The sequence below is a fragment of the Xiphophorus maculatus genome, chromosome 24 (genome assembly GCF_002775205.1).
Source record: "Xiphophorus maculatus strain JP 163 A chromosome 24, X_maculatus-5.0-male, whole genome shotgun sequence".
NCBI classification, from domain to species: Eukaryota; Metazoa; Chordata; class Actinopteri; order Cyprinodontiformes; family Poeciliidae; genus Xiphophorus; species Xiphophorus maculatus.
In genome coordinates this window covers 2,058,406-3,208,007 of record NC_036466.1, presented here as the reverse complement: position 1 = coordinate 3,208,007, position 1,149,602 = coordinate 2,058,406, and the positions used below count along the sequence as shown (strand labels likewise).

The 1,149,602-nt window shown below is 39.9% G+C and overlaps 42 protein-coding genes, 5 long non-coding RNA genes and 4 other non-coding genes across 135 annotated transcripts; 32 read left to right on the top strand and 19 right to left on the bottom strand.

The window, feature by feature from the left end:
- Positions 1–33,157: 33,157 nt before the first annotated feature.
- LOC111607683 lies at positions 33,158–45,521 on the bottom strand. The gene is made up of 3 exons (XR_002752419.1): positions 45,298–45,521; positions 36,629–36,688; positions 33,158–33,430 (listed from the first exon to the last, which is right to left on the bottom strand). It is a non-coding gene; the product is annotated as an uncharacterized LOC111607683 (long non-coding RNA).
- LOC111607684 lies at positions 36,695–41,925 on the top strand. Its single transcript, XR_002752420.1, has 2 exons — positions 36,695–40,830; positions 41,498–41,925. It is a non-coding gene; the product is annotated as an uncharacterized LOC111607684 (long non-coding RNA).
- Positions 45,522–47,927: 2,406 nt separating the features above from the next.
- On the top strand, positions 47,928–51,304 carry LOC102234244 (POU domain, class 3, transcription factor 3-B). Its single transcript, XM_005817083.3, has 2 exons — positions 47,928–49,862; positions 50,207–51,304. Exons 1-2 carry the CDS (start codon positions 48,645–48,647, stop codon positions 50,297–50,299), a joined length of 1,311 nt encoding a protein of 436 aa, XP_005817140.2. The 5' UTR covers positions 47,928–48,644; the 3' UTR covers positions 50,300–51,304.
- Positions 51,305–68,364: 17,060 nt separating this feature from the next.
- mrps9 (mitochondrial ribosomal protein S9) lies at positions 68,365–75,612 on the top strand. The gene is made up of 11 exons (XM_005802575.3): positions 68,365–68,479; positions 68,777–68,944; positions 71,545–71,607; positions 72,406–72,436; positions 72,521–72,600; positions 73,477–73,562; positions 73,639–73,714; positions 73,781–73,949; positions 74,709–74,817; positions 75,172–75,341; positions 75,415–75,612. Exons 1-11 carry the CDS (start codon positions 68,381–68,383, stop codon positions 75,504–75,506), a joined length of 1,143 nt encoding a protein of 380 aa, XP_005802632.1. The 5' UTR covers positions 68,365–68,380; the 3' UTR covers positions 75,507–75,612.
- A 736-nt stretch (positions 75,613–76,348) lies between these two features.
- On the top strand, positions 76,349–86,297 carry LOC102223811 (SLAIN motif-containing protein 1-like). Of its 2 annotated transcripts, XM_023329975.1 has the most exons (9): positions 76,349–77,350; positions 78,769–78,905; positions 80,647–80,763; positions 81,257–81,379; positions 82,083–82,226; positions 82,880–83,251; positions 83,768–83,926; positions 84,003–84,273; positions 85,386–86,297. In XM_023329975.1, the coding sequence occupies exons 1-9, from the start codon at positions 76,998–77,000 to the stop codon at positions 85,459–85,461; spliced, it is 1,752 nt and encodes a 583-aa protein (XP_023185743.1). In that variant the 5' UTR covers positions 76,349–76,997; the 3' UTR covers positions 85,462–86,297. The 2 variants fall into 2 exon arrangements, with proteins under 2 accessions (XP_023185743.1, XP_023185744.1); XM_023329976.1 differs by lacking the exon at positions 80,647–80,763.
- A 1,349-nt stretch (positions 86,298–87,646) lies between these two features.
- Positions 87,647–94,925, top strand: fam171b (family with sequence similarity 171 member B). The gene is made up of 8 exons (XM_005802576.2): positions 87,647–88,028; positions 88,392–88,625; positions 89,209–89,301; positions 89,384–89,530; positions 89,603–89,773; positions 89,852–89,968; positions 90,239–90,362; positions 90,460–94,925. Exons 1-8 carry the CDS (start codon positions 87,653–87,655, stop codon positions 91,757–91,759), a joined length of 2,562 nt encoding a protein of 853 aa, XP_005802633.2. The 5' UTR covers positions 87,647–87,652; the 3' UTR covers positions 91,760–94,925.
- zswim2 (zinc finger SWIM-type containing 2) lies at positions 92,077–99,590 on the bottom strand. Its single transcript, XM_014470067.2, is given in 11 exon segments — positions 92,077–95,408; positions 95,754–95,913; positions 95,983–96,050; positions 96,123–96,207; positions 97,102–97,353; positions 97,448–97,658; positions 97,743–97,783; positions 98,364–98,440; positions 98,522–98,678; positions 99,449–99,539; positions 99,542–99,590. Coding segments are annotated over 11 exon segments (1,596 nt in total). The 3' UTR covers positions 92,077–95,003.
- Positions 97,321–99,079, top strand: LOC111607579. The gene is made up of 2 exons (XR_002752353.1): positions 97,321–97,404; positions 97,535–99,079. It is a non-coding gene; the product is annotated as an uncharacterized LOC111607579 (long non-coding RNA).
- An 8,678-nt stretch (positions 99,591–108,268) lies between the features above and the next one.
- LOC102232199 (calcitonin gene-related peptide type 1 receptor) lies at positions 108,269–119,096 on the top strand. Of its 4 annotated transcripts, none has more exons than XM_023329312.1 (13): positions 108,292–108,524; positions 110,917–110,985; positions 112,251–112,395; positions 112,524–112,640; positions 113,272–113,381; positions 113,463–113,557; positions 113,639–113,753; positions 113,847–114,000; positions 114,080–114,140; positions 114,221–114,287; positions 114,911–115,129; positions 115,235–115,276; positions 117,795–119,096. In XM_023329312.1, exons 2-13 carry the CDS (start codon positions 110,932–110,934, stop codon positions 117,999–118,001), a joined length of 1,386 nt encoding a protein of 461 aa, XP_023185080.1. In that variant the 5' UTR covers positions 108,292–108,524; positions 110,917–110,931; the 3' UTR covers positions 118,002–119,096. The 4 variants fall into 4 exon arrangements, with proteins under 4 accessions (XP_023185078.1, XP_023185079.1, XP_023185080.1 ...); XM_023329313.1 differs by having other exon boundaries at positions 108,294–108,524; positions 110,917–110,982; XM_023329310.1 differs by having other exon boundaries at positions 108,269–108,524; positions 113,639–114,000.
- Positions 110,939–117,769, bottom strand: LOC111607580. Its single transcript, XR_002752354.1, has 4 exons — positions 117,056–117,769; positions 116,778–116,826; positions 115,690–116,326; positions 110,939–111,025 (listed from the first exon to the last, which is right to left on the bottom strand). It is a non-coding gene; the product is annotated as an uncharacterized LOC111607580 (long non-coding RNA).
- A 7,825-nt stretch (positions 119,097–126,921) lies between the features above and the next one.
- On the bottom strand, positions 126,922–151,792 carry LOC102232449 (collagen alpha-2(V) chain). 4 transcript variants are annotated; one of them, XM_023329943.1, is made up of 58 exons: positions 151,493–151,792; positions 145,068–145,280; positions 143,882–144,097; positions 142,402–142,611; positions 141,432–141,650; positions 140,800–141,024; positions 140,686–140,702; positions 140,566–140,598; positions 140,448–140,480; positions 139,707–139,760; positions 139,038–139,130; positions 138,878–138,949; positions 138,752–138,796; positions 138,598–138,651; positions 138,462–138,515; positions 138,327–138,380; positions 138,181–138,234; positions 138,051–138,104; positions 137,640–137,684; positions 137,454–137,507; positions 137,329–137,373; positions 137,097–137,150; positions 136,785–136,883; positions 136,650–136,694; positions 136,456–136,554; positions 136,329–136,382; positions 135,581–135,688; positions 135,452–135,505; positions 135,268–135,366; positions 134,572–134,625; positions 134,357–134,455; positions 134,235–134,288; positions 134,077–134,130; positions 133,947–134,000; positions 133,637–133,690; positions 133,506–133,550; positions 133,316–133,414; positions 132,842–132,949; positions 132,688–132,741; positions 132,554–132,607; positions 132,301–132,354; positions 132,162–132,215; positions 131,936–132,043; positions 131,796–131,849; positions 131,636–131,689; positions 131,396–131,557; positions 131,214–131,321; positions 130,995–131,102; positions 130,201–130,254; positions 130,004–130,111; positions 129,866–129,919; positions 129,650–129,757; positions 128,967–129,020; positions 128,784–128,891; positions 128,326–128,671; positions 128,034–128,224; positions 127,714–127,956; positions 126,922–127,624 (listed from the first exon to the last, which is right to left on the bottom strand). In XM_023329943.1, exons 1-58 carry the CDS (start codon positions 151,584–151,586, stop codon positions 127,478–127,480), a joined length of 5,394 nt encoding a protein of 1,797 aa, XP_023185711.1. In that variant the 5' UTR covers positions 151,587–151,792; the 3' UTR covers positions 126,922–127,477. The 4 variants fall into 4 exon arrangements, with proteins under 4 accessions (XP_023185711.1, XP_023185712.1, XP_023185713.1 ...); XM_023329944.1 differs by lacking the exon at positions 143,882–144,097; XM_023329945.1 differs by lacking the exons at positions 143,882–144,097; positions 145,068–145,280.
- Positions 151,793–155,155: 3,363 nt separating this feature from the next.
- On the top strand, positions 155,156–158,556 carry pjvk (pejvakin). 3 transcript variants are annotated; one of them, XM_005802544.1, is made up of 6 exons: positions 155,156–155,366; positions 156,365–156,560; positions 156,868–157,009; positions 157,105–157,222; positions 158,034–158,104; positions 158,218–158,556. In XM_005802544.1, the coding sequence occupies exons 1-6, from the start codon at positions 155,156–155,158 to the stop codon at positions 158,554–158,556; spliced, it is 1,077 nt and encodes a 358-aa protein (XP_005802601.1). The 3 variants fall into 3 exon arrangements, with proteins under 3 accessions (XP_005802601.1, XP_014325563.1, XP_023184917.1); XM_014470077.1 differs by having other exon boundaries at positions 158,034–158,177; positions 158,255–158,556; XM_023329149.1 differs by lacking the exon at positions 158,034–158,104 and having other exon boundaries at positions 158,255–158,556.
- Positions 158,557–160,072: 1,516 nt separating this feature from the next.
- LOC102224572 (periodic tryptophan protein 2 homolog) lies at positions 160,073–167,227 on the top strand. Its single transcript, XM_005802546.3, has 20 exons — positions 160,073–160,228; positions 160,528–160,640; positions 161,011–161,105; positions 161,892–161,991; positions 162,075–162,218; positions 162,294–162,429; positions 162,510–162,745; positions 163,100–163,243; positions 163,326–163,396; positions 163,471–163,607; positions 163,698–163,846; positions 163,929–164,076; positions 164,157–164,307; positions 165,184–165,364; positions 165,453–165,600; positions 165,678–165,786; positions 166,252–166,536; positions 166,622–166,772; positions 166,854–166,928; positions 167,007–167,227. Exons 1-20 carry the CDS (start codon positions 160,211–160,213, stop codon positions 167,158–167,160), a joined length of 2,745 nt encoding a protein of 914 aa, XP_005802603.1. The 5' UTR covers positions 160,073–160,210; the 3' UTR covers positions 167,161–167,227.
- Positions 167,228–167,798: 571 nt separating this feature from the next.
- On the top strand, positions 167,799–172,643 carry eed (embryonic ectoderm development). The gene is made up of 12 exons (XM_005802545.2): positions 167,799–167,949; positions 168,732–168,884; positions 168,978–169,070; positions 169,831–169,896; positions 170,082–170,207; positions 170,308–170,389; positions 170,883–170,974; positions 171,263–171,396; positions 171,473–171,578; positions 171,662–171,820; positions 171,920–171,993; positions 172,120–172,643. Exons 1-12 carry the CDS (start codon positions 167,830–167,832, stop codon positions 172,244–172,246), a joined length of 1,332 nt encoding a protein of 443 aa, XP_005802602.1. The 5' UTR covers positions 167,799–167,829; the 3' UTR covers positions 172,247–172,643.
- A 590-nt stretch (positions 172,644–173,233) lies between these two features.
- Positions 173,234–189,102, top strand: LOC102232715 (copper-transporting ATPase 2-like). The gene is made up of 20 exons (XM_005802580.3): positions 173,234–173,445; positions 179,941–180,706; positions 181,893–182,105; positions 182,177–182,502; positions 182,589–182,662; positions 183,085–183,268; positions 183,375–183,608; positions 184,493–184,584; positions 184,662–184,789; positions 184,860–185,014; positions 185,106–185,240; positions 185,320–185,514; positions 185,922–186,104; positions 186,184–186,364; positions 187,432–187,572; positions 187,642–187,784; positions 187,893–188,096; positions 188,171–188,288; positions 188,371–188,473; positions 188,735–189,102. Exons 1-20 carry the CDS (start codon positions 173,308–173,310, stop codon positions 188,868–188,870), a joined length of 3,849 nt encoding a protein of 1,282 aa, XP_005802637.2. The 5' UTR covers positions 173,234–173,307; the 3' UTR covers positions 188,871–189,102.
- An 8,190-nt stretch (positions 189,103–197,292) lies between these two features.
- On the bottom strand, positions 197,293–198,333 carry LOC102232978 (leucine-rich repeat-containing protein 3-like). The gene has a single exon (XM_014470075.2). The coding sequence runs from the start codon at positions 198,314–198,316 to the stop codon at positions 197,528–197,530; it is 789 nt and encodes a 262-aa protein (XP_014325561.1). The 5' UTR covers positions 198,317–198,333; the 3' UTR covers positions 197,293–197,527.
- Positions 198,334–208,035: 9,702 nt separating this feature from the next.
- LOC102224832 (poly(rC)-binding protein 3-like) lies at positions 208,036–227,074 on the bottom strand. 8 transcript variants are annotated; one of them, XM_023329869.1, is made up of 13 exons: positions 227,023–227,074; positions 218,145–218,298; positions 218,028–218,051; positions 217,909–217,941; positions 217,705–217,821; positions 216,858–216,989; positions 216,499–216,627; positions 214,882–215,025; positions 212,911–212,952; positions 211,529–211,607; positions 210,964–211,022; positions 209,567–209,736; positions 208,036–209,473 (listed from the first exon to the last, which is right to left on the bottom strand). In XM_023329869.1, the coding sequence occupies exons 2-13, from the start codon at positions 218,217–218,219 to the stop codon at positions 209,419–209,421; spliced, it is 1,059 nt and encodes a 352-aa protein (XP_023185637.1). In that variant the 5' UTR covers positions 218,220–218,298; positions 227,023–227,074; the 3' UTR covers positions 208,036–209,418. The 8 variants fall into 8 exon arrangements, with proteins under 8 accessions (XP_023185637.1, XP_023185638.1, XP_014325556.1 ...); XM_023329870.1 differs by having other exon boundaries at positions 211,529–211,604; XM_014470070.2 differs by having other exon boundaries at positions 218,145–218,295; positions 227,023–227,072.
- Positions 227,075–240,300: 13,226 nt separating this feature from the next.
- On the top strand, positions 240,301–264,611 carry LOC102225098 (fibronectin type III domain-containing protein 5-like). Of its 3 annotated transcripts, none has more exons than XM_023329219.1 (7): positions 240,301–240,974; positions 253,932–254,047; positions 259,112–259,213; positions 261,670–261,772; positions 262,860–262,949; positions 263,021–263,187; positions 264,201–264,611. In XM_023329219.1, the coding sequence occupies exons 1-7, from the start codon at positions 240,887–240,889 to the stop codon at positions 264,327–264,329; spliced, it is 795 nt and encodes a 264-aa protein (XP_023184987.1). In that variant the 5' UTR covers positions 240,301–240,886; the 3' UTR covers positions 264,330–264,611. The 3 variants fall into 3 exon arrangements, with proteins under 3 accessions (XP_023184987.1, XP_005802605.1, XP_023184988.1); XM_005802548.2 differs by having other exon boundaries at positions 240,303–240,974; positions 264,136–264,294; XM_023329220.1 differs by lacking the exon at positions 240,301–240,974 and adding an exon at positions 250,279–250,509.
- Positions 264,612–269,932: 5,321 nt separating this feature from the next.
- gpd2 (glycerol-3-phosphate dehydrogenase 2) lies at positions 269,933–288,022 on the bottom strand. Of its 2 annotated transcripts, XM_014470073.2 has the most exons (18): positions 287,915–288,022; positions 284,188–284,294; positions 282,902–282,910; positions 280,167–280,338; positions 279,961–280,085; positions 279,777–279,874; positions 279,542–279,705; positions 277,819–277,983; positions 277,589–277,733; positions 276,956–277,149; positions 276,746–276,880; positions 276,491–276,666; positions 274,510–274,641; positions 274,274–274,432; positions 274,070–274,182; positions 273,908–273,986; positions 273,726–273,824; positions 269,933–272,125 (listed from the first exon to the last, which is right to left on the bottom strand). In XM_014470073.2, exons 2-18 carry the CDS (start codon positions 284,287–284,289, stop codon positions 272,000–272,002), a joined length of 2,193 nt encoding a protein of 730 aa, XP_014325559.1. In that variant the 5' UTR covers positions 284,290–284,294; positions 287,915–288,022; the 3' UTR covers positions 269,933–271,999. The 2 variants fall into 2 exon arrangements, with proteins under 2 accessions (XP_014325559.1, XP_005802607.1); XM_005802550.3 differs by lacking the exon at positions 282,902–282,910.
- Positions 288,023–289,137: 1,115 nt separating this feature from the next.
- On the top strand, positions 289,138–294,535 carry LOC102233241 (nuclear receptor subfamily 4 group A member 2-like). Its single transcript, XM_005802582.3, has 7 exons — positions 289,138–289,398; positions 289,553–290,323; positions 291,105–291,234; positions 291,481–291,638; positions 291,731–291,930; positions 292,096–292,274; positions 293,867–294,535. The coding sequence occupies exons 2-7, from the start codon at positions 289,559–289,561 to the stop codon at positions 294,130–294,132; spliced, it is 1,698 nt and encodes a 565-aa protein (XP_005802639.1). The 5' UTR covers positions 289,138–289,398; positions 289,553–289,558; the 3' UTR covers positions 294,133–294,535.
- An 8,009-nt stretch (positions 294,536–302,544) lies between these two features.
- On the top strand, positions 302,545–308,290 carry LOC102226394 (tubulin alpha chain-like). Its single transcript, XM_005802554.3, has 4 exons — positions 302,545–302,660; positions 305,108–305,330; positions 306,275–306,423; positions 307,123–308,290. The coding sequence occupies exons 1-4, from the start codon at positions 302,658–302,660 to the stop codon at positions 308,095–308,097; spliced, it is 1,350 nt and encodes a 449-aa protein (XP_005802611.1). The 5' UTR covers positions 302,545–302,657; the 3' UTR covers positions 308,098–308,290.
- An 805-nt stretch (positions 308,291–309,095) lies between these two features.
- LOC111607659 lies at positions 309,096–329,472 on the top strand. The gene is made up of 4 exons (XR_002752406.1): positions 309,096–309,253; positions 309,820–309,909; positions 314,219–314,330; positions 329,384–329,472. It is a non-coding gene; the product is annotated as an uncharacterized LOC111607659 (long non-coding RNA).
- On the bottom strand, positions 312,605–378,110 carry LOC102225980 (inactive dipeptidyl peptidase 10). Of its 2 annotated transcripts, none has more exons than XM_005802552.2 (27): positions 377,672–378,110; positions 355,345–355,459; positions 355,149–355,244; positions 347,164–347,258; positions 345,106–345,180; positions 340,914–340,966; positions 340,751–340,832; positions 339,130–339,250; positions 337,910–338,064; positions 337,269–337,366; positions 337,062–337,185; positions 335,939–335,977; positions 330,873–330,980; positions 329,823–329,914; positions 329,610–329,657; positions 329,405–329,523; positions 329,071–329,118; positions 328,249–328,347; positions 328,000–328,069; positions 326,583–326,711; positions 326,411–326,476; positions 325,926–325,980; positions 325,136–325,232; positions 324,835–324,893; positions 314,245–314,317; positions 314,007–314,080; positions 312,605–313,534 (listed from the first exon to the last, which is right to left on the bottom strand). In XM_005802552.2, exons 1-27 carry the CDS (start codon positions 377,729–377,731, stop codon positions 313,406–313,408), a joined length of 2,379 nt encoding a protein of 792 aa, XP_005802609.1. In that variant the 5' UTR covers positions 377,732–378,110; the 3' UTR covers positions 312,605–313,405. The 2 variants fall into 2 exon arrangements, with proteins under 2 accessions (XP_005802609.1, XP_005802610.1); XM_005802553.3 differs by lacking the exon at positions 377,672–378,110 and adding an exon at positions 362,365–362,534.
- LOC111607658 lies at positions 316,244–319,663 on the bottom strand. Its single transcript, XM_023329829.1, has 2 exons — positions 317,061–319,663; positions 316,244–316,516 (listed from the first exon to the last, which is right to left on the bottom strand). Exon 1 carries the CDS (start codon positions 319,638–319,640, stop codon positions 317,325–317,327), a length of 2,316 nt encoding a protein of 771 aa, XP_023185597.1. The 5' UTR covers positions 319,641–319,663; the 3' UTR covers positions 316,244–316,516; positions 317,061–317,324.
- An 8,017-nt stretch (positions 378,111–386,127) lies between the features above and the next one.
- On the top strand, positions 386,128–416,023 carry LOC102226654 (type I inositol 3,4-bisphosphate 4-phosphatase-like). Of its 12 annotated transcripts, none has more exons than XM_023329512.1 (27): positions 386,128–386,274; positions 393,180–393,275; positions 396,575–396,812; positions 396,943–396,987; positions 397,077–397,195; positions 398,606–398,722; positions 398,806–398,885; positions 399,028–399,139; positions 399,911–400,001; positions 400,273–400,420; positions 401,522–401,652; positions 401,735–401,839; positions 401,920–402,028; positions 402,277–402,294; positions 403,655–403,838; positions 403,921–404,136; positions 404,250–404,391; positions 404,553–404,714; positions 405,575–405,607; positions 405,860–406,032; positions 406,132–406,255; positions 406,337–406,404; positions 406,808–407,007; positions 407,094–407,191; positions 407,287–407,399; positions 407,479–407,633; positions 409,415–414,968. In XM_023329512.1, exons 3-27 carry the CDS (start codon positions 396,707–396,709, stop codon positions 409,593–409,595), a joined length of 3,030 nt encoding a protein of 1,009 aa, XP_023185280.1. In that variant the 5' UTR covers positions 386,128–386,274; positions 393,180–393,275; positions 396,575–396,706; the 3' UTR covers positions 409,596–414,968. The 12 variants fall into 12 exon arrangements, with proteins under 12 accessions (XP_023185280.1, XP_023185279.1, XP_023185282.1 ...); XM_023329511.1 differs by having other exon boundaries at positions 403,652–403,838; XM_023329517.1 differs by lacking the exon at positions 409,415–414,968 and adding an exon at positions 414,977–416,023 and having other exon boundaries at positions 386,129–386,274; positions 403,652–403,838.
- A 1,332-nt stretch (positions 416,024–417,355) lies between these two features.
- Positions 417,356–433,941, top strand: als2 (ALS2, alsin Rho guanine nucleotide exchange factor). 4 transcript variants are annotated; one of them, XM_023329558.1, is made up of 35 exons: positions 417,356–417,500; positions 417,856–417,925; positions 418,197–418,342; positions 419,134–420,071; positions 420,522–420,819; positions 421,885–422,059; positions 422,720–422,816; positions 422,935–423,012; positions 423,098–423,325; positions 423,857–424,028; positions 424,107–424,296; positions 424,375–424,440; positions 424,534–424,696; positions 425,313–425,444; positions 425,522–425,650; positions 425,758–425,781; positions 427,686–427,756; positions 428,293–428,359; positions 428,445–428,635; positions 428,714–428,779; positions 428,870–428,968; positions 429,155–429,319; positions 429,405–429,516; positions 429,600–429,677; positions 429,768–429,901; positions 429,983–430,147; positions 430,232–430,349; positions 430,962–431,119; positions 431,209–431,325; positions 431,429–431,605; positions 431,697–431,754; positions 431,837–431,898; positions 431,979–432,128; positions 432,444–432,540; positions 432,626–433,941. In XM_023329558.1, exons 2-35 carry the CDS (start codon positions 417,906–417,908, stop codon positions 432,662–432,664), a joined length of 4,980 nt encoding a protein of 1,659 aa, XP_023185326.1. In that variant the 5' UTR covers positions 417,356–417,500; positions 417,856–417,905; the 3' UTR covers positions 432,665–433,941. The 4 variants fall into 4 exon arrangements, with proteins under 4 accessions (XP_023185326.1, XP_023185324.1, XP_023185327.1 ...); XM_023329556.1 differs by having other exon boundaries at positions 420,522–420,864; XM_023329559.1 differs by lacking the exon at positions 425,758–425,781.
- Positions 433,942–434,317: 376 nt separating this feature from the next.
- Positions 434,318–446,024, top strand: mpp4 (membrane palmitoylated protein 4). Of its 4 annotated transcripts, XM_023329214.1 has the most exons (23): positions 435,190–435,237; positions 435,324–435,368; positions 436,456–436,541; positions 436,619–436,740; positions 436,828–436,905; positions 436,981–437,064; positions 438,064–438,195; positions 440,240–440,321; positions 440,739–440,824; positions 440,963–441,037; positions 441,118–441,314; positions 442,117–442,175; positions 442,275–442,292; positions 442,375–442,416; positions 442,514–442,534; positions 442,663–442,677; positions 442,848–442,889; positions 443,805–443,978; positions 444,094–444,174; positions 444,269–444,362; positions 444,445–444,553; positions 444,643–444,777; positions 445,466–446,024. In XM_023329214.1, the coding sequence occupies exons 3-23, from the start codon at positions 436,484–436,486 to the stop codon at positions 445,655–445,657; spliced, it is 1,896 nt and encodes a 631-aa protein (XP_023184982.1). In that variant the 5' UTR covers positions 435,190–435,237; positions 435,324–435,368; positions 436,456–436,483; the 3' UTR covers positions 445,658–446,024. The 4 variants fall into 4 exon arrangements, with proteins under 4 accessions (XP_014325557.1, XP_023184983.1, XP_023184981.1 ...); XM_014470071.2 differs by lacking the exons at positions 435,190–435,237; positions 435,324–435,368 and adding an exon at positions 434,318–434,672; XM_023329213.1 differs by having other exon boundaries at positions 435,189–435,368.
- A 527-nt stretch (positions 446,025–446,551) lies between these two features.
- On the top strand, positions 446,552–465,444 carry LOC102226914 (transmembrane protein 237B-like). The gene is made up of 14 exons (XM_023329801.1): positions 446,552–446,727; positions 448,211–448,246; positions 461,493–461,524; positions 461,612–461,625; positions 461,704–461,772; positions 461,854–461,982; positions 462,059–462,152; positions 462,252–462,409; positions 463,587–463,719; positions 463,806–463,997; positions 464,818–464,891; positions 464,980–465,067; positions 465,154–465,275; positions 465,357–465,444. The coding sequence occupies exons 1-14, from the start codon at positions 446,707–446,709 to the stop codon at positions 465,419–465,421; spliced, it is 1,227 nt and encodes a 408-aa protein (XP_023185569.1). The 5' UTR covers positions 446,552–446,706; the 3' UTR covers positions 465,422–465,444.
- Positions 465,445–466,099: 655 nt separating this feature from the next.
- Positions 466,100–471,536, top strand: LOC102227170 (cytochrome P450 20A1). Its single transcript, XM_005802557.3, has 13 exons — positions 466,100–466,293; positions 466,754–466,803; positions 467,088–467,254; positions 467,332–467,477; positions 467,557–467,724; positions 467,799–467,877; positions 468,552–468,664; positions 468,762–468,816; positions 468,917–469,037; positions 469,135–469,246; positions 469,326–469,390; positions 470,521–470,610; positions 470,691–471,536. The coding sequence occupies exons 1-13, from the start codon at positions 466,222–466,224 to the stop codon at positions 470,842–470,844; spliced, it is 1,392 nt and encodes a 463-aa protein (XP_005802614.1). The 5' UTR covers positions 466,100–466,221; the 3' UTR covers positions 470,845–471,536.
- Positions 471,537–471,900: 364 nt separating this feature from the next.
- Positions 471,901–487,857, top strand: abi2 (abl interactor 2). Of its 16 annotated transcripts, none has more exons than XM_023329524.1 (12): positions 471,901–472,068; positions 475,040–475,207; positions 475,301–475,477; positions 476,747–476,764; positions 477,550–477,653; positions 480,518–480,664; positions 482,204–482,328; positions 482,497–482,703; positions 484,036–484,206; positions 484,911–484,997; positions 485,435–485,620; positions 485,968–487,857. In XM_023329524.1, exons 1-12 carry the CDS (start codon positions 471,952–471,954, stop codon positions 486,141–486,143), a joined length of 1,683 nt encoding a protein of 560 aa, XP_023185292.1. In that variant the 5' UTR covers positions 471,901–471,951; the 3' UTR covers positions 486,144–487,857. The 16 variants fall into 16 exon arrangements, with proteins under 16 accessions (XP_023185292.1, XP_023185293.1, XP_023185291.1 ...); XM_023329525.1 differs by having other exon boundaries at positions 482,201–482,328; positions 484,914–484,997; XM_023329523.1 differs by having other exon boundaries at positions 482,201–482,328.
- Positions 487,858–491,936: 4,079 nt separating this feature from the next.
- On the bottom strand, positions 491,937–740,574 carry dmd (dystrophin). 12 transcript variants are annotated; one of them, XM_023329881.1, is made up of 84 exons: positions 740,339–740,574; positions 656,599–656,660; positions 635,835–635,927; positions 635,028–635,108; positions 633,506–633,598; positions 627,123–627,224; positions 624,276–624,346; positions 623,356–623,474; positions 621,251–621,447; positions 615,003–615,131; positions 612,993–613,088; positions 612,055–612,153; positions 611,780–611,961; positions 608,258–608,408; positions 604,998–605,117; positions 602,955–603,056; positions 599,940–600,047; positions 599,664–599,843; positions 598,161–598,330; positions 594,963–595,086; positions 593,849–593,927; positions 592,704–592,816; positions 592,078–592,206; positions 589,164–589,356; positions 588,356–588,501; positions 577,549–577,649; positions 577,195–577,306; positions 576,986–577,099; positions 576,742–576,897; positions 576,489–576,659; positions 564,906–565,088; positions 564,036–564,170; positions 558,592–558,741; positions 555,862–556,023; positions 554,091–554,201; positions 553,040–553,213; positions 552,810–552,965; positions 552,519–552,689; positions 552,266–552,445; positions 552,038–552,160; positions 551,193–551,363; positions 550,963–551,085; positions 550,753–550,887; positions 549,336–549,488; positions 547,933–548,103; positions 541,710–541,832; positions 539,221–539,393; positions 538,897–539,032; positions 538,519–538,694; positions 538,278–538,425; positions 537,727–537,855; positions 536,720–536,869; positions 536,532–536,630; positions 536,116–536,215; positions 535,238–535,407; positions 534,982–535,099; positions 533,311–533,522; positions 533,041–533,195; positions 531,942–532,131; positions 528,702–528,874; positions 528,424–528,580; positions 527,867–527,978; positions 526,087–526,355; positions 525,822–525,968; positions 522,466–522,528; positions 520,640–520,703; positions 518,796–518,856; positions 511,144–511,205; positions 510,977–511,051; positions 509,240–509,441; positions 509,073–509,158; positions 507,301–507,458; positions 506,129–506,295; positions 505,095–505,206; positions 504,151–504,287; positions 502,903–502,941; positions 501,961–502,026; positions 500,582–500,647; positions 497,231–497,389; positions 496,729–496,972; positions 496,000–496,114; positions 495,816–495,905; positions 495,495–495,518; positions 493,348–493,435 (listed from the first exon to the last, which is right to left on the bottom strand). In XM_023329881.1, exons 1-83 carry the CDS (start codon positions 740,418–740,420, stop codon positions 495,496–495,498), a joined length of 10,899 nt encoding a protein of 3,632 aa, XP_023185649.1. In that variant the 5' UTR covers positions 740,421–740,574; the 3' UTR covers positions 493,348–493,435; position 495,495. The 12 variants fall into 12 exon arrangements, with proteins under 12 accessions (XP_023185647.1, XP_023185645.1, XP_023185652.1 ...); XM_023329879.1 differs by lacking the exon at positions 495,495–495,518 and having other exon boundaries at positions 491,937–493,435; positions 497,231–497,326; XM_023329877.1 differs by lacking the exon at positions 495,495–495,518 and having other exon boundaries at positions 491,937–493,435; positions 740,339–740,573.
- Positions 740,575–751,542: 10,968 nt separating this feature from the next.
- Positions 751,543–782,038, bottom strand: LOC102228547 (transmembrane protein 47-like). 3 transcript variants are annotated; one of them, XM_023329804.1, is made up of 5 exons: positions 780,658–782,038; positions 773,692–773,828; positions 773,333–773,570; positions 773,073–773,248; positions 768,254–768,497 (listed from the first exon to the last, which is right to left on the bottom strand). In XM_023329804.1, exons 2-5 carry the CDS (start codon positions 773,768–773,770, stop codon positions 768,469–768,471), a joined length of 522 nt encoding a protein of 173 aa, XP_023185572.1. In that variant the 5' UTR covers positions 773,771–773,828; positions 780,658–782,038; the 3' UTR covers positions 768,254–768,468. The 3 variants fall into 3 exon arrangements, with proteins under 3 accessions (XP_005802621.1, XP_023185572.1, XP_023185571.1); XM_023329803.1 differs by lacking the exon at positions 768,254–768,497 and adding an exon at positions 772,279–772,564; XM_005802564.3 differs by lacking the exons at positions 773,333–773,570; positions 773,692–773,828; positions 780,658–782,038 and adding exons at positions 751,543–751,891; positions 759,945–760,085 and having other exon boundaries at positions 768,030–768,497; positions 773,073–773,143.
- A 98-nt stretch (positions 782,039–782,136) lies between these two features.
- On the bottom strand, positions 782,137–818,834 carry cfap47 (cilia and flagella associated protein 47). The gene is made up of 67 exons (XM_023329186.1): positions 818,593–818,834; positions 817,464–817,621; positions 817,251–817,366; positions 816,994–817,138; positions 816,694–816,775; positions 816,350–816,490; positions 816,070–816,239; positions 815,635–815,729; positions 815,087–815,316; positions 814,808–815,000; positions 814,468–814,669; positions 814,127–814,270; positions 813,814–813,991; positions 813,631–813,727; positions 813,321–813,537; positions 812,260–812,507; positions 812,035–812,165; positions 811,684–811,806; positions 811,375–811,506; positions 811,213–811,290; positions 810,894–811,041; positions 810,664–810,743; positions 810,060–810,246; positions 809,775–809,851; positions 809,422–809,611; positions 808,972–809,194; positions 808,341–808,458; positions 808,067–808,167; positions 807,869–807,969; positions 807,601–807,723; positions 806,233–806,458; positions 806,079–806,150; positions 805,840–805,977; positions 805,109–805,190; positions 804,910–805,005; positions 804,648–804,834; positions 804,092–804,189; positions 803,856–803,972; positions 803,092–803,226; positions 802,819–802,931; positions 801,899–802,049; positions 801,669–801,757; positions 801,422–801,508; positions 801,166–801,218; positions 800,538–800,674; positions 800,289–800,382; positions 799,982–800,202; positions 799,733–799,868; positions 798,657–798,784; positions 798,512–798,577; positions 798,088–798,231; positions 797,309–797,482; positions 797,039–797,150; positions 796,138–796,191; positions 795,925–796,022; positions 794,502–794,677; positions 794,121–794,228; positions 791,425–791,536; positions 791,028–791,132; positions 790,670–790,826; positions 790,482–790,562; positions 790,220–790,343; positions 788,049–788,233; positions 787,413–787,578; positions 785,005–785,166; positions 784,102–784,270; positions 782,137–782,990 (listed from the first exon to the last, which is right to left on the bottom strand). Exons 1-67 carry the CDS (start codon positions 818,734–818,736, stop codon positions 782,799–782,801), a joined length of 9,117 nt encoding a protein of 3,038 aa, XP_023184954.1. The 5' UTR covers positions 818,737–818,834; the 3' UTR covers positions 782,137–782,798.
- Positions 797,722–797,792, top strand: trnag-gcc. Its single transcript has one exon. It is a non-coding gene; the product is annotated as a tRNA-Gly (tRNA).
- Positions 815,791–815,862, top strand: trnad-guc. The gene has a single exon. It is a non-coding gene; the product is annotated as a tRNA-Asp (tRNA).
- A 930-nt stretch (positions 818,835–819,764) lies between the features above and the next one.
- Positions 819,765–823,862, bottom strand: nufip1 (NUFIP1, FMR1 interacting protein 1). Of its 2 annotated transcripts, none has more exons than XM_023329250.1 (10): positions 823,529–823,862; positions 823,293–823,414; positions 822,725–822,829; positions 822,585–822,647; positions 822,436–822,512; positions 822,262–822,354; positions 821,769–821,932; positions 821,539–821,661; positions 821,218–821,465; positions 819,765–820,292 (listed from the first exon to the last, which is right to left on the bottom strand). In XM_023329250.1, the coding sequence occupies exons 1-10, from the start codon at positions 823,749–823,751 to the stop codon at positions 819,867–819,869; spliced, it is 1,644 nt and encodes a 547-aa protein (XP_023185018.1). In that variant the 5' UTR covers positions 823,752–823,862; the 3' UTR covers positions 819,765–819,866. The 2 variants fall into 2 exon arrangements, with proteins under 2 accessions (XP_023185018.1, XP_014330770.1); XM_014475284.2 differs by having other exon boundaries at positions 819,768–820,292; positions 823,293–823,378.
- Positions 823,863–858,351: 34,489 nt separating this feature from the next.
- Positions 858,352–864,579, top strand: nop58 (NOP58 ribonucleoprotein). Its single transcript, XM_005808058.3, has 15 exons — positions 858,352–858,502; positions 859,345–859,421; positions 859,530–859,582; positions 859,916–860,040; positions 860,122–860,258; positions 860,485–860,549; positions 861,459–861,593; positions 861,705–861,850; positions 862,044–862,170; positions 862,772–862,935; positions 863,414–863,548; positions 863,634–863,695; positions 863,784–863,932; positions 864,020–864,147; positions 864,232–864,579. Exons 1-15 carry the CDS (start codon positions 858,458–858,460, stop codon positions 864,289–864,291), a joined length of 1,608 nt encoding a protein of 535 aa, XP_005808115.1. The 5' UTR covers positions 858,352–858,457; the 3' UTR covers positions 864,292–864,579.
- On the top strand, positions 861,889–861,969 carry LOC111607698. The gene has a single exon (XR_002752431.1). It is a non-coding gene; the product is annotated as a small nucleolar RNA SNORD11B (small nucleolar RNA).
- LOC111607697 lies at positions 862,603–862,685 on the top strand. Its single transcript, XR_002752430.1, has one exon. It is a non-coding gene; the product is annotated as a small nucleolar RNA SNORD11B (small nucleolar RNA).
- A 1,099-nt stretch (positions 864,580–865,678) lies between the features above and the next one.
- wdr12 (WD repeat domain 12) lies at positions 865,679–870,777 on the top strand. Its single transcript, XM_005808057.3, has 12 exons — positions 865,679–865,861; positions 866,141–866,235; positions 866,637–866,731; positions 866,817–866,923; positions 867,022–867,137; positions 867,220–867,374; positions 867,452–867,583; positions 867,662–867,802; positions 869,075–869,180; positions 869,279–869,411; positions 870,285–870,357; positions 870,457–870,777. Exons 1-12 carry the CDS (start codon positions 865,821–865,823, stop codon positions 870,532–870,534), a joined length of 1,272 nt encoding a protein of 423 aa, XP_005808114.1. The 5' UTR covers positions 865,679–865,820; the 3' UTR covers positions 870,535–870,777.
- A 781-nt stretch (positions 870,778–871,558) lies between these two features.
- On the top strand, positions 871,559–878,963 carry ica1l (islet cell autoantigen 1 like). Of its 4 annotated transcripts, none has more exons than XM_023329433.1 (15): positions 871,559–871,664; positions 872,586–872,618; positions 872,705–872,879; positions 874,813–874,885; positions 874,983–875,106; positions 875,204–875,402; positions 875,485–875,610; positions 875,695–875,793; positions 875,883–875,965; positions 876,388–876,437; positions 876,607–876,651; positions 876,796–876,975; positions 877,168–877,452; positions 878,312–878,407; positions 878,491–878,963. In XM_023329433.1, the coding sequence occupies exons 2-15, from the start codon at positions 872,611–872,613 to the stop codon at positions 878,601–878,603; spliced, it is 1,656 nt and encodes a 551-aa protein (XP_023185201.1). In that variant the 5' UTR covers positions 871,559–871,664; positions 872,586–872,610; the 3' UTR covers positions 878,604–878,963. The 4 variants fall into 4 exon arrangements, with proteins under 4 accessions (XP_023185201.1, XP_023185200.1, XP_005808116.1 ...); XM_023329432.1 differs by having other exon boundaries at positions 878,488–878,963; XM_005808059.2 differs by lacking the exon at positions 876,796–876,975 and having other exon boundaries at positions 878,488–878,963.
- A 2,248-nt stretch (positions 878,964–881,211) lies between these two features.
- fam117b (family with sequence similarity 117 member B) lies at positions 881,212–887,264 on the bottom strand (the record flags this gene model as incomplete). Its single annotated transcript, XM_005808060.2, has 7 exons — positions 881,212–884,431; positions 884,519–884,639; positions 884,733–884,940; positions 885,028–885,171; positions 885,665–885,775; positions 885,878–885,961; positions 887,049–887,264. Coding segments are annotated over 7 exons (1,110 nt in total), but the record flags the coding sequence as incomplete, so codon positions are not given.
- A 7,007-nt stretch (positions 887,265–894,271) lies between these two features.
- bmpr2 (bone morphogenetic protein receptor type 2) lies at positions 894,272–928,123 on the bottom strand. The gene is made up of 13 exons (XM_005808061.2): positions 927,143–928,123; positions 910,941–911,126; positions 910,406–910,585; positions 908,205–908,312; positions 907,875–907,966; positions 904,754–904,984; positions 903,245–903,359; positions 900,807–900,967; positions 898,222–898,369; positions 897,966–898,102; positions 897,645–897,817; positions 896,282–897,558; positions 894,272–896,028 (listed from the first exon to the last, which is right to left on the bottom strand). The coding sequence occupies exons 1-13, from the start codon at positions 927,198–927,200 to the stop codon at positions 895,775–895,777; spliced, it is 3,120 nt and encodes a 1,039-aa protein (XP_005808118.1). The 5' UTR covers positions 927,201–928,123; the 3' UTR covers positions 894,272–895,774.
- Positions 911,083–979,826, top strand: LOC102233002 (dedicator of cytokinesis protein 9-like). 11 transcript variants are annotated; one of them, XM_023329502.1, is made up of 54 exons: positions 911,083–911,145; positions 930,040–930,186; positions 947,287–947,403; positions 951,356–951,445; positions 952,624–952,706; positions 954,308–954,377; positions 954,505–954,600; positions 955,266–955,400; positions 955,476–955,650; positions 955,954–956,009; positions 956,727–956,801; positions 956,874–957,014; positions 957,505–957,822; positions 957,898–957,980; positions 958,647–958,769; positions 958,881–958,960; positions 959,059–959,246; positions 959,821–959,886; positions 960,164–960,256; positions 960,369–960,480; positions 960,581–960,702; positions 962,122–962,208; positions 962,334–962,423; positions 962,547–962,662; positions 962,805–962,874; positions 962,965–963,090; positions 963,827–963,898; positions 963,993–964,139; positions 964,242–964,325; positions 964,410–964,521; positions 964,611–964,789; positions 965,489–965,596; positions 965,697–965,808; positions 965,897–966,027; positions 967,345–967,459; positions 968,497–968,563; positions 968,719–968,766; positions 969,209–969,345; positions 969,703–969,818; positions 969,905–970,042; positions 970,121–970,303; positions 970,958–971,071; positions 971,466–971,681; positions 972,237–972,294; positions 973,779–973,885; positions 974,048–974,170; positions 974,747–974,860; positions 974,952–974,957; positions 975,260–975,406; positions 976,095–976,305; positions 976,703–976,893; positions 976,968–977,068; positions 977,779–977,917; positions 978,923–979,826. In XM_023329502.1, the coding sequence occupies exons 2-54, from the start codon at positions 930,073–930,075 to the stop codon at positions 979,034–979,036; spliced, it is 6,216 nt and encodes a 2,071-aa protein (XP_023185270.1). In that variant the 5' UTR covers positions 911,083–911,145; positions 930,040–930,072; the 3' UTR covers positions 979,037–979,826. The 11 variants fall into 11 exon arrangements, with proteins under 11 accessions (XP_023185270.1, XP_023185277.1, XP_023185276.1 ...); XM_023329504.1 differs by lacking the exons at positions 911,083–911,145; positions 930,040–930,186 and adding exons at positions 939,203–939,826; positions 978,132–978,139 and having other exon boundaries at positions 978,923–979,011; XM_023329509.1 differs by lacking the exon at positions 911,083–911,145 and having other exon boundaries at positions 929,922–930,186; positions 969,278–969,345.
- A 657-nt stretch (positions 979,827–980,483) lies between these two features.
- Positions 980,484–989,666, top strand: LOC102233264 (solute carrier family 15 member 1-like). The gene is made up of 23 exons (XM_005808063.3): positions 980,484–980,674; positions 980,868–980,899; positions 980,986–981,070; positions 981,896–982,037; positions 982,819–982,938; positions 983,021–983,120; positions 984,119–984,209; positions 984,307–984,390; positions 984,487–984,569; positions 984,664–984,750; positions 984,840–984,929; positions 985,282–985,326; positions 985,415–985,447; positions 985,544–985,632; positions 985,726–985,807; positions 985,879–985,995; positions 986,097–986,237; positions 986,351–986,397; positions 987,110–987,217; positions 987,299–987,413; positions 987,495–987,632; positions 987,724–987,831; positions 988,867–989,666. The coding sequence occupies exons 1-23, from the start codon at positions 980,668–980,670 to the stop codon at positions 989,104–989,106; spliced, it is 2,184 nt and encodes a 727-aa protein (XP_005808120.2). The 5' UTR covers positions 980,484–980,667; the 3' UTR covers positions 989,107–989,666.
- A 3,490-nt stretch (positions 989,667–993,156) lies between these two features.
- stk24 (serine/threonine kinase 24) lies at positions 993,157–1,003,781 on the bottom strand. Its single transcript, XM_005808064.3, has 11 exons — positions 1,003,002–1,003,781; positions 1,001,080–1,001,310; positions 1,000,483–1,000,539; positions 998,598–998,706; positions 998,244–998,401; positions 997,549–997,734; positions 997,280–997,428; positions 997,042–997,165; positions 996,892–996,960; positions 995,438–995,574; positions 993,157–995,359 (listed from the first exon to the last, which is right to left on the bottom strand). Exons 1-11 carry the CDS (start codon positions 1,003,041–1,003,043, stop codon positions 995,323–995,325), a joined length of 1,299 nt encoding a protein of 432 aa, XP_005808121.1. The 5' UTR covers positions 1,003,044–1,003,781; the 3' UTR covers positions 993,157–995,322.
- A 5,641-nt stretch (positions 1,003,782–1,009,422) lies between these two features.
- On the top strand, positions 1,009,423–1,053,359 carry LOC102233779 (sodium-driven chloride bicarbonate exchanger-like). 3 transcript variants are annotated; one of them, XM_005808065.3, is made up of 27 exons: positions 1,009,424–1,010,277; positions 1,012,667–1,012,696; positions 1,024,659–1,024,740; positions 1,030,069–1,030,212; positions 1,030,495–1,030,633; positions 1,030,729–1,030,889; positions 1,031,854–1,032,042; positions 1,034,507–1,034,595; positions 1,034,885–1,035,042; positions 1,035,135–1,035,222; positions 1,037,652–1,037,798; positions 1,038,315–1,038,415; positions 1,040,174–1,040,348; positions 1,041,004–1,041,137; positions 1,041,268–1,041,513; positions 1,041,781–1,041,886; positions 1,042,045–1,042,206; positions 1,044,595–1,044,708; positions 1,045,194–1,045,355; positions 1,045,431–1,045,682; positions 1,046,644–1,046,712; positions 1,046,793–1,046,966; positions 1,047,038–1,047,160; positions 1,047,242–1,047,306; positions 1,047,432–1,047,545; positions 1,047,810–1,047,847; positions 1,048,689–1,053,359. In XM_005808065.3, exons 1-26 carry the CDS (start codon positions 1,010,230–1,010,232, stop codon positions 1,047,820–1,047,822), a joined length of 3,285 nt encoding a protein of 1,094 aa, XP_005808122.1. In that variant the 5' UTR covers positions 1,009,424–1,010,229; the 3' UTR covers positions 1,047,823–1,047,847; positions 1,048,689–1,053,359. The 3 variants fall into 3 exon arrangements, with proteins under 3 accessions (XP_023185350.1, XP_005808122.1, XP_023185349.1); XM_023329581.1 differs by lacking the exons at positions 1,009,424–1,010,277; positions 1,012,667–1,012,696 and adding an exon at positions 1,015,575–1,016,223; XM_023329582.1 differs by lacking the exons at positions 1,045,431–1,045,682; positions 1,046,644–1,046,712; positions 1,046,793–1,046,966; ... (3 more) ...; positions 1,047,810–1,047,847; positions 1,048,689–1,053,359 and having other exon boundaries at positions 1,009,423–1,010,277; positions 1,044,668–1,044,708; positions 1,045,194–1,045,316.
- Positions 1,053,360–1,054,241: 882 nt separating this feature from the next.
- On the bottom strand, positions 1,054,242–1,057,482 carry LOC102234035 (glucagon-1-like). Its single transcript, XM_005808066.3, has 6 exons — positions 1,057,356–1,057,482; positions 1,057,167–1,057,273; positions 1,055,439–1,055,594; positions 1,055,231–1,055,344; positions 1,054,689–1,054,832; positions 1,054,242–1,054,586 (listed from the first exon to the last, which is right to left on the bottom strand). The coding sequence occupies exons 1-6, from the start codon at positions 1,057,461–1,057,463 to the stop codon at positions 1,054,562–1,054,564; spliced, it is 654 nt and encodes a 217-aa protein (XP_005808123.2). The 5' UTR covers positions 1,057,464–1,057,482; the 3' UTR covers positions 1,054,242–1,054,561.
- A 1,155-nt stretch (positions 1,057,483–1,058,637) lies between these two features.
- On the bottom strand, positions 1,058,638–1,071,275 carry LOC102236779 (dipeptidyl peptidase 4-like). Its single transcript, XM_023329826.1, has 26 exons — positions 1,071,088–1,071,275; positions 1,070,919–1,071,006; positions 1,069,555–1,069,650; positions 1,068,824–1,068,918; positions 1,068,641–1,068,715; positions 1,068,505–1,068,557; positions 1,068,278–1,068,350; positions 1,067,220–1,067,340; positions 1,066,684–1,066,838; positions 1,066,508–1,066,605; positions 1,066,285–1,066,414; positions 1,063,836–1,063,871; positions 1,063,478–1,063,576; positions 1,063,304–1,063,374; positions 1,062,272–1,062,325; positions 1,062,071–1,062,183; positions 1,061,921–1,061,968; positions 1,061,745–1,061,843; positions 1,060,870–1,060,939; positions 1,060,585–1,060,779; positions 1,060,402–1,060,456; positions 1,060,115–1,060,214; positions 1,059,968–1,060,026; positions 1,059,821–1,059,893; positions 1,059,184–1,059,257; positions 1,058,638–1,059,092 (listed from the first exon to the last, which is right to left on the bottom strand). The coding sequence occupies exons 1-26, from the start codon at positions 1,071,088–1,071,090 to the stop codon at positions 1,059,000–1,059,002; spliced, it is 2,226 nt and encodes a 741-aa protein (XP_023185594.1). The 5' UTR covers positions 1,071,091–1,071,275; the 3' UTR covers positions 1,058,638–1,058,999.
- A 5,080-nt stretch (positions 1,071,276–1,076,355) lies between these two features.
- LOC102234293 (grancalcin-like) lies at positions 1,076,356–1,083,466 on the top strand. The gene is made up of 8 exons (XM_005808067.3): positions 1,076,356–1,076,479; positions 1,078,081–1,078,308; positions 1,078,692–1,078,761; positions 1,081,047–1,081,090; positions 1,081,174–1,081,321; positions 1,081,575–1,081,688; positions 1,081,805–1,081,863; positions 1,082,901–1,083,466. The coding sequence occupies exons 1-8, from the start codon at positions 1,076,456–1,076,458 to the stop codon at positions 1,082,925–1,082,927; spliced, it is 714 nt and encodes a 237-aa protein (XP_005808124.3). The 5' UTR covers positions 1,076,356–1,076,455; the 3' UTR covers positions 1,082,928–1,083,466.
- A 76-nt stretch (positions 1,083,467–1,083,542) lies between these two features.
- On the bottom strand, positions 1,083,543–1,148,758 carry LOC102234543 (potassium voltage-gated channel subfamily H member 7-like). 4 transcript variants are annotated; one of them, XM_023329413.1, is made up of 18 exons: positions 1,148,170–1,148,750; positions 1,145,553–1,145,783; positions 1,124,372–1,124,527; positions 1,117,990–1,118,469; positions 1,115,945–1,115,965; positions 1,114,243–1,114,266; positions 1,112,505–1,112,719; positions 1,106,011–1,106,436; positions 1,100,380–1,100,611; positions 1,100,132–1,100,299; positions 1,099,824–1,100,023; positions 1,095,840–1,096,092; positions 1,093,650–1,093,855; positions 1,092,727–1,092,805; positions 1,090,320–1,090,601; positions 1,088,611–1,088,767; positions 1,086,097–1,086,274; positions 1,083,543–1,085,929 (listed from the first exon to the last, which is right to left on the bottom strand). In XM_023329413.1, the coding sequence occupies exons 1-18, from the start codon at positions 1,148,243–1,148,245 to the stop codon at positions 1,085,690–1,085,692; spliced, it is 3,624 nt and encodes a 1,207-aa protein (XP_023185181.1). In that variant the 5' UTR covers positions 1,148,246–1,148,750; the 3' UTR covers positions 1,083,543–1,085,689. The 4 variants fall into 4 exon arrangements, with proteins under 4 accessions (XP_023185181.1, XP_023185182.1, XP_014327628.1 ...); XM_023329414.1 differs by having other exon boundaries at positions 1,095,840–1,096,083; positions 1,148,170–1,148,749; XM_014472142.2 differs by lacking the exon at positions 1,114,243–1,114,266 and having other exon boundaries at positions 1,148,170–1,148,749.
- Positions 1,148,759–1,149,602: the final 844 nt, after the last annotated feature.

Genomic DNA, 1,149,602 nt, shown 5'->3' with positions numbered 1-1,149,602 from the left:
GCTGTACGGTCCACATCTCTGGCGGAATACTTAGCCCAGGGATTATGGGGCCTCCTGCATTTGCATAACTCCATTAAGACATCTTAGGCTCCTTTTCTGTCTCTATCTGGCGCACTCACGCAGAGACACCTGTGTAGGGAGAAGCCATAAAGATGCTCCCCCCGTGAAAAGGCGAATTACATTTTCCTTTTCACATTTGTGGAAGACGTAATCCACGGCGGAGCGCCGAAAGCATGGCGTTGAGGCAAAGTGGTGAAGAAATGAACATCCACTGTGGAGCTTCCAGGTTCACGTCCGACTGAAGTTCAAGATGAACTGGAGAATGTCGGACTTTGTTTTTATTTCAAGTCGTGGCTGTTTTTAACCCTGTTCGGTCGTCTTCATTTAGATCAATCTGAGTGCTTGTGGTCCAGGAGACATGCTTGCATCTTAAACTGTGTAGAGCTAGCGTTTTAACGGCGTATGATGGGTGAACAGTATTTCAGTGCAGCTGCTAGATGAACTCTCTGGTTCTAGAATGGATGAGCTATAATTAGCTTGACAGCATCAACGCCTCCCTGGGTCAGCCTCGTTTTCTTCCTCTAAGACAATAAGATCAGTCGTCCTGGGCTCTCCGGCTATAGATAGGCCGACTGTGTGTGGTGCTAAGGAGAGCGATGACCCAGAGGTCGCTTCCCTTTTCTAGTGTCTTTATACCACCGGCCCCCGCAGTGTCCCCCTCCTCCCTGCCACTCTCTCTTCCCCTTTCCCTCTTTCTCTTCTTCAGTGGCGTGAATCATGAAAGCGAACCCTGTGAAGTCGATGGGCCTTTTTCCTCTGTGGCGCCGTTTTCTTTTTCTCTCTCTCTCTCGCAGAGAGAAACGGAGAGATGAGGTATTGATTTGAGAGCCTCTGGGAGGAGAACAATAGGTCCCTCACTGAAGCCACTCTGTAGCACAAACACCTTCCCTGAAGCCTCTCAGCGCCAGAGCAGGACCTGGGAGGAAGAGAAAAAGCAGTTCTGCTCTCTGTTGCTCCGTCTTCCTCCACTTGCAGCTGCTTGTTGATAGCCTGCAGCGGTGGGATGAAGAAGAGGAGGCCAGACCTTAGCGCTTGTCGGGTCCCTGCAGATCAGCTAGCTGGATAGGCCAGAACCCAAAACCCTGGGCCAAACGCACAGGAGAACCTCTGAGTACCAACACCCGGGAGGTCAGGGGTTCAAATCTGCCTGAAGGTTTTGAACCCCACTCTGAACTTTCTGGGCATGTAAAGCCAACCTGCTCCACCCTGCCCTCTCCCCTCTCCGCCACCCACCTACCCACCCACCCACATGCAGCTTGAAGACGGTCCCAGGTCGATGGCTTGCCAGCGCATTGGATAACAGCTTCCAGATTGGACTGATTGATGACCGCAGAAGGTCTACAATGATGTCATTGCCAAAACTGCATGAGATCATTAACAGAAGACAGCAGAAAACGCCTCATCCATCTTGTTAGTTTATGAGCCTGTTGTCCGGGGAAGGCACCGGACATAAAGAGACAAAATAATTATGAGCTGTCTCAGTCCAGAAGGGGAAACGGCAATTCATTTTCTTCTTTTGGTGTTTATAATCACTCTAAGCATAAAATTGTTCAAAAACTAAACAATACAAAGGCTATTATTCATCTGCATCATTAATTCTGAGAATAAAAAACATTTTTCATGGTTGTGTACAATTCACGTAAATGATGTGTTATGCAGTAATCTTCATGATAAACAAACCGATGCTACCTCAAGAGACCTCGGCTCCTCTAATCCTCTCCGCCGGGCTGAGGTCACGGCGGCCATCTTTACCATCTCTCCTACACACACCCGGGCCAGCCCAGACACGGAGCGGGGCCACCGGGCCCGGCCCCGACTCGCGCTGATCATTTCATTATGCGGCGCGGCCAAAAGATGCGAGAGGCCGCCGAGCGAGTTGCCCTCGAATATTTAAACATATCGATTTGCTTTTGAAGAGATCCTGATGAATCCAAAGATCAGGGTTGAATTTTATGTTTTATTGACTGAATATTTATTTCCAGAAAAGTTTAGCTTCATCATAGCACTGATAAACAGCTACACATATTAAGGAAGGATTCGGAACCTCCAGACTGTCTTCAACAAAGTTCCTGGTCTTTACCTCTGGTTGTGTTGTTTGCTTGAAGGTGATGGATGACCTGCAGCAATTCATATCACAGAGGCTCCTTTGTATGTTGTCGACAATGCGCTGGACAGGAAATGAGAAAGGTTCTTCACCGACGGCAAGCTGCAAACAAAAATATGACATCCAACTTTTCAGTGCTTTCTCTCGCTTTGACGCGTTGGTCATTCCTGTAGGACAGAAGATGGATGTTTCATAAGAAGACATGAAGCTGTGACCACTGAGGCATTCAGCCATTGATGCTGCAATGAGTCTTAACACTTTGCCTTTGTCCGACTTTTTATATTTAATAATTTGGTAAAGCAGTTTGACTTTACTGCAAGACGAAACCGTTCCATATTGGTAAAGCCATACTGTGGTTAGGGTTAGCTATCAAGCACCTCTTTGAACTTGACAGCAAAGGAAACGTGTAAGAAAATGGAAAAATTATACAAGTAGATGATGGAAGGAGAGGTTTCATCCCTAAAAAAACAAAGTTCTCCATCTAGTCATCCTTTGTATTGAGCTTCTTCAAGATGGACGACAGAGGAATCAGGTCCTGACTGTAAACCCCAACATGTCTGGAAGCTGTACAGTTGTTAAGGATTTTGTTTCTGGACGGATGTTTGTGTGCATATAAATGAAGATGAATGCAAATTTTCCATTTTGTTGATTGACTGCCTTTTGTTATTTTTAGTTTCTTCTGTCCTTTTTAAGTGTGTCAGAATGAAATTTTAAGACAATGTTCCGTGCAAACTGACAATAAAGTAATTATTTGTTCCTGTTTCTCCCCAGAGACTCTCTCTCCCTCTGGGAGATTCCAAGGGTGTTGAGAAGCCAGACCTTCTAAAAAAACCTCCAACAGGATCCAGATCAGATACCCAAACCACCTTCATGTGCTTCTGCTGAGGTAGACAGGCAGTAACTCTACTCTAACCACCAGAAAGCTTTGAAAACTACTGACCAAGATGACTTTGAGAGATTACAAGAAAACCCAGGAGCAAAATGCAAAGAAATGACGGGATTACTCGAGGTTTTGGCATGACCAAATAATATTTGTTGGTTTAATTCTAATTCCTTTCCATGCTCTAACAGGAAACCAAGAGGCTATTGAAGGGACCCTGTGGGTGATTTTCCACTCTGTGAAGAATTAATATACCCACTAGAACCCAACCTCACTTTGCTTTCTCTCCTTCTCTGTCACCGGCCTTTCTTTCTCTTCATTGCCACTCGCTTGAGGCTACATCCCAGCGCAAGGCACGAGGGGAATTCTAAACGTTCAGGATGAGTTGTTTGTCTTACTTTGGGGAGTCAGCGGCAGCTGGAGACAAGAAGAAAGGGTGTCTGAAAACGGAAAGCTTCTCTCCTGCCTCCCGTCATGCAAAGCCCAGAGTGGGTGGTAGAGTTGCGGGGGTGGGGGATTCGGTGGGGCAACGGTGAGGCAGAGACGGGGCTGTTGGGCTATTAATTTCCACTATGCAGCATCATGCAGCTGGTGGCTCCAAAGCGTGGTTTGGCGGTAATGAAAATGGTCCAAGTGGAGGATTAATGGCTCGTAAAGACGGAGCGTTTAGACGAGACGACCGCCTCAATCCGGACAGCGGTGACTAATCGCAATGGATGCACGCATTAGCACACGTGTAGCCACCGAGCTACACCTTCCCGTGTTATGTCACCCCTCGCTTTCTGCGGCTCGGTGTCTCATCTTGGTGTGAATTGTGTCTAGGTCAGAGGTCAAGGCGTGCTGAGAATCATCTTGATTTATACCCCCTGAGCTCAGCTATGGCCATGCAGCATGTTGGGGCCAAATGGGGTGAGGTTCCCCCTAGCTTTGCCCCCCCACCCTCTTTTTTCTCTCCCACTAACAGGCCCACCGCATCATCAAGCCGGACAAATGGGCTTTCCGCCGGCCAGCCATTTTTCCTTCTCTGAGGCTGAAGGTACATCATATATCTCTAAAACCGCCCAATAAGGCGGTGGGGAACAGGTTTTTAAAAGAAATCAATTCAGATGCTTTACAGCGGGCGCGTGTGTGTTTGGGGTTGACGTTGTGGCAGACGTGGCTTCAGCTGTCATGGCTTCAGCGCCGGGGGAGTAAATGGCAACACAGGCCATAAAACACACGATTTCCACCAAGACAGGCAGCCAGCCCTGTTTAAACCATTAGCCTGACATGTAGACACACACTATAAAGATCTGATGGGGGTCCAGAGCTGCAGTTTGACACACTGACGCTGATATGGAGGTTTTTATCACATCAGCTGAGGTGTCAATTACTAACAGGTCTCCTCCTTTTGTGGCAACCAACATTAACACGAAACATTAAGAAGAACATTTTGGTTATTCTGCCCATAAATGTGTAAAGAGAGGTGAATCTCTGACTAACTCTTTTAGAAGATTTGTGTTTTTATTTAGAAATATGTGTAAATTATGTAAATTGTGCACAAAAGCTATTTTAATCTTTAATTTTGTAGTAAAATGTCTGTCACTAGCTTCTAAATGTTTGGCGCACCCAAAGGGGGCTTGAGGGGTAGAATGCCCACCTCTACCTCCTTTAGCTTTGGGAATGAGGCACAGCATAAAACATGGACTTTATACTCAAAAGACTCATAGGCAGGCATTACAATGCTTGATGGCATTATGCACCATCATCACCAACATACCTTGTTGTTTGGAGTCTTTGCTTATGTTACGTCTTTATATGGATTTGTTATTTTCATTATTTTCCTTTGTCCAAGTTTATTCCCTCTGTTCAGTTATTCCTATTTTGATTTTATTAGCCTTACTCAGCTTAGTCTGCTCTTAACTTAGACTATGTCTATTATTGATTAATGTCTTGTGTTTAGTTAGTTATTTCAGTTAGATTCATTTTCCTAGTCTTCCTGTTTGTCCTCTCTCGCCCCCTTGTGTCATTCTCTCTCTCTCTCCCTCAGTCTGCCTCTCTGGTCTCCTCTCTCAGCTGCAGCCTGTTACCAATCAGCCACCGTTTCTCCATCTACAAATCAGACTCTAGTATTTCAGCTCCTTGTCGTCGGTCAGTCACTGCCAGATTCCACTGTTTGTCAACCTCTTGCTCTCCTGTGATCTGGCCGCTGTATTTTTAGTTATTGGTTTTTTGTAACCATTGTTATGTTGAACTTGCCATCATCTGACTGTAGTCATTAGATTTATTGGATAATTAATTTTTGCATAGGGCCTGCATGGTTTGGATGGTCTATTTGTTCCCGTCATTCTTTGTCTGACAGTGAAATTTGTTTGATCTGAGTCTGAAGAGGTTGAATCGTAGATTTGCACATTGTAGTTTAGTTTTCTTGATTTGGTAGGACAAGCAGCATGTCCGAACGCCAAAGTATTAAAAAGTTGAGAGGTGAACATTTTCAAAGTAGCGAGAGTGACCTATAATGGAAAATACAATTCAGCAGCTCTTGTGGGTTTCGGTGACGTGTTGTTTGCATTCGGGGCAAGGAGCCACAGAGAAGCACATCAGAATGTGAGTCTTGGCCTGAGAATGGACTGTGGTCTGTCGTCTGAAACTAGAGACCTTATTCAGTCCTCCAAGCTAAACATGGACTAACACGACATTTTGTTGAAGAGACCAGTCCAACAAAAAGCAAAGCAAAAATGTTTCCGCAGGGTAACTGGACAGGAAGGAAGGGAAGACATTTAAAATGACCAGGATTAGACCAGTAAGGTCACAAGCCCTTGTCCAGTTAAATGCAAATCTGAAAGGACTGAGTGTAAGAGCCAAGATGGTTCCTGGCGCCTCAGCCTTTTTGGATCACAGTGTGAGGCTGGGTCAGTATAGACCTAAGAAAATCCTAATACTTAAAAAAAGAACCAAAATGACAGGATATACTCCTGATGTCTTGTGAATACTGTCAAGCTGCTTAGTAGCTGCTGGACAAAGTAATATAATATAGTAATTGGTTTGCAAGTGGATAATTTAAATATAGAAGTGTAAAACAAAAAGTTTGCTTTGTTTTGGTGAGCATGCAGCCATGTTGGATTTGGAGTTGGTGACTGGTGGAAAGACTGGTTACGTTTCTTCTTCTGTTAATTGTTAATAATTATAAAACTAAGTGTCATGGCTGAGGTGTGTGTCTTAACTCACAAACATACAAAGTGTGAATTTTGGAGACTTAAACACAAATTGCAGATGGCCCACATTTGCTCAGATTTGCTCTTAAAACACAAATTATACTTTGGCTACAAAAACAAAGACTGACACGTACAATTCGCTAATCTCCCATTAAAACGAGTCCTGATCAAATGCTCTTGCGTGAAATGATTGGTCCAGTTCAAGCTGTCGTTGCGGGATCCAATGATGGCGCGGAAATCTATTCTCCAAAGGATCCACACCTCCACCTCAGGCTCTCGTCGTCTGCTCTGTGACTACATCCATCGCCTGCTGGCGTCGGCGCGCCCGCTGCTTTCTTTTGCCGCCAGTCCCATCAGGCGCACGCGCGAGCGTCTGTGTGCCGTCGGCGTGGAGGATGAGAGCACGTGTGTCTGATTTATCATGCCCCCCCACTACCTGCTCCTCCCGTGAACCGGACCGGCTGCCGGCGTGACCGCCCATGCACAGATGTGTCTGAGGACTGGGCTGAGGTGCGAGTTCTCCTGTCAGCTCCCTGACGGCATGACATGAAAATCTATTTGTTTTCATGTTTTAAAGGAGACCGTTTGTGGTGGCGGTGGTGGGATCATAAACCCTATCCAGAGCTCATCTTTTGCAGTAAATTGGAAGGCCCCTGACGGCTCCTGCAGCCGCTTCTTCCCTTTGTCGACTTGGCCTTGCACCTGGCCCATCTGCTGAAGCCTGTCATCCATTTTACCCATCTCTTCTTCAGAGGAGCCCACCCTGCAGGAGGGAGTGTGTGTGGAGGGGGGGTGAGGGTCAAGGTGTTCAGGCTGCACTCTTAAACTCCTCGGCTTCACTTTGAGGCTTGTCCTGCTGGTTTAAAGGTGAAAGCGAGCAGAAGCGGGGAGGCGGGGATGTTTCTGAGCTAATATGGGGGAGAACAAGGCGGTGGGTGTGAGGCTGAGTCAGCACCGGAGTATGGATTCCCATCCCTTCAAAGCTTCCTTTGCCTTCACCAGAGTCGGAGCCCGTCTTGGACAAATGAACTTCCCGGTTCGCAAATCTAATTCCTCCTCTTTTTCAGGGGAAAACCCATCGAGGGGCATTAGATTTGTCTCCAGCAGCCGTGGCTCTAAAGGAATCACCCTGTTTTATAAATAAATGATAAAATTGTGTCTTGCTGCCGTGTCGCGGAAAGCAATCCTCCCTCTGCGTTTCCTGGGAAACCGCTGAAATTCCCACGCACATTTTATTCGTGCAGAAACAACAACCACAGGTGTGTGAACGCGGGGAGCGGCTGAGCCCAGACCCGTTGACTTGTCACCCCCCCCCACGCCTCCCTGCAGCTCCTATAGCCTGAGATGGATAAGGCCTCGCTGGCTGATAACGCAGCCCGAGTGGAGCTGGCTAATTACTGCAGCAGTGGGTAGGGCTATTCATTTCCAGTGTAAAACAACCCAGATAACGCAGCTCTTTTTCTTTTTCTCTTTTCGCTGTTGTACAGTATCACAGGGGCCGGTGATTGAATTAACCAGCGTTCCCCTGGTGACTGAGAGGCGGTAATTACTGCGTAATTTAAGATTACATTATTAACCGTCTGACTTTATTAGAATGTAACTTCACCTCTGCAGTTAGTTACATCCTTATCGCTGAAAAAGAGAAAGATGATTAAGGGGGAAAGAGGAAATTGCCGCAATTGTCCGTGTGTAACTGGGAGTGTGTCGGGCTTATTAGCGGCGGGACGGAGCCACAGGAGGATTTCACGCCTGTGTTGTGACAAGGAAACGCAGAGCGGCTCCTGGCCTGTTTTCTCTGCCGGGGCTTATTTAATGTCAGGAAAGAGGAGAAATATCTCTGGGCCACTTACCTTAACTTGTGTTTATATCAGGCTGTCGACATGAAAAGGCCAGTGAGTTCACAGAGCACACCGTCTCCACTTGGAAGGCTTTAATCTCGAACCACTAAACACTCTGCTCTCTGATTTCAGTCAGCCCTAGAGTCTGGACTTTGGCTAGGCCGTTGCAAATCTCAGTCCTTCTCTTCTTTAGCCGTTGGGACAATGTCTACGGTCGTCGTCCTGGTAACGATCCGTTTTGGGTCAAACCTCTGACTCTAGGTAAGGTAAGGTCATTTTATTTATGTAGCACATTTGTAGCAACAAGTCGGTTCAAAGTGCCAATAGAAAGACAAAAAGGTAAAAGTATGAAACTAAATATTGGTTCCCCATGTTAATAAGAACAAGTAGACCAAAATTTATTAAGATTCTCTGGATGTTAAGTTTGCTTGATTCTATTAGTAAGCATACAGTATAAAGCTAAATGTTGGTTCTCCATGTTTGATTCTTGTTCTGGGTTGCAGGCGTTTCTCCAGGTCTCGCTCCGATATTAAAAGGATAAAGCTAAATGTTGGTCTAAAGTAATAAGAACTCCACGTTCTTCTTCATGGCTACAATTAGTAAGTATAAAATTAAATGTTGGTTCCATTTGTTCTGGGTTGCTGAGTAGATGGTGCTTTCTAAGTAGAATCATTTTACAACCCAGCGCTGGCCAACCGTCCCACAGCATGATGTTGCCACCACCGGTTGGTCCGTTAGCTCAATCCAAATCCCTGCAGTCACCTTCCATCTGCTCCCGTCAAGGTCGAGCCAGATTGGAAAGCGTGGGCCAAATTCAACATGGCGACCAGAGTTTTTCCTTTGCGTCTGTGCTGAACGTTTATCCGACCAAACATCCAGCGGGGCGGCGAAGAAATGCAGAATGTGAGGTGAGGATTCGGTTTTAGCAGCTCATTCTCATTCTCATGGTGTGGGCTGACCTCCGTGGTCCTGTCAAAAATAATAAACCACTCTAATTATCTCAGAAAGTCAGGCTTATTACAGGCGGCAGTGGAGTTTTAGCCCTTCCTTCATGCTAACGGTTTGTCCCCCGGGAGTGACTGGTAGTTACTGGACTAAACTCTAATCCTGTCTTCATCTGCTCCAAGGTAAACAAGCTGCTGCTGATTCTGATATATCATCTAATTGGAGGCTTGTGTTAGGTGTATATACATTATGAAACTACGTAAACATGCTACTTTTCCCATTGAAACTCAAGGAATGTGTGTTTTTGCATCCCACATCTTTTAAAGGCAAAATTAATGCAGAAAAAAGTATAAAATCCAATGTTTCCTAGGTTTGGGAAAATGAAACCTTATTTAAAAAATATATATGTGCTGACACTGTCTTTTTTGTTACGTCGTAATTATTTTTGTACCATTTTTCTCCTTCCCTTGAAAAATTGCCTGATAATTTATGAAGTGTGGGGGGGAAAAAAAGTACATTTTGTTGAGGTTGTAGACGGCAAAGTAAAATCAGGATTAACTGTATCAAAGAAACTCTTACAGCATAAAAAAGTTTGACTGAGCTGAGCTGCCGAACCTCAATAGTAGACGTGTTTTAATGAAAAATCGAAACCAAGTATGTAAAAACAGAGAATCAAGCAGATTTTAAACACATGCAAGAATTATGCCCTCATTGTTGTGTTCACCGGTCAAAGGACCAGAGAAGGTGCAGGAATCATACATTTAAACGAGAAATTTGCAACTGGCATGCATAAAAAATCCGATTTTAAAGTTAAAAGAGCAGAATGGAAAGTGATGTTTTGGCCCTGATCTTTAAGATATACGCTCTGACTCACAGTTTCGCAAGAATTAGCCAGTTTCAAGGTAAAAGGTTAAGAATCAAAGGAAATTCGACGTCTTGACTCTCTGTCAGAGTTGTCAAACGGCTGCTGGTGAGAGCTGCGTTCCCACATTCGCCGATCAGCTTTTATTTGCAAATGTTGCCTTTGAGGGGAGGGAGAGCATCTCAAATTCTGACCTGGAAATACATTAAGCCGCTCCCAAACGTACGGAGAACGTCTCCGCTTGCCCTCACACGCTACAGGAACGGAGCTGCTCGGCGGCGCACACACAGAGCGGCGCAGCCAGAGAGAAAACGCAGCGTTGTGTAAAAAGAAACAAAAGTTGACCCGAAGCTGAAGCAAGATTAACCCCCCGATCGCTGGATTCACGCACAAATCCTCTCAGGGTGCAAAATCACGGGCCAGGCCGCGGATAATGATTACACATCCCTTCATTAGCATCATATCACTTCTATGGATTAGACTGAACAATAGCAGCCGTTGTTGGAGCGCCTACCAAAGCATCTGGCACATGAGGGGCTGAAGACGATCCTCGCTGGTGGGGCACAAGTCACCGAGGTGTCAGACGAAGGCAGGACGCAACCGCAGAGAGAGGCAGTCGGTCCAGTGACGAAAGGCTCTTTGCTTTGACAGAAAATGGCAAATATAAGGCGCAACGTTTCAGACATCCGTTCTCCAGCCGAGGAGGAAGTCGAGCATCAGAACAGAAATGGAGGGCAGCAGCTGAAGAGGTCAAGTTGTGTCGATAGCCCCCATTGCAGTTCTGCCTGTGTAAATCGAAGAAGAAATCACTACAGAGGTGAAAGAGAGGCAAAGAAAACGCACCATGTTCGCTGGGGAAGAGGGAAAGGAGTTCGGTAAAGATTGGGATGATGATGAGGCAAAAAGAGGAGAAGAGAACACACCAACAACACACACCTGATTACTTCAGTCCCCGACTGCTGCTTCTCTCTTCCAGGAGGAAAGAGTCTCTGTGGAAACTGGAACCTTCACTATGAAGCATATTAATCATGTTTCTGCCTCTAATCAGTTCAGAAATACTTTATTCATCCAGGGAAATGAAGTAACACTCGACAAGCGGCATATTTCCGACTGATTTCACCCCACATTTTACTCAGGATAGGCCTGTGGTCTGTCACCATTGATGCTAGTACTCTTGACATTTAAGACAAAAACACATAACAAAAGACCTTAAAGAAAGAACTAACCTATTATTGAGCGAACAAGTAAACGTGTCTTTGCAGTTATGAAAAGACACTGGAAATAACTGTCGTCTGGCAAGGAGAGAAGGAAACTTTGGTTCCAGTTTGCTCCAAAATTTGGCAAAGCAGTAACGACATTGTGTGGAGAAAAAAAAGTGAATTGTTAATTAAACGGCTGCTGGAACAAGTCTCTGCACTAATGAGGTTAAACAGCAACAGGTCAGCATGACTGACTGACGAGGAAGAAAAGTTTCAAGAAATCTGAGAATCTGCTAATCAACAGTTACAAAACCAGAGAATGTGGCAAATTTCTCTGCACAACTTTAGGATAATTACGGCAGAATTAGCCGCTGCTGATTATCCCGGATGCTAAATGGTGGTGGTAGAGTGTTGTTCGCAAAGCGCTCCGGTGTTGAGTCGTGTGATTTTTGACGTTCTCCTACATGTGGAGTGAGAACCGGGATCAGAGTTAGTTTAGAGCCAGAATCATCTTTTAACCTGGAGCTTTTTGTAAAGATGTCGGCCCTAAGCCAAGAAACGCCAACAGTGATTTGTAAACATTACCTCATCCCTGTCATGCAGCGGGGACCTCGGCCCCCTCCTGCTGGGCCCCATGTCTGTGGGAACTGAAGCCCACTCCACTGGCAGGAACAAAGGGCAGCCCTCGGCCCCTGCCCCAGCCACTGCTGCCCCAGCCCACCTCACAACAAAAGGGGCCATGGGGCCTTCATTCCCAGGCAACGATATAAATGGTGGCCCCCCGACTCCAGAGGATGGAGCGGGGTCTGAAACCGAACGGGGTTTGAAGGGAAGAAAAATGGCAAAGGAGTCATGAAAGAGCTTCCCTCCATCGCCCCCCCAACTCCAAGAGGTCCTTTTGTTGGACAGGGCTGAGGGGACATGGGGGTGTGGGGGCTGAGGGGACCGCAGCCAGAGGAGACAAAGGACAGGTCGGAGGGAGTCACAGGGGTCAAAACTGCCACACACCCCTTTCACACATCCACTGAGTCCCTATCAAACCGATACCCCATCGTCACCCCGCCGGGCCGACCAGGATGCCTTCCCTCTCAGCCCCACACATCTGGTGCAAGAGTGAGTCCCAGAAATATTTCGGCTGACGGAGAAAAAACCTGCATGAAGGAATCCACATGTGGAAGGTGTTGCTAGAATGTGGTTCTGACAGAATGAAGCTGAAAGTCTATTTAGCACCTAAACGTCTCTCAGTAACTCTACCTCAGTGTGGTAACTCATCTGGCGTTAATAATACTTTGATACTGACTCAAAATCTACAGTTTGGGTTATTTGTGTCCTCAACTGCTTGAAAGAACTTTTAATTTTGTAACGGATCAATTTTAAGCCAGTAGGCGTTTTGTTGTAGAAAACATTCCACTGAGTTAGTTTTTCGCCAGATGAAGCATGACACTCAGCTTTAGTTCAGACTTTTATCTCAGCAGAATGTTTCCTACAAGTCTTGGGGCATTTTTGAGACAGGATTCAGGCTTGTTTTTATTTTGTTCAGTTGGCTCCTTGGAGTAATCTTGGTAGGACGGCCACTTCATGGGATGGTCTTCTGCGGTTCTTTATTTTCTGGATTTGTGGGTAATGACTCTGACTGATAGACGTCACTAGCTATGTTCAAACATTTAAGATATTGCCAAAATGAAAATAATTTTAAAAAGCATATTATGCATGGTGTGGGGTGAATCAACCAGGCGATGCAGGGCCCCGTCATGACTTTAATAAAAAGGAAGTAGAAGTTACTAACTAGCATCTCAGAAGAATGGAGAAAGGTTTTCAGGAATGTGTTGCTGTAAGGCAAGTTGAAATAGTTCGTCATGTAGACTAGTATTAGCAATGTCACATGCTGTCTTCAGACATAGAGAAAGAAATGCATTCCTAAAAGCAGAAACAGCTGATCAGTCATGCAAGGCAAGTGTTTGCTGAAACTTTTGAATGTGCAAAAGAAATGACATTGTCGGTGACATTGTACCGGCCACTGATATGTCAACAATTATCTCAGTAATGTCTTTGAAATGACAGAAGGTGCGTCAAATTTGCTTGATTTTCTCTATAGTCAAGAGGATTTGGTCAACTGGCCCACACAGGGACCAGAAATTAGTCTGTCTCTCAACATCCTCGCGGTTGTTTGAGGCAGTAAAGAGGTCAGGCAGACAATTGGGGTACAACTCAGTCCTGCGTCAGTGCTGGGGGTCAGTCACCAGTCATTTCAGCCTCCTCGCAGATGGGAGCCGTTTCTCCGATGCTCGCCGTTCTCCTTCTGAAGCCCAACCAACCAATTAGACTAAGATGGCTTCCAACTCTGCAGTCGGTGTATTTACACCACACAGATTTTGTCCTCAAATTAAAGACAACGCGTTCCTGAGGATTCGAGCAAAATTAAATTTAATGTTGTGCCTCGTGCTTAAACTACACATTCTATCAAGGCAAACGGCAATAAAGACAATTTCAAAGCCATTTGTGGCTTGTTTCAGCGCACTCGCTCCCAGGCAGGGGTTTACCGAGGACCAGACCCCCCGCCAGCCAGCACCCCCAACCCGCATTAACTACTTCTTCTCCATCCTCTGTGCAACATTGTGGCCACAGATTGTGTGGAATGCAATTAGAGAGCCTAAATTAAGTAGTAATGGAGAACCTGGTCTCCCTACCAGTGTTGCCATCGCAACACCGCCTCTAGTAGTTTTGCTACTTTATCTGCAAAATGCACCATTGAGCCATAAACCGCCTCTGTCTGCAAGGTGGTGGGGGTGGGGGTGGGAGGGGGGTAGTGCAGGGAGGTGGAGGATGGGGGGTAACAGCTGCGTGCTCTGAGGTTTCCTTCTTGCATCTTGTGATTTTTGCCGGCCGTCAAATATTTACCGCCTAATACAGCGTGATGCGCTCCTGCGAGAGGATGAGGGGCCAGATTTCAAAGACCCCCTCGAAGGGTGACGTACGTTCAGCGAGCTTTGATGGCGCCGCTCCCCTCGGGTCGCCGCGGCGGCTCGGCTTTGTAAACAGCCTGTAGTCGCGGGGGCCTCGTTGACTAACGCGACGAGCTCCGAGGAGGATTTTCATCAGGATATTTTTGTGTTTTCCTGCCAAAAAAAACAAAAAACAAAAAAAACAGGATTAAAACTGTAATGAAGCAAAAGGTGCAATCACACCTGCAGACAAGAAAAAAAAAAGTTTCCTCTCCCGTATTCTGCTGGTTGAGTCTGGTTGGTTCACACGTCTTGATTTGCAAGTGAGCACAGACTTGTTAAAAATCACATCAAGTAGTTGACACCGAGTTAGAAAATTAGATCTCACAAGGTAAAAAAAAAAGAAAAAAGTTTTGCTGCAAAAAATAAGTTACTTCAACAATTCAAATGTTTACTGAATTTATACTTGAAAGTACTAAAATACAATCTTCCAATAACAGCGATGCGGCAACAACGGAGGACAGAAACCAACTTCTTTGATGTTTCTGAAGAAGTTCAAACTGGTTTGACTGTTTTGGTGGAAAGACATCAGCCAAGACCTGAGAGAGGCAATTATTACCATCCATCAATCTGGGAAGGGATCAGGATCAGGAGGCAACTTCCAAACTACTTTGGAAGTTGCATTCTCGGTACATTACCGATACATTATCGGTATGAATCAAGCAGTTATGAGTTAACTCACGACCAAGGTCTACAGGCATCAGCAATGACTCTTTCAAGAACTTTGAATTAATATGAGTTACAACAACATTCAGTTTCCCTTTGGGATCAATAAAGTATTTTTGATTTGAATTGAATCAGCAATGACCTTCATGGACCCTTGATTCTGATGTAAAATGGGAGCGTGAAGTCTAGAAGGAAAAAATACACATTTACCAAACTAGGGTCCGTTCAGCTGCACACACAGGGTTTCAAAGAGGAAGTAGAGGATGAACAATTCAATGAGACAATAGATTCACCCTGATTTTTTTTTTTTTGCCTGATTATGATATAAAATAACTGAGTAAGGGTCAGAAGGTGAGGAATATATAAATACCCCAACCTGCTTCTAAAGGACGTTAAAAGGGGCAATGCCAGGGTGGGAAGATATGACCTCACTGATGTCAGATCCTGGGTTGTTTTGTGTTCATGGTTTTATGGCAAGTTTTGTTAATATTAATTAAATCTTCAGATCAACTCATCACCTCAACACACACCATAACTATGTTATAAAATGTGAGTGAAAAGATGTAAAGATGAGGAAGATTCAGAAGACATTTGCTGTCTTCAAGTCCTCTGTACATCAATGTGTTCTAGAGCTAAAAGTAAAATACGTTCCACCACAAAGCATGGTGGTGGAGGAGTGATGACCTGGGTTTGTTCGGTAGCTCTAGGATGAGGTACCTTGGCGGTCTGACAGAACCTAAGGAGAAGCAAATGAACTGTGACCTTCCAGAAGGCACCATGACGACCAGAATGGGTTATCGACCAGAATCTGTTCCACGTTCTTCTGACTGGAATCTGAACTCCAGGGAGTCTTCTGAGGTCAGTTCCATGCAAATCTGCTTACTTGGTCCATGATGTGATTCTGGAAATGTATGAATGATGCCGTTCCTCTTTCAGTATGTCTGAGAAATGCCCTGCGGACAACGACTCTGGAGAGTCTGGATCAGATCAGGATTTCATCCTGCAGGCTAACAGGTGTGGATCGTTTCGCTCTAATCCAGTGTTTCCCAAAGTGTGGGGCGCGCCCCCTAGGGGGTCGCAGTGCTATTGCAGTGGGGGGGGGGGGGGGGGGGGTAGCGGTATGGGTGAATGGAAGAAGAAAAAAAACTTGCACTGTGTGTTTCACTGTAAAGATGGTTTGTAGTGTGTTTTGTTGCAACTTGAAGTGTGAAATAAACTTCAGTGGAGTTTGAAAACAACATATGTGTTTAGGTTTATGTCTGGTTGAAACATGTGTGTGCCCAGTTGATTCCTTTTCCTCTTTTGGGGGGGATTTTATTGTAATCCATAGGGGGGGGCAGAAAATCTTTGGGAACCAGTGCTCTAATCCAACTTTGTTGCACATGGGAGTGAGGAGAGGTGGTCCTGCACATGTCGGAGCCGCGTTTCCACGCAGCAGCCGTGAGCAAAGGTGCCACTAATTTACACGAACAACAAACACGCCAAAGGCAAAGTGAGGAGGCCCGACACGCGAGATTGGAGCAAACCTCATGACTTTAGCAGTTCTAAAGGACATCCTGAATGGGGACGCCGTGGCAGGGTGCACCACATGTTGAAGGCCACCAGCAGACGAAGCTGGTTCTATTCCGGTGGTCATTAGTAGCCATGGTTGGACATGTAGGTGAAGGGAGGCCATGGAGAATCAGACTACAGCAAAACTTTCCTGGTAAAACACGAAACCTGTCTAATAAACAAAGAGATAAAAAAAGCATGGGAAGCTATGGAATCTGATTATTTTCAAGGGTTTGGATAAATAATTACAGAAAGCACAGAATGTGGAAAATTATCAGTACTTCCAGACTTCCTTCCCCATGTCCAAATACTTCATCAGCCATTCTCTATAAACCCCAAAAGTGCTAACATGAAAGCCGATGCAGTTCTCCTGTTTCCCTGCATATCGACATGATGCAGTCCGGTCCGTAGGAACCCATTTCTCTCCTCCGCTACCAGACCCATTGGGCCCCGGGACGGCTTGCTGCTGCTTTGCGTCACGGACTCATCACACCTTCCGCCGGCGCCGACGAGTGTGAAGGAACAGACTGCTGTCCACAGCGAGGAAGCATGGAGTCAAGGTGATATGTCTAACGCTTCATCACCGCTGTTGTGACATCTCTTTGATGTTTGAGGCGTATAAATATCCGCCGGCTCCTATTCCGAGGCTCCGTTCGTCTGCTGGGCGAGGAGAAGCGGGAGGACGATGTAGAGGAGGAAGTGGGAGGAGCCGAGCCGGCAGGCTGCTCTGCTACGGGAAGCTCTGGACGGCGGCCAGGAATCCCGGCCAAGGTGTGTCGCTTGCTGTGGTCTACTGGTAGAGCCTGCTGGAGAGAACATCACACCGTCTCCACGCCAACTGCCTGGACTGCAGTGACCAGAAGTGTTGCTTTCAGACTCACAGCTGTGTTTAGTTCTACTAGTTCTGACTCAGGCAAGCTCCACACCAACCCACACTTTCCCTTTGCTTATTTCTACTAAAACAAAATTTCCACTCTAATGAATTTTGGCCACAAAAAGGTCAAAGGTTTAGCAGATGAAGATAACTTCTAAAGCCAAAACATGCACCAATATACAGAAGGTAAAGCGTCTTACTCCTCACCTTTTCCTCTCAGCAGTAAAAAGTTAATAAAAATCAGTGGAGAGTTTTCATTTTTGTCAGATTTGGGCGACGTTGAGAGTTTTTGACTCGTGCCTCGGTGCCAAACGGGCCTCGATCAAATTTAAAACGATCAAATGCGGGAAAAGGAGCGAGATGGAGGAAGTGGAATGAGAACAGGAAGAGGAAAATAAAATAAAGTTTATGAAGTTGGGAAATGTAATTGGAGGCTGCTGGGGGAAGCAGCAGACTGCCGTACCTGCTGCACACACTCATACACACACACCCCCAACCCCACGCCTACACACACTCTCTCTCTACCTGGGGAGTGTGAATATGGTGTTCTCTTTGGCCAGAGGCTGGTAAATAATGGATGTGTTGGTGGAAGAGCAGGCAGTTTGAAATGTAAATGTGACGGATGGAGAGCACGCGTACGTACGTGCGTGGATGGATCATGGCTCTGGAAGTGCATGTGTATGTGTGTGTGTGTGTGTGTGGGGGTGTGTGTGTGCGCTGTCACTCCGGGCCGGGGCTGGCTATGTGTCTCGAATGGTGATGGCTCGTCCTCGCTGTGGAGAGGAAAACAGGAGGAAGCGGGCCAGAGGTGTGCCAGCACTACGGTGTGAAGAGGAGGCAAAACAGAGGAAGAGGCTAAACTTCCGGCAGGAACGTTTCAGTCCGCTCGGAACAACGGAAACTTAATTGTTCAAATAAACTTGGAAAATGCTCTTACATGACTAAATAAAAGAGAAAATGCATGAATTATATTTTTGCATTAGTCTCCATCATTTTGAGACTAATAAATGTTTTCTATGTAATTCCTTGGTTTTGTTCATTTCTATTTTGTCATTTATCAGGAATCAGGAATTTTGTCGACATTTTGTTTAAGTTTACTTATCTGAGTTGATAAGTTCACCGCTCCCTAAGACTTTACTTTCTCTTTTAATCAGGTTCGAACATTTTAAGAAGCTTTGAATTTCTTTATTTTTAACTTATGAGTAGTCCAAACTGAGACAATATATATATATTTTTAGAGAAAATGTTGAATTATTCCTTATTAATGTAAACAGAGAGAAGGGAGGGATGGAGCGCTCAGATGGAAAAAGCCTGAGGAAAAGATCCCACTACCCTCTTTATAGCTTTATGGGTCACACACTCATCTACCAAAACACCTTTAATGCTTTTTATCTCTCTCACACACACACTTTGCACTAACTCAGTTGTCCTTGATTTGTGTGATCCTATGGTGATTTTTTTTTTTTTCTGTTTCTCCCAAGAAACGTTCTCGTTCCTGCTTCCTGAAACGAGAGGAAATGAATACTGGGACTCTGGGCCTGGGGGTCACGACCCCCGCGGTCCCTCAGTAAGGTTCCCTGGGATTGGTACTCGCCTCCGGACTCGAGGACATCGGGGGGGGGGGGGGGAGGGGGGGATCTCCCTCATTGGGAGTGGGAGCATGTGATGTCTGCGAGAGAGTGGGGAGGAAAAAAAGAGCAAAAAGCAGTAAAAGTGATGAGACGAAGCGAGTGTGAAGAGAAGGCAGGGTGCGTCGAGACGGGGGAGCGAAAGAGTGTGCGACATTGACAGAAAGACGGAGTGAAAGGAACTGGTGGTGGGAGACAAAAAAAAGAGCAAGAGTGTGTGTGAGGGACAGCTCGTCCTTCAGGCTCACCTCACCCCCCCCCACCGCTCCCCAGGGGGTCTGTCTTCTTGGCGGCAGTTTTACTGACGGCCATGAAATGGCGAGGATTTACAGTTGAAGGCTGCGACGGCGCCACCGTTTCCTCGAACTTTTGCTACATTGTAGCAAACAATAGCAGTGACATTAGAGAGGTAAATACTGCTGCCCCATCCAGCTTGTGATTAGTGGCGTAGAGATTTTGGTGGTCTGAAGGCAGACTGACACCAGCTACAACTTTCATGGACGTCAGATGACGTGAAAAAGAAAAAAAAAGTCACAAGTTGTAGCTAGCCCATTTTGCGGCTCTCTGCTAGCTCAATTCTGGGGTGAAACGGTTTCAATAGACACAAGAAATGTACAACCGGAATTCATTTTTCAAAGATTTATTGTCAATTTAATGACAGATCTATGTTTATTGAGTTATTATTGACTAGTGATGTGCGTTGAGGGAAGTCAGGCGAGTAAACGATGAAAGAAAATCAGTTTTTCCGCTTGAATCTTCTATTAATTGTTTTTCTTATTTCTTAACTTCAAGAAATAAGAGATAAGCTATTTTTATGGTCAAAATTGCTGGATTTACGCATTGCTATAAATCCACTGCTGGTGAGGCAGTGCAGTACCGTGCCTCGATGATAGGGGCAGTGCTGAGCCCCATAGACACAACGAGCAACAGGTGCGCTTTTTCTACTCATTGAAAAGACTGAGAGCAGTCGGGAGAGGAGGAGGATATAGGCGGAGCAGAACTGCTACTGTTTTTGGCGTCCAGATTTCTGAAAATTAAAGAAAAATGAAAAACTACAATTTTTATTTTTTTCTACAACAGAATGACAGATATTTGTGGAGAAGGACAGGTGCATGGACGTCATAAAATAAAGGTAAGATAAGACACAGTTTTAATCAGAAAAGAGAAAAAAATGTATCTTAAATATTCTTTTATCTTCCTTGCTATTATATTTAGTTATGGTCGAAATGAAAATATAGCTTCTACATAGGATTTTGGATTTGTACATGACTCTGGTGAAGTCCATCATGAGCCTCACCGGCACTGCGAGTCAATAAAAGTGAGAAAAGAGTCCCAACTCTTTATCATTTACGTGAGGGAATTTTGAGCAATATTGATGTCAATGTCAAATTTCGGAGCTCTTAAAGTCAAACATCAGTGTGAACGTAGCACTTCCATTATGGTGCAACATGGTGCTGTTATTGTGAAAGTCCTATATTCTACTTCCGGTGACCAGTTAACATTAGCTTTGTGGTCTATCATGGAGGAAATGTTGTCATTTTGATCTTTTATTGATGTAATGATGATTTAAAATGATTTATTAAGGATAAATTGTAGCAGAAAAATGAAACCTTGAAATCTGACATTTACCCTGATTAAGAAGCCATTAGAACCCATCAAAAAGTTATGATTATTTCTTTACGTGTTGGTATGCAATCAAAGTGATCAATTTGACACGAGACAAACTAGTGTAAAAAAAAAAAAAAAAGGTAAAAAATATGTACTTCCTGTTTTGACTGTAAGAGCACAACCTAGTGGTGATTTCACGCAGCTTAGTCGTAAACTGGAAAGATGGCGACAAGGTTTCATCCTCTAAAAGAGGTGGAAGGACGCGTCAGTAGACATTTCAAAATAAGAGCATATTTGCAAAGAAGAATATATACATATTTTATTTCATTTTTTTTAGATCCTGTTGTTTCTGTGGTCGGTCAGCCCCAAAATGAAAGCCGAATGATAAATCTGATTCGCTGCACATCTCCACTTCGGATGTGAAATGCTCTGATAATTCCTCAACGTTCCGCTGGTAATAAGTGAGAAACGCGTCTGCCCGGCTTCTGCGAGTTTCTGTCGCGGCGGCGGCAGCGTCTCCAGCCGTGAAAGGTCCACTACACGCCACTTCAGCTCCTCCGACTGAGACGAGTGTGACAAACAGCTCAACAGGCTTTGGCACGCCAGCTGTCCAGAGGGGACACACACACCCACACACACACACACACAGGGGCAGAAAATTCGCACAGTGGTCCATTGACATGCGCGTCTCGGCATCCACACACACTCGCCACAAAACACACTTTGCTGCCAAGTGCAGTGTGGTAATCTTTACTAATGTCATGGGTCCTGAGGGCAGAGCATGTGAACGCTGCCAGGGGCCACACAGCATCACAGTCCGCAGCGCTTTGGAGAAGGAAAACCGACTCTTGTTTACTACTGATCGGGACCGTTCACATGACGGACCAAACGCAGTCCAGCCTGCAGACCCACCAAGGTCTGATCTCAGCAGCACCGGTCCGGCTTTCTGCTGGCCGGTCAGCCGCAGCCCAAACGCAACGCAGGTGACGGATTCCTGAACTGGGAATCCGTCTCCACGTCATCCAGATGTCGCCCAGATATTTGCGAGGTCACCCAGTGACAGAGTTGGGCAGTGACGAGTTACATTTACTCAGTTACGTTTACTTGAGTAACTTTTTGAGGGGGAAAAAAAGTAGCTTTAGACTCTTTACGTTTTACTTGAGTAATTTATTATGACATGTTGCTAAATCTCTGGATTCTCTTGATTGGAAAACAAACATGTTTTAACCAAATACTCACCAGACACACTCACACATACCGGCAGTTTTTGTTAAAATTTCACAAGTTTTTTTTCATTGATTTGGAAAAATTCTCTTTCGCTTCATTTTGTCATTTTTTTCCTACTTGTATGAATTATTGTCATTTTGGTCCTTAAAATGCCCAAAATTTCCATTTAACTTTACATTTTGATTCGTCTGATGACATCATTTTTAAACATTAAATGATTGATAATTTCATCAGCTACTTATTTTGTTACTGTTGCTTAATTTCTCGGATGGCCACTTTTTACTTTTCGTTGAGTAAAAACGTGTTGAGCAGTGCCACGCTCACTTTCGTGTGGTTCTCGGGTTCTTCGCCCGTCTCTGCTCAGTGCCACCAGACCGGGTTAGCTTCAGCTGCTCCTGACCTTCCTGCTCCTCTTCCTCATTCTGCTCTCCTTCCTCTGGAGGAGGAAGAGGCGGAGGAAGAGGGGAGCTGTCAGGAAGGAGTAAACGTGTGCAGCTTAGGGAGGCGTGGATATGATGAGGCTTCGGTGTTGTCGAGATGGATTAGCTGGATGACTTTGAGGGGTTTGTTCTCTTGTCTTTGAGCGCGCAGCCAGACTCGCCCTCCCCTCTTCTTCCTCCCCTCCAGATCTTCACGTCTCCCTCTCACTTTCTGTCCCCATCTTTGTTTGTTCGGATAGATTTTTTTATTTTCTCCCCCCCACCCCCTCGGTTTCTGCCTCGAAGCGTCGCGCAGGAACGTTAAAACGAACCAAATTGCTGCTGCAACAGAAGACGCCCGATTCTCTTCTCATCTGCCAGATTGACGGTTTCATTGAAAGTCCAGTTATTGTTTGCATCTCTGACAAAAAAAATAACATCTGTACTTGACATTTTCCTCCACAGCAGCTAAATTTAATTGAAACCGTTGGACATGGACAGAATACATTTTGAATGTTATTTTCTGTGGACATTATCTCTTTTGTTCCATATTAAAATCTGTTTTGTGGAGCCTGGCCAATATTAATGGATATTAGGCATAATAAAATGAATGAAGATGTTAAATACATGTGGTATCAGCAATTAATCTTCTGAAGGCAAAAAAACAATGTTTTAGATCCAGCATGTGGATTTGGGGTCAATAAAATATAATATAATATAAATATATATTGCCATTGGCAAGAATTTTGCTAGGGTAATAAAATTATGATATAATAAAGGTAAAACATAGACAACGGTGCTGTTGAAGCAAATTTACAATAAGAACAAACCCAAATACATAGTTATTAGAGATAACATCCCAGTTATTATTTATCAACATATTAAGACTTTAATGTATTAAGTTCAGTCCTAAGCTAATTAAGATTTGCTTTAGTGTAAATTACAACCAATTGGTCTGTGCTCACACAACCTGTTGACAATGCAAAGCAGACATGAAGATAGAACATGATTTCAAAAAAGTAAAGTTTCGTTACATCATTTCCTGAATTAAAGATCAATGACCCTTTGGAAAATAGATTTTTAACCAACCAATCAGCTCAGTGATGGATAAGGTTAGCTTCTGGTAACTTACCAGAAGCTAACCTATATCAAAGGTAGCTAGAGTTGGACTAGCATATTTGGGCCCCATATGAGTTTTGCCCATGGATGGGTGGTGAGCCGTCTCAGGAGAGGCTAAGCTACTGAAACCGCCCCAACACAACATCGACTCATCCAGGAGATCCAAAGGAACCCAAATCCAAATCTAAAACTCTGGGGTGCTGGCGTGACGCTGGGGTTAAAAACAACCCACGCAAGGAGGCCTTACTCCTCGGCACGGAAGTCACAGGTTCGATTCCCGGCCTGATCTTCCCCCATGTCTTATGACCTACTTTCCTGTCTAATCACTCTCAAATACAAGCTGCTTGAGCCAGTAAAAAATTTTAAAAATCTAAAACAGGTGGGGCCAAAGGTCATGATCCAACAGAAGTTAAAAGAGGTCGGACAAAAATGGCCACCATGGGGGAAAACATCTTGATGATCATTAAGAATGTTGGGGAACACTCAGAGGACTCAAAATGGAAGTATATATACATATACACACATGTATTTCTATATATGTGTGTGTTCCTGTTGGCCCTGGCTGTCTGACGGTGTGTGATTGATGTGTCGAGGCGGCGTTAACACTTCTCATGCTGCTCCTACATGGAAGGAGGAGGCGGAGGCGTAATGTACATGAACGATTGATCACCTTGCCTCCGCCGCCTGATGACTTCTCCAAAGACGCTTCCCTGGGAATCGATAACCACCGCTCTCCGTTTCCCCCCCTTCTCTCTCTCTCTGAACATCACCAGGACAGACAGAGAGCTCATTTATGAAGGAAAGGCACATTTGCATATGGAAAAATAATTAAAACAAACAAAGTGAACCCACCCACCCACCACCCCACCACCCCCCGCAGAGACGAGGAGAGGTGGGGGAGGAGGTGAGTAATGTGGGGATAGAAAGAGGTTTAATTGCTCCACACTGAGGTTGTGCCATTTATCTTCAGCTGCCGTTCCATTCGTCAGCGCGCCGCAGATGAGAGTTTATGTAGGTGTTCTCAGGATATCTGTTTCAAGGTAAGCACAGCGTCAGACTTTTAGAGGGCAGTCGGCGTAGAGCGATGACTCAGAGTTAACCTCATCCTTCCCTTTGGCTCCCTTTGTGACTCCAGTTTAGCAGCCTATAAAGAGCCATTGCATTAAAGGGTTTTCAGAGAGACGTTCTGCTCTGTAGCAGTCTGTCTCTTTCAATCGTTATGCTAGGAGCTTCCGCTGCTTAGTTCCTCCCTTTATAATTTGTGCGCGTGAGAACAAAGTGTGTGATTTGTTCGTACTCGCGCCCATCTTTGTCTCATTTGAGCGTGCGCGGCGGTTCTGAGCGGTCTCCCCCCGCCGGCTCCGCGGGGTACGAGTCGTCCGTGCACCGAGGCCTGTCCACTACGTTAGCACCGCAGCAGCTAAAACTCCATTTTCAGCACGCCGTTTGAAGCCAGAGGATGAAAGAGTCACTCTCCTCTCCCCTCGCTCTTCTTCTGCTCTGATGGACAACTCCATAACCAGCCACTTCTTAATTAAAAGAACAGTTCTTTCTTTCCAGATGAAAGGCTGTTGACCTGATGGTGCTTTGGGTAGATAAGGACTAAGGACAATGAGGGTGTCACTGAAGTCATTTGGAGTTTTTAAAGGAGAGCGTCTGTCTCTACTGTAGACAGATGTTTTAGCCAAGAAGGTATCGTAGACAGAGGATACATCTTCACGGTGTTTAGCACTTTAATAGGTTGGTCAAAAATCTTTCTTTAATGATTTCCTTTTTATTCTATGAGCTTTGGTAAAAGACAGCTGGACTTCTTCACTTGAGAAGAAACCCCTAGAGCCTCTTTGTACCAATGCCACTGCCCCCAAATTTGGGTCCTCTACAGGTGAAGCGGTTAGATGGTTCCCATCTTTTGCCAAAGGCCTCTTCGGTTCTGATCAAGTGTTGGATGCAGAAGGTCTAAAGTTGGAGTCGGAACAATCACCAAACGGCCTTTTCCACCAGCATCTAATCGCCTTATCTCGACTCGGCTTTATTCGGTTAAAGGATTTGCCTTTAGTCATGGGTACGTGGTCTCAGACCCTTTTTTAGAACCTACTTTGCTGATACTCCAAGCATGCAGAGTTTGGGCTGAAAACAGCACAAGTCAGAAGACTGTTGGTCACTGATTGGCTAGGGGGCAGAGTCACTGGTTGCGTCATTTCCTGACAGTAGCCCCTCCATTTCCTAAACATTCAACAGCGACTGAGCACGTTGGAGTTTTTAATGACATTATTATCCTCCAGGACTGCGTCGTGTTTGTCAAAATCAAAGAGGTCTCACAATTTCTATAAATAATTGCTTTCACCTGAAGCATGAACTATGATCTTCATAGGATTTTACCTTTACCTGTTATCTTGTGGTTATCCTTCAAACCACAGAAATAATACTTTCTACATCGTGGCATTACAGGAGAGAGGAGAGCACTGAGAGATGTTAGAAGTGCTTAATCGTTGCTAGCATAAGGATTGGCTCGTCTAGGTGGATAGCTAGCAGTAGCATGCTGGTTCTGTAAACTCCATCCTCAGCAGAGATCCTAAACAACACACGATGTGTTTACTGAAAACATTTTGTCGCTGTTTTTCATCTGTACAACTCCTCTAGCATCTTGTCTTTGTAACTCCATAATTGCATTTGCCCCAGAAATACCTCCACAGCCTTTCCGCAGCACTACCTCTAATGTTGCTAGTGATGTTTCAGCGCTGCCTCTGTTGGCCTTTCCCAATAATATCAAACTCAAAGAGACAAATTATTAGAGTTACTAAAGTATGACAGCTTGCCATGTTGCTCCGGGTAGGAAAGATCAGCTCTTAGTTTGCCTTTTATGCTAAAGAACGAGGATTTCTGAAGCATTTTCAAAACCGTTTTCCGTGCTAATTGAGCGAGAGCAGCTGAAACTGGAGGGAGAAATATACAACAACAAAAACACGCCTCAGTCTGAGGAACAACTAAGAGGGGAAAAAAAAGAGCATGGGATTTTGTTACGCATCAGGTATAAATATATGCCGTCAAATTAAATGAAGCTGCTCTACAGCATCTATGCTATAGATGCAGCCCTTAGTTTCTCAGCTCGACAACAAAATAGCTGATTTAACCGGCGCTGGTGTTAAAGCTGCTCACCGAGAGTGAGCTTGCATGTTTTGCTCCCCTCCTCTTTCCAGATATTTGTAGTCTGCATTAGCATTCAGCCAAAGCAGCCTAGTTCACCCTCTGTAAGGAACTCGACATCATCCCAAGCTGGCTGTAGCTGCGGGCGAAAACAACAAGGCTTTAAAAACAGGCTGTCGAAGAAGAAACGCTCCCAGTCTATCAGAGCTCATTCTAATCGTGCGTTTCCTGTTTTTTATTTATTTATTTATTTATTTTTTTGCTGTTGCTCAGTGCGAGTGTGTGCGTCGAAGTCCCCGACGAGCTCTGCTGGGTGCTGGGAGTGTCTTCCCTTTTAAAGGATATCAGGCAACCGGGGATCCTCAGAAGCCGGCGTTGCCAGTTAATGCACCTCTGACGAGAGCGGCTGCACTTAAGACGATCGTAGCGCGAGCGGGTGTGCGGGTGCGCACGTTGGTGTGTAAAAGTCGAGGAAGAAAGAGCAGATGGGGAGGAGAGAGAGAGAGGAAGTTAGGACGTATAGGTAGAAGGAGCCTGCTAAGTCGAAGCTTTATTCCCGTCTGTAGCCAAAGCCTTTTTCTGTTGCTCTTTCACAGATTGAAAAGCTTTATTTTGAAGATGTTTTGAATCTTTCCAGCACACTGCTGTGGATATCACTTGTGGGTTAGAAATATTTGCAGTTTACATATTAATCTTTAAATGTGTTGCTTTTGACAAAAACTGGATAAAAACCCAAATGGTCACCTTCAGATGAAAGGACACTTCATAAGATAGGAGAAGCAGCTGACCACTAAGACCTACCCTTGGCCACAAAACTGCTAGAAAACAAGACTGAATTAACATGAACCAACTGGACTTCTGCTGTTGGATTTCTACTTGGACAAGTTTTATGATCAGATGAGACAAATACTGACCTCCTTGGTCACAGTAGTATGATCTGAAACAGACATTCAAACTGGGCTTAGGATGGCTAAAGCAGGTTAACATTGGGTTTCTGGAAAGTCTTGACCTCAACCTTGTTGAACTTTTGTGAGCTCCTCTTCAAAGGAACGTCCATGCTAGCAACCCAAGCAAGTCCCACGAACTTTACCAACTCTAATAAGGAGGACATTCAAAGACCCAAACAGAAATCGAACCAGACGCTTGTTGATGCGTTCAAGCCAGATGCAACTTACTGCAGTTTGTGTCCTTGATCTGGACTGAAGACGTGGCCATCTTAAAGCTGCTGGAAAACCTCAAAGTCTTATCTAAATCCTGTTTTGTTTTTAGAACCACATTAGGTGGATTGGTAGATATCAGGATACAAGGTCTTCTAATACTCCCAAAGAGGCGTTCATTAAAAATCTGAACAACAAATATGCCGGATTCCTCGAAGCCTCTGTCTATTGGAATGAATGTCCGTTCTCGCTGAACGAGACGTTGGGATTCCGAGATGTTGCACAAATGCGTCACCGTGTGCATTACAACCACAATGCATTTCATTTGGTGTTGTGTGCGAGCTCTAAAATGACGTGCTTGGAGCCAACAACACATTTGAATCCAAACAGAGATGTTCTCCTAGCAGGTTTCTGAACCTAACCAATCAGTTTGAACACCTAAATCATAAGGGAAGTTTAGGTTTTACTTGAAACTGATTACTAAAAGAGCTGAAATGTTGCTTAAAATCAAAATGTGGATGAAAATGGATGAGTAACGAAGGTGTACCTCCAGGATTCGTCTAAAAATAAGAACAACAGTTGTTGTTTTACAGCAGTTCTAATCATGTCTGATGCCACGATGCTGGTCCGAAACCACAGATGATTTTATACCAGGGTTAAAGTGATGTTGTTTTTTTGTTGTTTTTTTTAAAATAAGTGTCTGTTTTGATGTTCAAGAATAAACCTAAGATGAAAGATTTATTTACTGCATAGAAAACAATCAACATTTCAACATATTTTTACTTAACTAAGAGTAAAAATGTATTTGGTAAAAAGTACGGAGCAACTGATCAAATTATCAGTCTTTTAATATTTTAAAATCACAACATCGTACAGATCGAAGTATAAAATTAAGTAGAAATGTTGTTATTTTAAGGACCAAAATGACAATAATTGATATAAGTAACAACAAATAAAATCTGTCAATAAAAAAAAACTTCTCACATTTTAAGCAAAACTGCAGGTGTGTGTCTGTGTTTGGTGAATTTTTGGTTAAAACATGTTTGTTTTTCATTCAGAGGGTAGAAAATTCAGAAATTTAACTCAAGTAAAAGTAAAAAGTCTTTTATTTTTTCAAAAAGTTACTCAAGTAAAAGTAATTGAGTAAATGTAACTGGTTACTACCCTATTCTGCCCCGATCTTTCACAGCAGTCCTTTCCACTGATTTCAGGTTAAATATGGAACTATTTTTTTGTCATTATTTGGTAAAAAATAATACGTTCTAAAGTTCCAGCAGCTTTTGCGGGGAGTGGCAGCCGGGCCCGTCGCTGCGGGTTTTACTCTGACCTCTGCGTGCACTGAGCTAGCAGCCGACGTGCTGCTGCTGCTGCTGCTGCTGCTGGATGTGAGAGACTCAGCAGGAGAGGAAGAATTCCTCCTCGTCCTCTCCTCTCCGTCACCCCAGCCCCCCCCCAGCTCCAGTCCTGCTCTCCGCTGGAGTCGGCGGTCCATCTCGTGCTGCAGATTGCCTGTGACAGCCGCACTATTTCAAGTCGGCGGGTTGAGCTAAATTGGAGTGAGCAATACCACCTGTGCCTGCTGGAGGGCCGCTCTGGTTGGAGTTGTTGCTCGGGCGAGAGGAACCTTGAAGAGAGAGAGAGAGAGTGAGGGGGGAGGCAGAAAGCTGCTACCTGCATCAAAGCCTTGGTTTCACATGCAATCTTGCCAGCTGGCTCCCCTGTGAGGAGGAGGGATCTCTCTCTCTCTCTCTCTCTCTCTTGGTTTCTGTTTCTGCAGGTGCACATCTTCTTCTCCTTATCCCCAGTTTTAACTTTTCTTCGTCCTCCTCCTCCTCTCTCTTCGTTTGCTCCTCGTGGGTTTTCTGTCCGAGTCAGATGGGAACTGACAGAACTGCGAGCGAAAGCTTAGAATCAGACCCCTGAAAGCCGCCACGCACCCCACGTCGAGTCCGGGTCTCCTCAGTTTACACCTGAATTCACCCCCTAATTCCCCCCCCCCCCCCAAAAAAAAAAAAAAAACAGCCTTTAACTTTACCTGCTACAACACAGCTCAGGTTCTCACAGAAAAGTATGTACTCCCTTACAGAAATCATCTGTTTTATCCATTGGCGATCGGCTAATTAGCATCGCCTCCTTGTTCACCAATGTGCCAAAATGACCATTTGTAAAAAAGAATTTAGTAACATTTTATTTGAAGGCGTGTGTGCATAAGACTGACATGACACCGTCATAAATATGACAAAAGTCAGTCATGAACATGAAGAAGTCTATGAATGTTTATGACTGTTGTGAATTCAGTAAATAATGACACTTTAATGCAAAGTTGCTGTAAAAGTTTAGTTAGTTTAGTAGTGACATCTTATCTTATTTACCAAATAATGCACAGTTCAAGTAAAACCCACGTCTCTGTTCACCTTGGTGTGACCTGTGCTCCAGTTCTGACCAGCATTGTCACTCTGACAATGCTGGACACATTTCGATGAGGTACCAACAGTGACTTAGGCGTTCTGGTGTGTGTAAATAAATCCCATTAGGACCTGGAGTTTCAACCTTATTTTTTATTCCTGCCAAATGTTTCATGGCACCAACATTTATACATATGTTTGAAATCCTAAGCCTACTAAACAGATTAAAACTGAAGGGTCGATGATTCATCGCAGTGCAAAGTTGACATGATGAGTAAAGTCAGAGATTAAATATCCTGAAAAAGTTTTTATTTTCATATTCATTTGGTATATTTCTTTTGTCAGCCTTCCGAAGCGCTGGAGGCTCTGACCGAAGCTGAACCCAATCTTTGTGCTAAAACGGGGCAGATTAGGTAAATGATCAAATGGAAAATAAAAGCTAGGCAAAGTTAACGTTTTTTAAAAATAATATTAGGCAGTTTGTTGAACGCAAACTCTTTGAAATTAACATTAGCATTAGCATCAGGTCTAAAACCTGCAGATTCCACAGTGAAAATCAACTCTAATCTAAGCCCCATGACTCAGGATGCGCTAAATGCGCTATCTTTAATCCAATCTGAATCGCTTCATTTACTATTTTTATTTATTTATTTATTTATTTATTTATTTATTTATTTATTTATTTCTTAGAAGGAAAACTTGCAGTCAAAAATGTTTTGGTCCTGATATTCTAAAATCTAATGTTGAGCGTTCATCGTGACTCGTCAGAAGTGAGCAGTCCGAATGTTACCAACACGTTTCTTTGCTCCTTCAAGTCGTCCAGACAGGCTGATGGGAGCGAACAGGGAGGAGGGGAGGGCTGCTGTCTCCTTCCCCCTTCTTGCCCCCCCCCCCACCTCACCCCCTCCCAGGCAGGATACAGTAGGCATCATTTAGTGGGGGGTGAGGGGAGTGAACAGTGCGGGGTTATCCACGAGGTCGCCACGCTCGCCGCACGGCCGAGCTCATTTCCACCGACAGAGAGAGGCAGCCGCTGAAACGGCTCATTCACTTTCTGATCACACACACACACACACCCCTCTCTCTCTCTCTCTCTCTCCTTCACACACACATGCTGCAGCCTGGCTTCATTGTGCTGCTATTTTCCTCATCCTTCACTTTCCCCTCTGTGCTGAAATATTTCCTTCCCGGCCCCGACGGTTCATTTTGTGTCGTCGCCGCTCTCCACTCCTCCTCACACCTTTTGTTTTTCTAACTATCACTGCATCGGCACGCTCCGATTATATGCAGATTGACTTGCGCAGACAACCCCCCCCCCTCCCCGCGCTCACTCTACTCTAATCCGAGTGTCTGTGTTTCACAGTCTTGCTAATACCTCTCTCTAGCTAATCTGATAAGCACAGCTAATGATATTTCGCTGAATGCCTTCAGATGACAGCAGTCATGAAGCAGCAGCTCGTTCTGCAAAGCTAGCAGCATTTCCGCGGCGGCCTTCTGGCGTCCAACCAGTCCGCTGCGAGCGGCGGCTGCTGCTAGCTTACACGTTTAGTTTTGCTTTCAAGGAAATATAGCGTCAATAAGTTCTGCTCTGATGTCAACGGTTCTGCTAAAGTTGCTGCAGACAAGGTTCGCCATCCAAATGTTTCGGCTTTGTTGACTCATACCTCATAAATCTGGTCATATTACATTCATGTTGGAGTTATTGGGCCAGAGCACAGAGCTGTGGAACATCAACAACCGACAACCAGAAACACAAACTGAAGCTGTCTGATTAGATAAAAGCAGCTGGATTTTCTGGATGTAAAAACTGATTCATTGATATTTTTATAATGAATCAAAATGTATTTACATAGAACATTTAGGAACAACTGCAGAACACAAAAACAGGAAGTTCATTGCTGTTGGTTTCCTGTCCTGACATTGTGCTGCCAGTTCTGGATGAAAACTGAGTCTGGTTCAACAGATGCTCTTTCAAATTCTCGTATTTAATCTGTATTTCTTTGCTCGGTTGTTTCCAAGGCAACAAATTGCTGCCCGTGGATCGATAGCGCCACATGCCGCGGCTCCCTTCTCGCCCCGGCCAGGCAGAAAGGGGCCGCAGCGGGCCGGCGCGGTCAATGACCGGGTCCCGCTCCGCTGACGGTGGTTCATTAAAGAGCGTGGTGTTAACGGTGTCGGGACCGATCCTCCGGGGCGGCCTCGCTCTCCTAACGAGCAGCCCGATCGATGGCTGTCTGGCGGATCAGGCTGACGCGTGGAGGAAGCTTCACCTTAACTAGCGGCCACTTCCTGCTCTGCTCTGCTCTGCTTCCACACACATCACTGATCACAGTCCAGCTTGGAAAAGAAAGTACACCCTGCTGTAGTTTAACAGTTCATCAAGAGGGGAAAGCAATCGCATCGAGTATACAAAAATTTTTATCGATATTTGCTATATTTTTATAAAAATGGAGAAAGTTTGTGTGTGGAAAAAGCAAGTACACCCCATGGATGCCCCATTCTTAAGTCGTCACGGGGAGGATTTTAGTTCACTCTTCTTCAACATGTTGAGCCCTCTTCTCGACGACTTTCCACCTCTGCTGCTCTCCCTCTTCCTCTTTGTGCACACCCAGAGGTCATTGCTGATGTCTTTCCTACCTGGGGTTGTTCTAACAGGAACTTGCTTCAGCAGCAAACAGCTATTTCCCTGTGACATCCAATGAAAGCAGAAAGTGTGCACCGAGTTGTTGTTTTTTTCCCACACACCTTTTTTTTCCCGTCATTTTGGGTTGTTTTTTTTTTTTTTACTTTTTGTTGATAGAAACTTGACTGTGCCGCTGTTTTTTTATTTTTTAAGTTTGTGCTGCTGTGACAAATTCACCCCAATCGGTGCCGTCGGAACTGCTGCTTTTCTTCCCTCGTTCCTCTTTCGGTGGGGGCGGTGGCGGGGTGCAGATATTTTTAAATCCGCGGCTCTGTGGGGTTTCTCTCTCTGTGTTCCTGCCGCCGCCGCGCTGCTCCTGTCAACTCGCTGGCACTCGTGTGTTTTGCAAACACACCCAAAAACATATTTACAGGAAGTGCCTGACAGTAAGGGAGAAGCTGGATCGCGGCTCTGCTGTCTTAAGGGGCCCGATGTTTGGCTGCTGGTGCACTGTCTGTCCGTCTGTCCTCAAAGAGACGCTTGTCCCAGCCTCAAGGGTCATTGAGGACACAGAGGAGGAGAAGAAGAAGAGACCCAAGTGAGGTGCTTCAGGGTGCGCTCGTTTTTAACACAAACAGACACAGAGCCCGGCTTCTGCTGACTTGTTTTTTATTGCACACTTGCGAAAAACACAATACAGATTTTTCACGGCGAAGACGACGTACAGAGGCGTCATGCTCACCGTCTTGAGAAAATCAACATTTCGCAGATGATCCGCGCTTTAAAGGAGCCGAATTTGCTCCAGATTTAGAGATTTGTGCTCGGCGCTGGAGTGTGACTGCAGCTAATGCGTCGAATTAAACCCCGGAGTTCGCTTCCGAGGTCGTCCCTTTTGTTCGCTCCTGCGCGCAGGCCCCTGTCAGATCTGCAGAGACAGAGCACAAAAAAAAACACAAAAAAACAATCAAAAAGGCAAAGAGAGAATACTACTTATCAGTGCGACAGATTCCAAAAAGCCACTAAAACATGATTCCTATCTCGTCATTGTTGAGCGACGTAAACCTTGAACGCCGCTTTGTGTCGGATTAAACGCGAGGAACGGCGTGCGCGATGAGTTTCCGGTTACGTAAAGCGATAAGACGCACCTCGGCTCTGCCGGAGCGAGACGCTTCCAGTGGAAGAGACGTGACAATGTGACATCACGCCGATGGGGGGGAAATAAGCGGGAGTAGAGATACGTGAGCAAAAATCTACAGCTTCCATCCCTGAGCTCGGCTGACAAAACTGTCTTTAGGTGGCGCGGATTATGGATTAATCTATAATAACTGGGGAAGGAGCAGAGAAAAGGAAGAGAAGGAGCCCCTCCGAGTCCACTGCCTCATCAGCTAATGTTCCCGCTAATATTCCCAAATTATATCATTTAGACCTGTATCAGCGCTGCAGAATTAATCATCATTTCCCTGACACTACCCACCCCTCCCCCCCGTTTCATTAGATCTACTGTTTCTGCCGCTCTCATTTCTACAAAGTTGGAATTCTCTTGGTCCAACCATTCTGCTTCTCCTAATAATCTGTTTATCCACCTTATTCTCATTCCTTTTCTTCTGAGCTGTCTTCATAACAGCTGCAGGAAGTCTTCCTGAAGCGTCAGGGCTTTACAGACAGACGCCCTCTTCCTCATCGTCATCAATTGACTCCCCCCGTCATAATTACATGCCCTTTCACGTCGCCTTATTACCATCCAGTTTGTGTTTCTAACCTAAAGAAAATGATGAACACGAAGGAGTCTCCCTGCTTAACGTGGATGTGTCGATCTGAAAGGAAAACGAGAAAGCCAAAGTTTGTGACCTGATGGAATGTGCAATTTTGAGACGGTTGCGGCAACAAAAAAGACAGGAAGCGGAGCTTAAGAATATCACATTTTCTTTGGAAGAGACCAAACTCGATGGCTTGTTAAATGAGAATGCCTTCTCTAAAACCTTTGTATACAGTACAGACCAAAAGTTTGGACACACCTTTCTAATTCAATGGGTTTTCTTTATTTTCATGACTATTTATAAGGCAAGAAATCCCACTTATTAACCTGACAGGGCAGGTTGACCTATGAAGTGAAAACCATTTCAGGTGACGACCTCTTGAAGCTCATCAAGAAAGTGCAGAGTGTGAGCAAAGCAGTAATCACAGCAAAAGGTTGCTACTTTGAAGAAACTAGAATATAAGGGCTATTTTCAGTTGTTTTACACTTTTTTGTTTAGTGCATATTTCCACATGTGTTATTCATAGTTTTGATGCCTTCAGTGTGAATCTACAATGTCAATAGTCATGAAAATAAAGGAAACTCATTGAATTAAAAGGTGTGTCCAAACTTTTGGTCTGTACTGTATATCAAATATGAAGTTAGATTTTTTTTTTTTTTTAAACTAATCAAATAAATATCAGAAATTAAATAAAACGCATTGATATCACCACAGAACGACTTTATACCTACGTCTTATTAAAATCTAGAAATGCCTAATTTTCAGTCTTTTGAGAGATTCCAACTGTAATTATGGTATGGTAATATGTAATGCACCTGTATCTTCAGAGTACAACTAGACATACAGACCAAAACTAACTCGATAGCCTAGATTGCCTAAAATCAACCGTTTTTCACTGCAACCTAAGTCTAGCATGTTGGAAAGTTAGCATGCTAACGCTAACATATCGAGAGCTTCAGACATTTATAAGTGGATAACTGGATTTGTTAAAAAAAAATAAAACAATTTGCTTTTTGGGCATAATGACGGTTATTCAAACATCTAGTAATTGGAGAAGTAGCTGTTTTAACATTGGTGCTATTCTCAAAGGAGTGATAAAACCAGGCACATCAATGAGCTTAGGAAATTAGCATTCTCGTGCTAATATTAACATATTCAAGCTAACGTTTAAAGAATCCATGAGTTATTGTGATTTTTGAAATAAAAGCTTAAAAGTAAAAACCTCTGGCCGTACAGAACACAGCGTGACGACGGTTCATTGTCGGCCTCGCCTGTTTGGGAAGTCATTGTGCTAATGCTCGTATTGACATGCTAAAGCTAACATCCACTGTTGGTTACAGGAGGAAGTTGAATTATTGTGATTGCCGGTTTCTCAGATTGTCTCAGAGTATTGAAGAGAGCTCAATCTGATTTATCTATAACTCTAAAAATACTGTCTGATATGAGATATTTCATTTATTTATGGGTGATATGTCCCTTTTTTTTAAAAAAAATCTGAGCAGCGTTCACTCCATGCCGGTATGAGTGAGTACAAAACAATGAAAAAAGTTAATTAGATTTGATGGAGGTTACACGTTTTTAACCAAGAACAATCCAAATTTGAGATCTGATGTATTATAACCCATTTGGCTGCAGACTGAACCGCCGTCTTCGTTACTCAGGTGAAGTCATTTGCCTGGCAGTGCTGCTGTGAAATGATCGGCCTCCGCTGCGAGCAGCCGGCCGGCCGCGGGGCGCACACAGGTGAGACCAACCGAGGTGGCGACGCAGAACGTGACATAATGAAGCGCGGCTATGAAATTCCATCTGCGTGGCCCTACGGTTTACAGCCTGCCTCTCGGGCCTCTACCTGCTCAGATTTACTGGCTGTTCCTGCCTCCTGGATCCAGCCTCGGTTTGTTTACGATGAAGGTTGGCAGTAAAGCTGGATCACTGGCCTGCGTGGGCCACTTTGTATCTTTGAGCAGATCAAGAAAAGGGTTCAACTGGAATAGATGATGCCGGCCTCTCAGTGTGTTTTAATATCCTGCTGCTGACAGTGCCACCCCCCCTCCAGGGTCCTACCCTGTCTGTGAGCTCTGGATGGGTGGATGGATGGAGGTGGAGTGGTATCGGTGAGGAGGTGCACCCCTACCCTCCACCCATTCTCGCTCTGCCGCTTCAACAATAGCATTTGCATATTTTTATACTCCGTCTTTCCTCTTGCCTCTCTCTCAAAGAAAAACAGCCCGGAGCGTGAATACTCCAGCAGAAGCAGGAGGCGTGCGTAGGGAAAAACGGAAGCTGGGGAGACGCCGTGTCCGCTTTGCTTGGGGAAGGAGACAAACGTACACACATTCAGACTAATGTACACACTGGGCCCTTACCCCCACAGGTTCTACACCGGGGACGAGGAGGAACCAAAGTTTGGTGCTTGTGAGGGTCTCCTGAAAGAGGAACAAAGGGAAGGGTCCAAATTACAATCAGGCCATTGCCATTGTTGCCACATTTTACATGTGCCTGGTCTAGACCACTTTGCTAATATTCACTACCCTTTGCGATACGTTTCATGCTTCATCCGAAAACAACCGAATTCACAATAAAATATAGCGCTGTATTAGCAGTAGTCATTTTTGTATAGTTTTTTCACAGTTGGACCTAAAAAGTCCTGCCGCATAATTCACCAAAATAATTTTGCTTTTGAGTGTAATTAGTCAGTTTTTCCATGTATGCATATTGTTTTTGTTCTACGTATGTTGCTACAAGAGAGAATTTAAAAGCAACTGCTTGATATTCAATAACATAACCTTGTGAAGCCCCAACAGTCTATCAGCTAAATATCTGAAACCAACTTACTGACAATGACAACAACTTTTTTATCTCCTAAGTGTCCAATTAAATGTCTCCATTTAAGAAATACTATGTTTCAATTTTTACCTACTGCAGGACCTTGGTTTTTGCATTTTAATTTTATACACCACAGATGCTAATCTTCTAATCATATCATCAGCATACAAATTCTCTAACCATTCTCTAACCACAGCATTGGCTGGCTAATTTTTCAACCATTGGTTTAGCATGCTAGTTTACCCAGATGTTGGCATGCTAACTATCTAAACAGTTATAGCATGGCAATTTTTCAACAATGCGATTAGTGTCCTAATCTCTCAACCGTAGCATCCGATGCTTTTTGTAAACAACATTTAGCATTTAGCCTGCATTTTGAGACATTTTTGCTGAACATTTGTGACTTCAAGTATCTGCCGTCCTAATCGGAGACGCAACTGCTGATAAAAAAAAAAGTGTCTGGAGATTTTCAAGAAAGACTGCTGCATCTTGAGTCGATCAGTCAGTCAGTCAACACATAGAATGTGAATTTAAAGCGTAGTTAATTGTATTCAACTAGAAAACACACATTTAATCCCCAGTTTGTCTCAGGTGTGGCACGAGCTCCTGTTGCCGCATTTTTGATGAACACCTCAGAGACGAGTGAGAACCAGCGAATGAAAAGAGCAGCATTACGTAATTGCATCATTCAGAGATGCTGACAATGCAACCAGACATGTTTGTCATTGCTAGGAGGGGGAGAGGGGATGGATTTGTTTGTGGACTAATCCAGAAAGGCTTCAGACAAACAGCCGTGCAAAGTGTGGAGGAAGGCATTTCAAAGCAGCCATAACCGCAGAGAATGCTCCGCTAAGCTCACACCTCCGCCATGAAGGTTACACTCTGAGGATAACTAGATGCACAGCAGAGCTGCATGTAATTTCATTTTACATGACACCCCGCGTTATATAAAGTTCAGGCAGACAAAAGGAGGCGTCCCTGCGGAGGACCTTGACTCGGCTCTTCGGGCTGCAGTTTGAGGCGTTACGAAAGCAGCATGTGTCACCAGATGTAGTGATGAAGAGTTGCCTTTTCGTCCCAAACCGACGGCGCCGAACTTGTTACAGCCGACAACCACCTTTCCACGCGGCACGAACGACGTGAGGAGGATCTATGTCGGGATGGAAAACCTGGGTCCTGAGGGATTCTCAGACATCTTCAGAGCACATGTTCGCTGAAAGTGCAGAGGGATATTTGACTTGACAGAGCATGCTGAGGCAATTCTCCAACAACAAAGTTCTATTGTGCTCAACTCTGAGCTCCATTGTTTAATTCCCTTCTAACTGACGCTCGTCTGTAGAAACTAAAAGTCCCTTTAGATAAAAAACAGGCTAAAAGATCTAGAAAAACTCTAGCATTGCCAACCAGCTCAGCACTGCAGGGCCGCAATTAGCGGTCCGAGCTAACAGCGGTTAGTGAGTGACCTCCCCTGGGTCGATGTGAAGCCCGTCTGCTGTCCCTATTGTAGGATGATGCCAATTTTTGATAGATCAAATTCCTACATTTCAATCAAATTAAAGAGGAGATTCATTTCAGAGCCTTTCTGTGAAAGAAACTTTCAAACTTTGGGGAAAGATTTTAGAAATTCAGGAAAACTTGAGTTGCCTCTCCTAACAACCTTGAAGGCGAAAGATAAATATCCACGAGGCACCCTAGAAAGAAGCCCGTTTTATTTCTGGAGATTAATTGCATGCACATGAACGTGTCGAAAATGTGATTCATTTCTGGCACAGAGAGTTATATCTGAAGCTGTGTTTGATAAATTTAGTCAATAATTGATTTTGTTTGCCAGATTGATTTTGCGTTCAGGGGAGGCAGGTGAGTAATCCTGCTAAGTAAAAATAAAGCTATGAGAAGTAAAATAGATGCTAAGAACAATGAAAGAAAATCACTTTGTCCACTTGGATTTTCTATAACTTGTTTTTCTTAATGTCAACATTTTATGGTCAAAATCTTGGAATTTGCGCATTGCCTGTTGAAATACATGCAAGAAGAGCCGAGGTGAGGCAGTGCAGTACCACGCCTCACTGATAGGAGGCAGTGCTGATCCCCTTAGAGACAATGAGCAACAGGTGCTCTTCTTCTACGCATTGAAAAGATTGTCCAGGGAAAATTCGGTCGGAGCAGAACCGCTCAAATACACAACAACTAATAGAAAACTTTTCTGTTTTGTTTTTATGAATTAAGTGAAAAAACTGTCAATTCTGTTCCTAAATGCAAAATGATGCCTACATTTATTTTTGTGTACATGTAAATATGAGATTAAATAATTATGCAACAATGTCAGTAGTTTTTAAAAACTTACTTGTGACATTAATTTTCTATTTTGTTGCCTAAAATCTAGCAATAAGGTTATTTCGACCCAATCTAACATTGTTAACCTAAACGATCACTTATTTCTAAGCAAAGCTGCTAAATTAAAAGATTATTTTTTTGTTAAATGTAAATATTTGTTATTTTTATGAGCCCCAAGCAAATTGTACATGAATATAGACAATGTAATTTTGGCCGAACCTAACCGTGTTTCAATTTTTGCCACGTCAAAATATGCTATTAATCATAAACATGATCACTATTTTCCTAAACTTGGAGTTTTCCTTATGCTATTTATGATTTCTTCCATAAATCTTGATGAAATATGTTGTCAATATCTGGCCATGTCAACATTGTGATTATTTCTAGACGCCTTTATGGACGGAAGCTGCAGATTTCTGTCCCAGTTGATGCTGATTTAGCCTGACCGTTTAAAGTGGAACAGAAGTCTGTCGTTTTCCAGCCTGTAGACGTTTGCTCATTTTTACTCATCCTGGGCGACCTTAAACCCAAACAGACCCATGTTGCATTGTGGGAAAGTGAAACTTGCCGCCCGAACACGACTCCAGCTCCACGTCTATCTGTGGAAATGAGAGAAGGATGCTGCGTGTAATCAGCTGTTTACAGCCGCCGCAGCAGCTCCGGCCTAATGGCTCCAACATGGCCGACACGGGCTCAGTTACGTCACCTAAATGAATGCCCTCTGTTCCAGATCACCCAGCTGCATGTTTCCAGTTTACCCAGTCTGGGTGTGAGAGGATGAAGAAGAGGAGGAGGAAGAGGAGGTGGAGGTAGCGGGGGCATCCAGAGGAAGACGCATGTAAACCCATTTCCAAACAAACGGGCCAGTGTTCAATGGCTGAATGAATCAACACGAGCGACCGCACAACAGGACATGGTGGCCATTTAACACTGGTGAGCCCATGGTGATTATACTGTACACATGCAGACAGAGTCAGAAATGAAACCAAACATGTGTGAGTTGAGGCTCACACATGTTTACACTCCAGAAAGTTGTCTATTTTTATCTAAAGGCCTTTATTCAGTCAGGTTCTTACTGAACTGACCTGCAGCCATATTGTGGGAGTAGATTTAGTGATGTGAAGGGGAGGGTTAGCCAAAATTAGATGCAAAATAATACAAATGTGTAATAAATAATGATGAATGTAAGAATGTGGATCGGATCTGTTGACTGACTTATAAACAACAAATATGCCTGAATATCCATTAAAACACAGTGGACATCATCTCAGCGTTGCCATAGAAGCTTACATCTACCATCTTCCTTATCTCCACTTTTTAGGTGTTCAGCCAATCTGCACCAAGGAAAATAAACGGCACTCTGTGATTGGCTACCAGCCAATAGAAAGTCAGCTATCATCGAGTCCAGGTATTTCAGCCCCGCAGGCCACATTTTCTTTGACCATATTTGATATGTTGCACAAAATAAATGTATATCTGAAAAATAATGCTAACTTTCCACGAATAATCTGAAGTCAAGTTCCTCAGAAAATCCACCAATAGCGTCCGTTTGAATCACGCAGCTTTAAACACTGTCGTTCGTGTCCTGTAGCTCTAGCTAAAGTTGCAGCGGCGTTGAATTTTAATTTTGAAAATGAGTGTGCCACTTCGTTTTTTTTCCTCACACTTAAACTCCAGCTTTTACTTTGAAAAGGCTTTTATTACGGCTCAGATTACACAGACAGGAACCATAAAGACACGCAGATGACATTTCCTCCCGTCTCCCTCATGAATATCAAAGCCAGGCCAGAAAAACAAGGCAGGGCATTAGAGCCCTATTATTGTATTTGCATTCCCCATAACACGCGGCGTGTTGGTTGCTGTATTTATTGCCTCATCAGCTCGGCGTGGCTGCTAGCAGCGGCTGATTTATTAGCCCAACGTCACATGGAGTGAGTTGGCGAACGGAGTGGAGGAAGGTTTTCCTGCTGGTGGACTTTCCTGACGATTGGCTTCTCTCCTGGCCCGGAGCCAGATCAGGACTTCTATCTGCACAGATCTACGTCCGGCTTGAGGTTTCCGTTTTTGTTTTGCAGAGTCTCTTGGAAGTGCAGCCGAGGTCCTCCGCTCATCTCTTTTTTTCCAATCTTTCTGGGATTTGGAGTGATTTGCGCCGCGCTTCCCCGAGGGAAATAAATACTTTGATTAATGTAATCCTGGGGAGGCTGATGTCCCTCCCCTCCCCCACCTGTACCTGAGGGACTGCTCAGCAAAACAAAAACAAGAAGAAGAAGAAGAAACGAGCAGAGAGCGACAACTGGACGAGTGCAGATTGGATTTGTTTGGTTTCTTAATTAGTGTGCCTTTAATGCGCAGCATCAGTCTTGATTAGCATGTAGCGCTATCCAACAGGACACTGTAAAAGTGTGGCTCACGCTCATGTGACTCCTGGAAGTGGCAGCATTATGCTGGGTGGGACTGCTGGGGTTACAGGTGCAAAGTTCTTCCCAGTGCTCGGATAATTCCTTGAAAACAAGAATTTGACGTGCAAGTTTAAATTTACTACATAGTTCCTATAGTGTTGAACCAGATGGCAAAAATAGTGGCAGCATGATCCTGTGGGATATGTGTAGCTTGAAGGAGAAGGGGGGGACGGGGGGGGGGGGGGGGGGGGGGTCTTGAAAAATGACTCATAAAAATAGTAACTGAAAGCAAAACTTAAATTTATTGCACTTTTCATGCAAGAAAGACCAAGTGGCAGCATCATGCTGTGGGACCGCTGCTAGTCAGACCAGCTCCTCTGGAATATGAATGATCGGCTCCATCACCAGAACCTAAAGAACCTTATTTACCATATTTTTTTTCATGGTTTTTTGTTGTTGTTTTGTTTTGTTTTTTTCATTTTCCTCCTAACTAGTTTGGAACAAATCCAAACTTTATATTTGTGTATATCAGTATATTTATGCCACTCACTTCTAATTATTTATTCAATTTTTAAAAAAAAGGTCATTTATATACATTATTAAGTCATAACTAGTGTCAATTTAAGGCACATTTTTGTCTCTGTCTATTTATTAAAAAATGTTTTCTATCATTTAAAAAGCCTCAGACTTGCGCACATATTTTGTAATATTTCATGTTAGAAATAAATATGTATTTTTACATATTATTATTCACAAATATTATTTTCAGCGACTTTGCTCAACACGGTTCCTTTTGTCAAATATTGGGCCCCTGCCTCTTGAAAGTCTTCTGTTGCGGCTCTGCTGGGGGCACAAAACATGAGCACCACCTCCGCCTGCTTCAACTTTACTGTAAAAAGTCAGAACTGATATCCACCCAGAATTACACTAATGAGCGCAAACAGGGGGCGCAAATATCGACAATCTGCGCAATAATTCTGATGAGAGAGTCCAGTTAAACTCCTAACATCTCTTCACCTGCACATCTCCAGCATCTCCGCGCTTCAGCTTCACAGAGCGGTTACTGTGTGTGTGTGTGTGTGTGTGTGTGTGTGTGTGTGTGTGTGTGTGTGTGTGTGTGTGTGTGTGTGTGTGTGTGTGTGTGTGTGTGTGTGTGTGTGTGTGTGTGTGTGACTCCATGAAGCATATTAATAATAAAAAAAAAGCCTGTCTGAATGAGGGGAAAATCCCCATTCATGTCTGACACCGAAGGCCTGCTTGAAGCCCATTTAATTAACGGTATATATTACCGTCTAAGTGCTGCGAAGTTCGGCTCTAAATCAGCGTTTGGGCCTGACACGCTCAACGTATGTCGGATTACAGCGAGCCGGACCGAGCGTGAGGGGGGCGTTGGGGGGCCTGCAAATAAATTATGTAGCCCACAGGCAACTTTAAGTGTGCCATAATTAAAAAGCGGCGGGAATTGCATCAGTTTAATGCGAATATGCGGCGGGCGAGCCACAGAAGTGTCTGAAATTTACGGCCGAAAATCATCTTTTATGGAGAAGAGAGAGACAATAGATTAATGCGAGCTAATTGATTTCCCCCCTTAATTCGCTGGAGCTGCTGTGCAACAAGCCTACATTAAAAAAAAATAATAATTTTTTTTTTTTTTTTTTTTTTTTAAATCCTCATTTTATTAATTAGTGGCGCCTTGTAGGAGATGTATCTCTCTCTCTCCTCCCGCAGGAGCAACCCGCAAACTCCCGCGATACTTCGGGAATTCCTACTGCTATCGGTTGCGAGCGCCCCCCCCCCCCCCTCGCCCTCCTCTCCCCCAACAAAAAAAAGTCACGTCTCAGCCATATGTTTGCGCCAAACATCCGTGATGCACATGGAGGCCGGACCTGAGGAGCCTGAGTGGCGGCTCTGGTGCGCAGGCGCAGGTGGTGGGTGGGGTGGGGTGGGGGGTCAAAGCCATCATATGACAAATTCTCTCCCTGTCTGAGGATAAAATGTAAATAATCTGATGTCTGAATTAGAATTTGGCTCGTCATATTTGTTAGCTCTGTTGTGCGTCATCAGCTGAAGTTTGCGCCACTCAGTAGTTTTAATTGAGCACAACGAGGGTTTATTAAAAACATGAGTCCATTTAAACGGGATAGAAATGGACTCATTTCAATTTGTTCCGATTTTATTATTTCAGTATTGAAAATGATAAACAAGGCGGGTAATCTGACACAAAATGGACTTTTTTTTTTTTTTTTTTTTTTTTTTTTTTGCGCCAACCTGCAGGACAAAACGGGGTGACGTTCGCATCGTGACTGAGCGCGACACCTGGCGGATTTGATGACCAAATCATACACACACTCCTACAAAAAAAAAAAATATAAAAATGATTAAAAATAAACCAGACTGTCAGGAAGTAAATAATAGTAATAAAAAAATAATAAAAAAAAAGAAGGAGCGACTCAACAGAGAGCAGCAGCAGGGGCGTGCACAGGAATAAGCGGGGCCGCGCGTTCAGAAAGAAAACTACGATTAGTTATTTCACATGTTTGGGTCACTTTTAGACGGAAAGTGGTTTTCTTCCTTTAGTTTGTACAAAAAGTTCTCCGAGAACCCCCCCCCCCCCCCCGTTTTTCTCTCTCACACACACACAAACGCAGAGTCGTTTTTCATCTCGACTCCAGTGCACAAACATACAGCTTAATGCGGCCAGTGTTCCCGTCTTTTATTGGCCTCACCATGGCGACGGGGCGCGGGGCTCAGCAATGCGGCTCCCCGTCTCCCTCGGAGGCTTGGAGGAGGAGGAAGAGGAAGAGGAGGAACTCCGGGGGGAGGCGGGGGGGGGGGGACGGAACATTCAAAGTCCGGCAACTCTGACGGGAAACAGTTCTAGTTTTCATATATATATATATATATATATATATATATATATATATATATATATTTTTTTTTTTTTTTTTTTTTTTTTTTTTTTTTTTAGCGGATAACTGCTTCGTTTTCTCTGCCCGCATGCATGTTGAAGATTAAAAACAAGAAGAAAACAACTTTAAGCAAACTTTAAGGTCGATTCGCCTTAACCGAGGATCCAGCCGATGGGTCCTCTCCTCTCTCCTCTCTGGTTCTCGCCTCTTAAAATCTGATTGATTGCACTTTTCTCCGGCGGACGTTCGCTACGAAACCGGCGCAGCTCCTCCATCTGCTCCCCACTTCTATGATTTAGCGATAAAAAGGAAGAGGGGGCGGGGGGTAACTGCCAGGCTGTTATTATTATTCTTATTATTATTAATAATAATAATAAAAATAATAAAATCGGCTTTAGAAAAACTACTCATTAGCAGAACTTCCTCCAGATTGGCGCAGAAGAACGGGGTGAAACGTCGCGTAAAAAAAAAAAAAAGAGAGACGCGTATAAGGCGGACGCGTAGAAAGTGCGCTAAATCCGCCGAGGTGATGATGACGACGATGATGGTGGCGGTGGTTCTTACCTTCAGAGTGAAAGACGTGGCGTGGGTTTGCTCCCACGGAGCGTGGAAGCGGTTATATCTCCCTTCCCGGCGACTCGCTGCTCCCTCAGATTTTCTTTCCTCCGCCTCGACTGAGCAGGAGCGCCGCTCTGCTCCCGCTATTATTTTCACTAAAATATATGAAAATTTATGCAAATGAAAATCAGCACTAACTGTTCGTCTCTTGTTATACTTGGGGATGATTTTTTTTTTCCTTCCTCCCCCCCACCCCCTCTCTCTTTCTCTCCCCTCTCCTCACTCTTTCCCCGCTTTGCATACAGAATAAATGAACTTCCCCAGCAGGAAACTTGGGGACCGTTTTATATATATACACATATATATATATAATAAGCAAATAAATAATAAATAAACACAGGATATATCAGAGAGGAGTTTGCGGCTGGTTTCTGGGGGAATATTTCCTAGAATGGCTTTTGACTCGCCTTTTATGGATGTTGTACATCCTTTTTCTTTTTTTCTCTCTTTTTTTTTTTGCAGGGATTTCTGGGAAATTTATTCAGGAATCCTCACTGTATATTAATGCATAGAGGAGGGGCCCCATGGCTCCATGGGCCCCAAACGTTCCTGGTGCAGAGAGGACATTAGCGTTTCCTGATGGAAGGAAAGTCCAGAGCTGCACTGTTTTTATTCTACTGGAGATAAATAATAATATGAGTAATAATAATAATTACTGTGAATTTAAAAAATGTCACTTTTTATCTTAGTTCCTGAAACTGTAGTTAGAATGAAATGGAAAAAAAATAAACACATTTTTTTTTAAAAAAAAAAAGAGGGAAAAGTTTAACTCTAAAGTTAGAAATCAGGACTTGAGTGTGTTTTCACAGAGACAGAAATAAAATCAGAAATGATGTTTGTTTTCGAGGTTTTTTTCCATTTCAGACAGAAATCTGTTGTTTAAATAGAGACTGTCAGACTGTCTTTAAAACAACATGAGAGTATTTAGTTCCTTCTAAGCAGCTATAGTTCTGAATTTAAGCGGTCGAAAAGACATGGAGTTGGGCTTTAATCTGATGTAGTGGAGGTCACGGAGGGACCCATAGGGTCATCGTTTCAGGCCCAGACAGGGGAAGAGCTTCACTGCCAGCTGAACAGATTCAATTGTGGTTAAGAAGTAGAGACGTTTTAAAAAAAGAAAGAAAGAAAGAAAGAAAAAAGTCTAAAAGTTACCAGAGTAAAAGGAATCCTCACTACTTATTGGTTCATAGAAAGAGGGGACCCATGCGTTACAGCTTCAGTGGCCCTCGGTAACTCTACTTTAAATAATTTGACTCTTTCTCTGTTGTCAACTTTACATAAAAACTGTGTCAGTCCGAGGGGCCCCATGGGGTTGGGAGAGGCTCGAGCGCGAATCCAGACGCTTCAGGATGAACTTGGCAGCAACGGGAGCGAATGTGATTAGAAAGGACAAAGAAAAGTTGGCGACGAATCCATCTGATGGATGAGGACGTGCTGGCTGACGTCTACATCCGCAGATTCCCCCATAAACTTCTGGTCTACGCAATAATATTAATAAGTAATGAAATCATTCACTGCTGAGGACAGATTCATGAAACAAATGTAGCAAAAAAAAAAAAAAATATATATATATATATATTTCAATTTAAATAATGTGGTGGAAAAATGAAGGATGAGGAGATATTGGAAATATATATATAAAGATGGAGTGCTGGGGGTGGCGCAGGGGTTCAGCACAACACGGATACGGAGGTTGCAGGTTCGATTCCCGGCCTGGTGACCTTTACCGCGTGTCTTCCCTCTTTACCTCCTTTCCTGACCTTTCACTTTCAAATAAAGGCCACTGTAACCCCCCGAGAAAAAAACAACAACAACAACAAAAGGGGGAATATTGCCTTCCAACTAAATTGATGAAAAGTCGAAGAAAGATTTTAGGATGAATTCAGCTAAAAACGAAAAGAGACACAGAAACAGAAACGCTGTCTGCGTCAGAACGGCGTCTGGTGGCTGAAAGTGAATGGCGACAATAATAATAATAATAATAATAATAATAATAATAATAATAATAATAATAATAATTCATTTTCATTGTAAAGTCCTTTTTGGATTCTAATAAAGATCAAAAACAACAGCAACCACCGAGTGCGTGTCAGCGTCCAGGTGAAAGCCGGTTAGCTCGACAGCTAAACTTGAACTGTTTTTAAGACTATAAACCGGATGTCCACCATTTAAACATGTTCAGGGGTTTAAAGCTGATTTCCGGAGCAGAGAGAGAAAATAACAAATGAGTGTGGGTTTTTTTTAAAATGTTAAATAACCTTAAAAAAAATAAAATAAAACACACAAACGTCCTCGTCCCTGTTTGTCTCGGCACTGTTTACTACCGAGTTGTGCTCCCCGTTTTGTTTGGACCCGCAATTAAAAAGCAGCCAATCGGAACAGCCGGAAGGAGGTTCTCCGCGCGCCCCGGAGACCTGCCAATCACGCCCCGGGTAACCAATCAATGGGCACGCACGGGGTAAACACGGCGTCCTGAGGGCTGAGAGGGAGGAGGGCGAGGGGGGGGGGGCGCTGTGGAGGGGGGGGGGGGGGGGGGGGGGGGGGGGGTGAGAGGGGAGGAGGCCTGTCAGAGAGAGAAAGAGAGAGAGAGAGATAGAAAGAGGAGGAGAGAGAGGCAGCGAATGAGAGGAGAGGCTCGCAGGCAGCGCCGCGCCACTGTTCCGACTGGATTGTACTTGAACGGGAGTTCGCGGTTTGGCAGGTTTATCCACATCAAAACAGAACAAAGAGACGGTGCTATAAAAGAAGAGAGGGAGAGAGCAGCGGAGGGAAGAAAAGCAACTTGAATTACAAAAGAAGTGAGGACGCTCTCCGCTTTTTCCGCATCCAAGGCTGGACGTAAAAAACTGGCGAATTTCTGGAAGGAGGCTTTTTGTTTTTGTTTGTTTGTTTGTTTGTTTTTCTTTCTTCCTTCCTGAAAGTTTGTTTGGGACGCTTCCGATTTGAATTTTGATGTCCGCGATCTCGGTGCGAAACTTTCCCCCGCGGACTGCACATGGTTTCAAAGGGCTTTCAGAGGAGCTGGGATATCTTTCCACGTCGTCCACGCTGAACACTCTCCGCTAGAATGTTGTAAATACGCGCGGGTTTTGCTCCAGCCGCTCCTCTGCGTCTATCAGCGCATCCAAAGAAGAAGAAGAAGAAGAAGAGACTGCACGGACTTTTAAAAAGACTGAATAATTCATGAGATACAATTTGCCTGCTGGAAAGAAGTGACTGTAAAAAAAAAAAAGAAAGAAAGAAAAAAAAAGGGAGGGGAGTTGTCCACAAATATATTCATAAGGGTTGACGGGATGGCCACCGCGGCTTCCAATCCTTATCTGCCCAGCAATAGCATCTTATCGTCCGGCTCCATCGTGCACTCTGACTCCGGGGGCGGCGGCATGCAGCCCGGCAGCGCCGCGGTCACCTCCGGGTCCGGAGGTTACAGGGGAGACCCCACGGTCAAGATGGTGCAAAGTGACTTTATGCAAGGCGCCATGGCAGCGAGCAACGGGGGGCACATGCTGAGCCATGCCCACCAGTGGGTGACGTCCCTGCCGCACGCCGCGGCGGCCGCAGCCGCAGCCGCGGTGGCCGCGGCCGAGGCCGGCTCGCCCTGGTCGTCCAGCCCGGTCGGGATGACCGGCAGCCCGCAGCAGCAGGACGTTAAGAGCTCCGCCAGAGACGATCTGCACACGGGCACCGCGCTGCACCACAGGCCGCCTCACTTAGCTCCGCACCACACGCACGCCGGGGCGTGGGGCAGCACCACGGCGGCGCACATCAACTCCATCTCCGGCGGGCAGCAGCAGCAGCAGCAGCAGTCGCTCATCTACTCGCAGCCGGGGGGCTTCACTGTGAACGGCATGCTGAGCCCCGGCAGCCAGAGCCTGGTGCACCCCGGCCTGGTGCGGGGGGACACCCCGGACCTGGAGCACGGCAGCCACCACCACCACCACCACCACCAGCACCCGCACCACCAGCACCACACCGCCGTCAACAGCCACGACCCGCACTCGGATGACGACACGCCGACGTCGGACGACCTGGAGCAGTTCGCCAAGCAGTTCAAGCAGCGGCGGATCAAGCTGGGCTTCACGCAGGCGGACGTGGGCCTGGCGCTGGGCACGCTGTACGGGAACGTGTTCTCGCAGACCACCATCTGCAGGTTCGAGGCGCTGCAGCTCAGCTTCAAGAACATGTGCAAGCTGAAGCCGCTGCTGAACAAGTGGCTGGAGGAGGCCGACTCGTCCACGGGGAGCCCCACCAGCATCGACAAGATCGCGGCGCAGGGCCGCAAGCGCAAGAAGCGCACCTCCATCGAGGTGAGCGTCAAGGGGGCCCTGGAGAGCCACTTCCTCAAGTGCCCCAAGCCGTCGGCGCAGGAGATCAGCTCGCTGGCGGACAACCTGCAGCTGGAGAAGGAGGTGGTCAGAGTGTGGTTCTGCAATAGGAGGCAGAAGGAAAAGCGGATGACGCCGCCAGGAGTGGCGCAGACGCCGGAGGATGTGTACTCTCAGGTCGGCAATGTGAGTGCAGAAACACCGCCCCCCTCCATGGACTGCAAACGAATGTTCAGTGAAACGTAGAGTATTTTTTTTTTTTTTAGATGAAATTAAACTGCTTAAACAGACAGACTATCGCCATGATAGCACAAAACCTTTTTTTCTTTTTGATACTGTGATTGTGAGAATGAGACTGCAGAAAAATGTGTTTTATCTATTTTTCACCAGAAAACAAAACAAACAAAAAAAAAAAACCGTTTCCCCCTCTTCTTTTTTCCTCCTTCCCAAACACACAAAAACAAAAACGCACCTTCTTCCAGGCCCTAAATGTCTTAACCTAAAAGGTTCCTTCTGCTTTTTTCTTTCAGGGGCATTTTTTAGTAGATTACTTAAAAGATGAAGCGAGCGACCAGAGGGTGACAACCACAAGTTCATTCCACCAGGTAATTTTGGCGCATTGAGAAGAGGAACTTCTCCTTAATAATTTTTCATCATTTTTTTTTTTCCTCTCTCCCTCCTGAAAAGTAAACACACCCCCTCCCAACCTGCACTCCCCTTCTTCTTTATCATGTTTATTGCAAAACAAAACAAAAGCGAGAGAGAGAGAGAGAGAGAGACATTTTGTATATTTGAAAAGAAAACCGGGACTGAATCATTCTCCAGAGAGGATCCACGACGCTTCCAGCTTCCTGATTATTTTTTTCTGGATTTTTCTTTTTTTTTTCTGCCAATTTTTCTATCCTATATTCCTCCTCCTCCTCCTCTTCCTCCCATCCCCTCACTCCATCACTTCTTCGTCACCTTTTAAAGAGGAGAGCAGAAGCAGGAACTGTCTGTGATCTCAAAGATCACCTCCTTTCCTTCCCCCCCCCCCTTGTCGTTATTTAACGGAGACACTTGAGTGGATTTTTTTTTTCTTCCTCTCCCACCGAGGAGAAAACGGGACATTTGAGCTGCACTTATTTCAGATTTAACAACAGAAACAAAAACAAAACAAACACACACACACACACACACACACACAAAAAAAAAAAAAATCTGTTGCCAAGTGTGACTGAGTGTGGATTATTGCTGCCCTTTGTAAGCAGGATTCTTTGGTAGGTTTTAATAAACGACAAAAAAAAAATATATAAAAAAACACACACACAATGTAAAGCTGGCAATATAGTTCATCAGATCAGATTTTTATTTTTGTTTTTAATATTTTATCCCAAACGGTAATTTATTCCTCTGTTTTTATGCTTTATTTCTGGATCATATTTTCCTCTAAAAGGAGCACAAATCACCACGAGCAGACCGTTTGTTCTATCTAGGTAATAAGGGTATATTTTGATGTGAATTTCTTCTTCTCCTTTTTTTTTTTTTTTTCTTTGCTCTTATTTTTTTATTTCGACTGTATATTTAATTTGCAGTAGTGGTTCCGTACGAGCTGACTGAGACAATAAATTTGTTAGAATGAAACGCAACAATCCTGTGCTGCTTTATTATTATTATTATTATTATGATTATTATTATGATTATTATTATGATTATTGTGGTGGTGAATTTGAAGTGTTTCGGTTGGCTATGGACAATATTTCAAAATGTGCAAAGAATCCCGTTTTGACGCTACGAACGAGCCAAATTAATGCGCGTGCTCGTTCATTATTTTTATTATTATTATTATTATTTTTGCTAGCTTTTGTTTTGTTTTGTATTTTTACGCAAACGTCGCGCGACTCGGTGCGTAAAACGTTCTGCTGTTTGGAGGCTGTGGGTCGTGTTGGGTCAGGATCAGAGGCCGCAGAGGTCAGAGCGCGTGCTGATTGGTTCTACGCTTCAGTTTCCAACTGCACCCCCCCCCCCCCCCCCCCCTCTCTACCTTAACCCCCCTAGATTAATTTCTTATCTCTTTTTGCATCTTGGGGTCGCCTATTCAGCGAAACTCCCCCAAACGTGTCCCCTCGCTGCAGGATTTGAATTTAGCGGATGCCCCCCTCCCTCACTGTCCCCCCCACCCCCCACCTCCTCCACGATAGTCGCTTAGCAACTGAATTCAATGATAACGACGGAGCTAGCATCATTTTGTCTTTGTCTGTATTGGAGAAAGTGGTGCTGGGGAAGTTTAGTTCGGTCATGTTTACTTCTAGTGTGTTTCGGTGTAAAAGAGGAGCAGCTTAGGAAGTCACGGTGTGTGTGTGTGTGTGTGTGTGTGTGTGTGTGTGTGTTTGTGTGTGTGTGTGTGGGGTAAATATACGGCAGGTGCGCAGTGACCTATCCCGTCATTTACTGCCATGCTTCACTCTGATACCTGCTTTCTTGTATGCGGGGCAGCAAGCACGCATGTGCGGGAAGGTCCCAGACAAATGCGCGAGGACGTTGCAGCAACGCTTCCAAACCTCCTGATTGGGTTTGATTTCATGCAGCTTTCAACTCGTTTTCACGGATGAACCGAGTAGAACCAAGACGTTTGTTTACAAAAAAAATTCACACACACACACACACACACACACACACACACATATATATATATATATATATATATATATATATATATATATATATATATATATATATATATATATATATATATATATATATCAGATTTTGAAATATTCAGATTTTGCTTTTATTCACTTTTTGTTTCGAAAATGTCACAACTTTACAATCAGGCGCTGCTTTATTTCAAAATTAGGTCTTATTATTATTATTATTATTATTATTCTGTATTTCGTGTTTTCTTAAAAACAATTCGCATTTTTAGCATCATCAGGATTATTATTATTATTATTATTATTATTTATTCATGATTTTACTGGCTCGTTCAAAACAAGAGTCACAATAAGTGTGTTTTCATTAGGCCACACACGCCTCAGCTCAGCGCTCCGTGTTTACACGCCGTTGCTCATATTTATGTAGTTTGAATAAAAGTGGTTGTTTCGGTCTAGCTTTCGAAAGAGAAAACAAAACAAAACAAACAAAAAAAAAAACATGTCGATATGCGTCATGTTTGCTCCACGTGGCATGAGGGTTGAATATTTATCAGTCCGCAGGGAACCTTTTCTGCCGCACGACCAGACGGATTCAGGCTGGTGACGCTACAGCCACAAGAAAAAAAAGGAAGAAAAAATACATTATAATGAAAAGTGAGGGGATGAATAGAAAGAAATCCGCCGCGTCGTATTTTTCTATTCTTATTTATCTGTACAGCTTTATTTTTTACTTACATTTAAAAATGTGTAATGATATCCAGCTTTCACTGTGTACATTTAATTATTAGATTTAATATATTTAAATTATTTCATTTGACTAAATGTGTATTTTTATTATTATTAAATAAATTAAAATGTTTATTTGCATTTTTTTATTATTTTTTTTTGCCCATTATTTATGCAATGAAAGGCTTATTATTGTTGTGTTATTGATAACTTTATGTTTTACGTCAGGCTAATTCTGGGTCAGCCCAAGAGCAGCAGATCCTACCGGGCCTCGTGCAGCTCGTCAGCTCTCTTTTGTGACAGGAAGAGGAAGATGAAGGAGCGACAGGGAGAAAAGGGGGGGAAATATGACGCGACTCTGGGGGTTTCCTCCATAAATCGTGAAGGTCATGGTTTTGTGAGCAGCGCAGGTAAAAAAAAAATAATTAAAAATTAAAAAAAAAGAGGAGGAGGAGGGAGTGTGAATTGAGACAGGCGACGAAAACCTGCCTTTTACTGCCTTTATTTATTAGATGCGGTTTTATTTTATGAGTCGGAGGGATTTTATTGGTTTTGATTAACAAGTCGAGATTATCTGTTGTGGGTGGAAAGTGCCGCTCCTTAACAAAAAGTGGGTAAAATTTGTAAGTGGCAGATTCAAATGTATATAAATATATCCGTGAAATACTTTAACATTATCCCAGTAATGTGTTTAATGAATCTACTGTCATTTTTCTAGGTAATTTTATATGCTACTGAAAATTTTCTAAAAAAAAAAAAAAAAAAAATTTCCTCAAATGCGTACATTCGTCGGCCAAGTTTTCGCTCGGTGAGATTTGACGTTATTGTAAATTACAGAATTTAATTCCAAGTGAAATTTTTTGCAATACAACTTCGAAAATAAATAAATATTTTTTTTTAAAAAAGTTTCGCAGCAACGCTTTTCGGCACAGAGAGCGACAGAACAACACAGAGAAACAAAAACGCTTCACGGTCAGCAGCATTTTAAGTCTTTATTTTTTATTATTATTATTATTATTATTGTTTTTAAACACAGGCAAGATAAATTGTTAAATAATTTGCAGATTAATTTATGTGGGAAATCTGCTCAAACTTTCCGGTTTAATTCCGTCCCTGATGAGCTGCAGTCGCACTAAAACGTTTTCCAGAATTAAACACATTTTTTTCCCTCATAAAATAAATTCACACGACCAGAATTCGTTTTTAAAGAGCTAAATACATTTTTGGAGTTTTGTCTAAAAATAATAAAACTACGCTATATATATATATATATATATATATTAACAATTTATGGAAAGATAAATATTCCACTATAAACCATTTCTTATAATCCAAACAGTATCCTAAATAATAATAATAATAATTTTAAAAAATCCTCTGCAGTTTTTTCTTGCTGCTGCTTTCTTGGCCTTACAGCGCCACCCGGTGGACAGATGAAGTCACAATTCATCCCGCTTCAGTCCTAAAAGCTGCCTGACAAACCCGGAGGAGTTTGTGGAAGTTTAATTTTTATTTTTTGTTTTTTCATCACGTAAAGACAAAACAGGTGAGTCAACACGTTTTATTTCTGCAGGTAATTCATAGTTATGGGGTTCAGATTGTTTAACAGAACCTTTAAAAAAAAAAAAAAAGCTTGTAAAGTGTAACTTTTTATTTCTGCTTAACCTAAACTATAACTGAAAAATATTTGGTGCTTTTAATAGTAGAAACTCTGTATTTGTAACAGTTTTATTTTAGATTTATTATCATACTTTGACTTGTTCAGGCGCTGAAACGCAGATTTATTTCTAACGTCTGCAGCATCACATAATCATTTTTGACAGTATTTCTATATTTATTTCCACATTAAGACATTAAATTACTGCTATTTTTTAACAGTAAAACTATTTTACTGATTAACATTTATTTCACTGTAAAATAGGAGCTTCTGGACACCATTGCTTTTATAACAATGACCTTATTTACAGTCAGAAGGTCTGACACTGAGTTTCTGCTGAATCAAATTGGCTTCCATTTCATCAGCTTCTGAACACACAAAGGTGCGAATACTTTTGTCTCCCTACATGTTTAATTTGGATTTCAGGTGATGACGTGAAAGGGGGAACACAAAGATCTGAGTATGGTAAAGTGAAAAGCAGATGACGTTTGTAAAACGTTGCAGGATTCCTTCGGCCCAGTCGCGACTTTCCGCTTCGTTTCCGCAACTAGAACTTAAACAATATTCACATTTTTTATCTGTGAAACATCAGTGTTCAAGTCTTGCCACTCATGTGGATGTAGGTCTGGGCTTTGACTTGGCCATCCTGACACGGGATTCTAAACCTGGAAAGCCGTAACAGGTTTTCCTGTGATTGGCTTAATGCGTCTTCCCAGGTTTCTCGTTCCTGCTGGGGTAGAAAAAAAAAAAGACAATCTTCGTGTGATGCTGCCATCATCATGCTTACCTATACTGGTGTGAATTTTGGTTCACTTTCTTTCAACAGAAAGGACTAAATTGGACTAACTGTTAATGAGCAGAGAGTTGGGTGGACAAAACATTTAGAAAACCAGGCGTTTGGAAGTTGGTGCTGCTTCGTGTCGATCGGTCACATGATGTGACAAAAGAGGCAAAAGTTGAAGTTTGAAACACAAAATTCAAGTTCAAAAATACTTTATTGATCCCAAAGGGAAATGGAAAGTTGTAATTCAGATTCTTGATTTATTGAAGACGGCGATGGCTGTTGGCAGGAAAGGTCTCTTGTAGCAGTCTGTATTACAGCGAATTTGAATGAAGCCTCTGACTGAAGACGCTCTGTTTTCTCAAGACGGTCTCACAACGAGAATGGTCAGGTTTTATATTTTGAGTGAAAAATGTGCAGACTGTGCGGTCATTTGGTTGACTTGCCCAAACCTGGAAGGAGCTATAGATCGGCGAAGTTGACCTCCGGGTCAGAGCCAACGTTCCCAAAGACCCAGAATGCTCCGAGGGATGAGTCACTGAACCTGGAGAGGAGCAGAAAGTTCTGAGCAGAACCCGCTCTGTGAATATTTGATATGCTCTCCGTAGATGGATCAATGGGGACGGGTGGGGGGGGAAGCGTGGGGGTCCGACGGTGACATCTTCTCCTCGGCCGGACGCCAGCCGTCCCAGCAGGCAGCAGTTGCCAAGGTGACAGCATGTCAGCTGGGCCCGGAGCGCCAGCAGGGGGAAGGAGGGGATTTCGATGCATCACCGGCTCTGATGGGTTTGTCAATAGCGCTTAGATCTGAGGGGGCCGAGGCCCACCGTGACACACAGCGAGAAACACACATCCACTGCTGCAATCTGCATCTGATCCACTGTATTGACCGGCGTCCGCTTCCTGCAGCACGGCGGCTACACGCTACAAGCTAACCCTCAACCTTACACACTGCATCACAGCACACACATTTACTCTTCCTAACTGAAGCCCTTTCTAGACGCAAATGTGAAACATTACAACTCCTGACAGTAAAACATGGCACATTAAACCTCCCTTTAGTTTTCCATCTGTTTTTGATGGAAGATTTAAAAACTGGTTTCTGCCAGAAAGAAGTGATGAGAACACTTGAGATAATAAAAAAACAACAAAAAAGAACGATGCGTCGATCCAGCTGCGGCTGCTCATGGAGATGATGGAAATGTTTGACCGCGTCTGAAGAAACTAAAGCAACTCTGAGATGAATCTGGAGAGAATAATCTTCATATTCATGAGGCGCCACTTTCCTCTGATGAGACGGATTTAAAAAAACAAAAAAAAACGGTGACGGTCATTTCAGTTTTACGTTTTACCAGCCCACTGACGAGCTTCGCTCTCTGGTTTCGTGGAAGACGTTTTGTTCACTTTTTAACCTGGAGCATAATTCAAAAGAACCTGGTGAAACATCTGTAGATGTAGTCTCAGATTGTGTAGTTTTGGGTCCCATGTGACTTAATGGGATTCCAATAGGCTTTAGGTTTAAGTAACATTTAATCACTTTATAACCTCTGGATGTTTCTATTGGGAACCATTTCCTACTTGTTTGGCCCCATATGTACACAATGGGTGTAAATGTGGGCCCCATATACATTCTCCTAACTGGGCCAAGGCTCAGTTGAATTGATTGAGCCAATTCTAATCCAACTGGTCCCCCAAATGTCTCAAACTGGTGCCGTTTAAACATGGAGAAATGAACGGACCGTAGTTTTTACAAGTCAGAAAACGAAGGGCAGTTGCTAGTTGTGACGCTAATTTCTGTTAGCGACACAAGCTGATACCGCATACCTCTCAACATCAAGTAATCTTGGTTCAATGGAACACATACCACATAATAATAATAATTAATAGTTCATACTGACATCATTCTTTACTGTTTCTAGATGTGTCCTTCGTTTGGGATAATTCCTGAGGCCGCTGGCTGACCTCTGACCTTCCCAGGCTGGATTCTGATTTAAGAGTTTTGGTTTGTATTTATTACTGGAAACTTAGAAAAATTGAGGGCATTGAAAAATGTGCCTTTTAAGGGCCAAGATGTGAAATGTATGGAATAGGACTCTCCAAAATAACTCAAAAATGATCCAGTGTTGGTCTCACCTGGGTTTTTAGTTAAACAGGTAAAATATTATTAGCAGAGTCTGATAATGATCAAAGACAGTTGAGATTCTTTCGCCTTCACTTGTATTCAACAGGAATAGAATCGGCTCATCGTTCTGGTTAAAAATACAGTAAAAATCCACTTTTAACAAATAATTTTAATTTTTGCAGTAACTGCTCTGTAAAAAAATACAAAACAGAAAACAACTAAAAATCCACACTGATGTGTTTAAAGAGCAAAGCCAGGTTGTTTTTGTAGCTCTGAGCTGTTCGGGAATAAAAACCGGCGAGTTCAGCAAACAGGGAAAGAAGACGGAGAAAGCACGGCCGGGCCATCTCACTCTGTGTCTGATTAACCCAGAAGCAGCGGCCCGGCGTGGGCCCAGTCGGGCTCACAGGAGCTGGCGGGGTAACCATTGCTAGGCTGCGGGTTTAATACGTGACTGATGAACGGCTGCAGGGCTGCTGGGTTACACATTGGTTAGAGGAAAAGTCCTGAGTTTGTTTTGGATCAAGTGGGCGGCTGATCTTATCAGGAGTTCTGGTGGGTCCGACCTGGAGGGATTCACCGCTCTCCAGGCTAGTCTTAGCCAGAGTTGGGATGTAACTCGATTACATTTACTTGAGTGACTTTTTTGGGGGGAAAAATGAGTATTTTTACTTTGCTGTACTTTTTACTTGAGTCATTTTATTATGAAGTGTTGCTGGTCTTACTGGAGTAAAATTTCTGGATTCTCTTCCCACTGAGTTCAAAACAAACATGTCTTAACCAAAAGTTCACCAGACACACCGACAGTGTTTGTTAAAGCTTTCTAAGCTTTTTTTATTATTATTGAAAGAAACTGATTTTGAAAACTTTTCTTTTGACTGATTTTGTTTTATTTTGTTCCTTATATGAATTATTGACATTTTAGTCCTTAGAATACCAAAAGTTCCACTTAACTTTATATTTAAGTCTGTCTGGAGATGTAATTTTTACATATTAAATGATTGATAATTTGATCAGTTTCTTGGTACTTGAGTAGACTTTTTACCAAATACTTATTTTTACTCTTAATTGAGTAATTTCTTTAATGTGACCTTTACTTGATAAAAATTTGTTGAAGATGGGTTCTCTACCAATCTTTGGTCACCGCATGATGCTTTACTCCAGAAAGTCTCTTTAGGGACTGACTCCTTCATGTGCTTAAATATTGATTAATTCATTATAATCTAGGTTGGCCAATAAATACATTTTATGCTTTTATATATATATAAAAAAGTAAAATAAAACAGAACTTACTATTTTTTATCTTCACATAATAAATGAATGAAACAATGCTCAATGTAGGGCAACGACGACAGATTTTCAGTTAAATATTTCAGTGTGTGGAGCCAGAAATGAGATGATTTTTAGCAGACACCTCATATCAGATGTGTAATTATCCCAGAGTTTTTTCTCACTTTAAAGTCGAAAACACTAATCGCTTTCAATACGGACGTGAAACTAGAAAGCAAGATGGGAAGGTAGAAAGGAGGAGACTCCTTTAGTTTTTATCCAGCCTTACTGTGTTTTCTGTACCACACAGTCCCACTGAATGACCTCTGACATCCCCACAGCATGACACTGCCACCATCACCTTCCTCGGCATTTCGGGGGTTGTCACGGCGAACTTGGATCGGACTTCCTGTTTTTGATGCTGGCGACCGGAGCGGAAAACGGCGTCATCAGCTGAACTCGGAGGCAGGCTCTCGCTCTCTGACACGGCTCCAGCCGCTTCCCGCTTTAAGAGCTTTGCTTTGCGAAATAAAAGTAATTAATTGGTGTTATACACGAAGGACATAATTATCATTTCCAGCAACTGGCACATATTTAATTACCAGTAATTGTTCCCTGAGCTTTGCTGGGAGACAGTCCTGATATATTATCCCCTAATCCTGCACTTGATCCTCAGTCAGTTAGGGAGATATATGTGCGTGTGTGTGTGTGTGTCAAAGAGCAGCCGTGTAAACAGCACACATCGCTCTGCTGGCCCTCCTCGGGGTGCAGAGCCCTCTCCCCCCCCCAAAACTCCCATCTCTTCCTGAGGTGTTAATGCCTGCCAGATTTGGAGGAAAGTAATTTGAGATCATTTCGCAACAAAAAAAAGGGCCGCAGATACTGATTAACGCGGCCGCTAGTCTCAGTCCCACTTTAAAAAAAAAAGAGCTAAATTTACTCCCTAGTGCTTTAACAGAGGGGGGGGGGGTGCGCTTGAACATGAGAACAGGGTTTAATAAGTAAACAGGAGAAGCAGAGAACAGTGCTTGTGATCAGGGCTTATTTGGCCAGCCTAACCCCGGTACGCGCTACTAGCTGATTAGCCCTGCCGATTGTAGCTTGTAATTGCAGTGGCCTGACCCCCTCTAGGCAAATATTAGATTTTAGTGGTTTAACCTTTCCAGTCGTCAGAGCAGACTAAATTGCCCGGCCAGATGTTAAAGAGCCCAGCGGTAGTCCCGCAGCCCTTCTTGATCAGCAGATTGGAGCTTTTTCTTTTTCTAATATTGTCTCCGTTTCCTCTGGCCTTTTTCAAGATGATTTTGCGCAGCAGTTTCCCGTCCACCGATCCTTATCCCCTCCTTCTGATGATACGGCTTATTTCAGATCGGCCCAGCCACGCTCGTTATGAGGGGGAATGTTGGGGAGGGGGCGCGGGGGGGACACATGATCAATGAGGAGATCAATGGCAGATATTAACATGGCAATCAGCCCTTCGCTTCAATCGCTCCAGCAATTTGTCAGCTGGTGAAGTGCCTCGCGTCCACTGGTCCCTTCAGCCTCGTTGTATGCACAGTCAAGTAGTCGAGTAAAAACTTCAACAGAACTTATTTATGCCTAGATTAGACGTTTTATTTCTCTTCATAAACAACCGGATCAAAGTTAGAAACAGTCCACAACAGCAGCCAGGAGACTCAACACTGGAGAAGTCCTGTTGCATCAACTTTTATAGCCTTTAAAATCTTTTGCTTTCATCCGTAACCCAAAGGTGGCATTGCTTCTCCTCTGCAGATTAGCTTACAGGAAGTGACATCATTCATCGGTTAGGAAGGGGTTTACTACTGCGTGGGTCTGCACCCGTACATCCATGTCGCACGTCATCTTCAGGTAAACAGTACATTGAGAAGATGTAGAAAAGAAAAATCTCACTTTCCACCAGAAGCACCGGTGTCAGTTTCTAGGTAACCTTATCTTCAGCTTCAGTGGAACCTTGAAGGTCTTTGTGGATGTTTATGCCAACCCCTCCATGTGGACCAGTGAAGACAGAGGATACCAGCCCAGGTGCCTGAATTCAACACCACCAGACCAGGCACTGGGCTGAAAGCCTGACTTCAGCGTGTTCAATCTGCTGTTTCCCAGGAGGCTGATGGGGTTTTAGAGACATTACAACATGCTATAAACAGTAACCCGGTCCTGGGATCAGTGGTGAGGTATTCACAGTGTTCTGCTGGGTCTGGATACTATCATCACTAACTCGCTTCACTATATTGTTTCTTTTTAAAAACCTCCTACTGTCTGGGAATACATTTTTAAGTGGTCAGCTAACAACTAGCCAGTTGAGTCAGGAAGTAGATTATGGCGTTATTATTGGATTTCAGTTTGAGGATGTAGTCCGGGGTGTGAACACTGAAGCCACCATGTTCTCGCTGCTTTTTAAGGTTTTCCCTCTTTGCCACACAGCCATCCTTATGAAACTCTCTGTGACGGATCAAATTTCTCCCCAAAGGCTTCAGATCCAGCATAGAAAAAAAAAATATATAAAAAAATCTCTCCAGCGTGTAAATGTTCCTCCACCGCAGAGAGCCACCCCACTGGGCCCAGTTCGGGTTCGGCCTCCTCAAACCAGTAGGTGTCCGTGCCGTTAAAATCCGAGGCCGCCTCAGACACCGGCGGACGAGCGAGGAAAAACTACAAGCGAGCCGAATTCTGCGGCTTTCTGCGAATCCCTTTAATTTACGATCTTATTTGTGGGGCCGACCTCAGGCCGTGGTTACAGCAGTCTTCCAGCCCAGTTCCCATGGGTGGTTCGTGCTTCACACATAGAGAACTTAATGGGAAACGCGCTGCGACAAAACAGGCCAAGGAGGTGAATACTTTCGGAAGTTTGCGCCTGGCCTTCCTCCCCCCTCATGTAGTCTGGACGGTCTTCCTCCGCGACGCGCCGGCAGCTGCGTCTCCAGGCTCACCCTCTAATAATAATAGTTTCCTTCCTCTCAGCCTCTCACCTGAAAAAAAAAAAAGAGTTGCACGAAGTAAAAAAAAGAGAATAGTCATCTTTTTATCCCAGAGGTAGACTGAAAAGCCTCCAGTCTGAGCAGAAACTCAATCCTGCCTCCTGCCTCTGTCTGAGGGGACAGAAAGGAAGACGGGAGGAGTGGGGGGGACAGGCAAAGTGCTTCCATGTGAGACGTGTTCGGAGACGTCTGGGAAAGACAGGAATCAACACCAACATCTGACTTTCTTATGCCAGTCTCTACAGTCCAGCACTTTGCTTTGGATGGCCATGAAACTGGACAACAAGCCTTTTCCTGACCCACTTTTGTGTTTTATGCTATCTGACGAAGAGTCAAAAAGCAAGGAAACTACAGCAAATGTGGAAGTTTTAGTCATTCGGCATATGAAAAACATTGATCTGAACTCATGGCCAACACTCGCCTACTGTTTTTCTTCGTCTTTATTCGCCTCGTTGCGACTGTAACAAGGCCTCTCAAATGTTAGAGATTCTCAATGAACTTTTGGTGCCTGTGGCTCCGTGAGACGTCTTTAGAGGAGGAGGACGCTAATACCTGCAGACGTCTCTGGTCACCGCCCAATCTGTTGCACGCTCCGCTCATTTCACGCCATGCCAGGAGCGCTTTGTAATTATCCTGATATTGATGAAGGCTGATTCCAGCAGGTAATCGCTGGCAGCTCAGCTGTTTTTACGCTCCTCAGCAAAACGTCTCTATTCATTACCACTGGCAAATTAATTTCCACTCAATGGCCATACTTGTTGGTAATCAACGTGTGGGGGTGTGTGTGTGTGTGAATAAAAAGGGGATGAAGTTATTCTTGACAGAAAGCGAAGCGTGGCGTTTTAGCAGATGCCTCACACTGAGCAGATGTTGATTGAGTCAACAGACTGCTGCTGCAGGTCGGAGGATCGGAGAGGCCGCAGTGGCCCCTGCTATTCACAGGGGTCAGGGGTCACAGCGAAACTCTGTGAGTACTCGAGACCCTCGTTAAAGAAGGACTTTGTTCGTTTCATCATCAAATTTATTAGTGTAGAACAGTAGCAAGCCAGGTCAACGCAATTTCACACCATAAAAACATAAAGCAACAAATAAATTGCATTACATTACAGCGGCAAAATGAAGAGAAGTAATGAAAACTTGTCCGTGTTCAGGTCTGGTTCTGGATGCAGCGCAGACCAGAACCAGAAAACCTGAGAGTTCTGAAAGGTTGACCAGGGAGCCAGTGGAAGGACTTTAGATTCAAATTCAAAAATACTTTATCAGTCCCAGAGGGAAATTAAATAATGAGAAGGAATTGTTATCTAAACATTGTTGCGATGTGCTCCGTCTTCCTGGTTTTAGTGAGAACAAAAGCGTTCTGGATCTAAATAGTTCAAACACCAAATACATCATAATAAGCTTTGAAGCTGCAGCATGTAACTTTTATTAAGAGATTTTTTATGTTTTTTTTACATATTTGATGAAACTGCCACCATGTTGTAGTGGCGGCATGGTGGCACCACAACACACTCATACTGTCAAACTCACACCATGTGACAGTATGTATGAGACCTGGCCTTCCTCCCCCCTCATCTCCCAGTGCTAACTAGAAACAACCAATCAGAGCCAGGAGGCGGGTCTCAACACTGCCAAGTACAAGCTTGTATGGTGCTGCTCATCCTCGCTTCCACTGACCCACTTACTCTCTGCTACCACTTCAGCTTTTCCCCAATCAGCAGAACTTGGTGTGAATGCTAGGCTAGTTAGCATGGCCACAGATGACAGCGGATAAACTGTTTTCCTGTAACGGTAATTTGTTTCTAGAGAAACTTGACGTTGACTGACAGCGCAAGACCCTCCGCCTGGCTCTGATTGGCTGTTTTTGGTCAGAGTGGCGCTTTTCTTCAGATAGCAATTAGTAGCTCAGGGAGGAGGTGGAGAAAAATGGATTATCTGTCTAATAACAAACTGTCACGACATGGTGACAGCTTTAACAAATATGTAAAAAAAAAGAAATCATATTGCTAAATAAATACAATGGAAACTGGCTAGCCCTACCTCAGAAGCTAACGCGTTCCCAGCTCATTCAGTCAATCAGCTACAAGGAAAAACAAATGGTGCTTCTGGATTGGCTGCTTTACAAACACCAGCCAATAGCGTGTCAAGTTTGTCAGCTGCCCAAGCTTTCTTTGGAATATTTTAGAAGTGAGCTACAAAAGATTATCAAATAATTTAACATTTTTCCACAGAAAAAAAAAATCACAAGTAAAGACACTTTATGAAATCTATTAAATAGTGGTGGTGGCGTCATGCTGTGGGGGTGATGTGCACATGTTGAGGTGGGAGGAGGGGGGTGATTTATGGAAGAGATAAAAATGGATTTACAAAAAAAAAAGGGTGGAAAAGGCTAAGAAAGCTAAAATCCTAGCACCACCACTGTTTGTCGATAATTATTTTTTTTTTATTATGGAAAATGAATCAAACTAGGGTGAAAAGCAGTGACTTTTGACTTCTACTTGTATCTCTATACCTCCACGAGGTAGAAAACCTCTGAACTATCCTACACGCCACGTACTGATCAGTGAGCACCAAAGGATCAACGATGTTCATCATAGAAAGGATGAAGGTAAGCAGGTTAAATGTCTGATTTATGGTTCAAATGACCACTTTAAGTTAAATCCAGTTTTGTTGTGTTGTAGGGTATTGTAGCTCTCCCCCAGCACGGCTCTGAGTGTAAATAAATATGTTTAAAAGACTAAATGAGCTTGAGGAAAGTGGCCCTTTGAGTCCCCATGTTTGTGGAGCAGCCATAATGGATTCTTTAGAGCCGTGAACGGTTTATAGGCATGACAGCCATGTTTCGGCACGATGGGCTTATCCCTACGCATGGCGCTAAGGATATTAGGGAATCAGCGTAAAGCAGCATGGAAATGATGACTGGAGCAAAGCCTCGACTCGCTGGTATTAGGAGCTTTCAATTCTCCAGCACTCGGGGAGGAGAGACGGAGGGGAAGGGAGCAGACCTGGCAAAGCTCCACGCCGTGATATCCTCCATTATTTCTCGCTCCATCGCCGTTTCAGACGTACAAATAAGAGGATGCCTCTCAATCTGGGGATCAGGCATATTGAGGGGAGGTCAATGTCACCTATTGTTGTGCTTCTCTAGTCCTGGAATCTCTGCTGTCCATATGGAAATCTGCTGAGACGGCTGGATGGGAGCCATCGCTGTAACGCTTCAGTCACACAAGAATGAAAACACACACACAGGGTTCATACCTGTTTACCGCTTCCCGTTAACAGTGCGCTGTTGACGTATTTACAAAGTCAAACAGATAAATGCTGCGGCTGCCGGGTTTACCTGTGTCCACGAAACATCTCCACCCAATTCACCCACGGAGCCTCTCCTGTCAGGGAAGGGCCACAACAGAAGAATGATTAATGTTCCACCTCTCACCCCCCACTGTGAATTAGAGACCACGGGTCGAAACTATTTTTCTTGGCGAGCAGGCTCGCGCTTGTGGCGAAAAAACGGGGCAAACACAGTTTATCATCGGCCCGACGACAGCCCTCCTCGGGGCAAATTAACCACGCGGCCGTATCGACTGGCACGGGCCGGGAGTCGGTGCCCCTTCACTTTGATTAATCTCCCTGTGTTCCCGTTCCAACTCTATCAAAGTAATCTAAGTGAAGACACACAACATTGATCTGTAAGCACAGCATACTACTGTACTCAAAACACACACACAACATTAGAAGAGGAGTCATCCCCTAAAAATGCTGCTGTTTCTGCTGAGAAAAACTGGTGTCCAAATCTCAGGAACAAGACAGAGGCTACGTGAAGGATGGAAGAGCTTTAACATTTTGGTTTTGTGAAATAAGTTTCTACTTGGACGTCTGGCCAGGCAGCAGTCACTCTGATCATAATTGACAGAATTAGAGAAAAATTCTCACGAGGTAGTCTATAACACTTTACATGCTAGTTATTCAACGTAGCAGCTTCCGCAGCTAGCAGCTAATCAAGCTAACAACTGATTAAGCTGTAACTGCCTAAACATAGTTTAGCTAATTGCCTATCAAGCTGACAATTTAAAGGTAAATGCCAGTCAAGACAATAGCTACTTAGCAGCATATAAAGTGAACAATCTGCTAAGCATCAACTTTTAAAAGTTAAAAGCCATTAGCTTTTATCCTAATAGGCATGACAGCCATGTTTCAGCACGATGGGCTTATCCCCGTACATGGTGCGAGGGATCAGCATGGCACATTGGCGTCACCAAAGATGGTGGCTTTTAGGATAGAAGCCATTAGCTTTTAACCAAAAAGCTAATGACAGTAATAGTAGCCAGTAGACTTAAGAACAGCTTAAGCTAACTGCTACCTAAATTAACAATATTTCTAACACGCATGTCAGCAACTACTTAAACTAATTACTTAATGTGTAGTCTGTCACTGATGCTATTAGCTATTAACAGCTAATCAAGTTATAAGCTGCATCTTAAGTGCATAAAAGAATGTTATTGTAAGTCCTCCCCCCTAGTAGCTGTTTGACTCTACATCCCTTTATTCACTTGCAGCGTTCATTCTTCCTGGAGGTGGATGTATGTAGCAACAGTCGACGATTTCTTGCAGTGTGCGGTCGTATTCAGCTGAACTCTTTTTATTGATAATGTCATTTGATTGTGGTTAGACAAACTTTTTATGTGACTTTAAGCAAAGCAAGGGAACAACAAAAACTTGACGGAACAAGTTTACACTAATTTCAGCCCGTAAAGTTTGGGTGATGTGGCAGTTTGTTTCCCTCTAAGGAATCTGCACAGAATGTGTTAATCCATCTCTTCATTTAATGGAACCGCATATGCAAAACAAATTATTGTTAGCTGTGCCAATGTGTCTGGCAGACCCCGCCTGAGTCTTTTCTTTGTGTCATTTCTGATCAGTCATACTGATCACTTCCTTTTAAATCCTTTTGTGATGACACTTACAATCCATTCCCTTTTGGGGGGTTTTGAGTCCGTGGCTTTACTTTGAAGACAGATGGTGTTCACCAGTGGACAGTAATGTTTTTAGCGTCCATATGCTCCAGTCACGGTTTTCTTTTCCTGCAACTTTCTCCCACTAAAGTTGTACATTTAACAGGTGGTTGCAAACAAGGATACATTAATTTGAAGGGTTTCTTTTTTTATTTATTTACAGCCTTAATGAGGAACACAAAGAAGGTTTTTAGAGTTCTTTGTTTCTTACCATTCAGCTGAGCCATGTGGTCCGCATGGTTTTCATTCTGAGATGTGATGTGGAGTGTTGCCTTTCAGATTTAAGAAGTGGCAGCTGTCTTTGGAAACAACTGCACTGACTTTGACTCAACAAATCCCATTTTTATTCGTCTTGTTTTTGTCACTGCAGGCCCTGGCCCTCAGTCATGTGGTTTGGATTGTGAAGTTCATTTTTTTGGGTGGGTGTGTTTGTGCATGAAAGTTTTGTCACGACACCCGTCCTTTACTTTAAAGTTGCAGAAACCAACAAAGTAGTTGCATGTGTTGGGCCGCTCACATCAGAAACAGCTCAAACTTAAACAAATTGGTGTCCCTGTTTTGCAGATCCGAGCCATCTCAGCCAGATTTAGCTCTGGACTAAAAACCCAGAACCAAGCCCGTTTGCAAACGTTTTTCTGGTGAAGTCATTATGTTGTAGAGTTGGAAGAATGCTTGGGCTCGCTGTGATGTTGAAAATAAAATCCACGACCATCATCATGAGGGACCTAAAGGGTTTGAATCAAAACTGACTGGTATTCATTAAGAATTAGAATTAGAATGTGAACTTTCTTGTTCCAATTAGGAGACTTACATGCATGATGCTGCCACCACTTGGTTCTGCTGTTCTTACTCATCTAGTAAAATGCCGTGTTACTTTTCTGGTATTGTGGCCCAAGTGTTTAGGACAGCTGAACTTTACTCCAGGTTCATTGAATTTTCTGAGTATTGGCTGTTATAAACTAGACTGAATGCTGCAATCGGAAGGTGCTTCATCCAAATATGAGCTTAATAAAAACTAGGTTTTTATTAATTTAACATTCACTCCCCATATGTTCTCCAGTTATGTCGCATCAAATGGCATAAAGGTTTTGAAACAATTGATCATGATTTAAACATTTTTTGGTATCAAGATGTCCTTTCTGACCTAAGTAATATTACTTTAAATTATAAAACTCATCAGTGTCATAAATACTATTTTTCTAGGAAAAAAAATAGTAAATATTTAAAATATATTTGTATGTATGATTTTATTTGTGGACTATATTTATTTATTCATCTACTTGTCCTGGAGCTTTGTGTCTTTAAATGTAATTTTATTCGTTTTATTTTAGAATTAAACCGAAATAAATGAATATTTTTGTACAATAATATTTAGTTTTATTTAAATTAATCAAATAAAGCCATACGAAATAAGTTAATACAACAATATTTAGTTGTATTTAAATGTTAAGAAAATCAGACGCAGTGGTGACGTACACCAACAAACGTTGACGCGTTTGTCGTCACCAAAGATGGCGGCGAACTGTGCTCGTGTTGTCGGTTCGTTATTGGGGAAAAGTGGACATTTCGCCTCGTCTACGAGGCCAGTGACTCCGCGGTTCTGCCGACAGGTAAACCAGCACCAACAGTCCGTTAATTTGTTCTCCTTGCATTAAAAGTTATGTATTTAAATGATAAAAACATGGACGTCCTTGTGTTAGCATGCTGTTGTCATCCGAGACTAGCTTCACGAATCGCTGAAATTACAAACATGTTGACATCACAGGTTATCTAAGCAAAGTGTGGCGACGAGCTGAGGTTTGTTTGGCGTCTGAACCTGTCGGGTCCAGTTCGGCTGTGGCAACAGATGTTTTAGCCATGCCAGGCTAATGCTAATGAATGACAGTAGCGCTGCTGTTTCTCCGCAGATATGCGGGACTCCTGCCCTCCGCAGGAAGAACCTGGGGGCCGCAGGGCCGGAGAAGTTCACCCCAGAGTTCATCCAGAAGCAGGTGGAGGAGTTTGAGATCGGGAAGCGGCACCTGGCCAACATGATGGGAGAGGATCCCGAGAACTTCACTCAGGAGGACATAGACGTGAGTTTGGTCACTATGGAAACAGCCACACCTTTGGGGTTAAGAAGCACATGAACATCTGTATGGCTGTGTGAAGCAGGCCAATAGATGTCACTGGAAATGAATGGGAGAAAGAATAGGTCAGATTGTTGATTATTATTGTCTTCAAGGTCAGAAGTCTACATACAGAATGTTTGGTGTGTTAGGGATGGCCCGATTTATTGGCCAGCCGATTTGCTGATTTTTTTAATTTGGGAGATGGGTGATTGGTCGATAATTACATGTGAAGCCGATCTTTATTCCTTTATCTTATCTACCTCAGCAAAAGTCTAAAAATCAACCACCGTTTTGCCATGAGAGAGGTTTGACTGTTAGCCTCGCCCACCAGGTCATGTCTGCATGTTTGCAGTTAACAGTAGTCACCCCACAGTTGCCAACTCAGCGACTTTCTTGCTATATTTAATGACATTTCAGGCAAAAATAAATAAAATTGGTATCTGCTAAAATCGGAATCGCCAGGTCAGGCTTTATAGATTTTAGTAACCACCGGAAAACTGCAGTCAGTGCAGCCCTAATTACAGTCTCTTTGAAGAACAATGAATAGCCCAGATGATGTCATGGCTTTGGAGACCTCTGATAGGAAAACTGTAGGATCACCAGATTCTTTATTTCTTATGTCATTACTGAGGCTTTTAGCAAACAGAAATAATTCTGGTGGTTCTGACTTCAAACAGAAGTTTGGTTCAGACGGGGAGGAAAACCCTGTTTTTTATTTGGTGTATGTAAACTTCTGGTTCCAACTATTTATAATTAGAATTATACAATATATTTGTAAATGAACCCTGGCAACACTTCCTGCCAGGGTACTTTTTTTTTTTTGCTCAACGCTGTGGGAGGTCAGAGGTCATGATGGGCCCAGAAAACTATCCTGGTTCCTTTAGAACCTGATCATATGGATTTCATATGTTTATCATTTATACATGAATCACTGACTTCCTGGTTCATGTCTAGTGTTTTTATTTTTTTTTTCTGAAAAGATCGATTTCTGATCTTAACGGATTAGAAATCTTTCAACACGTTGATCCCAGATGAGCAGTCGGTTGGACTTTGTGTTTCTCCTCTTCTTCCCAGCCACAGCGGTGTTTCACGTTTAGCCGTCGTCCCTGGCAGCAGGCGGGCGTGGGCGACCCCCATCTGATGCCCGTACCCTGCTCCGCCCCCCCCCACGTGTTTGTTTGGCAAAATTTCCACACATTTATCCTAATTTTCCGCGTGTCCGTGGCTCCGTCCCTCGCCAGTAACCAATAGAGCTGTCTGTGGAAGTGTGAAAAGCGAAGCGACAGCCGGCGCTCCGGACCCGGAGTCGGGAGGCCTCAGGCGTGACGGAGAGGAAGAGCCGGGGAATTCATGGAGATGTTCCCAGACCGGAGGGACGGCTCCTCGGATCTCCGGTCAGGACGTCTGGTCCCTGAAGGCATCATCGTCACCTGGTGGATGTCTTCCTGAGAACCTGATGTTGATGTGAAGCTAGTAAATGAAACATCCTCATTGGTGGAGTTGTTTCATGTAAAGCTCTGTTGGCAGAACAATGATTGGGGGAAACCAGAAGCTGAGACGTCATTCTTAAATGCTCAGAAGCTGCTTTTTTTTGTTGCAACATTTGGGTGGTGTTTGATCGGCAACACAGAATTAAATGCATCTAAGTGTGTTAACAGGGTGGAACTGGGAGGCTTGACGGGTTCTTCACAGCCTCTCTAGTTGTTTTTCTTGTCGTTTTCCATGTGAGGCAGTGAACGCCCCATGGTTTAGTGACAGTCATTCTAACTGCTCCTCTTCAGTTTGTGGCTTCTTTTTCAGACTCGCATCACAACTAGTCTTTAGTAGAAATCAGAGTTTAGTGATTTTTTTTAAAAAAACATCTACATCATCAGAGCTGTTTGATGCAGTTTAAAAGACGTTTTGTTTTATTTAAAACTCCACCAAGACTTTTTTTTTCCTTCCTTCATTTAAAATGCAGCATTTCTCCCAGGTCCCGCAGCTAGAAATGAATGTATCTCTGCTTTTAGTTTTGATGGCCTCCTGAGCCTCCTTTGTCCTTCTGGAGCTGTCTTTCTGTCATCTGTAACCTCCGTGTTCCCCATGTGGCTGAGTTTTGCTCCCATCCGACAGCTTCCCCTCTGGCACTCCGTCGCTGCTCCTCCTGGGTCTCTCCCGCATTTTGTCAGATCTCTAGGGAGGCGCAGGTGTGTCCTCATCTGTTCCCCGCCGTTTTTCACAGTTTCTCCCCATCCCCTTCTAGCTGCTCTCCGTCGTCGTGACAACCTTAAAGGACCTGCTGCTTCACTAATCGAGCTGACAGGACCTGGGCGGTGGCGCTGGCTAACAGCAGGCGTGCGGTGAACTCACGGTGAACCCGTCGGACGTTCACCCTGTCCGCCGAGAGCCTTTTCTCCTTCGGCTTCACGCTAACGGATCCGACTCGCCTCTCTGTGAACCCGCCAGCAGCTCGCGCCTCTTCTTCTGTCACGCTCAGCGACCCGTGTTCTCTGGACGTGCCGGCCGTCAGCGCCCTCACCGTTTATTTATTCATCTTTGTTCTTTGCTCTCGTCCTCCCCCACAGAGGAGCATCGCCTACCTCTTCCCCTCTGGCCTGTTTGAGAAGAGAGCTCGGCCCCTCATGAAGGTGAGGTTTCACTTTTATCCAGCTTTTATCAGCTCAACACAAACTGCAGCGTTTCTCCCTCAAACCTCAACATGCAGTCGATGTTTGCACTTATTTCTCTTTACATTGCTCTCCTAACCTGGTTAATCCAGCCTCTTTAGGCCTTGATTGTTGTTGTATTGAGAACTCAAACAAATAAAACTTTCATCACCAAGAATATGGTTCGTAGTGTCTCTAATCCCCTTCCTGGAAAATAAACAGCTTTTTGACATTTAACAACAATATTCTGTTTATTTTCATTGAGTTTTGTTCCACCTCATGATATTTATGTATATTTTACTCTGAATTAATAATAACTAGCAAGGAAAAACAAGAAAACAAAACAGCATTAAAAGAAATCCAGTCTTAACAAGGACCGCCTCTTTTTGGGGGTGGGGCTTGTGGTGGTGGGCATGAAGAGGATGGATCTATTATAAGTGAAATCTTTGGAAGAATTAGACCTAGATCTAGAAATATTGAAAATTGCAACAATGACATTTAAGATAATGAACCCATTTTATCGTCACTGCTCTGTTTTTATCGTCACAATTTATCCAATAAGCTTTTATATCTGGGTAGTAACTACGTACATTTACTTTAGCAACATTTTGGGAAAAAAAATACTACTCAAGGAGTAGCTTTATTACTTTTAACTTCACTGGATGAAGAACGAACATATTTTCAGACGGCTATAAAAATCATAACGTGGTCGAAAGAAATTTGTCTTCTGGATGAATTCAGACTGCTTCATGTTTTGCTGGGTTTTTTTTCCATCTGCAGCATCCCGTTGAGATCTTTCCAAAGCAGAGAGGTTGGTGACGCTTCCACACACTGATCTGTTAGTATCTTGACATCATCAGACTGTCAGCTGATCTTTGTTTCCCTCCCTGTGAAGCGGTGCAGTGGGGACCAGATGGACGGCCTTTCCACTTCCTGTTCTACACCGGCAAACAGTACTACTATTCCCTCATGCATGTAAGTGCAGCGTGTGATTCAGGCTCATTCCCATCATGTGTCCATTTTTATTTCATGTCAAAGCCACCAAAAAAATAAACAAACGGATAATGTCAACTAAGCTTTTTAAAGTCTGTAGAACCATTGATGTAGAGACCAGTTTAAAAGACTGAACCAATCTGAGCAAGGTTGCTAGCATGAGTATTTTGGTAATACTAGAGTGTAGGCCGTCCTTAAAACGGCTAATCTGTTTGCTTTTATGATGTGATACACTTAATAGTACTGAAGTGACACATTGGAAGGTAATGTGGTACAACGAAAACAAGTATTTTTCATATTTTTACCATCTAAATCTCACTAAGAATCAGTGTCTGATATTAAAAAGAAATCTGTCTTAGCCAAACACAGGAGGTCACATAACAGGTTTATTATGCTTTTGCTAGGATATAACATAAAGTTCACTTATTAGTTAAGGCTTACCTGCAAGCTAATTTTAGCTAACATGCTAATGTTATTGTATACAGTATATATTAGCTTTAATTAGTGTTTTATTAGCTAATCTCACCATGTTAGATGACACACGTTTATATAAGCAATTACCAATACCATTTTTAGAATACTATATTTTTGTAAATTAGTAAATGCTAGCTTATTAGTTAAATTTATAATTAAAAAAATAACATTACTGCAGTAGCTGTTAGCTGATTTTTTGCTAAGTTGCTATTTCTAGTATATTACATAACTAATGCTAGGCAATGTTACTAATATGCTAACGTTATGTTGGTATAAATTACTATTTAATCATTGTAGGAAGCATAAATCTGTGCTAGTCAACCCAGGTCGGGTCGTGTTAAGGCCCAGCAGAATGTGAGAGTTAATCGTTGCTCTGCCTTCCAGGATCTGTACGGCAGAGTTCTGAAGGTGGAGAAGCACCAGGACCAGCTGAGAGCCAAAGGACTGTTCCCGACTGAGCCCAAGCAGATGTTGGTTTTGAAACCTGTCCTCTCTTAGATTAGAGCCGTCTCTGTCGAAAACCAACCCACTTCCTGTCTCCTGCAGCGCTCTGGGAACCAGCAGGTGGCTGACCAAGGAGGAGCTGGAGGCGCGGCTGGTGGAGCCCATCTCCAGTCAGGACGTAAGACCAGCCACAGTGATCTGACCTCAGCTTGACCCCGACTGATCCGATGTTTGTCCTCCTCAGTACGAGTACTTCATCCAGCTGATGGAGCGCCTGCTGGCCATGCCCTGCTGCAGCCTGGAGCAGCAGTTCGTTATGAGCCACCGCCAGCAGCTGGAGGCCCAGTCCATGCATCAGGTGGTGCCGCCGCTGCAGAAGGACGACGCCGGGGTGGACTTCAGCACCGCAGAGGGTATTAAGACTAGCAACGGTTGACAAATACTAACCCCAACATTTCACTCGTTACATTCATTTTCATCATTTACTGTAGAATGTTTCCAACTTTTATGAGCCTCTTGTGGTGGCAGCATGTTTAGCAGCTCAGCTGGTTCTTATTGGTTCTTTTCTACACGTCATCAATTCCTGGTTGAATTCTCGCTGTTTTTAGACACTCTATAGACAGTTCGGGATGCTGAGCAGCTGGAAGGGTTACTGTTGTCTTGTTATTTAATTTAGGACACTTATGATTCATAACCATGGCAACAAGGTATTTTCCAACTGGGAACAGCTGATTAGCATCTCAGAAGCTTATTTAATACCCAAAATCCTGGGAGTTGAAAATGAGGTTTCATGGATACAGCGGTAGAAGGAAAGAGTTCAAACCATCTCTTCCATCCTTCACGACGGAGATCATACCCCAACGTCTCTCTGCTTGGCTTTCGTCCGAGACAGAGAGCTAAAAAGGAGCAAAGGAGGTGGATCAGCAGAGCTTATGATGTCATCAGAACATGTTACTGTAGAATATCATCTTTGTTGCCTGGACACTGAGCTGTTGGCATGTCAGGATGTGCCCAGTGCTAGTGGAGGTCTTTCCTGTCCGCAGCATCACCATCATCGGCAACTCGTGATACGTGGACAATCTGAGTTATGACATTTGATTTCCCTCTTGGGTGAATCAAACTGCGAGGAGCTGTAGAGGAGGAGAGTTAAACTGAGCCGTGTTTCCTTCCAGGCAGGAGGAAGACATCCAGGGGATCTGTGGTGGTTCGTGACTGCGGCGCAGGACGCCTCACCGTCAACGGTCAAGACTACCTGCACTACTTCCCTGTGCTGCAGGACAGGTGGGCCTCCTCTCACTGTTTCCCTTTAAATGGAGAGCGGGACATTTTTTTTGTCCTCCACAGCCTGAAGGAATGGAAGGCAGCCTTCCTTTATCTGCTGCTAGTCACTTAATTACACAGCTGACTGAGTGTGTGAGAGCGTGTGCTGCTAGCCGTTGTCACGCCGGCTGTAATTGGAGCGCGGGGGTGACAACCGACTCTGTCAGCATCTGGGTCCATTCAGGCTGAGACGCCACCCAGAACCGGGTCGTGCTGAGTCAGAACCTGCTCTGATCGGAGCGGGACCAGGCAGTAAATGAGCTCAGCTAACTGTCCCCCCCCCCTCCTCCACTGCTCCTATCTGCCCCGGCTCAGGGAGCAGCTGATGTTCCCGCTGCAGTTCTGCGGCCTGCTGGGCCGTTTCGACCTGGACTGCTCCGTGAGCGGCGGTGGCAGATCCAGCCAGGCGGGGGCGCTGCGGCTCGCCATCTCCCGGGCGCTGCTCAGCTTCCTGCCGCAGAGCGAAGGAGAGGCCATGAGGCAAGGTGAGCACTGCATGCAGCATTAGCTGCTGAAGACCAAATTCTCTCGCTTCAGCTTGTTGTTGTCTCCCTGCAGCTGGTCTGCTGACCCCTGACCCCCGGGTTAGAGAGAGGAAGAAGCCCGGACAGGAGGGAGCGCGGCGCAAGTTCACCTGGAAGAAACGCTGAGAATCCTCCGTCCCAGCTGCTGCAGTGACATTATCTGTCCACTAGATGGAGACAGGCTGTAAAATATGAACATTTTTCCTGTTATGATGAAATAAATTAAAGATTTTCTTATAAAAACAAAGCGTGCATGTCATCTACTGTTGTTAAATGTATCTTTTTTCTTCTGACTTATTAACTTTACGCTTGTTACATGGCAAACTGAATAATGTATTTAAATGTTCAACAATTATATATATTTAAATAATTTGAAGATTTTCTCAAAAACCCAATTCAGCCATTTGGTAGAACTTGATAAGCCTACATTACCCATGGTGCAACACTGACTGGAAATGAGTTTTTCCAAGAAAAAAGAAAAAAGGTTGTTTCATTGATTTATAAACGGCCAATTCAGTTTAAGCAATTCATTATTTATATTGATTTAAATGACCATAGCTGACGAGTCAAAAGTGTTTTTGTTTCAGAGGGACATGAGCTCTGCTGGGAGGACAGGACAACTGGTGTCCTCCACTGGTCTGGACAAAGGAGACCAGAATGGAACCGCACGGTGGTGGCGGCGGCATCATTCTGCATTCTTGGAAGAAAACGCCTGAGACTGGAGTGGAGGTTCCCCCCTTCCAGCAGGACAACTGCCCCAGAACATCCAACCAGAGATCTGACGGAGCGGGGAATTGTCACCTACATGGCCTAGTCAAAGTTCAGACTTAAATCCAATTGAGAATCTGTCCTGAAACCTGAAAACTAGACCTCACAGGAGCAAAGAACTGGTTTAAAAAAAAACCCAAAAACAACTAGTGTCTCACTAGATGTGGAACACTGCTGGAAACTTACGAAGCTTTGACTCAAAGCATGCCGCACTTTCCAGATTTTCATTTGAGCCAGGTGTCATTTTAGTTTCATTTTGCCGTTACGGACCAAGCTGTGTTCTCAATAAAACCGATGGATATTTAGGGTAGGACTGAGTGAGGCGCGGTATCACCACATCGACACTAGATGGCGCTGGATATCCAGAAATGTCGCAGCGGGGCGCCGGCTAATTATAGCACACGATCCTGATTTAACAATTAGGTCATCAATTAAAGAAGTTATTTACTAGTAAATCCGTTAAGCAGGAGACTATCTGATGGTGAGGAAGTTAAACGAGATAGTTTAGTAGAAGGTTTGGTAGAACTAGTTTGTTTTCAGTTCTTAGAAGCGTTTTTAAACGAATCGGTCTGGTTTTAGCCCTGAGTTCGGACTGACAGGTGCAGCATCCACCTGTAATCCGCTTCTTTGTTCAGGGAGGTGGAGGCTGGGGGGTGTGGGTGTGTTGGCTGGAGAGGTGGAGTCTCTAAGTCTCCAGACAGGCGCACTAGACAGATTAGTCTCCTCCAGCCGCTAACCAGGACTCAAATCAGCTGCGGAGCGCAGACGGAGCTCCACGCCGGTTCCTGAGCCGGTCTTCTGGGGTAGAGGGGGCGGGTGGTGGTCTGGAAGAACCTGGATTCGGGTCCGATGGAGGCTGCCGTGCTGGGCCCCGCCGTCATGACGGACGTGGACTGCGGCAGCCTGAACGCCGAGCTGGAGGTGAAGAAGCTGCAGCAGCTGGTGCGGAAGCTGGAGCGGCAGAACAAGCAGCTGCGGAGCCGGGCCGGAGGCTGCCTGTCCGGGGGCTTCCAGCACTTCCAAGGCCCGCTGCTCCAGCAGTCCCTAAGCTCGCTTTCTCCTCCGGAAGAACCGCTAGATCATTTCCACCAGTACGCAGGGGAGGAGGAGGAGGAGGATGCGTCGGAACCGTCGGTTCTGGATGAGTTGGAGCTTCTGGACCTGGAGTCTCTGAGCTGCTCGGAGGAGTCGGATGAAACCTGGTCAGTGTCGCCTCTTTGTTCACTAATATGACCATTTGTTGCTCTTCAGCCCTTCAGCAGCAGAGGCTGCTCCTCTTCCTCCTCGCTGCTCTACAGCTTTCAGGCATTTTCCCAGATTCACATCCTGGAAGTTGAGTTCTAGCAGAACCAGCAGAACCAGTAGGCTGCATCAGTGTCTCTCTAGGCCCATTCAGGCTCCATGATGATTACATGTTGTTTCCATGGTTCCTCCAACCGTGGGGGCAGTTGAACCTACGTTTCATTTTAGCTCCATTAAAGGCTTTCTGGGCATAAATGATTTGTCTAAGGTCACCCACAGGTGATGACTTTGAGTAGGCCACCTTGTTTTCAGCTTCCTCAGGAAAACTTTGTATCATGTTCAGGTTCTGTTGTCATAATTCAGAACTCTTCACACCGGGTTCAGCCGCTAACATTGAACTAAAAACTGATTAATAATCATGATTTGTTGCTGCTTAAGAACTTGTCGCCTACTTCATGATTGTTTTATGATTACCGCTTACTGCTAATGAAACCTGAAATTCTCACAAAATTTCTGATACGACCAACATGCACACAGAGCTGTCCGGAGGGGAAGCCAAATCATACATGGAAAATTGAGTAGAAGGACAAACTGTGACGGGGAGCTACCAGTAGTCTTGTCCATTAGTAGGAATGTGGAAAATCTGCATCGTGCTTATTGTGTTTGCAACCAACCTCATATTCACAGACAAATATTTTAGTTCAAATTATGAAATGACTGAACATTACCAAGAACTTTGGGGAGTTTAGTCTGGAAAACTGTGGCTGTTTCTAACGAATTCTGTTTCGGGATCCTGAGACGATCAAAGCTGTGGAATGAACTCTGCCTTATGATTCGCAGGTTTCAGTTTAAGCAGCAGTTCCCCTCTGAAGCTGTGACAACATTGGGTCGATTTGGGCCTCAGGAAATACTCAAAATGAGGAAGAAGCAGATAGAGCAGCAGCTTCTTTATTTATTTTTAAACTTTGGTCTAAAGACCTGGAGGAAACGATCAATGAAAGTTAGTTTTCTACGATGGTGGGCTTTCTTGGGCTCTTGAACTCCTTTAAGATTTCCAGTAAACAGGAAATCCATTCCCGATGCTTCTCCTGCATGGATGTTTTTAGTCTTTGATTCAAATAAAATGATTAAATGAAACCAAACGGTTGTTTTCATTAGAATTACACCAACAGGAACAAAAACCAAGTTCCGTAACATAAGGGGAGCGTCCTTGTGGATCCATCAGAGAACGTGTCCCCAACTCGAAACGTAGTCCAAGAAAGAGCTTACCGATCGGTCAAGTCCCAGTTTTATCCATGTGACGGACAAACCAAGTTGTAATTGATGTGTAATTGATGTCTAAAGACTCGCTGCACGTCGTCTTCTTCTCTGTTTCCAGGTTGTACGTAGCATCGAAAGCAGGAGAGAGTTCAGCCGAGTCTCTCAGTCCGCTGCAGTGGTGCCGGCAGAACCTGGACAGCCCCAAGTCGGACGTGGAGGTCGCCAGAAGGTCGTTGTCTCTGCGACTGGAACAAGGTACAAACTGGACCTTTATCCTTAAACCTCTGGGTTTAAGAGGCCAAACTTAGCAATAGACGTGATTCTTCTGTGTTGGCTTAGTTCCCCGGTTTGCTAAGACTCAAAACTCTTTGGTTCTCTCTGGTTTGTCTTTCTTCACGTCAGGAAAGTTCTGGGAATGTTCCAGGAAAACCAGGGACTTTTAGAAGGCTTTAACTAGAGATGCAGATGAGTTGGAAGTTCTAATCTGCGTCCAACATCCCGTAGGTCGTTGTAGGGTCTGGCTGTTTCAGAGCTGCTTGAATTTATGCCACCAACGTCGTGGCTGACCACTTTGAAGCAGATCAGTTTTCTGTTGACAAACAAGTAACAACCCATTGGGTTTGTAACTTGCATCAATATGAATGCGATTTATTTTCTGTGGGGTCCCTCATGGTTCAAGCCTCTCATCTCTGCTACTTGTATCTTCTGCTCCAAGGCAACGCCGATGGAAACCGCGAAAAGCTTTCCATTTCAAACAGAGAATCCTCCATTTTACGAAAACAAAGACACTGATTTAAAAAGAAGCAGGCGGGTTCCTCTGTGCAGCTATTCTTGCACTGCCTTGTAATAGAGAGCTTTATGTTCTTTTTCTGTTGTTGAAGTGAAGCACAGAAACGGGAATTACTCTCTGACAAAGAGTGAAGTCTGTAAACTTATGAAATTTATCAAAATACCCCTTTGCAATAAACAACAGTTGCATCATAATGCATATTTCCGATCTATAGGAAGCAGGTTTGTTTTTCTGTGAGGACTTTAAGCTCCAACTTCCATCTGACGAGCCGGAGGTCCGATCACCACAGAGAGCAGAGTGCCGTTAATCTGTCCACGCGTTGAACGGATCAGACCTCGGGTCACCTGACGCCGCGTCTGCTTACGTAACCCTCCGCCGACAGTCGGAGAAGGAAACGGGTTGGAGGAAGTCAAGCGGGAATCGTAAGGAACCGTCGATCTTGTACTAGTACAAGGTAGTACCAGGTTTCTGCTGGTTTGGCTCGTAAACGGGCTGAAAAGACTCGGCGACGACACGTTCTCGGTTTGATCGTTTCAAATGCAAAGAGTTCACTAATGACAGATTCCTGAGAAATATGGACAAACCCAGCACACACCATGATGGTGTGTGCTGGGTTTTTGATGACTACTGACTATTTTACCAAAAAAAAAAGCCCAGTGTCAGTCTCCTCTGACCAAAGAAGGAACACCCTTCCTCTTTCCATTGTAGTGATGTTTTTTTTTTTAAATTTTTATGAATGTTTGCATGCTGGTTCTCAGCAGCGCCTCATGGAGGACACGGTCCGACTGTCGGTCAGACTGCAGGTCGCTCCGCCTGGCCCTGTGAAGTTGCAGCAGCTGCACGCTTCGTTGCATCAGAAACCCTCCCGCTAGCTCTGCCTCTAATCTCTCTCCCCCGCTCGCCGTTTCTACGGAAACGGTCGACGACGGGAGAGGAGTCTCTCTTAAAGGCTTTGCGTTCACGTATAGACATCGTCCCTGCGCGAGTGCGGGTTTCTCCAGAGGCAGCCGGCTCCGCTGAAAGCAGCTTTGTCCGTCCTCTGATGGGCGCTGGGCTGCTCAATAGAGCCGAGGGTGACAGATGCTGCTGGTGAGGTAACGGCAGCATGGTGGGGTGGGGTTGGGGGGGGGGACACAACAAGAGCCTGTTGTACTATGTTGAACAATGCAATCCACATCTTGATGTTTGTTTACCTTCCTCCCTCAGTCTCCAGGTGGCGTAGCTCCCTGTCGTCCCCTGGAACCCCACCAACCCGAGCCGCAGCGGCGTCCCCCCCCCCAGCCAAACCCTGCTCCACCCCACCGCCACCGACTGAAAGACACGGTAGCCAAACTGCTAGCTGCACTTCCTCTGGGATTTTATGTGATGGAACAACAGTTTGCCTTGTAAAACCTAGAAATCCCTTTAATAGAATCTGCCTGACAAAAGGAAGTTGGCCACTACACACCGACACCAGGTCTGAAGGTTGTGACATCCATCGGAAAGGTTACGAGAAGCTTCTAGAACGAGTGTCAAACTCCAAGACCCACCATAGCTTCTTGTGTGGCTCTCAAGAATCCAGACGCTAAATTAAATCAGTCGGTCCCCCAAGATTTTAAAATCAATCAGCAGATTCCCACATTTTTTCCATAAACCGTCAACAACATTGGGTTTACCTGCCCAACGTTGGCAAAGTACAGGTGGCAACATACTGCTTCTTCTACCAAAATACTTTGGTTCGTCACATAGAATTAATGTCGGTTACAGTCTGAGGTTGACATCCTTTGCAGTAGCAGCGTAATAAGCTCCTCTGTCATGTTTTTTTCCGTCCCTGCAGCCTCTCCTCTCCTCTCCTCCCCGCTGCACCCCGTCCTCCATCGCACCCTGAGCCCCTTGGGGAGGGAGCTGTCCCCTGTAGCTGAACGGACGCCCACCTTCCTCCCTCACCCTCCCAAACAAAGTAAGACTCCCCCTGACGGAACCGAAATGTGCAGGAAACCGGATCACACTCGGCTTTTTGCACCTTGCCAGACATAGAATGTTTGTTTATATGTGATTTATATGAACGCTGCCGGAGAGGAAGGAGAGGCGCATTAGTTATGGTGAAAGCCGGTGCTGGTGTCAGCAGAGTGGGTCCCACGGGGCGTCAGGAACCAGCAGCTGCCGGCGCTCCCTAGAGGCAGTTTTCCACCACTGCAACCAGCAGACCTGACCAGATCAGTTCGGTTCAGTCTGGTCGGTCATGGCCTCCATATTGGGTCTACAGCCGTATGGATGATTGCAGCCCTGGGCGGATATTAACAAACCAGCAGCCATTGGACCAGAATGAATTCTGCAGTCATGTGTTGTCAATGCTGGTCTCAATAATAATAGTACATCAAACCATCTAGAACCTCTAGAGTTCTGCCCTCTAGAATATTCCATCTTCTAGGTTTTAACAGACTTTGCCATCCTACCTCTCTTCAGGAGAATCGGGGGGGTTTCTCGTCAGGTCTTTGTCCTCTTCAGGGGTTTTTCTCTCTCAAAGCTGTTTCTAAATGCAACTGTTTGAGAATTAAGGGTAAACCAAACTGTGCCGCGGCGCAGAGTTGGAGTCTAAGCTTCATTTTTTCGTCTCGCAAAGTCACAGTCATTACGGGTCGACCTGTTGTGTTTGTGTGAAGGCCGCAGCCTTCGGCGCTCCACCCTGAGCCCCGAGTCGTCGGTGGACAGCGACCTGGGGACGTCGGAGGACGACTCCATCAGCCTCGGATACAAACTGCAAGATCTCACAGACGTCCAGGTCATGGCCCGGCTGCAAGAGGAAAGTAAGTACGAAAACAGTCAGGTGTTGGTTCAATCCAACAAACCTGTGACCCCCATCAGGTGACGGGTCGGGCTCGTTTAATTTTTTTGTTGTTAAATGAGGCTGTAGTGTACGGAGCACATATAACTTATAATACATGCCTTTAATAATGGCTGATCATGTTTGCACATTTTGAATTGTCGAAGGTGAATATCCAAGTTTATTTCTGGTAAATAAACACATTTAGAAATGTCAGGTTTCTGGAAGAAATGTGTCAACAACTTGACACATTAAGTGGGCCCACACTGAGGGCTCAGACTTCCTGTCCAACATCAGCGTCTGACCTCAGAAATGAACTCTGGAAAGACAATGTTCTGATATGAAGTCAACCCAGAAAGTCAAGTGACCCAAATCTTTCCCTAAACGTCAACAGTGTTTTGTTTTGGAGCCTTTAGCTTCACTTTGAAGAGAAAGTAGAAATGTTTGCTCATTTGTCCTGGTTCTGTCCTCCCCTCCTCTCCCGATCTAATAACATAACATCCAGATCTCAGAGCCCATCGCTACTTCAGCTTTATTAACCCCAGGAGGTGATAACTTTGTGTTTTCCGATTTCTTTTTAGTTGTTTTTTTCCAGCCGTTTTCTTTGCGTGCTGCCCCTCATGTCGCCCCCTGCAGGTCTACGGCAGGACTACGCCAGCACGTCGTCGTCCGCCCTGGCCGGCCGCCGCAGCCAGAGCTTCACCTTCCAGCTCAGCCAGCTCAGCGCCGGCCCCGGCCTGGAGGAGGAAGACGAGGAGGACGACGAAGACTACGCCCTCCTGCCGCCGCCGCAGCCGCGCCTCACCCGCCTCTCGCACTCCCACACCTTCTGCAGCGTCCGCGACTGGCGAAGAAGCACCAGCTCCCTGTGCACCCCTCCTTCCACCCCCTCCACGCCGCTGCGCCCTTCCGCTGGCTCCGCCTACCTGGCGTCGCCGCCGGCGCTGCCACCACTGGGGCCGGGAGACCCGTATGGCATCGAGGCGCCGGGCTTCAACCCAGGATCAGGTGACCTCACTACTCCTACCCATCATCCTTCAGTCCTTTGATTTTGTCCCTCCAATCTTCCTTGATTTTTCCTTTTCTTCTTTAATTTCCTCTTTTCTGTCTTCCAGCCTCTTCCTTTATTCAGTCAGTCTTTCCTTCCTCCCCTGTCTAACCCAGAATCAGTAAATTCATGCAGAACTTCAGTTTTTTCCCTCATCTGTAGTAAAAGCAGGCCCTCTGTTTGGTATCTGATCCGTTTCCTGTTCCGTTCTGCCTCCTCGCCGTTCGGCTCAATAAAAGTCGTCTAAGCCTCTTGCGCGGCGGCCCTCTAAGCCCTCGGCGCCGTGTGTCTCTGAAGGTTTGGTGGGATTAGCGTTGGGTGCCTCGTCTCCTCGGAGACACAGAAGATCAACAGATCCATGTTTTCTGTTTTCTGTCCCTCAACCATTTTGTGCTTCAGGCCACTTAGTAGTTTATTTATAGATGAAATCTGCTGCAGGTCACCTTTTAAAGGTTATTTCTGTTTGTCTTTATCAGATAAGCTGCGGAGGAGCATGCCTAACCTGGTCAGAGCTCCCAGCATGCCCAGTGTGCCCATTCCCACCTCTTCCAGTGCTGCTGCTGCTTCTTCTTCTTTGCTTCGTAACAGCCAGAGTTTTGATTCCTCCAGCGGCTTGGCTCGCCTCCAGTCCTCCAGTAAGACTCCAGCGCCGCCGATTCTCTGTCGTTCTGTGACAAACGGGTCAGTGTTCCGTTTCCTCCTCCGCCTCAGTCCCCTCTCCAGGCCAGCTTCAGAACCGGGTCCAGAGCCTCGGGAGCTTCTCCTCGCTGTCACGGCAACCACTGAAAGCCACCGCCTACGTCAGCCCGACGGTCAAGGGCCCGACGTCCGCCAGCCTCACGTCTCTGAACGGCAGCGGCATCCCTCTGCTCAGCAAACCAGCAGGCGGAGGCTCCGCCCGCGGCGGTCTGCCACGCCCCGCCTCCATCCTGGGCCCCACAAGCTCCAGCCCCCGCGGCAAGGTGGCTTTATCATCACGAAGGTAATGGAACCAGAACGTTGGTGTAGCTAAAAACATGGGCAAATGCACAGATATGACAGGCAATTTGAGCAGATAATGATAGAAAGTGAATATTATCATAATAATCATAATCACTGATTATTGCCGTCTCAAACGTACTCGACCTCCTGAATAGAATTTTTGCACAGACGAAAGCAGAGCAATGCTTCAAGAGACGCAGCTGAGAGCCAATTCCCCAGCCTACAGTTAAAGGGGCCACATTTTCATTGTAACTGAACCGAAACGCAATAAGCTGCCAAGCACAGGCAATTAGATGTTAAGGTTGTCAATGTCGAGCTGGCATAACTCGCCTACTTCCCACTTTTTCAATATTTTTAAAAAAATTAAAACTTGTTCCTCACCTGTAAAATGTGAATTCCTTGGACTTCACATTTTGTACCTGTGATAGATGTGACAATTAATAGCAAAACATTGCGTCCCTTTTTCAGACTCTTTGTCATTTTGTCGACCAGCGATTCTCCGGACTCAGTGCAAAGCAATATGGCGCCAGTGTGGCGTCCAATAATGTACATCGATGAAACGGCTCACTGCTGTTTTTAAAATCCTGCTTTTTTCCCTTTTGTTAGCAGCTAGTTGTGCTATTATGTTAGCTTGTTCAACAGGGACAGTTGAAGATTCAGTTTTAGGCTCCAAGGTTGCAGTTTTGTTTTTTTCTTTAAAGGGATGGTGCTATAGCTAAAACGTATTTTTTAAGCTTCTGAAATGATACATCTTTTATGCTTCTTTGTAGCTCCCTTTTTCAGCTAGCTTTGCTGTAGTGCTAATGTTAAAACATCTCTAGTAGTTGCTAGTAGTAGCATAAATGCTAGTAGTTACTTTTCTAACTTTTGGAAACGGCTAGCTGTGCTCCAGCGCTTATGCTAGCTTGTACAGAACCATTAATGACACACGGATATTCAGTTTTATGTGATTTTAATTTATTTTTTTTTAAATTGCAGTCCTCCTCTAATATAGTGCAGGTTATTTTTATTATTTGTTTGCACTGTAGAGTTCATAGGAATGATAAGTTTCCCTGCTTGTCGAGAATCTTCACGCCCAGCTGGTTTAATATGATGGATATTTTTCCTCTTCAGTTTACTGACGCCTCCAAAGAGCTTGTCCACCTTCAGTGCCCTTCGCGACAGCGCCTGGAGAGACGGCTGCTACTGACGGCTGAGCACCCCGCAGGCCGGGGGCCGCGCCGTGGGCAGTGAGGCTTCGGACCTGAGGTTCTGCGTCGGAACAGTCGGATTCTGTCTTCAATCATATGCAGGATTTCTTCGGAGGACTCGGGTAACCTTTCTGGATCTGTGTGCGACGTACGCCGGTGAGTTTGGTGGTTTGGTGCCAAAAGCGAGCCGTTCTCCGCTGTGCAATAAGCCGCCGGCCGCTGGGTAACGCTGACGCTAACCAGCAAAGAGGGCTGCCAGTTTTTACTATATGAACCTCTCATACTGTTTTTATTAAAATATTTATTTTCAATAAAACCGATTTGACTAATCTGGTGTAGTTGCCAGTAATGCTGCTAAAGTGTAATAAATCCCTGTAGGTTTGGGCACATTTGGTCTAATTTTTAGAGTATTATGTATTGGTGTAACACCTAACTGACTGCATATATCTGTTTGACTGATTGCAATTTTTAAAGTGTAAATCGCCCAAAATGAAAATATGGGGAATGTCTCACTGTGGTGTCACCAGACTTTATGCATATTCCCACTGATCTTGTTGCACTTTGCCAGAAATCTCACAAATGTATTTGTTTACTAATGTTTGCACTCTGAGACTCAATCTGGTGGATTTAGATAAAAAAACCACACTGATCAAGATGTTTTTTTGTTCAAGATCTAACAATTGTACACTTTTTTTTTAATGTAGCACTTCCAGTTTGTGTAACTTGGTCCTTAATCGACGTTTAAAGGGCACATCTTTCACAATTTACACTGTTTTTTGTTACTGTGAACCTCAAGCATTTTACTAAAACTTAATAAACTCAATATATTTGGCAACAGTTCCGAATGTCTTTTTTAAAAAAATCGCAAAATATGAAATTGCCAGTGGATTTGACAAATGAGAACTCGTGATCAAGGTGTTGAAATGGTGTCAGATGCCACCTAGTGGTGGCTTTCTTACATCACTTCCATCCTGATCAGCTTTATGATGGAATAATCGGACAGGGTTTTGTTCCATCACTTTGAAATATTTTGTACATATAATGCTTACTGTTTCCCTTTAATAATCTTAAGATGCTTTTAAAGAAAATAAATTCATGTAGCTGATTTGGACATTGAAGAATTTTCTAACTCCCTCAGTTGAAGCACTTATTAGGACTTGTGCAAATAACCTTTATTTATTTATTATTATTATTTTGTATTTATATGACCGGGTCCAGATCACAGCGAGTTGCATCAAACACTCTCGTGGGCGGAACACTGCCCCCGTGTGGACAGGAAGTCAAAATGCTCCTCATGAAGCTGTTGCAGAATGTTTATGAGATGAAAACTTGTAATATGGTGTTGGATATTTTTTTTAAATTTTAGTTTAGAATTACAACTAAAAGTTCAAACAGGTTTATTTTTATTTATTTATTTTTGTCTTCAGCTATATTTGGTAAACAAAGGGTGAAGAATCCGGGTCGATTCTGTTGCATAAACCCCTTCAGAATAAGAGTCAAAGATTCATTTAGCATTTCTAAATCATACCAAAGCTAATAATGAATCAGCGGACAGAACAATTATTAGCCATTTACTTTATTGCAGTAATATTTCATTTTAAAGAGGAAACTTAACTATAAGAGGGAAAAACACATCAATGATGAGGTAAGAGCTTCTATCTTATCAAAGATCTTGTTTAGTCAAAGACGCCTCACTATAAATGTTTTTTTCACATAACTCTCCGCATGGAGATCCACCAAGTCTTACCACAGTATTTTCTGGTGATAATTGACACAAGTTAAAATCTGTCAGCCTTATGAAAAACATGCAGCTTATAGAATATAAAGTAGGCTGCTTCTGTTGCGTATGTTAGTCCTACGTGATTATTTCCAGTGAATGATGTTTTGAAACATAACTGGGGAGTCAAATACGAGACTGAACAAAAAAACAAATCACACAAAAAAAAACCCCGGAAAAAACAAAATAAAAGGAGACAAACGATAAGAACAATAATGATTAAATCAACTGTGGAGAAAAATCAAAACAGAAAAAGAATGAGGGAAGGAAAAAAAAAGTAATATAGTTTTGGAAAATAAAATGTAATGTCATTGTTGCAGGTCTCCAAGTTCTAGAAAAATGACACATTGTATACGAAACATTTTGTACATGTAGGTTAGCTTTATTTCAGTCGGTTAGTGAGGCATCTGTTCATGTCAGACGATCTTCGAACACACGCCCAGCCTCAGCATCAGCGCATCTTTTTTTTTTTTGGTTTTGTTTTTTCACGCGCCTCTCCCCTCCACCCTCGGCCCCGCGTGACGCGCACAAACACAGCCGGACCTCCCGATCCTCGCGCTCTCCGCTCGCGCCTGCCTCGTTATGCCTTTGATCCCCGCCGGCCTGCCGCCATGTCCGCTGCCGATCGCTCCCTGCCGCCGCTGCTGATCCTCTTGCTGCCGTCTTCGCTGCTGATCTGCCTGGATGGACCGCTGAGAGCGGCGGCGGAGGGCGGAGGCCTGTCCTCGCCCTCATCTCCGCTCGGGGACAATGGCGTCCCAGCCGCCGTGGGAGACACCTCAGCTACAGGTAAACATGAGCAGATGATGCCAGGGCAAACCCAGAGAAGCAGTGTTTTTTGTCGCGAGACAGAATGTCCACGAATAACGCTCCACAGCAGTTCCCTCATTATTAACCCAGAGCTGCTGACCTGGAGCCTCGGTGTAAACGAGGCCCCGGTGGAATCGAGGTGAAGCTCCTGGATCTTGTGTGTATCGGTGTAATTTTCCATTGTCTCAGTGAACGATGGAACACAGAGTACAGCTTTTAGACAACTCTGTGACTGAATGTTTTTACCGTCAGATCTTGCCATACTCTCACCTCATCACTTTTTCATGGACCTTGCATCTCATCACCCATGCAGCTCTGATCTCCTCCTTGCTTTCTCCCCAGAAGCCCAGTTTTCCCTGAAGGTTCTGGTGAGAGACCTGGTGACCCGCCGGCCCCTGGCCGGGGCCTCCGTGGACGTCTACCTGAACCACACCTCGAAGAGTTCAGCCCGGACGGGGGAGGACGGGGAGGTCCTGCTCCGGGTGCCCTACAATCCGGGTGTTTGTTTGACTCTGCTGGGCAGTAAGGAGGGGTATGTACCCACCCCCCTGCCCTGGAGCACCACCAAGAGACCAAGTGAGTTTCTCACAGAGACGGTACATTTAGGAGCACCTTCCATGTTATTTACAGTAAAGTCAGCAGAACCCTCAGCCTCCCTCACATCTGCATTATTCATGAGCATTACTGAGGCGCCCATGACAACACATAAGATGCGCTCTGCTTATTTTATTGACTCCATCGATGTGTCACCGGACCATCTTTGTTCTGCTCAGAAACAGGGAGGCTGGGGGCTCCTGATGGGACAAAGGGCCCCTCTCTATTGTTCATCTATGGGTTTGGCAACGACACAGCAGGAAGGTGGCGGCCTAGATGGAGGATGGAGCAGGTGTTTTATGGTTCTTGTTTTTCAGAGACACCTCCCCTTTGTGCTTGTGATCCAAACTGGGGAGTCCTAGGAAGACGCATGAGAATGAGGACGCCATCTAGTGTCTAATGTACACAATTACATTTTTGTTTGTCATTTTTTTCCAGGCCTATCCAGCTAATGTAGTGTTTTTGTTCCTATTACACCAAATGTGCTGCGAGGTACATACGCCTTAAATGTAAATTTTTCTCTTAAACGTGTTGTTGATCATAAGCATTTTTGGTTTTATTACAGTTTTCTCCGCTGTGACGCTGCTGCTGCTCCCTCACAGTCAGGGAAACATCTGGCTGTTTGAAGACTCAGTACTCATCACCAGGAACTTACCTGGTAGGTTCACCTTCATCTCAGTGAGAAAATGTACATAAAAACACATATTCAAAAATATTTTTTACTCATCACCTTTTCACAGACAGCTCATCGCAACCTAAGGCCAAGTTCCCCAAGAACCTCCTCACCGTCTCTGACAAAAGCAACATCTCTTCACTGATGGCGTACCTGACTGTGCCACAGCACAGCACAAAGGACTGCACCCCAGGGATCATCAGCAGTAAATCCGGTTAGTATTTAATTTTACTCTCTAAGTCTCGTCCGAACCTGGAGATTTGAAATTCTCGAGAAATCTCTCCAGTGCTCAGAAGCGTCGAGCTGAAGGCAGTAGCGGCCGTCAGCATTCAGTTGCACTCCGGCAACGAGGAGCTTGAGGTCCGAGGACCCATCCAAATCAGCCTGCCGCTGGAACACAACACTCACTTGAGATCCTCAAACACAGTACCCGCCTGGGCCTTCAACCTGAAAACAGGTAGGAGTAAAACTCTTTGAGAATATCAGAATGCACGAGTGACATAAACTTGACTACGTGAACCGACGCTCTGTGAAGGTGCCTGGGAGAATCATGGTCTGGGAATAGTTAAAGCAGTTGGTGACGAACTGGTTTGGACATACACCGCATCCCATCTGGGCTACTGGATCGCTGCCCCCCACCCTTCGGCAAAAGGTACCTGAGCTGTGATCTCTACGTCACATAAAAACATGTTTTACACTCCTTCACCACTGTTTAATATTTTAGCCATTTTCTAGATAATGTCGCCATTACTGATTTCTTGTCTCGTTAGACAGAAAGAGGTTTTGAATCTTTGCTCAGTTCCATTGATTGCTCATGAATCTGAATTTAAAAAATGTGATTAAATAAGGCGGTAAACACCTTTTCACACCTCTGTAAACACAGTATCTGATACCAGGACAAACTTGTCATTTTACTTGGTAGATTATTTGGGATACATAAGTTCTATGGATTTCATCTCTTACCACACCTATCTTTTGGTGGGAATAATGGGAGGAACTCTTGCCATAGTGATTGGATTCCTGTCCTTGCTTCTCTGTCATTGCGGGTACGTAAGAAAAACACTCAGTTCTAATAGATATAAATAAAGGTTGCTCAGTGTCCAGATAACCAACCCGATTGAGTTTTGCCGTTTCCACATCCAGCAGTTCCCGTCGAGAAGCCACGAGGAGGAGAAGGGCCCGCTTTTCCAAACTCACTGTAGTAAAAAAAGACCAGACGACCTCCACCCACACGGAGGAGGGTTTGCTTCTCCGATCTGGCGACAACAGCCTTACCTCTTGCAGCGTTCGGTGCGAACCTTCATCTACACCCAGACACAAAGCCAACTACAACATCTACGTGGAGGATCCAGGGAGTCTGACCGCAGCTCCTCCTTACGACAATATCGCTTCAGATCGGATGAAGGGGACTCGGCCTCCGCCGCACTACATCAACAACCAGGACGTGGCTCGGATATGTGAGAAAGCAGAGCAAAATCGGGCCAATGTGAACTCTGACGACTTCTTTCGAGACAAACCGGTTCACATCTACAACCAGCCGGTGGCGATTATTCAAGCTCCAGAGTTGTTTGGCACTCAGGAGCAGCAGCTACCAGGCTGCAAGGCTGCCACTTTCCCCAGGAACGGAGCCGAGTACGACCCTCATTCTGAGCCTGCGAGCAAAGACGATTACACCCAGACACTACCCAAAGTCCACTCTCAAGGTGGGAGCAGTCCACGGCGGGGAAATCCGGATGAGCCTCATTCTCTGGAGACACCCCCACCAGGACAAGGTCCTACTGCCGGTGTCTGGGGGCGCTACAGTAACCTCCTGGAGTCCTCCGTATCTGTGCCAGGGACTCTCAACGAAGCGGCCGGTATGGAGGCCTTCAGCAGCGGCCACAGCGGCGAGCTCCAGGGGATTTCTGAGCGCACCTTACTGGAACTGACTCGTGGCAAGTTGTCATCGGCTCACCCCAGGGCTTGGTTCGTGTCTCTGGATGGAAAACCAGTCGCCCAGGTTCGCCATTCCATCATCGAGCTCCAGAGTCGCCACCGGCCACCGAGCAGCAACGACACCAGCCTGGACTCCGGCGTGGACATGAACGAGCCCCTGCAGAACACCCGCGACAGGCCGTCGACGAGGGGCTCCTCGCTGCCGCATCACGGCAGAGGCGGCCGTTACGGCGAGGAGCAAGACCTGAGCAGCAGCGAGAGCGGCACCACGGCCACTTGTACGCCAGAGGACCCTTCCCTAAGGAACATTCTCGACGGGAGCAGCGGAGCTATTCCCAATATTCCCGAAGAGCGGGATGGGATGGATACATCCAGCGCTCAAGAGGACAGCGAGTCGAAAGGTACGCCGCCACCTCGACGACTTCGGAAGGCGAGAGAAAGAGGGAAGGCAGAGAAGAGAAGCACCAAGCACGTCCGGGAGGGAAGACCTTTGACCAAAAGAAGTTAGAGATCGTGATTGGAAACACGTCCTCAAATTTGTGTTTACTTGGGCATCGTTGTCGTCGAGTCCCGCGATTGTACAACTTTGCCAAAGAAAGCATAAGCTGACTGAAGAAGCGCGGCACATCTACGATGTTTCACATGGAATCCTGACGCAGGTGTCGTTTAACCCTCTTGTTATGTTGCGGGTCAAATTGACGCATTTTAAAGGTTAAAAATCTAAAGAAAACTGGTAAAAGTCGTTGTTTTTTTTACCTGTTTGGAACTTCTTCTGCTTGACTTAATAAGCATAAAGAGCATACAAAATGAAGATGAGTTATTTTATGTAGTTTTAACCCCCCACACAGACTGACACAGAGCAGTCAAATGTAGGTTCCCAAAGGGTCCAAAGTGATGCTATTTGTTTGTATGCTACTCTGAAACAAATTTCATCTGATACACAGACACAAATATTGCACACCCTTTCCTTTTTCTCTTCACCTCACTAGCAAACTGTGAGAAAGCAGGAGCTGAGAAGCCTTTTCTGTTGTCATGAGCAAATTTGATCCATGTTGAGCGGACACAGAGGAGTGGGCAAACATACGAATATTCTCTTTAAGGGAAACCTTAAACATGATGCACACGATGTAGTCGTTTTCACATTTTCAGAATCCTTAAAAAGGGGGTGAGGGGCTAACATACCCCTCACCCCTCAACATGTGCTCATGAACAATTTGCACAAAAGTGTTGAAATGAGCACTTGAAAGGACCAGGAAGAAAGAAAGACCCTTTACTACTATGCTACCAAAGGAGGAGTAGACAACTTGGACAAGATTACTAGGTCATACTTACATACAGGAAGTGAAAAAGGAAGAAAAAAAACATTTTCATGTATAACCATTGATTTTTCTTTGTAGGTTTTCCTAGTGGATATTAGAAAAACAAAGAAGTAAATATTGTTATCTATCTATCATCAAATTTTGATTGAAATTGTTAGCAATAATCAGATGTAAAATTGTTTTGGGGAAAACATTTGAACATAACGGGAGGGTTAAAAGGTTTCTGCACCTCATTCTCTCATTTCTTGAAATCTGAAGATCACCAGCGAGATTCTTGAAAGCGTAACCATTCCCAGTGTTTGCATTACAGACGGTGCCTTTCTTACTGCCCGTAGTCACAAAATGTAATTTGTTTCCTTGTATTTATTGAAAATCTGAATCTGCAGGATGGACAGTTGCACCTATCCTCACCACAAATGCCTGCTTTAAATTCAACAAGCTTTCCTAATTCTCGGTACTCTCACTCGGTTGTTGAACACACTGCCTCAAGAGGACTGCAACACTGACCCGGAGAAAGACTAATATACACAAGCACAGAGCTGCCACATTACGTTCACACGTGATATACGATATTTTAGGTCTACAGTTGCTTTTCTTTGCATGAAAATGAATGTTTCCTCTAGCGAGTGAACACAAGAGTATAGCTTTTAGACAACTCGGTGACTGAATGTTTTTACCGTCAGATCTTGCCATACAGGGCATACTGTAATTCCAACTCTGGGATTTTTACTCAACAGTTGGAGAGGCGCGAAAGAGCCAATATTAGTTTATTTCCAAGTTTAGAAATGTATTCAGGGGATCTACCTTAACGGGTCTATATGCTTTAACGTAAAACAGGTTTCACTTTCATCGCCCACCGATCCAGTCAGGATACTTTTAGGCCAGGATCTCGATACGTTTTTCACAACTTTGCGCACGATTGGAATGATTGGCCATCAAACGGAGGGTTGAAGTCGACTAAATGTTTTGATGCTTTTCAAGGGAGTTAGTCACACACCTTTGTTTGCGAGTTGTTGAAAGCGAAAGCCGACGTCTTTCCCGTCCGCGCAAATTCATGCAAACGCACATCTTTGCGGTAGTTGTTGCGATAAACTGGGGGAGTCGTAGGTTTGCTGAAAAGACCCAGTCTGATCTGACTTGTTAGCCAGGTGGTCAAAAACAGCAAAGGGAAAAGGCGTCAAGCCTCTACTTGGGGAAAACTGCTGGCTCTGATGTTGGTACCAGAGTTTGAAAAAAAAAACAAGGTGTCAGACGTGTAATTTATGGACTGGTAGCCACCGCTATTACGCCTTTGGTCAAAAATACTGAACAAAACTAAAGTTCCAGGAATCGCTGCAATAAGACTATACGCTTGTTCATCCTGTCATTTTCATGTACACTTATAGGGCAGGCCAAAAGTCTGGAAGTACAAAACAACATATTGATATACTTTGCGATAAGATAGCATAAAGAGACTTTTTAATTAGAATGTGCTTTGCTATATTTATCAGGTGTTTGGATCGAGCTGTGGTTTTCTCGAAAATAATTTTGGAAGAAAAGCATTAAACAGAGTTGTTTCCAAACTTTTGGCGTGTCTGTATACTCAGATAAGTACATAGAGGACCAATAGCATCAATTTAAGATGGAATCCTTAAAAGAATTAAGATTCCAAACATGTAGCTACCGTAACACTGTCATCAGTCCTGGGAACAACTGGCCTCGGTCCATAAAGTGACGAAGCCTTTATGGACTTCGTCCATATGTTTTGAAATCGAACAGAATAATTCTCACCACAAACGAATATTTCTTGCAATTCAACTTCACCTTTATAGTCTTCCATTATAGCTTACTTTTAATCACGATCGATGCTCGATTCCGTGTATTCAAGTGTTGGCTTTTATACGTAGATACCATTTTCCGTGAGCAGTAGTTTAACGACGTCATCTTGTTTATTTTGGGTTTTTTTTGGTTTCTATTTGAAAGAAGGCGGAACGATCCACTCACGTTGTGTCGCCGTGACTTATTTTAAGGTCGTCTCAGTGGACGGAGCCTTCTAAGACACGTAGCTCAATCACGAATATCATCAGCTCGAAAACGCAATGTCTCCTTGCTTTTTCGGCGAGACGAGAAGGAGTTTTCAACACTTTGTGCAAATATTGTCATCGAGTACAACAAACCTGTCGTCGCTCTGGTTTTTGTAGCGATCCAGATGAATGTAATCTGTACTAAATATGCCGTACAGATCCATCCATCGTCACGCCCTTTGGTTTCTTCCGAACGGGCCACCGCTTGTGTTTTTACCTTTGTAGTGCTTAGTGTTGTTGTAGTTGTTGCATCTTTTGAGAACTTGCTTAATAAACTTACTTCATACCAAAATACTCTAAATGATTTTGACTGATTTAATAATTAGATTAGAACGCATCGAGTGAAAAATGCAGACATCCTCGTCTGCTATTATTGTTTGTTTATGGAAAATCCGGTCATTCTCAGCTCCAAGCCGTCTCCCGTCGCGTCTCTAACGGTCTCCTCGTCCGCATCTTTCGGATGCACTTTGGCTTTCCTGGCGGCCATGCCGCCTCGGGTCTTTTTGCGGGTATTCGGCGCTAGACAACTAAAAGACGAGGCGTCCATCGGCACCTCCGAGTTAGGAGCTCCACACGCAGGAGAGGGTTTGGTATTTTGAGCGAGCAGCGCTATCCCAGGGACAAACAGGTCTTTCAGGCGGTCTTCCTGCTGCGGGACGGAGGCGACCTCGGGAGAGCTCTTCCCGTCCGTCGGTCTCTGACAGTAGATGACATATCCGTCTAGGGGACAGGAGCGTGACCTCAGGAGGATCTGGTCCACACAGTCCACGTGAAACTGAGGGAACAGACGACAAAAGAGTATTAGAACATCTTAAACTTCTTCACGTTTTGACATATTACGACCCAAACGTCAGTTCAAGTCACTGGGATTCTCTGTTTGTATCGTGATTTGCCACAAAGATCATTCTTATGACGATGATAAATATTTCTACAAGTTTAGTTTGTAGAGTTGAAGCGTCTGAAATGGATATTAAAACATTACACCTTTACTGTAGTTTGTTTCTCATCTGACTTGTGCTCAACCATAGACGGTGGAGTCTAGAAAGGGACGCCAGGGAAAACATATCCCAGTTTTAAAGTTTGAAAACACCGGCAGGGTCAGCAGGAAGAGCGCGCGTACCTTGTGTTGACAGGGAAGAGTTCGGAGCCGCTGACCCAGACCGAATCCCCGCAGGCAGATCCGACACTGCATCCCCTCATCCAGCAGCCGAGAGCCGCGCCTCACCACGGCCGCGGGGACACGCTCCAACACCACGTAAGCAGGAGGCTCCGCCGGAGCACTGAGGAGAAGACGGCAACACTTGGCAACCTCGTGAGCACTGCGGGAACTAAATCCTTCCTGAACGCACCTTCCATCCTGTGGCTCTGGATCCAAGGAGGAGCCCTCAGACGCAGGAGTCCACTCTTCTTTTCTGGTCTGTTTCAAGCGGAAAAGGTGGTTTCGTTCAGAAGCCGTTTAGGTCGCAGCAGTGCGACTGGCTGAGGTTACCTTTCTCGTAGCTAGAGGATGCTGCGAGTGGCTGCCTTGCGTTGCGCAGGTCTCACAGAGATACAGAGAGCTGCAGAGGCAGCATCTGCAAAAGACACAATGAACTTTTTTGATCTGCTTTCTGTCATAAGATAAATGCTATTTTCTTTCAGAGCATCAAAGCGAGAAAACCGGTCCGGTTTCCTTTTACTTTAAATTCCCTCAGTGGAATCAGAATTGATGCCGGTGCCAGTTCAGGATGGAGAAATTGAGAAGAACCAACCAGGACTCTGAACTCTAAACGAGGCTCACCAGAAGAGTCTGGCCTCTTCTCCTCCTGCTCTGGAGCTTGTTTTGGTGAGTAAAAGTTTGAGGCGGGGATCAGAAGACCAGGTACGTTTGGGGTTCCCTCTACATATTTCTGGTTTACCAGGTAGGTAGGTCGGTGAGACTTTCTGTTAACTACGGATAGCAGAGTTTTTTTTCTTTGTGCTTTGAGGTCAGGGCCTGTTTAGTTTCTCTGATTTGCTTCAACCCAACTCTCTCCCTTTCTCTCCGACAGTTGGACTTTACTGGCAAAGCAATCTTCTTTCCCTGAGACTGTTGTTTTATTGTGGTTGTCGTGTTTCACAGACGTTCACACTACTAACACACAACCTGACTACATTTCCTGACGACGGTGAGCTCAGATCGGTCGCGACAGTAAAACACGTTCAGTCGGCACTAACATGGTTTGACTGCCGGTTGGTTTGACTGAGAAGGCTCCATATTGTAACCCGATGCTGCGGCTAAGATGGAGTTTCCTCAGACGTGTGGTTCTTTGGTACCGGTGAGTCTGTGTTACCCTTAGCCTCTGGTTCCAGTCGGCTTTTGTACCGTAACAAACACCAACATAGCAGCTAGGTGGTGTTTTCTTCCCCATCCTGTGCTGAGTAAATTGGATGAGTCTCTTCTAGGGTGGGCAGCCTGGCTGCAGGAGCGTCGCTCCGGTCCAACCCACCTGTAGCAGGTCCCAGTGACTGGGCCCACTCTGCAGCTGCAGCAGACCACTCCCAGGTGTCTCTCTGCTCGCTCCCTCTCAGCAGCCGTGAAGAGCCGGGCCGCGTTCTTTGCCTGCTCCTGGAGCAGCTGCAGGGAGCTGAAGCACTCCCTGCACAGGGGGCACCGCAGCATCTCCCGGCCGTCCGACAGGCCCTGGTGGTCAGCCCACACCTTCATGCAGGAGATGTGGACGCTGTTACCGCAGCCGTACCTTACGGGGACAGACGGGGGGGCGTCAGTACGTCGCATCCCAGAAACCGAGGTAAACGTTCCGGTTGTCAGAAACCGCTGCGATCCAAACCCACCTGCAGTAACACACGGGCTGTTTTTTCTGCAGCAGCCCCTCCAGACAGATGGGACACACGTCCCGGTTCTGAATCTCTTTCCGGCAGATGATTCCGGTCTCTTGTCCTGGAAGGCTCTCGTGGGGGGTCTCAGCAGCAGAGGCTGTAGCCTGGTGTGAACCCTGGAGAACCTCCAGCAGCTGGCGCTCCGACAGCCCCGCCTGAAAGGCATCTGAAGCGGAAAAACACGTCAACGGCCACCGGATGTCGACCCGTCATCAAAACTAAAAAAGGTATTTAAATCAGCAAATCTTACACTGGTGCTCTCTGGGTAGCCGGAATTTCCTCAGTAAAAGCCTGGAATCACACACATCTTTAAATCAATGTAAGGGTTAAAAATATTTGTATCTTTTTGTAAGCAAGTATAATTTAGTTTTTAAGTAATTGCAGACCGCCAACTTCTGCTAACTAGTAGGTTTGCCTGAAAATATCTCTTTACCTGGTGTGAACCAACAGAATATGAATAATTTCAGCGATTTCAGGAAAAGAAGAAAAATCAAAATATTGGTAGGACTTTACTTGGAAGTCCTACCAAAATAAAGTCCATGTTTTACGACAAGGATGTGTCGTAAAAATGACACATCAGGAACACGAAGGGAATCTTTATGAATGTTTATGATTGTTTTCATGAAGTTGCATTACATTACATTAAAAGTGTTAGTTTTTACCAAACGGCATTTCATGACAACAGTCATAAACGTTCAGGAAGACTCCATCATGTTCCTTACCGGTCTTTTGTTATGTTTACGACAGTCTTAAGCACAACCCTTCAAAGTAAAGTGTTACCAAAATATGAAATGCTAGTTTGAAAGTCGCTGGCTCAAAACCTGGAAAACATTTGAATGAAATTGCGGCGCAAACAGTGTGACGGTGATACCAGCAGATGTGTTTGCACGGCTGCTGCTCCCTGGCGAACGTCGGACAGGTGCACGTATGCCGCTCGCCCAAGCACACCTGGACAACAAGAGGACACGATGGATCCTATGTGTCCCCGAAGTCTCTTGAGAGGACCCCGACTGTCCCGAGGCGACCGACCTTAAAGGTGGCCGTCTCTCCGTCCTCCCTGAGCAGGAAGGCGGTCGGGCCGAAGGACCGCAGAAGGAACACGGTGGAGCCGAGGGCTTGGTCCTGATGGGAGCTCACCGTGTCGCTGGGAACGTTCCTCCAGCCGGTTCGCCTGGACATCCTGACGCTGATGGATGTACACCAGAACATTATGGGAAACGGTTAGAACCAAACTGTTTACAAGGAGCGATAATGTGTTGCAACAGTTATGTAGTTATGTATAGGATGGACTATAGAGACCAGTGTCACTCTTTATCATAGATGGACTAAAGAACCTATCTGTTTGGTTCTTTTGTTCAGATTTCTCTGATCTTTATGAAATGCAAGAATTACATATATGTCAACCTGTAAAACTACCATCCCTCCCCCCCAAAAAAGAAAAGATGAATACTTTTGAATTACAAATGTATTAATTTTATTGTAGGGACATATCTCAATCACTTCACCTGTTAATGCTGTAATATTTTGTTTTATTAACTATTCCTGCAGATGATTGATATTTTTCTTGTACCTTTCATTAAATAAAACTTTGATCTCTATTTGGTTTTTAATTTGGTTATGAAAACTCTAAAACAGCGCCCCTCATGGTGGCAGCGCCTTACAGCAGCTCTGCCGGCTCTGATTCTTTTCTTTTCTTTCCCTAGACTTTAGTTCATTTTCTATCTGAATCGTTTCTTTTTGGACCATTCCTCACTCTGAAAGCTACAAACTAAGAGCATGAATCATTCCAGCGGATAAGCGTCCAGAATCAGACAGTTGTGACGCATCGAAATGCCCGAAGCGACGTTGTTAATTTACACCTCGGTTCAAGACAACAGATACAGCGAACCGTTTGGATATGAACCGCTTAAATGAATACAGAAAGAAAGTACTTCAATTTAAAGTAGATAACCTAACCTGTTTGGGCACGAACGTCTTAGAAAGTAAGCTGAAATGTCCTGTTTTGCGCCACAACGATGAGACGACAGAACTTTACAGTCGAACCGACTGTAGGCATGGTAACGGTAGATTTGTGCGTTTGACCGGCAGAGGGCGACATTGTCCAGAAATGGAAGACGCCCTTCCAGTTTGATCCATTTCCTGCTGCTTGGAGATAAAACAGCAGTAAAAAAAAAAAACAACACAAACTTTCTCGTTATTTGAATATTTGAAAGAAAATTAAAAATATAAAAACAAAGCAGCTCATAAAGGGAACTGAATTGATATTCTTTGCATTGCCTTGCATGTTATTTATTTGTTCAATGATTGACTGAGGAAACGGCAATCTAGAAGAGCAAAGCTGCAATCCGGTTTGTGTGAATCGACTTATTTTATTTGGGCTCTCATCATAATTGAAACAAACCAAGCAAACAGAACAACAAAAGGTAAAGATGGATGGAGATGGAGACAGCGAGCCTGTGGCAGGGGCAGAACTGGGCAAAGGTTTATTTTTCTCTCCAGTGCAAACAACCTGATGGTAACAGAACAAACAACTTTTAATTTGGGTGTTTCCTGATTGTTGAAATTGAAAAAAGAACAGATTCTCAAAGATGAATCACATTCCTATTCTACTTCACATCTAAACACAGGAACTGAAAGACAAATCAAATGACTTCTAAAGTCTCTGTAAGCTAAAACTTATCATCCACTTTTTGATTGAAATAGAAAGGATTAATTGTCCCAATGGAAATGACTGAATCACATGAATTTATTGAGAGGTTTCAAAGTATTTCTAAATAAAGTACCAAGAAATTCTTTGCTTTTCACTGCTTTACAACTTTTCTTGCAAGTGAACTTCCTGATGTGTTTCACAAAAACATCTACCAAATGTGATTGGATTTCCATCCACTCAATAGTGCATTAGGAAAAATGACTCATTTCTCCCTGCAGACATATAATACTATCATACTAATACTATCATCTTCCACTAAATCCAACCACATGACTGCAGAGGCCGATGAATTCCAGACGGGTCGTCGGCACGTCCAGCTTTGGGACGGACTGGGTCGGACGCAAAACAGCGCTTGGCCTGCTGGCTTTTAACAAAGCTGTATTGTTGTAAAGGTGCCCAAAGTAAATATGACCACCAGCCTGAAGTGTTCATACGAAACAACATGGATCCCTGCTCACATCGATTGTGTCGTACTTTTACACCGATATCCAAATGTTGAACCTTTAAGCTATTATGGCACAGATACGTCTGGTTTGCAACTGCTTCAGGTTCTTAGTAGAGATGAAAATTATGTTCATTAATTTGCACTGTTACATTTGTCTTAATCGGTGAGCAGAAATGAACCTTTACTGCCTGAATTGATTTGAAAGTCCATTTATATCCATTAATTAGCACAAGCTAGTGCACCAAAAAGCAGTGTTGTATAGTAACGAAGTAAAAATACTTCACTACTTTACTTAAGTATATTTTGGAGTACTTCATACTTTCCTCGAGTATGAAAATTTTTGATGACTTTCACTTTTACTTCACTATATTTCCGAACTTAATTGCGTACTTTTACTCCGATACATTTTCAATGTGTGGTTTAGTTACTCGTTACAAAAAAGCGAGAGAGAAAAACGCAAGTGTTTTGATCCCACCTACTGATTGAGTGATGCATAAGAGTTTGAGTTTTGTAAGATATTCGGTGACATAACACTTAATAAACGTAAACATGCGGCAAGTAGTTTTTTTGTTTTTTTTTAACCTTTGTCGAACAGCAGAGGGCGCTGCTGCATTCATATTTACTCAATGGGTGTAATTCATATTCCTTTATCTAATCAGGTAAACCCCGTTGAGATCTAGATCTCATTTTCAAGAGGGACCTGAGCAAAAAATGTGCAATACATAGCAACCTGGTTACAAGATAAAAACAATTAATACATATGCGCAAGTATAAAACAATAAAAACAATGACACTGTTTCATAGAATCTTGTTGCCTATCTTTAATTTTTTTTTAATGTCTCTTCTCTACCGGAAAACAAGCCATTTAAAGGTGGGATGTTCTCACAATCTGTGAAAAATAAAAATAAATAAAAACCAGAAAATCCTGGGAGTTTGTCTTTGAATGTGAAGATTCGACATGAAGATGACAGAAAAAGAGCTACAGAAAATAAAACAATTGGAATCTGTATTGCTTTAAATGAACCCTTAGCTTTTTCTTTACCTTGAATATGTTTATCTGTATTTGTTTTTTCTTGAGGCAGAACAAATGAGGCATAACTCTGTCGTTATACAGTGTGTCTGCGAATAAAGTTTAAAAAACAACATCCGCCCCCCTCTCCCTCCCCTTCACCCAACAGACTTCTTGTGGCTTTGACTGAAGCTGTGATGTCACTCATCCTGTCTGTGACATCACAGCCGCCTGTCTTTGTATTCCCAGGTTCCACAGAGAAATTCATTTGCGGTCTTCAATCTCAAACAAAACTGAACGATGGCGCGACGAAATGAATTGATGGAGAAGGTGGAAAGTTTGGAGAAGAGCTGCTTGAAGCTTACAAAAGAGAACAAGAAGCTTCAGAAAACTGTCGAAGATCTGAGGCTGAAGATTGAGAGACTGAATGCCAGGAAAAAAGATACCTGGCAGGTAGAGAATGAAAGGCTGATCAACAAAAATGATTATTTTAAAAAACAATTCAGCACTTTGAATAGTGAATTGGACGAGGCTAAAGCGACAATTGAACAACTAAAATCAGAAAGCAAAGCCTTGTCAACCCATAATAGGAAGATACAATGGGGAACAATGGTCGATAAAAAAAACTTTAACAATTCAATGAAAGAGAAATCGCAACAGTTGTACTGGATTGGCAAGGTGAACGAAGAGCTCAATCAAGAAATTGCTGGACTTAAATTGAAGATGGACAAACTTAAAGCCAGGGAAGAAAATCTAAAGGCTGACAAAGAAAAGAAGGACAAAACAGAGACTCAGACCCCGGATGAAGAAACTAAAGAAGAGAAATCAAATATATTTCAGATAATTGGGAGAACATTCATCAAAATGTATCAATCAGGGACTTTGAGGTATTGGGTGCCACCCTGGATATTTTAATTTCGAAAAAACATTAAATAACGACCACAAAAGCAGGGCTAGACTCAGATGAAGCTTGAGAGCAGAGGCAGAAATCTGCGGCTTCCAGAGGGAGGAACGGACATCAGAAGACCGTGACCACCGCAGGCTTCTAGGAGTCTCACAGATCCTTTCCAGGACTGTGTCTCCGACCCGCCTGCTGGAAACTATCCGTCGGACAGTCGAACCTCGGATCCAGGAAGAGCAGTGTGGTTTTCGTCCTGGTCGTGGAACACTGGACCAGCTCTACACCCTGCAGGGTCCTGGAGGGTGCACGGGAGTTCGCCCAACTAGTCTACATGTGTTTTGTGGACTTGGAGAAGGCGTTCGACCGTGTCCCTCGGGGAGCCCTGTGGGGGGTTCTCCGGGAGTATGGGGTACCGGGCCCTTTGATACGGGCTGTCAGGTCCCTGTATGACCGGTGTCAGAGTCTGGTCCGCATTGCCGGCAGTAAGTCGGGCTCGTTTCCGGTGAGAGTTGGACTCCGCCAGGGCTGAGCTTTGTCACCGATTCTGTTCATCACTTTCATGGACAGAATTTCTAGGCGCAGCCAAGGTGTTGAGGGGATCCGATTTGGTGGCCTTAGGATCTCATCTCTGCTTTTTGCGGACGATGTGGTCCTTTTGGCTTCATCAGGCCGTGATCTGCAGCTCTCGCTGGAGCGGTTCGCAGCCGAGTGTGAAGCGGCCGGGATGAGGATCAGTGCCTCCAAATCCGAGGCCATTTTTTTGAGCCGGAAAAGGGTAGAGTACCTTCTCCGGGTCAGGGGGTTTGTCCTGCCCCAAGTGGAGGAGTTCAAGTATCTCGGGATCTTGTTCACGAATGGGGGAAGAAGGGAGCGGGAGATCGACAGGCGGATTGGCGCAGCGTCTGCTGTCAAGCGGGCGCTGTACCGGTCCGTCGTGGTGAAGAGAGAGCTGAGCCAAAAAGCGAAGCTCTCGATTTACCGGTCGATCTACGTTCCCACCCTCATCTATGGTCATGAGCTTTGGGTCGTGACCGAAAGAACGAGATCGCGGATACAAGCGGCCGAAATGGGTTTTCTCCGTAGGGTGGCTGGGCTCTCCCTTAGAGACAGGGTGAGAAGCTCAGTCATCCGGGAGGGACTCAGAGTAGAGCCGCTGCTCCTTCACATCCAGAGGAGCCAGTTGAGGTGGCTCGGGCATCTGGTCAGGATGCCTCCTGGACGCCTCCCTGGTGAGGTGCTCCCGGCACGTCCCACCGGGAGGAGGCCTCGGGGAAGACCCAGGACACGCTGGAGGGACTATGTCTCTCGGCTGGCCTGGAAACGCCTCGGGATTCCCCCGGAAGAGCTAGAAGAAGTGGCTGGGGAGAGGGAAGTCTGGGCCTCCCTTCTGAAGCTGCTGCCCCCGCGACCCGACCCTGGATAAGCGGAAGAAGATAGATGGATGGATAAATTGCTCCTTCGAAGCCGGAGTCCGATACGCCTGCGGTTTCCAACGGGAGAGACGGACATCAGAAGACCGTGGCCACGGCAGGCCCCTAGGAGTCTCACATCTTTTCCAGGACTGTGTCTCCGACCCGCCTGCTGGAAACCAGCTGCTGACGGGACGTCCGTGAAGGGGGGACAAGTGAGTAGCGTTTAAATTAAAAAGTGAGCGAACGATTGAGGGTCTTTGGGGTGTAAAACCCCAATGAATCCTAGGCACTGATAGGTAACAGAAGGACGGCGGAGTCCGCGTAAACTGAAAAACCCGTAATACCAAGTGTGTGTGTGAGTGTGAGAGTACTTGGAGGAATTTAAATACCACTAGGTATTTGTCCTCATACCAAACGGCAGGAGTGCAAACGGTGAACCTCTGGTGGATGCATGTAGGCAAGAATTTCCCACCTGAAAAGGTTGAAGAGGGAATTACCACAACAGGGGATTGATCACCATCCTGCTAAGACTTTATCCAGTCTTTTAGAGTCCACCCTATGTGTTTTTAAGACTGGAACGAAATTGACTAATTTGCTCAAAATGGGAAAAGGGAATAGCAAATTAACACCGAAAAATAAACTCCAGTGTAAGGACTGGAAGTTTATGGAAAGACAAAACCCTAACTCAATAAAGAATTTAAATAAATTGATAGAAAAATATTACTTTCAGGGCCAATTAAACACTCAAAAAAACTGACTGAGTTATAGGATGAAGTATGACAGAAAACAAAAATCAAATCAAAAAAATATGAGTAGTGAAGGAATGGGCGAGTTAGAAAAGTGGATGGAGGAGCTAGAAAGAGAGAAGAAGGCAATCAGAAAAGTTAGGATAAAACAGGAGAGCAAGAAGAGTGAAGCAGATCAGGCAGCAGAGCAGGGAGGAGCTCAGGTAGGAGTTATAAGAAAAAAGCAACGTCAAATTTATTTATATAGCACTTTAAAAACAGGCATAAAACTGCACCAAAGTGCTGCACAAGAATGACAATAACACAAATGAATAAAAACAGAGTATCAAAGCACTAGTTCAATTAAATGCCAAGGAATAAAAATGAGTTTTAAGAAGCGATTTAAAATGATCCAGGCTGTGGGCAGATCTAATTTGGAAAAGTAGATTGTTCCATAGAAGAGGAGCAACAACAGAAAAAGCCCCATCTCCTTTCCTCTTAAGCAACCAAATACAGAAAGAAAATAACAAGAAGATTTTGAAGGTACAGAGTATAGATAAATAAATAAATGATTTAGTAAACAAAATGAAAAAAAATGAATTATCTAAAAGCTGGAAAGAAAAGTAGGTGAGAGGAAGTTCATGCAAGGAGGGAGTGAGGATTGTTTTGTGGTCTGTCTGACAGTAGAGAAGTCATGATCATCGCATAAGGCAAGATTTTGATGTAGTTTTAGTTTTCTAAATTCAGAGAACAGTTTTCTCTTTAGAGTGGCTTGTTTAAGTAAGCAAATGATTTATGAGGAATGAAATAATATGGGAAGTTTTAAACGTTTCACAACTGCAAAGAAAATAATAATTTGGTGTTGTGATGCCTTGAGTGGACATCCAGAGAGGTTGACCAGCAAGTGTTAAGGTGCCAACCTGGACATTATCCAGCTGAATACCTCAATTTAGGCTTTGATGAGAGGGGGGGGGGGGGGGGGGGGGGGGTATCTTTACTTTTCCTACACACACTCGCACACATAATGCAACGTGATTGGATTTGGGGAGAAGGGCGTGATTAATTTGCCATACAGAGGAACCTGGAATGGAGTAGTGGAACGGAGTGGCAATGTAATCACAATGCACTGTAAGCTATGTAATGTGTTTTGAGGCAGTTGACCAAAATCCCGGACGATTTTTAGGTCTGAAAAGTAGGACATGTCCGGGAAAAAGAGGACGTCTGGTCACCCTACCACCGAGGTAACGTCTTATGAAATGGTTATAATCCTCCTGTTTCAGTAACTATAGCTTGGTCACTAGGCACTACTGTATTGTGAAATCTTGACCATAAATGAACTTTGTTTGGCATTGTTTCAGTTCCACACGTGGTGTATTTAGCTGAGGCCTAATGTTGACTGTAGCAGGCTACCTAGACTCCTCTGTTCAAGGGGGACAGAAGCCATAGCGATAGCAATTTAGACTAAATTTAACGAATACAGGAAAGGCATGCAAGTTCAAAACCAGGTTTACAGAGATGCCAATAAGCTGCATTTCCCTCCCAATTCTTTTTTTCTTTTGCATAATGACCAGTTGTGTGCACCACCTACTGACTGTAGCATTGACTGATTCACTGATTTGTGAAGTAGAGTAATCGTAACAGCTCTTTTTCTTCATGTTGGCCGCATTTTCTGGACTATTTATTTTTCTCATTTTCAGCACTGACCTTACTTGAAGGGAAAACTTGAGGCTTACAAAAACTTTGTATTTTCTGTCCTGGAGGGTTTACTAAGAAGCTGGTTCAGTTGTAAAGCAGGTTAAGTTAACCTTGTGCTATAGGTAAAGCACCTAATTTTCTTAACTAAATGATGCCTGCAGGTTTAATTTTGCCTGCACTTGGTTGGGTACATTATTTTAAGTGTATTTGACAAGTTTACCAAAATATAAAAAATGTCATTCAAACTGCATTTGCCTTGTTTTACTTTTTACTTGTACTTTTCATTACATTACTTGAGTACATCCATTTTTACAGTAATTTCCATACTTAAGTACAAGAAGTTTCAGATACTTTAAGACTTTAACTCAAGTAACATTTCAGTCAGTGACTTGGACTTTTACCAAAGTCATATTTTGGAGAGGTACTTATACTTTTACTTGACTCTGAGATTTCAGTACTTTATACAACACTGCCAAAAAGAGACATTTTCTCTGAAAAGCTAATTTTAAAATCAACTGTAACGGCTGTTACAGTGGTTCTAATTCTCGGTATCTGTAAAATATGCTTTAAGGGGATATAAAAGCCACTCAAGCTGCTTAAATTCTGAAGGAACAGATTTTTACGTTTTGACCAACCTGCTGATGCATTTAACAAATACATTAGATTTTTTAATCCTGTTTATACAGTTGAACATTAAGTTCATCCGAGGAACTGAGATCTTTTCGATGGCCAGAGCGACAAACAGCGTGATGGTGAGCTTAATGGCCGCGTAGAGCGACGCGGTGAAAAACGCGCTGCTGGCAGTGATGGCGTTCCCCAGCAGAGCGTAGGCGGCGAGCGTCGCCAAAACCGTCACCTCGCTACTGGCGAAGGAGGAAACCGTGTCGAGTCCTCGCAGGTAGGAGGAGCTCTTCAAAAGCTGCCACGTTTCTTTCCTGGAAATATTGGACACAACGCCAGGAGTGAAGGCTCAAAAACTCAGCTGGTAGATATTACGAGTTAAAGCTAAATGGACTGAATCAATAACAGTCTGACAGGCTTTCATGAAAGCCTGTAGTGATTCTACAGGCTTCGGGTTTCAGCACATCAGGATCAATTTCTGCACATTTCCAAATAAAATCGCTGCTTTAAAGCACTGATCCAAGCAGAGATTTGGTCTCCTTCCCTGCAGCGTTCAAGAAAACCGAGCCTCCCGTCTAAAACAGATCAGATCAGGTCAGTAGAGAGAGCACTTTTAATGATATAAAACTTACTGACTCAGGACTTTATTATGAGGGAATGTTTTGGTCACCAAACATCTACAAGAGATTTTTTTCCCCCTCATTTGCTCAGGAGAAAGACTAATTCTAGTTCCCTGAAAAAAAGGTCTAATCTGATAAGTTATCACTTCAATAAGTTTTAATATCCTAATGAATGTAAAAGAACAAAATATATTTCTTTTCAAGTTTTCTCAAACCATCAAACCTGGTTGAGATTCCTGATCATAAAAGGAAACTCAATTCTCAGGAGTAAAATCAACACATCAACTCATTAACATGAAAGAGTGAAATACCAGCTCCACTTGAGTCCACTGAATTAAATGGAACCATTAACTAAACTTTTTTAAAACTACATATTTAGGATCATATTACATTGCTTCAAGCTTCAATCTGCTACAAACATTTTCTCTATTTCAGTTCAATTAGAAAGCGTTGTAGTGTAGGTCATTCCTGCTTTTCCTATTTCGTCCAATCTGAAGAAAATACAAAGTATAAAAATAAACACTTGAGGAAAATAGCTTTATTTCCAAACTGCTGTCTTTATTTCCTGGGCCGTTTGTTTTGGGGTGAGAAATTACAACGTGTTGATTTGGAACATACAAACCTACAAACCATACTACCCACCAAACCTGAACTGGAGGAGGTGGAGAGAATGAATGTTCTGCCTCCTAGGACGGCCCTCTGATGTCACACGCGGCTTCGGTAGGTTGTGAGGGGCTCGGCTCGGTTCAGTGAACCTCTGCTGCGCCGCGCACACGCTGGACCGCCGAGGCCGAGTAAAAAAACAATAATAATAATTACATTAAAAGGTATTTCTCTCCAAATTAAGGATTACTCTTTGCTCTGGCAAGACTTTCTCCTTTCTCTTCTGCCAAGGTAAGACGATCCTTTAAACAAACAGCTAGTTCATTCTGTTTTCTAAGCTGAACTGATACATGTGAAAAGGAGGGAGATGAAAGTTTTATTGTTCCAGCTGTTTTCTGGTAACCCGTGCTTCTTCTTTTTTTTTTTTTTTTTTTGTCACACTTAACAAGCAAAACGTGAGTTATTGTTGAAGAGACCGGCTTCGACATTTCGCCGAGGGTCATTTTGTGTCTACAACAAAACTATTTCCGTGACATAAAGTAGAGTATGCAACAAGCAAAGTGGATTTGGAGGATGACTTTATGAGTTTCATGGAGTTGGATCTTCATATTCATTCATGAGGAATCAAGTGTTTCACATTGTTTTCCTGTTCAACAACTTGCATAGATTCCTGTTTGGTTAGGGCTTATCTATAACAACATCGTTGTAATGTCATTTGTTGTCCTTTCTTGTGGTTTTACATGTTATGAAAAATGTAGCGCTTTATGTTATGGAAACACGGTTGAAGTTCTAGAAAAAACGAGATTTTTCAGAAGGTGGGATGCTTAATAATTAGTCAGGTGATGAAATGAATCCATAGCTTGCATCTTGACACAAAATTCAATGTCTGAGGTCAAAACAGGGAAAATCCCATTTCATATACAGATGGATTCCACCTGCATGGACACACATTTCACCCTTTTTAAGTTGGATATCCTGATTTATTCCTCTCCATAATTTTTTGTCCCACGTTAAATTTTGGGGGGAAAAAATTAAACACAAAAACAAAACTGTTCTTTTCTCCCATTTTTTGGGGGGTGTGGGGGAGTTCATTCAATTTGCACCATTATGCCTCCTTTAACAACATAGAACATTATAAAACATGCTCATTTCTTTGAATATACAAACTTAATCTCAGATATTTCATCAGTTCTGAGCTCGTTAAGGAAAGCACCACTTAGTGCATAATTAGCTGCTGCTGGCTCACTCCGTGTTTACATCGACTCCTCTCTAATCTTTGTGTCTGCAGATTTGGGACAAACAATAGGAACAGAACCTTCCTTCTGTCCAAGTATTTCAGTAAACGCTTTGTCGGTCGTTCTCGGACGAATCCTCCCGAAACTGATCTGCGCAAACTTACATCGTTCTTTGGCGATATCGCGGGGACGATGGAAGCAAAGAGAAAATGAAGCCACGCGGCTCCGCTCTCTGTGACCGGATGCCTGTGCAGAGACAAGTTCACGTTTTTGAATGAAGTGAGCAGAGCTCCGCTTGGGTTGCCAGGTTTAGGGGCTTGACTTTTCTTGGGGTTGCTAGGTAAAATAAATTGCCACGACAATTTAGTTTACTTTTTGAAGAGGGTGATTTTGCAGAGACCAGCAGAACGGCTGGCTGTTTAAAAATGATTCTACAAACAGGAGATACTCTTATCTCCATGCAAATGATTAATTTTGCATAATAGTGGGCCTCTAACTAACTAACTAAGCTCAGAAAAGTCAACCAATCCACAAAATATTCTTTTTAGCCCAAAAAACTACTCATCAACTATATCTAATTCCCAGAAACATTTTCCACAGTATTCTACAAACAATACTAATACATTATTTCACACAACTGTGAGTAAAACCTAACTTGTGCATCCCAGTTCTCCACCAGGATTTCATGGAAAAATACCGTAGCCATGGCCTTAAAGAAGGAATAGTTACATCAGCGGTGCATCCTTCTTTAATTACGCCTCACCCGGTGTTTAACACATGTAGACGAGTTTCCCTCACGCTACAGCGTGAAACCCTGCCGATATGAAATAATAAAACTATTTAATGAACCTGCGTGGCTGTCTGACGTCTGCTTTATGACGGCTTCCCAGACGGTTTTCTGTTTACGACGTCCGCCGTAGTCGACGGTGCTCCCCTTACGTTTTACACGCTCGGTGTTTTGACTAAACTTGCTCAGCAGGCATAACGCTCCGCGCGGGAAGGAAGTGGAGGGGAACGGAGGAAGCAAAGGTTAAATCCGTGACCCCGACATCCAGAACAAAACAAAACAGTCCACAGCTCCTTTTACATATTTAAAGTAAACGCGGCTCCGCTTGCTATGTTTACGTGATTCCTGATGAAGATACATTTGATCTGTTGTGATTTCCAGCAGCTGGACAATACAGACGTAGAAAATATACAACACCGTTATTCGTGTTGGCACAAATGGAGCTTGTGCTCCATTTGGATCGAGCCAGCAGCTGCTCAGGAAGAACTTTTATTTGCAAACTCCAGGGACAAACTATTTGCTAAAGTGTGGACATTTTTATCTGTTCCTCTAGATCCACTAAAAATAACCCCAAAAGAAGCTAGGTGGTGGGGAAACCTAATTTTATAATAGCTGTATCGGTTTGGAGTGGTAAATCACTTTTCTTTTTCTCTTTCCTCAGAGGATCGGAGCGCAGATGGATCTGAGCCGCATCGTGTTGCTGCTGGCGCTCCTCTCCTTCGACGAGGTAGTCGCATTTTATCGTTTCCCAAGAAACGTCGAAAAGTGATCTGGTGAAAAAAAAAAAAAAAAAATTCTTGTATAATACTAATTCTACAACAATAAGAGAAAAATGAATCAGATTTTTGATTCTTTTTCTAAATAGTATGCATTATTTATCTAAAATCTTTTCATCTAAACAACTAAACGCTTCAATTACTTTAGTCAGATCCTGTTGAAACGGAAAATGTCCTGCAACCCGCATTTCTTCAAATGCAAAGACAACTGTTAAATGTTTCATGAGACCTTCGTGCTAAAACGGTGTCTTAGGTCAGAGGCTTCTGCATATTTGCTGTAATACAGACTGCTACGATAACATTTCCTGCCTGCCATCGCCATCTACATCAACTCTGAGAAAATGTTTTATTAATATTATGCAAGCTTAGAGGACAAACGCTGCGACAATCATGTCTGAACATCTCAAGTTTTTTGTAAGAGGTACAGACTAGCTTCACGTCTCTACCTCGTATCACTAGTGTTTTAGATTCTTCTGAAATTTGCTTTGAATGTGAAAAACGGTAAATGCAAGAATCTTCACTTCACGTTTTTCTATTTCGTTACAGCGGTACGGGGGACTCCTGTGGGTTAGGGACCACGGCCGCGTGCTGAATATGACGATACTTGATTTAGCAGAAAGGATCAAGATCTGCATCGATAACAGAAACTTTACTTGTTTTGGCCACAACATTTTTGTACCCAAAATTAGGTCGTTAAGATTCCTAAACATAATCGATTATATCTATAAAAAGTCATTAAACAACTCAAGTAACATCAATTTAGGGCACTGGTTCCCAAAGATGTTCTGGCCCCCCCTATGGATTACAATAAACCCCCCCCAAAAAAAATTTTCTACTGCTCTACATGGTTCAACCAGACAGAAACCTAAACACATATTTTGTTTTCTAACTCCACTGAAGTTTATTTCACACTTCAGGTTGCAACAAAACACACTACAAACCATCTTTACAGTGAAACACTTTTGTGTAACTTTTTTTTTTTTTTACCTTTTCTTTCATCCATAGAGCTTCTTACTGGGGTCGGGGGTCGCACCTCACACTTTGGGAACCACTGATCTAGGGATGCACAAGTTCGGCCTCTATTCTGAATGCATTTTATTTACATTTTGTTTTTAGGAGTCATAGGTTTTCTGAACTGCCGAGTTCAAAGTGAAAAGATTAGGTTGTGTGGCGTTATCCAGACATTTTGTTGTAACGTATCCGTTTCCTTTAATCGTAGCTGCCGGTTGAGGCGACGACCGACGACGACAGAGGCAACGGGACTCACGTGAGCCTCCAGTGGCTGCGCCAGCGGATCGCCGTGTCCCAGTTCCGGTGCTTCCAAAGGATTACGAGAGGATCTGATCGCAAAATTAACAGTAATGGTGAGGGATGGAAACGCTGCGCTTGAGAAGGCGTCGTGTTTAAAAAGCCTCTTCATTAAGGGACGACTTTCTAAAGGAACGCACTCGTACATTATTGTGAAAAATGTTCCTTTTTTTTTTTTAATCAGGCACAGCAATAAATCACTGCAATGCTACATGGGATGGATGGCTGTGCTGGGGAGACACTGAACCTGGAGCGACAGAGCAAAACTGTCCAGACTACTTTGATGATTTTGACACACGAGGTGAATTTCTCTGGTCCTGTAGGAAACGCACATTTTCAGATTGAGAGAAAGTTATGAAAAATTAAGAATAATGCGAGACTAATCGATTAGTGAACGGCTTCAACACTGTTAATTTCTTCTTCTGCATGTGCGTGCTGCCTGCCTTGTTTTTGTGTTGTAAAATGTCAAAAGTTGCCAGGAAATTCAATCGTACGAAATTTAGCAGTATGACATGTACAGTACTTGCCAATAACGACAAACACAACTATGCTCAAGAGTCTCAAAATAAAAATCCTAACTACTACTTTGTTACATCCTAATTAAGTATTCTACTATTGGCTTGGACTTATGCCAATAGTAGAAGCTACACATGATCCAGTATTTATACAGGAAACATTTCTTGAAGTTCCTGTATTTACAAAAAAGACTCCAAAAAATACAAAACAATTATACAATCTAAACCCTATTCATCTTCCAATCTTTCAATTACACATAATTATCGATTGGTATTTTACATTGTCCTGCAAACTTTTTACATTTCTTAACTCGTAAACAAGACGGGCCGCTGGATGAGAGGGGTCAACCTTTCTTGGGTAAAACTTGTCGTACGCCGTCAACGAGTGAAAAAGTTGTGTAATATTTTTATGCGCAGCAATAGCAGTAAAAGTCTGCACAGAGACCGGCGAGTGGGCGCGACATCCGGATAGCAACAGAACGTGGACGGACTACACCAGCTGCAAACCCGACAAAACAAACTGGACGGTAGGAAACGCACACGCAAGCACTCGCGCGCAGACAGTGAGCTGAGTATGGCTACGTTAATGTGACCCCACGTTCTTTCAGCTTACGGCAATGATCCACTTCTACTTGATCTTGATCGGTCATGGACTGTCGCTCGTATCGCTCCTCGTTTCCTTAGGAATCTTCTTCTATTTCAAGTAAGTTGCCTTAAATCGGGAGTAAACTCATTATTCGCTCATGATAAAATGTCCCTAAATTCTCCTTTCTGGTTTCCTCAGAACTTTGAGCTGCGAGAGGATAACTCTTCACAAAAATCTTTTCCTTTCCTTTGTCTTAAACTCAGTGATTACTCTGACATGGTTCTGCATAAATAAGGATTCGCTGAGCAGCCAGGTCAGACGGATTTCTGCCTTGCAATCAAACGAAAACGTGGTTGTTCATCGAGCGCGCGGCGGTAATGGAGTTTCTGGGTCTCTTTCTGAACAGGGCAGCTGCAAGATTCTCGCGTTCATTCACATGTACATCATGAGCTGCAACTACTTCTGGATGCTGTGCGAGGGCATTTATCTACACACTCTGATTGTCGTGGCGGTGTTCGCCGAGAAGCAGCATCTCATGTGGTATTATCTTCTCGGATGGGGTTAGTAAAGGAGAGCTTTGCTTAAAAACAAAAACAAAGAAATAAAACTGCATGGTGCTAAAGTTCAAACGTTCCACAGGTTTCCCCCTTGTGCCGGCTGTTATATATTCAATAGCACGCACCTGCTACTACGACGACAAGTGAGTTTTCAAGATTTGCGCCGACGCATAAAGTATTAGATGTCGAGTGTTTTGTTAACGTCTGTACCGTGTGTTTGCAGATGCTGGGTCAGTTCGGCTACGTCCCTGCTGTACATTATCCACGCTCCCATCTGCGCGGCGTTAGTGGTGAGAGTTTTTATTGGATAAGCCAAAAGAAGAGGTTTTGTTTTTTCTTTTCCCTTAAAGCTGATTTTTTTTTCTTTTAGCATTTTCCTTCTGATGTGTAAAAAGCTTTAAAGATGCGATATGTAACGTTTATAAAGCATATGTTTTTTGAGATATTTCTTAAACGTGTCACTATGTCATGATGTAGCAAAACAAGCTACTCAAAGAGCTCTGCCTGTATTCATACAGCTACTGTAATAACTGTGGTAATGCAAAGAGCTCCAGTAACTTATTTCAACATATATCTGTACAAACAAGAGTGGGCACTTGCATTATTATGCCTTTTTAAAAAAATTTTTTTTTATAAATCCCTCAAAACCACTATATTGGGATCAATCGCCCAGGCCCTTGTAGGTTCAAAAAAATGTTTTAACCATTACTAATAAGCACCTTAATTTAAAAAGTGCATTTTGTGTTTACTGGACTAATATTTAACTTAGATGTGACAAACATAACACAAGCAGGAAATCATAAAACACACCACTCTACTATTGTGATAGTCTAACATGGCAGGTATTTGAAGCTGAACTACGTCTCTATATTGATGTATTTCTAATGTCGTCTCTGAATTTCCTTATTGACAGGTGAATTTCTTCTTCCTTCTCAACATCATTCGGGTCATCATCACCAAACTGCGCGTCACGCATCAGGCTGAATCCAGCCTGTACATGAGGGCGGTGAGGGCCACCCTCATCCTCATCCCCCTGCTGGGCATCCAGTACGTCCTGCTGGCGTACCAACCCCACAGCCACTGGATCTCGGAGATTTACTTATACATCATGAACATCCTCATGCATTACCAGGTCGGCGCCGACAGAACACGCTAGATTGTTTTACGTTTTGTTTCATAAAGTATGACTTGATGTCATCTAGTATTATTTTAATCTCGTCTTTCTATTGACATTTAGGGTCTCTTGGTTTCTACGATATTCTGCTTCTTCAACGGGGAGGTGAGTAGTGACCTTAACTCCAAAACATACTCTCTATTTTATATTTTTGGGTTTTTTTCAGTTTAGGCGCTACAATTAATTCAGTTCTAATTAAACCCAACCAAATCCACTCTGTAACACTTAAAATCTTAAAGAGCCTACTTTTATTAGGCAGCTTTAAAGTCCGGCTGAAATAAGGAGTTTCGTAATCATTTCTGACGCTTTTGCCTACACTCCCAATTATTTGTATTGTATTCATTTCTCTAACTGCTAGTCTGTTTTTCTTCATTTGAACTTTGTTGGGGACATTTTCTATTACAAGTCACTGTCAATTGAAAGTGTCTTTGTGACTGCATGCTAGCTCTCTCACACACAAACACACACACACACAGCCCTAGCTCCGACATACCTTGTACATTTCAGCTGCCTCTTACCTTCTGCCTCAGTAGCTGATCTGGCCTCGTGTCTCTCTCCTTAGTCCTTCTCCCGCAATGAATCCTCCTCCATATCTAATTCTTCTCATTTCTCCCGTCGTCCACCTGCTAGCAATCGGAAACGCATCGGTAGGTGTGGCACATTTTGCAGGCTTTTTAGTACTTGTTTTCTTCCTTGCGCTTTTGTGGTTTATCCATTTCCACTCGCTTCTCCTCAACTCTGGTCAGCTCAGCTGGCAAAAATTCTATGACAGGAAGAGACGGGCTGTGAGATCTTTTTGGATTAGTCCGATGTTAGAAGCAAACAATGGCCAGTCCAGGAAAATTTTTAATGGCATGCTTTTTTTTTTGGTTAAATCATGACCACCCCTGACCAGACGTCCATTAGAGGTGCAGCAGTGGCTTTGCGTGAGACTTTTCCATTCCAATAAATGGAAATGTTTGCGTGGGGTTGAGATCATTCGGGTTTTTTTCTGGGAATGGCAAGATCATTTGCTGATGTCAAAATCGTGGCGCAGGGAAGCATCGCCGTTTGAGGATTCTCGTCGCTTTGGTTGGTGGGGAGTGGACTCTGTCAAGCTGAGGATTCTGGATCACACACACACCCGTGACACCACTGACTAAAAGTTGGACAAGACTGAGAAAACAAAATGAAAATAAAATTACAAACCACAAACCTAAATATTTACTCATATTTATTTATTGACATTAAATAAACCCCCCAAAGGGTGCATCTTTTGGGTGCACCCTGTTAACCCCCGTTGTAAACCAAGACAGAAAAACAGACATTCAACTTAGTATTTCTATTAATCCATAAATTAGCTTTCGGTATATTTGACAACGACTTACTCATATTTGCCATAAAACCTTTGCAGCAATTTCACTGTATTATCAATCCAATTTTTGTACCTTGCACAATTATTTTTACCAAAAACAACATGATAAACATTAAATTTGACCCAACACTCAATTAAAGTATGCATTTGAACAATTGAAATTATTCAGACAAATGCTAACAGACAAATTCAACAACAATGTGCTAAACAAAATTAAAACCTAAGCAAAAGACATACAATATGCTCACCGACCTCAATGCGACACGATGGGGACAACGGTACGGTGGCTCTCAGTCAAAACCTGTGGGGTATTAGATAACATAACAAGGCATCTTGTTAGGCTTTAACCACAGTCATGTGACATTTAACAGTGGATAATGTAAACATATACTATATTTTAGAAATGACCTTCACTTGAAAGCAGAACGACATAAACTTTCAGGGAACCAATAGCAATTGAGAGCTAGCGAGGCTAGCTAGCTCCAACAGTGATCTTTAAAGTCGGCAAAAAACTCAACCTTCAAACTCACTTGAACCAATTGCAGCTCGGAAGTCGGCTGATAAACAGCAAAACTGTCGACACGACGATTTGTTACAAGTTTATGTCCAGTACCTTTTCCGTCTTAAACTGCAAAAATTCTCACGCTAAACAGTTTAGCCGCTTCTTCTTCTTCTTCTTCTTCTTGAGTTTCATTGGTGATTGGAAAAAGACGGTAGGTTTGCACTACCGCCACCAAGCGGTAAGGATTGTGGATAGCATGACAAAAGAAAAAGAGAAAAACAAAAACTTGCAGTGTTTTAAAAAAACCCAAAAACAAATATCATCTGCTTTCTGAATAATAACAGTACTATCAGCAAATGCCCAACGCCATTAACTTAGTAGATTTGTCCACAATCACTAATTCCAAAACCAAAATCGTTTCAATTTTGTTTAGTTTACTCTATTGCTGGTTTGAGTGAATTATACTAATAAATATAGGTAGCCAGTACAATCTGAAGAAGTAATAATTCGGCAGATAAAAGCAGAAATGATGACTTCTGTAAAAAGGATGTGATGGAAGAGGGATCTCTGCTTTGAAACAGAAAATATATTTTTACTGGTTAGAAATGTGGTGAACATAATGTGCCATACAGTAAAACCTTTTCCATGAAAACTTGCTTTGCCGTTTTTTTTTTTTAAAAACATGTGTCACAATTTAAGTTTGCTTGTTTTGTGCCGAGTCAAACGAGAGGAACTGTAAACGGCGTGCGCTCTTTCCCCCCCTCCAGGTCCAGACTGTCCTCAGGAGACAGTGGAATCTTCTGCGGATGCAGTCTGCCGGCACGTTTGCCAACCCCGAGTTCTTCCGTTCGGCGTACTACGTGGCGTCGTCGCTCACCGAAGTCCATCGCTGCTACAGCATCGAGAGCCACACCGAGCACATGAACGGCAAGAGCTACTCTGACATATTCAGATCGGAAGGCCCTTACGTGTAAGAAACGAGGTTCGACTGAATCTTTTATGAACGGACATGCAAAAAAACAACAACAACAAAACAAAAAAAAGGTTAAGAGAGCAGTTTGGATTCTCTTCTTTACATATTTCACCAGACTTGACTTTGCAGTACCAACTCTTAGTGTTGCAAACATTGAGGCAAAACAGGACCAAGGAACAGTGATTGTTTTCACTCTACTGTGTCCTATTTATGTGGGAGATTAGTGCAAAGTTGAGGTAAATGTCAAAACAAAGAAAATGGCAACCGAGTGGATTTTCTCATGTCAATCTATGTGGCATTTCTATATGAATAATTGGACAAAGCTAAACTTAAGATGTTGCTGATTTTTTTTTTTTTTAAATGTTTCACTCCATCGGGCACTGTTTGCATTTCATGCATTTGATTTGGTTTAATTTTATTTTCATTCATGTATGCAATTCTAAATGCTGGAGAAACGACAGAAGCACACTGTATTGCAGTGTGTTTGAACAACGCCTGATTGAAACTGTTTCGAGGAAACTCTTTGAGGCACAATCTGTCACATAAACTGTTTTTCTGCTTTCAACCCGGGATGCTCGTAGTCTGTATTTTGGAGTGGCCTCGGCAGTCAAAACTGGGAACGCTAAAGCTTATTGGTTTTGGTTCCGACTCCAAATCTCTCGAGAGTTTGCCGATTGTTCTACTGTGAGACGAATGACTACTGTTAGCAACGCAGTGAATTTCTCTTCATATATTACAAGAGAGTTTTGTATGGTTAAAATTCTCCAACGAAGCTTAGACCCTAAAACAGCGGTAACTGATAATTCACTGAATGTGCGCATAGTCGAAAATAAGCCCAGCTATAACAGGTGACGTAATGTTAGAATGTCCTTTATTCATGTTTTGACTCTTTCTCAATGTCTTCCTGTGAAAATACCTTCTTTTTTTTGTCACAAAACACTAAAATTGTTATATTTCCGTATTTAATCAAGCTCACCTTGTTTAGTCAGGTCATGTTGTTAAAGCAACCGTTTTTATCTAATAGTATTTAAACTACCAAGAGATTTTGTTCCTACTGAAGTAATAATACTGTAAATAAAGACTTGTTGATTTAAAACCATGTTGACTTTCTTTTTGCAGCTCCCCCAGCCCCTCTTTCTCTTACCCCCATTTTCTTTCCTAAAGAACAAAAAAAGAACAAATCACTTTGTTGCCTTTCCCACATATCTAATTGAGGGAGGAATTTCCTCGTCTGACCTCAGAAAATATTTCTCGCTCTAATGAATATTGTTTCCAGACAAAGCAGGGCGGGTTACCGTCTGTTCCGTGTCCAGAAGGCATGCGAGTGCAAACGGGTACAATTAGGAAGTCCCGCAGGAAAAGTCCTCCATCTATACTTTTGTGCCATCGTTTGTCGAGTTCGATCCGTAGAGAGGCTGGTACAACTCTGGATCTTTCTCTTCCGAGACACGGCCTGATCGAAAGCACATGTGCAGCTGTAAGGCTTTCTATATACATGCCTTTCAATTCCAGATAGGACTCTGGTTTCTGTGATTGTTGGAAACAACAACTATGAAACCGTCATGCTCTTTTTTTGTTGTTGTTGTTTTGTTTTGTTTCCCCTTGCAGCTGCACGACAGATGGTTTGGTATCCCGTAAAATTGAACGGCAAATATTCCCCGTTTTATTGGGGGAGGAAGCAGAAAAGTGGAGATTCAAAAATTGGAAAGATCCGGGCTGTACTTCGCATTTTGCTGTTTATCAATCACAACCCTGTCTGATGATGGAAATCGGAGCTGTGGATGCATTGCAGGCTTCCTGTTTCTAAGAATACCATCACCATTGAACTCTTGATCCATCCATTCTTGTGTACTGGTAGCAGACACTTCCTCAGGTCCGTGGCTAAAGCTTGTTTACTGCCTTCACTTCCCTCACTTCCACCGGGGCCTGAATGGTTTCACTGGAGCTCTCGCTCCCCCGGCGGCTTTCCAGAAGCCCGGTTGGTAGAAATTCGGCGAATTTCTCAAGGACGTTTCCACAGGACGCGAGAGAATAAAGCCAGAGAAGAGAACTGCAGACGGAGCAAAAACGACGCCAAAATAAGCTCCGTTTGTAGCAGCTGCGCTACAGCTGATGGATTCATCTCAAACAATTGAGTTAGATTTTAAGTAAACTTCAGTTGTTATAAAAATGCTGCACATCTCAAATATGACTTCAAAGAAATTTGACTTTGTCATTTCACGCCTTGAAATTGGGCCTCTGTTTCTTTAAAAACTTGTGCTCTTTCTGAAGCTCCGCCTTCAGGAAGTCATCACAACTTGGCTCCTCTATAAACCTTTTCAGAAAGCTTTCTTTTTACCAGCGTCACACAGAGAAGTAGCTCCGATACTGAGCTCAGCAGATGTTCCATGTGTTTGCTAATTGCTGCTGGCTAGTCTGAAGGAGCTGAGTGGGGGAATCGCACAGGTGGAGTGTTCAAATGCAGCTCGAAGACGGCACTGCGTCGTGCAAATGCCCAGACCACAGGAATGAAACATGAATGAAAGACTCGAGGAAGCGCTCCAGGTAAAAACATGATGTAAAGCTCGAAAAGGTCGATTCAAAAGATTTGGTGTGTGAATATTTCAGCATGGAGCATCTTGACTTGGCAAAATCTGTCCACTCTGTCAGATTGCAAAGATGTTCACAGCTTTCTTCAAAGATTTGGGCTTCAATTTGGCTAAAACTGTAACCTTCTTCTGGTGGAGATCTTCTTTTATTGACTTTCTCCAAAGCCCCTTTCCCAGCTGAATAAAGACAGTAAGCAAACCAAAAACTCCCCAAGTCTGTCTCATTAAAAGTCATTTAGGTATGAAATAACTTGTGGGTTTTCCCATTAGGGTGTAAGACAGTCATCCAGCTACATTTGCAAGTTGATTTCAGCTTTATTATTAAATATCCTCCTGCCTCTAATTTGCCCCACAAAACACTTGAGTATTTATATAATATACTCAAAACTCTGACCGGCTCTATAAATTTCATATAAAACAAATGCCAAAAATCATAATTTGTTTGCTCTACACTTCTTTTCTGCTGATGTCAATTTCAATTCCAAGGTGAACCTCAGACAAAACGTCATCCCCATCTGTACAGTTGGACTTTTCCGTTCTAAAGAAGGAAACTCCCACTTTCCGACTGGCCATCGTTGGAAAAACGAACGTCAGATACGCAAGATGCGATGGACCTTATCTTCCTTTGGTGGCTGAGATGGTATGCTAGGAATGCATGTTCTTCGACGGAAGCTACGTAATGTAACTTTTGTATTGCAAATGTCAGACTTGTGGAAAAACAGACAATTTAAGGATTTTCATTTTCAGGGAAGATGTGACACAAGTCGGAGACAACTGTTTTCAGTAATTCCAGTTCATTAGAACCTTTCTGGTAAATACAATATTTTACATATTTTATCCACACATCTGCCTCACAGCACACTCGGGGCTTCTTGTGTATGGGGATCTCTCACTCTTGAGAACAATGGAATGAGCTTGAGGGTGTGGAGGAGGCAGCAACTGTTCGGGCTTAGCAATGTGGCCTGGCCGCATGGATGGTGTGACCAGGCCAGGGTGGGTCTGAGGGAAAGTCTGCTGCTCACTACACAGTCCACAAAGAAGTCATAATTTATGTGAGTGGCTGGTGATGTCAACGCTTGGTTGTCGACTGTGGCGGTTTCCGAAAGAGCGTCGTGATCCAACGTGGGAATATGTCACACGGAGGCGTCACATCCAAAGGGGTAGAAGGAAGGACTTTTAGATAAAACAATCACATACATGTTCAAATATGTTTACAGAAATGATGCAGACTTTCTAAGGACCATGCTTTCCTTTGAACATCTATTGCATTTTCACTCAGTTTTGGGCCAGGCTCTTAGCATTTTCAGAGGAGCCGAGCAAAAAACTATTACCGACTTGGATTTTTGACACTTTGACAGCCTATTAGAAAGACAATTTGTTAACATTTCTGTGGCAGAGTACAAAAGTTCCATCCATCCATCTTTCTTATGCTTATTCGGGGGCAGGTCGCAGGGTGATAGCCAAACTAGGGAGGTCCAGACTTCTTTCTCCCCAGCTACTTGGGTCAGCTCCTCTGGGGGAATCCCAAGGCATTCCCAGGCCAGCCAAAAAACATAGTCCCTCCAATGTGTTCTGGGTTTTCCTCTGGTTTTCCTGGTGGGAGCTGCCACCAGGAGGGAGGCGTCCAGGAAGCATAGTAACTAGATATCCGAGCCAACTCAGCTGACTCCTCTCAACATGGAGAGTCGAGAGTCCTCTGAGTCCCTTTCAGATGACCGAAAGGACTCAGGGAAAGTCCAGACGTTGGAAAGTGGAAAAGCTGGAGAAATTAGCTTTTCTCCGTAGACTTTCTGGTCCAGACACCCTACGGAGAAAACTAATTTCGGTTGCTTGTAGTCGCAATCTCGTTTCTTTGGTCATGACCCAAAGACCGTGACCATAGAGAATAGAATAGAATAGAATAGAATTCAACTTTATTGTCATTGCACTGTCACAAGTACAAGCAACGAGATGTAGTTTGCATCTATAGATGTACAAGACTATGTATGTATGGACTATAAGGGGTTATAGCAAGAGATATAGATATTGTGTATAAATATAAATATGGGAGCTATATGCACAGATTATACAGAATATACAAGAATGTTAGGGAATGGATTATATATAAATAATGGCAGATAAAATTTACAGGTTGTATGTGTGTGTGAAGAAAACAGTCCGTGATGTGTGTGTGTGTGAGGATAGTCCATGTGTTATTGTTGTATGAGAGGATAGGGGAGTACAGTCCTTATAGTTGATGTTTTATGTCAGGAGGCGTTCAAAAGCGTGACAGCTGGTAGGAATATAAATCAAGAGCTTCGCCTTTTGACCCAGCTCTCTTCTCACCACGACAGACCGGTACAGCGCCCAGCTTCACTGTAAATGAAGCTGCACCAATCTGCTTATCAATCTCCCGCTCCATTTTTTCTCATTCGTGAACAAGATCCAGAGATAAGTAAAACATTATCTCTAGCCCGACCCAGAGAGTCTTTACCGACTTAAGACCAAGGTCTTAGATTTGGAGGTACTGATCCTCTTCCTGCCTCTTACTCCCCAGAGGGTTCCCCAAGGAATCCACGACGGACACAATTGAACGCCTTCTTCGAGTCCAGAAAGGACATGTAGACTGGTTGAGCGAACTACCATGTAGTCTCCAGGACTCTGCTGAGGATATAGAGCTGGTCCACTGTTCCACAGCCAGGACGAAAACCACCCTGCTTTTCTTGAATCCAAGGTTTGACTATCCAACGGACTTTCAAACCCCTGGATTAACGTTACTGAGGACGCTTAAGAGTGTCCCACCCCAGTCTGCCGGTCCAGGGAAACTGCCCCTGATGTCCACACAACATTGCAGAGTTGTTGTCAGCCATCACTATCCTGAGCCATAAGGAACTCCGGGCAAAACACGAGTGCAAAAGTTACTAAAGAATAATGAGCAACCTTCAAAAATTTAAATTTTAGCACCAACGGCGTGATTCTCACAGATTAACTTGCCTTATATTTACTGATCATCTGATTTCTTAGGTCTTTCTCATCAGATATTTTCTGTTTTTACTATGTAGACATATTGAGAAATCTCCACTGTTTAATGCTTGACTGAATTAAAGAGGACATTTATCTGAACTGACTACAGAACACTACTTATCTGAGTGTTACTTCAACCTTTTCACCCTCAACTCAACCTGTACTTTAAGGTGCTGTTGCTGACAACAAAACCGGTATATACCACTCATCAAAACCATTACAAGTTTTGATGAGTGGCTTATCAACTAGTGCAGACTAGTTGCTTTACAAGCTGTTTTATTAAAGCTTATTTGTCTCAAAAAGCAGAGGGATGTCCGCCTCGCCCCTCTCTTGTTTGACATGTTTTCAGGAGGATTATTCCAAGAGTATGACGTTTGACAGACTCTTGGAATAATCCTCCTAAAACATCTTAAACAATGAGCTCTTGTTCCAATCTTAAAGAGCCCAGTTCCTTCTGAACAGGGTGGTGGGCCCGAGTCCACTTGTATGAAGCTTGCCGTTGCTCTCGTCTTCTGCACGGTCCTGCCAACAGGAACTCCCTCGCTCCTCTCCGAGTTTCCTGCAATTGTTCTCCCCGCTGCCACTCGGCTCAGACTCCTCCCAGGATCTGGGAGAAGGTGGGATGTGAAGCGGCCCATTTCCCCTTTGATCAGCTTCTGCTTTAGCAGACGCAGGAGGAGTATGTGTGAAAGGGAGAGGGGCAAAATGGTGTACATGTGTTGAAAGGCTGGGAAATTGTTTTTCTTACATCATCTCAATTGAAAAAAAAAGGAAGACACCCTATATCGACCTCATAAGAGAAAATCGTTCCTGTGAACTGAGCAGAAAGAATACACCCTTACCTTTAGCTTGGTTATTTTTATGTAGCTGCCAGAGTTCAGTTCTAGTTTGCCAGAAACAAAGAAAAGCAATGTAACAAGGTCTGGTGCTACAGAGGCTTGGCATCAACATGGGATTCAGGTTTAAGTTTTGCCCTTCTTCTTAGGTGCATCAGCGCCCCCCCACCCCGTCTCATCCTCACAATGCATCCCCACCAACCTGCGACACTAAACTTACACCCTGGCATTTAATTGAACAAGAATTACAATGTAGGTCGTGGATGCCTTTAGGTTTGCAGAGAAGCCCTTGCAGGCCATGACGGCGCTCCGTCAGGACCGTCAGTGTATAGAATATATAGAAAAGAGAGTAATTTAATACAATTTGGTAAAAGACTGCAATTCAACTAAATGTGGAAAAGGTGAAACACCGAATAAATTCCTGGAAGCACCGTCTTTTTGAGGCTGCAGTGATTCTCATTTTTAAGTCATTTCAATGTGTTGCAATGAACAGTTTGGAGGATTTTTCTAGAGGTAGAAACACCTCAAAATAGCTCAGTCAGGGGACACCTCAATGACCTTTGAGGAGAAGAAGAAGACGATCGAGACGAGCTGTTGCACTGTCCGATCCCATCGTCTGGGCAAGCTCAAAGCAGGAGACAAATATAAACAGGAAAACTTGCAGGAATGAGCCGAGTTATGGATAAGAAATCTTAACACGCTTTATCCCATTATTGGAAGAGGAAACAACCTCTGATCACTGAATCTGATCCTCGGCGCTGCTTCTCATGCCAGCGACAGCAACGTAGAGTTTGATGTTTTCTCGTGGTAGCTCTTTGTGTTCTTAAAGTGTTTTCAGAGGGGCAGCTGTGAGGGGAGGTTGCTGGGGGCAGAGGAAGGAAAAGGTGTAGCTGGGAAATCTCATCGAGGCTCCTCGGGGAACGAGAGACACCCCAGTCAGGATCTGGGCGTTGCTGCTAAATCATATCACCGTCTCCTGGAGGGAGGCCCGTTCTCCTCTCAGAAACCAACACTTTTGAATAAATGCATCCAAGACGCAGGCCTTGAATGTAACGCTCGTCACTTTTTTTGCTGTGTCAAGCTGCAAGTTAACGCCACTTCTTTCCTTTCCAGGAGTCCCAGAAGCAAGTTAAAGACCAGCACCCCCACGTGCTTATTTTTGGTAATAACAATAACAACATGTGTTGTTATATGTGTTGTCATAAAGCTGTGTTAGCTTAACTTGGCTAAAATGTGTTTACCTGCATGGAGTTCAGAGACACACGTGGATGACATCTGATGTGCATCTGAATTTGCTAATAGGAATGATCCCTTGTTTTGTTTTTGTTACTAAAAAACCATCAGTGTTTAATTTTCCAACTTGCTAGCATGCTACCCATTACATTTAGCTTGCTAGGTGTCAACCATTTTAAAAGGCTGACAAGAAGCAGGTAGGTTGGCATGTCTACTGTGTTGTGGAAGGCAAAATCACCAAGGAAAACAAGACATTTTCTGGATAAAATAATCATATTTACTTTTAGCCAGTTTTTATTTAAAAAGCGTGCATTTCATTCTGAAAAACTGTGCTCCCTGAAACGCAAGTTAGCGTTGGTAAAGTAGCATAAAACAGAAAAGCATAGTGCCAAAAAAAAACATACTTTAAAGTAAACATTCCTCTGAAGATACGCCGAACCAATTAGCTAAGTCGATTTTTGGTATAAAAAATTAAGTTAATTTTTTCATTCTCAACCACGGTCATTTTGGGGATTTATATGAAGCCCTGCTATCTTTTTTTCAGATATTATTAACAATTCATCGACTTATTAGAATAAAATTAGAGGGTGATTAAGGAAAATTTGAGAGCATGTGCAAAATAGAGCAGGAGTGGATCCAAAACACACCAGTAGATCTACTACTGTGGCTGTGGGTTCACAATTGAAAGTCCTAGGCCTAGTCAAAGTCCAGATTTTGATCCCATTGTGTGATGACTTGTTCCTTCAAGCGTCTCAAAGTTCAAAGTGTGAAGTATATCAAACTACGTAGTCCAAAAGGTGCAACTCTAGCAAGTATTAGGGTTGTTTCTCAGGTTTCCCATTATATGTGGAAGCAGGAAACAGACCCACAGAATAACAGAACCGCCAATGTACAATGCATGTTTCCCCGACATGCCTCCCAAACGAGTGTGTCCTTCACACTGCAGATGTAAAACTCTCGAAACCAGCTGCATCCAGCTGGACATTTTTACCTGCTTAATGTTCCACGAACGAAAATAGAAACGGCAGCTAAAAATGGCCGCCTCGACAGATGTGCGCCAAGCTGCGGTGTGCGTGGAGCAGCGAGGGTGTCACATTTTTCAGTCAGCGCACGAGGGGAGTAAGGGTTGACCCAGAAACATGTGCGGCCTGAACTCTGACTCTTTTTCTTCCTGGAAGAACGCCTCTTTTCTGACTTTTTTTCTTTTCTTTTTGGTTTTCTTGCACACCCATCTGACACAGGGCAAGAAGACAGTGACCCATACCACCAGACTAGATGTTTATTTGTTATTTATTTGTTGCAGTTCAATAAAGTCATCATGTATCTTCAGAAATTGACTGCGTTCAACTGAGCTAATCGCCTTTTTCACCTTGAATATCAAGTGAAATCACTAATTTAAAAAAATTACTTTGTCTCCCTCTAGTGTTGAAAGACTTGCATTTTGTTCACAGAAAAGTAATACTATTTTGCCATTTACAATCATGTGTTGCATTTACAGCTTTTTCAAATGACTGTTTTGCACAGAAATTAATAATTTAATTATTTATTCCATAAAAATTAAGAGCTACGGCTATCCTACATCGACTCTTCCTTTCTCCGAGCGTCTAGAAAAACTGTAGGCTTTTATTTTTAAAGCCCACTCTGCTAGTTTACAATCCATCTACACGTCTTTGCGGTACAGGTTCCTTCCCACATACTGAAAACTGGAATAAATAGCACAAGTGTCCTTCCGTCACCAATAAGGAAAGGCAGCGATGAAACAGGTAGCTTCTATACCCTCTTTCTAAAGGAAACCGACGGCGTCCGTCTTTGTGATTTTATGAGAAGCACACCGGCCCGATGTCCAGACCGAACTCCTGATCAGCCTTTCCGACATCCATTGGGGCCAAGTCCACGATGGGGAGCCTGGTGGTTGTCTGAGTTCTGTACTCAATCACTGTCTTGCCCCACTCTCCGTTTGGTTTCTGAGGAAGAAGCGGGAAAGTGAGTGGACGTGTCTCTCTCTCTCTACGTTCAGTTTTATTCACATCTAGAGGAATTCTCTGTGGCTTACCGAGCAGCCGTCCTCGACGACGGCGTATCTGAGCCGGCTGTTGCCCTGCGCCCTCATTTCTTGTCCGTTGGCGCCTCTGAGGACGAGAGCTTTCTTAAAGTTGCCGGCCTGCTCGTCCTTAAAGGCCACGCTGTTCCTGCAGTGATACGTGACGTTCTGGTGCGACTCCTTTGACAAAAGCTGCAGCAGCTTCATCTGGACTGCCACGGCGTTGGGCTGCTCCTCCTTGCTGCCGTAGAAGAACTGAAACGAGATGACAAACGTCACGGATTTTGAAGAGCTGAGAGATTTCCTCCGCAAAGCTTTTCATGTGTTCTTACTTTGGCTCCACTGTTCATATCAGCTCCAAACCAGGTGGGTTTGCTGGGGCTGGGGGTGGATTTGGTCCACCAGGCTTTGCGGGGAATGCTGGCCGGATTGGCAGGAATGCAGGTTTCACCAGTTTCCATGTTGCACAAGACTCTGATGGCGTCTTTTGTGCTTCCTTGATTCGGATCCAACCAGTATTCACCTGCAACGAATAAAATGAGACGAATCAGGACATGTGATGTGGTTTAAAAATGACTTTATGACTAAAAAAAACAACAAAAAAACAAGCAGCGTGACTCTGACCGCTCCTTTTCTGAGGATAGCACTGCCTGATGTCCTGGCAGGTCTTGGCAGGGTTTGTCTTGCTGCCGTCTGGACTGCGCAGGTTCTGCAAGTGTCCGTTGAGGGTCTTCAGCGTGGCTCGGACACCCGTTTCGGCACCCAAGATGTTATTGTTGGGCTTAGCTTCGTCCTTGTTGAACTCTGGCGGAGGTGGAGGATCAGCGGTGTCGTCGTACTCGCCGAGCTCTACTGCTTCCTGAACTTCGCCGTGAGCGTCGTAATCGACGGCATAGAGGTCCTCTGCAGCTGCTGTGGGAGGACCCGGGGGCCCCGGAGGACCAGCTGGCCCAGGTTCTCCAGGTGGACCCTGAAGAAAAACAAGATAGGTGTTTTCATGAGGCTGAACCTGAATAAAACAAGTTGGATCCAGATGAGAAAACAGCCTGAAGTTGTACTTTAGATGAAACACATTGAGTCACCTGAGCTCCGAGGTCTCCGATGGTTCCTCTGCCGCCTGGAGCCCCCATTGGTCCCGGCTGGCCAATATTTCCTTCCTTTCCTGGAGGACCCACCACTCCAGGAGGCCCCTAAATAGTTTCAAGACATGCTGAGGTTTTATGCCAAGTTGTCCCTGTAACATGGTCATGTCTAATTTTGTTTACCCTTTGTCCAGCTGGTCCAAAAATTCCTCGAGCTCCTGCATCTCCTGTGGCTCCCTGAGTTAGAGAAGAACCCATTTGGATTACACTCGCTGTTCAGTAAAGTTAAATTCTTTTCACAAATCGGCTACGGACAAGTTGGGAACCAGTTTGATATTATGAGACACTATTGTGAGTTTTGGGAGTATGTTTTTGGTGCCTTACTGACACCTAGTGGACGTTTTTCCCCCTTCATTTTCAAGGAATTTCAATGACCATTGTGTTTTGTTTTGTTTCGTTTTGTTTGTCATTAAGAAAAGCGTACCAACAATTCTGTCCATGTGCATCATCTTTTGCTGGTCATTTTCACCCAATTTATGCTTGATACTGGTTGACTTCCTGTCCACCTTTGGACTAGAAAGTAACGAGTCCTGATTCTGCATCCAAAGGTTTGACCTAATCTAAGTAGGGATTCTGTGTGTTTAAGCATCAAGCTGACTGGATTTCCCACCTGAACACTAAATTAATATCCTCAAATGGTTTCACTGCCAGTGGTGTAGGTGCTGCCTCCACTCCCTTTGTTAGCCTTATTTTTCATACCTCCTGAACTCTGATTCAACAAAATGTTAACCTTCTTGTACATTTTAAACAGTACGTTAAACTTATAAAACACAGTATCATTCTGTAGCTTTGAAAACTGTTCTCACAGTTATTCCAGGGAGGCCCTGGAGCCCGGTAAAGCCTCTGTGGCCCTTCTGACCCCTCTCGCCGGGTTCTCCGGCTCCTCCTTTCTCCCCCTGTGGTCCTTGAGGGCCCTTTGAGCCAACAGACAACAACATTTCATCACGTCAGAAAAAAAGACACAGGAGTTTTAAACAGCTGAAGTTTTTTCTTAAGCATTTAATGTGAAAAACCTGTCTTACCACTTTTCCCCGTACACCAGGCTGTCCCTGTGGTCCTGGGGGCCCTCTAGCACCCTAAACTCGCCAAGAGACAATAAAAGGCAGTGAATCGATAGTTTTAATACGCAACACTGGATCTAAGCTAGTTGTAAAGCTCACAGTTTCTCCTCTTTGTCCAGGACCGCCAATCGTTCCCACTGGTCCCTCGTTTCCTGGAGACCCCAGCACGCCGGGCAGGCCTTCTGGACCCGGGTTCCCCCTATCGCCCTAAAGACGCACAAACAAAACACGACTTTATACTTACGTTCGTATAACCAACGAAGACACGCGAGCAGAAATAATGTCTTTATTCTCACCCTTTCTCCTACTAGGCCGTCTTTACCGGGGGCCCCCTCGGCTCCAGCAATGCCCTGAATAACGACACGAAGAAACAAAAATATAGCGCATGTCAGCAGAAAACGGGAGAACTGGACCGGGAATCGGTCAGATTAAACTGCGAGTCATTTGCACAAAAAAAAAAAAGCGTCATTAAGAGGCAGAAAAGCTACACAAAAAAAAAAGAAAATGTTTTAACTCGCAATAAGATTTATTACGTCTGAAGTTTTAATGTTTCTACAAATTCAGTCTGAATGTTGACAGAAGTTGCTGCAATCTGAGGTGGAAAAAACCCACAAAAACCATTGTTACAGAATTTAGGCGAAACAAAATTCAAGATGTTTGAAAAAGGCAATAAATGCAACGCAATCAAAAATAACTATCGCATGCAATCAAATCAGTTTTCTGGGTGTCACGTTGCATGATCAATTTTGCTGGAAGCCACAGAAATGAAAGTAAAATGAAAAAATAGCCAAAAGTGTAATCTCTGTTTATTTTACATCATATATTTACTGTACCGCATTTGACTTATTGAGTGGAATGTTTTGGGGCAATGCAGACAAAACTAATTTATAGCCACTGGACGCAAAAATCAATCAGAACGCTACATTAAGTCATATGTGGAAACAAACGGAATCCATTACTTTTTAAATCAGATTGTGTAAAAGTCCATGTCAGTTCTTGTTTTTTTGTTTTTTTTACTTTTCATCTGCTTGAAATAAATAAATAAATAACTTCTAGAAAAAACTCTAGAGAAAAGAAAGACTGGACAAACCTCAGGACCGGGATCACCTCTTGGCCCCGTGGCTCCGGGTAAACCGACCCCGCCTGGAGGACCGTTGGTCCCCTGAGCACCGGTAGCTCCTGGTTTTCCAGGTGGACCCTGACAGACGAGTTACTCCAGTTAACAGTCAGAATCACAGAAATAACCACCTTGTTGTGGTGGCTGCTGGAGAAGGACGGACGTGAAGAAAAGTTCAGCAGGAGTACATACCGCAGGACCAGGCAGTCCGACCGAACCTCTCTCCCCTCGGACTCCGGGCAGACCCACCGCTCCTCTCTGTCCTGTCGTCCCAGCCGGTCCCGGAGGTCCGTCGGGGCCCTGGAGGAGAGGTGTGACGGTATCTGGTTGTCAGAAATGTGAGTCTGATAAGAAAGTGCTTCATTTCATCTTACCAGAGGACCGTCTTCTCCTGGTCCTCCCTTCTCTCCGGGGCTTCCTGCTGGTCCCGGCGGTCCGTTCTCTCCCTGACGTCCCGGAGCGCCGTTTTCTCCTCCGACCCCAGGAGGGCCCTTCTTTCCAGGAGCGCCTACGGGGCCGTCGGCTCCAGTCGCACCCTGAAACGCAAATTAGTTTTGGTTTTTGCAGTGATTATTGTAGAGTAAAAAACCCCAATATCAGGGTATCTAACTCACAAGTGAACCTGGAGGTCCAACTTTTCCAGGCAGTCCAGGAAAACCGGGAGACCCCTGTGTGAAGAAGTCGTTCCGATTACGATGTGCTTTTAGCATCTTAGCTGCAGAGTTAGACAAGCTAAAAGTTCTCAATAACTGGATCGTTGGGTGAAAAACTCACAGCTTGACCTTGTGTTCCCCGGCCTCCTTTCAGCCCCGCGACACCAACAGGCCCCTTAACAGATGAAATTCAAAGAGGATGTTTATCAAATTACTTAAGACAACTTCAGACATTAAAAATTTAAATTGGGAATTTTGTACCTGTTCACCTGGCTTCCCAGCCATGCCTTGAGGTCCAGAAGCTCCTGCTTCTCCTTTAGGTCCTGGTTCTCCTGTTTCACCTTTGACTCCTGGCTGGCCATCTTGACCCTAAAAAAGAGAAGCAAACCACAAAAATTTGATTCTACTCTTTAAAAAAAAAAAAGAAGTGCGTCACATTTTCTTTTTTTATTCATTGGCGTGCGCCAGCATTTAACAGGATTCTTACAGACGGTCCAGGAAAACCAACTGCCCCAGTTGGACCGGGCTCTCCGCTGGAACCCTGTTGTTCAGTGAAGCAAATATTAAATCGCAACCTTATCAAAACTGAAAACGAATGGCTAAGGTGTTGAAGAGTTTCCACTGACGGGGATTCCTCTGGTGCCACGGCGTCCCGTCGGTCCCGGTGGACCGGTTTCACCCTGAGGAAACAAAATGCAGCTTCTTAGATCATATCATTACACCAGGTCATCTTGCACCAAAGGAGAGAAAATGTTGTTTTTGCCCATTTAAAAAGTTAAATTATAGTTGGTTTATGTAGTTGTTTTTTTTTTTTTTGCAGTTGCACCTCAATAATTTCATGTAAAAATAACATTTAAAAAAATAGTGTTGTCAGCTTACCTTTTCTCCATTTGGCCCACCTGAACCAGCAATTCCAACTGGACCAGCAAGCCCCTTTAAACAATTTGGATACAATTAAAGACGCATAACATATTTCTAATTAGATACCATTTAGCCACGGACTTTGGACCTACCCTTGCACCATCAGCTCCTGCCTTTCCTTCAGGTCCCTTCTCGCCAACAGAGCCCTGTCAGTGCAAATCAACGTAAAAGTCGTTTGTCATTTCCAGATTTTCCGACAGGTCAGTTGCTTCTTCGCAGACGATGCAGTCTTATTCTTTAACTTACAGGATCTCCTTTTGGTCCGGATGGTCCTGAAATACCTCTCTCCCCTGGCATCCCTTGAAGTCCTGGACCACCTGGCTCTCCAGCAGCCCCCTTTGGACCTGTGCTACCCTGAAGTATATAACACGCACCAATCAGGCATAACATTGTGAGTAAGGCTGCACAATAACGCTTCCACCAACGTCATGATACACAATATTGAGATAGTACAGATCTACTTGGAGCAGTTTCACATCGGGCATTGGTCTCCGTCTCTTTAAGAAGGTCCTATTGTTCCAGGCTCTCCACCTTTAGCACATCATTACAACAACGATGCTTTCTTGCCACAAAAACAAACTTACTGAACGGTTTGTTGCAAGAAGTTCTACCAGGCAGGTCAGTCATTGTGCTTTGACTGATCAGTGTATGTCTGGGATTTTCACTGAAAGCAAAGAGGAATGTTTTTGGGTTCAGTAAAAGTTTGAATCACAACGATACCTTGGGACCGTCTGATCCCGGTGCTCCTGGACCGCCTTTTGGTCCCTGAAGCCCATTGGGACCAGTTTCTCCTCTTTCTCCGGGCGCTCCTCTTTCGCCCTACGTGGACGTGCGACAGGTCAGATAACAGAATATTCATGGATGCGACAGAATAACCGATTGAAGCAATTGGTAGAATCGGTGGACTCACTCTTGGACCCGTCTCTCCGACAGAGCCGGCTTCACCTGCAAGACCCTGTAGAAGAAAACAATACAAGAGTAAACACAATGGTTTTGGTCTTAGTTTAGATTAGCGTTAATGCTAGTGGTAGTTCCTTTTACCTCATCACCTGGCTTTCCTGCCTCTCCAGGTGGACCTGAGGGTCCAGGCAAACCCTAGGAAACATTGATCCCACTTTTATTTATCATTAAAAACAAGAACAGACAAGACGGAAAATTGCAAAAGTGAATAGACCAGAAGTGATGCAGGACACTTTTGGTCAAAATCTTAATGCCTGGAATTAAACTACGGTGCTAGCATAAGAAATTTACTTTGGATCATCACAGAGTAATAAAGTTAAACACCACAATACAAAGGACTAAGGACTAAGTTCTGTTTTTGCACTAAAAGCAATGCTTTTATGTCATTTACCTGGAAACCGGTCTGTCCTTGAGGTCCTTGCTCTCCTCTCGTTCCTGCAGGGCCCTAAAGAATGAAAATAAGATTGGCTAAATCAAGAGAATCCTTAGTTTCAATCTAGAAAAAGGAGATGGAAGCTTACAGCTGGACCAGGTGGACCAGCAGCGCCGGTCTCTCCATCTTTTCCATTTGCTCCCTGGAACACAAAAGAGCACACTCTTCACTGAAGGATCCTTACATCTGTGAAGATGATGAAGCATAAAGTATGGCTTTTTGGCTACTTCAGTACTAGATACATACCCTTTGACCCGCAGCGCCAGGACTTCCAGCTTCTCCAGCTTTTCCAGCATCGCCCTACAAACAAGTCAAATGTTTATCACCAGCTTTATGTGATGCCTACTTCTAAAGCCCATCTCACTCACTGCGAAGCCCTTTGGCCCCGGCAGACCCATGGTTCCGGCACCTCCTCGGGTTCCAACAGAACCAGCCGGGCCAGGTTTGCCGTCCTCTCCGGCCAAACCCTAAAATCACGAGGGAAAACATAAAAACTTCGCATTGGGAGAACAATAAAGGCACAGTGGCGTCGCAACACTGTGACGTAGAGAGATCTTGAGGAGAGTTGGGAAATTGTGCTTACCATTGGACCCTGCCTTCCCTCTGCTCCTTGAGCACCAATCGGCCCCGAGAGACCCTGGGAAAACAAGGCGAATAAAATGTTGTGTAAAAACACAAGCTTTAGCGTATGTCTTGGGATTTTATGTGACGGAGCAACACAAACTGATGCGAAATTGGAAAAAATGCGTCATTTGTATGTAGCCCCCTTTCTTCTTATACGTCTCAGTAAAATCCAATTCTGCCTACTGCAACTGTTCCACGGCAAACATGAAAAGGAGGGTGTGTAATGTAATCAAATTTGGCTTTAAAGTGTACTAAAGCATAAACAAAAACCAGATTATGTAATAATCGGCGCAAAGTATAATAAAATCCTCGAATGCAGGTTGAGGATGTTTGTAGAAGGAAACCCAAACGTTTTGACCCCAGTCATACCGGTTAAAAGACAATAATTACTCAACCTTTTAAATTTAAAGTAAGTTTAAAAAAAAAGTTTTCTGGTATTTAACAAATAGAAATTATTTTAGTCACTCAAACTTAACTTCGTATCTTGAAACTATGTGTTTTTTTTAAATTCTGTGTACGTAAACTTCTGGTTTCACCTATAGATGGTTCAATTTGCATCAAACACTTTGGTGTTTACATATTTTCCTTTGAAATTTGAATCAGAAGACAGAAGAAATGTTGGAAAATTTATCAGAGGTGTATGGAGTTGCCTTACCCGGGCTCCCGTTAATCCTGGCTCTCCATTGCGTCCTGGGTCTCCCAGAGTACCTTTGATGCCGGGCGATCCCGGCAGTCCTCTCTCACCCTGGGCTCCCTGTTTGAGCAAGAATCAAATTTTTAAAAGCCGAGCCATCCGCTATGATAAATGCAATTATTAACAAAACAAACGTATTTCATACCTTTTGTCCTGGTAAACCATCTGCACCGGGAAAACCTCGGTTTCCTGGTGGCCCCTAAAACAGAAAGTGCCGAGAGTTGCACTGTACGTCCTGTAAAGTTTTCATGGCTGATATCGTTAGCTGGCTCACCATCTCCCCCTGTGGTCCTGGAGACCCGATGGTTCCCGCATCCCCTCGGGGGCCACGCTTTCCATCCTCACCCAATGGACCGATTGGCCCTGGAACACCGTGGTCACCCTGCCACCGACGGGTTAGTCAATACATCAGTAAGTACAGAAGGAACGTTTTAAGACCCTTCATTGACCCTTTTTGTCAAATTGCTTTGACGAAAAGTTGCTGTCATTTTATGATTCAGACAGCCGTGACATTGCGCCAGTTCAACATTGATCTGACAATTGAGGAAAATTGACATTTTCACCAACATTTGCTAATAGAGATGTGCTGAAAGAATAGCAAAAATATTGGCGCATTCTACAGATTTTTCATCGAACCACCTAAGATTTTTATGTACAACATTAGAAATGCATTAATAGACGCAAATAAACAAATACATCAATTCATTTCTTAGTAAGAAATTAAACATTTTATTGCCAAAGAACGCATTACTTTAGTGAATTTGACCCGGGTGAAGCTAAAACTGCCACTTGACGAGTTTTGGCTTCAGCATATTTTCAGATGAATGTGTTTTTTAAATTTTTTATCTTAAACGCAAAATATACATATTTTTCAAAGTTTTGGTTTTACTATTGTTCTGAATATGTTGTTTTTTTCAGCAAATGGCCATTTTGGAGTCTGTATACAGCAGTTATTTACTAAATTAGTTGTAGGGTCCAGTCACTCATGTGTCTAAGAGTTAAGGTGTTCGTTTCTTGCTTACCCTTTCTCCTTTATGCCCAGCTTCTCCTTTAAGTCCTGCTAGTCCAGCATCACCCTGTTAAAGCAAAGACCAAAATATTTGAAAGTTCGGGATCTGGCCTAAGTTAGAAATTCAATAAAGTTCGTACCAGTTGGCCTTTTGGTCCTGGTGCTCCTGTGGTGCCCTGAGGGCCAGGAGGACCAGCGGGGCCGACCAAACCAGGCGCCCCCTGTAAACCTGCTACACCCTGTAGAGAAGAAAGCAAAACATGCTCAATAAAAAAGGCATCAAAGGTTTGCTAAAAAGGTGGAACATCTGCTTTGCGTCGTTTCAAAGACTCACAGAGGAACCGCGGGCACCTGGGGCCCCATCTGGTCCTGCAGCACCCTGTATTAAACACCAAAATGAGTCTTTCAATAGTAAACAAAAAAACAAACAGCACTCAATCTTACTAATCAGTATCAGATTTGGACTTGCCTGCTGTCCAATTGGTCCAGGTGGTCCAACACGTCCACCGTCCCCCCTGGGTCCCTGCTGCCCTCGACTCCCTCTGACTCCTGTGGGTCCCGCTTCACCCTAACTCCCAGACAACAATCGGGTCATGAATATTTTAGGAAATTGTAAAGGATTCCTTCCTGATTTGCTGCCCTGCCTGGCCTCGAAAAGTGATTGACTGTGGACACTTTTGAAAAATGAAGCTAAAAACACAGTAGAGGCATTGTGTCTTAACTTATACTGTTGGAGTTTGGTCTTAAAATGGGATCGATGTAAAAGTGTGAACAGTCTCACCTTCATTCCTGGACCTCCTGGGAATCCCGGCATACCGGGAATTCCAATCGGACCCTGTAGTTGGATTAGATTATTTTAACTTCGGATTCTGTGCCCTGGCCTGGCAAATTGATGCTAATCAGACAACAAAATCAATGAGAATATTTTTGTCTCCACTGGACCAATAGTATACAAGCTCACAGTCAGAACAATTACTATTTACATACTATCATACTATCAATCTCGTTCTTACCAAAGGACCGGGTTTGCCAGGATGGCCATTTGAACCGCGTTTACCCTGACAGAAAAAATAGACCGTTAGCTTTCGCTCTTTGACATTTCAATACTTTTACCTCAAGTGATTGGTTTGCTTCATACCAAAGGACCAGTGGGTCCAATTCTGCCTCTTTCTCCTTGCAAACCAGGAGGACCCTGAAACAAAAGACGGATTTACTGGGACACTACTTTACACCCTCCGTTTCTTCTCTCCATCTTAATGAAAGTAAGACACAGGAACACTGGCATTATTGGTGCAGATTGAATTTGAACGCATTTATTGCTTACCGTGGGTCCTGCAGGGCCCATTTGACCAGCAGTACCAGATCCACCCTACGGTGAACAAAGATGTAGGTGTAAAATGTCTAGTTTGTAGAACTGATTATAAAATTTGTCCATAACTTTTTTACTTCTGGTTAATTCGTGAAACGTTGCAGGTGAACTTGTGCTTCTCTCTAACAATCAGTGGGTGGATAAACCTTAATAAACCTTAGGCACTAACCCAACCTTTTTCCAACCCCAGCTTGGTGGTCTTTTGCCTTTATTGTCTAAGGAATACCTCAGAATTCCCTCATGTGAGATGTAGTTGTTGATTTATAGGGGAGGGAAGTCTGTGGTCTTAAATAAACAATAGTTGATGTATGGATGGATTAATTTTTAGTTCTTTTTGGATCGTTCTGGATCAGGATAGTGTCATACCTTGGCTCCAACTGCCCCAGACTCGCCTTTTGGTCCTGCAAGACCAGCGTGTCCCTGTTGGGATTAAAGTTCTGCTTAGTTTTGTAACCGTTTCAAATCAACGGCAAACAAAAGGGAGAATTTTCTTTACTTTGTGGCCTTTTCGTCCTTGAAGACCTGGAAGTCCTGGGAATCCTCTTGCACCCTGAATTCAAAACAAACCATAACTCGTCAAAATCCTCCGCAAACTGTAAAATGCCACGGATGCACTTATGTCATTATAGGTAATTCTATTACTGGTGATCCTGGAAATCCTGGTTCTCCGGTTGCGCCGGCAGGCCCAGCCTCTCCCTGCCCATAAAAAAAAAAAGTGAAGCTTGGATGTTTTTAATCACGCGACTAAAAACGAGGATGTATGTATTTCTGACTCACGTCAGGTCCTGGTTTCCCTGGAGGTCCGTCAGGTCCTCGATGACCTGGCTCACCCTGTGGAATATTCACATTCAACATGCTGTTACATCCTACCATGGCCGCCACCATGTTTTATACGATAAAGAAGTCGTCCCACCATTGGTCCTGTGTCTCCGTGTTCTCCGGGAATTCCCTGACCGCCGGTTGCGCCCTAACGTAAGACATCAAAAGTTAAAAACATCTGAAATTTGCAGAAGTTTGCTAAGAACAAAATTCGTTCTCATAATTTTGGGTAAGAGCATAAAACCTACTGGAGGCCCAGTTGGACCAGGAAGTCCTCGTGGTCCTGCTTCACCCTGCAACAGGGTAGTTTTATTCTCAGGTAATTAATTCACACATCTGACTTTACAGTTTGTTTGCAGACCTGAAACACTCACCCTCGATGCGGACACCATTGGAGCAAAACCTGACTTCTCACTAAAACCGGCCATCTGCGACACCAAGTTTCCCTTGAAGGAGAAACGAGTCAATAATTACCTCTAGAAAGAGTTTTTGTTTATGTTTTAAGCATTTTTCGGAAGATATGAGAGTTCTCACCCCGGGAGGAGAGGAATCCCCAGGGGGTCCAGGTTCTCCTGGATTTCCAGGGACACCAGGCTCACCGTCAAACCCCGGGGGTCCAGTGAATCCCTGCAAGTTTTGTTATTACATAGAGAGTAAATGTCATACTGAAGTTCAATTTTATCTCATTACATCACGGTTGTGAGTATTTACTTAACTGTCATTTCTTTTTGTTTGGTTTTGTTTTACGCTATTAGCATTAGCATTTTGCTAATGTAAAGAAATATCTGGTGCCTTTAATTAGCAATGCTTTATTAATCACTGTGTCAGAAAATTTTATTCAAATGTTTTAATACTTTTCATTCGTTTAACTAATTTACATATACGGTAGATGTAGGACATTAGCACTGCGCATGCCGCGGGCTACTTTTATACGTTTTCAAGGTCATAGAGTTTGACGAACGCTTCAGATTAAAAATAATTCTGCTTCCAGTCAGAAAATATTTTGATAATGTCACAACACTAGATAAATGATTATATTTGACAGAAATAATGTGGTGACTTTATCATAAATACAGTTCAGGAGTAAAGAGTCTAGGTGTGGAGAAGACTGTAACACATAAAACGGAATAGAAATAATTGTGGTAAACTTTGGGTTTAAATTGTACATGGCTTCTCAAAAGAGAAACATTTTTCGAAACTCACCCGTCTGCCTTTGAAGCCTCTTGGTCCTGTTCTTCCCTGCGGTCCTGGGGGGCCCTAAACAATGAGACTGGTTTAACTTACACTTTTTTTTTCTCCACTTTATGGGGGTGAAAAAAAAAACACAAAATGAGGATATAAGAGACAAGTCATCTATTCCAAATTAGTAGAGCAATATTTTGTCTGGCTATTGCAATAGAAAAATCACATCTTTTTTCAGAAAGTTTTCATCTTATATCACTTCTAACTTTGTTTTCTTTTGTCCACCCTCTGTTTCTGGGTTCGAGAGTCTAAACGCCGAGCAGAAAACACCCAGACAAGGATTTGAATGCAGGAGTTTCATGTTATCATTTTAATTACTGTGATAAAAATTTGAATGGTATTCTGCTTTATTGAGATGCACATGTTTGTAGCTTTAAGTTCATTTTATTGGCTGGAGTGCTTATGAAAAGGTCACATCTAATCATCATCTTAGCATCTGCTTCTGTCGTGTTCGTAAGAGTAGCCCCATAACTCACCTTAACATTAGAGGGCGCCAAAGCTGCCACGGCAACCAATATAAGTACTTGAAGGTTAAATATATCAAATATTTACTATTTTTTTCTTAGATTCTGTGTTAATTATTATTAAAAGAATAAAGAAATATTGCTGAGTACTGGAGAGGGAAAAAAAACAAACAAGTATGAACATTTCTGAAGACCTTTTTCTGAATTGGGAAACCTTTGGCAAAAGCAAGTTACCCACCATTGGTCCCTGGTGTCCGGGGTTTCCCACAACCTGAAGAACAGGCAGATAATTATCTCTTGATGGGAAGCTTCAAAAATGATGCGCATAACATTTGTTATGAAAATTTCATACTTACATACGGTATGTCACCTGGTTCCCCTTTCTGTCCCTGCGAAGGATGCAAAATGGCTTGTTAGGTGTGCTGTGATTTTTTTCGTCTCATAAATAAAAGTGTGTGAATAAAGCAGTAATTTACCTGGAAGCCCATAATTTCTTGAATTAAAAAAAAAGAAAGAAAAAGGAATTATCACACAGTTGATTACTACTGAGGCAATTTAATTGAGTCAGCTAATTGGAAAAGTGACCCCACCGATCCTCCTGCCGGCGCTGGCGAAGCTGTCGCACACGGGGCAGCATTCCCCCTCGGGCGTGGTGACCTTCTCGCAGTTCGCCAGCGGCTCGCACTGAATCTCGTCGCAGATGGAGACGCCGTTGTCGCAGACGCAGACGCGACAGGGTGCGGGTTTCCAGATGTCGTTGTGATGGTAGAGCTCCCCGTCGACTTTGCAGCTTTCTGATTTCTTCTCATCAGCGGCTGCAGCGCAGAGAAGAAACAAAGAAAAAGGGAAATGAAAACTGTCACTGCAATATTACCCACGGTCGATTCTTTAGTACATAGCAGTTTGAGAACGAGGGAATTCTTTTCCTGAACTTACAAGTTCTTTTACAGAGACGAAGTTGCACTTTCTGAAATTGACTGCACATTTCCAAGAGCTTTTTAGGAAGATCTGAGCACTGATGTTTCGTCAGTCACCCAAAGTCAAATCCAGCTCCGTGCCACAGATCAGAGCAGCAATTTTAAGAAAACCAGCATTTTCTTCAACGTCACAACTGTTATCTAGACTGGAGCATCATCAATCACAATTGATCACCATCCTCTTCACAAGCCACCGTCTACTTGGTACAATCACTTTTGTGTTTGGTCAAATTCTGTCAAATTACCTGTTGTTGGGTCGGTGTTGGGTGAAAACGTTGAAGCCACACTTAGGCACACAGGACAGCATTCACCACTGGGGATCACTGTGTTCTGGCAATCGTCGAGGTTCTCACACACCACATCTTCACACACGACGGTTCCCATATCGCACACGCACAGCCGACATGGCTCTGGGTTCCACATGTCTGTATTGGCGTAGATCTTCCCATTTTCTGTGCAGGTGTCTTAATTAAAACACATAAAAATGCCCCCCAAAAATTGGTTATTGATCCAATTGTTTTAGCTACACTTGGTACCACCTACTTGAAAACACAATTTAAACTAACACAAGCAGATTTTTTTCTGACGTTTTGGCAGCTACTGAGTTGGATTGGTTTTCCGATTTAAATGTCGCTCACATCAAATACATGGTCAGCAAAAATAGCCACCAAGAAAATGCAAGAGTGCAGTGAGTTTGAATTTCAAATTCAGATTGCTTGCTGCCAAAAAATCTGCAAATAAACACAGAAAAACCATGCGTATTTTGCTGCTTTATTCAAAATCTGTTTGTGCTAAAGACTCGCAAATGCAAATAAATAAATAAATCATGAGTTGTACAGAATGACATTATAACAGAGAGGCAAAAATTTCCCTGAGGAATACACCTTATTCAGTAAGTAAGTTACTTGCTCAACCCGATGTGTGGACGTTGTTACAGCACACACATGTTGAGAAGTGAGCTTATCTCGTCGAAAGTTTATGTATTCCATCTGCAACCTGAAAAGAAGCACTGTCGGAGGGAAATTCAGACCGCAGCGCAAAGATTCGGAAAACAACAGTCCACAGTGGTGTGCACAAGGCGACGCCTGAAGAGTTGATCTTCAGGCCACGACGGAGACCTAAAAGCACCACCAGCTGCGAAATACACAAACACTGCATCGCAGAAGTCGGCGTCAACAACCAGAAACAAATCTGCGGGTCACGCTTGCAGTTTACCGGTTTCTGCGTGGGGCCGCTGCTGTTTCGCAGCCGAGCACACAGGGCAGCACTCGCCCTCGGGGGTTTCTGTGGTCTGGCAATCCCCTACATCCTCACAAACCACGTCCTCACACAACACCGTCCCTTTATCACATAAACACACCCGACAGGGCTCTGGGCTCCATATCTGATCGTTGGGGTAGGTATTGCCGTCCACCGAGCAGGAATCTTTGTGAGGAAGAACAGCAACGGGCATCAGTATGGAAAGCTGTTCTCGGATGATAAAGACATAGCTTCATGCATTGCAGATTCAAGAGAAGCCCAGTTTCTTGGTTAGGTTTTGAAAGCTATACAATTTGGGCAGGTGACATTGCCTGGAAAACAAATGTGGGGTTAGCTAGTTCAGGAAATGTATGATTTGGAAAGTTCACGCTATATGGAAAACAATAAAAAAACAATTAGTGGACAAAATGGAAAGCATAAAAATTCTTCATGTTTAGGCAAATGTAGCTTAGATTAATTGAAAAAAAAATTATTCGTAGGTTCAAGGGAACAGCTTACTTTAGGCAGACAACATAAGGGTTAGCTAAATACAAAAAAAAAATGTAAACACAGAGTTTATGCTACTTAGAAAACATCTTTGATTAGGTTTATGAAAAATACTGGCTGAAGCAATTCACATTAACTGGAAAACAATAGCCAAATGATGAGTACTTAGAAAAACATGCTTGGTGTTACTTTACTAAGCTTGCTCACCAAAGTGACAAAAAGAAATCTTGGTTATATGTTGGTATACGTATTAGCCTGTCTAGCTGATACTATCTGGAAAACAAAACTCAAGTTAGCACAAAAAATTAGCTAAATTTGGGTAAATGTATAACATAGCCATCTTATGCTAGCTAAAAAAAAAAGTTGGATTTCTGTCAGTACCAAAAGTTTCATGCTAGCTTAAAAAGAAAAACACAAATTTGGGTGACTACTAAAAAACCCAAAAGTCTGTGGAAATAAAACTCAAGTTAGCAAGAAACATTTGACAGATTTTGGATAAATGTATAACTTAGCCATGTCATGCTAGCTAAAAAAAATGTTGGATTTGTGTCACTACCAAAAATCTGATGCTAAAAAAAAACACAAAAAAATATGTTGGATTTGGGTGACTACTAAAAAAAACTCAACAGTCTGTGAAAGTTTAGGTATGTTAAACCAAACCAAATGTTCAATCCTAAGCAAAAACTTGGTTTGTTAACCCTATGGGAGGTTACGTTCTAAAAAATGTCAGCAAGGATTTTATAGGACAATGTTGAAATGAGTGATACAATTTACAAAACTGTTTTATATGCAATTTTGTCTCCAGGAAATAAATGCGAAATTTAACACTCCTATTTCGGCTTTTGGTCACACACACACAAAAAAAGCCATTTTGACACATATTTACATAGATAGAATTATCCATCTTTTAATCGGATCACCCAAACATCAGTTCATTAATATTGATTACCAGTTTTATCGTCCAAGAAAGGAGCGTTTGGTTTGTTGGCTGAGCACACGGGGCAACACTCGCCCTCGGGGACCTCGGTTGTCTCGCAGTCCCTTAGCTCTTCACACACCAATTCCTCACACACCACAACTCCCGAGTCGCACACGCAGACTCGACACGGCTCTGGGGCCCATATTTGATTGTCGTAGTAGGTGGTGCCATTTTCTGTGCAGGTCTCTTTATGGGAGAAAACACCAACCGAATGAGCACTGCGGACGATGCCCTTTCAGTGCGCACAATGCATCATTGAAGGGATTTTTGGGAATGCCTTGAGAATATTCAGTTTTAACATTCCATACTTTTGTCTATGACTTCCTCAACTTTTGTAACAGTTTAGACATTTGATTCCTAATGTTTTTGCCATTAAGCTAATTATTCAACAACATAAAAAGTATTGTGTATGCTTCAAAAAGTCCTGAACAACTTGTAGCCGAATTCTGCTTGTAGGGAAATTCAATTTCCTTTTTGGCACTTGACCTAATTGAATGCATCAGATGGAGTTATTTGGACACTTCTCAAGCCAAAACATGAATAATTCAAAAGTCATCAGCACTTTTTCAATTGATAAAGAAGATTTTAAGCCACTCTGGTAACAAGTTTTATGAATGCATATGGAGGATTTATCTGAAGCAGTCAGCTTAAATGACACCCATAACTCAACAAATCCCACTGGTATTAATCATTGGCTCAGTCTTAGCTTATTAGTGACATATTCAATCTGCAGATTAATTTTAAAACACTTTCAAAACAATTACACTTAAAAGAAAATTGATTTTTTTTTACGTTTATACTATGAATTAAAATGTTAAACATGGAATGTTGTAAATAAATGCTAAAGCCACACGCTAACCCTCAAAAAACAAGCAAGACTCAATTTGCTTTTTTAACAACATGATTGCTTCTCTATGATTCTTAAAACGCATTGCTTTCTGACTGACTCTTACAATCTGATTGCATTTTTGAATACAGCGTTAGAAACAAATTTGGCTAGAACAAAATGAATGACTTTTTTTTTTTTTTTTTTGACCGTATTCATACCGCCAAACTGGAGAGGAAGACCTCGTAATGATGCATGGTGGTAACCGAAAGGGACGTGAATGTGCCTGATGATTCCCAGTAGTGAAGGGTCAGAGTCGGGTCAGTTTACCTGCTTCAGAGTTTGCTGTGTGTGTCGGTGGCGAGGTGGAGCACGTGGGGCAACACTCGCCTTTCGGAAACACCACCGACTGGCAGCCTCTGAGCTCCTCACACACCTCGTCCTCACACACTACAAGGCCGCTGTCGCACACACAGGTTCGGCACAGCGCCGGCCTCCATATCTCATTGTCGGAGTAGACCGTTCCGTTTTCCTTACAGCCGTCTGAGTCAAGCACAGCAGCAGCCGACATGTTAACATGTTCCTCTGCGGAGGTCTGATCCAGTCATGACGATGATGATGAGGACGACATGTTGGAAACTATAAACGTTACAGTACAACCAGCTGGTGGTTCAATTTAATGAATTCAAGCAAACAACTGCAAGTATGAAGTTTAGGTAATAGTTTTTTTTTCATAGTTTTGGGTTGATATTTTGAGCACACGGGGCAACACTCTGTGTGCACCGAAATGAAAGAAGAAAAGGGGCTGCAGTTTTTCCGTTTGCCCACTAGGTTGCATCAACCGTCTTTTAGGAACAACTGCAGGACTGAACTGTATATAAAAGTATAACTGGAAATCTGATTCATGTTGCTTAAAATAATGGGGAAAATAGAAAAACGTGACATAGTTTCAATTTTTCACATTATAACTCATAGCAGATTCACTTTTAAGATCTAAACCAAAAACTGGTTTTCAGTTTTGGGATATTCTGCCGTATTGGTAAATTTGAAAGAAATTCATCTATAACGTTTTCATTTTTTCACGAAAGATACCTGTACCCCTTGAAATATTTGACAGTTTGTCACATTACAACTACAAACATTAATGGTTTTTTTTTAAGTGATAAACTAAAACAAACTAATGCATGATTGTGAAATGGAGGGAAAAATGATGCACGGTTTTCAGATGTTTCACCAAATTAAATTTTAAAAGCGTGATGAGCAATTGTAGGACAATCTCTCCCACTGTTGGGTCATTTCTCCACGTTTTCTCCGCCCTTCGTTTTGAATGGTGATGGTGAAAAAGAGATGCATAATCCTGCCACTAGTCTTCAAATTGATATCTTCAAATCATTTTCTGATTAGATTGGGCATGGAACCCCAAAATATAAGTTTAAAGGGTATATATGCATTTTGAAACAACTTGCTTACTGGAATTTTAAAAGAAGACGTGAGCAGAACACAAATTAAAATGTCGTAATTTCGACATATGTGAGGCAAGTTGCTGCTTACCTGCAGAGGCCTTTAATCTAACCTGACTAGACTGCGGTTCAGCCAACAGCTTTCGGCTGGAAAGTCGTCTATAAATCTGTCTGTAGGCCACTGTGCAATTATCCCTTCAAAAGCGATCTCTGCCAACATTCGACATTTAACATGAAACATATATGCTTAGTAATTAGCATGGATTTCACCGTTAGAGTCCTCACTTCCAGCCAGTCACAGAAGGAACACAGACTTTCTTAGCTTTCTGCCGCTCGGTTCATTTCTATATTTACAACAAGACATATGCCAACACCTAGCATAGTTATGAATTACATTTCTATTATTAAGCCAAATGTGTCTTAATATCTTCGTTCTAACACTACTTACATATGCTGAGTGATTTATAGTCGTCTCACATGTCAAAAATGCAGTTTTATTACGTTTTGCTAGCAATAAAACTGGTATGCTAACGGTTAACCCGGCCGTTTGAAGGACATCGTCTGGACCCCAAACATGGCGCAACTCAGACTTTTGCTGCAGGCACTTTAAGGGTGAGGTCTGACTGACAAATGAAAATACATAACGCTGCTCCTTTAATGGGGCCACAAACAATCAGCAACTTTGAATCAAAAGCAGATTTGGCCATATAAAAACTTTAGCTACATTCTGCAGCAAGGGTTTTCAATAAACATACGGAGCATGTGCTGTTTATGTTTCAGACCATAGATTAACATTTTTTCTAAGTTCAAATAGAAAACACGCCACTCCCAAAAAGTTAGGAAACTGTTTGATTTTTGTTTTAATGAACATGGGAATCTCTTTTTTTATTATTATTTTTGTTGGATTTACGACGGTTTACATGTCCATTTGTAGCAACTCCAGCTTACAATAGAAATATCACATCAACATTATTTATATTTATATTGATGTGTGTGGGTGATTTCAGTATGTTTTTGTTATATGATATAGTTTCAGTTAGTTATAGTTTTTCCCAATTAACTACCGTTTTTATTTAGTTCTCCTAATGAAAGTGTTTTCTCAATTTCAGTTTTAGTTATTTCCTTCGTTTTAGTTGGTATTTAATATTAAATAAGCTTAAACATTTTAAAGGATTTTGTCAGGGTTGGATAACTGAGACCCGCTTTCACGATGGGCAGGAATAAAATGCCGAGCTAGGGTTATACATGAAACATGATTTATATAAAGTTGGACATCACAAAATATTTGGTTCACATGACGAATGGTGAATTCTTCAATTTAACATTTAGACTTTAAGAGGAACACACTAGGTTTCTAAGCTAAAAATCTGGAGTGTATTTCAACATTTTTTTAATCATAAGTGCACATAAACTATTCTTTGTCCTGGATAACTAACCGCCTATTACCCATAATTGGCGGTTACAGGTAATTACATACATAAAAACAGCAGGATCAAAAAAATAACAATAAAAGCAGCCCACACTGCCCACGGAAGTACTTTACTTCATAAAATTGGAACAATATTTAGGTTAGATGTGGAAAACTTTAAGACTCTTCGTGTCTTAGTATTTGTTAATTTTATTTTGTATCTTTCTCAAACACCTGGCTGGTGTAGCGAGGGAAGAAAAAAGGAGAAAAAACTATACATAGGAATGTTGCACATAAAAAAAACAAGGGTTAAATCTCGCCACCTGCTGACGCTGTGGGCTTTATGAGTGCATTTAAATCCATTCATTTTTGTGACGTCGCTAAGCACTAATTATGTGGTGAGGCCTCTCCCCGAGAAAGACGACGGCATTCAGCAGCTGTAGTTATTTCAGGGGAAACCACTGAGCCTGTATTATATGTTGGGTTTGGGTTAAAACTTGTGGTTTGACTTTATTTGGGACAGCAATGAGATACCACACCCGAAGGAAACTCCTGTGTTGAAACCTGCTTCAGACCAAAGGAAAGAGTCACAGGTTGATGTGGAGTGTATTTTTGCAGGAGAGATTATATTTATAACAGTTATGCAGCCTTTTAGGTTTTTAACCTTTGTATTTCAAAAACTTTCCAACAACACAAGTAAGCCGTTTTTCATCTCCACATAATTATAGCTTCAGCTACAGCATAAGCTTGTACTATGCCCATAGTTTATATGTCTTTTTACACATCAGTACAACTGCCCGCCCCTTATGCTCAAACTTAGGTCACAAACATCAAACCACCGTGCAAAGGACTTAAAGAGGTACTTTGATATTTACAGATTAGATCAAGTCAAGTGCAACCTAGTGGGCAAAGATATTCCCTTTTTCTTTGCCATAATGGAGTAAACATTTATGGGGGAAAAAATATATATTTTTGACATTTTCTTCTGAAAGCTACAAAACAAAGCCGTATGTAAACTCACCGCTGTAGGTAACACTGTACTGATACTTAGCAAACATATTTTCCTAAAGTATCACTCTTATCGCCGTTTTATATTCATTTAATAAATTCAAAGATCATCCTCTCATACACTGTCCTAACTATCCCCGCCAACCTCCCACCAAAGATTTCTTTCATCTTTTTTCTGTTCCCCGATGCTTAAATCCCTTCAAAACTTTTCTTAATTGCTAACATATTTTACTGTAAATTTACCAATTTATATTTATATATATATAGTATGAAAAAAATCTAGATTTTGATAACTTTTTTGACATTGTGCAAGAAATTTAGGAAAGGCAAGGACGTTTATTTGTTTGGTGCATTTTTAGCAACAGGGCAAATCCAAGTGCTTTAGATGATTAGAAGGAAAATAAAAGAGCAAACAAGCAAAACCGTTACACAGCAGAGGCAAAGTGAGCGAAGACGAGTTCACAGGTAGCAGCACTGTGGTTCTTCCACGGTCTGTATTCATATGGATGTTGTTGAACACTTTGACAAGGGCACTTTCAGTACTGTGGTGTGCACAATGTTGGGGAGGTGTTTTTTTGTGGCCCCCTAAATTATTTACACAAGCATTTCCTGGAGTTAATTTGGTACATTAGATATTGACAGGGTTTGTTTTTTGTGGGGTTTGTTTTAATCTCTTCATGATGTTTTTATGAAATGTTATTAACTATGTTTTTCAGAGTTACTGCCAGAGGAACCTGTAACCCTTTCTATAACTAGCTTAGCCTCGAACCTAAACTCAAAGCACTAGAGCGGAGGAAGCACTGTTAGCTTCCTCTGCTAACTCCAAAACATCACACCCTCTTTAAGCAACTGGTTTAGATTTAATGTCAGGCTATATAAGAACCATATTAGTTTACAGCTGAACTCTAACAATGTAGGTGTAACGTGGACACCAAAAAGGTAACGCTAATGTTAGCTAAATACCATTTCTAAACATTCTGCTCTCTGTTTGGCTAAAGATTAACATACGTAACTTTATGTAAAATTGACTTCTTTTTCCTCTTTTTTTATACAGGATGTTATAATGTTATTCCCTCAACTAAAACATACCTGGAGTATTGCTTGATTATTTCATTCTTGTTTGAGAAATTCTTTAATCTCTTGGGTGGAGCCAGCGCGGCCTTTGAGACGCAGTGCCTCCTGGGAGTTGCAGTTCTTGACCTCCCCCCCACCGTACCCCCAATCAGCTCCTTCAGACTTCCCAGCAGCAATTAGCAAGCACCAGGTGAAACTGCTGAGCTCACCGTAGGAGCTACTTCTCAGTGCAACGCTGGTAAAAATGTTGTTAAAGGGTTAAAAGAGGAGCCGTGTTGTGAGGACTTCCTGGAGGCGGAGTTTCAGAAAGAGCGGGAGATTTTAAGGAGACAGAGGACCAATTTCAAGGTATTAGATTATCAAGTCAAATTTCTATTGATTATATATATATAATTTTTTACAACAAATAAAGTTGACATAGTTGATTGTGTTATAAAATGACACTATGTGACTGGAAAATATAATATTGCCCCGAATGAGATATGTTAATATAAATTAATCAGTGAAATTCAAATGTGTTTTTTATGTGGCGATTCTTCTATGCTGAGTATGTAAGCAAAGCTAAGTATGTGGCACGTCACTACGGCCCTTAATTGAAATGCAACATGAAAAATGCACCTATTTTATGATCTGAAGAATTATTAAACCTATATTTGTTCGGAAGTAGGAAACATTTCTCTTAAAACCCTGGAGAGAAAGTGTTAAAAGTATAAACCTTACTTAGAAATCCAAACCAAGTCAGTTTGCATTTTTATGCCAGAGCAGTAAATGGTTACAAAACTGTCATTTTATATATATCGAAATTTCTTTTGTCACGGTATTCGTTCAGTGACATTAAATGCTACTAAAAGCTAAAGCAGTACCACACAAGATTCTAACCTACAAAACATCTGGTGCACATGGTCAGAAATGTTTTTGGGTTTTTTTTTCTCTTCTTCTTCGTTTTTACTTTTCCCTCGCAGCATGAACGCTTCACTGGGGGTGAAGCCGAATGGAAGCGGGAGAAGCATATTTCATATCCAGCATCTTCTCACATTGGGTGTGTCCTCGTCTGACTCTGGCCCAGAATCTGACCAAAATTAGTGGCCTGCATTTGTCCATCCCATCCTGGAAGCCACATCATTATAACTGTGGCCTCTCCAACCCTGTCATTCAGCCTCGACTCTGCACTGAAATAGACTGGCCAGCCCCGCTCCACTCTTTAGAGTTAGCTGGAGCATTGAGAGGGAAATTGCTGCTTTTATATATATATATATATATATATATATATATATATATATATATATATATATTTGGGGTGAAGTATATTAAATATAAAGTTATCTGAAGTTTGAACGATTATGTAACGTTCATAAAAAACATTTAATTTTTATCGCTTCAGCGTCAAATCATAAGAAAAATTTACTTTCTTCTTTGAACAGGTGTTCTTCCACGATACAACAAATATCATTAATTGGCTTTTAATAGTGCCATGAAGTCAAACAAAAAAAAAAAAAAACCTTTTTAATTAAAAATAAGCCACTCTGTTGGCAACTTATCTGGAGGAATAAATCCTTTTCAGACTACATTGCATTGCGTAAGAAGAAGTGGAAATCAAACATTTTCAGCAACAAAAAAAGCTCATGTTGTTGGAAACAAATTACACAAAATATCCACAAAGTAATCACGGGTAGAAAAAACATCATCTGAGTGAACATAAACATGACATTTTTGCATATAAATATGCAGAACACAACAAAAGTCCAACAAAAGAAGTTACATTTTCCATTCCTGAAATATTAGCGGTTTAGGCAGCCGTCACTCACCAGTCTTTGTTTCTTCTTGGCAGGCCACAGCAATCACCTGAGCTAAGGTGAGGGCCAAGCATACGGTAATCCTGGAGCAAACTGAGGTGCCCATGTCTGCATATCAGACATGCAGAGTCCTCAAAAACAGTTGCTGCAAAGCAGATCAGAGAGTCCAGGGAAGCCCAGCCCCGAGCTATAACATCCAGGCTGGAACGAAAGAAAGAAAAAACAAAAAAAACAAAATTCAAATGTCCCAGAGCGCAACTGGCTCCTGGATGTGCGATTACAGCTCACTGCAACAAGCTCCTGCTTCTGCTCCCCCCCTCACCCAGACCTCCTCGCCACTCTCTCTCAACCTTCGACCCTCCCACTCGTCTGCTTTCTCATCATTTCTACTTTTAGTCGAAGGCCACCCTCCTCTTCAGGCTCGCGAATGGCATGAAAGGTGGCACTGATTAAAGGCTGCATGAAATCGGCTCTAATTGAGAGGAGGAGGGGCGACGGGTGGCTTTGGAAAGGAGAATACCTCTAATCTGCATTCAAGGACCTTTAAAGGATATTGCTGCTTTTATGTGCAGAAGCCACCTTATGATTTGGCAATACATCATTCTAATAGAAATGTCCAAAACGGACCCAAATGCTCGCAGGTGTTGGACTTTGTGCTTGTTTCAGCTATTTTGGCTTCACTGCGTGACTGTAGGTTTTAGTTGCTTGCAGTGTCACTGGTTCAAATGGAGACAAACATTTAAAGGACATTACCAGATAACTGGGCTCATTAATATGTCAGTACTGTTCAATCACATCAGGTAGGTCTGTGATTAAAGTCTATATATGCCATTTTCTGCAGGTTTGGAGCTAGTTTATGTCCTTTACAGGAGTTATAAACTCTTTTTCTGTGGGTACTCTAGTTTCTGCGTTGGGAAGTACCTTTGGAAAAAACAGATTTTTGGGATATTCTTTTTTACCCTTATCGTTCTCCCAGATTGAGTACATTAGACGGTCCACAGTATTTCTGGTTTCTCTGCTTTACTTTCCCTCTTTTGATTGTCATGATAATGTAGACTGGACCTCAAATACTGTGGGAACACCTTCCTGGATTCCTGTGGTTTTCTTTCCTATTCAAGTACCTTCAATAAGGCCTCCTGTTATTACTTCCTGTTTTCCTTCTGGTCTTTCTCCTCCTCTAGAGTAATTTTTGACTTCTCTATCAACTTCGTTCCACCCTACGCCACGTTCCTTCCTTCCAGTTTCATTTTTTGTTCTAAAGTACCAAGATAAAGCCAATAAGTCCCTTCTTTCCAGTATCAAAACATGTCAAGAATACCTGAGAAACGCCCACAATCTCTCTGGGTTCTCCAGGTTCACTGCCTTTCTCACCACTCTACGTTTCTGTGTGGCATACTCTGATATCTTCCTTATTTCTTCCCTGCGTTCAGAGAAGTCTGAGTTCTCTCACAATTCCCCTGGATACTTTGGTTTCTGCCTTCCTTCCGGTTTCCGCTCATATCTGTAGTACCTGGAGAAACTGGACTCTATCCCCACGTACTCTGATTTATCGTCCATCTTCCTACTAAATACTGGTCCTGCCTAAGAAACCCTACAAGAGTACTGGGAGAAAGTCCAGAATTTCTCCAGACTCTATAGTTTCCTCCCGACCTACCACCCCGTTTCCTGTCTAGAACACCTGCAGAAACCCAATACTTACACCGAGTACTCTGGTTTCCCGACATATTTCACAAACACAAGGAACGGTTTTCTGATGAGTTGCAAAAGAGGCTATAGCTTTATTATTACCATGGAAACTTCTAATAAAAACCATAAAACAGAAGGCATCCGGTTCCTTTTTTTGATCCCATACAAAAGTTGCCGTTTTGTGTTTGGCGCCTAAATAGTTGACACTGCTGTTGTAATATGCCTATGAACTTGTAGGGATTCATCTTACTGACCTACATCTGTACACTCCATCTTGAGTGGTTTACAGTGTGTTTGCAGCATCCATCTGATGGGTTTTCCAGGTCAAAGCTCTGCCAAGTCTGTACATCAACCAGGCTGTCAGAGATGTTCCAGAGAAACGAAGCAAACCCAGGAGACGTCAACATCACGATTCCTTCGACTAACGATATTGTACTCTTTCTGGGGGGAGTTTGAGCTTCAAAAGAGTGGGGAGACTGCTTCAAGTGTAACATTTGTCTTAATAGTGGAGGTAAAAGTAGCTTGTTTCCTCTACAGAACAAGACAGGAAGTCTTTCAAGCGCTCCGAAGACAGGTTGATTTCTCATTACTGAAGAGGGGGAACCACCGCGGGACCGGAAAACAACATAAGACAAAAGCTCAACCCTTTGCACATCCGTGATGTTTAGATTTGAACTAAACGCAGCATGGAAACTTTCAAATCTGAGGTCATGAGGGCAAACCTCGATACAACCCGTCTCCCTGATATCCCAGCTACTTCACAGCTTCATCCAATAACTGTACAAGCATCTTCGATGTGTCATTTCCCATTTGCTGAAGTCAAAATTCATCAAATTCTTCAAGCCTGGCATGCTGTGGTGGCGCAGGGGATTAGCACGCCCCATGTTTGGAGGCCTTAGTCCTCGACGCGGATGTCGCGGGTTCGACTCCCGGTCCCGACGACCTTTACCGCATGTCTTCCTCACCCTCCTTCCTGTCTGCCTACTGTAGAAAAAATACAAGCCACTAGCGCCGCAAAAACTCTTCAGAGAAAAAAATTAAAAAAAAAAAATTTTCTTCAAGCCTAAGCTAAGTTTAGCACAACAAAGCAATAGATAGTGATGATTCAAACTGTAATTAGTTTTTATTTCTTAAAATATACTTTTTAACGACTTGCAAGATGTATTTTAACCAAAAGGAGAACATTTTGTATACATGGCAAGCTAATTCTGGCCTCAGTTCCTGTGGTAGGACAACGTGAAGACTTTAAACATACAGGGAGTTATTTCTGGACATGAGACTACATGGCAGCATAACCTCAAGAGCAAAGACTGGCCACTAACTGAGAGTTTCAAACAGTGAACTTCAGCTAAGCAACGGTGCCAACTACCCAGAACAAAAAAACCCCCCAAAAAAACACAGGATTTTAAGGAATCTTAAGAAAAGTTTGCATGGAGGAAAAGCGTGACGTTTGATGGAAGCGTTTTTCTAGTCTGGATAAGAGTGGAAAAAGAAAGTAAAGTATGGAAATACAATGAATGTAACCTTTCTTCCAAATATCCTGTTTAGTCCCCTCTTATTTATTTTAGTCAGATTATGTTTATTAGTAAACCCTTCTGCTTATTGTTCCACTGGAATATTTCAAACACTCAAGTTGTGTTTGTGTCAAAGTCGATAGTTTGAGTTACATTTGATGCTGTATTCTGTTAAACCTTTACTAGAGAAATATGGTGCCTGTCTTAAATGGAAGCCTGTCTTAAAAAAATATAAAATAAATCAAATAAAACTAATCTGTTTTCTGTAGCTGCAGAGCAAAAGGGATCCATCAGGGTGATACGTACCTCCTCCCATATTATCTTACACATCACATGCATTAATTATAATTTCACGAGTCTGAAAGAACACACCCGGATTAGCCACCCGTAGTCAGAGAGTGTTGTGGACCAGCTGATAGAACGTACCAGTGCCATCGTTTTTTGTTTGTGTCTGAATGCTTTTGGGATATTTAAAATGTTTGCTGCGGCCACTAAAAACTTTGTGAAGCAGGTCGGGGACACAGGGAGGCTGATCCCCGTTCCGAGCCTAAGCGAGGCCGACCGCTACCAGCCCCTCAGCCTGGTCACCAGGAAGAGGAAGAGGCATTTCTGGAAGAAGAACAAGTACGCCTCGACGCCGTTCTCGCTGAAAGACATCCTTGTTGGGGAAAAAGAGATCACAGCAGGTGAAGTGCACCGTTTGGTCCAGTGTTGGGTTATTTTAAGGGTTGCCGTGTGTTTAAAACACACATAATTAATATTGGTCAAATTTCTGTTTTCAAGTTCCTTTAAGTCAGAAAAAAAATCGAATCTTAATCAACCGGGAAACTATTAAAGTTAAATATTTTCCAAATGTACATTAGTTTGTGCCTTCTCTTTATGGGGACTTTCAATCTGTTAACTTATGTATTGTGTTTTGTAAAACATATGGACATTTCTAAAACATATTGAAAACATATGAAGGCATGTTTGAAATGAAAACTGAAGACAAAAAAATTTTTTTTCTGCAAACGACCACCTAAAAGCCAGCTTAATAGTCATTAGAGTGCATTTAACAAAGAGACCTTAAAGGGGCATTATTGTGTAAAATTTTATATTTTGAGCTTTACATCATGTCATAAGGGTATTCCCTCATCATAAACATACTTGGAGTGTTGCCTTGATTATTTCATGCTGAGAAATCCTTTAATTTTCCATGGCAACCATTCAAGCTGCGCAAAACACCTGATTAGCTCCTTCAAACTAGCCAGCAGCAATTAGCAACTGCAGTGGAACTGCGTGTCTGTTGAGCTCAATATACGAGTTACTCAGAGCAACGCTGCTAAAAAATATTATTAAAGGGTTAATAAGGCCTGAAGGTGAAGTTTCAGAAAGAGTTAGAGGTTTTAAAGAGACAGAGACCCAATCTCATGGAGTTAAATATGAAAGTCAATTTTCTTTTAAGCCATATTTTATATGCGCAGCATTTTTATTACAACTGAAGGCAACTTAGTTACTTGATTGTGCTGTAACATGGCACCATGTGGATGGAGAGAAAGCCTATAACCACATTTGTCAAATCTGGTTTATATGTTGGCTTTATTATTACAATATGCATTAATACACAAGATTGTTTGACATAACTCTGTAACTATAAATTCACAATTTGGTGCAATCCCAGTATGTTGTTTTTTGTTGTTTTCAGGAGTATCGTCTTATCAACTCTTAAACTACGAGGACAAATCTGACGTAGCTCTCAGCGGTCGCCTAGGTAACCACATAATTAACGACGTGGGGTTCAACGTCAGCGGGTCAGACTCGGTGGCCGTCAAAGCCTCTTTCGGCATTGTGACCAAACACGAACTGGAGGTCCCCACTTTACTCCGCGAACTCAACTCTAGGTACCTTAGAGAAAAACAAAAATATATTTCAAAACCTCTTTTCTCTTTATAATTTCTTCCTTATCTGCTTAAAGGAGATTTCATTTTCTGAATATGAAATTTTGGTTTGATGTTTTTTTTTCCTGATATTCATAGAAACTTCATGTCTGACCTTGTATCTCCTTTTGGTGACTGGAATTTGAGAAGAGGGTTTCCCTGTAAACATGAATTAATTATGCTATTTTACACTGGCTCTCACAAAGGGGGTTACATTTAGGAGTAGAACACTTGCCAGAAAAGTAGGTCTCACATGTTCCTTTCTTTCCAGGAAGGTTGACCTGGATCACTGCCTGGTTCGTCAGTCGAGGGAGAGTGGACGGACTGCTCTATGTGTGGTTGTAGAGAGCATCCGGACAACGCGTCAATGCTCTCTAACCGTCCACGCTGGCATGAGAGGGACTACCATGAGGGTAATCATTTTTAATATATGAAATTTCATTGAAACACTATATATTTCAATATTTTTTTTTAAGCAGAGATAACTCTGCGTTCTATTCTTCTGCAGTTCCAGATTGACGACGGCAGAAACCCCAAAGGTCGAGATAAAGCCATTGTCATTCCGGCTCACACCACCATTGCCTTCAGTATCTGTGAGCTGTTCGTCCGTCTGGACGGTCGGCTTGGTAGGAGTACACCTTGTGTCATGTCTCCTCTCGAAACAAAAAAAATGCACCACATTAACACAACTTGTGAAATTTACCATTCATTTGAATTCTACTTTCAACATGAAAGACCAATTGATCAATTAATTTATGATTAAAACTTGAAGGTGCTTGGGATTGGCAACTTCATGTTCTGCATGTTTTGTCTTGAATTAAAGGCATTTGATCAGGATTTTATTCAAAATATGAGTGGGGCTTCAACAGTGAAATAAAAATATTTAAGTATTTCTCACATTAACGATTAGAGTCCTTCATTTTCCCAACTGATATGTGTTTGTGGACCTCATAATGAATTTATTCAAGACAGATAGTTATTAACTGGGTCTGTTGTCTGTGGACAATCCCACTCAGGATCCATTTTCAATGGTCAGTTCCAATCAGGGCTTGTTCTTCAGCCCATTTTGCCATTGAATATGTAAAATCTGTTTGAATAAGAATTTTGTAAATTCTTTTGAAGGATATTAAGAGGCACAACACATATAAAATGCACCTATTTTACCAAATTTGTTGCATCAAACATCTTGGTGTTCGATGAGGCACCACCCTATTGGATAATTCCATCTTGGGACAATTTCAATTAAATATTCTACCCTTAAAGGGCTCATGAGCAAGTTTGAATATTGTGTAATATCCATAAGAAACAGTATGTATATGTACTAAATTATCTCCAAACTGGAAATGAGAGTTTGCTCTGGAAGTGCATTAGTGCAAGTCTTGAAAACTGTAGTGACAGTTAAATTAAAAAGTTAATTATTATCGCCTTCCTTTCCAGATATTTGTGTTGCTCCAGAGTCTCAGGGGGGCTTTGAGAAGGAACAAATCAGGGAGCAATTGGGCGGCTTCATTGGGCATTTCTCAATGGGACGCCTACGCCGCTTCCTGTCTGGAATTATCTATGGGAACCCCTTCCGAGCAGGTATGATTACATGGTTTATCCACATGAATTTTTGCAACACTTTCAATTTTTGTCTCACAATCAACTCCTGTTCGAAGACGACAGGACATTCGAAGAGCTCACCCAGTCCGACACCTACGTGGATGACATGGTGACTGACTACTACGAGAAAGCTGCCAGCATGACGGACGTATCTACGGCCTACCTGAGGGAAAGCGCTCACACACGAGTCAATCTTTTGAAACACAACATCCCAAAGGGACCATGCGCACTGTGCGGTATGGGAAGTCAACGGCGGGAAACGGTCTACGGGTGTCTGGAATGCTCCACTGGGGGCCAGAAGTATGTCCGACTGCATGTGGTGCCCTGTTTCGATCTTTGGCACAAAACCCTAAGGTGAAAAGGGAAAACTATTGAACTGTGACCAACATCTTTGACACATGTTGCCATTGCCTCAGAAGAAACCAACTATCCCCTTGTGACTTGGCCGATGTATCATTTTCAGTTTATCTTTGGCAATATCCCATTTCCACACGTGTGGCGCCCGTGTATTGTGGCTGCCACCAGATTAAATATTCAGCAAGTGGTGGTGTAAAGGCTAGCAAGGAAACAATGAGAGACCGATTGGGTTCAGTTCCAACTGTGACGTTGGTTTTAGGTTTTTGTTCTCTGTCTCACCAAGCTATAACTTTATTTCCATAAGCATATTCTTGTGAAATAATTGCAATGAATCTTTGATATGCTCAAGTATATTTTAAACTTAACCCTTTCATGCATAAATTATGATCCTTTGTGTCAGAATTTTTTTTCCATTTTTAAAATTTTTTTTCTTAAGGCATAAAAAAGGTAGGAAAATTTTTTTGGAAAAAAAAAAAAAAAAAAAAAAAAAAAAAATATATATATATATATATATATATATATATATATATATTTTATGTGATCAATTGTAATTTTGTCCAAATACAAAGTTGTTATTTGAAAAATACATCAGTAGTATTGTTCCTTAGGGTTATCTGATGTCACAATATTTTTTTTACTTGCAAGAGTCGTCTACAGTAGAAGGAGGGACCAGGTCTGTTCTCATGCTTTTTTGTCTGTCGGCCATATTGTATTTAACAAAAATAATTTCTTGCATTTGCAGCTGATGGCCAGTAGTTGATGGTATATTTTATGATGCATTAGTGTCCACTTCAGTGGTCTGTGTGCATTTATAACATAAAAATCCACAGGAAGCACAAGAAAATGGCTTTTAGATAGCTGTCCACTGTAGTGACCACTATGCATGAAAGGGTTAAGGTTTGGATGTTAATTCTGATAGGACCCACATCAAACTGTAAATCTGTTTTCTCTCCAAAAACATTGTTTTGCTGCTGTGAATTTTATGAATGTGAACTTGTGAAATTTACGCACTCACCTCTTGTGACGCTATAAGAGAACAAGGTGACACTTGTTGGGAGCCTTGCGTTTTCTGTTGCTATATGTAATGGTGTTTGGTTTTTGTCCTGTTGGAAGGTAAAGGTTTGCCTTGGTTTCAAGTCTTTGCAGCTCCTAAAATCTTCCCATCAACTCCGACCAGCTTTACTGTCCCAGCTGAAGAAGAGCATCCCGATGCGGCCGCCGTTGTATTTCTAACGATTCTCTTTCATTAAATATTTGTTTTTGTATTGAGATGAAATTACACACTGGTTGACTGTTTTGATAATTTAGCTGACTTCTGAAGGGGGTTACTCTTATTTAGTCTCTATCAGAGCAAACGGATGTGAATACAAAAACCTGCCACCCTTTTTACAAATTTTTAAAATATAAAAATACATTAAAAACCATGTGTTATTTTCTGTTTAGTGTATTTTGTCGCCGTTCCTCTCTGTCGACAGTGGAGGGCGCTGTTGGATTTTAGCTCCGTCCGAACCGGATGTGTCGTGTGTCAACAAAGAGGACCCACGTGTAGAGGAAGGAGAAGCATGTGTCGTGATATGTTAATAATAAAATTAAAGGGGGTGAATAATACATTTAAGTGAAGATAAATGCATGAGAGTTGAGGATTATTCATTAAGATGAAGTTCGCCTACAGGGTAAGTCCCTCGCGCTGGTCTGTGACGTAGTTTGAGATTTTTAAAGAACGTGGCAACAAAACCGCATTAAAACAAAGTCACATTTAAGACAATTTGTTCAAAATTTGTGCGTTTAATGTATGTTGGGTAGACTATATATATATATAATATTGTTTGGTCGATTTTATGAATAAAAACAAACTAAAACTTGTCTTGTTTTGAGAAAAGACTATATCTAGATACGTTGACAGGTTATGTTTTTCTACTGAAGTTGTACCAGACCGCTCGTCTCTGCACACTCACACGTCTCCTCTCTGTAGTTTTCCAACTTGCTTGGAGCAGTCTATCGTCAGGGGAATTTAAGTTTCTCCAAAGACGGGAACGCTGTGATCAGTCCCGTTGGAAACAGAGTCTCAGTCTTCGACCTGAAAAAGTAAGTCTCGGAGGAATAATCCAGCAGAGATGGGCGCAACAATTCACATTTCATACAATGTGTGTGTTGTAGTCTCCATATTTACCATCTGACCTCTGTGTGTTTTAAAATCCACTGTGAACGTTCATATTTATACTGGTCAAAACACACTGATGTTAATGCCGATTCCTTGAAAATGGCACTGAACTGACTGAAAATTTGACATTTGAATTGGGAAAACTGGAACTTTGGCTTTAAAACTATTAAGAAAGCTGTTATTATTAGCTCACAATTTTGACAATATATGCTATTCATTTGGAACCAAAAAACCTGATGTATTTCTGTAAGATATTAATATGTATATGTCTTTTTAAAATGTTTTGTTTTTCAGTAATACATCCGAGACGTTACCTATTTCAACAACCAAAAATATAACATGTGTGGGTGTGTCTCCTGATGGCAGTTTGGCCGTAGTGGTCGATGAAGGTAAAGACTTTCATTTGTCTTGATTTGTGTGATCGTTTTAGTAACAGATGTAACCAGTGGAAACATTCCTGGTTTTTGGAGTTGGTGGAAAGTCATTTTTAAATGTTTTCACTTTGTGATATGTATCCAGTTGCAATTGGGGAAAGAAACAAGCAAAAAGTAACGACGTAAGAAAATGTGATCAGAATGTACTCCAGCTACAGAGGTAGCTCTGGATAACCTGAGCCAGTCTATTTATAGTAGGATTATCAATTGAAGTCACGCTGCATCCACACCTATTGCACCGCGTATGTCACCAGCAGAAAGAAAGCAAGAATTTGTAATTAATGATTTTGTAGTTATTATTAAACTATTATTAAACAATAAAATTCCTTTTTTTTTTTAAATAAAAATTTACAGTTTTAGGTTAACCGTATTCTGGCGCCCTTGCTCACCAAGCACCCCATCTCTCTGGGGCATTTATTTCCTCATCATTTATGTACTCACCTACATGTAACAACTTTGGTTAATTGAGATGTATCTCATTCACAAATATTAGCTAGCATAACTTTTCTCTTCACGCTGTGATGAGAGAAGTTATGCTAGCTGACAGCATGCTAGCTGATGTTAAAACGGGAGATCGTCCCATTCTACTGGTATAGCCTTTAGGAACCAGCAGCTCCTTTGCATCTTTTTAGCTAAACGTCGAAAGAGTTGGGGGAAAAAGATGGGCCGTACACCTTGCATTTTAACAACAATGGGTTCGCTTTCTGGATCTGCTGTAAGTTTTTGTTTGACGCCAAACAGACGGTGCTGCGCTGCTGGTCAGTCTCATCACACGAGCTGTCCTTCATCACTTCCACTTCCACAAGCCTGTCAGCAGCATCCGCTTCTCACCAGACGGCAGGTTAGGATCTTTTCACATCTAATCAGATGATTCTTTCCTAACCTTCACAGTATTTTAAAAGTTAATCTGCTCTGGCTTCTCAGAAAGTTTGTCGTGACAAAGGAGAACGTGGCGCTGCTCTACCACGCCCCTGGGAAGCAGCGAGAGTTTAACGCCTTTGTTTTGGACAAGAGCTACTACGGCCCGTATGACGAAACCACGTGCATCGACTGGACCGACGACTCCAAGTGAGTGCGAGAGTGTGGGAGAGAGAGAAAGATAACTTTGTGAACAGAAGTCATGGTTGGGACGTTTTCCTTCAGGTGCTTCGTGGTGGGAAGCAAAGACATGTCCACATGGGTGTTCGGAGCGGAGCGCTGGGCTAACCTCATCTACTACTCCCTGGGTGGACACAAGGACATCATCGTGGGTTGTTTCTTTGAGAAGGACAGCTTGGATGTACGTTTCCTTCCTTTTTAAAAAAAAAGTTTGCCAACACAGATTTCTGGTAACACGTCCGCGATTTGTGTTTTGCTCAGCTTTACACGGTGAGCCAGGATGGGGCGCTGTGCGTCTGGGAGAGCGACACTCAGCTGGACGGCCTCGTTCTGAAAAAAAGCTCCGCCAACCCCGGGCCACAGAGACAAGAGGGGGACGAGGAGGAAGAGGACGAGGACAGGGTGGAGGGAGAGGAAGCAGAAGTGATTCGGGGGAAAACTGAACCCCCGAAAGACAAGAAAGAGGTCAAAAATGTTCGATACAAACACAGGAGCAAGTAAGTCCTCTTTTTTGTCAAATAGATATTTGGTTTCTGTTGTTGAAGACAGACCATGTTACACCATTAGAATGTAGAGATGCACCAATCTGATATTAATATCTATCGATACCAATACTGTTTGTCTGTATCGGTATCGGACGATGCTAAACCTCAGATATTGGTATCAGTATCGGAAGTGAAAAAAGTGTATCGGTTCAGCCCCATCATTATGATTTACATTACATTTTATCCCATTAAAATGTGTGAACCGTGTATACTAAAACAGAAGGTATATCTAAATAGACCTGACGTAACAACTCCTTCAACTCCTTTTTCTTCAGAAACTGACCACTTTGCTTTTTGCATTTTCAGACACTTCTTCAACAAGGAGGGAGAGTTCAACAACCTGACCGCCGCTGCCTACCATAAACCCACCCACATCCTGGTGACGGGGTTTGCATCTGGGATATTTCACCTGCACGAACTCCCGGAGTTTAACCTGATACACTCGCTAAGGTGGTTACTGTGATTGTATGGCACCTTAATAGGAATAGGAAACACTTTGAGATTTTCTTGCTGATTTCTGTCCCTCTTGCAGCATTTCAGACCAAAGAATCGCCTCGGTGGCTGTAAACAGCTCCGGAGACTGGATTGCTTTCGGATGTTCTCGTCAGTTAAACTTCCTGTTTCTATGTAAGTAGTTTTTATGGCTGCGAAGGTGTAAAACATAACCATGGTTTCAGGGATGGGTCAGCTGCTGGTGTGGGAGTGGCAGAGCGAATCCTACGTCTTCAAGCAGCAGGGTCACTTCAACAACATGGCCTCGCTGGCTTACTCTCCAGACGGGCAGTACATCGTGACAGGAGGGGATGATGGGAAAGTGAGTCCGGAGGAAGTCTAGAGTGCAAATTTGTCCGCTAAAAATCTCAGTCAAACTTGCTAATTGGACGTTCATGGGTTACTTCTTCAGGTTAAAGTGTGGAACACCAACAGCGGGCTCTGCTTCGTCACCTTCACCGAGCACACCAGCAGCGTCACCAACGTCACCTTCACCTCCAGCGGCTTCGTCATCGTCAGCGCTTCTCTGGACGGCACCGTCCGGGCGTACGACCTGCACAGGTGGGCTCCTCGCTCCGGGGCTCCGCTTAGGGGAAGCAAACGAGAAAAAGGACTCGAGGACGGCGGGCTTTGTGTTTTACAGGTACCGAAACTTCAGGACGTTCACGTCTCCTCGGCCCGCGCAGTTCTCATCGCTGGCCGTAGATGTCAGCGGAGAGCTGGTGAGCGCAGGAGCTCAGGATTCCTTCGAGATCTTTCTCTGGTCCATGCAGACGGGCAGACTGCTGGAGGTAGGGACAAGTCTGTGCAGCTTCTCTTGTAGTGTTTCCAGACTGGTTAAAGGTGAGATTCCCTGTCTTTGGATGACCAGGTCCTCGGAGGACACGAGGGTCCAGTTAGCTCCCTGTGTTTTAGTCCTGTTCAGTCCATCCTGGCCAGCGCGTCCTGGGACCGAACCATCCGCCTGTGGGACATGTTGGACAGCTGGCAGGTCAAAGAAACACTCCTCCTCACATCCGACGGTACGTTCCCAGAAAATGGAGAAATCTGGGAAGGGCACCCGGTTGAAAACAATGAAAAAAATGTATTGGAGATAAATTAGAATGATAGAACATTTATAGCCTTATTACAGAAGTAGAAAGTAGAAGGTTTTAAATAAAACATAGAGAATCATCAAATGTTGAGGGAAAAATGACGGAATATCATGTTACAGACAAAATGCGTGTTATTCTTCTCATATGTTTTCCAAAAATGGAAAATATACTGGAATTACTCCCAACAGATTTAAGGGGTTTATTTTATAATCAATCACATTTCTATGTTACGTTCTAGAATTGCCGAACATCGAGGAAAAATTAGAAAATCACGCAATGTCAAGGAATTTGTGGGATAAGTCTGTGTTTAATTAAAAAATATAATATCCTGTTTTGAAATTGGTTTTGCAGTTTGAAAACGGAAATGATGTAATCACCCCCTGTTTTAGGAGAAATTGTAGAATTATGTAGCATTAAGGAAACCAAAGGAATCATTTTATTTGGCCAAATTACCATACATGCAGAAATTATGTTTGTGTAGAAGGAAATCTTGAGGGAAGAACATTTGAATATGTTTTAGATGGAATCTTCAGCTATTCAAAAACTGCTATGAGAGAAAAAAAGATGCAACTTTCAAGCTAAATAATTCTGCGATCACCTAAAGTTGAGGGGAAAAAAATGGAATCAGGCGATTCTACAGATTGTAACCACATAAAATAGGGGTAAAGATGAAGTAGTCAGGTTTTTTTTTCTTTTCCTCTAAATTGTTTTTACTTTTCTGTCTTAAACCACATGCTGATGTGAATTGTTGATTTTCCTTAGGTTATGTAACCTGGCTGTGTTTTTGTGGCCTTTTCTCGTCAGGTCTGTGTGTGACGTATCGCCCTGACGGTCAGGAATTGGCCGTGGCCACTCTGAATGGAGAAATCTCTTTCTGGAACCCCCAAACCGCCGCGCAGACCGGATCCATAACCGGGCGCCACGATCTGGAGACGGGCCGCAAGGAGACGGATAAAATCACAGCCAAGCAGTCTGCCAAAGGAAAGTGAGTTAAAATGTCAAATAAAACTAGCTGCATGTCTGTTTATGTAGGGTTTGTTTGGGTTTTTTAACTCTGGTTGCTTGTGGTTCAGGTCTTTCACGGCGCTGTGTTACTCTGCCGACGGGGAATCTATTCTGGCAGGAGGCCACTCAAAGTTTGTCTGCATCTACAACGTCAAGGAGCAGATGCTCTTGAAGAAGTTTGAGATCTCCTGCAACCTGTCCTTTGATGCCATGGAGGTAAAACGAAGCATTCATTCACAGCTGCACAGAGCGGAGGCCTTATGCATGATTGCGACTGTTCGCTTCACCTCCAGGAGTTCCTGGACAGACGGAAGATGACGGAGTTCGGCAGCCTGGCTCTGGTGGACGAAGGTGCCGGAGACGGAGACGGGGTTGATATTAGCCTGCCTGGAGTCCGGAGAGGTACCGGTCCAGTCCAAACATTCAGGATTTTTATATCTGTACACCCAGATGTTGTCTAGACTGTCTGCTGAAAATGAATCTTTTTCAACCAGTATGCATTTCATCCATCCTCCCTCCCTGAAAACCTGAACCCTGTAACAAACTACCTGAAAACCTGAGCTTTTGAACAACTCCTCCCTGAAAATCTGAATTCTGCATTAAACTCTGTGAAAACTTGAGGTTTGGAACAAATTCTGTGAGACCCAGAGCTCTGGAACAAATTCCATGAATACATGAACTCTGGAACGAACTGTCTGCTCCTATAAGTCAGGACTGAAAACATTTCTGCGGCTGCAACATAAAGGTGTATCAGGTCATTTTATCACACCTATGTGTTTTTAAATGACCCATTTTGATATCTTTCCGTTTCTGTTTACCCTGATTTTAACTTTTGAATAAGTGGGTGAATTTTGTGTGCTCTGAAAGGCGACATGAGTTCCCGTCACTTCAAGCCGGAGATTCGAGTCAGCTCTCTGCGGTTTTCTCCAACCGGGCGCAGCTGGGCGGCCACCACCACCGAGGGCCTCCTGGTCTACTCCCTGGACGGATCCCTGGTCTTTGACCCGTACGACCTCGACCTGGATGTGACGCCGGCCAGCATTCGCAAGCAGCTCCGACTCCAGGATTGGGCGTCGGCCATCGTCCTGGCGTTCAGGCTCAACGAAACCGCGCTCAAGCAGGAAGTGCTGGAAGCGGTGCCGCACGAGCAGAGTAGGTGTGAAGCTGACGTTTGTCGGGTTCGCAGCCTGGAGATGTTTTTGAATCGTATACCTCCATGGTTACGTTTGTGTTCCAGTCCCGGTGGTTTGTGGATCTCTACCCGACGTTTACGTGGAGAAGCTGCTGGGCTTTGTGGCTACCTGCTTGGAGAAGTCGAGCCACCTGCAGTTCTACATGACCTGGGCCCAGAACCTGCTCATGCTGCACGGCCAGAAACTTAAGAACAGGTAACAACAGATTCCCCGACTCATTCCACTCATTCTCACACTTTCCACCGGTGATAACGCTGGGATTTCAACGGTTTTCAGGTCTGCATCCATCCTCCCAACACTGCAGTCACTGCAGAAGAGCATCCAGAGACACTCTGACAGTCTGTCCAAGCTGTAAGTCTCCGGATTTTTCTCGTATTTCCGTTCCTACTGAAATCAAATCGAATTGTTCAAAGTATTTTCTCCTCACAGGTGTGACTTCAACATGTACAACATCCGCTACGCTGCAGCGCTCTCAAAGCAGAAGGGCATAAAGAGGCCTATGAAGGAAGAAGAGGAGCCTGATGAAATGACGTCTGAGGAGATGAGCGAGGCTTCTTTAGAGGAGTCAGACATGATGCTGTAGTAATATTGACATTTCATGTTAAAAGATGATTTTTCTAACAAATAAATAAATAAAATGAAAGAAATTGTCTGATCGTCTCTGTGGCTTTTGATCTTTTTTTAATCCAATTGGATAAATTTTTTACCCAGGTTCTGATATTATTTATTCACAAAACGTATTTACTACTATGAAGGAGAATTATTGCCAAGCTAAGGAAATAAAAATGATAAAATTACAAGAATAAAGTAGCAAAATTATGAGAATAAAGTCGTTTGAAAATAAAGTAGAAATGATACAAGAATAAAATCGTAGCATTAAGAAACTAGCCATTTATTCTCATAATATGACTTTATTCTCATAACTATTCTCGTATTATTACGACTTTATTCTCGTAATATTACAACAGTAATACACTTTATTCTCCTAAAATGTTTCTCTTCTCATTACAACCTTATTCTCTTAATATGACTTTACTCTTATTGTATTTTTTTCCTTATTGTGGCCTTAATGCTCCGTCGTAAACAACAGAATTCAAGCTGACTGTTTTTTTAATTTCTTAAACAATGTACGAGTCGGTGAAAAATTAAGCAAACCACGGGACAGTGTTTCCCACTCCTTGCCGACTGGTGGCGGCAGAGCCACCGACACTAAAACAGGTAGGAAACGAAGAAGAAGAAGCTCGAAGCTGTAATGAGAGAAAACAAGAGCATGACTGAGTCCCCATCTCAAGCGGGAAAAGAAATGCCGGCGAAAAAACAGAAACTGAGCAGTGATGAGAACAGTAACCCTGACATGTCAGGAGACGAGAACGTAAGCGCTGAAATCATATATGTTCGTCTATATGAATGTACTCGGTTATAAAGGTTGTTTTTGGCGGGTTGGCTCCGTACGAACAGGCGACCGGAAAGCTAAAGATGTTAGCTTGGAGCATCTTTGTCCACTTGCAGCTGAACTGGTCGTGTTTTCCGCAACACAGGCAGCTGAGCGTGCAGAGTCAGCTTTGTTAGAACATTAATAGGGTTCCCACACAGTCGGTAACAGTATAGGGTTTGATTTTAGTGTTTACACGGACTGGATGCGTAGAGGGGAAAAAATGTAGCAGCTCCTTTCTGCATGCTGTTACTCAGTCATGATAGAGTAATTCGCTCTTCAAGTTGGTTCATTTACAAAGTCTGCTCGGTGGTGCTTTGGTGTGTATTTCGTCTCTTTTGTGGTATTTTTTCCTTATTTCTTTTTTCTGTTTGCTCTCTTTTATCCTTCCTTATTTGCTTCCATCCTTCTTTGATTTCTTTTCCTTCCCCCTGTTTCATCCCTCTTACAGCTGCCCTCTCCATCTCTTTTAATTTCATTTTTCCAATCCTTCATCTTCCCAACTTATTCCTGTTTGCTTCCATTTGTTCCTCCTTCTGTTTTTTCCAGGTTTTATGTAAAAAAAAAAAGAAAAAAAAAGACTTCAATAGAAGTATCTGGCACACATTCATGGTAAACTTATGTATTTAATGGTGTACAAAAGAAAACAACTAAGAAATTTGATAACATGGATCTGGAGAAGCATATAAAATTAAACAGATATTGTCTCCCCCCCCACCCAGGACGACGCGGTCAGCGTTGAAAGCGGGACCAACACGGAGCGTCCAGACACTCCCACTAACACAGCCAACGCTCCGGGCAGGAAGAGCTGGGGGAAGGGCAAGTGGAAGTCCAAGAAGTGTAGATATTCTTTCAAATGCGTCAACAGTCTGCGGGTGAGAAGCTCCACCGCATCTTAAGCTTGTTCGTAGTTTGTGTCGAACACGGCAGCGGGGGCGTCACGTTGGTCCGTTTGCTTTTTCCCTCAGGAGGACCACGGCCAGCCGCTGTTTGGAGTCCAGTTTAACTGGCACAGTAAGGAGGGAGACCCTCTGGTGTTCGCCACAGTTGGCAGTAACAGGGTACGTCTTCACTTAGCAAGGAAAACAAACCACTTTCCTCTGTTTTGTTGTGGGAATGTTACGTCATCATCCATCCTCTCATCATGTATCCATCATCTAGTCGTGCTTCCATCCATCATTCTGTCGTCATTAATTCATCCGTTCGTCCTAGTGACGGTCAGATGAAGCTTCGTGACGCACTGAAGCTTTAAATCCAGTTGCTCTACTGCGACACCAAGTGGACAATACATGTAAAACAGGCAGAAAGGATTAGGATGTGATGTGTGAAGCTTTAAATTGAATAAAAGAATGCTGTTTGGGATAAATGACAAACATACATTCTGAATACAGTCATAATATTGCCTTAATCTGTCTTTATGGATCAAAAGGAAACGTGGGAACTAATAGGACAGATGGCTGTAATGTGAATGGTGTTACTTTGTTACCATGATTGTTACAAAGTAAACCAAAAGATGTGTTCCACTATATGTAAATATCTGTTTTCAACTGTATCTGTGAATCCATCCATCACTGCACACATGTATGCATCGATCCAAATGTGCTCCCACTGATTCAAATTGGAGTCTTGATTTTTTGTCAGAAATATTCATAAATTCCTATTGAACATCTGTATGAGTGCTTTTAAAAAAATGAGCTAAATGTCTCTGTCCAAACTTTAATCACATTCTTTTATGACAAAAACCTAAGATTTGCCTCCCTAAATCTCCTTTATGAGTTTATTTGCCCCTACTTGAACTATTTCTATCTTTTCCTCCACCAGGTCACTCTGTATGAATGTCACTCTCAGGGGGAAATCAGACTTCTGCAGTCCTATGTTGATGCGGATGTATCCTTCGGACCAATGAATACTGACTTAAACATTTGTACGTTTGTTTCTAAACCTGTGGCGACCTTTCTGCTTATTGGTGCCCCCAAAACAGTTTAATCAGCCCTGATCACATGCTGGAGAGCTGAAGAGAGCAGGTAGAAATGTCTTTGCTTTTCTTTGACGGGGAAAAAAAAAAAAAAAAGGCAGACGAGAACTTCTACACGTGCGCCTGGACCTACGACACAAACACGAGTCACCCCCTGTTGGCCGTGGCTGGGTCTCGCGGCATCATCCGGGTAATCAACCACATATCGATGCAGTGCATCAAGGTACGGTCTTCTTCTACGTCCTGTAATCCTGCTGAAATTGAGGAAGGGTGAAGCTTTATCACGTTGAGGTGAACTTTGTCACGTTTCTGTCCGTATCCAGCATTACGTAGGTCATGGGAACGCCATCAATGAGCTCAAGTTTCATCCAAGAGATCCAAATCTCCTCCTGTCTGTCAGTAAAGGTAAGCTGAGCCATTTGAGCTCCGGCTTGCTTCCAGAAAACTTTAAAAACGACCCAGATGAGTCGGAAGCATTCATATGTTCTTTGATGGCTTTTCATAAATGACATTTGCAGGTTAACACCAAGGGACAGCTGAGTTTTTATAAGCATGTGACTGTCAGGCGCTCCTGTAAATCTCATAAAGCAGCTGAGCTGACAGTAATTCATACAAACAGCAGTAAAGTTTAATTTTTAATCATCGTTGTAGTTTAGTTTTAAGGTAGAAAATGGAAGCAGTATGCTCCTACACGATGGCTCTTCGTTAACAATGTTAGTGTTTTGGAGCATTTTGTGGTTATGAAGTGAAGCTTCGTGTTTTGCAAACTTGGTTCCCCATTTTGAGGAAACTACCTATCATGATTATTGCTCTGATCTATGTAGAAATTGAAAAAAATAGCAAAAAATATTTTGTACCTTTTTAAGTAGATAGATAATGTTGTCGTCTTTTTCAATAGATCACGCCCTCCGTCTGTGGAACATACAGACGGACACATTAGTTGCCATATTTGGAGGCGTGGAGGGCCACCGAGACGAAGTCCTGAGTGCTGTAAGTAAAGCAGCAATCACTAGAATGTTATTGTTACATCTAAAAAAAAAAAGAAAATACATACTGTATGTTGTATGATGAAAAAACATGCTAAAACTAGCATGTTAGATATGCTAGTCCCACATAAACTTAGCATATTTTATGTAAGCTCGCTCACAAATGAATGATGGCATTTGTAAGCTATCTAACAAATGTCAGCTTAGGATTTGTAAGCTAGCGTTACAAATGCTAGCATTACAAATGCCATCATTCACACAATAATTCAAATAAATCTGCGTCCTCTGGTAGGATTTTGACCTGCTGGGTGAAAAGATCATGTCATGTGGGATGGATCACTCACTGAAGCTCTGGAGAATCAACTCGGAGCGGATGCAAAAAGCCATCCGTGGCTCATATGAGTACAACCCCACAAAGACGAACCGGTAAAGCGTCAGCTTGATCAATTGTCGTTTCAAAATGTTAACCTATGAGATTTGTTGACACAGATCTTCTCTTCAGCCCTTTTGTGTCACAGAAAATTCACTTTCCAGACTTTTCAACACGAGACATCCACAGAAACTACGTGGACTGTGTGAGGTGGCTTGGAGATTTGATTCTTTCTAAGGCAGGAGAGGTTTTATACAGAGGATAAAGGTTTTGGTTTTTATTAAAGGCCATAGGTGGTTGAGAATATTTTTCTCTCTGCAGTCTTGTGAAAACGCCATTGTGTGTTGGAAGCCGGGAAAGATGGAGGACGACATCGACCATATTAAGCCAAACGAATCCAACGTCACAATTCTGGGACGTTTCGATTACAGCCAGTGTGACATTTGGTACATGCGCTTCTCTATGGACTTTTGGCAGAAGGTCTCAACCCTTATTCTTAAGTTACCGTGTCATGTTTAGCAGAGTTTGAGGGTGATGGAGGAGAAAAGTAATGATGGCTGTTGTGACTGTGATCTCCAGATGCTTGCTTTGGGAAACCAGGTGGGAAAACTTTATGTTTGGGACCTGGAAGTGGAAGATCCACACAAAGCAAAGTAAGTGAGAGAGAATTTGAATTCTGATTGTAACCCCGTTACGTTCTAAACTTTAGTAATTGGTATAAATCAGAGGATTTTTATGACGTTTTAAGAGAAAGTTGATTGGCCTCGTTTCCACTTCAGGTGCACCACACTGACGCTTCCCAAATGCACCTCGGCTATCCGGCAAACCAGCTTCAGCCGCGACAGCAGCATCCTGATCGCCGTGTGCGACGACGCCTCCATCTGGCGCTGGGACCGTCAGCGCTGAGCCGTCATGGCAACACACAAAAACCCATCTGATGTTTCACAGAAACACTGCAAAAAACCCCCAAACAAAATATGTTCATTCCCAACAGGATGTTTTATTTTAATCAGTCAAGATTTGGGCTTATACAATTAAAAGAAAAAAGTTAATTTAATTTCCTTAGTGTGCCTTTATGTCATTGTTTGCATCCTCTTTTAGTGAAATAAAACACCAGCGTTTCAGGAGGATCTGCACCGACTATTCCACATAAACTCACTAAAGCAGTGTCTCTGTGCTGCCATGTATCTATTTTAATGTGATTTAAAGCTGGTCGTCTTCAAACAAAGTTTTTTTTTTGTTTTTAAATGTTTTGTCTTTGAAATCTCACTTGATTTCAGTCAGTAAAATGGTTTTAAATATCTGAAGTGTCAAGTTTTTTTGGAGGCTGGGGGATGATTTGTTATTAAGTTTAGAATATTAAAAGAAATACCAACACAAAGGTTCACAAAATGTTCAAATGGTTTACTTTTTAAAAATAATTTGAATTTGTTTTTTCATTAATATATTAAGTAAGGTAAAATTGGATAATATATGTAATTTACTTTGTCTTTGAGTATTTTTATTTTTTATTTTTGCATAACTTTGGATATATTTAAAGTTTTCAGAAAGTTTATATTTTTCTGCAGTCATCCTCTATATTTGAGTTTGTGGAGCTTGTTTGCTAACGAGTAGCAACAGTTGACCACACTCAACCAATTTTTCCTTTATTATTTATAGAACATATTTTGTAAACCATGTCGCCTTAATCAGTTAATTGTTTTAACTTTTCTAATCTATGGAAACGCACAATAATGTACAGAAATGACGCTTTAGTTGAGTCTTATTTGGATGCTTCTACTAGTTTCTACGTAAATAAATAAATACGCAGAATATTACGAGAAAAATGACGTACCAAAAGCGCGTGCTCCTCACCTCGTACCTCCGTAAAGCTCTCGCGCCCTCTCTCTCTCTCTCTCTCTGGACTTTTGCCCTCTTTACTTTCTCTGGAGAAAATTAGCCGAACACCAGCTCAGCCCAGCTCCGACATGTTTTCCCCTACGGGGTTGAAAAAGCAGTCCGGGTTCGGTTCCGGGGAGCAGATTTGTATGGTTGAATGTGGCTGTAAGCCGGTGTGCTCCTGTGGCTCTACCTGCGACCCGACACGGTGTGCGGCGGAACTGAAGGTAGGCCTGAGGAACATTTGCACTAATTACTCTCGGAGAACTATTGGAGCAGGTCAGGGGTTTAGATATAAAGTTTTCTTCGGAAGTTTTAACTCGTGAAAGTTATACAACTACTATTAGTTTGTTTTATTTCTAAACAGATAGAACTTGGTGTATTTATCTCTGGAAAAGTGATTTAATTATAAACACCAAAATGTACCTCGTATTACGCCATAAATAATGGATTTCAACAAGAATACAGGTAATAGTCCAGACACCCTACATCCTAATAGCTTGTTTGAAATAACTTCATTGATATGTTTCTTGTAGCTATCACTGTTTGAGGAGTTTCCTGCATGTAGAACCTGTTTCAAGTCATCCTATATAACATCTTAGTCAGTCTTTGACAAGTCCAGGACTTTCTATTTCTTTATTCTCAGTGAATCCTTGGTCGATCCACTGGTATGTTTCAGTCGATTCTACGACACAACTACCTCTGGCATGAGGTTCTTTCGTTTTCTAAAAATGCTGGATTTGGTTTGTGCCACACGTTTCCTCTGTTCTGGGGTTCAAATTGTTCCCCTTATCTGGCCAAAGGACATGATCTTTGGCCAGATACCTGTCAAAAGTTTACATGCAACTTCCTATTGAATTGGATGAGAACGTTTGTCCAAACGTTTGACTGCTAGTGTACATTCTCTGTGATGATAAATCACTGTTTGGAAAGTCTGTCGCACACAACGCTTTGATTTCTGTCCACGGTAAAATCCCAGATGTGACAACGAAGAAAGATTTCAGTTCAACAGCCTCTAGGTTACAGGTTTCTCTGCTGGAATACACTCAAACATTCAACCACTGGCTAACAGACCTTATCTGTTGGGTCCAATGGGTCACTCGGACATCACAAGACATAACATAAATCCTCAAAAGTTCACTAGTTCTAGTTGGAGAGTAAAATAAGGTCATCCCTTTTCCCGTACAACTTCTCTCTGGAACCTGATCTGGTCACTTCTAGGAAAACAAACTTAAATACATGAAACAAAAATCATTCCAGTTGAAGCTTATCTTCTTTCTGAAGTTATTATTCATGAAAATATTATTTGTCTAAATAAGACTTTCTCATCTGGGGTTGTGTAAAACCACATTGTTCATTAAAACAAAACAAACAGATTAGCAACACTTGCCACCAAATATTTCTGTTCCCTTCAGAAGCTGGACCATAATAATTGCAGCTCTAATTTACTGTATGCAATGCATTCCTACCTACCCTGTTTAAAGTACAATACAATACGCAAATGTTAGGTCACATGCTTTAAAAATGTCATGTGTGACACACTTTCATGTCTGGCAGATGTAGCTCAAACTTTTTCATGGTGCTTAAATTACAATTTCAATGCTGTTGTCCAACAGAAACTTGATGGTATAAAAACCATTTCATTGTCTTGCCAAAATCTTGTCATGATCCTCTGGTGTTTGTGTTCAGATGGCTCCTTTCTTTTTGCGCCTTAGATGTTGCCGTTGTAGTTTATTCCACCATCGGTCCAATTACGCAAATTGGAATTTGGTAAAACTGCGACGGAAACATTTGTTACTACTGGCGGAAAAGACAAAGAAGACGACAGTAAGTAGTAGAAGGATGATGGCGCGGCGAATGTTTTTCGACATTCGCGGAATATCGGCAACATTTTGCAGACATTTCTTTTCTCTTTTTATTTTCATTTGTGTACTTATGATTGTTTTCTATTAGACAACTGTTCCCTTCTTTCAGGTTTATCTCTTTATGTAGTCTAGTGATCCTCCCTCCACTAGTTGTCTTCCACACGTTCACACCTGCCAACTTGCTCGTCAGCTGTTTTCATCCTTTGATTCCCTTCTGTCTGCTCTCTCTTCCAGCTGTCTAGTTTTTGTCTAGTTATTTCTCAGATCATCCTCAGTACATACTCTTGCCTCCCCATCACGTTGGTTTTCTCCCCAGTTTTTGCTCTGGGTCCCAAGTCGTCATCTTTGCAAATCTTTTCATTAAACGCCCTACTCTGCAAATTACCTCTGCATTAGAGCCCTCATTAAGCCACTAGTAGTGACAAATCTTATTTGATGCCGTTCATTTTTTGCTCTGGTGAGCTCAGTTACTTCAAAAACAAACATAAAGCTACAATTAAGTTTGTCGTGCATTGGAGATGTTTACACTGACTTCTGTGGAGCCTATAGAAATATAAAAGGTTCTCAGATCATTTGTCTCCTCTGTTGTAATTTATTGTTGTACTTTGAACAGCAAACACGGCATTGTTTGCTTTATTTCACCTTTACTGAATCACATAATTGGTTCCCATCCATGTAGTATTTCTCCTTTTCTTTTCTCTTTTACAGAGCATAATAAATATAGAGACAAAGTTTTGTATCAGATTCGCATAAATTATGTAATGCTGATATTGTTAAATTCCTAAATTGTGATTGTGAGCTATTTTTTTGCATGTTATTTAGAAATGTTGCCAATTTTGGACAGCCTGCACCAAACTCTTCATGGTAATTCAATGGAGTTGGCGTCTCACTAAGTATAATAAATATTGTTGATCAGCTCATTGTGTTGACGTACAGAAAGAAAGAATAAAAAAAATGTTTTGGTTTATGTCGGAAACAGTGACTAAAATCAATTATAAATATTGCAAATGTGCTATTAACTACAGTATTAAATATGATTTTAGTTATACTGTGGTGTAGGTTTGTTAGTGTGCCTGACTGAATGTGAATTTTATTTAGTGGATTTGACAAATTAGTTTTTGTTCTTTTTAATTTCACATATTACATGCTCACATATTGAAATGAAGACATGAATAAAAATATGACTCCATCTTTAAGCAAATTTGGAAATACTCACTTAAGTGTATGCTTGTTGATTTTTGAGGCTGTACAGAAAGTAAAAGTGGTTGAGAAGCACTGCTTTAAATCACTGGTCCAGTTTCCCTGCCTTATCTGTTTGTGTTGCACACAACATGATCGATATTATGTTTGTGCAGCCATAAGCCATCGGTGGTGTTTTCCTGGGGTGAAGGCTACAAATTCATTTATCTGCCTCTATGTCTGAAAAGGGAATTTATTGTCGCTTTGGATAACTGCTTTGGCTTAAAGGCAGTTTATGCCAAGTTTTTAGCTGAGTTTTTATTTATTGAACTGTAGTTGTCAGTAAATTGGTGTTGACTGGATTGCATCATTGTTTTATCCATATTCCACAGTGAGGATACATTTGAGTTATAATCAGCATGGACTTGGCTCTATACTTTAAACAATTGCTGTGAAAATCTTGTTCAGAGATTGCATTGTGCTTAATAAAATGACGTGGTATACACTAAAAACCTTTGACCAGTGGTGATCCGGGAGCTTTTAATAAGGGTTGACTTTTCCCTTCGCAGTAATAAGGTGCCTTTAAGCGGAGTCACGCCATCAGGCTTATGAATCGTGCTGCTCACGAGGTTATTATCCACCCCCAAACTGCCTCTGCGGGGCTGGAGATGACAACCTCCAATTGTGCTGATAGCTGTATAATAAAGACATGTTCTGGACCTGATTTGATTTTTACATTTCAGGCCCAGATTGTACTTCAAAATAGAAATATAAAGTGTTCTGTGGAAACAGAGAAACCATCGGGTTACAGCATAAAGATCTCTAAATTACAAGTGCAAGCCAGAATTTCCACATTTTTATTTTGAAAAGAATTAGTATTGCCATTCTTTCCAGTTCCATATTGTGCAGTACTTTGTATTGGTCCTCCATGTAAAATCTTAGCAAAATATATTGAAGTACATAAAATGAAGACCTCTGAGCAGGGTACCTATCTCTGCATTTTGTTGCTAATTTAGATGCAAACCAACAAGGATCCTGTTGAGAAGAGGTTGGTGTGAGAAGTGTTGTAGTCAAGACCACCTAGCCCGAGACCAAGACGAGACAAGACCAAGACTTTTAGGGTCCGAGACCAAGTCAAGACCAAGACTGAGGGAAGTCGAGACCGAGTCAAGACCAAGACCAGCGCCCCATGCTACATGACACAATAAAATGTGAAATATGATCAAAATTGCTAATCAAATTGATCTGAAAGACTCACATTCCCATAAAAACACCTAGATATTAAATACTTAGAGCTGAAATCAATTTAACCAATATTAAAAGCAGAACAAACTCGTTGTTCTGCTTATCTAAAAAGATAACGCCCTGGGCATTTTGCCCATATCATTCATGCCAGGAATCACCGCTGTCTGCACCATTAAACATAGCAATTGAGGCAATGCCCTGACGGTAAACAATTCTCAACTATGAACACTGACAAAAGAGCAATAAGCAAGAAGTAACCAAGCACAAGGCGCTGCATGAAGCCAGGCAGCACAATGCTGTAGTGTCTGCCATCATGGCAGACATTACAGCTGCCACTGTGAACGAAAACATTCAAAGAGCAATGGGCTTTCGTTCTTGTGTTTTATTTATTTGCTATGTATAAAAGGCGCTGACATTTCTGTATTTTATTTTGTAATGTTGGTTTAGAGAGTATCCTAGGAAGTGACGTAAGTCGGAGTTTAGTGCTGTGCCCTGCTCATGGGAGCAATTTAATATACTTCCGGGTCAGTTTGCTGCGTTCTCAGCATGTGAGACCGCATTCGTGTTGTAGTCTTGAGAAGTGATGCTCCGAGTGTTAAGTTGATGACGGAAAGTAAGTTACCGCATTTAGCGTGCTGTTTATTTACGCTAGATTCAGTTTGTTATATGTTTAAATATATATGTTTAAACTACGGGAGAACAGGTATGCGATGTTGTGGGGCGTTCTGAGCGCTGGGAACTCTGTTGAGCCTGCTCAGCATTCATAGGTTTACCTTAGATCTTATTATTTGTAATTGCATTTCGGCCAGCAACTGTTATTGCTTTCAATTGAGTTATTGCGGCAGATATAGTAATTAAAGGCATGCGCTGCCAGCTGCCGCCGTTGTGTAGGGATTTTATCTGGCCACATGATGGCGCCAAAGTGCCTCTTATGTTAAATCGAGCCAAAGGGCTGTCTGTGCTCGTGTCTTTTCCACCGAAGTTGCGCCTAATGATGTAACCTTTACGTGAATTGAGTTATTTGTGTATGTTGTGGATTTACATGCAAATGTGGATGGTTGAGTTTATTTCTTATTAGATATTTTGTTTGAGTTTGTATTAGTGGAACCTCTATTCCTGTAATACATTAGCCTAATGGCAATTTATTTGTTATTACAGACTACTGGCAACACTGAGCATCACGACGAATAAACCAGTTCGCATCCAAGTCAAGTTTGATCTCATGTCCTCCTTCCTGTATCCTGACCGATACACCATCCTGTTTGCTGCAAATAACCTAAGAACCTAACCTAATTAACATGCTAATTAAATAAATATCAATGTATATAATTAAATAAAATAATGATAGCTCCTACAGTGTACGCAGAGCATTACAAGAACAAAGAACGGCTCTCAGTGTGGCTCCAGTCCTTTCTTCTTAGTAAAGAGAAGTTCAGAAGACTCGGATCGTTCGTGAATGTCACATCACTATATTGCAGACTTTTGAACACAGTGTTGTCCCATACAGGCGACACGCTAGTCAACACCTCCGCAAAATAATTCAGCGCAGTGAGTGACTTTTTTTTTCATCACAAATGCTTATACAGCTAGCTTTGCTAGCATTACCTTTCTTTGAGCTTGTTTTCTAAGTGACAAAAAAAGTTAGACGTCTGTGAAAGCGAAGCTCTGCTGAATTAGCTGTCGCCATCGGATTTCTTATGATTTATACAGCGCATAAATCTACTGCTGATGATTAGACAGACATCAAAGAAAACCACTGCGCATGTCTTGGAGCGCCGCGCGCGAGTGAAAGGTGGGAAAGGGGAGTAACAGAAACACGTAATTGGTACGTCACGTTATTGCTTGGATTTTAATCGGCGCGTTTTGCATCCAGTGAAAACAAACATGTTAACAAATAAACTGCTGTAAGTTTAGTGATATTTCCACAGTTGCGGTCTTGACTGGTCTTGAAATAAAATCCCGAGTCCTCAGCGCCCGAGACCAAATGCGGTAGAGTCCGAGACGAGACCGAGACCATAAAAAAAATGGTGTCGAGATAAAGACCCGTCTCGAGTACTAAAACACGGTGTGAGAGCCTGGGAAGCAGACATTTCAGTGACGGCCCCAGTTGCAACGTCATATAGTTGAAGGATTCAGGAAACAAAAGAACAAAAGTAAACCCAGACAGCTGGGCTACTTTCTGGAGATGGACCAGAAATAAAACAACAAAAAAAAACTTTATGTCTAGCTTCTTGCCTTTTTGTTCTTCTTGTTCCCATAGAGCTGTGAAATCTCAGAAACACTGGAAGCTTAAAACAGCAATGAACGTGTCTGTATTTTACACGTTTGATTCAAAGATTATCTTGAGTTTCCTTTCTTTTTCTTGCTTCTACTTGTGTCAAATGTTTAGTGATAAATAAGTGAGGATTAATGCATTTGCTCTCACCCTTTCAGAAGAATGGCCCTGACGTCAACCCAACAGCCTTTGACAACTTGGCTTACGAGTACGGAAGCCAGAGTGAACTCGACACATCGGCCAAACCGATCTCCAGAATCAGTTTCAAACTTCTGGGTCTCGCCGCTGAACAACAAGCTGTGGAAACCACTCTCGGCCATCTTAACGGAGTCTTTGCCATCATCTGGTCTGTATCAGATAGTTTACTCCAGGTGGACTACAATACCTCCATCACCACAACCAAAGAGATCGCACGGCAACTGCAGACCTTGGGATGTAGAGTTGAAGCGGCCATACGGATTAAAGTGGGCGGGATGCGATGCCAGTCCTGCGTCCAGGCCATCGAGGGACAGTTTGGAGGGCTGCCAGGGGTCTCACACATCCAGGTGTCTCTTCAGGATAGAACAGCTCTAATCGTATATCAACCTGTCCTTGTTACACAGCAGGAACTAAGAGATCAAATCAAAGATATGGGATTTGATGCCACTTTGTTACCTGAGGATTCATCCGACGGCGATCTAAGCTACTGGCAGAGTGACTTAATCGATGCACCCATTCAGACTGTAACTGTCTGGATTGGTGGGATGACGTGCAGATCATGTGTGCAGTCCATAGAGGGCAGGATCTGTCAGATGATCGGAGTGAAATCCATAATGGTGTCGTTAAAGGAAGGGAAGGCAACAATACGCTTGGACCCCAGTCTGACTGATCCAGAGCATATTAGGGCAGCTGTAGAGGAAATGGGCTTTGACGCTTCACTTGAAGGTAAGACGTTTTATCTTTCATTGACAGAATTTCACCACCACAATGTAAGTTCATAGGTCTTAGTCAAAGTCACAAGGCAGAATCTAATGGTTGAGCTTTCGAGGGATGTTGTGTTGGTTCTGTTTCAGTAGAAATGCCTTTCCAATCAATTATCAATTGTCCTGAGGAACAACGGATTAACCTAATGGTGTTAGGGATAAACTCCAGATTTTGAGGTGATGGAAAGGGATCATACCTAAGGAGGAGGACGATTTGAAAGAGAGAGATCCCTCATCATGATCATCTCTTTACGATGATTGTGTGTGATATTTGTTTTCTGTTTCTGTGATGTCCTCAAGTTTGGTTTGGGCTCTGTTTGGTAAATTTAAAAATATCAGTAAAAGAAAAATCCAAAACACTGAGGCCTTCTTTCAATTTAGATTTGGTAAGAACTAGAAATACATTGTAGGTTTGATATTTGCCAGTCAACTGAAGTATATAATTTGGAGTAAAACAACCTGAATGTGTCATGAATCACCGTTACCTCCCCACTGTCTACTTCATGTTATGATTTGCTTAGTCGGTATGTGCATAAAATTTGTTCTTATTTGTAATCAGACAACCTTCAACTTGGTAAATGGAAAACAGATTAAATTTGGTCTATAAGCTCAAGCCTTCTTTGTTCAGAGCAGATGATGGTGATTGAATGTACCTCCTGCTTGTGCATCACAGATTGTCTTTTAAATGCTGCCACCAAAATAATTTCTTCAAGCGTAATCTCTGCCACCGTGGGACACAAAACCTGCCAAGAATATGTGATATAATCTTTAAAAAAAGATCTTATATAGGTTGTTAATTTGATAAAAGTATTAGGTTTGCAGGGTGAACAGTTTAATAAATACCACGTCTAAATAAAAATGTGTCACCTTCCAGAATTAACCATCCAGTTACTTGCAGAAATACTATGAAAGGCTTAAATTTCATCAGGCTTGAGAACACTTTCTTTGATAGTTCAATCCCTACTATTCAATTAGGAAGCCTCATAATTTGCTTATGTTGTGCTGCTCAGATTCTTGGTTGTCTTTTTTTTTTCACTACTTTGTGCTGTCAGAGTTGAGTTTCCCAGTTCAAATTTTCAGGTATTACTGGTTTGAACATATTTTGTATAGACTTCACACTTCCTGAGACGGCTTCATTTTTCTTTCAGAGCCTCTTCAGAATCAGGAAAAACAAGACCTTGCAAACCTGCGCTCAACCAGCAGGCTGGGAATGAGCAACGGTGCTGAATCTCAGGTGACCCCTTCGACCTGCCACATCAGCTCCCCTGAAACGAAAGCAGAGAAATGCTTCCTTCGTGTGACGGGAATGACCTGCGCCTCCTGCGTGGCTAACATTGAGAAACACATCCTCAAACACAAGGGTAAGTTGGAGCAATCCTGCTTCTAAAACGGCGTTTCCATCATTAGTGATATACTTCACTTTATGTTGCAGGAATCATTGCAATCCTGGTGTCTCTGATGGCCGGAAAGGCGGAGGTGAAGTATGATCCAAATCTCATTGATCCATCCGGAGTGACTCAGCTCATAGAAGATTTAGGCTTTGGTGCTAAGCTATTGGAAGACAATGCAGCGGCACACGGGAAGCTGGATCTGCAGATAACGGGAATGACGTGCGCGTCGTGCGTGCACAAAATCGAGTCCAAACTCATCACGACCAAAGGCATCCACTCAGCCTCAGTGGCGCTGGCCACCCAAAGAGCTCACGTCAAGTTTGACCCAGAAATCCTCGGAGCTCGTGATATTGTCAGGATAATTCAGGTGTTCATAATCTAAGGTCTTGTTTTGTGTTTTTGATTGGTTTGAAATGTAACGTATTGACTGGAACTTCTTGTTTGCAATCACAGAGCCTTGGATTTGAGGCCAGTCTGGAGAAAGCTGGGTTCAAAAACAACCTCGACCACTCAGAGGAAATCCGACAGTGAGTATTCTGACTAAAAACTTGTTGAAAAAAAATTGTTAGTTCAAATGGGTAATTATTTTGAAAATTATCTTGAGATTTCCTGAATCTCAAGATAGTTTATTCAGAACCAGAATTTATGATAAAATGTCATATTAAAGAGTGAAAACCCTATTTCAATTCAATTTAATAAATATGTTATTGATCCCAGAGGGAAATTAAATGTCGTAACTGACATTTAATTCAAGATTTTATTTTATTTTTTTAAAGCACCTGTGAGGTTTGTGTTGAAAGTTCGGCCATTCGTCCCTGGTTTAGGCCTTGTAGGAATTTTTAAATCCAATTCTCTAACCCTTCATTCACTGAAAATGTACACTTTTACATCAAAAAACTGAAATACGCATTATAAAGTAGTTTTATATTTTTCTGCTGTTTTCCCCTAGATGGAAGAACTCCTTCCTGCTCAGCCTGGTCTTTGGCCTGCCAGTCATGGGCCTCATGATCTACATGATGATAATGGACATCCAACACAAACAGCACGGAGGCTCCATGCCTGAGGAACAGAATGTGCTGCCGGGTCTTTCCCTCCTCAACCTGGCCTTTTTCCTGCTCTGTACACCCGTGCAGGTACAAGGAAAACAACAGCTCTGCATTTAAGGTTTCTCTTTACATATTTGGCAGCCGATTTTTCCCTTTTAAATCTGCTACGAGGTTCTGGGGTTTCTTTTCTCAGATTTTCGGAGGACGATACTTCTACGTCCAGGCATATCGCTCACTAAAACACCGCACGGCCAACATGGACGTGCTGATCGTGTTGGCCACCTCCATCGCCTACATCTACTCTTGTGTGGTCCTCGTTGTGGCCATAGCAGAGCAAGCCGCCCAGAGTCCCGCCACCTTTTTCGACACTCCGCCCATGCTCTTTGTGTTTATTGCTCTCGGACGATGGCTGGAGCACATTGCAAAGGTTAGAGATAAAAATATATTTTGGGTTTTGCTATCACTGTTGTGTTATGAGCTCAAGATGCTAGAAAACATTCTGAGCATTTTCCCTACTGTTTTTTTTTTCTCTTTACACTTAAACTATGTATGAATGCAATTACTAATGTGATTGTCTTTTCATAGAACGTGCTGTTTTTTCTTTAGAAGATAGTCATTCACAAAACAAATGTGGCCTTTTTTTGTGTCTATTTCTTGATTGTCTTTCCCATAAAAAGTGCCTCATTGTTTCTGTGTTTACCTGTGTGTCTTCCTAGACACACCAGTGGACAAAGCCATTGCTGCCATTAACTTTTTATGTTCTGTTTGGGGTATTTTTTCTAAACTACCCTGTCCCAGTACTGCTACGCTAATTCCTTCTGCTTGCCTTTCCTCTTTGGTCATTCATACCGAGTTTGGTTCTGCTGGGACTACATCACGTACATCAATTGGACACTGCTTTGTCTTGTTCATATTTGCTACCCCTAGTCTTTTTTGGACTTTAAAACAACATTTTGTTGTTCAGTCTCTGGTTGATTGTAAAACACAATTCATATCAACCTAGTTTGTTTTTGCCACCTATTTATATTCCAAATGATTACAAATTTAACTCATTGACTGAGGACGCCCATCCCTCCTCTATTTATAGACTGTTAATGTTAATCTGTGGCATTGTAGTGAAGCTATCAAAAATGTTTGGGAAATATGTATACAGATACAGAATAGACGATGTTCACCAAAAATTACAAATCTGAAATTGAGGAACGCAGACTTTGGTCTGGTGCCCCAATGGGTCAAATCAATTTATATGCCTTAATTTAGTTTAACAGTGAAGCCTTCCTCATTGAGCGGATGTTCATTCTACGTTTTCAGAGCAAAACCTCAGAAGCTTTGGCCAAACTAATGTCACTCCAGGCCACCGACGCCACAGTGGTCACGTTAGGACCCGATCGCCGTGTTGTCAGGTAAGGCCCTCGATATGAAACTCTGCACAGCAATAACCCAGCTGCATAACCTGCAATGATGCATTTGTACTTTGCAGCGAGGAGCAGATAGAGGTGGAGCTGGTCCAGCGGGGCGACATCGTCAAAGTCGTCCCTGGAGGAAAGTTTCCCATTGATGGGAAAGTGATTGAGGGAAGTTCTATGGCGGACGAGTCCTTAATTACAGGTACAGGGAGAACAGTTGTGTGTGCAGGTGTTGTTGCTTCGTTAACACATCGTCATTTCCTCTTTACCAGGTGAGCCGATGCCTGTCAGTAAGAAGGTGGGCAGCTTGGTGATTGCGGGCTCCATTAACGCTCACGGTGCTCTCCTGGTGGAAGCCACGCATGTCGGCGCTGAAACCACTCTGTCTCAGATAGTTAAACTCGTTGAAGAGGCACAAACATCAAAGGTATTACGGTACATTTGAGTTTACCGTGCGACGAAAACTTTTTATACACTTGCTGCTTTTTGCGGGTGTTGTCAATTGTTTTTCTGTGCAGGCCCCGATTCAACAGTTTGCGGACAAAATCAGCGGCTACTTTGTGCCCTTCATTATTTTCGCGTCCCTGCTAACGCTGGTGGCTTGGATTTCTGTGGGTTTTGTCAACTTTGACGTAGTGAAGGAGCACTTTCCGGTATGTGGGATTTTGGATAGTTTCACTTGCCAATACACAAGCAGATTCCACAAATCTCTGTCTTTCGACCTCTGTGCAGGGCTACAACCAGAACATCTCCAAAGCGGAAGTTATCGTCCGCTTCGCCTTCCAGGCGTCCATCACGGTTTTGTCCATCGCCTGCCCCTGCTCTCTGGGGTTGGCAACCCCGACAGCTGTAATGGTGGGAACAGGAGTCGGGGCTCAAAACGGAATCCTCATCAAAGGAGGGGCGCCACTGGAGATGGCGCACAAGGTAATGAACTAACACACGGAAATCTGTGGTGCCAGGATTTGAAGGAAAATAAAAAGTTAGAAAAATCTGTAGCAGGTGGTATCAAAGCCATGGTTTATGCATGGCGTTATATTGAATTTTGTCAGAATCTGGACTGTTTTGGGTTGTTAGGGGTTTTGATTTACTGATTCTGGTTGTTATTATTATTCTGTGTTCCTTAGTCTCTCAATTACATTAGTTAACTTCTTTATCACTAGATCATTTCTCTCATAGATATTCACAAATAAAACTACTGTTTCCCCCCATCTCATCGTCACTGCTTCATTTATGTTTCATTTCAGGAACACATTTTTTGTCTACTTTTTAAATGCTTTTTCTGCTTAAAAAGTATAGTATCCTTGAGTTTTCTCCTCCCTGATTGACTACAGATCGATGTAGTGATGTTCGATAAGACCGGTACGATAACAAATGGCGTACCAAAGGTGACTCGCGTGCTGGTGTTATGGGAAATGGCCCGCATGCCCCTGAGAAAAATCCTGGCGCTGGTCGGCACAGCAGAGGTCTGCAGCGAGCATCCGCTGGGCGCTGCAGTTGCGAAATACTGCAAAGATGTAAGAGGTTTTGCACATGCGCGCCACCCGGCAGCCTGCGTTGCTTCGCGTCCGAATAAAACGTGCGTGCACTCAACAGGAGCTGGGCTCGGTCGCTCTGGGACACTGCCAGGACTTCCAGGCGGTTCCCGGCTGCGGGATCAGCTGCCGAGTGTCCAACGTGGAACATCTGCTGCAGCGGAGCGACGAGGTTTTTTTCCTGCCGGGAGTAACCACAGAAGAAAGTCGGCTTTTGTCTGCCGACGAGCCCACCCCCACAGGTCAGTCCACCTCATTCTGAGGCACAGAATAAGTTCAGTTCCACCTCATTTTTGCACCAAATTTCCACTTATCCTTTATTAAATTACAGAATCAAACTAAAACGTTTTTGTTAGTTCCATACCAGCCACTTTTTGAAACATAAATAGAGATTGAATCAAATATTGTCAGAAAATTTGAACCTTCTTTAAAATAACTAAGATTTGAACTGATTTGTCATTTTTCCCTTCATTCAAATGTTTTAGTAGATGTACCAAACTGTGGTTTTCCTGTTCCATTACACTTGTAGTAGTCAGGAAGGTTATGATCAACTTTAAACCAATTAATTGGCTTTGTGTTGAAATGCCATGTCCGTTTTTCTTCAAGCATGATGGAAATGTCTTTACATTGGATCTGCTGAGGCCTGCTTGGTCTAGACTGATTATCTTCTGCTTTATGAAGGGTTTGTTGTAAATGCTCTTAAATTATGGACTTGTGATTAATTGTCAATTAATTATCAAGGAGAAAATGACAAATATTTGCCATTTCTTTCAAATGTGACCCATGTCCAACTTTTTCAAGGCAGTCTTCAGGGTCAAATTCCAATCTTTTTTACCCTCCCCCCCAAAAAATCTGACCTGTGCCACGTCCATATGTAGAACTAAATCGGACACGCATCCGATTGTTTTCAAAGCGAAGTTTGAGTGGTCATGTCACATTTCATCCGACTTTTTATGTCATTAATGCATCATAATTCTGCACCAGAAGAAGCCAGATGAGGTAAATCCAGACATAAACAATGGCTGAAAATTCTAATTATGAACTTTAGCAGCCTATATAAACTTCAGTACAACTCTGACATTTTTTTTATTTTTATCTCTTGCGAGTAATCCTTCTGTGTGTAGAATGATGGACTTCAAATTTGCCTTATAACCCTTCCCAAATTCATAAACAGCGAAAACTGCTTCTCAAATGTCACCGCTGTTGTCTTTCCACCTTGGTGTTTCATTGGCACACATCTGAATATCTTCATATTATCTTAATTTTGTTTTTAAAATATGCAAATACATTTCCTTCGGTGTGCTTCTAGCTGAGGGGGCATCGTACTCTGTCCTGATCGGGAACAGAGAGTGGATGAGGAGAAATGGCCACCACATCAAAGCGGACGTTGACGCCGCCATGTCAAGCCACGAAACCAAAGGACAGACCGCCATATTGGTGGCTATAGATGGTGAGGTACAGACTAAGGGGCTTCGTCACGTCTTTTTCACCACACTGACTTTGTCTGTGCTTTCCGCAGGCATTCTGTGCGCCATGTTAGCCATCGCAGACACTGTGAAAGCAGAATCAGCATTAGCGGTGCACACCCTGAGCAGCATTGGCATCGAGGTGGCCATGATAACCGGCGATAACAGGCGAACGGCCAAAGCCATAGCAGCACAGGTGAAGCTCTTGTACAGACACCAGCGAACAACTAAACTGTGTACCAGGGTTGTAATAGATTTGGGTTTTTGATTACAGTTAAGTTTTTTTTTTTACACACGACTGCAGGTGGGGATCAGGAAAGTGTTTGCAGAGGTGCTGCCATCGCATAAGGTGGCCAAAGTTCAGGAGCTGCAGAACCGAGGGCGTCGAGTGGCCATGGTGGGGGACGGCGTCAACGACTCGCCCGCCTTGGCCTGCGCTGATGTCGGCATCGCCATCGGCACCGGCACAGACGTAGCCATCGAAGCGGCCGACATTGTCCTGATCAGGGTGGGTGGCCGGCGGTGTGGATTCACATTGGTGGGTTGGAGGGGTCTCAACCTGAGGGTTTGTCCACCCTGCAGAACGACCTGCTGGACGTGGTGGCCAGCATCGAGCTCTCCAAGAAGACAGTGCGTAGGATCAGGATAAACTTTGTTTTCGCTCTGATCTACAACCTGCTCGGGATTCCAGTGGCCGCAGGTGAGGGCTGAAACTGTCTGTCAGAATTCGTGTTCTGGATTAAGTAGAAGTGCAGCGAACTTATCCGACGGTGTGTGTGTAGGTGTGTTTATGCCCGTTGGCCTTGTCCTGCAGCCTTGGATGGGATCGGCTGCCATGGCCGCCTCTTCTCTGTCAGTGGTCCTGTCCTCTCTGCTCCTGAGGATGTGAGTCATAACTACTTGTTTTTATAGTTTTTGTCCTAATTTTGCTACCTTTCCTAGCAAAATTATAATCTAGGTAATTTAGAGGTATTGGAGGAAAGAGGGCTGAAGTGCCAGATTCGCAAAACATTTTAAAATCTACATCATTTTCCTTCAAATCAAAAAATGATGCGCTGCTTTGTGCATCATTTTGTTTACTCTCATTTAAAATAAATATTGTTTTCTCTTCAGTATATTGTGCAATAACAGCCAGTATTTTTGCAGGTATAGAAAGACATCGTTTGAGCTGTACGAGTCCCGTGCCAGAGGCCATATGGGCAGCCTTCGATCATCTCAGATTATCACACATCTGGGGCTGGACGGGCAGCGCCGCAGCCCGGCGCTCCCCAAGACTTTTTGAGCACAGCCGGGCCAATCATGTTGCCCAGGAGCGTCAGAGCTACTCTCTACTGGATCACCGGACGGCAGATAATTCTAACATTTAAAACAAAAATTAATTAAATAAGGGAAATAAGTTCTTAGTTCTTATGTTTACAAGTATACCAATGTACTTCGTTTTGATATTTGACTGTATTTATGTATATACTTTTTTCCTGCTCGTAAAATCAAAATTAAATATTATTCCAAGTGATTTTTCTTGGATTTTTGTTTTTTAAGTAAATAGCAGCCATGTGATTGAACACAGATAACACTAATTTTTGAAAACCACAACTTAACGAGTTACAAAAGGAGAAAAACTTATTTCTTTATCCGATTTTGTACAGACAAAGCACCATGGGTCAGCCTTTACAGAAACGTCCTTTTAATGTTTTTTTTGGCCTTTTAGACAAGTGAAGAAGAAGAGCAGTGGAGAATGCCAAGGATTTTTTTTCCTCCTCCCACTTTTATTTAAAGACCTGCCAGGAATAATTAAAGGAGCGCATTAATCAAAATGTCTGGCTCGTGGATTCTATAGTTATCCTAGAAGAATGAGCTTATTCACTGTGAGTAGACTGCAGGCTTATTAATATGACTCTTGTCTTGTACTCGGACCTCATAATGGGCTTCTTTTTTCACAGCAGCTTGACATGTGTTAGCAGGAAGAGCAGAGGAACACTTCAAGCACAGTCATTAATAACGTTCCTGATTACACATGGTATGGCAAGCCCAAAGAGCAATAATTAGCTCAGCAGAAGTTTGGAGTCTAGAAAAATACTTCATATTAATCTAATTAGATCTTCTGTTTTGCACCTTTTATTGGGTAATAAACAATAGCGTTTACATAATATCTCAAAGCTGCTACATAAAAAAAATTAAGTCATATTTTTTGTACGATTTGACGTCCTTAGGAGACAAATTTGTGACTAATCAAATTCTAGTTTTATCCAGTAGATGGCGCTGAGCTATGGAGAAATCTGTCTTCAAAAGTGTATTTTATAGAATTATATTGTATACACTTAGTGAATGAAAGCTGCTGTAAATCTCACCTTTTTTTTACACTTGCACATAAAGAATGTCGCTGGCAAAATCTTGTTTTAATGACACTTTATTGACACTCAAACATATAAGTCCTTCTGTATCAGGCTTTCATAGATGGGCAGATGACAAAGATGTGAAAACATGTGAGTTGGAATACAACACGGTGACAAAAGCCTTTTTTAAAAGCTTTATTTAGATTGTATGATTATCCACAGGATGAGAAACAAAATTCGCATTTTTATTTACAGGGGCTCAAAAAGAACTGGTATGGACCAAACACATGGCCCTGGGGAGCTCCAAGTTGGTAAAATGATCTCTACACAATTTCAGGTTTGTCTGCAACGAAGGCCAAATCCCCCAAAATTGGCTATACAAAAAATAAAAAATCTCTACAGATATACCCAATTCATTTGAAATTTAAAATTGACATTATTGTGATTATCTACAAAATAGACCAGCAAATATTGCAGTAAGCATATAGAGGTAGAACAATTTCACACAGATTTTGAGTTAATGGCGCACATGAGAAAACATTTAATATTAAAATTATTTAAAATATTGAATATGACTTAAAATCTTAATAGAGGATAGTGTGCCTCGTGTAATAGCATGAATTATCACTTTTTTGTATCAGTTGGTCACAAGGCAAGGCATTTATTTACAGGAGTGTTTGGTTGGAAATTGACGGTCCCTTTGCGAACCTCCGAGCGCTTCAGGAGGGAGCGCTAGAGAAGAGCTGGCCGGAATTAGCGTTCATAAATCGGATCGATTTTGAGCTAAACACCCCTTACTCCGCGGAGCGCGAAAATCCAATATCCAACTTGAAAACAACTTCGATGCGGTCGGTAACACAATGAAAACGCTGGACTAAAGTTTGCTTTGGACTGTGGCCTCAAAAGATGGCGCCGAGCGACTGCGCGAGATCTAAACGTCACACGCAGTTACGTCAGTTCCAAAGCTCTATTGCGAGGAAACGCAAACGCTACCATGACCCCTAGAGGGCTCCGTAGGAGAGAACCCAGACTATGCGGGGGTCATAACTTTTTTTAGAACGGCGATAGACCCGAGTCATATCAGTCTCCTCTCTTTAGGGACATAAACATGAATTCCATGGCCACACTAGAGCAACATAGAGCTGGCAACTTTTTCACACAAAAATAACTCGCCATTAGTAACGTCGAATGAGGACGACGAAACGAGTAAGTCAAACTTTCACTTGACTTGTTCAGTCAAGTCAAATTTTCACTTGACTTGACTTATTCAGTCAAGTCAATGAATTGTGTGGTGCTGTGGCATATTACATAACGTTGCATAATTTAAATAGTTATGACGCGATGCCCCATAACTGTCTTCTAGTCGGAAGAAAGCTACGTCACCAAGCAGCCACGAGCTCGCGACTCCAGAGTGGAAGTGGAAGGTAAGACTAGTCATTGAGTCAATATTATTAGGATTAATATAATGGAGCGCGTGGTATAGAACTGCTTTTTATGAAAAGTGGCCTGATGCAGCTCATTGCAAATGAACTGTGTCAAATTCAAGGCCCCGCGGGCCAAATCTGGCCCACCATTGCACTCTAGTGGGCCTCATAAACGGAGCCCTTAAGTGACTGTAAGAAAGTTCAACACTTTTTATTAATTTTTTTTTAGTTGATATTTAATATTTTAACCCTCTATGGCATGGCGTTGCCCTCAGGCAACAAACCACATAGCTGTACCTCACATTGCTCCTTTATTTTATTTTTTGGGGGGCATGATTTTTGACATATTTTTGTCCAAAAATAGTTCTTTTATGAATATAGTTTTTGTTTGATTTGTATTTCATTTCTCATAATCAGTGTAGACAATCTTGGTGTTCTAGACCAATGTTACCCTGAGGCAACAAACCCAAATCTGGTTCCAGGAGGTGTCAGAGTCCGATTTTATGATTGACATGTAATTAGGGACCACCAAGCTCCCAAAGAATGCAGGAAAATATTTCTTCCCCACAAAAATAAAAAGTCATGCCATAGAGGGTTAATAGTTACTCTTATTTCATGTTCATATCAGAAAGCTCAGAACAAAAATATACCTTCTGGTATTGTTGAAAAGGATGTATTGTGAAGAATATTGTTCATGTTGAAATGTCTACATTGTGAAGCAACTCTTGCCTTTGCTGAATTGGAAATATTTTAGAAAAAAATACACTAAATTTCAACACTTTGCAGAACAGTGAGCGGATCATTGTAGACTTAACCTGCATGATTATAATTGTAACGTAATGGAACTATTTTATGCGTAAGGTTACGTTGGAGTAGAACGGGAAGTGACACTTGAGAGATTTTAGAGCCGACAACACGCTGTCCTGCACCCTGAATGTGTTGGTCTTCTGTTCAACATTAAAGACGTTTAAACGCAAAAGCGGTGACATCCTTGACTCCGCGTGACACTACAATAATCACATGATTTTAATAACAATAGGTTGCTATCTAAAGTGGGCGAGCACGTTGCAAAAGTAGAGGTTGGAGTTGAAGGAAATCTCTGTATAAACATTTTGCTGCAGATGTCTCATTCCTGAAACAGTGATCCATGAAAAGACAGCTCAGTGCCTCAGACGTGACCTCTGAAGGTGAAATTTGACTCTGACTGTGTGTAAATTGCAAAAGCTAGATGATTTAAATAAACTTGGGCTTCTTCTCTGGTGACCTTGGTGTGTGTTCTGCCGTGTCAGAGCAGCAATTTGTGTCAGCCATTTGAAATATGACATTGTTTTGTAATAAATCAATTAAAGGCAATTTTAAGAGACATGTGATAAGGTGCTTATGATCATACACCACTTTAATGTAATTACACAAAATATTCTTGGTTGACAAAATGTATCGCAACAGAGTTCTCATTGTACCTTCACTCTGAAGAGGGGTTCATTGACTGCATGTGTTACAATATAGTTAGATACAACTACAATACTTGATTCCACTCTGGTTTCAGTGAAGAGTTCTGCTATGAGCTATTTCTAGATAGATTCACCTTGAAGATGATGACGAGAGAAACTGAAACTACGAAGCATAAACCTCCATCACCTGGCATTTCCTATTTAGCTGAAGGTCACTGTACGCACATGGAGACAAAGGGCGACTGGAGGAGCTTTAGGTATTCTGCAAACATTCTCAAACGGCCGAGAGAGAGTAAAGAAATTCTGCTCTTGCTTGGCAGAACGTGGCGAAGTGTACATAAAGCACACTGGCTACATAGAAAAATGTTGTGGTTCACATTATTACACCAGACAAAGCAGCCTTTCTTGGCATCTGGATATAGTGAAACTCTTCCTTTACATTAATAAGTATAGTTAGTAAAACTACAACTCTGGTCGTCAGAGTATTGTGAACTGGAGATGCACCGATCCGATATTAATGTCTGCGTCGGATCTACTATTGAATAAAATTCTAGGTCGAGTATCAGCGACAGGGCGGCCGATCCGTAGAGATGTGGTTCTAGAAGTAAAAAGAATAACTGTTATTATCTCAGTAGCTTCCAACATTTAGTTTCAATTACAAGTCGACCATTTTAACATTGCGAAGCGTGTTGCAATGGAAACTAATGACGAGCAGCTCCGCTTTCACGGCCAATTATTCACTTGATTATGATGTCGACTGCAGTCTTCGGGACTTTTAAGTAATGCAGGCTTTAATTATTATCGTGGGACAGCTCAAAGGTTTACTCTAAAAACCACTAGGTCGGATTTGTATTGATATTATACAACATGTGAGCCTCTGGCAGGCATATATAACATTCAGGCGACCAGGGAGATGGCATAAATGGATAAATCATGTAATTACAGAATTGTATAAATGAGATACTAAGTCTACCATCCTTGTAATGCCCTTCTCATTAGATTTATGGACTTACACTACTGGTGGAAGAGAGCTATTTTAAGACTATGGGACAGATACTAATATTCATCCACATCTGTACTACTGAAGACGTATGACTTCCATATTTGGAAATCTCCAGTGAAATCTGGAGGAATAAATATCTGGAAGAATCTGTTGTGGCTGCAGATAAGGATCAAGATAGAAGGTAAAAATGTACAGCTATGAAGCATTCATCAAATAAAAATGTTGAATATTTGTGACTTGAAAAGAATGCCTAGAAATGCTCTTTTCTGATTTCATAATTGCGTCATCCGGAGGCAAAAAGCAATTTTGAGTTTGATGAGTTTCATTAAGTTACTATATCAAGATAATATCTCATTCTGAATTTGTTCTTGTAACAATTTCCTGATCTCATTACGTGGAAATAACAAGATCTTTGAGTGTTTTGTTAGAATATATGCTTATTTTACTATCTTGAGGTAAGAAAACCCCTGAGCGTGATTTATTTTGAAAACAGCTTAATTATCCTAAAATAACATAATCGCAAGCTTATGTCCTGGTAACAGTAGCTGCAGTTTCATTGGCCATGTAATTGGACAATTGGACATTTCGAAAATCAATTCGCTCTTGTATGTGATAAAGAGTTTTGGTTTTTAGATGAGGTAGTTTTTGTTCGTATCGAAATTGGTTTATTTCACAGAATTGCAATGGAAATTTTTTTTCCCCGCATCGCACAAGTCCTGTGATCAACAACCGCATGTTGCCACTGACGCAAACCAAGTTGGAGACAACATGAAGTAGTTAGTGGATGTTTTTTAGTGACTTAGCGTGTGAACAAACTCATTTATTTACTGGAACCGCCACAACTGCAAAATTATGTTTTCCAGACATTATGGACAAAGTTTTGCGAACATTTGTTAAAACCATAATTTCAAACTCGCACGATTATTCCATTTGATTCCAATTTCCTTTTTTAAAACTCAATAATCAACAGAAACCATTAGACACTTGAACAGAATGGTTCTGTTTGGATATCCACTTGGTCCACATATAGTCTAGCAAGAGATGGACTGTAAATAGTTGGTCTCCGTGACAACTGTCTGGTAACTTTACCACTGCATTTGTGGTGCAAACACCTCCTGGCCTGCTCAACTTGTGCCAACTCGTTTTAGTATTTATACACCCATAACTATTTTGCCTCATCACAGCATTCCTTCTGAGCTCCAACGCTCTTTTTATTAATGAGGAAAAATTTGCATTTTTCTCGACTTTTAAGTAAAGGAATTAAAATCCATTGTTGGAACTAATGCCATCTTTGAAAGCACTTGGAGAAATGTATTCCTTGAGATATGCAACACACACATTTCCTGTCCCAGTTTGTGAAAGAGCCCTTGCTAATTAGATTGGAACACACACTCCTTTGCTAACCCGTCCAGGGTTTTTGTTGCTGCCCCTGAAACAGATGAGCCTTCGTCCATCCAGATCTCACCTGACGTTGACACAAAGTCTCAACTCCTGCATTTGCGACTTCACGGCTCGACCGGGCTCCGTGTCGGCTTTGTGGCGAATAAGGTCTCGCCCTACATTCTTCAACAAATGCAGCTGAATGTATTACTGTGGTGGGCTCGACACGCTGCTGACCTGTTACTCACTTTGCCACCTGTTAGAAGAGAAGTCACAAAAATGCTGCTGTCATTTTATCGCAGAAGACCTTTTTATGCAATTTTTTGATAACACAGGGTGCAGGTCTGACTGATTTGTGCTGTGTGAGAGTCTTTATGAATTTGTCACGTTCATTTGAAATTGAGGCTGAAACAATTCATCTGATAAATCGTGATTAATCATTTATTGTAGTAGTTAACAAATTTAGTAATCTATTAATAGTAAACTAGAGTATAGACTCTACAAAGGAAATTTTCTGCATAAATAATACACTATCAGTAATTGAGCCATTTTGCAAGGTAAAAAACACCCTCTTCTATAAATATGTTCTACCTAGAAATCCTCAAGTAGTTTTAGCTTCAACCTGGTTGAAATTCTGGAAAACAAAAACATTTTTTTTTTTTTACATTTGTGAAAACTCCTACTATGTTGTGACAGTGTAATATGAGACAGATAATCTGTGAAAAGATTGATCTCCTTCACCTCCTTCCAGTACTACTACTACCACCGCTCCCGACCAAAAACAACCAATCAGAGCCAGGGGGAGGGTCTTAGCACTGTCAATCAACCTTGTGTATGTGCTGCTAAATGTGCTAATGGTGGAGAAACAACTTATTGTCAAGCCAAGTCTTTGCATGGAACCCAACTATTATATCAACTCTATAGAGAAGAGCGAGTAAATATTCTTTCAGAATTATTAGTAAAGCTTGTTGATGGGCTCAAAAGGCATAAGCTTATGGTGCCAGCTGGTAACAGATATTAACAGGAGGTATATGGACATATTTGTACAATTGTATCCATAATTTTGACCCTGTGTGAATTAGCAAAAGACCACAAATTTAAACTTGTGAACCAGATTATTATCTCCAACCAAAGAAACAACGACCAAGTTTTAGTAAGAGTATTTTATCTTTTTTATTTCCAAAAGTGACTAAAGTTTCTCCCGTCTAAAGCGAAACATTAGGCATTCGACTATAAAGTGTAACTTCAACTTCAATTGACATGTCATTCAGTTTGCAAACTCTTATACTTAATATACTCTTAGCATTTATGCGTGGGTGAACACAGAATACAGTGAGTTCATTCCCATGTTTGCCAAACAGCTAATTCTGTATTTTTCCTGCCTTTGTATTTAAAGTTCAGGATGATAACTGCACTTATGTCTTTTTTTATTCCTTCCCAGATTTCTTCTATAGGATGTTTTAATATCAATGATACCCGAGCAGCTTCAAAAAGCAGTTTTGAAATAATGTCTTCATTTAATAAAAAAAAAGCTCTCCAAACCAACTATTTTAAAAGACCAGCTGCGCTCTACTTCAAATACTTGTTTTTGCTACATTTTGTTGGCAACTATTTTGACCAATTTGTCTTTTAATTCAGCTACATTGGAGATCTTATGGACAATAACTTTCACTGCAGCTCACTGACCCTTTCTAGGCTGATAGATGTGAATGACTTTGTTTCTAATTTGTTCTCATATTTCTCTATTTTGGGGTCATTTGTTGCTTTATGTGGACTTTTAGCCTACTTCATGAACACTACTTTTTGTTTTTATTCATATTGTCTCTTTCTAATATTCAAACTTGAAATGCGCAACAAATAAACAAGAAAGGTAAAAATGAGCTTTTTCACAGCCCTGTACATAATAGAGATGCACCGATACCAAATTAATACTTGTATCGGCTCTGATATTAAAATAAATTCTAGATTGGGTATCAGTGACCATGTACCCGATCAATAAAGGCAGATCAATTCAGTCTAATTCTTGTCTTTGCGACTACAGGCTTTATTATTTATTTTATATTATAGTTAGAATTCCAAATTGCACTTTCTGAACTGTTTGAAAGACAGCAGCTCATTTTTACACATTTGATCAAGGTAGCCAACCTTTTTGTCAGTTTTCGTTTCTTTATTCATCGGCTGTTTGCTGCTAATTGCACTCACAGGACAAATTAAAGTAATTTTGTTTTTACATGTTTGACCAACCTTGTGAAGCTATTAGTGTAGTGGATTGGTGCATCCCAAGTACATAATTCTACAGAAATACATTTTTATGTGCGCTCCCTATGATTTACTCCATTTCTCCGACTCTAAAACACACTGCTGGCCGTGTCGTAGTCCTTGCTGATGTGGGACGTACTGGGCAAGGACTTTAGGTACTCGATGTGCCTCCTGGCATCCTCCTGGTTGTGTTTGATATAATAGACAATGTAAGCCGTTACCATGAAGAACCAGCAGAACATTGCTACGAACATGGCCACATCCGTTGTTTTGTGGTGGAAATTGCAAAAGTTGATGCCTGAGTCCAAAACCTGGATCACTGGCTGTCCCACGTACTCCTCCTGCACGGATGTGTGGCAGCTGACCTCGTTGACCGTCTCCGGATCCAGCCTCAGTTCCCTTAAAACCTCCTGGAGGGAGCACTCGCAGTGCCAGGGGTTGTTGGAGAGGCGGATCCGGGCGTGCAGCTTGGCGAAGGTTCCCCTTGGGAGACCGCTGAGCTGGTTGTTCGAAAGATCCAAGGTCCGCAGACTGTCCAAAACTCCCAGGAAGGAGTCGTCGTCCACGCTTTCGAGCAAGTTGTGCGATAAATCCAGCTCCCTGAGGCGCTGCAGGTCTGCGAAGGCCTCCTTCGGGATGTGCCTGATCCGGTTTGACGACAGCAAGAGAACAACAGTGTCCCTCGGCAGGTTGGCCGGGATGTTCTCCAGATTGCGCGAGGTGCATTGTACCACCATGCCAGTCCTGTCTGAGCAGTGGCAGATCTTCGGGCAACCCTTCGCTGCAACAAAAGAAAGTAGCAGCAAAGTTCCTGCAAAGAAATAAGAACGTCGGCTAGGATGTTGTATGGAGCTTCTGCGCCTATGAGAAACCCCCATTAGCTGTAGAGTCAAAGATCCAAAAAGTCCTTTCAAGATTCACCTGGACATTCCTTCTTTGCATACTCTTTAAATGAGAAGTAAAGGAGCAACGATTGCCCCAGGGAAGAGAGAGGGAATCGTTTTGACAAGTTGATCCATGGTTGTGACTTCAGTCTCCACCAACTGGAAGAAACCTGAAAATGAAAGAGACACAAAGGGTAACAATGAATGTGTAATTAATTTTCCATGTCGAGCAAAAAAATTCTAACCATATTGTTTTTCTCCAATGGGTGGGAGAAGACAGTAAAGTTCAGCATTATCATAATAATACCATGCTGTTTGGAAATTATATCCCATTAAATAAGGCGTGGGCTCATCAATATGCAGCTGATGAACTTTGAAAACAGTGATTTGAGTTGGAGTACAAAGCTGTGGGTAATCTGTGAGATTAACCGGAACGTTTGTGGCCAACGAAGGTCAGGGAGCAAAAAAGAATCACTACAAGACACACGCCTCGTTTGTGTGTGTAGAGAACGGATTTGACGGAGATGATGGATGTCAAACGAAATGATTTCACGGCAGGAATGACAAGAATATAAATGAGGTAAATGACCGGTAACCAGGCAAAACATCCAGGGCTTCACGAAAGTATTGACATCCCTTCAGCCAGTTGCTGTTTGCGGAATGGTTTATATGGGCAATTGCCCAGGGCGGCAATAGAAAGGGAGGAGGGTGAAAATATTTGTGTTGCTCCTTAAACAGATTTTCTGTAGCTTTTACGTGTGTAGACAAATGGAATGTTGTGCCCCCTGCTGGCCACTGAGAATATGGAGACATTTTAAAGATTGTCCTGAATCTTTTCCTGAGTCTTCCATGCATGTTTGAGAAATCCTTTAATCTCCCTTGCAACTGTTCAGCTGTACAAAACACTTAGTTGGACTTAGCTCCGGCTTCAAGGACAAAGTTTCCACGCTACAGAGCACCTTCCCTTCGCAACTCAGCTGCTCAGCTCCTTCAGACTAGCCAGCAACAATTAGCAAACACCTGGTGGAACTGAACACCTGTTAAGTTTATTACATGAGCTACATCTCAGTGAAACGCTGGTAAAACGCTAAACGGTTTATAAAGGAGCCATGTTGTGATGACTTCCAGAAGGTGGAGTTTCAGAAAAAGCAGGAGTTTCTTAAAGAGACAGAGCCCCAATTTCAAGATGTTAAATTACAAATAAAATTTATTTTAAGTCATATTTGATATATATGCAGCACTATGTGGCTGGAAAATGCATAATACTTCCCCCTTAATACTCAATTAGAAAGAAAATTCTACATATTTTAACTTTTTTTTCCACAAATGAAACTTTTAAGCCCGGAATGCTTTTTTTTATTTGCCACATTTACTCTGATCCCCATGAATAAAATCAAGTGCAACAAACTGTTACTAACAGTTTGTTTGTTAACGAGTATTCTAACTCGTTAACAGATTTATGAGGTAATGTGGAGGAACGTGCTCTGGTCACCGTGGAGACATCATCATCACAGTGAAACATGCTTGTGGCAGCGTCATAACCTGAAGATGCTTTTCTTCAGCAGAAACAAGTAAGCTGGGAAGAGTTGATAGAATGATGGATAAACACTGTAAAACAAAACAAAATGAATAAAGGCTACAAAAGTCCAGAGCAGCCAGCAGGATGACAACCATAAACATTCATGGAGAATTGAATAAAACCAAAATACTTGAAAGGATGTGAGTACTTTTGCAAACCTCTTCTAAATGCGTCAGAGATCATTTAGTAAAATGTGTTTTTATGTGTAAAAGTTGAAAAATGAAGCAACACAAAAAGGCTTTTTATGAAATTTTACCTTTTCAGAATCAAAGAAGGCTTGGTCTTTACTTTTGTAGTAAAAATATGAACATAATTATTTGTTCAAGAGTAAAATTAGTTTTTAAACAAGACACTATTGCGAAACATAACAAAAATGCTGCTAAAGTAGATTAAAACGACTAATGTAAATGAGGCTGGCTGCGTTAAATCCAGAATATAAATGTGCTTAAAATGTAGCTGCTGTAAAGTGATCAGGAGCCTACCTGGCAGCTCTGGATCGGCGTGCGTTCCCCAGTGGACGGGCAGCCTCCTCTCTGAGCTTGGCGCCGATCGCTGTCCTCCACAGGAGCTGCAGCCTCTCCGGGAGGCAGCATCCAGCTGTTTGACCTCCTGTCGGGCGGCAGCTTTGCAGCAGCGGTGCGTCTCTGGGAGGGTGTATAATAGAAGCGTGTGTGTGTAGGTGTGCGGGAGGCGGGTGGATGTGTGTGTTGGCGCGCAGATGGGTCTCAACTCTGCCTTCCTGCAGGTTGAAACCCTGCAACTGTGAGTCTTTTGACTTTGACAGGAAAACATTTCTGACAACATCCTCATATCAGAATGAACATTTAAGCTGCAGTATCAAACTTTTATAATTTAATTTTTTTATACATATTTATTTAAACTATTACTATGGCTTGACAGTACAATATGAGACAGATAATCTGTGAAAAGATTGATCTCCTCCACCTCCCAGAGCTGTCAGTAGAAAAGAACCACTCTTGACCAGAAACAACCAATCAGAGCCAGGGGGAGGGGCTTAGCGCTGTCAATCATGCTTTACTCAACTTTAAAAATCTCAGACAGATTCAGATTATCTTTATTGTCATTAAACTTTGCATCAGAGATGCACTGAAGAAGAAATTGGCTCTGCGTAATAGCTCACAAACAGTACGTGTGATCTATTCCGTGCGTGCAAAGCAATCAAAACAGTTTGACGCTCCAAACTCTGAAAATATGTGTAGAGAGGGAAAGCGATTAGTTGATGGCAGCATTATCTCATCTTAAATCCCACGACCAAACAGAATGCTAGACCAGGTGCCGCTTCTTTGGAGAGAAAAATAACAGAAAAAACAAAAAGCTAACAGTTGATATAACAAGTTATGCAAATTGGAGAGTAGAAGAAGAAAGTCAGAAAAAGTGGTCAGTTTTTCCTCAAGGAGCTTAACTACAGAGATAACTAACCTAGTCTATTAGCCACTACCACTATGTAAAATTCTTACAATATCCTCAATAAATTTACCCGTTAGTTTATCTAAATTACAACTTAAGAATTTATAAAGAAAGAAGGGATCGACAGACTTGAAAATATGTCACGTCTTTTCAGCTACACTATCGGACTCAAAGTCAGCGCCTGCTTGATCTGCTGAAAGACACCTAAACCTTTATCCTGGGGCTTCTTTGCCTGTTTTGCTGCGCTTGCACTTTTGACTCAATGCCACCTTTCCTCTCCATTTGTAAGTTTATCTCATGCACGCTGACGGATTATGTAGTGCAAAAATAACAGAACAATAAGCACTTTGCGAGATTGAACGACAGAACGCGTCTCGGAGCGAAGCGGCTTTCCGTACTCACCCCATTAGAGTAAATCTATAGCTGACCTGTTCTCCTCATGCATCTGTCTTCGACTGATTGTTCTTCCTCTGTCACTCTCCACGAACTTCAATTACAGCCGTTGACGTTTATGAATACTACGCTACCAACCACCTTTGAAGGGATTCCTCCATATTGAAAACAGCCAGTGCTTCTCGAAGCATTAGCATGATTAAGCCTTGTCAGTTTTCTGAAAGATATTGAAGAATGAGACTGGAACTTGTTGGCGTTCCAGTAGCTGTTTCTTTTTGCCACTGGTTGCCCTGGTTTGATCATGGATCGGTTTAACTCCTCCTGTCAGACTCCTGGCTTACTTCCAGCATCTCATCTCAAATAAATTCATACGCCACCACCACCCTGCCAGATCACAAAAATATGGAGCTGAGCCAGTCCAATCCAGTGTTTTTCAGCAGAGTAATCTCTGTAATACCAGGTAATGTATGAGATGTGTTTGCGGTGTGAGCAATGAATCATGACAGATCGCATCATTTCCCCTGGACAAAGAGGCTGTCTTCCTTCTATCCTCTCTATTGACTTTCTGCAGTCACTTTGTGAAAGCAGCTCCCCTCCAACCAATGTTGACCTCTTAAGGGGTCTATTAAAGCACAGCCACTGCAGAGCTCGACTGACATTGGGTTTTTGCTCACTCTGCTTTGGCCCGAGAGGGAGGACACCAAACGTTTCATCGTTGTGACCCCCCCACATTCCCCTAACATCCAAAAGGACTTAATGACTGAAGAAGCCACTGGATATACTGCACCATAAAGTAGAATTTGTAACCATTGAATTTTTTTAACCAAAAGTTTTGCTATTGTGTCCTATGAAAACACTAATTTTTAGGAATTTTTCGACTAAACGATGATAACCAGTAATATCCCTGGAAATAAAAAGTACTACTCAGCGAAAATGTAAGGCTGTGGCATAAATACTCTAAAAAAGACCAAAAACAGCCCACTCTTTAAAACAAGATATACAATTTTGAAATTATTTAGCCAACATTTGCAAAAATATTTAATCGGAAACCATATCTCAGACGAACATCTGTTTAAATAAGGTGCATTACTTATTGTTGTAAAAACCCCCAAAACAAAACAACAAAGTCAGTGGGAGGCAGCATTACACTAAGCCAGCCTATAGCCTGGCAGAAATTATTAGTAGAAGAAGAAGCAGCTTCTGTCAATCTAAGCATGAATGTATTTGGCAATCGCATAATTAATTATCTAGAAGGCGCACATCAGAAAAGTAGCGCGGCTCGACGTGTGGTCATGTGAGACTAAAATGAAAAGTTTTCATTTTACATTCGTGTGCGTAAGCGAAACACCTGAAGAAAAAAAAACGGAGTCAACCTCATAGTGAAAAGTGGTGGTGGCAGAATGATGCTGTGGGGATGTTTGGAGAGAATGGAAACGTAGTGGGTGGTGCTCTCTACAGAAGGGTGAGACATAAAGCTTTTTATCCGACACAAAAACAACTCTTATTTGGGATTTTAAGAAAAGATACCATCCGTATGGTTAAAAAATGGTAGTGGCAGCATTATACTGCGGGGATGTTTGTGAGTCTGCAAACAAGGAGGAACGTGTGTTGTGAATTGATGCTATTGAGCAATTATTGCTTTATCAGGCATGCAGTTACCTAAAATAGAAGTAGCTTGTTATCGTTATCACAATACCACCACTAAATATCACGATACGGTGGACCCTCGCCCGTTTGCGGATTCATCGTTTCAGATTCGTCTTTGGGACGTAACTCCGAATTATTAGAAGGAAATTTGCATATTTACATTTTCTTTCTAGAGCACATTTAAAATATTTCAAAGACAACGCAGCTTAGGAAGCTGGAATACCTACATACCTTCTGCAGTAGTGCTAAGGCTGTTTCCACTGTGGGCATTATTGCATATTAATGTACAGTTTTTAGAGTGGGTCTTGATAATTTGCGAGTTTCAGCTATTCATGAGCTGTTGTGGTCCCTAATTGCGTGATTACTGGGAGTCCTCTGCGTAATAAACCAACATTAACATTAATACTGAATGTTCCAAAGTTTATAGAGTGCCGATACTTTTATAAAACAGTAAATTTCTCGCTCTGTCTGCTTTAAAACCTTCAAAACAACTTTTATATCTTTGCTTTCTTTATTGCTTTGACATCATCTGCCAGACGAAGGAGGTTGTCACTAAGTAGCTTCTGGCACTGATGAGTGAAAGCGTGGAGCCGCTCTAACTCCTACTCAGAGCCAACGCCAGGCCAACTTTCAAGGCAAACGTAGCAAACCGTTTGCCTTTGGATGGCTGGAAGAAACACAGGTGATTCATACTACTGTTGTTGAGAATCGGTCAGTAAGGATACACCATAGTGTCTGAGCTGAGTTCAAATAATGAATAGTTACTTTGTGAATTGAGGTTCTTGACATTTCTGCCAAAAGGAGAGAATACAACATCACCGTTATCTCCTGCATTTACCAGATAACTTAGATTTTCACTTAAATGTGCTTTATACCTGTAGTTGTATGTTGGTTTAAAATTCTAAAAAGACAAAGAGACAGAATAAAAGGCAATGTACTTCAACATACATGTGCGTCATCATTTATGACTTTATTTTCTGCTAAACAGCCCACACCACTTGTCATTCTGAATAAACCGTCATTTTGTTTTTGTGGAACAAAATACCCTTTCTGTGTCTTGATGAGAGAAATGTACTTTCAGGTCATTTGGAAAGGATTTTATTTCCTTATGCGTTTTAAAAAATATCTTCTTTTCTAAATGTTTGTCTTGTTTGTGCTAGTTCATATAAACATCTAAGTATTTTTGTGTTTTTCCGTAATAGTGTTTTGTATTTTCAGTGGCTGGGTTAGCACAATAAACCTTAGCTACAACTCATTTATTTGTGTGAGATAAATGTAATTTCTATGTAGTTTTTTTTTCATAATTTTACTTTAGCTGATGCTCCTTCTCCTCAACAAAGGCTTACTGTTTTCTCAGTGTGAGCCATTGTGAAGAACATTTTCTTCTCTCCAAAAACCTTTCTTGAGCACGCCAGATTCTTTTCCCCTCTCCTCTCCCGCAGCGTTTTCAGTCTCCTTCACACCATTTGCTCCCCTCTTGACATCAGTTTGCAGGGAAAATGAGAAACACTGGCCTCAATTTGCGACACATTACTACCTGTGCACCGGCAGGTTAAATTCCCAAACCTTTGACCCGAATGTCTAATAAAGAAAAAGTTGGTTTTGTCTTTTCTCCGAGGAGAAAGTGTGGGCAAAATCATTAAGGGACCAAACGGCAGAAAGGACTTTCTGCAACTCATTTAAATAAAATGAAATTTTAAAACAATCAACTGGATTATTCTGTACAGGGTATGGTCAGTATTCTTTGAATATTATTGCGCTTTTTGAATAGACATTAAGAGAAAATGATTAGACAGAACTTTTGTTCTTCCAATGTTTCCGTATAATTTTAATCCAAAGAAATGCACATAAAAAATGTCTCTCTTATGATTCCTAATTAATTTGGATACATTGTGAGACATTAGTACATTTTAGCATTGTTACAAATAATTGTTACAATGTACTAACATAAGTGAAATTATGCTAATTAACAAAGATTTCAGTATAATAATAATCCGACTACAGGTGAGATTTTTCTCCCTTGAGGCCAAATTATGTTTATTTGATTCAAGTTGAAGTTGATTCAAATAAGCAATAACAACTCAGTTGTTGTTGTATGTGCTGTTAGCATAGAATAGTTTTGTGATGAATTTTTACTTGTTGAGATACAAAGATTTGTACTAACATTTTAGCTTATTAGCTTGCTGTTAGCTTAATTAGCATTTCCAGTGAATCCCCGTTGCCCCCAGAGAAAATCAAGTCTCAGAAGGAAAAAATTGAAACTTTATTTGATTTTTAGTCTTACTAACACTTTAAAATTAAAACCTATGTAATTACTCACAACTAATATAGATCTGCACATAGCAAATAAATCAATTGAAAATAGTTACAAAGTTCCATCACCACCCCGCCCCTCCAGCTCCAAACTGCAATACACATGAACAAAACTAACAAAAAGAATCTGATGAATCTTTTTCTTCCAGCCGTTACTGCCACTCTAAACGTTGATAAAATAAAAGCATTTTCAACAGGCTACACAGCTCTTCTGTATCTACCAAGCAAATAAAGAAATAACCGATTAAATAATTGCACATTGCACCCTATTATTGCATTAGTTGCAGTTTGTTTCAAAGTTGTGGCATACTCAGGCATATACACAAATGTAAATACAATTTTCAAACACTGAGTAACACATGAATACTGATGTTATTGAACTCGCACTGCCATTACTTAGCCTTACAACTTAATAGCTATGCTTTGCAATCAGTTCCAAAATATACAACAAAAACCATTTGTTTAATGCACAGTCAGCTGTGATAGAAACAGCTAATCAGTACTGATTGTTAAAGCGAACATTTCGATCGTACACATGCACTGAAAACCGTTGTAAAAAAAGCCACATCAACCTCCAGGGTATTCTCTGTTTACGCGTAACGCAGAGAGAATTCTCTATCTGGTATTAGCAAACTGTCCTAAAAACATAATTTCTTTCTTTTTTATTTTGATTAGACAAACATTCCCACTTAAATACAAGAAATTACGAGAAAAATTAAAAGAAACACAAATCCATTCAAGGCTACCACGACTACTTGATTATACATTAAAAAATGAAGAGTTATTGCAGAATATTCATTGACTGTGTATCTTTTAGTAGATTTAAACAGCATTTGGTCCATGTACATAGTCTCATTTTGTTATCAAAGCACTGAAGATTGAGAGGAAAAGTGAGTTTGGAAAATAATGTTTCAAGCTGGACATTACTTTTAGCTGTCTGTCAACTTAGTATAACTACTGCCAATGATGACAAGTAAGCCAGCTAACCAAGAGTGGCGTATTGCTGTCAAGCATTTATGTTATTTTCAAAAGGTATCATTATTCAATCTGATGCTTTAGTATTCACTAGAATATTAAACTTGTAAAACACAAACGCCACACTTGGGCTTAAATGTAGACCTTTCTGGGTTTTAATCAAGCTAACATAGCTTAGCCAAAGCCAGTGCTAAGTATTATGCTAGCTGGCCATTAGAGGAAAATTTTTCAAGGAGTGAAATTACTTTAGAAACATTAATGCTTAATATGATGGTAAAAGAAAACTTTTAAAACATACATTTTACAAGTTACAAGTTTTACAATTTAGACTTTCCTGGCTTTAGCTTAGTCACAGCTAGAGCAAACTATTAAGCTAGCCAGCCAACAGAGACATTTTTCTACCAAGTGTTGATGTTATTTTGGAAAGCTATGAATATAATTTTTTTACACACAATTCACAAATATAACTATCAGAACTTTTAATGAATTTTAATTTAGAGTTTTTCTAAATGAAAGTGCAACAAACTTTGAGCTAACTACTAATTTTAACTTCTATGGTAGCCAATAAGCACTAATATTGTTTAAGAATGTGGATGACTTTTAATATGCTGTTTAATTAGTTAAAAATATTCGCAAAAATGTAACAACTTATAAAAATTCAAAAATGCCCTATGCTAGATTTATTCCACTCCTACTATCTCTAACAGCCATTCACAATCCTAAAGGAAATTATTCATATTCAAGGTGATGCTTGATTAGTTTAAAATAAAAAGTGTTCACAGAAATTCAATATCTTATAAAACATTGAATTACAGTTTCTTGCTTTCCGACTTGGTGTTGGGTAGCCTAACATTAGTTATCCTAAAAAAATTTTTGTTGTAGATTAATAAATTTCAGGTCATTTAGATAGTCATTTTCTATTTCTGGTGTAATACTAATTTAGCTGAGAGCTAGCAGTAGTTGATGTAGCAGTAACAGTGTTCCCAAAAAGTCAGATTTTTCCTTTTGTAATAAATTTAGGACTAGAAATAAAAGAATATTGACGGGTGTAGGAATAAATCTACCGCAAATGCAAAGCGTTTGTGAAAGATTAGAGTTAATGTGCTTCAACAACAACATTCAAGAATTGTTCAATGCTGAACTGAACTTAGCAGAAGCTCTAAAAGAAGATCACGCAAGTTGTTTAGCATCTGTAGAGCATCCTGAACAAGTAGCATATTCAATGGATAGTTGAATTACTTAAGTTGACCAAATATCATCCACACCTCCTTCTCATATTAGGTACAATACAGCAAAAACAAACTTAGCTTAGCAAACAAAAAAATATGTGCATCACAACACTACAGATAAATACATCCTGGCTTAATGAAAAACCAGCAAAGCAGAAATTGTCATCCAACTTGTCCTTTACAAAAACAATTAAGTTGCTGACGTGGTTGTGACAATGAAAAGACATTCAAAACTAAAGCGTCAAATCAACTGCGTGACGATGACAAAACATAACAAGATGAACAATCATGAAAAAGAGACTGAGTGGTCACGTCCGCCCAGGCCCTGCGGGTTCCCCCCAATGAACCCCTGAACATTCCTTGGCCCCAAAAGTACCATGTGTCCACCCATTTAAGCCTCTTCGAAGTTGGCCGAAAAACCCTAAACGTTTGGACAGCACCTGACTTTGAAGTCCAACTAATCCTCCCACACCAGAGGCAGTCCAGAGTAAAGTGTTGAGTAGTCTATTGCATGAGCGCCGCGTAGTCGACTAATGTGACAAGTCACAATAGTCCTTGTACAAACAAAAAAAACATAATAAGTTAGTAAACAATCATTACAATTTTTCGTCAGTGTCTTACGTCACTGATTTTCACTAATTCTCATCCATGCATCTACAGTATATAGCTACGATTAATCGGAGGCGATGTTGGAAAGTCTTTCTGTCTGGGCGGGGAGTAGGACTGGACGTGAACGGTCAAAAATGCTGCAAAGGTTTATGGAAAAGAAATAGGGTCACAAAGATATGACAGCAACATCTCATGAAGCACAAACACGGAGCAGGTTTTCTTTTTCTACTCAAATACGCAACGACACAATACTGAACACATGCAGTATAATTAATATTGTAAATAGAGGAAATTAACATGAGAAGGGAGGCTGGAGGAGTGATACCATTGGCTTCAAAGGGTCATGTGATGCAGCAAAGAGTCTTGGGCAGAGATTCGACAAGGAACAATCCCATTTTTTATTATTTTTTTTTTACTTTTGAAACTATGTAATTAAACTTGAGTCATTTGGCTACATCCCACCACACACTCTGCCGATAGCATCACTGAGCAGCTGTTTAGTAATATACAGATACCTACGTTCTACAAAAATCTTCAGTCGTTTGCTAATACTTTTTAAATGTTGTTCTATGACGCAGCAATGAAAGATATTTATAAAAGCAATAGACGAAAAGAGAACCAAGAAAAATGAAGACAGATTGTTCTAATAAACATTCAACATGCTTTAACAGTTCTCTAAAAAAAACTAATCAACAGTTTCTTGTATGTCTTTTTTTTTTTTTTTTTTTTTTTTAAATCTTTGATTTAATTTGGCTTTCTGAAATATAAGCGGCCACCAAAACCTCTCTGATCTAGGGTAAACCAGAGCAGTGAGGCGGTCAGGGATTTCGGAGAGCCAGAGCCAGAGTCCGAGGGGCTTCATCAGGGTTGTCTGCGGTAGTCGGTCAATGGAAAGGGCCAAACGGAGGAGCCAGTCAGGGATCTCAGGATGTGGTCATGGATGATGGGTCATTCCACATGGCAGCCACGTCTCTGAACCTACAGGTTGATACATGTTAGATTTTTGTTGTTTTTGTCCCCCTTCAGAAATAAAACAATAAAGTAGAATCTTCTAATACTGAGCTCTCTGACCTTGCATTAATGAGATACTGAGCCAGGCTGATGTTGGCGGGGGTCCCTGTGATGGTGATCTGGCGCTCCGATGACCCTTCCATGGCATTAGCAATTTTGATTTGCGCCCCAGACATCTGACGGATCTCGTTGATTTTGGTTCCCTGGCGTCCGATTATGCAGCCTATTAGCTGGGAAGAAAATGGGGCAGGAATTAGGATGGCTAGAGCTTTGTAAGCCCTAACACCTTCTACATGAGTACAACAATTGGCTTCTGTAACAATACTATCTTTTAAAACAGAAGTGTCCAAACATTTTGTCATTGGGACAAAATTTTCTGTATGAAAGTGCTCAAGAAACAAACAAATAATATATATATATATATATATATATATATATATATATATATATATATATAATTTTTTTTTTACAAAAAATACTTTTTTAAGCACCTAATATCTTAAAGTTGACAGATTTTGTTTTCTCTGAAATGCGTAATATTAAAATGTTTTTTTTTTTCTTGCATGTTTGCCTTACAAAAAGGCTTCTAATGTTCAAATTCCTGCCGTCGTATAAAACCACTCCCGGGCCACACTTTGGACACCTGTATTTTCAAACCCCCAATTGACGAAACAATCAGAAACCCTCATTTTATATCTCTTATAATTGGGAAAAAATTACGCTAGCTGCATTTTATACACTGTATATACATTGTATTATAAATGTTTCTGCAAAATGTTTGTGATATTCTGCTAATGTTGAAAAAAAAAACACAATTTCGTAATGGCAGTGTTTCCATTACATAAGAAGTGCAATTAAAATCACATGGTTGTTCATGTGATAAGTCATGAAAACGTATGACGGCAATGGATGAAAACATGAGATATATTCATGTTTCAGCCATGGCACTATCCCTCATCCTTAGGCATCAGAAGAGGCGTCGGTGTGTTAATAAGGTGTTGGAGTGACAACTTTCTTACTATTGGAAGCGGCTACGTGTATTCTGGGTGTTTTGGGGAAATTGTAGTGTCCAATTTTACAGAACAGCTATGAATTCACCGGTTGTGAATGAGAAACTCAACCTTTGATGAAATGTGTGATGCTGTTACACCTCTGGTGGAGCTAGCTGTGCATTGATCAAGGAGACTAGTGTCTACAATTAAGGATATTTCTGCTGTATGCAAACCGGCATGATGTGACAAATTTGTCTCTATTGCAGTTTTGCTAAATACACCAATTTCGATACGAATGGAAAACCACTTCATGATATCGCGAAAATGATTCATCGGAAAACGAGTCATCTGGCATGTTTCTTCTAAGTGAATTTATTTTCATAACTCCGATTTTATGGTCAATGGAAACACAGCTATTGAAATGGACTGATGCAAATTTGCACACTAACATAAATCTATACTCACATCATTGGGAATGGTGAGTTCATGAGTACTGGCCTGGTTACTGGCATCCAGACCTGCTGCTGAACACAGGAAGCAGACAAAGAAACGGAGGAAAGCAAAAGGACAGAAAACAGTTTGGCATGTTGAGGGAACAAGTCGTGAACTCTCTTTACAGACTACTAGCAGTAACTGAATCACACAAGCGTGGCTCAGGCCTAAGCAAAGCCCACATACGTCATTGCCTGAGGACCTTGAGTACAGTTAACTCAAAACAAGAATCTATTTTAGTTTGTATTATTCCAAAAGAATTACTAAGGGAAAACCAGACATCAAAAGAAACCTCAACATCAACAAGAGCAGACCACCAGCAGGCCATGTCAATTGCAGTGCACCACAAAGACCAATAGGAAAAAAACGACAAGAAGAACAAGAATGAAGAATAAAGAGATAGGACAGATCCAGCCAAAGAAGAGAGAGTGAGTGAGAGAGAGAAAAAAAAAGGAGGAAGAGAAAGTGTTTTTCCCTACAGGTAAAAACGAGAGAAGGATTTTCGGTAAAGAGGGTCATTGTGTAGGTGGGTACGTACCGGGGAAGGCAGGGGTGGTCTGTCCGAGGGGGGTAAAGGGGGTTTGCTGCATAGCCAACTGGTGGAGCTTGCTCAACTGCTGAGGGGGGGAGGAGGAGGACAGCAGAGCTATGAGGTCATCATTAAAAACCCACTCCGGCTCGCACACAAACACACACAGACAGACATAGAGAGTTATATAGAGGTCTGCTGGAAATGGCACAAAAGTAAAGAAAGGAGCTGAGGAGAAGTAGAGAGGCAAAGAACAAAAATCAAAAGAGAAGGAGAGCAAAAAAAAATTGGAGAGAAGGAGCATTGGACTTGGCCTGATTGGAGTATCCTCGGTTGTGTGAATTGGTAGGACATTTAGTTGTTTTCTCCAGAATAGTACCACACAAGTTACCAACCTGTTGCAGGAGCTCTGTTGTATTCCTAGCAATGTATTCTTTTTAAAGCTTTTCTTATTTGTTTTCAATTTGGAAACATTTTTCATTCTGTGTTTGGGTGCTGTGCAGCTTCAAATACGTTTCCTTTTTGATGCACAGCATCCAAAACAAAGGGGTAGGATCAAGGTTTCAATAACTCAAACAAAGGGAGATAAAATTATATATATGTGTCAAGGGTGCATACACATCCTGTGCAAGACCTGCTTTAGGCAAAGCGTAGTGTTTCTCTGCTATTTGTGTCAGCCCATTGTTGAAGGTTACAGCAGTGTTTCTCACTTCCGATGTGTTCAAGACAGCATAATTTAGATTTTATGGAAAATGAGGTTAATGGAAGTGTGGATAAAATAACGGCGTATTAGAGCCATTGTAGGTAGATGTAGAAAGGAGTACATTTCTACCAAAAAAATCAGACATTTTTAGATTAATCTTAGAAACGTTTTATTTGAAAAGAAATTTTGAATTTTTTGAGTTTGAAAAGTCCAAAATGTATTGAAAAAACAAACAAAAATATAATAGCTCTTTGAACATATTTATATGCTGAAAGATGTAACTATATTTAGTTTCACTTTGGAATATTTATAATATTATAGGTGGCATGTATGTAGTTATTGTTTAGAAACAGGTTGTTTTTTTGTATAATCCTTGATAGAAGTGTCTACATTTTTCTAAATAAACAGAAATAGATGTATATACATATAATCAGGACTGCTTTTGATTTTGATGCTGATTACTTAACATTCTCATAACCACGGGTAAATTATCAAAGTTTCCCTTCAGGCCAAGCCTCATGAGATTTGAAGCAAAAGAGAAGGCAGGTAGCCAAGGAGCTATAAAGTCAGAAGAGAGGAAATGCACATCCATAAGAAAAGTATTAATATTATTAATTAATATTAATAAGGTGGATAGAAAGATTGACGGAGAGTGCAGTGTTGGCTGCCTCGTGTGGTTAGCACTCACATCTGGATGAGGGATGGCGTACTGTCCTTGAATGGTGTAAGCCTGTGAACACGAAGAAAAGAGCCGGTCGTTATCACTTTACTTTGACTGACCAGACACAAAAACACATTGAATTGCAAAGAGTACAAATGAACCGAAAAGCTGAAATCGATTTATATTGGTAGCCGTATGACCTAAAGTCATGCACTCTAGACTCAAATCAGTCCTGCTTCTATACATCAGTCAGATCCAGTTGAACTCAAATCAATAAGGAACGACTCAGACAGGAGGGTGGTGACTGGGAGAGTGTGGAGAAAACCAGAGAAGGAACCCTGACAGGAGCGGGGTGATTGGTCCTGTTGGTTGTGTTGCGCTTTTAAGGCCGCAGAGGTCAGAAGTGAGCTAAATTAGATTTTAAAATGTAAAGGACTCAACCGCACATACGGAAAAACTGATTTTAGAGAAAAAACGGTTCAATCTTGACCTGAAAATTGATTATTTATGTCATCAATAAATCATCAATTATTGATGATTTATCAATAGGCTTATTTACGTGATTTCTTGACTGAGATCTGACAGTTACTTGGCCAGAATGTGACTTGTGAAAGTAAACTTATCTCTCCAAGAAGTGATTTCTTTATTTTTTAGAGAATCAAATAAGAGTTGAGAAAATTAAAGTTACAGACTTCGAAGATGTAATAACTATTTGGCTTTTCTTTGACTGGTTATTTACATGAGGAACATTGGACATTCTAAGTCAGGGTTACTGAAACCTACATTCAGTCGGGTATTATATTGAATACAGTTTTAAGTCAAACTGTCCAGTTAGCCTCGTCTTTATTGTTCCTCATCAGATTCAAAGATAATTTTTATTTAACTTTTTTGGATGTATTTATGTATGTATTTGCTTTGTGAATCTAGTGCAGAAATAAACAGTATGAAAAATGCAGTGTTCCCCCAGTGTATTATAAGCCTGGTGGGCTTCCAGGCACTACTTGCCCCCCTATCAGGCTAAGTATTATTTGCTTAGTTATTTTAAATGTTTTTTTTTTTGTTTGTTGTTTTTTTTACATACACCAGTAACTGATAGCACAGACGGGTTAAGCTAGGAGTACAGGTTGGCACACTGTACTCGGTACTAATTGCCGAGTACAGTGCGGAGAGAATACTGCACCAACATACAAGTCAAATATCAAAGCCTTATGGCAAGCTGCTAATACCAATAATAAGATGTATATTAATGCCTCATTCTAAACCTTAAATAGTAGGATTCACAGTTTCTTCGGTGCTAATGCGTTGAGACTCATATACCGTATATATCATATACTGTATACATACATATATACCGTACGATTGCGTAAACAAACATGGTGGTACAAATAACATACAAATACATATTTTATCATCATCTTATTAGTGATTGGCCACTAGATTTTAGGGTATTTTGCCCTATCTGTACACTGCAAGGGCAGACACAACCCAAAAATACCTGATCTTTTGAAAATCGTTGAAGATCCTGTCCTGGTCACACCATGTTTAACAGTAAAGTTTGGTATGACATGCAACTCATTCTACTAGTCCAATGTTATGTTTTCTTTTCTGTTGATGCTTTATTTTCAAAGTTTCTTGTCAAATCTTAACATTTATTAGTACAAACGCACAGTGGGGCAACTGGTAGCACGCCTACCATCGGGTTTGGTTCTCTGAGGGAAATCCTGAAAACGGTTGCAAAAAATATGTTTCATAAATCCATTAATCATCCCCACTAACCAAACCCAATCCGAACCCACTGTCTTCTTTTTAATCGGGAAGAAATAAGAAGCGTTGTCATTTGCTGGCGATATTTATCTCAGTTCTGATTCAAGCGGCTCAGGCTGGTGGGTGACAGTAAACAGCGGTGGTGGTTTCATGCTAGTCGGGGGCGGGGGGCTCAGGGAAACAGGGGAGTGAGGGTCTGGAGGAAGAGTGAGTAAAACCTGGTGCGACACTAACAGGCAGTGGCTGGTGCTGCAGTAAGAGGCTGAGGTTGGCTGTGGACGCCCCCAGTGGGTCTGCTCTTACCTGGCCACCTGAAAAAATGACAGGGGTGGAGGCAGGCTTTGGGCGGTAGGGGATGGTGGCACCTTTCGGTGGGGACTGAGGAGAGCAAAGGAGGAGAGAGTGGGGGGACGGGAGGTAGGAAGGGAGGAGATGTGGAGAAAGTGTTAGAGCAGAAGAGAAGAGAGACAGAAGTTGCATAAAGTGAGACCAGAAGGGGACGGTGCCGTTGGGGGAAGACAACCTGTGACACACAAAAGTGCTCTTCACTGTGTGTTCATGCTGACATAAAATGTCCAAACTGTGGATCAGTGCACAACTAGACCTGGATTTACCTGGAAAAACCACTTTCAACTGGATAATGACGACTCAACATACTTGCACTTTAAATATATTTCTCGGTCCGTATTCTGGAGACTTACAGTCATGTCACAAAAGTCCTAGCATCCATGGCTGGTGCCATCATGAAGGCCCAATGGAGAACTGGCTGTGCAGATAGTTAAAATTAATGTTGCAAGAAGAAGATCCGACATAGAACTCTGACATGTGAGAACAGTGATGAAGAATAAATAGGACTGGGTAGAATGTTCTGTTTTGGTTCAGAGTGCCTCAATGCATACTGAGAAGGAAAAATACGAAGGTGCTCTCTTGTCAAATCCGTCACCTGAGAAAGTTGCTATATAACATAAGAATATCAACATTTGGAATACAGTCTACATCAGTAATTTAAGTTGACCAAAAAGGGACATTAGAGATGCATTAATCTGATATCCATATCTGTATCGGTTGTGATTTAGAAGAAAATTCTAGACCAGTGACAACTTGCCCGATCCGTAAGGGCAGATCTATTCAGTCTAATTCTACGCTTTGTGCTCTGAGCAACGTCATGCTTTAATATTGATTTTAAGTTATATTTAGAAGTCCTAATTACACTTTATTAACCATGTGGAAGAAGGTTTGTTGCTCTTTACATGTTGGAAAAGGTAGTCAAATTATTGTTATTGTCAGTTTTTTTATTATTTATTTGACATTGGTTGTTGTGACTGAACAACAGTCACAAAGTTGTTTTTACATACTTGTGGCAATATTGGTGTATTTAAGTGTGCTGTACTGGTGCACAATTACCAAATGAATTTGTAATTCAGTACATTTATGTCTTGAAAAAGAAACATTTTAAGTCAGCACTGTTTATCTGTATCTGGTCGGAATCGGCCGATACTAAACCTCAGATATCGATATCGGTATCGAAAGTGAAAAAAGTTGAATCGGTGCAACTCTTTTAGAAATACAGAGATTTATTTTAATGCACTAATTTAATTTAGATATAGAAACTAATTTATTTTATACATAGAAATGTTACAGTAACATTTCATTACCGGTCTGGAGGAGAACAGCCTTCATCCCTATTTGCTCTGGCCACTCTCATTGGCCAGTAGGGAGTTCTACAGACATTGAACTTTTTGATGCTACAGATTTCTAGCTGAAAAGCCAATGTCATGCTTTTTCCATGTTGGGTTTTGTGAGTGAAGACTTTAAGTGTGTGTGTCCCTCCCTTTCCCTTCCCCACTATACCTCCAGCATCACTACACATATCTGTTTGACACACTGGATGATGGCTTCCGGCGCCCCGGAGATGGTCACCGCTCTCTCTGTGGAGTTGGGCAGCATGTCGCCTGCCACCTGGACCTGAGCTCCCGTCGACTGGTGCAAACATAAAACCAGAACGTGACCTTTTAGTCGTCTTTAAATATATTCACAGGGAGAGAGTTATGGCAGAAGAGGTTTCACAATCACGCTTTTGGGATTATGCAGAGGAAAGAGGTTAAAAGGGAATTATTTGATTTCCATTAATCCTGGATTTGGAGAACATATATGGAAATCTTTTCATTATTGCATATGGATATGATGTAGGTAACAAAAGTTCTGCTTGCCTCTCTCATTTCTTTGATTTTGGAACCGCCTTTGCCGATCAGGGAGCCGCACTGGCTGGCAGGAACGACGAGCCTCAGGGTTACTGGAGGCTTACTGGTGGCCGGACTGTTACTCATGGAGTTGATTATGTCCTGAACAGGAAGCGAGGACACGCCATGTTTTATTAAAACGTTCTTCTCTTTTTCACATATAATGCATATTTAGCAATATAAGACATAAACTTTAAACTTTTGCAACTTTTACAAATTGAAATCACAGGTGCATTTGATTGTGCATTCATGTAGTTTATGGAAACGCAGCTGGTGCCCATTTGGAAGGCCAACATATGCAGAAGTTTTAACTTCCTGGCATAAATATTCCCAAATGATGTAATTACTTGATAATCCCATCTACTGCTACCCAAATCTGACTAATTAACTGGTTCAAAGTAACAGTTCAGTTCAGAAATCTCCTCTTGTTTGTCTTTGTCTGCAGAAACTATTTCCTGCAAAGATTAAGCGATCTGTTGGCAGGTCGGTCCATCTGCAGCGTAAACAGTCTTGGATGGCGATTGAACAGCCAAATGAAAACACGGTACTGGCCCACTTTCAGAGGGTGCTGCAAGGTGAGATCAGCACATTTCTGTCCTACATAAGGCAACCAAGCCTGCTTTGCATTCTGGGTGGCAATAAGCCAGCAAAGGCGCTCAAACAAAGATCGAGCTTTTTTTTTTTTGATAGCTTTACATGCATATTTACAGTAACATAAAGCATAATCGGTGCATCCTATTGCAAATCAGACTTTGTGTCGCTGGTCAATAATTATGGCCATAACAGATCTAATTACGAATCCAACTGAAAGCTTTACCTCCTCAAACTTGTAGGCAATCATGGCGAATGCCTTGAAAATGGCGTCTGTCGGCCCGGTGATGGTCACTATCCGCTCTGGACAGTTCCCTTCTGAGATGTTGATGCGGGCGCCACTCTGTACAAAAAAGGAAAGCTGAAAATGTGCAGTGCCATCTTAATAATATACCAATAGACTGATGGACGCAATGAGAAAAAGTCTTACGTCTTCGCGCATTTTCTTCACGGTCTCTCCTTTCTGAGAAGCAGATTAAACAGCAGTTAGATGTTTGCAGTGAGACAACATCCCACTTGGAAAGATCTAGTTGTGCTTGTGATAAATACCTTTCCTATGATGCTTCCCACCTCCTGCAGGAGAAGAAGGACAAGCAGGTTTAATCCCAACTAGCTGCTAAAGGTCTACCTTGAAGACAGAGAATTTGCAGGAATGGCCGTTCGTACCTTTCCGTGCATCAGCAGCCTGATGGTGAGGGTCACGTTTAGGCCACCTTCTGACTGAACCTTGATGGGCTCCATGTCGGGGAAGTTGGAAGTGAAAGGAAGGGGTGTGGTCTCGTGAGAGAGGAGGTGGTGGAGTCGGTTGACCGGTCAGCTGCTGGGCGGGGAAAAAGGAAAGAGAGATCTAAGGTGGTTGAAGACTGTGTCATTTTGCCAAACACTGGAATGAAAATTTGTACCAACTGGGGAGCTTTTCTTCGGATTACCAGGAGCACCAGTATAGATTTGTCAAATAATAACAGACAAAGGTAAATACGGAAAGCAGCTTTCAATTGATGATCTCCCTTTTTAAGGAAAAGAAGCTATTCAAACCAACCCACTGTGGCAGGCAGAGTAGTTGTCCCCTAAACCCAATAACTGGTTGTGCCATTCTTGGTGGCGAAAACTGACATATTTGGTAATAAATCTTTTACGTCACTGTGGACCTAAAATATCCAACACGACCTGAGCCCATTCATATTGTGTTCGAGCCCAATCCAAACCGAATAATTAACTCTAATTAGGGATCCGAGCCCATCATTTTAAACTGCTACCAATTTAACCATGCCACAGTTCTAAGAGGGGGTCCAGTGGCTTCAGGAACTGCTGGTCTGACGGCTCTTCCCCATCAATTTACCCGTTGTCTGACTGTGACATCTTTTTTCTCTTACTGAACTTCATTCTAAGACTGCGAGAGGTCCAGACCTCCGACTGCTAACTCTGCTGGGTTAGTAGTGTCGCCCAAGGCTATAATTTTGATCTGACCTGGTCTGAATTTCAGGTCGGGCTTCGGCTATAGATCTAAACATCTCTGTGGAGGGATGTTGGGCCACTCTTCTTTGGAATATTATTTTGATCCAGCATCCTGAAAACCGTGTCAATCGGATTTAAATCCAGAATTTGACTGGGCTACTCCAAAACTTGTATTTAGTTTTTTGAGCCATTCGGAGATGGACTGGCCAGTGTGCTTTGGCTCCTAGTCCCGATGCTCGAACTTACGCTCTTGAACTGATGACCAGACATTCTGCTTGAGGATTTTTTCTCTGGACAGCAGATGAGGTGTGATCAATTAGGTCAACACCAATCTTAGCAAAGGCAGTGAGGCCTGCCTGGCTATGGATATTGTTAGGAGTTCTTTTGTGATCTCCTGGATGTTGTCAATGTGCGATTGGAGTTATTTTGGTTGAACACAATCCTATGTTTTCTATGTTTGTGGATAATGGATTTCTAAAGCTTCACAAATGGCTTTGTAATACTTCCCCTCCCGATGTAAATGACTTTGCTTCCTCATCCGTTGTTTAATTTCTTTATATCAGGGCATGATGTAAAGAAGTCAAACCCTCCATGTCGTCAGGTTTTTTTGGTTATAAGGTGGGTGTGGCTAGTGACGCTGAAACAACAAAAAAAATGTTTAAGAATGGGGGCTACCCCTTTTCCAGCTTAGTTGTGATACATTCATTTTGCTTTTACTCAAATAATCTTTTTCTGATTTTGACATTTGATTGATGACCAAAAAGCAAAACCCTTTTTTTTTTGTTTTACTGCACTAGTTTAATTTGTGTTTTGGCGCAATCAAATGTAAGACAACATCATCAACTCAAGGTGTGAGGCTTGAATTTTACACTTGCTACTGTTACATTACTTTTTTCCCCCCTTGCCTAGGAATGTGTGCTGCTGTTTGTTATAAGACTTATTCAAGATGATTACAAACAATATAGTATAACAATGAAAATCATATTTTTATCAAATCTGGATTATCTCTAATTTTGTCTGACATCTGATGTCATAACTCAAGACTTTAGGATTCACAATTATCAGAGCAAACACAAGAGGGCGCCTCAGCCCACAACCTGACTCTAAAAAGAATGGATGTGAATGTTCACATGAGGTCTGCTGCGGAGTTTTTAATCTGCAGACGGATTCTCTGACAGAATTCCCAAACACCACAGCACGGCTCGGCTTTTGTTTAATCAGGATGACGTTCCTCCAAACATTAGGAGAGAGAGTCATGGGTAAGCCAATGGCTTCAAATCCAGAAGTTTTTATTTTTGGTTTTTTTACTAAAGAAAAAAACAAGCAAACAAAAAATAAAATGATGATTTGTGTTAAAACACGAATTTGCCATCTGCTGCTTTATTAGATCCTTGGTTTCAGAGCGAGCGGAAAAGCTCCTGCAGCGGCTGACCTTGACCGAACAGACAAAGTCGCTGTCAATCCCAGGCTCTGTTGCCATGTGGAAACTGAAATAAATCCATTTCTCCCTCGTGTGTGGCTAAGACCTCTTCCATGACGACGCGTGAAGCTGGGAGCTGATAAAAACACACTCGCGTCATAAAAAATATTTACGTTTTTATCATTCAGACACAGCAGGATTAACTGTTCATTTCAGTGTCGTCCAGAAGAAACGGAGTGAAAAGAGTGAGCCTCTTTATGCCTTTTTTAGAACGTTGTAATCTCTCAGAGGAACTTATTTTTATATATTTTTGAATAATGACAAACGTTTATTACTTCTATGTTTATTTCCTATCTTTGACAGTTCTGCACTTTTCTATGGAGTGTGATGAGTGCCAAAGTCCAATAAATAAATAACTTGAGAAATAATTATGTAAATCTGTAATTAATTGTTTTATATGTCATAAATCACAGAAATCATTTATTAAATATAGAATTGTATGTATGTGCCGCCATAAAACATATAGATTTTATTTTAAAAACATATTGATTTTATTTTAAGAACTAGATATAATCATTTCATGATTTGAATAAAAGATTGTATGTTCCTGTGCTGAAGCACATCATGAATTAATTTAAACTGTCAACTTCACCCATGGGGTGGACGGGATTAGGGCAGCTGCTATAGAGACATTGACGCCTGATTGGCTGTTTCAAACGGGAAGTCTTCCAAGTTTCCTATCAATATCTTCCCTGGAAAGCGCAGGAATAGCTTTGATAACATAATTAAATAGGTGTGTTTTATTTACCACAAAATCTGGGTGAGCAACTCCAGCCTCCAGATCTCTTAATTTTTTGTGAAATATCTCTAACAAGTTCACGAGAGAGCGCTAGCTGTGTTAGCTAGCGGGCGGGGCTAATGTTGATGCTGTCTGAAGTCTATGACAGCTTCCTCCAGGCTGAACGACGATAATTACGGGACAAACTCCTGTCATCATCGCCCCCAAACTTAATTAAAAAAATGTCTGACTTATTTAAATCATTATTTTATAAGTTGTTTATTTTAATTTGGCATTCATTGCTCTTTACTTTTTGACCATTGTCACATATTTGTAGACACCTTTTCTACTTTGAAAATTTCATGTGTTTTCACTCTATTCCTTCCATCTCCATTTTAAGATGAATTTAAATAGATGTATTTTCTCATTGTATATTTTGTTGGTACCAGTTACCTATCAAGCACCTTTAATGTTTTAAGTTAGACGTCTTTTCTATGTCTTTCCGTCTTTTTCTTTTCAGACCCACTGTGACATAATTAGGTGTCTTCGTGTTTATTTGTCTTCACCGTGTGTAAAATATATTTTCCCATTTGAAATACTGCAGACAAACAAGTAGACACTTTTTCTTCATTGGTTTTTATGTTTCGGCTAAATTAAGACTTCACTTGTTCTTATAAAGATGTTTATTCTGAACTATACAAATATTGCTTTTCTTTGTACTTTTCTGTGGCCTTTACACATCAGTCATCTAAAAAAGTCTGATTAATTTATCAGCCATAAATACACACTTTGGACATCTCTGTGTGCATTTATTGACAACATTTGGATGTCACTGGACGTCATCATGTAGATTTCTTTCTGCCACAAAATGTCATCACTGTTTACGTCGACACACACCTACAGATGAACTTATTGTCCATCTGTCTAATACATATTTTCACTTTTTATGTTTCATTCACTTTATGTCGTCAGCGGCACATTTTCCTGTAGATTTTCCACAACGGAAAAATACTGTTTCACCTTTTACTTTTCGGGCCACTATCACAAGATTTCTTCAGTCGGTCGTCTTTTCAACCACATTTAGGGATTGTAAAGAAAAAATAAATAAAACATATTTATTTTAAACCACAATTAGACTTTATGGACATCATTTCATTTTAATTATAAAGAAAATGACTATTTACACATCACCAGATGTCTTTTGACTATATTTGCACACCAATAGAAAGTGTTTGAAAAACTAAAACAAAAAGATGCGACTGAAATTCATAAACGAACAGGCGGACTTCCTATCATTTTCAAACATATATTACACAAAGGAAAAATAAAAATCTCTTGTCCGATAAATGAAAGAAGGAACAGAATTTGTTTTAGATTCAGTGCAGACAAAGTTTAACGTATATAACACGGTAAAATTAGTTTTTCATACGGGCTTCTATCTTACTAGCATCAACAACGTGAAAAGTGTGAAAATATTTCAGATGTTAAACTTCAACAGATCCAAACAAGCCTCTGATTTTGGTTTTCATATTAGCCTAATATGATCTCACCAGCATCAGTTCAGATTCCTCCATAACACACAGTGCTTATAGATTCCCTGTAATCCCTAACATGTATCGAAATGAATATATACTCTATATATATATATATATATATATATTTTTTTTTTTTTTTTTTTTGCAGCGCTCATCTGACTGTAAATGTATCCCAATCTGCGCCGGATGCCAGTTTTAGAGGTTCGGGAGATGAGCGGCAGGAATTCGGCCGCCAGCTGTCCCCTCCCAATCTCCCAGAGGAGACCAGATTATGTAAAAAGCCTTAATCCGGGTTTAAGACCCGAGCCAGCGGTGCAGGTCCTCTCCAGGGGCAGGCGGGAGGGATGGAGGGAGGAATAAAAAAGAAAAAAAAAGATTTATGCTGGGATTAAATCAGTGGTTTCATCTTGGAGGCAAGATGGCGCTTAAGGTGGAAATGTATTTCTAAAACCCTGACAGAGGAAAATGAAAAAAGTAAAAAAAATATCCAATTAAGACTCAAACTCAGCTGTTAATCTAGGTCAACCAAAAAAAAAAGTCGTGTCTCAGAGATGGTAGGAGCTGCATTTCCATAGTTTCATTCTGCTCATGCATCCTAAAAGAATGAGGTCAAGGGCCTGTGAATCACCGGCGCCAAAAACCTTGCAGCATTTTACCTCTTTTTTTTTTGGTCTTTTTTTTTATACTGCGTGGAGAAAAAAAAACAACAAAAAAATCATGAAACTAGATTTGACCGGGCTTCGCTGGGAAGTCGTTAAAAGTGAAAACGCAGACAGGGCCGTGGCGGGGAATTTTTCCTGACATCTGACAGGGAAAGTGGGTCATGCTCGGCGCTGCAGCGCTGCTAGCCTCCTCCTCCTCTTCCTCCTCTTCGATGGCGGCTATTGAATTAATCACGCTTTACGCTCGGCTGGGCAACGCGGCGCACAAAATGGCTCCCTCCTCCTCCGTCCTCCTCCGCCTCGGCCGCAGAAAAGACTCGAGCGTCGCTCTTGAAGAGCCCGAATCACTAAACTCCGCCGTCCCTTGACCTCTTTCCTCTTTAGTTGCTGCCAGCTGAGTGGAGTTGCTCAATGTATACAGAAATGTCAGCGTGTGAATGATGGAAAGTGGCTGCAAATGGTGGCGAGAACAAGGAAGGAGGATGTTTGTAGATCTCAAATGGACGAGAAACTTTACGCTGAACTTTTAAAGAAGAGTCTAGAAAGTGTGTGAATAGCGAAAGTGGCTCATGTTTTTCAAGTCGTTCTTTTGTTCAAATGCAATCACAATATATTTAAGATCTTGATTTCATATGGAACTCAGATTCTAGGCTCTTTTTGCAGTTTCTGTATGCAAATCAAAGATATTATCTCTAAAGTAATACCTGTTATTAGGCCTGTCACGATAAATTGTCCCAGAACTTAATGCGATAAACGATAATATTGTTGTTTTGAGACCATTTTTAAGTAATATTATAGTAATAATTCAAGAACACATTCTCAAGAATCCATAACCTTTAAATTCTAATGAACATTTAAACAGTGGAACTGGAAGAGATTTGAAATATCCAAAATAAATAAAGAAAACAACAGAAACAACAAATGAAATGAATTGTGAAATCTCTGTCAATGAAATTATCTTTAAAAAAAAGAAATAGTTGAGACCAAACAGACTGAAGACTTTTATCAATCAGTTTCTGGTAAAAAGAGACAAAATCGAGAAAAGCAATAAATCAAGCCAATGAAAATTATTGACTTTCTTTTAATTTATCATGTGATTAACTCATTTATTATTTAACATGACAGGAATACCTCTTACTGTTTAAAATGAGGATTAATGCATTCAGGAGATGCTGTTTTTCCGCATAAAGTCAGTCTTGGTGTTCTATTTCTACATATACAATGAAATCAAAGCAAATTCAAAATTTTGTTGGTTACTGCACATCTGTTCACTCGATTTGGAGGAAATATCAAACTATCATCCGGTAAATGGAGATACTGAGGTCAGTTAATAAGGCTGCAGGCTGGGAGAGAAACAGATGTAAAATCTAGTAAGGAACATTGATAAAATTGTTCACTCCAGATAAAAGCATCTTTCATATGGTTAGTCCTGAATAATATATTGCAAGTTTTGTTAACCCCAAACAATAGGCTTAAAACGTTTTCATCATTGAGGCAAGAGAAATCCTGAAATCTCAAGTTTTCAGGCTTTCGTACCTTAAAAATTTGCCTATTGGAGGTGTAAGGCATAATTTTTGTTGGTCTTTCAATCATGTGTGAGCCACAAGGTTGCATCGTTTTTCTAGAGACGCACCGATCTGATATTAATATGGGTATCGGTCCCGATGTCCTAGATATTCCCGAAATTCTAGACCGGGTATCGGTAACAATATGTCCGATCCATAAGGGTAGATCTATTCAGTCTAATTGTATGATTTGTGCTCTGAACGAAGTCGTGTCTTATTATTGGTTTTACATTATATTTAGAATTGCTAGCTTCACTTTCTGAACCATTTGACAAATTTGTTTCAGTTTTGACCAAGATAGTCAAACTATTGATTTTGTCAATTTTTAGTTTCTTTATCAATTATTTTACATTATACGTTGTACTGCCAATTGCACTGACTGAACAAATTAAAATTGTCTTTACATGTTTGTTGCTTGTTAATGCTATTGGTGTATTAAAGTGTACTGTACTGGTAAGGAGTTATTAGGTACATTTGTTATTCAGTACATTTATTTCTACTATTTAAAAATATACATTTTAAGTCAATTCATTTCTGTTTTTCTGTATCGGATCAGTATCGTTGGGCACTAAACCTCAGATATCTGGATGGGTATTGGAAGTGAGAAAAAGTGGATTGGTGCATCCCTACTTTATTCCTCCGAAAGAAATGCTTGAAATGGTAACAGATTTACATCCGCCGAATTAACACAAGCAAAGTTAGATGTCTGTGTCCATCATCATTTAACCGATTCTGGGATGTGTTTGTGCTCCAATTAGGGGTGAACAAAAGGGAAATTAGCGAGAATGTAGGGCAACAGAGGGGGACCGCAGAGGGTGACCTCTTTGAGCCATATGCTCTGTATCACAGGACAGTCTCACTTTGGAGAGGGGGGGTAATGTGAGAAAAACCTCTCAGAGTTCAAAGTTGGGAGCAGGAAGGAGATGAATAATTATTCTGCTGTCAGAGAAAGGAACTGATCAAGTAGATATGAGGAGTTGAGTTTGTCTTTGGTTTCCTGGTATATGAGCAGCTCTTGTCTCGTCTGGCTTTTGTTTTATGCGGCGCGGAGGGGGGGTCGGAGGCAGGGGGTCGTCCGCCCAGTCGGCCTTCCTATGCGCCGCTATGACAATCCTCTCAAGAGCTGTCAGTCCGCATCAGCAGACCAGCATCCTGACATCTCAACCTAAATCACAATCAAAGCTGCAACTACCTCAAACTGGAGGACGCACCCGACAACCAACACGGCCGCCGACCACAGAGAGGCTGCAGCGCTAGCTCACGCGCTTCTAACGTGCAGAGGAAAAGCCGATGGAACGAAGGCACACCATGTTGCGCCCCGAAGAGCAGCACTGAGTCGGCCATTTTAGATTTGCCACAGTTTGTAATGTGAGATCACTGGTTGTCATAAAGTCATGGCTTCCATACGCCAAGCTTCCCCCGAGCGCTGATGCGGAACGAGACAAGAATGTCCCCATTTCCTTTTCCTGCTACCCTTTCTCACATTTTAGCTTTGTCGCCTCACAGACGTTATATTTGATTTCAACAAGATAACACATGACATTTATCTTTTCGTATGACTACCCAACAATAAGACGAGCCGTGGCGCTAGCGTCCGCATGGAGGTAATCAGAATAACGACCTCGTCTATTTTGTGTCAGCGAATCCTTTCTACATCTAATGCAGCTAATTGCCAAACAATGAAATCGCTCGTGCTTTAAGCAAAAGACAATCAGTTAAACAATGACAACCGCAAGATGTCTGAAAGCAAAATCGATTGACTGCAAACCATCTTGGTTTTTCTTTAGGAAAAACCAAAATGATTCCCACCCAGCATGAATTCATCATGTTGGAGTTTGCCAATGAAAGCATTTAAAATCAATGGGTTTGAAAAAGAAGTCAGTGGGTAAGTTAGTAAGTCAATTAATTATTGATGGCTTCCCCACATCCTCACCAAGAATCTAGAAATTCAAGTTTTCCAGAGTTCAAAGCCTCTGCAACTCCGACAACCAAAGCAAGAACTTCAAACATTTCTCTCTAAATACTTTTAACAAGTATTGCATTTAAATGTTGGCTTTCCAACTAAAGCGTTGTTCTAAAACAACAACAAAAAAGAGGCCGTAATCAGGAGCATGAAAAAGAGAGTTTACCTTTTCGCGGTGCAGGATACAGTAGCTGACGACCACTATCGCCGTTGAAGGATTAAAAATCGCAAAGGGAAGATGATTTCTCCACCCCCGCCACCCCCACGCACCTCTCTCTTCCTTTGATTGGAAAAAACACTGCCACCCTATTGGCCCGTCCAGCCGGGGGGGGATGGAGGGGGAGGTCACGTGAGCGACCCAATCGACACGTGACGCTTCTCGAATTTATATGACGAAACCGACTTGCATACTCGTCGAGCGAGGTTCTTGTTGCGACCGTTTCCAGAGACCGTTTTGCAAACAGGCTGCATGTTGAAAGAGGGGTACTTTGGGTGACCATCACCCGCCGCCCTCTATGTCCACTGCCCCTCACCCTTGAATTTTCCCTCAGATGCATAAAAAAAGGGGGGGGGACATGCCCAATGAGGCACATGGGCATTACTGGGGCACGTCTGGGGACGATGGGGCAGTCTGAATCAGAACTTTAGCCTCCAGGGGCATTTGGAATCTAGAAAACCATCGTCCTTGTTATTGGTAATGACAAGTGACACACACACACGCCCACACCCCCACACACACAAAAGAAAACCAGCTCAGAGAAGCCCCGGCCACAACTTTCTGGCGCAAATGAGCGCCTTAAAACCTGCGCGCTCACTCCCATCTCCTGCTTTTTAATCTGCTTCCCTCTGAGAGCGTGTATGTCCAGAATTACAGAGCTTTGGAGGCCACCCGTCCAGATTTTTTTTTTTTCCAATCCAGCACAAATCCAGCCCTCATGTCAGATGGACAGTTGTGCAGAGCTTAATCTGCCATCATTGGGGTTGGACGGCAGCAACAGAAAAGCGCTAGGAAGGGTAAGAATGTCTGGATTAGGGACAGTGCAGACAATAGAGAACAACTCGCTGTTGATTGTTTGCAGTCAGCGCAGATGCTCAGGACTGTATCTGCTTTTAATTGGCGCACCTATATAACACTGAATGGTAATCGTGTCTTTACCTAACCACCCAACTGTAAAATGGCCCATGGGAGAGAATACAAATAGAGCATTAAATGTGTTCCACATTGAGTCAAAAGAGGCAAAGAAAGAATGAGTGGCTCGCCACACCAGACAAAAGCTGCTACATTAAAACTTCTGGAAAACTGGTCAGAGTGGAAACAAGAAATGCTTCTAATAACTTCCTTTAATCTTTATGCTCACTCTCCACAGTTCTTTGACATACAATATGCAGTTGTTTGTTTCAGAAGACCCTGGACCACCTGACTAGGTCACTCCAAAGTCTTTATTTTGTTTTCCTTCAGCCATTCGGAGGTGGACTTGCTGGTGTGTTTTGGATCATTGTAGGTCTTAGATTTTTGCATGCCTTACTCGAAAACATAAAAGATTTTTAAGACATTTCGTTGGATCTTACAACTATTTCCTGACAACCAACAAAAATAAAAGTTGAGATTTTGAAGCTCCAGATTTACAGAACTTGAACTAAAAATAAATCTTAAGTTTTGTTATAGTGTTTTTCTCATGTCAGTAGGCTAGCTCAAGACTAAACTGAGACTAGACTTTTTTCTAATTAGCGAGAGGCAAGCTAATAATTTGACTAGTAGTTGTGAATTATAGTTAAACAAACCAAATGTTTTTCTTGAATGAAAACGTGTTTTGTTTTCTATGCTCCTAATGCCAGCAGTTTTGCAATTTCAAATTTGTAGTAGCAGGGCTAGCTGCATGACACTAGGTTTGACGAGTTGTCCTCAATGATCTCTGTAAGCGTTTTTTGGTCCAATTAATCAACTGTAGCTCCAGTTCAATGTTCAAAGTGTTCACAAGTTAATACGAACAGGAAATCCTGATCAGGACACTCAGGGACTCTAGGAGAAAGGTGACAGCTAATGAGTCCATGGGGAGTTTCTGTAGTTTCTGTCTCTCTAATGAGTTGACTTACTTCCTCCACCCAGATCCATGTGTGGCCTCCAGCAAGGTGATGAACCCAGGCTGGTGCCGGACAAGCCCCCACCCCTTCTGTGTTGCTACCTCCCGACATTTTACACACAATTCCTATCAGGGTACCACACTCCTAATGAAAGCAGAAGGGCATGAAGGAGAGATGGTCAATTCCTGATTGTTGAGTTAGCTCTAAAAAGGAAGAGTTTAATTAAAGTAGTCCCCTTACAGGGTGATTCTGGTAGAGTTGGAAGGCAGTGGTTTGCGCTCATTTGAGTTTAAAAGGGTAGAAAATACAGTATGTACAACCTTACTCTTTAGTAAAATCTTAAATGGAAAGGACACAAAAAGAAATCTAGATACTTTTTTAGATTTAATTCACGCCTGCCTTTAAATGTCAAAACTGGATAGTAGAAAACAAATGAGACGAATGGAAAGTAAATAAAATGTAGCAACAGGCATTTGTGCAAAAGAGTGTGATGTAAGATGAGAGACTAACAGGTCATATTGGATTTACTCTAATACTACCACCGCCTGTAATCAATGTTAGATTTCCATCAGTGAAAACCCACATGTGGTCATTGACTCTTAGAGGGCAATGAAAACAGTCTGTCAAAAAAATAAAACCTGCTGCAGCTCTGTTTAGCTGTGTTTTTCCATAAATTTCTTCTGTATATATTACAAAAAATATTCACAAATTCAGAAAGGCAAACACAAATTTCCATCCTTCTTTCTCCTTTCTTCATTGCTGCCTTTTCAGTTTTCTTAACATGTTAAACTTCCCCTTGCTGATGTTGCCTGCCATTGCAGTCAGCAGATAGAGAAAATGTCAGAGATTAAACACTTATCTTCAGCATGTTGCCTTTCCATCAGCTTTGCAGCTAAAATTGCAAAGTGAGTATGCGCATTTCTTTCGCCCGCAGTTCTTTTTTTTACTAATTTGACTCCATATCAATCAAAGAACAATAAAGACAGAGTGACAACATTATGGAGAAGAGACTGGAAAGAAAACTAAGAAAGAAAACGTGCTTTCATTATTAAAATCTAATATCTAATTTGAAAAAAAAAAATACATGAGACACTTTTTTAGCTGTAAATCAATATAAAAAGAATCGTCAAATATTAGCTGATCAAAGGCATCACATTTAAATACGGCAGCAAGTTCTGATGGTCATTAGAGATGAATGATCTCATATAATAATTATTTGCGAGAAGTCCAACAAGGGCTCTTTGTTTCTTTTCCTGTATAGCGTAACAGAATATTCATGGGGGAAAAAATAAGACGTTACAATATCAAGCAAGGTAAAAATTGTGATTTTAAAAGTATCATTGTAAATCAGTTAACCAGAATAAAATTTAAAAGGATCTGAGAATAGCTCCCTGAGGTGCACCACAACATAATTTTACTCTTTTTTTTTTTTGTCAACAGCAGCCACTCACTCCAGAGTAGAACATTATTTAATATCATTGCTGTGTTCGGGTGCAGCAGATAAAAACTCGCCACATTTAATGCAAAAGTCTAAAACACCAACAGTGGTCTAATAATTGAATGCAAATAATATCTTTAATTTTGGATGAAAGTGTTGGACCGGCTTTTTCCAAATTTTCAGGCCCAATTAAATAAGAAAACAACAGGAAAGAGTTTAAATTATTTGGTGAACATGGAAAAGAATAAAATAATAATAAAACGTGGAGTTACATTTTCCAGACCATGTAAAATCTCAAGTTTCTTCCGAAAACTACCCTTCTCTTTCTTCCAATATCAAACCAGCTGCACTTACTGTTAGGGGTTTATTGCTTGAAGCTCTAACCAGGGCACTTTTGTGTTTTGGGAACAATAAAACCTCTGACAAGTGTGCTTCTTGCATGCACTAAAAGCCTTTGCCCATAACTCTTAAAAACTGCTCTATACAAAAAAAACTCCATATCCCTAATGGAAAATATTGCCCCAGTCGCTCTGCTCATGTGATCAATGCAGCCAGTAATGGGAACATGGTGCCTCCTGGCAAAAACCAATGATGAATAGGCTTTGAGTGGGCGAGGAGCTAAAAAAACATGGCTGGCTCCTCTGGATTCAAATTCTGTCCTTTGTTTGAATACAAAAGTAAAACATGCAATAAAGAACAAGGTTTATCTATTAAAAGTTTTACTACTTGTACTTCAAGGACAACTTATTGTACAGTGAGAAGAGAAGAGATTGTAATTTTACCAAACACTTGAAACACCAGTTTGAGTTGACAGTAGGTTTCCACCTGTGAAGACAAAATTAACGTAGAAAACATAGCTATCCAGATCCATACTCCGTTCCAGTAGATGGCAGCAACACATATCATAACGTTGCTTGCCAACCGTGACAAAAAAGAAGAGCAACAACAAGAAAATAGATCCTTCAGTTGTGCCCTCTGTCTGGTGCTCAAACAACCTGCGGCAGCAAATACACCAACATCAACTTCTGGTTGTTGATCAAGTGACTCGTGGGATGCGATAAAAGTGTTGCCATTGCAGTTTTATGAAATAAACCAGTTACCAAAAAAACCACCTAGTGCCGAGCTAGTGGGAATAAGTGGTGAGAATACAGTCCCCTGCGGTGCTCCGAAGCCACTTGCCACTTTGTCTGACCCATAGTCCTTGACTCTCTCACACTGTCTTGTGTGTGACAGGTAATCATTTTGAAAATTGTCCCTATCCAACACAGTATGAAGAAGTTCTTTACCCTTTGAGAAACTGGGTACTCAGTTCTTATTTGGGTTTCCAAATAAGAACGATTGGACAGAAAGGAGAGAAACTTTAAAGTCAGCAGCGTGATAAGAATTGAGTGAAAGTCTTCAGAGAGTGGAAGCTAAATCCGGATGAGTTAACGTGACACAGCCGGCCTGCTGTTTCGTACTGCTTATCAGTGTTTGTTACAAATCGTTTCCTGAGGGCTGATTGAAAAGAATCTTCTCTTGAACTGATAAACCTGACCTACATTCCCTTGTCTCATCTTGTTCTGCTTTAATAAGATCATATTTATTTATTATAGAGTAAAAAAAAGAGTAAGTATGTCTAAAAAGACATCAGCAATGGCTGTGACTTTCTGAGTTCCTCTAACCAAGGATTACCTCCTGGTAATACGAGAATAACTCGTGTTCTCGTATTGAGAATACGAGTGTTCTCAATACGAGAACACTCGTATTGAGTCCCAACAAATACCGTGTGACAGGAATCTATTTTAATCACCGCGTCTCATCAACACAATCGCACAAAAGATTTAGAGCTTGGACCGTCCGATGAAATGTGACGTGTTAAGATGTGGGGCACATACAGCTGTGAAATAAGATGAAGATGATGAACCGTCCGCTGAACAACAATGGGCATGGTAACTGCGGGGAAGACTGTCCTAGAATACACATCTAGATTGTTGATTTACATTGCAGAATGACTATGGATATTAGTTGACTGATGAATTTATGAATGAATGAGGGTTATGGATGAGTGGTTTAATGGTTAAAAGAGGATTTCAGAGGAGGAGCGAACCATTTTCTTAGCTTGTTCAACGACAGCCGTGATAAGAATTGGACCTGACCATCCCAGAGGCTTTGAGATGAGACCCACACACACACACACACACACACACAAATACATGCAGATTTGGAGGAACAACACTGATCCTCAGGACATTTTTTGATGCCAGCAAAGTTAGAGGGCCCCAAACACACAAAACGAAGCTCGAGGGCTTTAGTCGACTGAGACAAAGTGAATTTATGAAACATCAGAAGGCTGTAATTTCATCTTGTAGACATTAAATCCATAAATAAATAAATCCACAGAGTGGTTTATGAGTCTTAAATATTAATATTATGTTCCATTTTGAATGACAACTACAAATAACATTATTCAAAATAGTCCGTCCAATCATAATGGGCATGGAGATTCTTTTAATTTTGTACTTTTGAGAATTGAGTGGCAACTCCCAAAACTGTGTTCAAAAGTTTGAATTTATCATGATGTTCTTTAAGACATTCTGACAAGTTTTTCAAGAATTGGTAGAATTAATACGTTTTAATTTGGTGGGTTTTCTGGTGCAGACTGAACATTTTAATGGAGCGCACAAACATTTTAATAGGGCCGAGATTGCTTAGGTTGTTTCAAAACCAGGTTCCCTTGTAAAGATTTAATTGGCCAGCTTGTAGGATATAGCCCTAGATAAAGCACTATATAAGTAAAGGCTATTTACCATAACCTGGATGTATGAAAATAGATAGATGGTTTTACCTATAATCCTTCTGCTTCTTCCTACATAGATGTGTTGCAGCATTACATCACGTGCGCAAGATCCCTGGTAGCCAACGATGACTACCATTGGTTGTAGCTGCGACATTGTCATTTAACTGATAAAACTTAAATGTTTTCTTGATAAATAAAAGAGAAAGGGACACAGTGTCTTTGCTACTAAATGTCAACACCGTGACAACTAGAAAACAAGGCCAGGAAAAGGTTTTGCTTAAGAAAATAGCGAGGGAGAGAGAAGTGTGCCAGTTATGCTAGCTTGACTGTGGCAATCTAAACCTGTAGATGTGCTGCGAAATTCGTGTGTGTTTCGGTTCAGATAAAAAGAAAAAGAGGCAACCCACACACCAACAAAATAAACATCAAGCCTGAAAACACAATACTGTAATTGAATGTTTTTGTGTTTTTTGGTGTTGAATCCCGATACGTTAGTGAAGCTGTTGTGAGTCAGATGCGATGCCAACCGTTCTGTGTGCCAGGCGGGCGACGTAGAGAGAATCTCAGTGGGTTTGAGCCGTTCTTTGTTTTTTCTGCATTATTTTCCTTTACTGTGGGTCAATACAGTAAATTAATGACACCTACATCTCCAGGTTTCATTTTAACTGAATTGTTCTACTGCGGCACCGCGCTAAAAGAACCCTCTCTTTGCCTTCCAGCGTTGTAGGAGTCCGCGAAATTTCCGTATGTAGACTATAACAAGCAACATGTCTACATGTCTGTTTGCCCATCAAGGACATCCATCCCAGCATGAACAAAATTGTTTTCTGCTGCAAACCCTGCAGAGAGAAATTTCCTATCAACTCGACAGACACCATAAGTGCTGATCCCTGTCCTCATTTGGCGCCATCCAAACTGAAGGCGTATCCGTTGAAACTCTGCTGAGAAATATTACAGGGCTAAATGTTCACATCCACGTCGAGTTCTTTTGTATTTTCCTTTATCTAAACGCCGCCACTGATCCACTGAAACTGCTCTGGCTGCCTCCTAGCTGAAGCTGCCAGTACGACAAAACCAGTTGCTTTGACAAAGGACACAAGTTCCCCTGGGTGTTGGTGAAAACGAAGCCTTGATGCCCTCAATATACTCCCAAGTGTCAGTGTTTGCATGTGTGCGAGTGTCTGCATGCTTGTTTTATGTTTTTTGCCAAAGGAAGGTGAAAGGGAATACCCCCCATGTGGGCCATAAATAGAACACAGATGCCTGATGATGCTCACAAGTACAAAGCATGATTTGAGGATTTCAATCAAATTGGGTAGAACCTACCCATGAAGGAAAATCCATGATTTAACTGTTAAACTCGGCTTAAAACTAAAATGTGGGTTCAGAGAGATCTCAAATGACATTGTTTACTGGTTTTTTCTAACAACTGGATGTTATTTACTTCAAGTTGTTTGGGAGGCATGCCAGAAATCTTTTTTTTTATTTTTGTGAGATCATCACAAAGTAAACATACAGAGATTACTAAACTGTACTGGATTAAGTGCTTTGGTCAGATGGGAACTTTTGACAAAGACTTTCAGGTGTGTTTGGAGTGGATCTGCCGCACCAGAACCGGAACTTACTTTTTTTTTTTTTATCTTTCCTATTATTTTGGTTTCGGAGGTGCTGACAGAAAGCGTTCAAATATTTTAACTTCTTTTATGTTTCAGAGATGAGACTTCGTAGACAAATACTCTATTTATCTTAGAGTAATTCAATCCAGATTCCACACATAGGATTTTGAAAATGCATAAAAAGCATTTAAATTAATTTTCTATCAGACTGATGAGTTTGAATCATAAGCTGCATTTCCATCGACCATATAATTGTGCAATTTAACATTTTGAAAATGAATTTGCTTAATGGAAACAATAAAGGAACAAAAATATTTACTGCACCTAATGTTGGACAATCTGGTGTAGAGTGAAACTACAACTCGTCATCTTACACTTAGATCAGTGAGGAGTAGCTAAGAAACATTTTAGAGTGACAGGACGTCAGCATCAAAACAAGAAAATGGGTATTGAAGCAAATCACAACACAGTGACCTCGTATAACCGAAACAAAATCCTCTACAAGCGCGGCACGAGTCTCTGATTATAACGAGAAATAAAACTAAAAAAATAAGACGGCATCTGTTGTTTTTCCACCTAGCAGAGTCTGACCCCGACAGTATTTTCAGAGACTTTTGCATCTGCCGCCGCTTCTTGGACGGGTGAGTCCTGCAGGATGGACGTGGGGCGCGTCACTCAGACTGACGTTCCTCGTGGCTGCGGCGCCATATGCGGAGCTGCCCACTTTACTCCACGCATGGCTGGCTCCCATCATTAGCAGAGAGGTAAATAAAAGCAAATTAGGATTAAAAATTAAAAAAAGGAGTTTGCCCTTAAGTGGAGATCCACGTGGTCCATCATGAATTTGCAGTAGGGTTGATTTTTTTCTTTTGTATTAAAACTTGTAAAATAAATTGTCAACCCCCAACAGGGGAGTGTTTTTATATTTATGTTTTTGAGCTTTTATGAGCAAAAATTTGCATACGCAGCTCATTGAAGGGAGCTATGAAGACTCCGAACCCTGCAGCTTGTATTTGTGCTTAATTTCCATGACTCAGCGCTACAGGGAAAATGAAGTTTGTTGAATAATCATAGTTTTGGGGGCGCATTTAAGACACTATGACAATAGCACACATAATAGTGTCTGACAGCTTTGAAATAAGTGAACTACATTTGAGTTTTTGACAACAAAAATTATAATAATTATGTTTCTTAGAGGATACTTCAGTTTTTCTCTGTGGGTTACAATGGGATTTAGTGAGAACTAAACGCGGCCATGTTCTGCTCCGGTTTATAAGGAATTTCAGCTTCACTTTTCAGGGCCTTCTCTGGTAGAAATGCCTGGTTGACTCGCCTTCTTCTTATCTGCTGGCTCCCCCTGCTGGTCAAAACACACCAAGAAAAATCCAAGTGATTCAACCCGGAAATCTGTTTAGAAATACCAACCAGTTACATAAAGCAGCATAAAGTGTTTAGTTAAACATCTTAGAATTTCATTTTGGGCTCGACTGGAAAGCAGCAGTGGCTCAATTTGATATGATGAGAACAATAATCTGTTTTAAATAAATATGGCATGTAGCTGAAGGCAATCCTTTTACTCAGCCTGAAGCAGACAATGAGGTAAAAGTTTTTATTTGCCAGAACATCTGAAGATCTGGAGAACATTTCTAAGTTTATCTGTATAGCACATGTCAGCGACAAGGACAGTTCAAAGTGCTTTACGTCATAATATTATATAATCATCAGTTATGAAACGGCAATAAACATTACATTTTGTCAAACGTCATTATGAAAATTAGCAAGCAAATACACATCAAACATGTTGACCAGTAGTTGTGTTTCCATTAAAAATGTGTGCAAAACTTTGATATTCTGCTAATGACAAAAAAATCAAACACAATTTCGCAATTGTGCAATTTCCACTAAATAAGAAGTGCAATTAAAATCACACATGAATAAGTTTGTTCACGCCATAAGTCGTCAATAAACATGCCACGCCGCTGTCCTTCAACTACTTCCTGTCGTCCTCTTTGTCGTTCTGCCAGTAGTAAAATCCAGTCGTCGATCACATGACTCGTGTGATGTGAAATGTGTTTTTATTGCAGCTTTGCAAAATACACTAATTTTGATACGGCCAAAAAAAACAAAACAACAGCAACAAAAAAAAAGAAAAACAACACCTCATCCTAGAGCAAAACGTTTTACAAAAAGCTGAAGTTTTTTCAGAATTGGTATGTTTCCATTAAGCAAATTTATTTTCGGAATTCCAATTTGGGCAATTACATGGTCGATGGAAACATTGCTGTAGTTTAATTCCCTACTAATAAAAGACAACGCTAAGCAGGTGTGTTTTAGGTCTTGATTTAGAGGAGCTCAGTGTTTCAGCTGTTTTGCAGTTTTCTGGTTGCAGATTGGTGGTGCATAGAAAATCTTCTTTTTGTGTGACGGATAACCATTCAGCTCCTTCAGACTAGCCAGCAGCAATTAGTAAACATCTGATCGTACTGCTAAGCTCATATGTGTTACGTCTCAGGGAAATGCTGGTAAAACCTTTGCTAAAGTGTAAGTAGAAGAGAGATGTGATGACTTCCTGAAGGCGGAGTTTCAGAAAGCGGAAGCCTCTTAAAGAGACAGAAGCCCACTTTTATGATGGTAAATTACAATGTCAAACTTCTTTGTAAGTCATATTTGATGTGCAGCATTTTTGTAACAATTGTAGGTAACATAGTTACTTGATTGTGCTGTATAATGACACTATGTGGCTGGAAAACACAATACTTCCCTTTTAAGGTTTAGCTTTGGAAATAAATGTAATAAGGCAGTTTTTGCTGTATTTTAAAAAATATATAAATTAGGGTAACACCCATTCATGTATCTGTTCATTCTCCTTTGTCCATCCATCGTCCCTTTCCGATTTCTCACACTTAGAATTCTTGCCATTAGGAAGCATCTGGAAAACTTCCAGAGTTGAAGGGTTTTCCATCTTTCTGTAGACAGTCGGCTTTTTCAAGACGACGACGGGGCGTTTGAGGCTCTTCACGACGCACCCGGAGCAGATGGGCCGTTTTAAACCCTCCTCATCCTCTCTGCTTTCACCTTCCCTAAGAGGAGCCGCCACAGGGAGGCGCCGCCAGCAGATGTCTGAGCACATCCCAGCCGGCGTCCGTTTAACAAAATAAAACATTGCCTCTGCGCTCTGTGGGACTCGACAGATTTTCCTCACACGAAAACCTTTTCGTATGACAATGTATTTTAATTCAAGAATCCTCCCACGTGGATTCTCTGCAGTTTGTAAAAAAAAGAAATAAAAAATATTAATAGTAACAAAAAAAATCCATTTTAATATGCTGATGGTAGCGATCCAAAGCCCCAGATTCAACTATTTGAATTAATCAACTTTGCTTCGAAACATACCTCAACAACAAAAGGCAGCCTACATTTTAGGTAGATTAAGACATTTCTTGTCAATATAAAATTATCTTGAAATAAACAAGCCCTTTTTCTGATACTTACTTTATTATCTCTGTGTAATTAACTTTTGCAATAATCTTAACAAACCTCATCGTACTTTAGATGTTTTTGATCTCCGACTTCATCGTGTTGAGGTTGAGGCGCTTCTTGCTGGGGAAACTGTTACGTTCGCTCATTGCAAGAGATGAGGCATGTGCTGCCGAGGTTATGGTTTACTGCTAAAAGCCTCTGCATACCAAAACGTGTTTTACAGATGTAATGGTTTAGTTCCCAATATCTCGATAATGAGGCACAGTTTTTAGCTGATGTAATGTTTAGTTGTGGGGAGCGGGGTTTGTGGCGGGAAAACAAAGCAACTTGTTTATGACAGTTTGGTTCTGTCATGAGGTTTTAATCATTTTTACCATTTAGAAGCAAATGAAATTTAAACTAATAGCTTCTCTCAGTGTACACATGGCATTATACAGTAGATCTTAATTCTTACCAATCTTGCGGTATCTTTTACATCTTTCCCTTCCGAAGGATCTACTGTGCACCGTTTCCGTTTCAGTTCTGCGCTCTCCTTCGATCTCGATTCAAGGTGTCATGTGAAAGTCTCCCATGTCTAGTGCTTAAGAAAAAAGATCAGAAGAAATCAAACGCCTCAACCAGAGATGGAGGCATGCGGAGAGAGGAGCTTATGAAACATGTGTTCTACTTGAAGCCAAACAAAAATGTTGGATAAATGCCATGTAATATGGTGTTAAGGGCTTTGCGGGAGGAAGCAGGGGATGTCTTTCTTTTCAAAGTAGATTATAAAAGTCAAGGTCAAGATGATAGCTTTTTCACAGCTGCGCAGCTGCCAGATCAGAATGTAACTTAATGATGATAACATTGTCTAGAATTGCGCTGCTCATGGAGGCAGGTAGCTCTACTTTCATTCAGATTTTTCTTCTTTTTGGAAACTTTCATTCCTTTGTTTCTGGCACAAAAGAACAAAAAGAAAAACAGCCTTTTTGTTGCTGTTTTGGGCAAACGCTCCTTCTAGTTTTGGATGCTGTGCAGTTGATTTGATTTTTTTCGTCCTTTTTTTTTTAATACTTTCTCATCAAAATTTGTTATGTGTAACCACAGCAACAAGACGGTTTACAACAGGGGATTGACACCTGCAAAAGCTGAAACAATACCACTACCGAAGCCCCAAATGCCAGAGGAGTTGAAAAGGCGACATGATGGATACAGAGCAGGAGAAAAGGAGGAACTAAAAACTATCTCCTCCATCAATCATAACGGACAACATGAGATCGTTAGCTAACAAGTTGGACGAACTTCAAGCCTCGTCACGGACTCAGCAAGACCGTAGGGAATGCAATAAACTCTCAGCAGTAAGTTTCTGCCTACAGTTCGGCTGTGTTATTTCGGCAGCTGCTTACGTTCCACTCTCAGCGGTTGCTGTGATGTCATCAGCTCAGTTGTTGCTAAGCTACAGGCACGACGCCTCAATGCATATGCGGTAATCTCCAAGCAGATTTTTCTCTGCTTGGAGTATAAACATCTTGTTCAGAGACAACCTGTGAGAAAGCTGAAGAAGCCCTGCGGGGTTGTTGTGAGGCCACTGATTGGATTGCTCTGTGGCAGCCACATGGAGCGGACATCGTTTTGTTGAATAACAGTTTATCACATCTTGACAAAGAGAACCTTTTACATTTTCCTTGTTTGTAAAAAGTTTTGTATGATCTTAACATAAAAACAGATTAAATGGGCAGTATTATGTATATTTACATCATGTTATGCCTGTCTGCTCTCCTGCCAGTTTTTCCTACCACTCAACTTTCTGTTGAACTGCTTGAATACAACACTCTGGATAAATGCATAGTGAAATAAGTTGGGGGTTTTTTGTTGTTTTTTTTTTTGTAACTTTTTGAGCTGAATTATGTAAGCGTCTACTATATCCCACACTCTAAAAGATGTCATGTAGCATGGAATCATAAATCATCGATGTTCAGAAATATTGAAGAAGCCATCAGACCTGCTAAAGGTTTGAAGGCATTTTCATATTCACCTGATTACATAATCAACAGCTGGCTGTTTGAGAGGGTGAGAGGGGGCTCGGGGTGACACCGACTGGTCCATCCTCTTTCTCGCTCCTCCTCATCCTCTTCATCCTCCATGCTGGTGTTTGGTGACAGGATTTCAGCGCAGACCTGCTGTGTGCTTTTTGGTGGGGGGGCTGAATGGAGGAGTTAATGGAGCTCCTGCAGGCATTTTCTCCTCTTCAGGGATCCCCACTGTAGATACAGACAGGCCAGCCTCAATTTGCTGTAATTTCTCCCAGCGAAAGCCGACGTTTCTTCGCTGCCCGAGCGGCGAGCTTGACCTGAGGCGGCGAAAAGGCGCATTTTTATCCCCGGTGGACACAGGCGTAGCGGAGGTGAGCGGGACTACCTGTTTGCTTCCCCCGCGGGGTTGCGCGAGCGTGTGTCGCCCCGACTGATATTCGCTGAACGGCGCCGCCGGTGCTACATACCTACTGACCTACTTTGTGTTAGTTGGGAGTGAAAGCGTTGAGGCGGCTGCGTTTTTAAAGAGATGAAAGGTGTTGTGGACACAGCGGTGACCCCGCGGGGAGAGCTCCAGTGAAACAGTCAGAAGTCAAAAGGGAGGCGGCGGCGCGGAGGCAGCAGGGATGGCCGCGTCTCATCACCTGGACCCCGGGCTGCTGCTGCTGCTGCTGCTGCTGGCCTGCTGGCGAACACCGGCGATGGTCGGTGGAAGTAAGTCAGTTCGTCTTTCTGAAATTGTGAATAATGCATCGTGCTAAATATAGTTCGCGCTATAGCAGCTGGTTTTAATTCCCAATTCAGTTGAATTTGTTATTTTAACCGAAAAAAGGCTCAGTCGAATATCATAAAGTTCATTTCTTTTACTAATTTCATTCAAAATGTCGAACTCGTACTACACGCATCGAGCATTTCAAATGTTTGTTTACATTACCGTTTTGCTAAAATAAATAAATAATTTTATGAGATTATAGCTATCACCTTTGAAAAACGATTCAAGTCAAGGTCTATTAATGGAAAGTTAAGTGGAAGAGGGAAAGGCATGATAGAGAGAGTTTCCTTTCAGCTGACAGTAGGGTTTTACAACATTAGGAAAACATAATGTGATTTTTGGCTGTGATTCTTAACCCACATTCTCATCACAATGAACTCAGTGCTCTCTTCTGTAGGTCTGATCTTGGTTGCTAAGATCCATATTAGATTAAAGCAAAACAAACCATCCAAGTGGCCAAATATTTCACATAAAAGCTTAACTTTGATATATGGTACCTACTGATGTTGCAGACATAATATTGACATCATTTCATCTTGATATATATATATTTTTAAAAAGTTTTGCTCAAAATTTCTAAAAGACTAAGTAAAACATAATTCTAATACTTGTACTAAATTGCAACTTCATATTTAAGCAAGTTCTGTTTATTAACATTGTTTGATTATAAATGTGGTCACATCGGTAGTAATTGCATGTGCTGAAGTACAAAAGTGATTTTTAATGTAATTCTGATTTTCTTTTTTTTGTTAAGCACCTGTTGTAAGTGTAGAAATACGTGCATTCAGATTTGCGCATCTTCATTTGATCATGTTTCATACGTTGTGCACATGTAAATGCTACGTTTGCTTTGTGTGACATTGACAGCGTTTCCTGTTATGGCAAATTGCACTGAGCGCGTTTAAAAGTATTTTGCTGAAGTACATAAAGTTATTCTCGCAGCTTGATCTTGCTTTCAGTACTACCAGTATTCTGTTATAGTAGGACTGTGAGCACTTCCACAGTCCTACAAGATTGAAATAGCTAAAGCAAAATTAATGCTGAGGCTCTGGTAGTTGGTATATCATTCAGTATAACAGAGCAGAAATTGACACATGTAAGCTTTTATTTTCTATATTTTCTAATACCAAACATCTTGACAAGCTACATTAAATGTGCAAAGATAGTCATAGACTGTTAAGGTCATAAATTGGCATGTACAATATTTCATGTTTTGTGTTATGCCTGAAAATGTGATACACAAAGCATCAAAAGATAAGTACTGCACCATTGAATCGTCAATTTAATTTTTATGTTCTGTCTGCTCACTTTTATATGCAGCTTTAAATTCAAAGCATTACTGAGTCACTCATATTTGTAAGTGAGTATTACACTTGTTCATGTGGCATGACTGCACATGCTGTGACAAACTGGACTTCACAAGCAGGACCAGGAAGTTCTGATGCTGTGAAGTGTTGTACTTGTCCTTCTGTGTGAGACCGGTCCTTTTCATAGCTGTTGCAATAAAAAGGAAGAGTGTACAGCGCTGATATCAACAGAGAAACAGGAATATTTCAGACATTAAAGCATAATAACAATACATGAATGAAGTATCTCAAATAATTTATTTTGACTCAGTGATTCCTTACCGCTAATAGAGCAGATCTGTGCCGTATTGGATGACTTGTTGTTTTCCTCTGGATATTAACCAGACACACTTGTCGACTCTTGATGCCAAGTAGCAAAGTTTTCTCACCTTCACTTCTGATTCTTTGGGTGTAATGAAAACGTCTCTTTACTGTTTTTTGTTTTTAGTTACATGAAATACAAAGTTTTACATTTCCTAAACATTTGTTCTAAATTTCATTGTTCTGGCCAATCAAAAAGGGGGTTTTCATTGGATGTTGTCTGTGGTTGCAGGAATCAAAAATCAAGATGTCATCTGCGTAAAGGCAGACAGTGATGTACCTTTACACGTGTACGGCGGTTGTTGTTGATTTGTTCTCTATCAAAAAATTCTACTAGATCTTTTTGAAATCAATTTTTGCCTTTGATTAGTTCAACTGGAACGAAAGTTTGAATGTTTGTTACGATAGATGAAGTGATGAAACGCAGAAAATTGTTTAAAATATTTGGATGCAGCTTTTTTTTGTAAAAAAGTAAAAAAGACAACAAACCAAAAGAAGTCCAGAAACTGCTGGTCATGACCACATCAAAATTTTACAGGACAGTACTTCTGTTCATTTTATGGTGCTTCATAAACTTGGCAAATGGTTATAAACTGGTATTAAAGACATAAAATCAACAAACGCAAACTTTTATCTGCTCTCCTCACTAAATCTTCCTCTCATAGATCTTCCCAAACATCAACGTTCTGCAATGAACTCTAATATAAGACTTTAACTTGATTTAAACAGTAGATACCCATGTGTGTAATGAAATCAGAAGCACTTACAGGTACAGTTAGTAAAGCTCCGCCGGGGAACGCTGCATCCGTCTGGCGTTAGCGTGCATTTCATTCCGACACTTGCCACCTACATGCAGATTTTTAACGACCAGTCCAACCCCCACATGGCAACAGCTCTCCCCTACTGTAGCAACCCACCCTCAGCCAACACAAAGCACAAACCACGGAGCCACATGGATGAATGGTTTCTCTTGTGTTTTGACTGAATTTATTAGGTTGTGACGAGCAAGTCCGTTGGTTTTCAGACGATTGTTACTCGTTTTCTGTACAAAATGTTTTTCTTAACCCACACCCAGGATTACATTTTTTAGGATGACACGTTTTACAAAACACCGGGGTTGAATTAATAAAAGTGCCAATGTTATTAAATATTGTTTGACTTTTTTAAGTAGAAGGCTTTTTTTTTTTTCAAAGTCCAGACTCTACAGGAATGAAATGTAAATCATTGACGATCAGATTGCTGCTTCCTGGATGTTCACATTTGCCTCTAAGTACAAAATGGTCACTAGAAGTCAAATGTGAATTCAAAACCTCAATCAGGAGGCAACTGTATTTGCAAAATGAGAAAAATGTGACTTCAAAATGACTATCCTTTGAGGAAAATGTGAGTGCAAATGCAAGAGAAAAGTGATACGTTTCTTTCAGTCGCAACTTTATGATCCAAATGTATCACAATTTTGGGTCATTTTCATATTTTCACTTGTAGTTGTGATGTTTTCAGAACTGAAAATCTACTTAGGCGGTGTGTTGCATAAGTTTTTCTTTGTTTTTTTCAATGTTATGTTTTCTAGAAGTTTTGAAATTGAGAAAGACTTGATTAGAAGGAGGAAAAAGGAAGTCGTGATCATTTTAAATATTCTGGTTCAAGAATACGGCTGTAGGAGAAAACCAGCAGAATTCTATTAAAAATGTCCTCATAGATTTTTAAAAAGATTATTTAATTTTTTTTAAAGATGGGTGTACAGTGAACCCTTGTTTTTCGCGGGGGTTATGTACCAAAAAGAACCCGCGATAGGCGAAATCCGTGAAGTAGTTCCCTTTATTTTTTTTACAATTATTATACAATGAAATACTCCATAATACATCGAAACCAAAGAACAAAACCTTTTTACAGGCCCAAGCATTTGTTTAACAAATAAAAGTACTGTATACTTGTCCTGACAGTATTATGTGAGGCAGAATTCTTCTATGGGGAGCAGCGCGCACTTGGACATGATTGACAGCGCTCTGATTGGTCGTTCTAGTAACACTGGGAGACGTTCAATGTGCTCTTTTATTTATTTATTTATTTATTTTCATATTATACCGTCATGACATAGTGACAGTTGCAATAAATATGTCGTTCTTTTCTTTATAAAACCCACATACTGCAGCTTTAATGCAAGTGGAGTCTCTGTTTACACCTTATATTTCAACCAGACAAAGTGATCTGGGGAAAAGTGTGAAGGCCACAGCAAACAGCCCATCAGGTGGTCCAGACTGGCCTCTTCCACACTCCTTGATTAATGAGCTGCAGCAGCAGTGGGCTTTAATCACCCGCGGCCGGCTTCCTTCTTGTTGGTCATTGTTAATCAGACTTTGGGACGACGATGCCAAATCAGTGCTCTTCGTCTTGGCAGAACAAGGCGAAGCCAATCGTGCTCATGAGGCTCCACGTCGATTTGTGCAGTAAAGTGCTCTTTTCATTTTCCCCACACGCGGGCAGATCATAAACGCCTCAACCTTGCTGCGGCTTATTGTCCCGCCACCACTTTTGGTGCAAATGGAAAGAGGGAGAAATAAAAAAAAAAGTGTTCCACCACCGGTGTTATTTCCCTGTTCGATAAATCCCAAACATCTGCTCGGACGCAGCGGCACACAGCTGAATTGAGGTTATTTTTAGAAATATGAAAAGTGTGTATATAAAGCTGTGGAAGGGCTTGGAGCATTGCCGCAGGCTGTGGCCTACTGGGGACATTTTTTTTTTGAAAATCACAATCAGAATTCTAAAAACTCAACTGTTATCAATATACTAAAACACCAATATTTAAATAAACTCCAAGGTATTACCTTATAGTTGTGGCTCAATAACGCATATCTGAATTTACAAAAAGCTGGATAATCTGTTTTCTAGGCCACACAAGAGTCTTTAAAATGACGAGAAAGCTGTTGTGCAGATGTCATTAGGAAGGAGAATGGAAGACATCACAAATATGCACCGGCTGGGGAAGCAGGAGGGTTGTATTGATGCGCAGCAGGGTGAAGACGGTTTTTGTTTCTCTGTCTCACTGTGGAGCTCTGAATCTCTCTTCTGCACACTGTTGCTGTCGCCATCTTTATTCCTCTGTAACACCCAGAAGCATGAGCATCCTCCTCCCCTCCTGCGTGTTTTTGTTAATTGTGCTAGCAACACTGCTTCGCCTCTTCTAGGACATGCACCTGACTGCAAGGTCAAATTGATTTTGCAGCTCATTTACGTTGAAAGCAATGCATTCTCAGAGTTAATGTCACGTGCTGGAGAAGGCCATTGAGCATAAAATGAGTGCAAATTTTAGTTGATGTGCATAAGTGGGTCTGTATGTGAGGGAGGAAGGAGACTTCAAAATAATGACGAAAATATAAAGTGATCCGGTAGAAAATGTGCCATTGATTGAACACAAAATTTTTATTTTTTTTAATGACTTCTCATGTGAACAAACGTATCCATGTGTGATTTTAATTCTTAATCAAGTTTCGCGTAGATTCGTAATGGAAATGCAGCTGGAGGTGGCATCAGGGGCACATTGGCCACATGTAGACTGGGCCCAACTAAAATGAAAGACAGAGAGACACAAACCGCCAAAAGGGACTACCAGTAACTCGAAGCAGGCAATTGTGGCCACAAGACCACTCAGAGGCATTTATCTACATCAAATGGCACGTTTGAAAGCCAATTGACCAACACACGCAAATGTGAAAACGACCCCCAATAGGGAGGTTTGAAAGCAAAACAATTGCAACAGGCAAATGTGAAAACTAACAGAACAACAAAGAACCAAATGTTAAAGTAAAATTACCATCAGACAATACCAAATGACCACACAAAGGCAAATTTAAAAACAAAATAGCAAAAAAAAGATACATCTGCTAAAAAATTTTTATAAAATGCAAATTTACAGAAATTAACAACACCAAGACAAAAAAGTGACCATCAGACAGTCACCGAAAACGTACTGTGACTCAACAGACGGCAGACACTTGGACGGAGTTTGTATCTTGCGAGAGCTGGAATGTTTTCATAATAAACTCAGTATGAGCGTGTTTAATCAGTATTCATAGTTTGTCAGGACGTTGTACAGCATGGACACTCAGACTCCAACACGTGCGCAGACATCCATCCATCTTTACAAAGTGGTGGGAAGCCATTATCCAGATTAAGCTGTCCAAGTCTATTAGCTAACTGTTACATCAGCGTGATCTACAGTCCACCGTCCGACTCCACTTGTACATCACAGATTACTCTACACTGAGAGGAGAGGTAAACATCCGCTATCACCAGGATTATTTTGGGTTTGATTACTTTAGTCTTGTTGAGGGCAACAGAAAATCTCAAACTGGATTTTGCTTGGAAACACAGATGCTAAACTTACGGTAGGGCGTGTGGGTAAGATGTACAGCTGACCTGTGTGACGTTTTACAGAACGCTGGTTTCATGTATCTCGATCCCGCATGCTCCTCGCTCTCGCAGGTAACAAACACGGTGCCATTTGGCAGGGTTGCCAGATCTGACAAACGCAATATAAAGCCCATCCAACTATTAAAAAACACACAGATATGCAATATTTTTGGTTGTCCTTTATATTGAGAGTGCAAAAGGACTTGTCTCTTGGAACACATCAGACCTGTTTGTTTTAATTTATATATATATATATATATATATATTTTTTTTTTTTTGTGGCACCATATCGTTTTAAAGCAGCAGTGTTATACAAAAACATACAGTAAGCACAAGCTTGAGCCATTTGTCTGGAATGGAAAGAACAGAAACCATAGCATAATAAAATATACATACATGTGGATCATCTGCATCTGCTATTATAAGTTTGCATTTCAATAATTCCTTGACATATTTAATAAATGAAAATGTAGTACAACTTTTTTTGGTAAATTTAAAGGGGCAGTATTATGTAATATTGAGCTTTAGATCATGTTATAATGCAATTCCCTCAGTATTGCTTTGATTCTTTCATGCATGTTTGAAAAATCTTTTAATCTCCATGACAGCCGCTCAGCTGTGCAAAACGCCTAGTTGGACGTAGCTCCGCCTTCAAGGATGAAGCTCCTCCTCGGAGCTGCAGTTTCCAAGCTTCCAGCTCACAGATCAACTCTCCCCCGCGATTCCCCCATTCATCTCCTTCAGACTAGCCAGTAGCAATTAGTAATCACTTGATTATACTGCGCATCTTCTGAGCTCATTATAGGAGCTACTTCTCAGTGCAACGCTGGTAAAAACATTGTTAAAGGGTTAATGGAGGAGCCATGTTGTGAGGACTTCCTGGAGGCGGAGTTTTAGAAAACTTCTTCAGGAGTTTCAGAGATATCAGCCCAATTTTAATTACAAAGTCAAATATCTTTTAAGTCATATTTTATATATATGTAGCATTTTAATAAGGCAGCAGTTACTTGATTGTGCTATAAAATTATATTATGTGCATAGGCCTGTCACGACAACAAATTTTGCTGAGCGATTAATTGTCTCAAAAATTATTGCGATAAACGATAATATTGTTTGAAGACCTTTTTACACTGATTTAATGAAAATAAAGTAATAATCCATGTGATTTCCTGCCAAAGATAGATACACTTTATTTTCAAAAGAACACGTAACACTGGAACTGATAAACAAAATAAACAAAACAAAAAACAAAAATGAAATGGATTCTCAGTCTCCATTAACAAAAAATGTACTAGAATAAAAACTAAACACCATAAAGCCAAAGTGGAAATAAATACTGCATTCAACCTAAAGAGTAAAGATTATGAAGTCTGTATATTATGTTGCCCTTCAGTAATATTTAGATTTAAATAGAGAAAATGGGCACATCGACTACATGATGCAATAGTTCACACTACATGATTTTTTGGCCCTATTTTTCCCCTTACAACAATCTTAGAACGTTGGTCGTACTAAGATTGTTGCTTGAAATTTCGTAACCGATCATCCTGTAGTGTGTGGTGTGTTATGGTTGATCGTCGTTGCCGCTCTGATCTAAATCAGTGGTTTTCCCCGACTGAGAGCTTAACGCAGCCTGTTGAATGTGACAGGTAGCCAATCAGAAAGCGTGGATTTCCCTCCGTGCTTTCTGAGGGGAAATTGCGGAGGGGAATCTCAAACAGCTGACACGGCGCAACCCGAAGTCCAGCGGACATCGGAGATGATATGTGGAAACAACATTAATGTTTATTCAACATTTTGTGCAAAGAATATAGAAATGACAAGAGGAGGAGTTGGAGCGAAATTGCTACCGCAGTTGATAAACCTGGTAACTTTTCAGCTGTTCTTCGTTAACGTGACGTAAATATGTTATAATGATTTTCATTCAGTCAGGACTTTACGCTGACACTAGCCACATGCATTGCAGGTAGATTGTAGTAAAGCATTGATTAATGCCTGGTTTTAAAATTAGTTAACTGAACTTGTAGCCATTATTTTGTGCCCATTGTTGGACACCACACGGCAGGAACGAACCTGATCGAACCGTTATATCTAGGATTTCTGTCGGCTAATGTGTGGTCTGTCAGGTTTTGAAAATGAGCCGACAATCAGCCGACAGCTCTAAGATCGTGTAGTGCGCGCTGGGCTTTACACTGAGGAAATGAGGAAGGGAGGATCAGTGGAGAGCACCGGAGTTGAGCCTTTTTTCATTCAGTGTCATCAACAGAAAGAGAAAAAGGCCGGAAGAGACGATAATGCTGATAATTAAAATGACGTCGATAGTTTTAAGTTATACGATTAATTGATATATTGTTTATCGCGACAGGCCTATACTGTATGTGCATGGAAAATACATACTACTCCTTGTTTAATAAATCACTTAATTCTTTCTATTTTGGCCCTCCATATTTTCTGCTCTTTCAGATCATTTAAAAAATGAATTTATTAAAATTCATTAATAAATTAAATTAAAGTTCAGATGGACAGATGGATCGATAGTTTTGACAGATGCATAAATGGATGGATGATGACTCTAGGGCAACGGGACATGGCGTCGTCTTATTGTTCAAATTCCCATCTTTTCCATCCTGAGTAGAGCAAGAGCTCAGCACTTGTCACGTAAAAAACTTCTTATAGTCAGGAAGTCAGACATCCTGAATGGGCTGCTAGCATTAGCATGGTGTTTACCCACCATTACTGTTGTGTTGTGATCCTAAGGACAAGATGCTGTGAATTGCACATCAACACCTTCCAATTAGAGCCTCCAAGCATATCATTCGCAGAGCAGCAGTGTTGATTTAATGGAGTTTCAAATTCCTCCTGCTCCGAGCAACTTTCAGCTGTACTCATCATGCACTGGAATTTAGTTCAAACTGGTAAGAGCTGAAAACAAACGGAGGTCAAAAGAGGACTGCTTCTTGTCTTTCGACATTGGCTTTGTGTCTTTAACATTCCTAAATCTCCAGGGGGAGATTTTTGTAGGAAAATGGAGGACATGCGGAGATTGACAAAAACAAACATGTGTACACATAATGCAAAGAGGCGCGACGAGAAGGCATTCCTCCTACACGCTCAGAGCCGCGTTTCATGCTCCCTGCCAACGACAGACGAGATCCCCCTGAAGTCTCGCTTCGCTACGGTTGCTGCAGCCCACCGCCTTTCATCAGGCAGCGGCGAATAGGCTTCTGCAATTACATTGCACACACACAAGGAGAGGAGAGGCTTAGACGGAGTCAGTAAGACGGAGGAAAAAACAGATGGAGAACAAAGGGAAGTGGACGGAAGATGATGGGATGGGAAACAAATGATGGGCAGAAAAAGGGGGAAAAAAGCTATTATTCACAGCCGATATCAAGAGGTAGTGATTTTCAATCTTTTTTGGTTTTGATGAGCAAAGTGCGATGATAGACAAAAGGACCTCCGTGGAAAAAAAAAAGGGAGAGGAATGTGACGGATAATTTCTAGCAGCTCAGATGGCCGTCAGAGCACACTTTGTTCCTGCGTGTCCTTCTCTACGCTTAGTCTGAATTACGTATTTAAAACCATTCATTTTTAATTTTCTTTTAAAGGACACATTTAGTCATCTGCTGCTTTTCAGTGCTCCACGCTAAATCGTGCTAACATGACAATGGAGACCTCAACTAGGGTCGATGGTAGGCAGAGTGAGAAACACAGAAAAACTGGGAATAGTTTGGGAGTTTCTGTGTGGCCAAAATCATATCTTCTGGTTCAGATTCCTACAGAAGTATGACTATATATCAAATATAACTTAAAAAATTTGACTTCCTAATTTAACGCTTTGAAATTGGGTCTCTGTCTCTTTAAAAACTCCTGCTCTTCCTGAAACGCCGCCTTCAGGAAGTCATCACAACATGGCTCCTCTGTTGAACCGCTAACGTTTTTATTTGCGTTGCACTGAGAAGTAGCTCATATAATATGCAGCTCCAAATGGTGTTTGCTAATTGCTGCCGGCTAGTCTGAAGGAGCCGAGGCGTTTTACACAGCTAAACAGTTGCCATGGGAGACTACAGGATTTCTCCGACATGACTGAAAGAATCACAAACACACTCCAGGTGTGTTTGTGATGAGGAGGTCAGATTATAATATGCATTATAATATTTGACCTATATAATATATTTTTAGCTTCACATAATGTCAAGCTAAAACAAAAAAGTGTTTTTTTTTTTGTATAAGATCAGAGAAATTTGAAGAACAGATTGTGAAGGAACAAGTTTCCATCTCGCCATATGTTTTTGTCATAAATATAAATCAGCTTTGAAGTTCGCTTCATTAATATTTAAGCAAACGTTAGTTTTTTGAGCGCAATTTAAAAAAAAAACTTCAGTAGACGCAGCAAGTGTGTTTGCCTCCTTTTGCATCACCACTTGTTCCCATCTCTTTGCATCGTCGTGTTATGTAATCACTCCCAGCTCCAAAACATTTACAGATGGGCTCAAGAAAAGCTGCTAAGACGTTAAGTTTCATTTTCCAGATGATAAGCCAGAGAGGCATTGTCTTACAGTGAGAAAATGTCACAATTTCTACCTCCACTGTATCAAAAAATAGACGTTGGCCTCAAAATGGCCGCCCACGTTCTTCTCCCACCTTCCCGGCCTGCTTTCATTCAGTTGATCTGTGCATCCGGGACGCAACAACTTGGTAATCCTTTCCTGTCAGCCGCCAGCCGGCGCTCTGGGAGTATCTGAAGGAACTAGACGCCCCCGGAGGTTAGGGCTTACTTCTGTAGAACCTTGTGCCTTTTACTTTAATGAGTCTGGAGCTGGTTTTTGCAGAGAGCAGATGATGGCAGAGTTCTTAGCCTGTCATGTTTGGGTTTTGGAGCTTTGAAATTAGCTGGAACTGATCTGTGAGACTATTTGGTGAGTTTGTGTGGGTGGTAGAACTTGTGTCTTAGCCAGGCTGGAAATGAGTCATACTCATCTGTTCCCGGAGCAAAAAAAATGAAAAGGAAAAAAAAAACATAATTCTGATGCAATAAGGGGTGACCATCCCATTTCCTTAAGCACTTAAGAGTAATGATCCAATTTGGGCATATTGGATGGTCATGTAAAAGGACTGAGGAAGGAAATGGGTCTTGTGAACGTCACAGTGTGTAAAACGGAATCGTGGAATTTATTTTTTTGTTTTTCATGTGATGAGCATTTGGTGTTTAACTCTAATGCAGTTTTAAAAAGAGAGATTGTCTTCTAATATTTTAGTAAAACCAATGTTCTGTTGAACCACAGCAGTTTGTTTCATTTGAGATAACTGATAAATGTGCACCAAAATTATCTATTGATTTATTTAATTTATTTATTTTTTCATTCACACCACAATTACTTACCCTTTCGAGTTAATAAATATAGTTAAAATGGAATTCGGAAAAACAAAAACTGGAATTTTGGAAAAAATAAAATGGAATTTCATAGAACCCTAGGTAATGGATGGATAAACAGATGAATTGTTGAATAAATTTTGAGGTAAATGGATGGAAAGAAAATCCAAGAGCAGCATTCTCCACTAATTAACCTCAATGCAAATTTCCTGACTCTAATTGGGCTTTTTGCTGTTGATGCCCTAATTGGCTGCAGTGCAGACCCTTTGACTGCCTCTTTCTTCTGCTTCACACACAAACACTACAGGGACACACACTTCTATCAGGCGTACACTAATTGCCTTCTGCAGCTGGAGGAGCTGATGAGAAATATGCAATTCTGTTCCCCGTCGCTCTGTCAAAAAGAAACTGAAGTGGATAAACTGGAGCGATCGATACGTATTGACCCACTGTAAAAACCAAGTGATTGATGCTGTGATGAGTTTTTATAGCAGTGAGAAGGTCACTGAAGAAGAGCCAGCCCTTCCTGTCACAACGGCGGGCTTTCCTTTTGTGTCTACTTTTGTTTTCGGATTTGCTTTCATTTTTGCTCTTTGTGTTTCTGTCGGATCTTGTTTAAATGCTGTGTTTAAGTGCTATATTTTCATACAATATAGCACTTAAGAAAAACTGAATAGGCAGAAATTGGTCAAAGACGGGTCTGAGTTCGGAAGTTGGCAACAAAGTCATAGGTGCGTCAAATAATTGAGGGTTTTCAGAAAATGTATGTGGAATCAGCCATGGGAACTGAGATCATGATTTGTGTCGTTACTTTGCAGATTTTTCAGCGTTAAAGACTTTTAGAAGCAGCTGCAGTTGGAGTGCATTTTTCCATTCTTTATTCATGGCTGTGCTCTTAGGCAAAATGGTGAGGAAGCGCTCACATAGCTTCACCCTTTTTTGTATTTGATTTTATTTTTATTGCTTTTATTGCATTTTCAGAAGAGTCCCTGAGAGAGACTAAATGTTTAGCTACTGATTCCTGAAAATCAAGTGGGGCTTCAATTTGTTAAACTAAATAATCATAATTATATTAGTTACATGAGACAAACATTATTTCACAACACTTTTGAAGTCATTTTAATGCAAACTGTACACTTTAATTAAGGAGTAACTGTTGCTTAGAAAATAAGGTAAGGCATATCATCGGTTTGAAAATAGTCTAGATCAATAATCATGCTTAAATAATAACTGATTCATTCATTTTAGCTTTTGTCTTTCTCAGTGCTTTTTTTTTTGCTGCTTGCTTTTGAAAGTCAATCTTTTGCCTCATCTATCATCTTTAGGACTTTTTACCGTGAGTGTTCTATCAATGAATCCCATCAATAAAAAGTTGCCTCGGCGTCCCTGTTCCTGGTCGTCCTGACAGCTCGTGTGTGTGCGTGTGTCGGCGTGTGTGTTCACAGCTGTGCCAGCGGCGCCCGTGAACGTCTCGGTGACCCAGCTGAGGGCGCACTCAGCCATGGTGACCTGGAACGTCCCTCAGGGTGACACGGTCATCGGCTACTCCATCTCTCAGCAGGTACGTTCGGCCGCCTGTGTCCTCAGCCGTTCGCTTTGCATGATGGGAAAACCTGGAGCGCTGCCACACCTGCAGGGAGGGTGCAGGGGGGCGCTAACACAGCCTCCCCATAAATGAAGTAAAGATTTCTTTGTGATCTTCTCTAACCCACGAGGGACGGATAATTCTCCACTTTGTCTGCAGGACCTTTAAAACTCTGCGTCATTTTATTAGCCCTGCAGTCAACCAGCAATCTGCTCAGAAACACTTTGAGGGGATTCGCTCATAAACATTTAAATCATCTAAAGGTTTGTTGAAGTCAGCGCTGGCTGTGGAGCCACGCTGCTTACTGTAAGAAATAATGAAAAACACATTTCTTGATTAAGACCTGCACAAGCATCCAGTTATGGAGAAAAACTTAAATGTAACTGTAGATAGGGGTAAAATAAAAAAATAATTATTTCCACCAAAAGAATCTGAGAAAATGTTCAACTTTTAATACTCATAAATTTCTTCTTTTTTTTTCTAGAAAATCTCCGAAATTTTCTAGAAAATAGAAATGTTTGACTTTTCAAGCTCAGAAAGTTACTCTGTTTTTTTGTTTTTTTTTATATCGATCACAATTTCTAAGTTCTTCCTGAAAATGTGCTCCTGTTTTATATCTACAATGGCCGTAGTTGACAGTTGTAGAATTCTGAGAAAATGTTCCTTTTTTTTCTCAGTGGCCCTAATTCTCTTCCGTAGGAAACAGATATTTATTTATTCCTCTATCGTTTCAACACTTTGTGGAAGTGATTGCACTGATTACAATGATTCTCTGCTTCAATTTAAGCCCCCATAAAGTTGACAAAACACAATTTCGCATTTGCGGTGTTTCCATTAAACAGGAAACGAATTTGAAGTCACACTTGAAGAAGTTAGATCAAGCGATAACTCGTTAAAAACCCACGCCGCTCCATCATCGTCTTATCAATGACTGTCTTATTCTTCTTGGTTTGCGCCACCTACTGATTACTTTGACTTGATTGAGAACGTTGCATTTGTTTGAACTTAAGTATCATGTTTTCACCTAGAAGAAAAAGTGCCTAAAATATCTTTAAACAAGCTTTTTAAAGCCGACTTGTAAACTTTGCCCCACTTTAATAACTTTGGATGAGTTATTAAACACAATCCTGCCTGTTGCATCTTAAAAGACTTTTTCCACTGGAAACTGGAGATAAACAAGCAGGCCCACATCATGACAGGACCTCTGCTGTGCTTTAACGCAGGTTGGCAGTGTGTTTCATATTGCTGCGCTCTCCCGCCAATCAGAGCTACAATTAGGCTAAATGAATTGAGCTGCAGTGCAGTTTTTCTGCGGATCAATTCTCCTGTCACAGCACCCCGTTCTCAGGGTCTCGCCTCTCCCGCTAACTCATCTCGGCTCATTTTCATCTGTTTTCTTCTTCTTCTTCTTCTTTCCACCACCTACGGTCTTTTGGCAAACGGGGAATCGAACATTAGCTGACTTCTGATTTCGAGCCGTCTCCATTAGCGCTAATGATTTTGGCTCAGACTTGTCCTTACAGGAGGAACATCTACGGCGACTGCGGTGCCAGATCTTGTTGTTGATTTTTCTTCTTCTTCTTGTTCTGTTTTTAAGCTTCCAGGTGGTGTTTGGAAAAATACATTAAATGAGGATGTAAACCGTCTCTTGCCACAACCTCAGAAGGCTGTTATGTAAAAGCCTTACTCAAATATTAATGGAGGAGGGCGATGGGAGCAGGTAGATGCAGCAGCTCTTTTCTTCTGCCATTAGTCATCAGGATCAGGAGGGGGCTCTACAAAGGAGCAACGCTGTAGTTATATAAAATGCCAATCATCAACCACTCTTTATTCTGTGAAAAATAACAAAAAAACAACCGTCCCTTTAAAAACCGTTTGTTTCCCGGTTTAATTAGCGGCTGCTTCATGAGATTACTTCCCTCTCCGCTGCGTGTGAAGGAGAAGCAGGACGAGGGAACAATCTCTGATGAACAGTTGCTGCTCCGCTCGTCTGAAGCAGCTGGAAATCCCACGGCGCCCCGGCTGCCGAGGTTCACACAGCCCCGCGCTCCGACAGGAAGTAACCCAGTTTCATAACCGTGTTTCTGAGACTCACCAGCGAATCTCGTTTTGACATCCCGCGAACCGTCAAAAGGCCGACGCTCGTCAAATAAGCCGGGCCTGCAGGATTGTAAAGACTCAGCCTCGATCGTCTTGCCAAACTTCAGATTTACTGAACATCCAACTTCTTCTCTACCAGTCGCACTATAAATAAGTCTGCTTTAGGTTTATTTTTTACCACTTTGGCTCCGGTAGATGAGTTATCAGCCGCAGGTGGGAGGTTGCCGTATTCAGAGGATGGAGGTCTTGTTAAAACATTTCCTGAAAGCTTCAAAAGCTAAAAGCTCCTCAGGGACACAACATTAGTCGGGGCGTCGAGTGTTTGATGTGGATTTTCTTCACTACATTTTTGGAACAAAATGACATTGGATTTCAGATTTTTTTAATTTTGCTTTTGTTCAGATTAATCAAAATAAATGTGCTTATCATTGACTAGATATTTCACAAATAAGCACTCAATATTTTGAACGGGCTTCTTTCTGAATAAATTCCTGCCTGTAATTCTGCTCAGGTGATCATTTTTGTGCAATAATAGGTTTGGTTTAGCTATAAATAACGAATTCATTTCTTAAGGCAGTTATTACCTAAATTAATCATTTAGATAAGGCACGAAGTCGGGCCACCACCTAGAAAAATAATAACAAAATAATGAGGCCTGTTATGATCAGGCTATTAAATAACCCATAAACTGATATATCCTTCCTAAAGTAGTGGCCTAAGGCTTTTTTTATTTACCTAAAATATGGTGATTTTTATTTATTTATGTATTTCTTTTTTGGGCTATTATTTCAGAAAGGTGGCCATATGTAATGTGAGAGTCCAGCATAAATATGTTTGCTTAAAGAACAAGGTTTGTATTAAAGAGTTTTGGAATTGAGGCTAAATTAGTTGTGAACTAATAAAAATGAATTTGGCTTGTGTCTAAGTAACCAGATCACAATGCAAATTTTATTTTTTGGGGGGGAAAGGAATGTTTTATTAATTTGCTGAACTCAAGTTCATGAACCTTTTGGACGATGGATTCTTAGTCTATTGATGCGTCACCTCAGTGAGACGCATAGTAATTTTGAAAACTAAGATGGCGGCTCAAACTGACACTAAGGAGCTAGTTTTGCTGTTTCAAAGTATCACTTTTGACTCCAAAGAGTTGTAAATAACAATATTATTTGAGTGCCAGAGGTCCAATATGGTAGACCGCACAAGCAAGGAAAACCTGTGCTGAAGCTTTAGCTTAGTTAGCCTAGTTAGCATTTAGCTTTGCCACAAAAAGGGACATTTTAGCCCATTTTTAGGACTATTTTATATAGCCTAGTGTCAAGAAAGGGAACAAAAATGCCCATAAGGCAGACAAGCTCATATTACTGGACTGTCAGTGATTTAGCCACTCATTAGAATGACGTTTGAACAGCCTGAATCAGTGCTAGCTTCAGCTGCAGCGTGCTCTAAGGCCTGCTCCGTTTGGGACAGTTTTAAGCATCAACAATGCAAAAAAGCTTTGTGAAATACACAATAAAACATTGAAATTGTTTATCCCTAAGCTTTGGTTAGGATTAGCAGAGCTTAGGATTCATCTCTGCCCAGTGACAACCTCTTACTTTGCTCCTCCCTGAGACTAGCTAAGCGGCTAGTCTGGAGCGAGACCAGAGTGGACTTCTACTGTTGTAAACCAACTCAAGTCTCAAAATATATCAGCGCGGTTTATGCGAATGGCATTTTATGGACCATAAAATATTTGCACAGAAGCCAGTCCTGTTTGTGTTCTGTGGTTTGAAAGCCGAACCTCGACTCGCCCAATCTTATTTCCTGTCATTTTGAGCGGATAACTGTATAGACCAAGAAAATATCACACTGGACCTTAAGCAGCTCGGATAAACTGAGTCAAGCTACAGTGTATTTAATGTGAGTCACCCCAAACTCTAGAATTCTCTCAGTAGTTTGTCCTTCCACTAAACTTTCCATTAATACAGCTTCTTCAGTAATGATCTTTTGGAGTCAATCAGGAGTCTTCCTTGTGATCTGCTCTTATGCAGTAACCGTCTGAATTATGAGATTTTGTTACGTGAGCTGACTGAAAACTCTAGAACTTGTTTATAATATCCTAATTTATGGAGACTCACCTCTGCATTCTATTCTACCATATTTCCGTATCTTCCTGAAATCGAGCCTGTTATGGCCTCTCTGCGCTTTGCGGATTAGATTTCCTGCAGCTCTTTTCGAAAGTCATTCTTTTCCGTCTCCAGAGTCGGCCCCTGTTGGAGAATCGCTGATTGGCGAACCTTTTTAAGTCCTAATACGCATCGCGAAGCGTCTCATCTGGGAGATGATAAAAACCTCCTTCGCTGATGTGTCGCCTGCAACGCTGCCAGAGGAGCAGCAGACGGCCTGATTCAGACATCTGGAGAGCCCGGAGCTCGCCGTCAGCCGTTTTATTTATTGACTTTCCCTCAGCTTTTAGTTCTCTGCAGACACATTTATTAAACGGAAGGCTGAACTTTCTGCTGGCCTGATATTAAGAAACCTTTAATCCAGAGGAGAGGAAGAAGTTTATGAAGTTCAGCGGTGTGCTTACCTAGCAGTTGGATTAAATCTCTGATGAGCAAACACTTCCGCTTCACTCTCGGTGAGCTGGAAATAGGTTTCATTTGCCTCGTTTCTTCAGTTTTTCTTGTAATCTGTTCACTATATTCATAGTTTTCGACTCCAAACACTTTGTATTTTGTATCAATACATAATGAACTGCGTCTGAACCACTGGCAAAGAGTAACGCTGCCAACACCATGCTTGAATCGACCAGAAAAAGTAAGGAAATTGTCTTCCTGAGAGTTAGCTGAGCTGTCCATGCCTCGTTAGAGACCCTGAGCATCATGTACGACAGGACTGCTGGCATGTTAGAAGGTGAAGTAACAATAAAGTAAGTTTTTGTTGTTTTTTTATCTGCAGAGGCAAGACGGCCTGATGCAGCGCTCAATCCGAGAGGTGAATACGTCCAGCCGCTGGTGTGTCCTCTGGGACCTGGACGAAGACACACACTACAGCGTCCAGGTATACCATCTCTAGAACTGTACTGAAGTTTGCAACAAAGAGTGGATCGAATTTAAATCCACCGTCACTGTTTGAATCCGTTAAACAATACGTCTTTTTCAGCCTGAGTAAAGCTGAAAGAGTCAGAGCTACTCTCAGCAACCATCACAGCCTGAACAGGATGTGCAATTTGGAGTGGTTCGTGCTTCTCCTCTGCTGGGAAATGTCGGCCTGATTGTGGCATGATATTTTTAGAAATTGTGGACTGTGCGCTGAAACCAATGAGCGGATTTGTGAAAATATGCCTTCACAAGGCTTCCATCTTCATAAATATGTTGCCACGGCTGTTATTTCAAATCCGTACAGGTATATTTTCAATTTAAAGGGGAGGAATTATGTAAAATATACTTTTTTGAGCTTTACATCATGTTTTGTTATTCCCTCATCAAAAACAAACCTGGAGTGTTGCTTTGATTCTTTCATGCATGATTGAGAAATCATTTCATCTCCCATGGCAACCATTAATTTTTTGCAAATTCAATCATGGAAGTCCAAAGGTCACTTAATAGTGAGAGTCACAGTATTCCCTTTTATTCAAACTGAACAATATCCTCTTATTATCTAACCTCAGTGTATCCAAGCACCAAATCATCGACTCAGATGGTACACTTCAATACAGTTGTATAAATTGCAGCTGGTTGCCATGGAGATTTTTAAAAAAAATTGAAATAAATCACTTATTTTATCTTAAATCTTTTGGTGTTTTGTAACTCCAGAACTGATTCTCTGACATTTACTTCTTCATGTTTTTCTGTCAAACTGGAATTTGTCATGAATTCCAGAAAACAAATATTTTTACTATTGATATAATATTCCATGTTGCAGTCAAATTGTTTAAAACTTTAGGACTTGAGTTTTGCATGCCTCTACCTTGTTTGGATCCAACTGGAAGATTTTAAATTAATTGCGAATTACAAAGCAATTACTTCTTTTCAAGGTTAATAATGTGGTTTTTTGTTGTTTTTAAAGCACATTTTTATCTGTTAAGAGCAGATTAAACTGAATTAGAAATATGGAAAATGTCCATCAAGATTTATGTGTTGTAAGACGTTATTCAGTATTTGATCAACTTTTAAAGTCGCTCTATTCCGTCGTTTAAATGGAAAACAGAAGCTCGTTTCAAGCGTTTTTAAGCTAAACGCTCCTGATCAGAAGATTATCTCTGAGGAGTTTTCACTGCAGAACATCTTAATGGGAGCACGCTTTAAAAACCATGAATATGAGACTTTAATAGCCAATGAAGGGCTTTTAATTTTCCTAACTGACTCTAATTAACAGGGATTGTTGAATTAACTGTCTGTAGTGACTCTTCATTAGCTTTTTAGAGCTGAAAGTTTAAATCGAGCTCAGAGCGTTTCCATTGCAGCTCCGTCGTTGCTGGTTTTTAGCAGATCGGCGCAGTGACTCAGGCTGACCTTCAGCAGCGGGTTGAATGCTGTCGGCAGGTAGATGTCCTGCAGGGGGTCAAAGAGCAAACACCTCGACACGTCTGGAGGGTTAAGAAAGGTGAAATTCCTAAGGGAGTTGGGTGTTTTATCCAGAATGAGGGAGCAGGAAGGTTCGGGTTCAGTCCACATGACTCCATTGAAGCATGTAGGAGAACTCTTACATGTGACGTTCTGTGCCTGAATGAATCATTTCTGCCCTAAAACTCCTCTGAAAGTTTTGGGAAATGACAACAGCACCCCCAAAAGTCTTTTGGCAGTATTATGTAAAATCTAATTCTATCTAATCAAAAACATACCTGTAGCTTTGCCTTGATTCTTTCATGCATGATTGAGAAATCTTTGAATCTTCCATGGCAACCATTCAGTTGTTCAAAACATCTGGCTGGACCTAGCTCCGCCTTTGAGCTCGAAGCTCCTCCCTCAGAGATGCCGTTTCTAATGTTCCACCTCGCAGTCCGCCTCCTTCAGACTATCCCGCAGCTATTAGCAAACGCCTGGTAGAACTGTGCTCATTATACAAGCTACTTCTCAGTGAAACGTTGGTAAAAACGCTTTCATAGAGGAGCCATGTTGCGATGACTTCCTGAGTTTCAAAAAGAGACGTGACTTAAAGAGACAGAGGCCCAAATTCAAGACGTTAAATTAAAAGTCCAGTTTCTTTACAATAATATTTGATATATACAGCATTTTTCTAACAACTGAAGGTAACATGATTGTGCTACAAATTGGCACTGTGCGGTTGGAAACACAATACTGCCCCTTTAATGGATTATTTGGCCCAAAGTAAAGTCTAGCTCCATCATCGCACTCTCCCTCTTCCTCTGACTTCATGTCTATGTCCTCCAGCAGTTGGAGGTCCTGGATCACAACCAAAGCCCGTCCTGAGCCAGCTTCTTACATAACGCTCTCCTCTGGTCCCGTTTGGCTGTCTGTCTGCTGAAAGGTTGTCTCTTCTCCAACCCCCCGTAGGTGCAGTCCGTCGGCCTGCATGGAGACAGCCAACCCAGCCGGCCCGTCCACTTCAGGACCCTGGAGAAAACCGACCACTATCCGGCCGGAGTCCTGGACCACCGTAAGTCCAGTTTATTTTGTACAGTTCATTTCATTAACAAGGCAGTTTGAGTGATCGGATATGAAACAAACAGTAAACATTGCCTTTAGTCAAATGCTGCCATCAACAAATCAATCACAAATACTGATCAGTATTTCAGTTACGGCCAATCAAAGGCTTTTTAGGATTGATGCTGATAAAGATAAACACATAGATCAGTTTCTCTAGATCAGGGGTGTCAAACTCCAGTCCTCAAGGGCCGCTGTCCTGCAACAAAATCTGGCCCTTCGTAGCTTTTTATGTGGCCCTTCAGACTCCGAATTACATCAATAAGTAAATAAATTTTATTTATTTATTTTTTTTTACTGCTAATTTTTCTCAAAATTGGCCAAAAACATTGGGTCTAAGTGACTGCTGCGTCAGCCTCACTTGATGTCAAGTTGTAGACTGTGACCGATATGGCAATTAATAAAAAGTCACGTTTAACATCCTATATTAGTGCATATATTATAAACAAACATTTTTTACAAAAAATTCTAAAGTAGTGCCACAAAATGTGTGATTTTGATTGCAAAAAAAAAAAATCCCCCACAAAATCCTGGATGGATTGAAAAGATGTTTGAATAAAATATTATTTAATTCTAAGAAACACTTACTGAACGCTGAAACAACCAGCTATTTATTGATATTTTAACAGTTTAATGGATTTGATCAATATGTTGTGGCCCAACCGGTCCTTTAAAAATGTTCAGATTTTTGATTTGGCTCAAAATGAAAATGAGTTCAACAGCTCTGCTGTAGATCTTTGACATTAGTCGTTTAATCCAGAAAACCTTCGTCAGGTGATGGAAGGCTGATTTTGTGACTGTCTCTATGTGGCTCTGAAGGTTCAGGTCCATCACTACATGCAGATTTTGGGCCTGATCTCCAGTTTCCAGCTGTTATACCTGACTGTAGATCATTCCTCTTTGAGTCCAAATATAAAAACTTCAGTTTTGTTTCTGTAAAGTTGGAGAGTTATGGCTCAGCCATAAACCTGGCAGTCAGGAACAATGTTCTGTTGGACAGTCATCACCAGTGTGTAAAGTGTGACTCCCCGACTCCACAGACGAACCAGCCATGGAGGGTCTGGGGATGACCCCTCACCTGCAGACCGGAGAGCTGCTCATCATCACCACCGTGCTGCTGCTGTGGGCCGGTGAGTCTGCGGGGATCTCTCTCGACCTTTCGGGTGAGAGCTCGCCCGCTTTAACCTGCGCTCTCTTCCAGCCGTCATCGCCCTCTTCTGCCGGCAGTATGACATCATCAAGGACAACGACTCCAACGGTACCAAGGAGAAGGCCAAGAGGCCGCTGGTGCAGGCCAGCTCCTCCTACTACAACGCCTCGGCGGGAAGCTCGCCCATCTACCACAATGGAGCTGTCCGCAACAGCAGGGTGAGGCACTCACTCTTCTTCTGGGTTTTTTTATATCTATATCTATATAAGTATATAGATATAGATATATCTATATAGATATATATAATGCATGACCACTGCTGTCTGTAGCTGCAGCAGAGATCCCAGAGTAAACCTGGGTTCCACATCTTGACTCTAAACTGCAGCTCCCCCTACTGGACATGTCACACCCGTCTGAAAACAGCAGAGTTAATGGGAAAAAAAAAAGCCAATTTGAATTTTTATGCATTTGAAACTATCTGCTAAAACCTGCTCACTTATTAAAGGTATTTTAAGCATTTTAGGCCTGTTGCAATAAATCATATAACTTAAAACAAGCTTGATCATTTCCATTTGCATTTGTTTTTTATGTGTCTCTCTTTCTTCCAAAACTTTAATAACCAAAGTTTTCAGTTTGGTGGTGCTTTGGTCTCATCTAGGGCAACTTTCCTTAGAGACTTCATCATTCATTTTATTTTTATTTATTGTTTTGTTTATTTATTTTTGGATATTTAAAATCTCCTCCACTTCTAGTGCTAAATGCTTGTTAGAGGTTAAAGTTTATTGATCTTTGAGAACGAGCATTATATTACCACTATATGACTTGAAAATCGTCTCAAAACAGCAATATTATCGTTTATCACAATAACTTCTGAGACAATTCATCGTCCGATGTGTTATTGTGACAGGCTTTTCCCAGGATAAATGAAGATTTATGCTATTGTTTTACTGCAGAGGAATAATAAAGTGGATAACTTTCACAAGGTTGCTATATCAAAACAAAACATCGCCATCTTTGATTTAAGGTGGTTCAGACATCTGAAAAAAGCAAAACAACCAGCTGGTGTCACGTGTCTCCAGTCTATAATTTGTTGCTTGGCAGCATATTTTTTCTGTTTATGGTCTTGTTGTGTTTTTTTCTTGTTGTTGTTTTGTTTTTTTATGCAGCTGCACCGAGCCTCGTCTTCCATCAGCATCATCAGAGTCTGATGTCGGACGCCTTTTCTTCTCAGGAGGAGCCTCAGCGCGGCCGCTGTGAAGGGTTTCTGGAACCTGCTGCCGCAGCCGCGACTCCAAGCTGTTGTAAAATAACGAGCGGGTTTGAGAGCGGGTCGGTGCTGCCCTCTGGTGGCAGATTGTGACCATTCCCCCTCCCATCTTTCCAGCTCGTTCGCCTCAGATTCCTCCAGTTCACCAGGACTGGCGCTGCCGTCGCTTCATCATTTAAAACAAGGACAATCTTTATCGATCATTTGAGTTCTTGTTTCATCATCAGTGATTAAACGTTCAGCTTTCATCATGGTTTAAATATGTACAGATGTCAAAAAAGGTGTGGGTGATTAACTTTAAGTGTAATCTTTGCAGTGGTGGTGAATTTACACTGTAAATATTTCAGGAATTGATCATTAAACTAAGTTCAGGTTTGTTTGTTTTTGCATTAGGTAACTTTTCTTTCCCACTTAAGTTTTTCTGCATTTATTTGACTAAAAGTGTCTGGTTCACTGTACAAAGTGTAAATATGGGAAAATAGGTACTAAATATGTCGAATTTTTACGAGGTAAAATTACAAATCACTCTTTTTGACGTCCAAACTGTACCAGGATTTATTCTATAAGATGAACAAACTGAATTACTACATGTTGGACTTTCATGTGCTGTAAGCCGGACAGTTAAAATGACCAAAAATAAACAATTGAAATATATCACTTTGGGTGAAATAGATACACATAATATGCAAATTCCAGATTTTTTTAGATGACTTAATAGTATAAAAAAATGTATATATGAATGATTTTCTCCACTCATTCTGTGTTTATGAATTTACAATTACATATTAGTTACTGAAGATGGGGAAAAAAGGAGTAAATTTCCACCAAAAACTCTGAAATTTTAACAATGATCTCAGAAATTTTCTAGAAAAAACTCAGATTTTTCAGCTTCAAAAGTTTAAAATTTTTGACTTTTGAAACAACGTTTTTTTTTCTAGATTAAGATTAATCTCAAATTTTCTGGATTCTTCCTAGCAAATGTTTGACTTTTCAAGCCCAGAAATGTTCTTGTTATTTTTTTTTTTATAGAAAATTGCTGAATATTTTGGGTGGAATTGTTTTTTTTATATATCTACTATTACCCTAATACATCGTCGTATAATATATTCACTGAAAAATTAGTAAAAAAAAAAACAAACCTGAACATATTTTGACTTGTGAATCTGTAGGTGTTGCGTTCAGCCAGCAGAGGGCGACTGAGCGCCAAATACCGGGTTTGTTCAACACCATGTTTTTTGAACTGAATCTGTGGAGGAAGCTTTAAAAATATCACGATTTTTTTTTTTTTTGGTCTAATTCTGGATTGTTATGATTTTGTATCATTATAAGCTAAAAGTATAAAACTTTTACATGTTTCAGGTAAAGTGCTGCGGGTGTCCTGAAGCTGAGCTGTGGAATTATTTGTGGTTCATTGAAATGCGAGGAAATGTCACCGTTCACCCTGTTTGCATCGTAGAGGTCAGAGTGCACAGGAAGAAGCTTCACCTGGAGCGATCCCCGACCTTCTGAGGGAGTTTTTTTATTTTTGCTGCCAAACAAAAAATGGAGGAGTGGAGGAATCCTCTGCGAGGTGTGAGGTAAAGATCAGAGGGAAATATCACGGCCTGCTCCAGGCTCAGAGGTGGTTTAAGGACAAGTTCTGGGTAGAAAGTACAGAGGAAAAGAAGAAGAAGGGAAGTACTTTTGACTGAGGATAAATCCTCTTCTGTCATCCTTGTGCTTTTCTTCTTGCAGGTACTGAAGACCGGCTGGGAGTTAATGAGGTTTTAATCTGCTGTCTGTTGCAGAACCCTTCACGCTGACATTTAAAGTCGTCATTAAGCTCTGACTTTACTGATTCTGTGTTCCAGGCACCATAATTCACACCATTCTGGTTCCTACAAAGTCATTCAAATTTGGAATTTGATTTGTAGTCAGGAAACAATTAGGATAGCTCATTAAATATTCTATTCTTGATTAAGAACTCGTTTATCACAGGAAGTTAGGACACCGTACCGTCTAGTAGCTGCTTCCTGTAGTCACAGGACTTTCTGTTCTCCATTTGTTCACCAGACCTTGGTAACTTGCTGTGTGTTTTGGGTCGTTATGTTTCAGGATCCAACCATGTCCTGCTGCAGCAGAGTATGCCTAAAACCACAACACAGACCCCTCCATACTTTTCCTATAATGTTACACTCTCTGTTCTCTGTTTTGGTGTCCAAATAATTGAATTTTCAACTCACCCCAACATCCACAACATGCAAATGTTCTGCAAATTTTAGGTGTACTGGTATTTGTCGGCAAATATAGCTTTGTAAAATTCAACATATTCCTTACAAAGTCAGCCTAGAAACCCTATTTGCAAGCTTCTAAACCCACTTTCAGGGAAGCCCTCTTACATTATTGACCATTCAGTATTTTTAGACCTCAAAACTTTAAAACATCCTTTAAATGTTTCCACTGCAAGGAAATGGACAGAGTGCTTTAAAATCTATTTTTAATGTGTTTTACCATTTTATAGTAAGTTATATTCAGTTGTCAAATATGACTTAAAAGAAGTTTGACTTCATAATTTGACGTCTTGAAATTGGGTCTCTGTCTCTTTAAGAAACTTCTGCTCTTTCTGAAACTCCGCCTTCAGGAAGTCATCACAACATCGCTCCTCTTTATTTATTTTTTTTCTTTACCCCTCCAGGGGGTCTTTTGTGGGCTCTAGTGTCCCTTATACTAAAGTAGGCTGACAGGAAGGGGGAAGGAGAGGAGGGACATATCGTCGGGTTCGGGAGTCGAACCCGCAACGGCCGCGTCGAGGACTCAAGGCCTCCAAACACGGGTCGCGTTTGACGCGCAAGAGTTACCAGTAAAATCCGGTTTAGGATTTTCAAAATAAAACATCCGGAAGTAGTTCATTATTTCTTGCGCGGCCCGGTGGTTGGGGACCACTGCACACATCACTCCTCTTTTAACCCTATAACACCTTTTTTTTTTTTTACCAGCGTTGCAACGAGGTGACGAGTTCAGCAGATGGTAGCTCCACCAGGTGTTTGCTAATTGCTGTCTCAAAATGGCGCTAAGTTCACGGAGGCTTCTCGCGCAGCCGAATGGTTGCCACGGGTGATTAAAGGATTTCTTAAAAATGCATGAAAGAGTCAAGACAACACTCCAGGTATGTTTTTGATTAGGAAATAACATTAAAACATTGATGTAAAGCTGAAAAAGGTTAAAAAAAAATTTTTTTCATAATACACATCTTTAAATTTGGTGTCATAGTACTTTTGTGCAGCGCTGTACCTGCCGTACATTGGCTACTGTAATGCTGCGTTTTTCTGGCTAAATCAACCTAAACTTTCCAAAGACAGACGTACTTTTCCTGCGTATTCTGTATCACGTCTCGCCAAACCAGCGACATTTTTGCGGAATGATAAACCAGAGTGTTCCACTGCGAGGTTGATTGACAGGTGTCCACAGAACTCCACCTAAAAGAGCTTCCTGTGTGGCCGCCGACGGGCACAAAGGCCGTGAATGACCCAGGTAAATGTCAGGACACCTCGCAGGATGCCATTTTGTTCCACCGCGACGAGGTTCCAGAGTGTGCCAGAAAGGGCAGAACCATGAGTCCCACCTAGAAAACTGACATTTCTTTTTAGTTTTAGTCCAAGAAAAATACCTTTGACAATAAGACTGCTATCAGAGGTAATTCAAATTCTTAAAGACATCAATCCGATTTAGTGACTTTTTTAATCAGGCGAACAACAAACTAACACCAAACACTGAGAAAACCCGCGAGACCGGTCCGCTCTCAGATCAATATTTGAACGTTTCTTTGCTTGGTAACGAGGTCGGTAAGAGCCGTCAGTTAATTATCATCTTATTTACCATAATTATTGGCTGAATGATGGAGAGCTGTCTGTCTGTCTGTCTGTCTGTCTGTCTGTCTGTCTGGTCCCGACACTCGTATTCACACTTCTAATTAAAGCCTGGCATTATTTACGGACAACTTGTTTGTGAAAACCATCAGAATGGTTATTAACTCCCACTTCTGCCTTCCTAATTACAGATAGGCTCTCGAGCTCGTGGTCCTCGGAGAACATTGGTTTGAAAAAGTCGTGAGATTAAACTGAACCCTGGAAAAAAAACAACCCAGCAAGCAGAAAATGCACCCCATATAGCTTTAAGCATGAAAATGTGCCTTTTTTCCCCTCAGTTTAGCCAGGGTTACTCTAGTGTAACCAACTGGCATGATAAATTATCTAACAACAAAAATATATATTTTTATTTGCAAAAAAAAAAAAAAAAATTAAAGGCATGTCATGCATTCCCTCCTCATAATGCTGCCACCACCATGCCTTCACTCTGTGGATTATGCATTCATGGTAAAATGTGTCACAGTTTGCCATTTATATTTTCCCAACAAAATAAAGGAGATGTGAGTGAACAATCTTTCTGGCCTCCTCTCCTCCCTGCATTGTTTTATTGGTGAGCTAGCAGAAGCCCCGCTGTAGCCATGGGGGGGGGAATCCTCCAGGGGAAACCGAGGCCCGTTAGCGGGTTGTATGGCAGGCAGATTTGCCCCGTTATTCACGCTCGCTAATTGCTTCCCGGCGCTCCCGGCCTTTTCCCAGGAAGACGTCTCCACCGCAGATCGTAGCACGAGCGGTGGACGTAAAGCTGTCACTCAAGCCTCAGTGTGACCTTTTCCCGGAGAAAAGGATGTTTTTCAGCCAGCCAACGAAACGAAGGCTAATGTGTGAGTGTGCTGCTATGCCGGTGAGGACCGGGTCTAGAAAAGGCTGTTTTGGCTTGGGGCAACTTGACGCCATATTGAGCTAATAAAATAACCAAAGATTGGGATTTATTGCTGATGCTAAGGACGTTTTCTAATAATATATTTAAACTAGTGCTGTCAATTGATTGAGACAGTAGTGTCCACTTCAAATTATATATTTTTACACTGTTATAATATTTTCCTATGGAGTTCAATGTTTAAATCATTTAAAACAAGAGTGTTGTTATATCCAGTATCTGTTTGTTTTTTTTCTTGTCCTTCTCCTCAGGCTGATTCCTTTTTGTCAACGTCATGACACCAGCCTTCACCGATGTTCACAAAAACGGCACAAAGCAGCACCAGCAGCCGGACGCCGTTAAGGCAGGTGTTTTATTTGTTTCACCTATGTTGCCCTTTTTTCAAAAAGAAGTGCCTTCAGAGCCTTTTTTTTTTAACGTATTTTTCAAAGTTTGACCGAACACACATTGGTAACTAATATGTGTTCTGCAAAATGTCTTTGTTTGTCGCCCACAGTGAGGTTTGTACAAAGAATTTCAATCAATTTCAATAAAAAAAAGGTAAGACAAAACAAAAAATGTGGTTTGAAAAGTCAAAAGGATTTGATCTGCGGTGGAAAATTCACGTTTTTATAACCACAATGTTCCGGCTTGTAAAAAATGTCCCATGTTGACATAAATATACATATTGCGTCATTTATAAAGTTAAGTGCAAATCTAAAGCAAACAAAATCATCTTTAATTTAATTTTCTCAATTAGATATCATGGTTTTCTAAGGTGTTGAAGATATATGATGAACTCCTATGTGCACAATTTTATGTTGTATCCAAATATGAAAGAGCTTTTTCTTCTTGAATTGAGACACTTTTTAAAATTATCCTTTTAATCCTTAAAATATCCTTAAAATTAGCAGGTAAATATCTGAGACAGACAATTCAAAGTACAATACGATTTATAAATGTCATTTATGTAACAAATGTTTAAATACAAACAATTTATAGACTTTGTGCGCTTTGAGAGACAATAAAATCATAGTGAAGGCACATGGCATACATTCATCACAGCATGAAACATTTACACCTGAAAAATGTTGAATAGACAACAAAGCATCAGCCAGCATGTAGAAATATTGTTCTCCAACAGAAACATGAAAAGAAAATTGGGTGGGGAGATAAATCTCCACGTTTATTCTTCAATGTTAAATGTTGGTATGGAGGTCCAAACATGCCACAATTCACTAAAAATATAAATAATTAAACATTACTTGGTCAATTCATAAACAATTGTTACAAATCATTCATTTAAAAAATAAACAGTTCCTTAATGAATTGATAACATTTTCAAATGAGGTGCTGCAACACATTCTGAAATTACACTTGTGGATGGGACTAACAGTATTATTATTTTAAAAAAAAAATTAAATGTAATAATTTTACAGGATTTTAACCCTTCTTCAAATACCAATGTCATAAATTCAGTATTTTTTTTAAAGCACTTTCTGTTTTTCTAATTAAATCTCGACACCTTTGATACCCCATAGAACAGAATTTCGTATGTTAAGAATAATTGTTTGCTTTAAGAAACAACCTTCACCAAGTATATTTTATGTATATACCCAAGCATAGTGAGTAAAAGAATAATCGGTAAAAAAAAAAAGATCAAATCAAAAAGCTGAAAGCTTGTAAACATCAGTGACTACAGCTTGTAGACAGTGTGATCATCTGAAAACAAAATGAAAATAAAATGAGGGCAGCAGGAGTGCTTGAGGAACCTTTAAAAAAAGGTGCATTGTGCTGCTGATGTGGCTGAATGAGAGAATTATTACTAAGCAATATTTGTCTAAAGAGATCATTTATACAATAAAACATAATTCCCACACCGATGGCAGCATTATGCTTTAGGGAGTGTCTTTTTTTTTTTTTTTCCCCCTCAAATATCCGATCCAGAATAATAGCAGAGGCTCGCTGAAGGCTACTGCATGTCAGCCTACAGTTTTGTTTGTACATATTTGCATCTAATCGTCTCATTTTTTTTAAAAGTTGAAAGCTGAATTCAGTATTACATCAATACAGAATTGATTTTCTTCCTTTTTAGATGCAAATGACGATTATGGTTCTTATCGATTTGGAAAAAAACAAATTAATCACTCATTGGTCACAAGTCATGCCTCGAATCTCTACTGACCAATCAGAAGTAAGCTCCTGAAGCATTGGTAGGAAGTATTGGGGTATAGTGTTGGGAAGACTGCGAAACTTTAAATGCGTGTCTTTGCATGTATTAAAAGCATCGCTGAGTATTACCAACTGCTCAGTTCAATGTCTGCAACAACTTCTTTCATTTGAAAACAATTCAAGCAGAAGAATTTGATCATTTTTGGTAAAAAATGAAGATACTGCACACATTAAAAATATACTGAAATCTGTTATAGTGTCGGAACAATAAGACCGGGCTGTTTTAATACATTTAAAGAACATATAAAGTACTGATGAGCATCTATAGGGTCCAACCTTAACATGAAATAGATTTTCATTTCTAACTAGCTGCAGTGTGACAAGGCTCCACAAACAGAGTCAATGCAAGGATTCCTTCCTGTTTATTCTAAGAGGACACACATTTCATTTACTTTCATATTTCAATTAAGTGAAGCCTTTCAGTGTAAATAATTTGCACGTGTGAACTTTGACTTTTGAAATCCTTTCTTTTCTTGGTAGCGAACATTCAGCTTGCTGCACAAAATAAAGCACATCTTTAATCCACAATCAGTGTTGATTCTGTGAAATATGGAGTGATTCTAGAGACACTAAATGTCAAAAAGGTTTTGTATTAAATGGGAAACATTTTTCGTGCGATCACAGGCACAGGATTTATCTCCCGGACTTCAATCATTAGATCAAATTTCCCCCTAAAAATGCAGCGCCTGATTTGGTCAAGCTCATCCCGCTGCGAGCCTGATTGCGTTATTGTGATTCAAATGGAACCATTTGCATATACCCTCTCAGGCTCAGAGTCCTCCACCACTGCGGTCCACCGTCACCGCCTTTCTCGTGTCCAGCGTGGCCTCGGCCGACTTCAAGAGGATGGCCAGGCGGCTGTCGGACACTTGTCCCTTCTTCACGGCGCTCATCAGCTGCGGAGGGAAGAGCAGAAAGCCGGTTCAGACGGGGTAACCTGGCAACCTGAGGTCAGAGGGCGCTCTGCTAAAAGAACAATTACTGCGTTTCGGTCAACTTAAGCTAGACTATACATCTTCTGGGGTTATTGTTCTATCGCTACGTTTAACAATCAGATGTAATAATTTTTTTTTCTTTTTTACAATAAAAAACTTAACCTAAGTTGATCAGAGGGACTTTAATTAGTAATTTATCGCTGTGCTTTGAAAACAAATTGGCTTCATATAAACATGGCAATTTCAGAAAAAAAAAAAAAAAAATCTAGTTTTTCCATAAAAACTTTTGCTGCTATCAAAATGGGCTTATTTTACAAAGCTGAAATGGAAAGTCTTTTTTTCGCATCATAAGAGTCACATGATCGACAACCGGATGTTACCGCCGACAGGAAGTAGCTGGAGGAAAATATCTCACAAACAAACGTACTTAATTGCGTCTTTTTTTTCTCTTTTTTTTTTTCTATTGAAGCACTACAATTGTGAAATTGTGTTTTTTCGACATTAGCTGAATACATTAGATCCGTTTCTTCACAGCGAAAAGACATGAGAAGCTGCCATTCAAATCAGCCAGATGTGCAGTGCCTCTAAACAACTTCTGTTCAGATGGTGTTTCAGAAAAATCTAATTATGTCCTACCACTATGAACGTAGACAACTGGGATTTATTGGACTTTCAGGGGAATATCTTCTTCAGTCAGATGGGACAGACATTCAGCTTTATAGCAATAAAAACTCCAGGGCCATTTGGCGTGAAACAAAGAATAAATATGTGGGGGGAAAAAAACTTTACCCACCTGTTAGCCACAAGTGTCTGTGATGCATTTTGCCAGCCTCTCTCATGAACTCTCACAGACACAGGAAACATGTCAAATCAAAACCACCTCATCCCTACTTTTAAAGTACATCAGTGGCTCTATGATGCTGTGGGCCTGTTTCTCTGCCCACGACAAAATGCAGTATCAGGAGATTTTTAAAAGATAAATGAATAAATTGTCGACAGTCACAAAGTTTAAAATGAGTTGTCATTGGGACTCTTGGTAGAATCACGATCCCAATTATTTGGAAATCAAAATTTGCCAACACGGGGAAACGTAAAACTAGAAGCACGGTGGAGGATCGGTGATGCTGAGGGACTGTTTCTCTGAGATCTTAAGTACAGTTTTCTATTAGTAATTGCACGTTGGGTTATGAACTCATTTTGACATTTTCATAAAGGTTGGGTGAACACTAAACTGAACACTGATCCAAAACATACGAGACCCTTAGTGCATAGTGATAAATAAATCAAAGGTTGGATTGTTCTAAATCGTTCAGTGTGAGATTATGCTGCTGTAACAGAAGATATTTTTACTTTGAGGCTTCGTACAAATCTTTAATCACAGAAGCCACTATTGAAAAAAATTAGGAGAACAGCTTAATTAAAACAATTTCTAATCTATTAATTATCTTGGGTTTATTTTAATTTGCCTCCTCCACCTGCAGGCGTCTGAGCTGTAGCCCAGTTTAACGGTTTGGATCTTGTTTCTAAAAGGTCGACAACCAGAATCTGAGTGTTGCGCTACCTTCAGGAACTCGTTGAATTCAACTTGTCCGTTCTTATTCAGGTCCACCTCGTTGAGGATTTCGTGGAGCGCGTTCTCGTCAATGTAGACGTTGATGCTCTACAGACGAGAGAAAAACGGGGGATCAATGGCACCTCATGAGGAAGAGAGGACAAAAAAAAAAAGACTGAGGGGAAACTCACTTGTAATACTCGCTGGACATCGACTGTGGTGATGAAGCCTTTGGACTCTTTGTCAAACTTGTGGAAGCGGTTCTTGTACCTGTGGCACAGCTCATGATTTATGAAAGCACATGACAACAATCAGGCTTTAGAAAATGAAAGAAAAGGGACGATAGCGGTTACCTCATCACGTCCTGGTAGTCCAGATGGATCTCCGATGACGTTGTGAGCCGCTCCGATCGAGACCTGTAGCCCATCTCGTGGTACAGAAACATTTTCGCTGCTTCAAGTTCCTCCTGGATTTCACGTCAGAGACAGAACTTCGTTCAATCTAAATGAAATCAATTAATCAAAACGGACATCACCTCTCCATCGAATGTCCCATACCGTCCTCTTCTCCTGACTCCAGTTAAGCTCTTTGCCCATGATTTGGACAATCCTCGGGAGAGCTTCGTCTGCGGCCTGCACGTTCAGGAAGCTGAGCCGTGTCCGTCGCGCCATGACGTCGATGGCGGTGCAGGCGTACTCCTTGATGGCGTACAGGACCTGGGAAAGGACGACAAGGTCTCAGACACTTCCAGGACGTGGAACCAGAAGGATCCCAGTCTGAGAAACGGTTTTACCTCTGCTTCGATGTAGGGGAATTCAGACACCAGACGTTTCCCAACGATCGGCCACCTTTGGCCTGTAACCTGAGCCATTTTGGCAACATCAAACGCTTTGCCACCATATGCTGTGGCCAAATGTTGAGCAACCTGCAGCAAAAAATTAGAATTACTCACAGAAATGAATCATTTATGACACCCTGATACGTATTTCATTAAGTAGCTCCAGAATTTAATGTAGAATCCATATAAAATGTTTTTATAATTAATATACTATTTGGTCTCCCTTACAAGATCCCCTACATGTTATTAACTGCCGGCACATCAAAATTGTGCGTTTCTTCAGAGTTCCTGAAAAGCCTGTAAGTTACAAACTCAAGAAGTTTGCAAGTGCTGAAAGTTTGTTTTTAAATTATTGGTCATCTCAAACATAATGTCTATTACACTGGTTGCTTTTGCTCTTTCTCCCGCTATATAAGAGTTCCTCTGGGCTCCATGGTAAGACCCCTGCTCTTCACCTTCTACATAAACAATCCTTTTGATAATTGAACAAATAACATCCCTTTTTATGTTGATTTTTACGGTTATGCAGAAGGAGTTGTCTTTTTTGACGTTTTTGAAGATGCTAACACTACGTTGTCGTTCTTGTATGCATATTATACGTATATGCAGTTTACATATAGTTCTACTGGAAAGCTTCCAGTTCCAAAACTTTAAAATTTTTCTTAAAGTACTTGGAAGTTTTCTTTAAAAACACACAAAATAGACCTTAATAACAAAATGAAACTGTAACGAGCTTAATCCGGTTTATTGGCAGCATCAGGAGGTTTTTTTGTAAGACGATCAATTGGAAGTTTGGATTTTGGCTGAAGCGGCATGTTTCGATGAGTGGATGCTTTCTGGCAGCACTCTAATTCAGTCAAAGTTCATCTTTTATAAATTCATCAGACGGGATCCTCCTGCTACTAATGGCAACGCCAAACTAATGCGTTTTACAGTTTCCCATATTCAGCTGATCAATTTCACATCTTTGCAAATTAACAATAAATGACGGCGCCGCTTGATCAGTGAGGTGTCATATATTTAGAGAACACAGGGGCCTATTTGCTACTGAGATGGCTGCCTTGTCGATCATGTGAAAGGTCAAACCCTGTCCAGATATCTGGTGACCTTTAGGAATATTCCTGAGAACACAGCAGCTGCTACTGGAGCTTCTAATGAGGGGGAAGTTTACTGCAGGCTCTTTTTCTTCATGAAACTATGGTCTGATGCTTTTAATCAAAACAACTGGCTAATTATTGCAGATCCAATCAATGTATCCTTATATGAAGGTATTGATGAATTGGGCATCTTTCATTGCATTTCTGCATGACGTAGATTTTTTTTTTTGTGTCGAACAAATGTCAAAAGACGCTTTAATGTCAGCTCCAGGACTGCTGCCGGAGAAATGTCTTCAGTCTCACTGAGACTCTTGGCATGATTGTTTGTAGGTGGGCTTGTTTTCTAATGAGCGTGTTTAGGAGGATTTTACCCCTGGAAGACAATCGGAGCAATCTCAGTTTGGAGAAACGGCGAGAAATTCTCATGGAGGAATCCAGCTAAATGTTATTCTGATGGATCATAGAAAACAACTCAAATTCAATATCGTGTGTTTCCAGGCACATCGTGCCATTTTATAGCACAGTCAAGTAACTGCTACCTTCAGTTATGCAAACACTTTATATATCAAACATGACTTGAAAGAAATTTGACTTTGTAATTTAACGGCTTGAAATTGGGCCTTTGTCTCTTTAAGAAGCTTGTGCTCCTTCTGAAACTCTGCCTTCAACTTCGTAATGTTTCTCCAATAACCCTTTAACATTTTTAAGAGCGTTGTACTGAGTAGTTCTTATGATAGGCACAGTTCCACCAGGTGCTAATTGCTTTTTTTCTCTGAATTCTGACATTAAAGTCAACTCTTCGAAGGTTTGCCAAATCATTAAATGAAATGGAGATGTACCTCCTCCTCCAGGCCGTAGTCCTGTACCAGTCGGATGAAGAGGGTTGGTGTCCAGTCCTTCGCCCCCTCCAGCATCAGTCCCACCGTCCTGCAGGGTCTAGCTGGGAGGTGGAGGAATTTTACTGCTGCATCTATCGTCTCCTGGGCCATAGCGCGGTAGGTTGTCCACTTCCCCCCTGTACACACAGAATGCTGCATCAGAGCAACTCATTATGTCTTGAAGAGTTTTGAAGCTGCGTGGTGGGCCGAGCTGACCTGCGATGGTGATCAGTCCAGTGTCACTGATGCTGACGATGTGGTTCCTGCAGATGGACTGGGTGTCTTTGGAGTTGGGATCGGTCACCAGTGGGCGGATGCCGCTCCAGGCTGCTAGCACATCTCCTCTCCGCACTGAAAACAAAGCGCAGCCGTGTATATTCAGTGGACAACCAAGGAGGCATCAGAAACATGAGCCGAGTCCGGTACCTTCCACATCTGGGCTGAGGTAGTTGCGCACCTCCCTCAGGATGAAGTTGATGTCATCCTCCCCCGGTATGGGGTGGGCTGTCACGTCGGTGGGGGTGTCGGTGGTCCCAGCTATGGTCATCTTCTCCCAGGGCAGGAAGAAGATGACGCGGCCGTCGCTCGTAGCCGGATCCAAAAGGCCCATGTTGTCGGGGCTGAATGGAAGAGGGTGTGAATATTTTTAAAGCTAGAGTTGGTGAAAGACAGGACAATGTAGCATAAAGGATGAGGGAAGGAGGAAGAAACGAATATGAGGGGGCAGAGTGAGGTGAGCGCCAAAGATGAAGAAGAAAATTAGGTGGTTGGCATTTGTGTTCAAAGGGCTCGCGCTCCCTCGGGTTTTACTCAATAAGCTGAGCTGAACTTTAAAGCCTCCCACTTCAACAAAACCACTCTATTGCCGAGCTGCTTCTCAACCTGAGAAGATTGTCCTACACCTGTAAGTGAAGGTCAGATTATAGTTTAGCTAGTGCACTATTTGCAGAAGGGGAATGGGAAAACACAGAGGAACAAACAATGAACAAGTTAATGAATATGAAACAGCATCAAAACCTTCGTTTTTACACCAGGCGTTGAGTTGCATTTCCATGGTACCTGTAGTATCCCGGCATGACGATGTGGACACCTGCACTTGGCTGGCAGATCTTGGTGGTCTCTTGCTTGTCCATCTGCCTCAGAGAGTCGGTGAAGGGTCCGGTGGCGTTGATCACACATTTGGCCCTCACGTCAAACTCCTTCCCTGGAAAGCAAAGCAATCATCTCCAAACACCTCAGTGAAAACCCTAATGAGGAATCAGTTCTACGACTGACTTCGGAGCCCTCACCTGTGAGGACGTCTCTGCAGTGGGCGCCGCACAACTTCTCCCTGCCAGTCTGCTGGTTTTTGGTCTTCAGAAGGTGAACCACCTCAGTGTAGTTGGCGACGGCCGCACCGTGGCGGGCGGCTGTCAGCGCGATGCCCAGGTTCATCCGGGCGTCATTGTGTTGACCTGATGAGGACAGAGAGCAAAATGATGATGTTGTGGTACCTAACAGAATGTGGCCAAGTGTCAAAATCTCAAGACCCTAATGGAAGACAGATGCTTTATTGGCAAGAGTCTGATTGTACAAAGGGCAGAACTGAGGTCCAGGAAGTGAAGACCCACAAGCAGGAAGATCTTTCCTCTTGGTTCTTCTTAGTGGTGAGGTTTCACACTGATGACAAACAGTCTTTGACAATTAAGTTTTGTTTTACTCTTTGTTGGAGAACGAGACATGCAATAAGACATTAGATACATTGTGAATGTGTTTACCTCAGAAAGATTTGTAAGAATAATAACCGAAGCGCCAAAAGAAATAAACTATTGGATTGCGAGGGTCTTCAGACCAGGTGTACCTTCAGCGGATTTGACACACTGAAGGTACTTTAGTGGCATATTAAAGGCAAATGTAGACACACACCAAAGGTAATTCAGTGAGAGGATTACATGTTTGCTGTCCAGTTCTGCGAGAGCAAAACGAAGCTCTGTTGTCGGCTGCGGCAGGAGGGAGAGAGAGCTTGTCGTTCTGCCAGACCACCACGACGCTTCTCTTCAGCGCCGGAAGAGAAGGTCAGGTTTCTAAATGTCACGGGCGTGATTGTTCCAGACGGAATAATTGGAGAAAAGACGCTCCGATCCTCCACCATCCTGCGCTGCCCCCTCCCCTTTCCTCAGAGCATTTGATGGAGGAGGGGAAGGATATGGAAATCAAACATAACCTCAATGAGGAATCAGTACTTCTGTCTCTGTTCTCTTCTAAAAGGTAAAATAAAAAGATTATAACAGAACAAATGATACTCAGCGCAGTCTGCATGACCAACAGATGGTGTGACTTTGTTTTCAGTGCAGGGGTCTTCTCATGCTGCGATAGATGCACAACATGTGCTTTGGTCCTCTTTGTCCCCAAAAAAAAAGGAACATGCAACCCTTGTTGCCTCCCACCAACCTGTCAACATTTTTTTCAGAGCTGGTGGAGATGGAAAAGCCTCAGGAAGTTTTCGTCTTTAACCTCCTTTATGGCTTTATTCAGAAAATCTATGTTCATTTTAAAATCTCTTGACAAATTTACCATTTGAAAAGAAAAAAAGAATGATGTCTTATTTAATTTTGTTCCCATATATAACATAAATACCTCCCCGGGATTTATGTTATAATGATAAAAAAATACTCCACTTTATTTCAACAAAGGTCTAAGTCTTCACACATTCCATAAAGGCTAAATTCAAGAAACAATAAAGGTTTGACAGAAAAAAAAATTCAGAGTATGTTGTCTAGCAAGGAATAATTTTGTTCAGTTTTAAGCCGTTGCAGTATTTCAGGTCATCAATAAGAGCTGATGGTAGTTCAGAAAAATAAAGATTTATCTTATCTTATCTTATCTTAAAGGGCATGGATAGAGGGAGGCATTGTTGATATAAACAATAAGATATGTAAACTATCAAACCCATATTAACCCTGTTAAGTCAGACTCAGCTGCTTTTTTATGTATACATTAAACTACAAAGGTGATAAAAGAGCCTTTACTCACCATCGTAATAGACGATGGCTCCTACCAGCTTGTCCTTATTCAGCATGGGGAAATACTCCAGAGCTTTGGACTTACTCAGGAGATAGCTGCTCTTCAGGCAGTGGATCCCAGCCACCACGTCGTACATCTTTATTCCTGCCCAATAATAAGGCAACTGCCACCATCTGTAAATAAAATCCCATTCTAGTAAAGACAACAGACATAAACAAGCAGTTGGTCGGATTTGGACTCTTACTTGTACACCGGAAGCATGATGGGTAATGGCGCTGAAAGATGAGGGGCAATCTCTAGCAGGTTGGCTCGCTCATGCAGCGCCTCTTTCACCATCATGTACTGAGATGTCCGTACATAACAAGCAAAGTGAGACGATGCATAAAAAAGGAGCAACAAAACCAAGAGCAAGCAAGATGTGAATGAACCTGTTCGTAGTCTAGCTTCATGATGGCCTTCTGTAGGTAACGCACTCCACCGTGGATGAGCTTTGTACTCCGGCTGCTCGTCCCCGAAGAGAAGTCGCTTCGCTCTACGAGGGCAGTTTTGAGGTCTATAAGGTAAAGAAAGACTTCATCAAAGTCGTGTTTGATAGGCCAGGCAGGAGAGGTCTAAAAGCAAAGAGGAATGTTACTCCGGGTGACGGCGTCTAAGGCACATCCGGCTCCTGTGGCCCCTCCTCCGACAATCAGAACGTCGAACTCCGGAGTGTCTTGCAACGCTGCGAGTTGGGCCTCCCTGGAGGGAAGCTCGTTTGCAAAAGGGACCTTCAGTTCTGCTTCAGCTGTCACGCGCACCAACTGAGCCTGGATGGGACACACAAGTCCAACCCGCTTGTAAGTGCAACTATGTTGATGCCTTTTATCTTTAATAGTGGTCTCTATTTTAAAGATGGTGCAGAAGAAGAGAGAGCAACACTTTGCTTGAGATGCTCTGAAACATCATAAGCACATTGCAGGTACATTATTGTGGCATTATAATCAGCCCTTGAGCTGACGTGATGTAATGCATAATGACTTGCAATCATTTTCATACATTATGAATTTGTTTTGGTTGTGCAGTGAGACTACTCGGTTTCTGAGCGCCACAAATTTGAATTATTAGTGAGTGGCAAAAGTTTGTGAACCTTTGAGTTTAGTTGTAACCTCTGCTGAATAGGTCCAGGAACTTTGGATCACTGCTAAAAATCTCTTTAGGGAAATCTTCCACTGGATGTTGGTGACTTGGTGAGTACTTTCCTGTTATCTTTGACCTTCCAGATCTCTTTTCAATTGAAGTGGTTGATTTCCAAAACATAAATTTAAGATCATCTTCAGGGCTTCTGCCATGATGCATCTTTCCATTTTCCAAGTAAACCAAGAAGTTGCAAAACAGGCCGTACCATGGTCTCACCACCACTATTAACTACAGAATGGTTCCGATCCTTTTGCTTTAATACGCTCCAGTGATGCAGAACACATCCAGTAGTGAAGAATTCATTGTACTAAATAAGAGAAACAGGCCCATGCCATGATACCACCACCATCTTTTACAGGCTGAATCAAGCTACATTGCTTGGAAATATAGCTTTATTCAGTCTTCTCGGTTATACATCACACTTTTGAGAATTTTGAACTAAAGTCTGTAGCTTTTATTCTGACCATAAAACACTGGACCCTATTTTATTCTGGTAGAAGTTCAAAGACTTTCGTTGTTAGCTTGTAGTTTTTTAGATCACTGGTTTAAGACGTTTTGTGGGATGTGTTGGGGGAAATCTGGTGCCAAGGTAGATGCCTAACACTACCAGGCCTGACTTGGTATAATACAAATTTAGGTTTTGTTTATAAGGCAAGCTGGACTCCTCAAGGGGGGACGTTTGTTCATGAACAAGATCTGTAACCACCTAATTCAGGTGCCTCAGGGCCTCAAATATTCTTTATTTAAAGCCTGTGGTTCTATTTATGGTGCAGTGGTTTGCAGCCAACTGTGAATCAACTAGTAAGATTTCTCTAAATCTGAGGTCATGGATCTCAACAGGCAGAAAGGTGGATTGTTACCTCTAAGTCTTCTTGTATTGCTCACAAGTCACAGGTGTATGGTGTGGTAGATGGAATGTCTGACCTACAGTAAAGAGAGCAATATACTGCTCTGTTGTGCAGAAGGAGCTAAGCTAAAAAAAACCCCTCCTTTAATTGGCAAAGACATGGACATTAGTTCATAAGAGTAGTGTAACTTCTCCTTCCTGTAGTAAGGATTCAGTTGAGGTGAACATAAGCAGGATGATTACTGGCTGCCGTCCTTCGAAGCTTTTTTAGCAAGTCCCACTTAGATGGTTTGGTAGACTTTTGATGGCGGAATGGATGGATTTGATGCATTTATGGATGGGTGGAAGGATTGATGGACTTTACCATTCAATGTATTTTTATAGTGCCGATTAACAACAAAGGTCGTCTCAAGGTACTTTACAAATCTGATGGATGGATGAACTAATGATGGATGGTTGGATGATTCTGGAGGTTCACATACTTTTATCAATGAGATAGTTTATTTAGACAAACATATTACTCTTTAACATAAATGTTTATGGTTATACTTGGCTAAATAAAGGGACTCAACCCACATCAGGTAAAAAAATAAAATGAGTAAATTCTGATGAATTTCTAGATGGAAGGAGAAAACAAAAATCATGCAGACCTCAAAGGCTTCAGTGAACATGTGTTTCTAAGAGGCTATGATTGGTTCAAAGCCCCATTTTCTGTGCTTATAATGTTTTCCATTAGATTTGGTGAGCAAGTGAAGTGTTGCTGCAGAAAAGCCCACCGCATTCAGGATTAGATTAGTGACAAAGAAAAGTTAGGAAAGTGAGGAGGGGTTACTATGTGGCTGCTCCACCATGCTGCTCGCTTTCACACATTCCAGACTAAACACCGCTGTTTGATTAGCCAGATACTTAATTTAAAGAAATAATCACAGCTACAGTAGAAGAATTTCATATCTAATTAAATATGTATTCACCTTTCTGTTTAGCAGCTCAGGCTAAATGATTGCATCAAGCTGCTTTGAAGCCAGCGCGCCATTTGACTTGCAAATAACGACGGGCGTTTGTAATTTAGGTCTCGCCTATGATATAATCATTGTCTCTTTTCGCTGAAGCTCGGTCACAGAATGAAGCGCCGGCACCGATAATCAGGTTAAGTCGGAGGACGGCGCGTCGAAGCTAATAGCCAATCGGACCGTTTTGAAAACTTCCGTGAGCCACATGCCCCGACTGAAGAAGACGAGACGGACATTCAGCTCATCAGCAGTGCAATTGCAGGAATTAGAAGGCATGCATGATTACAAACTATTTATAAGATGGTCGGATTTCATCAGGGTGGACTTCTTGCTTACCAATCCATGCTTGGGTGGAGAGGATGGCGATGGCAAGGAGAGGATATTATCCCACCAGGACACAAAACAGAAGTTCAGGTTAGGTTTGAGGCGACCAATAAGGTCTGGAATCTAAAGTTATGTCTCACATCTAAACTAAGCAGCTGGAGCTCTTTGTGTGGAGTTATTTATATCCCTACGAAGACGTTGTTGTCTTCAAGGATCGCCAGGGCTTCTGAACCTAAACTGTCTTCCAAAAGTATTCATACCACTTGACCTTTTTGCACATTTTGTCAAATTATAACCGCAAACCTCCAATGTATTGTCAATGGAGATTAGAAATCTTCTAATCAATGATTTTAGATGCTTGTCAGCCTGAACACACTGTCTCTAGTTTGATATGGCAGCGTCGTGAACGACACATTTTATGATACGTTTTAAATTTATTTGTGATTTGCATTCAGTTGAATGAACTGAAATCTGTGCACCCTTAAAAATATGTTTTTGCTTTAACAGCTGCCACAATTTATTATTTAGATTTAGGTCTAAACTTTGACTTGACCATTCTAACTTGTGAATTTGTGTTGATCTAAACCATTCTATTGTAGTTTTGGGAATAAGTTTAGGGTCACTGTCCAGCTGGAAAGTAAACCAACCTGTTTTTCTGACCCTGTGGTAGAAAATCATCCTCACAGTATGGTGCTGTAGAGACGACAGAGTCTTGTCTGTGTTCCTCCCGCTTTCCTATTTACTTTATGCAAAGCATAGCATGTCCGGTTTAGTGAAAAAAAGAAAACAAGAGTAAAAAATATTTATTTTGAGTATTTAAAATGACTAAAGTTCAATTGAAATGTGCTGGAGTTTGTGGTTGGATTTGTGACAAAATGTGGAAAAGTTGAAGGGATACAAATACTAAGGTAGCTTAGCTTGTTGCTACCAAAACGCGTGTGCACTGTTTACTTTGCGCTCTTCTGTTGGCACGGTTATTTCCTCTGATTTTCACTGGCCAATCAAAAACAAGAAAGCGAGGAGAATTTGGGGTTAGACAGATTCACACTGAGGTTTAATCAGGACCAGGAAGCTCAACAAATTCATCTACATCTGGAAAAGAAGCTGAATGGAGCAGGAGGAGGTCGAGACTCCCGCGGGTCGGATGACCTGGTGATAAATTCTTACAGCAACAAACCTAGAATCAAGTCAACACATTCCATAATCCAGACCGGACTTGCCCTGCTGGCAGAAAGGCATCTTTATAGAAGAAGAACATTCCTCTCTGATGGGAAGAGCCAATCAGAACAGAGGCTCACCTGCGTCCTCCTGTACTCTGTCAGCTGCGACAGGCCGAAGACCGTCGTGACCGCCACGCCTCCCACCGCCGCCGCCTGTTTCAAGGCTCTTCTGAACGCCATGAGCCCTGCAGTGGAAGAAACGGAAACCAAATCAGATTTATCAGCTTTGTGTTCATCAGATCTGACTCCACTTCGGAAGTAAAAGCAAGAAAGACCATGCCAAACATTCATCATTTTAGTAGTCCAGTCCAGAAACACCACCAGAACCTTAGATGACTGTTTTCGAATATATTTAAGATAAAAGCAGCACCTTTATAGCACCCGGGCCAGGAACAGTCTGGAAAAAGAATCAATCTATACATCCATTAATCTGTCCATCCATCCATCTCTCTATTCCAGGGGTCTGCAACCTTTATAATCCAAAGAATCATTTTTGTCATAAGTACAATTAAAACTTTAGAGCCACAAGTGTAACACAAAAGACAATTCATATGTTTCTTAAACATATGAGAATATGAAATTTGCTGTCATTTTTAAAGAACCACTACTTTATGTTTATAGTTTCCAATCTAATGTCAAGAAAAACCCATCATGTACTTTCAATCTCATTCTGTTGGAGAAATGCATTGTGATGCCATTAAAAACTGAAAAACTACTAAAACCTGCATTTATTCTTATATTTATATTTAAGAACATGAGTTTGTTGTTTATCATCTCTGACCAAAGTCAATAGAAGCCATTGTGGGAAGTCTATTCCTTTTTCTCCATCAATCCATCCACCTCTTCCTTCATCAGTTTGTCCATCCTTCATCCATCGGAACATAATTTAATTAAAAGTACAACCAGTGCACAAATTTGACCTCCCCCCAACCTCCAACCACCAAAATCAGCAAAAACAAAAGTTAAAATAAATAGATCTTCCCTGAAACTGGACACAGAAACCAGTGAGTCGCTTTCCATATTTTCATACGTGAACCTTAACAAGCAGAGGATGGAGCTGCTGGACCTCAACTCCCAGCAGGGGGGTTGGTGTGAAATAATTTCCATAGCTGCTGTAATGCAGTTAGGATGCAGGTTCCCAGGGAACGCCACACAGAGAGGCAGATTCTGATGCATTTTAATAAACACAGCCGCAGATGGCTCAAAATGTCAGGGAGCAGTCTGGAGAAACGTGTGACGTGGTACAAGCAAAAAGAATTACTGTGCCACTTCTCAGCATGTAATGAGGTCATTTTGTGCTTCTTGTGCAAGTGAATTAGAAAGTGATTTAGTTTTTTGTTGGGGTTTTTTTTCAGCCCCATAAACTGATTAGTAAGCACAAAACAAAGTTTTCATGCACCTTTTTTTTAAAAACGGGTAGGCTTTATGAAACTTTTCTTCAACGAGTTTGTACTCATGACGACTGTAACCTACAGAAACGAGACCTTTAAAACCTCAACATATCTGAAAGTGAAATTATCTCCGTACAAAAGAAGGACTCTGGGTAACATCTTAGCCTGATTAATTCCAACTAGGCAACTAATGATCAATTTAGTTATTGATTCATCAATTTTTGGATGATTAATCGATTAACCGCATAAAACATTGGCACATTCTCGAGATTTTTCAGCTAAGCTCTTTTTTATAAAGTGCTAGACATACACTAAAAGATACAAAGATACATTTTTAAATAAAAAAAGAAACATTTTATAGCCTAAAATGCAATAAGATAGATGTTTTTTTGTTGTTGTCTTTTGCTGCAGGTGCATCCTTTGCTGCAGATGACCAAGCGTTCACTAACATCAACAGGTGAAAAACTCAGTCCTTTCACATCCCAGTGACACATCAGTGCAGTGCCGGGCTGATCTATTGAGCTACTGTTTGTAGACTAAGATTTTTTGTCCAGCTTAACTGCAAAATGTATTTCTTTCTTTCTTTCTTTTTTTTTGCTTTATTTAATGCTTTGACTATATTGTTCTCTAGGCAAACAGCCTTTTCTTGGCTCTGCATAGTCCAGTTAACAGTTAATCTATTACTAAATTAGTAGACGATTAATTCAATTCAATTCATCACGATTCATCGTTTCAGCCCTAATTCAAATGGTTCAGTTTTCCTAAATATAGTTTCCTCACCCCCCCCCCACCCACCCACATTCTCTGTACTTTCTGATTCTAATACATAAAACTGAAAATTTATTGTGGCAGATGTTTCTAAAGATGGATGGACAGATAGATGGATACGCCATACTTATTCAGACTTTCCTTAAAATATTAAAATGAAGTGCATTCTCATTTTGATCCAGCCAATGTCAGAAACCCTCAAGCTCATAAGAAACTCAACTTCTTAACTTTCTTCTTCTGCAGCTATGTCCAGACATCCCATTCAAACCCATTTGAAGCAGAATGCAGACCAACAACTTTGTTAAACCCTTTTGTTTTCATTCAAAGGTCAATTTAGTTGATCAAATAAACGGTCAACCTGGATCCAGCTAAGTAAACAGATAAGTGGCTCCCAATAGAAAAAAATTAATATATTCCCGCTGATAAGGAGTTAACAAACCCTGAAAACAACCAATTATTGCAAGTCCATCCTCTGTTAAAACTACCACTGTTTATAGGAACATATTAAAACCTAATCGAATGTGAAATGTCTAAAGAAAAATAAAGAACTAAAACTAAACTAAGAGTATTGTATTCTGGGCTTTGATTTAGTCAGATTCAGGTGTAGAAGCAACGGCAGAAGATTCATTTGAAGATTTGTGCTGCATTTCAACTCAAAATGGCCACTAGAATATATGTTTTTATAGTTTTAAAAAACTTTACAACATAACCCTAAATACCACATATAAGCAGCTGTAGACTACAATTAATAACCCTCAAACTGAAAGGAATCGGTTAAAAAAGGAGGCCGTTAAGCAAAACAGTGGATATTTTTCAACTATACAGCTTGTGATAAGTGTCACTGTCATCCATCCTCATATTTAAAGAAACTATAGAATGGTATAAGAACAATTAATATTTTTAAAAGCACGTAAGAAATCTTATTAGCTGTTTGCCATCTTCTTGAATGCAGCAAAGAAGTTCAGATGGGATGAAGGCTGGAATTAAAACTGCACACCACCTGAAACGCACCATCCCACAAAAATGGTGAAACATGGTGGTGGTGTAGGGATCTAGAGACAGAACATTTGTTTGTGAGTGTGGTGACCAAAAGTGGGTATGAATAGTTTTAAAGGCAATGCATTTGCAGTAATTATTAGTCACCAGAGGAGGGGTTTCCTGGATTAAGCAGTGAGCTCATGGCGAACTCCGTTTAGTTTTAACCACTTTTAGAGAGAAACATGAGTTTATTACGTCTGTTTAAGAGCTTAAGGTGTGTTAATGACTTTAACTGACTTATAACAGCTGCAGGTAACATTCGGCGTCGTACTACACTGTTATATCAGTGTCATGGCCACACATCAGGAAGTTGTTAAACTGTAACTTGCTTCTATGGCTTACACTATTACCCCATCATGGTTTCATTTAAAGGAGAACCAGCAAGAACTCTCAACAAAAGACTTTATATGCATGGTTTTAACAGAACAAGCTGTATATCAGGGCATAAAAGACTGAATAACCGTTGAAGTCACACAGCTCTAGAAACAAGAAGAAAGAGGTGTTGCTCTCATTTTGGCTCCATTCCAGACAAGACGGGTTTAAACGTATATTAAGTCCGACTATAAAACTTCGGAGGGGGAAAAACCCAACAGACAGGCTCCACTTACAGGAATTCTAGTGTTCCGGCTGAAAATGACGCTCGGTGTGCTTCTGGACGGCTGCTAATCAAACTGTCGCCGTTACTGTCAAGACGAGTACAACCCAGGAAGCTACCTGCGTTACTGCAGAGACGTTTCGCCCCAGCCAATCAGAGCGCAGCACTTCCAGGATCTCCTCCAATGAGATATGAGGAGAGGAGGGGCCCAGACGGTGACGTATAGCGAGGGAAAGAATGCGTAGCTCTGATCTCCCTCTTGGATAATGAGGAAGAGATGAGAGGAGACGCCAGCTGTCGCTTTCTCTGACGGCAGGAGGCACGCAGGGAAAAGGAAAAGCTCTCGTGCTGGGATTGTTTTAGACTGTGGGAACTTGTATATGTCAACAAATCTCTCAAATCCCTTGGAAAAGCAGATTATAAACAAAATCTAACTAAAGGCAAAGTTGAAGCTCAGGAGATTTAAAAATTCACTATAACCAAACGCAACCCTAGAGAAGAGATGAACAAAAAGCATAATAGGTGTTATCTAATTTAACCAATGTAGTTATTACTAATATTATTAGCGTACTGTAATGTTGCTGGCTGGATACCTGTATAGGTATCCAGCCAGCAATATATATATATATATATATATATATATATATATATATATATATGACTTTACAATGATTTACACAAACATTTCCCATAAAATAAAAAATACATCTGTCTTTAACAAAATATAATAATTTATCAGCATCTAATAAAAATCATAATGTAATATTTTAGTATTTTTGCGCCGTGAATACATCTAACTTGACAATTGTGGCCGAAAAGGTTTGGACACCGCTGGTTTAGATCAAACCATGTACATGTGTTAATGGCCTAGTCAAAGTACAGACCGACTCATTCTAATTGAGGACCTGTGGATAGACATGAAAATTGTCCACAGGTGCACTCTGACTGATGTGTAACATTGAAAACACGAATATCAAAGTTGCCCAGAACGCATCACGAAATCTATTATTTTACTGACACAATGTAAAATTGTTTATTTTCAGTCCAAGATGCAAACTCGGCTTGATTGCTACTTAGCTGTTGCTTCAGAATCTGTCACATGAACTCTACCCATCCTCCTCCATCACAGAGACGCTCACTGTGCGCACACAGACCACCCAACCACTCCGCCTCTGTCTCTGGACTTGTGCGTAAAGAGGGTTTGGCACAAGACGCCGCGGCGCGTAAACAAAAGCACATCCTCAGCGCGGCTGCTGCCCAGTCTGCCCAGATGAAGTGAGCGGTCATTCCCACTGGTCTGAACAGACAGCGGACTTCACTCGGATTGGATTCTTTTTTGTGATTCGGAAGCCTCGCGTGGACGAGAGCAAATTCGACCCTCTAATAGCCAATTTGGCCGAAACGTTTTCATTTAAAGGTTGCAAACAGACTTTTGTTCTTCCTTCAAGCTGGAGAACCAAGAGAGAAATTAAATCTTTTGGAAAACCGGACTTAAAGGTAAATTCTCGCTTAATGTCTTCCATTTTTAAGTTGCTTAGTCGTTTCAAGCATTTTGGAATCAGCCAGAATATAGTAAAATTAGCAGATGATGAAATAGTTCACATACCTTGTCAGGTTTACGCGCGGTAAAGTTGAACGTGTGTGTTTTCAGGGGGCCATGCCGTGCGTCCAGACCCAGTGCAGCTCCTCGCCACAAGGCGCCAGCCCCGCGTCTCAGGGCGCCGGCGCGGAGTGCAGCTGCGACTTCCTCACGCCGGAGTTTGTCAAGTTTAGCATGGACCTGACGAACAGCGAGCTCTCGGCTGCCTCATCCGGACCCGGTTTCGGCAACTCCGCGGACGGCTACGGCGCCGGCTACGACGCGAAGCCGCCGTGCGTCTTCCAGATGCCCGCGGTCCAGGCGGAGCTGCCGTGCGTCAAAGTGGAGGATGCGCACGGATGTCCGCGCTATCAGACTCCCCTGCAGGCATCCCCCCCCTCGGATGACTTGCTCTCCTCCCAGAGCTCCGTGTATTACTACCGTGCCCCCTCACCGCACGGCTTCCACCCGCCGCATGGACACATCTGGGAGGATTCCGGCTCTCTGTACAAAAACGCGCTTTCCAGGTTTTCCCTGTTTTCTCTGAAGCACACGCCGCACGGTACCCAGCGCTACCCCACCTGCCAGATGAAATTTGACGTCTCCATGAACTTGGACGCGGGCGGTTGCGGGTCGCACCACCAACAAGGGAAAGCCCTCGGAATGGGCTTCCCTCGCCCTCTCCAGTTCTCCCACAGCCACCACTTTGTGGAATACCAGAGCTCTGTCGGAGCCGCGCGAGGAGCGATGAGCTCGGAGGGGCTGTGCGCGGTGTGCGGGGACAACGCAGCCTGTCAGCATTATGGAGTCCGCACCTGCGAGGGCTGCAAGGGCTTCTTCAAGGTCTATGGACTTCTAATCTTGAATTATTATTATTATTATTGTTTTATCAAATTGTAGTTTTATTCAAGCAAAGTAGAAAAATCCCCAGAAATGGTGATGCTGTTGATTTGAAATAATTGAAGAGAAAAAAAAAGAAGAAAAATACCCAGAGGACTTCTTAATTTCCATTTGAGATTGGATATTATATTCCAGATGCTCCTGACAGGTGATGCATTCTGTATGAAAGTGGGCCAACGTGCCATGAATTGCAAAGTGAATTTGCACCCCCCCTTCATCTGCCAGAATGAAGGGCCCAGGCCGCCCTGGGATTTTGAGAATCCCAGGGCGATTCTCAAAATTATGAATGACCACGACCTGGTGTTTACCCAGACTGCCCCTGTCTGCCTGTTGAATCTATTTTCCATCGCCTCAGACGCCCCAAAGGAGCAAAAAGGTCCTGCCGACGAGTTCCAAAGGGCAGCTTAGACCTTTTGCATGTTCACGTTCATGCTCGTGCGCTTTGGGTTCAGAAATGAAAAGTTCTGTTTCCAAAAAAATGCACCACATTCTGTCGGTAGAGGTGTTCACAGCACCACATTGTCACCTTCCTAAAATAATGGCGTTGTTGTTGCCAAAAGTGATTTTAGCAACAGCAACAAAAAAATCTCCACCATTTTTTTTAGGAAGGTGTCGATTTCCTAGTGTAGGATTAGGGTTGGGGTTTGGTAGACTTGTGTCTTGAGAGTATGAAAGAACTTTCTGTCTCATGTTATCTATTTGATTCCTTTTTTTATCGGTGCAGCGAACGGTGCAAAAAAATGCCAAATATGTGTGCCTGGCTGCAAAAAGCTGTCCTGTGGACAAGCGACGGCGGAACCGATGCCAGTATTGTCGCTTCCAGAAGTGCCTGGCGGTGGGAATGGTCAAAGAAGGTATTACCACGACAACACAGTTCCTACTCCAGTCCTCAAATGACACATTTCAGAGGTATCCTCGTCTAAATGACCTCTATTGAGTTCAGTGAGATCTGGTTACTAGTCGTTTCTAAGATTCGGTTCTGTTGGACTGGGGATTCATCTAAAAGTTGCAAGACAGTGAATCTTTGTGACAGGAATTGGAGACCGCTGTAAGAATCTGCAACTTAAAAATGTTATAAATGCCTTTTTTTTGTTCTACAGTGGTGAGGACAGATGGCCTTAAAGGCAGAAGAGGTCGTCTGCCGTCCAAGCCTAGAGCTTTGCCAGACTCGTTTTTACATGGCAGCACCCTTCTGAGTGCGGTGGTTAGGGCACATATAGAGTCAAATCCTCCAGCGTCTCGCCTGGACTACTCCAAAGTAAGTCGCTCCACACCAACCAGCCTTAATGTCACGCCTTGTCAATTAAACACATAATAAAGTCACAGTTGTTGTTCCTTCTGACCCACAAGTTCAAGGAGAGTCCAGGGGACCTGCTGGGTGACGATGCTCAACACGTCCGACAGTTCTACGACCTCTTGATGAGATCGATGGAGGTCATTCGGAGTTGGGCGCAGAGGATCCCAGGTTTTGCCACCCTACCTAAACACGACCAAGACCTCCTCTTCTACTCAACCTTCCTGGAGCTGTTTGTCTTGCGGCTGTCGTACAGGTAACAAATACACCTTTTTCAAACCCTAAGCTGGTTTCCATGTTGCCTTCGATTTGAGTCTTTGTCCCTGATTTGAAGTGTTTGCCCAACAACTGGAAGGACGGGCCAATTGTGCAACAGCCTGGTACGGTTTGCATTCACAAACCCGATTTCTTGTCATTTCAGATCCAACCCAGAGGAGGGGAAGCTGATCTTCTGTGATGGGTCGGTGTGGCATCGGCTACAGTGCCTGCGAGGCTTCGGGGAGTGGATTGACGGGATTGTTGAGTTCTCCGCCAACCTGCAGAGGATGAACCTGGACGTTTCCACCTTCTCCTGCATCTGCACCCTAGCTTTACTCACCGGTGGGCAAACAGTTTGTGCACATTCAGTTGTTTCAGTCTGTCTGTCAATTTGTTTTAGTGATTTGATCCTTTTTAAAGTACGTTTTGTTTGAAATGTTCAGGCACAAGATGGCACCTGTGAGTTAATTTCACCCCAAGTATGAAGATGAGTGATTAATAGCCAAAAAATAAGATTTGCAGCAGCATGATTAGCTGAGAAGTCGACAGCAAGTTATCATCTTATCTTACAGATATATTGATTCAACATGTAATATAGAGGTACAAACATGTATGGGATTATACCTTTAGGCAAGGGTAGATAAACAATTCAGGAAAGTGGTTGGTAAAGTCATTAAATTGTTGAAGGATTTGTTATCATTCACTGGTAATAATGGGGGTAAACTGGTTAAATAAATAGCTAAAAGTAAACTTAAAACCATTTGACTTAAAGGAAAAACTGATGTTTACGCAAATATTTTAAATCAGCTAAAAGAAATCCAATATTGATTTAATAGCAACAGATAGATGAAACTTCAATAAAAACATATAATAGATTGATTCAAACCTGAAACTTGATTTTGTTTTCAGTATTATGTATTATTGTTCATGTCCAGAATACATAGCCTAGTTAGCTTAATATAGACACAAAACAAATCTAACATGGTATAAAAGGATAGAAAGTATTTTAATTATTATATTTTTAATTAACTGGATATTTGGAGTGAACTATAAATTCTCAGTTACAAGTTTGAAGGGCTTACTGGTTGTGAATATGGATAATAAGTAGTAAAAGGGCAGAAAATGAACCTTCTGGGTGTAAAAAAAACCAACATATTTAGGCTTAAAATATCAAAACATTTATCAATAAAAGTACCACATTTCTCAGTGATGTATCCTATCAAGAAAATTAACACTTGTCAAGACCTCAAAGGAGAAATTAAAATAAAATGAATGACATTAATGTTTACTTTGGATAAACTAGAATGAAGATCAAAATGTGGGGTGACATCAATAGTGAGCAGATATCAGTCATGTAACCAAGTTTAAGCTATTATTTAAGGTTTGAAAATGCCTAAATAGGGCTAGTACATGCATACTTTTATTAAAATTTTATCAAAATATAGAGGCACAAATATGATATGTGCGAAGATGTGAAGTTAAGAGGTTACTTAACAAATTAAACCATCCTTAGCGTAGTAAAAATATGGTTAGCTAAAACAAGATTTGGCTAACAATTAGCTAAAAGAGAGAATGTGAAAATAACTTGGTCTTTTTTAAGACACTTGTTGATAATAGTAACATACAGTCTATGGTTGAGGAAGTCAGGTTAAAGAATAAGAGTTTTCTGAGTCTTTAAAGCAGTTTTTTTTGATGACCTGTTACATTTGTTAGCTAAAATGAAACCGATGACGTAGCCCACCTTACGTTTACAAGTACAGCTTTTTTTTTTTTAGGTGTCAAAAACCACAGAAAATTCCATCTAACGGGTAGAATTATATTCTTGTAGCCTATTTTTCCAGAAAAAATACATGTAATATTTTCTTAGTAGTCTACAAAAATAATTAAAAGATCTCCTTGTGGTTGTTGCTAATGCTAAATTTGAAACTCTCAAGAGCGCCACGGGCTGAAGGAGCCAAAGCGGGTCGAGGAGCTGCAGTACAACGTGGTCAGGTGCTTAAAAGACAACGAAGCCGCCGGTCCGGATGGAGGCTGCCCGAACCGCTGGTCCAACCACCTGTCCAGACTTCTGGAGAAACTGCCAGAACTTCGCACTTTGTGCATCCAAGGCCTGCAGAGGATTTTCTACCTGAAGCTGGAGGACCTGGTGCCGCCGCCTGCTGTGATAGATAAGTTATTCCTGGACACGCTGCCATTTTAGAGACTTTTTTTTTTCTTCCTTTAAAAAAACAAAACAGATGGAGGACTTTGACTTCTTCTTCCTTCTGAAATCATCAGTGATTCCTGGCGGTCTGCAGTCTTTGCCCAGCGTGCATGACCACGGTTTAAGAATTTAAATTCAAGTTGCTGGGTGAGTATTTGGGCCAAACAATTTGCAGAAAGCTGATGAGTTTTGCCCACAGGAAATGTGCAACTCTTTATACAGTAACTGTAAATGAAGCACAGCTACATGTGCGAACACATTTTCCTGCCTGTTCAGCTTGTATAAAAGCATTTTGATACAAAACAAGCGCTTCTTTTTTCATGCTTCTATTTATTAGTGAATTGTTAAGTATTCTTAGTTACAAAATGCTTCTCTGTGTTCAGTCATGTCCATGATTTAATAAAAGACAAAGTTCAAATTATGTTTTTTTTTCTGATTGACCTACTTTTATTCAAACTTCTGTGTATTTTATTGAGATTTCACATGAGTGGAGCATAAATGTTAAGTGGGAGATAAACAATACTGTTTTTTAAAAAATAACAAGCATCATGCTGTAGTAATTTTTTAATTTCTGATTTTTAAAAATATATATATATATATATTTTTTTTTTCACTGCAAAACAGCCAAAATTTAGTCAGCTTGGCTAGATTTTTTAGATCCTGCCAAATATTCACAACTGGATCTACGCTTGGACTTTGACTAGCCCATTCTAAAGCATGAAAATATTGTGATCTAAACTGTTCTATTGGAACTCTGGCTGTTTTTCCAGGTTCCGAGACTTTCTAAGCCTCTAACAAGTTTTGCTTCCAGCCCTTTCTCTAACTCCACCCATCCTACATCTTCCAGCATGATGCTGCCACTACCATGATTAACAGTGTGGGCATATTCAGTGTAACGTTCAGCGTCAACTTTTCTGCCATATTGAACTTCCCAGACAAAGTATAAAATAGTCTTACAAGACAGTGTATGTCAAATTAAAATCTTGCAGTCACAAAATATATACAGAGGCAATTTTCAGATCATATTTTTAAGTTGTCATTTTTGTAGGGTGCATATGGGCATTTGCTCAGGGTGGTATTAGTAAGCGGATGCAAAAATACAAAGCAAAAAGAAAAATTACTCCGAACAAGTTTTCTGTTGCTTTACTATATGTGCAGTCAATACTTTTTTTATTTCTACATATAAAAAGAAAAAAGCCAAAGCGATATGAATAGCTACGTTCATCCTCAAAGCATGGATTTTTCTTCACTCCATAACGTGTTTTTGGAGCCGGCGGCTGGCTGACCTTTCTGCAGCCCCGTGGTCAGATGTGACATTAAAGACATCAGTTTCTGCTGCCGTCCTCAGAGATAAAGTCTCCGAATTCGGCAACGAGACGAAAGCCAACGCAGGCAAAACGAAGCGTTTCATCTGCCGCTGATCTGTCTCTTCGAAAATCTGAAAACAAACACTTAAATAGAAAATATAGAAATACTCCAACATCAACCTAAACTTGTTGTGAAGCAGATCTGCAGATTAGAAATAATCTATCTCAGTTTTCTTCTCTGCCTGGGGAAAAAAGACTGATGCTCCTATGAAGGTTTTAAGAGATCGATATTCTATTCAGTGCCAGTTTGGTGTACAGAGATGGAAATGAATCAATAACTTTACCTGGGATACGTCCAATTTATCCTGGTGATGACGGGGTGGATTTTAACGTGGATGTCTAACAGTCGGCAACAAAACACACGTATTCCTCTACAACATCACAAATATACACCGATTCTCAGAGGCAGTGATGGTACTCCAAATTAGAGAACCTCTGTACTTTTAGAGCTTTGCTCAAGTTTCTGAATGAAAGTACCTTTCAATTTCAGGAACTGAAAGAAGTTTTTGTCTCAGTATTCATACAAACTGTATTAAAACATGAAGTGAATGTTGCCGCCGGGAGTTTCTTTCACTCTAAGTATCACTTACAAGCGTTTGCTCTAAAAACGGCAAAATGAAACACCGTGTTGGGGGAAAGTACATGTAGTAGATTGTAGAAAGTGTGGTTAAGGATTTGTATATTTTATTTGTTTTTTTTAATTTTATGAAATCACTTCCTGAATGTTAACACAATCCATTTCTGACCTCCCTGTAATTACTGTAATTATTTAAAAAAAAATAAAATAAAAATGCTCACAAGCTTATTTGCTTTAAAGAAATACCTGACCTCCTGTATGGAGGTCTGAAACTGCCAAAAAGAAGAAAAAAATAATGTAAATGCCAAATCTTTTTTTTTTTTTGAAATCCTTTTTTTTTATCCTTGTAATAATTAATTCCTATTTATGTTGAATTTAAAAATTACTGTACACTATCTTTTTGTAAGTTCACATTTAGGATTCATTCTCTTAATACCTTCATAGGAGATTTTCAGATTCATACAGTGCAGCTGGAAAATTTTTACATTTTATTCCAAATTGCACAAAATTAATCTCTTTCCTCAAATTTGGACACACGCACACCCCGTTATGAGGATGGGGGGGGGGACAAGAAATCACTTTTACATAAGTATTCACAGCCTTTGCTTAATACTTTAAGTGTGCCAAGCTTGTGGCTTCATATTCAAAGAATTGAGGCTGAAATTGCTGCCAAAGGTGGATCGATAAAGTATTCAGTAAAGTCTGTTAATACTTGCGTACAATTGATCAGTCTTTGTTTTTAATGAACACTTTTGGGATTCACTGCGTATCAGGATTCTAATCTGCAAAACTGAAGTTTGTGGTTTGGCATCTTTGCCCCACAACAACACGCTCCAGATTCAAAGTCCTGCACGAGACCCTTAAATGGAGGAAATTGCGAGCGCTTGTTCTGGGAGACCTGCAAAGCCCTGGGGGCCGGCTGTGACCACACAGCAGCATCTCGTATTTGATCTCAAGTGGCCTGCCGTTTGGGTTTTCCTGCAGACTTTGATCTCTGCAGCCGTCCGGCTTCAAGACAGCTTAACCCTTATCGCTTTCAGGCCAGAGCCCACGAGCACCGGGGCCAACCGCTGAGGGATTTATAGCCAGGCTCCATTTCCCCCCGGATATTTTCATCATGTAATCCATTGTAGATTATTACAGATTAGCTCATCGGACATTTCAGTCGTTGTTTATACGAAGGAAAAATGCCCATTACGAGTATCTGCATGCTGAAGAAACGCAGGCATGTTATGCTTTCAATGTAATAATAGTGGAAAGGAGACAAATCTTAGAAATCTGAAGAACAACTAATCCTCGTCTACATATATATATAAAGACATTTACAGAATACAGACAATGTTGTGTTCCCAACCCTGAACTCTTTGTCCTTTTGTCCTCATTTAACAAAAACCTCACCTAATTTGCTTGTTTCATGTTGAATTATGAGGGTTATAGATCTTCCTGAATGGGGTCGTCTCTTCCTTATGTAGGAGTTCTCGTTTGAAGAGTGGATTGATGATAGTGCGCAGGTAAGAATCCAAAGAATTGTGCCCAGAGACAGTTTTAATCCTCTGAAGACGTGCTTGACATTTAACACTTCAGCACCTGAATGTCCATGATTATTTTACAGATTAAGACAGTTTCATTTCCCAAATGAGCCTCTTAACACGTTTAATCCAAAATACAGAAGTCTTATCAATGTAAGAAAAAAAAGGGAGCATTTGTTCCTTCACAGATTAAATGTTTCAGATCAAGCACCTTTTTAAATCAAAGATGATCAGAAAATATGACTTTCAAACTGATGACGAAAAATGATTTACATCGCTGTGAAGAAATCCCGACCCACTCTTTGCAGAATTGTTTTCAATCTGCCTCATTAGAGGCCTTTCCTTAAAGGTCAATGTTCAATCTTATTTAACTAGACAACTTCAAAACCTTCATTTTGTCTTTTGAGCCATTTGGAGATGGACTTTTTGATTTACTTCCAGTTGTCCCCATGTGTTAGAGTAGGGTGTCCAAACGTTTTGTCACTTGGGCCAAAATTGTCAAAGGACTAAATGGGTAAGAAAATAAAAGCAACTTAAATCAAGCTGATTTTCTCTTTCTGTCTTTTCTTTGTTACCCTACCCAAACTGGTAGATTCGGTGTTGGAGCGCAATGTGCTGCTTTTTAAAATCTTTTAACCCGTTTCATGTTGTAATTCCACAGGTTAGGGCTAGGGGCTAAATAGGGCAAGGGGCTAATTAGTGCTAGGTGCAGCTAGCATCTCGTTAAATGTTATTACTTAGAATTAATCATGTTTGACCAATTTGTTTTCATTTGAAACAAAAGTCAGGTTTTTTTGGATAGTTTTCCATCTTTAGGAATGAAATCAATTTTAAAACATATTTTTGTGTCTATCCAGGTAATCATAGTTTTAAATTAACATTATGTTACGAACCAAAACCTTGTGTGACATGATTGTAAAAACAGAAAAAAAAATCTGCATTTCCATATCACTGCATATGGTGTAACTTCTTCTCAACATTTCTATCATTCCCAAAGATCCACGCGAAGATTTGTATTCAAATCACACCTCTGTCATTTGCTCTGTATAATTCTACAAAGCCTCGCAAAAAAAAAAAAACATAAGCAAGAGCAGAAATCCCTTAAACAGGTTCTTTGTTTTGGAAAAGCAATCAGTGGTCTCCTCTTAGCGTCCACTTAGCAACTCTCTTTAAACCGACAGTAAATGAAATGGATTACAGCGTCTTATTGTTTCTGCGTGGAAACCTTCAGGGAGTGCTTCATCTGAAATTAACATTCTGTTTTTGTAGGACAGACGCAAAATAAGGGAGACAAACCTGAACAAAGCATCAATTATTGACTGTATCCCTCGAAAGGTGTTTAAAGGAGTATGACAAACTAAGAGGAGGTTAAGGGATTAGCTTAGTACAGAATTTTGTCTTGTACTCAAATCTAGTTTACAAGTGTCGTGGTAACCAGGAATTAACCAGCTTAAACGATGAAGATCTTGAGAAACGTGAAACTGGGGTCACCAGTGTTAGCACAATGCCATGTTAGAGGGACATCAGAAATGACCTCAGAGAAGCAATTGTAGCTGCCCATCAATCTAAGAAGGGTTCTAAAACTGTCTCTAATCTATTTCAAGTCCTCCATTCTCTTGAGAGAAAAGAAATATGTCCAGGTGGAAAGATGCTTCTCACTAGCTGCATTTCTATTAACTGACACAAAAAAAGTAAATACATATGTTTAATGCTTATGCTTAATCAGAATGTGTCAATTTTGAAAGAAAAAATATATATTTTTCGGTAAAATGTTTTTTGCGCTTGAATGAGGTTGGCTTTTCAGACATCAAAGCACTTCCTTCAAATCACAGGATTCACGTGATCAACAGCCGGATGTTACGACACGGACGAAAGCGGAAGGTGATGGTTTGTGTTTGGGATTTTTTTTTTTTTTGGTTTTTGCGGACGATGTACATCGACAACTGCCCGACAACTGGGCGTCAGGCAGTTAATAAAAAGTTGTGTGTCGTTCGAACGTGTTGAATCCCCAACTCTTCTGTAAAATGAAGAGTGAAATGAAGAAAACTATCATTTCCCCCAAAACGGCGCATACGTCAAGAAGTAGGCGGAGCTTGTCGCTCCGACGCCTGAACGAAACGCCGACGCCTCCTCAGACGGCTGACAGATGGTGAGCGCCAGAATTATGAATATATCTCACGTAAATTTTTACACACGTCACTGACATGATTTTTATTGACTTATCGCGTGAACACGCATATTCACGTGTGATTGTAATTTTATAGAAACACCGCAAGCCCGTTTCCTCCACTCTAGAGAAAATAAATAAAAAATATCTCAACATAATGAGATACTTATCGCTATATTGAAATACTTATCTCATTATCTTACTATAATGAGATACTATTTCATTATATTGAGATAGTTCATAGTGTTGGATTTTTTTTTCCTGCCCTTTTTTCAGCTTGTCGACACAGAAAAACTGCCAGAAACCACAAGGACTCTATGGCACTGGTTAGAAGGTTGAACATGAAAGTTCATGACAAGACAGCTGAAAAACAAAACAATGCACTTGTTATGAAGGCTTAAAAAAAGAAAGGTATTTTGTCCAAAAGGACATTGGAGTACGACGCAAGTTTGTTCTGAATGAACCTCTAGATTTCATCAACAAATTAGACCGAAATGTAAATGTTGGCGTATTTTAAAACATGACAAAGACAAGACTATTTTTAATGTCTTGATACATAGAATCCAAGAATTTTGAGGTTGTATCTTAGAAATACAATCATTGTCTCATCTGGAATTAGTAAGTTTCCCTTTAAAGGGGTGGCCACATAGAATCCTTTTACAGCACAATCAAGTGACTACGTAACCTGCAGTTGTTATAAAAATGCTGTATATATCAAATATGACTTAAAAGAAATTCGACTTTGTAATTTAGCATCTTGAAATTTGCTTGTGTCTCTTTAAGAAACTCCTATTCTTCCCAACACTCCGCCTTCAGGAAGTCATCACAACATGGCTCCTCTATGAACCCTTTAGCAACATTTTTAGTAGCTCCTACGGTGAGCAGGTGTGCAGTTCCACCAGGTGTTTGCTAATTTATGCTGGCTAGTCTGAAGGATCGGAGAAGGGGAGTTACGCTCTGTGATTTCTCAGACATGCTCGCAATAATCAAAGCAACGCTGCAGGTATTTGTTTTTTGATAACATGACATGATGTAAAGATAAAAATATATATATTCTACATAATACTGCACCTTTAAATATGGTTGTTTATTAAAAATGGACTGAGTAGATATAATCCCCGAGAAACGTGGACTTCTAATTATGCTCAAACTCAAGAAAAGCTCCGATAAGAAAGACTTAGTCTCCGGCCTGAGAGAGATTCAGGAGGAGAACAATCTGTGGACCTCCAGCACAAAAAGACCTCTGCTATCTGTTGATCACAATCCATCTCTCTTCTCTCTTTAAAAAAGATGATTGGTGGTATTTGAAGAGGAGCTAAAGGCTCAGGAGGACTCTGGAGGCCGGTTTGAGGATTATGGCCACGTCGACCATCAGAGACGATGGCCTGGTGAGATGTCTGCCGTGAATTTCAGTCGGTCGTGATGGACAGGAAAAGTTCACAAAGACTTTCACTTTCGCTGTGGCACCGAGTGTTGTAAACGCCAGCAGAGAACGGAGCACTTCAGCCGTTGTAAACCTGAAGATGTGCAAAGCTTTCTCTTCTGAGTTGGACCTGGATACTGTTTAATGAGCAACATAAAAAAAAAAACCTGGATTGAAAATCAGTGATAAATCAGCTTCCTGCAGAGTTACTGATCAGAACCTCCTTTAACGATTACAAGAAAAGCCTCAGAAATAGAAGATAGAGAAGAGAGGTGAACTTCTCTTGAGTTTAATCCTGATTTTATTAGCTTTTCTCTTAAAGGGGACGTACAAAGGCTATCTGCTTAATTTTCCAGCTGCGTTCACGGTCCTTCCTCCCATTCTAGAACTCGCTCATAAATCCACGTCGAACCTTTTTATTTATCCTTTCGAAAATGGGCTAAAATGCCAATTTCCAATGAAGTATGGGAATTTGATTAAGTGGCTTTGATATAAAATATATTTCAGGGGCCCGAACTATAACTTATGGACCGCAATTAATGCGCTTTGTAAGCAGAAGCAGTCAGGAGGGAACCGCATGAAGAACACGAGACACAAACGTAAATGATTAGGGCGCCATCTAGTGGTTGTGAAGTGAATTACACTTCACGACCAATAAACGGTCGTTTGTATATTTGCATTTTAAATATCAAATGTACTAGCTATAAATATATAGTACTTAGCTATAAAGATTGATAGTTTTATATTGCTTTGACTGTTTTGTGAACAAACGAAAAAAATATTTAGTTTTGTAGAAAAAATATTTTTATCACCCCTGTCATTTTAATATAGTTAAGGCAGAGAGCAAAATATTACCTTAAGTAGTTTCTTATTTTTTGCTTTTAATGTTTAAGACTCTTTTGTTTTCTGATCATGAAACATGTGTTTGCATCTCTACTTACTAGATTATGTATTTATCTTTGCGAGTTCTTTAAAACTAATTTCTTGCTGGTATGTTTTTTAGGAAATATATACTTTGTAAAAACTGACGTAAAATCAGAATTAGGACTACCAACATTTTTTTCCCCCCCAATTTACTAAGAATAATGAGAGAGAGAGAAAGAATTTTATTCAGGCAATTTGTTTTACTACTTTCTTCATTGTGTGTTCAGGATTCAGTTTTGTTAAACCTTTTATCACAGAAAACCACATTTTACTTTAAAATCTGATCGTTTTTACCGCCCATTTTATTATGAAAAGCAACCAGGAAGATTTGGAGAGTGGAAGAAAGTTGCAGCTGTCGCCGGCTCCACCTCCTCCACCTCCTCCGCCCTCCTTCCTGTGCAGCTATATAAAGGTTTCACCACCCCACTCTGACAGGACTTCACTCACAAAGATCTCCTTAAGGTTGCACTGTGAGAACCAGCCTGTCTAAACTTCTCCTTCTCCCTGCTCCCCCCCGAAAAGGACAAAAAACAAAATGGTGAGTACTTCCTCATCGCCGATAAAGAGGTCTTATCGTCAAATCGACAAAAGGGGTCCGTGTTCAGTGCTTCTTTCTTTTTTTGTTATCGAAAGTTTGAAATGTGACTCACTGTTTCCTGCTTTTACACTTCCTTCCCAAATTTAGCCTCTCGTCTGAGCTTCTCTGTTGCCTCGACAGGCTGCGTTGCAATCAGTCCAGCAGGCTGCCAGTCTGCAGAGGTTAACTGTTTCCATATGTGGACTGCTTGTCGGCCCGGGAATGCTGCTTGCTGCGGCTTTGGGTTGTTTACACAACGCAGCTGAAAATCAGCTCGGTACACACAGCAGCTTTCCTCTCAATGAAATCCACAAAGTCGGACTTTGACTCTGCGGCATGAGGGCGAACCGTTCTAGTGTTTGGAGTTTACACAATGCTGTTTCTCTCTGGTCTTAACCAACAGGCCCGGGGAGCTTGAACAACCTCATTTAGTGGCATATGAAGCACAAGTTTACTCTGATTCTTTGTATTTTGTATTATTTTTACAGTGCTGTTCTGTGGGAAACTCACCAATAACCCCCTGTAGCTCTTTTCCCCTTCCTGTGTTGCACAATGCCCCACTGTGTTTGCCCTCCATGTGTGACCTCGTTTCAGGCGGGACCAGATAGACGTAGCAGATGACCTCCCTCCACTCCCTCCACTTCTCTTAGAGGCTGATTCAGCGCAGCGTGTTGCAACAGGCAGCCACACCCACATCTCACTTAAATCTGCTCAGGAATCGCCACATAATGATTTAAAAATAAAAAAAAATCTGCACAGAAACTCTCTCTGACGCTCTGCGCTTGCTGGAACATGTGATTAGAGGTTAGTGGGTTAAAGCGGCGCTCTGTGCGCAGCGACTCAAAATAGCTGGCTGCTATTGCCAAACTTAGCAGCTGAGAAGCCCTCCCCTGTTTTAAAGGGGACCAGCGCTCAAAACGACAGCTTTAAAAGTGATCCAAGAGGCTTTTCTTTGTTTTGTTTTTTTTGTTTCTCGAACCAACATGGGAAACGATTCCCATCAGCAAGGAGACATCGGAAAGAATTTCGCCTCATTGTGTCACTGTCTAGAACAGAGGCTAAAGATGGCAGCCGCAGTCATCTTTAACGCCGAGGTTTGGGATGCCTGAGCTGCGAGGTATGACTGGCGTTTTGATTGCATTTCCACAAGCGGTCGGCACATCGAGGCGCTGATCTGCCTCCGAACGAACTTTCCTTTCAAACCCGTTTCAACTGTTCTGCTCCACCCTCCCCCTCCCCACTGCTACACCTTTACAACCAGCGCGCAGAAATACTTCAGCAGGGCGTGGAGGCCCTTTGGCCCCTGCAGACATGTTGATGATTTTGTTTTGACTTTGGCGTCACATCCGTGCAGGTACGGCTGACGTGTTTGATTGCAGATAGAGACCGTTGTTTGGAGACCTTTTCATGTCGCACACAAGCCGCAGTGCGTTTTGTTTGGATGTGAACTATGTGGCAGAAAGCGAACGCGGCATTTCCCCATGAATAAAATGGCGGTGGCATTATAATTCTCTGGCATCCTTGTTGGAATTATTATTATTTTTTTTCTTTTAACATTTTTTTTAGTTTGGCAAAAAACGAATATAGTGCCTTGTCTTGAACATATCACGACAACTAGAAATCAAGGCAGAGGTTGGTTTTATTTTCGTGCTTAAATGCAGTGCGTTGTCTTGGAAACATCATCCCCACGTCAAAAAAAAAAATGGTGGTGGCAGTATCATTCTGTGGAGTACTTCTGATATATGCTTACATTTTTTTCCAGGTGTGGAACTGTTTTTTTTTTTTTTTTTTTTTTTTTTTTTTTTAATTTTCCACTCAAGATTACATTGAACCTGTCAGTCCCCACCATTGGATTTAGTTTTGGACTTTGACTAGGTCATTCTAAAACATGAATATCGTAGCTCTGGTTCTGTGTTTACAGTCCCTGTGCTGGTGGGAGAGGAAACTGTGACCCAGTTTGACCCTCTTCTATTTTTTTTCTGCATCATGAGCATCCACACAGCATGGTACTGCCACCACCATGCTTCAGTCAGTGTTAGTTTTGTTCCACACGGTTTGTATCACACGCAGTCTAAAAGGTTTGATTTTGATCTGCTCTTATCATAGCATGTTCTCGCATGTATTTTCAGACTTTAAATACAGATTCTTATAGCTTCCAGCGTTTTAAAAAAAACCTTCAGTCGGTATAAATACTTTAGCGAAGAACTCGTTTGGCCGCAGTGTAAACTCCACCCTGTTTTATGATTTTCATTTTTTTTTAAGCATTCAATCGACAGTTTAATCGAGTTCAGACACGACTGGCTGAAATCTAATTAAAAATTCAGCTTTTTGGCTTTTAGTTTGCACTAGAACCTGAAGCGCTCATCTGTTTATACTGGACCCCTCCTCCCCTCGTTGTCTTCCCTCAGAGAGAGTGCATCTCCATCCATGTCGGCCAGGCCGGCGTCCAGATGGGCAACACCTGCTGGGAGCTGTACTGCCTGGAGCACGGCATCCAGCCCGACGGCCACATGCCCAGCGACAAGCCCACCGGCGGCTACGACGACTCCTTCACCACCTTCTTCAGCGAGACCGGCACCGGGAAGTACGTTCCCAGAGCCATCTTTGTGGACCTGGAGCCGACCGTCATCGGTGAGGCCTTTCACTGCCACACAAGGCGTGTTTAGCTGCAAATCCTTCCCTTTTGTTGTGACTGAAACCTGTATCCCAAGGTGTAAAGGAACAAATGTTTGTTATTGAGTGAAACAAAAGGCAGAGGGTGGAACCGTCAAGAAGCCGTTTTGTTTTGGCAGGGAGGGGGGGATTAATCTCAGAAATACTCCAGGAAAAAGCCTGAACATTTCACATAATTAAAACGGGGGGAGAAAAAAAAAGAAGAGAGAATTCTGAGTTTGAAAAGTCCAAAATTTGAAAGAGAAACACTTCAGAGATTTTCTCAGAGGTTTTCCAGAAAATGTTCGACTTTTGAAACTCAAAACATCCTTGAGAAATGTTACTTTTCCTCGTTGACTAGCACCTCGAACCATCTTACTTTAAATGACGTCACTCTAGGATGTTGTCTTTTCTCTTTATCCTTCTTCCTCTTCTACTCTAACCTCGCCTCTCTCCCTTTCTTTTCTTTTTCTGCTTCTTTTCTGAGAGAGATTTTTCTTCATAGATGTCAACTGGAGCATTGTAGCAAAAACCACAATGCTCCACTTGTGAAGCATTGTGACTCAGTGACACACTTTCCGGACGGTATACTTAAAAAAAAGCTCCACCCACTATTAAGATGGTAGCATCTTAATAGATGTTACAATTACAAAACTCATTAAAGCCATTAAATTAGCTCAAACCCCAAAGAACTACCCCACACTCCAAATTTTGCATTAGCTCCACACATTTCACTTTGTATTAAATGAATTGAATTTACTTGCTTGCCCCTCCTACATCTACTCATTACTCCACACTTCCACTCCCCTGCAGCGTACAATGTGCTAGTCATGTTTCAGTCACATGGTTAAAGAAGCGTTTGAAAGGCAGTTTGGCACAGTACTAACCCTGTTTCTATGTTTTGTTTTGGTTTTTCTTTTCAGACGAGGTCCGAACCGGAACCTACCGCCAGCTGTTCCATCCCGAGCAGCTGATTTCAGGAAAGGAGGATGCTGCCAACAACTACGCCCGAGGCCACTACACCGTCGGGAAGGAGCACATAGATTCTGTCCTGGACAGAATCCGCAAACTGGTAAGGAGAATAAAGCTAACGCAATATTTATCACGGGGCAAAAAAACAAAACTAAACAAAAAAAACCAAACTAAAGATGCTGTCAGCCATGGAGGTGGTTTATCACACCAGCGATTTGAATTGACCTACAAATCTAGATTTTGAAGTCAAAGACCAGACATGACATTTGATAGGCTGTTAAGTCTTGAAAACCCTCCAATGTAGGTAAATTAAGAACAATTCTGGAATGAGAAGTGAAGAAAAATGATTCCTTAGCAATTTTCATTACTACTTGACGATGCTTGCTTGCCCCAAAGAGTTTGAGGCAATCATTTTTCCACATTGAACCTTGTTGATTTGGATAACTTCGTAGGGAATTAAATCATTTGAAAATCTGCACTTGGTTTAGGCACAGCTGCTGTACCACTTTAACTAGGACACTCCAATCTTTAGCCTACTTTATGTTGTAAGACATGTTCTGCTTAATTTAATTTTTGTAAAACCTTTAATTGGACTTTTTTTGTAATGGTGTGGTGTCTTGGCAAGTTCTTCTTCACAAAAATGGGTTAGTCTCAAGGTAGAAGGTATAAGAGTAGAAGTCACTTTTAAAGGGAATTTTATATTCAAAAGCACAACTTTTTTTTATTCTGATTAAAATTATGATGATTTATAAATACATTTTCCAAGTCTTTCATTGTAACTGGTAACTGTCTTGTTCAGTCTGACCAGTGCACTGGACTCCAGGGGTTCCTGGTCTTCCACTCCTTTGGAGGAGGAACCGGCTCTGGCTTTACCTCTCTTCTCATGGAGCGGCTGTCAGTAGATTTTGGCAAGAAGTCCAAGCTCGAGTTTGCCATCTACCCAGCTCCTCAGGTCTCCACAGCTGTGGTTGAGCCCTACAACTCCATCCTGACCACCCACACCACTCTGGAGCACTCCGACTGCGCCTTCATGGTGGACAACGAGGCCATCTACGACATCTGCCGTAGGAACCTTGACATCGAACGCCCGTCGTACACCAATTTGAATCGCCTCATCAGCCAGATCGTCTCCTCCATCACTGCCTCCCTGCGCTTTGATGGAGCGCTGAATGTAGATCTGACGGAGTTCCAGACCAACCTGGTGCCCTACCCTCGAATCCACTTCCCTTTGGCCACCTACGCCCCAGTCATCTCCACAGAGAAAGCCTATCACGAGCAACTCACTGTGGCGGAAATAACCAACGCCTGCTTCGAACCAGCCAATCAGATGGTGAAATGTGATCCCCGTCACGGGAAGTACATGGCCTGCTGCCTTCTGTACCGCGGCGACGTCGTGCCGAAGGACGTCAATGTGGCCATCAGCAACATCAAAACCAAGCGCAGCATCCAGTTCGTGGACTGGTGCCCCACTGGCTTCAAAGTGGGCATTAATTACCAGCCTCCGACTGTGGTTCCGGGTGGTGACCTGGCCAAGGTGCAGAGAGCCGTGTGCATGCTCAGCAACACCACCGCCATCGCAGAGGCCTGGGCCCGACTCGACCACAAGTTCGACCTGATGTACGCCAAAAGGGCCTTCGTCCACTGGTACGTCGGCGAGGGGATGGAGGAGGGAGAGTTCTCCGAGGCCAGGGAGGACATGGCCGCCCTGGAGAAGGATTACGAAGAGGTCGGCATTGACTCCTACGAAGAGGATGAAGAGGGTGAAGAGTATTAAAATGAGACGCACTGGAGAATGCTCATCCATAGCCTGAGCGAGTGCTGACCTGCCGTTAGTGGCCGTTTGCAGACAATTGGTTAAACGCTGTAAAATGGCAGTTTAAACGAGCTAAATCCCATTGTGTTGGGTTGTGTCAAAAACCCAACACCAGAAAATGTCTTTTCTAATAAAGCTGTTTACACCAACATCACATGTTTTACGCATTTCTTGATTTTAAAACTAAAATGACTTACCTTTTTTCTTTTTTATATATTTATCTTTATAAGAGAGAAAACTGTTTTTTAAGAATGAGCAAACTATAATATGAGGATGTTATTAGTATAATGAGGAAAAACATAATTACGTAACAGCTCTCTGGACGAGATGTGGGTATTTGGCCACAGGATGGCAGCAGGCTATTACTATGAAAAGGCAATTAAAGTATGATAGAGGTAAAATCCACAAAATTAAAGACCAAACATAGAATTAATTGCATACAAAGCATTACGGATGCCATCAAAATTCTACATAAGCATTGAACTGTGTAAAATTAATTTTCACTCCATATAATTTTAATAGTACTCATAAGAAATGACCAAATATCATGAATAAGTGAGTGTTCTTACAATTACACGCATTAAAATGTGTCACATTTATTACGGCTCACCGAGGTAATAATCAGGAACGAGAATAAAGTTGATTAAATGTATAATATAATGTGTATTGGGCAAATGCTACTACCGGAACGTCACTAATTGTGACACATAACCACAAAGCTACATAAAAGTATAACTTTTTATTGGGAAATTATTAGTGCTGCCTTGTATTTTTCTGTCTTTTTTTTATGCCAACCATCTGAAGACTGCTAGAGTACATCTTCTATCTAAAGTTTCCCCCCCAAAAAGCAGAAATGTACGGTTTTCCTGTTTCCCGGCTAGAATTTCCAAAACTTTGAGCTGCTGGCTTCTCTTCCCCTCCTCTGAAGACGAGGCCTCCATATTGGTTCTGTAATTGCCTCGGTGTAATTACGGCCCAGTTGGAGCGGAGTCTCGCGAGTGTTGGACGTGGGATTTAGAGAAAGGCCGCGAAGGACAGAAGGGAAGATAAATGCAGCTACAGTTTACTGAGTCGCACTTTTACTTCCTGGCCAGACAGCTTTGAGTCTCAACTTAAGGTTGGTACAGTCTAGAACAAGCTAGTTAAAGCATTTTGTACAAGTGAAAGCCATCTTAAATTATCATGGAACAAATTCTAGCTCTTACTGACAGCTAGCATAGCATCTTTAGCCACATAAAATAGTATCTGGAATACTAAAACTAACTATTTACTGTATCTTAATAGATTGTTATACTTAAGATATTGGATGTTGCTGCTATCAGAGCTGGTTGGTGATGTAGTTTGGCATTCTTAGAAACATTAGAGGTGATTTTATATAAAATCATCTTTATTGAGTTGTACATCATGTTATAATGTTATTCCCTCATCAAAAAAAATAAAAAATTTAAGTCATATTTGACATATGCAGCATTTTTATAACATCTCAATGTAATACTTTCAGTTATTTCAAAATATATTCTTTAAATTATCTTGCTCAAAAACTGTTTCTTGAGAATTTTAATATGCAACGCGAGTTTTGTTAATCCTGTTCATGTGACTTACACAGAGGGAGACTGAGTACCTTTTATTTTGATCGTCCTTTTGCCGCTTCCTGTGTTTTATTTTGCTAATCATAAAACGCAGCCACTGCTCTTCTGATCACGGTGTAATGAGGAACAGCTGCGAGTGAACAACTTGGTGGGAGTTCTCTAAGAAAGCAACCGAGGCTTCAAGGTATTTAGTGTTTCATTGTCGGCCAAAGCATAATTCTGTTGTGAAATTACAAATTTGCATTACAAATCCTGCCCATTCAGTAGATTTTAGAAAGGCACTTTTTCTAAAGTCCTCAGTGTTTCTAAGTGAAAGGTGTACAAAAACTGAAAATGAATGACTAATGAAGTTCAATTAAAGAAATATTTGTACACTTTACCATTGCCTGGGCAGGTTTACTACATAGTGTTTATTCCTGTTATATGTGAAACTTTTCTACCATACTTTCTCCTCCCACTAATCATTGAATTAACATGTCTGATTGAACAGGAAGTGTTTGTAACACTGATATTTAGTGCGGGCGCTGATGTCTGACTTCTTCCTAATGACTATGTTGGTTCTAAAATGACCATGACAAAACGCTAGCTCACCGAGGACATGGATAATATTCGGACTTTTCTCATACATCTAGTTTTCAATAAACTATAAGCAAAACTATTTTCAACCACACTTTTTCCTTACAGTCAACTTTCCATAAATAATTCTGTGAACAGCTCTCTTTTTCTTTTGCCCAATACATAACCCTTCTGTGTTAAAATAATTTCCCTTTATGACTGATCTAATTTTTTTTTTTTTAAAGAAAGAAGTGGAATGTCTTTTTTTTTTCATTAGAAAACCATTTATTTCAAAAATTCTGATTTGAATTTCTGAAATAAATGGCTAATTTTAATTAGCGTGGCCGTGAAGAGAGGTGTAACCGTGGAAAAACATGATTTTTAGGTTCTTTATTTGCACAGATTTAAGTAAAAACAAAAAATATGAAACTTTCGTCAATCTTTAATAAACTTTATTTGCACAGATTTAAGTAAAAACAAAAAATATGAAACTTTCGTCAATCTTTAATAAACAGCAAGACAAAATAAAAAAAAACAAACAACAATCTTATCATTCATCCAAAGCCTACAGCAGTTTCCAGACTTAATATTTCCAAAGAAGGGTGCATCCCACCCCTCGCCCCCATTTGTAGGCATACAGATTTGCCTATGTGGGCGTGACTCAGCCATTTCATAATGGGGAAAAAAAAAATAATTTTGAGTGTCCACGTGTAACTGGTCAGGACCCTCGCCTCCGCTCCAGTCATGGCTGTAACTGCAGCATGGTTGTTTACTTCCTGGTGTTTTTCATATGGAAATGAAGCTCCGCACGCAGAGAGGACGTCGTCGAGGACACTCATCCTGTGATCAGTGGCTCTCCTGTGAGGCGGTCGGTAATTGTGCGGCTTGCTCTCTTAACCACGATGGCACAGAGCGGTTCACTCTGCTGCTGTGGACACTTGTGTTGCGTTTAATTGCAGAGCTTCGTGGGCTTTAACTAGGAAAAGGACGGAGCCCTCGAGGAAGTGCGCCAACTCTGCTGGAAATGTTCACCGCACGAACAGGAAATTAGGTTCACAAGCAAAACACTGCTTGAGTTTTGACGTTGGAGTAATTAAAGGGACATTGGGGGACTTGATAATAACAAAAGAGCTTACACGAACTATAAAAAAAAAGTTGAGGTTTACAGCAAAATATGTAAGATTGTCACCTGGACTCAAACGAAAACACCACAAAACTGGTGTGACATTAATAAATATCTATTCTTAGAAGTAATAAATCTGTACAAACACCTAGAAGACTGTTAAGAAAACACACATTAACCTCAAAGATTACACATTTAGTTAGTGCTGACGCTGTGTACAAGCTGGCTGAGATGCCCCACAATAATGTAATAATAAAAATAATGTAAAAAAAAATATGAAACTTTCCACCCGTGAGCCAGGTTTAAAACACGTTTTAAAAAAATGTAAGATTAAAATTTAAAGCGGGTCCAAACTGACATTAGAGTAAAGCTTTAAATGTTTTATACTTTTTGTTGGAAACTGAATGTTTTTGAGGTGGACGGTGTTTGTAGTATAGCATTTTTTCTTGTAGGGTTAAATATAACTAGATTAAAATCTTATGTACTCGGTATTTTGCATTACAAAAACTATTTAAATGTCTGTAGAAAAAAAAATACTGCCATGACAGTTTAGTTTTCAAATGTCTGCTGATACATAAGAACAATAAAAGTGACAGAACCTGTTCTCAAACATTCCTGAAATTGATTATAGTGGTTTAAAATAATCATTGAATTGTGTTCCTAAATTTCAGAGGGAATTTTGTGTCATAGAAATGAACATTGGACTAATTGCAACTTGATTTTAAAGCTGGATTGAATTTGGAATAAGTTGGAATGCATCTATTTGGAATAAAAAGTATACAAAACAACTGTGTTTCTTTTTCAGACAATAGATTTTTAAATTATACATTTGAAAGTAAAGATTTGTAATTGTAAAGAATTGGATTGGAATGTCAATGGTTTGGCAAAACTGAACATAGAAAACGTATTCTAGAAATAGCATGTCATACAGCAGTAGTCTTTAGTCAGAGGCTTCTCCAGATTTGATGCAAGACTGACTGCTATCAGAGGAGTTTTCGGCCGAAAATTCACAATGATTGTTTAAAGCTACTAATATGAGTAACGAATTTCATTTGGGATAAAAACAAAAAAGTATTGTGAAGTGCAAAGGTGTAATGTCCTATTTCAGTGAAAACATATTTCTTCATAAGCGTTATATAGTTCAAATTTGTTTCCATCTTAATTTGTGGATGTTAAAGAAAATCATCAAACCACAAAAACCTGTTTTTAAAAATCATATAATACAGCCAGTTTCATGTATTTAAATTCAGCAAATTTTGAGTGAACTTGACGCTAAAATACAACACCCAATGATGCTCCACCGTACAAATACTATCTCAGCATAGCTACTCTGTGACCATAAATAAACGCAAAACAATCCTAAACTTGTATATATCATCTATGTTTAAAAATAAAAAAAAATCCAAATTGCTAATAAAAAGTGTCAAGGCAATCCAAAAGTTTACAGAGATTTCTGTTTTTTCTTTGTTTTTTCAAAGTTTTGGTCATCTTACTCTTCTTCTGCTTCTGAAGTTGTCTTCAATCATGTGTACAGCGCCCCCGTGAGGAAACTTAAGGAAGTGACCTCAAGAGAAAAAGGCCTGATTCTTGTACTTTCAGAAGATTAGTCGATTAACATTTCATTCCAATTTTAGTCTTTCGGTTCCTCTCCTTTGAAAAAGGACCTGAAGACACTTATTTCTGTTTATTCTACTGTAAAAAATACTTTGGTATTGGATTTTTAAGCTAAATAAATCAGAAAAATCTTACTAAATTGATGAATTATCTTGAAGGGCACAATGTTTTTGTTGTATTAGAGCAACTTCGGCCTTAAAATTCCCAGTCGGGTTGATAACAACAGTCTGGCTAACAACACTGAATGTGCAGCTGCTGGACTGTGAGAGCATATTGGATATGTCTGATATATCACACAGAAACTGATTTTGTCCATCAAACGTGGCGCTACTGGCTTAAAACAGACACATTTGGTCTTCCGCACACGTTAATAAACCCCGTCCTCCTTTCACTCGTCGTCCCGCTGTTCGAGCAACAATGACGTGTCAAGCAAGCAGCCCCTGAAATATCCAATTAGAGAGTGAGTCAGCTGAATCCGGCTGCGTGTCGACAGGAAATGGCCTTCGTCCGGGTAGATCTGAGTTCGGCAAGAGATGGAGAAAAAAAACAAAACAAAACAAACGAATTCAGTCACAGCCTTTTCTGCCCAGTTCAAGAAACTTTAAAATACAAACACGAGGGGTTTCTTCTTCTACTGTTCTGTTCAAGGTTTATTATCGGGAGATCTTCACAAAATGTCCTGTTTCCAAAAGTACCCCATTATCGACATGGGGAACTGAGCTGAAAGCCATTTACTTACTACGTTCTTTTTGCATTTTGCTGAAAGTGCATAACTGTTACTGAGTGAGATACAGAAATATAAAACTACAATTTTCTCTGCCTTACAAATCTAAATCTTTTAGAGGTGCTAGTACAACCGAAGACAAGTAGAGTTAGCTCCTCTACTTTCAACATGTTTTATTGTAAGTTATGTTGATGCAAGGTGTTTAAAATCTCGTTCTATGTTCTCCTTTTTAATCAATTTTGCATTAAAAAGGGGCGGTAATTACCTGCATAGTGTAGTTGGCTCCGATCTTTATTAAATGTTTAATGAGCTCGGCCGAGTGTTGGAAGTGAACGTTCGCTGTGGACGAAAACACAGCAAACTTCCATGTTAAATAATATTTGTGACAGGAAAAAAAAAAAGAAGACATTTTGTCACTCAAGTGCATTTTACAACACACATTACAGCAATAACAGGACTTTTGAAATCTGTTTTCAGCATGAAGAGGTCAGAGATGTTGGTACCGTCAGCAGTGCCGTGGGCCAGAAACAGAGTTCCTCCCTCAAGACCTTTCATGCCGGGCAGCACTTTGGATGCCTGAAAATGAAATGTAAGTAAGATTACTGAAACTGCATGTTAAAAATAACACTGGAAATCCAGAAAGTATTGGATAAACTTCTAGAAAGTGCGGAGAGTACGACCTTTTACATCACCTCGGAATCAATATCGATGTTATGTCAATTGTAGGGATTCGTTATCCATTCTACTAATTAAAAATAAGTATAATTACATGTAGGTTAAAACAATTAAAGATATATCAGCTTAATCTGGGAATCTATGAATATGGCTATAAATGGGAATGATATGATTACCGTAATTTAGACTTTAAAAGTGTAAAGATGATTTTGTTTTCTTGCTAATGCTACGTCAGATAACTGTTTGCGAGATTCAGACTGGAGTTGTTGTTTTTTTCCAACTTTCAGATTCCTTGGACCAGCAGCACTGAACCAAAATATCTGCTTATAATCGTCAAATATATCCCATGCGTTTTGTTTCTTTTGTAAAACAACAGACGAATTAGGCCAGAACTTCCTGCAAACCTTCAGAATAAGAGCTTTAGGTTAAATAGCACACATTCCAAAATTTGAAAAAAACAATTGAGGACAATTAAATTGCTTAAAGCATATTTTTTTCTTACTTGTAAAAACTCAAAAGTCTTGATGTATGAGGGCTCAACCTTGTTAATATGCATAATATATATTACCATTTTTATTATTATGAATACTCCTGAACTGTGCTACAATTGTAATAATGTTTGCATATTTTTGTACATGTATCAAAACCTTGACATAAATAACTGCTGACTTTGCTCATAATAATTATTAAATTTACGTCAGAAGCATAAAATTAGCTCACAGACATAAATTAGTGGGCACCTAGAAATTGGGTTTCTTCTCTGGCTGAAACCGAAGAAATCTTTTTATGTTTTTTTGTTTTTATTTTAAGGTTAAGCACCAGCTTCCACCTTTGAGACATCATATAAACTCCTTGAAACAAAAAGCCAGACACTATTTAGGATTCCTTCCTCCCGGGGGAATGATTAGTTGTAGAGCTGGAGGAATTCCCAACTTCTCTCTCCCATTATTCACTTACTCCCTGCTGGGATTTGGACCTGAAGACATCATGAATAAGTCGTCCACAACCTGACTTTTTCATACTCTGTCACTCTTAGTAAAACGAATTTCATCTAATCAGATCAGTGTAACATTTCCCCCCCCCCCCCCCCTTTTTTTTATCTTCTGGATTTCATTTAAAGCAGATCTCCCACCTCCTGCTGCGAGAGACACAAAAATAGAGCAGTCTGGCCCAGTTATAAGCAACCCACATCGCAGGAAAAATACACTGCAACCTTCACGCAGAGGGCAGCCGAGGGAAAGGTTTTTAGGTTTAAACGCCTGGCATTTCCACACCTACTGCCTAGTTCTTTATTGCTACAGGAGCTTTTGAAGACACAACATAGCAAATACGCAACATTATTTTACTAAAGAGAACCTGTGAGTGAAAAGAGGCATAAAATGCTCATTGTTATTGTTTGCAGGCTAAAGGTTGCACCAAGGATTCAATAGACAATGACAATCAGAACCATGAATGATAATATCGAATGGAAAATGTAAACAGGTCAGCTGTCAGGTGTTAGGATGACCCTGAAATTATGATTAATTCCAGTTAGAAAATGTGCCTCTCCTCGACACAGTAGAGTCATAATATTATCTAATAATTACTAATAATTTGTGGACTATTGAAAAGGAGAATTACACAAAATAGGTGTGTAAGCTGCAGGTGTCCACAATGTGTGTATCCTGAGGTGTATTTATTGCTTTACTAGAATGAGGGGGAAAAAGACAGAACAATGATCTTTGCGTGTGGGTCAGATGTATGTTGGTTTTGTCGCGGTTGTGTTTGTGTGGGTCAGGTGATGGTTTTTGTGCGTGCCCTCCACCTCATTCACACTTCCTCAGTCTCTTTTTTTTTTTTTTTTTTGCCAGCTCAATTCCTGCTCCGCCCGCCTCTTTCATTGTGTCCTTGGTCAAGACACTTCATCCGTCTTGCCTGCTGGTGCTAGTCAGAATAAGAGGAAATGGCGCAAAATGCCAGTGTTAATTAGGTTAGGTTCTTAGGTTATTTGCAGCAAACAGGATGGTGTATCGGTCAGGATACAGGAAGGAGGACATGAGATCAAACTTGACTTAGATGCGAACTGGTTTATTCGTCGTGATGCTCAGTGTTGCCAGTAGTCTGTAATAACAAATAAATTGCCATTAGGCTAATGTATTACAGGAATAGAGGTTCCACTAATACAAACTCAAACAAAATATCTAATAAGAATTGAACTCAACCATCCACATTTGCATGTAAATCCACAACATACACAAATAACTCAATTCACGTAGAGGTTACATCATTAGGCGCAACTTCGGTGGAAAAAGACACCAGCAGACAGCCCTTTGGCTCGATTTAACATAAGAGGCACTTTGGCGCCATCATGTGGCCAGATAAAATCCCTACACAACGGCGGCAGCTGGCAGCGCATGCCTTTAATTACTATATCTGCCGCAATAACTCAATTGAAAGCAATAACAGTTGCTGGCCGAAATGCAATTACAAATAATAAGATTTAAGGTAAACCTATGAATGCTGAGCAGGCTCAACAGAGTTCCCAGCGCTCAGAACGCCCCACAACATCGCATACCTGTTCTCCCGTAGTTTAAACATATATTTTTAAACATATAACAAACTGAATCTAGCGTAAATAAACAGCACGCTAAATGCGGTAACTTACTTTCCGTCATCAACTTAACACTCGGAGCACCACTTCTCAAGACTACAACATGAATGCGGTCTCACATGCTGAGAACGCAGCAAACTGACCCGGAAGTATATTAAATTGCTCCCATGAGCAGGGCACAGCACTAAACTCCGACTTACGTCACTTCCTAGGATACTCTCTAAACCAACATTACAAAATAAAATACAGAAATGTCAGCGCCTTTTATACAGCCGCCCCCAAATGTGGTTACACATTTGCTAAACATAAAAGGCTTTATCAAGTCTTGGGGGACTTCTGGCTGTCCTCCTCAGTGTCCTTTCCTTCAGCTGGCACAGCTGGTAAAACAACCAACCGAGCAACTGGTCTAGTGTAGACATGTTCACTAACTTTCACATCCGCTGATCTGATAAGTCCATCATCACTGCGGTGAATCTTGGTCACATGACCTATCGGCCATAAGGCGCGGGGCAGCTGGGGATCCACAATCATAACAATTGCTTTCTGCAGAAGTTCCGGAGGGCTTGATTGCCATTTGTGTCTTGTCTGTAAGCCAGGAAGGTATTCTCTGATGAATCTTGCCCAGAAGTGATCAGCAAGAATCTGTGAGTGCCGCCAACGTCTTCGACTGAGGTTTTCTATCTCTGGGTAGACCACCTGGGGTAGGGATCCATCAGGCCGCCCCATGAGGAGACTATTTGGAGTCACAGGGTCCACGTCTGCCACGTCAGCTGATACATATCCCAAAGGCTTTGAGTTCAGTATCGATTCCACCTCCAGAAGAACTGTAAGAAGTACCTCCTCCTGTAGAGGTTGGGAACCCACACAGCTTCGGAGAGCTGCCTTCACTGAACGAACCTCTCGCTCCCACACTCCGCCAAAATGTGGAGCTGCTGGGGGATTAAACTGAAATTTAATCTTCTGGGAGGCTAGCTGCCCCTGCAGGGTCTCTGACATGTTGGCAAAGGCTTCTCTGAGTTCCCGATCTCCCCCCTTAAAATTGGTCCCACAATCAGACCATAGCTCTGCAGGCTTTCCCCTTCGGGCGATAAATCGCCTCAGGGCCATAAGGAAAGCATCTGCATCCAGGCTACTTAGGAGATCCAAGTGTACTGCCCTCGTTGTCAGACACTTGAAAATGATACCCCAGCGTTTCTCCTGCCGTCTTCCTATTTTCACAATCATGGGCCCAAAGCAGTCAACACCAGTGGAGTAAAAGGCGGGCTTGTACAACCTAAGCCGAGCGGCAGGAAGGTCAGCCATCCTCGGAATTGAGGGTTGCGCCCTCCAACGCTGGCACTCAGGACAGGTGCGCTGGTATTTGCGTATTGCTTCTCTTCCACGCAGTATCCAGTAAGATCTCCGTAACTCTGCAAAAACCCGTTCAGGGCCTGGATGATGGAGATCAATGTCGTATTTCTGGATGAGAAGACGTGTGAAGGGGTGAGTAGGATCCAGGACAATAGGATGCAGTGTCGATCCGTCAAGACCTCCTAGACGTCGTAATCGACCTCCTACTCTGATAAGGCCTGCTGAGGTATCCAGTTCAGGTGCCAACGTGAGTAAGCGACTTCTGGATGAAACAGATTTCGCTTCGGCAAGTAAACGACATTCCTCTGGAAATGACTCCTGTTGAGCTCGCCTAAGGAGAGCCTGTTCTGCAGCCTGATATTCCTCAGCACGAGGTGAAGTTGAGAGCGTTTGTCCTTGAAGTTCCTTAACAGAAGCATCCAAGAGCTCCTGCCATGTCTTGTACTCCATTTCATCCCAACAGATAGATGCGGAGGTGGTTACTGTTCCACAGAAGACAGCCTTTCGGAGCTCTGATTCCTCATTAAAGGGCTCAGAGTTAGGCTTCTCTGGCCATGTGTCGGGACTGTGGAGCAGAAAGGGGGGTCCATCTGACCACCTGTTTGGCACTTTGAGTTCTGCCAGTGCCTTTCCCCTTGTCAGGTCATCCGCTGGATTACTTTCGGAGTCTACATAGCGCCAGGTACAGTTTTCTGTCAACTCCTGTATCTCAGCTATCCTGGCTCCTACAAAGATTTTATAGCGACAGGACTGCGAGCTCAACCAGTTGAGGACAGTTGTCGAGTCTGACCACAGAATTATCCTTCTGATAGTCGAGGTGAGTTCTTTTCTCAAGATACTGCCCAACTGTGCTGCCACCAAGGCTCCACAGAGCTCTAGGCGAGGGATAGAGAGGGTCCGTTTTGGAGCTACACGGGAACGAGCTAGGATGAAGGTGAGATGAACCTGACCGCCGCACTCTTCAGTCCTCATATAAGCTACAGCTCCATAGGCTTTCTCAGATGCATCTGCGAAGATGTGCACTTCACGGATGTCCTCTTCTAAGTTGGTTTGAGTAGGAGCATAAGCGCGTGGGAAGGTAAGCTGAGGTAGAAACTTAAGCTCTGCCTCCCAGTCATTCCAAGCTTGAAGGAGTGTGGATGGAAGGTTTGAGTCATCCCAACCATGCTTCTTATCCCACAACTGCCTAAGGAGGAGCTTGGCCCGAGTAGTGAAAGGTAACAGATAGCCTAAAGGGTCATACTGTGTCGCTAGAACTCTATAGATGTTTCGAAGAGTTGGCATGTCATAGGTCACAGGTCTGTGCTTATAGCCCAAAGAGTCTGTATTCCAGTCCCAACTGAGCCCAAGTGTCGTCTCTGAAGAGTTGGATTTGTCTTCTGCTAACCACAGATCCAGGCTTTGAGATCTCGCTTCGGGGGCAAATGACTCACAACACTGGGGTCGTTGCAAGCCCACTGACGTAACTCAAAGCCGGCTGATTTCAGCAGTTCTCTCAGTCGGTCTACGAGGATTTTGGCTTCTTCAGGTGAACTAACACTTTGTAGACAGTTGTCTACATAGAAACACTTCTCAATGGAGAATCTTAGGTAGTCATCGGGCTGGGTGTGTTCTGTCACATGACGCTGTAGAGCGAATGTTGCACAGCAGGGGCTTGAGGTTGTCCCAAAGGGCAGGACCTGCCACTCAAAGATTTTAGGAGGTTCATCCACCTTCAAATCCCGCCAAAGGAACTTCAACAGGGGGCGATCCTCCTGGAGAAGAAGTACTTGATGGAACATCCCCTTGATATCGCCACTCACAGCTATGGGATATTCACGGAACCTAATTAGGACTCCCAGTAAAGGGGCTCCAAGTGTGGGACCAGGCAGCAGAAACTGATTCAGGGACTGTCCAAGGTATTTATGAGAGCAGTTGAAAACCAGGCGATTCTTCCCATTATGACTGACGAGATGATGGGGAATGTACCAGCTCCCCTTTGATGAGGTGTTTTGTGTTACTTCTTTTACGGCCCCAGAATGAATCAGCTTCTGTATTTCTGCTCTGTAAGCATCAGCCTGGTGGGAATCCTTTAGTAGGCGTTTCTCTGTGCTTCGAAGCATGGCCATGACAGATTCCTTTGGTGCATTCAGTTGTGGCATCTGTGCATGACGGAGGAGAGGTGTGGCATACCTCAGCACGCCATCCACCATTATGCGAATCGTTTTAGCTTCGAGTAGAGCCACAGCTTGAAGATCCTGCTTTGACCGGGTCACTTCCTTTTCAGATGTGTAAGGCACTGCATCCATCTGCCAGAGCCGCTCTACATGCTTAAATAACTCATCCGATTGGGAGGACGTGTATAAGCTTAGGGCAGGCTGGGTTGGCCGCCCCATCAAAAGACTTGGTCCCTGAAGGGTCCACCCCAGCCGAGTATGGACAGCTGCTGGACTGCCAGGTGGGCCAAGCCGAACCGGTTCTATGGGGGTTATCAGGTGCGGCTGGTCTGAACCAATAAGGAGCAGTGGTTCGACTCGCTTCAACGCCGGCACTGGGATCCCTTGCAGGTGTTTATACTTCCTCCGCAGCTGATCAACAGGATATGTATGATGAGCTAAGTTGAGGCTGTCAGCTGTAAACGCTCCCTCAATCTTGTGTTGCAGCCCAGGATTGGTAGCTGCAGAGACACTGAAAGATACGTTACGTCCATGTAACATCTGAATATCGTAACGGACGGGGCGTAAAGGAAGGTCCTCGGGGATGCCCACCAGACCAAGGATTTTTGCAGCAGCCGGGAGCAACATGGTTCGCTCGGAACCGTCATCCAGGATTGCAAAGGTATCTAGAGTGTGTTGCCCATAACTTAGAACCACAGGTACAATCTTGAGCAAAACACGATGGCCGACCCCATGTCGATCTAAGTAGAGGGAACCTGACGCTGAATTGGTAAGGCAACTTTCTTCCTTTGCAGAGACACCCGTGTCGTATCTTTCAGTTCTGACATTTACCTCATGAAGAGCCAGCAGGTGTTTTCCTTGGCAAAGACTGCAGGGTTTCTTCAGTGTGCATTGAGCCGCTAGATGATTTCGGGCACAACGCCAGCATCGTTTGTTGACTTGAATCCAATTCTTTATTTCTTCTTTGGAGAGCTTAGCCACACCATCACATTGACTGAAATAATGTTCTGTGCTCTCGCAGTAAGCACAATAGGCTTTGCTCTTATACTTCCCTCCAACTCGACTGTCCTTTGGTAACAGGGAAGTGTGTTCTGAGGGTCCTTTCACATTATGTAGGACTGTTACAGTCTGTTTGAAGGGATGGGCATCCGCCTTTCTGCAGGTCCGTTCTCTGCTACCCATCCCACCAGCTTGGCTATCGAACCCTTGACACCATGACTCCTGGCGTAGCCATTCAGATAAGTCATGAAGGGTGTAGGTGGTGCCAGGCTGTTTGAACTGATGTCGACGAAAGTCAGCTCTTTGCTCTGGAGGGAGCTTGCTTATCAGACGGGCAACGTGAGAGCCACAATTCAGTTCCACTTCTCCCTCAAGTCCTAGTGTTTGCAACAGACCAACTAGTGACTGCACCTGGAGAGAAAACCTTTGGAAAGCTACTATATCACCTCTCCTTATTTCTGGGCCATCTAGGACACTTGCAATTTTCCTTAAAGCAAGCTGATGAGGTTGTCCAAATTTATCATGGAGGGCAGCCATGGTATCAGTATAAGGCTTTGGTGAATTCAGGTAAGCATCAGCTATTAGTCGAGCTTCATCAAACTTAAGATGGTCCACAAGTATTTGATACTTAAAGAGCTCGGTTGCGTTACGAGGGAGTAGGTTCTCCAGGGCCATTCGGAGCCTGGCAAACTCAGTAGGATCTGAATGAAGGAACTTCGGGATTGTTGGTTTGGGCCCCCTATATACTGTCTCAGATGAAAGAGGTGGGGCTGAATTATGCCAATTCGACATCTCACACGCTGCCCCCGTCACTGAAGTATGGGGTTCAACCTGAACAGGGTTTGGTTGCAGCAGGCCTACATTTATTGATGCCCACTTTGAGGATGGCTCAACATGTTGCGAAGAAGCGTGGAACACGTCTCCTCTGTGCTCCTGAGGGATGCGTGTTGGCAGAAAGGATTTACGGGGCAAAGATGCTGTATTAGGCGGGGGGTAGTACTGTAAGCCATAATCTGAATACTGTTCTTCAACCTTTAGTTTGGAGAATCCTGTGTACAGCTCCTCTCCCGGTTCAGGCCACGGAGGTGGATCAGGCCACTCCTCCTCATCTTCATCTTTAATCGGCCTTGTGTTAGTGGTGTACACCCTTTCTGAGCTGCTCATAGGGGGCTGATAAATGGGATATTTTGAGGCAGTCAGCTGAGCCATATCCTTTCTCAGTGAGTGAGCAACTTCAATCAGTGCTTTGATATCACTCCTTGCTTCATTAAGTTCTCTCAAGCCCTCCTGTAGAACTTCCTGTGATTGAAGTAGCTTCTCTCTTTCCACCTGCAAAGCTCTGAATCCTGTATGAGAGGGTTGGATGGGCGTCTCCAGCAGGTTGTAGGGGAAAACTTCAGGTGTGAGATCCCTAAAGTTCCTCCCTTGTTCACTTCTCTCCAGCTGAGGAGAAGTTGGTGCGCAGGTTACATCACTATCACCGTAGCGAGGTGGTGCAGTGCTATACTGAGGTTGGTGTTCCACATGTCTTGGGATAGGCGGTGGGATTTCCCAATGTGGCATTTCTCTAATGGAATGATGTGTATACTCAACTTCAAAGTCATCAAATCGGCTTGGTCGGCGTGACTGCCGTTTAGGTCTCACATCAGGGAATGACGCTCTGTCTGGCTCCATCCTGATAGCTTCCATCCGGCTCGAAGGACCAATGTTAATTAGGTTAGGTTCTTAGGTTATTTGCAGCAAACAGGATGGTGTATCGGTCAGGATACAGGAAGGAGGACATGAGATCAAACTTGACTTAGATGCGAACTGGTTTATTCGTCGTGATGCTCAGTGTTGCCAGTAGTCTGTAATAACAAATAAATTGCCATTAGGCTAATGTATTACAGGAATAGAGGTTCCACTAATACAAACTCAAACAAAATATCTAATAAGAATTGAACTCAACCATCCACATTTGCATGTAAATCCACAACATACACAAATAACTCAATTCACGTAGAGGTTACATCATTAGGCGCAACTTCGGTGGAAAAAGACACCAGCAGACAGCCCTTTGGCTCGATTTAACATAAGAGGCACTTTGGCGCCATCATGTGGCCAGATAAAATCCCTACACAACGGCGGCAGCTGGCAGCGCATGCCTTTAATTACTATATCTGCCGCAATAACTCAATTGAAAGCAATAACAGTTGCTGGCCGAAATGCAATTACAAATAATAAGATTTAAGGTAAACCTATGAATGCTGAGCAGGCTCAACTGAGTTCCCAGCGCTCAGAACGCCCCACAACATCGCATACCTGTTCTCCCGTAGTTTAAACATATATATTTAAACATATAACAAACTGAATCTAGCGTAAATAAACAGCACGCTAAATGCGGTAACTTACTTTCCGTCATCAACTTAACACTCGGAGCACCACTTCTCAAGACTACAACATGAATGCGGTCTCACATGCTGAGAACGCAGCAAACTGACCCGGAAGTATATTAAATTGCTCCCATGAGCAGGGCACAGCACTAAACTCCGACTTACGTCACTTCCTAGGATACTCTCTAAACCAACATTACAAAATAAAATACAGAAATGTCAGCGCCTTTTATACAGCCAGCCTCTCTTCCTTCAGACGGTCTCAGGGCAACTGTGGCTACAATCCAGTAGCTTGACATCAGCCTGTAAATGTGCTCTTTGAGCTCTCGATTTGATATAAAGGACATTATAAATAAAAGCAATTATTATTATTTATCTCGCTACTGCTAGACATCTTATAGAACAGAAATATCTATCACACATCTATCCATCCATCTATCAATCTAGCTAGCTAGCTAGCTACCTATCTGGGTCGCTAGTGCTAACCATCTTAAAGTCCAGAAATAGCTAGCTAGTTATTTAGCAAGCTATGTAGTCATCACTAGCTATTATATAGTCCAGAAATAGCTCACTAGCTAGAGTAGAATATACTTTATTGATCCCCAAGGGAAAATTGATAATTAGTTGAAAGGCCATGGTGATAAACAATACAAATGTAACAATAAGAGATAAAGTTTATAAAATCCATGTGCGAGCTTTATAAAAGAGACCTCTGGACAGAGTGTTTCACCTTTGACACTGGAACAAAAGCTCCAGTGACAACTCTCTTTTTAGTATGCGTCATTCGATTTACGGGATGATCAATTCAGTGTTTTGGTTTGTTTGTTTTTGCGGTTTATAAACCTGAAGGGAGACGAAGTAGGTATTTGCAGCTCGAACCCCAGATTTGAACAAATCTCCACTGGGACATACAGTAATAAGCAGCAGGATTATAATTAGCAAAAAGCTTACATGGTATCTGCTGTCCTCTGTTGAAGGCAAGCCGAAGTATCTCTCTGAGAAGGCTGAGGCTGAAATTGAAGCAGGGAGAGGTTGATTAAAGGCGACTCAACGACACACTTTTAATAAATGCAGGAGCTTTTCATCTTCGAATTTCTCTGAGCCTAAATCCCTAAACGCAGAGCCAAAGTATAATTAAAGTCCCCCTACCCTGATGAGACAAATGAGAAAGTCTACATTCACAGAGCTGGTGGTTCAGCAGCACAGGTATTAAACACGTATTTTTCCTCAAAGTTTGTAGTATTTTACCTACCATACATGGTCCAGTCAATGATGGGAGCCTGAGCAGCTGCACATCTTATCAACCTTCCTGAATCCAGCATCATCAGAGTGATGTAACCCCCATAACCCTGCAGAGGAAAGTCAGTAATGGGAAAAAACACTGAAAACAGATTTTATCCTGAAACATTGAGTTCAAATCAGCATGTGTAAAGTGACAAATTATAGAATTAATAGGCTTTCCTAACCCGTAATACAACATTCAGTACTTTGTAGGAGTTAAATGAAAATCTATATAAATTCTTCCCTGTTACAAAAACAAATGTTGCTTACATTACCAAGGTACTATAGACCAAGAGTCTGCAAACTGCAGCTCTGAAGCCACAAGTAGCTCTTTCCTTTTCATAATCCTAACAACTCTGGCTTAAATTTAATAACAAATGGACATTAAGGCCATGTTTTCATGTACTAAGTAGATTTTCCATTAACAGAAGGATAGTAAAAATACCAGCCATATTGTTTTAGATCTTTTTTTTTTTTTTGTCATTAAGTTTTTTCATTTTTCATGAATTTACAAATCCCACTGAATGAACCATATCCATCCTCTTTTCTGCAAATGTTTTAATCTTTTCCTTTATCTTAAACCCCAAAACAGAAATAATATGTGGTTCTACAGTAAATATTTATATATATATATTTTTTGCACCTCTGAGGAAGTCTTGTTTAGCAGGTCTAAAGGCAGACATGGCTCTTAGAATTGTAAAGGCTGCAGATGTCTCCTATAGACTGAGGTATTGAACTATAGCTGGACAGACGAGACTAACCTGTCCATAAACTCCAATACGAGTCCGATCAACATATGGCAGCTTCACCAGGAATCTGAACAAAAACAAAAAGGTTGTATTACATTATCATTTGGCATATTTAACTCAGATCAGGGTCAGAATGAAAATAAAAATGATAAATAATATATTGCCAGAGTCGACCTTCTTCGTGTCACGTTGGATTATAAACCTAGTAAACTACAAAACAAACATGTAATCCAGCATTTTTGACCTGTATGACCTGCCTGGGGTTAAGGGTTGAGCTAATATGTTAGCATTTTGACAAAAGAGGAATCTTCACTTAAACCCGTTTGAAAGGAAAATGTTTAGTCCCCTAAAACTCTGCTTCTGTGTGGCACAGAGCAGAAAAATTGTTCCTGTGTCAACGGAGAGCAAAATGAGACACTTAAAATCTAAATTTTCTTTGAGCTACTTTTGACTTCAGTAATAACTTTATGACGACAATGCTGATGCTTTCAACATACTCCAGAGCCGCTATCTGGTCCTCGACATCCACCGTCTTAGGTCTGTGGTAAACCTGCTCAGGCAACCTGCAAATACAAAAGAAAACTGTCAGGAGGAAAAATATAGATCAGAAAAATATATAGCACTTATAGTAGTGCTATAAAAAACAACAACAACGAAATATTGTTGCACCTTTGACCACCAAACCCAGGTCCTCTGCCATCGAGCTGAGCCACTATGATCTGCTCCGATACGGCAAGCACCAAGTCCCAATTCAACCCGAATTTCTCTGTCACCGCCTGTTCTCCTGGAGCGCTGCCTCTGCCAAGAAACATTTCTGATTTACTCACTGCTTGACTCTGGCTTTATCTGGGAGGCAAAGTGACCGAGGGAAAGGGTGGATTCATTTAGAGTCAACTTCTCTCCTACGGCTCAACATCAAGATCCAAACTCTAAGTTGGGAAAGCTCTCATTTTAATTTTTTACATGCAATATTTGCCACATTAATTGCCTCATCAATCCATTTATTATTTCTATTGTTATTGCCAATATTTGCAGGAATCAATCCTCCATAGGAAAGAAGGAGCTCCTAAAAAAACAGGCTAATTTATTGCAGAAGCAAATATTCTAGAAAGAAATGAGAGTAGGGAGAAGGCAAGAGAGAAGAGGAGCTAGAGCGATTACAGTCGCAGCCCAAAAGGTTGGGGAGAGATGCAACTGAGAATGATGAAAATAATATTAGCAGTAGCTCATGGAACCAAACAGATGTGATGAATAGAAAAGAGTAAAAGGAACAAGGTCTGCAGCTAAAGTAGGAATGTGGCGTTTTAAAAGAAAATCTTCGCTTGGGTCCCTTCTTCCATTGTGCACCTCTGGATTCCTTCACAATATTGTGTGTAATCTATGCACATTGCTTCTTTTCAATGCTAGTCTGGTTTTCCACATGGAATATAAACACTTCTACTTCATTTTTTTTTAGCACTCCCAGCTATAAAGGCATATTTACATAGTTGCATAATTAAATAAAAGGGTGTCAAGAAAAGAATGTATTTCCTAAGTTGTAGTTTTCTTTATGTCATCCTTTCTCAGTAGTTTAACTCGAAGAATTTTTTACTTTGATCTCAGAATTCTGTAATCTCAGAATTTTCATTTTAATCTCCCAATTTTGACTTTGATCCCAGTTTTGAGTCAAAATTGAAAGAAAAAGGTTAGAATATATACAGTATATATATATATATACTGTATGTAATCATCCTCTGCAAAAAAAAAAAAAAAGACTTTGTTATGGGTGCAAACAATTATGGCGTAGGTTAAAAACAATAATTGAACAATTTCCTTTGGGAAAATGTACTTCAATTAAGTTGGATTTTCCAACATCTTTAGATTTGGATTGAGCTGATGCAGTAAAAGAAATTACTCACAGTAATGTGCTTTTACAGATCTAATCAGCGTGAAGCCTGAGTAAATTGCCTTTCATCTTAGATTAGTTGCCGTAAAAACGGTATCTTAGCAAACTGGGAGAGAAGTGTTCTGTTGTCCTTGTCAAACTGAGCCCAGGATCAATGTGACATCGCAAACATGCAAATGCAATACGGTATGGAGGGCTCACATGACGAGGAGAAGGCCGTAGAGGTAGGAGTCTGAGAAGTCAGGAGGATAAATGAGCTTCAGAGGCAGCTCTGCGGGAAGAGACAGAAACATTACCTGGTGCAGAGGTGACCCACAGGAGGTTTAAAAAAAAGTAAAGTAGGTTGGGACGGACGCCAGGCACCCACACACACACACACAGATTGTGCTCTCATGTGACGTGTGGCTCGACTATCTCATGGAGCTCAAACTGTTGAGGGATCATTTGTACCAAAATTGTCCTGAGTGACATTCAGGAAATCCGTCTTAGACGTCCTTCTGGCGTCCAGCGCAGATCGTAGGGGAACGTTGCTCTCCAGGATGAAGTATGCTGCCAAAGATAAATGATTACAGAACCACTGTTGTTCATATATTTAGGAAATATAACTGGTGTTTTTATTTTTCATAAACAAGATGGTTACATTTAGAGAAAAAGCCCAAGAAAACAGCGAAATATAATGTAAAATGAACAAAATGCACCGGTCTGATCTTAAAATCCGTATCGGTCTTGATATTGAAACAAAAACTATATTGGGTATTGGTGACAATGTTCCAGATCCATAAGGGCAGATCTATTTAGTCTAATTCTATGCTTTGTGCTCTGAGTGATGTCATTCTTTATATCTCGTACATTACTCGTATTTATTTTTAAATTATTTTCAACCTTTTACAGAGGTATCATGATTTTTTTTTATCCAGGCCTGTTTCACCAGTTTATTATTATTTTTTATTATTCTGTTGAACCACATCTCAAAATATCTGATTTTTCACTGGTTATTCTAATTGTTTTTGACCTGCATCATAACACATTTATGTTCTTCTGTTCTCCAATTCACTCATCAAGCCACTTAGAAATCACTTTACTATTAAATTCATTTTCAACGCATCTTTTCATGTTAAAATCAACACATCTGTGCTGCATCACATTCAGCTGGCATTCAAAAAAAAAAAAATGAATTAATTAAATGCTGCAAAGCTGTTTTCTGTTTCACAACAGCTGCGAGGGGGGGGAAAGAAAGCGTAGTTCCAAACCACAAAAGTAAAAAATACTTACAGTCCATGTTGCTGAAACTGAGAAGCAGCACAGCTGGAATACCAGGACCTGGAACGTAAATACTACAGATCAGGTGATTTGCAAAACTGAAAAGTAAACCCAGTTTAATTTTATTTCAATAAAAGTCAAACATTTAATTGTGATACTTAACACATTATCAGAAACCTAGAGCTGCTGTTGGTCCCACTTTGGGCTTAGACTAAATCTTTGCTTAAAACTTCCACCTTGTCTACTTTCAGAACGATTCTTAATCTTGATTAAGAAACTTTTGTTTCAGAAACATCTGTGTTCATTCGGTTCATCATGTTTGCAGGGAGAGGTGAATGTCGAAGACCTTGACAGTACAGGATGGCGTTCTGTGCGTTTGGACTGATGTCGGCGTCGAAGAACAAGCAGTCTTTCTTCATGTCACAGGTGAGGCATTCCTTTGAAAATGAGCCATTGGTCGACAAACTGTGGAGGAAATGGGGACCAAAATGTTCCTGTTATCCTTTCTGAAAACGGGGAAACAAACATAAAGCGGACTCGATGGTTTTCACCTGTATAAATGTCTCTGTTGTGGCGCCTTCTCAGAGCTCAGAAAGTATCTGTGGGAAGGAAAGCAAAGCTGTTAAAACTAGGACAAGGTCACAGAGCTACTGCATTTTTCTGGCTACATACTCAATAAAACATCCGTTTGATTGGAATTTATTGAGAGAATTGCAACATTTGTCCCAACATTTAGTAAAAAAATAAATAAATACGACACTTACATGAGGTTTTTGCTTTCGTCGTAAGCTACGATTCTGATCACCTCCCAGTTTCCAGATGTTAAGTGGCGAACTTCAACCGGGTCGCTTCTCGACTGAAATAGAAAAAAAGTTGTTGCTGTTTGCGTTTCAGAGTTGGATAAAAACCAAGGGAGTTATATTCTGTAACTAATCACTATATATTCTATAGGAAGGGCTAAGGAATAAGATTCATATTTTCTGGTAGGGCTGGATGATACGGCTGTAAAACCTAACAAGTCATCAGTCTATCAATAATTATTGATTAGTTTTTTGTTTCAAATATCAGAAATACTGCCAAACTGGTGGCGTGACCTTTCCTGTTTTATCCACAGTTTTCACTCCATGCTGTTTTTTGATTTTTTAAGCAGTTATGAGACACGGTGGCAAAACCTGAAACTGCTGCTGTGCAAGTTACTCAACGGGTTCTTGCTAGGTAACCAAAGAGTGAGTTAGTTGATGCCACCAACCTAGCTTAGCTTGCTATATCTCCCAAAATGCTGTGCGGTTCTGGCTCAGAGTTCAGTTCATATTCTTAACATTATTGAATATTGAACATTCTACCAGATATATTCTTTATTAATGTTGATCACGTGTCTATCATGATGTATATTGTTGTTGATTTATTGCCCAGCATTAAATGGGTCAACAACTGTTGTCCAATTTTTCTGTTGTTGAGGTTTGGGTTTATTTTGTTCTGAAATTACAATGAAGCTTCAGCTGGAATAAATAGTTAGTTCAGTTCTATTGGTTGTGAATAAAATGTTAAAACGTAGAATCTGACCTGCAGCAGAATGCAGGGTTAAGACGTGAACAATGTTTCCTTGAAGGGATTTGATTTTAAATTACAGCAGCATTCGTCGGAAAAGCAGCATGGCTGGGATTAAAATCAAAGCTCCCCATGATAAGATCTCCCTGGAAATAAATCCTTTCCTTGCTCTGAGTCTTATTGCCTGGATATTTTCTTCTGCTGGAGGACAGAAATGGCACAAGACAGACGTAGAGAACGAGGAAACAAAGTCTGTTTTCAGTCACCTTTTTAGAGAACATGGCGACGTGGTGGAAGTCTCTGTGACCTCCGTGTCTGACAGGCATTATGAGGAAAATCCTGCTCAGGTCCTCTGAGAACAGCGGCTCCTGACTCTGTGGGGGAGAAACGGGGAGGCGAAACATTTTCAGCATGAATGCTTCCTGGTTTCATATCTGTCTGTCGATGTTTTTGGGTGATTCTTATCATAATTTGCGAAAATATTTGCGTTGATTTTGCTTGCGGACGAGGTTTAACACAAATCATGACGCAAATCTTCGACATAGTTGTGATCACTGTCTGGAAGAGCGCGGAGCAACTGCGCCTGAGAACCGGATACCATGCGTTACTTCTGGATTCCCACGGCTTGGATCACCGGGATCGCTTTCCTCTTTGGATTTCAAGGTTGATGGGCAGCAACAGTTGCTTCTCTGAGGGCGAAAACTACAACGCTGAGGGCTACAACGCTGAGAGGCTGCTGTGGCGGTAACACCTGACCGGCGGCTACAACGCTGAGAGGCTGCTGTGGAGGCAACACCTGACCGGAGGCTACAACGCTGAGAGGGGGTTGCGGCGGCAACACCTGGTAGGCGGCTACAACATCTGAGGTGGGTCTCCATACCTGAGCTACGGCTACAATGCTGGGCTGCTATTGCTGAGATAACACCTAGCGGCTGCGACTACGCTGGGTTCCCACTACAATATCTGACTGGCGGCAACAAAGCAGGGCAGCTGCTGCAACTCCTGAGCTGGAACTCCAACGCCGGACCATCAAATTGTTCAGAGTAAACGGAAATGTCGAAAAGAAATACGAAGCAAAGTCGATCCACGACAGAGGAGGAGTTTGAGGAGATAAAGAAATCCTTGGATTTCATGTCTGGTGAGATAGCAACAATCTCACAACAACAAAAACTAATAATGAACTTAATGGGGGAGGTTAAAGAATTGAAGAGACAGAATGTAGAGAAAGACAAGCAAATAGCCTTCCTGGAACATCGTGTGGCTGATTTGGAACAATACAGTCGAATGAATGATGTTATAATTAGTGGGTTGGAAATGAAGCCACGATCATATGCCCGGGCTGTTACAGAAGCAAATAATACCGAAGGAAGGGATGAAGAGCAAGGAACTTTTGAAAAACAGATAATATCATTCTTCAGCAATAAGGGAATCAGCATTGATAATAATGGCATTGAAGCTTGCCATCCACTTCCACAAAAAAACAAAGGACTTAAACCAGCTATTGTAATGAGATTTACAAACAGGAAACACAAAAATGAACTCTTAAAACAAGGGAGGAAATTAAAGGGAACCAATGTTTATATAAATGAGCATCTAACCAAACTAAACGCAGATATAGCAAGACAAGCACGTTTTCTCAGGAAACAAAAGAAAATACAATCAACATGGACCTCAAACTGCAGAGTCTATATCAAATTGAACGGTTCACCGGAAGAAGCTAAGATACTGTTCATCAGAAAAATTGAAGAGTTGGATAAATATCAGTGAAACAGGATAACCGGGTAACCATGATCAACTTTCTGAAAACCAGTGATGATAAGAAAATATACATATGAACATAGACACAGATATTGACCCCGACAACAATTTTCTTGATTATTTGAATGACAACTGCCATTACTATACTGATGAGAACTATAGCCAATGCTATAATTCGGATCAAGAAATGTCAATTATTCACTTCAATAGCCGTAGCCTTTATGCAAATTATGACAAAATAAAAGAATATTTACATCAACTAAAAAGGTCATTTAGCGTCATAGCAATAACAGAAACCTGGCTCACCTCTGAGAAGGGAGCAGATTTCCCACTGGAGGGGTATGAGTTCAATTACATTAACAGAAAGAATAAAAAAGGTGGAGGTGTTGCTTTGTACATTAAGAATGATCTAAAATATAAGATGATAGAAAAAATGTCAGTGTCAATTGATGAAGTTATGGAATGCATTACTATTGAAATCCAATTTGAGAAGCAGAAAAATATAATGGTCAGCTGTGTGTACAGAGCACCGGCATCTGATACTGACATCTTTACAAATTACATGGAAACATTGTTTGCTAAGATGCATCAAAAGGTAATTTTCATCTGTGGAGACTTTAATATTGATATGTTGAATCCACATATGGTTAAAAGTACATCTAACTTTATTGATTCTATACATAGTTTAGGTTTATATCCACTAATTACTAAACCAAGTAGAATAACAACACAGAGTTCAACCCTGTTTGACAATATATTTACTAATTATATGGAAAGTAAATTGAGAAGTGGACTTCTTATAAATGATATCAGTGACCATCTACCAGTGTTTGTTATACTTGAAGATGTTTGCAGAAAAATAAACAAGGTCACAAATATCACTTACAAAAGAATAATATCAGAGGACTCAATAAGAGCATTAAGAAACGATTTACAATCACAGAACTGGAAAGTGCTGTATGAAGAAAGAAATATTGATAAGGCTTTTGACATATTCACCAAAATATTTAAAGCATTTTATGATAAAAACTGTCCAATTGTAACTTGTAATTACAGGCAAAAAAACAAACATAAGCCTTGGATTACAAAAGGCATACATAATGCATGTAAGAAAAAGAATAATCTATATAAACAATTTATAAAATATAAAACGGTTGAAGCAGAACAAAAATATAAATCTTATAAAAATAAATTAACTATTATTATGAGAAAATGCAAAACAGATTATTATTCTAAAATATTAGAAAATAATAAACTAAACATTAAAGGAATTTGGAAAACTTTACATAGCTTGATAAGAAAAAATTCTTCTAATACTACTCACCCTAAATATATTATTTATAATGATAAAACCCTGAATGAAAAAGTTGGGATAGTAAATGGATTTAATGAATATTTTGTAAATGTAGGGCCTACGTTAGCAGAACAAATAAATAAATCAAACCCACTGGATGTGGATTCATCGGAAATATGTATTAAACAAAATACATCATCTATGTACCTGAAACCAGTAGACAAAATTGAAATTAAGGAAATAGTTAATCAATGCAACAATAAAAAATCAATGGACTGGAAGGACATTAACATGTCACTTATAAAACAGATAATTGATGATGTGGCAGATCCTCTAACTTACATCTGCAACTTGTCATTCATATCTGGAACATTTCCAAATGCAATGAAAATAGCGAAGGTTATTCCTCTATTTAAATCTGGAGATAAGAATATAATTAGCAACTATAGACCAGTGTCACTTCTCTGTCAATTTTCAAAAATACTAGAAAAAGTTTTTAGTAAAAGGTTGGATAATTTCATTGAAAAGCAAAACATTCTGACTGATTGTCAGTATGGTTTTAGAGAAAAAAGATCAACTTCGATGGCACTGATGGCATTAACAGAAGAAATTATAGACAATATGGATAAAAAGAAATGTGCAATTGGTGTATTTCTGGATCTCAAAAAAGCTTTTGATACCATCAATCATGACATGTTATTAAAAAAACTGGAAAGGTATGGCATTAGAGGGGTGCCATTAAACTGGATTAGGAGCTACATTGGAGAAAGGAAACAATTTGTAGAATTAGATGGTCAGAAATCAGACGTACTCAACATAACTTGTGGAGTTCCGCAGGGATCAGTTTTGGGACCCAAATTGTTCATTTTGTATATAAATGACATAATCAAAATATCAAATCTTATAAAATACATTATATTTGCAGATGATACAAGTATCTTCTGTACCGGAGAAAACATTCAACAACTCTCTAAAGTGATCAACACAGAAATAGAAAAATTACAGCATTGGCTCAAAAACAATAAATTATTTGTAAATTTAGATAAAACCAAATTTATGATATTCGGAAACAATAAAAAACAGGAAAATAATCCAATTAAAATATCAATTGACAGTGTTAATTTAGAAGAAGTACATGAAATAAAATTCTTGGGTGTCACATTAGATAATAAATTCAGCTGGAAACCACACATCGGACAAGTAAAATCTAAAATAGCCAAGAGTGTTGCTGTTATAAGAAGAATTAACTTCGTACTAGACTATAAATCTTTGTTTATTCTATATAATACACTCATTGCACCACATCTGACATATTGTGTGGAAGTCTGGGGGAATACATACAAAACAAATTTACAGCCATTATACCTCTTACAAAAACAATCCATCCGAATATTACATAAAGTGGGATACTGGGAACACACAAACCAGTTATTTATTAAATCAAATATACTGAAATTCTGGGACCTGGTAACATTTAAAACTACACAATTCATGTTTAAGGTCAGACATCAAAAACTTCCACACAGTATACAGGAAATGTTTGCTGACAGAGAGGGTGGTTATTATCTAAGAGGTGAAGGATATTTTAAAAAACAACATATTAGAACAACCAGGAAGAGTTTTTTGTTTATCTGTGTGTGGAGTAAATGTCTGGAATGGATTGAATGATGAGTTAAAACAAATTACAAATGTAAACCAATTTAAAAAGTTGATTAAAGCAGAGCTCATTTCAAAATATGCTGTATAAGATGTTTAATATCCAATAGGCTATAATGTAATTGATGATATAAATAGTACTTAAAATAATTTTGTATAGTTATACATGATGAAAAAATGGAAAAATTTTTCTTTTTGATGTTATGACAGTTCATTGTAAATACATTGACAAGTAGGAAAGGGGCAGGACATTATAAGATGTATCTTCTACCTGCTCCTTTTCGAACAGAAAATTTTGCATGTCACATGGGCATAATAATTTGTTTCATATTTTATTTCTTAAGTTTGTTTCATTCCATTTTATTTTATTTTATTTTTGATTGTTTTAAAGTCTGTTCGAAATAAATAAAAAAAAAAAAATAAATAAATAAAAAATAAAAACAAATCTTCAGTTTTTGCGTCATGTGGGTCCTCTTTCTGCAACCTTTTAATCATTTCTCAGGTAAAAGAGATTGTCTGATGAGCCTCTTCGATTTTGGGGGGATATTTCTAATAAAAAACGTTTTTACCTTGAAATTCTATACTTGCATATAACTGTTAAATAATTTGAATTTCTTTATTTACCTGCCTGGTGAGCCATGTGTCTGAGGACTCTTCATGTCTCTGAGGAAGAAAAAGCAGCTTTTATTGGCATACATGCAAGATTTAAATAAAGAAAGTACATTTTTACAAGCAAAAATAATATAATAATAAAATACAATGTGAAAGTAAAGAAAAAAAGCATAATACATAAATAAAATCCAATTTATTCTCATGTATTGTTTGAATCATGCTTGACTGTATTAAAATTACACTGATATAATTTAATGTTTTTACATATATATTTTTTCAGAAGATGCATAAAATTAGCTAGAAATATGAGGATAATACAAAAAAGTTACGGTAAAAAGCACATATTTTTAAAAGTATTTGCATTTTTCAGAAATATACGTGTTAGGGTACACAAACAAGAAAATACAGGATGATTAGCACATTAAATGTAAATGAAATTATTACAGCTTTCATTTTGTAAGTTTTATTGTGCTAACTTTTATTTTTGTATTTTCTTTATTTACTTAATATGATTTTTAAAACTAACAAAAAAAACCTGTTAGGTTTAGAACTCAAAACTCAGTTAAAGAGCTTTGCAACACATTTTTATAAAACTACAAGGACATGCGTTCACCAAAGCCAGTCCTCAATAAACAAACTTTAAGCATCATCAAAAAGAGATGTGTCCTTTATTTAGAAAAAAACCCTGACATGATAAATCCTCCAAGGCTAATAAAAGCACTCGAAACGTTTTCTGCTTTTGTTCAGATATTCATGCTAACATCCCTGAAATCTTTGGCATAAAGGGAAAAAAAAACAACTAGACCAATTAGCATTTCCTGTGAAAGCGCCGTGTGAATACTGACTACAGAATCATTTGAAGTCAATTGCAGAAATGTAAGAGATGGGAAAAACGCCTAAAAAAACAGTTTGAAAGAAGTGAAAACTTTCAGTCGATTCAAAATTCCCATGTAAAGTCTTAGAAATCAGTGCAGAACACAGCCTTAAAAGCTAAACTGTAAGGTCACAGCAAGTTTAGCTAAACTTAAAGCTAAAGCTAAAGCTAGCTCGTTTTAGCTTTTGTGCTAAAGCTGGCAAAAAGAGTTCCAAAAAGAAATGTTCACATTTTCAAAAACATGAAAAGAAACGCTCAGACCTGGTGACAGACTCCAGTTGTTGCTTCACAGACCGTCAGAAGGGAGGCGTTCTGGGGACGGTTGACCCACCGCACAGCAAGGCGTGTGTGGTTTATCCACTTCACCATGGTAATGTAGAACTCTCTGATAATCAGATAGAACAATAAGACAAAATGATTGGATGTTTTGATGCTCCCAACACTGTACAGATGTTTATTTGTCTTCACCTGAGTCTGAGCTGATCTGGGGGATGGAGCTCCTGAGTGTTCGTAATGCCAAACAGGTTGACAACAAACAGCTTGACAGTTGGGTTCCTCTGACCGGCCTGAAGTAGAAAGCATAAAAACAGATTAGGTATATAAGGAAGAAAAAAAATGAATGGTGCAAATGTCTTGTGTCTTTCCTTATTTCTTCCCATTTTCGTTCCAAGCAGTCTGACTTTGACTAGTCCCGTGTATGTACTAGTCAAAGTCAGACTAGTATAGTATTGTTGTCAATTGTAAAAATTTGTAATGATGTGCTGCAAACGACGTGTTGGAAAGAGTGTTGGAAATTTCAAGTTTTCAAATTGCGAAGACAAATTTCTTCCCCTAACTGTGTATAATAATTTTGTTTGATAAACACAGCATTTTTATGACGACAGAAGGTGCCGCCGTTGAGGACAAATAGTGCCATTTCATAGCACTACTGGTGCCCAGAAAATACATAATGCCTCCCATCAAAACTCTTATTTTTCATCACAAATTTATCAAGAAACAAGAAAACATCATTTAATTTGAAAATTCCACAAAAAAATTAGCATGTTTTTTTTTTTTCCCAAAAACAGCTCGTGCACTCATCAGTTGCCTGAGATTTTACGAACCCTTACCATTGGATAGGGGTACTGGATTCCTCGGGGGTAAGTGCTGCCAGTGAACTGTGGCAGAGCCATGTTAGGCACCAGGGTGTTGTCGATCCTCAGGAAGGCCAGCCGCTCTCCGTCAGGCGACCACCAGTGAGCCAGGTGTGAGTGGAGTATCTCCTCTGACAGAACAAAACTCATTTAAAATCCCCCTTGTTCTTTAATTGTCTGGTTAATTATGTAAGCTGCCCCTGCAAAGAGTCTCAAGATTAGTCGAGAATAACAACCAACTGATTATACGTTGCTAAGACAAACAAAAGCTGAATCACCAAATGTCCTTCATCTGCCAGGTTTTTTTTGTGCTGCTGCTTGTCCAAATCTTTCCCAGACACTTCAAGGATTGCAGAGGCTTGCTTGTTTTCCATAACTAATCTCTTTAGTTTGTCTCATCTGCTCTCCTGCAGTCTGAACACCATAAACAAAGCTTTGGAAAACCTGATTTTTCACACTAAACTGTATCCACCAATTGTGACTGCAACAAATTTCCCTCTTAAAGAGTCAGTATTACGTAAAATAGATTGTTTTTTTCTTCAGCTTTACATTATGTTATGTTATTTACTCATCAAAACATATCTGAAATGTTGCCGTGATTTTTATTTATTAATTTTTTTCATGAATGTTTGAGAAATACTTTAATCTCCCATGGCAACCACTCAGTTGTGCAAAACGTCTGGGTGGCGCTAGCTCCGCCTTTGAGGACGAAACTCCTCCTTTGAGCTGCATTGTCTAAGGTTCTGAGCTTTTGCCTCACTGACTCTCCAACTCGGCTCCTTCAGACTAGCCAGGAGGAATTAGCAAACACCAGTTAGAGCTGGGCATCTGATGAGCTCATTATGCAAACTACTTTTACGTGAAACACCGATAAAGACGTCGTTAAAGGGTAAATAGAGGACCAAAAGAGCGGGAGTTTTTAAAGAGACAGAGGCCCAATTTGAAGGCGTTAAATTACAAAGTCAAATAATATTTTATATAAGTAGCATTTTTTTCATGAAGTTAACATAGTTACTTGATTGTGCTATAAAATGTCATTATGTGGATGGACAGTGTATAATATTGCCCCTTTAAACATCTGAGGGAAGGACAAGTGTGGTGATTTCTCCAAGGATTAATCTGCATCAAACAGCCATCAAAGCCACAGTTTGCTTTGAAAGCCCAAACATCCAGAGAACTGGTCTGAATAAACCCACCTTCATACAGCCAGTCAGCTATCCCGTTGAAGATGGCGCCCTCCATCCCAGAGGAGGTGATTCTCAGAGAGCTGCTCTTCACATCCGACTGATAGTAGATGTTGTTCTCAAATATGTAGATCTGAGGAGGAAGAGTGGACTTTATCTTTATTGCTTCAAGAAGGTGTTTGTCCACTTTGGTAGGATTTTTATGGACCACTAATGCAGCTGGTTTGGATCATTGATGGAACAATAAAAACTGTACTCATCAGATTGTCTGGCAGATTTGCCAATGCCCCTGAACAACATCTCAACTCTCCACAAAAGCAGATCCCTCAGAAAAGCCCTGGCAATTTTTGCCTTTAGGTCAAAGCGGGTCCCTTTTCAGAATGCTAATTATGTAAATTTAAGATGACTAAAACCTCCAGTTTGGATTACAACCATTATTTGCAACAAGTTCTGATTCCTTGACAGTGGTTGCACTCTAAAACATCCCAAAGAAGAGAAAAGAAACTTCAGTTGAGAAGACAGAGCAGTACTTAATAGCAATGGAACATGAATATCAACATTTTTATCAGTTACACTTTAAATATATATATAATTTTAATCCTGATAACCTATAGCAGCAGGAAATTCAATAAGAGATGAGAAGAAAATGGTTTGGATTGTAAATGTTTACAATTCGATTCTTTTACAGCAGTTAAGGAACATAATTATGCATTCTCTGAAAATCATAAAACTCCTTTAATTTCAAAGTTGTTTTGTAGTAATAAAAACATCAGATTCCTGAACAACAGTAACCATCTAAATCTTAAGTAAATTCATCATTAAAAACTGTAACAATGTATATAAGAACAGAATGGACTATAAAGAAGTGACTTACAGCTAAAAACTACAAAATATCTCATTTTTGACCACAAGTCTATAATACTGGCAGTTTCTTCAAATCGAGAGGTTATTTTAAGAAAGATTTCATTTCTATTTTAAATGTTAACACAACAGGACCCCATCAAATAGCAATATTTAAAAAACACTCAGAAGTGTGTTGCTGTATTTTCATGATAAAAATCTAGTCCTTTATTCAAGCGTCGGAAAGTAACAGCTGTATAACAGTTTGAGACCATACAATGTAGCTTTGACTTATTCCCTTTCTATTACAAATACTGGCTCTTGCACATTTCCACTGGCTGTGGAGGGATTTTAGTAAAACTTTAGAATGTAACCGCTGCTAATCAGTCCAAGTTTCTATATAAGGGGATGTTATGGCGCTTTGTGCTCTTAGTAATATCTGCAAGCCCTAAAACAGTTTATTTTGCTGTTTACAAAATGTGATAGTTTCAGTTTAAACCTTATATAAATTGTGTTGACTTGATCGTAAAGTAGTATATTGAAATAAGTTTAAAAGTAAGATTTCTTATACCCCACAAAAACTATAAGAAAACAACATTTTTTTCTGCCCACCTAATTCCTCTCAATAAGCTGGTAAGCAGGACAAAATGTAGACATGAACACAAACTCAGACAGAGAAGGTAAACATGCAATATATTGTTCATATACGTCGAAGCGGCTCTCTCTGAAGACACAACGAATTTATATCAATAACTCAAGCGAGGGAAGAGGGAAAACGAGAGAAATGTCTTACCAGCTGCCGTCCCTGCCTTCCCCAGGCTGCATGCTGGAGAACAGAGTTTTGAACCTCAGGTGGGTTCAGCTCCCATACCTCCCTGATGAAACACGACAACATCAACAACCGCCATCTGTTTCCGCACGCAAGCAGCGACAGAGGAGCTAAAGCCGTTCCTTACCTCGTGTTGATGTTGTACACAATGTACGATGCCGTGTACGAGTGTCTGTACACCTGCAATGACAGCGGAGACAATCACCAAAAGCAAACACTGATAAAGTGTCGAGGCTTTTTGATATTAGCCGCTCTGAGTAAATAAAATGGCAAAAGCTAATGACCCTGAGACGTCCAGGGAAGTAATAAAGTGTATGACACAGTGAAAACGCCGCATTCAAATCTTATATTTTAAACTGAATCCACTGAAAGTAAAATCTTTTAGTCCTACCAATACTGTACATTATGTAAATTAATTGGTTTGTTTGCTTATTTGGCATACAGATATAATTTTATGCCTATTTAAAAAATATTGTTGAGCAAATCTTTGAATAGAAATGTAAGTAAATGTGTGAACTGTGACAGTTTGTCCTAACATCATCTTTTAAAAACAAGAACAAAGAAAAAACTAAACAGAGATCTATAATAAACTACTAAGTGTTTTTCATGAACATTTATAGAGATTAAGAAGCCTCCATGTCATATTACATTTATACTGCAGGTAAAATGGAAGTTAACTTATCAGAACTTCATAGAAACTTTAGCTAACTGAAAAAAGTCACAGTGCGTATATTTTAAAAGTCCTAAAACTACATTTTTTTTCCAAATGGGACAGTTGGCACCAATTGTCCCTCTGATAATTGCAACAAAAACAATCTTAACATTTTTTAGGTTGGCACATAGATGTAGCTACATAGATGTAGCAGAGTTTATGGTTGAATTGTTCACCAATCTTTAGCGTGAGACAAAAGAGAAAATCCACAACCAAAGAAATGTTAAAACATTACTATGACATTGCTAGCTTTATGAGTTTCTTGATTGAAGTATTCAACTATAAAGCTGAATAATTTTTTTTTTCAAACTCTTGCATTCATGCTTGGCTAAAACGCTGGACCGTGGAATCACAAGCACCACCAGTCAAAGTTTTAAAATCGGGTAACATTTCTCCAATCTAGAAGAAATTTCCTGACCCTGAAAGCCGTTGCTTCTGCACAGAAATGCTCAAAAGCCTCCTTTCCATAACGCCTCAACACGCTGAGCACCTAGTTAGTGACATGCACTGATACAGTAGGCAGGTCAGATGATTTAGTTTCCTCCGGTGTACTCTGGCTATAAAGTTGAAAACGTGTTTGTGTCTGCACCAAATGTCAAAATGACAGATGCCTTTCAGCTGTTTTCAGTCATACTTTTAAAATACCGGTCAAACACGGAAAATATTCGGGGAATTGGGGAGTTGTCCAACAATATAGTACCCACCATGGCCAGAGGCATTACTTCTTGAAAGCCCGTCTTTTTGGCTGAATAAAAATAATTCTGCAAAGAGTGGGCCAACATTCCAACATAGTGATGTAAAAGAGGAAAAAGCAGATCTTACTGCCAGAGCCTGCACAAGCGTTAATAACATTTATGATTAGGGCCACAGTCGGTTCGGATAGTTGGAAATCGTCATTTAGAAAAGAGCATTTTGCATTTCAGAAGGAACTGAAAGCTTCAGTAAGAGGTGATTGTCTGTTGCTAGAGCAACAAATGAAAGTGGAATTGAATTAATTAAGGTGAATTTTAAGGTGCACTCTTCCTTTCAAATGAGAGGCTGACAAGCTAAGAAATTATATTGGCAAAGCAATCACTGGAGAGCATAATATAGAACACACACCCTTTGCTCTATCAGCTGCAGCCATATTTCCAGATAATTGATGGAAAACCTTCACTGTGGGGAGAAAGGAAAGCCCTCCTGCAGGTTGACTGATGGCACAAATATTACTGGGAACCCGGTGTTTAAACCCCCCCCCCCGAAATTATGCAAAACAAATCAGCTCGGTGCAGGTGGTACAATTTGTTCTCAGAGGGAACTGCAAGAACTCATGAGAGGAGCAACGGATTTATTCAGCCCTCAAAAATCCAAATGATCAGAGCAACCCTTCGCCAAAGCAGAAAAATCACTTGTCAGAGAAACGAAGCCAGTAAAGATGAATACAGACATCACAGGCAGGTGGTGTGTGTGTGTGCTCTTGTTTTTATCACGTCATTGGGACCTCAATCTGTTTACACAGTCACGTCATGGGGACCATCTTTTAGGTCCCCATGACGTGACTGTGTAAACAGATTGAGGTTTTAAAAAAAGACAAAATGGGGTTCATTGTTTAAAATTATTAATAACTGAGTATGAAACAGAGTGCATAAAAGAAACGTGTAAGCATTTGTGCAAATATTTAGTTGACTAATATCCAACACTACAGTTTTGGAACAGTTTTAAGACAGCTCTATATATTTGTTTATCTTTTTTTTTAACTACAGTTATTTTGTAATAAAAAATAGGCAAGTGTTTTAGTCTAGATCTGCATTGTTGTTGAAGCTGTTGAAAAAACTAACAGCAATAGAATTTTACAGCTAATTGGCCCAAGTGGACTGTTCACAAATGGAAAATCTTTCAGTTTTATTGATAATTAAATTGTCAAAATGTACAATATATTTCTTCAACTTCACAATTAAAATTCCTTTGTGTTTACGTCCAAATAAATTGCACATAGCATATATTTAAGCTTGTGGTCATGAAATAAAAAAGTAAAAAGGTCCAAGGGGTGTACGCTGTTTCTGACAGTGACTTTTTAGCAATCACCTCTCCTAGATTAATATGTAGTAAATGTCAGTCAGTTGTATCAGGTGTGCATTGTACTAAATGTCTTTCACCAGTTCCTGATGTTTAGAAGATAAAAAGTAGCTGTGGAGATACATTTTTTGAAACCTCTATTAGAACCTAACAAAGTGTCAGTGACTGTTTGCCATAAACAACTAGCATTTGGAAAAGACAAACCTCCTCCCCGGAGCAGAAACTTCGTGAATGCAGACAATATCTACATGCATTTAATTTTGAGCCAAAAAAATATTAGGACATCAAAATGTTGATACGAAAACATACTATATACTGAGGTTGAACAGGTTAACAGGTAAGGTTAATCAATACCTGCTAGAACACTCCTGCTGTCCTGCAACAAGCTACATTATTACATTTGCTCTATCACTAGTTTTTATTAAAAAAAAGAAAAGAAATCAAGCAGGGACACTTACTAGCAAAGCACAAACGTGGCCAAATTTGCATCGGTTTTGAATCTTTTCAAAATACATAGCTCAACACAACCTCAAAAATGCCTCTTTGATGTTTACCCTCATTTCTGATGAACCTCAGCAGAGGTGAATTTTTACAAATGGGAATACAACTAAGGGGAGGTGGCAATGGAGCTGGATTTCCCCCCCCAATTATTATTTGTGTATATTCCAAATATGTGTGAAAAACATTGTCCGCTCCTGAAGCTCTCCTGGCATGCTGCCATCTTCTCTGGTGGTGCTATGTGACTCCTCTATTTTTTTGCCTTTTCTGTCTCCAAAACTTTATTTAATGAAATATGCGGGGCCCATATCGCCATAACTTTTGATAGGAACAAGCTACAGCAATGGGACTTACATTTCTGTCATTGTTTCAAAGACTAGATGTCAATTGGCCTATACCGTATTTTTATCTAGTGTGGACTGGCAATGCAGTGCACTGAGTAATCCAGTGTGCACGGCATTGTGTATTGCATAGCTCAGTGCACGGCACACTGGATTTTGCAGTGCACTGCATTGACGGTGCACACTGGATACTACACTTGATTTTGCCGTGCGCTGTGCACTGTGCTGTCGGTGCACATTGCATTGGGTTATGCGGTGCGTGGTGCATTGTCCAGTGAATCTGATGTTGTTTTAGAAACTTAATGAGTCCTCTTGAAGCATTGTCCAGACAGGCTGATGACCCTACTTTTGAAATTGAGTTATTTGAAGCTATGTATAGGGTAATACAGCCATAAATATTGTACAATATTTTTTTATGAGCCTATAGAACCACTAGAAAGTGTGGTCCCCACAAATGATAAAAAGATTGGTCCCCACTCCCCATGGAAACCAGTCTGTGTGTGTGTGTGTGTGTGTGTGTGTGTATGCATATGAGTAATGGCAGCACTGGGTATTTCACGGGAGCACAACGGAAATCTGGCAGGATATAAAACAAAAGGTGAGAAGAATGGCTGACACCCAGGATGTAATTATAATGATAAAAAAAAACTAAACACCAGCTGTTATGCATGGAACCTTTTATTTATAGAAATCAGCTTTAATTTGAAGCTCACCTGTTTGACATCGTATGCGAAGAGTGCATACTTCAGATCTGGAGAGAGTGAATATTTTGCCACCTTGAAAGACACCTAGAGGTAAAGAGGCGATCATTAAAATGGGTTTAAATGGGATGAATTATGTCAGACATAAGAAAAGATTTCACTACAGTGAAACGCTCAAAACTATTCATCAAACTTCAAAGACTTGGAGCTCATCATTAAAGATGAATTGTCTAAATAGTAGTGAAAACAGGCAAAAAAATAAGAATCACAAAAGTTATACAATGGGGTTGACTATTGGAAAAGGTAGAAATATTAGCTATTAGACATGCCATTCTTTTAATAAAATCTAAATAAAATCATGCCCAATTTTCAAAATTGAAAATTTACACCCTTTTCTTATGTTTGGAGAGATGTCCATCTAATTTCCTGACAGGAATAAAAAAGGAAAATAAGATGGTAGACGAGGCTGGAAGAGTTGAACAAAGGCAGGTAGGATGAAGGATGAAAGGACTTTGGGGAACAAAAGGAGCCAACCAAATAGAGGCACAAAGAGGAGAGAAAATGAGGGTGGAAGTAAAGTACAGACATGGAAAAGACGGGAAGAACAGGCAGAAGAGAACACATAAGCAAGAAAAAACAGGGAAGGAATGGTAGATGGGAAACAAGGGGAAATGATGGAAGGAAAACACTAGGAAAGAGAGAAGTATTGGCAGAAGGAAGGGAAGAAAGATGTTATTTGATAAAGGGATTGAGAGTAAAGTCTACAAATACTACATTATCTCATTTTCATATACTTTTAGCTGGAAAACACTGAAATCAAACTCCAGATTTTTTTCTTTAAAATTTTTTAAAAACTTTTCTTTTTGGGGCAGGGGGAAAGTTTGTGTTCAGAACGAGAACCAAACATGGAAAAGCAGCATCCAGCTTCTATGCACCACAAATCTGGAACAAACTTCTCCCGGAAAACTGCAAAGCAGCCGAAACACTGATTTCCTTTAAAACGAGGCTAAAAACCTGTTTACTTGCTTTTGAATCATAATAAACGGAATATTGTCCGCCATTTTTGATGTGTATTGATCATTTTTAACAATGGCACTCAATACCATCGTACCGATAACAATGGTATTGATGTACTGTCGATTGTGTTTCTTTTTTTGGTCATCAACAATGTTTTTGTTGTTTCATAAACAATACACAGCGTTATATGCCAGTGATGACAAATAGATCTGTACCTAATGACAAGATACATATTTATAATGTGTGCAGAGAGATCCTGATGTGTTTCTGAGGTTTTGTTCTTATTTTACATAAATCAAGTGGGAAGAGTTCAGACACATTTCCATCTGTTGCGTCAGTTTCGGAAACAAAACGTCTTCTTTTCTCTAAAAGTCCCACAGTTTTGAGGAAACGGGAGCAACCTGCAACACTGGCTCGAACGCTAACCTCCAGTCTGGAAAGGCTTTAAAGCTTTCCAGTGATTCTCAGTGAAACGTGGGTGAGACGATGACAAAAAATGGAGCGATTTGTTTCACCGCACAAGGATTATGGAACAGCAACAGGATTAACACGATGCCAGCAGAAAACGGCTAAATTTAACAGGAAACGTCAATTATTCACTGAGCTGCAACTCAGGATGTGAATGTATATTCCTGAAGGTAACGCAGCTGCAACTATTGTGGAATATCTGGCAAAGTTTGAGTTGAGATGGTCGGATTGTTAAAAGTTTTCTTGGTTTCATTCTCATAAATATGCTAAATAAATATCATTTTAAAGAAATACTATTAGTTGAACTGATAATATACATAAATCAATATCTTCCATCCTCCATTTGTGTTTTTTGCCAGTCTATTACTGCAAGATTTAATGCAATTTCTCATTTCCTAATACAGTGAAACTGTTACAAAACTGCTTCAGCCTGCATGGAATCAACTTTTCGGTAGTTAAAACGCAAAATGTTACTGATCCCAGTTGAAGTTTATGCACGACAGCATAAACTTCAACATAAAGAGCATTTTTTTTAGTCGTGAAAATGTGAAGAAAAGAGTAATAAGAGCGGTAAGAATAGCTTACAAACGTGGTGTTCTTCAAGATGACCTCTGTCTCGTTCAGGGCAAAGTTGAACCTGATGACATCACCGTCTCTGTTTCTGTACACCACCTCTGAATCTGAGAGCAAAAGCAAAAAAAATATATCAGTAAAAAAATACAAAAGGAACATTTAAATCCAAATAAAACATAGCATAACTTTGTGCTTTAAAACGTCACCTAGACTCATAGACGCTATAGACAGAAGTGATATACTTCAAATTGTTGTACCGAACAACCCTTCTCAGATTGCAACAATTGCTTCTTCCCTTTACATGTAATTGCTAAGGTTTTCCCATTTTGGCATTGTTAATACTCATCTGTAACTTTTCCATTATTTACATCCTAAGTTCTCCCTGAGGCGCACTGCTGTTAGTTTTCCTCTTAAAAAAGGTTTGTTGTGTATTAATGCATGTTTTTGACTTTTCTTATCTAATTTTTAACATTCTCAGGTGCATATACCTTTTTGTCCTGGCATTGCTTTGAGAACATTTTGGTTCCAATATAGGTTTTGTTTTTTTGTGTGTGTTTTTTCACAATTCATTTTTTTCTAGATCCTTAAACGTTTTGTTGCGTCTGACAAAGGTAACCAATGAATGCTTCCAAAAAATTACATCAAAAGTGCAAAAATACTCACCTTAATTTCATGAACAATTTGCAACAGTACGGTACTAATTTAATAATAATAAAAATCAACGAGAATAATTAAAAACCCATTATGAAAATCAGCACCCACCACATAATAGGAGTTATTCACTACAAAGAGTCCACCACTCTGGTTTCACATTGAAGTGTTGAGTCAGAGCTTTTTATTTTTTTTTTACCTTCTGCTTGGACTGGCCTCTCTATCCATTATAGGTTCAAATATCAACACACACAATGTCCTGGATCTGTCTCATTACGGTCCGGTCCTGGCTGCAGCCAGCAGTGAGAGGCTAATGATATGCAGGGAATAAAGAACGGCTGCTTCATACAGCTGCATAGGTCATGTACATGTCTTTTTAAGAGAGAAACAAACAGCAGATGTGTTTTTTTAAATCGGTCTGTTTAATTTACACAAGAGCTGAAAGTGCAAAGTCTCTGAGTTTTTCATAACAGTTCCATTGAATCCCGGTAATGTATATCTTCATAAAGTCAGTTTAGGTCAATAAAAGGTCTTTACAATTTAAAAAACAAAATTTCTAAATATGCCCACATTATCGCCTGTGTATTTAAATACACAGGGACATTTTAAAAACTGGTTTTTAAGCTAGCTTTGCATCATTTTTACAAACGTCTTTTGGTGCCCGAAATCCCAACCTGCATTCTTCCCCTCATATTTCACGCTGAACCGTTTAATACACACTGAAACGGGGATTAGTTTTAAATTCCCAGAGTCATTTTCTGTCATTCTAATCCAGAAGCAGCCGCAGCAAGGCCTTTCTTCGCCTTGCCTCCTTTTGGAATCTCGGATCTCATTTCGGAATGAATTTGTAGCTGATTGCAGCTGAGAGAAATCACTCTCCTGCCGCGCGACGGGTTCAGGCTGGGCGTGTGCACCAAGGCAGTTGGAAAAAGAAATCCAAATGTGGATCCACATTTCTCAGTAAGCTGACTGGCGGCGAGGGTTATGTGAAGGACGCCTCAAATTTAAATGCGCAGGGAAATTAAAGTGTTTTTAGGCTAGCTTTGCATCGTTTTTACAAAATCCTAAGTGGTGCATTTTCTCTTGTAAATCAAGCAAGCGTTGTGTTTGCATTCAATTTCGTTGCCCCATTGATGAGCCTACTAAGTTGTGTTGACAGGTCCATTATCCTTGGTAATTGAGCTTTTTCAGCAGATCCTGTTTCGGCTCCAAACTGGAACAGGAATTGCGCTGTCCTTAATTTGTTCGTACTATAAGGTGTTTTGTCCCTTACAGACATCTTCTGCTAATACTTGTCATACCAAAATTAGTCAGATTATCAAAAACAATAATAGTATCAGAGAGGTTCCCTGGCATAATCGCCTGTTTGTGATCTTGCAATAATATCTCAGACTTAAAAGTGAAGGATGTTTATTTTATTTTATTATTTTTATAAACAATGGTTATTTTTACATATTTGTGACAACTGTCCCCATGTTGTGACAGTATAACATGAAATAATAAAAAAAAACAATCTAAATCGTCCGCCGCCTCATTGTGGTCCTACAGCCATATGCAGAAATGCACTGCTTGGTCAGAAGCAACCATTCAGAGAAAGGACGAGGGTGCTGTCAATCATGCTTGTGTAAGCTCTGGTCAAACTAATGGTGGAGAAAAAAGATACCATTACAGGAAAACTGTTTATCCATCACCATCGGTGGCCGCGCTAACTAGCTAACATGAAGCTTTTGCGACATTTTGTATGACGAGAGGGAGTCATTTCTGTAGTACAACATAATTATTACATTTTTGTGCAGACATCAGGTTTATTGTATTGCAAGAAGCTTTGAGTGTGAAAATAACTATTTTCACAGTTTTTTTTTTTTGTTTTGGAAAGGTTAGCTTTTAGCGTATTATCAGCAGGTGGAGCTGCGGAACCTAACAGCAGACTGATATGAAGGAAAGTCGGTTATTTACCAGTAATATTTAGATTTTCTTACCCTTTCAGCCTTTCAGTAACATGAACAATAGTGTATCAGTGAAATATCCCACAATCCTCTGCTGCATCATGGTCAGCCTCTGACACTCCTCAAAACAAAACACAACACGTTGCCTATTGTTGGCTTTTCATATTAGCAATGGTTACCCACTGAGAACTAGCCTCAAAATATTTGCATAAAGTTGTGTAAAATTGATAATAGTATTGCACCTGAAAGAACAATTTTCTGCATCATTAAATAGTTTAAAGTGAGATGTTCAGCTAGAGTGATGGTTTCAGACTCAGTAAACAATTTATGTGTTTCCTGATGTTTTTTCTAGTGGATTTACAGTTTACTGGTTCTCGTCCGGCATAAGCGTTTGGATTTTTCCACCTTGTTCTCGGCTAAATCCCATGTAATCTATTCAAAACAAACAATGTAAACTTCATGAATAAATCACTCATACACAATTCAGGGGTTAGTCTGAACACACTCATCACACAGCGATTATACCGTTCCCGTGGAAACATCAGATCACCGTAGCATCCATAATGCTGATAAGCAGGGAAACAAAACGTTTGTTTTCAACTCTGCTTTAGTTTGATCTGCCTAATAGGTGTTGAATCAGATTCCGGTGCGAACCGAGAAGAGGGTTTTTCATTCTAACCTTCACAATAAGCTGTATTTGTTCGGTCGTTTCCAAATTGTTCTGTTTTGAACTTTACCACCGAGCCAGTAGAGTCTGTGATGAAGCTGCTGCGTTTTCGGGTTGAATTTCCTCCAATATCAACTCCTGGGAAGACTGGCGGCTGCTTCCCGCTTGTGAATAATCCTTCTCTCTGTTGATTTTTAGAACTTTAAAAACCTTCCCTGGTTGTTCAGCTATAACAGTTGCTTATCTATGGTCATTTCTTTTGTGTGTCCACTCTGTAATCATGTTACCAAACTGCCGAAACTCCCACTCTCACAGGAGTGATGACACTGTTTTCATAAGCAGCACCTTTCTTCCCCTTTTTCCACTTTAATCCTATATAAAACCAGGTATGTTAAGTTTCTACAAACACTATTGTTTGTAGAAACAAATTTCTCATTAGAATAATATGGAGGAGGGCATCAATAATCCCAACTGTGACCAAGAGCGAGGCCAGTCTTGTTAAAAGTATCAATTCAGCAAATAAACACAGAACTTCCTGCAAATCTTCACAATAAGAGTCTTACATGTAAATAAACTGTGGACCAAACATATTTTAAAGCTAATAAAGTTGTTGTGGGTTCAGACTGCAGACTGTCCATCACATCATTGGATGAAATTAATAAAGGACGGTTGTTAAATCCAATAATATATTTCATAACTATCCCTTCTTAATAATTAATATGAGTAAAAATGCTACACAATATTAACACTACTTGTAATATGATGTTGATGACAACATTTATGTGTTGTATTGCCTCAGAAGATTTGCTGCAAACCAAATCTTAGTTTTGCTCTTGTTCCCAGGCAGCACTGATGTGAAACATTAATTCTGATAATATTCAACTCTTTAAAATGTTTTCTTTTTTTTAAATTAAGACTGAACTCCGCAAGCTTCAATCTCCCAGCGTGGCTCTCTTTCTATGATTACGTTTTCAAAGCCCGGCTTGGACGCTTCCACGCTGGAGATGCTTTGCGCTTGGTTTCCTGGAATTTATGAACAGCCATTTGAAGAAACGTAAGAAATCATTTCATACGCGTCCCCTGTTCTGTTAAATGTCTGCGCGGCCACCGCCGAGACCCAACTCCTATGGCGAAAATAAGTCTGAGGATGTCAAGAAATGCAATTTCCATCGGCGGCCTGCTCGGAATTAGAGCTGCAGTGAAGTCGGAGTCGGAGCCGCGTCGTCTGCACCGCCTCTCGGTTTTCATCACACCTGATGGAAACTACTTTTACAGCACACAGTGCGTCAGGCTGCAATCCCCCCCATTTCATCATCAATCTCAATAAAGCAGCTAATGGGACAGCTGACCCTCTGGGGCTGAAAACAAATCATCACAGCGGTGCAAACGGGCTTCCTGCGGTTTGGACGAAGACGAGCTCAAAAAAAAAAGAATTCATTCATGTTAATGTTTTTTCTGATGAAATAAGAAAGCATGTCTGAAGTCTAGGGAAAAAAAGGACTTTTGTGTCATGATTGGTGACATGGTGATGTAGTTTTCTTACTTAAACAAGTGAGCTGCTTGATGGACTGGTCCGCATGCAAACCGCTAAATGTTTTGCCTTAAAAGAAGCTAGATGTTTGGATTCTGCATAGACATTATCATTGTGATTACAGAAGTCAAATTTTACGTCTGCATGTAGCCAGATGGCCATGTTGTAGTTTTTCTGCTTTATTGTCAGAAAGGGCATTAAGTTTGGAGTTTTGATAGAAAAGTTTCCCTATGAAACCAAATTTTTAGTTGTGGAAAGCTTGGGCAAATTTTTCTACGACACTTTTTCCTTCCACTTAACTTTCCACCAGTATGTTTGGGAACAGACTGTCGACAAGAGTCTTTTCATTATTATTACTATTGTAACATAAATATATTTATATAAATTAGATTTTTTTTAGTCACATTTTCTACCAGTTTTTGCTTCCACTTAACTTTCCATCAATATGCTTGGAAACCGCACGCCGTGAACAGGAAGCTGTTTTTAATCAATGATTCTTGAAACTACAACGTCTCTGCAATATAACATTTCTGGATGAAGCGTTCTCTTTTTATTTGTCTGATGCAATATTTCGTATTTTGGTTTTATCTGTCAAGATGTCAACATAATGAGCTAAATCTTAAATGTACGCATGATGTATAAAAGAAAAAGGGACGCAGTGATTTTCTATTAATTGTCAACACTACCATAGCTCGATAACAAGGTCCAAAGGTAACAAGTCAGGAAATATTTTTAAGGAAGTAGGCCAGTTATGCTAGCTTGACTTTGACATCTTAACATGTAGATGTGCTGTGGAATTCAGTGTGTTTTGGCAACGGAACTGTGCGTAGCGTAACTGATGCAGAGCGATGAGAAAACGATGAATGCGAGTGTTTTTAAGTTGTTCAACTGGTTTTATGTGTTATTTTGCCTTTGTTGTGGCGCACTGTACCAAATTAATAATACCTACATCTCCAGTTCTGCTGCGGCAGTTTATTTTATTTTAGTATTTTTTATTCAGGGGCGCTGCAAGTTTAAAAAGAGTAGTCTTCTTGCCCTTCAGCACTGTGTGCATGCGTGAAATTTCTGGATGTAAACGACATGAAGCGCGTCTATTTGAGCTTTTTAAGGTTGTTTAATTCCAATGAACACAAAACTAGACTCAGTTGAACAGTGTGTAAGTGAATTAACTTACATTTTTTTAGGCTGAATAAGATTCCATATAAGTAGACCTGTCCAGCTTGTTTTGTAAAGTGCCTTTACATGAGTTATTTTCTTTACAACTTGGTACTGTATTAATATAAATTCAATTGAACAAAGTAAAGTAAATGTGCCACATGAAACCACAATTTAAAATACAAATAGAGGGACAATTGTAAATCAACAACAAAGTTGGCAACAGAGAAAATGTTGAAAAACAGCAGTGAGAGCTTCAGAAACCCCATAATGAGCAGAGAGATGATGAAAATCTAACATCCTAGGCTGCAACTGGTTGAGTTCGGTCAGTCGTGACATTAAAATGTAGATCCACGGGAAATTAGCCCTTATAAATATATTTACCAACACACCAGAGTGTGTCAGAGGCTCAACCATCCAATAACAAGAAGCCACAGGCTACTGAACTAGTCATTAGTATTATCTCCCTGTGAAAGGGAAGGACTCAGCAGGCGCTGGATCTTTTGTTTCCCTTTCAGAGCAACAAGGTAATCTTTCCCCACTGTCCTGTGCTTCCCACCTTCCCCTCACCTTCTGTCACCTTAGCCAGTCTCCACAGAGGTGCTACGGATATATTTAGCCATCAACACGTCTGAACTCGCCACAAAGACAATAATTTAACTGTCAAGTTGTCAAAGAAAAAAAAAAATCCTGCTGCCATTTTTTAAATTGTCCTCTTTCTCCAATAGGTTATTGTCCGTCTCGCCTTTTCTTAAACGAGAATTCTTTTTTTTTTTTTAGACATTAACACAATTTCTCAGTGCTGTAGGGGAGCCGGTTAAACAAAACGCTGGAAATTCATCCCCAATATGAGCGAGGGGAGAAGGACTTGATATAGATCAAGGTCGAAAATATGATCTTGAGGCGTTGGCAACGTGGCCTGGAGGCAAGCTGAGGTAAGGAGGGTTCATTGTGATGCAAACCAGAAACGGGTTTGCAGCATTTCTACTGATCCCTGACAGTCTGGATCCCTTTGTTCTGAGCTTCACCTGGATGCTTCAGGCACGAAAAATGCTCTTTTGCAGATCGTCATAAAAATAATGTGCGTCAACAGATTGTTTTTTTTTATGAGTGCCATTATTAACTTCCGTCTTCACCATTACTGCCACACATTTTAACCCCTTAAAAGCCATTTTTTTTCTATTAAAATTGTCAATTTTCTGCCAATTTCATTCACTTCAGTTCCAAGAATTGGCGATATTTCTTACAAATGTACACAAACCTTTGTCAATGTTCCGCAAATCTCAAAAAGAACAACAATTTTGCAGTTGTGGCGTTTCGATTTAATAAGAAACACAATTGAATTCACATGTGAATACGTTTGTTCATGTCATCGTCCTCCGACCACTTCCTGTCACCGTCACCTTCGTGGTTTGTGCTAGTGGCAACATCCAGATGTTGATCATGTGACTTGTGTGATTAGGAAAAAGTGCTTCCATTGCGGTTTTGCGAAATAAAACAATTACAATACGGGCAAAAAGAAACATCTCATCTTAGCACCGAAAAACAGGAGTTTTGTCGGAATTGGTGTGTTTCCATTGAGCGAATTTATGTTTGAAATGTGAAATTTTGCAGTTATATTGTCTATAAAGATGAAGCTACTAACTAGCTCCAATTGATGTTTGAGAACCTCAAAAAGTAGTAGATTCCCAGACAGAACCAATAATTAGAGATATTTGCCATTACCAACATTTTTTTACACCTTTACACTTAATTGCAAAATTAACAGCAACATAACTTTCTGGTTTAAACTTGTAATTCTGTTGTTTATATTAAAATTTTAAGCTTATAAATAAATACTTCAATTATGTAGAGATAAAATCTCCAGGGTCATTTGGAACGAAGGAAAAGATTTTTTTAAATGCAAAATCGACTTAAAAAACACAGGAAGGCCAAGGTCTGCATCTGGAAAAAGCGAGTAAAACTACAGGAAGGTCCATCAGAACCACAACCGGGGCAAAACATTTTAGTTCCAATTTTCAGAATTGGCTTAAAGCCTAAAACTCACCACTGATCCACCTGGCTTCTGGGTCGTGAATCTGGAACTCCGGTTTGAACAGATCCGCCACGGTCAGCTTGGACTTGCTGCTTTCTGGAGGCTCAGCTGGGAGGAAAACAAGACGCTGTGTTTCAGCTTCACATAAAAACACTTAACTGCTAACCAGGCACTGTAAATAATCGGAATAAAACGAATTTTAACGTACTGGGTGTGAGGACGACTACAGACAAGGTGATGAGCGAGCAGACCACCACTATAACCAGGAGAGAGATGGCGATGCCCTTCCAGTTCCTCTGGGGGGGGCTGACGTCCACAAACTCCTGCAAACCCATAAAAAAAAAAAAAATACAAATAAGAATCAGCAGAAAACTAATCTTTATGACAATGGCATCAAAACTCCAATGGTCAGAAACACCCATCTGTCTGGCTATGAGAGTTTTCTTCATTTCCGGTTTATTAAACTTGAAGAGCTGTTGTGTTTAAATATCACTCTGTGAATAAATCAGTTATTTTATATAATTTACGAAAAAAAACAACTCCAGATGGAAGACCGGGTATTGCTTTAGAGCCATTTAGCCACAAGATAAAAGCAAATGCAGCGTAATCATCATGTCTAGACAAAAGATTGTCTGCAGAAAGAGCTACTGTTTTTTTGTTTTAAATTATATAACCTAAGATTTTGTATGAATGCTTTCAGCTCTTATTTGAAGAAAAAAAAAAGCCGTAGCAATCTTTCACAAGGAAGATTTAACCTGCAGTCACAACTCGTAAAAGAAAAAAAAAAAGAGAAAGAAAAATGGACAAAAAGATGCAGGCTTCTGGTTTAACCTCACATTCCGAAGCGGAAACTGAGCGAAGACGTGACGTCAGGCGCGTTTGGCCGGGGGCCCTAACCGGCACCTGACACACGGCCGTTTCTAAGAGACAGAGAGATGCTGAGGAAGGAAGTGAAGCTTCGTTCAAACAGGAAAAAAATGCATCCCAGAGTGAATTTTTCTTATGTTAGAAAAGAAAAAGAAAGGCAACAGAAAAACTTGCCTCAACAACAGCTGAAATCCAACTGCAAAGAAATGAATTTCCTGTTAATATAATCATGACTGGACATAACTTAGGGATATTTTATAATTTAAAAAAAAAAACAAAGAAAACCCTCAATTCCTTACATTCTATTTCATAATTATGACCAACTATGTAGTCCTACTGCGTAAAATCCCCCCAAAAATCTGTAAAAGTGTGTAGCTGTCACATGGCAAAATGTTAAGTATAAACTACAAGTGGACTCTTACGTTTGTTTCAGGAACATCAAGAAAACAGCAGCACTTTTTTATTTCAAATTTTTTCCCTCAATAGGGAAAGAAATAGTGTCAAAATGGTCTGGAAGAGATATAATGGTGGTAAAATGAAAGGAATTCTCAAACATATGAGATTACAAATACAAATTTATCAAACTTGGTATTAAAGATGCAAAATGTCCAAATGCTTCCAAGTTTCATCAGGAAATAAAAATGAACATTTCTCCATCTGGATCAACGTCAAAGTAGTGTCGCACCGCATATCCACACAAACCCCTGATCCCGCTGGTCGGGCACGGTGGTGGAGGGCTCATGATGCGGGCTGAGCACTTTGTTGTAAATGAGTCAGCCGTGAACTCCTCTATTTAACAATCGCAGATTCAAATGTGACCCAAAAACGTTCTCCGTTAACCGTGATAAAAAATACGTTTAGCTGTTTTACCTGTTCTAAATATGTCCCATTCCATACAATAAACAGGTCTCACCCAGTAGACCGCACACCCAGTTAAATTAGCATCAAAATGAAAAGAAGGAAGTGAGGTTAGACCACAGCTGGCCGCCGCTCCAGCCGCAGATTGCTCCCGGCCACCATTTCAGTACAAACAGCAGCTAAAGCGACATCGGTTCTCAATTATCTTTTTTTTTTTTCCCATGCACCCCAGGATATATTTTTTTATTGAAGTACTATGGAGAATCTAATCGTATTTATCTGTACAAACCCTCTGTATGAGTTTCTGCCACCAGTATTCTGCATTTAGTCACCTGAGTTTCAAACCATTTTCATTTTAAATGACCTCATTTTATTATTTAATGACTTCCAAGTTCAGTTCTTGGAAAATCGATTTGTAACATTTAATTAAGACTGCTCAAAAAAAGAACAAAAAGTTCAAATGATTCACTAGGACATGCACAGTCAGTCGGGTTCGACTGAGGTCTGAAATTGCAACATGATACGCCGTATCAAACGATCCCAACTAATTCAAAATCCTGTTGACCTCCTCGCCTGTGGTGGCGCTGCAGCAAGAACTGCTGACGGAAATGACACGAAAACATCCAAAGACGACTTCCTTAAGAAAATGGAAACAAAAAATGGAGTCGCCATTTTTCTTTTCTCCATCCGTTCTCCGTCAGCTTTGTACTCCGGTGTACCTGTGTGTTGAAATCGATGTCGGATGTCGATTAGTTTGAGCACTGCTGCCACTGATTGTGACTGGAGGCTTGTTTATCAGTCAAGCATGAACAAAGACACTAATACTTAAAAGTCCGACCATCCTACCAACACTCCACTGTTTGACAAGTACTAATGTAAGGGGAAAAATCTGAGTAAAAGGATGGAAATTGAGGTCTAAAGTGGTTATTCGATGACGAACGTCCTCATGCATTAAGAGTGATTTCGGAGTTTAGAGCAGAAGAATCACTCTTCCACATGCCGAGGATAATTGAGGCTCTTCTAACAGCACTTGATGTTGCGACAATAGAACATCCCAATAACTGTTTGTTTTTCTTTTTTTGCCTTTTATTTCCATCTCTGAGAGCCTGGAGTCACAGTTGTAACCATGAACACCAGCTATTTTATTTAACATGTCAGGAAATACGACGTTTACGACCGAAAACAGGAATCCTGGTGGTGTTACAGGTGTTACTTGTGCGCTTGCAATTTGAGGCAAAGGTGGGATTTCAATTGATGAAAGTGTTTTTAAAAAAAAAAACAAAAAAAAAACCGGTGGTCATTTTGTAGGCATGTGCTTTCTGCACTTATCGAGAAACGTATTCATTTGTAGTCGTTTTTGTTTTTGTAGAAAACATATCGCAGTGGCGACTGTGTTGTTTTGCAGATGAAAATAATGCTTTTTAAGCACTGAAAATGGAAAAGTGAGGCAAAATGCTAGGTTGTTCCCCCCCTCAAGACAGCTGGTTCTATATTACAGGCGAAAATCCTAAGAGTGAGAAAATTTCACAGCCTCAGGGCAGAAAGAATAAGGCACACTGCCTTAAAAAGAGGAAATGCAGGACCAAAAAAACTAACTAGCAGAAAGTCTGACATCTGCAACGACCTTTCCGGGCAACTGATATGACATTGCTATTTCTGAATATTTTAGGGTCTGCAACAGAACGCCAAGAGATTCACAGTGCCATTCGTGGGTACGTAAGTAAGTTTGGACAGTTGTAGTGGTTTTTCACTGTCATTCAGTCAGACTCTGATTAAGGTCAGTTTGTTTCAGCGAAGGTAAATTCAGGAATAATAATAATAATAAATGTTCTATTCTGTTCTTAACACTCTGAGATTTACACACATTTCCTTCGCATTTGGTTGTTTCTCATCCACCTTGTCGCTAATTTGGCGGTATGCTTAGGATCATCGTCCATGATGAGGAAACCCATTTGTACCCAAGCCTTAACTTGCGTTCTGTTTTGTGATGTTGCTTCAGTATGCCCACATATTGGTTTTTCCACATAATGCCATCTGTTGCTGCAGTCTCCATACTTCACAGCTGGGATGCTGTCCTTTTATATACACAATGTTTTTAAGGTGTTGGGATTTTTATCTGTAGCTGCGGTTCCATTCACCATACAACTGCGTCATTTGACATTTCAAAAATAAATTCACTCGACGGAAACGCGGCAATTTTGAAACAACTCGTTTGTCTATAAAAGGTTTTGGCGCTGCGGTGAGGTGACATTTTTTAGCGGCATAGAAATAGTTCTACCTCACAAAACTGCAAAGGAAACACTTGTTTCTCATCACACAAGTCACTTGATCAACAACCGGATGTTGTGTCACTGCTGGAAACCACGAAGAAGAAAACAGGAAGTTGTTGGAGGATCATGACGCGGCAAGTTTTTTTTTATGATTTATCGTGCCAACAAACTTGTTCACATGGGATTTTATTTGTGTTTATTCAATCTGAACCGCGATTATGTAGTGGGTGGGGCGTTTTGACAATAGTGGAATATTTACAAAGTTTTGTGCACGTTTGTAGCGGAAACACAGCTAGTGAGAATTACAAGAAGGAGTAATTCACATAAAAGACACTTGAGTTTTAGATGTATATATTTAGCTGCAAATCTTTCACAATATCACTAAAATGATCACTTAGTCATTTTTGACGTTGTGAGGAACAATTTGTTTTCAAAGAAACATTGTATGAAACATTTTCAACATTGAAGTAGCTCCTTTTTTCTGTTTTTTTGTTTTAACAAAGTACACCAGCAGAATCCACATCGTGAGGATAACGAGGCGCAGAGCAATCCGTATCACATGCGCAGCTGCCGAGGCGCACAGCGTTTAATCAATGAAGCAAGAGGAAGTGATTCCCACCGACACACTCGGCAGTCGGTGGAGTTTTTCTGGACACACTCGCTGAGCCGTCATCGACTCCTCTGTAAGCATTAATTCAACACCTCAGAGCTAATTCCCGCCGTGCTCCCCGTGCGCGCCATCAGACACGGTCCGCTGCAAAAGAGTCCTCGTCGGCCTCGAATCGGCGGAAAGCAAAGCAGGCGAGGAAGGCAAGTGTGCGTGTCGGTGTTTTGGGGTGACTGCCGTGTGAGGACACAAAAACACAGCGAAGATTTAAACCTCGCCTCAAGATTGGATGGTGGGAAGCTGCAAACGGACAGAGGTGTTCCTAACTGGACTACAGAATAAATCAGCCTTGGGTGTCTAGCTGAACAAAGCAGAGTGGCAGATTATTATCAGAGTAACTGTGACGACTAAAAGCAAATATAATGCAGATTGATGCTGCCAGCAGGGCCAGTCAAAAGATTACCACGGCCCTGAGCACAATGTGATCTGGGGCCACCATTTCCTGTAAACACGGTGCTGCGTAGTGACCAAATATCTCTACTTTATTTTGACATTGATCCAGAAAGAAAACATATTTTGTTTCTAATGAAACCTCAAGTTTCATTTTGACATTTAACATCGTTATTACTAAGTTTGATGAATTTATGTTTTATTACTTTATAGATTTAATAGATTGTTTTCTTAGTTTTGCCACCATTATGTCTCTTCTTGACAATTATGACGAGCAAGTTAAGTGCTTTTAATGGAAGAAAACTTTTTTTTTTCCCTTTGAGGACCAAGTAAAAAAGAAATTATACATTTATCTAGAATTTTGTTAGAATTTCCTAAATAAAAGCTGCACCTTAAATCCAACAATTGGATCTGGTTAAATGTTCAGATTTAACAATACTGCTACAAACTAGTGACAGGCTCCAGTTAGTTTCAAAATAAAAGCTATTTCTTAAACCAACAACAACCTCTGACTAGTTTCAGAATTTACAAGTGTAACTATAAAGAATTGCAAAATAAAAGCTTCCACTTGACTCACAAGAATATATCTATTAAAACAAAAAGCTACCAGGTTTAAGTTTAAGAACCAAAGCTATTACTCAAGTGAGACAATCGCTAGTTAGAGGTTTGAAATAGAAGTTATTTCTTCAAACTAACAACCACATCTGGTGAGTTTCAAAATAAACGCGGCTGCTGTTGAGTGCCCCCTGCTGGTCTAGAGGACCTAAGATTTAACTGTAATAAAAGTGTAAGGAATAAGTATAATAAAAGGAAATTCAGTCTTTTTTCCCCCCATAAAAACAGCACAACTAATTCGAAACATTTCAAGAGTTTATGAGGAAAAGAAAATATGGAAACTTATACCTGTTTTATAAATCTAAAGATTGGGCAATAATTAAAAAATACAAATTAACTCATAATGTTTTCTGTAGTTTCATGGAGTCAGACTTTCTTTTAAAAAAAAACAAAAAAACAACCCTGCATCGCTCTCACTAAAACTGAATAAATGTTGACTTGGAGGACAGAACTAAAACTCAATATTTGCTTTTGGAATAAAAGGCAGGAAGCCATTTGGCAAAACAAGTGGGAAGAAACACACAAAAGTAAGTCAAATTCTAAAAGAAGAGAGTATATTTATGAATGAAGACTAAACAAATAAAGCATTTATATTCACCTATCATATTGACACATTCCCCAAATAATGACCTAAGTCATTATTTCCCATAAGTGATTTTTTTCTTCTTTTTTTTTGCTTTAATCATTTTATGAATGCAATAAGAAGGGGGGTAATTTATTTATTTATTTACATACCGGTACTTTGACCATTACTTTATTCAAAATTATGTACATACTGTATATTAAAAAGGATGTATTATTTTCTCCCCACTTACAAATCATAGTACCCGTCTATGTATTTATAAAATAAAAGAATGATACTCCAAAATAAGCTGAAGTTGAGCACAAAGTCACAAACCAATTTTCAAAAGTTGAAAGTCATGAACAAACACAACCAGGAGCTAAACTGAAGCTTTAAGCAATGAACAAGTAAGTGAGAAACACCTCAAAGATCACAAGTCAACTGCAGTAAACTGTCAGTCACAATAACACCAAACAGTAACACCAAGAAAATACTTTTTTTTTTTTCTCCTGCCTGTCTAGAATAACTCATTTTTTTTCTTTGAACCTGTTGAAGATACCGTTGACAGCATTATTCCTAAAATCTCATTCTGGTTGAGCTTTGAAGGAGGCTGATAGCTGTGTGCTGACAGACTTTAAGGCTTCGCAGCTCGCAGACAGATCCTCCTGTGAGATAGAAAACGACTGGGTGTGATGCAGCAGCTGCAGCTTTTCACCTGGGATTTTAAAACTGTCAATATCCAATCCCAACTCCACTCGTGGAAGTGGAGAACACTCTTTCTAAACGCATGGTGTTGCATATTAAAATCCTACATTTAGAGAATACGCGTATTTTTTTTGTATTTGTCAAATATGTAGTGATTTATAAACCTGTAGAATGCTCATAAATAATCTAACTGACCCCATAGTGTTGGGGTATCAATGCTCTAAGGTGACTGCTGTAACGCCTGTCTGAACGTGTGTTTTTCATAAAAAACAAAGCGGGTATCAGTGGCTCTACCTCGTCCTGTTGAGAGTCCTTCGGCTTTTTCCTGACCGGATCTTTAGACGCCGTCATTTCTCCCGCTGCTTCTGTCTCAATCCGCAGCCTCAATTCAGCCGTTCTCCCGGTGATAATAACATTCAGAAACCCCGTCGGAGCGATTATTAAGCAGCGGGGCGTCAAGTTCTTGCTCTGCAACAGCGACTGCATCCGGTTTGAGCTTCACAATAAAAGCTGTGGCATACGCGTGAGCGACCACATCTTGCGGTAATTTTTTTTTTTTTTTTTTTAATACAAAGCACTGCCTGAAACCGGCGACATACGTTATCGCAAAAATACAACCAGCAAGTACATCTGGTTACGGTTTCAAAGTAAAATCACAATTATATCGGCGGAAATGTGAAAATATTTGAGGCGCTTCGAAACCGACTTAAAGCAGCGTTCGTCTGCCAGAGCTTGAATATGAAGCTAAAGAGCATAATTTAAATATTATTTATCATTTATCTGTCATTATTTAAATGAGAAAGCTTTCTCATTATACCGACATGCAAAATACTTTAAAACGAGAAATCTGAGATTTTAAAAACTCGTTATAGCAGTTTTTAAAATTAAAACCAAAATAATAAAATGAGGTAGGAACAGGAAAACTGAATGGAGAGAATCAACGAGCCCCTTCATGCCTCGTTGAAGGGGCATCTGTGGGGCAGTAGTGCACTATCTGTGATCAGCATATTTTTATCTCGTTAAAACGAGAAACTTTATCGTCATAATGAATTATCACCTCATTAACATGAAACGAGATATAAAACTTCCTCGCTTTAACGAGTGCAAGTTTTATCATTTTAACCAGAAAGTTTTTCTTTATAAGATTTAAAATAAAAATAAAAACTCGTCTCGTTATAGCGAGAAATGTTCTTGTTTCAACGGGCTTTCCATGTCGTTATAACAAGAAAGCTCTTCCTTACCGCTCCTTATTTCCAAGCTCTGGAAATTAAATACTACATGCAAAAAAACAACAACAACAAAAAAAAAAATTCAGTTTATTTTAAATGAACCAGGCTGCTTGAAATCTTGATTTGGAATTTGATATGAAATAAAATGTATGATCAAAATTAGACAACTGTATCTGGTGGTCGTTTCAAAATAAGAGTCGGCATTCAAGCAACAACAGGACCTGGTTTTTTTCTATAAATTCTGAAACGATTACTAAATGATAAATAGTTGATACAATGATGGAGAAAGAAACCGGTCATTGCCGAAATGATTTCAGACTCACTTTAATTTTTCTCCATGTAACTTCTTTTCATAGACAGCAATATGACACAATTTAAAACTAACAACCAATGTTGTATTATACAGCGTATGCTTATTGAGAATTCATTTTGGGGATTATTAAACCAACAAAAAGCCACCAGTTCAATTTAAACTACCAACCTTCATTCACCGCAGCTGTTTATTCTCTACCACTCAGACGGTCCTCTGGTATATTTCTTTATAATCAACATTCTTGATAACTATAACATCCCCACAGAGAACTGCAGTCAGTCTTTGCGACAACTTGTTATTTTTACCTCTGATGTCATGCCACTATTTCTACTGTATCACTTCAGGGACCAGGAGTCCTTCTGTGATATCTGTCGGTAAAACATCTCATCTTCTAAACGATGGGATTACGTCTCTGCATGTCACTGGAGAAGGAACGGGTCCAAGACTCCGTCCGAAATCCCCCTGGACGACAATAAGGCGAGGCTGTGGAGCAGATCAGTGACCAGCTGGTCTTTACAGCTGCCAAGTGGCTGAATGCAAATAGATAGGTGTCACCGAGAATGCCCTGAAGGAAGAACGCAGACACTTCCCCAACACCCCATCTAAAAATAACGATTATAGCACGAAGGAAGGAAATGGAAAACCAGACAAATGAAGATGGGGGAGTCAATGGAGAACACAAAATATCCTGAGGGGGTTTTCTGTATCTGACAAGAAAATGACGTATTTCAGCTTCCGATGCCAACATGTACAAACATTTTTAAAATTTTAGGATTCCACACAGTGCACCATGAATTTATGGGTAGAAGGATTTACAGAACCCACCAGATCTGACACTTCATGCCCTTTTATTACCTTTGAAATTTCTTTTTAGATCAGTCAAAAGAATCTCTCGTCCTGCATAAAAAAGAATCCTAAGTCTTCAAAATATTCAATATTTTTATGACCTTGCCTGTTATGATCAAAAGAAGTCGTCTTCTGCCTATGAAGACCTGTCTCTTACGTGAATGATCTTATTTTGATCTTGAGATAAAACCCAAAATCCAACCAGTAAGGTTATTCTACTCTCCCGTTGTGTAGCCTGATGATTGATCGGGTTACACAAAGAAAACGTAGTTCACCGTCTGCTCTCATTCACAGGCATACTTATCTTTATTAAATATGTGTAACAATATTGAGTGTCTTTTGCACACATCAGACAGTCTCTCCTGGAAATGAAATCTAGCAGGTTCAGTTTTTCCAGACATGACCGATCGTGACGGGGACATTCCATTGATTTGCTGATGTCAAGGCCAGGTTTGGCTGTCAGACGAGGTATGAAAGAGTGATACAAGGATGAAAAGTCTTGGACAGCAGGAGTAATTAATCCATCCAAACAGAATGATTTAGAGTGGTGTTGTCTAACCTCAGACACAGAAGGACCTTTAAAACACAAAGACTGACTTTACTGACCTAGCATTACGAACGATAACACAAACAACACAAGTCTTCCTGGGCAGTAGCTTGAACCGACAACCTTCTTGCAAACAGTGCTGCCCGCACTTGTAAATAGTTGTTGCCAACATCTGATCTTTGGCAGCAAAGCAAAACAAAATTAAGTCAGAACTTTTGTTAACATACAAATTTCACTTATGCAAGTACTTCTGTCGTGAAAAATGCTTTTGCTTTTGTAAAACAAGCTCGTTTAAAATAAGTCTCTACCTCTTTCTTAAAACAGAATACTCACGCCACTCTGATCTCATGACTAACAATCGCCTTGAGTGAGAAGAAACCACATTCTCTAAATAACCTGGTTATACTGTAAATATGAGTGTTTGAGGTCGGTCTGGCAGAACAGCTCCGTCTTCAGAATCTCATTGCTCTCACTTGCTGGAATTCCCAATAAACTGTTTGAAATGGTCATACTTTGATAATTTTCTTATTTTGATGTGGCCTGACGTTTTTTTTTTTTTTTCTTAACACTTCCCACTTGGAAAAAAATTCTCTTACCAGTCTGAATTTTGTTGAACAGCTGAACTCCGTTTATTAGCGACGGAATTCACCTCTCTATTCACACAGCCCAAACTTCACAACCAATGCATGAGTACCGTCTTGGCGTCTATCAGTTTTGTGTTGCCCAGTATTATGCTAGAAATTAAACAGTGTGAGCCACCAACAAACATGCTACTAATGACACAAGCAGGCAGAAAAAGCAGGAAGACAAGGGAACGAGAAAAGGATAAAATAGCTAGCTTAAACTTTAACCTGAGCAGTTGTGGCGCTACGCCTAAGTAGACCGCGGCAAATGTCACGGTCGGACAGTGGGGAAGTGACGAGGGTGTCGCATCAACTCTTAAGTTCCCGAAACCAGGGGGGGGGGGGAGGGAATACAACTTGTAAAATTGCTGGACCACGCATACAGTAAAAGTTAGCACGTTGAAAATAGATGCTACTAAAAATACAAGCTACTTTATTGCCACCTACTGGACTAGGAGTGTAAATTTACTCAAAATTTGCTCAACATGAGTGCTTCCATCGGAAGTAACCCTTTTCTGCAACCCAGATGAGTCTTGAAAGCGAATGAGCAGCATAGTCAGATGAAGAGGGAGAATGTAAAGACGCTTCAAAAATTCAGGAGAATGAAAGCAAACAGCAACAGAAAGTGAAGGTGATAGAAGAAGAAAGAAAGGAAAAAAGTGTAGGAGGCAAAGATCCTCAAAGCTTATGTTGGACTTTCTTCCTTTCGCCATTAAATATTCAACAGACGGAATAAGAAACCAGATGGAAATGATCTCTATCTCTCTTTCGATGACCTTTCCTGGTGATTTGGAAGTTCACCGCATCCCAAAGGCGCCCGATCCCCCAGCAGCCGTCGCACCAAAAGCTTTACTGTCGCATCTTTGCTTCAGCCGTTATTGCGCAGCTCCTTGTTCTCGTCGATGCATATTGCTGCAACTTTCATTAATCTGCTTTACAAGCTGCAAAACAGAACATTTTAGGTTATCGCCGCTACATGTTGCTTTTCTTATTAAGAGCTTCATAGCCTCCTGATGTGCAACCTTCAAACCTTCAGTGCCTGTTTTCCTTGCAGCCTGGACTTTTAAGAAAGAGCTCTGCTTAAAACCAAAGAAACATCAATGGCATACATAAGATAGAAACACAGAACTTATAGGAGCTGCTGTCTAACCAAAGCTGATTTACACCTGGGCATGAGGTGAAGGCAATTAACCTGCTGTCTGGGTGGAAACCCACAGGGCTCTGATCTTGGACCCACTGAGTACTGTTTTGGTGATAAGGAAGCGGGTTAATTAACTCAAAAGATTCTTGGCCTTCCAGTCCTTTTCTGAGGATGTGAAGACTTTGCTGGCTACTGAGGGGTTTGCTTTGATTTATTTGAAAGATGGAAGAAAAAAAAAGCTTAGCATCAATAAATATGTAACGTATGTATGATTTTGAATATTTTAGGTAATTCACATAATTGCGTATGAATGCGTTGACATTTTTTCTTCAAGTTGCAATCAGAAACTTCATTATATCTTAGTGGGATTGTATGTGCTGGACCAACGCAAAGTAGATTTTATAAGATACAGATTGTGTAATCTTCCTCTAGAAGTATTCATACCTATTTTAAAGCTTCTTTGTTCCAACTCAAATGAAGATAACACACCATGAGGGGGAGTGTAGATCAAAACAGAAGTGAGGCACATTTTTTTTAATTTATGCACAGAGATTACATAATATTACCGCTCAAATTTGGTTAAAAAATTTTTTTTTTCCTTTTCAGAACATCAGGAAAAACCTACATAAAATAATTGTTCCCTCTCTCTTCTATAGACAGTTGAGCTTTTAGTATATTTTGCTTATTTAAAACTTAAACCATCAAAAAATAAATTTTTAGTTTCTTGCATTGATTAACTGAAGCAAAACTATTCCAGTAATGGAATAAATAGCTGCTGTTTGGGTGATGAAGCGGAACCTTAACCTTGGGAAAAAGTGGGTCAGTGTTGATTTATTGACCCATTAACTGGTCTGAGGCTCTGCTGGGCTAATCACAAGGGGAGACAATTAACTGAAGGGAAAATCATCTGCAATTTTCACATTCAAACAAAGTCTCCTTCCTCCTTCCTCTAACTGCAGGAGTCTTTTTTTTTATTTTACACCCGTATTACAGACACAAATATCAGCACTACCGGCAAAAAGCTCAGTCAAATTCCAAATCTTAGTCTCAACTTTCAGGCATAAAGAATGAGGGGAGAAAATATGGAAATACAAGTGTTTTTTTCATACTCTAATGAAAACCACTCAAACTGAAATATGAAACACTTTATAATTCTTGCATCACAAATGGCAGGCAACAAAATTCACTTCCAACCAATGATGCTTTACAGAGAAACCACTTAAAACTTTTGCACTTATTACTTGGTAAATGATGATTAATAAAATTAATAAATATTAGTGTTTGTAGATTTTTCTTCTGCCCTCTCTCTTCTTTCCTGCCGTCTTTGTCCTTGTATATATTCTTCCTTCCTGATGTCTGCCCTCCTTTTTTGTGTCCCACCAACCTTCCCTTCCATGCTTCAGTGTTCCTTCCCTCATTTCCTTCCTCCTTGAGTCCTAAGATCCTCTGCTCGCATCTCAAACAAACACAGCCTGACACACTTTGAGTCCCAGAGGAAACTATTTCAGCTTTTTAGAGCTCCCCGCCTCCCTGAACGTAGTTAGTCCTGCTGGAAATTTCCAACGCAAAGGAGTCTTGAGAATAGTCTCAACACGTTTGTTGAATTCAAAACCAGCAACGCTTAATCGACTGGAGTTGACTTGTACAAAATGTTGTAAGCACGCACGATGCTTTAAGTGAAACAGTAGAACCACCGTAAAATCTCACCTCTATAAACCTGAGCTCTTGGTCCATGGTTTATCCTGAAATCCAGGCAGATCACCGCCTCCTGCCACCTGATTCCACGTAACTTTGCCCAAAAGTGCCTGCCGTTCTTTCCACTTGAGTCCAACCGAAGACGGACTTTTGACATTTGTCTTTTGTCTTGTTCTTGCCAAGAGGACGTGTGTCTTTTGGTCTTCAGGATAAACAGAAGCTTAGCACACACGTGTGTGCACCAAAAAAAAAATGGTGTCATTCACACGTAAAATCAGTCAACCCAGTTTCACTTGACATCAGTCTGATAGACTAATCTGTGTCAAGGCGATTATGGTTGGCATTGTAGTAAATTAACTTCCTTTTCTGTGCTAAAAGGCAACAGAGGAGTTTAGGTACAGCTGTTTATTGCTTTTGCTTTTCCATATTTTGTTTTGTAACAGCACAACTGTCGACACATACTACAACTCCAGGTACAGTGAAATTAGGACATTGTGGAAAACGTAAAAACAGAGTTTGAAGATTCTGTTTCCGACCTAAATTCATTTGAATTATCTACAAAGACCAGATGTTTAATGTTTTTTGTGGTTTTGCAAATATCCACTCATTTTTAGAACTGCTTGTGTTTTGGGCTTTATAGAACTGATTTAACCCAATCACTGTTACACATGGGATTAGTTTGGCTTACTGAAAATTTGAAAATTAAAAGCCTTGACCTTTTTTATATCAAGTAATTGCTATTTTGGGCTTTATGTGACTGGTTTAAACAAACCACTGTTAGACATTGGATTACTGTTTCCATTTAATAAGAAGCTTACGTTTTTTTTTTTCAAAATAAAAGCTTAAATATCCCCATCAGGCGGTGCAATAATATTAGCCTGCATTATCTTTTTCTCTCAGGTTAGGGAACTGCCTTGCTGTGCAAGGCAGTTCATTAGCATTCGCCTTTTAGCTTAAATAAGCTATTAGCAATTGTTCTTACTTATTAGCCATGTTTAGTATACTGAATGCAGTAAGTAAAGTACAGACAACATGCTAGTGATGACCCACATCCTACTGACAGCATTCAAACTAACATTAGCATTTTTGCTCATTTTAGCTGATACACTTACTTTATCATACTGAATGGTGCAAGTCCATGTTAGTAAACATTCTTGTCATTCTCCTCATGTGATTGTAGCTTTCTTTAGCATTGATGCTAATTTTTAGCATCAGAACGCTGGGTCCAAACTGACGGGCACTTTGGCAGGCCCCGGTTAAATTTCTTCAGGAATTTTCTAGTTGGGGTTATTCTGCTGCATCCTGGACCAACACAACCGCTGGTGATCAACTGAACAAGTGCAATGCGTAATCTTCTTCCTTTAGACAATCAAATGTTCAAACTGATAAAATGCAAATAATAATACCCAATCTGTATTAGGGGAGAGATGAACTGATTGCCTACAGTTTCAAAATGGCACATCAGAGATCAGTGTGTTTAGTTATAGCAGGAAAATAATTTAACTCCGTTCAAAAAATACTTTCCTAATCCCAGATGGAACTTAAGTGTTGTAACTCATGCTACTCAAGGCATCTCATCAAGGACAAAACTTTCTATGTTCTACATGGTTGGGGAAAGTGTAAATGATGGGCATTAGCTGCAGAATTGCTCACAGAAATGCAATATAATGAACATTAAAAGCGCACCAGCCAGTTTTAGGTGTTACGCATGAATCTAAATCCCTTAGAGACCGTCTTCTCAAACGTTATGTTCCAAAACAGACCCCAGGTTAAAATATGTCAGTGTTAATTGGACGGCTATGGTTTTAGGTAAGTTTGTAGTGCAGTTATGTAGTACAAACATAACTGTACTTACATGTTAATTATAATCTAGGAAATATTTCATCAAATTTTATACTTTTCCAAACAACGAAGGAATCCTGGAAGTGAAATTTGATGCCTCATGTAAACTGAGGAATCTTAGGTTCTGGTAATCGATTTCTGCATTTTCCAAACTGAATAGCTGTAGATTAAGAAAAACAAGAGGGAATATATACACTGAATCCATATTTCCTATGTTACAACCTTATTCCAGATTGTAAATTGATTTTCTTACATTCTGTCCTTCTCACTTCTTGTCTCCTTTGTTTCTTCCTCCTTTCATCCTTTTTGTTTATCTCCTACCATCCATTTTCTTTCTTCATCCATGGATGGATGGATGGACTTGGTCATCTTAATTTGCATAATCACCAGAGACTAAATGATTAGAAACATTCCATCCGTTCATCCTTTCATCAAGTCCGTCTCTGAAAGGTTCATGTGTCTTTGTGGTGTTTATCTTCAGTAGATGATGAGCTGCTACAGCTGCAAAGGTCAGACCAATATCACATCAAACTCTTCGGATCAGGAATGTGACGTCACACAGCTTAACTTGTGTGACGACAGGAGAGAGTAAATGTTAGTAACATAGTGTCGGGTACATTCCCCGTATTTCCGCTCTGGTATGCAAACGCAGCCGGATCTCTCCTTGAATCTTCCGTATGCTACGTGTGCTGTTTAGCTATGCTGGCTGCCTCCCATCACTGTGCTGGGATGTACAGGCCCAGAGCAGCCTGCGGCCTGCAGCCTCCGTAGCAATGACCTTCATCTGGGCAATTGTGTTTGAGAGCCGCCTCTAACCTGAGATGATTCCTGAGGTGGTGCGTGGCGCCGAGTGGGCCACGCTGTGACTCACTGTAACAAAAATAAAACCGCGTCTGAGTAAACAAGCAGCCTGAGACTAGACCGGTGTGGACTCTTTCATCAGCAAACGCTAGAATGAAAAAAGATGAATGGGACACATTAGAGATTAAAGGCCTTTAGTTTCTATGTTTCATTGTTTTGGAAAGAAAACTGTTTTTGCTTTAATTTTAGGTCCTACTTCTATATATTTCATATCCACTTTGTTGATTTGACAGCAAATGAAAAGAAAAACACTTGTGCAATGCTGCCCTCTGGTGACAAAACCTAAACATATCAATATACACAATAAAATATGTTACAATCTTTAATTGTTTGGTCTCTCAGTGTGCAAACTTACCAGGTACTAAATTATTAGAAACATTGTAGTTTTACATGTGCACCATTATTTCTATATCTCTTACATTATGATGAATGTATCAAGATGTAAATACAAAATATATACTTTTTTGTACTCTGTTTTCATCTTACATGTTAATCATAATCTAGGAAATATTTCATAAAATTTTATACTTTTCCAAACAACGAAGGAATCCCGGAAGTGAAATTTGATGCCTCATGTAAACTGAGGAATCTTAGGTTCTGGTAATCGATTTCTGCATTTTCCAAACTGAATAGCTGTAGATTAAGAAAAACAAGAGGGAATATATACACTGAATCCATATTTCCTATGTTACGGCCTTATTCCAGATTGTAAATTGATTTTCTTACATTCTGTCCTTTTCACTTCTTGTCTCCTTTGTTTCTTCCTCCTTTCATTCTTTTTTATCTCCTACCATCCATTTTCTTTCTTATACCCTTATTTATTTATTTATTTATTTATTTATTTATTTATTTATTTATGTGTCTTCCCTTTTTTTCCATCCTTTTCTTCTGTGTACTACCTCAATTATTTCGTCTCTTTGCTTATATCTATCCTTTCCTTCCTTGTGTCTTGCCTACCTTCTTTCCTTGTTGCATTTAGCCCTTTGCTTGTATGCTTCCTTTATCCTTTTTTGCGTCCTTCCTGTCTTCTTCTTCTAGTTGTATTATTGCATCTTGAGCTCGTTTCTCATAAATCTGCCCAAACGTTGCCACCCTCAGTGAGCCGTTCACAGATTCCCTTGTTGACACTTTTCTTTGGTTTCTAGTGTTAAAATCACACGTTGCATCACATCGTTCGGAACTTGGTCAAAAAACTGTGTGTGAGATGACAAGTCACACGCAGTTTCTGACCAAGCATGGGCAAAAATGAACCTTTAAGATGTCTAGATAACAGCCTTGTTGCCTTTAAGTCAAATATCAGTTGAGTTTAATAAAGATAACAAAGATTTATTAGTCATTTCCCTCCATTTCTGATGCTAAGGACCTGTTTTCCTTCAATGCCCGTCTCCACGGTAACAGATGGTGTTGACAACGTGAGGTTAGTGTTAATATTCAGTGACTGTGATGGTTGTTAGGCACAGCAGAGGTGGTTGAACCCCGGCAGGACGGCAATCTGCTCACTTTCGCCCGTCGTCAGAGTCTTATCAGAAAAAGATCAAACGTTGAGCCTGATGCTTCTCTTAATCACTCCTAAACCTCACCAACTTCTTGTATATGTTCCGTCCAAGTTGGTTCTCTAAGCCTGTTTCTGCCAAATCAACAAAGTTGTTGAATTCTGGTCCACGGGGACAACCTGCGGATCCAGGATTGGCGTAAATAAAAAAATATTACACTTTCACTCATTTTATGGTTAAAGGAATCTAAAAACTGCTGCAGAATCATAGCGACGCAACTTCTGGCCTCGGTAGGGAATTGGTCTTAAGCCAATAAGAAGTGTTGGATTCTTGTCTGCTTCTTTTTTTATCACAGCTTTGATCAAAAGTGGCTGCAAAGTGGAGTTTCTTACACTTTGCAGTAAGAAAGTGTAAGAAACTCAAATGAACCTCAGCAGGTGGACCAAATGTTCTGAATCTTTCCATTTATCCTGACATCTTCCTTTGTAGGTATTCAGCGTTCTTATCAAAGCTTTGAGCACAAGGACGTATTTTAAACATGTTTTTGTATACTCAAAAAATATTCTAAAGGAAGGACGTTGTCTATCGGACTCGGGCTCTCCAAATGAAAGAAACATTTCAGTGTCTTTTCATTCTTAAGAGATTCTTTTTCTTTTTTTTTTCCCCGACAACTGACTCACAGCGAATTCCATTGAACAAGCACACCCACTCCTCTGACCCTGAGCGAGTGGGATTTAACTGAGATATATATGATAAAAATGTCCCAGAATAACAAGTTACTTAGCAACAGCCGACATGATCATAGCAGCAACTGAGAATAAGGAAGCAAACGAGACTAATGGCGCAGAGAAGATGATGAACCTTTCTTTAGGTTTTATTGTTGCCCAGGCATTAACACAGACTAGCCCTAAACCCGATGTCTGCTCTGAACATGTTCGCTCTGCAACACTCGACGGACTGACATTCTTCCTTGCATAACTTCATTCTCTAATCAAAGCTCCCTTCTTCTGATATTATTATTATTTATTTTTAACTTTGTGTTACGATCTCCATATTCTCGGTCACGTTTGCTTACCTGACTTGTGTAGCAACGTTTTGTGGTAGTGGACCACTTGTTGCTGTGACCTTTTGTGTGGGGTAACACCAGTTCAGATCTGGTTGGATTGCTGGTTATTGCTTTGTGGAGTGGTAACTGGGTGAATCCATTTTGATTTGGCTGTGAACCTGTGGTAGGTCACTTGTGTGTCAGGTCTGTGTTCATAAGTGGTTTTCTCTTCTTGGTATCTTGAGGGTATTGAAGCAGTAAGGACATGTCCTGTTTCAGCTGCTGTACCATTCTTTGCCAGTCTTCCTAACCAGTGACCAGACATGATGGGCACAGCAACTTATGGCTGTGGGACGTGGTGGCTGACGATGTGACGGCTGTCATCCTGAACACTAAATTTTGGTAACGTACTACCAGCCCAAACATTTTTTAAATTCATGTTTGTTTTGAGTTTTTAAAGGTTCCCCTTTGGGGCCCTTTTCTTAAGGGTGGGGGTGTTACGGCCCTGGGCCTTAATGGCTGGGTTGCAGGTGTCTTGTCTGTCTTTGTGCTCCTCCCCTTTACAGGTGCTGCTGATTTTATTCATTTGGAGCACAGAGCATTTAAACCTGGCTGTCTCCACCTTCTGGGTCGCCTTCAGCGTCCACTCTTCCTTGATGCTTGCGGTGTTTTGTTGCCAGGCCTCAGCTCCCCTCCTTTTGCACATTTGAGTTTGTTCTTGTTTTTGCACTTCAACAACTCCATATGCACTCATACATCACATCCAAACAGTTGCATTACACCACTGATACTGACATCCTCAATCCATTGTTTGAGTTAATAAATATTCCTTTTTTATGCACTTTAATCCCTGCATGGTCTCCCGTTATTGTTATGAACTTGAGCCAGTCGTAACACTTTGCAAATACACAATATTGTCCAAAGTATTCACTTGTTTACTTACATATGCACATAAATGCATCTTATTCTTTATCCAGTAGATTTAATATGATGTCTGCCCCACTTTTTTGCTGTAACATTTTTATTCCTGTCTATGTTTTTGTTTCATTCCACCAATTGAAGTTGTGTGCGCTTAAGGGACTTTTTGACCATTAGCGAGGTCAGACACCGATGTTGGACAACAAGGCCAGTTTTGCAGTCTGCACTCTAATTAATCCATGAACTCAACTGTCTTTATGCTCTGGTATACATGTAACCAGGTCTGTTCACCATTGTGCTGGTTATTAGTGAAGTATATGCCTGGGTGTCTTTCTGTTTATTCTGATGAGAATAGTAAACAACCACAATATACTGCTGCCCACTCAAAGTCCTATCGCGACCACGTCGCACAACTTTTCTTATCAACAAAATGAACTGATAGTTTACTTTGTTGATCCCGAAGGAATCAATTGCTTCATTCCAAGATTTTATAGACTTTTACAGAAGTGACTGGATCAGCCGAATTTAATGGATGTGAACACTTCCAGCAATATAGACACGTCTCATGTTATTGTTTACATCCAGAAATTTCACATACGCTCAACGCTGGAGTGCAAAAAGACGATTCTTTTACTTGCTGCAGTAGAACAACTCAATTTAGTGCAATGCGCCTCATCTAAGGGAGAATTACACAGGAAAATCATTGTAGAATAACTCAAAACCACTTGTATTCTTTTTTCTCGCTGTGTCAGCATTGCTACACACAAACTTTGTTGCCATAGCAACTGACTAACCAGAGCTCTACTAGTGTATCAGAATTCAACACCAAAAAACACACAGAACAGGACATTCAATCTGTTACAGTATTATGTTTTCAGGCTTGATGTTTATTTTGCAATTATTAACAAGTGATCATCTGAACGTAGCAGTGGTTGATTAGCTCATTTAGAAACCTGCTCTACTAATGATCAGTCAGAGAGTTGTTTGAGTCGAGTTTATTTTTTCAACTGAACCGAAACGCACCACATTCCACAGCATAGTTACATGTTAAAATTGTCAAAGTCAAGCTAGCATAGCTGACCTACTTCTCTCTCCCTCACTATAATTGTTTTTTTTAATTAAAGCTTTTTCCTGACCTGTGAAATGTGATACCCTTGGACATTGTTATCTAGTCGTCATAGTGTCAACAATTAGTAGCAAAGCACCGTCTTCCTTTTCCTTTTTTTAATATCATATTTACGATTTAGTGTGTTATGTTGACCACTGGACAGCTAAAACCACATCGTCGGTGAGCAGTTTTTTTGCGTGAGACGTCACGTAGCAAAATGTCTATAGTGGACATTTTTGTAGTCAATATTTAAAACTACAGGGAGCCAAAGGAAATACGTACAATTGGGGCATCCAATGAACCACTGAAACAAGCAGCTACAGTAGGAAAGTTCAAATCAAAATCTTCCAAACATTATACAGCATGTAAGCCTTGCATAAACTCTCCAAACCCACTTGTATCACAAGAACTACTCAGTAAAGTGACGTGTTTTTTTTAGAGGGTTTGGTTTTCCCTTATCAAGGCTCCCTTCTGTCAGATTACACTAGTCCGGATGAGGGACTGCAGCAGTACGCAGGATTAGACTTTGCCTCACTGTCAGTCCTCACTTCTTAGGGATATGCTTACACTGAAAAACCGCTTTGCATAAACTGCAAGCTGCAGTAAAGCACTTTAGTTTGAAAGAGTTTTCTGTTGAGGTTTCTCTGCCTCAATGACAAAACACAAGGTCATTTTACAGTTTAAAAATGACATTGAATTCAGGTTTTGTTGCTAAAATGTGTTTGTCAGGGTATGTATCACACCAACGTACATGTTAAACCGGGTTTCCCCAGTATATCAGTGTTTTGAGGCAGCCTTACAGCTCTTTTCGCAGAGCTTTAATTTGCATACCTCAGATTTAAAGGAGGAGCTTTATGTGCTACTAAGCTTTTTGTTCAAACTGTAGCTTTGAATAATTTTGGATTCACTGGTTTTAAAATGTACACGCTTGAGAAAAGCTCTGTATTTTAGATACGAAATGTTGCAAGAGTTGGTCTTGTTTGACATTGGGCTGATAAAAACAAGAATCCAGGAAGAAACGGGAGATTTGAGGTGATAGAAAAGTCGAAGATTAGCCTCCAACCAATCCTCTATTGTTTTCCACAAACAAGAGTACAATTACAATTTGTACAAGCACAACTTATTTTTACTATTGCCAAATCTTTTCTCCAGACCTCAGTTCTCCTTGCTTTAAATTATCAGAGAATTGTTCCACACTTCTGACACCTTTTTATTAATTTAATGAAAAGGATTTTTTTAAAGGGGCAGTATTATGTATTTTCCAGGTACACAGTGCCATTTTATAGCACAATCAATTAACTGTTAATTTCAATTGTTCATATATATATGTGTGTGTGTCTTGAAATTGGGCCTCTGTTTCTTTAATAAATCCTGCTATTTCTGAAACTCTGCCTTCAGGAAGACCTCACAACATCGCTCCTCTGTTAACTCTTGAAAAATGTTTTCCACCAGCTGTTGGCTAATTGCTGCTAGCTAGTCTGAAGGGGCTCCAAGGAGGAGCTGTGCTTGGGAGGCGAAGCTGGGTCCAACCAGACGTTTCCCCATGGAAGATTAAAGAATTTCTCAAACCTGCACGAAAGAATCAAAGCAACGCTCCAGGTCTATTTTTGATGAGAAGGTAACATTACAACATGATGTAAAGCTCAAAAATAGTTGATTTTGCACAACACCGCCCCTTTAATTGCATGACAAAAGTGTACGAGAAGGCGAGAAACTTAAAACATGACAAAAATAAGCAGTTAAGAAGACAAAATTAGATGTAGGGGTTAGAGAATAGCAATATCCCTAAGAATTGTGACCTTTTAAAAACCCTTTAATAACATAGTATTAAATAGCTGGAGGGGAAATATTAAATTAAAAGCCAAGGCAAAAAAGTACTTCCAGCTCAGCAACCCAAATGTGAAAAGTTAAGAGGCGCAACACGAGCAGATGCTCCGTACCTTGCTGTCTCTTAGGGGCTGAGAGTCTATCTGATGCGCCACCGATGCAGTTTGGTTCATCTTGGCTCCACAAAACGCTCCTCAGCCTGACAGAAGGACCAGAAAACAATAAAATCCAGTACAGAACCAAAGTTTCCCCTGACTTCCTTATCCACTGGAGCAGCCCCTGCAAGTGTCACCAGACGGAACACATTTCCACCAACAATCTGTTTTCTTCCCTTTGTTTCTCTCTCCGTCTCTGAATGGCTTCCAGTGCGTTTACATGCCGCTTCTCCGCTCTTTCTTTTTCTCCTCTCTGCGCGCCTGCCCCTTCTATAGCAACGATGCGCTGCTTCACATTCAGCTGACGGGCAGCTCATAAACTAGGATGTTTGCCAGCGCCTCCCACATTCGAAGACATTTCTTGATCAGAATGCAAATTTGCTCCAGGCGAAGACTTTGCAGGCGTTTGGTTTGAGCTCTTACATCCAACGCTCCTCGTGTAGATGTTTACTTTGACAGACTGTCACTGATAACATTTGTGTTGAATTCATCCCTTCAGCCTGTCAAAGACTCCCAATTCAAATGTGAGCTAGGCTGGGATTTTCAATTATTATTATTATTATTATTATTATTATTTTTTTTTTTTTTTTTTAACGAGCATATATGGAAAATATTTTGGTTGAAATAAAAAAAAAGATTTTCATTTATGGTCTGAACGTACTTATGAGATTTTATGATGCAAAGCACTCAAAACACATTTATACTAGAATCTCATTCTCTCATCTCAAATTTTGTTATGAAAAACCATGTACTTTGTTGATAAGTACGTTAATCTTCTATATTTCCTATTTCTCACTAAAGTTTAATAAACCTTTAGTAAGCATCATTTTGAAATAATCCAACTGCTATATCAGTAATATTTTCAATGTCTTGACTGCTTGAGAGCATTTACATCCCACATCATGTGAGCCAGTTATTATTATTATGCTTGTCAGTTTGTGGATCATATTTCAATGCTTGCGTCCAGAAATCCCACAAAACGGCAGCAAGCCAGATGATCCAGTTCTGTTGCTGTGTTTGCTTGAGAAAACGCCATTAAAGGTTCACCGTCATCAAACCTGCTGAAGCTCCCAGAAGGTATTTGGTGTGAAGCAAATCTTGACAAGATGCATAATTTTTAATTTGCTGGCTGAAGTTAAAAAAAAGAAGAAGAAAAAAGATCTTCAGAGAGAAATTGATTTAAAAAGCCAATGCACATAATTATTCCGCGTTTAGGCCTAAAATGTTCCTCAATAAACCATTTATTTGAAGTCCCTCCTTTGATTTTTTTTTCTCTCTCAATAAAACAGTTAATTTCATACTGCGCTGCTTCTTATGAAATAATGAAACGCTATAATCGCCGTGGCGCATGTTTAATTAAAGCAGCCGTGCAGACGACGCAAAAGCAATCAGGACAAACGCGTGAAAGCCGAGCAGTTAGTTATTATGTGAACAATATTCCTGAGCCTGTTGTGTGCATGCAAAAACGGTGCTTCGCATAGTTTGAGATTTTAAATAGTTCTTAACGTTCTGCCTCTTCGTTTTTGCTGCTTGTTGTCGTTTGGAGTCGTGTTGAAAATGTTAGATGCCAACCTTGCGTGTCGACCCACATCCTGCTCCTTTCAACCGAGCTAACAATATGTCCTCATATACTGACCCATTTCTGTCCAACTTTTTGCCGGTTTTCATCACTTTTATGTCTTTCTTTATCTTCAGTTGTCATCGTGTGTCTTTGCCTATGAAATATTGGTCACTAAACCTGAGCTGAGCTTAGAGTTTTGCCTCCTGCAGGAGATGAGGAGATACCGTCTGTCTCCTGTTCAAGGCTTCATCCCACAACAAATCCACGCTATCTGTTATCTGTTAGGACACTAAACCACTGCACACAGTTTCAGGTGGAAACTCTGTCATTGCAGAGTTTTACTAATGTAATATCAAAGGGACACAGTTATTTATTTATATTTTTTTGCATTGTGATATACAGTTGAATTTCTTTGATGCCCCTAAAAGTAAGAGTTAGCTTCCTCTGCTAACTGTAAAGACAATTCATCCCACCATTTAAAGCTTGCCGGGCAGACGTACAACTTTAACCTCTGGAGGTTTATGAGAACAGAGGGCCATAAAAGAGTTGAGTGGACTAATAAAAGGGAACATTAAGACATCTGGTGCTCGAACTCCTCTTTCCTGAGTTTAATAGTACCTGTGGGTCCTCTCCCTGGTTTCAGATGTACTGGTTAAATGGTGGAATATACAGCAGTGTATTATAAGAACTGCATCCCGTCAGATAACTGAATCTGTATGTTGTCAGAAATATACATCATGGGCATCAAAATTCCATTTGGTTTTTAGTTCAGATAACAAAAGTTCATTTTTAATGTTTATGCATTATTTGTTGCTACAATTCAAATACCACTTTAAGAATAAAATGTTTTTTTATCAAAACATATGGGGGAGAACAGTTTCTTGAGTATAATCCGCATTTTATAGCTGAAACAGCAAATTTGTAAACCATGTATTACTTAAATATTTTGTTGTCGTTTTTCTTCCTTTCATTAGCTGGCCCGTTGCTTTGTTCATTCGGTGCGGGTTTGTCGCCATCTTCTGACCACAATTATTATTGTTTCCCGCCGGAACTTAAACAAAAGCTAGCCTACACGCTAATCTCAACAGCGACCCCAAGGTGTACAGGTGATGGAAATTTAAGAATTAAAACTCATTTTAAAGTTTTTTTTTTTTTTTTATCTTTTGTCGTTGTCAGTAGACTATAAATTCACTATAGGTTCCTTTTACACCATTTTCAATAAGCTTCACAGCCCCAATATTAAGCCAAAGCCATCTAGAATATTTGCAGCAGAGTGCTAAAAGTATTAGTAATAGCAATTAGTAGAAATGTTGACAGAAAAAAGGAAGCACTAAGAAAAAGAAGAGCAAATATCTCATCTTCTTTGTTTAGAGCTCCCCAATAATTCCCTGCAGAAATTCTCTTGTTGCCAATTAACCTGTTAGCTAAACTTGCAATTTATTTACTTTTTTAGGGCGTTTTAATTTTGCTGTTTGTATAGTTAAAGGCAAATTAGTTTTAGTTGTTCTTTTCACTTCAGCTAGCCAGCTGATTTATATACATTAGACTAAAAACATATCACTGTTCTCAAGAATCTTAAAATCAGCGATCTCTGCAGATTAACCATAAACCGTTCCCGGATTACCCAGCTGGCAGGCAGCTCGCTCCTCTGTTCTCCTCCACGCCTGAACTGACCTGTCCGCCCTCCACCGCAGCCTCCACGTCATCCACCCAGAACTTACTCAGTCAAGACCTCACTCTGGAACCTGGATCACCTCAAGGACACCCACAAAGATACCGAAACCACGAACCAACAGTTTCCCCTCTTCTGGGTGGAAGTAACCTGCAAATCAAGTAAGACCACTCTAATTTCTCTTGAAGTTCCAGTTTTCCGATTACCTCAAACTGACCATCTTCCTTGCTGCTCTTCATTGTGCAGACGACCCCGTGTGCCCTCCCCAAGGACCAGACCCTTTCACCAACATTTTCAGATTGTTCAAACAAACTTTATTTATCTGATTTCCCGTTCCCCTGGTGTTCTGCATGTGGATTAAGAAACTGGAACCCATCATGACAGTTCCATTATTATTATTATTCATTAGGTATTTGTCATGTTTCTTTTCTTTAATACTTTCCCCTAAGTAATAGTAAAAATCAGTAACTTTTCCTTTACAAGTTTTAGCTTTAACTAATAATTAATCATACAAACTTATAGAAATTTTCCGCCTTTTCAAAGTACAGTTGTGACTCACTACAAAAAGCTAAAAATGTATCTTCATGAAATTAGTTTTGACTTTTTTTTTTTGTACTTCCTGGTTCTGCTTATATTATTTTGACTGAAATTTGTTCTGATACAATATTAATATGTGCAGAGAACTGAAGCCTGGCAAAACATTCAGGAAATTGCCCTTTTTTCACTTTGACAAAGACGGCTTTACGTTTTCATTTTGTGAAATTAATTTTGACTTCAGCATCTCGCTAATTTTAGCTAACACTCTCATCTTTAAACACACCACGCTGCCATCTGTTGAATTGGCTGGGAGGACATATTTTGCTAAGATAAGGGACCGTTGTGTGTGGGAGCTCAGTTAGTCAACCTTTAATCCTATGCGAATGCAAAAAACAGCAGACTTTTAAAATATATATATATTTTAATAGTGGCATTACATAAAAATTCCATTTATTTTATCACTTTTGGCTCAGGACAGTCAAAACGTAAAAACAAATGCATGCAAATTAAGTCCTCAAATATAACAATGGTTTAAAAAATGACTGATTGTTGGGTCCTGGTGAACATTATACAGTACACTCTCTATTGGAAGGTGACTTTGTAATAAAAGTTTTAGCCTGCTGCGCCACATTTCTAGATTCAAATTGCACATCCATCAGAAAGAAATAACATGAAATAAATAAATACCCAGTGAAATAATTAAACATATTTTTAAATATGTTTTCTTTAAAAATGCTTACTACTTTTAGATTTAATTGTTTAATTGCACATGTCGTACTTTCATGATGTAGTTATTAAATTATGTTTTAATTGTTTTATGCTAATCAATTAATGCAAGATTTACACTGATGTATTTCTTTGTATATTTATTTAATTTTGCCATACCAAAAACGGTGTAAAAAACCAACTGGATATGTTTTTCTTTTTGGCCACTAGAAGGTGTAAGATGATAAGTTGGCACGTGTGTGTTACGCTGTATCATCATACATCTATATTAAATTTGTTTTAAATTCTAACAGTATGAATTGTTTTTATATTATTCATAAAAAACAATTAGATTGTAGTGATTATATTTTGTTACAGCTCACTCATTCTGGTGGCAATTTGATCAGAAAAGCCTTTATATCTGTAGGACAAGACTCTTCGTCTCGCAGATTTGTTTGTTTTTCAGTTGAACTGTACAGGATAAATAATTTTAAATCATTTACTATGGTCTTCTTTCTATGTGGCATTAGAGGGGTGTGTGAACTTTTAGGAACCAGAGTAGTTCCTGTCTGTGCAGGATGTCGTCAAATCTTGACTTCCCATCGACCCCTGAGGCTGGAAAGTTTTGTGGAAGAACAAGTTTGTGTTGTAATGCTGAAGGAAGGTGGGAGGAAGCCCTGGCGAGAGAAAAAAACAAGACAACAGCCATAAAGATGTTATGTTCAGTCAGATTTCCAGATCAAGATCCACAGCGGGCAAAAATAAATGCCATTTCCTCTGGCAGTAATGAATCTTTAAGCTTTAAAGGGTTAAAAAAAAAAAAAAAAAAAACACTCCCAGGAACACATCTACAGAGTCAATGACTGGCATGCCGGCCAGAAAGGCAAACATGCTGTAGAGGACCTGAAGCGGCAGAAAACAAATTACTGAAAAACTACTGTTTTACTGTCATAAGAAAGATTTCAAAAAGCCAAACAAGACAAGATATTAACCTAATTATGGTTCTAATCAAAGAACTTTTGATTAGAAAAAAAAAACATATATTATTTGTCTGCTTGAGAATCTGGTGTAAACTTCTTGCTTATTTACTCCACATGCAGTTGTAAACAATGTGCCAGCAGGGCTTGAATGTTCAAGTGACACTCAACAGAAATAGTCGGTATTGCTACTGAGGCGGCTACACAACAAAGGCAGGTTAGGAGGTTTCCCTCTGAGTCACTTTGGAGCAGATTTCATGCATAAAAACTGTTTGGGATTTATTTGCTTTTATTTGCCTTGCAGAACAATCTGCTAATCTGATTCTTAAGCCTGTGTTGATTTGGCCAAATGTTTTTACGAAAAAAGAAAAAAAAATACGTTTATAATTCTCCTAGATTTAGAGGTACCTGAACGAAAGAACACATTGTTAAACCTTCTTGTAAAATGTATTTTAAAAAGGGACATCTCGTTGCTGATCGTTTGCTCTCTAGACTTACCAGGATCAGACATTTAAACTGGACTTGTGTGTGTGTGTGTGTGTGTGTGTGTGTGTGTGTGTGTGTGTGTGTGTGTGTGTGCGTGTGTGCGTGTGTGTGTGTGTGTGTGTGTTTAAAACTAGGTCTGGATTAGCTGTCAAACAAAGCAGTGTAACTCCTTGTTTCTGGAGTTTCATAACTAGATGTATAAACTGTGTTTTATATTAGGATAAGTTTGGTAATCTAGCCTTACCAGTTATTAATTTTCTGTGTTACAAATAATTGCCCTTTGCTAAAAAGTTGGATTTGAAACTTGCTAACCTTAGTTTTGTGGGGGGATGGAGGTATATGTATACAATTCTACAATGAATTATAAACACAACAAAGTTATTTCTTTTGTACTCAAAGATCCAGAAAATCTTTAAAATTATAGTCTGAAATGTGTAAATAATTGTGTAGAAACCCTGCAGCAGTGTTTGGATCACTCCCATGCAGACCTAGTTTCACTAAAAACTGAGAAAAAAACAACAATCACTACTTCCATAGTGTCACAAGGTTCAGGACTGAGGTGCAAATCTGGTTTCGACCGTTGCTAAATCTGCTTCACCTATTTGCCCTGCACCTACTGGGTGGAGCTGCATGTTGAAAATAACATGAAGAGGAAAACGAATCACTGTCATTGGCATGATGTAATCGGGTCAAACCTCTTGCTGTTTCTGATGAATGACTGGGACTCAGAAAAGACTTGATTCAAGCTTTAACGCTCACCTAAAAAAAATGTGTGTGGGGACCTGCAATACCTTATAAAATCCACATGATGGCAGCAGAGCACAATTCTGTGATTCGCTTAACGACATGGCTTTAAAATATGACTGATACAAGTTAATATGATGTACTACTACAACAATGTGACTGTTACAAGTTCATGTAAAACAATATTTTCTGTGATAGATAAAACACTTTCCTCACACGAAACCGCAAAAGGTTTAAATAAATAAAATGATTAAGAAACAAGTGGCAGGTTTGTGAGTGTTTGTAGTATGCTAGCAGTATCAAAAAAAAAACAGGTTAAGCTATTGGGGAGATAAAAGCTATAAGTAATAAAATTAACAAAGATATTCGCTGGATTTCTTGATTCAACTTAACGGGTGATTTACTACCTGTTGAATTGCTTAGACTTCCCTAAACAAGTAGAACAAGTTACTAGACTGATACAAGCTAGCTACAGCAATGTGAAAAATATTTTGCTGCTTTCAGACTTCTTCTTTTGCTTTGTATTGTCTTCTAAAATATTAATATAATAAGTTAATTTTAAAAAATTGTAACCCAAATAGGAAGTAGTTTTCAAGGGTCAATTGCCTTTATGATGGGAATGGGTTGAGGAAAGCTATCCAAAAAGTCTATCTCTGAATGGCTCGTGAGATGAAACAGCTTAATCAAAGTCTATACATACATCTATATGAGATAGGATGCCATGATCTTAAACAGACTTTCAATCCCTGGGAACTCTAAAATTAAAACAATTTTACGTAGAAGAATGGCAAATTCGTCTAAAGGAGTGTGCAGAGTTATTGCTGGTTAATACCAGCAAAGTGGCAGTTTTGTTCCCAGATATTGAATGTTTTACTTTTTCAACATTTTGATTTGGATTTCCTTCCTAATAAGTCAAATCATTGCTTGAAAACAGTTTGTTTTGTTAAGTCATGTGTCCTTCGTCTGATAACATTTGTTTGATGATCCGAACATTTAAATGTGACAAGAAACAAAAGCTGAAAAAATCTTGAGGTGGGTGAATACTGCTCAAAATACATGTGCATTTACAAAGAATAGTTTGTACAGATGCTTTCTTATGTCATTTGTTTGTTTGACTGAATCCAATTTTATCTTCAATTCATTAAATACAGGCTTTGTGGATACTTAGGTTTGTTTGTGTGGTTTTCACTTGCTATATAATTGCATTTTCATGCGTTATCCAACAAACAAATTTCTGTAGTTCTTTTTGATAAGTATCATTTTTACAGTAGCAAATTTCACATTTTGTTAGTGGTACTGTATCTACCACAATAAAATGAAATTAATATTTGCCACTAAAACAGACAGAAATACAGATGTGTAGAATCACAATTGAAGTTGCTATGTTGAAATACTAAAATAGGTAAATTATTACTACAAAACTAGCCTTTTATAATGAATAGTTAAATAACCAAATATCACAAGATAATGACAAAATATATGCATTTTCATTTTAACATGTCATTTCTAATCTTTTATGCCCTTCTCTTAAAGTATTTCCAAATTATTAACCAGACTTCTCTAAATCAAAATACCTAAAACCCGACAGTATTTTTTTAAGCCTAAAAAAGACCAAATTTTGTTTTGTTTCGTTTTATTTTATTTTCATTTTTATCCAGTAACAACTGAACGCGCTGCGTAAGACACGCAATGACGTCTGGCTGTTCTTGACACAAGGGGCGTGGCTAAAGGCAGTCACTGCTGCGGCTTGGGTGACGTCCAGAAGGAGACATAGTGAAACTGCTGCAGTTTTCAGACACCCACTTTCAGACGGTTGTCGTGTTTTCTTGGCGCTACCCGTTTGTTTGTTTTTTTTCATGCAGACAACCGAGCCAAACTGGTATGTAGCTGCGACACATATGCCTTTTTTAAAACCCGAAGTTGTGAAATAGCGGCTGTTTTTATCGTCCGTGTGAAGCGAACTACCGCGGCTTTACTGTTTATAATGCTGGGGATAAGTTCTTAAACGGAAGGAGTTCATTTCTGCCTATTTGTAGGCAGTTTGGTATGTCTGTGTTGCATATGTCTGTCTACTAACAGCTTACAATACACCGAGTTAGCATTATGCGCAGTATAAGAAGCTGGAATTTAGTTTGAATATGGCAGAGGACTACTAACCTTCTTTAGGGGGAAGTCTTTTGAATTTAAGTGATTTGTTTCTGAGCTGCGGAGTTATGAAATAATGTATCTTCAAGGCTGTGTTTGTAAATGAGTAACATTTCGGCTTTATTGCTATAGGGCATGCTTTTTCCATTGCACCTGAGCGGTAAAGGTAATGGACACCTGCGCGCGCGCGCTACAGTATACCCTGTGTGGACGCTGACTGCACGTGTGTTCCTGACAGCTCGCTGCAGAGTCAAGGCCAGCGGTGTGGAGGAGATGAGGATGCTCCTCTGCTTCAAAACGAGGCCTTTTTTTTTTCTCTTTTTTTTTTTTTTTTTTTACCGCGACTGGGATGAGTTGACGTGTAGAGCCAGTGTTTACGAGCACATGTGCACCCAGAGTGTTTTCTGTTTTCCTTTTTTTTTTTTTTTTCTTCAGGGTTTAACAATCTGATTTACTGGAAGCGAACTGCTTGAGAATAAGAGCAAAACTAAAGCCAGCTTTTCTGTAGCTTCATTTAAAGAAGCAAAAACAGGCAATAAAATGTTTTGGTTGAATCTTAGTATTTTTGGGATGAAAAGTGTAGAATTTGCTGGATAAGTATGGACTAAAACAAAATGGTCTATGTTTGGGTTTTTGGGCTTTACTCCATTTTCTGTTTAAAATATTTTTTAAAAAAATAGAAATTTCTACACAAAAATAAAACGAAAGATTAAAATTTTAACTTGGTTAGAAAAGAAATCAAGAAAATTTAGAATTTGTTCCTATTTCATAAAATCTTTTTTTTAAATTGTGGAAACAATTTATTTTCCCTTTGATTTTTTTTTTTCTTGTGCTACTTTTAAGGACTATCATATTTGTTAAAAATAGAATAAAAAAGAAATCAGCATTTAGATGAAAGAACAAGCAATTTTTAAATTGATTTGATGAGTGTCTGGAAATTAATTATTTATTTTATGGACCGTTTTGTTGTCCCCTTTGGGATCTGGACTTATTTACATCATAATTGGACCTGAATCTTGTTTTGGGAGCAAATAAATAATTCTACAACCGCTGATTCTGTCACACCGACTACACTGTAGAACCTACTTAGAGTAGGAATATCTGACAATTTTAAAATGGATTTCACCAACGCAAACTTGTATCGCTTTTGAAGTGAAAGGAGAGAAAAGAGAACAGCAAGGATAGCTATAAACTTGGGAGTGTTTCGCAGTGCTGATGCAATAGGCTGTTTGCTTGTTCCACAACGTAAACGCCGTGTTTTACTTCAAAGTCAGAGGAAGTTTTTAAGCCCGAAAGACGGGTTTCGAAGAAAAAATGTTACACAAAGAACAGGAGCAACGCTTCATTAAAAAAAACGTTTAACATTTTGTCCCAGCAAGACATTTGTTTTGGTTAAACTTGTACTTCTTCCTAGTAAATGCTATCCACCACACAGGGAAAACCCTGATCTGCAAAAACCGGTGCCACATCAGAGTAACGGGTAGTCACTTTCTAATCAGTTACTCTCCCTCAATAGTTTAAGATTTAGCAAAAAAGCGATGATTTCCATCATTTCAACTGATCTATTTGTTGATCTGATGATTGTGTTTGTTGGATTTAGCAGGGAGCCAATTGGAGTTTCACCAGAAGATTTTCTGGATACCTTTAGGGTAATTTTGGCACTTTTAATACATAGATCACTCTAGTCTTAATTCCTCCCTCCCCCCATACCGTCTCCTCCGACTAAATAGGAGTCCCTTGAGGTTACCGGCAGAATTTATCACCGACTGCATCTGAGCATCTCTGGTGGACTGTAACGCGACGCCATGTGCTTGTCGTGACTCATCAAACCCGTCCAATCAGCTGTGAGCAGGGAGTCTGTTGATCCACGCTCCTCTGCTTCTGTGCATCATCTTCCCCCACGTGTGGGTAGTTACCAGCGCATGCCTGCAACCCGCTGGTCGTCTGGATGCTTGGGAGCTGGGGGAACACGGCTTATCTAATGAGGAGACAAATCTTTATCAAACATGTCATGTAAAGGTCACACAAGAAGATTCATTTAAGGCTTTTATTTGCTTAACATGAACTAAAATGGAGTTGTTTTCAGTTATCTTACAAATTAAGAACACTGAAATGTCAATGTCCTTGTTCTTTAGCTCAGTAAAAGCAAAATGGAAGATAAGATGCAAAAAATTCTAATATTTATTGACTTAGAGCTAAAAGCCACAGCAGCTTTGTGTCTTATTTTAAACTGAATTGCTCTTCTTCTGAGCACGTTAAAGCTTCAGAACCTCCTGAACATCACCCTCTCTAATTTGTGAGCACATATGCGGTCTGCTGCTGATACCGGCTGCTCTCAAGTAACGGCCTCTTTAATATTGATGAACTCTGGGGGAGGTTAGAGACGCATCAGCACTCCGCCGTGTAGCCGGCAGCTCGGGTTTAGCAGCGGTTTCGCTGCGCTTCTTCGTGTTGAACAGCTGTCGCAGAGTGACGTGGGGCGTGACGGGGTTTCCTGCGCGGTGAGCACTCTTGAAAAGCATCTTGAGACGGTGAGAAAGAGCAGCTGAAAACCGATTTGTGTCAGATGCTCAGCTTCCGATATTAAAATATCGAAAGCTATTCGACTAGACGTCGGTGTACATTCTCCTTTCATCCGGTGTCTGTGATCAACAGTTGAGTGTAGGAGGAGTTATGGTGGATTTTCTTCAATTGAGACAGTTTCAAAAATTAGACATACAGGCTCAAATAGATCATTCTGTCTGGACATGTGACTGCTCTTTCTGGTAAAAATCGTAAAGCTCATTTAAATCAGTTGGTTTCCTGGCCTGCAGTGGAGCCCTTTGCTTGAAGGTGAAGTTGGAGCACAGTCTTATTCCTTGGTTGTACTTTCTGAAACCTGGTTTCAGTGTGGACAGTGTTGCTCGTGTTGTGGCAGTCTGCAGTTCATGGCTTGAACTTCGTTTGCAGTTTGGAACACCCAGGTCTAGCCTCCATTGACCAAAACCGACCCCTTCATCTCTCTTGCTCCTCTAATCCACATCGACATCAGAAATGATAAGAGGGTAATCGTGTTTTCGGTCGTTTCTGTTCTTTGTACTTTGCATTTCTTGCTCACCCTGTCATTGCGCCTAACGTGGGACAGCCGCTGCGGTCCACAAAGTGTTAACTGGATCAAGTGTTCAAGAGGCAGCAGCAGTTAGAGTGAGTATTAAAAGTGCAGCAGAGGAAATGGGTGAGTGCCTGTGCACTCGCGGCTGCTGCCTCGTGACGGCATCTGCAGCGTGAGTTTGTTTACACCCCGAGGCTGCAGACCGTCGCGCACTGGAACGCTGATGTCATGCATACATTTGGCTGCAGATTTGTGCTGCGATGTACGGAGGATCTGAGGGGAAATGCATTGTCACGCTGTTTGCTAATAGGACAATGCGACCTCGTTAGGAAAGACGTGATATAAATTGTGACTGGACTCAAACGGAAGCACAGACGTGGATGGACAGTGCACACTTTAGTACTTTAGTACGGTGCACTTTTTGTTTGTGCGTCCGCTGGTTGTTTTTCTGACACTGCAGGAAGTTTAGCTTGTGGTGTCCTTTCAAAGAGACTTGAAAGTTGACCCTCTTGGCTCACTTCTGCTTTCAGGATGGTTCTGCTGTGAGTTCTTCTCTCTTAAGTGAAGTCTGACAATACAAACACAATGTTCCATCAGACTTGTAAAGCAATTGTTGCTGCCTGTCAATCTAGGAAAGCTTATAAGGTAATTTTCCATCTACTCAACATAATAAAGTTTCTGCAGATGTGCAAAACTTTAAAGATGGCTGCTGATCTTACAAAGAGAAAATTCTCTGAATATTGCATATCAGAACAAAAGGTGGACCTTGCAGTCATTGGGTGTATCACGATTTCCTCTGTATTGAAAAGTTGTACATGATCCTATATGATCAGCTGTTATTGAGGATCTTACAAGTGATGAGCAGGCTGTTCATATTTAATCTGGTCTTATGTTGGGGCTCATTTCTATTTTAACTTGTCAGTAGGTCCAGCCTGGAGAATGTGAAGTTGATGATGCTATTTTAGACTTTGCTGTTAGGCCAACTTCTTTTAACAAAACCTGAACACAACAGTAATCTTCTCCAGCGTCCAATCTGCTTCTTTTTTTGAAATGACAATGTGCCTCTTTTCTTGGCCTCAGTGGGCCAAGAAAAGTGGCTTTGTTGTCCATTGTTGTTGTGTGCAGATGTAAGTTGTACGTCAGATTTGGAGGTGTACCAGTATGTTGAAAAATATTTAAAATGCTTTAAAAATTAGTGTAATAAATTTATCAAAGTGAATAAATTCAAGTCCCATCCCTATGTTTGATATTAGTATCAAGTATTTCTCAGTGGGCCAAGAGAAGAGGCTTTGTCATCCCTTTTTGTGTTGCGGATGTCGCTTGTGCATCATGGATTGAGGTGTACCAGAAACGCGTCAACACAAAGGTTCCAGCTGGAACATTTTGCATGTTTAAAAAACAACAACAAAAAAACATTAAAGACCCAGCTCTAGATATTGGTATCAAATGTGGTACGGCTTAATTCCATTCAGAAATGTCCCAATATTGAAAACCCATCCTTAAGATGATAAGATGGCATTTTCTTTCAGCTCTGTCATAATTGTCACTTTTGTATTTTTATATTTTTGCTGGCTGCCAACCAAATGACCTCCCATTAATGCCAAAGTTCAGATGCGTGTGTGAGGTTAAGAGTACCTCGGGCCACGCCCTTAAAAGTCCCACCAGAACTGACACTACACTGACTTTAATTTCAGCTCTGACTACGTGAACCTTGTTGTCTGTGACTGCTGTCAGACACAGTGAACGCTCTGCCAAAAGCCACTCCTCCACAAACAATAGAAGGAACATGTCATTTTTTCTACTTTGAGTCCCTGACAGTTTTACAGTCTGACTTTGAGAGGCTAATACGTGTTGCGTCAAGTCCTCTTATTAGTGAAGTCAGAAAGGGCAGGAAGCTCAATGCACTGCTTGTTCAATGGTTCAACAAAGACACTGAAAGGACCTGGAACTCAACCTGGAAACTTAGGTTGCTTTATTTGACGGTTTACATTTGGTTAGCGATGCTTATGTTATCTCACTCTTTGCTCAGTCAGTGAAAGCAACTGTAAAAAAATCAGAGAACTGGATGTGGCTCTGGGAGATGCTCGCTACGTCACTGTGTGTGTTTTTGTGTCTGAGGCCTAGGCCGGAGCTCATTTTCATGTGAAAGGGCCACAGCTGCTCTTTCCCCATAAAGAAATTATTCATGTCTCGTTCTGATGCCCATCCCTGAGGGTGGACGCGTGCTGTCGGGGGAGCATCTCTGATTCTGGTTCAGTCCTGCAGCCTGACGATGACTAAGCCAAGGCTTATTTTACAGTGTTTATGTTCAGCTCTAGTGGTGGAAACCAGCATCAAAAACAATGTGAAAATCCCAGAGGGCTTTATTATTGGCTAATTTACATGTCCTGGATGATTTTGATGAGTCATTGTTCCACAATGACTGACATTTTAACAGTCAGGTAAAGGAACAGACAAGAAAACGAATGTTGTTGTTTTTTTATGTTTACAAAATACAAATTTAGCCAGTTTTGTTATATAAGGACTTAGTTGTTGTTTTTTCAAATGTAATTTTGTTTCAGTTGTAATTATATGTCAATATAATTATATGAATATGTCAATTTTGTAATAGTCCTTATCATTCTAATTTTGATTTATTTGTCATGTATTATAGCACCATTGTGTTGTGGGAATTCCTTTTTTTACTTAAACTTAAATTAATACATAGAAGTTTGTGTTGCAATGTGAGAGAAAAACAAATCAACTGCTACGTTAAATATTGACGACGTACAAGGTAGGGAGGTCCATAAAGATTCATTCTTAAGCTTAACTTTTCAGAGACTTTTCACTCATGATAAAATACCTCCAAGAAATCCACACGTCCTATAGAGATGTCTGCTTTTGTCGAAGGAACTCTTTTTCTCCTGCCCCAACCTATCGGATGATTTTACATTTGTGTGTCTAAATTTAGAGCCTTAAAATGCCTTAAATTCATGTTTTTAAAAAATGTAAGTTGACCTTAGATACGTCCACCACGGGTCTTAAATTTTGTGGCGACAGGACTATTTAATCTAGCTTTTAAACATTTATTTTCTCATGGGACTTTTCTGTCAGGCAAAAGTTGAGTAGCGTGCAGATATCTTTATTGCGGTTTGTGACTTAAGGTTGTTGCGCTAGCGGTGACTAGCTGCTAGTATATGCCTTCTCGCTAAGTCAAGTAAAGTTTATTTGTACGGCACATTTCAGCGACAAGGCGGTTCGAGGTGCTTTACATCATAAAAACGCAAAAATGACACTCTTTGTTTAATTTCCGTTTAGATACAGGACTGAAATTTCATTCATTATGGTCTTAAAAACATCTTTAAAAGTCTTTATTTTGAGTTGGTGAAACTTGCAGGAGACCTGTTTTTTGCAGTCTGATTAAATCAGACCTAGTTACATGCGGCTTGTTAAAAGTGAAACAACATGTGTCAACATCACTACTTCCCCCTTTTTTTTAAAACTAAAATCTTTTGAATTGTTTCCGATTTGTTTCATATTTTCATTTTTCCGTCTGCTGTGTTTTACAGGCATCGAGCAAAGACCCAAATTTGGCCGTAATAAACCGTTCTCGGTCCTCTGAGTGAGAAAACGTGCGGCTGCTCGGAGAGAGGAAGCATTGAAACGTGAGTTTTGCCATGTATGGTCAACTGGACTGTCTGTCCCTGAATCTGGCTTTTGTGCCTGAGGTTTAAACCAAAGACAGAAGCTGTAAACACTCACAGACGCTGTTGCTCTTTACACAAATCAGTGCAAGGACAAGCCTGGCGCTTCTTTCTGCTGGGATCCTTAAACAAATTCCTAAAAGTGTAGTGCAAATTAGAAACTCCCTCCTACTTCTTTTTTCAGATCATCAAACTTAATAATCATTTTTTAAAGTGAAAAAGCCATCAAAATCAACCTGCATTGAAGTGAACTAGTGCCTCATACAAGCACCTACAAATTTCAGTCCAGAAAAAGACGATCTGTCAGCATCTTTTGTCTCTGCTGTGAACAAGCTTGAGTTCATGACAGACTTGGAGCTTGCTGGGCTTTTCCTAAGTATCCTAACCAACTTCCTGTAAGTAGCAGCTTGGGGCTTCCTGCCAGATCCTTGCAAAGTAGTGATAGACTCGAATAACCTCTGCTTAGTTTCTAACAGGAAATATATTTAGTGAAATATGACAAAGTGAATATAATCATAGATGACCGGAGTTTGTGTTGCTCTTGGTTCCACAGAGCAAAATTTATGCAATACACCCCAGATATGGGTTGTAAGTGTCAGGAGCTCTGACAAGCCCTCTCTAAGATTTATACAAAGTTTGTGTGTGTGTGCCCCAGTTTTTGTGACTCACAAACATACACGCTCTTGGATCTCATGTTAGCTAAATTTGGAGCTGACTTATATGGCTGCTTTTCCTCATTCCTTGTAGCAACACCATGACTTTATTGGATGACTACATTTCAAACTGGTAAATGACTGTCATTTACAGATCTGACCAATAAACATTTCTATTCTTCATTCTTGCTTTGTAGCAGTTAAGGCCTTCCTTACATAAACATAGAGAGAGCATTGTAGAGATGTTTAACTGTCTGCAGAAACAGAAGAGAGGCAATAATGAGTTGAGTTGGTATTTCTGAAGAAACATAAATTAGGATGATGTGATGATGAAAATGGAAGACAAAGAAGCCCCTCTAGACGTTTTTGGCATTGGAAATGGAAAAAAGTGACTCCAGCCGGACGAGAGGCTGGAAAATTCTCCCTAGTTTTCAAAACAAAGGAGTACAAATGCATCAATTCTGGCAAAGATGAAGAGTTTCAATCAATGTTACTGTCTCTAAATAAAAATCAGGCTTCGGGGTGTCTGCACATTCTCAAAACATCTTCATCATGTAATGTGACTCACTGCTAAGATTCCCTTGCTAGCCAGCTGCCTTACTAGCTTTCTTTGCGTTTATCTTTAGTACAAATGCATCGCCAAGCTATCTCTGCAGTAGCACACAGGCATACAAATGTTCTGTCCTCTGCCAGCATTACCCACATTGTTCTCTTTAAATTGTAAAGTGATTGATAGAGTGCAGGACCTCGGAAACTTTCCACCTGCTTTTATTCCAAAGGCTTCACTGATCCATGATCACAGTTCCACTTCAGGGAAATAAAACTGCCAGTGCTGGCTAAAACACTTCCAGACCGTAGATCTCACTCATCTGGTCATCAACGCTTCAGTTGTGTTTCAGCTGAAGCGTAACCAAGTTTTGTCAACAAATATAATGACAACAAAACAGACAGTTTTTGTATGATAAAATCAAATTTTATTTTATTGAATTTCAGTCATTCACACCATTGAATTCTTTGCAGTTCATTCTATAAAAATGGCCGTTTTGGAAAATTGAACAAACCAGTTGTAAAATGGAAACTATAATAAGAGATATTTGAGGTTTCATGCTCAATGATTGCTTTTATTCAGAGCCGTAATGCATGCCACCTTTCAAGTTTTTCTGTGTAAAAAAATGACTGAAAATGAATATTTGTTTACAAAAACCCAGTAACATGCATGGAAGTTTTTTGTGGTTTTAGCATGTCAAAATGGGAACATTTGAGGAGGTTCGCACTCCATTTTCAGGTCAGGCAATTTAATCCTTTCTTTCAGCTTCCTCAAAATCCAGGCGACAACTGTTGTTCATTTTAGAAACAGTAGATTGTCAGGTCGTCTCGGTTTATGTGCTGGAATATGTAAACCATCTCGTGCTCTCATGCAAACGGCATTCAAATTTGGATGGAAATCAAATCGACTTGCTTTGATCCGCGAAGGACACCAGCTGCTCCAGATGTTTGACACATGTGGGTCGTTCATAAAGTGGGGCACTTTGAGTGCTGGACCCCATACGCCAGGAAGTAGGCCAGACCCACCGTAAAACAAGATCCTTCTGTTTTGAATCGGTACGGAATATGAATGTCAGCTTTTAGCACTTAGAAACTTTTTCAGAAAACGGAACTTCTCATTTGTATGAGAAAGCTGGTTTAATATATTTTATTTTTAATGTTAGCTTAAACCCGAATCATTAATATTGTAGATATTTGTATTGTAGATGGAGCTGAATTTGTCTCTCCTTTGTGCGTCGTTAAAGCAGACCAGTGAATCTCTCCATTGGAGCCGCCTACTGTCCCCTGTGTTCACAGCTTTCATCCAAATAGGCTAATTGCTCTTTTATTAAAGTGGGACAGAAGCAGCGGAGACGGCACGCAGTGAGAGCAAGACGTCCTCATTCCCAACAGGGAGCTCAGAATCTCCTAACTTTCCCCAAAAGCAAAGATGGCGACAAGGATGTAAACATGGAATATGTAAAACTAGTTGAGTACAGCATTTAGTACTGGATGGACAAAAAAAGCTTCGTGAAATACACATTTATCTTCTTTATAGAAGTTCTCACTGAACCCCCCCCAAAGTAAACCAGTTAAAAGTGAGTCTTTGTGCAGATGAAGATTAGATCTTTTTAGGGTTCTGAAATTCCTTCACCAAACCTCAAGCGTACAACAGATTCTGTAAGCAGTGGGTGGAAAAACTAATTATGGCCCATGAATCTGTAGTTTAGAGAGAGACAGCAACTATAACTCTTTTTATCTGCATTGTTTACAGTTTCTGGGTGGCTTTATCAGCTTTTCTCATCGTTATGGAAGAATTTCAAATAAGTTGAATTGTGGATATTGACCAGCCCACTGCCACACCATAATACTTTTGTTTTTCAGCCATTCTGTAAATATTATTCTGTTGCCAACCCAGATTGAACCAAGCTTCTGTTGTCAAATTGAGAGCTTTGCGGTTTTACACATAATTACAAAAAACTTAAAGAAAAAATGGTTTCAAACAAATATATATGGTTATATCATTATGAATCAGCAGTTAACTCTAAAACTGATTGTTTTTCTCTCTCTGGGTTCCCTTAGAGGTGGTGAGGCGTTCAGCGGATCAACCGTGGATCTTCATAGGGCCTCGCCACATGGGAGTGCGCTTCCGCACTCATAAGGGTGTGCGTTTGGGGCTCCCGCCGTCCCGTCGCCTGCTGCTGCTGGACCGACATGGCCGGTGGCAGAGAGCGCAGAGAACGAACACAGCGGCCATGGTCGGTGTACCGGGCCAACACCTTCGAGCTTTCCAGCGAGATGATTGGCCTGGCACTCGCAGGTGAGGAGTCACAGGATTTATGGAAACCTTCTGAGGATTTCAGAATCCTCAGATTCTGAGGAGTCTAAACATTGCGGGTTTGATTCTAGCTTACTCTCTTGGCACATATCGCTGTGTTCCTATTTTCCAGGAAATAGTCAGGATCCAGACGAGCCTGTTTTGGAGTTCAATGTTGGTGAGCATTACCACAATCTTCTAGAAACTACTTGAGTACCTCTTGGTTTATGCCTCAGTGACTGTAGAAGTGTTGTCGGTGTATTCCAGCCTGCACAGAGCTGGCCACTCCCTCTTTGGAGCGAAAACCTAACAGCTTTGTAGCAGTGAGCTGCACTACCCCACCACAGGCCTTCTGGACCAAACACGCCCAGACCGAAGTCATAGAGGTCAGTCTGTCCAGAGGAACCGATTATAGCCGCTTCTCCATCACCAAGTCTCACTCTAACCGGTTAATATCTGGATTTGTTCAAGTTTACAGCATCTCCTTTGGAGTCTGTTCCTCAGTACAGACATGCGAACGTGGTCGACTGATGATTTTGTTTGTAGCGACACTCTGCAATGGAGAACCTTGAGGTTGTGGATTTGATGGACTTAAATAAATCCATATATTTACTTTTGTCTCATCAAAATGAAATATTTTGATTTTTTTTTTTAACCCCTCCAGGGGGTCTTTTTGTGGGCTCTAGAGTCCCTTTTCATGAAGTAGGCTGACAGGAAAGGAGGAAGGAGAGGGGGGAAGACATGCGGCAAACGTCGCCGGGTCCGGGAGTCGAACCCGCGACAGCTGCATCGAGGACTTGAGGCCTCCAAATGTGGGTCGCACTAACCACTACGCCACCACGGCACGCCCCAATATTTTGATATTTAATATCAAAGTCATCTGAATTAGTCATCTTATTTAGATTGTGGTATTTCATTTTTTGTTTTTTTAAGCGTTCACCCACTGGATTTAGGCAATCCAGTCAAAAGATGTACACCATTATCCATGCATGAAAATAAAATGCAGGACAAACTATTGTCATGTAGTATAAAATAGGATTCTGTTTGACCAGAAAAAAGTTGGAATTTCTCTGTTTGTTTGTTTGTTTGTTTTTTTTTTTACTAGATTGTTTATATTATATTTATACATATGTTTAGAGTAGAAAAATATGTTAACATGGTGTAGACACAGCTAACTATTGGAGCTGTTTTCTCCATGCAGTGTTTCAGACTTATTGTTGTTCTCTGAAATAAATAAGCAGCTTACATTTCAGGATCTATAAAATAGCAGGACCAATCCTATATAAACCACATTTGGACATTTACTCAGGCAAAGCTTTCATCACAAGAGTATCAGCAGAGTATTGCATGCAAACGCGTTAATTGGCCTGTAGAATCTGTGACAAGACTGTAGTAGTTGGCGAGATGGAGAGGTCCAGATTGTTAACTCCATGGTCAAACCTGTAAGTCTGAAACTTTTTAGCAATTGTAGAAGAACAGCACAGAAAGTGTCAACTGGACAGGGACCAAATAAATAAATGAATATACAAATAAATGTACAAACGCAAAATTACATCATTGGAGCATCCGCCCACGTTCCTGCTCATAGTCAGGAGACGCACCCAACTTGGGTAAAACCAAATCAGACATTAACCAGATGGAGTGAGACTTGACCACGGAGAAGGGACTCAAGAGGATACTGTCTTAAGAATTTGAACCATTAGTGATTAAAATCAGCTTGTCAAGAGTGATAAATTGAACAAAAACTGCTTTATGTAAAGCATTGTGTAACGCGAGTCCCCTTGGTTTCCCTTCAGGGCACCAGTAACCCCACGTTCCTGAGTAGCATCGCCTTTTTCCAGGACTGTAACATTAACCCCCAGACACAGGTCAAGCTGGTCGTGTACGACGTAAAGGACCGCTCGCAGGGCACGGTACGAGTCTTCTGTCATGTACCTGTGGCACCTTAAGAAAACCAAACATAAATCTGAGCTGTTGTCTCTCTCTTTATGTTCAGATGTACATGTTGGGGTTTGCACTTTTTGCTGTGAAGGAACTTCTGCAGGAGAAAGGCCACAGATTAGAGCTTGAACTGCGGTAAACCACCTACACGTGAAATTAAAATCCTGTAGAGGACGCATAGCTTCTAAGATATTTTCAGTCATTTGTTCAGCAGTTTTGATTAAAGTTTGTTTTCCTGTAAAATAAAACCCAGCTTGTGTTTTTTTTGGATGGACAGATCGGCAGAGAACCAACGGGTTGGGAAGGTCACCATCGCGGCGTGGCAGATGGAGGACAGGGCTGATCATAGGATGTCTGTTAGAAGTCTGCCAGAGAGCATCAATGGTCGAGTAAGGAACAAAATAATCAGCTTTTTGTTGTCATTTTTTTCTCCTTACACGCTAGGTCAAGACCATTATTTCGTCTCAAGAAACCTGATTGGGTTCCTGGAAGTTTGGAAGGCCCTATTCAGTGACACGGCTCACCAAATAGCATGTAACGTCGCATTGTGTAATAATCGATGCAAAATACAATAGATCCTTGGACGCTTTTTGCAACACTTTCTGCCGCATTATGTGATGACATTATTATGTTTTGTGGAGATTGCTCCTCTTTTGGAAATGGTAATATAATAATGTGGCGCATTGTGCAATAAATGATCACACACTGTCTGTTCTCATCTTAATCATTAAACTTGTAAGAACGACCATGTTGAAACTTGGGTCAGTAAATGCCGAACCTTTTGTTCGTTTAGTTCCTTTTCAGACTCATAGCCAGAAACCTTGGTATTAACCTACAGTATATGTCAAGGCAAAATGATTTAAAATGTGTTCAAGGATTTTATTACGTTGATTATGACAATAATAGTTTTAATGCTGTATTATTGGTCTCCCAGCAACCAGCAGAACTGAACCTGGATGTGGTTACAGTTATTGCGTTATTCCTTGCCAGTCTAGCTCCAAATCGCATTGTGACTCATACATGCTGGTGTATTCTGCCTCACTGACAGCACATTACTATATGTTCTCTGCCTATGAGAAAGACACAGTGTCTAATTTCTGTCTTGATTCAGTGTAAAGCAGGTCAAATTTGCACTCAGTCTGTGTTTGTTTTGGCTGCAGATGGTACTTCCCGTCGATGAGAGCCTGACTGAGTCGATGGGAGCCCGGATTAAATACGCCTCGCTGTCTAAAGACAGCCTACTACGCTCAGGTGAGACTTCACTGACTTCACAGCAGCAGATAGATTTAAGCATAAGACACCATAATATAGCGTGAGGGAAAAGCTAGGCCAGGAGCACAGAGTACCTGCAGGAAACAAGGTAACTACTGTAAGTCACAGAGAGCTGCCAGGTGAGGGAATGAAAACTCCTCAGTGTTGTAGTTACATGCAGTTTTTTGGTATGAATGATTGTTTGATAAGAAAAGGAGCTGGCGCACTTGCGAAACCTGTCAAACTGCATTACGATGTGCATGTGAAACAGTGTTTGGAGGAACCATGTCCAGGATGTACCGCTTCCCAACCACTGACGGAAAGCACCTGCGCGTCCTGGAGCAGATGGCCGAGAGCGTCCTGTCCCTCAACATTCCCCGGCAGTTTGTCAAGCTGCTGCTGGAGGAGGACTTCGCCAGGTACTGAACGATTATTTTGGTTATCGATTATTCTGATGATTAATCATATTTTTAAAGAAGTGGCATTTTCTTCAGATTTTTCATCTATGCCTTTTTAATACAATACTAGAAAACTGAAAAGATACATACAAACAAATATTTCATATTTTTAAGTGGAACATTATTGCCGAAAATGCAATAACGCAGAATTCCTTTAGCGAACGCTCAATCATTTGTAGTAAAGAATGCATCTGCAGCTAAAAAACATAAAAAGCTCAACCCATTCTGCAAGACTTAAGGTATAAAAACAGGGTAGGCAGCTTTGCTTCAGCCTATTCCTTTTTTGGTAAATTGTGGGTTTGATCATTGTTTTTTTCTTTTCTTGTTTCCTGTGTTTAATGTGGACAATTTACCAAAATAAAGTGATTGATGATGATAAATTAACATCAATACTGTACACACCTGAGGTGTTGATTGTTTTTTAGATTAACTGATTGCAGAATTTGAACCAGATGAAGCTAAAATTATCTGACTGAGTTTTGGCTCAACCGTATTTGCAGATAAAGTATTTTTTAATCTTGCATGCTAAATGTATGTATATTTTTTTCAGTTTTGACTCGAGTCTGTATACTCCAGTTAATGATTAATCGGTTACTAAATTAGTTTACAATTATTTCAATAATCAATTAATCACAATTAACACAATTAATCGTTCCAGCCCTACAAAATCTGCAGTTCTAACCTCCTCAGAATTTAATTTTATTTATTTTCACTCTTGTTCTGTGGTTTCTAGTGTCTAAAATCAGGAAGTACATCCATAACAAGCAAACACAAACTTAACAAATTGAAACCTATCTTTGCATAAACGGCAGGAAATATGCAGCTATTTTATTTTACTGATTTAATAAACTTGCCTCAATCTTCAAATTTTTACAATTTTGTGGAATTGAATCAGTTTTGGGATACTGCTGTAACATTACATTACTATTCTAACACTTTTGTAACATTAAATGTTGCACCGTGAATATTTTCTGGCACCAAAATATGATGAAATATGCACTTTGAGGTCATTTCTATTGAGTCTCTTTTTTTTTTTCTTCTCCACCTTAAATATCTCTGCAGGGTGTGTGAGCTGGAGGAACTGGGAGAGTTATCACCCTGCTGGGAGACTTTGCGACGGCAGATCGTGTCCCAGTACCAGTCCATAACGCTCGCATATCAGGAAACGCTGTGTGACCTCAACAGCTACCGAGGTCGGTGTCTTCACGGCTCCCCAAACGTTGGTCAGTGAGTAAAAAACTTTAAGCTTTCTCCCTCATATGCTCTCGGCGTCAGGTCCCTCCTTCAAAGCTAGCAACCTGAAAGCAGACAGGAAGCTGGAATTCATGCCAACCAACCTCCATGTGCAGAGGATGAGGGTGCAGGATGAGCTGGACTTCAGTAAAACATCAATTCTTGAAAACATTTATTCTTTTGTGTGCTGTTCTTCCCTCTGTAAACGGTCATCTGTTTCATCGCAGAGCACACCTATGATGTCATAACGATTGGCGCTCCGGCTGCTCATTGCCAGGGATTTAAAAGTGGCGGCCTCAGGAAGCTCATCCATAAGTTTGAGGAGGCCAAGAAACAGTAAGTTAACGTGAATGTACATGGATTTTATACAGTTCAAAAATCCAGATAAGTCATGTTTTTTTTTCCCTTTTCCTTGAGTTAATTTTTTTTTTTTACTTCATTCATATTTCAATTTTTATTTCAGATACTTCCAATAAGCAAATCATTGACCTGCTTTGATTTTACATTCAATTAATGCAATAATATTTTGTAATTTTTTCTGGCTTTCTTCTTAATTTGTTTCTGTTTACTGTTTTATTGATCAGCGTTTGTGAGGAGGGATGGTGAGTTGCTGCCTTAATTTTGCTTGTTTTCATTTCACAGTTTGTATCTCACTGCTACAATGGAAAATTCCAGGTTATGGCTTGTTTACAAAAACATGAAAGCAATAAAGAAACTGAACTATTTGTCTTAAAACGTGAGTTTCAACATGTCAAACTGAACTCGCACAACTTTGACGTATCCTTAGACATCCTTTCCGAGAATTTGCAATCTCCACCAATATTTTATCTCTTGCTCTTATTTTGAAAAGCAAAAAGAAACCAGTTTAATAATTTATTAATAGTCTATGCCTCCTGGGTGGTTTTGAAGTGAATGGTGACGGAGTTCATCTGGCTGCGCTGCTAGGCACGTTTACAAAGCGAAACTGCAAAATATATTTCCTTCTTCTTGTCCTGTTTGAAAATAGAAAATAGATTCTTATTTTCTGACATAGATCCTGTAAGTCACGTGGACACATAAACTGTTACATTGTCTGAGGAGGACAAAAAGTGAGCTATTATAGGTGCATTTTCTAAGCTACAGAATAGTAATTATTATGAAAGTTAAAGGTAGGACACAAGCAGTTTTCCTAATGCCATAGATGGATGTACTGGAGGTAATTTTACATGTACACGGCAAATGCTTATACTTTTTATTTGTCTCAAAGTTGGCTAACAGACTAGAGTTATATGGGAGAGACAGTCTACCGTCACCTAACATTCTCTTCAATTTTTTTTGTAGTTATAAAAAGCTTCCATCTTTTGTGGCAAGCCTTTTTTCGAGTGGTATCTGGTGTCTGCTGTAGATTTTCTTATTTGTGATCAGAATCAGATTCAAAAAGGTCTGATCAAAGGACGACCAATCAAAATCAAGGTTTGATACCAAGTTGTAGAAAATTTTAAGACGTGTGGTTCAGCTGGTCATTACAAGATCAGTGCTTAATTTACTTCATTTAACAGGCTATGAACTGCAATTTTCAAATAACACCGCCTCGTACCACCACACAAACTGTTAATGTTTTTAAGTTGTCAAACCCAGAAATCACGTAAAAGAGTATCACTTTATCGAATTCATTGAAATGTCAGTTTGTAAAGTTGTAAGTCGGCTGTTTGTTGAAGTTTCTAATAAAAGTCACTTGGAAAAGATCATTTTTAGAACTAATTCTCAAGTTCAAATGTCAGTGGTATTTCCTTCTGCTCAGAACATATTAAGGCACAGCAGGCATGTGCATGTAAAGTCTTATTTGACATGTCAGTAGCATCTCTCCCTCCTGTTTTGGAAACAGATCTTCTTAAAATCAGGAGCTGACTTTTTCCCGTTAGAAGTGTAGAGCAGAGTGCCGTCAGCGTATGGTTTGGTAACGGTCCTTTCTCCCCTCAGCAGCGCGCTCTCCAGCTCACAGTCCATCGTCTACATACCCCAGGACATTGTCCGAGCCAAAGAGATCATCGCCCACGTCAACACGCTCAAAACTCAGGTCAACTACTACGCTGAGAGGCTTTCCCGAGCCGCCAAAGACCGATCGGCTAGCGGGCTGGAGAGGACGCTGGCTATCCTGACGGATAAGGTACCACAGGCAGTTTAATTTGGGAGTTTGTCTCCATTTATTCCACGACTAAAAGCGATATGTTCTCATCGGATGATGTCAGACTCGTCAGTTGGTGATGGTGTGCGACTGCAAATTGCTGGCTTCGGCCATCCAGGCTTTGAACGCGGCGCGGCCTGACTACATTGCCTCCAAAGCATCACCTACCACCGAACCAGAACAAGTGGTCCTCCGCAACGATCAGGACACTCTGCTGGCCAAGTGGAGCGGTTGCAACAGTCGATCTTCGCTGCATGTGGACTGGCACGAAGAGGAGTGGGTAGGTCTTTACAACATTCCTCAACGTTTTGTCATTATTACTGTTGGCTATTTTTGGTTTTCTCTTCACATCCGGCATATTTGAGTTAAAAAAATCTTTTGCCTTCTGCCCAGGAAAAGGTTTGGGTCAATGTGGACAAGTCTCTGGACTGCATCATCCAGCGAGTGGATAAGATGCTGCAGAAAGAGAGGAGACCCAGCAGCAGTAGCCTGGACAGTACCCAGCATGACCTGCAGAGCGGCGACAGTAAAAAAGGTGCACCTGTTCACCATTTAAGTTTTAGCTCTAACATTTCTGCTTAATCTGCTCAGCTGGAATCAGTTTTCATCATCATACGTTATAAAAAAAAACAAAAACACAGGAATCACAATCAGATGTTGGTGTAAATTGACTCTTGTGTATGTGGCTATGAAAAGGTGAGGAAAAACGACGGGCTTTCTGGATCAACCCAGGAAGTTTGTCACAGGACTCAATATCATCAGAACCACCTCCACCATCTTCATCAGCACCACCATACTCTTCCTCTTCGCCTGCCCTCTCCTCATCTGCACGACCCCCCTGCCCCGAACAGGAAAACTGTACGTTTCTGTTTCTACTGCTTTGTTGCTCAGTTTTTCCACAGAACCGCATAGAGGTTGCAGTCAGAAGCTTACATCCACTCAGAATACACTCATTCTGGGGTAAATTTTTGAGCACTGGGCTCGAATCGGGTCTATCGATTCATCGGATTTTTCGTTTTTGAGGATTAAAGTTTTGGAAAATCAGGATTTTTTTCACCAATTGACTTCTTTGGTTTTTATAGTTTGAAGTGATGTTAGCACAGCCACGGCCGCCATTGTGTTTGACAATATGTTTTACAGCTTCTATTTATTTGGATTTTGAATTAAGGTCAGCTCTACGACAAAATATAGATGTAAATAAAGATTTATATTTTTTTAAGTTATAATGTTACCAGAACAAAGTCGTAATATCAGGAGAATGAAGTATCCAGAAACCATGGCCCTCTTTAACCTCTCTTAGGGTCACCACTGGTAGTTAAAACTTGTTGACCCTATTTTTGTTTTAAGCATCTGAACATTCAAAAACTAATTAATATGACATGAGTGATTGTAAACCTCAGACTGAAACCAAACTTCTCTCACCTCCTCGTCTGGATCATGTTCTTCTATTCGATCGAGTCTCATTGTTTAACCTTTGTCGTTGTCCACAGTGTTTCAGTCAGTATGTTAAATGTTGTGGACCATGGTCAAACATCTGTTCCATCTGCCCCTTTAAACCAATGTGGGAATAAAGAGGAAGCCTTTGCTTGAGATATCTAATCATATTCAGGCAGAAGAAGCTGTATAGTACATTTTTATTGTTAGATGTTTGACCCTGGTCTGCAGTGTTTTCTATGTGTGTCTGCTAATCATACATGTTGCACCTTCACTCCTTCCAGATGGAAGCCCGAGTGCAGAGGAGGCGTACCCAGGTAAGAGCTGAATTAATGTAGGTTTGTTTTTGTTTTTGAATAGTCACTTTCCATAAGTTTTTCTATCATTTCAAAAATGAAAAAGACACACAGTGTAACTTGGCTTTCATCAGCGCTTCTGCTTTTCTTGCCCTCTAACTGTCCAGTCTGTTTCTGTCTCTCAACAGTCTAATTAAGATTAATTTCAGTTTCAGTCTTCCAGCTAATAACCCCTTGGTTTTATTCTTGACTCCGTTCCATCTTTGTTCCCAGGTGAGTGGAGCGAGGCTCTGTACCCGCTCCTCACCACGCTCACCGAGTGCGTCGCCATGATGACCGACAAGGCCAAGAAGTCCATGGTGTTCCTGCTGATGCAGGACAGCGCCCCCACCATAGCCATGGACGTGTCGCTGCAATATCGTCGGGATGTCGTCTTCTGCCAGACGGTCAGCACGCAAAACATGACTCAAGAGACACTCGCCCCCTAATCCAATGAAAAAACTTTTCTTTCCTCCTGTTCTGATGTCTCTCCTTGTTCCTTGCAGCTCACTGCCCTGATCTGTGGCTTTGTCATCAAACTGAGGAACTGTCTTCGAGACAACGGTTTCCTGCGGCAGCTCTACACAATCGGCCTGCTGGCTCAGTACGAGTCCCTGCTCAGCACCTACGGTCCGAAACAGACTCTGTCAGGTCTTATTCATTACTTTTTTAGCTGGATTTACTTCGCTGAGCGTCTCCTTGTGCGTCTAGGAGAGGAGGTCGCCATGTTGGAGGACATGAGCATCGGTGTCATGGATCTGCGGAACGTCACCTTTAAGGTAAAATAACACTACACAATATTTACACAGCAAAAAACCCAAGAGGTTTCTAGTTAAAATATTTTAGTACATTTGAATTGGGGCAAAAAAAAAAAAATTAAAGTAAGCTTTCAGCAAGATATATAAGCTAAGTAAATAATTTTTCAACAATTCCAAAAAAAGATGTAGCAGTTCTAGTACTTTTTATAACTAAATTCAAGAATTATTTACTTAAACAAGCTTGCATATCTTGCTGAAAAGTTACTTGTAAGTTAGTTTTATCTTATTTCAAGATATTTGCACTAGAAACTATATAAAAAATACTTGGCAAATTTGTGCATTTTTGCAGTGTAATTTGTGTACAAATATTCTAAATCAAAAGAGAAGATTTTGTTTTGTTTTTTATTTCATTATTTTGACTCAGGTCACCCAGGCAACCGGCAGCTCCGCCCCCGACATGCTGCCGATCATCACGGGCAACAGGGACGGCTTCAACGTCCGCATCCCTCTGCCGGGCAGCATGTTCGACGCGTTGCCGCGGGAGATCCAGAGCGGAATGCTGCTGAGGGTCCAGCCGGTGCACTTTAACGTGGGCATCAACGAGCAGCAGACGCTGGCCGAGAAGTGAGACAAACTCACATTTTCTGCTTCAGAGAGTTTGAAATGAAGGGGGGAAAAAAGAAACCTGAGTTTGTGTTTGTGCCGCTCAGGTTTGGTGACACATCCCTGCAGGAAATTATCAACGTGGAGAGTCTCTCCAGGCTGAACTCGTACTATGAACAGTTCAAAGAAGTACTTCCTGAGGACTGTGAGTTCGTAAAAGCTTCTTCTTCTTCTGTATCGTCTCAGAATATGAGAAATGAAAGAGTTAAAACTCCTACAACCGTCCTTTCCCACACCCAGGCCTTCCCAGGTCCCGTTCTCAGACTTGCCTCCCTGAGCTGCTGAGGTTTCTGGGCCAGAACGTCAACGCCAGGAAGAACAAGAACGTGGACATCCTCTGGCAGGCGGCCGAGGTGATTAAAAACCTCTGAATGAGGAAGAAAGGACGAATCTGCCTGTTGAAACTCAAACCTCTTCGCTTTCCTGCGTTAGATTTGCCGCCGACTGAACGGCGTCCGTTTCACCAGCTGCAAGAGCGCCAAAGACCGGACGGGCATGTCGGTCACTCTGGAGCAGTGCCTGATCCTGCAGCATGAACACGGCATGGCGCCGCAGGTCTTCACGCAGGCGCTCGACTGCATGCGCAGGTAGGAGAATCAACCTGTTCTGTTGGGCCGTAATTCCAGTATCACAAATCAGCTGAAATCTGATTTGTCTTTATTTGATTGAAAAAAAATAATAATAAAAAACAAAAACAAATCTCAGACAAAAATGTGTAAACTTTGTTTTTAACCGGCAGATTTATTGTTTTTGCCACAATCATTGTCATTTTTTTCTTTGTCATCCTTTTGCTCATCGGCTACCAGTAATAACTAGTGAACTATTATTTGTTTAAGATTTGTATTGACTGCAGGAATTGGGGCCCAGCTAGATTACATAGATTGAAATTAAACCATAGAAGCAAGAGGTTATATTTCAGGTCTTAAAATAAACTTTTACTGCTACTTTTTGTTGGAAATTTGAGGTGCACAACAACTAAAACTGCTATTATTTGCAAACACATTTAACTCATTTCTCGAAAGCCACTGTAAAATTTCTCCAAACTCCACAGAAGTGTGTAAGAATAACGCATTACAAAGAACATAAGCTAGTTGTTGATATTTACTGGTGAATTACATGGCCAGGCCAGTTAAACCAAAGTTATACAAGATTCAAATTATGTAAATTACAAAGCATATAATTTATTTCTTGGGCACTTTACAGTATGCAACACCAGAATTAACCATACCGAGCAATAAACAAAAGTTAGCATTTTGCTAATTAGCTGCTAATGTACAAAATAACCCATAAAAACTACTAGCATTTTAGTTAGCTTAAAGCTAATCTCCCAAACAACCTGTGGAGCTAGTGGAAGTAGGCCCATTGCTATTATTGTATGTTGATGACTGGCAGAATTTTCCGACTAAACTCAAGAGGTAAGTGGTAACAGTAACTAATCTCTCTAAACTCAGTTCAATTTTGTGAAATTTGCCAATTTTACAAGTTGTTGAATCATAGCCATTACATTCTAAAGTATCAATAAAGTCAAAAATATATATACAAAATTACAAAGTGTGAAAGCAGTCCTGTTTACCTCCAACAAAGGGGGGAAAAAAAAGAAACAAGCTGAGCTTTTTTTCCCCCCGCGAAATACGACTCTGATCTGAGACAGGAGACAGTGCGACTGAGCTGCTGCTGCTGGTCGTTATTGATACCGATATTGATCCACAGCAAATGTGATTCCCTGGTTCTCCAAATGCCTCTGTTTGGTACAAATCCCAGAGATGCTCGCACCGCTCTGTTTAAAGTCTCTCCATCTTTCTCCTTCTCCTCCTCACGTCTGCACGCGTTCCCCTCCTCCTCCGCAGCCGGCCGGCATGAACTCAGATTTGATTTGACCCCGGACGCATGTCTGACAGTAACAAATTGTCCCACACCCGTAACGTTTGCATGCCCTGAGCTTCGCGCTTCTCCTTCATCTTCCATCCATGTCTAAAGAGAAGATAAACATGGTGAACCATTTTGCTGTTTCCTCTTTCCTTTCTTTAAAGAACATCTTTCCTAATTTCTCTTTTTTCCTCTCTCCTCTCTTTCCTTCCTCTGCTTCCCGTCTCATGGTTCTTGTCGTTTGACAAATTTATTTTTGCCGGATCGTGTTTTATTTGTTTATCGATGTTATTGTTTTGACGTCGCCTTGTGGGAGCTGCTTTCTGTCAACACGTTTTTGTGTTTTTTTTCCTTGTTCTCACATCCCACTTATTAATTTGCCATCTCTCCGCTGGCATATCTGCGTGCCATCTGTTTATATCCCTTCCTCCTCATCCGTCGCTCTGTTCCTCCTGTTTTGCCGCTCCACCTCCTTCCCGTTCTTCTTCCCCACACCGGACAGCGTTGGGACGAGGGAAGGTGTGATCCAGAAGAACCTGAGCGGCTTGCTGCCAGTGCGCGACCTGCGGCTGGACCCCAGCCTCATGTACTCCCTGCCGCTGTTGGCGCTCAGCCCCAACCTGCTGGTGGTGTGCATCTTCCTCAGCGTGGCGTATTTCTTGGCCAAAGTCCGCTGCAGCTGAGCCAGGCCTGGTCAGGTTTTTTTTTTTTGGTTTATTTTGAAACCGCAGGAGGTCTCACACTGTTTCACCTGAACAAAGGGCTTTCCACAACCCCCACCGGAGTTTCTTCATGGAAAAAAAAAGAAAACTGAATTTTCCTTCACTTCTTTCTCCTTTTGCTGAAAGTGAGGCATCACGCATCTGATTTACCATTTTAAAGCTGCAGTATGTAAATCTATCATAATTTCCCAACCATAAACAACCAATCAGAGTCAGAAGGAGGGTCTTAGTGCTGTCAATTAACCTTGTGAGAGCACTGCTAAACATGCTAACCACGGAGAAACAACTTGGCGTTACAGAAAGAAACTTTTATCCGCCGTTATTGGTAGCCATGCTAACTAGCCTTAGCACTAGTTAGCATTTGCTGAGCAACAGTTTCAACAAATATAGCAAAAAATATATTTTATTAAAGTTATATACTGCTGCTTTAAAGTTTAATTTGTGTGTCTTATTTTCATATTTTCTCTCTAAATGCTGCCGTTCCTGTAATTGGTCACTAAAGTGCAACATTTTGTCTTTTTTTTTTATGTGATTCCTCACATGAAGAAAGAGGAAAGGCTTCAAAACAAAGTTGCTTAACAATAAATTATGTGTTTTATGGGGAACATGCAATAGAAGAAAAAGTATTTTTAAAAGGGATGTAATGGATATTTTTTAGCAAACGACTTGATGTCACGCTGCCTTATTTCTCACAAATAACACCAGAACAGACACACTTGGATTCAGAAGTTCTGCTCGTCGTTGTCATAAATATTATAATATATATATTTGGTTTCATCCGATGCATGTAATTTTAGATTAAAGACGATCCAAAATATGATGCTCACACCAACTTGTTCACTCAATGACCAAAAACTCAATTGTAAGATGAAATAAAATTTTAAAAATAATCATGGCCACGATGAGAGCACATAACCTTCTGACTAAAACTGTAGAAAATAACAGTAAATTTGTGAGTTTATGTATATAAAGTAAACTTAAAATATATTAAAAGAGCTTCTGGAAGAACTAAGAGTAGCTTTTATTTTTAAAAAAAAAAAAAATATATATATATATATAAACTGCTTCTTCCATTTATGCTTTCATAGTCTTCCGCGTGCGTCGGCACTCAGCTTTTGAGCGAATGTAGATCAACCTAAAGCTTTTTATGCAGCTGTGCTTAAGCTTACATATATTTATATTTTTGTCAGCCTTGTTTTTTGCTTTTCAGCGGGTCTTCCTGGTTTTATAGAAAGTGTGAGGCTTTTTGCTTCGACCACATATTGCTTTCATGACAAAGCAGCCATGGCAGTTTGTAGGATATCCAGGTGAAATGTGTTTGATTATGCAAAGTGATGCTGCCGGTTGTATACCGTTTACGTCCATAAGCTTTAGAGGCAGTTATGAAAGTCAAAGACTCTATTTAGGTTATTATACAGCAAGATTTTTGAATTATTGATGGATGTATTCCATCGATAGCCAAATGCTAGTCAGGTTTTACTGCAGGGTCTGTTTTCAGATGTTTGCTAGATGCAGCGAGGCCTGTCACAAAAAGCAATAAATCAGTTCATTGTGTAATAAATTAAAATAAGATTAATAACTTCCAGTTAGACAACAATCATTAAATAAATAATAAATCAATAATTTCTGGAACAATTTCTTATCGTGACAGGCCTAGATGTAGCAGTTTTGCATAAAGTCTCCTGTTTATTTATTTTTCTTCTCCCCCCCATTGAATATGTTTTCTGTAATACAAACGCTGTTTTGTGTTAGCAACCATTGCTGCTTCTTGAATGACAAAATGGTTTAAAAACAAAACTAAAATCAACTATATGAAAAGAGCAGCAATTCAAATGTATTTAGAAGAACAGTTCTGTATATGGAAGGCAGAAAATATGACAGAATAATTTGATAAAATAGCTTATCAAATTAATTGGTAAACAGTTTCTATAAATATGTGCTTTTTTATATAAAAATTATAAATAGTAATTACAACAAAAGATTTCATTGTTAAAATATATTATGTCTGTTATGGAAAAAATATATGCCCATATCTGGACTCCGTCTCATTTTCGAGGCAACAAATAAGTGAATATCGTTTATTCAAGGCAGAACTGTACCATCATTTGATGTGTCTGGAAGAAACAGGATGAATAGTGTGTTTCTTATTTTGGGGAACTGAAAGCATTCAGGCTGCTTTACTTGGAAGTGTGCTATTTAAAAATCAATATCTTGGCCTGCAGCATCAGCTGCCTCCCCAGAGCGTTCAGACTCGGTATCGTTAAGATCGACCCAGTAAGGAAACAGATAAGACCAAATTAGCCTCCCTTGGGAGTTTATTGGCTCTCATGTCCTGCTAGCATTCACATACACTGACCAGTGATCAATTCTTTGGCTTGTGAAAGTATAACAAGCTTCTCTGTCTTCTCAAATAGACTTAACAAAAATTTTAATCACGGTTGATGCGGATCCAAACGGCTGTGCTAGCTAGCATGCTACACAGAAAAACCTCCTATCATTTTAGCACGTTAGCGAAGTTCTTCGTTTGTTCGGATACAGTGTTAAATTATTTTATTTTGTTTACAAGAATTAAAACGATGCAGTGGCGCGTGTTTCTGAAAACTATGAATTTATGTAATTATAAATCAATCAGGAGAATTTTTTACCTCCTAGTTCAGCTGAAATATGCTGATCTTATTTACTGTAAGTTATGTTTATGAATGAGTTTAGTTAGAGTTGATGTGCTTTTCAGTTGTATTGCTTTTGTTAGTAAAGGTTTGGTAAAAGCCTTCTTTGGTTTCTGCCTTTTTCAATATTTTTGTGCCACTAGTAGCATATTAGCTTCAATATTTTGTTGTTTTTTTATTTGGATAGAAACATAAAAATAGATGAGGATTACCATTATTCATCTCTAGTCAAATTGCCATGTTATCAAGATATTTAAAATGGATAAAAATTTCAAATCAAATTTCAAATCCAGTGTTTTAAAAAAAAATTGCTAAATAGTCACTATTTTTACGTGTAGCTAGCTTATAAGCAAGTCGGCATAATATTTTTTTTAAGAAAAGAAAGATTATTTAAAAACAGATAATGATCATTAACTAATCAACTAATGAGTTGTTATGCTTTAAAGTACCAATTGGAAAATTAAATGCAAACTACACTTTCTTTTTTTGCAATTTATAACTTGTTGATTTTCACAAGATTACTGAGTTCTCCTTGATCTGCAGACCTGCCACCGTTACCATTTATTGAACAAAAACAATAACCTATTTTTAATATATTAAATATATATAAAAGATAAATAAAGTCACAGCTGCTAGACAATGAGGTGGAAATTACAGTTTGTTGGAGAAAAAAATATCAGGTTCAGAGATATATGAATTATTTACTATCCATCTTTAGATACATTATGATAAAGTGCTTCCTAAAGGGTTCAGTTACGTTACTGTTTCATGGAGCTTTTTGTACTTGTTTTTGCAGATCTATAAGAGAATATATTTGAAATATGTTTTTGGAAGAATTGTATTTAAGTGCTTGTATTGTCTCAGTACATTGTTGTCTGTGATATGTATTATGAATCAGTAAAGGAGTGTATACATAACTCAGTACTTCTATGCTGAATATTATGCTTGTGCCATAACTATCTTACTCTAGTCACTTTATTTCTTTTGCTATTTATGTCTGTTTTTACTGTCTATTGAAACTGAATATGCATTTTCTTGTGCGGCTAAATTTCTTCACAGATTGCGGTTTTGTCCAAAACTCTAAGCCTTATTGTCAGATATTGTTTTTGGGGATGTTTGACTTGTAATGTGACATTATCGTGGTATTACAATCCTCATGTCTGACTGTAAACTGTTAATATGCTGAAATTCACTCATTGTATTGACAGAAAAATGTTCTGCATTACTGTTTCTAAAAAGACTTTTACAGAGATTTGTGCAGGACGTTATTGCAAGAACAGTGATTTTGTAGCTTTCAAGGTGTCAGTTTTGTTAATTTATTCCAGTGGTAACGTTCATATTCCAGCTGCACCCAGACATGTATTACAGTAAAAAAACAAAACAGTATTTTCAACTATGCCTCAAATTAATGTTACTTTAATGTCTAAACTTTTGCTTTGTCCAGCACCCACACTGCTTTAAATGTATACACAAATCCAAGAAAACCCTTTGTCTTTGTGCCCTTACAGTCATAATGCTGCTCAAATAAATGTTTTATGCCTCCACTTGCAAAATTTATATACATCAATATTGTTACTCTGGATTTTTTTTTTCTTTTGTGTGTCGGTTTTACACTTCTTTTTTTGTTGATGTTACATAAATGTTTCTTTCTTGTAATATTTTTCATGTATTATTATTTTTTTTTTTTACATTATGTGGCTGAATTTAAAAAGACTCACCATTGCAAAATCCATTTGATAAATTTCTTGGTAATTGATCATCTGGTTGGCCAGCCATTTGCTGGCTAGATATCAGCTTCTAAGCAAATAATTTAACATTTTTTTATTTAAAAGCACATTGTTTTCTATTTATAGATGTCGATTTAAATGCCATATGTCCTAGCTAACTTGTTTAGCTTACCTGAACTGAAGTTACAAGCAACAGAATTAAATAAAACATTAAAGAACATTTCAATTTAGGCCTTTTATAACATACATAATCTTGCTAGCTAAATAGCAAGTTAGCGTTGCCATTGACACCTCTGTGATTAAAGAAAAAGCTAGCCCCAGATCAATAATCTAAACCTAGAAATATTTAAACTAGTTCAAAAATAAGAGATGCACTAGACGTTATTAATGAAAATTGAGCTATTTTAATGAAAAATATGTATCTTCTAGCTAACTAGTTAGCTTGCTACAAGCTTGCTATGCAGATAAGTTACAGATTGATATTTACAAGTAGTAAACCTTTGGATCCTAATCTAACTCATTTATTCAGCCTAATAACAGACAAGTTAGTTGGATAACAAGTTAAAAAGGGACATTTAAAATCCTTATAATTCAAACATTATATTGAAGTGTTAAATAAGGTAGCTTGTTTTCAGTAAGAAACACTTTTCTAAAACATTCAGCTTTCATTGTGTATGAAAGGTATTACATGAAAAGACTGCCTGATTGATTGGTAAATTGATTTACATTTTTTTAACAAGTTAGGTTGCCAAATAATATTATATATTACATGTTTATTGTTATACATAAAAAGGTAATCTAACTTGTTGTAGTCGCTTCGTAATTTAGCAAAGCAACTCAATCGTCCATCAGTTAGCAAGTTACCAGTCGTCATGCCTGCCCACAGTATGTTTCGCTTGTGTTTTAACCCTTTTCGTCTCCCCCCTTCCCGCTTCTTTTGTCTTCACAGCGAGGGCTGCAGACGAGAAAACACTGTGAAGAACGTTGGCGCGAGAAAATACGCCTTTAACTCGTTCCAACTCAGGGCCTTCCCCAAACACTACCGGCCACCTGACGGCACCTTCGGGAAGGTGGAAGCCTGATCGAACCTCCCTGGAGGTGCTTGTCAGGACAGCATCAGCTTCACGTGACCTCTTTGTTTGGGAAGGATTAGACTGAGTAGAGTCAGGATGCATTTCAGACATTAATATCACCTGGTGAGATATTAAAAGATATCTACCTCCAGAAATGTTGTTTTCTGGAGGTAGATTCTGTGATTCAACGTACACTGTACTACCACACTGAAACCGCTGAGGCAAATCCTATGACAAAGACTGTTTTCTGGTATACGTAGTAACATACATTTTGCGTATATTACGTTATTCATAAGTTGCTAAACAGTGTTTTTACCTCACTGCCTCAATCTTTTCAATCACTGATAATCGATATATAAATACCAAGCTTTTAGTTTAAGCAGAAAAAACTCAAAATACTTGGTAGGTTAGAGGAATTAATTGTGTAAAATCAAGCCTTTGAATATGAATAGCTTATATGAATAGAAGCACACCTAGTGCAATTATCATGTAGCATAAGAAGCAGTGCCTTCAAAATGTTGTCTGAAGTGCCCATGAGCAAGATATGGATTCTGTCATACCTCTTGTTTTGTTAGTTGGACGGGTCAGAAAAGTTTATGTCTTGTTCTTCAGTTTAAAAAATCATATATTTTACCATTAAACTATTAAAAAGACCTAATGAGGAGTTTTATATCAAAACACTGAGAGTGGTTTGATATATTTTATGACACAAGAGGGCGCCACTCTGCTTCTACATGTCTGTGAATCAGCTGCCATGTGTGCAAATCCATGTACATTTTAGTCATCACTGAAAGTGTTTTGTGTTTTTTTTCCCCTCCTTCTTATTTACTCTGACACACACGTGTTTCTCTGTTCTGTGAAAACCGGCCATATTTGAAAGTGTTTATGTTGCAGCGTTGCTAAAATAAACTACTTTTTTTGTATTATTGGTTTGGAAGTGAATCTATTTTCCTGATTAGTTACAAAATATAATAGATGTGGCATTCTGAGAAAATAGCGTGCAGTGATTTAAAGACCTCTGTGATATGATTCATTCCCCTGTCCAATCCGAAATGACTCAGTTTGGCAGACATCTTTTTATGTTCCTGCAATGTTTGCTGCTCCTGACTGATTTACTGCAGGTAAAACTGGACTATTTCATTACTCATTTTAATTTACTCTCCATTCTTCAAATGAGGCTGATGGGTCAAAGCTGCCTGGTAACAATGAGGAGGGATTAAAGGTTTGTCTCATTAAATGTATTAACATGGAACCTATTTGCACACAACCTAATTCAAAAAACGGAAACAAAAATAAATTAAGAAGAAAATGCAAACAGCAGCGGCATTGTCTCATGAACACGTCTTCATTTAATCTCTTTAGAGGTGCATCTTTAACTGCTTAATGCCTTTTCATTATTGAATCTGATCACCATCCATCTGAGCTTCAGTTTTACAGAGCAGGAAAAACCTAAGAGGTCTCACTCTGATGTTTGGAGAAAATTAGACCTCCGTCGGCAAGACATTTTGTGAAATGTGACAATATTACTCCGAGATTAGACATCTCTAACAATATTATTGTAAACTTTATTTAGCCTCCATTTGCTCTATGCCTTTACATTATAATATATTCCAAATTATATCAAATATCACCTGTTTTGTAATTATCTTGTTGGCGTAAAAATTCAATAATGATGCCTTTTAAAGATTTGGCCTTCTGCATAAATGTAATTAGTAGAAAAAGTTTACATTTTTAGATTGAAGACAAATAAACTACACAAGAATAAACCTAATACTTCCTGAGTCCAGAAGACGTTTTTAGCTGATACTTGGCAAAGAATACAAAAACTTTGTTCAGAAACCCTTGTTGAATTCAGCCATGTCTCTTTTTGAGGAAATAGTTCCTGGACTTTTGTGACCTACCTATTATGTTATTAAATTACAGCAAATAACCTCCCACTTACCCGCAAACACATGGCTAATAAAATAAAATACTTTATTACCAAACACTCTCCATTTAATAATATATAAATTAGGGTTTGAAATGCTCCCCCTTCAAATGTTATATAAAATGTCTGCATCGGGTTTACAAATGGCCGCACTCTGGGCACTCCTGATTTATACGGCACTGTGATTCATTAGAGGACAATTATATAGGAGTTGGATACTAAAGGATTTCTAAACGTCCCAAATTCTAGCTCCGGCGTAGGGTTACTGTCACTTTAAGAAAGCTCCTTCTCGTTGTTCCTCGATTTCAACGCTGAGTAGCTCCTCATGTTTTGTAGACCATCTTTGCAGCTAACCGCTAGTGTCAACAGTAAAACAACAAGCAGCGGCTTTTCTCTGCTAACAGCTCCACTAACGGAGGACTTACCTTCTGGGTTAAAGTAGCAACCAGAAGAGCAGTCAGGAAAACCGGCTGGTAAGAAAAAGAAGTTGTTGTTTTTTATTATCCTGTTTACCTTTAAGGTTTGGGTTTGTTTTTGTTGCTAGCTGCCAGGTTAGCTGATGTCAGACGGCAAAGACTAGCAAACACCTGCCAGAGGCTGTATTACGATGTTTTCCAGAATTATTACAGTTTGTGCTGCAAATAATGGAATAAATGTATTTTAATGAAATGGTACATTTTATCTCAGAAAAGAGGTGAAGGGCGACAACGTGCTTTCGTTTTAACATCTGAACCAGTTGCATGGTTTCTGTTTGGTTAAAATCAGATTGACAGCCTATAAATGGGCTTCATTAGGAAGCTGACTGATGATGCCTGGTTTGTTTCTCAGGGCTGAGAGCAGCAGCCAGGTCCTGATGGAGGAGTAGAGCCCACTCACTGATGGAAGCCCAGGGGAAGAGGTAGGTCCACTTAAACCCACCACCTCCCCAGGATTGGGCCTGATATAATCCTGCTCAGCTGTTTCTGGATGGATGTGATCACCATGTGACATCGCCTACGGACAGCGATCACTTCTGCTTTAACCCACAAAACAACTGTTGTTGGAAAAGCTGCTACTGCAGCCACCCACACATCTCCAATTCCTCTTTTGATCACTCTTGCTTTTATTTAAAACTGATCGAAGCTTCTTTTTTTTTTTTGCACTGACATCAATGTGCTTTTCTCCTCCAGCTCTGAAGATGACGATGGAGGGGAGCGGGGTCTCCTCCACTCCTGGAGGGGCTACTCCTACAGCGTGGTCCCAGAGAGGCTGCTCCTCCCGCGGCCAGTGCTGCAGGTCGCCCTCGGAGCGCAGCATGGGGTCCTGCTGGTGGAAGGTGAGACTGCGCTGCCGTGATTCAAAGAAACGAAGATAGTGGTGGTGCAGTGGTTTGAGCAACCGATACAGTAATGTCTTTACCAATTAGGAGAGTACATTACTGCCAAGCTTCCTAAGTGGGCGATAAATCGATTTATCAAATCTTTGGTTTCCACATACTTCAATTTTGGAAAACTTTTTTTTTTTCCCCAACAAAGCTCTTCATAGTTTTGGTTTCCATAGTTCAGAGTGATGTCATCATGCCCAGGGTCATTTGTCTTGTTTGAAAAGTGTGTTTTACAGCTTCTATTTACTTGGACTTTAAATTCAGGTCAGCTCCACAACATAGTGTTAGGGCCAGACTAAGATTTCTCTTTTCTTTTTTTTTAATGACAAGAATTAGGTCATGAAAGTACAAGAACGCAGTCGTAATTTTAGGAGAATAAAATAGAAAAAAGAAATGTAAGGATTTTTTCTGGTAAAATTCCGGCTTTATTTTGCTAATATTGTGATTCTTTTCTCATAATTAAACAAATACTGTTTACTGGTCTAATACTCCATCGTACAATCACACAATGGAAAATTGAAGAAGAAAAAAAAAACACTTTGTGAAATATTTTCTGCCTTTTGTTTTTTAAGAAAAGAAAGCGAGTGGAAAAATTGATTAGAATCGGATTTGGTTGGAAAAAATCTTGAGATTTTATTTCCCAGTCCTACTCTGGATCTTAATTTAACTTTTTTTATGTGACACTGACTTCCTATTAAAAGAAAAGTTTCCTCTGTTTTTTGTTTCTGTTTTTTAATTGATAGGAGGACAGGTGTATACTTTCGGGGAGTTGCCATGGAAACAGACTCAGGCGTCCCAGCCTACTAAGCCGACCCCGGAGAACGCGCTCAGCGGGCAGCGGGTGGTCGCGGTCGCAGCCGGGAGCTTCCACAGCGGGGCGGTAACGGAGGACGGCAGCGTCCACATGTGGGGGGACAACGCGGCGGGCCAGTGCGGCCTGTCGGGCCTCAGCTGCGTGCCCAACCCGACGCCCGTGGCCCTGCTGGAACCCGGCGGCGCTCAGTCGGTGCCCGTCCTGGAGCTAGCGTGCGGAGAGAAACACAGCCTGGCGCTGTCGGCGCAGAGGGAGGTGTGGGCGTGGGGCAGCGGGTGTCAGCTGGGCCTGAAGGAGGCTGTCTTCCCCGTCTGGAAGCCTCAGAAGGTGGAGCAGCTGGCTGGCAGGTGGGTGCTGCAGGTGGCCTGCGGCGCTTCGCACAGCCTGGCTCTGGTGCGCTGCGTGGGACCCGACGGTATCCAGCGCCCCCCTGTGGACAAATGCAACCAGTGTAACCAGCTGCTGTACACCATGACGGATAAGGAGGACCACGTCATAATCTCTGACGGCCATTACTGCCCCATGGGAGTGGAAGCCAGAGAGGACCCCCCTCCTACCCAAACCTTGAAAGCATCCCCATCTGAACCCATCCTGCCCTCCCACAGCAGCTCCACTTCAACTCCAGCAGCTCCCACTCCTGACCCCACCCCAGACCCTGAGGACTCCCAGAAGGGAGGAACAACTACCGCAGCGCGCCCACCCTCTGACCCAGACCCCCCACCTTCCCCTAAAGCTGCTGCTTCCACCTCCTCCTCTAAGAGCTCCCCGTATCCTGGCGAGAAGGAAGTGAAGGAATACCTGAGGAAGCTGTCGGACGCATCGCAGACTGAAGCCAAGATGGCCAACGGCGGTCTGCACGCGCTGCAGGTGAGCATCCAGATCTGTCACAGAACAGAAAAACTCATCTACCAACTTTTAGTAAAGTAAAGTACAATTAAAATATCTTGTAATTAATAATTCATTGCATTTGTTAATACATAAATGACCAAGTTGTTTCTCCAGCATTAGCACTTTTAGCAGCAACTACATGAGTTCAATTGACAGCTCTAAGACCCTCCTCCGGGCTCTGATTGGTTGTTTTTGGTTGCATTTCTTCCGATGTCAATAGCAGCTCAGGGAGGAGATGGGGAGATTGATCTTTTCACACATGATCTGTCTTATAAACTGTAATGACATGGTGACAGTCCTAATAAATAAGTCAAAAGATTTCTTTTATTTTTTAGAAAAGTTACATGCTGCAGCTCTAAGTTTTCAGAATGTCTGCTTCTGCTCAGGTTTTTTTTGTGTGTGTTTTTTTCCTCCTTCCCCTCCCACCAGGCGCCACCGTCGGGCCGCGGCCAGTCGGCCCTCAACAGCCTGGTGGCGTCCTGCGCCTCGGCGGTGGGCGAGCGTGTCGCCTCCACCTACGAGGCCCTTTCCCTGAAGAGGATGATGAACTTCTACTTGCCGTCGTCGCGGCTGGAGGCTCTCGGCGGGGCGGCCGACGGCGGGGCGGAGCGCGTCCGCCGGGAAGAGTCGGTCCAGGCCAAGAAGAGCTCCAGCACGGGGGACATTCACGAGGAGGAGGCGGAGGGTCTGCGGCGCCGCCTCTCGCTGCCGGGACTCCTCTCTCAGGGTAGATACGCTGTTCACCTCTTATCCTCCTCCTATGGCCCGCTGCGTAAGTACAGCCAGCGCGTGTGCAACTGGATGCATCCCATTCGCTCTGCAGCTTCTACAGCTGCGCTTCCATTAGCCATAAAATTGTGTAGGCATATTGAAATTGGATTAGGAAAATAAATGTGTATTAATGGAAACAACCAATTTTGTGTTTTTTCAATAAAAAGTTTTTGCGGTAGGGGGCAGTGTTGGTTTTGGCCGTATGGAAATTAGCGTATTTGCAAAACTGCAGTGGAAACTTTAAATTTTTTTCCCCGCATTATACGAGTCACATGATCAACCAGATGTTGCTACTGGCAGAAAAGATGAAGAAAACGACAGGAAGTGGCAGGAGGATGATGTTTTTAAAGACTTAGCATGTGAACAAATGTTTTCACGTGTGATTGCGAAATTGTGGGGTCTTTTTTTAGCGGAATATTAACTGAATTTTGCTCACGTTTGTAATGGAAACGCAGCTTACCTCATCTGCTTCTGTGTTGGCTGGTTTTTCTGTTCTTTTCTGTCGTCCTCATAGTCTCTGTTTGTCTCGAGCCGTTCATGTTTTCAACCTTCGCCACAGAGAGGCTAAAGGTCAACCTGTGAAATTTCCCAGTCAGTAGACGACATGCGGCAGCCGCTCGTCTGGAGACGGCCTGCGGCCGGTCGTGAATATTGACAAGAAGTGAGACATTTAGCTGAAGAATCGGTTTCCAAAGGGAAGTGGAGCTGAACGCAGGTGTGGTTTCTGACTAAAATGCACCACATTTCTCTCATTATTTAAATGAGCAGGACCTGCAGTAAGAAGGCCGTTATTTGTGCACGAAGCATATCCAGGTTTCTTCATAGCTTGGGTCAGTTTTGTTCGTTTCTATTAACCTTCACTAATCTGCACGTCTCTTCTGATTAAATGCAACCATTGCTTCCGTCTGTCCACAGGCATGAGTTCACTTCCGTCTTTGAGTCACTTTAACCTCCGTCATCACGACGTCCTCAAATCGTCCAAAGACGAACCTTTTTACGTGCCGGCTCTTCGTCTCCGCAGTGTCGCCGAGGCTGCTGAGGAAGATGGGACGCTCCAGGACGCGGGCCTTCGCCCTCACCCCCATGGGAGGGGGCGTCCCCGAGGACCAGGAGGTGTTTCCCACCCTGCAGACCGAAGTGTGGAGCTGGGGACACGGCGAGCAAGGGGAGCTGGGACATGGAGACAACCTGGACAGGTGGGACAGACCAAATGGACAGACATTTGAGGAACCAAAGTGCTATTTCTCTCTCTCTTTTCATCGATTTTTAGCTGCTGTTTCTTGCTGATGCTTAATGATTATTAAGTTTAACTCGCTGTGGTTGTGTTGAATGTTACTAGTTGTGTTTGCATTACAAATATGTGCAAAATCATGTCAGAAAAATTTGAAGTTTTGAGATTAATCTTAGAAATTCTATTTAAAAAAAAAAAACAAAAAAAACCTTCAAAAGTAAAAAAAAAAAAAAAAAAATGTTTGATTTTTCAGAAATTTTCTGAGCTCCAAAAGTCAAAAATTGGCAAGAAAAAGAAAACATTTTGAGATGAATCTCAGAAATGTTCTGGAAGAAACTTGGATATTATTTCAGAGTTTCAAAAGTTGAACATTCTCGACTTTTGAAACTCAGAAATTTCTGCGTTTCTTTTCTAGCAAATCTCCGAGATTCCTATCAAAATTTCTACGTTTCTTATCAGATATTTTACTCCTCTATCTACAATGGCCCTAACATGCTGTCATAGAAAAAACAACTCATCCTTGTACCAAAACATTTTTTTTTTTTTAATTGCCATGTTTTCATGAAGTAATTCTCAATAATGTCCATCATGCGGTCGGTGGAAACGCTGCGGTGTGTGTTTGCAGGCTCCAGCCGTTCTGCATCAAGAGCCTGAACAAGAAGGAGGTGATCCGTGTTTCAGCCGGCGCCCATCACTCCATCGCTCTGACGGCTCAGTCTCAGGTCCGCCTGTCAGCACTTAACATTTACGGTATTTATTTTGAATTGCTAACAGTATATTTAAAAATAAAAAGTTTTAAAAATGTGTGTGTGTGTGTGTGTGTGTGTGTGTCCTCTCTAGGTGTATTCGTGGGGCAGTAACCTCTCCGGTCAACTGGGACACATGGACACGCCCAGCACCGTCCCCCGTCTTGCAAAAGTCTGTAAACTAACCAGCGCTGAAGTTCGTCCCAGAAGTCATGTTGGCGTTTTCATTCATTTCTTTTCTTCTTACTCCCTTCCAGCTGTCGGAGGGGATCCGGGTTTGGGACGCCAGCGCTGGGGAGAGACACACTCTCCTGCTGGCTGACGGAGACTGCATCCAGCCCATCATTTACTACAGCGGGCAGCAGGTGAAGGAGGCTGGAGAAGAGGAGAAGGTGGAGAAGATGGAGGAGGAGGAGGAGGAGGAGGAAGATGAGAGGCCGGGAGGCTACACCCAGCAGCCCGTCCTGCTCCCGTTCTGCATGAACGTAAGATTAGTTGCCAACTCATTCGATGCTACATTCGTTCTGCACAAAAAACCTTGGCATTATGTCTAAAATATACACATTTGTACATGTTTGTCATGAACCAGGTCTTGCATTTCATTCAGAATATTCTTTAAAAGGTTTTGAATTGGAGTTGGTGAAACCCGTATGGGGCCCTCTGAGAAATTTTGGGCTATTTTTTGTCTGGGTTTTATTTTATTTCTGGCTATTATTTTCTGGAGTATTTCTGTGTATGCAGATGTTATCCAATTATATAGTAATAAACGTTTTGTCTTTAATTTTCTGTCTTTTTAAGAGTCTTTAAAAGACTTGTGGAAATCATTTTATCAGTCCACTGGAGCTGACCAATCAGTCAGTGTGGTTTATAGTTGCAAACTGTGGGGTATTATGATGTAAAACTAATCAGCTTTGGGCTAAAATTAATATTATTATATTATTTTTTTTAAGTCTCCTTGATATTTTTTATTCAGAATCTTGTTATAAATTCTGTGTGTGTCGCGTGTCGTTCTTCAGCTGGGCTTCGTGAGCAGCGTGGTCGCCGGCGGTCGCCGGTGCGTCGCGCTCTCCGACAGGAACGTCATGGGCTTCATCTCCAGCCTTCACGAGTTGGCGTCCGCGGAGAGGAAGTTCTACTGCAAGCTGTGCGACATCAAATCCCAAGTTTTGCGCCCCCTGCTGGAGCTCGGTGAGAACAAGTTAAACTTGATATTGGTAACCGTGTGTGTGTGTGTAAAATGCCTCACTAATTTGGCTTCTTCTTCAGAGTCGCTGAGCTCGGCGTTGGGGCCGGCGGCCACTGAGCTCCTGCAGACGCTGGCGGGCAGATTCAGCCTGCTGAGCCACCTGACCGGGCAGCACGGCGCCAGCCTCACCGCCAACCTGCGACGCGGCCGTGACGTCAGCAGCCTCCTCATGCTGGAGCACGCCAGCATCTTCCTAGACGTCTACAATGAGTATGCATCCAGAAATCCGTCGTTCCTTTGATTCTATACTCCAGCTTTCTGATGAACAACTCTTCTGTTGTTTTAAAGCTACTGCTCAACTGTGGGGAACTTCTTCGTGATGGGAGGTTTCCACGCTCTTACAAAGCCGTCCTTGTGAGTTTACTATTAGTCTTAACCTGAAAACATGTGTTTCACAATACTAAATGCTAATTTTATTTAATTCTTTTTTTCTTTTTTTTTTTTAAGGGATATCTTCGGGAAAAGTCCCGAGCTACTGCAGAGGCTGTCGGAGTGCAGCGAGGAGAACACCGTCACCTCTGACCTCTTGGTGGCGCTCTTCTACCTCCCAACCCAACACTTGCACGAATACGGCCGGCTGCTGCTCAAACTGGCCACCTGCTTTGAAGTGGTACGCAGAGTAGATGATAGAAAAACGCCGATCCGATATCGATACATGTATCGGTCCTGATATTGAAAACAATTCCAGATTGGAAGTTATGACAATGTGTCGATTTCATGAGAGCAAATCTATTTAGTCTAATTCTATGCTTTCTTCTGTAAGTGACATTTACTTATTATACAGTATATTTAGAATTAATTGTACTTTCTGAACCATTTTAAAGGTTTGTTGCAGTTTATTTTCTACATGTTTGACCAATGTAGTCAACTTAATTGTGCCAGTTTCAGTTTTTGCGTGTTTGTAGTGTGTGAAGCTACTGGTGTGTTTAAGCGTGCTATACTGGTGCAGAGTTATCAAATAAATTTGTAATTCAGTACATTTATGCCTGTATTCAAAAAAAAAAAAGAAGAAACATTTGAAGTCAATTCAATGTTATTTTTCAGTATTGTATCGGTATCGGCCGATACTAAACCTCGCATATCGGTATCAGAAGTGATTTTTAAATGCTGAAATGAAATCAGCTTAAATTGTTGATTTGTTGGTGGTAAAGCTGACTGAAACGACTGTTCTTATTCCACCTAAAGCAGGCCGCAGCATATTTATCTTATTTCTGTCGTCGTTTCAGAGCTCCGGTGACTACCAGAAGCTGCAGGACAGCTGTTCCAAGTTCGAAGCTCTGACTCTGCAGCTGAAGAGGAAAAGAAAAGAGGCCGAGTACACCTTCCACTTCTGGAAGAGCTTCCCGGGGAAAATGACGGTACTCCTTTGGTTTCGGGCGTCCTCGGTGTCTCGTGGCGGTTCAGCAGGATGAATGTGAGCTCTGTTTGTGGCCAGGACTCCCTGAGGAAGCCGAACCGCAGACTCATCTACGAGAGCAGCAACAAATCTCTCACGGTGCAGAACGCCGGCCGCTTTTCCGTCAACTGGTTCATCCTCTTCAACGACTCCCTGGTGCACGCGCAGGTCGGCCCCTCACACATGCTCTCGCCGCGTCACATCTTTGGCTGTTCTGCTTTTTCTCTCTCTGATGTGTTTCAAGAGTCTGTGTGTGCTTGTCTCTGTGCTGTCAGGGCGTGGCGCCTTGTAAAAACCTTGTAAGTATCCAGCCAGGAGACGATTTCGTCTCAGTTTCCCCAAATCTCCCCCTGTCCAGCCCCTCTTCATCCTCTTTGTTTTTCTTCTCGTCTGTCTTTGTTTTAGGAGTTTAGGGCTTTGTGTCATCAGCTTTATTTTTTCTTTTTCTATTCTTAATATCGGAGAATTCAATTTAAAATTAGTGAAATTAACTGAAGTCAATATATCTGTTTATCTGTTTTTGGATCAATTCAATCTCACTAGTTTTGGTGTATGTTTCAAGCCTCCAAAAAGGCAATTCGTTTGAGGGAGTAATAATTAATAATAAACAAAAACTGCAGTTAGCCTTCACAGCACTTTAAGGGGTTATAAAAGTGAACCCCTTTTACAATATGTTGCACGTAAATATTCAAAAGTTTAAGTCACGAGTTTTCCAAGCCGTCAACACCAAATTAAGAGGCAGGTTTTCCAGAATGATCAGGTTGTATTAATTCATGCCTTTTTTGGGGGCAGTCTAGTTTATTTCTTTGGCACATGTTGATAGATATATAAAAAACTTCACCTGTACAATCTATGTTTTGGGTTGAAATATATATATATATATATATATATATATACAGTATAAGTTTTAAAACTTTTAGGGAACCAATTATCCAGTATTCACATTTTGTACTTTTTTCTACTTCCATTTGGGTCTCGCTTATACAAAACCACCCAGATGTTCCTAAATATTTTTTTTGGCTCTATTGCCCTTTATTTAACAGTAGATTGTTATGATAGAGGGCAAAGGTCAACGGGCCGGGACTCAAACCCGTGACTGCCTCTACTTGGGTCCTGCGTTCCACCCAGACATTTTTTGACGTTAAACTTGTATGTTTTACCATCTTCCTCTATTTATGGTTTCCAACCGCAGATATCTAAAGCCGGGTGCGTTTCTGTCTGGATCCTTTAAGTGATACTCAGCCCTATCCTGACCTCCACCCTCTGCCTGCTCTCCACCTCCAGGACGCTGCATGGGAAGATAAACTCTCCACAACCAAGGCTCCAACATTTGACCCATTTCTTGTATTTCTTGTTTATTTCTTCGCCCACATTTTGATCAGTGATAATTGACCTACATCCAAGTAAAAAGTGATGAAAGTTTTTATTTCCCGGGAAAGCCTTGGTTCGCGCTGTTGGTTTGGAATATGAAAAAATAAAACCACCAACAGTTTTTGTTACCTTCTCAAAAGCAGGTTCCTGTTTCATTCGTTTCTCCCACTTCCTCGATGTTTGTATTGAGTGGGTTAGTGATTGTCCTGATGGTGTGAAACCTGTTTGGACATGCAGCCGTCATCGCTTTTAAATGTAAAATGTGTGACTGGAAGCCAGGCCTTTATTTCTGCAACATCTTTGCAGGACTTTTTGCCGTATGAATATGAAAAGCGGTGCGTCGGTAGACATTAGAACCTGCATGTAGAATCATGTGTTTTGCATGATTGTTTTAAATCTGTTGTTTAAATGTGAGATCTTTTTCTTTTGTCGTTAAATACAAGCAAAGCCTGAAGCATAAAGCCCAAAAATGCAAATATTTTTGTTCATTATTGAGACGTTTATAGAAAAAAATGTATTTTTATCCATGGAGAAACTTTTAATAATTTCCCATTTATAGCAAATAATTTTTCATTGAATAAAAGATGGATCAAAAATCGAAAACTAGAATATTTTAGAATAAACAGTTTGACATAAAATTACTTTTTTAAAGCTTTTAAAGAAATGTATATGGTTGTAGTAATGGAAGCTGTTGCACATCTAGATTCTTTTACACTTAAAGGTTGGAAACAGAGACGTTTGTCTGAAATGTATTTATTGAAAACACATTTTATAAACGGAGATTTTTTCTTATCTTCGCTCTTCCACTCTTCCTTTCTCCTCCTATGTCCAGTTCTCCACCCATCACATCTTCGCCTTGGCCACGCTGTGGGTGGAGCCTGCACCAGAGGACAATTCTGGACTGTAAGTTGTTGAATGCAAAAGCATTAAAGGTGACACGATTTCCCAAACTCTAAAATATTATTGACATAAATTACTTTAAAATACAAATTTCCTCTTTTTGAACCACAATTTTACAGATTAGCAGTTAGCTTTTACAAACGGTGCGAGACTGCAAAAGTCAACAGAAATTTCGCTCGGTATCCATCACTAAGGAATGATATTTAAAAAAGACGTTTTTCAGTACTTTTTAAAAATATTTATGTAAAATTAATATTTCTCATTGTCTTTTGGATGCCTTAATGGTATATACAGTATATGTATATATATATATATGTGTGTGTGTGTGTGTATACACTGTTTGTAAGTGTTGGATATTTACAGAAGACATAAAACTCACACTTGATATGTAATGTTTTGGAATCCATTTTGGACAGATGTCTTTAGTACGTCATCAGTACTGACTGACAAATACTTTGAAATGAAATATTTTTGTCCCCGAAAACATGCGGACAAAGTTAGGCTGGTCGTTGCTGATTCCAGAACCGGTTTCTGTGCAGGCATGGTTTGAAGGTGGTCACGCCGGAGGAGACGCTAACTCTGCTGGCCTCGTCTTCCGCCGAGAAGGTGAAACCTACAAGCAGACACAACTCTCTCCCTAAACACTGGTTTTCCTTTTGCTGGACTTGTGATTTTCTGCTTTGTTTTTTAGACCAAGTGGCTCCGCGCCATCAACCAGGCGGTGGATCAGGCTCTGAGCGGGGCGGGGCAGGACGCCAGCGGCCCGGCATCAAAGTCGGACCCTCCGATCTCCAGGACCGCCTCGTACACGTTCTATAAAGACGGACGGCTGAAGGATGCAACTTATGAGGGTCGCTGGCTCGCTGGCAAGCCTCATGGCAGGTTGGTCACTGTTTGACACTAAGAAAGCTTTTTAGCCAAAGTAGGATTTCTGTCATTTATATTTTTTTATAATTTCAGAGGTATTCTAAAATGGCCTGATGGGAGGATTTACACCGGCTCGTTCAAAAGCGGGTTGGAGGATGGGTGAGCAATGAAAATAACCTCTAAATGTATCAGAATCACTGAGCAGAAAGAATTATTTTTTCAAACATTGTTTTTGTGTCTCTTGTGTAGCTTTGGGGAGTTCGCTTGCCCCAACAAGGCGCTGAATCAAGGTGATCTTTATCAAGGTTACTGGAAAGAAGGGAAGATGCATGGCCTTGGGACATACCGGTAAATCTATTATAAAGATAACATTTTAAGATTTTTCCAACTTGTGTAAATCTACAATTCTCTGTCTTGGATCTTTACTGAGTTCCTCGGTCACGCCAATAAGAGCTGCCAAACAAATCATGTTATGCTCCGAGTTGCATTCTTCACGATGTTTTAAGAGCCTAAGCCTCCTCTGTCTGGCTGAAGGTACGCAAGCGGCGAAGTTTACGACGGCTCCTTCCAGGATGGCATGCGGCAGGGTCACGGGATGCTGCGCAGTGGAAAGCACAACACCTCATCCCCCAGCGTCTTCATCGGACAGTGGCTACAAGACAAGAAAACGGGCTACGGAGTCTTTGACGACATCACAAAGTAACGCTCGGAACTTCCCGAGATCGTTTCCGTGACGCATTTTGACAAAGGATTGTCTAATCAGATGTTCCTTTTATCTTTGAAGAGGGGAGAAGTACATGGGAATGTGGCAAGACCACCAGCGACAGGGCACGGGGGTCGTCGTCACCCAGTTTGGTCTGTACTATGAAGGTGCCTTCAAAGACAACAAGATGATGGTGAGAATTTCTAGCAAACGGGCTATAAAATCTAACGGATTGTGGATTGTGGGGTTAAATCCGGGGCGGTTTTTATATTTCAGGGTACAGGAATCCTTCTGTCTGAGGACGACACAACCTATGAGGGGGAGTTCTCTGATGATTGGACCCTCAGTGGAAAGGTGGTCTGAATATGAACTGATCTAAGCCAACCATTGGGGATCAGATGAGCCCTATTTAGAGATTAAATGCTCCGTCTCTTTCTGACTTAGGGTGTACTTACTATGCCAAATGGTGACTACCTGGAGGGCTCCTTTAGTGGCGAGTGGGGGTCTGGCCTCAAAGTGACGGGCTCCTACTTCAAGCCAAACCTGTTTGACGCTGAAAAGGACAGGAACCGGGCCGTGTAAGCTCTTGTTTTTATTTTTGAAAACCCTTTAAATGAAATGCCTTGCTGGGGTTTAAAAAGGTTTCTGTAATGTTTCAGGAAGCTGGGTCGGATGAGCGTGAGGGCGGAGGAAAAGTGGCAGGCGGTGTTCGAAGAGTGTTGGAGTGAGCTGGGCTGCGAGGCACCAGGTGAAGGGGAGCACTTGAAGGCCTGGGAGAACATCGCTGTGGCCCTGACCTCTAGGAGGCAGCAGATACAAGACAGGTACCACAAAAATGAGAGTTGACCCCTTTTTTAATACTTAGTTACAAAATAGGAGAGGTTGCATTCCTGGTTTTTGTTTCTCAGTCCAGAAATATTGTCTCGGAGTCACAGTAAAACTCTAGAGGGTCTGGAGGTCATCCCCCAACATGAAGGGCCTATCACAATCGAGAGATATCACAGCATCCGACTGTACCTACTCAAGGTGAGTTCATCAGACTTTCTTTTTAAACTGCAAAATACATTTATTTTTGCGTTTAGGTATACATATCTGAATGAGCATTGATGGATTATCAGTTCTTTTTTTTTTTTTCAACAATAAAATTGCTTGATGTAATCATAACCACGAAAGAGAGTGTTGAATAGCTGCTATCCATTGTGGTGTCCCTCAAGGATGTGTCATCAGTCTCCTTTTTTCTCTTAATTTGCATGGGTTCTTTTGGTTATATTAATATATTTATATACTTCATGCCTCTCATTCATATAGTACAGTTGGTTATGATTCCTGTCTTATTTCCTTCCTAAACTGTGTCTAAAGGAATGGCTTCGATGTTTTTAAAAGTAAGATTCCTAAGAACTTATTTTCTGACTGACGTCATTCTGAAGAAATATAAACATGTACAGTATGAGCCACATTTTACTGGTAAGAATGTGTAAAATAAAAGAAAAAGCTTTTTTTCTGGCCTGTTTCTCAAACAGACATGTTGGCACATAGATGATGGTTAGTTTTGGTATGATTGCATCCCTATCGGAATTTAGCTTCAGGTTGTCAAACAAGCAAACACCTGAAAATCAGTATTATCTTCTGCTATTTTAGGCTTGTGACACCCCCCTTCACCCTCTGGGCCGGCTGTTGGAAACCCTGGTGGCCGTCTACAGGATGACCTACGTTGGCGTGGGCGCGAACCGTCGCCTGCTGCCTCAGGCGGTCAACGAGATCAAGTCTTACCTCTGCCGCATCTTCCAGATTGTCAGGTACAAGCAGGAGCGTCTTCAAGCAAAAATGACGCGGCTGTTCTGTGTGCTTCATCTTCCGGCTTATTTTTGTGCTAAATTCTCTGCAGATTTCTCTTCCCTGACCTGCCAGAAGAGGGCGGTCTAATACCTGAACCAGCCGAAAACCTTCCAGATGGAAACCAGGAGATGTCCGCTGACACCCGGACAGAGTCGCCCAAACCAGGGTACGAACCGAGCTGCTGCTTTCACTGCTGGAATGGATCAGGATGAACTTCTTCTTCTTGTGTTTTTTGTTTGTTTTGTTTTGGGGTTTTTTGTCGTTTACAGCCGCGTGGTGAGTAGCTCGGCTCTGCTGCTGCCTGTCCTGCTGCCTCGCCTCTACCCACCACTCTTCACTCTCTACGCTCTGGAGAAGGAGAAGGAGGACGACATGTACTGGGAGTGTGTCCTGCGTCTCAACAAGCAGCCCGACCTCGCCCTGCTTGCCTTCCTGGGTGTCCAACAGTAAAAGCACACACTGTATCTGAATACTTCTAACCACATGGGAGAGAAATTTGGCCTGGTAACTTTATAAGCTTTTCTTCTCCTGTTGCAGAAAGTTTTGGCCTGTTTCAATCCCAAACTCTTTGCCTGCTCCAGGAGGGAAACAGCCGGTATCATTTATTTAACTTGTAAAATAAATTGAATTCTCTACATTTTAAATACAGAGCCTCCTATAACAATGATGTTCTGTAGGTTGCCTCAAGCACTAAAGACGCCTGCTTTGCCTCGGCAGTAGAAACGCTACAGCAGATCAGGTAAAAGTCAGCTCTACAGTTATAGTAAATCTAACATGAGCACAGATCAGTCAGACTTCCTGTTCCCTGTGTGTTTGCAGCACAACATTCACCCCGTCAGACAAGCTGCAGGTGATCCAGCTCACCTTCGAGGAGATCACACAGGAAGTGCAGTCTCTGCTGAAGCAGGACTTCCTGTGGTCCATGGATGACCTGTTCCCCGTGTTCCTGTATGTGGTGCTGCGAGCCCGGTACGGCGCTGACTGGCTCTGACGGCTCAGAGGAAGCAGAACAATTGTTTCAGAAAACAGTGCAGGCATCTCAATTTGAGATCATGAGAGATCGTCCATCCATCCATCCATCCATCCATCCATCCATCCATCCATCCATCCAACCAACCATGTATCTGTCCATTTATCCATTTACTTGAGACTGTGTCCTTAAACAATCATTAGGCAGCTGATTTAGTCCATTGATGGTCTGCAGCTTGTTTATTTATTTACCACATTGTCTGTGATTCTTTCTTTTTATCCTTTGACTAAAACCGTCGCATGTTTTCCCGTTAGAATCCGAAATCTCGGCTCCGAGGTCAGCCTGATCGAAGACCTGATGGATCCGTGCGTTCAGCACGGCGAGCACGGAATCATGTTTACCACCCTGAAGGTAACGGACGGCCACGCACTCTCAGCTTTGCTGGGGTCTTTGCATCCATATTCAGGTCACTCACTCATGTCTCGTCACCCCGCAGGCCTGCTACTACCAGATCCAACACGAGAAGATCACATAGAACGACGGCAGCGCCCTGTACTTCCTCATCCATCCCTGCAGCAGACGATCAGTCAGTGTGACCGCTCAGGAAGCGAGTCCTTCAGCTGCTGTCACGTAGACGAGGATCACCTCGTCTGTTCTGACTTTTCTCCTCTGAGCAGGTGTAAACGATGAGCTGCTTTCCTTCCATTTTGATCCAGGTGGAGTGGGGAAACGGTAAATAAGCCAACTGTGTTGGTTGCGTCGAAAGGAAGAGGGAGTTTGGAGTTGTGCTGGAAGGAGACGGAACCCACATTTTTTACAAAGAAGATGCAGACATATTTAAAAAAAAAAGAAAAATCTAACGGATTTGGAAGTATTTCCATGTGTCATGGTTTACAAGTGGCGTCACCATCAACTCAAAACTGTAGCACCAAAAACAAGTTGCAAGACTAAAAGTCCATTTGTTAGACATGAAGGGGAGATTAATTAATGCTAAAACCAATTTCATAAATGAGAAATTGGGGAAATATATATATCTGAACTGCGTTGACTGTGACTCTTGATCAAACTAAAAAAAAAGTGACTTTTTTTTAATGGAAGACTATTGGACCTCAGACAGAAGTGATTTTGTGAAAAGTTATGGAGGTTTTAACTTGTGTATTGTTTTTATTTTTGTCCTTCTAGAGAATCTGAGCCTAGATGCCATACATACCTGAACAGTACCGGACTTTAAACCCTTAGCGCTGTAAAAATCAAAACGCCTCCAAAACCTTGTCATCTGAATTATCGTTGGGTATAAATTATGAATTTAGGAAGCTTGTAATTCCTAAAGTAAAAAAAAAAACATCTACATAAATCATCAAGTGACGTGTGAGTGACAGATGGGATTTCTGCTCCATCTGTTAATACCGACTTTTCTCATTCTTACTCGTGCATCGTGTCACTTCTTCCAGTGTGGGAAAACCGACTTAAGAGAGGATCTTTTAATAAAATACAACATATCATGATTTGAGGAGTGAAAACACACCACATGATGAGATGAAATTGTGTGGTTTTGTAGAAGAAAACCCAAAAAACAAAGAAAGGTTCATTTATTTGGGTCATTCCAACGGTTGCCTGTGTCTAAAACGATTTGCGCATGAAAACTGACTGCCAAACTGACTGTACCTCATGCTTTTGTTTGTAAAAAAAGAAACAAAATGGTTACTGTAGAGTTGGTGTGTTGTTTTTTTTTTCTCCCCCTGCTGACCTTTTTACATGCTGTCAAATATGCTGACCTTTTTAACAAAATAAAACAAAAAAAGTCGCAGTGAATACGATTGACTCAAGATAAACGACTGAGTGAATTTACAGTGCTTTGAAAAAAAAAAATCTCCACACTAAAATCTTCAGGGTTTTTTTTCTTATTTGTTTCAACAATTAAACAAATTATATAAGCTAAAATAACCTGAAATTTAAAAAAAAAAAAGGAAAGTAGTTTTTAAAAAACCTATCCAAACTATCTTGTTCCTGTATAAGTTACAGTACAGATATTGACAAGTTGGACTTGATGAGCACAAAAAAAGGCTAAATTAGTTTTTACTTAGAGAACCGAAGCAGGGAACAAATTAGCTTTGGCTCCAACTGCTGAAGTGTATTAGCAGGTTTTTCTTTTTCTTTTCTGTAATTACTCCTCCGATGTTGTATCAAGTCTTGCTCTTATCCCTTAAGGGGGACACATTTGCTTCCTTATCTCACAGCTTCTCCTGGCCACCGCTAACAGCTGAAATGGTTAAGAAGATTTGGCAGCTCAGCAGCAACTAGCCACCCGGTGAGGGAGGAACCGGCCTCCGGGGGCCAGAGGCAGGCAGCTCACTTGCCCAGGATTAAGTGGGATCGAGAGAGATTACGGCCCTCTCTCTCTCTCTCTCTCGTTTCCCCCCTGTTGCTCGATGAAAGCGTAGGACTCTGTCCACTCTCAGGGGAATATATATTTTCTCAACGAACTGATTTGTAGTTTTCTCTTCGATTGGAGGACGGGGTGGAAGAGGACTTGGATACCTCAGGTAAGACATGATGTTGGTTAGTTGAAGAAGGAAGAGTTGGGTGAAGGCCGCAGGGCAGTAGTTACCCCTTTACTAGCTCCACCTACTTCACAACACTTTACTGACAGATCTATCATCCTATGTGAGCTACACTTTTCAGGACAGTCGGGCCTGTTGAAGCAGTAACATCTCCCTAAAGTTGATTCTTCCTTAGAGTTGTGGCTGCCCATTGTGCAAATCTAGTTTGCTTTCTCTTGATTTCTGATGAACTCTGGTGTGTTGTTCATCAGTCGCAGATTATAATCCATTTCCACATCTCTGACGTCATAAAGCATGCCATTAACATTTGACCCTATTCATAGCTGGGACTACATGTTCCCGTTTCATCCCGCTGCCGGCCTACACCATGGATTGCTCCCTTTTTTAAAGTAGACAAACTTACAGATTTTTAGAAATATTTTAAATCTGCTGCTTTGTAAAATGAACTTAATTCTGTGTTGTAGTGTATGCCTAAAATACACTTTATATGGTAGTGATGCTATCAGGGCCACCAGTGGAGGGGGCTGTGTGGTGCCGTTTTGAACTGGTATGTATCAGTAAGGAGTAATATTTGTACGAGTCGTCCACGTTAACATTTACCAAATTGACAAATGTTTTTTTGTGTTTGTTTAGATTTCAAAATACTTTTTCCAAACTGGTGACTGGTTAGAGATCGTTGTAAGTTATATTGTTCATGTCTAGCAAATTATTTATGCCTAACTCGATATTTGTTGCAAACCTCTGTTTTGTCCATCCATCCATCCATTTTCTGTACACCCTTGTCCCTAATGGGGTGTCAGTTTAGTTTTTAATTGATTTTAGAGCTGCAATCATGTGGGGTTCCTCAAGGCTCCACCTTTGGGCCACTTTGTCAAGTATGACAACGTCTCCTTACCTGACCTTACCTGATGACACTCAAGTTTATATGTCTGTGTCTCCACATGACCAAAGTCCCTTGCAATCATTGAGTACATGTTTTCTTTTATATAATAAGTTACAGGATGTCTATGAGCTTCAGTTTTATGCAGTAATTATTCTGGCAGTAATTTTGCCCAAAAACCTGGGCACAATTTCCCTATGAAGGTTCTGTTTTATTCTAGATTCCCAGGCAGATTCAGTTAGCTTTAGCTTAGCTGAAACACAATATAGAATCAAGAATTATGATATGGATTTCTCAATTATAGGTAGTTAGGCTTGTGTCTGGGCTAACAATTTTGATTTTAAAAAAAGTGTTCAAAGACAAAAAAAACCCATCATAAAATATAATATAAAAAAAATATATAATAATATTACTAGGGCTTCAATCACCCGTGGAGTTCCTCAAGACTCTGTTCTCGAGACCTCTTTTTTGTATATAAATATGGCTTAAAACTGCAGGGAATGTTCAAAAGATTTCTTGTATTCTTTTTTTTTCTTTTTTGCAATTTTGAATGTAATTATCCTAACAATAACTTTGGCATTAGGTTTTGTCAATTTCATTTCCATTTCGTATATCTTCCTTTCAGAGCTACAACACATTACAGACTGTAAATGGGACATTTTGAAGGTGCACTATAGTGCGATGTCATGTACCACATCCATTTTTTAAAAAAAGGAATAGCTTAACACACATTCTGTCTAAATCAACAAACATTTTATGATTTGAAAAAAAGAGGCTGACCATATATCAAAGAAATGATAAATAACACGAATCAAAGAATCTCTCTTTCAGCTCTCTGACTTACATCCATTAATCCCCTGGTTTACCGTCCGTCCTGGTGATCAGCTAACAGGTGGTCGGGGGTCCAGGGATCATGAGGCAGGCGGTGGAGGCTCAGGTCGTAACTCCTCCCTTTGAGCTGGGAGAGCAAGGTGAAGCAGAGTCCTGGCCTACAGGTTTAATCTGTTGTGCGGTTTGGCGGTCTGATGTGACGGTTTCTCCGCTGCAGGCCTGCGGCAGATCCTGTCGGACGTGATTGAGGAGGTGAGACGCTCTGTTAGTCAGGACATTGATGGAGCAGAGGTCCTCCACAGTCTGCTGACCGCCTCCTGGCTCCAGTCGCTGCTTAAGGTTGGTAGACAGACATTTCTATGTTCACCTTTTCAATTAGCAAAAGTTTTCTTGTAATATTTTAGGCTATTTTTATGCTGTTTTCAGGTGTACGAATGTCTTCAAAGGTATCTGACAGACTGCCCAGCTCCAGCTCTGGATTTTGCTTCAGGACTCTCACTTCAGGTTTGTTATGCAGTCATTTTAGGACAGTCGGTGTGCACTTTTCTCACGTTGAACATGTATTCTGTTCGGGTGTAGTTGTTGATAGACATCAGATCGCTCCCATACTGTTCCGAAGAAGCCAAAGAGTTGTACCGTCTCCTCCGACAGCCGCACATGCAGGTGAGAAACCAGCTGCTTTCTGCTTTATTCCAATTTGTTGTTAGGATGTGGAAATGTAAAAATGACAAAAAAAGATAACAGATGTTTCAACAGTCCCTTTAGTTTTTAGCCACATTATATATATAAAAAAAGTGACTCAAGAGTAGAGCCTTGAGGAACTCCACATGTGATTGCAGCCCTAGGAATTTGATTAATTATTGTTTAGACATTATAAAAGTTCCTGAAAAGATGTGCTCACACTGATACTATCTCTGTGTATTAAAAACATTGAGTCAAAGTATTAAGTTAATAAAATATTATGATTTTATCAGCTATTAATTTGCAACCTACACCTGTAATGTTGAATCACAAAGATTAGATGAAGTAGGTAGGAAAAGGTTGAAAATCGCCCCGTTATGTGTTTATTTAAGGCACTTTAATGAAAACATAATAAAGACATTGTGTCATTTTTTTCAGGTTAACATATATATATTATTATTTTTGTTTCAAAAACATAATGAGACTTTAAGGCTCAAAAGCTCTCAAATTTAATTTGGTTGCGTCTTTTTTCAACAACTTTTTTCCGTTAGAAAAAATCGCCTTGAGCAGGACTTACTGTGTTATACGTTTACAGTGAAATGCCAATTTTCTTCCACTAGTAGCTCATAAAAATGATATATTTAGCAAGTTTTGACTTGAAAATCGGATTTATGCAGTTCACTGTGCACTTCGAAACAACGTTGAAGTCTGGTGGCCTCAGTGGAAAAGTGCTAGACTTGCACGCTAGTCAACAAATATCAGCTGAAAGATATTTATTCAGTTATTGATTGGAAAGCAACTACGTTAATGAATATGCTTCTTTCATGATTTAAGTTAGTATTAAATTTTTATAATAATAGTCTTAAAAAGTCTAGAATTCTTGGGCCAGACTTGTGGAATCCCAGATAATAGTGGCGATAAAGTGAATTTCCCAGATAAAAACTTGACAATGTTTAGGATTTTAAATTTTTTGTCGTTCAGGCTCTTCTCTCGGCTCACGACACCGTGGCCCAGAAGGACTACGAGCCGGTGCTGCCGCCGATGCCGGACGAGCTGCCGGACGATGAGGAGGCCACCCGAATCGTCTGCCTGGTCAAGAACAAGCAGCCTCTGGTGATCTGCTCATTTTGAAAGATTTAAAATCCAATCAGTTGAATGAAGTCAACTTTAAAACATTTGATTAGTATTTATTTGGACTATTCTGTAGTTTTAACCTGACTCAGTTATGATAAATACACTAAACTAATACTAAGGCTTAGTAAAAATATTTTTATTATATTTATTACGTTTTGGAGACCTGAACCTTTAGTCAGACCACATTTAAATCTCATTTACAGCATTATATTGCATTTAGATGGTATGAAAAGATTGTATGAAAGATTTTGTTGATTCAAAGACTTAATGAAGTCCTTGATTAGTTTCCTAAGTCTAACTAAATTTCTATGAGAGAAAACATGTTTTGTTTATTGGGAAAATACAGAGCTAGTATAATATGCTGTTACAGTTTGTTATGTTAGACAGAAACAACAGAGATCTGTCCACACCTTGTTTAACATCACGATTATACTTGCTCTCCATATGAGATACATTCTGTGCTTTCAATTCTTTATAGCCACTAACCATCCAACAAAATCTGTGATTTTGCAATTTTTACGTTTTCGTAATTTTCTGTTCGGTGAAGAAGTTATTGACTTTTTTTTTTTTTTTTAAAAACAACAAGCAAAAAACCGGCATATTTTCAGTGACTGTGTTGTGTCACAGCTTTGCGGGCTGAGTGATACGTCCCATGCTTGTGCAAGAAGGTGTCGATCAGGGACAGGAAGTGCCTGGAGCGTTCACAGCGACGAGACATTTGGAGTGCAAAGCCCCGCTCCGGAGCACCTGCGGCGTTTCTCGTGTTGCGAGGTCCGTCGGACCTGCTGCCACCCGGCTGAGCTGCCTTGCTGCCCCGCGGGGGTCCGACCGCATCTGCTCGCCTGCACGCCTCGACACGAAGTGAGCTATCGCAAGCAGACCATTCACTGCAGCGTCTGTTACACCGATCTGGAGCAAAAGTTGAACCAGTCGGCGCCGTCCGTCTACAACCCTGTTGGGTTTGGTAAGAAAAGACGCTTCCAGAAACAATGCCTTGAAAACTCGTCATTGCTCCGCCTTCATCTATCATCCATCCATCTATTCATTGCCATACGGATTAATATTTTGTCTGTTTTCTCTGGGGATCACCCTGCTAAAGAGTCGGGACCGTTCACCTGTGCTCCATATCCTCCCTGTCTTGGCATACCATGCTACCTCAACAAAGGCACCTACTTTCATCCAGACTTGCCTCAGAAGCTTCGTGCCCAAAGCCCTTGCGTCCGCACAGCTCCCCCGAGCCCCATGCAGCCTCGCCGGGTGCCGGAGGAGACACCCATGGAGACGTCCAATCAGGAGAGACTGGACAAGTTGAGGACGACGGTACAACAAGCAGCCAGCTCAATGGAAAGCAGCAGTAAAGACATTAGAGTCCTGGGAGAGAGGATGGTAGCCGCAACAGATCGAATGACAGAGACGGTGCAGTCTTTGGTCCTCCTCACTCAGGTGGTGGACCGGCTGCAAACGCTCCTCACAAGCACCAGGACAGATATAAAGATTTCACACGCAGAGCAGTCCAGATGTTCCTCCTCGTCCAGCGCCAGCTCTCTGGATGCTCCCTCCACCTCAAAGGGCCCTTCTCCTATCACCGCAAATCATCAAGGACCCCCACTCACCACCGTCACAACAGGAAAACGTAGCCCTGGTGATCCAGACGTCTCTAGAGGCTTACTTACAAACGGTGAACTAGAACTCATGAAGACGGCCAACAATGTGAAGGGATGTCGCACCAGCCAGAGGAGGAAGAAGAAGAAGAGGAAGAAACCCACCTGAGTGACGATAAAGGGGTTAATAACAGTGAGCGATATTTTTTTTTTGGATCACTATGCCTCCAATCATTTTTCCGAGCTACATTCAAGAACTGAAAGAATTTCCTCTCCTTTTGTGCCCTTGTTTCATTCTTGTCTTTACAAATTCATCCACTTCCTTCTGTCCCTTCATGACCTTCAGCAGACTTCATCAGCATCCCAGTCACGCCGTTTGTTCAACCGCCGCGCTTAACAACGTGTTCTGTTTCCTGTTTCAGGGAGCGACCATAAAGAGAAATGACATCACGGGAGAGATTTTCGTGGCTCGTGTTATTCACGGAGGGCTGGCCGATCGAAGTGGTGAGACACTTTATAGTGAACAGTGGAGTGAGGGCAAAAATACAACATAAACACTGTGAAGTTATAAAGAAAATGGCATATTGCCATCCAAAGATCTATCTATTCATCTCTGACTCCATCCTGCAATGATTCAACAAATATTTCAACTATTCCAAACGAGTCCGAGTCTCTGAAACCTTTGTTTTCTTAAACATTTGCCCCTTGAATTGCTCCTCAAAAGCTATTTATTTTAGTAAACAAACAGGCTTTCATGTTATGCAGATGGGCATCGCATTTATTTTTGCAAAGAAACCTCAAACCTGTTTACTAAACTCTTGTGTTTTGGTTATGTTTGCAGAAAAAGTAACCAAATGACTTTTAAAAATATCTTTCAACTAAATCCTCAGGTTTAGTTTGAATTTGTTTCTCTGTATGCAGGCCTGCTTCATGCAGGAGACAGGATTATAGAGGTGAATGGTTTTCCTGTGGACGGAATGGAGCCTGAGCAAGTTATCCAAGTCGTGGTGGGTTGATTAAGAGTAGAAATTAAATCGGTTATTTCCATCATTCAATATCCTTCATGCTTACTGTAAGATGTTGTAGTCTTAACTGGATAAAGAGGGTATAATGAAGTTATTGTTTGTTTAATTACATCCGATCAGCAAGCTCGGTCACATGGCACCATCATGTTTAAGGTCATTCCCATCACAGAGAGGCCGATCCACAACCAGACCATGGTGAGTCTTCCACCACACTTCTGTAATTTCTTTGTTTTAGACATAAAACCTCAAAAAACCAAGTGTTAATCGTTGCTCAGCTCTACGTCCGGGCCATGACCGACTACAGCCCTCAGCAGGACCCAACCATCCCCTGCGCCGACGCCGGGATGAGCTTCAAGAAGGGCGACATCTTGGAGATCGTGGACCAGACCGACGCTCTCTGGTGGCAAGCCAAGAAGCTGCCCGGCAGCTCGGCCTGTGCCGGACTCATCCCTTCCACTAGCCTGCTCAAACGGTGAGTCTGAACCCAACTCTCTGCATCTTCTTCATGAAGATGTTTTAAACCTAGATCGGTCTGGAGGAGCTCCATGGAGGATTTTGAGGGATGTTCTGCTTTGAATAAGCTGTATTTTCATCCTGAGCTCTTTGGAAGATCTGGTTTTCCTTCAAAACTCTCCCTCAGTCCTAGGAGGAAGGGAAACAGGCTCAGAACACACAGGGCTCACCCTGTGTGTTCTTTCACAAGCTTTTTTGTTTTCTTGGTTTCGGGAACTGTCGGGCTGACGGGATAGCCGCTGAGAAATCCTTTAGTCTCCCGTGGCAACCTTCCCCATTCAGCTCCTTCAGACTGGCCAGCAGCAATTGAGCATCTGCTGAGCTTATTATACGAGCTGCTTCTCAGTGAAACGCTGGTAAAAACTTTGCTAAAGGGTTAATAGAGGAGTGATGTTGTGATGACTTCTTGAAGGCGGAGTTTCAGAAAAAGCAGGAGTTTCTTAAAGAGACAGATTTTCAATTTCAAGTTGCACAATATCTAAACTTTTCAGGTAAAAAAAGAAGTGATCCTGGTATTATTCTTTGGGATACTTTACCAAAAATCTGTCAGTTAATTGCAGTCTTTGAAAAAAAAAAAAAGTACACTGTATGATCCATTAGCTTGTACACCTTTAGCAACAATAGTTTTTTTTAATAGAACTGTTTCTCATCTGGAATGTTGTGCTTTATATGTGCAAGACTTTTTTTTTCTATAGCAAACTGATTACATTTGTATCTTGGAGAAATAAAGAACTTTCCCCTGAACTGTGTTCCTGTTACAGGAAGCAGAGGGAGTTCTGGTGGTCCCAGCCGTACCAACCACACGTCTGCATGCAAATCTGTGAGTGACCTGCTCTTGATTTTTGCTGTTGCCTTGTATACAATCGTCCATATGAACTCACAGATAGGTTTTACCTGTTTCACTCCATGCTTCCTGCAGTGAGCACCGTCGACGAAGGTAAATAAAAGTTACGTTCAGGTTTCTTTTGAATTGTTTTTTTCAAAAATCCTTCCACGACTTTTTTGTTTTTTCTTCACAGAGGAGGATTTGATGGCCATTGATGAGAGATGTGTTGAAGCAGGTAAGATTTAGTTCAGATGGTACCATCACATGTTTGTATTTATGTATTTGCTTCTTTTGTATTTAATTCTCTGTGTGTGTTTTGGGGGCCAAAACAGATGAGGAGGCATTTGAATCTGGTAGGTAAGTCTTTAATAAATTTGTTTCGGAGCCTGAAATCGACGACTCAATCTGTTTTCCTGCCCTTCATGGAAAACATTTTTTGTCCTTTCCAAACCTTTGTGATGCCTGATGCGCAAAACGTCAGAGGAGCTCAGAGAAGGTGAGACTGCTGGGTTTTTTAAAATCTTTGAATTAATTTGAGAGAAGGAAAGCTTAATAGATTTCAGCCTCTGTATCATGTTTACAGTCATAATTTCTCCATCCATTAGGTTTTCACTTAATCAATAAGTTTGCTAAATGTTCCTTCTCTGCTCTTTTTTCCCCCATCAGAGGTGGATGACTTCAGCAGCAACATTGAAGGAGTTTACTTGGGTAACTACTGACCTCAAAGCAATTGTTTATTAGAGTGCACATTTAATATTCAAATGTGTATTTCAAATAATTTCTATGAATTTCCATGAGAGAAATCAAGAGTCAGTGAATGTATTTATTGGGGGCAAAAGCCCCACCAAATAACTTGCACATGGCGATTTTTTTGTTTGTTTGCTCTTTTTTCCAGAAAATGAACTCATTGTAGTGTAAATATAATAGTGAGTTTGTGCAGTCATTTATAATTGTGATGTTGAATAATATTAATATTGAGATGACGATTTCTCAGGTCTAACCTAAACCTCATCGCTTACAGCCGCCCTAAACATTTTTTTGAAGCCCTGTAAATAATTTGGTGGGGATATTTTATTGTTGTTATTATTATGTTTTGCTGTTTTACAACAACAACAAAAATCTGCATAATATGACCAGGATATGAGTTTGAATAAATAATCACATAACTGGTGTGAAATACGGCTGGAGTTCCTCGGCAGGTGATACAAATATGAATGTTTGGCAAATGTCCTTAGAAGGCAACGTAAGTTTTATAACTTTATAAAATGTATACATTTTATATGTAGACCTGCAGAAAATTATAATTATCTTAACATTTGCTAGGAAAGCCTTTTATTATATCAGTTATCTGCTTACAGCAACTTCTCCGTTCTTGTTGCTGTTTGATGCATCTTTGCATCTCCGCTCCGAAAGCCCCCTTTGTCCTTGAAACTTAGTGACGACCCCCTGCTTTGACGTGATGCTTACGTGACGAAAACGCATGAAAATGCCACATGTAATTAACACGTGGACTTTATATCTTAACAGCACTTCTACAGCGTGTAAAATATGCGTCCACTGCGCCTCCTGTTAAAAAGCATCTGTAAAAGTTAGCCTCTGAAATCCTTTGTTTTTAACCATCAGCGGGGTTCAGGCGCAGCATCCGTCTGTGTCGGCGGCGTTCCCAGAGCACAACTCAGCCTTCCTCCCACATCCGCTGTCCCAGCAGCTGCAGCAGCCTCCCAAATAACCCTTATGAGGAGGTGGTCCGGTACCAACGCCACCCAGAGGACACGCATCGCGTCATTGCCCTCATAGGTACAGAAATAAAACTTTGGCTTGATGTCTGTACAATCTGGAGAAGTATACAGTTTGATTTCAGAATATCACGGGTCTGGATAAAGAAAGACTTTGTCTTGTTCTTGTTCCTCAGGTTCATCTGGTGTGGGTGTGAATGAACTCCGACGGCGCTTGATCGAGATGAGCCCAAACATCTTCCAGGGAGCTATACCTCGTACGTGTAAAGCCTTCAGAGTCACAAAAATGTTATGAATCATCGTGGTTTTAGCTAGTACAATATATGTATTTAGTTTTTCCTCTTTCACTAGATGCAACAAGAAGTCCAAGAGGGTACGAGGAATCCGGGAGAGAATATTACTTCACCAGCCGAGAGATTTTTGATCACATGATCTCTAATAATCGGTAACGCTCCTATCTGTCACATGCTTTTAAATGCCTTCGAATAAATTGTGATGTTGTAATTTAGCGCTGTTATTTTTCATAGGTTTCTGGAGTTTGGCGAGTACAAAGGAAACCTTTACGGAACTAGCATTGATGCTGTGAAAGACGTTTTAAACAGCGGGAAGATCTGTGTTGTTGACATAGAGCCAAACGTAAGCCTTGAAAGTCTCGCCACGCACCCGCTTTAGAGGCAGAAATGTTGACGTAGAGTAAAACGAACTCACTTTGCCTCATTGTTTAGGTTGTTCAGGCAGTGAGGACTCATGAACTGAGAGCGTACATTATCTATGTGAAGCCCCCGCCTCTGGAGCGCCTCAGGGAGACGAGACAGGACTCGTACATCACCACCAACTACTACGTCAACCGTCCATTCAAAGTATGCACTCTGACGGCCGGGTTTCATTGTTTACATCTAGTCTCTCTTAGTTACAGACAGTAGTAGGGTCAGTAGTAGGTGTAAGATGATGTCACTAGTGAACCAGCACAGGGTCTTCCAGGGTCAACTTCAAAAGGGATCCCAAATGAAGAGTTTTGAAAGATGAGACCAAAGTAGAGATGTTTGACCGACATCAAAAATCAGCGTCAGCACAAAGATTTCATGCAAACTGTCCAATACGATGACAGAAAGTGACTATTTTAGAGTTATTTCTGCTGTTGTGTGTTTAGTGGTTTTAGCGGTCAGATTATCATGAGGTATAACCCAAGGAATTGTACTGGAGCCACTTCTTTTTTCCCCACCTTAGATGTGTTAATTATTCATTTATATAATACAATTCAAACTTTTTGCAATTTTTTGAGATCCTTATTATATTTTTTATCTAAAAAATATTCTAATGTATGCTCTATATCACTCAAAAACTATATATTTTCCTATGTGGCTATTACAAAACTCAGTTTATGCTGAACAACAGTGATTAAATGGGTCAGACAAAAATATAAGCTAAAGATTTGAGCATCAATTTTTTTATTTATTTATTTTTTTTATGGACATTCTTGGTCATCAAACCACAAAAATCCACCAAAGGCTTCAAGCTGAAATCCAATCTGACTTTGATTTTCAACAGGATGAAGACTTCCACGAGATGGAGGAGTCCGCCCGGAAGATCGAGGCTCAGTACTGGCAGTTCTTTGATCAGGTGATCGTCAACGATGAGCTGCAGGACTCCTGTGTCCAGCTGCTGACGGCCGTCAGGAAAGCACAGGATGAACCACAGTGGGTCCCCGCCTGCTGGATCCGACCCACGGCCGAATCATGAGAGAGAGGGATTAAAGCACTCTTCGCCGGGAAGATACAAATGTTGAAATGTAAAATCTTTGCCTGGATGTTTGAGGGGAAGCAAGCCAGGAAATATGTAAATCCTTTCATCTGTATGTATATGTGGGGAAAGCTTGTTCTGGTCTTTAAATCTCTTTAAATCCCAGAGGAGGACACAAAGCCCCAAGAAATCCCATAAACTGTGTCACAATTTCTTTTCTTTTTTTTCTTTTTTTCTTTTTTTAACTCTGCTCAACGTCGTCGTTTATTTAGATGTGCTTTGTGTACTGGATTTGGAAGGTGTTTAGATTAAAATAAATCAGTTTTGTACTTTGGATGCAGCTCCGTTTTCAATAAAGAAAAAAAAAACCCACTAAAACTGATTTGTGTGTTTTTTTTAAGATCAGAAATGTACTCACAAACTTGAAATACTTTTTTTTCTGAATGTTTGCAATATAGAAATAAAATATTTTTGGTGTGTCTCGTTTTTGTGTGTTTTCATGACAGAAAAGAAAACCTTAAAAAGAAGATGAATTTTGAAAGGGCACTATTATGTATGTTTCAGGCTGCCATTTTATAGCACAGCCAAGTAACTAAGTACACAAAACTGCGTTAAGCTGAAGGGTAAAAATGCCATAAATGTTAAATATGACTTAGAAATGTGACTTCGTAATTTAATAAATCAACGTAAAAAAGCTTTCTACAGTAAAATGTTATATAACTGCGACCTGAGTAAAAGAGTTAAATATGTGAATACTTTTGTGACTGATTAAAGTATATTTATATCCGTGCAGAAATGTATTAACTTGGGACACTTTGTTGTGCGTTTCCAGTTTGAACTTTTTGAATGTGTGCTTTTATTTTGAAATCGTACGTACTACTTCCTGGCACTTCGTAACATCCGGTTAAGTAAGGTAGCTCAGTGAAGGTAAACAAAACGGCGTTAACTCGAGTTTTAACTGTCTTGGTGTTGAAAAAGTTCCGGTTATATTGATGAGAATGTGACCAGGAATTCATTTCGCTGGAAGGTTTTAGGTGAAAAGACCGAGAATGGACGGAGGAGACGGTAAAGTAAGTACTAATAATCTATGTACAAGATGAATAACGGTTCATCTTTTAAGTCGAAATGTTCTCACATCTCAATGTCTGCAAGACACTGAATGAAATGATACATTTGGTAAAATGTGTCATTTTATTCAACATTGTTGTGGGGAAAAAAACAATTTTACCAAGCACTGTTCAGGTGAAATCACTCAGTCAGGTTTATTCATAAATTGTGCACAATACAGAGAATCAGTAATGAAGCGGGTCTGGATGGAAAGATCTGCCAGGCAGAGAAACACATGAGTTTTATACTAAAGGGATAAAAGATCCAAATCATGGGAAACCGATTGGTTCCCATGCAGCTGTGGAAAACAACTTACATGTAACCCAAATAGCTTTATCTTGGTTGGAATATACAAGAACTTAGAATAGTTACTTTGAAAAAGTAACTTTAATCGGATTACTGATTACTCCTTGAAAAAGTAACTCAGTTAGATTACTGACTACTTGATTTGGAAAGTAACTGAGCTACATTAAAAGTAACTTTTTTAGTTACTTCCAGCAGCTGCTAACAACAACGCTGTGAAAATGACATTGATCTTTTACCAAAACTTAATTGTAAGCTGTTTTATAATGGTAACATCAACAATGTGTCTCCACTTATAAGGTTGGACTGAAGGGGAGACTTTTTTAATGGTTACAGTACAAAAAAAAAAACGTTAGTAATTTGTACATGTTTTTGTGTTTTCCACTATTGTCTGGAAAACTCTAAGAAGGAGTTTAACCCCCCGGCCCCCCAGCCTCCAGGTTCTGCGTTACGGCCCTGCGTTTGGTGTCAGAGGTCAGTGCTCCTCCTGTGGCTCCACAGTCCAGATGGCTGCTGCACAGATTTGTGACACTTATCTTAATATTAATAATTTTAATGGCGTTTAGTTGCACAACTTTACGTTCATTCGTGGCTATTTTCACGTTCATTGCGCTGTTCAGATTAGTCTCCATGTTTCCAATGTTCTGGACAGCTCGACGTAATTGACAGGTAATATATTACCTTGACATTAACAGACACAGCGGGACGGATCATCCGGGAAATGATGGACAGGCAGAGCCTGACTAAAACTAACTGGAGGTCAGACACATTCTGGGGTTTCTGTCTGCTTATTTCCAAGCCCAAATGAGCAACTTCACGCTCAAAAACGAGCCCAAAACGCTCAACCCGCCACTCATTAAATTTGCTAGCAACTTTAAAAATAAAAAAAAAGCCCACAGCCGCTTATAATAATCGGACTTGGCGACAGAAACTCAAAATAGTTCCTGTTTTTCTACCAACAAAATGCGCATCTCCCTCCTCCCTCCATTGTTTATTGTCATTTTCCCACATCAACAGAATAAAATGATACATTTTATGCTTGTTTCATACTTGTATTCAGGCACAGCCTCCATCCATTTTCTTTTTTGCTGTTTCTAAAAAAAATATCCTATAACTTCTTGTGTTTTTTCTGTTACTTTGCAGAGTATAAGGTTCAGGGAGCTGCCGCCTCTTCCTAAGGTAAGTGAACTCACTTTTCTGTTAGGGCTCCATTATTATTACTGTCATATTAGAGAAAGTCAGAGCTGATTTAAGTACAGGGTGGTGGAGTGGGATGATACAAGGGGTTAGCTCTAAGGCTACGGTTCTGTAGGGTTCAATAAAGTCTATAAAGCTTTAGATTTAATCGTTTTATAATTGGACCTTTAGATACAATTTAACTAGTAATAATAGGAGAAATTTAATTTAGTTTTTTTAATTTATTTATCCTTCTGTTGCATTTCTTTTAAAAGGTGCTGGCAGTGTCTATGTTGGAGTTCTGGTAGAGTTCAGAGGTTCTTTATTTCAGTCGATTTTCATTTGAAACTATGTAGACAAAAAAAAAAAAGAAGAGTTTAAACGCATCGTTTAATGTGGAAGTTAAAAACTTTGTTGCTGTTATCTAGCAAATTAAAAGTAAAAAAAAAAAAAGAATTAATTTTATTTTTGGGTTACATTTTTTTATTGTGTACTAATTACCAAGTTGTTTTTTTTGCAATTTAGTAACTAAATATGTATTTGTGTGATCATTTAAATAAACTTAGAAATACACAAATAAGAAATGTACATCATTTTTCTCTTTTAGTAATATTTTAAATACACATAAACAATAAAATGTACATTTATTATATAGATGTAAAGAATGCATAATTGTTTTGGCATTACCATTAATAATTGAAACAACAGTCCTATGTTGCTTTACCTCACTACTTTAACTTTTATTTGAACTAATTGTACCCATGAAGGGCAGTGGGAGGAGCTAAGACTGTGCAGGTTATCCAATCAGATGCTGGGGACTATTGAGGACCCCCCACTGAGTTTTATTCCATGGCAGACCCCAGTGCAGAAAATCTTAAATGGTTAAATATATCAATAATTCTATATATACATATTGATATCAAGTATTAGTTGAAGATTGCATGTTCACCACCAGAATAAAATGCGAAAAGCTGCGAACGTAGCTTTAAAGAACGTGCATTTGCTGACGTAGAACAAAGCAAAAATAATGAATGAATGCTGCAAAAACTCGCGAAGGTTTAAAAGTGGCTGTTTCCCGAACAGCAAAGCGCTGCAACGGCGTCAACAAAAGCAAAACAAATCCCACCGAAGCTCGTTTCTCGATCATCACAAACAGCCACTCTTATGACGCTCCAAGTCTTTTGTAAAGGGTTTAAATCGTCTGACCTCTGCTCCCAACTAATCCTCCGTCTTGGCAGATTTAGCTCAGGATTTATCTGTCAGGATTCGCTTCGCTCTGAGTTGCATTCTTGACCGAAATGGCCAGAAAAACCACGGTAAGGTTTTTGCTACCTCAGCCGTTTGTTTCAGGCTTAGCTAGGTCCAAGAAGTTCTGCTAGACGAGTGTTAAAACCCACATCTGCTCAGATGTTACGTAAATGTCTGGGAATAAACAAACTACTTATCATGTGGTTGCTCCGTTTAGTAAGAGTGAGAGTTTCTTATTTGGATCAGGGTTTTTTATTAGGCCCGAGCAGCAAAGCGCTGCGAAGGCCTATTGTTTCTGTACTGTTTCTTATTATTAGGCCCGAGCAGCAAAGCGCTGCGAAGGCCTATTGTATCTGTACTGTTTATTAGGCCCGAGCAGCAAAGCGCTGCGAAGGCCTATTGTATCTGTACTGTTTATTATTAGGCCCGAGCAGCAAAGCGCTGCGAAGGCCTATTGTTTCTGTACTGTTTCTTATTATTATTATTAGGCCCGAGCAGCAAAGCGCTGCGAAGGCCTATTGTATCTGTACTGTTTATTATTATTATTACGATTCTTCCCACCTCTTCGTGTGCCTTTTTGGGGGCTTTATCATATTCAAAAACTCACCAAACTTGGCGGTCGCAACTAGAAAATTTAAAAATTTTGAATTTTAAGGTTGTCGCAAAAATCGCAAAAAAAATTGCTGAACGGCAGCAACTAGCAATTTTCTGTTGACACAATGGTATGAACGTACTTCATCGTAGAGACATGAAATTTGGTACACTTGTAGAGCTCACCAAAAGACTCAGAACTTACATTTAATGTTATAAGCCAACTATCACAGAAAGTCGGCCATTTTGTATTGAACGTCCATTTTTTACCTCGATTTTGACGTTTACAGCCTTCGTATTTGATCGAACTCCTCCTAGGGATTTCGATTGATCGGCTTCAAACTCGGTCAGTCTGATCATAAGGCATGTTTGATTTAAAGTTATCAAATTGGTGAGTTTTGGAGTATGTTGAAGGGGGGTTAGCAGGGGTCAAAGTTCACCTACTCGCCATGAAACACGAAACTCTTATATTTCCTATAAAAAAACACATAGAGGGACCAAACTTTCAGTGATTGATCGGCATCGGATGTCCTAAAATACCCTGTGGTGAAATGATGACATCACTTAAGCCACGCCCCCTGAGAACAGGAAGTGTCATGTTTTACTGTGAGCGGTCGCTCTCTTAGCCCTTTGACCTAATCAACATGAAACTGTGTCCAGACACAGAAGACATGTTGGTGTGTTGAGGATTCCAACCCTGACCGGCTTTGAGATAGCAGCTGGGCGTGGCGGCGTGGCGAAGTGACCTGTAACGCCGATGCCATACGTTTGCTTCTAGATTCCACATGTTTCGACCGAGCTGCACCAAACTTGGCTTGAGTGATGCTGGTGTGATACCTGAAAATTCTATGTCATCAGATTATGACGTCATCTAAGCCCCGCCCCCTCAGAACAGGAAGTGCTATTTTTTTCCTTGGAAACTTTCATCTATGGCTCTCTTGACCTAATCAAGGTGATTCTGTGTTGGATGACAGATAGGAAGTTGGTCTCGCTTGCTTTAAAGTGCCAAGAGTTTTCAATGGCGGCAACGCCGTTCGTATACGTTTGCCTCTACATTCCACATATTTTGACCGAGCTGCATCAAACTTGGCCTGAGTGATCCTGGAGGCTTGCCCGTCAATCCTACGTCATCACATTATGACGTCATCTAAGCCCCGCCCCCTCGGAACCGGAAGTGCCGTTTTTTTCCTTGGAAAGCTCTGTTTATGGCTCTCTTGACCTAATCAAGGTGATTCTGTGTTGGATGACAGATAGGAAGTTGGTCTCGCTTGCTTTAAAGTGCCAAGAGTTTTCAATGGCGGCAACGCCGTTCGTATACGTTTGCCTCTACATTCCACATATTTTGACCGAGCTGCATCAAACTTGGCCTGAGTGATCCTGGAGGCTTGCCCGTCGATCCTACGTCATCACATTATGACGTCATCTAAGCCCCGCCCCCTCGGAACCGGAAGTGCCGTTTTTTTCCTTGGAAAGCTCCGTTTATGGCTCTCTTGACCTAATCAAGATGATTCGGATGATAAACTCTGTCAATGCTCGCTGCTGGCTGAACCGTGTGGGCGTGGCCAAATGGCGAACATCAGTCCCTCGCCATATGCATACGTTTGGCTCTAAATCACACACGGATCATCCGATTGGCGCCAAACTGGATATGTATGACCTTTGTTCACCTCTAAAGAGCCCAACGAGTTTGAGATGTAATTTGGCTCCACTGCGCCCCCTAAGTTAATACATCGGCCGTATCTCCTCGACGCATCGACCGATCTGCACCAGATTTTTCGACAGTCGTCGGGGAGCGCCGCCGAACGCATTCACGCCTGTCGCCCGGTGGACGGGCGTGGAAAATGCGCGACAGCTTCTGCGGCGGCTGGCGGGCGGCGGTGCTGGAAACTGCGGCGGAGCTTCCGCGGTGGGGAGCGGGCTGCGGCTCTGGAAACCGCGCGAGAGCTTCTGCGGTGGCTGGAACCCCCGCGGTGGCCAATAGGCCGGAGCGGCGCTTGCTGCGAGGGCCGCCCGAGGCTGCTTGCAGCTTTAATTATTATTATTATTATTATTCTGCCCCCCCAAAGAGGAGCCTTTTTGGGGGCTTTATCATATTCAAAAACTCACCAAACTTGGCGGAAGCGACTAGGCGGTTTAAAAATTTTGAATTTTAAGGTCGCCGCAAAAATCGCAAAAAAAATTGCTCAACGGCAGCAACTAGCAATTTTCAACAGACCCATTGCTATTCACTTACTTCATCGTAGAGACTTGAAATTCGGTACAGTTGTAGAGCTCACTAAGACGCTCAGAATTTACAAGTAATGTCATAGTGCAACTATCACAGGAAGTCGGCCATTTTGTATTGAACGTCCATTTTTTTCCTCGATTTTGACGTTTACAGCCTTCGTATTTGATCGAACTCCTCCTAGGGATTTCGATTGATCGGCTTCAAACTCGGTCAGTCTGATCATAAGGCATGTCTGATTTAAAGTTATCAAATTGGTGAGTTTTGGAGCATGTTGAAGGGGGGTTAGCAGGGGTCAAAGTTCACCTACACGCCATGAAACAGAAAACTCTTATATTTCCTATACAAAAACACATAGAGGGACCAAACTTTCAGTGATTGGTCGTCATCGGGTGTCCTAAGATACCCTGTGGTGAAATTTTTTTTTTACGTAGGCCACGCCCCCTGAGAGCAGGAAGTGTAATGTTTTACTGTGAACGGTCGCTATCTTAGCCCTTTGACCTAATCAACATGAAACTGTGTCCAGAGACAGAAGACATGTTGGTGTGTTGTGGATTCCAACCCCGACCGGCTGCGATGAAGCAGGTGGGCGTGGCGGCGTTGCGAACGCCATCGAATTTCGTTTGGCTCTAAATTCCACAGTTTCGGGGTGAGCTGCTCCAAACTCACTAGGATGGATCCTTATCCATCCCCGAACAGGAATCCATAGCGATATTTGGTGGGCGTGGCCTAATTTTTCTATAGCGACCCCTAGAGTATTTTAAATGAACAGCCCCAAGCCATGCTTAAACCTAGAATTACGAAACTTGGTACACATGTGTATCATGTCAGGACGTACAAAAAAGTCTCTTGGAGCCATGCTCTAAACCCAACAGGAAGTCGGCCATTTTGTATTGAAGGTCCATTTTGGACCTCGAGTTTGACGTTTACAGCCTTTGCATTTGATCGAACTCCTCCTAGGGATTTCGATTGATCGACTTCAAACTCGGTCAGTCTGATCATAAGGCATGTCTGATTTAAAGTTATCAAATTGGTGACTGTATGAGCTTGCTGAAGGGGGGTTACCAGGGGTCAAAGTTCAGCTACTCGCCATGAAACACGAAACTCTTATATTTCCTATATAAAAACACATAGAGGGACCAAACGTTCAGTGATTGATCGTCATCGGGTGTCCTAAAATACCCTGTGGTGAAATTATTTTTTTAAGTAGGCCACGCCCCCTGAGAACAGGAAGTGTCATGTTTTACTGTGAACGGTCGCTATCTTAGCCCTTTGACCTAATCAACATGAAACTGTGTCCAGAGACAGAAGACATGTTGGTGTGTTGTGGATTCAAGCCCTGACCGGCTGCGATGAAGCAGCTGGGTGTGGCGGCGTGGCGAAGTGACCTGTAACGCCGATGCCATACGTTTGCTTCTAGATTCCACATGTTTCGACCGAGCTGCACCAAACTTGGCCTCAGTGATGCTGTTGTGATGCCTGACAATGCTATGTCATCATATTATGACGTCATCTAAGCCCCGCCCCCTCAGAATGAATTAGAGAGATCTTCTGTGTAATTACATAATAAACAGTACATGTTCGTCGTTTGTAGGGCAATGCTGCCCTCTGCTGGCCACTGAAATAGTTTCATTATTTCAGTAATTCGACACCAGAGGGCAGCATTGCCCTGCAGATGAAATTCTTCGATTTTGTAATACACAGGAAAAAATAAAAAATTGGTATTTCTAACACAAAAAGTCACAGAGACTCCAAACTTTCAGTGATTGATCGTCATCAGGTGGCCTACAATACCATATGGTCAAATGATGACATCACGTAGGCCACGCCCCCTGAGAACAGGAAGTGTCATGTTTTACTGTGAACGGTCGCTCTCTTAGCCCTTTGACCTAATCAACATGAACCTGTGTCCAGAGACAGAAGACATGTTGGTGTGTTGAGGTTTCCAACCCTGACCGGCTTTGAGATAGCAGCTGGTCGTGGCGGCGTGGCGAAGTGACCTGTAACGCCGATGCCATACTTTTGCTTCTAGATTCCACATGTTTCGACCGAGCTGCACCAAACTTGGCTTGAGTGATGCTGGTGTGATGTCTGAAAATTCTATGTCATCAGATTATGACGTCATCTAAGCCCCGCCCCCTCAGAACAGGAAGTGCTATTTTTTTCCTTGGAAACTTTCATCTATGGCTCTCTTGACCTAATCAAGGTGATTCTGTGTTGGATGACAGATAGGAAGTTGGTCTCGCTTGCTTTAAAGTGCCAAGAGTTTTCAATGGCGGCAACGCCGTTCGTATACGTTTGCCTCTACATTCCACATATTTTGACCGAGCTGCATCAAACTTGGCCTGAGTGATCCTGGAGGCTTGCCCGTCGATCCTACGTCATCACATTGTGACGTCATCTAAGCCCCGCCCCCTCGGAACCGGAAGTGCCTTTTTTTCCTTGGAAAGCTCTGTTTATGGCTCTCTTGACCTAATCAAGATGATTCAGATGATAAACTCTGTCAATGCCCACTGCTGGCTGAACCGTGTGGGCGTGGCCAAATGGCGAATATCAGTCCCTCGCCATATACATACGTTTGGCTCTAATTCACACATGGATCATCCGATTGGCGCCAAACTGGATATGTATGACCTTTGTTCTGCTCTAAAGAGCCCAACGGGTTTGAGATGTAATTTGGGGAAAATGCGCGACAGCTTCTGCAGCGGCTAGCGGGCGGCAGTGCTGGAAACTGCGGCAGAGCTTCTGCGGTGGGGAGCGGGCTGCGGCTCTGGAAAACGCGCGAGAGCTTCTGCGGTGGCCGGAACCCCCGCGGTGGCCAATAGGCCGGAGCGGCGCTTGCTGCGAGGGCCGCCCGAGGCTGCTTGCAGCTTTAATTATTATTATTATTATTCTGCCCCCCCAAAGAGGAGCCTTTTTGGGGGCTTTATCATATTCAAAAACTCACCAAACTTGGCGGAAGCGACTAGGCGGTTTAAAAATTTTGAATTTTAAGGTCGCCGCAAAAATCGCAAAAAAAATTGCTCAACGGCAGCAACTAGCAATTTTCAACAGACCCATTGCTATTCACTTACTTCATCGTAGAGACTTGAAATTCGGTACAGTTGTAGAGCTCACTAAGACGCTCAGAATTTACAAGTAATGTCATAGTGCAACTATCACAGGAAGTCGGCCATTTTGTATTGAAGGTCCATTTTGGACCTCGAGTTTGACGTTTACAGCCTTCGTATTTGATCGAACTCCTCCTAGGGATTTCGATTGATCGGCTTCAAACTCGGTCAGTCTGATCATAAGGCATGTCTGATTTAAAGTTATCAAATTGGTGAGTTTTGGAGCATGTTGAAGGGGGGTTAGCAGGGGTCAAAGTTCACCTACACGCCATGAAACAGAAAACTCTTATATTTCCTATACAAAAACACATAGAGGGACCAAACTTTCAGTGATTGGTCGTCATCGGGTGTCCTAAGATACCCTGTGGTGAAATTTTTTTTTTACGTAGGCCACGCCCCCTGAGAGCAGGAAGTGTAATGTTTTACTGTGAACGGTCGCTATCTTAGCCCTTTGACCTAATCAACATGAAACTGTGTCCAGAGACAGAAGACATGTTGGTGTGTTGTGGATTCCAACCCCGACCGGCTGCGATGAAGCAGGTGGGCGTGGCGGCGTTGCGAACGCCATCGAATTTCGTTTGGCTCTAAATTCCACAGTTTCGGGGTGAGCTGCTCCAAACTCACTAGGATGGATCCTTATCCATCCCCGAACAGGAATCCATAGCGATATTTGGTGGGCGTGGCCTAATTTTTCTATAGCGACCCCTAGAGTATTTTAAATGAACAGCCCCAAGCCATGCTTAAACCTAGAATTACGAAACTTGGTACACATGTGTATCATGTCAGGACGTACAAAAAAGTCTCTTGGAGCCATGCTCTAAACCCAACAGGAAGTCGGCCATTTTGTATTGAAGGTCCATTTTGGACCTCGAGTTTGACGTTTACAGCCTTTGCATTTGATCAAACTCCTCCTAGGGATTTCGATTGATCGACTTCAAACTCGGTCAGTCTGATCATAAGGCATGTCTGATTTAAAGTTATCAAATTGGTGACTGTATGAGCTTGCTGAAGGGGGGTTACCAGGGGTCAAAGTTCAGCTACTCGCCATGAAACACGAAACTCTTATATTTCCTATATAAAAACACATAGAGGGACCAAACGTTCAGTGATTGATCGTCATCGGGTGTCCTAAAATACCCTGTGGTGAAATTATTTTTTTAAGTAGGCCACGCCCCCTGAGAACAGGAAGTGTCATGTTTTACTGTGAACGGTCGCTATCTTAGCCCTTTGACCTAATCAACATGAAACTGTGTCCAGAGACAGAAAACATGTTGGTGTGTTGTGGATTCCAACCCCGGCCGGCTTTGACATAGCAGGTGGGCGTGGCGGCGAGGCGAAGTGACCTGTAACGCCGATGCCATACGTTTGCTTCTAGATTCCACATGTTTCGACCGAGCTGCACCAAACTTGGCCTGACTCATCCTGGTGTGATGCCTGACAATGCTATGTCATCATATTATGACGTCATCTAAGCCCCGCCCCCTCAGAATGAATTAGAGAGATCTTCTGTGTAATTACATAATAAACAGTCCATGTTCGTTGTTTGTAGGGCAATGCTGCCCTCTGCTGCCCACTGAAATAGTTTCATTATTTCAGTAATTCGACACCAGAGGGCAGCATTGCCCTACGGAATGAAAGTTCAATGTTGTAATGGAGGAAAAAATTAAATAATTAGTAATTCTAACACAAAAACTCACAGAGACACCAAACGTTCAGTGATTGATCATAATCGAGTGTCCAATAATATCCAATGGTCAAATGATGACATCACTTAGGCCCCGCCCCCTCGGAACAGGAAGTGCTATTTTATTACTTGGAAAGCTCTGTTTATGGCTCTCTTGACCTAATCAAGATGATTCGGATGATAAACTCTGTCAATGCTCGCTGCTGGCTGAACCGTGTGGGCGTGGCCAAATGGCGAATATCAGTCCCTCGCCATATACATACGTTTGGCTCTTATTCAGGCATAGATATTCCGATTGGCGCCAAACTGGATAGGTATGACCTTTGTTCACCTCTAAAGAGCCCGACGGGTTTGAAATGTAATTTGGCTCCACTGCGCCCCCTAAGTTAATACATGGGCTGTATCTCCTCGACGCATCGACCGATCTGCACCAGATTTTTTGACAGTCGTCGGGGAGCGCTGCCAAACGCATTCACGCATGTCGCCTGGTGGATGGGTGTGGAAAATGCGCGACAGCTTCTGCGGTGGCTAGCGGGCGGCGGTGCTGGAAACTGCGGCGGAGCTTCTGCGGTGGGGAGTTGGCTGCGGCTCTGGAAATCGTGCGAGAGCTTCTGCGGTGGCTGGAACCCCCGCGGTGGCCAATAGGCCGGAGCGGCGCTTGCTGCGAGGGCCGCCCGAGGCTGCTTGCAGCTTTAATTATTATTATTATTACGATTCTGCCCCCCCAAAGAGGCGCCTTTTTGGGGGCTTTATCATATTCAAAAACTCACCAAACTTGGCGGTCGCGACTAGAAAATTTAAAAATTTTGAATTTTAAGGTTGTCGCAAAAATCGCAAAAAAAATTGCTCAACGGCGGCAACTAGCAATTTTCTGTTGACACAATGGTATGAACGTATTTCATCGTAGAGACATGAAATTTGGTACACTTGTAGAGCTCACCAAAAGACTCAGAACTTACATTTAATGTTATTAGCCAACTATCACAGGAAGTCGGCCATTTTGTATTGAACGTCCATTTTTTTCCTCGATTTTGACGTTTACAGCCTTCGTATTTGATCGAACTCCTCCTAGGGATTTCGATTGATCGACTTCAAACTCGGTCAGTCTGATCATAAGGCATGTTTGATTTAAAGTTATCAAATTGGTGAGTTTTGGAGTATGTTGAAGGGGGGTTAGCAGGGGTCAAAGTTCACCTACTCGCCATGAAACACGAAACTCTTATATTTCCTATAAAAAAACACATAGAGGGACCAAACTTTCAGTGATTGATCGGCATCGGATGTCCTAAAATACCCTGTGGTGAAATGATGACATCACTTAAGCCACGCCCCCTGAGAACAGGAAGTGTCATGTTTTACTGTGAGCGGTCGCTCTCTTAGCCCTTTGACCTAATCAACATGAAACTGTGTCCAGACACAGAAGACATGTTGGTGTGTTGAGGATTCCAACCCTGACCGGCTTTGAGATAGCAGCTGGGCGTGGCGGCGTGGCGAAGTGACCTGTAACGCCGATGCCATACGTTTGCTTCTAGATTCCACATGTTTCGACCGAGCTGCACCAAACTTGGCTTGAGTGATGCTGGTGTGATACCTGAAAATTCTATGTCATCAGATTATGACGTCATCTAAGCCCCGCCCCCTCAGAACAGGAAGTGCTATTTTTTTCCTTGGAAACTTTCATCTATGGCTCTCTTGACCTAATCAAGGTGATTCTGTGTTGGATGACAGATAGGAAGTTGGTCTCGCTTGCTTTAAAGTGCCAAGAGTTTTCAATGGCGGCAACGCCGTTCGTATACGTTTGCCTCTACATTCCACATATTTTGACCGAGCTGCATCAAACTTGGCCTGAGTGATCCTGGAGGCTTGCCCGTCAATCCTACGTCATCACATTATGACGTCATCTAAGCCCCGCCCCCTCGGAACCGGAAGTGCCGTTTTTTTCCTTGGAAAGCTCTGTTTATGGCTCTCTTGACCTAATCAAGGTGATTCTGTGTTGGATGACAGATAGGAAGTTGGTCTCGCTTGCTTTAAAGTGCCAAGAGTTTTCAATGGCGGCAACGCCGTTCGTATACGTTTGCCTCTACATTCCACATATTTTGACCGAGCTGCATCAAACTTGGCCTGAGTGATCCTGGAGGCTTGCCCGTCGATCCTACGTCATCACATTATGACGTCATCTAAGCCCCGCCCCCTCGGAACCGGAAGTGCCGTTTTTTTCCTTGGAAAGCTCCGTTTATGGCTCTCTTGACCTAATCAAGATGATTCGGATGATAAACTCTGTCAATGCTCGCTGCTGGCTGAACCGTGTGGGCGTGGCCAAATGGCGAACATCAGTCCCTCGCCATATGCATACGTTTGGCTCTAAATCACACACGGATCATCCGATTGGCGCCAAACTGGATATGTATGACCTTTGTTCACCTCTAAAGAGCCCAACGAGTTTGAGATGTAATTTGGCTCCACTGCGCCCCCTAAGTTAATACATCGGCCGTATCTCCTCGACGCATCGACCGATCTGCACCAGATTTTTCGACAGTCGTCGGGGAGCGCCGCCGAACGCATTCACGCCTGTCGCCCGGTGGACGGGCGTGGAAAATGCGCGACAGCTTCTGCGGCGGCTGGCGGGCGGCGGTGCTGGAAACTGCGGCGGAGCTTCCGCGGTGGGGAGCGGGCTGCGGCTCTGGAAACCGCGCGAGAGCTTCTGCGGTGGCTGGAACCCCCGCGGTGGCCAATAGGCCGGAGCGGCGCTTGCTGCGAGGGCCGCCCGAGGCTGCTTGCAGCTTTAATTATTATTATTATTATAAGAACACAAAGTTATTGTGGTTTAAATACTTTTTTGGTTGGTTGGGGGAGACAAAGTACTGGTACAAGTAGAACTAATGGCCTGGACAGTTTGGTTTAGTTTCAAAAGTACTATTTGACAGAAACAGTGACTTATAAGTTTGCGAAAAACCTGCGAAACTCTTTAAAAGGTAAGCTATTCATTATGAAAAATTCCGAAGTTTTGGCAAAACTGCTAAAAAAATGTGTGTTTTGAAACATTTAGAACTTTAATTTGTATTGTGTTAGCCCTGTTTTTGAAATCCGACTTCCTAGAGATAGTTCCCACAAGACCGGAAGTAAGTCGCCCCAGAAATGCTGCATCTTGATTTGTTCTTTTAAGGCCTTTTTTTGCTCTTGGAGAAAACTTCTTCAGTGTCTAGCAGCAGCAAATGTCAAACAAATCAACAAGTCGTGTTTGTGAGAGCTGTACATAATTAATATGAGCTACAACATTTAATTTCTCTTTCATATGAAGGTTGTTTCGAGCCATTCTATTGCTTTTAGTTAATTACTTCAATAACTCGGTTGTGGTGTACCTCAAAGATCAGTCCTTAGCCCCCTAACAATATTAGTCGGTAGCCTACATATACTCAACAAAATTATCTGGGTGGGATGAATATATAACTTCAATGTTGTTTGAAATAATAATTTTAAAAAAACTGAGTCAACAGGTTTAAATTTGTGCGTTTTCTCTATTCCACAAGGTCAAAATTACATATACAGGCTCAAACGTCCGTCCACTAATGTATTTTGTGGTCATTTTTTGTTTCTGTGCAGGTACCTGTTCACACTTATGTACCATAAAACCTACAGAGCTACAAAATAATTTACCAATCCAACTTGGATCTAATCTAAATACAGACAGATATTTGGGGAAAACTAATACCTTTCATCCCGACAAAAACTCTGCTTCATGTCACTAAAAACTATTATTTATAAAAACTTCGACCAAAGTGGAGATTTGAGAAAACTTCCTTTGTGAAAACAGAGATTTGGGCATTACAGTCTGAGCCAAAAATATCTGTATCTTTGCTTTGACACATTTCCCAATTAACATTGTGTTGTGTTTTTTTTTTAATTTTTACTTTATATTCTAATACGCTATTTTGTTTTAAAAGGACTTCAACTTATCTACCTATCCGTACCTCCTGGAGCAATGTCTAATTCCTGACAATAAGCTGTGGTAATTTTGAAGCAACTTGATTGGCTGAATTAGGTTTTAGTTTTTGCGCTACACTGCCCCCTATGGGTTTGGCATGTTGTAACAACGCCCAGAGGCAGATTTGTGCAGGTTCACGTGTATGAAAACGCATGAATGTTTTTTGTTTGTTTTGTTTTTAAATAATACTTTTTTTTTTTTTTTACATAATAGTAAATAATAAATGTGGTGGAGATATCTTTTTTTTTTCTTAAAGACTTGGATAAGTGTTTTTGGAGATAGATCCAAAAATCTGAACTATCTCTTGAAGGCCCACTCTTTGTTTGATTATGAGTAATATTACATTGGTAAAAAAAAAGACTAAATAATTAGAGATAATTATTTTCATGCTTGCTTTTTTGTCTCCATAGCGAGGGCAGCGAGCTCTTCCCACCATGTCCAGGTAGGAAAACCTTTCCTCTTTAACAACTTCTTTGTTAAAAATGAGAATAACAAGAAAACTCTTTTTTTTGTTATTGTTTCATACAAGCCAAGACACAGCAGGTGGGTTCCATTTTTATTTCAGAAGCCACATTGTTGATTTATTTCTGTTTCTAAATTCAAATGGAAAAACGTTAACAGATTTTCCAGCCCCGAAGCGGAAAAAGAAGAAGCCAAGAAAAGACGCAAACGGAGAAGGAGATGTGGACGGTAAGGAGTTGAGGTTAAAAACCGGAACCTCCTCCCCCCCCCAAAAAAACCAGCGTTCTTTGAATAATTATGTTTCTTCAGATCAGGAAATGGAGATGGGAGGGCTCGGCAGCCGGAGGGCGTCCGAGGTCGGAGATCACCTGACACCGGAAGCCACAACAGATGCTCCGACGCAGAGGAAACGGAAGAAGAAGAAAGCCATGTCCACAGGTGAAACCACGCCGCTTTGCTTTTATGTTTTTCAAAAGTACGGTCGCGGTTTGAAGCTTGTTCGTCTCGAATTCAGATCTGGACGACAACCAAGCCGACCTGGTCAACGGAGACACAGGAGATCAGACCACCGACGGGGAAGAAGTGGTGAAGAAAACCAAAAAGAAAAAGTACAAAAAAAAAAAAAAAAAAAACAACAAAGAAAAATAACAAAACTAGAGTTAAGACGACGACAACAACAGCAAAAAAACGGTGTTTCTCGTGTTCAGGAGGTCGAAGGTCGCAGAGTCGCCGCTTCCCGACGAGTTTTGCGTCGAAGAGGACGACATCATCAACGACAGCTGCTCGCCGATCCCCCAGCAGGCCCTGTTCTCAGCACCGCAGGGTCAGAGCCAGCCGGTCGGGAAGCTGTTTGTAGAGAGAACCAGTGAGTTCATCACACCGATGGTTATCTATAGTAAAGTAATGAGCTTTACACTTGAATTACAGGCTATATGAAGAATCAAATAAAACTAGCAGTTAATGACATCATAATAAATTATGCTTTAGAAACAATGTATAACTAAAAATGTAAGATACTCCATTAAATCTACAATAATGGAAGTTTATTATGAGTGGAATAAGCTTGTTTTTTTGTTTTTAACTCCTCACTGCCTGAATTTATGTACAAATATAATGAAAATGTAATGTTTTTTTTATCTCCCTCACAAATACTAGGACCAATGCTCAGGGGGGAAAAAAAATTAATTACAGACATTTTATTACATGAATAGAACGATGCCATTCTGAGGATAAAGTCGTGCGACATTAAGGTGGAACAATACGAGAACGAAGTCATCATAAAAACGGAAAAAAGTTGTAGGAATGCGGAAAAAAAAAGTCACGATAACATGAGAATAAAGTCGCATGACAAAAAGTCGTATTAAGGAGAACAAAACCGATGAGAGAAAAAAGTTGTGATAATGTGAAAACAAACTCATAATAATATGAGAATAAAATGGGACGACAAGAAGTCATATTGTGAGAACAAAGTAAGTAATACAGTGAGAGTAGAGCTGCAATAATTCAAGGAAAAAGTCATAATAATCCGAAAATACAGTCATAATATCAGATTGGAGTCATAATAACATGAGAATAAAGTCGAATGACAAAAAAATCATGTTATGAGAATAAAGTCGTAATAATGCAAGAAAAAAGTTTTTAAAATACGTGAATAAAGTTTAAATTATTGTATATACTCATAATTATATGACAATAAAGTCATAACAATACAAAGTAATTATGCAACTTTCTGGCAACATGGCGTCTTTATTCTGCTAATATTATGACTTTATCCTTGCAGCAGTTTTAGTTCTAATAAAAAAAAACTCTCAGCCTGGCCCAATCCTGTGTGTACACTAGGACAGGAAGTGGGGAAAAAATAGATTCAGTCATTTTTTATTTTTATTTTTTCCCCCGAAACGAATTGAAAATCTTCAGCTTCCGACCAAAATCGCTAGACACCAAGTCGTGAATGAAGGCGCACCTCGCCAGGTCAAGTCAGAGATGTCTCTGTGGAAAGGTTGACGACTTCGAGGTTGTTTTTTTTTTTTGTTCATACGCAGAGCGGTTCCAGGCCGCCGAGCGTTCCGACTGGAGGACGACGGGCGAGCAGATGGACGGCGCGGCCGAGCTGCAGCACATGCCGCCGCTCTGGACCACCAGAGACGTTTCCGTCCGAGTGCACGAAGGCTTCCGGTCAGGCGGGGGGAAACCCGGAGAACTCAGCCTTCACCTCTCCTGCATCCTCCGTTCTCCTCCGTTCTATTTATTTATCTTTTTAGGGTGTTCGGTCTGTTCTGTCACGGCTTCCTGGCCGGCTACGCCGTGTGGAACGTGGTGGTGGTCTACATGCTGGCCGGGCAGCACCTGACCGCTCTGCGCAACCTGCTGGAGCAGTACCACGGCCTGGCCTACCCCTCACAGTCCCTGCTCTACATGCTGCTGGCCATCTGCACCGTCGCCTCCTTCGACAGGTGAACCAGGAGGAATCCCTTTCAAAATAAGAGTCTACACTTTACAAAAAGTCAGATGAGTCACTTAAGAAAACATCTTTTATCATAAAAGAGCTTTTATTCCGAAGACATGAGGTTTCTTGCTGTGAAAAATGAAGGAATGTTTCTTTTTTTTAGAGGAGAAAAAATGAAATATTTGGAAATAAGTTTTTCACCACATTCCCAATTTCTGTTTTTTTCCTTATCTTTTTATTTGAAAAACAGCCAACTTCACTTTACGGTCATATCTCATGAAACATGTTTTTTCTTGTTTCTTTTTTACCTTTTTTAGTTTTCTGAAGTTTTAAGAACAAAGACTAGAGAGAGAACAAATGGAACAGCACTTTGCAAATGAAAGTATTTTGGGGAAATTTCTCTCAAAAGTTGAAACTTTTCGACTTTTGAAGTTTCCACGTTTTCTTTCTAGGAAATCTCTGAGATTAACCTCAAAATTTCTGCGTTTTTTTTTTTATTTATTTTTTATTACAGCACGCCTGACTTTTTGAACTCATAGTTGTCTTTGTTTTCGCTAGAACATTTCTGAGATTAATCTCAAAATTTCTGAATTATGTGTTTTTTTTGGCAGAAATTCACTCCTCCTTTCCTTCTGTCTACAACTGTCCTGATCCGCCGTCGTACAAGCATGAACCAGTTAAAGAAATTCTAGTGACACTTTAACTAGAACCACATGTTTTGATCAGATTAGGAACAATCTGTCCAGATGGGTCTGATGTACACCAAAATATGAACATACTCCTGAAAAAGAATGATTTATTTTTTGTTTTTGCTTTTCTGTTGTCAGGGTGAACCTGGCTAAAGGTCCGGTGGCTCTGCGGCAGATCATCACTCTGGATCCAGTGGCTCTGGCTTCGTTCTGTAAATCCACGTCCATTCAGAGATTATTGATCCTTGTTGTTTCTGTTTGCTTTAATCCCACACTCTGTTTTGTTTTTTTCCCACACAGTGTATTTCTCTGCATTGATTCTTTCTCTGAGTCAGCAGATGACCAGCGATCGGATCAACCTCTACGCGTCCTCCAACACAACGATATGGTGCGACGACTCAGATAATCCTGACATTACGGAGCAAACGTAAAGGCCAGGATTACAATCCCCGGTTTCCTCTGTTCCTGCTGCAGGCCTCAAGGGTCGGAGCACCAGATCCTCCACCCGTGGGTGACCATCAACCTGGTGGTGGCTCTGCTGGTGGGCTTGGCGTGGATCTTTATCGCCACCAGGCCGGAGACAGACTACACCGAGGGTGAGAAAGAAAGACAACGTTGGCAAACTGTTTGAATTCCAGTGAAATCACAGATCGTGTCGTGTTTTCTGTTTTCTTTAGGTTATCTGAGGGCGATGGAGGTTGAGCCGGCAAGGCCGGAGGACAAACCAGAAATTACTGGCTGAAAAAAAAAAAAAAAAGGAGCAACTGTTAATCTTTTCTTACTGCAGCTTTGTTGACATCTGTGATTGTATTAGAGATGATTTTTTGTTGTATTTTTCAAATGTGTTTGTCTCTTAAAATATAGAGTTTAAAGTAATCCAACGATGGCTCTTCTTTATGTCTGATAAAATATTTATGAAATAAAATCCACTGAACAGCAGATGTCCAGACGCATTTTCTGGGATCATTGAAATAAAAACAACTAATAACATGTTTTCTAAATTATTACTATTTATTTACTCACTATAAGAAACAAAGCTGAAAACAGACTAAAATTACAATATTTAAAGATTTATTTTTTCTTACAAATATAAACTGAGGTGGGTAGGTCAAGTATATTACGACTTTATTTTCGCAATATTATGATTTCATTCTAGTTTTTTTATTTTTATTGTATTTGTGCGGCCCTAATACTCCATCATATAGAGATCAAATACTCATATCAAGATCAAGATATTAAAACAAGTTTTTAAGTTGAAATATTTTAATTTGTACAAATAAACGTGTTATGAGTTTTCGATTATTTTCATTAAGACAAAAGTGTTATTAGTAAAAAGTAAATTTGAAACATTTCACTCAAATGTCAAGATAAAAAAGAAAACCCGTAAACCTCCATAAATTCATACAGGCACTCGATTACTTTGGTCTTCTTGCTGTGGCTAGGCGGTGCAGTCGCACACAGATGTGCAACGTTGACGTGGTAACTGGCAACATTTGGACCCGAACTTAAAAACACACACGAATAAAAGGTAACAGCGCGGTCATGTTGGACTTTGCCATCTTCGCGGTCACGTTTGTCATCATTTTGGTCGGAGCTGTTCTCTATTTGTACCCGGTAAGCCCCAGATTAGTTAAAGTTAGCATTTAGCAGGCTGCTATCCTCAGGGCAGACTGCAAACACAAAACACTCGATTTTAAAACATCTACAGATTTTTGCAAATTGCAGTGGCTGATGTGTAACAGTTTTACAAATCCATGCATTGTGTAACGTTACCTCATAATCGGCATTCATTTTATTCAACTTGCTACAAATTTAGTGCATAAAGCCACAGTTTTCTGAGTTATGGTTTGAGCCAAGAAGGTGAAACACGCGTAGATATGAACATTTTAAAACTTGAAAAGTGTATAATTTCTTAGCCGATTTTTAGGAAGCACAAATATCTGTGTGCGTGATAAATTGTTTGTCTTAAAGAGCTTGGACTCCCTTAGACGGAAAATAATAGGCTTAAAATGAACAACATTCAAATGGAAATCGCCATGATATGTTCACTTGGTTCTTCTAAACATGTTTTCAGTCGTCCAGAAGGGCCTCTGGTGTCCCTGGTCTGTACCCCACAGATGAGAAGTAAGTTATATTTAGTTTGGTACATATTAGTAATTACTGTTCTGTTCTTATCAGAATATGCATATTTAAACAAGTTGAAAAGTAGGTTTTTGTCTTTTCCATTTTGCTAATTTTCTACATAATCATAAGACAGAGTAAGTCATGGACAACTGCTTAACTGTATGAAACGGTGCATGTAAATATATGTTTACTTATTTGTAGAGTTGACAATTCCTAAGGCAGCTGCATAAACAGAAAAATGTTCTATCTTTGATGTTGTTTTGCTTCTTCTTTCCATTCTGTAGGGATGGAAACTTGCAGGACATCATCAACCAAGGCAGTCTGCACGAGTTCCTTGTTAACCTGCATCAGGAGTTTGGATCCGTGGCGTCCTTCTGGTTCGGCGGGCGGCCGGTGGTCAGCCTGGGTTCTGTGAACCAGCTCAAGCAGCACATCAACCCCAATCACACCAGTAAGGACGTCACACTCAAACTGAGTGTCTTTTGTCCATGTGAATACCTAAAGTCTTCCCATTTTTCTGATTTTCAGCCGACTCCTTTGAGACCATGTTGAAGTCGCTGCTCGGATACCCCCCGGGGATGGGAGGTGGGCCCAACGAGTCAGTGGTTAGAAAGAAATTATATGAAGGTGCCATCAATAACAGCCTGAAGAACAACTTCCCAGTCGTGCTCAAGGTTCGTCCGGCTCACTTTAAATGAGGCTCGCCTCAAATCACCGCTGACCAAGACCCGCTGACCAGGAGGTTTCGTCTAGGTGGCGGAGGAACTTGTGGGAAAGTGGAAGTCATTCCCGGAGGCTCAGCACACCCCGCTGTGTGCCCACCTGCTGGGTCTGGCCCTGAAGACCGTCACCCAGCTGGGTCTGGGCGAGCGCTTCAAAGATGACGCCGAAATCATCTCCTTCCGCAAGAACCACGATGCGGTGAGAGTCATTTGAATTTTTTCTTTTTTTTCTTTTAATCAAAATTGATAAAGTGTTTGTTCTGATTCTGCCAGATCTGGTCTGAAATTGGAAAGGGCTACATGGACGGCTCCATGGAGAAGAGCTCCAGTAGGAAAGTTCATTATGAGAAGGGCAAGTTCAATCATTGAACTTTGTTGTGATCTACTTTCAGTCTGTGATGCTGTTTTGACAAAACTTTTTGATTGACTCCTTGTGCAAAAATTAGGAAGCCAACAGCTTTGAATTCTCTATAAGTTTGGGGCTTCCTGATTGGCTTATTTATTTTGCTGCTTCGCCCACATTTTTGTAAACTTGAACAGAAAAATTAATTAAAACACACTGAGTAGGAAGTGACGTTTTTTCAGTCTTGCATTGTTGATAAAATTCACAAAAAAAATTAACAAATAGCCAAAACAGCAGCATGTCGTTTATAGTTGTTGCATTTCAGGAGCTGTATTGTGCTAAAATGAGAGTTTATGTTAAAAAAAAGTGAAAACATATCAAAATGTAATCATCGTCTAGTTTTTGATGGGTTTGAATCTAAATTCAACACGGAGAATTTCATTCGCTTTATTGTCAATCCATGCACATAAGAGAGGTTTGGAGACATCTAGTGGCAGAGTTGGGGAACTACAACTATGTACATCCTTTACTCATCTTCAAAACCAGGAGGACGATTTAGACTCAAGATTGGATCTGTTAAGTTTTTCTTTGTACGCAGGATTTTACATTTCATTGTTATTGTTTTGGATCTTTTTCTTTTTGTTTTAACCATAAATGATTTTTTTTTGAAAACCTTTGATCAGCTTTGTCAGAGATGGAATCCATGCTTCTGTCAGTGGTGAAGGAGAGGAAGGCCCAGAGGAAACAGACGGCGTTTGTGGATGCTCTTCTTCAGTCCAGTCTCACAGAACGACAGGTGGAATCTTTGTTAGCTTAAAAAAAAACCCCAAAAAACTTAAACTGATGGAGAACTTCATGAAATTATAATGTTTTTTTGTTTTTCGGTGTTTTAGGTCATGGAGGATTGCATGGTCTTCACTCTGGCTGGATGCGTCATCACTGCTAACTGTAAGCGAGAAATTATCCTGACAGTTAACTCGTAGCAGAAATGACTGCTTTGCCCCATAAAAAAGTTTCCCAAAGGAAAAATGCTGTTTTGTTTCGGCAGTGTGCATCTGGGCGCTTCACTTCCTGTCCACGTCCAAAGAAGTCCAAGACAAACTCTACCAGGAGTTACAGGACGTTTTGGGTTCTGATCCGGTTTCCCTAGACAAGATTCCTCAGCTCAGGTGAGACCCGTCCCGTTCCAGTTTTAGTATCATCCTTCATATATAGGCTGCTTAAGAAAAACAGCTGCTGAGTTTAATCTTGTCTCTCTTTGGGAAGATACTGCCAGCAGGTTCTCAATGAGACAGTAAGGACCGCCAAGCTGACCCCCGTAGCTGCTCGACTTCAGGAAGTGGAGGGCAAAGTGGATCAACATGTGATCCCTAAAGAGGTATCAACTTTCTTTAGGTGTCCAGCTTGTGGCCACAATAGGAGGAAGTAACAGAAACGTTTCATGTATTCACTTTCAGACTTTGGTAATCTACGCCCTGGGAGTAGTCCTTCAGGATGCAGACACATGGAGCGCCCCCTACAGGTTTAGTTCTTCCACTTTAGTTAATGGAAGAACTAAAATATCTCTGATTCTTAATATGGAAAAACTGAGTACAACTTTGCTGCATCTAAGTGACCACCTCTGTAAAAGCAGGAGTCTTTACTTTACTTTTACTACTAAAACGTTGCGTACTCAGCTAGTGTCGCCGCACTTTCGCAACTGCGGCATTTCCAGCAAATAAGAAACGCAGTTAAAATCACATGTGAATAAGTTTGCTCGTGCGATAAGTCGTTAAAAAAACCATCATCGTCCTACCGCTTCCTGTCGTCTTCTTTGTCTTTTCTGCCATCACTAACATCCGGTTGTTGATCATGTGATATGAAACTTTTTATTGAATTTTATTTATTTATTTATTTTCCACCAAATTGGTGTGTTTCCATTAAGCCAATTTACTTTTGTAATTCCAATTTGCACAATTGTATGGCCAACGGAAACACAGTTATTATTGGCCTGGAGTACACGTGTGTGTGTGTGTGTGTGTGTGTGTGTGTGTGTGTGTGTGCGCGCGCGCGCGTGTGCGTGCGTGTGTGTGTGTGTGTGTGCTTACACAAGGCAGAAAGACACCAGTAATGACCTTAGAGAAGCAACTCTTGATGCTTGTCAATTTGTTAAAAAAATTCAGGGATAATTTCCAAATTATTTAAAGGTTATCATTTTACAGCAGAGAAGAGTCCTAAGCGGAAATCTTTTAGGAAAGGTTCCATTTAGAAGTTTGTTCCTAACTGGGTCATCAACTGGACGGTAATCTCAAACATGGCAGTGGTTGAAGAAGATTCATGGTGATTGAAACGCAGCGTTGCAGAAAAAGGAAGGTGTGTAATCCTCAACAAGCAAAGGCAATATGGCAAAAAAGAGACAACTACTGAGAGTTCATGGGGTATACTTAATTTTTTCTGACTATTTGATGAGCAAATTTTCTGTGGGCACCAATGTTTAGATATTGCCCAAGGTGTGCCACAAGGAGTCTTACTCTGGCAACTTCTTTTTCAGAGGTGGTTCTATAAGCTGTTTGCTCCAAGGGTACTTGGTTTATTCCATTGGCTGTATCTACAAATTAGCTTCACTATTGGAGATAAAATTGCGCAAATTAAACATTATTCTATATTTATCAGGTTTGATCCAGACCGATTTGAGGAAGAACCTGCGAGGAAGAGTTTCTGCCTACTCGGCTTCTCAGGGAACCAAACGTGTCCGGAACTCAGGTAGTTTCACGTTTCTACGACTCAGCTTTTGTCAGAAGATTGTGGTTTAATATTTGGCTAAATTGTTTTTTTTTTGGTAGGTTTGCTTACACTGTAGCTACAGTCCTACTCAGCACGTTGGTGCGACAGCTGAAGCTTCACCAGCTGAAAGATCAAGTGGCAGAAGTCAAATCTGAGCTGGTGTCCACACCCAAGGACGAAACCTGGATCACCGTCAGCAGTAGAAAAAGCTGAAAATAGTCTACAAGAGCCCAGCAACTAAAGCATCATGCTCTTAGAAAACAATCAATTTAAGTGAGAATTTACCAGCAAAGTATTACAGCTGTGGTTTAAAATGAAGCTCTTAATTGAACCTGTTGTAAGGACCAGAGACTTTCAGGACTTTTTTAACCTGTAGCCAAATAAATTTCTACTTCATGAATGGGCAAGCTCTAAAGGCAAGAACTATGAAGTTTTATTTTTAAAGGAGCACACTGTAACAAACACTGCCATCTAGTGGCTTTCCAAAATTTGGTCGATCTGTTCTTGAGCAAGAAAGTGTATCTTTATTAACGATTATGTAAATCATCTGTGGAGAAGACAAATAATTTTACCCCTTCAGCTCTTCCTTTTTCTGGATCCACAAAATGAGCCACTTTTTTTTTTTAAACTAATTTTATGTCTTTTTTTTTTAGTCGTAGAAATATGACTTTCCACAGTTGTCCTATTTTGTAACTATTTAATTTTGTCAAAATTAATACAAAATCATTTTTTTAAGTAGTAGAAACTACGTGAAAAATTTTTTTTAAACATGATTTATTTTTGGCAGATGTTTATAATATTGGTAATCATAATTTTTATTGCTGCCTTAGGCCAAATATTAGAGCCGTACAACATTTGGATATTTTCATTTCACTTTTTAAGGCCTCTTGTTTAATAAATTTGAACAGAAAATATTGTTTTTGTTGTAGTCTTTTATTTAATTTTACAAAATATTTGTTTATTAATGGATTTGCAAACGTACCTTCTAATAACTTTACATGACTCTGCCTACTTGCTTGATTATTACAAGCATAAACAAATATGAAGTGTCGTGAACTGCACATTTTTACAAGTTGGGGATCTGCGTTGCAACTCAAACTTATTACCCAATATTCAAACATCAATGGAAGTTTATAAGAAAAAAATAGAATTGAAAACGATTAATTTTGCATAGTCCATCTCCGTGTGTCAGTGGAAACTTCTACTTTAAACATGAATCATCGTGGGAAGCCCTGCTTCTGGGACAGCCCTTCCAGTACCACACGCGGCCGCTGGCGGCGCTGCCGAGCCCTGCATCCCGCTCTGCCAAAAGATGTGAAAATGGCGGAGCTACAAATGCTTCTGGAAGAGGAGATTCCAGCAGGACGAGGCGCTCTTCTAGACAGCTTCACCAACTTGGAAAGAGTAGCAGAATACTGCGAAAGCAACTATGTCCAGGTATGTTATTATAACGCAATTTTTGGGTCAGGTTTAAGACGGGCATCCCTGACTGGGCGAGCTGATGCTAGGCTAACTATTGCTAGCGCTGTTTTATAGCTTTCCTCTGCTAAGGCGAAAATGAGGCACTCTCAGGGCGTCTGGTTTGAAACTAAGTCAACAAGTGGCAGGTTTAAGTGTTATTAACCTTATTAACATGTACAATAATTAGCTTTACATTTTCAACAACGTTAAGGTGGGTGTGTGTGCTGTAGCTCCGCAGGTCACTAGCTAGCCACTTTCCCTCATCACCAAAGGTTAGAATAAAACAATAAGAACGATAAATGGGCCGCGGAATCAATCGTCGCGATCAGGGAGATTAGGCAGCTATCGATGAAGGATATCTAGTCTGACTAATCTCTGCTGAGCTGTGGTTGGCAGCAGATAAACCGCTGTGATCACACGACCACACCGCTGATTTAAGATGCAATGCAGATTAAAATATATTCAAATGAGTCTTTAAAATTGCTTTATTAGTGTACTCCATTATTGCAGCAGATGTGCATCACGGTAATAGAAGTGAACCGATGGGGTGGGGGACCGACAGCTCACACAGAGGCCGATTTCTTTATTTCTTTTTTTTTTTTTGTTTATCATGGTTTTCACCTCCCATTGAGAGGGCTGCTAGACTTCTAAACTTACTTTAAATTAAAGATGCAGGAACTCCAGTCTAATATTGTCGATTTAATCACAACTTTCCAGCATTTATATCTGCTTGAGTCGGACAGAAAGATTTGACAAGGTGTGATAGTGAAATCCTGACCTGATCAGGTCTGACCGGTTGTCCTGGAGACGGAAGGGCGTGGCTATCCAGCTGTTTGTCCACAGGCTGCCCGGTCAGACAGCTGCTATCCCTCTCACATTGCTGTGACAGGAGTGTTAGTCAGGAGAATACTACTAGGATGTGTCACATCTTCCTCTGGATGTGGGCCAGGTTTCTAGTAACATCATCAGTCGCCAGGGAATGTAGTCCTGGAACTTGTGAGCTCTTCACAGAATTGCCGTCAGAAATGACATCCAGACTCTGAACATATTCACACATTCTTAGATTAATGTCAAAAATGCTGTTTTGACTATTTCCACTTATTGTGGTGTTTTGCTTTGACGGACGTCTCATAAAATTAACCCTTAGAAATTGTCTGCAGACTTCAGTTCTTTTTGGCCTACTTGCATAAGATGTCATTCAAATGATCCAAACCCATTTTTCTTTATTATTCATGACATTATTATTATTATTATTATTATTATTATTATTATTATTATTATTATTAGTAGTAGTAGTAGTAGTAGAATTGACTTTTCTATCAGCTTTGGTGGTTAGTTAGTTAGTCTTCATACTCCAACACGCTCTTGTTTACTCTCCCAGTGCTGCTTTATGTTGTGATTCCTGATAAATGTGTCTCGTTATAAGGGGTCTGTGTTTTATGAGAAGTAACATTTGGTTCTTGCAACAGCTGTCTAGTTTTAAATGGAAGTGTGGCATCCAGTGGATTTGTGTGAACAGATGTGACTGAGACAAACTGATTTTCTGCTCCCAGTTTAGCAGAATAATGTTTCCCAAAGTAATTAAGACATGGAAGCTAAGATTAGCTCCTTTTTCAGAGTTATGTCCTGGCAGGGAAAAAATCTTTGTCATATTAGTAGATTTTTGTTGTTTGAATTAGAAGTGAAAGACGGCTTTATTTACTTATTTGATTGAATGTGTTGAAATGTGCTCTGATAGGTGCCGTGTCAGAAACGTTCACTTCCATGTTCTCATCAACCCGCCTCCAGCAACTCCTTTCAGACCAAATCCATCTGTTTTAGGTGCTTCTACGACTTGATTTGGGTTTACTCTACCTCTGTTTTCTACGTTCTCAGCTCGTTTCTGTTGCGTGGATCACAGTGTGCGGCATTATTTTCACCATCTGTCATCTTCAACTGCTGCTTACAAAAGAGCTCACATACCGCTTACCTCTCGGGTGATTCATGTTTGTCCACACATTGCCACACGAATTAATGACTGAAGACCTTCTAAGTAACTAAAGCCTAATTTATTTCTAGAAAAAGATGTCATTGTGCCCCATAGACAGATGATAATGGCTGATAATGACATTAAGACAAAAATGAAAACAAGAAATCTGTACGATTTCCTGCATTTAAAAGTGAAAGTGATGATAACTAGGTGGCGCACCAATAATTCAGTCCCAATTTTCTTAATTTTGGGAGTTTGTATACCAGTCGATATTATAATATTTGTTATAAACTAATAAATATAGTTGCTATATTAGGTAAGTATTCAGACCAAAATCTGTATTGGAATAGGAAGCCAAGGCTTTTTAAAGATTGGTGATTGGCCATAAAACTGCAATCAATGCACTCTTAATTTTAACTACTTAGAGCTTAAAATAATTTTAAAAAATGCTATAGTTTGTCTAAAGTTCAGAAATTATGTATTTTTTGTTTCTTATTATTTAATAGCTAACTATAGAGTACAACAAGCTAATATTACCAAGTTTTTTTTTATTGTTTTATTTACTTTTTATGAAAGTACCTTAAAAAAAAAGATATCAGAAATACTATCAAGCAATTTTCTTGGCATCAGATTTTTTAAGTCAATTTAGAAATTAGAGGTGTAACTTTTAACCCCCTGTTGACATTTAAACCTCATATTTCTACAAGTCGAGTCATTTCGCATGTTTCTGTCGACGTGTTTATACAGGCCAGTTGAATTGTCCACTTTTTAAAAAAAATAAAATCTGTGCTACATTTCTTGAGCTCTTGCTCAAAATGTAACACTCTTAGACAGTTATGCCATAAACATAAACTCACATTCAGAGCTCCACTGAGAGTTCCAGTAGATTATCTTATTCATTGTTATCGTACCGACTTGTATGGAAGTTTAACACAATTGTTCTAGGTAGCTATAACGTCTAAATGCATGTTTGTTCAGTCTCCAGACAAGCAGAGGGCGCTGGAGGAGACCAAGAACTACACTACCCAGTCCCTGGCCAGCGTGGCCTACCTGATCAACACGCTGGCCAACAATGTGCTGCAAATGCTCGACATCCAGGCGTCGCAGCTGCGCCGCATGGAGTCCTCCATCAATCACATCTCGCAGGTACAGGCGGATCCGGCGCACAAAAATCGTCCGCAGTTAGAAATTGGGTTCAGTGGTTTAATTACACAACCTTTACTGCCTCGCGTCCCTCAGACGGTGGACATCCACAAAGAGAAAGTAGCGCGGCGAGAGATCGGCATCCTCACCACCAACAAGAACACCTCCCGCACGCACAAGATCATCGCCCCGGCGAACCCCGAGAGGCCCGTCCGCTACATCCGCAAACCCGTCGACTACAGCTTGCTGGACGACATGGGCCACGGAGTCAAGGTGCTCACTGTTTTTTTCTTCTGTAATGTTCGGAATACTCTTGAAGAAACAAACCAACTAAAAGGAACTCGTGTCGTTCGATCGAATGTGTTTCGAGGCGATTTGAATCTGTTTGTTTATGCTTTTACTTTATTAGTCTTGGAGAAAGGTGAATTATGAATAGGAAAAAAAAAAGTTTTGTATTTACTTGGTAAATAGAAAACATACCAAGTATTTTTGGTCTGTTTTTTCTAGTGCAAATATTTTGGTACACTTGAAATAAAGCAAAACTAACTCAAAAGTAACTTTTCAGCGAGACACAGGAGCTTATTTTAAGACGATAATTTCTTAATATTTATGAAATGGTTCTAATTTTAGTGTCAGATTATTTCACTTATAACAAGACATTTCCCCGTGTTTCAACCGTTAAGTTGTCTTTACATTATAATAACAGAATAAACAATTCATATCACATAATTCTGTCAAAATCTCCAGTTGACTTTTTAAATTACTGACTGGAATCCCAGTGACACAAACACATTCACGTTATTTTGTTATTTTGTCCATCACAGGTGGGTGTGGCTCATGTGATACTGATACAAAACCCCAAACACTATCAAGAAATGTGGCTAAATAACATTAAGTCTGGAATTTTGCACTGAGAATGTGTAGGAATCCTGATGAACTTAGATTTTTCTAACAATGTTTACTTTCCTTAAACCAAGACATAGGAGTTGTTTCTGTGTGGAAACATGTCAAATATAAAATTAAATTACATTTGACCAAATTTGATTCAAATTAAAATCTGAATAAAATTGTGTTTTTGTGGATGCGAAAAAAAAGAAGAAGAAATCTAATGTAGAGAACATAAAGGTCAGACATAAGAGAGCTCTCGGATTTCACTGCATTTCAGAGTGAAGTAATGGAAGAAAAAAATCAATAAGTCTGTGTTTTTCGCCAGGAAACTAAATCTTAAGTCTGTCACCTGCTGCTGGCAACAGATTTCTGTCCTGCTATTTTCTCAAATAATAACATATTAAAAGTGGTTTATTCTGGAAAGTGTCTGCGTCTTTGTTTCCCAGAAACGGGGAAACAAAAGCACCGAAGATCGAATTCCTCAGATCTGAACAATAAGCTATTGTCAGCAGCTTTTCAGAAAACCAACGTTACTGTTTCACAGTAAAACCAACTTTACTGTTCTTTCTCCAGCTAACCCCCTGATTTCTTCCTCTCTCTCTCTCTGTTTCTCTCTTAATGCTTGCCAAAATGTCTCTTTGTTGTCAACTCTAGTGGTTGCAAAGGTTTAAGGTAAGAATTTCAAAGTAAAAGCCTGAAATGAGGTGAGGATTGTTTTGCTTTCAGGGTGTGTCGATGGATTGGGTTGAATTGCAATGGGAGTGGCTTTTGTTTCTGTTTTTTCTTTCTTTCTGTTTTTAATCACCTTGTTTACTGTTGAGAATCTCTTCATTCCTATTCATAATCAGATAAGATGACCATAGAAAGTGGAAATTACTAATATGTCACAAAACGACATAAATTCGTTCTGTGACAAATCTGCTAAAATTTCAGTCCATCCGTTCAAGCCTTAAAATTCTTTAAAATCCTTGGTCAAAGAGCTTTTTAATACTAGAATGAAAATGTCCAGCTACTATTGGTTGCTGGGGTAACAGGAAACCAGGATAGAAAAAGAAAGAAAGATACTTGCTCCCAATCTTCAGGTAACAGTTGTCTTCTGGTTGAGAACCACGATGGATTAATTTCAGCAACTTCAACCTCAAATCGCCAGACCCTTCAGTGTACGGCTTGAAGAGGTCAACAGACCTTTTGAATCTGAAACAAAAGAGGGGATCTTGAGATTCCCCATCCAGAAAGTCTTCCTCTCCTTGACCACAGCATGAGTTCCTGTCCATGGACACTACAAACAGGTTCCCACACTGGGAACAAGCTCAACTTTGTGCTGGGAATATGACCGTAGCTCTTTAGGACAGTCTACAAAAACCTCCTTGAGTCCAACTGAAAGTCCTCATTGCTGTTTATGTTTTTAAGTGCTATAGCTAACCAACAGGTGTTCACGCCTCTGTCCTCCCATACAGGCCAGCGCTCAAAACATGAAAACCGGAGGAGGCGCCCTCCCTCGCACCAACCCCCCCACACAGAAGCCCCCCAGTCCGCCTATGTCAGGGAAAGGGACCCTTGGGTATGTAAGCTACAGCGGGTTTGTTTTTGGGTTTTTTTGGGGGGGGGGGCATTTGAAGAGGTGCAGACCCCCAGAGTTGATCTGTGCTTTACTTTCAGAACAGGTTGGACCGGGATTAACAATACATGAGCTCGGCTGACATTATTGGCCTTTCTCAGGTCGTCATTAATAAAACATCAACATCAGTTCACGCATTAATAATAGCTGCATGTTACCTTGTGGAGAATGTTGAACTAAAATTTCACTGTTGACTAACAGTAGAGTAGTAGCTTCTCTCTGTGATCAATTTTCTATCGGAAAAGTCAAATATTCCTTTGTGATGTTGGACAGATTCTTGTCTTCTGACAGAAAAAACAGAAACCTGTTGCTGGCTTTTCATCAACATTTTGGGACTTGATGGCATCATTCAGAGTTATTTTTTTTTTCTTTTTTTTGGTGTAACTTAAGACAAAAACAGTAGAAATGCCGGGTGGTTGGAACGGTTCATAACATTTGAACCTGCTCTTAATTTATTGGTAAATGATTTTTGCAGATTTTGAAGTGTGGCCAAGACATCTGGAAGTATGGAAGCTGTGTTGGCTCATGAACGAATGGAAAAGATTTTTCTCTTTGGTGTTGTGCAAAGCTTTTTTGCATTTTGGTTTCATATTGAGTTATTAAACAAGTGTAGGATGTGTTTAAAGGTGATAAAGAAGAGATCAGTTCTTGTATTATGAGCCTAATCAAACATCTCTTCACTTGGAGGACGGTTTTGGGAAACGGCTGATATTTTCGAATGAAAATTCCTTCTTTCTTGGTGGGGAAAAAACCCCATCAGAAGTTGGACTTGCTTTGAGTTTCTCACAGCAGCTGAAAGTTGCACACGTTCTGTGTCCTAACTCATGAAAGGCGTGTTTATCCCTCAGGGGTTCGACTTGCGCTGCTTGTAACTTTGTGTTTGTTTCGTCTCTGCGAGTGGAAAAAGAAGCTTGTGTTTGTGCCCTGCAGTTGTTTGTTGAGAGGTCCAGCGTGTCCACACCTTCATATTGACCCACAGAGGTGTGTGTTTGTCCCTTCAAGATGCATTTTGATCATCCATGACGCATCAAAGCTTGTGAAAAATCTCCTCAGATATTTTTTTGTCATTTATTTTCCACCTTTTCGTTTGTGTGACCACTCCAGGCTTCTACACATCCCTCATAAAAAATGTTCTTGCCATCCAAACGCAGAGAGGCTCCGATCACTGAGTCTTTGTTTCCTCATGTTTAAAACTCATCAGAGCTGCTGTTGGACTAAAGACTCAACTGTTTTTGCTCACAAGCGAAGCAAAAGACACAATTTGGTTGCATCTTTTAAATAATACTAAATAAATTTAAAAAAAAAACGTGGTGAGAGAGTAACTCATTCACCGTTTCAGCATTTTGAAATATTTTTGATTAGAAGGAAGAGTGCACTTAAAGAATTAGCTTAAAGAATTGTTAAAGCTATTTAAGAGAAAATAAACTACAATTAGTAGAGAAAGCAGATATTTACAAGCATTATATTTAAAAGGAAAAATAAAAAATGTCTTTCTCAGATCAGAAGTCGGGTCGGATACGACGTGGGAGAAGCTCAATGAAGGACACCCAAATATTTGACCCAATAGTTTAGTTGAATTTTGGAGCGTTTGCTCTGACAGAACCGGTGGAACTGGGTCGGGTTTGTAGGCCGCCCTGCTCACACACACCTTTTCAGGTCTGCTCAGAGATTTCCTCTAAGGCTTTTTGATATGGGTGGGCGATATGACCTATGAGTTGTATTACGATATTTTGGGGTAATATTGTGATAACGATAACAGTAACAATAGGAACTATTTATTATTACTTTTTTTTTAGGTCGTAGCACCACAGAAAAATTCAGATTTCGAGAAACGCCCATTTATATTGTGCTTCTTTACGCGTATTACATTACAGAAAGAGGTGTAATTTGTATCATAGTGACTGTATTTAGTCATATTTTCAAATTAATTGATACTCTCGTTGAATATACAGTGGAGGTAACAGTAAAACTAACAGTACAGACAGTTTTAGGGGATTTTAAACCATATTAATTGGAATTTATTGTGACAATAAATGAAGATTCTTATCTTCATTTATAAGAATCATAAGAATAAGAAATAAGAAAATAATATGATAATAAGAAAATTATCTCGATAAATGCCCATTGTCTATTTGAAAGATGCGTAAAATAGGGACTACCTCCTCTTTTTTTTTTGTTAAATCAAAATCACCAACAATTATTGTCTCCTGACAATTTATGTAACATAAAAACAAGTTTCATTTTAGCTTCCATCAATGTACCAATTTATGCCTTCATCAAGGTGAATTTCACTTAAAGAAAAACTGGAAAGCATGATAATTAAGGTGGGAAATGGTTGCAAGAAAATATATAGAATATTGTCCCGCAAAGCGGAAAGTCGGGTGTAGCAGCAGAAACAAGATGTAAAGGTTCACACAAAAAGTTCTTTGTGTTAAAAACAATAAGATTAACAATATACTGACCCAAACCGACATTAATTACCCCGTTTCCAATGCTTCATTCACAGACCAGGAAGCTAACTCTTCCAGATGTTGAAGTTGCTCCATGTTGTTTCCAACACTCACCAGAGAATCTTTAGTTTATCAAAACCATTTCTGTCTGATCCTGACTGAGAAGGAAAAACTGCTCCGTGTTTCTCCATCAACAGCAATCACCTCACCTGTTTACCATCCGTCATGTCATTTTTTTTAAGTTTGCACTTTGTTTCTTCTTCCTCCTCCTTTCCCCCCCGCCCCCCCAACACTCACCCTTGAATGCATCCCCCTTCACCCACCCCTGGATTCCTCCTAACCCTCACCCCCTCACAGGCGCCACTCCCCCTTCCGGACACTCGAGCCGGTGCGTCCTCCCGTTGTCCCTAACGACTACGTCTCGAGCCCGACGCGCAACACGGCGCCCCCCCAGCAGAGCCCCGCACGCACTGCATCCGTTAATCAGAGGAACCGCACGTACAGGTACCCCTTCACTCCCCCTCGCCCCTCCTTCTGCTTCCCAGCATGCCTCTGTACTCTTAAACTTTAAACAAGCCCCTTTCCTATCCCCCCCAGCCCCGCTGCTAGCTTCTAAAATCCTTTCTTCTTCTCTGAAGCGACTCTCCGCCAAAATCTTTTTGATGCGCTTTTGTCCTTCCAGACGCTCTCTGTGAAGCTCCTGTCCGCTCTGAGGAGAAACACAAACACAGTTTGAATCTGTGTCCCCATCTGTTGCTCACAAACTATTCCAGTCTGTAAAGACGAGAAAACCTTCCCCCCCCCCGACTCTCCTCTGAATTTCTCTCCATCTACATCTCTTCATCTCTCAGAAGCTGCTTTTCCATTGCAAATGTGCGCAAATGTCAAAAAAACCGACACAACTTTGCAATCGAGGTGTGTCCATTAAATAAGTAATTAAGTGAATATCACCCGAGTAAGTTTCTTTACGCGATAAGTCATTAAAAACCATGGCAATGAAACAAAAACAAACCATCTTCCCTCCACTTCCTGTTGTCGTCTTTGTCGTTTTCACCAGTAGAAACATCCAGCTGCCGATCATGAGTCATGATGCGATAAAAGTGTTTATGTTGCAGTTTTGTGACATACATCTGTTTCCATACGTTTGAAAAGCCACCAAAAACTTTTTTACAGAAAAACTAGTTTGTTTTTTTTGTGTGTGTTTATTTTTAACCTTTGTGTTTGTATTAAGCAAGGTTATTTTTGTAATCTCAGCTGGCTGATGGACACGCAGCTACTGAGCAAATAACTGCACAACTTGACATTTCTAAAATAAATTTGCTTAATGGACGCACGCTAATTAAAACAAAAAAAAATTTTTCACTTTTTGGTGAAAAGCTTTGGCTTTAGGATGAGGTGGGTTCATTTCGCAAAACTGCAAGTCACATGATCAACATCTGGATGTTGCCACTGGCTCAGAACATGAAGAATACAACAGGAAGTGAATAAAGAATGATGTTTTTTAGTGACTTATTGTGTGAGCAAACTTATTCGCGTGTGGTTTTTAACTGTTTTCTTATTTATTAGAAACACCGCAATTACAAAATTGTGTTCTTTTGACATTTCAAGAGGTTTGCGTACATTTGTAATGGAAACGCAGCTCTTCACCGTCTTCCTGCTTTCACACACTCTCATGTTGGGGGGTGTGTGTGTGTGTGTGTGTCTTCTGTTGCTACAGCGTCTCCTGTGTTGTCTGCCCTTATTCAGGCGTCCAGCCGCTTTATTTATTTATTTAACTCGTCAGTCATTTCAGAGGCTCACACTAACACATCGATGCTTCTTGAGGGTGCCGCTTTAAGAGAATGTGGAAAAACGTTTTGCCTCTTATTGTTGTGTTGAAATGACTAAATCTGAGTTGAGTAATTACACAATTAGCTGCTTAAATGACGATTTAATTCGTCACAAATATGTTTGCGTAAAGAAGAAAACAAGCCGGAGTGTGCATCGCATTGTGTGTGAGTGTGTGTGTGTGTGTTCTGACACGTCTTGCCGCCCCGTCAGCAGCAGTGGGAGCAGCGGAGGAAGCCACCCCAGCAGCAGTCGCAGCAGCAGCCGAGAGAACAGCGGCAGTGGTAGCGTGGGCGTGCCCATCGCCGTGCCGACGCCTGCCCCGCCCTCAGTATTCCCAGGTAACCCTGGGCGTCCTTTATCCTCCTCGGCCGGAAACTAACTGAACTAATCCGAGCGTCGGGTTATACTTCGGATCTGCTGTTCTTCCCCTCCCTCACCTGTCTCTTTTGTTTGTTTGTTTGTTTCCTTCCTTTCTGACCTTTAACCCCCTCACCTTTACCCATCAGGTTCAGCCCCTCTCCCACCTAACACGGCCAAATCTCCCCCTAACACTGCCACCACCCCCGGGCCACCTCCTTCTGTCCTAGACGGCCCACAACAGGCCCCTAACCCCTCTGTAGAGATCCCGCCTGTGCCCCCACCCCCTCCTCAGCTCCCTGCCTCCATGGCCCCCTCAGGCACCGGCCCCGCTTCTTATGGCAACCCCGCACAAGGTGAGTGGGAGAAGCTCACCCTGCACGCCCCCCCACCCTTCATCCCACCGCCCCATGCTTGGTTTATCCATGTCTTGTCTTGTAAACGTTCCTCACTGCAATCAAAGAGTCGTTGGGTTTTCTCTGGATGTTGTCCGGCGTGTTTGTGTCTAGAGGTCAGACACAAACGCACCGAGATGCAACTTGCTTGTTATGGACCTCCATCCTCTTTATTATGTAATGTTGTCTTTTTGTTTTTTTTCAGCTTTACATCATGTTATAATGTTATTCCCCCATCAAAACATACCTGGAGTGTTTTTTGCATGTTTGAGAAATGCTTTTATCTCCCATGGCAACCATTCAGCTGTCTAAAACGCCCGGGGCAACCAAACTCCGCCTTTGAAACGCTGCTCCTCCTCAAAGCCTCAGTTCCCAAGCTTCCAAGCTGCGACTCCCCCACTCGGCTTCTTCAGACTAGCCAGGAACAATTAGCAAACACCTGGTGGAACTGAGCATCTGCTGAGCTCATTATATGAGCTGCTTCTCAGTGAAACGCTGAGAAAAATGTTGTTTAAAGGTTTAATAGAGGAGCGGGGTTGTGATGACTTCCTGAAGGCGGAGTTTCAGAAAGAGCAGGAGCTTCTTAAAGAAACAGAGGCCCAATTTCAAGGCATTAAATCATGAAATCAAATATATTTTAAAGGGGCAGTATCATGTAGTTTATAGACACATATTGTGTGTTACCTTCAGCTATAAAAAATATTCCATATATTAAATATGATAGTAATGACTTCCACACAGAAGAGTGTTGAAATACACCTAGAAATACACAAAGAAGTTGCGGCTCAGTCTAATCACTTCATTTCTGAGTGTTTGTCATGTAGCCCCTCAGACGTCCCATCATCCTCCTCACTGCGTCTCACACAGAGGTCGTTTTGGCGTCTGGTGAGACGTTGTGTTGTTCTGATGTAAAAAGCACGAACCGTCTGCCGGAACAGTTTCTGTGTTTCCTATTTGTTGTATTTAGCTTTTTCTTCCCTGCTGGTGTCAAATTCCTGCCCTAACAAGCAGTTTCTTGACTTTTCTCATCTTGAACATCATGAATCATTTGTTTTCTTTCAGAGTCATTTGAATTTTTGTCTATGTATATCAGTAGCAACTAAGATAAATAACAGATGGTGTACATTTAATTTAAAACAACTTAATCATTATTAGCATCTTGTTTGTAAACTGTTTAAATGTTGCAGAGTTAGCCTAATGTTATACATTCCATCTATTCCTAAATGTTAATGTTTGTAATTCCTTTCACCAACTGAGGAGTCTCTGCTGCCCCCTGCTGTGGTCTGTCGATAGGTGCGCCTCAGTTCTACAGCATGAACCGCCCGGCGCAGCAGCAGCCCCAGAACCCCCAGGTCGGGGGGTCCCTGCCGTTCCGCCGGCCCTCGTCGGTCACGGGCCAGCCCAACACGGCCCACCACAACCAGAGCCAGCTGAACGGGGGGCCGCACTTCGCCCAGAACCAAGGTAACACAGACTCGCTTCGTCACAAACTCCCAGGGATTTTTATTAGGGTTTAAGGGTCAGAGCAGCACATAACTGTGGTAGAGGATTAAATATTGTTGAATACGACTTTTTAGTCTTTAGAACATTTAGAAAATCATCCGTCCTTTTCCTTCTACTTTTCCTTCTGTTCCTTCTACTTAACATTTATGACTGACTTTGTGAGATGAACTATTTAAAATACAAGACTTTGTAGGAGAGGCTGGTCAGACACTTTTTCATTTCTGCTGCTTGACAAAAATGGAGCTTTTGTTTCTGTTTGTCCTTCTTTAGTTCCTATATTGAAGCTTTTAGGTTGTAGAGGAAACTGATCTCTGGCTTGTTTCTCTTTTATTAAATCATTTCCTGTCCTCTGATGCTTTGTATCGACATCACACTCTTACTCTTTTCGTTTTTTTTTCTTATTGCAATATTTTGTCCTGTTTCTCTGCCAGAAACTGTCTGCTCACATAACTTCAATTTGATAAAGAGCTTTGTATGTTCTTCTTTCAAACATATTCACTTTACCAACACTGAAATTGAAATAAAATGGCAAAAATCAAATGAATATTCAGACTCTACTTTGTCTTTGGAGTTTCTGCTCCTTTTTCTCTGATCTCTAACTCTGTTGTGCTTCTCTTGTATTCTCTAACCTCATGCTGGTGTGTGATTGTGTGTACTGGTGCTAGCAGGCCCACACGCGCCCCTCCCCCCATCCATGCAGATCACCCCCCAGCTGCCTCTCATGGGTTTTGTGGCCCGAGTTCAGGAGACTAGTAAGTAGCGTTTTAGCGCCTTGCTCCCTCTACGTGACCTTGGCTTGTGTGAACTCCACCTTCCTCATCGGCTGCTGTCCGTCTCTTTGTGTCACTTCCTGGTTGATCTCGCTGTCCTGTCCACCAACATGAGCTGCTGCCTCCACATTCAGGCCGTTCAGACTAAAACTGCAGGAATTTAGTTTGAGACGATGCCGCCGTTAAAAGTGAATGTGGGATAAACTGCAGGCTTCTGTGGCAGCAGATGTTGGTGGTTCACATTACTAAAGCATGTTGCTGTGGGATGATTCGCTTATTTTACATGCATCATATTCGTTTCCATGGCAGCGTGTCTCTTTCTGAACCCGCATGGCACCTTTTGTTTACGTCCCCAAACCCTTCAGCGTTTTCTTGGTCGCCTCTTTCCTTCAAAGTGAGTCGTCTCGCGTTTCCTGTAGTTTCAGACGTGCCGCCGCCGCCTCCGCCCGCCGACGAGCCGGTGTTTGAAGAGCCCACCCCACCCCCGCCTCCGCCCGAGGACTATGAGGATGACGAGGAGGAAGAGGATTCGGCGGTGGTGGAGTACACCGACCCCTACGCTGAGGAAGACCCACCATGGGCCCCACGCAGCTATCTGGAGAAAGGTTTGTGTTCAGAAAGGAAAAATCATATAAACTGTATTCATACATTTACTTAAGAATCCTGTGTTTTAATCTGAGAGTTTATTTGTTTCGGACACGTTTGTTTGTTCCAAAACTGAACTTTGAACTCCTGAAACGAGGAGAGCATCCACCTCTTCTCATTCCTTCTCAATGCTACTGAAATTTGGATTTGCTTCAAAGCTGGAAAACCAACCAGTTTAAATGAACTCGGCCTGTTTTGTACAGCAGTCAAATATCCCAACTTCCCCCAGAAGCTTCCTAATGTCCTGGAAACGTTTCCAGATGTTCAAATCTACACTTCATGCACGTCCTTTCTTTCCTCGCCTCAGTGGTGGCCATTTACGACTACACCCGCGACAAAGAAGACGAGCTGTCCTTCCAGGAGGGCGCCATCATCTACGTGATCAAGAAGAACGACGACGGCTGGTTTGAGGGAGTGATGAACGGGACCACGGGTCTCTTCCCCGGTAACTATGTGGAATCCATCATGCACTACACCGATTGAGCAGCCCTCCTCTGATCGGAGCGGGCGGAGACTTGGATCAGACGGAGCATGACCTCCATCCGAGCGAAACCGTTCTAAAGCACACGACAAACTGAGGTCATTCTTTCGACATAGTTGTCGCCATTGTAAAACAACCACTGCTCTAGATATCTCCTCCCTTGTAATGTTTCTTTCTTTATTTGACCAAGCAGGAGCGTTGTTAAGTTATGAAGCCACTACATTTTTTTTTATTTTCGTTTTGTTGTCGTTTACCAATTGGCCCTTACTTTAAACAATATTTATTTGTAGTCGAAGAAAGGGCTGGAGGAAAATGCCTTCATGTGTAGATTTCTCCTCAACACGCCAGAGACAACAAGATCCTCAGTAAGTGGGGGGCGGGGGGGTTTGGGTTTCCAGATGTCCAGTCGGGTACCTCAAGGACGGTGCCAAAGCTGAGCAAGACGAGCACACAGGATGTCTCAGTGCGACATCTGTAGGCAAACGAGTGCTTTAAGGTCAGAGTTCGGATCATTTTCTGCAAAGTTTTATTTGGCGAAACGCAACGTTTCAGGCAGTCGGGTCGATTCGTGCTTCACTTCGCAACCCGGCGTGCGATCTCCGAAGAGAAGGAATCCTCATCCAGCCCTGGAAGAACACGTGTTTTTGGAAGGGGAGCATTTATTTTTCTTTTATTTTTCTCCTTTTTTTTCATGGTTTTGCTTGCAGAGTGTCAGACTGCATGTTTTCTTTCCTATTGATTACCGTCTTAATATTTTCAGATATGGTGTGGTTTGGTTTTTCTATATTCGCCCTCTTACGCAGACGACGACGTCATCTCTCGGTCATTTCTCGGTCATCTCTCAGACGCTTGTGCCATATTGAAGTGTGTGTTGCTGTTCAGAGGTTATCTATCACTTCATTCGCAATAAAACTCGCCGGTGGAGGTTCGAGGGACTGGTACTGAAATGCAAAACTTTCTCAGCTTCTGCCCCCGAGTCGTTTCAAATCAAAAGCACATACGTTTGTAATAAAACAGAAAAAAAAAGTGTAGAAGAAGAAATAATCTAACTGTGAGATGTGTTATGTCCTCACAAAGGGACTTGTTGAATATGAAAAGAAGCCAGCTGTCATGTTGAAATGGTTTTAGCGGCCATACTGAGCAAAAAAAAAAATAAAATAAAATTCACTTGTCCTCCGTATAGTTCAATGCGCTTGGCCGTTGGGTGTTTCCACCATGTCAGAATCTTTATTTTTTATTTTAAATGGAGAAAAAAAAAACTGAAATAAGTGGGTCTGTATGTGAGTCTTGCATGCCATTGTTCTTATCTGTAAACCTACATGGCGAGATTTCTAAGAAAAAGACGAGCCGCCCTGACCAGAAACGACCAACCTCATCCAAAGAGACTGTCTAACTTCAAGCCCACGTCCGAGGAGTCGCTCTCCGAAACTGAAAGTAGCCGTCATTACGTCACCCGTGGACCATTATGTACAAGCTGCTAGTGAATCCAGCAGGCGGGATATTTACGCAACACTACATAGATGACACTAAACGGTCAAAACTTACATGCAAGGCCTTTGGCCTGCAGGATTCACAACCTTCTGGAGTCACGGATGTCCCTTAGGATGTCAGGTTAACAGTCCATAATGCCATTGTGTTGCACAGTCAAAGTTGAATTGCAGAAGTATCATATTTGTAAAATCATGAGAACAAAGACAATAAAGTTATTAAGATTTACTGGTGCACAAGTGTCTATTTTTGTGGCTCAGATTTAAGGAGGTTGATTGTAGAACATGGTTCTGGCTGGTTTGGCTGCATGTAGCAGATCAACCACTGTCTTCTCTCCTGTGAGGTTTGACTGTTTATGGCACTTAATGGTCACCAATGTGTATTTTTTGGCTGTGGCCCAAAGTATTGCTGGATTTCAGGTGACGTAGTGCAAACGTCACGCAATGCAGACGGCGGTCAAAAAGGAAATGCAGCCCGTTTACTTCCGTTGATCCAGGTTCAAGATGCCTAAAGCGTGTATAGTGTCCGGTTGTTCCACCTGTTCTAATAGGGAGAGAGGTCAGTGTTTCGTGTTCCCAACGTAGTTGCTCACAAAGGAGTTGATTTAAAAAGACCAACCGAGAAAAGACGAGAAAAGTGGATCAACAATCTGCGGCTAAAAGCGGAAGTTGCCGAAACTAACAACACCGGAGTTTGTAGCGGCAACTTTCCAACAGGTAAGAATAGCAGCGTTTAAATTGTATTTCAGATACTTTGGACAGTTACTTAGAAAGACAGGCATTCATATGTACGGTAAAGTATATTATTTTTACGCCCTAGCTTCGTTGTCCCCAGAAAAGGTTTGAGTGCTTCTGTTGTTAGCAGCTAGCTTAGTGCGCAGCAGGTGATTCCCAAGATTGACCTCGCTGTGACCTGCTGTGACCTCGCTGCAGCAAACAGAAAGGGGCGGGACGGACCACGTGGCAGTCTCATACCTTATGTGGAAATTGGTATCAAGGCAGTCAATTTTGAAATTATGAATGGTACTTTAAAAATTAAATAGCTTCAATCCCTTTTTAAAAAAATGGTGCTCTCATTTGGTTTGTTAAACCGTCGTTCGTATTTCAAAAGGTTGGAGGTATTGAGCTGTTATTGAAATGTGATTTTGAATGATCTAAACTCCTGCAACTCTTAACTTCCATCAACAGGTTTTGTTACAATGGAAGTTAATGTTAAAACAACTTCAGCCCTCATAATGTTCTACTGTGGAACAACAGAACCATTCTATGTGGTAGAAAATCTATATTTATGGAGAATTGGTGGAATTAATAAATCTGGTCAATTACTCATTTACTGGATGGAAATGGTGAAATTCTAAGTTTGGAGGAATTTAACAGGAAGTATAGAACTGATTGTTCACTAACAAGTTATATAAAAGTTTTACGTAGTATCACTAATGTCCTCATCCTGTTACTTAAAAACAATTTAATTTCTTTATTCCAAGACTCCATAATATTCGATTTGAGCATGTGGACATTAGAGATAATAAATGCAGCAACAGGTTTTTGAATCAGTATTCTATAAATATTATGTACCCAGGAAGAACGAAAAGCAGAATTCTCTTACAAAATGTTAACAAATCTACGATAGTCAAAATATGGACAAATTATTTGAAATTCCCAATTCCTCCCAAATATAAAGAATTACATTTTAAAATAATAACACATGCCCTTCCAATGAGTTCTTAAGAGAGAGATTTAACTGTAATGTTGAGAATTGTGGTTTTTGTACAACTCAATTGGAAACAACTAAACATTTGTTTTACGAATGTAAAGAAGTATTAAACTTATGGGATCAACTTCGTAACTTTCTGTCTTCTAACACAATAAATGTGGATTTTATTTCCCTACAAAACATTCAGTTCGGTTTACCCTTAAAAGAAAAAAAATTGAAATTTTTAGTCAATGTTCTAATGATTGTAACAAAATATTATATCCATAAATGTCACTAATCAAAATGCTCCCTCTCAATCTCTGCTCTCCAAAATGAACTTTCCTTTTTTAAACGTTTGAGAAAAATGCAGAATTTAAACGCAATTAAATTGTTTGAGTTAATGGAAGATTTTCAGTTAGTGGCCCCCTCTAATTAATTTATTTTAACTTTTTTTTTTTCCACTAATGCTTTGCTCTAGCCTCTGTATCCAATTAGACCTATTAACAGTAGGAGTGGTGGTATTTTTTTGTTTGTAATGTGTGTTATTGACTTGTTTGAGATTGTCATTGTTATTCTGATATATTAAATAAATAAAAAAATAAAGATACAAAAAATATCTTATGTGGAAATGGGACCCCCGGCAGTGAAGGGGGCGCTATTTCCTATATTACCCGTGGCCTTCCGTTTTTATTTTCTTTTGAAATCTGGGATATATCTTCATCTTTAGGAAGGAGTTCCACTCGTCATATATTTGAACTCGTCTCTTTTATTTACTTCAGCGCAAGTCAGTTTTTAACAAATTCTGTAGCTTTCTGTGTACTGTTTTTTTGTGTGTGTGTGTGTGTGTGTGTGTGCTCATTAGTTGCATCTTTTCTGGTCTGCTACTGCCTCTAGTGGAGTGGGGGTAGTAACGCAACTGTGTATTAAAATACCACAGTCTAAATTATTTACCATTAATTCTGGCATCAGTGGCTCAGTAAAAGATACATTCTCTAATGAAACACCATTTTCATTTTCTTAAGGATGTAGGGCTAATTAAATTACATAAACAAGATCTAGAAGTGGTTCCAGTTTAAATAGTTGGTCATTCTTGGACAGCCAGCTCAACTTTGCAGAAAACACTATATTTTTAAGAAATGTTCTCAGAGACTCTTATCTCTTAAGACCTAGTGATCCTGGGGTTACCCAACTAGAGGTTGTAGACAAGACAATGTTGAGTGTTTTAACTTTTCATCTCCTCTGCTGGTATGGTCGCATGAGCTGCAGACTAACTTTTAAGAATACTTTCAATAGCAGGTAAATAGTGGAGAAACCTCCGTCTCTGTCTCAACTGTTTGCTGCTGAAAGAACAGGGAACAGCAGGGAATATTTTCTGCACCCAAGGTGCTAGCACCTCTGGCAACTAACATCTAGTAGAAGTCATTTATTGACAGTGCAATAATCACTATTAACCACACTAAATAACATTTACCTATAGGGTGCAAAGTGTTTTGCTCTATACACAAGTTATTGATATTGGGATTCTATGAATGTGTTTTATTTTATCGTTTTGGTGATGAAGGAAAATTTCCACCTTGATAGACTAAATAGTTTCGTTTTATTTTTGTCCTATGTGCAAGACGCTACCACCAAAAAGTCTCTTAGAATAACTTGGCATCACAAAAGAAAAAAATGTGAATTTTTGCTCGTATTTAACAACCAGATTTGTTATTTTTCTGTGAACCCAGTTAATTTGTTCGTTATTGACTTTTGCTCAATTAAGTTTCTTATGACTACATTATAAATGGTTTATTGTAGTTGATCATGTTGCTTTTCATGTCTCCTTATTTCTTTTATTCCTCCTATAATTGATGGAGACAAATAGGTATTCATAATGTGTACAGGTCATTTAATTAGCCCTACAGCCTTAAGAAAATGAAAATGTATGGTGTTAGAAACTTTACCCTTTTATGGTGCCAGTAATGCCAGAATTAATAGTAAATAAAGACTTTGGTATTTTGATTTAGTGAAGTAGTTATGTTACTACCACCCCACACCACTAGAGGCAGTAGCAGACCTGAAAAGATGCAACTAAGGAGCAGATTTAGAAGTACAGAGAAAGCTACAGAATTTAAAAACTGTGAGCTCCGCTAAAGCTCACGGTTCTTGCTGACAGAGGAACTCCATCCTAAAGATGAAGATATATCTCAGATTTCAAAAGAAAATTAAAAAAGGGAGGCTAATAGAGGAAATAGCACCCCCTTCATTTCCGGAGTGCATTGGTCCCATTTCCAAACAAGGAACAAGACTCCGCCCCTTCCTGTTTGCTGCAGCCAGGTGTACTTTTGGGTTTGGTCACTAGATGGTGCTGAGGCCTCACGTTTATGAGCCGAGGGGTGACAGCCAGGTGTTGACGCCTCTGCCGCAGTCTTTGTTAATATTGTAGTTGACCTCGGAGTTACTGGGTTTGTCCACAAATGTTCTCGTCTGAATTGAGTAAAATCTAAATTTGCACGTCAAGACGACCTTTGTGACTGAATTTACATACTTTAGCTGCTCAGCACGTCATAAAAAGCTCATCTAACAGGTGACCCCTTAACCTCATACACAAATGTCAGAAATAAAGCAGGGAGGCAGTCAACATAACGGCATGCTTTATTGATATACAGTAAAGCATTTTATAGTACAGTAGTAAGGCATACATTTGATGATATGTTGTGAAGTACCGACGTATTATTTGAAAAAATTAGGTGAAAATGACATTCTTTGAAATAGAAAATTAAAGAAATCAAAATTTCAAACTCACTGGGTAATGCTGCAGGAATCTGATTTTAAAAATAATTGTTTTTTTTTTCTTTTAGTCACGTTAATTTCAGAACTCCTCACACAGAACGAAACCAACTTGCTTTGAACCAAAGACAAAATGTAACACAAAAAACCAGATTAGGCTTGACAGAACATTCAGCGTCCACCAGTGTTCAATTAGAAATATCTTTATGATTTTCACTAATCTTGGAGTGTGGAACTGATTAGAGGTCAAATTAACATCCAAACTTCGCCTGAGGTTAAGTTAATAACAGGTAGTGGAAATCAAACAGTTAAAATGTTCCTCTGCTGCATGGATCAAGGCTTTGACCGTTAAAAGTTTCTAAACTGAGGAAGACTTTTCTGTCTCTGTGCAAAATGGGAGCAGATTCATTGTTCTGCTTGAGATGATGGAAAAAATACATCTGATCAAAATTTGGTCTGCACTTGAACACTTTGACCTTTGGAGAATTTAACATGTTGATGCAGCCAAGCCAGAAATCTGACCTTTTAGGGAAATGACACATTTGTAGTTCTTACAAATGTAAGATTTGTGATCAGCTGCAAATCAACGTGTTGAATTTGTCTACCAAGTAAAAAGTAAAAAAAACCAAAACAACCTTTGTTCAGATGAGGGGAATAAACTCAACAGCGCCCTCTTGATGCAATGATGGTGTGTGTGGTCTTTTTCTTTCTTTTTTTTGAAACTTTGCTTTACTGTTATTAGGATCATCAGAGCTTGTATTGGGTATTAATATCCATCCAGTTTCTAAAAAGTAGCATCCCTCCACTCCAAAAAAAAAAAAAACAACCAAACTGTTATGAAGTTTTAGGCACCACACTCACACACACACAAAGAGAACTGCCTCTTAGAAAACACCCTCATTGTTACAATCGTTAGAATCTAGTGAGAAATGCTTCAGCTCGTTTCCCCAGTTAGAAAGAGATAGCAAATATACGAGGACACTGAAGACGCCGTCTCTGTTTCTCAACCCCGCTTCTCGTTTTGTACAATTGCATAGAAGTTTAAAAACCAGCTCCTTTTAACAATAAAACAGGATGTTTTAAGAAACTACTCAAATCTTAGATTTTATTTTTTTTTTGTACTTGTTGCTTTAACTGCAATCCTTCACAAAAATAGACATTATATTCTCTGTGTAAACGGGTTCCAATCCAGTTGTTTCGACTAGAAAAGCATGCGGTACGATGGAGGGGGATCAAAAAGGACGCAGGAGTTCCACGCTGCGCTCGGCGGTCATGGCGCTGACCAGTGACTCCATGACGCGGCCCAGATCGTCCGCCATGTGGAACAGGCTGCCGATGCTGGGACCTGCAGGGAGACGATTAGGATCACTAAAAATAAAAGGTAAGTGACTTTTTCCTGGAGAATCCCAATTCTTTAACCTCTGAACTGTCACCCTCAGAATGCTAGTTTGTAGGGCGATGTCGTCGTTCCAGTTAAGGGGTTAAATTGTTTATGTACCATCAGGGATACATTTTTTCACAAAGAAGAAAAATGTTTTCATATGCTATATAATAGACAAAATATGTTGGCGTATGAAAATCTCTTTCTAGGAATGTTTCATTATTTTTGTCAATAACTTTACATTTGAAGAACTTCGTGTTTTTTACAGTCAGTTTGTTAGTTTAGTAGCAGCATATTGACCAGAGGTCAGCAACTTTCACACTTTGTAGTGTGATACACAGTCTGCTGTTAGAAACCCAATAGAACAAAAGTTACGTTTTGGAAGCTGAAGGTTTGCTGACCTCTGACCCTTGATGTGGAACCGTCCATGCACGGCCGCTTGAACTTTCCAGATTTTGTCACAATACAAAAGCAGAAAATAGCAAAAGCATAATTTGATTTCAAAACATTTTACTAGTGCAGACTGAAAAGTGTGGCATGCATTTTGTCTTCAGGTAATTGATACTGGAAGGCGAAAAACTTTGGTGTTATTGTATCCGTAATGCGATAAAAGTTTGTTTCGACATTTGTGAAACGCAAATCAAAAAATTTTCTGACAATTTAGTAGCTCACGCTTTTGTCTCAGAAATTTATTGCATTTTAATCAATAACATTGCAGCCTTAGCCTTGCATAGAAGACTTTAAGAAATCTTCTATAAGCTGACTGAAAAGGCTGTTTGCTATTCTTGTTGTTTACTGCAGTATGGCTCCGTGTTTAGCGCCAGACTCTGTGCTGAGATTTCAAAACGACACAAATTAGATTTCACTTCTGATCTCCACGTTTTCTCCCGTTAGCGTCACGCCAGGACGCTCTGATACGCGTCGTGACCTCAGTTAGCCGCTGTGGTGACCTGCAGTTCGCCTTCGTGTCAGTCAGACGTAAACATTTCGCGGCCACATTTATGGCGTCTCAACGGAGCGTGAAGGGATTCTGTGTTTCCTTTTACTTCAGGTACACCCACGAGCTCTTTGAAGTGTCTTATCTATTTTCACTCTGTGTATTTACGCAGAAAGACAGAAAAAAAACTGGATTTATTATGTTTTGTGTGTTATTTTTGATTGTTGTTTTGGATTTGAACTTGTATCTAGCCGTAAGTTTCATGTATTCATCATACAGAACGGCATTTTGGGCCGTTCTGTATGATGTTTGCAGTGGACAAAGCTAAATCATGTTGCAAATCAGTGTCAAAACTTGGATTTTTTTTTATTTATTCAAGAATGCACTGCATGTCACACTTTTCAGATTTTTTTTATGACTATATAGCATTTTAAGTGAATAATTGGAAAGTTTAAGCATCAGGAAAATTGTGTTGACGTTCAAGAAGCAAATACAACAATAATTTGGTCTATTGTTGTATGACAGACGACTACATTTCTGCCTAAAAGCTTAGATATTCTGTGCTGTCAAAAGTTGTACATTTGCAAGAAGTGACATGAAATCTTTTGTGAGTTTTCTTTCCCTTCATCAGATCGACAAATCCCGGGTTCAGACTCGCCATGAAGAAGCAGCTCCAACATGGCAGATGTCAGAAAACTTGAGTTTTGCTTTCTTTCTTATAGATGTGACACTTTATAGTGTCAGAATATTTCAGTTTTGATTTAGTCTTAGCAAATGTACAAATTTTCAACAGGATATCAAAGTGTTATCTTGTAAATAAGAGAAATTTCCAACAAAACCTCCAGTTAAACCTCCTTAATGGTGAAACTCTGCCTCCTGCTGACAGAAAATAGTAACTGCAGTCTACTTTCAGCTGTTCTATTGTAACGGTCAATTAGCAAAATAAATCTACATCCTCAGCAAGAAAATTTCTTCAAACTTACAACTAAAATCAGAGCAAACTACATGCTACCAGTTTGGTTATTTCATGGTGCAAACAAGCTGTAGAGATGAAGAGGTGGGGAGAGGGAACACTGAGCGACTGACCTCATGGATGTCCCCTTCTCCCGCCTGGATCACCGAGAAAAAGGAAGAAAAGACACGAAGAAAGAGGGAAAAGTCATCCTTCTGTTTGGATGTCTAAGCAAATTAGGCTAAACTTAGTGTTTCTAAACTACATTTTTGAGGAACAGGAGCACAAAGAAGAATAAGACATAAAGAGGAAATAAAGTTTGGAATATTTTCAGACCTGAAACTAAACCTTGCAACTGAGATTAGAAAAGCGACAAAAATATTCAGATTTTCTAATAAACATTGAACATTGTTCGCCTCGGCACATTTGTGTAAAGGCAGTGAAGAGTGTTGTACCCTGGCTGTGAGGGAAAGTGTTGTTGAGCTGCTCCACCACTTCCTCCAGGCCAGATGCATCTTGGGAAGGACTGGAAAACTCATCATCGCCTAAAAACCGACAAATCCTTTGATGGTTTATAAACATCAATGGAAGCAACCGACCGTTTCCTGCTCCACTGGCTGCAGGGTGAAGGCTCTTTACCCATTGTGTCAGTAGTCTGGCTGGCTGCCACGCGCAGCAGCGGCAGGGACGAGTCGGAGCGCTGGGAGGAGGTGGAGGGGGAGGAGAGGGCCGTGCCGTTCACCTTGGAATCCGTCTGATAAACACACACACACACACACACACACACACGCACACACACACACACACACACACACACACCTGAGTGAGTCGTCGACCGCCACCATGGCTGGCCAGATGTCACTACACTGGTGCAAAAGGACGCCTGAGTTCATTGCATAGAAATACTCAATACAGATTAATGATTATGTTAATTATCATATTCTATTTGAGTCCTGGAACATTTTGTCACCGGTCATGTTGACAGACGTTTTAAAACATCAACACTTCTGACTACTTTTCACATTATTCAAATTAAATGAAACAAAAATAATGTTTTTTGCATCAGATGTTGAAATTTCCAGGTTTAAATTCGGAATATTTGACATTCCAAACTTTAGCTTGACGTCCAAAATGGTTTGGACGTCTAAGGAGTTTCTCAGGACTTTTTCATTATGGTCTAATTTATCTAATTATTTACATCTAATATGGAAATATGGGTTTAGAACTAAGTTGCTTATTTGGCAAATCAAAAGCAGAACCAGTTTTAAACATGGCGGCCATATTAAATTTGTCTTTATGAGTCGGCTCTTTTCTCTGGTGCAGCTCACAGTTGGTGTTTGGTGTATTTAAAGAGACGGTATTGATTACCTGCTCCAGAAGCTGCCTCAGCCTGTGCAGCTGGGACTCCAGCTGTTTGTTGTGGTCCTCCAGTATCTGCATGCGGGCCTCCAGGCGACCTTTGTGCTGCCGCAGCAGCTTGGCCTCGGCGATGAGCTCGGCGTCTCGAGCGCTCTGCGGCGACACCGGGAGCATCTCGGGCGGTGAAGGCAGCGGGGACAGACCTTTCCTGTCGTGGGCTTTTTTCAAACGGTCATACTCGGCCTGCAGCTTCCTGTAAGGAGAACCGCAGAATTTCCACTCAGAGCTCCCGGAAACGTATTTTAGTTACAATCAGGGGCAGTTTTTTTTATTCATAGTACCTTCATATGCGGGGGGGAAAAAAGTCTACTGGATTTTATGTTTTTAGGCTTAATTTCAACTGTTGGGGTTGCAAAGTTACTGAAAACGTTTTGGTTGGGATGTGGAAGTGAGTTTTACTCCTACTTTAAAATGGTTTAACGAGCATTAAACACTGCTTTCCTCCACTGACCTGTTCTCCTGCTCCAGGTCACCCAGGACCCTCTCCAGCTCTCCCTTCTCCTCTGTTTCCATGGAGATGAGGATCTGGGCGGGGCTGCGGGGCTGACTGAGAGGAGAGCCTTGGTTCAGAGACTGGCAGTAGTGCTGGATCAACATGTGCTCGTCATCGCTGCAGATACACACACACATCAAACATACCCACCAATGATTGACACACACATTCATAAGGTCACAGAGACACCGTGGCATGGACGTGCATGTGTGAACACACACGCGCGCGCGCACACACACACAGGAAAAAATGGAGAAAAAGAAAAGCAGAAGGTGAATGAAGGAGCAGCAGAACAGGACTGGAACACAGATGGAGAGTCTGAAGCTCAGAGAGAACAGGAAAATGTTTGAAAATATTAACATTGTTTTTGTTCTTTATCAATAAATGAGCAGTTTGATCACTGCTTTATCTTTGATTTTATTTCTGTCCAGCCTAAAATCTAATCATGAACAGTTCTTTGAATCTTAAACTGGATCATTCATCATTAAGATTTGTAAATGTAACCAAATGTTGGCACAGAAGAAGAATAAAATAATGATAAGGAACAAAAACAGGATTTATTTTTCTGGCCTACAGGTTGGGAAAAAACATTTGCCATCATCTGAAAGTCTGTCCTGTGTTTGCCTTCATTTTGTACACAAAAAAATAAAACTATGCATCACCTCTCATGACACTAAGAGACAAAAAGATTTGTTCAAACCTGACGCAAACATTTCATCCTAAATGGAAAGCTCTGATCATTTGACATGAAAGTGTTTTAGATTGATTCAGTTCTTGCGTTACTTTTGGGGTTCCTCAAGGCGCCGTTCTCAGGGCACTTTCATTTAACACACCGTGTTCCAAATTATTATGCAAGTGATATTTTCTCATATTAAATGGTCAATGCAAATGATGGTCAGTATAACTTTCAAGTCTTGAACTATTACAGTATAAATACAATTTTACTAAACAAACCATTAGAACAGTAAGTTTTTCAAAAATAAAAAACTCAAAATGAACTGTTCCAAATTATTATGGACAGCAGATTTTCTAAACATTTTATGGATTATAAAGAACTGCAAATGGTCATTCTTTGAATGTGCAGCATTAAGTGTTCACATGTATTAAAATCAAAAGCTACTTCAATCAAAAACATTTTAACAGACAGAGTTACATGTTAACATAGAACCTTCTTTGATATCACAGCACAATTCTTGATCCATTGAACTTGTGAGTTTGTGGAAAGTTTCTGCTTGAATTTCTTTGCAGGATGTCAGAAAACCTTCCTAGAGCTGCTGGTTGATATGAACTGCATTCCACCCTCAGATCTTCTGCTTGAGGAAACTCCAAAGGTTCTCAATAGGGTTGAGGTCAGAGGTCAGAGGAGGATGGTGACCACACCATGAGTTTCTCCCCTTTTATTCCCATAGCAGCCAATGACACAGTGGTATTCCTTGCAGCATGAATGGTGCATTGTCATGATGAAGATGATTTTACTACTGAAGGTTCGGCTCTTCTTTTTGAACCATGAAAGAAAGCGATCAGTCAGAAAGTCCAGATACTTTGATGAGGTCATTTTCACACCTTCAGGGTTCTGAAGGGTCGACCAAAGATTCTCTCCCCATGATTTCGGCCCATAAAATGACTCCACCACCTCCTTGCCGTGTTGGGACGTGGTGGCCACCCACCATCCACCACCAATCCACTACTGCGTCCATCCTGGACCATCCAGGGTTGCACAGCAGCCATCAGTGAACAAGTCTGTTTGAAAATTAATCTTCATGTACGGCTGGACCCACTGCCACCGTTTCTGCTTGTGAGCTCTGGTTAGGGGCCCAATAGTAGGTTCAAGCACCGCAAGCCTCTGGAGGATCCTCCACCTTGAGGCTCCAGCAGCTTCAAATAACTGTTTGCTGCTTTGTAAAGGCATTTTAACAGCTGCTCTCTTAATCCTGTGAATTTGTCTAACAGAAACCTTCCTCATTCTGTCTTTATCTGTACAAACCATCTTTGTTCTGAATCAGCCACAAATCTCTTCACAGTACGATAACGCTTCAGTTTTGTTAAATATCTAATGTTTTCATAACTTGTCATACGGCACTAAACTATCTGATGACTTTCGTCAGCAGAGATCCTTTCTCTTTGCCATATTGCTTGAAACCTGTGGCCTGCTTAATAATGTGGAACATCCTTTTTAAGCAGATTCCCTTTAATTGAGACACCAGACAAACTAATCAACCAGCTCTCTGAAATTAATTATAGTGATTCAAAGAGCCCTGACACACAATACCATCTATCAATTTAATAGCACAACAAAAAATTTAATCTTTATGACACTTAAATCCAATTTGCATAATAATTTGGAACAAGGTGTAGTTGTACGCTTCCCCTTAGCTCAGTACTACATCACTTATCAAACGTATGCTGATAATACATTTTTCTCATCATAACTGCAACAAAAATGAGTTTTTGAAGCCAAAAACTCTGAACTTTGACTTGATGAGGCTAAAGAGAGCAGAGCTGGCTCAGGCCAAAACCTCACCAACATAAACAAGCCAACTATTGTCCTGGAAATGTTGCCAGAAATGTTTTGTTGTCCTATCAGAACAACAAAACAAAAAAATAATAATAATTCTTCATTTTTTGCTTCTTAAACAATCTAGGAAACATGTTTACTCTGTGCACTGGCTCTGGTCACTTCTTGGTTGATAAAGCCAGTGACTGGACATCCTCTACTTGTTCTCTGATAAAGTTGAGTAAGGAAGACAAAGTGCTGATGCCAAGTCTCAGGAAGATCGACTACAATCAAAGAAATATGCCCGTTTTACTCCTACTGGGTTTTGTGTGTTGTATTAATAGAAACTTATTACAGTTATGATAAATAGGTGAGTTTTAATAGTTGAGCATTAAGTGTCCTCTCTCTGAACTTTGCTATAGATTCTTTGACTAGATGAAACTCTAGACTTCGTAGGTAATACTGCAAAAACGATAGTTTTTTTAGAAGGGAAATAAGAGAAAGTTATTTAAAACATGGTTGTGTGATGAGTTTGAATATGTATTCTTACATACATTTCTGGGTTTGTGTTAATTAATCCAACAGAATGTTGAAGGAGGACAATAAAACTGAACAACAGATAGTCAAGGGGGGAATAAAAAAAAATAAAGAAATAAAAGATTTGACTTTAAATCCAGAATACACATTTACAGATGAGTAACACAGGCAGCCAGTGGAAACAAGGACGACAGAAGCAGCCGACACGCAGAAAACCAGTCAGAGAGTTAGGAGGACAGGGTAGAACAAAAAAAAAAAAAACAAGAAGCTGTTCTCACATGCTCTCATTGGGTGAGATACTGTCATTCAGATAAGAGCCATTACGGTTCTCCATTTCAGCTAACCTGTGGAGGGGGAAGAAACAGAGCAGTCAGTCTTAAAACCAAAGAGGCTCTTCTCTTTGGTTTGTGATCCGTCAGCAGCTCTCCAAACCGGAGACTGACCGCTGGCTGTCAGCTTCAGGGGCTTCCATCAGTTCCAGAACATTTCAAGTTCTGGTTGGATCATTAACTATGATGATTTCTGACTGTTTCTTTTTTTTTCTCCCCACTTAGTGAACCACTTATTGCGTCTTGTTTTATCTTTGACACGACATACAACAACCGCTCTGGATCTTTATAAGTTTACAAGTCAAGAAACACTTTATTGGAATTATTTGGGGGATTTTTTTAAAATTTGGAAATAAAAGTGTATAATACTAGTCAGTGTTGAGCCACGCTGGATGCTTGAGGTTTACCTTCCAGGTTGCCAACATATGTTGTAAAGATGGCTAGCGTCTCAAAGTGTACCAGATGATCTGAAGGGTTTTGTCCAGAGACTACCTGTTAGGTAGAAAGTGGTCAGTCATGTCTTTGGTGTATTCTGAAGAAGCCCAGCAGGGATTTTTTTTTGAGGCAACAAACTGTGTTGCTCTTTGCCTACTTTGTTGGCAAAGAGCAACACAGTTTGGTCTCATCTGACCAGAACAATTTCCTCCATGTTAGCTTGCAAATTGGTGTCTAGTGTCTTTGTTCTTGCCACTTCTCCAGGAAAGGACAGATCTGAGGTTATGGTGAAAACATCTACATCTTCCTTCCAAATAACAATCCTGTATCACATGGTGTGGGAGGTCCTAAAGGGGTGGATTCCCATTTATGCTAAACCCTTAGTGATGCTTCCCCATGTTGTGCTCCATCACAGTCATTGCTCAACCTCCTCAAAATTAGATTTTGAACAAAGAACAACATTGAGGCCATTTTTCTAAACTTTGTCAGTATACTTAAGAGTGTGGTTATGCAAACAACAAACTCCTGAACAACAGGAAGCTGCCATATCAGCCAATAAGAACAGAAGTTGGTGGTGATGCTTAGCGGACACAACTGCCAAAAACACAACTCCCCTTGACCCGCTCCTGCTGCCCCCTTTAATGCATGTTCTCAACCCCTCGTGTCCAGATACAACAGTAGGGAAAACTCAAAATATAGATTACTAAAATAATTAGCAATTATTGGCCGTTAGTTGGGAAACTTCCAGGGTTGAGGACAACAGCATGGAATATGAGTGGAATAAAAACATAAGTAGGGGGTGGTAAAGACTGCTGCACCACATCATGTTAGCAACACCTAATGCCAGGAAAGCAAGAATACAGAGTGTGTGTGTGTGTGTGTGTGTGTGTTACCGGTTGGCGTAGTGCTCGATCCGAGAATGTGTGTCGTCGTGAGAGAGTTGAGGGGACGATCCAGGCCTGTAAGAGAGAAAGGAAAATGAGACGGCATGAGTCAAAAAGGAAAGCAGTCAAAAAGGAAAGGAGTCAAAAAGGAAAGGACAGTCGTAGCTGGAAATCCCAGACATTGGATAAATGGTTTGTCCTGCTTTACTGTGATTTATTCAAAAGTTTTAATATTCTTGAATAGTTGCAGTAATTTGCCATATGACTAATATGACTTAAATAGACTGATTGCAGACAGCACTATGCTTATTTTCTTATTTAAAATAGAAAATTGACTCAGTGAAAACCTGGAATTCAGTTTTACAGAAAGTTTTAAACATCAGACACAAACATCCATGTGTATGTATGCACTGAATGCTTGATGGCATAGGTTGCGCTAGACCTTTTTGTTGCCCGTCATTTTTACTGATGTCTATTAAAAAAATAGAAGTTATTTTAACCCTTCATTTTTAAAACTCTTTACAACCAGCTTTAAGAATAAACCTTTGCGGCTCCTGCTCACAGACTTCTGGTCTGACCACTGTGTTTAATTAATGTCTTTATGAGACTTTCTTTTTCCAAAATGAATTACTGCACAAGAAAAATAACCTTTTGAGTTGTAGTGGTTGTTTGAAATTTATTTTAAGCTCCGGTTGAGGAGCTGATTGGATTAAGGATGTGAGGTTATTTTCATTATTGTTGGCGATCTGTTCCTGGTGCAACAGATCGCTGTAACCTCAAGGTGGTGACAAAGTCCTGAGCTTACTGAGCCTGCTTCTACAGTGCTTGGATGCCATGTTTTTGTTTTTAAATAAAAAAAACAGAGCTGTATATAAGCATCAGAAGAACAAAATAACTGGATGGAAACACAGCAAACAAGCTGCAGACTGAGAGTGTGTGTCAGATACTCACACATGGTCTACAGGCCAGAAGTTGATCAGAGTGACGGGACTGGAAGAGAAACAGCATACCATCATTACAATTTTATCTCTCTACTAATATTCTGCAAACTCCAAAGTTCAAAGTGTGCACCTTTAGCTGAGTTTTATTGAGTAAAAGGAAGTTAAACATCCACACAAAAGGAAGGTGTGATAATGTGTTTGTTTAGCATGGTAGAAGAAAACAGTCCAGTTACACATTAATCTAGCACCAGATTCCATTGCACGCTTAGGCTACAGTGGAAGATTCAGTTTCAGATGGTTTTTATATAGTTATATATTTCAAATATAGAAAACATGCAGCTAATGTTCTTGGTATATTTTAGAGATCTTCAGCCTTTATTTGGTTCTGCTGACACAAATTCAGCAGATTCAATTTTGATGCATTTATTTTGGACTCCAAAATGTTAATGTTACATTTATTAAACGCTGCTAAATGTTTGTTTTCATTCAAGTAAACTGGGAACAAAGTGGAAATGTTTTCAGGTCCTCATGTCCCGTTTGGCTGTTTTTCCCAGAGAACTCAACTGTCTTATTAAAGAGGGAGTTCCACAGGGTCTCCCTTTCAGATCACTTATTTTTTCACAAATACTCTTTAAACAATTCTTATGTACTTCCTTATGCTGATGATATAACCCTCCACATCTAAATAATTCAAACGTAGTAGTTATTTTTTTGTCTGATATAATTGAAATTTACAAAAGTATTTGTCAGGGCATCTTTAGCTGATATAAATGAGTAACAATTCACTTCATTCTTCTTCAGCAAATATACAATTCCTCAGTGCAATACCAATAAATCTGAAAACAGCTTTTTGTATTTAATCGGATTATCTTTGGATTCTAATAACATTTGAGGAACAACAGATTTTGGTCACAGACCCTGAGGTGCAGTTCGCCTCGGTTGTTATCTGAAAGCTTAGACGTTGATGTGATCCGACGGTCCTGCATGAAGAAGCTACGCTTGACTGGGAAATCTAAAAACCTACTCAAAACTCACAACAATATCAGGAAGCAATATTAACTTGTAGTTGGTCTTTAGGTGTTTGTTATGCTTCTGTCCTTTTATTCTAAGTTCAAAATTTAAAGAGAGTGACCCTTGTAAGTTATAGCAAATTTAAGAGTTGTGTAGACTTCTTCTGTAGGTCAGAATATTACTTGTGTCTCTTTGTCTGTATTTGTGTGTGTGTGTGTGTGTGTGTGTGTGTGTTTGTGAGCCCCACGTTTCCATGTTGTCCCCCTCCAGGATGGTCTGGACGGGCAGGTAGCCCATGCGTGGGTGTTTGGCAAAGTAGCGCTTGGTCCTGAATTTGTTCTTCAGCACCTTGGCAAAATCACGCACATCCTCCCCTGATGTGGTCTGCAGAGACAACGCAAAGAAGAGGGTCAGAACTCCAGAAGACACTTTTTTTAAACGGGAAAACCGAAACAAAATGTTAAATTTAAACAATGAGTTGGTGACGTATGTTTTTGAAAGCCATCTACATTTACATTACACAGCTGATAAGAAGTCATGCATCATGGTTCCTTAAAGAGGAATCTAAAATCTCACAATCCTCATCTGTTGGAGAATTTCCTCAGATGTGTCGCTTTGTAAAGATCCTCCAGCCTACTTCATGTTGTCAGACTGGTCCTATTTAACAACAGATGGTAAAATTTGTCCAGAAAATATATTTTCACTAAAGTTACTTCATCCTTTAACATGGAGGATAAGCTTAGATTTACATGGGACAAGGCTGGTTCATGGATTTGATCCATGAAATCCTTTAAAAACTGGATTCTCTTTCTCTGATATAAAATTTGCTTTGATGATCTGAAACGCAACTGACGAAAAAGTAAAAAATAAAATAAAATCAAGAAATCTTTAAGGTGGCAAATCATTTTGCTGCAATCATGGACAAAATCTGGACTAGAATATGTTAGATTAAGTTTATGGTCACTGTGCCAAGATATAGACTTCAAATTTCAAAACTAGACGGGGACAAGATGGAGTGGAGAGCCATCTTAGATTCATTTTAATGAAAAGCAATAAAGAACGCACTTTGTCTTCCATGGTAACCATCACTAACAGAAAATAATTCAAAGCACAATCAGACTGCGTATTAGCTGGATGCAGCTGGACTCTTAAACGCTGCAGGATTCTTTTTCAGGTCTGGCCCAAACATACCGGAGTGCAGTATTCCACCATGGGGTATTGCATCTTGTGTCCCTTGGCAACGCGGCCGGAGAAGAAGCAGCTTTGGCAAATGTCATAGTTGAAATGTTTCAGGCTCCGATATCTTAAGAATAAGAAAAACAGAATACATGATTAATAAGAGAACAAATGAGAGGAGAGGAACACACCAGCCATCTTTTCCAGTCTCAGTTATCCATTATCTAAAAGGTTTTTTTTTCTGGTTTTCTCCTTTCCTTCTCTTCTTTCCTTTGTCTCTTCTGCCTTCTTTGTGTCTTTCTTTTCAACTTCTTTCCTTGTGTACTCTCTATTTTTCTGAATCCATATAACCTGGTGACTGCAGTTTATTTGACTTTATCTTTTAAAATCAGTTGTATATGACAAAAAAAAACCTCTGTAAAGAAGATAGATGAATAAATGTAGGACATTTGTTGCTCAGAGTGTATTTTTGTTTATGCATCAGGCTACCACTCTGACATAAACCTGACTGAGGCTTTACTGTGAAAAAGCCTCTTAACTGTTCTTAGAAATAAGCTGAGTCATAACCAGGGTCAGTTAATAGAAGAGTTATGATCTCAGTCCTATTATGGAGGCATGTTTACATCACGTTACGGTTACCATGGCATCTGGCAGCACACAAAAAGGCTGAAGTCAGCTGTGGACAAAGGAAAGATACTGTCGGCATAATACATCTAACAAAATAAAATATGAAATAAGAGGAATGAATTATGGAGGCACCGATTGCAGTTTTCTGGCCGATCACTGATCTTTGAAAAGCCTGGCCTACTAATTCGGATTTTCCTTGATATAGATTTTTTTCTTTTGTCTGAAAAGTCACCAAATATACTGATGAGATGGGTGGATAAGATCAGTCGATCCCAAACTTAAGGAAATCAGGACCAATTCATCACATTTCAACTAGCGATGCTCTGATCCATTTTTTTTGGGTCCGATACCGATGTAGTATCGGCTGATCGAGGCACAGATATTAATATTAGATCGGTTTTGATTTCAATCACTTCACCCACCTGAACCCAATGATGGGACACTCCTTGCAGATATTGCACTTGGCTTGGTGCTTGGCGGTTTCTGCAGCCGCGACCCGGTGCAGAACCGGGAGCCAAACCATAGACTGAGGCTCCAGACGCATCCAGTCCAGGAACATGGAGGCCTCCAGCTCAGGTTTGTTGTTGGCCTGCAAAGAGAGAGAGAGAGAAAAAAACAGAACTTAAGACAAATGCGAGGCACCCAAACCAGGAACTGAGCACATCAGTCCATCTATGCTCACATTTCTGAAAAGAGAAATTTTCTTAGAAACTTAGATTTAGGAGTAATAAAGAAATTTTAGGTCCAGAACTTATTGAGATGAATCATTTGCTGTTAAAAGTAAAGTACATAAATTACCATCAGTTGTTATAAAAATGCTACATATATCAAATATAGCGTAAAATAACTTTGACTTTGTAATTTAACGCCCTGAAATTGGGTCTCTGTCTCTTTAAGAAGCTCCTGACTCTTTGTGAAACTGCGCCTTCAGGAAGTCGTCACAGCATGGGTCCTCTATTAACCCTTTGACAACATTTTTACCAGCATTGCACTGAGACGTAGCTCCTATAATGAATATAAAGTAGTAGGTGTTTGCTAACTGCTACTGGCTAGTCTGAAGAAGCCGAGTGGGGGAGTCGGCTGTTCTGTGAGGCGGAAGCTTCAAATCTTGGAAGCTGCAAAAACATCACCTCGAAGCAGGAACTGAGTCGCCTCAAGGTGGTTGCCACGGGAGATTAAAGGATTTCCCAAACATGCATGAAGGAACAAAGGAAACACTCCAGGTGTGTTTTTGTTGAGGGAACAACATTACAACATGATGTAAAGCTCAAAAAAGTCGATTTTACATCATATTTTTCAAAGTGTCTTTTCAGGGAGGAGTAACCAACTAAAAATCACAACATAAACAGAAAAGAGTTAGCAGAAGAATGTTCCCCTTTCATTCCGTTTCTCTACAGAAGCAGGACAGCCGAGTTAAGACTACAAAGTTGACACCAGCTACTGATCTGGATAATGATAAGCTGCCTTCACACCGCCAGGCAGGCAGGCAGCGGGGAAATGAGAAGGCAAGTAATCACATGTAACCCAGCAGAATTAGCCACTGCTTGTGTCAGCGTCCAGGTCTATTCAGACCGGTTCTGATGGAGGCACGTACAAACTGGAAGCAGCTGCGGACGGAGGGCTCGATGTTGGAGCCACCGAAGGACGCCACCTCGCCGAGCTGCCGGGGGATCTGGATGGAGTCGTGGAGGAGGAGGCCCAAACGGCGCTGGTCACAAAAACCCGTGGCGCTAGCGACCTGTCGGAACAAAACTGGAAATGCAGAGGGGAGCGTAAGAGTTGAAGAGTTGAAAACTTTAAAAAAAAGGATAAATATCAACTCATAATACAGTTTATGATAGCTTGTACAAAATGAATTTGGTCTCAAAGAATAATGTCACTAAAAAAAATTATAAAACATTACAATAAATTCAAATTTTTTATATATCCTTATTATAAAATATAATTTTCTTCTTCTAAAAATATTTAAAAAGTATTTTTCATAATTTTTCAAACAAAGTAAACAAAAATATTAAGCAAAAATGTGTGAAACATGGATTTTAACCATGCTTTGTGTGATGCACTGATCCACTTTTTTCACTTCCAAAACCGATACCAATATCTGATGTCTAGTATCGGCCGATACCGACCAGACAGAAAAACAGCTGAATTGGCTTAAACCTTTTCTTCTTTTAAACATAAATGCACTGAGTTACAAATTTAAGTACATCACACTTAAATACACCAATAGCTTCACAAGCTAACAAGTAAAAACTATTTTAATTTATCCACTCAGTGCAATGGACCTTACCAAGCTCCGCCCACAACCGACCTAGAAAATCCCACGTGGCCGCAAGTCTCACAAACAAAGCCTCGCGGCGCGTTGTTTCTATGTAAACATGCCGTCTTCCACTTCGACTGATTCTCTGCAGTCTATTTCTGACTCGATTAGTGCATCATTTCTACCGGATTTTCACAATATATCAGCTACTACAATGGACAGAGGAACTAAGAACTTCATGTCATCTTTTTTGGATGAGATCAAGGCGTTTGAGCCACACGATGCCTCCAACATTGTTCATGTCACAGCAAAATGCTTTCACTCGATGAGGAAAACGGCAGAACCACACACCCTCTACATCAATATAGCTGTGGACAAGATCACTGTTGCCTATTGTTCTTGCAAGGCTGGGTAAGTCGGGCATTCATCGTTTTGTAGGTTACTTTTGAAATCAGTGGGTGATCCCTGTGGTTTGTTGTCAAATGTTTGAGTGTGCCAAGGCCTGATACACTGTACTTGGTGCTAGAGTGGCTAACACGAGTAACAGTTTAGTCCAAAGCTTTTTCTGCTAAAATAAAATCTTTAGTGTATGTCAGATACAGACACATTGCATATTGATCTGTTTAACTAACGTCAGACTGTGTAGCAGACAGGCTTCAAGGTGTACAAGTTGTATCAGTTCTGCCTTTATGCTGTTCTTAGCTAACGGGAAGCTAAGTGTGTTTGAGAGGGCTACGCACTCTACCAGGTAGAATGGGCATCAGCCAATGAAAAGCGGCCCCTGTGGTAAGGTCCATTAGCATAACAGGCTATGTAAAATAAATAATACAAAAACTGAAACTGACCAAACAATAGGTTGACTATATTGGTCAGACATTTAAAAATGAACAGCAACAAACCTTTAAAATGGTCCAGAAAGTATAATTAGGAATTCTAAATATAATGTAGAATAAATAATAATGATGTTGCTTAGAGCACAAAGCATGGAATTGAACTTAATAGATCTAGAATCTTTTTCAGAATCGGGATCAATACAGGTATTAATATCAGATCAACGCAACTTTAATTGTACCGTCTAGTTTTATGTACAAGCTGGTTGGACTTACATCGGTATTTATCCTCCAGGTGGGCTTTGCAAAGCGAGATGATTCCAGTTTTGAACGACAGAGTCCGAATCTTCCCAGTGCGCCCACTGCCAAAGCAACATTTCAGAACCTGGTTAGCTCTGGGGGAAAAACACTCCTGGGATCGTGTCGGGCGTGCCTTCACGTACGTGTCGTAGACGTTGAGCAGCCAGTTGAGGCACATGTCCACGCTCAGCTGGATGTTGACCAGGTGGGAGTGGCTCTGCTCCAGCCGCTGGTACAGGCTGGTGAGGCAGGCCACCAGCTGGGAGATGTCTAGCAGCTGCTCGTTCTGCTTCAGGGTGTGCTGCTCGAACACCTCGCACGCCGTCTGCATGCTCAGCAGGTCCACTAAGCAGAGAAACACCACCGCAGATGATGAGCATGTCTATACAGAGTACACTTTGCTTCCATGTCAATAGTCTTGAAATCCCTAAAAAGCAGTTTTAATCAGCAGTTCTCCAGGCTTTGGTGAGTTTTTCCTCAACAAAGAGAAAAGAGCCAAGAATGGGTCCTTGTGGAACGCCAAAAATAACGTCATACAAAGGGGGATATACCTTGGCAAAACAGAACATGTTCTCAAGATGTAAATAATTTTATTGCGTCACTTATTGACTTAAAGATTTGGATGGAAACAAAGTTTGGTTGACAGCAAACCTCATCTTCCACAGTCCAAGAAAAACAAAATTGTGTGAACTGGTCTCAGTTGCATTCAACTTTTCCAAGGCCTTCAGACGGGCCAGGTAAAATAGAAAATTAGTTGATAATTACATATGACGTTCACTGGAATAGTTTACAGTTTTAAGCAATGTTGCCTCAGAGAACACCACAACTGAAGCGACCGAACAACTGAAGGACAAAGGTTCTGGTCAATCATCAATCATCAGCCTGTCAGTCATTTGCAAAAAGTCTTGAAACATTTCAGTTTCTGAGCCTTAGCAGGCACAAAAGGCTTAATCGGATTAAAATATTTTATTTAGTGACATTAATGGTGTAACAACCATCTGAAAACAGTACATTTGTATTGAGCTCAGTGTAAGGAACTGCCTTCAGAAGTAGTTGCTTCCTTATTGTGTATGGCATTAGTTAAAAAATGTAAATTTGTTTTATTTTGTTTTGGTTTAATTTAGAGTTGCGTACTTGAAGCAAAAGTTAGGACATTTTACCAAGTTACTCCTGGGTAACTTGGAAAATATTCTACTGTTACAAACCATCCAGAAATGTATTTTTAGTATAGTTGCTAAATTTAGCGTTGCAGCTCTGTAGAGCCATCCATTCCTCCAAATCTCAGCAGGAATGATTTTATGAGATAGAATTAATCCTATTAAAAATAAAACTGTTGATATCATTAATTAAAATCCACAGAAAGTCCTAGTCAAAGTTGTCTGAGGCCCATGTAGGGGACACAGTGTACAAATACTTGAAACTAGAGTAGAAAAACACCTAAAACATGCACCAAGAGCTACCAAGGTAGCAAGCATGGCCCAGTCAAAGTCCAGCCCTAAATCCAATTGAGATTGTGTGGAATCTCAACATACCAACGAGACTCACAGAGCAAATGTTCAACTCCAGAACTCCACTCCTGGGGACTTTGCTTTAATTTATAAAAAAGCTTTGGCATCACAAATAATTCCTCTGCTCTGTGCTGCCGCAGCAGCCTGACAAAAAGACGTAGGCAGCTCCCACTTTGCAGATCCACAGGCAAAAGATGAGAGGGATGAGTAAACACACATATGGACACCATGATGCGTCAGAAAGGGACAGATGGTTAATAGTACAGAGGAGGCAGGAGAGGCGGGACGAAGACGAGGGTAAGAGAAAGCAGCGAATGGGGAGGACGAGCGCTGCGTCGCGACGGGGCGAGGAGCCACTGGGACGGTACTCACAGCAGAGAGCTTTCTGCAGGCGCCTCAGCTTCATGGCTGTGCGGTAGGCCGAGAACCGAACGTTGTTCAGGTCGGCTGAGAAGCAAAACGTTACATCGTAAGTTTAAACCCTCCAATAAAAAAGCAAAAAAAAAAAACACCTTAAAAGACACTGAGGTGAAGCTTACCCAGAGACTGGTAGAGCTCCGTCATCTTGGGATGGTCCCAGCATGTTGTCTGGGTGTGGTGGCTGCAAAGGGACCAAAAGATTAAAAGAAGATTAAAATATTTTGTTGGTAAGTTCAACAGTATTTGGGCCTAAATAGATGATGTCCAGATAAGGTTTGGGGCTAGCGATGGCAATTGGAGGGTTCTTAGCTTGACCTGCTGGTTGGAAACTCAATTATCTGATCGACAAACTAATGGAAGTGACAGCAATAAAATGTTGTGGAGGCAGCTTTCTCCCAGAAAACCATAAATAACTAGCTTTATCTGTCATCATTGGTGATGTATAAAAAGCTGTATTTAAAATAAAGTAAAAGCAAATTTCAGACTTTGCTTTTGGCAAGTACAGCCTGGTGGCCCGCCAGGCTTATAATACAGAACACGTTATGGAGGAGTGAGTTAGGTATTTTTAGAAACCTGGATATAGATTATGTGGTTTTGGGAATGTCATACCTGGTTTTTACAGAAAGCAAAATTTTTTTGCCATTTTCTTGCTTGGGTTTGATCGGCCAATCCCGCCTGATTTCTCCAGTAGAATTTCAACAGGGCCAATCAGGAGTTGTGAACGATGACACTGATCTTGAAATAACGCCACAAAATCAGTAATGAATTTTAATATTAATTAAACCCTCCTTTATAGCAATTGCTGTCTCTCTCGTGAAATATTGCTACTGAATAAGGAAAAATCTGGGCTTTGACTAGGCCTATAACTTAATTTCTTCTCTCTCAGACCCTGATTGGCTGACATACTGATATATATTGGGTCAGTCTCCAGTTCTGCTTCAGCTTTATTCTTATTTTTTTTCAACTGGCCCCACATACAATGCACATTTTCTTTTTATATTACCGGTATTTGGATTTCTCATCACTGTTAAAATGTCCAAATATGAAAAACTATTTTTTGCATTACTAGTTTAAATATTTCCAGACATACTTCAGTGTTTGAAGTAAATAAAGATGGGGATAAAGGTGAAATGATATCTTGGTGTTCTCCTCTGTGCAGGTGGATGTTTCAGGTCAGGCTTTAATAGTAGGTGTGCAAAGTGGGTGACTTCTGAACACAGTGGGCGGTGTGGCTCAACCACTGCATCGAGCAAAACAAAGAAGAGAAGAAGAACGCAGTGCAGCTCGGACTTTTTTTGCGCTGTCCAGTTTCTACCAGGGGGCACGACGGTGCACAAACGCAACCCGGTCCGGCTGGTTGTACGAGAGAAACACCCGCACTTAATCTCCGTCTCTGAAGCTCGCACAAACAATAATCGGCCCGCGGGCTTGTTTTACCTCTCTCCCACACTCGCACTCTCGATAATGAGGAGAGGGGTCCCCTGGTGAAGAGCTACTCTAAAATCCTCAGCCTCAAAGTGTGGACAAACAGCAGCTCGTCATGAGAACGCCGCTCGCACAAACGCCCCCGAATAAACGTGCAGCAGCTGCTTTCATCGGCAACACGGCAACGCATCGGGACTGAGAGCGGCTGCAGGTGGAGCAAGGTGTTTGTCCAACGCAGAGCCTTGACTTATGTAACAGTGAACAGCTGCCGTTTTTCAGCAACCAGCTGAAAACGACACTTTAATTGTAAAAGAAAATCAAAGAGACTAGATATGAGAAAAATGTCATTACAGAGATATCAACAAGAAAATTAGTGTAATATTTACACTATTTAAATGTTACACTAATTGATTGTAATATATATGGATTGATGTTGCAATCAGTATACATTCCTCATTTCATTTTTGCCGTTTCAACCAGAACTTTGGTACCACGGTGACAACTAGAAGCCATGTTTCAATTACTAGAGATCCACCGATCCACTTTTTTTCCCCACTTCCGATATCTGAGGTTTTGTATCAGCCGATATCGATCCAACACAGAAAAACAGGGCTGAATTGACTTAAAATGTTTTTTTTTAAAACACAAACATAAATGTACTGAACTACAAATGTAGTTGATAACTCTTCACCAGTACAGCCCATTTAAACACACCAAAAGCTTAAAAATTGTTGTCAAACATGTAAAAAGAACACAACTTTAATTTGTTCAGTCAGTCAGATTAGGAGAATAACAGCCAACGTAAAATAAACTGACAAAAACAATAGGTTGACTTTCTAAACCCCCCCCCCAAAAAAAAAAAAACTGTGACAAACCTTTCAAATAAACCAGACCAGACATGGCTGTGCGTGAAGATAAAATCAAGAGTCTATGAAATACTCGGAGCAGTCAGTCTGCAATCAACAACCATTAGGAGAAGTAAAAAATGAACAAAAACAGTGGTCCGATGTCACAGCCGAGGGGTACACCAGGGTTCAGACAGATGTTGTGAAGAGTAAAACTGATGTCTGGGTGGCAACACATGGATCTGTAGCATCACATATGATCATTGTAAAGCAGTGCAGTACTTCTCAACACGCAACAGTCTAAGGGCTACTCTTGCTGCTGTATCATTCAAAAACAAGCTATTCTGTCCCTTGGATAGGACAGTGAGAGCTTCACACTTGATGCTCTGTATGATTAAGACTCTTCATATAGAGAAGTAGCTCTTGAGAAGCAATGAGAGCAATTGATTAATAAATTACAAGTTTTTTATAAGTTTCTAACACATTTAAGTGACTAGTGGAAAAAAGGTGAGAAAATAACAGAATTTGAAAGCACAGCAACAAGCTAGGCACTAGCTGCTAACAATATTGACGTAAATCCTGTAGACGATTTATCCAGATAAATCCTGAAGAAGAACATAGGAAGGAGAACTTTAGGCTTAAAAACAAGTTTACTGTTACACAGCAGGGTAATAATCTGAAGCAAACCAGCAGTTTTACCAACAAAAATGTATAAAAGCAGGTTTTGGACTGGTCTAGTCAAAGTGCAGGCTGAGAAACGAATGGCCATTCTCTGACCAAAACACAATGCTGCTTAATTTAAAAAGAAATGCTAAGAGGAATGTCTAAACTAGGTTGGTTTCGATATGTTGGCATTCATTCAGGTTATGCTTTTCGAAAAATCGACATTTGTTTAATGACTGATTTTCACTTCAGTCATTTGATTGGACTAAAAAGTGAATTAGTCGGAGCACACACACACACGCACGCACACACACACACACACACACACACACACACACACACACACACACACACACACACACACACACACACACACACACACACACACCTGCAATCACATGCGTGCCACAAATGGGAAGCAGCCATTCCCATAAAGACTACATCCTATCCTGCCATGCTGAAAACCGATAAGTGGAACAGCGGATCGGGGCAAAACAGCGCCAAATGTGCAACAATTCTGCGCCGATTGGCCAGGAAGGTGACCGTGTGTGGAGTGTGAAGGAATTCAAACACTGCTGCACTGACGGCGGGGGTCTGTGTGTTACACGCCTTGAGATTACCACGTATTCCCAGTGGGCAAAATTCAATCACATACTGCTGACATGCAGGCGCAACTCCGGGCTGAATATATACAGATTCATGTTCCAATATGGCAGCAGAGGAGCGGGGAGGAGAGCGGCTTGAGGAGGCGCGACTGGCCGCACACCTCGCCTCGCTTCCCCGGTAACAACCGCAGGAAGGGTTAAATCAGTCCCAAAGAGAACCATTCACCTCCCACTTCATTAGTGGAGAAAGGGGAAAGCGCTTCTCACTCATTTCTCCGCAAAACCGACAATTTACTTTAATATTCTGTTATAATTGACTGACAGTAAAAGCGCACGGTCGATGTGCGTGAAAAGCTCCTCTGCATTACCACCATCCCCATTATTTATCAGCACCACAAACATTCCCCAGCCCCTCTGCAGCTACTCACTTCCGAAACTGCTCCCGCATCGCCCGCAAATCACAGCCCTGCAAGTCCAGAGGTGATGGCTCGACTCGGCGAGGACAGAGGAGGAGGAGGAGAAGGCGGCGGACGGAGCGTCTCCTGACACCGGCGAGAGGCGTCCGAGGTTACCGTGAAGGGCCTAACCGAGTCGGTGTGTGTTCCTCTCTGCAAGCGGTAGCGACGGGGCTGCGGAGGCTAACACGTCCCGGGAATACGGCGGAGGAACACTTCCGCTGGGTCAGACAAAATAAAAGCGGAAACCGCTCGTTTCCCACTTATTTTATGGCTTCAGCGTCACTCTCAAACAAATTCCTGTTATTTTCCAGCAACAAAACAGGCGTTTAACTCAGGTCCAGAGGCGTAGCTGGGATTCTGAAACACTGGGCTGAGTCCAAATATTCAGGGGGGTGGGGGGGGGGGGGGGGAGGGGGGGAGGGTCTTAAATTATGAGAACATCAAAAGTTAATATGAGTAATTCAATTTAACTAGTAAAACTTGTGCACATGCAACATTGTATTCATATTTAAGACTATCAGGATTCATTTAAAATGTTCTTAGATTGCAATGTCTTTTAAATACTGTCACCTTCCTAACATTTTAGGGGGTGATTTTTTTTCTTAAAGTCAAAATCACTTTAGGCAAAAACACATTAGTTTAAGAAGGTGACAATATGTAAATCCATGTGGTTATTTTTAGTTATTTTTATGTAGCCAGTTGTGTTCTTAAATAAACTATTAATCCTAACAATGGTATTTTTTATTTTTATATAAACTTGCATAGCTTGTCTTGATCTTCTAGTGACATCAAACAATAAAGCAATGTATTTAAGGTGTGCCTTAAATGATGCTCAAATGTGACATCATTGTCTGGGAAGGGGAAGTTTAGTCTGATTAAATGTTAGACAGTGGAAAACATTGCTGTACTTTTACACAGTGTAAAAAGATCTGGCTTCAACTTTCATGTTGAAAGGGTGATGGGGGACAAATTGGTTGTCAGTTTGATCCCCTCTCCACCTGCTTCTGTCGTTGTGTCCTTAGTTAACACACTTCACCCACCTACAGTTAGAAAGCCTGTTTCTATCCCCTTAAATTGTGTCATATTTGTTTAAAAAATGCATTTGTGGTTTGAGCAGCAAAGTTTAGTATGTGTTTTCCAATGCCAAACAACTTATGCTTTGCAAATAAAAATGTGCAATACATACTGTAGAAAAAAAAAAGAAGCAGTAACAACATAAACCATTTACAAGTGTTGCTGAGGAGCAGCATCTCCCTCACAGGGAAAACAAAACTTGTGATGATTGAAGGCAACTTAAACTCAGACAGATATCCAGATGGGATTCAGCAACCAGTAGCTAACTTCTTTCTCTTCTCTTAGGAAGCAAACTATGTCAGACATCAATATCCGCCTCCACAGAGCAGGGTTAATCAGGGACAACCTCCAGAATTTCATAGGTTAGGCTGTTTGAGGAGAAGATTTTATTTATTTACTTTTTTTTAAATGAGAAGAGTCCACATACTCAACTCTGCTGATGCTGCATCATTAAAGGGAAAGAAACAGGGTTTCCTACAGTATTCATACAGTAAACTCTGATTTATTGCTAAGATACGTTGTCAGAACAAAATCAACTAAATCTTTTTCAGTCAAAAATAAACTATAGCCAAATACTTAATTTAACCTGTAATTTAGCTTTGCTTTAGTTTTATTTTTACTTGTATTTATTCTAAATAATGACCTATTCTAACTTTTAAAATAGTTTGAAATAAATGCATATTTCATTTCCATTTCTATATTGTACTGATTTCATATGTCTGTCATTATTATATACTGACCAATTTAAGTGTCCATTTCAGTTTGTGTTTGACATAGGAAGATTATTGGTGTCGCACAACCTCCAACCTCTATTTCCTACTTCAATCAGCAGTATAAAATATTGTATAAAATGTCACTTCAGGTGAGAGTTGTTTCAAAACTCTGGAGGTCTGTTTCGATCTTAGCTTCTAAGATTGAAGTATTCTTTTACACTTAACCACAAGTTGTTGATTTATTAATGAAGATCTTTATTTTGAAATGAAACCCCACTTACTTCCTGTCTAGCCTGGCCTGCCGCTCAGCATTGGCCCACAGCTCTGCTAGACAAGGCAGAGATCAGGCTCCCTGCCTCTGAATCCCTTCCCCCCCTTCCTGCTGTTTCAAGGGAGCAAAAGAGCCTGAACATCATCTGAGGGGGGTTTTCACCTCCCTGACAAGAAGGACGGACAGAGAGAGCTAAACACCACTTGCACTCGGCATCGTGAAGCAGAGGGAGAACAATAAGGGCCGGCTAGGAGAGAGCTAGAGGAGGGAAGGAGAGCAAAGTGCCTTTTGTTTGTGAGAAAGGAGAGATAAGCTGAGATGGAGGAGGAAGGGTGAGAGGGGTGGGGGGTGGAGGAGTAGCTCTGCTTTGGGAGTCAGTGTTGCAGGATTGAGGAGAAAAGTGAGGACAAGTCTCAACTGTTACATTAACTCTGGAACAGTGTGGAGGGGTGTGCGTGTGTGTGTGCAGTGAAACAATAGCAGTTTGTGCCCATGCAAGTACAGCTGCAGATACCCGGACGATCCACTCTGGATTTTATCCCTGCGCCCAATTACTGATGAGTGCCAACTGTAGAGTGAAAACATGTGGATCCATCAGGAGATCCTCGCCGGTATTTAAACATGAACAGCTGCTACTGAAAAGCTTCCAGCTGATTTAAAATGCAGAAGCATGTGTTCGGTTGGAGCGTCTCATCTTTTCCCTGGTAAGCTGACAATTTGTCCAAGACTTTACAGTAACGCGTGGCGTACGTTGACCGTTTAAGGAAAAGTTCAAACATGTTCTCTGTTCTGGTGTCCAAATAATTCCATCAGGTTCTTCCAGTTCTTCTTTTTGTGACTTTAGCAGCCTCTTTCCAATTGTACAAGCATGAACGTTCATATCAACAGTAGCAAGGATATGCTAGCAAGAACGTTGACATTTCAATGGTGACATTTAAGGGTTTTGGAGACTCTTAAGCATCTTGCGGCTCTGTTTTCAGACGGCGACATGCTTGAGGTCTAAAAGTAAGCACAAATGGCTGATTTGCAATTCTCCCAACAGCTCTTTAAATCCTCTACCAGACTAGCAGAAGATTTTTTTCAAGAGGACCATGGCCCCCCGTGTCCCTGCCTGGAGGTCGCCACTGGTTAATATCATTCGTACCTGAAGTGAGTTAGACATTATATATGGAAAAAAATGTCGGGATGTCCAAGGCTTTTCCTCACCAGAAATGTTTTGAGTTTTTATTATCTGTTTTTAGGTTGTGTTAAAATAGACTTTAAATATCTAAATATGTTTTATGGTGGCAGGAATAATAATAATAATAAAAACGAATTTAGAACGTGGAATAAAATCACTCCCCGATGTCTGCTTTTGTCACAATGCTCCCTTACGGTTGATTCATAGGTTCATAAGTTTGTCCCAAATCAGTCTTCAACATCACTGAACCACAAAATGTAGGAATTTATCTAAATACTCTCCTTCTCTTGACATTGATCAAACAAAAATAGTATGAGAAGACGTTTCTCTGAGCTTTAATCACTTTCGAAACATATGACATATATGTAAAACAAAACATTAGAAGAAGTAGAGGGGGAAAAATATGTTAAAAACAAACATGAAGTTGAGTTAAAGTTCCCAAGGGAAATCCGTTTAGCTAAGAACAGAGGAAACAGAGCTGCTTTTGGAGTGACACAAAGGGCAGGAGAATGTGAGGATCAGCTGGCCTGTACTTACTTGATATAATAGGGCACATTGTTTGGAGAGATGCCCTGCTCGAACGGTCTTTCTACTGATCCTGGAGAAGACACAGGGACGGATGAGGAGTGTCACAACAAAAGACCTGAACTTTAACACAGTTTATGCATTATTAAAAAAGGTGCAACAAATCCCAAGATAGTCTTCTTTTGAATATTCTTTTTGTTACTTAACCTTTACAAAGATAGGATGTTGCAAAGCGAGCCTGCTCTTTACTGTTCTCTGTTCTGTTTTCCAGTAGATATAAAAAAATTGTCCCAGCTTCTTGTTCTTTTATCCTAACACACACTTCCTCCTTCCACTTAACCTTCCATTAACAACCTTTTGTGGCTTGTGGTTTAATACTTTCCTGTATTATTTACTTATTTTTACGTATTTTTTGGGTTTACATTAGATCAAAAACCCAGCTATCAAAATCAGCAGAATAAAACCTGGCAAGATAATATTTCCTAATATTATTAATATGCCACATAAATTGATCTGAAATGAATTCGGAGCAAATTGGATTTTCTATAACTTCATATAAATTTTGTCAATTTGTACAGCATCTTATGGTGGCATTTTTCGTCATTTGTGGTAATATAAAAGAACTGGACTGAATTCAAACCATTGTCCAGCCACCTTGATGTTAAATTCTTCAGTCCAGGCATGAGGACTGAAGGGATTAGCATCCATATCTAAAGGAAAAAAAAGTCTTTCCCACTTTTGAATAATCCCAAAGAGGAAATACCACACAAATTTGATTACAACCCATCTTCCTACCACAAGTTAAATGCAGAATACATTCAGAGCGCTGTGAGAATGTAAAAGCTGACCTGGTTAAAACCTTCAGACTGAAAACCATCAGGCTGGAGGAAAAAAACAGTTTGGGAAATATTTTGTTCAATTTTAATGTGTGAGTTTGCAAAGTGCTTGCTTGATATATACATTTAGAACTCTGAGCACTTAATTATTGTTTTTCATAATAAAGTTAGTTGAACATAGAGGCTTAAATATGTTGTAATTATCCTATTAACTAATTAAATGAAAAAATAGCTGTTTGTGATAAGTAAAAAAACTCAATTACTTGAAAAATTTCATCTTTATGTTTTTTCACCTACGCAATGCATGCTGGGTTGATGACTTAGTTAGATCTGTTCTGTACTGGAATCTACTGAGTAAATACAGGAAGGCTAACTATGCTACACCGTGTCGTTGTTGAATGTAATTTAAAAAAAAATGAAACAGTGAGGTGAGTGTCGCTTCTCACGTGAAAAAAAGAAGAAGAGCGAAGTGGGGAAGAGCTAAAATAACTTCCGAAGGACCTATTTGTCCCCTCAACATTTCTCTCCAGAAGGCAGTCATTTGTACGAGCAAAATAGATGAAGACGCTAAAGCGCATTACTGTCGCAAGCTAACAACAAATGACGTGACGACAAAGTATACTTTGAATACAAAGTGCCTAAACCCTGCTAACTATCAAAAGGCTGATAGATGCAAAAAAAGATGCAAAAGGCGCTAGGAGAAACATCAGATACAGGAAACAGGAAGCGTTGGAAGTTCCTTTAAATGATAACAAAGACATTGCTACTGCCACCAGTACCAAATGTGAAATCATGGACCTAACACCGGACCCTAAACAGTTGTTACCAGTGCAGTCAAATCTAGGGTACGTCATTTAACAAGAATGCATTGCAACGTAAAACATGGTGACGTCTGTGTGACGATATTTTATTTACATTTATAAAATACCAAACAGCCTACAGTATTTTTACTGTATAAATAAAGTGTAGCATTATTTTATGGGTATATAGAAATGAGTAGCAGTGGGGGTGGTGCCTCACCTTGAGAAAGGCAGAAGTCTGTGTGAGCGTCTGTCAGCTGCTTCAGATGTTCTTTGACAGATATCTGTTAGACAGAAAGCAGGAGCCATTCTAAGAAAAATAAAATAAACATTTTTATTCATTGCCTGACCCTCTGATGTTCATTTAGATGCATTTTATGATACATAAATATGATACATATATCTACTAATTTATTGAGAGTTTGCCAACTTCAGCAAAATCGCAACTATTCCTTTAGTTTCTTTGGTTGCAATGTGTACAAAAGTTATGGAGTAGATCATTATTACATTTTGCAGATGTATGTTTTTCCTTCCACTTTGATGTTATTCTTAATCACTAACTAACAAGCTACGTCCACTTGTTTTAGTTGCATTGATTGGTTTGTGTAAAAAGAAAAAAAAAAGTAATTTCAGCCAAATTTATCACCAAGAAAATCTAAATTATATACATTGAAATCGACACTTGTAAATAATTAGAAGCATTAATAAAGACAAAGTGGTGTACACAAGAACACATTGGTGGCCTGAGTGAAGAAAACAAAGATGAGCATGGACAGGATAACTGAATTTGAAGTGGAGGAACTGAAGGTGATGCAGTCTGAATGAGGCATGTCTACATGCTTCAATTTCAAATGTAAAAAGTATCAAAACAACAGTAGTTAAACAACAGAAATGGTCCCACTCTCCTGTCAACTCACTTCCTCCTTAACTCAAGCTATTATAAATACCACCAGGATCTATGAACCCTTTGGGTTAGGTTCATTCCTGCCAAAAACGACTTTTTAAATTAGATTTAAAAGGACATGAGTGACAACAAGATCACTATTAGATGAATAGAAATCAAAATTTCTAAAATGTTCCAGTATTTCTGCTTGCAGCTAGCTAACATCTTTTAGCTAGCCACAAGCTAAAGTCCTTTAGCTAGCTAGGTAGTCCTTGTGGATGATCTGGTAGCTCCCCAATATTGTGTGACTTGACAAAAGCGCAAGTTTAGCCCAATTGCTAAAAGTCTGTGTTGGATCAAAACCTAATGAGGTTGAGGTTGGACAGCCACACACCAATCAAAATGCTTTGCTAACCCTTTTCCATTAGCAGAAAGATTCACTGTCAGAGTGTAAAGGGACATAGGCATTTCAATAGATTTGAACATCATCATGAAGTTAATTTATTTCAGTAATATATAGATTCATTACAGTGAGAGGGATATTTGTTAATGTGGATTGTTTCCTTGTCAAAACTGCTATTGGTTTTCTATCAATGTTATTTTTAGTAGAATTAAAAAGACCAATGTCAAAAAATGGTTATTGAATTGAATTTTCTATAGTCTGTATTTCAATTTGTGGTTTTATGACTTCCATAAATAATATCTACTAGCAGAAGGAACACATTTGTGGAGGGGTGAATAGTCCTGGAGCCACTAAACAGGCATACTGGTGACACTATTTTTAGTGAAGTAGTGTCTGTGAAGATTAAATGCATGGCAAAATATCATTCCTTAATAGAAAATCATGGAAATTCAGCTGATTCTTGCTGTGTTGTCAACACCTGCCAGTAAGCTACATCTTTAAAATCCCCAGGGAAGCACCATCGTATGTGTGTGAGCTTGGGTGTTGAAGTCCTGAGATGGGTTAAAGTCCATCTTTGTGGACAGATTGGCTCATTAAACATCCAACCTGTCATCTGCTACCCAAATGACAAAGCAGCTGATGACACAGCATGGGAAAGAGGAAGTGAGAGGAGGAGAGCCACGATATGAGATGAAGAAGATGCGACAGTGATGGCCTGTCCCAGTTTTTCTGCTTCTATGCAGCCAGGGACTGAAATTACCTTTGAGTCCACCTCATCCAGTCCATTGCTGCCCGAGTTGCTTTTTCCCGTATCCACGGTAACCTGATTAGAATTGTACAAGAGATGTTGTGGGATTGTTTGAGGCAGAATCTGCTGCTATTACCGAGAGTGCACTTTGTGCCTATGTTGACCATCACCTGCGACCCTTTAGGCATAAAAGAACACTGTGAACTCACTTGAAAGAGCTGAATCTCGAGCTATTCCCCTCCTCCCAACAGGAACATAAACATATATTAGATGTACAACATGAAGTTTAGGCGTAATCCCATCTAAACAAGTCATTAATACCTAGGTTGAACACTAAACGTTTAAACTCTAAATGCCAACATTCAAAGGACAATGAAAAACGAACAACAGAAGCCAAAGTTATTACGACAGTCCTCTAGCTTTTGGTATCAGACCAGTAAAACAGTCAAACACTCCACATTGGTTCGGCACGTTTTGTTGTTCACCCCTTCTTTCAGAACTGCATTCCTCAAAATGTACAGTTCCACGATTGCCGGTGATGGCAGAACAAACTACTGCATCACTGGCCGACAGGTTGCCGTTAGGCTGGATCAGCAATCGGTACTCTGGATTTCAGCTCGGGTCAATGCTCTTGAAAAGTTCTTGAACGTTTAAACGAATGTTTGAACCTCACTTATACCATACGCAAACATTTGACACAACCGAAGAGCTGAGCCCTGATTCTAACGTGATCAGGTCCAGCTTCTTTGATGGACATTTTATTACGAGTTTTATTCTGTGTCTCTCCTCAAACACAACGGTGGAAGCTTCCAGGAGAGGGACAGTCACTGATCCAAGTCAGAGTCTAAGCTAGGCAAATCAAACAACAGTGTTATGTCATTTGTTGGGCCCCCTTCCATAGGGGCCATAGGGCCAATGCTATCAGAAATTAGCCAAAACTTAAACGTGGGTGAAGGGTCATGGTCACTGCAAATATTTGTACAACTAAAATGCTTTCATTAAAAAAGGTATAGAAATTAAATATAAGCAAACAAATTTACTGTTTTTTTTTTTTTTGCATAAAATAATTTTTTTTCAGACCTGGCTGATATTACAAGATGTTATAATACACAGTAGTGAACTGTGTGTCATGGCGGAAGCTGAGCAAAGAAACACCTTGGCTTATTGTTGCAAAAGAAAGCCAGATGTTTGTGTCGGTGCCAAAGCATCTGCTCCGGTCCTAACTTCAGAAAGACTAGCCTTCTGGTCCTGTCACCGCTGTTGCATCCAGGCGTCCATTTCATCCAGCTGATTGGCTCTATCCGTCACACCCTGTTATGATCACCGGTTGACTTCCAGTACACAAAGGGTGGTGTTTATTGTTGCTGACACAAACCGAGGCTGAACTGCCTCTGATCACCGGCACCTCGTCATTATGAAAGTATTCTACCATGAAGGTTGAGCTAGCTCAGTTTAATCATAGTAATCTTAGTAATAGCCAAAACGTCTAAAATATTTAGAAGAGCACTCAGATCATAAATGCCTGTTGTGATAAAAGACTTGGTGTAGTCTCAAGAGTGCAGTCTATCATTTAAATGCTAGGTCAGCCAGCTACTGCTACTACAACCTGCTGATATATTGTTTTAAAAAAAAAAAATTTTTGTCACACATTAAATGCAGTCATCATTTCAACATTTTATTTTGCTTTTCATACTGAATATATAACAGAATAGTGTGTTAAAAAATGAAAATTTGCTCAAGTTTTAGCCATTAAAGTAGATTTTTTGGGTAATTCTTGGTTAGATTCTAACATTATCTAATTTATTTTGGTCACAAATCTTTCCCAAAACCTTTCAGAAGCGTTTACCAGAAGATACACAAAAAAACTAATCAGAACAAACTTCACACTTCCACATGCTGATACCTTTAGTTCTAGAATTTATTCATTGTGTGCAAACTTTAGCAGCAAACAACAAAGCTGGCTGTATAAAGAATGCATTTTGAATAGTAAATAAATCTTTTGATTGGAAAAAATGTGTTTGTATCCAGCCTTAGTTAGCTTAGTGATAGCATTAAGGCTAAATTCAAGCTTGCTAACAAGGCATAGCTCGTTAGCTGCCTATTTTTAATTAATATGAATTAATACACAAAGCAGTAATGCTCGACAGAAACCGTCTTAGTACTACCGCAGAAGCTAGCGCCCATGATTTTCCTTATCTCCGCTCTTGGGGGTACAGCCAATCAGCATCAAGCAAAACGAATGACATTCCTTGATTGGCTGTTTTGCAAACACCAACCAATAGCGTGTGAATTAGCAATGCGCTTAGCTATTCCAGTTTCTCAAGCTGCATTTTGTTTTAAATATTTCAGATATAGATTATGAAATAAATCTGTGAACAGGCCGGCTTTCCACCAATAATTTGAAATTCCACGTCACAGAAACGTCCGGGAACAGCTGAGTCCACAAGTACTGAACCGCAAGTGTGTGTGTGTGTGACCTCTGTACCTAATGAACCACGACCCCACCGAAGTTGGGATTGTCATTTGTTTCACCAAATATATCACAGGAAAATTTAACATGGTTTGGGACTGAGGTCTTGGCTAAATTTAGTCAAAGCAATGTCAGCCTTGGTTGGCTAATAGAGTGCAAACATTGCTCTAATGTCCTTAAAAGCTTTGCCTACATGTGTTTTCAGTGTTTCAGCTTTTCAACCACCGTAACATTTTAATGGAAGGCACTCAGGCTAATGTCCTAATAAGGTAAAAGCTTTGACCTCTCAATCCATGAACATAAAAATTAAAATTAAAAGTTAAGAGACCTTTACAAAATGTCTTCACACAGCTGAATTTAGTCATCCACTGGTCATGATTGTAAATGAAAGCATTTTAGTAGGTAAAACTGTAGGCAAATAACTAAAAATGGCATGGCTAGGGAACCGGGAGCCAACCAGATTGGAGGGTTAATACCCTGGTTTAGGTTGGAGACAGATTGCCAATTCTTCATGGTAAATACAAATGATTTCCACTGATGTCCTCCCTGACATCATTAAATTCACAACAGGAAGCCCCTGGCATATCAGTAATGGTTGTTTTAGCTAAAAAGAAAAAAAAAAAACCCGGTAAGCAAGGCGGCAAAACTTTAGTTACATTAGCCAACAACAACAAAAAAAAATACAGGTGCAGCCCTATTACAAAAAGTCTTTTTTATATAGATTCATTACACACACAGTGATACATTTTTAGTGTTTATTGCTGTTTTCATCAACTGTTACCATAATCTTAAAAACTGAGAGCCCACACCAACTGGGTGAAATGAAGTTACAAAACAGAGTTTATTGGAAAATGTTTTTCTTGTGCACGTGTGTGTGAGAATGTTTAAGGGTACATACTTGAAGCAGTCTCCAGCGAGTGTTGAGGTCTTCAATGCGTTCCAGGTTGCTAGGAGACAACTGGATGTCGGATGGATCGAAGGTGGATGCCAAATGGTTCATGTGTGTCACATCGTCCTTAATCAGAGCTATTTCTTCCTGGAACTCCTGAACCAAAGAGAAACACACACATATACGTAAACATTTGTAACCGCTCAGATAAAAATTTCAATGCAAATAATTACTCTTACGAAGACAGAGAGACTTGTTGCTCTGTTGGAGTTACCTTGACTCTACTGATGTGCTCAGGTAAGGAGTCAATCAGCAGTTCCCCTACAGGTTCCCAGCCCTGCTTCACCATCTCCGCCTGCTTCAGCTGTTTGTCCAGCAGGTCTTCTGCTTCCTGAAGCTCCATCAGTCTGTCCAGGGCCAACTCCAACCTCCTCTGCCAGTCGGCCGAGTCGACGTTGAGCAGGTCCCACCGGCTCACCACATCGTCTGCCTCTTTGCGCAACACTCGGCCCACGTTCTGAGCACGCTCCTCTGGGCTGATGTCTGACATTTGTGATAAGCCAAGTCTGGCAAAATGAGTAACTAATAGCAACAGTCTCATTTATTAAGCTATATTTGCTCAATTGTGCCTCTGTGACGGTATGTTTCTAAAAACTTTCACCTATTCTTCACATAATAGCTCAAGTTCTGTTTGGTTGGATAAAAAGCTCCTCTGAGCGCCAATTTAAAAGCTTTGCCACAGATTCTCAATTGAATTTAGGTCAAAAATTTGACTAGATCATAGAAATATTAGCGCCTTGGGAAGGTATTTACCCCCTTGAGTCTGTCCCTCAAGTTGTTGAATTTTGGCCATTATACTTGGCCCCACTCTGAGAGCCACGTGAGGGCGATAGAGCTAACGCCTGAAGCAATGAGCAGACGCTGGAATTCCCCTCTTCCTCTCAGCCCTCTCTGAACGTGCTCAAGTTGGCAGCCTGTCAGATTTATTAGACCACACCTTTGGCTTGGCTTGTTTTGTAGCCCAAGCTGGTGCCATGGTGCAAACAGCGCGGCCAGTAAAGCATCTGTGACTGCGTTTCCGTGTCGACCTCCACAAGCAGTCGTTACTAGGCTGTCACTAGGATGCATATTTTTATTTTATGAGCAAAGAGAGATGGAACGCTAATCCTCGCTTCCCTTTATGTCAGATTTCAGAACTGAAGGAGCTCAAAAACTTTGAGAACAGAATTCACCATTCCCTCATTTACAGAAAATCCTCCAAATCCAAATTCATTCTACAGGTGGGGTAGTATACAGGGTGTGTGAAACTGAACCTAAAACGTGCGAAATCACTGTTTAATTCATGATTAAACAATGTAATAAATAACATTTTCATGAAGATTTCCTATGTTGCTTGGTTACTCAACGTATAGTGAATTGACCTTTGAGAAAAGGGCTAGACTATTTTCAGTCAAAACTTTTGTTAAAGTCAACATGTAGCATGTTCATCTTAAACTGTAAATGAATAAAATTACCAAATAAATAAATAAATGTCTTATATAAAAAAATATTTGAACCAGTGCTACAAATCAATGGATGAAAGCATATTCATGTCTTAACATGGCCTAATCAAAGTCCATATCTACGTAACGCCAACTGAGAATGTGTGGTAACACTTGAGAGATCACCATGCATGTGCATATGAACAACAATTTCTGTCTGTAGATATGGAAGCCTGGTGTAGACATACCTGGAATGATTAGTGGCTGTAATTGCAGTTAAGTGAGGCTGTATTGTATTGACCCACATTGCAATTTACTAGTGTTTGATGGGAACACAGAAAACCCCACTAAATAACACTGAAGTTTGTGGTTATAACTTGACACAATGTAGAAAGTTAAGGGCTAAGAATACTTTCTCAAGGATCTGTAACTGATGAATGGTTCTTTGACGTAACAATCTCAAAACAAAAAACATTATAAAGCAGAAATAAATGCGTTATTTATGTCAGCGAATCTGTTTTAGACATAAATGAAGTTTGAGTGCGTGTGTGTGTGTGTGTGTGTGTGTTTTACCTCTCAGTTCAGGTGATGGTGACTCTCTAGGCAGTTCGGACAGGAAGAATCCTGCATCATCAAGAGCCTTGGTCACCACCGGATCCTTGGCTCTGAGCTCCATTTTGAACCCCTGGGACACACACGCACACATGTTCAAGTCTCTTATCTACTTACACCAGAGGTAGCTTTCATTCCACTTATCTCTGATCTCAGAACAAACGATGCTTGGAACAGAGTGTCAGCTACACTGTAGGTTTTCTTCGATTTCATTGGCTGTTTTTACCATTTACCATGACAGGATATTATATTTACTCTTTACTTATTTTCTTTTTTGTGTTGTTTGGTGGCAAACCCTGCATATAGATACTAAATTATGATGCTAGTGTGAGTTTCAGGAGGTCATGGATTCTTCCAGTCTGATTCTTCTCATTTTAGGCTTTTTTTATTGTCTCTAAACACAGCAATTTTCTGTTTTAATCCATATAAAGTCAAATTAAAACAATTTTACACCAGAAAAAAACATCACATATTTCCTTATTAATCGTAGACATAAACTTGTCATGTTTCCCCCTTACTCTGTGGGTATCCAGCTGGGTCTGCACGGCGGGAACGTCGCCCCCTACAGGCTTCTCCTGCTCTAGCTGCTGACTCTTGAGCCTTAGCCAGTTCAGCAGCTCCTGCAGTGACATGTGGAGCCTCTTCCAGGGAGCCATGTCGGAGTCCAGCTGTGACCTACCAAACAAGCACAAGCTTTTCCCTCCCACCTTTTTTTGTTTGTTTTTTTAAAATCATCTGGATCCAAATTGAAGCATTTCTCCCTCTTTGGACCGTCTGTAGTCCAGGTGTGTCTCACCTCATGCTGAGAGTCTTGCTGCGCAGGTCGTTCCAGCGCTGCCTCATGTTGTCCAGACGTCTCTGGAGCACAACCCGGTCCTCAGGGTCCCTCAGAGAGGTCAGGATCCTCTGGCCATTCTCATCCAGGGAGTGATACAGCTCTTCATGGCTGTCCACCTCTGCCTGGAGCTCCTAGTTTAACACAAAGAGACAGGATTTGTACTAAAAATGTTATATATATGTATATCAAATATGACTTGAGAGAAATTTAGCTTTGTAATTTTAATGCCTTGAAATTGGACCTATCTCTTTAAGAAACTCCTGTTCTTTCTGAGACTCCGCCTCCAGGAAGTCCTCACAACACAGCTCCTCTATTAACTCTTTAACAACATTTTTACCAGCGTTGCACTGAGAAGTAGCTCCTATAATGAGCTCAGCAGTTCCACCAGGTGTTTGCTAATTGCTACTGGCTAGTCTGAAGGAGCTGAACGGAGGAGGGCTGCACTTTGGTGTACCCAGGTATTTTGCACAGCTGAATGGTTGCCATGGAGATGAATGCATTTCTCAAGCTTGCAAGAAAGAATCAAAGTAATTAAAATGTCTCAGGGAACTGAGTATTCAGCTCCTTCAGACTAGCCAGAAGCAATTAGCAAACACCTGGTGGAACTGCTGAGCTCATTATAGGAGCTACTTCTCAGTGCAACGCTGGTAAAAATGTTGTTAAAGGGTTAATAGAGGAGCCACATTGTGATGACTTCCTGAAGGAGGAGTCTCAGAAAGAACAGGGGCTTCTTAAGGACACAAATGCCCAATTTCTTCCAAAGACAAATTTCTTTCACTGAAGCTGACATAATTATTTGACGGTGCTGTAAAATGATACTCTGTGGCTGGAGAGCACAAAACACTGCGTCTTTAATCAAAGATTAGGTCAGAATGAATATGACAAGAGAAGAGTTTCACATGAATCCAACGGGTTCAACAATCATCGTTGAAACAAAGAAGCTCTTTATCCATCTGAACTTTAACGACAAAACTCATAACATGATATTTTTCCGCTTTACAAAAGAACGAAGCTTGAATTTTATGTTCCAACCTGAACTTGGTAGACCTTCCTACGCAGCATCCTCCAAAGAAGAAACTAGACGCTAAGTCGCAGAGGAAGCGCCATGTTTTTCCTCTGTTCTGTTCGAACGAGGTCCCCACGCGGCCGCACAGAAATGCCCTCTGTTTAAAACGCGAGGCAGATACTGGAGACGAGAGGACGGGGAGGGCGAGGAGACAAAGTTGGGCCGGGTACGTTGGTGGAAACACAAGAGGGGGCGAGGAAGAGATAGGAGGAAGAAAGAGGCAAAAAGGACATGAAAGCAAGAGGAAAACGATGAGCGAGCTCGTTTTCCAATTAAACCTTATCTGCGTGTGGCGTTGTCGCCCCGGAGAGAGTGTGCGCACTCCTCTGGATGCTACAGCTGCCATAATAATTGGACACAGAAGACTATCTCGGCGCTGCACACAGCACTGCCTGTTGGACTGACACAACTCATAACGCATGTGTGTGCGTGTGTGTGTGAGAAGAGGGAATAAAAGCTGAAATTTGTTTCCATTTCCGTTTCCAACATGCGAGTGTGTCCGAGCTTGGACAAAAAGAGCGTGTGGGAGCAGGATGAGGGTCAGAGTGTGTCCTCGCCACAGACAGAGGCCACCATTCAACACCCACAATGCAGTGGGGGGCATTTTTCCATATGTCCGCCAGACCGGGAGAGGCCAATGAGATCTCTTCATGCTGCCGTATCAACATTGTTGTCATTCCAAGGAGAGGAGGGAATTGTGCAAGTGTTTTTTTTTTTTTTTTTTATATATTTTATTTTTTTATATTTTTGCTCGACTTGTTAATCAAACACTGGGCTAAGCTGGGAGGACGTTATGTCCTGGGATGGCGTTTGATGTCAGCTTTACAAAAACTGAAGTGAGCTCGATTAAAAACACTGTAGATCTAAAAAGGCGGGAGTGAGAAGGAAAGTTGAAAGTCTCGCTACAGAATGTTGATCAGATCTTGGTTTGGTGATTCTCCACAACTTTCACCTTCAAATGGCCTCATACGACCTACAGACGACTTTCTCCCCGAGGTCTGAACGACGCAATTCTGATCTTTTTACCCCCGTAAAAGAAAAAGGAAAAAAAAATCTTTTGCATGTGCGGTACTAATTCGGGTATGCATCCGATTGTTTTCTGCAGTCTGAACAGCGATGTCGCAATAATATTGTTTATCGCAACGATCGCTGGGACAGCTTATCGTCAAGCAAATTTATTGTGAAATTTATGCGAAAATTGTCAAAAAAGTTTTGTTTGAATAGCTGCATTTGTATTGACCGTGAAACTGTGCAAATTGAAATGGCAAAAATAAACTTGCTGAACTGAAAAAGCACAGAAGAGGTGGTTTTTTTGGCTGGAACGAAATGGATGATTTTTGCAAAACTGCAACGGAGACACCTTTTTTTCCCTTTTTTTTTGTTTTGCATCACACAAGTGATGTGGTAAACACCGAAAACAACGTTTGTCTGAAAAGATGGACATACTTTTCAGGAGGCCAACTCTGCTTGTATTAAAAATGTCGGCCCAAACAATATACTTAATATTTCAACATTCCTGAGAAACAGAATTAGGGTTTTCATCTGCCGTGAGCCATAATTGTTAAAACAGGCAGACATAAACATTAAAAATCTATCACTCTGTATGAATATGAGCTCAATGCCTCTCTGAATGTAGAAAAAAAAATTGAAATGAAATGAGAAAAGATGTAGAAGAAAGTCTCTCTGCTAAACCCGCTCTGCCCTTATGCCATGCTGTCCTTGTGAAAACAATTTACTCTCTGCCCACACAGCTCCAAAGCTGAGTGCTCCTCCATTATTCATGCAGGGCCAGTTTTTATATATAAACACAGGAAATCTGTTGCATTAATATCCCGACTCGGCGAGCGAGAAAGCATAAGGGAATCAGTCATTGTCTAATGACGGCTGACAGGTGGAGTCAGAAACATGGATAATCCTGTTCCACTGGTACCTGGTGAGGGAAAGGAGGACGAATCAAACAAGAACTGTGATGGCAGGAGAGTTGAAACTAATTTAGTTTTTTTTTTCTGAGCTCCCTGTTAAGATTCAACACTTTCTGTCTACGGTAAATAACCAGGTCATGCAGTTACACCTCAAACGAGCCGGATTACACGCCTTAATGAAGAGGATGTGTGTGTTAAACCGTGTCCTACCTTCCACTGGGCCAGCAGCCTCTTGGCCGCCTCAGGCTGATCTTGCAGCCTCTCCTTGTTGGTGGCATCTATTAAAACATTGCAGGTGGTCTCCGCCTCCGTCAGCCAGCTCAGGAACTTCTCCAGGTCCAGGTAGAACTGGTGGAGCAGCTTCAGGCCGGCTTCCACAGCCGCCTCCCGGTCTGAAACTCTGAAGACGTGCGAGAGAGATGAGGGAAACCGAGGACTTGCCTCCAACTCAGGCTTTATTATCAAGATGAACTGAAATGAACCCTGGTCACATAGCACTTTCACCAATTATTTTAGATTTTCATGAATTAATAGATGCACAGTAATATTCTGAATAACAATTTTTTTTTTTCATTCGAGGTGTTGAAATCGTCTCATTGACGTAAACGAGTGACAAAAATTGCGTCATTTGGTATTTCTCAACACCAGGGCCCGATCGAACTATCCCAACAGAACTGTGTGCGAAATGTTACGTGATTGGTCAAAAGCTTGTTACCGTGTTTTATGCAGAAATGCCTTTTCCGCCTCGGATGAAGAGTGGGAGAGTCCTAAGCAACTAAAAGCCTTCAGTTCCTCTTAAAGCTCCCTAAAACAAAAGTTTTCCTGCAGAAATCCAGGCAGTTTCTCTAGTTCATTTTTACAAACACGTTCCTTATTCAGACAACACAAAGAAACCAACCGACTGGACAAAGACTGGAGAAGAAAAGTCATCTCTTTTCCCTGCTAGCAAAGAAACTGGGCATTGCGTAGCATTAGAGGTTCATAACTAAAAGTAAGACTGGTACTCATTCTGAATGTTTGCTCTTCCAGTGATCTACTGTCATTTCTGCCACACGTGTGTGTTAAGACACCAAGACACTCAGAAGACGGGACCTTCCATGTAACAAGCCGTCTGCCAATTGAGTCTTCTCATAACCAAATAAAGTGCAGCATTTTCCAGACTATAAGTCACTCTTTTGTTCACAGTTTGATTGGCCTGCGTCTTATAGTCAGGAGTAACTTAAATGTGTTTTTTTTTGTTCCCGTTTTAGGCCATATTTTTTGACTAATGCGACTTGTATTCCCGAACGAAGAAAGAGTGTGCGGTTACCGTTTGCTGATGTGCGCCCATGTCGCCAGCATGTTGTCATTGACCTGGGTGACCTTGTGCGTGTCGTCGTTGGCGTACAGCGTCAGCAGCTTGTTGGCCAGCGCGTTGGTTTCGGCCACCTGTCCCTGCCACTGCTTCAGGTCCTTCATGAAGACCTGCAGGGGAACGGAAACAAAAGGGCTCGTTCTCGTCGTTGTCAATGCCAACAGATCTGGGAGTGCCAATCGTCTGACATTCATGCAGCCGTGCAGACGGATCTCCAGTGCCCACCCTCAGATCTGCATGTTGCTTCTTCAGCGCATCCGCTGTGTACGTGATCTCCTGCCATGATTCCAGCCTCCCACTGGCCTGTTTGATGAGGTAGTCCACCTCCCGCTTTGCGTCCAGCCAGTTTGTGGAGTCCTGCAGCATGTTGAGGATTTGCTTGAGCCTGTCAGAGAGTTTGGTCTGAGAGTCTTCCCAGTGGGTCTGAAGCTTGTCGACTGTGGAGGAGGAAAAAACAAAATTGCGTGTTTTCCAGGTACATAGGTACATACATTTCATAGCACAGTCAAGTAGCTATATTGTCTCCAGTTGTTATAAAAATACCATATACATCGAATATGACTTAAAAGATGTTTGACTTCATAATTTAATGCCTTAAAAATTGATCACTGCTCCTCTTTTGAACCTTTAACAACGTTTTTACCGGCAAATTCCTCAGAAGTACCTCATATAATGAGATGTTTGCTAATTACTACTGGCTAGTCTGAAGGAGCTGAGTGGGGCAGGGCTGCTCTGTGAGACATGGAAGCTGCAGTTCTGAGAATGAGCTTAGTCCTCGAAGGCAACGCCCAGTTTCACCAAACGTTTTGCACAGCTGAATGGTTGCCATGGGAGATTAAACACTTTAATTCTTAAAAAATTGACGTATTTCGCTGAAAAGTTTTGGCACTAGGATAGGGTGCCTTTCAAGGTGACCATATAGTTTATTTCACAAAACTGCAAAGGAGACAGTTTTTCGCAACTGGATGTTGCCACTGGCACAAGTCATGAAAAAGATGACAACAGGACAGCGGCATGTTTCTTTAATAACTTCATGTGTGATTTTAATCGCTTTTCTTATTTATTGGAAAAACCACAATTCGAAATTGTGTTTTTTTTAAATGATCAGAGTATATGTAACACACGTTTTGTGTACACAGTGAACCCTCGCTATATCGCGGTTCACCTTTCACGGTCTCGCTGCTTCACGGATTTGCATCGTGCATTGTGTTCTGCATTCTGATTGGCTTAACAGTCTCTCCGCTTCTTCTCTACCTGTGTGTCAATAACTTTGCGGTTTGATATGTACACGTATGTAAAACAGCTTGCCAATTTCAAGAATCTTTTTGCCCAGAAGAAAAAAGAGCGACAACAACTACCAATAACTATATTCTTCTCTCGAAAAAACACACCTGCACCGCTGGCTTTAGAAGAAAAAAACGCTACAGAGCGAAGTCAGGATGCAGCGGCTCAGTCAGAAGAGCAGTGAAATACACCTGAGTCACTATTTGTCCTACTGTACTTTATATTTTTTTTATAATCATTTTTCATTTTCTCCCGTTCTAATCCAATGACTCGGGTCGCGGTGGGGCGGTGCTGATCTCCGCAATTTGAAGCCTTCAGTTCGTATTGATGATTACAATTATTATTTTACAGTACAGTAGTTATTTGTAAAAAAACAAAAACAAAAAAAAACTTTGTTACAGTACTTTTATTTGTTAAACAAATACTTGGACCTGTAAAAAGGTTTTGTTCTTTGGTTTTGATGTATTATGGAGTATTTCATTGTATAATAATTGTAAAAACAATAAAGGGAACTACTTCACGGGTTCTTTTTGGAACGTAACCCCCGTGAAAAATGAGGGTTCACTGCATTTGTAATGGAAACGCAGCTTTGTGAGGATGCGTGTGGCTTACTGCGTTCTGTGATGGCGTTGCGCGTGTCCTGGTTGCTGGTCTTGTTCTTCAGGTTCTGAGCTGCCGTTACTTGTTTCTCCAGGAGGGGGCGCCGCTTGTCGAGCTCCTGTAGAGATCCCTGAACGCAAGCAATGCACACTCAACTTCCCATCCATGCAATGTTGTTATTCTTCAAAGCCCAAGTCGTGCACACATGTCGATGCTACATCACTTAGCTTGATCACAGTTTATGTTTGAGCTGCGCTAAGATCGTCACCTTGAGCTGGTTTATGTTTTCATTGATGTCGTCCAGGTCAGCGACCACCACCTGCTTGTTTTGCACCACGTTATCCAGCATCTTCAGCCAATCGGTGAGCTCAGCATAGGATTTGTTGAACTGCTGGAGCACAGCAGATTCAGGCTGGGAACTTCCTGTCAGGCCTTCGTCTGGGAAGCACACGATATTAGAAAGAGTTCTAGAAAATGGCAAATCCCAGAAACTTTCCAAACATTTTCAAGATAATCCTCCAAATCGTTTCCAGCGTTACAGTTTGGAGATAAAAACAAGACAAATGAACAAATAAAAAAAGACAGTTTCAATAAATAATATCATACAACATTATTTACCCCTGTTATTAATTATGACTTGTGATAGTTTTCTACATAGTAGGGACAAACTAAACTATAAAAATGTTTTATGTTTTGAAAATTCTCTCTCACACATCCTATACATCCAATTAGTCTGAGAACAAAACACAAATTAAAGAAAAAAAGTAAAAAAATCCCCCAATTCAAATAACTCAGCGTTTTGTACAGCTGAGTGGTTGCCATGGGAGATTAAAGGATTTCTCAAACATGTATTAAAAAATCTAGGCAACACTCCAGGTCTGTTTTTGATTAGGAAATAACATTATAACAAAACTCAAAAAAGTTGATTTTTACATGATACTGCCTCTTTAAGTACAGATATGTGAAAATGTATTAAAGTACCACAATAAATTACTTGTGCTTCACTACAACCCACCACTAAATAAAGACAAAAACAGTTCTGCCTTCATATTTAGTTGCCTCATTAGCATCTTTTCTTGCTTCAGATGTTTTTCTGGTGATGATTGTGTATGAAGTGTTACGATGTTTCTGCAAAAGAAAACTTACGGGTTTTTTCGGAGACGAGAGAAAAAGCCATCCTTTCTTTGTGCTGCTGCAGTAGCTCCAGGATCACCGTCCAGTCCTCCCTTAGCTTCACGTGTTTCCCCTGCCGTCATCAACACATGAAAAACACACACACACACAACTCGCGTCTCGGCTAACAAAGGGTTCAAGGTCAGCTTGTACAAATGCAATCAAAAGAGTTTTAGTTAGTTCAGCAGGAGAGCGTGTCTTTGATCTGAGACCTATATTAATGAAGACGGTGATCTAAAATGTGATGAAATCTTTGAAGAAAACCTGGTGGTGAGATGAAAGACGTGAACGTGATGTTGGAACAAAAGACTTTTCTTCACATCGTCTTTACAGAGATGAAGCGCGTTGTGAGAACGTCAGTGTGTAGTTGAAGTACAGCTGTCGCTCACCTTCTCCAGCCGTCCTGGAGGAGTCTCCTTATACATCTGACTGGCTCGCTCCAAAACAAACTCCACTTCTGGCTTCTTCTGCTGAACCTCCTCAATTAGCTGTTAGACACAACTCTTTAGTATTTGTTGTTTAAATAAGAAAAGTAGATATACGGTTAATATGAGTAAGAAAACAAAAGTTGCTGTACTCTGGGTGGTGGTTCCTGGGTGCTCTGCTCCAGCTTGGCTCTTGTGCTCGACGCCCAGCCTGACAGGTCGTCCAGCTCACCTTGGAGCTTCAAAAGCTCCTTCAGCAGACCTTCAATCTCCAGCTGACGCTCAGGCAGAGCCCTAGACACCTAAAGGAAAGAAATAAAGAAAAAGTATACCCCCTTTTAATGAAAGTAGAAGCACAAGCTTGGTAGTGGAAGGGTAATGATCTGGGTTTGTTAAGATTTGACCACAACACCTCTGTCTTCTGTCCCACCAACGTCATTGACGGGTCAATGAACCAATACACAGCAACAACTTTAAAGAGACTGGCTGTGATAGAAAAGAATCAAGCTGCTTCAATGGTCCAGTCAAAGTCTATACCTCAACCTCCTTGAAATGCTGTAATTCTACATACAGAGAGCCATGCTAAGCTCAATACATTCTTGTGTTCTATAATTGGTGGCAGCATGTTGAAGTTGCTCTCAGTTCTGATTTGTTAGCTGCGTTGAGTTTTGTTCATAATTATTTGGTTGAGGTTGAATTATTTCCTCTGGCTTTAGACGCAGGGGAGCTGGAAGGATTTTTTTCTCTCTCTTATGTTCGGTTGTCATGACGCGTAACCATGACATCGCCCCAAATCCCAGAGGACTTGAAAAGGAGGCCAAAGATCAGAGAGAAGGATGAAGTTAAAACCGTCTCTTCCATTGATCAAAATTAGCAAGGCTTACATCCCCTACTCCAACGTCTCTTACTGGTTTATAGAGGAGTGGCAAAAGCAAGTGAGGTGGATTAGCATATGCCTGCAGCAACTGAAGGTGTCATCCGATATGGATTATTGTCTATGCTGCCTGGAAGTTGAGTCGTTAGAATGACGATCATACAGCAAATGATCACACAACATTTAGTATTTTGAATTGAACTGATGGTAAATTCATGCCACCTTCAATGGTTTGTAATTCCACATCCCCACAGCTCAGTAATATCAGTAGTGATAGTTGCTTACCTGAGCCCAGCGAGTGTTGATTCCCCTGATGTCTTTGTGCTTGTCAGCAGGAAGAAGGGTTAACATCTTCTGCTTGGCGTTCAGATTCTCCACTGCCGACTTCTTCGCGGGAAGCTCCTCCACACGTGTCTTAGACAGATAACATGAAAATATTCATTTCATGTGACTTTAGCTCCTAATGGGCAGAAACTTAGCCTCTGCCAGGCAATAGAGATTCATGCCTCATTCTACTGAACAGTGTGGTGTGTGTCAGTGCACTATAAAAGAGGGTTTCCACTGCCAGTTGGACTTTGAAAAGCGGAAAGCGGGGAATTGAGATGGGGTTTTGGGGGTTGTCCCATCAGACCGTCAGTTCCCAAAACCACCGACACAAAAAATCTTCTTAAAAGCGCATGCAGGGTCAGTGCAACCCGGACAGGGTAAAAACTTGTGAAGTATAAATGATTCCATCTCTTAAAAAGGGCTAAAGCTTTTTTGACCATAATAACCTCCAAACAAGGGAGCAACTAATCATTCTTTATATCATCCCCATATTTTTTTTCCCACTGTACCTGGACTTTGCTCAAAGTGTCTCTGATGTGCTGTGGTTCTGGGGGGTGCAGAGGGATGGCCAGCACACCCTCCGCTTTATCCAGCCAGCCCAGCATCGAGCCCATGTCCTCCTCAAACTCTGCGGCAGCTGTTCGCGCCTCGGCAGACCTGCAGATACAAGCTCTCCTCTTAGTAGTGGCACATTGTCGGACATGGTGATTGTCAAATCACAGCTGTGAGGTTGGATGGGGGCCTGCCCACCTCCTCTTACGCTCCCTGAGCTCCTGGCAGATGTTGGCCCAGCGAGTGTTGAGTAGTTTAAGCTGCGATCGGAGGCGTAAGGCATCATCTGGTGTGCTCATCTGGCTGATGTCTTCTCCTGCAGAGTTCACTCTGCCCAACACCACCTCCTGGTGAGGTATGTCGTCCACCAGGTCCTGTACAGACATACACACACACACACCTGCCTCACCATTTGCACACGGACAGGTCTTCAGGGGTAATATTGTCTTCATAGGTTTCATCCGGACAGAAAGGGTTCTCAATATTAAAATACATTGTTGTCCTGTAGAGGTACATCTTAATATGTTCATGTTTTGATGTAATTGACAAATAGGGAAGAGGAGGATTGGGTGTTACCCTGAGTTGCTGTCTGTGTGCTGCTGGCTCACTCTCAGACAGTTTCAAAGTGCTCTCGGCATTGCTCAGCCATTCCTCCACTTCCTTCTGGTCCGAAACAAACCTCTGCCACTTGGAGTTACAGTCCTTCCAACGCCTTGACAAAGACAGATCAGATATTTCTATACGTGGCAAACAATGAGTACAAAAATCAGTCAGCTAAATGGTTTAAGACCCTGAGACGTAAAAGAAATCCCAAAGCTGTCTTATGATTTTGTAGCTTCTAGGACCAGAACAACCAAAATGTAAAGAAATCTTCTGAATATTTCTCTCGAATTCTTTTACTTCAGTCTGTCTTTGTAGAGCTTGTTTAGTTTGTCCCAGTTGTTGTTGAGTAGGGAAGCAGTCTCCTGAACCCTGTGACCTTCCAAAGGTCGAGAACGCATCACCATCTCTTCTCTCCGGGCCAGCGCTCCTTCCACTGGGCCGTGCAGCTTGTCTATGTTCTCCTTTACGTCCTGCATGCGAGGAAGTGCACAAAAGACAATTGTTCAGGATTAGGAAAACTAAAGCGAACGGACAAATAAGGGTATTAAGCATTCAAAGAATATCTGTTTATAGTGAAAACCTGATGTTTTTGGCAGCCTTTGAGGATAACATAAAAAAATCAGTCATGTCTTGTATCACAGTCCAGGTAAATAAAACTATAGTTTAAAAAAAACAAGAATTAAGGCTTCCACATATTAAGACGTGCGTCCATTGTCTGTGCCAATATATATTTTTTTTATATTTCCTACAATTTCAGCCCTGGTCTCAATGGGCAAGGAGAAGAAAATCATTTACTGTTTAGCTTCAGTTAAACCAGACTATACCCCAAATATTCAGTTTTGTAATCTCTTCTGTCACAACAATCTTCAAAATTTTAGTTGATTTTTAAATTCTCAAAAAAAAAAGAGGTAACGTGGCAAAGGTACGTTACCGTGTGGTTTAGCAACACCGTGGCTGTGTAATGAGAGCATCATTGAAATCTTTCTGCATGGCATCTACAAGCACAGAGTTCACAGGAGAGCTACCTCAAGGACTTCACACTCCCACAGCAGGAACTGTTCACACTTTCACTCTCCTCCCAGAAGCACCAAAGTGAGAAATGGAGAATTTCTAGAGTTAAGAATTTGACTAGACCTGAAATACTTCCATATACGATTTATTTGAAGGACAAATGTATGCACAAAGTTATATGAGGCAAATGGATTTTCTTTCTATGCCATTTTTTTTTTACTGTTGCCATTCACTGCAGAAATTAAAACATATTTTCTTCACTCATTTATTGTGACGTTGCTTCAACAGGCCAGGTTCAGGTTCGGGTTCAGGGTTTGGTGCTTAGGGTGTGATGCTACATATTTAGCCATGTTAGCCCCAGGTGGTCTGGGATTGGTTGGGTTTGATAACATTGGGGGCCTGACAGTCAGGTGTGCTGTGGTGGTTCAGGGGTTAAGCACAACCCACATATGGAGGCCTTAGTTCTTGACGCGGCCGTCACAGGTTCGATTCCCAGCCTGGCGACCTTTGCCGCATGTCTTCCCCTTCTTTCATTATCCACTTTCCTGTCAATTAACTATCAAATAAAGGCCACTAGAGCAAATAAAATCTTGAAAAAAGAAACTTGACGGTCTAAGCTTCAATCTAGCAAATAAAAAAAATCCTTAAATATGACTTAAGGTTGAGAGAATGCTTGCCTTGAGGTTGCAGGCAGGTTGAGAGGCAGAAAACAATGTATTGTATTTTGACAAGATCTGAACTTTGGTGTGATTAAGAGGAAAAATGACAAATGCACCCATGCACAAGTACAAAAATCATCAATTAGGATCTGAATTTCAAAGCTTATTTTCCAGATGTGCAAGATTTCTGCTTTATAATGATCGAATTGGCTATATTGTTGCCAATTTAATGTTTTTATTTGGCCCCAAAATATGTTGGACTCAAAATCAGTATCTAGAAGTGAGCATGAAAGAATAAATGAGTGGATACATCAAGGACATGATTGAATTAAACATTTACAAAAGCATCTTTTTTAAAATTTCTTAAGCAGAATCAGCCTTTTTGTGGTAAGCCAAAAGGACAATGTTAAAATTGAATGTGTTGACTTTGAACAATACAGTGCGCTGTTACAGATGAGACATGATATCGCAAAAAGCAACAAAGAGTCATTGTGAAAACTATGTAGCAGAAAATAGACTCTTATCGCTAGGTCAAATGAAAAACAGATAAAACAAATCCCATTTTTGTGGCGGGTTAGAAAAGTATTAGTAGATGTATATCTAAAAGATTTCCGAATTTTGATATATAACCTCAAAATATGTTAGAAATTTTATGTTATTTCACTGCGATAGACAATAAGTATGCTATTCTAGGATCTCTGGGCTATGTTGGAACACATATACAAATATTACAAATACGTGTTTTTACTTAAAAAGGTTAATTTTAAAGAAAATGTTTTCTTAAAAATGTTTTTAAACCTCCTAAAATATACTTGGAGAGAAAATAAAACAGTGGAGCGCTGACATGCAAAAACTGTTTGTTGAAACCGCTGAATCTTTTTGACTTGATCTCTAGTCTGAAACAAATATGCATTTATTTTTTAAAAGATCCAAAAGGAGATTAAAACTTTTCCAAGGCCGTTTAGTAGATGGAAGAAAACAATCCGATAAGATGAAGCATTTTATGCATGCCTTTCATAAAAAAAACAACAAAAAAACAAGAAAGCGAATGTGTATTGTTAATACTTTGAAAAATGCAGCTGATTTTTTTTTCCCCAACTCGGCGGCAGTGCTGACCTTCAGGCAGTGCTCTTGCTGCGGCAGGTTATAATACGCTGCAGGCCAGTATTCAGGAGAGTTCAGCTTGAAGTCCGTCTCTGACACCGAACGCAGCAGCGCCTGGAGCTCTGTCAGGTACTCCTGATTCCACACACACACACACACACACACACACACACAGACACGTAAACACGCAGGCAACAGTACACACAGCACAGAAATGTTATGACTCCAAAAATAGATAAATATGTTATGTCATTGGTATTCTCTGGACAGGTAACACTTCACAAGCAGCTAACATTTTCATTTGAAACCCATCTGGGGCCTCATTTAGTCCACATTTAATCACATATGGAGCTACCAAAATGCATGTTTTAATTGCTTACATTAGAAGTTTAGTAATAATCAGTGGTGGTGGTCGCATGATTGGCCCTTTGGGCAAGCCCCTCCTTCTGCAATCTTTCCCGGCCAATCAGAATACAGGAAATGATCTCAAACAAAACTTGTCTTCCTTTTTCAGAAGCAGGCTGGGACCACGCTCAACACATGAGGGCATCCACTCTCCACCGAAAACACAGGAATAAAGTCAATAGGAAACTTGTTGATATTACAAATGAGAATTGTTTTTTTTTTTCATTTTAGTTGCGCTTGTGTGCCCCTCATTTCTATTGTCGCCCTGGGTAACTGCCCAAATGGCCCATTTCAAAAACTACCACTGATCATAAGAGGAAGGAATTTTTAGCGGAACTGAATGTGAAGCCCTAGATTGAGATGTCGTCATTTTTCTGTTTTATATAGTTTATCAGACCTTTAACGTATTCAAATTACTACAACTAAAATGGAAATCTACTTTTTTCTATTCTTTTTTTTCCTTCCCAGAAAGACGCACAAAGCTTGTTGCTACAGTGGAGAGAAACTGGCATGTAAACATTCGCATGTGTTCGTTTCACCTCATTTTTATGCTCCCATTGCAGGCCAAGCAGTCGCCCTCCAATTTAAGGAGACTTTTTAATCAGGCCCAGATGAAACACTCCTAATGGCGTTATTAGCGGCCGCCTCGCACCGAGTTGATTGCTGCCGACTGCGAACGTGTGAGACTGAGCAGACTGATCAGTCCCAATCGTCAAACATACTTTTCAAGAACAAGACTGATTTTTTTTTTCTTTCCATATTTGTGTTTATTTCTGTCTGTTTTTCAAATGATACGGTCAGACTGGGGAATTTGACTGGGAAGAATTTGACTTCTGAGGTTTTTTGCAACAGAATACATTTGCTTTTCAAACAAACAAACTTGAATGTCCTTTAGAAAGAAATGAAAAAAGTGAAACTCATTTATTCACTTCCACCCACTACTGGCTTACTGCTAATAAACAATAAACCACGCAAGAAATCGTTTCTCAGAAATTTTTTTTGATTTTTATCAAAGTAGTGAGACTGAAATATTCGTACAAGATGAAAGCAATAAAAAGTATGTCTTTACTGTACAGTATAATGTATAGTTGTTACAATACTTGACGTAGCACCTTCTGTGGAATAAATCTGTACTGTCTATACTTTTCCCTTTTGTTTTCTGAAGATAATGAGTTCATTTCCCGATGGATTTCTCAAGATAACAAGTTAATCTCCATTTTCTTTGAGATTAACTCATTCGCTAAAGAAAACCACCATGAAAGTGGCTCGTTATCTCAAGGGAACCATAAGAAAATGGAAAATTCACTTATCTCTAGAAAGTAGGAAATGAACTCATCGAGAAAACCATTGGAAAAATAAGTTGCCTTGAGAAAACCGTCGGGTAATAAACAAATTTTCTAGAGAAAATGGGAAATTAATCCTGTCTGACGCAAAACAAGAGACGTTTGGTCTGATTAAATTTTAGCCTGTGAGAAATAAAGGTGTATGTGTCTTTTTATTCAATGTATGTAAAATTTGTAGTTTCGACTGTAAATTCAGTGGGATTTAGCTGACCACCGTAATCTGTGCAGTTAAATCAGAGTTTCACAGAAAAATGGTTCTTATTACAACGGGTTCTGTTTCTGTACTAGAACATTATTGTTACTCAAGGCATTTACAACACTGGCTATAAAATGTATGCAGGAAATAATCATGAAGCATTCTTTATCACTCAGATAAATGTAATCTAGGTTTTATTGAGAGGTGAAGTGAATGACGATAATTCACATCCTCAGATTCACTGTTTGCTAGAACATGTTTCTGCTGAAAGGTTCTGTCACACTTGGTTTCAATATGGTTCAAAATTCACTTTTAACTCCTAAATTATCATCAAAACACATTATAAAATTTACTTAGATCGGCATCTAATGCTACTCTGAAACGAAAACAATTAAGGATGAAGACAAATAATGCTTTAACTTTTTAAAAGGTTTTGTTTATCATTGTTGTTGTGTTATCAGTTTTCGGTCTAAATAAATCAAAGTTTTTGCTAATTTCGCCCTTCATGAAGTTTTAAAATGATTGAAATCATCGTGACAGTCGCACAAACATCTAGTACTTGTAGGTGCACCTTAATAAACTAGAATATCATCCAAATATTTACTACAGCCAATGAAAACCCCCAAATGATGGAAAGTTTAGTTGAAGGAAAAACGGTGCACAATTAAACATGGATGAAAAAATGGAATGGAAGTGAACCAAAGCACGTAGACAAGAACCAGAAATGGATTCTGAAGAAGTCAGTTCACTTAAATGACTTTGTCTTTCACTTTTTAAATCGAATTAATGAAGTAAATTAATGCTTCAACAATATTCTGATTCTTTACGATGCACATTTGGACACTGTGTGCTTGTTTGTGATGATGAAAGAACAGAGCAGGTGGTGATGGTGAGAGTAAATTATAATATTTCATTCTTCAGGATATATCTTTATGCAAGCAAACTCAATTTTACTCAGTATATCTCAGCTCTCAGGTTCCAACTCATCCTTTGATCAGTTTTGCTTTTTTTTTTTGGCAACTTGGACTGAAAACACACCTGGACTGAATTTATTTGCATCAAAACCACTGCGGGAAAATGGACAATAAAAGAAGAGTGTGCTTCATGAGTAAAACCAATAATAACCAGTAACGTTTGGACTCTAAGGCTGTCCAAACGATACAAAACCAGGCAGAGCTGGTTTTGTATCTTGCTGTAGCAGTTGCATGTCTCCATTTCTGATGACTGTCGTAAGTGGACCAATCAGTAACCAAAGCCTCAGTTATCCTATTTTCATCCCCCCACTCCCATCTGCCTACATTTACTGTGGAATTCAATCAATGATAAAATTCTGAGGATGGCTAAAATGACTAAGCTAGCAAGTCTCCCAAAACATAGCTTCTGTTTTCCATGTCACAATTCACCAGGTGTGAATTGTCACACCTGGTTCCATGGTTGCGAATAAAAGTGACAACTCACACCTGGTTTCATGCTAACATGACAAGGAAAACAGAAGCTAATAATGTTAGGGAGACTTGTTAGCTTAGTACGGTTTTAGCCATCCTCAAGATTTTCTCATCGTTTGAATTCCACATTGTTAGCTTCCACATCGTTAGCACCTGGTTCCTTACCATGGAACCAGGTGTGAGTTGTCGCATTTATTTGCAAAAGTTTGCAATAAACCTCCTAAAGTTTTCTATTTTTCATCAAAGTGAGGTCTGTGTTGTAATGCTAACCCCCTGGTTCCTAACGAGTGAAGCGTTCTTCTCGGCCCTTCGTAGAAAGATGTGAACATTAACCTCGACACCTTGTAATCACTATGTTTGAAACTCTAATTTTGAAGTAAGAAAGGAAGTTCTAGAGTCGCCCTGATGTGTTGACGAATTTGACTAGAAGACTTCTCGTCAGGTTGGTTAACAACTCCTGATTACAAAAGTTGTTTTAAAAACCTGCCAGCACTTAAAAACTGTTTGTGGTACAATTTTGATGACAAAAGTGGGCTGTAAGCACCGTGTGAATACTGCTACTTGTTAACTGTTAGCTAAAAAGCACATTTAAGTTAGCATTTGCTTCTCAGCTTGCTATAAATCCTAATATTTTGTCGTTTTTTCCCATCGAGTCTGGTTTAGAATCAGAAACACTTATTTTCAACATAGTTCTTAGTGTCTTAACAACTAAAATGAAGCACACTGATCGTCCTTTAAAGTTACTGTCCAAGAGTCCTCCAGCAGTCCATTTAGGTAAGAAAATATATGCTGTTGTGCTTCTCACAGGGTTCCTACACATTAATCATATTTCATACTTTTACTTTTTTTTTGTCCTCAGTGTGAGCTAATTTGTCGTCTTTTTGTAGAGTGTAAATATGCAAGTTCAGTTTGGACTAAAGGTAGGTATTTCTAAAGTGCTCAGATTTGAAAAATGGAAGCTGGAAAAAAAAAGATGGCTGGATGGATGGATGCATGAACACTCAGTTTGGGAATACAAATATATTTCCAAACTCTGTTATCTTTCCCATACTTGTCCAGACTTGGAAAATAGTTTTCCCACACGCAGTGTAGGAACCCTGAACTCAGAGAATACATGGAATCTTCCCATTCAGTTGGGTTTTAGTCCAAGTACAAAAACCCCCCACACCCAGTGGGGCGAAGGGCATGTGGAGGATGGATGGGTGTTTGTGTTTCACGAAAAAGCATACATCTTCAGTGGCTGGAAGATCAACGGACTGCCGGTGACGTGATTAGTGGAGGGAAAGGCAGGCATGCGTGACACAAAGCCAGACACAGCAACCACTGAGAGTGAGACATGCGAGTGTTCGTCTGAGACACACGCAAGACACGTAAATAAGGATGACAGCAAAGAAACACAAGAAAAGCAAACTGGAAGTTCATTATTTGAAAGGAGAACTAATGCTCTGATACTAATTTAGTATCAATTTTAGGATAATATTTTTCTGAAGACTTTCATTGGATGTAATTTTTATTACAAGCAGTATTTCATATGACCTCTTATTAGTATAGTATAGATTACTAGACTTTTTCCCATTTTTCTGTTAAAGCTGTTAAAGCCTTATTCCCTTTGGTTCAAGACTGTCCAGCTTTCCAAAGTACTGAGATAATGAAACTGTATTTGTTTTACTTTATGCAACACTTTTTAAGCTTTAATCTTCTTTGTTTGTTTCTTAGAAAGTTGTTTGCGTAAGACAAGCTTCAAATCCTATTTATGGCTCACCAATATTCTTGAGGATTGTCTATCTGGGTCAGGACACAGAAAATGTCTTATTTATTGTGTGTCATTACATACCCTGCAAAAGTAAAACTTTGTTGAAAAGAGAGTAAGGAGGCTACATGATTCATAGGCTAAATAAATGGCAGAATTTTGGAACAACTGTTCATTTCATGTAAGCCATTCATTGTCTACAGACATCTAGGGATTGGAAAACTGCTGAAAACTACAAACCAAGTTGAATACCAATAAGCCACTCTTGTATTAGCATTTGTTCTGCTCACCGATTAGTTTTGCTAGCATAGTAACACAAGCTAGCAATGTGTTGGGCTGTAGCTTCCTTTTAACCACAGTAAAAATAACTAAAAATGATTATACAGTCAGCAGACATCTGGTTTAGATTGGAAAACTGCTGAAAATTACAAACCAACCAATAAGCCATCAGAAATTAGCAATTGTTAAGTGACTGGACTTGCTAGCATACCAACACAATCTAGCAATATGTTGGGCTGTAGCTTTCTTTTTACCACAGTATAGAGATTAGAAATAATGTTGTAGTCTGCAGGCTGCAGGCAAACTGCTGTAAATTACAAACCAAGTTGAATATCAATAATCCATCAGTAATAGTAAAGAAACTAGCAATAAGTTTACATATAAATTAGATAACTGACAGAGTAAGACTCAACTTACCCTAATCCAATTTACCCTTTATAATTTCTTAAAGACAGTTTCATTTAATCCACAGGGCTTCCATGTTGAATTTCTTTGTTGTTAAAAGTGAGTTTGGGAGGCATGACGACATTTAAACTTCTGAGTTAATCCTTACCAAATTAGTATTTTAAATGGTTTAAGATTGAACTGTCTAGTAAATACATGACAGTCATTCTCCACTGGAACTCAACAGAACATGTTCAGTCATGGTTTACTAGGTTTTCAAGCTTTTTTTTTTTTAAACTCCAGATTTATGCTTGCAATGAAAATACACTGGTTTTTAAAAGGTTGCATCCTTAAAGAGTTAGTTTTCTGGGCTTATTTCACCAGTAAGTTTGTTAGTATTGCAAATGTACAAGTAGTGCCTATTGAGACTCACACATCGTCTTTTGAAGGGTATGAACTTGCCCTCCACCTCAACCCAGCGGGTGTTGAGCTGGAGTTGGTGAGGCTCCACTAGATTGGCGGCTCCAGCCTGTGAGAGCTGATTGGCTAAGCCCTGCACCTCCTTAAGCTCCTCCTTCTTCTTGTCGAACTCTGAGCCAATTTCCTATTGGACAGAATCAACCGAAAGGTCACTGGCCATTGGCTGGGACCCGGTTGGGTTAAGCACAAAGAGGCATGTGGATGTGCTCAAAAAAAAAAAAAAAAGACCAAAACACACATTTACGCACAAACACAGACTCACAAAGCGACATTACAGAATTGAAAAATAAAACCTTCGTAGAAAAAGGAAGTACATTTATTTAGCCACTAGCACAAACTCACAACACATTAAGTAAAAGGAGAAAATATCATGTTTGCCAGCATCAAACATAAATAGAAATGTAATATAGATCCAGAAAGATGGATAATTATCGATTAAAAACAAAAACACTGCCTTAAGTCTTTATTTGCACAAAGAAAGTACAATCGCTGGCCAGTACAGATCGGGGATAAGTGCTGAATGAGCGGCTCAACAGAAGCAAGAGGCTGTATGGACAGGTCTGAAGAACAGATAGATGGCCAGACACACAGACAGACATTGGGGAAATCTCAGTTGTGGAAATGACAGGTGAGTCTACGGCAAGCAGGTAACACTTCTGCTTAGTGAAATGTCATAGTGATCGTCTGAAAGGGAAAGACACATATACAGAGTCAGATGAAGGAAGGCGCTGGAAAACAGGTTAAGTCCAAGCTTTGTCTCTCACATAGACCCCGGGTTTGATTTAAAAACACTTTAAGCTGATTTAACAGCAAAGCAACTTAAAGACATTGTTGTGAACGGCATGGGCCTGATTTATGAGAAAAATCAATCAGTTGTGAGAAAAATAATGGCATGCGGTATATAAACTTTCCTAAATCAAAAGTGGATCGAAACTATTTGAATCAGCCAAATTAGATTCTCATGCTATGGTAACTTTCTGTACAGAATCTGAAATAAGAATTTATCAAAGTAACTAACTGGTTTGACTTAAAAGAAACCAGAAAAAATGATCTCATTAGAAGAATTTTAAAGAGTATTTAATTCTGAGTTAATTTTTTCTCATGGCTGTCGCTGTACAAAGACTTCATCACAAAGTTGAAAAAGAGTAGAATGGAGAGAAACAGGAAAAGAAAACAGTTCTATACTTTTGATAGATTAGCAAGAAAATGTTAAAGAAATGTGGGATAGGACATAAGAAGAAGAGTTAGAAAAAGAACCAAAATCAAGGTGAAGCTTTATGATAAAAGAAAAATGTTGAAAAGAACAAAAATCTACAAAGGGTACAAGTGTGTGTATGGTTCTGAACATGCTTTCACCTTGACCCGCTCTCCCTCGGGTGGGTCAGGAAGTTGGTCCACGCTGCGCTGGATGTCGTCCAGCCAGGCCATGAGGTCATGGGATTTCCTTCTGTATTGGTACCACTGGGGAGCGATGGCCAGAGCCTTTCTATTCCTCAGGATACGCAGGTCCTAAACACACACACAGGAAAACACCAGCCTTTTCATTAGGAACAGTTTTATACAACTCTGGCCTCAGAAATGTGTCTTTACAATGAAAAACTACAAGTCAACCACCTGAAAGACATTTAATTGAAATGCCTCTCAGAGGTTTGCAACAACAGAGTTTTTTCCCGAAGCCTTTTCTGAAAGAGTCATTTGTCAGTGGCACCAACCTTAAGGGTCCCTTCTACTTTTATTAGAGCTGTCACGCTAACCATCAATAAACTTGAGGAAATGCCTTCAGTTTAAGGCAATCTTTAATGGTCATCGATACGGGGCTACAGCAACAGATCAGACTCAAAGACCAAGAGTTAATGGGGGCCTTTGGTCCAAGTCAACCGCTTTGGTAAACACTAGCAATTCTTGACGGTTGATTTTATTTACAGGCAGCCATCTGCTCCTGCAAGCAATCCTCATAGCTTAGCATTTTCTCTTAAGTTGTAGCCTTCAAAATGGGGAATTCTTTTATATACAGCCTAGGTTCTAGAATATACCTAGTTGGTATATTCTAGAACGTTTCAGGCACTTGTCTTGAAATCTTATGGAACTATTACTATTATTTTCTCAAATCTTATTAGGTAGTTTCCTGGATTTAAGAGGTTACTTTCCAGAAATTGCTGGGGCTAGAAAAGGTCTGAAGATTGGAATTTGTTAATTGGAGAAAAGTTCTGGATTGCAACCATTGAGTTCTGGGAATGCATCTGTTATGTTCCAGACAAGTATCCTCTAGTTATGAGAATGTAATCTCCATGAAAGTATCTTTGCAGTTCAGGAAAGTATGTTGTAAGTTCTGAAATTGGATCTCAAGTTCTAGAAAAGCAACTTCTCGGTTTGAGGGAAAAATCCTGCTAAGATTTAAAAAAATAACTTTATTAATTTAAAAAAGTACCTGCTAAGTTACGAAGAGTAATTGAGTTCTGGTACGGTAGCCTCTAAGTTCTGGGAAGGAACCGGAAAGTATTACTGGACAGTTAAAGGTTCTGGTAAATCACAGCTAATCCAAAATTCCAGTAATTATACCCTGTAAGTACTGGGACTGAACCTTTTAAGCTCTATCTCAAACTCTAAATTCCAGTAAATTCACTTCTAAGTTCAGAGAAAGATCTGGCAAGTTCTATGAAAGTTCCATGCAAGATACTTCATAATTTTGACAAGTACTTGGTCAATTCTGAAAATCAATCTCTAATTGCAGGCAAGGTACAGGTGGTATCACATGTTTTAAGGTGTATCTTACCTTTACAGTGTTGTATTTGTTGTTGAGCTGGCTGTGTTTCTGTCTTATGTGCTCTCGCTTGTCTCGATCTGGGGCTCTCTTTTGCAGGTTCTCCCCTTTCAACAGCAACTCTTGCACGGCGCCCTCTTCACAATTCTACACACAAACACATGTTGCCTTTAACGTGAACATACAACACATTGGCAGCGGTTGAAAGTGGCAGAAAGGAACCTTGTCCTCTTGGAAGTCCTCCTCCTTTAGGTTCTCTCCCTGTTTGGCTTCCTCCTCCAGCAGCTCAAGCCAGACCCGTACTTCGCTGTGGTACTGTTCAAGCTCCCTGGCTGATGCTGCCGTCTGTAGACGCAGATGTAGCGAGTTTGAAGTCAATTCAATTGATATGAACATTGCTGGGAATCTTTAAGGGCAATGGTGCTTTTAAAGGACAGCGCAATAGTCCGTACCAAACCAGAGGTGATCCGTTGAGAGATGATGTCGAACCTCTGGTTGAGCTGCTCCATTCTGGGTCCTACTTGGGCCTGGCAGTTCTCTCCTCTGGTGGACATGAGCTCCTGTGCCAGTTCTCTAACTTCCTCCATCTTCCCTTTGGTCAGCTCCAGCTCAGCACGCAACACCTGCAGGAGGCAAACAGCCGGTCACCCTTCCACACAAGACATTAGCTGGTCACGGAAACGATTTCCACTTTAGTACATGCTGTCATTGCCTGAACAAGCTCTACAATGGCATCAACCCAATTTCATAGTTAATGTTCAGGAAACACTTAGACTTTCTTCGCTTTCTTCACAGCTATCAAACCTCTGGTCTTAAAGTTCTTGATGATTCAATAAAAGGCTGATTTGGATCTAGTTTTGTTAGCAGCAAATATCCCTTGCTAGGTGGCAAAAACGCCACCTAGCACCTAGTGATACAAAGAAGCAATGACAGAATGGATTGCCTTGGAGGTAACCATGGTCACCAATCCCCTTCAATTCAATCATCTTCCCAACTTTCCCCTGAGTTAATATTAAGATCATTAAAATGATCCTCCCAGGTCATTTTCTAGTAGAAAGTGCAAATGAGTGTTTTTTGTGGTTACTGCAATTTTCAGTAATCTTTACTACTTATGTAATTAGCTGCATTTTAGCTGATCACTTTTCATAACCCACACTCAATACAAATGTCCCAAATTCGAAGATAAGGTGGTAGGATTTATAAAAGACTTCTTTCAGTCCCAAAAGTTTTCCAAGACTACATATGACATAAAGAAGGAGGTGTAGGATGGGTTGGGGCAGGATTTAAATATTACAACCTTCAGCACAGCATCATTGGGACCCTGATTGTCTATTTCGTCCATCTTTCTCTCTGCTCCGTCAATCCATTCATTCACTTCCTTAATCTCTCCGTCTAACTTTTGCATCTGCTGCTGGTAATCCTGAAGAGATGAAAACCAGAAAGAAATATGGAAACTTTTGACTTGCCTGTCAGTCCTGCAACAATAATGATAATAACATTGTGGATTATGTGTTTTATTTCTGACCAGCAGCAAGTTGAGCCATTCCTCTGCTCTGGATGTGACAGCAATCCAGTTGCAGTGCAACAAGCTGACTTTGTCGTCCACTAAGCCTCCGTTGCCCTTCAGCACCGCCTTCAGGGCCTCTGCAAGGTCCACCACCGCCTGCAGCTGGGGCTGATGCCTCTCGATGTCACTGTGGACGGACTGAGAGTACAAGATGAAGGAAAGAGTCAGCGTCCATTTTTATTTCCGTAACGCTGCTCCGCGTCTGGCGTACCTGCGCCCAGGCGACCTCAGCCTCCAGGTCACCGGGCATGCCCTCCACGGCAGAGCGCCTGGTAAGCTCGGCGTCGGTAGCGGCGAGCCACTCCGTCAGCCCGTTCAGCTCCTTACGCAACTTCCTGGACAACTTCAGACTCTTCTCCAGCTCCAGTTTGCTCTCAGTCACCTGAAAAGTCAGAAAAAAAGGGACAATATTGACCAGAGTGAAGTTGTGACGTTGCTCAGGTGCAACGTTATTCTTCAGAGTTCCTGGATTGTGTGTCTCTTTGAAATGGCGTGTCCAGACCTGTGATCCAAGCTGGTTGTAGAGCAGTTTCAGGGCGGTCACCCTGTCGTCCAGCTCTTTGGGTTGCTCCGTCTGTTGCCTCTGGACGATCTGTCTCCCTGTTTTAATCACTGTCTCCACCTCCCCCTTCACTTCGCTCAGGGTCTTGTACAGTTTCTGTTCCAGCAAAACAAAATGAGCTGAAGACAGCCTCTCGGTCAGCTCGCCGATCCGTCCAGGTCACTACCCACCATGCACTGGTCCAGCTGCGACTGCACCACGTCCTGCTCCACACTGCGGATGTCCAGCAACCCCACCTGGCTTTTGACCCCGACCAGCACGCGCTCGCACTCAGTCAGGCGGGAGTCAAAGTTGGCAGGCTTCTGGAAGAGGCGGAACTTGGTCCAGACGTCGCCGAGCATTTTCTAGGAAAACACACAGGGACAGCATGTGTATGAAACCAAACTCACCTTTTAAACCAATACAACTGCAGCTTTGATTATTTTTTTACATTATATGACTCCGAATATGATTAGTGACATGTTTGTAATTTTACAAAACAACAAGCTGGAATGAAATTACGGGATGACGAACGCATGGACTTATGAGACTGTAGTTCATTAAGTGTTTTCAAAAAAACAATGAGGAAGAAAATATTTGATTTAACTTCAGATTTTGCTGGCTTTGGATTGTTTTACCTCATTTTATGTTTCTGTTTAAGAATTTTTATCAGTCTTATTTACAAAATATTGATTAATATATAGATCTAGACGCCTTGCCTCAGTCATACTGATTATGTCACATAACATTTATCAGTTTACAGTTTAATTTTCCTCTGCTCTGCTCACATAAACCGTGTTTTAATGTGGCTGAAGTTCCACCTAACTGCTGTCATTAACATATTTTTCAGAGTTTGAAATGTTCATTAAAAGTTTGTCCATTCAGATTGTATTTTCATTTCTGTTCACTCTTAAGGCATGACGAGTTAGGCGCTTCTCTGTTCTAAAATCGTGATTCGTGAGTCAATTGTAGTGGAATTTAGTGGGAAATGCAAATGAACCCACATTTTATTTGCTAAAAAAAGTTTAAATCATGAAACTGTATCATTCTACTTCATAATTATCCTCTTATTGGGATCTATCATAGAAAATCCCAATAAAATCTAGTGAAGCTGTTGATGTAAGATGAAAAAATTAATAAAAGTTCAAGGACAGATAGAATAAAATTGATGCCAAAATCATTTTGCAAATACTTTAGAGAAAAATTTACTTCACATAAATGTAATTATTTGTTTATGTTTACCTGAGTTAGGTCTATCTGTCCCACGATCCGGTGCGAAGGATCCTTATCCTGGTTCTTCTTCCTCATGTCTGCCAGAGCCACTTCATGGCCGTTCAACTCTGTCTGGATTTTCTGTCACACACATAAACTCATCCATAGTAACAAGGTAAAAACCAGTCAAAGTCTGTTCTAATGCATGTGAAGGCACTTGAGTTTAAATAGCTTGTTGGACTACTTTCCCTGGCTGACCACCAGAGGGCAGAATACACTCAGGGATACGGAACGGTGAAACCCTTACACTTTAACCCATGAATAAACATTTGCTTTCTTCACATTCAACCTCCTTCTTTACAAGATACAAGTTGCTCAGAAACCAGACTCCCGTTTGCTAAATGAATTCAGTCGTTTCTCCTCTTCCTCGCTGAGTGTTTGTGTGAGTGACTGAAATGTCATCCTGGCACGCGCTCTCCCGCTCTGTCACTTCGCCACGGCTGCTGCAGGTCATTACTCCATGATCTATTGTCTGATTAGTTCAGACGGTGTGTGTGTGTGTGTGTGTGTGTGTGCGTGTGTGAGAGGGGAGGAAGAGAGGGGCAAGAAGCAGATGTTGGGAGAAGACACAATGAGGCAGGGGCAGTGTATCCTCATCAGCTGCAGCTTTAATTAGGACCTTGGAGTGGGAATGGAGAATTTCCCAGCTTCTCCCCGGGTCCTCTGGGAAAACTCAAGTTTGAAGGGTGCCAAGCAACGACTGAGCCTGGTTCTTTGAATATTTCTGGAAAACCTTAAAACATTAGGAGCTAGAAAAACAAAAGAATTAAATAAAAAAATAAAAACAAAAATGTATTGACCGCCCTTTTCTCCTTTCATTTCACCTTGTAGCATTACAAAACACAGAAGATGACCTTGAGCGTTGATACTGATGCACAGACATGGCCGCTTTAATATTCTGATCAGGACTGTGGAAAAATGCCTTCATGTTACTTTAGATTAACTTAAATCATATGTCAGTCCCACACACTGAGCAGTCCAAATGTAAGAATTAGAACATTTAAAACAGTAATAAACTGATAATGCATGCAAATACATAGCAAGCTATGGTTGAAAGTAAATCAATAGAATGTCACCTTGTTCCCACTTTACTGGGAATTTTTTAGTGAAGGTCTCACACCATGAATTAGGAATCCACTGGTTCTGGAGAGTGATACTTAAATTCCCTTACCTCTGGAAAATATTTCTAAAAAGTAGAATCTATATTTTTTTAAGGTTATCTAATGTAGATGCAGAAAAAAGAAGTTCTACTTGTACATGCCGAGTCAGTGAAGGGCTTCCTCAACATGTAATTGATTGTTGCAAAACAAAAGTGCTCACACTTTCAGAATATATGTTAAAAACATGAGATTCATATATATATATAGGTATATATATTAGATTGAAATATGTTAAAATTTAATTTAGATTTAAAAAACCAACACCGTTGGCTCCGGCCTGCCAATTTTAGAGTTTAGCAGAGGGAGAGAAAAGTTGAAAGAAAAGTACCTAAAGAAGATTAAGTTGAATGCATTTTTAGTTCAAGCCTAATTTTAACATATATTGCGGCTGAATTACAGTAACATAGCTAATTTATATAGTTTTGTCGTCATTTTGAAAATAACTGGAAAAGACTTTGGTTCCCTCGTTTCGGGGTTCCCCCATGTCGTAACCCCACAATTTACGACAAGTTATTTGGACACAGGCGTGAGTATGTGGCGGTGATGGGAAACAGGAAGAAGTGGGGGTACAACATGGCTACCTGTGCCTCCTGCGGTATCTGCTGGGCGTCGATGTGGTCGGCCAGGTAGGCGGTGAGGTGGCGGTCCGTGTTCGCCAGAGACTCCTGGATTTGTCGGAGCGTCTTGTCGTTCTCCTGGGCCCACTGCAGACTCTGCTCCAGCTCCTTCCGCCTAAGCGCCGCCTGGGGAGAGAGAGAGCTCACATCACACACCGTCAACACACACCAGCGCAGAAGACGACCAGCAGAAAAACACAAACAGTATTTTTGAAATTGTGAAAGCAAATAAGTCCTGAAAAGAGTATTACATCCAAGTCAAATTTTACAAATAATGCCACAACTTATGAAAAACCGGTAGAATAAATTTTTTTAATCACCGTTTCATGACCTAAAAATCCAGCCAGAAGAAAGTTGGTGTCATACTTTTTGCCAGAATTGGGTTGTAACTACTTACATTTACTTGAGCAGCGTTTTGGAAAACAAATGTGCTTTTAAGTGTATTTTTCCTCCAGTGTACTTTTTACTTGAGTAATTTTATTATAAGGCATTGCTATTCTTACTTGAGTAAGGTTTCTGGATACTCTACACACTGTGAGTAATTTCACTGAATGAAAGACAAACATGTTTTAACCAAAGAAAATGTTAAAAATCACCAGACACACAAGCACACCTGCAGTTTCTGTTAAAGTTTCATATTGATTGAAATAGTTAATTTTGCCTTATTTTGTTATTTTTGCAATTATGTTAATTTCGGTCTTAAAAATACCAAAATTTCAACATAACTTGAAATATTTTGATCCATCTGATGATGTAATTTTAAATGCTTGATGTTTTGTTACTCAGTACTTGAGTTGCCTTTTTACTAAATACTTTTCCACTCTTAAATAATTTCTTGGATTGTTACTTTTTACTTTTACTTCAGTAAAAATATGGTCAAGTAGTACTTCTCTTAATTGAGTACAATTTTTGGGAACTCTACCACCTTTGCCTTATGCAGTACGTGAATAAAAAGCTATTGCTACCAACTACAAAGTTCATTTCAGAAACAAAGAAAGCCAAAAGGAAATAAGTCATAAAATCAATTCATTTTTCTTTCATGGGTTTCTAAAATCCAACATTTAGCTCAAGTACTTTTTTGTTTTGCTGGAAGCAAGAAAATAAGATGAAACACCGTAATACATTGTGAAGACGTTATCGCTACAATCAGATTTGCTCACACTCAGAAAGAATAAAGTGCAGATATATAAACGTTTAATCCGTTACCACGTTTAATCCGTTACCAGAAAGACTTTAGCCTTTCTTCACACACAACGCCTCACTATTATTTAGCTCAACCATTGAAAACACACACAACCCTCCTCCAAACCATCTGAATTGTACCCTCTTGAAGTCCGGACTCCGAGGTATCTCCCTCATGTTGTCTCCTGGTGCGAAACCTCAAGCTTGACAGTCTTCAGATGGCGACTGGTGTCATCGTCCAGGACCTACCAGTCATTCCTTTGCCTGGTCTCCCCGGTCACCGACCGTCTATGAGATTAGCTTGTACACGCACCAATTACCTCATAGGAAATCTCAGAGTCGGAGTGTGTGTGCTTGGTTTCAGGTGAGCATGCTAATCTTACACAGAGGGATAATAGATCCAAGTATAGCCTCGAGCCCCTTGTGCTTTGCACGGTGTTTTCCTAATATAAGATTTGATTGTATCCCAGAGGATACGTCACCATAAAAGGGTTTGAGGGAGACAGCGGGTCGTTATTTTCTCCAGGAAGTGCAGTTGGTAAAATAGGACCAGCATGCTTCTCCCATTGCGAAGAATTGGGAGAAGACAACGGGGTGAATTTAGCAGCCAGAAAAGAAATGGGTGATTTTAGGAAACCCAGACGGGCTTTGAGGGATTTTGAACGACTGAACGACTTTTCAGGAATGCATTAAAAATGTGTTTGATTCAATGATGGTAAAAATTAAAGCAGAAATAAAGGGTTAGAAAGGACGCCAAGGGAGGACAAACCCTTTATAATGCCGTAAAACATAACCACACGGATATAGGTACGAAATAAAAGCAAATTGTGTAGACGTATAATCCCTCTAAGGGAGACACAGCAGGGTTTATCAGTTTTCAAGGAGAACTTTAATCTGGTTCTATTGTTAGAGGAGAATCAACACGGTGGCAGTGTGCCCATTTGGGTAGCATGCTCATGTGTCTCCTACTGCTGGCCCTAAGAGAGAGCAATGTTGCTGCACTCAGTGACGGCAACTTCTGGAAGACCTTTCTATTGTTTGCAGAAATCCTCGTTTTCTTTTGGCCGTGAGGGAAGATTAGCATCACTGAAGGAAACAAAAGGCGGTTTTAGGGCCATGTGGTGTTTGAAATGTACAATTCCCATGATTATAGATGAGTTTAATATGATTATGAATAGTTGATTTAAATCATTCCCTTAAACATAATTGGGTAACTATGACAAACAACATTTTAACTGTATAAAATTCTCCATCTAGCAATCAAATCTGCAATTTTTCATGTTTTTCAGGAATGCGATACACCAACAGGGGACGAGAAAGCCAAACAGATGCCAGAACACAAGGTTTTACATGTTTGTTGATTTTACTAGTAAAATAAACCAGTACAAAGACAGAAAGAAGGACGTATTTAGAAGCCTGAGAGTGTGTCAGGATGTAGACATTGGTGCTATAACCAGCTGCTGTTGGTTATGGATTATTAATACAGAGAAAGCACAGGCAGAGAGATCTTACCCTCCCCATGAGTTCGTCCCATCGGGTGTTGAATGTGTCCAGTTTCTGCTGAATCAGTTCGTCCAGAACCCCTCCGTCCATCAGAGTCTGGGCCAGTTCTCGGATCTGGTTCCTGTTGTCCTCCGGGTGTTGCAGAAGAACCTCAAGGCTCTGTAGGTTTGAAGTCCAAAAGTTTTTCTTTACTGCTACAGACTCAAAGATACTCTTTTCAACAACAGCACATAAAGATATTCTGAAGGAAGGTCTTTGCTTGTAGCATTTGTAGATCCTTTGCATTGGAACGGAAATGTTTTGAAGGTTGTTTCCAGTTCAGACAAACAGATAGGTTGAACATTTGCCGCTGTCGGACCGCCGGCTTTGACGTGACACTAATATTTAGTTTTGTTCCTGAAAGGTTGCAGTTGTACCATTCTCTTGTAGGATCACCCACAAGAGAATGGCTTATGTGAAGGCATGTTATGTGAATATGGTGTTTTCTTCTGTGTTGTCTTGAATTGACACAGAAGTAGAATTCCAAAACAACAAAAATCACATTTTAGCAAAAATAAAAAATGGTAGCACCAGCTATCACCCTTGTTGTATTTGAGGGGCAACTACATACCCACAAGCTTGTGGCGTAATTAGATCATGTGGAGTAAGAAAATGTGAATCAAAAATTACCTGTTTTAGGAGCCTAAGGTTAAAATTTTGATTTATGAAACTTGGACGAGGTAAAAAGCTTCAACATTTAGATTTGGTTTCCCAGAAATGTAAAAATTTCTTCTTTTCTGATTCCAAAGAAGCCAACACTGGGCGGTCCGGTCTCGTGAGCTGGATGCACTGCTACATCCCTAACTTATAATCGACTGGAATTACAGTGGAGAGTCGGCTCATTTTCTGTGTTTCCATGTCAATGTTATGGTGCATTCACACCAAACGCGTTTTGAGCGTTTAGCTTGTCTGGTTTACATTCAAAGTCTATGTGGAGGCGAGTCGAGGGAATGTCAGATACCTCAAAATCACTCTAGCCACTGTTTCCGTTGACGGCCTATTTGTCAAACATGTTGCACTCTTTGATGCATCAAACGCTCCAAATGCTCCAAATGCTTCGAATCGTGCCGCCCTAGATGCTCAAAATGTGCCGTGACGAGCCGTCCACGTACCTCCATATAGACTTTGAATGAAAACCAGATGCGTAAAACATGTCTGCTGTGAACGCACCAATCAGAACTGGGGTTACATCTTGTCTGTATCTTTGTGACTCTTTGAAAATACCTCTGTCTAGGTCTAGCAAATACATCCTAGAAACTCCCACAATGTAAAGGAATGAGATTATATAGTATCCTCCCGATTGTCTGACAATTATTTCTTTTTAGTTTATTGTTTTGATTGCATTTCTGTAAGTGCAATCAAAACAATAAAGTGAGATTATACCAGTGAGAACCGACTGGTATAATCAAACACTCAGAGGCTGATGACATCAGTCTGACTCTCTTCTTGAGAGTCAACAAACATGTTGGTGAAAGAACACAGTAGTTGTGCTCATAATAGCGCTCTTAATGAAACCTAACATGTGCCACTACCTTTAAAAAATGATGGAAGTTGGAGAAAACGAACACTTGGGAATTACTACAGGTCCAAATTAAATCCAAGCCTTTAGGCACAACAATAAACAGCCAGATGTCTGAGGCTGTTTTCTAACCACACCAAGGGCCAGTAGAGAGAGTTTACAAGAGTTGGTTGATGGGATGCAGAAGCTTTGCAGAGGTCAATTAGTAGTTACCCATAAATTCTTTGTTCACTGGTTAATTAGATGCTGAGTAAGCAGTTGGTCTGCACCAAGCTAAAGCGCAGTAGAGAATCCCGTCACTATGTTGTCTAAATGAAGTCGATCCCACCAGACTTCCTTTTTTCTCGTTTTCATTCCATATACGGGTTCTTAAAGGATTATTCCTCACTGGCAGGGATAATCTGCTTTCTTGGGGATTTCCCTGTCAAGACTCTGGCATGCTAAACAGTTTTTTTTTGTGAAGTAACTATGGTAACATATGTTTTCAACTGGGTGCGGCCAAAGAGTCGACAGCTCAACCCGCAGATTTTGAAAGAAATCGAAGACGACGCATCGTTTCCTCCTACTTCACTTTGCTTTGTGTTGAAAGAAAAAAACAAATCTGAAAGGGGTGTGCAGACTTTTACAATAAACTTTAGGTTTCCAATTGTTTCAACTGCAGAAACAAACAACAAAACAATGGATTTGATCTACTACAACGTGCAAAATGCTAACAGGTATCTATCCCCATCTTTAGATCAATTTTCCGCAGCAGAGACACTCTTCTGGGATTGTTGGAGGCACAGATTAGGATGGGATGTGTGAGCCACATAGAAATGACATCAGCGCACACCATCCACACCAGGGCATTAAGGTGTCTCTGCCAGTAATAAGCCCCGGGTCACCAGTGACCTGATAAAGTTGATGAGCAAGAGGAAGACGTCCTTCAGAGAGATGGAACTGAGCAATCTGATGGCGGTCTGGAAACAACTCATGACCTGAATCTGCTTCCAAACAGGTTCAAGTAAGGACTCAGTATTCTCAAACCTCCAGTGATATCAACACAACATATAGCAAGTCGTCTAAATGCCACTGATATGACAGGCCCATAAAACCAGACTGACTTTTTCAGTTTGAGATTTGTCTTAAAATCGAAAGAGAACAAAAGAAAAATCAAAGTCGTTGTTCCGTCTGAAGACTGGACTTTAACTGTATGTCCACAGGTGAAAACACACCTGAAATTTCTCACCAATCCTGACATCAATATCCAATATGGCTGCCACATTTTCAAAAGTTTTTTATTACTGCGATAATAGCCTCTTGTTCTGTTAATTTATATCTTTATTATGCATTTTCCAGGCACACAATTTTATTTTATAGCACAATCAACCTATGCTAGCATAGGTATACTATGCTATGATAAAGTAGCATGCTACATGCATTTTACATGTAGCATGTAAAAATGCTACATATCTCAAATATGACTTAAAAAAAATTTTGGATTTGTAATTTAACGGCCTGTGTCTCTTTAAGAAACTCCTGCTCCATTTGAAACCCCGCCTCCAGGGAGTCGTCACAACACGGCTCCTCTATTAACCCTTTAACAACATTTTTACCAGCTTTGCTCTGAGAAGTTCCACCAGATGTTTGCTAATTGCTGCTGGCTAGTCTGAAGGAGCTGAGTGGAGGAGTCGCGGTGTGTAGAGCTGAATGGTTGCCGTGGGAGATAAAAGGATTTCTCAAACAAGGAAACACTCCAGGTACGTTTTTGATGAGGGAATAATATTTATAACATAATGTAAAGCTAAAAAAGGTTGATTTTATGTCATACTGCCCCTTCAATTTAATCCCCAATCCTAAAAATTGTTGGAATGTATATTCAAAGCACTTTTCAAATGAGCAAAGTTAATGTGGGAGTGATGATGTTCTCAGACCCAAGTTGGAGCTTCAGAGGTAAATGGACTACAGCATTAAAAGGCCAAAAGCATTCGTTTACATATTAGTGCAACTTATTTATACATTTGTGACACGTAGTTTTAGACATAACTCGGCTGCCTGAATCTTTGCAACTAAATGATTTACAACTTTCTCCTGGAGCCCAGGGATGAACATACCTTCATCTGTAACATATGTAACCTCAGGATGTGACATTTTTACTTTTTATCCCCCTCCAAGCCCCCAGTTCATTTAAACTGTCGTTTCTGATTCTGCTGTGAAAATGGATGCTGCTGGTTATCACTAAGTGTGTGCAGAACCTGGAGACCTTGAGCTCTGATTAATGCCAGGCAGATTTTCTCTCTCCATTACCGACACGGACAGCGGTTTAGCTGCGAATTTCAGATTGTCGAATCGTTTTGAATGGATACGCCGTCTCTGTGGCGACGAGGAATTTCATGCCAAGACTCTTGACATGGTTACGATGAATTTTAAAATTTTATTTTTTATCTGGTTGAGGACGGTGGAGGCATTTCTGAGGCTTCAAGTGAAAAACATCTCCTTGGTTAAGTTGAGGGTTTGTCCCATTTAATCATCTGGGCTTATTGAGTGTTTTGAAAATCTTCTCTTTTCTTTTCATGAAAATTACCAACAGAAACGCCTGGATTCAGGCTTTTTGCAACATGGGTCAAAATCAGTGAATTTGAACTATTTGTGAGCTGAAACAAAAATAATTTACAAAACAATTGAGTATCACAAAGAATTTATATAAGAACCTTTTGCACAATAAATAAAGCAATTAGAGTTTTTGTAAAAAAAAATCTTCACATTTGTCCTGCTAAAAAAAGGGCATCTTTTTGAGGTTGTTTGGGGGAAAAAACAAAAAAGTCAGAAAAACACAAAACAGGATTTGGGTCATTTTTGTTCAGATTTTGAGTATTTAGCCAAGTTCATTAAATGAATTAAAAGCAGATTGGGGTTCATCTAAGTCAACTTTTTTTTAAAGGTTTTGTTGGCTATAGCGGCCCCCATCTAATAGGAGTTCGACAGGAAAGAGGGCAATGAGAGGGGGAAGACATGAGGCGAACGTCACCAGGCCGGGAGTCAAACCCACAACCACTGGCACGAGGACCAAGGCCCCAAGGCCCCAAGGCCCCAAGGGCCGTGCCTTGCCCCTGCGCCACCACAGCAGTAAGTCTACTTTTGAGTGTTTCTATGCTTCGTTGCATCAAAGGTTTCCCATTATAGGAAGATTTTAAATTTATTTGTAATAATTTTGCACTAATTAAAAACAGAAAAATCTCCATCAGTATGAGCCTCCGGTGCTGAAAGGCCCATTTTTGAGCTTCTTAGTCTCTATGTTTGTTGCAAATGGGTTTAACTAAACTTGTACTCTGTAAAAATGTGGAAGTACATCTTAGTGTGATTTAAAACAGATTTACACTGTTTTTCTATCTCAGTCATTTTCTCATTTTTTTAGATGTATAAATTTTTGTAATTAAATTCAAATCACAAAATTTGAATTGATTCTAAGACGAAGTTATCACTTTGAATTAATACTACTATTAGCCAAATATAATTATAGACTGACATAAATATATGGGACTGATTGATGTGGAAAATAATAGTTTTGTGTGGATTCACATATAAATCTACACATAATAATAATAATAAAATGAGTAAGAAGATAAAGAACTCACTATAAAGTGTGTTTTGTAATTCTATTCTGCCTGTAGCACTTTGAGCTTCCCTTTTAAAGTTAATATATGCAAATGCAACCAAATGAAAATTCAGTTTCTGAACTTGAACCATCTTTGTGCTGCTGGTAGTAAAGAAAAGCGGACCTTACCTTTTGTACATATTTCTGTCCCTCACTCATAATAACATTAACATATTAGGAGTTTTTGAACTGTATGCGGTGGAAAACAAAGCTAATGTTCGACTTGCACAAGCAGTTAGTGTGAGGTCTGGTAATACTTACATCCAGCGCCTCCTGCAGCTTCTCCGCTCCCCCCTGCAGGTTTTCCACGTCGTCCAGTTTCTGCTCTAGCTGGTCCAGGAAGGCGTTCTCCTGCTCCAGGTAGGACAGCAGCTCACACCAGCATGCCCACACCTCCTGTGGAAACCACACAGACACGCACAGAAAGTCAGGAGACGTGGAACGGAAATGAAAACGCTGCTCGACATCTGCGTGTTTGACCAAGTTTCGGTTCATCTGGAAACGAGCTAAAGTTCTAGTTTTCCCATTTGTTTTACCCGACAACCAGTGATGTGAGTAACGCGTTACTTAGTAATAGCTTACAATTAAGTGTTGGCAAAGATCAATGTAATTTTCACAGCGTTGTTGTTAGCAGCAGCTGCTGAAAGTAACTAAAAAAGTTACTTTTAATATAACTTAGTTACTTTCCTAATCAAGTAGTCAGTAATCTAACTGAGTTACTTTTTCAAGGAGTAATCAGTAATCCGGTTAAAGTTACTTTTTCAAAGTAACTATGCCATCACTGCCGACGACAAACATGTAGTTCCTGTTAACAAACTTGAGCTTCTTCCAACTTGTGCAAGTCAAGAGGTTTGAGGGACAAAAAAAGTATAGATTTTTAAAAATAATTTTCTGATGTCTGGTTTCAACTGTAAACGACACTTAATTTAGCCTTTTAATTAAAGAGAGTGCACTGTGCAGTTTGAATATCAACCACTTTCAAGAACTTTTTACAAAAATCAAGCATTTTCAAGGATTTCAAGCACCCTAATTAATGTCGTTTTCATCTGAACTGCATTCTGACTATATAAAAAATTTTCTAAATCAAAATTCGCCAATAATCTGTCAAGTAGACGAGGGTAGATGATGTACCTCTAGAGTTTTACATTTTCCATCCAGGCGGCTACACAAACGCTGGTAGTTGGCTGTTAGTATGTCCAGCTCCGAGCGCAATGCATCGTGGGCAGTGGGCGGGGCCTTGCCGATGAAACTGTTGACGCTGTCCGTCAGGAGTTTGACCTTTTGCTCCTTGGAGTGGACCTCCTCCTGCGCCCTCTGAGAAGTGGAGGGAAAAATATAAATATGAAAACATTTTCACAAAAGCAAGGCCCTTTTCTAAACTAACACGTATATAATATATCCATACAGATTTACTTCCCAGTGGGGTTCGAAGCAGAAAAAGAGAACAAATAAAGGAGAGTAGGAGTATAAAGTATGAGTGAATTTAAGGAGATTTAATCAGATTTTTTTTTAACTTTTGCACTCAGCAGGGTGAGACATTTCTTCTGCCGAGGCTGTTGGAGATATCACAAAGCAAACAGTGCCACAGGGGGAATTCGCAAATCTATTGTATTCAAGTTATGCAAGCTAAACACAAAAAAAGACGTTGGCAGTGGATGGAAAGTCGATGCAATTTGATACAAAATTGAGGAATCCGGGGAGCAGAGCGAAGCCACTGACGAATAGGAAGGAAGACGGAGTGAAAGAAGGATTTCGACAATAAAAGCCCGGCAGCCTGGAGGCGTCATCAGCTCTGAATTATTCACCATCATGGAGGGAGAGACAAAGAGGAGGGAGAGTCCATCAGAGCCCAGGAGTCCATGGGAGTCAAAGTGGAGAGGGATTTCACAGGAGAAGTCTTTGAGGAACATCCAGGAGCAGTCCATAGGCCTTACATATTCTGTGTGGGGTTTATTGGGGCCTGCCATGCAAAGCAATGGCAGGAACCTATTGCTATTCTCCCAAGAAAAGTTTCTTTATTATTATTGGGGCCTGCCATGCAAAGCAATGGCAGGAACCTATTACTATTGTCGGAGAGAAGCGTCTCTTTAATATTATTATTATTATTATTGGGGCCTGCCATGCAAAGCAATGGCAGGAACCTATTACTATTGTCGGAGAGAAGCGTCTCTTTAATCTTTATTTTTCTTCCGTAACCGTTAATGCGGCTCGTACCGCTGGGTGCACACCTACAAATGAGGTATCAAAACGTGCAGAAAATTCACGCCATTGGAGCTATTACTTCTGGTGGGATTTGGGCTTAACGTGGCGACATAATTCGCAAAAAACTACGAAAAAAACCCCATTATAACTCAATGGGAAAAATCCTAGAAATACCCTATTTTTGAGGATTTGCTGTGTCGTCACAAATTCACCTAGAAATGCCATTCAAATTTCATTTTGTAGATACGTCTGTGATCTCTTCGAAAGTGAAGACGGCTCGTCGATACCAGTTATGGTTTGTCCACAATTTGCCTCTAAGCGACCCAAAGTTTCTCATTTTTGCTCAAATTAGAGTGACAGCCGACCTCGGATCAGATATGGGCACAACATTTCTTTCTCTCATCACTGTAAATGCTCTGAGTGAGTTACAGATATGAATCTCGGGACTATCGCAGAAGACACATTGAACTGTCATACGCTCGAAACGCTTTTCGAATATGTATTACGGTTCCCGAACAAGAAGGATTTGTTTCCAATGCTTTTTTTCAGTAAAGTGTGTTTGCTCAAACACACTTGTGTGTTTGAGAGCTCACAGCTCAGAGCTCACACCTGCTGAGACCATTATTTGCCATAGCAACGGAACTCAAGAGGCTATTGGCTGCTGATTTGGACTACGAATACGCATCGCTGTAGTTCTATCTATCCTCAGTTGAAACAGATCAGGACTGAGAACTGGCCTTTAGAACTACTGCTGCTATGGGCTGTATATAACTGATTTAACTCAGTAACTGTTACACATGGGATTAGTTTGGAACTTTAAAATGGAGAATAATAATTTCAAAATAAAAGCCTTGAATATTTTTACATCAGGTAATTGCTGTTTTTGGCTTTATATGACTTTTTCATCCAAAGCACTGTTACACATGGGATTAGTTTGGAACTTTAAAATGGAGCATAATAATAATTTCAAAATAAAAGCCTTGAATATTTTTTACATCAGGTAATTGCTCTTTTTGGCTTTATTTGACTTTTTCATCCAAAGCACTGTTACACGTGGTATTAGTTTGGCCCTTTGAAATGAAGCATTCTGAAAATTTCAAAATAAAAGCCTTGAATAATTTTACATGACGTAATTGCTCTTTTTGGCTTTATTTGACTTTTTCATCCAAAGCACTGTTACACGTGGTATTAGTTTGGCCCTTTGAAATGAAGCATACTGAAAATTTCAAAATAAAAGCCTTGAATATTTTTACATCAGCTACTTGTGTTTTGAGCATTATATAACTATTTTAACCCAAGGACTATTACGCATGGGATTAGTTTGGCCCTTTGAAATGAAGTTTAACAAAACTTCCAAAATAAAAGCCTTGACAACATTTTAAATCGTACCGAACGGTGCACGTCCGCCTCGCTTAACGTTCTTGCGGTTCTCCGCGTGCCACTGCTTACGTCGCGGCGTTCTTTGGCGTCGACGCCGATTTGTGGCGCGACGACGCCGGGCCCGAACCCCACGGCCGCGCCTTGGCAGGCCCCGGCTAAATTTCTTCCGAAATTTTCTAGTTATAGAACTTTATTTTTCTTCCGTAACCGTTAATGCGGCTCATACCGCTGGGTGCACACCTACAAATGAGGTATCAAAACGTGCAGAAAATTCACGCCATTGGAGCTATTACTTCTGGTGGGATTTGGGCTTAACGTGGCGACATAATTCGCAAAAAACTACGAAAAAAACCCCATTATAACTCAATGGGAAAAATCCTAGAAATACCCTATTTTTGAGGATTTGCTGTGTCGTCACAAATTCACCTAGAAATGCCATTCAAATTTCATTTTGTAGATACGTCTGTGATCTCTTCGAAAGTGAAGACGGCTCATCGATACCAGTTACGGTTTGTCCACAATTTGCCTCTAAGCGACCCAAACTTTCTCATTTTTGCTGAAATTACAGTGACAGCCCATCTCGGTTCATATCTGGGCACAACATTTCTTTCTCTCATCACTGTAAATGCTCTGAGTGAGGTACAGATATGAATCTCGGGACTATCGCAGAAGACACATTGAACTGTCATACGCTCGAAACGCTTTTCGAATATGTATTACGGTTCCCGAACAAGAAGGATTTGTTTCCAATGCTTTTTTTCAGTAAAGTGTGTTTGCTCAAACACACTTGTGTGTTTGAGAGCTCACAGCTCAGAGCTCACACCTGCTGAGACCATTATTTGCCATAGCAACGGAACTCAAGAGGCTATTGGCTGCTGGTTAGGACTACGAATACGCATCACTGTAGTTCTATCTATCCTCAGTTGAAACAGATCAGGACTGAGAACTGGCCTTTAGAACTACTGCTGCTATGGGCTGTATATAACTGATTTAACTCAGTAACTGTTACACATGGGATTAGTTTGGAACTTTAAAATGGAGCATAATAATAATTTCAAAATAAAAGCCTTGAATAATTTTACATCAGGTAATTGCTGTTTTTGGCTTTATTTGACGTTTTCATCCAAAGCAATGTTACACATGGGATTACTTTGGAACTTTAAAATGGAGAATAATAATTTCAAAATAAAAGCCTTGAATATTTTCACATCAGGTAATTGCTTTTTTTGGCCGTATATGACTTTTTCATCCAAAGCAATGTTACACATGGGATTAGTTTGGAACTTTAAAATGGAGAATAATAATTTCAAAATAAAAGCCTTGAATATTTTTACATCAGGTAATTGCTGTTTTTGGCTTTATTTGACGTTTTCATCCAAATCACTGTTACACATGGGATTACTTTGGAACTTTAAAATGGAGAATAATAATAATTTCAAAATAAAAGCCTTGAATATTTTTACATCAGGTCATTGCTTTTTTGGCCGTATATGACTTTTTCATCCAAAGCAATGTTACACATGGGATTAGTTTGGAACTTTAAAATGGAGAATAATAATAATTTCAAAATAAAAGCCTTGAATATTTTTACATCAGGTAATTGCTGTTTTTGGCTTTATATGACTTTTTCATCCAAAGCACTGTTACACATGGGATTAGTTTGGAACTTTAAAATGGAGCATAATAATAATTTCAAAATAAAAGCCTTGAATATTTTTACATCAGGTAATTGCTCTTTTTGGCTTTATTTGACTTTTTCATCCAAAGCACTGTTACACGTGGTATTAGTTTGGCCCTCTGAAATGAAGCATACTGAAAATTTCAAAATAAAAGCCTTGAATAATTTTACATGACGTAATTGCTCTTTTTGGCTTTATTTGACTTTTTCATCCAAAGCACTGTTACACGTGGTATTAGTTTGGCCCTTTGAAATGAAGCTTAACAAAAATTTCAAAATAAAAGCCTTGAATATTTTTACATCAGCTACTTGTGTTGTGAGCATTATATAACTATTTTAACCCAAGGACTATTACGCATGGGATTAGTTTGGCCCTTTGAAATGAAGTTTAACAAAACTTCCAAAATAAAAGCCTGGACAACATTTTAAATCGTACCGAACGGTGCACGTCCGCCTCGCTTAACGTTCTTGCGGTTCTCCGCGTGCCACTGCTTACATCGCGGCGTTCTTTGGCGTCGACGCCGATTTGTGGCGCGACGACGCCGGGCCCGAACCCCACGGCCGCGCCTTGGCAGGCCCCGGCTAAATTTCTTCCGAAATTTTCTAGTTGGGGCCTGCCATGCAAAGCAATGGCAGGAACCTATTGCTATTCTCCCAAGAAAAGTTTCTTTATTATTATTATTCTTTATTTTTCATCCGTAACCGTTAATGCGGCTCATACCGCTGCGTGCACACCTACAAAAGAGGTATCAAAACGTGCAGAAAATTCACGCCATTCCAGCTATTACTTTTGGTGGGATTCGGGATTAACATGGCGACATAATTCGCAAAAAACTACGAAAAAAACCCCATTATAACTCAATGGGAAAAATCCTAGAAATACCCTATTTTTGAGGATTTGCTGTGTCGTCACAAATTCACCTAGAAATGCCATTCAAATTTCATTTTGTAGATACGTCTGTGATCTCTTCGAAAGTGAAGACGGCTCGTCGATACCAGTTATGGTTTGTCCACAATTTGCCTCTAAGCGACCCAAAGTTTCTCATTTTTGCTCATATTAGAGTGACAGCCGACCTCGGTTCATATCTGGGCACAACATTTCTTTCTCTCATCACTGTAAATGCTCTGAGTGAGGTACAGATATGAATCTCGGGACTATCGCAGAAGACACATTGAACTGTCATACGCTTAAAACGCTTTTCGAATATGTATTACGGTTCCCGAACAAGAAGGATTTGTTTCCAATGCTTTTTTTCAGTAAAGTGTGTTTGCTCAAACACACTTGTGTGTTTGAGAGCTCACAGCTCAGAGCTCACACCTGCTGAGACCATTATTTGCCATAGCAACGGAACTCAAGAGGCTATTGGCTGCTGGTTAGGACTACGAATACGCATCGTTGTAGTTCTATCTATCCTCAGTTGAAACAGATCAGGACTGAGAACTGGCCTTTACAACTACTTGCTGCTTTGGGCTGTATATAACTGATTTAACTCAGTAACTGTTACACATGGGATTAGTTTTACACTTTAAAATTAAGCATATTGAAAATTTCACAATAAAAGCCCTGAATATTTTTACATGACGTAATTGCTCTTTTTTGGCTTTATTTGACTTTTTCATCCAAAGCACTGTTACACATGGTATTAGTTTGGCCCTTTAAAATGAAGCTTAACAAAAATTTCAAAATAAAAGCCTTGAATATTTTTACATCAGCTACTTGTGTTTTGAGCATTATATAACTATTTTAACCGAAGGACTATTACGCATGGGATTAGTTTGGCCCTTTGAAATGAAGCATCCTGCAAATTTCAAAATAAAAGCCTTGAATATTTTTACATGACGTAATTGCTCTTTTTGGCTTTATTTGACTTTTTCATCCAAAGCACTGTTACACATGGTATTAGTTTGGCCCTTTGAAATGAATATTAACAAAAATTTCAAAATTAAAGCCTTGAATATTTTTACATCATGTAATTGCTCTTTTTGGCTTTATTTGACTTTTTCATCCAAAGCACTGTTACACGTGGTATTAGTTTGGCCCTTTGAAATGAAGCTTAACAAAAGTTTCAAAATAAAAGCCTTGAATATTTTTACATGACGTAATTGCTCTTTTTGGCTTTATTTGACTTTTTCATCCAAAGCACTCTTACACGTGGTATTAGTTCAGAACTTTAAAATGAAGCATACTGAAAATTTCAAAATAAAAGCCTTGAATATTTTACATGAAGTAATTGCTCTTTTTGGCCGTATATGACTTTTTCATCCAAAGCAATGTTACACATGGGATTAGTTCGGAACTTTAAAATGGAGCATAATAATAATTTCAAAATAAAAGCCTTGAATATTTTTACATCAGGTAATTGCTGTTTTTGGCTTTATTTGACGTTTTCATCCAAAGCACTGTTACACATGGGATTACTTTGGAACTTTAAAATGGAGAATAATAATAATTTCAAAATAAAAGCCTTGAATATTTTTACATCAGGTAATTGCTGTTTTTGGCTTTATATGACTTTTCATCCAAAGCACTGTTACACATGGGATTAGTTTGGAACTTTAAAATGGAGCATAATAATAATTTCAAAATAAAAGCCTTGAATATTTTTACATCAGGTAATTGCTCTTTTTGGCTTTATTTGACTTTTTCATCCAAAGCACTGTTACACGTGGTATTAGTTTGGCCCTTTGAAATGAAGCATTCTGAAAATTTCAAAATAAAAGCCTTGAATAATTTTACATGACGTAATTGCTCTTTTTGGCTTTATTTGACTTTTTCATCCAAAGCACTGTTACACGTGGTATTAGTTTGGCCCTTTGAAATGAAGCATACTGAAAATTTCAAAATAAAAGCCTTGAATATTTTTACATCAGCTACTTGTGTTTTGAGCATTATATAACTATTTTAACCCAAGGACTATTACGCATGGGATTAGTTTGGCCCTTTGAAATGAAGGTTAACAAAACTTCCAAATAAAAGCCTCGACAACATTTTAAATCGTACCGAACGGTGCACGTCCGCCTCGCTTAACGTTCTTGCGGTTCTCCGCGTGCCACTGATCACGTCGCGGCGTCCTTTGGCGTCGACGCCGATTTGTGGCGCGACGACGCCGGGCCCATGCCCGACGGGCGCGCCTTGGCAGGCCCCGGCTAAATTTCTTCCGAAATTTTCTAGTTATTCTTTATTTTTCATCCGTAACCGTTAATGCGGCTCATACCGCTGCGTGCACACCTACAAAAGAGGTATCAAAACGTGCAGAAAATTCACGCCATTCCAGCTATTACTTTTGGTGGGATTCGGGATTAACATGGCGACATAATTCGCAAAAAACTACGAAAAAAACCCCATTATAACTCAATGGGAAAAATCCTAGAAATACCCTATTTTTGAGGATTTGCTGTGTCGTCACAAATTCACCTAGAAATGCCATTCAAATTTCATTTTGTAGATACGTCTGTGATCTCTTCGAAAGTGAAGACGGCTCGTCGATACCAGTTATGGTTTGTCCACAATTTGCCTCTAAGCGACCCAAAGTTTCTCATTTTTGCTCATATTAGAGTGACAGCCGACCTCGGTTCATATCTGGGCACAACATTTCTTTCTCTCATCACTGTAAATGCTCTGAGTGAGGTACAGATATGAATCTCGGGACTATCGCAGAAGACACATTGAACTGTCATACGCTTAAAACGCTTTTCGAATATGTATTACGGTTCCCGAACAAGAAGGATTTGTTTCCAATGCTTTTTTTCAGTAAAGTGTGTTTGCTCAAACACACTTGTGTGTTTGAGAGCTCACAGCTCAGAGCTCACACCTGCTGAGACCATTATTTGCCATAGCAACGGAACTCAAGAGGCTATTGGCTGCTGGTTAGGACTACGAATACGCATCGTTGTAGTTCTATCTATCCTCAGTTGAAACAGATCAGGACTGAGAACTGGCCTTTACAACTACTTGCTGCTTTGGGCTGTATATAACTGATTTAACTCAGTAACTGTTACACATGGGATTAGTTTTACACTTTAAAATTAAGCATATTGAAAATTTCACAATAAAAGCCCTGAATATTTTTACATGACGTAATTGCTCTTTTTTGGCTTTATTTGACTTTTTCATCCAAAGCACTGTTACACATGGTATTAGTTTGGCCCTTTAAAATGAAGCTTAACAAAAATTTCAAAATAAAAGCCTTGAATATTTTTACATCAGCTACTTGTGTTTTGAGCATTATATAACTATTTTAACCGAAGGACTATTACGCATGGGATTAGTTTGGCCCTTTGAAATGAAGCATCCTGCAAATTTCAAAATAAAAGCCTTGAATATTTTTACATGACGTAATTGCTCTTTTTGGCTTTATTTGACTTTTTCATCCAAAGCACTGTTACACATGGTATTAGTTTGGCCCTTTGAAATGAATATTAACAAAAATTTCAAAATTAAAGCCTTGAATATTTTTACATCATGTAATTGCTCTTTTTGGCTTTATTTGACTTTTTCATCCAAAGCACTGTTACACGTGGTATTAGTTTGGCCCTTTGAAATGAAGCTTAACAAAAGTTTCAAAATAAAAGCCTTGAATATTTTTACATGACGTAATTGCTCTTTTTGGCTTTATTTGACTTTTTCATCCAAAGCACTCTTACACGTGGTATTAGTTCAGAACTTTAAAATGAAGCATACTGAAAATTTCAAAATAAAAGCCTTGAATATTTTACATGAAGTAATTGCTCTTTTTGGCCGTATATGACTTTTTCATCCAAAGCAATGTTACACATGGGATTAGTTCGGAACTTTAAAATGGAGCATAATAATAATTTCAAAATAAAAGCCTTGAATATTTTTACATCAGGTAATTGCTGTTTTTGGCTTTATTTGACGTTTTCATCCAAAGCACTGTTACACATGGGATTACTTTGGAACTTTAAAATGGAGAATAATAATAATTTCAAAATAAAAGCCTTGAATATTTTTACATCAGGTAATTGCTGTTTTTGGCTTTATATGACTTTTCATCCAAAGCACTGTTACACATGGGATTAGTTTGGAACTTTAAAATGGAGCATAATAATAATTTCAAAATAAAAGCCTTGAATATTTTTACATCAGGTAATTGCTCTTTTTGGCTTTATTTGACTTTTTCATCCAAAGCACTGTTACACGTGGTATTAGTTTGGCCCTTTGAAATGAAGCATTCTGAAAATTTCAAAATAAAAGCCTTGAATAATTTTACATGACGTAATTGCTCTTTTTGGCTTTATTTGACTTTTTCATCCAAAGCACTGTTACACGTGGTATTAGTTTGGCCCTTTGAAATGAAGCATACTGAAAATTTCAAAATAAAAGCCTTGAATATTTTTACATCAGCTACTTGTGTTTTGAGCATTATATAACTATTTTAACCCAAGGACTATTACGCATGGGATTAGTTTGGCCCTTTGAAATGAAGGTTAACAAAACTTCCAAATAAAAGCCTCGACAACATTTTAAATCGTACCGAACGGTGCACGTCCGCCTCGCTTAACGTTCTTGCGGTTCTCCGCGTGCCACTGATCACGTCGCGGCGTCCTTTGGCGTCGACGCCGATTTGTGGCGCGACGACGCCGGGCCCATGCCCGACGGGCGCGCCTTGGCAGGCCCCGGCTAAATTTCTTCCGAAATTTTCTAGTTTCCTTTCCCTTATTGTTTTTGATTGTTATTTTTGGATACTTAAAATATCTTCAATGTGCTAATTGTTCTTTACAAAATCAGAAAAATACTTTTTACTGTTTTCCCCCACAAAATTAAGACCCCTATGATTCGTTTTATGTCAGGTCATATTGTATAAAGATTCAACCGAAGATCAGAATAAAACAAAAGGATCGAAATGATCCACTTATGTCCCATTATACATCCCATGACGACAGTATACAACCACATGCTGGTGCTCCTAGACAACATCGTCCCATCTTCAGGCTGCGTCCCTCCCAAAAGAACAAGCTGTACTTTTTGAATTCGCTCCCCGCTCAGACATCTTTCCACTTTCCAGCAGCTCTCAGAGGCATTATCAAAATTGTTCAGAGCGGGACTTTTTCCATGGAAATAAATATTTCATAAGACATTGCCAGCTGATGCTCAGTCAAACTTTTTCTGGTGAGTTATTATTTTCAGTCAGTGTCCAGCTAATGCCTAAAACATTTCTAACAGTCGAATATGACCAAGTGCTTTTTTTTTTTTTGGTCAGTTTATTAGAGTTTTGGAGTATTGTCTATTATGATCCAAAACATCACCAGTTAGCTTTAGCCTCTGATGATCCTGCTGAACACACTAATTCTGTCAGTGGTCATAATGTTTTGCTTGGTCGATGTATATTTGTATGATAGACTTCAAATATTTATACTATAGCTCAAGTGATTTGTGATAATACAAACAAAATTTCCTTTAAATATTTGTGATGAGTGATTAGATGCATTCTGATTCGGTGACATTAAAAAGTTTGTCTAAACAAATGAATAAAATGTCGGTGTTGATGCAAAACGATGTATTTACTTTATTTCCCAAACGTGTGAAGATTCAAAATTCAAACCTCAATCGAAATAGAGAACTGAGTGCTTTAAAGGGAGGACCAGAAGTCCTGGTCAAGTCCTGGTCATGTTGTCTTAGCTAGCATGCTAGCTAAGACAACATGTAGCTAACATGTTGTGTTAGCTAGCACAGCTTGTTAGCTAACACAACATGTTAGCTAGCACAACATGTTAGCTAGCACAACAAGTTAGCTACATGTTAACTAACAAGACTGTCCAAAAAGTCAAGATCTTCTGCTACTGAGGACTGAGCAAGAGAATTATCAGTGCAGACTTTAGCTTGGTCAAAATTGTCAAAAGATACATGCTAGTGTACTGTATCTGAGCAAAGAATGAGGTGAAGACTTTTGGACATGTGTCATATAGAAGTCTGTCCAAGAAAGCTTCAGGTCAAGACTGGACAGCAGTAGCTAAAGTTAAGATTCTCGGATTAATCTTCCTTTTGATTGTTTGGGACACATACTTTGAGTCCTCTACGGCAGTGGTCCCCAACCTTTTTAGTACCGCGGACCGGTCAAGACTTCGGAAATTTGCTGCAGACCGGGAGGGGCCAGGGGGGTTCACACACCGACACCGATGCTGTTGCTGCTGTTTCTACATCATTCTGCTGCTTGTGGGTTCAATGTTGACGCTCAAAACGTAACCGACAGAATCCGGTTGAAAGATTTTCAAAATAAAAGATCCTCCAGACTCAATACATAAAATGGAAGTATTTAATTATTTCTTGCGTAGCCCGGTACCAATTGGTCCATGGACCAGTACCGATCCGCGGCCCAGGGGTTGGGGACCACTGCTCTACGACATCAACAAAGAAACGATCTTTACATGGATTATCATACAACCAAAAGGTTGAATTTTTCATGTCTTATGATCTTACATGTTGACAAACACACCTTGAGCTCCTCGACTGCCTTGCGTAGCTCCTCAGGTGTCTTGTATGTGAAGTCTCTCTCCAGATAGTCTTCCTCAGCCTGGTTTATCCATTCTTGCATTTCCTGCATCTCTTTCCTCAACGCCATGGTCTTGTCAAGGCCCCCTTTCAAGGCCGACTTCTTTGCATAGGCCTACACAGAGAAGGAAAGTGAATGCAAACCGGATTGCAGAAATTTGAAGACAACCTTGTGTGTGGTGGTTGTTGTTGCGTACCTGTTTGCATACATTCCCCCACTGCATGTTCAGGTCATCCAGTTCTTTCTGGATGTGGATGGCAAAGGGTGGCTCTGCTTCTTTCTTAAGGTACAGACCCACTTCGTTGATTCCGTTCACGCTGGGTTGGATGGTGTGGATGTCATTCACCAGAGCCTAGTCAAGGTAGAGAGAGCAAAGAACAGGAATCTACGCATTGAGACAGTTTGATCCAAAAATTGTGCCTGGACGCTTGTTTTCTTACTGTGCACTGCTCTAACTGTTTCTCCAGAGCCTCAGAGTCTCCCAGAGCGGGCCACTCCTCGTTCAGAAACACATCCACATCTGCCATCCACTTTTTCAGAGTCTTCACGTCATTCTAGCAGAGAGAAGTAGACAGGAGGTCAGAGTAGAACACACACATGGTTTGGTCCACACAAATCTTGAAAACATGAACCATCTCTTGAGTCTCACCTCAAACTGCATCAGTTTGGCCATGAGCTCCTGGATTCTCTGGACGCTGTCTGTCAGAGTGGAGCCCAGTCGTCTCCAGCGGGCCATTATGGCGTCTATCTCTAGGCGATACCTTCAACACAAGAGAAACTCCTGTAGCCATTACAAATTGTCAGTCAACCAAAGTGTTTTTCAAAACACACTCCTTTCAAATTTCAAGCCACTGAAGTCTTTGTGTTTCCCTAAACATCCCAATATGGCTTTTAGTTGCCCACCTTTATTCATCATGTTGACTTTTTAGCTAAAGGCGCTTGAGACCGTTGTCTCTATGTTACCTTTACCCTTACAATGACATTTGATCTTCCTTTGTCTTACTTTTGGCTGATGTCTGGTGGAGCTTTCTGAAAGACCTGCTCAACAGCTGATGTCAGGTAGTCAACCTCGCCCTGGTGTTCAGCCAAGGCCGCCTGGAGAGCCTGAGAGGGAGGCAGAGATGGACAACGTGAGACCAAGAAGACAAAGAAATGAACAAGAAAATAAGGTGTGAAGGGGCCTTTCTGTCGGAAGACATTTTGCTTTGTGGTGATAAACACATGGAGGGAAATCTGGGCCCAGTTTTGAGATGGTGTCAAACACACAGGTACCCAAATGTGCAAGGAGTCCGAGTCAGAGAGTATTAGAAAAAGCACGCCATATTAGGTTCTTGGTAAAGTACAATTTCTAGTGTCTGCACTACAGAAATGTAGCTACTTTAATTTTTCTTGGCTTGCATTTTGGAACTGTTTGAAATTCCTCCTCAAATGATTTTGCCTGAAATGTAGAGAACTTAGACACACACTTGCTTTTCCATGAAGTAATTTTATATTATATGGTTCAGATATAAAGAATTTACACAATCATTAATTCACCATCAAAGCGTAAAATACGCTTTATTGCCCAAAGTATTGGGTCACTTGTCTTTTTATTCAATATGGCCTTGGTCCACCCTTTGCAGCTACAACAGTTTTAACTCTTCTTGGAAGGTGACCTACAATGCTTAGGAGTATATTTTTGCAAGGGTTTAACCTTTTGACACAAAATTACAGGTGTTCAGTCATGTTGGAACAAAAGGGGAACATCTCCAAACTGTTCTCAAAGAGCATCCGATTGATTTTCTCAACCTTTTGTTGTCTCATGATTATTTATCTGAAATACCTGTTTGACAGGTATTTCAGATAATTTCCTTGTTGTATTTACAGATTCCCTCTCTTCAGTGAAAACTGTTCCTCAGTCACATCATTCTTGTCAGATAAATTCACTGAACTTCCCACCGCTTTTAATGATTGGATGCTGGTTTCAACCCGGGTGTTGAGAAGCTCACTTCTACGTTTACCTGCACAGATAATTTGGTCACTACGGCTCCAGTCGAGACTAATCGCAACCATCCATTTGTGCACCGAGTTGTGATTGTAGTCGAGCTGAGCAAAAATGGAAAAAAAAACCCGACATGTTCCTCTAGGGATTTTAAAAATGACTGCTCATTAAATGATCAAAAAGACTAAAAAGTCAAACGATTTCTCTAATCTTGCCTTATTAAACAGCCACAGGCTTCAGATTCTCCTCAATGTTTTAAACTCTGTTTTTAAAGAGGTCAAATGTCCTGTTGCTGATAAACATCTCTTAATGCAGGCTGCCTTTAAACAGGCTGAGGTGCTGATCCTTAATGGGACTGTTTCCAAGGTTATGGAGAAAAAAATGTTTTTATTCAGGTGGAAACATTTTTTTTGGATAATAATTGAATTTCTCAAAGGTTCCAGGCTGTTTTTAAATGCGTTCAAAGCACTAAAACAGCTGTTAACTGGAAACTCTGCTGAGTTTAATACCGTAGCTCTCAATCTCCTTTTCTTTTTAAACTAAGTTCCTGAGAAATCTTCATCAACGTCACAATGCAGACCTTCTGTTTGTCCCAGACATATTTAAGCAATGCCACAAAATCAAATCAGATAACATCTCTCATAAAGTTATGTCACGCAGTTCAATATAATCCCGTTTCACACAAGCGGAATATTTTGTGAATGTCATGTCTCCAGTCAATTTCTTTTCTATAACCGAGTTCACATTGTGAAATTCATTTGTACTGAACAACAGGGGGAAACTATTCGCAGATTTAATGAACATCAACTCAAAGTCGTTTATCCCCTCTTCCTGTTTACATCCCTGCACTGCAAAAAAAAAGAAGAAGAAATCTCTCGTGAAAGTGGATGCTGTTGAGTCTAATGACTGAATTATGGACGTGATAAATCCTTTAAGGAGCTGTGGATTCACTGTCATAATCCATCCGGATCATGATTTCATTTATCTCAGCTGGTGTCTTTAATCTATGTTTTCTTAAAAAAAAAAGGGTGTGGGAATAGAAATAAGAACCCCATACCTGAGGAAAAACTCATTTATTTCCCATATAATGAGAGCTATAGGCTACTAGAGGAGAAACAGTTGGACTGAATAAATAATAGCTTATCAGCATGCAGGATGAATCCCTAATTGGGGCCTGCCATGCAAAGCAATGGCAGGAACCTATTGCTATTCTCCCAAGAAAAGTTTCTTTATTATTATTGGGGCCTGCCATGCAAAGCAATGGCAGGAACCTATTGTTATTGTCGGAGAAAGTGTTTCTTTATTCTTCTTTATTTTTCTTCCGTAACCGTTAATGCGGCTCATACCGCTTGGTGCACACCTACAAATGAGGTATCAAAACCTGCAGAAAATTCACGCCATTCCAGCTATTACTTCTGGTGGGATTTGGGCTTAACGTGGCGACATAATTCGCAAAAAACTACGAAAAAAACCCCATTATAAGTCAATGGGAAAAATCCTAGAAATACCCTATTTTTGAGGGTTTGCTGTGTCGTCACAAATTCACCTAGAAATGCCATTCAAATTTCATTTTGTAGATACGTCTGTGATCTCTTCGAAAGTGAAGACGGCTCGTCGATACCAGTTACGGTTTGTCCACAATTTGCCTCTAAGCGACCCAAAGTTTCTCATTTTTCTTCAAATTAGAGTGGCAGCCCATCTCGGTTCATATCTGGGCACAACATTTCTTTCTCTCATCGCTGTAAATGCTCTGAGTGAGGTACAGATATGAATCTCGGGACTATCGCAGAAGACACATTGAACTGTCATACGCTCGAAACGCTTTTCGAATATGTATTACGGTTCCCGAACAAGAAGGATTTGTTTCCAATGCTTTTTTTCAGTAAAGTGTGTTTGCTCAAACACACTTGTGTGTTTGAGAGCTCAGAGCTCACAGCTCACACCTGCTGAGACCATTATTTGCCATAGCAACGGAACTCAAGAGGCTATTGGCTGCTGATTTGGACTACGAATACGCATCGCTGTAGTTCTATCTACCCTCAGTTGAAACAGATCAGGACTGAGAACTGGCCTTTAGAACTACTGCTGCTTTGGGCTGTATATAACTGATTTAACTCAGTAACTGTTACACATGGGATTAGTTTTACACTTTAAAATTAAGCATATTGAAAATTTCACAATAAAAGCCCTGAATATTTTTACATGACGTAATTGCTCTTTTTTGGCTTTATTTGACTTTTTCATCCAAAGCACTGTTACACATGGTATTAGTTTGGCCCTTTAAAATGAAGCTTAACAAAAATTTCAAAATAAAAGCCTTGAATATTTTTACATGACATAATTGCTCTTTTTGGCTTTATTTGACTTTTTCATCCAAAGCACTGTTACACATGGTATTAGTTCAGAACTTTAAAATGAAGCATACTGAAAATTTCAAAATAAAAGCCTTGAATATTTTTACATCATGTAATTGCTCTTTTTGGCTTTATGTGACTTTTTCATCCAAAGCACTGTTACACATGGGATTAGTTTGGAACTTTAAAATGAAGCATACTGAAAATTTCAAAATAAAAGCCTTGAATATTTTTACATGACGTAATTGCTCTTTTTGGCCGTATATGACTTTTTCATCCAAAGCAATGTTACACATGGGATTAGTTCGGAACTTTAAAATGGAGCATAATAATAATTTCAAAATAAAAGCCTTGAATATTTTTACATCAGGTAATTGCTGTTTTTGGCTTTATGTGACTTTTTCATCCAAAGCACTGTTACACATGGGATTAGTTTGGAACTTTAAAATTAAGCATACTGAAAATTTCAAAATAAAAGCCTTGAATATTTTACATGACGTAATTGCTTTTTTTGGCCGTATATGACTTTTTCATCCAAAGCACTGTTACACATGGTATTAGTTTGGCCCTTTGAAATGAAGCATACTGAAAATTTCAAAATAAAAGCCTTGACATATTTTAGATCAGATAATTGCTCTTTTGAGCAATAAATAACTGATTTAACCCAATGACTATTACACATGGGATTAGTTTGGACCTTTGAAATTAAGCTTAACAAAAATTTCAAAATAAAAGCCTCAACATGCCCCTGAGGTTAGTGCACCGCCGCAGGCAGTGCAATAATATTATTCTGCATTATCTGTTTCTCTCAGGTTAGGGAACTGCCTTGCACAGCAAGGCAGTTCATTAGCATTAGCATTTTGGCTTAAATAAGCTATTAGCTATTTATTGGACTTATTAGCCATGTTTAGTATACTGAATGGAGTAAGTCCATTATAGAGAACATCCTAGTGATGTCCCACATGCTAGTGACAGCAATGATGCTAACATTAGCATTTTGCTAACTACTTGCGTTTTCAGCATTATATAACTGATTTAACCCAATGATTGTTATACATGGAATTAGTTTGGACCTTTGAATTGAAGTTTAACAAAAATTCCAAAATAAAAGCCTTGACATATTTTACATCAGATAATTGCTCTTTTGAGCAATAAATAACTGATTTAACCCAATGACTATTACACATGGGATTAGGTTGGCCCTTTGAAATGAAGTTTAACAAAAATTCCAAAATAAAAGCCTTTAATATTTTTACATCAACTACTTGCGTTTTCAGCATTATATAACTGATTTAACCCAATGACTGTTATACATGGAATTAGTTTGGACCTTTGAATTGAAGTTTAACAAAAATTCCAAAATAAAAGCCTTGAATATTTTTACACCAGCCACTTGTGTTTTGAGCATTATATAACTATTTTAACCCAAGGACTATTACGCATGGGATTAGTTTGGCCCTTTGAAATGAAGTTTAACAAAACTTCCAAAATAAAAGCCTTGAGAAAATTTTAAATCGTACCGAATGGTGCACGTCCGCCTCGCTTAACGTTCTTGCGGTTCTCCGCGTGCCACTGATTACGTTGCGGCGTCCTTTGGCGTCGACGCCAATTTGTGGCGTGACGACGCCGGGCCCAAGCCCGACGGGCGCGCCTTGGCAGGCCCCGGCTAAATTTCTTCAGAAATTTTGTTTTTCTAGTTATTCTTTATTTTTCATCCGTAACCGTTAATGCGGCTCATACCGCTGCGTGCACACCTACAAAAGAGGTATCAAAACGTGCAGAAAATTCACGCCATTCCAGCTATTACTTTTGGTGGGATTCGGGATTAACATGGCGACATAATTCGCAAAAAACTACGAAAAAAACCCCATTATAACTCAATGGGAAAAATCCTAGAAATACCCTATTTTTGAGGATTTGCTGTGTCGTCACAAATTCACCTAGAAATGCCATTCAAATTTCATTTTGTAGATACGTCTGTGATCTCTTCGAAAGTGAAGACGGCTCGTCGATACCAGTTATGGTTTGTCCACAATTTGCCTCTAAGCGACCCAAAGTTTCTCATTTTTGCTCATATTAGAGTGACAGCCGACCTCGGTTCATATCTGGGCACAACATTTCTTTCTCTCATCACTGTAAATGCTCTGAGTGAGGTACAGATATGAATCTCGGGACTATCGCAGAAGACACATTGAACTGTCATACGCTTAAAACGCTTTTCGAATATGTATTACGGTTCCCGAACAAGAAGGATTTGTTTCCAATGCTTTTTTTCAGTAAAGTGTGTTTGCTCAAACACACTTGTGTGTTTGAGAGCTCACAGCTCAGAGCTCACACCTGCTGAGACCATTATTTGCCATAGCAACGGAACTCAAGAGGCTATTGGCTGCTGGTTAGGACTACGAATACGCATCGTTGTAGTTCTATCTATCCTCAGTTGAAACAGATCAGGACTGAGAACTGGCCTTTACAACTACTTGCTGCTTTGGGCTGTATATAACTGATTTAACTCAGTAACTGTTACACATGGGATTAGTTTTACACTTTAAAATTAAGCATATTGAAAATTTCACAATAAAAGCCCTGAATATTTTTACATGACGTAATTGCTCTTTTTTGGCTTTATTTGACTTTTTCATCCAAAGCACTGTTACACATGGTATTAGTTTGGCCCTTTAAAATGAAGCTTAACAAAAATTTCAAAATAAAAGCCTTGAATATTTTTACATCAGCTACTTGTGTTTTGAGCATTATATAACTATTTTAACCGAAGGACTATTACGCATGGGATTAGTTTGGCCCTTTGAAATGAAGCATCCTGCAAATTTCAAAATAAAAGCCTTGAATATTTTTACATGACGTAATTGCTCTTTTTGGCTTTATTTGACTTTTTCATCCAAAGCACTGTTACACATGGTATTAGTTTGGCCCTTTGAAATGAATATTAACAAAAATTTCAAAATTAAAGCCTTGAATATTTTTACATCATGTAATTGCTCTTTTTGGCTTTATTTGACTTTTTCATCCAAAGCACTGTTACACGTGGTATTAGTTTGGCCCTTTGAAATGAAGCTTAACAAAAGTTTCAAAATAAAAGCCTTGAATATTTTTACATGACGTAATTGCTCTTTTTGGCTTTATTTGACTTTTTCATCCAAAGCACTCTTACACGTGGTATTAGTTCAGAACTTTAAAATGAAGCATACTGAAAATTTCAAAATAAAAGCCTTGAATATTTTACATGAAGTAATTGCTCTTTTTGGCCGTATATGACTTTTTCATCCAAAGCAATGTTACACATGGGATTAGTTCGGAACTTTAAAATGGAGCATAATAATAATTTCAAAATAAAAGCCTTGAATATTTTTACATCAGGTAATTGCTGTTTTTGGCTTTATTTGACGTTTTCATCCAAAGCACTGTTACACATGGGATTACTTTGGAACTTTGAAATGAAGCATACTGAAAATTTCAAAATAAAAGCCTTGAATATTTTTACATCAGGTAATTGCTGTTTTTGGCTTTATATGACTTTTTCATCCAAAGCACTGTTACACATGGGATTAGTTTGGAACTTTAAAATGGAGCATAATAATAATTTCAAAATAAAAGCCTTGAATATTTTTACATCAGGTAATTGCTCTTTTTGGCTTTATTTGACTTTTTCATCCAAAGCACTGTTACACGTGGTATTAGTTTGGCCCTTTGAAATGAAGCATTCTGAAAATTTCAAAATAAAAGCCTTGAATAATTTTACATGACGTAATTGCTCTTTTTGGCTTTATTTGACTTTTTCATCCAAAGCACTGTTACACGTGGTATTAGTTTGGCCCTTTGAAATGAAGCATACTGAAAATTTCAAAATAAAAGCCTTGAATATTTTTACATCAGCTACTTGTGTTTTGAGCATTATATAACTATTTTAACCCAAGGACTATTACGCATGGGATTAGTTTGGCCCTTTGAAATGAAGGTTAACAAAACTTCCAAAATAAAAGCCTTGACAACATTTTAAATCGTACCGAACGGTGCACGTCCGCCTCGCTTAACGTTCTTGCGGTTCTCCGCGTGCCACTGATCACGTCGCGGCGTCCTTTGGCGTCGACGCCGATTTGTGGCGCGACGACGCCGGGCCCATGCCCGACGGGCGCGCCTTGGCAGGCCCCGGCTAAATTTCTTCCGAAATTTTCTAGTTATTATCTGCTACTCTAATTAAGCTCAGGCTACAGTAAAAGGCTGCTATCAAATTTAGCCGACATACACACACAGGCACGCAGCTACAATGTAATCTTCACTTCATTTGAAATGTAAAAAAAAAAATCAATGCGACTAATACCTTTTGAAAAGCCTTTCCTTTTGAAAGCAAATATACTGTAGATTATTGTTATGTGTTGGGTCAGAAAATGTTCTTTTGTGCATGAAAATTGGGATTGTAATGACTTTCTCACCCCTGTGTGATCGTATATGTGTGTGTGTACGTGTGTGTGTGTTTTCTTGGTAGATATAGAGATAAACTAAGACAGCAACTCGCTCCAGTGGGATTTTGCTCATCTGCCTCCTGTAATTACAGGGCTGTAGATAGACACACACACACACCCTGGTTAAAAAGCCAGGGAGTGTTTTTGTTTTGTTCTTTTTGCTATGTTTTGTAGAGTCTGAAGAAAACATTGGAGAAATTATAGTTAAGAAGTTTGTGTTCATTTCTGATGCATCACCCAAGTAAATACTAAAAAAATAACATTTTGATTCCAACAAGGTCAGTGGTTTTACCAAATGAAGGGCTTAAGCAAAACAATAGCACACACACACACACGCACACACACACACACACACACACACAAATAATTTCCCTCTCTCTCTCTACTGAAAGGTGTGTGAATCTTGATGACTGTTTGCATAGTAAATAGATTTATTTTAATATTTTCTTTTTGACTGCTAAAATACAAACTAAAAACAAGGCCAAATTTCATAAGATGATTTATGATTTTGTCTCAAAGATGGTGTTTGGGCTTCACAAACACACCAGTTCTGAATTAAATTGTGTTACTCTTTGTTGGGTTTTGTGTCAAGGCTGACGGAGTCTTTATGCTGCGATAAAAATACTAATTTCTTTCTACAAAACTGGATGGAAAATTGCACAAAAAATTTTTTCTTTACACAATTTTTTATTGCTAATGAAAATCAAAAACGCATAAAATACAGAAGTATATTCCTATATTTCTACAACTTTGCAGATTACGTCAGTGATTGCATTTCTATTGACCACATAATTGCACAATCTGACATTTTGAAAAGAAATTTGCTTAAATGAAACACGGCAAATTAAAAAAATTAAAAATATTGATTTTGTGATAAAACGTTTAGCCTCTCAGATGAGGTGTTTTTTTTTTGGGATCATACTGATGACGAAGACGACAGCAGGAAGTAGTGAGGGGATGATTTTTAATGACTTATCGAGTGAACAGTCATATTCATGTGTGATTTTGATAAAGTTTCTTCTTTGATGGAAACTTTAAATTGCAAAATTGTTTTCTTTTCTAATACATTAGCACAATACTGACAGCGTTTTGCGAACATTTGTCATGGAAACGCTCTGCTAGTGGAGCAAACCACCAAACCTCATTACTAAAACAAACCAACTGGCTGTTCAGAGAGTTTTATCCAAGTATTTTAATTATGAGACAAGAGTGAAAACAGCAACTTCTTTTAAGTAATTAAAAGAATAATTTGGAGGAAAATAAAAACCACTTAGCAAAGCATTTCAAGTAAACAATTGTCTTATTTTCACTTAGCACTGCTGGAACACAATTTGCATTTATTTGGGAGAAAAGGAACAATTTAGACGCTTCTCATTTAATCCCGCTAAAATGCCCGAGTGCAGAGATCCTCACCCAGACATTTCTGGTTGCATCTCAGCATTTAAAAGCTGAAACTTTCATCTTTCCACTTATTCTTTTTTCTCTCATTCTTTGAAACGAGCTGAAAATCCATCCATCACCCCTAACAACCCCCATAATGAACTTATAGGTAATGTCCTGTTGTGTCAGACACACACAATTTCCTCCCAAGGTTGAAGGCTTAAATCAAGCTTTCGGCTAATGATGCATGGCCGCCATGCTCTCCCTCGTTGCCGTCCTCTGCCTGCTACTTTCAAGTGCAACAGGAAGCATCTCTTTACATGCTGTCTGCCTTGGCTGTTTGCCATCACCGCTGGCGATAAAATGTTACTACTTATAGTAAAAAAGTGATTACAGGCTTCCACAGTTTGGCAGAAACATCAAACCAGCAACATGTTGGGGTTTTTTTAGGGATGAGAAATGGACATAAACAGCCGTACTATCATTATTATTCAGTCATATAGATTAATCAACCTATCACCTGAAGGTAAATAAATAAAGTTTTTACATTGTAATTGAAAAACAAACCAAATGTAAGGTGATTCATTTAACATACTCAAAAGAAATCTGATTCTGTTCATAAAAAAAGAAGATATAATCCACTGGTTGGATGTGGGCATGACAGACGCACTACATTTGACCATTTATCGCTTAAAAACGTATTATTTTTATGTTCTTTAAGATTTGACTCTCTGAAAAACAACTTAAAATAATCAAAGTTTTATTTCTTTTCCAAAGAACTCAGGTAAACAAGCATCTTTCTCTACTCAGGACCTTTGTTGAGGGATGAATTAAGACAGCGAGTTAAAAAATGTATTAAATTAAAAATGCAATAAATTTGTTTATTGTGATTCCTTTGTGTTTGTTTTAGCTGCTCAATAAGAAACAAATTGTTATTAAATCTGTATATTATCAAAGATCCAAGACATTAAAAAAAACTGTTGAGTTATTAAGAAAAACTATTTTTTGGGGTTAGTAATTGTTTTGTATTTTGTTGGCCAAATCTTTACCATCCTTCACTTGCAGTGAGCCAAACAAATTTATTTCAGGGGCCAAAAATGACCCCTGAGCCACAACTTTTACACCTCTGAGTTAAGAAGAACTGCAGTCTAACGCTAACTTGTTGATTATTCTGCTTGCAGCATGTTTTCTTTGATTCTTAACATGTTGTTTTGTGGTCAAAAAGGCAGAATTGTAAACTAAACAATGTAAACCCATCACTTTGGCTAGCAGCATGACCAAATTTAAATGAATCTGAGTAGCCGCGGATGCTAATTTAAACCCTGCTGACAGTATGCAACAGATTTTTCGATAGGATAATAAATGATTCTGATAAAAGTTTAACTTTAAACTTGGGAAAAAGAAACTTTATTGCACTAAAAGCCCCAAATTTATGTTTTTCATGAATCTGATAAATGTATGAAGTGGTACATTAAGTGCTGGGCACAACAGCTAGACAGAAATATATTCCTTATTATTTTCTTACTTTAATTTCAGTCATTACTAAAATGGCTGCATCGAAAAGCTGAACTCCTTTGATTTTTTTCCCCTCATATTGTCCTGGTGTGCGCAGAGTACCTGAAGATCCTTGAGTCTCTGCTCCATAATGGGATACTCTGTAACAGCTGTTGATGGGATGGAAAGTTTGGCTTCGCACTGCTGTAACCATGCCAACAATGCAGATATGGTCTCCTTATATCGAGCCGGGGGCAAGCTTTCCAAAACTGCAAGCAGAAAAGAAGAGAGAGGCTGAAAGGAAGTCAAGGCTTGTAAGCAGGAAAAGCTCACCCAGTCCTCCATCTTCTTGGTGTTTTTAATCAAATGCTTGGTTGAAAATCGTTACAGGACAAAAGCAAATGCTACGTCTGTTTAAATTGCATCGAGTCATTGCTGTCGAGAACATTTCAAGAGGCCAAAAAGGACTCCTGCCCTTTCTGTTGTTTCCTTGTGTCTCCAAAGCCAATCCGACAATAAGCCAATACAAACACATTCGGGCAATGAATCAGTGAGTTGACCAATCAAAACAGTCTCCCTTTGTTTCTCAATTACAGTTGCGTTTACATTGACCATATAGTTGCAATTTGGCATTTTGAAAATGAATTTGCTCAATGGAAAACTCGTTTTTCGGTAAAAAACGGTTGGCCCTGGGATGAGGCTGTATCAAAACTGATGTATTCAGCTTCACACAGTCAACAACCGGATGTTGCTGCTGGCGCAAACCACAGAGAAGATGACAGGAAGTGGTAGGAGGATATCGACAAAGTTTTGCGCAGCTACTGACAACTATGTTCATGAGTTATCAATGATTAAAAGCATCATGTCTACAGCTCACCCTGCGCTGAAATTTGCTACAAGTTGCGGCTAACAACCATCTTTCCGTTCTCACCCAGCTGTAGCTGCCTCTCTCTGGCCCGCAGATCCTCCAGCACCTGGTGGTAGTGTTCTTTGAAGGCAGTGATGTCGGCATCCAGAATGGCAGACGGGTCCTCCTCGCCTTCCTTTTCGTCTTTCAGCTCCTTCAGACGCTTTTCCAGGAGGTCAACCTGGGGCTGGAGGGAGGACAGGCGAGCAATCTCCTCCTGACGACACAACAGAGTAAAGTGGAGGAGATTTAAGCCAAAAACCTGAACATTGTTGGATCTAGTAAAGTTCTGGATTTTAACTTTCAATGCCCAACAATCTTAAATCCTTGAAATATCAGATCTAGAGGTGTAATAAGATACTGCACAGCTTAAAGATTCTGTATTTTTAGCTGCTTTATTCATAACTGATTAACTGCTATCTGGTTGTAACTGTCTACATCTGGTGAGCTATGTACTGTATATGCTACATTTAAGAACGCTAGATGTGAATATGAGCTTTAGCTCGACAAATTGTCACATCTATGTCTAAGCCTTCTATTTTTGCTGTAGTAAAAGAAATAGCTTAAAACTATTGTGATGAAGCCGACTAACACATATAATACACACTATAAGAACTCCATAACATGCTCACCGTCAGCTGCTAACAATGCTACACTTAGTTTCCGCTTTCGAAGCTTTCGAAGTACAAATTAGGACTGAACTGGATTCTAAACCACTTTTACGAGATTTAAAAAATGTATCTACCACCTTTAAGAACTGTTTTCTGTGTTAGAACATTAAGGCTGCAACTAACGATTATTCTAGTAATCAAGTATTCTGACGATTCATCTATTAATTGGATAAAAACCATCAGCATATTCTGCAGATTTTTCATTTGATCACTTATTATACTTACAATATTAGAAATACATTTTAAAGATGCAAATAAATAAGTTAATCCCTTTTTTAAATGAGAAAATAAACATTTTACTGCCTAAAATCCAACAACAGCATTCTTTTAGTGAATACTTGATCAGAGCTAATTGAGTGATTTTTTTCTTCTATTAACTGGTTAATAATTGCGTTGCAAAAATAATGAATTTTCTTACTGTATTTGAACCAAGTGAAGCTAAAACTAAGCCATTTGATTGCTATGGGTGGAACATATATACAGAAAACTTTATTTTTAATCTCAAATGCAAAATGTATAATTTATTTCATTTTTTTTACAGTTCTGGTTTAATTACTACTGGTGTTGTTTTTTCAGCAAATTACCTTTTTTTATGTCTGTATACTCCAATTAATGATTAATCACTTACTGAATTTGCTGACGATTATTTTAATAATCGATTCGTCATGATTAATCCGATTAATCATTTCAGCTCTACTAGTGATTATTAACTTTTTGTAATTTTTTTGTATTTTTACAGTAATATTCTGACACACTGTGCATCCAGTAGAAGATCTCAATGTTGGAGGAAAAGCGAGAACGACTAAATAAGCTTTAAAAAAAAACCCAACCTTGACACTGCCTTTGTTCAATTTTCGGATGATCAATATAAAAACAAAAATCTGAGTTTAGCCAGTGCAGGTTGACATTTTGTGACACTGCAAGAGAACACTTCACGCCACTGTGATCAATAAAGCGACATGGGGTTGAGTGCAGCTTCCCTGTGCCTTGGTGAATCGAGTCAAGAACATTATGAAACCCCTGAGCAGCTGAAATCTTGTATCCAGCAGCAACAAACATCAATTCCTCTTGTAAAACTGCAACAATCAGTATCCTCAGCTTATGAGCATCTAATAGTGTAATTAACAGGAAGGTGATTGAATGCAGTGATAAAGAAATAAACACTCTTTCCTACCATGGTGCTGACATCAAATTCATTCGCTTAGTTTAATTATTCAAAACATAATCAAGCTGGTACATAAAAAGTTCATATGCCTCCGTCGTCGATGAGGTTGCACTTCTTGTACCTTTTGGCCGTTAGACGCACATTTCAGTTTGTAGGGAGAGGAAAAACCTTCCACAAAAGATGTCGTTCCCGTAAAAGTTGATTCTTCTCAACATGACCTCTTCAGCCAGATGATCTGAATTTTTCCAAATTATTCTTCTACTTCGTATTTTACGAAATATCTATGAACATTATATATCTATTTCTATTTTCCAGGAAAATAGAAATAGATATATATAAGATAAAATAGAAGATATTTCTATTTCATAGAAATAGAAATATACAAAATAGCTAAAATCTTCTATTTCGTATTTTACGAAATAGGGGATTTTAGCTCTTCCATTTATTAACTCTTCTATTTTGTATTTTACAAAATAGAAGAGTTAATATTTGTAATTTTAGCAGCTGGAGCTAGGGAAGTAACTTAACAAGCATTCATGCTTTTAAACATTGCTGTGTTTTTTCACATTGCAAAAACAAAAAGTCTTAGCGTATTTTTGGTGTAGTGTAATCGATTGGCAGATTATTTCATTTACAACATGGGAACAATGTCTTATGAGTTAAATAATCTGCCAATGAAACTAGTACTTTTTCTTTAATATTAAGGAATTATTGACTTAAATCAAACTCCTGCTTCTTGCTGAGAAGTTATTTGTAAGTTAGTTAGGTATTCGCACCAGAAACTAGACCAAAATTACTCAATAGGATTTTGTGTTTTTGCAATGCAGCTGTTCAGAAAGGATCTAGAAAGCAGAAAAAAATGTTTTCTAAGCCAAAGAGAATGAGTGACAGTGAAGTACTTACAAAATAAAGCTGTGACAAGGTGCATAGGGGGAGGGAAAAAATCAAATAGGTAAAAAAAGATCAAGGAACAAGAAAAGAAAATGATAGATATCGATAGATAGAGAGATCGATAATGCTGTTGTAGTTTAGTGTGAGATTCCCTTTGTAGTATTTGGTGGCTGAAAAGCATCTGAGTTGGACCTCTTGTCGCCTTGCTCACCCGACATCGGTCCAGTTGCACTTTGAGAGGTTCTGGCTCCGACGCTGGAGGCGCCTGCACCTTGAGCCAGTTCTCACTGCTGTCCACTGCCTGCTCACATTGCTCATACAAGCTGTAAAAGGCCAAAACCTGGAGCGCAAAAAACAAGAAAACAAAACACTATTTAGATCAAACTGACTTCTATTTTCATGTATTTAACAAAACATTGCATCAAAAAATTCACTTTTAATACAGTGGTTTTTTTATTACTTTCAAGGTTTCCCCCAGAAAACTTGCTAAGCTTGGTGGTTGGGGCGCGAGGGCAAGTCATTCATCCAGCGGCCCGTCGTGTTTTTGAGTTAAAAAATGTTTAAAGTTGACCGGAAATTTCAAAATATCACTTGATAATTATGTGTTATTGGAAGATTGGAGGATTAATATCTGAACACCAACTATAAAACCTTAAAAAATGCAAGCATAAAAAAAAAAAAACTTAAATAAGCAATGCTAAGTCTGGCGGGTTCACAAGTAAAGCCTGTAAAGGCTTATTATACACTGGGGGAAACTCTGACTTTGCATGTAAAATGATTTCACAAGCTAATAAAAACATTATTTTCATCATGTCCTAATATGTAGTCGTTCGGTACCTTTGTTTGGTAGGCCAGCCATGTCAGGCGGTCCGCCAGTAGGACGCAGAATCCCGCCCAGCGCTGGTTCAGCTGGTCGGCTGCCTGAGCGATGTCGTCGGCTCGGCTCCCCTCTGCAGGCGGTCGCAGGGTTTAGGAATGTTTACATGGGAAAACTCACAACAGGAAGTCCAATTCTAATTCCCGTCCAAATACAAGAAATAAAGGCTTGAAATATTTCACTCTACTTGTATATTAAAAAAAAGAATAAACAAGCAAGTAAACTAAAAACAAATATGCTTTTTGAGATGCTAATAGAAAACAAAAATTACAACCTCTTAATGCGTAGTATTCATTGTCATAATACAAACACATTTATCTTTGTGATATGGATAAGTTTTATCACAATTTTTGGCGGTGTTACTATGGTAACAATAAAAGTGACAATAAAAACTATTTATTAAGTCTTTTTTTAGGTAACTGTGTGACTGTGACTGCGTGTCACACCAATTTTAGCCCCACAAACACAAATAATGCTCTTGAAAAACATTCACGTTTTTGTAATATGCTTTTTAAAGACACCAGTCTCATAGAGAAGGGTGATTTTCAGATTAAATTCTTACTTATTAATACTTTCACTGAACAAACATTTGAGGAAACAGTAAAAACGGTCAATCCTGACAATATGGACAGTTTTGCGGATTTTTAAATACCATTAATTGTAATTTATTGTTACGGTGAATAATCAAAACTCCCACCATGCAGAAATTTATCACAATAAATGATAAACGATACAATAAGAAGCCACCTCTATGTCAAACTAATCAAAATTTTGGATATGCGTTGCATTTTTTTTGGCTATTCTGATTTAGATTTGTTTTTGGGAAGGAAAGCAGCTGGGGTGGGAGACTTTTAAAAGTGTTATTTTGGCCTGGCAGACTGTAGGAATGAGAGGCGACTATAAATTGAGATCTCTGCTTTCAGGGACACCAACAATTACACAAGGACAGAGGTGAGGACACAAAAAGATCCATCTCTGTCCCCTCTCGCTGTGTGTTTCTCCGTCGGTGTTTCTATGGAGACGAGCGGAGAGGGTGGGACAGGTGGAGGCGTTGCCATGGGGACAGACGGGCGGTGTGCATGCCTGTGTGAGAGTGTGCAGGTACCCTGCTCGACGAGCGTCTGTGCCGTGCGCGTCGCCTCCTGGAGCTTCCTGTACTTCTCTGGCCGCTCTCGGTCTATGGCCTGTGGCAAGCAGAGCGGAGGAAGAGAGAGACGAGCTCAACAGCAGAACAACAGAGAGGCTGACTGGCTCAACATCAGAGCCGTGGCTGTAATTAATTACAGAAAAGCTGGGTTCCAACCTTTCAGATTTCATCTCAGAAAAGCAAACTTCAATGCTTTTCTTGGGATTTTACGGGATGGACCGACACAGAGGACAAAGGCCTGTCATGATAACAAACTGTGCTAACCAAAACCTGCTTCACTCCTCAGGCACGATGGATGCTGAGCATTAAAAAAGGGAGCTATTAGCCGCTTTATCAGAAAGTTTCTATATTGTCTTCAGACTGTGGATAGACACCCAGTAGCCATGTTTTTTACTTATCTATACCAGTTATTGTACTGGTATAGATAAGTAAAAAACCAGCACAGAGTGTATATTTTAACACTCTGCGCTCCATAAAGTGCCGACTCACTTTGTGACAAAAATAAAGTCTTTAAGACCTTCCATAAAGTAAGGCTCCCCCCGGTTTCTGTGGCTGACACGCAAAGGGAATGTTTGGCTATTCGGGACATTAGGTTTGCTAATTTGGGGTGCGGTTTTTATGAGGTGTGGTAAGATACCTTCTGCGTTCTTATCCGAGATCTGTTCACCATCTTTAGTGTGTAAATCCGATCAAATCAAACATCCAAGCTGAGGTCAGCGTTTTTTTAGGGAAAAACTTCCCTAAAGATTTTCACTCTTCTTGTCGTTTCTGCTTCCATTTGTCTCTGATCTGGGTCGTTTTCTGTTTCGATTTAGAACTTTTAAAAGTATATTTTATTCACAACTGATTAACCTAAACTGGGCAACACTTTACCAACACTTTTTAAACAAAGTTTGACACTGTCTTGTTGCATAATCACAAGTCCTTCCAGGTCCGACTGCTAAATGAGATGCAAAACCTCGTCCTGCCCCAGCTGGGTTATGCTTTCCCAGCAGCTCAGATCTCAGCAGAATCTGTGGGGGATTATTCTCACATTGAGCACTAAACTGTTTTTTTTGTTGTTGTTTTTTACCTGGACTTTGTCGTGCAGCTCCTGAAGGCTGCCGTCTTTGCGCGACACGGAGAACTCGGGGCTCTGCAGGATGGCCTCGCCGCGGGTCATGTAGCTGTGCACCTCTGTGAAGTCCACGTCAAACCTGATGGCACAACGCAGGCGGGAGAGAAGGAAAAAATGGAAACAGATGTTCAATTTGCTGGAAATGTTGCTTTAGTGTTGTGAAGCGCAAAACAGTATGGAGTTACACGAACCAAAGGCCTTCCTGGTGTACTCATCAACAGCTTCAGTAACAACTACAAGTTCAATCTCTAGACATCCATGTTCCCATTGCTCAGTTTTGATATGCTTTGCTTTCAGTGTTTCTTTTTCGTCCAAACCTCCAGTATCCAGGACAAAAACACACATTCTATTTTCATTGATTGATCAATAAACTTTATTAATTCTTTCAATTGCCTCCTGAGTGTTCTGTATGAGAGGCAAAAACATACCTAAAAACATGACAATAACGGAAAGTAGCATTATCTTAACTAATGTCTTCCAGCAGAAAAACATGACAGCTAAACAGAAAATGAGGAAGGACATTCCATCTATGAAGAGACGAAAAAAACTGAAGCTACAAGTTCAGTTTCTCTTGTTTCTCTTGGCAAACAAGAGAAATATTCAGACAGTAACAAAAGAAAATATTAGTGGTGAAAAGTCAACATTATATGCTGCACCTTTTGTATAAAGCACCATTGATAATTAGTTTGAGATCCAGGCAAGATTACACAGCTGTGTGTGTACAAATGCTGTAGTGACTCATATAGTAAGGAAATATAGCTGATGGAATAACCAAGGGGGCGCAGTGGAGTCAAATTACAATTTAAGGCTGTTGGGCTGGTCTGTAATGAGACCAGAGGTCGCGCTAGACTTTTTTGTTCTCCGTCATTTTGACAGACGGTATATGAAAAAAAATCGGTCATGTACTATTTTTACCCGTCAGATTCTAATTATATTAACATAGGCTATTTAGCTGCATTTTTATGCGGTTTAGTTAATATTCACCTAGTTTAACCGAAATCAGTCTCCATCACACATACAGCAGATGAACTTTTTCTCTGTAGCGACAAAAATCACTGCGGACCCTATAACTTATAATAAATGAAAGTCTCCACTGAAATTACGGTCCCTTCACCTGCTGGTGTCTGAAGGAACAGTGCCTCAAAAATTCCTCTTGGTCGCATCTGCGGAGAAATCTGCACTAGTTCATCAGTCACTTGGATCTGTCTGATTCAAACCGATCAACTGAAGTTGGCGAGTTTTTTTTTTTTTACAATGTGCAGTTCGGACGTGCGCTTTTACGATGATCTTTTTTGCGCGGTCTCGCTTCCCTGAAACAGACAAATGTTACGTCTGCCGCTCTCCTTCTGGGCACAGGAGGTAATGTGAACAAGGAATTTTTTTTTTTTTTTTACTGAAACCACAGGATGAGTTAAGTTTAATTCTTTGCAGCGGCCGAGCTGAGTCGCATTGGTTGTGCAGCTGCAGTGCACTGTGCATTTTACGGTCTAATTAACTTCTGCACCTTTATTTATTTCCCCAAGATAAACTCCTCTGTTTAGACTATAAATGGATTAAGACAATATTGCAATCGCATTATTTTTTTCTGTTTTGTATGAACTGGAGACTGGAATTAAACGCGCTATTTCCATCAAAGGTTTGAAATGCTCTTCAGAACCAGACGCGCTCCAAAACGTCCGGTCCGTAACTCTTGAACACTCTGTTGTAGTTGCCTCTGCAATTAAATCTTTGCATAAAGTCTATAATGTCTGCGCTCTTGACTTGCACCAGTCAAGGATGTTAATTATAACCTGTCAAAATGACCGATGGGCTTCAAATTTTCCCGTCGTTTAAAAAACAACCAGTCTAATACGAAAAACATTCCATAAATGCGACCTCTGAATGAGACATAGAAAGTATGATGCAGCTGGGCCCTAGGAGAAACTCATCGTTTTCACAACTTTGAATCGGCCATGCCTTATGAACAAACTGACCAAGTTTGAAGACTGATGTAGCTGTGATCTTGCTTGTGGAAGTTACTGCATCTTGATGTTTCATGGCCAATAGTCAAAGTTTGACACTTAGCCACGCCCACTTTCTTTGATGTTCAAAAAGCTTAAAGAAATTAAAGCTGTCTTTACAGCTTTAAAAACAGGAGATTTCTGTAATCTAGACGAGATTGTGGAACTAAGGTAAAAGCTGTATTAATTGGCGGATAGGAACTGGGTGAAGATGGTTCCATAATGACTCAACTGGGAGCAAGATTACATCAGACTACAGGTGTTGGGTCAGTAGGAGTCAGACATGCAGATTCAGGATTATTCTGTGCCACGACGACTCCCCTATCGCTTTTTATCTTCTCCTCCTGGTGCCAACAATTCTCTTAAAGGGGCAGTGTTGTGTGTTTTCCAGCCAGGTTAACTTCAGTTGTTAAAAAAATGCTATAAATATATATATGTCAAATATTAGGAATGCACGATATAGAATTTTTGGGCGCTATCTGGTATGCCAAAACACATTTGGTCGATAACCAATACCAATACATTATTTTTTTCCTATACCTACTTATTGAAACTATATGACTTTCTCTACTGTGAAATTAAAACACTGCGTTATCTTTGTCAATTTAGCCTGCTGCCAAATGCTAAATGCTAAAAAAGGAGACTGAAAATGATGAAACACTTTCAACTTGCATTATGTTTAATGTCAAATTTATTCATGAAATTTGCTCTCTCAACGACAATGACAACACTCAAACAAATTTCATGATCTTTTATATCAGTGAGTTATTTTGATGGATTGGCCGTTGTCTGATATTAAATTGTACAGCTAATCTCGGCCGATACCGTTAGCATGCCAATAATATCGTGCATCCCTATCAAATATGGCTGAAAACAATGTTTGAAGAAAAGGTATTGGAATGCGACGGATTAGTCACTACAAGGCAGAAATACATCTGAGCTGGATTTTATTTAGGGGTATCATAGTAAAGGGGGATTAATACCTTATTATCTACTTATTACTTTCTAATATTGGACCAGACCTGACTATAATCACCTACCTGCTGAGATAGGAGAGCAGAAAAGGATGCATGAAACTAAACATGTCACATAAAGTTAGAAAATGTCAACAGATAATAACTGCTGGGCGACAGGAGTCTGAACACACACTCACCTTTTCCTGAGCTCAGAATCCACCACCACTGGTCTCTTCTTCTGAGGCGGCGGGGACTCTCGAGTGTGGCGCCAAGCCGACACCTTCTCCCTGGTGGTCACCTTGGTAACGGTCTCTGTGACCGACTGGGTCGCCTCAGACTGCTTGGTCGCGCCGGCAGCCGAGGAAAGCTGGAGGTGAAATTTGAATTTATTTGGACGAACAAGCCAAGCGGTGGTGGTTTTAGTTAAACCTGAAGCTGTAGATGTGAATGTGGGGGAAATGGGTGAACATGCTCTGTATCGGGGTGAGGGAAAAAAGGCCAGGTGAAGAAAGGGGAAAATCTAATTCCCCGTATGAGTGTCGTGTGTATGTTTATTGCGCCAAGGTACGGCCTAATGAGCTTTTAACGTTGAGTACAATTACTGGAAAATCAATGCTGCCATGGAAACGGAAATGTTCACAGCCAGGTGTCAACCTGAAGAGGTCAATACGCTAATCATCTGACTGATTATAATGGACAAGTGATTAAAAAAGAGAAAAGGATGGAGCAAGGGAAGGATGGAAAGTGCTGCTGCTGGGCAGACTGGAAGAAATGATGGATTTGTCTTCAGTCCAGGTGTGTGTGTGTGTGTTTGGTGTGTGTGTGTGGTACTTGTTTTTGTTTCCTATTTAGGGCTGTTTCTGGTAAAACCACTTACATTCTGTAAGTCACCAAACTTACTTTCCCAAGTGGAGCGTTACAGCTTTTAGTATAATATATATAGACTTTAGACTTTAGTCACTCAACTGTACATTTAAAATGTGCATGTTGAGTGAACAGCAACGAAATGAATAAATAAATAAAAATAGGTGATGAAGAGAACACAAGAACAGAAGTCTGCTTCTACACCTGCAGAAAGAGAGATGGAGAAAAAACTAAATTGATTAAAGGAGACCAGAGAGACCGATCTGATGTGGAGGCAGAGGAAGTCTCCAGGCTAATCTGGTCCAACAAAAGGTCTGTATACTTGAGGGTTAAGTAGGGTCAATGTCAAATTTATTTGTATATCACTTTTAAAATCAACAGTTTACCAAAGTGCTTCCGAATGTACACGCGTCAACCTCAGGCTTCTGTAGCACGTTTGGAGTAAAACTTGAAGTTAGCTACTTCCAGTGTCACGGATGTTTATTAGAAGAAAACAAAATCAGAGAAGGTGTAAATAAAAGGGAAAATGTGTTTTCTATGCAGGTAAGAGGAAGGCTGAATGGATTGCAGCCAAGTTGTTCTTATTGTACTTTTGTGCTTTCAACCTGTGTTATTGAACATACTGGATTCAAAAATGATGACAGCTTTTGAGAAATGTCAGTGTAATGGCCATACTGTCCAAAAAAAGCTAAACAGGCTCTTTTAGAAACTATAGATACCCTTACTTCCAAATAGTAAATTGATGCTGTTTTACATCATTGTGTAAAATGCAAAAATAAATCCTTTGCTTCTGTGTGTAATAATAAATCAACCAATACAAAGCTTGACCAACCTACCTGGGAGATGTTCATCTCCAGATTTTGGACCAGTCGGTCCCATCGCTGAGCAAAGCTGTCCAATCTGGCCTCCAGTTTGGAGGCGACTTCTTTGTTCTTGACACTGAACAACAGATCCTGGCTCATAGAGCACAGCTTATCCATGGTGGGAAGCTTGGCCTCTAGTTCTCCCTTCAGTGCCTGACAATACAGACGAAAACATTTGATACCGCCCGTCTGGGAGGCATTTGTTCCGTTCAGGGAGGTGTTGCGAACACCGGGGTGTGAAAAACTCACAGACAGACGGAGCAAACAGGCCGCCATCTCTGCCTGGTCTTTGAGGTTGGAGGTCTTGGTGGAGCGAACCAGCTCCTCCTTTTGAGTCAGCCAGGAGTCAAACAAACACTGTCAACACAGACGTTAGACTAAGATCAGTAAGGGAGTTAAATAAGGCAAAGGACAATAACAGACAGGAAGAGTATGAAGAATTAAAGAAATAAAGACAAGCTGACCGGTTCTGAGAAAATAAAGCATTTTTGATGCAGTCATGAAAAAAATGACACCCAACAACCGCATCATATCTGGACATTTGGATATTTAAAAATAATTTTGTGACAAATTCAAGGATTGTAAATGATAATAAAACCTGAAAAAAAAACATGTAAGACTTTATAAAAACGCCCAGAATATCGAAGGAAGTTCACCCAAAAGTGAACCACAACTAGGCCTGTCACAATAACACATTTTGCTGGACGATAAATTGTCCCAGAAATTATCGCGATAAACCAGAATATTGTCATTTTGAGACCATTTTCAACAAACAGAATAACCATAAAACTGGAAGACATTTTAAATAAGCAAAAATTAACAAATAAAACAATCATTAAAATTAGGATTATGAAATTTTGGTAAGCAAAATTGATTAAAATAAAATATTAATAATTTTGCTTTTCCCTTGACAGGGAAAAAAGGGCAAAAGTGGCAGGTAGTGCAAACTAATTACTTCCCAAATGTCAAATGTTTTCAGCATTTCTCAAAAATGTCGACTTTCAACGATATTAAAGGAGAGCGTCTCCTTGACGATTGTTGCTGCCGACATTAAAAATCATGTCGTACAATCAGAAAGAGACTGCGGTCCACAATGAATTCGAGTTTGTATGGGACAGGACTTGTGCAAAAATGTGAAGTGTGTGTGGAAAAAACAGAAAGCTGAAGCAGAAAGTGATCCAAAATATTCCAGTAAATCCACAGAGAATTACCTGAAAATAAAAAGCTTTAAAAGGCCCAGTCAAAGTCAGATCTTTAAATACATCTTTGCTAATTATTGAATAAATAGAGGTTAATTTTCATCCTTTAAGTGCAAATAAATCCCATTTGCTTTCAAGAGATGAAAAACTTAAGGTTATATGATTTGTATACATAGAACTTAATAGGAGTTTTATGGGATGTCCTCATTTTTTACATCAACCTGCCATTTTATTAAGGGGTTAATGAACAGAAAAAAATGATTACACTGAAGCACATTTCACTTTAAATGATAAAAATGAGTCACTGGGGCAGAAAACAAAAAAGTCGATTAAGCAAGCAGTTCCAATGCAAATCTATTTGCTGAATTTTAATTAACTCAGACTTGTTAATCACGTTTAATCCAACGCTGTGATCTTAGACGTTGCAATTATTACTTACAAAACATGAGCAAATCACATATCTTAACCCACTTAATTAATTTTTTTTACTTTCTTCACAAAGTCTGCTCTTGCCAAAGATGATGCATGTTGACCATGAAAGGGTTGGTCATTCCAGGCCTATTCAGTTTGGGATTGGTACATGATTGCAGCACTGCATGCAGAAATGGTTGGACTTGCTGTGATCGCTCCGTGGAAACGCAATTTATGCACATTTTTAAGCAACTCTTACACACCAAAAACTGAATAGACACTAGTGGTTTGAATAATGATAATAAAAAAACCTTCAATAATAACAAACAGAATATATTCCAGAATTTTCCTTGCAAAAGTAATAATTGGAACTTTTCCACATTTGTGGTTGTCAGGTTACCACAAACCACAAATATATGTTGTTGTGCTCCTAAATCCCTACAGTATTTTTCAGACTATTTGTAAAAAATAAAAATAAATACACTCTGTTAGTTAAATCCTATACAAATCTACGTTTCTTTTGCATTTCCACTCATAGAACTATGAAGATTTTTGTGGCTGAGAAGTTCTTCTCATTTCATTTTGGGAGATGGTTTTGCTAATTCACAAAAATATCAGTGGGTCTGATTGCCAGTCAGCTCACTGATTGACACGACTCTGTGTTTATTAACATGTAGAGCTAGGAAATGAAGTTTGCTAGCTCTACATGTGCTAGCAAACCAGCTACACTTGATAGCTCTACAGCTAGCAGTAGTATGATAATTAAAGAAAGACATTGCGGCAAGTGTGAACATTCATGATTTAAGCTGTGTACTTGTATCTACATCAACACCATTGATATGATTTGGCATCAATGGTAAGGACTTCAGTTAGGTACTTGAGTTTTAACATTTATATCCAACATTAACATTATACATTTCTTTTAAATAACTGTAAGCAGCTAACACAGTTATATGAAAGAAATTAGAATATTTTTGAAAAGTTCCTTTATTTCAGTAGCTCTATTCACTAAATGACAAGCATTATATAGTTTCATTTTCAAGCTTCTTCTGCTTACTAATGGAAATATTTACAACTGGAATATCATATCAGTCCAATGAAAAACATTTTCGATACAGAAATGCGAACATAATGAGAAGTATGTTTAATACTTGCTTCATGGTTATGATTTTCAAAATGTACTTTTAATCTGACAACACGAGCCTCATATAAACGTGTTCTAATTTATTAGATGTGACTGTGCATTCATCAGAGACGTAAATTTCAGAGTAACTGAACTTCAACTGGTTTACTTATTTTTTTTAGTTTGAAATTATTTGATATTCTATAAAATAAGTAATTACATTACAAATTTTGGGATTTATAAACAACAGAAATAGTCAAACATAAGGCCCCTCTGTGCAAATTTGCACTCGCACCACTTTATTTGGTACACCTTACAGTGTTGTCACTGTGAGTTTATCTAAATAGCACAGAACAGATGTTGACCATAGTACTGTACTTTTCAGTGAGTTTAACTTTTCTTTACAAGCCAGTAAAAATGAGAGATTCGAGTTGATTTGCTTGACTGATTCTCATTAAACATAGAGTAATAAAAAGAAAACATTGCCTCGATGATGATGTCACAACCGCTTACATACACCTGTGCTCCTACCTGTTCGTTAGTGAAGTGCTGCCATTTTAACAGAATCTCCTGAAGCAGAATCCAGCGCTCTTCTGTCCATCTGCAAATCGCTGCCCAGCGGTCACCGAGAACCTGCGCACCCACCCACACACCCCCACACACACGCACACCCCACACCCGCCCACACACACACACACACCCACACGCACCCCCACACACGCCAACACACGCACACACACACCCCCACGCACGCCAACACACGCACACACACACCCCCACGCACGCCAACACATGCACGCAAACATCTTCGATCAGAGTGTATATTTGGAATAAAATTCTCTTTGAGATATTTTCCCCCAGGCAGAGTAAAATTTTCATCATGTTGCCTCAAAAGGTAATTGGTTCATACTTTTGACATGCCAGATGAGCTTTTTTAAGCTGTCAGAAATGCTGTTTGATTTTGGCTTCTTGCTCCTCTAAAGTTTATATTGAGCGCAGGGGGAAAATAAACTAAGAAAACAAAGAAACAATACAAACACTGGACATGCAAAACACTGGTTCTTTCACAATGTCATTTTTTCTGCTCTTTTGTCACTTAAAATGTTACAAAACTGGCACTCATGTACAACGACAACTTTTATTATCCCACTTCAAAAGAAAATGTCATTTTTTGTTTCTATCCAGCTGATAAAGGATCAGGATGATCAAGTTAGAGAATTTATTTCTAGATTTGTCAAACATGCCGTCTACGTTTAAACATAACGCAGACTGTACTACTACTGATAATGTCTGTAGTTTATTTGAACTATAAATTTCAACAACAAAGTAGTTCAAAGTGCTTTACATGATAAAACAAACAAAAAAGACATTACAGTCAAAAAATTAAGTAATAAAAAGTTGTAATCCAGACAAGAATTAATCAATTTTTCACTTTTTATTAATCAAATGCAACCTCAAATATCATCGCGTTGATGGAATTTAGTGTTTCAGCAGCTTTGCAGTTTTCTGGAAGTTTGTTTCTAGATTAGTGGAGCATTAAAACTGAATGCTGCTTCTCTGTGTTTGGTTCTGACTCTAAGGACGCAAAATGAACAAGAAGATTTAAGTACGCATGGTTAAGTTTATCGAGATCTTATTGGGACATTAGTCCTTTAATCCTGGAAATGTTCTTTACATGATAGAAGACTGACTTTGTTACTGTCTTTATTTGTCTGTGAAGGTTCAGGTCCATCACTACACTCAAATTTAAGTGCAGAATTATGGTATCAAGACCTACTTCATCACAAATGTATGTCCTAGTCTTGAAGCTTTGTGATTGTACTCCAACAAACAAAGGAAACAAAAAGAAAAAAACAACAAAAAAACCCCAAGATGCAACAAAACAAAATAATTTCTTTGTGAGTCAACAGTGCTGCAACAATAACCCATTTAATAAATCTGACAGCAACCGGCTTGAAGAAGCCAAGCCTGAACAAAGACAGCCATCTGTGTGACGGCACTTCAACCCAGACATCGGGCTCCAATTATAGCAGCAGCAACAAACTGATGTGAAAATTAATGGCTGGAGTTGTAGCATAATCCTGTCTCATTCTTTGCGCTGTGTAGGATATAGCAGGACGCTGAAGTGAAGCATCAGCGTCGAAAATTAAGATAAACAACAATGTCCATTACTCCAGTCTGCATGCAATCTTGCTGCCAATATCTTTGTAGAAATGTTTTCTACCAAGTTTGCTCTTTGTAAAAAACAAAACAGAGCCAAGAAAATACAGCTGGTAAGTCTGCTGGGCTCACTATGGAAATCTTCTGAAACATTTCGGTCAACTTTGTTTTCAAATGTGCAAAATATATAGATATAAAAAATATGCCACAACATTAATTCTTACCAATATTTTGTTTTAGTACACTAACACCTAAGCAGCATTAGGCAACGTTTTCTGTTCTTCTAGTGACACCGATCCACACTTTGGAACAAATCAAGGCTGTGGTTCTAGCTCTGTTTTCATCCATTACATTTACATCACATTAGAGGAACCTGAAGGACGGATTCTCTACTAAGTGCTTGTGTTTACTCGCCTGGAGTTTGCTCTCCAAGGCGGCAGTCACACTGTCTCCAGTGTTCTCGTCGACAACCACCACCATGTGGGTCAGAGAATTCACCCTCACCTGCTCCATCTCCAAGTCCTCCTGGAGGAGCTGCAAAGCAGACAGAAAACACACATGGAAAATGGAATACAAAGTTTTACAATGCTACATTTTCGTCTGAGAAGAGTTACAGAGCTGTGAATGTATTTGTGCCTTTGGAGTTTTCCACTGTTCTCCGATGCTGACACAGTAGAATGTTTCAGATGATCAAAAAAAAATGTCATTAGCAGACAAAAACAAACCTGTCATGCTAAGCACCGGGGTGCCTCAGGGCTGTGTGCTTAGCCTCTTGCTGGTCACGTTGCTAACACAGAACTTTACATCCGCACATGAGCAAAATCTTATTACATTTGCAGATGGTACCACAGTAGTGGTATTCGTTCATGGGAATGATGAATTTATGCACAGCGCGGAACTTAAAATAGCAAGCAGGCTAGTGCAGAAACAACAATCCGGTATGATATTTACATGACATAAACAGGAAATAATTATTGATTTCTAGAGGTAAGAAGTTGAACCAACAGCCCTGAGGTTCAGCAGCCAATCAATAGGGAGCAGGGATAACTTTAAAAACTCTTAACTTGATTTTTTTTCAAAAGTCTCAACAAATTTGTTGGGTTTATGTTACATCTTGACTTTAGTTTGCCTCTTATATCATATCTACTTAAGAAGCTGAATTAAATGTTTAGCTAATACCTCTCCAAGGCAAAAAATAAATAAACAAATAAATAAATCAGTCTAATGATCCTTCTGTCAACAAGTAAATCTTACTTAGATTCACAACCTGAAGCCAGAGAACACTGTGTTGCGCTAAGTAGTAAATTTAATATCTAATGACATTGAGTAATTTTCCCTTTCAACTTGGCTGCTGTTACTTCACAATTAGTACGCTGAGAACACTTTGAAAAAAAAAAAAAAGGAACAATGTATATTAAGTGACAGTTCAACACCAACAACTTCTACACACAGAAGGCCAATTTGAAGCGTAGGTTTCAAAAGGCATGTGAAAGCGCCAGATAAATCCATTTAACACAGCTGGAGAGCTCAGCCTCACGCTGCGATTAGAGCGGAGATGATGGAACTTTTTTTTAAAACACGGCCACGTTTAACAAAGTGAAAATACGAACAGCCGAGAGCCCCTGCTGCAATGGTTTTGAACCCGAAAGAAAATCACAGTCAAATTAAAAAGCAAACAGAGTTCTGTGATGGTAAAATAATTTGACAACCATTCGATCTTTAAATTAGAGTAAAGAAAACGCAAGCCGAGAAAAACGAGGTAGATAACGCAGAAGAAAGAAAAGGCTGCTTTTTATTGCAATAAACAAAGTGGACAGCAGCGAGGTGCTGCTATTCAAAATATATAGGCACAGTATTTTGCACATGTATTGTCACTGCTATGCAGCATGAATACCACCATGTCTGGTCTAGAAGTGTTGGCTAATTATTCACTCAGGCTTCCTGTGTCTGTAATATTCCTTACATTTGTTTTTGTTTTTTGTTCAGCCTAACAAAGAAGGTCAGGAAGTCATTAAGAAATTATAAACAAATAGTTTCAATGCCAGAAGCCAGAAACCTCGTTCCTGAGACGGAAATATTACCTATCAGCACTACGGGCCACATGTTATCTTGGGTCCATGCTTGTTATTAAGAGCACAGAAATATATGAAGATCTAAGTTTTTGCTTAGTGGTTCTCCTAATATCTTACAATATCTTTAATTCAGATATATTTCTCAAGCTCACAATCAACAACAGTCAGCAGCTTTATTAAAACTGCAGTATACACTTTTATCTCAATATGTTTTTTTTATTTGCCAAAACTGTCACTGTTGTGATTTATTTCAACATATTTCACTGTACATTTCCATATATGTGTTTACATGTATGTGTGTGTTAGGCATGTCGCATTAAACAATAAATCAATTAATCACATGATGAATTAAAACAAGCTGAACAATTTCCACTTGCATGATTTATGGTTTTTCTCTTTTCTCTCTTTCTACCCAAAAACTGAATGATAAAAGTCGTCAGTCTGGTGTTTTGGTCTCAACTGGCCCTTTTTGGTTTCTTTTGAAGGATGATTATGTTAACAGTGGCTTCATAATTCATTTTATTTGTTTTGTTGAATTATTTTTGATATTTAAAATGTCTTCCAGTTCCAGTGTTAAATGTTCAATAGAATTTAAATGTTGTTGATGTAATGGTCATTGGGGCCTGCCATGCAAAGCAATGGCAGGAACCTATTACTATTGTCGGAGAAAGTGTTTCTTTCTTCTTCTTTATTTTTCTTCCGTAACCGTTAATGCGGCTCGTACCGCTGGGTGCACACCTACAAATGAGGTATCAAAACGTGCAGAAAATTCACGCCATTCCAGCTATTACTTTTGGTGGGATTTGGGCTTAACGTGGCGACATAATTCGCAAAAAACTACGAAAAAAACCCCATTATAAGTCAATGGGAAAAATCCTAGAAATACCCTATTTTTGAGGATTTTCTGTGTCGTCACAATTTCACCTAGAAATGCCATTCAAATTTCATTTTGTAGATACGTCTGTGATCTCTTCGAAAGTGAAGACGGCTCGTCGATACCAGTTACGGTTTGTCCACAATTTGCCTCTAAGCGACCCAAAGTTTCTCATTTTTCCTAAAGTTAGAGTGCGTCTCTGGCTGCTTAGAGTGAGAGATGAAGACAACTTTTTCAGCCCAAATCATTTTTGAAATCGCCATCACGCCCACAAATATCGCACGATTAGTATCAAAATCGGTCCTGACATTGATACGCCTGTCTGCTTCGGTAAAATGTTTTCGAAATTTATCTAGACCGTACGGTTTTCTGTCACGGTGCTTCAGAGCAAAGTCATGCGACAGGATTTTCTGAGGCTGTCTGAGGCTCTCTCCCATGTATTTGAATATAATTTCAGATCTGGGCACAACATTTCTTTCTCTCATCACTGTAAATGCTCTGACTGAGGTACAGATATGAATCTCGGGACTATCGCAGAAGACACATTGACCTCTCATACGCTCGAAACGCTTTTCGAATATGTATTACGGTTCCCGAACACGAAGGATTTGTTTCCAATGCTTTTTTTCAGTAAAACGTGTAGGCTCAAACACACAATGGTGTGTTTGAGCATGTATGACTCACAGCTCACACCTGCTGAGACCATTATTTACCATGGCAATGCTCACCTTGTGCTCCTCCACTTGGTGCTTGATGTCCTCCAGGTCGGGACCGAGCGGCTGCGCGCTGATCTTCTTGATGCGAGCCTCTGTGACGTCCAGCCACTCGGTGAGCTGCTGCAGCTGCTTGTTCTGCAGCTCCATCAGGACTTCATGGAGTCTGGGACGGAAACAAATCAGAAGCCTGTCGGTTACGCGGCTGGGCTCGGTATCCCCAAAGCAGTCTTCCTGAGGAGCGGCTTGGAAATCCGTCAGATGGCGGGTTTTAAAGTCGAAGCAGGAGATTTCAGGTAATTATTACCATTATTATCATTATTATTATTCAGACCCCATTCAGCAAGGGGGCCGTGTCTGCTTATCTCTGTGCTCGAGTCAACAAGATTATCGACGACGATAGCAGAACTGTTTAATTAAATTTGGCTCAGTGTCAGTTAATCTTGGATTCACTATAATTAGAAAGAGTGCAGCTCTTTGTACTCATTGATGTGAGCCACAGTAAAGATCTTCATTAACTGTGAAAGTAAGATGGGAGAGAAGGCATGTGAAGCCAACGTGGGCTCAAACTCTTTTTATCACAGTTTTAAATTTCTGGTGTGTTCTGACAAACAGCTGTAAAAAAAAAAAAAAAAGAAACATAACCTCCAACATACATGAATATAAATTCTTATTGTTTAAGGTTAGTAAATAGGACCAAAATGATCTCTACTCCGATTACTTTCTTCAAATGAAGTATTTATATGCACCAGGTCAGCAACTTCTACAATCCAAAGAGCTATTTTCGGCAAAATACATTTATTTATTGTAGATTTTTGCATTCTTTTGTGAGGAACACATCTAATCAGCGGGCTTTTATACACCAAGAAATGACTTTAATGAATTTATTAAACTTGGCCAGCTACATAGTTTTTAGTAAAAGTGACAAAAATGTTTTTTTACAGTCGTATATTATCAAAATTTGCAAAGTGAGATAAACCCATAAATATAAACTTACACATCCTTTTCCAACAAAAAAATAAATAAAAATATGACTATTTGTTTAATGTATTGCAGGTTAATTAATCAACAACTGAGATTGTTGAGAAGGTAAAAAAAAAATCATAGTATTTTGTTTTTCCTGTTTATTTTTCTCTCTCTTTTTTTTTTAACTTGCCGATTTTGGCCAAAGTGACAAAATGTTTCGACTTGTGTTCATCTGCCTTCTGCGAGATCCTCTCTTACAACCAAACTTATCTTTCAACTTCTGCACTTCATCCCAAACCAATCTGTTCGTTGATCTGCAGAATGTTCGCTAATGCTCACTATGAAATCTCTTGAGATTAAATCTGTACTGAGATTGAACTGCAGCTGCTTCCTTCCACTTTCACAGTCGTGGACTCCTTTAAGTACGTCCACACGACAACACGTACTTCCACTGAGTGTGCTACTTCTTTCTTTCAAGCTGAAGGAAGATTTACTTGTGCTGACTCAGCAGTGCTGATATTCCACTTTCATTTACCATTTGTGACAAGTTACAAATGTCGGCATTTAAAAAGGTCCTTCAAAGGTGAACATTTTAATCATCCAAAAGGAGAGGTAGAGGCCTACATTTCACTAAGAAATACTATATATATATTTACCCCTTAGTGCGGGTGTACTACTAGCAGACTAAGCGCTGAATCAAATAGTCACAAACATCCAATTTTCTGAGCTGATATTGAAAAAGATGGAAATAAATAAAATGACGACAAGCTAGTGCTAAAGCTGATAGTATATGTAGTCATGGGAAAAGAGTTTCTAACATAAAATACCTTTTATGTGAACAAATTCCCCTACTGTAACCAGTTGTTAATATAAAAAAAAAAACCAAGATTGATTTCAAACTGGCTGAACCTTTTCTCCTACTACTATAAACGCGTTGCGTATTGTTTTCATTCAGAAATGACGCGCATGCCCACAATGCTGGAGGGCAAAAAGACGATTCTTTTACAGACGCACTAGAACAATTCCGTTAACAAAATAAAACCTGGAGATGTAGGTTTTATTCATTTAGTGCGGTGCGACACAGTAAAGGGGAAAATAACGCATAAAAAGCACAGTAGAACAGCTCAAAAACACTGGTAATGTTTTTCTCGCTACCTGTGTCGGCTACGATACACACAGACAAAAGCTCCACAAGCAAACATTTCCCACACAAAGAACAGAACATTCAGTCTGTTACAGTATTATGTTTTCAGGCTTGATGTTTATTTTGCGGTTATTAATATGCGATCGTGTGAACACAGTGGTGGTTGATTAGCTAATTTAAACACCTGCACTACTAATGATCTGTCAGAGTTGGTGTGAGGTTTGCCTATTTCTTTTTCCAACTGAACCAAAGCACAGCAAGTTCCACAGCATATCTACATGTTAAGATTATCAAAGTCAAGCTAGCATAGCTGACCTACTCTCCTCTCCCTTGCAACTTTTTTTAATTAAAACTTTTCAATGACTTGTGAAATGGGATACCTTTGAACCTTGTCATAGAGGTTGTACTGTTGATAATTAGTAGCAAAGCACTGCATCTCTTTATTTTATACTTTACATTTAAGAATTAGCATGTTGACAAATGACAGCTAAAACCAATGTTAGTCATTGTCGGCGAACAGTTCAGAGTTCGGATTTTGCAAGCGTGACGTCACGTTGCAACACACCTACATGTTTCTGGGATAATACCAACAAACACAGCCAAGGTGGGTGATTGGGAAATATTGTTAAAGTCTGGATATTTGAATAAACTATTACAAATCAATTACTTAAGAAAATACAATATAAGGTTTTATTATTTTTAGACTGGTCCAGCAGTACATCAGTAGGGTTTTATTCACATTTTGGACAAGACTGAGATGAGTAAGTGCAAGTAGATTGAGACAGAAGAGCAATATAACCACTTTAGTTCTCGCTTAGTTCTTGCTCGATGGCTATATTTGAAACTTTAAATGTTTAAAACTCTATAATATGGCTTAGGTCCCTGAACTGAAATATTTTGTTAGACCTATATGACCTCCTTCAGGGAGATCATATAATAGTTTACTTTTATTGAAAACCTCGGTGCTCGTTGTTGGCCAACTCATTTTGGCAATCCGCTGTGAAACGTTAATAGAAGTGATAAATTAATTATCCATTTACTGATAGTTCAGCAGAAAAGACATTGAAAACCCTACATGTATTCATTTGCTCACCAATATCTGAGCGTGGAGGAAGTTTAAAAGAAAACGGAGGTGTGCGGCTGAAGGACCACTTTTTTGAGAACGTAAAAGGAAAATGTAACCTCCTCCTGTCATGAATGAGCAGACTGTGAGCACAAATAAAACAAAGAAGTGTCAGGCAGTGAAACTGTCAAATAAATTTCAGGTGAGGTGAAAAATGAGTAAAGAGCCGTCTTTTTCAAGACATTTGCAGTGAGGAACAATAGAGTCTGCTTAAGAGGCTTTTCTACCTCCTAAAATAAACAATTCTTGATTATTAAGGCTTAACCACTCAGCTTGTGAGAAGATGTACTAAGAGTCGACAGACCTGTTCTGTCTCTCCATGCTTGCTACTCTCAGGTGTTCCCAGCGGGAGTTCAGGAGGTTCATCTGCTCCCTGACCTCAGAGTCCTCGTCCTCACTGAGGTTACCCTCTGCCAGCAGGGCGGCGCCGGCCCGCAGGACGCGTCCCACGCTGCCCTGATGGGTGGTCAGCTCCACCATGTAGCCCTGGTGAAAAGAGAGTGGGCGATATATCACACGTACTTCCAATCGATTGAAAAAGCTCAATTAAGGGTTTGGCTCCTCTCTTGCTCCGCCTACCTCATGCGTGTGGAACTGCTCCTTCACCTCCTCCACATGGGTGGAGATGGAGGGCTGGCCGTGGAGGTCGTCCTCTGCCGACAGCAGCCACGTCAACACCTGTAGGAAGCAGAGCTCAACAAGTTACTTAAGGAATAAGAGGAACGTTTGCGTTTCTGCTACACTCAGCAGTTTCCTGTTGTTTTAAAATTACAACTCTTATTTACAACTCGGCAAAGATATTCCCACACCGTGAAGCTAAGTCACATTTTGTCACACTGCAACCACAAACTCAATTTTTATCAGGAAGATATGTGATAGAGCAACATATAGTAGTGTAATTATGAAGAGGAAGGAGAATTTATATTAAGCCATGAGAAATGTTACTTTAAAGTTTCACCACAGATTCTTAAAGGGACAGTATAACGTATTTCCAAGACACATAGTGAAACTTTCGAGCACAATCAAACAACTATGTTAAGTTCAGTTGTTATTCTTAAAAGAAACTTGACTTTGTAATTTAATGCCTTGAAATTGGGCTTCTGTCTCTTTAAAAACTCCTGCTCTTTCTGAAACTCCGCCTTCAGAAAGTCATCACAGCATCACTCCTCTATTAACCCTATAACATTTTTTTTTATTAGCCTTACACTAAGAAGTAGCTCATATAATGAGCTCAGCTGATGCCCAGTTCCACCAGGTGTTTGCTAATTGCTGCTGGCTAGTCTGAAGGAGCTGAGTGAGGGAGGAGTGCTACACGAGACGGAAGCTCAGCTTAGAAACTGCAGCTTAGAGGAGGAACTTTGTGGAAAAGGCAGCTCTTAGTGAAGGAATGCGTTTTGCACAGCTGAATGGTTGCCAAGGGAGACCAAAGGGTTATGAGGTAACTTTGAGTTAATGTGCACAGAAACCAAACATGACATGAGAGAGTTGCTACAGTTTTTAAATTTTTTTTAATTTACCTCCTCCAGTGAAGCCTGGTAGCTCTCCAGGCTGGTGGATCCAGGAGGCAGAGGACTGAGGCCCCGCTGAAGCTCCTCCTGGTTGCGGGTCAGGAACTGATGAACGGAGGAAAACACACGACAGGAGACAAAGGGAAAGGAGGAGATGGGGCGAGAAAACAGACATTAGGTGAATGTGGAGGAGACGGGGAGACATTAGAGGAACAAAATGAAGGGAACATGACCAGAATGTAGGAGAGAACAAACGGAGAGAAGGAATGGTGGCAAGTTCAGCTTCAACAACCGTTCCTCTCTCACACCCCCAATCCCACACCTTGTCTGTAGTGTTTGCGCTTTACGTATTGTTGATTTAATGCAATAAATTATAATACATTTTCTGTAGATGTAAGTTATAATCCTAAAAAAATAAACACTTGAAGAGTTTCACGTTCCAATTCACTTTCTGAAGTTATTTAACTTTTTGAATGTTCTGATTAATTCAGATGCAAATATCTATGACTATATGTATTATCATGTTTTTGTTGTTAACAAGGCAACTATTTACAAATGCTTTAAATAAAACCATTTGTACACAAACAAATTTGACTAAAAGTTCAAAAAAGTTTCGTTTTTTATTTATTTATTTGGGTCTATTTCTTAGCACCTGGATGAACTGTGTTACTGCAGCCACCAGGGGGTGCTCATCAGGAAGTTGTCTACAAGCGGTGAAGAAGAGTAGACATCCGGCTACGACAGGAGATAAAAGTTGGGTCTGGAACTCTACTACCAACTCCCAAGACGAGAGGACAGGCAATATTTGTGCTATTAGAGGAAGACGAGGAAACATTTCGCAGTATTCTGGGGAAACTAAGAATTTCCACATTTGGTTTTTGAACATAAAGATCAGCAGACCAGCAGAAAATGTCCACCACACCAAATTAAATTAACATATTTTCAAATATAAGTGCACCTCCAACTATTTTACTTTTAAAAAAAAAGAAGTAGTAATTGAACTTAAACAGGGAAACCACTACATAATTACTTCTGTAAAAATGAAAACCCAAGATCCAGTTTATCAGAAAGTGGCTGACAATCACTGCCCACTTGATGGTTGTCTTGCCAACAGTCATTGACACCCTCCAATAGGAGGGAGAGCCGCAGATGGTCGCTGTTGAAGAAGTGGAAAGGAAAGCAGTTTGGTAAAATTTTGACTTAATTTGCTAATAAAGGTCCAGAAGTCTGGAGGAAGAGTGGAGAGACACAAAAATGAAGCTACTTCAGGTGCAGGGTGTTCCCTCAACTTTCCAAAATCAATGATGGCCTTTGGCACCATGGCGTCCCTGCTGGTGTTGCAACAAAGCACTGAGTTGGTTGAAATGTGGACTAAAACCCTGCCTGTTTAGAGTTGCTTTTCAACCAAAATAAATGAAAAGTTGACCGACATAGTTGATGTGTGTTGATGATTTTGATGATGGCACTCATCAAAACGTGATGTTTGTCTGGTTTTCTCACTTGTTGACTCTATTTTTTTGTATTTTTATGATGTATAACACTTGTTGCTGAAACGTGTTATACAAATAAACTTGACTGATTGATTATCGTGATAAATTTCTGAGAAGAATTTTGATTTACCATTGTGACGATAAATTCCAACTAATGCTTGAAAAACGTCCAAACTGTCAGGATTGTTAGCTTTAGTTTTTCCTCCACTGTTTGTTCAATGGGAGCATCACAACGTGTCGATAAATTTAAACATAATTTAATGCAGAAACTGTGAACATCAACAATAACTAATTGAAGTATGAGTCACAAGATTTTTTTAACTGAACTTGATCGATTTAGAATCAGATAATGAACATTTTAATTATGATTTCAATAAGCTACAAGTTTCCAAATATATTCCCAGACTAGTTTTTATAGACATTTGTCAATGGCAGCAAAAACAAACAAACAAAGAAACAAACAGATGTTCAGCCAAAACATGGACAGACAAATGTTAGCGTTGAAGCGTTAGCACTGCGAGACACGGACCTGCTCAGTAAAACGTCTCCTCTTTTGCTCTGGTGACTTGACATATGCAGCCTGGGTGTAGGCATAGCTTTTATAGCGAGGCTGAGGGGAGGGGCTCCGCACGCGCCCCTGAGCCACACTCACTGTGATCTGAGAGGCAAAGACAGAGAAGAAGAAGAAGAAGAAGAAGAAAAAGAAGAGGAGGACAGAGATAGACAGAGAGGTAGGAAGAGTTGGCAAAGAGGCAGAATAAAGAAAGGACAGATAGAGGCAGAAGAATGTAAAACAGTGTGCAAACAATTCCAACAGCCACAATACACAGAGGAGTGAAAAGCAGAAAATAAACAGGGTGGAGAGAGAGAGAGGGGGGAGCGGGATGCAGGAAGTGAAAGTTTGAAAGTGGCTAAAAAAAAAGAGATGCAGGAGAAAGTGAAGCGAAAAGTTTCCATCCAAATGTCAAACTAATCTTTTGGGACGTTCAGAAACAAACGGGGACAATTTAAGTCAAGTCAAACTGGTAGGTTGTACCTGAATTATTTGAACAGGTTTGGTTTGATGTGAGATTTACAGATTTTTGTCTGAAAATGCTAGTGAATTAAATCCAATTATTAACTTTTCCTGTGATTTAATAGGTTGAAATTAAAAAAAAAATTATAAACTGTTTGTTAATTTAAGATTATGATGGGAATAAACATGTCCGTAAAATAAAAGACTGATTCTAGCTAAAAATCTGCCATGTGCATGAAAAACAAAGGGCTTACCAGCATCTGATTTCAGATAAATGCAATAATAAAACATGGAAAATTATTTAAAATGGTCTCTTTTTGTTCTTTAACAGTACAGCACATTAGGTCTTTCACATTTTTGAGAAAGTCTCTGGATGGAAACCCAGCTTTAGAGGCAGACAATACAGACAGGTACAGGCAGAGACACAGTGTTATATCATGGGAACAGTGGCACAGTCAAAGCAAGTGAAGCTTTTCTTCAGAACCATTTTTACTTCCTTGAATCAGAGGCCATACAGTGACTCTTACGTTTCACCCTCAGTTACTCGAGCATTTTTTTTAAACCAAAAAATAAAAAAAAGAAGAAAAGTGTGTTTAATACACGACATGGAGCGTGGTCAGGGTTTAGCTCATTCAGAACTGTTCCCAAAGTCTAAATGCATTTATGGTTACGGATTTGCTCAGTGGGTTTTTGCTGAGAAATGACGATGAGGCCGTGTTCAAAGTGCCACCTCACTGGGTTTCTGGAGATTTGCCTGCTTTCTACGCGCTGATTCGACAGTTTCAGGTGCTGGGAAAAGCGTAAAAGTTGCTGACCTTCCGCTCGGACAAACATTGAGGAATAAGGGAAAACACCCCACATTTCCACAGATCACCAACTTCTGGTGTCGATCGCACCATCATGAGTTGGAGGTGAGGGTTTGTTAGCTTCAATGGATTAAATACAATTAGGTGTTCCACAGGGATCACTGCTTGGTTCTCTTGTTCTCCAGATACATGCCAACTCTATTTGAAGACTTTAAGTGAGCATTACTATTTTAGTCATTTTAGATAACATTCAGCTATCAATTAGAACACATATTTGTCCCTAAAATTGACAAATATGGCCTAAAAACCTCTTCTATGTCGCCTTTTATGTTGTTTTTCTTGAATCATAGAAAGGGTTAAACGTTTTGACATGGCTTTATGTCACAGTGTGTCCCCCTAAAGGAACTTCAGAAGCCAGATAAATAAAAACAAAAATGTAGTTTGCTTAAAAAATATATAAATGAAGGACAAATTGCACGGAAAACTTTGGCCTTTGGCTCACACCATTTATCTACTTTTTCCAGTAAAGACATCGCTCTATCAAACCATGTTTTATAAATGCAATAATGGAACAAATTATGTAACAGATTGTTGTTGGCAACTAAGTGCATAAAATTAGAGGCAATTTTATACTTGAATAAATTATATGTCAGTGTTTACTTGCTTAGTAAATACATCTTGACAGCAATCAGGCTTTAAGAAAGTCTGAAGAAGAACAACATAAAGAAAATAAATAAATAAAAAAGAAAAATCTATAAGTTCCATCAGTGGAAGACTTCTGCCCAGGACTAAGAGGGCATGTTTGGTTCAGACCTTCACATCTCTGCTGGAGTCAAACTGTGCAGATGTCAGCTCTTATCTGCACTGAACAAAAACAGAATCTTGCAAAAACTTTTTTTTTTTTTGCTTTTTTCCTCCACTTACAACCATAGACTTCTGTGTTCTTTGTTGGGGTTTTGTGAGATTAGACCAGCACAAGGTAGAGAAGTCTCTCTCTCTGTATCTCTTTGCTTTTATTTTATTTTTAAACAAATGAACTATAAGCTATAGAGGATACAATGATAAATGTAGAAGCACCTTTGACTGGGACATTCTAACATGAATCGGCTTTCATTTTAACCAGTCTCTCCTGTTTCAGTCTCTGCTCTTCTGCAACGGGTTTTGTTTTTTGAAACTTTCCATCACACACTATAAAACATGAATTTGTCACTTTCCAGCTGTTTATCTGTATATTCTACCTTCAGATTCACCATCACCTGACATTTTTGTGCATTTCCCAGGGTTTCCCCCATTATTAGCCTTATTAGATAGATAGATAGATAGATAGATAGATAGATAGATAGATAGATAGATAGATAGATAGATAGATAGATAGATAGATAGATAGATAGATAGATAGATAGATAGATAGATAGATAGATAGATAGATAGATAGATAGATAGATAGATAGAATTACTTTATTCATCCCAGCAGGGAAATTATTTCGCAGTTACAGCAAGAATTTTTATACACACATTAAAGCCACCAGGCTTTACTTTTGACCCCACCAGACATAGCATTGCTTCTTTTTTTTTTTTTTTACGTCTTTTTAAAAATGTTTGCATTTTTTAAGACTTTATAGATGGTGTTCAGGTATTAATCTTCCAATCTTTAAATAAGACATAATTATCAAGTGGTATTTTCAAATTTCCTGTCGTCTTTAGACATTTTTTAAACTCAAAAACACAACGGGCCACTGGATGAATGACTGCCCTCACACTCCACCACCGGGCTCATGCACCGAAGTTTTCTGAGGAAACCTTGGTTTCCTCACCTCTTCTTTCCAGGATTTTCACTCGGCTCAATGAGGAAGCAGCTGGAGAGCAGCTAACCCCCGGATCAAATGTTCCCCTGAAAATAACATCAAGCTTTCGTTTTCCTCTCTACCTGCCCCGGGCGTCAGATGGATGGATCGGGGTGTGTGTGCGGGCGTGTGCGTGTGTGTGTGGGGATTCGGTGCATTTCACCAGATTTAGGTAATCATCTCCAAGTTTCAATCGAGTTATTTTTCATATATTCCTTCATGAAAAGTTAAGGTCCTTCACCCCGCTGAGCCCCAGGTGGTAGTATAATATTAATGTGAGGAAGTGGTAGAAGTGCTGTTGTTGGTGACAGATGATGGAGGAGGGAAATAATAGCTCCTGTCAGGACCTTTATTCACTGTCTGTATCTTTTATTTTATTGTCGTCTTGCTTGTTTCCTGTAGTTTTTTGTTTTTTTTGGTCTGCTCTTCAGCTCACTCTTCATAATCCTCATCCTCCAGCTTCCCTTCGAAAGCTAAACGTTTCAGTTTCACATCTTGCCTTGTCTTGTTACTGACTCTGAATTCCTTGCAGGTTTATTCTTTCTGCTCTCAAATAGTGAGTCCGATGTGACTGCTGCAGTTATCCCAGTAATTTCACCCCAATCTGCTGTGATTGGCCGCTGACCTCTGCCTAACTGAGCTTGAAAGGTGAGAGCAGATGTCACTCGTGGGAGCAGATTTTTTTTTCTTCTCTCTGTTTTACAGCATTTTAATCTGTGGTTCTGTGTCGAATCGAACGTCGGTTTTCATTTCTGAGGCCATGCGTTTGCAGGCGGCGGCGCTGAACGAACGCCGGTCGAAGCCCGTTCCTTCAGCACGCCGCCCGTTCCTCGGAGCGAGCTGGAGGAAATTATGGCAAGCGGGGAGAACATCTGGTAACCTCCCCACCGCCGAGACTGCTACCTGAAATCCTGGCTGCGAAACGGATGACTGAACCAACGTACAGATGGTTGGCAATTAAGGCCGACACAAAATTAAAGCGCCGCTGTAAAAGCGCGGCAAGGTACGGGGTCTGTGCATGTTTTGTCACATTACAACCCCAAATGTAATGTGTCTTACTGAGATTTGCATTTGTATGTGAGCTTGAGTGTGGTGTAATTTATTTGCAAGCTAAATAAGAGCGGGGATATAAAGCTAATGAGCCCCTACAGTCAGAAAGATGAATTGCGCAAAAACACTGATCTCTACTTCAGACAGAAACTGCTTGGGAGAAGAAGAGCAGAGGGAAAAATTAACAAGCTCTCAACTGGAGCTCAGCTATGAGATTTCCTCTGTTTCTAAACTATGATTTTACTGTTCTGCTGAAAAGATTTAAAATGAAAACGTTTGCCATAGATTCGTTCTATTTAATACTATATTTAGTTGGATTGCCTTTAGCTTCGATTACAGCATCCATTTCCAGAGGCGTTACTTTGATGAGCTTCTGGAAAGTCGGATATTTTTCCATCTGGCGTTGAAATAATTTGACAGGTTTTACGAAGACAATACATTGATTCAATGTGATACAAATCATTTTCTCTTTCAAATGAATAAACACGAAGTCTTAAACTTTTTAAGCTGCTCTATGGCAACTTAAGATTGAATTAAACATGAACAGGAAGTGTTCCAACTCGATATCTATGGAGCACCTGGCATTTCCTGTTTTCAACGTTGGATAAGTTGATAAAAGAAGAATTGATGATAATATATAAAAAAAAAACATCGCTTGAGCAATGACTGAAGAGATTCAGAGGTTTATATAGAGATACACAAAACCCAGCTTTTATTTTGATATTCCACTTTAAAAATAGGATAGGTAAATATTGAATCTAAGCTAAATATTTAATTGGACCTACATATTTACCTAGCAACCTAAATATTTAGATAAAAACATATATTTAGTTTAGTAAGAAAGCTAAATATTTAGCTATCCTGTTTTCTCCAGAAATCGGAAATCTTGGCTTTTACTAATACAGAATCTGCTTAAAAAGGCTTGAGAATGACTCATTTAAATCAACGTATCATGTTTATATTATAATGGCCTAGTCAAATTCAACTGTAAATTTGAGTCAACACTTTAAAATTGGGGCTGCATGATGGAACAGTGATTAGAAATGCGATGGATTCAAGCCCAGGGGTCTTTCTGCATGAGGCTGGATGTTCATCCTGTGTATTCATGGGTTAACTCCTGGTACTCCAGCTTCCTCCCACTGTCCAGAAACATTGACAGAAGAAATGCCTTGAGGTATGAGTGTGATTGGGAAGACGAAAAGTGTGTCAACCCTGAGTGCACACAGCAAAACTAACTCACTTCCATGAAATTTCATCTCTAACATTTTAGTTTGAAGCTAGAAGAAGTGAAAGTTCCCTTTAACCTGTCAGAAGACACAGAAGAATTCGCAACTGTGACAACCAGATGGATCAACGTGTTTTCTTTTATTTTCAAAAATAAGATTTTGCAGTTTTTGCACATTGAATGTTTCTTTGGTCTAACTTTTTTATTTCTATTCAACTGTCTTGTGGAAAGACGTGAGTCCCCATAGCAACCAGCACTTCTTCACAGAGTTGTCTTTGAATTATCTTCACATCAAGCAAAGTCCAGCCAGTTAACACGACCGACAGAAAATTGCTTAGTGATCTTTAATCTGAGTTTAGTAATGTTCTGAACTATTGTAATTACATTTTTTTAATGTATGTAGATTAATGTAGTTTTACCAAATTAATGATATTAATCTGATCATAAGGAACTGTTTGACTTCAAGTTTTAGTTTAAAAGAAGCAAGAATGAAACATCTTGACAACACATTATGATTTAAACCATGTTAGAATCAGTCCAGCTGTATAACTACAATTACAGTTGTGAAATTTGTTTCTGTTTTTGTGGCTTGTTATACAATAAATCTTTTCATCACCGTAGAGGGAACTTTGACCATCAACTAGTTGTCAAATGTTTTTTTTTGTTTTTTTTTTTTAAAGATTTTCTTTTCCTGAAACGCTGTGCTTTACACCAAATGTAACAGGACAACAAGTTCTGTCTTTGTCCCGTCCGTCCACAGAATATTTTCCGGAAGTTTTGTTCCACAAACGCAATTAGACACGAAACACTGAGTGTGTGGAAACGCGGGTTTCCAACCTGCTGAGAGAAGCGCTGCTGAGTCTGGATCTGATAGTGTTCCTCCGTTGTCACGCGGGAGACGCCGGCCGTGGTCGCCGACGGCAGCGACTCCACTTCCTGGATGGCCTCTATGGAAACGATTTGGGGGAGAACCCGGAAGAGCGACGTCACGTACATGATGATGCTCTTCTTGTCGGGGTGCGAGACGGCCACATCTACGGAGCACAGAGTGCAAAAAATGAAGGAAAAATAAATAAAAATCACTCTTAATGTGACAAATCCAACGTTTTCTCCTCTTCCTCTCCCCCACATGTTGCTGAGAGCTATTTAGAAGCTGGCAGAGAGGAAGAAATCTGTTAAGAGAGAAATATTAAAGATATTGGAAATGCTTCTGGTTGTGACAGGATTTGGAAAACAGTCGGGCTCCGTCCATTAATCTTATAAAGTTAGCATTATTTTGTTAGCAAAAAGGTAAAAGAGTTAGCTTGTGTTGCAGTGCTATGTTAGTTCTGGATTTTTCATTGTAGTGTAGTTTTATTTCATTGTGACATTTTGTCTAATTCAGATAGTTTTAATTAGTTTCATAAGTGCGTTTGCTAAATTTGATTAGTTATTAAATAAATGTTATTTACAGTATTAGTTTTTTCGATTCAAAACAAGGTCAAAGTATTGCATTGTGATTATGTATGCATCGATTGGGTAATGGATTCAATTATTCTTAAACAACGACTGACTCCGGTGTTTTCTCCCAACTTTTCCTGTCGCCATTTTACGGACTAGCCTTTAGCGCCTCCAGGAGGAACATGGAGGACTGTAGGTGAAAAAAATACTCAATTCAAAATGTTAAGAAGATTTATAAACATGAACATGAAGGATATTATATCTCTAATTTCAGTAGGTTTCAGTTAGTTTTATAAGCGCACAATATAGTTCCAGTTACCCTTTTTATTTATTTCAGTTAGCAAAAATGTTTTCTCAATTTCAGTTTTTGTTATTTCACTAGTTTTATTTAATTATATTAACAGCCTAATAGCATTGTAACAGAAAGGATCAGCCTTGGTTTTTAAAAAAGGACATTAAATTACTATCCTCCACTGATATGGAACAAACTTCAAGAAAACTGCAAAACTGCTGAAACACTAAGTTCCCACCTGTTTAGGACCCTTAATTTTAAATATTTTTGATGATGATTATTCTTGAGGATTTTGATAATGGAAGGTAATGTTTGTTGCCGTTTCATAACTGTTTTTACAGCACAAAACACTTCGCTGCTGAAATGCGCAGTGCAAATAAACTCAACTTCACTAAAGCGATCCCATGGAGCTTGCTCTGGTCTGCTTTAGTCTAAATAAAAAGACCGACTGAAACAATGTGGTTTGTTTGTGTCATAATGAGCAAAAACGCCTTGAAAAAGCAAACAACTGTGAAGATGGAGCTTAAAAACAATCCAAGCATATGCCCGCCACTGAGCGATCTTACAGGCTGCATAATTTAGACCGTCCTTCAGCCGCTTCAGTCACTCCCCCCCTCCATTTTTCTCATGATTTACTGCAGGCCTTTGTTTAGACTGCTTATTATCTTCCACAGCTTTGAGTATGTGTCAGTCAGCCAGCTTGTACTGAGACTTGCAGCCGAATTAAGACTGAGGAGGGATTTTTTTTCTTCTTCTTCTTTTTATTATTTTTTTTTAAAGCAGAAGGCTTCAGGTATAAAGGAGTGCTTTCTCAAGAAAGGTGGCAAAGAGCCTGTGGACATGCAAGTCAACCAGGGGTGTAAGTGAAAGAGACAGATCACGGTGTGTCTGAGGCAGAGCAGCCAAATGAACACATAATGAGATGGAGATGCCAAGGAAAACAAGACGAATGAAAACAGTGGGACGGAAGAGATAGAGGAAATGGTTAGTGTTATTCTCTTTATCCCTGCCTGACAGTTTTGATTAACAGAGCAAATTGAACTGGGGGAATCTGGCAAAGATAGATGGCACCGATGTCCTGGTGTGTGTTTGTTTTTTTTCTTTTCACCACTTCAGTGGTCCACTTCAAAACAGGCCCCGCGTTTGGTAAAAGCTCTTCTTATCTTCCCTACCTTTACAGGTGATGGGAGTGGATGTGTTTGCCGGTTACCTTCGGGGTCCAGGAGTCTCTCGATGCCCAAGTGCTGCTCGGCCTTACTGAAGGCGTGCTCCAGCCTGTCGATCGCCGATGTCTTCTTCTCCACCGCGCTCCAATCGAACAGCTCCGGCCTGGCAAGACGGCAGAGGGAACGCATGTCGAGCTCCGGGTTTTTAAACTTTTTTAGTTTATCTAACTATCACCCCTTGTAAGTGTAGAAAAAAACCTTAAAATAAACAGCTTGAAAAATCCTACCTGCAATTTCAACACACAGTGAAGTGACTATGTTACTTTCAGTTGTTATAATAATGCTGCATATGTCAAATGTGACTTAAAAGAAATTTGACTTTGTATTTTAACAACTTGAAATTGGGCCTCTGTCTCTTTAAGAAACTCCTGCTCTTTCCGTAACTCTGCCTACAGGAAGTCATCACAACATGGCTCCTCTATTAACCCTTTAGCAGCGTTGCACTGAGAAGTAGCTCCTATAATGAGCTCAGCAGATGAGTGGTTGCCAAGGGAGACTAAAGGATTTCTCAAACATGCATGAAAGAATCAAGGCGACACTCCAGGTGTGTTTTTGAGAGGAATAACATTATAACATGATGTATAGCTAAAGAAAAAAATCAATTTTACGTAATACTCCGCCTTCAAGATGTTCGGTTAATGAAACAAGAGAAACTTAATTGTAGTCAATTTTGACCTTGCCTCAACTCAGACTTCTATGCTGTAAAGATCATTTCTAATATTAGTTTTGAATTACAAGGGCCTGGGAGATATTCTAGAGATAAAGAGACATTCTCAACATTGCTTATTAAAACTCAGCATTTACTTGTCCTTTTTTATTTCTTTTCCACCCTTATACAATGTTTGTGCTCCGACGCCTTTGTTCCTTCTCAGCTCTCTAGCACAAACATGTCATTGTACTGCACCTGTGGCTGTGGATGAGGGCGTTGAAGGCCAATCCATCATTCCAGCTACTGGAGAAGTTAACCACATTCACCTGAGGACAGAGACAATATGAAACCTAAGGAGGCGGAGTGCGACTGCGAGCCGTTAAACCCACAGCTGAAACTCCGTCCTGGAAGCGCAGGGACTCGTTCAGTTGATGGCAGACAGAGCTTTGAATGCATGAAGCGAAAAGAGGATACAAAGCTTTTAAAATGCTCCGAAAGGCAAAGAGCTGGAAGTCAGAGGAAGGTTCATTATGCTCAGTCTGTTACAGTAGCTTTTCAGCCAAACAAAATGCTAAAAAAGCAATAAAGTCCCCCCTTTTTGTGTTTTCACAGATAGAATAAATGTTGAGCTGTGCTTTAAAAAAAAATCTCTTCTGTGATAAAGTTTAAAACGTTCTTAGTATTCAGTCCTGCACTGAATCAGATACCGACTTTAGTACAATTAACAGTGAGGTACGGCCATATTTTCATAGTCATACTGTACATAACACCAGGTAATATGGACTTTAATGACATGCCAAAAAACAATAGAATGATTAATTCATTTTGCAACTGGTAGAGCACACCTGTGCCACCCCATTCCTCGGTGGCGCCCAGAGAAAGAGCCAAAAAACTCTTCTAATGGTAGCACTTTATAAGGTAGAGTTTATTTTTAAATAAATACGTTGATAGTTTCGCTTCATTAGACATTAACAAAACATTATAATGGACACTTAAGAGTGTAATAAAATCGGACTTTCAAATGTAATGAAACATAATTTTTTAATAATTATTACAATTATTACAAATTATAATAATTTATAATAATTACGATAAATTACAATAATTTAGCCCAATTATTATAAATAACTTATTATTTGTTTGTAATCAAATACTTTGAATCGTTTTGCGTTGAACGACATTCGTCAATAAAACCTTCAATTCAAAAGGATCAACATCATGTTATTAGAAGTTCAATGATTATGATGAACACAGTTATGATCATTTATTACATAATGTGCCACATTATTACATTAACATCTCTAAAATAAGAGCTACTGCTACATTCTTGGAATAATCGTCGCAACATGTAATAATATCATTACGTAATGCGGCAGAAAGTATTGCAAAATGCATTCAAGGATCCATTGCATTTTGCATCAATTATTACACAATGTGTTTAATACCTTTTAAAGTCTGGTTTTATTATTTTATTACATATTGTGGCATTACATTGTTCATATAAAGTGAAAACTGTAGCATCCAAACTACTGCTTTAAAATAAATATCAGCTTTGTTGTAGATTTAGAAACTTAGCTTAAAGGCGTTATGTATATTTATGTCTTTTGTGCATTACAGTTGATTACCTTAACCAACTGTTAGCGAACCAAAGTCATTAAATTCAATAATGACTCAAAGGAACATAACAGAGCCTCTCTCACAATAACGTTAAGCTTAGTGTGCTGCTGAATTGACGACTGTGTTGATAAAGTCTGTACAGAGTGAATATATATGAACTGGGAGGCTACAAATGAATTGCGCACGAGGTCCAATAAAGCTGTCTAAGTCCAGCTCTATGTAGATTGATGCTGCATGAAAAGAAGCAGTAAGCTTGCTGCCGTCGCACATTACATTACAGTCAAACCGGAGGACAATCCAATAAGGGTTCCTTCACACTGGATGAGAGGCGTGGCGGGATCTCCAGGAGGAATGGGGATTTTGTGAGGGAGGGTTGGACATGAATTAAAACTGACACTGAGAAGTGGTTGTGATTTATCATCAGAATATCAGAGGCTGTCATTTTAGCATGGTGGTAACATGGTATTGTCTTTACCACCTAGCTGCGTCCGGACAGTTAGCTAAAGCAAACAAGTGCTTTGAGTGGGGAGTCGTCATTGGTGGGAGGATTGTGATATAAACCTATGATGTCATAAAAAATCGTAAAGTGAAAATCAGTGTTTTCGGGACGCTCTGGTGTTTTTTTTAGTGATTGTTGTGGCCTAAGACGACTTTTAAAAAAAAGAAAAAAAAAGAAAGTTGCAGTCAAAGTAGAACATTTTTTAAGTTTTATTTTGGTCTTACGAGAAAGTGCTTTATAGTGTTGCGAGGTACAATGTTGATAACTTTGACTTTATTAATATTATGTTCTTTTACTTTGAATTTGATTTAAAATGCGCAAAAGACAAAGTAATTAAATTGTATTTGGGAGAGGGTTAGTTTAGCGTCATGACTTGCAGGATCCATCACATCTTTTCCTACTTTCAATACAAGAGGATAAGTGGAAGAGCAGAGATTCTGTCTGCTGTGATCATTTCTCTAACTATTCTCCCCGTTTTAAGGGCTAACAATAGCACCCTAAAGTTACCGTACCTGATGAATTGCGCAAATTTAATGTGCAGTTCGTTCGTAAAGCTACCCTTTGTACCTTTGTAAACATCAGCTGTGTTAAAAGTGGAAAGAAGACGTGGAGAAGTTGCGAAGACCGGTGAAAATTGCGAACGATGAGCAGGTTGCGTTAATAGTTGTAAATAGTCAGGACCTTGCAACTTCCTCAAGGAGGGACTGTAAAATTACTTTATTTGCTTTCCAGAAATGTTAGAAGAAAAATCTGATCCCTTTTTCCCAGGGATCTTAATACAAAACAGCAAACAATTTACTTTTATCTTTTCTTTACGAGCAATAAATTTTTTTGAAATAAATCATTTTGATTTTCACATTCACTAAAGTAGCTTGGATTATACCATTCTCTGCTCAAATAGGATCTTTACACGCATCAAATTCTGAAAGAAAATGAAACTTATTAATGGCGTTTCAAACTTAAGACTGTAACGTAACGCGTCATACCTGAGGGTACTGCCGTGTGTTCTGACGAACCCAGCTCAGCAGAATCTTCTCACTGTTGGTCTGCTGTAGGCCCGCCATCACATCCTTCATCACATCCTTTACCTGAACACACAAACAGAAGAGGCAGGTGGAAAAACCAACCCAGAAAAGTGAAATGATTTCCAGGCCCAGAGAAACTAAACACGTTTTATTGTTTAGGGTGGAAACTTCTCCGCCCAGCTGAGTTTCTCTCCTCACACTGAGTTTTAAAGAAGTTCCCCGTTTGAAAAACGTATTCTTAAAACGACAGTAGGTCCCTTAAATGAACCCCAACACTGTCCAAGCGGGTTGGCTGCGGCCCGTCTGTGGGACATTTTGCATTTTCAACAGCCGTACCTCCGCCAAACAGCACGGGCTCAGTTAAAGCACAAAGCTGAAGGACACTTCTATAGGCGGAAATCCATGCGGCGGGCCGTGTTTACATACGTTTTTATCCCCACACGGAGGATTTCTGGCAGGTGTGAGTGACAGTTTCGGAGCAATTGTTTGAACTTGTGTGGAAAACAAAGAACCGTGCTTTTCCCTTCACCAGATGGGTAATGGCTTTGAAAAAAAAATGCAATCTCGACATTTCTTCCAGCTAAAACCCACAAACGCAAAGAGAGGATTTGTAGCGTCAGTGCTAATCTCTTTCACTTCCACATTAACTTTCCTGTCTTCATGCGTTATGATCTGCGGATTGTTTGCCGGGATGAATAAAAATTGTAAACATTTTCTGTAAGCAAAAACAGAAGAGATTGTTTTTATTTAGCTGTTGCACAACGTAACCTTGTCCCTTGAATGTTCCTACGTTGTGCTGCAATGTTGAACTTTAATGTATTTTATCAGGTTTTACTTGACAATAGTGGAAGATAAAGAACATGTGCGTTTAAAAACTTATTAAAAAAAACATTAAACATGGTAGTGGCAGCATCATGCTGTTGATAACAAAAAAAACTTGAATTACTTGAATTTTGCAAGCAATGTGCAAGAAAAAAAAAAATCCAAAATAATTCAAAGACCTACAGCTGTATTTGGAGTTAAAATGGTTCAACAAACTCATGGAGCAGAATACAGATGCACTTTTAAGATTTATTACTGTGAATTATAATTAAACTAAAATACGACAGAATATGGAAAAGTTAGAGGTCTGAATGTCTGAGCCAGGTACAACTGTACTGTTAACATTTAACAATTTCATAAAAGTGAAGTGTGGAGGGTGTAGCAAATCAATAATTGTTGCTTTTGGCTCAATTTAGTTTAATTAAAAATATTTTCTTTCTAAGGAAAATTGAACATTGTTGTAAATCATGTCATCCAAGTTGAGTTGTGGCAGTCAGTCTTGCAACGAATCTGAAGTGGCCTCTGACTGAAGACACTGTTGCTGAATGACATCATCAGCTAATCCACCTCCTTTGCTTTTGCTGCTCTTGGGATCTCTCTGGTTGCCAGGTAGAGGGACAGAATCAGGGATTTGATCCTTCCCTGTTACGATCCACTGTCCTGCTCTGCATCCGTGAAGCCTTCTTTTCAACTCCTCTTGGATTCTTTAGGTCATAGTTCAGGAATTGGTTGAGCTTTTGAAATGGAAATCAGCTGCTTAGAGTTACACCAACACCTTGTTGCCACGGTTACGCGTCAAACTGACTGTTCGAAAGCACAAATGAGAGCAAAAGTCCTTCCAGCTGCACAGCATCCAAAACCAGAGGGAATAATTGTCCACACAACCTTCCAAAAAATAATCTGAATAAAATTCTGCAAAAAATAACTTAAAAATGCTGCCACTACTATCGCCGTGGGTTACTGAAGTGACCAGTGTCTGTAAACTGGTGTGATGGGGAAAGCATGGAAAAAAAAGAGTTGCGCTTTAAATTATTGGTGTCCAAACTGAGGGCTGGAGGCCATTTGCAGCCCGTGGATTGATTTCAGGCGGCTCTTGAACTGGATTTCAAGAATGCTGGTCAACACATGTAATTAATGCCTTAATGTTTCGTTAAGGCCAAAGTCACAAACAAACTGAAAATCTTCTTACAATTAAAGATATGACAAAGTATTGGTCTTTTCAATAACCACCATTTTTACAATTAATGGTCACTAACAAAACGTCCAATGACTTATTAAGAAGCAGAATTTGACTCAAATTTACTATAACAGCCTTTTTTAAGCTAAATAATTCTGCAAGTCAAAATACATCACAACAAGAATGTTTTGCTGCTTTTACTCTTCTGAACAGAACAAAAGAAGAAAGCTGTGTAAATGGAAGTCTAATAAAGGCAATGTTTGCTGTTGAACAATTCAAGGAGCCAACAAAGTATTGGAATAATAAACCTAGATAATATATAGCAGAAATATACTATGGTATAAAAAGGAATATGCTTAGTGCTGATTTCCACACTATATTTAGAAAAAACAATAGTGGGCTAAGACCTGAGCTTTATGGAATCCCACTAGGGATGTGAAATAATTCTGACATAGAAACATTTATCTGAATCCTCTGGGTTGCACCTATACGATAATTTGCATACCATCCAACTGCCATAAAAATTCCCACCGTTTAAAAGACATTCAATTAAAGTGAGATAAAATACAGAAACAATAGAAGATCCCAAACCTTCCTAAGGAGATACTGATATTTTGCTTATGCTATTTAAGCAAAATTCACTTCAGACATATTCTACCTCAACCTGACCCAATTATTGTTTTTTTTTTCTTCCAAATGGCAACTTATGATGCACCTAGTAATGAAGTGTATTCAGTTTTTTTATACGTCTGCACCTGAGAACATTAGCATCATGCTAGCGATTATCAGCGCTTATAGTAATAGTTCTGCCAGCAAGGAATCAATTCTCCAAGCAATTATGGAAGACAGATCTGTGCAAATCTGCACACAATAGAGAAAAAGGCCATCTCTTTTATAACAATCATTTCCAAACTTACATAAATACAGTACATCACAACTCGTGTCTTTGACTAATACCAGTCAGCAGAAATGTACTGTGAATGAGTAAAAGAGAAATATAAAAGAAAGTGAGTGTGACAAAATATATTAATGTATGATACACCACAAAAAACATTCTGAAAAAATTTATCATGAGGTAAATTGTTGGTGTAAGGATTCATTATTTATATTACACGCAGACACACAGGGAGGTATATCATTGTTAGGGTTTCCTCAAAAAATGTGGCTGGTCGAGGAGAAAGGGACTCATTAGGAAATGGGTCACTGCATATATTTTTGCTATAATTAGAGGGGAGCTTTGACAAGGCAGCTGGATGCAAATTAAAAGTTAGCCACACTGACATAGTGACAGCAAGAAATACGCACTTACAAACAGAAACTAACAGGCGGAAATATGTCACTGAAGAAGCACATTGAAAAAACCTCTGAAACGTCCACTGATGGCCAATTTCAATCATTATACATGATCCACATTTGGAGACAATATCAACTCCGACATGTTTATTAGAGCATAGTTATCCAATGCTAAATAACAGTAAAGTCTATGTTGGACGCTTGACTAATAGTCATAGATATAAGGTATCGAAGAAGGGACACGAGAGAAGGAGAAGCTAAACAACATGTTATTGACCAAACTTTGTTTACCCAGCCATAAATAGGATGGAAGGGAAAATCAAGACGAGAACAGGCCCACTCAAGGCTAACACCCATCAATACGGGAAGAGAAAAGTGTCAATATGTGTGTCCCGCAGCACCAGCTCCATTCCAAGTAAATCTGACAACTTGCTTCCCCTGAAACAACAACCAGAGTCACAGTGCCAGACCTCCAACAGAGAATAGTTTCTGTATCATGTCTGGATGTGGCTGACCAAATTCTAGCAATTGCAGATCAACAAAGATGTTTAGCTGTTAGCATAACTAATAACTCTGAGGCTTTAGCGATATAGACTGGTGTTCTTCAAGGTTCAGTCGTAGGGTCACTTCTTTTTGCTATTTATCTCAGTAGTTTCCAGCAGTTTATGAGGTAGAATCTTTCAATTAAGGGATGAGGTTCCTTGTGTGTGCCAAAGAAAAGCCTCCCTACATAGCATAATGATACCAACACCACATCAGGGTGATTTGCACAATTAGTATCTTGGTGACCAGAACACCTGCCTCCAGATTTTTTTTTAATTGTTAAAACTGCTCTTAATGTTTAAAAACAACACTAAAATTGATTAAGACATCACCTAACAGATCTGAGGCAAAGGGAAACAAAGCAGTAGTATCAAAGTCTCATTGTGATGCGACAAAAGCAGTCCAGTGAAATCAAAGGGATGCATGGTTATCAGAGTTAACAGTACTGATCAAGCAAAAAACAAGACATTTGATGTTCAGAACCGTTTCAAATATCTTTGGAACAGCGTTTCATAAAGAGACTACAAGGATGTTATCAACTACAAAGTCGGGCTAAATGCTGAGATTGAAGTTCATGCCACCAACGCGTGTGCCCTGCAGTTCATCAGATACCCCAATGGTATCATAGGCAGGCCAAAAGAGAAGGCGGAGGCAGCTGATGATTCAGATTGGTGCGGTACACCAAGCGTAAGGAGCAAGGCAAAGAATTCATGAGCATCAGATCCATTATCCATGATGAGACAGGAAAGATCCAAGACGATGTCCCCTGGCGATCAACCGCTAAGTCAACGCTTCAGGCAATGGAAAAGTAGAGAAAAAGAACCCAAAATACAAAATACAAGAAATTGTATATATAGTGCACAGCAACAAAATGTCTGCAGCACAGGGTGACAAATGGATGAGGTCTCAAGAGAATATAAGACCGACTTCGCTGGGAACCCCTCTGTCAAAATGCTCCAAGTCTGACAATTTCTGTCAGTTATTTGACATGAGTTAATGTTAAAGGATTACTAAAGGGAGAAGTTCTTAAAATAACACTACAAAACCATCTAAGTTCTAACATTTCACACTTCTTGTCAGACACATCTACATGTACATTGCTTTATGTTTCACAGACAGCCTAAGTCATCAGAGGGAAGCATTTAAATGGCAGTATGCAACTGTATTTTGCAGATGTTTCTATTTATGGAAAATATAGGAAAGATGAAAACAGTCTTGATTCGCTGTTGAAAAGAATTAACAGTAGAAACAACAAGACAGAGATCAATATTCGAGGTGAACAAATTCAAGGAATTTATGATCTGGAAAAGTTTTCAACCAGAATTGATAAGCTTTTCAAATTCTGAAACTTTCTCAACCTTAATGGAAACCAGTTTGATTTTATCTTCCTCCACATTTATAAACATGACAAGTTCAAACAACTTTATGTATTTTTTTTCTTGTGACACAAACAACAGTTACATGACCTTGAACTTTTTCAGATTTTTAAAAATTACAAACATGTTCATGTGATAAACCAGCAAAAAGTAAAAAAAAATATTTTTTTTATTGCTTTCAAGGTTTTTACAAGAAAAATAAACATAGAAAATCTGAAAAATGTGGTGTGAATTTGTTTTTGAACATCAATTACAATTAATGCAAAACTAGATTATTTACAATATCGTTCAAGCTTAGATTCCAGTTTTGCCATACATTCCTAATTGGTTTTCGGTTTAGACTTACTGGGCCATTCTAACACACCAATATACTTTTGTCCTCCATGTTTTACGTACTAAAGGACTCAAAAGGAGGAATGATTAACTAAAACTTAAAACTGGACTCCCTAGAACTGTCTTTCCAAAATAAACAAATCATTATAATTAATAATTTCTTACCATTTTTTGGTCTGGCAAATAAAATCCATTCAGAGCTGCAGTTGCAACCTGACATAATCTGACAAACTTCATCAAGGCTATGAATATTTTGAAAGGCATTGTGCTGCATTAAACAAACAAAAAAACAACGGTGAAGATGAATTAAAAATTTCTACTCCAACTATAGTTCACCCAGCCATGTAAGGTGACGACTTGCACACTTAGTAAGGATGAAGTGAGAAACCATGTGGCAAAGTTTCCCTTATGGAATCAGTATGCATTTGCTGTCACTAAGAGAAAATGTTTCGTATATTAAATGTTTCATATTTTACTTTTTCTCCTTGCAGCACTCTGACGTCTTTGCGTTTCTTGCAACATGACTACAGACTGACAGGTACGACATCTAAAGCACTCGGTTCAAATATGAAAGACAAAATGATCTTAACATGCACCAAAAAGGAACGAGTAGCATTTGCTTAACATAATGTAAAACAAATGTGAGCAATTCGAGGGAGTGAGTTTGTGTTTCAGACACGAAAACCGCCTGTTTGGGTGAAAATTGGAAAGCTCTTTGTATTCTTCTTTATAATCGATTTGAAACGTGGCACCCTGAAACAAATGTTCACCCCAACTTACACACACACACACAAACACACCTGCCAGTGGAGAATAATGCTCCAGATGAGCCCGAGAATCAGTTTGTGATTCCCATCAACGATGTCTGCCGCTCCAATATTCACCAAATCAACCTGCAGAGAGGCAGCAGAGACACAAAAATCTTGTGATTGCTTTGTTTTCCCAACAGCCAAACTGATTTTCTTACCTTCTCTCCTTGTTTTTCTCTGACTCCATTAAGAAGGGGTTTGTGGAGGCAAGTTAAATCAAAAACACTTAGAATTTATCATAAAGAGTGGTGGACGTAAGAATTAAAGGGGCAGTATTATGTGTTTCCAGCCACATGGTATCATTTTATAGCACCATCAAGTGACTGTTAGCTTCAGTTGTAATAAAAATGATCTATAAAGATCCATTTATGACTTAAAAGATATCTGACTTTGAAAGTTGACATGTTAAAATTGGGCTTCTGTCTCTTTAAGAAGCTCCTGCTCTTTCTGAAACTCCACCTCCAGGAAGTCATCACAACATGGCTCCTCTATTAAAACTTAAACAACATTTTTACCCACGTTTCTTTGAGAAGTAGCTTGTGCAATGAGCTCAGCTGATGAATGGTTGCCACGGGAGATTAAAGGATTTCTCAAACATGCATGGGTGATGATGCAGTAACATTTTAACATGATTTAAAGCTCAAAAAGGTCAATTTTACATAATACTGTCCTTTTAAAACACCTTCATTACTATTTTGGCGCCTTTAGTCTGACAAATGTTTCAGTTTTTCTTTTGATATCTTTGGAAAATTCGAACAACCAATAAGAAACATCAAAACGTGTTGCTCAATGAGGAAAAGCTAGGACGTTGGCTAACATATGGTAGCAAGTTTGTAATTCAGAATGCAACGTTTTAACTTTTAAGTTTCTCTTTAGTGTTTAAAATGTTGTTTGGATGATTTAAAGACCTACACATATATTTTTTTTTATTTCTTAAAATAAAATAGAAAGAACCTACATTTTGTCTTTGTCAATATTCCTCAGGACTTTTCTGAGAAACTCCTGAGGAACTGTGTGTTCTTATCATCCAATAGGGACTTATAGGGAAGCATCCAATGTTCAAACCACAGAAGGAAACGACACAGAAACCTCGGAAGAAGACAAAAGTGTGACTTTCTTATTTATGAAATGTAAACAAAAATGGAATGGTGTCAGATATTAGGGATTGTAGGATTTCTCTTTTGAAGACCAAGAGCCATTTCTCTTGTTAGAGCTAGACTAGCATTTGTTTTGGTTGCATTTACCCAGAATGCCCTGCTATATAGTCCGCTTCCTGCTTTTGGTAAAACATCACACACTATAGATTTTAACCCCCCAAAACTACTTTCAGAACTTCCACAAATATTACATCAAAACAAGATATGTACACAGCATTTTTTGACTTTTCGCTCAGCGTGCCTTCTGTCGTCGGGTTTATGGGGTTTTTATGATTTTCTGTCAAATTACTTTAGTGTCTGTCTGTACACACCCAAACTGTGATTTAGTGTGTTATAGTGTGTGTGTGTATACTCACATTGTTCTTCTGCAAGATCTGCAGAGCACGGTTGACATTGTTAAGTGAGTGAACACGGCTAGTCCCTTTCTCCAGTCTCACCTACACACACACACACACGCGCACACACACCCCCACACACACGCAAGCACAGGGAGCAGGCAAAGCATATTAATGAGGAATAACCAGATCTTGCTCAGAGCATTTATAAGCACTACAAAAAGCCAAATTATAATATATGAGTGGTGTGTTTACATGTGTGTGTGTGTGGATACCGAAACAAAAACAGACCAATCTGCATTTAAAAAAAAGTTAAAGTACAGGAAGTGGTGCTGGACAGAGTTTGAGTGCTTTACCTAAATGTCATTCTTTCCAACTCTGACCACACAGTACTAATATTTTATCTTTCTTCTCAGAGTCAGAGGTTTGGATAACTTTTACCCCCTGAATAAAGGAAACCCATATTATCTAAAGCATTTAAGTGTGGCAAAAAAAGAAAAACAGAAAGAACTCCAACTAAATAAAACAATTTTTTAAGATACAATACAGAGCAGTTTTGCGTTCACTATAGCGAACGACCTTCGTTTCGACAGACAGCTACCTAACATAACAATACATGCAGATGGAAAATGATAAATTGTTTTAGCTTGTTTTTTTTGATGCCATTGGATTAGAAAATGTCTCAAAATTTGGCCTTTAGCAAAAGTGTGCTTTTAGCCTCAGAGCTGTGTGAGTGCTGCGGCTAGGCAGGGTACCCGGATGTGCTGCTCTATTCCATTTATTGTGGTAAAAGAAAGAGTGGGAGTGTGTGTGTGTGTGTATCCTTACTAGCTCGTGTCCTATGAGGCCCTCCAGCAGCTCCAGCAGGCGTCGTCCATCACACAGATCTGAGAACAGGTCCTCCACAGGTGGCTTTCCTGTCTGAAACACAGAGACAGAGCTAACCTTTAGCAGAATGCACTAAAACTCAATGAGAACAGCAAACCATGAGCACCATTCTTTAACATACACATGTTCCCAACCAGGAAAAAGTAATTTCTTTGAACTGGTAAATCAGAATCAGAACTATTAGCTGACAAATGAGGAAAAACAAAGGCTCGAATGACTCCTGCAGAGATGCTGCAGGGAATTTGCTGGTTTCACAAAAAAGGCCAGCGGTTCAGCCTCCAAAGTGGCAGAAAACAACACACTGGTCTGAACAGAGACACATTTCTCGAGTAATAACAACGCAGCCTGGTGTTAAATGTGAAGATAACAATTTTATACCCGGGGGGTTGTTCTTTATCTGCGCTGACAAGTCTGGCCTTACAAACTAGGAGTTGATTCACACCAGAACACGCTGCAGGCTGAATACACTATGAGTTCCCCCTCTTAGAACGAAATCAGAGGACCTGAACGACTGATTCAGGAGATAAAATATGGATTTTTTAATATTTAATATGTTTGATAAATGTATTGCAAGTAATATTGTAACTACATTGAAAAATAGCAAATGCAATTCAAGATAAATCTGTGTTATTTTTGTCAAAGAAAGGTTGTGCATTATTAAATTAATACGTTCTCTAAGAGCTTTGATGGTGACTCATTTATTTTAATGGTTTTATACTGTTGTCTTTAATTGTACAGTGTCCATGAGTGACCTGAAATAATATTGTTACTAACTTGATTAATTTAATATGAGTTTAAACATACACATGTCTTTAATTCATTGGAATGACTTCATGTCTGAAACCTTGAGAACACAAAGTCAATAAGAAAATATGAAAAGACAGACAGAGGCTAGACGACAAACCGAGCTGAATCAAAAACAACCTGCAACGTTCCAGCATTCAGTGGTTTTGGTCATAGTGAACGCTCCTATACCTCACAGATCAATACATAAAGAAAGCATATTACACTTATAGTATAGAAGTAAAAGTTGATGTCTCACATCGTGTTGAAGGCTAAGGCGTAAAAGCAGATTTTCAAACAAGGTTTAATCTGGCATTGTTCACCGCAGTATGTAACTGTCATAAAAATCTTTTTTTTTTTTTTACATATTTGTTAAAACCCTCACTAAGCTGTGATAGCATGAAAAATTAACCATGATTCTACTGTCATCTGCAGAAATACACAGTGAACAGAAACCACCAATCAGAACCAGGAGGAGGGTCTTAGTGCTGCCAATCACCAAAAAAAAAAAAAAAAAAATAATAATAATTTTGTAGAGAACACAGTAATACAGGGCTCTCTCTAGGTGTTATTTATAGAACAGTTATTAGATTTTTTTGGTGATAATATCACACCAACCTATCACCTGTTGACCTCTGTAGATGGATACCGGCCGCCCTCCAAAATACCCCAGCACCATTTCTTCTGGGTGATTAATATTCTGTCGTGAATGACTAAAAATCCATTCCCCATTCTGCACATAGAGAACTATAAAGAAAGTCTTTTGTCCTTTAAGTGACAGCCTCCCTGTAATTTTGCTCCCTGAGGATGAAAACAGATTATCAAGTGTCCCAAGTGCAAAATGAAAGCTCTTATAACTACAAGTCCTGGGGGATCTAATAGTCTTTCGAAACCTGAGAGCACTTATAACTCCAGCATCAGTAAAACTGTACAATGGTGAAGCGGGGGGAGACTGAAACAATCCTCGACTTAACTCTATCCCCAGCAGAATGTGTATTAGTATGGATTTTACCTGAAATATAAACACATATTTGGTGTTGAGTTATGTAAACCTTATGGCACTCCTCAAAGGTTATAATACAGCTAAAATAACTGCATTTTAAATTATCTGTAATCAGTGCACATACAAACACCTACTCGTGTTTACCAATGTCAAAAATGTAATACTTTTTTTCTATGTTTCACAATTTAAACACCTCTACTTTACAGAATCCGTTTTCAGCATATGAATATGAATTTTATGTTTCACCCATCAAAGTACAATGGACCCCCAATACTGAGAGGGACACAATTCCCCTCTGTGAAAAGCTAAATTCCTACAAATACCTTAGATTCTCTATAAACATGCTTAAAACTTTGTATTTTAATAGTTAAAGCTCAATATAACCCATAATACACGTAGTGCAAACTATTTTGGCTGCAAAAGTTAGCACCCACGGTCTGAAACTCAAAGTTAATTACACATGAGGTTTCTATCGATAAAAGAAAGGTTTTTACAAATCTCAAGTTGAATGACTAGTCAAGGTATTTCACATTTTGAACTAGAAATTCAATAGGAAACTTTTTTCTTGATTTCTGAGCGAGCGTATTGCCCCCCTGATCGTTATCACCCACTGCAGTGAGCCCTTTCATCCGTATCAAAAATTTATTTGAATGGTAATTCAAATTGTATCCTAACTGGAGATCCCCTAATCTTGACATCTGTCAGGTTTTTCATCGTCATAATGACAGAAAACAGACAAGCATGCACATATATTCAACCCACATCTTCAATGTCAGAAAAATCCTAGCAAGAAATCTCAAGTGTTTTATTTTGGGGCATTTAACTTGTAAAGCATTTCTGCCATTAAACAGGGAACAGATGGATTACAGAGTGAAAAAGGTTAAGGTGTACTTGGAATAAATACTTTGTTTTTATTTCTATTGCATGTTCGGCTGCTCCTGCAGGCTCAGACACCCTACATCTGATTACCTACTGTATATAACCTCTTAAACCTTGTAAGTATAGCTACTGTGTGTGGTTTTCTGACAATCATCACCCACACTCAGCAGCAGCCTGAGTTCGGCTGCCAGCCACATAATTTCCAGAGCAAATCCAAACCTTATGTGACATCTTTTCTGTTTTAAAAAAATTTGTTTTTTACTATGCTGTTAGAAATGTCAAAATCTTATGTCTGGAGGTACTCAAGCACCACATGAGATTTACTGGCTGTTTGAGCACCAGAGGAGTAATTAAGAACAATATCTAATTGGTCAATTTGCGCCGTCTTGAGTATATTCATTAGAAAGCCCCCATCCTTCCTGTTTTGTAGTGGTTCACTCCTGTTCAGTCACAACGGGGCTGGTTAGTAACTTTTATTATTTATTTCGCATTACATTTAGAATTCCTAATTGCACTTTGAGAAATGGTTGAAAAGAAATGGTTTATTTTTTACCTGCTTGACCAAGGTAGTCAATCTATTTTTATAAATTTCAGTTTTTTCATCTTTTATTTTACATTGGTTTATTACACCAATTGCACTGAATGAGCAAATTAAAGTTGCTCAGTCAGCGCAATTCAGTACATGTATGTCTGCATTTAAGAAAAACAGTGCATTAAGTCAATTCGGCTTTTCACTTTTTCTGTGCTGAACGACAAAATTTGTGGCTTTTAAACTTTCTGCAACTGAAGATCTGAATAGTGTGGAGTGCATTTGTTTCCAGTGTAAATATGGCTGTGTGTTGCAGGTCAGGCTATGACATGTCGGAGCCTCCAACATGTTTTTTTTTTTCTTTTTTCATGCTTTTTCAGGACACTTCATGACACACACGATGCTGCCACTAGAGGTCGACGTATACCCCAAGCAACCAATATTTTGGCCCATTTTATTTTATATAGAAAAAAATTTTACTGTTTAATGTACAAATCAAACAACAGAGGTAGAACTACATCAAAATATAATAATTATTTTTGGTTAAATTGAGACTTGTGTAATATTTGTTATTCTGTCATTTTTATCATTTAAATGAAAAAGCAATGTTGGCTTAAAAAAATTGGCAGTACATACCGATTACAGGTTGGGCTGGTGTCAAAATAATCGGTATCAAACTTAAAAAACTTAAATCTTGTTGCCACCATCATGTTTCATCATGACGACGTCGTCGGGGTGATATAAAGCTCAGTGTTGCGTCACACAGGTCTCATCCGACCACAACACTTTCGTCTTACTTTGAAGAATGCCTGATTAATAAGATATATGCATTTAAATGAATGTCGAATATATCCAATATAATATAACATCGAACAAACATGGAAAAATCTTTACAGGCTTTTTGTTCTTTTATTTGTGAATCTGCATATTCAGCTGTTTATAAAGTTGGAGACACATTTTTATTAGATGTCTGAGTAAACATTAGGTAAAAAGTAAGTACTTAGGAGAAAATCAGAAAATTGTAAATATAAAATTTTTTTTAAATTAAATAATGACCAGCCTTTTTATAAAACACGAACTGTGCATCACTTCAACTGAAAGGCCAAATCGGTGTCGTTAGTATGCTGTCCATCCTCCACGTCAGATAAAAAACCATGCGGCAAGCAAAAGAAAAATAAATGGAAAGCAGTGATATAAAGAAGGAAAGAAAAAAACCTGCTTCTGTAATTGAATTTTCCAGCAGAACATCATGGATAACCAAACTCTAAATTACAAAGAGAAAAACAAATGAGATGCTACCTGTGCAATGTCATCTGAGGACAAATAAAGAATGCACAACACCCTCCCTTCCACAAATCAGTGGGTTTCACTTCGATGGCAGCAAACAGAGGATGGAGGTTTGTAACAGATGCAGATAATGGCTGCCTTTCTGTTGGTCACAGGGGACCCTCGTTGTTTGTCTAAACTATTGACCAACTCCTGGAAGACTGGCATTTTAGAAACTGAATTCCGATGACTCGCGAGCGATAAAAATCTATTTAGTACAAGTGCAAACACAATTCATACTTGAATTATTTAACGTAAGCAAGAGAGAAACTTTGAAAGCTTTGCTATTCTCGCCTCTTTACTGGATATGAACAAAAACAGTGGAAAAATGAGAAGAAAATGATCGCTGAGCTACTTTATGCCTAACATTTTTCTAAGTTACATATTGCTTTTTGTCCATTGTGTACCCATTCAGAAATTTTGTGCTGTGACATAAAATTTTATTGATATATGTAGCAAATGTTCCCGACTTCAAATGATATTTGCGTCCATAACTCGGCCAGTTTTACTGGTTAACACAAATCTAACCCATGTCATAACTTCAACTCCATTCATCAATTGACTCAATTTAATATAAAGGAATAAATTAAGCGTTCCCACAAGGTTAAGAACTGAATTAGTAATCACAAAGAAATTTCAGTATATTTCTTACAACACGGAAACATTTTACTGCACAGTAAAAGATAGTAAAACGTCCGTGGGACTGTCTGCTCACTGTTTACTGGGAACAGATTCATCAAAACATTAATACTCCTTTGCTGTGGGGAGCTAAAAATGTTACCAAAAATCTGACTTAAATGTCAGGAGCAAATGTACTTTTTGGTTCAATTTAGACATTTATGACAAATTAATTTATTTTAAAGGGGGGAAATGCGAGAAAAGAAAATGAAGTTTCATTGTAACGAAGCATCAGGAAATTTGACAAAGGGTTAATCGTGATGAATTGATAATTGAAAGAATAGTCAACTAATTTCACAATCAATTAATCATTAGATATATTGCCACACAAATTTATTGACAAATCTTCACTTTTAACCTCGTTGCCAGCCATTTACAATACAACTGTGTTGAGTAACAGCTTTACAAGCTGTACACTGACTGCTTCACGTATGTAAATATATTAAATTATATTTGTTCATGGGACAATGACAATATCAGGGGTGTACTTACTTTTTTTTTAGATACTGTGAATCTAACCCTAACCCTATGTACACTAGTCAGAAGTTTCACTTCCAGAATATTGTTTATTCATAAGGATTCCTCTATAGTTTTCAAAATGAGTTCAACTTATTCAACCCTTGCGTAAAACGACATGATGGATGAGAAATGCATCTTAATAATCCAGCAATATTCCAAACAGCTTCAATAAAAACACACCCAGCTGATTTATTCCTTTCTCTATGTCCTTTGAAAGATTTCTGATGACAGCTCTTGTCCCTTAAATGACTTTGCTGTCTAGGCTGCATTGTTTTTCTCGTATTTGTTTTTTATTTTTTATTTATAGCCATATCAGTCGAAAGGCTTCAAGAAAAAGAGCAATGCTTCTAAAGCTTAGGGTGGAATCTTTTGTTTTTGACCGCAGTGCAGAAATGGGAAAAAAAAACTTTCTAGATTCCCATATAAGGCAAGTTCACACAGTTATGATAAATACTCAGAGAAAGAAAGAAGTGACCACAGCAGTTAAGATTTGACTAGACTGATTTGCGATGAAGTTGTGTGACTATACTGTAATGACCGCAAAATATGGGTTATGTAGATATATAAAACTTCAGAGGCCTGAATAGGAGTGGCAAAGAACTAACAGGAATACTTGCTAAATTTTATTTTTAAAATTTCTAAACACATGTTAAATGTAAAGAAAATAGAAAATTACAGTAGTATCTCGACAATCTGAGCAGCACAGTCGAAAATAAAACGTGAACTAAGAGGCTGCTATTACCTCTAGCATTGCTAGCTGTGCTAACTGCTAACAAAACCTATGAAAACATTGAATATGCCCATCAAAAGCTGTTAGTGACATTTGAGTTAAATAGGAAACTACAGTTTTAACTAGAAAATTTCTGAAGAAATTTAAACGGGGCCTGCCAAAGTGTGCCTGTCGGTTGGCACACTTTGTGGGTGTTCTGATGCTACAAATTAGCATCAATGCTAAAGTAAGCTACAATGTACTCAATAGCATGTGGAGATTGACAAACATGTTGAGTAACATGGACTTTCAGTATGTTGAAATTAGTGTACAAGTTAAAATGAGCCAAACTGCTAACATTAGCCAAAATGCTGTCAGTAGCATGTGGAGCATCACTCCATTCAGTGTACTAAGCATGGCTAATAAATAAGAAAAATAGCTAAAAGCTTCTTTTAGGGAAAAGGCTAATGCTAATGGGGGCAGTGAAATGCAAAGTTTTGTGCTAAGGTTAATTTACTGTCTTGCGCAGCAGGGCAGTGCAATAACCTGAGAGAAAAAAGATAGTAAAGGCTAATATTAGTTAGCACTACCCTGAGAGGAATATTTAGGCTTTTCTTTTGAAATTCTGTTACAAAACTTAACGCAGTGTCACTGTTGCTCCCCGTGATTAAGCTCATAATTACAATCCTCTGTACTGAATAGCTCTCTGATAGCAGACAGTGTCCATAAACAAGTTTACTAAATATTGTACAATAACTGAAAACAGAGATGTAACTTCTATCATGAATATAGATTAGCCAAAAACCCTCCAAATTACAATGAAATACTTCTACTTCTGGTGGGCGACGGAAGTAAGACCCTTAATCGTTTCCCCAGTAAGCCTCCCAGGAATAAGGTTGATAGAATGTTCAATTCAAATGGCATCAATGACATCAGAGGTTATGACGTCACTCTATGATACCACAAAGGAGTCTCTCTCTTGAATGTAGCTCGCAGGCAGCGATTTCTCAGACCTGTTCCACAGTTCTATCGCGACAGATCACTCTTCAGAGCACGTTCGAAATTAATTGAAACAAGCGGGATATCGATTCCAGATATTACACGCCTTTCAGAGAAGCAAGAATTTACCAGAACATCGACATGAAGCAACAACAGATTGTTTGTGAACATGAAGCTTTTCCAGCTGAGCTTTCATGGGTCGACATGATGGACCTCAACATCCAAGTCGACTTCGACGAAGTCATTTCTTTTGAAGATGACAGCGACAGCCCCGTTAAGCCGGAAGATGAATCAGCAGAGATTCAGGGGGAATCAGGTCCTTCTGGCAACTTTGAGAGTCCAACATCATTGGAAGTCAAGCAGGAAACAACTCCCTCTGCTGGCTTCGAGATCACCCCCTCAGTTGTGGGAGAAACAAGCCAACACGTCATCGATCTCACAAACCAGGTAGACTATCTTAAAAAAGAGTTGCAGAGTAAGATTTTGGATCTCCATGAGGAAAGAGACCGAAGGATTGCATATCAGGCTGAAGTCAAATCACATCAGGAGGAGATTCAAAAACTGCAAAATATGGTAGTAAAAGAACATCACCTGCGAGTCAAACGTGAACAAGAAAGAAACGTGCCAGAGATTAAAGATGTGTCAAATGTTTCTTGCTCTTCCAAAGTTACAGCCGACAAGAGCATCCTTCAACAGCTGGATTATTTCAAGAGGGAGGCTGAAAAATATGCCTCCCGCAACAAAGGCCTGATAGAAGTCATGGTTGAAGAATACAGAGTGAGACTTAAATACGAGGAGCAGCTCAAAAGTCACACAGAGCAAGCTTCCAAATTCAAAGCACAGGAGGAAACGGTAACATCTCTGCAGGGTCAGGTTGCAGACCTGAAGGTGAAGTTAAAACTTGCTCTGGAAAACAACCGTCCTAGAGTCTCCACCCAACCAGAGGTCCCCCTGCAGACAGAAGGCTCCCTACGAACAGAAGAGTTCAAGGAAAGACAGACCTCCAATCTATCAGGGAGGTCTAACGAAATACAGACCTCCCATCAACCAGGGAGGTACGAGGAAAGACAGACCTCCAATCTATCAGGGAGGTCTAACGAAAGACAGACCTCCCATCAACCAGGGAGGTACGAGGAAAGACAGACGTCCAATCCATCTGGGAGGTCTAACGAAAGACAGACCTCCAATCAACCAGGGAGGTACGAGGAAAGACAGACCTCCAATCTATCAGGGAGGTCTAACGAAAGACAGACCTCCCATCAACCAGGGAGGTACGAGGAAAGACAGACCTCCCATCAACCAGGGAGGTACGAGGAAAGACAGACCTCCCATCAACCAGGGAGGTACGAGGAAAGACAGACCTCCAATCTATCAGGGAGGTCTAACGAAAGACAGACCTCCCATCAACCAGGGAGGTACGAGGAAAGACAGACCTCCCATCAACCAGGGAGGTACGAGGAAAGACAGACCTCCAATCTATCAGGGAGGTCTAACGAAAGACAGACCTCCAATCAACCAGGGGTCTCCATGCATAGCGTGGCTCGGCCTTTGCACCGACCCACACCCAGGTTGCAATCAGAGGAGTCCACGCAAAGCCAAACCTCCACACAAACATGGAGGTCCGAGGAAAGACAGATGTCCATGCGACCAACCTCCACTGGTTGCATGAAGGGGCTTCATGTTGGCGTTGCCGTGAAGGCCAATCTATGCCCGGCTCGGCCTTTACGCCGACCCACCCCCAGGTGGCACTAACCTAGGTCACTATCCAAACCTAGGTTTTGCTAACATTCGGCATTAATTGCTTGATTAATTGATCTCTCTAAATTGTCCTACGGTGTGAATGTGTGTGTGCAAGGATAAGTGTGTTAGATGATGGATGGATGAATATTTGTTAAAAGTGTCTGACAGTAGAATATGAAACAGTGAATCTGTGAAAATGCATCTAGCTCTGCTACTGTCCAGAAACAACCAATCAGAACCAAAAGGCAAACCTTTGGTTCTGATTGGCTTCTAATGCGTTGAATGTGCCTCAGCACATTCAACACATTAGACTACTAGTGACTGCAGCTACACAACTGGCAGAAAAACACCCTAATATTATATCATCATTGTTTATAATGATTTAGAAAACAAAATGTTGTACAGGTTTGTCAAAACTATTTCGACCCACATTAGAACTTTGCATTGATTTCCTTCATTTTAGTAGCTGCGATTTTGCCTAATCCACACATTTTCCCTAACCCCAAACAATATTAGTCTATTCCTAACCCTAACCCTATCTAAAACTTAATTAGCATCTTACCTCTAAATGTTACCCCTGACCCAAAGCAATGAGTCCATCATATTAGGACCAGGTTTTGGTCCTAATATGATGGAACTAATGCAGTGTTTCTCAATTCCGGTCCTCAGGCCCCCCTGCCCTGCATGTTTAAGGTGTTCCCCTTCTGCCACACACCTGGATTGAATCTGTGGGTGATTAACATGCTACTGCAGAAGAGGTCATGCTGTTCTGAAACAGCTGTTCTGAAACAGAGACACACCTAAAACATGCAGAGCAGGGGGTTTAAGGACTGGAATTGAGAAGCACTGACCTAATGTGACACTGGGCATATAATGGTGCGTTCACACCAAATGAGTTTTGAGCGTCAGGCGCAGCTGGTTTGCATTCAAAGTCTATGTGGAGGCGCGTCGAGGGCCGTTGCGTCGCGCTTCAAGCCTCTAGCGCAGCGCAATTTGAACCGTTTGGAGCGTTTGACAAATCTAGCGCATCCAACGCTTCACATAGACTTTGAATATAAACCAGACTCGCCTGACGCTCAAAACATGTTTGATGTTAATGCACCATTAAAATGTTCAGTTCTACTGATAACAATGACATCAGCAGTGATGACATCACTCTTTGATGCAACAAATGAATCTCTCTTGAGTGTAGCACACAGGCTGTTTTTTCAGACCTGTTCCTGTTTCAGAGTTATAAGTTATGAATCTTTTCCAGGAGTATTGTTAAAATGATTTGAAGGCACAGAATCAGCCCAGTATAGGTTCACATTCTCAGGTTAGAGAGACTCACCTGGTATAAAGTTAATTTTTTGGTACTGGAATCACATTTATTAATTTAATCAAAGCATGTCATCATGTCCAGAGCATAGTAGCATTTTGTTGCTTTTGCCACCACTAGATGATATGCATATAAGATATAACATAAACAGCACCATTCAGAGATGCAATGATTTTATAGCAGTTGTTCCACCATGTCTGTAGTTCTGACGTTCTGCCATCACTGTGGTTCTAAAGAGCAGCTCAGAGAGGCAGACTAAATTCTGTCTATTTTGAGTCTAACTGACACTGTTTTGTGTCAGACTTTTGTTTTGAGTTAAATTTGGCTCGTTTTTTGTTAATGATGTCGCCACAGTTACTCGAAATGACAACAAAAGTAATAGCTCCCCTCACGGGATTGAGCTGCACGTTTTGATATATATTGTGAGGGGCCACGCAGCGGTACGAAGCGCATTAATGGTAGTAGGAAGGGGCAGTTATTTTGAGGTGTAGAACAATAGGGGCTTGCCCATAGCAATGCTTGGGATAGAATCCCTATGCATAAGCCGAAAGGTACGACTTCACAGTCTTTCATGTAAACAAACAGTTAAGCTAAAGGTAGCATAAAGCTAGTTCTGGTAGGATTGTTGCTGGATGTGGCAGATGTTCAAACAAACAAACAAAAAACTTCCTTTTAGCTGTTATTGTGCTATTTTTGGTGCGAAGTTGTAAACACCAAACAGACAAGTCTGACTGTGAAGGAAATAGAAAACTCCAGCAGCTTCTGTGATCGTAAAGTCAAACTTCCGATATAAGAAGTGAACGTTAGCAACGCTAACTGTGCTAACTGCTAATAAAAGCTGTGAAACAATAATCCCATCATTAATTCTTGGCTTTATTTAAATATATAATACTGGGTTTAATGAGCTGTGTGGTACAACTTATCAGTGTAAACAAACAGCTAAGCTAAAGACGGCAGAAAGTTAATTCTAGAAGGCGTAAAAGCTACACCTTCTAGGTTTTACGGCAAAAAACCCACAAAGTTTTCTTGTTTTTTTCAAACCAAAAAAACTTCCTTTTAAGTCTTTTCAACTTAAAAGGAAGTTGATGAAACTTTCTTTTGTGGAAATATTTTCGGTGCTGCCTTGTAAATTCTAAGTAGGCAGGTTTGTGGAGTGGTTGGAAACGTTTCTTTATTCTTTATGCCCCTCTCTTACTCATACAGTATTGTTCATTAGGCTGCAGTTGTCATCAACAAGGCTATGAACATGGCTTGAGGATTGATCTGTGCGTTCATATATAGCCTGTTGGATCCTCCAGCTCCATGCTGAAAAGTTTTATAGCACCCAGTCTGTCTGGTTTACCATAAAGCCTGTGACATCAATGCTATCCTCTTTACTTCTGTTGCCAGGGGGATTGCCATTTCTTGGAATAGACCATACAGATGGTTGCCTAAAGTTTCTGCTGCTGTAAACTGAACTACGGCCGCAAATAATAAACAAAAACAGATCCTAAATATCTTTATGCTACCTGTCAGACCCATTATTATTCCTCTGCATCTTGTTCCTGCCACCAAATCCAAAAATGTTTTATTATTTTAACTTTAATTTCAAGCTTAAACAGAATACGAGCCTCTGCTTATTCTTTCTGTCAAATTATTTCCACCTTTTACAAGGAAACATCTGTCAGTGGGGGAAAAAAATGGGAACACTGTATCCCTGCTTGAAATGACTGGAAAGGACAAAACACTCAAGATGAAGCTTTTTTTCCTTCTCTCTCATCTTCAGCATATTTCACAAAGTAGTGACCGTCGAGTGCTGAGCTTTAACAGAATATGATAAAGTAAAGGACATTTTTTTTGCCCGATTTAAATTATAGGACCTTGTCTCTATTGCTGGCTCTAAATGTTTCAATTGAATATCTCAGTTATATCTACTTAATGGTTATAGAATATGTTGTAGTTCTTTTGTTTAACACAGTTTGATTTTCTTTAAAGCATTAGCAAGACATTCTTGATTTTAAAGCTGAACCTTTCAGGCTTATTTCTCTCCTGCTTATATAATTTCAATCAGAATTGCATTGTAATTATTTCCTTTTTCACTGGTCGGCTGCTAAAAAACAAGATATATTTCACACTGGTGAAGTAAAACGCATACTTAATGAGGCAAGCTATCAGAAATGAGACGAGGGGAGCTGATGTGCAATGAATGTCAACAACGGCAACTGTTCAATAAAACAAGATGCGACCTCAGATAATCACCGGGGTGAGCGGCGCTGCAGGTTGATATCAGCAATCAGCATCAGGAAACAGGAACCAATGAGATTCATCGGCATCGTTCGTCTCGTGGCTGCAACAGTAAACCTTAACGAGCACAAGGGCCAATCACTCATTTTTCCGGTCTGAAATTATGCTAACTGTTCACTTCAGATAGATTTCTCGTCCGTCGACGGAGCGACACGTCCTCCGCCATCACTGGCGGTACGAGTCAAAGGTCGCCGTTGCTTCCCGAACTCTGCGTATTTGCAGATTAAATGACTTTGGAGATTAATCACAAGTTTCAGGGTTGATTTTACGGCTTCGCAGAACAGCTAAGCTACATATTCACAGCATGCAAAATTGGGGGGAGAGAGGAAAAACAAAAAAAAAGGAAATGAATGCAGGATTCAGAGTCTGATTTGGTAAATTACCACCAGAAAGTATTGCTGCAGGGTACGTTATGATTACACAGCTTATTTACAAAAGCAAGCAGAGAAAAGAGACACAGGGAGGGGGGAGAGGGGAAAAAAATCTGTTCCAGCTGATTTGTTCTTCACTATACATAGCAGAACCTCAGCAGGGCAGCCAGGAAAATCCTGAAAGGTAGCAAAGTGAATGTTGTATATTCCTTTGAGACGGGATCTCCTGCTAAGTTTTAACAAACATTTATTTACAATCCTACAGCTACAAAATCTCTTCCTGGCCGTAATGTTGGTTTTTCATTTTCTTTTATTTTTTAAATTTTGCACTTTTATATTAACTTCCTGGAGTTCACTTCAGGTGATAAACTGGTAGCTGGACAAACAAAATCCCAATAACTGTATAAAGTGAGGGCAACACAAAAATGAGGAGGGAAACCATAAGATAAGGAGTAAATAAATCCTAATTCACTACATTCTTCTTGCACAGACTGACTTTCATTACATAAGAACTGAAGAGGCTGATGCTGCAAGAGTCGAGTGGATTTAGTTAAAAGGAAATTTATGCTAATTTTTCAACGTTTTGCAAAAACAAACCTGAAAAGTGTGGCATATGTTGTGTGAACTCCAGTAAGAAAATCCTAGACTAAGTAAAATTGATTTTTTTTTTTTTTTTTTACAAAAACACATCTGGAGTGTTTTGATTTTTTCATGCATGTTTGTGAAATCCTTTAATCGCCCTTGGCAACCATTCAGCTGTGCAAAACACCTGGGTGGACTTAGCTCCGCCTTCAAGGCGCAACTCCTCCTCATTTATGTAAAATTACACTGAAAATAAAGAGAATTGAGCTCCAACTTGAAATAAAATGTGCTAATTGGTCACAAGTCCTTGACTGAAGTTTATCAAACTTACTATATGTTTAACTTGACAACTTGATAAACTTAAATTGCATAAACTTAATTTGATTCCTTGTTACCTATCCACACAACATATTTAAGTTGGGTCACCTGATCCAGCTGATCTCAGTATAAATCCAGCTGTTCTGTTACGGACTCAGAGCTTTGTTAGAGCATGAATAAGAAGCAACAACCTGTGTTCATCCAATATTACTGAGCTTAAGCGTTTTTGCAAAGAAAAAGGAGGTAAAAATGTCAGTTTCAGGATGTGCAAATTGTGTATCCTTTTCCTTCCACCTAATAGTTCTGTATACTTTCTGTTGGTGCGTCACATTACGAAAACGTACACAAAAAAAGGAAACGGTTTAAAGTTTGTGCCTGACAATGAAAGAAAAAAAAACAAAAACAAAATAAACGCAGAGTACAAGAAGCTGCACTAAAACAGAGACATGCTCTGCTGAAAGAAACACAATGTCAAAAGTAATTTAGCCGTTTGAGGCAGCCATTCTTTGAGACATCTAACATGTCCACTGAAATGGAAGACAGGAAAAGGCACAAAGCCAATGGAACCAAGACAGGAATACACAAGCTGGGAAGGAAGAAAAAAAAAGCCCAACAGAGCAGAGAAGGTGAACTGAGGTTCTCACTGAGGTTCCAGATAAAATCAGAAAAAGTATCACGTATTAGCTAATTCACTCCTGGAAATTAATACAAGTGCACCGATTCGATATTAATATCTTTCGGTATTGAAAAAAATTCTAGATCGGTGTAGAACAAATTATTTATTTTATATTATATTTAGAATTTAACTTTCTGAACCATTTGAAAGAAAGTACATGTTTGACCAAGGTAGTCAACCTGGTCAGTTTCAGTTTCTCTATTATTTATTGTACATTGGCTGTTATTCTTTTAATTAAACTGACTGAACAAATTAAAGTTTTTTTTTTTACATGTTTGTAGCTTGTGAAGCTATTGATGTATTTAAGTGTGCTGTGCTGGTGCAGAGTTATCAAATTAATTTGTAATTCAGTACATTTATGTCTATTTAAAAAAAACATTTAAAGTCAATTCAGCGCTGCTTTTCTGTATCGGATCAGTATTGGCCAAAGCTAAACCTCAGATATCGGTATGGGAAGGAGAAAGAAGTGGATCAGTGCATCTCTAGAAATTAGCTGGGTCCATTTTCATTATATTTGTGGAAACTAAACTGCAGTCAGTTCCTTATGAAAAAGCAATAATAGTTGGAAATATTAAACAACCAGATGCAGTTCCTTATCTAAAAACAAACAGTTTCATATTCTTTGATTGCTTGATTTTATGACTCATTAAGGAGCAAACAACACAAGTCAAACTTGCTGTCAGCACATTCTCAGTCTATCCACTTCTATTAACCCTAACCTCTTCCTGTCAGCCTTCCTTCTCTCCATCCTTTGTCTATATCCGATCGTTTTACACTAATTAACCTTCTTCTTCACTTCTCTACCGATTTGCACTCTTGTCCCTTTCATTTCCACCTCTATTATGTTACTTCGTCCCCTCTGCTGTCTCAAACACTCACACTTTAACAAGTCTAGATTGATGAGGGCAACGCTTCCTTCCTTTCCAGTTCACCTTTCTGCCCGTCTCTGTCTTGTCTTTTTCCTCAGTCCTCATTCTGGGGAGGATAAAAAGGCAAAGAACAAAAGTAAAGCTGTCCAAACGGCAGGAAGGCACGGTGCTAAAGGCTGGAATACGTTGAGGGCCTCAGACTCTACCGGATGGAGGCATAATTGGGTGAGCTGGCGTTATGTAAGCTAGCCCGTCAGAGTTTGGGTTCAACATTCCCTGCCTGCCGCCCTAGAGCTGGTTCCTCAGCTGTCTGTCACTGTGCTGCTCATGCCTGGACAGGGTTTGTTTCGTCCACACTATGTAGGTCACTTTAACTCAACCCCGGCAGAGCAGTCCAGAGACTCATTCTTTGTGACAAATCCAGGATTAGAAAGTCTACGAGCTCAATGCTAGCAGCAAAATGTCAATAACTTGAGATCAGTTTGTGTTTGGCACAGAATCTTCCAAGGAAAACTACCCTGTTTAGAGCTACACTACGCAATTAAAAAAACTTTTATTCTACTTTTTTTGGAGCCATTTAAAGGTGTTATGAGATGTTCTCTTTTACGATTATATGCAACAAAGAGAACAGTATTCCAATAGTTATGGCGAGTTGTTTCAGTCAGGAAATGGCAAAGCAGCCCTAGACATTTTAAAGATTCACATAATGTCAGTTTTCTGAAGTGCTGTATTCGCTTTACATCGAAGGACACACAACTTTCAAAGAATGCCCCTTTTGTCTCATGGGATGTAGTCCAAAGCCTTGATGTTTTGTCATTAACTGTAGGTGTTAATTTGTAGTTCATTGGAGCACAATTCGTTGCTTTTTGAGCTCTATCATCCTACTTCATGTTGTCAGACTGGTTCTGATTAAGTGACTGATTGATTCCACAGCTCTGCCAGCAATTAAACTGTGTGGCTTGAAAAAAACCAAAGACCATTTCTATATGATTAAAACCAACTTAATTCACAAAGGGTGGGAATTTTATTTTCGCTCAGTAGCAGATTATTTTAGATGCATATTTTTGTCTCAAACGAATCCTCATTTGAAAATATTTGGCATTTATTCAAGTTAACTTTACATTTGTTTTTTTTTTCTATTTGTTTTTTATCGCCCCGCAAGGGGTCTTTTTTTTGTGGGCTCTAGTGTCCCTTTTTCAAAGTAGGCTGACAGGAAAGGGGGAAGGAGAGGGGGGAAGACATGCGGTAAACGTCGTCGGGTCCGGGAGTTGAACCCGCGACAGCCGCATCGAGGCCACGTTGCCTCTGAATGTGGGTCGCGCTAACCCAGGGTGGGCAATCCTGGTCCTCGAGGGCCGGTGTCCTGCAACTCTTAGATGTTTCCCTGGTCCAACACACCTGAATCCAACAGCTGAATCACTTCCTCAGTGTAGTCAGGTTATCCAGAGTCCTGCTAATGACTTCATTATTTGACTCAGGTGTGTTGAAGTAGAGACACATCAAAAAGTTGCAGGAGACCGACCCTCGAGTTGCCCACCCCTGCGCTCACCCCTCCGCCACCACGGCACGCCCCTTTACATTTGTTTTAATATCTGAATTATTAGGTAGATAACAAAACTAGAAGGAATTTTTGTGGGTGCAAAAACCTTTTCCAGTGCTGTATACGATTCGTTAAATGCTTCAGTGGCTTAAATTAAGTCATCAAGTTGTCTTTGTAGAGTAATTATACATTCCTACAAGACAAATGAACTGGTTTCTGTCATTTTTAGCCAGACTGGGCTGAGAACTACAGATGCCCAGGATCAGCGAAGTGTTTAAATGAAGTCAGTGGAAGCAAAGAGACCATTCATTTCTGAATCAATACCTTTTAATAGTCTTATAAAGCAGTTTTGCTAAACTGAATTTGGGATTTTTATTAGCTATAAACCATAATCATTATGGCTTCCAATAGAACCAATCTGTGTCTAATGCATCTGCATAAAATAGAAGCTCTACTTTTTAAATTGACTTATTGAAAAATTAGTTTGATGATATTCTATTGTATAAATGCAGTTCTCCAGACTCAGTTGATTGAGAGTGTTCTGTAACACAGGAACCACAAGGCTATTCAAATTAGATTTGTTTCCCTGAAAATATCTCAGTCTCATCAATGTAGCATTGCGTATTTTCTCCTCTTATCTACTGACCACTCTTTGGACGAAGTGTGAACGGATGAAAACTCTGATTCTTCAGTTCAAGAAAAAAGATGACCGTGATTTTTAAAAACTGTTTCCGCACGTTCGGGTATGCAGAGATGTAAAGATTTAACACCGATCATTTTAAAATGCTATTATCAGGACATTTTTTCCCCAAAGCTCTATACACGTCACGTTTTGGATAGAGTGGAAAATCGAATTAATTAAATAGAGAGACTCAGAGGATTTTCAGACTGTTCTCTTCTGCAGTTTCTTGTTTCACAGGACATCTATTCGACCTAACGGGGCTTACACGCGAAGAGAGCAGATCTAATTGCAAATGAGGAAAAGGAAAAGGAGATGACATAAAAATCGTGAAACATGGAGGTAAATGAAATCAGAAAGTAGTACAAATGAAGCTGATAGAGGAAAGGAATGAAAGAAAAAGGATAAAAAGACAAGGCTAATAGCAAGCTAATTACTTGCCTACACATTTAAATGCACAACCGCAGCCACATGAGCCAAAACGTGCACACATGCTCATAAATCTCAATAACCATGGCAACGGCACACCTCAAAAACCTCATAATCAACTTTGAAAATAGAAAGCAAACTAATGCATCGGTATGTATGCCCCCGCCACACACACACACACCCACACACCCACAAACAATTCTTCAGACATTTGTGAAAACAAAATGAATGTGCTGCAGAACATTATTTATCTTTTATAAATACTAGAAGACAAAGTTCTGCTTTATTATTTCCACATTATCCATGTTTATTGTTCTGAATTCTACTTTTTCCTAAAAGTGTGTTATTATGGAGTAAATGAAAACAATGCAACAAACAGCCAAGAGGTCCAAATTTACTTTAGTTATTCAAGTTGAACAAATGCAATAAAATGTTGCGGTTCAGCGGAACATGGATGATTTGCAGGATATTTAATATTTTAAAAGAAAATCTCCCTTTAAAAATGCTTTAGAGTTGAACTCAACAAAATACGTCTCATAAAGAAACTGGCAAAAAGTAAACTCTTGTTTGCAATCTGTCCTTGAAGTACATGACTGTCTGTGTTTTGGGGTTAGCTCTAATGTTCCGGTAACATCCGCCATTTACATTGTTTACCAAAAAAAAAGAGCAATGTTTTTTTTATTTTTTTGCTTTTTTTTTTACCCAAAAGCATATCTGAATTGGCACACAAAGCAAAAAGATCTTGAATACATTTCCACCTGGTTTCTAGAGAGCTTGTCAAATATTTAAAAGTTAGCAAACATGACTGGCTAGCTACCTGATGAGACTCTTCAGCCGCCATCGCATGTATTCTTGCACCTTCGGCCAACCATGTGCTGACAAAAACTACAGAAAGGTTTTTTTTCCCCCGATTCAGAAAAATTGCTAAACCTGAATTTTCATTCAAGCTTAGAGTTTAATATTACCTTCTTTTTTTTTTCTTTTGGAGGAGTTTGGTGTTTCACAGAGATTTTTCAACATGGCTGACATTTTTTCTGTCATTGTGGAGAGGACATTCTATGTCTTTCCTTGTTGTTGTTAACATACTTGTCCGCTTCTGGTAAGCAACCTGGCAACTTTTATAGAGCTGATGTTTCCCTACTAAACTCTTATCTAAGCAGTTAGGTTGTACCTAGATATGACTGTATGAACCATAATAAAAACTTATTTTATTTTGCCTGTTCACCATTGGCATAATTACAATAAATCGCTCCAAAAATGTAGGTTTTCTATTTTATTGACATTTCATAAGCACTCGTTCAGTTTTGAAAGAATAAAAAAGAAAAAGTGGATGAAATGGACTCTTTAAGTCCATTTAAAGAGACAGGACTCTGATTATTCAGCTAATAAATACCCAAACTGTAGTTTTCCACCAGCATCATAGCATCAGAACTTGCTGCTTTTAATTGAAAAAAAAAAAACACAACAAAAACAAAACAATATTACTCAGCTCTGTAGATAGCCCCTCTACAAAACAAGCCAGCCCCGTGCTGCCCATTGGTGTTGCTGCTTACCGACACGACTCTAAAGAGGAGACGGACGTGGAGGGAATAACCTTTGAGCGGCATAAAGGGAAACGCTCAAATTGTTTGTCGCTCAGAGACCAAAGGAAACAGCTTGGCTAAAAGGATGAAAGCAGCAGAAAAGATGCTTTCGGCATTAAGAACAACAAATCCTTCCCTCCTGTTTATTTGCCTTTGAAAGTGGGAGGAAATGAATGAAAACAAAAACATGGAACGGGGCCCAAGAGTCACTGAAGAGAGTACAAAGTGATCCAAACGATGTGGTGTCTGTTTTGGTGTGTTTGAGTCCTGCTTCAGACAAAATGGGCCAACTTCAGCTGTCCACATCAGCCTTGCCAATTAAGGATTAGAGGTTTTAGTTTGTCTACAACAACATAAAGACAGAAATGTAGAAAACTACCTGGTTATTCTGAGCAGTACGGTACTTTACATAAGTATTCAAACATTTTCATATCAAAATCTCAAAATGAAATGGAAAGAAAATGATGCATGGTTTTCAAAAATATGTTTAAAATAATCTTAAGAGTGTGCTATGCATTTATTCAGTGCCTCTTTACTCTAACGCCTCTAAATTCAGCACAACAACTAGTGAATTTCTCAGCTCTGCAAATTTATGTCTGAGTATCTTTGCAAAACAACTCAAGCTTTGACTGGGCCATTCTAGAACAAAACAAGCTTCCTTTTTTTATCTGATTTATTACATTAATTGACAGAATAATCGATTGCTAAATAATCGATTACTAAAATAATAGATTACAGTAATAATTCGATTATTAAAATCGATTACTGTCCTTAATAAAGCACATTAAGGTTTGTCTGGAGAATTTCAATGGGTGTTGGATCAAACATTTAGATTTTGGAGTCCCGTCCCGCCCACGGTGTGAAACACAGAACACAAACCAGAACTCTTACCTTACACAACTGCAAGTTGACCCATTTTGTGAAAGTCTTCTTCTGAACGTCTTCTCTTTCATCTGGATGGACAAACAAAAACAAAGACCATCAGATCAGTGAAAGCACACAGAAATACTACCATAATCCTAATGTTCTTGAGACTGTCAAAACTTCTCCACGGACGCAGAGCAACACGGTGCCCAGCGTGATGAGAGACTCTTCTAATCCTGCTCAAAGCTAATTGCATCCTCATCACATCAATCAGCGGCCCACTCCCAGGCCGTCGCTGGCATGCTGGCTGACTGGGTGAGGGCATCGCAGGCTGGGATGAGGAAGCGGTCAGATCACGCAGCATCCTGACGTCTCACAGCTGCTGCTAAGGCTTCGCCATCACCTGCTTCTGCAGTGACGGTGTCTGATCAAAGCTCTAACGGAGCTGCCAAAAAGTGTTTACCTCCCGACAGGAGGCCTTCTTTTGTTGGAAGATCAAACAGAACCGGGTGAAACACAAAGAAGCAGGTTTTAAGTAAAGTGGCTCGAGCCAAACTTGTTCCAATTGATAAATCTTAAAATTGTGATCAACCGCTCTCTCTTCTCCCCGTTTTTAATTGCACCGAGCTGTGGTAGCGGCTAACGTGAACGGCTAGCAATTTCCGAGAAAAGAAGAAACTTCCCTTCCTCCCGGAGAGATGCTGGTGTAATCCTTACAGCTGGTTTTCAGAGCCACCTTTACTATAGGCAAGACTGAAACAATAGAGAAAAGGAGCAGATCAGTCTGGATTTTGCTCATTACTCTAAGCCCTTTTATCTTGGTCTAGCTTGACAACTTAGGAGTTTTTCCAAAACGATTTAACTTTAACTTCAGGTTAGAATTTCATCTGACAGGTCAACAAAAGTAGCTTATAGCTGGGGTGATGGGAAAAGGATTTTGCTGATAAAAATCTGAAAAAAGCATCGCGTGCTTATTGAACCCTTACCCTAAAGAAAACATCCATCAAGTCACCCCACTAACAAATACAGCTCACCTGTGTGCCACTTAATCTCCATATGAATACATCTAACAAGAAAACTACAAGAAAACTTTTTGTCATCGATACAAAATATAGTTTCCATGGAATGAAGCTTTTTTTTTTTGTAAGGTGAAACTTTGGAAAAATAACTAATATAAATGAAACCAATGTTTTAAGATGTTCTAATACAAAACAATCAAAGCACATAAATTGTTTTTATGCGGTATATTTTATTGTTCTGTGACATAAAATCCCCACAAAGTCAGGTTTGGTGGGATGTGTTAAAGAATTCGGCCCGTCACGATACATTTTTCTAGATGATAAATTGTTCCAGTAATTATTGTGATAATTAATAATATTGTGGTCTTGAGACTATTTCCAATGTCATTATATTAATCATAATAATGATCAATTATTTATTGGTAAATGACCAATAAACTTTTTGTAGAGTACACTTGAAATATTTTAAATATCCAGAACGACAACCAAAAGCAATAAAAATGTTGAAAATTCATAAATAAAATGGATTATGAAGTCTGTCCTCTAAAACATATCAGGATGGAAATTATGAAGCTCAGTTTAAGTTGTTATGCAAATAGCTGATTTATTGTTCGCAGCAGAGCAGTACCAAGCTGCTTGGCTACATTCACCAACCGGTGTTTTTTTTTTATTATTATTATTTGAAAACACAGCTCATTTTGTTAAGATGTAAATTATTTTCCTTATTTTTATTCATTGGAAATGTCCGCTGTCCCAAACAGACCTGGGAGAAGAAGTGTTTAAAGCGAATGGGTAAAATAAAAATAAAAAGAACTCTCGTTATCAACTTTTTATTTTTTATTTGTTTGTATTTTTGTTCTTGTTGGAGAAATGCGATCAACGATTAACGGGGTGAAATCAAAGTTGTCCTTTAATGGAAATGACAACAACTCCTCTGCCATTTAACAGGTCCCGGGCTCGCGTCTCATTATGAGGGAGAATAGATTACACCCTCATCTGGAAACACAACATCAGGTTCATATTACAGCGGCTCAGTTAACCGGAAGTCTTTGAGCATGTTTGCGATTGGGAGCGCCGACTCTGGCCCCGCGCCGGCTAATGAAGCTGATAATGAAACTTCTCCTTTAATTAACAGGTCACGCGTCGAGAGGAAGTGCGGAGTGCGAGACGCCGCCACGCACACGCAGGATACGGTGAGACACACACACACACACACACACACAATTCTGACTCAGACATATTTCCACGTGGTCAGAAAAAAATGCAGCAAAAGAAATATCCTAAACGAGAAATAAAACTGTGTGAAAAATAGCTCATTTATGGAAGATACTGGATGAGACAGTAAAGAAAAGTTTGTCTGCTCTTAGTGGGGGGTTTTAAGAAGAACCTCAATTTCTCAAAAGCATTCCCTCCTGACCCCAAACTACAAAGCAACAGATTTCACTTCATTTATACAATTTCAGTTTCTTCTCCACATTTTCTCTCAAATCAATAAAGGTGAACTTTTCACCCCGGACTAACTCAGAATACGTGACGATGTTCCACAAGCGGAACTGTGCGGTCCAGAGAGACGAGAACCTACAACACAAAATCAGCAGGATTTATTTCAAATGGAGCAAAAGTCTAATTTTATATATTATAAAAGAATAACATTGGCTTTTTTAGAGTAAAGTTTTTAATATATTGTTAGTTAAACTTCAACCCTCAGTTTCAGGTGTTCTGTGCGATTCTTCTTCTTCTTCCCCGTTAACTCAGAAGCACAGCATCATGCTGCCAACTCCAAGTTTTGTTGTAAAATGGGGGGAATTATGTGTTCAGGGTAGGAATGGGTAATTATACAGTTTATTGTTATTGTAGAAATGAAAATATATAATACGAATTCAGGTGTAACAGAACAATAAACCTAAAAAGCTGACGGTGTTGTTGGGATTGCTATTTTTACGGTTTGAAACATAAGTCTCTCCTTTTCCAACTCTGGTTTAATAAGAGCCTCAATTAAAAAAGTATATTTGAAAATATTACTTGTTACTGCAGTTAAACCGCAACACTTTATGTAACCGGTGAAGTAAAGCAGTCTCTTCAATGATGGATATTTCACCAGGATTTGTGTTGAAACTATAATTTTTTTAATGATTATTATTTCTTGTTATAACAAATGCAATGAATTATTGTTGTAAAATGTTAAGGCTATTTACTTATACGTCCATATCTCTAATTCAGGGTGATGTGTAGTGTTGGTTTTCCCCACTCTTAGTTTTTTTGCACGTAGGAGGCGCACCAAAAAAATTTTATCGGATCATTTCTGACTCACTGGCTTTCACCTCTAGATGACAGACTGCAATCCAACCTATATAAAACTTCACAAAAAGTGGAAATTTGGAAAACTGTCTCCTTCAAATTTATTAAGGAGTGCCAGAAATATCTAAGTGAATAAAACATTACGGAAGGTTTTATTGTTAATTGGTCGGACTACAATAGATTATCCAGTACAGTTGGGAGACCAGGAAGCTCACTGGGAGCTCAGGTTGTAAAGCCACAGAACATGATGGCTCTGTGTGTGAATTAGCATTGCATGTGTTGCCAGAAAAGCCGAGGCGTTGAGAATTAGTGGGGACAGCCAGAAGCAACCAGACAGACACCAGAGGTGAGGGAGAGACACAAGATCAATAGTCCATTTAAACTGTTTTGTTACTGAAACTCAGAGCAGCTGTAAGCACAACAAAAGTTTCTGCAAAGACATTCAAGCTGAGTAATAAAAGAAAAACTTTTCAAGGTTCCTTGTCTTTATTATTATAAGCAACGCTTATGGTTTTGTGATGTATAAAAGAACAATGCAGAAACAAAATAAGCATTGTTTAACCTCATTTTTCTCTAATAACCAGTTGAAATGGAAGAAATCTGAGGCAGAATAAAAACATGTCTATTTCTGCACAAAGCTTCTCTATTTTAAGAAACAAGCAGGGGAGGGGTCAACTCTCTGCCGACTGAACAGAAATGAATCAGAAAACTTGATCTAATGCAAGTCATACTGGGCAACTGCCAGTATGACTCATAGGAAAAGTTGCCACAGGTAGGCCTGTCACAATAATCAATAAATCAATTAATCACATGATAAATTAAAGCAAACTCAATCATTTTTACTTGCATAATTTATAGTTTTTCTCTTTTTCTACCAAATTCTGCATGATAAAAGTCTTCAGTCTGGTGTTTTGATTATTTGTCATTTCTGTTTTGTTTGTTTATTTTGGATATTTAAAATGTCTTCCGGTTCCAGTGGTAAATGTTCATCAGAACTTAAAGTTTATTGATCTGTAAGAACGTCTTCTGGCATTATTATTATTATTATTGATTACCGTTTATGGCGACAACTTTTGGCGCAATTTGTCATCCAGCAAAATGTATTATTGGGACAGGCCTACGCCACAGGAAACAAATGTCAGAGATTTATTTTCTATCAGTGGCTTGACCTCAACAACAGCTAGCTCGTACCTAAAAGTGCTAGAAACACAATATTGTCTCAAGGGAACATTTCCAACATTTTCGGTATGTCAGATGCTTTAAACTATTTCACACTTTGTCAACTTACTTTGCTTAAAGTTAAAATAGATTAAAGATTGTAACCATCCCATTTGCTCCTTTCTGATTAATGCTGCCCTTGGCCAATCTGTCTGCTCATTTGAACTATGTCTGAATTGGGATTAAGGAGAGTACAGGCCGCACATTTCAGACTTTTGTTTGTAAAAAAAACTATCATTTCCTTCAACTTCTCACTTTGTGTTTGTTCGTATTGCGGTTGTGACAAGACAAAGATGTAAAATAAATGAAGCAGGTATAAGTACTTTTGAAAGAAGCGATATCTGTAAACACATAAAGGTGTAACTGATAGTAGAAACTCACTGCAACAAACTGTTTTTAGGCCATTGTCAGTAAATTAGTGGCGTTTGTTTGGCTGGCATCAAACGGATTCCTGTGCATGCAGATGAAGTCTCAGATAACAGAATGTAAAATATAAACACACTTCCAACTAAAGCCTCTCATTTGTGTAAAAAGCCCAGGATCGGCCCTTTGTGATGTACGAACGCGCTCGCATATTTCTCAGAAATTAACCGATGCAGAAGATGCCGCCTCGGCTTCCATGTTCCCAGATAAACAAGTGCTTCAAAAGCTTTCAAACAGCGTCTTTACCCAAACAAGCTGAAATTACGCCGTGTTAAATATTTGTTTTCTGACAGATTCCTGATTCGTTTGCATGGAGAACGCAGAGGTGGGGAGGGGACAGATGTTATCTAGGACAACTTTAAAAAAAACAACATTTTATTTGTGCTGTGGCTACCCCCCAGGATCATGATACACGAAGCGCTGCGTCCTCTCTCGCAGAATCCGTGCTGTCTGAATGATGTTCAGTAATTGGGACAGCTTTACGACCTGAAACCTGAACAGAACTCATTAAAAACAAGAAAATAAAATGAGAGGAAATAAACTGAACGTGAGGAACTTTTCAAAACCAACCATTAGGGGCGAGGGTGTTCTAACTTTTTCCTCTTCTTGGAAACACATTTTCCTTCATATATTTCTTCTTCACAGATCAGACTTTAAGTATGTGAAAGTTAAATTAACAATTTTTGCATTCCCCTCCCCCTGATAAAAAAAGCAAAACCTGGCAGGAAGATGCAGTTCGAAGCTGCAGACCTGAATCAAAATAAAGGCAGAGAAGTCTGTCTTTATAGCGAGAACATATAAAGATTTTTTTTCCCCCCTCAATTTGACTCAGTTTGCATTTGAGAAACTCTGATTCGCAGTTGGGTTTCATCAAGTTGGGCCATTATTTAACATTTTCCTACAAGTTTGCAGTTCAGCTCCCAGCATGAAAAGCTCTCCATATAGGGGAAGAGAGAGCTACATTGACACTAAATAATAAAGAAAAAAAAGATACTGATGCTAAACGTCATATATCTGCCTGATAATTATTCTCAACCTGTGTTTATCATCCTAAAATGCATTTCTAATAGATTTACACCGTGTGTGGTAGATGGATAAAATCATCTGAGTCGTCTGATCCATCATGTGGGCTTCTCTTAACAGGCTTGTCAGTGTCCTAATGGAGCTCAGCAAAAGTGCAAGCACAGAAGCCCCGGGAGGGCAAACAAGTGATCTGTCTCCGCTGTCGGCGGAGCCCGGTGGCAGAAGTCATGTTTGTCGCTGTTTTGGCCACAGCTGCCTGGCAACTGTCACGGCTATTAGCCAAGGACGGAATATGAGACCAAATCCAATCAGATCAGGTCATTACAGAGCGATGAGACGGAGAGGAAATGATGGAGGGACGGGAGGCGGAGTAAGAGATGGCTGATAGAGGGAGGGAAGAGCGCGCGAGGCGGCGGAAACAATGGCGTGGAGAGATGACAAGATGGGAGGAGAGAGAAAAGAAAAGCTGGGAGAGGGCGAGAAAATGACAGCAGGAAGGAAAGGAAAGTAATCAAGAGACATCACTGCCAATTACCACCATACATAATAAGGCCAGAGATCACACACACACACACGCCCCCACACACCATCACTCACACACTTGGATGGACATGCATAATTAATAAGAGTCAAAGTCAGTCAAGTTTGTGTTTTACCGACTTAGAAGTCGAGTTGAAAGTCCTCAGTCCCGTTTCAAGTGTTTCTCGCCAAACTGAAATTAAAATCAGCAAAACCTAAAAGACAAACACTTGTTTTGGGTTGGTTCTAGAAAAAGAAAATCAATAATTACTTTCTTTAAAACTGATAATGTGATAGTTCAGTCACTGCACTTTGACTCAGCTGTCTAAAACTAAGACAAGCGTAGAAACCAGTGTTTGAACCAAGATCCATATTAGAGATAATTTGACCATCTAGGGATCCAATGAAAGTCCAGTAATTTGACTGCCCATAAGAGGTTGAACAATTAGATGTAAAAATAATCAGAAATGTTGTCAGGCTATGATTGGTTGGAGCCACTGCAAGCATTTGGTATGCTGTAGTGATTATATCTTAATTAGTGCAGACAGAGTGTCTGCTGAGATAGAATATTATTAGCAGGACAATGCTTTGAAATCAGCTTAGCCTGTATAGATTTCATGGTGTTAAAGTATAGGTGAGGTCAGAGGTCACGTTAAAGGAATAGTCTGTCTGACATTTTGACTGCTTACAATTCACATTCCTGACCACTTGGCGCAGACATTTTCAATTTTGCTCACAGAGTAGATTGCAGAGACAACTAAATCAATAAATAAAAATGTTTTAAATAAAAATCCCATCTGAATATTATGTCTTATGTGGACACAGAACTAAATGCATATTGCTGATCAGGAGCTGACAGCATTTGCAAGAGTTATGGACAGGACACCTTGGAGCGCAAATCTCAAGCATACACCATGTTCTCAAAGGCACAGGAAAGAGTTACTGAAATGTTTCGTTTTTTCTTATCAAAGTTGGATGTTTTCTTATGCAGTTGAAATGTAGGGCAAATACATTACAGTGATAAGATTTCTATAGCTTAAATTTGTATGACATGTTGCACTAAAGGTTCCCTCATAGTCTTCTTTTCCTGGAGCACGCTCTTAAAGTTGCCTGGGGAGTTTCAAGCATGTCTTCTTTCCTCTGAGTGGAGCTCTTTTTTTTCAGACCAATCAACCCTGGAGCAAAGCTCTGCAGAGTGCTCATCTTAAACTGCTCCTATGAACACACACTTCAATCTCTGTCACAATGCTTTGCAGCTCCTTAAAAAATTGCCTTTGCCCTATTTGGCACCTTCTTGATTAATGTCCCTCATTCCTGGCCCCTGAATTAGTGGGCTGTGGCCTTTCCTGGCAAGTTGGTGTGCGGCCACATTCTAGAAAAGATGGCTTCGTTTCTGAGAAGTGTCTTTTGCTTGGTGGCTTGGCACACTGGGGCACCTGTCACAAAAGGTTTCTTATATTAAAAGAACTCAGTTAAGTATATTTGCAAAGAGAGCTTCTCTCACACAACAGATTTCCTTGTGGTTCTTAGAATACCTTGTCTATTAGGCAGACAGCCTGTAATGAAAGGATTTAAAAAATATAGAGTAAGCTTTTCATATTACCTTTATATAAGGCTGGCTTATTATAAGGGTGTGGGTTACCTTCAATCATCGCCATGCTTATGCTGTCATAACTTCAGACAGCTGCAGTACATTATGTAGAGAAGCTTAAAAATGTTGCAGTCTTTTGTTAGCCAAACACAGGATAGTGTTAGATAGAGAAAATATGTCTACTGTGGTTTTATTAGTCCAAAGGACATTGTTGATGGTCTGTTTAGAAGGAAAGTTGCAAATACCAATTAAGCAGCCATAATACTTTTAGAGATAACAGATTTTCTCCGTCAACTCTTACAGAGAAACCAAACTTGCTACGTCTTTTCTAATTTTGCTGTCGGGAATTTAAACATCTAATATGGTAATTGAAGGGTGTCAAGAAAACATACGGAGCTGACCAGGCCCAAAGCTAGAGTAAACATGCCTGGATATCTCAATATTTGCAGAAGTGGAAGTGTCTTAAATATCTCTCTGTAAAAAGATAAACTCCAAAAATGTAGGAAATTACCTCAACTGTTCTGAGCCCGACAAGCTTCATTTAAGTTATTAGGTCATTGATGATGTTTGATTCTTGGGAGGATAAATCTTTTTCTGAAATGCAGTATTAGTGTTACGCGAGATGTAATGGAAACTACAAGTTAGCAATACATTCATAAAGATGTTTTATTGGCAAAGGTGGGATGATCTTTTTGGTCAGTAGTGTTTTGTGGTCTAAGAGTTATCGAATTGTGGCCATTTTTGAACAGTTTGTTCCTCAGTGTTAAATCATAAAGACTGACCTTAAGGAAGAAAAAGCCTGTTCTCGATGTTCTGGATTATTTTGTGACCTCCTGATCGAGGCGTTGTTGTGCTCTTGGTGTAATTTTTGTAGGCCCTTAGGAAGGTACGCCACTGTTAAACGCTTTCTGTATTTGTTTAGCAATTTCTCACGGTGCTTCTTTGGAGTCTGAAAGTCTTAAAAATGGCTTTTGAACCCTTTCTAAACTGATACAACTCATTTCTTACGTGTTTGTAAGCTCATCAGAATGCAGCATGATGTTTTGCTTTTTTAGATCACATAGCCTACATTGTGTTATTAGATCATATTTATCTACTTCAGACTATTTTTTTTTTTACATAGGTTGGTTTATACAAGTTGTTGCTACTTAAACTGGGTTATACTTTTCTGATAAAATTTGTTTGGTGATCTAAGGAATTGCTCCAAATCCTATGGATGACACTTCAATATCACAACACAAAGAAAGGCTGCCACAGATTTTCTCTTCAACCTCAGAGGCACAGTTTGTTGCATACCTTCTGTGGCTGTACCTGTCTACAGCTGTGAATGAAAACAAATATATAGGCTCCAGTGTGTAGTGCTGATACTCATCTGCAGTCAGACAGCATGAGGAGAGAGAGACGCAAAAAGATGGTGGTCAAAACAAAGTGGAGGAGGGAAATATTTTTCTCATCAACCCACTAAAACATGCCTTTCCATTTTCAATCACAGTGCAGAATAAAAAAAACCACAAATACCCCTAATGTCTCCTAAATGTTGAGTTCCTTTAAGAGAAATGAAACAAAACTTGGCGCAAGCCTCGACTCAGGTTGGCTTCCTCTTTACTTATTCACATGTCAGTAGAGTGAGCTGTGAGCAGCAGAATGAGATTTACTGCTTTGTCCCACCCCATCATTGTCAATTTGAAAGCCACAGACGCGCTGTAGATGCAACTCTGTTTCCTTCTGGGTCAAAATTTGCCAGGGCACAAACTATAATTCATCCAGATGTCAAGAGGAGGAGCTATATAAAAGGTGCTGCGAAGCACTTACGGCTTTGAAGAGGGACGTATTTTGCACAGAGCTGAAGAATAATTTGACGTGGATTGAGGTTTTAGCAGAGGAAGGAATGATAAATGGGGAAGAGGAGAAAATAACATCTTAGGAACAAAGACACCAAAGGCAACCCAAGAACAGAAGATATTAGAAAGATGATGAACAGATAAGAGAGCAATAAAAAAAACAGCTCTTAAAGATTGCAGATAGGAGGTGGAGGACATTTTCTGAGACTAAAAAGAAGTATATGTGAAAAAGGTACAGGGCCTCGTAAAAAGATTCATCCCCTTCAAACGCCTTTTGTCACATAACGATATACTTATACATTTTACAGTGTGATAAACACACAAAGCAGCGCATAACTGTCAATATCCCAAGATTTGGGAGACTTGACTAAAAATGTCAAAAATCACTCATTACACCTCACAATTTGTGCTAAAGCGATTAACTAACTAACTAATTTAGTAATTGATTAATCATTAACTGGAGTATAAACACTCAAAGAAAGGCTATTTAATGAAGCAACAATATACTCATGGCTAAAAGTGTGCAAGAATATATACATTTTGCTTTAAGAAAAAAGAACAAAACTTTGTATATGTTCTACCCAGAACTCAACAAGCATAGTTTTAGCTTAGCATGGTTCAAATCCTGTCTATTAAGCACCTTTATCCTATCCAATTATTAATTGGTTAATCCAAAAAATGAAACAAATCAGCTTTACACTGTCGTGATGTTAAGTCCAGCAGAAAGGACTGTTGATGCAGATGTATCCTTTGCTACAGATGATCCAAGCATACACTAAAGCAATGCTGCTATTGCATTTTAGACAATAAAATGTTAGAAATTATTAATATTTTTTGCCTTTATTAAGTATTTCTGATATTGCATAAAAAAGGTTTAAGTGGTTAAATGAAAAAAATCTGCAGAATACGCCAGTTTTTAATTCAATTAATTGATTAATCAACAGAATAATCAATAGAATAATTACATATAATAATCGTTAGTAGCAGCTCTACTCACAATTATGCAATGTATGTTGACCTACTACATAGAATCCAAATAAAATACATTGAAGTTGTTTATATATATATATATATACACTGCTCAAAAAAATAAAGGGAACACTCAAATAACACATCCTAGATCTGAATGAAAGAAATATTCTCATTGAATACTTTGTTCTGTACAAAGTTGAATGTGCTGACAACAAAATCACACAAAAATCATCAATGGAAATCAAATTTATTAACCAATGGAGGCCTGGATTTGGAGCCACACACAAAATTAAAGTGAAATAACACTACACGCTGATCCAACTTTAATGTAATGTCCTTAAAACAAGTCAAAATGAGGCTCAGTATTGTGTGTGGCCTCCACGTGCCTGTATGACCTCCCTACAACGCCTGGGCATGCTCCTGATGAGGTGGCGGATGGTCTCCTGAGGGATCTCCTCCCAGACCTGGACTAAAGCATCCGCCAACTCCTGGACAGTCTGGTGCAACGTGACGTTGGTGGATGGAGCGAGACATGATGTCCCAGATGTGCTCAATCGGATTCAGGTCTGGGGAACGGGCTGGCCAGTCCATAGCTTCAATGCCTTCATCTTGCAGGAACTGCTGACACACTCCAGCCACATGAGGTCTAGCATTGTCCTGCATTAGGAGGAACCCAGGGCCAACCGCACCAGCATATGGTCTCACAAGGGGTCTGAGGATCTCATCTCGGTACCTAATGGCAGTCAGGCTACCTCTGGTGAGCACATGGAGGGCTGTGCGGCCCTCCAAAGAAATGCCACCCCACACCATTACTGACCCACTGCCAAACCGGTCATGCTGAAGGATGTTGCAGGCAGCAGACCGCTCTCCACGGCGTCTCCAGACTCTGTCACGTCTGTCACATGTGCTCAGTGTGAACCTGCTTTCATCTGTGAAGAGCACAAGGTGCCAGTGGCGAATTTGCCAATCCTGGTGTTCTCCGGCAAATGCCAAGCGTCCTGCACGGTGTTGGGCTGTGAGCACAACCCCCATCTGTGGACGTCGGGCCCTCATACCATCCTCATGGAGTCGGTTTCTAACCGTATGTGCAGACACATGCACATTTGTGGCCTGCTGGAGGTCATTTTGCAGGGCTCTGGCAGTGCTCCTCCTGTTCCTTCTTGCACAAAGGCGGAGGTAGCGGTCCTGCTGCTGGGCTGTTGCCCTCCTACGGCCTCCTCCACGTCTCCTGGTGTACTGGTCTATCTCCTGGTGTACTGGCCTATCTCCTGGTAGCGCCTCCAGCCTCTGGACACTACGCTGACAGACACAGCAAACCTTCTTGCCACAGCTCGCATTGATGTGCCATCCTGGATGAGCTGCACTACCTGAGCCACTTGTGTGGGTTGTGGAGTCCGTCTCATGCTACCACGAGTGTGAAAGCACCACCAACATTCAAAACTGACCAAAACATCAGCCAGACAGCATAGGTACTGAGAAGTGGTCTGTGGTCCCAACTGCAGAACCACTCCTTTATTGAGTGTGTCTTGCTAATTGCCAATAATTTCCACCTGTTGTCTATTCCATTTGCACAACAGCAGGTGAAATTGATTGTCAATCAGTGTTGCTTCCTAAGTGGACAGTTTGATTTCACAGAAGTTTGATTTACTTGGAGTTATATTGTGTTGTTTAAGTATTCCCTTTATTTTTTTGAGCAGTGTATATATATATATATATATATATATATATATATATATATTTACCCCAGTCCTCAGAAGGACTGGGGTAAATATATATACTGTTTATATATATATACTTTTGCAAGTCACTGTACAGTAATCCGTGTGAATGGAAAGACTAAAATTTGAGAGGGAAATGAATGAGCAATCTCACATGTATCACATTCAGCATCACACAGGCACTTTGCTCAACCTCAGTTATGATTCTGTGTGTGTGTGTGTGTGTGTGTGTGTGTGCGTGTGTGTGTGTGTGTGTGTGTGTGTGTGTGTGTGTGTGAAGGTGCAAAGTCTGACTGTGCTGTGTGAAAAACAAAGAGCTGCGTATGCGTCACCTGCAGTCAGAGTCGGTGGAGACAATGTGATTTCAAAGCAGCAGTATTTGATTATGCTTTTACTTCCTCTGAAATGGTAAAGCCAACAAATCATCACACACAATTCCACACAGCAGGGATCTAAAGTCCCCGAACGAAAAGGAAGAAGTGAAACCATTACATCTGCTGCAGCTGCACAGCAGACTGGCCTTCTTTAGCTTTCTCTGAGTTTCCTCATTCAAACTCGCTAATGTGGAATCAGTTCGATTTACTACCAGAAGAGAACAAATGCTGAGAAAACAACAGTTTAAATAAAGAAAATAATTTTCTTTTCACTTTCCATTGTGTTGTAAATTTGCTGTTGTGTTTTTGAATGCTCACGTTGTGGATGATTATCAGCCAAATTATTAGCATTTTAGAAGATGCTAATCTTCTTAGAAGATGATAATGCTTTATGCCAACTCTATTAAAACATGAACTTTTTGCTACTTTAATTACATTTACAAGTTTTTGAGATACTGCAGTTGTCACGGGAAGCTGAAGAAAAGAAGTGGTTCAAGCTATAATCTCGTAAAAAGGTCAATTAACATTAAATGCAACAGAAGTAGCACAAGAAGAAAGATTGAGCAAAAGCAGAGCTGACCAGGACACCTCATCATACACAGAGATAATGGATGCATAATGGAACAACCCACCTTGTGATTGAGTCTTTTGAACAGGGGCACAGTTTGGTCATTTTTCATTTTTGAGTGTTTATCTAAAACGGGTAAATTCGGGTAGTGCAGTGCAAAAAAAAGAGAAAGAAAGCAGTACATTTAATTTTTAATCCAATTTAAAAAGATCCTAAATTACACGCAGAACTAATTGAACACAAGCCTGAGGAAGGCTGAACACTATTAGAAAATCCCTATAAGGGTTGATCCCATTCAAAGAGCCCCAGATGTTTCTGATAGAAGGATTACATCTCCTCTGGTGTTTGATACCTGCTGATATATGAAACGTAGCAAAAAGTAACATTTGGTAGCTAACACGGCAGACCTCTTAATGCCACAAGCAAAACAGTTAGAAAAACCTGACAATTTTGAGACAAACACTGTTTTAACCTCTGAACTTTTTAAAATGTTTTCACATTGCAACCAAAATCTCACGTATTTCATTGAGATTTTGTTTGACAGACCAACAACTAATAAGTTGTCCTGTTACGAGATTCCTAGGCTATTTCTGAAGGCAACCGTTGTCTATGGACTTTAGTTGCACGATATATGCACAATCCATTTAGTTCTTTGTCTCCGGCTGAGGTTTTTTCTTCTGCTCTTGAGCGTGAGTGAGGCGTGTTGTGGTCACATGGCACAGCTTCCACCTGTTCCAGATTAACCCAGTGTGCTGCGCTGCCAGGTTGGGATTAACCTCTCCACAAACACAGAGTTAGCACACACAAGTAGCAGGAAGTTCTCTGCCTTGGAAACACACAAACACACCTTTCCTGTCACACAGTCCTACGATAATTCCTAATGACGGATTACAGAGGCCGACTCTTGGTCGCTATATATTTTTTGCGGGCTCCCCGCTGCGTGCCTCTTTCACTCCAGTCTTTCTCTTAGCAATTTATGTCTTCATAAAAGCAGACTTTCTTGTAATTACTGCTTCTGTAAAGAAAAGTAATCTGTCCTCCTGCTGAGTTTTATTAGACGGCAGAGCCTTGAAGGACTTTATCTCCTCGCTCTTCTCCTGATAAGTCAATTCAGACACTAAATAGGAACACTACATTTGCAGTGTAAAGCGGTAAGAACTCCTTACTCGTTATGGATGAGGAAATATAATGTTTTCAGAGACTTTCACACAAACACATGCACTCTAGAGCCCATAAGGGGTTAGGAGATTATAGCTGCTTGAAATGATGATGGCCGGTACCGACATCAAAAACTACTTACACTAAAAATGACAGCCATAACTATGTTTAGTACAGCAAGGCTAAATGACTTGTTTATGTGCGCTCTGTAATGGCATTTTCAGGAATAAATATCAATGAAGCGCTTGGTGTGAAGGCAATACTGCAAAAAGGGAACTCATGCCATATAATGCTAGTGTTTTGTTCAGATACTATATGATAGAGCAACATACGTTTGCGCGGTATTCATACTCTTGCTAGTAAAAATGTATGTTTGTATTTATTCCCCTTTACTCCAGCAACCCTAAATTAGGGGTGGGCGATATGGACTTTTATCACAATATTTTGTGGTACTATTGCAACAATGGTGAAATATTGTCATAGCACCACAAACACAAATGCCGTTCTTAATATGGCTCTAAACAAATGCATACTGAACTTTCAAACATTTACTTGTAAAAAAAAAAAAAAATTAATTAAATACCATGTCATGTTTTTCTTCTATTTCACAATTATGCAACACTTTGTGGCAATGAAAGATGAAGCAGGAAGTGGTTCTACTCAAAGTTTAGCTAATAAAAAAATTTTGTCTTCATGTTTAAAGGGAGCCTAGAGAGATGTTATGCTAGCTACGAAACAGACAAGTGCCAGGGATCGTCTTACTGGTCCAACTCTCTGTTGGATTGGCAACGAGCGCTCCCGAAGTGTCCGAGGATCTCGGCGATGTCGGCGCGCGGCACTACAGCCACAAGCTGCGGCCACCATGGCCACAAGTGTCGATTACAGCACAACATCCCATTAAATTTCCCATCCTTTTTCAAATTTCTCACACCATTAGCTCCGAAGACATTATCATTAAGCAGGCTCGATGAGAGCCACTTTGGAAAGGAGCACAAACACATTGCAGATAAAAACCCCGCTGTCCGAATGCAACGTGATCGCTTCTTACTTCTGCAGCAAAAAAGAAAAAAAAAAAGAAAACCCTCTTAAAATGCTCATTTAGTGTACATCGGTCACTGCGCTTAGGAATCTCATTTAAGGCTTGTTAACATTTATTAGCTAGAATAAGCTGCTGGCCTCGCCCTCAACAAGCTGCAAAACGTCTCAGCGAGCTTAACTGCTTAATTATTATTACTCATGCATTGCACTTTAACATGAAAAAGTTTGCGCCGCTTTGAACTTGAGTGAAGGGAAAAAAAAACTGTAGGAGAAATTATAGTTTTCCAAACTGCATTAAGAAACGGCAGCGCAAACCCGCCTCCTCCTGACCCTGGACTTGGAAAATAAATGCCTCCTGCTATTTGTTCGGAGAGAGAAAAACTATTAAGCAGCCACTATGTCTCCAACTGTGTTTACAAGATGGGGAAACAGGCAAGTGCAATTTGATTTGTGCAGATATTTTGTGACACAATTTATTTAAAAGCACAGCTGTTAAATCACATCTAGACAGGCCTGGTGTAGGACGATTTGTCACCCATTCTGATTAAAGAGGGTCTTTCCTGGGGAAGCCAGGAGAGGGGGCTTCTGTTTGTAGAAAAGTCAGAGATGATTTCTGGTCTATGACCTCTCATTAAGCTGAGGTTAACAGGCAGCAATAGTTTTGGGGCGGGGGGCAACGCTGCAGTACTCTCTGGCTCCGTGCAGCAAGAGAAAAACTGAACATGATCTTTATCACCTTATTAAACGAAGAACTCTGATTAGCACATTCTGCATGGGGTTGGTGTTTTCCTTGAGGATGTGTGTGTTTTCTCAGGGAACTCCGGACAATTTTAAATACTCCCTCTGAGATCACTGTTGACTGAATTGTGCGAGCATGGTTACTTGTCTTTAGTGTTCCCTAAGGGCCTTCAAGGACCAGGTGACTATAAAAAAATTTAGACGAATAGATAAATCCCTTTTTTCTATAAATGTTGGTGTACAGCGAGTATGAAACATGTAAAAAGACATGTGTAAAAAACGTGTTTTTACTCCAAAACAATGACTTAAAAACACAAAAGCACCTGACTCATTCTGACTCCTGCGCTTCATTTGAATTGAAACCGTGCTCTAAAACTTTCTCTACTATTCTCTACGCTGCTTTCTCCACTCAAGGCCCACTTGGAAGCTGTGCTCTGAGGAGATTAACCAGAAGACCAATTTGCTTCCTGATTTTAACTCGTCTTGTCCCTAATTGGCTCGAGGGGTATCTGAGGGGATCCTGCAAAAGGGGTGAACTTAACACAAATTAGACTCCTGTTCTTATTATTCTAAAAGGAACACAAATTAAGGCAAACCACTGACTTAATAGAGCTTCCAGTCTGTGGCATAATGTGTCTGTATGCTCTATCTCGGATTTAACACAGTAGCCTATAGATGTGAGAAAGGATTTAGTTTGGGCACCCATCTGATGTACAGATTTAAATCAATGTACATAAGGAAATTGTTATGATAGTCATATAAAGGATTGTTTTGAGTTACCAGTATTTACTTGCATTGTAAGTAAGCTGTTAAAATTGATAAGGTTTGGCAGTAAGATAAATAAAATGCTAAATCTGTATCACCTGACACTTTAAAGTAGACTCACCAACTATCTAATTGGGTGATTTAGAGTAGACATGTGTGAAATGAGTAATTAAGGGTGTTTTCACACCTGATAGTCTGGTCGACTCAGTTCGACTGGGGACCAAAATTGCAACATTTGTTAAGTTTTCAGTTAATGCGGTTTGCTTTAATAATAAACTGTGTCAAACCAACCAAACCCTTAAAACCATGTTCTTCCCCTGGCCTGTAGTGGAAAATGACACTTAAGATGACACGAGTACAACTTCCTTCTTCACAAAATGTAAACAAAAAGGGAGTGTCAGATTTTTGCAGTTGTGAAGTTTCTCTCTTTCATCGTTGGTAAAAGACCACGAGCCATTTCTCCTGCTAGAGCTAGATGTTCGCGTTTGTTTTGGTTGGATTTACCCAGAATTCCCTGTGCTTTAGTCCGCTTCCTGCTTTTTCGAGCGATCTCTGAACTGTTTGGTGTGTTTCAAATGCAAGTTGTGAATGTTGGGGTTAACTGCAACCAAACCGAAACCCAGGTCTGTAGTTGAACTAGAGTTTGCTTTTGCCTCCCCAAACACACTGGACTCTCTAGGCAAACAAACAAGATTTAGATTAAAGTGGACTAAACAGGGCTAGTGTGAATGCACATTCAAGCAGTTGTCAAATGATTATTTAACTCATTAACTCTCTAAAAGCTATGCTGAACCTCAACCAAGAAACTAGCTCCAGCGATGGCAGCAAACATCGACTTCACACCTCTGGGTTAGCTGGCGACGAGTCTTTTACATCAATGTGAAGAAAATGTCTTATTTTTGGATCAACATAATTTCATCTTTTTACTAGCAGACACTATTGGCCTATTGGTTGATTTAGGAACAGGAAACAGCATTATAGAAATCATTTTCAGTATAGTTATAACTTAACCTTCTAGTTAATCCACCAGCCATTTACCTCCATAAAATGCTGGGGAAAAAGCAACAATGTAAAGCCTCCACAAAATGACCAGCTGTTTTCAGCATTTATAAAAGAAAAAAAACAACAAAACAAAACAGATGTCTCCCTCTTAATGTATTCCACTTGATCGTGTGTAATTATTATGTGTGAACCTGATTACCAGCAGCATGGTGGACACTTGAGGAGGAAAAGGAATTAGTCACAGGAAAATGATTTGCCTACTACTTCAAACCACCAGATGTCCTTGCAATAAAAAGGAGCAGGTTACTCTGATGTCTCATGTAAACTACCCCGACTACAATGCATCATGCAACTTTGGACAACTCAATCATTAGAGCTGATTATGCTAAATATCCTCACTTCCTCTTTACACTCAACATTTTCTTATGACAAGGATTTAGAAGAAGAAGTCAAGTTGATTTGATGAACAATACCATAACTTATCCTAGCTTAACTTCACCATATATAAAAGAGAATATTTCAGCTCAGTGGAAGGCTGTAGTTAATTCTACCAGCTGTGTTTTTAGTCTTCGCCATAACTCGCATATTGCCTCTTGAAATCATGTACGTATTTCATTTCACCTTTCCCGGCAAATAGCTACGGCATTGATTGAGTCAAGGCACCAGGCTGACATTTTCCCAACTCTCCTAATCACATAATGTTGCTCTGAAGGGGGCCGTTCGAGTAGGCAGCTGCTGAGTGACAGACAGGGTTTCGAGCAGTGGCAGGAAAAATATACCCATGCAATGCCATTTAACTCGGCAAGCAGCACTGCAACGAGGTAGAACTGGATATTAATCTCACATCGTACCTATACTTTTCAAATGCCAATGGCTAATGGCTAATTGCAAATAGACCAACTTCCCTGTAGGGTAGAGAGCCGCGTTAAGAGACTTACAGGAGCTCATAGACGAAAAGGCTCAAACCATTCCTTCCATCTTGCTTACCATCTTGTTTTAGTATATTTCTTTATTCCCAAATAAATATAACTCGCTTTCCAGTAGAGTATCTCTGCCTAGCAAAATTGGAAACCTGTCACGTATAAGTCTTTATAAACTTCGTTCTTCACCTCCTCTCCCTCTGCAATGCGCTCAGAGAGGATACTCCACTAGACTTGTCTAGAACCTTCCAAGGATGGACGTCTCAAGCAAAAATGCTAATTGAAATCACGTGTTCAAATATAATTCATATATGTTTTAATTCGTGCAAACCCACGGCCTCAAGGCACCATGTCACGAGACCCTACAACTGATTTTTTAACAACGTAACTCCAGTTTTTCTTCTCCGAATTAGTAAATCAAACTGTTTCATGATTTATGCAAAGTCTCTGGATGAGAGAGAAAATTACAAACATGTTGAATATCTGATAAGTCACTACCAGACCATTTAACAATTTAACACCGTTAGCGAGACTAGCCAACCGGGTTGCTTAAGAAAACTTAATCCGCTAGAGTTTTGTCTCAAACAACATAAAACATTTTCCAAACTGCAGCTCACATCAACACAGCATCCAAAACCTTTGTGAACTCGGCAAAAAAACAAATTTACTTGGGAACATGCAGGACGTGAAGCTCTAATAATTCTTGCTTGAAGTGATCAAAATCACATATCGGAATGAATATCAGCACGATTGACAATTGCTGCCTATGTTGGTTGCAATTTGTTATTGCTCCACTATTTTGTTTTTGCTTGGACGAGTTTACTTCAGTACTCACTTCATGCAATACCACCCAAAACAGATGCAACTACTGTATGTATAACATTGTCCAGGTGTTTTGGGTAAGTAAAAGTGAACTAAAGCGCAAAGAAGGTGTGAAATTTCTGCATTTTTCTCCTTCTGTGATGCAGGATGACCTAAAATGGACATTACATTATAGGCCAACAGTGCCTACTATTGTATTTTAAAGCCAAATTTGTATAAACAAATCTATAGTTTTGGGTAACTAAATTAGATGTTTTTAAGGAGATGTTAAGATCTGGGCTGTTTTTTTCTTTCTGCATCTCTCTCAATGCTCTTCTTCTTACTACTTCTTGCTGCCGCTGCCAGTTCTCGTCACCTAAACTGATGACAGCAGCTAATCAATGGCCTGCAAGGCTGGTCACACTTGTCAGATCAATTTCCCCACTAATGAATGTAACTCAACTGCAATTGTCGTTGATGAACTATTTGATGTTCTCTAAAGCGCATAACGTTGCAACGCGGTTGCAGGTTATCCCAAGGGAATAAAAGCTCAAGCTGAAGGATCTTCAGTTCCCAGGGATTTTGTTGTTGTTGTTGTTGCCATGGCTACATTCTCCCGCATTTCTTGGACCGAGCACAAAAAGATGTCAAACACGTTAGCAGCAACACGGCGATGGAGTTTGATAGCACTTTTTCCAAACAATTTTCTTTCTTTCTTTTTGTATTTTTTACACATTTAAAACACAAGTGGTAAATGTCAGTTTTGCTGTCTGCCTCTGGAAATCAAAGAGCTGGGCCCCTTTCTAGATGAATCACTTTAAGCTTCGGGCATTCGAGAAGAAATCAATCATTTAAGAAGCAGAAAGAGCAATTTCTTCCCTGAAACTAGTCTGGGAGCAGAATTGTGTCCAGCTACAAGGCATGCTGGATTGGAAAACTGAGGCAGAGGATGAGACAGGAAGGTGGTTCTGTACGTAAAACCCAACCAAATGATTTTATTTAGGCTTGTACTCTCAACATAATTTAATCCTATTCAGGTGGGGGTTGTTTTTAAACAAAATATTTAACAGTAGTTTAATTGAATTTTCAGACAGAAACAGACTAAGAACTTAATATACCAATTGTATTAAATAACTGTCACATCACACTACCCATCAATATTATTTTTGATAAATTTTTTCCAAATTTGTTGGCAGCTATTAGAAGGAAGCCTGCAGCAGATACATTGAAGGTCTGATTAGGTTAGCTGAAACTCAACAAATATCTAGTACAATGAAAATCTATCAAACCCACTGACAGAGAGACGATGAATGCAAAACATATGAATTTGGATAAAAGATCACATAGTTCTGCTCCCTTGGTGCTCCAGGCTTACACTGATGAGGGATATCCTTTACTAATCAAAGCAAAGATTTGATTAAATCAGTCAGTTTCCATGGTTAAACCAAAGGTTTTTTTTTCAGATTGGCATTTAATTATTACTAATGCACTGCGTCTGCAGCAATGCATTAGATGGGATTAATGATGAGATATTGAAGCATGTTAAGTTGGATGGAGTTTGTATGTAACTGGATTTTAAATGGACTTATTTTTTCTATATGTTGCCTAAAAGACTTTTAGTTGTTGACTGTTGAGGCATTCGGCACTTTGTCATTTCTGTGCCCTACAATTGTTTACATTTTAACATGTTACAGATAGAATGTTTTACGTATTTCATAGAGGAACTGAGGAATATAGCAACACATTTTATTGTTCTGAAGTTAAAGGAAATGAACTTTTATGGTCATATACAGGTGAATCTCAAGGAATATGAATATCTTTGAAAAATTCCCTACGTAACTTCAGAAATGTAACCGTAATACATACACCATGTGAGATATTTAAAGAAAATTATAATATTCCAAAACTCCAACTTAGAAACAGCATTTTTAATGTTTAAATATCATGTCATGTGCATCTTATGGAGAAGATTGGTGACTGGACAGATGTTTAAAACAATAAAAAGTAACCGAAGGAACCTGGGCTTCCACTAGACCTCAGCAGATAGACTCCACACCTCTCTGCACTAATTTATGCAAATGAAGACACAACCAAGTATTGAGCATATATAAATATGAAGACACTTTTTAGAAGCCTGACATTTTTGTCTTTTTAAATGTCATGTCTTTTCTTACCCAATATCTAACAATTTTAGACACTGAATTTAAGGTTTCCATTTTCTGTAAGTTATAATTAGCAAAATTACAAGAAAAAAAAGGCTTAAAATATTTTTGCTGTGTACATTTTGAGTTTTACTTTCTGAAATCTGCTACAAAAAAAAAAGACAGCTTTTCTTTATTTCAAAACATTCAAATCTTTAAGAGAAATAACCGTACATCCAACATGTAAAATGTTAAGCTGAAATTTATCTAAAGGCTTAGACCGACAGCTAAGCAAAATACCAGCCTGGTGACATATGAACAGCACACGTTCAGATGCCTTTCATCCAATTTGGTTAAAAGTGTAAAAACAACACAGCTTTAATTTGATCAGTCAGTACAACAGGTTAATCCCTTGGTCAAACATGCAAAAATAAACTCTCTTTCAAATGGCTCAGAAAGTGCAATTAAGAATTCTAAATATAATGTAAAATAAATAATGAAGCAGACATGGATCTGACACATTACCGCCAATACCCAATACAGAATTTTTTTCCAGTATCGGGACTGATACAGATATCGTATCAGAGCAAATCTGCTAAAGACTTGCGCTTTAAATCAAGACACAGCAGATAGAAAGTGAGTCAATCTGAGAATGCACCTTCTGCATCCAGCAACACTCAAACAATGAACTCACAGGCGCAGCAGCGGACGCTTTGGGAATTTAAAAGCCGTGATATCCACCAGACTGCAACAACCGGATCCAAATATTCAATTCAAACAACAAAATTCACAAGAGGCTGCAGGTTTCACAGTGGCACCTTAAAATGGGCTGCATTTCACTGAACTAATTAGAGCAATTCCCTATTGAGAAAATAAAAAACAACACCCTCCCATGAACACAATACTGAATTAAAAACAAACTGGAGTGAAATGTATTTTTTTGTTTCACGTGTATAACAAATCTAGAAGCTGTGGCAGTAGAATTTCATGACTTATATTTTTTCTCTCTTTAATGTAGCTTCAAAAGAAGAAAAACAGGAAGAGCTAGTTTTATGTAGAAGAAAATAACGTGTGCAGGAAGAGCAAATAGCTTGGTAATAATATATCACAGGTTGAAAGGAAGGAATACCAACACATTTCCCACAATACAGTATGAGAAAATGCCGATTAAACGTGGACACATTCAGTGAACAAACCCATCACTCCCATCCCTTTCCCTGCTTCTCCTCCCACAGTTTCAGCCCAACAAAGACAAACTCTCTCTGCAGGGGTGTTTCCCAACGGCAAACTGAGTATTGAGCGCTCTTTTTCTTTTTCACAAAAAAACCTAATCAAAGATCCCATTGCACACAATTTGCAGAGCCATCTTCATCAGCTCTCTGATTGAACTCCTTTCCCCCCCTTGCCTTTTCTTTTTGTGACTCGTACTCATGCGGTGACCTTATAACGATCTTCTGCGCGGAGCTTTTGCAAACAAATGTGAAAGCACAAACCTGACGACACACGCGGGCCCACGACGGTTCGGTAATGATCTGCCAGACACGCCGCACTCTGAATCCGTAACGGCTCTCTCCCGCTCTCTATCCCAATGTGAGACTGTTTGTAAAGCCCTCGTTAAGTTTTGAGCACTATTTCCTTGTGAAGTCACATGTTACAAAATGATCTTCGTTTCCTGTAATCTGGGTTTGGATGTAGAGGAACATGGATGCGAAAAATATTCAGAGTCCCCATCAATTAAAATGTATTTTTTTCTTTGGTGTGTAGTCAAAGTTTGAGCCTTTCAACATGCATGTAAAGTCATAATTTTGATAACTTTACATCCCCCGTGCCTTTAAAGCAACTTTTAAGCTGATCAATTAAAATCACTAGGAGTAGCTCAATCAAAAGGGAAGACTATAAACAGCCAAAATGGCACACTTCCTATTTGTTGTAGGGAGACATTTGGGAAGTTATACAAGTATACCAAATTTTATGTATGTATAATAAAGTAAGCTAAATGAGGAGTTGCAGATAATGTTCTGTTCAATCTGATCCAACACTGGTATTGTAAACAAAATGGAAATGACTTATTATGCATTTAAGCAATAACATAATCAATTACACTGTGTATGTACAGACTTTTCAAATGTATTTGATCTATTTGGCAGAATGCTTACAGTGTAAAAATACAGATGGAACTCATTGTGGGCATCTGAGTCTGCCTTTTAAAAAAAAAAAGGCAAGAAAACTGAACACTGGTTCCAAGCATCAGAGCAGAAACTGACGGTGGCCAAGTGGCAAAATGTACAAGGTTTGGCCTTTCTACAGGAAGAGTTCCAAACCTTGTCTGAACTTTTTTAACATCGGCCATCTTTTATTGTACATTTATTTTAAGGGCACCCAAATAATCTGTGACAATTCCTCAACCACTTGATGGCATTTTGCGCCTTGTCAAAAGGTCTCTGAGCAGCACTATAAATCATCACCAGGCTGGAGAGAAATCCCTCCAGTGGTGAAGAAAGGCACTTTAGCTAGAGATGACAGGATGACTGGCTGATTAAATTCTCTACCTTATGCGACGCCTTAGCTAAAACGCCAGGAGTATAATTAGCTGTCACTCCACAAAAATGGCAGAAGAATATTTAGTCAGGCATTGCTCTCAGACCCCATCACACTCAGTCCTGTTCTGGTTTATAAACTGTTTGTTCAAGTATTCAGTTTAGCCTTCAGTTTAGTTCAAGGCTAAACTGAATACTTGAACCTAACCTTAGAATACTAACTACACTAATAAGTCATTAAATTTTGTTAATTATCTTATATACAATAATGAACCTGAAAAAAGTAGACAATATATCACTATTCAGTTATGGATTATAGTGCTATGCTTCATATTTTTTTCAAACTTTCTAAAACTGTTGTTGCTCAGATGATTTTATACTTTTCTTTCATCTCTGGTAATCTCTCTGTATTGGCATTCCTGGTAAAGATCTTGGAGAAAACTCATTTGTTATTGCAGTTGAATAATCTTACAATGAACAAAAACAACTCAAGTGACAGTTCTCCTTTAGTGAGAACTAAATATCTTAGCAGAATTCTGTGTGTTGAGATGACAAATAAACATTTTTCCAAACTATTTACATGTTCTTACAGTTTAAAGTTCCTTAAATTATTATTTTTTCCAAGACTGATAAAGATAGAAGGATGCAACTTGTCCGTACATCAGTCAAAGAAGAAAGTAATTGTTTTGGTTGTGATCTGCATCTGGCAAGAATCCACTGTAATCTCCATACATGTGGCTTTTGTAGGAAGGTCAAAGGGTCAGTTTCCTAATAAAAACATTCAGGTCTGGCAAAAATCTTAAAATCTTGTTGGAAAATGCATCAGAGTTTTATGAAACCAAATCAATTTTGCCTGCATGCTCACTTGGAAACATAATAGTGGAAAATTCATGCATACAGTAACAGGGCTTTTTTGAATAACAAAAATCCAAAACCTTTAGGTGTACGCAAAGCAGAAAGATGGAGAGAGATCGTAAGGAGTCCAGGCATGCAATCCAAACCAAACAAAAGATTGGCTTTACCAGAAGATTATGAGCCAGAGTGCAAAACTAAGTCTGAGTGAGTATATGGGGAGACAGGAAGCCTCTGAACAAGAGAAATCCTCACAATCAGATCTGGAGCAGCTTTGTGTGGCAGAGTAGACAAATATCACCAAATCAATATATGGTGTCTAGATAGACTCCCACAATAGATGACTGAATGCCAAGATTAAGACTAAAGAAGCTCTAAAAAAGTTCAAGGTTAATTGTAGCTTTTTTCCCCCCTCCCAACAGATTTGTTTTTGCAGTGGTCATGTTAAAGGTGGAAGGAGTTTGGAGAGTTGTGGCCTTTAAATCTTATAAACCTGATTAAACTTTGGATTTTTCTGAGAAATGGCAATTAAGTTGATGAAAAATGTGTTTTGTAAGGCTTTTCTGCCTTTATGTACCAGCTGAGGAACAATAATGTGGAGGATTGTACATGTTGGCCTTATCTGATGGCTGCCACTGAAACCACACCTCAAACATTTAAACTGGTGTCCATCACACATGAAAGGAGAAGAAGTCTGAATATAGGAATTTCTGTTCATCCGAAATGTCCAAAAAAAAAAAGGTTCTGTGTCATTACTGATGCAGAAATAGTATCTTTGCTACCAACAACTTAAAAACAAGAAGTCTTACTTAATCCTTATTTTTTGTGTGTTGGTTAACAGCACTTTTTTTGCTTTTTTATTGCCATCCAGTGCGCCCACATTTATTAGCTTGCTGATTGGTAATCACAAATGCAGCAATAAGCACAGATGCAAACAAGCACAGTCACCATTGTAATCACCCTGCATTTTCAGAGAGATTATTATCGCTCAGCAGAGAGGTCTGTCGCAGGAAGGGATCCGGTGCACTAAGGACAGAAAATGGAGATGTTGTTCAGCCCATTAGGTTCCCCAGGAGAGCAGTTGATAAGGCGGTGGGCGTGTGCGGTCCTATCAGTGTCTCTTGGGTAGGTCATGTAGTCAAATAAGCAGGATGTGAGCTTTTGGATAAGATATGCAAGATCACAAGCAGATCCTCCACCCAAGTTTATCTCTTCACTTGATTTCCCCTTTTCTTTTTTCAGAAAACTGTCGGAAATAATAAGGATGTAACAGCAAGTAACATTTAGTAGGATGAGGTATTTCATTGAATTTAGTCAGTTCTGGCCATTATTAGAATGTGCAAGTTTATTTGAGAATTAATGTTTAAAATAACAATTTGAACCACTAAATCTTATATGATGAGTCGTACTTGTTAAATATTCATAAAAGTTGTGTATTTCTTTTAAAATGCATCTAATTTGATGTGACAAACCATCTCAACACCTAAAAGACACAGATGGAGTCCTCAAAAAATGTCTGGATTAATGTTTACGCGATAAACAGCTCACAGTTTCAGAGACTGAAGTCTAACAAGGTGGTCAGTAACACAGGAGTACCACAGGGAACTGTACTCTCACTATTCTCTTTACAGCTAGTCTGTTTCTGTATTCCAGTACAAATCAGAATCCTGTCATCTACAAAAATTGTATACAAGTCTGTTGTGGAGAGTGCACTGTCATCTTCTTAGTTCTTAGCAGAACTAAGAAGAAGTTGAAGAGGTTCCTTATGGAGTAAAGAATTACACCGGCAAAAACAATAACTCAGATTAACGCCTTTATGCTGATCCACGAGATTTGATGACGGAAAAAATTACAGAGAACCGTTACTGACAAATTCTGAAGAACGTTTCCCATCAAAGTGACAGAGGATTAAAAATGAAACTCTCAGCAAGGCGACACCCGATCTGAGTTGATAACTAGAAATAAGTAGAAGCTAGTCGTGCTCTTGGATCTTCATAGTGCATTATTGGCTTTTCTGTATATAAATGTAAATCAATGTGGAGACTTGGAGATAATATCTAAGGAGAGGGCTCTGACCCTGCATTTCATATCCACAAAGGAAGAACGTGTCCTGCATACAGCTACCAGTCGCATAACTTTGCTGGGAGTAACTGAATGGGGATGTGGTAAGTAGCAAAAAGGCAAAGGTTAGAGGCAAAATATCCAGCTGATAAGCAGGAAGATTATTGAGTATAGAAGGAGGTAGCAGTGAGGGCAAATGCAGAATGAGTTTCATCAACATATACAGTAGAAGACATTGATTTCTTCATTGAGTTAGGACCAGAAGGACAGAGGAGGATAAGGCCATCTATTTGCTACCAAGCTGGCTGAGCCTAGCTTCCAATAACAATGGATCCACAGCCAAAAACATAATTACACACATGCCCTAACCCACAAAGCATTCCTGATCTCAAACCAATGGATCTACTCCTCTCTCTTCCCTCCCTCCTGGTTCCCTTCATCTGCTTCGCTCTCTCTGTGGTAAGCTTTCACGCCTACACACAAACACACACATCAAACAAAAGCCCGAGCTGACTGAAATGACAATGAACCGCTTTCGCTTTTGTCAATCGACCTGTTGACACAAGATCGAAACACAATCAGTCTGAATTAGGGGGAGCTCTTCGCGAATTTATGGGAATACCAGTAAGCCAAAGTGACAATCTGGGCAAAATGCATCCACCCTCAGTCCTTCCTTTTATTCACTCTGAAGCTCGTCGTAATGTCTTGAAATTCCTTGAAATACAGTTGAGGGAGCCAAGTCGGAGCGCCAGGGATGATGAGCAATAAAGATCCGACAGGTAATGCTTTGTGATATTTGAAAAAGACAACAGCAGTCAGACAAAGTAGATGTAACGACACGAGTGTTTTGAGGTTTAATCTCTTCAAGTTTCAGGCTCAGTCCAAGCTGACCCAGACAGACGTGTGTGATTTGTGCGCGTGGTGAAGACCAACACTCAGTTAATCTCCTCTGACATCAGCAAGACATTTTTGGCCAATAAACTAATGCTCATTGCATATTTCCACGGTTTTCACACGAGTACTTTAAGCCTGGCGGGTCATCAGGCTTTACTTGCTCCCCTACCATGTTAGGAGTTGCTTATTGTAAATAAGATTTTTCATACACCACTAACAGTGAAAGTAAAGCTCAACTGGGAATGAGTGAAGTTCTGGTGGACTGCCCTGGCTTCCCTACCCCTGGCTTAGCAAATTTTCTAGGGGAAACCCTGATATACAATTTTTGAACCATTTTCTCTATATACACATGCAAAAAAATAAATAAATAAAAATAAATAAATATTGTCTGGGTTTCTCCATCGATCAAATCTGGTACCAAAAATGTACCACAGCAACTCGAATCCCATTTATTTTCTATAACAGCCCAAAAATGCAGCCATTTGATTGGATGACTCGGTGTCTGTGTTAACCAACTGGAAGGTGCATCTGATAAAGTGAACACTGACTGTATATCAAGCAATAAATTTAATTTCCTTTACTTTAGCTTCAACTCCTGCTTCACCCCAACCGCTGGTACAACATGAAGTGCTGGTGAGTAAATATTGATGTCTGTAGTTGTGAACAGATAAAATGTTACAAGGATATGAGTACTTGTATCAGAGTCTGCATACACCAAGGTAATGATCATCTCATCAGTACAGTAACGATCTCATTCATCTCAACAACTCAAACGCCTTTATTAGCTGAGGCTACATTTACACACTTCAGCGTTTCACCATTACTGCTCCACAAATCAATGTTTTTCTTTGTCAAGTATGTGTTTGAGAATTAGATGGAACAAAAAACAAACACAGTTTTAGCTTTCAAGTTCAGTTTCAAGACAGTCAGCATAACTGATTCATTCAGATATTTCTGGTTAAATAAAATGGCAGATTTTGAAAAAGTTACATTTTCTATGAAGTTTGTAGTGACTCTTTGCAAGCAACAATAGAGTAATTGATGTATTAAAATCATTTATTAACATATTAGTGCTGAAACTCAGCTTTTAAATTTACAATGGGATTCTGTGTTTCGAACTCAGCCACCATCTGACGAAGCTACAGTGGGGCGACTTTTTAGTGTCCGTTCCTGTTTTGGACAACATTCTGGACGTTAAATTAAAAAAAAAAAAGTTCTGAGTCTCAAACAAAACGTGTATTAAACAATTAAAGACTGCTCATGACAGAAAGGTTTAAAAACTGGCATATGCAAGGTTGTCAGTGGTCCACAAAACAGTGATTGGTGCATTGCTAAGGAACATGGATATTAGCCTAGAACTGGTCATCCAACCTTGTCGACTGTTGGTTAAAATATTGCATTAAGAAATTATTCATTTCAAAGTGACTGTTTTTTAGCCATTGTGATAGGGGTAAAAAATACCTCAATAGCTCTACAGATAAGTCAAGATGATGAGATATTAGATATGGACAAAGATGAATGACTGTACATCTCTAATGTTCAATTTTACATCCATCTATTATATCAGTTTTAGTCCTCTTTATCTGCTTGTCATCTTCAGTCCTCCTTCAGTCTTCACATGATTTCTGGCTAAATGTCACCATTAGAGTATACTTCATCCCACAGACTTATCCTCTTTCTTTTCAGCTCTCTCTTTTGTCTCAAACTTCAGTTTTTCCTCTCTGTCTGTCCCTCTGGGGGTCCATCTCTGCAACTCACTGTCTGCGTTGCACACAAACACACTCGCCTCGAGACGTTTAAAAATTCAGTCCACGGTCCAGCACTTTTAAGGCACAAAGAGGCATGGCGAGGACCGAACAGGGATTGGGCTAAAAGCGGCCACTTTGATAGGAAAAGCTATATGAATGGTGCCGAGTGAAGCAGATGAGGCCACTTTTGTACTCCACACATCCTTGAGCGTAGAAATGCTGATGCACACAAAGGCACTGGGAGACAAAAGAAAGTTCACACACGCATATTAAATTAGAGCTAAAAATCAACCAAAAAACCTCTTAAACCTCTAATGAACAACAATATTGCAGATGGAACATGCAGCAACCTAAAAATGGTGCCAGTAGATCGGATCGGGACATATAATACAATAATAGCTTCAACTATTAACAGTTTAGTGTTTAGGCATTTCTTTTCTTTGCACGTACTAAATCAGTATCTCAGTAAACTATACATACAATTCTAAACTTGTTCCTTTTAGGTCATTTGCTTCTTCTGCTGAAGGTGAAAATTTATCAATCAAATCCTCCTGAGGAGGCAAAAATATTCATCAAAAGCTTTGAACAATGCAGCTTGAGCCACACTATTGCCAATAAGTCCGAGGCTGAATTTGTTCAAAGCATGTTCTGCAAATCCAGAATTGTGCCACTCGAGGTGGCAGAATGTTGGACTGGCTTTGTTTTAAAAACATTTAGATGTTTTGAAAAAAATTTAACTTCAGTTTCAGGGTGAAAAATTATAATTTTGGACATAATCTTTAGATGTTGTGCCGCTGGAGATATTCGCTACGTTAACCATAGCAACACGGTGTTTTACAACCGGGTGCAAAAGGCATCACAAAAGCTGATATAATACTTCAACTGAAGTCACAAATCCCAGAGGAGTTGAAAAGGAGGCATCGTGGATGCAGAGCAAAAGAAAAGAGGACAGAGAGAAGGAGGAGGTTCACCCTATCTCTTACATCAGTCATTGCTGACTAACAAGTTGGACAGACTCCTTGCTGGACCTCCTTGGAGCAGAGTCTCCCCAGAAAACAATCAAGTAGAAAATGTGCTGTAAAATATCCTTTCAGAGATTTTCTCTGAAGTCTTCGCTTTGATCTACAAGGAAATACTGTTTTTAAAAAAATACCCACAAACAGGCAGACTTCCTTTCAACTACCCCTCTGTTTCCTGTGTTGGTGCTACCCTCAGAGGGTGGCAAGCTTTTCCTGGTGACTGCCATGTCTGGCTATTCAAAAACCAGTTCTAGTAGCCAGAGGGGACTCCATCTGTTGCTGTGTAAATATCAGAATCTCAGCTTCATATTCTGAACTATAACTAATCTGTGTAAACAAGATCAATGTTAGCATCTCTGAGGCATGATTTCCAATATTTCAGCAAAGAAATTTTTTTGGTAGCTTGGGGAAAAATGTCCCTTTACAGCTACTTGTTCTATTTCGTGTTTCAGTTTTACTGACATCGTTCTAGTCCACAAAGGGCAGTAAAAGCCCTGAAGGCTGTGAAAGTGCAGAGGAAAAAGAAGGGAACTTTCTCAACGCTAAATTTAAAATGGGAAATTAAATCACCAAGTCTGAGAAATCAATTAGATTACAGCTTTGACTCCTACTGAGGTTAATATCTTTACATAACCTTTGCCCAAATGATGGGATAGGAAGTAATTTATGCAACAACTCAATGTGAACAACGGAATCATAGCGGATTTAAAATGTCTGCTAGCAACAACAGTATGACTCAAATAATAGACATCTATTAACTCTGTGATTAGAAGGTCATAACTGTATACTATAGGATATACCCTCCAATAACCCCCAACCCCTCCATAAAAAAACTATCAACTATTATTTGACAATAACCAGAACAGCCTTGATCAGTGACCAGCCAGTTAAACACTCAAAAATATCACCTTTTTCTTAACTCTGAACACCCCATTCCAAAGATCAGGTGTATTATGAGGCTGGTGAGCGGCCAGGCTTTACTTCCCACCCTGCCAGGCTAATCATCATTTGTTTATTTATTTTAAATATTGTCAAACTGACAGCAAAGATGTCAACCCATTTTTGCTACCACTGTAGATGTTTCACTAAAAACTACTCCTGACCTGGATACATCTGTATGTGGCATCTCTTGAAACATTAACCTCAGTCAAATCCCATGCCTTGATAATTTCTCCCAAACCTTTGAATAAGATATGCTTCACAATCCTGACAAAAATATGCTTATCCTGTTGCATGAGCACTTTTTTAATTTCACCTTAATTTCTGTTTATAAACTGGCATAAAACACTGAACAGCTAGCTTCATTTGAAAAAGGTTTTACTTTCAAGTGACCAGTCCTCTCCTAGATTTTGTAGGCCATCGCACTTCGAAGACATTTCACTAACAATGCTTGTATACATCATTTATATACATTTACATAACAGCAAAAATGATCACTGAGGAAAGGTTTGTCCAAAGCCTGCGGAGTCTGGAAACTGACTGTCCTCAAAAGAGAAGCTGGGGCTGTTGAACAAAAATATGTAAGCAGCTCAGACTACATCAAGTAATGAGATTTACAAAAGCAACAAAAATGAAACAACCATCAATATGCCAGAGACACTGTTTGAAAATCTAAGTTAATTCTATGAAGAATAGCAATAACAAGTATAGTGCAGTAAAAATAGTCCTAGAATAAACATTTTTCAAAAGGTTAGATAAATAAATGTAACTATCACTATACCACCCTTACATATTGGATGTTTTTTAACATTGTTTCACCTTGAATAAACATTACGTCTTGTTTCCATAGTGAGTCATCTCCATTACTGAGTTTACTCTTCAGTTTATTCCCATTTATCTAGCTGACTGATCTTCTCACTGAGATGTCTTGTCTCTAATTACTTCACCACCTGTTCTTCCCTCTGCATCCAGCAGCAGTCATTTCAGTAGCTGGCCTTTGCCATTTGTCTAACCTTCTGCTACTTCTTGCAGTGTTGCCACGACAACTTTAACCTCTGCTTTGGTTCGCCGAGGTTTGTCACACAAGCTCTCCTGCCGTTCCTTCACATTATTTTGGTCAATTTGAGGACTGGATGTTGACTGTTGAAGTCATTGCAACAGCTTGACGTTGTTCTGTGTTCGGGGTCATTGTCCTGTTTATGGTTCCAATGAAGGCTTGGTACGTAGAGTAGAGTATGGTCTCCTTAGTCTCTGCAAGGTGTCCAAGTCCCGTAGCTGCCAAATACGCCGTCCACAACCAACAGATGGCTTTCAAACATGTTTTCTATTACAACAAAGGACTCTAAATAGAATGGATGTAACCTTATGGGATTTCCCATATTAAGAGAGTAAGATTTCCCCAAGAAAACTTCCTAAGCCGAGTGGGTTGGACAGTCCACTAGCAACCCACCGCGTTTTTGTGTTAAAAAATGTTAAGTTGACAGGAAATAACATAATGTTGTTCACATTGAAAAGTAAAGTAAATGAAAAAAGAAATTACCTACAAGAGACAATGATGAGAAAGCATCTTTTTATGCTTAACTAAATATTCTTTGGGTGCAAAACTCAAGTATTGTATTAGGTTTTCTTGTGTTTTCCTAGAGCGTACCATTTTGTTTAGTAATGTCCGTCGCCTGGTGGAGTGTTTTGATTTGCTGGTTGTGATTGGACGCTGTTTATCAAAGTGAATGCAGTCCATGCAAGGAAGACCTGTCTGTGATTGGCTGGCAGCATGGTTCATTAACTTTATCAACTTGCTAGCGCAGACACAGAGCCAAGCATTTTTTCATATTTAAGTATGAGAAACTCAAATAATAAAAAAATAAATACATTGTGAATAAATTGGGACAGTTCTACATTTATTCCCACATCCAAATGTGTGTTTTTCCAAAACACATAAAAACGGCTCAAGGGCTTAGCATGTGTGTGCTATCTAACAAACATCCTCAGGTTGGGGGTGGGGCGAGTGATTTATTGAGCATCTCAGCACAGCCGTAATAAGCGAGCTGTCAATACAATCGCGGCTTCTGCCACCACACACGCTTGCGCGCGCACACGTGAGTGAACAAGCAACTCCTAAGCTATTCATGGTTCCATCTCTTTCCAACGCTGTATTCGCCTGGCTAGACAGATGCACGCATGGAGACTTCCATCTATCCACTTGCCAGCGTTCTATTCAACCAGCTGATCAGCCTTGCAGCTACAATGTACAAAAGGATAAACCCAGGATATTTTTGCATCTCCTTCCGCTTCCCAATGGCTGCCCTTTTCAGCTCTTTTATACACAAATATCTTCTCCTCACACAATATTGCCTCACTTTCTCTCCTCCTGTCCATCTTTTGTTCTCACAGACACTTCTCTATGAGTACAACCCCAACAGCCACTCATATTTATATAGGAACACCTTCCATTAGTTTTGCACCTACACCTTTAACCCATTAGAAAAAAACACACCTGGGCATAGAGTATGAAAAGTTAACAAAGCTTTTATGAAACCATGCAGAGTGAATATCAGATGCTTTATGACTCGCAGGTCTTAAGCCCTGTTCATGTATTTTTAATGGGTTGAAGTCAGGGCTTACCATTAGCTTGTTTCATCCACTCCTATCCCATTTTGGATGTACGCTTGGGATCATTGTCCGGATGGAACAACCAGTCTGTCTACATTTAAACCCCTCAACCTTTCAGTGGTTCCTGGCTTGTTGCTTTTATCAGAAGTAAAGGTTTAGAGGAGATGGGTTAAACTGCTCAGTTTTCTTATGTTTTTAAAACTTCCTCGTTTCACTGATTAAAAATGAAAAAAAAAAAGGTCGACTTTCCACATCAGACCTAGAGGTCATGTCCAACTCCTTTAAGGATGCATCGGATAATCAGTCAGAGCAGAATCAGTAATCGGTCAAATTCGGAGAAATCATCTTTGATCCTATTCTTTAAATGGATAAAACTAGGAACTCGCTCAATTTAAACCAAAGCTTAAAACATTTTTTATTCAGACAGGATTTCAGTACTTAAATATGTGGTGATATTTATGGTTTTATCTTGTTTGTGGATGGTATTTTGTTGCATTGTTTTTGCTTGTATCCTGCTGTCATGTTCTCTTTGTACTGATTGTTTTAAAGCACTTTGGAAGCCAACCTTGGTTGTATAAAACATTATAGTAAAAAATGATTGATGGATTTATTTATTGATTTTCTGGTCCATGAACACAGTTTTGTACTTTAACACACTTTGTATTTACAAAAAATAATGCAACAGTGGTGAATCAGAAACATATTCTTTCTCATTCAAATAGAGATAGTCTTGTGATTCTTTCATATTCTGCAATTAGTGTTAATGTTTCATAGTCAAATATCAAAAATGTGATACAAGCTAACAGAAAAATACAGAAAATTGATTAGGAAAAGAATTTTTGAAATGGGAAATTTGCAGAAACACTACCTGACATGCATCAAAATTGGTTTTGGGAAGCATGAAGTCGTACAACGCCAAGCTTCTCTACTATTAAAAATTGATGGACAATGCAGGAGACCAACCAATTTAAATGAGCTCTACCATTCCTGTCAGGAAGAGCAGACGAGTATCCAGACAAAATAATTCCAGGAGCTTGTTGACAGCTACAGAAATTGCATCTGCAAATTGCTAAGAGGAATTCATCCAAACATCAAAGGCCATATGTTTAATTTAGAATCTCTTTGAATTAAGAGAAATCTGAAACTTCTGCACACAAATCTTCCTCTTAAAAAAACTGAAGTTGTGTGTTCTGTAATGATTCCACCAGAAAAAGGATAGTTAAAGCTCCAAATTAGTCCGACGTTAATGCAAACCATGCATTGCAGCAGCAGAAAGGACTGCTTGAGCTGAAATAATGTGAACATAGATGCTAAACTACAGCACGAGTTGTGCAAAGCAGGGAATAAGAATTAAATGACAACAATTCCTTTATGGCACAATGTTTACTTTTATTTATAAGTTTATGATTGTCACTACTAACTATATCATGGTCAAGACTTTGCAAACCTTGTACACATACTTTTTCAAAATTCAATGTAGAAAACACTTGGAATTCCAAAAGCTTTTCGGATAGAGTCTTGAAAACGTATTCCTTTTAGATACTAGCTGTAGGTAGCTTAGTAATTACTTTGTTGATGAAGATGAACATTCAAACTCCCATTAAGTAGAGTGCCTCTGGAAACCAGAATTTCATATGGAATTAAAAAATTAGTTCTGCGGACAAAGACATGCATCCACCTTTTTCCACAAAACTTTCTGCGAGTCGCATGAGGAAAGCAGCCTTCCTCAGTAGGAGTCTTCCTAAAGCGGCTCCTGTATGACAAATTATTTTAAATAACTTTTGTTTTCATCACTATGGGTTCGGTTTGTTTGAAGATGTGACCAGCTATAGTCTTGGTGATATTTGAGAGCTACGTATTTTTGGAACAGCTACTGTTTGAGACCAATTAATGTTTCAGGTGCTATAAATAGAAGTGGCGCGGCGACAGCTGGAGCCACATTGTTTTTAGACCCAGGGGAAATGGTCTGGATAACCACGGAGCACACAGTATTAATGATTATTTGTGAAAACAAAGTAACATAAGGAAAGACATTATATAAGGCATATCTGTTTAAAAACATCCATTAAGTTGCAGCCAGAATCCTGAATATACTTTCTACATTGGGGTAAATATATATTGGATACGGTTCCACTCCAGAAGTGTCCGGAATGAAGGAGAAAGTGTGAAAGTTGGTCATTTCCCCATGCCAAACATTACACAAGCTAAACATAATGACAATATTCTGCTAAAGCCGATAAAGGATCATATCTGAATGGAATAGCTGAGATGGAATTTAAGCACTATGAAGTCATATCACATGTCTGACAAATAGCCAGATTATTTATCTGGCTGAGTTACTGAAGTACTTTGCAAAAGTATGAGTAGCGTGCAAACTTTTTCCACATTTTGCCTTATTATGACCACAAACCATTCCCACGATGCAACAAGGTGGTTGGGGCATCATGACGTGGGGATGTAATATGCATCACAATCCTGAAGAAAACCTGCTAGTCAGTATTCATATGTTAGAGTGGTCTAGTCAAAGTCCAGACCTAAATCCAAATAGGAATCAATCATAAAACTTGAAAATTGATTATCACAGATGCTCTCTGTCTTAATTTATGGAGCTTAAGCTAAAGGGCAAAAAAAGTTGACATTGTTTTATGATACAATCATGAATGAATAAGAATTTTTGAATGAGGTTTTTTTTTTTTTTACATTCTTACATTATATATCTAAAATAAAACACATAAAATTTGGGTAAAATTGTGTCAGCAGGTTAAATCTTTATGAAAACTACAAAGCAAACATCAGCCACATGTAGTGTTTCTACTAGGAGATTTAAATTTTTTACTTCACTGAATCAGATTTGGTTAAATTTGGAGGCCTGGTTCAAAAGTTCATATCAGTAATTTAAAATTATGTTCTTTCTTGAAGCAGATTTTAAATTATTTCCTTAAGTTAGCTGTTCAAATTTGCATATGATTTCATCTTTACTTTCACCGTCATACTGAAGTGGAACGTAAAAAGTCTAGCACTGCTGTTAACCGCTTTAAGTCCACTTGACTTCATAAAGAAACAAGTTTTTATTGATGAAACCCTTCATCTGCTCTAGAGGGATTATTAGACACTTTTTAAGCAGAAGTCTGAAATTTTAACGTCTTTGAAATGTTGCTCAAACTGTTTTCACAAAAAACTATTTCAAATTCACACATGCTATAGCTCATATGTTCTGTAACTACAGGCTTTCTATCTGATCCTTGGAGAATTAAAATCTCTCAACATCTCAAGGTTTCCTCTCTCCCTTCCAAAAACGCCATGTTTCAAAGGTTAACAAGCGTAATTCGTGTCAAAATGTATGTTTCCAAGGTAATTCAAAGCCGCACCGCTAGATTCAAAAGTTACACAGAACGAAAAAGGATGAGAAATGGTGGAATGTCTCACAGAAATGGTGGAATGTCTCACTCTGCCTTTACAAGCAACAGCTAGGAGAGAGTTCTAAAGACATCCATGGTGAAGTTATTTCAATTGGAAATCAGAAAATAAAGTGAAGTTAGAAAATATAAAGAATACGACTTCAGTTTTTATACTGTCTGAAATACTGCTAAAACACCGTATTACTGAAGGAATAGTCACTGCATTCTGAATGTCAAATGGCTCGCTTTATGTAATGCATAGCTGCTACCACATGGTGGTGCTGCAGAAACCTGATTGCCAAGAATAATAATAATAATAATAATAATAATAATAATAATAATAATAATAATAATAATAATAATAATAATAATAATAATAATAAATCGACCTTTTTTTTTTTTTTAGCTTTTTGAGTGTTTCCTTGATTCTTTCATGCATGTTTGAAAAATCTTTTGATCTCCAGTGGAAACCATTGAGCTGTGGAAAATGCCTTGGTAGACCTAGCCCCGCCCTCAGCAATGAACCTCTTCGTTTGAGCAGCAGTTTCCAAGCTTCCACATTACAGAGCAGTGACTACCCCAATCAGCCCCTTCAGACTAGCCAGCTACAATTAGCAAACCCCTGGTGGAGCTGCTAAATTTATTAAACATAAATGGTCACCAACCAAGTGATTCCTTGGGCTGGTACTAAGCCTGGTTATGCAAATATGCAGAGAGTTGTGTCAGAAAAGGCTCTTTGAATGGTGGAACTATGACAGGTAAAGCTAAAGAGTTGGTGGACATGAAGCTGAAGAGGAAGGAAGAGGAGCAATTATGCTTCCAGAACTGAGAAAGTGTTACTGAGCACAAAATTACGGACAAATACTCTAACATGTACAGCAATTACAGCAAAAAATGCAGCTTGAGGCATGAATGCTGCAAACTAAATAGGCACACTGATCTGCTACAGAAGCTGAACTGAAGGACAAACACTTGATACTTTAAAAGCTGGCAGGGATACCATGAGAAGAAAAATGATGTGCCAAAGAAATGCAGTTAAGGCATTTACAATAGCAGAAGTGAAACGGAGGCAGAAAGCAGCCAAGAAAGGACCATCTGTAGCTACCTATTCTTTTACTATTTTCTTTTTAGTAGTAAAGAGTCAGCAGACCGGCGAGAGAGGCAACCGTAGAAAAACCAAACATCTAGAACTAAAAGAAGCACATAAGACAAAAATGAATCCACCAGATCTGTAATGCAGAGTTTATAATTCTAACAATGAGCCTAAAATGTTCTTTTTGAAATGGGGGGAGTCAACATCCAACCTTTTCTTCCTCTTGTTAAACAAAATTAAGTTTATACACGCATATTAATATTAGTGGAAGAGGTGTAGCTCCAGTCAAGTAAGACAAAGCTGCACTTAGTTTACACTACACTACCATAAAGTACGGTAGAGGCAGTTTGTATAGATACACTATAGACTTTCATCTACGACTGATAAGATATTGACTTTCCATGCCACTTTTCCAATTTGAATTTTTTAAATCATATATTCTTTCCTTACTTTCTGCAACATGTTACTTTGTGCTGATCCATGATATGAATTTACAATAAAATACATTGAAGTTTGAGGTGTGAAGTGAAAAGATTCAGGGGGTGTGAATACTTTTGTGACATACTGTACTTATTACATAAATATTGTACAGGGAACGCCAATTAAATATAAAGCATTTACAAATGGTAAACGGTTACTGGATGAAAAAGGACAAAGTTTTCTTCTTTCGTGAAGAAAGAAAAACCTCAAACTATTTGGTATGTACATTATCATTTCTAAGAGATTATTAGGAAGCCATAGGTTTATGGATCAATGAGTTTATAATTTCATTGCTTTCTATAGTTTTGTTTTCCCATGTCGCAATTAATCAATTAATCACATGATAAATTAAAATGAGCTTGATCATTTATATTCCGGTTCATATTTTAAAGAGTCATTTTGCTTACAGACACCATAAACCATTTTATTCATTTTTTCGGTTGTACGTGGCATTCACTTACGTTTTATTTGTCGTTTTTAGTTGTGTTTTATTTCCTTCCGGTTCCAGTGTGAAGTGTTCTTCACAAAGTTAAAGTTTATTGGTCTCTGAGAGAGCAAACTTGCAATATTATGTACTAGTCTCCAAAACAGCAGTATAATAGTTTATCGCAATAATTACTGGGACAATGTATCGTCCGGTAAAATTTGTTACTGTGACAGGCTTAGATGTAATTAAATGTACCAAAACAAACAGCTTCTGTCTGTCCGTCAGCACTTTTCTTTCTGCCAACTCTTAAGCTGGTTTTAAGAATTGCTCAGTCAGCTGTGGTGCATCCCTAAGGACAAGACAGGGGCAAATTAGGCACTGAGAGGCAGACAGGATGGGGTGACAGAGCAAGCATCATGCACTCTAGTTTATCGAATGGCTAGATACTGATCCTGTTCCTCCTACAACAAGCTGCCACCAGCTCCCCTCTCTTGCTCCCCGTTACCAAAAGCTAGCGGAGCATGCTAAACTCAGCGTGACGGAAAGGCTCTCTACCCTGCAGCGTGCAGCAACAGATTGGTCAGATCGTTCCACTGACATGGAGACAAAAGGACAGGAAAAACTGTGCATAACAGTTAGTAGACATTCAAAGACGAGGGGAAAGCGAGGGCAAGAGTCACACGGCGAGGAGTCTGACGGAAACGGGGGAAAAAAGACAAAAGACAGAAAAGCGAGGAAGGACAAATATAGAACACGATGCAGGTTATATTAAACGTGAGCAGAAAAACATGATGCAAGAGTGTGCACAAGGAGGGGGAACAGGGGCGGGAGGGGATTATGTCCGTCCTTGTCCAAAGTAGATAATGAGGTGAGTGGAGCTCAGATGACCCAGTCTGGCTAATCCGACTGTGCACCTGGTGCCTGGGAAGCATCATACAGGAAGAAAACAAAAATACCAGCAATCACAATTTACTGTTACTGGACTGGCTAAGCAGCTCACATTACCAAGATAACAATAAGCAACTAATAAATTCAAAGGCCTGTAGGGCAGCTACCGTACTGCCACATCAGACTCTGAAAGACTGAGAATTAAATGATATAATCCAACAGTAGTGCGAAACAGAGAGAGGTGATAGGCAGCAGCTGAACTTTCTCAGCTCAACTGAGCAACTTTAAAATGTTTAAATTGGGATGATTACACTGCTGGGTAAGAGCAACTCCACAACCAACCTACAAAGGTGGTCAAAAATGATCTCTTTGTAGGGAGCCAAAACACAACGCACTGGGAAATAAGAGCAGCAGGGGCTTGCTTTGTCCCCTACCAAATTCAACAACATGCACAATACAGTGCTTGTACTGTATTGTACATAAAGAAATTGCACTTCTTTATGTGACTGGTGTCCTAAAGAAGTATTACTCAAAGAGAAGTTCTCTTAAAAGAAACTGACATAAAGGACTTTGGTCTAAACAAAATATAAGTTACAAGCATCAGACCTATAAATAGGACTTTAAAGACCTCCCGTTCACACACACATTGTCGGTTTGACTGTACATACGCACGGAAGTGAAAAGACAGTTATCTTCCTCCTCTTTTATCTCGAGACACTTGATCCATCACCCAACATCCTCTTAGATGTTATCACGGGACTGTAAAATGGTTCGTCCATTTTTCAGCCGTGGAAAGACGAGCTATATGCCGTCGAGACTCACCTAAAATGACCAGGCTCAGCTGGTGCGGCGCGGCGGGGTGTCACTGAACCCTCCGTGGGGTCTGCCTTACATTTACATGGCATGCTCAGGGGAGAGGGACACAAACAGACAGGATGTCTGGGCTCTTTGTTTGCTGGTCACGTTTGGCTCACGGCCTCTGGGGCTACCGGTGGAGCGTCTCGACTGACCCCGCTGCCAGCCAGGCACACAAGTCACGGTGAGTCGATGGATGCATACAACACTTAACAGAGGATTCTGTATATGTATCCTTAGCAACACACTTGCATGAGAGGCGGAGTTCAAGTCTGGGTCCTTTTTTTTGTTGTTTTCATATTACAAATACATCTAATGGAAAAATGGGAAATGTGAAAGGATGACAAACTAGATCAACAATGACAGAAAAGCTCTGCATTGATGTCTGGCATCCAGACATGACTAGCTGATTAGCACAAGAAGTTGTGAGGCTGGATCCTTGAGGATAATCTCATCTGGGAAATTCAGAGGTCACGTCAACACGTAAAACTGTCCTGTTGGTTCATGGTCCAGTTTTAGTGCTTACATCACACTTGCTGTGGATTTTCACAATGAAAAAAAAAATGTATTGCACTGTGTTACAGTACACCTTTCCAGCTATTCTTCAGTTACATAAGCTGCAATGGTTCTCTAAATTTGTCAATTAGAGCAAAACTATGACAAGAAAAAAAATATATAGCTGTGTTGCAATTTTGAAAATGATCAACAGATGATTAATAATAAGTTAGTAGGGAGCAATATCAACTATTATTTACCCCATTTTCTAGAGACTTTTCTTGTAATACCATTGCATCATGTTTTCACAACTCTCCATGAGCTCCAGCAACTAAAAAACACCCGATGTGGCATAAAGGGAACTTACAGAAATCCAAAGCACTAATACATGACACATTAAATATTGCATACAAGCAGCCTGTTGTTATCTCACTGATTTTTCAGTAGTGGTTGCAAAGTAATGCATGTTGAAACTGAAAATGTTTTTAACCAATGGCTCCCACCAAAATTAGCCTAAACCAAAAGGTTGAAAGTGAAAATTAGTTAGCCCATTAAATGATACTCATCACATTTCGACACTGTTAAACTTCTTGACATCTTTTCACAGTTGACTTCCCAATTGCTTAGGCAGAAGTCAATATTTAAAGTGTCTATTCAAATGACTTAATTTTTATTTTCTGCAGTTTCTAGAGATCCTGATCAATGCAGATCATCATAGTTAGGGATAAGCATTTATCGTATCGTTTATCATTTATCGTGATAAATTTCTTATAAGAATTCTGATTTGTCGTCATGGTAAATTCCAATTAATGATGTTTAAAACCCACCAAAACCGTCCTACTTGTCAGTCTCTACTGTTTGTTTAATGAAAGCATCAATGAATACTAATAGATTAGAAAATACAGTTACCGTGTACAGTTTAGTGATACAAATTACACTTCTTTATGTGACTGGTGTCCTAAAGAAGTATTATTACAAATGGGAATATTTTTCAAAGGCAATATTTATGTTTGATAGGCTATAATTGACATATAGTGTATAAAAAAGAGACTCACATTTTTTCCCCTTGCTGTCTGAAGTTAAATCAGATCAAATTTCTCTTGTTTGAGGTCAGATAGAATTACTAGAAATCATTTCTATTTGCTAAATGACACAATAATAAGAGAAAAAATGTCAGATTTATTTATTTAGGCTTATGTTTCCACAGTATTTGGTATTATTGCCTTTGTAATTCTTGGGTCAAACATCTGGGCTTTCCCAAAGTGTTCAGAAATAGTTATTGTTCAATATTCAAATTTCTGATTTTGAAGACATTAATTAATTAAATCTCTTACGTTATTGTGGCATTTAGCAAATCTAAATAAATTTGGTTATTCTACTTGACCTAACACAAGAGAAGTTTGATTTCATTTCAGACAGTGAGGAGAAAAAAGATGGATCATTTTATTCGCTGTTGGTAAACTTCTGGTTTCAGCGGTAGTTTATAAAACAGAAAAGTAGAAAAGCAACAATTATTCTTACGTGTCTAGAAATAGTTGCGTATTTATAACAATGTTGATGTATTTCATACAAATGTGTCATAAAGCTGAATTTGTCACAGTAACGGAGAGGAACAGAAAGGAAGTTTTTTTTGGCTGGCTGGCTGGTCAGCAATGTGCAGCAACAGGTGTGGGGATCCTACGGTCACACTGACAATTTATCTGGCATCTCATTACAGGACTAAAGCTTGGGAGCGGCATAATGGAGCATTTGAATAGAAATGAAAGCAGAATTTTTAAAACATTAGTATAAGACAGGTATTTACGCTTTGTGCTCTTTCTAACCGTAAAACAATAGTTTTGTATGCAATCAACTTAGTTTCATGCTAATTTTTGCATATTTTAACACTATAACACCAACAACTCCATTTAGTATTCAAATTTTGAGTACTGGAAAACCCCTGTTGACAGACGTAAAGATATTAATCCAAATTCGAGATATCTGGCACAGCAATGCTACAAACATGGTGTCAAATACAAACTGCCAAACTACTGGTGTCAATGTGTACAAAAGTTAAAAGATTTTTAAAAAAACATCTATATTTTTCATGCAGCTTAAAGTTCTTTCGTTCCACCTGTTGCTAGATACTTGCCACTCAACTGGCTAAAAAAGTTACTCATCCACATTTTCCAAATTTGGGGATTTTAAAAAAGAGCTCAAGGAGTTCACCTTTACTTTTATTCAGTAACATTTGAAAATGGCATGCAACATGCAGCCGCTTTCTTTAGAAGTTGACTGCATGTTAGCTACATGAGCAGATAGTCCTACAAACTAACCAGCTGATGTCAGCTTTTTAAACATGTTGGGTCAATGTAACAGCAGGAGTAAATGGTGTACTACATAAGTACTTGAAATTTACTACCAAAATCAGACAGAACTCATTCAAAAATATCCAACAAACATGTTACAGTAAACTGACATATCCCACTTTATATTAATTTGCAGGTCAGGATGATTGATTATGTTTTTAATTATACAAATATAAGAAACTCTTGATTTAAACATTTCTGGTCCATCCATGTTTTCACTTCTATTTTATCTGCAGAGACAATGTCTTATTTTCGACATTGTATAAATACATGTATGTTTTCTGTTTGGTTTTTTTATGAAAGAAGTAGTTGCCACTTAATTTTAGTCAAAGGTAGAAACAAAAGGTGTGAATGAAAATTACACACTGCACAGCTGCGTTTTTTGTGTGTCCATAATTGATAGGGCAGCATACCTCTAAATAGAATTTCGGGTTACGGAGTTAGGAACCAGTAGACCAATAAAATGAACCAAGTCATATTTGACAGCATTAAGGGAGAAGTTGCGATAGTCACAAAAACACGCAAGACTCCCGCGCGCACGCCACACCAAAAATAAATAAGATGCAGACATATGTCAAATGTCGCGTGCCTCCAGTAACATCCACCTGCCTGTCATATTATCACACGGAGTTTACATTATTCCTCAACAACAACGCTAATGAGCAAAAAGTCCGCGCGGCTCCAGTCACCCCCTGCCTCGAGCCGGCAGTCGCGAGACGGTCAGCCCAAGTTGTCGCGCGCAAATACATTCCACGTCGCGAAATTTGCCTCGCGCGACGGTCTCCTACCTGAAACTGCGCCGCTCCATTCTTATCCTCTCGTGGTTAGTGGCGGCTTTCCAGCGGAACAGGTGAAAGGTGGAAGTAATCTCCAAATCCTCTCCCTCCCACCAAGCCCCAGTGTATAACCCGACTTTCTTCTCTGTGGTATCTACGCAGCTCCTGATAGGGGTGACGGAGGCGTGCTGCCGTGCGCCTTTCCTCCCTTACGGTGTCCGGGTTTGAGATTCTCCCGGTGCCACTGACAGAACGGTGGGCACCCCTCCTCACAGTCTGCTGTAGTCCCGTATAGAGCAGACGAGGTCTCTCCCTGTGTAGCCTCCTGTCTCACTACTATCTCCTTCTGCTTTTTTAGGGGGAGGCGGGAAGAGCCAGACTGGTAAACGTACACTTCATTAGTGGGTGAAGGCTGCAAAGATGCATTCCAGAATTGATTTTCTCGCCCACTAAAGCTCATTTATCATAAAAAAAAAAACGCGTCAGAGGTGTTTAAATAGCCTGCGAGATCCATCTTCCAACCACTTAAGATGAGAGTCTGCACGCGCCTGTAAAAAGTCACGTGAAAATTAGATTTCAGTATTTTATTACTCTCAGTCAATTAGAATGCCACGTCTTGAGTAGTGGATATTTGCCATCTCTTTTTTTGTAAATCTTAAGCAAATATATTAGATTTTTCTTGTTCTTTAGGTGATGCCCGGTATCTAATTCTGAACTTTGACTAGGACAATCTGAAACTTTCGTTTTCTTCCGATGAAGCCCCTTTTTTCAATTAGGCCTGTCACCATAACGAATTTCTCTGGACGTTACATTTTCCAGAAGTTATTGCGATAAACTTTAAAATTGTTATTTTGATATCCTTTTCAAGTAATACATTATACGATTGGCATTGTTCAAAGATCAGTAAACCTTAAATTGCAATTAACATTTAACACTGGAACTGGAAGACATTTTAAATATCCAAAATAAATGAACAAAACAAACAACAAATAAAGTGATGAAGTCTCTGTTCACAAAATTGGCCTTCAGAAAACGGACTAGTTGAGACCAAAGCATGAAACTAAAGACCAATGTTGGTACAGAGAAGGAAAACAGAAAAACGATAAATGATGCAAATGGAAAATGTTGAGATTATTTAAATTTATAATGCAATTAACTGATTTATTGTTTATTATGACTATTTTCAATTATTCTGATGTACTCCTAGACATACCATGATACAACAAAATATATATATTTTCAAAACTTACTGTTTAGTAACGCCACTGCTTTTGCTTCTCAACCAATTTGAAAATGGAAAACAACGTCCTCTTTTTCATTGTCTATTCAGAGGTCAGCAGACCCAAAGGTGATTTGGACAAAGGTCAAGAGTTCAGGTATAAGAACTGACCTACATGTTTGTAAGGCTGATGTGAAACCTTAAGCAAGTTTTTGACTTGAATCAGTAAACGCTATGGGCTTCTTTTTGACTGGATTTTGATCAAACAATTACTTCAGGATGAAAACGACACAAAGCCAGACTGCTTGATTTATGATGGATAAGCTTGAAGCAAATCTAATCGCTCCCACTCTCTTCTTATCTGTCTCACCGAGCCAAATTTTTCTTCAGCTGATGGGTGGCTTGGAGTCTTGATGGATGGTGTTAATTTCTACTTGATTCCAAATTACAGATGACTACATTATCGAAAGTGTAAATAATCACCTTCAGACAGCTACTGGCTTTGATAATCAGCCATAGTTTGCTGATGGATCTTTTCCCACAAGAATCCTGTGATGATGTTTTGAAAAGACGTATGTCTCATTCCAGGATTCATCCTTTCACTTGTTCTCATTTGCCTGGCTGTAGGAGGTAAATAATCTTTCTTGCACCCTGGCACTCCAAACATTGAAATTCCTAATTTATGAGCTTTATGAGCTGTTGACTGTTGAATCCTACAAGGCTGCCTCCATAAACAGCCCCCAAAGCTTTTGCCACCTAGAAAGATTAATCAAAACCTAATGTTTAAGAGGGTGAATTTCCACGGCATGGAGTTTGATTGTGGCATTTTTGAAAGAGATGAAACTTAAATGAAGGACAATTATCTAGCAGGAGGCTTTGGATTGAGATGATTTGATCTCTGCTCAGCTCTGCAAAGTGTGTTTTTCTTCCCATGAAAGAAAAACACACTTGCTGTTTCAACCCAGGAAGCAACAGCTCGTTTCCTGGGTCCATCTGTTGCTCATGTTGTTTGCTGAAGGGTTGAAGGCAGACCAAATACAAGTGACCTCTGTATCGGGAAAATGTACAAAAATAGTGAGGGGGAAAAAAACATCATCTGGAACAAATTGTACCTAAAGTGACCTGGAAGTGACTCTGATTCTGTGAAAAGATGTAGAGAGTATTCCTTCATTTGTGGGTTTTAGCTTGGTCAGGACAAAAATACATAAGAAACTTTTTTCTTTTTTTTTAACTGACAGAAAGATTTAAGTTGCTATTGACCTGCAGATGTTTGGGGGCGGGGCTTATGCCTTTGAATGTGTAGATTTGTACTGTCTAAGAGGAATTTGCATAATTTCATACTAGGTTTTGACAGGGCCATCTTTGAATTGTTTTACAGCTGATGTTTCATACTCTATACTCTTGTTGGGATTGGCATATTATATTAAAGGTAAAAGACAAAAAGAAAAAGAAAAAATGACACCCCCACATATACATTCTGTTTTGAAATTATGGTTTGGTACAATTAAAATCACATAATAATCAAACAGAAGTGTTGTGCCAAAATATTTTGGTATGAATATTTCAAATTATTTAACTACATCATGTGCATGAAATTATTCAGCACAAATTCAACATGCATTACAATAACAAAAGCCAAAATGTTTGTAAAAAAACCAAGAACACTACAAAATCTTGGTTTTGGACCATATAGCCCTAGCATTTAAAGAGAGTGGTCATATACTGAGCAACACTGGTAGGTCTTTCTTCCTTTGAGGCATGCAGTAAAAGTGATTTGCTTCACACAGAAGGCAACAGGGCACTTAGGAGTGAACTGTCTGGTATAAAGTTTATTTTACAAAAGACTGATCAATTTAAACAATCTCTTACTGTTCCAATATTAACCGATTTGGATTAAAAGAAAACAAAGAAAAGTTGCTTGAAATCAAATTTGCAGTTTATACAAAGTCGAAATATAATTGTTTCTTGGCAGGGTATGTAGTCGCATGAGCCAAAGAGACATTTTGAACACTTGCTCCAGAATATATGGGACACACCACAGTGAGAACAGAGACCAGTTTGGATTTCTAAATTATCGTCAAACTCCGGTGTGTCTTGGAAAACTAGGAAATATTCACTTTTCTTGCCTGACTTTTCCATTTAACTGATCAGCTTTCAAAGCATGACTCAGAACTTTCTCAGAGCAGGTGTTAGAGTTTCCAAACACAAACTGTTTGAAAACTCTACTTTCCTGAAACCTCAGGAAACTAGTCAAAGTTTAAAAAGAAAGAAAGAAAGAAATATGGTCCAAACAACATGCTACACAGACTTATTGGTGATGGGCTCCAACCATGAAAGACCAAACTACAGGGAAGAAAAACTCTTAATCTCACACACTGCTCTGCAGCTCCATTGCCCTGCCACTAGCTGAGCAGCTGCAAAAGCCCCTCAGACCCCGCTTACCCAAGCCAGAAGACCCCTGGAGCTGATAGAAGAGGCTAACAAATCCTGCAAAGACTCCTTTTGAGTCTGCTGACTCCCCATCCTTTGCCACACAATACTCAAGAATGGTTTAAGTAAGACTTGTGTCTGGGCAGAGATAAATAAATTAGGATAAAACAATTTAAATGTTGCTTTTATTGTATATTTTATTACTTTTTTTTGCATTGTTGATGATTAGAACTGCTCCAAACGAAGCAGGCCTTAGAGAAAGCTGGAGTTGAGGAGATATATTGTATATAAAGCTGTTTGCTCCATTGTCTGTGCATTCTAGATGGTGTAAATGCCACGGGACATTGAGATTTATTACCGACTGTGGTCCTCTTGCGCATCATTGTGTACTCTAAAATTAACTGGATGGCTGCATATACTCGACAGCTCAGTCATTTGGTATGTGTTTATTTATAAAGCTATTCTGGGCCACTACTCCTTCTTATCTAATGTCTCTTAACAAGAAAACATGTCTACATAGTTGTAGATCAATGGATGTCCTGCAATTTGTTGTCCCCAATGTACGAACCAAAGTGGGCAAGAAAACTTTTAGGTTTTCAGCACCTCAAACCTGGAACAATTTACAATCTAAGCTTCAACTTTAAATCCTTGTTGCATTGAAGGACTTTTAAAAAATATGGTGATATTGTTGCAGTGCATGTTGTCTGTGTGTGTAATTTTAATGTATGTCACTTTCTTTCATTGTTGATGTCTTGACCAGGTGTCTCTTCTACAAGAGATCTCTGATCTCAATATGACTAACGTAAGTGTGTGTTGTTTTGGGATCTGACGGTCTGAAAAATATTCTCTTCTGGCAGGGACCAAATACATCATATTCCCTAGTAAATACTGATAAATTCCTATTTTATATGTCATTTCTAATTTCCAAAGCTTTTCATTTGTTAAACTGTGACAGTCAAACTCACTGCATCCGTTTACTGGGAATCAAAATACCCTCATCAAAGGGTGTGGGGCTAAAATTTAATCTATGCACAGATTCATTTTTCCGTTCGGCATTATCTCTCTTGTGTACTTGACCCCTATCTAGCAAGGTAATAATCCTTACTAGATCACTAGTGGCATTTTACCAACTAGGGGATTCCTCTAGACGGCAAAACCAACATCTGGGTAAATAAGCTTTCTCGGCACATTAAAGTGACGGTTAGATGGAAGCAAGGTGTTCAGACATTATTACCAGCCAAGGATGATGGCCAAGAGAATGAAGCCATTTGTCTGTGATAGGAGTGAAGCGATCAGTCATAAAATAAAAAAACCATCTGTCAAGTGTAGCCTTATCTGCTCTGCTGACAGGATAATTCACAACTAGTCTGAAAGCAGCAGACTGTGTGTGATAGTGGACGTCCCCAGGGAGTCAAAAGGTCACCAGAAACACTGGAGCCAAAGTGAGCAGGACACCATATAGCTGATAAGAACATATTGTTGTTTACAGCGGGGACAAATAGAGAAAAGGTTACATTCACACAGAGTCGCACGTCCCCAGAATAACCGGAGCTCTGTTCTTGTAAGGTTGTTTGTCTAATTTATTTTCCTTTCTTTCTGCTATGAACCAAACTTTTTTTTTGCAACTTTCAGAGCATAAGAGTCCAGGAGAGCCTTTTCGATATTAAACACAACAGAAACCTGTTTGAATGTCCACATTTTCAGAGAAATATCAAGCAATTCATAATTGAATAACTCCCCTGGTTAAAATTTTATACAACATTATTTAATCTAAGCTAGAGCACAGAAAAAAAATAGTGCATAAAGAAAGAAAATAGAAAGAAAATGATAGAGTTGTTACAAGTATGGTGTGCACTTCTATGCTATTCTACTTCTTAGTATAATAAACATGTCAGAATGTATTTATATCAGAATTTTGGCTGAGTGTGTGTTAGGTAAATTGTATTATTAGTAATTATCAAATTGTGACCTCAGAAGGGTTCTTTTCTACACATCCAGGCTAGAATTGACATGTTTTGATATGTACATACCCACATATTTAATTTAGAAGCCTTTGGTTTCTTTGGTTTGCTCGTTATGCCTAACTAGTAATCCTGGCTTGCAAGTGGGAGACTCGGTTACACCCAGCGTGAGTACGAAACGGAACAAATCGGCTTCTCCCTCTAGCTGTCTTTAATTAACAAGCACTTTCACAGCTGGCCTTCACTTTTGCTCAAACAGATTTACCGAGAGCTATTTTATAGTGGCCTCAGATTCCTAAAGCTTTTTCAGTTATTAAACCACAGCAGCTATTCTGATATTTTTCAGCGTTCTGATTTAAGGTTAAGACGTTTTAAAATTATTTTAGAGAATGTCTCCTCAACTATGCATTACCAAGATGATACTATTTAATGACTGTCCCACTTTGATAATGACTGGAGCCAAGATATGAACTAAGATAAGAAATTCATAAAGTGTAGCAGTAGTAGTGGAATCCTGCAATTTCACGATGGGACTCATATCAAGAGCAATCTTTAAGATGTATACAAAGCAATGCAAAAATATTCATAACAATAATATTTTTACATCTTGGCAAATATAACCAGCACATTTAAATATACTTCATTGGGATTTTAAGTGATAGGCCAACATAAAATAGTGAATAATTGTGACATAGAAGAATCATTTTTTAAAAATAAGGTTTTTTTGCAACATTCTTTATAAATAAAAACAGTGTCATGATTTTTAGCGATTTATCGCGTGAACAAAGTTATTCAGGTGTGATTTTAATTGCATTTCTTATTTAATGGAAACACCTGCAATAGAAAAATTTCTTTCTATTTTTTTATGTAGGCAGAATATTAAAGTCTGCACACATTTGTAATGGAAGCGTAGCTTTGTTTTGTATATTTTCATATACAGTACAGACCAAAGGTTTGGACACACCTTTTAATTCAATGAGTTTCCTTTATTTTCATGACTATTGACATTGTAGATTCACACTGAAGGCATCAAAACTATGAATAACACATGTGGAAATATGCACTAAACAAAAAAGTGTAAAACAACTGAAAATACCCCTTATATTCTAGTTTCTTCAAAGTAGCAACCTTTTGCTGTGATTACTGCTTTGCACACACTCTGCACTTTCTTGATGAGCTTCAAGAGGTCGTCACCTGAAATGGTTTTCACTTCATAGGTCAACCTGCCCTGTCAGGTTAATAAGGGGGATTTCTTGCCTTATAAATAGCCATGAAAATAAAGAAAACCCATTGAATTAGAAAGGTGTGTCCAAACTTTTGGTCTGTACTGTATATGTATATATGAATAACCAAGTATCTGGGAATGAAATCTAAATGCAATATGCATGTCAACAAGTGGTCAGATTCATGCAGTCAGTTTCACTTTCATTTTCAAGTATCCAGCATGCTGAGGTAAATGAAGCCCGAGGTAACGAGATGTTATTACTGGGTCATTACTGAAATATTTTAGTTGCAATTGTGCCGATTCTGAGGCAGGGCTGCTATGCAAGGTGTGTGAGAGATGAGGTGTTCAAATTTTTCGACATGTCCAAAGACCTGCACTTTGTCTAAGATTTTGTGCCACAATGTTGTTGTTTTCTCTCTCTTTTTTTTTTTTTGAGTCATCAGAGAGGAAGGTGGATGGCATGTGGGAAAGTTTCATACGACGACAAACAGCCTTTTTAGTGTTAAAGTGTTTCATCATTGTGTCATTTTGAGACTTTTGAGAGCCACCACATCTGCTGAGAAGAGGAAAAACAAGTCATGGTTTAGAGGTGGTGACACACACACACACACAGAGGCTGAAACAGAAATGCATTTTGCCTCATTTAATCTGAACTGCTGACTGCAGGAATTTAAAACCTATGGGATGGTGACCTCATAAACTCAAACACATTTCCCTCTGGCTGTGGGTTTTCCTTAAACATATCTCAGCATTTCTCAAGAGAATCCATAATGTCACAATTCTACACTGAGCGCTCTTGCTTTTATTAACTTTACACCTGCTCAACCTTTTGGATCAAAGCAAACCTCTTACAGTACAGTTCATCGCTAGCAGCTGGAGAAACCAGCCTAGATGGCACACAAAGCAGTGAACTGGCACATCCACAGCTTGCAAACATATGCCTTTATTTACAGTGATCACGAACCGTTACTCACAGCCATTAGTCAACCAGGGCAGGAAGTGGCACCAATCCCGCCTCCTTATTGGATGGGGGATCTCGTTAGGGAGTTGCGATTGCTGTGACGATGAGTTTCCTTTGTGTAAAAGCTAGTACAATTCTGCAAGGATTTGTGTGTGTGCGTGCGTGTGTGTGAGTGAAAGAGACAAAAAAAAAAGAGAAAGCCAGACCAGCTGGCTGAAAATCACAATCTGCTGCCCAATTTTGCTGGCACATGTCTCACACACTCACACACACCCCAAACACACATATACATTAGCCAAATACTTAATTGCCTTCAATTGTTTGCTACATATCAAACAGAAAGTGCAGCAATTAGGAGTCTAAAGAACAACAAACACCATGCATCAGATAGTCAAAGAGTCGGAAAAGTGAAATAATCGGATAAAAGCTTTAAAAAATGATTAAACTAAAGGCAAAAACACGTAGCTGTGTATATGGATGCCCTTATTAACAGAAAAATTATATGTTCCTTAACAGTCAAAACACACATTTCTACATTCGCTGTTCAAAGTGCTGTAGCTCGTCTCTTCTCCTCCCCTACCCCCTCTCTCTGCAGAGAGGCGAAGCCATTTTCAGGTCATTAAAACAATTTATTGCAATTCTCAATATTCTCTTAATGAAAATTCACTTATCGCCATTTGAGACTTGAGAGCAGGGCCATTATGGAGACTGGTCTGTCAAGGGTATGTCTAGGAATGTGCGTGCTCATGCAAGCTCTTGTCTATTGAGGGGCGTGCGGAGGAAATAATTCAAGATTACAAGAATGCAAAGCCTGCAATCTTAATCGCAAATTTTGCTAAACCATAAAGTGGAGGGAATGCATTAGTCAAATATTAAATCTTTCAGAGGACAGGGATATGTTCTTTTTTTTCCTGTGGCTTCAGGGAAGCTGGAAAGCCCCGATCCTGCTGGTGGACACGTCGTGCTAGAGGAGGTAGAAATCCTTTCAAACGTATGTACCTTGTGGGATCCCTGAGGTACCAAGCAGGTGGCCAAGTGGAGAGAAGTTTTATCAGCTGTGAGAGCACAAACTAAAGTCTGGGATGAATTACAGCTGCCCCAAGAGAGACTAGGAAAGGTAGAGGAAGATACTGAGGTGGTAAAATAATATTCCCCAAAGCTGTTTGTTAGAGAAGTGCAAACAAAAGTGGCACTTTAAGATCACAAAGTCTACATAGCAACCATTGAATGTTTTTTTTATATATATAAGCAAGCCAGTGTTTGTGGTTTGTTGCCAAGAAAAAGCTTTTTCTGTCCAACCGTCACAGTGGAGTCTTCTACACTGTCCTTTGACTTTTATCTTAAACTGTGTGCTTTGGTCGGATGAGACAAACTTTGAGCTTTTCAGCAGCAAACACTCTAGATGTGTTTGAAGTGAAACCAAGAATAAGTAAATATTAAGGAAAGTACTAAGCACTGGTTGTTTGAGTTTTAGTGCTCAAACATCCAGTTTGAGCACTAAAACTCAAATAAGTATAAAGCTAGCTGCCCCTACCATCATTAAAATGAACACACGCTATATGTAGTGTTTGCGAAACACTAAATACTTTAAGTATATACAGCTCTTGAAATAAAATGAAGAGTCCACTGCACTGAACCCCATTGAGAACCTCATGGTTGTATGAAAGTACCTTAAACTTGTTATATGTATTATATGGAAGATCTGTGATGTCTTGTCAAGAGTCCTTGTCTTCATTTAACAGTTGGCCAACAATAAATGCAAATTTTTTCTATTGTTTTCACATATTTAAAGGGTTTTATCTGTGTTTTAGCCAATTGCAAAGACTTTATAATCCCTCCCACACTGCCGGCATCATTAGTAATAAACAATTGAAATGGATGTAATTCAAATGATGAGAAAGACCTCATAAAATATTTTAAGTATAGTGAAATGGCAGGTCGGTGGTGACTTTTATCCTTTTTGCTGTCTCTTTTGATGCCGTTTGCCCAGCTTTATGGCTAAACCCCCAAATTCTCTGTAACAAAAAGGAAAATAAAGGCTGCAAGAAGAAAGACGCCGCAGGCAAACACTCAAGTACACTTTCAATCATAAAAAGGCCTAATCTAGCTTTGTTACATACAATAACTCAATGCAGGAAGCAGATGTGGGTAGCTGTGATCTGATATTTCCACTCCCTCCTATTTGTCTTTGAACGCTGCAGTCAGGTTTTGGCTCCAGTCGCCTTCAGGCTTGAGTGGAAGTTTCGAGGGAGGCCCCCGGGTTGCCAACGACCTCAGAGCCTATACGGTATTGTATCCCGGCTACCGCTGCTAAAGCATCTGTGGTGTTCAGCTGCCAGCGGCGATAAACGAATGTACGTTTTCTGAGGAGAGCGACCCCGCTGAGGGTAAAGTCATTAGCTTAACGAGTGCTGCTGAAATCACACACCCCCAGACACAAAGGCATGCATATTCACAGAGACAAAAAAAATAATTATATATATATATATATATCAGTTTCAAGTTTACCCAGAAAGGCATAACTAACATGAAAATACATGTTTTTTTCTTCCAGCTAAAGCAGGTAGAGTGATGACTGAGTTACTGCACAAATGTTAAACAACAAAGTCGTTTTTACACAATTATAATAGCAAATGGAGGAATAATTGCATTGAATTTCCACGTCTGAAAGTCTTTCAAATATTTTTATTGTATTTTCCTTGTCATTAGGCTGAAAGTTGAAATCATTTTTCACAAATATTAACGTGAAAAAGTATTCACTTTTTTTGCAAACGTTTTTTTTTAAAACCCCAAAAACAGAAATAAAATGGTGGTTCTTTAAAAAGGGCAGTAAATGTCCTACATTTGATTAGTTGTCTCCTTTCAAAAGGTCACGCAACGTTTGTGTCTCTAAACAAGTTTTATTTAGCCGGACTTGGCTGTTCCCTAATTTCCTTAACCAAAGAGCTGAATTTATACTTAGATTAGATGACACATAAGTGGACTATGTTCACTAGGTGACTCCAAAAAGCAGATTTATTTAAGGAAATCAGGTTAAGGGTGGCTAAATAAGATCCTAATCCTGTGAGAAGGGAAGTTTAGGAGCTCTAAAACTTGCACCTGTATAAAATGTATTATAGTGTTGTTTTATTTACTTCTTCAGGTTATTTTTTTATTAAAAAATGTCAGTTTCTGGGTCAGCAAGTAATTAACTTGTCTAATATTCACCTGACAGCCTGCAGTTAGGTAAAAAAAAGAAAAGAAAATCCAGTGTAATAATTTTCACTGCGTTAAATGACTGGGAAATAATTAGTTCTTTCAATCAACGTGATAAACTGAATTATTATTATAGGATGGCCACCAGCCATTGCTCTGAAGGGGATTAAATCATTTTAATTAGCGTGCTCAGACTAGCCACCAAATTGTCTTTACATAAACGCACACATACTGTAAGTAGCAAGCATGTATGAAACACAGACCTTGGTTTTCTAATTTTTAAATCCCGTTTTGGTTTTATTTGGTCAACAGTACTGACAAGGTGTGTTTGAAATCCCACAAGTAAGCCCAAAGATCAAGATCTAGGTATCAGTACTATTAATTGGAAAGGAACATATTTGGATATGTGGACATTTATTAGCATTTTTTACAACACTGAAAAACGTCAGTACCACAATTAAACAATACAACACTGCAAAAACACAAAATCTTCCCAAGTAATTTTGGTCTAGTTTCTAGCGCAAATGTCTTAGTACACAGCGATAAAAAAATTATTAATTCTTTTTAGGTATTTTTTTTAGATATTTATTGATGCTCTCATGGAGCAAAATATATTTTTTAAATCATTAACTGAAATTTATCAGAACAAGTCAAAATTCTTATCATTATCAGAAATATTTCACAATAAGTGGCAAACAGTGCAATACATGCTCACTCATAATAAGGTACCTTTTAAAATATTGTACATAGTGTAATAAATAGAAATGACATTTTTGTATTTTGTCACTGATGATGGTTTTCAGGAATAAATCGTGACGGCTCAACATTTATCCCCACTTAGAATTACCAAAAAAATTACAAACTGGCGAGAGAATGAACCCATTTGACCTAACTGAGAAGCTTTGAGGTGACCTGAAATGTGTTGAACATGCAATAAACATTGAACTTCACAGACAGAATGAGGATTGGGCTAAACCTTCCTCACAGAGAGGTCAGAGGCTGACAGAAGGCTGTACAAGCAGCGTCACACTGAAGTTATTCAGCAAAACAAGTCTGAGCCAAATTCAATACCAGACGAATACATCTCAGAAATTCTCTATTGTTGGGGCCTGCCATGCAAAGCAATGGCAGGAACCTATTGCTATTCTCCCAAGAAAAGTTTCTTTATTATTATTATTATTGGGGCCTGCCATGCAAAGCAATGGCAGGAACCTATTACTATTGTCGGAGAGAAGCGTCTCTTTAATTGGGGCCTGCCATGCAAATGGCAGGAACCTATTACTATTGTCGGAGAGAAGTGTCTCTTTATTTATTTTTCTTCCGTAACCGTTAATGCGGCTCATACCGCTGGGTGCACACCTACAAATGAGGTATCAAAACGTGCAGAAAATTCACGCCATGATTGCTATTACTTTTGGTGGGATTTGGGCTTAACGTGGCGACATAATTCGCAAAAAACTACGAAAAAAATCCCATTATAAGTCAATGGGAAAAATCCTAGAAATACCCTATTTTACCCTATTTTTGAGGATTTTCTGTGTCGTCACAAATTCACCTAGAAATGCCATTCAAATTTCATTTTGTAGATACGTCTGTGATCTCTTCGAAAGTGAAGACGGCTCGTCGATACCAGTTACGGTTTGTCCACAATTTGCCTCTAAGCGACCCAAAGTTTCTCATTTTTCTTCAAATTAGAGTGACAGCAGACCTCGGTTCATATCTGGGCACAACATTTCTTTCTCTCATCACTGTAAATGCTCTGAGTGAGGTACAGATATGAATCTCGGGACTATCGCAGAAGACACATTGAACTGTCATACGCTTAAAACGCTTTTCGAATATGTATTACGGTTCCCGAACAAGAAGGATTTGTTTCCAATGCTTTTTTTCAGTAAAGTGTGTTTGCTCAAACACACTTGTGTGTTTGAGCGCTCAGAGCTCAGAGCTCACACCTGCTGAGACCATTATTTGCCATAGCAACGGATCTCAAGAGGCTATTGGCTGCTGGTTAGGACTACGAATACGCATCACTGTAGTTCTATCTATAGTGGAATACTCAGTTGAAACAGAGGAGGACTGAACTGGCCTTTAGAACTGCTATGGGCTGTATATAACTGATTTAACTCAGTAACTGTTACACATGGGATTAGTTTGGAACTTTAAAATTAAGCATACTGAAAATTTCAAAATAAAAGCCTTGAATATTTTACATGACGTAATTGCTCTTTTTGGCCGTATATGACTTTTTCATCCAAAGCACTGTTACACATGGGATTAGTTCGGAACTTTCAAATGGAGCATAATAATAATTTCAAAATAAAAGCCTTGAATATTTTTACATCAACTACTTTTGTTTTGAGCATTATATAACTGATTTAACCCAATGACTATTACACATGGGATTAGTTTGGCCCTTTAAAATGAAGCATACTGAAAATTTCAAAATAAAAGCCTTGAATATTTTTACATCATGTAATTGCTCTTTTTGGCCGTATATGACTTTTTCATCCAAAGCACTGTTACACATGGGATTAGTTCGGAACTTTAAAATGGAGCATAATAATAATTTCAAATTAAAAGCCTTGAATATTGTTACATCAACTACTTGTGTTTTGAGCATTATATAACTGATTTTATCCAATGACTGTTATTCATGGGATTAGGTTGGCCCATTGAAATGAAGCATACTGAAAATTTCAAAATAAAAGCCTTGAATATTGTTACATCATGTAATTGCTCTTTTTTGGCTTTATTTGACTTTTTCATCCAAAGCACTGTTACACATGGTATTAGTTCAGAACTTTAAAATGAAGCGTAATGAAAATTTCAAAATAAAAGCCTTGAATATTTTTAAATCAGGTAATTGCTGTTTTTGGCTTTATGTGACTTTTTCATCCAAAGCACTGTTACACATGGTATTAGTTTGGCCCTTTGAAATGAAGCATACTGAAAATGTCAAAATAAAAGCCTTGAATATTTTTACATGACGTAATTGCTCTTTTTGGCTTTATTTGACTTTTTCATCCAAAGCACTGTTACACGTGGTATTAGTTCGGAACTTTAAAATGAAGCATACTGAAAATTTCAAAATAAAAGCCTTGAATATTTTTACATGACGTAATTGCTCTTTTTGGCTTTATTTGACTTTTTCATCCAAAGCACTGTTACACATGGAATTAGTTTGTCCCTTTGAAATGAAGCATACTGAAAATTTCAAAATAAAAGCCTTGAAGATTTTTACATGACGTAATTGCTCTTTTTGGCTTTATTTGACTTTTTCATCCAAAGCACTCTTACACGTGGTATTAGTTCAGAACTTTAAAATGAAGCATACTGAAAATTTCAAAATAAAAGCCTTGAATATTTTTACATCAGCTACTTGCGTTTTGAGCATTATATAACTATTTTAACCCAAGGACTATTACGCATGGGATTAGTTTGGCCCTTTGAAATGAAGTTTAACAAAACTTCCAAAATAAAAGCCTCGACAACATTTTAAATCGTACCGAACGGTGCGCGTCCGCCTCGCTCGACGTTCTTGCGGTTCTCCGCGTGCCGCTGATCGCGTCGCGGCGTCCTTTGGCGTCGACGCCGATTTCTGGCGTGACGACGCCGGGCCCATGCCCCCCGGGCGCGCCTCGGCAGGCCCCGGCTAAATTTCTTCCGAAATTTTCTAGTTGGGGCCTGCCATGCAAAGCAATGGCAGGAACCTATTACTATTGTCGGAGAGAAGCGTCTCTTTAAGTATTATTCTTTATTTTTCTTCCGTAACCGTTAATGCGGCTCATACCGCTGGGTGCACACCTACAAATGAGGTATCAAAACGTGCAGAAAATTCACGCCATTGGAGCTATTATTTTTGGTGGGATTTGGGCTTAACGTGGCGACATAATTCGCAAAAAACTGCGAAAAAAACCCCATTATAACTCAATGGGAAAAATCCTAGAAATACCCTATTTTGGAGGATTTGCTGTGTCGTCACAAATTCACCTAGAAATGCCATTCAAATTTCATTTTGTAGATACGTCTGTGATCTCTTCGAAAGTGAAGACGGCTCGTCGATACCAGTTACGGTTTGTCCACAATTTGCCTCTAAGCGACCCAAAGTTTCTCATTTTTCTTCACATTAGAGTGACAGCCCATCTCGGTTCATATCTGGGCACAACATTTCTTTCTCTCATCGCTGTAAATGCTCTGAGTGAGGTACAGATATGAATCTCGGGACTATCGCAGAAGACACATTGAACTGTCATACGCTCGAAACGCTTTTCGAATATGTATTACGGTTCCCGAACAAGAAGGATTTGTTTCCAATGCTTTTTTTCAGTAAAGTGTGTTTGCTCAAACACACTTGTGTGTTTGAGAGCTCACAGCTCAGAGCTCACACCTGCTGAGACCATTATTTGCCATAGCAACGGAACTCAAGAGGCTATTGGCTGCTGATTTGGACTACGAATACGCATCATTGTAGTTCTATCTATCCTCAGTTGAAACAGATCAGGACTGAACTGGCCTTTATAACTAATTGCTGCTATGGGCTGTATATAACTGATTTAACTCAGTAACTGTTACACATGGGATTAGTTTTGAACTTTAAAATGAAGCTTAACAAAAATTTCACAATAAAAGCCTTGAATATTTTTACATCAGAAAATTGCTCTTTTGAGCTGTATATAACTGATTTAACCCAGCAATTGTTACACATGGGATTAGTGTGGCAATTTAAAATTAAGCTTGATGAAAATTTCAAAATAAAAGCCTTGAATATTTTTACATCAGGTAATTGCTGTTTTTGGCTTTATTTGACTTTTTCATCCAAAGCACTGTTACACATGGTATTAGTTTGGCCCTTTGAAATGAAGCTTAACAAAAATTTCAAAATAAAAGCCTTGAATATTTTTACATCATGTAATTGCTCTTTTTGGCTTTATTTGACTTTTTCATCCAAAGCACTGTTACACATGGTATTAGTTTGGCCCTTTGAAATGAAGCATACTGAAAATTTCAAAATAAAAGCCTTGAATATTTTTACATCAACTACTTGCATTTTCAGCATTATATAACTGATTTAACCCAATGACTATTACACATGGGATTAAAATAGACTGTTTTGCATGAGCAGCAGATAGATCCTCTATTGCACATGTGTCAAACTCAAGGCCCGCGGGCCACATGTGGCCCGCTACGTCATTTTATGTGGCCCTCTCCCCCCTACCACCGTTTTACAGCCCCATTGATTGACTTAAAATAGGTTTTGAGCACGAATTGACTACAAACTACATATCCCATAATGCCTTCCGATTCTTACCAACCAACATTACGGCTTCTCGCCACTAGAGTGCAGCAGAGTCACCTCAAGCTGATTATTAATTTTCCCAGCGAATAAAACTGAAACATCGACAAGCTAAGAAGCTAAAGAGCGAAGTTCCGTGATGTTTCAATCGAGGACTTTTACTTTTACCGTCTACTGCCCCCTGATTTGATGCCACAGCTTCGACTCCATGCAGCTCGTATTTTGTCCACGTTTGGAAGCACCTATCTGTGCGAAGAGATGTTTTCAATAATGACTTTAAACAAGACCAAGCACAGATCGCGCATTACTGACGAAAACCTACACGCCGTTTTGCGGATTGCCACAGAATAGAACTAAAACCAGACATCGACAAACTGACCAGGGGAAAACGGTGCCTGACATCCGGCCAGAAAACATTGGTAAGCACAAACAAACTACATTTAAATAGAATGAATGTAAAACCAAAACTCAGTATACTGGAATATGCATATAGTTTATTGATTTTGCTTGTGTTTTGTTTATTTACAGAACACAACACAATGAGGATGTGTGTGAGTTATTGACAGGGTGAAGAGGGATCAGCGTTGTGTTCAAGGACAGGCAACGTCACCTCATTGTTTTGTTCTTATGTGAAATGCATGTTCGTTGCGTAATAAATAACGAAAAAGTTTTGTGAATGAAGTTGAGAGTTAATATCAAAACTTGTTTTTTATTATTTGTCTGCTTATCTTCAAAGCAGACAAAGAATAATTTTCCCAGCGAATAAAACTGAAACATCGACAAGCTAACGAGCTAAACAGCAAAGTTTAGCTGAGCAGTTTAAAAATACTGAGCATATTTTTAAACTGCTCAGTTTAAAAATCCTGTAATTTTTAAACTGAGCAGTAATTTTACATCCATGCAAACTCAAATGTAATATTTAAAACTTGAATACATAAAATCAGTTATTTAACAATATGAGGTGTTGTTTAAAAATAAAAAAGATAGCAATTTCTTTTTATTGCAGAGACATTAGATTCTTAAATTTATGGTATTCTTTAAATGTTGTAATTTTGGTTCATTGTAAACTTTACCTGTAAAACGTTTGTAGAAATCTTTAACATAAGGTCAATATATATTTTTAAACTGTAATATGTTGTGTGTGTGTGCGTTATTGAAAATTTATATTTGTGACAATCATTAGGTAAATGCTAATGAACTGCCTTCCTGCAGTTTATGAGCATTGAACTGTTACTAAACAGTTCAATGCAAGGTTCATTAGCGTTAGCATTTTAGCTTCAATAAGCTATTAGCTATTTATTTTACTTTTTAGCAATGTTTAGTATACTGAATGGAGTAAATCAATTACAGAAAATATCCTAGTGATTTCCCACATACTGATGAAAGCAATGACGCTAACATTAGCGTTTCTGCTGATTTTAGCTGATATACTTACTTTATAATACTGAACGGTGCACGTCCGCCTCGCTTAACGTTCTTGCGGTTCTCCGCGTGCCACTGCTTACGTCGCGGCGTTCTTTGGCGTCGACGCCGATTTGTGGCGCGACGACGCCGGGCCCGAACCCCACGGCCGCGCCTTGGCAGGCCCCGGCTAAATTTCTTCCGAAATTTTCTAGTATTATTATTATTATTATTATAGAACTTTATTTTTCTTCCGTAACCGTTAATGCGGCTCATACCGCTGGGTGCACACCTACAAATGAGGTATCAAAACGTGCAGAAAATTCACGCCATTGGAGCTATTACTTCTGGTGGGATTTGGCCTTAACGTGGAGACATAATTCGCAAAAAACTACGAAAAAAACCCCATTATAACTCAATGGGAAAAATCCTAGAAATACCCTATTTTTGAGGATTTGCTGTGTCGTCACAAATTCACCTAGAAATGCCATTCAAATTTCATTTTGTAGATACGTCTGTGATCTCTTCGAAAGTGAAGACGGCTCATCGATACCAGTTACGGTTTGTCCACAATTTGCCTCTAAGCGACCCAAACTTTCTCATTTTTGCTGAAATTACAGTGACAGCCCATCTCGGTTCATATCTGGGCACAACATTTCTTTCTCTCATCGCTGTAAATGCTCTGAGTGAGGTACAGATATGAATCTCGGGACTATCGCAGAAGACACATTGAACTGTCATACGCTCGAAACGCTTTTCGAATATGTATTACGGTTCCCGAACAAGAAGGATTTGTTTCCAATGCTTTTTTTCAGTAAAGTGTGTTTGCTCAAACACACTTGTGTGTTTGAGAGCTCACAGCTCAGAGCTCACACCTGCTGAGACCATTATTTGCCATAGCAACGGAACTCAAGAGGCTATTGGCTGCTGGTTAGGACTACGAATACGCATCACTGTAGTTCTATCTATCCTCAGTTGAAACAGATCAGGACTGAGAACTGGCCTTTAGAACTACTGCTGCTATGGGCTGTATATAACTGATTTAACTCAGTAACTGTTACACATGGGATTAGTTTGGAACTTTAAAATGGAGCATAATAATAATTTCAAAATAAAAGCCTTGAATAATTTTACATCAGGTAATTGCTGTTTTTGGCTTTATTTGACGTTTTCATCCAAAGCAATGTTACACATGGGATTACTTTGGAACTTTAAAATGGAGAATAATAATTTCAAAATAAAAGCCTTGAATATTTTCACATCAGGTAATTGCTTTTTTTGGCCGTATATGACTTTTTCATCCAAAGCAATGTTACACATGGGATTAGTTTGGAACTTTAAAATGGAGAATAATAATTTCAAAATAAAAGCCTTGAATATTTTTACATCAGGTAATTGCTGTTTTTGGCTTTATTTGACGTTTTCATCCAAATCACTGTTACACATGGGATTACTTTGGAACTTTAAAATGGAGAATAATAATAATTTCAAAATAAAAGCCTTGAATATTTTTACATCAGGTCATTGCTTTTTTGGCCGTATATGACTTTTTCATCCAAAGCAATGTTACACATGGGATTAGTTTGGAACTTTAAAATGGAGAATAATAATAATTTCAAAATAAAAGCCTTGAATATTTTTACATCAGGTAATTGCTGTTTTTGGCTTTATATGACTTTTTCATCCAAAGCACTGTTACACATGGGATTAGTTTGGAACTTTAAAATGGAGCATAATAATAATTTCAAAATAAAAGCCTTGAATATTTTTACATCAGGTAATTGCTCTTTTTGGCTTTATTTGACTTTTTCATCCAAAGCACTGTTACACGTGGTATTAGTTTGGCCCTCTGAAATGAAGCATACTGAAAATTTCAAAATAAAAGCCTTGAATAATTTTACATGACGTAATTGCTCTTTTTGGCTTTATTTGACTTTTTCATCCAAAGCACTGTTACACGTGGTATTAGTTTGGCCCTTTGAAATGAAGCTTAACAAAAATTTCAAAATAAAAGCCTTGAATATTTTTACATCAGCTACTTGTGTTTTGAGCATTATATAACTATTTTAACCCAAGGACTATTACGCATGGGATTAGTTTGGCCCTTTGAAATGAAGTTTAACAAAACTTCCAAAATAAAAGCCTGGACAACATTTTAAATCGTACCGAACGGTGCACGTCCGCCTCGCTTAACGTTCTTGCGGTTCTCCGCGTGCCACTGCTTACATCGCGGCGTTCTTTGGCGTCGACGCCGATTTGTGGCGCGACGACGCCGGGCCCGAACCCCACGGCCGCGCCTTGGCAGGCCCCGGCTAAATTTCTTCCGAAATTTTCTAGTTGGGGCCTGCCATGCAAAGCAATGGCAGGAACCTATTACTATTGTCGGAGAGAAGCGTCTCTTTAATATTCTTTATTCTTCCGTAACCGTTAATGCGGCTCGTACCGCTGGGTGCACACCTACAAATGAGGTATCAAAACGTGCAGAAAATTCACGCCATTGGAGCTATTACTTGTGGTGGGATTTGGGCTTAACGTGGCGACATAATTCGCAAAAAACTACGAAAAAAACCCCATTATAACTCAATGGGAAAAATCCTAGAAATACCCTATTTTTGAGGATTTGCTGTGTCGTCACAAATTCACCTAGAAATGCCATTCAAATTTCATTTTGTAGATACGTCTGTGATCTCTTCGAAAGTGAAGACGGCTCGTCGATACCAGTTATGGTTTGTCCACAATTTGCCTCTAAGCGACCCAAACTTTCTCATTTTTGCTGAAATTACAGTGACAGCCCATCTCGGTTCATATCTGGGCACAACATTTCTTTCTCTCATCGCTGTAAATGCTCTGAGTGAGGTACAGATATGAATCTCGGGACTATCGCAGAAGACACATTGAACTGTCATACGCTCGAAACGCTTTTCGAATATGTATTACGGTTCCCGAACAAGAAGGATTTGTTTCCAATGCTTTTTTTCAGTAAAGTGTGTTTGCTCAAACACACTTGTGTGTTTGAGAGCTCACAGCTCAGAGCTCACACCTGCTGAGACCATTATTTGCCATAGCAACGGAACTCAAGAGGCTATTGGCTGCTGATTTGGACTACGAATACGCATCGCTGTAGTTCTATCTATCCTCAGTTGAAACAGATCAGGACTGAGAACTGGCCTTTAGAACTACTGCTGCTATGGGCTGTATATAACTGATTTAACTCAGTAACTGTTACACATGGAATTAGTTTGGAACTTTAAAATGGAGCATAATAATAATTTCAAAATAAAAGCCTTGAATATTTTTACATCAGGTAATTGCTGTTTTTGGCTTTATTTGACGTTTTCATCCAAAGCACTGTTACACATGGGATTACTTTGGAACTTTAAAATGGAGAATAATAATAATTTCAAAATAAAAGCCTTGAATATTTTTACATCAGGTAATTGCTGTTTTTGGCTTTATATGACTTTTTCATCCAAAGCACTGTTACACATGGGATTAGTTTGGAACTTTAAAATGGAGCATAATAATAATTTCAAAATAAAAGCCTTGAATATTTTTACATCAGGTAATTGCTCTTTTTGGCTTTATTTGACTTTTTCATCCAAAGCACTGTTACACGTGGTATTAGTTTGGCCCTTTGAAATGAAGCATACTGAAAATTTCAAAATAAAAGCCTTGAATAATTTTACATGACGTAATTGCTCTTTTTGGCTTTATTTGACTTTTTCATCCAAAGCACTGTTACACGTGGTATTAGTTTGGCCCTTTGAAATGAAGCATACTGAAAATTTCAAAATAAAAGCCTTGAATATTTTTACATCAGCTACTTGTGTTTTGAGCATTATATAACTATTTTAACCCAAGGACTATTACGCATGGGATTAGTTTGGCCCTTTGAAATGAAGTTTAACAAAACTTCCAAAATAAAAGCCTCGACAACATTTTAAATCGTACCGAACGGTGCACGTCCGCCTCGCTTAACGTTCTTGCGGTTCTCCGCGTGCCACTGGTTACGTCGCGGCGTTCTTTGGCGTCGACGCCGATTTGTGGCGTGACGACGCCGGGCCCGAACCCCACGGGCGCGCCTCGGCAGGCCCCGTCTAAATTTCTTCCGAAATTTTCTAGTTGGGGCCTGCCATGCAAAGCAATGGCAGGAACCTATTACTATTGTCGGAGAGAAGCGTCTCTTTAAGTATGATATTCTTTATTTTTCTTCCGTAACCGTTAATGCGGCTCGTACCGCTGGGTGCACACCTACAAATGAGGTATCAAAACGTGCAGAAAATTCACGCCATTGGAGCTATTACTTCTGGTGGGATTTGGGGTTAACGTGGCGACATAATTCGCAAAAAACTACGAAAAAAACCCCATTATAAGTCAATGGGAATAATCCTAGAAATACCCTATTTTTGAGGATTTGCTGTGTCATCACAAATTCACCTAGAAATGCCATTCAAATTTCATTTTGTAGATACGTCTGTGATCTCTTCGAAAGTGAAGACGGCTCGTCGATACCAGTTACGGTTTGTCCACAATGTGCCTCTAAGCGACCCAAAGTTTCTCATTTTTGCTCAAATTAGAGTGACAGCCGCTCTCGGATCAGATCTGGGCACAACATTTCTTTCTCTCATCACTGTAAATGCTCTGAGTGAGGTACAGATATGAATCTCGGGACTATCGCAGAAGACACATTGCCCTCTCATACGCTCGAAACGCTTTTCGAATATGTATTACGGTTCCCGAACAAGAAGGATTTGTTTCCAATGTTTTTTTTCAGTAAAACGTGTTTGCTCAAACACACAATTGTGTGTTTGAGCATGTATGACTCACAGCTCACACCTGCTGAGACCATTATTTACCATAGCAACGGAACTCAAGAGGCTATTGGCTGCTGATTTGGACTACAAATACGCATCGCTGTAGTTCTATCTAACCTCAGTTGAAACAGATCAGGACTGAGAACTGGCCTTTAGAACTACTTGCTGCTATGGGCTGTATATAACTGATTTAACTCAGTAACTGTTACACATGGGATTAGTTTGGAACTTTAAAATTAAGCATACTGAAAATTTCAAAATAAAAGCCCTGAATATTTTTACATGACATAATTGCTCTTTTTGGCTTTATTTGACTTTTCCATCCAAAGCACTGTTACACATGGGATTAGTTTGGAACTTTAAAATGGAGCATAATAATAATTTCAAAATAAAAGCCTTGAATATTTTTACATCATGTAATTGCTCTTTTTGGCTTTATTTGACTTTTTCATCCAAAGCACTGTTACACATGGTATTAGTTTGGCCCTTTGAAATGAAGCATACTGAAAATTTCAAAATAAAAGCCTTGAATATTTTTACATCATGTAATTGCTCTTTTTGGCTTTATTTGACTTTTTCATCCAAAGCACTGTTACACATGGTATTAGTTTGGAACTTTAAAATGGAGCATAATAATAATTTCAAAATAAAAGCCTTGAATATTTTTACATCAGGTAATTGCTGTTTTTGGCTTTATGTGACTTTTTCATCCAAAGCACTGTTACACGTGGTATTAGTTTGGCCCTCTGAAATGAAGCATACTGAAAATTTCAAAATAAAAGCCTTGAATATTTTTACATCATGTAATTGCTTTTTTTGGCCGTATATGAGTTTTTCATCCAAAGCAATGTTACACATGGGATTAGTTCGGAACTTTAAAATGGAGCATAATAATAATTTCAAAATAAAAGCCTTGAATATTTTTACATCAGGTAATTGCTGTTTTTGGCTTTATGTGACTTTTTCATCCAAAGCACTGTTACACATGGGATTAGTTTGGAACTTTAAAAATTAAGCATACTGAAAATTTCAAAATAAAAGCCTTGAATATTTTTACATCAGGTAATTGCTGTTTTTGGCTTTATATGACTTTTTCATCCAAAGCACTGTTACACGTGGGATTCGTTCGGAACTTTAAAATGGAGCATGATAATGATTTCAAAATAAAAGCCTTGAATATTTTTACATCAGGTAATTGTTGTTTTTGGCTTTATATAACTGATTTTATCCAATGACTATTACGCATGGGATTAGTTTGGGCCTTTGAAATGAAGTTTAACAAAACTTCCAAAATAAAAGCCTTGACAACATTTTAAATCGTACCGAATGGTGCACGTCCGCCTCGCTTAACGTTCTTGCGGTTCTCCGCATGCCACTGATTACGTCGCGGCGTCCTTTAGCGTCGACGCCGATTTGTGGCGTGACGACGCCGGGCCCGAACCCCACGGGCGCGCCTTGGCAGGCCCCGGCTAAATTTCTTCCGAAATTTTGTTTTTCTAGTTATTCTTTATTTTTCATCCGTAACCGTTAATGCGGCTCATACCGCTGCGTGCACACCTACAAAAGAGGTATCAAAACGTGCAGAAAATTCACGCCATTCCAGCTATTACTTTTGGTGGGATTCGGGATTAACATGGCGACATAATTCGCAAAAAACTACGAAAAAAACCCCATTATAATTCAATGGTACAAATCCTACACCCTAATACCCTACTGGCTAAAACGGAGAATTGTCTCCCCCAGCTGGCTCAAAAAGAGAATTGTCTAACCCAGCATCTCTAAAATAGAGATTAGGTTTATGTGGATACCAGCTCATAAAGATATAGCAGGAAATGAAATGGAAGATCATTTACCTAAGGTGTCCTTAAAACAAAGTAGAATTATGGAAATAAAGTATTGTAAGTCTGGAAAATTTATTTTTCATCCGTAACCGTTAATGCGGCTCATACCGCTGCGTGCACACCTACAAAAGAGGTATCAAAACGTGCAGAAAATTCACGCCATTCCAGCTATTACTTTTGGTGGGATTCGGGATTAACATGGCGACATAATTCGCAAAAAACTACGAAAAAACCCCCATTATAATTCAATGGTACAAATCCTACACCCTAATACCCTACTGGCTAAAACGGAGAATTGTCTCCCCCAGCTGGCTCAAAAAGAGAATTGTCTAACCCAGCATCTCTAAAATAGAGATTAGGTTTATGTGGATACCAGCTCATAAAGATATAGCAGGAAATGAAATGGAAGATCATTTACCTAAGGTGTCCTTAAAACAAAGTAGAATTATGGAAATAAAGTATTGTAAGTCTGGAAAAAATATAATGAATTATTAAGAGCAACATCAAAGGAAACATGATATAGAGACATTTAAACTTAATAAGATATTAATTAAACACAAAATAAATAAAGCGGTTATTACATTTTGGAAGGTAACAGGATTATATGTAAGACTTTAGATTGGGGAGCGGTTAACTGAGTAACTGTTACACATGGAATTAGTTTGGAACTTTAAAATGAAGCATAATAATAATAGGCTTCTAAAGAATAAGTTACAGTTAAAAATTCCAGATATTTTGGGATATTCCTCTTCCTCTGAATATTTATGTTATTTCATAAAATTTCTTAAGAAAACTAAACTGATAGAAAGGATTTAGTGTTTTTTTTTTTTTTTTAAGTTGCGCCCTGATCCACACTCCATACCAGTAGGTGGCGGTAATGCACGCCCTGATCCACACTCCATACCAGTAGGTGGTGGTAATGCACACCATTAAGTTGCTTGCCAACCGCCATTAAAAACAAAAAGAAGAAGAAGAGCTTTCTCCTTCCGACTCTCCTTGGTTAAGGTAAGAAGTGTTTGTGTTCTGTCCATAAAATATACTATTTAATTTCATTACTATATTATTAGAACTGCTTACAGTTGTTAAATGTAATGTGTTCTTTAAGAAATGTGATCGATTTTAAAAGTTTGACTGCTGTGGGATATTTTGTTGTGGCTCTGATAGCGTAGCTGCTAGCTTGATGGAACCGCAATTTGTTCACATGTTAGCACTTTGCTAACTGGCTTTCGTGAAACCTGTTAGGCTATAAAATCGCTGTTAACATCAATCTGATCAGCTGAAATAAGGCAATTTTGTTTTACCTCAACCTAGAGCTATTGTGACTTGCAGAAATTGTCACAAATAACCGGAACTAGCATATTAAGCTACTTCACTGACTCAGTTGCTTCGGATACAGATACTCTCAGCTGCCGTCTTGTGCCGACAGTGAAAAACAGCAGAACTACATAATATTAGCTTGGTATGATGTAAATTATAATTTTTGTTTGAATTACATAAAATAACTTCATGATCTGAGTTTTTTTCATTATGTTTGGCCTATCAATAATTTCAAATAATAAAACATAAAATATCTGGGTTTATTTTGTTCATCCGAACCAGAACCTCCAGGTTCTCCGTTGTAGAGTTTTACTGAAAATCAGCGGAGAAATATCTGTAGCGCAGCAGCTGCGGTACAGTCTGCCCACTAGAGTAGAACTGAACCGAACCAAACATGAACGTATTTCATCGCCTAACGAAAGACAAGGAAGCAAAGAGATTTCGGCTAAAGAAATCTGAACTTGATTACGTTGCGGATGCCAATTTGTAGCGTGACGACGCCGGGCACAAACCAGACGGGCGCGCCTTGGCAGGCCCCGGCTAAATTTCTTCAGAAATTTTGTTTTTCTAGTTTCAATTATGTGCCTCTAATCCTTTCCTAACAGTCTGTTTTCCTTTCAAGCAAGGATAATCTTCAGCTTCTAACAAATTCGACTCAAAACAAAACCAGAATAACTCTCCTTTTCTTTCTCCCTTTTTTTTAATGCTGATCACAGACAAACCGCCCAGAGAGGTTTTACTTTACACCACAGAAACAGACAATGGATCCAAACAACCAGAGGGCAGTTTAAATTGTTTATCTTGTTGAGTACTTTAGAAACAGTTTCTCCTCTAAAATGTGCCTTGCACCCAGAATGATTAAGCGGGGGGAGGTGGGAAGGAGGGATTTTTGGGTAAGCTTTTAATCAGACACAAGAGCGTGGCAATGTTTGTCATAGTGGAGGGAACAAAAGCTGTAACATTCTGCCACAAAACATTAGCAATTTATAGTACTGATGTGAAATGCTTATTGTGTCTATCGAATTATTTAGAATATTTCTGATTATGTGAAAAGGTGACTGCTTGCAGCAACATTTTTCATTACAGACAAACTGTAATGAAACTAGAAGCTAATTTAATGCGTCTGAAAAGCACAATGAGTTGAATTCTTTAGCATTTTATCACATCAAAACTGCAAACTTTAACGTATTTTATTTCACACACCAACACACAGTCATGCATAATTGCTAAGTGAAGAAAAAAAACCCATAACTTTCCAAGTTTTCTACATTAATTATCTAAAATGTGTGGCGTGTATGTTTATTTAGTTCCCCTGCTGCTACATCTGGAAGGATTTTAGCCGTTTGAGGCTAAAATTTTAAGCTATATTCTGATTTTAGTTTTTAATTAAATTTTTGTTAAAACTGATGTCAAATGCATATGTGTTTGCATAAATTAAAAACACACTAGATATTTATTTTCCACATGACTGTACAATGACGTTTTTGCTTTCAATAAGTCTATAAGTGGAAAAAAGGAAAAACTTGACGTTATATATATATATATAAATATATATAACGTCACTAATCTACGTGCATATATACAGTTTATATATATATATATATATATATATATATATATATATATATATATATAAGGAGGAACAGTTTTATTTCAACTACAACACACTGTTTATGGGAAGCTTGAAACAGCCAGAGGCGTAATTGCTAATAAAGAAACTGAAAATGAATCAGTACTTTAGTTCACTGATTCATTTTCAAATGATTTAATTTTTTTAAAAGCATAGCAACCAATTCTGATTGTATTTGTTAAATTTAAAGTCTTCTTTAAATTTAGCTGAAGTCTTAATTCAATTATAGTGACGACGAGTGAAAATGAATCAAAACCGTATTTTGAATGCCGATATGTTAGACTATTAGCTTTTCCCTGCTAATTTGACCTGACCACGATAAAACAGACTGTAAGTCATCAACTGGAGCAGAAACCAGGTGTCATACACCAGTGGGAACATTCAGTGAAGGGGCTGACTTTCTGTGTCCCTTCACAGGCTGGTGGAGGTTAAAAGGGTGTCCCTATGTGAGCTGAAGGTGAAGAAGGAGCAGCGGCGGTTCTTCAGTATCATCTGCTTCCTAATGAGGAACCACTGCTAAAAGTACGAGCAAGCTTCAGGGTTGCAACTGGGAGCTGGAAAACATTTGCACACGCACACACACATGAGCCTCAGAGTGATTAGACCCGCCCTGGATGTGAAGAGCAATTAAGTGCAATCACAACCCTGTCCCTCTCCTCCCACAGACCCTTTCCTTAGTCTCTCATCCCTCACTCCTTCATCTGCATGTCAGCCCTTTCGCAACTTTATGCCTTTATTGTTTTCCGTCAATGCATCCCTTGGTGCTTCATGTTGGCTTTTCTTATGGGACATGGAGACAGTGTATAATGTGTATGTTAAAGTGTATAAATTTACCAAATAATGCAAAGTTGGCACCTTCAATGAACTTTTAATGAAGTTTTTAAAGCAACGTTGCATTAAAAGTGTCATTATTTACCGAATGACACTTCATGACAACAGTCATAGACATTCATAAAGACTCCTTCATGCTCATGACAGGTGTTATGTCATGTTTATTACCGTGTCATATCAGTCTTATGAACACCCCTTCAAATAAAGTGTTACCGTATTTTTTTTAACAAGTTACCATAGTTACTTGATTATGCTATAAAATGGCACTACGTGCCTGGAAAACATAGTACTGTCCCTTTAACCGTCATGAACAAAAAGGTTTTATTTATATAGCTGATATTAATTTAGCTTTCATGTTCCACAACTAATACTTACTGATATTATATAGACAGCTCACATTGCAACTCTATACATGAATATGTACTGCTAAACTTTTTTTTTTTTTTATAAACATTTGGTACCCATACAAAATACTCTGTGAAGCAGAAAAGTGACACTACAAATGTCCCTGAACACACCATCTCCACTGTCAAACATGGTGGTGGCTGTGTCATGGTGTGGTGATGGATGGAGCAGCTTACAGGGCATGATGGAGGCTGGGGTAGAGGTTCGCCGTCTAGACAACAACTCTAAACATACAGCCTGAATCACAAAGGAGTAGATCAAAGCATATGAGTTATGTAAATAAATATTTATCAAAGATGGGCTGTGCTGTTTAACCTCTGTACTAAATATAACCGCTTCCTCCATCTCATCCCTCACTCCTCTCAGTCTGTCCTCATTTACCATCTCACATAAATCACTATTTTTTTTCCTCTCACCACCTTCATTTTTCTAACAATTCCATCATCCACATTCTTTGGGCCATCTCTCATATTCAATATCTGCTTTTTATTATGAGCTTGTAAAACTACCTCCGTGAAGGAAAATGAAAAGAACATTGCTGACAGTGACTTTTGACTTTTAGAGAGAGTTAGCAACGGAAAAGGAGAGAGACGGAGCGGGGGATTCAGGATGCTTTTGTGTGTCTTCCTGGGTGTCAGACAATGGCAAATTGTGTGAGCCAAGGTCTTCGAGACAAAAAATTACAAAATAATCGGAGAAAAAGATGAGGTTGGAAAAAAAAATATCAGAAAAGACAGAATGCAGGAAATAAATATGTGCCAACATGAGTAAGAAACCACACAATGAGGTGATAGAATTACTTTGCGCATTCATATAGTCCCATGTTTACATAGAAATTATTCTAAAACGCATTCATCCACCATCTACAGCCACCTAACACAACATGTTTATGTCTCATTTTGTTTTTTAAAAAAGCTAAACGGTATTCATTACACTAGATGTTACAGGGACGGAGTCACAGAGTTGTTCTGTCTTGATTTGGTTTTTGGAAACATATCTGTAGATCAGGGGCGTGAAACTCCAGTCCTCAAGGGCCGCAGTCCTGCAGTTTTTAGATGTGCCATAGATACAGAACACTGGAATGAAATGGCTTAATTACCTCTTCCTTGTGTAGATCAGTTCTCCAGAGCCTTAATGACCTAATTATTCTATTCAGGTGTGGCGAAGCAAAGAGACACATCTAAAAGTTGCAGGACACCGGCCCTTGAGGACTGGAGTTTGACACCTGTGCTGTAGATATTGAACCCAGCAAAGCAAACCAAAAGAAAAAAAAGTGGTTTTGGAGGATTTTTCTTTCCAAGATACTTTTACAAGAACTTGAACAATTTTTGTGAGATCAAGAGCTACTTTTGTGACATCTCGAGGTAATTTTGTTTGAGATCTTGAGTTAATTCTGAGATCTATTGAAAGACCCTGAGGTATTTCTGCAAATATGTAGCAAAAACAGTTATAAGATTCATCCTTTAGAGTTACTGCGTAACACTTTAAGACGGTTTTGTTACTTTTGAGCAATTGCGAAAACTATTGGCAGATCCCAGAGGTTTTGAGACCTCAAAACACTTTTTCCAAGATCCCAAAGTTGATTTGCACAATCCGAAACTACTTGTAAACTGTACAAGTAGTGTAACTGTAAATTTGAGTTAATTTTGCACGTCACTTTTCACTTCTGTGAAATCCATAGTAACTTTTGAGAAATCCTATGAAATATTCTGCAATATTCTGAGTTGCATTTGTGAGACCTAGAGAAAGTTTCAAGATCTTGAGCTACTTTGCAAGATCCTGCAAAACTTGTGTGAGACTGGGAGTCATTTTAACGGTATGACACTGATAACGTTCTAACTATTGAAATACAACTAAATGTGCTACTAATCTACATTATCTAAGTTCCTTGTTGAGTGTTGATTACTAGTTTTTGTCTCTGTGATGATTTTGTCTTTTTCAGATAGGTTTGGCCATTAGCATAATGAGCTGGATTAGCTAACAGTTTTACGACCACGACGTCTCAGTTTAGTAAATATGCCCCATATAGTGTTATAAGAGCAACACTAATGAACTCATGTTTTTTTCTGTTTCCTGATTATTGGAAATTGAGCATCACTGGGGTTTTGGTGCTGATAATACAACATAATCTGGTCTCTTCAAAACTGGATGGAACATTTCCCTTCTCAGTCTTTCTCTCACAGACAAACTGAAATTAGCTGCGTTGGAAGAACCTTGAGGAAAGGCTGGTTCTACACAGAGAGCAATTTTCCCTCCAGACAGACAAAAGTCACGGCCAGATCGAGGAGATGTGGTTTTTCAATGTTAATCTCTGCAGATAGAAACATGCTGTCTCTTTAGAAAACTCAATTCACTGACGAAGAAAGGAAAGCTTTCTTTGAGTCTGCCGGTTCAGATTTTCATTCCGGAGAGAAGGAGATATCACTGGTTTAAATGTTTGCAGGAGGTAGTTAAGGTAGAAAGATTTAGCTTGAATGCATATGGAAGGTAATATCAATCATCTAAATTAAACATGTCCCCTTTTATGCATATTTGCTGCCTCTCTCCATAAACCCCTGAGACAGAGGAATACCACATTCAGACTTCCTATCGCTCTCTTTCGCAGAAGGACGGTAATGAGTCTGGGCCGACTCAGTCACCAATACACAGTGCTGTAGCTCAGCTGAAGGCTTGCAGATTGACAAAATTCCTTTTTATTACAGATGGTTTAAGAAGGAAGTTGTCCTGTTAAAAACTACAGTAAGAAGTAAGTAAGAAACACAAAGCTCTCTTTTTTATACCTCAGCACAGAGAGTTACAGGAGGATTTGGGTTATCAGATTTTGTGTCTAGTGAACCATTTTTAATGTAAAGATACATTTGTAACATTCCAGAAAAACTATAATAGCAGCACCAATAACTGCTTTATGAATTACTCCACAAATAATTTTTTTCCAGACTCCTAGAAGTGCTCTGTCATTATGCCAATCCCTAAATCCGGTAATCCCAGCAGTAATAAGTAATTATACGCCTATTAGCTCACTTTCTACAGTTTCTAAGGTAATAAAAAATTATCCTACTCTTGAATAGTCCATAAACCAGGACAGTTCCTGGTATTTTAATCCAATTTGGCTTTAGGAAACATTACTGCTGTTTGCTGTTTTTTTTATTGATCTAGGAAAAGCTTTTGACACAGTAAAATTTTTGGATACTATCCGCTAAATAAAGCCAAATTGTTCAAACCCAAAGGTTTATACGAGTCGTTAACCAACACAAACAATTTGATTGCAAGTTTTGTTGATTTGTCTCATACCGAAAAAGCACACACCTGTGGACATTTTCCCTATTTCTGAGGAATTTTGCTCAAGTGTAATTCATGTTTCAAAGTTTGACCTCAACTTTTGATCCACACTTTGACAAGCTTTAAACTCTCATCACTGCCGAATCGGTGAGGATTCAGAAGCTAAGCCCAGTGTCAACTATTTGCAGTTTGATTTAATGAATTAATGATTCCTTCTTCGCACTCAGCAGGTTCCCAACACCTGAACAGCCCAGAGTGATGTCCTCAAAGGCTGCCATGCTGACTACGTGAGACTAGGAGTGAGCATGAAGGTTTCTTGCATCAATGATCTGTGGAGTCATTTTTGCTGACTTGTTCCCAGCGTGACTCTTGCTCTCTCCTGACTAATCGTTGAAGACCTTGCAGGGAGCTGTCAGCCAGCCTCCATTAGAGGGGGGGGGTGATGCAAACTGACTTGAGGAGAATCCCTAGCATTATCCAAAACCTTTCTTCCTTTTTGTATGCACAGGCTTGTGTGTGTCTAATGATTAGGGAAGGAGATCCCCTGGGATCTTCAACTGTCAGACTCATTACCAGTCCCTCCCAAACAGCCTCCTGCTCTTCCTTTTCTGGTCTATAATGACCCAGAAACTCCATGTGGGTCAGATCATACAGTGAACCCTCCGTTCCAGCCTTCATATCCACCGCTACCCAAAACCCACTCATTTATTTTACCACCAGCCTTCTTTTCCCCGAAGAAATCAACAGCTGTTTTTTTTCCTCCTCCACCTCCTTTATCATTTAGACCTTGTTTTTCTCCTCTGTCCCCTCTCTTGTTCTCTGTCTGGACCAATCCAACCTGTCTTTCTTTCATTTAGAGCCAGACTCAACTCTCCTAAGAACAGAATCTGTTCCCACGCACTCATCTCTATTGCCAGCAACTCGCATGCCTCTGAGGAAGCTTTCCCCAGCTAGTAGGAGCCTCTGCTGCCATCTCCTGGCTATAATGTTTATTACTTATTAGTATTCATTCTGAATTTAAATATTCCAGATCTTCACATTTCTGATTGGGTGTAATTTTGCTTTCCTGAAATTATGCTTCAAATTCCAATCTGAGTATTTTATTAATAAATAAAGCCAACTTTATTAAAAAAAATTTCAGCTTGTAATCAGAAAATGAACTGTTAGAAATTAACCAATAAAATTGTTTAAACAACTGGCAAACATTTTATGTAGGGTCATCATAATCAACTTTTTTTTATCAAAAAATATGCAAGTTTTCTTTCTTTCTGACACTTGTCACAATTTGTTATATTCCAACAATTTTAAGGTGATTTCTTTGAAAATAATTTATTGAATTACTCTAATAATTTAGTTCGCTTCCCACTGCTCTCATTGTGCAGACAAGAGGCAATTTTAGCGAAATGAAGGCTGTTTAACCAATCAAAAGATGATTTTTTTGGACATCATGAGACCTATGTCATATTATACAACCAATGTGTTAAAGGGAGTATCTTCAAACAGACCACACACACACATGTTTAAATCATCATTTGATTCAGGTGTGTTCATGACATAAATGTTACAATAACACCCTTTAAGATCATAATCTTTTTCTTTTTTCCAGAAAAATTATTCTCTGAGAAAGTTTGATTTAGCTTATTTTGGCCAAATTAAAGATTAATTTTGATTAAAACATGAAATCTAGCAGGTAGGTTGAAGTGGGCAGAAGAACAAAGATGAAAATTTATAGCTTAGCTCTAACTACACAATATTTCTTGATTTATTTTTCATTAATCAAAGCGCAGTTTGAAACAGCTGCATTATCAATTCATAAACAGGATAACATGCATACCAATGATGTCCCTGAACATCTTTATCCAAGTATCATCTTCCTTAATGCAAATTTAAATGTTGAAGTGGTTTGTCCCCCACTTAACCCCCCCCAAAATCCAAGCCATCCCTGTTTTTTGTTTTTTTTTACTCAAAATACCAGCCAAAGTGCAAACATTAAAAACCTTACTTGATGGTCCAAAGAAACAGTAAACGATCCTGTTCTTACTCATTTTAATCCAGCTAACTTAGCAGAATTCTAATACTACCTAAAAAGGCCGACCATTAATTATTTCCTTGGCAGAAAAACTGTTTTACCTGTAAGCCCAGATTCATTTTAGATGCAAAGCTCGGTGTGTTCTGTTCCCAATTAATCCCAGCACTGCCTTTTGGTTACAGTTTCACTCCTGTAAGCCCGGTTCCTGCATCATGCAGCCTGCCAACCTCAAAATTGGATTTCCCAAAGGGTGTTCCTCAGTCAGGCTTGAAAAATTACTTATAGCTTTGTTTCATTTGAAGCTTTACCCTCCGTTCTGTTCACACCACAGGAAGGTTCACTGTACATCTGTTACTCTGTCGGCTTATAGCTCAACATGATGAATGGCTGTTTACTTTTTCAGTTGGCTAAATATCCTATTACTTGGCCTTCAATTTAATCATTTTATTTATTCATGTTTCACATATTTCTCCTTGTCTTCTCTATCCAAACACAAGCCGTTAGTCGAACTTAAAAAGCTGTGAAGCTATGAGGGGCTGGTTTCTTCTGAAGCCACTAAAGGTTGCTTCAAACTGACACATTTTACAGGGGGGAAAAAATACAATCTCTTTTAAAACCATGCTAACCTGTGAAAAACTAAGTCCATGTTACTGCTTCACTAGCTGCTCTTCCAGAACAAATGTGGACAAAAATTTGTTGCTACTCTGCTAATGTAAAAAATAAGAAAAAAAAATAATAATTGCGGTGTTTATATTAAATAAGAAATGCTGTTAAAATCACGTTATTAAAAAACATCATAATCCTATAACTTCCTGTCATCATCGTTGCTTTTTCTGCCAGTAGTAACGTCCGGTTGTGGATCAGATGACTCGGGTGATGCAAAAAAATTGTTGAAGTTTTGCTAAATATGCTAATTTCAATATGGCCACTTATCGCAAAAAACTTATTGAAAAACATGAGTTTTCTCAAAATTGGAGCGTTTCTGCTGATCACGTTTATTTCAGAATTCAATGTTTCTACGTCCAAATTTGTCTTAAAACACCAGGATAAAAAAAATAACTTCCAATAGAAGAATTTAAAAATAAAACTATTAAAAATAACTATTAGTTACGGTACGGTTACCGGTTCAGTGATGTCACAGAAAGAAAGCGGTGACCTATGAGGATCCACACAAAGAAGCAATTCTGTCAGTGAAATTTTTTACTTTTGGTCAACAGAACGCTGGATAAGTCCCTCGAGACAATTTGATGCAATACAAATAATGAAATAGTGAAATACAATCGTGTTACAACAGTCCAGTCAAAGACTTGAACATTGCCCCATCATTTACCATCCAAATAAAATAATTTTGTTTAACTGTTCAATTTGTTTTCTTTGTAACACCTGCTCAATATGAACCTAAACAATTATCCATTGTGGTTCTTATGATATATTTAAAAGGCGTCCAACCAGATTTTACTTTATCACCTTTAGCTCCGAACAATTGAGACTACATTGTTAGATTATAGAAGAGCTCCGGGTCAATACTTCTTCCGTCTTTCTGAACATACTTTGTCGTTTTTTTGGCCACCTGCATCTCTTTGTTCACTTTGAATCTAGTCCTGGGGGAAAGAAACAAAAAAAACTTTCTTAAACCTTAGCATGGAGTTTAGTTTGAAGAAAACAGACAAATCAATGACAAAAGAAGAAGAGGCAGGCCTTGAAAGCCATATTTGCCAAATAATAGCTACAGCTATTATCAGCTCCATGCATAGTTGCTTTGATTATATATAAATGTGGTTTCTTAATGTGAGTTGCTATGCTGGATGATTTAAATCAGAGGGTGCAGGGCAGTTCCTCACAATTACACCAACTAATACATACCTACTTTGTGCATGCATGCACACACACACAAGTTTATATTTCTATCCATATTAAAACTTAGTATTGACGTTTTTCATTTTATTAGCTGTGTGGAAGGTTTTACACATCTTCAAGATCAAAGTGAGAGTATATATCAAAGAAATGCCCAACATTCCCAGCTTGAAACCTCTTGATACGCTGATAGAGGACAGTATTCCAGACAGTATGTTAAGTATCTCCAGTGAGGCCTACGGCACAAAGATAGAAGGCCAGATTTAGCTCCCGACAGAAAGTCCAGCCACACAGCGTCAACAACATGGGTGGTAAGATGTGTCACACTGAGATAAAGGAGCAGGACAAGAAAAAACACAGGAGGGGACAAAAAATAAAGAGAATAAACAAGAATCGTCTTTGTATCGACGGGGATACAAAGACATAAACTTAGGGGAGAATAGAAAACTGTGAGAAAATCACAAGATAGAAAGATAAAGACAGAGTGCTAGCTTCCAAACTGGGCGATCTGACACCACTCTGCCTGGCCAGCTGGATGCTATTTCCAGCTGGAGATGACCCACCAGCTGCAGCAGAGGGTATAGTGGGCAAGACAGAGTGTGTACAAGTCACGGGGACATGGGAAGGGGCTTATTTAGTCAATCAGGCTTTATTTAAGCAGACAGAAGCTAAAGACGTTGTTTATGCAGACAGGGAGACGGGATTCATTTACCCAACACAATTCCTGACCTCACCAACGTCGTGCGAGTTCTCCAACAGTTGGCAATATTGGAGAATAAGGCTACCCCCATAAACCTACCAATGGGTTTTGCCATCAAGCACTTACAAAAACTGGCAATGACTGTTTCACATCACTATGGAGGAATTTCTCTCCAATCTTCTTTGCACGACTGCTTTAACTCCGTCACATTTGATGGGTTTTGAGCACAAACGGCCTGCTCAGGTTCACGCCACTTCACCAATTTCAATCCAGAGTTTGACTAGTTCGCTCCACAACTTTTGTTTTTTTGGAGTCATTTGTTGGTGAACCTGCAGGTGTGCTCTGGGCCATTGAAATGCTGCACAACCCAAGTTGTCATGCACTTATAGTCAAACGTTCTACTACAAGGACTTATACTAGAAGAAGAATGACCAGCTCCACCAATAACAGCGAGACATCGAGCAAACCAGTCCCAAACCGACACACTATCACCAAATGTTATACAAGGTGGAAAGTGACACCCACCTTCCAAAAAGTCCCTCTTTTGTCTCATTTGTCATAGAGATCTTCTTATAGTAAATGTAAAACAGCCTTTTTGTTGTTTTTGTTCTGCAGTGATTTTGGCCTTGAAACTTCCCCATGAAGGTCATTTTCGCCCAGGCTCTCTTTCTTATAGTTGAATCATTAATTCTGACCTGAAAAGGCAAGGTGAGGCCTGCAAAGCCTCACCTGTTGTTCTGGGTTCTTTGGTGACCTCTTGATGAACTCTTAAGAGTAATTTGGTTGACCTTCCACTCCACTGAGGTTTCCCACAGTTCCATCTTTTTCTAGGTTTCTGGATGATGTATCTCCCAGTTGTTCATTGGAGTATGAAAGCTTTCAAATCCTTTTGTAACTTTCTCTGAATGTGTAGATACTAGCAATTTTGTTTTTCTCTGCTGTTTTAAAATTTTGAGAATGTTAAATTGTCATATAGGTTGTATTTAAGTTCATTCTTGATTTGACAGGTGAAGTCAAATGACTATTTCTGGGGCATGTGGTGACTAGACCTGGGAAGTTATTTCCCCCTTAATAAATGACATCATCATTTGAAAACTGCTTTTTGTATTTACTCAGTTTATCTTTGTCTGATGATCGGAAACATTAAAGACAAGAAACAAAAAAATGGAGGAAATCTGCAAAGGGTTGAATACTTTTTCACAGCATTCTACATGGTTAATGATTTTATTGTTCAGTGTCGGACGGTCAGTCAAACTATTTTAGTTGGACACCTGTCTGCTCACTTCAGTGTTTTGGTTCTCCAACAAGTCCTCTCATATCAAGAGGAGTCACTAAACATGTTGTCCAGACAATAAAATTATTCTGTCTCATATGATAGTTAAAAAAATATAACCTCAAAAGGAAACTGTGGGTACAGTGTGGTCATTTCCTATTGGAAGTCATAGGATACCATATGCATGACAGTGGCACTGACATGTTTTTAGCTTTAAGCTAACACCAGTAAAGTTGAGCTATTTGTTTAGGTATAAAGTCATCTACAAGTAAACTTTATAGTTTATTTATATTTGAATTATACAGAAATTGATTTTGTAGAAAAATAAAGCTTGAAATCAACTATATAGACTCAAATTTTGCATCAGTTGGTATGTTGGTGATGCAATACTTTAAAAGTTTTGGGTGACCCCCTCTTTGCTGTCACTAGCTTGGAGCACGATCAGCATCAGTGTACTGCAGCCTTTGATATCTCAGTCAGCAGCATATGGGTCAGTACGCTCCTGGACCCACACACACGCACACACACACGCCTACACACACAGGAGGCTTTGATGTCTTACCAGACCGACACTTGATGATCTCTCCGAACTCATCTTCCACCGGCTCGTCGCAGTAATCCTCAGGACGCACGCCCTCCGCCATCACCAGGCCGCCAGCTGTGAAAAGTTAGTTAGCGCTGAGCCAAACGGTCAAGTTAAATCCTCAAGGAAGGAGGGAAGGGACAAATCCAGATCGAGTCAAAGGTGGGAAATAAGGAGTGGACACAGGAGGTACGACAGAGGGGACTAAAGCAGGAAGAGAAGGAGGACCGCTTGGTCTGTCACTGAAGGGCAGATGAACGGGAGCAGGTGGCAGGATGAGAGGGGTGGGGGGGACTCTGAGCATTCCCACCTTTAAATAGTAAGCTGTTATGATGTGGCTCAAACCGCTAGGCAGACACCAAGCGTAAAACTCAATCTCCCTGTCCATGACATTTATTTCCTGCCTGGGACGAGGATGCAGCCTAGTTACAGGATATCAAGGTGAGTTTGAAACAGACCAAGCTGTGGCCTTCAGGGGCGGACAGCAGTCATAAGTCATGGTAAAAAAAAAAAAGAAAGCACACTCATCAGTCAATTCAAGAACTTTAACGTTTTAAAGTGAACTTCAAAGTGCACAGAAACATAACCCACCGATTCCATAGTGGTATAATTTATGAAACAAAAAGGAAGCCAAAAACAATGTAATAGTTTGTTTCGTCTATAGGTAGTTTTGTGGGGTCCTCCTGAATTTCAGTACACTTACTGGGGTAAACAATAATTACTTGAACACCACCAGCCATAAACAGCACATCATTGTATTTGGCACAATGCAAACCAGAGATTTAAAAAGGCAAAAGCTAAGTAGGTGGACGAGCATTGTTTGCTCATGACTTTTTTTGACTGCCATGAACATCCATCCTGCCCACAGCATCGCGATGGTAACCTGTTACGACAAGATTTAATTTCCCTTTGGGATAAATAAAGTATTTTTTAAAATTTGAATAAATCTTTTTAAAAAAGAAACCAGTTAATTCACCCCCAAATATCCCAACCAGGTCACAGAAAGCATAAGGTAGACTGGACATGTAATTCTTTTACCCAAAACAGAGTGTAACATGAATTTACAACAGGCAGTTACCATAGAGACCGAGTCCTGACTGACTTGATGGACATCAGTGCTGACAATGGTGACGGGGTTAGGTGGCTCCTCCTTCTGGGTGGATGGCAGTAGATGTGACACTTGGCACCTGAAGGAAGAGACTTCATTATCGTCTGGATAGACGAAATAGCAGGTGAAGTGCTCATATTTTAAATGCGCATTTCATTTTTTTTATATGTAGTTATTGCGGTCAGTCACTGATTTTTGTAACCACAGAGAAAAAGTTCCGTGTATTTGTTTGCTCGATGTGTGGCGGTGACACAATATGCTTTTCTTGAATCAAGTTTGTTTGTACGGTACGGTACGAAGACCATAAGAAACATAGTAAAAAAAAAAAAAAACTTATCCTCTTCCCTTTATTCGTACATTAAAGGCAAATGTTTTACCTTCATTATTTGACTGTCGTCTTTCCGTCGTTTTCTTCCTTTTAGTTTTTCTAGCTAACGCTTCTCTGTGACGTAACACCATTTGCCATTCACATCCTCGCGCGAGTAGCGGGAATTATGACAGACAAGTCACACCTGTTAGTCACTCACCGAGTTGTGGTGCAGTCCAGATATTTTAACTTAGCTGTGCTTCAAAAATACTAGCAACATATCATCATCAGGCATTTTTATATGCCTACATATATACAACATTTATTTCTAAGCATATACACCTTTCTCACCTTGAAGCTTTGCGTGAATTATGAGTGCGACTTCCGCTGCAAACAGGTGTTACAGAAAAATCTGTGACCCATCATTTTCTGTGACCGCAGGGGGGCGATAGCGTGCAAATACTGGGTAAACACTGATACAGCTGGGATTGTTAGTCATGGCTCCTTCATTACCATCGCATTGACGGAGAAAATATAATGTATTATTTTGGATTTGAGGCTGAACACTGACCATCGCATTGAATCCCGATGGGCTGTCGTTAAAATGTGTAAACCAACCAGGGCCGTTTAATAAATGGATCACACTGGTCACAGATTATTCTGGCCAGAATAATCCGTGACCTTACTGTCAGAGTTTAAAACAACTATTTTTTTCAGAGCTCTACCACCTCATCACTACAATCTGGGTGTAATAATAATAATATTTAACCCTGAAATAGCTAAAATCACACTGGTCACAGATTATTCTGGCCAGAATAATTGCGCTTTTGCCCCCTGCGGTCACAGAAAATGATGGGTCACAGATTTTTCTGTAACACTTCTTTATTGACTCAGTTACTTTGGATGCAGATGCTGGTTTTCTTCTGTTGGCTTTTTGGCCACAAAATGAGAAAATGTGTTTTCCTTATTTCACAAAAACAAGGACAACTTAACCAATAAGCTAGTTTTACTCCATTGCTTCCATCAGAATTAAAGTTTCTGAGCTTTACTTACTTTTTTATGCACACCTTTTTCTAAGGTGTTTTAAAAGATAATTACAAAGAAAAAGATTAAAGACTAACAGAAGCCCCTGATGAAAAGATGAAGTTATAATCATACATGTTTTATAGCACACTGTTCCTTTAATTGCTTGCCTCCGATGGGAAAGCTCTCACTGCTTCATGATTGAATGGCAGTGCCGTTTACACACTCACTATGATTAGATCTGCTGTGAAACTGATATAGCCACTTTATATTTGCAGAGTGTTTAAAAGAAGGACTAGGTTTACCGTCACGAGTCATTACACACAACATTACGAGCATTCATGAGTCGGAGAGGCTCTATTCTCAGATATGGTGACGTGATGGGCGCAGTGGGCCAAAGAATCTTGACGCTCCCCATGAAGTCTCTTGAGTGGTGGGAGGAAGGGGAGTGAGCAGACTGGGGTCTTCTAAAAAAAAATAAAAATAATGAAGAAAAGTTAATGCAATACAGTATTACGTTTGTACATGTGTAGCCCTTTACAGTAAATAGATGTGATTAGCTATAGAGATTGTGAGGGGTCCTGCCAGTAAGTCATTCAAGCCCTTGTGTATTCAGTAGCAACTGGATAACATCTAATGGAATTGTTCTGCTGGTGTTAGTGTGGTATATCAAATGCAAAGTCCAATAGGACATGGACATTTGATACCCTATTAGGTGCTAATAACTAAGGATTAGCAATACAGGGAATCATCTAGATGAGTTAGAGGCAAGTTCAGAAAGCACATTCTTTGACATGGGAGATGTGTCAGAATGGTCTTCCACGTTATAGCGTTGCATTATTATTGTTGGTTATTGTTGGAAGACAATGCATAATTTTGGTGAAGCTTAGCAAATAGAACAAACCACGACAATATTTTGGTTAACCAGCTTGTTTAAGTCATTGGCTACTGAGTATTAATTTCTTGCTGGAGGAGTGGACTCTGTTTAAGCTTGAAACAGTTGGATCTGATTTTGGCCTATCGCTAACGTTTGGCCGCGAAGAATATACTGCTCTAGCTCAAGCATAAAGGAAGCTTTGCTATATAGCTTGTCAGAAATCGTGTGCGCTGTAAGAACCATCCCTCATTGTGAAGAGTGAAGTGTGAAGTTGAATGGCATCTTTGCTAGCAACGTGCTAGCATGTCCAACACCGACTGAATGGCTTTGTTCACCTCCTCTGCTGCCATTTCCAAACTACAACAGACAGCAGATGACAGCAAAGAAAGTCGTTGTTCACAACTCCTACTTCTGTTTGCTGATTGGTCCAGTTGAAATTCTAACAAAAATATAAAAAATCTAACTCAATGGGAGAAATCCCAGACGGATCAGTAAAGGGAGATAAGAATCTAGCGAAACTGCATAGGAAGGCAATGACCAGGTTTGTTTACCAAGGCTTTGGTGTTTGGTGTTTACCAAGGCTTTGGTGGGTTCCAAACACTGCTGTGGCTTGTGTGTGGGTCTCTGAGGGCATCTCAGTTGGCCTGATGATAGTACAGCTTCTTAACAAAACACATTGGGGTACCTCCAAAACAAATGAACTCTATAGTCAAAGTGTTCTAGCCTGGCACAATAAGGCCAAGCTTGGAAAAAGTAGTGACTTAACTGGCAGAAGATGCTTATTTTCATTATGCACATTTTTTCCCAAGAGGGGGAATTACTAAAATCTTTTCTGCATCACATAAGTGACGGAACACTTGGAATGGCTTTGGAACAAATTCACGTCTTGTTGCTAATACACAAAGTGGACAGCAGAGGGTAGCAGAGCCCCAGATTAGGAGTTACATCAGTGTCTTTACTATAACGTGGCTTTCTGAGTCTTAGACAGATGTGGTTTTTGTGGTGATTTCCTCAAGGTTTAGTTAACAACAGAAACATCGGACTGAATTATTTGTTACGTCACTCTGAGATCTCTCTCTGATGTGCTTGACGGTGAATGTGTAAAGGAGATAAGTGCTGATTAGCGCAAATCCAGGCTCACAAAGGCTCCAGTTACTTCACAGATGTACAGTTTAAAATATCCTGTGGAAACTCTGCAATAATGACGATACAAAGAACACGTTTCACAGCTGGAACCACTGAATACATTCCTCTCACTCTACTGATAATTGTGTTGTATGATGCATTTGGATATAATTTATTCATAAATAATTTAATTCTTAGATCTTTGATTCGGGTAAACACAGCCTAGGATAAACAACGCTTCATTATGCAAGTGCATTTCAGTAAACTAGGATGCAACTGAGAAGTTTATTCAGAAAGTATTTCTCATATATTATGTATTCATCACACACAGTGAGTTATCGCAAGTTTTTTCTATTACCCTTGATGGTTTTCAGCTGACGAAAAGCTGGGCTGTCTCAGAAAAGTGGAACACTGCACGAGTTAATTAAATTTAAAAAATGTTACGAGTGTTAGCGCTAATGATTGAAAGTTGAGTGGAAGGAAAAACTGTACGTCTTCTAATGTTTTGCATTTTAAAATTGAATTTAAGCCATAACAGATTCTCGGCAGATTGTTCAAACTAAGAGACTTTTTTTGTTTTGTTTTTGCTTTTATTAAATCTTATTCTAATGTACAGCGTTTACAGCACAGACTGCAGCTGGAGTCGGTGCTTTAAGAAACCTCCGCACAGAAATATCTAGAAGCTTGAAATACTGTTATAGTACTGATTTGGAAATGTTAGTGTTGTGAGGACACTAGAAAAAACAAAAGAAAGAAATTCTGCATTCTCACAATCTAGGCTGATTAGTTCTCTACAGAATACATGGAGCAGCTTTAATGAATTTTAGATTTAAAAAAAAGAAAAAGATTTGCATAGATTTGAGAGAAACTGAAAAAGAAAACGAGAACAACAGCAATGGCTTCAGAACCGGGGAGGGGGGGGGGAATAAGATGAAAGCATAAAGAACAATATGACAAAGTGACACAAGAGACTCTCAGTTCAGTGCTTTAATGTGTACAAAGAGATAAATGCTGATTAGTGACATCTCTACGACGGCATCTAAAACATGCCAATACACATGCACAAATAAGACTCTGTTTTTTTCTTCTCCTTCTTCTTCTGCCTGCCACGCATACTTGTACATTTCTGCAATCATCCACACTAAATCCCTACGCACATCATTAGACAATGTTCCCCCTCCCAGTCTACTGGGGGAGGAGGTATAAAAAAAGAGGAGCTGTTTCTGTTTACAAGCCTCTACTTTTCATCAACTGTGTTACTAAGCAAACAAATGCTAACAGTCACGGCTAAGTCAGACCTCGGCTAAAACGTACAAAGGGATGAGAAACGAAAGAAGCATCGTACGGGTGCAGGAAGGATCTTGTAAATATTGTTTCTGTTCTTGTTTAAAAAAGAAACAAAACCAATCTAATTGCACTCAAACTGACCCAGTCTGATCTGATTTATTAAAGAAATGTTGCATTTCTTTAATAAAGTACTTAAAGCTGCTTCAAATCCAGGGTGAACAATCTGAACAAGCAGCTGTCTGAGTCTGAAAATAATTTAGTAAGTCTTTGTTGTGGGACTGAACCTTTTATAGAGTTTTTTTGTGTGTGTGTGTGTGTGTGTGTGTGTGTCAGTCTTAAAAAGCATCAGTGTATCTTCTCATGTCTTGCTTTTATTAAAGCTTCATTGAAACACGCATGCTTATTTTAACTCCCGCTTCTGTTAAAGTGTAGTTGCTTCATGAAGACATCCGTAGTCAGCAAAACGCCCCAATAAAACTTAAATGGCACAATCGTAAGCAAAGTGATGGCTGTAATAAAAATAAATCCATCAGATGTGTCCCTCTTAGATCGCCTGAGATGAGACAAATTAGAAAAATTGTCATGAAATAAGAAAAGTCGATCGTCTATAAGACACAAGAATAGAAAGGCGGTACAAAATAACCAAAACAAAATCTCCTTTTGAAACAATACCATGTGAGATTCCAGTCAGTCACTGCAGTACCTGTGCTGTGCCACCAGGTGGCGATAATTGTCCAGATTGGATGAAATCCACAGCATGAGTAAAGCAGCGCTAGGCTAAAATGTAACCACAACCAAATGAAAATGTTAAGATTGGGTTGTTTTGGAGTGTGTTTATTTATTGTGTATTTTTGTACATTTGAAAATCAGTTTTTTTCTTGTAAAGTGCCTTGACATAAACTTTTGTTTTGAGCTGTCGTGATACAAATAAACTAAAATTAATCACTTGTAGCTACATTTTCTGTTGTTTGCAGCTCAATCAAAGTGGTCAGAAAAGAGCAAGACATAAAATCACGTGATTTTAATTATGTTTCAACATATATTTTGGTAAATGTTGCAGTTTGCTGTTCAGTGTAACCACACTGCATTACATTTACACTATTTTTTCCATGTTTCTAATTCAGTTTACATTTAGATTCTTTAATTAATGAGTTGAGTCATTATTATTAAGTAGCTGTTTATTCTGTCAATTACTGGGAGGAATGAGAGTGACTTTGGTTAGTGGAACAGTAAATAAATTACTAATTAGATTAAATGTTTGGAGGTGTTTTTCACTCAAAGTGAGCTGATTGTACAGAAGCAGGTTTTCTTTGAAAAGGTTTTTGATATTAAAACAAAAACTACAAGCCAAATTACAAGGTTAGCCAAATTTTGAGAGGTCCTACAATGAATAATCAGATTTTTGAAGACTCGTTTAAAGTGGATTTAAAAGAAAAAATATGTGTGATGTATATGTGTGGACTGGTTATTCCTTTGATTATTAAAACATGCAAAGTGAGGAACACTCTGGCTTTCTTTGTCAGAAAGTACAGCAACAGTTTTTTCTGATTGGGGATAGAAACCTTTAGCCTGAAACTGCTTTGGCCATGCTTAGGATGTGCCGGCAAAACCAGATATAAAAAAAAATCCGTTTTAAAAAAGTAAAATCCAGAAAGGTGCTGCTTAGGCATACAAAACTTGCTGCTTTGGACACAAAGACAAAACAGGAAAGAGTTTCAGTTTTGGAAAATGCGGTGAACATGGTCTAAGCGGTGCCAAAATGACAATAGGAGAAAAGTACAGAACAGTAACAAAAGGACCATAAGAAGCTTAATGTGTCAAAAAGACGACATAAGTTTTTTGTATAACGTACAAACCTTGAATGCTATGCTCCTCGACGTGACATAAACGGACTTCTGTCATTTCCCTGCAGCGGGGTGGCCGCCATCCAAGTCCTTCATTTGTTTTTGGTGGCTGGGGAGTCGGCCTGGATCCTATTTTGGGATGACGGTTGCATGACAGCGCTCCGCGGTAAATATGTGACAATGAAAGGACAGCGAATGAAAGACGCTGCTTGAATCTCCAAGTATCCACAGGAGAACTGCTTTGCATTCAAATCCCTACACACCTGGAGTGTGGGGCGGAAAAACGAGTTCCCAAGAAGAGGAAAGTTATCTAGGAAACAGAATGTAGGGTAAAAAAGGAGACACTTTGAAAATAGCAGATGATAAATTATTTTTTTTAAAAATACTGAATTAGGAATTATAGTGGAACCATTAAAGTAATTAATATAAATAAATTTAAAAAACTGATGTTTTGAAGATACCCTTGGCATCTCTGAGAAACTAAACAGCAATACTTTAAAAAAAAAATCTCCCTCTTTAAAGCTTGCTTTTCTTTGTCACACTTTTATATTTAACTAATGTTAATATTGTAGAGGAATAATAAAAATAAATCAAAATATGACACAATCTGGATAAAAAATGTCGGCCCAAGATTATGTGGCAGGGAGAACAGAAATAAAATCATCATTGTCAGCTAATCTTTTCTGAAATGCAATAGAGCGTTGAAGTAAAATACCAGACTTACTTTTTTTTTTTTTTTTACCATTTCTTAGATCAATTAATTGTGACATTTTCTTCCTCTGTGCAACTGAGCACATCCCAGAATGTCTTTGACCAGAAACTACATATTGAGTGATGCATAGGTTCCTGACATTTACAGTTGACAAGAGGAGAACAGTTTGGTCCAAGAAAATAGTTTGAATTTATCACTAGGAGCGACTTATATGTCAGTAGCCATGGTTACATACACCAGGGGATAGACCTTTTCATTCGTTTTGTTCGAATATGTTGTATGTAGCAACATATTTGCATTGTGCTTTATCACAGCTGGCGTGTAGAATGTGACAGTGTTTACTGCAGATCCAGGTTATAAAGATTTATTAGATTCGGTGATCTGGAAAATTCTCTTAGCATTTTGTTTTTAACAGAGAGGCTAGCTAAGGGGTAGCAGTGGCTTTCTGCAATGTTAAAACTCAAATGTATAGAATATGGTATAGTGGTTATAGATGTAAGCTATTAGAGTGAGATTTGGTTGTTTCTTGTTATTTCTGGTTGTAGAAGTCGTTTCCTGTTTGACCAGTTGTGTTGACAGAGTTGGCTAATACCAAGCTAACAATGAACATTCAGGCAACCTTCCCTGACCATTGTCATCAGTTTTCAGCGAACATTTGCAGACAACGTTCTCTGAATGTCAACACGAAACACAATAAAACATTCCGGGAGCGTTGTCTGGTCGTTGAGTGTACGCAAACAACATTCGCTAAACGTTTGATGATGTTCTTGCACATTTTCCACAAGTGTCCACAAAGTGCTTGCAGATACAACATCAAAATGAGATTAAAGACTACCGAGGCAAAAGAAATGGTAAAAATATATATAACTGCATTCAGTGAATGTCGTCTGAACATTTGCTTGCTAGATGGGAAAGACTTTTTGTCGAACTGACTGAGAATAATCTCAAGCGCTAACAAAGTGATAGATAAAATAGGAACGATTTTTCAGTTCTGAAAATACTGTGATTGGCTAACCTGTAGCGGCTAACTATGCTAAAGTTAGCATCTGTGTCAGGGTTTTCTATTGATGCTACGCTAATGACTATTTTGCAGTTGTCTTTTAAGTGAGACTGGAGTATATTTGATCTTCTCAAGTTTAAAATTAAACTGTTTGAGATGTGTGCGATGATTAGTCAGAGAGATGGGCAAACAAAGCTGTTTGGCTAAGACAAAGAAAATGATCTACTACAAACAGGCCGTTGATTAACATCCAAATAAAACTCCACTTTGAAATTTCTTAAGTTACCCCTCATTTATACATTTTTAACGAAAGGCTGGGATTTGTTTACTCTAAATTCCCTCAGTGTTCTCGAGATGCTGGCTGGTAGGAGTAAATGTGAATCTATAACAATTGCTTCATTGGAAGCTGTAAATAGTGTCGTAAGTAATGTACATGATGTGTAAACAAGGTATTACTCATTACTTGTTTTGCAAAATTGCTCTAAACATTTCCACATTATAACACATTGCAACCAAAAGCTCCAATGCATTTGATAGGGACTGTATGTTGACACAATAAAATGCATCAATGTCTGAGGTTGTTACATGACAAAAATGTGGACAACCAGAAGGGGAAAGAATGCTTTTTGCAAGGCACAGGATACTGACAAGAGTTAAGTTTTCTATTAAAGCCAATATCTTCTACCTGTAGCGCAGCTATTTCAGAGTTAAGCATATAGATCTTTTTTCTTCTGGGAACACAGAACGCCCAAATTACAAGATCAAATGGATTATAGCAAAAATGTACAAGTGGAGGTCTTGCCACTCCTGCTTTTCCTGATCACATATACTGAATACAGCCTAATGTGTTGATGACTTGGAGAAAGGCACAAATGGAGTACTGTTGAGTAAATTCTTGAATACTGTGTGGAACCATGATAAAACTATTACTTAGTACAAGAAAAGTTGAATGATCTCCAATAAACTGCCCTCTTTAAAGAGTCAAGACTGAACATTCACCCTTTCTCTGCACCCGTTTGAATTCATTTAAAGGTACGGATGTGATTTTTGTGTCAGATATTGTTTTTACATCAGACTGAGTCAAACCATTCTTTTCACCCCCAACTGGGCCGAGCAATTTCACCGAATGCAGCCAGGAAATGAGACAAGACATGAGCGCTCCGAGGAATCTCAATCAGATGAGTGCGTAATTACAAGATTCCATTCAGAACAATCCTCCTTTATCTCATGGCCGTTGTGCATGTAAACCTGACTACTGACTGGCTGACAACACTCCTTTTTCACAGAGAGAATTACCGGAGGGCGAAACCGTACACCAAATGACAGTTGGCTGGAGAAACTCCGTTCAATTGGCAATCGAAGATGCTTTGAGGCCTCGGAGGGCCGTACTGTCTTACAATCCCCGACCGTGGGTAATCAATCATGACAGCTGCATGTGCACTCCCCGTGGGTTGCCGTGGTAACAGACAAGTGGGTCGATAACGGAATATTGAGTGGGTGTCTTACGTTTTTTTTATTCCTGCCCTCACCTTCCTCCAGGAAGAGACTGTCTGTTGTAAAGTTATGAGGATGTGATCCGCTTCCACACCCTTGCGGAACCTTAGGGACTCCATAGGACTGTGAAAAACAAAACGGCTTCTAAGTCTAACCAAGCCGTAGGTTTTGAAAACGGAGCTGGAAACTGAGGTGAAGAAATTCAAAGGGATCCAGCCAAAGAACATGCAACAATTTTCTAATGAACAGTCAAAAACTTGGGTTTGTGGAGCCAAGAACAGAGGGAGAGTTGTTGAGACTACGGCCGACAGGTTTTCTGAAGGCTGATACACAAGTCTTAGCAATCGCTGCCAAGACGATGAGTCCACATCAAAAGTTCTTTTGACAGAGGCAAAAAAGGATGATATCTTGACTATCTGCTTTAATTCCAACAGTCAAAGCTTGGGGCACTCAAATCTGATGTTCATTACTTCCAGCACATCCTCGGAAATCAGGTGTTAAAAAAAACATACCCCCCATCCCCATCTTTACTTCTTTGCCACAATGTAGCTGTGAAGTCCCCAGCTGTTATTGGAGTTAGTAGTAATCCTCATAGCTCTTTGGGTTGAGGCAGTAGAGGACACCCCCACCAAAGGAAAAGATGGTCCCTCCCCAAGCCAGCCCGTAGCCCCAGTTGAATTCATGATAGATCCTCAGGTTGATACTCTCGATGAACTTGATGGGGAAGAGGACCAAGCTGCAGGCCTGGAGGACAACTGGAGAAGATTAAATACAAGATGTCATTTTTAAAGTGCAATCACAATGTCATTCTGTGCTCAGCATCAACAGAGTATAAGCAGAACAATCAGGAATGTTGTTAAGGAAGTGTGAACAGCATCACTTAACTAGAAAATTCCTGAAGAAATTTAACAGGGGCCTGCCAAAGTGTGCCCGTCGGTTTGGACACAGCGTTCTGATGCTAAAAATTAGCATACAAATGCACTGTATGCTAAAAATTAGCATCTATGCTAAGTTTAGCTAATAAATTACACAGTAGCATGTGGAGAATCACAAGAATGTTGACTGACATGGCCCTGCAACATTGAGTATGTTAAAGTAAGTGTATCAGTTGAAATTAGCCAAAATGCTAATGTTAGCATGAATGCTGTGAGTAGCATGTGGGAATCATTAGCATGTTGTCTTATATTCACTTCCTCCATTGAGTATAGAAAACATAGCTAATGTATAAGAAATATCTAAAATACTTGTGTTGGGGAAAAGGCTCATAGTGGGAGGAAGTGAAATGCTAATATTTGTGCTAATGCTAATGCATTGCCTTGGTGCGCAAGGCAGTGCACTAACCTGAGAGGTAAAGATAATACAGGCTAATATTATTGCACCGCCTATGGCCTATGAGAGGAATATTGAGGCTTTTATTTTGACATTTTCAGTAAGCTTCATTTTAAATGTCAACACTAATCAATCAATCAATCAATCAAATTTTATTTGTATAGCACATTTCAGCAGCAAGGCATTTCAAAGTGCTTTACATCATTACAAACACAGAAACACAAAGCAACATAGAATCAATAATCAAAACAAAGCATTAAGTCAAGTTCCATCAATAAATTTGTAATTGATTACATTTCAAATACAATCCTAAACAGGTAGGTTTTTAGTTGAGATTTAAAAGAAGTCAGTGTTTCAGCTGTTTTACAGTTTTCTGGAAGTTTGTTCCAAATTAGTGGTGCATAGATGCTGAAAGCTGCTTCTCCTCATTTGGTTCTGGTTCTGGGGATGCAGAGCAGAACCAGAACCAGAACCTGAGAGGTCTGGAAGGTTGATACAACAACAGCAGATCTTTAATGTATTGTGGTGCTAAACCATTCAGTGATTTATAAACTAACAACAGTATTTTAAAGTCTATTCTTTGAGCTACAGGGAACCAGTGGAGGGACTTTAAAACTGGTGTTATGTTCTCTATCTTCCTGGTTTTAGTGAGAACGCGAGCAGCAGCATTCTGGATCAGCTGCAGCTGTTTGATTGATTTGTTGGACAGACCTGTGAAGACGCTGTTGCAATAATCAATACGACTGAAGATGAACGCAGGGATGAGTTTCTCTAGATCTGGCTGAGACATTAGTCCTTTAATCCTGGAAATGTTCTTCAGGTGATAGAAGGCCGACTTTGTGACTGTCTTTATGTGGCTCTGGAGGTTCAGGTCAGAGTCCATCACTACTCCCAGGTTTCGGCCTGATCGCTGGTTTTCAGTTGTAATAACTGAAGCTGTGCATTGACTCTAGATCGTTCCTCTTTAGGTCCAAAAATAATAACTTCAGTTTTGTTTCTGTTCAGCTGGAGAAAGTTTTGGCACTCACATGACAGTTGTATATACATACATACTGTTATACATACTAATCCCATGTATGACAGTGGTTGGGTTAAATCAGTAATATAATGCCCAAAACTTTCTGCCGTGTCTGTAGTTCTAACATTCAGCTTCCTTCTGTAGTCAGTCAGCGTTCCTCCATCACTGTAGTTTTTTAACTGCCAACTCAGCCCTCATCTGTAATAACAGTTATAAAATGATTAAACCAAAATTATTTCTTTGTAGCTCTTCTCCAAGCAGGCAACATTTCCTGTCACATTTCACAACATCAGCAGCAGCAAATGTCTGTAAGTTACATTTAATTTTACTTTTAAGATATTTTTAAGTCACGTATGATTCAAAAATTTTAAGCCTGATAGAATGATGATCTTTCTGAAATATATGGAAGTCAATGGGTGAGAGCTTGAGCGAGCGTGAGCAAATCCTGTCGCATCACTTTGCTCTGAAACACCTTGACAGAAAACCATAAGCCATCATTTTTATATCTGTACAACTAATGTATTATTATGTAATACAACATCAGCAGCAGCAAATGTCTGTAAGTTACATTTAATTTTACTTTTAAGATATTTTTAAGTCATGATTCAAACTTTTAAGCCTGACAGAATGATGAAATACACTACTTAAATTAATGGTTTTAATATACCATTGTCAATCTAAACTTAATATTTATTATTAACTATTAAAATCCCTGTTTTAATCTCCAGCCTCCTGAAATATAAACTTCCAATGTCCGTCATGATTAATCATTCGCCTCAAATGATTAAGTGACGCAATTGCAGAAGGTTAATAGTTTGAGTCATGTAGAACTGACCTGACCGTTTCCATAGCAACGATCAGAAGCAAGACATTCCCCCTGAACTACAGTGAGCTCATTGTTGCTATGACATCTTCTATGACATAGATATATGTCATAGATCAAAGAACATCTGAGGTTATAAATGTTTGCATCTCAAAACATCAGGTAATATAGATACATTTTACTCATTTGCTACCATTCCATCACCCACCTTATACTGTATATACCTGCTATTTTTAGTCCTCTTGTAAAAGAGCTCTTTGACTCTTTTACAAGGATTTTTAATATGGAAGAGGTCTTAGCCACCATGTTTTTTCCCCTAACTTAAAACACAAGTAGTTCTAAAGGCCAGCTCATTCCTCCTCTGTAGTAACTGACAGTTCCGCCATGTTGTAGTTCTTACATTTAACTCTGACCTCTTTTGTAGGCACTGAGTGTCCGCCATGTTGTAGTTCTAACCGCCAGTCATTGTAGTTCTAAAGAGCAGCTCAACTGTCATGTGAGTGAGACACACAGAGTGAGACAGAATTGTAACTGTTTGAAGCAGTTAGTTTTTCTGAACAAAGCAGGACGAGCATATCTTTCTCTAAATGCTGTCAATAACATGTGGGATATCATTAGAATGTTGTCTGTAATTGAATTACTGCACTCAGTATATTAAACATGGCTAATAAGTAAGAAAATAGCTAATAGCTTATTTAAGGTAAAAGGCTAATGCTAATGAACTGCCTTGCTGTGCAAGGCAGTTCCCTAACCTGAGAGAAAAATATTATGCAGGCTAATATTGCACTGCCTACGGTGATGCACTAACCTGAGGGAAATATTGAGGCTTTTATTTTGAAAAAAAAGTACGCTTCATACTAAATGGTCACACTAATCCAATGTCTAACAGTGTTTGGGTAAAATCCGTTATTTACTGGCCAAAACAGCCAGTAGCTCTAAATGGCAGCTCAGCACTCTGCTTTAACTGAGTGTTAATTAGAACTACAGATATGGCGTATTTGTAGTCCTAACCAGCAGCCAATTGCCTCCTGTGTTCCCTTGCTATGGTTATCAATCCTCTGCTAACTGTCATGTGTGTGTGAGACAGAGAGGTGGAGAAATAATTCTATCTTTGTGAGACACCCAGTCAGTTTATATGGAAAAAGCAGCCTGAACAACTCCTTCCCGTTCAGGAACCGAGAGACGTATTGGAAAACCATTTGAGCGTATGAGAGGACTATCTGCCGTCTCCCACAGTACGATTCATATTTGTAGCTCACTCACAGTAATTGCAGTGATGAGACAAAGATGGTGCATGCAGAGCTCAGACATTTTTCAGAAATACATGGAAGTGAATCTGGGAGATCTGTCAGTTACCCTGGCGAATGATTTCACTCTGAAGCACCTTGACAGAAAACCGTAAGCCCTAGAGAAATTTCAAAACCATTTTACGAGAGCAGGCATTCGTATCAATGTCATGACCAAGTTTGATACCAATCGGGCAATATTTGTGGGGGTGATGGTGATTTCAAAATTGTTTTGGGGTCAAAAATCCACTTCATTTCTCACTCTAATGGAGCGGCAGTTGGTGTCAGTTATGCTCTGCGTTTCGACAGTTGGAAAGTTTGCTCATTTTTCGCTTTTGTGATACCACTTTTGTGGGTGGGCACGCAGCGGTACGAGCCGCATTAACGGTGACGGAAGACGAAATATATATATATATAAAGAGACGTTCTATTGGGTGTAGAACAATAGGTGCCTGCCATGCAAGGCAGGCTGTGGCGTTTAAACAATGCTCAGTTAGTACAAAAGACCCAAGAAATTGCTAAGAAAATATCCACAATAGCATTACACCACCAGTCTGAACTGTTGATACAAATCAGAATGAATTGAGGGTTTAATGCTTACACTAAATTCTAGAGTCTGAATGTTGGAGACAAAATCAAGGCTCATTGGACCAGCCAACATTCTTCCACTCTATAATGGTTCCAGTTTGGTGTGGTAGTGTGAACTGTAACCATTTCCTGTTTTTAGCTGCCAGAAGCAAAAGTGGTCCTCAGCTCCTTGCAGTTGGATCTTCTGCAAATCCTGACTGTAATTTTTTTGTGGTTATCTTTAGAGTAGCTATGTGAATTATATTAAAGAAGTCAGCCTTATTCCCATTTGACTTCTAACGTCAAATAATTTTTGCTTGCTGTCCTCATTGGATAATTTCTCTTTTTAAGTACAATTTTATGTATACCCAGAAGATGTACGGCTGTGACAAATCCTATTAGCTCAGTAGTTTCTGAAATACTAGCATCGGCCCATCTGGTACCAGCTGCCATGCCACATTCAAAGTCACTTAGATTCTCTTCTTCATTCTGATGTTCGGTTCAAACTTCAGAAACTTGTCTTCACGTCTAGATGCCTAAATGTATTGAGTTTCTGCCATGTGGATGGCTGATTTGTTATTTGAGTCAACATGCCATTGATAGATGCATCTCATAAATAGTCTAGTGAGTGAATGAACTTTCATCACTCGCTTGTAGATGCAGCAAAGTATTATTCCTAATGCTTTTTTGCAAGGCCCAGTGTCGCCTCTGTATTAAGCAAACCACGAGACAAATAAGATAGAAAACCACTCTTATTCAATACGTCCTAGTTTGTCACTCCCAAAGGTCTTCTGTGTTGATTTACAAACTACTCTCTGTCTGTGTCCCTTATACCCTCTGTATTTATGTCTTTATAGTCATCTGTGCAATTGCTAGAACTTACTTAATTGGCTTCGTGTGCTTTCATGCCCGAACCTTTCCAACTATACGATACTATATTGACAAAGTTTATTACAAAATCTAGAAGGCCGTTGAAGTTAGTGGAAATCAGATGTTAGCTAGGTGCTACAGGTAGATTTTCTGTATACATTTTCAGCAACAACCATTTTAGTGATCCTTAAAAATGATTTCTCATTGGTTTGGTCTTGGACTTAGACTTGATCTTGGGTTGTCCAATGAGTATTTTACATCAATTTAGAGAAATGTTGGTTCTTTTTCTTTTTTTTACAGAATTTGTTCAATCTAGCCACATTGACTAAATTCCTAAGTTTGAGTTTGTGAATTGAATCTGAATGAGATTTAAGCCCAGATTTTGAGTAGCCTACTCCAAAATCTTTTCTGAGTCACTAAGCCATGAATATTGGCTGTTATTGAGGTCCGTCTCTCATCTGTTCTTGAATTTGTTTAAAATGGGGCATTATGTGTTGCTTTTCAGATCTTGTAGTCTACCTCATGTTGTCAGCAAAGTATTAGCTAAGCAATTTCTTGACTTGACAGTCAGGCAGTAATCAGGCCTTGGGGTTCGTAAAACAAAGCCTCCAAAATGCGGTTAATCAAAATTAATTAATGGGCGCGGGGTCCTTTTATGATATTAAATATGTGGAAACATAAGACAGGTTATCATTTTCTGACATTAAAATCTGATTGATAATCTGAAAGATTTAAGAATGACAAAAAAAGCAAAAACAGAAGAAATCTGTAGGCAAGGGAAGTACTTTTCCACAACTCTTTATCTCTTTAGATATGGCACCATCACCGTAGGTACACCTAACCCTGTGCTTCTGAGTTTGTTTCGTTTTTGCACTCTGAGCCCCTCATTTGATGAAGCAGACAAACTCATACTGAAGTTGTCTCCAAGCAAGGCTTCTTCCTTTGGCAAGAGAGTGTGTTTTTCCCACTTTGGGTCAAGTTATTTCTTGCCAATTCTAAACAATTGCTTCTCAGTTTAGTTTCCTTTTATATGCAGGAAAATATTCACAGAAATTTTGTAAAGACACCGTTTCTTGGTGCTGATTTGACATGAAGGACTCACTCATTTTAATAAAATTCACAGATTGTTTTTTTTAATGAGCTAGCAGTTTGGAGTTCACTTTTGGGGCACCAGAGAGGAAAACAAGCTCTGGCGTCAAACTGTCGCTCTTCTGAATATACAAAATAATAAATAAAAAGTGGATGCATGACACAAAGTCCTACGCAAATAACACAGGTGGTGTTACAAACAAATCTCAAAGTGGATGTTGGTGTGAAGAAAAAAAAAAATCAATCATTCATCAAGGGTTCATGTAGTTTTTGTGGTCAGTATTTAAAATGTCGTGTAAAAAAGGTTGTTTAGTTCGGATCAAAGGAAAAGAAGTACATGTTGAGTGTTGATTGTTTTTCTTTCTTTTACTTTTGCATTCTGAATGGGAGGACGCAATGTTCACAAGGACAAAAAGTTATTTTAAATAACATTTTGTAACCACAGTAAGTGTAATGTATAATGTTCCTTTTACCACCGAAAAGTCCAATAAGATAAGTTTAGGTTTGTGGTTATCGTCACAAAATGTTCAAAGCTCAATGGTTTTTAAAATCTGTTGGAAGGTTATAAAAATACATAAGTCTCCATAGTCTCCAAACTTCCTGATTTGTAAACAAATCCTGTCGGCCTTCTAACGTCCAGAACCGAAACGATCCGACAATGACAGCTTGCTAGCAAATACCACAGCAGAGCTTTAGAGGCGTCGCTTAAAAGCTCAAGAACACTGAAAGTCACACGCTGCCGCATCGGTAAAACTCTGATTTTTTTCCGCCGCTGCTGATCTTGTGCATTCTAGTTAACCCTAAACTCCAGATGGCCTGAGCACTCAATTCTATTTCGCTTGCAGTATGATCTTGGTAACTAAGGCAACACATTGTTCGCAAATTGCAAAAGCGAACCGCTTTATATTGCTGAAGCATTATGTCTCGCAGCGGCGGCCGAGGCCTTTTATCACAAGACACCCTGCTATGTTTAACATAAAGAGAATCTTAAAGCAATCTGAGGGAAATCATAGAATTATAGTTATTAGAGGAACATATGCTGAGGCTCCATTATTGTAACAAGGTGTGTTTTCAGTAACACTAAAGGAAGTTCCACAGAAGCACAATTCAACAGCAGAGCTGCAAAATAACTGCTGGAGTAGAAAAACAAAGATGTTTCATTCATGGAATATTGGAATATTCACATTTGCGTCATCCTTTAAAGTCGGGACGGTTTCCACTTGGCTGCAGTCATGCTAAGGTTTGCTCGCTACGGCTAAGAAACAGATCCTGCTTTTCTAAATAAATCACATCGCAGATATAAGAAAATAAATAAATAAATAAAAATGTCTCCTTATTTTACGCTGTGAGGAGCTGGGTTGCTGCTGGACTTGAAGTGAGGGGATGACGGGAGAGTTAAAGAGGCGGGAGTGACACCACATTTCATAGTCGATCATGAAAATAGGATTTCCTCTGAAGAGTGAGAGAGCGGAAAACTGCGAGTGTGAGAGACGGCAGGTGTGTGTCTTGGGTTAAATGAGGAAATAAGGATTATCATGAGAGTTTCATTTGAAAACCTTATGAAAATTTTGTAATTAAATAGTGTGTGACCTAAGTAGGACCTTTAACATTAAAATCACAGACTTTGCTTAGACTGTTAAGTCAGAAAAGGATTTCGTTTCGGCAACGCAAACACTTCAGAGTTATTCGCTACTTTGTATTCCTCTATTGAATGAAATTCTCATAAAATATTCTGAAATTTCTGGTTGTAATGTGACAACGTGACAAAACAAAAAAGTCCAAGTATTTTTGCAAGGCACAGTGTTTCGTCTAGAGTGTGTGCTGACCTGCGGAGAAGAGCATGAAGGCAACGAGAGCGTAGAACCGCCGTCTTGTACCGATGCACACGGCAACCAAAGCGACTAGGAATGACATCAGCACCAAGGTTCCGCCCCCTAGCAACAAGGCCAGTGTGGCAACCTGCCAGTCTGGAAAGGGAGGATGGGGGGAAAGAGAAGAAGTAAAACAGTAAAATATTTAATAAACATACAGACATGAGAATTTGATGCAAATTAGTGATTGGCATTATGGGGTCAGTCTTTACAGAAAACGGTGTGGATTTCTGTACCCTTCTCCTGACTGATACCTTTGTACAATAAGCTAATTTGGTAAAAAAAATAAATTAAATAAAATAAAAAAAGATGGCAGGTCTTTAAATGCTGTAATTGTATCAAAAGGTAGAGCTCAGTTTTAAACAAAACCTGGAATTTTAACAGGAACGTTTAGACTTTATGCTCATTGTACTATTCCCAGCCTCAAAAATATCAGTGTTTATGTGAGCATTTTTTCTTTTTAGAAAAACAACCAACTGTAGTCCTTCAAAAAAGGAGTTCAAGCAAGGCGTAAAATAGCAGCGTTATGCTTTTTTTTGGTTTTCTTTTTTGCATTTTGAGAAGCGAATGCCAAAAAAAGGGCCTTAGACATGCCTCTTGGGAGAACATAAACAACAACACAAATTATTCTCATTTTGCACTGCTCTATTATTTACAAGCATCAGGTATAATGCATTTATCGGCAGAAAGCGGCGCGGGAGCAAACAAGGCGTGGAAGAGAGAAGCAAGACAGAACGAGGAGTGTTTGGAAAAGCAGAATTGCAATTGCCAGTTGCAGGAGAGGAGAAACTGAACAAAGTCTAAATGGATGAGTAAAGCAAGGTAACAGGAAGGGGGGACGGGGTTGGTGGGTTCGGGACATTGAGATAGAGAGTAAAGGTAAAGAACTGAGAGCGGCAAAAGCACCTGAGCCTTCAAAAGGCCTTGGCTAAAAAGCTTCTCTGGCTTGTTGTCAAAAATCTATCTATGTTTGTATATGGGGAGCATTTGAGGTTGAAGGGCAGTGAGAAGCAAGAACACACACACCTACCAAACTCACACTGAAATGTACAATAAGCTGAACACTGAAGAGTATTAGATATTATCAAAACTGAATTAAGCATGTTTGATTGTAAATGTAACATTCAATAAAGGTTTTTAAGTGATAAATCCTACCTTAAATCCTTATTTTATGCTACATCTTTTTTATTTAGTTGTCATTATTTGTGTCGAAATCAGTTTTCACTTTCAGATTAAAGGGTTTGGGGTTTTTTTTGGGATTGTTTATGTCAAAAAAATAGAAAGAAATTTGTTGATCATGATTGATTTGTAAAATGAATGAAAGGGTAAAAAATGTCATGCTTAATGTAGGGACTGTAGTGGTTTTAACTCTCACACTATATGAGAACACTGTTTTCAATCATCTAAGGTCATACATTTCCAGTTTGAGGGCTTATAAGTTCCAATGCTCTCTCTCTCTCTCTCTCAAAAAAAAAAATTTCTCAGCTCTCATTCTCAAAACGTCATCAAAATGAGGTTTTCTCAAACTTTACACGGTTTGCATAAACATCTTTGGTCGTGTTTTAATCTTGCTCCTCCCGCAGAAAAGAAAAGCTGCAAACACAGATAAACCTACAGGCCTACTAGCATCTTGCTAGCGGAAGCAAGATGCTGAGGATTGAGAGGAGAGAATATTAGCATGTGAGAGTTAAAATAAGGAATCCTGTTTTTAAACTCAAAGCGCATGCTCTCGGTTTATAGAAGAAAAATTCAGCCCCCGAGTTTTCATTGGTGTGAAAGTGGACTGGCTCGTTACTACAAAGAGTTTTTCCTTTTACCGTACTTAAAGCAGGACGCCTGCTGTAAAATAGGCCTACCAGGATGTTTCTGTTAGTGTGACCGGTGGACGTCTGCGTTGTGTGTGTTATGTTGTGATCGGACAAAACCACCAAACGCCAAGTCTGGGTTTGGAAGCGGTCTCCGTTCATTTAATCTGTCAATCGGGAGATGTTAGCATATTAGCACATAGCATGTGCTCCAGTTCTCCAACCCGACCTATACAAAATAATAGTGTTGGCATGCACCAAATGTTATAAAGGCGTAATAGCAACTCAAATGAAAAATATCCAAACACCTATCATTGATACAGAAGGAAAAATAAACATTTGAACAATATACATGAAAGGATTCCAATGGATTGTAAAACTTGGCTCTCCCCAGTGGAACGAGTAACAAAAGGGAAGAGAAAATTAATAACTTAATATTTATAATAGTCCTGGAGGACTCTGAACAAAAGAAGAAGAAAGTAGGGCGGAGCTGGAGGACTAAACCCCTTATAGCAGACACAGAGGAACACAAGGACAGTCAAGTATAAGCGGACAAATACATTAAAGAAAACATTTTATGAAAATATACAACCATTAATATAGACCCAGTTACATTAGCCAGCCGTTTTCTTCTAGCTGCACACAAACAGGCGGGTTTGGAGCAGAACATTTAAATTGGAGCTGGCAAATGTGCAGATTTCTAACACACACAGGCCTCATGTTGTTCTGTGCTTCTGCTTACTGCAAAATGCCTTTTGCTGTAATGTGACTTGTTGCCATGTGACGGGATTAGCATGGCACGCTGTCACATTTCTTTCCTTATCCTGCAGAGATAGGCCGAGCTGTCGGGCAGATCAGCCGCTTTAAAACACAGCGCCGCTATAGAAGCTAATGTACACTGAGACAAATTAGGAGCGCTTCACATGTTAGCAAGGAGATAAGAAGTTAGCTTAATCTTTTAGCGTTAGCCACGTCTCTACCTGTCGTACTTTTCCTACCATCACGTTCAAGAATCAAAGCCAAATTAGAGATTATTTGGAGGGTGTATTGTGGATCTTCACTTCAATTATTATTATTTTTTTATTATAATATTTTAAAAGTAAGTAAATAAAGATCAAGCGCTCTTAAGGCTATTCATTTTGTTGCAAAGATGCGAAAACTAGAATGGCCAAGTCAAATATAATTATAGAGGTCATTCTGAAGCAAGTTGGTCTATCAGAGTGGTGAAGTCAAAGTCCATCCAATCTAAATAGTTCACTATTTAGTTGACTAGAAGAGGCAACTAACAGTTGACTATTTAGTGACAAATATTTTTGCTGTTCTATTTGCAGCAAATATATGAATTTGCCATTCTGAAGCAAATTTATACACCAGAGCCATGTCCCAAATGACTTGCAACTTCAAATGCATGTGAAAGATGGTTTGAAAATTATTGACCCACATGTGCTCCACACTTTTCAGATGTCTATCTGCAAAGAACGTCGAAATGTGGAATAAAAATCCTCAGTTCAATTTCTTAAAGTGGAGTAAATACTTTGGATCTGAGCTGCATCCTGCCCCTCTGACAGCCAGAGAAAATGAATAAATGACAAAATAAACGCCTAATAGATTGCATTTATATATCACTCCTCAAGTCGTATCGACCACCTCGAAGAACGTCACAATACAAGTCACAATCACCCGCCGCTTATTGATGATCTACACCGTTTTCTGTTCTGTCAAACACACACATCCAATCGTTACAGGCACAGTCCCCCTTTTCATCCAGACACTAGATCTGGAAACATGACTGTCATTTAGAGCTGGAGGAGGCCATTTTCTTTTAAATTTTTATGAATTCATAATTATTTACCAATCCGATCACCTTGAAGACCTGATATTACAAGTCTGACGCTGTAAATGTGTTGCAAAAGGGTTTTGGAACAGGAGAAGGAGGTTTTATCTTTGTTTGAACACAGAAGCCAGATCCATGTTTTAGCTTTGTAATATATTTGAAAATGTTTTGTTAATAAGCCGTAAAGTTTCTTTCGAGGAAAAAAACACTTAAATGGCGATACATCGCGATTAAAACTGGAATGTGACGCATTTATTCTGAATCAAACCAAATTGTTGGGGCAAAAAAATAAACAAAAACAAAACACAAAGTTAACAAAAACTGAGTTATTAAAACTATATTGGGCTTTTCTTATTAGAACTTTTCAAAAATATATATATTTACAGCAACTCAGATTTTTAAAAAAAAAAAGCTTTAGCTGTAAAATCAAGTTTCCTCAACATGAATAAGCTTATGGATGTTCTTTTCCTTAAATGCTGTTAGTTTTACACCATCTGGAACACGATGCACATCTGAATTTTTTCAGGTGGCTTGCAAGATTTTAAATCAATCAAACATGGAATCAGCAGATCAAACAACCGTATACTATAAAATAAGCATGCTACCACGTAAGAACGCTGGTGACTATTGCACCTGTCTGCCATAAAGCCGTATACTACATGATTTCCGATTCTTTCTTCAGCTGCTGCAAATAGAAGGAGCATCTCTGGAGGGAGACCTGAGAGGGGAGTCGCAGTCAGGAAGGGAGGAAGAAAACAAAAAGAGGGAGATGAAACGTGACCGTGGAGAAATAGCAAAGGGAGAGAGTGGCTATACAACAATGAGGAAATAATTAATGCATAAACAAAGCAGTCATTAAGGACAGCAGAGCAAAGAGGGAATACATGTAAAAATGGGGGGAATAAGAAACAATGGAAGACGAGAAGATGTATGAAACAAAAAATAAAGAAATAAATCTTGCTCAATTGTACGGACCAGTGGGGGGAAAAAAGCCCAGAGTGGATCAATACAAGTGAAAGAGAAAGATGACAGAAGGGGAAAATGGGGAGACCAAATTTAGGGAGGGCGGGTGTTCTGTCTTCACTGATGACTGATCTCACAATGCCGTAGGAGACAAAAGCAAGAAAAACGAAGCCTCGCTTTGCGCTTAAATGTCTCAGAGGGTGCCTATGTGACTGACAGGCAGAAGCTTCTGGTACCTGCCTGTAAGGACAAAAGCCCACTGGAGTGTTTCGGCATCTGAGGTTCCCCTCATAAAAACAGCAGATCCTCAGTTTCTGCAAGGACCCGATTGAGTTCTGGATGCATTTATTGCACAAAACCCATGCCTGCAGCATGTTTTGCATCTACTTCCAAACAGTTGAAAAATGACACTATGTGAGGAATGCTCTAATTATTCCATGTTTCAGGGTCGTTAAAATAATTCATATCTCGTTACAATCAATACCAGAAGAACGAATTATTCAAAGGTTCTCACAAGTGTCAAAATCTACACAAACATTCCCATTTGCCCTAATTGTTGCACTTCATCTGACAGCAGCTAACTGTGCTAACGCCGTAAGCTAGCGCTACGACAATGAGCAACTTAAAAAGGTCAGAAGACCTTCTGTAACAGCAACTGTGAAATAGTTTTCCTCCCAGTAAAATTAAGCTACCGCTATCTGTTTTACTAAGCTAACACAGTCAGTTTAAATAAGCTAGTGCTGTCTGTTTAAATCAGCTAAAATTATCTAAGCTAAGCTAACATTGTCGGTTTAAATAAGCTAATGCCATCAATTTAAAAATTAGCTTGATGAATTTTTGGATAACCCAAGGACAGCATTCTGTTGGTCCATTTATTGGTTAGTGAATCAACCAGGCTATGTAGTGCGTAATGTCATCAGATGTTGACTCTGCATGTGGCTCTAATAAACAAGTTATAGAGATAGCAAGCTAGCACGGACCGCACACAGTTTGCTACATTAGAAGTTATCCTGCAAATGTGTTTCCATTTCCCCTTTTGAGCTTTTCTTTTTCGGAAAAGCCAAAAAGAAAAAAAACAAACAAGACAAACACTCCAAGTGAGCGTAGAAACATGTTTCGAAATTGAGGAGGTTACTTTGAATGTTGCCGTTTCCACCAATCTCTTTTCTACTGCGATACTTCAAAATGCAAAACTGAAGAAAAGCAAAACCGCTGATGTAAACACGGCTAATGATGCATTGGTAGAACGTTGATGAGTCTTGATGAGAGCTGCCACATTCAAATGGTGGGGTCAGAATTTAATGTGAACATCATGAAGGCATGAATCCATGGTGTGATTACATGAAGGGCGTTTTCTTGACGCACTTTGGTTCAACTTTTGGGTACTAATTTAGCATCGTTTAAGATGCCGCAGCATTTTAACATGGACTAACTAAAATCTTAAAAGAATATCTTGCTAAGTACAGGTAATGTAGAATTAAAGTGAGGTTAAATGGGCTCCAACCAGGTAATAGCAAGGTGAGCCTAACAAAGTGCACTGTAAGTGTATAATGTCATGCGATTGTGTTATACGTCTTCCAAAGTTTTTGCCTATGTAGAATTTTACAACACCTTTCAGCTAAGTTTGATATCTTAGGAAAAAAAAAACAGAGCCATTAGTGAATGAAAAAATGACCCAATTAAAGAAACCGAAGACATTTGGGACAAGCAAGACAGAATTTACTTTTAAGATCAATGCGGGTGCAATGGCAAGACACACACCCAGCCGATACCTACACGCTCACACAGACACCTAATTAGGGAGTCTGGGTCTGGAGCATGGATGTGAGTAGGTATGTGTGAATAGCAAAGAAAGAATGTGTGTGTGTTTGCCGTCTATGAGGGAGAGAGACGGAGAGATGGAGAGAGAGGGAGGGAGGGGAACGGAGACGCAACAACAGAGAAATCAGAGTGTGACATGAAATATTTACAAGGGCTTCAGAGAAGAATGTCCAGAAATAGGTCAGCTCAAGATGGTAGCCTCTTACTGGCCCACACACACTCTACACACATTGCAGACACCGACACTCACGACTCAGTCCAGCACCACAACAAACTGGTATGCAAACAAGTCATCAGTCATTTCCCAGGGAGTCGGGGCTTAAACACAACCTCGCTATCACTTAGTAAAATACGGCTGGATATGACAACAAACAGCAAACCAGAACTGAGACTGAGAAATGAGACAGCATTTTTTCCCCCCCTCCACACCTTCCTGCCGTTTGGAGTTGTGGACGTGGATTAATTAGCTTCAAGTTAGTGGCAACACCCCAGAGCTCCTCAGTCGTGTTTGAGACATAAATAATCGGCTGAAGGAAATTGATGCAAGGTAATTAGTCTTGATGGGCCCTCCACAAATCTGGCCTTTGTGGAACGGAAGAGTGGCAAAGGGAAAACCGGAGGAGTCAGGTTGGAGGTTTGCCACGAGTCACGGAGCACACCAAAGATCCACTGGTTGGACAATCAGCTCTGTGAATCACAGTCCCGACTTTGAAACGTGGTGGTGGCGGTGTCATGCTGTGGGAGGAGGGCGCTTTTCTTTAGCAGGTACAGGAAGAGGGAAATACCAGACAATCCTAGAAGGAAACCTAATGGAGGCTGTAGAAGACAAGAGACGGCAAAGGCTGACCTTCAAGGAAGACGACCGGGATTACAATGAAATGTAACTGTACATTGTTTTTTAGCTCATTTTGTCAAATTACAATCAAAGAAGGAAAGAAAGAAATGCACAAGCTACGTTTAGAAACTAGTGACCAAACTCTTAGCAAGTTACAGCCAACTTTTCTAAAAGTTATTCTGCCTGAGCAGCAGTGAATTGTTAAGCAATTCTAAAGTAAAACGTAGAAAATAAAACAAATCCCAGAACAGTAATTTTATGTTTTATTGTCCATTATATAGAACATTAATTTAGATGTCAGTGATGTGCCAAGGTATACGCTAAAATGACTTGTGAAAGGTTGTTCACGAAACTCATAGGGGGTTGAATCAACAAGCGTGTCACACTTTTCAGATTTATAGAGAAACACTTGAAAGCATCACAATGTGTTGGCTTCTGAAAATAACATCCACAGGGAAATACACTTTTGCCATGTTCTCATTCCATACAGCTAACCTTCACTGTGTTAGTTGTCACTTCCATGAAAGGTGTGAGGTTTGAAAGTAAACCTGTGGTGGAAACTGTAGCGTCAGGAAAAAATAAAATAAAATAAAACTCGGAAAAATTATGATGAATTCTTACAAAGAAAAAGAGATCAAACATACTCTACCAGAGGAGCTCTCTCCTGATGAAAGCTTCTCATTTCAAATCCACAATAATTACTGTGTTTCAGTTCCAGTCTCTTGGTCTATATTAGAGGTTACTTATTGTGTTCGTAGTGTGACTGTGTCCGCCCGGTGTACCTTTGTCCAGCGTGCTGTTGCACTCCCACTTCTCAAAGCTCCCCGGCTTCCAGCAGGACTCCCACAGAGACAGGTAGTACTGGTCGTCGGCGGTCACCCACGCCGGACTCATCACGGCTCCCACGTCCAAGCAGAGCGCCAAGAACACGCACACCAGCCCGACCAGCTTCAGCGGGGTCAGCGGGGAGCTGTGCGCCGACTCCTCCGTCTCCGTGACGGCCGAGGACATGGCGGGGTCGGAGAGGCGCGGAGGGCTCACGGCCGGAGCGGAGGGTGCATGCGTGGGGATGGGAGAGAAGGCGTCGCGGCGCGGGAACGTGGAAGAGTGCGGCAGCCGCCTCTGCGATTCGATGCGCGCTGGACGGACGCTGCGCCTGTTGGGGCGCCGCTGCCGCCGCGCGGCGGAGACCTGCGCCGTTTCCAGCTGACGTCAGCGGCTTCACAAAAACCTGCAGGTGCAGCCGGGTCCTAAAGAGACAACCAGATGTAGGTCCACTTAGGAGCTGAAGACAAGCATGACACCTACTGAGTGTAATGTCGCCGTTTTGTGATGAAGTATGAGTTTCTTCTGGAGAGGTTTACATGTGAGTAATAATAATAAAAAGATTGGAAAAAGAAAAAAAAAAGGACTGGGTAAATTTCTAATTCTGCTTTAAGGTGCGATGACATCACGTAAGGCGCACCAATCAAACTGATCAGTTGGCATTAGTAAAACACATCAGTCCTCTTCCATTAATATTTCAATGTGCTTTGTAATCTATTTTCTGGATTTCCATGTGCATGCAAATTAAGGGTGAGAAACTCATTTAAAACCATCTGACGACCACAAACTTCAGTTTAATCTGTTGGGATTTGGTTTGAGATCACAACTAATATTAGACTGCTATTGTAAAGTGGAAGGAAAATAACACCTGTAATCAAACTTCTGAAGTCTGGCGTGGGTCTTTAGCCAACCCGCTACTGTGATAGCAACAAATAATGTACAGCGCAGCTAACTGCCTTCAAAAGTCTCCAAAATAATAATAATTATATATATGTATATATATATATTTATATATACATATATAAACATATTGCTCTATTTCTTATTATTTTAGACTCAAGACATTTGGAAAATGCGGTGGAGAACCTAAAGTGCCACTTTCGTGTTTGTTTATAATCTCAATAAAAGAGATTACGTTTTTATATTGAATGTAAACAAAAACCTATTTAAAAAAAGTTCAAAAAGTTGCCAGTTCTTTCTTTTTAGTGGCTCTACTTTGTTTCCACTCCATCTCTTTTATTCCTGTCAGCTGCCTTCTTATTCTCCTCCTTGTTCTGCTCCCCTGCATCCCTTCATCATCCCTTAATATTCCAGTGATGGGAAGTAAACAAGGCCATCTTTTCCCATCCATCAGTCTCTCCTTTTCTTTCTTTCTTTCCGGTCAGATAAACATGTGGATAGCTCTGTCTCCTTGAACCAGAGCACTACGGTTTTCCTGGCCTCCCTGCTTGATCATTGGCTGTATCATGAGTACGCAGAGGAAACAATTATATTTCTCGACATGTGCCTCCCACTCCCCTCTATTCTCAGCACTCTTATTTGTAAAGCCTCTTCCAACAGTAAGTTTCTGTTGTGCTGGCTCTAAAAAAAAAAAAAAAATTGGAATTGTTTGCAATTTGGGTTTTTTTTGCTAGAAATGTTAAGAGGACATCCTCATCGGTTCTTTGTTCTTCAAGAACAAACGTCTTGCAGGGATGGAGGTCTGCTTGCTTTCCGTATCAAACTCCAGTGTGATTCCTTCGACGAATCAAGACAAATTCACAAATTCAACGGCGCCGCGCTTCATTCGACCAACAAAAACACTTCCGAATTGCAACATGGGCACGAGACACGGCACATTCTCTCACCTGCTCGTCTCCTTACAGAGAGAAGCATGGATCCCTGGGATGTCCTGTGTGGCAGTCTGTGAAACATGAGACGCAGCTGCATAATGGCTCCAGGAAAATGGACTTAGTCTTTGATGAGCGAGACCAGTTAAAAGATTAGGCATCTCCTTGCTTTTTTTAAATAGAGTCCAGTAAATGTCAAGCTTTTTTTGGACAGACCATTTTAAATATTCAAAACAGCAGATTACCTGAAACCCTCTTACACAGGACCACCACACCACACTTTCTGGCAAATTCTGTGGGCGTTTGCACACAAGCACAGGTTGTTGAGGCTGAAAAGGAAGAATCCACACCTCCAAATTGCACCTCACCTCGACTTCACATAGCAATTTGAATGTAGCATGTTCTGTACCTGTTAGGCTGTAAACGTGATCAGTGGATTCCGTTTGCATGAGGTGAAACAGCAGGACTGTTGTCGATAACAGGTTCTCTGAGGACTAATGAATATTAATGTGTACAAATTTCTTCATGGGATCATAAAAAAACAAAAAAAACTTTTAGCAGACGTGAAACCTGAAGTATCTACAGGAGTCGACAGTAGAAACGTGACGGAGTAAAGGTGTTGAGGTTTATGTTGGACCTCATTTAGCTACTGCAAGGATGCATGCATGACCCTCAGAAAATGAGGCAGTCAGGAAGCCTGGCTCACAAAATAAGAAGCTTAGACTAATGTGTTTTTAGCCTTGAATAAAAGGTGAGGCTTTCTTTTAAAGAAAGTTAAACTATTCACTTTCAGCATTCTCCAGTACTAGACCTAAGTTATAAAAGAGATTCAGCCATTGAAAACCTGCATATTTTGTCTTTAAGGACACAATCGTTCATTAATCCCACTTCTTTGTGTGTTCTGAAGGATTTCTTGAATTCTAAGTTGTTTTTATTCCACAAAGATATTTCAAATGAGCTCTACAAGCTTCCTTGCAGTGGAAAAAAAAAATTAAATCCATCTAACGGTACTTCTCAAGGTTTCTCTTTAAAACATACATTCAAATAAATGTCTAACCTTTTATAATTTACTCTTTGTATCAAGTGCAGATATTTTCTTTGGTCCGCTCTTTGTCATTACTGATATTTTTTTCTCTCTCATTAAACTGATGAAATTTGAAAGTTACAGCTTGAATACCAGCTTGCCTTACTTCATTAGCTTGGCACGCGCATCAGTTTGCAATTCCCAAAACTTTCTGATCTCATTTTCAACATCATTAACTCGTAGCTCTGTTTCTAATGCTATCATTCAACATTACTTATTACAATGAGTTGAAATAACTGGATATATGAAATCGTAAAAATAGAATGTCTTACAGATAGGAATAAAAACATTTACTTGCACTGTGATGGACTGGTGACTTTTCCAGGGTACGAGATCAAGTGAATGAAACCCCGGACAAGACCCCACTTTCAACCTGGTAAGAGTCTTTATCAACGGTGACAATGGGCTGAAAGGCCACTCATGGAGGAAGAAGCCATTTGTTCAAAAGCACAATAAAAAGTCAGAGTATAGTTTGCAAATACACTCGACCTTTTCGAAACCTGTGAGTGTTTTTTTTCCTTCAAGAGGGACTGGTGCACTTCATTAAACAGAAAGGTCAAAAGCAACATTTCAAGATATAAACCAAAACTTAGGAAAAATGAACAATCATTCTAACTTACAAATTAGTTACAAAGTGGTTATAGAACAACAAAGTAAAACACCATGGCAATGTCTAATAAAAGTTAAAAAAAAAAAAAAATATATATATATATATATATATATATATATATATATATATATATATATATATCAGCCGTCTCCCTCACATTATTGTTGAATTTAGCAAAGAGAAATAATTTTGGTCAGTTTAACAGACTTAAAACAGGAAAAGGTTAGTCTGATTTAATGTCAGAAAAAAGAGAAAGTAAGTCTCTTTTTTATGTATTTTCATAAAGTGAATGAAAACATCTGTATCGAGAATTAATTTATACCAACATTTTGAATTTACACTTTTAGATCTGCCAGGAAAAAGGGATTGAGGACTTTCACAATTTGAGTTGCTAAGAACAATATTTTGACACGAAAAAATATGTAGATTGTAGGAATGATAGTTTAATATCAGACAAAGACAATATAGTACTTCGTTAGAAGTTTGTAGCTCGACAGTTTGAAGTTTGCACACTTTTGGACAGTACTGCCACTTCTTTTTTTTTTAAAGGTTATTCCATTTTATTGGCTCTAGTGGCCTTTATTTGATAGTTAATTGACAGGAAAGTGTGTAATGAGAGAAGGGGGAAGACATGCAGCAAAGGTTGCCAGGCCAGGAATCGAACCTGCGACAGCCACGAGGACTAAGGCCTCCTTATGTGGGTTGTGCTTAACCCCTGCGCCACCACAGCACATCCCAGTACTGCCACTTCTAACACCCAAAAAGAGCAAAGCATTCCAATTTACCGTGCAGGAGAAATGTGTTTTGTGGTATAATTTCTAAACTTCTAAGTCTGCTGTCCTGAAAAGACCGCATGCTACAGAGAGCTCAGACCGAGCGAAGTGAGTGAAACCAGAGTTTGTCTTCCCGGGGACGTTTACTGTCTGGTGAAACTGTAGAATTCCACACGCTCCCCATTTTCCTCAAATTCTGTGGACACAGAAGGGTCGATTGGGGGGGAAAAAAAAAATCAGATTTACAGACTGGTGTGACTCTTCAATCAATCAGGTTTGGCAGAAAGACTTTTCATAAGAAAATGACTTCAGTTCTGTATTTATGACTTGAAGCTAATGATTAATGTTCCATTACTGGTGTGAGATTAATTAAGAGGTGTATGTGTGTGAAAGTCTACAGTGAACTGATCAATGAGGTGCGCCGGGACGGTAAAGAGCAACTGAGTCAAAGTCTCAGCAGTAACATAAGTAAATACACAAATTTATGTTAACATTTTAAAATAGTTTTTTTATGATGATAGCCAGACTTAAAGAACTAAGACACCAATTTATTTTGCTTTGGTTTTGGTAATCCTGTAGATTTTTATGGTTCAAACCTACTACTATTCTCACCACATGGCAGTTTCCATTTTCCAGTTTTCCCCCTGAAATCTTTAAAACAAAAAAAAATCTTCTTTCTAAATTTGGACTCTTTGTTGGTTTACCTTTCAGGCAGACAAAATAGAGGTGATCGCCGCACGGAAAATTCCTCCAGTAGAACGAGTCGCCGGCGTCCACGCCACCGCAGGGACTTGTGACCTGCCAGATGTGTTGTTCTTTCCAGTAAATGTAGCTCACAGAAGCACCAGACATCCAAAACCACGAGCTCCCCATCAGACGCCTACAGCAAAAACAATCCAGACACTAAAAATGTCACTTTTACAGTTCTTGAACCCTTAGACTGGCTTAGCGTTCTGGAGGATACCTGCGCAGTCCCAGCCACACATGTCCGGAAGAAACGGAGGGGTCGTTTGTCAGGAAGGTTGTGTTTCTCAACACCTCCTCCAACCCTCTCTGCTCCTGCTCACTGCGAACGCTGAGGAGGTCCCAGTAGTGTTCCCTGCAGTACAACAAGGCGTCCGACCAGCACAGCTTCTTCTGCACTACGGCTACTCTCCGTCCCATCACCACTGCGTTGAAGGATGGCGAGGGAGCAGCAGGTTCTGGGAAAATATGGCTTCCATATATACACGTTGAGCCAATGTTCACGGGAAATAGTTCCCTACGTTTGTTGTTTTTGTTTTTTTTACAGTGGTTTCTAAATATACAACAGCTTTCACTAACCTCCATAGATTTCTAGCTCACACATTGTCAGAAAGTCGTATGAGGTGCTGATCTTCACGGTCAACATCCGACCCGTCATTCCTGTGCAGTTAAAGCTTTTGGTGCCCCCAGGGGGGATGGAGGAAATGACAGCACATCTGAGAAGGAGACATACAGATTTACATTTTTAATCCAGATCACTGAAAAGCACGGAGTAACTGTAATCTGAGGCAACAGCAGATGTATGAAGATCCTTGAACCTTTTGAAATTTATAATAATACAGCAACAAACTTTAAAGGGGTAAATATGACCCGTTAAAAGAAATTTTACATCATAATTTAATGCATTGAAATTGGGCCTCTGTCGTTTTAAGAAACTCCGGCTATTTCTGAAGCTCCGCCTTCAGGAAGTCATCACAACATGGCTTCTCTATGAACCCTTTAAAAACATTTCACCAGCGTTGCACCGAGAACCAATGAGCTCTCATTTGCTAATCAACTAAAACCTCAGAGGCGGAGCTAGGTCCACCCAGGCGTTTTGCACTGCTGAATGGTTGCCACGGGAGATAAAAGAATTTCTCCAACATCCTATCAAAAACACTCCAGATATGTTTTTGATGAAAGAATAATACTATAGGATTATGTAAAGGTCAAAAAATATGACTCTACATAACACCGTCCCTTTAAGATGTTTTGATATGCGCACATTTAAAATCCTTGTAATCCTGCTGATTAAAACAGCATCTAAAAGGATTTTAACTATAACAGGAGAAGAAAGGTGAAACTCTTCCTCCTCCATGTTACCTGGGGTTGTTTTTGCCGTTGTTCTCTAAGGAATTCCCGATGAGGATCTCAGCATTATTTAGCCTCTCGCTCGCTACGTTCCTGTTGGTGATGCTAACGGTCGAGACTCGGTACACAACTGGCAACAACAGACTCCACCACGGGTTTGGTTCCCCCCCTGTATGAGTGCAGGATCCGTGAGCGTACTCTGGGTCTCTGTTTCCATCGACTGCCCTTGAGGCAACACCAAGGAAAGCAGTGGATGACTGAGATGCTATTCCCTCTGGCGCCACGTTCTCCAGGGACTCAGCTGGGTAGACTAAAGGAGTACAAGCCTTAAAATTAGCTAGATGGCTAAAAAAAAATCAATTTGTAGCTTTAGACTTTAGTGTGTAATATGATAAGTTTAATTGGCACTTATGTTGACAGGCAAAATATGAGATGTTTTGACCATAGAAGTGTGCAGTGCTACAAACTTTGGTGTGTATCCGATACCAAATATATACAGGGTCAGTATTACCGATACTGATACTGATTATACTTTAAGTTTGATATTTCAAACTTCTGACATTTAGGAGTATTTGCTGGTTTTTTCTTCAAATTATATTGCTAAAACCTTAGAAAGAATTTGAACAAAGTCTATAGATGTTTATAAAATACTTTAACAACGTAAACAGAAACGTTAGGACAGGAGTAATTTATGTGTGTGTTTTTTTCCCCTAAATAAACACACTGCAAAAAAAAGAGATCGTTTTAAAAGAAAATCAAAACAAAATCTTTTTTAAGGCAGAGTTGAACAATTACAATTTTTTAATCAAAGCTGTTACGGCCCAAGGCTATTCCTTTGGGGTTTAGCATCCCTGCTCCAGATCTTCTGATTGGTGCTGATTGGAAGTGGAGGCAGCTGGCCAGTGTCTCCATGAATGACATCAGATCAGCTTAAAATGCACCACCTTTTTCTCACCAGGACAGCCCTTTTTCTCTTGGTCTGTCAACCTCTCCTCTTTTCTCCCTTTCCTCTCCAACCAGTTATGACTTTTGTTAAATAAATCTTATTTTAAGTTATCCCACGCGTTGCTTCCCTTTCATTTGTTATGGTACTAGAGCCAGACCATAACAAAGCTTACAGGCAATGCTTGAGCAAAAGCTAAATTTTAGTTGGTAAATGGCCAGTTATGTAACAAAAACTAAGTTTCTCATCTGGTTATTTGGCTCCCTGGCTAACATTACTTTCTATTTGCACACTCTTCTCTTGCAGATCTTGTTGAATTGTGACAACGACCCCAAATATAGCAACAAATCAGCTAAAAAGAGGCTAAAAGACAACAAAGTCACAAAAGCTTGATCACAGTTCTGTAAAACAAGTCATTAAATATCTCTTAGCAAGTCTTTTGTAGCAATTGGCAAGCTTCTGGCACAATTCTCAAGCAGTCTTCCAGGCAGAATTGGCACATTACATTTAAATTGGTTGGCTTCTAGTCAAATACTCGCCTTTTAAGCATTGTCCACAGTTGTAAAAGGTGTCACTTTTAAGAAAGGGGCTTTTACTTTGTTTGTATTTGCATAAAAATCAAAGTACAACTCACTGCGCACAGTTATGCTTGTGTTTCAACATGTTTTGGTTGCTCTCGTGTTGCTCCTGAACACTGAAGCCAATTTCCTTTGATCACAAAGTCACAGTTTGGGTACAGGTAGTTGAAATGTGGACACAAATGGGTTTTCCAGCAGAACAATGATCCCAAACATAAATCAGTGGAGGCCGATTCTGTTCTCTAAAAGCCCAAACAGAAAAATGCACGGACTATAGTGCCAAGAAACCACTTGATTTAAATTCCATCTATCAATCCTACCCGCCTGATCACTCTGCGCCACAATCTAAACACAATGCAAATTGCAGCATCTAGTGTGTCCAGCATTTTCAAATAACGATTGTTCAGAAGAAAGAAATAAATACCTATTGAGATGAAACACGTATTTGTCGCTGCAGGCGCAGATTAATAAATAGGAATGTTTTGTATTTGCATATTTCCCTGCAGTGAGATGCATATTGAGTTATTTTTTTCTTTTTTTGGTAGGCTGCCTTTTTTGTGGAAATGCATCGCCTAAACGTGTTATTAAAACCACCCAGGCACTGTGGGAGTAACCCATAAAGCAGCGGCTCTGTTTTCATTATGACTGATGTCTTAACACGGCTTAGACTATCTTGATGGAAGCTCAGTTTCTTCCAGCCAAAATGCTGCCCTTCAGCAAGGATGCTTGTCTCACATCAAGGTCGGAAATGCACCACCCTCCACGCCCGGCCCTCCCTCTTACAAAGTTTTCCATTTTCTTCCCTCCTGCATGTGTAATGATGGCTTTTTATTACACCGGTTCATTAGCATATTTCATATCCTGCTGCTGAGCTTTTCCAGCTCTCTATCTGTCTTCGTCGATGAGACGCAGGTGCTGGCTGAGGATGGCTTTATGAGAAATGAGAACAAAACGCGCAGCGAGGTAAACAGGCCAGCAGCACCTGATCATCAGTCACCGGGAAGCATGCGTTTAAGGGAACTTTTGCCTCTGGACGGGCCCGGGAAAGAGCTCTGAAGGCGGATGCCAGCTGCGTTTCCGTTAACGAAAGTGCGCAAATCTTTGTCGGTATTCCGCCAATGTCGGAAAAAAAGAGAACATTTCTGAGGTTTGGACTCAACAAGTTGATTGTTGGTCATGTGACTGGTGTGACGCAAAAAATAAATAAATAAATAAATAATTTTTTTTTGCAAAATACATCAATTACGATATGGCCACAAATGTTCTTGTCCTAAAGCTTTTTTATTGAAAAACGTCAATAGGCGTGTTTCCGTTGAGCAATAATTTCAGTTTATGCAACGGTATGGTTAATGGAAACGCAGCTACAGCCACCGACAAAACAGTACAGTATGAGATCCAAAGCTCTGGTGGGCTCGGGTTCTCTTGGAAGGACAAGCCGCTCATGAAAAAGTAACAAAAAAATCCAAAGAAGTCTCAATCAAAGTCTTGTGTTGACAACTTATAAAGAGCGATGCTGCAATTGGCCAAGTGTTCGGTTAGTGATCCGTTGTTATAACGTTTGAACGTAACCCCAAACTTTTCAGATTAATCAATTTTCTTCCATTTCCACAGCTCTGTTAAATTACGTTTGTCTACCACCTAAAATCCCGACAAAATACATTAAAGTTTCTTACTGCTGCATGACAAAATGTGGGTGCGAAAACGCTCGCGGGGCTTTCCATAACAATTTCAAACGGATGCTAGTCAGAGTGCAAAATGGTGCTGCAGAGATTTCATCAAAATCTGCCGAGAGCCCACCACTTCCAGCCCTTTCGAACACAAAAAACTTTCTGCCTTAAATGCTCCCGATGATCGCAGAGCGCCAACTCCTGCAGTCGGCGGCGGCGAACGCCCCGCGCACAAAGATTCATCATGTGTCACGGCTGAGGTTTTAGGCAGCAAATGGAGGTGAGGAGATGAAAGCGGTTTCCTCTTCCTCCCCCTTCACTTTTGTCATGTTCACCAGAGGGAGATTTGATAGGTGTAAGCTCACACTAACACACACACACACACACTAACACACACCCCTACATGCCCAGAGACAGAACAGACACACATAAAATGTTCACAGAGAAGTGCAGCAGTAATAATTAGATTTCACTTCAAAGAAGCTGGCTGTGGATTTGCAGGGCTGACGTGTGATTGGCTGCCGAGGCTAACAGGTGAGGGACGGACAGCTGCAGGACACCTGGTCATTTATCTGGTGTTGGGATACCGCAGAGCTTATTGTGCGTCACTTTGCATCTCTGCATCCGCTTGAGGGTGCGGAGAAGGGCATTTGACTGAGTTCAATGAAAAATGTTTCTCTGGTTCGGTGTTTCTCTATGACAGCAAGAACCAATTAGGGGAAGGTTTGACGAAGTATTTGCCCCACGCAGATTTTACTCGGTTTCTGCTTCTTTTTCAGGTTTTGTAACTTTAAACACCATTAAACCCTTCTTTAGTGAGTAGTGTTGAAAACAGTTGTTGCGTTACGGCCAAACTTTATGAATATGAGGTTCTTCATGAACAGGACTTTTGAAAAACAAGTTTCATTAAAGCCGATGATCGTATTTTAATCTTTTATTAGTTAAGAAGGCAGAGTAGATGCGAAATTTAGACACTGGTCAGTGTTAGACATCGACTGCTTTCTAATTCAAAGTAGTGATTAGTTGGCTTAGAAATATACAAATGTGGAAAAAACAAACAAAAAAAAAAGCTGAGTCAGTTCTTGTCTCTTCCTGTCTTAAGAATGTGAATTTTGAAAAACCGATAGAGATATTGATGTATTGCTTAAATTGAACAACGTCAGCCACGGTTACCCCAATTTTGCCACTGATTGCTTCATTCATTGATTTGCATTGATTCTCCTTACAGTCATTAATTCTTTAAATGTTGATAGTTTCAATGTTAATTCTAAATTAATCTTAATCCTGAGTAGCACACAGAGAGTTAATGACTTCAACCTCTCGATTTATTATTATTTTTTTAAATAATTGTGTTACTGGATGATTTATAAACCCTTAAATTATTTAACACAGCTCAATAACAATGCAAGCATGTGCACTACATGTTGTTTGGTATAATTACATACATTAATAGGTGAAAATGATCAACACATGGATGCCTCTTTGTCCTGACAGGGAGTCAAACAAATGGCTGTGTGTTTTTAGCGAGAAAGAAGCCCCCCCCCCTTCTTTAATTACCGCCAGGCTAATTGAATCCCCGTGTGAGTGATGTATGGGGATAGGACTCCCTGTGACAAAATGAAAATGAAATAGTATTAAGCAGCCAAGTAGATAATCAATTTAGAAACGTCTGAGAAGCGAGAAGGATTACTTGAAACGGCCCCGTACGGTTTTTTACTGTCAGAGGACATCGGAGTCGTTTGAAATGTGGAATTATTTCAGTCTCAGATGAGAATCTGAAATCTCTCACAAAGTAATAAAACTTGTCCTAGGAAGACAGACTATTAGAGTTGTGTTGTATTTATTTTATGTCATGTTCAGGAGGTTTACTGGATGTAATTTTCAGAACTGGTATGAAGCAGGATTTCGCCACATGGGATGGGAGGAACATTTAAAACATTCGAGTCCCTACAGGCTTCAGGATAGTCTCAAAGACAGACTATCTTCCAGATAGCCTCAAGGTCAATTCGTACTTAAATTGTATGCCAGGCTGCAACAGTTGAATACAGACAGACTATTTCTAAAAAAAAAAAAGATGGGAGACTCGGCTGAAACCGAAAAACAATGAAGTATGGGAAGACATTTTACTCTCTCCTTCGAAAATATCCATCAATATCCTGATTCAGAGAAATGAAACATGATACCTAACAAAATGTCTTTCCAAATTTAATATTATGCTAATTGGTACCTGTTTTTTGCTGGAAAATGTGTCATAACCAAATGAGTGAGAGATGAGCCTCCTTCAACAAATCCTTGATATCAAACTACTGTCTATGAGAAATCTAAGATTCAATATTAACCATCATTTAGACCTTTTCACAGGAAGGTATGGCAGAGTACCTAATAACCTAAGAGGGCAACCGCTTGAAGTATCAGACCTAACAAGGACATTGCTGTGGGTGTGTTCTATGATGGTGTATTGTAGAGAGGAAAAGAAAAAGAAATGTATTTTTGACAAAAAATAAATAAATAAAAAGTCTGAACTTTTGAGATTAATCTCAGAAAATTTCTACAAAAGACTTGCAAATATCTGAGTGAGAAAAATAAAAAAAGAAAAAAAGAAAAGAAGAAATTGCTAGAAAAGCGCTCAGAAATGTTTCTGTTTAATCTCAGAAATTTTCTAGAAAAAAACGTGGAAATGTATGAGGCTAAAAAGTCAAAAATGAGCTTGACTAAAAAAGAAAGAAGAATAAAAAAAACTCAAGAAATTTTGCGATCAATCTCAGAAATGTTCTGGGGTTTTTTTTTTCTAGAAACACAGGGAACACAGGGTGGAAATATACGTCTCCTTTTTTCCCCTCTACCTACAACAGCCCCCGCAGGCCGCTGTAGTATTCTGGATTTGCTACAGATCTTAGACAATTTGTTCATGCCCTGCACTGGATTGCTGTAATTTTGAAAATGGAAAAAAAAAAAAAAGTAAACCTGCCAGATAACATCAACATCATAGGTTATGAAGATGTAGTACCTTGTAGTCGGGGCTGGATTGTCCCTTTGGAAAGTCTATTCTATCAGTCCAGGACTAATGGTGTCCATATATTGGGGAGTCCCTGCTCGGCAGCTTGTCATGAATATGAACTGGACTTCCAACATGACCTCTTGTTGCAGCAGGGAACACGGCAGACCCCAATTACAACCGGCCTGACTCGTCTGTTGCTGGGGCAACGCAGCAGCAGAGGGCGGCGAACGGGGGAGCCCGTTTCAGCAGGTCATCTGTGGATAAAATTCAACAAAGGCTCGAACCTGCAGTGATGCACTGACACAAGCACATGCTCTGGCTCCTGTAGCTACACACACACACACACACTGAGCAAAACCCCTGATTCCTCACACAGATGGTATGCAAAATACATGCACAGCGAGTCCTGCTTTCAACATCCATCCAATCCACTGCTTTTAGTGCTCACTTTATCTGCTGCCCTCATCTATTCTCCTTCGCCGTCACCTGTTATTCAACCATTTCCCCACTCTCTCTCTTTCCCCGTCTCTCCATCAGCTGTCGCGCACCTCTCTACCCTCCCTTCATTCTTAACCCGGCCGACTGCAGATGGTGCTTAATGGATGCATAGCTGAGCGTAACTGCCTTGTGAATAATTTCAAAGGCACAAGGTGAATCACAGGACAGCTCAGTATGCGGACACACAAAGAGAGGGACCCTTACAATTGGATTTGTTGTTTTAATTCAAACTCAAACTTGATTTTCTTTTATTTGAAAGCTGAATTCCACTGTTGCCTACTGAAAATGACATTTTCAACATGGCAGATTGTTTTTGTTTTTTTTGTAGGAGCCGTCGGGCATGCTTTGAGTAAAACTGCTGGGCATTTTTGTTTTGAAAGACAACATTATGCCTGTGGTGTAGAGCAGTGGTCCCCAACCACCGGGCCTACCGGGCTGTGCAAGAAATAATGAACTACTTCCCGCGACTAAAAAGGTTGGGGACCGCTGGTGTAGAGGAACCATCATTTGTCGTACCTAGCCCAATTCCTTCTTCTCGGAAAGCATAATGCTATTTGTAAAATACACCTAATTTGATAAAAGTGACTAAACTATTCTCACTCCTTGGACATTTTCACTTTTTGTTAAGTCAAAGTACGTAGCAAAAAGTATTTTATATGATATCTGTAGACAAGATAATACGTTTTACACTCCACAAATCTACCCTTTATTTTTAAAAGTGTAAAAAAATAAAACAAAACAAATTTGATGGGGATTTTTTTACCCTAAACATTAATATGTAGGGGATTAGATAAGCGGTCACTTCTTCCTACTCCTGGCTTCTTTGTTCTCTTTTTGCAGGTGTAGAGGCAGAGTTTTAAGGTGGTGACTTGTGTTCTTTCTATGCTCGTTTCTCTCTTTCTTCTTCTACTCCTGTCTCCTTCTTTCCCTTTAACCCCCCCCCCACACCCCCCCCCCCCCACCCCACCCCGCCCCTACACTGAACCCAAAGCAACTTCTAGTAAAGCTTAACATCTTTCTCAAATTTTAATTTCGCAAAACAATTTCATGTGTGCCACATTGCTGGACAAGAAAAGTTAACAAAAAATAAAATTAAAAAATTCATTTCATTTAAGTCTGTACATGAATCTAGATAGAAATAGTAATTCAGCAGTCACATTCGCAGATGTGCTGGATGTGTGAAAGTTCATGGGCACTGCGGAGTGAACGTGTCATTACAGCAAAAAATAAAAAGAATACTTTTGAAGAATGACATAAACATGCCATTCCTATCCCAAGATTTATAACGATGGAGCTCTTTTCCTTGCACTAGTTGAAAGAAAAGCTGTAATCCCAAAAAAAAAAAAAAAAAAAAAGGATTGGGGCAGCATTAATTCGGGCGGATTGAGCTTTAATTTTCTTCCCAAAGGTAGACTAAATACATTTTGGCATCAGGAGAGAAATAGCTAATTACAGCTGCTGATGGGAACCATCATGCAGTTAATGAGCCGAGAGAAGATGAGAAAACTTTCCTTGTGGTTTAAGAGACGATGTGACGCATGTGCATGTGTGAAAATACATACCGTAACATTCAGCCGGTTTCTGAAAAATACTCAAACAAAATCTGTATTTAAAATAAAAGAAGGCTGGGCTTTTTATTATTATTTTTATAATTATTTTTTGACTTTGACAGGGGACGAGTTAGCCAGAAAGGGAATGCGAAGGTTCTGGACCACAAAGTTACGCCGGCGTTCTCTGGGGGGAAGAGGAGCTGGGAGGCTGTCCTTGGGGGATGATTTACGGAGGAGCTGGTGGTCCTGAGAGGTTTTCCCCTTCACGTCATAAATCCACTGCATGTCTGCTGCCTGCAATGAAAGAGTTAGAAGTGAACAGTTAAGATTCCAGGAGTACTGCAGAAAAGCAGTCGAGGATGGGTGTAAACGACAAGCGGCATAAAATTTGTTTTCCAGCAATAACCAGAGAAGAGATGTTTTGCTCGGAGGGTTGGAGAAATGCTTTATTTCTGCGATCAAAGCTTCTGGGAGCAAAGATCTGTTTATTTTACACTTCATCCAGCTTAAACGTTTAAATTCGTCACGCTTCTGTGAGACAGAGTTCATGATTCAGAGATCCTATGGTTTACATATCAAACGCGCCATGTCTCCACTCGGATTTTCTGAGTTCTCAGTCCGTTTTAGCGCGTTTGTAAAGTACAAACAGAAAGGGTCAGAGTGGCTGGCTTCATGGAAAATACGGCTACATTGGTAAACCTGAAACAAGAAGGACATTTTCTAGAAATCTTTTTTTTTTTGCAAACTTATCCATACCTAAAACAAATAACTTCTACATGTTTTTTGTGAACTTCATAATCCTACTTTAGTGATGTCCTTGGATTTAATAATCAAACTGTAGAAAGATCTCTGGCTTTGGTTCCATGTTAGCCAAAACCGGAGGACATTTAATGAATGAATTCTGCCAGGACAATTAACTAAAAAAAAAAAAAAGTGCATTAGTTTGTTTTAAGTCAGTTCAACACTCGGGGTTTTTTTTGTATCAGATCGGTTATTAGCCAACACTAAACCTCACATATTGGTAGTGAAAAAAGTGGATCGGTGCAGTTTAGGATACAAAAGGATAAAAAAGAAAAGCAAAAAATAAAAAAAGGAACTGAAATTTGTCAGAGTTTTACTATCAGGCAACTTCTCTGGATACCTAAAGATTATTTTAACAAAATCTGAAGATTCTCTCCTCACCAGTAATACACTAAAGCAGAAGATTATAAAATATAAAACATTCCAATCATATAAATGCTTTCAAACACACACAAATATATAGATACTGTATATATATATACATAGACTTCTGGGCTACTTAAATAAGCCAAAGTACACAGAGGAATTGAGTGGGCAGAAACCTACAGTGTTGCTAAAAGTAAACAATCTTGTGAATGTCTCATCACCACAGGAAGTGATGTACCTGGACGGCCAGCCTGGCTCTGTGTCTCTTGCAGCTTGCAGTGGGGGTGAAGAACACAGAGATGAGCGCTCCGGCTGTGCCAGCAGGAGGCAACATCCCAGAGGCCGGAGCCACGGTGAACTCGGTGCTGCTGCCCGGCAGGAATGTTGCTTTGAATGGCATCGACCTCCTGCAACCGACGCTGAATTCGTTACCTCCACAACAAATTATCGCACATGCGAGAAAGGCAGCACACATACACGGAAACTGCTGAAATACAAATATGAGTTTGCTTGAATGGAAATTAAACTTAATCTTGGCTTTGAGATAATTACCACATTTATTTTCAATCGCTTTGTAAAGTATTACATAAAAATTTGACTTTGCTTGAACTACTTTGATGGTTTCAACACGATGCCAAGTACAATAGAAAATTAATATAATTTTAATAAAACTAAAGATATATAAAAAAAAAACCCTCAAAATAAATCCATCAAAACGGAAATAAAAAACTCATTTACATGTAGAAATGGTTCTGTCTTTATATACAGATTAAATAAAAATGTTCTGGGTCACTGTTTGTTCAGAAAACAGACGGGTTTAAGATCCAGAACCAGAGGATTACACAGGAAAATAGGAACTTTTGTCGTATGGCAAAATAAAAATGAAGTAAACTGAATAAAATATTAGAAGAATGCAAACAAGACTAAATATAAACAAAGAAAAATCTTTAAAAAAAAAACACAAGAAAAAAATGTAGCAAAAATCTAAATTAGAAAAAAAAAAGTGAAATTACAAAAATAAAAAAAATTAAAAAGTGTTATAATAAAGCATTTAAAATAGAAGTAGCAGACGTTTTAGCTCAGGAATAAATGCCTAACTTTGCGGGATGAGTAGAACTTTTATGAAATCACGCGTACACACCTGGTGGTGCTGGTCAGGCGGAAACCCACGGCGGAGGTCCTCCCTATCTCAGTCGTTTCTACATGAACAACGTCATCCACCTGAGGCTTCGTAGCAATGAGAATCAAGGGAAACTCCCAGACCTTGCAGGTCGAAGACTGAACTACTAGGACGCTTGAGAACCTTTAAATGAGAAGAGTATTCACACAGCTAGCTTCACTCAGGTGTAAAAAGAAAGCAACATTTCTGTTTACACTTTTATTGTTCTTCTGTCTATTGAAGGTTGAAGGCTGGAAGCAGAAAACTGAACCATGTGGGGGTTTTTTATTTTTATATGTATATATTTTTTTCAATAATAAAAGATTCTGATTCTGTAGAAACTAATTTAACTTCAGGCATCTTCAAACGTCTAGACGTGTGTAGTCTGAGTGACGATATAGAACGTTGCTCATATGTGCAACATCAGATTCTTCTGATGAATGCTGCTTGTGATAAGAAAGACATTAGTTTGCTGCAAAAACGGAATCTAAATCTTTTAGGTTTTCTGACACAGAAATGAGCATGTCTTGAGTTTTATGGCTTTTTTTTTCTTTGCTGTAATTGATCTTCTAGGATTTCTATCTATTCGGACAAACACAATCCTCTATGCTGGTCGTTACTATTCCGGCTCCGAGCTTCTGATACCTCCCTTATCTCTCCTTACGGCCCAGATTTAACATGTAGATAGAAAATGGAAGAGCCTATTAGCGGCACACACACCCCTGCCCCACTCCCCCCGTCATTTCCTGATGGCGAAGTCATTAGCTCTCGGAGGTATTGATTCTACCGGCGCACGCCTCATTAATGGACTCTGCAGATCCTCTACAGAAGACTAAAGCTGATAAATGAATCCTTTATTTACTCAGCAGGATGTCTCGCGCTACGAAAAGTAAAGGCTGAGAACGAGTTTCTACATTTCTCGACGTCGCAATCCTCCAGTTTTTTTTTTAAATCTTCAAACATTTGTCACATTCTGACCACTAACAGGTGAGGTAATAATAAAAAAACACTGATTGGTTTGTCAGAATATTAAACTCATATCACATTTTTTAAAATAAGTGAGACATCATTGTCTTTTCTCATTAACCAACATAATTTATAAACGTCAGTAAATGCTAGATCCTTGCCCTTACATAATACACTGGGGATGTAACCTAAAGGGATGAGTGTTGTTTAACCACAGGAAGCCATTTTAATGAGTCGGCCTTGGCCTTTAGTTCAAAGTGAGCACAGCAAAGTTTCCTGCGACAAACAATAAGACTCAGCATATAAAGACAGTAAAAAATGAACACGGTAACCACACCCAGACGAGAGGAAGAGACCGAACGGTGGAAGAACAGGCACTGAGGGAGGAAAAGTTAAGATTAATGAATGCAGATTTTGCCTACAGTGTTGGAGATAACGGTTATTTGTACACCACTGGAGGGAGGGAAAGGTGGTTCAGCTTTTTCTGATTTAACTCAAGAGTCCTATTGTTGCTCAATCACAGAGAGGGGTGAGTAGTCTTCTCACCATAGAGGCTACATTTGAGGTTTTTGATTGTTTTTTTTCTTATCCTCATGTCCATTTAACTGTTGGTTTGTCACAAGAGCAAAATTTCAATCTCTAAGAAAAACACTCCAAAGTGTGGTCCGAGGGCAATCTGCAAATTGAGAAGGATACAAATTTGATCTGTCCAGCACAAGTGGATGATGTAAACTCAGACTTTTTATTTTTAATCAGAGTAAAATTATTACCAACTTTGTTTCCCTTGAAAATGTTAGGGCAAAACCACATCTAGGAGAGAATTCAATCCCTCCCTTCAATGAAAATATGTGATTTCAGGGTGCCACCATTTCAAGACCACCACGACAGAAATGTTGAAAAGAAAACTGGATGTTTTAGAAAGTAGTAGCGCTAAGTTTATTTATTTTTTTGCACAGAATGAACGTAGCATCGTACGGATTGCCAACGGACATGAGCCAGTGGCAAAGACAAAGGTAGCAAATTTACACTTACCCATGACTGACACAAAAAGCTAGATAGCTAGGAAAGGTATGTTAGCAGCGAGTTAGCGGTAGCCTCAATTGTATCGAGACACAAAACATAGTGTACATGTCTTCGACTGACAGAAAAATCCCAAGAGACAACTACATAGCTTAGTTTTTGCAAGCACAAAATCTAAGACCTGTGATTAGCGTATTTAAGGCCAACTCAATTTTTTTCTAACTAATTTGACATTTTCAGACTTTAACTTTAGACGCATGAGTTTATGACATTTAAAGACTTTTTAAGGATCTTCCTGTTGCTGCCAGCCATCCCTGTCCCCTGGTGACGAAAACCACAGCCACAGCATGATGCTGCCGGCACATTTCTCTTTGTTCGATTCCGCGTGTTTAGCATTCGGCTACCTGCGTGTCCTGCGTGGCGTGTAGATCAGACAGAGGGTGAGCATGATGACGCCACTCTCAGGATCTCTCCTTGCCGCCTTGATGGAAATGGAGAGATAGTTGTCAGGCCTTGAGCGCGCCGTTCCAGAGGCCGAACGCACCTTGCACAGAAAGTCCTCCATCAGACCTGTCCGGTGAGCAGGAAGCAGCGAGGTGGATTAGCGGAGAACGGACGGCAGAGTATTTAATTCTCAAAGAATTATGGGTTTCGAGCCAAAAATGCAACCATGTCAAATCAGTTTTATCAAGTCATGGATGAATGGATCTCTGAGACAATGTCACAGGAAAAAGACCCGGAAAATGAACTTTATGTTCAGTTTTCATCCTCATTCTGATCAGGAAAGCAATTAAATACACTTGAAGTGGTAAAACAGAATTAATTAGGTTGTAAAACATATGCAATCCAGTCACATACAAGTCAAATTACAATTCACTTCATTTGATATAAATACAATATCATACTCCATTACTGCAGAAAACTACGCCATTCTAGCTTTCATATTAAGCCTTCATTTTAATGCTGCACACCGTGAAGACATCTGCAACGTATGAAAAAGTCATCATTATGTTCTTCAAAAACTAATTATGTGAACTCACCCTGCTGCCCCCTCAGCTCCTGGTTCCCTGGCACATACCCGGTGAGCTGCACATCCACTGTATGTTCAAGCTGGCCCCCCACTTCACACTGGAGTACAGCATGAGGGGAGCTCTCAAACGGAGCCTCCACCGGGATGCCGCGCAGGGGGTAAATCCAAGATATGTGCAAGAGCTCTTCACTTGACCTGAGAGATTTATTAACAGGCTTTAATGCTGCTGTATTCAGGATTTGCAAAATGTGTCCTAAAAGTGGCAAATAATTAATTCTCATGAGTAAATAGAGCTCATGCTGTGTAAAACTAACAAGTTGTGGCAACGGGATTCTTTTTATGTTCAAAAAATTAAATAAATGTATAGTATGGTATAGATTACATAATAATACATTAGTTGTACAGATATAAAAATGATGGCTTATGGTTTTCTGTCAAGGTGCTTCAGAGCAAAGTGATGCGACAAGATTTGCTCACGCTCGCCAAGCTCTCACCCATTGACTTCCATATGATTCAGAAAAATTTCAGAGCTCCATCATTCTATCAGGCTTAAAATTTTGAATCATACGTGACTTAAAAATATCTTAAAAGTAAAATTAAATGTCACTTACAGACATTTGCTGCTGCTGTTGTTGTAAAAATGTGACATTTTGCCTGCTTGGAGAAGAGCTACAAAGAAATAATTTTGGTTTAATCATTTTAAAACTCTGTTACTACAGAGTTGGCAGTTGAAAAACTACAATGATGGTGGAACTCTGACTGACTACAGAAGGAGGTTGAGCAGAATGTTAGAACTACAGACACGGCAAAATGTTTTGGGCATTATAGAACTGATTTAACAAAATCACTGTTACACATGGGATTAGTTTGGCCCTTTGATATGAAGCTTACTGAAAATTTCAAAAATAAAAGCCTTGACAATTTTCGCATCAAGTAATTGCTCTTTTGGGCATTATATTACTGATTTACCCCAACGACTGTTATACATGGGATTAGTGTTGCCATTTAAAATGAAGCTTACTGAAAATGTCAAAATAAAAGCCTCAATATTCCTCTCATAGGCAGTGCAATAATATTAGCCTGTATTATCTTTACCTCTCAGGTTAGTGCACCGCCTTGTGCAGAAAGGCAATGGATTAGCATTAGCACAAATATTAGCATTTTACTTCCTCCCACTATGAGCCTTTTCCCCAACATAAGTATTTTAGATATTTCTTATACATTAGCTATGTTTTCTATACTCAATGGAGGAAGTGAATGTAAGACAGCATGCTAGTGATTCCCACATGCTACTCACAGCATTCATGCTAACATTAACATTTTGACTAATTTTAGCTTATGCATTAATTTTAACACACTGAATGTTGCAGGTTCATGTTAGTCAACATCTTGTGATTCTCCACATGCTACTTTGTAAATTTTTAGCTAAGCTTAGCATTGAGGCTAATTTTTAGCATCAGAACGCTGTGTCTAAACCGACGGGCACACTTTGGCAGGCCCCAGTTAAATTTCTTCAGGAATTTTCTAGTTTCACATAATATTTTTTCTCTCTGACATTTTACATGTTCGAAATAAATAAAGATTTAATTTAATTTCATACTTTTCACTTTAAATACAATTAGGCTAGTTTTGTTTCTTTCATTCCATTTAAAGAAACTTCTGCAATTATTTATTTTGCTATGCAAGATTATTTATTCTCAAGGAATTCTTGGGAATTCCTTGAAAATTCCCAAGAATTCTCAAGGAATTTTCTTTGAATTTGAGGAAAGTAACAAAAAACAAAACTCTAAAAAAAATGCTCTCGCTAAGGTTTCTGGAATTTAGGAAATAGAAATAACTTGCTTCTAGCAGACCTAAACCAGGAGACGTCTGGTCTGATTTAAGTTCAGACAGTGGGAAAAAATGTATGTGTCTTTGTATTCAGTGTGTATACATATCTGGTTTCAACTGTATTTTTGTCAAATTATAACAAACAAACCTTACTGTCTGATATTGGGAGTTTATGTGCAGAAAGCTAATCCCCCAATCCTTCCCCTTCACCATAAATCATGACTTTGTGTTGGTCTATCACAACCCCCCCCAATAAAAACCACATTAAAATCCCAGCGAAATGAACACATTCTATAACTATTAGTGTATTGGATAATCAGACTAAGTTACTCAAACTGAGCAGAAACTAACCCTGTGGAGTCCTGACCGCTTATGGGCTTCATGGTGACGCAAAGCCAGGCCTTCTGCAACTCCACGGTCTTAGGCGTAAACACAACTGGCACACCAACAGTTGCTCTTTCGCTGATCTGCAAAACTACAACCAAGAAGAAGATAATCATGGCAACGGCCGTAGGATTAGGTACAAATCTGTCTTTGGTTTCATGCTGAACCTGAAGTAAAAATAGGTATTGAACCATGGCTCTGACAGTGGTGAACAATTTGTTTGAAGTACCTTCAGCATGATCCAGAGTGCAAGAGAAGGCCTTCTCGTCACTGATTGGTTTGCAATTAGACGCATCATTTGGGTCTTCGGCTGAAGCATAAAAACATAAAGAAAGTATTGAGATGTCTTAGTAGTTCCCTGATTGCAGCAAAAATGAGAGAAAGTAAAACTTGGGGAGAGCAAGAATCACCAGAGACCTGTAAGAGTTATGTTGAGTGTGGCTTGGTGATCGGTAGGGTTTAAAATTGGAACAGAAATGGAGGTACTGGAACCAATCAAGCAGGACATACACAAAGGTTCCTCGACCTCTGGCCTGAGGCCACACCCACTCAACAAAACACAGCAATCCTGCAACTAAAGGACAACAGAGACATAATAAACACAAGCATACCAAAACGGAGAGAAATTATCACACCAAGCAAGTGTGAATACTTTTCCAGATTGTCATTTGTACAAAATATTGAAACGTTTTGCAATACTTTGAGTTGATTTAACGTGAATCAAAAGAGGATAAGCACTTTTACAAGACACTGCAGATGTGTTGGATGTATCCACCTGAGAACATGTAAAAGAGATCTTTCCATGGTGGTTCTCCTCTCCAATGGATGAAGGACTAAAGCGAACGCCAACAAGGATGCATGACTTTGGTGCCAGCATGATCTGAAATGCGCAAAAAAATAAGGACATGAAGGAAAATCTTGTTATGGCAACAATGAGTAAGAGACAACTTCAATACCTCAATTACTGTCTACTAATTGAATAATAAACGGAAAAAAGCAAGTGTTGCATGATAAATTAGGCAAACTAAACAAAATATAAGATCAACCGAACTCAACATTCGCCTAAAGAATTGACTGATTACGTTCCTTCAGAAGAAGGAGGATACTTATCCTCAAAACAATGTGTTTGTACAATGTAATGTACAGAAAAGAATAATAATAATGGCACCAACGGTTTCTGCTGAATCCATCTCCAGTGAGTAGTGTCTGGGATTGGAGTTAGCTACAAACAGCTTCAGCGTTTCAGCTGTAGGGTTGACCAGAGGAATATTTATTCTGACCCATCTGAAACACACATCAACAAAACGCATTAAGGAACAGCTAATAGTGCTACAAAATTGGGATTAACCAAACATCAAAGCATTTTAGACATAAAAGCAACACCAACTAGAAACTGGAACACTTTTGATAACTTTTAGTGCACAACTTGAGTTGTGATATCTTCTTTTAACTTAGAACTTGAGGCTGTTTAACACAAGGTGGGCAAATGTTACTGTGGCGACTTTAAAAGTGAATCACAGGTGCTAGCTAGCAGCATGTTTGAAAACAGCATATTTACCCTTTCACACATGAAATGATTATCTTTTACACAGTCAAGCTATTTTAGTAGAAATGGAAACTAAAGGAATGTCTCTGTCCTCTGCATAAAGCTTCATGGATGAGCTGCCTCTGTTGGCTAAATTTTGTTTTACGTTCCAACAATGTGACATGTGTACCCACTCACACAGAGCACTTGTGTATTCTGATGGATCCCATTTGAGCAGTCAGAATTTAATGAGCCTAAAAGCTTCACTGTGTGTGTTTGTACGGAAAGATGCACTGACAATGAGCTCTGTCATATCTGTTTATCTACATCTGGAGCAGAAAGCTGTGATCCAATCACAAAGCATTAGCCAGGATGAATGTGGGGCACACTAGAATGGCTAGAGTTAGTCCACTTTGACGTATACCTATATCGGCTTCGATAGTCCAACTGGCCTGAAGGATTTTATCTAGCAGGTGCTTTTGTTCAGTAAATAGGGCCATTACCTTATCAGTACCCTGGTAATGGCCTCAACGCATCTCACAGTTGCACAATAGACTTAGACTTCGACTTCGACTTAGACTGACTTTGTTGTCATTTTCAATGCACAGGGTGTATAAAGAACGAAATTTCGTTGCATACGGCTCAGGATAATGTTTGAAGTTCCAATGTTGTGAGTAAAATAAAAGTCTGATGGCAAGTAGGAAAAAGCTGTTTCGGAACCAGGTGGGCCTGCACCGGATGCTGCAGAACCTCTTTCCAGAGGGCAGCAGGGAGAACAGTCCATGGTGGGGGTGTGAGGGGTCACTGATGATGTTTCGGCCTCAGGACACGCATCCTGCATCGATGGTTGACCTGACACTTCGCCCTTTTGCCTGAGCTGGGTGTGGAAGGTTGTTGCCGAAGCAGTTTCTCCTTGTGTGCCTTCTTCTCACTCACATGAGAGTTACCGAACTCTTTTGCAAGCTCAACCAGGAAGTCCACCCGTCTCTCCTGCACCCCAATGCATGCCTGATAAAGCACATGTGCATTCAGTGCTGCCATGTCAATCATGTTTGCCAGGTTTGCTGACCAGCTGTCACATAGTGATGGAACCTTGGTCACCCCCCGCAAGATTATGACTGAAATAAATGCCATTAGTTCTTGTGAACTAAATAGGTGAAGCAGTCACCTATTTATCCTCCACAGCACAAAAGGCTGCATGCAAATTTGCATGTGCAAAGTCTCCCAGATTTCTTTTGCTTACACTTTTTGCATGATTTTTTTGAGGTGGATCAACACAATTAATTTGGTTAGTTTATTTCTAAACTGTCATGTTATACCCTCTTAGCTTTATTTCAAAGAGAAACATTACTAATTTCTTTTAGAAAAACCTTTGCATATTTTTTGAAACAGATTCTATGTTTTGCAAACTCTATGTACATTTGGCAAAATGACCTGGATAATGCAGCACAACATCATGGATCAGCTGCAAAAGGTCACATCTCTCCAAAAACACTTCATGTATGCTTCAAAAATAAACTGAAGAGCACTACCTACAGGAGACCTGATCTCCTGCAGGTATCATAGATACCCACCCCCAACATGGACTATTCACATTCCTACCTTCTGGCCTGACGGTCAACGACCACATTTACAATTGAAGAAGGGATGCTAATTTGAGCCATCAGAGTCGTCAGGGTGGACTCCGGCCTTTTGGCCCTGCTGAGCCGATATGGGAAGGACTCGAAAACTGTATCATCCTAGTGTTAATAGCAAGTGGAAACATTTTGTAATCAGATCACCCGGTTTGCACGGCTATAGCAAAGTGAAAGGGCTTTATATTTTTAAGAGGGTTGCTGACCTTTCACCTACCTTCAGCCACTGATAAAAAATAAAATAAAATAAAGCACTGATACAACAGCAGCTCAATATTTTAGGTGTTTGAGTTTAACACACTTTTCAGAAGCTTCACATTTCTTTATGATCTTATGTAATAATATAATTTTCTGAGACTCCAAATTTTGGGCTTCCAGCCACAGTCATCAAAATTACATGAAATAAATGTTTGAAATAGTCCACTCTCTCTATCTATAATGAAGTTCAATTTAGGAAATTAGGGGGTGGGGTGGAATGGAGTATTGGATAGTAATTGTCACTGCAAAGAACTAAATTTGATGAGCGTTTGAAACAATTTATATAACTTCCTTTCTGTGTATCATAACATGGCATGGCATTTACAGCAAACTGTAAATACAGATTTCACAAATATACTGGGTTATGGAAAACCTTAGGGATGAAATAATTTCCCACCACAGACTATCTATCTTAATGCAGTGCTGTGTGTGTTGGTGACTGTGCACCTACTTGCCCAGATGACAGTGAGCTTGTGGGATCGTGACGACTGATGGAGGAAGAGCATAGAGCTCCAGTTGGTACCAGAACTCCCCTATTAGCTCTGACTGGAACACCACACTGGAGAAAAACACAAACTGAAAACATTACCAATGAAAATTCTTAAACCCAACTCAGCTAGTCTGGAGTCAATCCTCATGTCTTTAGAATTTGCTTACAGCTAAACCGACTTCAATAGGATCTTTCAGAAGTATCTCCAGAAACCTACTTGAGACTTTTCTTTTATTTGTGGAATAAAGTTTGGCTCTATAACACATAAATCAGTTAATTCTGAAACGTTTTACTTTGTCCTTCAAAGTGAGGTGAGGTCAGCGTTAGTGCAGTGAGCCTCACCTGCCTGTGCCCTTCCCTACGCTGACAGGAGAGTAGGTAACTCTGTAGCTCAGAGTCCCCCATGGGGGAAGTGAGAACTGGCTGGCCCCCGACAGATCGCCTCCTTCCAGGCACACATCCAGTGTCAGCAGCTCTTCTCCTGGGTTACTGACAGGTATCTCTATGGCAACTGAGCTCTAGGAGGAAAACATGTCAAAGAGTACACCTGTTCTTTCTTCCTCTTGTGATGTTATAAGCATCTTTTGATCCATGTGTAGAGGGAAGGTTACGTTTTCCTATATTGGAGGCAAGCGTCAGAATCATAAACCTGAACTAAATATAACTTTACCTTTCTGTTACAGTAGCAACACCATACAGACCAGAGCTCCTCTACTCAGGCTAATGGCAATTTACAACACTAGACACATATTTTAGCTATTAGCTATCTCAATATTACATATTACTAGACATTTAGCTATCTCATATTCACTATTCTATTATGAATTATTCATAGCTATTTAAATGCGATATCTATTTTTTTCTATCTTATTGATTGGCATTTTATTATTTGTAATTATTAGCTATTTCATCATAAGTGTTTTCATTATTGGATAATTGTAGCAAATTTACTATTAGCCATTTTATCATTAGCAGCCTCATTAAAAGCCATTGCCAACTTTTTCATTATTAGCCATTATCAAACACCCTATTATAATCTGTTTTATTACGAGCCATTATTGTCGATACGATTACTACAACTATTGTTAGCTTTGTTGTGATTAGTAATCGTCAGCTATTTAATCTAAGCTGCTTTTCTCATTACAAACTAAACTACAAAATACAAACTAAACTAACTATATAGCTTAGCTTAGCTATTATTGCCTACACCGTTATTATTAGCCATACCAGGGTTTCCCCCAGTGTATTATAAGCCTGGCGGGCCACGAGGCTTTACTTGCGCCCCCACCAAGCTAAGCATTGTTTATTTATTTAAGTTTTTTTTTTTTTTTTTTAAATGTTTGCATTTTTTAAGACTTTATAGTTGTTCAGATATTAATCTTCCAATCTTTCACTAACACATAATTATCAAGTGATATTTTGAAATTTCCTATCAACTTTTGACATTTTTTAACTGAAAAACACAGCGGAGCACTGGATGAATGACTGCCCAAGCAACCCAACTACCGGGCTTAGCAAGTTTTTTGGGGAAAACTTTGCATACCTTTAACAAATATTAGCTAGGTCATAAGCCATTATTTGAGTTTACTAACAATTATTACCTATCTCATAATTAGCCCTAGTTAAAATAGCAAATTCACAATTAGCTATTTTCTAGAAATTCTAAATTATTCATATCTATTACAACATTTGTTGTTAGCTATTATCAGCTATTGTTGGTTTTCGTATCTACTTATTAGCAGATAGGTGTGTTATTAGTTCTTACCTTAGCAACACACTGTACATCAATGACCTTGATTGGTGCTTCTGGTTTACAATTTACCACAAGTGAAAAAATAACTATGTAGTTTCCAATTGAATTTCCTGAAGACAAAAAATGTACTTGTTTAAGTTCACGTTTATTGCTCACATACAGGTCTAAACTGATCTAAATAAAGTACTTTTGAATCTATAATAACATAGTTAACTCTGACATTACCTTTGTTGTTCTCTCTCTCATCCATGTCACCATGTTCAATAAATGATACTGAGCCTGTAAGAGACAGCAAGAATTATGCTGTCAGCCTTCTTTCTTTCTTTTTTTCTTACTTTAAGATTCAGTTATTTTAATTTCAGTTCAACTTGACGTAGGAAATATGGAGGCCAAAACATTTCAACACAACGGCCAAAATCACAGAAATGTCTAATAACAAATGTGGAAACAGACAAGGTCCGATTGAAAACTGGTTACGATCCAGAGGTAAAGAATAAGATAGGTGAGCAGAACCTAAATAAACAACAAGCATTTAAAAGGCGATTGTAAATCTGCACGTCTTTTTAAATTAACACCTTGTGGAAGCACTTTTTGGTTTAGTTTTGGCATTAAGTCTTCTTTGGTAAGAGTTACTCTACCACATAAAGCTTTTCTTTTATAACTTAAATGCAAAATATTTTTTGTAAAGTTTTGGGTTAATTACTGCTCTTTCAGCAAATTGCCTTTTTTTTAGTTTGTGTACTCCAGTTAACAATTAATTGATTACTAAATTAGTTGACGGTTATTTCAGTAGTCGATTAATCACGATTAATACAAATAATCGTTTCAGCTCTGGTCTGGACAAGACAATTCAGTCCACTGGGTGGAGCTGTTTGTCCAATTTGATAGTGACAGACTGAACTGACACGCTTCACTCAAAATTATTAAGAATTAGGTTATTATTTTTTAGAGATATAAAAGTTACAAATAGATATGTTGCCTTATTATCACTGTTAATGTTAATAATAACAAACGTGTAAAAAGCCGAATTTACAGTCAACCTATTGGAGGATAAAACACAGAATAAAAGGTGAACATTAAGATGTTTTACTCTAATATATCACACAGAAGAGGAAAAAACTATAACCTGTGTATTCTCCTCGTTTCCAAGGGGACACAGCCAGGGTGTATGGAGAGCCTTGTTCAGGGCTAATCTCTAGAGAAGGGCTACCACTCACAATCGGCAGGTCTGTCACTGCCTACACATAAAAAGCATTAAATGATTTTTTTTTTAAAGAATTTTCTCACATAAAACAACAATATGATATATTGCAGCTTGTCGTCATAACGCGACAAAAAGTTAAACTTTATCCAGGGTGTGTAAAACATCAGCAGTATGTGCAGAGGGAGTCTGTACCCTGAGAGTGAGGGTTTTCTGGGTGTAGTTGGGGATGTCCAGCTTAGCGTATGTGGTCTTCCCCACTGGGCAGGATAGCACGATATGATCCAGCGGCAGGGGGGGCTCTCCCACTCTTCTGAGGGTAAACACGTGTTCCGTACCGTCAAAGTCATTGTGTAAGCACAGCCTGCCCTGTGGGGGGAGGGGTGAAAAAAACGGCAGTAGCAACAGGAAGCAGTCTCAACTGTAGCCACACAAGAATACGGCGCAGAACATGACATATTTTTAGGATTGTGGTATAAAATTTCAGAATAGGTGGTTGTTGGCACTTTATTAGAGGCTACTGTCGTGAAATAGCTGAGAGGCATGAACCATGTGAGCCTGCTGTCTGTGTGGCTTTTCAGCTCCTCCTCTACAAATTGAGAACGTGAGCATTGGTGGTTCAGTGGTAGAATTCTCGCCTGCCACGCGGGAGGCCCGGGTTCGATTCCCGGCCAATGCAACCTTTTCTGTTTTTCTCACTCACACCCCTGTTATTAGGGAAAGTAATGTTTATAGATAAGCTCCTATCCTACAGGCAGGAAAACATATAATATGGCCACATGTGAAGGTTTTGCGTATTATCTGCAGCGGGAAGGAATTTTCAGGGCAGTGCTCACTTAATTACAGCTGTTTCTATTATGAAAGAAATGATTTTACGCCCCTCCTATCAGTACTGTCACGCTTACTGTTGTGAACGTGATGACGTGAGGCATTAATTACAAATAAATCAACAAGAAAAGCTATGAAAGGGTTACCGTAGCAATGCATTGGGAGGTGGGAAGGACGGTGAGGGGGTAGATCTGTTTTGTTCCTGCGGGAATATCTACGACGTCTGGGCCTGAGAATCCTTCGCCGCACACTTCAGCTTGCACACTCCAGTTCTGAAGAGTCTCATTGAGCTGCAGCAAAGATGTGAATTTGGTTTGTTGTTTGTTCCTTGGGAACTTTGACTTTATTTTCAATTTTGTCTTAAAACAAACCACACAAAAAAAAACGATACAAAGCAAAAAATAAAAATACGAGTGAATTGAAATGTCTGTAACATTGCAATGTCCATCAGTGTAAATACATGCCACCTGCCCTAGCCCTCATGTTCAATTGTATGTTTAAGAATTGAATAAAAATAAAGTAAAAAAAATAAAAATAAAAAATACGAGTGAATTTCTTCCTGCTTCTCACCAAAGGTATGTGTTGTGTGACTGACTGCAGAGCTGGTGAACTGAAGTCCAAGTGAGTTGCATTTTCCTATGATATAATATCACCAATCAGATTAGGATTGAATCAAATGAAATGACACGAGTTCCTTAAGTCGGTCTTTAAATACCCGCTGAGTGACGAAAGCCTTGAGCTGGTACACTCTGGTATCGAAACAGGACGTTAGCACCACGTTGCAGGTGAGCTCCCCCACCGAGTGTGCCTGGAAACGCAGTGGGATGTCCACACAGTCACACACTGTTGACATTTCATAAAGAAAAAGAAGAATGAAAAAATAAATCAGTATAAAGTCTCATCAATCTTACCTAAAATTATTTTAAAAAAAGGGGCTAAAAGAATTCCTCTGAGATTTGTACTTGTTTATGTAATGGCAATTATTGAGATATTCTGAAGGGACAACAGTTAGAAGATCACCTTCAGGTCAAACTAATCAGAAAGTGCTGGTAGCATCTTAAAGCAGCCATCAATGAATAGACAGGAAATCTAAAACTTAAGGGAAGAACACACAGCAGAAGGTCTGGGCTGGAGCTAAAACCAATTATAGGGACGATGTCTACAGAGCTAATTAAGATATTAAGTGATTAAAAAGAAAAGGTATCAAGAGAAACATCCCCTGTTGATTGTTTCATTGTAAGAGCTGCCACTCATTCCTTCTATTCATTCACATTCAACCGACACTTTGAACCCGCTTCAAGATGGCTCCCAGGTTTAAATAAAGTGTAGGAGAAATAAAATACAACATAATAAAGGAGAGGAATTTCACTTTGTAGCTTATCGACTGACTGTAAAATTCAAACTGGAACTATAAAAATAAATTCCTTTAATGGAAATGAGGCGCTTTCGAAAAAACATTTTTTGCTCTACGATGAGGCGTTTTTTCCATTAAAAACAATAATTTTTAATAGCTTTGGTAAGCTATCCCTTGGCAAGCTAACTGTAGCGTCCCACTTTCAGCTCAAGTCACGGCAAATAAACGGTTATTTACATGCAGTCCACTAGGGGGCGCTGATGGACCATCAGTGGTTCAGGGACCACAGTTTGAAAAAGACTGGTTTAGGGTAATGTGCTATTCTGGTTTCTTGAGGTGGCGTGTTTTGATACCCAAGTGGACAACTGACTCGCAGATGTAATGTGTGTGCGCGTGTGTGTAGGGATGTGTGTGTGTAGGCGTGTGTGTGTGTGTACCTGTTAAAGCGTCCCATGGTACATTTATGTTTTCTTTTACAGGTATGGTAACAGTCTTGGGAAGATCAAAGAAATGCGGCAAAGAAACTTCCACTTTGTACTGCAACGCTTCATTGTAGTAAATACTTTCTATGAGCTGATTCAAAGAGAATAAGAGCAAAAGTGAAACATGGATGACATCAATAATCCACAGCAGAAGCCTCTACTTTTTAAGTGTGTGTGCGTGGGTGTGCGCGTGTGTTTTTGTACCGAACATTTGAGGTGCTTCTGCGTGGCTATGGCTGCTCTCACTGTACTGCTGTGCAAAGAGCGCGTCAGCATCCGCCTCCCGCGTTCTTTAGCGCTAATGCATTGCTGAGCCCAGACAGCTAGAGCGTCCTCCAAAGACTTGTTAACCAGAGGCACCCGCAGCATCTCCTCATAAACTTCTCCAACCGTACATTGAAAGCTTAGGAAAGACCCACATGTGTCTGTTACAGGAGCAACAAAAAACACGTAAGGAAGACGAAAAATAAGAACGTTACGGCTTGGAACGTAAGGAATCCTGAGGTCTTACCAGACTTCCCTGGAATTAAAGTTGGACTCGCGGGAAGGGGGGAAGGAAGCGGAATTTCTGATGTAGCCTTCACCACGTACACCATATCTCCCACCTAAAGAGGACGAGGTCAAGGTGTTTCAGAAAGAAACAAAATGGCAGCATACAAACTGTACAAAGTCTAAAAATGTTCCCGTAACTTTCTCCAATGATATGTGGAAACAACAGAGTTCCAGTACAAAAGTTTTGAAAAAGTAAATGAATTCAGACCTGAGGGGAGAGCAGCAGCACAGAGCAGTATTTGGTTCCTATAAAGAAGGGCATGTAGAGTATCCTCAGATTGCCTGGCTGGCCTGGCTTCAGATAAACAGTCCTCTCTGTACTCAGGAACTCATTGTCTTCTCCTTCTGTGCAGGCCAGCAGAGTACAAGGAAGAAATACTGGATCAATATATAGGCTGCTTTAGTGAGTGAGGTACAAATCGTATTCGTGTGGTAATCAGGAAACAGTCGTACAAACAGCACGTCATTTCGAGAACGGTTATTTACAGTGACTTGCATCAAGAAGAAAACTTTTCAAAATCTAATATGAAAGTCCAAATATGATAAAACTTGAAATATGTTTCCATATAGCATACGATGTGGGTTTGTTTTGCAGTCGTAATATCATTTGTGCATTTGGTGTAGTTATAATTAAATATGTTATAGTACAGTGTGACATGTTATATCCCGCTACGCTAGGCACAAAGTTCACACTCCTTAAATTGCATGGTTTTTATACATATCTATGGTGTTTGGTGTTAAACATTTCACAAATGTTTCCATTTTCATTTGATTGTGCATAAAGCAACAGTTTACAGGATCGTACTTATGTTGTGGAGTATTTCGTTCTCACTTACCTTCAAACTGATCTCCATCAACCGTATCGGAAGTCGCATCCTTCTCCTTCTCACTGAACAAGGAATGAAAGAAAGAAAGAAAGAAAGAAAGCTAATCAACAAAGATTAACTACACATCCTTCATGTTAACAGCTGAAGATTGTTATTCTTGAACCTTAAATTGGTGTGTGTTTTGCACCAATCTTGATGTGAGGCTTTCAAGTGCTTGGTTTTAGCTTGTGTGTGTTCTCTGGAAAGTGTTAGCAGTGCTCCTCACCTGTCATTAGGTGACTTTTGTTGAGAAAGCCTATCTTTTCTCATTTCAGGCCCAAGTGGGTTGTAGGAAGACTCCACTAGCACCACCCTAAACAAACAAAACAAGCATAATTTTATTCCAGAAAACTTTGCATTCCAGTCACTTGAATCCAGTACTTTTTGCGCTATATTTCAATGAACATGCATGCAAATTGCCACTGTTACATTTGGGTGGTTGCCTGTTGTTCAGTTTGTCTTCAGTTACTTACCTGAAATAAGCTTTTTTGTTGAAATTGTTGGTCAGTGGCACATTTATCACTTTGAGTTGGTAACATGGGGAAGTCAACTGGAGTGAATTCTGGAAAGTAGAAACTCAGTTAGGCGAAAAAATAAAAATAAAATAAAAAACTAGCAGCAAGAAGTTCAGGTAACGACTGCCACGCGACTACCAGATGCAGACTGAAAATCTTTCCCTTTATCTATGACGAATCCTACTCACTATCGGTGTGATTTGAGTGACACACGTCTTAAGGTTGAAAGCAAGCGTGGCGCAGCGGAGGCCGAAAGCAGAGCTGGCGATGAGCAGAAGAACCGCCTTTATGGGGCGCAGGAAGCAACACCTGAACTGGACGGTCAGCTCAAAGTCTGACCTGCAAAAACATCAACATCTGGTGTTATTTAATTTCTAGAGGTTAAAAGGAAAAGAAAGAGAGAGGGGGGGGGAAAAGCCACATTTTTATAGCTCTCTAATGTTATCATTCAAGCTCCACTTTTCTGGGACCTTTTGAAGAGTCAGCAGAATCAGAGTGGCTTTGCTCTTTGACACAGTTCTCTTCCCAGAAATGGTGGAGCTTTACAAGTGGGGCAAGAGGCTATTTTTATAGCAAGCTCTCAAGAGTGAAACTGCTCCAACTTAATGAGCTGCATTACAGATCCTGGACTCTGAGTAAAGAGAGGTGCAGCATAATTCGGCAGGATCAGAAACAAGTTATTTTTGGAAATACAGCTTTGGTTTTTAACAAATTTATTTGTCAGAGGTGGTTCATGCTGATTTAGTAAGCATGCAGAGTATTCCTAATCATGACGGAGTACTTTACTTTGAAGGAATCGTGGCTAAAATAATGTGCTTGTCATCATCTTTTGTGTAGTGTTTGCAAAAACACAAGAAAATGGAAAAAAAAGAACGTTTTTCATTTTATTTTTTTTAACTACTACTTTTTACTTTAAATGTTGTTTTTTTGGAACATGAGAAAATAAATAGGAAAATGTGTTTGGATTTTTTTTTTTAGACACAAGAATTACAAAGTAAAGTGAGTTTTACATTGTAAGCTGAGGTAAGAAGTATCTCCAAATATTGCAGGTAGTCTTTCACTTTTTACAGCTGTTTTGTACTGCACGGGTGTCGTACTGCAGACGTACTCTGCGGAAACGGTGACCACAGAGCTACCAGGGACAGAGAACAGATGGGCATCTTCCCCTAAAAGGAGGACCTTGTATCTGAGCGGCCTGGAGGAAGGGTTCTTCAGGCACACCTGCGGTTCACAGAGAGCAGTTTAGACAAACGAAACTCAGCCATTTTCTGTCTCCTCTGCGCTCACATTAATTTAACTTACAATGATTTTGTTGTATCATAGAACCAAGTGTGTGTGCGTGTGTTACGAGTTTGTAACAGTATGTGTGTGTGTGCCCTACCTGCTTGCTGAATGTGCTGTGCAGACGTCCTGACAGAGTGAGGGTCTCTGATGGCATGTAATGAGGAAGAGACTCATACAGGTGAACACACAGAAATAACGTCTGCACTGGGTTAATCTCACACAGCTCTGTGGACTAAACACACCACAGACAAAAACACAAAAGGATTAATACCATTTTGTGTTAAAAAACATAATATAATATCTCAGTTTTCCTCAAAATGTGGGCTAGGTGTAATGATTTCATTTAATTTCACTTCCGTTACTTCACCAGGTTTAAACATTTCTCTGTGCTGCAGCAGCTGTGTGACGAGAAGTGTGGGAGGAGTTTATTCTCTCTACAGCTGGATAACAAAATCCATTTCCGGACTTGAACAACAGCCATTTTGTTGTTTAATTTGTTTGGTTTTAATATCAATAAAGTCAGATGGAGTAGTTTGTTTTTGTTACTTTATGAAAGTGCAGTCTTATTTTTATTGCTTTGCTATTTTTGAAAATGTCCGATAACAAAAAACATTTTCTTCTTTGACAATAGAAAAGAAGTGGGAAATTGAAACAAATATTGCACATTTTATTTTTTTATACATTAATAGGGGAATACAAAAAAATCCTTACTAAAAATTAACAATTGACATAATTAGGTGGTGAATTGAAATATTTGTGATTTACATAAACTTCTCTTTGTTTGCCCACTTATAAAGAGTTGATTGCTTGACAATTGTTCAAAAGCTGCAATTCTATTAACCATTGGCTTTTGTTCTTTACCTTCATGTTTAAGCTGAGACCAAGTAAAATTAAAGCTTGAATCACAATAATGCTATTGTGAAAGATCTGCGGCGAGTTGCAAGGTGTGGTGTACATCCTCCGGAAGTGGCTTCTTATCTGTAGTAATTAGGAACTCAACAAGTAAGTCTAATCAAAATGAACTCAACAGCAGGGCAAACTCACAGTTTTAGGAACATTCCATACAGCAGAAACAGAATCGTATATTAAACACATACCAGATAAGGGCAGTGAGCGGCAATCAGCGCACCAAGCACCAGACCATCTGCGAAGTCCAAATCAAAATTAACGATCCAGCGCGACGTTGGGACTCTACCTGAGAAGTCATAGTAATTCAAGAAATATTTATGTTTGACACACAGACAATCCAAAAAGAGACACAAATGGGTAGAGATTTATTTTGTCACGAGAGTTTTAGCAACATGTTTAGCCTTCCCGTGGTCTTAGGGCTGTCCCATCAGACCGTCAATTCCCAAAACTACATACACACACACACACACACACAAAAAAAAACAAAAAGAAAAAAAAACATGTGAAAGCGCACATGGCGTCAATGCGCCTGCGCATAGAAGAAAAAACTTCTGGGATCGAAATGACAGCATCTCTTAAGACCACAGGAGGGTTAAGTATAAAAAATTGTTTCTGAAAATATAGTAAGAAATTGTTTTAGGCCTAATTGTCCATATTTGTACAGTTTTATGTGGTACAGCGACAAAGTAGGCTTACCTATACCCGCGGATAATATTCAATGGCGACTTCAGACATAAACCCTACCTGCTTCCCACACGATCTTCCTCATCTTCTGGTAGTTCATGTTAAGCCATGACAGCAAGTGAAGCTCCCGTAGTGAGTAGATGGTACTGGTCAGAGCATGGGAGCCATCAAGAAGGGCGTCCTCTGTGTCCCTGGGGTACAAAGGTTCATGTAGGGTGTCCTCTGGTACATGACTCAACACCAGAACCTGACATATGAGCAGTGATGTTCAATAAAGGTATTCAGCAACTGATGTGCATTGAAGATTGGAACGACATATAACCTTGTAGATCTGCAGGAGCACATCAGTCCATGAGCGTTTGCTCAGAGACCAAAAGTCAAAAAAGTTACAATCCAAGTATTTCTCTGAGTCTTTTTCCTGAGAATCACAAACATAGACTTACAATAGGATCAATGTTCAACAATCAGGATAGAGAACTGTACTGCGGTAAAGGTTTGTTTATGTGCATGTAAGTCAATACCTGCAAGGAGCACCAGTGCTTAAACTCCGCAACATCCAGCAGGTACTCAGGCTTGATGTGACAAAGACAGGCTCCCTGCACCCTGAAGACATGATTTTGGTTGGCAAAATTTTTTTAAAAGTGACATTTTTGTATTTTGTTAATGCGGGAAAAGAATTTTCAACAGCTCTGAAATGTGTTATGTGCATGTGTTAGCATGGCATCATAAACAGTATCTTTTAAAAGTATTGATAGCCCTTGACTCTAAAACATCAGAAGATGACAATGAGCGGAAGTTTATGTTTTCTTTGGCAAAGACCAAGAGCCATTTCTCCAACTTGCGGCACACTAGCATCTTTCTTTGTGGTTGTATTTATCCAGAATGCCCTGCGCTATCGTCCACTTCCAGCTTTTGGAGCAGTCTCTGGAGCACTTGCATTCACACATGCATTCAAACTGTGCCAGAGTTCACTTCAACCACACCGAGACCTAGGTTTTTAGGCGGACTAGATTTAGGGGGGTGGAGGTTTTGGTTTGCATCAAAGTTTGATGGCGTGTTCACACCTCCCCAAACACACTGAGCTTTCTAGACAAACAAACCAGAGTTTGATGAAACGAGGCTATACGGGGGCTGGTGTGAATGCACCTTCCGTGGTATAACAAAATTTTGAAACTATTTCCATGGCAGGAAACCTTTAAATGAGCTATATGATAAACAGGAACGGGCTTATTTGTGCATTTGTTGAGCCTACCTGAGAAATTCCAGCATAGCTTCATTCTGTTGTAGCAGCTGAGTAGTGCGCTGGTGTATATCTTTTGAAAATGTTTGGCACATAGGGATACGAGGTATCATTCTGCCGCTCAAATGCTCAAGCATATCCAGTACAGACCTATAGTGCAAAAATTGTATAGTTTTTTTGAGACTTCAGAAGCAAGCACAGCCAAGCAACTGGAATAATACTTTAAATCACTGAGTGTCATCCCTACACACCTTGTATCTTTATTTTGGGTGACACTAAACGCTCGCCCATTGGAGTCGCTTGTTTGAACTGCGAACACAACTCTGAATGGAGACAATGAGGGAAACGCTACAGCAGATGGCTTTCAAAACAATCAGCTTTGTGGGGTTATGTGTCAAATATTACCTTCTGAGACTGTGAGGTATACATATGGGGTTTGTTCCACTGGGCCATCCATAGAGGCTAAACCACTTCTCTACAGTCAGTAATACTTTCTGGTAAAATTTTGTTTCTTCTGACCTGGCAACAGGGAATCTTGGGATAGAAAGACTGGCTGGGGTGTCACTTTTAGCAGAGGAATTATCATCTTTGCTGGTTTGTTCATCCATACTGTGACAATTTGACAAGGTATCTGAAAAGGGAAGATGACACTTTAGTGTGAAATGAAACTGGTCATTCAGGGTCTTTGATTTGAAATGTTATATTCTGGATTGTAAAACCTGAGGCACACTCAGAGACAAATCCCAATGCGCCTACATCCAGTAGCCATTGTTACAGCTATATACTTAACTGTTTTTGATTTCACAATCACAGACTTCATTGCTTTCTGCTGGATTTCTGTGTAACAGAACGGACCAACACTAAGTAGCACACTGAAGTGAAGCAAAGATGCTAGACTTATTTTTAAAAAACACACATAAAAAAACCATATATAATTCAAAGATTGTGTTGTGCCATTGTATTTAGCTCCCCTGAGTCAATACTATGTTGAAACAGTTTGTTAGCAAAGGCGCTCAAAGGGGATATGCATTATACAAAATGCATACGGGTGCCATGCTAAAGCGGGCGCCAAAATAACACCGGAAAAGTTCCGTAAACTGCATTTTCTGCATTCACTAGTAACACCTGTTTCTGCATGTGCAAATGATGTGAGAAAGTACAGAGTTGCAGCCCTTTTTCTCAATTTGAATCAAATAAGCTGGAGAGCATCTGTGAATATAGTCCTGTTAGACAATTTGATTGGCTTTATGTCTGGACTTTGGGCAATGGTTTACACATGAACTTTAAATTAACCTATTCCATGGTAGCTCTTGCTATTTAAGGTTATTAATCCTGCACAAAGACGAGCCTCCACCTCAGTCTCAAGAGTTTTAAAGTCTCTAACACAGGAAAGTTAATGTGGTATGGACATTATATCAAGACACTGCTCTTAAATACAAAGACAGTAAGTTTTTCAAATTGCGTATTGTGGTCTTAGAAGTTAAGAGTATGAACTTATTTCTTAACTACATTGTTAACTATGCAAGAGTTTGTGTTTGTAAAATTGTACATGGTATCTGGTTTACAGGATTTTTAAATATTATTATGTTTTTATAAGGAACAAGGAAAACAGTTTTTAGTACTATTTATCCTAATTTATTCTTATTTGATGTGATCTCTTCAAGTTTTTTGTTTCACCTGGGCATGGCGAGAAATGTGATTTTGATTCCCTGTATGTTTAATACTTTGACTTTTTACCACAGCTGTATCCCCCACACAGAAGTCATTTCTGACCTGAGGTGCAGTATGCTGAGCTGTAGTGGTCAAACGATGACGACGAGGATGACGATGTGATCGGGCCAGATGCGGGACTTGGTGTGTTATAGTTCAGAAGAATAGCCTCCACAGATGTGGCTCCTTCATGAAATATTTCAAATCAGAAGCAAAAAAATATCAGAACAGATTCTAGTTTAATTTATTTCAGCCCGCCTTCAGATAACTTAGGCAGCACATGAACTCATTTTTTACCCCCTCTGTTTATATAGCTCTCTCAGTGCAGTACCTGCTTGCAGAACTACATGTTGATGGTTGTGGTGTATCGCCAAGTAGGGCCAGGCCGTTAGCAGACAGTTCTCAGCAACTGCACACACCTTAATCTTGAATCTGAAGAAGTGAAACGCAAAAAAAAACAGAAAAAAAAGTTGAAGGGAGAGATTGAAGATTTCTAAAACCAAACTAAACTACAGACAAACAAGGTTACTTGTTTTTCATGTGGTCACTGAAGGTGACGGTTGTGCACAATGACACCGGGACAGCAGAGCAGAACGACACTTCACACAGTAGAGAGATAACTTTGGTTCCCTGTAGGTTGGAAGACAGCAGATTAAAACAAATTTAGTAGAAGAATTTCCAAATCTGTATCTCAGTGCAATTTCTAACAAAACTGAACTGCAAATAACAACAAAATTGTGTTGTTGTTTTTTTTGTTTTGATGTGGCCTGCCGTTATGATTAGCAGGCCACATCAACTTTTACCTCGCTGATGTTCTGGGTATAGATACGGTTTCCATGAGGAAAGTTGACAGAAATAGGCTGGATCTTAGTTCCATCCTTCGTTTCCACCTTTTCGCATTCCGCCGATATGGTTGTTCCGCTACAAATGAAAAACAGCCGACAACTCACCACCAAACTTGACTGAGCAACCTTAAAAAAATGTGGATGTGGAGTCTTCCTCCTTAACGTTTTCACATTCTGACAATTTACAACCACAAACTTCAATATAATTCAGTTTCCTGACATTGAAATATAGCGGTGGCAGAGTCACATGTGTTAGGTGTAAAATGTTGTGGTTTTTATTTGCAATATGTTTATTATTTTTAATCCTCCGCCATAAACAAAATCAGCATGTCGATTAGGCTGCTGCTTTCCGACGTAAGGAAACCCACCATGACAGTAGATGGATCCAGGCCTGATTGATTTCAATAAAGCAAATACTCTGAGATGAATAAGTGACTGTGGCTTTGTTTCCTGTGTTATAATTTAGCATAGAAGGCTTAGCACAGATGGCTTATTGCCACCAATTAGAAAATGCAATAAAAATCCATCTTCATTATTGCTCTGCTTACAAACAAACATGGCAGCTTTAGGCGTATCTCTGTGAACTAACCATGGATAGCCAGCAGTTTGCAAGGATAGCATGGTTTCTGTGCTCTTTGACAGTGGAACAGGGGTGAAGAGGATCTGACGGGGGGAGAAGACGATACTTGGACGACTGAGGAGAATGATGACTGACAGCTTTCTATAAGGATGCTGTTCTTTATTTATTTGTCTTCCTTCCTCTCCCTCCCCTCTTAAATACATTGGAATGGACACTTTGGTTATTTTTTCTCCTGGGGGTAAAAAAACAACAACAAAAAAACAAAATTAGAACAGAAATCAATGATCGGAATGCTGCAGCTTTAAATACAATTCGCTTTCTGCTTTCTAACAGAAGCTGCGCGCCATATCATCCATCCACCTGGGAGTGAGAACAGTTCAGAGGTGATATTTAAAGCTTCAAATGAATTTCGATGGAGAAACACTCGTTCTAGAGGTGCGACTGCTAGTGACACTGCACCGTTTTTCGTGGCCTCAGGGTTGATGGTGACTGCCAAGCACACGGACTGGCCAGGCCTGAGAATGCCAAACGCTGGAGCCACCGCGCACAGCTCTTCTGCGGTGCCAAGGTCAAACCACCAACGGACGCCTTCTCCTGCGACAGCTTTCCAGCAGATGCTCTGTTCACCCTTAGCTTTCAGCTCGACGATCTGCCGAGGCAAGGAGGGTGGGGAGGAGAGGAGGACGGTAAATTATCCGAGGCGTGAACGCGTTGCTGTATTTGTCATGAGGTGGTGACACGTGTTAAACAGGGTGCTTTGAAACGCAAAAGGGGAGAGGGAAAATAATGGGAGCATGGGTAAGGTCCAATACCTGAGGGAATGTAGGAGAATGTGACACAACAACAAACTGCAGGCGAGTGGAGGACATTTCCACTGGGGCAAACAGAGCTAAAGAGAAAGGGAAATAGAAAGGATTATATATATATTTATATACTTTAAATTCTAAAACTCCTGTCATTAACAAAGTCATAAACTATCACAATACAACAGAAAGATTGCTAAAACTTTGTTGAAATTGGATGCTCCAACAATGAACACTTTAAATCTGGGTTTTGGAATGGAAAACGCAGGCTAACGTCAACTTCGGTGAGCCCACCTGTGGCATCTACTGACAATGACTGTTCTTCGTCTGTGGATAAAGTGGTAGACGTCGTCATAGTCTTCCTGCTGTCAGGTGTCAGCAGTAGAGTAGTAGAAGACGACGAGGTGAAAAAAGAGGGCAACGAAGTGGGCCATTTAACTCCGTTGACCATTATTGGCAGTACGAAGTTGTAGTCGGTCACCTAAAGAGAACATACATTGTCTTTACCCTCCTTCTACTGCCTATGTAGTTGTAGTTAGTAGTTATTTTTCATGGTGAATTTTAACAGAGACCCACACAAGACATTTACTTAAAATAATAGTGTCTTGCACGTTTTGTCATTTTTGTGATAGACGAACAGAAAGTAGAGCAGAATTAATCCAAAGTGGAGAAAAATAGAGCAAACAATCCCTTTCCATATCATCAAGTCATAATTTGGCTAAAAAAGACCTTTAAACGCCATGCATGCAGGCTATGTAAAATAGTTACATAGATACAAACCTGAACACAGGTTTATAGTTAGCATAGATGCTAAGTAGCCACTTGAGATCAGCCTACAACATCTTTTTGATGCTTTGTGAATCTCAAACATTCAGAAAGGTGGTTAAGCAAATCTTACCTGCGTGGGAGAAAAGACAAGGAAACACTCCTCTGTCTGACCACTACCAACCTCCATCACAGTTATTCCCAGCTCCTTTTCTGTTTACCGAAAAAAAGATACAGAAGCAACCAGACAAAACAAAAACAAAAAAACACTGACTTAGCTCTTCCCATGACAATATATATTGGGTACGACATCACTAGCATAGTAGCATTTATCAACTGAGATACTTTAAAGTGCATACATACTTGTGGAGGGCTGGCGGCCTTTGATTGAGAAGTCTTTGTATTTTGACAGATCAAAAGTGACTTGGGAAAGAGCCGCAGAGTGGTTTGTTATGGAGAAAGGAATCCTCTGTTGAGATCCAATGTGGACTCCACAGAACTGAAAATTAAACTGAAACAAAAAGACAAAAAAAAAACACACATTATTTAGCAAAAGTTGGTGCTGCAAGCCAATCTTACGGTTACGGGTCAGTAAATTGGATGGTCAACAAAAAATGATCTTATTTCAGAAATTCAATTCTGAATTGAGGCCACACCAAACATTTCACTCCATCATACTCACCTTGCTGAAAGTTACATTCGGAGGCTCTACTGATCCTCCAACTCTTAGCTGGATGGACTTCATGGTCTTCATCGCTATCTGAAAAATACACACACGCAAAACAAAAAGTTTTTAAAAAAGGGTCAAAATGGACATAAAAAGAGCACCATTTGTTTCTCTCACCTCAATCTTGGAATCAAATTTAAAGATACAGTCTGGGTTGAACTGAATGCGAATCATGGCCTGACCTCTGCTTGGTACAACACCTACAGATGGACTCACTACCATGCCAGGCAGAGGGCAAATGTCTACAACCTGCCTCAAACAAGAACACGAACATGGAATCTTCTGTTAGTCGGCAGCCATTGCAAAGTGACGTCACAGGGTCGGAGCCGAGTTGCATGCAGGTCAACGGATAGAGCACACGTCTTCTAGCATAAATATAGATTATGACTGGCTCAAAAGTTCTGCACATAGTGCAGGATTGGACACCTCAAAATAGGCGTGGTACTGTCCAGAGTTGTGCAGGACAGTGGATCTGACGGAAGTTGTGTTGAGAGGTACCGAGGTGAAAAGGATTCTCTTTTCTGCCAGCTCGACAGTAGTGGATCCAACCTGAGAGGAAGATTGACATTTTAACAGTTTGCTAATAAGTCTTAACACATTCTGGCACAACCGGCTCCACATTTATTGCGTTGATATGTTGCCCAAAATGAAAAGGAGTTTGACACCCTGCGTTACGTTTAAGCACCTTGTTGTGTTTGAGGTTTCTTCAATGCTGTAACTCAAATTGGAGCCCACGAAAAAAAAAAGAAAAAAGTAATTTATGTTAGCGAGACAAACCTTGGCAACACAGTGCAGGCGCTGGGGGATTCCCTCTTGGACAAAAAGGTCAAAGTCTCCCTCAGTAGGGGAATTAAAACCGGGATGCCAATTTATCTCGCAGTCTATTTCCATGTGTGGCTCCACCACGCCTGGACAAACGGAGAGTAGACCGTATGAAACAACACTCAAATATCACGAACCCTCTCCTCTCTCCCCCCCAAAGGAAAAAAAAGTGGGCTGCACCTGTAGATGGTCGAATAGAGTATAACAGCAGGCCGCTCTCTGGGATAACTGGCCTCCAGGAGAATTCTGCTACACAGTTGGACAGGTTTCGAAGGGTCACTATGCCTCTGTACTCTGATCCTGCGAGCAACACTGGGTTGGGGGTGAGCACCACCAGGTTGCTGGACAGCTCCAGAGCCAAGGGGACCACCTCAGCTTGGACTAGGATCTGACCAGGGTGCTGCTGGTTGACAGTGTAGCTCAAGGACCTGGAGAAATGAAAATACACCCACTATGATTTGCAGAAGTACTCTCACACACCTCAACCCCATCCACGTTTTTGGAATTTCTCCAACTACACACCTCAAGGGATTTTACTGAGATTTCATGTGAAAGACCAATCCAAAGTAGGGCCGGGTGATTTTAAATCTATTTTATTGATCAAATTTTAGTTTTTGAAGATTTAATTTTTGCATCCCACCAACGCACTCCTTGGGTTTCCACGGTTCGTGGTGATGTCGGCACGCCCCAGGCGGCCATCTTGTTTGACGAGCGAGTGTTTCAGCTTCTGTTTATTTGGACTTTGAATTTAGGTCAACCTTACGATGGAACATCTGGGCCAGGCAGAGATCTTAACATTTTTAATTCCGAGAATAAAACTAAGAGTTTCACAAGAATACAGTCGTAGTAATATGAGACTAATGGGTAATATGAGACTAAAGTCATATGACAGTACAGTCAAAATAAAGCATCAATATTAGAATTAAGTCATAAGAATAAGAGAATGAAGGAATAATTTTATGAGAACTCCAATATGAAAAATAAATAATGAAACGAGGAATGTTGAGCCTCTTGTGACGTTATTATTTTGGTATCAATTTTACAGACAAGCTAACACTTAAAATTCGAACACAACAGAATCAAATCATTATCAGTAGCAGGACTTTGAAATGATTGAGTCTATTTGGAAGAAAGAATCACACGCACTGAGCCGGTAACGTTAGACCATGAGAATCGTAGAAGCTTTTTTTTCTTCTTCTTCTTTCTTTTCAATTCATTGTCTGAAAAGAAAAAGAACTAGCCTTCTGAAGCGGCCATGCAGCGTGCCCTGAAACGTCAGGGGCAAGATGCTGTGGAAGAAGGGAGGCAAGACTTGGGACAGCATTGAGGAGCCCTGCAGCTCAATGCAGTCCACATCCAGCTCAACCCAGACGTGCACCGGCAGGCGATTGACGAGATGCACATTAGTAGAGCACACTGACTGCGCAGCCACTGTGCCAAAGTTCACAGACGAGGGAGCTGTTAGAAAAGAGGAAGATTTTATTAATATTGTTTAGACACATTTCTTTTGTGTTTTTGCTCTGTTGATGGTTTGCAAAAATAAAGTCCTACTTATGTCGACTTGGTAGAGCTCCAGAGGAGCCAGAGTCCTCCTACAGTCTGCCACCTGCTGTCTGGTAGATGGAACTGTATTCACTGCTTCAAAAATCTGCGAAGAATTCATGAGAAAATGTAAACAAAACACACACACACACAAAAAAAATGATGCAACTGAACTAAATGTTATTGACTCACTTTTGATCTAACCTGACTGTCCCCACTGTTTGTAATTTCACTCGAGTGTTTTGAACTGCAACTAGGGTCCCTGTCTGAGTTCTTGGTGCTATCCAGGTCTCTGATGTTGAACACAGGAGGAACAAGTCCATTATGTGTATCAATCTCAAGAACACCGTCATTCCCAGTCTGTGGCTGCCTAAAAACAAATCACAAAATCAAGTTGAATTGTGTGGCTCTACAGTGGAAACGAAAGGTTCTCTACATATTTAAAGATTATATGTTTTCCTCTAAGGAAAACTAAAATGTAAAATATAGAGTTTGCAAAGCAAACCTTTCCACGGTCTTCTCATGCCATCTTTGCTTGATAAAGTTAATGTAAGTCTGCTGGTTGCGCCGTCTCAGCTCGTCCTCATCCTTAGTGAAAGCATAGGTGCGGTCCACATAGCGGTAGCGTCGCACTCCGGTAAAAATGGTCCTAAACAATGTCAAAATAAAAAGAAACATCGGTAAACTTCGGTAAGACACACACTAAGACATCTAAAATGTACTTTTCTCCCTTGCTATAAGAGTTCTTGTTAAAATGGTACTATCTTTCCAAACTCAAAGTTCCAGAAATCACAGTTTATGAAAGGTTTGATGTAGCTTCCAGAAGTGTGGCTCATTAATGTCTACCTATATTGTGTGTGTGGTGATGCTGGTCTGATGCTCGCGGCCCGATCATTGGGGAAAGCCAGGAACTCGTTTATATCTGTGATTGGGCTCATGTCCCTGCGATGCTTGTGTAGCTTTGCGGTGGCAATACGGCCCAACTTGCTGCAGTGATCCAGATCTCTCAACTGGACGCAAGGCCGTAACCCGGTGGGACACTTTAGAGCTGCAGCAAAACAAGAGATAGTTTCTGTTTCTGCAACACAATCGTCATTGCAGAAACGATTGTGTTTCTGCAACACAATCGTCACTGCGCAATCGACACAATCGTCGATTGCGCAATTGACGATTGCGCAATACTCACCAGAATGTAGTTTTGGTTGTGGGGGTATCCTCACACTGTCACATATTGCAGATAGGTGTAACAATATTGTGTGGAAGCAGCCAATTTCATTGGAGCAGCCATTTTTCTGAGACGCAACCCAACCTAGGACATCTACCTTCTGACGTACCTGGAAGGTTCCCTGCTGCCGTGCATTAAAAGTCAAAACTACATCCTGGAGAATATGGGGGGGGGAAAAAGCTCCTCTGTTAAAACTGTGGGGGTTTATATAGCACCACCTAGCGCTGCCGACAGTCTCACCTGGCACTGCCCAGGGGCAATGGTTCCCGTTGGTGGATGGGCAGTAAAGTGTGCCAACTTGCGAAAGCGGAATCTGATTGGAAGTTGAGGGCAGAGGTTCTGGAGCACGCACAGAAGATCTGAATGTTGGCCCATTGCACAGTGGGAGAAATCAAACGTGTCAGAGGGAGACGGCACCAGAGCCACGGGGATTCCGGAACCGGTTACTGCCACCTCCACGCTGCTGTCAACTAAATTAAAACAATAAGCTTCATTAAGGCAATCAGTCCCCATTTGTTCTGTGAAGGTCTGCTTAGATCCTCTATATTTATTAGAATATACTAGGAATACAATTTAACATTCAGTCTATAGAGGAATCCGTGCTCTGTTCAGATGTTAAGACAGTATATTGATACCTCTCACAGATTTGACACAACTTGACGGCCTCAACATGCTAGTGAGAGCCATTCACATTGTAACTTGGCATTAGATTCATGCAGCATAGTAGCCCTTTTTAGTCCAGTCCTCAATCAGATAACAATTTCAGCACCGTGTATCTGTGAGAATACCTGTAGGTTGAGTGAAGCCATGTTTGCAGCTCACAATATCAAACACGAGAAACAGAGAGTAGTCCTGTCGCCTAGGTAAAGTACTACGCCATCTCCTGTCAAGCAGAGCACAGGGGAACCATGAAATACAGACATGTATTACTTGCTGCTACAAGCTCCTCGTTAGTATAGTGGTGAGTATCCCCGCCTGTCACGCGGGAGACCGGGGTTCGATTCCCCGACGGGGAGTAACACTTTTTTTCTTTATTATTCTTTCTTACACCTTTGATGTTTTTAAGGTAGGTCAATACTGATCAACATACATTCATTGCCTTGAATTAATATTATCAATCTACTAGTACTATAAACTAAAACTAATACTATGTGAGTCAACACAAAATATTTCCCTTACATAAATTTCCAACAAGTTTTTGCAGTGTTTTAGGACAAATATACCTCCTGGATTTGGGACTGAATCGTACTACCACTGTGGTTGTGTGATATGGATCCAGTCGACCATGTGCAGGCACACACTCCAAGACCTGGAAAGCAAAATGTCTGGCTGAGCTGCAGTTCTTCATCCTCTCCAGCAGGGCGGTGCCTGTGCTCTTCTGAAGTTCTGTTCCCTGCAAACACAGTAGGAACACTGAATAAGACGATGATTTTTGGGGGGGGGGGGTTCCTTCTGCACTCCCTTACCCCCCTTGCAAACTAAAGATGTTGTTTTCAAACTCACAGCCTCAATACCAACAGCTTTATCCAGCAGCAGGCAGACCCAGTCACAAGAAATGGGACAGTTATTTCTTAGTACCACTTTCTGCTCGCTGGAGGCCCCAAAGTAGACAGGTCCAAACCACAAACAGGAAAGGGGGAAGCCCTACAACATGTTCAAGCAATTAAAACAGAAATGTAAATAATAATAATAATTTTAAGATGTACAGTGTCTTAGAAAAGAATTTAAACTACATAAATTTTTCCATAAATTTTTTTTGATGTAAAAATCACCACACCACATCTAGCATTTAGTATTTTGCATGTGACAACATCATCCTATATGTGTGTGAATTTGAATCAATGTACCTGCATGTCAGAAACCTCAAGATGCTGCTCCACCACTTCAGCCTTGATACTAAGAACAGCTGGGGAATCCTGGAGCTTCACCCTCAGGAAGAAATATGCCAAGATCACAGATGTCATTATCCAGTTTGAGTAGAGACCCAAATACCTGTTCAACAGACAAAAATGTCTAATAGGTAGTTAATTAGAGAACTACATCACTTAATTTTTTTTTTACATAAATGACCTTCTAAATAGTTTCTGATTCCTGTAATACAAGCTAGATATTTATAGTAATGACGGTTAGTGGTTTTAAAAACATACAGAGCTTCTTCAGCAATACGCCCAGGTCTGTCTGCATGCAGTTCTACTGTCAGCCACATGGTGGAACCACCTTCTACGATTCCGTGTGACGGGTGGATATGGAGGGAGAACGATTCACTCCTCTTATGCTTCACTTCGAATCGACCTTCAGCAGTAACACACACACACACACACACACACACACAAAGGCATACAGCCTGGATGACTATCATAGTGTCATATGATATCACCTGTCAAATAACAAACACATGACTTACCAGGTGCTGATCCGTTGTTGATAATTAGATGACGTTTTTTGACCACTTGACTGTCCGCGACAAGGTATCCAAAGTCTAGCAATGAGTCCATGGTGAAAGAGGGAAACCTGGGAAGTCTGCAGCCAGAGACGCAGCATTAGAAGCACCACAGGCACAATTGACAAGTGTGGCTGAAAACAGCTTTTGATATATCAGACTTAGAGAACTTCGTACCCTGTTACCGGAACTTCGAGGAGCTCCTCATCGTCTATAATTATCTGAATGGAGTCTTTGACCTTCTCCTCAGTAACTGGAGTGAACTCCAGCGTGCCTCTAATACAAAAGCCCGGTGGCAAAAACCAAGCTTGACCCAATCTGATTAATTTAAAGATCTTCAGGGAAAGAGAAGTCAAAAGGACAAAGATATCATTAGGTGCAGTGGCGCCACACCACTGGAACATTTTCAAATAGTTGCCTTTACAACCACAGACTTAAACACTGTATATAGCATTGTATACAATGCCATATATACAAGGTATACATTGTGACATTGTATATGGCACACTGCTATATACAGTGTGCCATTTACTATAATATGGCACACAATGTATATTGTATACAATACACATTGTATACAATGCCATACACAGCATTGTCTGGCATACAAAGCATGCCATAACTAAAACTACATTTTAGTTATGCCATGCTACAATGTAGTAATTAATAAAAGTACTTTTTGAAAGCTGTCATTGCTCAGTGGTAGCGAAACGAAGACTGAACTGGACTGTTTCTCGTTTGTTTTAGTAAAAAAAAAAAAAAAAAATCAAAAATGTTTTTTAAATAATGTCCTAAAGGAAAACTATTCATATTTTTATTATTTATTTTAACACCAAATTAAATAAATGCGCAAAAAATATAAATATAACCCAGTCAACAAAAAATAAATGTAGGTCTACATCCGTAGTAGCGTAGTTGGCCGGTTTGTAGCTCATGAAATTGAACTCAGCTTTGAAAGAAAAATGCGATTAATCGCATTGAATTAAAATTCAAACTTTAATAAAGGAACTTTTTCACATGGCGCTGGGTTGGGCAACTTTTTAAAATGCATACTTTAAAACTACTTTTTGCATTTACTTAACTTATGTTTGATACATCAAGCCAATAACTATAATTACAATTTGTTACAAAGAAACGTCTGAAGCGGCAAATACTTCGAGAAATTTCTATTCGATGTAAGACAGCGAACTCCGCCATTTTGCTGTAATTGGCTGGTTAACTAGTAACAATATCCACATTTGGTAAATGCTCAACATTTATAAATTCACGACTACATTTCATTCCCAAAAACCTGTAAATACGTTACCTTCAGCGCTGGCTTTTCAACTAATATCTTCCTGGATACTTTCCCAATATTTGTTATCGAGACTGCCTTCTTGTAAACGTCCCCAACTTTCATATCCTTGAATTCTAGGAACGGGGGTTCCACTCGAATACCCTTTCCAGCCATAATGAAAGCCTCCGCAATTATAATGCAGCTAAAGTCACTTTTATAGCCGCGGAACAATGGCGTACTTAATTCAGTTTGTTGACCTGCGCGCCGTTAGTCAACTTCACCGTTGCTACCCAGACATGAATAGTGAGAGCTCAGGTGGTTTCTAGGATACTGCGTATGCTTGTTTTTTCCCCCTTGGACAGCACAGGAGGGCGGAGCAGCCTCTGCCACTGCACTACTCCCAATGGCCTCTTAACTTGTTGAGTCGAGTTTTACTTACCAACCACATAATATCAAGCATAAAGGGATTATAAACCAAATATTGCCACATTGTATTCCGAAGTATTTCATCAAACACTAGTTATGTCTTTCAAGGAAGCCTGTGGAATCGGTACTCTAACGAGTTACCTTAATTTAGTACTTCAGCTCCCAATCATTATAGTCTTTATTGTCATATTACTAAAGATTATAATTATTTTTTCTCAGTCGTAAAATTCTCAAAAGAAATTTCGTTTTCTCCGTAACACACAGGGTCAAAGCCATTCATGCACATTAAATACAGATGAATTTATAACCTTTGATGTTTTTTTTGTTGTTTATATCAAAATATCAACCACAGCAGGCCAACAATGCAAAAAAAAAAAAGTTTGCATCATTATGCTGTGAGGATTTGGTTTTTTTCTTATTAAAAGATCATTTTAGATTCAGATTAGTTGGTAAAGTATTTTGGGTTCATTTCAGATTACTGCAGATTCTATGTAATTAGCTTAAGTAATGGAAGTTTGGTGAAAGTTATTCAGTTTGAAAAGTACGTTTGTAAGAAAAATGTCCAAAACTGTCAACCCAGGTTGAAAGGTAATCGTTTAGAGTGTTCAGTAACAACCTAACACCCAATCATTAAACTTTAAACCTACCATGAATGTGAAACCACTGGAGAGTTTGTTCTATAAAGTTGTTTCCCTGGAGAATCATAATAGACTTTGTATACCCTGTATACCTTATGAAAATTCACAGTTTAACAATTTTGTAAGTAAACGTATTTATTCTACAACAAAATTAATAGGTCCACCTACAACAAAAAGCAACAAAATGATTCTCTTTACAAGAAAAATAATTATACACTTCAACCTAACGTCTTAAAAAAATTATTTCAAGGAACAGCCATCCATTTCCCATATTTCATCATCATAGACATTAGATTTAGATGTGATATTATTTGTGCTGGTGGGATCTTGACCGCTGTGGGCCGTGGCAGTCTTTTCTTCAATACTTTGGACAGACTCTCTAGAACTTTCTTCAGTTCTTTCAGCAGATTCACTGCCTAAAGCTTCAATATCTTTGCTGTCCGGGACAATTATAGTTTCAAAATGTCTCTCATGGTGAACACTGGAGTCTGATTGGGACACAGGCCTTTCTTCAAGCTCACTGGTTGCAGTAACTGTCAGGTTTTCCTGATTCATCTCCTCTCGGTCCTGAGATCCGTTTTCCAGCCCGAAAAAGTGGTTGCGGACGACATATCGTACACACTGCAGCAGAACATTCCTCTCGTGGCGAATGTCTGGGGCCAGTAACTACACAGAGGGGAGGGAAAAAAACAGTAATAAGTGATAATGAATATTTGGATGGGTGGACAATGCAGTGAATTAAACTGAAAATGACATTTATTTGAGACGTACCAATCATTTCTGTTCAGATTTACAACTTTATAAAGCTATGACCTCCTAATGCCAATTTCAGCTAATTCCAATTTCTCTCCAATAACTACAACTACAAGTGTTTTTACTAAAAATTACTCTATTTTACTTGCCCTTACCCTTAGTAAGGGCTAATGTCCCTTACTACAGGGGTGATAGCCCTACAAGGGCATATAGCGATTAGCCCTTTTAATAAGGGCTACTGGCTAATATAAGATGTAAAAAAGTTTTTAGCATCATATACTAGTCATTGGCCCTGTCAGTGCCATTGGCATAAGTTACTTTATGGTAAGTCGACCCAATTCTGTCTTACCATGTTCAGCCTTCCTTGTATTCAGTGAATTTGGTTCGAGTCAACGCAAGTCTTCGTCAATTCAACAAAACATATCCATGTTCCTAGTTGTTTTTAGAGCCTTTCTTTGACTTTTTTTAGCCTTGGAATTTATAACAACGATTTAAACAGGGCTACAACTTTAAATAAGGAAACAACAAAAGCAATAGAAACTGGGAAGAATGGATAAATGGATGAATAGACCATGCAACAGGTGAGCCGTCTAAGGAAGTGAAAAGACCAACAATAAGGTGGCGGGAAGGGTAAATTATTTCACCGACAGAAGGAAGGGAAGACCATTTGCTGAACCAATGTGCTTACAGATCTTTTCCCGAATCAAAAAAAAAAGTTGCGTTTCCAACCAGCCAATCACTAATAATGATGTTCAAAGTGAAGCCTAATTTCAACCAAACAGAAGATTTGTTGGTGCATCTCTTAAATTTATGCTAGTTTTATCTCGTATGAAAATACCATTTCCAGCAAAGTTGCGCGGCGTGATTGAGGCATGTCTCTGCGTCTTTGTCCCCTTCCTCCTCTCCTCCCTCCTCCTCTTCTCTCATTCCACACGATGGGGCCAGAGGTTGGTTGAGGAACTGCCCGAGTCGTGCCGGGCCTTTCCACATGTTTAGAGCACCGACTGTCCTCGGAAGTTGGTGTCATTTTGTTTAGGAGGGTCTCGTTTTCTCTGACAACTTCTTTGGCTCTCAGAATGGGGACATCTACGAAAGCAAAGATCTGGTTAAACAGGAAGACACCGTCTAGTGTTTGTCTGGAAGAAACCTATAAGCGTACCTTCTGGTTCCTCGTCGCTTTCACTCATAGAACCGTAGTTTGCCAGTAATGACCCAAGGGCTGAGCTCATCTGTTTCGGGGCCACAACCAGGTCAGCCGTACTGGGCTCCTCTTTATCTGAATCTGGGAGGAGAACAGAAACAGAGCTAACATCTGTAGCTGACACTGTCATTTGTGGCTTTAATTCTAAAAAAATCACCATCAAATCATTAGCTTACTTATTTACTAACCTTGGTCAGTACTGGCCAGCACTCCCAATGGATCTCCCACCTTGGAAAGATGGTTGAGTGGTTTGGGGGTCTCTGCAGCAGTGCTGTTTAAAGGGAGGGGCCCTCTGTTACCCCAACCACGTCCTCTGCCTCTGCCTCTGCCTCTCCCTCTCCCTCTCATGCGCCTGAGGACAAATAGTAAAGTATATATTTGCATTTTTACAGATCTAAAGCGTCTTACTTAAAATAATAAGAAAAAGAACTGGACTACTACTCAGTGGTTCCCTAAGAAAATAATCCAAGTTATTGAGATCCTTGGTTAAGTTTCCAAGTTAGAGTTTTGATTATCTTTTAAAATACCTATTGTAACCGAGCCAAAGATGAAAGTCATCCTTTTTTTTAACTACTTGACGCAAAAGTACCTCAAGAAAGTTTTGAATTAGTCTCGAATTTTCCAAGAAAAGACAATTTGCAGATTCCTCCAGATAATAACAGAGACGATGCCCATACTCACCCAAACTGAGTCGTTTCAAGAACGCCTCCGATCTGCTCCCGCACCTCCGTGACTCTTTTCTTCCTCTCGATATTCTGAACCGTCGGGTAGTTTCTGCACGTACAATAAATTGGAATCCGGTCAGAGGACAGGAACGAAAGGTGGCAAAGCATCTAGAATCGTGTGCGAACTAACTTGCGTCTGTCCTCTCTCCATTTAGCAATCTCTGCTGGAGTATCCAGCTTGATTCTTTTGGCCCCTGGTGCATGGCTCTATTTTTAGAACACAGTACACGTTAGAAAGAAGAAAACTTTAAGTGATACCCAAGGACGTAGCCTACGTACGTTCTTCCAGTGAATGGCGACCAGCTTTTCATGAGCCATGAAGTTGCAGTCAGGTACAGAACACTGTTGATGATATTTCATACAACGATTGGGTTATGATTCGGATATTATCCAGAAAGCGACCAGTGGCAGATAAATACCTTGACATGCTGAAAAACGTGCTCATCGTATTTCTGCTGGTTCTTAAAGCCCCGGTCACAGGTGTCGCAGTAATGGGAATACTCCGGCTCCTTCCTGTTTCTTTGCTGTGAATTCAATTCAAGATCCAAATCAAGAGGAAAGACACTATTACGCCCGCAAAAGTACTCATAGGCTTTGGACTTTTTACTGATTTGTTTTTGACGTCACAACCTCAAACTTTTTATTTGATGTGATGGAACAACCGATTTGTAAATATTTGTAAAGTGGAAGGAAAAACAGCTCATGAAATCTGAATCAGCAAAACACTTTTCTTTAGTGCATAGGGCACCAAAATGGCTTCCAGCGCAGGGGCCCAAATCCTTGTAAATCCGGCCCTAAATAACAGAGTAGGAAGGGCTGACAACATTTGGAAAACCTTGTATCGTATTATTTACATTTAAGTATGACATAAAATCAATGTTTGGGTTTAAATAAGACCAAATGTGAAAAGGTTCAAAAGGTGATATACATATATTTAAAATCACTAAAGTTAATACTGATTTTTCTTTTTTTTAATAAACAAATCACCTTTTTGCCTTGTTGATAGGGAGGTCTGTAGTTCTGTCTGCCACCGGGTTGTCCAGCTTGGTACCACTCACTGCCAAAATGCTGATCTGAGAAGAAATCCACGATTTGAAAGGGAATCAATCCTAAAATGTTTACAAGTTAAAGAGGCAAACATTTGCTATTATTAATAGGCCTACCAGATCACAGCTGGAAAAGTGGACTCAAGCGTTGAAATACAAACTGTATAACACACTTACTGAATTGTGGTTTGGGTCCATAGTGAGCAGGTCCATCCGCTTGGCCGTGATAGTAGCCGCCTTGCCCCCAGCTGGGCTCACAGGGCGTTTGTCCCCAGCTCCACATGCTGGAGTGAAAGCTGCTGAAGCGGGTCTGCTGCGGCTGCTGCTGCGGCTGCTGCTGCATGAAGTCCGGTGGAGGACAGCTGAAGTCCGGGGGCGGGTAGCGTTGAGATTCACTCATTTTTCTAGGTCGGTCGCTTTTTATTTAACCGCCGTTGGTAATGTTTGGCAAAACTCTACTAAAACTTCTCATCCGCGTTCCCCTCTAGAGCGCACATGTTTGTTCTGGAGTACGTCACTTCCGTGTCAACAGGAAAAACCTATGCTACGTTCGAAGAGGTCGGAAATCGAAGCTCTAGTTCTCGCGAAGCAATTAATGGACACAGACAAAAATAGTTTAATTTAATTAAGATTTCTAGTATGTTAGAACTTAAATTATATTGTTTTTCGTAAGACAGTTACAAAAGTCTAGTATTAGCGTGCTTTATTTATTTCCTATACATGTCTTGGTATATATATATATATATATATATATATATATATATATATATATATATATATATATATATATATATATATATATATATATGAAATGGTTATAATCCTCCTGTTTCAGTAACTATAGCTTGGTCACTAGGCACTATTGTGCAATCTTGACCATAACGTTAAGTAACGAAGTACAAGTGCTTCGTTACTGTACTTAAGTACAATTTTCGTGTATCTGTACTTTACTTAAGTAGATTTAATAATGGATACTTTCTACTTTTACTCCACTACATTTAACAGTAAGTGTCTGTACTTTCTACTTCACTACATTTCTATATAGCGTTTCGTTACTCGTTGCATCCAAGACGCATTTCAGTTTTTTGATTTGTTCGTTAGTTTGAAAGTATCCAATGGCGAGAGCAGAATCAGTCCGCTGAACCAATCCAAAGCGGGAAATAACCATTAGGCCCCTCCCTCAAGAAGAGCAGCACAGTACGCAGGACCTGCAGAATCATTAACTCCCAGAATGGAGTCCAAGGATAGTCATCCTCCAGAAGACCTGCCCCACCCATGGCCTTATTTAAAAGATTTCTTTGAAATAACTGGGTTAAAAAAACGCTTCCTGGAGATTCCAATGCCGCCTTTGCCTTCCCCGAAAGCATGAAATTCTATCTTTCAAAAATTCACCATCAAATTTGAAAAAACATATTGAGGTAAGTTAAGTTGCTAAACGCTATCGATGTTAAATTAATTTGTGTTAGTGAAGTTTTATGTAATCTTAGCAAGATTACATAATCTTGCTAAGATTTTGTTGAACTCGACTGCAGTAAATAAATACGATTACTGTATATTGTTATAAGCTAGCATGAACTTGCAAGTAACAGTGATTACTGCGGTCGTGATCACGTCTCCCGCCATGAATGTTACATATAAGTTGACGCTAAACTCCTTCACGTCCTGGTTATTGAATAAATGTTAGCGCCATTAAAATAATCTCCATGTAACAGTTACAGTCATATTCAATAAATTAGAATATGGGTTCCAATGAGACGCAATTGTCGCAAGTCCGGCGACATTGGCGGACATTCCCGCCCACAGAGTCAGCCGTACCCCCCCTGCCTGGAAGGTGTTTATTGTCAGCCCCTTTCTGTTAAGAGTTCTCTCAAAATAGCTGGCAAAAAAGTTAAGTTCATGTTTTGTTAGGACGAAAGACTAGATGTTTCCAAATCGCTTGATGTTTGTTAGGTCAGTTTAAAGTCCCTTTTTTCAGGGAAACAATTTTCTTTTGAACGTGTTTATTTTGAATTAAATAAAACATTTCAAAGGTATAATAATTTCTCTCATTTTGCCTAATTACATGTAACCCTGCAGGTCATCCCTGGAATTCTGATGCATAGAATAAAATATCTAAATCTAAACTGTCACAGGGGGTAAAATACAATAAAAACATGCTTTATCTGCAGCATTGCTCATTAAAATGGTACATTACTGATTTATTAAAACTAAATACGATAGGTACACTTAATGACATTATATAAGACGTTAGGTATTATGGTCGGCAAGTACTTTTACTTTTAATACTTAAGTAGTTTTAAAAGCTTGTACTTTCTTACTTTTACTTAAGTAAAATAATAATGTGGTACTTTGACTTTTACTTGAGTAAATTTTTGTCTGTGTATTTGTACTTTTACTTAAGTACATTGTATGAGTACTTTCTCCACCACCGGTTACCTGTATAAATGAACTTTGTTTGGCATTGTTTCAGTTCCACACGTGGTGTATTTAGCTGAGGCCTAATGTTGACTGTAGCAGGCTACCTAGACTCCTCTGTTCAACGGGGGACAGAAGCCATAGCGATAGCAATTTAGACTAAATTTAACGAATATAGGAAAGGCATGCAAGTTCAAAACCACAAACCATTAACATGTGCTATTCTTTAAAACTGGAACAATTTATTAGCAGGTTTAATTTTGCCTGCACTTGGTTGGGTACATTATTTTAAGTGTATTTGACAAGTTTACCAAAATATAAAAAAATGTCATTCAAACTGCATTTGCCTTGTTTTACTTTTTACTTGTACTTTTCATTACCTTACTTGAGTACATCCATTTTTACAGTAATTTCCATACTTAAGTACAAGAAGTTTCAGATACTTTAAGACTTTAACTCAAGTAACATTTCAGTCAGTGACTTGGACTTTTACCAAAGTCATATTTTGGAGAGGTACTTATACTTTTACTTGACTCTGAGATTTCAGTACTTTATACAACACTGGTGAGGGCCACATAACTTTTCCCTTCTCTGATGGGGGGCCGGGGTCAGTTTGTAACAGAAAAAGGTACTAATTAAGAAAAACAATTTAATATGCTTCTAAATTAAACCTTAGCTCTAAAAATGTGCCATTACTGTATAATAGGCCCCTGTGGTTTTTATTCATTATTACCGATTTGTGTTTAAAATCACAATGTCTTGCTTGTGCCGATTTGATATTAATGTATTAAAAGAAAATACATTACATGAGCTAGTTCACAGATTTTTGGTGGCCATTCTTGCCCAAACTAAAGATTAACAGCAGTTTTGTGTATATTTGTATAGAGGAAATAACTTTTGTAATTACTTGTTTTAGAAAAAAAAATCTAATACAAATCCATCATGGCTCAAAGTAAAGTGAGTGTAAAGGATTTGTAAAATCATTTTTATTCGACATTTTATCGACTTTGTTAGGAACTTTCTTCTGTCTGAATAGAAGTTGATTGGATCATGGAAATAACTGTTTGAAATGCATCACTTTGTGTAAAAAGTGATGCATAAGAGTTTGAGTTTTGTAAGATATTCGGTGACATAACACTTAATAAACGTGAACATGCGGCAGGTAGTTTTTTGTTTTTTTTTTACCTTTGTCGAACAGCAGAGGGCGCTGCTGCATTCATATTTACTCAATGGGTGTAATTCATATTCCTTTATCTAATCAGGTAAACCCCGTTGAGATCTAGATCTCATTTTCAAGAGGGACCTGAGCAAAAAATTTGCAATACATAGCAACCTGGTTACAAGATAAAAACAATTAATACATATGCACAAGTATAAAACAATAAAAACAATGACACTGTTTCATAGAATCTTGTTGCCTATCTTTAATTTTTTTTAATGTCTCTTCTCTACCGGAAAACAAGCCATTTAAAGGTGGGATGTTCTCACAATCTGTGGAAAATAAAAATGAATAAAAACCAGAAAATCCTGGGAGTTTGTCTTTGAATGTGAAGATTCGACATGAAGATGACAGAAAAAGAGCTACAGAAAATAAAACAATTGGAATCTGTATTGCTTTAAATGAACCCTTAGCTTTTTCTTTACCTTGAATATGTTTATCTGTATTTGTTTTTTTTTTAGGCAGAACAAATGAGGCATAACTCTGTCGTTATACAGTGTGTCTGCGAATAAAGTTTAAAAAAAAAAAACATCCGCCCCCTCTCCCTCCCCCTCACCCAACAGACTTCTTGTGGCTTTGACGAGAAATTCATTTGCAGTCTTCAATCTCAAACAAAACTCAACGATGGCCGGACGAAATGTATTGCTGGAGAACGTGGAAAGTTTGGAGAAGAGCTGCTGGAAGCTTACAGGAGAGAACAAGAAGCTTCAGAAAACTGTTGAAGATCTGAGGCTGAAGATTGAGAGACTGACTGCCAGGAAAAAAGATAACAACTGGCAGGTAGAGAATGAAAGGCTGGTAAACAAAAATGATTATTTTAAAAAACAATTCAGCACTTTGAATAGTGAATTGGACGAGGCTAAAGCGACAGTTGAACAACTGCAATCAGAAAACAAAGCCTTGTCAACCCATAATAGGAAGGTAAAATGGGGAACAATGGTCGATAAAAATTTTTTTAACAATTCAATGAAAGAGAAATCGCAACAGTTGTACTGGATTGGCAAGGTGAACAAAGAGCTCACTCAAGAAATTGCTGGACTTAAATTAAAGATGGACAGACTTAAAGCCAGGGAAGAAAATTCAAAGGCTGACAAAGAAAAGATGGACAAAACAGAGACTCAGACCCCGGAAGAAGAAACTAAAGAAGAGAAATCAAATATATTTCAGACAATTGGGAGAACTTTCATCAAAATGTATCAATCAGGGACTTTGAGGTATTGGGTGCCACCCTGGATATTTTAATTTCGAAATAAGATTAAATAACGACCACAAAAGCAGGGCTAGACTCAGATGAAGCTTGAGAGCAGAGGCAGAAATCTGCGGCTTCCAGAGGGAGGAACGGACATCAGAAGACCGTGACCACCGCAGGCTTCTAGGAGTCTCACAGATCCTTTCCAGGACTGTGTCTCCGACCCGCCTGCTGGAAACTATCCGTCGGACAGTCGAACCTCGGATTCAGGAAGAGCAGTGTGGTTTTCGTCCTGGTCGTGGAACACTGGACCAGCTCTACACCCTGCAGGGTCCTGGAGGGTGCACGGGAGTTCGCCCAACTAGTCTACATGTGTTTTGTGGACTTGGAGAAGGTGTTCGACCGTGTCCCTCGGGGAGCCCTGTGGGGGGTTCTCCGGGAGTATGGGGTACCGGGCCCTTTGATACGGGCTGTCAGGTCCCTGTATGACCGGTGTCAGAGTCTGGTCCGCATTGCCGGCAGTAAGTCGGGCTCGTTTCCGGTGAGAGTTTTGAATTAAATAAAACATTTCAAAGGTATAATAATTTCTCTCATTTTGCCTAATTACATGTAACCCTGCAGGTCATCCCTGGAATTCTGATGCATAGAATAAAATATCTAAATCTAAACTGTCACAGGGGGTAAACACAATAAAAACATGCTTTATCTGCAGCATTGCTCATTAAAATGGTACATTACTGATTTATTAAAACTAAATACGATAGGTACACTTAATGACATTATATAAGCCGTTAGGTATTATGGTCGGCAAGTACTTTTACTTTTAATACTTAAGTAGTTTTAAAAGCTTGTACTTTCTTACTTTTACTTAAGTAAAATAATAATGTGGTACTTTGACTTTTACTTGAGTAAATTTTTGTCTGTGTATTTGTACTTTTACTTAAGTACATTGTATGAGTACTTTCTCCACCACTGGAAGTAACGAAGTACTTCGTTACTGTACTTAAGTACAATTTTCGTGTATCTGTACTTTACTTAAGTAGATTTAATAATGGATACTTTCTACTTTTACTCCACTACATTTAACAGTAAGTGTCTGTACTTTCTACTTCACTACATTTCTATATAGCGTTTCGTTACTCGTTGCATCCAAGACGCATTTCAGTTTTTTGATTTGTTCGTTAGTTTGAAAGTATCCAATGGCGAGAGCAGAATCAGTCCGCTGAACCAATCCAAAGCGGGAAATAACCATTAGGCCCCTCCCTCAAGAAGAGCAGCACAGTACGCAGGACCTGCAGAATCATTAACTCCCAGAATGGAGTCCAAGGATAGTCATCCTCCAGAAGACCTGCCCCACCCATGGCCTTATTTAAAAGATTTCTTTGAAATAACTGGGTCAAAAAACGCTTCCTGGAGATTCCAATGCCGCCTTTGCCTTCCCCGAAAGCATGAAATTCTATCTTTCAAAAATTCACCATCAAATTTGAAAAAACATATTGAGGTAAGTTAAGTTGCTAAACGCTATCGATGTTAAATTAATTTGTGTTAGTGAAGTTTTATGTAATCTTAGCAAGATTACATAATCTTGCTAAGATTTTGTTGAACTCGACTGCAGTAAATAAATACGATTACTGTATATTGTTATAAGCTAGCATGAACTTGCAAGTAACAGTGATTACTGCGGTCGTGATCACGTCTCCCGCCATGAATGTTACATATAAGTTGACGCTAAACTCCTTCACGTCCTGGTTATTGAATAAATGTTAGCGCCATTAAAATAATCTCCATGTGACAGTTACAGTCGTATTCAATAAATTAGAATATGGGTTCCAATGAGACGCAATTGTCGCAAGTCCGGCGACATTGGCGGACATTCCCGCCCACAGAGTCAGCCGTACCCCCCCTGCCTGGAAGGTGTTTATTGTCAGCCCCTTTCTGTTAAGAGTTCTCTCAAAATAGCTGGCAAAAAAGTTAAGTTCATGTTTTGTTAGGACGAAAGACTAGATGTTTCCAAATCGCTTGATGTTTGTTAGGTCAGTTTAAAGTCCCTTTTTTCAGGGAAACAATTTTCTTTTGAACGTGTTTATTTTGAATTAAATAAAACATTTCAAAGGTATAATAATTTCTCTCATTTTGCCTAATTACATGTAACCCTGCAGGTCATCCCTGGAATTCTGATGCATAGAATAAAATATCTAAATCTAAACTGTCACAGGGGGTAAAATACAATAAAAACATGCTTTATCTGCAGCATTGCTCATTAAAATGGTACATTACTGATTTATTAAAACTAAATACGATAGGTACACTTAATGACATTATATAAGCCGTTAGGTATTATGGTCGGCAAGTACTTTTACTTTTAATACTTAAGTAGTTTTAAAAGCTTGTACTTTCTTACTTTTACTTAAGTAAAATAATAATGTGGTACTTTGACTTTTACTTGAGTAAATTTTTGTCTGTGTATTTGTACTTTTACTTAAGTACATTGTATGAGTACTTTCTCCACCACTGGAAGTAACGAAGTACTTCGTTACTGTACTTAAGTACAATTTTCGTGTATCTGTACTTTACTTAAGTAGATTTAATAATGGATACTTTCTACTTTTACTCCACTACATTTAACAGTAAGTGTCTGTACTTTCTACTTCACTACATTTCTATATAGCGTTTCGTTACTCGTTGCATCCAAGACGCATTTCAGTTTTTTGATTTGTTCGTTAGTTTGAAAGTATCCAATGGCGAGAGCAGAATCAGTCCGCTGAACCAATCCAAAGCGGGAAATAACCATTAGGCCCCTCCCTCAAGAAGAGCAGCACAGTACGCAGGACCTGCAGAATCATTAACTCCCAGAATGGAGTCCAAGGATAGTCATCCTCCAGAAGACCTGCCCCACCCATGGCCTTATTTAAAAGATTTCTTTGAAATAACTGGGTTAAAAAACGCTTCCTGGAGATTCCAATGCCGCCTTTGCCTTCCCCGAAAGCATGAAATTCTATCTTTCAAAAATTCACCATCAAATTTGAAAAAACATATTGAGGTAAGTTAAGTTGCTAAACGCTATCGATGTTAAATTAATTTGTGTTAGTGAAGTTTTATGTAATCTTAGCAAGATTACATAATCTTGCTAAGATTTTGTTGAACTCGACTGCAGTAAATAAATACGATTACTGTATATTGTTATAAGCTAGCATGAACTTGCAAGTAACAGTGATTACTGCGGTCGTGATCACGTCTCCCGCCATGAATGTTACATATAAGTTGACGCTAAACTCCTTCACGTCCTGGTTATTGAATAAATGTTAGCGCCATTAAAATAATCTCCATGTAACAGTTACAGTCATATTCAATAAATTAGAATATGGGTTCCAATGAGACGCAATTGTCGCAAGTCCGGCGACATTGGCGGACATTCCCGCCCACAGAGTCAGCCGTACCCCCCCTGCCTGGAAGGTGTTTATTGTCAGCCCCTTTCTGTTAAGAGTTCTCTCAAAATAGCTGGCAAAAAAGTTAAGTTCATGTTTTGTTAGGACGAAAGACTAGATGTTTCCAAATCGCTTGATGTTTGTTAGGTCAGTTTAAAGTCCCTTTTTTCAGGGAAACAATTTTCTTTTGAACGTGTTTATTTTGAATTAAATAAAACATTTCAAAGGTATAATAATTTCTCTCATTTTGCCTAATTACATGTAACCCTGCAGGTCATCCCTGGAATTCTGATGCATAGAATAAAATATCTAAATCTAAACTGTCACAGGGGGTAAAATACAATAAAAACATGCTTTATCTGCAGCATTGCTCATTAAAATGGTACATTACTGATTTATTAAAACTAAATACGATAGGTACACTTAATGACATTATATAAGACGTTAGGTATTATGGTCGGCAAGTACTTTTACTTTTAATACTTAAGTAGTTTTAAAAGCTTGTACTTTCTTACTTTTACTTAAGTAAAATAATAATGTGGTACTTTGACTTTTACTTGAGTAAATTTTTGTCTGTGTATTTGTACTTTTACTTAAGTACATTGTATGAGTACTTTCTCCACCACCGGTTACCTGTATAAATGAACTTTGTTTGGCATTGTTTCAGTTCCACACGTGGTGTATTTAGCTGAGGCCTAATGTTGACTGTAGCAGGCTACCTAGACTCCTCTGTTCAACGGGGGACAGAAGCCATAGCGATAGCAATTTAGACTAAATTTAACGAATATAGGAAAGGCATGCAAGTTCAAAACCACAAACCATTAACATGTGCTATTCTTTAAAACTGGAACAATTTATTAGCAGGTTTAATTTTGCCTGCACTTGGTTGGGTACATTATTTTAAGTGTATTTGACAAGTTTACCAAAATATAAAAAAATGTCATTCAAACTGCATTTGCCTTGTTTTACTTTTTACTTGTACTTTTCATTACCTTACTTGAGTACATCCATTTTTACAGTAATTTCCATACTTAAGTACAAGAAGTTTCAGATACTTTAAGACTTTAACTCAAGTAACATTTCAGTCAGTGACTTGGACTTTTACCAAAGTCATATTTTGGAGAGGTACTTATACTTTTACTTGACTCTGAGATTTCAGTACTTTATACAACACTGGTGAGGGCCACATAACTTTTCCCTTCTCTGATGGGGGGCCGGGGTCAGTTTGTAACAGAAAAAGGTACTAATTAAGAAAAACAATTTAATATGCTTCTAAATTAAACCTTAGCTCTAAAAATGTGCCATTACTGTATAATAGGCCCCTGTGGTTTTTATTCATTATTACTGATTTGTGTTTAAAATCACAATGTCTTGCTTGTGCCGATTTGATATTAATGTATTAAAAGAAAATACATTACATGAGCTAGTTCACAGATTTTTGGTGGCCATTCTTGCCCAAACTAAAGATTAACAGCAGTTTTGTGTATATTTGTATAGAGGAAATAACTTTTGTAATTACTTGTTTTAGAAAAAAAAATCTAATACAAATCCATCATGGCTCAAAGTAAAGTGAGTGTAAAGGATTTGTAAAATCATTTTTATTCGACATTTTATCGACTTTGTTAGGAACTTTCTTCTGTCTGAATAGAAGTTGATTGGATCATGGAAATAACTGTTTGAAATGCATCACTTTGTGTAAAAAGTGATGCATAAGAGTTTGAGTTTTGTAAGATATTCGGTGACATAACACTTAATAAACGTGAACATGCGGCAGGTAGTTTTTTGTTTTTTTTTTACCTTTGTCGAACAGCAGAGGGCGCTGCTGCATTCATATTTACTCAATGGGTGTAATTCATATTCCTTTATCTAATCAGGTAAACCCCGTTGAGATCTAGATCTCATTTTCAAGAGGGACCTGAGCAAAAAATTTGCAATACATAGCAACCTGGTTACAAGATAAAAACAATTAATACATATGCACAAGTATAAAACAATAAAAACAATGACACTGTTTCATAGAATCTTGTTGCCTATCTTTAATTTTTTTTTAATGTCTCTTCTCTACCGGAAAACAAGCCATTTAAAGGTGGGATGTTCTCACAATCTGTGGAAAATAAAAATAAATAAAAACCAGAAAATCCTGGGAGTTTGTCTTTGAATGTGAAGATTCGACATGAAGATGACAGAAAAAGAGCTACAGAAAATAAAACAATTGGAATCTGTATTGCTTTAAATGAACCCTTAGCTTTTTCTTTACCTTGAATATGTTTATCTGTATTTGTTTTTTTTTTAGGCAGAACAAATGAGGCATAACTCTGTCGTTATACAGTGTGTCTGCGAATAAAGTTTAAAAAAAAAAAACATCCGCCCCCTCTCCCTCCCCCTCACCCAACAGACTTCTTGTGGCTTTGACGAGAAATTCATTTGCAGTCTTCAATCTCAAACAAAACTCAACGATGGCCGGACGAAATGTATTGCTGGAGAACGTGGAAAGTTTGGAGAAGAGCTGCTGGAAGCTTACAGGAGAGAACAAGAAGCTTCAGAAAACTGTTGAAGATCTGAGGCTGAAGATTGAGAGACTGACTGCCAGGAAAAAAGATAACAACTGGCAGGTAGAGAATGAAAGGCTGGTAAACAAAAATGATTATTTTAAAAAACAATTCAGCACTTTGAATAGTGAATTGGACGAGGCTAAAGCGACAGTTGAACAACTGCAATCAGAAAACAAAGCCTTGTCAACCCATAATAGGAAGGTAAAATGGGGAACAATGGTCGATAAAAATTTTTTTAACAATTCAATGAAAGAGAAATCGCAACAGTTGTACTGGATTGGCAAGGTGAACAAAGAGCTCACTCAAGAAATTGCTGGACTTAAATTAAAGATGGACAAACTTAAAGCCAGGGAAGAAAATTCAAAGGCTGACAAAGAAAAGATGGACAAAACAGAGACTCAGACCCCGGAAGAAGAAACTAAAGAAGAGAAATCAAATATATTTCAGACAATTGGGAGAACTTTCATCAAAATGTATCAATCAGGGACTTTGAGGTATTGGGTGCCACCCTGGATATTTTAATTTCGAAATAAGATTAAATAACGACCACAAAAGCAGGGCTAGACTCAGATGAAGCTTGAGAGCAGAGGCAGAAATCTGCGGCTTCCAGAGGGAGGAACGGACATCAGAAGACCGTGACCACCGCAGGCTTCTAGGAGTCTCACAGATCCTTTCCAGGACTGTGTCTCCGACCCGCCTGCTGGAAACTATCCGTCGGACAGTCGAACCTCGGATTCAGGAAGAGCAGTGTGGTTTTCGTCCTGGTCGTGGAACACTGGACCAGCTCTACACCCTGCAGGGTCCTGGAGGGTGCACGGGAGTTCGCCCAACTAGTCTACATGTGTTTTGTGGACTTGGAGAAGGTGTTCGACCGTGTCCCTCGGGGAGCCCTGTGGGGGGTTCTCCGGGAGTATGGGGTACCGGGCCCTTTGATACGGGCTGTCAGGTCCCTGTATGACCGGTGTCAGAGTCTGGTCCGCATTGCCGGCAGTAAGTCGGGCTCGTTTCCGGTGAGAGTTTTGAATTAAATAAAACATTTCAAAGGTATAATAATTTCTCTCATTTTGCCTAATTACATGTAACCCTGCAGGTCATCCCTGGAATTCTGATGCATAGAATAAAATATCTAAATCTAAACTGTCACAGGGGGTAAAATACAATAAAAACATGCTTTATCTGCAGCATTGCTCATTAAAATGGTACATTACTGATTTATTAAAACTAAATACGATAGGTACACTTAATGACATTATATAAGCCGTTAGGTATTATGGTCGGCAAGTACTTTTACTTTTAATACTTAAGTAGTTTTAAAAGCTTGTACTTTCTTACTTTTACTTAAGTAAAATAATAATGTGGTACTTTGACTTTTACTTGAGTAAATTTTTGTCTGTGTATTTGTACTTTTACTTAAGTACATTGTATGAGTACTTTCTCCACCACTGGAAGTAACGAAGTACTTCGTTACTGTACTTAAGTACAATTTTCGTGTATCTGTACTTTACTTAAGTAGATTTAATAATGGATACTTTCTACTTTTACTCCACTACATTTAACAGTAAGTGTCTGTACTTTCTACTTCACTACATTTCTATATAGCGTTTCGTTACTCGTTGCATCCAAGACGCATTTCAGTTTTTTGATTTGTTCGTTAGTTTGAAAGTATCCAATGGCGAGAGCAGAATCAGTCCGCTGAACCAATCCAAAGCGGGAAATAACCATTAGGCCCCTCCCTCAAGAAGAGCAGCACAGTACGCAGGACCTGCAGAATCATTAACTCCCAGAATGGAGTCCAAGGATAGTCATCCTCCAGAAGACCTGCCCCACCCATGGCCTTATTTAAAAGATTTCTTTGAAATAACTGGGTTAAAAAACGCTTCCTGGAGATTCCAATGCCGCCTTTGCCTTCCCCGAAAGCATGAAATTCTATCTTTCAAAAATTCACCATCAAATTTGAAAAAACATATTGAGGTAAGTTAAGTTGCTAAACGCTATCGATGTTAAATTAATTTGTGTTAGTGAAGTTTTATGTAATCTTAGCAAGATTACATAATCTTGCTAAGATTTTGTTGAACTCGACTGCAGTAAATAAATACGATTACTGTATATTGTTATAAGCTAGCATGAACTTGCAAGTAACAGTGATTACTGCGGTCGTGATCACGTCTCCCGCCATGAATGTTACATATAAGTTGACGCTAAACTCCTTCACGTCCTGGTTATTGAATAAATGTTAGCGCCATTAAAATAATCTCCATGTAACAGTTACAGTCATATTCAATAAATTAGAATATGGGTTCCAATGAGACGCAATTGTCGCAAGTCCGGCGACATTGGCGGACATTCCCGCCCACAGAGTCAGCCGTACCCCCCCTGCCTGGAAGGTGTTTATTGTCAGCCCCTTTCTGTTAAGAGTTCTCTCAAAATAGCTGGCAAAAAAGTTAAGTTCATGTTTTGTTAGGACGAAAGACTAGATGTTTCCAAATCGCTTGATGTTTGTTAGGTCAGTTTAAAGTCCCTTTTTTCAGGGAAACAATTTTCTTTTGAACGTGTTTATTTTGAATTAAATAAAACATTTCAAAGGTATAATAATTTCTCTCATTTTGCCTAATTACATGTAACCCTGCAGGTCATCCCTGGAATTCTGATGCATAGAATAAAATATCTAAATCTAAACTGTCACAGGGGGTAAAATACAATAAAAACATGCTTTATCTGCAGCATTGCTCATTAAAATGGTACATTACTGATTTATTAAAACTAAATACGATAGGTACACTTAATGACATTATATAAGACGTTAGGTATTATGGTCGGCAAGTACTTTTACTTTTAATACTTAAGTAGTTTTAAAAGCTTGTACTTTCTTACTTTTACTTAAGTAAAATAATAATGTGGTACTTTGACTTTTACTTGAGTAAATTTTTGTCTGTGTATTTGTACTTTTACTTAAGTACATTGTATGAGTACTTTCTCCACCACCGGTTACCTGTATAAATGAACTTTGTTTGGCATTGTTTCAGTTCCACACGTGGTGTATTTAGCTGAGGCCTAATGTTGACTGTAGCAGGCTACCTAGACTCCTCTGTTCAACGGGGGACAGAAGCCATAGCGATAGCAATTTAGACTAAATTTAACGAATATAGGAAAGGCATGCAAGTTCAAAACCACAAACCATTAACATGTGCTATTCTTTAAAACTGGAACAATTTATTAGCAGGTTTAATTTTGCCTGCACTTGGTTGGGTACATTATTTTAAGTGTATTTGACAAGTTTACCAAAATATAAAAAAATGTCATTCAAACTGCATTTGCCTTGTTTTACTTTTTACTTGTACTTTTCATTACCTTACTTGAGTACATCCATTTTTACAGTAATTTCCATACTTAAGTACAAGAAGTTTCAGATACTTTAAGACTTTAACTCAAGTAACATTTCAGTCAGTGACTTGGACTTTTACCAAAGTCATATTTTGGAGAGGTACTTATACTTTTACTTGACTCTGAGATTTCAGTACTTTATACAACACTGGTGAGGGCCACATAACTTTTCCCTTCTCTGATGGGGGGCCGGGGTCAGTTTGTAACAGAAAAAGGTACTAATTAAGAAAAACAATTTAATATGCTTCTAAATTAAACCTTAGCTCTAAAAATGTGCCATTACTGTATAATAGGCCCCTGTGGTTTTTATTCATTATTACTGATTTGTGTTTAAAATCACAATGTCTTGCTTGTGCCGATTTGATATTAATGTATTAAAAGAAAATACATTACATGAGCTAGTTCACAGATTTTTGGTGGCCATTCTTGCCCAAACTAAAGATTAACAGCAGTTTTGTGTATATTTGTATAGAGGAAATAACTTTTGTAATTACTTGTTTTAGAAAAAAAAATCTAATACAAATCCATCATGGCTCAAAGTAAAGTGAGTGTAAAGGATTTGTAAAATCATTTTTATTCGACATTTTATCGACTTTGTTAGGAACTTTCTTCTGTCTGAATAGAAGTTGATTGGATCATGGAAATAACTGTTTGAAATGCATCACTTTGTGTAAAAAGTGATGCATAAGAGTTTGAGTTTTGTAAGATATTCGGTGACATAACACTTAATAAACGTGAACATGCGGCAGGTAGTTTTTTGTTTTTTTTTTACCTTTGTCGAACAGCAGAGGGCGCTGCTGCATTCATATTTACTCAATGGGTGTAATTCATATTCCTTTATCTAATCAGGTAAACCCCGTTGAGATCTAGATCTCATTTTCAAGAGGGACCTGAGCAAAAAATTTGCAATACATAGCAACCTGGTTACAAGATAAAAACAATTAATACATATGCACAAGTATAAAACAATAAAAACAATGACACTGTTTCATAGAATCTTGTTGCCTATCTTTAATTTTTTTTTAATGTCTCTTCTCTACCGGAAAACAAGCCATTTAAAGGTGGGATGTTCTCACAATCTGTGGAAAATAAAAATAAATAAAAACCAGAAAATCCTGGGAGTTTGTCTTTGAATGTGAAGATTCGACATGAAGATGACAGAAAAAGAGCTACAGAAAATAAAACAATTGGAATCTGTATTGCTTTAAATGAACCCTTAGCTTTTTCTTTACCTTGAATATGTTTATCTGTATTTGTTTTTTTTTTAGGCAGAACAAATGAGGCATAACTCTGTCGTTATACAGTGTGTCTGCGAATAAAGTTTAAAAAAAAAAAACATCCGCCCCCTCTCCCTCCCCCTCACCCAACAGACTTCTTGTGGCTTTGACGAGAAATTCATTTGCAGTCTTCAATCTCAAACAAAACTCAACGATGGCCGGACGAAATGTATTGCTGGAGAACGTGGAAAGTTTGGAGAAGAGCTGCTGGAAGCTTACAGGAGAGAACAAGAAGCTTCAGAAAACTGTTGAAGATCTGAGGCTGAAGATTGAGAGACTGACTGCCAGGAAAAAAGATAACAACTGGCAGGTAGAGAATGAAAGGCTGGTAAACAAAAATGATTATTTTAAAAAACAATTCAGCACTTTGAATAGTGAATTGGACGAGGCTAAAGCGACAGTTGAACAACTGCAATCAGAAAACAAACCCTTGTCAACCCATAATAGGAAGGTAAAATGGGGAACAATGGTCGATAAAAATTTTTTTAACAATTCAATGAAAGAGAAATCGCAACAGTTGTACTGGATTGGCAAGGTGAACAAAGAGCTCACTCAAGAAATTGCTGGACTTAAATTAAAGATGGACAGACTTAAAGCCAGGGAAGAAAATTCAAAGGCTGACAAAGAAAAGATGGACAAAACAGAGACTCAGACCCCGGAAGAAGAAACTAAAGAAGAGAAATCAAATATATTTCAGACAATTGGGAGAACTTTCATCAAAATGTATCAATCAGGGACTTTGAGGTATTGGGTGCCACCCTGGATATTTTAATTTCGAAATAAGATTAAATAACGACCACAAAAGCAGGGCTAGACTCAGATGAAGCTTGAGAGCAGAGGCAGAAATCTGCGGCTTCCAGAGGGAGGAACGGACATCAGAAGACCGTGACCACCGCAGGCTTCTAGGAGTCTCACAGATCCTTTCCAGGACTGTGTCTCCGACCCGCCTGCTGGAAACTATCCGTCGGACAGTCGAACCTCGGATTCAGGAAGAGCAGTGTGGTTTTCGTCCTGGTCGTGGAACACTGGACCAGCTCTACACCCTGCAGGGTCCTGGAGGGTGCACGGGAGTTCGCCCAACTAGTCTACATGTGTTTTGTGGACTTGGAGAAGGTGTTCGACCGTGTCCCTCGGGGAGCCCTGTGGGGGGTTCTCCGGGAGTATGGGGTACCGGGCCCTTTGATACGGGCTGTCAGGTCCCTGTATGACCGGTGTCAGAGTCTGGTCCGCATTGCCGGCAGTAAGTCGGGCTCGTTTCCGGTGAGAGTTTTGAATTAAATAAAACATTTCAAAGGTATAATAATTTCTCTCATTTTGCCTAATTACATGTAACCCTGCAGGTCATCCCTGGAATTCTGATGCATAGAATAAAATATCTAAATCTAAACTGTCACAGGGGGTAAACACAATAAAAACATGCTTTATCTGCAGCATTGCTCATTAAAATGGTACATTACTGATTTATTAAAACTAAATACGATAGGTACACTTAATGACATTATATAAGCCGTTAGGTATTATGGTCGGCAAGTACTTTTACTTTTAATACTTAAGTAGTTTTAAAAGCTTGTACTTTCTTACTTTTACTTAAGTAAAATAATAATGTGGTACTTTGACTTTTACTTGAGTAAATTTTTGTCTGTGTATTTGTACTTTTACTTAAGTACATTGTATGAGTACTTTCTCCACCACTGGAAGTAACGAAGTACTTCGTTACTGTACTTAAGTACAATTTTCGTGTATCTGTACTTTACTTAAGTAGATTTAATAATGGATACTTTCTACTTTTACTCCACTACATTTAACAGTAAGTGTCTGTACTTTCTACTTCACTACATTTCTATATAGCGTTTCGTTACTCGTTGCATCCAAGACGCATTTCAGTTTTTTGATTTGTTCGTTAGTTTGAAAGTATCCAATGGCGAGAGCAGAATCAGTCCGCTGAACCAATCCAAAGCGGGAAATAACCATTAGGCCCCTCCCTCAAGAAGAGCAGCACAGTACGCAGGACCTGCAGAATCATTAACTCCCAGAATGGAGTCCAAGGATAGTCATCCTCCAGAAGACCTGCCCCACCCATGGCCTTATTTAAAAGATTTCTTTGAAATAACTGGGTTAAAAAACGCTTCCTGGAGATTCCAATGCCGCCTTTGCCTTCCCCGAAAGCATGAAATTCTATCTTTCAAAAATTCACCATCAAATTTGAAAAAACATATTGAGGTAAGTTAAGTTGCTAAACGCTATCGATGTTAAATTAATTTGTGTTAGTGAAGTTTTATGTAATCTTAGCAAGATTACATAATCTTGCTAAGATTTTGTTGAACTCGACTGCAGTAAATAAATACGATTACTGTATATTGTTATAAGCTAGCATGAACTTGCAAGTAACAGTGATTACTGCGGTCGTGATCACGTCTCCCGCCATGAATGTTACATATAAGTTGACGCTAAACTCCTTCACGTCCTGGTTATTGAATAAATGTTAGCGCCATTAAAATAATCTCCATGTGACAGTTACAGTCGTATTCAATAAATTAGAATATGGGTTCCAATGAGACGCAATTGTCGCAAGTCCGGCGACATTGGCGGACATTCCCGCCCACAGAGTCAGCCGTACCCCCCCTGCCTGGAAGGTGTTTATTGTCAGCCCCTTTCTGTTAAGAGTTCTCTCAAAATAGCTGGCAAAAAAGTTAAGTTCATGTTTTGTTAGGACGAAAGACTAGATGTTTCCAAATCGCTTGATGTTTGTTAGGTCAGTTTAAAGTCCCTTTTTTCAGGGAAACAATTTTCTTTTGAACGTGTTTATTTTGAATTAAATAAAACATTTCAAAGGTATAATAATTTCTCTCATTTTGCCTAATTACATGTAACCCTGCAGGTCATCCCTGGAATTCTGATGCATAGAATAAAATATCTAAATCTAAACTGTCACAGGGGGTAAAATACAATAAAAACATGCTTTATCTGCAGCATTGCTCATTAAAATGGTACATTACTGATTTATTAAAACTAAATACGATAGGTACACTTAATGACATTATATAAGCCGTTAGGTATTATGGTCGGCAAGTACTTTTACTTTTAATACTTAAGTAGTTTTAAAAGCTTGTACTTTCTTACTTTTACTTAAGTAAAATAATAATGTGGTACTTTGACTTTTACTTGAGTAAATTTTTGTCTGTGTATTTGTACTTTTACTTAAGTACATTGTATGAGTACTTTCTCCACCACCGGTTACCTGTATAAATGAACTTTGTTTGGCATTGTTTCAGTTCCACACGTGGTGTATTTAGCTGAGGCCTAATGTTGACTGTAGCAGGCTACCTAGACTCCTCTGTTCAACGGGGGACAGAAGCCATAGCGATAGCAATTTAGACTAAATTTAACGAATATAGGAAAGGCATGCAAGTTCAAAACCACAAACCATTAACATGTGCTATTCTTTAAAACTGGAACAATTTATTAGCAGGTTTAATTTTGCCTGCACTTGGTTGGGTACATTATTTTAAGTGTATTTGACAAGTTTACCAAAATATAAAAAAATGTCATTCAAACTGCATTTGCCTTGTTTTACTTTTTACTTGTACTTTTCATTACCTTACTTGAGTACATCCATTTTTACAGTAATTTCCATACTTAAGTACAAGAAGTTTCAGATACTTTAAGACTTTAACTCAAGTAACATTTCAGTCAGTGACTTGGACTTTTACCAAAGTCATATTTTGGAGAGGTACTTATACTTTTACTTGACTCTGAGATTTCAGTACTTTATACAACACTGGTGAGGGCCACATAACTTTTCCCTTCTCTGATGGGGGGCCGGGGTCAGTTTGTAACAGAAAAAGGTACTAATTAAGAAAAACAATTTAATATGCTTCTAAATTAAACCTTAGCTCTAAAAATGTGCCATTACTGTATAATAGGCCCCTGTGGTTTTTATTCATTATTACTGATTTGTGTTTAAAATCACAATGTCTTGCTTGTGCCGATTTGATATTAATGTATTAAAAGAAAATACATTACATGAGCTAGTTCACAGATTTTTGGTGGCCATTCTTGCCCAAACTAAAGATTAACAGCAGTTTTGTGTATATTTGTATAGAGGAAATAACTTTTGTAATTACTTGTTTTAGAAAAAAAATCTAATACAAATCCATCATGGCTCAAAGTAAAGTGAGTGTAAAGGATTTGTAAAATCATTTTTATTCGACATTTTATCGACTTTGTTAGGAACTTTCTTCTGTCTGAATAGAAGTTGATTGGATCATGGAAATAACTGTTTGAAATGCATCACTTTGTGTAAAAAGTGATGCATAAGAGTTTGAGTTTTGTAAGATATTCGGTGACATAACACTTAATAAACGTGAACATGCGGCAGGTAGTTTTTTGTTTTTTTTTTACCTTTGTCGAACAGCAGAGGGCGCTGCTGCATTCATATTTACTCAATGGGTGTAATTCATATTCCTTTATCTAATCAGGTAAACCCCGTTGAGATCTAGATCTCATTTTCAAGAGGGACCTGAGCAAAAAATTTGCAATACATAGCAACCTGGTTACAAGATAAAAACAATTAATACATATGCGCAAGTATAAAACAATAAAAACAATGACACTGTTTCATAGAATCTTGTTGCCTATCTTTAATTTTTTTTTAATGTCTCTTCTCTACCGGAAAACAAGCCATTTAAAGGTGGGATGTTCTCACAATCTGTGGAAAATAAAAATAAATAAAAACCAGAAAATCCTGGGAGTTTGTCTTTGAATGTGAAGATTCGACATGAAGATGACAGAAAAAGAGCTACAGAAAATAAAACAATTGGAATCTGTATTGCTTTAAATGAACCCTTAGCTTTTTCTTTACCTTGAATATGTTTATCTGTATTTGTTTTTTTTTTAGGCAGAACAAATGAGGCATAACTCTGTCGTTATACAGTGTGTCTGCGAATAAAGTTTAAAAAAAAAAAACATCCGCCCCCTCTCCCTCCCCCTCACCCAACAGACTTCTTGTGGCTTTGACGAGAAATTCATTTGCAGTCTTCAATCTCAAACAAAACTCAACGATGGCCGGACGAAATGTATTGCTGGAGAACGTGGAAAGTTTGGAGAAGAGCTGCTGGAAGCTTACAGGAGAGAACAAGAAGCTTCAGAAAACTGTTGAAGATCTGAGGCTGAAGATTGAGAGACTGACTGCCAGGAAAAAAGATAACAACTGGCAGGTAGAGAATGAAAGGCTGGTAAACAAAAATGATTATTTTAAAAAACAATTCAGCACTTTGAATAGTGAATTGGACGAGGCTAAAGCGACAGTTGAACAACTGCAATCAGAAAACAAAGCCTTGTCAACCCATAATAGGAAGGTAAAATGGGGAACAATGGTCGATAAAAATTTTTTTAACAATTCAATGAAAGAGAAATCGCAACAGTTGTACTGGATTGGCAAGGTGAACAAAGAGCTCACTCAAGAAATTGCTGGACTTAAATTAAAGATGGACAGACTTAAAGCCAGGGAAGAAAATTCAAAGGCTGACAAAGAAAAGATGGACAAAACAGAGACTCAGACCCCGGAAGAAGAAACTAAAGAAGAGAAATCAAATATATTTCAGACAATTGGGAGAACTTTCATCAAAATGTATCAATCAGGGACTTTGAGGTATTGGGTGCCACCCTGGATATTTTAATTTCGAAATAAGATTAAATAACGACCACAAAAGCAGGGCTAGACTCAGATGAAGCTTGAGAGCAGAGGCAGAAATCTGCGGCTTCCAGAGGGAGGAACGGACATCAGAAGACCGTGACCACCGCAGGCTTCTAGGAGTCTCACAGATCCTTTCCAGGACTGTGTCTCCGACCCGCCTGCTGGAAACTATCCGTCGGACAGTCGAACCTCGGATTCAGGAAGAGCAGTGTGGTTTTCGTCCTGGTCGTGGAACACTGGACCAGCTCTACACCCTGCAGGGTCCTGGAGGGTGCATGGGAGTTCGCCCAACTAGTCTACATGTGTTTTGTGGACTTGGAGAAGGTGTTCGACCGTGTCCCTCGGGGAGCCCTGTGGGGGGTTCTCCGGGAGTATGGGGTACCGGGCCCTTTGATACGGGCTGTCAGGTCCCTGTATGACCGGTGTCAGAGTCTGGTCCGCATTGCCGGCAGTAAGTCGGGCTCGTTTCCGGTGAGAGTTTTGAATTAAATAAAACATTTCAAAGGTATAATAATTTCTCTCATTTTGCCTAATTACATGTAACCCTGCAGGTCATCCCTGGAATTCTGATGCATAGAATAAAATATCTAAATCTAAACTGTCACAGGGGGTAAACACAATAAAAACATGCTTTATCTGCAGCATTGCTCATTAAAATGGTACATTACTGATTTATTAAAACTAAATACGATAGGTACACTTAATGACATTATATAAGCCGTTAGGTATTATGGTCGGCAAGTACTTTTACTTTTAATACTTAAGTAGTTTTAAAAGCTTGTACTTTCTTACTTTTACTTAAGTAAAATAATAATGTGGTACTTTGACTTTTACTTGAGTAAATTTTTGTCTGTGTATTTGTACTTTTACTTAAGTACATTGTATGAGTACTTTCTCCACCACTGGAAGTAACGAAGTACTTCGTTACTGTACTTAAGTACAATTTTCGTGTATCTGTACTTTACTTAAGTAGATTTAATAATGGATACTTTCTACTTTTACTCCACTACATTTAACAGTAAGTGTCTGTACTTTCTACTTCACTACATTTCTATATAGCGTTTCGTTACTCGTTGCATCCAAGACGCATTTCAGTTTTTTGATTTGTTCGTTAGTTTGAAAGTATCCAATGGCGAGAGCAGAATCAGTCCGCTGAACCAATCCAAAGCGGGAAATAACCATTAGGCCCCTCCCTCAAGAAGAGCAGCACAGTACGCAGGACCTGCAGAATCATTAACTCCCAGAATGGAGTCCAAGGATAGTCATCCTCCAGAAGACCTGCCCCACCCATGGCCTTATTTAAAAGATTTCTTTGAAATAACTGGGTCAAAAAACGCTTCCTGGAGATTCCAATGCCGCCTTTGCCTTCCCCGAAAGCATGAAATTCTATCTTTCAAAAATTCACCATCAAATTTGAAAAAACATATTGAGGTAAGTTAAGTTGCTAAACGCTATCGATGTTAAATTAATTTGTGTTAGTGAAGTTTTATGTAATCTTAGCAAGATTACATAATCTTGCTAAGATTTTGTTGAACTCGACTGCAGTAAATAAATACGATTACTGTATATTGTTATAAGCTAGCATGAACTTGCAAGTAACAGTGATTACTGCGGTCGTGATCACGTCTCCCGCCATGAATGTTACATATAAGTTGACGCTAAACTCCTTCACGTCCTGGTTATTGAATAAATGTTAGCGCCATTAAAATAATCTCCATGTGACAGTTACAGTCGTATTCAATAAATTAGAATATGGGTTCCAATGAGACGCAATTGTCGCAAGTCCGGCGACATTGGCGGACATTCCCGCCCACAGAGTCAGCCGTACCCCCCCTGCCTGGAAGGTGTTTATTGTCAGCCCCTTTCTGTTAAGAGTTCTCTCAAAATAGCTGGCAAAAAAGTTAAGTTCATGTTTTGTTAGGACGAAAGACTAGATGTTTCCAAATCGCTTGATGTTTGTTAGGTCAGTTTAAAGTCCCTTTTTTCAGGGAAACAATTTTCTTTTGAACGTGTTTATTTTGAATTAAATAAAACATTTCAAAGGTATAATAATTTCTCTCATTTTGCCTAATTACATGTAACCCTGCAGGTCATCCCTGGAATTCTGATGCATAGAATAAAATATCTAAATCTAAACTGTCACAGGGGGTAAAATACAATAAAAACATGCTTTATCTGCAGCATTGCTCATTAAAATGGTACATTACTGATTTATTAAAACTAAATACGATAGGTACACTTAATGACATTATATAAGCCGTTAGGTATTATGGTCGGCAAGTACTTTTACTTTTAATACTTAAGTAGTTTTAAAAGCTTGTACTTTCTTACTTTTACTTAAGTAAAATAATAATGTGGTACTTTGACTTTTACTTGAGTAAATTTTTGTCTGTGTATTTGTACTTTTACTTAAGTACATTGTATGAGTACTTTCTCCACCACTGGTTACCTGTATAAATGAACTTTGTTTGGCATTGTTTCAGTTCCACACGTGGTGTATTTAGCTGAGGCCTAATGTTGACTGTAGCAGGCTACCTAGACTCCTCTGTTCAACGGGGGACAGAAGCCATAGCGATAGCAATTTAGACTAAATTTAACGAATATAGGAAAGGCATGCAACTTCAAAACCACAAACCATTAACATGTGCTATTCTTTAAAACTGGAACAATTTATTAGCAGGTTTAATTTTGCCTGCACTTGGTTGTGTACATTATTTTAAGTGTATTTGACAAGTTTACCAAAATATAAAAAATGTCATTCAAACTGCATTTGCCTTGTTTTACTTTTTACTTGTACTTTTCATTACCTTACTTGAGTACATCCATTTTTACAGTAATTTCCATACTTAAGTACAAGACGTTTCAGATACTTTAAGACTTTAACTCAAGTAACATTTCAGTCAGTGACTTGGACTTTTACCAAAGTCATATTTTGGAGAGGTACTTATACTTTTACTTGACTCTGAGATTTCAGTACTTTATACAACACTAGTGAGGGCCACATAACTTTTCCCTTCTCTGATGGGGGGCCGGGGTCAGTTTGTAACAGAAAAAGGTACTAATTAAGAAAAACAATTTAATATGCTTCTAAATTAAACCTTAGCTCTAAAAATGTGCCATTACTGTATAATAGGCCCCTGTGGTTTTTATTCATTATTACTGATTTGTGTTTAAAATCACAATGTCTTGCTTGTGCCGATTTGATATTAATGTATTAAAAGAAAACACATGACATGAGCTAGTTCACAGATTTTTGGTGGCCATTCTTGCCCAAACTAAAGATTAACAGCAGTTTTGTGTATATTTGTATAGAGGAAATAACTTTTGTAATTACTTGTTTTAGAAAAAAAAATCTAATACAAATCCATCATGGCTCAAAGTAAAGTGAGTGTAAAGGATTTGTAAAATCATTTTTATTCGACATTTTATCGACTTTGTTAGGAACTTTCTTCTGTCTGAATAGAAGTTGATTGGATCATGGAAATAACTGTTTGAAATGCATCACTTTGTGTAAAAAGTGATGCATAAGAGTTTGAGTTTTGTAAGATATTCGGTGACATAACACTTAATAAACGTGAACATGCGGCAGGTAGTTTTTTTGTTTTTTTTTAACCTTTGTCGAACAGCAGAGGGCGCTGCTGCATTCATATTTACTCAATGGGTGTAATTCATATTCCTTTATCTAATCAGGTAAACCCCGTTGAGATCTAGATCTCATTTTCAAGAGGGACCTGAGCAAAAAATTTGCAATACATAGCAACCTGGTTACAAGATAAAAACAATTAATACATATGCGCAAGTATAAAACAATAAAAACAATGACACTGTTTCATAGAATCTTGTTGCCTCTCTATAATTTTTTTTTTAATGTCTCTTCTCTACCGGAAAACAAGCCATTTAAAGGTGGGATGTTCTCACAATCTGTGGAAAATAAAAATGAATAAAAACCATAAAATCCTGGGAGTTTGTCTTTGAATGTGAAGATTCGACATGAAGATGACAGAAAAAGAGCTACAGAAAATAAAACAATTGGAATCTGTATTGCTTTAAATGAACCCTTAGCTTTTTCTTTACCTTGAATATGTTTATCTGTATTTGTTTTTTCTTGAGGCAGAACAAATGAGGCATAACTCTGTCGTTATACAGTGTGTCTGCGAATAAAGTTAAAAAAAAAAAACAACATCCGCCCCCCTCTCCCTCCCCTTCACCCAACAGACTTCTTGTGGCTTTGACGAGAAATTCATTTGCAGTCTTCAATCTCAAACAAAACTCAACGATGGCCGGACGAAATGTATTGCTGGAGAACGTGGAAAGTTTGGAGAAGAGCTGCTGGAAGCTTACAGGAGAGAACAAGAAGCTTCAGAAAACTGTTGAAGATCTGAGGCTGAAGATTGAGAGACTGACTGCCAGGAAAAAAGATAACAACTGGCAGGTAGAGAATGAAAGGCTGGTAAACAAAAATGATTATTTTAAAAAACAATTCAGCACTTTGAATAGTGAATTGGACGAGGCTAAAGCGACAGTTGAACAACTGCAATCAGAAAACAAAGCCTTGTCAACCCATAATAGGAAGGTAAAATGGGGAACAATGGTCGATAAAAATTTTTTTAACAATTCAATGAAAGAGAAATCGCAACAGTTGTACTGGATTGGCAAGGTGAACAAAGAGCTCACTCAAGAAATTGCTGGACTTAAATTAAAGATGGACAAACTTAAAGCCAGGGAAGAAAATTCAAAGGCTGACAAAGAAAAGATGGACAAAACAGAGACTCAGACCCCGGAAGAAGAAACTAAAGAAGAGAAATCAAATATATTTCAGACAATTGGGAGAACTTTCATCAAAATGTATCAATCAGGGACTTTGAGGTATTGGGTGCCACCCTGGATATTTTAATTTCGAAATAAGATTAAATAACGACCACAAAAGCAGGGCTAGACTCAGATGAAGCTTGAGAGCAGAGGCAGAAATCTGCGGCTTCCAGAGGGAGGAACGGACATCAGAAGACCGTGACCACCGCAGGCTTCTAGGAGTCTCACAGATCCTTTCCAGGACTGTGTCTCCGACCCGCCTGCTGGAAACTATCCGTCGGACAGTCGAACCTCGGATTCAGGAAGAGCAGTGTGGTTTTCGTCCTGGTCGTGGAACACTGGACCAGCTCTACACCCTGCAGGGTCCTGGAGGGTGCACGGGAGTTCGCCCAACTAGTCTACATGTGTTTTGTGGACTTGGAGAAGGTGTTCGACCGTGTCCCTCGGGGAGCCCTGTGGGGGGTTCTCCGGGAGTATGGGGTACCGGGCCCTTTGATACGGGCTGTCAGGTCCCTGTATGACCGGTGTCAGAGTCTGGTCCGCATTGCCGGCAGTAAGTCGGGCTCGTTTCCGGTGAGAGTTTTGAATTAAATAAAACATTTCAAAGGTATAATAATTTCTCTCATTTTGCCTAATTACATGTAACCCTGCAGGTCATCCCTGGAATTCTGATGCATAGAATAAAATATCTAAATCTAAACTGTCACAGGGGGTAAACACAATAAAAACATGCTTTATCTGCAGCATTGCTCATTAAAATGGTACATTACTGATTTATTAAAACTAAATACGATAGGTACACTTAATGACATTATATAAGCCGTTAGGTATTATGGTCGGCAAGTACTTTTACTTTTAATACTTAAGTAGTTTTAAAAGCTTGTACTTTCTTACTTTTACTTAAGTAAAATAATAATGTGGTACTTTGACTTTTACTTGAGTAAATTTTTGTCTGTGTATTTGTACTTTTACTTAAGTACATTGTATGAGTACTTTCTCCACCACCGGTTACCTGTATAAATGAACTTTGTTTGGCATTGTTTCAGTTCCACACGTGGTGTATTTAGCTGAGGCCTAATGTTGACTGTAGCAGGCTACCTAGACTCCTCTGTTCAACGGGGGACAGAAGCCATAGCGATAGCAATTTAGACTAAATTTAACGAATATAGGAAAGGCATGCAAGTTCAAAACCACAAACCATTAACATGTGCTATTCTTTAAAACTGGAACAATTTATTAGCAGGTTTAATTTTGCCTGCACTTGGTTGGGTACATTATTTTAAGTGTATTTGACAAGTTTACCAAAATATAAAAAAATGTCATTCAAACTGCATTTGCCTTGTTTTACTTTTTACTTGTACTTTTCATTACCTTACTTGAGTACATCCATTTTTACAGTAATTTCCATACTTAAGTACAAGAAGTTTCAGATACTTTAAGACTTTAACTCAAGTAACATTTCAGTCAGTGACTTGGACTTTTACCAAAGTCATATTTTGGAGAGGTACTTATACTTTTACTTGACTCTGAGATTTCAGTACTTTATACAACACTGGTGAGGGCCACATAACTTTTCCCTTCTCTGATGGGGGGCCGGGGTCAGTTTGTAACAGAAAAAGGTACTAATTAAGAAAAACAATTTAATATGCTTCTAAATTAAACCTTAGCTCTAAAAATGTGCCATTACTGTATAATAGGCCCCTGTGGTTTTTATTCATTATTACTGATTTGTGTTTAAAATCACAATGTCTTGCTTGTGCCGATTTGATATTAATGTATTAAAAGAAAATACATTACATGAGCTAGTTCACAGATTTTTGGTGGCCATTCTTGCCCAAACTAAAGATTAACAGCAGTTTTGTGTATATTTGTATAGAGGAAATAACTTTTGTAATTACTTGTTTTAGAAAAAAAAATCTAATACAAATCCATCATGGCTCAAAGTAAAGTGAGTGTAAAGGATTTGTAAAATCATTTTTATTCGACATTTTATCGACTTTGTTAGGAACTTTCTTCTGTCTGAATAGAAGTTGATTGGATCATGGAAATAACTGTTTGAAATGCATCACTTTGTGTAAAAAGTGATGCATAAGAGTTTGAGTTTTGTAAGATATTCGGTGACATAACACTTAATAAACGTGAACATGCGGCAGGTAGTTTTTTTTTTTTTTTTTACCTTTGTCGAACAGCAGAGGGCGCTGCTGCATTCATATTTACTCAATGGGTGTAATTCATATTCCTTTATCTAATCAGGTAAACCCCGTTGAGATCTAGATCTCATTTTCAAGAGGGACCTGAGCAAAAAATTTGCAATACATAGCAACCTGGTTACAAGATAAAAACAATTAATACATATGCACAAGTATAAAACAATAAAAACAATGACACTGTTTCATAGAATCTTGTTGCCTATCTTTAATTTTTTTTTAATGTCTCTTCTCTACCGGAAAACAAGCCATTTAAAGGTGGGATGTTCTCACAATCTGTGGAAAATAAAAATAAATAAAAACCAGAAAATCCTGGGAGTTTGTCTTTGAATGTGAAGATTCGACATGAAGATGACAGAAAAAGAGCTACAGAAAATAAAACAATTGGAATCTGTATTGCTTTAAATGAACCCTTAGCTTTTTCTTTACCTTGAATATGTTTATCTGTATTTGTTTTTTTTTTAGGCAGAACAAATGAGGCATAACTCTGTCGTTATACAGTGTGTCTGCGAATAAAGTTTAAAAAAAAAAAACATCCGCCCCCTCTCCCTCCCCCTCACCCAACAGACTTCTTGTGGCTTTGACGAGAAATTCATTTGCAGTCTTCAATCTCAAACAAAACTCAACGATGGCCGGACGAAATGTATTGCTGGAGAACGTGGAAAGTTTGGAGAAGAGCTGCTGGAAGCTTACAGGAGAGAACAAGAAGCTTCAGAAAACTGTTGAAGATCTGAGGCTGAAGATTGAGAGACTGACTGCCAGGAAAAAAGATAACAACTGGCAGGTAGAGAATGAAAGGCTGGTAAACAAAAATGATTATTTTAAACAACAATTCAGCACTTTGAATAGTGAATTGGACGAGGCTAAAGCGACAGTTGAACAACTGCAATCAGAAAACAAAGCCTTGTCAACCCATAATAGGAAGGTAAAATGGGGAACAATGGTCGATAAAAATTTTTTTAACAATTCAATGAAAGAGAAATCGCAACAGTTGTACTGGATTGGCAAGGTGAACAAAGAGCTCACTCAAGAAATTGCTGGACTTAAATTAAAGATGGACAGACTTAAAGCCAGGGAAGAAAATTCAAAGGCTGACAAAGAAAAGATGGACAAAACAGAGACTCAGACCCCGGAAGAAGAAACTAAAGAAGAGAAATCAAATATATTTCAGACAATTGGGAGAACTTTCATCAAAATGTATCAATCAGGGACTTTGAGGTATTGGGTGCCACCCTGGATATTTTAATTTCGAAATAAGATTAAATAACGACCACAAAAGCAGGGCTAGACTCAGATGAAGCTTGAGAGCAGAGGCAGAAATCTGCGGCTTCCAGAGGGAGGAACGGACATCAGAAGACCGTGACCACCGCAGGCTTCTAGGAGTCTCACAGATCCTTTCCAGGACTGTGTCTCCGACCCGCCTGCTGGAAACTATCCGTCGGACAGTCGAACCTCGGATTCAGGAAGAGCAGTGTGGTTTTCGTCCTGGTCGTGGAACACTGGACCAGCTCTACACCCTGCAGGGTCCTGGAGGGTGCACGGGAGTTCGCCCAACTAGTCTACATGTGTTTTGTGGACTTGGAGAAGGTGTTCGACCGTGTCCCTCGGGGAGCCCTGTGGGGGGTTCTCCGGGAGTATGGGGTACCGGGCCCTTTGATACGGGCTGTCAGGTCCCTGTATGACCGGTGTCAGAGTCTGGTCCGCATTGCCGGCAGTAAGTCGGGCTCGATCCGGTAAGAGTTGGACTCCGCCAGGGCTGAGCTTTGTCACCGATTCTGTTCATCACTTTCATGGACAGAATTTCTAGGCGCAGCCAAGGTGTTGAGGGGATCCGTTTTGGTGGCCTTAGGATCTCATCTCTGCTTTTTGCAGACGATGTGGTCCTTTTGGCTTCATCAGGCCGTGATCTGCAGCTCTCGCTGGAGCGGTTCGCAGCCGAGTGTGAAGCGGCCGGGATGAGGATCAGTGCCTCCAAATCCGAGGCCATTTTTTTGAGCCGGAAAAGGGTAGAGTGCCTTCTCCGGGTCAGGGGGGGTGTCCTGCCCCAAGTGGAGGAGTTCAAGTATCTCGGGATCTTGTTCACGAATGGGGGAAGAAGGGAGCGGGAGGTCGACAGGCGGATTGGCGCAGCGTCTGCTGTCAAGCGGGCGCTGTACCGGTCCGTCGTGGTGAAGAGAGAGCTGAGCCAAAAAGCGAAGCTCTCGATTTACCGGTCGATCTACGTTCCCACCCTCATCTATGATCATGAGCTTTGGGTCGTGACCGAAAGAACGAGATCGCGGATACAAGCGGCCGAAATGGGTTTCTCTCCGTAGGGTGTCTGGGCTCTCCCTTAGAGATAGGGTGAGAAGCTCAGTCATCCGGGAGGGACTCAGAGTAGAGCCGCTGCTCCTTCACATCCAGAGGAGCCAGTTTAGGCTCGGGCATCTGGTCAGGATGCCTCCTGGACGCCTTCCTGGTGAGGTGCTCCCGGCACGTCCCACCGGGAGGAGGCCCCGGGGAAGACCCAGGACACGCTGGAGGGACTATGTCTCTCAGCTGGCCTGGGAACGCCTCGGGATTCCCCCGGAAGAGCTAGAAGAAGTGGCCGGGGAGAGGGAAGTCTGGGCCTCCCTCCTGAAGCTGGTACCCCCGCGACCCGACCTCGGATAAGTGGAAGAAGATTGATGGATGGATAAATTGCTCCTTCGAAGCCGGAGTCCGACCCGCCTGCTGGAAACCAACGGCTGACGGGACGTCCGTGAAGGGGGGACAAGTGAGTAGCGTTTAAATTAAAAAGTGAGCGAACGATTGAGGGTCTTTGGGGTGTAAAACCCCATGAATCCTAGGCACTGATAGGTAACAGAAGGACGGCGGAGTCCGCGTTAACTGAAAAACCCATAATACCAAGTGTGTGTGTGAGTGTGAGAATACTTGGAGGAATTTAAATACCACTAGGTATTTGTCCTAGTGGACAAACGGCAGGAGTGCAAACGGTGAACCTCTGGTGGATGCATGTAGGTAAGAATTTCCCACCTGAAAAGGTTGGAGAGGGTATTACCACAACAGGGGATTGATCACTACGGTGGCCGACAGGTGCAAATGCGCAGCAAAAGAGAAAACATGCAAACAAAAAAGAAGACACCCCCGAATGAAATGCAGCAAATAAAAAGAGAGACGCAAACACCCCCGAATGAAATGCAGCAAATAAAAAGAGAGACGCAAACACCCCCGAATGAAATGCAGCAAACAAAAAGAGAGACGCAAACACCCCCGAATGAAATGCAGCAAACAAAAAGTGTTGAAAACGGAAGTGCTCCAGACCACTAGGGGGAGTCAAAGAAAATAGTATTCATTTCTATGGGACCAGATGCAAGATTCTTCTTCTTCTTGGTATTTATTGGCGGTTGGCAACAAACTTACAGTAGCATTACCGCCACTTACCAGTATGGAGTGTGGTTCGAGATGGTCTATAAACTTTCACTTTCTACCTTTTCCCTCCATTAACTCCTGATTAAATATACCCTCACACATACACACCTGCTTATATTATCCAACTTGCTTATAACTTTATATACCCCTCTTTGATATTCTTTACACATTCACACCCAACTTGCTCTACTCATATCCTATGAAATAGCTTTGTTTTTTTAAGATACCGAATAATTATTTGAATATGTCTACTCCCGAAATCTCTCCTCAAAAATTCTATTAAATTAAACCTTTCTTTAATACCTACACACTCTCTCAGCATGCATCTTCTCTCTTCTTCATACTTACAACACTCTAAAATAACATGCTCTATTGTTTCAGACTTCTCACAATAATCACACTTTCCAGATGCAAGATTCAGAGAGATACCTTTACTTTCTTTCAAATTTCTTTCTCTGAATCTTGCATCTGGTCCCATAGAAATGAATACTATTTTCTTTGACTCCCCCTAGTGGTCTGGAGCACTTCCGTTTTCAACACTTTTTGTTTGCTGCATTTCATTCGGGGGTGTTTGCGTCTCTCTTTTTGTTTGCTGCATTTCATTCGGGGGTGTTTGCATCTCTCTTTATTTGCTGCATTTCATTCGGGGGTGTCTTCTTTTTTGTTTGCATGTTTTCTCTTTTGCTGCGCATTTGCACCTGTCGGCCACCGTAGATCACCGTCCTGCTAAGAATTTATCCAGTCTTTTAGAGTCCACCCTATGTGTTTTTAAGACTGGAACGAAATTGACTAATTTGCTCAAAATGGGAAAAGGGAATAGCAAATTAACACCAAAAGATAAACTCCAGTGTAAGGACTGGAAGTTTATGGAAAGATAAAACCCTAACTCAGTAAAGAATTTAAATAAATTGATAGAAAAATATAACTTTCAGGGCCAATTAAACACTCAAAAAAACTGACTGAGTTATAGGATGAAGTATGACAGAAAACAAAAATCAAATCAAAAAAATATGAGTAGTGAAGGAATGGGTGAGTTAGAAAAGTGGATGGAGGAGCTAGAAAGAGAGAAGAAGGCAATCAGAAAAGTTAGGATAAAACAGGAGAGCAAGAAGAGTGAAGCAGATCAGGCAGCAGAGCAGGGAGGAGCTCAGGTAGGAGTTATAAGAAAAAAGCAACGTCAAATTTATTTATATAGCACTTTAAAAACAGGCATAAAACTGCACCAAAGTGCTGCACAAGAATGACAATAACACAAATGAATAAAAACAGAGTATCAAAACACTAGTTCAATTAAATGCCAAGGAATAAAAATGAGTTTTAAGAAGCGATTTAAAATGATCCAGGCTGTGGGCAGATCTAATTTGGAAAAGTAGATTGTTCCATAGAAGAGGAGCAACAACAGAAAAAGCCCCATCTCCTTTCCTCTTAAGCAACCAAATACAGAAAGAAAATAAAAAGAAGATTTTGAAGATACAGAGTATAGATAAATAAATAAATGATTTAGTAAACAAAATGAAAAATAATGAATTATCTAAAAGCTGGAAAGAAAAGTAGGTGAGAGGAAGTTCATGCAAGGAGGGAGTGAGGATTGTTTTGTGGTCTGTCTGACAGTAGAGAAGTCATGATCATCGCATAAGGCAAGATTTTGATGTAGTTTTAGTTTTCTAAATTCAGAGAACAGTTTTCTCTTTAGAGTGGCTTGTTTAAGTAAGCAAATGATTTATGAGGAATGAAATAATATGGGACGTTTTAAACGTTTCACAACTGCAAAGAAAATAATAATTTGGTGTTGTGATGCCTTGAGTGGACATCCAGAGAGGTTGACCAGCAAGTGTTAAGGTGCCAACCTGAACATTATCCAGCTGAATACCTCAATTTAGGCTTTGATGAGAGGGAGGGGGGGGGGGGGGGGTGTTATCTTTACTTTTCCTACACACACTCGCACACATAATGCAACGTGATTGGATTTGGGGAGAAGGGCGTGATTAATTTGCCATACAGAGGAACCTGGAATGGAGTAGTGGAACGGAGTGGCAATGTAATCACAATGCACTGTAAGCTATGTAATGTGTTTTGAGGCAGTTGACCAAAATCCCCGACGATTTTTAGGTCTGAAAAGTAGGACATGTCCGGGAAAAAGAGGACATCTGGTCACCCTACCATCGAGGTAACGTCTTATGAAATGGTTATAATCCTCCTGTTTCAGTAACTATAGCTTGGTCACTAGGCACTACTGTATTGTGAAATCTTGACCATAAATGAACTTTGTTTGGCATTGTTTCAGTTCCATACGTGGTGTATTTAGCTGAGGCCTAATGTTGACTGTAGCAGGCTACCTAGACTCCTCTGTTCAAGGGGGACAGAAGCCATAGCGATAGCAATTTAGACTAAATTTAACGAATATAGGAAAGGCATGCAAGTTCAAAACCAGGTTTACAGAGATGCCAATAAGCTGCATTTCCCTCCCAATTCTTTTTTTCTTTTGCATAATGACCAGTTGTGTGCACCACCTACTGACTGTAGCATTGACTGATTCACTGATTTGTGAAGTAGAGTAATCGTAACAGCTCTTTTTCTTCATGTTGGCCGCATTTTCTGTACTATTTATTTTTCTCATTTTCAGCACTGACCTTACTTGAAGGGAAAACTTAAGGCTTACAAAAACTTTGTATTTTCTGTCCTGGAGGGTTTACTAAGAAGCTGGTTCAGTTGTAAAGCAGGTTAAGTTAACCTTGTGCTATAGGTAAAGCACCTAATTTTCTTAACTAAATGATGCCTGCAGGTATATCTATTAGCAGGTTTAATTTTGCCTGCACTTGGTTGGGTACATTATTTTAAGTGTATTTGACAAGTTTACCAAAATATAAAAAATGTCATTCAAACTGCATTTGCCTTGTTTTACTTTTTACTTGTACTTTTCATTACCTTACTTGAGTACATCCATTTTTACAGTAATTTCCATACTTAAGTACAAGAAGTTTCAGATACTTTAAGACTTTAACTCAAGTAACATTTCAGTCAGTGACTTGGACTTTTACCAAAGTCATATTTTGGAGAGGTACTTATACTTTTACTTGACTCTGAGATTTCAGTACTTTATACAACACTATATATATATATATATATATATATATATATATATATATATATATATATATATATATATATATATATATATATATATATATATATATATATATATATATATAACTCTGAACTTCTAAAAATTCCAAACACTTATCAAGACATGTATATAAATAATATATTCCACTTTATATATATTATCTATATATATATAATGATTAATAATATTTACAAAGGAGCGATTCTACACTAGATCTGAAAGTGATGTGCTAAATCGGGTATTTTCAATCCATGTGAGCGGATCTGGCAACCCATCAGTTTCCTTTTGCCGACCTCTCTCTGCACCGCGTGTGGAGGAAGCAGTCTGCGGAGAAGCTAAACTTCATAGCTCTCCTTACCGGGGAGCGTCTTACAGACATACAGGACTAATTTTTTTAAAAAAATGTTAGTGCTATTCGAGACCGCTGCTGGCTACGCCATCTTTAAAGTAAGTGTAGAACTTTTTTTTTTTTTTAAAGCATAATTCAGATTTAGACACTTTTTGCATGCGAAGTTAGCCCCGATTAGCATCGTAACTCAGAAACTAACTGGTTGGGATTTACATTTTGCGGTAACACGTGACAAAATGCAGTTAAAGTAGTAAATTTTCTGGTTGTGTTAGAGGATGCTTCATTGTATTTTTACGTTACGTGATCATGTTTGTCTAAGTCGCATGCTAACACAGAGCTAGCATTGCTACGGGCCTGTAACCACGTGTGGACATGGAGCCTCGTCTGCCTGTTTATTTCAATGGCTCAACATGAGGGGACAATTTTAAAGCTTTATTGACCAGAACAAAGCAATTTGCTTTTTGTTGTGATAGAAATACAGAGTCAAGAAGCGCATATCGCCCTTTTGATCATTGCTTTATGTATTGGGGGTCTTAAATCAAAAGTTATTAAGCTCTTAGAAAAGGTTTCCTGTAATTTTTAAGCTGCATTAAAAATGGTCCAAACTCAGTTCAAGTAAATATGCTTCAAATATGCTCCAAATAAATAAATAACATGTACACTTTATAATTCAAATGTTATTTGTAGTAGGACTTTCTCGATACAACTTTTTCACTTCCGATGCAATAACGATATTGGCCAATATCAATATTGACATTTTATTACTTATTTTGCAATGTGGAATGTTTTAAAAAAAAAAAGTCTTAATCAAATGATCTTACACTAGGTCTGAGAAAATGACCCATTTATTATTAACCAATGTGCAGGATATGAGTGCTGCTGGATAGAAATGCTGCAGCTGACTAAATGCTGATGTGTCTGGTTACCATGTGTCTTTCAGGTCCTCGATGAATCCAAGCTGCAGGAGGTGGACAGTCTGTACAAGGAGTTTGAAACTCCTGAGAAAGCCAACAAAATGTAAAGTTCAGATATTGTACATCCAGTAATCCCATTTAAACCAGTCAGTGGGTGGCCAATCTAACAAAACCTGACATCATTTTTTTTTTTTCCATTTTCTTCCTCCAGACTGAAACTGAAGCACTTTGAGAAGTTCCAAGACACAACAGAGGCCTTAGCAGGTACTGCCTTGTTCTCCTTTATGCTTTTTAACATGCAGTCTGGTCTGTGATGTATGTCTGTGGCTGATGGAAACATGAGGTACCCCACAAAATTGTCACTACCGCTGAGACCATATCATCCACAGTGGCTCAGATTTTGTGATGGAACAACATAAAATTCAAAGTTTCCGAATTTTTACGCAATTAAAGTTAGGAGTGACTACTTTTTTGGGTAACATAAAAATGTAGGCCGATACGATATGCGATATTATTACAGTTGTAACCAATAAAGTTTTATTTTTGCTTCTTTTGCTCGTGCGTGTAGTAACTGTTCTTCTCACCTTTGCTGCTAAGCTGCCACCGCCCTTGTTGAGGGAAAACTCGGCAAGAGTCTGAAGAAGGCTCTGAAGAAAGTTGTTGCCAAGGAAGCTCATGAACAGCTCGCCATAAGCGATGCGAAACTGGGTGGAGTCATTAAAGTGAGTATGCAGCAATTTGTAACGGAAACGGTTCCACCAGGAGGCGGAGTAGGTCGTGTCTGATGGGCGCATGTTCCTCAGGAAAAGCTGGACCTGAGCTGCGTCCACAGCCCCGCCGTGGCCGAGCTCATGAGGTGCATCCGCAGCCAGATGGAGGCCCTCATCTCCGGACTTCCTCCCAGGGAGATCAGCGCCATGTCGCTGGGCCTGGCTCACAGGTGGGTAGCGAGCAGGAGGGAGTTGAGGGAGTTGGGGAAGCGGTGGCTGCTGCCAGTGATTACATTCTGCTGTCTGAAAATATCCGTGTGGATTTTCCTCAGCATTCGTCACTACCACTGAGGCTCTTTGGTCTTTAAAAAAAAAACCAAACAACTCAATTAACAGAAAACAGTTCATGTGAATTAACTAGATTTTATTGTGTCCCCCCCCTCCATCTGTTTTCAGTTTGTCCCGCTACAAGCTCAAGTTCAGCCCGGACAAAGTGGACACAATGATTGTGCAGGCCATCTGTAAGTGTGTGTTTTTTTTGGGTCTCTGTCTCTCTCTCTCTCTCTATATATATATATATATATATATATATATATATATATATATATATATGAATGAAACATTTCATATTTTACCATTTTATTGAGATTTTGTAATCAACCAAGTAGTGCATAATAGTAAAAATGGAAGAATATAAATAAGCCTGTCGCAATAAGCAATTAATTGCAAAACAAATAGCAACGAGCTCAATAATTTCCATTCTGATGAGTAATAGTTTTTGAAGGACACTTTTTAATTTTTTTACTGATTGTCTTCCAGTTGCAGCGTGGAGTGTTGGGTGCAAAATTAAAGTTAATGCATCCATGTCTGCATGTTTGCAGTTAACAAATAGTCAGCCCTCTGTTGCCAACTCGGCAACTTTCTTGCTACATTAGCAACATTTCAGATAAAAAAAAATAGTGCTGGCCAAAATCGGAGTCGGCAGGTCAGACTTTTTAAAGATTAGTAATTGGAGAAAAGAAAACTGCAAACGGTGTACTTTGCGGTATCATTGTCTTGAAAATGGTCTCAAGACAATATTATCGTTTATCGCAAAAATTTCTGGCACAATATATTGTCCAGCAAAATTCACAGTGACAGGCCGAGATATAAATGATGAAGACTTGAAGCAGGTTTGGAGGTTCAGACAAAGTTCAGACTTGAATCCAGTTAAGAAACTGCAATGCCACAATGTTGGTGCGTCACTTATTCCAAGAACTGCTTGGGTGGTGATAAGCATGAGCTAATTGACCTATTCTGTATGTGCAAAGCTTGTCAACATGTAGCTCAGAACTATATGTTGCTGTAGCTGTTTTACCTCTCATCAAGTATTGTGAGTGTGTAAGTGACGTGAGTTGTTGGGGTTTTTTTGTTGGTTTTTTTGTCGTCAGCTCTTCTGGATGACCTGGACAAGGAGCTGAACAACTACAACATGCGCTGCAGGGAGTGGTACGGCTGGCACTTCCCTGAGCTGGGGAAGGTCGTCACAGACAATCTGGCCTACTGCAAAACCGTCCGCAAAGTCGGTAAGCTTAATTCGGACTGGGGGAAAAAAACCCCCGAAAGATTGCTTTTCTCTTAGGAAATGAATGTTGATTTATTTATTTATTTATTTTTTTAACTCTTTGTCTTTGCAGGTGACCGCACCAACGTGGCCACCACTGATCTGTCGGAGTTCCTCCCGGAGGAGATCGAAGCCGAGGTCAAGCTAGCCGCGGAGATCTCCATGGGAACAGAAGTGTCGGAGCAGGACATCGGCAACATCCGGCACCTGTGCGATCAGGTACAGGTCGCTCGTAAAAGAGCTAGCGCGATCGAGAGCGGCTGTGATGATGACGCTGACAGTCGTCTTCATCCTGAAACGTTCGGTGTGGGTCAGTCACTACCTCCTCTGAACAGCCGCAGGTCAACATGGAGGCCTCCGGCCGGGCCGTGTGCGTGTGTTTCTGTGACACGGATCTGTTGTTTCCCCTCAGGTCATCGAGATCTCAGAGTACCGCGCTCAGCTCTATGACTACCTGAAGAACAGAATGATGGCTATCGCCCCGAATCTGACTGTCATGGTGGGCGAGCTGGTCGGCGCGCGCCTCATCTCTCACGCTGGTAACTGTAAAAGAAAAAAGAAATACCAGCAGTTCTCTTGTCACTTTCCACAACAAGTGTGCGCAAAACTTTATCGATATTTTGCCAATGGTAAAAAAGGAAGAACTTTTTTTTTCTTTTTGCAATTCTAGTTTTTCCATTAATTAATAAAAAAACATGGCATACCATTCTCCTCCTACCACTTCCTTTCTTCTTCATCTTTTCCACCAGTAGCAACATCCACTTGTCGATCACATGATTTGTCTGATATGTCCAGTGGAAACGCAACAATCCTCTAAAAAATTGTCATCGGTGTATTTGTCCTCTGATTTATTGCCCTTGCTTTTTCTGTCATAAGTTTATGAGTTCGTAGTAAATTTCTTCAGTAAAAACGGAGCAGAAAATACTGGTCTGGGAAAACGTGACATGAGCGACGCAACCGTGTATTTAAAGCCACAGCAGTGATGATGATGACAGCATGTCGTTTTGCTGAATGCATGTGATGGTTTTAAGTCACTACCTCATCTGAGCTGTCGTTAGGAGTCCCTGCAAACAGACTCAGACCAGAAACGTGTTCTTCGTCCTCTAATTTTGATTTATTTATGTTTTTCTTTGCGTTAAGGTTCCCTTCTGAACCTGGCGAAGCACCCGGCCTCCACAGTGCAGATCCTCGGAGCCGAGAAGGCTCTGTTCAGAGCGCTGAAGACCCGCAAAGACACTCCCAAGTACGGGCTCATCTATCACGCCTCTTTGGTGGGTCAGACTACGGCTAAGAACAAAGGAAAGGTGAGTTCAGGAAACCTGTCTCAATAAGCGATAAATCAGAAATGATTACCAAAATGAGCGTGATCATTTGCGCTAATTGTTGAAAAGCCGCCATTTTCAGAAGAACTGGAAACAATTGACACCCAGTACAAAGTAGATAGTTTGCACTACCTTCCCATTGTGTCTGCTTGCCCTGTCTAAGCTGAATGATTATTATTTTCAAATGCAATTTTTAGAGATTTCATCATCCATTTTAATTACTGTTCATTTTATTTAATTCAATTCAAATTTCAAAAATACTTTAACGATCCCAAAGGGAATAAAAAGAAAAAGAAATGTCTCCCAGCTGCATTTAAAATTTCTTCAGAAATGTGTTATTTTATTGTTTTTTTAAGCTTTGAGATGTACTTGCATTATTATGTCATTATCATAACTACATTAGTTGAAAAGGGTCTCAAAATGACAATATTATTGCTAAAACAAACGCTCTTATGTCCAGATTTCCCGAATGCTGGCGGCTAAAACGGCGCTGGCTATCCGATACGACGCCCTTGGCGAGGACACGAACGCAGAGATGGGAGCAGAGAACCGGGCCAAGCTGGAGGCCAGACTACGGCAGCTGGAGGACAGAGGAGTAAGAGTCCAAAGATCAATTCTGACCCGCTTTTTTTTTGTCCTCCTTTATTTGCCTTTAACTCCCGATTTCTTTCCCGCCACAGATCCGAAGAATCAGCGGAACAGGCAAAGCAATGGCGAAGGCAGACAAATACCAGCACAAGAGGTGAGGAGCAACACGTTCCTGATTTTTAGGATTTTTTTTTTTTTTCTAAGCGGGATTATTAAACGTGTTTTCGTCTCTTCCAACTCAGCGAGGTGAAAATCTACGATCCGTCCGGCGACTCGACGATTCCGTCCACCTCAAAAAAGAGGAAGTTCGAGGAGGTCGAGACGAGTGAACAGGACCCTGTGACTCCGGTGGCTAAGTCCAAAAAGCCCAAAAAGGAATCGGTAGCAGAAGGTGAGTGAATTTCAAAGGAAAAAAAACCTCTTCCAGATATGTTCAGGAATCCACGATGCTCAAAAACGTCCTCGTCTTGTTTACTAGAGCAAGAGGCCGAAATGGCAGCAGAGTCTCCTAAGAAAAAGAAGAAGAAGAAGGAAAAGAAGGCAGAGGAGGAACCTGAGGAACCTGAGGAACCAAAGGACGAAGAGGAGGAAATGCCAGTCAGTGAGGTAAACTTCACGTATTGTATCACTTTTTTTTTTAATAGTTTTAATTAATTCATTTTTTTAACTGCTCTTGTCTTTGCTGTCCAGCCAACAGAAAAGAAGAAAAGGAAGAAAAAAAAGAAGGTGAAGGAGGAAGAGGATGAGTGAAGAGTTGTCATAGTGTATATACTTTATTTTAGCTTTTCTTTCTTTATAAATTTATGTCACATGTTTTTATCTTCAAAACGGCACGGCAGTATTATGGTGCCTATTCCCTGGCATGAAAATTCATCAGATCTCATTTTATGGATGGGAGAGAGCGCCTCTCCAGTTATGAGTGAAATCTCACGTAGTTTCTAATGTTGTTGGGGTTTTTTTTATCAGTTTAATTTAGCTGTTTTCATGTCGAGATCGAATGTGAATGATGAGACAAATAAATGCAGATTTCTCATTTGAGTCGTGACCGTTTTCTGTTTCACAAAAATCTAAACTTGTGCCCTAATTAAACTTCTGTAATTTCTCTAAATTTCCCTGGAGCCATCGTTTCGATGTCCAAACTCCAGATTTCTACATCGAAAGTCTTGTAATTGTATGACTATAAATAATAAGTATTAACCAGCAGGAGGTCACAGGGTAGTTTTGATTTAGTGAGAGGTCAAAAGAGTTTACTGTATCCACATTCGAACTAGAATAAAGTTAAACAGATTGTAGGCAATGCTATTCAGAAAAACTACAATCAAACTTCCATTGTTCACTGTGTTCTATGACTATTTTTGTGTTTTTATAAAATAAAGCACATTAAACTGTCTTGTTGATGAAATGTGCTATGCAAATAGAACAAACATAATTGATAGATTGGATAAATTATTAAATCAATGTTAATTATTCGTCATTTTTTCCAAATGCTTGATGGCAGTGGTTACAGCCAATAGCAAGCAAATTATGAGCATGAGAGAGCATTTTGCTCACAGAGCTAGGTTGCTTTTTGTAGTTGTTTTTTTTGTCTTTCTAAATTAAATTTTCGTTTAAAAACAGCCTTTTTCTTTACTCAGGTTATCTTTTTTATGCTTTTAAATTAGCTTAATATGAAGCATTCAGATATGATACAAGTTAAAATATAATAAAGTGTTTTTATAATACATATTTTATTTGTTTAAATTTATTTATTTTAATTGGGCGGGTTGTGGTGGCGGATAGCGCGACCCACGTTTGGAGGCCTTGAGTCCTCGACGCGGCCGTCCCGGGTTCGATTCCCGGACCTGGCGACATTTGCCGCATGTCTTCCCCCCTTTCCTGTCAACCTACTTTCATATAAGGGACAAAAAAAGAATTTTTTAAAATGACTATTTAATTTGAAAAAGAAGAAACGTCGCAGTCACTTAGCTTCCATTAAAACTTTCGGAGTAAAAGTGTTGTAGATGGATGAGTGTTTGAAAATGCCACTCATAAAATGGCGCTGAAGTTGACGTAGAATTCATTCGCGCGTGCGCTTATGGGGTAGCGCTCAGCCACCAGTCATGATCAGCCGATCAACGAGTCGCCGAACTCGATCGGTTTTCGACTCGAAAGTCTTCCCACGCAGCACATGGCGACACTGCATGAGAATTTGACATGTGATGAAGTGGAGCGGAATAGTTTTATTACCGTTTGCTAATTTCTGGAATATATATATATAGAGAGAGATTTTGTTTTACAAAATGTCGCAGTTACAGGCGAGGTTCTTCACAGAAGACCAAAGGTGAGACTGTAAACAGAGAGACCCAGTAGCAGCGCTTTAAGCTAGCTGAGCAGCTAGTTCGTGATGCTGAACTCTAGCGGAGTCAAATTCATTTAATCTTTGCGTTTGAGTTCTGTTGTTAACTTACTGCTAAAGTGCAGGTAGTCCGTAATTTTAGCTTTTTAGTAAGCTACTTCTAATAAACGTAAAGTTAGGACTAGCTGCTGTCATTATTTATCTTTTAATTTGATAGCACTGAAACAGGCTGATAACTTTCTCTGTCTCTCTGTGTGTGTGTAGGTATATTGTAGATGACGTCCCATTCTCCATCCCAGCTGCCTCTGAAGTCCTGGATCTTAGCAACGTTATCAACAAGCTCCTGGAAGCAAAGCATGGTAAAATGACAGAAAACACAAACAATTCAAATTATGCTACCACGAGCATAGCTGTTTTTACATAACAAAACTGGCACATATCTTATAAAATAAAAAGTACTTGTTTTCCGTAATCGCATGAAACAGCAGCCATAGCCTCACAAAGATGAATGCTGTTCTAGAAAAATACTCTTGAACATAATGATGCCTTTGTGGAACAAATTACTATGAAACAATATTATCAATTTCCTTTATAGTAACCTTCCATACAAAGACATAAGGAAAAACTTTTGCAAACTATCTAATTACTTGTTGCAATATTGATGGCTTAAAAAACAAAAACACAAAAGCCAGCTATAAATTCAAGATATAACCGCAGTTCATTTGTTGCAGTATTTTGTGTTTTGTTCTTGCTCCAACAGCATCTCACAGCAGGGTGGAGTTTGACTTCCTGGTCAAGGGTCAGTTCCTGCGAACCCAGCTGGCCACTCACATGGAGACAGAGGGAATATCAACGGTAAGACCTGCCTGAACTTTCTTTAACTTTTAACTTGAACTGTTCTAAAACCGAGTAAAGCTGAGTGTTCCCGTCTGTGTTTCAGGAAGACGTAGTGGAGATAGAGTACGTGCAGCGGCTCACGGCGCCGGAGCCAGAGGAGTGCATCATGCACGACGACTGGATCAGCTCCGTGGAGGCGGACAGCGAGTGGTAAACATGTCCTGCTTCGATTTGGAAGACGTCACTTATTCGTCTTAATAAAGCTCCAGTTTTGTTAAAATTTCCTCTCCGCCCCCCCGTTTTTCCAGGATCCTAACAGGATCGTACGACAAGACAGCCAGGATATGGTCTTTAGAAGGGAAGGCGGTGACGACAGTGGCTGGACACTCTGACGTTGTGAAGGATGTTGCCTGGGTCAAAAGAGGTCAGCTTGCTTAGAACTTTACATCCCAGTTTGTTGGTGTTTGTTGTTTTTTTTTAGCTTAAAGTTTTGTTTTGCTGCATAGACGGCCTGACATCCCTGCTCCTGACTGCGTCTCTGGACCAGACCGTCCTGCTGTGGGAGTGGAACTCTGAGAGGAACCAGGCGAAAGCCAGACACTGTTGCCGGGGACACACAGGAAGCGTCGACGCCATTTCCACAGACCCCACAGGCTCTAAGGTCAATATTTAAAACTTTAGTGTTTTATTTTTGAATCGATAAGCTCCGATTAACAGGGTTTTCTCTGTTTCTTTCAGTTCTGCAGCGGCTCCTGGGACAGAATGTTGAAGATCTGGTCGGCGGTGCCCACAGAGGAGGCGGACGAGGTGGAGGAGCCCGCTGACCGACCCAGGAAGAAACAGAAGACCCAGCAGCTGGGCCTGACCAGGGTACGCACAGAACCCAACTTGGAACAGCTCAAAAACACCCCTCCAGCTTCTAACTCATGTTTTCCTTCTCCGACACAGACCCCCCTGATGACGTTGTCCGGACACAGCGAGGCGGTGTCCTCCGTCTTGTGGTGCGACAGCGAGGAAGTGTGCAGTGCATCCTGGGACCACACCATCCGATTGTGGGACGTGGAAGCCGGAGTCATGAAGACCACGCTGGTAAGAAGAGCAGCAGCTCAATGTTAAAGTTTTAGCCTTATATTCTTTAGTTAAGAATATATATATTTATATATTCACTTTAAAAAGTGACTATATTAGTATATATAAGTCGGTATTGATATATATTTAACCCTAATCTCTTTTTCTACACCTGCTGGTTACCATGGCGCCCCTTTGTGTTGCAGCTGCAAACCTTTGTGTTTTTTATTGGGATTTTGTGCAAGAGTTCAACACAAACACATGCATTATTTTTTGAATTATTTTCAAATAAAAATCCAAAAAGTGTGGCATGCAATTATTTTCAACCATTTCTACACAATTATTCCTGTATAAAATACGTTGCTACCAGTTGTAGTGTCCACCCAAGCAAACAATTTAAATTTTTTTTTTTTAACAATTTTAAATTTAAATGTTGTTAAATTTTAAAATGGTAAAGAAGAAATTTCGGATTTTTTTTTTCCAGCAAATGTTTCACTGAAAATTTAGTCGTGAGATTAAGTCTCAGAATATTTTGAGGGGAGAAAAGGTGGGGACTTTTCCAAGTTTGAAAAGTCAAAAATTTGCTAAAAGAAAACTGAGAAATTTTGATTAAAATCAGAAATTGTCTTGAAAAATTCAGGGAATTTCTTAGTTCGAAAATGAGTTTCTGAGATCAATCTCAATTTTCTTTTCTGACAAATTCTCAACACATTTCAAACTCAGAAGAAGTTTCATTTGAGAAAAAAACTAGGAAATTTCTGAATTTGACAAGTCGAAGAATTTGCTAGAAAACAATAAGTTTTGAGATTAAACTCTAGCAAATTTTTGACTTTTGAATCTCTCAAATTTCCTTGCCTGTTCTAGAAAATGTCCACTTTTTGGTGAAAACTTACACCTCCTCTTTTCTATCTTCAATGCCTCGAATTGTAAATTTTCCTTTTTGATGAGTGAAGAGTTTTGAATTGAATTGAATTAAATAGAAAAATCATTCAACCTCTGATTGGTAGATTCTTAATTAGATTTAGAAGTGGGCCAAAGCCTTAATTTTTTTTCTCTCCACAGCTTGTAGAAAAATGGACTTCTTGGCAATCTGGTGCTTTGAGTTGCTCCATAGCATAATATCCCAATAAAATATGTTGAAGATTACTATAATGCCAACCCATACTGAAATGACAAGAAGCACTTTTATGCCACATATCAATGTGTGGGAATGTTTTTGTAGATGCATCTGTTTAGTAGTAAATCTGTTTCTGTCATGTTTCCCACAATGCATTCTGTTTTGTTCCCCCCAAGTCGGGCAGTAAAGTGTTCAACTGCATCTCCTACTCCCCTCTGTGTCGACGGCTGGCCTCAGCCAGCACCGACAGACACATCAGACTGTGGGACCCTCGCACCACAGGTGCCAAACTGAGCTTAAATGATCAGAAAGAAAAGTTTTAAAAACACCCCTCCTCTTTTCTGCTTCCTAACGTCGTTTCTGCAACTTCTGCTCATCAGACGGAACCCTGGTGCTGTTGTCTCTGACGTCCCACACCGGCTGGGTCACCGCAGTCAAGTGGGCGCCTTCCCATGAGCATCAGCTCATCTCCGGTTCCCTAGACAACCTGGTCAAACTCTGGGACACCAGGAGGTATGTAGATATGAAGTAGACATTTTGTTGAAACTCTGAAAATCGTGACGAAATGAGATGTTTGGAACTCGGTTGTTCATAATCAAGTTGCTCCACCTTTGTCTCTTGGGCACAAAAATTGTATTTAAAAGAGTGGGAAATATTTTTAAAAAAAAAACCTATTAATGTCAATTTCTGCAATTAAAATCTTTCCTTCCCATTTATGCAAATGTGAAATAGAGATCAGATCTTTTTTTTTGAAGTTGTCAACAAATTGGTCGACTTAAAGAATGTGAATATATATATCACCTTGTAGAAAACAAAAGTTTTAAGCAATTGTTAATATTATATAAAGGGGTGGGGATATATTTATGTTAAAATCCAACCACATTGGTTGTCAGTTAAGAATTAAAGTGCATTTTTAATTAAAGTTGCACCTTTTACAAGAGATTAAACAAAACTAACATTCCAGAAACCCAAAAAAGAAGAAAATCAAAGAAATTAATGTTTTGTAGCTCGGTAATTATTCCCACTTATAATTTTTTTCTCACTTTGTTCGCAAAATCGACAGTATATGTGAGAGAATCCATCAAGGTTATCGCATTTGCATAGTAATCTGATTGTTACCATGGTTACCGCAGCTCTTGTTGCAATCATTAAAGTTTCAATTTGGATTTGGTTTCCTCAAATCCACATCGAGTCAGAATCACACCTAAAAGCTTAAATAAAAGCATTTATTCACCTACATCACTTAACTGATTCCATAGTAGATAAAGCAAGACGTTCTGTTCTGTTTGGAGCAGGCTTCCTGGCTTTGTCAGAATGACCTTTAGGGGTCATTTATCCACACTTTTTCGTCTGCGTCGTCTCAGTCTGTGAACCGTTTCGTTTCAGCTGCAAGGCTCCGTTGTACGATCTGGCAGCTCACGAGGACAAAGTGTTTTGTGTGGACTGGACAGACAGCGGGGTGAGGCAAACCATCAGGATTTCTCACCAGCTCTCCTTTTAACCGGTCGCAAAACGTCATTTTCAGCGCCTGAATCGTTGTTGTGCTTTTGTTTTTCAGCTGATGTTGAGCGGCGGCTCAGATAACAAGCTCTACACCTACAGATACTCAGCCGCTCAGACAGATGCAGGAGCGTAGGCAGACGCCGGCCATCTTGTTTTCGGATCCTGGTTGTTTTAAGCAGATTTTTTTTTTATTTAAATGTCTCCCTCTGACCCAAGTAGAGTATAAACTAATGTTCCTTCTTCAAATGTGTCGACTTTAATTCAAGTGCTTTGGTGGAAATGTTTAGTTTACAAAAGACAAATAAACCTAATGTTATGTACAAGTGTTGTCTACATGTAAAGAAGGTATTTGTAATTAAAAACTTTTTTTTACCGATGAAGCCTTCGAAAATGTTGCATGCGTTGGTATTTAATCCCCTTAGCAATTAATAATGCAATTACAAGTTCAAACATCTGCTTTTTACATCTAGAATTTTTCCGTTTTGATCATTTTTCTTTGCAAAAAACATCAAGCTAAGTAAAGCTAGCTCGCTTCCGATAACATTCACATACCATTGTTTGGATGGTGGAATGTATAGAGCATTTTGAATTAAGCTAAAAAAAAAAAATTAAATTCTGGTCTGGCCATGCATTGTGACCTTAGTGGATGTAATGTCAAATGGTGAGAAAATGTTACAATTCTCTTAAATAAACTGAATTTTGGTGGTTGTAACATAAAAATGGAAAGCATTCAAGGTATATCTATGGTTTTGCCAGGCACTGTAATTTTATTACATTCACAGAAAAAAATATGTAAAAAATAATTTAATCTCTAGGTCAATTAAGAAGGTTTATGCCAGTATTCATTTCCTTTTAGGAAATGTCTCACCTCGTGAACTTCCTCTTGTGGATAAGCCTTTCCTGCTCAGACTGGTTTGGCAACCGGGACTTGCCACTCTTCACCTTCCCATAACACTGGCATGTGCTATTTTATCTGCATTTAGACGTTTCCCTATTGATAACACTTAATTAAAGTCTTGTGAGAAACTTTAATGTATCTTGGCAGACATAAGGTGAACTTGTTACGTCGTTCGCGGCTTTTATCACAATAGACGATCTTCGACGGAATCTGACGAACAGTGCCCCCTCGTGGTCATTCGCCGCCATTGCAGCGCGTGTGCATATCCTGTTTCTCTGACTCAGAGGATGATGGCTATCGGGAGAGGAGGTTAGTGGAGCTGCTCCGCATAGATGCTCGCGCCGCTGGACAACACTACGAGGAAGGTAGTAGTTTATCCTTTAATTTCACATTCATACGGAGCAACAGAGAGGAAGAGAGGGCGAAAGTAACCCGACTTGTTGACGGGTCAGTCGCTGCTTTGAACGTTCATCTGCCGAGACGTTCTCCAAGTGACATTTGCTGCTAGCTAAATTGTTGCTAGCAGAGAAACCCAAGTGACGCTTATTTTGTCGACTTTCGCAAACCACTTATCCACTTTATGGCGGTATTTCTCTCGGAAGTAACACATATCCGAGTGACACCTCGGAGTTTTCTTCTCTTGTCAGCAAAGGGGGGCGTTCAGTGAAACCGAACACCTGCTTCAACATCAGCTGCTGCCAGGTCGCAGGTTTCTGCTCCCAGCTCCGGGAACCATATTCAATTAGCCCATTTAGCCTGTAGCGTCTATCAGCTCTGTCCAGCTACAGATAAGCCACAATAACAGGTTGTAACTTGATTGCAACGCTCTGGCTTGATAGGGACGATTGTCAGCTTGGAGTTCAGTCTTCTCTTAAAGCTGCTATCCAGTCTCTAGAAAATCAACAAAACTCCGTTTAGTCAGTTTGTTACCTATAGAACAACTTGTCATGGTCACTTTTGGGTTTGTTTTGTTGTATATTGTTAATCAGAGTCCATTGGACCAACACGGGAGCCGCCAGGCATATGTCTGATGACATCACATAAGGCATATGGCAGCATATAAGTTCGTTTAAGTATGTGTATTTGGCTTTTTTCCCCCCCTTTTCTTTATTTATACGTGAAATTTCTAGTGGTTCTCAAAGCATAGGCATAACAAAAAATTTAACACTTTTCAAAAGTGCAAATTTTCTTAATTCCCTATTTCTATGAAATTGATCAAATGCCAAAGAAAGTTATACATCGCTTGGTTAGTTTCTGTAAAACTCTTAACTTTTGGGTTCTTTCAGAACACAAAACGGCGGATATCCAAAGATGGAGGGGTATGTAACATTGAAGCGCACCCGATTTTGGTTTAACCTGCCACAGCGTAGGTCGGACCCAGCCTTTTTGTCCCTTAAACCTCCAGGTTTGCTGCGGACATGCTGAGCGGTGGCCGGGCTCTGCTGGGCGAGGACAGCTCAGTGATGGCGCGCATGCAGAAGAAGTTCTGGAAGACCAAGCAGGTCCTCATCAAAGCTACAGGCAAAAAGGAGGACGAGTATGTGGTGGCTTCAGATGCCGACCTGGACGCCAAGCTTGAGGTAGGCCTGCTTATTTATAGCATGTTGGAGGGATTTCTGCATTAAGATTCCTCGATGCCAACAAGCTAATAAATGTGGCATTTTTATATAACAGTCTTTTGCCTATTGAATAGATATGACGGCATAGGTATAAAAATAACTGAGTAAATTTCTGCCTTAAAACAAAAAAACTTTCTAAAAAAAAAAAAAGGAAATTCTGAGTTTACTCCCATTTTTTTGGTGCATTTATGCTACTCTTTTATTTATTTATTTACTTTTTCCTATCAGCACTGGACCCTAATACATTGCTGCAAATAGATGTATTCAAATTATGTAAAAATGTAAAAAGAATTTAATTTGTTAAGCTGCTTTTTACTCATTTTTTAAAAAAAATTCAAGACAGAGTATCTAGTACAAAAATAAAGGTTCTGGAACGTTCCATTTGCATCGTCCCCATTTGCTTCCCATCTTTTGGAACTTAAAAACAAGCATGGACACGTCGTGTTGGTTTGTGAGGGATGTGGTACTGTGTGTGTGTGTGTGTGTGTCGCTGAATATTGAGGGATAAACTGTGAGCTTTTTGTTCAGTCTGGAACAAGATCCTGCAGCCTGTTTGCCCCCAGATCCCTCCCCGCTCTCATGGTGATCAGAAAGAGGACTGGGAAAAGAAAATTGAAACACAATATTTTAATGTTTTTTCTTCCCGTTTGCCTCAGAAATTGTCCACAGGGCACTAAATGAACAGATCAGATTTGCAAATACTTTAAACCCTTGGGTGTTTTGTGTTCTGTAATGCATGTGTTGTATATATTGCCTCTAAAACAAGGCAGGGTTTATCAGACACACATGGAGTCAGTGAACCAGTCCATATTGCGCCCAACACAACAACTTGTGCAGAATGGCCGTTCTGTATGTTGACAGATGTTTGACCACTACTGAGAGAGACACACTGAAGGAAGTCTCTGTTTATTCTTCAGTTAATAAGTAACTCTGAACATGTGCAGCTGCATCGTCCATTTTTCTGTCTTGTGGCGTTAAAGAGGTGACTCCTTATGTTGCTTTGTGTGAAGTTTTAAGCTTGTTGTTGTGTGTTTTTACTCTAAATTTGGCCCTTTCAGATGTTTTATGAAAGGTCATGGAGACTTCTATTTTGTTTCCTCTTCAGGAAAGCCTCAGAGATTCTGTTGCTATGATACATGCTGTGTACCGCCGTAGCAAGCTTTTCACAAGGCAGAGGGATGCGAAAAGGGACGATCCCAAAAAATCCACTGTTAAACTAAAATAAACTAAATGTAGAAACATTACCATAAATTCTCAAAGTAAGAATATTTGTATGCTTAAATTCATATTCCTAGGTTACAAATCTCAAATGTGTTAAGTTCTCTTGTGTTTTTCTTAAATCTTATTTTTTTGTTTTGGAATTTCTGCCATTTGGTTCCGTGCTTTGATTAGTCGGTATTGATCGGTTCTTTTTCACCCGCATTTAATTTACATACGCTTTAAGTTCCAAACGCAGTACTTTGCGTGTGAATGAATCGTAAAATTTTGCACAATTGTGGCACTCTTGGTGTTCCGTACACAAGAATTGTGCTACCACACCGACTGTCGAGTGCAGAGGACGTGAAGCAAGAGTTTTTGTTAGTGTGTGCGATTTAAACTCTCAACTCCAGAAATAATTGTTTGTCCACATAGATATGTGCGTTTATGTCAGTCTCACTGCACGTACAGAAGTATAGCTTCTGAGGAAAACGGTGGGAAAAGTGTTTGTTTAATCATCTCAATAGAAAAATTCTTCACTTCCTTAAAATATCTTAGATTTTTCTCACGTTACAATCTCAAGCCTGACTGTATTTTGATAATTACTGGTTTATTTTGTTTTTCTAAATTATACATTTTTCAGTTCTTCATCTCCTTTCACTGATACACTCCTCACCATGTGTGTCGTTTTCTGCAGTTCTTCCGCTCCGTTCAGCTAACGTGCACAGAGCTGCTGAAGGTGATCGAAAAGTACCAGCACAGAATCACACGTGAGTCAGAACCACCGATATCTGCCAATATCTTTTTTTGAATTTACAGATCGATTCTTGTTTACTCCCCTTTTTTCCCCCCATTTTTTATTCCCAGGGTTGTCCCAGGAGGAGAACGAGCTCGGCCTGTTCTTGCGTTTCCAGGCTGAACGTGACCGAACTAAGGCCGGGAACATGATGGAGGCCACCAGCAAGGCCCTGTGCACCTCTGCCAAGCAGAGGTCAGCATCTACAGCTGACCATCAGTTAACTATTGTTTGGGGCAAACTAAGATTTTAAACTCTGAAGGCTTGTGCTTCTTTTTTCTCGTGTCTTTAGGATGGCGCTTTGCCCGCCATTGCAGCGCATGTATCAGGAAGTGGAGACGTTCCGACGGCGCGCCATAGCCGACACGCTGCTGACGGTCAGCCGGATGGAGAAGACCCGCACGGAGTACAGGGGAGCGCTGCTTTGGATGAAGGACGTCTCTCAGGAACTGGACCCGGACACCTACAAACAGCTGGAGAAGTTCCGCAAGGCAGGAAGCGTTTGGATCGCTGTCGCCCCTCGGTTCCGCCCGCCCGCGTTGCTTCATTGTTCCCGTGTGTTTCTGCTCTCAGGTCCAGTCGCAGGTCAGAGGGACTAAGAGCCAGTTTGAGAAGCTGAAGAATGACGTGTGTCAGAAGGTGGACATGCTGGGAGCAAGCCGCTGTAACATGCTGTCTCACTCCCTCTGCACCTACCAGGTCCACTGCAGTTCACATACCGTCACGTGTCCGTCAGGCTCAGCCGTCGGTAACTAAAAATTTCTCTCCTCCCGGTTCCGTCAGACCACTCTGCTGCAGTTCTGGGAGAAAACGGCCAACGCCATGTCAGGAATCCATGAGGCCTTCCAAGGGCACATACCGTACCAGTTCACCACAATCAAGGTGCTGCAGGCTGCGTTTTGAATCTGTTCGAAATTCTGCCTTTAGATGTAGTAATCCAATTATTATTATTATTATTTTCATCTTTCCAGCATCTACGGGATCCACTGGAGGAAATCTCTGATTCCCAAAAAGAAGAGAAGGACGAAAAGGCCCGACAGAGCAACACAGACAGGTGAATTTTCATGTCAGTCAATTAAATGTCTTAAAACTCTGGTCTGAATCAGACATGCAAATCCTTGCAGCAGTATTCATTCTATATTTCCTTTTCCACATTTTCTCAGTACGTATTAGTTTGATTTATTGAAATAGATCAACAAAAAGTAGCACATTCTAAGGTAGAAAATATTCTTAAATAAATGTGTAATTTATGTGTAAAATGTGTAACACTTTGAAGAACCGTCTTTCGCTGAAGTTACTACTTAAAATCGTGTGGCGTTCAAGTTGATTTGCTGTTTGTTTTCTAGTTGTCAATATGTGAAAAAAAGATATTATAGATTTTAGATGCTATGCTATTACTGCCTCCTCGCTCTCAGCTTGCTCTGTTCTATTATCCTTTTCTTAAATTCTCCAAATGTCTTTTGTCCTTCCTCTCAGCCTGGTGTCCTTGGATGATGACAAGCCAGCAGAAAGTGCATCTAATTCAGGTTAGTGCTGCCCCCTGCTGGCTGAAACACAAAATAGCTCAGCCACGTTGAACAACAGTAGCCTGTAATAATTCCTTAAAGAGATTCAGACGGGCTGCTGTAAACCTTTTAGTTTTTATTGTTTGGTTTTGATCAAAATAAAAAGTTATATTTCTGTTTACCAATGCAGACCTTAAGCTCAGCAGTGATGGGCAGAGTGAGGCTGGTGAAAATGGTAAGTGATCTTTCTTTTTTTTTTTTTTTTATGTGTGTGTGTGCATTCATTTTCTGTAAATTGTCCACATGGGACTGCTGTTTGTTAGTGTGAGCGGGAAACTTTTAGACAGAGTCTGATCTCAGCGCACCAAAAACATTCCAGCCATGCACGACCTCAGAGGGCTCTCTGGAGACGCCGGCGACGACCTTATGCTCATGGCCTGTGGCATGCCGCCCCCACCAGGCGCCCCCCTGGTCCCGCCTCCTCCTCAGATCGGCGACCAGAGCGAGAGCTGGAGTTTTGGACGCTTCGAGTCCAGCCTCCCACAGCTGCCCGCCTCGGGTAAACTGGCTGGTTGTTTTCTCCACTCTCTCACTTTGACCTTAGACTTCAACTTGCTCACGCTTCTCTTCTTGGCTGCGGGGGAAATTCTTACCTTCTTCATTTCCACAATCAAACATAAGCACAAACTGCTCCTGTTAAGCTGCATTTTCTGATGTTCAGAGTCTTCTTCCTCTCGTTCTGTGAGTTTAGGTGACAGTTTGCTCTCAGTCGGTCTGCCGATCCCATCAGAACCAGGGCTAATGCTGGAGGAGGAAGATGGTGAGCGGAGCGACATGGCTTTCCTGAAGGACCTCCTCAGCCCGGGCCCAGGGGGCAGTGATGAGTTCAGCAGAGAGTGGCAGGACGCCTTTGGGACGTTCGACCCTCCCAGCGTTCCTGCAGCTGGCACCGGACCCGCCCGTCCCCCTTCCAACCCACCCAGCCCCACAGGCTTCCTGCCGTCACAGCTGCTGGATCACAGTTTGAGCTCCTCAGGTCAGCCACACAGAGCAGACAGGGTGTCCACCACGCAGCAATAAAAAGTCTGAACTTTGTGTATCTAAAATTAAGGCCTAAAATGTCTTAAATTGATTTTAAAAAGTAAGTTGACCATGCAAGCTTAATAGTTAATGGATGGATGGAGAAAGTTGTTCTTAATATGTTAATCACAGGTGTTACATTTTGTCTTGACACGAGTATTTAATATCATATATTCATATTTAATTTTTGTCAGGCAAAAGTTTGAGTTGCACTTTCAAGACAGTTAAGGCTACCGTTGTTAGCAGTAGCCTCAGCCAACTTGAGAATGTAATGAGCTAGCTAGAAAACATAGCCTTGACACACCCTTCCTAGCTAGCTAGATAACCTCGACATATCCTTGCTAACTAGCTAGCATACCCATAGCATGCCCTTGCTAACTCCACATACCCTTGCTTGCTAGGAAGGGTATATTAACGGCTAGCTATCTTTTTTTGTGGCTATCATGGGCAAGTTCAAATTAATTGCCAGTTGGATAAACGAAGTTCGTACATTTCTGTGGAGATGTAGGTCTTAAATTCTATTCAGAGTGGTCTTAAAAAGTCCTAAATTTTAGTTGGTGAAACCTGCAGAAACTTTGACAGAGGTTATCTTCACTGTTAAACAGCTTAAGAAATGTATTTACAACCATTAACTCCAGAATTTTTATTAGGGATTTTATTGCCTTACGTTGGTGTTAATAGTAAAAAACAAAAGTTTTCTTCTACTTCACAATTATGATTAAAGTTTCTGGTTGCAATGTAACAAAACATGTTAAAAGATGGACCAACACTTTCATAATGACTCTCATCTATCTTGTGTCCCCTGCATACTTTAGGTTGGGTGACCCCCCCCATGTTCCAAGCTCCACCCCTGCAGCTGCCCCCTGGTCAGAACCAGGCAGCTCCCCGCTCTCAGCCGGCTGCAGCTAACGGTACGACGCTCGGCTTTAGAAAACGTCTCAGCAGAACTGCTTCTTCCCAACCTGACCCTTCTGTCTGACGTTTCCTACAGCAGCTTCAGGAGGATCCAAAGACATGTCTGCGTGGTTCAACCTGTTCGCCGACCTCGACCCGCTTTCCAACCCCGACGCCATCGGACGCTCTGCTGATGAGCTGCTCAACGCCTGAACCTCTCGGAGCTGCTTCAATGTACCTTCACTCTCTCTTTGAAAAAACAAAAATCTGTATTACTGCAAATTTTCATTCCATCATAATTGAGCACATACACACACTAATCTCCTTAGAGGCTTGAAACACTGAGCTGATAAACTCTCAGCTGCTGTAACCGACTTTAATACCAAGTTAAACACCGAGGCTGCGGTGGTTCGTGTTACCTGATCATGACTGCAGCGCCTGGACGTTAGGGAGGGTGTCTGGGCCCCGCCTTTGTTTTGGATGTTGCCGTGCGCTTTCTGTGTTTGGTTTGTTTGGGCGTGTGTCTGTTTGCTGAGTGTACATACCCAGAGATCCAGAATGGATAAAAAAAAAGAAAAAAAAAGCCGCTTTCTGTGGCATTTCAGTTTTGCTGAAAACGGTTTGTGTAAAGTACCACATGATTGTCACAAATGATTCATAGGTTGGGATGTGATAGGTCTGTTTTTCAGAAGTCCTGACCCCAAACACGACACGCTAATCCATCATTTACAGGCAAAGTGAAACCACTACACTTTCATTGCATTTAAACAAAAGTTTAAAGCCAAAATGTGTATCTAGTACTTTTTCAATGTACACTTTCAGCTCTTTATGGGGTAAAACCAATATAACAAGCTGATGTTTGCTGGGTAGTTTCCAGAAAGCCAAATTTGTCTTTCATGTTCTATAGAATCGGAGAAAACTGCCATCGCTTTCTGTGGCGTCTCATTTATGGAACGAACATTTTAGCGATTTGGAAACTAGTTTTAAATCAGCCCCTAACTACTTGTACGACTGCATCGTTTAAGCAGTTTGTTCTTCCTGCTTTGTGCATGAGCTACTGCCATGTTTATCTGTTTGCAGTCAAACTTGTCTGCACACCTTATGCCCAAAGAAAATAAGCAAACTATACGACAGAACGCCGAGGCAGGTACAGAAAAATGCAATCTAACAGCTGAAGTTAACATTTTTTTTCTCAAGTTATAACTAAGTTTTTTGGTAATAAAATATGGTTAAATGACTGATAAACGATGAGCACAACTGGAAAGTTATTGGGTTTTCTCTGGGGTCATAAAACGTCACATTTCATAAGCGTGAACAAACCCAAACTAAGATCAGAACCAAAATAAGTGCAAATAAGTTGAAACTTACATTTTACAGTAAATTTTATGTGATATTTGTCTAGAACTGAAGCAGAGTGGATTGTTCATGTGTATGGATTGGAAGTTGGAACGGAGGAAATGGTCAAAAGGTGGTTACAATCCGGCAAAGAGGTGAATTGACCCACACCCAGTTTTAGAAATGGGTACTCCTAACTTTCATTTTGGTTTGGAAAGGTTCAAGATGTCAAATTTGGGATTTAGAAAGCTGACCACTGAGCCAGATAAATATTTCCAACTGCAGATGAAAAGACCAAATCAGAAAGTCAATATATCTCCTGAAAGCTAACACAAGCTTGCTAACATGACTATGAATCAGAGTTGTAACAGTAACTGTCTAGTTCACCGTCATTAACTTCTGCTAATTAGAAATGGAACTGCATATTTTGGGGTTCTTACACACTTGTAGGTCAATTTTCCAGATTTTTCCAGAGATCTGTTCTTCTTAGCTCCTATTAGCGCATTAGCAAATATTTCTACTCTGGTCAGTCTTAGAAAATGAAACCTGGCAGAAACAGATGGATGGATGAGTCAGAATTGGATGCCACAGATGACTTGTAGATATACATATATTTTTCAATACTTCCTTTAGTTTTTTAACACTAACCCACAACTACAAATTAACTTTGCAAGAGGACTATTATTTGGTCATAAAGTATTAGTCTGGCATGTCATGTTTTTCCACATCCTCTCACAGCTAAACTGGTAAAAGCAGAGCTAACTGAGCCATTTAATGGGTTCTTCATGATGCAGCGGATACCAAATGCCTAGACATCTGGTTGAGATTTAGTCAAATGGTCTGGAGCTAACTTTAAACTGTGAATTCTCAGACTGAAATTCAAGGTGTGCAACATCTACAAGCAACATGGTTGAAATTCCATCTACTGAATCCATCATCACAAGTCTAAGGCCAAGAAGATTTTGCTTGCAAATACTTAGTGTGTCATAATCATAATAATCAGCTCTCTGGGCATTGTGAGATACAAAACCATAATAACTATGAAATAAAACTCAAATATTGACTATTTTAGCTTCGTGTGCCGTTAAACACATAGTATCTGTGTTTAACTGAATCAATCCGAAGGAACTGCTTAACAAAAAGGGATTCGTCTCCATGTGTGGAGTTCTGACAACTGAGTGCTTCAGTGTGATTTAGTGCAAATTTGTTTCTAAAAGGGATTTTTAAATGAAAAATACAAAGGGTCCAAAATGCACCGAATCCTCAGTTGGGATATTTGTTTGCTGACATTTTTAACAAGCTGCACATTAATATCCCAGCTCACCTACAAGACTTATGTTTCACTTCATTTACCTTCTATTGCAACTTTAAAAAAAAAAAAAAAAGACTACTAGAATATTACTATTTCTGTCACATCAAATGTAAATCTTACTTTTCACACTGAAAATAAAAGAATGTATTTCTCAAGTCAATAAGAGACGAGTCGTTTATTGTAACTATGCCTTTTATTTCACTCAAAGGGGTTTAAAAGATGAAAACTTGGCAGTTTGGTTCCCTATCAACTGGACACGCAAACAAAGAAACGAAGCCTCATTCCAAAATGCTTTTCTTTCCACACTGAAACAAGCATCCATGTTTCAGATGTTTCATCTTTTTTTTTTCTCTCTTTTTTTTTTTTGTTGTTGTCTTTTTTGGTGGCATTTCCAAGGGACAAGTCGGAACATGCCGCCATCGTTGTGATTGTGTTTCAGCAAGTGGATTTTGGAACGGGCCAATTTTATTTTTTTATTTTTCTCCCTTTTTTGTCGTAACTAGCCGTTGCTCCAAGTCGGGTCGCTGAAATAACAAATAACATCCACACTTTTCTACATCTACTCTGCTACAAATTAAAGTCAGTCGGGATTTCCACCGTGTGAGGCTACATAGAAAGCAGTTGTTGTTTTGCTCCGTTTATGTTAGCATATATCTTTGTATCCTACTCTCTACGACCTGAGATGTCGGTTCTTGTTTAGAAATCTCCGAAGACCCAATTCGTCTCCTGTCTGATAAATAAATACATTATTATTCACAATAATGAGTCAAGTTGTAATTCACAGTACTCAGCTGAGAAGTCGTACGTTACACTTGTTGCCTCGTCCGATTACATATCTCTGTCAGCCAGTAATACAAACACAGTGCCTCTGTATTTACAAGTCCAGTACATTCCTGTCCCACTGTAGCAGGCACCGTTAAGTAATTGTGACATCTACAAAAATACAGGAGGGTGGGTTCTGACCCGGAGAGGCTGTCAATGTGTAAAGTACAGTCATCTAACCAGATTCAGTTTATCTCAGTGAAACTTTTGTTATCTCTTCGTTAAAGAGTGAAGTCTTTATTTTAGTTCATTTAGTGTATTATTCTGGATTATTTAGTCTCTCTAAAACGTAGAATTTGTGAATTTCATACAGCGTAACATAATTGCAGACATCAATGTAAAATGGCAGACAATGAGATAGCTGGAGACACTCAAAACAGCTGCTGTTTATCAGGATCATGACTGAAGCAGTGCTAGGCTAAATTCTTTCCCAAAGCAACTGCAGCGGTTTTCAAAAACAAATGTTCGATTTGGAAATAGTCCTACAAAAATATGGCAAGCCGACAAGAAAAATTTCAGTTTTGCACAATTTCCGAACACTCCGTCGCTTAGTGACTTGAAAGGTAAGCTTTTGTATGTTTGCTCTTTAGAAAAACTGTAACAATGCAGCTGTCAGATTTCCAATCTTTGGTCTTGTAGGACTTTGATTTGCTGACATTGACTGGAGCCGGTTCTGTTTCCCTTAAAATTTATCAGTAACGGTCATTAGCTATTTAGGATTACAAGTTTGAGACAGCAGTTGCAGTAAAACATTACTTATAACATTTTGAAGCAGAAAATTCCAATGTAGTAGAGATATTTAAGCCTTTTTAGAATCTTATGTCATCAGTTAGCATGGTTAGGGTTCTTTATATTTAGTCTCTTTATCATACTAATTTCAGATTGACTTAACATAGAACAGGCATGGCCCATATAAACATATAGAATCCATTGCTATGCTAGAGATGTACAAACAAATTTGCTACAAGGTTGATCGGTTGGGTTGAGTAACATCAAACCTAAACTGCGTGATAGTTGAAAGCTATCTACTTTCAATACTCCTGTGGTCTGTAGAATTATGTCTTAGAAGTAACAAACAGTGTAAGATATTTGAAAGGAGTACCTTTACCCTCAGTCGGGTATTGAACTGGCTAGAATTGGAAATGTTGGTAGATTTTTCATCTAGGAGTTAAGGTAAAGAATTACATTATATAGCAATTTCACAGATTGAGCTGTTTCGGTAATGCTAACCATGCTAAGTGTAGTTTGTTTGAACCATTAACAGTACACAGTTTCATTTGATTCTTTGCTGGCTATACAAATAGTTTAAAATTGTCTATTTTCTGCAACCCAGATTACCTCGATGGTCTGCGGATGCGTGGAACCTTGGATTGACCAGCCTCTCCGTGAGAAAAACCCTGCAAGTAGGTGCATTCAAAAGCAATACAAGCCGACCAAGACAGGAGGACCTCATCGAAGAGGAGGAGCTCGCAAAACGGAGAAAAGATGGGCGAGGGTGGGCAAAGGTTGGCGCTGGAGGGAGGTCGGGCGTGGGGAGGGGCAAGCAGACACAGGTTGAACATGCGTCGAACATCATAGCCCTGGCCTGTGTTTCCCATAGATACCCTGCAAATGGCTGATAAAAAAGTAGCAAACAGATCCCAGGATTTGGTCTGCAAGTATTTTAAGGATATACTGTTTGTACTTTTTCTTCTTTGCTCCTTGTATCTACAGCCTTCATAGTGCAATGATCACTATGAAGTGCAATGATCATGCTGTGACCATCATAACGCTCACAGCGTTATGATGGTTCAGGGAAACTGCGGTCTAAAACATCAGGCACATTTTTGAACTTCTCACATCCCTTCAAGGTATGCTACGATTCATCTGGCAGCACCAAAGTTAACCTCTGTGGTCGATCTGGCGGTCTCCAAGAAAACCAGCGGCCTTTTTTTTTCATAATGGAAGGCATAATTTATATCAAGACAAACAACCGTAGGTAGAAAAACAGATATGTCTGTGGAAAGGCGCCATGGTATAATACGATGAAATCAAAAGAAATGTCTGTCTGTTTTCCCCCCTTTTCCTCCTACAAGAACAGGAACAGAACCAGTGCTGAAGGTAGAAGAAAGCGGTGAAATGTGAGCTACAAAACGCCTGCTCTGGAAAGCAGGAGTCTCAGGTCAGAGGAGGCGGCAGTGGAAAGAGCTTTTTAAAAAAAGAAGGACATCAGAGAGAGCGCAGCTGGCATGCTAAAGGCATTTTTTTTGTTTGTTTTAGAAGCAAAACGGTTGATTCCGTAGTGTTTTCTGATTCAGCTGATAGGAAGGGGAACAAGGGTTGTTGACTTTGAGGCCAACTGGGCAGTCAGAAGCTCTCAGGCTCTTCCAGGAGACAGGGCTGGGTGGACAGAGGCACCAGGGACGGGGACAGGCTCCGGAGGCCCAACCCCGGGCGAAAGTTGAGGTCCGGGGCGGGAAGCAGGGGCTTGAGGATGCTGACGAGGCAGAAAGCAGAACCGCTGTTGGGGATGAAGTTGACCTTGTTGCGGTCGGGACACAGGAAGGGAGGGATCTCCTCCAGAGGTTTGGGCCTTAAAACAAAGTGACACATAGTTGGTCACATCAGTATTCCTTTGATATGAGTTACGGATTTATCATAAAACTTGAAAACTACTCACATGGACTCTTCAGATACTCTGACCTTCTCACAACCCTCTGGTGGTTCTCTCTTGAACATGTAACTGTTGTTGGGTCTGGGAGAGGCGGCGTACTTGGGCAGTGGGGAGCACGGACTTAGCTCTGGTTAAAAGGAGCATTTATTGCCCATTCTTAAAGTGTAAACTCTAAAATTCAAAATGCACTGCATCTTGAGTAAAATCGAGTTCTGCTCACCTTTCTCATCGTAGGGGCTGCCTCCAGCCGTGTCGTTGAGGACGCTGAGGTAGGAGGGGGAGATGGAGTCCGGACGGCTGCTGCAGTTGCTGTGGTTGCCGCTAAGGCCACCCCCCGATGGAGTCTGCGTGTCGATGCTGCGGGTGCTGCTGCTGCGCTGAGGGGGAACCGGTGGCGGCGCGCGGTGGCCATCGGGGACATCCTGCGGCTGGGTGAATAAGTCACAAAAACAGCGTTGCAGCAATGCAACCCGCTATCCTTCATGGAATGCATCAACATGTTCTAGGGGACTCACAACAATGGTCTCGTCCTTCTCCGGGGTGTCTCGGATGATGATGCGCTCGATTTCCTGGTTCAGGCCCTCCACGCTGTTGCGGAAGCGAGGAGCCGAGGATTTGGATATAGGGATGGGTATGAGGATGGTCTTGGGCATAGGGGACTGCGCAAACACGAGGAAGTATGTTTAGAAAGCAGCACACCCATCGGAAACATTGTTACAGCAGACAAACTACAGAAAGCAACAAATAACAGTGTGATTACTATATCATGCTTCTCATCAGCTAACAAGGATGGTGACGTCTTTTGGCCCAGGAGACATTTCCAGACTGAAAATACAACTCTTTAAAGGAAATTGCATCGTACGAGTTCCAACTAAATTTAACTTACTATTACTAAGTATTTTTAAGTTGAAATGTACTTCAAAGTGAGGAGCCTCAACTTAACTTAGGACTGTTGTTTCACAGAATGGTTTGAATTAAAGGGTTTTTGTTAGTGGCTGTAAAATTTGGTCAATGAACACTAGGGGTCACAGTTGACACATTAAAATTACATTAAATTACAGTATTACTGATTTATTTTTACTTATGAAGAAAAATCAGTAATACTGTTTTGCTCTGGTTGCAGGCATTAGTACAGAATCAGTGCATGATCACCTGTGACTGAATGATGGCATGGCTGCCGTTGAACGGGGATTTGCGGTCCTTGTCCCTCCGATGGCGGCTGCTGCGCTTGCTGCGCTGAAGCTGCTGACGCAATTTGGCAATCTGGAGAAGAAAACGTTAACATTAATGTTGCTGGAACGAACCCATAGATCTGGTAGCAGTGTACATGTGCAAGGCAAGACCAAGAGAAAGTGGGACGCAGACCTCCTTGAGTTGGTCGGTGCTCCCACAGGAGGCCGAGCGTTTGTGAGAGCCCCTCCTCCTCTCATCTGCCCAGGCCCTGGGGGTCTGAGACGAATGCATACACCATGTTTTTCATCATATAGCAACATACTTTATTATTTTTAACGTTTAGAATTCAAAAGAAAAAAAAAAACATGTTGCTATTCGTCGTTTGTGGTGTATTGATGTGCTGTGGCAGAAAGATCTCTTTGATCAGGAGTCTCTGTTCGAAGTCTGTCACCGGTTGACAAGCAACGCAGCCCGATGATGCAACCACCTGCAACCTCCCTGAACCTTGTTGTGTTCATTGACACGCTGACAGTCACATTTTGCTTCGAAGCGGGAAAAAAAGAGGCACAAACACAAACTTGAGCTGCTTCAGCTGACAGACACAATCTCATCTGTGCCAAATCAAAATAATGTTTTGAATAGAAATGTGCCGATCTGATATTAATACCTGTATCAGTCCCAATGTTGAAAACAATTCTAGATCAGGTATTGGTGAAAATGATCTATAAGGGCAGATCTATTTTGTCTGTCACAGTTTATTTTTTACATGTTTGACCAAGGAAGTCAACTTATTGTTTTTCTCAGTTTCAGTATTATTTATTTTACACTGGCTGTTATTTTCCTAATAGCATTGACTGAACAAACTACAGGTGTGTTGTTTTTTTACATGTTTGTAGCTTGTGAAGCTGTTGGTGTATTTTAGTGTTCTGTATTGGTGTACTGTTATCTGCACCAGCGTACTTGTAATTCAGTATATTTATGTCTCCGTTTAAGAAAAGAGACGTTTTAAGTCAATTCGGCACCTTTTTTCTGTATCAGATCGGTATCGGCCGATACCAAACCTCAGATATCTGTATCGGTATCGGAAGTGAAAAAAGTGGAAAAGTGCATCCCTAGTTTTGAAAGCATCTAAATGAAGGAACTGTTAACAGGTTAGGCTTTTTTTTTTTTTTTTTAAATAGTCACAATTCTACATCAATTATACACTACTTTGTGATTATCTATACATAAAACCCAATAAAACACACTGAAGTTTGTGGTTGTGACGTCAAATATGCATTTGTAACGTTTTGAAATAGCTCAGGAAGAAAAAAAAAAAAAAACTTTACATTGTAATGAGCACAAGCATGGAACAAACACTCACCTGCGTCGCTTTGTCCCTCATGTAGGGAACGTGTTGTTGCTGGCTGTCGTCCTGAGGCCAGGGACCTGTCAGGTGAGAGCCAGCGAGCGCGCCCTGCGAGGGCCACAGCTGGACGCAATGGTGGGAGTCGGCGAGGAGAATGGAGGAAGGGGAACGGACGAGCTCAGAGGGCGAGGAGGCCGACACCGGCAGAGAACCGCGGGGAGGCGCAGATGGTTAAGGCCACGGTCTGAGGGGGAAAAGGAGAAAGATGAGTAGGAAGGCCTGAGAATGCAAACAGTGTCCGCAAACGGTAAACAAATCAACAGCTGTTCTGATGGATAAGCCTGTGAACGTTCCACGTTGGTATGTCTAGGTTTAATCCAAACCATGCTGGGCAGAGGGGATATACCCCCCCTTGGGTAATGGCATTAAAACAGCTTTAGACACAGGCGGGGCAGGGTAGGGGCATTGGAGGACATGCAGTTTTTGGCTAACTGACCCAGATGGGAGCTACTGTTGGTTGTTTTGTTGTATTGATACATTATTGACCTATATACAAAGGTTCATAACGCATACCTGACGATTTAGAAAGAAAAAACAATACTAATATTATGTTCTTCTACTGCTTTTCCCATTTTGAAGACTTTTAATCACAACATATGCACCATTTATTCACATGTCCAAACAGCTTTGCTTGACTGTGCAGGTCCCAGAGCTAAATTTGGAAGGAGCCTTGACCAGCAACACATTACTGTTGCTAGGGAACCTGGCAAGGAGGTAGGGGGGGGACTTGGTGATCTTTATTAACACACAGCAGCAGGAGTGTCTGCGTGTGTTTTGTAGCTGAATAGGGAGTTCAGGGATCAGCTCATCAACACTTCAGCCTTTTCTTGTTTCTCCAGTAGCACTGCTGCTGGTAGTTTTAAGTCATCAGTAAAGAGTCTCATTCTGCTGCTGTAGCACTGCCCTTTGTGCCGATCCAGACATCAATTTTGACCTTGTTTAAAGAGAGAAAGGCTACAAAGTCTCCAACTAATAGAAAAGAAAAACTGATCCACAGAGTATAAAAGTGAAACAGTTGAAAATAACAACACGTTTGTTTATATTATTCATGATATAAGCAAAGAGTAAAGTATCAGCAAAACATACAATAAGAATAATATAAATTCACAACTTAAATTGGAGGATTTTCAACCACGCACTCCAAAATCACAGAGCTTTTTGTCAAATAGTGAATGCACCATATCAAGGTGCTATTAAGCAACACTCTTCATTGTGGAAAGCACTTACTGAGGGAAGGAAACTCAAAGATTTGCAATTTTTTAGTATCTGACATGTTCGAATTAAGTTAGAGGATGTCAGGGATATAAGAAATCCGCACTTTCTAAGACATCCCTGTAGCTTATTAACCGTGAGAGAGAGCGAAGCCATGAGTCAATAACAGGAAGGCTAAACTTTTTTTATTTTTTACTTTTAGCCTCCTGTTATTGAACACGCTGGATCTGGTAAAGCCTTTTATAAATCTCAACATTACGATAAAGACCTACATTCTCTGGAGGACAATAATTAAGACTGTTTACAGTAAATAATGCTAGCTGTACTAAAGATAGCAACTCGGTAATCATTCTACTAAATACTAAATACAGTGTATTTAGTACTGGCCCCCTTGTGACCAGTATGACATCACCACACTGCCGATAAGTTGGCTTTCATTTGTGTCACTTTTATATTTCATATTTTAACAGCGGTCGGAATAATCGTTGCTTTCAACTTTTAAATAAAACTAATCATATTCATTATGTGTTTACATATATATATTTTTTAATATAGTGAAACATATTTTTACCCAAGCTGTTTATGTCACTCATAAATCATTCATTTTATTCCAGCTCTTTCTGCTTCCACATGCTCCGTCTTGCATGTCATCTCGGATCTGTCATTTAAAAACACGACAGAGCAAAGCCAAAAAAAATAAATAAAAATAAATAAAATCACCCGAAGAACCCGCCAATAACATAACCTGGACTATTAAGAAAATACATTTAACGCAACCGACATGATCCTAAATAAGTTAAAACGAATAAATTGTGCAAGATGTGGTTGCGGAGTGCAATGTAGGCCGCTTTTGTTTACATGGAGGGAAGCATGCACCCCATCCCCACGCATCAATACTAAAACAGCATGCAATGCTTTGCAAATGTTGCCTCTCTTAGTCAATATTACAACAATGCAAGCTGCATGCAGACAATAATAATAATAATAATGATAATAATAATTTGAAATAAATACATAAATAATACACTGACCTGCAGAAAATAAATGCAGCAGAGCATGGAGCAGCCCAGCCCCTGTTTGCCGCCTCCTGAAGATGCTAAAGAGGCGGAGGAAAAAGGCTGAGCAAGCTGCAGGCTGCTTCCACACAGAAACAGGCAGACATGGAAAAGGTCAAAGCACGGGCTTCGTGGGTAAAATTGTAACAAGAAAGGTGTCTTGTACGGATGGGGTTGGTGTGACACTGGCTCCCAGTCGTCGTGGATGGTGCCCCCCCCCCCCTCCTGGTAGGATTGATGCGACACCACGGCTCGCTCGCTCGACTACCGGCGGACCATCTGGTCGATGGAAAAAAATCTAAATAAAAAATTGTAATTGCCGGAAGGAGAAGTGGCTGCGCACCGAGTTCGCGTGGTGCTGAAAAAAAACAACAGAAAAACCAAATAGGGAGGAAAAGAATAATACAGGAAGAGAAAAGACAGAGGAAATAGAAAGAAGAAGGCGGTGATGCTGGGCGAGCCTGGTTGACACGACGGGAGAAGGGACCAGTGTGAAGCTCACGTGAGTAAACAATTCAACTTCCGCTGATTTATTTCAAAATAAAAAGTGAAGCGCTATTCTAAACAGGAGCTCAGGACTCCGGTTGGTCCATAAAATTTGATAGCACGCCAAATTCAGTTTCCAGGACTTGCTGAGTACTTTCTTGGAACTTACTTTTTACATTTGGAAAAGTGATGGAACTTACTCATACTTTTCAAGATCTCACCTGTAAAGCACGACACACAAGTTACTTTCCTGGGGCTTGCAGTCTATTTACCCGAGATTAAATTGCTACTTTTATGGACCTTATAAGGTAATTTCAAAGAAGCCACCACACACTTACCTGGAACTTGAGAGTTACTTGTACCAAACTAATAATAATAATTTAATTTACCCAGTGCTTCCAAAACTTTCTCAAGACTTGCAGGTTGCTTTCCTGAAACTTCCCAAATAGTTTCTCAGACTGTAAATATACTTTTAAAGACCTGCACGTCACTGGAAAGTAACGTTGTTGCTGGGTAAGTATGCATTTCATTTCCTCTGTTGTGTTACCTCATCATCAGTAGGGAAAAAGTATTGTTTGTTAATAAGAAATTAAGCAATTAGTTTTCACTTCTTGAGAGAGTTTTGTAACCTTTTCCATTGTTTTAAGTTGCAGCTATCTTGATGGGAGGCTGTTCCTGAAAATCAGACAGGTGCTTTAATTTTAAATGATTTCAATATATATGCATAATTTCAAATAAGTTGATTCCATATTACTTACCTGTGTATTAGATTTAAAAAGTCAAAAACTGTTGCAGCCGATTTTCTTAAAAAGGTTAGAATTTAATCCTTTTTTTCACAAAACAACTAACTGTTTCTGGCATATGAGAGTAGTAATTCCCTGCTTTTGTGAAGTCTGTGAAAACGTTTTGTATTAGGCTCCTACGTTAGAATATGTTTGATAAGAATAGTTTTTATTGTATTTGAGACGGATTCCTAAAACTTTGATTGTTTGCACATTTCGAAACTAATAAGGATTCAATATCGGCTTTTATACTTTTAAAGCCAAGTCGGCGCATTTCCGACAGTTTTCCTACCGACTTGATGCAGCCAGAGAGCAGCAGTGACGTAGCGCTCCAGCACTGCGCCGCTCGCGCTGATGCTGCAGTTGCTAGGGGCGCGAGGAGCAGACGGCGAGGCGGTGAGAAAAACAACTTCTAGGTGGAAAATGTCTCCCTCTAGAGTCTGTCTTGGAGAAAGTACTTCAATAGAAACCGAGGAGTGTTAATGGAAGAATGTTAAAAATAAATGTAAACGCGTTTGCTCCATTTTCAAAGAGGAAGAAAACTGAAATGAAACGTAAGTGTTCCTTTACTCCACTGTGTTTTTCTATTGGTGTCTCGGTGTTGGTAAAATCAGACTCTGCTGCCAAATTGTGAGTTGAAATGAATTCTACAGCAGTGGTCCCCAACCACCGGGCCGCGGACCGGTACCGCGCAAGAAATAATGAACTACTTCCGGATCTTTTATTTTGAAAATCCCAAACCGGATTTTACCGGTTACGTCTTGCGCGTCAAAATAGACCCTTTTCACAGTGACGTCAGACAATGGCCGCCATAACTCAAAACTGGGTATCTTTACTTCCGGTGTGATTTTGCCTTGGGAACCAAGCTGAAAACTTCCCGCATTCTCATAATCTTAAGGATATAATAAAAAGTAAGTTTAATAATAACAGCATTTAAGTGTTAGATAGCTGTTACTAATCATTGTAAATTCACCATTCTCTATCTGTGTATAAAATAAACAGCCTCCGATCGGAGAGTAAACCACCTAGCAGCAGCTTTAGCCACATTTAGGAAAAATATACTCTGTCAGCGCTGTAACGTTTAGAGGTTCACTTTCTGTGTTTTATAAAACAGTGTTTACGTGCTAGATAACCGTTATAAGTCATTGTCAATTTACCATTCTCCAACTGTATTCAAAGGAACCAGCTTCCGATCATGAGTAAACCAGCTAGCAGCAGCTTTAGCCACAGTTAGGAAACATATACACCGCCGCCTGTCAGTGATGTAACGTTTAGAGGTTCATTTTCTGTATTAATGGAAAATAAAAACAAGACAAAAGCCACAAATAACAGTTGGGCTTGACGATATTTCTGTTTTTCCAGCAACAAAATGCGCATCTCCATGCACTGTTCATGTTTCTGTCACTGCTAACTGTCACAGAGTCTCTCCCAAAGACGCAAAGAAGGAATAAAAATAAATACACAAGAAAATATTAATGTGCAATGATTTGGATAAATAACTTTAATCTGATTACTGGATTTGAAATACGAACTCGTTAGATTATTCGTTACCGAAAAAGTGGTCCGATTAAAGGCATTACAAAGCAGCGGCGGCACCGGACATCTCTGCTTATAACAAACAAATCCCTATTTTATGGGATGAGTGGCAACTCCAGTCTATAATTTAATAATCTGATCAAGATTAGAGCCTAAAACGTTATAGTTCAAAAACAGTAAAAAGGTCTGGTTAAGGAACAGTTATGTCACGTAGTTAGCTAGCTAACAAAATTCACTAATGCTAAGCTAACGGTTACGCAAAACAAAAATACCTACCTTCATAGTCAAACAGGTATTGTTCGGTGAAGAATTTGTAGCCTTTGTCTAATTTAGATTTTTTTGTCAGAGAGAACTGGTTTGCAAATCGTGATATATCTTCAAATCTTATTTTAGGCAAATGTTTTAGAGACTGTGTAAACTCCATGCTCCGGTGATCTGTCTGATCAACATATGCTGTCAGATTTATACATCTCTCTCTCTCTCTCTCTCTCTATATATATATATATATATATATATATATATATATATATATATATATATATATATATATATATATATATATATATATATATGACATATATATATATATGAAATAGACAACTTTATCATTACTTACTATGTACACCGGAACTAAGGATACACAGCTTCGAGTCAAAACGGAAGTTGTGTGACGTCATGTGAAAAGGGTCTATCGAGCCGACTTGCAGCAGAATAAGTAACAAAACAACATCGAGTACTGAGTGCCCAGCAAAATTGCGAAGGTTGGGGACCGCTGCACAGTGCTTCGTAAAAGTATTTTAATAATTACAAAGGTCGTCTGTTTTTGCTCTTCTGTCGCACTTGCATGTTTCAAAACATTAAAATGACAAGGACCAAGCAGTAAGTCACAAGGACAAAGATATGAAAAACATTATCCATTTAATAATAATAAAATTCACCAAAAAGCACATATATAAAAGGGCTCTAAATAAAATGTCTAACAAGAATTACAAACAAAAACTGACTAGAACATAGAGGGGAAAATATGCTAAAAAGTTAGCTTCCAAAAAACGAGGAGGGGAAGGCAGAGAAGAGGAGACCAAGACACAATAAATAAACCTAGTGAACTAGTTCAAGCTAACAAATTATAACACAAAATAGCGCAACAGAAAATGTTTCCAATCAGAATTGCATTCTCATCTGCAATTAGCTCTTTAGACCCTCCACTGTGGACGTCTAAAGACCAGTGTTTAAACGTGAAAACGTACTAAATGCTAGCTTTAGCTGCTATTTTATATACTAGTAGCATAAGGAATTATTTTTGTGAAGTAATGTCTTATTGTTGGAAACTACATTTTCTGTAATCCCCCCCAAAAAAACCCCAACATATATATATATATATCAGCTCTTCATTAAATTAATTTTATTCAATATATTCTATAAATTAAAGAGTGATGCTTTTTTTAGTTTAAAACCTATTAAAAATTAAATAATTTGCCTTTAACTTAAAAATCTAAATTGATTCTTTTTGCAGATATTGTTACAACAAACTATTTTGTTTTGAAATTTTGAGTACCATTCATGGACAGTTTAATTAGCTGTAGGGAAGGTAAAAATGATTCTTTGGGTAAACGTTACTGACCCCTGCACTAGCCATGCCCAAGACTGAAAAATTCAGACCTAACGAGGTTCTGAGGTGAACTTTTGGCATAGGCCCTTAAATAGATTCTGACGTATCCAAGCCGAGTTTGAGATGGAACGAGGTTCAGGATTTGACAACACAATGAGCAAAGAACTCAATCATAAATTCTGTACTCTGCTGTATTTAAGCATATTATTGGAAAGTTAAGTGAAAGGAAAGTGTAGCAGAAATAGACGCAAACGTACACATATTGCATACACATAAAAACAATAAACAGAAACTTTAATCCAGTATTCTACATACACTCATTAATAGTCTCAAATGGTTGGGTTAATTACCGGTTTCATATGTTATACATGCTTTGAATTATGTTAAGAGTGACTATCAATGTAGCAGCTTTGAGCACTACTCAACCTTTTCTTGTTCGTTTTTAAGACTTTTATCTGTCTGTTTTCTGTTTGCAACACGGAAAAAGTCCATATCATATAAAGCCATGCGTTATTTCATACATTTATTGAGATTTTCTTCCATAATGACTTGAAAGTGTTTACAGAAACTGTACCGAGCAGACGCATAGCAATGGGATCAGAGGTTGTGTGTCCATTGAATGCACAACAGAATTCCATAAAAAATAAAGCAAATATTAATGCAATACACGTAACTTCATTATTATTTTTTTTATACAAATTACAGATTACAAAAACATAAATGAGATCTTGTCATATGCCCTGAAGCAGCACTGACAATATAGAATAAGTATGACGACGTTTAAGCACGCCTGTACAGGCCGTGATGGCTCTACATATGATGCTTGCTGACAAAGATCTATAGCACGTGCACACACACACACACACCCGCACAGTGAATCAGTCATTCAAACAAGGGATGAGAACTAGAAGCAGAAATAATATCCAGCGTGCTTCTATGTCTTTCTTTTCTATTTTCTTTTTTAAGTATCTGGTTTCAAACGCAAAACAGCAGAATCTGGGCTTTGTAGTGTTTCAGTCAGTCCACAGTGAGGTCAGGTGATGTAACAGGTCGCTCCGCAGGGTTGATTCAGGTGATTGTAGTGTTAAGAACAGCAGTGTGACAGAACCCACGTCCTCCAGTCGGCTCGGGTTGATTGTTTTTGTCTGTGTCCCCCTCCTTTAAAGACGGCTCAGAGGCGAAAGAAAAAAAAAAAAAAGAAGAGAGGATTGTCATCCATTTTCTCCTCTTGAGCTCATGGGGACGGAGATCGCTCGTGGATTGTTAAAGTAAAGCAAAACATAACGATTGTGACAATTCATAAGTGCAACGAAGATTAATGTATCAAAATATTAATGATAAAAAAAAAAGGAAGCCGTAAAAACGTCAAAAGCATCTAAAAACTACATCCTATTGCACAGTTAAAAAGAATAGTATAAAAACAGATACATGGTTAAAAGACAAATGGTATTGCATACAGAAATAATAATAATAAAAAAGTAGCTTGTTCCGTCTTTAAGACATCAAATCTTTTCATCTTTTTACAGAGCTTACATTAAACGTGCTTCGTACAGCAAAGTAAGAGTGTTGATTGTTTGTCATCGCCTATTTAAGTTTAGAGACCACTTTATCCGGCGGTCGCGACAGACGCAGGTTAGGAACACTGATTTTTAGTTGGTTGAAAGTGCACGTGGGGAGTAAAAATAAACCCATCTGATTAATTGCTATGCTTATGATGGGGCAGGGGGGAAAAAAACCCAAAGAAAACAACGAAAGGAGATGGAGATGGAGAAGAACGATGAACGAGAACGCTGCATAGCTGGATTCCATTTAAAGCGATGCCGTCGGAAAGACATGAGGGAGCGAGACAGACCTAAGTAATGTACAAGATCAGGTTCGACTGATTGCAACACACTCCGCAGCGTCCTTTCTGCTGATTCAGAGCAGAGCAGCGCGTTTCGTTTTTTTTTTAATTTTTTTGAATCCTTTGTGTTTATCTCAGTCCAGGTAGAAGCTCTGAATTCACACTTGTGTGTCACTGGGCTTGCTGGCCAAGCCTCCGCCTTGCAGGTAGATGGCTGAAGTGGATTTGGGCCCGTTCTGGGTGTGGCCCTGCCCTCGGGTGGACCCATTGTTGTTGACCTCCGGACCCCGGGTGTCGGTGGAGATCACCCATGTGGTGGGTCGCCACTTTTTAAGAGAGTATGGCGTCTTTACGCGCTTCTTGATTTTTTCACCTGTCCCCAAGGTGCCGTCGGGTCTCACCAAGCCCTCCCCTGCAGGTAGAAGAGATGAACAATATTGATCAGTGTGCAGTCTCTCACATCATCCAGAGCCGAGCAGTTGACGGCTCTGGATGGCGTGGTTTCCAGAGCTGCAGTGTCGACTGCGTGTCGACACACAGTCGACACATGACTGCGTGTCATGTGTCGACACGCAGTCGACACATGACTGCGTGTCGACTGTTTGACTTTTTGGTGCATCAAGCACAATGTAATGTGACATGCTGCTGTGCCGGGCTGTTAGTACCTAAAGAGGTAAGGTCCTGTGTGGTGAAGGACAAGTCCAGGGAGTTGGGTCTCTCTGGTCTGCGAGCTCTAGGCTGCCTGAGCAGAGCCTCTCCCCTCATGGTGACCGTAGCTTCCCTCGGGGGGTCTGCCAAAACCGAACCCGACCCAGAGCTCTCCCCCACGGTCTCTCTGCTCGTCCCCTCGGCGCTGCCCTCTTCCTCCCCTCCGTCACTCTCTCCACCACTATTGCCGTCCCCCTGGCCAAGCCCGGTGTTGCTGTTGTTGTTGTTAGTGTTGGGCCGGGCTGAGCGCATGGCTGCCACGCCCGAGTGTGCAGCTCTGGCGTCAGGCTGCTCTCGGCTCAGGAGCGGCTCGTGTTCGTCGGGGCTGGCCGTGATCAGGCCCAGGCTGAGCCGGCTGTCGTCCGTCCTCAGAGGTACAGAGCCGTTCTGGACAACACCCGCCCCGCCGGACACTACGCCGGCGTGACCGTTAACGGCCCCATTGACGTGTGTGTCCCGTATAACAGGGATGTTGTTAGTGCCTGATCCCGACGGTGCCTCCACAACGCTAGGGCCCGTCACCACACCAATGTTCATCTTTGTTCCCTCTACCTGCCGCAGGTTGGACTTCCCCGAACGTCCGAACTTAAACCTGAGCGAGGAGGACGAGGACTCCTTCTTGGCTGGCTTGTTTCTCAGGGGCAGACTGGACGGCCTCTTTGGCAGATTCTGCTGCTTAGGCAGGGGAAAGATAGCTGTGGGCATTGCTGCAGCCGGGTCCGATGTTCCCGAGGCCTCACTGGCCATCTTGATAAGGGGGTAGAGTAAGCTGGAACTTCCAGGGCTCAGTGGGTCAGGTGAGCAGAACTGTTTCTGCGAGTGCTCCATTAGATTCTCATCAGAGCTCTCCTTTAGGTTCTTGTCCACCTCTTTAGGATCCAGCTTTGTCGTTTCCAAATCCTCCTGGGTCAGGTGTAGGCAAACGGGGACTGTGCTGGCCCCCGTGGGCCCTTCAGATTCAGAGATGATGGTGGTGGTGGTAGTAGAGGCGGATGGACTGCCTCTTAGCCCCATGCTGGTGCTGCTGCCCTCTGGGCTGGGCAAGCGGGCGTTGGCTTGCTGCTGGCGTTCCTGGTTAATGGAATTCCTGTTTCTCTCTCCAGTTCCCACTCCCACCCTGCCTGTTAAGGAACCGGTGGTGTCCACCTGTTGGTTCTTAGCTACACCCTCTTGCTCTTCGATGTAGGTGGAGGGGTGGTCTGTGTAAGGACCCGACTTGGGGGTCATGCGGTTTCTGTTGAAAAACAAAGACGGAACAGTTGAAGAACAACTGGAAGCACCTGCCCCACAGTAACGGAGGTGGCTCAGAGTTGAACAAACCTTTCATTGTGCAGCGTGGTGGACATGGGATTGAGGGTTGGACTGACAGACTTGGAGCGGTCCCATATGAGGAGCAGCTCTGCGAGGCGTTCCTCGGCGCACTGTGCTGTGAGACGGGCCTCTGCATCCTGGTCCCAGCAGTCCTCCATTGTCTCTTTCAGAGAGCGAACCGCCTGAAACACACACATTTAGGTTAGCGAGTCAGACCATTAACAACAAAATTCATTGGCGATTATGGTTATAGGGTGAGAAAATGTAGAACGGTTACAAAAGATGCATTAACAAATATATCCCAGCTCTTCTAGCCAAAAACATACGCACCAAGCTGTTCTCCTTCCAAGCCTCGGGGAACTTGGGCCGTTGCTTCTCCCTGGATACCAGGACCTGCATGTCCTCAAACGTGGGGTGGTTTCCTGCCTCTGCCTGAAAGGCCATCTGGTACTCTGGCACCGACTCTCCTAGAGGCAGGCAAGGACGTGGAAGGGGGGAAAAAACACTAATGTAGCTTGTATTCTTTAGAGTAACCTCTTTTCTACAATATTGTTTCTAAATATTAATCTGTCTGGTTGTGTCTCACCAGGGAAAAGGTCGGTACATCGCATGAAGATCTCCCAGTAAATCAGGCCCAGAGCGTACATATCCACCTGCTTCAGCGCCGATTCACAGTCCCTCAGATTCACAGCACCTTCCAGCACTTCTGGAGCCATGTAGCGGATTGTCCCCACCTGGCAGCGGAGGAACAAGTTAGTGACAAACTTTATTAACTGATCAAAGTTATGGTGCTTTGCTGCTCTGGAGTGCACAGGTGTGTGTTTACGCAGTGCCGCGGTGGACAGACATGCAACGGCTGCTGTACATGAATCCGGGAAGGGTTATCAGGACATTTCCAAAAAAACTTAACATTTTCCTTTACAAAAATGGAACTAAAATGTCAGATGGTGGAGTACAAGCAAACCTAAATGCTCAATGTATACAGAATTGGAAGGAAGTGACTGTTTTAGGTTATTTGGCTCCTTAACAAACCTGAATGCCTTGTCCCAGCTCTGACTAATGGAGACTGAGCAGCAACAGAAGTTGAAAAGTAAACAGGAAATGGAACTGCTTGAAACAACGGTGGCACACCCAGGAGGAGGATATGTCAAATATGCCCTTCAGACTGCGTAAAATCTTCGACACAACTGGAGCTTTACAGTTTTACATTAAGCATAAAAAAACAATTCATTGAACATCAAAACCCACTGATTATTAATTTTTTATTTTTTTTTTCATTTTAAAGAACCTCGGTTTCCCAGAATGTTCTGATACTACTAAAGGTTTTGGAATGCTCAAAGATAACATATTTATCTGTCAGAGCAGCCTAGTCAAAGTACAAATCTAAATCTGATTGTCAGGGTTGTTTTGCAAGGAACTTATGCACCCATTTCCTCTTCTGCAATAATATAATTGTCTCAAAAATTGCACTCTAAGGTTTTATTGGCTATAGGCCATAACGATCTAAATTTACAGCAAGAAACGCTTGACATATATCACACTCTGTAATCAATCTATATAGGCCTGTCACGAGAGCAAATTTTGCTAGCCAATTAATTGTCTCAAAAATTATTGCGATAAACGATAATATTGTTTGAAGACCTTTTTACACTGATGTAATGGAAATGATGTAATAATGCATGCGATTTCCTGCCAAAGATAGATACACTTTATTTTCAAAAGAACATTTAACACTGGAACTGATAAACAAAATAAACAAAACAACCAAAAACAAAAATGAAATGGATTCTCAGTCTCCATTAACAAAGAACTCACTTGAAAAAAAAAACTAAACACCATAAAGCCAAAGTGGAAATAAATACTGCATTCAACCAAAAGAGTGCAGATTATGAAGTCTGTATATTATGTTGCCCTTCAGTAATAATTAGATTTAAATAGAGAAGATGGGCACATCGACTACCTGATGCAATAGTTCACACTACATGATTTTTTGGCCCTATTTTTCCCCTTACAACAATCTTAAATCGTTGGTCTTTCTAAGATTATGTGGTGTGTTACAGTAGATCGTCGTTGCCGCTCTGATCTAAATCAGGGGTTTTCCCCGACTGGGAGCTTTAACAGCCGGTTCAATGTGACAGGTAGCCAATCAGAAAGCGCTGATTCTCCTCCGTGTTTTCTGAGGGGAAATTACAGAGAGGAATCCCAAACAGCTGACACGGGGCAACCCGAAGTCCAGTGGACATTGGAGATGATATGTGGAAACAACGTTAATGTTTATTCAACATTCAAAGAATATAGAAATGACAAGAGGAGGAGTTGGAGCGAAATTGCTACCGCAGTTGATAAACCCGGTAACTTTTCAGCTGTTCTTCGTTAACGTGACGTAAATAGGTTATAATGATTTTCATTCAGTCAGGACTGACACTAGCCACATGCATTGCAGGTAGATTGTAGTAATGCATTGATTAATGCCTGGTTTTAAAATTAGTTAACTGAACTTGTAGCCATTATTTTGTGCCCATTGTTGGACACCACATGGCAGGAACGAACCTGATCGAACCTTTATAGCTAGGATTTCTGTCGGCTAATGTGTGGTCCGTCAGGTTTTGAAAATGGGCCGACAATCAGCCGACAGCTCGTGTGCGCTGGGCTTTACATTAAGGAAATGAGGAAGGAGGGTCAGTGGAGAGCACCGGAGTTGAGCCTTTTTTCATTCAGTGTCATCAACAGAAAGAGAAAAAGGCCGGAAGAGACGATAAAGCTGATAATTAAAATGACGTCGATAGTTTTAATTTATCATACGATTAATTGATTTACCGTTTATCGCGACAGGCCTAAATCTATACAAGTTAAACTTTTTCAATTAAATTCACTTTTCAATTATGCTGAAAATAATTGAAAAGTGAACTAGGGTTTCGTAGCAGAACTTTCTAAAACTCTTCCCATATTTTTCCAAATGATCTCACTATAATAAGACTGTTGACACTTGGCCACTCTCTCTTTCTACTTGCTGACAGTTGTTAGACCAAAATGGCAGCTCAGACATGACTCACGCTGCATCGTCTACACAAGAAAAACAACCGAGATACATTTTCAAACAGAAACACCTTGTAGCGCACCTCCTGCCGTGACAAACGCAAAGAGCATCTCTTCCCTCTCCCAAACGCTCACCTCGCTTATAGCGGCGTTCTCCTCCTCTCCGTGGCGCGCCGGCCTGTTCCCCGTCAGCTTCATGGACAGGCCAAAATCAATGATGACACACGTGCCGTCGGCCTTGACCAGGACATTCCTGCTGTTCAGGTCCCTGTGGGAAACGGCTGGCTTGTACAAATCTGCGGCGAGAAGAGAGAAGGGAATTGTTTTGTTTTTTTTCCCATTTAAAAACTTATTTGTTTTATTACTTCTTGGAGTAACCTTGACTGTCAACATTTACTGCTGATTTTTCCTGCCCAGCAGAGGGCGCAGTGAAGCAGCCACAGGAGCTATGTGTTTCCTGGTGGGGGAGGATGACAAATGTTCCAAAGCCTGAGAGATTCAGCTGTTAGCAGCTCCTCTCTCCCTTATCTGCCCATCACTTCAGCTTCCTCCCTTCTCTCCCCGTGTGCGCCCAACACTCAGCCTCTTTTTATTAGTTAGCCATCTGCACAAGCAGGCTATCAGTGCACTTTCATCCCTTGTCAACTTCTGAGCCCGTTTGATGTGTATCTGTGCCGATGAAGAGACAAGAGCTCAATGCAGCTGCTGAGATTGAGATTTTGCGACATGCTGAAGAGGGAAAGAAAAAAGAAATAGACTCGTTCGGTCGTCCAATCGGCCTCCTGGGAGATACTTCTTCACATGCTCTAGGTCGTATCTATACTGTGTCCCTTTCCTCATGCTTTTTGCTCATGGCAAGCTTGAGGCTAGTCTATAAATACCACTCGACTGGGCGTGCTCACAGTGCGTTTGTCAAAATACAGGAATTTTACAGGATAAACAGAGCCATGTGGAGCCGCGGTATGCAGCACATACAGCCGTGGTCAAAGAGAGGATGACCTCTGTGGGGCTCAGCACCGTGAAAGTAGAAGTTATTCCTTCTTTGCAACTTTAAAAATCATAAACTTCAAGGTTTTTCACTGGGATTTTAACAAACAAACACAAAGTAAAGCAAACAGAGCCTGTTGGAGGTTGCAAAAGACCTGAGACCCAGGCAGAGGTAGGGCTAAATGAGGTTAGGAAATTATGCAATTTACTTTTGAATATATAAATAAATAAAAATTTTACTCATTTGTCTTATTTTATCTGTGACACGATGTTAAAGGTCTATGTGGCGACCATCTACTGTGCTGAGATTCGATCCAATAAGCTGAACATGTAACTGCTTTGCAATAATCACAACACTACAAATAGACAATATTGTGCCGCCCCGGGCAGAGGGTCACCTTCCAGCGAGACGACTCAAACATTCAGATAGAGCCACAATTTAATAGTTTCTAATCAAAGAAAACTCGTGTGTTAAGATGGTCCAGTCAAAAGTCTAAATCTAATTTAAAATTGATGTTTACTCGCACTCTCAATCCAATCGGAGCTGCAGCTGTTTTGCAAAGAATGAGTAAACGTTTCAGTCTAGATATGCAAAGCTTGCAGAGAGGTGGTTCTACAAAATATAACTTATGAGAACTGAATACAAAATTTGTGCCACACTTTAGACTTTTAAAAAAATATATTTTAATTCAAAAATAGTTGGTAAAATGTTGTGTTTCTGCAGTGTAAAACCTCCAGGGTGTTATTACTTTTGGAACGCCCTATTAAATAGATAATCTGCTCTTTGTCATGTTCTTAAACTGAAATTTTACTGATCATTTCAGGATTTTTTTCCAACCAAATCTTAGCCAAAATTCAGAAGCAATGTAAAATAAAAAACAAAACAAATATAATTCTCACTCCTGCTGGAGTTAGGAGGCCTAAATAGAAAACAGTCACTGCTAAACAGAAGCATTGACGGATTGATCAAGACTTCACTGATTGTGCGCCTTTCTTATTGGCATTGACTGAGCAAAGCTAGACAACCTGATTTAACCTCCCTGGGTTATATGAGTCTATAGTACTTTGAGATGTAATTGTTGCTGCTCATCAATCTCGAAAAGGTTATAAAGACACTTGAAAGTTCATCTTCATTTTCTAGAGAAAACCTGGTCCAAAAGCCCTACTGCTGCCTTCAACCTTGAATACTAAGATTTTATTTAAATTTTTTTTTTTGCATTATTAGTGACTGAAAAGCTAGATGAACAGAAGGCATGTTGCAAAACAAGAGTGATTCAACATTCCTCAGAGATTTAAGTGACTAATAAGATCAAATACAAGGTGCTTACTTCAAGGTATTGCTTCTAAAAGCTGCAGAGTCATGACATAGCTTCTGCATTTTTGGTTCCGTGTTCAACGTTATATTTTTACTATCTCGCTACCTAGCAACGACCAGATAACACTCTAATATGTCCACAGCAAGTAAAATCTTAAGAAATAAAAGCGCGTTTGCCAAACTTTTACCACCGACAATGGCTCAAGCACTATATATACTAAATAGGCTGTTCAATTTATATTTGTATTGTGAGCAGTGCGTTGAGGTTTACCTCCTTTAAAGAGCTCGGTGTGCAGGTACGCCAGGCCTCGAGTGACAGAATGAGCTAACCGGCAGCTGTTGACCCAGTCGTTGGTCTGGAGGCTCAGGTAGTGACTCAACGAGCCCTGCAAAACAGGAACGAAGTCAAAAACAAACAAGACAAAAAGTGATGTGTGGTGTATTGTAAAACTATTTCCATGCCTTGAATTTTCAGACTGTATTTTATTGGTTAAATCTCACAAATTTTTTCTGAGGAAAGCCCTAAAAAACACTTCTCATCCTTCCTCAGAGGTAAAACCATAACAGCGATGTGAATACTTTAGCTATGGACTTTAGCTTTGACCTCGGTGGGGAGCAGCTACATTTGTACACGGCAAGACGTGAACAAAATATTTCATCAATAATCTGAAAAACCATTCAGATTCTGAGTTGTGCAGCCGAAAAGGAATGAGATTCAATTATAAAAGAAGATAACGCTGTACGAAAACACCAGAACTAACGGTGACTTTTAATAATTTCCTTCCTGAAAGTCCCAATATTTTATTTCTAAAATAAATCACAATGTGGTTCTTGCATCTATTAGTGAGGAAAATTATATTAGATTCAGTTTAGATAAATTAGCTAAATAATTCACTCGAACGCATTAGGCGTGTCCTGGCTTGCACTGTGTTACCATGGCAATGTGCATTATAATAATAACTATGAAAAGGCACGGACTCCTCATGTGCTGGGTGGTATTAGCAGACTTGTAATTAGCTTCAGGTTTGGACAGAAAACATTTCGGCTGGTATTTACCCTTATTATTATTATTATTATTCAGGAGTTCACTTTGCTATTTTGTCGCAATCTGATATTTTTTGCGGGGGAGTTTTTTTTTATGCACACCTATTGGGTCCGGGGATAGGTTTTTTTTGTCACATTCCGCAGACATTCCTGTATAACGTTTTTCTCACACTCCTGTGGGGCGTTGTGATAAACTAACAAAGGCAACTGGTCAAACTGGTAACTCTGCAGCTCAACGTTTTGACAAAAACTGTAAAAGCCCAGTTTATAAATGCTTACCTTTAACCTTTTAGTAAAAGTTTGAAAATAACAACATGTTGAATGCTTTACCTCCAAAGCTAGATCTATATTATATACAATCTAATAGAATAGTCACCCCACTATTGCAAACTTTGCAACTTTGTCACTATATTTAGCAACTTTACAGACAAAAAAATAATTTAATAACGTCAGACTTGGCAGGTAAGGTTTTTTTAAAGAGCAGTGATTGGCCAAAAAATTGCAATTGGTGCACCGAAAAATATTAAGTAATTTTCTAATTGAATTTATTTATTTAAAATTTCAAGTCTTGACATCTCTTAAGCAGATTTTGATACAACCAAAAACACATAAAAACAAAGGAAGAAATATTTAATACAGGACACTGTAAATAATACATATCTTGAGAGGAAATATTTAGCAGAGTAAAGCTCTTTATTAATGCTTTATTAATCGCTTTTCTATGCCCTGTACTCACATGTGGGTAGTAGTCCATGACCAGCAGGTATTCTGACCGGCCCTCGGGGCCTGTCCGCTCGTCGGCAGCGATGAACCGGGCGATGTTATCGTGCTCCAGGAGCGGCAGGCGGTAGATGGAGCACTCGTTGACAAAGTTCTGCCGATTGGCTGCTGTAAACACTTTGACGGCGACGGGCCGCTCATCCAAAGAGCCGCAGTACACTGTGCCGTATCTGCCACGTCCAATCAGCTTGAGAGAGAAAGAAAAAAAAGGAAAATGGACTATAAATAGATGTTTTACAATTTAAATCTTTTGAACTTACTAATCTAAAAAGAATAGGGCAAACAGGATCCTTCGTTGAAGACATATTCCCACACAGAGGTACACATGTGCTTGAGAAAAACAGAGAGACCCAAAAAAAAAGAAAGACTCAAAATCTCAAGAGCGGTAAAAGCAATTACTAACAGGCCGACAGTGAAGCATGTTAGCAAGCAGGCAGGGAGTGGGGAGATGGGAAATTAATTTAATCACAAAACAAACAACAGTTAAAATGGTTTTGAGTCAGTTCCAAATCATTCAATTAGTTTCCCGAATTAGCCAGAAGACTATTGGGTTCGAACAGACTGCCTTAAAATGTCATCTGCAAGGGAGCAGGGGAAGAATTCAGCAGTGCATTTACTTGTGTTTAATGTCTTCCTCTGGACATTTATCTCTGGCTCAGAAAGACAAAGCGAAACAATAAACCTGTTTAGTCTGGGAGTAAGGCTCCCCGGCTCACGCCCCCTCAGCAGGCCGCCGGTTTAATGCGAAAAAACGTGTACACGATAAGGCACAAGGACGACGGCGTAAAATGCACGAAAATGAAAAACGTCTCCTTCTCTCTGACCCGAAAAGGATGCGAGGTTAAGTTAAAAGCAGCTACAGCTTTAGAAGTAATCTACATTACTGTATTGTTCACCATGCTGGTCACGGCAGTTTTTACACTGATTTCAAAGCAGCCAAGGGAATCAAATGACTTCAGGACAGCTTTAGAACATGAAAGAAATGTTTTCTAAATACCAACAGATGAATACATTTTCCAGAAGACCAACAAGATATAACCCGCAGCATCTGCAAAGCTACAAGGAGACTGCTGAGTCATATGCTGAATATTTTGATCAAAATCAAGTCGAAACTCAAGCAGCCAGAGCCATGTTTGACTGCCTGAGTTTTTGCCTGTGTTACGGGGCTGTGCAGCTAGCTAAAATCCATAATAGGACGTAAACAAAATAACATACTTACAAGCAGGAGCTTGAAGTAACATGTTAAACAGTCCTAGCCCACACTGAATGGTTTTCAAACATGAACAGCCTATGTGAAGTAACGTGAAATCATCTTTGACTAGGAAACCACTAAACATTCAGTTTTAGTTTTTTAAGCCATTCAGAGAGGAAGTTGTAGTTGAGTTTTAGATTATCCTGGTTTTCTGTTCAAAATTCATGGCTCCAACTTCATGTTTCCATTAAGGACGAAACAATTGAAATCACAAATGAATAAGTTTGGTCATACATCATTAAAAACAATACTGCGCTATCATCTTTCTACCACTTCCTGTTGTCTTCTTTGTCGTTTCCACCAGTAGTAACATCCAATTGTTGATCATATGACTCGTGTGATGCAAAAAAAAAAAAAGTGTTTCCAAAGCAGTTTTGCGAAATACACAAATTTCGATATGGCCGAAATACCATCTCATTATAGCGCAAAAACTTATTAAAAATTGACGTGTTTCCATTAAGCAAATTTACTTTAGGAATTCCAATTTGCACAATTTGATGTTTAATGGAAAAGCAGCTACTGACCACCACCTTGTTTTAACTATCGGTATGATGTTCTTTATCAATAAAACTGATTTGCATTTATGCCAAGACAAATAATGACCTTGTTGTAGCTGTCCCAGCTGAATATACTTCTCTTTAACTGCAGTGTTTTGTTTTTTTTACATCTGGTGGTGTTGCAGTGCCACCTCTTGGCCCGGCATAACTACTACAACGTATTCTATGGCACTGAATTCTGTCGTTTGAACCTACATTTTTTCTTTCATGTTTTCAGTTGGTTTAAAGATATATTGTTTTAAAACATTGTTATAGCTTGGTTTTTGTAGTCAGTCCATGCCTAATTCTGAAGAGATATTTTTTTAGCAAATTTTTTCTCATAAAAAAAAAAAGAAATCAATCATTCTGATCAGAATTTAATGCCAGGTGTTTCTAAAGTTTTTCATTTGCAAGTGAAGTAATTAGAATGAATGTAAAATCCCCGTTTTTACAGAGCCTCAGACGTCTGGTCAATTAAATCAAAGTAAATTAAATTAAAACGGACAATTAGTTCCCATGCCATTTCTTTAGGTGATGAGACGGTTTTTATAGCTAATTTTCTAAATCGTGGAATGAGACTTTTAAGACTCATTCCAAAAAAACGTAAGGGATACAGAAGAAATTTTAGTGTACTGGTTATTTACAGACAAAGCAAGCCGTCCACAGTTTTAGAAATTTGAGCCCCCGCTCTTCCACAAAAAGCAAACTCATCTAAGAAACCTAAATAAATCTTTGTCTGCCTCTGTTGTCCCTGCGGCTGAAAATCATCCAGACTGTATTGGCTTCCTATCACAACACGAGTCCGCTTACTCCCATATCTGGTTGTCAGGATCCGGTGTTAGTAAAAGCGCATTCCTATTTTTACACGCTTGACCCATCGTACGTATCATCCTACTATGATCGGATGATAAAAGTCACATTGAAACGACAGAAGCAGCCATAGACTTTGATGTATTTTGGGTTTATTTCCGTCTCGGCGTCTTTGGTTTGACTTTTAAGCATTCCTTACTCTCTGAAGACATGTGGATAAAAAACCATAACCCTTCTCCATCAGTAATAAGAGAATTTGCTCTTTATAAACAGAACCTGGTTGAAATTCAGATGATATTGAATGCAACTCAGACTTTTATTCGAACAGAAATCTCAAGACATCTTCAAGGCTACATTCATAGATCACTTTTATTAGTCCAAAACAGCTATATAGGAGGGTCATCAGATGAGGTTGGTCTTAAATCTAGGTTTAAGGGTGGAGGGTGGAGATGATGAAAACAGTTAATTTGGACACTAACCTCCAGCAGTTTGAGATTGTCAAGGTCCAGTGAGCTCTCAGAGCCGGCAGCCTCCATCATGTTGAGGTTGTGCAGCCCTTGTTTGCCATTTCCTGTTAGTACAGACACATTTGTTTTACAAAGGATTTTGAAAATGATCCATTGCTTTTACTCAACTTCACAATAATACACTGATTTGAGTTGAACCATTACATGAAATCCCAATAATTTAGAAGCCAGAGGTATGAATACCTTTGCAAAAACACTGTAACTCGTTATGTGACTAGAATTGAAATGCAACCAAAATCGTTCAGATGGCCCTGAAATGAGCTAGGCTCCATGGTAACTCACTGTGCATCATGCGGCAACCAAAGAAGGCTGCTACGGCGACCACAACCAGCAAGGAGACTGTTGCCAGGGCGATGGTTACCGTCTCTTCGTGACGCAGCGTTCCATGGGCTGCAAGCAGGAAACATGACAAAACAAATCCAAATCACACCGTTGACTTTTTGCTAAGAGAAGCACAATGTACTGAACTGTACATTGTCGTCCAGAGACAACGGTTTGATTCATTATTGATGACCTCTAGAGCTTGAGGGCAGCTATGATTGATGTTCCAGCATATGCATACACACCCTGCTTACACACACATACACAGAAGTTGACAAGGCTCCCTTTAATGTCTAACATCTCTTGGCTTCTAATCAAAACAACGAAGTCGGAATAAACACAGACGTATACACCGATGTTCCTCCATCGTGCTGTAGAAGAGTGTTTAGAGCTCCAGGAAAACACACACCGCCTAGAGTCTTATATCTAAACAAAGTAGGCAAATATGCAAAATGGTTTATGCGCGCAGCTCACATGAAAACACTTTTTCACAACTTTGCGTTTCATAACGAACCTTAACCTTAAAGATAATGTCCGTCTTTTCTCTGTTGAAGTGAGGTAGCATAATTTATTTTTTAAATATTAAAACGACTACATTAGGAAACAATAGTTTAAAAAAATACATATTTTATATCATGATTATTCAAAGGCATTTCAAGCTGCTCTATGCAAGTGCAACTTAAGATTTTCTTTTATTATTACTGCATCTTTTTATATTAGTAAAAGTCTAGGAACTTTAAATGAGTAGTCTGTGACTTCTGTTTACTTTGAATTTATATACAGTGTGACACAGCCCCCCCAAATCTCCATAGCAACCATTAGATGCCAGTTTGAGAGGCATATTGATGGATGTGTTGATAGGTATAGTTGGATAGTGAGGTTGACAAGTGGGTTGATGTGAAATCTTAATAATAGAATATGGAATTTAGTGTTTCTATACATATCGATGTCTGAAAAATACTTCAATCCCGGAAGTTTCTATGAAAACGGCAATTTAAAAAAAAATCTCTGCCGGTGATGTGAAATTGGGTTGTTATTGGACAATGATCCAAAACAACAGAAGAGGTTCACCAGATACAAAAATCAACTTTCTTTCTAAATCCAATAGAAACCATGTGAGGTGAGCTGACACAAGATGAGAGGAATTTACTTCAAGAAGGAGGGAACTTTAAGTGTTATTCTAAAAGTAAACAATACAGTCAGAAAATATAATTAATCCTCTAGCTATGCTGGTTCTTCACCGGTAAAGTGTTTCTGTGTTACTGTGCTACTCCGATTACCCAACCCTAAAACCATCATCCATGAGCTTTGTTTTCAGATCACTCACACAGACATTTCCTACTAAGCCAGGAATCTGCCAAGACACGTCAGGAGTTAATCTGCCATGAACCAGAAACGGGATTTAAAATTCAGGCACAAATGGAATTAAAATTTCACAGATTAATCAAAGACAATCCAATTTAATTACCTGCCACTAACTCCTTACTTTCCCCTGTTATCTGCCGGCGCGGCAGAAGCAGCCGCCGACACGCTCCCACTGTCTGTCTGCAGACAGCCGGAGCAGACACTGTGTAATCCCTGGAATGCAGTAGGACGACATGGATGGCGGGAGAGCGTGTCTGCAGAGGAGATGGGCCGGTGTTGACACCACCCTGATCTCGCCACACACGGCGCTTTCATTCATAGGTGCGGCACAGGTAAAAATGAAGAAAAAAAAAAAACTACTAATAACAATATGTCCCTTAGCTGCTTGACAACTCACTAAAGCTTCGAAAGCACAACAGCGATTCTCAACTCTCACTTGGTCTTAGTGGATTGTTACCCGATTAAAATGGCTCAAAATTAGTTCAACAAAATAAATAATTCACACACCTTCAACTTTTTCACTATTTTGTCACTTTAAAACAAGAAACGTCAATATATAAGTGTATAAGCATCTGTTAGAATGTTCAAGTTGAAGTCCAGATGTGAATCTAAGTGGCTTGTGAAGTATTAACACATAAATTCCCAATAAAATACATTAAACTTTTAACGTCCAAAACAGAAAAGTGGTAAAACTGTTTGTGCACTGCCCTGCACGAAGAACAGAGAAGGGGATTAAAGCGACCGCGAATGAACGAACGCGCCCCGTGTTGGTCTGGCTTTTGTGTGCGTGTCCTCACTGAGCGGCTGTGGAGGCGTGGGGCTCGGCACCGGGAAGTCCTCCGTGAAGTTTACGTTGCACATGTCGCTGCCGCAGCAGCAGAAGTGGTACGTTCCATTCTGGATCGGAGGCGGCAGGCTGGTCACCACACATCTGTCGTCATGGCAGCCATGGTTATCAGCAAGGTGACTCCAGCAACCTGAGACAAGAAAAATTGCGATCTTTGACCTTTTTTTTTTTAAAAAAAACAACAACAAAACTATCATTTGATGGGGACCAAACTAGAACACAATAAACAGCAGTAACACTTGATTGGACATTTAGGAAAATTAACCGATTCATTTTGTTTCTATAAAACCGTTTCATCTCTTCTCTTTCACACAGCCAATTCAAACCGTGACTTTAAATTAACTGAGGGAAATGACTGACCTTACAGTTCAGGGTTTTTCCATTAAGCTCGGACTTTCATTTGGTGATTTGAAACAGCCAAGTGAGACAAAAGAGCAGCAGAAGCAGAAAAAGAAGAAATGTGTAGGAGAAAACCTTGTTGTTACCTTGTTTGACCAGCTGTAATTCACCAGGCGGGGTTTTCTCCCACAGGCCAAAGCAGTGCTTTCCCTTGGCACATCGGATGGTGGTGTTCTCTGGGGAGACCCTGCCTTCGCCCTCCGCCACTCGCTTGACCTCCCACTGCGGCAGCTGGTCCGTGAAGGCACACTCCCTCTCCTCACCCTGCGCAGCTGACAACACACAAAAAAGGTATTTAAATACCATCTTTGTTCTGAGGTGTGCAACTGACAGGACCTTGGACTTAAAGTGGAGTCGAGAAGCTCTGATGAGACTTTTTCTTCCCCTATCACTGGTGCTCGACCAAATGAAGTTTGTTTAAGCTGCTTGATCCTTCCACCAGTCAATGATCTGACTTGGCAAGATAAGCTCAAGAGACACAAGGCGTGTTTTCATTACAAATGTGCACAAACTTTGTCGATATTCTGCTGTCGTCTTATTCCATTACATAAGAAACACAATTAAAATTACATGTGAATAGGTTTGTTCATACGACAAGTCTTTAAAAGAAAAAACAAAACATGCCATGCCCTCATCCTCCTTCCACTTCCTGTCATGTTGTTCATCGTTTCCGGCAGCAGTAAGATCTGGTTGTTGATCATGTCATGCGTGTGATGAGTGTTTCCTTTGTGGTTTTGCAAAAGACTCTGGTTTTGATACAATCGAAAAACCTATAGAGCCCAACTGACGACAAACGATGGCCACAACTTAACTTAAGGGAATGACTCATTTATTTAGTGGGAACAAATTGTTTAATTTGTGGGAACGGCTCATTTGTTTTATGGGAACAACTTTTAGATAACAAGTCTAACTCTTGGCCACGAATTAAGTTGTGGGCACCAGTTAGTAACACCTCATCCTAGTTCAAAAACCTTATCGAAAAACTAGAGTTTTTTTTTTTTTCAAATGGGCATGTTTCCATTAAGCAGTTTTTTTCCCCCGTAATTCCAATTTGTGAAATTTTATGGTCAGTGGAAACACAGTTACAAGTAATTCTAAATGTTTGCTTCATTCATGGATTTTGTTAGAATAGTAAAATCTTCCATGCCTTCCCAACGTCTGTGTTGTTTGGAAAGTCAAACAACTTCAATTTAATAGGTTGGCTTATACAGCTGTGGACTTTCTAGTTCATTTATAATTCATACCCATTAGTTGTTGTTTTTTTCATTACAAAATGAAATAAGCAAATTCAAGCAGCATTACGTCAATACCTGAACGTGGGATGTGGACATGGAGGGGATTTATTTAACTCAACTCAAAGAACGTAAACAGAATCACAATAATTCTCCAAGATGGATTCAAATACATCTCATTTGCTGAAGCAGCTGCACCGCCGCTCATCGATACAGGAAGAATTCACAGATGAAAACCAACTATGTGCCCATTAAAGCTGCTGCCTCTCACGAACCAGGAGATCAATAGGAAGCCCATTTAACTCCAGCCTGAAGGACATAACATTCACACAGACAGCAGGAGGAATGGCAAACACATACATAAAGTCACCACCTTAATGAATTTAACTGGTTTACAGCCTGACAAACACAATAAAAACAGTTCTATGCTGAAGTATCCATAGCCTTGGACCTTTTTACATTTTTTTCACATTGCAACGCCAAACATAAATAGACGTGATAGAACAGATCATATCTGGTCTATCTGTTGCACAGTTGTAAAGTGGAAGAAAAATGCTACGTGTTTTTCTTCCAAAAATGTTTTACAAGCAAAATCTCTCTTTGCTCATCCCAAAATATTTGGACCAGAACAAGAGTGTCCCAGTAATTATTGTGAAAAACAATAATATTGTTGTTTTGAGGCCATTTCCAAGTAATATAATGATAATGGCAGCATAATAATGCAAGCTTGCCCTCTCAAAGACGAATAAACATTAATTTTGCGAAGAACATTTAACACTAGAACTGGAAGATATTTTAAATATCCAAACAATAAATAAAACAGAAGTAAAAACCACTTACAACCGAAATCTCAAATAAAATGGATTATGAGGTTTCTGTACACAACATTTCCCTTTATAAAATATTAATGAGAATGGAAATTATCAAGCTCATTTTAATTTATCATGCTTCAACCTGAAGAGTCCTAATTGGTTAATGGAGTCCACCAAAAGTTAATGTCAGCACACATGTAGGTGTTCTGGAAAGTCTTGCTCTTTATTCGTGATGATTTGTGTAAACCATGAATTATTTTCAAAATTTTGAGCTGCACTGTGTCGGTCCCTCACCTCCAATCCCAATAAAATGTTAACGTTTATTTTTGTGACCCGACTACATATGGCAAAGTTCATAACTGCATGAATACTTTTGGAATCAAGTCTGCCTCTGAGTTTTGACTGAAAAGATGGAGCCAGTTGTGAAATCACACAAGCTTGCACACATCTGGGCGACTGAAGCGCCATGCCAGGAAGAACTCGTCTGAATTTCAGAGAGTGTGTATATGTACACAGCGTGTGTTGTGGGTAATTTCAGATGAGAGAAACATGATGTGCCAGTTTGCTTCCCTTACTCCCAACTCCTCCCTATCCTCCATCCGGGAGAGGCACTGAGAGCAGCGGGGGGAGGGTGCTGTTGGGGTTAGTTCCAAAGAGGGAGGAGGAACAAGGGTGGCTGTGCCCCGTCCAAGGTCAAGCTAGCCTGTGTGAGCAGGGGTCGAGGCAGTAGAGTGGTAGTTCGGCTGGGCACGGAGCCAGCTTTCCTCCTCTGTTCTCATGAGAAGATAAAGCTGTCAACCCCTGGCTACTGTAGGCCTCGGCCAGCAGCTGCCCTCAACCTGTAGGCCCCTTACTGCTCACTGTTCTGAGTACCTGACTCTGTCTGTAGGGGGGGCTGCTGAGCATACACCTCCACAGCCAATGATAGATTAGAAAAAAGATGGGCGGAATCGGCTCTTTTCAACTGAGTTGATTTCCTCACTAGATCAGGAGAAACATTTCTGATTTCAAAGTAGTGTTATTTTCACCTCAGTTAGCTCTGAATCTGAAGATGAAAGAGAATCAAATATTAGACAGTCTTCTAACTAAGCATATTGGTATGTGCATTATAGATGTTACAGCCAGAGTAAAGCTGAACTAAGCAGAATTTTAAGTCATACTCCAGTACAAATTCTATTGATGGTGTATAATTAGGGGTGGGCATTTATCATATTGTTTTTCATTATGATGAAAAAATTCTCAGGAGAATTTGGATTTATTCTGACAATAAAAAAAGATAAAAATCACAATGTTTGGAAATGCCAAAAACTGGCTGCAATGTTGGAGTTCTTTTTTTTTCTCTCCGCTGATTGTTCCATGAAAAATTAGCTATTGGAATTGCCTTGTTTCCATTAAGTGAAATTATTTCCTAAATATCAAATTGTGCAATAATGTGGACAATGAAAATGCAGCTAAAAAAGTTGTAATACATTTTAAGTAATCACCCAAATCTATAGCTGAGGGGAAAAGAAAAATTATGTTGTTTGGTTTACTCTACTACCCCTAAATAAAATCAAGTGCATCGAACCAATATTGAACATCATCTTGAATGCATCGTCGTTTCCACGGTGAAGCATTGCAGTGAGAGCATGAACATGGAGTTGACAGTTGATTGACAGATGGACAAAAGTTGATACAGGGAGGTGTGTTTGTCGCTTCCTACTGACAAACACTGAGATTTGTGATTGTAATGTGACAAAAACGAACAAACGTTCAAGCAGTACGAATATTTTTTAACTATATGCATCTTAAACATACGTCTGCAGACAAAGGAGCTCCAGCAGCGACAGATTTCCAGTGAAACGTGCCACTTGAAGAAACTATTAGAAATCTGCGGACAATAGCAGTGCAATCCTAGACCAAGGGCGTGTGGTTCCAGATTTTCCTTCCTCCAAGTAGCTCTGTGAACCAAACCCTCTTTTCCTCTCTCTCTCTCCATCGTCTTCACCCGAGTTACACTTTAAAGGCTGCATTCAAATTCTCCCCGAGCTTTCTTTAAAGCCCAAAAAGGAAGAAAGCATAGCTTTAAGGACACGGCTGCAATGGATTTTTAACATAAAAGCAATCAGTACTTACATTTCGCCCTAACTACCACAATAAAAAAGCTTTAATGAACCGCTACAAGTGATAAATGAACACAGTGGTAAAACTGCACCAACTGCCTTCACTTAACAACCTGACCTACTGTCTTCATTCATTCACAATGCATTCTCTGTTCATCTTTACTTAATTGGTGGATCTAAAAAGGGAATGTATAGTAACAGAATGAGACCGTTTGTGTTAAAATACCATGCAGCCTTTGTACTGCGCCGACGAGCATGTAGAAGTCTCCAACGCAGTTTTGATTGACAACTTAATAAATTAGCTGTCTTATAAGTCAGACTAACACCTGTGATGATGATTAAAAAAATACAAAATATTCTGAGGTTGTAGCCAAGGTGGGTAGTTCCTTATTTGGACCTGGTTCAAACAATAATTTTACCTGTCTGCACAGGCATAATTTGCAAAGTTTGTCCACCACTTACATCCTTTGCCAGTACACCCAATATACTTTATAGTTACATTTTTATATTCAGCTTCATTTCTTGAAATTCTAATTAAGTAAAGTGGTAAGCTTGAAGATTAAAGTATATTCTTTTAAATACACAACCATTACTCTGCTGAATTTAGTACTAAAGCTTGATGTGCCAAATTTAGTGCCTCTTCTGTTCTGCTCTGCTGAAGTGTCTCTAGGAGCAAAACATGCAGAGATTAGCTGTGTAATTAGCCACGTTATCAACCATGGTAGCCACTAGACCATGGCTGGCTGCTGATAAAAAGATATTAAAGTAATGTTTTGAAAAAAAGAATTTTCCCATCATTACAATAGTTTAAAATCCTTTTAATAAGCAGCTAGAATTTTACCTGGCAGAACAACACATTGCTGCTCAGGCAGCAATATATATTAGGTAATAATTCAAGTCAGACTAATTAACTAGCTAATATGACAATAAAGATTTATCTTATCTTAATATTCACTTGTTTTTTTTCACTGATACCCTGCAGGAAACAGAAAAAAGGTTTACTAAAAAGTGTATTAACGCAAGTAGCACATGAACACTATAACTAAATTCAGTCCATGTTTAATGTTTTTAATGCAGTCTATTAAGTAGTGTTTGGAGTAACAATTGCTTTTCTGTTTCAAATGAAATCAATTAGATCATATACATGTAATTTTTAGTGTAAAAGCTAAATATTTAGATATTTTCACTCAGGCTTATATTGTGAGAATCTCATACTGGTGTATGTCTATTCATGGCAAGGAGACATTAGTTGTGCTATAGCTTCTTATTTTTCGTTTTCCTTTGGCTGTTCCCTTTTCAGGGATCACCACAGCAGCCGGTCATGCTCCATCTACTTGTGATATATACAAAAAGTTGCTAATACCGTTGCTAAATCAATTGATCAGTTTATTTAGTCACTACAAACACATTCTTACAACACTTACTCTACTCTGAGAAGAACTTGTAGCTGTGTGAGCCATGTCCGCTGCTGTTGTTTGGGTGCATGAGTGAACTGTATTGAATGTTAAAAATATCTTACTCTTAAAGCTAATCTATTATTTTACACAAAGAACCTGATAACTGAGGATGCCCCTACCATTGTCTACTAGTTTAACTATAAACTGCATTTGTACTAAATAATGATGCTAATAAGCCAAAATCACTTTGATGAATGCTTTACTATACTTTAAGTACAGTAAGAGTGACCATTGTAGTGGTTGAGTGGTCAAACCCTACAATGTGATTTCTTTGTAAAAGGTTTTCTGGACGTATGGAAAGATCCCATCCATCACGGCTCAATTTATTTTCTCGATGCTGGTGAATGTGTGGACATGGGCTGTACAGGAGGAACTCCCATAGGAGAGAGGAGAAACAAAGGAATAATAGAAGCAGCACGACAGAAGGAAGTGCAGGGCCTGCGACAACACCCACAGACGGCAAGGCAAACACGGAGACGTCGCATGCAGGGCTGGAAAAACTGAACTCTTTTCAGCAGCGTCTGCTGACAATACCTTTTAACGCTTGGTGTTTGAGGCTGTGAAATGAATTCCATAGATGCCGCTCTGTCAGCGACGCCTCTGAGACAAACCACAACACACAGCAAAGAAGGAACTTTTGATAACCCCCCCCCACCCAAAAATGATCTAAAACTGGATTTTTAAGATTTCATTCACAGCCTTAAAATGTGATTTCCCTGCATCACTATTATACAAGACCTCCTTAGAAACAATACCAAATGAGCAGTAGGCATCAGATAACCAAACAATAACTTACATAAAGAGCTGTTTAACCTTTCATCCTGCAATAAAACACCCTCACTGTCCCCCTAACCCTTTAAACTCCCAGACTTCAAAGCCTGACCTTCTGTGAGATGGAAATAACATTATGACACACATCGACTGACATGCAGCACATTAAATAGTTTCATTGTGCCAACGTGCTTGCACATAAGTGCACACAAGACAAATGGAGAGCACCGTCTTACCACAAGGCAGGTTCATTGATTTCCGTTTCCTCTTTGTTCTTCGGGGCTGTTCAGACCTGGCACTAACATGATTCCTGAGTGTTTCGATCAGATGTGGAAAATTGAATTAGATTTTCGCTCTAAAGTCTTTAGACTTGACTTCGACTCACATTCTAAAAACTTGAGGCTCCACTTGGACTTGCATTGTAAAGGCTGGGCCTGACTGATTGGTGAGACTTAGACTTGTGCACTAAAGACGCAAGGCATCACTTAGACTTGTACAGTGAATATTGAAGACTTTAATTATGTTTAGTTCACACAGCAAGAATTTTATGCTGATTTTGTCCAAATTTCACCCTTCAGACAATCTCAATGACGCCCGGATTATCAGGGTGGCTCTTAAGATAATCTGAAGAGATATTCCTGCTGTGTGGTGTTAAGAGTGATCTTGACAGCTTGGAAGGATGTCAGGGCTGCTCCGATCTAAAATCGAAGATATTGAACATATTGAATTGGAACAATATGAGCACGTGTGTTGTTTACTCTGAACTTATGTTTGATCAAGAGGTTTTATGAGCTTTTCTGACATATGAGAGTTGGTGAGTTGCTCCTGCCGTGTGACTTGACATTCCAAAGACTCAAGCCAAAGACTCACGCTCCAAAGACGCAAGACTGGACTTGGACTAGTGCGCTAGACATTTAAGATCTGACCTTACTTCATACATTTGATTTCAGTAAGATTTGTCCTCTAAGGAGGACAAATTTAGATTCTTGCTCTAAATACTTGCAAGTTGTTTAGACTTGCACTCCAAAGGCTTGAGATTTAGCCCAGACTTTTAAGTTTGGGACCGGAGTCTTTTGAACAATCTCGCATAATAAGGGGAGAAAGCAAGCTTTTCCTTGTGACTGCACATTTGTGTCGACTTGCCTTTCCATCTTTTCCTACTTAATGTTCGATCTGGATAACAGGATGGACTGTTTACTCCTGACATACATGCTTGCAGCATCTGCATTTGTCTCACATACTCCTGCTCAATTATGTTTGTGTGACAGTGAAAAAAAATAAGTGGGAAGAAAACCTTTACGACAGCTTCCCATTCAGACTGCTAAAAAATGTGGATAGAGGTGTGATGAAATTGGATCCTGGCGCAGACTGGAGAATGTACACCTTAGGTTGAAGCAGATATTTACTGAGGAAGGAACTATAAAATTCCAACAGGAGACACGAGGGGAATTGAATAACAGCAGCGGGGCTAATAACAGGCGAGGCAACAGAAGAACTAGCAAACGGACGTGGTGGCAGGTACCAGAAGGATCAAGAAGAATACAAAATATCCAATTTCTTACTTACTATTTCTTACTACTAAAACCAGGTATGTCTAATCAAGAGCAGGCCGTGCAGATGGATCTACTCAATCTAAAGCTAAAGACACTAAGAATCAAAACCAATACACAAATAAAACACCGTAATGTAACGCTGCAAACCCCCCCCCCAAAAAAAACCAACAATCACAACAAAATCAAAACCAAAGTGATCATTTCAACATCAATGCATCATTACATTTAGGTGCTTGTCTCTAGAAGGACCGAGTCTAACTATTATTGCTGATGCATTTGATCTCAGATTATTGTAAGGAACTTTTCATGTTCTTCAGTTGCTCCTATTTAATCTGAGTTTAAATTATTAAACTCAGATTCTTCAACTCGAGCCCTCAGGTCTTTATACCAAAACCTTGTAGTAGTCGAGATATAAAACTAAAAGGGGATAGTCCTTCCCACATCGGGCAGCTCAACTGTGGATATTCTTTGGGTTTTATGTTGTTTTGATTCCAACATCAATGCATAGATCAGTAAGTAATAGATTACAATGAATGGGATGGTTAAAAGCATGAGTCCGTTTATTTTTTGGAAATATTGATTTGAATACATTAGCTTGTTTACAAAGATAACGTTCAAGAAAAAGGAGAATGAAGCTCAAACTAATGTAACCTGACCTTTTCTTATTTAGGATTCCGAAATATACTTTCTGGAATTTAAATATTCTAGGTGATTTCAGTTTCCGTTTCTGTATGGATGCCAATCTCTACGTTATTCAGCATGACAGGCCCTGTTTCGGGCACTGCTCTGTGGAGCTCGCTGTGTAATTTTGGCTGCCGCTGCAGCAATGGATTGTGGGTCAGAGTATGCAAGCAAGGCCAGTGGAGCGAGGTAGATGAGAGACAGACAGAGAGAGGGTAGTCATATCAAAAGACTACAGAGTAGTTTTCTGCTCCGAGGCTCTCCATTGGATGACGGCGGGCACTACTGAGTGTTTACCCATGGCCCAGTTATTTGCTAATCTCTCCCTCCTCCCCCCAACTGGCCTTCAGTGCACCCTCCCAGCTCCCCTCGCGCTATCCCTTCCCTCGGCTTTGCTGCTAAAAAACAACAGCGATCTAATCCCTCCCTCTCCTCCCCTCCCCGCTGCCAACGCAAACGCAACGCAAGACATGGCGGTCTGAAACTTGATTATAAGGCACGAGAATGTGTTGGCTGCTCTCTCTGCACACGTTTAAGCTCTCGTACGCGATTAAAGACAGTAACAGGAGAAGCGAAGTGGGAAAACAGCAGTCTTTCTTGGCTGAAAGCGGGGCTCATGCATCTGTGCATGCACAGTCATTGCCTCAAGCAGGCATGCAGGCTTTTCAAAGCCAAGCACTGACTCCCCATCAGAATGTATTGGTGCTTTTCAACGCCTTCGCCTCTCTCCAGGCAGAACTACCCCAGACTATCTTCTCCCAAATATACCGTGTTTTCATTAGCACAAAACGCTCAGGGTTAAGAAAATCTTCTGAGAAGCACTTGTACCTGTGTGAGCCATGTCCGCTGCTGTTGTTTGGGTGCACGGCTTGTTTGGTGAGGTAGGATGAATCGGATTGGCATTTGCTGACACCCCTGATTTTCTAAGTCCTCAGGTTAAGTTTAAAGATGGAGCAAGGGGGCTTTAATCTGTTCCATCTGGTGCTCTGCAATGACCCCCCCGATAACACCACCGCTCAGTCTGTGTCTGTCTGAGTCTGGTACAGTTATGCTAATCCTTGGTTTATACTCCCCTCAAAGCTGTGGTGGTCCATTATTGACCACCTCACAGTTACACCAAAACCCCCACCCACACTCCTCCTTCTATTATCCCTGTATACCTTAACTTTCCCAAATATGTCATGAAAACGGTCACAACAAGTGGTGTTTGCTCTCACTCCATGGGGGGGTGCATAATCTCAGATTATATAAGCAAGGAAGTCTGGTTTTAGGTTGTACCTCCATTTAGGCTGTGTTTATAACATCATTTCCTTGTTGAAGAAATGAGTTACAAGTATGGACTTGTCTGGCCATACACTAGCTTGATAGGCTTATTTTCACCACAAAACAATGTAAAACCAGTGAGGCCTGTGGCTGTCTGGTATGATGGGGGTTTCTCCCTTTCTGGGAGAGAGAGTATTATTTCCAATGAAACTCACAATGCTAAAAGAAGAGTGATGGATCAGAACCAAAAATCCCTTAAGAAAATTAGTGACAGAAATAAATATTTTGACTAATATATACATTGAAACTTTTAGTATGTCAGTGGCCATGTCAAGGAATGCCAAGCTTTAAACAGTTGCACATTCATAACCTCTAAAATATTCCGTCGTACCTTTAGTTTAAAGTCCTTAACTTGAGATGGCAGGGAAAATACCAAATTAACTGGCATTGTCTTTGATTGCGTCTCACGACGGCCCCTCCCCCACCTGCTGCTCCAAGCAGCATACTTTTCATCGTGAGGCTGACAACAAGCTTTTACACTCGTCTTTCAGTCTTAAGACAAAACTAACCCACCCCACATGTTGCTGTGCACTATTCATCAGCTGAGGGAAGGGTGTTTGATAGGGTTTCATAATAGACTGCAAAATTACCATTATCGCAATATCAATATAGCAAAAACCGTGATGACTGTTAAATATTATCAAATTAAATAATTGCTATCCCAGACATACATTTACTAATGCTTGTTCTTTTATTTTCGCAGCAAATTTTGAGATGTGTCGGCAAAGTCATTAAGAAACTACAATTAAGTTGTTTTATTGCCAAAACAAAAGATGTACATAAATGTAACTTTACCAATAAAACCACATTGTTGAATTGTAAAAATGTGCTTTTTTTTAGTAGCTGGATAGTCTGAGCTCCATATTTTCACAAACATAAACCAGAAAGACATGAAAAGTAGAGAGGCTTAGTTAAATATTTGTTCACTTACTGTGAGTCATATCATAGTCACTGTGACATAATTGCAGATCACGTCATTTTTTAATATAAAGTAGGCCTAGTGCAAATATCTCCTCTTACAAAAACTTAACCAGTTGTGGCTTTGATACAACAGAAACCCTGTTGTTCATAACTAGCTTCAAGAGTTAACATGCATCTAAAAAGACAATGCTACTTAGGAGGAAACCCTGACTAATTCCCAGCTAAACATGGGTTGATTACCGTTGTTAAAGTACACCAAAGTTAGAAAGTTTCAGATTCTAAATCACTATGAGTTATGGTTTAAGATCTGCCTCATGAGATTACTGAGTAAGCAACGGAGCAGCCTACGTTTCCAAAAAAATTAAATAAAATGTAAAAATGGAGTGTCAAAGTGTAAAATTAATAGAGCCACACCTTCTCACCCTTAAGGCTCTGAAACTACAGAAACATGTCTGGTAGGCAGCAACATCAAAATAATAATTACTACATTATTATAGGTGTAATGATCAATGTTATTTTAGCAGCTATACAAAAGGAATAATTGCTGTCTGTTTTAAAGAGACCGTATCATATATCATTTCTTGAGAATCTCATACAAGCCCATAATGAATCTCTATAATTCTTCAAGAGGTTTCTCAATATAATTTTTTATTGACAATGCAATATAATTTTTAGTACATTCCCACATTTTAGAGTAAATCTTTAACATTCTGGGAGTTACTGTTTTCTGGATGTCTTCTGTGAGAGCCTTTGCAAAGCTGAAGCACATAGCAACATCCACGGTTTGTGATGTAAAAGGATGGCAACAGAGAAGAGCAGCAATTACCGAGTTGGCAGACGTGATTTTTAAAAAGCCCAATATCGACTGAAATCCCTGCGGCTACCCTGCAAAGGTTCTGTCTGCAAAAATCCTCAACATTTTTTTTTTTTGTAGAACTCCAGACTCATTGTCTCTGCTGGTCAAGGAGAACACTCTGTGCTAATCATAGGCTGTCACTCTGAGTTACCATCTCAAGGCTGCACCTTTTGTTTTTCTGAAACATCCGCTTAATTTCTCCTTTTGGCCGTCGCAGAACGCTCACTGAACACTGTTCCATTGTATAAATCGCTGCGTTCGCCACAACTCACAACTCTAACTAAGGTGGGCTGCTGGAATAATCTCTGATTCCAGCAGCAACTGAGCCTACAAGCTGCAGCCACCCTGCTCTCCTCTTGAATGTCAATGTATAGTTTCAGATACTAACGGATCATAATCTCTCATGTTCTGTGTCCACATTGCTTTGCTTCGGATATTCAAATACCGGTTTGTAAGACTATACTGGCTGTATCGCTGTTTCTATGGGATAACTGCAGTTTGTGGCTAAAATCTGTCTTTTGTAGAGATGCACCGATCCAACATTAATATCTGCATCAACCCCGATATCGGAAAAAAATATATAAAATTGTAGAATTCTAGTTTAATTTTTTGCTTTGTCCTCTGAGCGACGTCAGGCTTTATCATTAATCTTACCTTATATATAAAATTTCTGATTGCACTTTTCTTAAAGGTTTGTTGAAGTTTTTTTTTTAACATGTTTGACCAAGGCAGTCAACCTATTGCTCTTGTCAGTTTCAGTTTATTTATTTTACATGGGCTGCTATACTCCTGACTGAACAAATTAAAATTCCGTTGACTTTACATGTTTGACCAAGCTTGTGAGGCTACTGGTGTATTTAAATGTGCTGTAATTGTGCAGAGTTATTAAATAAATTTGTAATCCAGTACATTTATGTCTGCGCTTTGAAAAACAGGAAACATTTTAAGTCGACTCGGCTGTTTTTCTGTTGCTGAATCGTATCGGCTGATGCAAAACCTCGGATATTTGTATCGGTATGGGAAGTGGTAAACGGGTTCAGTGCATCTCTAGTCTTTTGAAAGCCATTCATAACATGGTTTACTACTCTTTTGTTTACCTCTATGGAAGGCATTAAAGTCTCCTTCGTAGGACCAGCCATGCTCTCCTTTTTTTGCTGTTGACATCCCTGCTAAGGGTAAAAAAAGAACTAGATCGTTAAGGGAGAAAATAGGGATTTGTTCAGCTAACATAAAAGTCTGTATGGCCAATAATGCAGTCTTGTAGATAAAAATGTGCCTTTTTTTTTTTAATGTGCAGCATTTTGACTAGAATTATAACCACTAAACTTCCGTATCACTTGGAATAAGAGAAGTACTTCCATGTGAACTGTAGTAGGAATTTGCTACAAGTTGTTCTGAAAGTGAGAAGAATCTAAAAGTAGCGCCAGAAGGTTTGAGATTTGTTTGGAACCGCTTCCCAATTCGGGAACACCAACACACTAATTAGTCCCATAGGACATGAAGCATTAGCCCGACCAAACCAATGTCGGCTGCAAACAGGTTAAACGCAAGGCATATGGAAGGAAGGAAACAGATGTTTATGAAAGATTTCTGATAACTTTCTGCATTTTAACTATGGCTGGGATTAAATTTAATACCAGTTTAGCAAGGGAGTTATCAACACAATGGTGCTGCTAATTACATGTCCAATTTATAAGATGAGGCACTCCAAGCCGTTACTTGCGATCGGTTCAGAATCACTCCGAAGAGTTTTTGAACAAGATAAGAGCAAGAACTGCACCCAGCCTGTTCAGACCTTACGTTTTGAAGGTCTGAATATAAAACAACACTTTTTTTAATGCCCTTTGGCCAAACAACCACACATTGGATTCTGAGCATAACGAGCCTGAACACACAGAGGTTTGCAAACGTGCTTGCGGGGCTTCAAGTTTCCCACATTTTGTCACAGTACAGCTACAGGATTGAAGCTGTACTTCAATCCTGTAGAAGTACAGGAAGGAACTGTACTTCTGTTGGTCTATCTTTTATGTGATAGACCAACAGAAAGCGTCTCACATTTGTGAAGCAGGTAGAAATGTTACATTATTTTCCAACATATTTATTAATAAAAATATAAAAAGTGTGGTCTGCTTTCATATTCAACCTCCTATCACTATGATACATACTCTATGTTGGTGTATCAATTAAAATATTGAGAAAATACAATAAATTTTTGGTCGTGGGAAAATTTTGAAAACAATCTCAAAACACTAACAGCTTCAAATAATAAAAATAACAGATATAGTTTCTGATAACTCCTTCACTATGAATTGAGGGACGAAGCAACACATGCTCCAAAGAGATCTTTTTTGGCAGAGACTCCCGCCACCAGGGTGAACTTCTTTCACCTCAGCTACCCATCTTTTCTTCCCACACATTCTACTGTTCCGCTGTCTGCTACTATCTTATCGTGCTCAAGGTTTCACAGAAGCCTGGCTTCAACTCTGAGGTCTCAAACACATGGCATGAGTTGGCAGGCGGGGACTGCGCGTGCTTGGCTGCGTTTTCTTCCAGGCCTGTTGCACACAGAGAGACTGAAAAGGGTTATAAAAGTTTTTTTTTTAACGCAACTGCATAAAAAAACACATACAACAGAGGCAGTGTGTGTGAATTTAGGCAGGATGGTTAGAAAATTCTGTCAATGCACAGCTAGACTAAGGCATAAGCAAACTAAGCAGGTGCTTACAACCTCCTGGCCAGCAGGAGGCGACCATCAGTGCTCAAACAAATGCCACAGATGTAATTTTTCATGATGTCTGTCTGTTAAAACATGCTGCAACTTTACCTACAACAATGACTTGTTCAAGATAACAAAATTAACTCCTAGTTAACAGTCTAAATAAATGGGATATTTTAAAATTAGAATAGAGATGCACAAATCAGAGTTTTGCCAATAACTTCCAATTTCTTGTTTTTGTAAAGCTTTTGACCTTTTACAACAATTTGGGTAAGATAATTGCCAATGATTACATCCTTGGCATTTTAAACTCTTCTGCATTTTGAACAAAGCTGAAAGTTCAGAAAGGATTAAACTGAGCAATTTCACAGTATTTTGTTAAGTCAAATGAAATTCTGTCATAGCTTAAATCAGTGGTTCCCAAAGATTTTATGGATCCTATGGATTACAATAAAATCCCCCCCAAAAAAGAAAAAAAAAATCAACTGTGCACACACATCGTTCAACCAGACAGAAACCTATACACATTTTGTTTTCATGCTCTACTTAAGTTTATTTCACATTTCAGGTTGCAACTGATTAGACTTTTGAATGTCTCTGATAAAAGCCAAGGTTTTACAAATGGTCCCTATTTCAGTGTAAATGATCAAAAAATAATTCTTTGAACTAAACTGAGTTAGTTTTAGTGTCCCTAGTTAGCACACAACTTTGAACTCAGCCCCTTCCCTCCCTGAACAATGACAATTATAGTGAGCAAAGCTGGAATTGTAAAATTCTAGTAAAAAAAAAAAACGACACTCTTAGCAAGGCTTCTTTAAAATGGTTACTTGTGTATATGTGGAATTTATAACGATAGAGAATGCTCTTGTGTCTACAACAACAAATAAGTCAATATTATCTCCAATTTGTGACCTTAAGAGGGAAAATGACCAACTTTTACATTTTTAAGGACGGAGACTGAAGCTAACATAGGTAAAGTCAGGAACTACTCAAAAACCATGGCAACATACACTGCTGACTGTAGTTTATAACCTAATAAAATATGTAAAATCAGCAGAAACTGAACAGAAGTGCCGCTGAATACATTGGCATGGACCAGATCTTCATTTATTCTGCTACGTAACCTTCCAACTATTTGTTCAGCTAAATCTAAGACACACACATCCTTCAAGGATACCAACACCATAATCATGTTCTACTGTTTGTTATACAAACACCTAAGTTAATTTTGTGCATCAAAATGGCTGCTGGTTTGCCTCTTACTTAGTGGCTTTGCACTACTTCAGACAGTAAAATATTATTATAATGATACTGATTGTATTTTTCAGATCTTGATCAGAATTGTTTTTTTTCGAGGTATTAATATTGAGTTTAAAATTTCAGTATCACATCAACCATTGTCATTGAGCTGAGAGTAATCGAGAGTAACTGAGCTGATTCCGATGACAACTTTTCAGTGTTAAAAATTTATATATATATATATATATATATATATATATATATATATATATATATATATATATATATATATATATATGTGTGTGTGTGTGTGTTACCTTAAGACTACTTCTAAATTGTATATATTTGTGGAAATATAGGTGAAAGTTACACCATGGAGGATGAGTGATGATATCTCCAACTAGAAATGGACACCTATATTAAATACTGCTCAGGGCCCCAAAAATGTCTGGACCGCCCCTGACAAAATAATCACGCAAAAAGGATCAGACTCAGCCTAGTAAACAACACATGGATCATTTATAAGAAACGAAGACTTTGTGGGACAGACTATGGCTAAAAGAGAGCATAAAATTTTCACCATGAGAACATTTTTCATCAACAAAAATCAATTCACGCCACTCACCAGCCACAGAAGTCAGGAAGATTGCAAAGCAAAACGCAGATCTTGCCATAGATTTCATTGCGGCTCGGCTCACAGCGTACTTTGGTATCGTTACTTGGTCTCCTCCGAGGCGTGCTGTACTTCTTTTGGTCCTCTGCTACAACAGCTTCTACTCACTTTCTCCACGTATTTCCTCAAAAGTCAGCCCAATAACTTGAACTGATCTCCCAGACAGTACAGCACAACACATTGAGAAATAATGCAAAAAAAAAAAAAAAAAAAGGAAAAAAAAGATTTGCTGTTGTTATTCTTGTTGCTGGTGTCCGTGGACTAACAATGATAACCAAAAGGAAATGAAGTAGTCCCGCTTTGGAGCCCGTTGCGAAGCGGACAGATAAGCCGAGCAGCTATCTTGTACGGTGGATCTTCCATCTGTGAGTGTCCGGAAAACGGCGTCTGTGTCCAGCAGCTAACATGCTAGCTGCCCAAGGCGACAGTCTGGCTGGTGCTACAAAACTTAAGCAAAGCTGCTAAATATGGCGAAAATAACCAACACGGTGAAATACATATTCTAATCAAAAGCAGTTTTAAAATATATCCAAATTCTCTTCTCGAAAGTCAGTAAAATTACAAAAAGCCCCTACATTTAATTCGAGTACGTTTAAAGCTGATTGCTATTAAGCTAACTGATGCTAGCTACAGAGCTAGCCAGTTAGTTCTGTGCGTCCAGTGTCGTTTTCCAGTCTGGAAAACATGAAAACAACACACGAGTCACAGGCGCCTATGGTGAGCGGCGGACGGATTGTTGTCCCCGGCGCAGAGAGATGGCGGACGGAGGCGATGGATATCTCTCGGTCTGACCAGGGTGGCTGGGAACGCCTCGTTTGCGGACTCGTCTGGACCACTCGTCTCCTGGTTTTAAGTTACTGCCGCGGACGGTCCCACACAGCCAGCCAGGAGAGAGAGGGTGGTGCAGCGCCGCTCTGCCGTAGACAGTGGATACGACACCGGGGACAAATGTACTGCATCCGTGCTCTTTGTGTCATTCTCTGCCGCGATGTGTTGACTTTTTTAACCGCGTTTTAGTTACTTAACTATAAAATCAGAATGGGACAATGATGCTCTGTGATGTATTCATGTCTTTTTAACTTTTTGACGTGTTGTAACGTTACAATAATAATTTAAAATGCGATTTACTAGGATTACATCTGACATAAAGCAACATAAAGGGGTGCATAATTTAGAAATTGAAAGCAGGTCATAGATGGTTTTAGTTTGTTTTGCAAAGCTGACCCTGACGGACAAAAGCAGACCCACAGCATAATTCTGGCACCACCCTGCCTCATCTTGATGTTGCGTTCAGGTTTATGCGCCATGTTGGTTTCTCTTCAGAAATGTTATTTTTAATGGGCCATAAACATCAATTCAGAAGGAGAAGCTTTAGTAAATTGTGAACTTGTTAGTTGTAATGCAGATTAAAAATACAAGTTAAACTAATATTTCGTGACTATAGAGCATTTCTTATGCTTAAACAAATCTTATAAGTTAGTGTTAAATAGCTCAAGAAAAAGACAAATTAATAATAAATGGCCAACCACAAAGACGGAGCGGAAAACCAACGTTAATCATTGAAATGTAAAAGAAGGGAGCGCTTTGAAGAAAGTCTGGCTTTTTTGATATATACCATAAAGAAATGAGGGGGTGGCTGAAAACTGCTGCACATAAATAATGCATCATGACAGTGAAGGCACCAAACAAATGTTAAAATAGTGATACTTTACTGCCACTTTGTGGTTAAACCACATACTGTTCAAAAGTGAGCAAAGGGTGTTTTTCATCGATAACTTATGATTAACAGCAAGGAGCTTAATAAAAACAAAACATTAGTTACATAATTAATTTTATACTATTTTTCTCTACAAACATGAGAACGTCAACAAAATGTCTAGAGACAACAGCGGTGGATGTACCTTAAATCATTGACTTTGTGTCTGTGTAATAACACCATCGTCACTTTGTATACATTGTAATGAAATTGCTGCTATTGTAAGAAAATTTGTAATTCATCAATTTTTCCTTTGACCTAGCAATATTTATTGATAATAAATTCCAAAAAAGCTGGAATTATCATTAAAATGATCATTATTATTACTACAAAAGTAATAATAATAATAGTTAACAACTGAAATACCCGACTGAGTTCTTTTCTTTTACACATTTTATTTTAACAAAACAAATTGCTTTAGTACGTAGAGTTCAGTGATGACTGTAACTATCATCAAATATAGAGCTTTGCTGTATTTTATTAGGAATATGAGACAAGCTTAAGTCCATTATATGCACATTGTGTTTCATATAGTTTTTATTTAATTTTCTCGTTTATATTTTAATTGATCTGTTTTCTCAAAAATACTGATATTGGTTTCCACTCAGAACATGACGGACGTATATGTCGCAACATTTCTACCCCTCTATATGTATGGTAGTAACATTCATGTTCCAGCAGGTGGCGATATCGGACTGCGGTATCTTGAGATCAACGCGTAACTGAGCGCATCTCAATGTTTTGCACTCATGAAGCTCATTGTGTCGCATCAGAAATTCAGACATAAAGCAACTAAAACGCAAATTAAAGCGGGATGTTAAGGAAGCTGAATAAAAACTCCGAAAATAAATCATAGGATGTGCGCTGGAGACATGATGGGTGCCTTGGTTTTCGGTGCTGTCCAATTGGATACCAATACTCAGAGAAATGGGCGTGACACTTAGAGGAGTTGTCCCCGGGGCTCGTGAGCCGCGGCGTTCGCGATGAGCGACGAGACTTTGAAGTTTCCCTCAGTTACAATGGCTTTATAAAGCAGTATTACTATAACATAGGCGTTCCCACTGACACCTCGGTATTACTCTGCTCCTCTCAGCACCTGGCTGCCCGATGAAAGGTGGACTGCGCGATGGCTACTGGTCCACCTGAGCCGAGGAAGTTTACCAGGGGGCTCAATAAGCCTGGGACGGCGGCGGAGCTCAGGCAGAGCGTCTCTGAGGCTGTTAGAACTTCAGTGTTGATGGTAAGAAGAAAACAACTCTCTCTGTCTCTACTGCCATACAAGACAACTATATAAAAAAAGAAGAGATACTACATGGCGAAATCAAACCATCATTTCAGGGACATTTGAATATGATGAGAAACTGCTGCCCACTGAACCAGTGATGACGTTTCATATCACCGGAATGTGTAGTTATTTTGCCAGCTGCTACTGTATGTTTCCCATGCCTGACTCTAGTTACAACTTTCTTAAAGAGGTTGCCAGGTAACTGAAATGCACACTGGCTGCTTTAACTGGATGCATGCACACCAATTGGTGCAATCTGTCACCTGATCCTTGCAGATGCACCTTGTAACGTGATGCGTTTGTCAGAAACGGTCAGCAAGGAATAAAAATTAGAATAGACAAACTTTAGTTGTTTTCAGGAGACATGGGTGCAGAATCCCTGAGTGAACTTAATGCAGACAGTAATTTATAGGTGGTGATACTGTTGTGCTCACTTCTTCTGCGATTGTGTCTTGTTGCATAACAGTGATCAATATGTGCTTACTTTTTTCTGTCAGTTGCTGTTCATCAGAATCAGCTTTATTGGTCAAGGTTGTTCACACAAAAATGAACTGCACTTGGTTTTCCACTCTGCAGATATTTATACTATACTAATATACTATATATATACATTACAGACCAAAAGTTTGGACAGAAAGGTGTGTCCAAACTTTTGGTCTGTACTGTATATATACACTGCTCAAAAAAATAAAGGGAACACTCAAATAACACATCCTAGATCTGAATGAAAGAAATATTCTCATTGAATACTTTGTTCTGTACAAAGTTGAATGTGCTGACAACAAAATCACACAAAAATCATCAATGGAAATCAAATTTATTAACCAATGGAGGCCTGGATTTGGAGCCACACACAAAATTAAAGTGAAATAACACTACACGCTGATCCAACTTTAATGTAATGTCCTTAAAACAAGTCGAAATGAGGCTCAGTATTGTGTGTGGCCTCCACGTGCCTGTATGACCTCCCTACAACGCCTGGGCATGCTCCTGATGAGGTGGCGGATGGTCTCCTGAGGGATCTCCTCCCAGACCTGGACTAAAGCATCCGCCAACTCCTGGACAGTCTGGTGCAACGTGACGTTGGTGGATGGAGCGAGACATGATGTCCCAGATGTGCTCAATCGGATTCAGGTCTGGGGAACGGGCTGGCCAGTCCATAGCTTCAATGCCTTCATCTTGCAGGAACTGCTGACACACTCCAGCCACATGAGGTCTAGCATTGTCCTGCATTAGGAGGAACCCAGGGCCAACCGCACCAGCATATGGTCTCACAAGGGGTCTGAGGATCTCATCTCGGTACCTAATGGCAGTCAGGCTACCTCTGGTGAGCACATGGAGGGCTGTGCGGCCCTCCAAAGAAATGCCACCCGACACCATTACTGACCCACTGCCAAACCGGTCATGCTGAAGGATGTTGCAGGCAGCAGACCGCTCTCCACGGCGTCTCCAGACTCTGTCACATCTGTCACATGTGCTCAGTGTGAACCTGCTTTCATCTGTGAAGAGCACAAGGTGCCAGTGGCGAATTTGCCAATACTGGTGTTCTCCGGCAAATGCCAAGCGTCCTGCACGGTGTTGGGCTGTGAGCACAACCCCCATCTGTGGATGTCGGGCCCTCATACCATCCTCATGGAGTCGGTTTCTAACCGTATGTGCAGACACATGCACATTTGTGGCCTGCTGGAGGTCATTTTGCAGGGCTCTGGCAGTGCTCCTCCTGTTCCTTCTTGCACAAAGGCGGAGGTAGCAGTCCTGCTGCTGGGTTGTTGCCCTCCTACGGCCTCCTCCACGTCTCCTGGTGTACTGGTCTATCTCCTGGTGTACTGGCCTATCTCCTGGTAGCGCCTCCAGCCTCTGGACACTACGCTGACAGACACAGCAAACCTTCTTGCCACAGCTCGCATTAATGTGCCATCCTGGATGAGCTGCACTACCTGAGCCACTTGTGTGGGTTGTGGAGTCCGTCTCATGTTACCACGAGTGTGAAAGCACCACCAACATTCAAAACTGACCAAAACATCAGCCAGACAGCATAGGTACTGAGAAGTGGTCTGTGGTCCCAACTGCAGAACCACTCCTTTATTGAGTGTGTCTTGCTAATTGCCAATAATTTCCACCTGTTGTCTATTCCATTTGCACAACAGCAGGTGAAATTGATTGTCAATCAGTGTTGCTTCCTAAGTGGACAGTTTGATTTCACAGAAGTTTGATTTACTTGGAGTTATATTGTGTTGTTTAAGTGTTCCCTTTATTTTTTGAGCAGTATATATATATATATATATATATATATATATATATATATATATATATATATATATATATATATATATATATATATATATATATATATATATATATATATATATATACAGTATATACAGTACAGACCAAAAGTTTGGACACACCTTTCTAATTCAATGGGTTTTCTTTATTTTCATGACTATTTATAAGGCAAGAAATCCCCCTTATTAACCTGACAGGGCAGGTTGACCTATGAAGTGAAAACCATTTCAGGTGACGACCTCTTGAAGCTCATCAAGAAAATGCAGAGTGTGTGCAAAGCAGTAATCACAGCAAAAGGTTGCTACTTTGAAGAAACTAGAATATAAGGGCTATTTTCAGTTGTTTTACACTTTTTTGTTTAGTGCATATTTCCACATGTGTTATTCATAGTTTTGATGCCTTCAGTGTGAATCTACAATGTCAATAGTCATGAAAATAAAGGAAACTCATTGAATTAAAAGGTGTGTCCAAACTTTTGGTGTGTACTGTATATATACAGTATATACAGTATATATATATATATATATATATATATATATATATATATATATATATATATATATATGTGTCTTAATGGAGTATGCCCAATTGTGATGTATTACAAACATATTTGTAGCCTGAACATTTTCTAATTTTATTATGCTATAACCTCTTTTCTGGATTTCACGGACATGTTCTGTGATAAAATTGCGATAAAAGGTGGATAATGAAGCAAAATTTGGAGAACGTTTTTGCCAATACACATCTGAAAACTGTAGTGTACTTGTGTAGAAGCAACTTTCACTGCAATTGTACCTGCATGCCTTTTTGGCGTATCACTCCAACTGCTTTGCACATCTAGAGTCTGGAATTTCTTGCTCCTTCTTCTTTCCAAAATAACTTAAGGTCTTTCTGACTGCATAGCATTTGCCTCCGAGTTACAACATTGACATCTTTTTTCTTGGAATCAGGTCTGGACTGGGATTTATCTCATGTAAATGCCTTTATCTAAACCATTTTGTTGTTGCACTGGCTGTATGTTTATTTCAAATCTAAGCATCATGACTTTTTTATGCCCTATCACAATTAATGAGTGCTAATGAGCTGGACTCTATTCACTTTACTCTTGTACCGTTGGACTTTAAAAGTTTCCAATATGTGTAAGACTAAGTCCTATTATGTACTTGTCGTGGTTAAGTTGGGATAGCTATTCCTTGTTCTATTTTGGATGGATCCTAATGGTGCAGCTGTCTCTTTCGTGTTAAACATATATGCTGGTCTGGTAAATGAAAATATATATATAGCACACTGACCATGAGAACTTACTTAGCACCTTTAATTGTCCTGACAAAGATGGACTATATTGTATACAAAAGTTGTTCAGTGGTAGAACTGCACAGGTGGTGTAAATCATCCCTTTTCTTGGTAAATATGTGTTTTTTATATTAGTCTTTATCTTGTCTGCTTGGCAATTATGTCCCAGAGGCTCCTTAATTGTGCCCTTGCCCACTGTGTGTTTAGTATCATAAAGGATACAGTCCAGAACTGTGGGTTGCATTTAATAATGCATGAGATGATGTTGGGTGTCCGTGCTATTTTTACACCTGCCCCTTTCTCCTCAGCAACTTGGTGTCACACAGAGCACTCTGGGGAGCATTAATTATGAATACCTGTGCATGCAATAAATCATCTAGACCTCAGAGTGAGTTCACTTGCAAATATACAGTATCATAAAAACAAATCCACACCCATAAAGATTTTGTCGGTTTTAGCTTCTTTTTTTTTGTCACATTTGTTTATTTCAGGGCATCAAGTACATTTTAATTCCAGACGAAGATAACTCAAACAGAATTCTGTTTTCAAATAATTATTTCATATTTTATGGGGAAAACTATGCAGAACAGCCTGACTCTGTTCACTTTACTCTTGTGCCGTTGGACTTAAAAAGTTTCCAGTTTGGAACAGTGGGTTAGCATCATTAGCTGAGCTCCTTATTGATTTAGGTTATACCTCTTGGACAGAATCTTGTGTAATATTAATACTACTTCCACCACCCCTGCTGCTCTGTCTGTTGGGGGTACCCCAAGGTTCCATTCTTGGACCTACAGTGCATTTTCTCTCTACCTACTTCCACTAGCTTCAAACCTTTGCAAACACAAAAGTCCTTTTCATCTCTATGCAGACGACTATCAAGTTTATCGTCCAGTAAAACGCACGAGCTTGTGCTGCCTTCAGCATCACCTTAATTGCCTTACTGATGTCCAAAGTTGGATGGCAGTAAGTTTCTTGCACTTTAATGAGAGTCAGATCAAACAACACTTGTAGGAGGAAATTGGCAAATACCAAACCAAAATTATCTAGAAACAAAAACAGAAACAGTGATTCAAGTGCTTATGACTTCCATATTTGATTCTCCTGTTCACTTGACTTCAGCAGGTAAAATACGTTGCAGCTTGATTTTTAAAAAAAAAATCACTCTGTGTGTGACTTTTGTTGCTGTTTTGTGGGCTCTAGTGTCCCCTATATGAAAGTAGGCTGACAGGAAAGGGGGAAAGACATGCGGCAAATATTGTCAGGTCCAGGAGTCGAACCCGCGACGGCCGTGTCGAGGACTCAAGGCCTCCAAACATGGGTTACGCTTATCCCCTACACCACCACGGCACGCCCAAGGAATGAGCTTTTAGCCATGCCTCACTGGCCTCCAGTTAAATTTAAAAATGTTTTCAAAATCCTTTAATTTTAACATGCTTTAACTGTGTTCCCTGTTTTTCTTTGTCATGCGTTTAGTCATTCCAAAGACTCGATTAAAATTCACAAACTGAACCAGATTGTTAATTGCTGCTGAGACTTTACAGTACACATCAGCCAGGCTTTGTTTTAAAATCTAACTTCAAAACACATTTACAGATTAAAACTTTGGCTATAGTTTTTTTTTTGTTTAAATTTTTTAATTGCCTTTTTTCTTATGGCTATTTTAATACCACACCTTTGCTATTTCCTACCCTGACTCTGTCTTCTGGTGAATTTAAGTTTTTCTGGATACAGATGAAACCATAGATTCACATCAGCAGATTCACATCTCAAAGGCTCAAAAAGAGAAAAATTGGGATTTTTCAAATGGTCTAGTCGAAGTACAAAACACAAATACAATTGAAGTAATTCATTCCCTGTGGATGAATTGGCTTGGAGAACAATCGCATAGAACCAGATTGGTTAATTTGCTCTGGTTATCTTTGATACTAAAATGTGTTTTATCTGAACTTGAAGTTTGAAAAAAGAACCAAATAACAAATAAAACTGTAATGCAGTAAATACTTTTTTGAACCTGCGTAGATAACACTAAATAGGTGGGGCTGCTTGGTAAACGCAGCAGAGGCCAAGCCATAAAAGCGGCCCCTGCAGGTTTAAAAATGACTTCCAAATGTGAGAAATGTTGGCAGCGAAGTCTCTGTTGGCTTCATTCCTCTCTCTGTTCTTTTAAATAAGCTCTGTTGGCAATGCAACAGAGCTTCCGAATGTTTCTTTTTTAATACCTCAAGTTAATTTCTTGCTCCTGTCCTGAACCTCCTGAGACCTTCCTGCCATCTCCAGTTTTTAGGTACAGTAGCTAAATCGGTGAACTAAGAGTCAACTCTACTCCAGAGGATTTGGTCTGATTAGAGTGTTAAAAACCCGCTACTAGATAATCTGTAGATTTCCAGATGCTTTAGCGCTGCTGACCTATATCTGTGCCACGATGCAGAAGTTGATATGGAATGTGGTTCTCTGCTGAGCTCTGTTGTTCTGAGAAGCCAAAGCTACTGATTTTCTGGTCATGTGGTTTCTTTTCCTTGTCATTTTGACCTGCTCATGTTTTGCGACGCTCTCATCCGTGACATAAATATATTTAGGATGAAAGCTTGCAAAGGCATCCATATTGCTTGTTTATTTCATTTTTTTCCCTTTAAAATCTGTTACAACAATCAACTTTTGAGCTATTTAGACTATCTAAACTGTGTCCCTGCACACAGAGGGTGTGATGGTTTACATCACACCCTCTGTGTGTGACTTTTGTTACTGTTTGGGAGAAATTTTTATTTTTTTCTTTCTCTTACAGCTGAATGACTTTAATATAGTCGCAACTAAAAGCAGCCAGTTTTGTATGAGGGGTTGGGGGGTGGAATGGGTAGCGACCTTAAAAATGTGCTTCAAGCCAGCTGACATCGTTTCAATCCAAGCTCTGTCTAGCATAAAAATAGCCATTTAATATGAAAACGTTCCCCTCAGGTGGCCAACTTATGTGGTAATGGGTAAAACTGGAGCACCTCAACTGAGAGACCCACTTAGAAAAATGTCCAGACAAATAAGCAGGAATATGACTCCTTATACTGGTTGGTAAATTCTGCCAAAGGCTAGTCTGGATAAAGTCTTTCTGCACACAGATGATGTTCCAGTCCATGACAATACCTGCAGGCCTTTCATGAGACTCTCAATATCTAAATCACATGTGTGCGACCCAGATTCGGCTCTAACAGTCATGATCATTAACCCAATTTTCTTTTTCCCTTACAAACTACTGCAAAATTGGAGAAGAAATGAGGACAAAGACAGTGGAAGAACAGGGTCTCTGGTTTGCGAAAATACAAAAGCGCAGTTTTCAAACAATGGTTTCATTTACTAAAGAAAAGGCCATCCAAAGCCAACCTAAACCTGCGTAAAAATTAATTGCCCACTATGCCTCGTAGCTGTTTGTTTTGTTGTTGTTTTTGTCTGATGTGAGATGTTTTGTTCTTTTTGGTTAGCGGTGGTTTTGACTTTTAATTTTAAATTGTGAAGCAGAAAAATATGCGAATATTTATCTAAACATTTCCCTGGCACTCTATGTTTTTTTTTTTTTTTTTTAATAACTATCAGATGTGGGCACTTGGGGATTAGTTATTTTTTCATGGTGGAATAATTCTGGAATAAACAGCATCATTGTGTTTTAAAAAAACAAAAAACAAGTTGAATCCACAAGTTTATAATTCTTGTGGTTTTTCTCTGATCCTTTTGGATCAAAAGTTACATATTGGCAGAAATATGAACACATAAATTCACTTTAATCATTTAATAAAATGTACCAAAGGCATTGGAACGCCCACTAACTGAATTATGATTATGATTTTGTTAATTTAACCAAATATGTATTGTATGTACGTATATATTTGTGCATTTGCAGATTTAATGGAGAATGAATTAAACATAACTCACTATAAATTTAGATTTGTGAGCCCAAAGCAAGGTTTTAGAAACTAAAGCAGTATAATCATTTCACCCAGAGTAAAAGCCCTGAAAAAAGAAGGTTTACATTTAATAATGTCAAAAAGTAAATAAGTTATTGAAAGCTTTATGGTGGTCAGCCTATTGTAGTGAAAGTTGCCTGCTGTGGTTGATTTTTCCTTTTATTCCTCTCAATGCTTTCATAAGTAGGGCCTGCCAGTGAATTTTGCTCAGACTTGCAGTCGGCCTGGCAGAATTTGTGCATGCTGTAGTTCTTGTGGCCGTGGAGGAATTTTCTCCCTGGATCTGTTTTGACAAATGAGGTAAGGGCCGGGGTTTTTTTTTTTCCAGTGAGTCATCAGATTTCAGTGCAGTTGCAGAGTTTTTAACAGACTGTTGGAGGCAGCAGTGATGCACGTCATCTGCCTTAGAGGCTCTTATTGCACTGTGGAGAAGCAATCATGCTGCAGGAATTCCAACATGTAAAGACAAAGAGTTATGCCTCCTCAGAGCAAAATGGAAAAAATATTAATGTACTATTCTTCTCACAGCAGGAGTCTTTTTGTTCATTTTAATTTACCACTTCTTCATAATCAATGGTCTCTCTCAACAAAGAATGTCTTTCTCTAAGCTTATAAAACCCAAAAACATTTTAAATTTAAATCCTAAATTTGTATTTATTCTAATTGGATTTTAGAACAATGTGGTGCATATTTGTGAAGTGGAAGGAAAATGAAGCATGATATTTGTTTACAGTCCCCTTAACTCTGACAGCTCTAAATAACAGTGCAGTGAATCCTGTGAAGGCGTCCAAAAAATTAATAAAAGTACACCAAAGATGAAATGAAATCTGATGTTATCAGTGGTATTGTTGAAAGACTATATTTGAAAGACTAAATGCATGCCCATCCTGATGGAGACACATGGTGGTGGCAGCATCATACCGTGGAGATGATTTTTCTTCAACAGGGATAAAAAAAGCTGGTTGAAGTTGATGGTAATCTGAACTAAGCCGACCACAGCAATGTAAATGCTCACTAAACTTTTTACATTGCACTTTGTAAAAAATGTCTCATTTTACGTCTGCTTCATAATTGCGTGCTATTTTGTGTTGGAAATAACAACAATGCGTCGGTTAATTTTTAGTGTTAACATCAGCACAGACAAAAGAACTGTAATTATTCCTTGTAATGCCCTTGAGAATATTCGAATGACATCAGAAGGATGACTACAACACTTGTAATACCACTGTCAGTGGGAGAAAGAGGAAGGAGGGAAAGACGCAGGGAGAAAGAGTAAAACATTGTCTACGCCAGCTGATTTATGTGGGGGTAGTTTGTGTGTGTGCGTCTTTGTTTGTAACAGTCTGCTTATGCTGTGTGGAAAGCTCTGCAGAGTCAGAGAAGTGACTAGGCTTTTTCGACTGAGAGGAGGAGAGAGACGGAGGAGTTAACAAATGAAAGCGGCTGGCTTGAGTGATTGATGACAAGGGTAAGGAAAAGGAGGAGAGAAGGCAAACTGGAGAGAGAGCAAGTGCCTCGACGTTCGTATCAGCCCCCCAGCAGGAGTGAGGAAGGAAGAAGAATCAAACAAGCTGACGCCCTGCTTCGAATGAATGGACTGAATGAACACACACCTTCCTTCATCCCTCATTCGTCCCTGCTGAGCATCACACAGGAGGATACAACTCGCCGACCCGTCTCCCAAGATTCTCTGCTTTCCGATATACAGAGTCTTGGATAATAACAACAGCGGATAATTCTGAGTCTCCTCAACCGTGGACGTCAACCCTTTCAGTCCACCTGTAAGAAGGCTTTGCCTCGATTTAAGACAAAGCTAAAGTTCGGAAGATATGCTTCGGGCTTCTGATCCTACTGCCACCTGCAGTGGAGGCTCTTGATCACTGTGGAAGCGAGTGTCCGTTTTCATCATGGGGTGCACAACCAGTGTGGTTCTGTTGGAGGGGTTGCGTTCCATCCTCGAGAGGAACTGTACTTATGTCAAAGGTTCTGTGGAGCTGGGGGCTCTGGAGGAGGAAGAGGAAGCGCAGAGTCTTTGGGGATCTCAACAATGGATACCCACCACTGCTCTGGTAAACAATTGCTCTACTTTAACCTCAAAGTTGTTGTGTTTTAACCAGTTCTGGAACAGTTAGCCACACTGAAATGTCCATTGAGCATCTGCTTTGTGAATGAAAATTCTTTGCTAATATAAGAGGAAAATGGGCCGACTATCTTGAGATGATAATATGTTATCAGTAGCTCAAATGAACACTTACTACAACCAAAGTTGATGGAAAACCACTTCTGAATTCACAATATAGAGAGAAACTAAGGCTACACTTCACACATTCTCACATTAAGCATTGAAAAATAACAGTTTATAAATATATTCCTAGTCTGCTGAGTCTTAATTTCTGTTATACAATTCAGATGATTGGTTAGAATTTGTTCCACAAAACATGAAGGCATTATTCTATCTTGCTGGTTGATGGTGCTGATGTATTGATATATTTGCCACCAAGTGAGCACTTTTCAATCCATTCCTAAATGGGATCTACGATAACTGTCCATGGTGATAACAGCTGGTTGAGTCATTCAGTCTTTAATTTTGTTCTTCTGCTTTATTTAAATATGAGCGTAGATCCTAAATCCAACATTTGCCCGACTGTTTTACACCAGGTAATGCTGTTAGCATCTCCTTCTGGTACTTCGTTGCGTAGGAACTGACATTTCCTGGAAGCTGAAATGAAACAGGACCAGTGCCAAGACTGAACATCATACCCACGGGAGACAATGAGGACCTTACATTGGTAACAATGTGAGCTCTCCTTTTATAAGATGGGTGTGATGGTGGAGCACTGAATGGACGACCAGAAATGAATCCTGTTGTAACCAGCTACTCTAACCTGGACACAGTAACTTGAATTAAGAGATGAAGAAATCATATTTTCATATAAGGCTTGATAATATATCTTTTTCATAACATAAAAACTTTTTTGTTTTTACTCAGGTTATTTCTGCCTGATATTAAAACTGTTTAATTATCTGAAACATTTAATTGTGACATCACTGTAACTTTGGCATAGCCTACTGCTAGGCTTTTTATATGTTGGTTTATGTTAAATTAAGAAATTAGCAAATGTATTGTCATTATAATGGGACATAGACACGGATGTGTCTGTATGTGACATCGTCTTGAAAGGCAAGCCTATTTAGGGACTTTCTGCACTTCAGGAGATGTGAGTACCTATAAGAAGTCTGATGTCATTAGCACTAAGGAAACTCCCATCTCTCATATTAAGTTGCGGCAGATGTGTTTTCTTGCACTACCTATTGGCTCTTATTATGTTTTAATGCTTTGTTGCTCTCCCTTTAATGGAAAGTGTTTACCTTCTTACTTTCATTAGCTTTGCGACAGATCAATGGATTTAAGGTATATTGTTATTATTATAAGGTGTACAACAGGTTGGATCTTCGCTGCTTTATAAGCAGCATTCTGACACTTCGTCTCTTCAGGGAGCCTGTAGTAACGGTTGACTCCCAAACATGACGTCAAGCCCGGCCTTATGCAATTCTCTCTAGACTTTTAGAGCTTCATCTCTTCTTACGTGCGCAAGCGTTGGGGCTTTGGGCGCACCTCTTGGGAAGGGTGTAGGGGGCTCACGTGTTCTAATTGGTTCAAGCTGAGTAAAAATAAATGGACGTCATCCCTCTCCAACCCCTTCCCCCCTTTCTTCCCTCTGTGAGAGCTTCATCTTTTTCTTTTAAGCTCTCCCACAGATGGCCCTGTGAATTGGTTTGTTCTCACTCCATGTATGATCACTTTCTTAGACACAATAACACTTGTGGTATCACTAACATGGTACCAGTGGGTAGCTCTGGGAAGTTTGATGGTGTGAGAGTGCCGATAATGAGGGAGGATGACCTCAGTGCGGACGGCGTCTTGACAACGGGCTGATTATCATGCAGGGCTGGTGACACTGTCACCATATGACGTTTGGCTCTATAGGGGCAGAATGATGCAATATATTATAGCCATAATGGAGGATAGTAAAGCCTCAATATGGGCTATTTTAAATAAAGCAGTAATTTTTTTCTCTAATTTCCAGCAGTGAATAAAGCTTTTCCAGGTGGAAAAAACCCTGAATCTGTATTACATTTTCAAACACAAACCTTTAAAAAGTTACCTGCTAAATAGGACTAACATAACTTGACGAGTTTAAACAGTTTTAGGGTTTCTAAGCTTTGAAGCTTTGATGAATCTTTTAAAGGGGTAGCAACAGGAAACACCAGCTTAAGGGGATTCCTCCACATGTTTTTTTATTTTTTATTTTAAATGAGCAACTGTGGCTTCATTTGTGTCCTTCCTATGCACCAAAGTCACAAGAGCTTTATCAAAACCAATTTTAACTGTGGGAAATATATCTGCTGTTATGATGATTTTATTTGTAACATATACATTAGCCAAGACTTTCTTCCGTTTCATGGATTCTAGGATTTTGACCAGAGAAGAATGATTAGGTATTGGGGCGAAATTTAGTTTGTATGGAGCCTCAGCTTTTAATTAGGGAAGAATGGTAATTAGCTGCCGTGACCAAACTAAGAGTACATCAATCACCACAACTATTAGTAGATCTGATAAATATCTGTGTGTCTTTTGAGGGATTTTCCATGACACCTCAGCCGATTGCACTGCTACACAGGGTGGTTATGCTTCAGAGCTTCCAGCCCCGTTCCAGTGTTTTTCTAAGATGTGGTCTCTCTGAGAGGTGCATTTCAGCCTGTCCCTTTGAAGCTGGCACTGTTGAAACAACTTATGCAAATGATCTGAGAACCCTGCAGTGCAGAAAGTAAAGCTCGCGCTCAAGCACATGCTCGCCTACTTTTGTGCTAAACTTTCTTAGCGGCGATGGTGCTGAAACTGCAGCGGAGGAACGACAGCCTTTGAAGTCATCCTGACCCCTTTGCTTGTCATCCTACCTCCCCTCTTCCTCAGTTTGTGCACTCAGATGCTCTTCTAACTCCTCTGCCAATGGAGACAGTTGGATATTAATCATTCTCTTTGAGCCAGAAAGATTCAAAACATCACTGATATGTGGGCGCTGTGCACAACACAGCATGTTTTTTTTTTGTCTGAACGCTATCAGTGTCATGGTTTTAAAACACACAGTGTGAGAGGAACAGCTGAACCGAGGCCTCTTTTCTGCTAGAAGATGAAAAGACAGCAACTGTCCACAGAGAGAGCTGAGTGTTACAAGAAACCCGGGGAAGCTCTTCCCGAGTCCTTAAACTTTAACAAGAGATTGTGTGTTGCACCTTAGAGCCGGAGAAGGAGGAAGTGACCCTGCTGTGGGAGTCTGATGTTGTAGAAATACCAGAGAAGCAGTTCAAAGCGGAGGAAAAGTAGCAGTGCCAGTGTTGACTCTAGAAATATTGTTACTGTTACTGCTCAGTTATTTTGAGGCTTTTGTAGAGTCTGTCTTACAGGACAACTGATCATTCAGAGTAATCAGCATGAGAAGCACTTCAAAGGCAAAACAAAGGGATTTTCTTCAACTTGACAAGTAGTTTTGAAAATGCAGGTATTTGATATTTGCATAGATTTGCACAGATTATTGACATAGTGACATACTTTTGTAAACGTTATGTACTGCAACTTTAATTTGATATATCAGCTCTGGTGATAATGCTAATTAGAGGACATACATTAACTTGCCATGTCCCTATGTTCGAATTGTTTTACATTTTTTTAACAGTACCATCATTTTTATCCAGATCTTTTTCTTTAGTTTCTTTTTAAAAATTGATCCACATTCTTAAAAGCAATGTCTGGTTTTCATTGGTTAACTGTCAGTAAATTGCTATTTATCACTGCTTTTATCAGTTATTTTAGTGACCTTGTGGGTTTTCCAGTCATTAACAGAGGAGTACCAACAACTTTGTCCTCGTGTTTTTTGGCCCAACCTTCAAGAGTCGCACAAATACGATCACATTTTGGCTTTTATTTTTGACTCAGCGCCTACAAAAATAGACCAAATTGTCAGTGCTCCACCCCCTTGCTGGACAGCTGGAAGGTGTTTGTACTGATATGCTGTATGTAGTTATCTCTAAAAGGCATTGTGTTTATTATGGTAGATTGTCTCATTTCCCTTCATCCGTCCCAGTGTTCAAGAAATCTCATGGTTTGTGCTGAAGTGTTTTTATTGATATACTGTTCTGATGAACAATATGTTTTCACAACGGACATGTCTTGAGTATTAACATGTGAGTCTTTTGTCATTTTTGCTTATTTGTCTCACAAAATTTCTTACAATTTAGCTAATGTTTTTCTAAATTCATCCTCCTTGTGCGTTCGTCTTGTACAGTTGAGGTTGACTGTTATGTCCAGAGAGGATGTCCTTCTTTTTTATCAAGACTGTAGATAAATAGGCAGGTGGGGCTGGAACATGATGACATGATCCATGGGTCTTTTCCAAGTTTTTAATGAGGGAGGGGTTGTTGTACGTCCTCCTGCTGCGCACATTCTTACATCTGTACAGCTGTGAGGGTGGGAGGAGTCATGTGTTTCTGATGAGAGACAGAGCAGGGGAGAGAAAGGGAAAGGGAGGCCGGGCCCATGGTTGAGTAAAAAGAGGGAAACTCGCTGGACGTCATCAAAGCTCTTGAAACTTTTGGAGACAGAAGACAGCTTTCTGAAATGCCATCTTCCGCCTGGCCATAAGGTGTGCACCGGCAGGACTTGACTACCATGCAGTGTCGAACAGCAAAAGCCCCTAAAAGGGAGATGGTGATAGAGAGTCCACAGCAGTACAAAAGTTTGGCTGAGATTGAGGCAGAAGTTGAAGGAGTGCCACAGGTGCCAGCGGTGAGTATGTTCCTATTCCGCTTTGTGTTGAATCCTTCAGAAGCTGCTTTAAATATATTTCAAAGGGCCCGACTTGATGATGGGAAGTAGCAGCTTGACTCTATGCGTCTCAAGGGAGCGGATCTTTTTTTGGAAGTGGAGCACTTGTTGCTTCTTTTGTTCATTAACCCTTCCTGTGCACCAGAGTCCAAGATTTTGGCCAGTCTGATTAAATTTTTGTGTTAAAATAATTACAATTTTTTTAACAAAACAAAATTTTATTTTTAATTTCAAATGGATGTTTTTCTTTAATCAACGATGTCGTCACAATAAACCTCAGACGCACATATGAAATGCATTAATGCTAGTTAATTACTGGAAAGTTACCCTGGAAAGCCACTGAGTTCACAGCTGCTTGTCTGCCTGGCCAGAATCCCATGATAAACTGGGGCTTATAACTTTATGCTTATCAGACCATCTTTAACATCCACAGGGCTGAGAATTTGGAGGGGGTCATTGCATTGCATCACTGGGAAAATCGCTTAAATAAATCAAAACTTACCGTAAATCTACAGCCAGACATGTGTTTAATTGGCCTCATGTGTTTGTTGAATCAAGTCCAAGAGGCTAATCCAAATAATATAAATCAATTCCGTGTCTACCAACTAAAAGCTTAGTATTATGTGATTGTGGTCATTGGTTTGATTGAGATTTTGCCCCAATGCATGTATAATTCTCCTTGGCCAAGACAATAGACCTCAGACAATAGACTGATCTTTATATTGGTGAGGGTTTGAGCAAGTGTCACTCAACTGGTCAGTATGACTAAAATGCACTATAAAGTTTAAGTCCACTTACAATTTTTTCATAATCCGTCATTCTGTATTGTTGTAGGCATAATGAACATGGCTCAGACTAACAGCCTCAGTAAGCAGAGTGTCTGATCTAACAACACATTTGCTGCCTACTAGTACCTTTCTTACCTGGGCTACAAGTCTTATATAAACTAATATATTTTACTGAAGATGCTATGCCAAAAGTGATCCCGTAATTGCGACTATGCTTAGCTGTTTACTTGTCTATGGCTTATAAAATTCATTCTTCAACTTTTGATGAAGTTTGAAATACTATTGCATATTTGCCTTATGTTTCAGTGCTTCATTAGGTGAATTCCCAATCTGATGCACTGATCTCCAGCTAAGCTAGGATGCTTTTTTTTTTCATATGTCAAAATATTCCTTGGCAGGTGTGTTGCATCTCAATTCTGAGACATCTGAGAATCGCAACTTTCAAATGTTGAAGCATTTAACATCATGTTGTATTTAAATTATATCTTTTAAAGTTTGAAAGTTAGCGACTACGAGGTCAAGTTGCTTTCAGATGGATCTCATAAGCTTCAATATCAATAGTAAGCAACCAACCCTAATTTTGTGAACTAAACTTTGATACCCAAGTGTTTTAAAATGAATACCAAAGCTGTAAATTATATAATAGATTTCCAGGCAGTAATGCTGTGAAACCTGTTTTCCTACCAGACATGCAATACCTTTTCAGTGCACAACTTAGGCATGACTTTTTTTTTACTTAATTTGTCCCCTGGTGCCATATTGTGCTTCCCCCCAATGTCATGATGCCCTGAATGGTGAGCCATATTGCCAGTATACAAACCCCTAACTTATCATAATTATACCAGACTCGCGTAATAGTGCATTTTGGTGTGAAGAGACAAGAATTTTAATTGCGTATCACTCTCCTCTCTGTACAAATCATAAATTTTTAGCAACATAACATTACACCTTTATCTAACTTCAGAGAGAACTGTGCATCTGCTGCTTATTGTATTGTTAATTATCGGTGTATTTTTGTTCTCAAACTTTACTAAGAAAACACATCCACATTTTTAGAGGTTTGGATACCTAAATCCCAGTTGATAAGGTTATTTTTAAGGGAGACCAAACTCAGGGGTTTTCCTGTGGAATGCAACAGCTGAGATCTGCAGTGTCAAGGGAGTATAACATCGGGAACAGAGCTCTGCTATCTTATTTACTGTCAAACATCAATGCCTAGGCAGTTCTTTTTGCTTCAATGATATCATCTAGAATGAAGACTCTTATTTAGGGAGTACACAGTTCCACCACAGCTTCGAGATGTGATGGATGGATGTGCTATGGACAAATTCTCTGTAACTGCGTAATACTGTGTGGGGCCAAAATCTCAGAGGAATGTTACTGAATAAAAGCATAAAAGCAGTTCTGAAGATGAGTACTAACAAGGTGCATTCAATAAAGTGGCCAGTTGGTGTAGATCTGTCTCTGTTGCACACTGGTATAAAGAAGTAATGTGTACGTCTGAGAAAAAAATGATTCCATGAGCTGCAGTGGCCACTTCTTTAGATACTGAACGTGAGCCTGTGACACTGCGACTGGTACAAATACTCACACAATCTCTTGCTCGCTCCCCTACCCCTTCCGTCATCCAACATCTCCTCCTCTTGTTGCCCATATTCATTGTGCCAGTTCCTGTATCTAGAGCTGCCAGCGAAAGGACAATAGCAACTTGTTGAATGCTACAAATTTACCATTGTGAATGCGTCCAGAACATATGAAATGGTCCTGTTGTTGTTGTTGTTGAACAGGCACAGTTCCTTTATGATAAATCAAACGAAAGTTGAAAAGGCTAGCCTAATGTTGTGTTTTGTTCCTGCAGGTAAAACCAAAAATCATAGAGCCTCTGGACTATGAGAATGTTCTCCTCCAGAGGAAGACCCAGATCATAAGCGATGTTCTGCGTGATATGCTGCAGTTTCCTACGGAGGACTTCCAGGTGAGCAAGAGCAACTCTGAGCATGTTGATGGATTTATTACTTTTGCTTCCTTTTCCAAAAATAAAATGCATTTTTACAACATTCACAATGTTATTAAGCAATAAGATGCATAGGGAAATATCTTTTACATTCAAACTGATGTTGCTTGCGTAGAAATGTGAAGTACTTCTACTTAAAACTGTGTCTATGCTCAGACTTTTAGCTGTTTATAAAAGTGTCTGCCTCTCCAATATGAACTATTTCTCCATCTTTGGTATCTTTAGTGCTCCCTTTTGAATTCTGCTTTTGCATTTTCACTTCGAATTCTTGAATTCTCAGATTCTCAAAAGCTAGTTCTAAAGTTAGTTCTCTCAGGTTTTCACCTTTATCTGCTTCTTAGTTTTTACTGCAGTTATCACTTGCAGTAAAAATAATGAAACTAGATGAGGTTACCTTTAAATAAAATACACTCATTGTTGTATATGAACTAAAATATATTGAATCCAAGACTGAATGTTTATAAAGGAACGTCCAGCCTACTCCTAGATTATTGTGCAATCGGTCGATGATTGGTGGTTTTCATTATAAGGCTGTCTCTGTTAGTAACTATCCACAACCAGTGTGTGTTCCTGTGTGTGTGCAAGTGTCTGTGTGGTTTGACCCAGTCTGTCCATCTGTCCAACCCACCACATGTTTCACATCACTGGGCTGAGAGACGCAAAGCATTTAAACAGCCAGACACATGGGTGTGGCAAGAACAAGTACTGCACTCCAACGCTGATAAACATTGATTTAAAGAGTAGGGGTTCATAGTTTGGTATGTTTTTAGGAGGATAAAAAACCCTATATTTTTTCCTTTCAGTCAACACTGAAATAGTATGGAATTGTATACATTGTTTACTAAGTAAAACTTAGGGTATAGGCATCTGGGTTTGAGCGTTACTCTGTGCTAGTGATGTTTGCATTCAGATGATCCTGACACAACTGAATAATTAAGTTGGAGGTAGAGCTAGCTCAATATCTTACTGTTGTTGAAATAATGATTAGATCAAGATTTCGATTGATCCACCTTTCTGCTGCTTATCAATAGGGGAATCTTTAAAGCAACAATATTATGTTAAATCAACTTTCTATTGCTTTACATAATGTTGTAATGTTATTCCCTCATCAAAAACACACCTGAGTGTTGCCTTGATTCTTTCATGCATGTATGAGAAATCCTTTACTCTCAACCATTCAGCTGTGTAAACTATAAGAACTGATTGTGCTATAAAATGATACTGTGTGTTTGGAAAACACATAATAATGCTCCTTTAAGCAGAGTTTAATAATGGCCGGAGTCGTAAAGCTCTGACTCATCAGTCCTCTCCCCGCTGTTTTGAATTTACAAGGATTTTAAAGTTCCACACAACAATGTCCTGCATTTGTGGGGGACATGCTGAACTGACAAATCCCTAATTTCTCTGTAAACACACATCCTCACAAACCTATCAAAGACGAAAGAGATTTAATGAGAGAAAAGAGATTAAATGTGTGGTTATAGATTAACCACACATTAGCCACACAACAAAGGTCACTACTCTTTGTTTATGTAGTGCTCTGCAAAATCATTCATGCTTCCTATACCACTTTCATCACATTCCAACCACAAACCTCACTCTATTTTATTATTAGGCTCATATGTGATATACCGACACAGAGTAGTGCATAATTGAGAAGAGGAAGGAAGATGTTACATGCTTTACAAATCATATAAAAGTAAAAGTCTTTGTTGTATTCAATCCTATTTACTCTGAGATTAAAATAAAATCCAGTGTTACCAATTACCTTCACAAAGCACTTGATTTGCAAATAGTGTCCACCTGTGTGTAGTTCTAGAATGTAATAGTTGATATTAATTTGGTGGAATGGCATTTAAAAATTCACAGATCCCTATTGGGAAAGTATACTGTATGTAAATAAATGCAATTAACAAAAAATATATACAATTAATGAGTATTGGAAAATAGATTCCAGGTATCACCAGCTGTGTATTTAGGGTTTTTACCCTGCTAAAAGGTGAACCTCTATACTGTTTACCTTTGCAAAAAAATGTACCTTTTTTATTTAAGAACTTTATCTCATTTACATGCATCCATTTATTATTATACTATTTGATGAATTCAGATGTGACAAAGATGCATGTGAGGATGGTGCAAGACATTGACCCAGTAGTGAGGATGAATTCATGGTAATCAGTTTTGAGCTCCTTGTTCACACTGTGTATGGACATACTAACAGAAATGTGGCAAGAATTTCCAATTTGGATGTTTGCAGATGACTTTGTGATCTATAGTGAGTGAAAAGAGAAGGTGGACAAAAGCTGAGATGGTGATTTGGACAAAGGGGGAATTAATGTCACTTGAAGAAAGTCAGAATACACACAGGTGATTCTGCATGTAGTAGAGTTTCTAATTATGGACAAGAAATGATTTGCTGTGGTGCTTCCTAAAGGGAGCAGCCAACGTAAGACAATTTAGACGCATTTAAAGTCGAAGAAGAAGAAAAGGAAATCAAAGAACGCTATGTAAATTTTCCAGATTGAGCCAAATATGATTTTGTTAGCCAAAAAACCTGTGTACACACCCAAATATGGCAGAACGTTTAAAACCTTGCAAGCTCAAGAGTGTATGAACAAGCGACTTGTGACAAACGAGGGCATTGTGTCACTGCGTCCAACTCGTTTTTGTGAGCTGAGTTGAAAACCAGAGCACTCTTCTTAAGCAAAGGAAGTGGCAGCCTCTAGTTATTTTGCAGACCCTCCGACTCAATAGCCTTCACAGCCTGAGGCACATTTTCTATGGACCCATACTCTACTCTGTCTGACATTATAAGGCTAGGAGGGGAAATAATTGGGTCTGGAGTTTGACTGGATTGACTCAGATCCTACAACAGTCATTCCTTACTCTTTCAGCCCATCTCATCTTGTCCTATTGGCAGTGTGTTTAGCATATAAAACACACAAACACACTAGAAGGGATTTTTATAAGACTATATAATTTAAGAATGTATACAATTAAATTAATGAAATGAAAAGCTACATATGAAATAGTGACTTGGTGTTTTACATAAAGATTAGAAATTTTCACTTGCCGTTGTTGTAAGGTGGATCCATTCTAAGCAATCAGCATGCCGAGGTGACTGAATCGTTTTTATTACAGAGAGTGCATCTGCATAGATGAAGCAATGTTGTTATTTTGTTTTTCGTGCAAGATTTGAATGGAATTTACATAAATTCCGTACCAGTGGAGCATATTTGAAATATATATGTATCTTGATGTTCAAAATGGCAACAACAACAACAAAAAAATCTATTGATCGTTGTTTTGCTACTGATCAAATGGCATACTCTCAAGTATACCTACAGTACAGTAATACAATGGTGTGTTATTTATTTATAGCGGTGTATCTTCAGAGGTCATTGAACTAAAAAGCAGACACACAATACCTCGATGGTTGAGAGGCAACCAGTGTTGTCGATTTCAGTTAGTATAGCTGTAGATGTTAGCATGGGAAGTGCTAAAGTGAGGCCTTCGGTCTTGGTTGTCTCTGGAGACTTCTTAAAAAGCAAATAAGTATCCAGGAGCCAGAAGGACTCCTGCTTCTGTGGTTCCACAGATCCTAGAGGATTTCTTCAGCTAAACCAGCTGTGACGGTTCAGGCATCTAATGAGGATGCCTCCTGGCCTCCTCCCTTTGAAGGTTTTCAGGATGACTCTGGGGCAGATGTAGAACTCGCTGGAGGGTTTTTATAAATATCCCTTCTGGCCTCAAAATACCTTTGGAAGCCCAAAGACAGACAAAGTAGTTTAGTTAATTAATTAAAGGGGATCAGTACATTTTGTAATCTTGAGGTCTTGTAAAATGAAATTTGCCCTCCTGCCTGACAGAATGGATGCGTTGTGTGATGTGTTTTTCATGCCTCTCCCTTCAGATCTCCACCCTGCGGCGCCAGGGACGGACTCTGCTCTCCACTGTGCCAGAGACTGCTGAGAAAGAAGCTTCCTCTCTGTTTGTCCAAGAGGTAAAACCAATACATCCATGGATGCTAGCCTGCTTTGACCATTTTAAATCCCTCCACGGGTGCCAAAGGCTAGGCTTTGACTGAAGCCCTGCAATGTCCTTTTGATTGATGTGCTGCCAAGTTTGATCTACTTTTAGCCAAGCACAATTTGCTTTGTTTCTGCCGTAGTTAGAGCACCTGGAATTCATACCCTTCACACCAGATGGATGCTGGTACCTTTCATTGAACATTAAGCCAATCACAGCTTTGATTTTCTTGTGCAGGTAAAGCTGGTTTTATTTCAGAGAGGGTTGTTGAGAATAACAATGCCAAACGAATGCCGATCATTCGTTTGGCTTTGGGAGGAGAGAAAACTCATCTGCTGCACATTTGGAATGTCACTATTGGCCTTCGTGTGAACTTTTATTTGCGTTCTCCACCCTCTGATTTCCTGACGGTACGTGTGCTGTTTATTGTCCAGAGATGGAGGCCATACTTTATTGGCACTTGACCCCATGTTGTGTCAGAGAATCTGCTCTGGATTTTTAGGATGGGACTCAATATAGAGCACAGTACATGATAGTCCCCCGCTGCTGTAGCAAGGCATTACATCATAACTCCATCTGGAACAGCTGGGGTTACTTATACAGTTGTATGTTTTCTTTTTTTCTTACCCTGAATTTATTTTTCCATTTTTACTGACCTTTTGTCTTGGACATTGTGGGTTCTATTGTTTTTTTTTATTGAGGAATTCAGAGAGCTGAAGAACACATATTGAGATAAGAAATACTCGCTGTATTTTGTACGCTTTTGCTATTTGCCATTGTCTGATTTTTCAATTTCGATGTTTCTCCTTACAGAGTTCTGAGCATGAGCAGTCCATTTAAGCTCATGCCGGAACTTTAACTAGGTCGCTTGAAAATTAAGATGTTTTTTTTTTCTTGCTAAACGTAATTAACAGTTTTGTTTCAGATACAAAAGCAGAACATTGAACATCTTAACTTTTATTATATTTGTCTGGAAATATTTGAAAGTCCATGACTTCCCTGATGTTTTTGAGCAAAGTAGCAGCTCCTCTTCAACATTTTAATAAAAATGTGTTTTATTCATTTAGCCATAACTAAACCCACTTCAGTTCAACTTCATTTCCTCTCATCTTATAACCTCTAACCCTTTTTTTTGTTCCTTTCTCTCTGCAGTGCATTAAAACATATAAGTCTGACTGGCATGTGGTCAACTACAAGTATGAGGAGTATTCTGGAGACTTTCGCCAGCTTCCACAGTGAGTGTGTGTATTTCAGATGTGCTTATTCTTTGACCAAAAATGCCCTAAGCTAAAGTGCACTAAAGCTTTTGAAGCTTTAAATATACAGACAGAAATGAGGAAACAGGAAGTCTTTGCAGCAGACTGGTCATTATGGAAGGTCAGATTAGAGATACAGTTTAGTTGCACTTTGTAAACTGCATTAGACTTTGTCGTTTTTATCTCTAAACTTGAAATGTTAGTATGTCTTGGCAACTTGTAGTTCTATTTTAAACATGTTTCTTCATCTTGTAATCGTCACTAATTTAAATGTTATTCATGAGACTGTTGGATCTATAAATACATGTTCTCTTTAGCTAATGTTCCCTTTAAGGCATTTAGTAAATCTTATTGTGCTCAGCGACTCTGCCCTTTGTTTACTGCCCGGTAGCTGATGTAGCCAGAGCTCTAGAAGCAAGGATACCTGCCATGGAGGTACTACAACAACAATAGAGGACTTCCTTTGTTTTTCATACCCCGATACAGACAGCTATTTTAGGAGCAATGTTGACTAATACCATTAAAACAAAAGGAAAATTCCAACAATGCGTTGGGCGTCCTTGGCCAAGCCGCTTTCCTTGAGTGCAGGAATTAACTCCACAGATGTCGTGTGATGTTTAAGTCATGGAAGGGCAGACGCTAGATAAATCCTGGCCTTGGTTTGGACTGCTTATAGAAGTAGTTCCTCAGAGAAAGTTGGGTGGTGTAAAGGTCAAAGGGCAAACGGTGTGTTGTTTGAGTTGTACTTTCATAAAGGGTTGCAGTTTTCAACCTAAAAGGTAGAAAATGAATTTATATTATTAGTACTGTTTGTGTGCTTTTGGGGTTGCAAAATGCACTTTCTGAAAAGTATTTACACCCTTTGAATGTTTCCATATTTTGTCATGTAAACACAAATCCAGTGTATCTTATATTATGAAGTAAACAATCACAAAGCAGGGCATAGTTGTGAAGTGGAAGGGAAATACTTTATTGTGTACTTTTTCTTTTTTCTTTTCCAAATAAGCATTTGATAACTGTGATGCACATTTGTATTCCACCCCCTTTAATTGGCACCTTAAAGTTTTTATAGGTATGTTCCTACTAGGTTTGCACATATTGCACACAGAGAGGCCATGAACATCAATCCTATTGACATGATGCTGCCACAAAAATATCAGTTTTAGCCTTCTCTTCAATTTGGTCCTCCAATTTGTAATTTGAAGAATAAAAAGTCATTTTACCTTTCTTATGCACTACTTTGTGGGCCACCACATACAAATGCATAAAAGAACATTTTAAGATTCTAACATTATAAAATATGAATTCTGTGATTTTTTTTCTTATTTTTTGCCGCTGCATACTGCTCTGACTTCAGGAAGGAGTTCTTAGTTGCACTAACTAATTAGAAACCATGGGTATTCATTTGAAAAATGTATACCTTGAATTTCTTAGGCATGACTTGAAGTCACAATTGAAGGCAGTTGTAGCAGTGCTAATGAATAATGAAAAATGTAATGATTAAATAATGAAAAATGACTGTATGACAAGAGGAAGTTTAAACCGAACTAAGTGAAATGAATGTGACTTTTCTACTTCAGTAAGGTGTTGAGACCGGAGAAGCTTGCTGCCCACGTGTTTGAAGTAGACGAAGACGTGGAAAAAGATGAGGTAGAGTTTCCAAACATCTCTCTTCGCCCAGGAAGTCCTGTTGATCCTCTTCTCCTTTGGAGAGACACAAGTAGACAGCAGTATTATTTACTTTAATGAAACTTCTTTTTTTCCCCATCTCCTCCAGGATGCAGCCTCTCTTGGATCTCAAAAGGGAGGCGTGTCGAAGCATGGCTGGCTCTACAAAGGCAACATGAACAGTGCAATTAGTGTTACCATGAGGGTGAGCATTCTAGAGGAAATGTTACCCTTAAATAAAAATCTCTGTTCAACATCCATCCTCATTTGTCTCAGTTTTCAAAAACACAAAACCTTTGCTCTAGTTTATACTGCAAATATTGGTTCGCTTGAAATAAAGCAAAACTGACTTACAAGTAACTTTTCAGAAACATATAGCAGCTTGTTTTAAGTCAATAATCCTTCATTATTGATTAAAAAGTACTAGTTCCACTAGCAGATCATTTAATTATAACATGGGGAAAATGTCTTCTTAAAAATGTATGCCAGTGGAGCTAGTACTTTAAAAAAAAAAATCATTATCAATAAATTATTTACTTAAAACAAGCTCCTATATCTTGCTGAAAAAAGTTTGCAATTTTGCATTGTAGAGCTTTAGAACTATATAGAGGTGTTTATTTTTCATTCTACCCACGTCCAGATGAAAACGAACCTCAATAATCAATGCTTTTATGTTTTCAATGACTTTTAAGGCAAAATGTTTGCATTTTTTTTTTGCACATTTGGAAATCAGATTAGGCCTCGCTATAGATAGCCCTTGACGTTTTCAGTATACCCATGGAGCTTTCCCATGCCCCGCTCCCTCTTTATTTTTAGAATTATCCGATAAACAACATTGTGGTTTTCACAATCTCTATTTTAATCCTCCAGTCCTTCAAGAGGAGATACTTCCATCTGGCTCAGCTGGGTGACGGCTCCTACAACCTCAACTTCTACAAAGATGAAAACACCTCCAAGGAACCCAAAGGAACCATCTTCCTTGACTCGTGCATGGGGGTTGTTCAGGTAACGTTGCCTGTGCAAGGATTCTTTGAAACTTAAACTTGAGGATAAAGCTTGGGATTATGCGCGTTCTTTCAGAATAGCAAAGTGCGTCGGTTTGCGTTTGAGCTGAAGATGCAGGATAAGACCACGTTCCTGCTGGCTGCCGACAGCGAAGCAGAAATGGAGGAGTGGATCAGCATCCTGAACAAGATTCTTCACAGCAGCTTCGAACAGGCCATGCAGGAGAAAAGGAACGGCGATCTGAATGATGGTATTTTTTTCTGATCTCCTCAACAATTTTTGTTTTTTTTCCCCTGCCTATTTCACACTGTTTCTAGTGCATTTGTTCCAAATATCTTGTGGGATTTTAAAGCTTTTTACATGGTTTTATTTTTAAGTTTCCCCCTCAAGGAGTAATGTTAGACTTTGAAAATCATCCATAGCTTCCTAACCTAAATGTTTTTCTTTTGGTGTTTCCAGAAAGGCAAAAAAAAAGAAAAAAAGAAACAACACTTCATTCTGGTTCTGCTATAACATCTACAGCTAACAAAACTCATGCTGATCTCTCTAACAGATGAGGAGCATGGAAAAGCAGAGCTTTCCTCTGGAAACTTTCAAGACAACTTTCAGGTAACCTGTTTATCTATTTAAGCTACACCTTCATTCATGTCACCCAACAAATCAAATCTGTTACTGCTTGTGAGCCCCAGTAGGACTTGATGTGCAGAAAGTCTCCTGGTTATTTGTAATCGAAGCTTTGAGCTAATTAGTCAAATGTCTGTGTTTCCTGGAGCCACATTTTCCACTTGGTGGCCATTCTGCGCACATCTGGATAAATGTGTTTGCTTCTCCAAGTGGAATACTTCTCCTCTGAGGGAGTGGCATTCTAAAAACAATCACTTAGACCTACTATGGGATTTGTTTTCTTTAAAAATAAACAACATTGATGATCCCAAATAGATCTGTTATTCGCTGCTGTTACCTTTATACTTGCATTTCAGCATTTTGTTTTGGTTTCTTAATCAAAAGTATTCACACCTCTTGAACTTTGGCACAAGTTTTTAGGTCACAACAAGCAACAGTGGTGCATTTTGTTGGGATTTTATGTGTTAGACCAAGATAACATGGTGAAAAGGGGAGAGAAAAGGATACATCATTTTCAAAATTTTTGGGAAATAAAAACCCAATGACCTCCCAGAGGTCTGATTACAAATGTACACAAAGTTCACTGTATTTGTATCGCTTTACAGCTCTCACCAGATACCAGATTCAAGTGCTTTCCGACTTGTTCTATATCCTGCCCAGGTAACAGCCGTTTTTTAAAACATTTCATTTGATTTCTACCAGACTGCCAGAGATATTGAATCCAGAATGAGAAGTGAAGCTCGCCTAAAGCTGTTTATTCTGGATCCAGACACTCAGGTGAGGACGTTCTGGGTTATAAGTATTGTGACAAGATTGAAGCCTTCTAACAACAACTACGGTTTGTCACAGAAACTGGACTTTTCTGGCATCGAACCAGATGTGCGTCCGTTTGAAGAGAAGTTCGGGAAGAGAGTCCTGGTCAGCTGTCACAACCTGTCATTCAACCTGCAGGGCTGCGTCACAGAAAACGAAGAGGGGCCCACCACTAACGTATGCTTGAGAGCTTCGGATGCATTTGTTGTTGAGCAGAAAGTTCACTTGAGTCTGAAGTGCTCCCCGGCATTTACGCAAATGCCAGGGAGTTTTAAATTGTTCACATGGCCCATTTGGATGGTTGATTGTTAAAGCTCATATTGATGGGTTGGTATCCTGACTCCCAGCCAGGGCTTCACATGAAGCATTAGCACTAAATGTGGTTTCCTGACGTCACTTTTAGTGAAAGGAGAACTCTTCCTTACACAAGATGCTTAGCCGTGAAAGCTCTTAGCACAAGGCTGCACGAACCTCAGATAAAGAGCCTTGTGTAATGGGAACGATGGTGGAAAGCGTAAACAATAAGATCCATTTGGGCCGGACGAAAACTGTGAAGTACATTTGGGAGGAGAAACATCTGTTGTCTTCTTTGATATTTCACTCCGTCTCTTGGCCTTTACAAAACATTTCATCTCCTCTCCTTCCTGTGTTTCTTCTTTCTCCACAGGTTGAACCGTTCTACGTGGTCCTGTCCCTGTTCGATGTCCAGAACAGCAGGAAGATCTCCGCCGACTTCCACGTGGATCTCAACCACCCTTTGGTTCGCCAAATGACATGTGGTCAAGGCAACGGGTCCAATTCGGAAATCATCGGCGATGGTCCCCCAGAAGGCCTTGGCCTGGCTCCTCACTACCCCACACAGGGGGTCTTCTCTGTAACTTGCCCCCACCCAGAGATCTTCTTGGTTGCCAGAATTGAGAAGGTCCTCCAAGGGGGCATCACCCACTGCACCGAACCTTACATGAAGAGCTCAGACTCCACCAAAGTGAGTACACAAGCAGAGATATCCACCTTCTTGTATTAGTAGATAATCACATTAAATAAATACATTCTTGTTTAGGTGGCTCAAAAGGTGTTGAAGAACACCAAGACAGCCTGCAGCAGACTGGGACAGTACAGGATGCCGTTTGCCTGGGCTGCAAGGTGCGAAGTTGGCTTACGATAGACCCGATGTGGTGTAGATGGACAGGTTTTTGTGCACTGAGGGTACCGACATTAAAACTCCAGATATGTTCCACCTATTTCACATAGTAATAGAATAGTAATTCTGATGGAAAGGGTTAGTGAGAGGGAGAAACGATGGGAACTGGAAAAGTTCACAGACTTTCAGATAAAGTCAGTTCAGATTCTCCCAGAACAAAAGGGAAGAGTCCTGGTTGGGCCGACTTTCTCCGCCAGCTATATATAGAATAAATATAATATAATCTTAAAGGGATCTAAAATTCTGGTTTGAAATACAAACAATACAGACAGAAACTATAGTAAAGATCGATATTCTGAAAAAAATCATTCATATTGTGCATTTAAAAACACTATTTTTGCCAGACATCTACTTCATCACAAACATGGAGTAAATTGTTGGCAAGGTGCCAACTGAGTATTATTACAATAAAATATTTTTAAAAAGGCAAGAAAAAGGTAGATAAAACCCTTGACTTAAAAGTAAAAATAAAAAGCCTTTAAACACCAAGTCTATTTTCTGTTTGTGTTGTCTGTCATATTGGCATGCAATTCTAACATAAAGTTGTACAAATGTGTTACGCCTAGCTGTCCTATATATTCAGGTTCTTACGTTTTTTTCCTCTGCAGGCCGGTATTCAAGGATGCATCAGGAACTCTGGAGAAAAACGCTCGCTTCTCAGCTCTTTACAGACAGGACAGTAGCAAGCTGTCTGACGAGGACATGTTCAAGCTCCTCACTGACTTCAGAAAGTATGTTGTGTTCAGGGAGTTTTGTTGTTGCTGTTATTATTCTTTTTCCTGTCCTCCAAATGTGCTTTGGTATTTTTCTAATAAGTTCTTCTTCCTCTGTTTTCCCTGCAGACCAGAAAAAATGGCCAAATTCCCTGTGCTGTTGGGGAACTTAGATGTTACTATTGATAACGTCGCACCGGACGTACCCAGTAAACCTTTATTTATTTAATTTTCTCAGAACTTCTTCTAATCGTCTATTTAAATGACTAGAAGTTAATAAGTATCCCTCTAACCTTGCTGCTTGCAGACTGTGTCACTACCTCATACATCCCTGTAAGAAACTTTGAACAAAATGGTTCAGGCAGCGCTCTCCTGGAGGTGGAGGAGTTTGTGCCGTGTATTGCTAAGTGCGCCCAACCATTCACTATATATAAAAACCACCTGTATGTTTACCCAAAACACCTCAAGTATGACGGACAAAAATCGTTTGCAAAGGTACGTATAGAAAAGGTAGTGATGGCATGTAGTTACAGTGCATTACCATAACCAAAATAATGTTTTATTGTCTTTTCATTCACGTTTATCCCCAAGCTTGTGTTGTTGTTTTTTACATAACAAAAGAAAAAATGCATACATTCTTTTAATTTGTTGTTTTGAATAGCCAGAGCTTATCTGCAACATGAACTGTAGGTCCAAAGCATATAAGCTATCCTATTTGGAAAGCAATTCCTCTATTTGGCAGGCATTCTCTTATAATCATCACTTTGTGCTCCTGTTCAGCCCATGAGGCGACTGGCAACGGCCTCCAGCTCATTTAGGCCAGCTGCAGAGCCGGAGAGAATTATCTGCATGCCAAGCGTCAGCTTTTGATTAATACATTAAAACAGAGGAGTGGGTTTTTGAATGTTTTTTTTCCAAATAGGTCAGCTGGTTAGAGGAAGCCAAAGATATTTAATAAGGCAACTCTCGGAAATCTACTTGAAGTGTTTGTACACACACAAATTTACACTCTCCATATTTATCTCCTGATTTTAATTTGTATTTTTGTGTTTTTGTCACCCATTTACAGGCAAGGAACATTGCTGTATGTGTTGAATTTAAGGACTCTGATGACGACGAAGCCCAGCAACTGAAGGTACATTTACACAAAACACTATGCTCTTCTCATTATATCTGTTTGAGTGCTCTAGGTTGAAAAAAACCCCAAAAGCCCCACAAACTCTTGAGCAGAAAAATAGCAAAAAATCTTTAACTTATAGCTACATATTGGACAATCCCTCATGAATTACAATGTTTGCAGACGACATTATGCTTTGTGAGAGCAGGTGAAAGAGAGCCTAGAAAGGTCTAAAGGTGTAAAACGCTTACATATTTGTTCACTCTTTCATCTCTTACATCCGTCTTTGCTGCAGTGCATCTACGGCCGACCCGGAGGACCTCTGTTCACCAAACAGGCTTACGCAGCCGTTCTCCACCACCAGCATAACCCCGAGTTCTACGACGAGGTATTCCTGCTCGCTGTTCCTCATTAGAGTTAGTTTATGTAAAGGCTTATTCGAAGATTGAATCGTCAATAAATCAGAGGAAGAATGAATCTCTTTATATTTCTGCCTACAGATTAAAATAGAGCTGCCGACTCAGCTGCATGAGAAACATCACCTTCTCTTCAGCTTCTATCACGTCAGCTGTGACAACAATAGCAAGAAGAAGGATGTAGTAGAGACTGCTGGTAGGCTGCTGAATACCGCTGGGCATATCTTATATATGTTCATTTCTGTGTAAACTGTAACAAACACACAGCTACATCTTTTTTTATTTACTGTCTTCAGTGGGTTCAGCTTGGCTGCCGCTCCTGAAGGATGGCGGCAGGGTCATCATGAACGAACAGCAGCTTCCTGTCGCTGCAAATCTACCTGCTGGCTACCTCGGCTCCCAGGATGGCGCTAGCAAGGTGACAACAGTTAAGAAATTAGATTTTTAGATTGGCGTGCGAAAGGCCACGTGAGGGTCTGGATATGAATAGACGTTTGACTCTTGAATTTTCTGCAAATTTATTTGCATTCAAGCCTCAAATATGATAACACAACCGAACCGTTGTCATTTCATTTAGCGTCTCAAGGTTAAAAGATAGAAATCTTGTTAGCTGAGATTGGATTGGGACCTTATGCAGGCCCCGCAGGCTTTTACACCAGACGCCCCAGAAATCTGCTTAGCTTTAATCTATAACACAGGCCTCTGAAATGTTTGATGGAGATTTCTTTATTATAATTTTAATTACAGCCATTTTCTAATCTCCGCTGTACAGTAAAACCCCATCACAGTTTTGTCCCTCATGCTTCAGTAGGGAAAGACGATGCACCGCTTTAGGCAAATAATATACCAGCATCGCCTTCATGTGCATCTGATTCTTTAGCATTTCAATTTAATCTCCCGGTGTAAAACAGAAACACAGCTGTTGCTGCCCGGCTATAGAGAAACAACAATGTTCAAGATTCAGTCGCCTAAAAATAGCAAAAAAGAAAAAGAAGAAAATAAATATTGATAAATGCATTTAGTTTAAATTTTCCAGGTTTTCTGTCTAAACCTCTAAAAGCAAACGGCATCATCAACTCTTACTAGTTCAAAAGAACTAAATGAATAAATAAATGTAATTATCAAAGCGCAGATGAGTAAACAAAATCAAAACTTATTATACGGTTCAGGGTTTCCTATATTCCCCTTGTTTTCTTCTAATTTGCTTTGTAAAAATCTTTTTTTTTATTATTATTCTCTGAGATTGTGAGTTTTTTAATGAATTAAGAAGACAAACAACTGAAGCTATAAAATAAACTGTTACATTTGCCTTTGTGTATTCAAAAATATAAGAAAATGAAAAAGTGTGCTGTTATACAATTATGTTGACTTCACTGAAATAAATATAAATTCTTCTTCCAGTCTATTGCTCATGCCACTTTAAAAAAAAAAAAGCTTAACAGGCAAGTGTAGCATTCATTAACTTATCTATTATTTACCATATTGAATAAGTAGTTAAAAAGATTTAAACTTTAATGACCGCACATAAAAATCTGTTTGATCACTTTTGCAATTTATGCCTTTAAAGGCTTGAATCTCTAATCTAACCAAAGTCTAGATCCAAAATTATTTAGCGAAAGAGAAAAAGGAAAAAGAAGAGGAAAAGTTATGTAAATTCAAAAAGTGTAGTATGAAATTATAACATCTTAAAATTGAAATAATGTTAATATTGAGCTGTTTTTGTTTTTTATAAAATATGAAAGCTGTGTCCCATGTGGGGATACAGCTTTCATATTCAGAGTCACTTTTGCATTGATCAGTATGCAGCACAATAATTCATACACATTTATCACTGCAGCAATCTGGCTCCGAGATTAAATGGGTAGATGGAGGCAAACCGCTGTTCACACTCTCCACCCATCTTGTATCTACAGTTTACACCCAGGTAAACACACTTCCTTCATGCTCAATCTAAGGACCTGCTGCGTCTTTTTATGGGGTTTTCTGCATTGAGAACAATGATTCCATCTTTTCAGTTAAATTATTTATCGCATCCCATGTTTTCACCAGGATCAGCATCTGCACAACTTCTTCCAACACTGTCAAAGCATGGACATGTCAGAGCAAGCCTCAGAGGGAGAGCTGATTAAATACCTGAAGGTATTATGAGCTCCATTACCCTTAAATACCCAAAGCAAACAAAAGTTCAGTTCATTTAGTAACCATTTCTTTTCAAAAGCTAAGATTTGCAAATTTTATTGTTTTTTTTAATCATTTTTTTAGAGTCTTCATGCAATGGAGGGACATGTGATGGTCAACTTCCTGCCCACAATCCTCAACCAGCTGTTCTGCATCCTCACCAGAGCAACGCATGAGGATGTGGCCATCAATGTTACCAGGTAGATATTTTCTCCTTAATGCCATGTTTCTTCTTTTCATTGGACATTTGGCACACTCTTTGTGTTTTTCAAGACCTGCTGCCACACTGAAATAACAGAAATGTGATTTCTTTTGCCCTTTTTCTCCTTTGCTTTTCTTCAGGGTAATGGTCCATGTGGTGGCGCAGTGCCATGAGGAGGGACTTGAGCATTACCTAAGATCTTTTGTCAAGGTGAAGTTTTGTTATCATATCACTTGACAATGATATTCAGTGTGTTCCTGGAACAACTAACATATACTAGTGATATTTTTCTCCTTTCAGTTTGTGTTTAAGCCAGAGCCTTACTCATCCATCTGTCTAAGAACAGTTCATGAAGAGCTGGCTAAAGCCATGACGGCCATTCTCAAGCCATCCACTGACTTTTTAACAAGCAACAAGTTGCTAAAGGTAACCTGAACGTGCTTATTACTCTGCTGTACAAATACAGAGGTAGGACTAAACACAAATTCACCAAATTTACCTGAAAAAAGCTATTTGTATGCAAAAGTTTACACTATAAAGGGGCAAAATCACTCTTAACATTACCAGGACTAAGTTGCAGATGGAAATACAGTACTTGGATGGTTGGATGGAAGGAATTAGTTCTTATTTAGTTTGTACTAATTTTTTAAAATCAAAACTTTTCCACTTTAAGTGAAACTCCCTCACTTTATCTGATGTTTTCAGCACGTTCCAGGCATCAAGTTTCACTTTATGTCGAAGACTTGTTACTATTTCTTCAGAATCCCCAAATTTCTTTTCAGTCTCTAATGTTCTTGTTTCTCCAGCTGAATTACTTTTCTGAGTGTAAATGTGGGCAAAAGTTAACTTTGTGCTTTGGATGTAGAACACTCTACAATTATTATTATCTTTAAGAGCAATTTATCTGGGAACAACAATAACAAGAAAGTACAAATGTCTTCACAAATGAGTTTTAATGTGATAAACTCATGTAGAGTTTGTCACAACTAAACTGTTAAAGAAACCAGGTGTTTGCATATTAAGAAACTGTGGTGAGCAACATGGTATACCTATAGCTAATCAAAATGTTTACTCTCATACTTCAGTGTTTATCTGGTAAGTTTCTACATCCCACTTCTAACTTTTCTTTTCCTTCCACTGACGTTTTTGTTCTGTGTTGCAGCACTCATGGTACTTCTTTGAAGCTCTGGTAAAATCGATGGCTTACTACCTCACGGAGAGCGGTAAAGTCAAAGTATGTGTTTTATTTTCTATTTCCTTCTCTTCCTGAGGTAATCTCATGCGAGCCTAACGCCCGTCCTCCTTCTCCCCCTGTTTCCTGTTCCCAGCTCTCGAGGAACCAGCGTTTTTCCGCGTCCTTCTACCACGCTGTGGAAACTCTGGTCAACATGTTGATGCCGCACATCACCCAGAAATACAAGGATAACCTTGACGCTTCTCGCAACGCCAACCACAACCTGGCACTTTTCATTAAGGTTGCCCCTCCTCCCTTCTGCTCTGCAGGGAAAGTTTATTTTTAACAACTAGGGAAGCTTTTAGGAAGATAAAATGTGACTCACTGCCTACTTTGCATCCAGCACTGCTTCACCTTCATGGACAGAGGATTTGTATTCAAGCAGATCAATAACTACATGAACTGCTTCGTGCCTGGAGACCCAAAGGTGTTTTTCTTTTTTAAACACAAAGATTTCTTTCTAAGATTAATCGTTTGTCATAAAAAGTTGCTTCTCTTATGTCTCTTCCAGACTCTGTTTGAGTTTAAGTTTGAGTTCCTGCGGGTGGTTTGCAACCACGAGCACTACATCCCTCTGAACCTTCCCATGCCGTTTGGCAAAGGCAGAATACAGAGATTTCAAGGTGACCTCGTCTATAAACCTCCTTTTTTTATTGCCTTTTGTTTCATAATTAACAAAAAGTTCCATCTCTTGATTTGTGCTTTGCTGCAGATCTGCAGCTGGACTACTCCCTGACCGACGACTTCTGCCGAAACCACTTCCTGGTGGGCTTGCTGCTGCGGGAGGTGGGCGGGGCCCTCCAGGAGCCCAGAGACATCCGCCAGATCGCCGTTCAGGTGCTCAAGGGACTCATGATCAAACACACATTTGACGACCGCTACGCTGCTAAGGTAAGCGATGCTAGTTGCTGTTTTAGCTTTCTGATTGTGTTTCTGACGTTACAAAATACCTACACAGTCTGACTACTTACTTCCATTTTTTATTTTTATTTATTCATTTTCATTTTTCACTCAATAATTAAAGTGAATAGTTCATGTAACAACTTCAAGAAATCATGAACGAAAAGGAGCAAAAAGAAGTATAAACATATAATATCTACCCTCTATTCACATAAAAAGAAAATCGGAAAACTGTTAATGACATTTTTCAAATACACACAAAAATCAAATGCCATATGACTTCATTATGATGATTTTCTAATTTCTTTTGAATGCAGAAAGAAATTTAGATTATTCCATAAACTTTAACTCAAACTCATTTTTCCATTGTCGTCGTTTTGAATCACATTTTTTTTAAATTTCTGTTCCTTTTAAGTTGTATTTGCTTTTTCTTTTTACAAATCTGTTTTGAATATTGTATAGTAAAAAAAAAGGTTTATGTGCTTTGCACATGAATTTTAGAACAGTTTCAATAAGTTTGACTGTATAAATATTGGGTATCTATATAATCCCCCAATCAGTAAATAATAGAAAATATACAAAGCCTTTTTGTTTAGTAACTTCTTTACCTTATTTAAAACAGAAATAGTTTTAGAGATTTTAACTTCTAAAATAAATTTATTAGTAAAACCTTTTTTTGTTTTATTTCAGAGTCACCAAGCCAGACTCGCCACGCTCTACCTCCCGCTGTTTGGCCTTCTTCAGGAAAACGTCTACAGGCTTGACATCAAGGACTCGGCTCCCCTCAGCAACCACAATGTAAGCCTGCCACCTGGTGGTGGGAATCCAAATTGCAGATGATCTTTCTCACTCTTTGGTGGTGGTTGTGTTTTTTTTTGGTTTTTGTTTTCCTTGTCAGAACATGAGGGAAGACTCCCTTGTTCCAAACTCCATGGTGACTCCCCAAAAACCTGGAAGCTACATAGAAAACGCGCTCCACAAAGATGTGTTTGGGGTCATTTCTGGGACAGGTGACCGACTCCTCGCTGCGTTGCTTCAAACGATTCTCCAGCTAAAACATCACTGACAGCGCTAATATATCCTCTTTTCCTTCATTAGCCTCTCCTCACAGCTCCACTCCTAACGTGAGCTCGGTTCACCACGCAGACTCCAGAGGCTCTCTGGCCTCCACCGACTCTGCAAACAGCCTTCTGGACAAGAGCAATGACAAGACCAACTCTTTGGAGAAGGTGCGTCTAGTTTAAGCTCTTATCTATTATTCAAGGCGTCACATGTTTGGCATTTGAAAAGCCTACTCCAATATGTCAATTACTCTCCAATGGCAACAGTTACTCACCATAAAGGATGCTAAAAAGGACCAGAAATTAAAATTTGTTCAAGAAGCAATCAACTTTTTTGACCTTTACATCATGTTATATTATTACTCCCCTTTATGAAAGAAAATCAAAATAGCTTCTGTGTTCCCAGAAAAGAAAAGAGAAACAGATACGAGTATACTTAAAAAAAAGTATTTTTACTTATTTAAACTTTTCACATTTTGTCAAGTTGAGTCTACAAATTTCAATGTATTCGATTACATTTATAATATAAAGGAGGGCATAACTTGAGAGACGGAAGGAAAAATGTTGTTTTCCAACTCTTTTTTTTTCTTTTTTCATCTAAAGCTCTAAAATCTGGGAAGTACATTTGTGTTTTCCACCCCTTTACTCTGATAAAGAGTAAAGGGGTGGAAAAATCAACCCTTTATCCTTTATCAGAGTAAAAGGTAAAGGGTTTCAGGTTAACTGAGCGCTATTATAAATAGACACCACTTGTGTGTAAAGTCACCTAATCATAAATCCTGTTCTGTGATTCTGCAAAACACTTTATGCTTGTTTCTCACATATAATCCTAATATTTATGATTGTAATGTGACAAAATCTACAAAATAATTAAGAGTATTTTTACTAGTAAGCATCTGTGCACTGCGTCCTACAGTGTGGGGTAGTCTGTTTAGTTTAATGTGTTAAAGTTACCCAAACAATGTGTTTTGACTCATTTCTTTCATTTCTACATTATTGCCACCCCTTCCTTAAAGAGGTCACACAGGCACTCTTTGACCTCCCAACTCCAACACATTGAGAGATTTCCCAGAAGGCACTCTGTCAATGTGCCCCCCCTTCCCCTGGACCCAGAGGAGTGTGCTCCGCCTCTGAACCGTACTACCAAGCGGGTCACTATGGACTTCTCTCTGCTCACTGTGCCTCTGCCTGACCTGCTGCTGGACAGAGACTCTGAGATTCAGAAAGCAGCTGCAGACTCTGGACCGGACGGAGGACATGGGGAAAACGGACCAGTACAAGTACTCAGTGTGACTTTGGGTGGCTCTCCATCGGCTCATCATAAACCCTTTATTTGAAGTGTTTCCACTTCTTTGCTGTTGTAGCATCAACTGAGTGGACTTCTCTGACTCTTGTTTGGGGTTTTCTTTTGAGTGCTCTGCTTGGGCTTTTTGCCTCTACTTTGCCAACTTATACTAATATTGATTCTCTTGCTGTTTACATCAGAGCCAGTGTGTGTCAGCAGTGGGCAGTACCGTGCTGCGCTGCGACAAACTGGACCGGGACGAGATCGGAAACCTGCTCATGTGCTTTCTGCACATCCTCAAGAGCATGTCAGAAGGTAGGGCTGCAGGTTGGACTTGGATTACTCAGTGCCTTGAACTTGTTCATTTTTATTATATTCAAACCACAAACTACAGTGTATTTTATGTAATAGATCAAGCAATTCACTTCTGCAAAATACCTTAGAGTAAAAATAAATGGAAAAAAATAAGTTTTCAACTTAGCCTCTAGAGAACAAAAAAATTTCATTGCCATTTTTAGGTTCTTAAATAAATAAAAACATAAAACGTCTGCAAAGTAAGGGGGATACATTTTCTTATTTGACAATGATGTTAATGGAAAGATGGATTTTAACAAGTATTACTGGTAATGTTGGTGTCATTTGTTGGTGGAAATTCAATGCAATTATTTCTTGAATAAAAAAGCCAAAAACTAGAGTTGTTGCTTTATATGTATATTTTTGAAAATTGATTTTAGCCGGGCTGCACAGTGGCGCAGTTGGTAGAGCTGTTGCCTTGCAGCAAGAAGGTCCTGGGTTCTCTCCAGGTACTCCGGCTTCCTCCCAAAGTCCAAAAAACATGACTGTTAGGTAAATTGGACTCTCTAAATTCTCCCTAGGTGTGAGTGTGTGTGGAGTGTGTGTGTCCTGTCTGTCTCTGTGTTGCCCTGCGACAGACTGGCGACCTGTCTAGGGTGAACCCGCCTCTCGCCCGGAACGTTAGCTGGAAATAGACACCAGCACCTCCTGACCCCACTAGGGACAAGGGTGTTAGAAAATGGATGGATGGTTGGATGTGAAAACATCCAAAAAGCAGGTTGCAGACCGCTGGGTTAACCCAGACAATTATATTATAACATTTGAGAATGTTGTAACTCGCTGTCTGTTAAATTCAGACTTTTACAAAATTACAATGCTTAAACAAGTTGGGGCAGATCTAGCTAATGATTACATTGAAATATGTTATTTTTAGGTGTCAAAATGAGAACGAGTTCAAGAGGTTCCAACACTTTGCAAGCCTCTGTATTAAACAGCATGTTTTATGCAGCATATTAATGCTTTCTTGCTGTTTTATTTTTCCTTTCCTCCACCTGTAGAAGCCCTGTTTGCATATTGGAACAAAGCAACTCCATCAGAGTTAATGGACTTCTTTACTCTAATAGAGTAAGTACTAGCATTGACTGCCTCAATGGGGAGGCGGTGAAAAGAAACTCTATATAACGATTTCACCGCAATCTGGTTCCAGAGACACAGCATGATGTTCCCTAAAATGTGTTTTCTTTGCTGCTAAGTTATTTATTTGTATTTTTGTCCTGCAGAATCTGCCTCCATCAGTTCAGATACATGGGGAAAAGATTCATTGCTAGGTAAAGTCTGTCTGATCACATAGTTTATTGATTTAATTCTTGAAATAAAATAAAATGGTTTTAATCTGTGCAATAACACACACACACACACACACACACACGTCTAACTGCTCAGAAGGTTTTAATCTTCAGTTCTTGGCTTTATCTTTTATCTTTAACACTGCTGCCAAGTTGTTTTGTGAATATGGTTGTGGCCCTTGGCCCCTCCTGCACGGGTAAGAGCTTTATTCCTTCATTCCCTCTGTGCTAGTTTAAGTGCATGATGGTGATTTTCCACACTTTAATATCGGCTGTATTTCGTCCGCTGCTCTTTTTTGTTTTTGCTTGTTTGTTTGTTTCACATGTCAAAACACTCAAATTATAGAGACATCTGTAAACAGATGAGTGATTTCTCCTCTCACCAGTAGCCTAAATGTTATGGTGTCTTCCATTTTTCTCCCAGGAGTCAGGAGGGAGCAGGACTTGTAGCCGCAGACAGGAAGTCTCTGACTCTGCCTGTGTCTCGTAGCAGGGCGGGGATCCTGCATGCTCGTCTGCAGCAGCTGGGAGCTCTGGAGAATGCTCACACCATCAATAACAGTAAGCTTTTAATCAAGCTAAAAAAGCTGGAAGAAATTATATTAAATGTAAAATTTGCTAATTTGTTGGGTTTTTTTTGGAGCCAAGTATAAGAGCGGTGACGGTTCAATATGAACGGGATAATATTATGTTTAAAGGGAAATAGACTTGTTTATTCAATCTGGAAATATTATACTGACCTCTAGTGGTGGACACTTATAAGAACAGTGAATGGCTCTGTACGTTTATGCTAAAACGGAGTAGAAACAAAATATTTTGCTCTGATTCAATACAAAACAAAATGATTTTTACTGTTTAACCAACAGAATAAAAATCATTATTACTAGTTTAAAATGACAATAAGTGGTGTGTTGTCAGTGTACTGCCACACAGAAGCGGACGTAAACAGCCAGTGCCTGCTGGAGGCCAACGTGTCTACAGAGGTCTGCCTGACTGTGCTGGACACACTCAGCACCTTCATCATGGGATTCAAGGTGCACACATAAACCTTTAGCATGTACAAAAAAACTTTTTATTATTGGTTTGTTATCAAACATCTTATACCTTGTTGCGTTTTCAGACTCAGCTGAATTCAGATCTGGGTCACAACCCGCTGATGAAGACGGTGTTCCAGGTGCATCTGTGCTTCCTGCAGATCCCCCAATCAGAGGCTGCCCTCAAGCAGGTCTTCACCTCCCTCAGGACTTTCATTTTTAAGGTGAATAATTTCACCCTCGTTTCGACGCTGATCAGCTTCCCCCTCGTGTAAATCTTCTGAACCCTCCGTGTCTTTCAGTTCCCCTGCACGTTTTTCGACGGTAGGGCCGACATGTGCGCCTCGCTCTGCTATGAAATCCTCAAGTGTTGCAACTCCAAGCTGAGCTTCATCCGCAATGATGCGGCCCACCTTCTGTACTTTCTGATGAAGAGTAACTTTGACTACACAGGCCGCAAGTCTTTTGTGCGAACCCACCTGCAGGTATGTGATACAGCACCTGGCCAAATCTGTTAGCACGTCTTCAACACATTTGGTCATGTTATAACCACAAAGTTTAATGTGTTTCATTGGGATTTTATGTGCAACACAAAGTAGTGCATACTACCATATGAATATGCATTGATTCAAACCGTTCCATTGTGGCCAGAATGTTCAGGCCACCAGCTGTCCTGCTGGACAATGAACTTCTGCCTCAGTCTCCAGTCTTTTGCAGTGTTTATTTATTTTTTCCAATGTTATCCTGTATTTTGTTCACTCATCTTTGGATCATTTCTGACCAGTTTCCTTGTTTCTGCTGAAGAAAAATAATCTAAAATGCATTTTGTAACTGAATACACAGTTTTATTTATGGGTATCGGATTTAAAGGATCCAAAAACATATTACTGAAGAGATTTTTTACTTTGCGTTATGAATCACAAATCATGTCCTTTTCATTTCCAGTTCACAAAGATGTGCTACTTTGTGTTAGTCAATCGCATAATCTCTATAAAAAGTTAAAGTTAATGGTTGTGATTATCATAAAATGTGAAAAGGTTCAATCTTTTCTGGTTATTACAGTGAGTCTGGATATTTTTCTGTACTTTCCGAAAAGTCATCAGTGTGAGGCTGAATTTGACCAATCGCTGTTCCATTAGGTGGTGATAGCTGTTAGCCAGTTGATAGCTGATGTCATTGGGATTGGGAGTACACGTTTCCAGCAGTCTCTCTCCATCGTCAATAATTGTGCCAACGGTGACAAGAGCATCAAGGTGAGTGAAGAACACAGATAAAACTGTTCAACAAGGAATCCTTCTCATTGTTTAACTTTGGTACAGGAGCAGTAGAAAGAAAGTTCACCTTCTTTCTGTTCTTATTTTTTAAAGTTTGGGTGTTTAAGAAGCCAATAATTCCAACCACAGCAGCAAATATCTAACAAAATGGCTGAAAAAGAAACATGTTAAAGTATACCTTCTAACCAAAGCTGCTTACTTTCTGTTCTGTCATAAATACAAATAACCTATTGGATATTTTAAGTATACAAAACATCCAAAAGTCATCATTCACACAGAGTTTCATTGGTTTTTTTGGGATTAGCATTAACATTTTAAGACTTGTTTACATGCTTCATGCAATCATAAACATTTGTACATGTGCTGCTGGCAGCACACAGCATTCCCATCAGATGTGAAGGACCTGACCAAGCGCATCAGGACGGTGCTGATGGCCACCGAGCAGATGAAGGAGCACGAGAACGACCCGGAGATGTTGGTGGACCTCCAGTACAGCCTGGCCAAGTCCTACACCAGCACACCGGAGCTACGGAAGACCTGGCTGGACAGCATGGCTCGCATCCACAACAAGAACGGAGATCTTTCCGAGGTACGGAGGGCTGAATGTGCCACGTGTAGGACTCACACACCCTCGTGGGTTTCTGCTGTTTTTGCTTGTTTGTCTCTGTAATGCTTCAGAGAATCAGACCAAAATAACACAAGGAAATACAAAATGCAGTTCTAATGAGCAAAAAAGCTTTTTCAGGCTATCATGATTCTATGTGAAAAAGTAAATAACTAATAATAATTAAAACCCTCTAACATGTGGCCCCGCTTTTAAGTGGAAACATCTGCTGGAAATGAATGTTATGCAGTGATTCTGTAGGTCATCTTAAACTGAGGTCAGATTCCCTCACAGTTTTATTCATGTTTTAACAAAAAAAGGGAAAATTATTATTTTTAATTAGGCCATGTTGGTCTGAATAGTTTTTTTTCTTATTTATTGAAATCATAACATGAAAACTGCACTTTATATTTACTCAGGTTGTTGTTTTTGTCTTATTTTGAACTTCATTTCATCACCTGAAAGATTCAAGTTTGTCAATAAAGTAAAGCAGAAAAAAAAATCTATAAAGGGTCTCGTCTCTCTCTCTCTCGCCTGCAGGCAGCTATGTGCTACATTCATGTTGCTGCTTTGGTTGCAGAGTATCTGTGGAGAAAAGGTGAGTGTCAGAAGTAGGGGTGGAACTTTTCTAGCGTTGGTTATCTTTCGTTCATGTGAATAATAACCCTTTGAACCATTTTTACTGCATTTATTATCCTCATTATGGAGGCCATAACATGAGTCACCAGTAAATGTTTTCACAGGAGAAAAATCTTCCCCCATAGTTTGATTAATAAAATATTGTATTCCAGGAAAATAGCTTTCTTTCTTGTGTATAAAAAAAATCACTTTCTTATTACTGGATAAGAAAGTGACAAACTAATGTTACGTAACATTAGTTTTTCAGTTATTAAAAAAAAAGCATGTCAAGAAGTAACATGAGGTATGTTTCTAACTTGCACACATCTAATAATTCATTTCCCTTTGGGATAAATAAGGGATTTTTAAAAACTGAATTTGCAGTGGAACTCGTCGTCATTTGCTGTGTGGACACTCGTCCAAGGGTCACCTTCTGCTTCCTGTGTAAAAATGTCTCCAACAAGTCATTTTCCAGATAACATCTTTTCCTAAGTGTCTTTTATGCCTCCTGTGCAAGACTTTGAAGATGATCTGTGATGTAATCGGGCAGGTGTTTATGAATATCACCAGCTGAGTGCAGGCTCACAGTGCGGAGGGGTGTAGTTATGTCAAACTGACATTTCTGGCTTTTTCTATTGAGCCCCTGAAATGTTATTAGTTAAAAAATGTCTACATATATATAAAGTAAGGTGTAACTATGAAGTAAAAGGAAAATTACATAATTTGAAATATTTTTGACAAATTGAAATCTGGTTTTAGCCTCCTTTTCTTTAGTACATATACTCTTTGGTATCAACCTCAATTTCAAATAACAATCAGTGTTAGTACAGCTATTGTGAGAAGGCAATTCACCTCATTTTGCTGTAATTTTTGCTCCATGATATTTTTATCATCATAGATCAGCTAAATCAGTAAATACCATCACAGTAAAATAACTGAATATCTTTACACGTCTTAGAGTATTTTAGATAAACATTTATCCTTATCCTCTCCACTCTGGATATTTTTTTCTCTCTTTGACAAACATGTCTGGTGGTGATGACAAGAAAATTATACATAACAGGAATATTCACCACCAAAGAAGAAAATTTTGCCACATTTTCAGCAGAAACCAAGTCATTTTTCATCCTTATTAGTGCACACATCAGACGTGTGCATCTATGATGTTGACTGTTAGATTATTTTTTTTCCCCCAAATATTTGACAGTCTATTTGAATTAACCAAAACTGAGGTTTTTAAAATATTTTTCTTCCTCACACAATCTGCTAACTGTTCACATCAGTTTATGTGTAAATATGTCCTATTTCTTAGTTGCTTCTTAACTTGTTTTGACCAAATTAATCTAAAGACTCAATCAGATTTCACATTTTATTTTCAACACAACAGCAGAAGTAAAGCTTCATGCATGTAAGACTCCTGCTGGTGAGTGTGTGACATACATCTGGGTTCTTTCTGTATTTCAGGTATGTTTAGGCAAGGCTGCTCAGCGTTCAGGGTCATCACTCCCAACATTGACGAGGAGGCGGCCATGATGGAGGACGTAGGGATGCAGGATGTTCACTTCAGTGAGGTCAGACCTCATGTCTCTCCTGTATGGTTTGTTTGTTGCTGTTTTGTGTGCCAGTAGAGATGCAGTGATCAAAGTTTTTTGAGATTCTATGTCCTCTAAGGTAAAACCCCCAGACTTAAATTGATTATATAAATAAACTGACTTAAGGGTGATCTTGTTCAGGAAGTCCTGTTGGAGCTGCTGGAGGAGTGTGCTGATGGCCTGTGGAAGGCTGAGCGCTATGAACTCATTGCTGATGTCTACAGGCTCATCATCCCCATCTATGAGGAGCGCAGGGACTTTGAGGTAGCGTGAATACTGCACACACTCTGGCGTTACAACTCAACTCTTAATTTTGATGGTTTTACTCAAAGACTGATAGACGGAATAGGTAGACGGTAGAGAAGATACTGAGAAGATGGGAATTGGATGGTTTCTCAAAACATGCTCACGTGGCAACAACAAAAGTTGCCAAGCAGTAACCATAATAAGACAACAGAGTGGCCTAGCCAGTGTCCACACCTCTTACGGAAAATCTCTAGGAACCTTAGAGCATTTAAGAGTAGAAACCCTAACCTTGAGTCGCCATTAGATTTAATGTTAAAGCTGGAAAACTGACTTATTACTTTTCATTTGGACATTCTGCAGTAGCCCAGGTTGTTGGGAAAAAATTAGCTCTTGACACAAAGCAAATGACTAGCCATTTTAATTCCTCTCTCTACAATTTTTAAGTCAATTTTCTTTGGTCAAGCCCTTCCAGACTAAAATAAAACTACTACCAAGTCATTTGTCACATAATTCCATTTTTTTTTTTTACCGTTTCTGTGGTTCTTGGTGGTGTTTTGTGACCATTTCTAAAACATTTCTATACACCTGGAACAGAAACTGACTCACCTCTATGACACGCTCCACCGTGCCTACACCAAGGTGATGGAGGTGATGCACAGCGGGAAGAGACTGCTGGGCACTTACTTCAGAGTGGCCTTCTTTGGACAGGTGAGGTTGGTGAGGATTTCATTACATCTTCTTGGGATCATTAATCTTTATAAATAAAATTTCTTCCCTTTTTTTTCACTTGCTATCCAAGGCTGCGGTAAGTTTATAGGGGTGTTGTATGTATGTTATGTGTCTTTAATGATTAATTTTTTTATATAGTTTTGGGCTTTGTGTGTTTGTTCATGTAGTTAGTTAGTTCGCATCCATATAGTTTTGATGTTGGACTTACATTTTTAGTTCATGACTTCTATGCATTATATTTCCGTTTGTCTATTTTTACCTAATCTTATGTTTGCTTAAAATGAATTCCACTCAAAAATGGGACCCCATGTGTCAGCGAGGTCATCTACATGAAAACGGACAAAACAGTATAAAACCAGTTTCTTGCTTGCACTTCAGGGCTTCTTTGAGGATGAGGATGGAAAGGAGTACATCTACAAGGAGCCGAAGTTCACCCCCCTCTCTGAAATTTCCCAGCGGCTCCTGAAGCTCTACTCTGACAAGTTCGGCCCAGAGAATGTCAAGATCATTCAGGACTCTGGCAAGGTGGAGTCCTGAGTATCTGTATCTGACCACGTGCCGCACACTGAAGGAAATGCATTTTGTTTTGGTAAACCTTAGTAAATATGGAGGCTAAATTCATAGAAAAATTGTTGGAAAGTAGTGGAAAATAGGTCAAAACTAAGCAAATCTGCTCATTAACAAACTGATTTTATTATGTTAATCAAACAAACATGCATTTATTACACTGCTATCTGACTTTCTAGAAGCCTTGGAATAAGGAAAGTAAGACATAAGTATGCAGGTCACCTTTCAACACAAGCTAATAAATTTATATATAATGAGCTCCTTCAGGGTGCTGGACATGATAAGCTAGCAAACATTTAATTGATTGTTTAAATGTGCTACTGATGTTGCCACTTTGCTAATTGGACCTGTGTAGATTTGGATTTTTTTATTATTGACTTTTTAGTGTATGAAACCAAAGTTTCACCTCTTTTTTCTTGTTTCATATTGAACCTTTTTGAGGTACAAAATGTGTAAAGTTTATATCAACCTATCTGAAAACCAACAATTTCAAGTGATTTTTTTTTTATTTGTAATTTACTCATGATTTACTTTATTCAAATGTGTTTGTGTGACTTGTAGAGTACAGAATGATTTGACAGTGTAGGTGGGTTTTCTTTTACGAAGAAAAACACTCTAAACCTCTTTTCTACTGTTGTACCTGCAGGTTAACCCTAAAGACTTGGACTCCAAGTACGCCTACATCCAGGTGACTCACGTAACGCCTCACCTGGACGACAAGGAGCTGGACGATAGAAAGACCGACTTCGAGAAGAGCCACAACATCCGGCGCTTCGTGTTTGAGACGCCGTTCACCGTTTCGGGCAAGAAGCAGGGGGGAGTGGAGGAGCAGTGCAAACGACGCACCATACTAACCAGTAGGTTCTGTGATGATCAGGTTTCTGTTGCTAACGATGATGCAGCACTGACCCAAACCAACCCTGCTTATCACTGCAATTTAGCTAGGAATCAAAAGCCAGGAACATTTCCCTTGTTGCTGCTTGTTGATGCTGATTATGAAGTTTCAGTTTTCTGCCAGCCACTGTGAATTTAATCAGATAGGTGGGGTTTATTACTTTGACCACGTCATCTCAAGGTCCAGGTGTTATCTTGCGGTGTAAATAATCATGTTTACTCTTTATGACCTGGCGAACTTACATTTCAATTCAGTTTAATATCCTGTAGAAATGCTGTAATTCAGGATATATGAGCAATTAATGAGTGAGGCAATTCCAGTACGAGTAATACTCTGCTTTTTCTCACCCGGCCGCCCAGCAACCCACTGTTTCCCCTATGTTAAGAAGCGCATTGCGGTCATGTACCAGCACCAGAGTGACCTGAGCCCCATAGAGGTGGCCATCGACGAGATGAGCGCCAAGGTGGGCGAGCTGCGTCTGCTGTGCTCGGCCTCCGAGGTGGACATGATCCGGCTGCAGCTCAAGCTGCAGGGCAGCATCAGTGTTCAGGTAAGAAAAGGCTTAGTCATCCTGAAAGGCAGAAAAACTGTCAAGACCTCTTGTTTTTTGTTTTTTTTTGTCAGGTCAACGCAGGTCCTCTTGCTTACGCCAGAGCCTTTCTAGATGACAGCAGTGCCAAGAGATATCCAGACAACAAGGTTAAACAGCTGAAGGAAGTCTTCAGGTACTGATTACAGACAAAAACACCTTCCAGTCCCAAATTCTGCCTGTTGTAAAATCAACTTTTTTGAGCTTCATATGGTGTTATGTAATTATTCTCTCATCAAAACCATAACTGGAGTGTTGCCTTGGTTCTGTCATGCATGTTAGAGAAATCTTTTAATCTCCCATGGCAACTGTGCAAAACACCTGGGTGGAAACTGTAGCTCCTCGTCAGGGATTCTGCTATAAAGTGGCCCTATGTGTCTGAAAAACATATAATACAGCTCCTTAAGCTGAATACAGAGCCCTGCTAAAATATTTTGTGATATTGAATATGAATATTACATTGTGATTTTTATCCAGTACATAGATACAAAGTGATACCCCTAAATAAAATCAGACGTTTTTGGTTAAATTCTTACTTTGAAATAAACATTCGTGAATGCACCCTCCCCATGGAGAAACACGGTGGTGGCAGCACCACGCTTTTCTTCAGCAGGGTCAGAAAAGCTGTTCAAATGTGATGGAAAGACGGATGGAGTGAAATATAGAGAACTTTATTTTAGATTTTTATTTCTAAAGAAGAATGTAAAAAAAAAAAAAAATCAAGAATAATTAATTTTTCCACTTTGCAATTTTACATTATTTTCTGTTCTATCATAAAAACCGGTGGCTGTAGCCTATTGGGGATGAATTGTGAACATCACAGGTGGCTTGTCCATATCTCTTCAGGCAGTTTGTGGACGCCTGCGGTCACGCGCTGGGGGTGAATGAGCGGCTGATTAAAGAAGACCAGCAGGAGTATCACGATGAGATGAAGGCCAACTACAGGGACATGACCAGAGAGCTGTCTGACATCATGCACGAACAGGTAGGAACCACCAAATATGGTCATTGACTGGCACATTTTCCACTATTTTTATAGGATTATGTGGTGTTTTGAACTGAATTGTCCTAAAATATCATAACAATTATTTCTAACTCTTCATTCTAGTTCCTGGTGCTTACATCTGCACTCCACACCATTTAAGTTTATTTACTAACCATATCTTTCTTTCTGCTCTCCTTGTGCTGTCCGTGAGCAGATTGGAGGGTAATCCTGTTGTTTGATAAATAGTCGTGCATGCACCAATATGAAACTTTTTAATATATTTATTTCTTCATCCTCAGGTTATAAATTATCTGATAATATTTTTGAATTAAAAGGAAGGCCCCATTTTCAAATTCCAGTTGCTGTGGCTTGTCAGATGTATTTGAAATGAAAACTGGCTACTATGCATTGGTTTCTATAGGTAGACCATTAACATCATCATCATCAATTTGGAACCCAGTTTGAATTTGATTCAAATATAGAAGGTATTTTTGAGCTTAGCTGCCTGAAAAGTTACCACATCCTGGGATGACAGGCATCAGATTGTAAATATTATAATGTTATATAGATTACAGCTTATAGAATTTGATAAGCTCTGGGTTAAATGGGGAAAAAAAACATTGAGGTAAAATGTCCATTACTTGTGTGACTCTGTATTAGTTATATTGTAATTTAAGTTATTTACATGTTATGTGTGCAGCATCCCTCATGTTTGTTTTATTTATTTTTGTGTAGTTTTACGTTTAGTTATGTTACGGAAAGTTTGGCAAAAGATTAGAATTTATTAACATCTCCCATAAGTCATCATGGCATTTTCCACAACAAAGCCAAAAGGTCCAGTTATATCAACTACATGAACACAGTTTCATTGGATATCAGACTACAAATTATATGTAATGAATTTCCATATTAAATTGCTGTCCCATGAGACGGAACTATACGTTAATGATTTTGATTTCAAACAAATCCAGTGTAATGTACTGAAGTGAAGCGTGTTTTTCCTAGATAAACCCGGTGGAGGACGGCACAAGGAGCACCCTGTCCGACTCTATGGGCATCTTTAACGCCATCAGTGGCACACCTAACACCAACTCCCAGGGGTCAACCACCGTCCTCTGAGAAGGTCGCGTCACACCTGACCTCCATCATCAATCAGATTACCTAAGAATGAAATTGGGGCAAATTTACAGACAAATTCGTCTCTTGTTTCCTATGGAGACTTTATGTTACACTTTGACGGATCTTCTTTTGTTGCATTTTGTTTTGTCTGAGGGAAAAGCATAAACTACATGACGTCTGAACAAGCGTGCAACAACTGAACACATGTTGTTTTCCCCTCTTTGGAGCGATTCTTTCCAAGAGAGGGATGACGCATGAAGAACTTCGGGATTTTTCAGTGTACAGACAGCTTTAAAATGCAGAGAGAGAGAAAAAAAAATCTACTGTTGTAAATGTATATCTATTACTGGTCAAATGTTACTCAGTATTTTTGAATAACCTTTTTTTTAAAAAAAGAAAAAAATTCCCAGTAAGATCCAGTTAGAGCAGACGAATTTTGTATTAGAATTTTTTTCCAAAAAAGAAATGAATTTTCTATTTTAGACCAGTGGAGCTGTATATAACCTGTCTGAAGCCAAGTGAATCGCAATATTTTGACCTATTTTATGAAAAGTTTGTGCAATAAGTCATTGCTACCAAGGCTACCTACGGGACAAAAGGACAGCCTTGCCAAAGATGACAGACTAAAACCTAAACCAGGATGATGGCGTGCGAGTTTATATTTAGCCATTTCTTTGTATGTAATCTAGATTTGTTTTATTATCTGTGATCTTAAATTAAATGGAAAACATTTTACACAATGCCTGTAAATATGTTTAAGACTTACAACTAAATAAAACCTGACATAAGACTCTTTTTTTTCCCAAGCTCTCTCTTTTAACCATTAAACCAACAATACCAAGTCGAGCATTCAGAGGAACTGAAAGTTGGAAACCTCACTAGACATTTTGGACTATTTTATTCTCACAGCTCTATGGGAACAGTTTCAATATGGCTACCTTAATTTGGTACTTCACTGCCCCGACATTAGTGTCTGACCTCATTAATACTCTCCTTGGAAAGTGGTGAAAGATTCCCACGTCTTAGAAAAATGGAAGCTGCTGCAAATAGTGGACAAACTCCATATGCATATATTATAGTCTGTGATTATAATGTGAAAAAAAATGAAATGCTTGTTATTTTTTTTGTTGGGTATTATTCTAACATTTATAATTCTGGATATATTTGAGGAGAGAAGCAGAAGGAACTCCCCAGACAGTCCATATGCCTTTGGTGTCTCTAACATTTCCTGCTGTTATGACTAGATAGAAATAATCAGCGTTTTTATTATATCTAATAGCACAAAGATTGCTGCCGTTATCATCTCTCCTGACGTAGACAAATAACCTGCAAAGCAGAATCTGTTTATTGCTCCCGAGCTATTATATATATATATTTTTTTACAGTTGTAAAATCATCCCCAACATAAACACATGGCTCTGATAAAGGTGCTGGGAAACTGGGGAGAGGGGAGATGAAAGAGATGTCCATAGTCCACCATCAGTGGGCGGTCCAGGAGGATGAGTAGAGGTTAGATAGAGCGCAGGTCGGGCTGGGATTCAGTCTGATCTGGACCACTCATCTCTTTTTGTCCATTGTTTTACGGAAAGATCTGATTTAGGAATCCAAACGGGACACAGCCTGCAGCAGCCATGGGAGGTGAGATCAACTCTTTTTTTTGTTTTCTCTTTTTCCATTTTTATTCCTTTTACGGTGAATGCATTCGTCATATGCAATTTAAACTTCTAAGTAAAATGAATTCAACTCTTCTTTTTCTTGCTGTGCTCGATTTCTGTCCTAACTAATCAGATGAAAGATTCCCAGAGTCACTCATGTTGCTCTTTTTCTGCAGATAAAGAGAAGAAGACGGGCAAAAAAAAGAGTGTAAGCTGTGGAAGGTGTCCACTATCCTTCTCTCACGTTGACGGTTTGCCGCCTCGATCTCACTTTACCCATTTTGTTTCGAACAGGTCACTATATTCGGCTACCCGCTCAGCATCTTTTTCATCGTGGTCAACGAGTTCTGCGAGCGCTTCTCCTACTATGGCATGCGAGGTGAGTTCAGTAGAAGGAAAATGCACTTTGTTTACCCAAGTAGCTTCTTCCACTTTTTAAGCATCTCCGTTTGTTGCGCACCTAAATGTGCATCTTCTTTCCTACTGTGGGTACGTTGCAAATAAGGTTTGCTCATGAAAAGACGCAGTGAAGCTTTAACTAGGCGGCAATACGTGAAATATGTAAGAGAAACAAAGCACTCTGAAGGCATCAAAATAAAAAGCACGGCTATAGCTGCACTAGAAAAGTCAGGTATTCGGAGTATTTTGCTAATATACTCCAAAAATGTGAAGTGTAGAGAAAATGATATTCATTAGCGACACGGTTTCCCCAAGTGGTTTTCAGAAATAATTTCATTTACTCTTAGCATGTAAATATATTTCTCTAATTTAAGCATCAATGTGTCTGTTGGTTGTTGTTCTTGGTTAATTGATCGATTTAATGGCTTGACTAGTTTACTGTGTACTTGTTAGAAAAAAAATCTGAAAAAAAAAAATCCTACAAATGAATAAAAAAGCAGATTTCAGTGTTTGCAATATAGCAACTAATTGTTATGATTGAAATGTGATGTAATGAAGTGTCCAGTCAAATCCTACCAGAGTGCCAATTTGTTAACACTGGTCTTTGTTTAATTATACTGGTGGATCCATCATTAGCCACTATACATTAACTGGTAGCTTTGATAGTTATACACCATTTTCTGTGATATTTGAATCCATGCCAGATTTTCTTTTGTGTTAAATGTATGCTAAGTCTAAATAAAGCTGAACTAATCAATAAAGAAAGACTGTTTCTAATCTAAACTCATCTATATCTCCTTTTTAGCTGTACTGGTTTTGTACTTCAAGTACTTCCTGAAGTGGGATGATGATTTTTCCACAACCATCTACCACACCTTTGTGGCTCTCTGCTACCTGAGCCCCATCCTGGGCGCCATCATTGCTGACTCGTGGCTCGGAAAGTTCAAGTGAGTCGCCTGACAGTTCCTGCTTCCTCCTGCGTGCTGCACGTACTGCATGTGTGAAGATCACTTCTGCTCAGTTCTATTCAATTCATTTCAGTCTAGTTCAATAAAATTTAGTTTGTTAAATTAATTTCAATTTCATACTTAAATTCCATTCAGTTCAACCCAGTTTGGTTCAGTCAAATTCAATTAATTTCAATGAATATATATTCCAATCAGTTCTGTTCAGTTCAATAAAGTTGGATTAAATGTATTTCAAATTGGTTCAGTTTAATTCGGTTCATTTAATTTAGTTCAGTAAGATTCAGTTCAGTTCATTTCAGCCTAGTTCAGACAAGCTCCATTAATTGATTTCAGTTAAATTCAATTAATTTTAATTATTTTCTGTTCAATTTAGTTATGTTCAATTAAGTTGAATTCAACTTTATTTTAGTTTAGTTAAATTAATTTAACCTACATTTTAGTTTTTTCCAGTTTATTTAAATATATTTTTAGCTTATTTAAATCTTACTTCAGTTTAGCTCAATTGATTTCAATTCAGTCCAGGTCGGTTACATTAAATGAGTTTAATTCACCTTATTGACATACCCCAAGCTTATAGCAAATGTTACATCAACACAAGCAGATATAACTCATATCTAGTGATTATATAATCTAATTAATCCAATCATAAAGAGAGATTAAAGAGTTTAAGGTTGCCTCAGACAGTGAGCTGTTAATCTGAATCTAGCTGATAGAAAACTGGATCACTGCCTTGTTCTTTTCTCCCCCTCTTTCTGCACAGGACCATTGTTTACCTGTCCATTGTCTACACGGCGGGGCAGGTCATCATGGCCGTAGGTGCAATAAATGACATCACAGATGGAAACAAGGACGGCACCCCCGACAACATGACCTTCCACATGTAAGCCGAAGATCGAAACGCAGTCAAATGCAGAGGTTGCCGTGTGTTTACGGTGTGTATCGGCTGTGTTTCCCCCTCCCAGAGCTCTGTCCATGGTGGGCTTACTGCTCATTGCTCTGGGAACCGGAGGCATCAAACCTTGTGTGGCTGCCTTTGGAGGGGACCAGTTTAACGAAGATCAGGTTAGATTTATAAATAAATAAATCCGTTTTCATACAGCTTAAAATATATTAAAATACAGTGTAAAAATATTCATTTTTACTGCAAAAATATAGTAAATTCTATGTTGAAGTTATTGAATACCAATCAATTCGACAATTTATTGGCATTTATGTTCGGAATCTTGCGTGCAGAACACTCTGCACCACATCTGAACATGCAATCTTTAACGTGAAACATGGTAGTGGTGCCGTCATGCTGTGGGGGATTCACTTCTTCCACAGAGATAGAGAACATTTAGATTTTTTTTTTTATGTGTGAAAATTTAGCAGAAATAATAATAAAAAATCCCTCAATTTGAAAAAAGGTGCTCTGATCAAATCAGTCAATTCATACGCACATCGTGCAATACAGTTAAAGGGAAAGAACACAAGTACTGACCCTTCCCCTTTTGTACAGATGCCTTAATCAGTTATCAGCCACACCTGGTCAGCACTTTTTCTATCTCTGCTTTATCCCCGTTAGTTGTTTATTAACATTACATAACTCATTTACTGGCTTTATTTCAAGTTCAAGGTAAGCGACCAAGATTGCTCAGTGACATAGAGAGGCAAAGGGGAGACACAACATCAGGCAAATTTATCATCATAGACGCCCTAATCCTTCCTGTCGTTGTGTTCGGTTGTCTTAGGATTAGGCTCAATTGTCTTTGATAAAAAAATCAATTCCATATTTAAACATTTTTGCATTCTTGAACGCATTTTCAAACAACTCTAAATAACTTTAAAACCGCCCAAAATTCCTTTCTGCAGTGTAAAACTTAACTGAGACTGATATTTTAGAGCATGTGTAACAGTAACGATTGAATACATCTACAGAAGATTGGCAAATTTAAAATTAGAACTGTTTTATATAGAACCTTTGTAAAGAAAAACCAATATCAGCACATTTTAGAAATGAGTAGTTCTTGTTTGTGTGGTTCTGAGCGTAAAATCTCTTCTCAAACCGTCACGTTCACCAGGAGAAGCAGAGAAGCACCTTCTTCTCCATCTTCTACCTGTCCATCAATGCCGGCAGCCTGCTGTCCACTATCATCACCCCCATCCTCAGAGGCAGGCCCCAATTCTCAGAAACATAACACACTCCTTAAAATACACCAATGAATCACAACCAGAGGTTGACTGCATGTGTGCGTTCTGTGATTTACAGCTCAGAAATGTGGGATTCACACTCAGCAGCAGTGCTACCCTCTGGCCTTCGGGGTCCCTGCTGCTCTCATGGTGGTCTCTCTGAGTAAGATCTTCACTTAAACTTGAGTCATGATAATCAAGCAGGGAATTCAGAAAAAAAACCCAAGACTATAATAATTCAGGTTTTGTTCGTTTCCAGTCGTCTTCATCGTTGGAAGTGGTATGTACAACAAAACGGCACCTTCAGGAAACATCATGGTGAAAGTCTGCAAATGCATCTTTGTGAGTTCCTCCTCAACGACGTCTTCATCCAAGCTTCATTCCAACATTATATTTGCATCTGGTTACATCTGAACGGTCTCTCGTCTGTTTGCAGTTTGCCATCATGAACCGGTTTCACAATCGATCTTCCCAGATCCCGAAGAGGGAACACTGGCTGGACTGGGCCGAGGAGAAATATGACGTAGGAGGAAGACTGTGCAATAATTAATAAATAACAAGCAGCAGAATGGACAGAAATTCATTTTTGTGATCTTCTCTGCTTTGGTGTAGAAACTCCTGATTGCCCAGGTGAAGATGGTGTTGAAGGTTCTGTTCCTTTACATCCCCTTGCCCATGTTCTGGGCTCTCTTTGACCAACAGGTACGTGTCTAAAATCCTAGATTTTTTAGACATAGTTAGAAAGAATATTAGACCGTATTACTGTGCTACTTGCTCATAACAGCTTGTATATTTTGGTTGTAAAACAGCATTAAGCTAATAAGAGTGATAAGTAACGCTCCGTTAGTTTCCACAACAGAACTGTCAATGATTTACAAACAAACGTTTCCAAACTCCTATCTTTCAGCCAGCTGATTGGTAGTGTTTAGCAGCAGATGGTAGATGTTCATTAAAGGAACTTTAAACTGAAGCTGTATCTTTCTAAACCTTGATATACCTTCTAGTTCTAGTTAGTAATTAACCACAATCTAAACAAGAACTGTTTGTCCCACAGGGTTCAAGATGGACACTCCAGGCCACCACGATGGACGGTAACTTTGTAAGTTTTCTTCTTTCTGCTCTTCAACTCCTAATCCCACCCCATGGAAGTGAAGATTGCTAAACAGAGATCATTTTCTCTTCAACAGGGTTTGATGGTAATCCAGCCTGACCAAATGCAGGTAAGACTCTACTGGTGATAACATCGGCCCACTGCGGACATGAACTGATTGAATCAAACTGCAGCCGTTTTATGACCTTCCCTCCCTCCCCACCAGACTGTCAACCCCATCCTGATTCTGATCATGGTCCCCGTCATGGACTTCATAATCTACCCACTCATTTCTAAATGCAAACTAAACTTCACGTGAGGAGTCCTTTGTATAAACTTTTCTACTTCTAAGATCTCGTGAGTCCTGGTTTCAGTGGCTGAATGAATGTGTTCGGTTCTGTTTTCCAGTCCTTTAAGGAAGATCACTGTGGGGATGTTCCTCGCAGGACTTGCGTTTGTGGCTGCTGCCCTGGTTCAGCTACAGATTGATGTAAGTGAAAATGAATGGCAAAATATTTAGCAAAAACGAAGCTCATGAAGGATGGTTTCTCCCTTTTCCAGGCAACCCTCCCTGATTTCCCATCGAGCACTGAGCAGCAAGCTAAGTTCATCAACATGGTTAACCGATCCATAGATATCACTGCTGGAAAGTATGCTTTCCAATTGCAGACTTTACAGGTAGGACTATACAGAGTGGAAAAAAGAAACATTTTGGTTACCACAGTTTGATAAACTCCTTTGTTTTGAAAGATAAATTGCAAATCTGTTTTCTCTCACAGGGGAACGAGGAGTATTATACATATAATTTGCCATTTGACCTGACAATAGATTCTGGTCCCACTGAAACGATCAGATTACCAGGTGGCACTCGCAACACTATTGTCATTGTTGAAGAAGCAGGCAGAATGACAAATATAAAGGTCGGCATAAAAGTCAGATCAAAATCAAAATCAAATCACATGTATTCTTATTTTGAACATTTCCCAGAAACAGCCACATGAATTTTGTTCTCAGAAATGTTTTCTGGTTACAGTTTGGCGATGTTGTTGCAAAGCCGGAGGAGGGAGCTAACGCCATCAGGTCGGTTTTGATTTGTTATTGTGTGGCAGTAAAAGTTGGTCATGCATTTGAGTTTCTATAAAACATCCTACTTTTATTCATGGTAAAAGTTTGCTTTCTCATTAACATGATTATAACTTTTTGATTTTTCCCAAAAATCAAAGAGTTATAATCATAACCCCAAAACCTCACCAAATTTCAACATGGCTGCCACAAGAAAAAACATGGTGTCAGCTACAGTATTTTACTTTTCATCACTCACATAATAATTCCTGTCAATGAGTTGATAAACTACAGGCTTTGCATCTTTTGCTAGTTGAGAGAAGCAGCAAAAACTAGCTAAGAGATTTAACGAGTTTTTGCTAATTTACTTATCTAGTGTTTGCTAAGACAATTAACAAAAACAAAAAGAAGCACTGTTCTCGGTGCTTCTTTCTATTTTTTCTGTTGCTCCTTTTTTGTTGAGCAACAGAAAGAAATAGTTAACCTAGCCTGGTGAGTGTATCTGCAGCGGTAATGGGGAAAGAGGTAGGGCACGCCCTGGACACGTTGCTAGACCATCGCAGCCAGGGCAAATATTTAAGTCTAACTTTGAAATGTAATGGAATCTGTTATCAGATTTAGCCCACAAGAGAAAATTCATACATTGTTGTTCAAGAAATCAACATCTTTGGAAGAGTGAATGTGGGACTCGTAAACTGCTGTATTAATTGTGCTGTGTTTTGCCTTTCAGATTTTTTAATGGTTTTGGCATGACTTTGAACATAACAGTGGGTGAGGAAGGTTTTGGGAACATCGTTAGCAAGAACATGTCCACATACGTTGATGTGCCACAAGGAACGTAAGTTTGATTAATTTGACCGCTTCGTACAATCTCTCTAAAGAAAGTTATTTCCTCTAACTGGTGATTTTGTTGTAACAGGGCAGAATTCGTCATCAAAAATGCTGCTGGAAGTACATGTGCCTTCAAGCGAGAATTTGGCTTTGGCAGTTCTTACACTTTCATCATCCCACCAACCTTCATACTTGAAGAAAATGTAACTTTTAAATCCAACCTGTGCAAATTAATAGCTGTGACATATTGTTTTTGACTGAACTAATTTCTATTTGCTTTGCAGTGTGAAGAGCACATCAAGGAGGTAGAGGACATCAAGGCCAACTCCATCCACATGGCCTGGCAGATTCCTCAGTACTTCCTTATGACATCAGGAGAGGTGGTGTTCTCCGTCACAGGATTGGAGTTCTCATATTCGCAGGTAACAAATGTTCATTTTTAGGAAAATGAGGGGGAAACAAACAGGGAATTCCCAAGAATAAGGCCTTAATACACACATTTCTGCTGTTCAGGCTCCCTCCAACATGAAGGCAGTGCTGCAGGCTGGTTGGCTGTTAACGGTTGCAGTAGGAAACATCATTGTGCTGATTGTTGCAGAGGCTGCCACACTTCCAGATCAGGTGAGCGGAAGATTCCCTGTTCTTCTTACTGACTTGAATCTGACAGAAGGCTGTAAATGAAATTGGTTATACTTGCTTTTCAGCTGAAAGTTTCTAGAGAAACATAACATTAACAATAAGATTCTTTTCACTTAGTTTTTTTTTTGTAAAAAACATGCAAGTTTTGGTGTAGGACATAAAATCCCAGGTTTTGCCACATTTAGTAGGTTGTTCTATGATCTACTGGACCTGTTTTCACACAAACTAAATCAGGACACTGTGTTTCACAGCAGGCCTTAAAATGTCTTAAATTGAAGTATCTTTAATTAAGGTCTTAACATGTCTTCATTTAATCTTTAAAAAATGCAAGTTTACCTTAAATACATTACTCACTGGCCTTAAATTTGGTTGTGGCAGTACTATTTAATTTCATATATTCTATATAGTTTTTTTTTTCACTGGACTTTTCTGTCAGGCTGGACAAAGCTGAAATTTGACTCGAGGCAGGTGAGGCTAGCAATAATTAGCTGCTAATGATAGGCCTTGATGGCTAGTTAGCTAATTTTCTTACGTCCGTCATGGGTAAATGCTAATTTATCGCCAATTAATCGTCTTTTGTGCATTTCTGTCATCATACAGGTCTTAAATTTTATTCATAATGGTGTTTAGGAGGTCTTTAAAAGTCTTAAATTTGAGTTGATGAAACCTTCAGAAACCCTGTATAGCAGCGTTTATGTACATTGGCAACTATGGAAAAACTTAATTCAGTTTTTATTGCATAGTCTCATGCAAAAAACAATTAAAGACAATTAACATTAATTTAAGCGATTTTGCTTCAATAAGAATACATTTATAAACATATCACTTTTTTTCTTGTACCACACTTATTGACTAAATTCAATGAAGAACTCCTGAATCCAAGCATCCTCTTTATAGTAGGAGGTTCAGACTTGTCATCCAAAGTCAGTTTCTCAACTAATCAGTGGAAAACAAATCCATACACATTCATATATTTTCTGAAATGTCAATAAACTCTTGTGTGTCTTTCTTTACCAGTGGGCTGAATACGTTCTGTTCGCTGCCTTGCTGGTGTTGGTGTGCATCATCTTTGCCATCATGGCCTACTTCTACACATACATCGATCCGGTACAGATAGAGGCTGATTTTGCGAACTTGGAGCCTGAAGATGAGAAGAAGAAGAACTTAGAAATGACCAAGAAGGACATGGTTGAGAACCATGACGAGAAAAAGAGGAGGAGCTCCAATGAGGGCAAAATTGTGCAGACCAACTTCTAAATCAAGACCTCCTCTGGCTTCCGGCCTTTACGTATGCGAAACCTTCTGGGTTGTGTTGGTCATGTCTAAAAGTGTCTGTGATGTTTATCACAGAGACAAAAAGATAGAGTGAATGTATGACCAGACTGGGATGGGGGATCTGAAGCTGGTTGAAAACAGTGGATGGACAGTTCTAGTGTAGGATTCTATTGGGACCAGTACCCGGATCCCAGCTTAAAATCTAAAGAGAATATGCTATTTTGAAGATAATGTTTGCTTTGACTGTAATTTCTGACCAGTCTTTTGTGGAATTACCCCAAAAAACATTCCAATATTTGTATTTATTTCCAAATAGTATTGTATGTATTGTAAAAACTATTATGACTCTTCCATATGTGTCATGATGGCGATGAACACCCAAAGCTTCCTAGTTGGCTAAAAATGCTCCATTGTGGTCCAGGAGTATACTGCCCTGTGCAGCGGTTGGTCAACAGAGTCTGTGAGAAAGATGCTAGACAGACACTCTCTGTAATAAAAAAAATAAATCTAATGTGCATTAAAATGAATATTTAGTAAAAATCTGTTGACTGCTGTGGAAATTATTCTAATTTTTTTTCTAGAGAAACCCAGTTTTTAGGTAGTTATCAAACAGTCTTAGGGGTGGACTGAATTAGCCAACTAGCTAAAATAGATTGAATTAAACTAGACATGGAGATGAGTTTCAATTAGATCTGGATGTGTGTAATTGGAGGGGTTTAGCTGGAAGAAGTTGTGAAATGTTAAAATGTTTACATTTTTGAAACTAAGATGAACGAAATCGTGTGCTTTGTTGTTTTAAAATGGTTGATTTAGTGGTGGCACCAGATTTTTAAAAAAATTTTTAGCAGATCTTAGGAGTTTGCCATTTTGTTGTGGGTGCTGCTCCATGAAGTGATCAATGTTCAATGAATTTCTGTTCAACACATTCTGCAAACATCAACAGGGAGCCTACAACATGGATGAACTCTGGGTCATCAATGACTCCATACACCAACAAAACTCAACAATAAGCAACAGAGGGTTCACGAAGGGTTAAAGATACAGATTTCAACTTACAGAAGTCTAAAAATTCAGTGCTGGATGAAATATGGCAACTCAAGATGGTTGTTTATAGTAGATCCATCCTCTTATGTCCTTTGAAACATTTGGCAAATCTGGTGGAGCTCTAAATATAAATAACTCACATGTATACATCTAACTATGCATCCACAGGAAATTTGTGTGTAGTGAGAGTTAGTGAGTCCTTAGGAAGGTTTGACTTGATTGGATGAGAGCTGTTCAATAAGAACTAGTTTCTAATCAAGCGCAGGTGTCTAATAAATCCATGGTGGCGTTGTACTTTTTGAACGCCAGGTGGCGCCTATAAAATGTCTGCTGGCTTTTATTAAACGTGTAGTGACGCCATGTAAACGCCAGGTAAAGCTTTTGGACCAGGTAACGCTGGAAAGCAATCCAATTTGACTCTCCACACACCTGTTACCTACATAAGTGTTTACCTGGCAGAGCTAAGAAATTAATTCTGGATCAACATCTCGTTAAAACAATAAACTTTGGGGCGTGCTGTGGGGGCGCAGGGGATAGCCCGACCCACATTGGGAGGCCCTGAGTCCTCGTCGCGGGTTCGATTCCCGGACCCGGCGACATTTTCCACATGTCTTCCCCCCCTTTCCTTTCAGCCTCCTTTCATATAAGGGACACTAGAGCCCTCAAAAGACCCCCTGGAGGGGAGAAAAAAAAACCAAACTTTTTTGTTATGATGAAATGTATTTTATATCTAGACGTAAAATCTGACAGATTACTACGGAGCCCCTAAAGGGACATGGAGAATTGCGCCGTAATTTTTTCCTCTCAACACGCCGGAGGTTTCCTGGAATGTGATTGGTTGTCAGGAGACTTGGCTTCTAACTAAACTGAGCTCACGCGGGAGGAAGTGTAGGTTAACCACTTATAGACGCTAAACCGGGAAATTTGAAGAAACCACGTCTTCATAAATTGAAACCGTTTCTTTGGATGTTTATATCAAGGAAGTCACGAAGAGGACGAAATATGACGGTAATAGCAAAACACAAACATGGCGGACACTTGGAAATACGAGGCATAGCTGTGCGACGTTAGCGACGTTAGCTCTCAGTGATTAGCTTCGGGCCTCTAGCTGTAGGTGTGGCTTTTCCGGTGAAAAAAGAAAATGAGAAGCATAGCCATAAAAAAAATCATATTTTACATGAAATACCAATGTTATATGCAGTATAAATATTTCATAATTTTTAGAGATAAATTTGGAGTACCTCAAAAAGCCCACTTCGTGACCAGGCTGGTAGACAAGATAAAATCTATTCGTCCGATTATCAACAGTAATTTAATTCCTACACACATTGTTTTCTGTTTTAAATGCTAAATAAGTTCACCAATTGTTACATAAATGTTCCTCACAGAAGTCATGTCAAAAACTTCATTATAATGGCATATTATCAATTTTCTTTTGTTTGTTTTTTTAACGTTTGATTTCACACAGTTGAAACCAGAAGTTTAAACACACCAAATGAATAGATATTATTCCATGAGCTTAGTTAGTGCCAAACTTTGTTTCTGCTTGGAATATTTCAATACGATTTGGTGGAGTAGATGGTGTTCAGCTAGTAATTTCTCCGGGATTCTCACCTCTTAAAATATTAACAAAAGATTTTGGAAAAAGTAATCTATTTCTCATAGAGGTGGAAAAACACTTGTCTTACTGATGTGAGCTGATTAGTGCTGAGTCGGCGAAAAGAGAAGGAAGAAGAGTCAGATAGTTTGTGCTTGCTACAGAACTGTGAACCTGAAACAAAATTCACATGATAAACATAGGAGTGTAATATCTGTAAATATTATTTGGGGAAACAAACAGAATAAAATGGGCTTTCACAAGTGCTGTAGCAAGCATTTCAAAAGTGTGATGGATGTGAGAATGAGATTGTGGCCTTTAACCAATTCATGCTGTAATTACCTTGAATGGGTCTATCTCTAAAAATCTGTTAATTATGTAAAATTCTCGCAGTTGCTCCACAAATAGCATTTAACTGAATATTAGGCTGCAAAATGTAGGTGTCTATTTTATGTTCTGTTTCTCCTTGGTGCAGTATTTTGAGTTGCTGGTTGTTATCGCTTCATTTTCATCCAACATCGTCTCCCGCTGGGATGGGAAGTGCTGCTCCAGGCAGGTAAGACAAAACTGCACTTACTAAACACGAAGGAAAACAATCACTGTATACACATCACCCTTAGCAGAGCATCCACGCCATAAAATATGGTAGTGGCATCCTCATGCTGCAGTGATGCTTTTAAATAGGAAGAGTAAAGTTGGTTAGGATTGATGGAAATATAAAGTGAGCCAAATACAGGACAATCCTGAATGAAAAGCTGTCTCTAGTAGTGTTTCCATTGCAGATTTGCATAAAACTTTGTCAATATTTCACTAACATTAAAAACCCTCCATAATTTTGCAATTGCCACGTTTCCATTGCAGATTTGTGAAATACACTAATTTTGATACAACTGCAAAATCCCCTCATCCTAGCACAAAAAACGTTTTATCAGAAAATGTTTTTTTGTTGTTTTTTTTTTTTTTTTTCAAAATTGGCGTGTTTCCATTAAGCAGATTTATTTATGTCATTCTAATTTGTGTACAGTAATTTCATGGTCAATGGAAACTCAGCTACAGGCTAAAAACGTGGTCAGTTCATCTTTCAAGAGAACAATGAGTCCTAAAAAGTACAATAGAACAATAAAATAGTTCTTATCAAAGTATATTTATGTTACTAAGTTGGTGTTGGCTGTGGTGATAAATACAAGTGCACACTTTTTAGATTGTTTCTCTAAAAAAATATACCACATAGTTGCGTGCTGCTTTGTGTTTATGATAAAATTCCCCCAAATAAATGGACGTTTGTGGTGGCAAAACAAAATGAGAAAGTGTATGAATATGCTTTATTATTTGTGCATATGTAAAAAAGCCACTCTTTTACACATGCACAGCAAAGAGGCCAAACAAAGTTCTCAGTTAGCATTAGATCTTTATTTCTCATGTCACTTTAAAAGCTTACATTTAACTTGGGAATTTTCAAATGACACAAGCAAAGATTATATACAGTACTATAAATCATCAGCTATAATAAAGGAAATCAAATGTACACATTTTGTTATTTCTGTAGCATATGTTTTTTTTCTGAAAGGTATAGATATATTTTCTTTTGCCAGAGGCAGATGCCCATATCCATAAAGCATTCCATATTTCCATACTTAACTCTTTGCTGTTATAAAAATATCGGATATTTCTTAATTTTTCTCAATCCCTGTTTTGACAAGTGCATCTTGATGCGACTCCTCAACATTATTGCTGCAATAGCACAGTAGTAAATTCTGGAACTCTTAAGTAAACATATATATAGTAAAACATGGCTATTAGCAACTGGTTTTGTTTGCTGTTTTTTCTTCTTCTTCCTCTTACAGGAGTCTTTAAATACTCAACACTTTCAAAGTGCACAAAACGGATCTGAAAATTAGAAAAAACAAACAAAAAAACCCAACAAAGGTGCAAATCATACTACTAGTGAAAGCGTCAGAGAGGACATGGCACTTCTATAGAAAGAGATGAAGATGGTCTAGGATGGCGTTGAACTGTGCAGCTAGGCTTGATTTGGCCAGAATAAATGATGCGGTTGAGCTCTTGTGGTCAGACACGGGCCGGTACTGGAAGTTCTTCTGATTTCTAAACCGCTGAAATTTTGCGTCACATTGGTTCAAGGGTGTAAAAAGTCCTTTCAGTGAAAGTTAAGAGAGTGTGCTAGAGCGTCTGTTGTCTATGGAGCACAGAGTTCCTGCACTGCTGGTCAACTAGCTTAATTACATCATTTTGTTTTCAACTAGAAAGTCCTGCAGGAATAACTTTCTTTTCTGTTTGTTTGGATTTTTTTGTTCAAATACTAAAGGCAGCCATAACGATCCAATGCCGGCCCTTGCCTACTTTCTTTGCCAGTTTATCCTCATTTCCACTTTACTTTCTCAATACTGCTAAACCAAAGAAAAAGAAAATACTTCAACTGATATCAGTTTAATGTGGTTCCTCCCTTGTAACGGTCCACTACCTTTATTCTAGTCCTAAAGTCTTTCAGTTCCCTAAACATGAATACAGGTAGGGATTTTTTCTGCTTCTTCTACACAAAGTTAACTTAATGATGCTGTAGGATGTTGAAATGAAACACTGAAACTCAGTCACTTAAAAGAAAAAAAAGAAAACAAAAAGACAATTATCACATGTGTGTAAAACAAAACCAACTAAATCTGCGACGAATGCTAGAACGCTGAAAAAGGCAAGGCATTTTCTGTCGGAGTAACCTTTGAGATGTTTTAAATACCTACGTTGTCTTTAATCAGTATCTACAAAATGCGCGTCGACCATTTTGTACACAGTGATTTATTTTCCGCAATGATAACTCGTAATCATGTACAGCATGGCGCCCCCTCCTGCCTCGGAGGACAAAGTCCACTTAAAGCACTTTACCTGAGGTTTCTTTAAGAATGCTGCAATTTGCCTAAACAGGGAGTTTCACAAACAAAACCGAACACACACACGCACACACACCCATACCTGCGCACGCCCACACACACACACACACACATACAGCTTTTAAACTCGGATAACATCCCTGCAGGTTCATCGAGCATGCTCTCGTAGGTTCTGGGGATATGACGCCTGCATTTAGAGAACGGGGCGGGACTGACGGGAGACTTTCAGCTCCTCATCCAGCAAAATCCATGCAGAGACTCTGTGTGAGGCATGAGGAGTGTCACATGTGCAAAAGCCCAGGGACAGACTTGGCTATTGCTGTTTTTTTTTTTTGCAGCTGGTCGCTCTCACTTTTGAGTATTGTTTTTCTTTTTCCCCCTGCTGCACCATCGTAGCTTCCAAAGATCTTCTCTCGTTAATGGATAAAAGAAGCTCTGCAAAGTGTCTCTGTTCTCCACTTTGGAGTTCAGTCTTTTTTTTTCTTTTTTCTTTTTTTTTTAAATAACAGGCTAAGTTAGCGCCCCTCACATGGAGGTCAAATGCAGCCAGCTGGTATTGAATGACTTGACCCTCAACGTTTAACCCTCTGACCTGGCTAGGGTGTTGATGGGATGTGGGGACCTGGGAGAGCAGGTTTAGGGGTAGAGAGCCCATCTCTAGGGGGAGGAGGAAGATCTTCTGCTTGTGGAGAAGCTGTAAAAGTAAAACAAATGGTCAACAATGGAGCAGATATTGAGCTGCATTCTGTATGAACATGAGTAGAGCGGTTACCTCTGGAGCCTTTGCACCATGTGAGCCACGAGGGAGTCGGAGATGCCAGGGTAGGCCTCTTCAGCCAGCAGGATGGCCGCTCTCAGCTCGTCCAGAACCAGTGGATTCCCGTTGACCTGCTCCTGCCGCGCCTTTAGCTGAGGTGGGGGTCAGAGAGGAGGCGTGACCCAACTAGTTCAAACGCTTTGTAAAAGTATCCATACCTGTTAAACTCATGTCGTGTGACCTAATAACAAGGAAGAAACTGTACGTTTTCCTCCTAGATATTAAAGTCTCCTAAAGTGCCCCAAAAAATCACCACTGGTTGTTTTCCCATGTCTAGAGAAGTGTCTCACGCGGAGACAGATTTAATATTGTGAAAATGCTCAAGGGCCAACAGTCCTTCCTGCCCCTTGAATCATAAAAGTCACATTGAAATGTAATATTCTACAGCCGGACATTGTTCTACGCTTTGCTTCATCCAGAGGGTCTGGACTCTGCTGTTGAGAAACGGCTGTTTCCTGAAGGTGTGGACTCTGTTGAGGTTTTAAATGTTACCCAATCACTAACGTTTGTATGTAATACACCACTTCAATGCTATGAATCTTACCAGAAATTGCCAGTAAACAACCATCCACTGCAAAGAAAAAAGTGCCGAGTCAAACAAAATGGCTGCGAATGTTATGTCAATATTCGGAAAATGGATTGAATGGCTTTGTTCACTTCCTCCACTGTCATTGCCAGAACTACAGGCCGATTATAACTGAAACAACACAGAAAATCAATGCCATTGTTCACAACTTCTTAAACTCTTTACTGTATTTTCATGGTGTGGCTCATCAACTTTAATTGCTCTATCTCAGGGGTCTCAAACTCCAGTCCTCGAGGGCCGCTGCGCTGTTCTGCAGTTTTTAGATGTGCCACAGGTACAAAACACTAGAATGAAATGGCTTAATTGCCTCCTCCTTGTGTAGATCAATTCTCCAGAGCCTTGCTAATGACCCAATTATTCTTTTCAGGTGTGGTGCAGCAGAGGCACATCTAAGAGTTGCAGGACTGTGGCCCTCGAGGACTGGAGTTTGAGACCCCTGCAGTCTATCTGAAGTAACTTTTAGACTTCGTCTTGACAAAGAGTATCCACAAACCTTTGGGTTTTTAAGTCACTTTCACAATTGATGGCTGTAGTTAAAAATGGGAGTTCCAAGACATGGCTCTCTCTCTTAAACTGATGGGCCAGTAAGGCAGAGCAATAATAAGGAGTTACAGAGAGGATAATAGTAATTCAACCAGAACCAGTACGAGCCAATAAATGCCTTTGCTTTTGTAGAAAAGCAAAAGCTTTAGCTTTTCTACAAAAGTACACCCTTTTTAATCTAATTTCATAGTCTCATTTTACAAAACAACAACAAAAAAGCATTACATTTAATTAAATTACATAATTGACTTTCAGAGAGCATTGAGAGTAGGATCCTCACCTCGGCTAATGCAGGAGAAATGACCGTGGTCAGGCTCTGTGAATAAGGCCTCCTTGGAATGTCTTTTGTCTAAGGAAAGAAATTAAAAACCAGTGATGCTTCATATTGTGAGCATTATAAAAACAACTTTTTACAAAAGCATTGGCTGACCTGGTCCGTCCCCCCTGACTGACCCTCTCCGTTCTGTAGTTTCTTGGGGTCCTTTTCTCGGATGGTGAAGATCCAATCATCACTGCCAAAGTCATTCCCGCCCGACGCCTGGCCGTCCTGTTCTCTGATTGGACCGACATTTCAAAAGATTTATCAGTATAAGCAAAGAGTCTGATCAGCTCTCAAACTAAAGATGAAGGATGAACTTTATTTCCTGCTGAAACGGCAACACACTTACGAGTCCGACTCATCTGAACTGGACTCTGTAGTTCTGGACTGCTCAGCCTTCCACCTCTTGTACTTGTCCACCAGCTCTGTCAAGTATGACGTCTTCTTCGCATGGCGGACGATCAATTTATGCTTCAGCAGTTCTTTGGCAGTCGGCCTCTGCAGAAAGAGCGAAAAAAAGAAAGTGAGGCAATGCAGTCCGGAGAAATGAGAAAACATACAGAAAAACATACAGAAATAATGTATGTTAATAATGCAGAATTACGCTAGACTACATACAAAACTGGGCTCTTTGTTGAGGCAGGCTTCGACAAACTCCTTGAGAGGTTTGCAGTAGTTGCCCTCGAGTGTGGGCGGATTGTTCTTTGGAATGAGGAATAACACCTTCATGGGATGGAGGTCTGAGTGAGGCGGCTCGCCTTTTGCCAGCTCTATAGCTGTGATTCCAAGTGACCAGATGTCGGCCTGGAGCACACGGGAGAAATAGAAATAACAGAAATGCTTTGAAACGATACAGTTTCTTGCACAAGTATGCAAACCCCTTGACGCCTTCTGTTTTCAATGGATTTATTTAGTATTGTCACAAACCAACAAGTGCTAAACAATTAATCAAATTTTTTGCGATTAATCGATAATTGAAATCGTCAACTTATTTTGTAATTGATTAATTGTTAAATGGAGTTTACAGACTCAATAAAATCCCATTTGCTGAAAGAACAACATACTCAGAGCAATAATTAAGTCAAAACTGTACAAAGATTTAAAAAACAAACTTTGTAAATATGCTACCCTCAACTAAAACTTTAGTTGATAGTTGAAAAATCTGCAGATAATTTTATTTTTAATCCTTTAAAATCCTTTAAACCAATAGAATAATTGATTACTGAAGTAACTGTTAGCTGCAGTCCTAAAACCAACTCAAAGTAGTGAGTAATTCTTTCCAGGTGTCAAAAGCTTGCTCTGTTTGAACTCACCTTAGAGTCATACGCGGACTGTTTGATCACCTCCGGGGCCATCCAAAAGGGCGTCCCGACAAAGGTGTTCCGTTTGATCTGAGTGTCTGTGAGCTGGCCCGCCACTCCGAAGTCAGCCAGCTTCACCTCTCCTTGCTCGGACAGCAGCACATTGGCAGCTGTGGACAAACGGAGAGGTCTAACGGTGGAAAAACTACTACAAAGCTATCCGTCTACATCGATTTGGCATCAAACGGAATTCTCAGGTGAAACACAAACTGTATAATGAATGAAGGCTTAAGTGGATGTCTATAACATTAATGCGCAACATGATATTCACGTGTGTGCACTCTCTGAAGCCATTTAGTCAGCTACCTTTAATATCTCTGTGGATCTTCTTCTCTGAGTGCAAGTACTCCAGACCCTTTAGGATCTCTCTGAGGATTGTGGCAATCTGAGTCTCATCTAATGCGCCGGGCTCCATCTGTGACAGGAAAACAAACAGAGACACATGGCCATCAGGAACAGTACTCATTTCACTAAACAGTGGCAATATGTGTAGATAAAATTCTAAGCTAGCTTGGATTTGGTGGAATGTATTAATAGTAGTGGGCATAAAAAGTTATTGCCCACTTGCAGATTTCATCGCTTTGGTGTTTTTTGTCACAACTAAATGTTTCAGATGATCAATGAAAAAAAAAAAAGACAAAGGCGCACCACATTATAAGGCGCACCTTCAATGAATGGCCTATTTTAAAACTTTTTTCATATATAAGGCGCACCGCATTATAAGGCGCATAGAATAGACGCTACAGTAGAGGCTGGGGTTACGTTATGCATCATGGAACTGCGCTAAAGGGAACGTCAACAAAATAGTCAGATTGGTCAGTCAAACTTTATTAATAGATTACAAACCAGCTTTCTGAAAACTCTGTTCATTCCCAAATGAATAAACAGCTGCTTTATTATTTTCCCCGAGGTAAAGTCAGTGACGTGGTATTTTCGTGAGACAGTTTATCTTTTAGCAACAGCAAGGTATAACATATAGTGGAGGGGAATGTTTCCTCGATTCAATAAACGCGTAAAAAACAGTCTGATACTGTTACGGTAAATCAAACGTTAGTGCAATCACAATATACAGTAAATCCACTTCCGCACCATTGATTTGTTCATGTTAAATTCTCTCGCTGCTGCTCTATTCCCGTGTTCTACTGTGTGACTGATCGCCTTGAGCTTAAACTCTGCGTCGTAAACGTGTCTCTTAATAGAAGCCATTTTGGGGTCTTTACACAAAACCCAGCGTGCACCGCGCGCTTCTTCTTCTACAAGGGAAGCCCGCGGCGGCAGCGGCTGCTTACCGTAGTTGCGAGACCTGTTGTGGCTCAATATTGGTCCATATATAAGGTGCACCGGATTATAAGGCGCACTGTCGGCTTTTGAGAAAATTGAAGGTTTTTAGGTGTGCCTTGTAGTGCGGGAAATACGGTAATAGAAAAAAAACAACTATCCATATCAACACAAATATGATAAATCTTCAGTTTTTAAATCCTAACTCAGCTGTGATTAGTTTTTTTTTTGGTTCCATTTCATTAGCCAAACCAGGATTAGATTACCAGATCTGTATAGTTAAGAAACTACTTAAGTAGAAGCTGTCAGACAATATGAAGTAGGCTAAACATAAAATCCCAATAAGCAACACCATGCCCTGATCTAAAGAAATTCAAGTTGAGAACAAAGTCATTGACATGTGTAGGTACAACCCAAAGAGTAAAGAACTGGACTGTTCAAAGTCCTCTTTGACTTTGACTAATGACCAGCCTAGGCATGCTAGTCACTTTCATTCAGATCAGTAGCTAGCTTAGCCTCCTGCGACAAAGACATAACACTAACATAACAGCGAAAACTTGAGTATTGTGCACACAATACTCTCAATTCTGTCTAGAAATTGAGAATTGAGATACAAATGTTGAAGTTTTTTTTCCCTCCAAGCTGCATAGACTACCCAATATTTGAGATCTAGGTTTGCTAGGAACTTAAAGCAGCAATACTTTAGACCCTTTTTTAATGTTTTTTTTTTTAGGTTATAACATGCAGTCCTATTTGTAACAACTTCCTAATGTCTTTGAAGCGCAAACCTCTGCAAATAGCTTTAGACTCTGTCACTAATTTGCCATCCGAGTTTTGCTGAAGTTCAGTAAAAAGAAACGAGGCATAAGGACAAGCAAAGCAGACATTTTGTGTGAACAGAAAATTTACTTACCAAATCTAAGGCAGAGCCCCCACCCAAATACTCCATGATGATCCATAGCTTTGTGTCCTGCATTGACGGAGACAGAAAAAGAATAGAAGCTCTTTACTGCTTGGCTGCATGTAAGAAGAAAACGCACAGACTCCCAAATTCAGATGCTTAACACAAAACTTCCAACAAGCCAGCGAAAACTTGAATAAGTTCTGATGACCCTATTAAGAGTCTGGTGGTCAGGTGGGTGTTTCAAATCATCTGAGGCTAATCCTTTTTTTAATTTGGGATTATTCACAAGGAAGAAGTGGGTTAGAGAAGAAAATCTCATTTCATCAGCTCATTTAAGATGATGCTATGCCAGCTAAAACAAAGATCCACTATATGTCCAGTGCTTTGGAAAACCACTTGTTTAACTTTTTTACACACCTTGTAATGATTACAATCATAAACTTTAATGTACTACATTTGGATTTCATAAGACAGCCCACATACTCTTTCCTTTCCATTTTGTGTTTAGCTAACGCATATAACTCAGTTAAACTACATTAAAGTTACGATGTGGCAAAATGTGAAAAGTTACTGGAGGATATTGTGAATTTGTAATTAGGTGACTACCTTCAGGTAAGAACCGTAATACTTGGTAACAAACGGACTGTCGCATTGGCTCAGCACAGTGATCTCCTGTTGGATGTCTTCAATCTCATCTTCCGCTTCCTCCAAGTCTATGATCTTAATGGCCACGACCTTCTGCGTGCGATTGTCGATGCCTTTGAATACCTCGCCAAAGGAACCCTTTCCGATGCGCTCCAACTTGGTAAACAGCTCCTCGGGGTCCACTCGGACATTCTGGTTGTTGACGGGAAGAAGCAAGGGAAAGGGACAGGGAAGGTGGATTTAAATAAAAATCATAATAAACAGAATGAAAGAAAGGTTGGGAATAAGTCAGAAACACTGGCAGGGTGGCATTCTTTCACTCATTGCAACACTCGGTTTATGTAAAGAGAGAGAAAGACACGGGAGAGGTAAAAAGGGGAAGAGTAATGACTGGATAACGTGCAGGTTCAGAATAAAAGTAATAAAATTAAAACCAACTGCTAGATTTATCATTTTACTCCCTTTAATCCCTATCCTTTAGTATGTTGATGACAGTGTAAAGACTCACTAATCAGCTAACGGCTGCAACTTCACCTTTAAAACAGCCATCATGGACTTGAAACACGACATTCAGCGGAAAAACCGAACCAGGAAATACATTTTCCACAATGTTCTATAGGACATTTCTCTGTGGCATTCATATCATAGAGTGAAATGGGGAGAAAACAACTTGCGTACCACAGGAAGTGAACTAAAATGACTTAACTCTCCAGAGGCTGTTATGTGGAAAACACTAGAGTAGGCACTGACAAAAAACAACTTCCTTTTATGACCTCTTTTGGCCAGAGAAATGCTCATTACAGCCACTTTAAGGCAGCAGACTATTGAAAAGAGAGACCCTCGCTCTTATGAAAAGACATCAAAAGCTGCTGAAAAGAAAATACACATTTTCCACAAAAAGCATTAAGAAAGGAATTTATGTTCAACACTGTCGATTTAAAGCCGGGGGTTTGCATGCATCCCTGTTCCAACACACCTGAACCAAACAGCTTAATTACCTCCTCAGTAGGCAGTCTAGTTTTCCAGCTAATGACCTCATTATTTGACTCAGGTGTGTTGAAGCAGAGATGCAAAAGTTGCAGGACACCAGAGCTAGATGACTGAATTTGAGAACACCTGGTTTAGGTGATTGGTCGGGTCTAGGTAAGTCGAATATTCTCCTGAAGTCTATTTAAAGATGATAAAGTCAGCGGCTCTGAGGGTTTAATATGTAACCCAATCCTGCTTTAAACTTAAGAACTTTCTCTCTACCTGTCTGATGCTGTTTGCTTGCCAATTTCTTTAAAAAAACCTATTAAGTCTTGACTGAACAGCTGCATCCCTACTGAGATTAAATGACAGACTCAGTTGTATCATTTATTCTGGTTTAATTGTCTTCTTTAGGCAGTTTGTTCCTCTGAATTGTGTTAAAGTAAAAGAGGAATTCAAATGTTTATGTATCGAAAACCTAGCATCCTACATGGTTTAGATGACCTACTCCTCCAACACAGGTTTTAGAAATGGCTGGATTACTTCCTCAGCATGTCATCAGGTTCTGCAGAACATACTAATAATTTAATCAAGGTGTGCTGGATCAGTGGAACATCAATAATATTCAGGATGGGACTTGGCAACCCCAGATGTCCTTGGCAAACCCTAATGCAACATCTCTCTCTCTCTCTCTCTCTCGGGGTTTCAATTACATGGCGTGGCATTTTTAGAATTTTAAATCCTGAGGTGTCTCGTGATAATTTCCGAGCCATACTAAGGTCCTTAAACGCCTCATCTCACTAAGCTGTTTAGGTGCACAGCATTATTAACCCTCGACAGGGACTCGGTGTACAGTATGTTCTAATGCCCTCCCCTGCATAAAGTAAAACAAGCCCATTAAAAACACTTCTTACCTGCATCCCCGGCAGGTTACCCTGAACGGGAGAATGGGCCATGATGAAGCCGACTGGGTTTGCTCCTCGTCCTGTAACGAGGGGGCTTAGATCGCCCCGGCTGTGATGCTTTCAACGCTATTAATCCTGTAGGACTCCTGGCTATCCAGATTTGAAGAGAACAGTTTCCGCGGCTGTTAAACTGTGACACCACCGTCCTCCCAACACTCACTGAAGTACCTTTACAGTCATAGAACAGCCCAAAGAGTCCAAAAACAGCTGAGCCCACTAACTGACGTCTGCTAACGCAGATGCTAGCTGCGAAGCTGCAAACAAGAAATCCGCAATGTTAGCATGCTAACCTGCTAGCTAAGCGCTAAATCCAATTTGTCTCTTTAGAAAGTTGAGCTGCTGTAACTAACCTTATCTCCGATAACTTATTTAGACGCAGCCGCTATTTATATTGGAACGAGCCCAAGTGTCACTTTGTAATTGCACAACGTCTCAGTAATGATGCTGTCAGATAGCAAACATGGTTAGCAGGTTAGCTCCCAGTAGACCCGATAAACGGTCCTAGCGCGCGCCGCCGCGGAGCGCACTGTGTCTGCATCCGGCAAGAACAAGAGCCGGAGTCCCGGGTGCACCCAGCCTATATCTCCGCCCCGACCAGTCCTCAGCACCGCTTGAAACCTGGCGTCTTCAACAGGAGGGGCAGCTCACAGATGTTTTTGTTTCCTCCCTCACTTTCGACCCGTAATCTCGGCCATCTTGTCGGTGCCGTGACGCCGAGCTGGGCGGATCCGGATCATCAGCAGCAACATCCTGACATCTCAACAGCCTCGGTGCTGATGCCAGCCGCAGACTCATATTCCCATAGCTTTTCAGAAAACTTCCAGCAACTTGGTCACATGAAAATACAAGTTGCAAATATGATCAAATAAATGACTCCAAATTAATGACACCATTCGTTATGGATGGATTATTATTTTGACCAAAATTTGTAAAGCCCCTCTATTTCTTCATCATGAGTTTACATACAGAGCTTTGCAAAGATATTCAAATCTCTTGAGCTTTTTCACATTTTACCTTGTTACAACTACAAATTGCAATGCATTTCATTGGTATTTTATGACACGTCAACACAAATTATACATTATGAGGGGGGGGAGGGGGGGGGCATATGTGCACAATAAATAGTTTTACAGAAAATATGAAAAGTGTGGCACGCAAACCCCTTTAAGCTGATACCTTTAAGTAAAACCCAAAGAGACCTTTTATACACAAGTGCTGCCTATTGCTACTGTGTATGTCTCAGTGATTTTATTTTTATACATGCACATTTTGTTGCTGGGTTTTTTACAGTTTTCTGTTGGGTTTTTTTGTTTTTGTTTTTTTATGCACATGTAGAAGCAGATTTACTGGGTGTTAACTTGTCTTCTCTTTATCCTTTTCTATTTTTATCTTTCTTTCCCTTTAAACGTTCTGCATGAGTTCTCTTCCTTTGTTTCTTTTTATCCCTTCCTTTTCCGACTCCATTTGAACCAAACCCAAAGCAATGTTTAATGAAATTTTTCATGTAGTAAGTGGAGCAATGTAATGAAAGCCATATTGCATGGGAGACAACCTACCGTCCCCTTCTTTACCTCTAGATGGTTTTTGGACCAGATCATTTCTGTGTCAGATTTCCAGATGACACTCAAACACCACCACTGTCTCATTTCCCCAGCGTCCTTTATCCGGTCACTTAGGCAGGGCAGGCATGTCCTCCTTTTGTACATGGCTTTGGGACTATACTTGACTGAGTTGGACAGGCTGTTGCTAAACTGGATCTTGCAGCTTCAGAATTTGTGTCCCTCTCGCCTTGCAGAGCATCTGGAAGAAGTCTCCTGTTGTATTTCCCAACCTTCTCCAACAGATCTGAGACTTGAACCATTTTCAGAAAAGACTAGAAAAAATGTGCAGTTTTTCAAATGGAAAATCTTTCGTCAGGTTAACTGTGCCAGTGAGCTGAACTCTGAAGAGACCAATGTGATGCACCAAAGATGCTGTTTATGCAAAATACATTTAAGAGGGTGTGACGTTGGGATGCCCTTACCTCATTTGAACAAAGGCCACAGATATAGGACTGTGAAGTTTAAAACTGTGTTAGACAGATTCCAACAGCTGAACTTCCCATTCAGTCACCAAGTAGGAACCAAAAATAAGATGTTCTTATTAACATGTAATAAGAAAAAAATGGTTCTAAATAAGGCAAAATGCTTTTTAGCTAAATGTTCGTAACTTTCCGTATATAATTTGTCAAATGTATTCTATTGATGTGTCTATATCTACATACAAAGACAATAGAGGCATATGGTTTATGGCTTCTTTGGTAGCACTGGGTCTTACACATAGCTTCTTTAATTCCTAAGGTTTAATGTTACTAATCAAGATGAACAGTATACACCAAGTGTAGCTAGTTCTACTAATAAGCTTAGACGGTCTTTGAGTTTGTCCTTGAACACACTTTATTTGTTATGGAACATGGTACTGGAAACTTTATGCTCTGGAAATGTTTTTCTTCAGCAGGAACAAGGTAACTGGTCAGAGTTTCACCGCCTAAGAACCCCGTCACCCTCAACCTGTGATGACACCCGCAGCTGGCTGATGACCACAGCAGCTTCTTCTGCAGGTTTGCAAAACAGACATTCACACCTCCGACACACTCACCCTCACAAAAGGACTAACCACAGACCATCACAGGGTTAAAAGAATACCCACCTGTCACCTTGATAGACAGGATCTGACAGAGAGGATCCTCATCAAGGGAAGCTGACAGCTCTGCAAATGTCAGCAGAAATTTGCAGACACAAACCTTTACCTCCAGGTTGGCACTATGGAGCGCTGTTTGCAGAAGCCAGATTCCACAAAGTCAGTCTCTCCAGTGTCTTCTGTTCCTTCATTCCTCACGTCCTCTTTCTTTCCTACCCTCTGGCAGTCTTGTCTATTGCTCTGCCTGCCTTCCTGAACACAATCCCCAGCTTAGCTTTCCTGCCCCTTTTGTGTCTCTGCCATGGCTGTAAGTTTTGTTTTGTCTTTGTTTTCAATAAGCCTCCCCAAACAGGATCTTACCATCTTCCACAACAACTAAATAAAACAAGGCTGCCAGCCCAGCAATGGTCAAAGAGTAAATGATGGAAATTAAATTATAAGTTATTTTATTTCTTCTGGGTTTGTATAAACTTGACAATTATACTGAAGTAGAAGAACCATTGACAATAGTGAGGTTTTTAACTTCACCACAACAGAGGTCCTGAGTGCTTTAATCTTAAACCACTCTTCTTAAAGATGGCAACTTAAATTGTAACTGTGTTACTGTGTAATTTATAACCTTGACATTAAATGAAATCTCCTTGGACTGGAAATCTGTCCTTGCTTCTATTTTACAAAAAAGTGGCCTCTGTATTTCAAACAATTGCAGAGCAATGTCTAAATCTATCTGTCTTGGCAAAGGTCCTGCTCAAAGGATATCTGACCATAAACTCTTTTTTTTTCTCCATTTCAGTTAGGTTTCTGCAAAAATCACAGTATTGTTACCTCTACTTTCATAACTGTAATTTGTTGATTGATTACTGTAATCAAATGTCTTTCAGGTTTTGGAAAGTATCTCACTATAGTAGAGCCTAGATGGTTCAGATAGAGGGTTATTCTATGGAAAAATGTGTCCCTCAAGGCTTTGTGCTCAGTCCATTACTAGTCATTATTTATGTAAATACTGGATGTATCATTCCAAACTCAACGTTCCAATTTTTGCAGATGACGTCATACGCTGCTCAGGACCCACTCCTACTGAAGCCTCTCAGTCTTTACAAGTTGCATTTGATGTAGTGCAGGAGCCACTTTGTCAGCGGCAACTTGTTTTAAATGCATGATGTTGACTGCTTCAAAAATTCTGAACTCTACACAATACACAACCCCACACAATACATGGACAACAAATAGTTTGTCTACTTTTAATAAATTGAGAATTTTTTGAATGTTAAGGACCATATTAACTTTTATATTATGTAATTAAAAGTTATTTTAGGATCTTACTACAGAAGTAAGTCTTGCTTTTCTTATTGCGTGAAACAGAAATTGGGTTAAACAACCTTTCTCCCTATTCTGGATAATGGAGACGTATGTAAATGCTTCCACACGTTTACATACGATAATGGGGTATTGAGATTTGTCATCAACTGGCTTACTCAACATTCTGTGCTCTACTATAAAATTAATTGGACATCTTTATGTATACAACAGCTCAGTCATTGGTGTGTGGTTATTTAAAAAACTATTCTGGGTACTATTCCTTCTTATCTATCTTGTCTATTAACAACAAAACATGAAAGTTGCAATCTTAGCTCTATGGATGTCGTGCAATCTCTAGCCCCCAAATTAGTCTGGACCTAAAAAAAAAAACAATTTGGTAATAAGACTGTGAAGTCCAAAGAATTTTATGATCCTCATATTGTAGTCATAGCTGTAATTTTTCATGCATTCCCATCTTTTATAGCTCATATACCGTATTTTCCGCACTACAAGGCGCACCTAAAAACCTTCAATTTTCTCAAGACAGTGCGCCTTATAATCCGGTGCACCTTATATATGGACCAATATTGAGCCACAACAGGTCTCGCAACTACGGTAAGCAGCTGCCGACTTCATTTTCCCCCGTGGAAGAAGAAACGGGAAAGCAGACACCGACTTTATTTTACCCTAGAGGAAGAAACGGAGGAAAGCAGCCGCCGATGCAGCCAGCGGTGCACGCTGGGTTTTGTGTAAAGACCCCAAAATGGCTCCTATTAAGAGACACGCTTACAACGCAGAGCTTAAGCTCAAGGCGATCAGTCACACAGTAGAACACGGGAATGGGCTCTTTGCACCTGCCGCGCTGACGTCACAACCGCATGCGCAAATGGGCTCTCTTTTTTCGCTTTGAGTTACCATGACAGCTAGAAGACAAAGTCTTATTTCAGACACAAATAAAACAATACTATGAAAATAGTTGTCTTCCTAATATAATGGGCTTTTAAGTTTTCATGGATTTCCAAACGATCCTGAATTAAGAAGACGGTGGCTTGTAAATAATCGTGGCTACCAGTTAAGCTAACGCCGCACAGCAAAGTTTACAGCCTTCACTTCACTCCGGATCAACTTCTTCAGCCTAAAGAAGAAGGTAAAGGAGCCTCCTGTGTTATTTCCATGGAATCACTTCTGTATTCAGCCTGAAAGAGAGTTTATGGGAACCAGAGAGCAGACCAGAGCCAGGCAGCCGAGCTACTGATCTGCCTGCATACACTGCTGTAAACACCGTCCTGCTTCACTAGAAACATGCAAAACTAATAAAATGAAATAACACGGAGACCTTAATGAACACGGCCATATTTTTCTAATAGCAACAACTCTGAACCTGAACCGTCAGCTGAACTAGAACTCTGACACCAGAGCTAATGTTAAGCTATGGGCTCGTTGTGCTTCAGAAACAAAAAGCCTGAACCATAAAATCCCTGTTACTTGGTCTCTGACACTAACGACAATAAACGCACGTAATATACTTGAAAACAAGGTAAAAACATTGTCCGTTAGAATGGATGAAAAATGTTTAGATACTTAAATAGCACATTTTTACAAGAAGAATGTCTAGCATAAGCTAAAGCTAATGTTAGCCACAAAGTTTAAAGAAAGTAAAACTCACCTTCCTATCTGTGTATAACGAGGCGAACATGTTAAAACCTTTCTCCAGTTTACTTGTCAGGGCTTCGGATCGATGTACATCATTAAGCTGAGGTGCAAAGAGCCCATAGAGCAGCAGCTAGAATTTAACATGAACAATCAATGGTGCGGAAGTGGAGGAAGCAACAGCTGTTCATTTTGGGAATGAACGGAGTTTTCAGAAAGCTGGTTTGTAATCTATTAATAAAGTTTGACTGACCTATCTGACTATTTTGTTGACATTCCCTTTATTGCAGGTCCATCTAATGGATGCATAAGGTAACCCCAGCCTCTACTGTAGCGGCTATTCTATGCGCCTTATATATGAAAAAAGTTTTAAAATAGGCCATTCATTGAAGGTGCGCCTTATAATGCGGTGCGCCTTATAGTGCGGAAAATACAGTATATGTTTATTTGTTTTCAAGTCACACACTCCTACAACGCCTTAACATTTCTCACATTTTGTCATGATACAACCACAAACCTTACTGTGTTTTATTGGGATTTATGTGACAGGCCAACACAAAGTAGTGCATAATTGAAAAGTTGATGTAAAATTAATCATGGTTTTTGAAATTCTTTCACAAGTAATCTTAAAAGTGTGGCTTGGTTCAGTATCCGCTGCCTCCCGCCCACCCTTTCTTTTTGAGTCAGTTTTTCAGTCTAGTATGTAGACCAATAATTCAATGATGGCCTCTTCTGACAACAACGCCTTTTTCAACATGTTATCTATGTCAAACTTCAAAAAGGTCTGCGTATAGTTGAACGGTAAAAAAACCCCCAACATTCTGGTTCGGTTGACAAGTGACCAGAAGAGGGCGCCATTGCATTAACTTGAACCCAGCAGCATCCGGGGGTGATTTGGATGCCAGTTGCCGGTGGAACATTGCGTGCCGCAACAAGAAGATGAGATGCGATAGACAGAAGACTGCAGATTGCCTGCACGTTGACGGGAATAATAAGACAACCAACACGAAGAGCTGAAAACGACCTACTGAAAAACAAGCCACTATGATTGGCGGATTTCCCCTGTCATGCAAACATGAAAGCGGTCCAACATGGCTGTTATTCTTTCTGTTCCATTTCTGTCTTATTGCTCATGATCCACACATGACCCTCTGTGTTTTTAAATCTTCTGGTGAAAAGCTGAATTAGAAAAAAAAAACCGTCTTTCCAGTAGCTCACGTGCACGACTGAAAACATGGAGGTATAAGCCCCCACTGGCAGAAGAAACCCCCGCATAAAAAGTGTGCGCTCAAAATGGAAAGCGCAGCCTCCCCTCCTTTGTGCGTAAACGATGCGGGGCCAGGACAGGAACACTTTGCTACCTTTGTCTGAGAAAACCCGGCCGGCGAATGCTCAGTAGGGGAGGAGAGAAGGATAAAACCTGAAGAAGAAAAAAAAAACCCCGCCAGCATCAAGTGAGGGTCGCTTTCCAAAGCAGCGGTCTGCCGAGGAGGAGCGCAGCGTCGCCACCTGGTTATATTCTGAGGCCGAGGAAGAGGAGAGTGAAAAGATGGACATCACCGACCAAGGAGCCCAAATGGAGCCGCTCTTACCCACGGTAAGCACACACCGATCTGGATGTTCAGCTTATCATGTGAGCGTAGTTTATTTCCTCTTTGGAATATATATATATATATAGGACTGCAAGATAAAACGCTCAAAAATGAGTCGTTCGCCTGATTTTGTATATTAAAAAAAATTAGGCGAACGACTCATTTTCGAGCGTTTCACCTCGCAGTCGTGACAGACATGAACGCTCATAATCACACGGGGAAAGGAATACCGTCTTAAACGTGCCACATTTCAGCTACGAGTCCACGCAGCAAAACCCAGATGCCCTCAATTACAGAAGTGACGCACAGGTGGGATACACAGCAGCAACAGTTCTGCTTTGCAAATTGGCTTCCCTGCATCTCACCCATACATGTCGTCTATAGCGTGGATCATATGGTTAACATGGGTTTATACACCGCAGACAGTGGAGCCTGCTGTCAAAGCTGGGATCAAGATGTTCCAGGAGCTGGAAGTGTTTGATCCCAGCAGGGTGGTGTGTGTCTCATAGGTTGGATGCACTGTAACCAGCTTCTTTTTAATCTCAGGGAAAGATGGCACAGACATTTATAATGTGGATCATCTATATGAGTCAGTACAAGCACAAGCGTCTTGACGTAGTTTCTTTTTAGATCTGCTGCTGGAGTTTAGAGTAATGCTTTAAAAAATGAACCTTAATCCAACCAGCAGCGTGAAACATGTAGAGCGTCTTGAAAAAGTATTAATACTCACGTTTTGTCACGTTACATCCACAAATTTTTATTTTATTTTTTAAAATTGTGTGTGATAGAGCAACACAAAGTAGTGCATCATTCTGAGGTGGAATGAAAATGATGCACAGGTTTCTGAGCTTGTATAAAAAATGATTCTGAAAAGTGTTGTGCATGTTTTCACCCCCTTTACCAAGATGCCTCTAAAACAAGTCTAGCACAACAACTTTAATACTTTAGAGTCAACTTTAGCTACTTCAAGTCTTGAAATGGTTTCAAAATAACTTGGACTCTTTATAGATGATGTCTGTGAACATCCATCTTGCTCTAAATTCAAAATTTAGATTTTTATTTATTTTTTATCCACTGTAGCCCTGCCTGTATGTTTAGCGTTTCCTGTCGGAAAGTGAAGGACCCACAGGTTAATTCCAGAACTGCTCCATATGAATTGTCATCCAGATTCCTTGTTTATGTTGAATAAAAGCGTTCTCACACTTGGTGAAGCTTTTCTAGGCCAAACATTTCTCGTTTTTTTTTCTCTCGCAAGGCTTTTTATTTTCTCAACAATGCCTTTTTTTTTCTTGCCAACTGCAAAATTAGAGAAATGCAGAGAAGTAGCTGTGCTCCAATCAGACTCTACCACCCGAGTCGTGAGTCTCGCAGCTCTTCCCGAGTTACTGTAAGCTTTCTGGCTGCTTCTCTGATTAATGTTCTCTTTGCTCGTCCTTTCATTTTCGGCGTTCAGCTGTGTCTTGGTAGGTTTGTATTTAGAAAGAGACTGAGTTACACACAGATTAACTTTATTTTCTAATTAAATGTCTCCCAAAGCCAACTGGTGCACTGGATTTTATCATCATAAAAAACAGATTAAAACATTTCAGATTTTTGTTCATTTTTCTTCCACTTCACACGTGTGCTCTTCCCAATAAAATACAATAACGTCCTCATCAAAACGTACTATTCCAAAGCACTGCCGCATGCATTAGTATTCAGGTGAGACTATGCCATTTAAAGTAATAAAAAAAAAGATGGCCACTCCATTGGATGCAGTGTCAGTGCGAGAGCAGGAAGATAGCATCCATTGTTTTGTGCGGACCAGTAATAAAAGCGCTGATTGCTCTGTAGGCCAATCAATAGTCTGACTGCTCTATTTGGGGTGGTGTTATGTGAGGACGTGGTTTTCTAGCATAAGGTGAAGCCTGTAACGCAGCTCCCCCTGTACACTCAGTGCAGCATGGCTGCTTCCTTGTCATTGTAAGTCATTGCTGTCTCCCCTCACCCCAACACCACCCACTCTTACTGTGCAAGCTGCAAGTGTTGCCATAGTTTCACTCTGATATGTATGATTATGTGAGGTATTAGTTTGGTGAGCATCTCAGGGGATCTATGTATGTATCGACTCGGTTCATCGTGTTTCTGGGTTCCCAAGGTCAAACATGAAAGTACAACTGATTAACTTCTCGAGAGATTGCTTTTGAGTTTCTTAAATTTACAGTACAGCTTAAAGTATTAATACACTTTACACTGTCACGTAAAATCCTATTGAAATGCACTGAGGTTTGTGGTTTTATTAGGAACGTGATTATTTCAGAGTACCAGTATTTGAATACTTAACTCCATTTTTATGTTTAATAATTGGTTCACAGAGTAAATAGATTTTAACTTGTCTCGTTCTTTGACTTTCAGGAACAAAGTTCTCAAGAAAGTAAAGATGTGGTGAGTAGACTCCATCAGTATTTGTTTAAGTAAGACAAACTTGTTTTAATAACCCTTTATTTTTCAGTATTTATATAATAGTAATAACATGATGGTAATGGTAGTTTCTCTATGAGTGCATCAGTCTCTTATGTCAATGTGTTGGATGTTTTTTTTTTGTCATCTTTGACTTTGAGGTCGCATGGTTCTCTGGTTGGTCCACCATTGCCTTACAATCAGGTTGAGGTCTGTACTTTGACTAGGCCAGTTCTGTTATAGATTTGTTGGTGTATTTGGCATTACTGTCCAATTCATGACCCAGCTTCAGCCAAGCTGTTAGTCTGTCTCCTTTGACTGCAACACAGGCCCAATCATCACCCTACCAACCCATAGTGGACAGGTGGTGTGATGTATTTGTACTCATGCAGGGTGTTTAGTTTCCATAGGGTAACATTGAATTATAGACAAATAATTCAGTGTTATAGGTGTAATCAAACAATACGTTGTTCCAGAAGTGTTTTGTTTCGTTTAGAGAAACAAAAGGCTTTCTCATTGGAACGCTTCAAAGAAGCCATATTGGTTCACTCTTTATTCTGACTGTGCTAACTGAGGCTTGTCGAATCTCTTATGGATTTCTTTAGTCTTTTGTCGTTTCTCTGAGCAATTCACTCTTGGGAAGAATAGATCCTCCTGTCTCAAATGTCTTCCTCTTGTGAACAATTGTTCACTCTAGAAGGGTGGATTTGAATTGAATTCTATTTTTTCACCTCAGTACATTCCTACTTTTGAAGTTCACTTTGCCAGTTTAAGGGACTTCATGTTGTGAGTTTGTTTAATTTAGATAACTCCAGAGGTGTATTTACTGTAGTTATTTTCTGCTAATATTACAATGGTATATACAATGTTTCCAGGCTTTTTTCTTTGTTGTTAAGAACAACGCCTTAATATGTATTATATTTTTAATTTACTAGTGTTATGTCCATCTTTTGTTCCCAGTGTAAAAATATTGGAGTTAAACTTAATATCCCACAGCTGCAGTTGGCTAACTGTGATTAGCCAGCTTGCTTAGCAGATGTCCTGCATTATTGGATCCGAGTTGTGACACATGCCACAATGCATCTGGAATCCTCAGCAGGCTGCCTTCAATCAATAACAGGAATTAAGTGGAGTTGGAGCTTTCAACGCATTAAACGCTTTGAGGAGCTCCCCGGGTGAGAGTCGAAGCAGGCCTCAGAGCCAGTTCTGGAGGACAGCTATGAAGCGTGTTTGCGTTGTATGACATCCACCCTGATGAAATATTGCTTATGCAACTGATGGCTCACAGCCACACCGAGGACAGGACTAAGCACAACGTGGCAGACATTGGAAAAATGTTGAATCCTCCACTTAGATGAGGTCAAGGGTTCAGCAGAGCGAAAGTATGGGTGCATGAAGCTGGGAGCTTTAGAAAAAAACTTTCATTTGTTTTATTTTTGAGAAATGACATGTTAGAAACTGAGTAATGTCCACTGGCTGAGTTTTTAGTGAGCAGATTTTCTTTTCTTTTTTTAAGCAGATATTCTTTTCTTTGTGTAGAACATTTTTGCATTACTTTATCTGAACAGAGTTCTGCTTAAATGAACTAACATTGTAAAATGAAACTTATTTATTTACACTGACCCAAAATAGTATTACATTTACTTTAACTAAATGTAATACTATTGAACTACAATGAGTTTAATTGACTGAAATTGAACTGCGTGAACCTAAGGTATTTAACTGAACTGAACACAATTGAATTCAGCTATACATGATTGAACTGAACTGAACTACCCAATTACTTTATAAGTAATTGCAGTCCCTATAAACTCATGAATATATAAAAAGAGATATGAAATATGTCAATATTTGGAAAATTAGCAAGAAGAAACTAACTTTGTTCAGCCTACCTGACCTAAATAGGTAAGGTTTTGTCTGATTTTATGTCAGTCTGTGAGACAAATAGTCACTTTTTTTTTTTTTTTTTTTTTTTTTTTTACAGTGTAGGTAAATATCTGGTTTCAACTGAGCCTGACCAAAGTTAAATTGGAGATGTGTTTTGGGTAATCAGTTACCCAAGTAAAAATATCCCATGATGTAAAGGATGGTAGATAAAGGAATATAGATGAAGGAAAAAAAGATAAGGGAATAAAGCCCTATATCTATCTATTCCTTTATAGATAAAGGAATAGAGGAATTTGTCATGAGAAAGAAATCTAAGCAGTCAGTTCAGTCCACTATAAAATCCCAACAATTCACGCAAAATCCGCACGACTTGGAGTGCATGCGGACACTAGGTCTAAATATGTTGGTACCTAAAGTAACAGATTTTGATCTCCTGGAAGCTGCGCTTGGATAACTCTGACCAGGATCCTCTGTCCTGGAATAGCAGGGTACATCTCTGGCTTGTAGAATCAGTGGGGACAGTCAGTGGACGTGCGCTTATGTTGCCTGGGTTATTCTTTGGGATGTTGTGTTCTTTCGGATCAGTGAAAACCTTTTCCAATTTGGTGATTTGGTTGTGAAAAACTGGCAGGCGGACAAGGGAGGCAGAGGAGCTACAAGGTGAGAGATAAACAGTTAATGAAGAGCATTGGAATGAATAGTGTTTTTAATAGCTTTTGAAATGGGAAGTTTTGAATTTTGTCTTTATAAGTACAGTAAGATACTGTACCCTGTAAAGGTAGGAATTTTGATGTTGAATGGTTGTAGCATAGCAGAAGAATCTTCTTCTTCTCCCTCTCTGTTCTGCTGACAATGCAGTTTAGCCAGAGAGCAGCTTCTTTACCTGAGGTAGGCTCAGCTGACACACATACATACACAAGCATCGAAATGTGCACATGCAGTGATCAGTGGGACTGCAGCAACTACAGCATGCACCTCTCCCCGCCTGCCGTGTTCAAGATGCGCCGTGACTCGTAGTGGGAAAGTATAGCAGGACTTGTGTGAACCTCCTCCCTTGTAGGATGGCGTTTTTGGCTCCCTGTGACCTAAGACTCTTCTCTTGGGTAATGCTACACAGCCCTATAGCTCAGGGAGTCAGCGGAGCAGAACGGTGCACAGCGCAGCATCGGTGATGTCAGAGCGCTAATCTCTCTGGGGGGATTGGCGGATGGACGCTTGTCAGAAGCATTTGATGCTGCCCTGGATGAAAGCCTTGGGAGGCAGAGCGAGAGACTGGAGCTGGAGCTGTGCTACTTTTCTTTTCGGATGCTGATGTTGTGGAGCCTTTGGAAGCGGGGTTGCTTCCGCGTTCCAGCATGGGAAGAGTGACTGATGCGAGCGGCCGAGGGAAGGAGAGGTTCTGACCGAGACGAGCCGACAGATGAGCTGACTCTGTCCTTCTGAGATTTCCTCTCACTTTCTGTCCAACTCGCACAAACATCCTGAGCTCAGAGTCGGAGTCAGGCCTTGAGCCTTCGCTTTTCATTTTCTACCACTGCTGCAAGCACACTGCAAGGGGAGTTAGCGGGCAACCTTTCATGAACACCATGATCTCAGTGGATCTCAATAAGGGATTTGTTTATCAGGTATGTTCCTTTGTTTTTCTATGTTCCTTTCCTGTTGCTGTATTAACTGAAATTGATTTTTTTTTTGGCTAGACAGTATCTGTAAATTTTCAAAGTACACTAAAGAAGTATTTCTTCTTTAGGGCACTAAAGAAGGGTTTGAACAATATTACTCAAGCTCATATTGGCTTGAGTCAGGTTGCCAGTGTCTAGGCTGCATCATAGTAATCCAAGTAAAGGCTAGGCTCTTGTTGTAAAATGAGAGCTAGTTCAGTTGATTTATCTGTCAGGAGGGTGGCTGACAGATGGGACTGTCATTCTGGAGCTTATATTGTACATGCTACTTTATGCTCTATAACCCTCATCCTAATTTCTGATGCCGAAGACAAGCCAGGAATGCTAGATTGTTGCTGTTGATGTGGTTTTAGTCTTGTTTGATGGATATATGACAACTCTGACTTGCCTCTAGTTGATAGACCAGATCTATTGCCTGCACTATGTCTCCTGCTCTGTCCGAGAGAACAGGTGATGTAGCGATGTCCCCTGGGTACTTTGAGTACCGTGCTCTGTATGCCACCAGCGCTGATCCTGCTGCCATTGACACGGCCACCACAGCCATCTGTGGGGGTGAAAACCATGACAACAGAAGCTGTCAACCAATCGCAGATCTTGTACTTTTGTCACTGATAATCCGTGTTCCCTGTTTGCGATCTACAACAGTCACCGTAGCTCCTAACACTTGCAGAAAGTCCACTAAGGCTGATTGAGATTAAAGAGATTGACATTATGCAACTGTGTTTAGAGCAGGATGGGCCACTTTCATGGCTACTCCTGTGTGCATAGTGAAGGACAAATGCCTCATTTTGTATGATTTTTACTGCACTTTACCTGTCCTATTTCTCAGTGCCTGAAATTGTAAACATTCATCAACCCTGCTGCTGTGGGAGCCTCAGGAGAGATTGTTGAAGGGCACAGAAAAGAGGTTGCATATCTTCTTCCCAGTGAGCACTGTTACTGAACACAGATTCCTGGAAGGTAGCTCGTAAGATTCAGTGAATCTGGGATTTACTCTGGCCTAAAAAATGCAATATGATAGTTGACAACATCTTTGTTGTTCTTCATCTCTAGTATCTCCTGTTGGCTCCATTTAGGATATTCTGTTCAGTATATCAAAAGATTTAGTCCTCATTTGTACAATGCACTGCAAACATAATCACACCATTTGAATTTCAATATATTATACTGGGACTTCATGCGATTTCTCAAAGTAGTGCATGATTGTAAACTGGAAAGTTCTATCTGTAGAGTGTAATTGAATCTGTAAATCCAGTTCTGTGAAGACCCCACAGGTTTGTTAGAAAATATTTGAGAACAAGCAATACCATACAGCAGAGAAATACAGCAGACGGGTCAGAGAGAAAGTTCTGGAAAAGTTTAAAGCAGAGTTTCATTGTAAAACAATATCCGGAGCTTCGAATGTCTTATAAAACACTATTATCTGGAAATGGAAAGAGTAAACAGCAGCACAATGGAGTACCAAACTGTGGTTGCCTACCTCGCAAAAATAGCATTAAACAAAGAAGCAACTAAGATGCACATGATAACCCTCTCAAGTTCAGGTGGGAGAATATGTTAACCCCTTAACTGTCACCCTCAATGGATGCCTAAGGACATTGGTGTCATGATAACAGTTAAGGACCATTATGAAAAGTGAATGCACATTGGGAGTGTTGTGTCTTGTCAGTTAAGATGCATCAAGATACTCTTTTCAGTAGAAGAGGTTCAAAAAGGAACAGTGTGTTTGCAGCATTGTCCACCGATCAGACGTAGCGGTTGGGGTTGTTTGCTAGAAAAGGGCAGACGCGTACTTTTGCGTGTCTGACGCTGCTGGTGTGCATTGCCCTTTAGTTGTAAACTCAACAAGACGAAATGAATTGTTTAACAAGAAACCATGAGAAAAGCTATATACAGTTTACCTCAAGCCAGGTAGGAGACAGCAGCTGTAGAAGAAGGTGTTAAGACTGAACACATCTGCATGGTAGCACATAATGGTGACGGAGACAGTGACACTGGGAAGTTTGATGGAGATACATCCACCACTATTCAGGACAAAAATAGCTACACCAGTTAGTTTCCATCCAGTCTGATTGATTTGGAGGTATTCTGCAAAAAGGAATGCTCCAAACATTTTCACATGTAGATGTTGTGAATCTGGTAGTGTCATACCAAAACATTTAGAATTGTGATTACTGTAAATGGTGGTTTTACAAAGTTTTGACTCGGATAGCTGAATACAAATGCTTACCACACTAAATTGTTCAAAGTCACATATCATTTTATTTGCATTAGAATTCTGCACTACTTTGTGATGGCATGTCATGTAAAAGCCTTATAAAGTATATTGGGGTTTTTTTGTTTCATGTGACAGAATCTGAGAAAGTTAAATGTCTACAAAATGGGACTTTAGTTTTGTTAATGTCTAATTTGTTCTAAATTTAGCTTCTCCTGTGGCTCACTATTTTTAGATTTAAAGCAACTCAACTCCTGTGTTTAGTCAGTTGAAGACAAAATGTATACATACACTGTATAAAAATATGTATGCTAAGCTAATGCAAAGCTAATGTATAGTATCAACACTGCACTGCAAAGAATAGGAAATCAGATTTTCTTTATATGACAGTCAGTCACCAATTTATATATTAGATGAGCTTCTCTGAAAGCAGATTCTTCTGTCAGGAATAATTAGGGCTAGGATTCAATAAATATATGTGCAAATATAGTTATTCAAAAATATAGATGGTTTTATATAAAGATATATGGGTTTATGTCCTTTCATGTCTATATGAATCAGAAATAAAGCTGCAGAGCTAAAAGAAAAAAATCCACCTAATTAATAAACAGTAGTAGCACACATTTTACTGTTAAAATAATGAAGATTTAGCGTTTTTTGAAAACGGGTTGGCGACTCTAAACTCAGAGGCAACAAGTTGCCCATGAGTCGCCTGCAAATCATGTTCAAAAAATGTTTCTGAAATAGTTGCCCCCCTACCCCCCGAAACAATAAGCAAAATGTCAAAATTTAAAACAATTTTTTTCCTTGATTAAGAACTTCACCTTTTCTGGAGTCAAATTTGTACAAAACAAATGTCAGCCATTGCTGGGACAGGCTAGTGGACATAGCTATTATGCAGGCTAACACTGCTTTGTCTTAAAAGGCAAAACTATTGTACTTGCAAAACGGTGTTGAAAGGTGAAAAGCACATTCTTTTTTGACGTCCTCTGTTGTTCAACAGGGAGCTGCTAGTATGAGGATTAGAAAAGTAATGGCTTCATTCAAGAAGTTTAAATTGCGGGTGGTTTAGTTTCTATGGTAAATTGCTAATGAACTACAGAAACCATGACCATTTATATATTTTTATTTTGACATGTAGGTTAAAAATTCAATTTTGGTTTTATATGTTCTATTACTTAATTCTGCTGTAATCCAACATCAAACCATGTTTGGTTCAAGTGAAGCAAACATCTAAATAATTCCAAAATATGGATTAGAAAACTTCTTTTACTCCCTTTTCATTTGCATAGACAGAACCGTGTTATAAAAAATAAAACCATGTTTTATTCATGCTGACATTGAAAAGGGGGACAATTTTGACAGTAGTTCAAAGCTGTTTTGAACCCCGCCATGTCATTACGGCCTGAACAAACGAGTTTTGAGATGTGACAGAACTGGAAGATCTGAAACGGCATGAAATGCTCAATAGCATGTTTGACCGCTAGCTTGCAACTTCATTATTTACTAATCTCCAACTAATACAACATGTGGTGCTTCAGTTTTATGTTGTGCACATGTAGGTGTAGAGAAAGTGATGGTTGATTTTATGAAAAATGTAAACTGATCAAATGAACTTGTCTTTGGTGGTTCAGATGTGAATAAATGCAGACTTGGCTGTCACTTGTAGAGTTGCGTTTCATTAGGATTTAACTTTAACAGCTTTTTAAGACAAAAGAATTATCAGGAGGAGAGAGGGTCAAACTGTTCACCTTTCTCTGTATGTTAGTGTTTGGAAAGACACATTATATGGGTCTAAATATGAACAAGGACTTTGTGAAACATCCAATACTGTCACTGAAGTATGCACGGCTTCTGATGCACTTCTTTTCAAAAATACTGCGTGTATACTGGCATCAAGGATGTGGAATAATATTGAGTACATGACTTTTCTATGATTTCACAGTCTTGTTTTTCATCATGGGTTCATCACCAAACTGGTCCTACAAAGTTGAGAGCAGAAAATTTATGGAGGGCTAAAAAGGGTCAAAATTACATGAATAAATAGAATAAATACTTTACCTAAATGGCAATTAATTTATTAAAATTAGATTATCTGTGATATTTGCCCATCAAAGTTTTAGTGCAATTACATTGATGTGTTGAACAGATTGATTGTAGTCAAGTATAATTTTGCATCTTCCCATCGACTTTTACTTACAGAATCAAACCATGACACTTCTTCTTCTACAGTGTTTTCTCATAGGATGATGTGTTCGGTGTTGGATTTCTGGTAGAAAATTCACAATTATTCACCACAAATCCAAATGAAAGCCATTCAAAACTAGGGAATATGCTAGATATCTGTTTTTTGTTTGTTTTTGTTTTTTCTGTTCATCAGAGGCAGCTCAGTGTCAGTTGTCCTCAGGAAGTGATGATGCTCGGCTTCCATCATGGCACAAGTACTCGAACACGTTTCTGCATGCATGTACATAAACACACACACACACACTCACCCTCAACACTTTGTGACATTACTGTAGAGCTTCCAGAAGCCCGTGTTGCTCGCTCATCCACGCCGCTCCTCCCCATCACATCACTGCCTGCACGTATGAGTATGCATTAGATCGTCTGCATCACGTGTTCGTCACATACTGATGAAGCGGTTTATGCTGAAAAACACGAGCTGGTTGGAAAGGGAACGCAAAACATTTCAGGGTAAACAGTTGTGCACTTGAATTCGGTTCATATTACATTCTGTTAATTGCATCCCCCCTCTGCCCCTCTCCCCCCTCTCCCCCCCCGGAGTCCTGATCACGTGCCCAGTGCTCCCATTCGCTCTGAAATCTCCATCGCCGAGCAAACGGGAAAGGCAGCAGAATTAATTCTCCTCCACGCATTGGACCCTCCGTCGCCCATCTAGCGGTCAGAGATGAGATTTTATCCCGTCATAACTGCTCAGAGATTAATCTCAGCCCAGATTGGTGAGCCGGCAGGCTGCTGGTCTGGGGTCAGCGGTGTTGGGCGGAGGAAACTGGTGCCTATAAATAGAAGCCGGGACCTGCAGGGAGGAGATTCTGGCTCATTTGTCAAAGCTTTGTGTGGGACAGAGAAGGGAAGGGTGCAGCATCAGTCAGGGATATTGGATGTCAGTCTTTATTTCATGTAATGGGCGGTTACTAAGAGATCAGTAAATTATAAAAGAGACAAAAAAAATAGAAAAGGAAGTAATGGAAAATGTGAAGGTCCCATATGGCTAATAGTAGATGGGATTTGTTGTCACATGAAGAAAGGGGGTGATTATCTTTTCACAAGATGCGTCCATAATAATCAAGTTTCTTTAATAACCAAACATGTTCTTCACAAATAACAATACACTGATATTAAAGTTGACCAGTTAAGTTTACTCAATAAGGGCAAAAGCTGCATTTCCATTACAAATGTGCACAAAACTAATGTAGAAAAAACAATTAAATAAGGAACACAATTAAAATCACACCCAAATAGGTTTGTAGACGCAATAAGTCACTAAAAACGCCATGTTGTGGTTCTCTAACTACTTCCTGTTGTGGTTTGTGCCAGTGGTAATGTCCCATAGTTGATCACGTGACTCATGTGATTCAAAAAAAGTGTTTCTGTTGCAGTGTTGTGAAATAAACCAATTTTGATCTGGCCCAAAAAACCTCCTCAGCCTACCACCAAAACCTTTTATCGAAACAGATTCGTTTTTGTTTCAGACATTCTTTAAAATCTCTAAAATCTGCAAACGTTTTTTTTTTTTTTTGGCTGATTGTTCCAAATCTGAGAACCAGGATGATGTTTTATATTTTGGTGGTTAGCAGCCTCCATTAACATCTCCTCTTTTTGCGTCTCCTGACTTTTAGAATCCTTCTACTCACTAGCGGAAAATCACTAGAATCTAAATAAGAATTAAGTGCTTCATAACAGATGAAACCTATTCTCTGCATTAATTAGTTTCATTGAAGTAAAATGCACTAGCAAAATGGCAAAGCAGAGAACGAAATGAGAATGAGAGGTTCTGGGCTAGAATTTGCAACACCTTGGGTAAGCACTTCTATCCTTTCAATTGTTTCAATCACAAACTGTGTATTTTTGAGGGATTTTATGTGCTAGAACTCATAATGACTTCTAATCTTGAAGTGAAACAAACATTTTACTTTAATATTATTTTTTCCATTTTTTTTGCAAAATTACTCGAGCTCAATCAGACTGGATGGAGAGAGAGTGTGAACTGTAGTTTCTAAGTTATGACTGAGATTTTCATCTAGATTTACACAGCGTTACCAGATCTTTCAGTTTGTAGTTGTAGGGCGACAAAATTTGAAAAACAAAGCTGTCCTCTCATGTTCGTGCTGTTAGAATATTGAGTTCCTCTGTTCATGTTCCTATTTACAGTAAGTATGTCAGCATCTGGCCACTCTCCTTTACAGCTCTGGCTTGATTCTCACATGTTTCTACGTGTGTGTGGGTGTGTGTGTTTGTTTAATCGTTCTATTTAGGACCATTTCTGACATATTTACTACTCTTCTGAAGACTGCTGGACCGATTTGAATTAGGTTTGGTTTAAGTTAGAGTTAGGAATAGACTAGTAACAGTTAAGGTTATGGAAAATGTCTGGGTTTGCATAAATCCAGTTACTAAAATAAATGGATTAATATCAGCCCAGTCAAAGTCCTAATGTGGGCAGAAATACAAACATAAGCACCTTTAATATCTTTCTTTGTTGTTGTTTTCTGCGCATATTTAGTGTTTTGTGTTGTTAGTTTTAGTTGTCTCCCATCTCATAAGACACACAAAGTCAAAAGAAAACAGAGTAAAGCGATGTAGGTGGTGTCACCATGACAACTGCTTATACCTAGGTACAGGGTCTGGAGATGCTAGCACTCAGTGTTCTGGGCTTAAAGGTTTTTAATATTATGAAAATAGTCAATAAAAGGAATAAAGTTGCCTCTGCTGTAGTTGCTAACATGACTACAACTGCATACAAATGATTCTGGCTTTTCCCACATTTCTGTCTAAACAAATTAACAGAAAACACAGTGAAAAGGAGGCAAGGCTCCTTGTTACATATCAAACAGCACACTAACCTGTCAGATGGGATACTTCTGTTCTTCATACCCCCTTTTCCCCCTTTTGTTTTTTTTTAATCATAGCAATATTAATCAATAAAATTAAGATTAGAAATAGGTTTTAAATGCTTTATGGTCACAATCATTATAGAAGGGAAAGAAAATCTGAGCTTAATGGTTAGTTTTCAAAATGGTGTAGGTTCAATTACACAGTTCCAATCATACAATTACTTCCTGTGCTTCAGACATTCTGGATGTTGTATTTAAATTTAGACCAAACTGGACTTTTGACATCTGAGGAAAACTTCAGTTTTGTTAAAATGTCACTTTTTGAAGCTTTAAACCACTGTCACTTTGGCACTTGATGTATATTTGCAAAGGAAGTACAGAGCGGAGGCGGTGCATCATCAATAATCTTCCTAAACACCTGCTGAGAAGGGAAGGGAACATATGAAACATTTCCAGTCAGTGTAATTGGCTATGAGAGACTTCTAATCCTTCCACCTCCATCTACTGTAATAATAATTTAATAATATAAATAATAACTAGAAAATAAAGAGACATTCTATTGGGTGTAGAACAATAAGTGCCTGCAATGCAATGCATTGCTATGGGCAGGCCCCTATTAGCTTTTCTGTAAATACACTCCCAAAGAAATGATGCAAGAATTTAACTTGCACATCCTGGTTTTAAAGCATCCGTCTACAACATGTCTATTCTGGTACTTCGAATATGAGCGTGACTCTTTCCATATCACGGCTGGTTGTCCCTTGTTGCCATGGCAACCGTGAATGTAAGCTTTATGTGGCAGGTTGTCTGGGTGGGTTGGGCTGAGACAGACAGACCGGTGGTTTTATATGTGTGTGTGTGTGTGTGTGTGTGTGTAGGTGGTTTTATGTAACCACCTTAAGCATCTTTCTGAAAATGTTTCTGTTACTTGAATGAAGAAGGAAATGCTTCTCTAAAGTAGTTTTTTCTTTTTTGGGAGAAGTGCTACACATCACTACATCCCGCCTATAAACAATAACGCAGTAGGTGTTGGATTACTAATATGATTCATATGCTGAGTAATAACTTAGAGTTTGTGTCTCCTGTAGAGGACTGATGAGGAGGCGGTGTTGGACCGCGGAGGAACACGTTCTATGCTCAACACCAATTTTGAGAAGGAAGAACTTGAAGGTAACTGCCTTATATGATGCTTATTGTAACAAAGTTTCCTAAATATATTTGTTTAGTAATTATTAAAAGGCAATTGAAAAATAACAACTAGCAATAAAAGTTTGAAATGATTTTGAGCAAAAGATTTATCCTGGACTATTAGGCTTTTCACAAGCGAATAGGAGAGCACAATTCTTATTTCAATAACTTTTTTTAATCATAAAGTGGACAGTAAAGAAAGAGAGTGTTAAAGTTTTTACCTCCTTACAGATTTCTTCCATTTTTTTCAGACCTTAAGACTGAAGCTTGTGACATTGAGTGTCTGCAAATGTGCTGCAATGAATATTTTTGCTGCTAACGCAGCAACTGACGTCAAAGTGTACGCCAAAAATAAATCAGCTTACAGCCGTCATAATTATTACTATGTGTCACTATTAGCTTAAAATAGGATTACTGATATATTTTGAAGAACAGACTAACAAAAGCCTAAAAATGAGCTTCTGTTTGTCTAGTTAAAGCCCCTCATGAATTGTTGTAAAAAGTATTTGGTTCTTGTGTGTGTGTGTGTTTTTATTATCATCACCGGTTTCAGATAAATTTTAATATGAAGCAAAGAAACTGAATAAATAAGTGCACTGATGAATCATCCAGGTCTTATCAAAAGAGTCAGAACAACATCTTCAGCACCTCAGACCTCGGTTATAATTCAACAGTAATGCCAAACAGCTTCACAGCACCGCATTAAATTATGATTCTTTCTTTTGTGTGTGAAAAGCATGAAGTATTCTTTAAAACATTCTTTGAAAAAGCATAACAGATAATGTGACAAACATTATTATCAGACTGAGAAATGTTCTCTGTGGAGGTCTTTATCTGAATGCTGAACGGTGCAGTCCCATGCTGTTTCTAACACTCTGGTTGGGATGTTACAATGAAATCCAGTCCATGTAACAGATGATGCATCATGCTGTGTTTAGAAAAACATGGAGTAAAATAGGTTTCATTTATTCCTGTCCCGATTTGAAAAATCCATAAATAGTTTTTTTTTCTGTCCTGGATTAATTGGTTCTGAAACCAAGAAAGTACTAAAAATATACAATTTTGTCTTTGTTTCTACAGAGGTTGAAGTTTTTATGAATTTAATTCAGGTTTGATTGATCAAACTTTTTCAGGCTGAGGACTAGGGCTGTGTAATTTGATTGATTTTATGATATTTATTGATATTTGTTTCCTCGTAAGTTATCGATTTTTCATCCACTAGTATCGATACATGAAATCCTACTTGGGTATTAAGATGCAGTTAGTTAGAGTGGGGCGCAGCTCTGTTCACCGCCGTATCACACTCAGCACAGACTTTCCACTGGTATCTTCAGGCTTTCACTAAAAAAAAAAAGAAAAAAGCCTTTGGTAAGCTAACTGTAGCGCTGCACTTTGTATGTAAACAAATAAATGGTTGTTTGCGTGCAGTACCTTGCAGGTCACTAGAGGGCACCCAGACCCCCAGTGCACGGGGGACCACAGTTTGAGAAAGACTGGTCTAAGTGTTATACATTTTAAAACTAATCTTTAAAAACCTGTAAAGCCGCCCTTTAGTTTAGCAACGACAGGAGATTAGAAAGCAGAAAACTTTTGCGTCATTAGCAGCTAATGGTTAGCAAATTGCAGTATTCTCATAGAATCATCTTTTGCCATTTTTCTTCATCTTTTTTCTGATGACTAGTTGGATGATTTAAGACTCCAATAATATCTTCTATTAGCTGAATTTTCCTTTATGATAAATATTCAGTTGAATTGAACTTTACTCTTCTATATGAACATTCTTCATATCCTTTAATTTGACTGAGTTTCCACAAGTTCCTTTGGCCGTCATACATTTCTAGATTTTTAATTTAAGGAATGTTGAAAACGTTGTACATTCATCTTAAGTGGTTGTAATCTCATCAAACCACAAACTACCGTGCAAACTGAAGCTGTGATGGACAAGAAGCTGTTTAGGTGGGATGGGGAGGCAAAAAGGAAGAGACAAAAAAGGAAACATCATATGACATCAGCAGTTGGTCATGCCTGAGAGAGAGAAGCTATTTTTATAAAGCCCACTACACACAAGTCTTGACTCACTCATGTACAAAACCCTCCCATCACGTCTCCTTCCTCTACATCCCTTCTGATCTGGTTCATAACTACGTGGTTAGGAAAATTTGCTGCACATGCAGCGAATTTCCAACCTCTTCCTATTGCTTCCCACATACATAATTTACTGAGCGCTAAAAGCAGTTTGCTCTGGACAGGTCCATCTACTGTAAGACATGCGCTGACAGCATCAAGCCTGTCCAAGTGACAAATATATTTTGACATAGTACATAATCTCGCTTAACCTCTATTTCTGCCTTCCTGTTGGTTTCTGGAGTCTCTTGAGATTGTGAGGTAATTGTGCTCAAGCAAGTAGCGATACAGTTTCACCCCGGAAAGTAATCCATCAGGCATATTCTTTATTTAACAAGTCTTAGAATTTAGTGTCATCTTTGGGAGAATAGCTGCAAGTTTTTAATCATTTATTCTTGTTTAAAACCCAAAAGGGAACCCTTTTGCATTCTGAGCCAGTAATAAAACAAGAAGGCGGCTTGTAAAATCTGGGTCAGATAAACTCTAACCCTCTGCTAGCTGTGCTTTGCACTCAGTAATGCAGTGTTACACCGTCTCATCACTTATTTAACGCAAACAAAGCCACTCTTGCTGTTTTGCTGGAAATTATTAGACTCAGATGGTGATCAAATATCTTAACTAGCTAACCGTCATCAGTTGCTGCTATCGAGCTTACACAGCGCATTTGGCCTTTCTGCATTCTATTACAGTTTGACTAGAGCTGCACCAATCCGACAATATCTTTATTGGTTCTAGATCAGATATTGCACTTTCTGAACCATTTCAAAGATTTATTTTTACATGTTTGACCAAAGTAGTCAACCTATTGTTGTTTTCAGTTTCAGTTTCTTTATTACTTATTTGCTGTTGGCTGTTATACCCCTAATTGCACTGACTGAACAAATGAAAGTTGTGTTGTTTTTTTCATGCTTGACCAAGCTTGGTGTATTGTAGTGGTACAAAGTTATCTAATAAATTTGCAATTCAGTACATTTGTCTGTGTTAAAAAAATAAAAATAAATGTTTTAAGTCAATTCAGCTCCGTGATCCGGTATCAGATCAATATCGGCCGGTACCAAACATCAGATATCGGTATCAGAAGTGACAAAAAAAGTGGATCCCTAAACCACAAATTTCACTGCATTTAATAGGGATGGTATGCAATAAACTGAAAAGTGGGGCTAAAATGATGCATGTTTTTAAAATGACGTCTAAAAGAACCTCAAGGTATAGTGGAGAAAGTAATGTTTAGTGCCCTTATTTTTGTCCAGACAGCCGAGGGCCATCAGGAAAAGAACAAATGGTGGCCCCCGTAACTCGACCGCAATAAAAGAAGAGAGAGTCAGCTCAGATTCTCTTCACGCTGACCCTGTGGATGCGAGCTCCTGTGTGCTTCCACATAGACACGAGAACGAGGCTGTAATCCTCACACTGCGCCATGTCCTTTCAAAGTACAACGTTCATTATCTGTGTTATACCAAAATGAAAATGACTCCAATTACAGTGGTAATCTTCAAAATCAATTTCATTCTCTTGAAAGGGGACAGAAGGCTTTCATTACAAGCACAGCAGGCCTGAAGGCAGCCGTTTGTTCCTTTAATTGAGGCTTCATGGCTGCTTGCTAGATGACATGGCATCTATGCAAAGACATTACTACATTATTCAGAGCCTGTTTTTCTTTCTTTGCATCTTTTTCATCACTTTTTTTCTTCCAGCTTTAAGCTGGACAGAAATGTTCTAAGTGTTCATTTCTTAAGACAGAAATGAACGTGTCTTCATTTCTGTCTTAAGTAGATTTTTTCATTTGTATCAGAGTACTGGATGCAAGTTCAGTGTCAAGTCTTGGGAATCCTGGGGGACATAGACATGAACAACTTCAGGGTTTCAGAGTACAAAAGTATGAAAGATAAAACATTTAAAGTAATAAATAATATACCATGGAAGGCTTGTTTATTGTATAGTAAAGTATAAGCCTGTCGCATTAAGCAATCAGTCAATTATTCGGATGATAGATGAAAATGATCTTGATAATTTCCCTTCAGATTATTCCTAATCTGTTTTATTGATAGTTTTGGTTGTGTGTATTTTTTATTTATTTCTGTTTTATTTATTATTTTTGGTTGTCGTGTTTTGCTTTGGATATTTAAGATATCTTCCAGTTCAAGCGTTCTTTAAAAAAAATAAGTTTTATTAGTCTTTGAGAGGGCAAACATGCATAATTCTACTATTATCATTATGTTACTGATGGAGCAACAATTTTATCATTTATCACAATAATTTCTGGGACAATTTATCATCCAGCAAAATGTATTATCACAGTCATAGTAAAGTACATTAACGGTTGAAAACTAAAGTGGTATTTTATAGTAAAGTGGCATGAAGTATAGCTAACAATTCAGTTGATTCATGGGAATTTTGGACCCTCACTTATTCTTGTACAAATTGACTTTGTTTCGTTGTTTTTTTTTCCCCCAGTGAAGCCAAATTCTGTTTGGCTGCCGAAAATTCACACACTTTTCCTGAGAAATTATTCACCGTCAGTTGAAACTGCAACAGATTGACAGCAATTTCACACGCTGAATATGGTTGAGAAGCATGACAGGCAACACATTGCTCCAGTTACAAATCGTGGCTGCCACAGTCTGCAGACTGCGCTTTCCATTAAGGAAAAGGCCAACAAAATGTGAAGAATATTTGGACAATTTTCAGTCCAGAAATGACCTCTGACCTCTTTGTCCAATCAAAAAAATAATTAATATCCTACTTTCATTTTGAAAAACTGACTTTTATTTTGAAGCTTAACTACAGCGCGCATCATTGTTTCTGCTACATGATACTAAGAGAGGTTATATAGTTTTAACAACATGGACTTTTAAGTAGGTAAGCACAAAATCAGAGAGGGATTTGATAATATTGTAAATATGTTTGGAATTTCTGTCAAATAAAATATTTTCTAGTATTTTCTTTCCAATTTTTTCTAAAAAGTAATAATTTCAATTATTTCAACATTTAGTAATCACTGTTTCTCCTATGGTAATCTTTCTAGTTCCTCTTTATTGTATTTACTTTTAAAGGGAATGTTATGGTTAAAATTAGCTAGCCTCCTACGCTAACCTAACATGTCGATCAAAAGTTAAAGGGGAAAAAAGAAGTTATGGATCTATGTCAAAATGTTATAGCTTCTGAGTTGGGCCATCTTGGTTTCAGGTCACCGCACTCTCTACATCGGAGTCCACGTCCCCTTGGGTCGGAGGTCACACCGTCGACACCGTCACCATGGACACAGGCACAGGAAGAGGTCCAAGGAGAGGGACTCCACAGGGGATGACGGCCGAGAATCCCCCTCATATAGTAAGTGATAGTGACGTGTAGAGCTGAACTTCAGAAAACAATTTGGCAGAGCTGGGAACTCAAAGCTATTTAAATGGAAATCTTTATCATCTTTATGTTCAAATAACTTATTCTGTCCTTGTAGCAACTTTCTATCAGTATGCTGTGCTTCTTTAAGCTAGCTTCTTTAGCTTTAGCGCTTGAATGTGGTACCAGATGTCCATCCTCCAAGGAAACCCTTTTTTTTTTGTTTTGTTTTGTTTTTCTTTCACTTTTCTTTCCCCATCAACTTCTGCTGCATAGACACTCCAGCTCAGAGGGTGCAGTTCCTTCTGGGCACAGAGGATGGCGACGAAGAGCACATCCCACACGCCCTGTTCACTGAGATGGATGAAATCTGCCTCAGGGAGGGCGAGGACGCAGAATGGAAAGAGACGGCTAGGTGAACTTCTCTCATCCGCTTGCTTTCTGTCTGTCTGAAAATTGGTGGAAAGAGATTTTTTTAAGCGTTATTCAACTCTTTGAACTTGTTTCCAGGTGGCTGAAGTTTGAAGAGGATGTTGAAGACGGCGGCGAACGGTGGAGTAAGCCCTACGTGGCCACCCTGTCTCTGCACAGCCTGTTTGAGCTGCGGAGCTGCATCATGAACGGCATCGTGATGCTGGACATGCGGGCCAACTCGCTGGAGGAGATCGCAGGTGAACACCGCAGGCGGTTTTGTCTCATTCCTCATCGCTCTTGAACTCTTTCACATTTTATCACGTCACAACCACAAATTACACAGTGTCTAACTTCAATACAGCCAAAAAAACCACCTCAAAAATTTGATCAAAAAACTTGAATTTTGTCAAAATTGGTGCGTTTCCATTAAGCAAAATTATTTTCGTAATTCCAATTTGCACAATTTTATGCAGCTGTTGATCCCTCAGCACTAAGCTAAAAAAGACAATATCTAAGATGAAAGCATATCCATGCGTTAGAATGGTCTAGTCAAAGTCCAAACCTAAATTCGATCGAGACTATGTGTCAACACTTAAACACTGATGTTCACAGACTTGATCCATTCAATCAAACAGAGATTTAAGTGTTTTGTGGCAAAAATGGGGAAAAGTGGGGCTCAACAGAATATTTAGAATCATAGAACACAAATACTTAGTTTTATTTGTAAACTGTATATCGTTAGTAATTCATTGCATTTGTCTTTCACATGAAATACCAACCGAATACAATATTACAAGTGGAGTTAATATCGTCTTTGCTGCAGCTACATGTCAGTAGGGTTTCACTGTTGTTGCTCTTATTTCTTTTTCCCCCCATGCATTAATTCTGTTGATATAAGAATGATCTCACTTTTCAGTCAGAATGACCTGAATAAAATCAAAGCAGGAGACATCATGGAGCTGCCGGTGTGTTTTTGAGGTCAGTGTGGGGAGATAATATTTATCTGTGCTGCTGCAGAAATCGCCTGAACAAAACCTGATCCGACACAATTAAATCACCCACAGTGGGTCAGTTTTTTTTTGTTTTTTTTCCTTTGTTGGCTATTTTTTGGACATGATCAGCTTAGTGTCGCTGGTTGTCATGCAGAGGCAGGAGAAGCAGATTTATAACTGACCATAATTTATTTATTTTTCTCGCGTAATGTGTGCTTTTGTCTGTCAGATATGGTTTTGGATCAGCACGAGGGTTCCGGCTCTCTGGGTCCGGATGCTCGGAAGAGAATCCGCGAGGCCCTGCTCAAGCAGCACCATCACCAAAACCACAAGAAACTGGCCAACCGCATCCCCATCGTACGCTCCTTCGCTGACATCGGCAAGAAGCAGTCTGAGCCTCATTCCATGGACAAGAACGGTAAACACACCCACACACACACACACACACACACGGAGCTGTCAGTAGTCAAATACCTGTTTTTTTATTTCCTTTGTCACACTTTACGCCACATATGTCAATTGTGAGTTCATTGCAAATTTTCCGCAAAAATAGTCAAAAACATTGGGTTTAAGTGATTGCTAACTCCCACCTGCAGGTGGCAGTACTTCTTACTTTTGCTACACTGTTGCCTCAGCCTTACTTAATGTCAAGTTGTTTTACGAGAACGATGTGGCGAGTAACAAAAAGTCTTGTTGTGTTGTTAATATTTCTAAATTAACACAAAACCTGTGAAATCCTGGATGTGAAAAGATGTTCAATATGATTTATCAGCTGCAGAGAAAGCTATTTATTAATATTTTAACAGTTTGTAAATGGAATTTATCAGTATGTTCTGGCACAACCAGCCCTTGAGAAGATTCATAAAGTTTATTTGGCCCAAAATGAAAATGAGCGTGACCTGCCTTGTAGCTAGATTCAGGCCTGCTGGGCATCTTATTGCAGGGATTATTTGTTTGACAAAACTGCCACTGACCGCATGGTGGCAACACTGATGTGCAATACCTTAGTCCATCATGTGATCATGCAGCATGTATTAAGTCTACAATGTTCCTTAGGCCACTGATATCCACACTAAAGTGCTAGAAGTTTAGTTTGATTTCAAAACCTACTACAAGTTGTAAATCAGTATGTATCAGATGGTTTAACAATAAAACATATAAATATTGGGCTTTCTCACTAGTTAAACATGATAAACAAATGGCTGATTAAAAGCTGCTCTGCCAGCTCAGTGACCTTCATCGATAACCTCTGAATCTATTGGTAGCGCTTTCACCTTTTTGGAAGAGGCGAACGCAATCTTAATAAACATGGGATAAAGCTACTCACTGCAAACCTTTTTCATTTTATCAACAAGGACAACAATGTGATCATCGCTTCAGAAGAACAGGCTCAAGGATTTCTGACTAGGATGGAACCCACCGCTTATCAGCAGCAAACTATTCCAAAACAAGCTGATATAACATCGGCTGGAGATGGAGCAACTGATTGCCCTCCTCCTTCCCCCCTCCCTCTCTGCTCCTCCACTCATTCCCTGCATTCACAAGATACCTATGAAGAAATGTCTTCTGGACCAGAGTTTCTCAAATTTACAGATGGAATGAATCAACATGTTCCCCTCGGCACGTCTCTCCTTAGCTCTCATGTAGCAGACCTCACTTCAGTTAAGCCACCTGCCTCTGGCTTCCCAGAGGATCCACCACTCTGCGTTTCTGAGGTCTAAGGCCGGGGTCCAGATATTATCTTTACACCTGTCTTCCTCCAGAATGTGTCTGGCCCCCCAGCACTGCAAAACAGGACATTACCTGTCCGGATCACTACAAGAAAATTTACAAAATACAGCGGTCCTAATTCAAACCTAGGGCCGAACAAAAACTGAACAGAAACAAAACTGAAGTTATTATTTTTGGACCTAAAGAAGAACGATCTAGAGTCAATGCACAGCTTCAGTTATTACAACTGAAAACCAGCGATCAGGCCGAAACCTGGGAGTAGTGATGGACTCTGACCTGAACCTTCAGAGCCACATAAAGACAGTCACAAAGTTGGCCTTCTATCACCTTAAGAACATTTCAACAAGGACTAATGTCAAGATCTAGAGAAACTCATCCATACGTTCATCTTCAGTCGTATTGATTATTGCAACAGCGTCTTCACAGGTCTGTCCAACAAATCAATCAAACAGCTGCAGCTGATCCAGAATGCTGCTGCTCGCGTTCTCACTAAAACCAGGAAGATAGAGAACATAACACCAGTTTTAAAGTCCCTCCACTGGCTCCCTGTAGCTCAAAGAATAGACTTTAAAATACTGTTGTTAGTTTACAAATCACTGAACGGCTTAGCACCACAATACATTAAAGATCTGCTGTTATTGTATCAACCTTCCAGACCTCTCAGGTTCTGGTTCTGGTTCTGCTCTGCATCCCCAGAACCAGAACCAAATGAGGAGAAGCAGCTTTCAGCATCTATGCACCACTAATTTGGAACAAACTTCCAGAAAACTGTAAAACAGCTGAAACACTGACTTCTTTTAAATCTCAACTAAAAACCCACCTGTTTATAATTGTATTCGAAACGTAATCAATTACACATTGATGGAACTTGACTTGATGTCACGTTTTGATTGTTGATTCTATGTTGCATGACTTTGTTTTTGTGTTTGTTATGATGTAAATCACTTTGAAATGCCTTGCTGCTGAAATGTGCTATACAAATCAAATTTGATTGATTGACTAGTTTTCACCAATAAAGATCCAGCAACAGCGAGGGCAAAATGTATCCACCTTCCAGAGGTTGTAACAGTAGCGTGCCATTTCCCAGCGTCGTCTTTGTTTGGGAAAGCAGTTCTTGTGAAAGCTGATATTATTTTCCTGCTCTCTGACAGGCCAAACGGTCTCACCGCAGTCCCAGCCATCCAACAACGAGGCCAAACAGGACGTCAGCCGAGAAAACAGCACTGTGGACTTCAGTAAGGTGAGCAGCCAGAACAACTACTGCTCTTCTTGTTTGTCTTTGGCCGGTGAGAGCTGAACACATAACAAGCGCTGTGTGTTTAACCAGTCTGGGGTTACGTGTGTGAAATGGTCACCAGCAGCTTCTCACAAAGGTAACCTGACTGGGATCAAACGACATCAGACGGTGTTTTCTTTAGCCAGGCCGTTCAGATTCTACTTTAATTCTCCGTTTGTTTACAGAATGCCTATTTTGATCATTTATCAGGCTTTCAGTCCAGAAGTGATCCGCTTGCGTCTTACTGTTACAGATTGACCTCCATTTCATGAAGAAGATCCCTGCTGGAGCGGAGGCGTCCAATGTGCTGGTTGGGGAGCTGGAGTTCCTGGACCGCCCTGTGGTGGCCTTTGTCCGCTTATCTCCTGCTGTGCTGCTCAACGGCCTTACCGAAGTTCCCATCACCACCAGGTGATCCAGGCGCCGACTGAAAGTCCTGCAGTTTGGTTTCTCTTTTAGACTTTGTTTTTCATGTCAGATCTGATGTTGCTTTTGTTGCACAGGTTCTTGTTCATCCTCCTGGGGCCTCTGGGTAAAGGTCCCCAGTATCATGAAATTGGGCGATCTATTGCTACCCTGATGACTGATGAGGTGAGGCAACGCCAAAAACAAACTGAAATATTTATAGAATAAAGAGTATTTATGTTTTATTATTCCCAACAAGGCATTTTGTAGCAGTTATGTAGTCAACATCCAAACAGCAGTTTATAATCTATATTTTATAGTTTATATATATTTTTTTCATTTTAAGAATAGTCATAATACGACACAGTTGTAATTATATGACTAGAAAGTCATAATTCTACCAGAATAAAGTCATAATAAATTAGAATAAGGTTATATACTAGGAGAATAAAGTAATAATTTTATGAAAATTCCTTCACAAAAAGATAAAATGAAGAATGTTGAGCATCTTGTGAAGTTATGCCTTGGTATCAGTTTTACAAATTATGAAGTACTTCATCTTTTAATATCAGCATCCAATTATTATCAGTAGGAGGGCTTTGAAATGTTTGTGCCAACAATTAGATGTTGAAAAAAGAATCTTGGACTGCATGATCCCATCAGATCTTGATAACTCACTAAAAGCCTTGGTCTCATTAAAACAGCTTTGTTCTGGTGCTACAGTATATTCACTACTAATATTATGACTTTATTCCCATAATTTAAAGAAAAAATCTTATTCTGGGCCTAATGCTTCATTGTAGTTACTCCTCGTTGTCTTTGACAGATGGCTTTTTTTCTGTTGACAGTTGATGCTTAATAAAAACAACAATACTTTACTCGTCTATAGAATATAGTGATTAGCTTTTTTGTATGGACAATAGCTTTCTGTATTCTGTACATCCTCATATGATGGATAATTAAAGTGGGGTATAATTTGAATTGAACGGAGTCTGACATTTTCAGTGGCCTATAAAAATCCTGATGGGTTAGTAGTTGGGGTGTAGCAATAATTCCAGATTGCCAGACGAGATAATAAACAATGTTAACCATGAGAATATGATGAGGAAAAAAACACTTTTGCAATATTGGGGAAAACAAATGGCATAATGGTTTCAGAGATCACAAACTGTACTTTAAGCAATCTCTGTTCACCGATTTTTTTTTTTTTTTTGACAATTCATCCGAGATGTGGATTTGTAGAGCTCACACACCGCATCGCCTGCTGTCCACGGGGATGTGGCAGGACCCTGTGGAGTCCAGTCAAGTTCTTTGACACCACACTCATTTATTCATGCCTTTGCTCTCTGGTGGACAGTCGTCTTACAGGAAGGGTTCTTCCCCAAACTGTTGTCGCCAAATCTTCCAAATTATCTTGGTATGCTGCAGCATTAAGGATTATTTCACTGGAACTAAGAAGCCCAGTCCAAATCCTGGAGAACAGCTCCACACCATAATCCCCTCTGCATCAAGCTTCACTCTTGACACAACACAGTCAGATAAGTGTCGTTCCCCTGGCAACTGCCAAACCCTGACGCCTTCATCCGATTGCCAGATGGAGAGGCGTGATTTGGCCCTCCACTCTGATCCTGTCCAGTGGCGGCGTGCTCTGCACCACTGCATCCAGCGCTTTGCATTGATTCTACTCAGTGATGCAGCCGGTCTTCCATGGAAACCCATTACATGAAGCTTTCTATGTACTGTTAGTGTGCAAAAAAAGTTTGGATGGTCTGAAGCTCTTAACTGCAGAAAGTTGGTGACCTCTACGCTCCCGATCCCTCAGCATCCCGTGACCCCACTTTAGGATTTTGCGTGGCCTATTTGCTGTTGGAATTGCTTCCACTAACAGTTGATGGTAGAGAGAAAGATTGGACCTATTGGACATCTAACATCACTGAGCTGTGGAGAGTGACTCATTCTTTTACACCTGTAGCCATGAAAGGGATTGAAACGCATAAATTCATAGATTTGGAGAGAGATCCACTGTTTTCAGCAATTTAGAGTAAACATGATTTTCCCCCCCTTTTTCTGAGTGGTACATAAACTTTGGCATTAGCTGAAAAATGCGAGCAGTATACTACTATAACAACAGACCTTTATTTCAAGCTAATCAGATTCACTAGAATCAGTCATCTGCAAACCTGAAATGGCTAAATGCTGCATAAATAACAATATTGTCCAACAACATATTAGTTCAGTTAAACTTTATGGGACATAAAGGTTATGAAATGAGCCATCATGATGTCAATTTAAAGCTTAAAAGTCTGGAATTTCAACTGAGGTGTGTATTTATAAAAGCCAATGTACATTTAACTTGATAAGATAAAACTGCAACTTTTAATAAACTCAATTCTTTGCTCAGCTGGTAGTGATTTCATGAGAAGCATTGTGGCTAATTGCTAGCATGTTAACTCAATTTTGATATAAGTTGTTGATATTCACTGCATTTCCATGTAATCTTGTGTGGACAAAACTGTGGAGACATAAAGCTTGGATTTTGTTTTGATCAGGTCATATGTAATTGCGAAGCTCATTTTCACTTTAATGAAAATATATATTTAATGTCAAAAATACAGATTTTCCATGACGTCGCCTATAAGGCCAAAGACAGGAGTGACCTGGTGGCAGGCATCGACGAGTTTTTGGATCAAGTGACCGTGTTGCCCCCCGGCGAGTGGGACCCCTCCATCAGAATAGAGCCGCCGAAGAATGTTCCCTCTCAGGTAAATTCAAAATGTAGGGATTTTGGATTCTTCTTTTAGCATCTTGCATTCTGCTTTCAGGATGAAATTGATAGAATGGCCGAATTTGGACCTTTTGGCAGCTACTTTGAACATCTCCCAATTGTCTGCTCTTTTCTGTAAGGTTAAAACTATTTTCTGATCTCTTTAAATTGCTTATTGGACTGAAAAACAGTGACGGTCTTCTTTCTGACACAGTCATGGTCAGAACAAACCAAACGTCTCTCAATGCTCTCATCATTTGCACCTGATGTGAAAATTACAGCCCATCAGAAACATAATTTTTCTATTTTCTACTTATTTATCAGCAAAAATCTGTATTGAAATGGATGTTAAACACCCATGCAGGACACTGAGCATTTTCTTTTAACTGTGCCTTTAAATGTCCAGTTGAAATGCCTTGCTGTGCCTGTTTGTGTTTGTCATAGGACAAATTAGGCTGCACTTTAAAGCTGGCATATACCCAGCGTTTGATTGACAGTGATGTTTACTGTACAGGAAAAGCGAAAGATCCCCCCCGTTCCCAACGGAGTGACGGATCTTGGAGAGTCTGAGGAGCACGGAGGACATGGTGGCCCTGAGCTCCAGCGCACGGGGAGGTGAGCGCTGGACACCAACGGAATAATTTACCGTTTACACTCTGTCACTTCTTAAAGCTATTCTATGTGCCTGTCTTCCTGTCACCTATTAGCTGCTTCACTTCTTCCAAACTGTTAATTTAGCTTGTCTAGTGTGCAGACTATCCTATTGGGGGAATGTCATTCTTCACTGCTCAAAACAGAGGTCTGCTGTTTCAGTATCACTTCATTGCATATTGGTTGCGTTTATTAGACCATAAAGGAAAAACGTTGCTTTTAGACGTTGACAGATTTCAGAGTTGTAACATTTTTCTTCAGATGAAGCCACATGTTTTTGTTTTCAGTTGTCTTTGCATTAGATCCACACTCATCATTTGAAACTATCCAGACAGCCTTCAAAATAAAAGGCCTCTTAAGTTTTCAACCTAGAATAGTAAAGGGGTAAATCATGTAGAAAAAAATAAACTTTTTCAATATGGGCAACAAAAATTGATCACCATTTCTGCCACCCTCTCTGGACTGACATAAGCGTAGCAGCTCACCCAACGTTGTCTCGGCAACCTGCTCCGACGGTACCTCACCGTTGCAGTTTGATGCAGCAGGACTGAGTGCACAGTTGTCGGAGGCAAACCCAGCATGGGGTCACTTTGTAACTCCAGCTTTGTTTACCGATGTTTAATTTGGTGAATCAACTGAAAGTAGAAGAGCTAGTGTTTGGCTAGGACCACCTGCCATGCGCTAACATGTTTACCAGCCGCTACCGCTCACCTGATAGAGCAAGAAATGGTAGAACTCATTGATCAAGACAGTTTGTAGTAACGGTATGTTGTGATGATCTATAGCAGGACAAGATAATGGATTTTTGTTGGTGTGTTGATTAAACTTTAATAAAGGGATGGATAGGCTATTGATACATTCTTTTTCCTAAAGTAGATGTACTATACATTTACAAATTTCTATAAAAGGGGGGAAAAAGCTACTTTTTGACACCTTTGCAGCAAACATAATTAGAATCAGTATTGTCCCAATTGCTGCTGATTTTAATACTGTTTAATAATTGTGTCATAAAAAGCATGTAAGGATTTACAAGAGTCTGAAATCTAAAAAAAAATAACATAATTTTTTGGATGGAGACATGTCTTTTGGCGCACTTTCTTTCAAAGAGCCTAGAATAACTCATTTCACCATTAATTGATTTATGTAAAGGATGCAAACTATCTGCTACTCTGGACATGAATAACATAAGTTTGTAAAAAATATTGCAAGTTGCTTTATTGTTTTTGTAATCATAAATGTATATATTTTTGCTGTGATTTTTAGTCAGATTGTGATTTTACATAGCTGGGCCCTGTCAGTACATCATGGTGTATCATGTCAACACGGGTATTTTCATACAAAGAGGACAAGAAACGCACTGATTCATAATATGTCTGTTTCAGGCTCGCGACTCCCCCACTCAGCTCCTTCAGACTAGCCAGTAGCAATTAGCAAACACCTGGTGGAACTGCACATCAGCGAAACTCATTGTAGAAGCTACTTCTCAGTGCAACAAATAAAAACATATTTAAAGGGTTAACAGAGGAGCCATGTTGCGATGACTTCCTGAAGGCGGAGTTTCAGAAAGAGCAGGAGTTTTTAAAGAGACAGAGGCCCAATTCCAAGGCATCAAATTACAAAGTCAAATTGCCTTTAAGTGATATATGTAGCAATTTAAATGGTACTATATGCCTGGAAAATGAATAATACTACCGATTTAACATGGCTGTGTCATATTTGCAGGATATTTGGTGGGATGATCTTGGACATCAAGCGAAAAGCCCCTCACTACCTTTCAGACTACACAGACGCCATCAGCCTCCAGTGTCTGGCCTCCTTCCTCTTCCTGTACTGCGCCTGCATGTCGCCTGTTATTACCTTCGGAGGACTCCTGGGCGAGGCCACAGAGGGCCGCGTGGTAAGTTTCTAGTTTCAAAGACTATAAATTAGAGACGCAACAATCAGAGATTTACAATCTACAGTGTCTGCAGCCACCATGAGCAGACATCATTTATTTATTTATATTTTACAAAATATAACCTTTTTCACTGACAAATCAGTGATTCAATACCTTCATGTTTTTGTATAATTTGTGAAAATAAACATTTTACTCATTTTAGAAGGTGAAACTAGAATATTATATAGAAAATGATAATACAGCAACAGAGTTATAGCACATTCAGAAAGATGAGTGGAAGGAAAATATTTGCTAGGAAAAGGTTCATCAGCAGAAATATTCTTTTTATTGATCTCATGTAATAGTCAACTTTTCAGTAGATGACTCACTACCTTTATTGACTGGTAGTCATAAAAGTAGTGACAGACTTTATTGACTGTAAGTCATAATCTTCAAAATGACGAGAAATAAAGGCTTTAAATATTTCACTCTATTTAATGAGTTTCGCTTCTGAATTGAGGAACAAAAATATGAAACTTTTTCACAATATTCAATCATTTTTTTAGCAGTCCTTAACATGTTTGTACGTGCTGTGTATTGAAAAATAACAAGCCCTTCAAACCTCTAAGGTTCGGTGTCACTAAGTTAATCAGAACTCTGGTTCTGGTTCTTCCAGAGTGCCATCGAGTCTCTGTTTGGGGCTTCAATGACTGGGATTGCCTACTCTCTGTTTGCCGGTCAGCCCCTCACTATCCTGGGCAGCACTGGGCCTGTTCTTGTCTTTGAGAAGATTCTTTTCAAGTTTTGCAAGTAGGCTTCTTTTTCTTCCTCTTTGTGTCTGTCTGTCCTTGTTTCTTTCTTCCTTCCTTTACTTCATTTGGTAAAATGCTGTATGTTAGTTTCTGCCAGTTCTTGTGTTTTACTCCTGTGTGTGCCTCAGGGAATATGGCCTCTCCTACCTCTCCCTGAGGACCTGCATCGGGCTGTGGACGGCCTTCTTCTGCCTGCTGCTGGTGGCCACAGATGCCAGCTCGCTCGTCTGTTACATCACGCGCTTCACCGAAGAGGCTTTCGCCGCACTAATCTGCATCATCTTCATCTACGAGGCCCTGGAGAAGCTGATTCACCTGGGGGTGCACTATCCGGTCAACAAACACAACGACCTGCAGAAGCTCACCCAGTACTGGCAAGTGTCTCTGTCCTGTAGGTTGCAAAGCAGAAAGCACATGATCCCAGTAATCTTCAGTTCAATTTTTTTACAAAGAGATTACATATGTAATCTGCAGAGTGTACTTAGCTCAGCATTTTTGGCCAAAACATTCTAAAGTACCGCAGCTATGTCTTGGTTCAGTGGTAAAGGAGACAGTTTATGGTTGACACGTTACTAGTAAATGGAGATTTTAATGTGAGAAAATGACTTTTTAAAGCGTATTGATTAATTTATCTCAAACAGGTGTAGCTGTGTTGAGCCCAAGGACCCGAGCAATGAGACCCTGCGATTTTGGGATGAGAGGAACGTCACAGTCTCCCAGGTCAACTGGACCTCACTGGAGGTCAAGGTAAAGAACCCATTTATTTGTACAGGAACGTCTCCACTGAGCCAAATACTTTTTCACATCCCTGTAAATCGTTTTCCTCAACGACCGTCTTCCTCGTCTCTTTGCCCTTTGATTATTACCACATCCATCATCATCTCCATTCACACCGGGGCCAGTAGGAGTGTGAGATGTTACATGGGGAGTTTCAGGGGCCCGCCTGTGGCCACCATGGCCCGTACATCCCAGACGTCCTCTTCTGGTGCGTGGTGCTCTTCTTTACCACCGTCTTCATGTCGGCCTTCCTGAAGGAGTTCAAGTTCAGCCGCTACTTCCCCACCAAGGTACTCAAACTGACACTCATTTTATATTTTTTGTTATTTTTGAGTTGAGTTTTAGTCTCTGTGGCTTAGATAGCATGTTGGATTTATTTGAGATGCCTAAGCTAGTATTGTATATCAATGGAGAAATCCTACAACCGCTAAAATCTGATAGCACTCCAGTTTTGTTTACATTTTGTGAAAAAGGAAGTTACACTGGTCTTCTTCTGAGATTTTGTGTTTCCTTCAGTAGATCTTGGTGCAGCGCCACCACAGGCGAGGAGTGGAACATGTTTTTCAATTAGTTTGGATGGTTTGAAACAGTGCAGTGTGACTGTGAACCACACCAGCTGAAAATGTAACAAATGCTGCAATTTTGCTCCCCAATCAAACCGAGTCTACCGGACTATAAGGCGTGAAAACACCCACAGTTAAATCCGAGGTCTTATACCCGCAAAAGAACAGTATCTGCTGGCCAGATTTTTAAGAAATGTGTAAAAAACAGAAATGTCAACTGATCATTTAATATATTCTATTGGTTTAAGATATTATTTAATGAGATTTCAGAGCAGAATGCTAGTAACACAGCAGACAAGGACTACTTTGGCAATTTTATCTGAAGAGAATCACATTGGGGGATCTTCAGGGATCTATTTCGAGACACTTTTATTAATATTTTTCCCTCAACCTTAAATTAAGATTAAGTTCACGTATAGTTTGTTACTAAGTAAAAGTACAGTTTTACATATATTATATAGACTTATTACACATCTAGTGAAATATTTCAAGCATTTGTATCTTGCAATAGTGAATTATAGAGAATAAAAAACAATTTTGTGTCTCAGAAAATTACAATATTAAGTACATTTTTAAAAAATGAAATGTGTTTAATTTTTCTGAGAAATGTGTTAATTTTTGTGCCATCTGGTGTCACTCATCTTTCTCTCAACAATACTCCATAGATTTTCTCAGGCCTGTGTGCTAGCTCTTCAACCACAGTAACATTATGCTCAGTGAACCAGCTTCTAGTCTCTTTGGCTGTTTGGGTGCCAAGCCCTTTTGGAAAATGAAATCAGCCTCTTCAGCAGAAAGAAGCACGAGGATTTCAGAAAACCCGATGGACCAGAACCAGCAGATGACATCAAATCATCCACTGGACTTGAAGCAGAATGGACTCTCCACTCTTTCTCTTAAGTCTTGGACTTCGGTTTACAAATAAAATGCAAACTTTACTTCCATCTGGAAAATAGACTATTGAATATTCTCACCACTGTTTTAAAATATCTATTCTGTGTTCACACAAAGGGCCTTTTTTTTTAAGGGCCTGCCAGCTGCAGAATGAAGCCGACTTCACTTATTTATAATCCTCCAGTTAGTTTTGAAATCCGCACAATAATACAGAAGCTGCCTGACACATCATTAGCATACACTGCCATCTATTGGCTGTTTGGGAGCACAGCGAGAGCGCTGCAGTCTGTGGCCATTCTATGCTAAGTTTCTATGGGTTGTCATTGAGATGACACACAGCAGCGTAATGTGTGGGGTGATGTTGACTCACTACAGCGTGTCATCTGATCGCCACCTTGTGGTGATGAATATTACATTGCAGTAACATCTAAACGCTTCCTGTATATTTATGCTGCAACATTGGATTTTCTTGAATGTGACTGTTTTGATTTAAAAGAACTATTCTTTTTCTTGCTCTTTATTTTTTGGGCTGGATTTTTTGTTTATCTTACTAGAAAATGAAGACGTTGAAAATTTTCAAGAACATCAGCACTATACTATTAGTAGTTAAAAATCAGTGGAACGAAGCAGATAGAATGAAAACTTTAAATCATTTTACCTCTTAATTTTCAGCTGAGAACTGCGATGGCATATTGCGACCATTGTAAATAGAAGAAAAAGGAATACATTCAGAATCTAAGAAATTGAAAAAAAGAAAAAACCTTGAAAATTTGAGTTTGAAAAGGCAATAATTGGCTTGGAAAAACATACAAATTTTTACATTAATTTCATTAATTTTCTTGATCACTGAAAAGTTTTGAGGTTGAAAAGTTTCTGGAAAAAACTTTGGCCCTTGGAAATGTTCAACATTTGGAAGACAGTTTTCTTGTTTTTAGAAAATTTCAGAGATTAATCTGAACATTTCTGATGCTTTTTGAGCAAATTTTCAACTTTTTAAAGTCAGAAATTTCCAAGAGTTTTGTAGAAAATCTCTCAAAATGTAACGATTTTTTGTCGGAAATTTACTCTTTGTTTTTCTATATACAACGGCCCTGACACACCGTCATAGACAACACATGGGTAACCTGAATAAATACTCTTTTTGAAGGTGTTCTTGAATGGTACTCTGTTTACATATTTCTGTTTGAACTCAACATGGACTTTGTGTGTCTTTGTTCTGTCCAGGTGAGGTCTATCATCAGCGACTTTGCAGTCTTTATCACTATCCTCACTATGGTCCTTGTTGATTATGCCATAGGAATCCCATCGCCTAAATTGCAAGTCCCCAACAAGTTCAAAGTAAGCACCCATCACAGCCTTGTGTGTGAATTTCTGCACCTGTGTTTGCAGTAAAGTAGCACACAGTGCAAAAACACAAAATCTTACCATGATCTTTGTCCACTTTCAAGTGCAAATATCTCAGTACACTTTAAACTGGACAAAACTAACTTGCAAATTACTTTTCAGCAAGATATAAGAGCTTGTTTTAAGTAAATAATAATTCCTTAATATTGATTTTAAAAGTACTAGTTCCACTGGCAGATTATTTAATTTAAAACATGTAGAAAATGTCTTGTTTATAAGTGAAATAATCTGCCAGTTGACTTAAACCAAGCTCCTGTTAAAAAGAAACCAGATTTTGTCACTAAACTATATTTTGAAGTATTATACATGCAAATTCCATAGTCTGAATCCTATTTCAAACATTTTATTTGAACATTTATGTATAAAATCTCCGTAGATATCTCATCACTTAAGAAAATGTCCCATTTTACTCCCGGAAGCCAACTAGAGACGATCGGGGCTGGGTTATAAACCCGGTTGGACCCAACCCATGGTGGACCACCATCGTCACCTTTATTCCCGCTCTGCTCTGCACCATCCTCATCTTCATGGACCAGCAGATCACAGCGGTTATTATCAACAGGAAGGAGCACAAGCTGAAGGTTTGCATTAGCTCATTTCTTTTTGCCGCGTGACGCCTCATCGGCGCTGAAGTCTGTCCCTGTCGGCCCCTGCAGAAAGGCTGCGGCTACCACCTGGACCTGTTCGTGGTGGGGGTGATGCTGGGCGTGTGCTCGGTGATGGGCCTGCCGTGGTTCGTGGCGGCCACCGTGCTCTCCATCTCCCACGTGAACAGCCTGAAGCTGGAGTCGGAGTGCTCGGCTCCTGGAGAGCAGCCCAAGTTCCTGGGCATCCGCGAGCAGCGCTTCACCGGCCTCATGATCTTCACCCTCATGGGCTGCTCCGTCTTCATGACCTCCGTGCTAAAAGTATTTACTCAGCTCACGTCAAAAAGCACTCGAAAATGCTTGTAGAGTTGCATAGAAAACCGTTAACCAGTTTTTAAATGATGACTAAATTTTACCCGTTAAATTCAGTCAAGTAATGTAAACTGGATTTTAAAGTCACTGTGATTAGCAACAAGTCACCAGTTAAGTCCGTCCTTGCATACTTAAAAAGTCTGAAAATGTCAGAAATTCATTAGAAAATAATGAAAAACTGTTTTAGGCAAAAAAAAAAAAATCACTTTTGACTTAGGCTGTTATTTCAGGAAGGTGATGATATGTAAGTTGTTCTTAAATACATTAATGATGGTCTTCAGTATGATCATGGCAGGACTATTTAATCTCTAAATGTAGTTTATTTCTCTCGTGGGACTTTTCTGTCAGGCAGAAGTTTCAGTCACACTCAGAACATCTTCATTACGTTCTGTGATTATTAGCTGCTAATATGCTCTTGCTGGCTAGCTAACATTTTTGCATCTATCATTATCAAGTGTAAATTAGCACCAGTTGGCTTAACGGCATGTATGATGCTACATTCATTCTGTTAAAAAAAACTTGGCACTATTATATAATACATGCAATTTTCTTTTGTACATTTTAGTTGGTTTAGGTCTTAAATTTTATTCATAATGGTCTTTAAAAGTCTTAAATTTGTGTTGGTGAACCCTGCAGACAGCACAAAGCAGGCTAAAAGATATCAAAAAGTAAAGTAAAACTTTACTTACCAAAAAGTAAGTAAAGTTCTGAACAATTTTAAACCACTTCACTTTTGAACCAGTGATTTACATTAAAGTCGAAGCACTTTGAACTGCCTTGTTGCTGAAAATGTGCTAGGTAAACAAAACGATCTTACCTTACCATTATCTAGTGGAACAGCTATCACTAAATTAGCATAGCTCTAAATGATGCTATCCTGATCCTGACCTTTTTTCTGGTCTCTTCTCAGTTCATCCCTATGCCGGTCCTCTACGGCGTCTTTCTGTACATGGGAGCGTCTTCCCTCAGAGGCATTCAGGTGAGGATGCACAGAGTCCCCCAGGGGCCAGAACTAACCCCGAAAACACTCATTTATAAGTCTCGCTTGTATCTTCCAAGTTCTTCGATCGCTTGAAGCTGTTCGGCATGCCAGCCAAACATCAGCCTGACTTCATCTACCTTCGACATGTGCCGCTGAGGAAGGTCCACCTCTTCACCATTATCCAGCTCAGTTGCTTAGTCCTGCTGTGGGTCATCAAGACCTCCAGGGCGGCCATCGTTTTCCCCATGATGGTAACCTGACTCTGTGTCTGTGGTTGTGCCATCTCGGCTTGCCTGGTATCTTCATCTCGCTGTTTCTCCAGGTCTTGGCGCTGGTATTTATTCGTAAGTTGCTGGATTTCATCTTCACCAAGAGAGAACTGAGCTGGCTGGATGATCTGATGCCGGAGTGGAAGAAGAAGAAGCTGGAGGATGCAGCACAAGAGGTGCAGTAGAGAAGAGCAGCATCGGATGTTGGATGTGTTACAGTTTGCTGCAGGTTTCCTCTGTTTCGTCTCTTCCTGCAGGAGGAACACAGTATTATCGCAGAGGAGGAAGGGATTGTTCAAGTCCCACTAGAGGGGCACTACAGGTGAGTGTTTTCCACCTTTAGTTTAGCTTTGAGTGTTGATATTCTATTAGAATATGAAACAAAATAGCAAACAAGTTCAATTTCTTAAGACTTAAACAACTTTCTTCCCTCTACTGTGTTTGAAGGAGCGACCCAGCCACGGTGAACATCACCGACGAAATGTCTAAGGGATCTTTCGGGAGCGTGTGGAAGGGTGTCAGTCCTGCTGAGAGCACGAAAAAGGAACTGGGATCGAAAAGGTACGCTGATAATTCCCAACACTTCACATGTGTAACGTACTACATCAGCACTTCTGCTATTGATGCAAAACCTGAAAGTTTTTCTTCTGGAAAGACCTCCATGTTAAGTGGCAGGTGTTTATGACTGAACTGCTATTTTTCCAGTAAAAAAAAGAAGAAAAGAAAGATGTGTATTTCAGAGTAGCTGTGCCCTTGCAGATTTCCCACTGCGTAGACTAACGTAGTTTGTCCTGCCTGCTTCTCTCGCTCCATCCCGCCCCTAAGCTCCCCTTCCTAACCTCTCAGAAGCTGATACCCCAAAGGTAAGCTGTTCCCAGCAGTCCCTGTCACCGTGCAGAGTCTCACTTTGTGTTGCATGCTGGAACCAACAGTCTGTAGCACGGGTGTCTGACTCCAGTCCTCCAGAGCCACATTACTGCTTCAACAAACCTGAATTTAAATTTTTCGCTCATTAGCAGAACTCAACCGCATCCTGAAGAGGCGACTCAGTTATTTGACTCAGATGTGTTGGACTAGGGAGACAAATCAAAGCTGCAGGACTGAAATTTGACACCCCTGCTAAAGTGTCTTGATTTGGTTAACTCTATGATATGAAGTGACTAGTGACTCTGTTGAACAGTTCATGTCGTCAGGTTGTGCATGTTAGTTTAAGATTTTAAATACATTGATAGAAATCTTCCCACTCCTTCAACATTTTGTTGCGTAACAACCACTTCAGGACTTTAACAGGGATCTGTAACTTTTATAACCTGCTTAGAGTCGCAAATGTTAAAAAAGACCTCTTATAAATTTCATCTATATCTATGTTAGGAAATTTGTAGTTTTAAAGAACCGCCATTTTAAGTCTATATTTGAGGGTTTAAAACAAAGATAAACATAAAATTTCTCAAAAGGAGAATGAATTTGTTTTTTTCCTAAGTGTTTGTTCAAAGATTGCCGTTGTAACGTGATAAAGTTGAATCTGTACGAATGAAACCGAAAGGCAACATTTACTCTTTGTAAATTAACAGAAACATAATATTCAGTCAGACATATTTGCATGTTTTGTTGCATGTCTCCTAACAATCATTTGTCTTCGCCTCATCCTAAGATTCCATTTGCTTTAAATTTTTATTTATTTATTTTGTTTTTCTTCCCCTGAAGTTACGCCAGAAGTGGTGAAAAGCGACACAAGCGGAGGAGGCATGACAAGAGCCTGGACAGGGAGACGAGTTTGTGATGACACCTGCTGGTGGCGCCACTGTGCTGTCAATCAGTAAATACAAATAAAAGAAAAAAGAGAAAAAAAAACAGAACAAATATACCGTGCCACACTCAACCACCTATGTACTGTGCTACACTGTGTTTTTAGTCGATGTAAGTCTGTGTGCAAGTTCAGAAGAAAGAAGTATTTGTTGGACACCATAAGCAACATAAGAAAACTCACTGAGTTATCCACCAAGTTAGGCAAACAGAAGGAAAAAAACAAATCTGGACTTAATTTGATCCGCATTCAGACCAGCAATGGGTACGGGAATGATCAATTAGTGAACAGCTAGTTGCAGAGAGTGTATATGTGGCATTACTAGTAGAATGACAGTATCTGTTGAAGCTAAGCTGTCAAGCACTTTAACACTCTATCAGCTGCTGAAGGAGACTTTGGTAACTGTAAGACGTTGCTCGAGTATTGGTTGCTCTTCTTATTCGCCTCAGTAGCTGCCTTTTCATCACAAATGTGTGCAAAACTTTACTGACATTCCGCTAACGTCGAGAAACACAATTTTGCTATTGCGGCGTTTCCATTAAATAAGAAAAGCAATTTAAATCACACATGAATAAGTTCGCTCAATAAAAAACATGCTGCGCTGTTATCCTCCTACCACTTCCTGTCGTTTTCTTCGTCTAGTAGCATCTGCTTGTTGATCACAGGACTCATGTGATGCACCCTAAGGTGCAGTTTTACCACCTCATCCTACTGCAATACTTTATTGAAAAACGTGATTTCTTATTTCGTTTTTTGGCAAATTATTTTTCCTAATTCCAATTGCTGCAACTATATGGTCAATGGAAACGCAGCTACTGTTTCGAATACATTTATTGCTACTTTGGCTTTGAATGATACCCAGAAGAAATCTTTTGTATTTGTTTGCTAATTGCAAACAACCGGGATACATTCCAGTTTGGAATCACTGCTGGATCTGGGAATGATATCAAATCGAAACATAACCATTGCTTGAAAATCAGTAGGATTTGCTACGTTAGATGTCAAATGATCCGAATAAATAGAGAAATAGAAACTAATTACCGTGTATTTTTCTGCATTTTGTACTTTCAAGCTCTAAGTGAGGCTGTACAGCACTGTTTGTGTGGAACACAGTTTTGTCATAAATGCAAAAAACCGACTTTTTCTACCGCAACTTTCACCAAGTTTTATACGCAATGGAATTCCAACCTTTTAGAGACCTACTGATAAAGTTTTCCAGTTAAAACGTTTCAAAACCAGAGTATGTCATCGAACTGCAACCACTGGATACGGATGTGTTTTTAAAAAGTCCTTTTGTGATAATCTGTTAAAATTGCTGACGTGGTTCTAGTTATAAAACATTTAAAACCTCTGTTCTGCCACTTGAATCCTTCCTACTCTGCATGCGGATCAAATTACATCCAAATCGGACCTTTCCCGTCTTGGTGCCTAACTCGGTGTGGACCATTAAGTGTAATGGTGATACAGTACCAGCAACAGAGTGAAGCCAGAATTATGACTCCAACAATATCTTAGTCAATAGGCCAATTCCTGACAGATTTTAAATGATTTTTAACATTTTCTTTCTTGGTATTTTGTATGTTTTTTTATATTCTTTCCAAAAAAACAAACAACTGCAAGTTGTCTCTTCAAAACACCTGCCACAGCAAGTGCAAATGGATTTCATGTGGAGCAATGAATGCTGCAGCAGAATTTCGCACCTTAGAATAGTGATTAGATGTCTGCCAGGTCTACTCCAACTCACACGAACCTAAGAGCGCTGGCTATGTAACTTTCTGAAAGTAAACATTTTCTATATACTATAATGTAAATCTAAATGTCTGTGTCAGTGGCTGTGTTCACCTTTGATGTTGCACATATAAATGTTTCTTCTTCAGTCGAGCGTTTCTTCGATTTACCTCCTGAGAAATTTCCATTTTAGCCTTCTTACTAAGAATGAACTGAGAAGATTGATTCCTCTGATTGGTCAATTCCCCCTTCACCAATTCATACCTACATGTTACTACAAACACATTTTGTAGCCATGTACTTCAACCATGATAAACAAGTTTTTTTTTTTTTTTTTTTTTTTTGTCAAATTATAGAAATTAACAATTCAATAAATGCTCAATCTTATGTACAACTTAATTTAAAAATCTTTTTTCTGTTTCTTTCTTTAGTTGACTTTTATGATCCTAAAAACCTGATGACTCGAAATTACGTTGTGCTGATAGACATAAAATCATATTTTTTCTCATATGTAGCAGACTGTAAATCACAGATATTGTCTTTAAATTGTCAAAGTTGATGCGATCTGAGAAGTTTCTCAGTTCTACGTGAGAAGCTAATCTGCAAAACAACAAAAACTACAAATTGAAATGGAGCAAAGTGAACACAAAGCTAAAGCTAGCAACAGGTTAGCTTTCTAATGATGGCTCAGTTTAAGAGTAGCTAATATGTCCAAAAGGTATGAATTGACAATGGGAAAAGAATGACCTGCGTCCCCCTCCCCTCTCACGTCATTGCAAAAACCTGAAGCTAAAGCTAACGTTACTGGGAGGTTGACTTGGTTGACAAAGACTGAAAATGTGTAAACTGTTTATCTGGTCTGACTCAAGTGTAACACCTTATGCTGATATGTACTTTAGATTGTTTCTGATTTATTCAACAAATTCTATATTTCAACAAAACAAGCATCGAAATCAGTCTTTGCTAGCATTAGCATTTCATTTACTGACAAAGTGTAAGAACCATATCAGTCTTTCAAATTTCTCTTCCAAGTCAAGAAGGTCAAATCTCTTGTTTCTCTGCTGCGGTTGGCGCGAAACATTTCCACTTCATATCGGAAAAAGTTGGGTAATAAATGTTCAAAACTACAAAACGGCAGAATTAACATAAAGCTAAAGCTAGTGGCAGGTTGGCTAGGCAGGCTAGGCTAATTGCAAAGATTGTAAATGATCCAGATGAAGCGAAGAAGCACTTTATACTTTGTTTCATTCCAGAAACGTCATACAATGTACTTTGTGCTAAACTGGTATTAAATTGGTCCTTGCAAGTATTAGCATACAAGACTATTAGCATACAGAAATACAAGAGTGTGTGTGAATGGTCTCATGGAAAACTTGTTCCTTTTCGTACCCCCCAAAAAACAGGTGTGAAATGTTTGAACTATTAGGGACAATATTGTCTCATGTAATTAAACACAAAGCTAAAGTTCCAAATTTGCTTGCGAAACGCAAAAATTGTAAATAGTGAAACCCTTTTGTCTTTTCTTGAAAGTAGCTGCAGTGCTGCAAAAAAGTATTTGACCATTACAGATGTAGCCTCTTAGTTTTTTGTCAAACTTTAATGTCAAATTTAATAGCAATTACATTTAATAAGTGAAAAACGTATCCAAACAAACCCTGGCCTTGAAAAAGTAATTGCTCTTCCCTTATTAAATCATACAGTAACTTTGTTTTACCACAGTTTTTCTGGGAATCTGAGTTCAGTTTCTCAAGCCACACCCATCAGGTTAGTTGATGCTAAGTGTGACAAAAAGTACAAATAGAAGAGTTGAGAAAGTGGAAAACTCCTTTTTCATAGCACTGTAAAATGCCTAAAGCTGACAAGCACTTTACGTCTTCTTTGTTTCATTTCAAAGAGCTTGTACAATGTAATTTGTAAAAAAAAAAAAAAAGAAGAACAAAAATCTAAATCTGTCCTTGCTGGCGTTAGCATTTCATTTTATGAAGAAATACCAGAGCCATATCAGTCTTTTCAATTTACTCTTCCAAAGTAAGAAAGTGAATGAGCTTATTTCCCAGTTATTTCTTTTTAGCGCACTCCTTTTTTTCTTTTTTGGGGACAGCTTAAATGAAAACGATATTTTCAAGCTTGCATGGCAGCGTAGTTTGGTAACATGTAACTTTAGCTAACGTTAGCTATCTTTTTGCTTAAGAATAACAGAGAGACACGTAAATGCTTAACTTTCGGGTGATTGTACAAATAGCTCAGTGTTTTCCAGCATACTCTTCATCATCTTGTCAGTAAGTGTCATCTATGAACATGTGATCTCCTCTGAAACTGACCTTGTGTGTGTTAGCATCCAAAGCTAATTGTTTTTAAAAGAAACATAATTAAGAAATCCTGCATGGTGGTGAAATTATATCACTGCAGGATCATGGATTCCTCTAGAGATGCAATAATCCTGTTCTCTTCTTCTGGTAAGGGCAAAATGTAAATGGTAAAGAGTCTTAACACTGTATAATACATAGAATATTTTATTTGTGTAAAATGTTACTAATATGTTACTAATAAGAAATGTGTTGAATTCAGATTTTTGTTTATCTTCCGTCTACCCCCCAATGTCCAACCGATGGTTCTTAGCTGATTAGAGAAACCAATGGTGGGTCAAAATGAAATCAAAATCAGATATTTTGACCACTTCTGTGTGGAATTCTGCCTTAAATTTGGTATTATTACTCGGGCACTTTCTGTTTTAACAATTGAAGTCACCTTTATGGAGAACTATAAGTTCAGATCTGTTGTAATTAGTTTCATAAGAATGAGAGGGTGTGTGCAAGACGACATAAATAAAGAAATAAAACAGCTGAAATTGTTTGTGTTTTGCTTTATATATATATATATATATATATATATATATATATATATATATATATATATATATATATATATATATATATATATATATATATGTATGTATGTATGTGTTTTTATTTTAAATGCAGTTGTTTGTCCCAATACACCTGACAAAACCCCAACTGCAGCCCCAGTAAAATGTTTGTTGGTTTTTCTCCACAAGTACAGATTTGGAAAACATGCATTTGCATTTAAGCCCTTCTGAGTCAATACTATGTAAAACCACCTTTTGCTGTTTTCAGCTTTCTAACACATGAATTTGCTTCGTTCTATTTACAGTGGTGTCACGATGCTCCCAGGGCTACTTTTGATGAAACTGGTTTTCATGGACTCCAGTTCCAAAGCCTAGTCAGTTTATACCCAGAACTGCAGGTGTTTGCTCATGTAAGATTTTTCTTTTTTTATCTTTAGAACAGTGTCGGCATGCATTTCAGTCCACATAATGAGGACTTTATGAGAGAAAAAATGATCATCTTGGAATGGCTGAACCAGAGTCCAGAACTAAGTCCGATACCAAATCACCTAAAATGGTTTGGTCCTTCACAATTTCATAGAGAATCTTTGCAAAGGAGACAAGCAACATGTAGATTATACAGAGTGCGGGATATTGACAGAGCTGTACTACATAATCAGAATGCTTAAATTGAACCACATAGAGCTTGGACAATGATTATTGCTGCTTTGCACGGTTTTGGTTGTTTTTAAGTTGATTTTTACAAGATAAATTTCACATATGTGGGACAATTGTGAAATTTCCGTCACAAATGGAAACATTTGTGCATCATGAAAGAATAACAGTTTAACCTCTAAACAAAGGAGGCAAAGAGATGGAATAAATGACAAGGTTTATTTGGCAGAGTAAAATATTCATTTGCCATGACAATCATGTGCTTTCCATAGGACTACCTGAGACAGAACCTTTGGTGTTCTTGTTTGCAGCTTAGAAATATAGCAAATAATTGTCATTTGTAGAAAATTTCATGCCCTGAATTTCATTTCTTCCCTTGCACACCTTTTGTCTGTGGAAGAATAGCATTTATTTGTATCTTTGCAATACATTCAAAGTAAAGTAAAAAATATTAACATAAGTTGCAAAGCGGTATGGCTTCCTGTTCCCCTGCAATATGGCTTTAGGTGGCGTTTGAAAAGACTCTCATTGGTTGTCTTGCCGTTTGTTGCTGCAAAAGACAAAGGTCACAGTCATGTTTATTACGGCCAATGGGGGAGGGGGGAACCAAGCGTTAGCATTTGCGCAATCAGCCGTGTCGACTTTGTATTACCTTTCCCCTGAAGGTTTAGAGGTCATGACCCAGAGTAAGTATTCCTTGGCGGCCATGGAGTCCAGCACCTTGTTCACATCGCTGGTGAAGCTTCCATCTACATGCCTCCTGCTGATCGTTTGAGCCAAGCTGTCCATTTCCGATCTATGTACACAAGGACACAATGTAAACAGTATCCATTAAGGGTCAGCAACCCTCACATCTGAGCGATAATGTTTGGCCTGAAAGCCATCAGATGTTGCTATAGCTGTTGCTGTAATTGTGTCATGCTAGCTTCACTGTCTGCTTGTGTGTTTTGTGATTCATTGCACCGTGAGCAAACAGACGTATCAAATCAACACAGTGGAAAGGTTCATTGATTTATTTTAGCACAACGTTGAGAAGAAAGGAAAGGGGGAAAAAATAGGACAATGGGTGAAGTGCAGCACAAAGCAGATGATTAGTTCCAGATCACTCTGGTTCCCGTGATGGGTTCATGGTGGAAGGAAACAGCCAGGTGGTTTTTGGAGGCTTTGGAACCGAAAGATGGAGGATTGGCCTACTCTTTTTGGATCTGTCCAGACTTGAGCTGGGCAACGAAGTCTTTGATTGCTTGGTCCTTGAGGTAGGAGCTGACGTCGCTGGTGAAGGTTCCGTCTGCATGGCGCTTATCGGCACTGCAGTAAAACAGAACAATACCCGATGAAGAAAAGCAGACAATTTGAAACCTTCTCAAATAGCTTCTTTTTTTTTAATAAATCCTACACCAACCCGCTCCTCTTGTTACTCATCAACCACCGGACAAAGTCTTGGGCCTTCCTGTCCTCCAGGTATTTGCTGTAGTCATTGGAAAACGTTCCCTCTGAGTGTCTCTTGATGTTCGACAGCTCCTGGGGCCCGCTGGCTAATCTGTTGTCTTCCTCAAAACTGCAAAAGATACAGGGCATGTAAACAAATCACCCCAACTTATTCACAAAAATAGTTTGTGTAAGTTTTTAAACCGTAGAGCTTTTTTCAAAAGAAGTCCTAGTTCAAGATATTTGAAGTGAAGATCTGTGAAAAGGTTGTAAGCAATTAATATATAGCAAGGAATGTATTGGGAGCTCTTGGCCACCATCTTGAAGTCAGGGTGTGAAATGCCTCTCTTTTGTGATTTTTGCATTTTTAAGCTGTATTTAAATTTAAATGTAATTTTGAATGATTTCAATGAAAAGTATAGAAAAGGAATTGTAAAACAGTAAAATTCAATATTATTCTCTTTTGACTGAATTTTTTTTTATTTTGCTCAATTTTGCCTGATGTCGCTAATTTTCATCAGAGACCAATTCTATCTTCAAATAAATTTCTACTTAAATTTTTTACCAGCATTTAAAAAATATTATTGCAAGTAAATTCAGGCAGTATGAGGTCAAACCGTTTTACTTTCACTGGGCTCTTATTTAAAAAACTGTTTGCAACAACTAAATGGTTGATTAGGTGTTACAGGAAATGAAGTTTGGAGGCTGTGCGCCACTGAGAATCCTCCTGTGAGCAACATGTACCATGAACAGAACACCTAAAGTGTTTTATGGTATTTAAAAGTAAAGATTTGTCAAAAAGTACAAAAAATTTTTGGAAAAACCTTTTTTGTTTTTCACAGTCTTATTGTCTGATGAACAGGACTTTATAGGATTCATTCTCAGGGCAAGACCAGATGAACATTGGTGACCCACCACTTCCTACTTAAGTTTCCATTAAATAACCATCCAATAAAAATGTGATGACAGTTTAGGTGCATAAAATATTGCTGCCATTAACCACTTTTAAGGATTATGTGCTGGATTATATTTTTTTAGATGATAGAAGTCTACTTTGGACTTGGTGACCTCGGACTAGCCATTAGCTCCACCAATCCTAGATGTGTACTGAATGAAGACTTCAAGAGTGATACCTACAGCAGGTAAAGTGTTTACCTGCTCACAACATTTAAGCTCAACTGGTTTAAAAATTTGAATCAAGTTTACAACGACAGTACATCCTCCAGTCTTAGTGCGACACTCAGGAGGAGCGTGGCAGATGTCGCGGTCGGATAGCGGGGAGGGCGTGGCTGGTGTCCCATCAGACTGTCAATTCCCGAAACCACATATACACACACACATACACACACACAAAAGTCCATAAAAGAGCATGCAAGGTCAGTGCGACCCCACCAGACTGTGGAAGGGTTAAACAATGTTGCATGTTAAAAACAAAGCAACCGTTGTTTTGTATGTTGATTTTCTTCCCATAGGATTTTCTGGGGGAACATTTTTATTTCTGTTCTACTATCATTCACGTTAGACCTTTTATTTGTTGTAGAGTTATTTTGTTAAAGTGCTCTGATATCTCAAAGTATTTGTGTTTAGAAGTACAGGCTGTATAAATCCATAATGTAACACATTTATATCCTATCTCCATACTCTTGTATGTCACAGACTGGAGTCTCTTGAGTTAAATTGTGCTAAACCTAGAGGACTTTACCTTGAGCTGTCCTCAGTGCCAAGTAGAGGAACCTGCCAGCTGACTTGCATGAAGCCCAGGACCAAAAGGATGCCGGCCAAGCAGTGGATGCTTCTCATGGTTCCAAGCTGCGACATAAAACAAGGCATGAACACGGACAGTTCATCAGCTGAAGGTAAGACGGTGTAAAGGCGAGAAGATTCAACTCACCTTGTGTCGTTTCCTTCCAAACAGTGCTGTTAGTTCCTCTGCTTGGTGCTCCTGTGTAACCACTTGCTTCTCCCTTCCAGCTTTATATACTGGAAGAGGAGGTCCCATCTCCTCAGGCGGACCTGCTTTACGGTCCCTTTACTCTCGACCCATTAGACACAGGACCCCTCAGTGACGGGCAAGTAAACGAGCCATGCGTTTGTTCGTTTGAAAGGTGCAGGTGGAAAGGCGCAGTTCATGCGTGACGCCTGCTTGTACTTAGGTGTTAAGATCAAACAACTGCTGCTCATCCTGTCAAATAGACAGTCAGGGAGACGCTCTAATGCGCTACTGTGTCACCACGATGGGAAGCAGTACGTGTGACGGTGTATTTGGACAGTGAGTCAGTATTTGAGGCTTCTCGCCAATCAGACGCAGAGAATTGGAAATATTGATCAGTTTTTGCCTCAGCGACAGTTTGGGTTTTACAACCAGAGTGCTTGGTAATGTTCAGGAAATGTCTCCGCTGCCACTCCTTTTCTTTCAGTTAGGTTGAAATGCAAGCTGAAATAAACTATTTAATGCAGTGTGATCTAGCATGAGCTTAATATTTATAAAGTTTTGACGAAATCCAAAACAATTTCTACTTTTCGCCTGAAACTACAACATCTTAAGCTGCAAGAGCCAAAAAGATGCTACTTATCATGAATCAAAATAAAACTGAAAATCTGACTGAGTAATTTAGCTGCTTTTTTGGTTCAGTTACAGCAGATGCAAAACTTCAACATTGTACCATTAAGTATAAAAGACAAAACACAAAACCAAACACGCCAAAAATAGATCACAAAACATCAATAATTTTACAAAAAACATATGTATTCCTTTATTTCTCATGGAGTCATATAAACAGCTATCTGTAAACTTATTTCAGAAACATTTTGATTCAGTTTTTAGTCATATGTATGGAGATAATTCAAGGTAAAACAACTTAAAATAATTAACATACAAATTTAACAGAATGCAACACTTTATTTCCAAGTAGAACACTTACATGAATATTTTCAGCTATCTTTGGGAGTTTCTCAGGTCATTGTGCATCCGCTGTAAGCAAACGGTAACGTAAAACCAGCTGCTTCTAGCAATGTTATGACGCTCACAGTATCACAACTCTAAGCAAAAATATCACAATTCCATGGTATTCATACATAAATTTATAGCAAAAATATATAACATGCTCTAACTGAAACAAAAAATGGTGGAAATTTTGAATGTCAACCGTTTTGTCATTCTGCTTATGTTATTGAATAAGTCTAACAGCAGGCTAGCTGCTACAAGTTGTTTTTTTTACCCTCTTTTTTTTTTTACTGACCCCGCATACGCCTTTATGAGTTTTACAGGTTTTGTTTGTGTGGTTTCTGAAACGTACATTCTGAAGGAATATTTTGTTTGACATTACTGTTCTGATGAGAAAGGGTTTTCTTTGTATGTGAGTATTTTCTGTGCGCATCTTTATTTATATTCTCTGCTTTCAGGACATTAGCTTTCTATTTGGTAAATACATTTTGGCAAGGACTTTGTGGTTGGACTCCTAAGGGAGGAGATATGATAATTTAATACAGTTTTTATTACAACAATGTCTTATTCACATGAGAAAATGAAAACATCTTATTCAAAGCATTTTTTCAGGAATTTAGTCATGTGAATGTAGACATGCATGTTGGCAAAGCCATCCAGTCCATGATCCTTGTCCGTGTACCACTGAAAGGAAAACATAAAAAAAAACAACTTAAAAAATATATTTGGCAGATTTGTTCGTTAAATAATCATTTGGATTTTAAGGATTATTCACCATAGCATCAAAGTCCACCTGCTCATTTACCAAGGCTTCTGAGATCTCAGCAGCCTGCTGGAAGTGGACATTATCTAGAAAAAATACCAAACATTAATAAAATCAAGAGGTACCACAGTTGAACTTTGGTATAATTACATGCCACCATTTTAAATAAGGCAGAGACAGAGAGGAGAAAGACCAGCAACAAATGGCTACAGGCTAAAAACCCACGCTTGAATATTAATATCTACACTTGAATGCAGAGATTTACGTTGACAAATACCATAATAAAAAATAAAAAGAGTTTCCTGTGGTCTTATGAAACTTAAATTGAAATGGAGAATACCTTGTGAGAATGGTGGAAAACTTTCAAATGAGAAAATCGTTCTAATAAGAAGGTTGATGTCTTAAGAGTGTTATGCTCTTGTAGCCTAAAATTCATCTAAAATGATTTGGAAGACTCTTTATAAAAATTGGGCTAGTACGTTTCAAAATATTCTATATTTGTTTTTACAATAGAATCATTTTTGCATTTTCTTATAGGGGATGAAAATGTACATTTTCGTGGCCCAAGACTAATCTCATCTTCACAGTTGTGGCCCTAGTTGCAAAACATTTGGACACCGAGGGGGTCAGAACAACCATAGGAACTCACCGTCGGCTGTTCCGTGAACCAGAAGGTACTGCACTGAATGGAAATTCTTGGCTCTGGCCATTACTGTGGAGTTCTAAACACAGCCAGATTTATGGTTAGGCGATGAGATAACAGATGCGATGGCTGATAACGAATGGCGAAGCTTACGTTGTATCCGTCACGGTTCTCTGAGGGCTGCATCATGTAGCGCTCTGTGTAGATGGTGTCTGGAACAAACAGATCGATGCAGATCTTGTAATGTCCCGTTATTAAAGCGGTCCAAAGTAGGACGACTATCAACACCAATTAAAATACCATAATATTCCCATTTGGACACCGGCGCCACTGACATCCCACATTTGAAAACGCCGCTGTTAGAGCCCAAGACCATTGAAGATACATATCCACCATAGGACTGTGGAAGATAAGACACCTCATTACATCAGCTCATCCGCACTATAAAACACACTGACGTCAGAGTGGAACATTAACTTATTTTTAGAGCCATGACTTGGCCTTTGTACTATAAAAAATTACACATCAACAGCTCCAATCCTATTCTTACACAGTCCATATTTGCTTTCTAAGTCTTGACTACTTACCCATCCCCATATAGCAATCCTATCTTTATCAATGAATCCCATTTTGATGAACTCCCTTTAGAGAAAAGACGATAAAAGGTAATTATTTTGTGGAATTCATGAGAACTGCATTGCACTATGACAAAAAGTATTTTTATTGAGACTTTTCAGGCGAGGCGAGATGTTTGCGTGAGATTCTCTTACTTAGCTGCCGTTATCTGGTCTTCCACCTCGGAGGTTCCTAGGCGTTTGTAGATTTCGAACATCAGCTGGTCACCCTGGTAACCGCTTCCTCTTCCGTCAAAGCTGGCAACGATGACTTTCTCAGTGCTGGCCAGGAAGGTGGACCAGCCTATTCTGTACCTGGAGTCCACTAACTGGCTGCAAGGACCTGCATAGCTAGAAGGGTGTGCAGATTTGTTTGTTTTTTTGTGTGTGAGTTAAGTTTCTATGTATTTTAGTTATTTCTTTAGTACAGTGGATCCTTACACATCAATTAGCAAAGGGTACTTCTTGGACTCATCAAAGCCTGGGGGTAAATACATCTGATACCAAAGATCTGTGAATAAAAAGAAATGCATTTTTTTCTTTGGAGATAGAAATTGACAGTTTAAGGCCACAATTATGTATCTTTCTGAAAACCAATGTAAAAAAGAATCATTGATCAATTCACAATTGTAAACAAAATTTCTGACTGCTTCAAACAACTCACACACTCCTAGGGGTATGGAAGAGGATTAGAACCACTGGAGAAAAAAGAAAGATTTTTTTTTATTCCTCAGTGAATTTCTGCCAAAATTTCAGAATTTTTTTTTCAAATATTTCTGAGATTTTGAATTTTTTTCAAAAATTTCTGGGGGGTTTTTCTAGAAAATTGCTGAGATCAATCTCAAAATTTTGAGTTTCTTTTTCCCCCCAGAAATGTACTACTATTTTTTTTCTATCTACAATGGCCCTAATGCTCCGTCATAGAATTCTGACTTCAATCTCAGAATTCTGGCTTTTTTTTTCTTAGCGTGTCAGAATTCTTTAAAATCCGAATTTGTTCTCAGAATTCTGAGATTAAAGTTAGAATTATGTTTTTTTTTCAATGGCTATAACCGTCTTCCTATAGAGGCAATTTACAGAGACCAAATAAATGTTAAGTTTACGACTTCTTTGAGCAGTCCTACTCACCGCTCAAAGCACTTTTACACTAGAGCCACTCACAAACATACACACATGGATCAGTAGTCCATGCACAGAACACCACTGTATTGCAGGGGGAAGCTGGAATTGAACCCAGATCTTTCGCGTTGCAAGACTCGACAGCTACAAAAGGAAGTATGTAATAAATGTCTACCAGTCACAGATTCATTACTTACTATATTTGCCAATCTTAAGGGTCCCTTGGCGCTTAGTGGGCATCTGGATGTCGGCTATTGCATCGCTAAATACCTTGTTGTCCTCCAAAACCTTGATCTCTAGAAATAAGAACAAGTAAATATAGGTTTTCTGTCTTCATGTCATTTACAGATAATTTATCTAAACTGTAGCTTACTTTTAAAAATGCTAGTTTCTACAAGAAAGTGCTGTGGAATTCTGGGACCTTAAAGCAAAAAACAAACAAAAAATCCAGTGTCATTGTTATAAAAATATAAAAATACATAAAGTGGCAACTTTATCAAAAGTCAGATGAGGTATAACTGACCGTGGCAGCTGAAGCGGTAGTAAGAAGCATTGTGGCTGAAGTAGGCGGTGTTATATTCACATTCTTTTTGAAGAGAGCAGGTGAGACACTTATAGCTAATGTTTTTCGTCCACCTGGCGTCCAAACATGCAACATGTAAATGTTAATAAGTTTTCCTTATGGAAATGAAACTTCCTACAAGAGCGACATCCAAATTCTTACTGGTAGATGTTCCTCCCTCCTGGATTGCGGTTCTGTTCGTTGTTCGAATAATACCTGAGGAGAAAATGGAATCCAGAAAGAATTTATCACTGTGTGGTTTTCTGAATGTGGAATTAAGTTTTTAGAGGAATCAATATTGCTGGAAATAGAATAAAGTAGCGGAAAACAATGAGATTTCATTTGGTTTCAAGTGGTATTACTTTTTTTTTTTTTATTGTCTAGCTGTTGGGACTTTGCCAGCCTCTTCACTAAGACAGTCTTATAATGTGATTACATCAGCTAGAACTTTGAAGGTCTTGTTGTGTATTGGTGGGAACAACTCAGGGAAGCCAAACACAGCAAGTTTGTTTCTTTTTTACTCCAAGTTTTTCTAAATTTGAAGAAAAAAAGAAAAAGAGGGGAGCTTAGGCAAACTTCAAGATGAAAAGTTGGGGTCCCAATTATAGATGTTTTCTAAGGATTTCTCAATATGTATATGCAAGACATTTCCTGTGGGCATTGCTACAGCTAGCATTTATAGCTAGCAGTAGTGAATGCTAGCTTAAAAGCCAGAACCTGCCCAAGAAGTAGCAGCAAGTGGCTAGATGTGTGTTGCTAGATTTACCTTTAGGAAGAACAATCCTGCATTTACAGTATGAACATTTGGTCAAATTCCACAAACATATCACTTAAAGCCCAAGAGATGTCTTTTAACGGCATCTAACGTCTCTTTTAATTTGGAGGGAAACAGACTATTGTTGTAGATGCCCCAAAAAACTTTGACCAAAAGTCCTACATAAATAATAAAAAAAAGTAATGTGGACAGAACTTGGTCCAGAAAGTGGGACCATATGTTTAGCTTTTAGCTACAAGAGCTAGCTAGATGTGTGCAACTGGTGATGGTGGAAATCTGGCTATATTCAACACACATGTGCAGTCCAACAATTTAGACCTTTTTCTAAGAAGAAAATAATTTAAAAGTCACATTCAGAGGGAATATATTTAAAGAGACATGAACAGCTGCGTCCAATTTAAATCGCTGAGAAAACTTACACACTGTCTTCACTGACTTTCAGAATTTCAATGTCTTCCCAGTACCCAGGTGAGATGGGTGTTGCCTTTCCCTGGATGACAAGCCAGAGCAGAGTGAGTGTTCATAAAAGACATTGTGCAAGATTTTTATTTTTATTTTACTTCTGTTGTTGTTTTTTTTATCATTCTACTCACCCCAACCACATGATGAATGTGCTTGTACATCGTCGAATCAGTCATGATCAGGTAGTAACTGTTCCCGTCAGGCGCAAAAACTGGCTCTTGTGGAGAAAACTAGGAGAAAATATAAAAAAATGCAGTTTGACATAAAGCCACCCCCTGATTTTAAGTCATAATTGAAAACATTTAAACATAGATCATGTACATTAACATGTAGCTCAGCCCAACAGCGGGCTTGTGCAATAACAGCGAAGTTGCATATGTTTTAAATGACCTGCAGTGCCTGACACCGCAGGTCATGATGGTCTTATCATGGAATTTGCAGATTAGAGGAAAAAAAAAAATTACATTTTACCAAAGGGAGTTGACTTACCCGTCCAATCCAGCCTGGACTTGTCAGCTCCAGATGCTGTAATCAGATAACAGTGGGTTTATGGCTGTTGTAAGTCACGTTTCATTAAAATGCACGAACCTTTATCTCAGCAGCTCGAAGCAGAGAGACGCCTCTAAACAGAAAAGAATTTAGGAAAAATGTTTCCGGATGATCTCCACTTTGTTGGAAGTAGGGCTCTACTAACCAGCAAACAACTTTTAGGCAGCTATTAAATGTACTTTATTTAGCAAAAATTTCTGTTTTTTTCCAAATAGTTTTTTTTTTTTATTGATCTTATGTAGTATTCTAAATTTAAATGTCGTGTTTTCACCAGCTGTTAGCACAAATCATCATGATTAGAATCAATCTTTCTCTATATTCAGTTCAATTCAAAATTAATTTATTGATCCCAGAGGGAAAATGAATGTTGTTGTAACTCATTTAATTAAAGAGTTACTGTAAATGGTGATGCGGGGTTTCCGCGCAGTAATAAAGGGCAGTAAAAGGTAGTAAATGTAATGAGCTCAAATTAAGGCCAGTAAAAGGTAACAAACAGAATTTCTCTTGGTAGTCAATTTTTCATCACTCCTTCAATATATTTTGGCTTTCCCATTGATGCTGACTTTTTAAGTTTGTTTAACTATAAAATCTGTATAAAAATAACTACTGGCAGGACCTGAGTTGACGTTGATAGACTGGATTGGTTCCAGTGTCCCAGTGTGGGAACGGCCTGTTGCATACCTGTCAAGTCTCCTGTTTTGGACGGGAAACGACCGTGTTTTACCCCTCTCTCCTGGCATGCTCCCATATTAGTACTTCCCCATAAGCTTCCCACCACCCCCACAAAGAACACAAAGAACAGAACAGTCAGTCCGTTAGAGTTTTCTATTCTCAGGCTTGATGTTTATTTTGGGATAATAAAGTCATCTTCTGAACACAGCGGTGGCTGATTAGCCAATTTAAATGCCTGCTAAACTGATGATCTGTCAGAGAGTGAGCGTATGGGTCACTCAGGACCCATACGCTCACTTTTTTTTTTTCCTGAACTGAAACACCAAAATTCTGCTGTACATATAAAATGTTTTCATTAAAACCTTTCACTGACCTGTGAAACCTTGGATATTATAAGTGGATTAAAGTTTTGTCTTACATGGGCCATCATGTTATGTGGGTCAGTGCTGTGAATTCACTAGTGTTGTACCGATCGCCAATTACCAATCTTTAAAAAGCCAATTCCAATTTTAGCTGATACCAATTTTTTTTTTTGCATGAAATGTTGTTAAATATACCCAGAAAGTCACTGAGTTGGCAACAGTGGGGCAACTATTGTTAACTGCAAGCATATATCAGTCCAACCTCTTTCACTGGAGAGCAGAAGAGGACAGCGGTTGAATTTTAGATCTTTATTGAGGTAAATAAGATCGGTTTCAGATGTAAATATCGTCTGATCAAACTTACCAAACTTAAGAAAATCGACGACAATAAATTGGCTGGCTGATAAATTGGCACACCCGTAGAATTCACTGCTCTCATTAAAAAAGACTGCTGCTCGATTTTGTGTTGGTAGTAAAAATATTGTAGAGGTAGTAAAATAGGTAGTAAAAGGTTGTAAATTAAACTCTAGGATTGCCTGTATAAACCCTGGGATGGGTGTGGTGAAGGAAAGAGCTCCTGTAGCAGTCTATATTACAGCAAATTTGAAGTAGCCTCTGATTGAAGATGCCCTGTATTTTTTCTATGACCGTATTATGAAGAGTATTGTCAGCCATAGGATAGTTAAGGTTTACCAAAAGACTCGTAGGAGTCAGGAACGCACTTTGCTTGTCATCTCCATGATTAAACACGGCAGCTTTCATTAATACGGTTTTGTACTCTACTGCTTCTAGAAACAGTCCAAGAACTAAAGAAAAAGCAGTTTTCTGGCAATAAGTAAACTTTTTTTGATGTCTGGAAAATGAGCCATTTCAAAAACCTCCCAATGTTGCCTAGCAACGTAAGCGGAGCTGGTCAGCTGGTGGCTACATTTCTTCTGCTTCTCGCTCTCACTCAGTATCAAAGATACTGCAGTTCTGTTTGCAGCCATTTTGACTTGTATTTAGTGTGAGTGTAAGCAAGGAGCTGGAGGGCGTGGCCAGCAGCAGCTTATTTGCATAAAAGTGACAGAATCCTCAAATATTTCATACTGAAAGGGGATTAAAATAGGCAGAACATAGCAGATGAAATCTCATTATCAGAGAATAATTTTGTGCAAAAAATTCAGTTAACTTGTTTTGTGTGTCCCATAGACCTATATCCTGATTTATTCAAGGAAGCATAATAGACCCCCTTTAAAACCTTGTAGCATTTCAGTTCCACACTAACTTGACGCCACAATGAAGTTTGGGAAAATGTGAAAGTTTATCACATGTGAATTTTACACATGTACCGGTACACATGATTTAGGACTGACCTCAACAGGATCCCAGCTGCTTCCATTAAGGTCATAAATCTGAAGGATGAGTTGGTTCTGTTGTCTCTTTAACCACTGAACAGCTATCCGGGTGTCAGTCACCCAGGTAACGGTAGCCAAGTAGTGTTCACTGTGGATGGAGGGGAAAAAGGTGAATCAAATTCTCTGTTTCTGTCAAATTCCTTTAGGGGTATGACCTCATGCATTACATATCCTGTATTACATTGATTTGTATGAGTCTGGAACAACAACTTCTGTGACTATTGTGGTGTTGTCAGTGTCCACAACAAACAGCTTCACAACCGGGTTGGGAGTACCTGGCTGCAACAAAGCACAACATGAAAGATGAACCAGGAAGTCCATAATACAAGAGAGGCCGTGACAAGAACAAAGACCCACCTTAGGATAAGGAATTGAAATAGTGCTGGGGTACTGGCCCTCGCCATACCAAGGGTACTCAATATTGTGCACCAGGGTGTCATTGAATTCAGCATATGCCAAATACTTCCCCCCAGGTGACCACCAGAAGCCCTGGTTGGATGAGAACATCTCCTCTGAAAGTAGAAAATATAAAGAAATGTAGAAGCAAAAACCCACATGTTCAAAGTTTTGTTCTGGTTGACTTCATGTAGTATTTGAAGTTGCCACACAATGATTCAGAGGTAACATTAAATTCATATTTGCGGTGGGGTATGCCATATATTCTTAGAAGGGGCGTTGAGTTGTAGCAGAAATCCCCCATCTGGAAGAAATCAGCCTCATGACAAAATGCCAGAAGGAAATGCCCGACCGCATTCTTGACATTTTTTTTTTTTTTAAAGAATATCAGAATGTCAGCAATGGTAGCTGTTTTGACAGCAGGGTTGGAAAATCTGACAGTACAGTCATAAGTGGGGAGGTTCCTCATGGAAAAAATTAATCTGATTCTTTGTTACCCTCATACACCCAATCTGGAATCCCGTTTAATATCTTGTTTGGCTCTCCATTGGAAGTGATTGGCTTTGGCAGTGACTCGGGGCTGGTCTTCAGAAACACGTTGTTGTCCCAAACATAAGCCTGGAAATCAAACAGGAAGGGGATGCAAATGTAAAAAAACACAGATTTCTCCTGAAATGTTGCTAATTCTTCCAGTATGGTAGTAAATGGTAATTCACTTCAATACAGAAAACGTTAAGGCATAAAAAAAAGACAATCTAATCATTATCAGGTTCTAAAAATATTTTTGATTTAGTTCCTATTTATTAAACACAAACATGGTGGAAAAAAAGTGTTGTCAAAGTAAGTGTTACAAAACCACATCTAAAGGCGATCCATCTTCTATACATAACCAAATGTGACCAAAGTAGACATGTGCACGGCGGTGAGAGGTTGATGATCTGGGCATGTCTTGTAGTGACAGAATTGTCACTACATCAACCACAAACTGCTTTCCATACTGAGCAAAATGAATCCGGATCCCAACAGAACCCACCACAGAAAAGAACCAAGGTGTTGCGATGGTCAAGTGAAAGTCCAGACTTTAACATTACAAAGTTATGCAAAAAAATAAATAAATAAAAAAATCCTGCAAACTGTAAAGTAGAGGCTTAAATTCCTCAAAAAAACCAACCAGCTACTGAAAGTAGAGCAAAGCGCACGCACCCCACAGTGCTTCGTCATATTAATCACACATCCCAGATGATTTCCACTTGAATCACCGTGCGGTTACCACAGGTGACAAAAATGGAGCTGGAAGATCTGAATCAAAAGCTAAAAACTGGGTCAAGTTTGAATTTTTAGGCCCAATCTAAACTCTACTCAACATATCCATGTTTGTCCAGGAGAGTTATTGCTGCTAAATGATTCTAAAAGCTACTCAATCCTAGTAACTGCTTATTGTAGTTACTCATGAAGGCAAAGTTTGGTTTTCACACAAACGTTTTTCCATTTTGACTGTTTGCTTTTGCTTAGTACTGCGCTTTCTTTTCAACACCACTGTCTCCTGCAGGCTTACCAGTTTGTTCCCTGCTGGGGCCCATGCAAAGTACTGGACTACATCTGGAATGCCAGAGGAAGAGATATTTTTTCTGAAAGAGATTGTCGCGAATCAGTGATTTTGTTATACATATATTTATATGTTCAGTAGAAATGCTGAAATTTGTGGAGTATGTATTGTCAGGAAATATTTTGGATTTTCTAGCTGCAGTTACCAGAATATCGGTAGATCAACAAGTGACTTACCCTGACTCGCGATCATACAGCGAGTAAGAAGCTGTGAACGAATGTCTCCACACCTGAGTGGAGGAAAGCAGAAAGGGTCAAAAGCCTCCAATGTGTCAGGTTTGACTCTAAACAAGTAAATAGAAGCTTCATGTACCTTATTGTAGTTGCTCACGAAGGCAACATATTTGCGATCAGCAGACAGCTTGTAGTCAAAAGCGTGGTGTTCGATCTATCTTGTTCAAAGAAAGACTTAAGTACTGATGCATTATCTTGGAAGCAACACCACATTTGTTAAGATTGACATGATCTTTGTTTTAATCGCATAAGGATGACTTACAAACTTGTCTTTTGTTAGAAACACTTCAGAAACGTTTGTTTTCAAGTTGACGAGGGAGACGGAGTCATCGCTTTCTTTATGCAGGTACTCGTAATCTGTTGTGGACGACAGAAATCTGTGTACATTAAGCATGAAACACAAGACAGTCAAGGAGAAACTCCCTGATAGTGAGTCCAAAAAGAGAAGAAAACAACTTGGGAGCATGAGTAATGTAATGATCTAATGGTGCATGCCGCATTTTCCAGGAAGTAAGAAAGACAATGCTACACTTCTTAAACTTTTTCAGTATTTTTACCAATGAAAAGTGTGAAGAGTTTGTAGTTCTGGAACATTGTAGAGAATGAATATAATTTGATATAAATCACATGTTGAATGTCTGGCTTGTTCTTCTGTTGGAAACTGAACCTCCATCCATGTTGGTATATCACATAAAATACTGAATCCTAAGCTCTATAGTTGGAATGTGACAAAATATGACAAAGTACTAAAGATACTAAAACTCAACATTTCAAAGCACTGCAACAGTTAAAGAGTCTGACTGTAACTTCATAGACTGTATTAGAGGTTCAGTCTGGTGAAACAGTAACTAAGAAGCACAACCAATAAAAAGATTGCATAATAAAAGTCTTCAATGATGCATTTATGGCTTTACACACTGGTACAAGCTTAGATGTTATCAGTATCATAATATTCTAATCTTTTTTGTTTTTTTAGCTTCCTCCCCCCCTCACCTGAAATCCATTTCATGTTGTAGGACGCTGGTTTCAGAGAGGAGTTGAAGACGTCCAGTAGGCCGAACGTTTTCATGTCCTCGGCGTTTCCATCGTCTGAAACACAGTTGTTACCAAATTAGCTTTCATTAGCGATTTCTAACTCCGTCCCTGTCATTATTTAGTTCAGGAAAATACATTTGAGCTCAAAAATCTCACCCAAATTTTATCTTAAAGACTGAAAGTTGGACTTGATTAGCCCACAACACGTTTCCAACCACATTTAGACATTTCTAACACACACAAGCCTCAACTTATATCCATTGAAAGTCATTTTCTATATTTGACTTATGTTATTCAAAATCCTCTGTAATAAATATCTACTGTGATGGCGAGCCACACAGGAAAAGATCCACACTTTGGTTTCACTTATCTTACTTTGTAGTCGCTACTTTAACACATCTACCAACACTGGGTTACTTCAAGTCATTTGAGTTTCATCATTAGTTCTAATACTGTTTCATAACAGTCAACTATCCCAATATCAGAATCAAAACATCTGTAAATCAGAACAGCAAGAAATTGTTTTCAGATATAAATGTGAACTGATGCAATTTTTTCTACAACTGTCAAACATTGAATTACCGCCAACACTGGACAAACATGGATATGTTTCTATTTCTTATCAGTCAGTCCAGGAAAACGTGTAAATTCTCAAAATTTAGCCAAAATACAAACTCAAATCATTGAGAATTAGTTCCCACATTTGATGAAAGCTTTTCAACCACATTCAAACTCATAGACGTCTCTATGTTGATATCTTTTAATTTACCAATTCAACTAAACTGTCACACAGTTTACATGTAAAACAATATTATATTTTGTATGTCCATCACACAGCTGCGACAGACTGGCGACCTGTCCAGAGTGTACCCCGCCTCTGGTCCGAAACGATAGACCCCACTAAGGACAAGAAAATGGAAGGATGTCCATCACACAGATTAATGCCTAGAGGTTTGTTCTGTTCTGTGTTCCTCCTGTTACGACACGGTCGTGTTTTATTAGTGTCAGTCTTTTCGGATGGGTCACGTATTTTTTTAAAATACATATCCAAATCCAAACTGACCAAAATGTTAGATTTGTGTTCCGGATGTTCTTGTTTAGTGGTTTTGCCGGGGAAAATGGTGGAGAAAAACGGTATGGTTTGACTTACAAACTCCTGACTCGTACAGAATACTCGGCATTTGTTTTTGACTGAAACCGTCAATATCTGAACCGAGTATTTCCCTTTGAAGTTGTGACATTTAACTTCTCGTGCGTAATGACGCGCGCGGTTCTGTCAGCGGCGCGTGCCACAGCAGGACCTTTTAATAGCAAACACTCACCCTTCAAGAATATAACGGTGGGCACCACTATCAATACAACGACCACCGTGGCTCCTAAGACTCCGACCAGCACTTTGGCGATGGAAACCTGGCCGGGAACGAAAGACGAGAAGCCCGCTTTTAAAAGAGCCAAAACACAGAAATGTGTAAGTGTGAACAAAATACTGACCATTGCTTCTCTGATTACCACCCGTCCAAATCACAACCGCGTCGATATCCACAAGGCTACAAACGCGGACAACTGCAAAGTAACGCGAAAGTCATGCTTTGGAGTTAAACATTATCTCAGCCGAAGTTTCAAAGGTGGGACAGTAAGTCTGCGGTGTAAAGTTCTTCAGCATTTGAGGAAGTGGCTTTCCCAAACTGCCCGCCGTCACAACACACTCGTATGTGGAAACATCGCGCTCACCAGGCGTCAGCCTCTTCCAAAATAACTGATTATTTATTGCTGTATTTGCATTGTTGTTCAGTTTTCCTACAGATAGAAACTCATAAATTTATTAAATACGTACGAGTGTTTGTTTTGACTATTTTTGGTGATTAGAACTTAGAGCTAATGAAACACAAATTTCAGTTTCCTAAAAAAAATACCAAAAAAGATTTAAGACCATTAAAATAATTTGCATACATAAGTGTATTCAGCTGCATTAGGGTTTAAAGGAACTTAGTAGTTACTTTCTGTAGCTTTCCCTGAATTTATCTAGTACTTTCTGTAATCTTTAGCAAACTCAGTTTTATAGGCGTTTTGGAAAAGTCTCAAAAAACCAAGTCATGACATAGTACTGCTCAGTTTCTGAGAGTACCCTGAGAGTTCTGAGAAACTAATCAGAACTTTTGATTTATTATTAATCAAATAAAATCCCAGAAAGTAAGCAGCATATACTTAAGGTTTCTGGTGAGTCCCATGAAAGTTTCAGGAAAATGACATGAATGTTTCAGAAGGTACCCAGTAAACTCCACAAAGTTTCATCAACACACCTGTTTAGATCCATTAAAGTTCCAATAAAGTACCTGGTAAGATACTGAACAGTTACATGAATTTATTTTTTAAGTCCCATGAAAGTTCTGGAAAGTCTACTAAAAAAAGTACCCAGTAAGTTCCATGAAAATTATGTAAAAGTTCCTGGTAAGTTCCAAGAAAATTTCTGAAAATAACCTCTAAGGTCCACAAAACAATGGAATATGTTATGCAGGGCTATACTCACGAATATTATGGCCTACTCAATGATGGAGAACCAGTTGTCTCAACACAAGCAACAAAGACAATGCTTTGAGTATTGTGAAGTACGGTTCAATTTTGGGGGAGATTTTCAAGATTGTTTCTAGAGTTAAAGTTTCAAGGACTACAACAGACCGATGTAACCAAGACATCAGGCCACAACGGTTACCTTGCTTGTGTTGACTTAACCGTGAGATGCCAGAAGCATCTTAAATGTTTTAAAGAGTAACCGTCTTTCAGTGTCTAAACTCCTCATTTCAGATGAAAGTAAATGTATTTTGCAAATCAAGATCTGAAAATCTGGAGAATAAATTGTTCAGCGAAACTAATTACATTTTTCATTCTCTTAGCAGGTATTCTTCCTGGATTGCCTCTTATTAACCTCCATCCATCTTTCCATTAGCTCAAGCCAAATTCCCTGAGCCGCTGAAGAAAAGTGTTCACACAGCATCAGCCTGCCACCACCATGGAGATGGTGTGCTAGACCATAGAAAGTATTTTCTAGAAAACCCAAATGAAAAGGATCCAACATATAAACGCCAGTCAGTCTCAATAGTCCGACCACAACCGGTCGGACTATTGCCTTTATGACAATTTCCACAGGTAAATTTACTGTCATAAAGTAGTGTTCTGATTGAAACACCTGACTACATTTATTGGACATTAAACTGTTCATTGCCACAACACTTAACATTTAGACAAAAGGGTAACGGCGCCTGCTAACAGAACCATCTGACAAGCTGCTTAATGCATAAAAAAATCGTATCTATTTTTGTCTACATGACTGAGAATGAACAATAAACAGAACTGTGAGGACTTTGTAATTTGTAGACACTCTCTACCTCCTGCATTGACAAAAACATAAGATAGATCTGTCTACTGCCATGACGACTCTGCATTCCTGTTGAATCGTATTGTAAAGTACAATATTACAAAGCCAACAAACTGGCTACCATAAATGTCCCTGAATTAATACTCAATATTTACAAAATCATTAATGACTCTCCATTGCTGAAGGGGGAGGGAAATTATGTACTCAATTGTAGAATGGTAAACCCAAAGTAAGCTTTATCATTTAATTCACATGCATTTAAAAAGAAGTATATGACAGCATTGCATACGTTCAAAACAAGGAGACTCTGAGTGTATTTTTGCCCCTTTTTTCCTGGATTGTGGAAGTTAGTCTTTTTGTACATAGTGTAAGAGCCGACTGTAAATGTTAACAGCCTGTTAAAAGCTTAACAAACACAGAGCTGTGTCTTTATGAGGATCAGACGTGGTATTATTCCGCACTCGTCCGCCTCACACCGGACATCCTCAGCAAACAAACAGACAGTGGATGTCTTCTCTAATGCGGCGTGGCTCTGTTTGAGGAGTGGTTCTTTGCAGATAAATCCGTTTACCAGACGCTTAAGCTGGCCGGGGCCGTTTATAGTTGTCACTCTGAATGCATTTGGTCTTTTTGGACAATTAGGGGGCCGATGTCACCGAGCTAGAGCAAAAACAAGACAATGAAGGAAAGTCATTTTTACCGTCTTGATGTACTTTTAGAGTACGTTACCAATCATATATCACAAAAGTTAACCTTGTATCTCAGTAGTGCTTGCTGTATTGTGTAAGAAATAGCAAAGTTATATGTGAAAATCTTCCACTTCAGTGTTTATTCTCAGGCATAAACAGGGAAGCTTGGCTATCACGTCAGCAGATGCGGTGCAAGGGTCAGAGCTGTTATGGCATTCTTGGCTTCAGGGGGTGATTTTGTTTAGGCTTGAGAGTTATTAGGGGGAGACTTGTGTTTGTAATGAGCCGCTAAAGCTTCTGTTTACATCCTTATAGCACATCCGCATGGTTCGGAGTAGCAAACCCAGTTTCCTCAAGCATTGCACTCATGTTTCAGTCTGATTAAGCCACAAACTTCAATGGATTTGATTGGGTTTTAAGTGACAGACCAACTCAAAGTAACACATGACTACTGTTAAGTGGATTGAAAAAAGAACACATTTTGCAATTATTTTTTGGACGAACCTTATCAAAACCCCAACCTCTTTCAGGCGTTCCCTGAGTCCTTTGAATGAAGAAGTTATCTGAACCGAGACTGATAAACGGCGACCGCATGGAGTTTGCACTTACCACAGGGAGGTTCTGTTGGATGTCATTGGTGTGAAAAGAAAAATAAATATCAAACTTTGTGGTATTTTTTATTTAGGCAGGACAATTTACTGAGAAAACAAGTGACTGGGCCCAAAATTGACTCCTTTCATAGGAGAGAAGCAGATAATGCTTTGTAGATATAGTCTGGTATGTCCAACGATCACATGTATTTTTTAGCACAAGACACATAGAAATTGTAAAACATAATACTTTTGAGAACCAGAGGGTTGGTATGGTAACTCTTTCTTTGTCATTACCTTGTTCAAAGTGTCGGGTGTCTACATTGGTGAAAGAGGTTGAGAAAGCTAGAATAACTTGAAAGAGACTAAACACTGTTTTCCATTCAAATGTAACATATGCACAGTCACTTAGAAATACAAGTTTAACGGTTCAACAAATTAACCCTGTTAGCTGCCTGCTTGTGTTCTTATCATGGTTCACGTCTACGGTTCCTGCAGCCGTCAGTGTCGGAGTGCTGGAATCCCCCTGTGTGGAGAAAGTGGTAACCTCCCAGTAATGGAGCTGAATTCAGTTAAAACCACAAAGCACCACAAAGCTAACAGGAACAGGAAGTTACAGCCTGTGCACTCAGGAGTAGGACATAATGTACCTGCTGCATCAATTTGATGCTTTTTGCTTTGATTGTAGATTGGTCAGTGAGAGTGCAAAGTTTGTTTTTCTATTCTTTTTTTAAAGATTTTTTTATTTTACCTATGCCTTTCAAGATGAGTGTTTGTTGTATTTCAAACTTTTGGCAAACATGTGGAAAACGGTGCTAGCACTAGCTAGATGAAACCAAAATGAACTTTGTAGCAGAATACTAAGTGTGACTGAAGCTAATGGTGCACATTCAGCTAAGCAAACAATCCCCTGGGTGAAACATGGTGATGGCAGCATCATGTTGTGGAGAGGCTTTATCAGGTTCAATGATGCTGGCCAGAGCTGATGGGTGGAGCTACATGTTGTAAAGCTGCACCGACTTGAGGCGGTTGAATACAAATGCTTGCCACATTTGTCATTTTTTAGATTTTTACTTGTAAAAATGTTTAAAACCATGTCTCATTCACCTTCCAATTCACAATTACACTTTACTTTGTGTTTATTTTATAATAAACTGGTAGCAAGAGGAAAGAAATCTGCTCTTGGATTCTTTTTGTTGAAAGGAAGTATTTCCTTTCCACTGTCACCGCTTGCTTCTTGATTATGAGTGGTTAGTTAGAGAACCCTTACACAAATTACATCTAGAATAATTTTACATCTGGAATGTAATTAAAATATTTCCAATTGAATTGACATGTCTGTAATTATGTGTTTCTGTGTATTAAAATGATTTGTCTTGTTGCCTGGAGGAATCATACCATAGGAAATCGCTGTAACCTCTGTGTAATGATTGCTGTGAAGATGGGTTCCTCTTTTTTTTAATTCTTCAGTGAGGAAATTAAAATCTGAGTGCTGTTGATCAGATTGCAATAGCACCATCTAGTGGTTAATGGACAGCAAGCCTTCAATTTCTCTTAAAATGAAAGAGATTTATTTATAGATGCATTTCTATCAGCCAAATTCATATTTGTGACTCGAATCCTTTATAACGTCCATTTTTTGCGAAATGAGCTCATCACTAATTATGCTGACAGCTGTTGATTTTTTTTTTTTTTTTTTTTTTTAAAAACGTTTTTAGCCTATGGCTTCTTTTTCCGATGTTATAACAATTTGGAAAATTATTGGCAAATATATTTAAGGTAAAAGCTTTGTTAGCCTATTATCAACGTGTCAGACACATTTAGACATCAATGTTTATAATTCAGCTTTATAGGTTTATACGGCCAGCTAAAGAAAATCACTCCCACAGCATGATGCTGCCGACACTATGTTTCACAGTCATGTTAGCGTGTTAGATGACTTGTGGTTTATATGACAGCGAATTCGTCCTAGTAAAACTGCTAGTTTCAGTTCTGGACCATAAAAATGAAAACAGCAGGTAGGCGGGTCTTTAAAATGATTCTCCTCTCTCATTGGTTCGCCGCGTCATCAGTCACGTCCGACTTTCGCAGGGCGGAAGTGATGTAGAGACCACTCTCACTTCTCGGAAGTTGTTACGCCTCGAAACAGCAGCGCTAGTTGTTACCTGAAAGCTTTAAACTTGAAGGAGTTTATCTGGCGCAATCAAATGGCTTATCCAGGATACGGCGGGGTGAGTAGAAAATATGTCCGAACGTGTTTTTATTTATTTTTTTCACAAGTCACCAACTTTAGTTGGGTAGAAAAGCCCGGAATCTCCTGGGAGGTTTGAGCCTCAGTTGTTCTGCAGGACAAATGGGAGGATTTCATGTTGAGGAGAGCGAATAAGCAACAGTTCCGGTATTTGCTGCATGTTAAAATTAAATGCTGACTTCCGGGTGAAAAATCCCGTTACGTTAACGCTGCGTCATAAAAGGGCTTTTATTTAGTTTGTGTAAAACAGTAAAGTGCGTTTTCTACATTTTTCAGCTAAATGTGTTTAGCCTAGATCCCCTGGAGAATTTGATGATAAAGGTAAAGTATAGAATAAAGAGCTCAATACATCCATTAGTAACTTTTAATCTACATAGACCGGGTGTTGTGAGTGAAAGTGTCATGTGACTAAGGTGGACCAGGTGCAGTTGCACCTGGTTTACCGCGCTTTGAATGAGCCATAGGTCAAAGTTGAAGCTTATCAAGCTTTCCATTTACCCCGGATGTCACAACTCATCCTGGGTTTGACGTCATATTCGTGGTAACAGCGTTCTAGTTAAGAAGTTGGACTTTAGTGTACAGCCCCGTTTACAAACTTCATTTTACTGGAAAGAAAACGCTTCCCGGTATTATAACTTGTTCAGTTTAGAACATTTCTTTTACATGCACTCCTGCATGTGTGTCTTGTAAAATAACCATGTTTCCAAAATACCTTACTACTGTTTAAGGGAGGAGCGGCCATATTGAAACGTGAAGTTCTCCTTAACTTCACCTAAACTTCTCCCACTACCCACTCGTGGTAGTGGGAGAGCTCCCAGTGGAAAATTTACTACGGTGTTTTAGGGCTGCTCAAAACAAAACACTCAGAAATTTACCCTAAAAAACAAGGAAATGTCAGAGTTTGAAAAGTCAAAAGTGTACTAGTATATATATATATATATATATATATAGGCTATATATTTTCGAATTTTCTGACATTATTCCAAACAACTCTCCTTTTTTGACAAAAAATAACTTTTTTCTTGTTCGTTTTTTTTTGTTTTTTTAACAGCCCTAAAATGCCGTCATAGAAATCTGACTTCCCAGGGTGTTTCAGTTATTTAGTTTTTTTTCCTGCTGGGAAGTTGGAATTTCCCGTTTCAAAATGTAACTTGAATGCAGCTCAACCTCCTCTGCTCATTCGTTTCTACTCGGTGTGGAATGTCTGGATTTTACATTTAGGATTTGTCAGGTCTGAACAAGTAGGCCAATTCATTTAGGATGAACTTTGACCTCAGGACATGATTTGTTTTGCACATGGCAAAGAAAATCACAGTTAGACATATCTGTCCGTACGTTGATCTCTTAGTGTCCTCCATCTGTTTATCATTCTGTCCATTCAGCCATTTGTTTAGCCAGGTCACCAAATCAGTCATCATTCTAAGCCTCCAATCGTCTGTCTGTTCTTTCATCATTCCATCAATTATTCTTTTCACCTACTGAATGTCTGAGTGTCATTATTGTCTGACGTTCAGATCCTACTTTTACATATAATGAATGTTTAGAGGTTGAATTTCTCTCCTGTTTGATCCGTTTTGTCAGTATGGTGGCCCCATGCCAGGGATGCCACAGCAAGGGATGCCTGGAGGCCCCATGGGAGGCCCCATGCCCGGGCAGATGGGCGGACACATGGGCGGTCCGATGGGAGGCCCAGGACCCCAGCCAGGATACGGTTCATACGGAGGAGCCGGCTACACAGGTGGATACGGCGCCCCGACCCCAGCTGCCAACGATCCGATGTGGGGTTACTTCACCGCCATCGCGGGGCAGGTGAGCGTGGGCGGGCTGCAAGTCTAAACAAAGAGAAGTTCTTGAAAACACAGAGGTGAAGTGCAAGTCTTTACACTTCCCCAGAAAGTGGGGAAGTTACAGTTCTGAAAAAGCTTTAGAACACTAATTGTTTTTTATTATTGTTATTACCTTTGTATTTAAATCCCCTGGATATGATCAATGGAAATAACTGATGGATTAAAACGAAAACTAGTGTCTTTTATTTGCAGTAATCAGACAGGAAATTAGCAGAGAGAAGGAGGAAGACCTGCAGTCAGGAGTCAAACAGCTGCATCTACGACTAATGGCTTCAACCTCTAAACCTCAGAGACATCTTTAGTTCTTTATGCCTGTAATGGCCTCACATGAGCCTGTCTGTGCAGGATGGAGAGGTGGACGCAGAAGAGCTCCAGAGGTGTTTGACTCAGGCTGGATTCACTGGCAGCTACAACCGTAAGTTTATTTATGCTTCTCTATCATGGCTGAAACCAGATACTTACAAACACTGAATATAAAAACAGACTCATTGTCTCACGGTCTGACATTAAATACGAATAAACATTTCCTGTTTTAGATCACTGGGGATTGCAGCATGTGTTTCTGTTTGTTCAATGCCAGAATCATAAGAGCCATAGCTTAGCTAAGATTACTGTACCTTTATAAAGAAATGACAGAAGCCTGGGGCCTCATGTGTAAAAGAGAACTCAGTTTTCACACTAAAACTTGGCGCACAAAAAATTTGGATATATAAAGCCGTGTGCACGTATATTACTGCACACCTTTCCTTTCTACATAATAATATAAATAATAAGAGCGTAGCTGCTGGTCCGCCCTGTCGCCACCCATAAATTCATATGTAAATTAGTATAAATAGTATAAAGTCTGCCACCACGTCAAGCAATGACCATGGCAACGGTCCTTGCTTGTAAAAGTATTTATAATAATAATATATTTTATTTTAAAGATGCTTTCAGGCTATAAAACATTACAGTTAGCAAGAGATAAAGGAGGAATGTCACTCCCATGTTTGGAAAATTATTTACAGAGCAGCACAACTGCAGCATGTGGTTTACTAGTGTGAAGAGGGGATGACGCAAAATGGAAAGAACTAGAACTGAGTCAAATTGACTTATAATATGTCTGAAGACCACATATTCAGGTGAGTTGTGTGTTTCTACAAAAGTCCCTCTTGGCATCTGGTTCACAGAGTTTCATAATCCTCTTCTAAAGAGGAAAACACGGTTATTAAGATGGATTCAGCACGATAAGGGTTTTTCGCCAGCACAACCTGACTTAAGATTCAAAGAATTGACTCGGACTGTGTGATCTCTTCTGGAACTGACCTGGAAAGTTTCCAACAACTGCAGGAAAAATTCACCCTTGACAAACAAGACTTTTTCAGATGTTTGGAGCTCAGGCATCACTTTCATCAAAATGTAAAAATATTAGAAAAAGAAATGATCAGGACCTCATTAATACCTTTATTGATGCCTATAAAGGTAAATCTTATAATAAGAAGTTGTTCAGACTATATGTGAGCTTAGAAGCCAATAAAAAACATCAACATTATATATTAAAAATACACGTTGAAGGGATGTAAACATGATACTGACGGAGGATGAGAGCCAAATGAAATCCTCCACCACCAGCTCAGGACATTGGAGGTCATTTTCATGGAAGAATATTGTTAGGTGTTTTTTATAACTCCCAAAAGAACAGACTGTCAGACTGTCAGAGCTGAAACAGGGCCTTGCTGGAGGCAATGCAGCAATGTGATGGCTGACCACTTTCATATTTTCTGGGGCTGCCCATTGACTTATTCCTATTGCTTGAAGGTGGTCAGAGAGATGACAGTAATTCTCAGCTTTGAAATTGAGCACAATTTTCAAACTATATATTTATGTAATTTGCCAAATGAGCTCAACTTTCAGGATACTTTTTGATAGTACTACTGACAGCAGGGAAGAAATCAGTAACAAGAAAATGAGTTAGTGGGAGAAGAAATATGGCTCGACTGAAGGGTGACTGCAGCTGCACACGGAGCTCAGAGCTCCAGGATGATCAGTCTGGATTCATCTAAACACTAATAAACCATCATCAACATTTCCCTGCAGATCAATATGGTCTCTGATTAATCGCTCCCTCTGAATCCTTCTATTGGCGACGTTCTCCATCAGAGTCAAAGCGCTGCACATTACTCACCTTTGCGCAGCTACTTGTATAGGTGTGACTGTAAACACATCCATTTAAAATCCCCTTAAAAATAATCAAACCTGTTTGGAGTTAATCTGATCAACCCTGGTTTCTGTTTTTAGTGAGAATGAAATTTCCACTTAGATGTTTTCCATGCGCTTTGGTGCACAGACCAATACGTTACATCCTTAAGAGACTAAAACTGAGGAAAAGAACTATTTACATTGGACTGAGGTTTTCACATCCTTTCATTTTTATTTTCTTTATTTTGTGTGCGTGTTAAGTTATTGTCTGAGGATAAATGTGGTTCAGTTTCATCGTTTTAAGTTGAAAGAATAAAATATTAAAATCATGAGTAAACATGGGGTTTGATGCTTCTTGGTCTGAGTGACACTGAATGGAGTCAGGTTTCAGATATTTAGGTGAGTTTTCAATTTTAAAGTAGTTCTTGATGTTCAAAGACAAAATAATGTACTATTATTGAAAATTAAACTGTAAATTTGATGCATTTGTAATGAATACCTTTTTGTGTTTCATCTGTGCAGCATTTAGCCTGGACACCTGCAGGATCATGATTGCGATGCTTGATGTATCCTTTGTGTGATGGGTTCACCCCCCACCTCCACCTGGACATGTGACCCGTTTATGAGAACTTAACCGGATCGTCTCCAGCGGGACTTCACGGGCAAGATGGGCTTCAACGAGTTCAAGGAGCTGTTCGCGGCTCTGAACGGCTGGAAGCAGAACTTCATGATGTTCGACCAGGACCGCAGTGGAACCGTAGAACCTCATGAGATGTCCCAGGCCATCAACGCCATGGGTGAGAGCAGGAAGCGTTCGCGATGACGGATAGCCAGACAGCACCAGAAGGACGGCTCTTAATTAAAGTCATTTAGAGCCAAATGAGCGCTGAGCTTATCTTTCATTTATCACTGCAGAGGAAACTGTCATTACTCATTACTTTATTTTCTTCCTGTGTTTCAATAGATGTACTTGGTTTAAAATGAGTTAAGGTTCAGTTTACTAGAACTCAGTGTGTTCTCTACCCCCCAACCCAATTTGTTCTGCATCAGGTTACCGCATCAGTCCTCAGGGCCTGAATGCAATCATAAAGCGTTACAACAAAGGAGGCAGAATCTACTTTGACGACTACGTGGCCTGCTGCGTTAAACTGCGAGCTCTAACAGGTTGGAACGCAGCGTCTGATTGGTTCAGTTTTTCTCACAGAGTCTTTACTGGCACCTCTGCTTTCAAACACTGTTAACTGAATTCATGTAGTCACCGCTTCCTTTTCCTGTTGCAGACAACTTCAGACGGAGAGACACCATGCAGCAGGGGTCAGTCACTTTCCAGTACGATGATGTAAGTGCCGTCACTTCTTCAGTATGTAGTTTGTGTCGGTAAAGAAGCTTGCACAAGCATCTGTCACCTTATGGCCACATATTTCAACATGTTTTGTTTGGGGAATTTTGTGGGAGAACGACGCACAAAGTGGAAGGAAAGTGACTCATAGTTCTACTATTCTTTGTAGCTCAGCTCAGTAAGGGTGGATTCTGATCAAGCTAACTTTACTCTGCTAATAAGGGAACTGGCTGCAAGGTTTTCTTCAGCAGTATTTTATTTTGATAACCTGCATTATTTTCTTCTACTCCTACAGTTATGTATTTTTTGTATCAATAGGATAAAATTCTAAATATATTTGTTAAAGGAGCAGCATTATAAAAAAATCACTTCTCAGATGTTTTCATCATGTAATAATGAAAGACAAGGATTTGAGAAATTCTTTAATCTTTTGTGGCAACCATTCAGCTCTGTGAAACTCTTGTTTGGCCCTAGTGGCCCCTTCAAGGCACAGCTCCTTCTCTGAGCAGCACTTCCCTGTGACTCCTTCAGTCTAGCCTGCAGCAATTGGCAAACATCTGGTGGAGCTGCATCTGTTGAGCTGGCTGTGTGAGCCACTTTTCAGTGCAATGTTGGTAAAAACGCTGCTAAAGGGTTAATAGAGGAAAACTTTCCTGAATGTCTTCAGCAAGATTTTTTTTTTTAAAGAGACAGAGGCCCAAAGTGTTAAATTAAAAAGTCACATTTCTTTTATGACATATTTGAGTTATAAAATGGCACTGTGCCTGGAATACTGGCCCTTTAAAACTTTTGACTCCCAACTGTTTTTTTTCATGTGGTGTAATCTAGACTTTGATGCTTGTAGTCCTTGGTAACCAGTATTTATATCTGTAGAGTAGAAAGGCTTTCCCATGATTCCATGCACACACTTGCTATGTTATCTGATGGTGCAACACTTGGACTTTGTGCTCTGATTAAAACAACAGAGCAGCTTTATCTGTCAGATTGTTGCTGAATGTGCTTTACACATTCTCTCCCTCTGTGTCTTCTGTCTACAGTTCATTCTGTGCACAATGGCCATCTAAGCCCCGCCTCCTGCCCCACAACCAGAGGTCAGAGCGTCCAGGACGGTCAGGTCATACCTTGAGCCGGCCAGTATATCATATCACACGGCAGGAAACAACTTCATGTTGTAACGCTTTGGTTTGCGCTGGATATTTATAATGCAAACACAGAAACAGCATTATTGACATTAGAACAGAATTTTGGACAATTCACTGTACTAATCTAATTTACCTTTACTTTGGAATACGTATAATTAACCAATGCATAAGGAATGTACGTACACCTCTTGTGCCATTATAATCAGAATATATGCTGAAGTATATCTTTTTTATAGTTAACTGTGCATGTTGTGATTGTAGAAGAAATTGTCCTAAAGTGGTGATTTAATTTAAAATGACCATTTTCAGCAATGTTTATTATAAAAGATCACATTAGATATTTGCTATTCATGTTTACCAGTGATTATTGGTAGTGTCTGAAATCCGCACTCCAAGCCAAACACTCCCACTTCTGTAACAAATTCATATTTTTGTTAAAATAAACTCATTACAATCATTAATTTTTCTTTATTCATTTATACAATTGTGCATCATTTCCCAGTCTATTTACATAATATACTTCATTTCTTTAAATATAGTTAAGAACAGAAACATTCAGAGTAGCTGTTAAGTGTCGTATTGTATAAAATACAGTGGCAAACGTTTAAAAAAAATGCATAAAAACAATTGTGAACAGCACTAGATTTAAAAAGTGACATTTAGATCCAGTACAGCAAGGTTGCTTATCTCTGTGCAAAAGTTTGCAAATCCCATCAAAAGTTCAGCAGACAAGCCGGCAACTTTTATTCTGCGTCTCAAGACGGATGATCAAAGGAAGGAGGCGGCACTGTGCTGGAAATACTTGAACAATTTCTCTTTAGGTCTGTTTGTAATCTTAGATATTCTGCTGGTATGATTTGAGGGATCGGTAAGAACTCGCCTGATTCTGCATGCAGAAGAAGTGGATGGAGAAACAGAAAGACTACAGTGTTGGGAAAAGGTTGGTCTCCTTGCAGCTTTCTATTTTTGCATGTTTGTTACTTTCAGATCAAACTAATTTTAATGGAAAATATAACAAGTTAATACAAAAGGCAGTTTTCATTTGTTACGAGAATAAAAGGACCAAGGCAACATGGCCATTTGAGGAAAATTATGGTTTTTAACTTTGTCAAATGAAATTTGAGGACTGCATTTTGTATTTACTCTTTCTATATGTCTGAAAATAAAATGAGTTTGATACAAAATTAAACATCCAAAAATAGAAACGAGATGTAAAACATCTTCACGCCGCTGTATAGGATAAACGTCTTTCTGCCTTGCTACATTAAGAGGTGATGTATTGCAGGCTCAGAAACCATAAAACACAAACAACCAATGAAATGGGTACAGTTTAGGAAAATAGTTCTTGGTGGGTTCTACAGATGTTGTGCTGAATGTTTAATAGAGACCCAGAATCCAACACTGTCGTCTCTGAGATACGTGAGCCGTTATTGGGGTTGATGCTGTTCTAGAACAGGAAACAAATCCACTTCAGCATGCACATCAAGGTAAAATGATGGTTACGTATCAGTCGGTTAACCCTACTGTTTATGAAGGCTAGAGCAAGTGAATAAAGCTAAGGCCAAACTTTTTTTATCTCTAGTTTTTCTGATTATGCTTTCTTTCAGGAAGTTGTAGTTTCTCAGAAAACAATGGAAGACCTGAAGCATGCACCGTCCCCAGCAGGACCAGGTACCTTCCTGCTCTCAACGACTGAAAAGAAAATAGATTGAAAGGTATCAGAGTGCCTTGGCCTCTAGCTATTACTGTCGCATCCTTTTCCTTTAAGTGTTACTATGACACTTAAAGGAACAGGGTACCTGTTGAACAACCAATTTAACTGAAGTTCTCACTAAATTGGATGTTGTCGATTTTAACTCATTTGTCCTACATGACATGCAAATGACAAAGCAAATTAATGTATCAGAAACGCTCCCTATTGTTAAAAGTAGTTTTTTCTCTGTTCGGTCCACTAGTGTTGCCTGCACTGGCCCGTCATTATTGCTCTCAAAAGGCAGGGTCTTGTTCTTCTGGTTGTGGTGGACGGTAGGCACGCTAAATATACACAGATCTCATGGGGAAAAAAGGTTCCAACTTTAAAGCAGTGACGTAAAATCTACAATACAGGGCAGCGTCACATAATACATGCCATATTTTTTCTGAACTTTGAGGTTAGTTGATAAGTTCTAGAAAGTATAAGCGCTAATAACGTAACCTCTAAGCTCTAGTAAAGTAGGGCCTGTATTATTTTGCGGTAATGCCTCAGCGAGTTTCAAGTAGCTTTGTTCCCTATGTAGAGGGTATAGATGTAGAAAACTAGCTACGGTATTCTGAGCATGCCGATCACACCTGAACGCCTCAGGAGTGCCTGTGTGAGGAACATGCAACAGAAAGGAGAACGTAGATCATGCATATCTAGAAGTAGCACATTAGGTGCTTTATGTTGCTGGCAGTGGTCTATTTGAACTATGTACAGGATAGCTAATGACTTTACATATGTTTAATAATATAGAGTATAAATACCTCAGTATAAATGGATTTTGTACATCTAGATCAGAGCTGGGGAGGGCTGGGCTTCAGAGATGGTCTCAAAAGGAATGGAAGAAAATCTACAGTTTTTAATCCTTTGCATAATTCAGTCTCTTTCTTAGACCCTGAGTCAAGCTTAAGAGAAGACCTTTAGTCTTGAAGTGTTGTGTGTGGGGCTACTGTCCTGGAAGGCCTGGGTCGGACACGGGCCTGTGGAGTCCCAACGTTCCTGAGCTGCCGGGGACGTCGGGGAGGGAAGCCTGCCGCACCGGCGTGGCCGGACCGCTGCTGCCGCTAGTCGTGTGTCTCTGCTCTGGGTAGGGGGCGCTGTCCAGCACCCCTGCTGGAAAAGTCTTTGTGTGGACAACTGGAGAGGGGTCTTTGGATTTCATAGCAGAGCTCTCTGAGTCGGGGCCCTGAGGAACAGCGCAAAGGTTACACTTTTGGAAGCAAAGATATTTTTTTATAAAACAAAAGCACCACTTCTACAGATTTCAACTGAGTGAACACTGAAAAGCTGTGATAGAAAAATAAAGGCAACACAAAAGTTTTGAGACCAATGTTGGACATTGTTCTGGTCTACCTGTGGCAGAGGCGGCGCCGGGTCCAGGCTGAGGGCCGGTGCCGGCTGGACCCTGATGGGCAGGCTGTGGTACTCTGGGCTGGAGGTGACGGTGCTGTAGGCGGGGGGGCCGGCAGCGGTCTGCCTTTGGAGGAGCTGCAGGATGGCCTGGATGTCTGCAGTCATCTGGGACTCCAGTCTGATCACACATACGATACACACAGAAATGATTTTCTGTGAGGGAATCCATCAGTCTGGGTTTCATCAGTTAACTTAATGAGAGAGTAAACCTGGATGAGAAAAAAAATGAGCACATCTGTTCTCCTAAATCAAGCCTTCTGCAGCTATTTAATTCCTAAACCAAGCCAAACATTAGCAGAGATGATTGCATTAAACTACTTAGCTCTTGCTGTGATCTCATCACTACAGATTATTTATTTACTTTTCCTTTTATTGCTCTGCTGTGACTGAGCTGCTCTGAGTTTGCGGCTGCAGCAATCAGGATCGTTTCCTCAACATACACTGGGAAGAAATTAAAGGAATGAAAATGAGTGAGCATCAATCAGATCTGCTGAAATCCACCGGTTATACAAGTCGGGTGTCAACACCCACTTACAACACTAGAGGGAGACACTGACCTTCCAACCTGATATGTTACCCTCTATAATAGAAGAACAGTACCTTTTGTCATGTCCCTGCTACAAACTTTGTATTTTATTACACAAAGCACATACAAAGAGAACAGACTATGAGGTCAATCTCAATGCCTTCTCATTAGTTTGCCAGGTGACTCTTCAGAGGGAGGAAGTGCTGCAAGAGCCACACACTCAATATTATGAAAAATCATTATGGTAAATGAAAATGGACTACTTTAAGAACACAGTGTACATAAAGTTGACGTGTTAAAGGCAGAGAGAAAATATTATCAAGGACTAAAGTGACTTTGGAAAACCATGTGTGAACCCTTCCAGCTGCAGCTGATGTGGGCCTGGAGAAACCAAAACCTACTTGAGCTGAAATCATGCAGATAACCAGGTAAGCATTTATCACCAGGCATGAACAAAAACCTGGTTTTTACTTATGACTACTGTAATCTGAATGATTAATGTTGAAGAAATGATCCGTTTGTTCAAACAGTAACAAATAATTAGTTAATTAAAGCCAGCTAGCAACATTACAGTGCTAGCTAGCAACCTGTATATTTTATATATATATGCACAATGCACTGTGAAAAAAAAACTGCACAAAAAATCTGCAAAGCAGCGAGGCTTCACTGTATATATATATATATATTATATATATATATTATATATATATATATACGGTTCACCTTTTCAGGGTCTCGCTGCTTTGCAGATTCTTTGTGCAGTTTTCTTTTCCACAGTGCATTGTGTTCTGCATCCTGATTGGCTTAACAGTCTCCGCGCTTCTTCTCTATAGACCATAATGTGCCAATAATGTTACGGTCTTTAAATATACATAATGCAGTTTGGCAAATTTTGGCAAATATTTTTGCCCAGGAGAAAAAAAATAGCAACAACTACTACAGATAACTATGTTCTTTTCTTGAAAAAACACACCTGCACCACAGGCGTCAGAAGAAAAAGACACTAGAGAGCAAAGTCAGGCTGCAGCGTCACAGTCAGAGGATCAGTGAAATACGCCAGTCACAATTTGTCCTACTGTACTTCGTATTGACAATTAAAATGATTATTTTACTGTAGTTATTTATAAGAAAGCGTTCTATTTGTTAAAAAAAAACAATGCTTGGTCCTGAAAACAGGTTTTGTTCTTTGGTTTCAATGTAGAGTATTTAATTATGCTGTATAATAATTGTAAAAAATAAAGTTAACTACTTCACAGATTTCGCCGATCACTGGTTGTTTTTGGAACGCAACCCCCATGAAAAACTAGGGTTCACTGTATTTATTTATATATCTCATTTCCAAATGGTGAAATTTAAACAAAGTATTTCTAGAATTAACTGATGACATGTTCAGAGCAGCTGCACTTATATTGACATTTAACTGCACACTGATGGACTCTATATTAAGTACATTTTCTTTGTGAATTGTGAAAGTAATCAAAACCCCTGAATAACTACGTGCTACTTTGTCCATCACATGAAATTAAACAAAATTTGTGGTTTTAATGTGGATTCTTTTTTAAAGCACTGTAACGTTTAAGCGACGTTGCATCAACGGCTGAATAGTAGATAAAAGTATGTTGAGAAGTGGTTTTCCGGTCCTGTGTGAGTTCGTTGTGACGTAGAAATCTGCACCTTGTTCTATTAATAGCCTCTGCCTGGCTGCTTCCCCCTCATCTGGATCAGAGCAACAGCCAGGAGCCCAGCCAGACGCTCACTGCTCCCCCTGCATTAGCCTCCACTGTCTGGTCTCAGATGTATGTGTGAGTTCTCAGCCAATTAGAGTTTAAATTATGGGCCCCGCTCTGTTAGCTGATGAAAAATAAAAAGGCTTATTACAGGAAATGGAGTCAAACGCAGCAGTGGGCACAGACGGTCCCTGCTCCCACCTGTTCAGGTGCTGCTGCAGCAGGTCCAGCCGTTGCTCCACCTCTCCGTAGGTGAGGTCCGTGTCGCTGTCGTCCTCCCCGGCCGTGTCTCGATTTTGAGCCGACTCCTCAGCCGCCGCGCCGGGATGAGGCTGCACCCAGTCCTCTGCCTGGAGCTCTGGGAGGAGATGGGAGGTTAGTTGGGGGATGTTGGACATATTGAACTTTTGACATTTTAGCATAGAAAAGGAAATGGGACATGGATTTTCAAAATTAAAAAGAGAAACAAAATCTTGAGCTTTTGTGAAAAAATCTCAAAAGTGTGGCATGCCTGTCTTTGCAAGGTCAATTCTGAGAACCTCAGAAGTTGAAATGTTTTTTACCCTCTCCAGAGCCTGCTGTGTTCACCTCTGCATCCATTTGCAGATCAACTAGAGATCAATTACACTATTAGGTGATTTTCAAAATCAAAATGGACGGCTCACATTTTAGGTTTTTATTTCTGAAAAATACAAAAAAGCACAAATCAATTTTCTCTTATTTCACAATTCCCTGCTGAAGGAACCAGCATGATGCTGCCACTGCCATGCTTCAGGAAGGGGAGGCATGCCACACACCTTGGACAAAAAAGTGTTCCCATAGCAGGTCAAAAAGAGCGCCACTGTGATGTCACAAACTGCGTAAAAGTTGAGAAAGTATAAATACTTTGCATAAATGTTCCTGATTTTTCTCTGAGTCTTTCTGCTGCACCAGAGAACGCACACAGCCAGTCGGGCTCTTGGCAGGAGATTTCTTCTGTCTCCTTTCAGAAATGAATGGCTGGAGATTAAATTGACATTCCCTCCCTGGGCTGTAATCAATATCACTGCTCTCTACCTCGGCAGTAATCCTCTTTCAGCTGTAGCGGCTGAATTATGGGATATTACTATCAAATCAACGCGCTGACACCGTTTCCTCATCTCGCATGCCGGCGGCGTTACGGCATGCGAGCTGCAGCTTTCTGTGGGGCGACTGAAGGCGGCGGCGCGGTAGCGTTTGGAGAAAATGAAGTGGCAGACACAACGTAGTTGCTGTGGGAACGTGGAGAAGTTCTGCCCAGATCTCCTGTTACAAATCAATCAAACATTACAGATGTTATTTTGTTCCTTCGGTCCTGTGCAGCAGTGAGTTACTGTTCATTTTAACACTAATCAACACATCTGTAAAGTGTGGCACTAAATTTAGCTTCTTCCTAGTAAATTGTACAAAGATAAAGAATTTCTGATTTTAAACAAGTTTGATTTGGATGAATATTAACCATATTAATTCTGGGACTAGATTAAACATTTTAATCAAGTTCATTGCAGGTCTAATGAATTTTTTTTTGAAAACTATACATCTACAAATAAGCAACATTTTCAATTCAAAACCATTTTTTGCTGCTAAATTAAAAATAAATGGACATAAATAGTGATCTGTTTAATTTTTTATGTTATTCAACCATTATAGTGTTTCAGGAACAGAGGACGCTACCATTAGCATTGGAGACGTCTGCTGCTACATCAGGTTTAGCATTGATATGTTATTTTAGAAATTAACAGCTTTGCTGACAGGTTAACTGCTTTTAGTATAATTTAGTCTTGACCAGCACCAAGCAGACATTTTTTAAGCAAAGACAACACTGATTGTCTTTGCTTAAACTGGAGTCACTTTTTACTATTTAAATGAGCCTGAATGAAGGACAGAATCACCTTTATATTCCTGGTTCTGTGTTTTTCCTTCAGCCTGCGCCTCAGGAGCCCCGCTCAGCCCGACACCCAAGGTGTGGTCCCTAACAACCGGGTAACCAAGCACACCAGAACACAAGGGCCTCTGCTCCTCCTCCTCTTCCCTGCCTTCCTCCTCATCCTCATCCTCGTCTTCCTCCCCCTCCTCGGCGGACTCTCTCCTGTCCTCGGCCGGTGAAGAGGCGTAGACGCCGCGGCCCTTCTTGGCGTCGCAGTGCGGGGCCGCCGGCTCCTCGTTGTGCGAGCCTGTAGGGAGAAACGGTAATCAGGGAACAGGAAGTTCTACGCTCAGACTTCCTCTGGGATGACAACAGGTGGAGACTGGCTTTGCTTTGGGGGTTAAACTGAGAACAAACAGGTTGAACCTTTTAGGTTTACATCAACTAAATGTCCTTAGAACTCAGGCCATCATACGTCACACTTTGTTTTTATATTATGAAGACAAGAAATGATTGTTTTTGAGATTTTATGCAAAAGTTTAAAGTAGGGTTAATATCTAAGACTTCAAAAAAGAATAACTACATTCATAGATGCTCCCAATCTAATATAACTGAGCTTGAACTCTAATTTGGCAAAGAACAACGGTTCTAGATTTATAACCGAAATTACTTATGAAAGTAAGAAATTACTTACTTTCATAAGTAATTTCATAATTACTTATGAAAGTAAGAAATTACTTACTTTCATAAGTAATTTCATAATTACTTATGAAAGTAATTAGTAACTTTCATAATCATGCTCTACTTTGTTTTAGTTTCTGTTAGTAATGTGAATTTTTTCACCGTGTGTGCTGGTTATAAAACGATCAGTTTGCTCAATCTGTGCTCTCTGTGGTGGTAAACTCACAGATAGCGGCTGTATTCAAACAGCTTGTAGCCATGGTGACCAGTTAAATTATTCTGAAGCCGAGCTGAATGCCGCTCTGTGGACTCATCTTTGTGTAAAGGAAGTCAAATTACAGCCGGGGCTGAGAGAGCAGACCCGGGGCTGAGAAATTGAACATCTAACAAATTCCTCTGACTCTAATCTGACTGTTGAGAGACGGCAGAACCTACTGACGTGAGGCCATCAGCGACGCCAACACAATGTTTATTTAGGAGCTCAGGATCTATTACTCTTAAAAACTGCTGGTTTGTTTTCAACCAAATGCTGCGCTAACAGAGACGGAGCTTCGTCAGTCTTCACAGGCGGCCATTTTGAAATGGAGTCAGACTTTACTAAACCTCTAAAGAATGGAGATAGAATAAATGTGTGGCAGCCATATTGGATTTCTAGGCAAAATGTTGACATTTTGACAGGACAAAGCTCAGAAAAATATTAACAATGGTAATATTTCAGTTTAAGTCAAAATCAATACTTCTCTGACTGATGCTAAATTTGGTTAGGACAAAAACTACATACTAAAAAAATACTGCACATCTCATCTATGACACATTCATAGCCTGCACAGATTTTACTTTCCCCTGGAATAATTTACAAATGTGAAGATTACAGTGTATGGGATAACAGTAGGTGGAAAACCAGCTGCTTGTTTTAGCTGAAGACAGTCTGGAGTGAGAAAAACTCCACAAGATGCCGGTGTTCAGCCAGCATCGCTCATGTTGCAGCTCTGACCTGCTAACGGGGGAGGTGAGCGGTGTGCTGCAGTGTGCTGCGGTGTGCTGCGGTGTGCTGCAGGCCTTGGTGTGCTGAACCATTTTTAGGCCCACAGAGGAGCGTCTTTTTTTGACTCTGCTCCACCTGTTCTCGGTGCACAGGTGTAGGGAAATGTCCTTGTTACAACAGATGACCTGGCGTTCAACACATGCTTGTGGCCACAAAAAACACAGACTGATGTATAAACACCCATGTGGGTTCTCAAAACCTATAGAGTAATTCTTCCTAAAGTAAAGCTTGTCAAAGCGAGCGTAGCTTGTTGATAACAGCTGTGCAATAGAAGGTCAGAAACTGTATCCTGTGAACGTTGAATATGAGACTCTGACCTACTATCTGGATTCCATCTTGATATTTTGGATGAGTCGAGTCAGCAGAGACGTTGTTTAGACATCCAGTTAGAGAGCAAGACAGATACAGATATTAGGACATCTGTGTGACTTAGGATTTATTCTTTATAGCAAATAAAAATTTATCTTTTGATGTATGGATTTTTAAAAAATTATTAATTCATCAATTAGTGCATATAAAACAAACATGACAGACTTACAAACAGAAGTATTGGTCTACAAATTGATGAATAACAAACGAGAAAAGAGAACGAACAATTTAGGAGATTAAAAAAAGGAGGTGCATTTTAAAATGTATACATTTAGGACACAACAAAAATTGAATTATTTAACATACATACATTTGTATTATTATTATTCCGGTTTACCTGCGGAGGATTTTCTCTTGTATGAAACCCGTCTGCGGCTCTTCACGTCAGCCATGTCAGAGTCACTGGGGTAGGTCGTCTGCACAGCAGGGAACATGTGAACAGGTTCAAACGTTTTGCCCAGCAAAAACACTCACAACTTTTAAAACTTTATTACAATATTTCATGGAAAAACCACAACGTCAATGTGCTACGTCGGGAATTTATGCAGAGACCAACACATAGTCTCTGCATAAATTAGAGACACTAAAATCAAGTCAATTTTAAGGCTACTGGCTTTCTTTTATTGGCATAAAAGCACACCACACTGTTCAGAAACTCAATGAAATACATTAAAGTTTGTGGTTGTGTCGTGACAAAATGTTTAAAGGTTTGACTTGTCCAAGTATCTTTATCCTGAAGAACGTGAAATGGCCATCGCCGCTTTTAGTTTTTAAGGTGAGTAACAGGAACTGCTGCTGGTCTCGTTAGGTCACCATGTCTGTCCTGTTTTCACAGTCATCTCACCGTGTTTCTCATGTGTCTGATCTCCTCTGCCCTCTTTAAATAAATAACTGAAGACAACTACGACCTGCGTTCCAGCGCTCTCTAGTTAAAAGATAAAACGACACAGTAATGCAGACTAACGACTCTACCACTGTGTCCATCATGCTAACTGGACACATGCTCCGTCTTTCTCCGTCTTCCAGTAAAGCAGCAGCGAAAAGAAAAATGTGCAACTCAGCAAAAACGTTTCTGAATAGAATGACTGAATTAAGTGAAGAGGGGCTAAGCAGAATTAATCAAGAAAAGCTTTCATTCCAGTCAATGGCCTTTTAAAGTAAAGCAGAATCTGTGGTTTTTACTTCAAAGGCCTCAAATCCCTTTGAATCTCTTTGATCAGACCATCTTTAGGTCGCTGGTTTCACCTTCATGCTGGTTACCTTTGCGTTTTCACCCCGAAGATCAAAGGTCAGCTCCAAGTTGGTGAAGAAGTGGTCGGCGAACTCCGGGTACATGTCGAGCACCTCCAGGATCTCCTCCCTCTGGATCGTGTGCAGGTCGCAGTAGCTGAGCGCGCGGACGTCCGCGCACGACTTCCCTGGCTTGGAGAACAGGTGGATCATCTCGCCGAAGATGTCGTTTTTACCTGAAGAGCGACAGATGTGTGACTCAAAGATAAGGAAACACAAGTCAGCACACTTATCGTCACTCCTGGTTGTTGATCACATGAGGAGGAGTGATGTGGTTCACGTTTTTCACAGAAACAGCCATATCTGAAACCGATGGTAGAGGTGCAGAAACCAATGGGTCTCGTTTGTCAGATAAAAATATCTTTTTAAAATAACCTTTAAGTTGGTATTACACATGCTTTTAATTAAAACCACATTTCTGTTTTTTGTATTTTTTTATTGTACTATTCTATTTTTAAATGTGTTTTCATTAGTTGTTAGCAGCTAAGAGAAGAAAGATGTTAAAACATCACTCTTTGTCTAAATTCAATTTAATTCAGAAATACTTTATTGATCCCAAAGGAAAATATTAAACATTGTTGTAACTCATTTGATTAAAAAGTTACAAATTAGGTTTTTAAATCCAGAAGAGCACAGTAGTTATTAAAGCAGATCTATTCAACGCTAGTAAATATTGAGAACTTCATGACATTTTAATACAAACATTGATGGTAATCAGACTTTATTCAGCTTATTGATCTGTGTTTGTTATAGTGCTAACATGGTGACTCGAGAATATTGCTAGTTTTAGTATCTGAAAACCTTTTTTCTATGCTTGCACTTTGGTAGTGGAAACCGAATTAGAAAACCAGTTCGGGCACTGGAGACATTTCATTACAGCTTCAAACTGGGACTACGCTGTGAGGAGAGAAAACTCGTAAAGTGGAATACACCTGCTGGTTTTATGGGATGAGGGGAAAGGAGAGCAAATGAAAAATGCTCTAATTATATCTGGAAGATGTCGATAGCAATTTATGCTTCGGCTGCAGCTGTGGTCATGCTTGGCATCCCAACACAGAGACAATCTCACACACACATAAAAAAAATCTCTCTAACCCTTTTATCTTCTGTCATTTTACTTTCATCATCATTTCTTCTTCATCCTACCTTCTATTTTTATCCGTCTCTATCTGCAGCCTGGCTCTTTTTTTTTTTCCTCCATTAGCAAACACACTGAATTTCCTGTTACTTTCATTCCATTATGCGTCCGCCCCCTCTCTTTTCTGTTCACTTCATCTTGGGAAACTTTACACAAAACAGCAGCGAACCCAGTCGTATCGCAGTGCAACATAGCCATCTGCACTTAGTGCTAAAAAGAAGGGAGTTCAAAGCTAAGCAGCCTGCACTGATGGGACCGTCAATTTGTGCTTCTTTTGATGTGTCACAGTGACTCATCAACAAAGCTAATTAAAAACCATGTGCATTTCTACTTTAATTTTTGAATTATGAGTCTGTCTGTGTGGGTGATGCCACTATAACCAATAATTCAGTTGCAGCAACCACACTTTAGAACTAATGCAGAGTCATCACGATGTGAAGAAGCAGAGAAATGGCGAGTTAGGTAAGCTGTATAGGTAACGGGTTGTACAGGATTTGATTTATTGGTGCACAACTTTACAGTTGTTTGGAAAAGATTTAGTAAATTGTGTATTTATTTCCTTTTCTTTCACAATTATACACCAAACATACACAAAACCCCAGAAAAATACTCAAAACAAACTGAGCAGTTGGTTTATTTAAGATATGAAATGCTATTGGTGTTTTTTCAAGTTACGTGGAACTAGTAATTAGTTACTAGCTACTTCTTCAATAAAACAATCCGGTTACTTTACTGATTACTTATTTTAAAGGGTAATTTTTGTGTTTTGAATAGACATAAAATAAAACAATGGAGGAAAAAAAATACAATTGTTGACTTTTAAGATAGAAAATTTCCAAAAGTCAAACGTTTTCCACTTGTGAAATTCTGAAATCCCGTGATTTTTCTAGAAAATTCCGATTTTCGGGAGGACCTTTACCGTTTATTTTCTGTCTACAAAGGCACTGATACTCTGTCATACATCACTGACTGGTCGTCATTAAAAAGTGCTGCTGGGGTTTAAAGATAAAGCAGCAACTCACCTAGAATGGCCACCACAATGTCATCTTTCAGGATCTCGATGGAGCCGCGTGACACAAAGTAGAGCGCCGTGAGCACGTCTCCACTGTGGACCAGCGTGTCTCCGGGAGGCGCGTGGGTGGTCTTAAACCTCATGGCCAGGGCGCGGAGGCAGCCCTTGGTGGCCCCACGGAACGCCTTGCACCCCTGGAGGAGGCTCTTGTTCAGGTGGAGGCAAATATCCGCCTGCAGACACTCTGGGAAGCCCTTCAGCACCTGGGAAGGAGTTAAAGGTCAAAGAACGTGTGAATCGCTGTGGAAGTGTTTTCAAACTGCGACTTTCTTGTGTGATTTTTGTTCAGGTTGATGTTTGCGTGTCAATTTGAAAGGTTTTTCCAGAGAAATGTGTTACAGTTGCCACGTGTGTTTTTCCCTTCTTCTCAAAACCTAAACCGCATAGTTAGAAAAACCCCCAAAAAACTAAACAAAACAACAAAAAAACAACACAAGCTCCTTCAGAGTTTTTAGAGAACTTTAGAGCGGACAAGACAGAACATTCATAGATTCATCTAAATGACAGCAGAAATTAGGAGCACAGACAGAATAATGTTCTCTATTTGAAAGTTAAATCTTAACATGTACATGAAAAAAACTAACATTTGAACTTCTCCATATTTTATCAAATTGCACACCCAAACATTGTGTATTTTATAATGGATTTTATGCGACAAATAAGGTAATGAATAAATGTGAAGTGAACTTGTTTCTTTTTGTTTACTTATTATCTTCTCAAATGTAAATATGTAAGATTCTGGTCAGGCCTGACAAAAGAATACTACAACGGCGTATCAGGACCACTGTAGATAAAAAAAAAAAAATTAATACATTTTCATCAAAAATCTCTGAAATTTTCAAGAAAAGACAAGGAAATTTCGAAGTTTGAAAAGTTGAACATTTTCTACTTTTGAAACTCAGAAAATTCCCACAGGCCTATATTTTTTGACTTTTCAAACTTCTCAAAAATTCCTGGGATTAATACCAAAATCAGAGACTTTTCAAATTCAGAAATTTCCACATTTCTTTCATAAAATTTCTGATATTAATATCAAAATTCCTGTTTGTTTTGGTGGAAAATTACTCTCAAAAAACAAACTACAAAACAGTCTACAATGGCACTGATATGCTGCTGTAGAATACAGTACAATCTTGCCATTTATTTCTAAAAACATATCATTTTAGTCTCTAGAGTCAGTCCCAAAAAACTGGTAGATGTAGTTCTACAAAGTACTTACTTTGTGTTGGTGTAGCACAAAAATCCAAACAATATATTTGTGTCTGCAATGTAATAAAATTAGAACAGGTTCAAAGAGTATTAAAAAAAATCACAAATCTTCTTAAAAATTCTTCTTAGGAGGTTAGCCTGTAAATACAGGAGCTTTAGTTTAAATAATATAATTTTTTTTTTGCTTTTACTTTTTTACATGGATTACTGAAAGTCAGTAACTTATAGTACACTTACCATTTAAAGACAAAACTACAGAGAACACAAAACAACTGATATGCCTCGGACAGCTTGAGCTGACTGTAAATAAGCACCATGTGATCAGACACTGGAAGGCAAAGAAAAAAAAACTTCTTGGGGACACGTAAGTGACGGTTCAAATGAGTAAACACAATTCTTCTCTCTGTTGTTTTCACATCTAAAATTCAATGTGCTGGTAAGACGAGTAGCGCAAAAGAAATGTTGCCTGAACTGATTTTCTGGCTCTAACAAACCTTTTGTTGCTCCTTACCAAAAAATATGTATTTAAAAAAAATAGCTTTGGATTTGAAAAAGAAAGACTGAACATTTGGCAAACGCAGGTGCCACCACAGCATCTACAGCCAAGTGTCCCACAGTGGGAGGGAAACCTGGCAGTGGAAGGCGAGGCAGTGCCCACTCTTCTAGGCATGACTCACTCCGTCTCTGATATCCAATGAATATCATGGGGTTGTGTATGGATACACAGACTTCATGCAGAAAGCACCTCCTTCAGGCCACATGCAAGCCTATCAGTGATAGACTTATTAGTTGGCCTATTTAAGACAATTACTGTCATGGGTGTTTTGTTTTGTTTTTTTAAACAAAGACATGCATTTAGTAGATGTTCTAAACAGTGAATTTACAGTGTAAGCTGTGTTTCGACTATTTCCTACCCAGAACCTCTCTCTCTCAGAACTACTTAAAACCTGCAGCTCTAATCATCTGAAAAGATGGATCACCTTTTCTGTAACACCAATAATGGATTAAACTAAAACATAATTAAATGTAGCTAACAGATGTTTATGAAAAGGATAACTAGTTATAACACAAATAACAACAAAAATGTTTTACAGCCGTGGAACTATAATCAAAAGCTCTCCAACGGGGGCTACAACCTATAGCATGTGTGAAATCACTGCTAACTTTGTAGAAAATAGATTTCCAATTAATTTGACAGATATTAACTTTTGATCCTTAACAAATTAAGCAGAAAAATGTGCGTCTCCATGTAAAGACTGACTCTGACACACTTAAACTCCTATTAATATCCAATCCTAAGCGGGTTGAGATGATTTTATCTGCATCTCAAAATATGCAGATAAAACATTATACTATTATATAGTTTAAAACCTTAAAATATAGCTTTGATCACTGACTAATTTATTCCTGCAGCCATTAAAATTTGTCTTAGCTAAATATTAAAAATTACTATAAATTATCGGTGTCCCGATCCAATACTGCTATTGCAGCATTGAGCATCAGCTGATACAAATATTGACCCGATACGATATCGGCATAAATCATATATACTCTTATTACTTATTTTGTAGTGTGAAATGTTAGAAAAGGCTTCATCAAGTGATATTACTCAGAGCAGAATATGTTTGACAACAACAGAGCCATTTATTATTAATCAACGGGTCTGCATGGAGGACACAAGCACTGCTGGTTAAAAAAGCTGGGGAGGACTAAAACCTGGAGTGGAGTGCTTCTAACGGCGTGCTTATGTCGGAGATTTCAAATACAGGCTGATGCAGGGGTGGGCAATCCTGGTCCTCGAGGGCAGGTGTCCTGCAACTCTTAGATGTTTCCCTGGTCCAACATACTTGAATCCAACAGCTGAATCACCTCCTAAATGCAGTCAAGTTCTCCAGAGTCCTGCTAATGACCTCATTATTTGACTCAGGTGTGTTGAAGTAAAGATACATCTAAAAGTTGCAGGAGACCGGCCCTCGAGGCCTGGAGTTGCCCACCCCTGGTTTAGGGTAACATCACAAGCCCCACCTACTTACAAGGACCGTTTCATCAGAAAAACTACCAGCCTGGTAAGCTGTTTGGTTCCTTGAAAAATGCAGAAATTCTTGCCAGGGTATTTATAGTCGAAAGACACCTTTGGTTATGTGACTGAAGTGACAAAAATATGGCTTTTAGTAACGTGCATATCTGGGGCAACAATGAAAAATACAACAAATTAAACATAAAAAAAAAATACAAAAATACTCGAAGCATTCCACTACAACTGTGATACACAGAAGATCTACTACTGAAGGACAGAGAAAAACATGAGGTGAGTTAGCACATGTACCTCCTGCTCTTACCAGAGTGGTGGGGTCAATCCATTTGACATGGCAGACATGGAAAAAACAAACTTGTATAAGTACCATGAGCATCATCATGATAAGTAAAGCCGAGTTACTGCCTGCATCCAAAGTTTTGTTTCAACTGTGGCTATGACTGAACATTGAGTGGTATAACAAATGAAAACATTATACTATGCCAATGACATAGCAAGGGAGCATCACACTGATTTGGTAAGAGCACTGTTCAGGACAGGCTAGTTGACATTCAGCAAAAATTGGGTTCAAAACATCCAACTCACAAATGAAACTGGAGGAGAGAGAGAAGGAACAATGGGAAGCAAAAACAAACTCTTTGTACTTCTCTTTGTACTAAACATAATAAACCAAAACACTCCAACTCCTACCATATTCATGTCGATGCCATTGGTGTATGTCCACGCGTGTTGGAAATACTCCTCCAGCCTCTGTCTGAGCGGGTTGGGGATCTGATGGAAGCGGATGAACTCTTTGACTCGTAGCATTTGGAGGTGATACCGGGCCGTGCCAGAGTACAACCTCTGGATGATGGCAGACACATTCCCAAAGATGCTGGCGTACATTAGAGCTGGCAAACAAACCCAAAGTTCAGTGATAAATACCGGTAGGTGCATACACTGAGGGTTGAATACGTAAGTGAATAAATGACACTTTAGAGAGAAGCATGGTAACTTACATCCAATGAGCATGACACAGATGGAAAAGATCTTCTCAGAGTTGGTATTGGGGGAGACGTTCCCAAAGCCCACACTGGTCAAACTACTGAAGGTGAAGTAAAGAGCTGTGACGTACTTATCTTTGATGGAAGGGCCTGAGCTGGGGTCACTGTAGTTATATTTCTTTCCTTAAGGGGAATAATGTGGAGATTTTTTATTAGATTGTGCATTTTAACTGTGTGGTGAAGGTTGTATTACCAGAAAGTACCTATTGACACGCCAAGATTGTCCAGCCAGCCGATCTTATGCTCCAGGTAAGGCTTTTCCACGTTGCCAATTGCATACCAGATGCAGGCCAACCAGTGGGCGATTAGGGCAAATATACACATGAGCAGCATAAGAACAGCGGCACCGTACTCTGAGTAGCGGTCCAGCTTACGAGCAACTCGCACCAGGCGTAGCAAACGGGCCGTCTTTAGTAGGCCGATTAGAGTGGTGGTCTAGAAAAAACAAAACAAAAGAGTCTCAGACATGGAAAAATTATCAAAAAGTTGATGTTTTCCCTTTTATTGTGTAGTTGTATTGTCTTAATTCCTTTACACACCCTAGTTTGCTGTGCAACTAGAAGAATTTTTGCTGATGCTACATTTTTACTTTTGGCTATGACGTGCACCCATAGCGAATAAGGTGATCTGCAACCAGAAGCAGCTGATTAACATCGCAAAAGCTGAAATAATATCTCAACTGTAGCCACAAATCCCAGATGAGTTGAGAGAGACGAAGGAAGCTTAAACCATCTCTTCCATCAATCATAATGGGCAATGTGAGATAGCTGGCTAGCAATTTGGATGAACTCCGAGCCCTATCAGGTCACAGAGTATCAGGAAAGCAGTATTATATGTTTGGCTATCGGACAGGATCCAACATCAATATCCCAGGGCTTCTTGAGTATACAAGCAGACAGAAATTTAAATAGGAGAGGGAAAATAAAAGGAGGTGGAGCAGCATGAACCACAGGAGACAATGGTGCAAAGAACAACTCTTCATAAAGTCAAGTAAATTATGGACAACCCTGAGTGTCCTCTTCATGAGATCGTGAGTCACCGAGTGTCTTCAGTTGCTGTATAGCTGATGTATTATAGCTTATAGCATTTTATATTTCAGAATGATTTAACAAACCGTCATGGTCTTTAAATAGCCCAGATGTAAACAGAGGTACATCTAAAAATAGAATACAAGAAAATAGTAAAATATTTTTTGGAACTCATTCATAAAGTAGAACTCATTATATAGATCCTTCACAGAAAAATATTCTGTTCTATTATTTTTTATAATTTTAATGATTATTACTTATAGATAATGAAAACTCTACATTTTAGTGTCTCGGAAAATTTGAATATTTCATAAGCTCAACAAAAAAGGGATATATTGCACAGAAATGTCAGGTTTCTGCTCATTTCTATTCACTCAATATTTGGTTGGTCCTCTTTTTGCATGAATTTTATTTATAAATGTTACATAATGACCATATTATGGCCTGCATAGGGGGAAGACTGCTGACTTGACAGAAGTGCATAATCATTCAAATGATAAGAAAGGCCTGAAATATTTCACTCTATGTGTAACAAATCTATACAAGTTTAACTTTTTTGAAATTAGTGACAAAAACTATTGAACCTTTTCAGAATATAATTTTTTAGATGTACCTCTGATGTATCTTCATATTTGCTTGGCTTTCCTTTCTACAGAACCTATGTGGTTGGGAGGGTGAACATGCCGGGTCACATTGCACTAAATTATCTACTTTGGATCTATTATCACATCAAACTGACCGTAAATATTTAGACCACTACAGATAAACTTATCCTAATTTGTTTTTCTGTATGTTTGATTTTTCAAAATCCAGTTGCTAGTGTTATATTACCTGATGTTTTATTACTGCTTCTTAGTAGTGTGGCCATTTTACAATTTCAAAGTGGTTAATCAAAATTCAGCTGCACAAGGCACTAACGTTATCTACAGACAGATTTCCATCTTTATAACTTTTTGTTGTCTTTTTGTAAACAGTGTACAGTCCCGATATCTCTCCTACAACACCAACAAGTCTCTGAACATTTGAAGGCATTTCTTTGCAGTATATAAATTTTTCTAATTGTGGGCTTTGACTCAAAAAAGGACACTAATGGCACTAAACATTTATTTTAAAAAATCCAATAAAATACCTTTACGTTTGTGGTTGTAATGTGACAAAGTTAAAGGAATGTGTGCACTTTTGCAAAGTGAGAGGAGATAAACGGGAATTGCTTGCCTTTATTGCAGCATTTCTGTTTGTGGATGTCCTGCTCTGTAATCTCATGCTTCAGAATATCTAAGCCTGGTTAAATAACAGATAATGTGAACAAAGTGGAGTAGGTTGGGAGGGAGGGCATACAGTACAGTTATGACACTCGTCCCAATCCATTAGTGTCATGCAGTTGCAAACACAAAAAGTAAGAAAGCTAATTGTTCTACCACTCCTTATCACGCCTGACAATTACACTAATATCCTGGGGGAAATCAGTAATCCACCATCTCCGACAGTAGCAGGGCTTCTTCACATCTATGCTTGTTTAATTACACCTCATGCGCATGCAAGAGTAAATATGACAGATTATTACAAAAGATTAAAGTGGCCAGTATTATAAATGGATGGTTGAATTTCTGTTCGTTATGAGCAATGGAGTGTTTTTTTCTGATGGGTCCATTACAGGACCTGCATCCGACCAATCTCACCCGGAAATCCCCTCCGTCATCCACTGCATCGCATTCTGCCAGCAGAATCTGCCCTTGGTGCTGACAACTCACTGAGCAGCGAATGAGTCATATAGAAACAGATGAGGCCTAAATTATCTAGTGCACATTATCTGTGAGCATGCACCGCCTTAGGTGTAGCGCAGCTGATGGAGTGACCTGGACAGAAGACACGGCACGCATCCACTACATGCAGAGTGTTGGCTGAGAACCTGTGAGTGTGGTAGCTGAAAAGCAAGTAGGATTTAAGACCAAATCTAATTAGAATAGGAGAAAATGGAGTACAAATATTTGAAAACCAAGGTTTATTGACTGCTTGTTTGTCAAGATTGACTGAAGCTTGTGGTTTCTGTCTACCAGCGTTAAAAATGACTGGTGTGACTCTGAGTTGAGCATTCAAATCGTCCAGCATTGTGGTGGCAGCATCTTGCAAAATGACATCAGTTTAGTTACCTGATCATCTCCCTGACATCCGGTTTCACTTTGTTATTTTAACTTTTATAATGCTGCTTCCTCTGTAACACCCTGAATGGAAATTAGACTGGTGTAATGCTCTTAATGACCAAGCATCATCTTATCTCAGAGGCATTATAAAACCATCGTACCCCAACAGAGCATATCGCTCTCAGGGAGCTAGCATAATTTTGTTTCCTCTCAATTTTTAAAGGTAGAGAGGAAGCAACCTGATCTGCCAATAAAATATATAATAACTACTTTGATCCACAGTTGGATATGATGATCTTTCACATAAAGTCCAGTCATGTTCTACTTAGAGGCTTCCTGTCTCATGCTATGCAGTGATGTTCACATTGTCTATAGAGTGACTTGTCAAAAATACTTACAGTAAAGAGGTTGTAATGTTAAAGTTAGTCAGTGAAGTCTGATGTTTTCACAAATCAATGATTAGCTTTAGTTTTTCAGTCATTTTAGGTTTCTGCTTATTCAGAGATGGTACAGAGAAGACACCGTCTATACAAATGAATCTGTTTATATTGAAAACATGACAATGGATCAGGAGGTGGCATTGATAGGGAAATAAGGGACGGATGCCGGTGAGTCCTGTAGGGAAATTTATCACCATAAAATTTATTTTCCAATCTGCCAGCCTGCAATGATAAAAGTCTTTTTTAGACCATCAAAGTTAGAAGACGCTTCAAATTATCCTGTCATAGCTGAGCAATAAAACCAAAAACACACGAGTCACATGTCACGTGTTGTTTCCAGGCAACAAAAGGTGCTTAAAATGTCTAAATATATTTCAGGCTGCTATATAAAAAGCTGAAAAGCAACATCTTCATGGATGTGCTATTTTTAGCTCCTGCTGGTGATTGGAGGAGCTAAAAATACATCCCGTCTTGTCATTCTCTGCATTTTGACAGTGTGCTCAGAACACAACGAGAACACACATTCTGTCACTCCCCAAGTCATTCAGCAGCATCATGCCAGTTGTCGGGGTTTTTTCCCAACACCTTTCACTCACTCCGGCCCCCTAGCTATGGACTCCCGCCAAGGATCACATAGCTAATTGCAAATTATGACCGAGAATCAACTGGTTGACATTTTGTTCTACAAGTAGCAATCGCAATGCGTTCTGTGCTTGAGGGTGAGCCAAAATACTTGCAGGAGAATCTGGCATCTTAATTAAATGCCTTATTTTTGCCTTGACTTGAAAATATGAGCAAGAGATTAAAGAACATACTCTTATCAAAGTAGTTTAAGGCTGAGGTTCATGTGTTTTTCTACAAGATAACACTGTGGGATTCTTTATGTGGTTAAAAAATATGAACTTCCATGGCTAATTAGCTAAGAAAGTTAGCCGCAACACTGAACATCACATCAGTTAAAACTGAATCTTATGTTGTCTTAAATCTACTTTGACCACTTTTTGTTGGGCAACTTCCACGGGCCTAGTCAAAACATTGCACCCTGGGCTGGTCGTTGACTGTCAAAACAGAGAAGTTCCTCTCATATGAATTCTATTTTTCTAATTTAGAAAAACAGAAAAGCTTTAAGTAACTTAGGATTTTATCACAACTTTTGATATTGTTTGTGGCATAAAAGGGTGTCTTTTTATTGTTGTTTTTTTTTTTAGAAAGATAGTAATGTAAAAACATTAATGACATTATCTGTAAAGTCATAGCTAAGGCTAAAATGAATGATTAGTGTGTCTAAAGTGTTCTTGCCTAAAAATATATATAATCAGTTAAATATGTCAATCAAATTAATTTTTTAAATTCTGTTTCTGTTCTGTCCATCTTTTGCCATCACAGCTTAAATTTTACACTTGTGGGACCAATAAAGGATTATCTTATCTCTGATTGTTATTAATATTTTATTACTAATAAATATTAATAATACAATAGTGTATTTCTAATTACTATTAAGAATACAATATTGAGGTAAATTAAGTGAAATGTTGATATAATTTTCAGGTTAAGTGGCTCAGAACAATGAATTCATGCCTTTTCCAGTTGATATGCCAGAACCTTAACACTCTTAATTGCTCTCTGACAGTCAGATAATTTGCTAACTCATCCCCCTCAAACGTTCATGAGCAGAATAGTTTCTCTACTGCAGAGTTTCCAGCAGAAGACAGAAACCTTTTAACTGATTTCTTTGAGGCTCTGCTGTCTGACTCTTGAAAAATATCAGAGGGAAGCAGATTTGACAGCTGAGTGTCAGATTGATTTAGGAGGCTAACTGCTTAAGATTACAGCTCAGAGCTATGGATGTTACAACGAACGGCTCACGAACCAGGATACATGCAGGAGACGTAGAAACGTTTGGTCGTCGGTTTAGGCCAAAGGTTAATGTGGACGCCCTTTTCAATGCCTTTTGTGAGCCTGTACAATCCGGTTAACAATTAATCGATCGATAAATTAGTTTACTTTCCTTAATTAATCGATTCATCACGATCAATCCCATTAATCGTTTCAGTCCTGCTGTGTTTGTAACATCTGTTAATGTGGGTTGTGCTATCATTAATAGATACATCAACTCAGTAAAGGTCATAAGTAAAAAATTGCTGTAAAAATGTAGCGAAAAACCCCCCAAAACAAAATCAGCGTAATCTCTGGTTGTTTACTAACCAGCCTCTCTCTGCTCTCACCTCATCCGATCCTGAGCCAAAGATGAGCAGGTCGAATGGGATGGCCGCTACCATGTCTATGAGGAACCAGCCTTTAAAGTAATGGATGGCGATCTTGGCCGGATGGCTCACCACTTCCTCGTTGGCGTTGACATAAGTGGTTCTGAAGTTTATTAGAATGTCCACGATGAACATAATGTCCACTATGAGATCGACCACGTTCAGCGGAGAACAGGAGTATCCGCACACCCGTCGTTTCTGCTCCTCCAGGTCATTGAGGAGAAAGGCAGCAGAGTAGGGGGTGAAAATGGCGGTGTAGATGACCAGCAGCAGGATGAGCCAGTCCCACACTGCTTTGAAGGGGCTGTAATGGAGGATGGTCCATTTGTCTATGCGTGGAGTCTGGAGCTTATACTCAGGCAGCACATCTGCACCCAGAGACAGAACCTGAGGAGAAACAATCATTTATCAATTTGCTGCAATGATTTCTTATTAGAGTAAATCATTTGCACCAGAGTTTCCACTAATATAACAAAAAATAAAAATGGCTGACAAGTAACTGCAAGAGTTTGGACAGAAAAATAAAAGGTTAAGACATTTCTTCATGAGGAAGCTCACGGTGCAGTATAAATGCAAATTAAAAATTATCTGGCAAGAAAAATATTCTAGGCATGATGTCGCTTATATAAATAATCTGTTAAGCAAAACATAAAAAAATGCTACGAGTGAGGCGGCTGCAGCTGAAATGTTAACATATTAGACAGACAGAATAAGCCATTCCTGATCCAGCTGCTTCTGAGGAACTTTTATATAAGCATCACATATCTTTCAGTTTCCAGCTGTGTGAAACCTTTGAATTGACTAGCAAAAGTACTTATACCATTTCAACCTAACTCAGTCATAGAAAAACATTTTTAAAAAGTTCCACCATGTAGGTGTACCTTGGATATCAAAATATGTTTTCTGATTTTTTTCCATAAAACCTAAAAATCAGTTTGCAAAAACATGTATAAAAATGACATATGTACAAATGTTCTAGATGTTTTAATGATCATCCAAAAATATGAAAAGATATTTTACTTTTTTAATAAACTGGTACACTGAGTCACAGAGGCTGTTCAAGGTTTTTTCAAGTTGTGGCAGTTTATGACCCTGTGGGACGAACTTCTCTATCCAGTATTTTATGACTGAACTCTATGGTTCAATCTCCAAGAATGGATTAAAAAACTGAAGAAAAGACAGCATTTGTATATTATTTTGTTTGCAGTAGAGATGTAGTATAACACAACACAACAGTGGGTCTTACAAGGTTAACCTTTTTATAACAGCAAACATCAACATATTTGATTGCGGTTTTATGGGAAAGTACAGCATAATTGTCAGGTACAAGGGAGAAGATCCATGGCTTAAAAACTGCTTACGAAAACAATACATAAAAAAAAAAACAGTCTATATTTTTGTTATTCTCCCTTTAATTTGATTAAACTTGTGGAAGAAGTTGTTCTGATTAGATGAAACTGAACTTTTCGCCTGATGATCAACATGCCATGGAGGGCAGACAACTTAAGTTTAGAATCAATACGGCAACTTCTTAAGGCACTGATTTTCTTCAGAAGTGTCAAAGGGAGGAGAGTGTAAAGGAAATATCCTGTTGCATTTTTTCCTCCAGAATGTTGAAAGTCCCTTCCACTTCACAGTTATGCACCATTTTGTAGTGGTGTAATGCACACTATTGCAATAACAGGCATTCAGGTGACAAAATGCGAGAAAGTTCAAGGAGTATCAATGTGATAGAAAGGCTCTGTTTCTGGACGGTTGCATGAAAGACAAAGGTGTAATTATCAGACAATATAATCATCTTTGTAATTGTAATATTTACCCTTGTAGCTTCTAACATCAAAATAGTCAATTTCACTTGACATTCTCATTTTGTTTGAGGTAATAATTTGCTCAAGTAGGGGAAACGGCTATTCATTTAAGTTTCCTAAGTAATCCTCAGGCATTGACTCCTTCAGTAGTAATTATGGAAGTCCAACCTACGATCACAAAGAGAGAGGATTGGGACATACGAAGACCACAAAGACAGAGACACAGTTACTGTGAGTGATAAAGCTGGGAATTGAAACTGAATATATTTGGCATTCATCATCTTCGGATGTTTCCTTATCTTATTCCTGGCCACCTTTATAATCTCAGTGATTATAAAGGCAGAAAGGTCGATGGGGAGGAGGGATGATGTATAGCACCAAGGCAGCTGAAGTGTTATTAACTGAAATGGCCATTAGAAAGTTCTCCATCCTGAGCGCTGGACAGGGTCAAAAGCTATTACCCTCTGTATGGAATAACCTTTGAAATCAATCAGAAACCAAAGGACAGACAAAGTGAATGTGTTCTATTATTCATCAAACGTCCACTTTATTAAAGGTTGGAGTGTAAAATGCCCATTTTGATTGTGGTCCAACTCAATGTTAAGCTGCAGAAAAATCTAAGCTAAGGGATAAAGAAAGGACAGTTTTCAAAGTCCTTCATGCTACAAAATGGGGACATCATCAAAATAATTTGCTCTGTCCACAAGTACTAAAATCACTTAAATAATCCCAGACGTAGTCAACATTGTTTGTAGGACCAATCTTAGTAGCAGTAACTGATTTTATTGCTTTATTATGGACTATTTTTATGTTTTCAATGTTGGACCACTAAACACTGGTTAGTGGTCTAACGATGGAATAACGTAAGGTAAATACGACCATGTTTATAAGTTTTAATGTCAAAAATGTTTCCACATTTTGTAGAAAGAGCAATGTATCATCAGCATAAGGGCTAATTTCATGAGTCAGACTTGCTGCTTTAATTCCAGTAACATAATTGTTTTGTCAAATTGAAGCTACCAGAAGTTTAATTTGATGCTTTGTGGTCCATCTAAAACCTGGAGACAAGAAAAGGAAACTGTGCTCAAATCAAAAGTCCAACTTATGGCAGAAAATGTTCCACCAAAAAACTTTGCATCCAATAAAATTTGAGGATTCAAATTTATGTTACAATATTTTCAGCTCAGTCTTCTATACAAAATGGCTTCCATGTTTGCATAAAAAAAATCTGCTATCCAACAACTGACTCAAGAATCTAGAATTATTGACTCCACGACCGCAAAGACTTGTTGCTGAAAAACCACTTCAAATCATAAATCCTCCACCACCAACACAAACAGTTGCAAAGTCTTTTGGCTGACAATCTTTTAGTTTTCCTCAAGCATGACGCTACACATTTTCGCCAAAGATACCTAGTTTAATCCCAAACCGTAAAGGATTGCTTCAAATGTCTTGTTGTTCATTCAGATTCAATTTTGCAAATCTATATCATCATTTTATTCTTTCTTTAAAAAGAAAAGCAGTGGTTCTAGTCGAGGAGAACTTGATCTGTTCTTTTTTTTTTTAAATCAGAAACTACCATGATAATAATCTGGAAGGAAGCTCTTGACGGTGATTTTGAAGTTTGTCTGTATGCAATATTTTATTCTTGCAAGTCATCTGTTGGTCTTCAAACTGTTTACAATTTACCTTATAAATGTTCTCAGGTTGATGAGTAGCAAAAATTGCTTCTCCAAGACAATTTCTGCCATCTTCTTATTTTGACATTATGGGAAAACACCCTAACACTTGAATGCAACAGGAATTACAAGTTAGAGTCTGGTAAAGGTCATAAGTTTCATTAGCTTATGTACATTAAACCAATGATTGAATTCCTTCCAATCAACAATCATTCAAGTCAAATTCAAGACAACATGACAATTCTCTAAAACTCCATTAGCCATCAGTATATATGGAGACATTATCCCTCTGCCTGGGAGGAGTCAGTCAGTTGGCAGAATTACAGCTCTAGATTAGGGTGTTGTAGCCAATCTGTGTCTAAATAAAAGATACCACCTTAATTATTTATTGTACCTAGTCTAGCTATGCTCAAACTCTTGTGGGATAACGCAAAGCTTCTGTTTCCACTTGCTTAAGAAAATGCAAATGAACAACAGATTTCCCCCCCCCCCTTCTTTGGGTCTATTTGGGCTCTTCTGTCAAAAAGAATGTATGATTCTTAGGATTTGAATCTTTCATCATGTGGCTTTTGTCATTAATGATTCAGTTTCAGATAAAGCCAAGGAATTTAAACTTGGAGGGCAGTAGGCATCTGAGGTTCATGTGTGCATAAAACATACAAACTGACACGTTCAAAATGTGGGGAAGCATTATGGGGTGCTACGAGGGCGCTTTCTTTCTTTGCTGACCAGCTTCTTGGGTAAACCCCCCATCTGCCTGTGATAATCAGCAAGGCGGCCAAGGCCAGCAGAGAGCATGTCTGTTCAAAACCTTGATCATAGCTTCAGATGAACGCGGGAGTCCAGAGTTGGTTTCAAGACATCTGCTGTCTCTTTGTGTTCTTCACAGCAAGGGTTCTAGAGTACTGATTATACACTTAAACTCAAGATGATGGAAACTCAGCACCGTCTCTCTGATGGCAAGTCTCCTTACACAGAAACATTAACGCCTTGTAAAGACATCAACATACCCTTGAACTAGTCCAAATTCAAATCTCTATCTATTTTATTGAGATTTCACATGATAGCCCAACACAAATTATAATCCATAACTTTGAAGAGAAGGAAAAATGATGCATGGTTTTCAATCATTTTCCAAATAAATTCATTTGAATTTAACCCTTTTTACTGTAACAACCTGAAAAACAATGGAGATTATAGTTTGGAAAATATGATAATTGAAGTAAAAGGTGGCTCTATGTGGGAATAAATCAGGAGAATGGAATGCAAATACATATCAAACTTAAATTATTATTATTTTTTAAGTTTGACATAAAATCAATTGAAATCAATTCTCGAGCAGTACGATACACTGGGTTGCCCTCTCGTTGCCTCTAGATGTTGTCTTCGGCCTCTAGCAGAGGTGGTCTGAGTGCAGACTGGGGTCAACTTCTTCTGTCCTTTATCTGTTACGCTGGTGATGGGTAAAAATGCAAAACTGAGATGGAATTTGTGGTTTGCTCTGACCTTGTAATACTTCGCTTTACACTGCCCGTCTACTTGGTGTTTGGTCTCAATCCTGCCAGGAACCGAGGTGATGACCTCCGTACCCGACTGTAACTCTAGAAATCTGCCTGAAGCTGTGGATGCTGTCTGGCAGCTGTAAGAGTATCCCAACTTGTTCACTCTGCGGTTTTTACATATTAGCCCCCTTAAGTTTCAATTAAGTATCCTCAGACTCAAAGCGGACAGATGAGACTGTGGATTCAATCTGCCCACATCAGATTACCCACTGTAGTCTGGTTTGTTTCCTTCAGCGCACTCCGGCTTCTTCCATGTATCTATTGCTTATGGTAAACTGTAAATGGGACTTCTCATGGCTTTTTTTCAACAATAACTTTCATTTTGTCCTTTAAATGGATAAACTTGTGGAGTGGAAGACTAACGGCCTCTATTTACTAATTTACTAATCAGAGAAAAGAAAGCTGAATGCAAGTCCATGCTACAATTCTTTAGATTTATTAGTAAAAAAAAGTAAAAATGAGGCATTTTACCCTCACTTTCTTCAACTATACAGTACTTTTTGCTGGCCAAGCACAATCCCGATGACAAAAACTACTAAAAATAGGGAAGCAAAAAGTATTTACAGTTTGTTAATATATAAAACAGAAAAGAAATCAAACTTAATTAACTTTGACTTTACTATGTAAGTAACTGAAGTAAAAAAATGAAATTCCTGGCCAGATTCTGTCATCTTGTGAATTTCAACATCTCTGTCATTTAAAGGGGCATTATTATGTTTTCCGTGCCATTTTATATCACAATCAAGAAACTATATTACCTTCAGTTCTTATAAAAATGCAGCATATATCAAATATGATTTAGATTAAATTTTACTTCATAAATTCATGCCTTAAAATTAGGCCTCTGTCTTTTTGAGAAACTCTTGCTTTCTCCATCACTCCCCCTTCAAGAAGTCATCACAGCATTGTTCCTCTGTTAATGTTTTCACCAGTGTTTCATTGAGAAGAACATCTCATAATTAGCTCAGCAGAAATGCGGTTTCACCAGCTGTTTGCCAATTGCTGCTGGCTAGTCTGAAGGAGCTTAATGGGGGAGTTACGGGAACGGGCTGCTCTGAAAGGCAGAAGCTTGTAAGCTTGCAAACTGGAGCTCCGAGGAGGAGCTTTGTCCTTGAAGGCAGTGCTCAGTCCTACATTGCATTTTGTACAGCTGAATGGTTGCCATGGGAGATTAAAGGACTTCCCAAATGTGCATGAAAAAAATCAATGTTACACTTTTGATGAGGGAATAACATTATAAAATGATGTAAAGTAAAAGAAAAAAAAAGAAGTAAATTTGACATAAAAACCAGATTTCAAACTTGTAGTATCATCATGACTTCCATTGTTACTGCTGGCTGAGCACAGATTTTAATAAAGAGGAACGGTATCCCCGTTTAAAAAAAACAGAAAATCTGTAACCCTACCTGTGTAACTTTGTCTGTGACATTATGCGTGCGGTCTTTGACTTTTGGGGCAATGATGGTCTTCTCAGAAGAAGGAGGGGAGGGACACTTCTTTTCATTGTTGGCTTCAGAGAAGTTGAGGGTGATGAGGGGGATCTTGTTAATGGTGCTGTACCTATTGAGGTTGGAGTCGGAGGTGGAGCCCAGCAGGCTGGACTTGATGTGGCTGAGTGGCCCTGAAAGAGAAAGCGATGGGGTGAGGATCGCGCCTATCAACAGTGACCCAGGTTTTTGTTACGATTGTGAACTGTGGACATCAGAAAACAGCCGGGGTGGGTCATTTGTGTCGTGACACAAGGAGTGAGAATGGAGAGGTCCTCGCTGTTGGTGTATGTGGAACCACAACACAACACTGGTATTACAGACAGACACCGAAATACAAACTCTACACCCTCTGACTGACCCATCTCAAATTAACAGGCTGCTTAAAGATCCTCATTAAAAGGTAATGTAAACTGTCAGGACAAAAATCAAAGAATGCAACCCAACACTGAAAACAAGTCATTGTCTGATGGAGCTTGAACATACATTTGCAGTCAGAAGTTAACACAGACTTGTCATGGGCATGAAGGTTTTCATGGTTTATGGGTTTTTTATTGATTTATTTGAACAGATTCTGTTCAAATCAGTCGACTTCCTGTGTCACTTCTTGTTGTACCACACAAAGTCTGACACAAATCGACAAAAACTTTATAAGTATAAAACAACAAAGGAGCAAAATTTCCAGCCACCACCCAAGTCTCTGTTCTGCAGCAGCATAAATAAATATCCAACAATAGAAAACATTCAAATAGCTTCCTAAACCCTGAGCGCAATCTGCCTTCATTTTAAACACCTCACTAAGATTGAACATAGCCAATTTTGAGTCTTGTTCTTCCCTCAGCAACACTGTTTACACTCAAGAGTGTTGTTGCTTGGCGACGTGTAAGCATTTAGGGTGCGGTGGATTTTTGGGTTTCAGGCGAACTAGTGAAGCTAAAAATCACCCAGTTCTGGTCCATAAAATGGCTCGTCTGTGATACTTTGGGTGAAAGATCTGGATATAGTAGTTAACAGAAATGTGAAAACCTTCATTAAATGATTTGGGTGAATATGTACGTATTTGACCTCATGTGGATTACACAAATCCACCCATTCAAACTTACACGCTTAAAGTTGCTTTTAAAATTCATTAAAATTAAATGCTGTATAATCTTCCACCATGAAAAAAAGCAACAAAAACAGTCCAAATAAATCTTTAAAGGCCAAACTTAATATGACCAACCATGCCAAAGTTGAGATTATGTAAACTTCCATTATGTAATGCTTCCTTATCTGAGTGTGTTATACTTTCCAGGATTTTACAGCATTTAATAAAAGAACTGCCTAGCAGACATGAAGTTTCTGGCCTCCTACGAAAGCATACAACTCTTCAAGAATATGACACCATCATACAGACACGCACACCAACATGTGGCCCAATGAGAATGATCGAAAGTGAAAAAACAGACTTGCTGATTCAGTAGTGTGAGCCAGCAAAAGAAGGCTTCTCTGCTTTGCTTCCCTTTTCACCAAGAACGTTAAAGTGATTGAGAGTCAAGGACGGGGAAACAGACAGCTGAGGGTGAGAGATTGCATGCGCAGCTTCAATGCATGCCACAGTCAGGGTACATCACAGCAGTCATAAAGAATAACTTAAAAGATAAAGCTGAAGCCATACCCCCAGCCATCCAGGAGCGCGATACTAGCAGACCAGGGGAGAGAAGAAATAGGAGGTAGAGGGGAAAGTGGGATTATGGACGCTGATTGGACTGTAGGGTCATGGGTGTAAACAACATCAACATCGTGCTATTATCAGACAATCACCTTGGCTGATTCTGCGATAATGAGATTAGAGAGCTGATGCTGCCAGGTACACTTCTATAACTTAATCTTCAATCTAAATAAAGATTATCTATCTACATTTTGCCACACTACAACCAGACGTTTTGAACTTTAATGGGATTCTAAGTGACGGTTCAAAGTAGGCATAAGTATAAAGTGCAAGTAAGATGCATGGTTTTCATATCCCAATTCAACTTTTTCACTTCAACTACGATACAGACATTGCAACTTTGAATATCGACCGATACCGATATTTATCTGATACAATATCAGCACGAATCATGCTTACTTTTGTTACTTATTTTGTAGTGAGGAATGTTAGAAAAGATTTGATCTAGTCATATTACTCATAATGTAAGGGAAAAGGGAACAGCAGACCGATTTATTATTTACCAACGGGTCTGCATGAGAGATATAAGAGCTGCTGGATAACAATGTGGAGTTGGACTTAACTCTGGAGGGGAGAATTTGTTATTTTATGTTGGAGATTTTAGATGCAGGCTGATATAATTCAATACTGTTAGCCAGTTATGGAGAAAAACATCTTATATGTTGCAAACAAATTGATACCATGAATAAGGTTTTGTTTCCAGTAGGATAACCAGATGAAACAAATAATCTGGGCTACCATAGTTTACATTAAAGGATAATCATATGTTTGAATTTATACAAACATAAATCCAACTGCTGCTCAGAGACTCTTCAAATTTGATTGAGCTTTCACTATTATTTAAACAGCAATGGGCAAAACGTGTCTTGACGTCCAAAGCTGAAATCAAGTGATTGCTTATGCATGGGACACTTTTCAGTTTGGTATAAGCATTTGAAACCATGTATCCATTTGCTTTCACTTCAGTTATGCACTACTTTGTGTTTGTCTCTCATGTACAAATACTCAACACATGCATTCAAGTTTGTGGCTATAATGTGACACAATGTTGAACCTCTAAAAGGGTTTATGAATAAACTGCCATAGGCAGCAAATAAGTAGCATGTCCTATAGAATCCAGAATAAGAAGTGTGTTTGTGATTTTTTTTTAATAACGGTGTAGTGTGGGGGGTGTGTGTATCAACTTTAAATGGAAACACAGCCAGATTTCTATTTATTTAGATGTGGCAGCATAGATGCAAAGGGTGCACAGAAAAAAAAACAGAGGTTAAAGACAGTGGGAGGTTTCACTGTGGAAAGCTTCATTGATTTTCTTCAATAGACAACAAGCAGGAGAGAAATAGAAAGTGTTGCTTCATGCATGCGCGTGCACGGGTCAGTGTGTGTTCTCTTTACTGAGCCCTCGCCGAGCGACTGGCGAGGGTCAGCCCGGTCATGTACACTCAGACTACGTCAATTAGTGCTGCGCTAGTCTTTCGAGAACTTACAAACACACTGTCAGTCATCCACAAAGGCATTTGCATTCAAGAGAAATCCTCTGTGGAGAAATTCATGCAAAGAAGCAGGCTTTGCGCGTTATACATGTCTTGTCCAACAGGCGTGCCAAAAGAAACATAAGTCCAGGATGCAGCAAGCTGCTGTTGGTTACCTTTGATATTGCGACCATTGTCTGTGAGGAGGAAAAAGACAGGGGAACTGCAGGTGAGTGAAGAAACAGGAATAAATGTGACATCAGACCTGAAATCAAGCCCTATGGAGAGTTCATTAGAGTGAAGCGCACATATTAGTGTGTCAGCCATTCTCGGAGGCTACAATGAAAATCACACTTAATGGGTGAAGTAGACTGATTGGGCTGAATTGGCACTTTAACCATCAGCTTAAGAGGAAAAATGACCATGACAAGAATCTAAAGATGATCAGTGACACATAGTATGTTTGTTTTAACATCTTTGCAGGTGAAAAAAGAAGACAAGCTATCACATTTTCTTTTGGCAATAAATATTTAAATATCTTCATATTTGTATGTAAAATTAAGTTCAATTATTGTTAAATTATCTTTCATTTAAAGCACACAGAGTTTCTACTTCTTCCCCCTTCAGGCATTCTCCTGATTACTGGCCTCCATCTCATCCTATCTCTACCTTTCTCTTCTGTCATACCTACCCTGTGACAATCTAAAGGAGTAATTTATTGTTATTATGTACGAAATTTTGTTAATATTCATCAGTTAAAGTGTTATTTCAAAGTCGTCTCAAAATATTCAAAATATTTGATGTGCACGTATCGGAGAGGGCTTTGCTTCTGTTTAACTTTTAGAGCTTTTTCCTGTAAGGGACATTCTGATGTTGCTTTTTTAAAATTAGGATTATTATTTGCTCTCATACAGCAAATAAGTACTAGGATTGTACATCATTCAATACATCTCTGAACCTTCTCTGTGGTCTTCTTTTTTCTACCTTCCTGTCACCATACTCAATATCCTTTGACAAAATATAAGCCATCTGTCTTCTTCGCATGCCCAAACAGTCTCAGCTAAACCTATTCAAGTGTTTTCAACAGCACAACATAGCAGGAGATCCAATAATAATGCCATCTTGTTTAGCTCTTGCAGCTATCATTCTTTAACTACTCATAACACTTTTCTTTATCCACTTCATGCTGCCTGTACCTTCTTCTTGATCCGTCTTGTGCGCTGCCTCTTGCTATGAATGTTTGACCCTGGCACTTAAACTCATCCATGCTTTATGCCTCTAGCACTTGAAGCTACATTGTGTTTCCCTCTCATTCACAAATCATTTCCTTATTTTCTCCACTGACTCCCAGCTCCCTTCTTTCTAGAACTCTAGAACAAACTCCTACTACAGATGACAATGTTGTCTGCAAATATTGTAATCCATGGGGACTCCTGCCTCTGGTCTTTTATCAATTTATACATCATCATTGCAAACAAGGAAGCACTTTCAACTCATCTTACTGCTGTCTAACTGTCCTTGTACATGACTTTCACCACCCTCACAAGCGATCTCTGTTAGACCTGACTTCTGAACACAGGACCTTCTCCCTTGGCACCCTATCATGTACTTTCACTAACACCACAAAGACGCAAGGAGACTGACTTCGTTGCAGTTCTCCATCAACACTCGAGAAACAAACATCGCATCGATGCTCTTTGTCTTTGTGAAATCTAACTGCTGCTGTAGAACGGCCACTTCTCTTCTTGACCTACTTTCAGCAACCTCTTCTCATATCTTCATAGACTTTTTCCCTAAAGTTCTGCACAACTCTGTTTTTCTTGAAAGTAATAACCAGCACACGCCTTAGCTACGTTTCCAGATTTTCTGAGCATTTATTTAGCTGTATTGTAACAAATTTTGAGGAACTAAAAGTGACATCCTTGAGGAATACTACCTTTACTTAAAGGGTCTTTTTATTCAACTAGAACAAAGCTTTATTGCAGATCCATTTGTATGTACTCAAGGTGGTATTCTCACAAAGGAACCATCACCCCTTTACTCTTGTGAATATTCCAACTGGCTAACTTACGCCAGCAGCTAATTTGATTGTAACCGAGCTGGTTACTAGTTCAGGCATAAAAATTCAGCTCCTACTGAGATTTAAAAATCTCTCCACAGACTACTGTATCTGCCTTAGTAACCAATCAACTAATAGTGGATTTAGTTGGGTAAAACATACCTTCACTGGCATGCCTGTCCCTGAATGTAGTTTTGTACTTGGAACTGAAGCCTTCAATGTCATGTACAGAAGAGGCTCTGCGAATACTGCACACGGTCTCTCTAGAGGCAGTTGGAGTGAGGCCCGGGATTGACGGCGCTGCAGTAAGTGTGTCCTCTTGGCTCTGGTGTTGGGTCTGGGCAACGACCTGGCCCTTGTACATCCGATCCCAGGGGCCCTTGGGGGATGAGTGGTCTAAGGGGCCCGATACCGGGGTTGAACAATGGCTGGGGCCGATGAGAGCGCGGGTGTCGTTGGCATAGGATGGACTGCAGCTCTCGCGAGTGGTGGGGAGTTGGTAGTCGCGTGTCACCACCGAGCCATCGCTGTGTCGAGGAGAGTCCACCATCACCGCGTCTGGGTCCTCTTGGGGAAGGGACTGCTTGCTGATGCCCAGGAGCGGTAAGGCTGGGAAACGGAAGCGGAAGAACCTCCCTCTACCTGATGGGAGAAAAGGTAGAAGAACAGCACTGTCAAGATCCTTTGTGTTCTGGCAATCTCTTCCTAAAATGCTAAGGCTAGAACGTCTCAAGGCTCCTCATGTAGAGCAGGAATGCTTTCAGTTGCATTCCTGCTCTACAACACTTGAGTCAAAAGGCTGAGATCCATGTTTCTCAATTCCGGCCCTCCGGGACCACTGCCCTGTTTATTTTAGATGTGTCTCTGTTCTAGAACCCCTGATTCAAATATGCATGACCTCCTCTGTATGCCATCAAGTGCTGCAGAAGCCTGTTAATCACCCACCTATTCAAGACACTTGTGTGGCAGAGGGGAAACATCTAAAACATGCAGGGCTGTTATCCCTGAGGACTGGAATTGAGAAACACTGGCTTAGATCACATGTGTTCATGTGTTGAAACGGCCTAGTCAAAGTTCAGACCTAAATCCAACTGAGAATCTTTTTCAAAACTTGACATAAATGTGCAAAGACACTCTCACGGTCTTCCGGTCTCACGGACTGATCTGACTGATCTTGACCTATTTTGAAAAGATGAATAGGCAAAGGTTGGAGTCTCAAGATCCATGAAGGTAGTTGATAAATACTAAAAGGATCCTGCAGGTGGGATTACAAAAAGCGTTTTAGAACATTTTGACTGATATACTATTTAGGTTGGTCTATCACATAAAACCCTAGTAAAATGTAGAAGTAAAAAAGTTAAAAATAAAGAGCACTACTTAACTACTGAGGGAAAAAAAGCCAGAATGGGATTAACATTACTTGTTTTGACCTTGCACTGCTGTTTCCAGTGTGCTTAAAACAGAACCTGAATAAAGTCCCCAGAGCTGATATTTTAGGTATTGGCTAATGGCACCAGAAAGCCTGGTACTGCTGCAATCTGAAAAGCTCAGATCAAAACAAATGCCTATTGTGCTTCAGGCTCAAGTTCAATCTTCAATTTCCCTTTAATTATTCATAAGGGGGGGAAAGGGGAACATTTACTGAAATTTTATAATGCACCGGTGCACTGAGATGAGGATCCTTTAAAGGATTACGTTCAGTGTTTTAATGAGTGACTGATAGCCTCTGGAGAGTTAAAGCCCAGTGTTACAAAGTCATAGAGGATAAATGTAAGACAAGTCTGCTCTCAGGAACAGTTGTGAAGCATAAGACTAACTTTAGGGTAAATGCTGAGCTGCCTGTTCACTGACAAACAGAATTTACAAATCACACTTTTCTGCATTTTACATTATGTGCAGTCATGTTATGACAGTGACGCTTGCGGATTTAAACATATAGACAACGAATCGTGGCCTCCATCTAGTGAATCAGTTAGCCGCGTAAACATATGGCATACATATTGCATTTGTGTTTCAGCTCCCAAACACACGTCTTCCTGCCATGGTGAAAGCAAAAACATTTGCATTCAAAGTCAGACATGCCAACAGGAAGTATTCTATGTACAAATTATATATGAAGAGTAACTAAATGCAGCAGACTAACGTGTGGCCTAGTTCAACCTCTGCTTAATTTATTCTAATAAACAGGAAGGGAGGGAACAATCTACAACCCTGCACAGTGAGGAGGTGTGACTTCTTAGAGAGCAAATTAATTTAATTGTTCTAATAATAACTCTGCTAATGCAGATCAGACCTGAGCATCCAACATCCTGACTTCGCTGCAGCATTACTATTTTGCGGCTGAAATTAAGTACTGGGTTTTTATAACAGTTTCATGACGTTCCTCTAAAATAAAAACATCTTTTGTTCCTGAAGCGTCAGATATACCTTATAATAGTCAGCTACGTCAAGCCTAAAATACAGCCATGCACTGCAAAAAAGTTATTTTTGTATAATTTCTTGTGCAAATATCAAAGTACATTTGAAGTAAGATGAAACAAGCTTACAAGTAACTTTTCAGCAAGAAATAGGACAATAGGTAAATAACTCCATAATATTACTGAAAATGTACCTGTTTCACTTGCAGATTTTTGGACTTATAATATATATTTCCCATGTTATAAGTGAAATATTCTAGTGGACCTAGAACTTTTTTTTTTGACTCTTACGGAATTGCTGACTAAATGTAAGTTAGTTTTGTCTTATTTCAAGTGTACTAAGATATTTGCACGAGATACTAGACCAAAGATACAGTACATCAGAAGCTGTGTTTCCCTGGAGCATATAATTGTGCAAATTGGATTTACAAAAATAAATTTGCTTAGTAGAAATGGCAATTTTGAAAAAAAATCATGTTTTTCGATACAAGATTTTTGCATTAAGATGAGGCGGTTTATCAGCTGTGTCGAAATTATTGTATTTCGCAAAACTGCAACCGAAAGACTTTTTTCACGTCACACATGTGATCAACAAACGGATGTTACTATTGGTGGAAAAGATGAAGATGACGTCAGGAAGTGGTCGTTTCTATGTTGTTCAATGACCTATTGCGTGAACAAATGTATTCACGTGCAATTTTAAATGCTTTTTTTATTTCATGGAAACACTGCAACTACAAAATCATAGATAAGCAATAAATTTATTCCATAAACCATGTGTTTTTAAAATTAGATCTTAAGTCAGATGCACAATAATAACGTGTGCTTACAAACGTCGATACGAAAACAGTCAATTTGAATCTTGCAGGAATAGCTGCCCTGAGTACACTTCCTGGGTTTTCGGCGTATGAAGAGTTTGAGGGTGTCTCTTCCCTCCTCTGTCTTCTCATTCTTTTCCTGCTCCACCAGGCAGTTTTTCACAACCAGTGGACACTCAGTGGCCCTTGTTGCTATGATACCAGAGAGTAATATTTGCATAGAATATTAATTGGGCCCTCAGTTGGGGAGAGAAATGTCCTTCTGAGCATGATTCAGTCGACAGGGGAGAAGCCCAAAAAAGAAAGGAAAGCTGTTTAAAAAGAAGGCTAAATAAAACGCTAATGTCCTTTTGTTTCTGCCTCTGGTTGGGACTTCTGCTGACATCAGACTTAACTACAGCAGTTGTGCAGTGAATGTGCTTAAATGATTTGCATGAAGCATTATTTTACCTAAAGGAGTGTTTACCTGAGCTCCCTGTCCTCCAATTATACAGATTATTCTGCTTTGCCCTGCTCTCATTTATTAGAGAGAAAATAAAGGTGTTATTGCACTGAGCCTGAAGTAATGGAAGTTAATTTTAACTCTTTTCCTTTCATTACACATTTCCCAAAGGCGGGAAAATGCAAATGAGAATAAGGGCGATACAGTGCGATAAAGCTATCTGGGTTTGAAATGAGCATGAAGTATATCTAGATATTCAAACGTTCTGTAAAAAATATTTTCTCCCAACTTTCTGACAATTAAATCAGCTTAAATGTTTCACGTTTTAAGTCTTAAGGGTTACCAAACACTTCTATTTATTAAATGCTACAATAGGCCAGATTTTATAGAGATTTTTTTATGACTTTCTTTCATTTCTAAAGTTTACTTAATTTGGTAGAATTGCCTTTAATCTCTCCGTCTTGGGTCCGATGTTTTAGGTTGTTTTCACATCTGATAGTCCAGTAGACACGCTTAGATTGGGGATCAAAGTTGTTACATTTTCAGCTGCTGTGGTTCTCCTTCACACTGCACGCTGTCTAACAAACCAAAACCTGTTCACCGTCTTCTCAAGATGTCTTAAGATGTACTTCATGTCGTTTCTTTATAATGCCATTTATATTGAGAATTGTTCCAGTAAACCACCCACACAAACATGATGGGGCCACCCCCTTGCTCCCAGTTAGGATTTTATTCTTAGGTTTACAAGCTTCTCTTTTTTTGTCCAAATGCAACACAGGTCATTATGGCCAAATACTTCAATTTTAGCTTTACCAAAACACAAGACACCTTTAAAAAATTAAGATCTTTGTCACTTTGTCCCCTCCTCTGTCCTTAACAGTATGATGGCAAGACATTCTCTTTATAGTTATAAATCTCTCTTTTCCACTTATCTTGGCTGCAGCCGTGCCCCCAGCTCAGTTCGTGCCTTGACTTTTTCAACAGCTTTTTAATTCATTTGTATAAGGAAGATCTTGACCGTCTCCAGTCAGTTCAAAATACGGCTGCAAGGCTTTTTATCAACACACGAAAGAGACGGCATAGTTTTGATCTCTAAATCGGCTGCCGGTATGTTTTAGAATTAATGTGAAAATTTTAGTATTTCTTTTCAGAGTGCTGTGCGGTCAAGTCCCAGCATGCATTTCAGAACTTCGAGAGACCAACATCTCTTCTCGTGGTTTGAGATCTTCCAGTCTAGGGCTTTTAAAGGTTCCTCGACCACGAAAGACCAGAGGGGATTCATTCATCTTTTGGCGCGGAAGCCTCCAGATTGTGCAGTTCTTTGCCTTAATCTTTGTGCTTTTGACTAGTTTTATGCTGTATGACCTTATCTGATGTGTTGTGTTTTTATGAGGTCTTTTGTGTTTTTAACATTTGTTCCTATTGTAAAGCACTTTGTGGTTTTCTGACCTGTGAAAGGTGTTATATAAATTAAATGTACTTACTAAGTGCATAATTATGTAGCTCTGAGGAAGAGGTCCCAGTTTGCCGCATTAAAATATAATGCGAGTCCATGGGGGTTGCGGAATGGATGCAAAAATCAATTAGTGCAGCTAATGCATCACCCAAAATGAGATCATGTAACACTTGGATCATTACTGGAGCAAACCTATAAAACTGCAACACTTAAAAAAATATCAGCTTACATCCATAGAAGCTCCTTTGTTGAAGATAAGGATGGAAATTTTAAAATAGTTTTAAAATTCTTGCAAAATGTTGAAAGCATTTGTATTCAACCCCCTTTATTCTGTTACCTCCAGATAAAATCTAGTGCTATCAACTTCCTTGAAAAGTCACCATAATATCTACGGTAAAAGATATATCTACGGTAAAAGATATAATACTACGTAAAATGTTTTAGACTTCCACAAACGCTTAACTGAGCTTTGGTTTGGACCATTCTACCTAATGTTCTAAAGAATCTTCTTCTAGCTTCATATTTACTCTGACCAGAGCAGAGTTATGGCTTACAGATAATAAGAACCCATAAAATATATATATTTTTTATTAATCTGATATAATATTCTAATTTTGTGAGACATGAAACTTCGGGTTTTCATTATCTAAACACCATATTTGTCAAAATTACAATAAATAAAAGCTTAAAACATTTCACTCTAAGAGTAATGAATCTACAGTATATGAGCTATACATTTTGAAAGGAGTGACAATATATAAGAACTTTTTCCACAATATTAAATTTTTTTTAGATATACCAGCAGGACACATTCCCAAAGTCAACAACAATAAAACCTCTTCATTATACTGTAAATGCAACACACTGCCTGTTCTTCACATCATCCCTCATTAGGCAGAGAGCTTTGTCCAATTACAGTCATCCTGAGGTGACCTCTGGTCCTCCTTACTGCTGTTTTCTGTATCAAAGATGGAAAGTGCAAACAGAGACAGACTTTTACAGGATCAGGAGGAGGAGTGAACCTCCGGGGAATGGCATTGTACACCATTACACCACAGCGCACTTCAAGTAGTTCATCAGGCCTTCCTGGCAGGGTATGAGCTATAATTGGGCCAGACCTTAGAGATGATAGCGGGCAAACATCAGTGTCTGTTAAAGGCCGGTATCAACATACCATAGCATTTGTCGAGCAACCAATTCCTGCAGCTGCAACGAGTACAAGCTGCCCAACATTGTGATTTATGAACAATCAATAATTGCAGAGAGATAATAGGGTTAAATAAACTTAAATTTGCAAGCTTGTATGAGAGTCTTTTGATTATCTATAAAGTTTAAATACAAGCTAACGGCAAATATCACATTATCCGACTACCACCAGTTTCCCCCTGAAGAGTTTGCCCTCTCTACTCACGCTGGTCAGCTTTGGAGGGAGACGTGTGGTTAAGTCTCTCCAGTGAGTCGCAGCTGACGTCGTCCAGGATGTAATCAAAGTTTAGGATGAACATCATGACCACGCCCTCCTCGTTCTTTACCGGGATGATGTGGGTGGTGCAGGGGAACTTGGAACCTAAGACAGAAGATAAAAAAATAAAAACCTATTTACTTTCATTTGACAATTATGCACTAACCTGTATTCGTCTGTCACACAAAATCCAATAGATACAATAAAGTTTGTGTTCATAGAGTGATAAAATGTAGAAACTCTTTTTGAGCAAAACAACTGAGTTAATACTGATTCAGCGCTCAGAGTACAGTCTGAGTGCCATCACTCTGACATTCAAAAATGGCTGCAAAGGAAGGGGAACAACTGAATATGTTGTCCTGGACCTAGAACTGACAAAAACAAAAAACCTGATATTTCAGTTAAATAAGATCCTTTTCATACTTTTTGCATTAGATGGTTTTAAAGGGTGAATATACATTTTCTACTAGTTACAGAGTGCTGTGCTCCCTGCTTTGCTAAAGCTAGTTCCCATGATGGAGCCTGACCCAAATGCTAAGGCTAATTAGCATGGCCAATGATGATGGCAGATAAACAGATTTCCTGGAACAGAAAGTTGTTTCTCTGCTATTAGCACATTTAATTGCGCGTAAACAAGCTTGATTAACAGCGCTAAGACCCTCCTCCTGGCTGTGATTGGCTGTTTCTGACAGAGCAGTGCATTTCTGCAGATGACAGTAGGAGAACTGAGAGCAGGTGGAGGAGCTCGATTTTTTTCACAGATTATGTGTCTAAAACTGCATCACTGTCATGATATTGTGACAATTTTAACAAAGATGTAAAAATAATTTTTTATAAACATTACCTCCTGCAGCCTTAAGTTAACAATAAAACACAATGAAGCATGTGGTTGAAACATGACAAAGTCTAATCAACTTGTGAGAAAAGAAACAAATACAGCAGCCAGGTTTTACCGCAACAGAAAAAGTATATCAGGTTTAAAAAAATAAATAAAAAAGGAATCAACATGGACATCTCTGGAAGACACTACCTTTCGCATTAGGCTCTAAGTCTTGCTGTCACCACAGTGCTATTTATAGCTTACCCAGCAGGCACCCAGCCCACTGCGTTTCTTTTCTTGGGGGGAACACAGACAAACTGCTGCACACACTCAGCTACATCCTATCTTCTGATACACTACGTGTGTGTGTGTGTGTGTGTGTGTGTGGGAGGGGGGGTGCATGTAGGTGTGTGAACGCACAAAAAAACCCAATATGACAGCCTAATTTCAGAAAGCCAGTGTTATGTGATTTTCCTGTATTCCGCTGGTTCAGTGTCTCGTTTTTGTGTTGTGCCCTAAAACAACAGTTCCACCAGGCTGGAGTTTGATTTATGTTTTGGGGAGCTGCAGTTCTGCTGGGCTAAGCAGTTTGCTGCTCCTAATAGTTCATCATCACCATGAACGGATCAAGCCATTATTTGTCAGTGGAGTAGGAGAGATGCGGGACCAGTGTTATTACAACTCTTCTCAATTGCATAAAAGAACCCGGAAGCTAGCGAGTGTTTTTGCTTTTATTGTTTTCAGCTGACAGGAAGAACCCCAATCAGCTGGTCTTCATCCACACCAGCAGCTGGAAAAGTGGAATTTAACAACTTTTACAGCAACATTTATTAACGCCTTGAGACATTTAAAAACTGAGAGTTTTGAAGATGTTAAATGTTTATGGATTTAGTGGAAAACTGTGGATTGGATGATGTAAACTCTGTAATGGTAATATCAAAATAAACTACAAGAAAGCTGGTGTAGTTTTGATGTTTTTTTTAAACATGTCCTGTATGGCAATGTAGCATTCAGAACTGTTGTCTGAGTGTCAAGGTGAGACCCAACAGATTTACTTTGACAAGTGGAGCGTTATGGGATTCGTCTTGATGCTCCAATTTCTACGTTTATGAAACTTTATTAAGAATTTGTATTTGGGCTTAATCCAAATGTAATGAGATGGAAAAGAAAGGACAAAGGAAAAAGAGAATGGTGGGTGAAAAGGTTTAAAAGGAAAGGAGACAGGTCTAGAGGAGAGAAAACATAGAATGAACAGAAGTCGACGCCGAGGAAAAACTAAACTGAGAAACTACAACATGGATATTTATACTAACGATCCTTGTTTCCACGTCTCTGACATTGTTGCTTCACTGCTGTGTTTTTATAGTTATGTTTTTCACTTGAAAGCCCTCAAACTTAAAACAAAATGTGAAAAAGTCCAAGGAGGAACCAATACGGCAACTCTGTTAATGCTGTGACTAACATTTAATAATTTGATTCACATTGTTTGCAAATGAAAATGATGAGCATCTCCATGGAAACAAGAAGGAGCTCAGGAGAGAAGCAAATGTTCATTTGTTTCATTTGGCTCCAACTCCTGAATAACAAAATAAGATCCTTATCTGGAATCAAATCACAGGGAAAATTTACATGATCCAGTCCTGGAAGCAGGTTCCCTCCATTGGGTTTCTACACAGAGGCTTAACTCACCATGAATCCGGGTCTTATGTTACATTATTGTTTGAGGGCGCGTACGCTCACACACAACCCCACATTTGCATTGACATGAGAGTCCACACGAATGCAAATGTAATTCTTTTAACCTGGCATTTACAAACAAAAGTCTTCATAGGAGCAAGAGCTTCAGTTGTAGGTGGAAAAACAAGAAAATGACATGTCAAAAATATATTTACTTGTTTTGCAATTTGTTTAGTGGTACAAGGGCACCTGACAATGAATATGTTGCATTATACTGTAGAAATGTCTATTCTATATGCAATATATAGAGCATATGTAGCACCAAGGAGTCAGGTAACTGTTTTATTCTTTTACCAGGAGAGGCATTTTATCAACTCACAAAAGTTAAAACATGAATTCAAAACAAAAGGACTTTATTTGTAGTATGAAACTTACTTTATCATCCTGCGGACCGGTACCGGGCTGCGGACCAATTGGCACCGGGCCGCACAAATATAATATTATGTATTATCTGAGTCTGGAGGACCTTTTATTTTGAAAATCCTTTAACTGGATTATTACGGTTAAGTATTGCGCACCAACATTGATCCCACAAGCAGCAAAATGAGTAAGAAACAGATCAGATGTCTTTGGAAAGTTTATTTGCAAAGGGGAAAGAGACGAGACAGGAGAATGAATTTATCCCGGTAGGTGATTCCCACATTACAAGCCCGTTCAGCGACTATGATATGCAGTGACTGGCTCGTTAATGAGGCAAGGAAGCTTCAAACTGCTTTGCCACGTAGAGACCAAGCACCCTGTGCATAAGCAACACTTCGGGTGTCATTGTCTCCCATCACTCCCAGATGGACCGTCTCGAAGAAAAACAAGCTCACTGCTCCCATTGATTTGTCTTATCGTGAGTTAATTTTTTCATGAAAGTAAAATGTTCGTTTTTGTGGCGCATCTGTATCTTATTTTGAAGGGATGTGTAAACGTTACCATAGCGAAACGAGAAGAGTAGAGCTTGTGAGTCTTAAGTCTGGTTCATACGACACTATTTAAGGATTGTCGGCCGATTTTCCAAACCTCTGTGACTACAGAGCCGATAAAAGTACTACAGGTTCAATCGATTCGTATGTCCAGACACACGACAGGAGCGACACACACAGAACCGATTCCACTCACAAACATCCCGATTCCAGAGGAAAATCCCTTAAAACCCCCAACATACCATACATGAATTTACAGTATCAAACTTCTTCTACATCCGACGATGTAGAAGCAATAGTTTATGGGCTCACTTTAAGAGATAAAAGATGTAACAAAAAGAAAAAATGTTGGATAAAAGGCTGTGCTTCCACCACACTCTAACTTAAAGACATTAGTGTGCAGAGTCAGCATCTGCTTCAGCCCTAACTACTCTAAAAAGCTTTTTGTTGTCTGTTACTTTTTAACGTTGAGCTTAACAAGATTATTGCCACAGAACTAAAAGTGAACTACTTGAAGTTTTGCCACAAATCTAATTTTCTCAGCATTTACTCCATGGCATTAAACTATTGGGACTCCCGAACTGGAAGTTTTGGTTTCAATCCTGAGACTAATCTCTGCAAACAAAGCGAAAACTCAAGCTTTTAAAAACAATCAGTGTCTGTGGCTCCATGAATAGAAACACAGTGTCTTTAAATAGAATGGTTAAAATCCATCCGCATTTATAATTCATGACCGCTAAATATTATGTTCTGCAGAACGTAGTGGTTGATCTTCTATAGACAATATAGAGATTAGAGGATCGGTGCTTCCTTACATATCATGTTCAACTGTTTATATTAGAAACAGTTCATATTTAGTGCCTGTTGATACACGTTTACATGAGAAATAACCCAATTTTGAGGGTTGCAAACTATGAATCAGGTTTGACCCAATTCGTTTTGAATTTAGTTTGACAAAAGATCAAAGACTAGGTCAAGGGGGCGGGGGGAGGTAATATATCATCTGATTATTACTCAGGGAAGCAAATGTGTTTTCCTTCATTTTTTAATTTGATGGGTTGGTTTGCCTAAGAAGTTTAGAAGAGAAGCAAACAGCAGTATTGTCAGAGGCAGAAGATGAAAAATGGGTGAAGGCACAGAGTGAGGCAGAGGGGTTGGTTCAGAGCCCAGGAAAAGTGTTTGTTCACCTTGAACTGTTTCACAATAAGTCGCAACCAGAAAGTGTATTTATTGGTATTTTGTCAGATAGACCAACAAAAGTAGCACAATGTGAAGGGGAAGTGGACTTAAAAAAATATCTGAAAGTATGGAATGCATTTCTACCAGCCTCCTTTACTGCTGTACATCACATGCAACCCACTGTTTCCAAGTCTATTTGTAAAAATGCTTAGTTAAAGTTCACCTACAGGTATTTTAATCTTAGTTTGATTCAAACTCATTCACGTGATTTTAGTTGCGTTTCTTATTTAATGTACTGCAATTGCACCACTGAGTTTTTTAGGCATTAGTGGAATATAGTCAAAGTTTGTAATGAAAATGCAGCTACAGACTGTCTGTCTTATTCCTCTGTCGTTAAGCTACCCTTGTCTGCACCTGTTTTATTTATCTGTTGTTATTCCACTCACTTCCTCCTGTTTCCCCCCCGGCCCTAATGTGCCTCCCCTTCATCTCTCTGAGAAAGAAAATAGCTGCTCAGGTTCTCAGCAAGAAGACCGCCTGATGTGTTAAAACTGGACAGATCAAACAGCTCCCCAGAAGCCGCTGCTGCTACCCATGCAAATTTCTTCTTGCCCGCCTGCCTTGGAGAAGGGTCGAAGCCACACAGACATACACACCCCCACACACGTGTGCACGAGGGGATCCTCATGCAAACAGAAAGCCGTTTACACTTCTCCGCCGCACGCCGAGCGAGCCGCAAACACTAACGAGACCCGTGCGTCTCGGGCTCAGCGTGGCCCAAACTGAGTCAGTCGCTCACACACGGCCTGCCAGCAGCATTAATTAGCGGAATGTTCCCTGTCCGAGTAAATCTAATAAGCGGGAGATGAAGCTAGTTTACATGCTGCAGCGTAATGAGAGAAAGCACCTCTGAAAGGCACTAAAACAACTTCAGTCGGAGCGACTCCGACTGGAATGTTTCTAGGGAAATGCTGTGTTTTAACATTGCCAAATATACATCTTTAAAAACATCAAAATGAGAAAAAACAGAAGAAAGAAAAAGCTACGACTCGGCGCTCTCTTGCACACTCAAACATAGAGTCATGGATGGGTGAACAATAACACAAACACAATCTGTTCTGTTCTGGTCTCTAAGCCTCAGAGGATGGGAGGAAGTGCTGACTTGAGGAAGTAGGGAGAGCAAAAAACTTTTTGGCAAGGTGAAAGTCGGCTGATAAACACGGAGCTGCCAATCATCCGTCCTGGATGTCAAAGAGGAGCCTAGATGTATGACGGCGTTGTTATAAAGCTGCTGCATTGTTGCAGTCGCCCAGCGCGTCAAGGTCAAGCCATAAGCTTGAGAGGAAACGTGGGACTTATTGATTTAAACATTTTCCGCTTGGCTTGGTTTCCTTGCTGATGCGGTGCTTCCTACCTGGATTAACAGGGGCTACCTGGTAATCTGTTGATACACAGATGGCTCGGCAGGATGACAGCACAGTGTGTTGTCGAGTGCAAACACTAAATATGCCAGATCGCAGTGGGCCAACGAGCTCTTTGAAGTTCTGGGAGCAAAGCGGTGCGAAGGGTCGTGTCTTTTGACTCCATTACACTCAGGTGCTTCGGTGAGTCAGCCGTTGTCCTCATAAACCAAAGATTATTGGCTTTACATGTATGCAACTGGCATGCATGTTTCATTTATTGTTTTTGGTAATTGAGTTTATTTTGGATAATTCTTCCAGTTCCAGTGTTAAGTTTTCTGTACAAAATTAAACTTTATTAGTCTTCAAGAGGGCAAACTTTCATTAATACGTCATTGTCAATATACTATTTGAAAATGGCTCCAAAACAACATTATCATTTATTGCAATAATTACTGAGGCAATTTATTCAGGGAAATGACAGGAATAATCATTTGTGACAAAACTGATATAAATGGATGTAAACATTTTCCCAAATAGTGACACTTTCTCCATGAGTCAGAGTGACACATGCTAGCAGAGCTAACGCTATCAGTGAAGTAGCAAAGTGCAGTGTTAAACTCCTGGACAAACTAAGCTAATGAGGGTAGGAGACACTGCCTTAACTGTAGTTTAATTGAATCCAATTTTAAAAGCAGCAATTGTTTCTGCACTTTCCCATTACATGGCCCCAATATCACCTTGGAGTGAGGATTAACAGCCATACAACTGTTGGAGCGGGGGACGAAGTTGAGACGAGGACAACGTTACCTCAGTAGCTAAGTGTTCCCACAGAGTTGTGTCTTAATTACAGTTCAGGCACCACACACACAAAAGGAGCAAGGCCCATGACCATAAAATCACCTCCTCAATTATCTCACACTGCCCCACTCTCTCTGGGATTACATTCACTCCACTCTAGTATGGCAGTGCCTCATTTTAAGCTTGAGGATTCACCATTCCATTTCCTTTTCCCAAGTTATTGGCTAAGCAATGAGACGGCTCCGTTTTATGAGTCGACCTTATTGGGGGCAGTTTCAATTTAGTTTGTGGAGCTCAATTAAATTTGGAGAAAAAATGAAGTAAGACAACCCTGAATCAAATAGTGCAAAAAAAAAAAAAAAAATACTGATGGAAGTAAACTAATACGTCCAATTGTTTTATGTTTCACAATTATAAAAATAAAATCTACAACGATTTGAATGAGGTGACTTGTGAAGGAAGTTGGTTGTAGTGGACATAAAATCCTAGCAAAATACATAAATTATACTGATGCACAGTTTTAATAAAAAAAAAACTTTATTTGAAAAGGCACTGTAAATAAGAGCTACTTTGTCCTCAAAATGTTTCAGTTTAACAGCTCTTGAATCTATTAATAATAGATTGATCTGAGAAAAATGTTTAACTGGGTACAGATTATAATTCATCAATATAATAATTGCAAACATGTTACAACTTATAGCTATTTTAGATTCAGATAAATCACAATGAAGGTGATGACTCTTCATCCAACACACTAGAATCAGTGAATCAGTGTATTAGTATTAAAAACAAATGAATATTGAAGAATTAAAACTCGCAATAATTATGTATGACTCCAAAATTTACTTATTGAGTAAACTCAAACAAAGAACAAAAATGCCAGGGATTGTGTCAACATGATCTTTTAAGGAGAATGATACCTGTTATTAGTACTGGATGTGCTTACATTTCATTATGTTTGCTGAGTAAATTCCACCTTGTAAATATGTCCTATTGAGAACTGCCAGCTTTGTTTGAATTCACGCTGCATCAGTGAGACAAAATTAACTCTCGCTGCATGAACAAACAGGTCGTTTCTGCTGCTTGCACCAGGTCTGTTGAATTAATGAAAAGCACTCTAAATGAAACAACAAAACTGTTTCAGGTGAATCTACCCTGTAATTACTCATTCAGTGGACGAAGAAAACATTACTTCAGTCAGGTCAGCTGCATTAACCAAAACCTAACAAACAGATTTAACCAACCTAAACAGATTGCTCTGATTAGGAAAAATATATTCAATTGAAAAAACCAACCCCTACGCTGTTAAAACCTTAATCAGAATCCTGTTTTGTTTTGGTGTGACTTAGTTCTGCAAATAGACATTTTGTACCTATTCAGGCTTAAGAATCACTTTATTTATGCGGTATCTGTGTGCACCGAACCATCAAGATTACACTACAATATGTTCTACATTAGGCATACTTAAATAACTGCTGTAAGATGACATATTGGCCATTACAGTGTGTGTTCACAGTTGGCATGAGGAATGGAGCTCAGAGTTCCAAGATGCTGGAAATGGTTTACTAAGCAATTTCATAAGCTCTGGGACTCCAGTGAACAAAAGTCAGTGTCATTATCCACAAATGGACAAAACATAGAACATTGGTGAATCTTCCAAGGAGTGGCTGGCCGACCAAAGTTACCCCAAAACCGCAGCGACGACTCATCCAACAGGACATAAAAAATCCCAAAACATCATCCAAATAACTGCACTTGCCTCAGTTAAGGTCAGAGTTCATGCTTCCGTCATAAGAAATAGACTGAGCAAAAATAGCATTAAGGCTCGTATCAATTTTTCCAGAACACACCATGAGATCCCCAAGACTTAGTAAATTGACAAGACAATAGGTGTGGCTCCCATTTCATCTGCTATAAAAGTAACATTTCGGAAAAAGATCATCATACCAATTTTGAAACAGGATTCACTAGGAAAAACTGTTTTTGACCTGAAAGACTTGTGATAAAAGGAACCAAAACCTTTTGAAGGAGAATGTCTGGCAATCAGTCCGTGACCTCAAGCTGAAACCAACTTGTTAAAAAGGCTTTTCATCCTGGAAAACCCTCCAATTCTGCAAAGGTGATTGGTCCAAGTTATCGCAAACACTTGATTTACGTTGTTGCTGCTAAGGCTGGCCCAACAAGTTATTAAGTTTAGGGAGCAATCATTTTAATCACACAGGTTAGGATTTTTCTTCCTTCACCTAAACGTCTTCATTTAAAAACTCCACTTTGTGCAGTGTTGTCTTTGACTAATATTCAAATTGGTTTGATGTTCTGAAACGCGTCCGTGAAACTTTAAAAACATTGGAAATCAGGAAGGGGGAAAACACTTTTTCACACCATTGTAACATAACCTTCACATTGCCTCCTTTTCCTTCACACTCCCCCTCACACACACAGATGAGTGCAACACTGGTGACTGGCTGTGTCTTCCAGTGATGTGAGATAATGATATTTGGGAATGTTGACAGTCAGGATTTGAGGGAAATCTCGACAGGAACATGGCAGCCACAATAATTTGAAACTGCAGCCGGGGGTTTTATGATCTACACTAATAGACACTGTGACTGTTTAGGTATGAGTAAGAGTTTCTAAATGACTGACACTGGTGTGAGCTGTGCCTCCAGCAGAATAGAGCTGTTGCACTTTGAGGTGTTGTAGTGACATCTCTCACCTTCTTTCCCTATCCGCCTCTCTCTCTCTCTTCCTCTGCCTGTGAAGTGTTCAGCCTCTGCAGCCTGCTGAGGTTAATTGTCATCAAATCAACTTCTTCAGCTCACTCTCTGACCCTGTGTCAGTGTGTGTCTGAGTCAGGCACTTCTGCTGACAGAGGGTGAGAAACTACTTTAGTTCATGAGTAATAAGGCTTTGCAGCGAAATAAAAACTGTACGATGGCTCATTGAAAATAACTAGTAAGTCACCAAGTATCTGTGTGAAGCTGAAAAAAACAATTCTGCTCTGAGCAACAGATAATTAGGCTATGGTAAAAAAAAAATAGAGATATAATCTTCTAAAATTAAATAACTGAACTCAGAGGTAGTTTATTCGGGCTCCTACAGTGGGTGCGTTTTGTACACAGATTTTTTGTCTACGGAAAGAAGCTACAAGATGCACATTTTTCATTTACCTTGTTCAGCTAACCAAATTCAATTCAACAAAGTTGTTCTTCAAAAAAATAACAAAAAAAACTTTTTTTTATTGGTTTTTAAAACCTCAATGTCAGTCATGAACCACACTAGACTTGGAGTAGACTACAGTTATTACAGCAGTTTTGGTTGAAGTCCAAAAAATTACCAGAACCATATGTGCTCATGTGTTTATCTAACTTGTTAGTTATAACCCTTCATGTCTTTTTATGGCTATTTATTGGGTGCAATGTTGTTCAACTGCAGTTAAGATAAAGATCACAAGGAAAGATCCTCAATGGCAACTGTTATTCAAAATCTACACAAACGCTGTAGCTCAGACAACATCTCTTACTATACATATGCTGACGGACAACTATATATTAGTTTGTCACCACAGAATATAGAAACAATAACACAATTGTGTTTCCATGATGTAACTAAATCTGCCTACAATACTTTTAACATCACTACAATAAACAATTTCTTGCCACAACAAGACAGGAAAAATGTTGCATACTTTCATTTTCAGTAGGTTACATAATTGTATGTCTGTAAAAAAAATAAAAGGGTTTTCAGTTTTAGTCATGTCTTAGTTATTCAATTGCTTTAAGTTTGGATGCTGGCCTTTAAATGTCATTTTCTTTACTGAAAAACACTTTGGATAGTCTTGTTTAAAAAAAAAAGTCAACATATCGACTCCAAATGGTCAACAAACTGAAGAATATTTTAATATTTCTCCATATTAATTCATTGTGATTTAATGCTTTCACAATGTGAAAATGTTGGTTTTGGTTGATTGTAGTATCTTTTTATATTAAACCAGAGGCTGTCTTTTCTGACTGAGCGTCTGTTGAATCAGTCTCCATCAAAGCCTTGCCTGTGGCGCAGCAGAGTGCTGATCTTGGCCTGGCATTTAGCAGATGGTAGCTCTAGAGGGCCTACTTTCTGTGCGTAGGATTTCCCATGTTGCTCGATTCATCAGATTTAGACAGTCAAACAGACCAGTGGGCAGCAACATCATAAATACCAACAATATCAGGGGCTGTAAAAAAAAAAGCATTTTTTTCCCATACTTTTGTTGCTGCTTTTTGCCACTCTTACATGTTTCAGGTTATCAAAAAAACATTTTATTTCAGAAACTGCATGAATACAAACAGGTATAATTTTATTAGGGAAAAAATACTGTTTTGATTACCCCTTAATGCCCCTTCATTAACTGTAGGAGGCAATTCTTTTTTTTTCAGGTTGGTTTCGGGAAGCTTTTTCCCTTAATACAACCTTTTAAAAATGGTACACAGGTATTATTAAAGCCCACCAAAGATACTGAGGACAGGTCTACCGCAGGATAAATGCTGGAAATGTGGCAAAGACAATGGTCATTTTCTTCATATCTTTGGGAATGTCCCCTGGTGTTTCATTTTCTGATGGAGATCATTGTAAATTTGGAAAAAAATTAAAGAATGGATTTAAGTTATGACAGAGACTGCCCCAAATGTTAGTTCCTGGGGTAAAAACAAACCAGATATCCATGTCCTTTATTAAATAATAAGTTAGAGAGTTCACTGTATAATTTTCTTATTTTTTTATGGGGACAGGGGAAGTAGTGCCACTTTTTTATGTGTATTTTTTAATTTTTTAATATGTGTTTATGTTCCAAAGATAGAAATTCAATAACAATTTAAATGGCATTTTGCATGTACTGTTTTTTTTATTTTAAAATTTGATCTGCAACATGTGAGTAATGGAAAAAGTGAAAAAAGAAGAACTTTGTTAGAGTGCATAGTTTTGCAAAGCACTGCGCAGGATTGCAAAATCTCTAGGATGAAAGCTAAGCTGTGTGTAATCTAACCAATGAATGAGACTGACGGGGGGGAAAATGTGAATGTCTGTTCATCCCTTTTCTCATATCCAATCTGTGAATGAGAGTAGGCAGACATAATGCAAGTCACATGACACACACTGACTAAGTGAATGGCGTCTTATTTGCATGGAGCTGGTGTCGTATAGCAGGGTGGGTGTGCTAGGAAATTGAGCCAGAGCAGAGTGGGGGAGGGGGCTGTTATACTGTTTACACTGTAGTTGGTGTAATATCATCAGATAATGGCAGAGTGTGTGAGTTTAATCCATAGATGCAACTTCAGAGTGGCCTACATTATTCACAGGCGCCGTTAAGCTGCAACTGTCAAAGATCTGATAGCTACAAGTTGAGGTTAAAATGTGAGAAAATACGCAACGTTACACAGTTAGTCTGTAAACCATTAAATCCCATTAAATAAAACTTGTTTATGTTTTTGTGAATAAAACCTGATATTTAATATTCAATTCTTGAATAAAAACAACATACTGGCAGAGCCCTACTGCAGTCTGATCAATAGAAGTTCTAACAATTGAGCACAATTTGAAACATTTAAGTATAGTAGATAAAATTAACACCTAAAAAAAATAATCTGACTAAATAATGAGATGATTTGTCTATATTTTAATCTTCAGTTAAGAACATTTTTATGTTGAAAGGTTTTGCTGCCTTACTTAAACCAGACATTTTTCTGCTCTCCTTATTTGAGCCTGAATTGTAGGAAAGCAGGGGGAATTGCAAGAGAGCTCCAAAGATGCAGCGGTTGCCAGGACAACACTATGCTGGACTGCACAGAAAGACTTTGTGCAGGGATTGAGAAGTGATGGTGTGACAGACAGGGAGGTGCTCATAAGCAGAAAATGAAGCAAGCACAGCTTGTGTTGCCACATTCTCAGAATGCTTTTAAACCGTTCAGGTTTACCCAGAGATACATTTCTGTGTCTTAGAAAGATTTGTAATTGTGAACAGCACACGAAAAGCCACAAAACAGACTCATTGAGAGACTTTCCACACACACACGGATATGTCTGTCACTTAAAATAAAAGGTGCTAATTGCTAATTAATCCACCTTTTCTGCGACTCTTATTCTAAGCACCTCCTTAACATTCATGAATAACTTGCTGCATTTTGGCCCAAATACAAAAAATGCAATAGTCGTTTTAGTCTGTTGAGAGAGAGAATTTTGTGTACAGATGCAGGCTGTACACAGGCTTTATTTTTTTCAGAAGCAGCTTTCTGGGAAAAGCAGCTCATTTTCAGATGGATCTTATTTCTCATTCCACTTTACTTTAATCTAATCAAACACACATTTAAAGATGAATACTTGTAGAATCAAGAAATCACTAACAGAACCTGTCAGACAATTTGAAGAATGGTAAAACGCTTCAAAACGCAACCCAACCTGAAGAAATTTAAATCAGCCATTATGTAGAAATAGAGAAATTTAATTTCGCTTTGGGATTAATAAAGTATTTTTGAATTTGAATACAGAAGAGTCCTGGATTTTCTACAATATGTCAGCCTTACAGAATTACTGCAAGAGACTATCAACAACTAATCCAGGAGGTGACACAGGAACCCAGAACAGCATCTGAAGCACTGCAAGCTACACTTGGCTCAGTTTAGCTCAGTGTTGATGATTCGACAGTAGAAGAGAAATGGCACAAAATGGCATTCACTCAAAATCATGAGGTGAAAACTGTGGAGCGAAAAGCCTGTCTCACATTTCCCAACAATGGCTGAAAGACTTTTCTGTGGACTAGCAAGACAAAAAAATTACTCTTTGGAAGGAATGAATTTTGTATTGTGTGTTTATTGGGATAAACAGTACAAAATTTAGTGTTAGTCTTGTCTTTGATATATTTTTCATAGAGGATCAATTGACCATTTGAGGATAACAGTTAAACTCTCTCTCTGTGCCCCATATTGGTCAAATAATTATTAGACGGATTCATTACTTGTCAACGCGAGTTAATTGCAGACAGAGCACCTGCATAGCATAGCATGAGATTAAATTCAAGTGGGGTAATTACTGTGACATTTGAGTAGCACTAAGTTCAATAATAGCAATAGAGGATATGTAAAGTATAAATAATCTTTGTGTCACGTCCAAAAAGTATGTGGCAGTCTGAGACTATGTTTACACAATATTGCTGCCTGGAAACTGCAGGTACTTTTGGATGTCGATTGGGAAACAAACACCAAGACACCTTGAGTCAGCTGTAGTTGTCATGCCAGGCCATTAGATGGCACTGTGATTTTGGCATGTCATCAAATACACATGTGCTTTTCAAAAGCTTCCGCCTTGCTAGTTTCCACCTCACTGTAAACAGTAACACAAAGTTCTCAGGTAACACATTATCAGAGATTATGCTAAACTGAAAAGGTTAATTAGCACAACACAGCACAATGCTGTCCACCATTTTTGTTTCTATCTGCTGTGAATGCTTCATATAAACCCTACAAGTGTGTGCTTTTATACCTGTTGTGTTTTCCGGCAGGAACACAACAAAAATGTTACGGTTTCACCAATCAAAATACTTATTGTACAGTAACAGATGCGTAGGAAGGTGATGCTTAAGTGCTATATTCCTTAAGAATTTTATCTTACACTACTGAAAGTAGACTTGCAAGTGTGTGAGCAGGGAATAATTAATGCAGTGATGCAACAATATTTATGCTATTATTGTTGTGCGCTTACATTTTTCTCGTAGCAGGTACATAATGAGGGCTTCTGACCAAAGCTAAATGTGACAAAATGAAGGCACTGCAAGCTAAAAAAAAGAAGCTTATCTCATGTGTTCAGCAGTGCATCTACAAGAACCGTTTTTTACCGAGCATGTTTCCCATTTCGGAGCCACACCAACTCAGAACTACGTCCGGCAAACAACCTGAGCTGTTCCATCACTCCTCATTGTGTCTGGCTTCCTGTAGGGAAGATAACCCTCTCTGCAGCAGTTGCTAAATATTCTAAAGCAAGTTAACCAAGTTCATCATAAAGTATAAGCATGGCAATAAGCAGAACGGCTCTTTAAGAGATGATGACATTATCTAAGTGACCCAGAAAATGAGTCTAAACAAATGAGCTAATTTCTCTATTAAACAAATGTCGTGTCCTATACAGAGGATTAGCTAACTGACAGTGAGAGATGGCTAACAGGTGATTCTATTTTAAATCTGCTTCCTAGTTAGCGCCTCATTAACACGTCTGCACAATGTTGCTGGAAGAAGAATAACGTGTGAAATACAATCAGTTCCTTAGCCATGCTTGTCTACCCTGAGTCTTTGGAGACGCAATGACAGGCTAAAGCTGAAGAATGAAGAAATCCTGAACCCGTCCTTGGAGGAAATAAACAGAGGGCTCTAGTGTCCCTTTTTACGAAAGTAGGCTGACAGGAATGGGGAAGAAGAGGGGGGAAGACATGCGGCAAATGTCGCCGGGTCCGGGAGTCGAACCCGCGACGGCCGCGACGAGGACTCAAATCCTCCAAATATGGGTCGCGCTAACCACTACGCCACCACGGCACGCCCGGAGGACAGTTTTTAAGCGGTATAAACCTTAAAACACCAATTCTGTTAATTTTTATAGAGAATCTTGTTTCTACAGTCTGATCATGGCGTCAAGTGAAGTTTAAAAAAAGATTATTTGTTAATGTAAACCAGAATCCTGCCCAGAATGAATGTACATAATTCAGGCTTGATCTTTCTTTTCTTTTTTTTAACGTATTTGAGCAACGGCTATAAAAGTGACACAGTCTTGTTTTTGTGTTGAAGTAAAAGCGTGCTTTGTGGCAGCGAATGTTCATCACCAGCTGAAATTGAGACATTTGTCCAACACATTTCAAATGCAAGGGAAAAGGTCTTTAAATCTCAGTGAGGATCGACGAGTCACAAGAAACTATAATCTATTTGTAGTGTGACATTTTCAGCATCATTTTCCATTTGCAGCTGAGAGCTTTCACAGCGTGTCAGACTTATGGCTGAAGCATTGCCTTTAGGAAATGAATGGGTGAAATTTGCCAGGACATTACAACAAATGTAAATATGTGCTGATTTGCATAAAATAATCACCACTAAATACATATATTTTTTAATAGAGGTTATTTATTTTGGGCTTAATGTAATCTCTAAAGAAAGAGAAGGTTGTTTATGACTGGACGGCAACATATCCTGAAGGAATGTGTTGTCGAATATTTTATCTTTCAACATGGCTTCCCAACCCTTTTAAGGTTTTCACAATCAATAACATTGAGTCTTTTTATCACCTCAGATCTGTGCTTTTTTCCATCACTCTGAGCAGTTTACCACAACACCAGAACACATATATAAGCGCTTCTAATGTTTTCCTCTAATTTATTAAATAGAAACAACAGAAATACCCCATTTACCTATCCATTAAGACCATTTGTTGTGACAGTAACAGATGGGCTCCTATGCATCCATTAGCGCAGCACTTCACAAATCAGGCTTTTACGGTTGATTGGCTGTGAAAAGAAGATCCTCTTTTATATGAAAACATAGTCTGCTGGGAATTGTACAAAAGATTTTTATTAATGCAGCTACAAAGTCTAAGTTAGATGCAGAAGAAAATGCAGAAAAATGCAGAAAAAAATCTAGCTGGTCAAGTTTGGAGTAATGCCTAATGTGTCTGCAGAAAATCAATAATAATCTACTAATAGTTTGTTTGCCTAGAAAGTCCGGTTCATTGTGGTGACGATGTGCAATTTAACTGTGATGTGGACCAAAGAAAAATCCAACTCTGCCTACAAACCTCGGTCTCGGTTTGGTTGAAGTGAATTCTGGCGCAGTTCAAGTGCACATGTGGATGACAAGTGGACCAGAAGCTGCTCCAAAAGCAAGAAGCGAACAAAAGTGCACGGTATTCTGGGTAAATACAACCCAAACAGATTTGTGTTTCTAATGCAAGTGTTGGAAACGGCTTCAAGTTGTTTACCAAAGACACACAAAAAAAATTCTACAACTGCCAAAATCTGCCTGTACTTTATTTTAATTTATATTTTGTGGGGGAAAAAATGAATTTATATTTTGGGGTGGTGAACAGGGCTTTTAAAGGTTTTGTTTTGCAGGGCGAAAGTGAACTGCCAATCAAACCGAGTCTACTGGACCATCAGGTGTAAAAACACCATCAATTATTTTAGCACCAGACCCATTTAAAGCTAAGAACCTCCTGTATTTGCTAATTATTCACATTAGTTTGAGTGGGAAGAAAATCCCATTTTGTAAATCCAAATGTTGCTTTCTTGCTAAAATATTGAACAATAAGTTTTACCAATGCTCCATGTGACTGTGATTTCTGGCTGACTTAGGGATAATCAGAAACAAATCTCATTATTCCACCTAAAACATAATTACTTGGAACCATCAAAAGATAGGATGTAAATGTCTTAATTTTGTTGCTCGACACAATAAAACGTAAAGGACTGCACAGAGTTATTTAGAGTAATTAAACTTCTGACATGAGAGATAATTATAAACAAACAGTGACAGTATAACAACTGTTATTGTGAGTAATTGAGTTTTCATTAAATTAAGTTCCTAACCTTCATTACGTCCACAACCTAATTGTCTCCCTGGGTTTCAGATGGGCCCCACTGTTTAAAAGTACCTTGCAAAAATATTCACACCCCTTCAACTTTAACAATGTGTCAAGTTTCAGCCACAACATCACTTTTATTTGGGTAAAAAGTCAAATATGAAAGCTGTTGCAATGTACTGCAGGGTTGAAACAAATCTAAGAAGAGCACACTCATAAAGCGAAGGCAGAAAACTCAAAACTTGAGGGTCTTTAACAGCCGCTTCTTGTCCTGGAGGTCAAATGGACGGGAAGGTGCATCAGCAAAGGTGCGAATCATTCAGCATTCGGAATGAGCCTGAGATCGTGCTGACAAGCACAATCTCCTTGAGGGGCGTTAAAGGACAGCGGGAACGGCCTCTGCTCAACTCGAGTCAGGGGATTAAGAAGAAGAAAAAATTGCTTCACAGACAATCCCACTGTTCACGGTGAGGAGAGGAGTCAGCAAGCTGCACACAAACTCAAGCTGTAAAACACGAACCGACTGTGGTGGTAGAATCTGAAACTACTTCCAGAAATGCTTGTGAAGGTATTGTTTCTAACACGAGGTGGTCTTATCTTTTGATCCCACAGTAGTTTCTGACTTCTAAGAACAATAACAACTATGTTTTCTTATTGTTTTTAATTTTAAAAAATCTATTGTAGGGGCCAGAAACGAGTAAGTGACCCTCCATGGTGAAGCTGTGGATCAGGTACGACCACAGAACCGAGGTAATTAGGGACAGAGGAGCAAGAATGAGAAAGAAATGTTTTCCCCCGTGGCAAGGTCTGACAGTCGGGTTCCATCTAACTCTTTATTCAAGGTCCCTGTAGAGCAGCCACTCTGTCCAATGCAACTGTGCTCCAGCTTTATGCAGCATGAGGGTCTCTGTGTCCTCATTAATGCTGTTTGTTCAGCAGATTGACTCAGGCTGAACTTTTTGGAAGAGACAAACCTGCTACAGTTAGAACAAATGTAGCTGAATCTGCTCTAAGAGTTGCTTATTTTCAACTAAATTTATAAACTGACAAAAAAGAAGAAGAAAAAAATCACCAAAAGAAGGAAAACCAGACTTTTTGCATTGGTGTAATAAGCTAAATTAAAGCTAATAACATATTTCTGCAGTAATGTAAGTAAACAGTATTTAAATTATTCCCAATATACATGCATACCTGAGTACAGTAAAGGTTAATACCATAGAAACTGGAGCTCTATCCAGGCATGTTGATGGAAAGTTCAGTGGAAAGAAGCAAAGTTGTGATACAAAACAGGTGCCCGACTAACTGCATAACTGGATTTTGCTAATTGAAAACAAAGACAAAATTGTTTTGAATTGATATTTTGAAACTGCCTAAATCCTTTGAGGGTAACAGTTAGCACAGTTAGCTTTATTAAATGCAAACTTTGATTGCATTTGCTGCAGAGAACATACACTCTGACTTTCACTCTAAAGTTTGAACAAAGCCGGCTTCAAGACAACATCCAGTGACAGATTTTTTTTTAACACACAAAATGAGTCATACTTTCAACTGTCTTTACTCTGTTTGACTTCCTTTTAAAACATGTCATAGGAACTAGCTAATGTTGAGGCTTCTTCCCTCAGTAACAACTTTCACATCGAAGAAAGTGAAAGTTTCTTCGATGTGAAAGCTCAACATCTCATATGTGAATGTCCTCCTTTGATCAAGAACATAAATGTGTCTCCATGCTAAACCTAAAAGACTAAAAACTAAGAGCTAAAATCTTTTCCTGTGATTATATAAGATGTATTATTGTCACAAATTACATTATTGTTTGCTTAATTACTACAAAACAATATTGTAGAATTTCTTTTTTTGGTGATATTGGAGGATATATAGAAATACATTTCTAGCAGATAAGTCAAAAAATTTATCAAAGATACAAATGAGACTTTACTGATCTGTTCTGAAAGGATTCAGACTAAAAGAACAAAACATAAGGCCACATCTCACAACCCATTCCCTCCAGCATTACTGTATCTGTCTCTCTCAACCTTTGACCCCCGGCTACATCTCCAAGGACACGATCATTTGGAGCAGCTTTTTCAAACCTACCCTCTTTCCTATTCCCTGCGTTCTGTTAAACCAGCTTGAAAACGGCTTACACTGGCTTACAGATGAAAAACGCCTTTAGTCCACTTTTGACGAAAATGGGGTTTTTAATTGTTGGTTGACGTGGAAAAGCTGGAATGTTGAAATACATGTGCTCCCCTTCCACTTCATAAATACACACAACATTGTTTATTTTTGCTAATTCACATAAAATCTGATTAAAATACATCAAAGTTTGCGGCCGGAACTTTAAAAAGTTCAAGGAGTATAAACAGTTCAATAAGGAACTGTATGAAGAATGAAGCAGTGGCAAAAAAATACTGATATGAAATCTGCAGTAGTTCACAGTAATCAATACAGGTGCTGAACTGAGACTTTGTAAACATTTCCATCCATATTTGTGGCAACAATGAGGAATATTCTTGAGACTAATGATGTTGGAGAAACAAATTTTTCTGTTGCCGACAGAAAAATCTTTCCCTTCACAAACATTTTCTAACTGCTGTTTAATATTCAATAAACAGATTTAGAATAAATAGATGTATAAAATAAAAGCAGTAAAACACTGCTGACAAAACTGAAATGATTCAGCATCACTCGAGTGTTTTATCGATTTTTTATCAGGATTGCCATAACTCCACCGCTGCTCCATTAATATAATCAATTAAAAAAAACACATTGCGGTATTGCGGTTTTCTGATGAAGTGATGACTTCAGGGAATCACCAATCATACCTGACCTGCAATATTATTTATGATAATACAGTTGAAACCAGAAGTTTACATATACTTCTGGTCTGACATAATCAGAATCAAGTTTTCCAGTTTTAAGTCAACTATTGCCCCGAGTCAGACAGCTTAAGGGCAACAGTACCAAATACTAGTGAAATGTATTTAAACCTTTAACTTTGAAGAAAGTAATAAATAAAATGTTAAAATCTCTCTCATTATTCTGGCATTTGGCAAATAGAAAAAAAATTGCTTATCCTAGTTAACCTAAACTGGAAAAATGTTATTGATCTCACTTTAGACAGTGTGAAAAAATGGCATGTTTTCATTTTTTTAAATGGTGTATGTAAACTTCTGGTTTGGTTGTGTATGTTTGGGGGGTTTCTCTGCTTGCACCAGACTGACGCCACCAAAACGTTACACGAGGAGAGCTAATTACCAGGACACAGACGCTGTCGCTACAGGTCACACACCATCCCTGAATCAGCTAAACTTTCGCTCCAGTCACACACTAAGACAATACCAGCTGTCGCGCAAGTCATGATCTGCACTTTGTATTCACAAGCACCATATGCACATCGGATTATCTAAAGTACGGCTAAAACAGAGTCGCAGGCTGCGGTTTTAACCTCTAACAACTTTCAAGAGGAAATCATGAGCAGCACAGTGAGTTATTCGATACCTCTGTGCTCGGGATGCTTTGTAGAAATGTGGGGAGGATTAGATCAGAGGCCTCAGCATGTTCGCATTGGTCTGCATCCTTCCTAAAGTGGCCCATCATGATGGAGCTAATGAACAGCTTCCGGGTTCTAAGTGGGCAGAGATGGTGGTCTGCAGACAGCAGAAAGAAAACCACCGACGCATCCCGACCGGCAAACTCACCGTCCTTGCGGTGGTAGGTGATCTCCACCTTGCGCTCCTCGGAGCCCAGAAGAGCCTGGGCCACCTGGGCCACGGCGTGCCGGCTGGTGAACTGGCCGTGCAGGAAGTCGCACGTGCACGGCCTCTGCATGACATCCGGCCGGGAGAAGCCCGTCATCTCGCAGAAGCCGTCGTTGCAGTAGATGATGGCGCAGTTCTGCACGCGGGCATTGGCGATGATGAATTTCTTATCTGGAACGTTGTGGAGGAGAAGAGTGTGTGTGTGTTTAGGTTATTGCTGTGGGAATGGACAAAGACAGCGGCGTCACAGTTATTAAAGCAGCAAACATTATGAGTGAGAATGTGCGACGTGCTTTTGTGAAAATAATTTGCTTTATGTTGTGGTTGGTAACTCCTAAAAATGTTCTGGCCTCCCCACTGTTCAGACATTCGAATCAAAATACAAAATGACCAGTTGGGAAAACTAATTTCAGTCATTTATGAATTTTATTTTTCCAATTTGTTATTTGTCCAAGATGTCTGAGTAGCTTCCGCCTGTTTTTGAGGTTAGTCTGTATTTTGTGGATTGTTTGCAGATTTGCTTTGTACCTCCTTGATATTTTCATGTCGATGTTTAAATTTGTTTCTCACAATATATATATTAAGTCTTGTCATGTTATCTAAAAACCTAAAAATGGCAAAACAAAACTGGTATTCTGCTCCACTTTAAAATCCATCAACAAACCACAATCAAGAGTGAGAAAGCTCCATTCAACTAATTTGCTGTAACATTTCAAGACATGACCTATTAATGTGTAATTTTTACAGAAATTGGTTTCAGCTATGTAGAGTTAAATACCTTTTATCTATTTTAGTCACTTTTGAGTGTAAAAACAGTCAATGCATTTATTATGTTACTACATAACTCTGTTCTAGTGTGTAAAAATAATTTAACCCAATGAATGTGCATTTAACCTCATCTGTGTAAACTTGTCCATAGTTACATTAAGAGCAATAATGAAGCTTAAACAACTAGAACAGTGACAAATAGATCAACGTTTAGGAAAGCTAAATTAATCTTACATCATTGTTTGGGGGATTTAAAAAATGCCTTTTTTGTAGAGTCAAGTCAATGAGACTGTAGGTGGAATTTATGTTGAGCTTATGAAAAATCTCTCCAGCCTAGTTCAGCATCACATTTTGTCATTTGAGCACAAGCTCCTTGTGGGAGATCCTGAGGTGCTGCTAGTCCTGAAGAGACGTATAATTCTCCTTTGGGTTCTGGGTCGGCCCAAGGGAGTTCTTCTTTTTGTGAAACGGTAAGAGTCCCCCTGAAGCCAGGTTTTAGGCAGACCTGAGGTCATGAACTGATGACTAGGTATGGCCCTTCAGGAATTTTTGCTTGAGAGCAAAAATCATACAGCAAGTCATCTATGTCCTGAAGCAGCCCCAGATCATCATACTGCTAGAACCCCGTTTGGGTTTTCATTCTTTTAATTTTATACTCAGCATAGCTGGACACCTTTGAGATAGTTCCAATTTCAGCAAACATGAGATGGGCCTTTGTATTACTTTTGCCTTTGCAACTCTCCTTTAAATGCCATTTTTGTGCAGCCTGCTTCTGATTGTTAAATGTAGTATACAGATCTTAATTCAATTCAGTTTTTTAATATATAGCCAATTCACAACCCATTTAAATAAAATTTAAAAAAGGCAATCGGATCACACAGATTCAAAGTTAAGTACATTCCAGCTGATCCTATCCAGGAATGAAGTCAAGTTAAATTAAATGAAACCCAGTAGATAGCACTAAGTCACCTTTTTGAGGCTGGCAGTGGTTTAGATGTTTGTGATCTCCTGGTTAAGCCACTGATGATCTCATTAAGTCATGTCAGAAGTCAGTTACACCTGATACAGTTCACTAATGTTTCATATTTTCTCTGAAGATTAAAACCTTAGAAATAGCTTTATAACCCTTTTCAGACTGATGCATTTATTATTTCTTCAGATTGGCTACTTCATGCTTTCAGACTGGCTCCAGTAAAGTGATTGCTTAATTGTACAGGTCTAACATGGTCACTCCCGGGTGTGGCTAGTGATGCTTTCTCTGAAAACCCGTAAACACATTTGATTCTTGATTTTACAAGATTATTTTTTTCTCCATTGGGTCGGGTTGATTTGGATAGGTTTTCACCATTCATTTATAAACTGCTTTGTATTTTGTCCCAGCTGTCTCTGATATTAACATTTTTGGATAGCCAAAACAGTAAAGTGCAACAAAAGAAAAAAAAAACTCTACTTCTGCATTGAACTGCACAAAGAATAAAAGCTGTGCAATTGTTAAAATGATTAATATTACAGAATAAAAAAAACATTTGCTTAACGTGGGATTTCCCTCCCAGCCCTCTGAACTAATGTGCTCCAATTAAAAGGTTAGATTTTTTTCAATATGTTTCAGAGATAGTGCCGCAATAAGATGGAGGCTTTATACAGATCTTTATATTTTAGAAAAAACATACAGAATAAAGGGGGAATTGGCATGAAACATTTAATTAGGCTTTTGAACGATTTCCTGTTAAGAATTGCTCTCACAAACAAAAGGTAGCATCATAGCTCTCCACATTGGACAGGTACTCACTTTGTCCTTCGAATTTCCGAATAATCACTCCTAGAAATGTGTTTTGTGGCGCGACATGACCTCTCCGAACAGGCATGGTTCCCTTTCCCCCTCCCCCAAAAATAAATGTTTATGAAGAAAAATCTTTGGCTGAGCTTTAAGCGCGTGCCTTTTAAGTTCGCGGGTGTAAACCGAAGCCAGCAGGGCTCCCCCGGTTTTCTTTGTCAGCACTCCGTCATCCTCGCAAGGGGAAAAATAAACAGATATCCAGCCCCGACCGAATTCCCCCTTCTTTTATTTCAGCTCCTCGGCTGAGCGCATAGCAGAGGCTTCCCTCCCTGCGCTCCGCTCCGAGGAGTAGCCCGAAAGGAAGGAAGAGCCGGCGGGTCGCGGCGGAACCAACATCTCACCGCTGCTCCTTCGCTACAGCTGCGAGCGTTTGTGGCGGCGCGTGAGAAAAGCTTGTGCGTGTGTGCGCGTGGCGCTTGGAGGGTGGAGAGAGGGTGCTGTCGTGATGGGAAGACTGATGGTCTATTAGTCCAATGGCTTGACGCATGGCACCGACACCGCGAGAGAGAAAAGGGATGCGCGAACAAAGAGGCAGAAGCGAACTAACTATGGCAGCGCTCTGACGTTTCAGTCAAGTTACCTTATTTCATTTGTATAATTTATATTAATATTTACGAATACCACACTGTGACGAGAGGTACAAATAAACTGCTTGCTAATTATATTAATGTACACCTGAGAGGTTAAAATAACGCCACAACTTTTGATTCGCGCACCTGTCACGAGCACAGCACGTGCCAAACAGTCGAAGAGGGTGGGGAGCGGCGTCACTTAGGTGTATGTCATTAAAATTAGACAGACGCTCTTGTGTAAAAAAATAAATAAAAAATGGCGACTCATGATTTTTCCGTAGTATCCTGACTGTGTTATGGAGGTTTCCACTAAACGTAGCTGGCGCGGAGGCGCTGGCCATGGTGCTGCCTGGGCGTTCCACGCTCCCCCTCTGGTATCCATGTTTAAACAGCCTTGCCCGTTTCTTTTTCTCTATATATTTATGAGAAAGTGCTTCAGCAACAATTCAAATAAAAATATTCAAAATACTTTCCCCATTGGTCTCGCTTGTTGTGGAATCATTTACAGAGGTCTACGAAAGCATTCAGAAACCTTAAACTTTTCTATATTTTTATGTCAGAGCCATAAACGTAAATATATTTTATTGGGATTTTTCATGATACACCAACACATTTTTAATTTCTAAATAAATCTTTGTATTCAAAGTCCCCTACAAATTCAAGACCCAGAATAACTAAGCCCATACGACCATCACTCCACCACCATGATTTACAGTCAACAAACAGCTCCAGGTGTGTTACCATGGTATTTTGGGACAGAAAAGGATTTCACCTGGCAACCCTTCCAAACAAACCAAACTTGCCAAGTGAGGC

Excerpts from the sequence above, each read along its gene's own strand:
- LOC102223811 (XM_023329975.1), top strand. The coding sequence starts at position 76,998 with ATGGAGGCTGCCGTGCTGGGCCCCGCCGTCATGACGGACGTGGACTGC. Across the intron at positions 78,906-80,646 it reads GTCTCTGCGACTGGAACAAG|TCTCCAGGTGGCGTAGCTCC; the intron begins GTACAAACTGGA and ends TTCCTCCCTCAG. Across the intron at positions 83,927-84,002 it reads GGCTCGCCTCCAGTCCTCCA|TCCCCTCTCCAGGCCAGCTT; the intron begins GTAAGACTCCAG and ends CCTCCGCCTCAG.
- LOC102233779 (XM_005808065.3), top strand. The coding sequence starts at position 1,010,230 with ATGGACATCACCGACCAAGGAGCCCAAATGGAGCCGCTCTTACCCACG. Across the intron at positions 1,032,043-1,034,506 it reads TCATTCCATGGACAAGAACG|GCCAAACGGTCTCACCGCAG; the intron begins GTAAACACACCC and ends GCTCTCTGACAG. Across the intron at positions 1,035,223-1,037,651 it reads CTACCCTGATGACTGATGAG|ATTTTCCATGACGTCGCCTA; the intron begins GTGAGGCAACGC and ends TCAAAAATACAG.
- LOC102227170 (XM_005802557.3), top strand. The coding sequence starts at position 466,222 with ATGTTGGACTTTGCCATCTTCGCGGTCACGTTTGTCATCATTTTGGTC. Across the intron at positions 468,817-468,916 it reads ATGCGTCATCACTGCTAACT|TGTGCATCTGGGCGCTTCAC; the intron begins GTAAGCGAGAAA and ends TTGTTTCGGCAG. Across the intron at positions 469,391-470,520 it reads ACATGGAGCGCCCCCTACAG|GTTTGATCCAGACCGATTTG; the intron begins GTTTAGTTCTTC and ends TATATTTATCAG.
- eed (XM_005802545.2), top strand. The coding sequence starts at position 167,830 with ATGAGAGAAAACAAGAGCATGACTGAGTCCCCATCTCAAGCGGGAAAA. Across the intron at positions 171,821-171,919 it reads CTATGGACTTTTGGCAGAAG|ATGCTTGCTTTGGGAAACCA; the intron begins GTCTCAACCCTT and ends TGTGATCTCCAG. Across the intron at positions 171,994-172,119 it reads GAAGATCCACACAAAGCAAA|GTGCACCACACTGACGCTTC; the intron begins GTAAGTGAGAGA and ends TTTCCACTTCAG.
- dmd (XM_023329877.1), bottom strand. The coding sequence starts at position 740,420 with ATGGCGGAGGGCGTGCGTCCTGAGGATTACTGCGACGAGCCGGTGGAA. Across the intron at positions 552,446-552,518 it reads CTGAGGTCGCCTGGGCGCAG|TCCGTCCACAGTGACATCGA; the intron begins GTACGCCAGACG and ends TTGTACTCTCAG. Across the intron at positions 511,052-511,143 it reads GGAGCTCTACCAGTCTCTGG|CCGACCTGAACAACGTTCGG; the intron begins GTAAGCTTCACC and ends TTTGCTTCTCAG.
- LOC102232978 (XM_014470075.2), bottom strand. The coding sequence starts at position 198,316 with ATGGGGGTTTCTCATAGGCGCAGAAGCTCCATACAACATCCTAGCCGA.
- pjvk (XM_014470077.1), top strand. The coding sequence starts at position 155,156 with ATGTTTGCTGCGGCCACTAAAAACTTTGTGAAGCAGGTCGGGGACACA. Across the intron at positions 155,367-156,364 it reads GGAAAAAGAGATCACAGCAG|GAGTATCGTCTTATCAACTC; the intron begins GTGAAGTGCACC and ends TGTTGTTTTCAG. Across the intron at positions 158,178-158,254 it reads TGGGAACCCCTTCCGAGCAG|ACGACAGGACATTCGAAGAG; the intron begins GTATGATTACAT and ends TCCTGTTCGAAG.
- cfap47 (XM_023329186.1), bottom strand. The coding sequence starts at position 818,736 with ATGGCTGGAAAGGGTATTCGAGTGGAACCCCCGTTCCTAGAATTCAAG. Across the intron at positions 816,776-816,993 it reads CGTATTGCTGAAGAAGCTCT|GGTGAAGCTCCAGGATTCCC; the intron begins GTATGTTTTTAA and ends TTTCTTCCTGAG. Across the intron at positions 809,852-810,059 it reads ATTGTCAGTAGATGCCACAG|CTCTGTTTGCCCCAGTGGAA; the intron begins GTGGGCTCACCG and ends CTTTCTCTTTAG.
- nufip1 (XM_023329250.1), bottom strand. The coding sequence starts at position 823,751 with ATGAGTGAATCTCAACGCTACCCGCCCCCGGACTTCAGCTGTCCTCCA. Across the intron at positions 823,415-823,528 it reads TGGACCCAAACCACAATTCA|GATTGATTCCCTTTCAAATC; the intron begins GTAAGTGTGTTA and ends TAAACATTTTAG. Across the intron at positions 821,933-822,261 it reads CTTGAAACGACTCAGTTTGG|GCGCATGAGAGGGAGAGGGA; the intron begins GTGAGTATGGGC and ends ATTTGTCCTCAG.
- LOC102234293 (XM_005808067.3), top strand. The coding sequence starts at position 1,076,456 with ATGGCTTATCCAGGATACGGCGGG. Across the intron at positions 1,078,309-1,078,691 it reads TCACCGCCATCGCGGGGCAG|GATGGAGAGGTGGACGCAGA; the intron begins GTGAGCGTGGGC and ends CTGTCTGTGCAG. Across the intron at positions 1,081,091-1,081,173 it reads TCATGATTGCGATGCTTGAT|CGGGACTTCACGGGCAAGAT; the intron begins GTATCCTTTGTG and ends GATCGTCTCCAG.
- LOC102224832 (XM_023329869.1), bottom strand. The coding sequence starts at position 218,219 with ATGGAGCCCATCAAGGTTCAGTCAGAAGGTGGCCTAAACGTGACCCTC. Across the intron at positions 216,628-216,857 it reads AAATCAAAGAAATGAGAGAG|TCGACGGGAGCTCAGGTCCA; the intron begins GCAAGCAGAACT and ends TGTTTGCACCAG. Across the intron at positions 209,474-209,566 it reads CAGTATCTCATTAATGCAAG|GTTCAGAGACGTGGCTGCCA; the intron begins GTCAGAGAGCTC and ends ATCAACCTGTAG.
- abi2 (XM_023329523.1), top strand. The coding sequence starts at position 471,952 with ATGGCGGAGCTACAAATGCTTCTGGAAGAGGAGATTCCAGCAGGACGA. Across the intron at positions 475,208-475,300 it reads CCATCAATCACATCTCGCAG|ACGGTGGACATCCACAAAGA; the intron begins GTACAGGCGGAT and ends CGCGTCCCTCAG. Across the intron at positions 482,704-484,035 it reads TTATGGCAACCCCGCACAAG|GTGCGCCTCAGTTCTACAGC; the intron begins GTGAGTGGGAGA and ends GTCTGTCGATAG.
- LOC102233241 (XM_005802582.3), top strand. The coding sequence starts at position 289,559 with ATGCCGTGCGTCCAGACCCAGTGCAGCTCCTCGCCACAAGGCGCCAGC. Across the intron at positions 290,324-291,104 it reads GCTGCAAGGGCTTCTTCAAG|CGAACGGTGCAAAAAAATGC; the intron begins GTCTATGGACTT and ends TTATCGGTGCAG. Across the intron at positions 291,235-291,480 it reads GGTGGGAATGGTCAAAGAAG|TGGTGAGGACAGATGGCCTT; the intron begins GTATTACCACGA and ends TTTGTTCTACAG.
- LOC102236779 (XM_023329826.1), bottom strand. Across the intron at positions 1,066,606-1,066,683 it reads TTTCAATTCCTTATCCTAAG|CCAGGTACTCCCAACCCGGT; the intron begins GTGGGTCTTTGT and ends GCTTTGTTGCAG. Across the intron at positions 1,060,027-1,060,114 it reads GTCCAAATGGGAATATTATG|ACACCATCTACACAGAGCGC; the intron begins GTATTTTAATTG and ends TGTTTGTTCCAG.
- LOC102228547 (XM_005802564.3), bottom strand. The coding sequence starts at position 768,258 with ATGTCCTCGGCCGTCACGGAGACGGAGGAGTCGGCGCACAGCTCCCCG. Across the intron at positions 760,086-768,029 it reads CAACAGCACGCTGGACAAAG|ACTGGCAGGTTGCCACACTG; the intron begins GTACACCGGGCG and ends CTCCCTTTCCAG. Across the intron at positions 751,892-759,944 it reads CTTCATGCTCTTCTCCGCAG|TTGTCCTCCAGGCCTGCAGC; the intron begins GTCAGCACACAC and ends AATCTTCTCCAG.
- LOC111607658 (XM_023329829.1), bottom strand. The coding sequence starts at position 319,640 with ATGCCAACTCTTCGAAACATCTATAGAGTTCTAGCGACACAGTATGAC.
- LOC102224572 (XM_005802546.3), top strand. Across the intron at positions 162,219-162,293 it reads GACTGGACCGACGACTCCAA|GTGCTTCGTGGTGGGAAGCA; the intron begins GTGAGTGCGAGA and ends GTTTTCCTTCAG. Across the intron at positions 165,365-165,452 it reads AAGCAGTCTGCCAAAGGAAA|GTCTTTCACGGCGCTGTGTT; the intron begins GTGAGTTAAAAT and ends CTTGTGGTTCAG.
- LOC102225980 (XM_005802552.2), bottom strand. The coding sequence starts at position 377,731 with ATGAACCAAACTGCATCGGTGGCGCATCAGATAGACTCTCAGCCCCTA. Across the intron at positions 347,259-355,148 it reads AGAAGCCAGGTGGATCAGTG|ATTCAGAGGTGGTGTACAGA; the intron begins GTGAGTTTTAGG and ends TTTTGCTCTCAG. Across the intron at positions 329,119-329,404 it reads CGCCATCCTGTACTGTCAAG|GTCCTGGTATTCCAGCTGTG; the intron begins GTCTTCGACATT and ends TTTACGTTCCAG.
- LOC102233002 (XM_023329499.1), top strand. The coding sequence starts at position 939,665 with ATGGGGTGCACAACCAGTGTGGTTCTGTTGGAGGGGTTGCGTTCCATC. Across the intron at positions 947,404-951,355 it reads TTCCTACGGAGGACTTCCAG|ATCTCCACCCTGCGGCGCCA; the intron begins GTGAGCAAGAGC and ends CTCTCCCTTCAG. Across the intron at positions 974,171-974,746 it reads AGGAGCGCAGGGACTTTGAG|AAACTGACTCACCTCTATGA; the intron begins GTAGCGTGAATA and ends CACCTGGAACAG.
- als2 (XM_023329556.1), top strand. The coding sequence starts at position 417,906 with ATGGAAGCCCAGGGGAAGAG. Across the intron at positions 425,651-425,757 it reads ACTCCCTGGTGCACGCGCAG|GGCGTGGCGCCTTGTAAAAA; the intron begins GTCGGCCCCTCA and ends CTGTGCTGTCAG. Across the intron at positions 431,120-431,208 it reads CGCATCTTCCAGATTGTCAG|ATTTCTCTTCCCTGACCTGC; the intron begins GTACAAGCAGGA and ends AATTCTCTGCAG.
- LOC102232715 (XM_005802580.3), top strand. The coding sequence starts at position 173,308 with ATGTTTTCCCCTACGGGGTTGAAAAAGCAGTCCGGGTTCGGTTCCGGG. Across the intron at positions 182,503-182,588 it reads ATATTGTCAGGATAATTCAG|AGCCTTGGATTTGAGGCCAG; the intron begins GTGTTCATAATC and ends TTGCAATCACAG. Across the intron at positions 188,097-188,170 it reads CCGACATTGTCCTGATCAGG|AACGACCTGCTGGACGTGGT; the intron begins GTGGGTGGCCGG and ends TCCACCCTGCAG.
- wdr12 (XM_005808057.3), top strand. The coding sequence starts at position 865,821 with ATGTCGCAGTTACAGGCGAGGTTCTTCACAGAAGACCAAAG. Across the intron at positions 866,236-866,636 it reads GCTCCTGGAAGCAAAGCATG|CATCTCACAGCAGGGTGGAG; the intron begins GTAAAATGACAG and ends TTGCTCCAACAG. Across the intron at positions 869,181-869,278 it reads GTGGGACCCTCGCACCACAG|ACGGAACCCTGGTGCTGTTG; the intron begins GTGCCAAACTGA and ends TCTGCTCATCAG.
- gpd2 (XM_014470073.2), bottom strand. The coding sequence starts at position 284,289 with ATGGCGTTCAGAAGAGCCTTGAAACAGGCGGCGGCGGTGGGAGGCGTG. Across the intron at positions 277,734-277,818 it reads CTGCAGAGACGTCCTCACAG|GGAAGGAGTTTGACGTGAGG; the intron begins GTGAGGGCTCCG and ends TTTGCTTTCCAG. Across the intron at positions 276,881-276,955 it reads CCTCAGCCCAGATGTGGAAG|TGCGGAGAGGAGATGTGCTA; the intron begins GTACCGGACTCG and ends CTTTGTTTTCAG.
- stk24 (XM_005808064.3), bottom strand. The coding sequence starts at position 1,003,043 with ATGGCCCATTCTCCCGTTCAGGGTAACCTGCCGGGGATGCAG. Across the intron at positions 1,001,311-1,003,001 it reads GTAACCTGCCGGGGATGCAG|AATGTCCGAGTGGACCCCGA; the intron begins GTAAGAAGTGTT and ends GTCAACAACCAG. Across the intron at positions 998,707-1,000,482 it reads GGGGCTCTGCCTTAGATTTG|ATGGAGCCCGGCGCATTAGA; the intron begins GTAAGTAAATTT and ends TTCCTGTCACAG.
- LOC102226914 (XM_023329801.1), top strand. The coding sequence starts at position 446,707 with ATGGACGGAGGAGACGGTAAA. Across the intron at positions 464,892-464,979 it reads AGTGGCTCTGGCTTCGTTCT|TGTATTTCTCTGCATTGATT; the intron begins GTAAATCCACGT and ends TTTCCCACACAG. Across the intron at positions 465,276-465,356 it reads GGAGACAGACTACACCGAGG|GTTATCTGAGGGCGATGGAG; the intron begins GTGAGAAAGAAA and ends TGTTTTCTTTAG.
- LOC102226654 (XM_023329511.1), top strand. The coding sequence starts at position 396,707 with ATGGCCGGTGGCAGAGAGCGCAGAGAACGAACACAGCGGCCATGGTCG. Across the intron at positions 400,421-401,521 it reads CTGGAGGAGGACTTCGCCAG|GGTGTGTGAGCTGGAGGAAC; the intron begins GTACTGAACGAT and ends ATATCTCTGCAG. Across the intron at positions 407,008-407,093 it reads CAGCAGACGCTGGCCGAGAA|GTTTGGTGACACATCCCTGC; the intron begins GTGAGACAAACT and ends TGTGCCGCTCAG.
- LOC102234035 (XM_005808066.3), bottom strand. The coding sequence starts at position 1,057,463 with ATGGGACCTCCTCTTCCAGTATATAAAGCTGGAAGGGAGAAGCAAGTG. Across the intron at positions 1,055,345-1,055,438 it reads ATGAGTAACAAGAGGAGCGG|TGCCGATAAGCGCCATGCAG; the intron begins GTTGGTGTAGGA and ends GTTTTACTGCAG. Across the intron at positions 1,054,833-1,055,230 it reads TCTGGACAGATCCAAAAAGA|ATCGGAAATGGACAGCTTGG; the intron begins GTAGGCCAATCC and ends TTGTGTACATAG.
- LOC102233264 (XM_005808063.3), top strand. Across the intron at positions 984,210-984,306 it reads CATCACCCCCATCCTCAGAG|CTCAGAAATGTGGGATTCAC; the intron begins GCAGGCCCCAAT and ends TGTGATTTACAG. Across the intron at positions 985,808-985,878 it reads TGGTTCAGCTACAGATTGAT|GCAACCCTCCCTGATTTCCC; the intron begins GTAAGTGAAAAT and ends TCCCTTTTCCAG.
- mrps9 (XM_005802575.3), top strand. The coding sequence starts at position 68,381 with ATGGCGGCGAACTGTGCTCGTGTTGTCGGTTCGTTATTGGGGAAAAGT. Across the intron at positions 73,950-74,708 it reads GGACTTCAGCACCGCAGAGG|GCAGGAGGAAGACATCCAGG; the intron begins GTATTAAGACTA and ends GTTTCCTTCCAG. Across the intron at positions 75,342-75,414 it reads AGGAGAGGCCATGAGGCAAG|CTGGTCTGCTGACCCCTGAC; the intron begins GTGAGCACTGCA and ends GTCTCCCTGCAG.
- bmpr2 (XM_005808061.2), bottom strand. The coding sequence starts at position 927,200 with ATGAAATCTATGGCAAGATCTGCGTTTTGCTTTGCAATCTTCCTGACT. Across the intron at positions 910,586-910,940 it reads ATTACAGCTGGTCAAACAAG|GTTGCTGGAGTCACCTTGCT; the intron begins GTAACAACAAGG and ends TTCTTGTCTCAG. Across the intron at positions 898,370-900,806 it reads AGAACGCCGCTATAAGCGAG|GTGGGGACAATCCGCTACAT; the intron begins GTGAGCGTTTGG and ends CTCCGCTGCCAG.
- LOC102232449 (XM_023329943.1), bottom strand. The coding sequence starts at position 151,586 with ATGGGCACCTCAGTTTGCTCCAGGATTACCGTATGCTTGGCCCTCACC. Across the intron at positions 137,685-138,050 it reads CTGGGGCAGTTGGAGCCAAG|GGTGGATCTGGTACTGCTGG; the intron begins GTATGACACTAT and ends TGTTCACCGTAG. Across the intron at positions 133,551-133,636 it reads CAGGAAAGCCAGGTGATGAG|GGTCTTGCAGGTGAAGCCGG; the intron begins GTAAAAGGAACT and ends TTTCTTCTACAG.
- LOC102232199 (XM_023329310.1), top strand. The coding sequence starts at position 110,932 with ATGGATCTGAGCCGCATCGTGTTGCTGCTGGCGCTCCTCTCCTTCGAC. Across the intron at positions 114,001-114,079 it reads GTATTATCTTCTCGGATGGG|GTTTCCCCCTTGTGCCGGCT; the intron begins GTTAGTAAAGGA and ends AACGTTCCACAG. Across the intron at positions 114,288-114,910 it reads CCATCTGCGCGGCGTTAGTG|GTGAATTTCTTCTTCCTTCT; the intron begins GTGAGAGTTTTT and ends CCTTATTGACAG.
- LOC102234543 (XM_023329413.1), bottom strand. The coding sequence starts at position 1,148,245 with ATGCCTGTTCGGAGAGGTCATGTCGCGCCACAAAACACATTTCTAGGA. Across the intron at positions 1,112,720-1,114,242 it reads GCGCTCCTGGATGGCTGGGG|GGCCACTCAGCCACATCAAG; the intron begins GTATGGCTTCAG and ends TTTCTCTTTCAG. Across the intron at positions 1,092,806-1,093,649 it reads TTCGGGGTGAAAACGCAAAG|ACGACCTACCCCAGTGACTC; the intron begins GTAACCAGCATG and ends CCTGCTGTGCAG.
- nop58 (XM_005808058.3), top strand. The coding sequence starts at position 858,458 with ATGTTAGTGCTATTCGAGACCGCTGCTGGCTACGCCATCTTTAAA. Across the intron at positions 860,259-860,484 it reads TCGCTGGGCCTGGCTCACAG|TTTGTCCCGCTACAAGCTCA; the intron begins GTGGGTAGCGAG and ends ATCTGTTTTCAG. Across the intron at positions 863,933-864,019 it reads AAAGGAATCGGTAGCAGAAG|AGCAAGAGGCCGAAATGGCA; the intron begins GTGAGTGAATTT and ends CTTGTTTACTAG.
- mpp4 (XM_014470071.2), top strand. The coding sequence starts at position 436,484 with ATGAGGCAGGCGGTGGAGGCTCAGGTCGTAACTCCTCCCTTTGAGCTG. Across the intron at positions 441,315-442,116 it reads TCCACTAGCCTGCTCAAACG|GAAGCAGAGGGAGTTCTGGT; the intron begins GTGAGTCTGAAC and ends TTCCTGTTACAG. Across the intron at positions 442,890-443,804 it reads CATTGAAGGAGTTTACTTGG|CGGGGTTCAGGCGCAGCATC; the intron begins GTAACTACTGAC and ends TTTAACCATCAG.
- ica1l (XM_023329432.1), top strand. Across the intron at positions 872,880-874,812 it reads ACCTGGACGCCAAGCTTGAG|TTCTTCCGCTCCGTTCAGCT; the intron begins GTAGGCCTGCTT and ends CGTTTTCTGCAG. Across the intron at positions 876,652-876,795 it reads GAGTGAGGCTGGTGAAAATG|CCATGCACGACCTCAGAGGG; the intron begins GTAAGTGATCTT and ends AAAACATTCCAG.
- LOC102226394 (XM_005802554.3), top strand. Across the intron at positions 305,331-306,274 it reads CCTGGAGCCGACCGTCATCG|ACGAGGTCCGAACCGGAACC; the intron begins GTGAGGCCTTTC and ends TTTTCTTTTCAG. Across the intron at positions 306,424-307,122 it reads TGGACAGAATCCGCAAACTG|TCTGACCAGTGCACTGGACT; the intron begins GTAAGGAGAATA and ends TGTCTTGTTCAG.
- LOC102225098 (XM_023329219.1), top strand. The coding sequence starts at position 240,887 with ATGGCCGCGTCTCATCACCTGGACCCCGGGCTGCTGCTGCTGCTGCTG. Across the intron at positions 240,975-253,931 it reads ACCGGCGATGGTCGGTGGAA|CTGTGCCAGCGGCGCCCGTG; the intron begins GTAAGTCAGTTC and ends GTGTGTTCACAG. Across the intron at positions 262,950-263,020 it reads CGTGCTGCTGCTGTGGGCCG|CCGTCATCGCCCTCTTCTGC; the intron begins GTGAGTCTGCGG and ends GCTCTCTTCCAG.
- fam171b (XM_005802576.2), top strand. The coding sequence starts at position 87,653 with ATGTCAGACGATCTTCGAACACACGCCCAGCCTCAGCATCAGCGCATC. Across the intron at positions 89,531-89,602 it reads GATCATCAGCAGTAAATCCG|TGCTCAGAAGCGTCGAGCTG; the intron begins GTTAGTATTTAA and ends AAATCTCTCCAG. Across the intron at positions 89,774-89,851 it reads GGCCTTCAACCTGAAAACAG|GTGCCTGGGAGAATCATGGT; the intron begins GTAGGAGTAAAA and ends CGCTCTGTGAAG.
- LOC102234244 (XM_005817083.3), top strand. The coding sequence starts at position 48,645 with ATGGCCACCGCGGCTTCCAATCCTTATCTGCCCAGCAATAGCATCTTA. Across the intron at positions 49,863-50,206 it reads TGTACTCTCAGGTCGGCAAT|GGGCATTTTTTAGTAGATTA; the intron begins GTGAGTGCAGAA and ends TTTTTCTTTCAG.